Source organism: Phyllobates terribilis, unplaced genomic scaffold (genome assembly GCF_046119375.1).
Source record: "Phyllobates terribilis strain yellow unplaced genomic scaffold, ASM4611937v1 Scaffold_8__6_contigs__length_399053987, whole genome shotgun sequence".
In the NCBI taxonomy this organism is placed as follows: Eukaryota; Metazoa; Chordata; class Amphibia; order Anura; family Dendrobatidae; genus Phyllobates; species Phyllobates terribilis.
In genome coordinates this window covers 124,699,972-125,853,404 of record NW_027362768.1, presented here as the reverse complement: position 1 = coordinate 125,853,404, position 1,153,433 = coordinate 124,699,972, and positions in this window count along the sequence as shown.

Here is a 1,153,433-nt window from a genome sequence, read left to right as displayed (position 1 = left end):
ATGTGTGGAGTCTGACCTGAATATCGACGGCCTTGTTGCAGCTGGTACTCCACAACTGCTCTCTTCTGCTCACAAATCCTTTGCAACATGTGGAGGGTAGAGTTCCAACGTGTGGGGACATCACACACCAGTCGGTGTGACAGAAGCTGCAAATCAGCTGCAACACAGCAAGGGCGGCGGAAGCTGTAGCCGACTTGCGAAAATGAGCTGACAGGCGGCGTACTTTGACGAGCAGATCTGGCAACTCGGGGTACGATTTAAGAAACCGCTGAACCACAAGGTTAAGCACATGAGCCAGGCATGATATATGTGTGATCTCGCCTTGCCTCAGAGCCGCCACCAGGTTACGGCCATTGTCACACACGACCATGCCTGGATGTAGGTTCAGCGGTGTCAGCCACAGATCTGCCTGCTCTTTCACAGCTGTCTACAACTCACAAACAGTGTGAGGTTTCTCACCTAAACTTATGAGTTTCAGCACAGTCTGTTGCCGCTTGGCGGAGGCAGTGCTGCAGTGCTTCCAGCTTGTAACTGATGTGGTGATATCTGAGATGGAGGCTGAACATGAGGAGGAGGAGGATGATGCGCAGGAGCTGTACACTGTGGGGGCAACTCTGACTGATATAGGGCCCGGAAGCCTCGGTGCGGGGAGGATGTGTTCTGTCCCAAGGTCTGACTGGGTCCCGGCTTCCACTATGTTTACCCAGTGTGCCGTCAGGGAGATGTACCGTCCCTGGCCACAAGCACTTGTCCACGTGTCCGTTGTCAGGTGGACTCTCCCAGTAACTGCGTTGTTGAGGGCACGGCAGATGTTTCAGGGACACGTGCTTGTGTAGTGCGGGGATGGCACACCGGGCAAAATAGTGTCGGCTGGGGACCGAGTACCGAGGGACGGCCACCGCCATAAGGTTGCGGAAGGATTCCGTCTCCACCAGCCTAAAAGGCAGCATTTCCAAAGCAAGCAGTCGTGAAATGTGCGAATTTAGGACTGTGGCCTGTGGGGCGTTAGCTGCGAATTTCCGCTTTCGTTCAAAGGTCTGGGATATGGACAATTGAACGCAGTGGTGGGACGTGGACGTTGATGCTGTTTCTTGAGAAACTGCCATAACAAGTGAAGACTGAGAGGAGGGGGCATCTTTGTATGCAGTATGGACAGGGGATTGCCTTGCACACACAACAGGGGGTTCTATTACATGCACAACAGCGGAAGAAGCAGTGGTGACACCCGCTGACACTGGTCGTGGACCCTGGGGTTCGTCCGACAAAGTCGGGTGCTTTGCTGCCATGTGCCTGATCATGCTGGTGGTGGTCAGGCTGGTAGTTTTGTCACCCCTGCTGATGCTGGCATGGCAGGTGGTACAAATGGCCTTTTTAGGGTTATCAGCAGAGTCTTTAAAAAAATTCCAGACTCTGGAAGACCTACAGGTTGTACTGGCAACGTCCCTCGTGTTGGTGTTATGGGGAACTGTTGCCTGCCCTCTGTGTTCGGCCACCACACTGCTTCTTCCTGCCTGTTGGGGTACTCTGCCTCCCTCACCCTGTGTGCTGCTGGCCTCGCTCTGCAAGTCCTCCTGCCACATTGGGTCAGTTACTCGATCATCCACCACCTCCTCCTCTTCCACTTGCGCACCACGATCCTCCTCCTCACTTCCTGGCAATTGTGTCTCGTCATCGTCCACCTCTTGTGACAAATTGCCAGTGTCGACTTCCTGTGGCGGTGGCTGTTCAAATATTTGTATATTGCTACATGGGATCTCCTCTTCCACCACTTCAAGCGGAGCAGGCGAGGGGCACAAATCTGGAAATGGACCAGTGAACAGCTCTTCAGAGTGTCCAAGTGTGGGATCAGTTGCTGTCTGACGACACTCGGCATGGTGGGAGGAAGGAGCATCAGGGTGAGGAGGAGTATGCGGTCGAGACTCATGGCTACTAAGATATGACCGTGTGGAAGACAGACCGGAGGTGGTGGTGCCCAGGTAACTGGAAGTATTATCTGCTATCCAATTAATAACCTGTTCACACTGATCAGTTCGCAATACTGGTGTTGTTCTGTGCTTCCCTAGTAATTCGGTCAAGAAGTGGGAGTGAGAAGATGTGGCTGTTGGTTGTGGCACATTTTCACCTTGGCCACAGCCCCGTCCTCTGCACACACCATCACCAGAACGTCCAGTTCCACGTCCCTTGCCATGCGCCTTGCCCATTGTAAAGGAAGTAAAATAGCTTACACTCGCGCTATCAATGGAAAAGGGGTAATAAAATGTAGATTAGAACTGTGGAAGAGGAAAACCACACTTCTATTTCTCTGGCCTTCATCAGACTATTTTCAACAGATACATTTGTGTCTGAACAATCAGGAGACACTATTGCTGTTTTTCTTTATGGCAAAAAATGCCAAAAGCAGAATAATACAGAGATTTGACCCGTGGAACAGCAAAACCACAGTTCTATTTCTCGGGCCTACACCAGACTATTTTAAACAGATATATTTGTGTCTGAACAATCAGGAGACACTATTACTGTTTTTTTTTACGGCAAAAAATGCCAAAAGCAGGATAATAGAGATTTTTTACCGTGGAACAGCAAAACCACAGTTATAATTTACTGGTGTATACCAGACTTTTTTTTAAATATATATATTTGTGGCTGAACAGTGAGCGACACTCAAACTGTTTTTTTTTAGGTACAAATGGCCCAAAAGTGGATAATACAGAGGTTTGAACCGTGGAACTGCAAAACCACACTTCTGTTTCTCTGGCCTACACCAAACTATTTTAAACAGATATATTTGTGCCTGAACAATCAGGGAGACACTATTACAGTTTTTTTTTTAAGGCAAAAAATTCCAAAAGCAGGATAATAGAGAATTTTTACCGTAGAACCGCAAAACCACAGTTATAATTTACTGGTGTATACAAGACTTTTTTAAATATATAAAGTACAGACCAAAAGTTTGGACACACCTTCTCATTTAAAGATTTTTCTGTATTTTCATGACTATGAAAATTGTGCATTCACATTGAAGGCATCAAAACTATGAATTAACACATGTGGAATTATATACTTAACAAAAAAGTGTGAAACAACTGAAAATATGTCTTATATTCTAGGTTCTTCAAAGTAGCCACCTTTTGCTTTGATGACTGCTTTGCACACTCTTGGCATTCTCTTGATGAGCTTCAAAAGGTAGTCACCGGAAATGGTCTTCCAACAATCTTGAAGGAGTTCCCAGAGATGCTTAGCACTTGTTGGCCCTTTTGCCTTCACTCTGCGGTCCAGCTCACCCCAAACCATCTCGATTGGGTTCAGGTCTGGTGACTGTGGAAGCTAGGTCATCTGGCGTAGCACCCCATCACTCTCCTTTTTGGTCAAATAGCCCTTACACAGCCTGGAGGTGTGTTTGGGGTCATTGTCCTGTTGAAAAATAAAAGATGGTCCAACTAAACGCAAACCGGATGGAATAGCATGCCGCTGCAAGATGCTGTGGTAGCCATGCTGATTCAGTATGCCTTCAATTTTGAATAAATCCCCAACAGTGTCACCAGCAAAGCACCCCAACACCATCACACCTCCTCCTCCATGCTTCACGGTGGGAACCAGGCAGGTAGAGTCCATCCGTTCACCTTTTCTGCGTCGCACAAAGACACGGTGGTTGGAACCAAAGATCTCAAATTTGGACTCATCAGACCAAAGCACAGAATTACAGTGGTCTAAATCTGTGTTCTTTAGCCCAAACAAGACTCTTCTGCTTGTTGCCTGTCTTTAGCAGTGGTTTCCTAGCAGCTATTTTACCATGAAGGCCTGCTGCACAAAGTCTCCTCTTAACAGATGTTGAAGAGATGTGTCTTCTGATAGAACTCTGTGTGGGATTGACCTGGTCTCTAATCTGAGCTGCTGTTAACCTGCGATTTCTGAGGCTGGTGACTCGGATAAACTTATCCTTAGAAGCAGAGGTGACTCTTGGTCTTCCTTTCCTGGGGCGGTCCTCATGTGAGCCAGTTTCTTTGTAGCGCTTGATGGTTTTTGCAACTGCACTTGGGGACACTTTCAAAGTTTGCCCAATTTTTCACACTGACTGACCTTCATTTCTAAAAGTAATGATGGCCACTCGTTTTTCTTTACTTAGCTGCTTTTTTCTTGCCATAATACAAATTCTAACAGTCTATTCAGTAGGACTTTCAGCTGTGTATCCACCTGACTTCTGCACAACACAACTGATGGTCCCAACCCCATTTATATGGCAAGAAATCCCACTTATTAAACCTGACAGGTCACACCTGTGAAGTGAAAACCATTTCTTCTGACTACCTCTTGAAGCTCATCAAGAGAATGCCAAGAGTGTGCAAAGCAGTCATCAAAGCAAAAGGTGGCTACTTTGAAGAACCTAGAATATAAGACATATTTTCAGTTGTTTCACACTTTTTGTTAAGTATATAATTCCACATGTGTTAATTCATAGTTTTGATGCCTTCAGTGTGAATGTACAATTTTCAAAGTCATGAAAATACAGAAAAATCTTTAAATGAGAAGGTGTGTCCAAACTTTTGGTCTGTACTGTAAATTTGCGGCTGAACAGTGAGCGACACACTCAAACTGGTTTTTTTTAGGCACAAATGGCCAAAAAGTGGATAATTCAGAGGTTTGAACCGTGGAACTGCAAAACCACACTTCTGTTTCTCTGGCCTACACCAGACTATTTTAAACAGATATATTTGTGTCTGAACAATCAGAGAGACACTATTACAGTTTTATTTTACGGCAAAAAATGCCAAAAGCAGGATAATAGAGAATTTTTACCGTGGAACAGCAAAACCACAGTTATAATTTACTGGTGTATACAAGACTTTTTTAAATATATAAAGTACAGACCTAAAGTTTGGACACACCTTCTCATTTAAAGATTTTTCTGTATTTTCATGACTATGAAAATTGTACATTCACATTAAAGGCATCAAAACTATGAATTAACACATGTGGAATTATATACTTAACAAAAAAGTGTGAAACTGTCACGGGTGTGTCGCCACGAAGATCGTCACGATTACACAGCCTGACTTCTCGCAGCTGACTTTTTGGTGCTTTGTGTTTTCGGCAGTGAGGGAGTTAATTCTCTCTCTCTCTGTGCTAGACGAGGTCCAGCCTCGCCCAGCTGCAATCAATGCTGCTGTAGTGAGTCTCCTTCAAATGCCTGCTGGTCTGTTTGGGAAGTGTCGGTGAAAGCATTTCATACAGACTTACAGAGCGGATCGTGGTATTTGGAGTTTCTGAGATAAGTGTATTTGGAGTGTATTTTCCCTTCCTCGCTTTATCATTTATCTCCTTTCCCGTTCGTGTTCCCTCTGTTGTAGTTGTGTAGTTTTTGTATGCAAGGTGGTTTTGGTTTTTCCCTTGTACTGTCTCGTTCGTCTAAGTACTGTGTGTGGGCATATTATTACTTGTCCTCTTTTGTTGTGATCGGGGTCCTTCTCAGGACTAGATTACTTAGGTGCAGGGATCCTCAGGAGGTAGGGGTTACGCTGGCGGCCTGGACCTCTGTACCTTTAACAGTACCTCCAGGTTGAGGGATTAGTCAGGGCCCCAGCTTAGGGTCAGCTTAGGCCCCCTACCTCCAGTATACAGAGACAGCGTGACAGAAACAACTGAAAATATGTCTTATATTCTAGGTTCTTCAAAGTAGCCACCTTTTGCTTTGATGACTGCTTTGCACACTCTTGGCATTCTCTTGATGAGCTTCAAGAGGTAGTCACCGGAAATGGTCTTCCAGCAATCTTGAAGGAGTTCCCAGAGATGCTTAGCACTTGTTGGCCCTTTTGCCTTCACTCTGCGGTCCAGCTCACCCCAAACCATCTCGCTTGGGTTCAGGTCTGGTGACTGTGGAAGCCAGGTCATCTGGCGTAGCACCCCATCACTTTCCTTTTTGGTCAAATAGCCCTTACATAGCCTGGAGGTGTGTTTGGGGTCATTGTCCTGTTGAAAAATAAATGATGGTCCAACTAAACGCAAACCGGATGGAATAGCATGCCGCTGCAAGATGCTGTGGTAGCCATGCTGGTTCAGTATGCCTTCAATTTTGAATAAATCCCCAACAGTGTCACCAGCAAAGCACCCCCACACCATCACACCTCCTCCTCCATGCTTCACGGTGGGAACCAGGCAGGTAGAGTCCATCCGTTCACCTTTTCTGCGTCGCACAAAGACACGGTGGTTGGAACCAAAGATCTCAAATTTGGACTCATCAGACCAAAGCACAGAATTACAGTGGTCTAAATCTGTGTTCTTTAGCCCAAACAAGACTCTTCTGCTTGTTGCCTGTCTTTAGCAGTGGTTTCCTAACAGCTATTTTACCATGAAGGCCTGCTGCACAAAGTCTCCTCTTAACAGTTGTTGAAGAGATGTGTCTTCTGATAGAACTCTGTGTGGGATTGACCTGGTCTCTAATCTGAGCTGCTGTTAACCTGCGATTTCTGAGGCTGGTGACTCGGATAAACTTATCCTCAGAAGCAGAGGTGACTCTTGGTCTTCCTTTCCTGGGGCGGTCCTCATGTGAGCCAGTTTCTTTGTAGTGCTTGATGGTTTTTGCAACTGCACTTGGGGACACTTTCAAAGTTTGCCCAATTTTTCACACTGACTGACCTTCATTTCTAAAAGTAATGATGGCCACTCGTTTTTCTTTACTTAGCTGCTTTTTTCTTGCCATAATACAAATTCTAACAGTCTATTCAGTAGGACTTTCAGCTGTGTATCCACCTGACTTCTGCACAACACAACTGATGGTCCCAACCCCATTTATAAGGCAAGAAATCCCACTTATTAAACCTGACAGGTCACACCTGTGAAGTGAAAACCATTTCTGGTGACTACCTCTTGAAGCTCATTAAGAGAATGCCAAGAGTGTGCAAAGCAGTCATCAAAGCAAAAGGTGGCTACTTTGAAGAACCTAGAATATAAGACATATTTTCAGTTGTTTCACACTTTTTGTTAAGCATATAATTCCACATGTGTTAATTCATAGTTTTGATGCCTTCACTGTGAATGTACAATTTTCAAAGTCATGAAAATACAGAAAAATCTTTAAATGAGAAGGTGTGTCTAAACTTTTGGTCTGTACTGTAAATTTGCGGCTGAACAGTGAGCGACACACTCAAACTGTTTTTTTTTTAGGTAAAAATGGCCCAAAAGTGGATAATACAGAGGTTTGTACTGTGGAACTGCAAAACCACACTTCTGTTTCTCTGTCCTACACCAGACTATGTTAAACAAATACATTTGTGTCTGAACTGTCACAGACACACTCTTTTTTTTTTGGGGGGGGGACGACACCAAAAGGTTAATAAGACGGGTATTTGTACAGTGTGAAGGAGGAAAAAAAAAAGACGTTTTAGATGAAAAAAAAAGGATTTTTCCTGGCCCCCCAGGACCTGGAGCTAAGTCCAGAAATTTCAGCAACAGGAGCACACAGGACTGTAATGCAGCGTTTGCTGGTATAACCACTGCGTCTCCTATACAGCCAGCCTGCCTGCCTGATATTTGGGATGGATATTAGTCCTGAGAAGGACTGTTTGTTTGATTTGGCAGCCTTTACAGACCCTACACTAACTATTTCGCAGTATAAATCTCTCCCTAGCTCAGCAGCGCTTTCCCTACACTAGCTGATCCGGAACGACTGTGTCCAAGATGGCGGCTCCCGGTTTTAAATACTCGAGGTGACGCTGTGCGGCCAGCCAATCAATGTAATGCCCACAACCATCATGGCTGCGGCATTACAGTGACTGGCTGGCATTCCCTGCATGTTCATTGGCTTTGTAAAGAGCGCCAAACATGCAGGGCGGAGACCCGAGCTCCCGCCCGAGTAACCTGGAAATGCTCAGTGCTCGCCGAACATCCCGAGTAGAGTGATGCTTGGGCTAGTACCGAGCAGTGTCAAGCATGTTCACTCAACACTAGTACTGAGATGTGGTCTGTGGTCCCCTCCTGCAGAACCACTCCTTTATTGAGGGTGTCTTGATAATTGCCAATAATTTCCATCTATTGTCTATTCCATTTGCACAACATCATGTGAAATTGATTGTCAATCATTGTTGCTTCCTAAGTGGACAGTTTGATTTCACCGAAGTTTGATTTACTTGGAGTTATATTCTGTTGTTTAAGTGTTCCCTTTATTTTTTTGAGCAGTGTATAAATAAATGACAGAACTTCTCTTATTCATTGCAATGTTAATCGTGGACAACACTTCAATATCACTCTGATGCCATCCATGTGCTGTCCATGATTTTCAGAACCACAGACTTCTATGAGTAATTTTGATCCATAACGTGGATCAAAAACAGACGTCTTTGTGATTTTTTTATCGGCCGCAAAAACCATGGACATGCGAACAGCTCCATAGATTATAATGGCTACCTGTGAAAAATGTACAGATATTACCTAAAAAACTACAACATTGAGATTATTTTGTTTAATAATATATGAACCATGAGAAAGTACACAAGTGTCGAAGTCTCAGAGCCCTTGGAGAAGCCACCTAAAAGATCTCCCTTGTTCTGTACCAAAGTGGTAAAGATCACCTACACCCCAGATGTCATTAATTACTGAGCATAATTCTAATTTAGAGGGAGCTATGACCTAAGGAAGCGGACGGGTATGTCCGTGAAACGCGTTGTCTATTAGCTATTGTTACAATAAAGTACAGTTATCCAAACTGCTGTACCTGCTGTACCTGTCTTCGTTTTCACCGGTGGAGCGCGGATCTATCAGCACCACACTTCATCCGTAAATCTGACAATTTAGAGGAAGGACATTTTTTGCTTTAGTTTCTGGGTTAATGTTTGATCTTTTACCTTGTAACAACATGAGACATGCAAAATTAAAACAAGTATAAAACCACAAATCAGTCAACATATCTCACACATTTTTACTGGTTCTAATAAAGCCAAGGGCTGATAAATATAGAAGATGTTATGGCTCAATTTATGGGTTTATCCTATTTTCTCTATGCTTCCAACACAAAAAAGAGCCTGGCTTGCTCCACCCTTGTATTTATGGAGATATTCTTCACATGGAGAATGCAAGTCCAGTTGAGCCTATGAGCCACGGCACAAAGGCTGTTATGAGGGCAGATAAATTGCTCTGTAACAAGCACCATTTAACTACCTATATACAGTAGCTGATTGGTACTTGTTATTTGTGTTTTACTAACATTTACAAGTTACAATTATCATGAGTTTTCCACTCTCCTCTTATACAGTTGGCAGCCCATCACATTTTCCCAGGAGGATGTGCTGCAGACAAATGAGTTTTATTTCTGCAGAAATGATGCGATCAACAACGATCAAGTGAATTATCATTTTTCATTCAATGAGTGGGCATGTTTGTACTGGGGAATAATCAGAAATTAACATTTCAATCGCCCCCTTTTAAAGAGGGAAACATTTTTTTGATAAAAAATGTAAAACCTATTTTATTAGTAGAATTAAAAAAAAACGAAACATTCCCAGTGGTATAGAAAAAAATGAGACCTTTTACAAAATGTTCTGTTTTTATTCAATTCTACTAATATTTTTTTTTTCATTTTTGATCCCAAAAACTGCTAGATATCCTGGATATCCCTTCCTTTTCCAATGGATCAAGGCACCCTCCAAACTGCATATGTTGATTATAAACCTCTGACATTATAATATTACAAAAGGATCCGGAAAAGATTCCTGCAAGGGAAAATACTTGGCAGATGAAGTTTAATGTTAATAAATGTAGAGTAATGCACCGCGACCGGAGTAATCGTACTGCTGCATATAGATTCAATGTAAATATAATAGAGATTACAGACCAGGAGAAGAACTTGGGTATTCTGGTTACAAGTAAGCTGAACAGCAGTACTCGGTGTCAGGCAGCAGCTGCAAAAGCAAACAAGATTTTAAGGTGTATAAAAAGAGAGATAAAATCATGTGATCCAAATGTATTATCACCCCTCTATAATTCCCTGGTAAGTCAGCATCTTGGATATGTAAATAAATGCAAGAGGGCAATAGGGTCTTATCCATGTTAAAAGGTTGATAAGTAAAGGTAGAACCGCTCACCTTATGAGGTTGGGTGAGACACAACACTTATAGAGCCTGAAAACCAGATGCAGCAGCTTTCATGAAACAGTAGATTTAAGTGGCAGGATTGGAAGTGTTTCTGCGCTCTCCAGAATACGACACAATTAGCAGTATGATAAAATTGTAGGTTTATTGTAAGCGCGTTTCAGAGTCCACTGACTCTTTCTTCAGGACAACCATACATAAATGTAGGAAGGAGTCAGTGGACTCTGAAACGCGTTGACAATAAACTTACAATTTTATCATACCACTAATTGTTATCATATTCCAGAGAGCGCAGAAACACTTCCAATCCTGTCACTTAAATTCACATCTTGGATATGGGATTCAATTTGGGCTCCATATTTTAAACAAGATGTTTGGAATTTAGACTCAAAGGTGATAACTAGATTATTACAAGATCTCAATTATATGTATAAATACATATGTGGTTAATGCATAGTACTGGCACATGACTTATCACTTTCCAGGACCTCACAAAGGGTAATGGAATATTTGTTACATGTGAAGGAAAGTCCATTCTGGCAGCCAAATAGGAAAGGGTTATTTACAGTTAGAGCAGTCAGAATGTAGAATGACGACCACAAGAGGTAGTAATGGCAGACACTATAGCAGCATTTAAAAAGGGTTGGACATTTTTTTTAACAAAACATGACATTGAGAGTTATAAATAATCTAGCAATAGAAAATGTACAGTTTGAACTTTATGGTCCTAGATTTTTTTTCAACCTATATAACTTTGTAACTATTTAGAATGTACATTAGGAAAATGCTTGAAATGCAATTCTCTATAATATTATTTTTCCAGTAATTTCCTCTTAATTTTTTTCTTTGTAAAGTTCTAGTTATAAGCCCAATCTCTGGATCTAAAAAGTGCAAAACACTCCTGAAAACTTGCACGTTTAATCTGTAATCTGTATTTCTTATGGTGCCTATGGGAAACCATAACAATTAGGTGCCTGCTTGGTAACAAGTGCAGTTATTTGCCTAATGAAAGCAAATTAACAATGATGAAAGAGTTAATACTTGGGCCCTGCATCAGTAATAGCCCCTGTAGTAACCATGACAGCTGTTATGAAGTCATAAACAATTGTCATAAAGAAGATTCCATAAAAGAAGTGCGCGCTGCCACGATCAGCGCCATTACTGATGCGCCTGAGGACCTTGAGCTTGACCACCCCACGTAATGTGCCGACCTGGTGTAATTTGGAGGTTCTAGCAGGGAAAGGGGTTCTCTGCTTTAGACACCCCCAGGGCATGGGAAGGTACCAGAGGGGGGTCCCCAGCACAGGATTCCCTTCTGTTACTCTCTACAAAGAGCTGCTCTCCTTTGGGAGTTCATGGATGGATCCTATGACTTTAATGGGTGATAAATTGGAAAGGGCGAGGGGGAAGGGCGTATTTATCCTATTATGGGTTATCCATAACAAACTGTGACCGAGTGTCCAACTTCTTGAGAGGCGGACCTGGATCTATAAGGAAGAAATGGTTCATCCACCTGGGCAATCAGATCAACCACATTCATTCTAGCAATTAATGTGATGACAGATATCGCAGCCAGATCTCTCCCACATCCAGCTTATCACATTTATAATCTATATTTGTTATGTCGTTCTCTGTAAATCTGGTTAAAATGTGCAAACTGTAAAATTCTGCAGTTACATCTGTTATATATCGGCACTAACTCTCTAAGCCCAAGGGAAGGGCAGCCCTCCAGCCATGGTTCCCTAGAGGTTTCCTCCACAGGGGGTTTTCCTCTCCTGAGTGCTGGAGGGCGACTCTTCGTGAGTCGGGGGTTGTGCTATTTTCGGTGTCATGTAAATGTAAATAAAGTTGAGAACGTTTGACACCCAATTGCAATGCTATTTATTTTGTATGCTTCTGTCCGATTCATTTTGTTTGGGAGTCGGGTTCCATCACATATCACTGAGTGATACATCTGGACATCTGCTGGCAGCAGTTTTGCCCCAGGGGTTGCCCCTGCTCTGGGGAGTATGATGGAGCAGAGAAGACAAGCATTACAGCACCTGCACGTGAACACTCATCCTCGGAATAAGGACTTATATTACAATATTACTAGCAGCTTCTTCTCCTCATTCACACAGTGAGTATTTTGGGCAGTAATTTACATCAGTATTTGTAAGCTAAAATCCAGAGGGGAACAAACACAGAGAAAAATAATAACTGAAACACTTTCACCTCTTCTGTGTTTTGGATCCACTCCTGACGTCTGTTACCAAATACTGATACAAAATGTCACCATGTAAAAGTGCCCTAAATCCTCACTGACTGATTTGACAGTTTAAGTTGTAGTGAAGCAGCACAGGTTGCCAGCAAGTTTTCCGGTTTCAAAAACCCCTGTTCCCCATTTTAAGAAACAAACTGTACTTTCCTCACCCTGTGACTGTGCAGCATATGATCACTTCTATGATAAACGCCTCCCTATCCTCACCTCACTTACATCCAGCTGCTGCATCTGAGTATGAGACGCACTCATTTAGGCGAATTTCTGCTGCATATTTTCATGCAAAAAAAATAATAGTAAAGCGAATTACAGTTCCAGCAAAGTGGATGACATGTACAGTATATAATCAAAAAGACAAAAAAAAGTCAGCTCACCGATAAGAAGAGCCATGCACAGAGACTTGTAAGGTGTTTAGAGGTCGACAGAAGCAAAAAACAGTGATCCAGAATCAGAATCTTCTATTAAAAGCCAAACTTTATTGTGCAAAAATAGAGAAAGGAAGTCGCAACTTCATCTCTACAAACCATAAAAAAATTATGCAAATGCATTTCAGACGACTGTGTTAATCACTGCTTGTTTTTGCTTCTGACATATATGTAAATCTCACGCCCCTGGGCCTTTTATAACACTAATGAATTTGAAATGCATTGAGTTTTTGAAATCTGCATTACTTTCTCTTGCAGCTAATGTGCTTTATTTGCGGGTTTATTTGTGGAGAGAGAATTTATGGGGGTTCTCGAGCTAAAAAACAACAAGAAGAAATAGCAGAATATTTTGATATAACCTCTTGAAGGATACCAGGGAATATAGGGGTGTCCTTTGTCTGTGATTTTCGTGCTTACAAAGAACATGTCTTGCTCTTGTCTGATGTTTTTTTTCACCTAATTCAAGAATAGCATAATATGTAGACAGAGACCCTGATTCCAGTGATGTGTCACTGGGCTGCTTGCTGTAGTTCTTATAAAATTACTGTTTTATCAGCAGGAGTTTGTCACTACAGGACTAGTAAATCTGCTGTCATGAAGTCCTCTATATTCAAGAGCTCTGTCTAACCCCGCCCCCACCATTGATTGGCTGATTTCTGCTTATGTACACAGAAAGCTGCCAATCAGTGGTGTGGGCGGGGTTATACAGAGCTCAGCATTTAGAGAACTGATAGATCTGCGGCAGAAAAAACAGTGATTTTATCAAAACTACAGCAAGCAACCTGATAAGTGATACATCACTGGAATCAGGGTCTCTGCCCTTACATCACGCTGCTTCCAGATGGAGTAGCAAAAACCTGGTGATAGATTCCCTTTAATGCTCAATAAGGACTAATCATCATCTGGGATATTTTGCATACATTATGTTTCTCCGCCTCTTTTAATCCATGGCAAGAAATTATGTAATCATGACCAGAGAATGCTTACCCAGCTACTTCAAATAACTGAAATTAAAATACATTTGATTTTTTTTACAAAATCAAGTAGAGGAAAAAATATGATGACAACTCTTTGAAATGTGCATTTTTAAAATAATTACTGTCCCTTGTCTAACAATGCAAATCAGCCTAAAGTTAAAGGGCTCAGGGGGATGTAGCAGCATCCACTGGAAGCCTAAACCTCACTCATGGAAAAAGAGGAGGACTCTATCAACTCCATCTGCAACCTGGAGGACTGCTACCTCTTTATATACTCAGTGTAGGTGCTATCTCTCTATATACTTAGTGTAGGGGAGTGTTGTTTAGGTTTCATGTATTATGGGAAACGGGATTATATAGTGATGTAAAGATTTTTGCAGTAGGGGCTCCATTGTCTGTGGATCAGAATGGCACCAACACATGGAATTACTAACAAGTTCAACATTTAACTGTATCTACAGCCTCAGGACATGGATTTACAGGTGCATCTCACAAAATTAGAATATCATCAAAAGTTAATTTATTTCAGTTCTTCAATACAAAAAGTGAAACTCATATATTATATAGAGTCATTACAAACAGAGTGATCTGTTTCAAGTGTTTATTTCTGTTAATGTTGATGATTATGGCTTACAGCCAATGAAAACACAAAAGTCATTATCTCAAAATATTAGAATAATTAACAAAAAACACCTGCAAAGGCTTCCTAAGCATTTAAAAAGGTCCCTTAGTCTGTTTCAGTAGGCTCCATAATCATGGGGAAGGCTGCTGACTTTACAGATGTCCAGAAGGCAGTCATTGACACACTCCACAAGGTCCCAGAGTTCCAATTTTCATTTGCAAATCAATGTCCCAGAGTCTGGAGGAAGAGTAGAGAGGCCACAATCCAAGCTGCTTGAGGTCTAGTGTGAAGTTTCCACAATCGGTGATTTTTTGGGGAGCCATGTCATCTGCTTGTGTAGGTCCACTGTGTTTTATCAAGACCAAAGTCAGCGCCGCTGTCTACCAGGAAATTTTAGAGCACTTCATGCTTCCCTCTGTCGACAAGCTTTTTGGAGATGGAAATGTCATTCTCCAGCAGGATTTGGCACCTGTCCACACGGCCAAAAGAACCAATACCTGGTTTGCAAACAACAGTATCACTGTGCTTGATTGGCCAGCAAACTCGCCTGACCTTAACCCCATAGAGAATCTATGGGGTATTGTCAAGAGGAAGATGAGAGACACCAGACCCAACAATGCAGACGAGCTGAAGGCTGCTATCAAAGCAACCTGGGCTTCCATAACACCTCAGCAGTGCCACAGGCTGATCGCCTCCATGCCACATTGCCGCATTGATGCAGTAATTGATGCAAAAGGAGCCCCAACCAAGTATTGAGTGCATTTACTGAACATACATTTCAGTAGGCCAACATTTCGGATTTTAAAAACATTTTTCAAGCTGGTATAAAGTATTCTAATTTACTGAGATAATGACTTTTGTGTTTTCATTGGCTGAAAGCCATAATCATCAACATTAACAGAAATAAACACTTGAAATAGATCACTCTGTTTGTAATGACTCTATATAACTTTTTGATGATATTCTAATTTTGTGAGATGCACCTGTAGTTGCAAACTATAGAAAACATTGACCTCGGCCCCCTGACCCCCGACTTATTTTGTCACAGACTTTTTCATACAGTTTTTCCAGCTCCAGAAGTCCATGTTAAAACTTCCAGTCTTTTTTGGTTAACCAACTTAGCCACAGCATAGCTAAGTCCTAACTCCTAACACCAGGCCCTTTCTTTCTCAGACCTATCTTCAGGACGCTGTGGGCAGTGATGCCTGGGGGTAAAAATGACTGCACAACCCAATTAAGAGGAGATGTAGCTAAGTGTGTTGTCTGCTGTAGGGGCTGTAAAATATTTTGGGGTATGATTATGAATCTTATTTTATTCTGGGGTGTGATGCACTACTGATGTTGGAAGTGCAACCTTTAAAAAAGAAAGGACATATATTAATAATATAGTACCAGGGCTACCAAGACACTAAACTTCAGGAAAGCAAATTTCCATCTGCTAATAGATGATCTGGATACTGGGCAAGGTGCTTGAAAATAAAAATACACAAAGCAAATGGGACACTTTTATAAGCATCTAGAATACGACCCGTGCACAATAAATACCTTATGGGAATGAATAAGCTAGAATTAGGAGGAAACCACTAAGGCTTAAACAGAGCTATAAGGGGCACAATAAATGAGAAAAAGAAAACATTTAGGAAATTAAAGCAAGTGGATAGGGATGAGGCATTAAATAACTATAGAAAAAATAAATTACGTAGAAAGAAAATCAAGGCAGCAAAGACTTAGTCAGAAAGACTCATTGTCCAGAAAAGTAAAGATAAGTCAAAATCATTCTTCAATGACATAAACAGTAAGAAACTCAAAAATGATAGTGTTGGCCCCCTTAAATTAATCTGGCAGAAATGGTGGAAGAGGATGAGGGAAAAGCCAGTCTACTAAACCCCTTCTTCTCTACAGTATGTACACAAGAAAATCCCATGACAGATGATATGATCAGGGATATTATACATTTTCCATTAAATGTCACCTGCTCAACCCAGCAGGAAGTACAGCGCAGCCTCAAAATCACTAAATTAGACAAATCAAAAGACCCGGATGACATACATCACAGAGTACCGCAGGAATTAAAGAAGCGCTCCTCCCATCAAAGGTTTCATTCTCTTAATATATTGCAAAAATCATATTATATATATGTGACACCCCAGGGGTCTGGTTGCCACAGAAATAGAGATATTATGTCTGAGAGCAAGTGGGAGGTTTCTCTGGTCAGGATCCCTAAACATGCAACACGGCCCACCCAGACCTGGGAGGGGAGGAATCTGCCCTTATAAACTGGGTCTGGGGCGGGATTAGAGAGTGAAGCTGCAGACAGAGTCAGAGTCTGGAGAGAGAAAGCAAGAACAGGAGCTCTGTAGGAGCAGTAGCAGAAGTCCAGGGGCTGGAGCTGAGCAGAGTTCGCCCTGGACGAAGATACTAAAGCCGGACACAGGAGTCCGAGGCTGTGGGGACTGATATACACCCAGCAGCAGAAACCAGCCGGCAGGGGATTCCAGGTCCTCTGGCCATAGAAGCCCGGAGGCTCAGTCACAAAGAAGGGACCAGCACCGCCATCCAGGAGCGGAGGCTAACAGAAGGCCCCAAGTCACCAGCCATACGGGTGAGCACCACACGGTATACTCAGGGACGTGGGCTACTTGTAACCGCTGACAGCAAGGTAGCCAGGAAGAGTGCAGATAAACGGGGAGGCCTACAACTCCACCTGGCCAGGGGAACTCCTGCTTGCTCGCAGACTGACCAGGCCCCTTATACTAGCCAGTACTCCCGGGAGGGTCTGCCTTGTACCATCAGTAAAGACCCTGAACTGCACCACACGTCTCTGTGATTCCTTGCCGCACGAGCACCATTAGTACTGGGACCCTCACACCATCACTCCCATCATCTTCCACCTTAGCTGCCCTGAGGCAATACTTCTCCCGTGGGGAGTCATCCCATACTCGGCTGCGCAAACAACATCAGCCTCAGCGGTCTGCAGCGCAGCGGCGGTCCCCACTGACCGCAATCCACGGGTGGCGTAGTCGGACACTTATTCCAATACAAATAGACTGCCACTGGTTTGACCACCCTGGGCACGGACCGGGTCACCGCCACACGGAGACTACAACCCCCAGCATTCTACAACAGGCCCGGGTTCCCCTGCACAACACAGGCCCAGGGGGCGCGTCAACTTTGGCGTAGTCGGCAGGATTTCGTGCCCGCAACCACCGGGTACTGCATGCCTGAAAAAGAGACTTTTATACTTACCTGTGGTGAAGTTTCCCGCCGTCCGGAGTCGTTTCCCGCCATCCGGAGCCGATTCCCGCCATCAGACGCCATCTTGGACCGTTTCCCGCCGTCTTCTGCCTTCTTCCCGCCATCCGCAGCTGCTTCCCGCCATCGGACGCCATCTTCGGGACGCCGAGCAGGAAGAAGAGGGGCGTGGACGCCGAAAGCGCGCGAGATCCGAAGCTCCGCCCCACGCTCTGACGCTGCGCAAGGTCCTGGAAGGGGGGAAGAGCGACGCTGACGTCATCGGAGCGCGACGCCAGGTCCTCAACCCCGACGATCGACTGCGGAGCCGCGGCCTACGGAAGAAGAGCATCGCAAGGTAGGCCACGGTCCACTAGGGGGGAGGAGGATGCCGGATACCGAGGGGAGCTCCACTGCCACAGCCACCGCCAGCGCAACCGCTGCAGCAGTCATGCCATTCACCATGCCCTATATCCCGGGGGCAACCTGGCTACCCCAGTACTCAGGGGAGTCACATACTCTAAATGACTTTAGAGAGAGACTGGATAGCCTCTTCCAGGTGTACCCCCTCACAGAAGAGCAAAAAGTGAGCATCCTGGTGGCCCAGTTAATCGGGGCAGCCCAAAGGGAGGTAAAGTCCTGGTCACCTGGGAAGAAGAGGACTGTCAGAGAGATACTAGCCCGGCTGAAAGACACATTTGATACCCGCACCTCAGCCGAAATAAAGCTCAGATTTTACGGGTGTAAACAGCGGGCACATGAGAGTATAAGAGACTATGCTCTAAACCTACAAGAGGCCCTGAGAGCCATTAAGCAGGCAGACCCTGACAGCGTGGGAAATGAAGATAAGCTGTTGACTGAACAATTTATTGAGGGTCTACTGTGCAATGCCCACCGAACCCAGTTGCGGGCAATGGCCTTACAGGACCCTGACCTGGACTTTGCACAGTTCAAGGACAGAGCCATCCAGGTGCTCCGAGAACCGGCACCAGGTGGCGCTGTGACCCACAGGCGCCCTGCTATCACTTACCACCAGGAGACGGCGCCCTTGTCTGCAGGGCCTGTGGGAGCTGATGCACAGGCTTTAAACAGTGACCCGGCTACAGACCTGCACCATCAGGTCCAAGAGCTGACTAAGAGCGTTGCCGCGCTAACCAGAACTGTGCAGTCTTTACAGGTCTCTTCTCCAGGAAAGATCCAGCTGGCATCCGGACCGGAGGACGTCCCGTGGCGCCGACTGAGGAGGACCCCACCGGCCAGAGGAAGACCCAGCGACAGATATAACGAGGACGGACGACCCATCTGCCGCCGCTGCAATCAACCCGGACATGTGGCAAGGTACTGTCATTTAAACGGGCACAACCTGGGGTAGAGGGCCAACCCCCAGGCATAAGACCATCAGGCCCATCAAACTGGCGTGATAAATACGTAGGGGGACGTCCAATCTTGCCTGTGGTACTGGATGGCATTCCTATGAGTGCCCTACTAGACACCGGGTCACAGGTCACCACCATCCCGTACGTGCTCTTTAAACAGTACTGGAATGACTCGGACATAACCCGCTACCCAGATGACGACCTGAGTATCATCGCCAGCAATGGTCAGCCCGTGCCGCAGGTGGGATTCAAAGAGGTGACCATTAAGATCGGTAAAGTCGAACTGGCGGCACAAGGACTGATTATAGTGGACATAGACCGTCATGAGAGTCACCCTAGAATAACCTTGGGAACTAATGTGATTGAAAATTGTCTTGCAGAGGTGATTCTCATTTTACAGCAGGTTGCCAAGAACGCCAGTTCCGGCCAGCAGCGTGTGCTCCAAAAAGAGATCCGGGCACTGATGAAGCGGCAACAGGTGGAACTATCTGGTGGTGAGATAGGTAGCATGAGAATGTGTGACCCGTTCCCTATTGCCATGCCCCCAAAAAGTGAGATGATGATTTGGTGCCGGGCAGCTATTGGTCTAAGAGGTAGAGACTACCAAGCAATGGTAGAACCCGTCTACTCAGACAGTAGGCCCACCATTTTGACAGCACGGGGGGTGGTCGATGTACGCCATGGGAGGGTGCCCGTTCGCATCATAAATATTGGGGAGAGAGAAGTACACCTGCCCCGGTATGCCACGCTAGCCAAATTGTTCACCATCAACCAGAACTCTGTACAGGCCGTGGAACCCTTGCCTCCATCTCAACCAGAGGAAGGTAACGGCTCAAAGAAACCAATGGAGGACTGGTGTCAGCAACTGCATTTGGGTACTGACTCCACTCCCTCACACCAGAAACAGGGAGTCTATCGGGTGGTTCGAGAGTACGAGAGAGTGTTTAGTAAACACCCGCTAGACTTCGGGCGAGTAAAGGGGGTAGAACACCACATCCCCACGGGAGACCATCCTCCCATAAAGGAGAGATACCGACCCGTACCCCCGGCACACTACCAACACGCCAAGGGGATGCTTAGAGACATGAAGGAGGCTGGGGTAATCAGGGACAGCTGTAGCCCCTGGGCAGCTCCACTGGTCTTAGTGAAAAAGAAAGACAACACTATGAGAATGTGTGTAGACTACAGGAAGGTCAACCGTATCACACACAAAGATGCGTACCCGTTACCAAGGATAGAAGAGTCCTTAGCTGCATTAAAATCTGCTAACTTCTTCTCTACTTTGGATCTCACTAGCGGGTACTGGCAGGTTCCTGTAGCAGAGGCGGACCGGGAGAAGACCGCATTCACCACCCCGATGGGTCTCAGCGAATTTAACTGCATGCCGTTCGGGCTCTGCAACGCACCAGGAACCTTCCAACGGTTGATGGAATGCTGTCTGGGACACCGGAACTTCGAGACGGTCCTGTTATACCTGGACGATGTCATCGTCTATTCCAAGACCTACGAGGACCACCTGAAACACCTGGCAGAAGTGTTCGAAGCTCTGGCAAATTACGGCCTAAAGGTGAAACCCTCCAAGTGTCACCTCCTGAAACCAAAGGTGCAATACCTGGGACACGTGGTGAGTGCTGACGGAGTGGCTCCTGACCCTGATAAGATCACCGTGATTAAGGACTGGCCAAGACCCTCTAGCATAAAGGAAGTGCGGCAGTTCCTCGGGTTGGTAGGCTACTACCGAAGATTCATTCCCGGTTTCACCAAAATGGCAGCCCCTATGCAGGACCTCCTGTTAGGTCAATCTCGGAAAGCCAAAAACCAGAAGCCGCCCTTTAGGTGGGAAAAGCTGGAAGAGGAGTCCTTCAGCCAGCTGAAGATGGCCCTCACGGGGGATGAAATCCTGGCATATCCAGACTACAGCCAGCCCTTTATCCTCCACACGGACGCAAGCAACATCGGGCTAGGAGCCGTACTGTCCCAGATCCAGCAAGGGAAAGAACGGGTAATCGCTTACGCCAGCCGAAAGCTACGGCCCACGGAGAGGAATCCTGAGAATTATAGCTCATTCAAGCTGGAGTTCCTGGCAGTAGTGTGGGCAGTGACCGAACGTTTCAAGCATTACCTTGCCTCCTCCAAATTCACCGTGTACACGGATAACAACCCGTTGACACACCTGGACACTGCAAGGCTCGGTGCCCTGGAACAGAGATGGATGGCCCGCCTGTCCAATTTTGAATTCACCATCAAATACCGGGCAGGACGCTCAAATGCCAACGCGGATGCCCTGTCTAGAATGCCGAACTTACCGGACGTAGGGGAAGATCCAGAAGATCTGGAAGAAGTTGAGCTCCCTGTGTTCCACCGTCATGGGATTACCCTGTATTCCCACCGTGTGAAGGACAGGCGCTCCGTGACGTTCAATCCATTGCCCCACTACAACTGGGCGGAGACGCAAGACAGTGATCCCGCAGTCCATTTGGTGAAGGAAATGCTGACCCAGGCCGATGCCCGTCTTGACCCAGATGCTCCAGAGGAGACCAAGCAACTGTGGAAGGAGAAAAGTAAGCTGTTCCTCTACAGGGAGAAGCTGTGCCGGAGAATGGTTAACTCTCGAACACATGAGTTGACCTGGCAGGTAGTGGTCCCAAGACGAGACGCGGCTATGATTCTGGAGGCATACCACAACGGAGCGGGGCATTTCGGATGGAAGAAGCTGGAGTTCTTGTTGCGTGAACGGTTCTACTGGTTAGGCATGAGAGGAGCCATCGAGAGGTGGTGCAGAGACTGTGGCCCGTGCCACCTGAGAAGAAAGGACCGTGCCAGCCAGAAGACTCCCTTGCAGCCCATCATCACCAGACAGCCACTGGAACTGGTAGCCCTGGACCATGTGAAACTGGCTCCAAGCAGATCTGGGTATGTCTACGCCCTCACAATCGTAGATCATTACTCCCGGTTCCTGGTGGTGGTCCCGGTCAAGGACTTAATGGCTCATACAGCAGCTAGAGCCTTCCAGCAGCACTTCTGCCGTCCACACGGGTACCCGGACCAAGTGTTGACAGACCAAGGACCAGCCTTCGAAGCGGAGGTCTTCCAGGAGTTCTGCAACCTGTATGGCTGCAAGAAGATAAGAACAACGCCCTATCACCCTCAAACCAATGGACTCTGCGAGAAGATGAACCAGGTGGTGATAGATCTGCTAAAAACATTGCCCCTGGAAGAACGCAGTCTGTGGCCTGAGAAACTGCCCGATCTGGTGGACCTATATAACCACATCCCTGTAGGTTCCACCAACTGTACCCCGGCTTACCTAATGAGAGCAAGACCTGGTAAGCTGCCTATTGACCTGGATATGGGAGTCCTGACGCCTGAGGACACCTCGCCAGAGGCAGACTGGGATACAGAACGGCAGCAGCAGTATAGGAAAGTACAGGAGAGCGTCGAGCGAAGTCTGTCTCAAACTAGAGAAAGGCAAGAGAAGGCTTATAACCAGTATGCTCCCGCTGTTCCCCTGGTACCTGGAGAGCAGGTCTTGAAGAGGAAGAGGCGGCTCCACAAGTTGGACGACCAGTGGGAGAAGGACCCGTACACCGTACTGCCATCAAGCCATGAGAACCCAAAAATCTGCGTAATCAGTAAGGATGGAGGAGAAACCACAGCCATTGTCTCCAGAGACCACCTGAAGAAGTGTCCCGAGCAGCTGCAAAGCCCTGAAGAAGATCAAGAAAACCCTCAACCCGCAGAGGAAAGGGAAGAAATGATCAGTACCGTACTCGGAGACTTCCCCCGGTCTTGGACACAAGTAAACGGCGCTGTCGTGGTACCCGTCCTCACCTTTCTCCAGCTAGCCCCGCAAGTGCCTACAGAGGAACCGGTAGAGCTGGAAGAACAGCCGGCCCAAGAGGCAGAAGAGTCCACACCAGCAGTACAGGAGGAGCAACCCTCTGCTAGTAGTGAGCCTGCTGTGCCCCTAGTGAGCTAAAGAGTGCGCAGAAAGCTGCCCAGCTTGCCCATAACACCTCCTACACCCTGTAGTGCAGAACCAGTTAGTGAGCTCCGTAGGTCCACGAGAGTCACTAGAGGTCAGATGCCCGCTCGCTGGAGAATCTAAACCAATGCACTGTAAAGTTGACTGTTTATTGAAAAATGTTTATGGTTTATGTTTGTTGCCTGTTACTAATTATGTTTCTCAGTTACCCTGCAGATTTATTTGGACTAACAGGTTATGGACACTGGATAACCGGAACAGTTTTGTAGATAGTTGCACCTTGGTGCCTCTTGTGAAGATGGCCGCGGAAGAGAAAACCTGTCTGGCGTGGCCTCCTTGCGGCCCAAAGTAGCTAGCTCCAGCCTTGCAGCCACGCCCAAGGACAACGCAAGGGGTTTGCTTTGGACAGGTCCCCTACTTCCCTTAAAGCTTCACCTTGGGTGATATGGACACCCGGTTGCGGACACGCCGTGACCTTTAAAGAACTAAAGCTTCTTGTAAATATGTTATTGTGTTATTGTTATACCTTGTATTTATGTTTCTTTAAAAAAATGTGTTTAGTCCCGGAGTACTAAAATTTACTAGGGGGGAATGTGACACCCCAGGGGTCTGGTTGCCACAGTAATAGAGATATTATGTCTGAGAGCAAGTGGGAGGTTTCTCTGGTCAGGATCCCTAAACATGCAACACGGCCCACCCAGACCTGGGAGGGGAGGAATCTGCCCTTATAAACTGGGTCTGGGGCGGGATTAGAGAGTGAAGCTGCAGACAGAGTCAGAGTCTGGAGAGAGAAAGCAAGAACAGGAGCTCTGTAGGAGCAGTAGCAGAAGTCCAGGGGCTGGAGCTGAGCAGAGTTCGCCCTGGACGAAGATACTAAAGCCGGACACAGGAGTCCGAGGCTGTGGGGACTGATATACACCCAGCAGCAGAAACCAGCCGGCAGGGGATTCCAGGTCCTCTGGCCATAGAAGCCCGGAGGCTCAGTCACAAAGAAGGGACCAGCACCGCCATCCAGGAGCGGAGGCTAACAGAAGGCCCCAAGTCACCAGCCATACGGGTGAGCACCACACGGTATACTCAGGGACGTGGGCTACTTGTAACCGCTGACAGCAAGGTAGCCAGGAAGAGTGCAGATAAGCGGGGAGGCCTACAACTCCACCTGGCCAGGGGAACTCCTGCTTGCTCGCAGACTGACCAGGCCCCTTATACTAGCCAGTACTCCCGGGAGGGTCTGCCTTGTACCATCAGTAAAGACCCTGAACTGCACCACACGTCTCTGTGATTCCTTGCCGCACCAGCACCATTAGTACTGGGACCCTCACACCATCACTCCCATCATCTTCCACCTTAGCTGCCCTGAGGCAATACTTCTCCCGTGGGGAGTCATCCCATACTCGGCTGCGCAAACAACATCAGCCTCAGCGGTCTGCAGCGCAGCGGCGGTCCCCGCTGACCGCAATCCACGGGTGGCGTAGTCGGACACTTATTCCAATACAAATAGACTGCCACTGGTTTGACCACCCTGGGCACGGACCGGGTCACCGCCACACGGAGACTACAACCCCCAGCATTCTACAACAGGCCCGGTTCCAGGTTCCCCTGCACAACACAGGCCCAGGGGGGCGTCATATACAGTATTATATAGCACTGTGTACTTACAATTGCTCATTTTGCTCTTCGACCCAGCTAATTCTTCTCTTTCCCATTAGGTATATGACATTATGTGATTAAAAACTGGCTAGCTGAATCCTTCTAAGCTCTATGTAGAAACAGGAAGTAAATTTTCTCTGCACAAATCATGAGTCACTGTAAGGCTATGTTCACACTAGGCGTTTTTTCAGCTTTTTTATGTAAATTTTCAGCTGCTTTTTATAGTACCAGCAAAGTCTATGAGATTTCAGAAATATCATGCAAATATATTGTTTTTTGTGTTGTCAGTATTTTCTGCTTTGCATGTTTTTTTGCACAATATAGCATATCACTTCTTTCAGTGTTTTTGCTGCGTTTTTTCAGTGTTTTTCACCCATTGAAAGTAATGGGTGGTAAAAAAATTCTGAAAAATGCCTAGCATGAACATAGCTATCAGGTTTTGCAGCGTTTTTAGTGGAAAAAAAGGAAGTACAGTATCATGTGAAACTCATTTATTTTCATGATTTTACCATCTTGTCTTGGTCACCTGAGATGGCAGTTTGGATTTGGACAGATTAATTAAATTAGTGATGTGTATAATGTAAATGATTCGCCCCCTGGGCCGTGGGGCACTCGGAGCCGGGCAATCCGGGAATGATGGGGGTAGTAGTGGCAACCCGGTTCCATGGCTCAGGGTGGTCAGACCATTGGTAGTCTGCGACGCGCTGTTGTTGTGTCCGACTACGCCACCCGTGGATTGCGGTCAGTGCGGACCGCCGCTGCCAGGTAGACCGCTGGGGCTGATGATGTATGCAGCTGGGATAGTGTGACTCCCCACGGGAAGAGTGCGGCCCCAGGGCAGTATAATTGAAGATGGGGGTGATGGTGCAGGACGTCCCAGTACCGTTAGTGCTGGAGGAGCAAGGAGCACACAGACAACAGGTTGCAGTCCAGGGTCTTTACTAGAACAGGTGAACTGACCCACAAACAGGCCCGGCTAGGAGGGGGCCTGGACGTCTGAGAGCAAACGGGAAATTGGCCCTGGTCAGGGTGAGGGTGTAGGCCTACCGTGCTCTCTTTGCGCTCCTTCTGGCTATCTCCTCCTGGTAGGGTAACAGCCCACGGTCCCGAGCTCACCGTGTCCTCTCGCCCGTATGGTTTGCAACGTGGGTTCCTTTCTACTCCCGGCCTGGTACGGCTCTGCTGGTCCCTTCTGGTGTGGTGGAACCTCCGGGCTTCTTAGGCCAGGGAATCCATAGAACCGCATTTTAATTTCAGCGGAGGTACGGGTATCAAAGGTACCTCGCAGCCGGGGCAGAATGTCCTTCACAGTCCTTTTCTCCTCAGCGGGCCATGACTTTACCTCCCGCTGGGCTGCGCCAGTTAACTGCCCTGTCAGTATGCTAATCTTCTGTTCCTCTGTCAGGGGGTAAACATGGAACAAACTGTACAGCCTTTCCTTAAAATCAGTCAGGGCATGGGGCTCCCCTGAGTACTTAGGCAGCCAGACCGCCACAGGGATGTAGGGCAGGGAAAATGGCATCACCGCTGCTGCAGCTGCGCTGGTGGTAGTGGGCGCCTCTGTGTCCGACATCTTCCTCCCCCCTAGTTAAGCGCGGCCTACCTTCCGACGATCCTCTTCTGTAGGCCGCGGCTCCGCTGGTGCTGCTCTGGACGAGGACCTTGCGTCGCGTCCTGGTGACGTCAGCGTCGCTCTCTCTCCCTTCCAGGACCTTGCGCAGCGTCGGTGCGTGGGGTGGAGCTTCGAGTCTTGCGCCATTTGGACGTCCACGCCCCTCTTCTTCCCGCGTGGCGTCCTGAAGATGGCGTCCGATGGCGGGAAAGCGGCTGAAGATGGCGGGAACCGACGGAAGATGGCGGGAGACGGCTGGAAATGGCTGGAAACGGCTCCGGATGGCGGGAAACCTCTTTTCAGGTGCGTGTACAGTCTTTTTCAGGCACGCAATACCCATTTGTGGCGGGTTGGTTAGAATCCTGCCGACTACGCCAAAGCTGACTCGCCCCCTGGGCCGTGGGGCACTCGGAGCCGGGCAATCGGGGAACGATGGGGGTAGTAGTGGCAACCCGGTTCCGTGGCTCAGGGTGATCAGACCATTGGTAGTCTGCGACGCGCTGTTGTTGTGTCCGACTACGCCACCCGTGGATTGCGGTCAGTGCGGACCGCCGCTGGGGCTGATGATGTATGCAGCTGGGATAGTGTGACTCCCCACGGGAAGAGTGCGGCCCCAGGGCAGTATAATGGAAGATGGGGGTGATGGTGCAGGACGTCCCAGTACCGTTAGTGCTGGAGCAGCAAGGAACACACAGACAACAGGTTGCAGTCCAGGGTCTTTACTAGAACAGGTGAACTGACCCACAAACAGGCCCGGCTAGGAGGGGGCCTGGACGTCTGAGAGCAAACGGGAAATTGGCCCTGGTCAGGGTGAGGGTGTAGGCCTACCGTGCTCTCTCTGCGCTCCTTCTGGCTATCTCCTCCTGGTAGGGTAACAGCCCACGGTCCCGAGCTCACCGTGTCCTCTCGCCCGTATGGTTTGCAACGTGGGTTCCTTTCTACTCCCGGCCTGGTACGGCTCTGCTGGTCCCTTCTGGTGTGGCGGAACCTCCGGGCTTCTTAGGCCTGGGAACGTACAGTCCCCTGCGGACTGGTTATCTGCTGTAGGACGTAGAATCCTCACAGCCTCAGACGCCAAAGTCTGGTAAATTTGGTTCTTTATCTGCCAGGACAGGCGTACTTCACCTCTTGTCCCTGGCTTGTGGCTCTCCTACTGCCACACATCCTCTTAGGGTGCAATACAACTTTCCCTCACTGCTCTGGGACAACTCTCAATCCAGAGACAGGTCGTCCAGTTCTCCCTAACCCTGCCCCCAGTTCCAGCTTTTATAAGGGCAGCCTGCTCCCCCTACTGGCCTGAGACAGGAGGTATTGCATGCTAATGCTCCCCTGACCAGAGAACCTCCCCCTTGCTCTCAGACACAGCTTTATTATATTTGTGGCATCCAGGCCAGGGTGACACATAAACATTGCCTGAGCTAGGTGTAAGATTGAACAATACCTGTGGCCCACGGAGGTGTGACATTGGACAATCTCTGAGCAACTGCCAATTGCTACCAATGGCAGACGAAAATGTGAAAATAAATAGTGTCCTACAAATTCAATTCCCTGGCAATGTCTTAGATATACTATTCCTGAACAATTCACCTCCCCACACTGTTACATTTGTAATTCTGGTTAATATGGTTTCACATATGTCTTGCATTCGTGACCTGTGTTCATGCTTCTGTGGTGGAAGCAAAGCTGAACTTTGGGATCCTGAAAAACACACCAAAAAACGTACCCAAACCTGTGTTTTTGACGCAGCTTCTTTCCTGCCAAGAGATCAAGTTTTGCTGCAGAAAAAAAAAAACGCTGAAAAAATGCCTAGTGTGAACATAGTCTAAAAGGTTATGGCGGGGGGAGGATGAGAAGCTAGGTCAGGAGTTGAAGAGGGGGATGATTCATGTACAGACAAGAGAATCCCTTTTTCTTAATAGATCAGAGAAAACATAAGAGAAGATAATTAACTGGGTAGAAGGGCAAAATGAGCAATTGTAAGTATATAATATGATGATTACAATATATTAAGAGTATAAAAACTTTGATTGGAATGTTTCTTTAAGTACCGTGATAGACAGACCACATTTTCTAATATTCTAGGATTCTATTATAACTGGGTCCGAATCACAGGACTGTCATGGCGGTAACTCACATGCCTTCTCAGCACCACACCAATCACAGCCGTCACCAAGCAGCTTCTCTTTGCATCAGGCTGGATCGCTGAGTAATGCATAGTAATGGCACATGACTTATCACTTTCCAGGACCTTACAAAGGGTAATGGAATATTTGTTACATGTGAAGGAAAGTCCATTCTGGCAGCCAAATAGACATGACATTGAGAGTTATAAATAATCTAGCAATAGAAAATGTACAGTTTGAACTTTATGGTCCTAGGTTTTTTTTCAACCTATATAACTTTGTAACTATGTAGAATGTACATAAGGAAAATGCTTGAAATGCAATTCCCTATAATATTATTTTACAAGTAATTTCCTCTTAATTTTTTTCTTTGTAAAGTTCTAGTTATAAGCCCAATCTCTGGATCTAAAAAGTGCAAAACACTCCTGAAAACTTGCACGTTTAATCTGTAATCTGTATTTCTTATGGTGCCTAAGGGAAGCCATAGCAATTAGGTGCCTGCTTGGTAACAAGTGTAGTTATTTGCCTAATGAAAGCAAATTACCAATGATGAAAGGGTTAATACTTGGGCCCTGCATCAGTAATAGCCCCTGTAGTAACCATGACAACTGTTATGAGGTCATAAACAATTGTCATAAAGAAGATTCCATAAAAGAAGTGCGCGCTGCCACGATCAGCACCATTACTGATGCGCCTGAGGACCTTGAGCTTGACCACCCCACGTAATGTGCCGACCTGGTGTAATTTGGAGGTTCTAGCTGGGAAAGGGGTTGTCTGCTTTAGACACCCCCAGGGCATGGGAAGGTACCAGAGGGGGGTCCCCAGCACAGGATTCCATTCTGTTACCCTCTACAAAGAGCTGCTCCTATGACTTTAATGGGTGTTAAATTGGAAGGGGCGAGGAGGAAGGGCGTATTTATCCTATTAGGGGTTATCCATAACAAATTGTGACCGAGTGTCCAACTTCTTGAGAGGCAGACCTGGATCTATAAGGGAGAAATGGTTCATCCACCTGGGCAATCAGATCAACCACATTCATTCTAGCAGCCAGATCTCTCCCACATCCAGCTTATCACATTTATAGTCTATATTTGTTATGTCGTTCTCTGTAAATCTGGTAAAAATGTACAAACTGTAAAATTCTGCAGTTACATCTGTTATATATTGGCACTAACTCTCTAAGCCCAAGGGAAGGGCAGCCCTTCAGCCATGGTTCCCTAGAGGTTTCCTCCACAGGGGTTTTTCCTCTCCTGAGTGCTGGAGGGCGACTCTTCATGAGTCGGGGGTTGTACTCTTTTCGGTGTCATGTAAATGTAAATAAAGTTGAGAACGTTTGACACCCAATTGCAATGCTTCGCGTATTTATTTTGTATGCTTCTGTCTGATTGATTTTGTTTGGGAGTCGGGGTCCATCACACTGAGTGATACGTCTGGACATCTGCTGGCTGCAGTTTTGCCCCAGGGGTTGCCCCTGGTCTGGGGAGTATGATGGAGCAGAGAAGACAAGCATTACAGCACCTGCAAGTGAACACTCATCCTCGGAATAAGGACTTATATTACAATATTACTAGCAGCTTCTTCTCCTCTTTCACACAGTGAGTATTTTGGGCAGTAATTTACATCAGTATTTTTAAGCTAAAATCCAGAGGGGAACAAACACAGAGAAAAATAATAACTGAAACACTTTCACCTCTTCTGTGTTTTGGATCCACTCCTGACGTCTGTTACCAAATACTGATACAAAATGTCACCATGTAAAAGTGCCCTAAATCCCCACTGACTGATTTGACAGTTTGAGTTGTAGTGAAGCAGCACAGGTTGCCAGCAAGTTTTCCGGTTTCAAAAACCCCTGTTCCCCATTTTAATATTATAAAGAGACCTATTTTGACAACTTTAAAAACTTAAATTATTGGAAGTAGTAAATTTTGATTTTCTCCATTGGTAGGCAGGGTCATATTTGTAATAATGACCCACATTTTTGGAAGTGGTTGTGGCAGAGCAAGATGGGCCAGCGTGCTTCATATGCCAGGGTTGGATGCAGCCCCAGCCCCACAGGCCCTGTTCCCACAGAAAGATATTTCTGTTAGCACTGGAATCTGAATTTCTTTATGATACAAAACGCTATAATTTTTTATTGTGTATAATAGATATAAATAATTCATCTTACATAAAAGACTCTAACTGATCAGAAGAGTAAAGCACCCATAGCGCTTTCCTCCTTGCCTGCATCTGGTACTGATGCTGAGCCTATCTTGTTCCCTACTTAAGGGTTGCAAGGCAACTTCCTTATAAGGTAAGATGCCCCTTTAAGATTAGAACACAAGATTCCATTATGACATCACAATTAACCATCACTACTTCTACAAGTGTTTACACTCCTGTTGTCACTTTGACATTCCGGTGTCATTGTTGTTGGTGTGATAAGCTATATAGCTAGTCATATACTGACCGCGCTTGGATTACTTGAAATGTCTGGAATTCCTCCAGACAGACTTCAGGTGTTAGCACTACTCCAGGGGATTCTTACCACCTATGACACTGACTTTGTGCTACCACTACCCGACGGCATCCTCAGCTTCACTTACGGGTTGGTTATGGAGCTTGTGAGAGACTGCCTGACCAAATACCACCAAGGTTGTATAAGCTCAGAATATCTTGAGCATTTACAGCAGAATATCTGGACATTAGTACAGCAGGTAAGTAGCAGACAATCTGCACAAATTATATATAATAATAATGGAAAATAATAATGAAATACAAGTTTAAGTTTAACCTGTGCCAAATACCCAGATAAGAATAGCCTGGAGTCAAAACAGGGCAATCAGGCTACATGACAAAGGAGAGGGTGGGATCTAAATTGTTAGTTGAATTAGCGGTGGAAAGGTCCTGGATGCCGGGGCAGGAGGGAATAGGATTGGTTAACCCTTTATGGACCACAAAATTTTTCATTTTTCGGCTCTCATTTTTTCCTCACTTTATTTCAAGAGCCATAACTTTGTTATTTCTCCATTGGCACAGACATGTGAGGGCTTGTTTTTTGGGGGATGAATTGCAGCTTTCAATGGCTCCATCCTATTTACCATACATTGTATTGAAACAAGGGGAAAAAATTCCAATTGAGATGAAATGGTGCTTTGTGTCACTATATTCAGAGACCCATAACAATGTAATTTTTCTGTTGATAGGACTAAGTAAAACTTTTTTTTGCGAAGTGAACTCAGTTTTTTATTGATACCAAACACCTATCTTAACAGATCAGACTTTAACAAACATGGCAATACCATATATGTTAATGAATTTTATTGATTATTTTCATTTCTTGTTTATTTTCATCTTTATAGGCTGAAGAAAAATCCCAAAGTGGAGAATTGGCCTTTTTTAACCTCTTAACAACATTGGTCGTACTAATACGTGTCTGTGCCCTGGGACTTGAGAGCCAGACCCGTATTAGTACGTCATGGCGATCGCACGCGCACACAGGCTGTGCGGGCGCGATCGCCGCCGGGTGTCAGCTGATTGTCACAGCTGACACCCAGTACTATGTGCAGGGAACGGTCACGCACCATTCCCAGCACATTAACCCCCGCAATGCTGTGATCGAAGTCGGTGGCAAGGGGAGGTGATCGCAGATACTCACCTCCTCTTCCGGCTTCCAGCGCTGTCTGCCGTGGCTTCCAGGATGTTGCCATGATGACCCGATGTTGTCATGACAACATCCGGGTCACCAGACAGCAGGAAGATTTTTTGGACATGCGCAGTGCATCTCCAATCAATCTTCTCCCTGTCCAGCCCTGACAGCCTGCATGGCACAGGGATGGTGCTGCATTCCTGTGCCATGCAGGCGATCAGAGAAAAAAAAGTGAAAGTCCCATAGTGGGACAAAGTAATAAAGTATAAAAACTATCAGAAAGTGAAAAAAAAAATTGTAAAAATATAAAAAAAAAAAAATAATAATAATCCACCAAAAATAAAAACATAATGTACCCATCAATAAATATTATTATAAAAAAAAACAAACAAACAATAAAAGTAAACATATTTGGTATCGCCGCGTCCGGAACAACCTTACCTATTAAACTGTCCCACTAGTTAACCCCTTCAGTGAACACGGTAAAAAATAAAAATAAAAAACGAAGCAAAAAACAATGCTTTATCACCATACTGCCAAACAAAAAATGGAATAACACGCGATCAGAAAGACGAATATAAATAAAAATGGTACCGCTGAAAACTTCATCTCATCCCGCAAAAAACAAGCCACCATACAGCTCCATCAGCCAAAAAGTAAAAAAGTTATAGCTCTCAGAATAAAGCTATACTAAAAAATAAATTTTTCTATAAAATTGCTTTTATTATGTAAAAGTGCAAAACATAGAAAAACGATATAAATGTGGTACCGCTGTAAACATACTGACCCGAAGAATAAAGCTGCCTTATCAATTTTACCACACGCGGAACAGAATAAAATAAAATAAAAAAAAAAACAATTCCTGAATTGTTGTTTTTTGTTTATTCTGCCTCCCAAAAATCGGAATAGAAAGCGATCAAAAAATATCACGTGCCTGAAAATGGCACCAATAACAACGTCAACTCATCCCGCAAAAAACGAGCCGTCACATGACTGTCTGCCAAAATCTGGAAAAATTGTAGCTCTCAAAATATGGCGATGCAAAAACTAGATTTTACAAAAAATGCGTCTTTTAGTGTGTGACAGCTGTCAGTCATAAAAACCCCATATTATTCTGGTATCACTGTAAAGGCACTGACCCGAAGAATAAATTAGTCAAATCACTTATACCGCACGAGGAACGGCGTAAAAAATAAACTCTCGGGTTAGGGTTGGGCTAGGGTTAGGGCTGGGTTTGGGGTTAGGGTTGTGATGGGGTTGGGATTTTTTCAAAAGTAAGAAAAAAAGATGACAATATGGCGACTAGTGTTGAGCGCAAGTGCTCGCTACTTGAGTTTGCATCGGGTGCTCTGGTATGCATTGAGTATCGTGGGTATTTGAGTGACATGCTCGAGTCTCCGCCCCATATGCTTCGCGGCCAAAAAAACTTTGCGGGGATTGCCTGCCATGCACGAGCGATCCCCGCATGTTTTTTTTTGGGTGTCTAATAACCGTGAAACATGCGGAGCAGGGACTCGAGCATGTCACTCGAGCACAAGCTGTACATGGTGCATACCTGAGTACCCGATGCAAACTCAAGTAGCGAGCACTTGCGCTCAAGACTAATGACAACTTATTCAATATGATGACCTAATGTTATCAAATTCTGTGTCATACCTCTGGGTTCAAAATGTTTACTATACACCTTAATAAAATCCTTGAGGGGTATAGTTTCCAAAATGGGGTCACTTGTGGGGGAGCTCCACTGTTTAGGCACATCAGGGGCTCTCCAAGCGCGACATGGTGTCCGCTAACAAATTCAATGGAAAATCGGCTCAAATTGTTAGCGGACGCCATGTTGCGTTTGGAGAGCCACTGCGTGCCTAAACATTGGAGCTCCCCCACAAGTGACCCCATTTTGGAAACTAGACCCCCCAAGTCACCTATCTAGATGCATAGTGAGCACTTGGAACCCCCAGGTGCTTCACAAATTGATTCGTAAAAATTAAAAAGTGTTTTTTTTTTCACTTTTTCATTTTTATGAATCAATTTGTGAAGCACCTGGGGGTTCCAAGTGCTCACTATGCATCTAGATAGGTGCCTTGGGGGGTCTAGTTTCCCCAATGGGTCACTTGTGGGGGAGCTCCAATGTTTGGGCATACAGGGGCTCTCCAAACGCAACATGGTGTCCGCTAACAATTTGAGCCGACAATTTGTTAGCGGATACCATGTTGCATTTGAAGAGTTCCTGTGTTTCCACATTCCAAAAATTCCTGTGAAGCACCTGAAGGGTTAATAAAGTTCTTGAATGTGGTTTTGAGCACCTTGAGGGGTGCAGTTTTTAGAATGGTGTCACTTTTGGGTATTTTCTGTCATAAAGACCTCTCAAAGTGACTTCAAATGTGATGTGGTCCCTAAAAAAATGGTTTTGTAAATTTTGTTGGAAAAATGAGAAATCGCTGGTCAACTTTTAACCCTTATAGCTCCCTTACGAAAAAAGATTTTGGTTCCAAAATTGTGCTGATGTAAAGTAGACATGTGGGAAATGTTATTTATTAACTCTTTTGTGTGACATATCTCTATGATTTAAGGGCATAAAAATTCAAATTTTGAAAATTGCAAAATTTTCTAAATTTTTGCCAAATTTACATTTTTTTCACAAATAAACGCAAGTGATATCGAAGAAATTTTACCACAATCATGAAGTACAATATGTCATGAAAAAAACAATCTCAGAATCAGGGGGATCCGTTGAAGCATTCCAGAGTAATTACCTCATAAAGTGACAGTGGTCAGAATTGTAAAAATTGGCCTGGTCATTAACGTGCAAACCACCCTCGGGGGTTAAAGGGTTAAACAACTGGCCCAACATTTCCTGCTTGTACTGGAGTATCCTGCCTACTCACTGGAGCGCCTGGTAAGGAGCCATCATCTTCTACATCTCATGTCCTTGTTGTCTGATCTTCTCCAGATTACCGGTCATATAGCAGAAGGTCAGATTTATGATGGTAGAGGCCTTCCCCTCTCCGCTCCAGGCAGACACAGGATATTTTATGGCAGTCTGTCTCTGCGGCTCCATCCTCGGTGGTAATAGTCTGTACTCAGCGGTGCGGAGTTTGTATTTCTACCTCTGTCTCACTCGATCGTCACAATCTTTCTCCTTGTAAATGCTGCAGTTCTGATAGAAGTTATTAGAGAACAGTTGTAGATACAAGTCCCTTAAATATTAATGTACATTTGCTTGATAGAGCAGCCGTGAATTGTCCGTCCAATACTGAACTTATCAAGTAAATCCAGGTTTAATCCTTCCCGCTTTATATATATCCATCAGGAAACATCAAAAGGCGACTCCGCAGAGGGGCAAAACCTATATGTTGCTGACCCTGATAACAGTCAGCCAGGGCCAAAATCCGATCTGATAGAAGGTAAAACCATCATCCAATATTTTACATTCAAATATTACGTTATTGAGAACGGCAAAGAATATGTGGATTTATTCTTCATCCTCTGTATAAATAAATAAGCAAATAAATAGGAGAAACCTGCATGGTCTGGGAGGGTGGGGAGTGAGCCCCTGATGCGTGTTTCATGTAGGCTTCATCCACACCCCCTGGAAGAAGCCTACGCAAAACTTCTTCAATACCCCTTGGAAGAAGCCTATGCGAAACGCATGTCGGGGTCTTGCTCCCCACCCTCCCAGACTGTGCAGATTTCTCTTTTTTATTTGTCTTATTTATTATGAGGACTACAGATTGTTCCTATATCTTCTACATTCTAAACAGACACAAACTTGTATGAATACGATTATGAATAGGTTTTGAAGTGATTTTGATCAGTTGTTCTTGCTTTGAAGGAGAGAGCGTTCTCTGTGTCTGACATTCTCTTATTATTTTTTTTATCATGAATTGTTCTGATTAATCAATAAAATTTGTTATGTTTTTTTGATATTTGACAAATGTACGGAGCTTAGTAACACCATGCGGCTACTGTCGGAAGATCAGCGGCTAGGGTGTCAAGGGAGGACCGGGGAGCGGCGCTGCGGGTCGGGATATTTCTGCTGCGAGCAGTCGCTCATCTCCCGGCTTATCGCAGCGGAAGTAGCCGCACAGGCAGCGGCGCTCCCCGGTCCTCACCAATACGATTCCGCTCCCCGGTCCTCACCAATACGATTCGCTGATTGGTCGCGGTCTCCGCACCTGACCAATCAGTGATCTTGGCGCAAAATTTAAACAACGCTGTGCTGATTGGTCGCGGCCGCTGCCCGCGACCAATCACCGATTTGGCCGCCACATTTAAATAGCGGCCGCGACCAATCACCGATTTGTGCGCCACATTTAAACACTGCTGTGCTGATTGGTCGCGGACGCCAGCCGCGACCAATCAGCGAGATTGGCGCCAAATTTAAACAACGCTCTGCTGATTGGTCGCGGCTGCCAGCCACGACCAATCAGCAAGATTGGCGCCAAATTTAAACAACGCTATGCTGATTGGTCGCGGTCTCCAGCCGCGACCAATCAGCGAGATTGGCACCAAATTTAAACAACGCTCTGCTGATTGGTCGCGGCTGCCAGCCCCGACCAATCAGCAATTTTGGTGCCAAATTTAAACAACGCTCTGCTGATTGGTCGCGACCGCCGGCCGCAACCAATCAGCATTATTGGCGCCAAATTTAAACCCCGCTCTGCTGATTGATCGCGTTCGCTGGCCGCGACCAATCAGCATTATTGGCGCCAATTTTAAACCACGCTCTGCTGATTAGTCGCGACCGCCGGCCGTGACCAATCTGCAATATAGGCGCCAAATTTTAACACCGCTTTGCTGATTGCGCCCGGTCGGCCGCATACATATTCTAGAATACCCGATGCATTAGTAACGGGCCACCATCTAGTATCTCTATATAGGCCATCTTGTCCCAATATTTCCACTTATTTCATATTCACCCTCATCATGTGTAATTTACATTGTAACAAACCCTCACCTCTCATATTTGCTTTCTCCTGTAGGAGGAGACTGTGGCAGTCTTATAAAGCACAGGGGTCCTTTACCAGTCCCCCTGGCCCGTATGTACATTGCGGAAACGGTACTTCATGTGGAATACCTGCACAGTTATGGTGTGGTGCACAGAGACCTGAAGCCTGGCAAGTAAGTGACCCCAGTAGTATAATAAAGGGGAAAAAAAATTATAGTTTTTATACAGTCTATGGGTTATTACTTGGGTCTGACACCATTTCTTTCTTTCACAGTCTCCTGATATCATCAACAGGACATATTAAGGTCAACGATTTTGGGGTTTCAAAACTCGGCCTCATGAGACCAAGCTCAGATATCTACAAGGCTTCAACTGAGGACATCACCAGTGAGTTCCTTGATGAAGAGGTAGGCTTTACTTACAAGATCTTGTACTTTACAGATTTCATCTCTTTCTCCTTCACTGACAATTTCTCTATAAAACGTTTGCATTGATGTTACTTGACGCAATTATATTTATTGATCATCATCTCATTCTTCTGTTGGTTTCCAGACTTTTGGCACCCCTAGTTACATGGCCCCAGAAATTATCCAAAGGAAAGGCTATGGAAGGCCCGTTGACTGGTGGTCAGTAGGGATCACCCTACATAAATTTATTTTTGGATGTGCACCATTTAAAGGGGCTTTAAAAAGAGATATTTTACGCAGTATCCTTGAGGGTAAGTAAAATAATCTGAATGATTGTGATGTCACAGTTATTTGGTTTAATTGGTTTTCTGGTTTAATTTCTAGCCTTATTAAGGACATTTTTTATGAAAATAAATGAAAACGTTTCATTTCCTGTAATATTTGCTTTTTATATAACAGATAAATTAATTTGGACATATCATAAATACTCTACTCAACCCGATGCTTGGGACATCATCACTCAGCTGCTCAGAAACGATTCAGCAGATAGACTTGGGACAGGTAATATTATAATAGTATTATGACTTATTACACCTCTGTGACCAGACAAATGGTTGTGTCCATGAGGTTCAGTAATCTACCTACTTATCCATTCCCCATTTTTCATGCTATGACTTTCAGTACATTTCCTTCATGTCTGCTGTTACATCTTCAGTTCAGGTTAACATAAACTGTACTGATATGGAGCAGTTTCTCTAAAAATGACTGTATCACTTTCTTTCTTGTCTTCCTTTTTCAGGAGGAGCAAATGAGATCAAAATGCATCCATTTCTGCATCACTTAGACTTTGACAACCTTCTAAGTCAGAAGCCCCTGTTCGTTCCTGAGCTAAAATCAGATGAGGACACCTGCTACTTTATCAGTAAGTAAAATGAGACATCATCTGCAGAAAACTGCTGTGTGTCTTGTCTTTGATTTTATGTGAAAATCAGTTCTCATCATTATTAGTGATAACAGGGTGACTGTCTGACCGGGTCTTATACTAATTATCTCTGATAACACTTGTACTTTGTAGCTCGTTGTAGCAGACACATGAATTCAGATGAGGCGGACACAAGAGAGGACAATGACTGGCCAGAAATAAAAAACTTTGTATCATCTTATCAAATGTTTTCTAAAGTAAGTATGTGGCTAATAATATGTCTAAAACCTAGAATTACAAAAATGCTTAAAAATAAATCAATTTATTTTTCTCCGTGTGTTTTAGCTAAATATCACCAATACCGGGATGATGACCAATGTAGAGCCTATGTCACCTCCACAGTGTTCCCAAGAGAACAGTGAAAAACACTCAGACATGTGAGTAGATTATTATTATGAGATTTAGTTCTGATATATGTTCAGAGCCAAATACAAGACAAGAGTAACACAAACCTAAATCCAGCATCCACCACCCCGTGATTGCTGATCTCTGTGCATCTTGCTTGAGATAACACTGCAATAACAGCTGATCATTGTGAACAGCCATTCATTTCCAGCTCATTACAGGCCAATATTACTAGTTGAGGGCCTGGGCAGGGTATCCCCTCTATGTTGTCCTAATTGGCCTCACAAACAGGTGTTCTTCATTTTTTCTATTGTTTTTACTTTTAATTTACTGGTCTTTCTTCTACCAAACAGGCAGAAAGAGTCTTCCTCCCTCAAAACTAATGGAGACAATCAGTGTTTCACTGCTAAAAACAACGAGTTATCCTCGTCCTCATTGTCAGGTATGTACAGGTTTATAGGCCATCCAATTATAGCCTATAATCCAAAATTATAATGTGAATCAGCACATGAAGGCTCCAAAAATTACTTACTTTATTCCCATTGCTCCCCTGAGTATTCCGTTTTTTGAGTTACGGGTCTTAGTTAGTGCTAATTTTTATGGTCTTTTCCAAGAGGGCGGAGCTCACAGATCCTCTGGGGCGTGTCTTTAGGTTGCTCTGCGATATAAAATTGTGAGCCACGCCCCTATGGAAAAGACCATAAAAATTAGCACTAAATATAAACGCCCATTTCTCTACAACCATAGGGTGGATTTTAGCAAAACAAATATCAGAATACTCGGGGGAGCAGCAGACATAAGATAAGAGTGAATCTCAGACGCTTTTGATCTGGTGACGGGTCCTCTTTAAAGTTGCATTGAATTTTTATCTAACTGATTTTATAATAACACAGTGGGTTGCTGCAAGTAATGTCATGATAATAAGGGGACATAGTTCCTTGGGGAGACACCACATAGCGGCACACAGAAATGCTACAGGTGCATATTAATCAGTTGCATAACTCTATATAGATACAAAGAAAATATTTTAGAAGTTTATAATTAATATTTTTTTCTGACTTTTTGATTAGAATCTCCAGTTCAGGAGAAAAGAAAATATTTTCTAAAACTGAGAAGACAAGAAAAAACAGAGAAAGTAGAAGAGGGGGAAAGTAGGCGAGGTAAGTGTGACAATAATCTCCATGTTGTATGATGTCAGTGAGAAGAAGTCATGTGGAGCGTATGTTATCTGTCAGTGGTGGGATTGTCACATGTATGATGACTGACAATGATCCCTGCACTCTGTGTGATGATATTCCTCTAACGTCCTCCCACAGTGACACCACAGTAGTACCCTCTAATATGGAGTCCCATTACTTACGTTAGTTTTACATCTTTTCTCATAGGTTCCATCTTCAGCCGGATGATATCATCCTGCCAGCGTGGATTATCCAGGGCTGCTCGCGCTGTCAGAGGAAGCTGCATTTTTGCCTGCTGTCACAAGGGCACCTTAGACATCTCGAGGACAGAAAAACCCCACATCTAGCACCCTGAAGAAACTACAGCATGTCCACCATCAATGCTGTACCTGTATGTAAGGATTTGAACCATCTACCCATGGCCTCCTGACCAGCAAGAAACACCTGCTAAAGTTGAAGGCTTATCCACGAACACGTCTTCATCCTTCCATGCAAGATTTAATTAAACTAAATAAATACAAATTTTAAATGGATTAATGTCTTTTAGAATTTTATTGATTATTACTGATATTTTTGGTATATCAATACTATACATCATATACCATATATCTGAAGGGTTGGATTCCAAAGTGGAGAACAGCGGTTCTATGTCTCCAATTAATCCTCTAAACCTCAGCCAAAAGTGGAGGAGAGGACCAAAGATTCTGTTATTCCTAAGAGTACATACACACATAGCCTTGTAGATGCCAGTAAACCATTGTGAATTGCTGGCAGCTGAGCTTTGGGAAAGCTACCTGTTCGGAGATGTGCACCGCCGACAGTGGTGAAAAAAAAACATTATAATGAGGACAATATGGCCAAAGGACCCCGGAGCCTCTGGCCCTGGGCGGTAGACCAGATTGCCTCATTGTAATCTGCTAATGATTTCACAAGGAATGAAACCCAGAGTGAAGAAGGAAGCCCATGAGAGTGATACCCACTTCAGAACAGAGAGAACTTTCCAATGGCTACAACGGCTTCTATATTGGCCACAAGTAAATCGAGTGGTGAAAGAAGATTACCGGAAATCCCATCAGGGTGAGATGACTAAACCCCCTAAACACAGAACATCTATATAGGTGATGAGGATTTCTTTCGCATTGGAAGTGCTGATGGTGGACTATCTTATGATCAGCCGCTCCGATAATGGTTGTCTGTACTGTCTGGTGATGATGAATCATTTTAAAAAGTTTGCAGTCATGACTCCCACCGGGAATCAAACAGCCGAGTCAGCGGCCTGTGCCATCTGTCATGACTTCATGTGGGTATACGGGTGTCCAAAACGAATTCACTCTGAGCTAGGAGCCTGTTTTCATGGAAAAGTCATGGATGAATTGCACCAACTGTACAACATTGAGAATTCCAGAACTACACCTTACCACCCACAGGGAAATGGGGACTGTGAACGTTTCAACAGAACTTTATCTACATTCTGAGAATTGTGGAGGACAACAGGAAGATGGCAGGATGTCACACGCTGTCTAGCGCTGTGTATCTGCGGTCTATTCTAGATGCCGCTGTAACTTAAACTGTGAAATTCCCTCTTGTACTGCATGGGTTAATGCCAATTCTATTGCCATGTCCTGGTGGATGTGAGTTTCTGTGTGAGTCTACTCCCCTTAGCCTTTAAGTAGCCTCTCCTTCCAACAGGTGGTGCTGCTGATACAGTTTCACTCTATACGTGGAAGCCGTGTGTAGCGCCGGCCTCCCTGCCCTCTGCTAGGCAGGGACGCTGTTCCCCTCACCTCTCTGCTCCGTGCCCGGCGTCCTCCTCCCGCTCTGCTGGCAGCGCGCGCTCCTTCCCGGCCACTGTGCTTAGGGCGCGCGCGCTCTCCCTCCCTCTTAAAGGGGCCGCGCGCGCCGTCCTAAGGAGTCCCCGGCCAATGGCCGGAGGACTTCACCATATATAAGGCACCTCCCCCAAAATGGAGGTGCCCGAGCAATGTTGTTGCACTGTTCTCTACTCTGCTTCAGCCCTCAGGTCCCGTTGCCAGTTACCTGCCAGTTACCTGCCAGATTCCTGCCTGATTATCTGCTACCTGCCTGCTAGTCTGAGGTCCGACGGTCTGCCTTACTTCTCCTGTCAGTCTGTCTAAGGACCAGCCTGCCCGCTCACCTGGGAGCGCACATCAGCCACCTGTCTGCTTGCCCGAGGTCCGACGGTCTGTCTTCCAACTCCTGTCAGTCTGTCTATGGACCAGCTTGCCCGCTCACCTGGGAGCACACACCTGCTACCTGCCTGCTAGTCTACCTGGAGGCTCCGCCGTCACGTGCTGTGACCACCTGCCTGTCCAGTGACTCCTGCTCGCTCACCTGGGAGCGCTCATCAGCTGCCTGTCTACTAGCCTACCTGGAGGCTCTGCCGTCACGTGCTGTGACCACCCGCCTGTCCAGAGACTTCTGCCCGCTCACCTGGGAGTGCTCATCTGCCGCCTGTCTGTTGGTCTTCCTGGAGGCTCCGCCGTCACATGCTGTGACCACCCGTTCATCCAGAGACTCTCGCCTGCTCACCTGGGAGCTCACGTCTATCATCAGCCGCCACAGGTCGTACCAACTCTTTTACCTAGAGACAGCCCCGGTCACTTGCCGTGACCATCTGCCCGTTCATCCAGAGACTGCCCCGGTCACTTGCCGTGACCTCCAGCCCGTTCACTCAGAGACTGTCCCGGTCACCTGCTGTGACCATCAGCCCGTTCATCCAGAGACTGCCCCGGTCACTTGCCGTGACCTCCAGCCCGTTCACTCAGAGACTGTCCCGGTCACCTGCTGTGACCTCCTGCCCATCTTCCCTGGTCGCCACCCGCTCCCTTACAAGGACTGCCCCCTTGTATAGTAGCTCAGAGGTTCCGCCTCCCAGACCCGTTACAGTTTGCTCGGGCCATGGAACCCGGTGGCACCCAAGCTCCCTCGCTCTCGGACCTGTGTCATGAACTGTCCCATCAAAGGTCCCAACAGGAGTCCATCCTGGGTCACCTGCGGAATGTCAATACTCGCCTGGACACTCTGACTGCTCCACCAGCAACCTCCGCCAGTGCCACGTCTCGCAGTCCGGCAGCTCCGCTGTCCACTAATACCATGGTATCCTACCACGGACCCCGGCTTTCTGCACCTCCTCGCTTCGGAGGCGACTCCGCCCAGGCTCGGGGCTTCATAAATCAGTGCACCCTGCATTTTGAACTATTGTCCTACCAGTTTAACTCCGACCGGGCCAAAATTGCATTCATCATGTCCCACCTCACCGGGGAGGCCCTGGCCTGGCTAAATCCTTTATGGGAGAGAGGAGACCCCCTGGTGTCCAACTTGCCTGCTTTTCTCACGGCTTTCCGGAAAGTCTTCGACGAACCCGGACGGAAGACCTCATCCGCATCATCACTGCTACGCCTCCGTCAGGGAAGTCTCACCGTGGGCCAATATGCCATACGGTTCCGTACCCTTGCCTCGGAGCTGGCCTGGGATAACGACGCTCTGGTATCCGTCTTCTGGGAGGGTCTGTCCGGCCGTATTAAAGATGAACTTGCCGGTCGGGACATTCCTACCACTCTCGATGACCTAATAACTCTTGCCACCCGGATTGACCTACGGTTCCAGGAGCGTGCCAAAGAGGTCACCCGTGAGAGGAGGTTACCACGTCTAGCTCCTACTTTTCAGAAACCCGTCACTCCCTCCGTCTCTACCCAGGTACACTCTCCTGAGCCTATGCAGGTCGACCAGACCAAGATGGTCAAAACCCGTCAGGACTTACGCCGTGCCGAGGGGAGCTGCTTCTACTGTGGCAGAAAGGAGTACCGGATCCGTGCCTGCCCGGAGAGGTCGGGAAACGCCTGTGTCTAGGTTCGCTCAGAGAGGTCGACCTAGACAAGAATAAATCCTCTCCATCTCTGCTGTTGTCAGTCTCAATCGTCTGCGGGGAGAACCGTTTTTTCGAACTTGCCCAACTTGACTCTGGAGCAGCCGGAAATCTTATTTCACAGTCCCTGGTAGAGAAATACCGCATCCCCACCAAACCTCTGGCTGTACCCTTGTCTGTTGCTGCCGTGGATGGGGGTCTCTTACCACGCCCCATCCAACTCATCACCGAATCCATTACTCTGCAGGTGGGAATGCTGCATTCTGAGAGTATCTCCTTTCATGTTCTGCCTGGACTCTCTCTCGCCCTCTTGCTAGGCCTACCTTGGCTCCAGAGACATGCACCCGTGCTTGACTGGCAGACCGGAGAAGTCCTTCGCTGGGGACAGGACTGCCATAAGACCTGTCTGGTTCCCGTCCATCCTGTCCGTCCTTCTCCTACCCCAGCTAATCTACCCGGACTTCCGATTCCTTACTGGTCTTATGCTGATGTCTTTAATAAAAAGGAAGCAGAGACACTACCCCCTCATAGACCATACGACTGCCCTATCGACCTGTTACCTGGTACTACTCCTCCCCGTGGGCGTATTTATCCTTTATCCGCTGCTGAGACCCGGTCGATGTCCGAATATATTGAGGAGAATCTGGCCAGGGGATTCATCTGGAAATCTACCTCCCCGGCGGGAGCAGGCTTCTTTTTCGTCAAAAAGAAGGACGGCTCTCTCCGTCCCTGTATAGACTATAGAGGCCTTAACCAGATCACGGTGAAGAATAAGTACCCCCTTCCGCTCATTCCGGAGTTATTTGATCGTCTGAGGGGGGCTAGAATCTTCACCAAACTGGACCTCCGTGGGGCGTACAACCTGGTTCGTATCCGTCAGGGGGATGAATGGAAGACGGCATTCAACACTCGGGACGGCCACTATGAATATCTGGTAATGCCCTTTGGTCTCTGTAACGCTTCTGCCGTCTTTCAAGAGTTGGTCAACGACATCTTCCGGGACCTTCTCTACTCCTGCGTAGTGGTGTACCTGGACGACATCTTGGTCTTCTCTCCGGATCTCCAGACTCACCGGAGGGACGTTCGTCAGGTCCTGCTCAGGCTCAGGCAGAATCACCTCTTCGCTAAATACGAGAAGTGCCTCTTTGAGCAGACCTCGCTTCCGTTTTTGGGCTACATTATTTCTCAGACCGGCCTACGAATGGATCCAGAGAAACTGTCTGCCATCGAGAAATGGCCTCGACCGGAGGGGTTGAAGGCCATTCAGCGATTCCTGGGCTTCGCCAACTACTACCGCCTCTTCATACCACACTTCTCTTCCCGGACTGCCCCAATTTCCGGGCTCACCCGTAAGGGTACTAATCCCAAAGAGTGGCCGCCCGAAGCAGAGGAGGCCTTTCTTTCCCTAAAACAGGCCTTCTCTTCCGCCCCGGTGCTGCATCGCCCGGACGGCAACAAGCAGTTCTTCCTGAAAGTTGACGCCTCCTCCTCTGGAGCCGGAGCGGTACTTACTCAAAAATCATCTTCCGGGAGAATGGTAACTTGTGGCTTCTTCTCCAAACTCTTCTCCTCTTCTGAGCGCAACTATTTCATAGGAGACCGAGAGTTATTGGCCATCAAGCTGGCATTGGAGGAGTGGCGTTACCTACTCGAGGGGGCTCTCCACCCGGTAATAATTTACACTGACCACAAGAACTTGGCTTACCTCCAGCATGCCCAGAGACTTAACCCGCGCCAAGCCCGGTGGTCCTTGTTTTTTGCTCGCTTTGATTTTGTTCTTCATTTTCGCCCGGCTGACAAAAACGTCAAAGCAGATGCCTTGTCCCGATTCTTTCTGATGTCCGATCTCGAGGAAGAACCTAAACATATCATCGATCCCGCCAGAGTAATGCAGGTGGCTCCCGTGAGTCTAAATCGTCTCCCTCCCGGTAAGACGTTCGTATCAGTACCTGATCGGGAGAAGATCCTACACTGGGGTCACTCGTCTAAACTAGCTGGCCACACCGGTCAGAAAAAGACCCTCCAGCTTATTGCCCGGCACTACTGGTGGCCTACCCTGCACAAGGACGTAATAGACTTTGTTTCTGCCTGTGTGTCCTGCGCCCGCAACAAAGTCCCGAGACACCTGCCAGCCGGTCGCCTTCTTCCGCTTCCTGTGCCTGCTGCCCCCTGGCAGCATATTGCTATGGACTTCATAACTGATCTCCCCGTCTCTGCCGGTTGTACGGTCATTTGGGTGGTCGCTGACCGCTTTTCCAAGATGACTCACTTTATTCCCCTGCCAGGCCTCCCGTCTGCACCCGAGCTGGCTAAAGACTTTATCCGCCACATCTTCCGTCTTCATGGCCTGCCCCTCCACATCGTGTCGGATCGTGGGGTACAGTTCACCTCACGTTTCTGGAGAGCCACTTGTAAACTGCTAGACGTCACCCTGGACTTCTCTTCCGCTTACCACCCACAGTCCAATGGTCAAGTGGAGCGGATCAATCAGAACCTGACCAGTTACCTCCGGCACTTCGTTAATGCCCACCATTCAGACTGGGTGGATCTCCTACCTTGGGCCGAGTTCTCCTATAACAATCACGAGAGCGAATCCTCCTCCAAATCCCCGTTTTTTGTAGTCTTTGGTCAGCATCCTCGGATTCCTTTTCCTGTCTCCACCTCTGTGGACAACCCGGCTGCGGAATCTCTCGTTAGCAAATTTTCCTCCATTTGGGAGAGTACCCGATCCGCACTCCTTCAGTCGTCCGAACGGATGAAAAGACACGCTGACAAAAAACGCCTGGATCCTCCACAATTTCGTCCTGGAGATAAAGTCTGGCTCTCATCTAAATATGTCCGACTCAAGATACCTTCTTACAAGTTAGGGCCTCGGTTCATCGGTCCTCTGGAGGTCATCAGTCAGATCAACCCGGTGGCCTATAAATTGAAACTCCCGGCCAACTTACGGATCCCTAACTCCTTCCATGTATCTCTCCTCAAACCTGTGGTACTTAACTCTTTTTCCAAGTCTACAGGTACGCCTCCTGCTCCGGTTTCTGCTGAGGACGAGTTTGAGGTAGAGAACATTCTTGCCACCAAAAGGGTAAGAGGAAAGACCTTTTTTCTAGTAGATTGGAAGGGGTTTGGTCCTGAGGAGAGAACGTGGGAGCCCCGGGAGAACATCCATGCCCCTCTTATCCTAGCTAAATTTCTGTCTGGCCTAGAAAAGGGGGGGCCTAAAGGGGGGGGTACTGTAGCGCCGGCGTCCCTGCCCTCTGCTAGGCAGGGACGCTGTTCCCCTCACCTCTCTGCTCCGTGCCCGGCGTCCTCCTCCCGCTCTGCTGGCAGCGCGCGCTCCTTCCCGACCACTGTGCTTAGGGCGCGCGCGCGCGCTCTCCCTCCCTCTTAAAGGGGCCGCGCGCACCGTCCTAAGGAGTCCCCGGCCAATGGCCGGAGGACTTCACCATATATAAGGCACCTCCCCCAAAATGGAGGTGCCCGAGCAATGTTGTTGCACTGTTCTCTACTCTGCTTCAGCCCTCAGGTCCCGTTGCCAGTTACCTGCCAGTTACCTGCCAGTTACCTGCCAGATTCCTGCCTGATTATCTGCTACCTGCCTGCTAGTCTGAGGGCCGACGGTCTGCCTTACTTCTCCTGTCAGTCTGTCTAAGGACCAGCCTGCCCGCTCACCTGGGAGCGCACATCAGCCACCTGTCTGCTTGCCCGAGGTCCGACGGTCTGTCTTCCAACTCCTGTCAGTCTGTCTATGGACCAGCTTGCCCGCTCACCTGGGAGCACACACCTGCTACCTGCCTGCTAGTCTACCTGGAGGCTCCGCCGTCACGTGCTGTGACCACCTGCCTGTCCAGTGACTCCTGCTCGCTCACCTGGGAGCGCTCATCAGCTGCCTGTCTACTAGCCTACCTGGAGGCTCTGCCGTCACGTGCTGTGACCACCCGCCTGTCCAGAGACTTCTGCCCGCTCACCTGGGAGCGCTCATCTGCCGCCTGTCTGTTGGTCTTCCTGGAGGCTCCGCCGTCACATGCTGTGACCACCCGTTCATCCAGAGACTCTCGCCTGCTCACCTGGGAGCTCACGTCTATCATCAGCCGCCACAGGTCGTACCAACCCTTTTACCTAGAGACAGCCCCGGTCACTTGCCGTGACCATCTGCCCGTTCATCCAGAGACTGCCCCGGTCACTTGCCGTGACCTCCAGCCCGTTCACTCAGAGACTGTCCCGGTCACCTGCTGTGACCATCAGCCCGTTCATCCAGAGACTGTCCCGGTCACCTGCTGTGACCATCAGCCCGTTCATCCAGAGACTGCCCCGGTCACTTGCCGTGACCTCCAGCCCGTTCACTCAGAGACTGTCCCGGTCACCTGCTGTGACCTCCTGCCCATCTTCCCTGGTCGCCACCCGCTCCCTTACAAGGACTGCCCCCTTGTATAGTAGCTCAGAGGTTCCGCCTCCCAGACCCGTTACACCGTGCTGTGCAGTCCTGTTCGTTTGTGCCGCTGAAGTCCTTTCCTTTGAGATTGCTGTACCTTTGTTCTGAGGAGGGAGATTAGGGGAATTAGTGCAAGGCTTGTGGAGGAGTTAGAGCTTAGTGTAGAGACCCAAACCTTCTCATCATCAGAGATACCTTTGGGGTCAGGGCTATTCAGGGTTCCCAGTCTAGGGACAGACTAGTTTTCCCTGCTCACCCTGCCCGTATCTGCTATTTCCTTACCAGCATTCCCCTACACCGTGACACATGAAGATGAAATGGCCTGAATTTGTACCAGAACTGATCTAGTTGTACAGTAACCGGGTTCATGCCACGACAGGGTACATGCCTTACACGTTGCTGCTTGGACGTAACAGCCGTAAGGTTACTGAGCTAGAGCTTGATACAGAGGAAGATTGTACGAAGATAAACACCACAACTTTGGTGTGGGAAAACCAACATCGGTTAGAGACACTGAGACTTAAGATTGTACAGAAGCCCCAGGGAAAAAGGCATCCTGTAGTAACTCCTGTGCAGGAGGCACCATTACAGCTGGGGAATCAAGTTTTGGTTCAAGTGAAGCACCCTTGGGGAAAATTGGACTACGCGTGGGAGGCTGTTCCTCATCGAGTGACAAGGAGACTACACCCCGAAAGGAGAAGACGTCGCACCAGAGAGAGTGCGGCACCCTTACATGCTACCGCCACGTGTGTCTGATGAAGAGACAATGACCAGGGCTAGCTTAGAGGGTAGGCTAGAGGTCAAAATCACAGGAAGAGTGTCTCAGGGCTTAAGTGTCCCAGAAGAGACAGGTCAGGAGGGACTTCACAGATCTGAATGTACCAACGCTGGTGTTTCACCCAGGAGGTGTGTGGAAGATGATTTCATATGGCAGTATGTAATACAGCAGACACAGGAGTGTGTTTGGATATTGGCGACTCTGAGCGCACCGCCAAGGAGCGTCTAGAGCATAAGTAACCTTTCTCATCCAAGTACTGGTGAGTTTAAAGAGATATGATAGAAATGAGCTGTAAGGCGTTTGTGGGCAGATGCTGCCAGGTAGTGATCAGAGACTATAGGTGTAGGAACCTGAAGGGGTATTGAAACCAAGGGACAGAATTAAAGCAGAGCTAGGTGCACAGGGGACATGTGATCTGCAGCAGAAAAATACAAAAAGTCACACCAAAATAAGGCAAAAAAAACAACCACATTGCCCAAGTTGGAATTTGCCAAAACTTTAGTAAAGACATATAGAGGTAAATACACACAATAATAAAATCAAAGACACACCACAGAAAGAAAAGGATGGAGAGCCTGGACCTCAATAATATATAAGGTAATATATCCTACTCGTAGTTCCCCCAGGTAAATAAATAACAACTAGTATAAAATTTAAGGGCATAAAATACAAAGCAGCAAAAAATGTGTAATGTGAAAGATAACTGAAAATTACCAAAGTGGTTATTTATTAAAAAAAATATACATATATAAATGGCAAGTAAAATATAGCTTAGTAAAATGCATAAATATATATGGTATATAATAACACCACCCAATTATACATATATAAATATAGCTGCATACATAAATGACCAGTGTCAATAAAAACAGCCCATAATAGTATTTAGAAAGCAACCATAATTACCCAAGGGCACAAGTCAATGGTCCAGGCACCCAGCACACACCCGACGCGCGTTTCGCATAGGAAGGAGCAAGTATATAAATGGATCCTGGCCAATACCATTCAAATCAATAATTATGTACAGCTGCGTCTGTGCGCATAGCCTAACCTTTAATTTAATGTTGCCATAGGTACCTGTGTGTATCAATCGCGCCCCTGCAGTGAGACGCCAACGCCACGCCAACCGCATGCATCGGAACTTCCGGAAAAACAAAACAAAGAGAGCGTACTTCCCGTCACGTGACCGCAAGTGGTCACGTGATCGGAACAAATTCACGTGATCAGTTTTGTATCGCAAAGCGCATGCGCGATGGCATTCAAGTTTAAAGCAGGAGAATCACTAAGACACACAGAGGTAAACCTAGAAACCAAATAAGAAAGCCACATAGTATACAAAAAATATAGATGAAAAGAAATAAGAAACCATAGTGAGAGCTAAGAAAATAATCTAATATATTTATTGTTGTATAGAAAAAAAAAACAATAGGAAAAAACACGTGCATAGAGACAAGAGTATAACACCAAAGCAGTGCAAATAATGACAATATAAATAAAAATAAAATATTAATTATTATTACAAAGATTATTATGTGACAAGGAGTACCACAAAGACATAAAATATTTAAAGTGACATGTGCACAAATACATAATGAATATCAAAAAATGTATATAGAAAAAATATATATATAAAAATAAAAATATATGAAAAATATATATATATATTAAAAAAATATATATATTAAAAAACAACACAAATTGTGTATGTAATAATTAATTACTAATAAAGTAAGATGAAAGTGACGAGTGCTATAAACATATATATATAGAGTACATACATACATATATATATATATATATATATATATATATATATATATATATATATATATATATATATATATACATATATATAAATACCCATACTGTTATATGGAAAAAAAAAAAAAAAGGAAAGGAGAAAAAAAGAGTGGCAAAGAAAACATCATAAGAAGAAGGCACAAGGATCCAGGACCATCTATAAGGAAAATACAGTCAGTGGCACAAATAAAGACATACAAAATAAAAATAAAATAAAATGGAATAAAACCAGCATCAATAGGACTCAGAACAGAAGGCGGATTCAGAACATATATACCCAGTTATAAATTATTCAAAGAAAAGGCACAAAGCTATTATGATCATTCAGTCCAAAGGGTGATATGGTATTAAGTTTATAAATCAATTTAGTTTCTTTTTGGGCCAATCATTTCTTCCAATTTCCTCCTCTGGGACTCAAAAAAACCCGATCAATGCCCCTAAAGACTAATCCAGTCGGATCACAGTTGTGGGTCATTTTAAAGTGACGTGGAATAGATTTGAACAAAGACAAGTCATCGACTTGTCCCGCCCCCTCGATATCAAACACATGTTCGCAAATTCGCCTCCTGAACTCACGTATCGTCATATCGATATATATCAGACCACACAGACATGTGGCATGATAAATAACTGCCCTAGTGGTACAATTAATGTTATAAGTGATTCTATATCTTGTGCCCTTGGAGTCCAGAAAGAATTCTGCAGTATCAACATTTTTACAGGCAACACATTTGTTGCATCGTGAACATCCCCATTTTGGACCTTTTGAGATATATACCGTTCCAGGTCCCTTATGATAACTATGTACCAAATGATCACGTAGATTCCGAGCTCTTCTATATGCAATAGATGGTTTCGTATCGATGAATTGAGAGATAGTTTTGTCTAATGACAGAACTGCCCAGTGTTTCTGCATAATTGCATATACCTCCTCGCTATGGGAGTTATAATCAAAAACACAGCGTACCTTTGGATCCAAAAGAACAGTACGAGGTTTATTATTTAGCAGATCAATTCTTTCACTGTGGCAAGTGTAGCACCCGAGGACTCGGCTGCTACAGGGGTATTGCACCTCGATCCAGAGGTGTGGTATTCCACTCCCGGGTAAGGATGGAGTGTGGAACATAGCTCAGTTAGCTGCATGCACTACACTCACCCCATTTCCGGGGGACAGACCAACGGTACTCCCACCAGATAGATGTGCAGGTACGACAGCTTCTGTCCCTGGCTGGAGTGGGGAGGGGGGAGGAACATCCCAGTGGTGTAGGAGCAGAGAGGGGAGGGACTCTGGGCATAGGTAGGAGCCCATTGGGTGCTAGTCATCTGGGCTCGGGTGTCAGAAGGGAGTATATAAGGTGGGCACCATCTTAGGACAGCAGTCAGTTCGAGTCAGTTCAGGCAGGAGGAGAAGAGGAGAGGAGCTCAGCCAGAGAGGGCTGACAGGGAGCTGTGGCTCAGTCTGGGCCCAGCTCCAGAGCCAGGCCTGGAGAGGAGGCCTGAGGCAGAGAGAGAGAGAGAAAGAAGAAGAAGGAGGAACAGGAACACCAGGAAAGGCCCAGAGACGCAAGAAGAGAGGGAACCCTGAGATCCCACGAGTTAACGGGTGAAGGGTTGGCAGAACAGGGTACCGGATCCCAAACTGGTGGAGGCCAATTATCCTCAGCCAGGAACCGGAGGTCGTGGTCAAGCCTTGGCGCGACCCCTCACCATATCCACCAGGAAGGCATACCACGTATAGGGTCAGGGGAGCCGGGAAAGGTTTCGCCACCAGAAGGCCCGAGGGAGCCGGACAAAGGTGGGTCCCTGGTGGGGACGGCCAGTAGAAAGGAAGAGAGGGGAGCCCTGGACCACGCTCCGGAATTGCCTGGGAGTTAGCCGAGTCCCTCACCTGGTGGGCGCAGCACGGCTCGGGTGGTCCTTACTGCGCACAAGTGACCTGATAAAGAACTGTGAGTAAAACTGTGAAAACTGCAACCGCACGTCTCAGTGATTCCTTGCCACACCACCACTACCACCATCATTCCTCCCTGCCTCACCAGCTGCCCTGAGGCTATACCCCTCCCGTTGGGGGTTATACCATCCACGCAGCACCACCGTACCACCAGCCTCAGCGGTCTGCCCTGCAGCGGCGGCTTCATAGCCGCAATCAACGGGTGGCGTAGTCGAACTCTATAACATCTTAATGCCGAGCACTGCCACTTAGTTTGACCACCCTGGGCGCGGACCGGGTCACCGCCACAAGAAGACTACTACCCCCATCGGATCCGGCTCCGGGTATCCCCCGCATGCGCAACGCAGCACAACATGGCCCAGGGGGCGCGTCAACTTTGGCGTAGTCGGCAGGATTACGTGCCCGCAACCACCGGGTACTGCGTGCCTGAAGAAAAGTTAACATGTACCTCAAAAAGAAGTCTCCCGCCAATTCCGGAGGATTCCCGCCATCGGACGCCGTCCGGAGTCGTTTCCCGCCGTTTGCCCGCCATTTGCAGCCTTTACCCGCCATCCGCGGAGTTTCCCGCCATCAGGAGACGATTCCCGCCATCTGAGACGGTTTCCCGCCCTGGCAGAGCAGACGCCATTATGGGCGTGCCAGAGGGTGGCAAGAGACCACCTCCCATCGTGGGCATGGCCCCAGAGTGGCGCCAAAGGAAGAGACCGCCCCCACCAGCCGAGACTACAATAATGGAGATGTCCATCAGAGTGGGGGGTCTGCCCCTGAAACTGACTGTCACTAAGATGCCCCGGGACCACTCCCAATGGGGGCAGATAGGGAATAAAGCTGAGAAGATGGGTGCGGCCTGGAGGAGTCTGGACAGATCGCACCCGGGGATGGAGGAAGAGTCGAGCAGCACCGACCCCGTGGTTCGGAGCCTGTTGCAGGCCGCCACCCCAGAAGGCCTGGTGGAGATCCTGGCACAACTCCCCAGAGATCGGGAGCGTGCACAGACCGCGCTGGAGGCCTTGGCCCGGAAGATGGCCCGAGTACAGCAGGAAGCACTGGCCGAATGGAGAAGGGAGATGGCCCAGCAGGCTGGAACCCGCCAGCAGAGGACGCCACCCGCAACGTGGGGCATGTCTGCCCCTGAGGATGGTGCAGGAGGGACGAAGGCCGGAGATGACGCCGCGGAGGGAGCTGCAAGGATGGAAGCAGGTAATGGGGACGTCATTACCCCGAGCCCAGTAGCCGTAAGCCTGCCCCAGCTCCCCGTCGCAGAGCCCGAAGTCCTACTCACCGCGCCCGTTGCCGCACTGCCACTGCTCCCAACTAGGCCTCAAGCGGCAGGAGCCGCGGTCACGCCCTCTTCCGCGCCACGCCCCTTGACCCTGAGCGCGGCGAAACAGGAAGTGCCACCGGCCTGGTCGCAAGGCCTAGTGAACCAGGGCGCCGCTGCCCCAACAGCGCCCTCTACCTCCAAAGCGCCCCCGGCCTGGTCGCAAGGCCTAGTGAACCAGGGCGCCGCTGCCCCAACAGCACCCTCTACCTCCAAAGCGCCCCCGGCCTGGTCGCAAGGCCGAGTACCTCCGGGCGCCGCGGTCTCCACAGTGCCTTCTGCCCCGAAAGTGCCATTCCTAGACCCGAATAGGATGCCTCCAGCCTGGACGCAAGGCCGAATACCCCCGGGCGCCGCGGCCCCCACCGCGCACTCTGCTTCCACAGTGCCACCCCTGGGAGCAGATCTATTCGCACAGCATACTTGCCCGGATGGGCTGCCCTTCGTGTAGCCACCGGAGTACGTCAACCCCCGACTCCGGAGGGAACGGCCCCTGTGCGAGCCCCTGATCCCGGCTCCGGCGCCCGCCAAAATTGTTCCACTCCCGTTGGAGGACGCCCAATTTGCATGGGATCCGACCGGTGAGGACCTCATGGGGTTCACCAAGGAGACCCGGGCAGACGCAGCCCGGCGTGAGGAGTGCTGCCGTCAACAGCTGGAGGTCTTTGGGAGAGAACGGCGAGAGAGGCGAATCCGCGAGGAACAGCTGCAGGCCCAAAGCGCGGAGCAGAAACGCCGGGCCCGACGAAACCCCCGTACGGCCCACGGCCCCCGCACCACCGGGACCGTAATAAAGTTCCAGCTAGAGAATGGCTGGGGCTTTATCCGGGATCACCGAACTCCCGGCGACGTCTTTGTCACCCGCAGGAATGTCGAGAGCCACCTGCCGGAGGGACACCGCGGACGTGACCTCTACCCGGGTGATGTGGTCGCCTTCACCCGGCATCAGTGTGTAAAAGGACCGTACGCCCTTCACGTACACCGGCTAACTGAGGAGGAGTTGCAGTATGAGGAAAGCCAAGAGGACCCGGACGGGTCTGAAGACTACCCTCAGGAGAGAGCACGGAGAGGACATAGCTACTGAAGGGAAGTAGCATGTACAAAGAATTGTATATAGTTACCCGTCGGGGTACAAGGATTGCTGCTAATTGGAGTGTGGTCCCCGTTGGGACTAGTATGGAGTTATTAAAGGGACTGTTACCTGTGTGCCCTAATCCCTAATCAGGCTGAGGACTGTGAGCAGCCATTCCCTATTCCCACTGGCCGAGGACTGAGAGCGGTCAACACCCTGTAAATAGTTGCGCTTCTTAAAGTGCCCCCTACTGGTTTTATAAGGAACTGTTTTTCTACTACGGAATTGGTGACTGTTGCACTTTACCTGGTCACAAGTTGCACCGTGGCCAGAAATCAAGAATATGTTCTGAAAACGTTGTATGTGAAAATGTCTTATAATAGAAAGTTTAGTATGCTGCTAAAACAGTAATGCCAAAATCTTGCATAATGTTTTACAAAAGAGTTCCGGTGGCATTAGCCAGATATTTTATAATGTCATAGGAAAATGTTTTATACCTGTAACGTTTAAAAAGAAAAGAGTACCTCCCATAAAGGGATGAGTTCATAGTTAATATCTTATATGTGAGTGCACTTTAAAATTTTTGTATGTCTAATTGTTTTGCTCTATTCCAGCCCGAGGACGTGCTGTGATTTACCAGGGGGGAATGTAGCACCCCGAGGACTCGGCTGCTACAGGGGTATTGCACCTCGATCCAGAGGTGTGGTATTCCACTCCCGGGTAAGGATGGAGTGTGGAACATAGCTCAGTTAGCTGCATGCACTACACTCACCCCATTTCCGGGGGACAGACCAACGGTACTCCCACCAGATAGATGTGCAGGTACGACAGCTTCTGTCCCTGGCTGGAGTGGGGAGGGGGGAGGAACATCCCAGTGGTGTAGGAGCAGAGAGGGGAGGGACTCTGGGCATAGGTAGGAGCCCATTGGGTGCTAGTCATCTGGGCTCGGGTGTCAGAAGGGAGTATATAAGGTGGGCACCATCTTAGGACAGCAGTCAGTTCGAGTCAGTTCAGGCAGGAGGTGAAGAGGAGAGGAGCTCAGCCAGAGAGGGCTGACAGGGAGCTGTGGCTCAGTCTGGGCCCAGCTCCAGAGCCAGGCCTGGAGAGGAGGCCTGAGGCAGAGAGAGAGAGAGAAAGAAGAAGAAGGAGGAACAGGAACACCAGGAAAGGCCCAGAGACGCAAGAAGAGAGGGAACCCTGAGATCCCACGAGTTAACGGGTGAAGGGTTGGCAGAACAGGGTACCGGATCCCAAACTGGTGGAGGCCAATTATCCTCAGCCAGGAACCGGAGGTCGTGGTCAAGCCTTGGCGCGACCCCTCACCATATCCACCAGGAAGGCATACCACGTATAGGGTCAGGGGAGCCGGGAAAGGTTTCGCCACCAGAAGGCCCGAGGGAGCCGGACAAAGGTGGGTCCCTGGTGGGGACGGCCAGTAGAAAGGAAGAGAGGGGAGCCCTGGACCACGCTCTGGAATTGCCTGGGAGTTAGCCGAGTCCCTCACCTGGTGGGCGCAGCACGGCTCGGGTGGTCCTTACTGCGCACAAGTGACCTGATAAAGAACTGTGAGTAAAGCTGTGAAAACTGCAACCGCACGTCTCAGTGATTCCTTGCCACACCACCACTACCACCATCATTCCTCCCTGCCTCACCAGCTGCCCTGAGGCTATACCCCTCCCGTTGGGGGTTATACCATCCACGCTGCACCACCGTACCACCAGCCTCAGCGGTCTGCCCTGCAGCGGCGGCTTCATAGCTGCAATCAACGGGTGACGTAGTCGAACTCTATAACATCTTAATGCCGAGCACTGCCACTTAGTTTGACCACCCTGGGCGCGGACCGGGTCACCGCCACAAGAAGACTACTACCCCCATCGGATCCGGCTCCGGGTATCCCCCGCATGCGCAACACAGCACAACATGGCCCAGGGGGCGCGTCACAAGCTCTTGTATAAGCTTTACAAATAGATTTCTTCCCGTATCCTTGGTCTTTGAATCGTCTATGTAAGTCATCTGCCTGTTTTTCAAGCAGAGAAGTGCTGGAACATATCCTTCTGGCCCTCAAAAATTGTCCAACCGGAATGTTGTTAACCAGATGTTTCGGATGCTGTGATGAAGCATGGAGGAGGGTGTTGGCAGAGGTACTCTTCCGAAATAGGTCCGTCTCGATATTTCCGGAACAATCCACCTGTATTAAGATATCAAGAAATTCAAGACATTCCCTACTACTTTTGTAAGTTAACTTGACATTGAGATCATTGTTATTAAGATCACTAAAGAAGGAACATAGTTAATCCTGTGAACCCTGCCAAATTAAGAGTACATCATCGATGAAATGCCACCATAATACCACCCGATTCACTAAGACCGGAGGACAGGTCTGAAAGATGTTTCTCTCCCACAGCCCCAGGAACAAATTAGCATATGAGGGCGCACAAGATGCCCCCATTGCTGTGCCCTGGAGCTGCAAGTAGAGCGCATCCCGAAACATTAAAAAAATTGTGTGTGAGCACAAAATTCAAGAAGAAACGTACACAAATCACCGTCCAGCCCGCTAGAATTCAAGAAAAACAGCACAGCTTCAATGCCGCTACCGTGTCGGATGGATGTGTACAGTGACTCGACGTCACAAGTAACCAGCCACATGTTTGGTTCAAGTTGGATATTGTCTAATTTATGCAATTCATCATTAGTATCCTTTATGTAAAGCCCCCGTCTCACATAGCCAGATCGCTAGCGAGATCGCTGCTGTGTCACGGTTTTGGTGACGCAACAGCGACCTCACCAGCGATGTCGCTATGTGTGACACTTTGCAGTGATTAGGCCCCTGCTGATCGCTGCAAAGTGTCCTGGACCATTTTTTGGTCCTTGCCCTCCCGCTGGTCAGCACACATCACTGTATGTGACCATACCAGCCTGCTGAAGCAGCGATCAGGCTGGTAACCATGATAAACATCGGGTTACTTGGGGCACACGCGCACCTAGTAACCCGATGTTTATCATGGTTACGAGCCTGCTAAAGTGAGCGGTAACCTCCCGCTCACCGTAGCAGAGTGGTTACCATGATAAACAGCGGGTTACTAGGTGCGCGTGTGCCCCTAGTAACCCGATGTTTACCATGGTTACCAGCCTGCTCCTGCTTCAGCAGGCTGGTAACCAGGAGCAGGACATCGTGGAAAGATTCTTTCCACGATGTCGCTGCTCCCCTGATCGTTGGTGAGCCTGCCTGTTTGACAGCTCACCAGCGACCACATAGCGACGCAGCAACGATCCCTGACAGGTCGTATCGTTGTCGGGATCGCTGCAGCGTCGCTAAGTGTGACAGGGCCTTAGGACGGAAGTGTCTCAACCATAGGTCGTAAATAGTGATCTATCAATTTGCATAGAGGATCACAGATACTGTTTATCCCCGACACTATCGGCCTACCTGGTGGTGACAAAGGATCCTTGTGAATTTTCTGGAGGAGGTATATTCCAGCAACAGTCGGTTCATCAATCCAAAGGCCTTCCATTTGTTTTGTGGTGATAATCCCTCTATCCACTGCGTCTGATAACATTATGTGTAATTCACTCCTAAACTTGGACAATGGGTTAAATATCAGCCTACGGTAGCAATCAGTATTTTTAAGTAACCTATACATCTCTTTTTCATACATGGCTGTCGGCCAGATAACCACATTACCCCCCTTATCGGATGGTTTAATAACCACTTCTTTAAGGGATTCAAGATCCTTTAGAGCCTGTTTTTCTTGTCTATTAAGATCATCACCATTGATGGTCTCTGGGACCTTTTCAAGGTCCTGTATGACCATTTTACAAAAAGATCAATTTCAGGAAATCCTGATATTTGAGGAAACTTTTTGGACTTGGGAAGAAGATGTTGTGGGTATGTAAAATTACTAATACCTGATGTTTCCTCCTCCTGCTCCTGCAATAACCTCAAAGTCTCAATTTCCTTGGGTGTAGATAAAGCAGATATATTAGAATATAATTTTCTGTATATCAGTTTTCTAGCAAACAGCTGTAAATCCTTAATGGCTGCAAACCAATTAAAACTAGATGATGGAGAAAAAGAAAGACCTCGACTCAATACCAAAATTTGATCACTTGACAATGTGACATCCGACAAATTAATTACCTTTAGAGAAGTCTTTTGTTGTTCAAATATTTCCTGGCGTCTCTTCCCATTGAATCGACGATATTGATCGGCGCGGCGTTTGTTGTATCGAAGATAGTATCCACCGTTATCCATGGATGAAACACTAGATGCACCAGTAGTTGATGTATCCCTCGAACTTACAGTGGGGGCATCTGTTTTGTGAGTCTTATTGGAAAAATTCCATCTAAAAACTCTGTTTTGTTTCTTGTCTTTTTTAGAAAAATACAAAAGCCAGAGCGGTCAGGCCAGGAAGTCAGTCGTCGCCCCGACTTGTAACAAGTCGCCTGTGGGAGCTAGGCCTGACGTAGGTGATGAGTGTGTCCAGAAGCACAAGATCAGTATTGGATGTGGATTAAGCAAGGGGTGCAGAGTCCTTACAGAGGCTAGGAGATCCTGATTGTCGAAGCTAAAGATAGCCGATAGCGCAGACCCTATTGCAGAAATGGAAATTCAGTCGTGTGAGCGTAGACCCAATTGGAAGGACAGAAATTCGGTTATGTGAGCAGAAGGGAGCATGAGTTGTCTCTCTGGAAATTGGAGGCAAGGACAGAAGGTCTGTGGTAGAAGAAATTGACTGTGGCCCACAGTGTGAGACTTTCATCCTTGCAGGAAAGTGTAGTGTGGGCTCCTGTTAGGGTTTGGGGTGGCGACTGCCATTGGAAAATAGAGCGGGTTGACGGAGGCCCATACTGATTCGACCCAGACACTATTGGCTGACAGTGCAGTGTATCTTTAACTTTTATAGGTTAGTGTGCATTTATACCAATATTCATACACTGATGTATGTTGCATATACTTTATGTGAATATTGATGTTACAGTGGTAATTGTACTCAGTACATGCTCTTGGTGTGAAGCTCAGTAGGAGTATGACCGAGCCACGCAAGGTTTAGTGAGCTTAACAGACAGTGGTCACCTGTATCAGGGAAAATCAAGGATATCTAGTCGACAACTAAGCTATTTGTGTCATACTTCTTAGTGCTGTAGCGCTGGGTTTGATATTTTATAGGGCATCGTTCAGATAACCAGGCCCAGAAACATGGCCAGACAGTGACCACAAGCACGAGACAGAGAGAGAGCGCAGAGATCGCTCTACACTGTCTGTATTGTCATTGATATATCATTTAATAATTTTGTAAATAGTTAATAAACAACTTGTTTTATTGTACCACTGAGTCCGCGTTCTCTGTGCCACTGCATCCACCAACTTAAAAAGTCTAAAAAATTTAAAACAAATTCTGAGTTGCTCAAATTTTTTTTGACTTAACCCTGCTGTTCTGTTTGGGTCTACTATACACTTGTAATGTTCTGGTCATTGGTGGCCAGACATATTAAAGTCTTGATTTTTAGTTAATTTAAGTGTTTTATTTGAATACCTGTTGCATTATTATACTGTATGTGAACATGGTTGTTCATAAACAAATGAAAAATGAAATCAAAAACTTAATTTTTACTATATCAAAAAATGTTACATGGCCATAGTGCAATATTCATGCATATTGCACATTTGCACATAAAAAATAATCTATATAACTGTAAACTATCACTAATCACATCAAACTGTATGTAAATATATTTAAAAAAATATATAAATAAATAAATAAATAAAAATTTCATTTTTTTCTATATAAAATGGTAAATAAGGTTCACGGTGCTAAATTTACTGTTTGCATTCGTCACAAGTATAATTTACATGTCTTTTGCATAAGTACTTTGCACAACTGCAACATATCACATTTTAATCCAAAGGTGTGAAGGGGCCTATTAAATGCAATACTTCAGTCTTAAAGCAATCCAATCAAGATAAATGAAGTATAAATGCTAATAAAATCAATATTTATTTCAATTCATTAAAACAGTCAGTAAAAAAAACAGTACTAAAAAAGGATAAGTAAATAGAAGGATCCCACAGTCAGTATGTTGGGAGTATGACCGAGAGTATGAGCGAGGTAATAGGTATTAGCACATACAAGGATAATATAGAGGCATAGAAGGCCTATCCAATCAATCAGAAAAAATCCGTAAAGTGTCACATGCAATAGAAAAAATAATAATAATATAGCAATTAGTGATATCCAAGGTAAAGAATCACACAAATAAACTAAACGGTATGAAAACCTGTCAAGTGAATAAACTATCAGTAGAGGCTATAAAGTGTTGCATGCAATATATATGAGGAAGCAAAGTCCATAGCTAGTGCTATATATAACCTTGAAGCAAAAAAGATTAAAACTCAATATGGTAACATTACCACAGAAACCCTAGGAAGACCAGGAGTTATGACGAGAAGACATATAGCTGAGTGCGATTTAAAATGCAATATAGACTATAGTGTCAAGAGAGATCCATTCAGCATAAAGCAAACATAAGACATCATAACACGGCAGGTATATAGGGAGTGGAGGGAAGAGGCAATACAACCTGGTGACTGTGAAAAAAAGGACAACCCCAATGCGCGTTTCGCGTTCCGCTTCTTCGGCGGGAAGGATACATAGGGGGTAGGGAAGCTCCCTTATATTGGGTCGTGCTCAGTGTACTCACGTGTGGCTGCATCGGCGCTTCTGGAAGCCGCAGCAGCAGTGTACCATATCACCAGGCCCCGCCCACCGGAGGACGTTGGAGGACGCGTCATCACGGCAACCTAATTCGGCCCGCAACCGAAAGCGCACACCACGGGAAAGCTACCCGCAGTATGGAAAGAGATGCACCAAATCCAAGTAAGGATAAGCACATCATAGATCTCCCCAATGTAGAGCCATTAATCAATACTTCAGTCATAAAGGAAGCAAGAAAGTGTCATGATGGTCGTCCCTTGATATAATCATAGAAAGGTGTATGAGAATGAAAACAGTGCAAATCATTAGATAATTAATAACCCAATGGGGATAAAAAATAGAAGTGATATTATATAAACAGAACCCCAGTGATAAAGTGGACATATGCTATTAATGTGGGGAAAAAGGAGGATGTACGCTGAGAAGAATACACAAATAAAAATATTATATCACCATATTGATATATAAGTGCTGGAAGTCCCATATTGAAAGTGAAAAAATAATAAATAAAAAATAAAGAATAATAAAAAATAAGTGCACAGGAGTAAGACTGAATTATAGGAAAACCTATTTATTAATGATAGAAAAGTAAAGAAAGTGCAGGAATAATAAAATGAGTGACGATACATCAAATGGATATACAATATACATAGTATATCCATATAATGTCAAATACTGTAATACACAATAAGTATATGGAACGTGCGTACATGTAAATAGACTAAAGTGCAAGTGCATGCGGGAAAATATATATGTAATTATATCTATGACATGTTACAAGCTATAGGAAACTCCAAGACAGATTGAAATTAGTCAGTTATTAGTAATAATAAATTAAAATCTTTGAAATGAACAAATTAAAGTCAGACATTGCTTTTCTGCTTCCACAGAATTTAAAAAAATATAAACTCATGAAATCGACCTGGACAGAAATGATGGTACTTCTTAACTTAATATTTTGTTGAACAACCTTTTGAGGCAATCACTGCAATCAAACCATTCCTGTAACTGTCAATGACACTTCTGCACCTCTCGACAGGTATTTTGGCCCACTCCTCATGAGCAAACTGCTCCAGTTGTCTCGTGTTTGAAGGTTGCCTTTTCCAGATGCCATGTTTCAGCTCTTTCCAAAGATGCTCAATAGGATTTAGGTCAGGGCTCATAGAAGCCACTTCAGAATAGTCCAATGTTTTCCTCTTAGCCATTATTGGGTGTTTTTAGCTGTGTGGTTTGGGTCATTATCCTGTTGCAAGACCCATGACCTACGACTGAGACCAAGCTTTCTGACACTGGGCAGCAAATTTCTCTCTAGAATCCCTTGATAGTCTTGAGATTTCATTGTACCCTGCACAGATTCAAGACACCCTGTGCCAGATGCAGCAAAGCAGCCCCAAAACATAACAGAGCCTCCTCTATGTTTCACAGTAGAGACAGTGTTATTTTCTTGATATGCTTTATTTTTCTGTTTGTGAACATAGAGTTGATGTGCCTTGCCAAAATCTTCCATTTCTGTCTCATCAGTCCATAAGAAATTCTCCCAGAAGCTTTGTGGCTTGTCAACATGTAGCTTGGCAAATTCCAGTCTGGCTTTTTTAAGATTTTTTTTCAACAATGGTGTTCTCCTTGGGCGTCTCCCATGAAGTCCACTTTGGATCAAACAACGACGCATGGTGCAATCTGACACTGATGTTCCTTGAGCTTGAAGTTCACCTTTAATCTCTTTAGCAGTTATCCTGGGCTCTTTTTTTACCATTCGTATTATCCGTCTCTTTGTTTTGTCATCAATTTTCCTCCTGCGGCCAAGACCAGGGAGGTTGGCTACAGTCCCATGGATCTTACATTTCTGAATAATATGTGCAACTGTAGTCACAGGAACATCAAGCTGCTTGGAGATTGTCTTATAACCTTTACTTTTAACATGCTTGTCTATAATTTTCTTTCTAATCTCCTGAGACAACTCTTTCCTTTGCTTCCTCTGGTCCATGTTGAGTGTGGTACACACCATGTCTCCAAACAGCACAGTGAGTATCTGTAGCCCTATATACAGGCCCACTGACTGATTACAAGATTGTAGACACCTGTGATGCTAATTACTGGACACAACATGATTTAGCATGTCCCTTTTGTCACATTATTTTCAGGGGTACCATCATTTCTGTCCAGGTCTATTTCATGAGTTTCATTTTTTAAAAAATTCTGTGGAAGCAGGGTTGAAAAGCAATGACTGACTTTCATTTTGTTCATTTCCATAGATTTTTAATTTATTATTATTTTTGTCAGATTCAAGTTATTTCTGTGACCATTGTGGGTTTTTCTTTCATTAAACGAGGAGTATCAACAATTTTGACCACGTGTGTATGTACTGAATTCTCATGTACAGTACAGATCAAAAATTTGGACACACCTTCTCATTTAAAGATTTTTCTGTATTTTCATGACTATGAAAATTGTACATTCACACTGAAGGCATCAAAACTATGAATTAACACATGTGGAATTATATACTTAACAAAAAAGTGTGAAACAACTGAACATATGTCTTATATTCTAGGTTCTTCAAAGTAGCCACCTTTTGCTTTGATGACTGCTTTGCACACTCTTGGCATTCTCTTGATGAGCTTCAAGAGGTAGTCACCGGAAATGGTCTTCCAATAATTTTGAAGGAGTTCCCAGAGATGCTTAGCACTTGTTGGCCCTTTTGCTTTCACTCTGCGGTCCAGCTCACCCCAAACCATCTCGATTGGGTTCAGGTCTGGTGACTGTGGAGGCCAGGTCATCTGGCATAGCACCCCATCATTCTCCTTCTTGGTCAAATAGCCCTTACACAGCCTGGAGGTGTGTTTGGGGTCATTGTCCTGTTGAAAAATAAATAATGGTCCAACTAAACGCAAAGCGGATGGAATAGCATGCCCCTGAAAGATGCTGTGGTAGCCATGCTGGTTCAGTATGCCTTCAATTTTGAATTGAATTTTGAATTGTCACCAGCAAAGCACCCCCACACCATCACACCTCCTCCTTCATGCTTCACGGTGGGAACCAGGCATGTAGAGTCCATCCGTTCACCTTTTCTGCGTCGCCCAAAGGCACGGTGGTTGGAACCAAAGATCTCAAATTTGGACTCATCAGACCAAAGCACATATTTCCACTGGTCTAATGTCCATTCCTTGTGTTCTTTATCCCAAACAAGTCTCTTCTGCTTGTTGCCTGTCCTTAGCAGTGGTTTCCTAGCAGCTATTTTACCATGAAGACCTGCTGCACAAAGTCTCCTCTTAACAGTTGTTGTAGAGATGTGTCTGCTGCTAGAACTCTGTGTGACATTGACCTGGTCTCTAATCTGAGCTGCTGTTAACCTGCAATTTCTGAGGCTGGTGACTCGGATAAACTTATCCTCAGAAGCAGAGGTGACTCTTGGTCTTCCTTTCCTGGGGGGGTCCTCATGTGAGCCAGTTTCTTTGTAGCGCTTGATGGTTTTTGCAACTGCACTTGGGGACACTTTCAAAGTTTGCCCAATTTTTCACACTGACTGACATTCATTTCTTAAAGTAATGATGGCCACTCGTTTTTCTTTACTTAGCTGCTTTTTTCTTGCCATAATACAAATTCTAACAGTCTATTCAGTAGAGATGAGCGTTGTTTGACTCGAACTGTTCGCCAATCTCAAATTCGAGCTGTTTTGGGCGGTGTTCGAGCCGTTCGGCGAACACGAACGATTTGAAAAAAATTCGGCTGTTCGAGGCTATGTTCGATAACTGTTCGTGCACCAAAATCATAACTGGATTTTTTCTCAGTAATGCTGAAAATTAATGTTAATAAGCAGTTTGAGTGTACAGTGGGGCGGGGGGAGGGGCAGGGAATGGATCTCTGCAGGAATAATGAAGATCTCCATTTTTTTTTCTCTTTCCCGCATTTACAGTGGGGAGGTGCAGTCTGTCAGCCTATCAGCAGCGCACACACGGAGCGAAGTGCTTTTTTTCACACAAGCAAGGGCATGTGTCATTGGCAGTGTATGTCACATGTCCTTGCCCTATAAGACCCAGCCATTTTCCCCATCGCCACCATTTTCTCACTGCTGCAGCTGCGTGTTAGACGGCACCGCTGTTGCTGTGTGCGCTATACCTTGTTAATTTAAAGCCAATTTTCACACAAATCTACAGATAGCTTGGGAGTAGGGAATAGTTGTGATTGCAGTCCTTTTAAGGACTAGGTTACAGCATTTCCTACGACTTTTATCAGGCAGGTCTGTGCTCTTAAATAGATAGGTTGGGAGTAAAGACTAATTGTAATTGCAGTCCTTTTCAGGACTAAGTTAGATCAGTTCCTATCAGTTTTTGCCAGGCAGGTCTGTGCCAGTGCTGTGCAAGTTTTTTTCACAGCATTTGGCTAAATCTAGCAAAGCTAATCCTTTTTGGCCTATTGCAGAGTGTGTTAGTCAGTGGAGTAGCCTATCTGTGTTGCAAGCTACACCACCTGTGTATAGAATACCAATTTTTTTACTGTACCTAGTGAAGTAAAACCTTTTGGGCATAGCATCATTCTATTAGTCCATCTATACTGACCTCCATCAGGTTGCAAATTAAAAATAATTTTTATCTGCATCTAGCTCTGAAAAAATATTTGGCCTTCTAGCAGTGTGTGTGACTTGTTCTATTAGTCCATCTATACTGACCTCCATCAGGTTGCAAATTGAATATAATTTTTTTCTGCATCTAGCTCTGAAAAAATATTTTGGCTTCTAGCAGTGTGTGGGACTTGTTCTATTAGTCCATCTATACTGACCTCCATCAGGTTGCAAATTAAAAAGAATTTTTATCTGCATCTAGCTCTGAAAAAATATTTGGCCTTCTAGCAGTGTGTGGGACTTGTTCTATTAGTCCATCTATACTGACCTCCATCAGGTTGCAAATTAAAAATTATTTTTATCTGCATCTAGCTCTGAAAAAATATTTGGCCTTCTAGCAGTGTGTGGGACTTGTTCTATTAGTCCATCTATACTGACCTCCATCAGGTTGCAAATTAAAAATTATTTTTATCTGCATCTAGCTCTGTAAAAATATTTGGCCTTCTAGCAGTGTGTGAGACTTGTTCTATTAGTCCATCTATACTGACCTCCATCAGGTTGCAAATTAAAAATGATTTTTATCTGCATCTAGCTCTGAAAAAATATCTGGCCTTCTAGCAGTGTGTGGGACTTGTTCTATTAGTCCATCTATACTGACCTCCATCAGGTTGCAAATTAAAAATTATTTTTATCTGCATCTAGCTCTGAAAAAATATTTGGGCTTCTAGCAGTGTGTGGGACTTGTTCTATTAGTCCATCTATACTGACCTCCATCAGGTTGAAAATTAAAAATAATTTTTATCTGCATCTAGCTCTGAAAAAATATTTGGGCTTCTAGCAGTGTGTGGGACTTGTTCTATTAGTCCATCTATACTGACCTCCATCAGGTTGAAAATTAAAAATAATTTTTATCTGCATCTAGCTCTGAAAAAATATTTGGCCTTCTAGCAGTGTGTGGGACTTGTTCTATTAGTCAATCTATACTGACCTCCATCAGGTTGCAAATTAAAAATAATTTTTATCTGCATCTAGCTCTGAAAAAATATTTGGCCTTCTAGCAGTGTGTGGGACTCATTGTATTAGGCCATCTATACCAAGCTCCACCAGCTTTTAAATTAATAAGAATTTTTAGCTGCATCTAGCCCTGAAAATAATTTTTCTTCCCAATAGTGGTAGCAATAGAAATATGGGGAGCGCGCCTGGCTTCATAACAAAAAACACCAGCCTAGCGCACTGCATTAATAAGATGGCACCATCGTCTCTGCCAGTGCTAGTCCTACTACCCAGGCTAGCATTCCTGTGCCTAAAACACAATGTATGGGTCCGCGCTAGCCACTATGCTGAGGGGTCTAAAGCTGCTGCTAACGCTTTATAACAAAATCAGTTGGCAGATTTTCACAGAGCTCTTCCACAACACCCACCCATCGGGCAACAGTTGCCCACCTTCCCTATGGGATCTAGTGGCGAATAGTTGATGCCATTAATCAGAGCGTCAGTTGCCCCGTCGACGTGGCAAGCATACGGTAAGGCATGGGAAGAGTGGACACGACTAGTAGCAGGCAGACAGGTTGACCAATGTGAACAAGCCAGATCACAAGTCACCATAGAATTTCTCCACCAGCTAATGATGAGGGGCATATCAGGGGCGTCAGTGCAGCGGTGTCTGACCGGAGTAGCATTTCACTACCAACTACTGAATTGGGGAGATGTGACAAAGATTCATCATCAGACAATCCATAAAAGGGTGGAAAAGGGGTCAGCCAAGTCAGGAGTGTAGACGTCCCGTCCCATGTCACTAAAACTGATTTCTCACATCATATCCCTAACACCATTAACATGACACTCACAATTTGAAGCAACACTACTGTCTACTGCATTTGTGATCGCCTTCTTCGGGGCGCTTTGCATAAGCGAATTAGTCCCTCAATCCAAAATTACCACCAGGCTTATTACACCAGGACGTAGTCATAGCCAATAATGCAATACGTCTACGCATACACAAATCGAAAACGGTTCCAGCGGGCAGGGGCACTTGGGTACTTCTACAACCCACAAACGGTACACTGAGTCGGGTAACAATAGTAAAAACATATCTAACCATCAGATCACAAAGTAATTTCTTCCTATCACACATTGATGGAACGCCATTATCAAGATACCAGTTCCAAGCTATATTTAATAAATGCATAACATCGGCAGGGAACCACCCCAAAGATTATGGGACACACTCATTCCGCATAGGCACGGCCACGGAAGCAGCAAGAGCAGGACTGTCAGAAACGGAAGTTCAGAGGATAGGGAGATGGCGATCCACGTGTTTGGCAAGATACATAAGACCGGACTTGTTATCCTAACGTGGTTTGTTTCTTTTACAGGTGACGCTAAGTCAACAGTGTGGGTGATAGGCCACTCGTATATATATTGGGCAGAAAAAAGGGCGAAAGTCCGCCCAGGCGGGAGGAAATTAGAGTTTCATAGCACATATTTCAACTGGAGAGGTATTAGAGGCCTGCTATGGCCACAGGTACTAATGGAGGTAATCAAGGTAGGGAGAGAGGCAAGATGTCCGGTGATCTTAGTTATACAGGCCGGGGGAAACAACCTAGGTCATCACAAGAGTGCATAACTAAAGGCAATAATGAAACTAGACACTGAGCGCTTCAGAGAATTTTTCACAAAACTAGCTATAGTATGGTCAGAGATTGTGCCGATAGCGGTATGGCAAGGTGCGCGAGACATCACGGCCATCGAACGGAAAAGGTGGGTAATAATTATTCGGATGGCAAAATTTAGAAGAGACAGAGGCGGTGTAGTGGTACGACACCGACAACTGGAAGGAGGTAAAGCAGGCCTCATATGGCCCGACGGTGTTCACTTAATGGATATTGTACTGGACATATTCCTGTCAGGACTCCAGGACGGAGTGGAACAAGCGTTAAGAGTGATGGGTGGGGTTCAGAGTCCTGCATACGAGTACGCAGGATCCTCCGTGGCCTGGAAATAGAAAGGACATGTTGGAGAGTTACACTTGTTGGCCAAGTTGCCGGAGTGGAGACCCAGGGCATGCTGCAACAAGCTGAATTATTTTAGAAATAAAATGCCTTTCTAATGGAATGAGTATAAAGAGTTAATAAAGCTGTGACCGATCCTCACCCATCCAGTTGTAAGAGTTACATTATTGTATTGTCAAGGAAAGGGGGGCGGTAGGGGGGCTGAGCGTCTGGGTTTGGTTGGGGGTCCCCACAGTCTGCCTAGGCTAGATGCATTTAAAAATTCTTATTAGATACACAGGCGGTGCAGCTTGCTTTGCAGCTGGGCTACTACGCCCAAAGTATTGCCTAGGCTAGATGCAGTTAAAAATTCTACGCTGACGAGCAGACACTGAAGATTTGGAGCAGACCTCTGAGTAAACAGCTCTTCAGACTCAACCATCTGTGTTACCCCAAGCCATAGTGTATGTAGTTTCTTACAGTTAAAAGGGGGGGGGGCGACCCAACCCACCTGGAATTGACGATGCCAACGTCACATAAGACACAGCAAGGGGACTCCAAAAAGAGTCTCCATTTTTTCCCAAAATTGTGGCACAGACACCACTTAACCCTAGAACGCATACCTGGGGCCTCGCAGGCCCGCCCTGTTAATTGTTTTCTATTTTCTGCAAGATTACTTTAGTTAGAATTTTGAAACTCTAGGTATTCTTCATGTATATAGTTGTTTGTCATTTGAGTTTGAGTTATTCCATGTTATTTGCACACGGGCCTAAAAGGCCCCAGGTATATGAAAGTGTAGATTTTTATGGTCATGCGTTCTAGGGTTAAGTGGCATCAATTGCCCCACAGTTGCTTAAAATGGTTGGTGAGGTGATTTTACCAAATCCTCAAGCTTTTAGTCTCCCAAGGATAACACAGGGGTAGAAAAGTCCTTGCGAATCCATGATTTGTTCATCTTTATGAACGTGAGTCTGTCTACATTCTCAGTGGACAGCCGCGTGCGCTTATCTGTCAGCACACCATCAGCAGCGCTGAACACACGTTCAGAGAGAACACTGGCTGCTGGGCATGACAAGATCTCCAAGGCGTGAGTGGTGAGCTCCGGCCATTTTTCCAGATTGGAATACCAAAATGAGCAAGGGTCCAGTGACACAGTCATGGCTTCGATGTTCACTTGGAGATACTCCTGCACCATCCTCTCTAGGCATTGACTATGTGTCAGACTTCTTGTCTCTTGTGGCCTTGCAAAGGATGGTCTAAAAAAGTGGTGAAACGATTCCACAAAATTGCTGTTACCAGCAGATACTGTGTTACTGTTACGGTTTGAGTGATGAAGACTCGACAGTCCCACGGTTGGCAAGTTAGAACTGTGAGATTCACTACGTGCACCACTGGTGTTTTGTGGAAAAGCACATGTAAGATTCTGCAACAGCGTCTGCAGATACTCCTGCATGCGTCAATCCCTTTTTATGGCAGGAATTATTTAGGCAAATTTAATTTTGTACCGGGGATCTAAGAGTGTGGCAACCCAGTAGTCGGGATTACTTCGAATTCTGACAATCTGAGGGTCATGTTGCAGGTAGTGCAGCAAGAAGGCACTCATGTGTCTTGCGCATCCAGGAGGACCAAGTCCTTGTTGTGTTGGTAGCGAGGTAAGAATCATGCTTCCTTCCTCTGCCCTCTCCCCCCAACCTTGCACAACAGAAATGTGATCAAGGTCTCCCTCATCTGATGAGTCTTCCATGCCCATCGCCAGTTCGTCCTCCACTTCTTCCTCGGCTCCTGCACCTTCCTCAACAGTTTGGCTGCTACCATGCGCCCTGGTTAATCCCTCTCCCCCACCCTCCCGTGCCTGCCGCCTTGGTGCTGCCAACCATCTGGACCTTGGAGATGTTATCCCTTCCGCATACGACTTCTCCTCTACTTCCTCTACCTCCTCTTGTCCCACCACCTGACTCTGAATTCTGTTTAATGTGTGCTCCAGCATGTAAATCACCGGAATAGTCATGCTGATAATGGCATCGTCGTCAGCACTAAACATCTTCGTCGCCATTTCAAAACTGTGCAGAAGGGTGTGTGGCGCCCCTGAGAGTTCAGTCGCCACAGAGTTACTGCATCTCACCCAGAGGTGTGGTATCTCACCCTCAGGTAAGGAAGGCGTATGGCTCGGGACCCTAACACCTGCATCAAACGCCTACCCGCAGTGGGGGTAGGGCGAGATTGCTCCTAAGGGAGAGCACAGTCCAAGGTCCCTAGCTGGTGGGAGGGTCCTATGTAGTGGGTGCTTAGGGGAGCAGCTTATGGGAGCACATGACAGGGAGAGTATAAATAGGAAGCCATCTTAGAAAGAGCAAGCCAGTCAGAGGAGGAAAAGTGACAGGAGCAGAGGCTCGGCATGAGCTCTGCTCCAGAGGCGGGCCTAGCCTGGGAGGCCCAGGACTGAAGGAGAGAAGAGAGGAGTGGGAGCAGGAAGGCTCCAGGAACCGAAGGGACCCTAGGGGTACGGGCCGTGCAGAAGGCCACCCGTACTCCCGCTGCTACCAGGAGGTAGAGGGGTCAGGCCAGATAAGGGGAACCGGTCCCTCAACTAGAGGAGAAACAGCAAGGCTCAACTAGAAACCGGAGGCTGCAGCATTTCATGTACTGCAGGCAAAAGTCCATACCAGTCTCACTAAGAAGGTAGCCACATAGGACCCAGGGGACGGAACACAAGTCGCCTGCCAAGGCCCGAGGATAGCGGATAGAAGTGTCACTGGGTGTGAGGTGCAGGGAGAAGGCCAGAGAAAGGACACACAGAAGGGGGTCCTGCTAAGTACTCCGGAGCTATCTGGGGGTGGACTGAGCCCATCACTGAGTACGCACAGCACGACGGGTGAGATTGCTCTGGTACCTGTAATCTGGACTGCAACAACTGTGAGTAAAGATCTTGGGACTGCATCACACGGACTCTGTGTTCATTACTGACTCCCTGCACTACAACCACCATCATCGACCCACACTGCCCTGAAGCTACACTCTTCCTGTGGTGAGTAATAATACCATTGCTGCAAAACCACCAGCTTCAGAGGACTGTTCCGCAGCGGCGGCCCCTTTGGCCGCACTCCACAGGTGGCGTAGTCGGACATTATAAAATCCATATATTCAAATTACCTTGGATTGACCTCCCTGGGTCACGGACCGGGTCACCGCCACAGTGACTACAACCCCCAGCGTCTACCGGCCAGGCTCAAGGTACCCCACGGCCCAGGGGGCGCGTCAACTTCATAGGTCCCAGACCTGAGACCACTCCTGCAGCGTGATTTGCCCCACCTCTGGATCTCGTTGGCCCAGGCTATATGTCAGAACGTATTGCACCAGGGCTTGTCGGTGCTGCCACAGTCGCTGCAACATGTGCAGAGCTGAATTCCACCGTGTTGGCACATCGCATTTCAGCCGGTGAACTGGCAGGCCCAACGACTTCTGTAGAGATGTAAGTCGTTAAGCTGCGGGATGCGAACGGCGGAAGTGAGCACACAGCGACCGTGCCCTCTGCAGAAGGCCATCTAGTCCGGGATAGTGGGCTAAAAATTTATGGACAACCAGGTTCAACACGTGAGCCATACAAGGCACGTGTGTGACATTGCCCCGGCGAAGGGCCGCACCCAGGTTTGCAGCATTGTCGCACATGGCCTTCCCTGGTTGCAGGTCCAGTGGAGACAACCATTCATGAAACTGGGTCTCCAGAGCTGACCACAAGTCCTCAGCTGCGTGACTCACATTTCCCAGACATTTCAAAGTAAACACTGATGCCGTTGAGCCCTACTGCCAGCATAGTAAGGAGGTGTGCAGGATTCCTTCTGCGCAGTTAGAAAGCGGGTGGCATTACCAGACAGGCTTTGGGTGCAGGTGGAGGACCGAGAGGAGGTTGAGGAGGCAGAAGCAGTGGAGGAACTTCTAGATAAAGAGGATGGACGCACAACTCGTGGGGACGGTAAGACTTGGACAGCAGCCCCTTGTCCTGCTGTCACCATAGTTACCCAGTGCCCAGTCAGCGACATGTAACGCCCCTGTCCATGCCTACTCGTCCAAGTGTCTGTGGTGAAATGCACCCTGTCACACACAGAGTTTCTCAAAGAAGCGGTGATGTTGTGTGCGACATGCTGGTGGAGTGCAGGCACACCTTTCTTTGAGAAGTAGTGCCGACTGGGCATCTGGTACTGGGGGACACTGCGAAGGACAAAAGGTCTCGAAAATCCACTGTGTCCTCCAGGCGGAAAGGCAGCATTTCTGTAGCCAACAGCTTGCAAATGGTGAAATTCAACCTCTTAGCTTTCTCATGGCTAGGAGGAAATGGTCTTTTACTTTTCCACATCTGAGGGACCGAGGGCTGGCTGTTGTGCTTTGACAGTGTTGAGTAGGGTGTCCCCGGCAAACTGCCGGTCTGTGAGGAAGATGCAGGCGGACATGTTAGGTTGCCTTGATCCAAAGGTGGTGCTCTCGATGTCAGAGAGCGCTCAACACCAGCAGGTGTTTCCACTTCCCAATGAACTGACGACCTGCCAATCACACTGGCTGTTGCAGGTAAAGAGGTGGCAGGTCTGCGTCCAAAAACATGCGTAACTGCTGTCCCCCCAGTCACAGAGGATGAAGAGGCCGCGGATGCACAAGATGGGGCAGACGGTGGTTGGCCCAGCCTGCTAGGCCGCATGTAGCACAGTGAGCTTCCCACTGCAACTTATGCTTCATATCCATGTGATGGTACATGCATGAAGTACTCAAACTATGGATTTTTTGGCCACTACTTAGCTTTTGGTGACAAATATTACAGATAACACGAGTTGGGTCATCCTTATCGATCTGAATAAATGCCCAGGCTATGCAAGGCTTAGAGCCCATGCGACCTGAAGAGCCACTACGACTTGTGGTCAGAGGCAGAGTTGTGGTTGAGGATGCAGTTGTTGACGTGCTTCCCGTACTCCGTCTCTGTCCAGGAAGGCGCAACCTAACCTCGTCGTCAATAGCATCTGTGACGCCCCGCTGCGCTTGGTATCACAGATCCTAGAAGAGTGTATTGATGGAATCCTCCACAAGAGGCCCCCATAAGCATTCACACATCTCCACCTTCCACCTCAGACCAGCAGAGGGAGCCCGTTAGGGATATAAATAGGGAAGGTGGAGCTAGGCAGTTCAGTTCCTCTGAAGAGTTCCTGCAGTAGAGAAGCCTAAGAGAGGTCAGTCTGCAGTGGAGCTCAGTCTAGTCTAGAGAACTCAGTTAATAGTTCAGCAGTGGAGCACGAGGCTCCTGCTAGCTAGATTCAGGGAGCCCAGATAGAGCTTAAGGTGTGCCGGCGCCATAAGATCGGTGAAGCGCGGCAAGCTGCCGTTAGTGTGTATAGCCTAGTGAGGGCCCGAGTAGGCCGAAGGCAAGTGGCGAGTTAGTACATAAGGGGCAGAGGAGCTTAACCAGCTCACCCCGAAGCATTTACCGGACACCGGATCCGAGCTTACCGGGATCTCTATGACCCAGTAAGGCATAACCGTAATCCCTGGAGAACTACAAGTCCCAGGATCGCTAAGGTGCTGATAAGTAACAGAGCCAGGAGACGCTTAGGCCCCGCATACTGGGAGCGTGAACTCCAAGAGAAGGCCCTACCACAAGGTCAGCCAGTGCAGGACAGAGACAAAGTTAGGCCTAGCTCCAGGCAGGTCAGAAACTTACTACGCAGAGGCAAGAAACAGGAGGCCCTACACCCGCTCATTGGGGTGGATCTTGATATGCACCCTTCACCCTACAGTGCTCTGGGATGTGCCTGAATTTCCTCCAGTAAAAGGTACTGAAGTGACTACCGTGTCCGTTCCCGTTCTTGCTCTGACCCAGCTGGGTCTCGCCTGTCCTGCATTCCCCCTGCATACGCTGCCCTGAGACCTAGCTCCACCTGTGGGGAGCTATACCATTGAGCTGCCTTATCACGGGTCTCAGTGGACTGCTGCAGCGCTGGTGCTTCTCACCAGATACCACAGGTGGCGTCACAAACTCTTATAAAATTAACAATTATCCACCCTTTTAAAGAGTGACCCCAGGGTACGGGCCAGGGAGCCGACCACCGCGACATCCCCAATGCCCGGCAAAGGCCCGGGTGACCTCATCGACTGGCTGACTGTGGGTTGACTGTAAGTGGGATCTCCAACCTCGTCATCATCACCCTGTGTGTTATCACACCCGTCGTCCTCAAAGCCAACCTCTTCCTGCCCTGACCGAAAAGTCAAGTTGTCGCTCCAATCAGGTATTTGAGTCTCATCATCGTCTTCATCATTGTCTCCACCAACAGGAGTTACAGTTTGGGAACGAGGGTCTACATTATGCTCAGAACCTTCTTCATCTGGTCCTGGATCCGACTTATAAAGATTCTGGGCATCAGTGCAGATCATTTCCTCGTCTGGATTAACAGAAGCTCTGGAGCAGACCTCCGTTTCCCAGGCTATAGTATGAGTAAACAGCGCTGCAGACTCAACCATCTGTGTTACCCCATACTCAGACGGGTAGCTGGAGACTTGGGAGCTGTGAGGAAGCAAGTGCGATTGGGGTGACACCTCTAAGGACTGGAGTATTTGTGATGTTGAAATTGAGGTGGAGGAGAGCCCACTTGAAGGAGCACTGGATATCCGCTGAAGCACCTGCTGTTTTTGTGCCTCATCTGGAATTTGTAGCGATGGGCGTGTCCGTAAGAAAGGGATCATATCACATTGTCCACGAAAAGAAGTCGACATGTTAGTTTGGCTGGAAGATGGTCTTTCTTCTGCAGATGTTACCCCCCCCCCCCACCGCTGGGGGGCTCGACCCACCAGCGGACAGGCACCAGTATTGGGAGAGGGGGGCTGGCCGTCAGGGTCCACCGCGGCTCTGGCACAAACCCGGCGACACGGAGGTGGCACGGGCAGGAACGGTCTGGCCGTGTCGGCTTCTCACTTTTTGGATTTTAGAAGGGCATGACATGCCTATATCTGTGTCTCCCCCTCCTTTTACTCCTCCACCTCTTTTCTTTTCGCATGACTATATGTACTTGTCACTTTTCCATGTGTTAGTTATGTCTTCTGAGCAGTTTGTCAGCTTTTGGACACCTTTGAAGGTGTTTTCTATGTGTTTCTATGTGTTTTTGTTTGCCTGCCATTGGTTTTAACGGTGTTCGAAGGTGTTCGACGAACAGTTCGATGAACAGTTCGGCGAACACAAGGGTGTTCGACGAACCGAACCGAACTCGAACACTACGGGGGTGGCTCAACACTACTATTCAGTATGACTATCAGCTGTGTTTCCACCAGACTTCTGCACAGCACAACTGATGGTCCCAACCCCATTTATAAGGCAAGAAACCTCACTTATTAAACCTGACAGGGCACACCTGTGAAGTGAAAACCATTTCCGGTGACTACCTCTTGAAGCTTATCAAGAGAATGCCAAGAGTATGCAAAGCAGTCATCAAAGCAAAAGGTGGCTACTTTGAAGAACCTAGAATATAAGACATATTTTCAGTTGTTTCACACTTTTTTTGTTAAGTATATAATTCCACATGTGTTAATTCATAGTTTTGATGCCTTCAGTGTGAATGTACAATTTTCAAAGTTATGAAAATACAGAAAAATCTTTAAATGAGAAGGTGTGTCCAAACTTTTGGTCTGTACTGCACATTATCTGCAAAGTAAAATATTAACATTGTGCAAACATAATCAGGTAGCTGCTGGCTCTGCTGCATCTTAAAGGCACATGGACTACAACTTTGGGGCATTAAATCCATATTTAGGAACACCCGTACACAACTCAGTGCACATCCAATTCATTTTAACCAAGAAAAGTTTACTGGACAGTTCAAGGACATCCGATTGGCACACGCAGTATCAGGCACACCACCCTCCGTTTATATCTTCATTAATACAGTACATTTCCGCTTTATTTTCCTTTCCGCCTGGACTATCCCTACACTTACTGGCAAAGAACAGAGACCACCGGGCCTGACGCGGATTGAGTCTCTGGGCGTTTTGTAAATAGGTCAGGTTTTTGTGATCTGTGTAGATAATCACCGGGTGCAGAGCCCCTTCCAGCAGGTAGCGCCACTCCTCCAGCGCCAATTTGATGGCAAGCAGCTCATGATCTCCTATGGAGTCAGGGTCGGTCTGGCCTGGCGGGAAATCGGGAAATTTCCCGGTGGGCCCCGATATGAGAGTGAGAAAATTGGTGGCGAGGGCCCTTTAAAAGTGTGGGCCCTTTAAAAGCGCGGCTGAATCAAATGTAGCGTCGCGCACACGGTACATTCATTGGTGACAGCGGGCCTGCAGTGACGTGCATGCAGCATACTTACCACGTGAGTCCCTGACACTAAGAGGATGGATTCTTTCTCGGCGGTGACACGCACTGCGCTCTGCTTTCCCGCTGGCTGGCAGACTGTGGTGTGGTGTCAGGTGACACTGACGCCGATCTCTTCTGGCCTCTGATACGCCGCGGCCGCGCTCTGCAGTGCGCTCTCTCTGCTCCGGGGCCGTCCTATGATACGCCGGCGCCACCGAACCCGACGTCTCGCTCTGCTCTCCCTGCTCCCGGGCTTCTGATACGGTCCCATCCCGGCTCCATATCTGCCCTGGCCTGCTCCCCTGTAGTAATACCAGCTCCCGACGGGTGGTGGCACCAGCACCGGCGCACCGCCCCCTTCTCTCCTTCTCTGACTCTGGGCTTTTTTATACCGGCTCCGGGGCTGGATATGTGGACGGTGACCGTCCTCTACAGTTCAACTCTCCAACCTGGCCTGGAATTTGGAAACAAGGCTGCAGGCCTACAGCTCTCACTGCTTCAATTTCATGTCAAGAGCACCGTGCCAAATATTCAATAACGTTTGTATGGGTGAGTCATATGCCTGCGTGTGTGTGTATATGCCTGTGTGTGTATATGCCTGCGTGTGCGTGTATATGCCTGTGTGTGTGTATATGCCTGCGTGTGTGTATGCCTGCGTGTGCGTGTATATGCCTGCGTGTGTGTGTATATGCCTGCATGTGCGTGTATATGCCTGTGTGTGTGTGTATATGCCTGCGTGTGTGTGTATATGCCTGTGTGTGTGTATATGTCTGCGTGTGTGTGTATATGCCTGCGTGTGTGTGTGTATATACCTGCGTGTTTGTGTATATGCCTGTGTGTGTGTATATGCCTGCGTGTGTGTGTATATGCCTGTGTGTGTGTATATGCCTGTGTGTGTATATGCTTGTGTGTGTGTATATGCCTGTGTGTGTGTATATGCCTGCGTGTGTGTGTATATGCCTGTGTGTGTGTATATGCCTGTGTGTGTATATGCTTGTGTGTGTGTATATGCCTGTGTGTGTATATGCCTGCGTGTGTGTGTATATGCCTGTGTGTGTATATGCCTGCGTGTGTGTGTGCGTATATGCCTGCGTGTGTGTGTGTATATACCTGTGTGTGGGTGTATATGCCTGTGTGTGTATATGCCTGTGTGTGTGTATATGCCTGCGTGTGTTTGTATATATGTCAGCGTGTGGGTATATGCCTGCGTGTGTGTGTATATGCCTGTGTGTGTGTGTATATGCCTGCGTGTGTTTGTATATGCCTGTGTGTGTATATGCCTGTGTGTGTGTGTATATGTCTGCGTGTGTGTGTATATTCCTGAGTGTGTGTATATGCCTGCGTGTGTGTGTATATGCCTGCATGTGTGTATATGCCTGTGTGTGTGTATATGCCTGTGTATGTGTGTATATGTTTGCATGTGTGTGTATATGCCTGAGTGTGTGTGTATATGAATGCTTGTGTGTGTATATGCCTGCGTGTGTATATGCCTGCATGTGTGTGTATATGCCTGCGTGTATGTATATGCCTGCGTGTGTGTATGCCTGCATGTGTTTGTATATGCCTGTGTGTGTGTATATGCCTGTGTGTGTGTGTATATGTCTGCGTGTGTGTGTATATTCCTGAGTGTGTGTGTATATGCCTGCGTGTGTGTGTATATGCCTGCATATGTGTATATGCCTGCGTGTGTGTGTATATGCCTGCGTGTGTGTATATGCCTGTGTGTGTGTATATGCCTGTGTATGTGTGTATATGTTTGCATGTGTGTGTATATGCCTGAGTGTGTGTGTATATGAATGCGTGTGTGTGTATATGCCTGCTTGTGTATATGCCTGCATGTGTGTGTATATGCCTGCGTGTATGTATATGCCTGCGTGTGTGTATGCCTGCGTGTGTGTGTATATGCCTGTTTGTGTGTGCTTATATGCCTGCGTGTATATGCCTGCGTGTGTGTGTGTATATGCCTGCGTGTGTGTGCATATGCCTGTGTGTGTGTATGTATATGCCTGCATGTGTGTGTATATGCCTGCGTGTGTGTATACAGTCATGGCCAAAAGTATTGAGAATGAGACAAATAGTAATTTTTCCAAAGTTTACTGCTTCATTTTTTGTAATGGCAATTTGCATATACTCCTGAATGTCAAAGAGTGATCAGCTTAACAACAATTACTGTACTTGCAAAGTCAATATTTGCCCAGAAAATGAACTTTAACCCCCAAAACACATTTCAACATCATTGCAGTCCTGCCTTAAAAGGAGCAGCTAACATCGTTTTAGTGATTGATCCATTAACACAGGTGTGGGTGTTGATGAGGACAGGGCTGGCGATCAATCAGTCATGATTAAGTAAGAATGACATCACTGGACACTTTAAAAGGAGGCTGGTTCTTGGTATCATTGTTTCTCTTCAGTTAACCATGGTTATCTCTAAAGAAACACGTGCAGCCATCATTGCACTGCACAAAAATGGCCTAACAGGGAAGAGTATCGCAGCTACAAAGATTGCACCTCAGTCAACAATCTATCGCATCATCAAGAACTTCAAGGAGAGAGCTTCCATTGTTGTCAAAAAGGCTCCAGGGCGCCAAAGAAAGACCAGCAAGCGCCAGGACCGTATATTAAAACTGTTTCAGCTGCAGGATCGGACTACCAGCAGTGCCGAGCTTGCTCAGGAATGGCAGCAGGCTGGTGTGAGGCGGAGACTCTTTGAGCAAGGGCTGGTTTCAAGGAGGGCAGCAAAGAAGCCACTTCTCTCCAGAAAAAACATCAGGGACCGACTGATATTCTGCAAAAGGTACAGGGAGTGGACTGCTGAGGACTGGGGCAAAGTCATTTTCTCTGATGAGTCCCCTTTTCGATTGTTTGGGACATCTGGAAAACAGCTTATTCGGAGAAGAAGAGGTGAGCGCTACCACCAGTCTTGTCTCATGCCAACTGTAAAGCATCCTGAAACCATTCATGTGTGGGGTTGCTTCTCAGCCAAGGGAATCGGCTCACTCACAGTCTTGCCTAAAAACACAGCCATGAATAAAGAATGGTACCAGAATGTCCTCCAAGAGCAACTTCTCCCAACCGTCCAAGAGCAGTTTGGCGCCCAACAATGCCTTTTCCAGCATGAAGGAGCACCTTGCCATAAAGCAAAGGTGATAAATAAATGGCTCATGGAACAAAACATAGAGATTTTGGGTCCATGGCCTGGAAACTCACCAGATCTTAATCTCATTGAGAACTTGTGGTCAATCATCAAGAGACGGGTGGACAAACAAAAACCGACAAATTCTGGCAAAATGAAGCATTGATTATGCAAGAATGGACTGCTATCAGTCAGGATTTGGTCCAAAAGTTGATTGAGAGCATGCCAGGGAGAATTACAGAGGTCTTGAAGAATAGAATAGAATAGAATAGAAGGGGCAACACTGCAAATATTGACTTGCTGCATTAACTCATTCTAACTGTCAATATAACCCATTGGTACTCATAATATGATTGCAATTATATTTCTGTATGTGATATAAACATCAGACAAACACTAATAAAAACCAGAGGCCAGTAGATCATGTGAAAATATAATTTTGGTGTCATTCTCAAAACTTTTGGCCATGACTGTATATGCCTGCTTGTGTGTGTGTATATGCCTGTGAGTGCGTGTATATGCCTGCGTGTGCGTGTATGTTAAAATTACCCATTCACTGCCCCAGCCTATCAGGAATGTTACCATTGCCCCTTCACTGCCCTAGTCCATTAGGAATGTTACCATTACCCCTTCACTGCCCCAGCCCATCAGGGATGTTACCATTACCCCTTCACTGCCCCAGCCCATCAGGAATGTTACCATTACCCCTTCACTCCCTCAGCTCATCAGGGATGTTACCATTACCCCTTCACTGCCCCAGCCCATCAGGAATGTTACCGTTACCCCTTCACTGCCCCAGCCCATCAGGGATGTTACCAGTACCCCTTCACTGCCTCAGCCCATCAGGGATGTTACCATTACCCCTTCACTGCCCCAGCCCATCAGGGATGTTACCATTACCCCTTCACTGCCCCAGCCCATCAGGGATGTTACCATTACCCCTTCACTGCCCCAGTACATCAGGGATGTTACCCTCACCCCTTCACTGCCCCAGCCCATCAGGGATGTTACCATTACCCCTTCACTGCCCCAGTACATCACGGATGTTACCATTATCCCTTCACTGCCCCAGCCCATCAGGGATGTTACTGACGCGCCCCTGGGCCTGAGTCGCGCAGCGTTGCGCACGCGGGAGCCTACCCGGAGCCGGATCGGATAGGGGTAGTAGTCTCGTGGCGATGACCCGGTCCGTGCCCAGGGAGTCAGACTAAGTGGCGGTATATTAGCAGTAGATGTAGGACGACTACGCCACCCGTTGAATGCAGCTATGGAGCTGCCACTGCAGGGCAGACCGCTGAGGCCGGTGGAAGGATGGTGCAGCGTGGATGGTGTAACCCCCAACGGGAGGGGTATGGCCTCAGGGCAGTCGACGTGGATGATGGGGGTAGCAGGAACCACTCAGAGACGATGCGGTGTAGTTCAGGATCTTTACTGGTGACAAAGATAGACCCTCCCGGAGTACTGGCTAGCGGTCGGGGCCTGGTCAGTCCTTGAGCAGATGGGATCCCCCTTGGCCAGGCGGAGTTGTAGGCCTCCCCAACTAATTGTACTCTTCTGGCTTCCTTGCTAGAGGCGGGTAAAGGTAGCCCACGTCCCTGAGTGTACCGTGTGGTGCTCACCCGTATGGCCGGTGACTCGGGGCCTTCTAGTGGCTTCCGCTCCACGACGGCGGTGCTGGTCCCACGCGTGTGACCGTGCCTTCGGGTTTCTTGGCCAGAGGACCTGAAATCCCCTGCCGGTCGGTTTCTGCTGCTGGGTCAGGGTTAATCCCCACAGCCTCGGACTCCGGGTCCGGTGGTAACTCTTCAATCAGGGCGAGCTCTTCAGCTGCCAGCCCCTGATTCCTTTTAGCACTGCTCCCACTGAGCTCCTGATCTTTCTTTCCTAAGCTGCTCCTCTTCTTCTCTACTCTTCTTCTCTACTCTTCTTCTCTCTAACCCTGCCTCAGCCCCAGTTTTATATAGGGGAAGTTCTTCCCCTCCCAGGACTGGGCAGGAGGTGTGGCATGCATAGGATTCCTGACCAAGAGACCTCCCACCTGCTCTCAGACATAACATTGCTATTACTGTGGAGACCAGACCCCTGGGGTGCCACATTCCCCCTTAGTGAAAGTTAGTACTCCGGGACTAAACATACTTTTGTAAACATAACAAGGTGCAAACAATAACATTCTGATAGAGACAACACATAAGGTGGTCACGGCGTGTCCGCAACCGGGTGTAACTTTTGAGGAAAACAAGGGTGTCCATTTCACCAACACAGGGAGACGTAACCAGGTAGGGGTCTGTCCTGCCCCGAGTCCTTAACAGTCTTTCAGTCCGTCCTGGGTTACGCTCCAACTATATGCACAAAGGATTCCCGGTAAATCCACCAAAGACTCCTATAAATAACTAGAAACACATAATTATACACAAGCAACAATAAACAGGTAAACATTAATAAAATAGCTTGAACATTTAGATCCTCCACCGTATGGGCAGCTGGCCTCTAGTGACCCTAGTGGACCTACGGAGCTGGTTGATTGGTCCTGAGCTACAGGGTATAGGAGCTGTCAAGGGTAAACTGGGCAGCCGTCTACGGACTCTTTGGCTCACTAGGGGTATGGCAGGCTCACTATAAGCAGAGGGTTGATTTTCCTGGTCTGCTTGTGTGGGGCCTTCTGCCTCCTGGACCGGCTGTTCTTCCAGTTCTTCCTGTGTCTCCGTAGGCACTTGGGATGCTGGTTGGAGGAACGTGAGGACGGGTACCACAACAGCACCATTGACTTGAGTCCAAGACCGAGGGAAGTCTCCGAGCACAGTACTAACCATATCTTCCCTTTCCTCTACGGGTCGAGGGTCCTCTTGTTCCTCTTCAGGGTTCCGTAGCTGTTCGGGACACTTCTTTAGGTGATCCCGGGATACAATGGCTGTGATTTCCCCTCCGTCTTTACTGATTGTACAGATCTTTGGGTTGTCGTGGCTTGAGGGCAGTATGGTGTACGGGTCCTTCTCCCATTGGTCGTCCAACTTGTGGAGCCGTCTTTTCCTCTTCAAGACCTGCTCTCCGGGCACCAGGGGAACAGCGGGAGCATACTGGTTGTAAGTTTTCTCTTGTCTTTCCCTAGCTTGACAGAGACTACGCTCCACGCTCTCCTGTACTTTTCGGTATTGCTGCTGCCTCTCTGTGTCCCAGTTGGCTTCTGGTGAAGTGTCCTCGGGTGTCAGGACTCCCATCTCCAGATCAACAGGAAGCTTACCAGGTCTTGCCCTCATTAGGTAAGCCGGGGTACAGTTGGTGGAACCTACAGGGATGTGGTTGTATAGGTCCACCAGGTCGGGCAGCTTCTCAGGCCACAGACTGCGTTCCTCCAGGGGCAATGTTTTCAAGAGATCTATCACCACCTGGTTCATTTTCTCACAAAGTCCATTAGTTTGCGGGTGATAGGGTGTTGTTCTTATCTTCCGGCATCCATACAGGGTGCAGAACTCCTGGAAGACCTCCGCTTCAAAGGCAGGCCCCTGGTCCGTCAGCACCTGCTCCGGGTATCCATGCGGACGGCAGAAGTGCTGCTGGAAGGCTCTAGCTGCTGTGTGAGCCGTTAAGTCCTTGACGGGGACGACAACCAAGAACCGGGAGTAGTGATCCACGATGGTTAACGCGTAGACGTAGCCACTTCTGCTTGGGGTCAGTTTTACATGATCCAAGGCTACCAGTTCCAACGGCTGTCGGGTGATGATGGACCGCAGGGGAGTCTTCTGGCTGGCACGGTCCCTCCTTCTTAAGTTGCATGGGCCACAGTCTCTGCACCACCTCTCGATGGTTCCTCTCATGCCTACCCAATGGAACCGCCCGCGCAGCAGGAACTCCAGCTTCTTCCATCCGAAATGCCCAGCTCCGTCGTGGTATGCCTCCATCACCATAGCTGCGTCTCTTCTTGGCACCACTACTTGCCAGATTAGTTCATGCGTCCGGGAGTTAACCATTCTGCGGCACAACTTTCCCTTGTAAAGGAACAGTCGACTCTTCTCAGCCCACAGTTGCTTGGCTTCCTCCGGAGCGTCTGGGTCAAGGCGTGCATCTGGCCGAGTCAGCATCTCCTTTACCAGACGGACGGCAGGGTCACTGTCTTGCGTCTCCACCCAGTTGTAATGAGGTAAGGGGTTGAACGTAGCGGTTTGCTTACTTCTTACACGGTGGGAATACTGGATAGTCCCATGACGGTGGAACGCGGGGAGCTCAACTTCTTCCAGTTCCTCTGAATCTTCCCCTACGTCCGGTAGGTTTGGCATCCTGGACAGGGCGTCTGCGTTCGTATTGGAGCGTCCTGCCCGGTATTTGATTGTAAACTCATAGTTGGACAAGTGGGCCATCCATCTCTGCTCTAGGGCACCGAGTCTTGCAGTGTCCAGGTGTGTCAACGGGTTGTTATCCGTGTACACGGTGAACCGGGAAGAAGCGAGGTAGTGCTTAAAGCGTTCGGTGACTGCCCACACCACTGCCAGGAACTCTAGCTTAAATGAGCTGTAATTCTCAGGGTTTCTTTCAGTGGGTCGCAGTTTTCGGCTGGCGTAAGCAATTACCCGTTCTTTCCCCTGCTGGATCTGGGATAGTACGGCTCCTAGCCCGATGTTACTGGCGTCGGTGTAGAGGATAAAGGGTTGGCTATAATCAGGGTACACCAGGATTTCATCCCCCGTGAGGGCCATCTTCAGCTGGCGGAAGGACTCTTCTTCCAACTTCTCCCATCTGAAGGGCGGCTTCTGGTTCTTGGCCTTCCTGGACTGGCCTATCAGGAGGTCCTGCATAGGAGCTGCCTTTTTGGTGAAACCGGGAATGAACCTTCGGTAGTAGCCTACCAACCCGAGGAACTGCCTCACTTCCTTTACGCTGGAGGGGCTTGGCCATTCCTTAATTGCGGTGATCTTATCAGGGTCGGGAGCCACTCCGTCAGCACTCACCACGTGTCCCAGGTACTGCACCTTTGGCTTCAGGAGGTGACACTTGGAAGGTTTCACCTTTAGGCCGTAACTTGCCAGAGCTTCAAACACTTCCGCCAGGTGCTTCAGGTGGTCCTCGTAGGTCTTGGAGTAGACGATGACATCGTCCAGGTATAACAGGACCGTCTCAAAGTTCCGGTGTCCCAGACAGCACTCCATCAATCGCTGGAAGGTTCCTGGTGCGTTGCAGAGTCCAAACGGCATGCAGGTAAACTCGCTAAGTCCCATCGGGGTGGTGAATGCGGTCTTCTCCCGATCCGCCTCTGCTACAGGAACCTGCCAGCACCCGCTAGTGAGATCCAAGGTGGAGAAGAAGTTAGCAGATTTTAAAGCAGCCAAAGACTCCTCTATTCTTGGTAAGGGGTACGCATCTTTGTGTGTGATACGGTTAATTTTCCGGTAATCTACACACATTCTCATGGTGTTGTCTTTCTTTTTGACCAAGACTAGTAGAGCTGCCCAGGGGCTACAGCTATCCCTGATTACCCCAGCCTCCTTCGTGTCTCTAAGCATCCCCTTGGCGTGTTGGTAGTGTGCAGGGGGTACGGGCCGATACCTCTCTTTTATGGGAGGATGGTCTCCCGTGGGGATGTGGTGTTCTACCCCCTTGACTCGCCCGAAGTCTAACGGGTGTTTACTAAACACTCTCTCGTACTCTTGAACCACCCGGTAGACTCCCTGTTTCTGGTGGGAGGGAGTGGAGTCAGTACCCAAATGTAGTTGCTGACACCAATCCTCCATTATTTTCTTAGAGCCGTTACCTTCCTCCGGATGAGATGGAGGCAAGGGTTCCACAGACTGTATAGAATTTTGGTTGATAGTATATAATTTGGCTAGCGTAGCATACCGGGGCAGGTATGCTTCCCTTTTCCCAATATTTATTATGCGAACGGGTACCCTCCCATGGCGTACATCAACTACCCCCCGGGCTGTCAAAATGGTGGGCCTACTGTCTGAGTAGACTGGCTCTACCATGGCCTGGTAATCTCTACCTCTCAGACCAATAGCTGCCCGGCACCAAATCATCATTTCACTTTTCGGGGGTATGGCAATAGTGAAAGGGTCACACATTCTTACGCTACCAATCTCACCGCCGGAGAGTTCCACTTGTTGCCGTCGCATCAGTGCCCGGATCTCTTTCTGGAGCACTCGCTGCTGGCCGGAGCTGGCGTTCTTGGCAACCTGCTGTAAAATGAAAATCACCTCTGCAAGACAATTTTCAATCACATTAGTTCCTAGCGTTATCTTTGGGTGACTCTCGCGCTTGTCAATGTCCACAATGATCAGTCCCTGTGCTGCCAGTTCGACTCTACCGATTTTAATGGTCATCTCTTTAAATCCGATCTGCGGCACGGGTTGACCATTGCTGGCAATGATACTCAAGTCGTCGTCAGGGTAGCGGGTTATATCCGAGTCATTCCAGTACTGCTTGAAGAGCACGTACGGGATGGTGGTGACCTGTGACCCGGTGTCCAGTAGGGCACTCATAGGAATGCCATCCAGTACCACAGGCAAGACTGGACATCCTCCCACATATTTGTCGCGCCAGTTCGATGGGCCTGGTGATCTTTTTCCTGGGGGTTGGCCCTCTACCCCAGGTTGTGCCAGTTTAAAGGACAGTACCTTGCCATATGTCCGGGTTGATTGCAGCGGCGGCAGATGGGTTGTCCGTCCTCGTTGTATCGGTCGCTGGGTCTTCCTCTGGCCGGTGGGGTCCTCCTTGGTCGACGCCACGGGATGTCCTCCGGTCCGGATGCCAGCTGGATCTTCCCTGGAGTGGAAACCTGTAAAGACTGCACAGTTCGGGTTAGCGCAGCAACGCTTTTAGCTAGCTCTTGGACCTGATGGTGCAGGTCTGGAGCCGGGTCATTGTTCAAAGCCTGTGCATCAGCCCCCACAGGCCCTGCCGACAAGGGCGCCGCCTCCTGGTGGTAAGTGATAGCTGGGCGCCTGTGGGTCACAACGCCACCCGGTGCCGGTTCTCGGAGCACCCGGATGGCTCTGTCCTTGAACTGTGCAAAGTCCAGATGAGGATCCTGTAAGGCTATGGCCCGCAACTGGGTTCGGTGGACATTGCAATATAGTCCCTCTATAAATTGTTCGGTCAAGAGCCTGTCCTCGTTTCCCACGCTGTCGGGGTCGGTCTGCTTAATGGCTCTCAGGGCCTCTTGTAGGTTTAGTGCATAGTCCCTTATACTCTCATGTGCTCGCTGCTTGCACCCATAGAATTTAAGCTTAATCTCGGCTGAGGTGCGGGTATCAAAGGTGTCCCTCAGCCGGGTTAGTATCCCCACGACAGTCCTCCTCCCAGGTGGCCAGGACTTTACCTCCCTTTGGGCTGCCCCGGTTAGTTGGGCCACCAGGATGCTCACTTTTTGCTCTTCTGTGAGGGGGTACACCTGGAAGAGGCTATCCAGCTTTTCTCTAAAGTCATTCAGTCTATGTGACTCCCCTGAGTATTGGGGTAGCCAGGCTGCTCCCGGGATATAGGGCATGGTAAAAGGCATGACTGCAGCAGCGCTGGCGCTGGCGGGGGTGGAGGCAGTGAAGCTCTCCTCCGTATCCGACATCTTCCTCCCCCCTAGTGGACCGTGGCCTACCTTGCGATGATCCTCTTCCGTAGGCCGCGGCTCCGCAGTGGATCGTCAGGGTTGAGGACCTTCCGTCGCGCTCCTGTGACGTCAGCGTCTGCTGGGCTCCTTCCAGGACCTTACGCGACGTCTGGACGTGAGGCGGGGCTTCAGTTCTCGCGCGCTTTTGGAGTCCACGCCCCTCTTCTTCCCGCGCGGCGTCTTCAAGATGGCGTCCAACGGCGGGAAAACTCCACGGAAGGCGGGAAGAAGGCTGAAAATGGCGCCGGAAGGCGGGAATCTTCACCGATGGCGGGAAGAAGGCTGAAGATGGCGCCGGATGGCGGGAATCTTCACCACAGGTAAGTTTAAAAGTCTCTTTTTTCAGGCACGCAGTACCCGGTGGTTGCGGGCACGGTATCCTGCCGACTACGCCAAAAGCTGACGCGCCCCTGGGCCTGAGTCGCGCAGCGTTGCGCACGCGGGAGCCTACCCGGAGCCGGATCGGATAGGGGTAGTAGTCTCGTGGCGATGACCCGGTCCGTGCCCAGGGAGTCAGACTAAGTGGCGGTATATTAGCAGTAGATGTAGGACGACTACGCCACCCGTTGAATGCAGCTATGGAGCTGCCACTGCAGGGCAGACCGCTGAGGCCGGTGGAAGGATGGTGCAGCGTGGATGGTGTAACCCCCAACGGGAGGGGTATGGCCTCAGGGCAGCCGACGTGGATGATGGGGGTAGCAGGAACCACTCAGAGACGATGCGGTGTAGTTCAGGGTCTTTACTTGTTACAAAGATAGACCCTCCCGGAGTACTGGCTAGCGGTCGGGGCCTGGTCAGTCCTTGAGCAGATGGGATCCCCCTTGGCCAGGCGGAGTTGTAGGCCTCCCCAACTAATTGTACTCTTCTGGCTTCCTTGCTAGAGGCGGGTAAAGGTAGCCCACGTCCCTGAGTGTACCGTGTGGTGCTCACCCGTATGGCCGGTGACTCGGGGCCTTCTAGTGGCTTCCGCTCCACGACGGCGGTGCTGGTCCCACGCGTGTGACCGTGCCTTCGGGTTTCTTGGCCAGAGGACCTGAAATCCCCTGCCGGTCGGTTTCTGCTGCTGGGTCAGGGTTAATCCCCACAGCCTCGGACTCCGGGTCCGGTGGTAACTCTTCAATCAGGGCGAGCTCTTCAGCTGCCAGCCCCTGATTCCTTTTAGCACTGCTCCCACTGAGCTCCTGATCTTTCTTTCCTAAGCTGCTCCTCTTCTTCTCTACTCTTCTTCTCTACTCTTCTTCTCTCTAACCCTGCCTCAGCCCCAGTTTTATATAGGGGAAGTTCTTCCCCTCCCAGGACTGGGCAGGAGGTGTGGCATGCATAGGATTCCTGACCAAGAGACCTCCCACCTGCTCTCAGACATAACATTGCTATTAATGTGGAGACCAGACCCCTGGGGTGCCACATTACCATTACCCCTTCACTGCCCCAGCCCATCAGGGATGTTACCATTACCCCTTCACTGCCTCAGCCCATCAGGAATGTTACCATTACCCCTTCACTGCCCCAGCCCATCAAGAATGTTACCATTACCCCTTCACTGCCCCAGCCCATCAGGGATGTTACCATTACCCATTCACTGCCTCAGCCCATCAGGAATATTACCATTACCCCTTCACTGCCCCATCTCATCAGGAATGTTACCATTACCCCTTAACTGCCCCAGCCCATCAGGGATGTTACCATTACCCCTTCACTGCCCCAGCCCATCAGGAATGTTACCATTACCCCTTAACTGACCCAGCCCATCAGGGATGTTACCATTACTCCTTCACTGTCCCAGCCCATCAGGAATGTTACCACTACCCCAAAACTGTCCCAGCTCATCAGAGATGTTACCATTACCCCTTCATTGCCCCAATCCATCAGGAATGTTACCACTACCCCTTCACTGCCCCAGCCCATCAGGAATGTTACCACTACCCCAACACTGTCCCAGCTCATCAGAGATGTTACCATTACCCCTTCATTGCCCCAATCCATCAGGAATGTTACCACTACCCCTTCACTGCCCCAGCCCATCAGGGATGTTACCATTACCCCTTCACTGCCCCAGCCCATCAAGAATGTAACCATTACCCCTTAACTGCCCCTGCCCATCAGGGATGTTACCATTACCCCTTCACTGCCCCAGTCCATCAGGAATGTTACCATTGCCCCTTGACTGCCTCAGTCCATCAGGAATGTTACCATTACCCCTTCACTGCCTCAGCTCTTCAAGAATGTTACCATTACCCCTTCACTGCCCCAGCTCATCATGAATGTTACCATTACCTCTTCATTGCCCCAGTCCATCAGGAATGTTACCACTACCCCTTCATTGCCCCAGCCCATCAGAGATGTTACCATTACCCATTCACTGCCCCAGCCCATCAGGAATGTTGCCATTACCTCTTCACTGCCCCAGCCCATCAGGGATGTTACCATTACCCCTTCACTGCCCCAGCCCATCAGGAATGTTACCTCTACCCCTACACTGCGGCAGCCCATCAGGGATGTTACCATTACCCCTTCACTGCCTCCACCCCAACAGGTTTGTTACCATTATCCCTCCACTGCCTCCACCCCAAGAGGGATGTTACCATTATACCTGCACTGACTCCACCCCATCAGGGATGTTACTATAATGCCTTCACTGCCCCAGCCCATCATAGATGCTATCATTATCCCTTCACTGCTTGAGGCCATCAGGAATGCTATCATTACCCCTTCACTACCCCAGCCCATCAGGAATGTTACCATTATCCCTTCACTGCCCCAGCCCATCAGGGATGTTACTGTGGCGCCCCTGGGGGTTTGACCACCACGGGGATGCTGCACTTCTTTAATGGAGGTGTAGTGTTCCTCCTCTGAGGTAAGAACAGTGCGATGGTCAGGACCCTTCCTTCACATCCAACACCACACTTCTCCACCAGAGGGGGCTAGAATGCACTAGGTGCTGCCCTCCTGGTTACAGGGAGACTGGGGAACCAAGAGTTAGGGGAACCATTTAGTGGGTGAGGGTGGAGGACTCACATTTTAGTGACACTTAATAATTCATATTTAATACACAGCCATCTTGGTTTTGGGAGTCTTTTGATGGTTCTTTGACTGTCTTTGTATTGTGATCTCCCTCCCTGAGCGTGGATCCTGTGTGGGCCTGCAGAGGATGAAGGCACGGCCCTCGTACCTTAGCCTTGGGTCGAGGGGCAGGTTGTAGACAATGAATGTCTCAACCCGGTCAAGGACCATGACCAAGAAGGCCTGGAGCTTAAGAGTGTAGCTCCACAGCAAATGGATCCAAGGGAGGATGCAGACGGAGCGGTATACGCCACCTGTCCTCGCCAACCTGATATATTCAGAGGGAGTCCGGCTGCAAGAGGGGTACTGGCCCCCAACACCCGACCTTGCTACTTCATGTCCTGGTCGGGGAAGCCCAGTAGGCCCTGAGGACCCCCCCCGGGTAACGGAAGGAGCGGAGCTGCCACCCGTACCCTTTTTCTGAGAGGAGTTCAGAGGGAGACCTGGCCTATTTACACGCACAGAGAGGAAAGCACCCGGTCTGAAGTCTAGGAACACTCTGGTGCGGGGTCCTGATTGAACACTGGACTTACTCGGAGGTTGTCGGACCCCCTTTGTCTCTGGTGACCGCAGAACTCCGTGAGGAGCAGGGAGTCGCCTTCCTTCTGCAATCTCTTATGTGAGTAAAGCCTTGGAAGTTCACCCCTATGGCCTCCGGACTCTTTATTCTGCGCGATGGCTGCCATAACACCATGCCTCAGAGGACTGCAGCAGCGCTGGTGGTCTTCACCAGGTGCCACAGGTGGCGTAGTCAAGACTCAACCCGAATAAGCCCATACCATCCTTCTTTTAATGTGATGGCCCTGGGCACGGAGCGGGTCCGGGCCACGGCTGCACCCCATCTCTTCACAGGACCCGACTCCGAGTCCCCCATCTCCCAGGGTAAAAAGGGGCTTTCGAGTAGAGGCGTCACAACTTGGCGTAGTCGGCAGGATTCCGAACCCGCAGCAAAGGAAGGAATTACCCATTGCTACCAGGTACTGTGTGCCTTACACCTTGGACTGTCGTTTTTCACTTAAAATGGCGCCCGCCCAAGAAGAACAGGTGCCATAATGCTGTGGAAAGATGGCCTTCAAACACCTCCCATCGTGGGCTGGGCTCCCTCATGGCGCCAAAAGTGCGGACCGCCCCTTCCATCAGAGACTGTCCGCGGGGTAATGCCCGTCAAACTGGATGGGCTGAACAAAGGTGGGCCTGTCAGCATGCTGCCCAGGAACCGCCCCGAAAGAGGAGGAAGAAGCAAAGCAACAAGGTGCGGCCATTGCAGTCGGAGGTTGGCAATCTTCGGGAGCAGACATGGACGCTTCTGGAGCGCAACCTACGGAGCCTTCCGAACCCGGTCCAGGTCCTTCCCCTGGCAAGGAGCGAGGCGGCAAGATTCTAACAGTGGGAGATTTGGAGTTTCTCCACCAGGAAGCCCCGGGTCTCGTGCGGAGACAGAAAGAGGCCCAGGAGGCGGCGAAAGCTGCGTGGCGGGAAGAAATGCTGCTGCGCATCCGGGCCCGCCGCCAAAGAGTTGAAGCCCAGGGAGACGCAGTGACAGAGGTCGTGAGCGGCCCAGAGGCGGGTGAGTATGCTACCCCTGCCCCGGCTGCTGAGCCTACCGTTCCCATACTGGACCTCATGGCTGAATATCTCCTGCCCGGCGCGGTCACCTGGGAGCAGGTCTTTGCTCCGGAGCTGCAAGCGTCAGCTATAGGTGGGGACCTGCGCTGCCACCCAACTCCCGAGTCAGAAGCGCCTGAGGCTGCTGGGGTATCCACCGTCCCCAACCCAGACTGGTCCACACTTGCAGAGGACCCACAGCAACCCCTAATGACACCTCTACCCGCATCGACAGTCACCTGGCCGGAGGCTGAGGAGTGGGCCTGGGACAACCAGGGGGGGGGGAACTGATTAGCTTCCCCCGGGAGACCCGGGCTGAAGCACAGAGGAGGAGTGAGCGGTGCAGTGAGCAGATCCTCCAACTCGCTCAGGAGCAACGCCAGAGGGAGATCCGCTTTGAGCGCCTCGAGGTGCGGGCCAAAGCTGCCAAGTCCCGGGCCCGACAGGAAGAGGCAACCCGTCCCAGTCCCCGTGTGGAAGGGCAAGTCGTCCGCTTCCACCATGAGGCGGGGTGGGGGTTCATCAGGAGTCCCCATTACCTGGACGACGTCTTTATCAGCCGGCGGGACGTCGAACCGCGACTGAAGAAGGGACACCCTGGCCGAAACCTCTTCCCGGGCGATGTAGTTACGTACTCTCGCCACCATCGGGTGCGGGGGTGGTACGCCCTGGTTGTCCACAAGGTGTCCGGGAGCGAAGCCCCCTCGCGCTCAGCCTCAGGGGACCGGTCAGCCTCCATCGGGAGGAACGAGCCTTTTCCCAGGAGGGAACCCGAGATCTAAGCAGCCCCGGCGGTTGTAACCTGTTGAAAGTTATGCTGTTTGTGCTTATGTTTTGATTTTCTATCGCCGGTTTCTGGAGACATTGGTCCCTGCGGACTTGCAGCAGACAGACTCCTTTCTTGTATATAGTTTGCATCTCTTTAGGTGCTTCATATTGGTTTTACAGTATGTAAAACCGCGTACATATTTCTACCTCAGACCTCAGAAGAAAAACCTGTCAGGGTGGCTCTCCAGGAGGTCCAACTCGGGATCTTCATGCCCTGCAGCCACCCCAGGGCCCACGTTGAGGGTTTGGGACAGGTCCCTCGAGCTTCTGAACTGACTTTGCGTCCTTGCACTTTAACCTGTCTGTCTGCACATGAATGTGACCCGCCCCCTGGGCCGTATGTGTGTGGGGATACCCGGAACCGGACCTTTTGTGGATGCTGGGGGTTGTAGTCCTTGCATGGCGGGGACCCGGTCCCGTGGCTCAGGGTGGTCAAACCAAATGGCAGTCTATATGTTGAATGTCCGACTACGCCACCCGTGGATTGCGGTCAGAGTGAACCGCCGCTGCAGGGCAGACCGCTGAGGCTGCTGTTGTGAGTGCAGCAGAGAATAGTATAACTCCCCACGGGAGGAGTATAGCCTCAGGGCAGTAAATAGGGATGTTGGTGGTGATGGTGCGCGGGAGCAGCAGTAACCACACGCAGTCTGTCATGCAATTCAGGGTCTTTACTGTTGGTGGTATTTAGGGACCCGTCCGGAATACAGGTTAACAATGGAGGCCTGGTCAGTCTGAGAGCAACTGGGAAATCCCACTGGTCAGGGGGAGTTTGTAGGCCTACCGTGCTGACTTCACTCTTTCTTGGCTATCCCGCTGTAGTGTAGTGGTAGCCCACGTCTCTGAGTGTGCCGTGTTGTTCTCACCTGTATGACTGGCGACTCGGGCCTTCCGTGCTTCTCACCCCTCCAGGGAAGTAGTGGCCCCTCTCGTGTGGCTGAGCCTCTGGGCTTCCTTGGGCCAGAGGACTTGAAGTCCCCTGCGTGGTGGTTTTCTGCTGCTGGGCTTATAACCCTCACAGCCTCGGACTCCAGCGTACGGCTTTGCAAGTCTCTAACCAGGTTGAGCTCTGCTAGCTCCCCTCCTGGCCTCGTGTTCCTCCTCTGCCTACAGGGACTCCTCAGCCTGCTGCTGACCTGTCCCTATCTGCGACTTGTCTGGAACTTCTCTCTGGCTGGACTCTCTAACCCCGCCCCAGATCCAGTTTATAAAGGGCAGGTTTCTCCCCTCCCTGGACTGAGGCAGGAGGTGCTGCATGCTAATTGTCCCCAACCAGGGAACCTCCCACCTGCTCTCAGACATGACATTGCTGCCACTGTGGCGACCAGACCTGGGGTGCCACATTCCCCCTAGTGAAATTTAGTACTCCGGTACTAAACACATTTTGCAAAAACACAACAGGTAACAACAATACAGTAACATATATACAAGAAGTTTAGTCTTTTTAGGTCACGGCGCTCCCGTAACCAGGTGTCCATGTCACCTAGGATGCAATTTGAGTGACCCGTCCTAAACCCTCCACATAGGCCCTGGGGTGGCTACAGGGCTTAGATGATCCAGAGTTGGACCACGTCTTCAGCCACCTCCACGGGTTTTGTGCTCTGTGGTCATCTTCGAAAGAGGGCACCTTTCCAGGTGCAACTATGTACAAGGTAGAGTTCCGGTTATCCATTGTACATAACCTGTTAGTCCATGAACCCTGTCGGGTAACTAGAGAAACATAATTAGTAACCAGGTAACACAGACATTAAACATTTTCAACTTTTGCATTATACAGGTAAATACATTACATTTAAATTCTCCAGCGAGCGGGCATTTGACCCTTAGTGCTCCTAGTGGACCTACGTAACCCACTGTCTGGTAGTACTCTATTTGGGTCCCCTGTTTCCACCCCCTGTGTACTGGATGTGCTCATGTCTGCACTAGAGGTGTTTGCAGATGTTACGGGTACGTTGGGCAGCTTTCTGAGCACTCTTTGGCTCACCACTGGCATGGCAGGCTCGCTACTAGCAGAGGGTTGATTCTCCTGAGCTTCTGGCACGTACTCTTCTGCCTCCGGGGCCACTTGCTCTTCCAACACTACTGGCTCTTCTGCGGGCTCTTGAGGGGTTGGCTGGAGGAAGGAAAGGATGGGTACCACTATGGCGTTGTTGATTTGAGTCCAGGACCGGGGAAATTCTCCGAGCACTGTACTGACGATTTCTTCCCTTTCCTCTGCGGGTTGAGGGCTATCTTGGTCTTCATCAGCACTTTGCAGCTGCTCAGGACACCTCTTCAGGTGGTCTCTGGAGACAGCGGCTGTGGGTTTTCATGGCTTGACGGCAGTACGGTGTACGGGTCTTTCTCCCACTGGTCATCCAACTTGTGGAGCTGTCTCTTCCTCTTCAAGACCTGCTCTCCAGGTGCCAGGGGAGCAGCAGGAGCATACTGGTTGTAATTCCTCTCTTGCCTGAGACAGACTTCGCTCCACACTCTCCTGTACTTTCCGGTACTGCTGCTGCCGTTCTGTGTCCCAGTCTACTTCTGTTGAGGTGTCCTCTGGTGTCAGGATTCCCATCTCCAGGTCAATTGGCAGCTTACCAGGTCTTGCTCTCATTAGGTAAGCCAGGGTGCAGTTGGTAGAACCCACTGGGATATGGTTATACAAGTCCACCAGATCCGGCAGTTTCTCAGGCCACAGGCTGCGTTTCTCCAGGGGCAACGTCTTGAGCAGGTCTATTACTACCTGGTTCATTTTCTCACACATTCCGTTGGTTTGGGGGTGGTAAGGCATTGTCCTTATCTTCTTGCAGCCGTACAGGTTGCAGAATTCCTGGAAGACTTCAGCCTCGAACGCTGGACCTTGATCCGTCAACACTTGCTCTAGATACCCGTGCGGGCGGCAGAAATGCTGCTGAAAGGCTCTGGCGGCCGTCTGAGCGGTTAGGTCTTTGACAGGGACCATCACTAGGAACCGGGAGTAGTGATCTACGATTGTGAGGGCGTAGACGTATCCCGATCTGCTCGGAGACAGCTTTACGTGGTCCAGGGCCACCAGCTCAAAGGACTGCCTTGTGATGATGGGCTGCAGGGGAGTCCTCTGGCTGGCGCGGTTCTTCCTCCTTAGGTTGCATGGGCCACAGTCTCTGCACCATCTCTCTATAGCCCCTCTCATGCCTACCTAGAAGAACCGCCCACGCAACAGGAACTCCAGCGTCTTCCATCCAAAGTGCCCTGCGCCGTCATGGTATGCTTCTAGGACCATAGCCGCATCCCGCCTTGGGACCACTACCTGCCAGATCAGCTCATGTGTTCGAGAGTTGACGGTTCTGCGGCACAGCCTCCCCTCGTAGAGAAACAGCTTGCTCCTCTCTTTCCACAGCTGCTTGGCCTCTTCTGGAGCATCCGGATCAAGGTGGGCATCAGCCTGGGTCAGCATCTCTTTTACCAGGCGGACTGCGGGGTCACTATCTTGTGTATCTGCCCAGCCGTGGTGGCGTAAGGGATTGAACGTAGCGGTAGCAGAGCACCTCTCCTTTATGCAGTGGGAACACTGGTTGATCCCATGACGGTGGAATGCAGGGAGTTCAATTTCTTCCAGTTCTTCTGGATCTTCCCCCCCGTCCTGTAAGTGAGGCATTCTGGACAATGCATCTGCGTTGGCATTTTCGCGCCCTGTCCGGTATTTGATGGTAAATTCATAATTGGACAGCCGGGCCATCCATCTCTGCTCTAAGGCACCAAGTCTTGCAGTGTCCAGGTGTATCAACGGGTTGTTGTCCGTGTACACCATGAACTTAGAAGAAGCCAGGTAATACTTGAAGCATTCGGTGACTGCTCACACCACTGCCAGGAACTCTAGCTTGATGGAGTTTCTCTCTGTGGGTCTCAGCTTTCTGCTAGCATAAGCAATTACCCGTTCTCTTCCCTGTTGGATCTGGGACAGTATGGCTCCAAGCCCCATGTTACTGGCGTCGGTGTGGAGGATAAAAGGCTGGCCGTAATCAGGGTAGGACAGGATCTCATCCCCTGTGAGGGCCGTCTTCAGCTGGCGGAAAGACTCCTCCTTCAGCTTGTCCCACTTAAAGGGCGGCTTCTGACTTTTAGCCTTTGACTGACCTAATAGGAGATCCTGCATAGGGGCTGCCATTTTGGAGAACCCGGAGATGAATCTTCGGTAGTAGACTACCAACCCTAGGAACTGCCGCACTTCCTTTATGCTGGAGGGTCTTGGCCAGTCCTTAATCACCGTGATCTTTTCAGGGTCTGGGGCTTCTCCGTCAGCACTCACCACGTGTCCCAGGTACTGTACTTTTGGCTTCAGTAGATGACAGTTGGAGGGTTTCACCTTTAGGCCGAAGCCTGCCAGGGCATCGAACACCTCTGCCAGGTGCTTTAGATGGTCCTCATAGGTCTTGGAATATACGATGATATCGTCTAGGTAGAGTAGGACCGTCTCGAAATTTCTGCGCCCCACTCCATCAGCCTCTGGAAGGTCCCTGGTGCATTGCAGAGTCCGAAGGGCATACAGTTGAATTCACTGAGACCCATCGGGTGGTGAAGGTGGTCTTCTCCTTGTCTGACTCTGCTACACGAACCTGCCAGTACCCGCTAGTGAGATCCAAAGTAGAGAAGAAGTTAGCAGATTTTAGTGCAGCCAAAGACTCCTCTATCCTAGGTAACAGGTACTCATCTTTGTGTGCTATTCTGTTGACCTTTCTATAATCTACACACATCCTCATCGTGCCATCTTTCTCTTTTACAAGAACTAGAGGAGCTGCCCAGGGGCTCCAGCTATCCCTGATCATCCCCGCCTTCTTCATCTCTCGCAACATACCCTTGGCATTCTGATAGTGTGCAGGGGGTACAGGCCGGTATCTCTCTTTTATGGGTGGATTGTCTCCTGTGGGGATTTGGTGTTCTACCCCCTTTACTTGCCCAAAGTCTAGCGGGTGTTTACTAAAGACTCTTTCGTACTCCTGAACCACCCGGTAGACTACCTGTTTCTGGTGTGGGGGAGTGGAGTCAGTGCCCACGTGTGGCTTCTGGCACAAGTCCTCCATTTGTCTTTTAGAGCCGTTACCTTCCTCTGGGGGAGACGGAGGCAAGGGTTCCACGGCTTTTACAGAGTTTTGGTTAATGGTAAACAATTTGGCCAGAGTGGCATACCGGGGCAGGAGTACTTCTCTTTCCCCAATATTTAGGATGCGGACCGGCACCCTCCCATGGCAGACATCAACCAGCCCCTGTGCTGTCAAAATAGTGGGCCTACTGTCTGAGTAAACGGGTTCTACTGTGGCGCCCCTGAGGGTTCGACGCCACAGGAATCCTGCACTTCTCTAATGGAGTGTAGTGTTCCTCCTCTGAGGTAAGGCCAGTGTGATAGTTTTGGCCTAACCTTTTGCATCCAACACCACACTTCTCCACCAGAGGGAGCTGGTATGCACTAGGTGCTGCTCCCCTGGTTACGATGGGTTGCGAGCTTACGTATTTTGGCCAAAATATCAACGAATACCTCATATGATATTTTTTGCACTTTTTTTATCTGCCAGGGCACGGCCAGGCCCAGTAATGGTGACCTTGTGAGTTGGGGCTTCACAACTCTGCGATGCACGGATAGGGTGCCGGGCATCCCGCCTAGTCGAATAGTAGGGGCGTGTAATAGGATGCTGGCTAGGCACGGTGCCGCGAGTGTGTGAATTGCACCCTACTGCAAGTTTCATCTGTGTGCAGTTTTAGTGCTGGGCAGTCGCCCCTCCAGTGAGAGTGGATGAGGGCGATTGTTCATCAGCATTCTGCAGCTGTGTTACCTTCTTCTAACAAAAGGGGGCCGGCCGTGTCCTGGTGTGCATTTTTTCTTGAAACCTTGGCTGGTGAGTACCATTGCCTTTTGCTATTTTCTAAAAATTCTGTCTATTGTTCTGGCCATGCTGTCTGTTTTTAATGTTAGAGTAGGGACTCGCAAAACCGTGAGGACCCTTGACAATGGGTTGCGAGCTTACGTATTTTGGCCAAGATATCAACTAATACCTCATATGATATTTTTTGCACTTTTTTTATCTGCCAGGGCACGGCCAGGCCCAATAATGGTGACCTTGTGAGTTGGGGCTTCACAACTCTGCGATGCACGGATAGGGTGCCGGGCATCCCGCCTAGTCGAATAGTAGGGGCATGTAATAGGATGCTGGCTAGGCACGGTGCCGCGAGTGTGTGAATTGCACCCTACTGCAAGTTTCATCTGTGTGCAGTTTTAGTGCTGGGCAGTCGCCCCTCCAGTGAGAGTGGATGAGGGCGATTGTTCATCAGCATTCTGCAGCTGTGTTACCTCCTTCTAACAAAAGGGGGCCGGCCGTGTCCTGGTGTGCATTTTTCTTGAAACCTTGGCTGGTGAGTACCATTGCCTTTTGCTATTTTCTAAAAATTCTGTCTATTGTTCTGGCTATGCTGTCTGTTTTTAATGTTAGAGTAGGGACTCGCAAAACCGTGAGGACCCTTGACGATGGGTTGCGAGCTTACGTATTTTGGCCAAAATATCAACTAATACCTCATATGATATTTTTTGCACTTTTTTTATCTGCCAGGGCACGGCCAGGCCCAGTAATGGTGACCTTGTGAGTTGGGGCTTCACAACTCTGCGATGCACGGATAGGGTACCGGGCATCCCGCCTAGTCGAATAGTAGGGGCGTGTAATAGGATGCTGGCTAGGCACGGTGCCGCGAGTGTGTGAATTGCACCCTACTGCAAGTTTCATCTGTGTGCAGTTTTAGTGCTGGGCAGTCGCCCCTCCAGTGAGAGTGGATGAGGGCGATTGTTCATCAGCATTCTGCAGCTGTGTTACCTCCTTCTAACAAAAGGGGGCCGGCCGTGTCCTGGTGTGCATTTTTTCTTGAAACCTTGGCTGGTGAGTACCATTGCCTTTTGCTATTTTCTAATCCCCTAGTTACAGGGAGACTGGGGAACACAAAGTGGTAGGAACCAGTTAGTGGGTGAGGGTGGAGGACTTACTAGTTAGTGACACTTTAGATTTCATATTTTATTCAAAGCCATCTTTGATGAGAAGTGGAGAAGGATTTTGATTATCCATTCAGTCAGTCAGATCGGTGCACCCTGGCACAACCTGGCTAGTCGGCCTTGGTAGCTGTGTGCTGTCATGTACTGTGTGTTAATGTGACTTCCCTCCGGGAGCGCAGATCCTGTGTGGGCCTGCACCGGCAAGGGACACAGCCCTCGTACCCTGGTCTTGGGACGAGAGGAAGTTTGCAGACGGGGAATGTCTCAACCCGGCCAAGGACCAGGATCGAGAAGGCCCGGAGCCTTGGAGTGTGGCTCCACAGCAAATGGATCCCAGGCAGGATACAGACGGAGCTGTATACGCCACCTGTCCTCGCCTACCTGATATATTCAGAGGGACTCCGGCTGCAAAGAGGGGTACCGGCCCCCGACACCCGACCTTGCTACTCTACGTCCTGGACGGGAAAGCCCGGTTAGGATCCCACCGGGTATCGGATGGAGAGGAATTGCCACCCGTACCCTTTTTCTGAGAGGAGTTCAGAGGGAGACCCGGCCTATTTGCACACACACGGACAGGAAAGGAATCGGTCTGTAGTTCAGGAACACTCTGGTGTAAGGTCGCGACTGAACGCTGGACCTACTCGGAGGTTGTCGGACCCCCGTCTCTTGTGAACGCAGGACTCCGCGGGGAGCAGGGAGTCGCCTTCCTTTGCCATCTGAGTGAGTAAAGCCTTGGAAGTTCACCCCTATGGCCTCCGGACTGTCATTTCTGCGCCATACAGCGGGATGCGGGATCCCTTCTCCTCAACTACTAGCCCCTCCATCCTGTCCCTCTGCCCTGAGGCTTTGCTCCGCCTGTGGGGAGTAGTAAGAACTTTGGCCGCGGTACCACCATGCCTCAGCGGACTGTAGCGGCGCTGGTGGCCCTTCACCAGACTCCACAGGTGGCGTAGTCGTTAAAATAAGCCACTCAACCCGGACAAGCCCACACCATCTCTTTTTCATGTGACGGCCCTGAGCACGGGTCGGGTCCGGTCCACGGCTACATCCCATCTCTTCGTCACAGGACCCGACACCGAGTCCCCCATCACCCAGGGTAAAACACGGGCTTCTCTGAGTAGAGGCGTCACACTACCATAGCTTGGTAGTCTCAACCTCTTAACCCAATTGCAGTCCGGCACCAGATAATCATTTCGCTTTTTGGGGGCATGGCGTTAGGGAATGAGTCACTCATCCTAACGCTACCAATCTCACCACCAGACAGTTCTACCTGTTGCCGCTTCATCAGGGCTCTGATCTCTTTTTGTAAGACCCGCTCCTGGCTGGAGCTGGCATTCATTTCAACCTGCTGTAATATAACAATTATCTCTGAAAGACAATTTTCAATAACATTAGTACCCAAGGTTATTTTAGGGTGACTTTCACGACGGTCAATGTCCACAATAATCAGTCCTTGCACCGGCAGTTCGACTTTACCAATTTTGATGGTCACCTCCTTGAACCCCACCTGTGGCACGGGCTGACCATTGCTGGCGATGATGCTCAAGTCATTATCTTGGCAGCGGGTAATATCCGTGTCATCCCAGTACCGCTTGAAAAGCACATAGGGGATTGTGGTTACCTGTGACCCGGTGTCTAACAGGGCACTCATGGGAATGCCATCCAGTACCACAGGCAAGACCGGTCGTCCCCCCACATACTTGTCATGCCAGTTTGACGGGCCTGATGATGTTATGCCTGGGGGTTGGCCCTCTGCCCTAGGTTGGGCTCGTTTAAATTACAGTACCTCGCAATATGTCCTGGCTGGCTGCAGCGGCAGCAGACGGGTTGTCCATCCTGGTCGTAGCGGTCCGTTGGCTTCCCTCTGGACGGTGGGATCCTCTTCTGTCGGCGCCACGGGACGTCCTCCGGACTGGTAGCCAGCTGGATCTTTCCTGGAGAGGATACCTGTAACGACTGCACAGTCCTGGTTAGTGCGGCAATGCTTTTGGTCAGTTCTTGGACCTGATGGTGCAGGTCTGTAGCCGGGTCTTTGCCCAAAGCCTGTGCATCAGCTCCCACAGGCTCTGCAGACAAGGGCGCCGCCTCCTGGTGCTAGGTGATAGCAGGGCGTCTATGGGTCACAGCGCCATCTGGTGACGGTTCTCGGAGCACCCGGATGGCCCTGTCTTTGAACTGTGCAAAGTCTAACTCGGGGTTCTGCAGGGTCATTAGGCGTAACTGGGTTCGGTGGGCGCTGGACAGCAGACCCTCAATGAATTGTTCAGTCAGCAGTTTATCTGCATTCCGCACACTGTCAGCGTCTGCCTGCTTAATGGCTCTCAGGGCCTCTTGCAGATTCAAAGCATAGTCTCTTATACTGTCTTGGGCCCGCTGCTTGCACCCATAAAATCTCATTTTGATCTCTGCTGAGGTGCGGGTATCAAAAGTGTCCTTTAGACGGGCTAAAATCTCCTTCACGGTCCCCTTGTCCCTGACTGACCAGGACTTTACTTCTCGTTGGGCCACGCCGGTTAACTGGCCTATCAGTATGGTCACTTTTTGTTCTTCCGTCAGGGGGTACACCTTGAATAGGTTACACAGTCTCTCTTTAAAGTCGCTCAGGGTATGCGACTCCCCTGGGGCAAACAGGCCGCTCCGGGGATATAAGGCATCGTGAACGGCATTACTGCGGCAGCGGCCGCGCTGGCGGTGACAGTTCCCTCCGCTTCCGTCATCCTCTTCCCCCCTAGTTAACCGTGGCCTTCCTTCCGTTGCTTTTCTTCTGTAGGCCTCGGCTCTGCAGGTGACCGTCGGGGTTGAGGACGTTGCGTCGCGTCCTGGTGACGTCAGCGTCCACTCGGCTCCTTTCAGGACCTTGCGCAGTGTCCGTGCGTAAGGCAGGGCTCCAGTTCTCGCGCGCTTTCGTCATCCACGCCCCTCTTCTTCCCACGCGGCGTCCCAAAGATGGCGCCCGATGGCGGGAAAATGGCCGCGGATGGCGGGAAACGGCTGCGGATGGCGGGAAACTCCACCAAAGTAAGTTTTACAGTCTTTCTTCAGGCACGCAGTACCCGTTGGTGGCGGGCACGAAATCCTGCCGACTACGCCAAAGTTGACGCGCCCCCTGGGCCGTGTGCGTGTGGGGATACCCGGAACCGGACCTTTTGTGGATGCTGGGGGTTGTAGTCCTTGCGTGGCGGGGACCCGGTCCGGTGGCTCAGGGTGGTCAAACCAAATGGCAGTCTGTATGTTGAATGTCCGACTATGCCACCCGTGGATTGCGGTCAGAGTGAACCGCCGCTGCAGGGCAGACCGCTGAGGCTGCTGTTGTGAGTGCAGCAGAGAATAGTATAACTCCCCACGGGAGGAGTATAGCCTCAGGGCAGTAAATAGGGATGTTGGTGGTGATGGTGCACGGGAGCAGCAGTAACCACACGGAGTCTGTCATGCAATTCAGGGTCTTTACAGTTGGTGGTATTAAGGGACCCGTCTGGAATACAGGTTAACAATGGAGGCCTGGTCAGTCTGAGAGCAACTGGGAAATCCCACTGGTCAGGGGGAGTTTGTAGGCCTACAGTGCTGACTTCACTCTTTCTTGGCTATCCCGCTGTAGTGTAGTGGTAGCCCACGTCTCTGAGTGTACCATGTTGTTCTCAACCGTATGACTGGCGACTTGGGCCTTCCGTGCTTCTCACCCCTCCAGGCAGTAGTGGTCCCTCTCGTGTGGCTGAGCCTCCGGGCTTCCTTGGGCCAGAGGACTTGAAGTCCCCTGCGTGGTGGTTTTCTGCTGCTGGGCTTATAACCCTCACAGCCTCGGACTCCAGTGTCCGGCTTTGCAAGTCTCTAACCAGGTTGAGCTCTGCTAGCTCCCCTCCTTGCCTCGTGTTCCTCCTCTGCCTACAGGGACTCCTCAGCCTGCTGCTGACCTGTCCCTATCTGCGACTTGTCTGGAACTTCTCTCTGGCTGGACTCTCTAACCCCGCCCCAGATCCAGTTTATAAAGGGCAGGTTTCTCCCCTCCCTGGACTGAGGCAGGAGGTGCTGCATGCTAATTGTCCCCAACCAGGGAACCTCCCACCTGCTCTCAGACATGACATTGCTGCCACTGTGGCGACCAGACCTTGGGTGCCACAAATGTCTCTGGATAATGCTAGCACTTTTATCATTTTATACTTACCCTATTACTTTTGTATTTTTGTACTATATATTATGTTTGAAACCTTTAAGAAGATGTGCCTCCCATAAAGGGAAGATGGTTTATTGTTATATAAAAAGAAAGCTTTCCTAGGTGTTACTCTTTTGCAGCCCGCGGACGTACTGTGTTTCACCAGGGGGGAATGTGGCACCCCTGGGGTTCGACCGCCACGGGGATGCTGCACTTCTTTAATGGAGTGTAGTGTTCCTCCTCTGAGGTAAGAACAGTGTGATGGTCAGGACCCTTCCTTCACATCCAACACCACACTTCTCCACCAGAGGGGGCTAGAATGCACTAGGTGCTGCCCTCCTGGTTACAGGGAGACTGGGGAACCAAGAGTTAGGGGAACCATTTAGTGGGTGAGGGTGGAGGACTCACATTTTAGTGACACTTAATAATTCATATTTAATACACAGCCATCTTGGTTTTGGTAGTCTTTTGATGGTTCTTTGACTGTGTTTGTATCGTGACCTCCCTCCCTGAGCGTGGATCCTGTGTGGGCCTGCAGAGGACGGAGACACGGCCCTCGTACCTTAGCCTTGGGTCGAGGGGCAGGTTGTAGACAATGAATGTCTCAACCCGGTCAAGGACCATGACCAAGAAGGCCTGGAGCTTAAGAGTGTAGCTCCACAGCAAATGGATCCAAGGGAGGATGCAGACGGAGCGGTATACGCCACCTGTCCTCGCCAACCTGATATATTCAGAGGGAGTTCGGCTGCAAGAGGGGTACCGGCCCCCGACACCCAACCTTGCTACTTCATGACCTGGTCGGGGAAGCCCGGTAGGCCCTGAGGAACCCCCCCCCGGGTAACGGAAGGAGCCGAGCTGCCACCCGTACCCTTTTTTTGAGAGGAGTTCAGAGGGAGACCCGGCCTATTTACACGCACAGACAGGAAAGGACTCGGTCTGAAGTCTAGGAACACTCTGGTGCGGGGTCCTGATTGAACACTGGACTTACTCGGAGGTTGTTGGACCCCCTTTGTCTCTGGTGACCTCAGAACTCCGTGAGGAGCAGGGAGTCGCCCTCCTTCTGCCATCTCTTATGTGAGTAAAGCCTTGGAAGTTCACCCCTATGGCCTCCGGACTCTTTATTCTGCGCTACACCGCACTATACAGACGTTCTAGACTACTACCCCCATCATCCTGTCCCTCTGCCCTTAGGCCTTGCTCCGCCTGTGGGGAGTAGTAACAACGACGGCTGCCATAACACCATGCCTCAGCGGACTGCAACAACGCTGGTTGCCTTCACCAGGTGCCACAGGTGGCGTAGTCGAGATCAGCCACTCAACCCGGATAAGCCCATACCATCCTTCTTTTAATGTGACGGCCCTGGGCACGGAGCGGGTCTGGGCCACGGCTGCACCACATCTCTCCAACACAGGACCCGACTCCGAGTCCCCCATCTCCCAGGGTAAAAAAGGGCTTTCGAGTACAGGCGTCACATTACCATTACCCCTTCACTGCCCCAGCCCATCAGGGATGTTACCATTACCCCTTCACTGCCCCAGCCCATCAGGGATGTTACCATTACCCCTTCACTGCCCCAGCCCATCAGGGATGTTACCATTACCCCTTCACTGCCCCATTCCATCAGGGATGTTACCATTACCCCTTCACTGCCCCAGCCCATCAGGAATTTTACCATTACCCCTTCACTGCCTCAGCCCATCAGGAATTTTACCATTGCCCATTCACTGACCCAGCCCATCAGGAATTTTACCATTACCCCTTCACTGCCAGAGCCCATCAGGAATGTTGCCATTACCCGTTCACTGCCCCAGCCCATCAGGAATGTTACCATGACCCCTTCACTGCCCCAGCCCATCAGGAATGTTACCTTTACCCCTTCACTACCCCAGCCCATCAGGAATTTTAACATTACCTCATCACTGCCCCAGCCCATAAGGAATGTTACCATTACCCCTTCACTACCCCAGCCCATCAGGGATGTTGCCATTACCCCTTCACTGCCTCAGCCCATCAGGTATGTGAACATTACGCCTTCACTGTCCCAGTCTATCAGTGATGTTATCATTACCACTTCACTGCCCCAGCCCATCAGGGATGTTTCCATTATCCCTTCACTGCCCCAGCCCATCAGGGATGTTACCATTACCCCTTCACTGCCCCAGCCCATCAGGGATGTTACCATTACCCCTTCACTACCCCAGCCCATCAGGAATTTTACCATTACCCCTTCACTGCCCCAGCCCATCAGGAATGTTACCATTACCTCTTCACTGCCCGACCCATCAGGGATGTTACCATTACCCCTTCACTGCCCCAGCCCAACAAGGATGTTACCATTATCCCTTCACTACCCCAGCCCATCAGGAATTTTACCATTACCCCTTCGTTGCCTCAGCCCATCAGGAATTTTACCATTACCCCTTCACTGACCCAGCCTATCAGGAATTTTACCATTACCCCTTCACTGCCTCAGCCCATTAGGAATGTTAACATTACCCCTTCACTGCCTCAGCCCATCAGGAATTTTACCATTACTTACCCATTCACTGCCTCAGCCCATCAGGGATGTTACCATTACCCCTTCACTGACCCAACCCATCAGGGATGTTACCATTACACCTTCCCTGCCAGAGTCCATCAGGAATGTTACCACTCCCCCTTCACTGCCCCAGCCCATCAGGAATGTTACCATTACCCCTTTACTGCCCCAGCCCATCAGGGATGTTACCATTACCCCTTCACTGCCCCAGCCCATCAGGAATTTTACCATTACTTACCCCTTCACTGCCTCAGCCCATCAGGGAAGTTACCATTACCTCTTCACTGCCCCAGCCCATCAGGGATGTTACCATTAACCCTTCACTACCCCAGCCCATTAAGGATGTTACCATTACCCCTTCACTGCCACAGCCCATCAGGGAAGTTACCATTACCCCTTCACTACCCCAGCCCATCACGAATGTTACCATTACCCCTTCACTGCCTCAGCCCATCAGGAATGCTACCATTACCCCTTCACTACCCCAGCCCATCAGGGATGTTACCATTACCCCTTCACTGCCCCAGCCCATCAGGAATGTTACCATTACCCCTTCACTGCCCCAGCCCAACAAGGATGTTACCATTATCCCTTCACTACCCCAGCCCATCAGGAATTTTACCATTACCCCTTCACTGCCTCAGCCCATCAGGAATTTTACCATTACCCCTTCACTGACCCAGCCCATCAGGATTTTTACCATTACCCCTTCACTGCCTCAGCCCATCAGGAATGTTACCATTACCCCTTCACTGCCCCGGCCCATCAGGGATGTTACCATTACCCCTTCACTACCCCACCCCATCAGGAATTTTACCATTACTTACCCCTTCACTGCCTCAGCCCATCAGGGAAGTTACCATTACCTCTTCACTGCCCCAGCCCATCAGGGATGTTACCATTACCCCTTCACTGCCAAAGCCCATCATGGATGTTACCATTACACCTTCACTGCCCCAGTCCATCAGGGATGTTACCATTACCCCTTTACTGCCCCCGGTAATCAGGGTTGTTACCATTATCCCTTCATTGCCCCAGCCCATCAGGAATGTTACTATTACCCCTTCACTGCCTCAGCCCATCAGGAATGTTACCTTTACAGCTTCACTGCCTCAGCCCATTAGGATTGTTACCATTACCCCTTCACTACCCCAGCCCATCAGGGATGTTACCATTACCCCTTCACTGCCCCAGCCCATCAGGAATGTTACCATTACCCCTTCACCGCCCCAGCCCAACAGGAATGTTACCATTACCCCTTCACTACCCCAGCCCATCAAGGATGTTACCATTACCCCTTCACTGCCCCAGCCCATCAGGAAAGTTACCATTACCTCTTCACTGCCTCAGCCCATCAGGAATGTTCCTTTACCCCTTCACTACCCCAGCCCATTGCGAATGTTACCATTACCCCTTCACTGCCTCAGCCCATCAGGAATGTTAACATTACCCCTTCACTACCCCAGCCCATCACGGATGTTACCATTACCCCTTCACTGCCCCAGCCCATCAGGAATGTTACCATTACCCCTTCACTGCCCCAGCCCATCAGGAATGTTACCATTACCCCTTCACTGCCCCAGCCCATCAGGAATGTTACCATTACCCCTTCACTGCCCCAGCCCATCAGGAATGTTACCATTACCCCTTCACTACCCCAGCCCATCAGGATTGTTACCATTACCCCTTCACTACCCCAGCCCATCAGGAATGTTACCATTAACCCTTCACTGCCTCAGCCCATCAGGAATGTTACCATTAACCCTTCACTGCCCCAGCCCATCAGGAATGTTACCATTACCCCTTCACTGCCCCAGCCCATCAGGGATGTTACCATTAGCCCTTCACTGCCCCAGCCCATCAGGAATGTTACCATTACCCCTTCACTGCCTCAGCCCATCAGGAATGTTTCTATTACCCCTTCACTACCCCAGCCCATCAGGAATGTTACCTTTACAGCTTCACTGCCTCAGCCCATGAGGAATGTTACCATTACCCCTTCACAAACTCAGCCCAACAGGAATGTTACTATTACCCCTTCACTGCCCCAGCCCATCAGGGATGTTACCATTACCCCTTCACTGCCCCAGCCCATCAGGAATGTTACCATTAACCCTTCACTGCCCCAGCCAATCAAGAATGTTACCATTACCCGTTCACTGCCCCAGCCCATCAGAAATGTTACCATTACCCGTTCACTGCCTCACCCCATCAGGGATGTTACCATTACGCCTTCAATGCCCCAGCCCATCAGAGATGTTACCATTACCCTTTTACTGCATCCACCCCAACAGGGATGTTATCATTATCCTCTCACACCATCAGGGATGTTACCATTACCCCTTCACTCCCTCAGCTCATCAGGAATGTTACCATTACCCCTTCACTGCCCCTGTCCAGTAGGGATGTTACCATTACCCTTTCACTCCCTCAGCTCATCAGGGATGTTACCATTACCCCTTCACTGCCCCAGCCCATCAGGAGTGTTACCATTACCCGTTCACTGCCCCAGCCCATCAGGAATGTTACTGTTACCCCTTCACTGCCCCAGTCCATCAGGAATGTTACCATTTCCCCTTCACTACCCCAGCCCATCAGGAATGTTACCATTACCACTTCACTGCCCCAGCCCATCAGGGATGTTACCATTACCCCTTCACTGCCCCAGCCCATCAGGGATGTTACCATTACCCCTTCACTGCCCCAGCCCATCAGGGATGTTACCATTACCCCTTCACTGCCCCAGCCCATCAGGGATGTTACCATTACCCCTTCACTACCCCAGCCCATCAGGAATTTTACCATTACCCCTTCACTGCCCCAGTCCATCAGGAATGTTACCATTACCCCTTCACGGCCCCGGCCCATCAGGGATGTTACCATTACCCCTTCACTTCCCCAGCCCATCAGGGATGTTACCATTACCCCTTCACTACCCCAGCCCATCAGGAATTTTACTATTAACCCTTCACTGAATCAACCCATCAGGAATTTTACCATTACCCCTTCACTGACCCAGCCCATCAGGAATTTTACCATTACCCCTTCGCTGCCCCAGCCCATCAGGAATATTAACATTACCCCTTCACTGCCCCAGCCCATCAGGGATGTTACCATTACCCCTTCACTGCCCCAGCCCATCAGGGATTTTACTGTGGCACCCCAAGGGGTCTGGTTGCCACAGTAATAGAAATATTATGTCTGAGAGCAAGTGGGAGGTTACTCTGGTCAGGAGCCCTAAGCATGCAACACCGCCCGCCCAGACCTGGGAGGGGAGGAATCTGCCCTTAAAAGATGGGTCTGGGGCGGGATTAGGGAGTGAAGTCCCAGACAGAGATGCAGTCAGGTCTGGAGGACAGCAGATACAGGGAAAGCAAGAACTAGGAGCTCTGTAGGAGCAGGAGCGAGTGCCAGGGGCTGGAAGCTAGATAGCTCGCCTTGGCTGAAGACATTAAACCCGGACACGGAGTCCGAGGCTGTGGGGACATCCAGGTCCAGCAGCAGAATCCAACCGGCAGGGGATTCCATGTCCTCTGGCCAGAGAAGCCCGGAGGCACGGTCACAAGCAAGGGAACAGCACCGCCATCGTGGAGCGGAGGCTAACAGAGGGCCACAAGTCACCGGCCATACGGTTGGGCACCACACGGTATACTCAGGGACGTGGGCTACTTCTACCCGCACACAGCAAGGTAGCCAGGAAAGAGTACAGATAGACGGGGAGGCCTACAACTCCACCTGGCCAGGGGAGATCCTGCTAGTGACTCGCCCCCTGGCCGTGGGGCACTCGGATCCAGGCAATAGGGAAACGGTGGGAGTAGTAGTGGCAACCCGGTTCCGTGGCTCAGGGTGGTCAGGCCAGTGGTAGTCCGCTATGTGCTGATGATTATGTCCGACTACGCCACCCGAGGATTGCGGTTATTAGGAACCGCCGCTGCAAGGCAGTCCACTGGGGCAGATGATGTATGCAGCTGGGATGGTGTGACTCCCCACGGGAAGAGTGCGGCCCCAGGGCAGTGTAGTGGATGGTGGGAGTGATGGTGGTGAGAGTCCCAGTACCGGTAGTGCTGGAGGAGCGAAAGAGCACACAGACAACATACTGCAGCCCAGTGTCTTTTACTCACAGTTCAGGTACTCCAGGTCACTTCTGTACAGGTAGTGACCGCCCGAGCCATGCTGCGTCCACCAGGTGAGGGGCTCGGTCAACTCCCAGGCAGTTCAGGAGAATGGCACAGGACCCCCTTCTTTCCTTTCTCTGGCCTGCCTCACCAGTGACCCACTTTTGTCCGGTCGCCGCGGACCTGCGCAGGTAAACGTGGGTCCCGTTCCCCGCTCTCCTTTATGGTGCCTTCCTAGCAGGTTTGATGAGGTGCTGCACCAATAAATGGTCACAGCCTCCGGTCTCTGGCTGAGGGTTGTTTCTCCTCCACCAACTTGGGATCCAGTACCCTTAATCTGCCTGACCCTTCACCCTGGATTCTCGTGGGTTCTTAGGGTCCCTTCCACCTTCTTGTTCCTGAGCCCTTCTGTTTCTCTCTCTCTTCTTCTTCTTTCCTGTTCTGTCTTCTCCTCCTTCCCTTGGCCTCTTCTCCAGGCCCACTTCTCCTTCTCCTCTCAGGCTCCAGCCTTTTCTCCAGGCCCGCCTCTGAGCAGAGCTCCTACAGGGCCTCTACTCCCTGTCTTCTTCTCTCTGGACCGACTGAACTAAGATGGTGCCCACCTTTTATACCTCCCTCTAGCCATGAGCCCAGGTGACCAGCAACCAATGGGCTCCTACCTACGCTCAGGAACCAACCCCTATCTGCCCCTACAGCACTGGGTGTTCCACCCCCCTTCCCACTCCAGTCAGGGACATAGTCGGTCGTGCCTGCACTTCTGTTTAGTGGGAGCACCGTTGAGCTGTCGCTCGGAAATGGGGTGTGTGTGCTGTATGCAGCTAACTGAGCCCTGGTCCATACTCCATCCTTACCTGGGAGTGGAATATCACACCTCTGGTTTGAGGTGCAATACTCCTGTAGCGGCCGAACCCTCGGGGCGCTACACTAGCTCTCAGACTGACCAGGCCTCTACTGCTAGCCAGTACTCCCGGGAGGGTCTGCTTTATAACATCAGTAAAGACCCTGAACTGCACTGCACGGACTCTGAGTTATTCCTGCTGCGCTCGTGCACCATCACTCCCATCATCCACACTAACTGCCCTGAGGCTATACTTCTCCCGTGGCGAGTCATCCCATTCTTAGCTGCACACATAACACCGGCCTCAGCGGTCTGCCTTGCAGCGGCGGTCCCCACTGACCGCAATCCACGGGTGGCGTAGTCGGACTATTATCTCACTAAAAAGACTGCCACTGAATTGACCACCCTGGGCATGGACTGGGTCAGCGCCACGGAGACTACAACTCCCAGCGATCCGGCTCCGGGTATTCCCTGCACAACACAGGCCCAGGGGGCGCGTCAACTTTGGCGTAGTCGGCAGGATTCAAACCAACCCGCCACCGACGGGTATTGCGTGCCTGGAAAAAAAAAAAAGAAAAAGACTTTTGCACTTACCTGAGAGAAGTTTCCCGCCGTCCGGAGTCGTTTCCCGCCATCGGACGCCATCTTGGGTCGTTTCCCGCCATCTTCTGCCGTCTTCCCACCATCCGCAGCCGCTTCCCGCCATCGGAAGCCATCTTCGGGACGCCGCGCGGGAAGAAGAGGGGCGTGGACATCAAAAGCGCGCGAGAACTGAAGTCCCGCCTTACGTCTTGACGCTGCGCAAGGTCCTGGAAGGGAGAGGGAGCGACGCTGACGTCACAGGAGCGCGACTCAAGGTCCTCAACCCCGACGATCGACTGCGGAGCCGCGGCCTACCGAGGAAGATCATCGCAAGGTAGGCCACGGTCCACTAGGGGGGAAGGAGGATACCGAGGGGATCTCCACCGCCACACCGGCCGCCAGCGCAACTGCTGCTGCGGTCATGCCATTCACCATGCCCTATATCCCGGGGGCAACCTGGCTACCCCAGTACTCAGGGTAAAGTCCTGGCCACCTAGGAAGAAGAGGACTGTCAGAGAAATACTAGCCCGGCTGCAAGACACATTTGACACCCGCACCTCAGCTGAAATAAAGCTCAGATTTTACGGGTGCAAACAATGGCACACGAAAGTATAAGAGACTATGCTCTAAACCTACAAGAGACCCTGAGAGCCATTAAGCAGACAGACCGTGACAGCGTGGGGAATGAAGACAAGCTGTTGACCGAACAATTTATTGAGGGTCTACTGTGCAATGCCCACCGAACCCAGTTGTGGGCAATGGCCTTACAGAACCCTGACCTGGACTTTGCACAGTTCAAGGACAGAGCCATCCGGGTGCTCCGAGAACCGGCACCAGGTGGCGCTGTGGCCCTCAGGCGCCCTGCTATCACTTATCACCAGGACGCAGCGCACTTGTCTGCAGGGTCTGTGGGAGCTGATGCGCCGGCTTTGAACAATAACCAAGCTACAGACCTGCACCATCAGGTCCAAGAGCTGACTAAGAGTGTTGCCGCGCTAACCAGAACTGTGCAGTCTTTACAGGTCTCTTCTCCCGGAAAGATCCAGCTGGCATCCGGACCGGAGGACGTCCCATGCCGCCGACTGAGGAGGACCCCACCGGCCAGAGGAAGACCCAGCGACCGATACAACGAGGACGGACAACCCATCTGCCACCTTTGCAATCAACCCGGACATATGGCAAGGTACTGTCATTTAAACGGGCACAACCTGGGGTAGAGGGCCAACCCCCAGGCATAAGATCATCAGGCCCATCGAACTGGCGTGATAAATACGTAGGGGGACGTCCGGTCTTGCCTGTGGTACTGGATGGCATTCCTATGAGTGCTCTACTAGACACTGGGTCACAGGTGACTACCATCCCGTACGTGCTCTTCAAGCGGTACTGGAATGACTCGGACATAACCCGCTACCCAGATTACGACCTGAGCATCATCGCCAGCAATGGTCAGCCCGTGCCACAGATAGGATTTAAAGAGGTGACCATCAAGGTCGGTAAAGTTGAACTGCCGGCACAAGGACTGATCATTGTGGACATTGACCATCGCGAGAATCACCCAAAAATAACCCTAGGTACGAACGTAATCGAAAACTATCTTGCAGAAGTGATTCTTATTTTGCAACAGGTTGCCAAGAACGCCAGTTCCAGCCAGCAGCGTGTCCTCCAAGAAGAGATCCGAGCACTGATGAAGCGGCAACAAGTGGAACTATCTGGTGGTGAAATAGGTAGCGTGAGAATGTGTGACCCGTTCCCTATTGCCATGCCCCCGAAAAGTGAGATGATGATTTGGTGCCGGGCAGCTATTGGTCTAAGAGGTAGAGACTACCAAGCAATGGTAGAACCCGTCTACTCAGACAGTAGGCCCACCATTTTGACAGCACGGGGGGTGGTCGATGTACGCCATGGGAGGGTGCCCGTCCGCATCATAAATATTGGGGAGAGAGAAGTATACCTGCCCCGGTATGCCACGCTAGCCAAATTGTTCACCATCAACCAGAACTCTGTACAGGCCGTGGAACCCTTGCCTCCATCTCAACCAGAGGAAGGTAACGGCTCAAAGAAACCAATGGAGGACTGGTGTCAGCAACTGCATTTGGTTACTGACTCCACTCCCTCACACCAAAAACAGGGAGTCTATCGGGTGGTTCAAGAGTACGAGAGAGTGTTTAGTAAACACCCGCTGGACTTCGGGCGAGTAAAGGGGGTAGAACATCACATCCCCACGGGAGACTATCCTCCCATAAAGGAGAGATACCGACCCGTACCCCCTGCACACTATCAACACGCCAAGGGGATGCTAAAAGACATGAAGGAGGCTGGGGTAATTAGGGACAGCTGTAGCCCCTGGGCAGCTCCACTAGTCTTAGTGAAAAAGAGAGACAACGCCATGAGAATGTGTGTAGACTACAGGAAGGTCAACCGTATCACACACAAAGATGCGTACCCGTTACCAAGGTTAGAAGAGTCCTTAGCCACATTCAAATCTGCTAACTTCTTCTCTACTTTGGATCTCACTAGCGGGTACTGGCAGGTTCCTGTAACAGAGGCGGACCGGGAGAAGACCGCATTCACCACCCCGATGAGTCTCAGCGAATTTAACTGTATGCAGTTCGGGCTCTGCAACGCGCCAGGAACCTTCCAACGGTTGATGGAATGCTGTCTGGGACAGCGGAACTTCGAGACGGTCCTATTATACCTGGACGATGTCATCGTCTATTCCAAGACCTATGAGGACCATCTGGAACACCTGGCAGAAGTGTTTGAAGCCCTGGCAAACTATGGCCTAAAGGTAAAACCCTCAGTGTCATCTACTGAAGCCAAAGGTACAGTACCTGGGACACGTGGTGAGTGCTGACGGAGTGGCTCCCGACCCTGACAAGATCACCATGATTAAGGACTGGCCAAGACCATCCAGCATAAAGGAAGTGCGGCAGTTCCTCAGGTTGGTAGGCTACTACCGAAGATTCATTCCCGGTTTTACCAAGAAGGCAGCTCCTATGCAGGACCTCCTGATAGGCCAGTCCAGGAAGGCCAAAAACCAGAAGCCACCCTTCAGATGGGAAAAGCTGGAAGAGGAGTCATTCTGCCAGCTGAAGATGGCCCTCACGGGGGATGAAATCCTGGAGTACCCTGATTACAGCCAGCCCTTTATCCTCCACACAGACGCAAGCAACATCGGGCTAGGAGTCGTACTGTCCCAGATCCAGCAGGGGAGAGAACGGATAATTGCTTACGCCAGCCGAAAACTGCGACCCACGGAAAGAAACCCTGAGAATTACAGCTCGTTCAAGCTAGAGTTCCTGGCAGTTATGTGGGCAGTAACCGAATGTTTTAAGCATTACCTTGCCTCTTCTAGGTTCACCGTGTACACGGACAACAACCCGTTGACACACCTGGACACTGCAAGACTTGGTGCCCTGGAGCAGAGATGGATGGCCCGACTGTCCAACTATGAGTTCACGAACAAATACCGGGCAGGGCGCTCTAATACCAACGCGGACGTCCTGTCCAGGATGCCAAACCTACCGGACGGAGGGGAAGATCCAGAAGAACTGGAAGAGGTCGAACTCCCTGCGTTCCACCGTCATGGGATTACCCAGTATTCCCACCGTGTGAGGGGCCAGCGATCCGCTACGTTCAACCCCTTACCCCACTACAACTGGGCGGAGACGCAAGACAGTGACCCCGCAGTCCGTCTGGTGAAGGAGATGCTGACCCAGGCTGACGCCCGCCTGGACCCAGACGCTCCGGAAGAGACCAAGCAACTGTGGACGGAAAAAAGCAGACTGTTTCTCTACAAGGAGAAGTTGTGCCGCAGAATGGTCAATTCCCGGACACATGAACTGATCTGGCAGGTTGTGGTACCGAGACGGGACGCAGCTATGGTGCTGGAGGCCTACCACAATGGGGCAGGGCACTTCGGATGGAAGAAGCTGGAGTTCCTGCTGCGTGAACGGTTCTACTGGATAGGCATGAGAGGAGCCATTGAGAGGTGGTGTAGAGACTGTGGCCTGTGCAATCTAAGAAGAAGGGACCGTGCCAGCCAGAGGACTCCCCTGCAGCCCATCACCAGGCAGCCGCTGGAACTGGTCGCTCTGGACCATGTTAAACTGGCTCCAAGCAGGAGCGGGTATGTCTACGCCCTAACCATCGTGGATCACTACTCCCGGTTCCTGGTGGTGGTCCCTGTCAAAGACTTGACGGCTCAGACAGCAGCCAGAGCCTTCCAGCTGCACTTCTGCCGCCCACACGGGTACCCGGACCAAGTGCTGACGGACCAAGGACCAGCCTTCGAAGCGGAGGTCTTCCAGGAGTTCTGCAACCTGTATGGCTGCAAGAAGATAAGAACAACGCCCTATCACCCCCAAACCAATGGACTCTGCGAGAAGATGAACCAGGTGGTGATAGATCTGCTAAAATCATTGCCCCTGGAAGAACGCAGTCTGTGGCCTGAGAAACTGCCCGATCTGGTGGACCTGTATAACCACATCCCGGTAGGTTCCACCAACTGTACCCCGGCTTACCTAATGCGAGCAAGACCTGGTAAGCTGCCTGTTGACCTGGATATGGGAGTCCTGACACCCGAGGACACCTCGCCAGAGGCAGACTGGGATACAGAACGGCAGCAGCAGTACCGGAAAGTACAGGAGAGCGTCGAGCGAAGTCTCTGTCAATCAAGAGAAAGGCAGGAGAGGACTTATAACCAACATGCTCCCGCTGTTCCCCTGGTACCTGGAGAGCAGGTCTTGAAAAGAAAAAGGCGGCTCCATAAGTTGGACGACCAGTGGGAAAAGGACCCGTACACCATACTGCCCTCAAGCCACAATAATCCAAAGGTGTACGTCATCAGCAAGGATGGAGGAGAGACCACAGCCACTGTCTCCTGAGACCACTTGAAAAAGTGCCCCGAGAAGTTGCAAAGCACGGATGAAGATCAGGAAGACCCTCAACCCATAGAGGAAAAGGAGGAAATGATCAGCACCGTACTCGGAGACTTTCCCCGGTCCTGGACACAAGTAAACAATGCTATCGTGGTGCCCGTCCTCACCTTTCTCCAGCCAGCCCCTCAAGTGCCTACAGAAGACCAGGTAGAGCTGGAAGAGCAGCCGGCCCAGGAGGCAGAAGAGTCCACACCAGCAGCGCAGGAGGATCAACCCTCTGCTAGTAGTGAGCCTGCCGTGCCCCTAGTGAGCCAAAGAGTACGCAGACAGCTGCCCAGCTTACCCAAAACACCTCCTACACCCTGTAGTGCAGGACCAGTTAGTGAGCTCCGTAGGTCCACTAGAGTCACTAGAGGTCAGATGCCCGCTCGCTGGAGAATATAAAGTGATGCACTGTAAATTTACCTGTTTCTTGAAAATGTTTATGGTTTATGTTTGTTGCCTGTTATTAATTATGTTTCTCAGTTACCCTGCAGATTTCTATGGACTAACAGGTTATGGACACTGGATAACCGGAACAATTCTTGTAGATAGTTGCACATAGTGCCTCTTGCGAAGATGACCGCGGAAGAGAAAACCTGTCTGGCGTGGCCTCCTTGCGGCCCAAAGTAGCTAGCTTCAGCCTTGCAGCCACGCCCAAGGCCAACGCAAGGGGTTTGTTTTGGACAGGTCACCTACCTCACTTAAGACTTCACCTTGGGTGATAAGGACACCCTGTTACGGAAACGCCGTGACCACAAAATGTACTTTTTCATGTTGACTTGTTATTGTTATACCCTTGTTTTTGTGTTTCTTTAAAAATGTGTTTAGTCCCGGAGTACTAAAATTTACTAGGGGGGAATGTGGCACCCCAGGGGTCTGGTTGGCACAGTAATAGAGATATTATGTCTGAGAGCAAGTGGGAGGTTTCTCTGGTCAGGAGCCATAAGCATGCAACACCGCCCGCCCAGACCTGGGAGGGGAGGAATCTGCCCTTAAAAGCTGGATCTGGGGCGGGATTAGGGAGTGAAGTCCCAGACAGAGACGCAGTCAGGTCTGGAGGACAGCAGATACAGGGAAAGCAAGAACTAGGAGATCTGTAGGAGCAGGAGCGAGTGCCAGGGGCTGGAAGCTAGATAGCTCGCCTTGGCTGAAGACACTAAACCCGGACACGGAGTCCGAGGCTGTGGGGACATCCAGTTCCAGCAGCAGAATCCAACCGGCAGGGGATTCCATGTCCTCTGGCCAGAGAAGCCGGGAGGCATGGTCACAAGCAAGGGACCAGCACCGCCATCGTGGAGCGGAGGCTAGCAGATGGCCCCAAGTCACCGGCCATACGGGTGAGCACCACACGATATACTCAGGGACGTGAGCTACTTCTACCCGCACACAGCAAGGTAGCCAGGAAAGAGTACAGATAGACGGGGAGGCCTACAACTCCACCTGGCCAGGGGAGATCCTGCTAGCTCTCAGACTGACCAGGCCTCTACTACTAGCCAGTACTCCCGGGAGGGTCTGCTTTATAACATCAGTAAAGACCCAGAACTGCACTGCACGGACTCTAAGTTATTCCTGCTGCGCTCGTGCACCATCACTCCCATCATCCACACTAACTGCCCTGAGGCTATACATCTCCCGTGGGGAGTCATCCCATTCTTAGCTGCACACATAACACCGGCCTCAGCGGTCTGCCTTGCAGCGGCGGTCCCCACTGACCGCAATCCACGGGTGGCGTAGTCGGACTATTATCTCACTAATAAGACTACCACTGAATTGACCACCCTGGGCACGGACCGGGTCAGCGCCACGGAGACTACAACCCCCAGCGATCCGGCTCCGGGTATTCCCTGCACAACACAGGCCCAGGGGGCGCGTCATTACCACTCCCCCTTCACTGCCCCAGTCCATCAGGAATGTTACCACTCCCCCTTCACAGCCCCAGCCCATCAGGAATGTTACCATTACCCATTCACTGCCCCAGCCCATCAGGAATGTTACCATTACCCTTTCACTGCCCCGGCCCATCAGGGATATTACCATTACCCCTTCACTGCCTCAGCCCATCAGGGATGTTACCATTACCTCTTCACTGCTCCAGCCCATCAGGGATGTTACCATTACCCCTTCACTGCCAAAGCCCATCATGGATGTTACCATTACCCCTTCACTGCCCCAGTCCATCAGGGTTGTTACCATTACCCCTTTACTGCCCCAGGCAATCAGGGTTGTTACCATTAACCCTTCACTGCCCCAGCCCATCAGGAATGTTACTATTACCCCTTCACTGCCTCAGCCCATCAGGAATGTTACCATTACCCCTTCACTAACCCAGCCCATCAGGAATGTTACCTTTACCCCTTCACTGCCTCAGCCCATCAGGAATGTTACCATTACCCCTTCACTGCCCCAGCCCATCAGGAATGTTACCATTACCCCTTCATTACCCCAGCCCATCAGGGATGTTACCATTACCCCTTCACTGCCCCAGCCCATCAGGAATGTTACCATTACCCCTTCACTGCCCCAGCCCAAAAGGAATGTTACCATTACCCCTTCACTACCCCAGCCCATCAGGGATGTTACCATTACCCCTTCACTGCCCCAGCCCATCAGGAATGTTACCCTTACCCCTTCACTGCCCCAGCCCATCAGGAATGTTACCATTACCCCTTCACTACCCCAGCCCATCAGGAATTTTACCATTACCTCATCACTGCCCCAGCCCATCAGGAATGTTACCATTACCCCTTCACTACCCCAGCCCATCAGGGATGTTGCCATTACACCTTCACTACCCCAGCCCATCAGGAATTTTACCATTACCCCTTCACTGCCTCAGCCCATCAGGTATGTGAACATTACCCCTTCACTGCCCCAGTCTATCAGGGATGTTACCATTACCACTTCACTGCCCCAGCCCATCAGGGATGTTACCATTACCCTTCACTGCCCCAGCCCATCAGGGATGTTTCCCTTATCCCTTCACTGCCCCAGCCCATCAGGGATGTTACCATTACCCCTTCACTACCCCAGCCCATCAGGAATTTTACCATTACCCCTTCACTGCCCCAGCCCATCAGGAATGTTACCATTACCTCTTCACTGCCCAGGCCCATCAGGGATGTTACCTTTATCCCTTCACTGCCCCAGCCCATCAGGAATGTTACCATTACGCCGTCACTGCCTCAGCCCATCAGGAATGTTACCATTACCCCTTCACTGCCCCAGCCCATTAGGAATGTTATCGTTACCCATTCACTTCCCAAGCCCATCATGGAAGTTACCATTAACGCTTCACTGCCCCAGTCCATCATGGATGTTACCATTACCCGTTCACTGCCCCAGCCCATCAGGAATGTTACCATTACCCCTTCACTACCCCAGCCCATCAGGAATGTTACCTTTACCCCTTCACTGCCTCAGCCCATTAGAAATGTGACCATTACCCCTTCACTACCCCAGCCCATCAGGGATGTTACCATTACCCCTTCACTGCCCCAGCCCATCAGGAATGTTACCATTAACCCTTCACCGCCCCAGCCCAACAGGAATGTTACCAATACCCCTTCACTACCCCAGCCCATCAGGGATGTTACCATTACCCCTTCACTGCCCCAGCCCATTAGAAATGTTACCATTACCCCTTCACTACCCCAGCCCATCAGGAATGTTACCATTACCCTTTCTCTGCCCCAGCCCATCAGGAATGTTACCATTACCCCTTCACTACCCCAGCCCATCACGAATGTTACCATTACCCCTTCACTGTCTCAGCCCATCAGGAATGTTACCATTACCCTTTCACTACCCCAGCCCATCAGGGATGTTACCATTACCCCTTCACAGCCCCAGCCCATCAGGAATGTTACCATTACCCCTTCGCTGCCCCAGCCAATCAGGCATGTTACCATTACCCCTTCACTGCCCCAGCCCATCTGGAATGTTACCATTACCCATTCACTGCCCTAGCCCATCTGGAATGTTACCATTACCCATTCACTGCCCCAGCCCATCAGGAATGTTACCATTAACCCTTCACTACCCCAGCCCATCAGGAATGTTACCATTACCCGTTCACTGTCCCAGCCCATCAGGAATGTTACCATTACCCCTTCACTGCCCCGGCCCATCAGGAAAGTTACTATTACCCATTCACTACCCCAGCCCATCAGGAATGTTACCATTACCCGATCACTGCCCCAGCCCATCAGGAATGTTACCATTACCCCTTCACTACCCCAGCCCATCAGGGTTGTTACCATTACCTCTTCACTACCCCAGCCCATCAGGAATGTTACCATTACCCCTTCACTGACTCAGCCCATCAGGAATGTTACCATTACCCCTTCACTGCCCCAGCCAATCAGGAATGTTACCATTACCCCTTCACTGTCCCAGCCAATCAGGAATGTTACCATTACGCCGTCACTGCCTCAGCCCATCAGGAATGTTACCATTACCCCTTCACTGCCCCAGCCAATCAGGAATGTTACCATCACCCATTCACTTCCCCAGCCCATCATGGAAGATACCATTAACGCTTCACTGCCCCAGTCCATCAGAAATGTTACCATTACCCCGTCACTGCCTCAGCCCATCAGGAATGTTACCATTACCTCTTCACTGCCCCAGCCCATCAGGAATGTTACCATTACCTCTTCACTGCCCAGGCCCATCAGGGATGTTACCTTTATCCCTTCACTGCCCAAGCCCATCAGGAATGTTACCATTACACCGTCACTGCCTCAGCCCATCAGGAATGTTACCATTACCCCTTCACTGCCCCAGCCCATTAGGAATGTTATCATTACCCATTCACTTCCCCAGCCCATCATGGAAGTTACCATTAACGCTTCACTGCCCCAGTCCATCATGGATGTTACCATTACCTCTTCACTGCCCAGGCCCATCAGGAATGTTACCTTTACCCCTTCACTGCCTCAGCCCATTAGAAATGTTACCATTACCCCTTCACTACCCCAGCCCATCAGGGATGTTACCATTACCCCTTCACTGCCCCAGCCCATCAGGAATGTTACCATTACCCCTTCACCGCCCCAGCCCAACAGGAATGTTACCAATACCCCTTCACTACCCCAGCCCATCAGGGATGTTACCATTACCCCTTCACTGCCCCAGCCCATTAGAAATGTTACCATTACCCCTTCACTACCCCAGCCCATCAGGGATGTTACCATTACCCTTTCTCTGCCCCAGCCCATCAGGAATGTTACCATTACCCCTTCACTGCCCCAGCCCATCACGAATGTTACCATTACCCCTTCACTGTCTCAGCCCATCAGGAATTTTACCATTACCCTTTCACTACCCCAGCCCATCAGGGATGTTACCATTACCCCTTCACAGCCCCAGCCAATCAGGTATGTTACCATTACCCCTTCACTGCCCCAGCCCATCTGGAATGTTACCATTACCCATTCACTGCCCCAGCCCATCTGGAATGTTACCATTACCCATTCACTGCCCCAGCCCATCAGGAATGTTACCATTAACCCTTCACTACCCCAGCCCATCAGGAATGTTACCATTACCCGTTCACTGTCCCAGCCCATCAGGAATGTTACCATTAACCCTTCACTGCCCCGGCCCATCAGGAAAGTTACTATTACCCATTCACTACCCCAGCCCATCAGGAATGTTACCATTACCCGATCACTGCCCCAGCCCATCAGGGTTGTTACCATTACCTCTTCACTACCCCAGCCCATCAGGAATGTTACCATTACCCCTTCACTGACTCAGCCCATCAGGAATGTTACCATTACCCCTTCACTGCCCCAGCCAATCAGGAATGTTACCATTACCCCTTCACTGCCCCAGCCAATCAGGAATGTTACCATTACGCCGTCACTGCCTCAGCCCATCAGGAATGTTACCATTACCCCTTCACTGCCCCAGCCCATTAGGAATGTTACCATTACCCCTTCACTGCCCCAGCCAATCAGGAATGTTACCATCACCCATTCACTTCCCCAGCCCATCATGGAAGATACCATTAACGCTTCACTGCCCCAGTCCATCATGGATGTTACCATTACCCCTTCACTGACTCAGCCCATCAGAAATGTTACCATTACCCCGTCACTGCCTCAGCCCATCAGGAATGTTACCATTACCTCATCACTGCCCCAGCACATCAGGAATGTTACCATTACCTCTTCACTGCCCCAGCCCATCAGGAATGTTACCATTACCCCTTCACTGACTCAGCCCATCAGGAATGTTACCATTACCCCTTAACTGACTCAGCCCATTAGGAATGTTACCATTACCCCTTCACTGCCCCAGCCAATCAGGAATGTTACCATCACCCATTCACTTCCCCAGCCCATTATGGAAGTTACCATTAACGCTTCACTGCCCCAGTCCATCAGGGATGTTACCAGTACCCCTTCACTGCCTCAGCTCATCAGGGATGTTACCATTACCCCTTCACTGCTCCAGTCCATTAGGAATGTTACCATTACCTCTTCACTGCCCCAGCCCATCAGGAATGTTACCATTACCCCTTCACTGCCCCAGTCCATCAGGGATGTAACCATTACCCTTTTACTGCCTCCACCCGAACAGGTATATTACCATTATCCCCTCACCCCATCAGGGATGTTACCATAATGCCTTCACTGCCCCAGCCCATCATAGATGCAATCATTATCGCTTCACTGCTTGAGGCCATCAAGAATGTTACCATTACCCCTTCACTGCCCCTGTCCATTAGGGATGATACCATTACCACTTCACTCCCTCAGCTCATCAGGTATGTTACCATTACCCCTTCACTGCCCCAGCCCATCAGGAATGTTATCATTACCCCTTCACTGCCCCGGCTCATCAGGGATGTTACCATTACCCGTTCACTGCCCCAGCCCATCAGGGATGTTACCATTACCCCTTCACTACCCCAGCGAATGAGGAATGTTACCATTACCCCTTCAATGCCTCAGCCCATCAGGAATGTTACCATTACCCCTTCACTACCCCAGCCCATCAGGGATGTTACCATTACCCCTTCTCTGCCCCAGACCATCAGGAATGTTACCATTACCCCTTCACTGCCCCAGCCCATCAGGAATGTTACCATTACCCCTTCACTACCTCAGCCCATCAGGGATGTTACCATTACCCCTTCACTACCTCAGCCCATCAGGAATGTTACCATTACCCCTTCACTACCCCAGCCCATCAGGGATGTTACCATTACCCCTTCTCTGCCCCAGACCATCAGGAATGTTACCATTACCCCTTCACTGCCACAGCCAATCAGGAATGTTACCATTACCCCTTCACTACCTCAGCCCATCAGGGATGTTACCATTACCCCTTCACTGCCCCAGCCCATCAGGAATGTTACCATTACCCGATAACTGCCCCAGCCCATCAGGAATGTTACCAATACCCGATCACTGCCCCAGCCCATCAGGAATGTTACCATTACCCCTTCACTGCCCCAGCCCATCAGGAATGTTACCATTACCCCTTCACTACCCCAGCCCATCAGGGATGTTACCATTACCCCTTCTCTGCCCCAGACCATCAGGAATGTTACCATTACCCCTTCACTGCCCCAGCCCATCAGGAATGTTACCATTACCCCTTCACTACCTCAGCCCATCAGGGATGTTACCATTACCCCTTCACTACCTCAGCCCATCAGGAATTTTACCATTACCCCTTCACTACCCCAGCCCATCAGGGATGTTACCATTACCCCTTCTCTGCCCCAGACCATCAGGAATGTTACCATTACCCCTTCACTGCCACAGCCAATCAGGAATGTTACCATTACCCCTTCACTACCTCAGCCCATCAGGGATGTTACCATTACCCCTTCACTGCCCCAGCCCATCAGGAATGTTACCATTACCCGATAACTGCCCCAGCCCATCAGGAATGTTACCAATACCCGATCACTGCCCCAGCCCATCAGGGATGTTACCATTACCCCTTCACTACCCCAGCCATCAGGAATGTTACCATTACCCCTTCACTGCCTCAGCCCATCAGGAATGTTACCATTACCACTTCACTACCCCAGCCCATCAAGAATGTTACCATTACCCCTTCACTGCCTCAGCCCATCAGGGATGTTACCATTACCCCTTCACTGCCTCAGCCCATCAGGGATGTTACCATTACCCATTCACTGCCCCAGCCCATCAGGAATGTTACCATTACCACTTCACTGCCCCTGTCCATCAGGAATGTTATCATTACCTCTTCACTGCCCCAGCCCATTAGGAATGTTACCATTACCCCTTCACTTCCCCAGTCCATCAGACACGTTACCATTACCCCTTCACTGCCCCAGCACATCAGAAATGTTACCATTACTCCGCCTCTGCCTCAGCCCATCAGGAATGTTACCATTACCCCTTCACTGCCTCAGCCCATCTGGGATGTTGCCATTACCCCTTCACTGCCTCAGCCCATCTGGGATGTTGCCATTACCCCTTCACTGCCCCAGTTTATCAGGGATGTTACCATTACCCCTTCACTGCCTCAGCTCATCAGGGATGTTACCATTACCCCTTCACTGCCCCAGCCCATCACGAATGTTACCATTACCCCTTCACTACCCCAATCCATCAGGGATGTTACCATTATCCCCTCAGCCCATCAGGGATATTAACATAATGCCTTCACTGCCTCAGCCCATCATAGATGCTATCATTATCGCTTCACTGCTTGAGGCCATCAGGAATGGTACCATTACCCCTTCACTGCCCCAGCCCATCAGGAATGTTACCATTACCCCTTCACTGCCGCAGCTCATCAGGGATGTTGCCATTACCCATTCATTGCCCCAGTCTATCAGGAATGTTACCATTACCCCTTCACTACCCCAGCCCATCAGGAATGTTACCATTACCCGTTCACTGTCCCAGCCCATCAGGAATGTTACCATTACCCCTTCACTGCCCCGGCCCATCAGGAAAGTTACTATTACCCATTCACAGCCTCAGCCCATCAGGGATGTTGCCATTACCCCTTCACTGCCTCAGTCCATCAGGAATGTTACCATTACCCATTCACTGCCTCAGCCCATCAGGAATGTTACCATTACCCCTTCACTGCCCCAGTCCATCAGGAATGTTACCATTACCCATTCACAGCCTCAGCCCATCAGGGATGTTACCATTACCCCTTCACTGCCCCAGTCCATCAGGGATGTTACCATTACCCCTTCACTGCCCCAACCCGTCAGGAATGTTACCATTATCCTTTCACTGCCCCAGCCCATCAGGGATGTTACCATTACCCCTTCACTGCCCCAGTCCATCAGAAATGTTAACATTACCTCTTCACTGCACCAGCCCATCAGGAATGTTACCATTACCCATTCACTGCCCCGGCCCATCAGGAATGTTACTATTACCCCTTCACTGCCCCAGCCCATCAGGTATGTTACCATTACCCCTTCACTGCCCCAGCCCATCAGGAATTTTACCATTACCCCATCACCGCCTCTGCCCATCAGGAATGTTACCATTATCTCTTCACTGCCCCAGTCCATCAGTGATGTTACCATTACCTCGTCACTGGCCCAGCCCATCAGGAATGTTACCATTACCCCTTCACTGCCCCGGCCCATCAGGGATGTTACAATTACCCCTTCACTGCCTCAGCCCATCAGGGATGTTACAATTACCCCTTCACTACCCCAGTTTATCAGGGATGTTACCATTACCCCTTCACTGCCTCAGCTCATCAGGGATGTTACCATTACCACTTCACTGCCCCAGCCCATCAGGGATGTTACCATTATCCCCTCACCCCATCAGGGATGTTACCATAATGCCTTCACTGCCTCAGCCCATCATAGATGTTATCATTATCACTTCACTGCTTGAGGCCATCAGGAATGTTACCATTACCCCTTCACTGCCCCAGCCCATCAGGAATGTTACCATTACCCCTTCACTGCCTCAGCTCATTAGGGATGTTGCCATTACCCATTCATTGCCCCAGCCCATCAGGAATGTTACCATTACCCCTTCACTGCCCCAGTCCATCAGGAATGTTACCATTACCCATTCACAGCCTCAGCCCATCAGGGATGTTACCATTACCCCTTCACTGCCCCAGTCCATCAGGGATGTTACCATTACCTCATCATTGCCCCAGCCCATCAGGAATGTTACCATTACCCCTTCACTGCCCCAGCCCATCAGGGATGTTACCATTACCCCTTCACTGCCCCAGCCCATCAGGAATGTTACCATTATCCTTTCTCTGCCCCAGCCCATCAGGGATGTTAACATTACCCCTTCACTGCCCCAGCCCATCAGGGATGTTACCGTTACCCCTTCACTGCCCCAGTCCATCAGGAATGTTAACATTACCCCTTCACTGCACCAGCCCATCAGGAATGTTACCATTACCCATTCACTGCCCCGGCCCATCAGGAATGTTACCATTACACCTTCACTGCCCCAGCCCATCAGGGATGTTACCATTACCCATTCACTGTCCCAGCCCATCAGGAATTTTACCATTACCCCTTCACCGCCTCAGCCCATCAGGAATGTTACCATTACCTCTTCACTGCCCCAGCCCATCAGTGATGTTACCATTACCTCTTCACTGGCCCAGCCCATCAGGAATGTTACCATTACCCCTTCACTGCCCCAGGGAATCAGGAATGTTACCATTATCCCTTCACTACCTCAGCCCATCAGGGATGTTACCATTACCCCTTTACTACCCCAGCCCATCAGGGATGTTACCATTACCCCTTCACTGCCCCAGCCCATCAGGAATGTTACCATTACCCGATCACTGCCCCAGCCCATCAGGAATGTTACCAATACCCGATCACTGCCCCAGCCCATCAGGAATGTTACCATTACCCCTTCACTGCCCCAGCCCATCAGGAATGTTACCATTACCCCTTCACTACCCCAGCCCATCAGGGATGTTACCATTACCCCTTCACTACCCCAGCCCATCAGGAATGTTACCATTACCCCTTCACTGCCTCAGCCCATCAGGAATGTTACCATTACCCCTTCAATACCCCAGCCCATCAGGGATGTTACCATTACCCCTTCACTACCCCAGCCCATCAAGAATGTTACCATTACCCCTTCACTGCCTCAGCCCATCAGGAATGTTACCATTACCCCTTCAATACCCCAGCCCATCAGGGATGTTACCATTACCCCTTCACTGCCCCAGCCCATCAGGAATGTTACCATTACCACTTCACTGCCCCTGTCCATCAGGAATGTTATCATTACCTCTTCACTGCCCCAGCCCATTAGGAATGTTAAAATTACCCATTCACTTCCCCAGTCCATCATGGATGTTACCATTACCCCTTCACTTCCCCAGTCCATCAGGGATGTTACCATTACCCCTTCACTGACTCAGCCCATCTGGGATGTTGCCATTACCCCTTCACTGCCTCAGCCCATCAGGAATGTTACCATTACCCCTTCACTGCCCCAGTTTATCAGGGATGTTACCATTACCCCTTCACTGCCTCAGCTCATCAGGGATGTTACCATTACCCCTTCACTGCCCCAGCCCATCACGAATGTTACCATTACCCCTTCACTACCCCAGTCCATCAGGGATGTTACCATTATCCCCTCAGCCCATCAGGGATGTTAACATAATGCCTTCACTGCCTCAGCCCATCATAGATGCTATCATTATCGCTTCACTGCTTGAGGCCATCAGGAATGGTACCATTACCCCTTCACTGCCCCAGCCCATCAGGGATGTTACCATTACCCCTTCACTGCCTCAGCTCATCAGGGATGTTGCCATTACCCATTCATTGCCCCAGCCTATCAGGAATGTTACCATTACCCCTTCACTGCCTCAGTCCATCAGGAATGTTACCATTACCCATTCACTACCTCAGCCCATCAGGGATGTTAACATTACCCCTTCACTGCCCCAACCCATCAGGAATGTTACCATTATCCTTTCACTGCCCCAGCCCATCAGGGATGTTACCATTACCCCTTCACTGCCCCAGCCCATCAGGGATGTTACCATTACCGCTTCACTGCCCCAGTCCATCAGGAATGTTAACATTACCCCTTCACTGCACCAGCCCATCAGGAATGTTACCATTACCCATTCACTGCCCCGGCCCATCAGGAATGTTACTATTACCCCTTCACTGCCCCAGCCCATCAGGTATGTTACCATTAGCCCTTCACTGCCCCAGCCCATCAGGAATTTTACCATTACCCCATCACCGCCTCTGCCCATCAGGAATGTTACCATTATCTCTTCACTGCCCCAGTCCATCAGTGATGTTACCATTACCTCGTCACTGGCCCAGCCCATCAGGAATGTTACCATTACCCCTTCACTGCCCCGGCCCATCAGGAATGTTACCATTACCCCTTCACTGCCCCGGCCCATCAGGGATGTTACCATTACCCCTTCACTGCCTCAGCCCATCAGGGATGTTACAATTACCCCTTCACTACCCCAGTTTATCAGGGTTGTTACCATTACCACTTCACTGCCCTAGCCCATCAGGGATGTTACCATTATCCCCTCACCCCATCAGGGATGTTACCATAATGCCTTCACTGCCTCAGCCCATCATAGATGCTATCATTATCTCTTCACTGCTTGAGGCCATCAGGAATGTTACCATTACCCCTTCACTGCCCCAGCCCATCAGGAATGTTACCATTACCCCTTCACTGCCTCAGCTCATTAGGGATGTTGCCATTACCCATTCATTGCCCCAGCCCATCAGGAATGTTACCATTACCCCTTCACTGCCCCAGTCCATCAGGAATGTTACCATTACCCATTCACAGCCTCAGCCCATCAGGGATGTTACCATTACCCCTTCACTGCCCCAGTCCATCATGGATGTTACCATTACCTCATCATTGCCCCAGCCCATCAGGAATGTTACCATTACCCCTTCACTGCCCCAGCACATCAGGGATGTTACCATTACCCCTTCACTGCCCCAGCCCATCAGGAATGTTACCATTATCCTTTCTCTGCCCCAGCCCATCAGGGATGTTACCATTACCCCTTCACTGCCCCAGCCCATCAGGGATGTTACCATTACCCCTTCACTGCCCCAGTCCATCAGGAATGTTAACATTACCCCTTCACTGCACCAGCCCATCAGGAATGTTACCATTACCCATTCACTGCCCCGGCCCATCAGGAATGTTACCCTTACCCCTTCACTGCCCCAGCCCATCAGGGATGTTACCATTACCCATTCACTGTCCCAGCCCATCAGGAATTTTAGCATTACCCCTTCACCGCCTCAGCCCATCAGGAATGTTACCATTACCTCTTCACTGCCCCAGCCCATCAGTGATGTTACCATTACCTCTTCACTGGCCCAGCCCATCAGGAATGTTACCATTACCCCTTCACTGCCCCAGCCAATCAGGAATGTTACCATTACCCCTCCACTACCTCAGCCCATCAGGGATGTTACCATTACCCCTTTACTACCCCAGCCCATCAGGGATGTTACCATTACCCCTTCACTGCCCCAGCCCAACACTAATGTTACTAAAACCCCTTCACTGCCTCAGCCCATCAGGAATGTTACCATTACACCTTCACTACCCCAGCCCATCAGGAATGTTACCTTTACCCCTTCACTGCCTCAGCCCATCAGGGATGTTACCATTACCCCTTCACTGCCCCAGCCCATAAGGAATGTTACCATTACCCCTTCACTACCCCAGCCCATGAGGAATGTTACCATTACCCCTTCAATGCCTCAGCCTATCAGGAATGTTACCATTACCCCGTCACTACCCCAGCCCATCAGGGATGTTACAATTACCCCTTCACTACCCCAGCCCATCAGGAATGTTACCATTACCCCTTCACTGCCTCAGCCCATCAGGAATGTTACCATTACCCCTTCACTACCCCAGCCCATCAAGAATGTTACCATGACCACTTCACTGCCTCAGCCCATCAGGAATGTTACCATTACCCCTTCAATACCCCAGCCCATCAAGGATGTTACCATTACCCCTTCACTGCCCCAGCCCATCAGGAATGTTACCATTACCCCTTCACTGCCCCAGCCCATCAGGAATGTTACCATTACCCCTTCACTGCCCCAGCCCATCAGGAATGTTACCATTACCCCTTCACTGCCCCAGCCCATCAGGAATTTTACCATTATCCCTTCACTGCCTCAGTGCATCAGGGATGTTACCATTACCCCTTCACTTCTCCAGTCCATCAGGGATGTTACCATTACCCCTTCACTGCCCCAGCCCATCAGAAATGTTACCATTACTCCGCCTCTGCCTCAGCCCATCAGGAATGTTACCATTACCCCTTCACTGCCTCAGCCCATCAGGGATGTTACCATTACCCCTTCACTGCCTCAGTTTATCAGGGATGTTACCATTACCCCTTCACTGCCCCAGTTTATCAGGGATGTTACCATTACCCCTTCACTGCCTCAGCTCATCAGGGACGTTACCATTACCCCTTCACTGCCCCAGCCCATCACGAATGTTACCATTACCCCTTCACTGCCCCAGTCCATCAGGGATGTTACCATTATCCCCTCACCCCATCAGGGATGTTACCATAATGCCTTCTCTGCCTCAGCCCGTCATAGATGCTATCATTATCGCTTCACTGCTTGAGGCCATCAGGAATGTTACCATTACCCATTCATTGCCCCAGTCCATCAGGAATGTTACCATTACCGATTCACTGCCTCAGTCCATCAGGGATGTTACCATTACCCCACCATTGCCCCAGCCCATCAGGAATTTTACCATTACCCCTTCACCGCCTCAGCCCATCAGGGATGTTACCATTACCCCTTCACTGCCCCAGCCCATCAGGGATGTTACCATTACCCCTTCACTGCCCCAGCCCATCAGGAATGTTACCATAATCCTTTCACTGCCCCAGCCCATCAGGGATGTTACCATTACCCCTTTACTGCCCCAGCCCATCAGGAATGTTACCATTATCCCTTCACTGCACCAGCCCATCAGGAATGTTACCAATACCCATTCACTGCCCCAGCCCATCAGAAATGTTACCATTACCCCTTCACTGCCCCAGCCCATCAGGGATGTTACCATTACCCCTTCACTATCCCAGGCCATCAGGAATTTTACCATTACCCCTTCACCGCCTCAGCCCATCAGGAATGTTACCATTACCTCTTCACTGCCCCAGTCCATCAGGAATGTTACCATTACCCCTTCACTGCCCCGGCCCATCAGGAATGTTACCATTACCCCTTCACTGCCCCGGCCCATCAGGAATGTTACCATTACCTCTTCACTGCCCCAGTCCATCAGTGATGTTACCATTACCTCTTCACTGGCCCAGCCCATCAGGAATGTTACCATTACCCCTTCACTGCCCCGGCCCATCAGGAATGTTACCATTACCCCTTCACGGCCCCAGCCCATCAGGGATGTTTCCATTACCCCTTCACTGCCTCAGCCCATCAGGGATGTTACCATTACCCCTTCACTGCCCCAGTTTATCAGGGATGTTACCATTACCACTTCACTGCCTCAGCTCATCAGGGATGTTACCATTACCCCTTCACTGCCCCAGCCCATAACGAATGTTACCATTACCACTTCACTGCCCCAGTCCATCAGGGATGTTACCATTATCCCCTCACCCCATCAGGGATGTTACTATAATGCCTTCACTGCCTCAGCCCATCATAGATGCTATCATTATCGCTTCACTGCTTGAGGCCATCAGGAATGTTACCATTACCCCTTCACTGCCCCAGCCCATCAGGAATGTTACCATTACCCCTTCACGGCCCCAGCCCATCAGGGATGTTTCCATTACCCCTTCACTGCCTCAGCCCATCAGGGATGTTACCATTACCCCTTCACTGCCCCAGTTTATCAGGGATGTTACCATTACGCCTTCACTGCCCCAGCCCATCAGGGAAGTTACCATTACCCCTTCACTGCCCCAGCCCATCAGGAATGTTACAATTATCCTTTCACTGCACCAGCCCATCAAGGATGTTACTGACGCGCCCCTGGGCCTGCTGTGTCGCGCAGCGTCTCGCGCACGGGGCTTACCCGGAACCGGATCAGATGAGGGTTGTAGTCTCCGAGTGGCGGGGACCCAGTCCGTGCCCAGGGAGTCAAACTCAGTGTGTGGCAGTCTTGATAGATGTTATTTGAGTGTCGACTACGCCACCCGTTGATTTGCAGCTATGGAGCTGCCGCTGCAGGGCAGACCGCTGAGGCCGGTGTAGAATTGTGCAGCATGATAGTATAACCCCCAACGGGAGGGGTATGGCCTCAGGGCAGCCGACGTGGAAGATGGGGCTAGCAGGAACCACTCAGAGACGGTGCGGTGTAATTCAGGGTCTTTACTGGTAACAACGATAGACCCTCCCGGAGTACTTGCTAGCGAACGGGGCCTGGTCAGTCCTTGAGCAGATGGGATCTCCCCTGGCCAGGCGGAGTTGTAGGCCTCCCAAACTGACTGTACTCTTCTGGCTACCTTGCTAGAAGCGGATATAAGTAGCCCACGTCCCTGAGTGTACCGTGTGGTGCTCACCCGTATGGCCGGTGACTCGGGGCCTTCTATGGCTTCCGCTCCACGATGGCGGTGCTGGTCCCACGCGTGTGACCGTGCCTTCGGGTTTCTGGGCCTGAGGACCTGAAATCCCCTGCCGGTCGGCTTCTGCTGCTGGGTAAGAGTTAGTCCCCACAGCCTCGGACGCCGGGTCCGGTAAGAAAGCTTCTCAGTCAGGACGAGCTCTGCAGCTGCCAGCCCCTGACTCGTAGTAGTATTGCTCCCACTGAGCTTCTGCTGTTTCTTCCTATGCTGCTTCTCTTCTCTACCTCTAACCCTGCCTCAGCCCCGGGTTTATACAGGGGAAGTTCTTCCCCTCCCAGGACTGGGCAGGAGGTGTGGCATGCATAGGATTCCTGACCAAGGGACCTCCCACCTGCACTCAGACATAACATTACATTACTGTGGGAAACCAGACCCCTGGGGTGCCACATTCCCCCCTAGTGAAATTTAGTACTCCGGGACTAAACATATTTTAGAAAAACATAACAAGATATAACAACAATAACAGTACAATAAGAAGAAACACATAAAGGTGGTCACGGCATGTCCGTAACCGGGTGCAGTCTTTGAAGAAAAGCAAGGTGTCCATTTCACCAAAACAGGGAGACGTAACCAGGTAGGGGTTTGTCCTGCCCGAGTCCTTAACAGTCTTTAGTCCATCCTGGGTTACGCTCCAACTATGTACAAGGGATTCCCGGTAAATCCACCAAGGACTCCTACAAATAACTAGAAACACAAAATTATACACAAGCAACAATACACAGGTAAACATAAATAAAACAATTTATACACTTCAAATCCTCCAACGTGCGGGTAACTGGCCTCTAGTGGCCCTAGTGGACCTACGGAGTTGACTGTCTAGCCCTGAACTACAGGGTGTAGGAGCTGTCAAGGGTAAACTGGGCAGCTGTCTACCGGCTCTTTGGCTCACTAGGGATATGGCAGGCTCACTGCAAGCAGAGGGTTGATCCTCCTGGTCTGCTGGTGTGGGGTCTTCTGCCTCCTGGACCGGCTGTTCTTCCAGCTCTACCTGTTGCTCCATAGGTGCTTGGGATGCTGGTTGGAGGAAGGTGAGTACGGGTACCACAACTGCACCATTGACTTGAGTCCAAGACCGAGGGAAGTCCCCGAGCACAGTACTAACCATATCTTCCCTTTCCTCTACGGGTCGATGGTCTTCTTGTTCCTCTTCAGGGTTCCTCAGTTGTTCGGGACACTTTTTCAGGTGGTCCCGGGATACAATGGCTGTGGTTTCCCCTCCGTTTTTACTGATGGTACAAACCTTCGGGTTCTCGTGGCTTGAGGGCAGTACGGTGTACGGGTCCTTCTCCCACTGGTCGTCCAACTTGTGGAGCCGTCTCTTCCTCTTCAAGACCTGCTCTCCGGGTACCAGGGGAACAGCGGGAGCATACTGGTTGTAAGTTTTCTCTTGTCTTTCCCTAGCCTGACAGAGACTTCGCTCCACGCTCTCCTGTACTCTCCGGTACTGCTGCTGCCTCTCTGTGTCCCAGTCTGCTTCTGGTGAAGTGTCCTCGGGTGTCAGGACTCCCATTTCCAGGTCAACAGGTAACTTACCAGGTCTTGCCCTCATTAGGTAAGCCGGGGTACAGTTGGTGGAACCTACCGGGATGGGGTTGTATAGGTCCACCAGATCGGGCAGCTTCTCAGGCCACAGACTGCGTTCTTCCAGGGGCAACGTTTTCAGAAGATCCATTACCACCTGGTTCATTTTCTCACAAAGTCCATTAGTTTGCGGATGATAGGGTGTCGTCCTTATCTTCCGGCAGCCATACAGAGTGCAGAATTCTTGGAAGACCTCCGCTTCAAAGGCAGGTCCCTGGTCTGTCAACACTTGGTCCGGGTACCCGTGTGGACGGCAGAAATGCTGCTGGAAGGCTCTCGCTGCTGTTCGAGCTGTTAAGTCCTTGACGGGGACGACAACCAAGAACCGGGAGTAGTGATCCACGATGGTTAACGCGTAGACGTAGCCACTTCTGCTTGGGGTCAGTTTTACATGATCCAAGGCTACCAGTTCCAACGGCTGCCGGGTGACGATGGACTGCAGGGGAGTCTTCTGGCTGGCACGATCCTTCCTTCTTAGGTTGCACGGGCCACAGTCTCTGCACCACTTCTCAATGGTTCCCCTCATGCCTACCCAGTGGAATCGCTCGCGCAGCAGGAACTCCAGCTTCTTCCATCCGAAGTGCCCTGCCCCATTGTGGTAGGCCTCCAGCACCATAGCTGCGTCCCGTCTCGGTACCACAACCTGCCAGATCAGTTCATGTGTCCGGGAATTGACCATTCTGCGGCACAACTTCTCCTTGTAGAGAAACAGTCTGCTTTTTTCCGTCCACAGTTGCTTGGTCTCTTCCGGAGCGTCTGGGTCCAGGCGGGCGTCAGCCTGGGTCAGCATCTCCTTCACCAGACGGACTGCGGGGTCACTGTCTTGCGTCTCCGCCCAGTTGTAGTGGGGTAAGGGGTTGAACGTAGCGGATCGCTGGCCCCTCACACGGTGGGAATACTGGGAATACTGGGTAATCCCATGACGGTGGAACGCAGGGAGTTCGACCTCTTCCAGTTCTTCTGGATCTTCCCCTCCGTCCGGTAGGTTTGGCATCCTGGACAGGACGTCCGCGTTGGTATTAGAGCGCCCTGCCCGGTATTTGTTCGTGAACTCATAGTTGGACAGTCGGGCCATCCATCTCTGCTCCAGGGCACCAAGTCTTGCAGTGTCCAGGTGTGTCAACGGGTTGTTGTCCGTGTACACGGTGAACCTAGAAGAGGCAAGGTAATGCTTAAAACATTCGGTTACTTCCACCCGAAGTGTCCAGCTCCGTCGTGGTATGCCTCCATCACCATGGCTGCGTCTCTTCGTGGCACCACTACTTGCCAGAGTAGTTCATGCGTCCGGGAGTTAACCATTCTGCGGCACAACTTCACCTTGTAAAGGAACAGTCGACTCCTCTCTGCCCATAGTTGTTTGGCTTCCTCCGGAGCGTCTGGTTCAAGGCAAGCCTCCGGGCGAGTCAGCATCTCCTTCACCAGTCGGACGGCAGGGTCGCTGTCTTGCGTTTCCGCCCAGTTGTAGTGAGGTAAGGGGTTCAACGTAGCAGCCTGCTTACTCCTTACCCGGTGGGAATACTGGATAGTCCCATGACGGTGGAACGCAGGGAGTTCAACTTCTTCCAGTCCCTCCGGATCTTCTCCTTCGTCCGGCAGGTTGGGCATCCTGGACAGGGCGTCCGCGTTGGTATTGGAGCGTCCGGCCCGGTATTTGATTGTGAACTCGTAGTTGGACAGACGGGCCATCCACCTCTGCTCCAGGGCACCGAGTCTTGCCGTTTCCAGGTGTGTCAACGGGTTGTTATCCGTGTACACGGTGAACCGGGAAGAAGCGAGGTAATGCTTAAAGCGCTCGGTGACTGCCCATACTACGGCCAGGAACTCTAGCTTAAATGAGCTGTAATTCTCGGGGTTCCTTTCGGTGGGTCGCAGCTTTCGGCTGGCGTAGGCGATTACTCGTTCCTTCCCCTGCTGGATCTGGGACAGTACGGCTCCTAGCCCGATGTTACTGGCGTCGGTGTAGAGGATAAAGGGCTGGCTATAATCCGGGTACGCCAGGATTTCGTCCCCCGTGAGGGCCATCTTCAGCTGGCGGAAGGACTCTTCTTCCAGCTCCTCCCATTTGAAGGGCGGCTTCTGGTTCTTGGCCTTCCGGGACTGGCCTATCAGGAGGTCCTGCATAGGTGCTGCCTTTTTGGTGAAACCGGGAATAAACCTTCGGTAGTAGCCTACCAACCCGAGGAACTGCCGCACTTCTTTTACGCTGGAGGGGCTTGGCCATTCCTTAATTGCGGTGATCTTATCAGGGTCGGGAGCCACTCCGTCAGCGCTCACCACGTGTCCCAGGTACTGCACCTTTGGTTTCAGGAGGTGACACTTGGAGGGTTTCACCTTTAGGCCGTAACTCGCCAGAGCTTCGAACACTTCCGCCAGGTGTTTCAGGTGGTCCTCATACGTCTTGGAATATACGATGACATCGTCCAGGTACAACAGGACCGTCTCGAAGTTTCTGTGGCCCAGACAACACTCCATTAGTCGTTGGAAGGTTCCTGGTGCGTTGCAGAGTCCGAACGGCATGCAGGTGAACTTGCTAAGTCCCATCGGGGTGGTGAATGCGGTCTTCTCCCGGTCCGCCTCTGCTACAGGAACCTGCCAGTACCCGCTAGTGAGATCCAAGGTAGAGAAGAAGTTAGCAGATCTTAAAGCAGCCAATGACTCCTCTATCCTTGGTAAGGGGTACGCATCCTTGTGTGTGATACGGTTGATTTTCCGGTAATCTACACACATCCTCATGGTGTTGTCTTTTTTTCTGACTAAGACTAGTGGAGCTGCCCAGGGGCTACAGCTATCCCTGATCACCCCAGCCTCCTTCATGTCTCTAAGCATCCCCTTGGCGTGTTGGTAGTGTGCAGGGGGTACGGGTCGATACCTCTCTTTTATGGGAGGATGGTCTCCCGTGGGGATGTGGTGTTCTACCCCCTTGACTCGCCCGAAGTCTAACGGGTGTTTACTAAACACTCTCTCGTACTCTTGAACCACCCGATAGACTCCCTGTTTCTGATGTGAGGGAGTGGAGTCAGTACCCAAATGTAGTTGCTGACACCAGTCCTCCATTGTTTTCTTAGAGCCGTTACCTTCCTCCGGGTGAGATGGAGGCAAGGGTTCCACAGATTGTATAGCATTTTGGTTAATGGTATATAATTTGGCTAGCGTGGCATACCGGGGCAGGTACACTTCCCTCTTCCCGATATTGATTATGCGAACGGGCACCCTCCCATGGCGTACATTAACCACCCCCCGTGCTGTCAAGATGGTGGGCCTACTGTCTGAGTAAACTGGTTCTACCATTGCCTGGTAATCTCTACCTCTCAGACCAATAGCTGCCCGGCACCAAATCATCATTTCACTTTTTGGGGGCATGGCAATAGGAAAAGGGTCACACATTCTTACGCTACCAATCTCACCGCCGGAGAGTTCCACCTGTTGCAGTCGCATCAGTGCCCGGATCTCTTTCTGGAGCACCCGCTGCTCGCCGGAGCTGGCGTTCTTGGCAACCTGCTGTAAAAGGAAAATCACCTCTGCAAGACAATTTTCAATTACATTAGTTCCTAGCGTTATCTTTGGGTGACTCTCGTGTTTGTCAATGTCTACAATAATCAGTCCCTGTGCTGCTAGTTCGACTCTACCAATTTTAATGGTCGCCTCTTTAAATCCGATCTGTGGCACGGGCTGACCATTGCTGGCGATGATACTCAAGTCGTCGTCAGGGTAGCGGGTTATATCCAAGTCATTCCAGTACTGCTTGAAGAGCACGTACGGGATGGTGGTGACCTGTGACCCGGTGTCCAGTAGGGCACTCATAGGGATGCCATCCAGTACCACAGGCAAGACTGGACGTCCTCCGACATATTTGTCGCGCCAGTTCGATGGGCCTGGTGATCTTTTTCCTGGGGGTTGGCCCTCTACCCCCAGGTTGTGCCAGTTTAAAGGACAGTACCTTGCCATATGTCCGGGTTGATTGCAGCGGCGGCAGATGGGTCGTCCGTCCTCGTTGCACCGGTCAATGGGTCTTCCTCTGGCCGGTGGGGTCCTCCTTGGTCGACGCCACGGGATGTTCTCCGGTCCGGATGCCAGCTGGATCTTCCCTGGAGTGGAAGCCTGTAAAGACTGCACAGTTCGGGTTAACGCAGCAACGCTTTTAGCTAGCTCTTAGACCTGATGGTGCAGGTCTGGAGCCGGGTCATTGTTCAAAGCCTGTGCATCAGCCCCTACAGGCCCTGCCGACAAGGGCGCCGCCTCCTGGTGGTAAGTGATAGCTGGGCGCCTGTGGGTCACAACGCCATCCGGTGCCGGTTCTCGGAGCACCCAGATGGCTCTGTCCTTGAACTGTGCAAATCCCAGATGAGGGTCCTGTAGGGCCATTGCCCGCAACTGGGTTCGGTGGGCATTGCAATATAAACCCTCTATAAATTGTTCAGTCAACAGCCTGTCCTCGTCTCCCACGCCGTCAGGGTCGGTCTGCTTAACGGCTCTCAGGGCCTCTTGTAGGTTCAGGGCATAGTCCCTTATACTCTCATGGGCCCGCTGTTTGCACCCGTAGAATCTAAGCTTGATCTCGGCTGAGGTGCGGGTATCAAAGGTGTCCCTCAGCCGGGTTAGTATCCCTGCGACAGTCCTCCCCCCAGGTGGCCAGGACTTTACCTCCCTTCGGGCTGCTCCGGTTAATTGGGCCACCAGGATGCTCACTTTTTGCTCCTCTGTGAGGGGGTACACCTGGAAGAGGATATCCAGCCTTTCTCTAAAGTCCTGCAGGGTATGTGACTCCCCTGAGTACTGGGGTAGCCAGGCTGCCCCCGGGATATAGGGCATGGTGAAAGGCATGACCGCGACAGCGGTGGCGCTGGCGGGGGTTGAAGCGGTGAAGCTCTACTCCGTATCCGACATCCTTCTCCCCCCTAGTGGACCGTGGCCTACCTTGCGATGATCCTCTTCCGTAGGCCGCGGCTCCGCAGTGGATCGTCAGGGTTGAGGACCTTCCGTCGCGCTCCGGTGACGTCGGCGTCTGCTGGGCTCCTTCCAGGACCTTACGCAACGTCCGGACGTGAGGCGGGGCTTCAGTTCTCACGGGCTTTTCGGAGTCCACGCCCCTCTTCTTCCCGCGCGGCGTCCTCAAGATGGCGTCCAACGGCGGGAAAACTCCACGGATGGCGGGAAGAAGGCTGAAGATGGCGCCGGATGGCGGGAATCTTCACAGATGGCGGGAAGAAGGCTGAAAATGGCGCCGGATGGCGGGAATCTTCACCGATGGCGGGAAAACTTCACGGATGGTAAGTTTTAAAAGTCTCTTTTTCAGGCACGCAGTACCCGGTGGTTGCGGGCACGAAATCCTGCGGACTACGCCAAAGTTGACGCGCCCCTGGGCCTGCTGTGTCGCGCAGCGTCTCGCGCACGGGGCTTACCCGGAACCGGATCAGATGAGGGTTGTAGTCTCCGAGTGGCGGGGACCCGGTCCGTGCCCAGGGAGTCAAACTCAGTGTGTGGCAGTCTTGATAGATGTTATTTGAGTGTCGACTACGCCACCCGTTGATTTGCAGCTATGGAGCTGCCGCTGCAGGGCAGACCGCTGAGGCCGGTGTAGAATTGTGCAGCGTGATAGTATAACCCCCAACGGGAGGGGTATGGCCTCAGGGCAGCCGACGTGGAAGATGGGGGTAGCAGGAACCACTCAGAGACGGTGCGGTGTAATTCAGGGTCTTTACTGGTAACAACGATAGACCCTCCCGGAGTACTTGCTAGCGAACGGGGCCTGGTCAGTCCTTGAGCAGATGGGATCTCCCCTGGCCAGGCGGAGTTGTAGGCCTCCCAAACTGACTGTACTCTTCTGGCTACCTTGCTAGAAGCGGATATAAGTAGCCCACGTCCCTGAGTGTACCGTGTGGTGCTCACCCTTTTGGCCGGTGACTCGGGGCCTTCTATGGCTTCCGCTCCACGATGGCGGTGCTGGTCCCACGCGTGTGACCGTGCCTTCGGGTTTCTGGGCCTGAGGACCTGAAATCCCCTGCCGGTCGGCTTCTGCTGCTGGGTAACAGTTAGTCCCCACAGCCTCGGACGCCGGGTCCGGTAAGAAAGCTTCTCAGTCAGGGCGAGCTCTGCAGCTGCCAGCCCCTGACTCGTAGTAGTATTGCTCCCACTGAGCTTCTGCTGTTTCTTCCTATGCTGCTTCTCTTCTCTACCTCTAACCCTGCCTCAGCCCCGGGTTTATACAGGGGAAGTTCTTCCCCTCCCAGGACTGGGCAGGAGGTGTGGCATGCATAGGATTCCTGACCAAGGGACCTCCCACCTGCTCTCAGACATAACATTACATTACTGTGGGAAACCAGACCCCTGGGGTGCCACATTACCATTACCGCTTCACTGCCCCAGCCCATCAGGGATGTTACCATTACCCCTTCACTGCCCCAGTCCATCAGGAATGTTAACATTACCCCTTCACTGCACCAGCCCATCAGGAATGTTACCATTACCCATTCACTGCACCAGCCCATCAGGAATCTTACCATTACCCATTCACTGCCCCGGCCCATCAGGAATGTTACCATTACCCCTTCACTGCCCCAGCCCATCAGGGATGTTACCATTACCACTTCACTGTCCCAGCCCATCAGGAATTTTACCATTACCCCTTCACCGCCTCAGCCCATCAGAGATGTTACCATTACCTCTTCACTGCCCCAGCCCATCAGTGATGTTACCATTACCTCTTCACTGGCCAAGCCCATCAGGAATGTTACCATTACCCTTCACTGCCCCGGCCCATCAGGAATGTTACCATTACCCCTTCACGGCCCCAGCCCATCAGGGATGTTACTATTACCCCTTCACTGTCCCAGCCCAACAGGAATTTTACCATTACCCCTTCACGGCCCCAGCCCATCAGGGATGTTACCATCACCCCTTCACTGTCCCAGCCCATCAGGAATTTTACCATTACCCCTTCAACGCCTCAGCCAATCAGAGATGTTACCATTACCTCTTCAGTGCCCAGCCCATCAGTGATGTTACCATTACCCCTTCACTGCCCCAGCCCATCAGGGATGTTACCATAACCCCTTCACAGCCCCAGTCCATCAGGAATGTTACCATTATCGCTTCACTGCCTCAGCCCATCATGGATGTTACCATTACCCCTTCACTGCCCCAGTCCATCAGGGATGTTAGCATTATCCCTTCACTGCCCCAGTCCATCAGGAATGTTACCATTACCCCTTCACTGCCCCAGCTTATCAGGAATGTTAGCATATTCCTTTCACTACCCCAGCCCATCAGGGATGTTACCCTTACCCCTTCACTGTTCAAGCCCATCAGAGATGTTACCATTACGCCTTCATTGCCCCAGCCCATCAGAAATGTTACCATTACCCCTTCACTGCCTGAGCCCATCAGGGATGTTACCATTTCCCCTTCATTGTCCCAGCCCATTAGGAATGTTACCATTACTCCTTCACTGCTCCGGCCCAGCAGGGATGATATCATTACCCTTTCACTGCCCCAGCCCATCAGGAATTTGACCATTACCCCTTCACTGCCTCAGCCCATCAGGAATTTTACTATTACCCCTTCACTGCCCTAGTCCATCAGGAATTTTACCATTACCCCTTCACTGCCTCAGCCCATCAGGAATCTTACCATTACCCCTTTACTGCCCCAGTCCATCAGGAATATTAACATTACCCCTTCACTGCCCCAGACCATCAGGAATGTTACCATAACCCCTTCACTGCCCCAGACCATCAGGTTTGTTACCATTGCCCCTTCACTGCCCCAGCCCATCAGGGATGTTACCATTAGCACTTCATGGCCCCAGCCCATCAGGTATGTTACCATTACCCCTTCACTGCCCCAGCACAACAGGGATGTTACCATTACCCCTTCACTGCCCCAGCCCATCAGGAATGTTATCATTATCTTTTCACTGCCCCAGCCGATCAGGGATGTTACCATTACCCCTTCATTGCCCGAGCCCATCAGGGATGTTACCATTACCCCTTCACTGCCCCAGTCCATCAGGGATGTTACCATTACCCCTTCACTACCCCAGCCCATCAGGAATGTTACCATTACCTCTTCACTGCCCCGGCCCATAAGGAATGTTACCATTACCCCTTTACTGCCCCAGCCCATCAGGAATGTTACCATTACCCCTTCACTGCCCCAGCCCATCAGGAATGTTACCATTACCCCTTCACTGCCCCAGTTTATCAGGGATGAAATCATTACCCCTTCACTGCCCCAGTCCATCAGCAATGTTAATATTAGCCCTTCACTGCCCCAGCCCATCAGCAATGTTACCATTAGCCCTTCACTGCCCCAGCCCATCAGCAATGTTACCATTAGCCCTTCACTGCCCCAGCCCATCAGGAATGTTACCATTACCCCTTCACTGCCCCAGCCCATCAGCAATGTTACCATTAGCCCTTCACTGCCCAGCCCATCAGGATTGTTACCATTATCCTTTCACTGCCCCAGCCATCAGGGATGATACCATTACCCCTTCACTGCCCCGCCCCATCAGCAATGTTACCATTAGCCCTTCACTGCCCAGCCCATCAGGGATGTTACCATTACCCTTTCACTGTCCAAGCCCATGAGGAATTTTTTCCATTACCTGTATACTGCCTCAGCCCATCAGGGATGTTACCATTACCTCTTCACTGCCCCTGTCCATCAGGGATGTTACCATTACCCCTTTACTGCCCCAGTCCATCAGGGATGTTACCATTACGCCTTTACTGCCTCAGCCCATCAGGGATGTTACCATTACCCCTTCACTGCCTCTGCCCATCAGGAATGTTACCATTACCCCTTCACTGCCCCAGCCCATCAGGAATGTTACCATTACCCCTTCACTGCCTCAGCCCATGAGGAATGTTACCATTACCCCTTCACTGCCTCAGCCCATCAGGGATGTTACCATTACCCGTTGACTGCCCCAGCCCATTAGGGATATTAACTTTACCCCTTCACTGACTCAGCCCATCAGGGATGATACCATCACCCCTTCACAGCCCCAGCCCTTCAGGGTTGTTACCATTATCCTTTCACTGCCCCAGCCCATCAGGCATGTTACCATTACCCCTTCACTGCCCCAGCCCATCAGGGATGTTACCATTACCCCTTCACTGACCCAGCCCATCAGGAATTTTACCATTACCCCTTCACCGCCTCAGCCCATCAGAGATGTTACCATTACCCCTTCACTACCCCAGCCCATCAGTGATGTTACCATTACCCCTTCACTGCCCCAGCCCATCAGGGATGTTACCATAACCCCTTCACAGTCCCAGTCCATCAGGGATGTTACCATTACCCCTTCACTGCCTCTGCCCATCAGGAATGTTATCATTACCTCTTCACTGCCCCAGCCCATCAGTGATGTTACCATTACCTCTTCACTGGCCCAGCCCATCAGGAATGTTACCATTACCCCTTCACTGCCCCGGCCCATCAGGAATGTTACCATTACCCCGTCACTGCCCCAGCCCATCAGGGATGTTAACCTTACCCCTTCACTGTCCCAGCCCAACAGAAATTTTACCATTACCCCTTCACGGCCCCAGCCCATCAGGGATGTTACCGTTACCCCTTCACTGTCCCAGCCCATCAGGAATTTTACCATTACCCCTTCACCGCCTCAGCCAATCAGAGATGTTACCATTACCTCTTCACTGCCCCAGCCCATCAGTGATGTTACCATTACCCCTTCACTGCCCCAGCCCATCAGGGATGTTACCATAACCCCTTCACAGCCCCAGTCCATCAGGGATGTTACCATTATCGCTTCACTGCCTCAGCCCATCAGGGATGTTACCATTACCCTTTCACTGCTCCAGTCCATCAGGGATGTTAGCATTACCCCTTCACTGCCCCAGCTTATCAGGAATGTTAGCATAATCCTTTCACTGCCCCAGCCCATCAGGGATGTTACCATTACCCCTTCACTGTTCAAGCCCATCATGGATGTTACCATTACGCCTTCATTGCCCCAGCCCATCAGAAATGTTACCATTACCCCTTCACTACCTCAGCCCATCAGGGATGTTACCATTACCCCTTCATTGTCCCAGCCCATTAGGAATGTTACCATTACTCCTTCACTGCTCCGGCCCAGCAGGGATGATATCATAACCCTTTCACTGCCACAGCCCATCAGGAATTTTACCATTACCCCTTCACTGCCTCAGCCATCAGGAATTTTACTATTACCCCTTCACTGCCCCAGTCCATCAGGAATTTTACCATTACCCCTTCACTGCCTCAGCCCATCAGGAATCTTACCATTACCCCTTCACTGCCCCAGTCCATCAGGAATGTTAACATTACCCCTTCACTGCCCCAGTCCATCAGGAATGTTACCATTACCCCTTCACTGCCCCAGCCCATCAGGTATGTTACCATTACCCCTTCACTGCCCCAGCCCATCAGGGATGTTACCATTACCCCTTCACGGCCCCATCCCATCAGGTATGTTACCATTACCCCTTCACTGCCCCAGCCCATCAGGGATGTTACCATTAACCCTTCACTGTCGTAGCCCATCAGGTATGTTACCATTACCCCTTCACTGCCCCAGCCCATCAGGGATGTTACCATTACCCCTTCACTGCCCCAGCCCATCAGGAATGTTACCATTATCTTTTTACTGCCCCAGCCGATCAGGGATGTTACCATTACCCCTTCATTGCCCGAGCCCATCAGGAATGTTACCATTATCCCTTCACTGCCCCAGTACATCAGGAATGTTACCATTACCCATTCACTGCCTCAGCCCATCAGGGATGTTACCATTACCCCTTCACTGCCCCAGCCCATCAGGAATGTTTCCATTACCCCTTCACTGCCCCAGCCCATCAGGAATCTTACCATTACCCCTTTATTGCCCCAGTCCAACAGGAATGTTACCATTACCCCTTCACTGCCCCAGCCCATCAGGGATGTTACCATTACCCCTTCACTGCCCCCGTCCATCAGGGATGTTACCAATACCTCTTCACTGCCTCAGCCCATCAGGAGTGTTACCATTACCCCTTCACTGCTCCAGTCCATCAGGGATTTTACCATTACACTTTTACTGCCTCCACCCCAACAGGGATGTTACCATTATCCCCTCACCCCATCAGGGATGTTACCATAATGCCTTCACTGCCCCAGCCCATCATAGATATTATCATTATCGCTTCACTGCTTGAGGCGTCCAGGAATGTTACCATTACCCCTTCACTACCCCTGTCCATCATGGATGTTACCCATACCCCTTCACTGCCCCAGCCCATCAGTGATGTTATCATTACCCCTTCATTGCCTCAGCCCATCAGGAATGTTAACATTACCCCTTCACTGCCTCAGCCCATCAGGGATGTTACAATTATGCCTTCATTGCCCCAGCCCATCAGGAATGTTAACATTACACCTTCATTGCCCCAGCCCATCAGGAATGTTAACATTACACATTCACTGCCTCAGCCCATCAGGGATGTTACCATAACCCCTTCACTGCCTCAGCTCATCAGGCATGTTACCATTACCCCTTCACTGCCTCAGCCCATCAGGGATGTTACCATTACCCCTTCATTGCTCCTTCATTGCCCCAGTCCATCAGGAATGTTACCATTACCCCTTCACTGCCCCAGTCCATCAGGAAAGTTACCATTACCCCTTCACTGCCTCAGCCCATCAGGGATGTTACCATTACCCCTTCATTATCCCAGCCCATTAGGAATGTTACCATTACTCCATCACTGCCCCAGCCCATGAGGAATGTTACCATTACCCCTTCACTGCCTCAGCCCATCAGGGATGTTACCATTACCCGTTGACTGCCCCAGCCCATTAGGGATATTAACTTTACCCCTTCACTGACTCAGCCCATCAGGGATGATACCATCACCCCTTCACAGCCCCAGCCCATCAGGGATTTTACCATTATCCTTTCACTGCCCCAGCCCATCAGGCATGTTACCATTACCCCTTCACTGCCCCAGCCCATCAGGGATGTTACCATTACCCCTTCACTGACCCAGCCCATCAGGAATTTTACCATTACCCCTTCACCGCCTCAGCCCATCAGAGATGTTACCATTACCCCTTCACTACCCCAGCCCATCAGTGATGTTACCATTACCCCTTCACTGCCCCAGCCCATCAGGGATGTTACCATAACCCCTTCACAGTCCCAGTCCATCAGGGATGTTACCATTGCCGCTTCACTGCCTCAGCCCATCAGGGATGTTACCATTACCCCTTCACTGCCTCTGCCCATCAGGAATGTTATCATTACCTCTTCACTGCCCCAGCCCATCAGTGATGTTACCATTACCTCTTCACTGGCCCAGCCCATCAGGAATGTTACCATTAACCCTTCACTTCCCCGGCCCATCAGGAATGTTACCATTACCCCGTCACTGCCCCAGCCCATCAGGGATGTTAACCTTACCCCTTCACTGTCCCAGCCCAACAGAAATTTTACCATTACCCCTTCACGGCCCCAGCCCATCAGGGATGTTACCATTACCCCTTCACTGTCCCAGCCCATCAGGAATTTTACCATTACCCCTTCACCGCCTCAGCCAATCAGAGATGTTACCATTACCTCTTCACTGCCCCAGCCCATCAGTGATGTTACCATTACCCCTTCACTGCCCCAGCCCATCAGGGATGTTACCATAACCCCTTCACAGCCCCAGTCCATCAGGGATGTTACCATTATCGCTTCACTGCCTCAGCCCATCAGGGATGTTACCATTACCCTTTCACTGCTCCAGTCCATCAGGGATGTTAGCATTACCCCTTCACTGCCCCAGCTTATCAGGAATGTTAGCATAATCTTTTCACTGCCCCAGCCCATCAGGGATGTTACCATTACCCCTTCACTGTTCAAGCCCATCATGGATGTTACCATTACGCCTTCATTGCCCCAGCCCATCAGAAATGTTACCATTACCCCTTCACTACCTCAGCCCATTAGGAATGTTACCATTACTCCTTCACTGCCTCAGCCATCAGGAATTTTACTATTACCCCTTCACTGCCCCAGTCCATCAGGAATTTTACCATTACCCCTTCACTGCCTCAGCCCATCAGGAATCTTACCATTACCCCTTCACTGCCCCAGTCCATCAGGAATGTTAACATTACCCCTTCACTGCCCCAGTCCATCAGGAATGTTACCATTACCCCTTCACTGCCCCAGCCCATCAGGTATGTTACCATTACCCCTTCACTGCCCCAGCCCATCAGGGATGTTACCATTACCCCTTCACGGCCCCAGCCCATCAGGTATGTTACCATTACCCCTTCACTGCCCCAGCCCATCAGGGATGTTACCATTAACCCTTCACTGTCCCAGCCCATCAGGTATGTTACCATTACCCCTTCACTGCCCCAGCCCATCAGGGATGTTACCATTACCCCTTCACTGCCCCAGCCCATCAGGAATGTTACCATTATCTTTTCACTGCCCCAGCCGATCAGGGATGTTACCATTACCCCTTCATTGCCCGAGCCCATCAGGAATGTTACCATTATCCCTTCACTGCCCCAGTACATCAGGAATGTTACCATTACCCATTCACTGCCTCAGCCCATCAGGGATGTTACCATTACCCCTTCACTGCCCCAGCCCATCAGGAATGTTTCCATTACCCCTTCACTGCCCCAGCCCATCAGGAATCTTACCATTACCCCTTTATTGCCCCAGTCCAACAGGAATGTTACCATTACCCCTTCACTGCCCCAGCCCATCAGGGATGTTACCATTACCCCTTCACTGCCCCCGTCCATCAGGGATGTTACCATTACCCCTTCACTGCTCCAGTCCATCAGGGATTTTACCATTACACTTTTACTGCCTCCACCCCAACAGGGATGTTACCATTATCCCCTCACCCCATCAGGGATGTTACCATAATGCCTTCACTGCCCCAGCCCATCATAGATATTATCATTATCGCTTCACTGCTTGAGGCGTCCAGGAATGTTACCATTACCCCTTCACTACCCCTGTCCATCATGGATGTTACCCATACCCCTTCACTGCCCCAGCCCATCAGTGATGTTACCATTACCCCTTCATTGCCTCAGCCCATCAGGAATGTTAACATTACACCTTCACTGCCCCAGTCCATCAGGAATGTTACCATTACACATTCACTGCCTCAGCCCATCAGGGATGTTACCATAACCCCTTCACTGCCTCAGCTCATCAGGCATGTTACCATTACCCCTTCACTGCCTCAGCCCATCAGGGATGTTACCATTACCCCTTCATTGCTCCTTCATTGCCCCAGTCCATCAGGAATGTTACCATTACCCCTTCACTGCCCCAGTCCATCAGGAAAGTTACCATTACCCCTTCACTGCCTCAGCCCATCAGGGATGTTACCATTACCCCTTCATTATCCCAGCCCATTAGGAATGTTACCATTACTCCATCACTGCCCCAGTCCATCAGGGATGTTACCATTACCCCTTCATTGCCCCAGCCCATCAGTGATGTTACCATTACCCCTTCACTGCCCCAGCCCATCAGGAATGTTACCATTACCTCTTAACTGCCCTAGCCCATTAGGATTGTTACTATTACCCCTTCACTGCCCATGTCCATCAGGAATGTTACCATTACCCCTTCATTGCCCCAGCCCATCAGTGATGTTACCATTACCCCTTCACTGCCCCAGCCCATCAGGAATGTTACCATTACCCCTTCATTGCCCCAGCCCATCAGTGATGTTACCATTACCTCTTCACTGCCCCAGCCCACTAGGAATGTTACCATTACCCATTCACTTCCCCAGGCCATCATGGATGTTACCATTACCCCTTCTCTGCCCCAGCCCATCAGGGATGTTACCATTAACTCTCCACTGCCTCTGCCCATCAGGAATGTTACCATTACCCCTTCACTGCCCCAGCCCATCAGGAAGGTTACCATTACCCCTTCACTGCCCCAGTCTATCAGGGTAGTTACCATTACCCCTTCACTGCCCCAGGCCATCATGGATGTTACCATTACCCCTTCTCTGCCCCAGCCCATCAGGGATATTACCATTACTCCTTCACTGCCCCAGCCCATCTAGAATGTTACCATTACCCCTTCACTGCCTCAGCCCATCAGGGATGTTACCATTACCCCTTCACTACCCAGGCCCATCAGGGATGTTACCATTACCCCTTCATTGCCCCAGCCCATTAGGAATGTTACCATTACCCCTTCACTGCCCCAGTACATCTGGACTGTTACTATTACCCATTCACTGCCTCAGCCCATCAGGACTGTTACCATTACCCATTCACTGCCTCAGCCCATCAGGGATGTTACTATTACCCCTTCACTGCCCCAGCCCATCAGGAATGTTACCATTACCCCTTCACTGCCTCAGCCCATCAGGATCGTTACCATTACCCCTTCACTGCCCCAGCCCATTAGGAATGTTACCATTACCCCTTCATTGCCCCAGTCCAACAGGAATGTTACCATTACCCCTTCACTGCCCCAGTCCATCAGGGATGTTACCAATACCTCTTCACTGCCTCAGCCCATCAGGAATGTTACCATTACCCCTTCACTGCTCCAGTCCATCAGGGATTTTACCATTACCCTTTTACTGCCTCCACCCCAACAGGGATGTTACCATTATCCCCTCACCCCATCAGGGATGGTACCATAATGCCTTCACTGCCCCAGCCCATCATAGATATTATCATTATCGCTTCACTGCTTGAGGCCATCAGGAATGTTACCATTACCCTTTCACTGCCCCAGCCCATCAGTAATGTTACCATTACCCCTTCATTGCCTCAGCTCATCAGGAATGTTAACATTACCCCTTCACTGCCCCAGCCCATTAGGGATGTTACGATTACCCCTTCATTGCCCCAGCCCATCAGGAATGTTACCATTACCCCTTCACTGCCCCAGTCCATCAGGGATGTTACCATTACCCCTTCACTGCCTCAGCCCATAAGGAATGTTACCATTACCCCATCACTGCCTCAGCCCATCAGGGGTGTTAACATTACCCCTTCATTGCTCCAGCCCATCAGAAATGTTACCATTACCCCTTCACTGCCCCAGTCCATCAGCAATGTTATCATTACCCCTTCACTGCCTCAGCCCATCAGGGATGTCACCATTACCCCTTCATTGTCCCAGCCCATTAGGTATGTTACCATTACTCCTTCACTGCCCCAGCCCATCAGGGATGTTACCATTACCCCTTCATTGCCCCAGCCCATCAGGAATGTTACCATTCCCTCTTCAATGCCCTATCCCATTAGGAATGTTACCTTTACGCCTTCACTGCCCATGTCCATCAGGAATGTTACCATTACCCCTTCACTGCCCCAGCCCATTAGGAATGTTACCATTACCCATTCACTTCCCCAGTCCATCATGGATGTTACCATTACCCCTTCACTGCCCCAGCCCATCATGGATGTTACCATTACCCCATCACTGCCCCAGCCCATCAGGGATGTTACCATTAACTATTCACTGCCCCTGCCCATCAGGAATGTAACCATTACCCCTTCACTGCCCCAGCCCATCAGGGATGTTACTATTACTCCTTCACTGCCCTAGCCCATCTAGAATGTTACCATTACCCCGTCACTGCCTCAGCCCATCAGGGATGTTACCATTACCCCTTCACTGCCCAGGCCCATCAGGGATGTTACCATTACCCCTTCACTGCCCCAGCCCATCAGGGATGTTACCATTACCCCTTCACTGCCCCAGTCCATCAGGAATGTTACCATTACCTCTTCACTGCCCCAGCCCATTAGGAATGTTACCATTACCCCTTCACTGCCTCAGCTCATCAGGGATGTTACCAATACCTCTTCACTGCCTCAGCCCATCAGGAATGTTACCATTACCCCTTCACTGCCCCAGCCCATTAGGGATGTTACCATTACCCCTTCACTGCCTCAGCTCATCAGGGATGTTACCAATACCTCTTCACTGCCTCAGCCCATTAGGTTTGTTACCATTACCCCTTCACTGCCCCAGCCCATTAGGGATGATCCCATTACCCCTTCACTGCCTCAGCTCATCAGGGATGTTACCAATACCTCTTCACTGCCTCAGCCCATCAGGAATGTTACCATTACCCCTTCACTGCCCGAGCCCATTAGGGATGTTACCATTACCCCTTCACTGCCTCAGCCCATCGGAATGTTACCATTGCCCCTTCACTGCCTCAGCACATCAGGAATGTGACCACTACCCCTTCACTGCCCCAGCCCATCAAGGATGTTACCATTACCCCTTCACTGCTCCAGCCCATCAGGGATGTTACCATTACCCTTTCACTGCCCCAGCCCATCATGGATTTTACCTTTACCCCTTCACTGCCTCAGCTCATCAGGGATGTTACCATTACCCCTTCACTGCCCTGCCCATCAGGAGTGTTAGCATTACCCTTTCATTGCCCCAGCCCATCAGGGATGTTACCATTACGCTTTCACTGCCTCAGCTCATCAGGGATGTTACTATTACCCCTTCACTGCCCCAGCCCAGCAGGGATGTTTCCATTACCCCTTCACTGCCCCAGGTCATCCGGGATGTTACCATTACCCCTTCACTGCCTCAGCTCATCAGGGATGTTACCATTACCCCTACACTGCCCCAGCCCATCAGGAATGTTACCATTACCCCTTCATTGCCCCAGCCCATCAGGGATGTTACCATTATGCTTTCACTGCCTCAGCTCATCAGGGATGTTACCATTACCCCTTCACTGCCTCAGCTCATCAGGAATGTTACCTTTACCCCTTCCCAGCCCCAGCCCAGCAGGGATGTTACCATTACCCCTTCACTGCCCCAGCCTATCAGGGATGTTACCATTACCCCTTCACTGCCCCAGCCCAGCAGGGATGTTACCATTACCCCTTCACTGCCCCAGCCTATCAGGGATGTTACCATTACCCCTTCACTGCCCCAGTCCATCAGGGATGTTACCATTACCCTTTCACTGCCTTAACCCTTCAGGGATGTTACCATTACCTCTTCACTGCCTCAGCCCATCAAGGATGTTATCATTTCCCCTTCACTGCCTCAGCCCATCAGGAATGTTACCATTACCCCTTCACTGCCCCAGCCCATCAGGGATGTTACCATTATCGCTTCACTGCCTCAGCCCATCAGGGATGTTACCATTACCCCTTCACTGTTCAAGCCCATCATGGATGTTACCATTACGCCTTCATTGCCCCAGCCCATCAGAAATGTTACCATTACCCCTTCACTACCTCAGCCCATTAGGAATGTTACCATTACTCCTTCACTGCCTCAGCACATCAGGAATGTGACCACTACCCCTTCACTGCCCCAGCCCATCAAGGATGTTACCATTACCCCTTCACTGCTCCAGCCCATCAGGGATGTTACCATTACCCTTTCACTGCCCCAGCCCATCATGGATTTTACCTTTACCCCTTCACTGCCTCAGCTCATCAGGGATGTTACCATTACCCCTTCACTGCCCTGCCCATCAGGAGTGTTAGCATTACCCTTTCATTGCCCCAGCCCATCAGGGATGTTACCATTACGCTTTCACTGCCTTAGCTCATCAGGGATGTTACTATTACCCCTACACTGCCCCAGCCCAGCAGGGATGTTTCCATTACGCTTTCACTGCCTCAGCTCATCAGGGATGTTACCATTACCCCTTCACTGCCCCAGGTCATCCGGGATGTTACCATTACCCCTTCACTGCCTCAGCCCATCAGGAATGTTACCATTACCCTTTCACTGCCTTAGCCCATCAAGGATGGTATCATTTCCCCTTCATTGCCTCAGCCCATCAGGAATGTTACCTTTACCCTTTCACTGCCTTAGCCCTTCAGGGATGTTACCATTACCCCTTCATTGCCCCCGTCGATCAGGAATGTTACCACTACCCCTTCACTGTCCCAGCTCATCAGGGATGTTACCATTACCCCTTCACTGCCTCAGCTCATCAGGGATGTTACCAATACCTCTTCACTGCCTCAGCCCATCAAGAATGTTACCATTACCCGTTCACTGCCCCAGCCCATTAGGGATGTTACCATTACCCCTTCATTGCCCCCGTCGATCAGGAATGTTACCACTACCCCTTCACTGTCCCAGCTCATCAGGGATGTTACCATTACCCCTTCACTGCCTCAGCTCATCAGGGATGTTACCAATACCTCTTCACTGCCTCAGCCCATCAAGAATGTTACCATTACCCCTTCACTGCCCCAGCCCATTAGGGATGTTACCATTACCCCTTCACTGCCCCAGTCCATCAAGGTTGTTACCATTATCCCTTCACTGCTCCATCCCATCAGGGATGTTACTATTACCCCTTCACTGCCCCAGCCCATCAGGGATGTTACCTTTACCCCTTCACTGCCTCAGCTCATCAGGGATGTTACCATTACCCCTACACTGCCCCAGCCCATCAGGAATGTTACCATTACCCCTTCATTGCCCCAGCCCATCAGGGATGTTACCATTATGCTTTCACTGCCTCAGCTCATCAGGGATGTTACCATTACCCCTTCACTGCCTCAGCTCATCAGGAATGTTACCTTTACCCCTTCCCAGCCCCAGCCCAGCAGGGATGTTACCATTACCCCTTCACTGCCCCAGCCTATCAGGGATGTTACCATTACCCCTTCACTGCCCCAGCCCAGCAGGGATGTTACCATTACCCCTTCACTGCCCCAGTCCATCAGGGATGTTACCATTACCCTTTCACTGCCTTAACCCTTCAGGGATGTTACCATTACCTCTTCACTGCCTCAGCCCATCAAGGATGTTATCATTTCCCCTTCACTGCCTCAGCCCATCAGGAATGTTACCTTTACCCTTTCACAGCCTTAGTCCATCAGGGATGTTACCATTACCCCTTCACTGCCTCAGCCCATCGGGGTTGTTACCATTACCCCTTAACTGCCCCAGCCCATCAGGAATGTTACCATTACCCCTTCACTGCTCCAGTCCATCAGTGATTTTACCATTACCCTTTTACTGCCTCCACCCCAACAGGGATGTTAACATTATCCCCTCACCCCATCAGGGATGGTACCATAATGCCTTCACTGCCCCAGCCCATCATAGATATTATCATTATCGCTTCACTGCTTGAGGCCATCAGGAATGTTACCATTACCCCTTCACTGCCCCAGCCCATCAGGAATGTTACCATTACCCCTTCACTGCCCCAGCCCATTAGGGATGTTACGATTACCCCTTCATTGCCCCAGTCCATCAGGAATGTTACCATTACCCATTCAATGCCTCAGCACATCAGGGATGTTACCATTACCCCTTCACTGCCTCAGCCCATAAGGAATGTTACCATTACCCCATCACTGCCTCAGCCCATCAGGGATGTTAACATTAACCCTTCATTGCTCCAGCCCATCAGAAATGTTACCATTACCCCTTCACTGCCCCAGTCCATCAGCAATGTTGCCATTACCCCTTCACTGCCTCAGCCCATCAGGGATGTCACCATTACCCCTTCATTGTCCCAGCCCATTAGGTATGTTACCATTACTCCTTCACTGCCCCAGCCCATCAGGGATGTTACCATTACCCCTTCATTGCCCCAGCCCATCAGGAATGTTACCATTCCCTCTTCAATGCCCTAGCCCATTAGGAATGTTACCATTACGCCTTCACTGCCCATGTCCATCAGGAATGTTACCATTACCCCTTCATTGCCCCAGCCCATCAGTAATTTTACCATTACCCCTTCACTGCCCCAGCCCATCAGGAATGTTACCATTACCTCTTCACTGCCCCAGCCCATTAGGAATGTTACCATTACGCCTTCACTGCCCATGTCCATCAGGAATGTTACCATTACCCCTTCATTGCCCCAGCCCATCAGTAATTTTCCCATTACCCCTTCACTGCCCCAGCCCATCAGGAATGTTACCATTACCTCTTCACTGCCCCAGCCCATCAGGAATGTTACTATTACCCCTTCACTGCCCCAGCCCATTAGGAATGTTACCATTACCCATTCACATTCCCAGTCCATCATGGATGTTACCATTACCCCTTCACTGCCCCAGCCCATCATGGATGTTACCATTACCCCATCACTGCCACAGCCCATCAGGGATGTTACCATTAACTATTCACTGCCCCTGCCCATCAGGAATGTAACCATTACCCCTTCACTGCCCCAGCCCATCAGGGATGTTACCATTACTCCTTCACTGCCCTAGCCCATCTAGAATGTTACCATTACCCCGTCACTGCCTCAGCCCATCAGGGATGTTACCATTACCCCTTCACTGCCCAGGCCCATCAGGGATGTTACCATTACCCCTTCACTGCCCCAGCCCATCAGGGATGTTACCATTACCCCTTCACTGCCCCAGCCCATCAGAAATGTTACCATTACCTCTTCACTGCCCCAGCCCATTAGTAATGTTACCATTACCCATTCACTTCCCCAGTCCATCATGGATGTTACCATTACCCCTTCACTGCCCCAGCCCATCATGGATGTTACCATTACCCCTTCACTGCCCCAGCCCATCAGGGATGTTACCATTAACTATTCACTGCCCCTGCCCATCAGGAATGTAACCATTACCCCTTCACTGCCCCAGCCCATCAGGGATGTTACCATTACTCCTTCACTGCCCTAGCCCATCTAGAATGTTACCATTACCCCGTCACTGCCTCAGCCCATCAGGGGTGTTACCATTACCCCTTCACTGCCCACGCCCATCAGGGATGTTACCATTACCCCTTCACTGCCTCAGCCCATCAGGGATGTTACCATTACCCCTTCACTGCCCAGGCCCATCAGGGATGTTACCATTACCCCTTCACTGCCCCAGCCCATCAGGAATGTTACCATTACCACTTCATTGCCCCAGCCCACCAGGGATGTTACCATTACCACTTAACTGCCTCAGCTCATCTCTGATGTTACCATTACTCCTTCACTGCCTCAGCTCATCAGGATGTTACCATTACCCCTTCACTGCCCCAACAAATCAGGGATGTTACCATTACCCCTTGACTGCCCGAGCCCATCAGGGATGTTACCATTACTCTTTCACTGAATCAGCCTATCAGGAATGTTACCATTACCACTTCATTGCCCCCGTCGATCAGGAATGTTATCATTACCTCTTCACTGCCTCAGCCCATTAGGTTTGTTACCATTACCCCTTCACTGCCCCAGCCCATTAGGGATGTTCCCATTACCCCTTCACTGCCTCAGCCCATTAGGTTTGTTACCATTACCCCTTCACTGCCTCAGCCCATTAGGGATGTTCCCATTACCCCTTCACTGCCTCAGCCCATCAGGAATGTTACCATTACCCCTTCACTGCCCGAGCCCATTAGGAATGTTACCATTACCCCTTCACTGCCTCAGCCCATTGGAATGTTACCATTACTCCTTCACTGTCCCAGCCCATCGGAATGTTACCATTGCCCCTTCACTGCCTCAGCACATCAGGAATGTGACCACTACCCCTTTACTGCCCCAGCCCATCAAGGATGTTACCATTACCCCTTCACTGCCCCAGCCCATCAGGGATGTTACCATTACCCTTTCTCTGCCCCAGCCCATCATGGATTTTACCTTTACCCCTTCACTGCCTCAGCTCATCAGGGATGTTACCATTACCCCTTCACTGCCTCAGCTCATCAGGGATGTTACCATAACCACTTCACTGCCTCAAGTCATCAGGGATGTTACTATTACCCCTTCACTGCCCCAGGTCATCCGGGATGTTACCATTACCCCTTCACTGCCTCAGCCCATCAGGAATGTTACCATTAACCTTTCACTGCCTTAGCCCATCAAGGATGGTATCATTTCCCCTTCATTGCCTCAGCCCATCAGGAATGTTACCTTTACCCTTTCACTGCCTTAGCCCATCAGGGATGTTACCATTACCCCTTCATTGCCCCAACCCATCAGGAATGTTACCATTACCCCTTCATTGCCCCCGTCGATCAGGAATGTTACCACTACCCCTTCACTGTCCCAGCTCATCAGGGATGTTACCATTACACCTTCACTGCCTCAGCTCATCAGGGATGTTACCAATACCCCTACACTGCCTCAGCCCATCAGGAATGTTACCATTACCCTTTCACTGCCCCAGCCCATTAGGGATGTTACCATTACCCCTTCACTGCCCCAGTCCATCAAGGTTGTTACCATTATCCCTTCACTGCTCCAGCCCATCAGGGATGTTACTATTACCCCTTCACTGCCCCAGCCCATCAGGGATGTTACCTTTACCCCTTCACTGCCTCAGCTCATCAGGGATGTTACCATTACCCCTACACTGCCCCAGCCCATCAGGAATGTTACCATTACCCCTTCATTGCCCCAGCCCATCAGGAATGTTACCATTCCCTCTTCAATGCCCTAGCCCATTAGGAATGTTACCATTACGCCTTCACTGCCCATGTCCATCAGGAATGTTACCATTACCCCTTCATTGCCCCAGCCCATCAGTAATTTTACCATTACCCCTTCACTGCCCCAGCCCATCAGGAATGTTACCATTACCTCTTCACTGCCCCAGCCCATTAGGAATGTTACCATTACGCCTTCACTGCCCATGTCCATCAGGAATGTTACCATTACCCCTTCATTGCCCCAGCCCATCAGTAATTTTAACATTACCCCTTCACTGCCCCAGCCCATCAGGAATGTTACCATTACCTCTTCACTGCCCCAGCCCATTAGGAATGTTACCATTACCCATTCACTTTCCCAGTCCATCATGGATGTTACCATTACCCCTTCACTGCCCCAGCCCATCATGGATGTTACCATTACCCCATCACTGCCACAGCCCATCAGGGATGTTACCATTAACTATTCACTGCCCCTGCCCATCAGCAATGTAACCATTACCCCTTCACTGCCCCAGCCCATCAGGGATGTTACCATTACCCCTTCACTGCCCCAGCCCATCAGAAATGTTACCATTACCTCTTCACTGCCCCAGCCCATTAGTAATGTTACCATTACCCATTCACTTCCCCAGTCCATCATGGATGTTACCATTACCCCTTCACTGCCCCAGCCCATCATGGATGTTACCATTACCCCTTCACTGCCCCAGCCCATCAGGGATGTTACCATTAACTATTCACTGCTCCTGCCCATCAGGAATGTAACCATTACCCCTTCACTGCCCCAGCCCATCAGGGATGTTACCATTACTCCTTCAATGCCCTAGCCCATCTAGAATGTTACCATTACCCCGTCACTGCCTCAGCCCATCAGGGATGTTACCATTACCCCTTCACTGCCCACGCCCATCAGGGATGTTACCATTACCCCTTCACTGCCTCAGCCCATCAGGGATGTTACCATTACCCCTTCACTGCCCAGGCCCATCAGGGATGTTACCATTACCCCTTCACTGCCCCAGCCCATCAGGAATGTTACCTTTACCCCTTCACTGCTTCAGCTCATTAGGGATGTTACCATTACCCCTTCACTGCCCCAGCCCATCAGGAATGTTACCATTACCACTTCATTGCCCCAGCCCACCAGGGATGTTACCATTACCACTTAACTGCCTCAGCTCATCTCTGATGTTACCATTACTCCTTCACTGCCTCAGCTCATCAGGATGTTACCATTACCCCTTCACTGCCCGAGCCCATCAGGGATGTTACCATTACTCTTTCACTGAATCAGCCTATCAGGAATGTTACCATTACCACTTCATTGCCCCCGTCGATCAGGAATGTTACCATTACCTCTTCACTGCCTCAGCCCATTAGGTTTGTTACCATTACCCCTTCACTGCCCCAGCCCATTAGGGATGTTCCCATTACCCCTTCACTGCCTCAGCCCATTAGGTTTGTTACCATTACCCCTTCACTGCCTCAGCCAATTAGGGATGTTCCCATTACCCCTTCACTGCCTCAGCCCATCAGGAATGTTACCATTACCCCTTCACTGCCCGAGCCCATTAGGAATGTTACCATTACCCCTTCACTGCCTCAGCCCATCGGAATGTTACCATTACTCCTTCACTGTCCCAGCCCATCGGAATGTTACCATTGCCCCTTCACTGCCTCAGCACATCAGGAATGTGACCACTACCCCTTCACTGCCCCAGCCCATCAAGGATGTTACCATTACCCCTTCACTGCCCCAGCCCATCAGGGATGTTACCATTACCCTTTCTCTGTCCCAGCCCATCATGGATTTTACCTTTACCCCTTCACTGCCTCAGCTCATCAGGGATGTTACCATTACCCCTTCACTGCCTCAGCTCATCAGGGATGTTACCATTACCACTTCACTGCCTCAAGTCATCAGGGATGTTACGATTACCCCTTCACTGCCCCAGCCCAGCAGGGATGTTTCCATTACCCCTTCACTGCCCCAGGTCATCCGGGATGTTACCATTACCCCTTCATTGCCTCAGCCCATCAGGAATGTTACCTTTACCCTTTCACTGCCTTAGCCCATCAGGGATGTTACCATTACCCCTTCATTGCCCCAACCCATCAGGAATGTTACCATTACCCCTTCATTGCCCCCGTCGATCAGGAATGTTACCACTACCCCTTCACTGTCCCAGCTCATCAGGGATGTTACCATTACCCCTTCACTGCCTCAGCTCATCAGGGATGTTACCAATACCCCTACACTGCCTCAGCCCATCAGGAATGTTACCATTACCCTTTCACTGCCCCAGCCCATTAGGGATGTTACCATTACCCCTTCACTGCCCCAGTCCATCAAGGTTGTTACCATTATCCCTTCACTGCTCCAGCCCATCAGGGATGTTACTATTACCCCTTCACTGCCCCAGCCCATCAGGGATGTTACCTTTACCCCTTCACTGCCTCAGCTCATCAGGGATGTTACCATTACCCCTACACTGCCCCAGCCCATCAGGAATGTTACCATTACCCCTTCATTGCCCCAGCCCATCAGGGATGTTACCATTATGCTTTCACTGCCTCAGCTCATCAGGGATGTTACCATTACCCCTTCACTGCCTCAGCTCATCAGGAATGTTACCTTTACCCCTTCCCAGCCCCAGCCCATCAGGGATGTTACCATTACCCCTTCACTGCCCCAGGTCATCAGGAATGTTACCATTACCCCTTCACTGCCCCAGTCTATCAGGGATGTTACCATTACCCCTTCACTGCCCCAGTCCATCAGGGATGTTACCATTACCCTTTCACTGCCTTAACCCATCAGTGATGTTACCATTACCTCTCCACTGCCTCAGCCCATCAAGGATGTTATCATTTCCCCTTCACTGCCTCAGCCCATCAGGAATGTTACCTTTACCCTTTCACTGCCTTAGTCCACCAGGGATGTTACCATTACCCCTTCACTGCCTCAGCCCATCGGGGTTGTTACCATTACCCCTTAACTGCCCCAGCCCATCAGGAATGTTACCATTACCCCTTCACTGCCTCAGTCCATCAGGGTTGTTACCATTACCCCTTCAATGCCCCAGCCCATCAGGGCTGTTCCCATTACCCCTTCACTGCCCCAGCCCATCAGGGATTTTACCATTACCCCTTCACTGCCGTAGCCCATCAAGGATGGTATCATTTCCCCTTCACTGCCCCAGTACATCAGGAATGTTACCATTACCCCTTCACTGCCCCAGCCCATCAAGGATGGTATCATTTCCCCCTCACTGCCCCAGTACATCAGGTATGTTACCATTATCCCTTTCTTCCCCAGCCCACCAAGGATGTTACCATTATTAGTGAAGAGCGAGCACTAAAATGCTCGGGTGCTCGTTGCTCGGGTCGAGCAAATTGGAATACTCAGGTGCTCGACCCGAGCAGCGAGCCCAATGTAAGTCTATGGGAAACTCGAGCATTTTTCAGACGGATCCCCCCGGCAGTCTGCAGGGCCTAAAAATTGCCCAAATTGATGGAAACAGTGCTTAAGTGACATGGGAACAGCATGGGGAAGACCCCTCGAAGCATCTCTGACTCCCAGGTCACTGCTGTCAACAATGTCGTCAGCGTATTACACCACTTTTATTGACTCACAATAAAACATACAAAAACGAAACCAAAATGGATTTTCCTGGGAAATATGTTAAGGAACCTCCTTTCCAGGGTAATGACTTGTACATAAGGCAAAATAAATAACCAAATGCAAAAATACTCCTCCACACCTTGGGCTGTGTTCACACGTAGCGTTTTTGATGCGTTTTTGCACTTTTAAATTGCTTTCAACCAAGAAAAATGCATTCACCAGGACATGTCATTTTAACATTTTACAACCTTATCTGGCCATGTGGTGTGTGACACATCATCAGACACATACATACGTGGCGCCCCTGCGGGTTCAGTCGCCACAGAGGTACTGCAACTCACCCAGAGTTGTGGTATGTCACTCTCAGGTAAGGAAGGAGTACTGCCCGGGACCCTAACACCTGCATCCAACACTACACTACTCCAGACCAGCAGGAGGAGCAAGATGCGTCGCTTCCTGCTGAGCCCTATCCCTGGCTGGAGTGGGGGGAACCAAAGTAGGGGGAACCATGTAGTGGGTGTGGGTGGAGGAAGTAAATCAGGGGAGCACTTGTTAGGGGTAGTATAAAGAGAGAAGCCATCTTGAAAGGACAGAGCAGTCTGAGAGGAGAAGTAGAGGGAGCAGGAGCTCTGCTCAAGAGGAGGGCGTAGAGAGAGGCCCATGACAGACTAAGGGGGAGAGGAGCAGGAGAAAGGCTCCAGGAACGAGGAAGGGACCCCAGGGGTACGGGTAGTGCTGGAGGTCACCCGTACGCCCGAATCTGCCAGGCGGTGGAGGGGTCAGGTAGCACAGAGGGGACTGGTCCCTAAACTAGCAGAGTTCATCAAGTCTCAACTAGGAAACCGGAGGCTGCAGTATTTCAGGTACTGCAGCCACAATCCACATCTGTCTCACCAAGAAGGTAGCCATAGAGGACCCAGGGGACAGAGAAGATGTCGCCCGACAAGGTCCGGTGTGACTGGATTGGGACACTAGGCGTGAGGTGCAGGGAGACAGCCAGAAGGAACACACAGAAGGGGGTCCTGCTATGTACTCTGGAGGTACTTGAGGGTTGGCTGAACCCCTCCCTGAGTAAGCACAGGATGACGTGGGAAGTTACCCTGGTCCTGGTAACTTGGAGTCTGAAAACCGTGAGTAAAACCCTGAAGCCTGAACCCCACCGTCTCTGTCAGTTATTGCTGCTGCGCCATCACTCCCTGCACTACACTGCACCACGAGTGCTACTTCATAACAGTAACATCTACACTGCCCTGGAGCTAAGCTCTACCTGTGGAGAGCTAAACCAACTCTGCTGCATTCACACCAGCTCCAGAGGACCTGCTCCGCAGCGGCGGCTCCACATAGCCGCATACCACAGGTGGGGTCACGAACATTATATAAAAACTATAAATCCCCTGTAAATATTCCCCTTTTGATTGACCACCCTGGGTCACGGATCGGGTCACCGCCACTGTGACATCTCCCCTAGCAACGACCGTCTCGGCACCGAGTACCCCACGGCCCAGGGGGCGCGTCATCTTTGGCGCTACAAACAGGATATGAACCCACCCATTATCACCGGGTATTGTGTGCCTAGAGACTGTGTTGTATACTGATTGTGGCGCCCGCCCCAAAAGAATGGGCACCATTATGTGCGAGCCAAAAGACAACAAGAAACCGCCTCCCATCGTGGGCCGGGTTCCAGAATGGCGCCAAAAGCAGGGCCCGCACCGAGCATCAGTGACCATGTATGTGGATGTGTCCATCAAGCTGGGGGGCCGCCCCAAGGTGTGTCTGACAGCAAGTTGCCATGGAATTGCCCCCGAAAGGGGAGAGGAGTGAAGAAACCTGGGAGACAGGGCGGAGTCTCCAGCAGTCTAGACAGACCGCACCCGGCAGGCAACATGGAGGAGAGTCCAGAGCAAGCTCCCGTCCATGGCCTGCAGCGACCAGAAGCGCCTCTCACCCTAGAGGAGGCAATGGCAGAGTTATCCCTGGAGGATACCGAATTCCTCCAAGCTGAAATCCAGGAGCTAGGCCGGAGGATGGAGAGGGCCCACCAGCAGGATGCCATCGCCGGCTGGAAGAAGGAGCTGCTGGGGAAGCTTGTGACCCGGCAGCAGCCAGCGCTGCACTCTACCAGCAGCGCCCAAGCCCCGGAGGAGCCTGAACAGAGCCAGGAGGCAGAGGATGGCACAGGCGCGGCCGTGGGAGCAGGTAAGAGAAGACTCCCTGTCCCAGTCGCTGAGAGTGCTGACCTGCTCCTGGGCTCCCTGGCGGAACCTCCGATCCCGGGCGCCTGCTCCGCCGACCTGTTCCTAGACCCCCTACCGGAGCCACCTGCCCCGACACCCGAGTGGAAGTACGGAAGCCCCGCCTACGACTGGTCTGCCAAATATGAAGACCAGCAGGGACTCCCCCTAATGCCCACACCTGCATCCCCGGTTACCTGCCAAGGAGGAGAGGAGTTTCGGTGGGACAACCGGGAGGGGGACCTCATGGGGCTCCCGTGGGAGACCCAGACCCAGGCCCTCCGGAGGGAGGAGTACTGTAGACGGGAACTCCTGCAGTTGGAGAAGGAGCGTCATGACCAGGTGCGGTGGGAAAAAATGGAGGCCCGAAACATGGCGGCCAAAACCCGGGCCCGCAAGGCAAGAGCTGCCACCCCTAGTCCCTGTCTGGAGGGGATAATAGTGAAGTTTGATCTGGATGCCGGATGGGGCTTCGTGAGAGAGCCGCAGACGGATCGGGATGTCTTTGTTAATCGACGGGACGTCGAACCCCATCTCCAGAAGGGGCATCCCGGCCGAGACCTTTACCCCGGTGACCGTGTCACCTTTACCTGCCACAAGGGAGAGCGCGGGTGGTATGCCCTCCAGGTATACAGAGTGGTGAAGGAGAGGAGGGACTTGCCCCCGCAGTACGAGGCTGATGACCCGGCTGGGCCAGCCTGAAGAAACCAGGAGTTCCCCCAGAGGGAGCCCCACTGTTAAACTGTTCTAGTTAACTGAACTGTACGTAATTACCCGGTGAGGGTACCAGAACTTGTAGGCTGATGACTGTGAGCAGCCAAAAACTTTCCCTGTAAATAGTTGCGCTTCTTAAAGTGCCCCGTATTGGTTTTATACAACAAGACTGACCTAAGAACAAAAACCCGTTTGGCATGGCCGAAGACGTGGTCCAACACCTGCATCACCTGTGCCCTGCAGCCACGCCCTGGGCCTACGTTGAGGGTTTTCGGACGGGTCCCTCATGTTGCTCAAATTTCAGCTTACCAGTGGAAAGGACATTCAGCAGTAAAGTTCACTGTATTTGATTGAAAATGTTTTAGGAGAGAAATGTTTTATGAGTATAAAGGAAAATGTGTTCTTTAAAAAAGTTTTATATGGTAACCTGTAACGTTTAAGAAGTGTGCCTCCCATAAAGGGAAGAAGAGTTTTGTTTATTATCTTCTATGTGAATGCATTCTAAAAAATGTTGTAAGTCTGAAATATCTTGTTTTTACTCTGTTCCAACCCACGGATGTGCTGTGTTTTACCAGGGGGGTATGTGGCACTCCTGCGGGTTCAGTCGCCACAGAGGTACTGCAGCTCACCCCGAGGTGTGGTATCTCACTCTCAGGTAAGGAAGGAGTACTGCCCGGGACCCTAACACCTGCATCCAACACTACACTACTCCAGACCAGCAGGAGGGGCAAGATGCGTCGCTTCCTGCTGAGCCCTGTCCCTGGCTGGAGTGGGGGGAACCATGTAGTGGGTGTCGGTGGAGGAAGTAAATCAGGGGAGCACTTGTTAGGAGTAGTATAAAGAGAGAAGCCATCTTGAAAGGACAGAGCAGTCTGAGAGGAGAAGTAGAGGGAGCAGGAGCTCTGCAGGAGCTCTGCTCAAGAGGAGGGCCTAGAGAGAGGCCCATGACAGACTGAGGAGGAGAGGAGCAGGAGAAAGGCTCCAGGAATGAGGAAGGGACCCCAGGGGTACAGGTAGTGCTGGAGGCCACCCGTACGCACGAATCTGCCAGGCGGTGGAGGGGTCAGGTCGCACAGAGGGGACCGGTCCCTAAACTAGCAGAGTTCTTCAAGTCTCAACTAGGAAACCGGAGGCTGCAGTATTTCAGGTACTGCAGCCACAATCCACATCTGTCTCACCAAGAAGGTAGCCATAGAGGACCCAGGGGACAGAGAAGACGTCGCCCGACAAGGTCTGCAGTCACTGGATTGGGACACTAGGTGTGAGGTGCAGGGAGACAGCCAGAAGGAACACACAGAAGGGGTCCGCTATGTACTCTGGAGGTACCCGAGGGTTGGCTGAACCACTCCCTGAGTAAGCACAGGACGACGTGGGAAGTTACCCTGGTCCTGGTAACTTGGAGTCTGAAAACCGTGAGTAAAACCCTGAAGATTGCACCCCACCGTCTCTGTCAGTTATTGCTGCTGCGCCATCACTCCCTGCACCACGAGTGCTACTTCATAACAGCAACATCTACACTGTCCTGGAGCTAAGCTCTACCTATGGAGAGCTGAACCAACTCTGCTGCATTCACACCAGCTCCACAGGACCTGCTCCGCAGCGGCGGCTCCACATAGCCGCATACCACAGGTGGTGTCACAAACATTATATAAAAACTATAAATCCCCTGTAAATATTCCCCTTTTGATTGACTGCCCTGGGTCACGGACCGGGTCACCGCTACTGTGACATCTCCCCTAGCAACGACCGGCCCGGCACCGAGTACCCCACGGCCCAGGGGGCGCGTCACATACAGTGCTGAAAAGACATGGGAACTGTTACGGGTCCGGGTGGTGGAACCTCTGTGCCGAGGTGCAAGGAGGGACCCAGAGGGGCGTGACTAAGTATCAACCCGAACCGACCCTGGTCGTAAGGCGGCTAACGACACCGTGACCAGGGAGGATCCGGGCTGAGGGACCAGGTGCTACTTTGGGGACGACCTTATAAGAGAGCAGGTGGCTCCCACGGGTCAGATGGCTGGGACTGACTGGTATGGCGGATGGACACGGCAAGCAGGCAGAAGTCTCTGGTGGAAGACAGGTGGTCACGGTACGTGACGGCAGAGCAGGTAGTAGTCTCTGGTTCTACCAGGCAGGTGGTCACAGCAAGTGACGGCAGAGCCTCCAGGCAGGCTGGCAGGAAACAGGCGGGCGCTCCCAGGTGAGCGGGCAGACCGACTAGGCAGGAAACAGACAGGTAAAAGGTGAGCGCTCCCAGGTGAGCGGGCTGACGGACTCTGCAGGTAATAGACGGATGCTCCCAGGTGAGTGGAGTGGCAGACAGGGCAGGTAACAGGCGGATGCTCCCAGGTGAGCGGACTGGCAGACAGGGCAGGTAACGGGCAGATAACAGGCTGGCAGGCAGGACGAGGAGTCAGGCTAGCAGCGGGACCTGAGGGCTGAAGCAGAGATCAGACACTGTGCAACAACTTTGCTCGGGCACCTCCATTTTGGAGGAGGTGCCTTATATATGGGAGGTCCTCCGGCAATTGGCCGGGGACTCCTTAGGACGACGCGCGCGGTCCCTTTAAGAGAGGGGGAGCGCGCGCCCTAAGCATATTGCCGGGGAAGGAGCGCGTGCCGGCAGGAGCGGGGGGAGAAGCGCTGGAGGACACCGCGCCAGGAGCTGGAAGGTGAGAGGGACGGCGTCTTTGCCTAGCAAGGGGCAGAGACGCCGATGCTACAGGAACAGCATGGGGAAGACCTCTGGAAGCATCTCTGACTCCCAGGTCACTGCCTAAAAGTGTGCCTGTGGCGCCCCTGAGGGTTCAGTCGCCACAGAGGTACTGCACCTCACCCAGAGGTGTGGTATCCCCTTCTCTCAGGTAAGGAGGGAGTGCTGCCCAGAACCCCAACACCTGCATCCAACACTACACTGCTCTAGGCCGGCAGGAAGGGCAAGATGCATGTGCACAGTGCTGAGCCCTGTCCCTGGCTGGAGTGGGGGGAACCCAAAGGTAGGGGGAACCAGTAGTGCGTGTGGGTGGAGGAAGCAGTTTAGGGGAGCACCATTGAAGGAGGTATATAAAGGGAAGCCATCTTAGGGTGGCAGTTCAGTAGATGAGTGAGAGAGTCAGTCAGGGAGCAGAGTCTCCATAAGAGCTCTGCCCCAAAAGTGGGGCCTAGTGCTAGAGGCCCAGGAGGGGAGCAGAGGAGGAAGGCTCTGTTCTATTGAAGGGATCCCAGGGGGTACAGCGAGTGCAGGACGGCACCCGTACGCCCCGAATCTGTCAGAAGACAGAGGGATCAGGCCGCAAGAAGGGGACCGGCCCCTGGACCAGCCGTGTTACTTCAAGTCTCGGCTGGAAAAAACGGAGGCTTCTGGCTTTTATAGTTCAGGTGCCAAAGCCTCATTCTAGTCACCATGAGGGTCAAGCAGTTCCGAGAGCTCCAGTTTGACAGGAGGGACTTCAGAGCACCCGAACGGTACTGTGACTGGGGAAGCACAGGGCAGGAGGGAGATGACCCAGCGTGAAGTCGGTCAAGGAAAGAAGCATAAGAAAGCGGGGTTCTGTCAAGCACTCCTAGCCTACCTGAGGAAGAGCTGAACCCCCGGTCTGGTGAACGCAGTGTGATGTGGGCGGCTGGCACCCGCGCAGTGTATCAGTGGAACGTACATGAGAACTGTGAGTAAAGACTAGAGTTGAGCCACCCCCGTAGTGTTCGGGTTCGGTTCGGTTCGTCGAACACCGGTATGTTCGCCGACCTGTTCGTCGAACACCGTTAAAACCAATGGCAGGCAAACAAAAACACATAGAAACACATAGAAAACACCTTCAAAGGTGTCCAAAAGCTGACAAACTGCTCAGAAGACACAACTAACAAATGGAAAAGTGACAAGTACATATAGTCATGCGAAAAGAAAAGAGGTGGAGGAGTAAAAGGAGGGGGAGACACAGATATAGGCATGTCATGCCCTTCTAAAACCAAGAAAGGCTGGAGTAAAAATCTAAAATCAGCCTACCAACACCCAGACGTCGTGACAAGAAAATTAAAAAAAGAAATATCTTTAGGTAGAATGGCGGTTCCATTCAGATCACTTTCCTTACAAGACGTAGTGGTATCCCTGTTGGGAGTCGTGCCAAAAACGGAACCCAATACATTCGGACTAATCCACCATTTGTCATATCCAAGGGGCAGGTCAGTAAATGACAACATCGACGCGGAACCAAGTACAGTAGTATATACTGTACATCCTTTGACAAGGCAATCAGGCGGGTCAAGAAGTTGGGAAGGGGCACCCTAATGGCCAAAACAGACATTGAGGGGGCTCCTATTCGGCTGCTTCTGGGAAGGAGCATACTATATAGATCGCTGTTTGCCCATGGGGTGCTCCAGATCCTGCTCACTATTTGAGGCGTTTAGTTGCTTCCTCGAATGGGTTGTCATGGACGTTTCGAAGGGGCCACGGATTATCCATTACCTTGACAACTTCTTATGCCTGGGCCCAAAAGATTCACCACAGTGTGAATACACGCGGTAGTCCACCTGTGAGAAGGAGAGAGCTGGAGGGAGAGCGGACACCACAGAGCCGAGGGGTTAGATGGAGAACGGAAGAAGGAAAGAGGGCGAGGGAGGTAAGTGAGTACAGTGGAAGGCCGACCTGAGCTCCCCCACGTTCCTGCTGGACGGGGAACAGCCCTGGGAAGAAAAGCCGCTTGGGCATCCCTTTGAGGTTACCGGCGCCAGCGGGCAGAGGGACTACGCAGGAGTGCGAAGCCGACACGGCCAGTCCGTTCCTGCCCGTGTGACCTCTGTGTCGCCGGGTTTGTGCCAGAGCCGAGGTGGACCCTGACGGCCAGCCCCCCTCTCCCAAAACTGGTGCCTGTCCGCTGGTGGGTCGAGACCCCAAGTGGTGGAGGCAGGTCTAATCTCTGTAATTTAAATTGGCTCTGTAATTTGAATGAGTACACTTTAAATCCTTTTACAAGGATCTATTGGAGGGCAAGTCTGATGCCAGCAGCCGCGGTAATTCCAGCTCCAGTAGCGTCCACTAAAGCTGCTGCAGTTAAAAAGCTTTTATAAGGATCGAGCTTGGCGGAACACCGCAAGGCATGCTACCACCAGTCCCAGCCCCTTTGCCTTGGGGCGCCTCCCTAATGCTCTTCAATGAGTGTCCCGGGGGCCCGAAGCGTTTCCTTTGAAAAAATTAAGTGTCCAAACCACAGGTGGTGTAGCTTGCTTAACAGCTGGGCTACACCACTGACTAGCAGACACTGCTACTAGGCCCAAACTATTGCCTGGGCTAGATGCAGTTAAAAATTTGTAATTAGATCTACAGGCGATGGCTACTCCGCTGACTAGCAGACACTGAAGCTTTGGAGCAGACGAGCAGACCTCTGAGTAAACAACTCTTCAGACTCAACCATCTGTGTTACCCCAAGCCATAGTGTATGTAGTTTCTTATGGTTAAAAGGGGGGGGGAGACCTGACCCACCTCGAATTGATGATGCCAACGTCATGTAAAACACAGCAAGGGGACTCCAAAAAGAGTCTCCATTTTTTCCAAAAATTGTGGCACAGACACCACTTAAGTGGCATCAATTGTCCCAGAGTTGCTTACAATGGTTGGTGAGGTGATTTTCCAAAATCCTCAAGCTTTTATTCTCCCCAGGATGACACAGGTGGGGCAGATGGTGGTTGTCCCGGCCCGCTAGGCCGCATTGTAGCACAGTGAGCTTCGCACTGCAACTTATGCTTCATATCCATGTGACGGTTCAAGCATAAAGTACTCAAACTATTGTTTTTTGGGCCTCTACTTAGCTTTTGGTGACAAATGTTACAGATAACATGAGTTGGGTCATCCTTAGCCTATACAAGGTTTAGAGCCCATGCGACTCTGCTACTAGCAATACTAGCAAATGATTGGCTAGGTTAGATGCAGTAAAAAATAGTTATTAGATACACAGGCGGTGCAGCTTGCTTCACAGCTGGGCTACTACGCTGACTAGCAGACACTGAAGCTTTGGAGCAGACCTCTGAGTAAACAGCTCTTGAGACTCAACCATCTGTGTTACCCCAAGCCATAGTGTATGTATTTTCTTACAGTTAAAAGGGGGGGGCGAGGGGGGGTGACCCAACCCACCTGGAATTGACGATGGCAACGTCACGTAAAACAAAGCAAGGGGACTCCAAAAAGAGTCTCCATTTTTTCCAAAAATTGTGGCACAGACAACACTTAAGTGGCATCAATTGCCCCAGAGTTGCTTAAAACGGTTGGTGAGGTGATTTTACCAAATCCTCAAGCTTTTAGTCTCCCCAAGATGACACAGGGGTAGAAAAGTCCTTGTGGATCCATGATTTGTTCATCTTTATGAACGTGAGTCTGTCTACATTCTCAGTGGACAGCCGCGTGCGCTTATCTGTCAGCACACCACCAGCAGCGCTGAACACACGTTCAGAGAGAACGCTGGCTGCAGGGCATGACAAGATCTCCAAGGCGTGAGTGGCGAGCTCCGGACATTTTTCCAGATTGGAAGCCCAAAATGAGCAAGGGTCCAGTAACACAGTCATGGCTTTGATGTTCACTTGAAGATACTCCTGTACCATCCTCTCTAGGTGTTGACTATGTGTCAGACTTCTTGTCTCCTGTGGCCTTGCAAAGGATGGTCTAAAAAAGTGGTGAAATGATTCCCAAAAATTGCTGTTACCAGCAGATACTGTGTTACTGTTACGGTTTGAGTGAAGACTCGACAGTCCCACGGTTTGCAAGTTAGAACTGTGTGATTCACTACGTGCACCACTGGTGTTTTGTGGAAAAGCACATGTAAGATTCTGCAACAGCCTCTGCTGATACTCCTGCATGCGTGAATCCCTTTCTATGGCAGGAATTATTTCGGCAAATTTACTTTTGTACCGGGGATCTAAGAGTGTGGCAACCCAGTAGTCGGGATTACTTCGAATTCTGACAATCCGAGGGTCATGTTGCAGGTAGTGCAGCAAGAAGGCACTCATGTGTCTTGCGCATCCAGGAGCACCAAGTCCTTGTTGTGTTGGTGGCGAGGTAAGAATCATGATTCCTTCCTCTGCTCTCTCCTCTCAACCTCGCACAACAGAAATGTGATCAAGGTCTCCCTCATCTGATGAGTCTTCCATGCCCATTGCCAGTTCGTCCTCCAGTTCTTCCTGGGCTCCTGCACCTTCCTCAACAGTTTGGCTGCTCCCATGCGCCCTGGTTAATCCCTCTCCCCCACCCTCCCATGCCTGCCACCTTGGTGCTGCCGACCGTCTGGACCTTGGAGATGTTATCCCTTCGTACGACTCCTCCTCTACTTCCTCCACCTCCTCTTGTCCCACCACCTGACTCCGAATTCTGTTTAATGTGTGCTCCAGCATGTAAATCACCGGAATAGTCATGCTGGTAATGGCATCGTCAGCACTAAACATCTTCGTCGCCATTTCAAAACTGTGCAGAAGGGAGCATAGGTCCCTGATCTGAGACCACTCCTGCAGCATGATTTGCCCCACCTCTGGATCTCGTTGGCCCAGGCTGTTGGTGCTGCCACAGTCGCTGCAACATGTGCAGAGTTGAATTCCACCGTGTCGGCGCATTTCAGCCAGTGAACTGGCAGGCCCAACGACTTCTGTAGAGATGTAAGTCATTGAGCTGCGGGATGCGAACGGCGGAAGTGAGCACACAGCAACCGTGCCCTCTGCAGAAGGCCATCTAGTCCGGGATAGTGGGCTAAAAATTGCTGGACAACCAGGTTGAACACGTGAGCCATACAAGGCACGTGTGTGACATTGCCCCGGCGAAGGGCCGCACCCAGGTTTGCAGTATTGTCGCACACGGCCTTCCCTGGTTGCAGGTCCAGTGGAGACAACCATTCATGAAACTGGGTCTCCAGAGCTGACCACAACTCCTCAGCTGTGTGACTCACATTTCCCAGACATTTCAATCTAAAAACCGCCTGATGCCATTGAGCCCTGCTGCCAGCATAGTAAGGAGGTGTGCAGGATTCCTTCTGCGCAGTTAGAAAGCGGGTGGCATTACCAGACAGGCTTTGGGTGCAGGTGGAGGACCGAGAGGAGGTTGAGGAGGAAGAAGCAGTGGAGGAACTTCTAGATAAAGAGGATTGACGCACAACTCGTGGGGACGGCAAGACTTGGACAGCAGCCCCTTGTCCTGCTGTCACCATAGTTACCCAGTGCCCAGTCAGCGACATGTAACTCCCCTGTCCATGCCTACTTGTCCAAGTGTCTGTGGTGAAATGCACCCTGTCACACACAGAGTTTCTCAAAGAAGGGGTGATGTTGTGTGCGACATGCTGGTGTAGCACAGGCACACCTTTCTTTGAGAAATAGTACTGACTGGGCATCTGGTACTGGGGCACTGCGACGGACATAAGGTCTCGAAAATCCTCTGTGTCCACCAGGCGGAAAGGCAGCATTTCTGTAGCCAACAGCTTGCAGATGGTGAAATTCAACCTCTTAGCTTTGTCATGGCTAGGAGGAAATGGTCTTTTACTTGTCCACATCTGAGGGACCGAGGGCTGGCTGTTGTGCTTAGACGGGGTTGAGTAGGGTGTCCCCGGCAAACTGCCGGTCTGTGAGGAAGATGCAGGTGGACATGTTAGGTTGCCTTGATCCAAAGGTGGTGCTCTCGATGTCGGAGAGCGCTCAACACCAGCTGGTGTTTCCACTTCCAAATGAAATGATGACCTGCCAATCACACTGGCTGTTGCGGGTAAAGAGGTGGCAGGTCTGCGTCCAAAAACATGTGTGACTGCTGTCCCCCCAGTCACAGAGGATGAAAAGGATGCACAAGATGGGGCAGACGGTGGTTGGCCCTGCCCGCTAGGCCACATTCTAGCACAGTGAGCTTCTCACTGCAACTTATGCTTCATATCCATGTGACGGTTCATGCATGAAGTACTCAAACTATGGATTTTTTGGCCTCTACTTAGTTTTTGGTGACAAATATTACAGATAACACAAGTTGGGTTGACCTTATCGATCTAAAAAAATGCCCAGGCTATGCAAGGCTTAGAGCCCATGCGACCTGAAGAGCCACCACGACTTGTGGTCAGAGGCAGAGTTGTGGCTGAGGATGCAGTTGTTGACGTGCTTTCAGTACTCCATCTCTGTCCAGGAAGGTGCAACCTACCCTCGTCGTCAATAGCATCCTCCTCCACCTCCTCTGCTGACCTCATCTCTTGGCTGACTGTGGGTTGACAGTAAGTGGGATCTCCAACCTCGTCATCATCACCCTGTGTGTTCTCACACCCGTCGTCCTCAGAGCCAACCTCTTCCTGCCCTGACCGAAAATTCAAGTTGTCGCTCCAATCAGGTATTTGAGTCTCATCATCGTCTTCATCATTGTCTCCACCAACAGGAGTTACAGTTTGGGAACGAGGGTCTACATTATGCTCAGAACCTTCTTCATCTGGTCCTGGATCCGACTCATAAAGATTCTGGGCATCAGTGCAGATCATTTCCTTGTCTGGATTCACAGAAGCTCTGGAGCAGACCTCCGATTCCCAGGCTATAGTATGAGTAAACAGCTCTGCTGACTCAACCATCTGTGTTATCATCTGGAATTTGTAGCGATGGGCGTGTTCCTAAGAAAGGGATCGTATCACATTGTCCACAAAAAGAAGTAGACATCTTAGTTTGGCTGGAAGATGGTCTTTCTTCTGCAGATGTTACTGTTGCTTTAACACCTACCCCACAGACACAACCTTTTTTTCCCTTTCCAACACGCCTATTCCCCTTTCCACCAGCAGCAGGCCTTTTGCCACTCATTTGGTGGTTAACTAATTGACAACTCTGTAGTTGTTTGCACCAAAAATGATGGATAGAAACTGAGCAGAGCTGAGTGGCCAAACTGTGGTACTAGCCCAAAGGGATTGGCTGGGTTAGATGCAGTAAAAAATTGTTATTAAATTCAAAGGTGGTGGAGCTTGGTACAGATGGGCTACTACAATGAGTATCAGGCACTGCTACAGGCCCAAAATTATTTACTGGGCTAGATGCAGTAAAAATTTTTTATTAAATTCAAAAGTGGTGTAGCTTGGTACAGATGGGCTACTACAATGAGTAACAGACACTGCTACAGGCCCAAAATTATTTAGTGGGCTAGATGCAGTAAAAAATTGTTACTAAATTCAAAGATGGTGGAGCTTGGTACAGATGGGCTACTACAATGAGTAACAGACACTGCTACTATGCCCAAAAGGTTTTACTTGGCTAGGTGCAGTAAAAAATTGGTATTAGATACACAGGTGGTGTATCTTGCAACACAGATAGGCTACTCCACTGACTAACACACACTGCTAGAGGCCCAAAAGGATTGGTTAAGTTAGATTTAGCCAAATGCTGTGAAAAACACTTGCACAGCACTGGCACAGACCTGCCTGGAAAAAAAGTGCTAGGAACTGCTGTAACCTAGCCCTTAAAAGGGCTGCAATTGCAAACTAGTCCCTACTCCCTAAACCTATCTGTCTATTTAAGAGAAAATTCGCTTGCAATTCACAGTTACACAATATAGCGCTAACAGCAGCAGTGGTGCGGTCTAACACTCAGCTGCAGCAGTGAGAAAATGGTGGCGACAGGGAAAATGGCTGGGTCTTATAGGGCAAGGACATGTGACATACACAGCCAATGACACATGCCCTTGCTTGTGTGAAAAAAAAGCATTTTGCTGCGTGTGTGCGCTGCTGATAGGCTGACAGACTGCACCACCTCACTGTAAATGTGGGAAAGAAAAAAAAAATGGAGATCGGCATTATTTCTGCAGAGATCCACCCCTGCCCCTCCCCCCGCCAGCTGTACACTGAAAATGTGTATTAACATAGATTAACAGTATTACTGTGAAAAAATCCAGTTACGATTTTGGTGCACGAACAGTTATCGAACATAACCTCGAACAGCCGGATTTTTTGCAAATCTTTCGGGTTCGTCGAACGGCTCGAACACCGCCCGAAACAGCTTGAATTTGAGATTGGCGAACAGTTCGAGTCGAACACCGCTCATCTCTAGTAAAGATTCGGATGACTGCACAGCACTGCCTCCGTCCATTATTTCAGCTGCGCCATCTTTCCCCCTGCACTACAACGCCCAGCACAACCAACAATATCTACACTGCCCTGGAGCTAGCTCTTCCTGTGGAGAGCCACACCATCCCTGCTGCAGTAACATCAGCTTCAGAGGACTGCTCCGCAGCGGCGGCTCCATTTGGCCGCATTCCACAGGTGGCGTAACAAACTTTATAAATCCCCTATAAATAGAAAGCCCCTTTTTATTGACCGCCCTGGGTCGCGGACCGGGCCAGCCACCGTGATATCTCTCATCAGCATCCATAGAGGCCCGGCTGCCGAGTACCCCACGGCCCAGGGGGCGCGTCATGCCCATCATAAATGATCCTTGGTGCATGCGAAGATGCCTCCCGCCATGCACCTATCGTTGCAGACTTGCAACAATCACCGTCCACGTCCTTGTCCCACTGCAGCGTTCAGTTGTCCCTACCCCATTCCTTGGAATGCAAGCGCAAGTATGCAGCCAGCCACCCACCAACCCACAGCAATACTATACTGCCAAATTTTTGACAGTTGCTTGTACTTGAAATGTGGCCTTTTAGGCTCGTGGAGGCGGAAGCTTTTCACAACCTCATGCCGCCACTATATTTCCCGGTATCGCCTCCGCCTTCCACAAGCATGGGTCCCACAACATTACGCGTGCCCTCCCCAGTGCACTTACTGGGAAGGACCGCCTAACCACAAACACGTGGACAGGTGAATGTGGCCAGGGATGGTACGGAGCCAGTCCACAGCTTTTTTTGCTAAGAGCTGTATTTAGCACGGAGAAAGGACTGGCATAGAGGGAAATCCTATCTACCCTGCGTGTCATTTCTCACAGAAAGTCCTGTAATTGAGCTTGTTGCAGAAGCAATGGCAGCCCGTCCAACATCAACCCGCACTTGTCGGTGGTGCTTTGACACACACACATCTTTCTTTGCGCATTTAATTTCTTGAATACAGAGTTGGACAATGGCCTGATCTGTAATGCGTTTTGAGAAATAACATGCATAAGCATGGCCGATCCACATTAAAAAAGCAGCCATAGAGTGTCCGGGAACCTTCCCCAACACTTTTCTTAGCCAGGACTTCTTTTTGGTAGACTGAGTGGCTGCCCAAATACATTTTCTCACAAAGGAGTTGAAGACAGAGTGGCAGTAAGTGCAAGTTTCTCCAGCCTGTTAGATCTTAGAGGGTGAACGGCAGCACATTGGATCAGTGGTTAGCACTGAAGCCTTGCAGCGCTGGGATCCTGGGTTCAAATCCCAGCAGGGACAAAATCTGCAAGGACTTTGTATGTTCTCCCTTTGTTTGCGTGTGTTTCCTCCTCAGTAAAAAAAGCAGCCATAGAGTGTCCAGGAACCCTCCCACACACTTTTCTTAGCCAGGACTTCTTCTCAGCAGGGTTGGATGGTCCCACCAGAGAATCCTCTGGTGTGCCTTGGCTTCTACTTCAGGAGAGTTCATGATAGTGCTAACTTTGCAGCTGCTATGGGGCTCTTGAGTAGGTGAGAAAGGTTTGCCCTCAGAATCAAATCCTCTGGTGGGCACAATGTTTTACAATCTGAAACAGCTTCTCAGTGGGAGTTGTATTACACCACAGCCATATTCTTTAGCTCGGTGAAAGGACTGGCATAGAGGGAAACCGTATCTACCCCGGCTGATATTTCTCCGTCACCAGGTTCCGCTCATTGTCACACATGACCATGCCTGGCTGTATGTTCAGCGGTGAGAGCCACAGATCAGGCTGCTGTGTTACAGCTTTCAACAACTCTGCAGCGCTGGGCGGTTTGTCAATTAAGCATTAAGCATGTTATCTTCAGCACAGCCTGTTGCCACTTGGCCAAGGCAGTGCTGCAGTGCTGTCAAGTGTGTGACTGATGTGATCATTGTGGAGATGGAGGAGGAGGTGCATGACCTGAACAATGTGATTACATTGAGGTTAAATTGGTGACGCTGTTTTTTATACTAAAGAAAGATCCTATTGTTTTGTTTTTTTTGCGTTATTTTTTAAGACAAATGCATTCACCGGGAAATATCATTTTAACATTTTACAACCTTATATGGCAATGTGGTGTGTGACACATCATCAGATACTTCCTGTTTTATTTATGATGGAGGGACTCTGAAAGTCATAAAGCCTATTTTTATAGGGACATCAGACGGCCCTTTCTATTCTTAAAAGGCCAGAAGTCGGCCGTAGCTATTGTTAGAGAGCCATCAGCCGGCTATGCTTTGTTGTTCCCATTATTAACAAATGGGTCTCCTATACTGTTATTGCGTATCCAGTGACTGCAAGGGCTGCCAAAAATTTGGACGCAACCCAATTCCCCTTTGAACAGACACAGAGGAGGGTCTCAGTAAAAAATTTTTCCCATTATAAAGGAGCGGGTCTCCTATAGGGGTAATGCCCATGCTGTGACTGCAAGGGCTGCCAAAATGTGGGAAAAACCCCACTAAGAATTTAAAGACACATAGAGCAGGGCCACAGTAACAAGGTACGACATGTTCCCATTAGAAAGGAGAGGGTCTGCTATACAGTTATAGGGTATGCAGTGAGTCCAACGGCTGACCAATTTTAGGAAAAACCCCACTAAGAATTTAAAGACACACGGAGCAGGGCCACAGTAACAAGGTACGACATGTTCCCATTAGAAAGGAGAGGGTCAGCTATACAATTATAGGGTATGCAGTGAGTCCAACGGCTGACCAATTTTAGGAAAAACCCCACTAAGAATTTAAAGACACACAGAGCAGAGCCACCGTAATGACAAATTCCCATTAGAAAGGAGAGAGTCTCCCATAGTGTTGGCCTATGCAGTGAATGCAAGGGCTGCCAAAAATTTTGAGACACTTCAATGCCCCTTGGAAGAGACGTGGAGGAGGGCCTCATAAAAAAAATGTTCCCATTACAAAGCAGCGGGCCTCCTATACTTATAATGCCCATGCACTAAGTGTATGGGCAGACAAACATTTACCCCTGGGGGGTATACATGAACATACTGTATAAAAAATGTTTTCACGGGCATCATAAACACCCTTTAAAAAAATTATGTGGGTGTTGTGTGGCACCCCAGGAGTCCGGTTTCCACAGTGGCATTGCCTCCCTCACAAGGGGGTGATGCCATGCCTGGAAGCAAGCAGGGGTCACCTAATCAGGTTTTGCTAGCATGCAACACTTTCCTGGCTCCAGACCATCAAGGGGACCTCCTCCCCTTAGCAACTGGGATCTGGAGGCGGGGTTAGTTAGTCTGAGGAGAGCAGACAGGAGTTGAAGTCAGGACATCGATGAGGAAAGACCTAGGGAGTGGACGGCAGTTCACCCCAGACGAACGCGCAGAAAAACCGGACACCGGAGTCCGAGGTTGTGGGGCACCGAAGGCCCAGCAGCAGAAACCGGAGGACAGAAGACTGCAGGTCACCTGGCCCCATCAAATGCCCGAAGGCTCAGCAGCACGATAGAGCCCAGCAACTCCACGTGGGAGCGACACTCCAGGAAGGCCCGAGCTCCCTGCCATACGAGTGAGCACAAAGACGTTTTGCTCAGGGACGAGGGCCGCACCATAGCTATACGCAGCAGTGCCAAAGAGGTAGCGCAAAGGGAAGGCCTACTACTCCACCTGGCTAGGTGGATCCCCCAACTTGCTTCCTGGCTGCCCGGACCTCTACTACCAGCTAGTCTAACCACCGCAAGTAAAGATAAGAGGAAACCGCCATTAAGTTGTGGACTGATTATTAACTGTGCCATGCTCAGCACTACACCATAACAGCAACGTCTACACTGCCCTGGAGCTAAGCTTTACCTGTGGAGAGCTAAACCAACTCTGCTGCATTAACAACAGCTCCACAGGACCAGCTCCGCAGCAGCGGCTCCCTTTAGCCGCATGCCACAGGTGGCGTCACGAACTGCATATAAAAACTATAAATCCCCTGTAAATATCCCCTTTTTACTGACCACCCTGGCTCACGGACCGGGTCACCGCCACTGTGACATCACCCCTAGCAATGACCGGCCCGGCACCGAGTTCCCCACGGCCCAGGGGGCGCATCAACTTGGCGTCACGAACAGGATTCACGAAGCCCGGTATAACCGGGTCCTGTGTGCCATAGACGGTACTGAACTGTGTTATCTCGTCATGTACCGTCAGCTGAGGGGAAGCAGGAGGCCCCGATCCGGAACCGTCGGGTAAGAGATCCTTCCGCCTGCAGAGCAGCATACTGGTACTTCAGCAGACGCCCAGGACCTGGCTGAGGTTCACTAGGCGGGAGGAGGATGCCCAACCGAGGAGAGGATTCAGCCGCGGCCGCCGCCACAGTAATGCCGTTATCCATGCCGTATATACCAGGGGCGGCGTGGTTGCCCTAGTACTCAAGGGAGTCGCACACCCTGAACGACTTTGAGGAGAGACTGCACAGTTTGTTTAAAGTGTACCCTCTTTCTGAGGAGCAAAAAGTCAGCATCCTCATAGGCCAGCTAATCGGTGCAGCCCAGAGAGCGATGAAGTCCTGGCCGGGCAGAGACAAAGGCACTGTAAAAGAAATACTGGCCCGGTTGAAGGACACCTTTGACACCCGCACTGCAGCAGAAATTAAGATGAAGTTCTACGGGTGCAAACAAAGGTTGCAGGACAGTGTACGGGACTATGCTCTAAACCTGCAGGAGGTGCTGCGGGCCATCAAACAGGTAGACCCCGACAGTGTACGAGACGAGGACAGATAGCTAACTGAGCAGTTTATTGAGGGGCTCCTGTCCAGCGCTCACAGGACACAGCTGCGCATTATGGCTCTGCAAAACCCTGATCTGGACTTTGCGAAATTTAAAGACCGAGCCATCTGGGTGCTGCGAGAACCAACCCCAGGCAGCACTGCATCCCACCGGCATCCAGCTATCACATACCACCAGGAGGTGGCGTCCTTTCCCCCAGCACCTGTGGAGGCTGACGCGCAGACTTTGGACAATGACCCATCTGCAGACCTACGCCTTCAGGTCCAGGAGCTGACCAAAAGTGTGGCTGCGTTAACCAAAACCATGCAGGCCATGCAAGTGTCTCCAAAGGAAAAGATCCAGCTGGCTTCCAGTCCAGATGATGTCCCGTGGCGACGACAGAGAAGAATTCCACCGACCAGAGGGAGGAACAGCGATCGCTATTACCAGGAAGGACAACCCATCTGCCGCCGCTGTCAAAAGGCGGGACACTACGCAAGATTCAGTAATTTAAACGAGCAAACCCTGGGGCAGAGGGCCAACCCCCAGGAGTAAGACGACCAGGCCCACAAAGCTGGCGAGACAAGTACGTGGGAGGACGACCGGTCCTACCTGTCGTGTTTGATGGCATCCCGATGAACGCGTTGCTGGACACTGGGTCCCAGGTAACAACGATGCTATATATCCTTTATAAACAATACTGAACTGATTAAGACATTACCCACCGTCCAGATGAACATCTTAGTATCTATGCCAGCAATGGTCAGCCCTTGCCTCAGGTGGGGTATAAAGAGGTGACCATAAAAGTTGGCAGAGTAGAACTGCCATCACAAGGAATGATTATTGTTGATATTGATCGCCGAGAAAGTCATCCTATGATAACCTTAGGCACCAATGTGATAGAGAATTGTCTTGGGGAAATTATTCTTTTGTTGCAACAGGTCGCAGAGACTACCAGTTCCAGTCAGCAGCGAGTTCTGCAGAAGGAGATCAGAGCCATGATGAAAAGACAACAGGTAGAGCTGTCTGGTGGAGAATTTGGCAGTGTCAGGATGAGTGATCCATTCCCCATTGCAATGCCCCCTAGGAGTGAAATGTTAATATGGTGTCGGGCAGCAATAGGTCTCAGGGGTCAAGATTATCAGGCCCTGGTAGAACCCGTGTACTCTGATAGTAGGCTCACCATCTTGACAGCCAGGGGGGTAGTCGATGTCCGCAAGGGGAGAGTACCGATACGCATCCTGAATTGTGGGGAGAAAGAGGTCCATTTACCCCGGTATTCCACCCTTGCTAAGCTGTTCACTGTCAGTAACAATGCAATAAAGGCAGTGGAACCCTTGCCTCCGTCCAAACCGGCGGAGGATAATGGCTTCAAGGGGCATATGGAGGATTGGTGTCAGAAGCTACAAGTGGGAATTGACTCCACCCCTTTGCACCAAAAGCATGGAGTATACCGGGTGGTCCAAGAATATGACCGAGTCTTCAGCAAACACCCACTAGACTTTGGGCAGGTAAAAGGGGTCCAACATCATATCCCCACGGGAAGTCATCCGGCCATTAAAGAGTGGTACCGGCCAGGACCCCCAGCTCACTATCAATGTGCTAAAGGAATGTTACGGGAGATGAAGGAGGCTGGGATGATCAGAGATAGTTGTAGCCCCTGGGCAGCTCCATTAGTTCTCGCTAGAAAGAAGGATGGTACAATGAGGATGTGTGTTGATTACAGGCAGATTAACCGCATTACACATAAGGACGCCTACCCATTACCCAGAATTGAGGAATCATTAGCTGCACTAAGATCCGCTAACTATTTCTCCACTTTGGATCTCACCAGTGGGTACTGGCAGGTTCCTGTGGCAGAGGCAGACAGAGAAAAGACCGCGTTTACAACACCAATGGGCCTCAGTGAGTTCAACTGCATGCCATTCGGGATCTGCAACACCCCAGGAACCTTCCAGTGGTTAATGGAGTGTTGCCTAGGACACAAAAACTTTGAAACCGACCTGCTGTACCTAGACGACGTAATCGTCTACTCAAAGACATATGAAGACCACCTGGAGCACCTGGCTGAGGTGTTCGAAGCCCTTTCTGGTTTTGGCCTGAAAGTAAAGCAGTCCAAATGCTACCTTTTGAAGCCCAAAGTGCAGTACCTAGGTCATGTGGTAAGCGCCGAAGGTGTAGGACCAGACCCTGAAAAAGTCACCATGGTCAAGGACTGGCCAAGACCCTCCACTATCAAGGAAGTGCGGCAGTTCCTCGGGCTGGTGGGCTACTACAGGAGATTCATCAAGGGTTTCACCAAGATAGCGGCACCCATGCAGGACCTCTTAGTGGGCTAGTCAAAGAAGGCCAAGAACCCGAAACCTCCGTTCAAATGGGGTAAACCAGAAGACGAATCTTTCACTCGACTGAAAATGGCTCTTACGGGAGATGAAGTCCTGGCCTACCCCGACTATGGCCAACCCTTTATACTTCATACGGAAGCCAGCAACGTGGGATTGGGAGCGGTGCTGTCCCAGGTACCGCAGGGCAGAGAGAGAGTGATTGCCTATTCCAGCAGAAAGCTCCGTCCTACGGAAAAGAACCCCGGTCTAGGTAGCACCTGAAATATTTGCCAAGACCTTCAGGTCATGTGTCATTCTCAGGTCTCATGACCTGTAGGTCCATGCATGCTCCTTTCTTTATCATTATACTCAGCTGTATCTGTGTTCCGAGGACACAGATACAGTTGAAGTAGGAACAAACACTTGACCTTACAGGACAGTCAGACAGCGCCACAAATCCAAGACTGTCCCACTGGATACAGGAGAATTAGGGGGTACAGTATGTACTATTCATGATTGCTAGGCTATAAGTCTCAGTACACCAATTTGGCATTCTCCACAATGAGAAAGTTCATCCCTTAAAAACTCTGTCATAGTCCTGTTTATTACTTTTGTATTATGTACTCCATGTAGCTGCTACCAACTAGTAAGTGTTTTATACTACCGAAAGGCTTGAATCATAGTTATGCTTCTCATGACTTTCTGTAAAATGTCCTACATGCTGTATTCACACTTACACTGCTCAGTCCTATTGTATAATTTCATGCTGCTGCTTTCTAGAAGTGTTTAGCTTACTGCAGTGCTGAATTCACATACATTGTTCTTTACTGCTGTATAATATGATCTGTGCTGGTGTTTTATCTCAACCAAATCTGGGTTCACAAATACACTGTCAGTCCTGCTTTTGTTGCTTCATAATAAATGTTTTATCTCACTTCAATGCTCAATACTCCTTCATAATGTGCCACATGCTTCTGCTTTCTAATAAGCATTTTAGTTCACTCCAGAGCTAGATTCACAGCTATACTGCCTATTACTGTTGTTGCAGATTATCCTTTATGTTGCTTCTTCTTTCTAGAAACTTTAGAGGAGCTAGACTACCTTTCCAATGCTGCAAGTAATGCCTTATGGTACCAGTGGAGACAATGATGCTAGCACAAAGCAAAACCAACGAGAATCAATCAAAAAGGATAAGGAGAGTGGAAATGTTTGTGGCCACTATTCCTCTCTAGTGCACCTGCATTCACGTTCATTGGCATCTAAGCTGCTTCTTCCTGACTGGATAAATTGATATAACCTGAGTTTCATTGACTTGGGTTACAACGTCATGTGCAAGTTTTCCTAAACTTTTTTCAGTATTTATAGAGCAAGTGACTAGTTTCCAGCATCTGAGTCTGTGAAATCCTATATGGGAAAAAATTGGCCACACCCAAATTTGCCAGTTTCTGCAAATTCATGAACAGAACAATGAAAATCCATCTGTATTGATCAGGATTCAGTCCAATACTTTGTATCTTCGGCTCCATGGACTTCACAGTTATCTTACATTATCCTGGAAACAGAGGATTGTTGAGTGCGACGACTCCTCTCAGGTGACCCTTACTGAGAGGCATAAGGATTGGATCTTGCTTCACTTTCTGGCTTCCAGTCTTGAACTTGTATCAATACATTTCCACTATTATTTCTATATTTAGTGCATTAAAGGATCTTTCCAACACTGACTGGCAATAGTCCTTTTCATGCTGTGTTTTAAACACTAACTCGTTCATGTTCCCCTATTAACATTAGGACGCCCCTCGATGAGCCAGATCACATCAGTGAATATAGAAACTATTTTTGAGGAGCCAACAAAGTATTACATGGTCAGCCGTAGAGATGAGCGAGCACTAAAATGCTCAGGTGCTCGATGCTCGGGTCGAGCACATTGGAATACTCGGGTGTTTGACCCGAGCAACGAGCCCAATGTAAGTCTATGGGAAACTCGAGCATTTTTCAGGCGGCTCTCCCCGGCGGTCTGCAGAGGGCCTAAAAATTGCCAAAATCGATAGAAATAGGGGCCTGAGCTGAGGGAAGTATGCTCTTTTTTAGATCTTTATCAAAGTCTCGTTTAATCTTAAGGGAAGTGGTAATAGTAATATCACTTATGGCCTCGGAAGTGGGGACAACATTTGCCCATATGTATTTGTGTGGATTATTACCCAGGAGTACACTGTGTGCAGAATTATTAGGCAAATGAGTATTTTGATCACATGATACTTTTTTATACATGTTGTCCTAGTGTAACATGTTGACATGTCTTTCTGGTAATGAGCTCATTTTTATGACAGTTTAAATTTCTCCTGCAATGACTTAGTCCGGCCATTAGGGGTCAGCAAGAAACAAGAAAAGAAAAAGCCCGGGGATCTGTAAAAAGCCCGGGAAAACACTGATCCAGGAAGTCCAGGAAGAAGGCGACGTGCGGGCTGATGCTGTTTTGATGTTGGAGAGCTTATACAGACTGGGGCCAGACTGTGTCCAAGGAGAAGCTGTGCCCTGTGAGTAACTGAGATATGTGACCGGTCACCAACTGTGTAGTCAGTTAGGGAAAGCTAGTTAGTGATTCCAGTGTGCTGAGAACTGCCTGGTGTATATCACTGCTGATGGACTGAGCAGGCTTGATCTAGAGATTGTGAAGGATCTGGTATACTAAGGCTGCGTTCACACATTGCGTATTTTCGCGCGCTTTTTTGCTCGCGCTTTTTGAAAATACGCAATGTGCTTTGTGTCTGCCAGCAAAGTGAATGGGAAATTCACTTTGCCGTTCAGACACTGTGTAATTTTACGCAGCGGGAAAGCGCAGCTGCGTAAAGAATTGGCATGTCAATTCTTTACGCAGCTGCGTCCTGCGCTTTCTCTCTATTGTTCCCATTATAAGCGATGGAATTACGCAGAGGTGTTCACACACTGCGTAATTCCATCGCTTTTTTACGGAGGCACAGGATGGATACTCACCTACCCGATGTCAGGGGAGAGGCGTCCGGTCTGGTCCGCTCCAATCCCGCGCTTCCAGCATCTGCCAGTGAGCCGATCAGCTGTTAGCTAACCGGCTTGTAACCGGCTTCCGGTCAGCTGATTACAAGCCGGTCACGTGACAGTCAGCTGATCGCTTCACGGCAGATGCTGCAAGCGCGGGACGGAGCAGACGCGTCTCTCATCCATCGGGTAGGTGAGTATCCATAGTCTGTACATCCACTGCTAGGGACACACACACGACACATAGACACACAGGACACATAGACACAGACAGTACACACACGACACACAGACACAGACAGTACACATGTCACACTGAAATGAAGTGTGACATTACACATGTCACCCTTCATTTTCACACTGCGTTTTTTGCTGCGCTTTTTTGCGCAGTGTGTGAATGGAGGTGCTTTTTTTACCTGCTTAAAAAAACGCAGGTAAAAAAAGCAGGAAAATACGCAGCGTAAAAAAACGCAGGGAAATACGCAATGTGTGAACGCAGCCTAAGACTGTGCACGTGGAAACTACAAAGGAGCCCTGCTGTGAACTACACTTTGAGACTGAGATTGATTCTAATTCCTGCTGACACCTGGATGTGCTGGAGAGCTTGGTGAGAAGGAGAAGCTGATCAAACCCTGTGGCCGGAGATCAGAGTCTAGTTAAAGGTTTAGTTTGTTAACTGTTTGTACATATATTAAGTCTGAGAGATTTCTCTTTGCTTTCGTAAGAAGAGAAACTGTACACTGTATAGGTAACGCGTTGGTAAAATATATATGAGTGTTCTCTAAGGGGAAAACAAGGGTACCCAGATCTCATTGTATTAGTGTGGGAGGGGGGTGTAAGGTTATATTCCTGGGAGGACCACGTGCCACGTCCGCGGTAACGTCCTGGGTAGGCCCTGTATTGAATAAGGGTGGGAGCGGCATAGCCCAGGGGTAGATTGGCTCATCCCCGCGAGATTGGTACTTGAGCTCTCTCGGGCTGCATTACTTGTATTTTGTGTTAGTGGCTGTTGTGGCCCATATTTTGTAGAATTGTTTAACCCTGTCATTTTTGTGACCAGTAAAAAGAAAGTTATTTGCCACTATACAAAGGTCGGAGTCATTCATAGCAGCGCCGTATTCCTCATACACATTCGACCGGCGTTCGGTCGTTACATCTTGGCGTAGTCGGCAGGATACGGTGCTCGCCATGAATGGTGACAGTAGCGCGGAAGGTGCTGCCGCATCCGCTGTAGTACTCCACCCCCCTTCTTCCGTTGTGGCCGGTAGAGACCGGTTAGTTGGTTGCTCTGCAACGGGCGCACTACTTAACCACCTGGCCAAGTTTGATGGGTATAACTTGCTGTTCAGTGATTGGGTAGGCAGGTTGAAGAATGCCATTACCTTACACGGTGTCAGCTCTCAGCTGCAACCGGAAGTCGTGCTGAATGCTCTGGAGGGGGATGCCCATAAAGTTGTCTTGTTAAAATCCGAGGATAGGTGAAAGACGGTCGACGACATCATCCGGATACTAGGGAAAGCATTTGATCACGTGGCGGCAGCAGTGCAACTACGAGTACAGTTTTTCGCCTGGATCCAGAGAGACGGGGAATGCCTGATCCAGTATACTATAGCACTGGAGGAATTGCATCAAGAGATCAAAAAGAATTCGCCTGTAACCGTGGGTATTGAAGCCGATGTCAACAGCATTCTTCGGGATCAGTTCATCGAGGGGATACGGAGTGAGGCGCTAAGGAGCGAATTGTTGCTGAAGGCGCGGAATACCCCTGGTGTCACCTATGCCAAAATACAGGAAGAGGTGGTAGCACGGACTTTGGAAGTGAAGCCTGCTCTGCAGTGGAGTAGCCTGCAAGTGGCTAACACAAGAGAGCCGAGACCAGATCCTGTTCAGGCACAGCTGGCTGCTTTGCAGAAAACCGTGGAAAACCTGACGGAACAGGTACAACAGATGCAAGTTCGAGGAACGCCTCCGATATGCTCGGCCTTGACGAATCCCTCTATTCCCCTTTATGATCAACCCCCCTATACCTCAAGAAGGACGCCGACTGCTCCTAGACCTGAGGCATCCGGAGGTAGGGCAAGAAGACCAGTTCAATGTTGGCGATGCCGAGAACTGGGGCATATGCAGCGGTACTGCCCGAGGAGTCCGCCAGCTGAAGTCCCGCCATCGGTAAAAGAGAGACCCTTGCTGTAGTTGGGCATATGGCAAGGCAGGAATGAAAATCAGCGCCCAATGTCTATTCCGAGGATCTGATTGCAGAGAGTCCCACGTTGGATGTGCAGTTTGCAGGAAAGAAGATGGCGTGCTTGGTGGATATCGGATCGGAGGTGACGACCATGCCAATGGAATTTTTCAAGACGCACTTCAAAGAGACTGTCAAAACGGAGTCAGGACACCTGCTAAGGCTGAAGGCCACTAATAATGAAGAAGTTCCAGTGGCAGGCATCGCTTGGGTGAGAGTACAGCTGTGCGGCCAGGAGTTGGGAACCAAAGGAGTGGTGCTCGTGAAGACTCAGGCGAGGCCGAATCTCCCGGTGGTTCTGGGAATGAATATCCTGAGAGAACTGGACTCCCTTTTGTTTGAGCGCAATGGTCCGAGATACTGGAAACAAGCGACACCCCACAAAGCCACTCAGAGGGCCCTGCAACAGGTGGTCCGTTCGTGCGGCATTCAAAAGAGTTCGGCTGAAGGAAGAGCAGTGGGAGCGGTGTATGTCCCACGAGGGTCTGCCGTGGTAATCGCTCCGGGCCAAGAGAAGCTTGTGTTGATGCCGGTAGGGATGCACAGGAAACTGAATGGTGTGGAGGTGATTCTGGAACTGGTGGGACGGTTAGAAGATATGGATAGCCCGAAGATAGCCCGAACACTGGCCATTGTGCAAGATGGAAGTGTACCAGTGAGATGTCTGAATCTGCAGAATCATGAGGTGACTCTGGCAGTGGGCACGAAGCTGGCTGACGTGTATGTGTGTGGTGAAGGAGTCATCCCCAAAAGCCAGTTCACACTGAGGGCAGACCGCCGGACCGCCTGGACCCTGTCGATGCAGACGACAGCTGAAGAATCCCCCATGCCTGAGTGGAATGGCAGAAGGATTATGGAAATAATGGGAGTGGATGAGTCCCAGTTGACTCCCGAACAGGCTCGCAGACTGGAGGCTGCGCTGTGGGAATATCAGGCTGCCTTCTCCAGGGGAGATGAAGACTTTGGTTGCACCAAGGCTGTGGAGCACGAGATACCCACGGGAAACACCCCCCCAATTCGGGAGAGATATCGCCAGATCCCACCGAGTCTTTATCAGGAGGTCAAAGGAATGCTGGCGCAGATGCTGGATAATGGGGTGATCCGGCCGAGTCAAAGTCCTTGGGCCGCACCGGTCGTGCTGGTCCGGAAAAAGGATGGGACCATACAGTTTTGTGTTGATTACCGTAAGCTGAATGCGCATACAGTACGTGATTCCTACCCATTGCCTCAGATCGAGGAATCCCTGTCTGCCCTGGGAAAGGCGAAGTACTTCTCCACTCTTGACTTGGCCAGCGGCTACTGGCAGGTGCCCGTGGCAGCTCTAGATCGGCAGAAGACAGCATTCATCTTGCCGATGGGACTGTACGAATTTAATCGAATGCCCTTCGGACTGAGTAATGCTCCAGGAACATTTCAGCGGTTAATGGAATATTGTTTGGGCGATTACAATTTCGAGTCCGTGCTGATCTATTTGGATGATGTGATTATATTTGGAGATTCGTTCGACGACTACCTGAAGAAGATCCAGCAAGTGTTGCACCGACTGAGAGACAATGGACTTAAGATCAAGCCAAAGAAATGTCACTTGTTCCAGACACAGATCGAGTATCTGGGGCATGTAGTGTCTGGTGAGGGTGTGCGACCAGCACCGAGTAAAATTGAGGCCATTCAGGGGTGGCCCCGTCCCAAGACCGTGAGAGAAGTATGAGAGTTCCTTGGTTTAGCTGGATACTACCGTCGGTTTGTGAAGGACTTTGCTAAGGTGGCTGAACCACTGAATGAGTTGTTGAGAGGGACGGCACAGGGGCCCAAGAATCAGCCAATTCGGTGGACTGACCGACAGCAACAGGCATTTGATCGGATCAGGGCCGCCCTAGTACAGGCACCTTTATTGGCGTATGCTCACTTTGACCAACCGTTCACCCTGTACACGGATGGAAGTCTCCATGGTCTGGGAGCTGTGTTAGCCCAAGAACAAGATGGATGTGAGAGGGTCATCGCGTATGCTAGCCGGTCTCTACGGGACACCGAGCGAAATCCGGACAATTACAGCTCGCTTAAGCTGGAGATGTTGGCCCTGGTTACATAGTTACATAGTTAGTAAAGCCGAATAAAGACTTGCGTCCATCAAGTTCGACCTGTTACTAACTATATATGGGATACTGTATCCCTGGATCTACATAGCAGCGGAGCTGGGGTACCGTCGGCAGGTAGTAATTCCAGCTTCAGTGGCTCCAGACATTGCCCAGGAAGCTCATACGCGGGGTGCACATTTCGGGCCTGAGAAGACTTATCGTTGGCTGCACCGCTACGTGTACATGCCTGGCTTAGAAGAAGTTGTGAGAGAGGTGTATGGTAGGTGCCGGGCATGTGAGCTAAATGAGTCCCCAGAGCAGAGGGCTCCTGTCCAGACAATCGTGATGTCTGCCCCACTGGAAGTGCTAATGGTGGATTATTTGTCAATTGGGTACGCCAGAAGTGGTCATCAGTGATGTCTTTTCATGACTGATCACTTTACTAAGTTTGCCATCGCTGTCCCCACCAAGGATCAGACTGCTAAGTCTGCAGTGGAGGCAATTTGTAAGCATTTCATCCAGGTTTATGGATGTCCTCAAAGGATACATTCAGATCAAGGTGCTTGCTTCCAAGGTCAGCTCATAACGGAGTTGCTGCAAGTCTATGGGATTCAGCAATCCCGGACAACGCCCTACCATCTGCTGGGAAATGTGAATGGTTCAACCGAACCATGCTCCAGATGCTAAGAACGCTTGAACAGTGGCAGAAGGAGCGATGGACTGAGTTCCTCCCAGAACTTATGTGGGCCTATAACAATCGGGTCCATAGCACCCAAGGATTCACTCCGTACGCGATGATGTTCGGTCGGCCTGGGCGAGAGATTGAAGAACTTAGTCTCACTGTACCCGATGAACCAGAATATCGTACAGCCAGTGAGTGGGTCCAGGATCATCGCCGAAGGTTGCGTGAAATCCACCGGATAGTAAAAGACCGTGTGCGGGATCATCCCCACCAAGATCGGGGGCCGGTGCACCTAGATGAGTTCCGGGTGGGTGATAAGGTGCTAGTACGAGTCACGCGTCCGGGAGGGAAGTTGAGCGACAGGTGGGAGGAAACACCCTACACAGTAGTGGAAAGGGTATTCCCAGGGGGAAGTGTGTACACAGTGGTTCCTGAAGGGTGCATTGGACCCTGTCGCACAATGCACCGGAACTGGCTAAAGAGGTGTATGTCCGACACACCTGCCTGTCACCCTGAGTCACCTGCGCCACCTACGGCAGTCGCACCGAGCAATGTTGAATGCGACTGTTGGGATGACTTCGGGGTGAGACCATCGGACGTGCAGAGTCCGATAGCGCAAGTTCCAGGTGTTCCAGACACCGCCCCTGATGTTACTGTTCCACTAGATGCGGTGGACCCTCCATCGAGCTCGGCAGGTACTGGTTTGCGGAGATCGGAGAGGAGCACAGCTGGTGTTCCCCCGATACGATATAATCCTGAGGAGTATGTGTTACATATGAGTGGTATGAAACCATTTGTCGGGACGCCAAATTGTAAGTGGGGTGGAGTGTAACATGTTGACATGTCTTTCTGCTAATGAGCTCATTTTTATGAGTGTAAGTTTCTCCTGCAATGACTTAGTCCGGCCATTAGGGGACAGCAAGAAACAAGTAAAGAAAAAGCCCGGGGATCTGTAAAAAGCCCTGGAAAACACTGATCCAGGAAGTCCAGGAAGAAGGCGACGTGCGGGCTGATGCTGTTTTGATGTTGGAGAGCTTATACAGACTGGGGCCAGACTGTGTCCAAGGAGAAGCTATGCCCTGTAAGTAACTGAGATATGTGACCGGTCACCAACTGTGTAGTCAGTTAGGGAAAGCTAGTTAGTGATTCCAGTAGTGCTGAGAACTGCCTGGTGTATATCACTGCTGATGGACTGAGCAGGCTTGATCCAGAGATTGTGAAGGATCTGGTATATTAGGACTGTGCACGTGGATACTACAAAGGAGGCCTGTTGTGAACTACACTTTGAGACTGAGATTGATTCTAATTCCTGCTGACACCTGGATGTGCTGGAGGACTTGGTAAGAAGGAGAAGCTGATCGAACCCTGTGGCCGGAGATCAGAGTCTAGTTAAAGGTTTAGTTTGTTAACTGTTTGTACATGTATTAAGTCTGAGAGATTTCTCTTTGCTCTTGTAAGAAGAGAAACTGTGCAATGTACAGGTAACGCGTTGGTAAAATATATGAGTGTTCTCTAAGGGGAAAACAAGGGTACCCAGATCTCATTGTATTAGTGTGGGAGGGGGGTGTAAGGTTATATTCCTGGGAGGACCACGTGCCACATCCGCGGTAACGTCCTGGGTAGGCCCTGTATTGAATAAGGGTGGGAGCGGCATAGCCCAGGGGTAGTTTGGCTCATCCCCGCGAGACTGGCACTTGGGCTCTCCCCGGGCTACATTACTTGTATTTTGTGTTAGTGGCTGTTGTAGCCCATATTTTGTAGAATTGTTTAACCCTGTCATTTTTGTGACCAGTAAAAAGAAAGTTATTTGCCACTATGCAAAGGTCGGAGTCATTCATAGCAGTGCCGTATTCCTCATACACATTTGACCGGCGTTCCGGTCGTTACACTACTCCAAGCTGCATATGCTTGAAAGCCAACTACCAATTAAGTAAATCTGGTGACGTGCATCTCTTTAATGAGGAGGGGTGTTGACTAATGACATCAACACCCTATATAAGGTGTGCTTTGTATTCCAATCATGTGTATTGTGGCGCCCCTGAGGGTTCAGTCGCCACAGAGGTATTGCACCTCACCCAGAGGTGTGGTGTCTCCTTCTTTCAGGTAAGGAGGGAGCACTGCCCGGAACCCCAACACCCACATTCAACACTACACTACTCCAGGCCGGCTGGAAGGGCAAGATGCAATGTGTTTTCCTGCTGAGCCCTGTCCCTGGCTGGAGTGGGGGGAACCCAGAGGTAGGGGGAACCAGTAGTGGGTGTGGGTGGAGGAAGCAGTTTGAGGGAGCACTTTAGTAAGAGTATAAATAGGGAAGCCATCTTAGGGTGGCAGTGGAGTAGTGAGAGGACTGTTCAGAAGAACAGTCAGGGAGCAGAGTCTCAGTAGGAGCTCTGCTCCACAAGTAGGGCCTAGTGTAAGAGGCCCAGGAGGGGAGCAGGGAGTAGGCTCCGTTCTAAGAAGGGATCCTAGGGGGTACGACGGGGGCAGGAAGGCACCCGTACGCCCTGCATCTGTCAGAAGACAGAGGGATCGTAGGCCGCAGGAAGGGGACCGGCCCCTGGCCCAGTCGTGTACTTCAAGTCCCGGCTGGAAAAACCAGAGGCTTCTGGCTTATATAGTTAGTTGCCGAAGCCTCATTGTAATCCCCGTGAGGGTCAAGCAGGTCTGTGAACTCCGACGAGACAGGAGGGACTTCAGAGCACCCGAGCAGGATTGAGAGTGGGAAGCGCAGGGCAGGAGGGAGAAAGACCCAGCGTGAAGACGGTCTAGATAGGAACACAAGAAAGTTGGGTTCTGCCAGGTACTCCTGATCTACCTGAGGAAGTGCTGAACCCCTGCCTGGTGAACGCAGCGTGACGTGGGAGGCCGATACCTGTACAATGCACCAGTGGAACCCTCATAAGAACTGTGAGTAAAAACTTGGATGACTGCACCGCACTGCCTCCGTCCATTCTTTCATCTGCGCCATCGTTCCCTCCCTGCACTACAACGCCCAGCGCAACCCACACCATCTCACATTGCTCTGGAGCTTGCTCTACCTGTAGAGAGCCACACCACCCCTGCTGCCGCAACACCAGCTCCAGAGGACTGCTCCACAGCGGCGGCTCCTCTTCACCGCAATCCACAGGTGGCGTCACGAACAATCCCAAAAACCCCATATAAAAATATTCCCCTTTTGCACTGACCGCCCTGGGTCACGGACCGGGCCAGCCACCGTGATATCCCCCGGCAACCGGAGGCCCGGCTGCCGAGTACCCCACGGCCCTGGGGGCGCGTCAGTATCATCCCACCAAGTTCCAGTGATGCCTATGACATCATATCTTGCTTCCTGTGTTAGCAGCTCCAATTCTCCTTGTTTGTTTCCCATGCTCTGTGCATTTGTATAGATACATTTTAGTTTGTAGTCAGTTTCTCTTGCTCCTCTATTTTCATTCAGAATTTGGTGTCTTTGTTCTTTATTTTCACTTCTAATAGCAGTTTTCGCAAAAGAATTCATTGGCTGCATATTTTTTCCTGGCCGTATATTTTGCATCCCATATTGCTCTAGTTTAAAGCTCTCCTGATGAATGTAGCAAAGAGTGTGCGTCCTCGGACGCAGGTTCACTTTAAATCTATAGATGCGCTGGAAGCTTCCCCCACAGCAATAGTTAACAGCCGTCGGCCATTTACGGTTGGTCGGCGGCTGACGTCAGCGCACACGTCGCTGGTGTATGACATCACTGCCATGGCGCCAGCGATCGTGCTTCCGACAATGGCAGAGCACAACACCGCGGGAGCGCCGCAAGGTAAGAAGAGACTTTTTTTTTTTTTTAATGCTGCACCATGGGGACAAGATGAGGAACATTGGGGGCAGACGCAGAAAACATGAGGGCAGGATGAAAATATGGGGGACATTGGGGGCATAATGAAAACATGGGGGACATTGGGGGCAGGATGAAAACAAGGGGGACATTGGGGGCATAATGAAAACATGGGGAACATTGGGGGCATAATGAAAACATGGAGGACATTGGGGGCAGGATGAATACATGGGGGACATTGAGGGCAGGATGAAAACATGGGGGACATTGGGGGCATAATGAAAACATGGGGGATATTGGGGGCAGGATGAATACATGGGGGACATTGGGGGCAGGATGAAAACATGGGGGACATTGGGGCAGGATGAACACATGGGGGACCTTTGGGGCAGAATGAACACATGGGGGACATTGGGGGCAGGATGAACATATGGGGGCATGATGAAAACATTGGGGATATTGGAGGCAGAAAACATGGGGGCATAATGAAAACATGGGGGACATTGGGGGAAGAAAACGTGGGGGCAGAATGGGGGACATTGGGGACAGAATGGAAACATGGAGGCAGAATGTGAGACACTGGGGGCAGAATGGAAACATGGGGGGCAGAATGCAAACACATGGGGGCAGAATGGAAACATGGAGGGCAGAATGGAGACCTGGGGGGGGGGAATGGAGACATGGGGACAGAATGGAACATGAGGGGCCGGATGGAGAGACATGGGGGCAGGATGGAGATATGGGGGCAAGGTGTGGGACATTATTACTGTAGGGGATAATTAAAGGATATTATTACTACTGTGATGTATTTTATTTCTGAGGATACTGTTTTCAGTGAGGGGGTCCTGTTACTGTGCAGCGCAGCACTATGTCTTTTTTTTTTCTTCATCTGGTGTAGTGTAGAAGTTGGGGACAAATTGGGGAATGTGCTCTGTAAGCTGCTCTAGATAACTGTGTTATTTTATGCAGAGACGAGTTCTGGCTGTAAGAAGTGATGGCGGTCTGCGCTGGATGAAGAGGAAAAGCAAAGATGAAAGACTTCAACTAGGGATTTCACTGGTGAGTTAGTGTGCTACCTGTACACTGACACTGTACACTGTATACTATGTACAGAGATCCTGTGTATAATGATACTTATGGTAATATTAGTATTTTTTATTAATGATCAATATTGTATTCGGTCACTATGTGGTGGTACTATGTGATCTGGTCATGGTGTGGCGGTATTTGTCCCTTGTATGTGGTATTTTTCGGTCACTATGTGGTGGTAATATGTAATATGGTCAAAGTCTAGTGGTATTTATCCCTTGTATGTCGTATTATTGGTCATTTAAAAAATGTATGTTTACACATTCCCATAAATAAAAATATACCTAAAAGAGTATTGGGTATTATAAGAAATGTTTAATAGGTTAGAATAGAGTAGGGTCCGGCCAGAAGAGTCTCCTTGTCGTGGTGGCGGCTTAAAGAATCTTATGGCCAAAACAAAAGCTGCTGGCTATGTATGTGATATGGTGTTCATTGGGAACTGTTAATGCGTGATTGGTGAAGACGTGGTTCAGAAAGTAGAGTTTTTCCAAGAGTGTGCCCCGAAATTCCTGGTGGCAGCCCTGTGAGTATCGTACAGGATGAGTTACTGTGTACACTCGAGTACTATGGGCATGAAAAGGACAACATAGTGTTCCAGCAGGACAACGACCAGAAGCATACATCGAGATTTGCGAAGAAATTGGTCAGTGACAATGAAGTAGAGGTGCTGGATTGGCCCCCTCTATAACCAGACCTCAACCCAATGAAACACTTGTGGGTAGAGTTGAAGAAAAAGTTGTATACATACCCAAATGAGTCGACCAGTATGCAACAACTTTGGGAACATGTAGAAGAGGCCTAGGAACAGATTTAGGTCGCGAGTCGTGACATGCTTGAATCTAATAGAGAACATGGCCAGAAGGATTCAGTCAGTGTTGAAAGCCAAAGGTGGATTTACAAAATACTAACAAAATAATAAAAATAAAAATTTCGATTTTTAGGAGCAAAGCGGTAACAATGCAGTGACATGACAAGAATCTGCATAACTAATCATATGCTACATAGTTACAAGTCAAATTTATTTATGAGATAGCCTAGATAGTCTATAAAATGATGGCAGTCTCACATTAAAAGCAGTAGTGCTCGTCAGAGTAATTAAAAATCTATTGAATCCACCTTTCATTTCCTTAATTTTCCCCAAATTTAATGAATTAAAAACATAATTCCCAAGCAAATAAAATAAAAATAATATTTATCCCTTACAGTGACATAAAAATTAATGAAATTCAAACTCCAGACCTGGCTTTTTTCAGTCTCCACAATTCCCACAAAATATGCAATAAAAGTGATCAAAATTTCATATCTACCCCAAAATGTTATCAATAAAATTTTATTAACATGCAAAAACAAGTCCTCATACAGGTTCATCCATGGAAACATTAAAAAATTACAAGTATCAGAAAATGGTCACACAAACCAATGTTTTTTTCACAAAGTTGTGATTTTTTTTTAACTGCTAAAACATAATATGTAAACTATATGTTTATTATCGTCATAATCGTATCGACACTGAGCACCTTATTGCCAGGTCTTTTTTACCCCAAAATAAATTACTTAAGAAAAACAAATCTCAATGGCAGAATTGCTTTTTTTCACCATTTCACAGCACTTAGAATTTCTTTCTCATTTTTCAGTGCATTATACGGTAAATTGAATGGTGTCATTCCAAACCACAATTAATCTCGCAAAAAAACAAGCCCTCATATGGCTATGTGGGTGGAAAAATAAAAAAGCTATGGCTCTTGGGAGAAGTGGAGGTAAAAATAAAAGCACAAAAATGTAATATCACCTGGTCCTTAAGAAGTTCTGGTCCTTAAGCGGTTCATTTTTTTTGGGTGAGATTGATATATATTGAAAACTATATAATATATATATTTTTTCTTTTCGTCTCGTTATATTGTTGTTTCTGTCATATGACCTAGCTTATAAGCAGCCAGGGTCGAACTGGGACACGGGAGAATTCTCCAGTGGGCCCGGGTCCTCGGCGGGCCCCCGAGCAGGATGCATGGGGGCCCGCTGGTTAACATGACCGCTGTTGCACCTGCAGCGGGGCCCGAAGGTGGAGGGGGGGCCCTTGCAGTGCACCTGATGAGGGCAATCTGGCCTGCTTCTCGGACCCCTAGGCTCCGGGGGGCCCATGGCCAGATTGTCCTCATAGTGTGAGGCGGGCAGGGAGTAATCCCTCCAGCTCCGCTGCTGACAGGAGGAAAATGGGAGCGAAGGGATCCATCCTCTGCGACACAAGCTCGGCTGCTTAATGACTTCATCATGCAGCGAGCGCCTGTTTCAGGGAGAGATATGTCGGGCAGGAAGCAGAGGACAATGCTGTGGGGGAACGAGCAGAGAAGGTAAGTGTAGTTTTTTTTGTTTTTTAACTAATACAATGCTGATGGAGGAGGTAGGGGGAGATGAGGGAGAGCAATGGTGATGGAGGAGGTGGGAGGAGATGAGGGAGAACAATGGTGATTGAGGAGGTGGGGGGAGATGAGGGAGAGCAATGGTGATGGAGGAGGTGGGGGGAGATGAGGGAGAGCAATGGTGATGGAGGAGGTAGGGGGAGATATGGCATGGCATTGGTGATAGAGGAGATGGGGGAGATATGGCATGGCAATGGTGATGGAGGCGGTGGGGGGAGATATGGCATGGCAATGATGATGGAGGAGGTGGGGGATATATGGCATGGAAATTAAGATGGAGGAGGTGGGGGAAATATGGCAATGATGGAGGAGGTGGGGGGAGCTTTGGCAATGATGATGGAGGAGGTGGGGGGAGATATGGCAATGATGGAGGAGATAACAAAATGATGGAGGAAGTGGGGGAGTTATGGCAATGATGGAGGAGGTGGGGGAGATATGAAAATAATGATGGAGGAGATGGGGGACATACAGCAATGACGGAGGAGGTGGGGGAGGTATAGCAATGATGATGGAGCAGGTGGGGGGAGATATGGCAATGATGATGGAGGAGGTGGGGGAGATATGGCAATGATGGAGGAGGTGGGGGAGATATGGAAATAATGATGGAGGAGATGGGGGACATACAGCAATGATGGAGGAGGTGGGGGAGGTATGGCAATGATGATGGAGGAGGTGGGGGAGATATGGCAATGATGATGAAGGAGGTGGGCAAGATATGGCAATGATCGAGGAGATATGAAAATGATGAAGGAAGTGGGGGGAGATATGACAATGATGGAGAAGGTGGGGGAGAGCAATGATGGAGGAGGTGGGGGAAAGCAATGATGGGGATGGGAGAGAGCAATGATGGAGGAGGTGGGAGAGAGCAATGATAGAGGTGGCAGAAACCAATGATGGAGCTCATGTGCGAATTGATCACTGATCCATTCATTCCCTCAGTGTCTGTTCTTGTTTTTTTCTGGATGCCCCAAAGAGAATGAATGAATTTGAGGTCAGACGTCCCACCTGCCGCTGCATTTTAAAATGGGGATAAGTATCCTGTCAGGGATAAAACTTCCCCATTCTTTCAATAGGTGCGTTTTCCAATGTTCGGACCCAAATGTTCAATAAGTGATCACCTATACTGTGGAGCCCATGGATCGTTGATAACTTGTTTTAACCAAATAGCCCCTTTAATGCAAACTACCGTACTTGTACATCCCAGTTATAGCATGTGCACAGTAGATGTGCAGGAGCCGCCTGTGATTTACAGTCCATGCTCCACTATAACAGGAATAACGGCTAACAGATATTTGCATATAGCGGTAGGGTGGGCCCTGAGGATCAATTCCTCCCTGTCCGACACTGTATGCAGCTGATATCAAACAGCCACAAGCAAAGGTTAAACACAATAAAACCATTATCTGTCAGTAGTTGCCCAGTAGCTTCCATGTCACCAGGCCATCAATAAACCCTTTAAAACATTTTATTACATTAGCCTTGTAGTCATTTGTATGGTTGATGCTTATTAGCTATCAGGTTTTTAATTTTTATTATTTTAAAAGACGTCAGAATTTTACACCCTAAACTATTTATATGCACATGGAGCTCTTTCAAAGACAAGTCCGGCAATACTTTAACATGGCCAGTCAGTTCCTCCATTACTGAAAAATCAACGTTTGAATTGTTATGCTAATGAGGTTCCAGAGCTATTGGTAGATCTGAAGCCTCCGTCACTTTGGCTGTCACTGACGACTCTTTTGCCTGAAATCACACAGCACAGAGACCGTAAGTCATGCGGGAGGAGGCGGCGCTGGCAGAGAATAGAGCTGAAGTGACAGAGGCTTCAGACCTACCACAGCTCTCCAGCCTCATTTGTATATCAATTCCTCACATTTTTGTAAATATTTTATTATATCTTTTCATGGGCGAACACTAAAGATATGTGTAACAAGGAGTGGTGGAACCACTGTGCCAAAGTGCAAGGAGAGCCTGGTGGGGCAAGACTAGGAGAACACCTGACTCTTCACTAGATCCCCTGATAGTGGGGTTAGGCTTAGCTCCCGATGGACACCAAGTGCTACTCCAGGGCAGACTGCAGAAGCAAAGCAGCTGACCCTCAAGGGACAGGTAGCTGGATCTGCCCGGTAGGAGAGTACAGCTGGTACTGGCAGGCACAGCTGGAACACGGGAATCACAAACGCTGCCGGGTATGGCGAGTTTGCAGATACGCACTGGCAGGTACAGGCTGGTATGGCAGTAATAGAGATAGGCACTGGAAGGTACAGGCTGGTATACAAATGGGCACAGCAGGTGCAGGCTGGCATATAGATAGACATAGGCAGGGGCAGGCTGGTATATGGGTGAGCATGGCAGATGCAGCCTGGTATACAGATGAGAGCAGACACGGGTGATATACAGGCAGGCGAGCAGGGCTGAAATGCAGGAACAAAAGGCAAGTACGGCAGACAGGTACTGGACAGGTAGACTGACTGGTGGGTACTGGGGACCTAACAACTAGCAATCGTGCAGGGGACTAACTAAACACGTTGCACTGGTACCTCCATTCAGGTGGAGAAGCCTTAAATAATAAATCACATAAAAAAAAAGGAAAGTCAGCTCACCTGTGTGGTTCATGAATGGCGCACGGGAGAACGTTCTGATCCAAACGTGATGAATAGCCAAAGAAATTGTGGTTTTAAGCTCCAAGTAAAAACAAGCGTTTAATTAGTCCAAGTTACAAATTACATCCATGAGGAAGGGGTATGGGGGGTAGATGGACAGTGCTATGCATTTTGGACGATCTGGCATTCTTTGTCACAGTCACAGCTACCTAATTAGCTACCCAAACGTTACACTGAAATTCTTCCAGTATGATCAAATGATTACATAATCTTATCTTCTCTCCTTGTTACCAATAGTAAGTTTTATACTATGATTCTTTATGTGTGAAATGTAATCTCAGAACACTAACTTCTTCTGTTTCCCCCTTTAATTTCCTTTGCCCTTCTTACCGCTATCTTCCCTTCACTCCAAGTTTTGTTTTCTCCATTCCCATATCCTTCCTATATTCTCCGTGTCATTAATTGTCCTCATCCTAATATTATCTTCCTTTTTTCCCTTTCATAATTAGAGCTTGGCTTAACTTTGAAGTAAGTTATTATGTTTCTGTTGAAAATAATAAGTCTCATTGCTTGTAACCTTATTAAATATGTAAATTAATTCTATATATTGCTGTTTGAGGATTTGGATGATTGTTTCTCCTCTCCCCAGAATGTTAAAAACCCCTTAATAAAATTAATGACACAGAAAAAAAAAACTGTAGCACTATCCATCTACCCCCCATACCCTTTCCTCATGGATGTACTTTTTAACATGGACTAATGAAATGCATGTTTTTACTTAGAGCTGGATACCACATTTTCTTTAAATAATAAGTGTCTTCCAGCCATTGGCTTGGGACACTTTATAACAGCACAAACAATCCCTTTAAGAAGCAGGGAGCGCGCGCATCCTAAGCACAGTGGCAGGGGGCCGTGGGGGTGAGTTGGCGTCCGCCACCGGGGAGGGGAGAAGCATGCAGGGACGCCGATGCTACAATATGACACTTTGATACAATGTAAAGTAGTCAGTGTACAACTTTTATAGCAGTGTAAATTGTGTGTGCCCTCCAAATATCTCAACCCATAGCTATTAATGACAAAAGTGAGTCACCCCTAATTGTAAATGGCCAAATTGTGCCCAAAGTGTCAATATTTTGTGTGGCCACCATTATTTTCAAGCACTGGAGCTCCACCACCATCTGTTTGAGGATGCCACACTCAATAGGGTTTAGGCGGGAGACATGTTTGGCCAGTCCAGAACCTTTACCATCAGCTTCTTTAGCAAGCCAGTGGTCGTCTTGGAGGTGTGTTGGGAGTCGCTATCAGGTTGGAATACAGCCCTGTTGCCCAGTTTCCGATGAGAGGGGATCATGCTCTGCTTCATTATGTCATAGTATACGTTGGCATTTATCATTCCCTCAATGAACTGTAGCTCCCCACAGCCGGCAGCACACATGCAGCCCCATACCAAGACACTGCCACCGCCATGCTTGACTGTAGGCAAGACACTTGTCTTTGTAAGCAAACAGCGTTCAGCCCAGGGTGATGTATTCCAAAAAGTGAAGTTTATTCTGCCATCAAATTACGTTTCGACCTATTGTAGGTCTTTATCATACTTGATATTGTTAATCCTCCAAGTGGGTTCCTTGGTATTTTGAACAAGCGTCTAATTTAGTGAGTGAGTGCTGTCAGCTTTTCCTTATTGCAATAAATGAGGAATACGGTGGTTCAGAGACCGCACTGCCCAATGGTTCAAGCACATGTTCACACACGAACATGAAGCATGAATGTAATGAAATGTTGGACTGAACTCATACACATCATACAGGTGGGAAAACATTTTTTTTTATTAATGACAAGTACCAACTCAACAGAAAGTTGCCAGAATAAACAATAATAAAAGTTTGGGATTTAAGTACATAAGAGTCAATTCTGCGTAACTAGGTCGGCATCACTAATGCTATAATAAACAGCAAAGTGTCCCAGCTCCTAACGCCAATATGGGACATGGCATGATGTGCTCAGTACACCATAGGCTAGGGATGATGCCGATGTCCGTCATTAAGTCTCCAGCGGTGTGGTCTCCTGATCTCAGCAGAGAATGGCCATTTACATTGTACATGGAATGGCGCTTGGTTCATGTCAGAGATGGCGTCAACTCTAAGGGAATCTTCAGGTCAGGATAATCATCTCTGATGAAGCATAAAAACTGTAGACAAAAAAAATTGCACTGTAAATAAAGAGAAAGAGTGGGAACATAGATGTGGAGCACAAATGATCAGAGAGATGGAGAGAAGCTAGCGGTCTCAGTGAGGACATGAGGTGGCATAATTTGGGGACTAGACAGATCTATTTTCTTCCCACTATGCAATGAGGCGGTTAATAGTGTCCCCTTTAATACTTGGATGAATCCACTCAATTCCGCTCACATACAGAGGTTCTGACCTAAGTAAAGGCCATTGGTGGGGGTAGATTAATCTTCTTCCCAATGATAATGGGATCACTTGGCAGTAAGTTTTTCATCTGATCATTTGTTAAGGAAATAAAAAGCTAGCAGGGGCTAAAAGGGGCGTCTGTACCTGAAGGATTTCTTCAGTGCCTGGATCCCTGCTTCTACTTGTCTGCCGTCCTTTCTGTCCTTCTTCATCAAGAAGTGGTATTCATAATAGGGTACCTGGCGAGTGAAATTTGTAGAAGATCTACTGATGAATAGATGTTGTCATGGCTTGAAGAGTGCCTCAACAGCACGCCTGCTTCTGTGAGAGGTGTGTCAGCTCATTCGGGTTGTGTATACCTGTATTCATACCAGTGTAACACTGTACTTGTTGTAAATAGATTTTGCTTCTTTACAATAATGTTGTTATCTGGCCACTAGAAGTCGCTGTTGTATAAGTATTATTGAAAGACTGTGTAATGCATAAAGAATTGTCAGAGGAGGGATTACAGTCGGACTCATGGGGACACAGGAAGAGGAAGTACAGCCTTCTTGAGGGCAGTCTGGAGATGTCCTAAACATTGTAAGGATGTGCTGGAATGGAATCCAGCAGCATCTGCATCTGGGAACATCCCACAGACAGCAGAGAAGCGGCAGATTGGAGCTGAACTTGCTCGTGACTAGAACCTGTCCAGATTTGAAGAGATTTCTGTCAGGAATACTGTTAAGAGACGATAAAGGCCAGGACCGACAGTGAGAGGTGAGGGACGCTGCTGAGGACTCAAGCCACAAGCATCATTTGTACTGCTCACCGGTTGGATGGGCCCCACAGTGAGGAGCTGTGCACACATCACATAACATTTTGGCGCCAAAATATCTAAGGCTGAGATATAGGCTGTAGTTAGATAGTCAGGCAAATTGACTGATTCGGGATATGTTTATTGCTACCTTCAGCATCCAGAACTATCGGTTTTGCGGCCTCATTTTCTGTTTGTTTAATAACTAAAAATCCAAATCCACTCTTCGGTGCCAACACGGCACAAAAAAGAACTCCGGACCAAAACTTGAACTTCATTCTGTTTCAGGAGAAAGTTTCTGCGGACCATTATATTATTGCACAGTTATTTACTGCGATAGACATGCTCACAGCTAAACAGCCGTCACAGTAATTTTTGGGGTATTTTCTATGCAGTTGAGGATGGACTATTCGTGTAGAGAATTCCTACTCCACTCCCCTATAGAGCTCTTTTAGTAAATACTGTATGTGTATTATAGTCATCATACAATGTGTTATTCATGATATGGCCGTTAGATGGCCGCAGTTTGCGTATTTATACTACTGTCTCTTGTATATCAGTTGGGACACAGGAAGTTCACCATTTTGGGCCGCCCCCAGTGACAGTTGGAGACTGAGGGATGACTGGGAGTTAGTTCGACCTTTTTTAGTTCAGCTAGTAAAGGACAGTGAGTGGTGACAGACGAGCCAGGAGCATAAGGAAGAACAAGAACTGGTGTATTTAGGAACATGGAGGATTAGTAGCAACAGGCACACTACAGTACAGTCTGCACTCAATAAGTCAATCTGTGGACTCTGGCCTCTTTCAGCTGGTAGGCATCATCGAACGCGTCAGGACTAGGGCAACCTCATCAGCGAGTTGGTCCTGAAAGAGTCGGGCAGCGGGAACCGTGGGGTGAAGCAGGAGCTCCCCCTATGTGAAATTCCAGAGGCAGTTTCCTTTAGGACTGAGACACACAATGGAGGATCACTGTGTGGGGAGTGTGACTGTAACTAAAACACCATCAAGTGCCATTATATACAATCTGTATTGTACCTGTAATCCTCTGTGTCGTCTCTCACTAAAAGGAACCAAGGATGGGTGACAGTGAATAAAGGCTCCCACAGAGTACAACACACCACATGCACCCAGGGACAATCAAGTCCCCATATTTCTGTAGCGGGCCGGGGTGATGAAGAAAAACTAGTATCCCTCGCCACTGATCTTGCCCCCCATACATTTGGCGAAGTCCTCGCATCCAAACAGCAGGGTGAATAGGTCCTGTGGCGCAAGAGAGAGAATGCCGAAGAAGGACCGCAAGAAAAATGCCCCTAGCGCAAACAGGAGATAAAGAAAAATATACTAACTAAGATGGCGGACGAAGATGGTGATCTCAAGATGGCGGCTGGCATCGTGGGTTCCAAGATGGCGGAGTTTGGCAGTAAAAGACTGACCTTTCATGTGCAGATACAGAGCATGGAGGCGCGAAAATACTCCCAAACCACGCAGAGGCCGGCCTGGAGAAGAGTACGTCGGGAAGCCAAGGTTCGGCCCTGAAGAGGAGTCGTCTACAGCAGAAGAGCGCGGTTCATATTGTAAGAGTCTCTGGAATGGCATTAGAGAACTTCGGTGGGAGATTGCGCTTGACTCCTTTCATGAAATGTGTGGTCTCTTCCGTGATCCAGATGTTATTTTTTTCTTGGGTGTTGATATCATGTGAGTAAGGGACCAATGAATTATCTTTCAATATTGATAGGTCCCTAGTAAGGATAAGGTGCCTTTTTCCTGGTTCAGGTTTGAAAGCCAGGATTGTTTTCTGGCCTTATAGTCCATGCCGAAGCTGGAAGATCTGTGAAAAATACACAGTAGAAACCAATTAATAGCCAGATAGAGAATACAGTAAAGACTCGTTAAATAATAATAAAAAAATGATATGCGTGTCAGTAATAGTATTCGTGTCAGTAATCTGTTAAGCTTGAGAGATGAATATGGCTTGGAGTGAAAAATAACTAAACATTCTCTAAAAAGAAAAAACCTAAGATAAAGTGAGCAAATATCTTGCAGTAATAAATAAATAAATAAATAGCAATAGTGCATGAAAATAACATAGGGTACTTTGTTAACATAATTTTGATCAAAAAAACATAAAAGCCATCCCACCACGTCAAAGTGACCCTATTCGGGACATTCCTAACCTCTAGTATTAAACACTTTCTATATGTAAAATGACATAAATATGAATAATAGCCGAGCAGGACTTAGACCCTGACTAATGCCTACACGTTGCATGCATACCAACTCATATTTCAGTTGATTTCTTTAGGTTTTTGTTTAGCATTTTGCACTGTGTTCAAATAAGAGCAGTCTCCCTTTACTTTGAGCTGGACATTACATTTATATAGCTCCCCATGGCTGGGTGTCCATTAGTCAGAGTCTCAGTCCTGCTTGTTCCTTTTGCACATTTATGTCATTTGACATATACTAATGTTTTCATACTAGAGGTTAGGACTGCCCAGATAGAGTCACCTTGACGTGGTGGGATGCCTTTTAAGTTTTTTTTTCTAATATATGTTAACTAAGTATCCTATGTTATTTTTTATGCACTATTGCTATTTATTTATTTACTGCAGGGTATTTGCTCACTTTGTTTTTTATCTTAGGTTTTGTCGGTTTTGTGGTCAGTGTGAACATGCGCTTACACGTTGCATGCACACCAACTTATATTCCAGTTCATTTTTTAGGTTTTTAAATACTATAAAAAGACAATGTGCACACAGTGCCAAATTGTACCCATGGAATGTCCTACCCCTAGAGTGGTGCCAACCCTGAGGCTTGTTTTGGCACAAAGACTTCATATGGGGGTGCCAGCATTGATTGGCGCATGCTATGGTTAAAATTTCAGATCGGACGCATCTCTCTGAACAAGTCATGCAGTGTGTGATGTCAGAACATTCAACCAAAAACCCCAATTCACATGGCGTGAAACACCGAAAAAGTCTGATCACATGACCGCAACAACTGCTGCTCTAGATATAGCCAGAGATGCAGCCTGTCCTTCAGATGGTAAAACTAAGGTCAAAGGTGGGATGATCAAGCAATGACGTTAGATTATACTAGATTCACCATAATAGGTGACTTTTACTTGACTTTGAAGGAGATAGGTAATAAAACCAGTACTGAATATCACAACTTGAATGTGACATTATCCCCCTACCTTCCCTCTTATACACCCCTTACCTGCCTTCATTGCATGCTTTTTCATAAGAATAAAACTCATTTGTCACCACCCAACTGTTTATATGATAATCAATCAACACTTAAGATGATACTGATTAGATTTTGTAAATCTTAAATTCTTTCAATAAAAAATAATTGAAACAATATTTACGTTTTTTCTTTACTCCACCGTTGTGATGCTGAAGCAGCATAAAAATGCTCTGAGAAGCCTAAGAAGAAGCCAAAAAATAGGTAAATCGTGTTTAGAATGGAGAAGAAAGGACGAGAGGGTTAGTGAGCTTAGAAGTCGGGAACTGAAAAGGGAAATGCTTTTCTCTCACTATGGGACCTATAGACAGATATTTATATATTGGTTTATTCCATTAAAATATACAACATAGTATAAAGATATAAAGGTAAGATACAACATATATCTACCCCTGATATTATGAGCCTCAGTGTAACAACATGTCACATACACCAATGGGGGAAGCTTTCCCTTACTTTGGGGGCTGGCGCACTTTTTCCTCGTTGTCACGTTTGCTGCTGGAGAAATAGAAGAAATGATCACAAATAAATACCATGTAAAATAATAATCAGGAACAGATCCTGGTTCCATAAGGACGCAGACAATAAACATAATGTATGACCTGTCTCATATACTTCACTACATGATATAGATAGATGTCATTACTAATCAATAGCTCATTGTAGAAATATCCATGTCGGATGCATTTGCATGGGGACAGATGTTCCTTCTGTTTAATTACCAGGATGAAACATTATATATTGGTCGGCAATGAGGACATAAAGGCTCGTCCATTTGTGGGCAGAGGGTAAAGTACCTACATGTTTCTGACTTTGCTGCTGCTCGTTCTCCTGAAGCATTTCATCATCCACCATTTACGTTTGAATCTTAAAAAAATACAAACAAATAAATTGAGATACAGACAGTTCACAATATAATTCAGATCAGTCTATGAGGATATATATATAAAGTGATATTGTCCGCTGTAATGTCCGGTGCTTATGTCACTGTATGATGTCATCGCTCAAAAGTTCAAGGTCCCATTAGAGTAAATGCAGCCATGATTGCTCTTATTACTGGATTGGCTCTGTGTTGGCCCGTGCTGAGATACTAGGACAATATCATCTCTACAGTTTGTCTCCTAAATAAATTCAATGACTTAAAGAGAATCTGTCAGTAGAATCACCCCTCCTAAGCCGTCTATATGTGCATACAGGTCATAGGAAGATGAATAATATAATTCCTTCATATTTGCGATTCAAAGTCTTATTTCCCAGTAATCCACATTATTCTTATTAGGTAAATTAGTTGTTAAAATCTATGGGCCGGACACAGATCTCCCTGAGAATCTGCCTTCAGAGGTTATTTTAAATAAAAGGGGCATTACCAGTGTGAGACATGTAGATCAGGAGAGCAGACTGTCAGTCATTACATGTCTCACACTAGCAATGTCCCCCTGTTCTCAGTGCCCCATGGCCACATTGGAGCGGCAGCTCTGGTAAGACAAGAAGAGGCTCAGAAAATTGTGTTTACTATAACCCTGGTGTAGGAGACCCTCAAGACATTAACTCCCCCAATAGGTCTCTGATAGCCAGGTATACGCATGTTTTATATCCTCCTCAATCTCTGCACAGTGATAACTAGTCATTCATTAGTTAATAATAAATATCTACAATCATATACAGCCTATAATATCTGTATATGTCACTATCTTTCCACTACAGTCTGGTGGTCTCTCCTTTGCCGTCTTCCTCTCTAGTCTCTCGCATTTCATGATCCTTCACCACTTCTCATCCCTCTTCTTCACTACTAGACACATAATATAGACTATATGCAGTAATTCTTACATATGACCATTCTTGTAATCGCTCTTTTATGGGGAATTTTACAGTGGGTTCATACAATATAGTCATGGTGGGTTTTTATAGTGTTTTTTTTTTTCAAAACTAATGCAAAATTGCATCATTTTTGAAAAACTTGACAAAAAAAATCGCACTGTGATCGCATTGTACAAGCCCACTGTAGTGAGGATAAATTTACCGTTAATGAACAGATGTAAGAATTTTCTCACAAACTTAAGATTTTTACAAGACAGTACTGCACAACTCCAGCAGGTGGCGCCGGATAAATGTGATCCCAAACGTTATGTAAAATGCTCCCAATAAAAGCTTCAACTCAATCCACATAAAAAGCCCCCACTCTGGTCCGTCATCTGTTAACGGAAAATTAGGGGCTTCCGCTTTACTGGTAATATAAAAGCTCTGATAAAGTGACATGGCTCCTCGCCCCCCAAAAAGAAATCCAGCAAAATCTGTACTTCCAAATCCAAATGCCCCTCTCCCTATATAATATATTATGATATATAAATTATGTTAAATGTTCATTTTTTCCAGGATTTCTCCAGTCCTGGTCTATGGCTTCCATTAGTGCACATGCAGCAATGAAAATTCTAATAACTTACTTGATGGATTCTTGGCTCGCCCAGGCTGTTTTCATTGGTGTCACAGGTCTATAAAAAATTTTAACTTTTGTTAGAAACAGTGAAACTAACAGAAAATATCATCTTTATAGAGTGTCTATTTATAAATGCAATGACAAAGGGCAGCATTCAAGGGCATAACTATATGGAGTAATTAGGAAAAAGTTGTTTTATGGTATCCGATACTGTCATCTTTTTTAACTTCTTAATAACTAAGGACTTCAAACACTGAAAGTTGAGCACCATGATTACCCCAATTACTTACGGCAGTGACTCCTCACTGGGCCATGCCATCCTTATATCACATCCAAAGCGCCTGAAATAAAAATATACAACTCTGGTTAGAAGAACTGATGCTTAGGAAGCCTACGGATAAAGCTATCTGACTGTATACAGCTGCTATAGATGCATCTGTGAATAACTTGTTCCAGGAGACTCGGATGTTCTGGGAGTGGTGGTGAGGACGTTATAATCTCACTATCTCTCTACTTACAATCTGATGGATTTATTGCTGTCTTCTTCTGATGTGTTGTCCATCATATCCAAATCATCCTCTTCTTCATCCTCTTCCTCTTCTTCATCCTCTTCCTCACTATTGGACATAAAACATAGACTCTATGCAGCAACTCTCATAAACTAAAGTTGTTATAATCACTCATTTTATATGAGAACATTTTCTAAAAAATTGTGAATTTCTATCTGTCATTACTGTTATCTTTTAGTTGCCAACCATTAGCAGAATGAAGGTGGACTGTGTATGGAGGACATAAATGGTTTCATAAAACGCTCAGGAATGTTCCATGAAAACTGCTCTACATTCACACGTTCAGTATTTGGTCAGTATTTTACATCAGTATTTTTAAGCCAAAACCAGGAGTGGGTGATAAATACTGAAGTGGTGACGTGTTTCTACTATACTTTTCCTCTGATTGTTCCACTCCTGGTTTTGGATTACTAATACTGATGTAAAATACTGACCAGATACTGACCGTATCCTAAGAAGAAGACTCAGTGTTTCTCACAGCAACCAATCAGATCATCTCTCTCATTTTAAAGGAAACTGAGATTGTGAAATCTGGATTGTGATTGGCTGTGATGGGTCACACTGATACTTTTTATACATGAGTTGCCCCCGTGTCTGCTGATGGGGGCACAGTGACATTGTGGGGATGTGAAATCCTCATGAATTTCATACTCTTTCTTACATCATTCCCCCTTATAGATTCATTGATTAGAAATAGTAAATATTGGGGACCCTCTTACAGAGATTACCCTGCTTATTACACCAACTTACAGAATTGTCTCCAGATTAGGCCAGCGGGACACTTCTCCAAATTTAGAAGGCCTGAAAAAGATCATATAGCTCTGATTAGAATTATTAACACATTGGCTAATATGAAGCCTGTAGAAATATTATCTATATATACTGTCTGTCAGATAACAGCATGGACATCACCTCCAGAATCTATATAGCTCCATGTTCTCATAGATTGTACTGTATACAGGGGCGTAACGTTCGTGGTGGCAGCGGTCGCCGCTGTGACCTGGGCCAGCGGGTCAGGGGCCCACCGGTGTCAGCAGAAACTTCAACTAAATGTACGTCTTCGGAGGCACATCCACTTCAAGTGTATTGTGGCGCGCAGACTCATCGGGTACGTGCGCATCAATCCATGCTGCCGGCTGATTAGAGGCCAGCAGCTGACGTCGGCGGGCACGTGACAAGCTGCATGGCAGTGACATCATTCGCTCCCGTCGCACGCCGACGTCAGCTGCCGGCTTCACAAGAGGACGCTGTGCGGCCGCGGGAGCGAAGGGAAGGTACTTTTTTTTTTCTTAATTAGTAGCCATACTAGTATATGTATGACTATGGGTGCATTATACTTCATGGATGACTATGGGGTGCATTATACTTTATGGATGACCGGACTCTGCATTATATTACATGGATGATGACAGGCTGTGTATTATACTTTATAGATGACTATGGGGTGCATTATACTTTATGGATGACCGGACTCTGCATTATATTACATGGATGACGACAGGCTGTGTATTATACTTTATAGATGACTATGGGGTGCATTATACTATACGGGTAACCGGACTCTGCATTATATTAGATGGATGACGACAGGCTGTGCATTATACTTTACAGAGGGCTATGTGCTGTGCATTATACTCTATAGAAGACTATGGGCTGTGCATTATACTCTATAGAAGACTATGGGCTGTGCATTATATGTTTTTTCTTAATGAAAGCAATCTTATCCTTCATATGGAAATAATCCATGAGTGAAAGCGGTAATGCCATTATATCATCATTATGAAGTCCTCCCCTTATTGGTACAGATACTACTCCTATATGAATGTGGTAGGAAGATGTAATAAGGTAAATACCGGAAAACTGGCTTTGCGTTGTTAATTTTCTGTATCCATCTAGTAAAGAAAAAGCCAAGGAAAACAGTGAATAATATTACATATACTCATTTACCAAAATGGTAGGAAGATAAATGATACTAATGAGCCTTAATATGACCAGTGCAGACATCTCTGTGTATTATTACAGGGAGAATATGGGAGAATCAATAATCCCAGTTATATCAGATACATACATCTCATCCGGATATTCCTCCTCCTCCTCTTCTACCTTCATCCTACTAAAGAGTAAGGAAGACAATGAGAATTGATTGTGTCTGCTCCATAGCTGATAACGGAAGATCATCAATGGTCAGTAGATGGTTTTTTATAATCACATATAGACAATAGTTATAGAATAGAGACCCCAATTTATAACATACTTATCAATATTACAGTATCCAAAACTGGAACACTTAAACCAGTAATGTCTCCATAAACCGGCATGGCAAGCCCTCCAAACATAATCGCAAACACTGGACCTTGGGTGGAATTTGTCCCTTTTACATCACTTTCTGGTGCATATTATAACTATTCTGTTGGGCATTGCCTTTCTCTGCCCTTCAACTAGGCCATATCCACGTTTTTGAGAAGTGTCAAAAAAAAAAAGCCAAAAGGCTCTAAATTGTATTTGGAAGGTCGTGTTACATAAAAAAGTACAACTTATGAGGCATAGTATAATATGAATTCCCCCTATGAATTAATTTCTAAAATTTTGGATACTATTAATCTGCCATGTCTGAATTTAGTGTTAGGGAAGAGTTACACAGCTGTATAACTGGAACAAAGATCACAACGCAATGCTCAGACTGGCCGGCGGCTCTCCCGACCCGAGCGTGACAGCATGTATTTCTATGCAGCCGTCACACTGGAGTCGGGCGAGCTGATGGCCAGTCCGTGATTTGCGTTGTGAACCTCACCCGAGTTATACGGCCGTCTGACTCTTCCCTAAGACTAAAGCTCGATGGTAACGCAGAGTCACCTGCCATTCTCCTTACTCACATGGAGCTTCAATGTTTCTCTATGGGAAGAGAAGTTGCAGGAGATTATGGCTGACATGGAAGGGGACTCTCCGCCATCATGTGACCCCAGTCTATCAGAGAAATTGCACATTTAGGATAAGTAAGCATTTACCTTTTTCTACTCACAAATAACTCGCTCTCACACAATAAAATCCTAAAATGATTGGGGAAAAAAGAAGCATTATAGTAGACATTAAATTTCATTCCTGTATTGATATTCGTGAAGAATTGAAGGGGGAACAGTCAGGTACCGACATCTCAGCTCATTAACTAAATAAAGATTCACTTTTAAATAAGGGAATAAAAATCTATAAGGGGGGGAAGAGACATCCAGACATTACAGGGTTAATACCTATTGATAAAGAAGAAAGTAACAGAACAGAATAAAGGACATAAAAAGAGATGAATAAAACGTTTACATATACTTCACTGCCAACAGAAATCCCCTAGTGAGTGTCCCCTCCACAGTTACTGTGATGTCACTGTGTGATGTCACTCCATTCCGTGAATTACTAATCACTAATTGCTAATCAATATTATGTAACTGTGATTAAAATTTTAATAAAATGTATGGGAGTCATTTCTATATTCCTAATTATGCTTAAAGAAGTTGTCCACTACTTTTTCATTGATGCCCTATCAATGTCTGATCGGCTGAAGTCCCGCACCCGGCACCCCCGCCGATCAGCTGTGATCGGTGCCGGTGGTGGCAGCCGGTCGGAAGTGCCTACCTGTGGAGTTTGGCCGTCTAGCTGCAGTGGCCGCCGCAGTGTACTACACATCCACCTCCCATTGAATTGAATAGGAGACAGATGTGCAGTATCTCATGGTGGCCACTACAGCTAGACGGCCAAACTCCGCAGGTAAGCACTTCCGACCGGCTGCCGCCTCCACCTCCGGCACCGTTCACAGCTGATCGTCAGGGGTGCCGGGTGCGGGACCCCGGCTGATGAGACATTGATGCCCTATCCTATGGATAGGATATCAATGAAAGAGTAGTGAACAACTTCTTTAATCCATACATAACAATGTATTGTACCCATGTATGGATGGTGGATGCAAAGACAGAAGGACGGTTGGATAGATGATGTATTTTGCTCTTCAGCTAAACAAAAGTTCAGATATTAGAAGAGAATGAGAGAAATGAGGAGCAAGAGTCCCAGACACAAGGGATATGCTAGGAGATAAATCAGGAGATAATATAAAGCTACTTACACTCCACTAACTGTAACCCTCAGAGGAGTTCCGTCCGGCAGTTGCTTATATATCAGCGTCACAACATTCCGTGAGCTCATAATCAGCAGTCACCTACAACCAATGCCCTATACATGGAATGGCCTTCTAACCCTTATGGACTCAATGGGTTTTGGCCTTAAAGACAGACTATTTCATTTTACTTCTGTATTTATCATTACATTGCATTTTTTTTTCTTTAATTTAATCTTATTTTGCCATGTTCTTTTGTGATATTTTTTTATTATTTGCCATTCAGGAAGGAGTGAAGTTATACTCTAAAACGCCCTTAGTGGATACTATATCAAGCCGTTGAACTACAGTTTAGAACATCTTTGAGCCTTTGAGTTGACTATTATCCGATTCTATTGCATTCATAAATATTCTGTGTAACTTGCCATTAACTTCTTTAGAGTGGATAGTTCCTCATTATCAGCAACCTGCCAGCACTATATGTGCAAAAACTTCCCATACTTCCTGAAAGCCTCTCTTTTATATTTAAATAAAGTGTTTGTTAATTCATTATTAGCAATATTATTAAAACACACAATATTGTATTTCAGAAGTTTTTATTATTTTTTTGCAATCCGATACACAGATTTACATAGTAGATTACACTCTCCAACAAATGGAACACTTTTCATATTCGTCATACACAGTAAGTATGATCTCACTTTCAGACGCGATTGCAATTGAGGCTCTGACTGCAGGGTCAGAGCGATGTGCAGTCAGAGCGACGTCAGCAGCGTGATGAGGTCATGTGATCACGCGGCTGACATCACTCGCTGGCGAGCAGAGCAGGGAAGCACATTGGTGGTAAGTGCTCCTGTGGCTGAAGACACCGAAGATTCTGCTTTGGGAGGATTTATTCTGCATGGGGGGGTTTATTCTCTGTGGGGGGATTTATTCTGTGTGTGGGGTTTTTATTCTCTGTGTGGGAGGGGATTTATTCTGTGTGTGTGAGGGGGATTTATTCTGTGTGGGGGGATTTATTCTGTGTTTGGGAGGATTTATTCTGTGTGAGGGGGGATTTATTCTGTGTGGAGGGGGAGATTTATTCTGTGTAGGGGGATTTATTCTGTGTATTTTCGGAGGAGGGGGAGCGCGCAACTCCATTCATTTGTATTAACATCTTTAAGAAACAAATAAAAATAAACCATGGACTCAGGGAGCTGACTGACCCGAAAAGTACTAGCGCTGGCACTTCCGGAGTCAGAAAAGCGTCAATCAGCTCCCTGTTCGGAGGTGCTGTGGCGTCCAAACGCTGTTGAGGATCTGCAGCGCAAGGAAGTCATCTCACAACGCTGCAAACGTCACAGCAGGGCGCCAGAGATAGGACAAACATCAGAGACAGGAGGAGAACACACACCGAAGCCCTGAGGAGCACAGGAGCCAGGGGGAGGACAGGAGCCAGGAGTAAGACAGAAAAGGGAGCAGGTAAGCACTTATAGAGCAGAAGATTCAGGGTGGGTATTACTATAGACTGGAGTTTAGGGGGCCTATTACTGTAGACTGGGGGTTATATGGGGCTATTACTGTAGACTGGGGGTTATAGGGGCTATTACTGTAGCCTGGGGTTATATGGGGCTATTACTGTAGACTGGTATTTAGAGGGGGCTATTATTATAGACTGGGGGTAGGGTAGGCTATTACTATACACTAGGGTTTATTGGGCCTATTACTGTAGACTGGGGGTTATTGGGCCTATTACTGTAGACTGGGGGTTGTGGGGGGTATTACTGTAGACTGGGGGTTATATGGGGGGTATTATTGTAGACTGGGGGTTATGGGAGGTATTACCGTAGACTGGGGGTTATAGGGGCTATTACTGTAGACTGGTATTTAGAGGGGGCTATTAATATAGACTGGGGGTAGGGTAGGCTATTACTATACACTAGGGTTTATTGGGCCTATTACTGTAGACTGGGGGTTATTGGGCCTATTACTGAAGACTGGGGGTAATGGGGGGTATTACTGTAGACTGGGGGTTATATGGGGGGTATTACTGTAGACTGTGGGTTATGGGGGGTATTACTGTAGACTGGGGGTTATAGGGGCTATTACTGTAGACTGGTATTTAGAGGGGGCTATTAATATAGACTGGGGGTAGGGTAGGCTATTACTATACACTAGGGTTTTTTTTTGTTTTTTTTCAATTCTTTATTTCAATTTTCCAAAAACAAACAGAGAAAATATTCTTAACATATAGACCCAACCTGGTTGGTGAGGTCTCTTAGCAAACGTATTCTCCTTGAAATGATTCGTTGTCAGTTTCATATATACAATAATACTAGTAACAACAATTGGAAGATAGTAAACAACCATAGATATCGATACAGATCAAATAAGGAGGGACAACGTCAAATAAGATTAAGTAAAGTGAAATTAAGTAAAATAAGGTAAAATAAAATAAAATAAAACAGTTGTCTTTCAATGATAAAGTAATACTTTCGATAATATTAAGTCAGGTTGTTGTAATTGAATCTGTCTAGCATTTTGGCTACCAGTTTTTTGTTTTTCTTTAAGTTCTTGGGGATTGTCGTGGCCAGGCTCCCGTAGTGAGCATGTAGTGGAGTATCTCTTCCCATCCCCCGCCCCATATCAGGGACACAGCGTCTGGAGGAGGAGAAGTGGAGAGAACTCCATCACCGCGGCATCTGACAACATTTCATACATTCACTTTATCCCATATTTCTCAGTCCATGGCTGCCATGTTTTGAGAAAACGTTCATGGGAATAGGTCTCCCAACTGGAGAGTTCCTCCAATCTGTGTATATCTGTAATTTTTGCCAGCCAGTCCTCCAAGGTCTGGGGGTGTTGTGTTTCCATTTTAAAGTGATCATGTGTTTTGCTGCTCCTATCATTAATGGTGCAAGCCCATGTCTTTTAGGTCTGTAATTGTTGGTTGGGAGTGATAGGAGTACTTCTACAGCCGTTAAGTCGAGGTCTATAAGTCCTAGCGCTTTCAAGGTGTCATTAACCCCTTTCCAAAAGCCTTTTAAGTCTTGGCATGTCCAGAAAATATGGGTCAAAGTTCCTCTTGATCTCTCGCATCTCCAACATAGCGGGGACTCAGTTAGTCCCAAATGGAAGAGTTTTTCAGGGGTAAAATACCACCTCGAGAAAAGTTTGAAAGACATCTCTTGTAATAAGATGCATCTGGAGAATCCATGTGAACCTAGACATACTTTTTCTTTCTCACGTTGGGAAAGCGAGATACCCAATTCTACTTCCCACGAATGTAAGGAGAGTGGGAAGGCATTCTGCTTAGTGTTGAGGAGGTTGTTGTATATTTTAGAGGTGACTTTGGAGATTGGGGATGTCACCTTTGTTAATATTTCCAACCACAGCTATTGGGTCGGCAGCGTAGTTAATTGTCTAACTTTCTTCATGTAGTAGGATATGTGTTGCTCTTGGAGAAATGAGTGCGGATGTCGTTTTGCTTCTAAGGGCTATAGGTTTTTACATGGAATTTTCCGAGACAGTAAGTGGGAAATTGGTTTGTTCGGTAGTGAAGACCATAAGTTGTAGGGGTCTGTGAAGTCTATGTCAAACAGATATGGTATGAGACCTATCGGTGTTTTGTTTAGGAATTGACCTGTGGGAGGCTGCTTTGGAATCAATGAACGTCTTATCTCCAGGGTTGTGAAGAGGATATCATCATATTCTTCCTTTTTAGGGAGACAATTTGTCCATAATAGTCTGTTTGCTTTGGTACTTAGTAATTGCATTTTGATGTGTTTATCATTACCTTGAGTAGTTAATTGGGTTAGTCTCAGCCACCTGGCCAAATGAATGGCTCGGTAGTAAGAAATTAAGTCAGGGAGTCCTAGGCCTTCTGCTCTCTTCGGGAGTAACAGTGTCTTAAACGGGAGTCGGGCTCTTTTATGGTTCCACACAAACTTTGAAATAATTTGGTTTAGGGAGCTAAAAATGGATTTTGGTAGGGAAATTGGGACCATGTTCATAACAAAGAATATTTTAGGTAGGATGTAAGACTTTATTACGTTGACTCTTCCTAGTCAAGATAGGAAAGGGAGATCAAAAGTTTTTAAAATATTTTTGAGGTTGCCTATGAGAGGGGTAAAGTTGTGTTGGTAGAGAGTATGTGGGTCGTTTGTAATAAATATTCCCAAATATTTAATTTTATCTTTAGGCCATTTGAAAGGGGTGGAGGATTGTAGATTCCGAATGTCCGCTTCAGCGACTGAGATATTAAGCGCCTCAGACTTGTCAAGGTTTATTTTAAAATTAGAGAGTTCCCCAAATGAGGCTAGGAGGTCTAGCAATTCTGGGATAGCTGTTTTCAGGTTAGAAACCATCAGCAATAGATCGTTCGCAAAAGCTGCGGTTTTCATTTCCAGTGTCCCAATTTTGATCCCTTTGATGTCTTTATTTTGACGGATTGCCTGGATTAGTGTCTCCATTACTATTACAAACAAGGCCGGAGAGAGAAGGCAGCCCTATCTGGTGCCATTACAGATCCTAAATGGTTTTGACAATATTCCATTCACCCTAACTCTGGCCGTAGGTAGTGCATATAAAGCTAATATGACTTCAATGAGGGGAGGGGGAAAGGCAAACTTCTGCAAAGCACATGTCATATATTGCCAACTTACTCGATCGAAAGCCTTCTCTGCGACAGTAGACAATATGACAAGAGGCTTGTTTGTACGTTTGGTATATGAGATGGCCTGCAAAACTTTAGCCGAGTTGTCCTTTCCCTCCCTTGCCCTCACAAATCCTGTTTGGTCAGGGTGTATCAGGTCAGCCAGAACTAAGTTGATCTTATTGGCCAGTATTTTGGCCCACAGTTTCATGTCTGTATTAAGCAGAGATATTGGTCTGTAATTGTTACAAAGGGTGCCATCTCTCCCCTCCTTGGGTATGACAGTGATAAAAGCTTCTAAAGCTTGTGGTGGTGGTGGAATGGAACCTAGTAGAAAAGTGTTAAACAAGTCCACTAATTGTGGCATAAAAACATCTGCAATTTTTTTTATAATAAATAATTGGGAAACCATCAGGTCCTGGTGCCTTTCCATTTGGTATTGTCGCTAACGTCTCTTTTATTTCTTGTTTCGTAATTTTTTTCATAAGAATTGTTTGACCTATGGGGATGATCTCAGGTAATGAAAGTCTGTCGAGGAAGGTCTGTATTCGGTTGTTAGCGGTAGCAGGATCTGTCATTGAGTCTGGGGGTTTTAAGTTGTACAGAGTCATAATAGCTTCTGAAGGCTTCGGCTATGTCTTCCGTCTCTACTAAAGCCCTACCCTTCTCCGATCGAACTCATCTTATGAAGCAACTCTCCTTTTGTTTTTTAAGCATTCTTGAGGTAAATTTACTTCCTTTATTGCCATGCATGTAAATTTTTTGTCTGCAGCGTGTGAATATTTTGGCAGAGTTTATATTAAGCAGATCTTTCAGTTTGCAGCGCAGTGTGGTCAGGTCTGAGAACACCGAATCGCCACTTTTGCCCTTATGAATCTTTTCCAAAGTGCTGATCTGGTGTAGAATTGAAGAGAGTTCTTTGTCTCTCTGTCGTTTAACATGAGATCCTAAAGCTATCAACTCTCCTCTCAGCACTGCCTTGTGAGCTTCCCACACCATTGGTGTGATGTGTCCATTAGTAATGTTTTCACTGAAGTATCTTTTTAGGGAGAGGTTTAATTGAGACAAATGATCAGGGTTACCTAACAAAGATTCATTTAGCCGCCAGGACGGGAGTGTGCGAGGAAGGGATGTTATTTTTAGTTCTAAAAAGATCGGCGCATGATCCGAGATAGTTATAGATCCAATTGAGGTGTTTGAAACTAATTTAATAGTAGCATGTTGTATTAAAAAGTAGTCTATTCTGTGGTACGTATTATGTGGTGTTGAGTAAAACGTATAGTCTTTCATTGTGGGATGAGCAATTCTCCATGGGTCTATAAGATGTAGAGAATCTAACTTACGTAGTAAGCACAGCCTCATGTTTTGTGGGATCGAGGATTTGCTGTTAGATGCGTCCAAGATCGGGTTCAACGTTAAGTTCAAGTCACCTCCCACAACCAATAATCCCTATGTGAATAGAGTTAAAGTGTCTATGGTTGAAGACAACCATTGTACCTGGCCCTGGTTTGGGGCATAAAGGTTTGCAAACGTTACCAATGTGTTGGCTAAAAAGCCTTTTACCAAAATGTATCTGACCAGCCCAGGGGAATGGGGATAACTCGGTACCCGGGCCTTTAGCTTGGCCTTTAGGGATGTCACGGTGGTCGGCTCTCGGGCCCGTACCCTGGGGTCGCTCTTTAAAAAGGGGATTGATATTTGTAGAGTTTATAAAAGAAAGAGTTTGTGACGCCACCTGTGGCTTCTGGTGAGGATCACCAGCGCTGCGCAGTCCACTGAGGCTGGTGATAAGGCAGCTGGATGGTATAGCTCCCCACAGGTAGAGCTGGGCCTCAGGGCAGTATAGGAACGGGGATGCAGGACAAAGAGACTCCGCCGGGCCAGAGCAAGAACAGGGATGGACACAATAGTCACTTCAATACTTTTTACTGGTGGAATTTCAGGCACTCCCCGGAGCACTGTAGGGTGAAGGGTGTATGTCCGGATCCTCCCCAATGAGCAGGTTTTGGGCCTCCTGATTCTTGCTTCTGCGTAGTAAGTTTCTGACCTGCCTGGAGCTAGGCCTAACTTTGTCTATGGCGTGCGCTGGCTGACCTTGCGGTAGGGCCTTCTCTTGGAGTGCACGCTCCCGACCTACGGGGCCTATGTGTCTCCCGGCTCTGGTTCTTATCAGCACTTTAGCGATCCTGGGACCTGTAGTTCTCCAGGGATTCCGGTTTATCTTACTGGGTCGTGGAGATCCCGGCAAGCTTCGGACCCGGTGTCCGGTAACTAATTTTTCTTCGGGGTGAGCTAATTAAGCTCCTCTGCCCCCTATGAGCTAACTCTCTACTCTTTTGCCTTCGGCCTACTCGGACCCTCAATAGGCTACTCACACTAACGGCAGCGTGCCGCGTTTCACCGATCTTATGGCGCCGGCACACCTAAAGCTCACCTCTCTGAGCTACACGGAGTCTTGATCTGGATAAGCTCCACTGCAGGCTGACCTCTCTCAGGCTTTTACACTGCAGGAACTCTCTTAACAGGTTTGCTTTCTGTCAACTCCAGTCTAGACTAACTGCTGCCTGGCTCCACCTTCCCTTTTATATCTCCCTAACGGGCTCCCTCTGGTGGTCTGAGGTGGAAGGTGGAGATGTGTGAATGGTTATGGGGGCCTCTTGTGGAGGAATCCTTCAATACACCCTTCTAGGATTTGTGATACCAAGCACAGCTGGGCATCACATTCCCCCTTAGTTAAACTCAGCACTCCTGGGCTGAAGTACATTTTATAAAAAACAGTAACAATAGGAAACATAAGAAATACTTGAACATTCTTCCCTTTGTGGGAGGCACGAATCTTAAATGTTGCATAACTAAAACAAATACAAAGCGTCCTCAGAATCCAAGTCTCTTAAGGTGAGGTTCCCATACAGGATGTCCATCTCACCAGGTAGAGTACTTTGGTGGTTTTGAGGGACCTGTCCTAAACCCTCTACGTAGGCCGTGGGGTGGCAGCAAGGCATGAAGATCGCGAGTTGGACCTCCAAACAAGCCACTCCAGACAGGTTTTCCTTCTGAGGTCACCTGAAAGGGGCACTCCAGGGAGCGCAATTATATACATTAAGAGTTTTTGGGCTGCACACAGTCCTCAGCCACGCAGTTCATTATGCAAATAAAGAATTAATAGGAAAAAGCACAAATTCATTAGCATGCATGAAAATAAACAGTTATGCAGTACATTACCAATTAATACTCAATACCCCAGGGGTAACTATATATATTTTCAGAAACTTTGACTATTTTATTCAGTGTACCTAGCAGGAGGTTTACCTCTTGTGCTGCGTACTGATCTGCGTAGTGCAATAGGTGGTGGGGTGTCAGTGTCTATATCCTCAGTTACTCTACCAGTTCTACGTGTAACCATGTTGTAAAACTGCCTTAACCTCTCTCTTGGACTGGCAAGTCTACCATTGGCTGGGCCCTCTTGCTCTGCTTCTGCCGGGGATCCTTCATCCGGGGATGCTTCTTGAGCTGGCTCTTCTACAGCACTTACAGGTTCAACTTGTGGTGGAGGGTTTTCTGGCTGTTCATAGAATTGGAGTACTGGAATGATTACTGCACCTCCGATCTGAGGCCAATCCGCTGGGAAGTCTCCTAGGTCAGTGTGTATCACCGCTTCTCTAGGTTCTTCCTGGGTTGTGAGAGACACTTCTTCCTGAGTCTTTAGTAGATGTGGACACAATTTTAGATGGTCACTGGACACTGTAGCAGATGTTCTTCCTCCATCACGACTAATTACGCAGGTCTTTTTGTTGTCAAACCTTGATGATAACACAGTGTAGGGGTCTTTTTCCCACTGGTCGTCGAGTTTGTGGTTGCGTCTTTTCCTTTTTAGTACTGTTTCACCAGGTGTGAAAGGTTCTGCGGGTGCGTTTTTGTTGTATTGAATTTCCTGTTTTTCTCTCACCCGAGTAAGACTGTCCTTGACACAAGCTTGTACCCTCCTGTACTGCTCTTGTCGGGTCTTGTTCCAGTACTCAGTGGTCATATCAGCTTCAGGTTCAACAACACCAAGCTCCAAATCCATGGGCAGCTTTCCTGGCCTTGCCCGCATGAGATATGCCGGAGTGCAATTGGTGGAACTTACTGGTATGTGATTATACAGATCCACTAGGTCAGCTAGTAGGTCTGGCCACTGATTTCTCTCTTCAAGTGGTATGGTCTTCAGTAGGTCGATGATGATGTTGTTCATCTTTTCACAGAGGCCGTTAGTTTGAGGGTGGTACGGTGTAGTTCTTATCTTTTTAAACCCGTACAGATGGCAGAACTCCTTGAACAATTCAGCCTCGAAGGCCGGGCCTTGGTCAGTCAGTACCTGCTCAGGGTATCCATGGGGTCTGCAGAAATATGCTTGGAACGTCTTCACTGCTGTCTCTGCTGTCAGGTCTTTGACAGGGGCGACCACCAGGAAACGTGAGTAGTGATCCACCATGGTCAGAGCATAGGAGTACCCTGACCTGCTGGGGGACAACTTGACATGGTCCAGGGCCACGATCTCCAGAGGTCGAGTCGTCTTGATGGGTTGTAGGGGTGCCTTCTGGCTGCTGAAGTCCTTTCTTCTTAGGCCGCAGGGTCCACAGTCCCGGCACGACATTTCAATGAAGCTGCGCATTCCTACCCAGTAGAATCGACACTTCAGCAGGGTCTCTAGCTTTTTCCAGCCAAAGTGCCCCGCCTGATCGTGGTAAGCTTCTAATACCATTTGGATGTCTCTCTTAGGGACTACTTTCTGCCACACCATCTCGTGCGTTTTGGGATTGACGTACCTCCGGCACAACTTCTCACGGTAGATAAACAGCCGGCTTCTCTCGTTCCACAGCTGCTTTGCTTGCAGAGACGCATCTTTCTCCAGGGAGGCACCTTCTTGGGTTATCAGCTGTTTGATGCGGCTGACAACCGGGTCGCTGTCCTGGGTCTCTTTCCAGCTGTGGTGAGGAAGGGGATTTAACGTCTTTTCACGCGGCTTCCTGGAGGCTCGTTGCTCATGGATCATCCCACTCCGGTGAAAGGCAGGTAGCTCTATCTCTTCCAAGTCATCCACTTCTTCTTCTGTGTCTGACTGGTGAGGCATCCTAGACAGGGCATCGGCGTTGACGTTCTTGCGGCCCGCCCGGTATTTGATTGTAAATTGGCAGTTTGACAGCCGAGCCATCCATCGTTGTTCCAGAGCCCCCAACTTTGCTGTTTCAAGATGGGTCAAGGGGTTGTTATCAGTAAAGGCAGTGAACTTGCTGGAGGCTAGATAGTGCTTGAACCGCTCAGTGATGGCTCAGACCAAGGCCAGGAACTCTAACTTAAAACTGCTATAGTTCTCTGGGTTCCTCTCAGTCGGGCGGAGCTTCCTGCTTGCATATGCGATGACTTTCTCTTGCCCATTTTGCTTCTGACTCAAGACAGCTCCAAGTCCTTCGTTGCTGGCATCTGTATACAGCAGGAACGGTTGGCTGTAGTCAGGGTAGGCTAGGATCTCATCATCTGTCAGGATCTCCTTCATCTCCTGAAACGACTCTGCTTGCTCCTTACCCCAGTGGAATGGAGGGTTTTTGCCTTTAGGGGACTGCCATACCAGGAGGTCTTGCAGAGGAGCTGCTTTCTTTGTGTAGTCCTTTACAAACCTCCGGTAGTATCCTACTAGTCTCAAGAACTGACGCACCTCCTTGAGGTTCTTCGGCTCCGGCCATTTCTGGATGGCAGTGACCTTCTCCGGGTCTGGTGCTACCCCTTCCGGACTGACAATGTGCCCCATGTACTGTACCTTTCTCTTGAGCAGGTGGCACTTTGAGGGCTTCAACTTCATCCCGTACCGGGACAGTGACTCAAATACCTCTGCCAGGTGTTTCAGGTGGTCCTCGTACGTTCTGGAGTACACAATTACATCGTCCAGTTAAAGTAACACAGTCTCGAAGTTGCGGTACAACAGGCAGCACTCCATCAATCTCTGGAACGTTCCGGTGGCATTGCAGAGTCCAACGGTGAAGGCCGTCTTTTCCCGATCCTCCTCAGCCACAGTGATCTGCCAGTAACCACTAGTGAGGTCAAGGGTAGAAAAGTAATTTGCAGACTTTAAGGCAGCTAGGGACTCCTCTATGCGTGGCAAAGGGTATGCATCTTTATGTGTAATACGATTTACTTGACGGTAATCTACACACATTCTCATGCTCCCGTCCTTTTTCCTAACCAGCACTAGGGGAGCCGCCCAGGGACTACAACTATCCCTAATTACTCCCGCCTTCCTCATGTCATGCAGCATTTCTTTTGCCTTCTGGTAGTGAGCTGGGGGTATAGGCCTATAACGTTCTTTAATTGGGGAATGGTTGCCTGTGGGGATATGATGTTGAACCCCCTTAACCCTCCCGAAGTCAAGTGGATGTTTACTGAACACCTGCGAGTATTCTTGAACCACCCGGTGTACACCCTGTTTTTGATGGGTAGGAGTGGTGTCTGTCCCAACATGGAGCTGTTGACACCAATCATCCACCTGGGTTGCAGGGTCATTATCCTCTACTTCATCTGGTGAGGTTAAGGACTCCGCCTCATGGATGCAGTTATTATTGACAGCATGTAACTTGGCAACAGTGGCATAACGTGGCAGTTTAACCTCATCTTCCCCTAGGTTAAGAAGACGGACAGGCACCCTCCCATTACGTACATCTACCACTCCCCTGGCAGTTAAGAGCGTGGGTCTGTGCTCAGAGCAAAGGGGTTCTACTACCACCTGGTAGCTCTGTCCTCTAAGACCTATGCCAGCTCTACACCAGATGAGCATTTCACTCATTGGGGGAACGACAATGGGTATTGGGTCTGTTACCCTCACGTTACCTATTTCACCATCTGTTAACTTTACTTGCTGTTGATACATCAGGACGCGGATCTCTCTCTGCAACGCCCTCCTCTGTCTCGGTCTGGTATTGTCAGCGATCTGTTGGAGCAAGAACACAACCTCTCCCAAACAGTTACCAACAACATTAGTGCCTAGTACCATATATGGGTTGCTGTCATCAGGGTTAGTCTCCACTACAATTTGTCCCTGGTCCTTCAGCTCCACTCTCCCCACCTTTACAGTCACGTTCTTAACCCCGAGTAGGTTAAGGGGGAGTCCATTTGAAGCATATACAGACAAATTTGGAGCTGGCGGACGTAGATCGTCCATGGACCAGAACCTCTTGTAGAGGACTTCAGGCATGATGGTTACCTGAGATCCTGTATCCAGCAGGGCATGCGTCGGGATCCCGTCCAGTACAATGGACAGGAAAGGTCTTCCTCCGACGAACCTGTTGTACCAGTCTGTTGGGCCTGGTGAGTCTACTCCTGGGTGCCGGCCCTCGGACCCAGTGTTTTCTCGTTTAAAGGACACTTCTGGGCGAGGTGTCCGGTCTTGCGGCAGCGGTAGCAGGTAGGTTTCCTTGGTGGGCGGCGCTGGTCACTGGTCCTCGGCGAGGGTGGTGTTGGCCTCCTCCTCCTCCGCATCCAGGGGACATCCTCCGGGCTGTCGGCTAGCAGGATTTTCCCTCCTTCCTCAGGCTCCGTCCACAGCTGCAGAGCACTCAACACAGTGGTCAGGGTTTTGCTCAACTGACGCACCTCAGAGCGCAGACTGTCCAGTTCTTTAGGGGACGTTGCTGGAACCTTAGCTTCAGCAGTCACTGGGGAAAAGGTGGGTGTTGCAGGCACTGGAGTAGTCCCACCCTGGTAACGTTGGATGGCATTTATTTCCAGGGGCTGGAGTCCTTTTATAGCCATGTCCTTGAGATTGTCAAAGGTGGCATCTGGATGATCCAGGGACCACCAACGCACAGTGCTGCTCTCCTCTGGAGACTTCAGTCCCCGGACAAACTGTTCCTTCAGCATTTTGTTCTCATTCTCAACGCTGGTTGGACTAACCTGGTTTAGAGCCCGCAGGGCCCCTTGAAGACGCCAGGCGTAGTCCCGAACATTGTCCTCTGGTTGCTGGGAGCAGCTGTAGAACCTCATCCGGAGGTCCGCCTCAGTAAGGTCCTCAAAGACAGTCTGTAGTTTTTGGAATATTGCGGACACTGTCTCCTGGTCTGCGGCCGACCATGTTTCCACTTCCCGCTCCGCAGCACCGGTCAGTTGTCCTAATACAACGGCAGCTCTTTGTTTGCCGGTACATGTCCAAAATACCACATATCTTCCGCTTGAATCCAGACAGGGTATCTGGTTTGCCGTTGTACTGGGGGAGCCACTTTGCTCCAGGAATGTACGGTAAAGTCATAGGAATAACAGGTGTTACAGGTGCTGCAGGTGGAGCGGCGGCTTCGGCCTGCCCATTATCAGGCGCGGGCTGAACTTCAGGGACGTGGACCGGTAGGTCGGCGTTCTGCTGTTCGACGGACATCTTAGCGCCCCCCTAGTTAACCGTAGCCTACCTTCTGGTTTTTCTTCCGGTAGGCCGCAACTCCGCAGGTGACGGTTGTCTTCAGGACCTTGTGTCGTTTGCGTCCTATGTCAGTGCGTTCAGCGATGCTCCTCACAGGACCTGACGCTTCCTGATTTGACGTCGAGGCGTGGGGCTTGTCCGGGACTTCGCGCTCTTTTGCAGGTACGCCCCTAATTTTCCCGCGGTTACGCCCTTCTTCTCGATCAACGGCCCAACAATGGCGGCTATCTTCACCACAACTTTACGTACACAGTTCAAAATAAAGGCGCACAGTACCCGGTGGCAACGGGCGAAACACTTCGTCGTTGCAGCGGGCACGCAATCCTGTTTGTGACGCCAGGAAAGAGATGACCAGCCCAGGGGAATGGGGATAACTCGGTACCCGGGCCTTTAGCCTGGCCTTTAGGGATGTCGCGGTGGTCGGCTCCCGGGCCCGTACCCTGGGGTCGCTCTTTAAAAAGGGGATTGATATTTGTACAGTTTATAAAAGAAAGAGTTCGTGACTCCACTTGTGGCTTCTGGTGAGGATCACCAGCGCTACGTAGTCCACTGAGGCTGGTGATAAGGCAGCTGGATGGTATAGCTCCCCACAGGTAGAGCTGGGCCTCAGGGCAGCATAGGAACGGGGATGCAGGACAAAGAGACTCTGCCGAGCCAGAGCAAGAACAGGGACGGACACAATAGTCACTTCAATACCTTTTACTGGTGGAATTTCAGGCACTCCCCGAAGCACTGTAGGGTGAAGGGTGTATGTCCGGATCCTCCCCCATGAGCAGGTTTTGGGCCTCCTGATTCTTGCTTCTGCGTAGTAAGTTTCTGACCTGCCTGGAGCTAGGCCTAACTTTGTCTCTGTCCTGCGCTGGCTGACCTTGTGGTAGGGCCTTCTCTTGGAGTGCACGCTCCCGACCTATGGGGCCTATGTATCTCCCGGCTCTGGTACGTATCAGCACTTTAGTGATCCTGGAACCTTTAGTTCTCCAGGGATTCCGGTTTATCTTACTGGGTCGTGGAGATTCCGGCAAGCTTCGGACCCGGTGTCCGGTAATTACTTCTTCTTCGAGGTGAGCTAATTAAGCTCCTCTGCCCCCTATGAGCTAACTCTCTACTCTTTTGCCTTCGGCCTACTCGGACCCTCAATAGGCTACTCACACTAACGGCAGCGTGCCGCGTTTCACCGATCTTATGGCGCCGGCACACCTCTCTGAGCTACACGGAGTCTTGATCAGGATAAGCTCCACTGCAGGCTGACCTCTCTCAGGCTTTTACACTGCAGGAACTCTCTCAACAGGTTTGCTTTCTGTCAACTACAGTCTAGACTAACTGCTGCCTGGCTCCACCTTCCCTTTTGTATCTCCCTAACGGGCTCCCTCTGGTGGTCTGAGGTGGAAGGTGGAGATGTGTGAATGGTTATGGGGGCCTCTTGTGGAGGAATCCTTCAATACACCCTTCTAGGATTTGTGATACCAAGCACAGCTGGGCTTCACATATCTACCGTCTGCATCTGTTAGTTGGTCTTTTAATGTAAAGGGAAGTCCCTTTTTAAAGGCAATGCTAACTCCTTTTGATGCTGAATTTGAGCAGCTGTGGAACCAATTTGGATAAGGTGAAAAGGAAGCGGTGGGTGTTCTTCCCTTTTAAAATGTGTTTCTTGAAAAAATATAACTTGTGCATGGTGTTTGCGTAGTGAATAGAGGATCTGGCTGCGTTTGGCTGGTGTGTTCATACCTTTAACATTATATGATGCCACGGTGATCAAGCCCCCCGTATCTTGTTTAGCCATAACCATGGGAACCATCTGCGAGTACCATTTTCATTATACACCTGTGGTAAAAAAATATTAGAATAAACGTAGAACTATATACATAAAGGTAAACTTTCTCATCTTCCGCAGGGGGGGGTATTAAGAACCCAATTTTGAAGGATGAGATATAGTATAAGAACACCCAAGTGGTGATGCTTCTAATATCCATTTAACAACAAATAGAGCACACCTTTTATGGAACAATTTAACCCAATTCAGCAGGGGGAGACAGCTTTAAGTTCACATTCTCTTTCAGTATAAACCTTATTACTTAAGAGTGTTGACAAAAAAGAAAGAGGGAAAAGAACCAACAAGAGAGAGGGGAATAGGGAGTATTAATCAAAATACATCCAACAGATTCTTTCAGCTTCATCTCTAGTGGGTGACAAGTCTAGACCCTCCATGTCCTTTATCAACTTCTCATGTTAAATCTCTTTTGGTAGAGGCCTTCTTGGATTTTGGAGAGGTGAACTTCTTTTTGGTGGACCATTCCCCAGGTTTGATTAAATTCGGAAAGTCCAATCCCATGTCCAGGGGAAGCCATGAAGAAATTTGTATAGGATCTATCTTTAGGAGTTCCCAGGATTTCTCTAGATCGTCAGGGGTACGAATGGTAATTTGTCGTCCCTCTTTAGTGATCCCCAAACCGAAAGGGAAGAGCCACCTGAATCTTAATCCTTTGGCCACTAGTGCGTCTGTCAGTGGCTTTAGTTGTCTCCTTTTTGCTAATGTGGTCGGCGAAATGTCTTGAAAGATTTGAAAATTTGTGTCGTTATAGATTAGAGGGGATTTCTCTCTGGCTCCTTTTAAGATAGCTGCAGTGTCTAGATAATTTAACAGTCCACAGCTAACATCTCTAGGTGGTTCCCCATTTTTGGGCTTTGGTTTGAGTGCTCTATGCACTCTTTCAATGATGATACTGTCGGCTTTGTCAGGTCCCAGAATGTAGGAAAATATCTCCATAGAGACTTTGTTGAGAGCCTCTGGCGCCCAGGATTCTGGGATACCTCTCAGGCGAACATTTTTCCTTCTACTCCTATTCTCCTGGTCTTCTACGGATAGGAAGATGTCATTGAGGTGTTTCTGATGAGTGATAATTTGATCTTTCTAGATGTTAGAGGCCTCTATCAGATCTGTTTGGCTGTTCTCCAGTGTCTCCACCCTGTGGCCTATGTGTTGCATGTCTGCTCGTAATCCATTTATCTCTTTTGTCAATGGCTTCATGCTGTCAGCTAGTAGTTTTTTCATAAAGGAGCGAGAGATTGGTCCCTCTGCTTTAGATTCACAGTCAGATTCATCAAAGCTCGCATCTGGGTTGTCCATGTTGGAAGAGAGTTTTGTATGGTGCGCATTTGATTTGTCTTGGATCCGGGATGCTTCCCCATTCCTTGTCAGAAATGTATACAGTTCTCCCTGGGGAGTGGGTTTCGCAGCCTTTGGGGTATTTCTCGTGAGACTTTTCGCCCTATCTTTTTGTGTTCGGACCATTATATATTTCTTTAAAGCGGGCAATATTGGACCACCACTTGGGCTATTCATACATTTTAGGCGTTCATATTTATTATTTTAGGTGACATTGATGGGCCCTCAATTAGCAGGGTTTTTTATAATTGTATATTTCCTAGTAGTGGCACCAAACAGCCACTAGATGGTGCACTTAGACCGCTGTATCCCAGTTCACTATGTTGTAAAATTAGAATCTTCTGGTGTCTGCTCTTAAGGTATATTCAAAGGAGCCTCATGTATTGTAGGGTATATATGTTATTATGTGTGGTGGAGGAAAATCACCTAAGTTATCCCTTTATAACTTGCAACCTTCGCAGGGACTAGGAAAAGAGTTGCAGCTCTCTGATAGAGGTTAGTGTCTATAAATTGCTTAGAGAAGCTGTAAACTGTATAGGTGTTTAGCTGTCTTTGCTGCAGGGAACTGCATTCAGTCGTCTCCACTCCCACGCCACAGTCCCGGCAATATGGCGTCGGCACGTACGGCGGGAAAGTCCCCGGCGATTAATACAGGGCCGCCATTCCAGCCTTGCCAGGACTCACCGATTCACGCGCCCAGCTCCCTCCGGCCCATCAGCGGTGCTCCTCCAGCTAAGACCGTTTACGCACTCACCGCAGTCTGTCGGGGGACAAGGCGTCTATTCCCCGCTTCTGGGTCTCTTTAGATCAGTCGGTGGTCCCGTGCGGCAAGTACAGAAGCGGCGACCCTTCTCACCAAACACCACTCCACAGTCACTGGGGCCGAGGGAATAGCGATAGCTATGCCGCAGGCACGCCCCGCTCACTCCGGATCTCTCCTCTGTGCCTCAGCGGTTCTCACTGGTCTTCAGGCAAGGCCGGAGCTTCAACCCTTCAGGTAGGCCCGAGTTATACAGGCGGCGGTATATCTCTAGGATTATCCCAAGAGGCAGCTGTGTGGCTAAGGGATGTTTCTCTGGTGTTTAGGTGCAGGATGGGGTGGGAAAGCCCCCTATAAATTAGAGTTTTTTAAGCTTAGTCCAGAGAGCTCCAAAAGATGCATCTCTCTTCTCCAGAGCTAGGACACGCCCCCCACTATGCACTAGGGGTTATTGGGCCTATTACTGTAGACTGGGGGTTATAGGAGCTATTACTGTAGACCGGTATTTAGAGGGGGTTATTAATATAGACTGGGGTTAGGGTAGGCTATTACTATAGACTAGGGTTTATTGGGGCTATTACTGTAGATTGGGGGTCAGGGGGGACTGTTATTGTAGACTGGTGGTTAGGGGGGCTATTACTGTAGACTGGGGTTTAGTGGGCCAATTACTCTAGACTGGGGTTTAGGGGGCAATGACTGTAGACTGAAGTGTGCAGGGCCTATAACTGTAAACTGGGTTTTCAGGGGACTATTACTGTAGATTGGAGGTTAAGGTGGCTTACAGAGTGAGGGGATAGTGCACAATGGATGGGGAACAGTGTAAGGACTCAGTATGGTGGGGGGACAGTGTAAGGACTCAAAATGGTGGGGGGGCAGTGTGGGGGGCTCAGTATGGATAAGAGCAACGTAGGGGACTCAGTATGAAAAGTGGGGCAGTGTGAAGGGTCTCAGTAGGGAGAGGAAGTAGCATGGGGGTCATTGTGGAGAGAAGGCATCGTGAAGAATCTCATTATGGAGAAGGGGCAGCATGGGGAGCTCTTTACAGAAAAAGGGCAGCATGGGAAGCTCAGTATTGATAGAAAGCAGTATAGCAGGTTCAGTATAGAGAAGGGCAGTGTGAGGGCAGAGTATGGAGATGGGCAGCTTGGAGGGCCCAGTGTAGAGTGGGGACAGCATGAGTGAGACATTGAAGAGGGGGCAGCATGATGTGTGTGAACAGTGTGGGGATCATTGTTCATAGTTAAGGAAGGTGTGGTGGGTGGGTATAATTTAGAATGAAGGAGAATGTGGTGTTTTAGTTTATAATGGGGCAGCGTATATAAGGTGGGATGGTGTCATGGGAATATTTTATAGGAGAGGATAGAGTGGAGATCATGTGCCATACGTGGGAACATGTGGGGTAATATATTTTTTTGGCAGGGAGCACAGTGAGGAGCAATTTTTTTTTTTCAGGGGCACAGCTTAGGGCTTATTTAAGGCACAGCATAGGTGGCCATTTTTCTTCAGGAACATTATAATGACAATGTTATTTTTAAGGGCACCATGTCGGGATGTGCAGCAGAAGACCAGAGAATATAGAAGTCTACAGAGACGATCTATGGATGTGAACTCATTGTGTAGTGTGGTACATGAGAAGACAGCAATCGGTGATGTAATACACCTCAATAAAATTTTCCTACCAAGCCATGAGACATAGGGGATTGTCCATGTGAATATCAGCTTGGTAATATTTGAAAGCAGAGGAGGAAAATTGAGTTTGTATAGGTCTCCTAAATTTGGGGAAAGGTTAATTCCTAAAAATCAGATAAAGGACGAGGACCAATTGAAAGGGGAATTAGCCACCAAATGTGTTTTGAGGTTACAGGGAAGGTTAATGTTAAGTAATTGTGATTTATTCATGTTAACTTTGAAGTTATACAATGCCCCAAATTCCTCTAAAACCTCCAGGATCGCCAGGAAGACCACGTGGGATTTGATATGAGTACTAAGAGATCGTCTGTGTGACGGGAGCTAGTTACCCCATCCGCAGATGTCCAATCTTCTTCTGCAGGCCCCTGACATGGAAAGGCTTTTCTTACACTGGGATATATAAAATATGACTATCGCACAGTGTCTCCAAGATGAACCAAACTTTTATTCTTACAAGCAGGTTTTATAGAGAATCACACAGGCTATTTTTAGCACCCATTGTTCTCCCCAGATAATACCCACAGTAGGCTCCCAGAGAGCAGGTAGGCAACAACCCATTAATCAGCACATTGTCTGTTTGCCCATGCTAAGTGAGCACAGGAAGGTGGGGGCCAGGAGTGCTTCGGTCACATGACAAAATGTCCAACAATATGTGATCCACAATATTCACCCCACTTTATAACATTATGTCCCATTAGCTGCATAGGCGCTACGACAAACCCCATGTGGCAAAATCTTGGAGTACGGGGTTGATCCGTCACAGTCTGCATAAGCTGCAACTCCCTCCACAATCTGAGTTTCTGTAAAAGGGTTTCAATCGTTAAAATGAATAGGAGAGGTGAGAGGGGGAAACCTTGCCTGGTGCCATTAGTGATACTAAAGGAGGGAGATAGGTAGTCATTCACCAGGACACTTGCAGTTGGACTACTGTACATTGAAAAAAATGCAGAGATGAACCTATTTGGGATGTGAAACGCTTACATTGTTTCCCTCAAGTACAACAAATCCACATGGTCAAAGACTTTCTCTGTATCACTTCCCAGTAACACTAGAGGCGTGGAGGCACACTGGACGTGATGGATAATTTGTATGACTCTATATATGTTGTCCCTTCCTTCTTTATTTGGAATAAAACCAACTTGGTCATTATTGATGATAAAGGGTACAATTTTCCTTAGACTAGTGGCAAGAATTTTTGCAACATCTTAAAGGGAATCTGTCATCCCCTGGTACTTTTCTGACCTCTAATATGGGCATACAGGTGATAGAAATGTAAATCTATACATACCTGCATGCAGGGCCGTATTTGCCCTTAGGCACTTGTAGGCCTAGGGCGCCGGAATTTGGGGAGGGCGGAGCGTGAGCGTGTTTTTTTTTTTTGGGGTTCGCGCCCCGAGCCCGCCAGGTGGCGCCGCCCCCCCCCCCCCGCTGCTTCTTCTCCGGCCGGGCCTGCTCTGCAGCAGTTAACTTCCCTGTGTGCTGGCCCGGCCGCGTCACTGTTAGGAGACATGGTCCTGTGCGTGGCAATGTCTCCTAGCTGTGACGTCACGCAGTGCACGCCCGGCCTGCAGTGCTGCACCGGAGAGGACTGGAGCCGAGCCGGGGAATGGTGAGTCTGTGTGTGTGAGAGTGTGTGTGTGTGTGTGTATGAGAGAGTGTGTGTGTGAGAGAGTGTGTATGTGTGAGAGTGAGTGTGTGTATGCAGATATCATTGTGTGATGTCTGTTTATATGTATTTTTGTGTTTCAATTGTGTTTATGCGTATATGTATATGTCTGTATATGTTTGTGTGTGCGTGACTGCGTGCAGCCTCCCGCTGTCTCTGGAGGGGTGCCGTGCGGCCTCCCGCTGTGTATAGATGGCGCTGTGCGGCCTCCTGCTGTGTATAGATGACGCTGTGCGGCCTCCTGCTGTGTATAGATGGCACTGTGCAACCTCCTCCTGTGTATAGATGGCTACGTGCAGCCTCCTGCTGAGTATAGATGGCGCTGTGCGGCCTCCTGCTGTATATAGATGGTGCTGTGCGGCCTCCTGCTGTGTACAGATGGCGCTGTGCGGCCTTCTGCTGTGTATAGATGGTGCTGTGCGGCCTCCTGCTGTGTATAGATGGCGCTGTGCGGCCTCCTGCTGTGTATAGATGGCTACGTGCGGCCTCCCGCTGTGTATAGATGGCACCATGCGGCCTCCTGCTGTATATAGATGGCTATGTGCGGCCTCCTGCTGTGTATAGATGGCTACGTGTGGCCTCCTGCTGTGTATAGATGGCTACTTGCGGCCTCCTGCTGTGTATAGATGGCTACGTGCGGCCTGCCGCTGTGTATAGATGGCTACTTGTGGCCTCCTGCTGTGTACAGATGGCTACGTGCGGCCTCCCGCTGTGTATAGATGGCTACGTGCAGCCTCCCGCTGTATATAGATGGCGCCGTGCAGCCTCCTGCTGCGTATAGATGGCTACGTTTGGCCTCCTGCTGTGTATAGATGGCTACGTGTGGCCTCCTGCTGTGTATAGATGGCTACGTGCGGCCTCCCACTGTGTATAGATGGCTACGTGCGGCCTCTTGCTGTATATAGATGGCTACGTGCGGCCTCCTGCTGTGTATAGATGGCTACGTGCGGCCTCCTGCTCTGTATAGATGGCTACGTGCAGCCTGCCGCTGTGTATAGATGGCGCCGTGCGGCCTCCTGCTGTGTATAGATGGCTGCGTGCTGCCTCCCCGCTGTGTATAGATGGCTACGTGCGGCCTCCCGCTGTATATAGATGGCTACGCGCGGCCTCCCGCTGTATATAGATGGCTACGCGCGGCCTCCCATTGTATATAGATGGCTACGTACGGCCTCCCACTGTGTATAGATGGCTACGTGCGGCCTCCCGCTGTGTATAGATGGCTACGTACGGCCTCCTGCTGTGTGTAGATGGCGCCGTGCGGCCTCCTGCTGTGTATAGTTGGCGCTGTGCGGCCTCCCGATGTGTATAGATGGCGCCTTGCGGCCTCCCGCCGTGTATAGATGGCGCCATGCGGCCTCCCGCCATGTATAGATGGCTACGTGTGCTCAATATTGAGTCATACAATTAATGTAAGGCTATGTGCCCACGATGCACAAATGCTTCGGATTTTTTTTGAGCGTTTCTGCATCTCCCTGGCAGAAAAAAACGCATGTGGATTTTACATGCGTTTTTCCTGCCCTGGACATGCGGATGTGAAGCATTCTTCACTTGCAATTCCGCAATTTGCGGGTTGACAAGCGATTTTAACATCACTTGGAAAGTGCTTGACAACTTGGTCACACTATATAAATCCATGCAACCGGTATGGATTTATATAGTGTGACCGTAAAAGAATGGAAAAAAATAAAAAATAAATATATAATTACCTTCTGATGGCCTGCCGACGTCAGCGGTTGCGTGACCTGTCACATGACTAAATGACGTCACGGCAGGTCCTTTTCAGACCATCGTGAGCTGCCGGCAAGCCAGGACGCATTGGATAAAGACACCGGGGGCCATCAGAAGGTAAGTATGATATTTATTTTTTATTTTATTCTTTTTTTTTACAAGTTCTATGGTACCCAGGTCTAGAGGAGAGTCTCCTCTCCTCCACACCCGGGTACCATCCGCACATTGAAACGCATGGATTCTGCATGTACAGATGCAGTGATGCGGATTACATGTGTTCCAATGCAAGTCAATGGCGGCGAACTTCCGCAAAATAATTGGTAGTGCTGTGGATTTTTCCACAATGATAGTCCGCAGCGGAAATTTCCGCAGCATGTGCACAGCACATATGGATTATCATTGGGGAACATGGCAGACCTTCTAACAAGATTTTTTTAAGCGTTTCTGCAGCGGATTTGCTTAAAAAATGCATAGTGGGCACACAGACTAAAAAAAATTATTATAATTAATATTGTGCCAAATTAATTTCACGTGAACTATAACATGATCTATCACAGGGGATCATGTGACATGTGATACATCAGGTGTGTGTGTGTGGGGGGGGGGGGGGGGCTGCGCCTTCTAAACTGCCCGGGGTCCTTGTTACTCTTAATCCACCCCTGACCGCGCCCTCTCGCCCTCCGGTCACGCCCACCCACCTCACCTCTCTAGTCTGCTCTGCTGCTGTGATCTGGAAAGAAGAGGAGGAGCCCGGGCACTTGAAGTTCCCGCGGAGGCCGGGCAGCACATCGCTGGCGGTGGCTCATCTCAGCAGGCAGCGCCGGTAATTGTGTCCTGTTGTGATGTGCCATTGCGCCGACACTGCCACCCGGGCCATGGTGCCGGTGCATGATGCTGGCTGAGGAGCTGCCGCTTCTGCAGACAGTCTGCTCTGTAGCATAATTGATGATGGCGGGCGGCAGGCGGCGAGGTGGGTGGCGGGATCATAGTTTAGGCGCAGACGCGCAGTCAGCAGCTGCTGCCGGTACTGTGTTCTGTGCTGTGCACAGACAGTACAGCCAGCGGGCAGCAGTGCCAGCCTGACAGAGCCCAGACTGCCTGAGTCTCTGACTAGTCTCAGACTCTGAGGAGTCTGACTAGTCTGTGACTGATGTTGTCACTGGTCAGACATGATGGCAGGCAGCTGCCGGGAGGGACACAGTGGGGTCTGAATCCCAGACATGGGCTGCATCAGGCACTGCAGCATTACATATGGGCCATATGCAATGCTGCAGTGCCTGCTGCAACTCAGTTCTGTGTGGGCCGCTCCCAGCCCCCTCACACCCCCATATATAATGCTGCAGCCCTGTGGTCTGTGTGGGCCGCTCCCATCCCCCCCACCCCCATATACAATGCTGCATCCCTGTGGTCTGTGTGGGCCGCTCCCATCCTCCCCACCCCCATATACAATGCTGCAGCCCTGTGGTCTGTGTGGGTCACTCCCATCCCCCCTACCCACATATGCAATGCTGCATCCCTGTGGTCTGTGTGGGCCGCTCCCACCCCCCCCACCCCCATATACAATGCTGCAGCCCTGTGGTCTGTGTGGGCCGCTCCCATCCCCCCTACCCACATATGCAATGCTGCATCCCTGTGGTCTGTGTGGGCCGCTCCCACCCCCCCCACCCCCATATACAATGCTGCAGCCCTGTGTTCTGTGTGGGCTGCTCCCATCCCCCCACCCCCATATGCAATGCTGCAGCCCTGTGGTCTGTGTGGGTCGCTCCCATCCCCTCCACCCACATATGCAATGCTGCAGCCCTGTGGTCTGTGTGGGCCGCTCCCACCCCCCCCCACCCACATATGCAATACTGCAGCCCTGTGTTCTGTGTGGGCCGCTCCCACCCCCCCCACCCCCATATGCAATGCTGCAGCCCTGTGGTCTGTGTGGGCTGCTCCCACCCCCCCACCCCCATATACAATGCAGCAGCCCTGTGGTCTGTGTCGGCTGCTCCCATCCCCTCCACCCACATATGCAATGCTGCAGCCCTGTGTTCTGTGTGGGCCGCTCCCATCCCTCCCCACCCCAACCTTTTATATGTGCTACATGGAATGAGGGGGGGGGAGCTACATGAAACTTGGGGAAACGTCCGCGACGGGGGAGTAGATATTGGATGCGAGGGGGGCACGACGTGGGGGGGACGTGACGGGGGCTGAGGGTGGGCGTGACCGGGGGGGGCGACCACTGACAGTGCCTAGGGCAGCAGAAACTCCAAATACGGCCCTGCCTGTATGCCTCATGTTAGAGGTCTTGTTGCTGTGAAATTGCTTTTTATTCCTTCTGGTTTATGATGTGTTCCTGTCTGGAGGCCCGCAAGAAATCCCACTACTGTTTTAATTAAAATATTATCCCCCTCCCCTGGGGGGGGGTCTGGCCACAGCAACTGCACATCACAGGACACTGTGACATGCAGGCGTTGTGGTCAGATCCCGCGCCTGCGCACTTCACTTCTTCCGGAAGACGCACTTCTTGCTGCCATCTACGTATCATTGTAGAGCAGGGATCTTGTGCGCAGGCGCCGGGAAGTCAGAGTGACTCGCCGACATGACATTTCTTTTTTAAACATTCTTTATTTAAGTAAATAGAACAGAAACAAATGACATCAGTGCAGCATATGGAATTATAGACAAGGAAATTGAGATATCATAACAATATCAATAAAAAGACAATAGTATCTCAATGGAACAAATCAAGGCACTTGAAACAATATATAACAAGACAAATACAAAACTAAAGCTAGTATACCTAGACAACAAGAGACCTAAACTAGGGAAATGAATAATATCTAAATAAAGTATCAGAAAAGAATTAATGCAAGGGAGCATAATGTATGAGAGACATGACAGCTTGTATCTGCGAGTCATGGGGTTCAATATAACTCACCCATAGCTAACTGACCCCCCTTTCAAATAAACACGCCACACATTATATGTTGGATTAAATTGGCCACAGCAGCCGTTTATTAACATATAAATACAAACATTATAAACTATATCCTAATGGGGTGGTCCTCGAAGCCCCAAACTATTTTAAACCAAGAAACCAATTGTGTCCTTATGTCTCAGGCCAGATTGCGTATTACCTCTAGCCGCTAAGCACCAGCTCAGAGGCACCAGTTCAAACAGCCTGGCCAATGAAACATGCCCAAATCACGGGTCCTCTGATCCATTCCCCATGGGATCAACCACCCGAGACCACTGAATACCATGTAGGGGGGTCCAGAACTTTCCGAGGTCCCCCCCCCCCCACTGATCCACCATTAACCATGAACACCAACTTCGAGGATCCCCCCATGCCATGTGCACAAATATTCTGTCGCCTCAAATATTTGTGTCCCTCCACACTTTTAAACCTTTTTCTATGCCTTCTTGAATTGCCAGGCACCACATATCCGTACCAACCGCGTTCAAGTGTACCCCATACCTCCTCCAGAACTCCCCTTCCCCCAACTCTAATTCCAAATAACGCATGGCCAAGGCCCCATTTCTCGCCATGAAACGCGTCACCGCCCTATTTATTTTTACCCGGGCCCTATTGATTCCATCATTTGATCGGGCCCCTCGCCAGATTTTCCGTGGAACAATGTCTGACCAGATAACTAAACCCTTCGGAAACATTGCCCACAATCTTAGTATATCAAATTTGATATCTTTGATAAGTTCCCTACACGACCTCTTACACAGGTCATTACCACCTAAATGTAACACCAGCAAATCAGGGACCCAATCAAGCCTTAAAAAGTGATGGAATTCCGCCAGGAGTTGACGCCAAACCATTCCCCGCTTTCCAATCCACCGAAGAATAGCTTCATACACCGAAAATCCCAACCGATGGCCGGCCGGCCTCACCGCTGCCCGCAGTGCAGCCCAGAAAACAAAAGAATGGCCCATGATCCATACGAGTCAGGGACCCACATCTGTAAAGTTATGACTCTGAGAGACAGTAACATCAAACCAGAACTTAAAACATGCTCTTCATTATACCTAAGCCGGGCGTATGTTACACCTAAACCGTATGGATTCCCAACGCCCAATTTTCTTAACCAACTCGTCACCCAACCCCCTCCTGGCTGCCTCAGTGGCTGCACCAATCCTGAAAGAGTGACCGCTAAAATCTTTAGGCGAAATGCCGCCAGCTTTCAGACACTTCTTCAGCACGGCTATCAACTGAAAGCGAGACAAAAAGGAACCGTCCTCATGAACCAATAATGGTGATTTGAACTCCCCTACGCCTGGCCCAAATTCACTCAAACAACGAACAGGACACATGTCAGATCCAGCGACTGCGAACAATACCACTTTACACCCTTTCCTGAATTGATCGGTCTTTGAAAAATGAATAAAAACCTCTACCCTATCCGAATATAAGTCCACGTCATCCTTCAAAAGACCCCCATTGACAAATCTTGATGGGCTAACCAACTCCACTAAACGTAACGCCCCAAAAAAGGGCAAAGAAAAAGCTAGCCGAAATAGTTTGACTTCCCATGGAGACTTACAAACTGACCCAAGAAGTTGTCCCAGTGTTAACAATAATCCATATGATATGGGCCGCCTGCAGTCTCTCACCTTCCAGCCTTTTCGCCTTTTCGCGGACCAAAGTTGCTTTTGTTACGTCCGGAAGACCAGTTATTTTAAAACCAAAAGCCAAGCCAGCCATAAAATTATTAATTTTTGGCACCGACTGTAACGGGTCTGGGAGGCGGAACCTCTGAGCTCCTATACAAGGGGGCGGTCCTTGTAAGGGAGCGGGTGGCGACCAGGGAAGACGGGCAGGCGATCACGGCAAGTGACCGGGGCAGTCTCTGGATGAACGGGCAGGAGGTCACGGCAAGTGACCGGGGCAGTCTCTGGATGAACGGGCAGGAGGTCACGGCAAGTGACCGGGGCAGTCTCTGGGTAAAGGGTAGGTACGACCTGTGATGGCAGAGCCTCCAGGTAGGCTAGCAGGCAGATGGTTGATGTGTGCTCCCAGGTGAGCAAGCGAGAGTCTCTGGAATGGCAGGTGGTCACAGCACGTGACGGCGGAGCCTCCAGGTAGGCTAGCAGGCAGGTAACAGGTGTGCGCTCCCAGGTGAGCGGGCAGGAGTCTCTGGAATGGCAGGTGGTCACAGCACGTGACGGCGGAGCCTCCAGGTAGGCTAGCAGGCAGGTAGCAGATGTGCGCTCCCAGGTGAGCGGGCAAGCTGGTCCATAGACAGACTGACAGGAGTTGGAGGGCAGACCGTCGGACCTCAGGCTAGCAGGCAGGTAAGCAGAATATCAGGCAGGAATCAGACAGCAAACTGGCAGGAATCTGGCAGGTAACTGGCAACGGGACCTGAGGGCTGAAGCAGAGTAGTGAACAGTGCAACAACATTGCTCGGGCACCTCCATTTTGGAGGAGGTGCCTTATATATGGTGAAGTCCTCCGGCCATTGGCCGGGGACTCCTTAGGACGGCGCGCGCGGCCCCTTTAAGAGGGAGGGAGCGCACGCGCGCCCTAAGCACAGTGGCCGGGAAGGAGCGCGCGCTGCCAGCAGAGCGGGAGGAGGACGCCGGGCTCGGAGCAGAGGGGTGAGGGGAACAGCGTCCCTGCCTAGCAGAGGGCAGGGACGCCGGCGCTACACCGACCAACCTTCCCCCCAGCAGAGCGGGAGGAGGACGCCGGGCTTGGAGAAGAGGGGTGAGGGGAACAGCGTCCCTGCCTAGCAGAGGGCAGGGACGCCGGCGCTACAGTACCCCCCCCTTTAGGCCCCCCCTTTTTTAGGCCAGAGAGAAATTTAGCTAGGATGAGAGGGGCATGGATGTTCTCCCGGGGCTCCCACGTTCTCTCTTCAGGACCAAACCCCTTCCAATCTACTAGAAAAAAGGTCTTCCATCTTACCCTTTTGGTGGCCAGAATGTTCTCTACCTCAAATTCGTTTTCAGCGGAAACCGGAGCAGGAGGCGTACCTGTAGACTTGGAAAAAGAGTTAAGTACCACAGGTTTGAGGAGAGATACATGGAAGGAGTTAGGGATCCGCAAGTTGGCCGGGAGTTTCAATTTATAGGCCACCGGGTTGATCTGACTGATGACCTCCAGAGGACCGATGAACCGAGGCCCTAACTTATAGGAAGGAATCTTGAGCCGGACATACTTGGACGAGAGCCAGACCTTATCTCCTGGATGGAATTGAGGAGGATCCAGACGTTTTTTGTCAGCATGTCTTTTCATACGCTCGGATGACAGAAGGAGTGCGGATCGGGTACTCTCCCATATGGAGGAAAATTTGTTAACAAAAGATTCCGCAGCCGGATTGTCCACCGAGGTGGAGACGGGAAATGGGATCCGAGGATGCTGACCAAAGACAACAAAAAACGGGGATTTGGAGGAAGATTCGCTCTCGTGATTGTTGTAAGAAAATTCGGCCCATGGCAGGAGATCCACCCAGTCTGAATGGTGGGCATTAACGAAGTGCCGGAGGTAACTGGTCAGGTTCTGATTGATCCGCTCCACTTGACCATTAGACTGTGGGTGGTAAGCGGAGGAGAAATCCAGGGTGACGTCTAGCAGTTTACAAGTGGCTCTCCAGAAGCGTGAGGTGAACTGTACCCCACGATCCGACACGATGTGGAGGGGCAGGCCATGAAGACGGAAGATGTGGCGGATAAAGTCTTTAGCCAGTTCGGGTGCAGACGGGAGGCCTGGCAGGGGAACGAAATGAGCCATCTTGGAAAAGCGGTCAGCGACCACCCAAATGACCGTACAACCGGCAGAGACAGGGAGATCAGTTATAAAGTCCATTGCTATATGCTGCCAGGGGGCAGCAGGTACTGGGAGCGGAAGGAGGCGACCGGCTGGCAGATGTCTCGGAACCTTGTTGCGGGCGCAGGACACACAGGCAGAAACAAAGTCTATTACGTTCTTCTGCAGGGTAGGCCACCAGTAGTGCCGGGTAATAAGCTGGAGGGTCTTTTTCTGACCGGCGTGGCCAGCTAGTTTAGACGAGTGACCCCAGTGTAGGATCTTCTCCCGATCAGGTACTGATACGAACGTCTTACCGGGAGGGAGACGATTTAGACTCACGGGAGCCACCTGCATTACTCTGGCGGGATCGATGATGTGTTTCGGTTCCTCCTCGAGATCAGACACCAGAAAGGATCGGGACAAGGCGTCCACCTTGATGTTTTTGTCAGCCGGGCGAAAATGAAGAATAAAATCAAAGCGAGCAAAAAACAAGGACCACCGAGCTTGGCGCGGGTTAAGTCTCTGGGCATGCTGGAGGTAAGCCAAGTTCTTGTGGTCAGTGTAAATTATTACCGGGTGAAGAGCCCCTTCGAGCAGGTAACGCCACTCCTCCAATGCCAGCTTGATGGCCAATAACTCTCGATCTCCTATGGAATAGTTGCGCTCAGAAGAGGAGAAGAGTTTGGAGAAGAAGCCACAAGTTACCATTCTCCCGGAAGATGATTTTTGGGTAAGTACCGCTCCGGCTCCAGAGGAGGAGGCGTCAACCTCCAGGAAGAACTGCTTGTTGCCATCTGGGCGATGCAGCACCGGGGCGGAAGAGAAAGCCTGTTTTAAGGAAAGAAAGGCCTCCTCTGCTTCGGGCGGCCACTCTCTGGGATTAGTGCCCTTACGGGTGAGCGCGGAAATTGGGGCAGTCCGGGAAGAGAAGTGCGGAATGAAGAGGCGGTAGTAGTTGGCGAAGCCCAGGAACCGCTGAATGGCCTTCAACCCCTCCGGTCGGGGCCATTTCTCGATGGCAGACAGTTTCTCTGGATCCATTCGAAGGCCGGTCTGAGAAATAATGTAGCCCAAAAACGGAAGCGAGGTCTGCTCAAAGAGGCACTTCTCATATTTAGCGAAGAGGTGATTCTGCCTGAGCCTGAGCAGGACCTGACGAACGTCTCTCCGGTGAGTCTGGAGATCCGGAGAGAAGACCAAGATGTCGTCCAGGTACACCACTACGCAGGAGTAGAGAAGGTCCCGGAAGATGTCATTGACCAACTCTTGAAAGACGGCAGGAGCGTTACAGAGACCAAAGGGCATTACCAGATATTCATAGTGGCCGTCCCGAGTGTTGAATGCAGTCTTCCATTCATCCCCTTGACGGATACGGACCAGGTTGTACGCCCCACGGAGGTCCAGTTTGGTGAAGATTCTAGCCCCCCTCAGACGATCAAATAATTCTGGAATGAGCGGAAGGGGGTACTTATTCTTCACCGTGATCTGGTTAAGACCTCTATAGTCTATACAGGGACGGAGAGAGCCGTCCTTCGTTTTTATGAAAAAGAAGCCTGCTCCCGCCGGGGAGGTAGATTTCCGGATGAATCCCCTGGCCAAATTCTCCTCAATATATTCGAACATCGACCGGGTCTCAGCAGCGGACAATGGGTAAATACGCCCACGGGGAGGCGTAGTACCGGGTAACAGGTCGATAGGACAGTCGTATGGTCTATGAGGGGGTAATGTCTCTGCCTCCTTTTTATTAAAGACATCAGCAAATGACCAATATGGAATCGGAAGTCCAGGTAGATTAGTTGGGGTAGGAGAAGGACGGACGGGATGAACAGGAACCAAACAAGTCTTATGACAGTCCTGTCCCCAGCGAAGGACTTCTCCGGTCTGCCAGTCAAGCACGGGTGCATGTCTCTGGAGCCAAGGTAGACCTAGTAAGAGGGCGTGAGAGAGTCCAGGCAGAACATGAAAAGAGATGCTCTCAGAATGCAGCATTCCCACCTGCAGAGTTACGGATTCGGTGATGAGTTGGATGGGACGTGGTAAGAGGCCCCCATCCACAGCAGCGACAGATAATGGTATAGCCAGAGGTTTGGTGGGAATGCGGTATTTTTCTACCAGGGCCTGTGAAATAAGATTCCCGGCCGCTCCAGAGTCAAGTTGGGCTAGTTCGAAATAACGATTCTCCCCGCAGATAATTGAGACTGACAGCAGCAGAGATGGAGAGGATTTATTCTTGTCTAGGTCGACCTCTCTGAGCGAACCTAGACACAGGCGTTTCCCGACCTCTCCGGGCAGGTACGGATCCGGTGCTCCTTACTGCCACAGTAGAAGCAGCTCCCCTCGGCACGGCGTAAGTCCTGACAGGTTTTGACCATCTTGGTCTGGTCGACCTGCATAGGCTCAGGAGAGTGTACCTGGGGAGAAACGGAGGGAGTGACGGATTTCTGAAAAGTAGGAGCTAGACGTGGAGACCTCCTCTCACGGGTGACTTCTTTGGCACGCTCCTGGAACCGTAGGTCAATCCGGGTGGCAAGAGTTATTAGGTCATCGAGAGTGGTAGGAATGTCTCGACCGGCAAGTTCATCTTTAATACGGCCGGACAGACCCTCCCAGAAGACAGATACCAGAGCGTCGTTATCCCAGGCCAGCTCCGAGGCAAGGGTACGGAACCGTATGGCATATTGGCCCACGGTGAGAATTCCCTGACGGAGGCGTAGCAGAGATGACGCGGATGAGGTCTTCCGTCCAGGTTCGTCGAAGACTTTCCGGAAAGCCGTGAGAAAGGCAGGCAAGTCGGACACCAGGGGGTCTCCTCTCTCCCATAGAGGATTTAGCCAGTCCAGGGCCTCCCCGGTGAGATGGGACATGATGAAGGCAATTTTGGCCCGGTCGGAGTTAAACTGGTGGGACAGGAGTTCAAAGTGCAGGGTGCACTGATTTATAAAGCCCCGAGCCTGAGCGGAGTCGCCTCCGAAGCGAGGAGGTGCGGAAAGCCGGGGTCCGGGGTAGGATACCATAGTATTGGTGAGCAGCGGAGCTGCCGGATTGCGAGTCATGGCTCTAGCGGTGGTTGCTGGTGGAGCAGTCAGAGTGTCCAGGCGAGTATTGACATTCCGCAGGTGACCCAGGATGGACTCCTGTTGGGACCTCTGACGAGACAGTTCATGACACAGGTCCGAGAGTAAGGGAGCTTGGGTGCCACCGGGTTCCATGGCCCGAGCAAACTGTAACGGGTCTGGGAGGCGGAACCTCTGAGCTCCTATACAGGGGGGCGGTCCTTGTAAGGGAGCGGGTGGCGACCAGGGAAGACGGGCAGGCGATCACGGCAAGTGACCGGGGCAGTCTCTGGATGAACGGGCAGGAGGTCACAGCAAGTGACCGGGGCAGTCTCTGGATGAACGGGCAGGAGGTCACGGCAAGTGACCGGGGCAGTCTCTGGATGAATGGGCAGGAGGTCACGGCAAGTGACCGGGGCAGTCTCTGGATGAACAGGCAGGAGGTTACGGCAAGTGACCGGGGCAGTCTCTGGGTAAAGGGTAGGTACGACCTGTGATGGCAGAGCCTCCAGGTAGGCTAGCAGGCAGATGGTTGATGTGTGCTCCCAGGTGAGCAAGCGAGAGTCTCTGGAATGGCAGGTGGTCACAGCACGTGACGGCGGAGCCTCCAGGTAGGCTAGCAGGCAGGTAACAGATGTGCGCTCCCAGGTGAGCGGGCAGGAGTCTCTGGAATGGCAGGTGGTCACAGCACGTGACGGCGGAGCCTCCAGGTAGGCTAGCAGGCAGGTAACAGGTGTGCGCTCCCAGGTGAGCGGGCAGGAGTCTCTGGAATGGCAGGTGGTCACAGCACGTGACGGCGGAGCCTCCAGGTAGGCTAGCAGGCAGGTAGCAGATGTGCGCTCCCAGGTGAGCGGGCAAGCTGGTCCATAGACAGACTGACAGGAGTTGGAGGGCAGACCGTCGGACCTCAGGCTAGCAGGCAGGTAAGCAGAATATCAGGCAGGAATCAGACAGCAAACTGGCAGGAATCTGGCAGGTAACTGGCAACGGGACCTGAGGGCTGAAGCAGAGTAGTGAACAGTGCAACAACATTGCTCGGGCACCTCCATTTTGGAGGAGGTGCCTTATATATGGTGAAGTCCTCCGGCCATTGGCCGGGGACTCCTTAGGACGGCGCGCGCGGCCCCTTTAAGAGGGAGGGAGCGCACGCGCGCCCTAAGCACAGTGGCCGGGAAGGAGCGCGCGCTGCCAGCAGAGTGGGAGGAGGACGCCGGGCTCGGAGCAGAGGGGTGAGGGGAACAGCGTCCCTGCCTAGCAGAGGGCAGGGACGCCGGCGCTACACCGACCAACCTTCCCCCCAGCAATGACCAACCAATAACAATAAAAGGCTATCACTCTCTTCAAAGGATCTTGCATAGTAGCTTTCCATTCCTCCCACTGCTGCCAAGCAACCTCATATGATGACCAGGTCCTTGTAGATAATGATTGACCGATCAATTTTTTTACAGCTCGAAGGGAAGATTCCATAGTTCTGGAGGGCATACCAAACCTGTCGACGATGCCTGAGGAGCCGGCAACCGGAACTGATTCCACTGCGAATGAGAAACAGCATTAACGGTTGAGATTAAAGGATCCAACCTGAACTCCGCCACTATCCACATGTTCCAAGATAAGCTAATCAGCACCAGCCGTTGCAACACTTTTACTACCAGTGGCGATGCAGCCGACAGAGAATTGATAGCTTGATAGCTATCACTACCCCTTGGTTCTTGCAAGAAAAACAAATATTTTTATTCTGAAAGTACTCACCCCATAGCGCCAGAGAGACCATGATGGGGAAAAGATTGATCAATGTATGATTATCCAACAAATTCCGATCACGCCATGACGCTGACCATTTTTCCTCAAACCAACTAACATGAAAAAGGATAGCAAAACCTTGTTTCTTTGACACAATCCCAATTCACTGGCATGCACGACTGGGGCAATCCAGACTGACTTGCCGTTATTAGACTCCAAAAATTGGGCCCAAATTCCCAAATCATCCCGTAACTCCTTGCGCAACCTAATGAAGTGATGAGGTGATTTAGCTCCAGCCGTTGCTAATGATAAACTCCTACGCAATACGACACGCGAAATTCAATTTTCCGAGAAGAGACTGTAATTCACGCAAAGTAATTTTATGCAGTTTTTTAACTCTGGATACCAGTTCCAACAAATCAACAACCTTTTCAGCGGGAAGCCTACACTCCATTTTAACTGTGTCGATTAAAATACCGAGAAAATTGAAAGACGTCACCGTACCTACAGTCTTCTCGACAGCCAACAGCACTCCAAACTTCTTAGCCACACTCTCCATGGTGTGCAACAACACCGAACAATCGGGAGAATTAGTAGGACCCACATATAAGAAATCATCCAGATAATGAATGCAGGAATTCAAACCGGAAACATCCTTAACAACCCATTCAAGGAACGAACTGAATGTTTCAAAGTACGCACAGGACAGCGACCAACCCATCGGGAGACACCGGTCTACAAAAAAGCTACCATTCCAATAGCAACCCAATAAATGCATGCTCTCCGGGTGTACTGGTAACAGCCTAAAAGCCGCCTCTGTGTCAGTTTTTGCCAATAATGCCCCCTTTCCAAAAAACCAAACCCAACCAACTGCCATGTCAAAGGAAGTATAACTCACTGAACACAAATCAGAGTCAATACCATCATTCACCGACGTGCCCTTTGGAAAGGAGAGATGATGAATTGGCCTATATTTACCCAATTCCTTTTTTGGGACAATGCCTAATGGAGACACACGTAAGTTTTTTAAGGGCTTGTAGGCAAAAGGCCCAGCAATTCTCCCTAAAGACACTTCTTTTCCAAGTTTGTCCGCAACCACCTCCGGAAACTGTAACGCGGATTTTAAATCTTTTGCATGAAATTGATTCTTGCTATCAATGAACGGTATCCTAAAACCAACATCAAAACCCTCTTCTAATAGCGAGGCCGCTGCCCTGTCTGGGTATCTATTTAGAAATAGCTGCATCTCTGCCAGATGTACTGGCGTCACCCCTTTTTTCATTGCCTTCACTGCTTCTGAATTTACCCCCTCTGAAACATTTGGATGCGCCATGGCTGCCACCGCATGAGGAGCAATCGTGTTTAAATTTACACTTATTTCCGAACTTACAGGATCCTTCATTGAAAAGGAAACATAATCCTCTTTGAACAGCTGACGAGTGTCCCGCCTGTCCGAGACCGCCGCCGCTCCCGAGAAAGGCTGATTAGTATGACCACTCCTGCTCGGTGCTGTTACCTTCAGCCATAGGGCAATATCTTTATGGTCCCAACGGATACTAGGACGCACCGCTTTCCTCTGACGAAATTGTTCGTCATAGCGTAACCAGCCCTGTCCCCCATACACCCTATAAGCTTCCCCGATTGCATCTAAGTAACAGAAAAGCCCAGAACAATTTTCAGGAGCTTTCTCACCTATCACATTGGCTAATATCGCAAACGCCTGCAACAAGTTCGTAAAGGTCTGTGGTATCAGGCGGTACCTTCGATTTTCTTCATCCTCCTTCTTGGAATCATCCTTTCTAGCCCTATCTAGATTGAAGCGTTCCAATGGAAGTAAAGAGAAAATGTCTACATATTCCTCTTTCCATATCTTCTCCCTGACCTCAGGCTTCAGATGAGCCCCCAGAGGCCCCTCAAAGCAAACATAAACGTCCCCTTTTGCCATATCATCTAATCTCATATTATCATCTTTTTCTTTTTCACCCTCATCTCCCCCAATTTGTGTAGGTCCTGAAATGCCCATGTTAGCTTCGCCTGATGACAGATTAGCTCCCCCTGCGCCCGTTGTATTGGAGCCCCTCAAAAGCTCCATGTTGGAGCTACCTAACCCACTCTGTCCCAGCTGAAGCGATTGAAAATTACCCAGCCATGCAGAAGTAGGCGATACTGTGCCTTGTGACACATTCGTCCCCGTCCCCAGTGAAACAGCTAAATCCCTTAAACCCTGCATGAGTAAACTAATGCTCCCGCCAACCCCCCCAGGGACGTCCTGATTATTAATTGCTAAGGATGGTAACGGGAGCCTGAAAGGAAAAGTTTGCGACGACTTATCTGGCTGCCTAGGTGCTGTGAACCCAGCAGCCGCTAATCCTGAATCCTTGAGTCGACATCCATCATCCGATCCTTGTAGGCCCCAGTGTGGCGTGGGAGTGAGACCTGAGGGGCCAGAGGCTTGCTGCCCCGCTATCGACTCTGATCCTGACCTAACATTTGTCATTGCATAAGGCGACCAATGGCTGCAGCCAGCCTGGCTACAGCCGTGACCGTCTGTCATAACAGATAAGGGGGCTGGGCCAGCACTGTGTTGCCCGTATCTTTGAGTCACCTCTGCGTGACTGTTGTTGCTTGACCTCGCATCTACAAAGCCAGCCGCCCGCTGCATGCCTGCAGTGTTATGATTGACGGCCCCAGCGACCGCATTGTGGGCGGAGCCGGCGGAACCTGACCGCCTGTTGTTAAATCGTCCTCGCCTGCTGGAAGATGGGCGGAGCGATCGTCACCGCTCCCGCACTGAGAGGCCCCCGGGTTAGGCCCCCGTCCTCGCGTCGTCCCCGCAGCTGCATGTGGCCTGCCGTACCTGGTCCTGGTCCAGCCGCTTCGTGTTGTAGAGGAGGAGGCTGGCTCCTCCTCCTGACGCAGGTCCCGGCGTGTCACTGGATTCCTGCCAGAGTGGGAAGTACGGGCCGCGGCAGTGAGTGCCCTACTCCCGACTGGAGGGTCCCGAGAGGGACTCCTGATACGCCGCCGGACCCTGGGGGTTTCTTCAGGGCTAAGGCGCGCCGGAGGCCTAGTCCTCCGCGACCGTCGTGACTCTGGAGCTGGTGTAGCGGTACCGGCTCCTGTACCCCCAAGCAGGCATTGAACTGAAGCCTGTAGCCAATCTGCCCCGTTCAGGCCTGCAGCGTCCCGCAGCTGCTGCAATATCCCTTCAATGGCTTCCATAATAAACAAGATGTTGCTTAAGGGATGATGGCAACCTGAAATGGCTGCCAAATCCCAAATGGCCGTCCCTATATACCCCACTCCTCCCCCACACATGCCCCTCCCCCCAAAAATACCCTCCCCTACAATATACACCAATCAAATTGAAGATAAGCACCTACCCGAACCCTAGTCACCCCTATCTACGCAAGCCCTTCCCCCTGTATTCCGCATTAACTGTAAAATAATACTCTTTCTGTATTATTTTTTCTACTGAGGACTTCTCAAAGTATCAATATCACGATATTCTTATAAAAAAAATGTATCTATTTATTCTTGGATTGTCCATTAAAAAGAATCAGATTGCAGCAGGTACATACAATAATTAGTTATAAAGTAATTGTCCATTTGTCCATAATTAGCTTAATTGTTGAGATTCACCCATCTTTCCTTGGATCCTGGCTGGTAAATCATGTCTTTGTCCAGCATGTGTCCAGGCCTACATCTGCTGCTTCTCAGCATGAAGATTCTTCTGTGTCTTGTGGGGTGAGCAGAGCAAGAGAGCCCCCCCTTTCTGTACCATGGGCTTTTATAGCCAGTCGTATGGCACACCTGTTCTACATATGGTAGTGAACTAAAAATATACACACAAATAGCGCATGTCAACTAGACTCGATGGCTGATGCAATCCTTGTATAGAACTCAAAATTAAGGATAAAATGAATATCCATTATTAATTAACATTCCAAATGAATTTCCATAATTAACCATTTAACATTAACCCTGTCATGCCTGACTCCCTCTAAAGCCTGTGGCTGAGTACGGCCTCTCTTCACATACCAAAACAAAATGATGTGTGTTGTGGCGCTTTGGCAAGATTAATAAACAACCTGAATGAGGTAGGAGATAAAGAGTAATGGGAAGGAGAAGGAGGTGCTCAAGATATGACAGAAGAAGTAGTAGTTATTTTAACCCACAAAACCACTAAACCGGCCAGGTAGGTTTCCAGGGAAACCAAGCCTCAAGTAAATGGGAATGCCGGGAAGTCTCCCAACTAGTGAGCTCCTCCAACCGCCTAATCATGTCAACCTTATTCAACCACTCAACGTGAGTGGGGGGTGTAACCTGCAACCAGTGCAGAGGGATCAGGTATTTCACCGCCCCGAACAGTACAGGGAGCAGATCATGTTTTTTAGGTTTAAAATTTTGAGATGGGCAGGATAGTAAGACTTCTTTCGGAGACAAGGGACCCCTTATCAAACCTAGGTCTTTCAACGTCTCCTCTATTTTAACCCAGAAAGGTCTAATATTAGGGCAGTACCAAAATATATGGGACATGTTCCCCACCCCTGCTTTACATCTCCAGCAAAGGTTAGAGTCAGACAATCCATAATGGCATAAAAGTTCTGGCGTTCTAAACCACCGTGTTAATATTTTGTACGTATTCTCTTGCAAAGATGCGCACCTGGAGAACCCGTGAGAATTAGTAAGAATGAATTCGACTTCTTCATCCGCCAAAGAGATGTTAAGTTCCTTTTCCCAAGAGTATATAAAGGAAGGTTTTTGGAAGGACTGAGGCAGGATCATATGGTTATATATCTTCGATATTCCTTTAGGAAAAGGGAACAAGAGTTTACATAGCATGTCCACCCATGAACCTCCTCCCGCACCAGGGAATTTAGATTTAAACATCGAAAGAATGTGGGTGACATGTTTGTATTGTAAGAAATTAATGGGGAGCGTGGAGGAATTAACCGGCCATGAATCCAGCAATGGGATTTTATTGGTCAGGAACTGTTTGACTGAATAGTTCGGCAAATCCGACCAGAGATTATAGGGATGTGAATAATTTGGGTCTAGAAAGTACGGAATGGTAGAAATAGGGGCCTGAGCTGAGGGAAGTATGCTCTTTTTTAGATCTTTATCAAAGTCTCGTTTAATCTTAAGGGAAGTGGTAATAGTAATATCACTTATGGCCTCGGAAGTGGGGACAACATTTGCCCATATGTATTTGTGTGGATTATTACCCAGGAGTACACTGTGTGCAGAATTATTAGGCAAATGAGTATTTTGATCACATGATACTTTTTATACATGTTGTCCTACTCCAAGCTGCATAGGCTTGAGAGCCAACTACCAATTAAGTAAATCTGGTGATGTGCATCTCTGTAATGAGGAGGGGTGTTGACTAATGACATCAACACCCTATATAAGGTGTGCTTTGTATTCCAATCATGTGTATTGTGGCGCCTCTGAGGGTTCAGTCGCCACAGAGGTACTGCACCTCACCCAGAGGTGTGGTGTATCCTTCTCTCAGGTAAAGAGGGAGTGCTGCCCGAAACCCCAACACCCGCATTCAACACTACACTACTCCAGGCCGGCTGGAAGGGAAAGATGCAACGTGTTTTCCTGCTGAGCCCTGTCCCTGGCTGGAGTGGGGGGAACCCAGAGGTAGGTGGAGCCAGTAGTGGGCGTGGGTGGAGGAAGCAGTTTGAGGGAGCACTTTGGTAGGAGTATAAATAGGGAAGCCATCTTAGGGTGGCAGTGGAGTAGTGAGAGGACAGTTCAGAAGAACAGTCAGGGAGCAGAGTCTCAGTAGGAGCTCTGCTCCACAAGTAGGGCCTAGAGTCAGAGGCCCAAGAGGGGAGCAGGGAGTAGGCTACGTTCTAAGAAGGGATCCTAGGGGGTACGACGAGTGCAGGAAGGCACCTGTACGCCCCGCATCTGTCAGAGGGATCGTAGGCCGCAGGAAGGGGACCGGCCCCTGGCCCAGTCGTGTACTTCAAGTCCCGGCTGGAAAAAACAGAGGCTTCTGGCTTATATAGTCAGTTGCCGAAGCCTCATTCTAATCCCTGTGAGGGTCAAGCAGGTCTGTGAACTTTGATGGACAGGAGGGACTTCAGCGTACCCGAGCAGGATTGAGAGTGGGAAGCTCAGGGCAGGAGGGAGAAAGACCCAGCGTGAAGACGGTCTAGATAGGAACACAAGAAAGTGGGGTTCTGCCAGGTACTCCTGATCTACCTGAGGAAGTGCTGAGCCCCTGCCTGGTGAACGCAGCACGACGTTGGAGGCTGACACCTGTACAGTGCACCAGTGGAACCCTCATAAGAACTGTGAGTAAAAACTCAGATGACTGCACCGCACTGCCTCCGTCTATTCTTTCATCTGCGCCATCGTTCCCTCCCTGCACTACAACGCCCAGCGCAACCCACACCATCTTACACTGCCCTGGAGCTTACTCTACCTGTGGAGAGCCACACCACCCCTGCTGCCGCAACACCAGCTCCAGAGGACTGCTCCACAGCGGCGGCTCCTCTTCACCGCAATCCACAGGTGGCATCACGAACAATCCCAAAAATCACATATAAAAATATTCCCCTTTTGCACTGACCGCCCTGCGTCACGGACCGGGTCAGCCACCGTGATATCCCCCGGCAACTGGAGGCCCGGCCGAGTACCCTACGGCCCTGGGGGCGCGTCAGTATCATCCCACCAAGTTCCAGTGATGCCTATGACATCATATCTTGCTTCCTGTGTTAGCAGCTCCAATTCTCCTTGTTTGTTTCCCATGCTCTGTGCATTTGTATAGATACAGTTTAGATTGTAGTCAGTTTCTCTTGCTCCTCTATTTTCATTCAGAATTTGATGTCTTTGTTCTTTATTTCCACTTCTAATAGCAGTTTTCCCAAAAGAATTCATTAGCTGCATATTTTTTCCTGGCCGTATATTTCGCATCCCATATTGCTCTAGTTTAAAGCTCTTCTGATGAATGTAGCAAAGAGTGTGCGTCCTCGGACGCAGGTTCACTTTAAATCTATAGATGCGTTGGAAGCTTCCCCCACGGCAATAGTTAACAGCCGCCGGCCATTTACAGTGATTGGTCGGCGGCTGACGTCAGTGCACACGTCGCTGGTGTATCACATCACAGCCATGGCGCCAGCGATCGTGCTTCCGACAATGGCAGAGCAGAACACCGCGGGAGTGCCGCAAGGTAAAAAGAGACTTTTTTTTTTTTTTTTTAAAGCTGCACTATGGGGACAGGATGAGGAACATTGGTGGCAGCCGCAGAAAACATGGGGGCAGGATGAAAATATGGGGGACATTGGGGACATAATGAAAACATGGGGGACATTTTGGGCATAATGAAAACATGGGGGACATTGGGGGCAGGATGAATACATGGGGGACAATGGGGGCAGGATGAAAACATGGGGGACATTGGGGGCAGGATGAAAACATGGGGGACATTTGGGGCAGAATGAACACATGGGGGACATTGGGGGCAGGATGAACACATGGGGGACATTGGGGGCATAATGAAAACATGGGGGACATTGGGGGCAGGATGAATACATGGGGGACATTGGGGGCAGGATGAAAACATGGGGGACATTGGGGGCAGGGTGAACACATGGGGGGACATTTGGGGCAGAATGAACACATGGGGGACATTGGAGGCAGGATGAACACATGGGGGCATGATGAAAACATTAGGGATATTGGGGGCAGAAAACATGGGGGCATAATGAAAACATGGGGGACATTGGGGGAAGAAAACGTGGGGGCAGAATGGGGGACATTGGGGGCAGAATGGAAACATGGAGGCAGAATGTGAGACACTGGGAGCAGAATGGAATCATGGGGGGCAGAATGCAAACACATGGGGGCAGAATGGAAACATGGAGGGCAGAATGGAGACCTGGGGGGGGGAATGGAGACATGGGGACAGAATGGAGACATGAGGGGCCAGATGGAGAGACATGGGGGCAGGATGGAGACATGGGGGCAAGTTGTGGGATAATTAAAGGATATTATTACTACTGTGATGTATTTTATTTCTGATGATACTGTTTTCAGTGAGGGGGTCCTGTTATTGTGCAGCGCAGCACTATGTCACTTTTTTTTCTTCATCTGGTGTAGTGTAGAAGTTGGGGACAAATTGGGGAATGTGCTCTGTAAGCTGCTCTAGATAACTGTGTTATTTTATGCAGAGACGAGTTTTGGCTGGAAGAAGTGATGGCGGTCTGCGCTGGATGAAGAGGAAAAGCAAAGATGAAAGACTTCAACTAGAGACCTCACTGGTGAGTCAGTGTGTTATCTGTACACTGACACTGTACACTGTATACTATGTACAGAGATCCTGTGTATAATGATACTTATGGTAATATTAGTATTTTTTATTAACGAACAATATTGTATTCGGTCACTATGTGGTGGTACTCTGTGATCTGGTCATGGTGTGGCGGTATTTGTCCCTTGTATGTGGTATTATTCGGTCTCTATGTGGTGGTACTATGTGATCTGGTCATAGTCTAGTGGTATTTATCCCTTGCATGTGGTATTATTGGTCATTTTAAAAAATGTATGTGACACATTCCCATAAATTAAAATATACCTAAAAGAGTATTGGGTATTATAAGAAATGTTTAATAGGTTAGAATAGAGTAGGGTCCGGCCAGAAGAGTCTCCTTGTCGTGGTGGCGGCTTAAAGAATCTTATGGCCAAAACAAAAGCTGCTGGCTATGTATGTGATATGGTGTTCATTGGGAACTGTTAATGCGTGATTGGTGAAGACGTAGTTCAGAAAGTAGAGTTTTTCCAAGAGTGGGCGGCGGGACTCTGGAATGTTCAAGGGGTGGAGGCGGAGCTGGGGTGGAGTCTGAAGGGGGCCCAAAAATGTTGCCAGTATGGGGCCCCAAAATTCATGGTGGCAGCCCTGTAAGTGAGTATCGTACAGGATGAGTTACTTTGTACACTCGAGTACCATGGGTATGAAAAGGACGACATAGTGTTCCAGCAGGACAAAGGCCAGAAGCATACATCGAGATTTGCAAAGAAATTGGTCAGTGACAATGAAGTAGAGGTGCTGGATTGGCCCCCTCTATAACCAGACCTCAACCCAATGAAACACTTGTGGGTAGAGTGGAAGAAAAAGTTGTATACATACCCAAATGAGTCGACCAGTATGCAACAACTTTGGGAATGTGTAGAAGAGGCCTAGGAACAGATTTAGGTCGCGAGTCGTGACATGCTTGAATCTGATAGAGAGCATGCCCAGAAGGATTCAGGCAGTGTTGAAAGCCAAAGGTGGATTTACAAAATACTAACAAAATAATAAAAATTTTGATTTTTAGGAGCAAAGCGGTAACAATGCAGTGACATGACAAGAATCTGCATAACTAATCATATGCTACATAGTTACAAGTCAAATTTATTTATGAGATAGCCTAGATAGTCTATAAAATGATGGCAGTCTCACATTAGACACATTACACTCACGAGCAGTAGTGCTCGTCAGTGTAATTACCAATCTATTGAATCCACCTTTCATTTCCTTTATTTTCCCCAAATTTAATGAATTAAAAACATAATTCCCAAGCAAATAAAATAAAAATAATATTTGTCCCTTACAGTGACATAAAAATTAATGAAATTCAAACACCAGAACTGGCTTTTTTCAGTCTCCACAATTCCCACAAAATATGCAATAAAAGTGATCAAAATTTCATATCTACCCCAAAATGTTATCAATAAAATTTTCTTAACAAGCAAAAACAAGTCCTCATACAGGTTCATCCATGGAAACATTAAAAAATTACAAGTATCAGAAAATGGTCACACAAACCAATGTTTTTTTCACAAAGTTGTGATTTTTTTTAACTACTAAAACATAATATGTAAACTATAGGTTTATTATCGTCATAATCGTATCGACACTGAGAATCATATTGCCAGGTCTTTTTTACCCCAAAATGAATTCCTTAAGAAAAACAAATCTCAATGGCAGAATTGCTTTTTTTCACCATTTCACAGCACTTTGAATTTGTTTCTCATTTTTCAGTGCATTATACGGTAAATTGAATGGTGTCATTCCAAACCACAATTAGGCTGTGTGCCCACGTAGCGTTTTTCAAGCGTATATGCTGCGGAATTTCCGCAGCGTAAACGCTTGAAAAACGCATGTATATCCGCACCCCATGGTCCCCAATGGCATTCCGCAATGTCAATGCCCATTCTGCGGATTTTTCCGCAGCGTATATGTTGCGGTCAAAAATCCGCAGCATGTTCATTAATTTTGCGGAAGCGCTGCGGAATCAATGTGCGGATGGTACCCAAGTCTGGATGAGAGGAGACTCTCATCCAGACCTGGGTACCAAAGAACCTGTAAAAAAAAGAATAAAATAAAGTTTATACTTATCTTCTGATGTTTTCCCTCCGTCGCGCTGTTGTCTGAAGGACCTGCCACGTCATTGAGTCATGTGACCCACCACATGACTCAATGACGTCACCGCAGGTCCTGCACACAACAGCGTGAGCCGCTCAAGCCTCCGGACGGGGCAGAGAATGCATCAGAAGGTGAGTATAAAGTTTATTTTTTTATTTTTTACCATTCTGAACAAGTTGTCAAGCACTTTTCCAAGTGATGCTTGGAGAAGTGCTTGATAACCCGCATGCGGAAATGCATGCAAAGACGCCTCACAAACGCTTCTACCTGGCGGGAAAACCGCATGTAATATCCGCATGCGATTTTCCCGCCAGGGAGAAGCGTAAAAAATATGCTTCAGGTCCGCAACGTGGGCACATAGCCTTAATCTCGCAAAAAAACAAGCCCTCATATGGCTATGTGGGTGGAAAAATAAAAAAGCTATGGCTCTTGGGAGAAGTGGAGGTAAAAATAAAAGCACAAAAATGTAATATCACCTGGTCCTTAAGAAGTTCTGGTCCTTAAGCGGTTCATTTTTTTGGGTGAGATTGATATATATCGAAAACTATATAATATATATTTTTTATTTTCGTCTCGTTAAATTGTTGTTTCTGTCATATGACCTAGCTTATAAGCAGCCAGGGTCGAACTGGGACACCAGAGAATTCTCCAGTGGGCCCGGGTCCTCGGTGGGCCCCCGAGCAGGATGCATGGGGGCCCGCTGGTTAACATGACTGCCGTTGCACCTGCAGCGGGGCCCGAAGGTGGAGGGGGGGCCCTTGCAGTGCACCTGATGAGGGCAATCTGGCCTGCTTCTCGGACCCCTAGGCTCCGGGGGGCCCATGGCCAGATTGTGCTCGTAGTGTGCGGCGGGCAGGGAGCAATCCCTCCAGCTCCGCCGCTGACAGGAGGAAAATGGGAGCGGAGGGATCCATCCTCTGCGACACAAGCTTGGCTGCTTGATGACTTCATCATGCAGCGAGCGTCTATTTCAGGGAGAAATATCTCAGGCAGGAAGCAGAGGACCAATGCTGTGGGAGAACGAGCAGAGAGGGTAAGTGTAGTTTTTTTTGTTTTTTAACTAATACAATGCTGATGGAGGAGGTGGGAGGAGATGAGGGAGAGCAATGGTGATGGAGGAGGTGGGGGGAGATGAGGGAGAGCAATGGTGATGGAGAAGGTGGGGGAGATATGGCATGGTGATTTTAGAACCACTCTCCATAATCTTTGAAAATTCTTGGAGAACAGGAGAAGTCCCAGAAGACTGGAGAAGAGCAAATGTTGTTCCTATCTTCAAAAAGGGGAAGAAGGTGGACCCAGGGAACTATAGGCCGGTGAGTCTGACTTCTATACCAGGAAAGATCTTTGAACAAATTATTAAACAACATGTATGTAAGTACATGGATAAGAATGAAGTGATTAACCAGAGTCAGCATGGGTTTGTAACTAACAAGTCATGTCAGACTAACTTAATTTCCTTCTATGACAGAATCACTGACTGGGTGGATCAGGGAAATGCTGTAGATATAGTATATCTTGACTTCAGCAAAGCATTTGACAAAGTATCTCACACCATCCTTATTGAAAAAATGACCAAGTATGCAATGGACCAGGCAACTGTTAGGTGGATTCATAACTGGCTTAGTGATCGGACTCAAAGGGTGGTTGTAAATGGCTTCACATCCAGCTGGATGAATGTCTCAAGTGGGGTACCACAGGGCTCCGTCCTGGGACCTGTATTGTTCAACATCTTTATCAATGATTTAGATGAAGGAATTGAGGGTAAGCTGATTAAATTTGCTGATGACACAAAGCTAGGAGGGATAGCTAATACTAGAGAAGAGAGAGAGAGGATTCAAAAAGACCTAAATAAACTGGAGCAGTGGGCAGCAACCAACAGAATGGTTTTTAACAGGGAAAAATGCAAAGTACTACATCTGGGCAATAAAAATGAAAAAAGCATATACAGAATGGGAGGAATAGAGCTAAGCAACAGTACATGTGAAAAAGACTTAGGTATACTAATAGATCATAGACTGAACATGAGTCAACAGTGTGATGCAGCAGCAAAAAAGGCAAATACAATTCTGGGATGTATTAACAGAAGCATACAGTCTAGATCACGTGAAGTCATTATCGGTCTTTACTCCTCTTTGGTCAGACCTCATCTGAAATACTGTGTACAGTTTTGGGCACCACATTTTAAAAAAGACATAGACAAACTGGAGCAAGTTCAGAGAAGAGCGACCAGAATGGTGACTGGTCTGCAAACCATGTCCTATGAGGAACGGTTGCAGGATTTGGGAATGTTTAGCTTGCAAAAAAGAAGACTGAGAGGAGACTTAATAGCTGTCTACAAATATGTCAAGGGCTGTCACATTGTAGAAGGATCATCTTTATTCTCATTTGCACAAGGAAAGACTAGAAGCAATGGGATGAAACTAAATGGGAGGAGACACAGATTAGATATTAGAAAAAACTTTTTGACAGTTAGGGTGATTAATGAGTGCAACAGGCTGCCACGAGAGGTGGTGAGTTCCCCTTCAATGGACGTCTTCAAACAGAGGCTGGACAGACATCTGTCTGAGATGATCTAGTGAATCCTGCTTTGAGCAGGGGGTTGGACCAGATGACCCAGGAGGTCCCTTCCAACTCTACCATTCTATGATTCTATGATTCTATGATTCTATGATGTGGAGGGAGATATGGCATGGCAATGGTGATAGAGGAGATAACAAAATGATGGAGGAAGTGGGGGAGATATGGCAATGATGGAGGAGGTGGGGGAGATATGGAAATAATGATGCAGGAGAAGGGGGACATACAGCAATGATGGAGGAGGTGGGGGAGGTATGGCAATGATGATGGAGGAGGTGGTGGAGATATGGTAATGATCGAGGAGATATGAAAATGATGGAGGAAGCGGGGGTGATATGACAATGATGGAGAAGGTGGGGGAGAGCAATGATGGAGAAGGTGGGAGAGAGCAATGATGGGGATGGGAGAGAGCAATGATGGAGGAGGTGGGAGAGAGCAATGATAGAGGTGGCAGAAACAAATGATGGAGCTCAAGTGCGAATTGATCACTGATCCATTCATTCCCTCAGTGTCTGTGTGACGCCTGTTACTCGAAAAAGCCCTTTATTTTACCCTGGGAGATGGGGGACTCGGAGTCGGGTCCTTCGATGGAGAGATGGTGTGCAGCCGTGGCCCGGACCCGACCCTTGCTCAGGGCCGTCACAGTTAAAAAAGAGATGGTGTGGGCTTATCCGGGTTGAGTGGCTGATTAACAACTTTGCCAGGTCTGTGACGCCTCTTACTCGAAAAAGCCCTTTATTTTACCCTGGGGTATGGGGGACTCGGAGTCGGTTCCTTCGATGGAGAGATGGGGTGCAGCCGTGGCCCGGACCTGACCCGTGCTCAGAGCCGTCACAGTTAAAAAAGAGATGGTGTGGGCTTATCCGGGTTGAGTGGCTGATTAACGACTACGCCACCTGTGGTACCTGGTGAAGGGCCACCAGCGCCACTGCAGTCCGCTGAGGCATGGTGTTATGGCAGCCAAGGTTATTACTACTCCCCACAGGCGGAGCGTGGCCTCAGGACAGAGGGACAGGATGGAGGGGGTAGTAGTAGAGGAGAACGGGCTCCGCGTCTCGCGGTGTGGCGCAGAATAAACAGTCCGGAGGCCATAGGGGTGAACTTCCAAGGCTTTGCTCACATAGATGGCATGAGGAAGGTCACTCCCTGCTCCCCGCGGAGTCCTGCGGTCACCAGGGACGGGGGTCCGACAACCTCCGAGTAAGTCCAGCATTCAGTCGGGACCCTACACCAGAGTGTTCCTGAATTACGGGCCTAATCCTTTCCTGTCCGTGTGCGTGCAAATAGGCCGGGTCTCCCTCTAAGCTCCTCTCAGAACAAGGGCACGGGTGGCAGCTCCGCTCGGTCCGATACCCGGTGGGATCCTCAGGGCCTACCGGGCTTTCCCGACCAGGGCATGGAGTAACAAGGTCGGGTGTCGGGGGCCGGTACCCCTCTTGCAGCCGGACTCCCTCTGAGTATATTAGGTTGGCGAGGACAGGTGGCGTACTCTGCTCCGTCTGCATCCTGCCTGGGATCCATTTGCTGTGAAGCCACACTCCTAAGCTCTGGGCCTTCTTGGTCCTGGTCCTTGACCGGGTCGAGACATTCCTGGTCTACAACCTGCCCCTCGTCCCAAGGCCGTGGTGCGAGGGCTGTGTCTCCATCCGTTGCAGGCCCACACAGGATCTGCGCTCCGGGAGGGAGGTCACAGTGCCAAGACTTGACCGTCAGAGACTTGACTAACAAGGACCAGCAAAAGACAAAGAACCAAGATGGCTTTTTATTAAGTATGAAATTTGAAGTGTAACTAACTTGTAAGTCCTCCGCCTTCACCCACTAACTGGTTCCCCTAACTCTTGGTTCCCTAGTCTCCCTTTAACCAGTGGAGCAGCACCTAGTGCATACCAGCCCCCTCTGGTGGAGAAATGTGGTGTTGGATGCAAAGGTTGGGTCACGACTATCACACCGTTCTTACCTCAGAGGAGGAACACTACACTCCATTAAAGAAGTGCAGCATCCCTGTGGCGGTCGAACCCTCAGGGGTGCCACATTCCCCCCTGGTAAAACACAGCATGTCCGCGGGCTGCAAAAGAAGTAACACCCAGGAAATTTTCTTTTTATATCAACATGAACTATCTTCCCTTTATGGGAGGCACATCTTCTTAAACGTTGCATAACAGGTTACACAGTACAAAAATCTAAAAGTATAAAATAATAAAATTATAAAAGTGCTAACATTTTCCAGAGACATTCTTGTGCAGACAGGCGGGTTAAAGTGCAAAGACGCAGAGTCAGTACAGAAGTGCAAGGGACCTGTCCCACACTCTCAACGTGGGCCCTGGGGTGGCTGCAGGGCATAATGATTCCGAGTTGAACCTCCCAGAGAGCCACCCTGACAGGTTTTCCTTCTGCGGTGTTGAGGTAGAGAGGTATACACGGTTTTACATAAAACCAATATGGAGCACCTGAAAAGATGCAAACTATATACAAGTAAAGTCTGCCGCCTGCCATAGTCCACAGGGACCAATGTCTCTGGTAACGGGTAATAAATCAACGAAAATTACAAAACAACTTAACTATAACAGCAGCCGGGGGCTGCTTAGTCCATATATTCCCGCCGGGGAAAGGGCTCATTCCTCCCGACAGAGGCTGACCGGCCCTCCACAGGTGGGTGCACGTGGGCATCACTCCTGGAGACTCTGTGAACATCCAGGGCGTACCACCCCCGCAACCCACTGTGGCTGGTGAAGGACACTACATCATCCGGGGTGGGGTTACGGCCAGGGTGTCCCTTTTTGAGCTGTGGCTCGACGTCGCGATGGTTGAAGAAGACGTCCTGCCTCAGCCCGGGACTCCTGATGAAGCCCCATCCTGCCTCCTGGTGGAAGCGGACCACCTGCCCTTCTTCACGAGGGCTTGGGTGGGACGCCTCCCTTTGGCGGGCTTTGGACTTCGCAGCTTTGGCCTGAACTTGGAGCTGCTCACACCGTGCCTCCCGTTCTTGCTGCTCCCGGTTTAGTTGGAGGATTTGTTGGAGTCACTGTTCCCTTCTCCTCTCTTCGGCCTGGGGTTCCCGGGGGAAGCCTTCTAGGTTGCCCCCCTGGTTGTCCCAGGCCCTCTCTTCCGCTGCCGGGCAGGTGACTGGTGGAGAAATGTGGTGTTGGATGCAAAGGTTGGGTCACGACTATCACACTGTTCTTACCTCAGAGGAGGAACACTACACTACATTAAAGAAGTGCAGCATCCCTGTGGCGGTCGAACCCTCAGGGGCGCCACATCTGTTCTTGTTTTTTTCTGGAAGCCCCAAAGAGAATGAATGAATCTGAGGTCAGACGTCCCACCTGCCGCAGCATTTTAAAATGGGGATAAGTGTCCTGTCAGGGATAAAACGTCCCCATTCTTTCAATAGGTGCGTTTTCCAATGTTCGGACCCAAATGTTCAATAAGTGATCACCTATACTGTGGAGCCCATGGATCGTTTATAACTTGTTTTAACCAAAGAAGCCCTTTAATGCAAACTACCGTACTTGTACATTCCAGTTATAGCATGTGCACAGTAGATGTGCAGGAGCCACCTGTGATTTACAGTCCATGCTCCACTATAACAGGAATAACGGCTAACAGATATTTGCATATAGTGGTAGGGTGGGCCCTGAGGATCAATTCCTCCTGTGGGCCCCAGACACCCCTGTCCGACACTGTATGCAGCTGATATCAAACAGCCACAAGCAAAGGTTAAACACAATAAAACCATTATCTGTCAGTAGTTGCCCAGTAGCTTCCATGTCACCAGGCCATCAATAAACTCTTTAAAACATTTTATTACATTAGTCTTATAGTCATTTGTATGGCTGATGCTTATTAGCTATCAGGTTTTTAATTTTTATTATTTTAAAACATAAAACGTTTTAAAAGACGTCAGAATTTTACACCCTAAACTATTTATATGCACATGGAGCTCTTTCAAAGACAAGTCCGGCAATACTTTAACAAGGCCAGTCAGTTCCTCCATTACTGAAAAATCAACGTTTGAATTGTTATGCTAATGAGGTTCCAGAGCTATTGGTAGATCTGAAGCCTCCGTCACTTCGGCTGTCACTGACGACTCTTTTGCCTGAAGTCACACAGCACAGAGACCGTAAGTGTGGCGCCCTGCTGCGCTTGGTGCCACAGATCCTAGAGGGGTGCATGGACGGATTCCTCCACAAGAGGCCCTCACAGCATACACACACCTCCACCTTCCACCTCAGACCACCAGAGGGAGCCCGTTAGGGATATAAATAGGGAAGGTGGAGCTAGGCAGTTTAGTCTAGAGACTGGAAGTCTAAGTCTGGTCAGTAGTCTGGAGTAGTCAGTCTGGAGTCCACAGAGAGTGAGGTCTGTGTGAAGTCCGCTGCAGCCAGAGAGGAGCTCCTGCAGTTGCTGGCCTGCAGTCGAGCACAGTCCAGACTCAAGAAGCTCAGGTTAGTGAGCCAAAAGCGTGCCGACGCCATAAGAGCGGTGAAGGGTAGCGAGGCCTACTGCCCGTGTGAAGCCTAGTCAGGGCCCGAGCGAGGCCGAAGGCGAGTGGAAGGAGAGTAACATAGGGGGCAGAGGAGCGTTACCAGTTCACCCCAAAACCATATACCGGACACCGGGTCCGCATCTGCAAGGATTCCATATATCCAGCAGAGACAACCGGAACCCCTGGCGAACTACATGTCCCAGGAATACCAAAAGCTGACTGTTATACTAGGGTCAGGAGCCACTGAAACCCCAGAAACCAGGGAGTGTGTACTCCAACAGAAGGCCCTACTACAGGATCAGCAGGTGCAAGACGGAGAACAAGTTAGGCCTAGCTTCAGGCAGGTCAGAACCTTACTAAGGAGAGGCAAGGAACACGGAGGTCCCACACCCGCTCACTGGGGAGAGTACTGAAATGCGCCCTTCAGCCTACAGTGCCCTGGATCGTGCCTGAAAGGTACTGAAGTGAACCGTTGTGTGTGCCTATCCTTTCCCTGACCTGGCTGGGTCCCCTCTGTCCTGCGTCCCTCCATCTCCGCTACCCTAAGGCCCCGCTCCACCTGTGGGGAGCTACACCAACTAGGCTGCCAGAACACCGGCCTCAGAGGACTGCCTCAGCGCTGGTGAACCTCACCAGAATCTACAGGTGGCGTCACAAACATTTCCCCTATCCCATACAAACTTTCCCCTTTTGTTTTGTCTTTTTACTGACCGCCCTGGGTCACGAAATGGGCCAGTCACCGTGGTAATCCCAGCAAGCAGCCATAGGCCCGGCTGTCGAGTACCCCACGGCCCAGGGGGTGCGTCATAAGTCATGTGGGAGGAGGGCGGCGCTGGCGGAGAATAGAGCTGAAGTGACAGAGGCTTCAGACCTACCACAGCTCTCCAGCCTCATTTGTATATCAATTCCTCACATTTTTGTAAATATTTTATTATATCTTTTCATGAGCAAACACTAAAGATATGTGTAACAAAGAGTGGTGGGACCACTGTGCCAAAGTGCGAGGAGAGCCTGGTGGGGCAAGACTAGGAGAACACCTGACTCTTCACTAGATCCCCTGATAGTGGGGTTCGGCTTAGCTCCCCATGGACACCAAGTGCTACTCCAGGGCAGACTGCAGAAGCAAAGCAGCTGACCCTCAAGGGACAGGTAGCTGGAGCTGGCCGGTAGGAGAGTACAGCTGGTACTGGCAGGCACAGCTGGAACACGGGAATCACAAACGCTGCCGGGTATGGCTAGTTTGCAGATACGCACTGGCAGGTACAGGCTGGTATGGCTGTAATAGAGATAGGCACTGGCAGGTACAGGCTGGTATACAAATGGGCACAGCAGGTGCAGGCTGGCATATAGATGGACATAGGCAGGTGCAGGCTGGTATACGGATGAGCATGGCAGATGCTGCCTGGTATACAGATGAGAGCAGACACGGATGGTATACAGGCAGGCGGGCAGGGCTGAAATGCAGGGACAAAAGGCAAGTACGGTAGACAGGTACTGGACAGGTAGACTGACTGGTGGGTACTGGGGACCTAACAACTAGCAATCGTGCAGGGGACTAACTAAACACGTTGCACTGGTACCTCCATTCAGGTTGAGAAGCCTTAAATAATAAATCACATAAGAAAAAAGGAAAGCCAGCTCACATGTGTGGTTCATGAATGGAGCACGGGGGAACGTTCTGATCCAAACGTGATGAATAGCCAAAGAAAATGTGGTATTAAGCTCCAAGTAAAAACAAGCGTTTAATTAGTCCAAGTTACAAATTACATCCATGAGGAAGGGGTATGGGGGGTGGGTGAACAGTGCTACGCGTTTCGGACGATCTGGCATTCTTGTCACAGTCACAGTCACAGCTACCTAATTAGCTACCCAAACGTTACACTGAAATTCTTCCAGTATGATCAAATGATTACATAATCTTATCTTCTCTCCTTGTTACCAATAGTAAGTTTTATACTATGATTCTTTATGTGTGAAATATAATCTCAGAACACTAACTTCTTCTGTTTCCCCCTTTAATTTCGTTTGCCCTTCTTACCGCTATCTTCCCTATCCTATTTATCCTTCCCTATATCCCTCTCCCCTTCCCTTCATTCCAAGTTTTGTTTTCTCCATTCCCATATCCTTCCTATCTTCTCCGTGTCATTAATTGTCCTCATCCTACTATTATCTTCCTTTTTTCCCTTTCATAATTAGAGCTTGGCTTAACTTTGAAGTAAGTTATTATGTTTCTGTTGAAAATAATAAGTCTCATTGCTTGTAACCTTATTATATATGTAAATTCTATTTATTGTTGTTTGAGGATTTGGATGATTGTTTCTCCTCACCCCAGAATGTTAAAAACCCCTTAATAAAAATTATTGACACAGAAAAAAAAAACGGTAGCACTATCCATCTACCCCCCATACCCTTTCCTCATGGATGTACTTTTTAACATGGACTAATTAAACGCATGTTTTTACTTAGAGCTGGATACCACATTTTCTTTAAATAATAAGTGTCTACCAGCCATTGGCTTGGAACACTTTATAACAGCACAAACAATCCTTTAAGAAGGAGGGAGCGCGCGCATCCTAAGCACAGTGGCAGGGGGCTGTGGCGGTGAGTTGGCGCCCGCCACCGGGGAGGGGAGAAGCGCGCAGGGACGCCGATGCTGCAATATGACACTTTGATACAATGTAAAGTAGTCAGTGTACAACTTTTATAGCAGTGTAAATTGTGTGTATCCTCCAAATATCTCAACCCATAGCTATTAATGACAAAAGTGAGTCACCCCTAATTGGAAATGGCCAAATTGTGCCCAAAGTGTCAATATTTTGTGTGGGCACCATTATTTTCAAGCTCTGGCGCTCCACCACCATCTGTTTGAGGATGCCACACTCAATAGGGTTTAGGCGGGAGACATGTTTGGCCAGTCCAGAACCTTTACCCTCAGCTTCTTTAGCAAGCCAGTGGTCGTCTTGGAGGTGTGTTCGGAGTCGCTATCAGGTTGGAATACAGCCCTGTTGCCCAGTTTCCGATGAGAGGGGATCATGCTCTGCTTCATTATGTCATAGAATATGTTGGCATTTATCATTCCCTCAATGAACTGTAGCTCCCCACAGCTGGCAGCACACATGCAGCCCCATACCAAGACACTCCCACCACCATGCTTGACTGTAGGCAAGACACTTGTCTTTGTAAGCAAACAGCGTTCAGCCCAGGGTGATGTATTCCAAAAAGTGAAGTTTATTCCGCCATCAAATTACAACGTTTCGACCTATTGTAGGTCTTTATCTTACTTGATATTGTTAATCCTCCAAGTGGGTTCCTTGGTATTTTGAACAAGCATCTAATTTAGTGAGTGAGTGCTGTCAGCCTTTCCTTCTTGCAATAAATGAGGAATACGGTGGTTCAGAGTCCGCATTGCCCAATGGTTCAAACATATGATCACACACGAACGTGAAGCATGAATGTAATGAAATGTTGGACTGAACTCATACACATCATACAGGTGGTAAAACATTTTTTTTATTAATGACAAGTACCAACTCAACAGAAAGTTGCCAGAATAAACAATAATAAAAGTTTGGGATTTAAGTACATAAGAGTCAATTCTGCGTAACTAGGTCGGCATCACTAATGCTATAATAAACAGCAAAGTGTCCCAGCTCCTAACGCCAATATGGGACATGGCATGATGTGCTCAGTACACCATAGGCTAGGGATGATGCTGATGTCCATCATTAAGTCTCCAGCGGTGTGGTCTCTTGATCTCAGCAGAGAATGGCCATTTACATTGTACATGGAATGGCGCTTGGTTCATGTCAGAGATGGCGTCAACTCTAAGGGAATCTTCAGGTCAGGATAATCATCTCTGATGAAGCATAAAAACTGTAGACAAAAAAAATTGCACTGTAAATAAAGAGAAAAAGTGGGAACATAGATGTGGAGCACAAATGATCAGAGAGATGGAGAGAAGCTAGCGGTCTCAGTGAGGACATGAGGTGGCATAATTTGGGGACCAAACAGATCTATTGGATTTCTTCCCACTATGCAATGAGGCGGTTAATATTGTCCCCTTTAATACTTGGATGAATCCACTCAATTCCGCTCACATACAGAGGTTCTGACCTAAGTAAAGGCCATTGCTGGGGGTAGATTAATCTTCTTCCCAATGATAATGGGATCACTTGGCAGTAAGTTTTTCATCTGATCATTTGTTAAGGAAATAAAAAGCTAGCAGGGGCTAAAAGGGGCGTCTGTACCTGAAGGATTTCTTCAGTGCCTGGATCCCTGCTTCTGCTTGTCTGCCGTCCTTTCTGTCCTTCTTCATCAAGAAGTGGTATTCATAATAGGGTACCTGGTGAGTGAAATTTGTAGACGATGTACTGATTAATAGATGTTGTCATGGCTTGAAGAGTGCCTCAACAGCACGCCTGCTTCTGTGAGATGTGTGTCAGCTCTTTCGGGTTGTGTATACCTGTATTCATACCAGTGTAACACTGTACTTGTTGTAAATAGATTTTGCTTCTTTACAATAATGTTGTTATCTGGCCACTAGAAGTCGCTGTTGTATAAGTATTATTGAAAGACTGTGTAATGCATAAAGAATTGTCAGAGGAGGGATTACAGTCGGACTCATGGGGACACAGGAAGAGGAAGTACAGCCTTCTTGAGGGCAGTCTGGAGATGTCCTAAACATTGTAAGGACGTGCTGGAATGGAATCCAGCAGCATCTGCATCTGGGAACATCCCACAGATAGCAGAGAAGCGGCAGATTGGAGCTGAACTTGCTCCTGACTAGAACCTGTCCAGATTTGAAGAGATTTCTGTCAGGAATACTGTTAAGAGACGATAAGGCCAGGACCGACAGTGAGAGGTGAGGGACGCTGCTGAGGACTCAAGCCACAAGCATCAAAGCATCATTGGTACTGCTCACCGGTTGGAGGTGCCCCACAGTGAGGAGCTGAGCACATATCACATAACATTTTGGCGCCAAAATATCTAAGGCTGAGATATAGGCTGTAGTTAGATAGTCAGGCAAATTGACTGATTCGGGATATGTTTATTGCTACCTTCAGCATCCAGAACTTACGGTTTTGCAGCCACATTTTCTGTTTGTCTAATAACTAAAAATCCAAATCCACTCTTCGGTGCCGACACGTCACAAAATGGACTCCGGACCAAAACTTGAGCTTCATTCTGTTTCAGGAGAAAGTTTCTGCGGACCATTATATTTTTGGACAGTTATTTAACTTCGATAGACTTCACTCACGGCTGAACACCCGTCACAGTAATTTTTGGGGTATTTTCTATGCAGTTGAGGACGGACTATTCCTCTGAGTTTACTGAAGACATCACGGGAAGGAAGAGGGAGATTTGGTTGGGGAAATTAGAGGAAAACGTTGATAAGTTTATAAACTCCGGTTCTGTAATGCACGCTACTCTCTACGTTGCACTCATACAATTAATCCAATTCTCAGCGTGTAAGCTGGTGATAGCGGGACAGTTTAGACAGGCATGCCAATAGGCAAATTTGTAGAGAAAAGAGTAAATACAGATCACTTGAGTTCCGCGCTGTATATCACAGAGGTTCCAGCTGTTTGGCAAATGTATGTAGAATGTTATGAAAGTTTTCTATTGTCTGGTTACAGTAATTTTTTGGGGGAAACAAACTGTGTAAGAGTTGATTTTCCTCGTCCGTGACTTCACCGTGTCCTGAAGATTAGAACACTCCTGGTGTGAGGGGCATGAGGAGAATTCCTACTCCACTCCCCTATAGAGCTGTTTTAGTAAATACTGTATGTGTATTATAGTCATCATACAATGTGTTATTCATAATATGGCCGTTAGATGGCAGCAGTTTGCGTATTTATATTACTGTCTCTTGTATATCAGTTGGGACACAGGAAGTTCACCAGTTTGGGCCGCCCCCAGTGACAGTTGGAGACTGAGGGATGACTGGGAGTTAGTTCGACCTTTTTTAGTTCAGCCAGTAAGGGACAGTGAGTGGTGACAGACGTGCCAGGAGCACAAGGAAGAACGCGAACTGGTGTATTTAGGAACATGGAGGATTAGTAGCAACAGGCACACTACAGTACAGTCTGCACTCAATAAGTCAATCTGTGGACTCTGGCCTCTTTCATCTGGTAGGCATCATCAAACGCGTCAGGACTAGGGCAGCCTCATCAGCGAGTTGGTCCTGAAAGAGTCGGGCAGCGGGAACCGTGGGGTGAAGCAGGAGCTCCCCCTATGTGAAATTCCAGAGGCAGTTTCCCTTAGGACTGAGACACACAGTGGAGGATCACTGTGTGGGGACTGTGACTGTAACTAAAACACCATCAAGTGCCATTATATGCAATCTGTATTGTACCTGTAATCCTCTGTGTCTGTGTCGTCTCTCACTAAAAGGAACCAAGGATGGGTGGCTTGGAGTGAAAAATAACTAAACATTCTCTAAAAAGAAAAAACCTAAGATAAAGTGAGCAAATATCTTGCAGTAATAAATAAATAAATAGCAATAGTGCATGAAAATAGCATAGGGTACTTTGTTAACATAATTTTGATCAAAAAGACCTAAAAGCCATCCCACCTCGTCAAGGTGACCCTATTCGGGACATTCCTAACTTCTAGTATTAAACAGTTACCATATGTAAAATGACATAAATATGAATAATAGTCGAGCAGGACTGAGACCCTGACTAATGCCTACACGTTGCATGCATACCAACTCATATTTCAGTTAATTTCTTTAGGTTTTTATTTAGATTTTTGCACTGTGTTCAAATAAGAGCAGTCTCCCTTTACATTGAGCTGGACATTACATTTATATAGCTCCCCATGGCTGGGTGTCCATTAGTCAGAGTCTCAGTCCTACTTGATCCTTTTGCACATTTATGTCATTTGACATATACTAATGTTTTCATACTAGAGGTTAGGACTGCCCAGATAGAGTCACCTTGACGTGGTGGGATGCCTTTTAAGTTTTTTTTTTCTAAATTATGTTAACTAAGTATCCTATGTTATTTTTTATGCACTATTGCTATGTATTTATTTACTGCAGGGTATTTGCTCACTTTGTTTTTTATCTTAGGTTTTGTCAATTGTGGTCAGTGTGAACATGCGCTTACACGTTGCACGCACACCAACTTATATTCCAGTTCATTTTTTAGGCTTTTAAATACTATAAAAAGACAATGTGCACACAGTGCCAAATTCTACCCATGGAATGTCCTACCCCTGGCGTGGTGCCAACCCTGAGGCTTGTTTTGGCACAAAGACTTCATATGGGGGTGCCAGCATTGATTGGCGCATGCTATGGTTAAAATTTCAGATCGGACGCATCTCTCTGAACAAGTCATGCAGTGTGTGATGTCAGAACATTCAACCAAAGCCCCAATTCACATGGCGTGAAACACCGAAAAAGTCTGATCACATGACCGCAACAACTGCTGCTCTAGATATAGCCAGGGATGCAGCCTGTCCTTCAGATGGTAAAAATAAGGTCAAAGGTGGGATGATCAAGCAATAACGTTAGATTATACTAGATTCACCATAATAGGTGACTTTTACTTGACTTTGAAGGAGATAGGTAATAAAACCAGTACTGAATATCACAACTTGAATGTGACATTATCCCCCTACCTTCCCTCTTATACACCCCTTACCTGCCTTCATTGCATGCTTTTTCATAAGAATAAAACTCATTTGTCACCACCCACCTGTTTATATGATAATCAATCAACACTTAAGATGATACTGATTAGATTTTGTAAATCTTAAATTCTTTCAATAAAAAATAATTGAAACAATATTTACGTTTTTTCTTTACTCCACCGTTGTGATGCTGAAGCAGCATAAAAATGCTCTGAGGAGCCTAAGAAGAAGCCAAAAAATAGGTAAATCGTGTTTAGAATGGAGAAGAAAGGACGAGAGGGTTATTGAGTTTAGAAGTCGGGAACTGAAAAGGGAAATGCTTTTCTCTCACTATGGGACCTATAGACAGATATTTATATATTGTTTTATTCCATTAAAATATACAACATAGTATAAAGATATAAAGGTAAGATACAACATATATCTACCCCTGATATTATGAGCCTCAGTGTAACAACATGTCACATACACCAATGGGGGAAGCTTTCCCTTACTTTGGGGGCTGGCGCACTTTTTCCTCGTCACGTTTGCTGCTGGAGAAATAGAAGAAATGATCACAAATAAATACCATGTAAAATAATAATCAGGAACAGATCCTGGTTCCATAAGGGCGCAGACAATAAACATAATGTATGACCTGTCTCATATACTTCACTACATGATATAGATAGATGTCATTACTAATTAATAGCTCATTGTAGAAATATCCATGTCGGACGCATTTGCATGGGGACAGATGTTCCTTCTGTTTAATTACCAGGATAAAACATTATATATTGGTCGGCAATGAGGACATAAGGGCTCGTCCATTTGTGGGCAGAGGGTAAAGTACCTACATGTTTCTGACTTTGCTGCTGCTCGTTCTCCTGAAGCATTTCATCATCCACCATTTACGTTTGAATCTTAAAAAAATACAAACAAATAAATTGAGATACAGACAGTTCACAATATAATTCTGATCAGTCTAGGAGGATATATACAGCGATATTGTCCGGTGTAATGTCCGGTGCTTATGTCACTGTATGATGTCATCGCTCAAAAGTTCAAGGTCCCATTAGAGTAAATGCAGCCATGATTGCTCTTATTACTGGATTGGCTCTGTGTTGGCCCGTGCTGAGATACTAGGACAATATCATCTCTACAGTTTGTCTCCTAAATAAATTCAATGACTTAAAGAGAATCTGTCAGTAGAATCACCCCTCCTAAGCCGTCTATATGTGCATACAGCTCATAGGAAGATGAATAATATAATTCCTTCATATTTGCGATTCAAAGTCTTATTTCCCAGTAATCCACATTATTCTTATTAGGTAAATTAGTTGTTAAAATCTATGGGCCGGACACAGATCTCCCTGAGAATCTGCCTTCAGAGGTTATTTTAAATAAAAGGGGCATTACCAGTATGAGACATGTAGATCAGGAGAGCAGACTGTCAGTCATTACATGTCTCACACTAGCAATGTCCCCCTGTTCTCAGTGCCCCATGGCCACATTGGAGCGGCAGCTCTGGTAAGACAAGAAGAGGCTCAGAAAATTGTGTTTACTATAACCCTGGTGTAGGAGACCCTCAAGACATTAACTCCCCCAATAGGTCCCTGATAGCCAGGTATACGCATGTTTTATATCCTCCTCAATCTCTGCACAGTGATAACTAGTCATTCATTAGTTAATAATAAATATCTACAATCATATACAGCCTATAATATCTGTATATGTCACTATCTTTCCACTACAGTCTGGTGGTCTCTCCTTTGCCGTCTTCCTCTCTAGTCTCTCGCATTTCATGATCCTTCACCACTTCTCGTCCCTCTTCTTCACTACTAGACACATAATATAGACTATATGCAGTAATTCTTACATATGACCATTCTTGTAATCGCTCTTTTATGGGGAGTTTTACAGTGGGTTCATACAATATAGTCATGGTGGGTTTTTATAGTGTTTTTTTATTTTTAAAACTAATGCAAAACTGCATCATTTTGGAAAAACTTGACAAAAAAATCGCACTGTAATCGCATTGTACAAGCCCACTGTAGTGAGGATAAATTCACCGTTAATGAACAAATGTAAGATTTTTCTCACAAACTTAGAATTTTACAAGACAGTACTGCACAGCTCCAGCAGGTGGCGGCGGATAAATGTGATCCCAAACGTTATGTAAAATGCTCCCAATAAAAGCTTCAACTCAATCCACATAAAAAGCCCCCACTCTGGTCCGTCATCTGTTAACGGAAAATTAGGGGCTTCCGCTTTACTGGTAATATAAAAGCTCTGATAAAGTGACATGGCTCCTCGCCCCCCAAAAAGAAATCCAGCAAAATCTGTACTTCCAAATCCAAATGCCCCTCTCCCTATATAATATATTATGATATATAAATTATGTTAAATGTTCATTTTTTCCAGGATTTCTCCAGTCCTGGTCTGTGGCTTCCATTAGTGCACATGCAGCAATGAAAATTCTAATAACTTACTTGATGGATTCTTGGCTCGCCCAGGCTGTTTTCATTGGTGTCACAGGTCTATAAAAAATTGTAACTTTTGTTAGAAACAGTGAAACTAACAGAAAATATCATCTTTATAGAGTGTCTATTTATAAATGCAATGACAAAGGGTAGCATTCAAGGGCATAACTATATGGAGTAATTAGGAAAAAGTTGTTTTATGGTATCCGATACTGTAGGAAAAAGTTGTTTTATGGTATCCGATACTGTCATCTATTTTAACTTCTTAATAACTAAGGACTTCAAACACTGAAAGTCGAGCACCATGATTACCCCAATTACTTACGGCAGTGACTCCTCACTGGGCCATGCCATCATTATATCACATCCAAAGCGCCTGAAATAAAAATATACAACTCTGGTTAGAAGAACTGATGCTTAGGAAGCCTACGGATAAAGCTATCTGACTGTATACAGCTGCTATAGATGCATCTGTGAATAACTTGTTCCAGGAGACTCGGATGTTCTGGGAGTGGTGGTGAGGACGTTATAATCTCACTATCTCTCTACTTACAATCTGATGGATTTATTGCTGTCTTCTTCTGATGTGTTGTCCATCACATGCAAATCATCCTCTTCTTCCTCCTCTCCCTCTTCTTCATCCTCTTCCTCACTATTGGACATAAAACATAGACTCTATGTAGCAACTCTCATAAACTAACGCTGTTATAATCACTCATTTTATACGAGAACATTTTCTAAAAAATTGTGAATTTCTATCTGTCATTACTGTTATCTTTTAGTTGCCAACCATTAGCAGAATGAAGGTGGACTGTGTATGGAGGACATAAATGGTTTCATAAAACGCTCAGGAATGTTCCATGAAAACTGCTCTACATTCACACGTTCAGTATTTGGTCAGTATTTTACATCAGTATTTTTAAGCCAAAACCAGGAGTGGGTGATAAATACTGAAGTGGTGACGTGTTTCTACTATACTTTTCCTCTGATTGTTCCACTCCTGGTTTTGGATTACTAATACTGATGTAAAATACTGACCAGATACTGAACGTATCCTAAGAAGAAGACTCAGTGTTTCTCACAGCAACCAATCAGATCATCTCTCTCATTTTAAAGGAAACCGAGATTGTGAAATCTGGATTGTGATTGGCTGTGATGGGTCACACTGATACTTTTTATACATGAGTTGCCCCCGTGTCTGCTGATGGGGGCACAGTGACATTGTGGGGATGTTAAATCCTCATGAATTTCATACTCTTTCTTACATCATTCCCCCTTATAGATTCATTGATTAGAAATAGTAAATATTGGGGACCCTCTTACAGAGATTACTCTGCTTATTACACCAACTTACAGAATTGTCTCCAGATTAGGCCAGCGGGACACTTCTCCAAATTTAGAAGGCCTGAAAAAGATCATATAGCTCTGATTAGAATTATTAACACATTGGCTAATATGAAGCCTGTAGAAATATTATCTATATATACTGTCTGTCAGATAACAGCATGGACATCACCTCCAGAATCTATATAGCTCCATGTTCTCATAGATTGTACTGTATACAGGGGCGTAACGTTCGTGGTGGCAGCGGTCGCCGCTGTGACCTGGGCCAGCGGGTCAGGGGCCCACCGGTGTCAGCAGAAACTTCAACTAAATGTACGTCTTCGGAGGCACATCCACTTCAAGTGTATTGTGGCGCGCAGACTCATCGGGTACGTGCGCATCAATCCATGCTGCCGGCTGATTAGAGGCCCGCAGCTGACGTCGGCGGGCACGTGACAAGCTGCATGGCAGTGACATCATTCGCTCCCGTCGCACGCCGACGTCAGCTGCCGGCTTCACAAGAGGACGCTGTGCGGCCGCGGGAGCGAAGGGAAGGTACTTTTTTTTTTCTTAATTAGTAGCCATACTAGTATATGTATGACTATGGGTGCATTATACTTTATGGATGACTATGGGTGCATTATACTTTATGGATGACTATGGGGTGCATTATACTCTATAGAAGACTATGGGCTGTGCATTATATGTTTTTTCTTAATGAAAGCAATCTTATCCTTCATATGGAAACAATCCATGAGTGAGAGCGGTAATGCCATTATATCATCATTATGAAGTCCTCCCCTTATTGGTACAGATACTACTCCTATATGAATGTGGTAGGAAGATGTAATAAGATAAATACCGGAATACTGTCTTCGCGTTGTTAATTTTCTGTATCCATCTAGTAAAGAAAAAGCCAAGGAAAACAGTGAATAATATTACATATACTCATTTACCAAAATGGTAGGAAGATAAATGATGCTAATGAGCCTTAATATGACCAGTGCAGACATCTCTGTGTATTATTACAGGGAGAATATGGGAGAATCAATAATCCCAGTTATATCAGATACATACATCTCATCCGGATATTCCTCCTCCTCCTCTTCTACCTTCATCCTACTAAAGAGTAAGGAAGACAATGAGAATTGATTGTGTCTGCTCCATAGCTGATAACGGAAGATCATCAATGGTCAGTAGATGGTTTTTTATAATCACATATAGACAATAGTTATAGAATAGAGACCCCAATTTATAACATACTTATCAATATTACAGTATCCAAAACTGGAACACTTAAGCCAGTAATGTCTCCATAAACCGGCATGGCAAGCCCTCCAAACATAATCGCAAACACTGGACTTTGGGTGGAATTTGTCCCTTTTACATCACTTTCTGGTGCATATTATAACTATTCTGTTGGGCATTGCCTTTCTCTACCCTTCGACTAGGCCATATCCACGTTTTTGAGAAGTGTCAAAAAAAAAAAAAAAAGCCAAAAGGCTCTAAATTGTTTTTGGAAGGTCGTGTTACATAAAAGAGTACAACTTATGAGGCATAGTGTAATATGAATTCCCTCTATGAATTAATTTCTAAAATTTTGGATACTATTAATCTGCCATGTCTGAACTTGGTGTTACGGAAGAGTTACACAGCTGTATAACTGGAACAAAGATCACAACGCAATGCTCAGACTGGCCGGCGGCTCTCCCGACCCGAGCGTGACAGCATGTATTTCTATGCAGCCGTCACACTGGAGTCGGGCGAGCTGATGGCCAGTCCGTGATTTGCGTTGCGAACCTCACCTGAGTTATACGGCCCTCTGACTCTTCCCTAAGACTAATGCTCGATGGTAACGCAGAGTCACCTGCCATTCTCCTTACTCACATGGAGCTTCAATGCTTCTCTATGGGAAGAGAAGTTGCAGGAGATTATGGCTGACATGGAAGGGGACTCTCCGCCATCATGTGACCCCAGTCTATCAGAGAAATTGTACATTTAGGATAAGTAAGCATTTACCTTTTTCTACTCACAAATAACTCGCTCTCACACAATAAAATCCTAAAATGATTGGGGAAATAAGAAGCATTATAGTAGACATCAAATTTCATTCCTGTATTGATATTCGTGAAGAATTGAAGGGGGAACAGTCAGGTACCGACATCTCAGCTCATTAACTAAATAAAGATTCACTTTTAAATAAGGGAATAAAAATCTATAAGGGTGGGAAGAGACATCCAGACATTACAGGGTTAATACCTATTGATAAAGAAGAAAGTAACAGAACAGAATAAAGGACATAAAAAGAGATGAATAAAACGTTTACATATACTTCACTGCCAACAGAAATCCCCTAGTGAGTGTCCCCTCCACAGTTACTGTGATGTCACTGTGTGATGTCACTCCATTCCGTGAATTACTAATCACTAATTGCTAATCAATATTATGTAACTGTGATTAAAATGTTAATAAAATGTATGGGAGTCATTTCTATATTCCTAATTATGCTTAAAGAAGTTGTCCACTACTTTTTCATTGATGCCCTATCAATGTCTGATCGGCTGAAGTCCCGCACCCGGCACCCCCGCCGATCAGCTGTGATCGGTGCCGGTGGTGGCAGCCGGTCGGAAGTGCCTACCTGTGGAGTTTGGCCGTCTAGCTGCAGTGGCCGCCGCAGTGTACTACACATCCGCCTCCCATTGAATTGAATAGGATACAGATGTGCAGTATCTCATGGTGGCCACTACAGCTAGACGGCCAAACTCCGCAGGTAAGCACTTCCGACCGGCTGCCGCCTCCACCTCCGGCACCGTTCACAGCTGATCGTCAGGGGTGCCGGGTGCGGGACCCCGGCTGATGAGACATTGATGCCCTATCCTATGGATAGGATATCAATGAAAGAGTAGTGAACAACTTCTTTAATCCATACATAACAATGTATTGTACCCATGTATGGATGGTGGATGCAAAGACAGAAGGACGGTTGGATAGATGATGTATTTTGCTCTTCAGCTAAACAAAAGTTCAGATATTAGAAGAGAATGAGAGAAATGAGGAGCAAGAGTCCCAGACACAAGGGATATGCTAGGAGATAAATCAGGAGATAATATAAAGCTACTTACACTCCACTAACTGTAACCCTCAGAGGAGTTCCGTCCGGCAGTTGCTTATATATCAGCGTCACAACATTCCGTGAGCTCATAATCAGCAGTCACCTACAACCAATGCCCTATACATGGAATGGCCTTCTAACCCTTATGGACTCAATGGGTTTTGGCCTTAAAGACAGACTATTTCATTTTACTTCTGTATTTATCATTACATTGCATTTTTTTTTCTTTAATTTAATCTTATTTTGCCATGTTCTTTTGTGATATTTTTTTATTATTTGCCATTCAGGAAGGAGTGAAGTTATACTCTAAAACGCCCTTAGTGGATACTATATCAAGCCGTTGAACTACAGTTTAGAACATCTTTGAGCCTTTGAGTTGACTATTATCCGATTCTATTGCATTCATAAATATTCTGTGTAACTTGCCATTAACTTCTTTAGAGTGGATAGTTCCTCATTATCAGCAACCTGCCAGCACTATATGTGCAAAAACTTCCCATACTTCCTGAAAGCCTCTCTTTTATATTTAAATAAAGTGTTTGTTAATTCATTATTAGCAATATTATTAAAACACACAATATTGTATTTCAGAAGTTTTTATTATTTTTTTGCAATCCGATACACAGATTTACATAGTAGATTACACTCTCCAACAAATGGAACACTTTTCATATTCGTCATACACAGTAAGTATGATCTCACTTTCAGACGCGATTGCAATTGAGGCTCTGACTGCAGGGTCAGAGCGATGTGCAGTCAGAGCGACGTCAGCAGCGTGATGAGGTCATGTGATCACGCGGCTGACATCACTCGCTGGCGAGCAGAGCAGGGAAGCACATTGGTGGTAAGTGCTCCTGTGGCTGAAGACACCGAAGATTCTGCTTTGGGAGGATTTATTCTGCATGGGGGGGTTTATTCTCTGTGGGGGGATTTATTCTGTGTGTGGGGTTTTTATTCTCTGTGTGGGAGGGGATTTATTCTGTGTGTGTGAGGGGGATTTATTCTGTGTGGGGGGATTTATTCTGTGTTTGGGAGGATTTATTCTGTGTGAGGGGGGATTTATTCTGTGTGGAGGGGGAGATTTATTCTGTGTAGGGGGATTTATTCTGTGTATTTTCGGAGGAGGGGGAGCGCGCAACTCCATTCATTTGTATTAACATCTTTAAGAAACAAATAAAAATAAACCATGGACTCAGGGAGCTGACTGACCCGAAAAGTACTAGCGCTGGCACTTCCGGAGTCAGAAAAGCGTCAATCAGCTCCCTGTTCGGAGGTGCTGTGGCGTCCAAACGCTGTTGAGGATCTGCAGCGCAAGGAAGTCATCTCACAACGCTGCAAACGTCACAGCAGGGCGCCAGAGATAGGACAAACATCAGAGACAGGAGGAGAACACACACCGAAGCCCTGAGGAGCACAGGAGCCAGGGGGAGGACAGGAGCCAGGAGTAAGACAGAAAAGGGAGCAGGTAAGCACTTATAGAGCAGAAGATTCAGGGTGGGTATTACTATAGACTGGAGTTTAGGGGGCCTATTACTGTAGACTGGGGGTTATATGGGGCTATTACTGTAGACTGGGGGTTATAGGGGCTATTACTGTAGCCTGGGGTTATATGGGGCTATTACTGTAGACTGGTATTTAGAGGGGGCTATTATTATAGACTGGGGGTAGGGTAGGCTATTACTATACACTAGGGTTTATTGGGCCTATTACTGTAGACTGGGGGTTATTGGGCCTATTACTGTAGACTGGGGGTTGTGGGGGGTATTACTGTAGACTGGGGGTTATATGGGGGGTATTATTGTAGACTGGGGGTTATGGGAGGTATTACCGTAGACTGGGGGTTATAGGGGCTATTACTGTAGACTGGTATTTAGAGGGGGCTATTAATATAGACTGGGGGTAGGGTAGGCTATTACTATACACTAGGGTTTATTGGGCCTATTACTGTAGACTGGGGGTTATTGGGCCTATTACTGAAGACTGGGGGTAATGGGGGGTATTACTGTAGACTGGGGGTTATATGGGGGGTATTACTGTAGACTGTGGGTTATGGGGGGTATTACTGTAGACTGGGGGTTATAGGGGCTATTACTGTAGACTGGTATTTAGAGGGGGCTATTAATATAGACTGGGGGTAGGGTAGGCTATTACTATACACTAGGGTTTTTTTTTGTTTTTTTTCAATTCTTTATTTCAATTTTCCAAAAACAAACAGAGAAAATATTCTTAACATATAGACCCAACCTGGTTGGTGAGGTCTCTTAGCAAACGTATTCTCCTTGAAATGATTCGTTGTCAGTTTCATATATACAATAATACTAGTAACAACAATTGGAAGATAGTAAACAACCATAGATATCGATACAGATCAAATAAGGAGGGACAACGTCAAATAAGATTAAGTAAAGTGAAATTAAGTAAAATAAGGTAAAATAAAATAAAATAAAACAGTTGTCTTTCAATGATAAAGTAATACTTTCGATAATATTAAGTCAGGTTGTTGTAATTGAATCTGTCTAGCATTTTGGCTACCAGTTTTTTGTTTTTCTTTAAGTTCTTGGGGATTGTCGTGGCCAGGCTCCCGTAGTGAGCATGTAGTGGAGTATCTCTTCCCATCCCCCGCCCCATATCAGGGACACAGCGTCTGGAGGAGGAGAAGTGGAGAGAACTCCATCACCGCGGCATCTGACAACATTTCATACATTCACTTTATCCCATATTTCTCAGTCCATGGCTGCCATGTTTTGAGAAAACGTTCATGGGAATAGGTCTCCCAACTGGAGAGTTCCTCCAATCTGTGTATATCTGTAATTTTTGCCAGCCAGTCCTCCAAGGTCTGGGGGTGTTGTGTTTCCATTTTAAAGTGATCATGTGTTTTGCTGCTCCTATCATTAATGGTGCAAGCCCATGTCTTTTAGGTCTGTAATTGTTGGTTGGGAGTGATAGGAGTACTTCTACAGCCGTTAAGTCGAGGTCTATAAGTCCTAGCGCTTTCAAGGTGTCATTAACCCCTTTCCAAAAGCCTTTTAAGTCTTGGCATGTCCAGAAAATATGGGTCAAAGTTCCTCTTGATCTCTCGCATCTCCAACATAGCGGGGACTCAGTTAGTCCCAAATGGAAGAGTTTTTCAGGGGTAAAATACCACCTCGAGAAAAGTTTGAAAGACATCTCTTGTAATAAGATGCATCTGGAGAATCCATGTGAACCTAGACATACTTTTTCTTTCTCACGTTGGGAAAGCGAGATACCCAATTCTACTTCCCACGAATGTAAGGAGAGTGGGAAGGCATTCTGCTTAGTGTTGAGGAGGTTGTTGTATATTTTAGAGGTGACTTTGGAGATTGGGGATGTCACCTTTGTTAATATTTCCAACCACAGCTATTGGGTCGGCAGCGTAGTTAATTGTCTAACTTTCTTCATGTAGTAGGATATGTGTTGCTCTTGGAGAAATGAGTGCGGATGTCGTTTTGCTTCTAAGGGCTATAGGTTTTTACATGGAATTTTCCGAGACAGTAAGTGGGAAATTGGTTTGTTCGGTAGTGAAGACCATAAGTTGTAGGGGTCTGTGAAGTCTATGTCAAACAGATATGGTATGAGACCTATCGGTGTTTTGTTTAGGAATTGACCTGTGGGAGGCTGCTTTGGAATCAATGAACGTCTTATCTCCAGGGTTGTGAAGAGGATATCATCATATTCTTCCTTTTTAGGGAGACAATTTGTCCATAATAGTCTGTTTGCTTTGGTACTTAGTAATTGCATTTCGATGTGTTTATCATTACCTTGAGTAGTTAATTGGGTTAGTCTCAGCCACCTGGCCAAATGAATGGCTCGGTAGTAAGAAATTAAGTCAGGGAGTCCTAGGCCTTCTGCTCTCTTCGGGAGTAACAGTGTCTTAAACGGGAGTCGGGCTCTTTTATGGTTCCACACAAACTTTGAAATAATTTGGTTTAGGGAGCTAAAAATGGATTTTGGTAGGGAAATTGGGACCATGTTCATAACAAAGAATATTTTAGGTAGGATGTAAGACTTTATTACGTTGACTCTTCCTAGTCAAGATAGGAAAGGGAGATCAAAAGTTTTTAAAATATTTTTGAGGTTGCCTATGAGAGGGGTAAAGTTGTGTTGGTAGAGAGTATGTGGGTCGTTTGTAATAAATATTCCCAAATATTTAATTTTATCTTTAGGCCATTTGAAAGGGGTGGAGGATTGTAGATTCCGAATGTCCGCTTCAGCGACTGAGATATTAAGCGCCTCAGACTTGTCAAGGTTTATTTTAAAATTAGAGAGTTCCCCAAATGAGGCTAGGAGGTCTAGCAATTCTGGGATAGCTGTTTTCAGGTTAGAAACCATCAGCAATAGATCGTTCGCAAAAGCTGCGGTTTTCATTTCCAGTGTCCCAATTTTGATCCCTTTGATGTCTTTATTTTGACGGATTGCCTGGATTAGTGTCTCCATTACTATTACAAACAAGGCCGGAGAGAGAAGGCAGCCCTATCTGGTGCCATTACAGATCCTAAATGGTTTTGACAATATTCCATTCACCCTAACTCTGGCCGTAGGTAGTGCATATAAAGCTAATATGACTTCAATGAGGGGAGGGGGAAAGGCAAACTTCTGCAAAGCACATGTCATATATTGCCAACTTACTCGATCGAAAGCCTTCTCTGCGACAGTAGACAATATGACAAGAGGCTTGTTTGTACGTTTGGTATATGAGATGGCCTGCAAAACTTTAGCCGAGTTGTCCTTTCCCTCCCTTGCCCTCACAAATCCTGTTTGGTCAGGGTGTATCAGGTCAGCCAGAACTAAGTTGATCTTATTGGCCAGTATTTTCGCCCACAGTTTCATGTCTGTATTAAGCAGAGATATTGGTCTGTAATTGTTACAAAGGGTGCCATCTCTCCCCTCCTTGGGTATGACAGTGATAAAAGCTTCTAAAGCTTGTGGTGGTGGTGGAATGGAACCTAGTAGAAAAGTGTTAAACAAGTCCACTAATTGTGGCATAAAAACATCTGCAATTTTTTTTATAATAAATAATTGGGAAACCATCAGGTCCTGGTGCCTTTCCATTTGGTATTGTCGCTAACGTCTCTTTTATTTCTTGTTTCGTAATTTTTTTCATAAGAATTGTTTGACCTATGGGGATGATCTCAGGTAATGAAAGTCTGTCGAGGAAGGTCTGTATTCGGTTGTTAGCGGTAGCAGGATCTGTCATTGAGTCTGGGGGTTTTAAGTTGTACAGAGTCATAATAGCTTCTGAAGGCTTCGGCTATGTCTTCCGTCTCTACTAAAGCCCTACCCTTCTCCGATCGAACTCATCTTATGAAGCAACTCTCCTTTTGTTTTTTAAGCATTCTTGAGGTAAATTTACTTCCTTTATTGCCATGCATGTAAATTTTTTGTCTGCAGCGTGTGAATATTTTGGCAGAGTTTATATTAAGCAGATCTTTCAGTTTGCAGCGCAGTGTGGTCAGGTCTGAGAACACCGAATCGCCACTTTTGCCCTTATGAATCTTTTCCAAAGTGCTGATCTGGTGTAGAATTGAAGAGAGTTCTTTGTCTCTCTGTCGTTTAACATGAGATCCTAAAGCTATCAACTCTCCTCTCAGCACTGCCTTGTGAGCTTCCCACACCATTGGTGTGATGTGTCCATTAGTAATGTTTTCACTGAAGTATCTTTTTAGGGAGAGGTTTAATTGAGACAAATGATCAGGGTTACCTAACAAAGATTCATTTAGCCGCCAGGACGGGAGTGTGCGAGGAAGGGATGTTATTTTTAGTTCTAAAAAGATCGGCGCATGATCCGAGATAGTTATAGATCCAATTGAGGTGTTTGAAACTAATTTAATAGTAGCATGTTGTATTAAAAAGTAGTCTATTCTGTGGTACGTATTATGTGGTGTTGAGTAAAACGTATAGTCTTTCATTGTGGGATGAGCAATTCTCCATGGGTCTATAAGATGTAGAGAATCTAACTTACGTAGTAAGCACAGCCTCATGTTTTGTGGGATCGAGGATTTGCTGTTAGATGCGTCCAAGATCGGGTTCAACGTTAAGTTCAAGTCACCTCCCACAACCAATAATCCCTATGTGAATAGAGTTAAAGTGTCTATGGTTGAAGACAACCATTATACCTGGCCCTGGTTTGGGGCATAAAGGTTTGCAAACGTTACCAATGTGTTGGCTAAAAAGCCTTTTACCAAAATGTATCTGACCAGCCCAGGGGAATGGGGATAACTCGGTACCCGGGCCTTTAGCTTGGCCTTTAGGGATGTCACGGTGGTCGGCTCTCGGGCCCGTACCCTGGGGTCGCTCTTTAAAAAGGGGATTGATATTTGTAGAGTTTATAAAAGAAAGAGTTTGTGACGCCACCTGTGGCTTCTGGTGAGGATCACCAGCGCTGCGCAGTCCACTGAGGCTGGTGATAAGGCAGCTGGATGGTATAGCTCCCCACAGGTAGAGCTGGGCCTCAGGGCAGTATAGGAACGGGGATGCAGGACAAAGAGACTCCGCCGGGCCAGAGCAAGAACAGGGACGGACACAATAGTCACTTCAATACTTTTTACTGGTGGAATTTCAGGCACTCCCCGGAGCACTGTAGGGTGAAGGGTGTATGTCCGGATCCTCCCCAATGAGCAGGTTTTGGGCCTCCTGATTCTTGCTTCTGCGTAGTAAGTTTCTGACCTGCCTGGAGCTAGGCCTAACTTTGTCTATGGCGTGCGCTGGCTGACCTTGCGGTAGGGCCTTCTCTTGGAGTGCACGCTCCCGACCTACGGGGCCTATGTGTCTCCCGGCTCTGGTTCTTATCAGCACTTTAGCGATCCTGGGACCTGTAGTTCTCCAGGGATTCCGGTTTATCTTACTGGGTCGTGGAGATCCCGGCAAGCTTCGGACCCGGTGTCCGGTAACTAATTTTTCTTCGGGGTGAGCTAATTAAGCTCCTCTGCCCCCTATGAGCTAACTCTCTACTCTTTTGCCTTCGGCCTACTCGGACCCTCAATAGGCTACTCACACTAACGGCAGCGTGCCGCGTTTCACCGATCTTATGGCGCCGGCACACCTAAAGCTCACCTCTCTGAGCTACACGGAGTCTTGATCTGGATAAGCTCCACTGCAGGCTGACCTCTCTCAGGCTTTTACACTGCAGGAACTCTCTTAACAGGTTTGCTTTCTGTCAACTCCAGTCTAGACTAACTGCTGCCTGGCTCCACCTTCCCTTTTATATCTCCCTAACGGGCTCCCTCTGGTGGTCTGAGGTGGAAGGTGGAGATGTGTGAATGGTTATGGGGGCCTCTTGTGGAGGAATCCTTCAATACACCCTTCTAGGATTTGTGATACCAAGCACAGCTGGGCATCACATTCCCCCTTAGTTAAACTCAGCACTCCTGGGCTGAAGTACATTTTATAAAAAACAGTAACAATAGGAAACATAAGAAATACTTGAACATTCTTCCCTTTGTGGGAGGCACGAATCTTAAATGTTGCATAACTAAAACAAATACAAAGCGTCCTCAGAATCCAAGTCTCTTAAGGTGAGGTTCCCATACAGGATGTCCATCTCACCAGGTAGAGTACTTTGGTGGTTTTGAGGGACCTGTCCTAAACCCTCTACGTAGGCCGTGGGGTGGCAGCAAGGCATGAAGATCGCGAGTTGGACCTCCAAACAAGCCACTCCAGACAGGTTTTCCTTCTGAGGTCACCTGAAAGGGGCACTCCAGGGAGCGCAATTATATACATTAAGAGTTTTTGGGCTGCACACAGTCCTCAGCCACGCAGTTCATTATGCAAATAAAGAATTAATAGGAAAAAGCACAAATTCATTAGCATGCATGAAAATAAACAGTTATGCAGTACATTACCAATTAATACTCAATACCCCAGGGGTAACTATATATATTTTCAGAAACTTTGACTATTTTATTCAGTGTACCTAGCAGGAGGTTTACCTCTTGTGCTGCGTACTGATCTGCGTAGTGCAATAGGTGGTGGGGTGTCAGTGTCTATATCCTCAGTTACTCTACCAGTTCTACGTGTAACCATGTTGTAAAACTGCCTTAACCTCTCTCTTGGACTGGCAAGTCTACCATTGGCTGGGCCCTCTTGCTCTGCTTCTGCCGGGGATCCTTCATCCGGGGATGCTTCTTGAGCTGGCTCTTCTACAGCACTTACAGGTTCAACTTGTGGTGGAGGGTTTTCTGGCTGTTCATAGAATTGGAGTACTGGAATGATTACTGCACCTCCGATCTGAGGCCAATCCGCTGGGAAGTCTCCTAGGTCAGTGTGTATCACCGCTTCTCTAGGTTCTTCCTGGGTTGTGAGAGACACTTCTTCCTGAGTCTTTAGTAGATGTGGACACAATTTTAGATGGTCACTGGACACTGTAGCAGATGTTCTTCCTCCATCACGACTAATTACGCAGGTCTTTTTGTTGTCAAACCTTGATGATAACACAGTGTAGGGGTCTTTTTCCCACTGGTCGTCGAGTTTGTGGTTGCGTCTTTTCCTTTTTAGTACTGTTTCACCAGGTGTGAAAGGTTCTGCGGGTGCGTTTTTGTTGTATTGAATTTCCTGTTTTTCTCTCACCCGAGTAAGACTGTCCTTGACACAAGCTTGTACCCTCCTGTACTGCTCTTGTCGGGTCTTGTTCCAGTACTCAGTGGTCATATCAGCTTCAGGTTCAACAACACCAAGCTCCAAATCCATGGGCAGCTTTCCTGGCCTTGCCCGCATGAGATATGCCGGAGTGCAATTGGTGGAACTTACTGGTATGTGATTATACAGATCCACTAGGTCAGCTAGTAGGTCTGGCCACTGATTTCTCTCTTCAAGTGGTATGGTCTTCAGTAGGTCGATGATGATGTTGTTCATCTTTTCACAGAGGCCGTTAGTTTGAGGGTGGTACGGTGTAGTTCTTATCTTTTTAAACCCGTACAGATGGCAGAACTCCTTGAACAATTCAGCCTCGAAGGCCGGGCCTTGGTCAGTCAGTACCTGCTCAGGGTATCCATGGGGTCTGCAGAAATATGCTTGGAACGTCTTCACTGCTGTCTCTGCTGTCAGGTCTTTGACAGGGGCGACCACCAGGAAACGTGAGTAGTGATCCACCATGGTCAGAGCATAGGAGTACCCTGACCTGCTGGGGGACAACTTGACATGGTCCAGGGCCACGATCTCCAGAGGTCGAGTCGTCTTGATGGGTTGTAGGGGTGCCTTCTGGCTGCTGAAGTCCTTTCTTCTTAGGCCGCAGGGTCCACAGTCCCGGCACGACATTTCAATGAAGCTGCGCATTCCTACCCAGTAGAATCGACACTTCAGCAGGGTCTCTAGCTTTTTCCAGCCAAAGTGCCCCGCCTGATCGTGGTAAGCTTCTAATACCATTTGGATGTCTCTCTTAGGGACTACTTTCTGCCACACCATCTCGTGCGTTTTGGGATTGACGTACCTCCGGCACAACTTCTCACGGTAGATAAACAGCCGGCTTCTCTCGTTCCACAGCTGCTTTGCTTGCAGAGACGCATCTTTCTCCAGGGAGGCACCTTCTTGGGTTATCAGCTGTTTGATGCGGCTGACAACCGGGTCGCTGTCCTGGGTCTCTTTCCAGCTGTGGTGAGGAAGGGGATTTAACGTCTTTTCACGCGGCTTCCTGGAGGCTCGTTGCTCATGGATCATCCCACTCCGGTGAAAGGCAGGTAGCTCTATCTCTTCCAAGTCATCCACTTCTTCTTCTGTGTCTGACTGGTGAGGCATCCTAGACAGGGCATCGGCGTTGACGTTCTTGCGGCCCGCCCGGTATTTGATTGTAAATTGGCAGTTTGACAGCCGAGCCATCCATCGTTGTTCCAGAGCCCCCAACTTTGCTGTTTCAAGATGGGTCAAGGGGTTGTTATCAGTAAAGGCAGTGAACTTGCTGGAGGCTAGATAGTGCTTGAACCGCTCAGTGATGGCTCAGACCAAGGCCAGGAACTCTAACTTAAAACTGCTATAGTTCTCTGGGTTCCTCTCAGTCGGGCGGAGCTTCCTGCTTGCATATGCGATGACTTTCTCTTGCCCATTTTGCTTCTGACTCAAGACAGCTCCAAGTCCTTCGTTGCTGGCATCTGTATACAGCAGGAACGGTTGGCTGTAGTCAGGGTAGGCTAGGATCTCATCATCTGTCAGGATCTCCTTCATCTCCTGAAACGACTCTGCTTGCTCCTTACCCCAGTGGAATGGAGGGTTTTTGCCTTTAGGGCACTGCCATACCAGGAGGTCTTGCAGAGGAGCTGCTTTCTTTGTGTAGTCCTTTACAAACCTCCGGTAGTATCCTACTAGTCTCAAGAACTGACGCACCTCCTTGAGGTTCTTCGGCTCCGGCCATTTCTGGATGGCAGTGACCTTCTCCGGGTCTGGTGCTACCCCTTCCGGACTGACAATGTGCCCCATGTACTGTACCTTTCTCTTGAGCAGGTGGCACTTTGAGGGCTTCAACTTCATCCCGTACCGGGACAGTGACTCAAATACCTCTGCCAGGTGTTTCAGGTGGTCCTCGTACGTTCTGGAGTACACAATTACATCGTCCAGTTAAAGTAACACAGTCTCGAAGTTGCGGTACAACAGGCAGCACTCCATCAATCTCTGGAACGTTCCGGTGGCATTGCAGAGTCCAACGGTGAAGGCCGTCTTTTCCCGATCCTCCTCAGCCACAGTGATCTGCCAGTAACCACTAGTGAGGTCAAGGGTAGAAAAGTAATTTGCAGACTTTAAGGCAGCTAGGGACTCCTCTATGCGTGGCAAAGGGTATGCATCTTTATGTGTAATACGATTTACTTGACGGTAATCTACACACATTCTCATGCTCCCGTCCTTTTTCCTAACCAGCACTAGGGGAGCCGCCCAGGGACTACAACTATCCCTAATTACTCCCGCCTTCCTCATGTCATGCAGCATTTCTTTTGCCTTCTGGTAGTGAGCTGGGGGTATAGGCCTATAACGTTCTTTAATTGGGGAATGGTTGCCTGTGGGGATATGATGTTGAACCCCCTTAACCCTCCCGAAGTCAAGTGGATGTTTACTGAACACCTGCGAGTATTCTTGAACCACCCGGTGTACACCCTGTTTTTGATGGGTAGGAGTGGTGTCTGTCCCAACATGGAGCTGTTGACACCAATCATCCACCTGGGTTGCAGGGTCATTATCCTCTACTTCATCTGGTGAGGTTAAGGACTCCGCCTCATGGATGCAGTTATTATTGACAGCATGTAACTTGGCAACAGTGGCATAACGTGGCAGTTTAACCTCATCTTCCCCTAGGTTAAGAAGACGGACAGGCACCCTCCCATTACGTACATCTACCACTCCCCTGGCAGTTAAGAGCGTGGGTCTGTGCTCAGAGCAAAGGGGTTCTACTACCACCTGGTAGCTCTGTCCTCTAAGACCTATGCCAGCTCTACACCAGATGAGCATTTCACTCATTGGGGGAACGACAATGGGTATTGGGTCTGTTACCCTCACGTTACCTATTTCACCATCTGTTAACTTTACTTGCTGTTGATACATCAGGACGCGGATCTCTCTCTGCAACGCCCTCCTCTGTCTCGGTCTGGTATTGTCAGCGATCTGTTGGAGCAAGAACACAACCTCTCCCAAACAGTTACCAACAACATTAGTGCCTAGTACCATATATGGGTTGCTGTCATCAGGGTTAGTCTCCACTACAATTTGTCCCTGGTCCTTCAGCTCCACTCTCCCCACCTTTACAGTCACGTTCTTAACCCCGAGTAGGTTAAGGGGGAGTCCATTTGAAGCATATACAGACAAATTTGGAGCTGGCGGACGTAGATCGTCCATGGACCAGAACCTCTTGTAGAGGACTTCAGGCATGATGGTTACCTGAGATCCTGTATCCAGCAGGGCATGCGTCGGGATCCCGTCCAGTACAATGGACAGGAAAGGTCTTCCTCCGACGAACCTGTTGTACCAGTCTGTTGGGCCTGGTGAGTCTACTCCTGGGTGCCGGCCCTCGGACCCAGTGTTTTCTCGTTTAAAGGACACTTCTGGGCGAGGTGTCCGGTCTTGCGGCAGCGGTAGCAGGTAGGTTTCCTTGGTGGGCGGCGCTGGTCACTGGTCCTCGGCGAGGGTGGTGTTGGCCTCCTCCTCCTCCGCATCCAGGGGACATCCTCCGGGCTGTCGGCTAGCAGGATTTTCCCTCCTTCCTCAGGCTCCGTCCACAGCTGCAGAGCACTCAACACAGTGGTCAGGGTTTTGCTCAACTGACGCACCTCAGAGCGCAGACTGTCCAGTTCTTTAGGGGACGTTGCTGGAACCTTAGCTTCAGCAGTCACTGGGGAAAAGGTGGGTGTTGCAGGCACTGGAGTAGTCCCACCCTGGTAACGTTGGATGGCATTTATTTCCAGGGGCTGGAGTCCTTTTATAGCCATGTCCTTGAGATTGTCAAAGGTGGCATCTGGATGATCCAGGGACCACCAACGCACAGTGCTGCTCTCCTCTGGAGACTTCAGTCCCCGGACAAACTGTTCCTTCAGCATTTTGTTCTCATTCTCAACGCTGGTTGGACTAACCTGGTTTAGAGCCCGCAGGGCCCCTTGAAGACGCCAGGCGTAGTCCCGAACATTGTCCTCTGGTTGCTGGGAGCAGCTGTAGAACCTCATCCGGAGGTCCGCCTCAGTAAGGTCCTCAAAGACAGTCTGTAGTTTTTGGAATATTGCGGACACTGTCTCCTGGTCTGCGGCCGACCATGTTTCCACTTCCCGCTCCGCAGCACCGGTCAGTTGTCCTAATACAACGGCAGCTCTTTGTTTGCCGGTACATGTCCAAAATACCACATATCTTCCGCTTGAATCCAGACAGGGTATCTGGTTTGCCGTTGTACTGGGGGAGCCACTTTGCTCCAGGAATGTACGGTAAAGTCATAGGAATAACAGGTGTTACAGGTGCTGCAGGTGGAGCGGCGGCTTCGGCCTGCCCATTATCAGGCGCGGGCTGAACTTCAGGGACGTGGACCGGTAGGTCGGCGTTCTGCTGTTCGACGGACATCTTAGCGCCCCCCTAGTTAACCGTAGCCTACCTTCTGGTTTTTCTTCCGGTAGGCCGCAACTCCGCAGGTGACGGTTGTCTTCAGGACCTTGCGTCGTTTGCGTCCTATGTCAGTGCGTTCAGCGATGCTCCTCACAGGACCTGACGCTTCCTGATTTGACGTCGAGGCGTGGGGCTTGTCCGGGACTTCGCGCTCTTTTGCAGGTACGCCCCTAATTTTCCCGCGGTTACGCCCTTCTTCTCGATCAACGGCCCAACAATGGCGGCTATCTTCACCACAACTTTACGTACACAGTTCAAAATAAAGGCGCACAGTACCCGGTGGCAACGGGCGAAACACTTCGTCGTTGCAGCGGGCACGCAATCCTGTTTGTGACGCCAGGAAAGAGATGACCAGCCCAGGGGAATGGGGATAACTCGGTACCCGGGCCTTTAGCCTGGCCTTTAGGGATGTCGCGGTGGTCGGCTCCCGGGCCCGTACCCTGGGGTCGCTCTTTAAAAAGGGGATTGATATTTGTACAGTTTATAAAAGAAAGAGTTCGTGACTCCACTTGTGGCTTCTGGTGAGGATCACCAGCGCTGCGTAGTCCACTGAGGCTGGTGATAAGGCAGCTGGATGGTATAGCTCCCCACAGGTAGAGCTGGGCCTCAGGGCAGTATAGGAACGGGGATGCAGGACAAAGAGACTCTGCCGAGCCAGAGCAAGAACAGGGACGGACACAATAGTCACTTCAATACCTTTTACTGGTGGAATTTCAGGCACTCCCCGAAGCACTGTAGGGTGAAGGGTGTATGTCCGGATCCTCCCCCATGAGCAGGTTTTGGGCCTCCTGATTCTTGCTTCTGCGTAGTAAGTTTCTGACCTGCCTGGAGCTAGGCCTAACTTTGTCTCTGTCCTGCGCTGGCTGACCTTGTGGTAGGGCCTTCTCTTGGAGTGCACGCTCCCGACCTACGGGGCCTATGTATCTCCCGGCTCTGGTACGTATCAGCACTTTAGTGATCCTGGAACCTTTAGTTCTCCAGGGATTCCGGTTTATCTTACTGGGTCGTGGAGATTCCGGCAAGCTTCGGACCCGGTGTCCGGTAATTACTTCTTCTTCGAGGTGAGCTAATTAAGCTCCTCTGCCCCCTATGAGCTAACTCTCTACTCTTTTGCCTTCGGCCTACTCGGACCCTCAATAGGCTACTCACACTAACGGCAGCGTGCCGCGTTTCACCGATCTTATGGCGCCGGCACACCTCTCTGAGCTACACGGAGTCTTGATCAGGATAAGCTCCACTGCAGGCTGACCTCTCTCAGGCTTTTACACTGCAGGAACTCTCTCAACAGGTTTGCTTTCTGTCAACTACAGTCTAGACTAACTGCTGCCTGGCTCCACCTTCCCTTTTGTATCTCCCTAACGGGCTCCCTCTGGTGGTCTGAGGTGGAAGGTGGAGATGTGTGAATGGTTATGGGGGCCTCTTGTGGAGGAATCCTTCAATACACCCTTCTAGGATTTGTGATACCAAGCACAGCTGGGCTTCACATATCTACCGTCTGCATCTGTTAGTTGGTCTTTTAATGTAAAGGGAAGTCCCTTTTTAAAGGCAATGCTAACTCCTTTTGATGCTGAATTTGAGCAGCTGTGGAACCAATTTGGATAAGGTGAAAAGGAAGCGGTGGGTGTTCTTCCCTTTTAAAATGTGTTTCTTGAAAAAATATAACTTGTGCATGGTGTTTGCGTAGTGAATAGAGGATCTGGCTGCGTTTGGCTGGTGTGTTCATACCTTTAACATTATATGATGCCACGGTGATCAAGCCCCCCGTATCTTGTTTACCCATAACCATGGGAACCATCTGCGAGTACCATTTTCATTATACACCTGTGGTAAAAAAATATTAGAATAAACGTAGAACTATATACATAAAGGTAAACTTTCTCATCTTCCGCAGGGGGGGGTATTAAGAACCCAATTTTGAAGGATGAGATATAGTATAAGAACACCCAAGTGGTGATGCTTCTAATATCCATTTAACAACAAATAGAGCACACCTTTTATGGAACAATTTAACCCAATTCAGCAGGGGGAGACAGCTTTAAGTTCACATTCTCTTTCAGTATAAACCTTATTACTTAAGAGTGTTGACAAAAAAGAAAGAGGGAAAAGAACCAACAAGAGAGAGGGGAATAGGGAGTATTAATCAAAATACATCCAACAGATTCTTTCAGCTTCATCTCTAGTGGGTGACAAGTCTAGACCCTCCATGTCCTTTATCAACTTCTCATGTTAAATCTCTTTTGGTAGAGGCCTTCTTGGATTTTGGAGAGGTGAACTTCTTTTTGGTGGACCATTCCCCAGGTTTGATTAAATTCGGAAAGTCCAATCCCATGTCCAGGGGAAGCCATGAAGAAATTTGTATAGGATCTATCTTTAGGAGTTCCCAGGATTTCTCTAGATCGTCAGGGGTACGAATGGTAATTTGTCGTCCCTCTTTAGTGATCCCCAAACCGAAAGGGAAGAGCCACCTGAATCTTAATCCTTTGGCCACTAGTGCGTCTGTCAGTGGCTTTAGTTGTCTCCTTTTTGCTAATGTGGTCGGCGAAATGTCTTGAAAGATTTGAAAATTTGTGTCGTTATAGATTAGAGGGGATTTCTCTCTGGCTCCTTTTAAGATAGCTGCAGTGTCTAGATAATTTAACAGTCCACAGCTAACATCTCTAGGTGGTTCCCCATTTTTGGGCTTTGGTTTGAGTGCTCTATGCACTCTTTCAATGATGATACTGTCGGCTTTGTCAGGTCCCAGAATGTAGGAAAATATCTCCATAGAGACTTTGTTGAGAGCCTCTGGCGCCCAGGATTCTGGGATACCTCTCAGGCGAACATTTTTCCTTCTACTCCTATTCTCCTGGTCTTCTACGGATAGGAAGATGTCATTGAGGTGTTTCTGATGAGTGATAATTTGATCTTTCTAGATGTTAGAGGCCTCTATCAGATCTGTTTGGCTGTTCTCCAGTGTCTCCACCCTGTGGCCTATGTGTTGCATGTCTGCTCGTAATCCATTTATCTCTTTTGTCAATGGCTTCATGCTGTCAGCTAGTAGTTTTTTCATAAAGGAGCGAGAGATTGGTCCCTCTGCTTTAGATTCACAGTCAGATTCATCAAAGCTCGCATCTGGGTTGTCCATGTTGGAAGAGAGTTTTGTATGGTGCGCATTTGATTTGTCTTGGATCCGGGATGCTTCCCCATTCCTTGTCAGAAATGTATACAGTTCTCCCTGGGGAGTGGGTTTCGCAGCCTTTGGGGTATTTCTCGTGAGACTTTTCGCCCTATCTTTTTGTGTTCGGACCATTATATATTTCTTTAAAGCGGGCAATATTGGACCACCACTTGGGCTATTCATACATTTTAGGCGTTCATATTTATTATTTTAGGTGACATTGATGGGCCCTCAATTAGCAGGGTTTTTTATAATTGTATATTTCCTAGTAGTGGCACCAAACAGCCACTAGATGGTGCACTTAGACCGCTGTATCCCAGTTCACTATGTTGTAAAATTAGAATCTTCTGGTGTCTGCTCTTAAGGTATATTCAAAGGAGCCTCATGTATTGTAGGGTATATATGTTATTATGTGTGGTGGAGGAAAATCACCTAAGTTATCCCTTTATAACTTGCAACCTTCGCAGGGACTAGGAAAAGAGTTGCAGCTCTCTGATAGAGGTTAGTGTCTATAAATTGCTTAGAGAAGCTGTAAACTGTATAGGTGTTTAGCTGTCTTTGCTGCAGGGAACTGCATTCAGTCGTCTCCACTCCCACGCCACAGTCCCGGCAATATGGCGTCGGCACGTACGGCGGGAAAGTCCCCGGCGATTAATACAGGGCCGCCATTCCAGCCTTGCCAGGACTCACCGATTCACGCGCCCAGCTCCCTCCGGCCCATCAGCGGTGCTCCTCCAGCTAAGACCGTTTACGCACTCACCGCAGTCTGTCGGGGGACAAGGCGTCTATTCCCCGCTTCTGGGTCTCTTTAGATCAGTCGGTGGTCCCGTGCGGCAAGTACAAAAGCGGCGACCCTTCTCACCAAACACCACTCCACAGTCACTGGGGCCGAGGGAATAGCGATAGCTATGCCGCAGGCACGCCCCGCTCACTCCGGATCTCTCCTCTGTGCCTCAGCGGTTCTCACTGGTCTTCAGGCAAGGCCGGAGCTTCAACCCTTCAGGTAGGCCCGAGTTATACAGGCGGCGGTATATCTCTAGGATTATCCCAAGAGGCAGCTGTGTGGCTAAGGGATGTTTCTCTGGTGTTTAGGTGCAGGATGGGGTGGGAAAGCCCCCTATAAATTAGAGTTTTTTAAGCTTAGTCCAGAGAGCTCCAAAAGATGCATCTCTCTTCTCCAGAGCTAGGACACGCCCCCCACTATGCACTAGGGGTTATTGGGCCTATTACTGTAGACTGGGGGTTATAGGAGCTATTACTGTAGACCGGTATTTAGAGGGGGTTATTAATATAGACTGGGGTTAGGGTAGGCTATTACTATAGACTAGGGTTTATTGGGGCTATTACTGTAGATTGGGGGTCAGGGGGGACTGTTATTGTAGACTGGTGGTTAGGGGGGCTATTACTGTAGACTGGGGTTTAGTGGGCCAATTACTCTAGACTGGGGTTTAGGGGGCAATGACTGTAGACTGAAGTGTGCAGGGCCTATAACTGTAAACTGGGTTTTCAGGGGACTATTACTGTAGATTGGAGGTTAAGGTGGCTTACAGAGTGAGGGGATAGTGCACAATGGATGGGGAACAGTGTAAGGACTCAGTATGGTGGGGGGACAGTGTAAGGACTCAAAATGGTGGGGGGGCAGTGTGGGGGGCTCAGTATGGATAAGAGCAACGTAGGGGACTCAGTATGAAAAGTGGGGCAGTGTGAAGGGTCTCAGTAGGGAGAGGAAGTAGCATGGGGGTCATTGTGGAGAGAAGGCATCGTGAAGAATCTCATTATGGAGAAGGGGCAGCATGGGGAGCTCTTTACAGAAAAAGGGCAGCATGGGAAGCTCAGTATTGATAGAAAGCAGTATAGCAGGTTCAGTATAGAGAAGGGCAGTGTGAGGGCAGAGTATGGAGATGGGCAGCTTGGAGGGCCCAGTGTAGAGTGGGGACAGCATGAGTGAGACATTGAAGAGGGGGCAGCATGATGTGTGTGAACAGTGTGGGGATCATTGTTCATAGTTAAGGAAGGTGTGGTGGGTGGGTATAATTTAGAATGAAGGAGAATGTGGTGTTTTAGTTTATAATGGGGCAGCGTATATAAGGTGGGATGGTGTCATGGGAATATTTTATAGGAGAGGATAGAGTGGAGATCATGTGCCATACGTGGGAACATGTGGGGTAATATATTTTTTTGGCAGGGAGCACAGTGAGGAGCAATTTTTTTTTTTCAGGGGCACAGCTTAGGGCTTATTTAAGGCACAGCATAGGTGGCCATTTTTCTTCAGGAACATTATAATGACAATGTTATTTTTAAGGGCACCATGTCGGGATGTGCAGCAGAAGACCAGAGAATATAGAAGTCTACAGAGACGATCTATGGATGTGAACTCATTGTGTAGTGTGGTACATGAGAAGACAGCAATCGGTGATGTAATACACCTCAATAAAATTTTCCTACCAAGCCATGAGACATAGGGGATTGTCCATGTGAATATCAGCTTGGTAATATTTGAAAGCAGAGGAGGAAAATTGAGTTTGTATAGGTCTCCTAAATTTGGGGAAAGGTTAATTCCTAAAAATCAGATAAAGGACGAGGACCAATTGAAAGGGGAATTAGCCACCAAATGTGTTTTGAGGTTACAGGGAAGGTTAATGTTAAGTAATTGTGATTTATTCATGTTAACTTTGAAGTTATACAATGCCCCAAATTCCTCTAAAACCTCCAGGATCGCCAGGAAGACCACGTGGGATTTGATATGAGTACTAAGAGATCGTCTGTGTGACGGGAGCTAGTTACCCCATCCGCAGATGTCCAATCTTCTTCTGCAGGCCCCTGACATGGAAAGGCTTTTCTTACACTGGGATATATAAAATATGACTATCGCACAGTGTCTCCAAGATGAACCAAACTTTTATTCTTACAAGCAGGTTTTATAGAGAATCACACAGGCTATTTTTAGCACCCATTGTTCTCCCCAGATAATACCCACAGTAGGCTCCCAGAGAGCAGGTAGGCAACAACCCATTAATCAGCACATTGTCTGTTTGCCCATGCTAAGTGAGCACAGGAAGGTGGGGGCCAGGGGTGCTTCGGTCACATGACAAAATGTCCAACAATATGTGATCCACAATATTCACCCCACTTTATAACATTATGTCCCATTAGCTGCATAGGCGCTACGACAAACCCCATGTGGCAAAATCTTGGAGTACGGGGTTGATCCGTCACAGTCTGCATAAGCTGCAACTCCCTCCACAATCTGAGTTTCTGTAAAAGGGTTTCAATCGTTAAAATGAATAGGAGAGGTGAGAGGGGGAAACCTTGCCTGGTGCCATTAGTGATACTAAAGGAGGGAGATAGGTAGTCATTCACCAGGACACTTGCAGTTGGACTACTGTACATTGAAAAAAATGCAGAGATGAACCTATTTGGGATGTGAAACGCTTACATTGTTTCCCTCAAGTACAACAAATCCACATGGTCAAAGACTTTCTCTGTATCACTTCCCAGTAACACTAGAGGCGTGGAGGCACACTGGACGTGATGGATAATTTGTATCACTCTATATATGTTGTCCCTTCCTTCTTTATTTGGAATAAAACCAACTTGGTCATTATTGATGATAAAGGGTACAATTTTCCTTAGACTAGTGGCAAGAATTTTTGCAACATCTTAAAGGGAATCTGTCATCCCCTGGTACTTTTCTGACCTCTAATATGGGCATACAGGTGATAGAAATGTAAATCTATACATACCTGCATGCAGGGCCGTATTTGCCCTTAGGCACTTGTAGGCCTAGGGCGCCGGAATTTGGGGAGGGCGGAGCGTGAGCGTGTTTTTTTTTTTTGGGGTTCGCGCCCCGAGCCCGCCAGGTGGCGCCGCCCCCCCCCCCCCCCCCCCCCCGCTGCTTCTTCTCCGGCCGGGCCTGCTCTGCAGCAGTTAACTTCCCTGTGTGCTGGCCCGGCCGCGTCACTGTTAGGAGACATGGTCCTGTGCGTGGCAATGTCTCCTAGCTGTGACGTCACGCAGTGCACGCCCGGCCTGCAGTGCTGCACCGGAGAGGACTGGAGCCGAGCCGGGGAATGGTGAGTCTGTGTGTGTGAGAGTGTGTGTGTGTGTGTGTATGAGAGAGTGTGTGTGTGAGAGAGTGTGTATGTGTGAGAGTGAGTGTGTGTATGCAGATATCATTGTGTGATGTCTGTTTATATGTATTTTTGTGTTTCAATTGTGTTTATGCGTATATGTATATGTCTGTATATGTTTGTGTGTGCGTGACTGCGTGCAGCCTCCCGCTGTCTCTGGAGGGGTGCCGTGCGGCCTCCCGCTGTGTATAGATGGCGCTGTGCGGCCTCCTGCTGTGTATAGATGACGCTGTGCGGCCTCCTGCTGTGTATAGATGGCACTGTGCAACCTCCTCCTGTGTATAGATGGCTACGTGCAGCCTCCTGCTGAGTATAGATGGCGCTGTGCGGCCTCCTGCTGTATATAGATGGTGCTGTGCGGCCTCCTGCTGTGTACAGATGGCGCTGTGCGGCCTTCTGCTGTGTATAGATGGTGCTGTGCGGCCTCCTGCTGTGTATAGATGGCGCTGTGCGGCCTCCTGCTGTGTATAGATGGCTACGTGCGGCCTCCCGCTGTGTATAGATGGCACCATGCGGCCTCCTGCTGTATATAGATGGCTATGTGCGGCCTCCTGCTGTGTATAGATGGCTACGTGTGGCCTCCTGCTGTGTATAGATGGCTACTTGCGGCCTCCTGCTGTGTATAGATGGCTACGTGCGGCCTGCCGCTGTGTATAGATGGCTACTTGTGGCCTCCTGCTGTGTACAGATGGCTACGTGCGGCCTCCCGCTGTGTATAGATGGCTACGTGCAGCCTCCCGCTGTGTATAGATGGCGCCGTGCAGCCTCCTGCTGCGTATAGATGGCTACGTTTGGCCTCCTGCTGTGTATAGATGGCTACGTGTGGCCTCCTGCTGTGTATAGATGGCTACGTGCGGCCTCCCACTGTGTATAGATGGCTACGTGCGGCCTCTTGCTGTATATAGATGGCTACGTGCGGCCTCCTGCTGTGTATAGATGGCTACGTGCGGCCTCCTGCTCTGTATAGATGGCTACGTGCAGCCTGCCGCTGTGTATAGATGGCGCCGTGCGGCCTCCTGCTGTGTATAGATGGCTGCGTGCTGCCTCCCCGCTGTGTATAGATGGCTACGTGCGGCCTCCCGCTGTATATAGATGGCTACGCGCGGCCTCCCGCTGTATATAGATGGCTACGCGCGGCCTCCCATTGTATATAGATGGCTACGTACGGCCTCCCACTGTGTATAGATGGCTACGTGCGGCCTCCCGCTGTGTATAGATGGCTACGTACGGCCTCCTGCTGTGTGTAGATGGCGCCGTGCGGCCTCCTGCTGTGTATAGTTGGCGCTGTGCGGCCTCCCGATGTGTATAGATGGCGCCTTGCGGCCTCCCGCCGTGTATAGATGGCGCCATGCGGCCTCCCGCCATGTATAGATGGCTACGTGTGCTCAATATTGAGTCATACAATTAATGTAAGGCTATGTGCCCACGATGCACAAATGCTTCGGATTTTTTTTGAGCGTTTCTGCATCTCCCTGGCAGAAAAAAACGCATGTGGATTTTACATGCGTTTTTCCTGCCCTGGACATGCGGATGTGAAGCATTCTTCACTTGCAATTCCGCAATTTGCGGGTTGACAAGCGATTTTAACATCACTTGGAAAGTGCTTGACAACTTGGTCACACTATATAAATCCATGCAACCGGTATGGATTTATATAGTGTGACCGTAAAAGAATGGAAAAAAATAAAAAATAAATATATAATTACCTTCTGATGGCCTGCCGACGTCAGCGGTTGCGTGACCTGTCACATGACTAAATGACGTCACGGCAGGTCCTTTTCAGACCATCGTGAGCTGCCGGCAAGCCAGGACGCATTGGATAAAGACACCGGGGGCCATCAGAAGGTAAGTATGATATTTATTTTTTATTTTATTCTTTTTTTTTACAAGTTCTATGGTACCCAGGTCTAGAGGAGAGTCTCCTCTCCTCCACACCCGGGTACCATCCGCACATTGAAACGCATGGATTCTGCATGTACAGATGCAGTGATGCGGATTACATGTGTTCCAATGCAAGTCAATGGCGGCGAACTTCCGCAAAATAATTGGTAGTGCTGTGGATTTTTCCACAATGATAGTCCGCAGCGGAAATTTCCGCAGCATGTGCACAGCACATATGGATTATCATTGGGGAACATGGCAGACCTTCTAACAAGATTTTTTTAAGCGTTTCTGCAGCGGATTTGCTTAAAAAATGCATAGTGGGCACACAGACTAAAAAAAATTATTATAATTAATATTGTGCCAAATTAATTTCACGTGAACTATAACATGATCTATCACAGGGGATCATGTGACATGTGATACATCAGGTGTGTGTGTGTGTGGGGGGGGGGGCTGCGCCTTCTAAACTGCCCGGGGTCCTTGTTACTCTTAATCCACCCCTGACCGCGCCCTCTCGCCCTCCGGTCACGCCCACCCACCTCACCTCTCTAGTCTGCTCTGCTGCTGTGATCTGGAAAGAAGAGGAGGAGCCCGGGCACTTGAAGTTCCCGCGGAGGCCGGGCAGCACATCGCTGGCGGTGGCTCATCTCAGCAGGCAGCGCCGGTAATTGTGTCCTGTTGTGATGTGCCATTGCGCCGACACTGCCACCCGGGCCATGGTGCCGGTGCATGATGCTGGCTGAGGAGCTGCCGCTTCTGCAGACAGTCTGCTCTGTAGCATAATTGATGATGGCGGGCGGCAGGCGGCGAGGTGGGTGGCGGGATCATAGTTTAGGCGCAGACGCGCAGTCAGCAGCTGCTGCCGGTACTGTGTTCTGTGCTGTGCACAGACAGTACAGCCAGCGGGCAGCAGTGCCAGCCTGACAGAGCCCAGACTGCCTGAGTCTCTGACTAGTCTCAGACTCTGAGGAGTCTGACTAGTCTGTGACTGATGTTGTCACTGGTCAGACATGATGGCAGGCAGCTGCCGGGAGGGACACAGTGGGGTCTGAATCCCAGACATGGGCTGCATCAGGCACTGCAGCATTACATATGGGCCATATGCAATGCTGCAGTGCCTGCTGCAACTCAGTTCTGTGTGGGCCGCTCCCAGCCCCCTCACACCCCCATATATAATGCTGCAGCCCTGTGGTCTGTGTGGGCCGCTCCCATCCCCCCCACCCCCATATACAATGCTGCATCCCTGTGGTCTGTGTGGGCCGCTCCCATCCTCCCCACCCCCATATACAATGCTGCAGCCCTGTGGTCTGTGTGGGTCGCTCCCATCCCCCCTACCCACATATGCAATGCTGCATCCCTGTGGTCTGTGTGGGCCGCTCCCACCCCCCCCACCCCCATATACAATGCTGCAGCCCTGTGGTCTGTGTGGGCCGCTCCCATCCCCCCTACCCACATATGCAATGCTGCATCCCTGTGGTCTGTGTGGGCCGCTCCCACCCCCCCCACCCCCATATACAATGCTGCAGCCCTGTGTTCTGTGTGGGCTGCTCCCATCCCCCCACCCCCATATGCAATGCTGCAGCCCTGTGGTCTGTGTGGGTCGCTCCCATCCCCTCCACCCACATATGCAATGCTGCAGCCCTGTGGTCTGTGTGGGCCGCTCCCACCCCCCCCCCACCCACATATGCAATACTGCAGCCCTGTGTTCTGTGTGGGCCGCTCCCACCCCCCCCACCCCCATATGCAATGCTGCAGCCCTGTGGTCTGTGTGGGCTGCTCCCACCCCCCCACCCCCATATACAATGCAGCAGCCCTGTGGTCTGTGTCGGCTGCTCCCATCCCCTCCACCCACATATGCAATGCTGCAGCCCTGTGTTCTGTGTGGGCCGCTCCCATCCCTCCCCACCCCAACCTTTTATATGTGCTACATGGAATGAGGGGGGGGGAGCTACATGAAACTTGGGGAAACGTCCGCGACGGGGGAGTAGATATTGGATGCGAGGGGGGCACGACGTGGGGGGGACGTGACGGGGGCTGAGGGTGGGCGTGACCGGGGGGGGCGACCACTGACAGTGCCTAGGGCAGCAGAAACTCCAAATACGGCCCTGCCTGTATGCCTCATGTTAGAGGTCTTGTTGCTGTGAAATTGCTTTTTATTCCTTCTGGTTTATGATGTGTTCCTGTCTGGAGGCCCGCAAGAAATCCCACTACTGTTTTAATTAAAATATTATCCCCCTCCCCTGGGGGGGGGTCTGGCCACAGCAACTGCACATCACAGGACACTGTGACATGCAGGCGTTGTGGTCAGATCCCGCGCCTGCGCACTTCACTTCTTCCGGAAGACGCACTTCTTGCTGCCATCTACGTATCATTGTAGAGCAGGGATCTTGTGCGCAGGCGCCGGGAAGTCAGAGTGACTCGCCGACATGACATTTCTTTTTTAAACATTCTTTATTTAAGTAAATAGAACAGAAACAAATGACATCAGTGCAGCATATGGAATTATAGACAAGGAAATTGAGATATCATAACAATATCAATAAAAAGACAATAGTATCTCAATGGAACAAATCAAGGCACTTGAAACAATATATAACAAGACAAATACAAAACTAAAGCTAGTATACCTAGACAACAAGAGACCTAAACTAGGGAAATGAATAATATCTAAATAAAGTATCAGAAAAGAATTAATGCAAGGGAGCATAATGTATGAGAGACATGACAGCTTGTATCTGCGAGTCATGGGGTTCAATATAACTCACCCATAGCTAACTGACCCCCCTTTCAAATAAACACGCCACACATTATATGTTGGATTAAATTGGCCACAGCAGCCGTTTATTAACATATAAATACAAACATTATAAACTATATCCTAATGGGGTGGTCCTCGAAGCCCCAAACTATTTTAAACCAAGAAATCAATTGTGTCCTTATGTCTCAGGCCAGATTGCGTATTACCTCTAGCCGCTAAGCACCAGCTCAGAGGCACCAGTTCAAACAGCCTGGCCAATGAAACATGCCCAAATCACGGGTCCTCTGATCCATTCCCCATGGGATCAACCACCCGAGACCACTGAATACCATGTAGGGGGGTCCAGAACTTTCCGAGGTCCCCCCCCCCCCACTGATCCACCATTAACCATGAACACCAACTTCGAGGATCCCCCCATGCCATGTGCACAAATATTCTGTCGCCTCAAATATTTGTGTCCCTCCACACTTTTAAACCTTTTTCTATGCCTTCTTGAATTGCCAGGCACCACATATCCGTACCAACCGCGTTCAAGTGTACCCCATACCTCCTCCAGAACTCCCCTTCCCCCAACTCTAATTCCAAATAACGCATGGCCAAGGCCCCATTTCTCGCCATGAAACGCGTCACCGCCCTATTTATTTTTACCCGGGCCCTATTGATTCCATCATTTGATCGGGCCCCTCGCCAGATTTTCCGTGGAACAATGTCTGACCAGATAACTAAACCCTTCGGAAACATTGCCCACAATCTTAGTATATCAAATTTGATATCTTTGATAAGTTCCCTACACGACCTCTTACACAGGTCATTACCACCTAAATGTAACACCAGCAAATCAGGGACCCAATCAAGCCTTAAAAAGTGATGGAATTCCGCCAGGAGTTGACGCCAAACCATTCCCCGCTTTCCAATCCACCGAAGAATAGCTTCATACACCGAAAATCCCAACCGATGGCCGGCCGGCCTCACCGCTGCCCGCAGTGCAGCCCAGAAAACAAAAGAATGGCCCATGATCCATACGAGTCAGGGACCCACATCTGTAAAGTTATGACTCTGAGAGACAGTAACATCAAACCAGAACTTAAAACATGCTCTTCATTATACCTAAGCCGGGCGTATGTTACACCTAAACCGTATGGATTCCCAACGCCCAATTTTCTTAACCAACTCGTCACCCAACCCCCTCCTGGCTGCCTCAGTGGCTGCACCAATCCTGAAAGAGTGACCGCTAAAATCTTTAGGCGAAATGCCGCCAGCTTTCAGACACTTCTTCAGCACGGCTATCAACTGAAAGCGAGACAAAAAGGAACCGTCCTCATGAACCAATAATGGTGATTTGAACTCCCCTACGCCTGGCCCAAATTCACTCAAACAACGAACAGGACACATGTCAGACCCAGCGACTGCGAACAATACCACTTTACACCCTTTCCTGAATTGATCGGTCTTTGAAAAATGAATAAAAACCTCTACCCTATCCGAATATAAGTCCACGTCATCCTTCAAAAGACCCCCATTGACAAATCTTGATGGGCTAACCAACTCCACTAAACGTAACGCCCCAAAAAAGGGCAAAGAAAAAGCTAGCCGAAATAGTTTGACTTCCCATGGAGACTTACAAACTGACCCAAGAAGTTGTCCCAGTGTTAACAATAATCCATATGATATGGGCCGCCTGCAGTCTCTCACCTTCCAGCCTTTTCGCCTTTTCGCGGACCAAAGTTGCTTTTGTTACGTCCGGAAGACCAGTTATTTTAAAACCAAAAGCCAAGCCAGCCATAAAATTATTAATTTTTGGCACCGACTGTAACGGGTCTGGGAGGCGGAACCTCTGAGCTCCTATACAAGGGGGCGGTCCTTGTAAGGGAGCGGGTGGCGACCAGGGAAGACGGGCAGGCGATCACGGCAAGTGACCGGGGCAGTCTCTGGATGAACGGGCAGGAGGTCACGGCAAGTGACCGGGGCAGTCTCTGGATGAACGGGCAGGAGGTCACGGCAAGTGACCGGGGCAGTCTCTGGGTAAAGGGTAGGTACGACCTGTGATGGCAGAGCCTCCAGGTAGGCTAGCAGGCAGATGGTTGATGTGTGCTCCCAGGTGAGCAAGCGAGAGTCTCTGGAATGGCAGGTGGTCACAGCACGTGACGGCGGAGCCTCCAGGTAGGCTAGCAGGCAGGTAACAGGTGTGCGCTCCCAGGTGAGCGGGCAGGAGTCTCTGGAATGGCAGGTGGTCACAGCACGTGACGGCGGAGCCTCCAGGTAGGCTAGCAGGCAGGTAGCAGATGTGCGCTCCCAGGTGAGCGGGCAAGCTGGTCCATAGACAGACTGACAGGAGTTGGAGGGCAGACCGTCGGACCTCAGGCTAGCAGGCAGGTAAGCAGAATATCAGGCAGGAATCAGACAGCAAACTGGCAGGAATCTGGCAGGTAACTGGCAACGGGACCTGAGGGCTGAAGCAGAGTAGTGAACAGTGCAACAACATTGCTCGGGCACCTCCATTTTGGAGGAGGTGCCTTATATATGGTGAAGTCCTCCGGCCATTGGCCGGGGACTCCTTAGGACGGCGCGCGCGGCCCCTTTAAGAGGGAGGGAGCGCACGCGCGCCCTAAGCACAGTGGCCGGGAAGGAGCGCGCGCTGCCAGCAGAGCGGGAGGAGGACGCCGGGCTCGGAGCAGAGGGGTGAGGGGAACAGCGTCCCTGCCTAGCAGAGGGCAGGGACGCCGGCGCTACACCGACCAACCTTCCCCCCAGCAGAGCGGGAGGAGGACGCCGGGCTCGGAGAAGAGGGGTGAGGGGAACAGCGTCCCTGCCTAGCAGAGGGCAGGGACGCCGGCGCTACAGTACCCCCCCCTTTAGGCCCCCCCTTTTTTAGGCCAGAGAGAAATTTAGCTAGGATGAGAGGGGCATGGATGTTCTCCCGGGGCTCCCACGTTCTCTCTTCAGGACCAAACCCCTTCCAATCTACTAGAAAAAAGGTCTTCCATCTTACCCTTTTGGTGGCCAGAATGTTCTCTACCTCAAATTCGTTTTCAGCGGAAACCGGAGCAGGAGGCGTACCTGTAGACTTGGAAAAAGAGTTAAGTACCACAGGTTTGAGGAGAGATACATGGAAGGAGTTAGGGATCCGCAAGTTGGCCGGGAGTTTCAATTTATAGGCCACCGGGTTGATCTGACTGATGACCTCCAGAGGACCGATGAACCGAGGCCCTAACTTATAGGAAGGAATCTTGAGCCGGACATACTTGGACGAGAGCCAGACCTTATCTCCTGGATGGAATTGAGGAGGATCCAGACGTTTTTTGTCAGCATGTCTTTTCATACGCTCGGATGACAGAAGGAGTGCGGATCGGGTACTCTCCCATATGGAGGAAAATTTGTTAACAAGAGATTCCGCAGCCGGATTGTCCACCGAGGTGGAGACGGGAAATGGGATCCGAGGATGCTGACCAAAGACAACAAAAAACGGGGATTTGGAGGAAGATTCGCTCTCGTGATTGTTGTAAGAAAATTCGGCCCATGGCAGGAGATCCACCCAGTCTGAATGGTGGGCATTAACGAAGTGCCGGAGGTAACTGGTCAGGTTCTGATTGATCCGCTCCACTTGACCATTAGACTGTGGGTGGTAAGCGGAGGAGAAATCCAGGGTGACGTCTAGCAGTTTACAAGTGGCTCTCCAGAAGCGTGAGGTGAACTGTACCCCACGATCCGACACGATGTGGAGGGGCAGGCCATGAAGACGGAAGATGTGGCGGATAAAGTCTTTAGCCAGTTCGGGTGCAGACGGGAGGCCTGGCAGGGGAACGAAATGAGCCATCTTGGAAAAGCGGTCAGCGACCACCCAAATGACCGTACAACCGGCAGAGACAGGGAGATCAGTTATAAAGTCCATTGCTATATGCTGCCAGGGGGCAGCAGGTACTGGGAGCGGAAGGAGGCGACCGGCTGGCAGATGTCTCGGAACCTTGTTGCGGGCGCAGGACACACAGGCAGAAACAAAGTCTATTACGTCCTTCTGCAGGGTAGGCCACCAGTAGTGCCGGGTAATAAGCTGGAGGGTCTTTTTCTGACCGGCGTGGCCAGCTAGTTTAGACGAGTGACCCCAGTGTAGGATCTTCTCCCGATCAGGTACTGATACGAACGTCTTACCGGGAGGGAGACGATTTAGACTCACGGGAGCCACCTGCATTACTCTGGCGGGATCGATGATGTGTTTCGGTTCCTCCTCGAGATCAGACACCAGAAAGGATCGGGACAAGGCGTCCACCTTGATGTTTTTGTCAGCCGGGCGAAAATGAAGAATAAAATCAAAGCGAGCAAAAAACAAGGACCACCGAGCTTGGCGCGGGTTAAGTCTCTGGGCATGCTGGAGGTAAGCCAAGTTCTTGTGGTCAGTGTAAATTATTACCGGGTGAAGAGCCCCTTCGAGCAGGTAACGCCACTCCTCCAATGCCAGCTTGATGGCCAATAACTCTCGATCTCCTATGGAATAGTTGCGCTCAGAAGAGGAGAAGAGTTTGGAGAAGAAGCCACAAGTTACCATTCTCCCGGAAGATGATTTTTGGGTAAGTACCGCTCCGGCTCCAGAGGAGGAGGCGTCAACCTCCAGGAAGAACTGCTTGTTGCCATCTGGGCGATGCAGCACCGGGGCGGAAGAGAAGGCCTGTTTTAAGGAAAGAAAGGCCTCCTCTGCTTCGGGCGGCCACTCTCTGGGATTAGTGCCCTTACGGGTGAGCGCGGAAATTGGGGCAGTCCGGGAAGAGAAGTGCGGAATGAAGAGGCGGTAGTAGTTGGCGAAGCCCAGGAACCGCTGAATGGCCTTCAACCCCTCCGGTCGGGGCCATTTCTCGATGGCAGACAGTTTCTCTGGATCCATTCGAAGGCCGGTCTGAGAAATAATGTAGCCCAAAAACGGAAGCGAGGTCTGCTCAAAGAGGCACTTCTCATATTTAGCGAAGAGGTGATTCTGCCTGAGCCTGAGCAGGACCTGACGAACGTCTCTCCGGTGAGTCTGGAGATCCGGAGAGAAGACCAAGATGTCGTCCAGGTACACCACTACGCAGGAGTAGAGAAGGTCCCGGAAGATGTCATTGACCAACTCTTGAAAGACGGCAGGAGCGTTACAGAGACCAAAGGGCATTACCAGATATTCATAGTGGCCGTCCCGAGTGTTGAATGCAGTCTTCCATTCATCCCCTTGACGGATACGGACCAGGTTGTACGCCCCACGGAGGTCCAGTTTGGTGAAGATTCTAGCCCCCCTCAGACGATCAAATAATTCTGGAATGAGCGGAAGGGGGTACTTATTCTTCACCGTGATCTGGTTAAGACCTCTATAGTCTATACAGGGACGGAGAGAGCCGTCCTTCGTTTTTATGAAAAAGAAGCCTGCTCCCGCCGGGGAGGTAGATTTCCGGATGAATCCCCTGGCCAAATTCTCCTCAATATATTCGAACATCGACCGGGTCTCAGCAGCGGACAATGGGTAAATACGCCCACGGGGAGGCGTAGTACCGGGTAACAGGTCGATAGGACAGTCGTATGGTCTATGAGGGGGTAATGTCTCTGCCTCCTTTTTATTAAAGACATCAGCAAATGACCAATATGGAATCGGAAGTCCAGGTAGATTAGTTGGGGTAGGAGAAGGACGGACGGGATGAACAGGAACCAAACAAGTCTTATGACAGTCCTGTCCCCAGCGAAGGACTTCTCCGGTCTGCCAGTCAAGCACGGGTGCATGTCTCTGGAGCCAAGGTAGACCTAGTAAGAGGGCGTGAGAGAGTCCAGGCAGAACATGAAAAGAGATGCTCTCAGAATGCAGCATTCCCACCTGCAGAGTTACGGATTCGGTGATGAGTTGGATGGGACGTGGTAAGAGGCCCCCATCCACAGCAGCGACAGATAATGGTATAGCCAGAGGTTTGGTGGGAATGCGGTATTTTTCTACCAGGGCCTGTGAAATAAGATTCCCGGCCGCTCCAGAGTCAAGTTGGGCTAGTTCGAAATAACGATTCTCCCCGCAGATAATTGAGACTGACAGCAGCAGAGATGGAGAGGATTTATTCTTGTCTAGGTCGACCTCTCTGAGCGAACCTAGACACAGGCGTTTCCCGACCTCTCCGGGCAGGTACGGATCCGGTGCTCCTTACTGCCACAGTAGAAGCAGCTCCCCTCGGCACGGCGTAAGTCCTGACAGGTTTTGACCATCTTGGTCTGGTCGACCTGCATAGGCTCAGGAGAGTGTACCTGGGGAGAAACGGAGGGAGTGACGGATTTCTGAAAAGTAGGAGCTAGACGTGGAGACCTCCTCTCACGGGTGACTTCTTTGGCACGCTCCTGGAACCGTAGGTCAATCCGGGTGGCAAGAGTTATTAGGTCATCGAGAGTGGTAGGAATGTCTCGACCGGCAAGTTCATCTTTAATACGGCCGGACAGACCCTCCCAGAAGACAGATACCAGAGCGTCGTTATCCCAGGCCAGCTCCGAGGCAAGGGTACGGAACCGTATGGCATATTGGCCCACGGTGAGAATTCCCTGACGGAGGCGTAGCAGAGATGACGCGGATGAGGTCTTCCGTCCAGGTTCGTCGAAGACTTTCCGGAAAGCCGTGAGAAAGGCAGGCAAGTCGGACACCAGGGGGTCTCCTCTCTCCCATAGAGGATTTAGCCAGTCCAGGGCCTCCCCGGTGAGATGGGACATGATGAAGGCAATTTTGGCCCGGTCAGAGTTAAACTGGTGGGACAGGAGTTCAAAGTGCAGGGTGCACTGATTTATAAAGCCCCGAGCCTGAGCGGAGTCGCCTCCGAAGCGAGGAGGTGCGGAAAGCCGGGGTCCGGGGTAGGATACCATAGTATTGGTGAGCAGCGGAGCTGCCGGATTGCGAGTCATGGCTCTAGCGGTGGTTGCTGGTGGAGCAGTCAGAGTGTCCAGGCGAGTATTGACATTCCGCAGGTGACCCAGGATGGACTCCTGTTGGGACCTCTGACGAGACAGTTCATGACACAGGTCCGAGAGTAAGGGAGCTTGGGTGCCACCGGGTTCCATGGCCCGAGCAAACTGTAACGGGTCTGGGAGGCGGAACCTCTGAGCTCCTATACAAGGGGGCGGTCCTTGTAAGGGAGCGGGTGGCGACCAGGGAAGACGGGCAGGCGATCACGGCAAGTGACCGGGGCAGTCTCTGGATGAACGGGCAGGAGGTCACGGCAAGTGACCGGGGCAGTCTCTGGATGAACGGGCAGGAGGTCACGGCAAGTGACCGGGGCAGTCTCTGGATGAATGGGCAGGAGGTCACGGCAAGTGACCGGGGCAGTCTCTGGATGAACAGGCAGGAGGTTACGGCAAGTGACCGGGGCAGTCTCTGGGTAAAGGGTAGGTACGACCTGTGATGGCAGAGCCTCCAGGTAGGCTAGCAGGCAGATGGTTGATGTGTGCTCCCAGGTGAGCAAGCGAGAGTCTCTGGAATGGCAGGTGGTCACAGCACGTGACGGCGGAGCCTCCAGGTAGGCTAGCAGGCAGGTAACAGATGTGCGCTCCCAGGTGAGCGGGCAGGAGTCTCTGGAATGGCAGGTGGTCACAGCACGTGACGGCGGAGCCTCCAGGTAGGCTAGCAGGCAGGTAACAGGTGTGCGCTCCCAGGTGAGCGGGCAGGAGTCTCTGGAATGGCAGGTGGTCACAGCACGTGACGGCGGAGCCTCCAGGTAGGCTAGCAGGCAGGTAGCAGATGTGCGCTCCCAGGTGAGCGGGCAAGCTGGTCCATAGACAGACTGACAGGAGTTGGAGGGCAGACCGTCGGACCTCAGGCTAGCAGGCAGGTAAGCAGAATATCAGGCAGGAATCAGACAGCAAACTGGCAGGAATCTGGCAGGTAACTGGCAACGGGACCTGAGGGCTGAAGCAGAGTAGTGAACAGTGCAACAACATTGCTCGGGCACCTCCATTTTGGAGGAGGTGCCTTATATATGGTGAAGTCCTCCGGCCATTGGCCGGGGACTCCTTAGGACGGCGCGCGCGGCCCCTTTAAGAGGGAGGGAGCGCACGCGCGCCCTAAGCACAGTGGCCGGGAAGGAGCGCGCGCTGCCAGCAGAGTGGGAGGAGGACGCCGGGCTCGGAGCAGAGGGGTGAGGGGAACAGCGTCCCTGCCTAGCAGAGGGCAGGGACGCCGGCGCTACACCGACCAACCTTCCCCCCAGCAATGACCAACCAATAACAATAAAAGGCTATCACTCTCTTCAAAGGATCTTGCATAGTAGCTTTCCATTCCTCCCACTGCTGCCAAGCAACCTCATATGATGACCAGGTCCTTGTAGATAATGATTGACCGATCAATTTTTTTACAGCTCGAAGGGAAGATTCCATAGTTCTGGAGGGCATACCAAACCTGTCGACGATGCCTGAGGAGCCGGCAACCGGAACTGATTCCACTGCGAATGAGAAACAGCATTAACGGTTGAGATTAAAGGATCCAACCTGAACTCCGCCACTATCCACATGTTCCAAGATAAGCTAATCAGCACCAGCCGTTGCAACACTTTTACTACCAGTGGCGATGCAGCCGACAGAGAATTGATAGCTATCACTACCCCTTGGTTCTTGCAAGAAAAACAAATATTTTTATTCTGAAAGTACTCACCCCATAGCGCCAGAGAGACCATGATGGGGAAAAGATTGATCAATGTATGATTATCCAACAAATTCCGATCACGCCATGACGCTGACCATTTTTCCTCAAGCCAACTAACATGAAAAAGGATAGCAAAACCTTGTTTCTTTGACACAATCCCAATTCACTGGCATGCACGACTGGGGCAATCCAGACTGACTTGCCGTTATTAGACTCCAAAAATTGGGCCCAAATTCCCAAATCATCCCGTAACTCCTTGCGCAACCTAATGAAGTGATGAGGTGATTTAGCTCCAGCCGTTGCTAATGATAAACTCCTACGCAATACGACACGCGAAATTCAATTTTCCGAGAAGAGACTGTAATTCACGCAAAGTAATTTTATGCAGTTTTTTAACTCTGGATACCAGTTCCAACAAATCAACAACCTTTTCAGCGGGAAGCCTACACTCCATTTTAACTGTGTCGATTAAAATACCGAGAAAATTGAAAGACGTCACCGTACCTACAGTCTTCTCGACAGCCAACAGCACTCCAAACTTCTTAGCCACACTCTCCATGGTGTGCAACAACACCGAACAATCGGGAGAATTAGTAGGACCCACATATAAGAAATCATCCAGATAATGAATGCAGGAATTCAAACCGGAAACATCCTTAACAACCCATTCAAGGAACGAACTGAATGTTTCAAAGTACGCACAGGACAGCGACCAACCCATCGGGAGACACCGGTCTACAAAAAAGCTACCATTCCAATAGCAACCCAATAAATGCATGCTCTCCGGGTGTACTGGTAACAGCCTAAAAGCCGCCTCTGTGTCAGTTTTTGCCAATAATGCCCCCTTTCCAAAAAACCAAACCCAACCAACTGCCATGTCAAAGGAAGTATAACTCACTGAACACAAATCAGAGTCAATACCATCATTCACCGACGTGCCCTTTGGAAAGGAGAGATGATGAATTGGCCTATATTTACCCAATTCCTTTTTTGGGACAATGCCTAATGGAGACACACGTAAGTTTTTTAAGGGCTTGTAGGCAAAAGGCCCAGCAATTCTCCCTAAAGACACTTCTTTTCCAAGTTTGTCCGCAACCACCTCCGGAAACTGTAACGCGGATTTTAAATCTTTTGCATGAAATTGATTCTTGCTATCAATGAACGGTATCCTAAAACCAACATCAAAACCCTCTTCTAATAGCGAGGCCGCTGCCCTGTCTGGGTATCTATTTAGAAATAGCTGCATCTCTGCCAGATGTACTGGCGTCACCCCTTTTTTCATTGCCTTCACTGCTTCTGAATTTACCCCCTCTGAAACATTTGGATGCGCCATGGCTGCCACCGCATGAGGAGCAATCGTGTTTAAATTTACACTTATTTCCGAACTTACAGGATCCTTCATTGAAAAGGAAACATAATCCTCTTTGAACAGCTGACGAGTGTCCCGCCTGTCCGAGACCGCCGCCGCTCCCGAGAAAGGCTGATTAGTATGACCACTCCTGCTCGGTGCTGTTACCTTCAGCCATAGGGCAATATCTTTATGGTCCCAACGGATACTAGGACGCACCGCTTTCCTCTGACGAAATTGTTCGTCATAGCGTAACCAGCCCTGTCCCCCATACACCCTATAAGCTTCCCCGATTGCATCTAAGTAACAGAAAAGCCCAGAACAATTTTCAGGAGCTTTCTCACCTATCACATTGGCTAATATCGCAAACGCCTGCAACAAGTTCGTAAAGGTCTGTGGTATCAGGCGGTACCTTCGATTTTCTTCATCCTCCTTCTTGGAATCATCCTTTCTAGCCCTATCTAGATTGAAGCGTTCCAATGGAAGCAAAGAGAAAATGTCTACATATTCCTCTTTCCATATCTTCTCCCTGACCTCAGGCTTCAGATGAGCCCCCAGAGGCCCCTCAAAGCAAACATAAACGTCCCCTTTTGCAATATCATCTAATCTCATATTATCATCTTTTTCTTTTTCACCCTCATCTCCCCCAATTTGTGTAGGTCCTGAAATGCCCATGTTAGCTTCGCCTGATGACAGATTAGCTCCCCCTGCGCCCGTTGTATTGGAGCCCCTCAAAAGCTCCATGTTGGAGCTACCTAACCCACTCTGTCCCAGCTGAAGCGATTGAAAATTACCCAGCCATGCAGAAGTAGGCGATACTGTGCCTTGTGACACATTCGTCCCCGTCCCCAGTGAAACAGCTAAATCCCTTAAACCCTGCATGAGTAAACTAATGCTCCCGCCAACCCCCCCAGGGACGTCCTGATTATTAATTGCTAAGGATGGTAACGGGAGCCTGAAAGGAAAAGTTTGCGACGACTTATCTGGCTGCCTAGGTGCTGTGAACCCAGCAGCCGCTAATCCTGAATCCTTGAGTCGACATCCATCATCCGATCCTTGTAGGCCCCAGTGTGGCGTGGGAGTGAGACCTGAGGGGCCAGAGGCTTGCTGCCCCGCTATCGACTCTGATCCTGACCTAACATTTGTCATTGCATAAGGCGACCAATGGCTGCAGCCAGCCTGGCTACAGCCGTGACCGTCTGTCATAACAGATAAGGGGGCTGGGCCAGCACTGTGTTGCCCGTATCTTTGAGTCACCTCTGCGTGACTGTTGTTGCTTGACCTCGCATCTACAAAGCCAGCCGCCCGCTGCATGCCTGCAGTGTTATGATTGACGGCCCCAGCGACCGCATTGTGGGCGGAGCCGGCGGAACCTGACCGCCTGTTGTTAAATCGTCCTCGCCTGCTGGAAGATGGGCGGAGCGATCGTCACCGCTCCCGCACTGAGAGGCCCCCGGGTTAGGCCCCCGTCCTCGCGTCGTCCCCGCAGCTGCATGTGGCCTGCCGTACCTGGTCCTGGTCCAGCCGCTTCGTGTTGTAGAGGAGGAGGCTGGCTCCTCCTCCTGACGCAGGTCCCGGCGTGTCACTGGATTCCTGCCAGAGTGGGAAGTACGGGCCGCGGCAGTGAGTGCCCTACTCCCGACTGGAGGGTCCCGAGAGGGACTCCTGATACGCCGCCGGACCCTGGGGGTTTCTTCAGGGCTAAGGCGCGCCGGAGGCCTAGTCCTCCGCGACCGTCGTGACTCTGGAGCTGGTGTAGCGGTACCGGCTCCTGTACCCCCAAGCAGGCATTGAACTGAAGCCTGTAGCCAATCTGCCCCGTTCAGGCCTGCAGCGTCCCGCAGCTGCTGCAATATCCCTTCAATGGCTTCCATAATAAACAAGATGTTGCTTAAGGGATGATGGCAACCTGAAATGGCTGCCAAATCCCAAATGGCCGTCCCTATATACCCCACTCCTCCCCCACACATGCCCCTCCCCCCAAAAATACCCTCCCCTACAATATACACCAATCAAATTGAAGATAAGCACCTACCCGAACCCTAGTCACCCCTATCTACGCAAGCCCTTCCCCCTGTATTCCGCATTAACTGTAAAATAATACTCTTTCTGTATTATTTTTTCTACTGAGGACTTCTCAAAGTATCAATATCACGATATTCTTATAAAAAAAATGTATCTATTTATTCTTGGATTGTCCATTAAAAAGAATCAGATTGCAGCAGGTACATACAATAATTAGTTATAAAGTAATTGTCCATTTGTCCATAATTAGCTTAATTGTTGAGATTCACCCATCTTTCCTTGGATCCTGGCTGGTAAATCATGTCTTTGTCCAGCATGTGTCCAGGCCTACATCTGCTGCTTCTCAGCATGAAGATTCTTCTGTGTCTTGTGGGGTGAGCAGAGCAAGAGAGCCCCCCCTTTCTGTACCATGGGCTTTTATAGCCAGTCGTATGGCACACCTGTTCTACATATGGTAGTGAACTAAAAATATACACACAAATAGCGCATGTCAACTAGACTCGATGGCTGATGCAATCCTTGTATAGAACTCAAAATTAAGGATAAAATGAATATCCATTATTAATTAACATTCCAAATGAATTTCCATAATTAACCATTTAACATTAACCCTGTCATGCCTGACTCCCTCTAAAGCCTGTGGCTGAGTACGGCCTCTCTTCACATACCAAAACAAAATGATGTGTGTTGTGGCGCTTTGGCAAGATTAATAAACAACCTGAATGAGGTAGGAGATAAAGAGTAATGGGAAGGAGAAGGAGGTGCTCAAGATATGACAGAAGAAGTAGTAGTTATTTTAACCCACAAAACCACTAAACCGGCCAGGTAGGTTTCCAGGGAAACCAAGCCTCAAGTAAATGGGAATGCCGGGAAGTCTCCCAACTAGTGAGCTCCTCCAACCGCCTAATCATGTCAACCTTATTCAACCACTCAACGTGAGTGGGGGGTGTAACCTGCAACCAGTGCAGAGGGATCAGGTATTTCACCGCCCCGAACAGTACAGGGAGCAGATCATGTTTTTTAGGTTTAAAATTTTGAGATGGGCAGGATAGTAAGACTTCTTTCGGAGACAAGGGACCCCTTATCAAACCTAGGTCTTTCAACGTCTCCTCTATTTTAACCCAGAAAGGTCTAATATTAGGGCAGTACCAAAATATATGGGACATGTTCCCCACCCCTGCTTTACATCTCCAGCAAAGGTTAGAGTCAGACAATCCATAATGGCATAAAAGTTCTGGCGTTCTAAACCACCGTGTTAATATTTTGTACGTATTCTCTTGCAAAGATGCGCACCTGGAGAACCCGTGAGAATTAGTAAGAATGAATTCGACTTCTTCATCCGCCAAAGAGATGTTAAGTTCCTTTTCCCAAGAGTATATAAAGGAAGGTTTTTGGAAGGACTGAGGCAGGATCATATGGTTATATATCTTCGATATTCCTTTAGGAAAAGGGAACAAGAGTTTACATAGCATGTCCACCCATGAACCTCCTCCCGCACCAGGGAATTTAGATTTAAACATCGAAAGAATGTGGGTGACATGTTTGTATTGTAAGAAATTAATGGGGAGCGTAGAGGAATTAACCGGCCATGAATCCAGCAATGGGATTTTATTGGTCAGGAACTGTTTGACTGAATAGTTCGGCAAATCCGACCAGAGATTATAGGGATGTGAATAATTTGGGTCTAGAAAGTACGGAATGGTAGAAATAGGCGCCTGAGCTGAGGGAAGTATGCTCTTTTTTAGATCTTTATCAAAGTCTCGTTTAATCTTAAGGGAAGTGGTAATAGTAATATCACTTATGGCCTCGGAAGTGGGGACAACATTTGCCCATATGTATTTGTGTGGATTATTACCCAGGAGTACACTGTGTGCAGAATTATTAGGCAAATGAGTATTTTGATCACATGATACTTTTTATACATGTTGTCCTACTCCAAGCTGCATAGGCTTGAGAGCCAACTACCAATTAAGTAAATCTGGTGATGTGCATCTCTGTAATGAGGAGGGGTGTTGACTAATGACATCAACACCCTATATAAGGTGTGCTTTGTATTCCAATCATGTGTATTGTGGCGCCTCTGAGGGTTCAGTCGCCACAGAGGTACTGCACCTCACCCAGAGGTGTGGTGTATCCTTCTCTCAGGTAAAGAGGGAGTGCTGCCCGAAACCCCAACACCCGCATTCAACACTACACTACTCCAGGCCGGCTGGAAGGGAAAGATGCAACGTGTTTTCCTGCTGAGCCCTGTCCCTGGCTGGAGTGGGGGGAACCCAGAGGTAGGTGGAGCCAGTAGTGGGCGTGGGTGGAGGAAGCAGTTTGAGGGAGCACTTTGGTAGGAGTATAAATAGGGAAGCCATCTTAGGGTGGCAGTGGAGTAGTGAGAGGACAGTTCAGAAGAACAGTCAGGGAGCAGAGTCTCAGTAGGAGCTCTGCTCCACAAGTAGGGCCTAGAGTCAGAGGCCCAAGAGGGGAGCAGGGAGTAGGCTACGTTCTAAGAAGGGATCCTAGGGGGTACGACGAGTGCAGGAAGGCACCTGTACGCCCCGCATCTGTCAGAGGGATCGTAGGCCGCAGGAAGGGGACCGGCCCCTGGCCCAGTCGTGTACTTCAAGTCCCGGCTGGAAAAAACAGAGGCTTCTGGCTTATATAGTCAGTTGCCGAAGCCTCATTCTAATCCCTGTGAGGGTCAAGCAGGTCTGTGAACTTTGATGGACAGGAGGGACTTCAGCGTACCCGAGCAGGATTGAGAGTGGGAAGCTCAGGGCAGGAGGGAGAAAGACCCAGCGTGAAGACGGTCTAGATAGGAACACAAGAAAGTGGGGTTCTGCCAGGTACTCCTGATCTACCTGAGGAAGTGCTGAGCCCCTGCCTGGTGAACGCAGCACGACGTTGGAGGCTGACACCTGTACAGTGCACCAGTGGAACCCTCATAAGAACTGTGAGTAAAAACTCAGATGACTGCACCGCACTGCCTCCGTCTATTCTTTCATCTGCGCCATCGTTCCCTCCCTGCACTACAACGCCCAGCGCAACCCACACCATCTTACACTGCCCTGGAGCTTACTCTACCTGTGGAGAGCCACACCACCCCTGCTGCCGCAACACCAGCTCCAGAGGACTGCTCCACAGCGGCGGCTCCTCTTCACCGCAATCCACAGGTGGCATCACGAACAATCCCAAAAACCACATATAAAAATATTCCCCTTTTGCACTGACCGCCCTGCGTCACGGACCGGGTCAGCCACCGTGATATCCCCCGGCAACTGGAGGCCCGGCCGAGTACCCTACGGCCCTGGGGGCGCGTCAGTATCATCCCACCAAGTTCCAGTGATGCCTATGACATCATATCTTGCTTCCTGTGTTAGCAGCTCCAATTCTCCTTGTTTGTTTCCCATGCTCTGTGCATTTGTATAGATACAGTTTAGATTGTAGTCAGTTTCTCTTGCTCCTCTATTTTCATTCAGAATTTGATGTCTTTGTTCTTTATTTCCACTTCTAATAGCAGTTTTCCCAAAAGAATTCATTAGCTGCATATTTTTTCCTGGCCGTATATTTCGCATCCCATATTGCTCTAGTTTAAAGCTCTTCTGATGAATGTAGCAAAGAGTGTGCGTCGTCGGACGCAGGTTCACTTTAAATCTATAGATGCGTTGGAAGCTTCCCCCACGGCAATAGTTAACAGCCGCCGGCCATTTACAGTGATTGGTCGGCGGCTGACGTCAGTGCACACGTCGCTGGTGTATCACATCACAGCCATGGCGCCAGCGATCGTGCTTCCGACAATGGCAGAGCAGAACACCGCGGGAGTGCCGCAAGGTAAAAAGAGACTTTTTTTTTTTTTTTTTTAAAGCTGCACTATGGGGACAGGATGAGGAACATTGGTGGCAGCCGCAGAAAACATGGGGGCAGGATGAAAATATGGGGGACATTGGGGACATAATGAAAACATGGGGGACATTGGGGGCATAATGAAAACATGGGGACATTGGGGGCAGGATGAATACATGGGGGACAATGGGGGCAGGATGAAAACATGGGGGACATTGGGGGCAGGATGAAAACATGGGGGACATTTGGGGCAGAATGAACACATGGGGGACATTGGGGGCAGGATGAACACATGGGGGACATTGGGGGCATAATGAAAACATGGGGGACATTGGGGGCAGGATGAATACATGGGGGACATTGGGGGCATAATGAAAACATGGGGGACATTGGGGGCAGGATGAATACATGGGGGACATTGGGGGCAGGATGAAAACATGGGGGACATTGGGGGCAGGGTGAACACATGGGGGGACATTTGGGGCAGAATGAACACATGGGGGACATTGGAGGCAGGATGAACACATGGGGGCATGATGAAAACATTGGGGATATTGGGGGCAGAAAACATGGGGGCATAATGAAAACATGGGGGACATTGGGGGAAGAAAACGTGGGGGCAGAATGGGGGACATTGGGGGCAGAATGGAAACATGGAGGCAGAATGTGAGACACTGGGAGCAGAATGGAATCATGGGGGGCAGAATGCAAACACATGGGGGCAGAATGGAAACATGGAGGGCAGAATGGAGACCTGGGGGGGGGAATGGAGACATGGGGACAGAATGGAGACATGAGGGGCCAGATGGAGAGACATGGGGGCAGGATGGAGACATGGGGGCAAGTTGTGGGATAATTAAAGGATATTATTACTACTGTGATGTATTTTATTTCTGATGATACTGTTTTCAGTGAGGGGGTCCTGTTATTGTGCAGCGCAGCACTATGTCACTTTTTTTTCTTCATCTGGTGTAGTGTAGAAGTTGGGGACAAATTGGGGAATGTGCTCTGTAAGCTGCTCTAGATAACTGTGTTATTTTATGCAGAGACGAGTTTTGGCTGGAAGAAGTGATGGCGGTCTGCGCTGGATGAAGAGGAAAAGCAAAGATGAAAGACTTCAACTAGAGACCTCACTGGTGAGTCAGTGTGTTATCTGTACACTGACACTGTACACTGTATACTATGTACAGAGATCCTGTGTATAATGATACTTATGGTAATATTAGTATTTTTTATTAACGAACAATATTGTATTCGGTCACTATGTGGTGGTACTCTGTGATCTGGTCATGGTGTGGCGGTATTTGTCCCTTGTATGTGGTATTATTCGGTCTCTATGTGGTGGTACTATGTGATCTGGTCATAGTCTAGTGGTATTTATCCCTTGCATGTGGTATTATTGGTCATTTTAAAAAATGTATGTGACACATTCCCATAAATTAAAATATACCTAAAAGAGTATTGGGTATTATAAGAAATGTTTAATAGGTTAGAATAGAGTAGGGTCCGGCCAGAAGAGTCTCCTTGTCGTGGTGGCGGCTTAAAGAATCTTATGGCCAAAACAAAAGCTGCTGGCTATGTATGTGATATGGTGTTCATTGGGAACTGTTAATGCGTGATTGGTGAAGACGTAGTTCAGAAAGTAGAGTTTTTCCAAGAGTGGGCGGTGGGACTCTGGAATGTTCAAGGGGTGGAGGCGGAGCTGGGGTGGAGTCTGAAGGGGGCCCAAAAATTTTGCCAGTATGGGGCCCCAAAATTCATGGTGGCAGCCCTGTAAGTGAGTATCGTACAGGATGAGTTACTTTGTACACTCGAGTACCATGGGTATGAAAAGGACGACATAGTGTTCCAGCAGGACAAAGGCCAGAAGCATACATCGAGATTTGCAAAGAAATTGGTCAGTGACAATGAAGTAGAGGTGCTGGATTGGCCCCCTCTATAACCAGACCTCAACCCAATGAAACACTTGTGGGTAGAGTGGAAGAAAAAGTTGTATACATACCCAAATGAGTCGACCAGTATGCAACAACTTTGGGAATGTGTAGAAGAGGCCTAGGAACAGATTTAGGTCGCGAGTCGTGACATGCTTGAATCTGATAGAGAGCATGCCCAGAAGGATTCAGGCAGTGTTGAAAGCCAAAGGTGGATTTACAAAATACTAACAAAATAATAAAAATTTTGATTTTTAGGAGCAAAGCGGTAACAATGCAGTGACATGACAAGAATCTGCATAACTAATCATATGCTACATAGTTACAAGTCAAATTTATTTATGAGATAGCCTAGATAGTCTATAAAATGATGGCAGTCTCACATTAGACACATTACACTCACGAGCAGTAGTGCTCGTCAGTGTAATTACCAATCTATTGAATCCACCTTTCATTTCCTTTATTTTCCCCAAATTTAATGAATTAAAAACATAATTCCCAAGCAAATAAAATAAAAATAATATTTGTCCCTTACAGTGACATAAAAATTAATGAAATTCAAACACCAGAACTGGCTTTTTTCAGTCTCCACAATTCCCACAAAATATGCAATAAAAGTGATCAAAATTTCATATCTACCCCAAAATGTTATCAATAAAATTTTCTTAACAAGCAAAAACAAGTCCTCATACAGGTTCATCCATGGAAACATTAAAAAATTACAAGTATCAGAAAATGGTCACACAAACCAATGTTTTTTTCACAAAGTTGTGATTTTTTTTAACTACTAAAACATAATATGTAAACTATAGGTTTATTATCGTCATAATCGTATCGACACTGAGAATCATATTGCCAGGTCTTTTTTACCCCAAAATGAATTCCTTAAGAAAAACAAATCTCAATGGCAGAATTGCTTTTTTTCACCATTTCACAGCACTTAGAATTTGTTTCTCATTTTTCAGTGCATTATACGGTAAATTGAATGGTGTCATTCCAAACCACAATTAGGCTGTGTGCCCACGTAGCGTTTTTCAAGCGTATATGCTGCGGAATTTCCGCAGAGTAAACGCTTGAAAAACGCATGTATATCCGCACCCCATGGTCCCCAACGGCATTCCGCAATGTCAATGCCCATGCTGCGGATTTTTCCGCAGCGTATATGTTGCGGTCAAAAATCCGCAGCATGTTCATTAATTTTGCGGAAGCGCTGCGGAATCAATGTGCGGATGGTACCCAAGTCTGGATGAGAGGAGACTCTCATCCAGACCTGGGTACCAAAGAACCTGTAAAAAAAAGAATAAAATAAAGTTTATACTTATCTTCTGATGTTTTCCCTCCGTCGCGCTGTTGTCTGAAGGACCTGCCACGTCATTGAGTCATGTGACCCACCACATGACTCAATGACGTCACCGCAGGTCCTGCACACAACAGCGTGAGCCGCTCAAGCCTCCGGACGGGGCAGAGAATGCATCAGAAGGTGAGTATAAAGTTTATTTTTTTATTTTTTACCATTCTGAACAAGTTGTCAAGCACTTTTCCAAGTGATGCTTGGAGAAGTGCTTGATAACCCGCATGCGGAAATGCATGCAAAGACGCCTCACAAACGCTTCTACCTGGCGGGAAAACCGCATGTAATATCCGCATGCGATTTTCCCGCCAGGGAGAAGCGTAAAAAATATGCTTCAGGTCCGCAACGTGGGCACATAGCCTTAATCTCGCAAAAAAACAAGCCCTCAAATGGCTATGTGGGTGGAAAAATAAAAAAGCTATGGCTCTTGGGAGAAGTGGAGGTAAAAATAATAGCACAAAAATGTAATATCACCTGGTCCTTAAGAAGTTCTGGTCCTTAAGCGGTTCATTTTTTTGGGTGAGATTGATATATATCGAAAACTATATAATATATATTTTTTATTTTCGTCTCGTTAAATTGTTGTTTCTGTCATATGACCTAGCTTATAAGCAGCCAGGGTCGAACTGGGACACCAGAGAATTCTCCAGTGGGCCCGGGTTCTCGGTGGGCCCCCGAGCAGGATGCATGGGGGCCCGCTGGTTAACATGACTGCCGTTGCACCTGCAGCGGGGCCCGAAGGTGGAGGGGGGGCCCTTGCAGTGCACCTGATGAGGGCAATCTGGCCTGCTTCTCGGACCCCTAGGCTCCGGGGGGCCCATGGCCAGATTGTGCTCGTAGTGTGCGGCGGGCAGGGAGCAATCCCTCCAGCTCCGCCGCTGACAGGAGGAAAATGGGAGCGGAGGGATCCATCCTCTGCGACACAAGCTTGGCTGCTTGATGACTTCATCATGCAGCGAGCGTCTATTTCAGGGAGAAATATCTCAGGCAGGAAGCAGAGGACCAATGCTGTGGGAGAACGAGCAGAGAGGGTAAGTGTAGTTTTTTTTGTTTTTTAACTAATACAATGCTGATGGAGGAGGTGGGAGGAGATGAGGGAGAGCAATGGTGATGGAGGAGGTGGGGGGAGATGAGGGAGAGCAATGGTGATGGAGAAGGTGGGGGAGATATGGCATGGTGATTTTAGAACCACTCTCCATAATCTTTGAAAATTCTTGGAGAACAGGAGAAGTCCCAGAAGACTGGAGAAGAGCAAATGTTGTTCCTATCTTCAAAAAGGGGAAGAAGGTGGACCCAGGGAACTATAGGCCGGTGAGTCTGACTTCTATACCAGGAAAGATCTTTGAACAAATTATTAAACAACATGTATGTAAGTACATGGATAAGAATGAAGTGATTAACCAGAGTCAGCATGGGTTTGTAACTAACAAGTCATGTCAGACTAACTTAATTTCCTTCTATGACAGAATCACTGACTGGGTGGATCAGGGAAATGCTGTAGATATAGTATATCTTGACTTCAGCAAAGCATTTGACAAAGTATCTCACACCATCCTTATTGAAAAAATGACCAAGTATGCAATGGACCAGGCAACTGTTAGGTGGATTCATAACTGGCTTAGTGATCGGACTCAAAGGGTGGTTGTAAATGGCTTCACATCCAGCTGGATGAATGTCTCAAGTGGGGTACCACAGGGCTCCGTCCTGGGACCTGTATTGTTCAACATCTTTATCAATGATTTAGATGAAGGAATTGAGGGTAAGCTGATTAAATTTGCTGATGACACAAAGCTAGGAGGGATAGCTAATACTAGAGAAGAGAGAGAGAGGATTCAAAAAGACCTAAATAAACTGGAGCAGTGGGCAGCAACCAACAGAATGGTTTTTAACAGGGAAAAATGCAAAGTACTACATCTGGGCAATAAAAATGAAAAAAGCATATACAGAATGGGAGGAATAGAGCTAAGCAACAGTACATGTGAAAAAGACTTAGGTATACTAATAGATCATAGACTGAACATGAGTCAACAGTGTGATGCAGCAGCAAAAAAGGCAAATACAATTCTGGGATGTATTAACAGAAGCATACAGTCTAGATCACGTGAAGTCATTATCGGTCTTTACTCCTCTTTGGTCAGACCTCATCTGGAATACTGTGTACAGTTTTGGGCACCACATTTTAAAAAAGACATAGACAAACTGGAGCAAGTTCAGAGAAGAGCGACCAGAATGGTGACTGGTCTGCAAACCATGTCCTATGAGGAACGGTTGCAGGATTTGGGAATGTTTAGCTTGCAAAAAAGAAGACTGAGAGGAGACTTAATAGCTGTCTACAAATATGTCAAGGGCTGTCACATTGTAGAAGGATCATCTTTATTCTCATTTGCACAAGGAAAGACTAGAAGCAATGGGATGAAACTAAATGGGAGGAGACACAGATTAGATATTAGAAAAAACTTTTTGACAGTTAGGGTGATTAATGAGTGGAACAGGCTGCCACGAGAGGTGGTGAGTTCCCCTTCAATGGACGTCTTCAAACAGAGGCTGGACAGACATCTGTCTGAGATGATCTAGTGAATCCTGCTTTGAGCAGGGGGTTGGACCAGATGACCCAGGAGGTCCCTTCCAACTCTACCATTCTATGATTCTATGATTCTATGATTCTATGATGTGGGGGGAGATATGGCATGGCAATGGTGATAGAGGAGATAACAAAATGATGGAGGAAGTGGGGGAGATATGGCAATGATGGAGGAGGTGGGGGAGATATGGAAATAATGATGCAGGAGAAGGGGGACATACAGCAATGATGGAGGAGGTGGGGGAGGTATGGCAATGATGATGGAGGAGGTGGTGGAGATATGGTAATGATCGAGGAGATATGAAAATGATGGAGGAAGCGGGGGTGATATGACAATGATGGAGAAGGTGGGGGAGAGCAATGATGGAGAAGGTGGGAGAGAGCAATGATGGGGATGGGAGAGAGCAATGATGGAGGAGGTGGGAGAGAGCAATGATAGAGGTGGCAGAAACAAATGATGGAGCTCAAGTGCGAATTGATCACTGATCCATTCATTCCCTCAGTGTCTGTGTGACGCCTGTTACTCGAAAAAGCCCTTTATTTTACCCTGGGAGATGGGGGACTCGGAGTCGGGTCCTTCGATGGAGAGATGGTGTGCAGCCGTGGCCCGGACCCGACCCGTGCTCAGGGCCGTCACAGTTAAAAAAGAGATGGTGTGGGCTTATCCGGGTTGAGTGGCTGATTAACAACTTTGCCAGGTCTGTGACGCCTCTTACTCGAAAAAGCCCTTTATTTTACCCTGGGGTATGGGGGACTCGGAGTCGGGTCCTTCGATGGAGAGATGGGGTGCAGCCGTGGCCCGGACCTGACCCGTGCTCAGAGCCGTCACAGTTAAAAAAGAGATGGTGTGGGCTTATCCGGGTTGAGTGGCTGATTAACGACTACGCCACCTGTGGTACCTGGTGAAGGGCCACCAGCGCCACTGCAGTCCGCTGAGGCATGGTGTTATGGCAGCCAAGGTTATTACTACTCCCCACAGGCGGAGCGTGGCCTCAGGACAGAGGGACAGGATGGAGGGGGTAGTAGTAAAGGAGAACGGGCTCCGCGTCTCGCGGTGTGGCGCAGAATAAACAGTCCGGAGGCCATAGGGGTGAACTTCCAAGGCTTTGCTCACATAGATGGCATGAGGAAGGTCACTCCCTGCTCCCCGCGGAGTCCTGCGGTCACCAGGGACGGGGGTCCGACAACCTCCGAGTAAGTCCAGCATTCAGTCGGGACCCTACACCAGAGTGTTCCTGAATTACGGGCCTAATCCTTTCCTGTCCGTGTGCGTGCAAATAGGCCGGGTCTCCCTCTAAGCTCCTCTCAGAACAAGGGCACGGGTGGCAGCTCCGCTCGGTCCGATACCCGGTGGGATCCTCAGGGCCTACCGGGCTTTCCCGACCAGGGCATGGAGTAACAAGGTCGGGTGTCGGGGGCCGGTACCCCTCTTGCAGCCGGACTCCCTCTGAGTATATTAGGTTGGCGAGGACAGGTGGCGTACTCTGCTCCGTCTGCATCCTGCCTGGGATCCATTTGCTGTGAAGCCACACTCCTAAGCTCTGGGCCTTCTTGGTCCTGGTCCTTGACCGGGTCGAGACATTCCTGGTCTACAACCTGCCCCTCGTCCCAAGGCCGTGGTGCGAGGGCTGTGTCTCCATCCGTTGCAGGCCCACACAGGATCTGCGCTCCGGGAGGGAGGTCACAGTGCCAAGACTTGACCGTCAGAGACTTGACTAACAAGGACCAGCAAAAGACAAAGAACCAAGATGGCTTTTTATTAAGTATGAAATTTGAAGTGTAAAACTTGTAAGTCCTCCGCCTTCACCCACTAACTGGTTCCCCTAACTCTTGGTTCCCTAGTCTCCCTTTAACCAGTGGAGCAGCACCTAGTGCATACCAGCCCCCTCTGGTGGAGAAATGTGGTGTTGGATGCAAAGGTTGGGTCACGACTATCACACCGTTCTTACCTCAGAGGAGGAACACTACACTCCATTAAAGAAGTGCAGCATCCCTGTGGCGGTCGAACCCTCAGGGGTGCCAAATTCCCCCCTGGTAAAACACAGCATGTCCGCGGGCTGCAAAAGAAGTAACACCCAGGAAATTTTCTTTTTATATCAACATGAACTATCTTCCCTTTATGGGAGGCACATCTTCTTAAACGTTGCATAACAGGTTACACAGTACAAAAATCTAAAAGTATAAAATAATAAAATTATAAAAGTGCTAACATTTTCCAGAGACATTCTTGTGCAGACAGGCGGGTTAAAGTGCAAAGACGCAGAGTCAGTACAGAAGTGCAAGGGACCTGTCCCACACTCTCAACGTGGGCCCTGGGGTGGCTGCAGGGCATAATGATTCCGAGTTGAACCTCCCAGAGAGCCACCCTGACAGGTTTTCCTTCTGCGGTGTTGAGGTAGAGAGGTATACACGGTTTTACATAAAACCAATATGGAGCACCTGAAAAGATGCAAACTATATACAAGTAAAGTCTGCCGCCTGCCATAGTCCACAGGGACCAATGTCTCTGGTAACGGGTAATAAATCAACGAAAATTACAAAACAACTTAACTATAACAGCAGCCGGGGGCTGCTTAGTCCATATATTCCCGCCGGGGAAAGGGCTCATTCCTCCCGACAGAGGCTGACCGGCCCTCCACAGGTGGGTGCACGTGGGCATCACTCCTGGAGACTCTGTGAACATCCAGGGCGTACCACCCCCGCAACCCACTGTGGCTGGTGAAGGACACTACATCATCCGGGGTGGGGTTACGGCCAGGGTGTCCCTTTTTGAGCTGTGGCTCGACGTCGCGATGGTTGAAGAAGACGTCCTGCCTCAGCCCGGGACTCCTGATGAAGCCCCATCCTGCCTCCTGGTGGAAGCGGACCACCTGCCCTTCTTCACGAGGGCTTGGGTGGGACGCCTCCCTTTGGCGGGCTTTGGACTTCGCAGCTTTGGCCTGAACTTGGAGCTGCTCACACCGTGCCTCCCGTTCTTGCTGCTCCCGGTTTAGTTGGAGGATTTGTTGGAGTCACTGTTCCCTTCTCCTCTCTTCGGCCTGGGGTTCCCGGGGGAAGCCTTCTAGGTTGCCCCCCTGGTTGTCCCAGGCCCTCTCTTCCGCTGCCGGGCAGGTGACTGGTGGAGAAATGTGGTGTTGGATGCAAAGGTTGGGTCACGACTATCACACTGTTCTTACCTCAGAGGAGGAACACTACACTACATTAAAGAAGTGCAGCATCCCTGTGGCGGTCGAACCCTCAGGGGCGCCACATCTGTTCTTGTTTTTTTCTGGAAGCCCCAAAGAGAATGAATGAATCTGAGGTCAGACGTCCCACCTGCCGCAGCATTTTAAAATGGGGATAAGTGTCCTGTCAGGGATAAAACGTCCCCATTCTTTCAATAGGTGCGTTTTCCAATGTTCGGACCCAAATGTTCAATAAGTGATCACCTATACTGTGGAGCCCATGGATCGTTTATAACTTGTTTTAACCAAAGAAGCCCTTTAATGCAAACTACCGTACTTGTACATTCCAGTTATAGCATGTGCACAGTAGATGTGCAGGAGCCACCTGTGATTTACAGTCCATGCTCCACTATAACAGGAATAACGGCTAACAGATATTTGCATATAGTGGTAGGGTGGGCCCTGAGGATCAATTCCTCCTGTGGGCCCCAGACACCCCTGTCCGACACTGTATGCAGCTGATATCAAACAGCCACAAGCAAAGGTTAAACACAATAAAACCATTATCTGTCAGTAGTTGCCCAGTAGCTTCCATGTCACCAGGCCATCAATAAACTCTTTAAAACATTTTATTACATTAGTCTTATAGTCATTTGTATGGCTGATGCTTATTAGCTATCAGGTTTTTAATTTTTATTATTTTAAAACATAAAACGTTTTAAAAGACGTCAGAATTTTACACCCTAAACTATTTATATGCACATGGAGCTCTTTCAAAGACAAGTCCGGCAATACTTTAACAAGGCCAGTCAGTTCCTCCATTACTGAAAAATCAACGTTTGAATTGTTATGCTAATGAGGTTCCAGAGCTATTGGTAGATCTGAAGCCTCCGTCACTTCGGCTGTCACTGACGACTCTTTTGCCTGAAGTCACACAGCACAGAGACCGTAAGTGTGGCGCCCTGCTGCGCTTGGTGCCACAGATCCTAGAGGGGTGCATGGACGGATTCCTCCACAAGAGGCCCTCACAGCATACACACACCTCCACCTTCCACCTCAGACCACCAGAGGGAGCCCGTTAGGGATATAAATAGGGAAGGTGGAGCTAGGCAGTTTAGTCTAGAGACTGGAAGTCTAAGTCTGGTCAGTAGTCTGGAGTAGTCAGTCTGGAGTCCACAGAGAGTGAGGTCTGTGTGAAGTCCGCTGCAGCCAGAGAGGAGCTCCTGCAGTTGTTGGCCTGCAGTCGAGCACAGTCCAGACTCAAGAAGCTCAGGTTAGTGAGCCAAAAGCGTGCCGACGCCATAAGAGCGGTGAAGGGTAGCGAGGCCTACTGCCCGTGTGAAGCCTAGTCAGGGCCCGAGCGAGGCCGAAGGTGAGTGGAAGGAGAGTAACATAGGGGGCAGAGGAGCGTTACCAGTTCACCCCAAAACCATATACCGGACACCGGGTCCGCATCTGCAAGGATTCCATATATCCAGCAGAGACAACCGGAACCCCTGGCGAACTACATGTCCCAGGAATACCAAAAGCTGACTGTTATACTAGGGTCAGGAGCCACTGAAACCCCAGAAACCAGGGAGTGTGTACTCCAACAGAAGGCCCTACTACAGGATCAGCAGGTGCAAGACGGAGAACAAGTTAGGCCTAGCTTCAGGCAGGTCAGAACCTTACTAAGGAGAGGCAAGGAACACGGAGGTCCCACACCCGCTCACTGGGGAGAGTACTGAAATGCACCCTTCAGCCTACAGTGCCCTGGATCGTGCCTGAAAGGTACTGAAGTGAACCGTTGTGTGTGCCTATCCTTTCCCTGACCTGGCTGGGTCCCCTCTGTCCTGCGTCCCTCCATCTCCGCTACCCTAAGGCCCCGCTCCACCTGTGGGGAGCTACACCAACTAGGCTGCCAGAACACCGGCCTCAGAGGACTGCCTCAGCGCTGGTGAACCTCACCAGAATCTACAGGTGGCGTCACAAACATTTCCCCTATCCCATACAAACTTTCCCCTTTTGTTTTGTCTTTTTACTGACCGCCCTGGGTCACGAAATGGGCCAGTCACCGTGGTAATCCCAGCAAGCAGCCATAGGCCCGGCTGTCGAGTACCCCACGGCCCAGGGGGTGCGTCATAAGTCATGTGGGAGGAGGGCCGCGCTGGCGGAGAATAGAGCTGAAGTGACAGAGGCTTCAGACCTACCACAGCTCTCCAGCCTCATTTGTATATCAATTCCTCACATTTTTGTAAATATTTTATTATATCTTTTCATGAGCAAACACTAAAGATATGTGTAACAAAGAGTGGTGGGACCACTGTGCCAAAGTGCGAGGAGAGCCTGGTGGGGCAAGACTAGGAGAACACCTGACTCTTCACTAGATCCCCTGATAGTGGGGTTCGGCTTAGCTCCCCATGGACACCAAGTGCTACTCCAGGGCAGACTGCAGAAGCAAAGCAGCTGACCCTCAAGGGACAGGTAGCTGGAGCTGGCCGGTAGGAGAGTACAGCTGGTACTGGCAGGCACAGCTGGAACACGGGAATCACAAACGCTGCCGGGTATGGCTAGTTTGCAGATACGCACTGGCAGGTACAGGCTGGTATGGCTGTAATAGAGATAGGCACTGGCAGGTACAGGCTGGTATACAAATGGGCACAGCAGGTGCAGGCTGGCATATAGATGGACATAGGCAGGTGCAGGCTGGTATACGGATGAGCATGGCAGATGCTGCCTGGTATACAGATGAGAGCAGACGCGGATGGTATACAGGCAGGCGGGCAGGGCTGAAATGCAGGGACAAAAGGCAAGTACGGTAGACAGGTACTGGACAGGTAGACTGACTGGTGGGTACTGGGGACCTAACAACTAGCAATCGTGCAGGGGACTAACTAAACACGTTGCACTGGTACCTCCATTCAGGTTGAGAAGCCTTAAATAATAAATCACATAAGAAAAAAGGAAAGCCAGCTCACCTGTGTGGTTCATGAATGGAGCACGGGGGAACGTTCTGATCCAAACGTGATGAATAGCCAAAGAAAATGTGGTATTAAGCTCCAAGTAAAAACAAGCGTTTAATTAGTCCAAGTTACAAATTACATCCATGAGGAAGGGGTATGGGGGGTGGGTGAACAGTGCTACGCGTTTCGGACGATCTGGCATTCTTGTCACAGTCACAGCTACCTAATTAGCTACCCAAACGTTACACTGAAATTCTTCCAGTATGATCAAATGATTACATAATCTTATCTTCTCTCCTTGTTACCAATAGTAAGTTTTATACTATGATTCTTTATGTGTGAAATATAATCTCAGAACACTAACTTCTTCTGTTTCCCCCTTTAATTTCGTTTGCCCTTCTTACCGCTATCTTCCCTATCCTATTTATCCTTCCCTATATCCCTCTCCCCTTCCCTTCATTCCAAGTTTTGTTTTCTCCATTCCCATATCCTTCCTATCTTCTCCGTGTCATTAATTGTCCTCATCCTACTATTATCTTCCTTTTTTCCCTTTCATAATTAGAGCTTGGCTTAACTTTGAAGTAAGTTATTATGTTTCTGTTGAAAATAATAAGTCTCATTGCTTGTAACCTTATTATATATGTAAATTCTATTTATTGTTGTTTGAGGATTTGGATGATTGTTTCTCCTCACCCCAGAATGTTAAAAACCCCTTAATAAAAATTATTGACACAGAAAAAAAAAACGGTAGCACTATCCATCTACCCCCCATACCCTTTCCTCATGGATGTACTTTTTAACATGGACTAATTAAACGCATGTTTTTACTTAGAGCTGGATACCACATTTTCTTTAAATAATAAGTGTCTACCAGCCATTGGCTTGGAACACTTTATAACAGCACAAACAATCCCTTTAAGAAGGAGGGAGCGCGCGCATCCTAAGCACAGTGGCAGGGGGCTGTGGCGGTGAGTTGGCGCCCGCCACCGTGGAGGGGAGAAGCGCGCAGGGACGCCGATGCTGCAATATGACACTTTGATACAATGTAAAGTAGTCAGTGTACAACTTTTATAGCAGTGTAAATTGTGTGTACCCTCCAAATATCTCAACCCATAGCTATTAATGACAAAAGTGAGTCACCCCTAATTGGAAATGGCCAAATTGTGCCCAAAGTGTCAATATTTTGTGTGGGCACCATTATTTTCAAGCTCTGGCGCTCCACCACCATCTGTTTGAGGATGCCACACTCAATAGGGTTTAGGCGGGAGACATGTTTGGCCAATCCAGAACCTTTACCCTCAGCTTCTTTAGCAAGCCAGTGGTCGTCTTGGAGGTGTGTTCGGAGTCGCTATCAGGTTGGAATACAGCGCTGTTGCCCAGTTTCCGATGAGAGGGGATCATGCTCTGCTTCATTATGTCATAGAATATGTTGGCATTTATCATTCCCTCAATGAACTGTAGCTCCCCACAGCTGGCAGCACACATGCAGCCCCATACCAAGACACTCCCACCACCATGCTTGACTGTAGGCAAGACACTTGTCTTTGTAAGCAAACAGCGTTCAGCCCAGGGTGATGTATTCCAAAAAGTGAAGTTTATTCCGCCATCAAATTACAACGTTTCGACCTATTGTAGGTCTTTATCTTACTTGATATTGTTAATCCTCCAAGTGGGTTCCTTGGTATTTTGAACAAGCATCTAATTTAGTGAGTGAGTGCTGTCAGCCTTTCCTTCTTGCAATAAATGAGGAATACGGTGGTTCAGAGTCCGCATTGCCCAATGGTTCAAACATATGATCACACACGAACGTGAAGCATGAATGTAATGAAATGTTGGACTGAACTCATACACATCATACAGGTGGTAAAACATTTTTTTTATTAATGACAAGTACCAACTCAACAGAAAGTTGCCAGAATAAACAATAATAAAAGTTTGGGATTTAAGTACATAAGAGTCAATTCTGCGTAACTAGGTCGGCATCACTAATGCTATAATAAACAGCAAAGTGTCCCAGCTCCTAACGCCAATATGGGACATGGCATGATGTGCTCAGTACACCATAGGCTAGGGATGATGCTGATGTCCATCATTAAGTCTCCAGCGGTGTGGTCTCTTGATCTCAGCAGAGAATGGCCATTTACATTGTACATGGAATGGCGCTTGGTTCATGTCAGAGATGGCGTCAACTCTAAGGGAATCTTCAGGTCAGGATAATCATCTCTGATGAAGCATAAAAACTGTAGACAAAAAAAATTGCACTGTAAATAAAGAGAAAAAGTGGGAACATAGATGTGGAGCACAAATGATCAGGGAGATGGAGAGAAGCTAGCGGTCTCAGTGAGGACATGAGGTGGCATAATTTGGGGACTAGACAGATCTATTTTCTTCCCACTATGCAATGAGGCGGTTAATATTGTCCCCTTTAATACTTGGATGAATCCACTCAATTCCGCTCACATACAGAGGTTCTGACCTAAGTAAAGGCCATTGCTGGGGGTAGATTAATCTTCTTCCCAATGATAATGGGATCACTTGGCAGTAAGTTTTTCATCTGATCATTTGTTAAGGAAATAAAAAGCTAGCAGGGGCTAAAAGGGGCGTCTGTACCTGAAGGATTTCTTCAGTGCCTGGATCCCTGCTTCTGCTTGTCTGCCGTCCTTTCTGTCCTTCTTCATCAAGAAGTGGTATTCATAATAGGGTAGGTACCTGGTGAGTGAAATTTGTAGACGATGTACTGATTAATAGATGTTGTCATGGCTTGAAGAGTGCCTCAACAGCACGCCTGCTTCTGTGAGATGTGTGTCAGCTCTTTCGGGTTGTGTATACCTGTATTCATACCAGTGTAACACTGTACTTGTTGTAAATAGATTTTGCTTCTTTACAATAATGTTGTTATCTGGCCACTAGAAGTCGCTGTTGTATAAGTATTATTGAAAGACTGTGTAATGCATAAAGAATTGTCAGAGGAGGGATTACAGTCGGACTCATGGGGACACAGGAAGAGGAAGTACAGCCTTCTTGAGGGCAGTCTGGAGATGTCCTAAACATTGTAAGGACGTGCTGGAATGGAATCCAGCAGCATCTGCATCTGGGAACATCCCACAGATAGCAGAGAAGCGGCAGATTGGAGCTGAACTTGCTCCTGACTAGAACCTGTCCAGATTTGAAGAGATTTCTGTCAGGAATACTGTTAAGAGACGATAAGGCCAGGACCGACAGTGAGAGGTGAGGGACGCTGCTGAGGACTCAAGCCACAAGCATCAAAGCATCATTGGTACTGCTCACCGGTTGGAGGTGCCCCACAGTGAGGAGCTGAGCACATATCACATAACATTTTGGCGCCAAAATATCTAAGGCTGAGATATAGGCTGTAGTTAGATAGTCAGGCAAATTGACTGATTCGGGATATGTTTATTGCTACCTTCAGCATCCAGAACTTACGGTTTTGCAGCCACATTTTCTGTTTGTCTAATAACTAAAAATCCAAATCCACTCTTCGGTGCCGACACGTCACAAAATGGACTCCGGACCAAAACTTGAGCTTCATTCTGTTTCAGGAGAAAGTTTCTGCGGACCATTATATTTTTGGACAGTTATTTAACTTCGATAGACTTCACTCACGGCTGAACACCCGTCACAGTAATTTTTGGGGTATTTTCTATGCAGTTGAGGACGGACTATTCCTCTGAGTTTACTGAAGACATCACGGGAAGGAAGAGGGAGATTTGGTTGGGGAAATTAGAGGAAAACGTTGATAAGTTTATAAACTCCGGTTCTGTAATGCACGCTACTCTCTACGTTGCACTCATACAATTAATCCAATTCTCAGCGTGTAAGCTGGTGATAGCGGGACAGTTTAGACAGGCATGCCAATAGGCAAATTTGTAGAGAAAAGAGTAAATACAGATCACTTGAGTTCCGCGCTGTATATCACAGAGGTTCCAGCTGTTTGGCAAATGTATGTAGAATGTTATGAAAGTTTTCTATTGTCTGGTTACAGTAATTTTTTGGGGGAAACAAACTGTGTAAGAGTTGATTTTCCTCGTCCGTGACTCCACCGTGTCCTGAAGATTAGAACACTCCTGGTGTGAGGGGCATGAGGAGAATTCCTACTCCACTCCCCTATAGAGCTGTTTTAGTAAATACTGTATGTGTATTATAGTCATCATACAATGTGTTATTCATAATATGGCCGTTAGATGGCAGCAGTTTGCGTATTTATATTACTGTCTCTTGTATATCAGTTGGGACACAGGAAGTTCACCAGTTTGGGCCGCCCCCAGTGACAGTTGGAGACTGAGGGATGACTGGGAGTTAGTTCGACCTTTTTTAGTTCAGCCAGTAAGGGACAGTGAGTGGTGACAGACGTGCCAGGAGCACAAGGAAGAACGCGAACTGGTGTATTTAGGAACATGGAGGATTAGTAGCAACAGGCACACTACAGTACAGTCTGCACTCAATAAGTCAATCTGTGGACTCTGGCCTCTTTCATCTGGTAGGCATCATCGAACGCGTCAGGACTAGGGCAGCCTCATCAGCGAGTTGGTCCTGAAAGAGTCGGGCAGCGGGAACCGTGGGGTGAAGCAGGAGCTCCCCCTATGTGAAATTCCAGAGGCAGTTTCCCTTAGGACTGAGACACACAGTGGAGGATCACTGTGTGGGGACTGTGACTGTAACTAAAACACCATCAAGTGCCATTATATGCAATCTGTATTGTACCTGTAATCCTCTGTGTCTGTGTCGTCTCTCACTAAAAGGAACCAAGGATGGGTGGCTTGGAGTGAAAAATAACTAAACATTCTCTAAAAAGAAAAAACCTAAGATAAAGTGAGCAAATATCTTGCAGTAATAAATAAATAAATAGCAATAGTGCATGAAAATAGCATAGGGTACTTTGTTAACATAATTTTGATCAAAAAGACCTAAAAGCCATCCCACCTCGTCAAGGTGACCCTATTCGGGACATTCCTAACTTCTAGTATTAAACAGTTACCATATGTAAAATGACATAAATATGAATAATAGTCGAGCAGGACTGAGACCCTGACTAATGCCTACACGTTGCATGCATACCAACTCATATTTCAGTTAATTTCTTTAGGTTTTTATTTAGATTTTTGCACTGTGTTCAAATAAGAGCAGTCTCCCTTTACATTGAGCTGGACATTACATTTATATAGCTCCCCATGGCTGGGTGTCCATTAGTCAGAGTCTCAGTCCTACTTGATCCTTTTGCACATTTATGTCATTTGACATATACTAATGTTTTCATACTAGAGGTTAGGACTGCCCAGATAGAGTCACCTTGACGTGGTGGGATGCCTTTTAAGTTTTTTTTTTCTAAATTATGTTAACTAAGTATCCTATGTTATTTTTTATGCACTATTGCTATTTATTTATTTACTGCAGGGTATTTGCTCACTTTGTTTTTTATCTTAGGTTTTGTCAATTGTGGTCAGTGTGAACATGCGCTTACACGTTGCACGCACACCAACTTATATTCCAGTTCATTTTTTAGGCTTTTAAATACTATAAAAAGACAATGTGCACACAGTGCCAAATTCTACCCATGGAATGTCCTACCCCTGGCGTGGTGCCAACCCTGAGGCTTGTTTTGGCACAAAGACTTCATATGGGGGTGCCAGCATTGATTGGCGCATGCTATGGTTAAAATTTCAGATCGGACGCATCTCTCTGAACAAGTCATGCAGTGTGTGATGTCAGAACATTCAACCAAAGCCCCAATTCACATGGCGTGAAACACCGAAAAAGTCTGATCACATGACCGCAACAACTGCTGCTCTAGATATAGCCAGGGATGCAGCATGTCCTTCAGATGGTAAAACTAAGGTCAAAGGTAGGATGATCAAGCAATAACGTTAGATTATACTAGATTCACCATAATAGGTGACTTTTACTTGACTTTGAAGGAGATAGGTAATAAAACCAGTACTGAATATCACAACTTGAATGTGACATTATCCCCCTACCTTCCCTCTTATACACCCCTTACCTGCCTTCATTGCATGCTTTTTCATAAGAATAAAACTCATTTGTCACCACCCACCTGTTTATATGATAATCAATCAACACTTAAGATGATACTGATTAGATTTTGTAAATCTTAAATTCTTTCAATAAAAAATAATTGAAACAATATTTACGTTTTTTCTTTACTCCACCGTTGTGATGCTGAAGCAGCATAAAAATGCTCTGAGGAGCCTAAGAAGAAGCCAAAAAATAGGTAAATCGTGTTTAGAATGGAGAAGAAAGGACGAGAGGGTTATTGAGTTTAGAAGTCGGGAACTGAAAAGGGAAATGCTTTTCTCTCACTATGGGACCTATAGACAGATATTTATATATTGTTTTATTCCATTAAAATATACAACATAGTATAAAGATATAAAGGTAAGATACAACATATATCTACCCCTGATATTATGAGCCTCAGTGTAACAACATGTCACATACACCAATGGGGGAAGCTTTCCCTTACTTTGGGGGCTGGCGCACTTTTTCCTCGTCACGTTTGCTGCTGGAGAAATAGAAGAAATGATCACAAATAAATACCATGTAAAATAATAATCAGGAACAGATCCTGGTTCCATAAGGGCGCAGACAATAAACATAATGTATGACCTGTCTCATATACTTCACTACATGATATAGATAGATGTCATTACTAATTAATAGCTCATTGTAGAAATATCCATGTCGGACGCATTTGCATGGGGACAGATGTTCCTTCTGTTTAATTACCAGGATAAAACATTATATATTGGTCGGCAATGAGGACATAAGGGCTCGTCCATTTGTGGGCAGAGGGTAAAGTACCTACATGTTTCTGACTTTGCTGCTGCTCGTTCTCCTGAAGCATTTCATCATCCACCATTTACGTTTGAATCTTAAAAAAATACAAACAAATAAATTGAGATACAGACAGTTCACAATATAATTCTGATCAGTCTAGGAGGATATATACAGCGATATTGTCCGGTGTAATGTCCGGTGCTTATGTCACTGTATGATGTCATCGCTCAAAAGTTCAAGGTCCCATTAGAGTAAATGCAGCCATGATTGCTCTTATTACTGGATTGGCTCTGTGTTGGCCCGTGCTGAGATACTAGGACAATATCATCTCTACAGTTTGTCTCCTAAATAAATTCAATGACTTAAAGAGAATCTGTCAGTAGAATCACCCCTCCTAAGCCGTCTATATGTGCATACAGCTCATAGGAAGATGAATAATATAATTCCTTCATATTTGCGATTCAAAGTCTTATTTCCCAGTAATCCACATTATTCTTATTAGGTAAATTAGTTGTTAAAATCTATGGGCCGGACACAGATCTCCCTGAGAATCTGCCTTCAGAGGTTATTTTAAATAAAAGGGGCATTACCAGTATGAGACATGTAGATCAGGAGAGCAGACTGTCAGTCATTACATGTCTCACACTAGCAATGTCCCCCTGTTCTCAGTGCCCCATGGCCACATTGGAGCGGCAGCTCTGGTAAGACAAGAAGAGGCTCAGAAAATTGTGTTTACTATAACCCTGGTGTAGGAGACCCTCAAGACATTAACTCCCCCAATAGGTCCCTGATAGCCAGGTATACGCATGTTTTATATCCTCCTCAATCTCTGCACAGTGATAACTAGTCATTCATTAGTTAATAATAAATATCTACAATCATATACAGCCTATAATATCTGTATATGTCACTATCTTTCCACTACAGTCTGGTGGTCTCTCCTTTGCCGTCTTCCTCTCTAGTCTCTCGCATTTCATGATCCTTCACCACTTCTCGTCCCTCTTCTTCACTACTAGACACATAATATAGACTATATGCAGTAATTCTTACATATGACCATTCTTGTAATCGCTCTTTTATGGGGAGTTTTACAGTGGGTTCATACAATATAGTCATGGTGGGTTTTTATAGTGTTTTTTTATTTTTAAAACTAATGCAAAACTGCATCATTTTGGAAAAACTTGACAAAAAAATCGCACTGTAATCGCATTGTACAAGCCCACTGTAGTGAGGATAAATTCACCGTTAATGAACAAATGTAAGAATTTTCTCACAAACTTAGAATTTTACAAGACAGTACTGCACAGCTCCAGCAGGTGGCGGCGGATAAATGTGATCCCAAACGTTATGTAAAATGCTCCCAATAAAAGCTTCAACTCAATCCACATAAAAAGCCCCCACTTTTGTCCGTCATCTGTTAACGGAAAATTAGGGGCTTCCGCTTTACTGGTAATATAAAAGCTCTGATAAAGTGACATGGCTCCTCGCCCCCCAAAAAGAAATCCAGCAAAATCTGTACTTCCAAATCCAAATGCCCCTCTCCCTATATAATATATTATGATATATAAATTATGTTAAATGTTCATTTTTTCGAGGATTTCTCCAGTCCTGGTCTGTGGCTTCCATTAGTGCACATGCAGCAATGAAAATTCTAATAACTTACTTGATGGATTCTTGGCTCGCCCAGGCTGTTTTCATTGGTGTCACAGGTCTATAAAAAATTGTAACTTTTGTTAGAAACAGTGAAACTAACAGAAAATATCATCTTTATAGAGTGTCTATTTATAAATGCAATGACAAAGGGTAGCATTCAAGGGCATAACTATATGGAGTAATTAGGAAAAAGTTGTTTTATGGTATCCGATACTGTAGGAAAAAGTTGTTTTATGGTATCCGATACTGTCATCTATTTTAACTTCTTAATAACTAAGGACTTCAAACACTGAAAGTCGAGCACCATGATTACCCCAATTACTTACGGCAGTGACTCCTCACTGGGCCATGCCATCATTATATCACATCCAAAGCGCCTGAAATAAAAATATACAACTCTGGTTAGAAGAACTGATGCTTAGGAAGCCTACGGATAAAGCTATCTGACTGTATACAGCTGCTATAGATGCATCTGTGAATAACTTGTTCCAGGAGACTCGGATGTTCTGGGAGTGGTGGTGAGGACGTTATAATCTCACTATCTCTCTACTTACAATCTGATGGATTTATTGCTGTCTTCTTCTGATGTGTTGTCCATCACATGCAAATCATCCTCTTCTTCCTCCTCTCCCTCTTCTTCATCCTCTTCCTCACTATTGGACATAAAACATAGACTCTATGTAGCAACTCTCATAAACTAACGCTGTTATAATCACTCATTTTATACGAGAACATTTTCTAAAAAATTGTGAATTTCTCTGTCATTACTGTTATCTTTTAGTTGCCAACCATTAGCAGAATGAAGGTGGACTGTGTATGGAGGACATAAATGGTTTCATAAAACGCTCAGGAATGTTCCATGAAAACTGCTCTACATTCACACGTTCAGTATTTGGTCAGTATTTTACATCAGTATTTTTAAGCCAAAACCAGGAGTGGGTGATAAATACTGAAGTGGTGACGTGTTTCTATTATACTTTTCCTCTGATTGTTCCACTCCTGGTTTTGGATTACTAATACTGATGTAAAATACTGACCAGATACTGAACGTATCCTAAGAAGAAGACTCAGTGTTTCTCACAGCAACCAATCAGATCATCTCTCTCATTTTAAAGGAAACCGAGATTGTGAAATCTGGATTGTGATTGGGTGTGATGGGTCACACTGATACTTTTTATACATGAGTTGCCCCCGTGTCTGCTGATGGGGGCACAGTGACATTGTGGGGATGTTAAATCCTCATGAATTTCATACTCTTTCTTATATCATTCCCCCTTATAGATTCATTGATTAGAAATAGTAAATATTGGGGACCCTCTTACAGAGATTACTCTGCTTATTACACCAACTTACAGAATTGTCTCCAGATTAGGCCAGCGGGACACTTCTCCAAATTTAGAAGGCCTGAAAAAGATCATATAGCTCTGATTAGAATTATTAACACATTGGCTAATATGAAGCCTGTAGAAATATTATCTATATATACTGTCTGTCAGATAACAGCATGGACATCACCTCCAGAATCTATATAGCTCCATGTTCTCATAGATTGTACTGTATACAGGGGCGTAACGTTCGTGGTGGCAGCGGTCGCCGCTGTGACCTGGGCCAGCGGGTCAGGGGCCCACCGGTGTCAGCAGAAACTTCAACTAAATGTACGTCTTCGGAGGCACATCCACTTCAAGTGTATTGTGGCGCGCAGACTCATCGGGTACGTGCGCATCAATCCATGCTGCCGGCTGATTAGAGGCCCGCAGCTGACGTCGGCGGGCACGTGACAAGCTGCATGGCAGTGACATCATTCGCTCCCGTCGCACGCCGACGTCAGCTGCCGGCTTCACAAGAGGACGCTGTGCGGCCGCGGGAGCGAAGGGAAGGTACTTTTTTTTTTCTTAATTAGTAGCCATACTAGTTTATGTATGACTATGGGTGCATTATACTTTATGGATGACTATGGGTGCATTATACTTTATGGATGACTATGGGGTGCATTATACTCTATAGAAGACTATGGGCTGTGCATTATATGTTTTTTCTTAATGAAAGCAATCTTATCCTTCATATGGAAACAATCCATGAGTGAGAGCGGTAATGCCATTATATCATCATTATGAAGTCCTCCCCTTATTGGTACAGATACTACTCCTATATGAATGTGGTAGGAAGATGTAATAAGATAAATACCGGAATACTGTCTTCGCGTTGTTAATTTTCTGTATCCATCTAGTAAAGAAAAAGCCAAGGAAAACAGTGAATAATATTACATATACTCATTTACCAAAATGGTAGGAAGATAAATTATGCTAATGAGCCTTAATATGACCAGTGCAGACATCTCTGTGTATTATTACAGGGAGAATATGGGAGAATCAATAATCCCAGTTATATCAGATACATACATCTCATCCGGATATTCCTCCTCCTCCTCTTCTACCTTCATCCTACTAAAGAGTAAGGAAAACAATGAGAATTGATTGTGTCTGCTCCATAGCTGATAACGGAAGATCATCAATGGTCAGTAGATGGTTTTTTATAATCACATATAGACAATAGTTATAGAATAGAGACCCCAATTTATAACATACTTATCAATATTACAGTATCCAAAACTGGAACACTTAAGCCAGTAATGTCTCCATAAACCGGCATGGCAAGCCCTCCAAACATAATCGCAAACACTGGACTTTGGGTGGAATTTGTCCCTTTTACATCACTTTCTGGTGCATATTATAACTATTCTGTTGGGCATTGCCTTTCTCTACCCTTCGACTAGGCCATATCCACGTTTTTGAGAAGTGTCAAAAAAAAAAAAAAAAGCCAAAAGGCTCTAAATTGTTTTTGGAAGGTCGTGTTACATAAAAGAGTACAACTTATGAGGCATAGTGTAATATGAATTCCCTCTATGAATTAATTTCTAAAATTTTGGATACTATTAATCTGCCATGTCTGAACTTGGTGTTACGGAAGAGTTACACAGCTGTATAACTGGAACAAAGATCACAACGCAATGCTCAGACTGGCCGGCGGCTCTCCCGACCCGAGCGTGACAGCATGTATTTCTATGCAGCCGTCACACTGGAGTCGGGCGAGCTGATGGCCAGTCCGTGATTTGCGTTGCGAACCTCACCTGAGTTATACGGCCCTCTGACTCTTCCCTAAGACTAATGCTCGATGGTAACGCAGAGTCACCTGCCATTCTCCTTACTCACATGGAGCTTCAATACTTCTCTATGGGAAGAGAAGTTGCAGGAGATTATGGCTGACATGGAAGGGGACTCTCCGCCATCATGTGACCCCAGTCTATCTGAGAAATTGTACATTTAGGATAAGTAAGCATTTACCTTTTTCTACTCACAAATAACTCGCTCTCACACAATAAAATCCTAAAATGATTGGGGAAATAAGAAGCATTATAGTAGACATCAAATTTCATTCCTGTATTGATATTCGTGAAGAATTGAAGGGGGAACAGTCAGGTACCGACATCTCAGCTCATTAACTAAATAAAGATTCACTTTTAAATAAGGGAATAAAAATCTATAAGGGTGGGAAGAGACATCCAGACATTACAGGGTTAATACCTATTGATAAAGAAGAAAGTAACAGAACAGAATAAAGGACATAAAAAGAGATGAATAAAACGTTTACATATACTTCACTGCCAACAGAAATCCCCTAGTGAGTGTCCCCTCCACAGTTACTGTGATGTCACTGTGTGATGTCACTCCATTCCGTGAATTACTAATCACTAATTGCTAATCAATATTATGTAACTGTGATTAAAATGTTAATAAAATGTATGGCAGTCATTTCTATATTCCTAATTATGCTTAAAGAAGTTGTCCACTACTTTTTCATTGATGCCCTATCAATGTCTGATCGGCCGAAGTCCCGCACCCGGCACCCCCGCCGATCAGCTGTGATCGGTGCCGGTGGTGGCAGCCGGTCGGAAGTGCCTACCTGTGGAGTTTGGCCGTCTAGCTGCAGTGGCCGCCGCAGTGTACTACACATCCGCCTCCCATTGAATTGAATAGGATACAGATGTGCAGTATCTCATGGTGGCCACTACAGCTAGACGGCCAAACTCCGCAGGTAAGCACTTCCGACCGGCTGCCGCCGCCACCACCGGCACCGTTCACAGCTGATCGTCAGGGGTGCCGGGTGCGGGACCCCGGCTGATCAGACATTGCTGCCCTATCCTATGGATAGGATATCAATGAAAGAGTAGTGAACAACTTCTTTAATCCATACATAACAATGTATTGTACCCATGTATGGATGGTGGATACAAAGACAGAAGGACGATTGGATAGATGACGTATTTTGCTCTTCAGCTAAACAAAAGTTCAGATATTAGAAGAGAATGAGAGAAATGAGGAGCAAGAGTCCCAGACACAAGGGATATGCTAGGAGATAAATCAGGAGATAATATAAAGCTACTTACACTCCACTAACTGTAACCCTCAGAGGAGTTCCGTCCGGCAGTTGCTTATATATCAGCGTCACAACATTCCGTGAGCTCATAATCAGCAGTCACCTACAACCAATGCCCTATACATGGAATGGCCTTCTAACCCTTATGGACTCAACTGGTTTTGGCCTTAAAGACAGACTATTTCATTTTACTTCTGTATTTATCATTACATTGCATTATTTTTTCTTTAATTTAATCTTATTTTGCCATGTTCTTTTGTGATATTTTTTTTATTATTTGCCATTCAGGAAGGAGTGAAGTTATACTCTAAAACGCCCTTAGTGGATACTATATCAAGCCCTTGAACTACAGTTTAGAACAGGGGTCTCAAACTCGGCTGGGTATATGGGCCGCACATGGAAAAAATTTGAATTTGGGGGGCCGCATTCTTTGTTCAATGTGACATTTTTAGTGATACCATTTTTTTTGTATACACCTTTTGAACATTTTTGCCGTGTTTATTTTTTTATGGCTTGGGTCGTTATGGATGTGGCGATAATAAACGTGCACTTTTTTGTGTTTACTTTAGTTTACATATAAAACAGCATTTTTAGTGCCCGATATTTTTTCATGCTTTATTTTATTTTTTATTTTTTTTACAATTTTATTTCCCCCAATTGGCCACATACAGTAATATTGTCTTACAATTAGCATCATATAGTAATAATGGAAAACATCTTGTAGTAATGTTCCCCATCCAAGTCCCCATCTTGTACTAATGTGCCCCATCCAGGTCCCCATCCTGTGGCTATGTGCCCCATCCAGGTCCCCATCCTGTGGCAACGTTCCCCATCCTGGCGCCCATCTTGTACTAATGTGCCTCATCCAGGTCCCCATCTTGGGGCTATGTTCCCCATCCAGGTCCCCATCTTGTGGCTCTGGTCCCCATCTTGTGGCTCTGTGCCCCATCCAGGTCCCCATCTTGTGGCTCTGTGCCCCATCCAGGTCCCCATCCTGTGGCAACGTTCCCCATCCTGGCGCCCATCTTGTACTAATGTGTCTCATCCAGGTCCCCATCTTGGGGCTATGTGCCCCATCCAGGTCCCCATCCTGTGGCAATGTTCCCCATCCAGGTCCCCATCTTGTGGCTCTGGTCCCCATCTTGTGGCTCTGTGCCCCATCCAGGTCCCCATCTTGTGGCTCTGTGCCCCATCCAGGTCCCCATCTTGTGGCTATGTGCCCCATCCAGGTCCCCATCCTGTGGCAACGTTCCCCATCCTGGCGCCCATCTTGTACTAATGTGCCTCATCCAGGTCCCCATCTTGGGGCTATGTGCCCCATCCAGGTCCCCATCCTGTGGCAATGTTCCCCATCCAGGTCCCCATCTTGTGGCTCTGGTCCCCATCTTGTGGCTCTGTGCCCCATCCAGGTCCCCATCTTGTGGCTCTGTGCCCCATCCAGGTCCCCATCCTGTGGCAATGTTCCCCATCCAGGTCCCCATCTTGTGGCTCTGGTCCCCATCTTGTGGCTCTGTGCCCCATCCAGGTCCCCATCTTGTGGCTCTGTGCCCCATCCAGGTCCCTATCTTGTGGCTATGTGCCCCATCCAGGTCCCCATCCTGTGGCAACGTTCCCCATCCTGGCGCCCATCTTGTACTAATGTGCCTCATCCAGGTCCCCATCTTGGGGCTATGTGCCCCATCCAGGTCCCCATCCTGTGGCTATGTGCCCCATCCAGGTCCCCTCTTGCGGCTATGTGCCCCATCCAGGTCCCCTCTTGTGGCTCTGTGCCCCACCCCGGTCCCCATGTTGTGGCTCTGTGCCCCCTGTGCTGTTCTTCACACACATAAAATAGAAAAAAAAAAAGATGATTCTCACCTGTCCTCCGTTCCCTCGGCGGCCTTCCTGCAGATGTGGCCCGCAGGCACCACAGAGTCCGACCCCTTGACGATCCCGACCTGGTCCAGGAGGAGCCGCCGACAGCAGCGCTGCATTGCCACACAGAGACTGTCTCCCAGCACTGCATTTCCAATGTCAGCCGCCGGCCAATCAGAGGCCAGCAGCTGACATCTGCATATGGCAATGACGTCATACTCGCTGCGCCGACACGCAGATATCAGCTGCTGGCCTCTGATTGGCCAGCGGCTGGCATTGGAAATGCAGTGCTGGGAAACAGTCTCTGTGCGGCAATGCAGCGCTGCTGTCGGCGGATCCTCCTGGACCAGGTCGGGATCGTCAAGGGGTCTGTGCCTGCGGGCCGCATAAAGCAGCCTCAGGGGCCGCATGCGGCCCGAGGGCCGCGTGTTTGAGACCCCTGGTTTAGAACATCTTTGAACCTTTGAGTTGACTATTATCCGATTCTATTGCTTTCATAAATATTCTGTGTAACTTGCCATTAACTTCTTTAGAGTGGATGGTTCCTCTTCAGCAGCAACCTGCCAGCACTATATGTGCAGGAACTTCCCATACTTCCTGAAAGCCTCTCTTTGATATTTAAATAAATTGTTTGTTAATTCATTATTAGCAATATTATTAAAACACACAATATTGTATTTTAGAAGTTTTTATTATTTTTTTGCAATCCGATACACAGATTTACATAGTAGATTATGTGAAGCCCAGCTGTGCTTGGTATCACAAATCCTAGAAGGGTGTATTGAAAGATTCCTCCACAAGAGGCCCCCATACCATTCACACATCTCCACCTTCCACCTCAGACCAGCAGAGGGAGCCCGTTAGGGAGATATATAAAGGAAGGTGGAGCCAGGTAGTTCAGTTCCTCTGAAGAGTTCAGCCAGTACAAACCTGAATGCAGAGTCAGTCAGAGTCTGGTCTAGACTGGAGTTGACAGAAAGCAAACCTGTTGAGAGAGTTCCTGCAGTAAAGAAGCCTGAGTGAGGTTAGCCTGCAGTGGAGCAGAGTCCAGACTCGTTTGTTGCTCAGAGAGGTGAGCTTTAGGTGTGCCGGCGCCATAAATCGGTGAAGTGCGGCACGCTGCCGTTAGTGTGAGTAGCCTATTGAGGGTCCGAGTAGGCCGAAGGCAAAAGAGCAGAGAGTTAGTTATAGGGATGACAGGTGTAAATGTGCTGCCTATGGATAAAAAAATCCTAACACTGACCATATCAGAAAATAATGATTACAAATCCTCTAGGGAAAGCTGAAAGCACGTCTAGCATAAGGCCAAAAAATCCTGTATGTAAAATACAAGGCTGCCTTGCACTCCCAGCATTCTTTCCCACTCTGCCTTGGACTCCACAGACATGACCCAAGGTAATGGAAGCTCCATATCTGGTCCTATAACTTACTGATAAGTATATGTTATTGCGCAATTACTACGGTTACAGTCTATTTGACAGCATACAACCATTTTGATACTTAGCTGCATGTATTTTACATACAGGATTTTTTGGCCTTATGCTAGACGTGCTTTCAGCTTTCCCTAGAGGATTTGTAATCATTACTTTCTGATATGGTCAGTGTTAGGATTTTTTTATCCATAGGCAGCACATTTACACCTGTCATCCATTGAATGCTTTTTTGGGGTGTTAGTCTCTTTGTTATATCAGTCACCTCATTACATTACTTTTTAGCTGTCTTCTCTCCCCCTCCCCTACTGTCCTTACTTTGTACTTTATTACTTATATCGATTGTAATTTTTATGATATTTATATATTTTCTTCAATAAAGAATAATTTTTCTAATTTCCCTTATATGTGTCTGTTTGGAGAATACTTATTTATAGACTTTATTATTACTCATTTTGGAGGGAAAAGGCTTCTCCTCTCCCCCGTATTGTAATCTCTTTCTCCAGAACAGATCTTTTTGGTTTTGCTTTGATTATAGGGATTTGCAGACCATGTATTATATGGTAGGCATATAGGTTTTCTAATGCTCCGGGGAGTGCCTGAAATTCCACCAGTAAAAGGTATTGAAGTGACTATTGTGTCCGTCCCTGTTCTTCCTCTGGCCCGGCGGAGTCTCTTTGTCCTGCATCCCCGTTCATATACTGCCCTGAGGCCCAGCTCTACCTGTGGGGAGCTATACCATCAAGCTGCCTTATCACTGGCCACAGTGGACTGCGCAGCGCTGGTGATCCTCACCAGAAGCCACAGGTGGCGTCACGAACTCTTTCTTTTATAAACTTTACAAATATCAACCCCCTTTTTAAAGAGCGACCCCAGGGTACGGGCCCGGGAGCCAACCACCGCGACATCCCTAAAGGCCAGGCCAAAGGCCCGGGTACCGAGTTATCCCCATTCCCCTGGGCTGGTCAATTACACTCTCCAACAAATGGAACACTTTTCATATTCGTCATGCACAGTAAGTATGATCTCACTTTCAGACGCGATTACAATTGAGGCTCTGACTGCAGGGTCAGAGCGATGTGCAGTCAGAGCGACGTCAGCAGCGTGATGAGGTCATGTGATCACGTGGCTGACATCACTCGCTGGCGCGCAGAGCAGGGAAGCACATTGTTGGTAAGTGCTCCTGTGGCTGAAGACACCGAAGATTCTGCTTGAGGAAGATTTATTCTGCATGGGGGGGGGGTTTATTCTGTGTGTTGGGTATTTATTCTCTGTGTGGGGGGGTTAACCTGTGTGTGTGTGGGGGGGGATTTATTCTGTGTGTGTGAGGGGGATTTATTCTGTGTTTGGGAGGATTTATTCTGTGTGGAGAGGGGATTTATTCTGTGTGGAGGGGGGGATTTATTCTGTGTGGAGGGGGAGATTTATTCTGTGTGGAGGGGGATTTATTCTGTGTGGTGGGATTTATTCTGTGTGGAGGGGAGATTTATTCTGTGTGGAGGGGGAGATTTATTCTGTGGGGGGGGTTTATTCTGTGTATTTTCGGAGGAGGGGGGAGCGTGCAACTCCATTCATTTGTATTTACATCTTTAAGAAACAAATAAAAATAAACCATGGACTCAGGGAGCTGACTGACCCAAAAGTGCTAGCGCTGGCACTTCCGGAGTCAGAAAAGCGTCAATCAGCTCCCTGCTCGGAGGTGCTGTGGCGTCCAAACGCTGTTGAGGATCTGCAGCGCAAGGAAGTCATCTCACAACGCTGCAAACGTCACAGCAGGGCGCCAGAGATAGGACAAACATCAGAGACAGGAGGAGAACACACACCGAAGCCCCGAGGAGCACAGGAGCCAGGGGGAGGACAGGAGCCAGGAGTAAGACAGAAAAGGGAGCAGGTAAGCGCTTATTGAGCAGAAAATTCAGGGTGGGTATTACTATAGACTGGAGTTTAGTGGGCCTATTACTGTAGACTGGGGGTTATATGGGGCTATTACTGTAGACTGGGTGTTATAGGGGCTATTACTGTAGACTGGTATTTAGAGGGGGCTATTATTATAGACTGGGGGTAGGGTAGGCTATTACTATAGACAAGGGTTTATTGGGGCTATTACTGTAGATTGGGGGTTAGGGTGGACTGTTATTGTAGACTGGTATTTAGAGGGGGCTATTATTATAGACTGGGGTAGGGTAGGCTATTACTATACATTAGGGTTTATTGGGCCTATTACTGCAGACTGGGGGTTATGGGGGGTATTACTGTAGACTGGGGGTTATAGGAGCTATTACTGTAGACTGGTATTTAGAGGGGGCTATTATTATATACTGGGGTTAGGGTAGGCTATTACTATAGACTAGGGTTTATTGAGGCTATTACTGTAGATTGGGGGTTAGGGGGGACTGTTATTGTAGACTGGTGGTTAGGGGGGCTATTACTGTAGACTGGGGTTTAGTGGGCCAATTACTCTAGACTGGGGTTTAGGAGGCAATGACTGTAGACTGGGGTGTGCAGGGGCTATAACTGTAAACTGGGTTTTAAGGGGGCTATTACTGTAGATTGGAGGTTAAGGTGGCTTACAGAGTGAGGGGATAATGCACAATGGATGGGGAACAGTGTAAGGACTCAGTATGGTGGGAGGACAGTGTAAGGACTCAAAATGGTGGGGTACAGTGTGGGGGGCTCAGTATGGATAGGAGCAACGTAGGGGACTCAGTATGAAAAGTGGGGCAGTGTGAAGGGTCTCAGTAGGGAGAGGAAGTAGCATGGGGGTCATTGTGGAGAGAAGGCATCGTGAAGGATCTCATTATGGAGAAGGGGCAGCAATGGGAACTCTTTACAGAAAAAGGGCAGCATGGGAAGCTCAGTATTGATAGAAAGCAGTATAGCAGGTTCAGTATAGAGAAGGGCAGTGTGAGGGCAGAGTATGGAGATGGGCAGCTTGGAGGGCCCAGTGTAGAGTGGGGACAGCATGAGTGAGACATTGAAGAGGGGGCAGCATGATGTGTGTGAACAGTGTGGGGATCATTGTTCATAGTTACGGAAGGTGTGGTGGGTGGGTATAATTTAGAATGGAGGAGAATGTGGTGTTTTAGTTTATAATGGGGCAGTGTATATAAGGTGGGATGGTGTCATGGGAATATTTTATAGGAGAGGATAGAGTGGAGATCATGTGCCATACGTGGGAAAATGTGGGGTAATATATTTTTTTGGCAGGGAGCACAGTGAGGAGCAATTTTTTTTCAGGGGCACAGCTTAGGGCTTATTTAAGGCACAGCATAGGTGGCCATTTTTCTTCAGGAACATTATAATGACAATGTTATTTTTAAGGGCACCATGTCGGGATGTGCAGCCGAAGACCAGAGAATATAGAAGTCTACAGAGACGATCTATGGATGTGAAGTCATTGTGGAGTGTAGTACATGAGAAGACAGCAATCGGTGATGTAATACACTTCAATAACATTTTCCTACCAAGCCATGAGACATAGGGGATTGTCCATGTGGATATCAGCTTGGTAATACGTATTTGAAAGCAGAGGAGGAAAATTGAGTTTGTATAGGTCTCCTAAATTTGGGGAAAGGTTAATTCCTAAAAATCAGATAAAGGACGAGGACCAATTGAAAGGGGAATTAGCCGCCAAATGTGTTTTGAGGTTACAGGGAAGGTTAATGTTAAGTAATTGTGATTTATTCATGTTAACTTTGAAGTTATACAATGCCCCAAATTCCTCCAAAACCTCCAGGATTGCCAAGATGACCACGTGGGATTTGATATGAGTACTAAGAGATCATCTGCATAAGCTGCAACTTTGTGTTCTCTCCCTCCGCATCTGACATGCACTATCCTCCCATCCAATCTGACTTTCTGTAAAAGGGTTTCAATCGTTAAAACGAATAGGAGAGGTGAGAGGGGGAAACCTTGCCTGGTGCCATTAGTGATGCTAAAGGAGGGAGATAGGTAGTCATTCACCAGGACACTTGCAGTTGGACTACTGTACATTGAAAAAAATGCAGAGATGAACCTATTTGGGATGTGAAACGCTTACATTGTTTCCCTCAAATACAACAAATCCACGCGGTCAAAGACTTTCTCTGTATCACTTCCCAGTAACACTAGAGGCGTGGAGGCACACTGGACGTGATGGATAATTTGTATGACTCTATATATGTTGTCCCTTCCTTCTTTATTTGTAATAAAACTAACTTGGTCATTATTGATGATAAAGGGTACAATTTTCCTTAAACTAGTGGCAAGAATTTTTGCAACATCTTAAAGGGAATCTGTCATCCCCTGGCACTTTTCTGACCTCTAATATGGGCATAAAGGTGATAGAAATGTAAATCTATACATACCTGTATGCAGGGCCGTATTTGCCCTTAGGCACTTGTAGGCATGTGCCTAGGGCGCCGGAATTCGTGGAGGGCGGCGCCTGAGCGTGTTTTTTTTTGGCTCTGCCCCCCCCCATCTGCTTCTTCTCCGGCCGGGCCAGCACTGCAGCAGTTAACTTCCCTGTGTGCTGGCCCGGCCGCGTCACTGCTAGGAGACACGGCCCTGTGCGTGACCATGTCTCCTAGCTGTGACGTTACGCAGTGCGCACGCGGCCTGCAGTGCTGCACCGGAGAGGACTGGAGCCGAGCCGGGGGATGGTGAGTGTGTGTGTGTCTGTGTGTGTGAGAGTGTGTGTGTGTGTGTGTATGATAGAGTGTGTTTGTGTGAGAGTGAGTGTGTGTGTGTGTGTGTGTGTGTGTGTATGAGAGAGTGTGTATGAGAGAGTGTGTGTGTGAGGGAGTGTTTGTGTGAGAGTGAGTGTGTGTATGTGTGAGAGTGAGTGTGTGTGTGTGCAGGCAGATATCATTGTGTGATGTCTGTTTCTATATATTTTTGTGTTTCAAATGTGTTTATGCGTGTATGTATATGTCTGTATATGTTTGTGTGTGCGTGACTGCGTGCGGCCTCCCGCTGTCTCTGGTGGGGCGCCGTGCGGCTCCCTGCTGTTCATAGATGGCGCTGTGCCGCCTCCTGCTGTGTATGGATGGCGCTGTGCGGCCTCCTGCTGTGTATAGATGGCTACGTGTGGCCTCCTGCTGTGTATAGATGGCTACGTGTGGCCTTCTGCTGTGTGTAGATGGCGCCGTGCGGCCTCCTGCTGTGTATAGATGGCGCCGTGCGGCCTCCCGCTGTGTATAGATGGCGCCGTGCGGCTTCCCGCCGTGTATAGATGGCGCCGTGCGGCCTCCCGCCGTGTATAGATGGCTATGTGTGCTCAATATTGAGTCATACAATTAATGTAAGGTGATGTGCCCACGATGCAGAAATGCTTCCGATTTTTTTTGAGCGTTTCTGCATCTCCCTGGCAGAAAAAATGCATGTGGATTGTACATGCCGATTGTACATGCGGATTGTACATGCAGATTGTACATGTGGATTTTAGATGCGTTTTTCCTGCCAGGGATATGCGGATGTGAAGCGTTCTTCACTTGCAATTCCGCTTGTGGGTGGACAAGCGATTTTACCATCACTTGGAAAGTGCTTGACAACTTGGTTACTGTTAGAACTCTCCTGTTAGGTTTTTTTTAGTTTGCTGGTCACATGACCATTTTTGCCTATTTAATCCGGCTCCGCCCTCCTGGTCTTGCTGGACTTCATTGTATTTACTACTCTTGAGCTAGCTTGGTGCTCTGTTGCCGTTCTCTGTTAGTTTTGCTAGGTCTTCTGACCTCTATGCTTTTTGTTGTGTGTTTGTCTTTGACTGCTACTATTTCTGCTAGGAGGTGTCCAACTTATCCCAGTCCCTAGTTCTTGTAGGGATCCCTCCCTCACATCTATAGGTCTTCGTTCAGACTAGCCGAGGACTTAAGAGGGTCTGATTGCAGGATCAGGTTCCCCGTTACATCGTAGGGATCTAGTTTAGTTCTATTGTAGGGACAGTTCTCCTGTCTTTCCTTAGTCCCTGTAGCAGATCATAACAGTAAGTCCAGCCCTAAAATAAAAAAAATAAAAAATTCTCTAAGGAAAGACCTCCAGTTTTCCATCATGGTCTCGGTTCAAGATTTGGCTCAACGCTTGCAGGGACTCTCTCTGGAGGTGGCCAAGCTCCAACAACACGTGAGTAGCTGTTCTGGAGCACATTTTGTGGAACCAAAGGTACGTCTGCCTGATTTATTTTTTGGCGAACAACAAGATTTTTTTTCTTTTAAAAATGCTTGTTTATTGTATTTTCGTTTGAGACCCGGATCCTCTGGTGATGAATCACAGCGCATAGGGTTCATAATGTCACTTTTGCGCAAAGATCCTCAGGGATGGGCCTTCTCTCTCCAACCTAGTGATCCATGCTTTAGATCAGTGGATAGTTTTTTTTCTGCTTTGGGTTTGTTGTATGATGATCCTGATCGTGTCTCATCTGCTGAGTCTGAATTGAGACGTTTGAGGCAGGGATCAGGTAATGTGGAAAAATATTGTTCTCACTTCCGTCGGTGGTCTGCCCAGGTGGGGTGGAACGATTCAGCTTTGAAAAGCTTGTTTCTTGCAGGGCTAGGTGAAAGGGTTAAGGATTTACTGATTGCTTATCCCACACCTGGAAACTTGCAGGAGGCTATGCAATTAGCTATACGGGTGGACAGGAGACTGCGTGCAAGGGTTAATGAGAGCAAATCCTCTGCTATGTCAGCTCCGAGTCTTGAGAGGGTCTGTGCTGACAATGGAGAGCCGATGGAGATTGGGGCGATGCCACCCCGCTCTCAGGAAAAAGATCGCAGGCTTTCTGAAGGCTTGTGCTTCTATTGCGGAAATTCTGGTCATTTTATTAAGAACTGTGTGCTTCGTTTGAAGAAAGAAAAAAAAATGGTCAGTTATGCCCGTATTGCCTGTTTAAATTCTAAGGGAGTATTCCTATCTGCCACTACTGCTGCTCAGGATGAATTAATTGAATTTCGGGTATTTGTGGATTGTGGTTCTACTCTGAATGTGATTGATGGGGGATTCTTGGAAAAACTTAGATTAGAACCTAAAACTTTGTCATCCCCTATTGCTGTGGTTTCTGTTGATGGCTCTCCCTTGAAGAGTGTTACTCATAAGGTCTGTGAATTTCCCCTCACTATTAATGGTATTCACCAAGAAAATTTGGATTTGGTGGTATTGGATAATTTGCCTTCTCCAGTAATATTGGGGTTACCCTGGTTAAAATTGCACAATCCTGTACTGGATTGGTCTACCAATGAAATTAAGTCCTGGAGCCCTAAGTGTTATGACAAGTGTTGTAACGGACGTATTGCTGCTGTGGATAAAGGGGAATTGCCTGTACCTATTCAGGATTTTTGGAGAGTTTTTTCTGAGGAGGAGTCACAAATTTTGCCTCCCCATAGAGACTATGATTGTACCATTGAATTTGTCCCTGGAGCGACTCTTCCTAAAAGTCGTTTATTTAATCTTACTATTCCTGAGAGAAAGGCTTTGGAGGAATACATACAGACAAGCTTGGCCGCCGGTCACATTAGGCCTTCCAAGTCTCCTGTGGCTGTTGGATTTTTTTTTGTAAAAAAAAAAGATGGCGGTTTATGTTCTTGTCTGGACTTTCGTGAGATTAATAAAATTACTGTACGCAATCCTTACCCACTGCCATTGATTCCTGATTTATTTAACCAGTTAGTGGGGGCCAAGTGGTTCTCTAAAATTGATCTCCGGGGGGCATACAATTTGTTGCGCATGAAGGAGGGTGATGAATGGAAGACTGCTTTTAACACTCCTGTGGGTCATTTTGAGAATCTGGTTATGCCTTTTGGTCTTACCAATGCTCCAGCATTTTTTCAGAATCTTATTAATGACATCCTTAGACCTTTAATCGGCAAAAATGTGGTTGTGTATTTGGATGACATTCTGATTTATTCGCCTGATCTGGAGTCTCATTGGCGGAGCGTGCGTGAGGTATTACAGTTATTAATGGACAATTCGCTTTTTGCTAAGCTGGAGAAATGTGAGTTCGCTGTACAAAGAATTAGTTTTTTGGGCTACATTATCTCCAGTGAAGGTTTTGAGATGGACCCGGTTAAAGTTCAAGCTGTGCAGGAATGGCCTAGGCCTATTGGTTTGAAATCGATACAGAGGTTTTTGGGTTTCGCCAATTATTACAGAAAATTCATAAAAAAAATTTCTATTATTGTCAAACCGCTGACCGATCTCACCAGGAAAGGTGCTAATGCGGTTCAGTGGACTTCTGAGGCCATTGAAGCTTTTGTGTTTCTAAAGGAGAGGTTCACCTCTGCTCCCATCCTTATGCAGCCTGATGTGACTAAGCCGTTTTTGGTTGAGGTTGATGCTTCTTCGGTGGGGGTCGGTGCGGTGTTGTCTCAGGAAAACAAGGATGGAGTACATCCCTGTGCCTTTTTTTCAAAAAAATTTTCTGAGACTGAACTTAATTACGATATTGGTAATCGGGAATTGCTGGCGATTAAACTCGCATTTGAACACTGGCGTCACCTCTTGGAAGGTGCTGAATTTCCCATTCAGGTTTTCACTGATCATAAAAATCTGATCTATCTTGATGCTGCCAAGCGCTTGAATGCCCGTCAGGCTAGGTGGGCACTTTTTTTCTCGCGGTTTAATTTTTCCGTTACTTACATCCCGGGTACCAAGAATGTTAAAGCGGATGCTTTGTCTCGCAGCTTTTCTCCCATGGTCAGTGTTGAGGAGGAAGAGGAGAGCATTTTACAAGAAGGTGTTGTGATTGCTGCTTTGGACTCCGTTTTGGAGGATGAGATTCTTAAAGCTCAGGAGACTGCCCCATCTAACACTCCCCATGGGAGGTTGTTTGTGCCTAGGACCTTTAGGAGAGATTTGTTTGTTGAGTGTCATGAGTCTCGGTTGGCAGGTCATCCAGGAATTTCTGAGACCAAGAGACTTGTGGGTCGCAGTTTTTGGTGGCCTGGATGGCAGAAGGAAGTCATTAAGTGGGTGCGCCAATGTACTGTGTGTGCTAGATCCAAGTCTTCGCATGCTCCTGCTGCGGGGTTGCTTTGCCCTCTGGAGGTTCCTAGTGCACCTTGGACACATCTGGCTATGGACTTTATTACTGACCTTCCCCCCTCTGAAGGTTTCACGGTCATCTGGGTGGTCGTGGACCGTTTTAGCAAGATGTGTCACTTGGTTCCCTTCATCAAACTGCCTTGCGCTAAGACACTCGCTAAGGCCTTTGTCAAGGAAATTGTCAGACTACATGGTGTTCCTACTGACATTGTTTCTGATAGGGGACCTCAGTTCGTGGCTCGTTTTTGGCGTGCCTTTTGTGACAGGTTGGGAGTTCATTTGTCGTTTTCATCTGGATATCATCCTGAGTCTAATGGCCAGACAGAAAGGAAGAACCAGGATGTTGAGCAGTTCTTGCGTTGTTTTGTGGCAGACAATCAAGAGGGGTGGTCTGAGTTTCTGCCACTTGCTGAATTTGCTCTTAACAACCATACATCCTCTTCTGCTGGGTGTTCGCCTTTTTTTTGTTGTTCTGGGAGACATCCGTCTTTTGGGTCATTCTCCAAATTGGTTTCGGCTGTGCCTGAGGAGGAGAGTTTTTCCGGTGATTTGGAGAGAGTTTGGACGGATATGCGTGGTAATCTTCAGGAGGCTAACAAAAAATCGAAGAGGTACTTTGATAGGAAACGGCAAGAGGTTTTGTTTGCTGTTGGTGACATGGTTTGGTTGTCCTCTAAGAATCTGCGATTGAGGATTCCTTCTAAAAAATTGGGTCCCAAGTTCGTAGGGCCCTTTAAGGTGCTTCAGATAGTTAACCAATCTGCTGTTAGGTTGGAGGTTCCTACGTCCTGGAAGATTAACCCGGTGTTTCATGTTTCTCTGTTGAAAAAAGCTGATGTGTCTGATGGTGACGCCTCTGCCACTGTTCCTCCGGTGGTGGAGGACGGGGAATATGAAATTTCCCGCATCCTAAATTCTAGACTGTATAGAGGGAGTTTGCAGTATCTCGTCGCTTGGAAGGGTTTCGGACCTGAGGATAACTCATGGGTGAGGGCGAATAATGTTTCTGCTTCCAGACTTGTCAGAGCGTTTCACAGGAGGTTTCCTGGTAAGCCTGGGCCAAGGGGATCCGGAGGATCCTCCTAGAAGAGGGGGTACTGTTAGAACTCTCCTGTTAGTTTTTTTTTAGTTTGCTGGTCACATGACCATTTTTGCCTATTTAATCCGGCTCCGCCCTCCTGGTCTTGCTGGACTTCATTGTATTTACTACTCTTGAGCTAGCTTGGTGCTCTGTTGCCGTTCTCTGTTAGTTTTGCTAGGTCTTCTGACCTCTATGCTTTTTGTTGTGTGTTTGTCTTTGACTGCTACTATTTCTGCTAGGAGGTGTCCAACTTATCCCAGTCCCTAGTTCTTGTAGGGATCCCTCCCTCACATCTATAGGTCTTCGTTCAGACTAGCCGAGGACTTTAGCGGGTCTGATCGCAGGATCAGGTTCCCCGTTACATCGTAGGGATCTAGTTTAGTTCTATTGTAGGGACAGTTCTCCTGTCTTTCCTTAGTCCCTGTAGCAGATCATAACAGTAAGTCCAGCCCTAAAATAAAAAAAAAAAAATTTCTCTAAGGAAAGACCTCCAGTTTTCCATCATGGTCTCGGTTCAAGATTTGGCTCAACGCTTGCAGGGACTCTCTCTGGAGGTGGCCAAGCTCCAACAACACGTGAGTAGCTGTTCTGGAGCACATTTTGTGGAACCAAAGGTACGTCTGCCTGATTTATTTTTTGGCGAACAACAAGATTTTTTTTCTTTTAAAAATGCTTGTTTATTGTATTTTCGTTTGAGACCCGGATCCTCTGGTGATGAATCACAGTGCATAGGGTTCATAATGTTACTTTTGCGCAAAGATCCTCAGGGATGGGCCTTCTCTCTCCAACCTAGTGATCCATGCTTTAGATCAGTGGATAGTTTTTTTTCTGCTTTGGGTTTGTTGTATGATGATCCTGATCGTGTCTCATCTGCTGAGTCTGAATTGAGACGTTTGAGGCAGGGATCAGGTAATGTGGAAAAATATTGTTCTCACTTCCGTCGGTGGTCTGCCCAGGTGGGGTGGAACGATTCAGCTTTGAAAAGCTTGTTTCTTGCAGGGCTAGGTGAAAGGGTTAAGGATTTACTGATTGCTTATCCCACACCTGGAAACTTGCAGGAGGCTATGCAATTAGCTATACGGGTGGACAGGAGACTGCGTGCAAGGGTTAATGAGAGCAAATCCTCTGCTATGTCAGCTCCGAGTCTTGAGAGGGTCTGTGCTGACAATGGAGAGCCGATGGAGATTGGGGCGATGCCACCCCGCTCTCAGGAAAAAGATCGCAGGCTTTCTGAAGGCTTGTGCTTCTATTGCGGAAATTCTGGTCATTTTATTAAGAACTGTGTGCTTCGTTTGAAGAAAGAAAAAAAAATGGTCAGTTATGCCCGTATTGCCTGTTTAAATTCTAAGGGAGTATTCCTATCTGCCACTACTGCTGCTCAGGATGAATTAATTGAATTTCGGGTATTTGTGGATTGTGGTTCTACTCTGAATGTGATTGATGGGGGATTCTTGGAAAAACTTAGATTAGAACCTAAAACTTTGTCATCCCCTATTGCTGTGGTTTCTGTTGATGGCTCTCCCTTGAAGAGTGTTACTCATAAGGTCTGTGAATTTCCCCTCACTATTAATGGTATTCACCAAGAAAATTTGGATTTGGTGGTATTGGATAATTTGCCTTCTCCAGTAATATTGGGGTTACCCTGGTTAAAATTGCACAATCCTGTACTGGATTGGTCTACCAATGAAATTAAGTCCTGGAGCCCTAAGTGTTATGACAAGTGTTGTAACGGACGTATTGCTGCTGTGGATAAAGGGGAATTGCCTCTACCTATTCAGGATTTTTGGAGAGTTTTTTCTGAGGAGGAGTCACAAATTTTGCCTCCCCATAGAGACTATGATTGTACCATCGAATTTGTTCCTGGAGCGACTCTTCCTAAAAGTCGTTTATTTAATCTTACTATTCCTGAGAGAAAGGCTTTGGAGGAATACATACAGACAAGCTTGGCCGCCGGTCACATTAGGCCTTCCAAGTCTCCTGTGGCTGTTGGATTTTTTTTTGTAAAAAAAAAAGATGGCGGTTTATGTTCTTGTCTGGACTTTCGTGAGATTAATAAAATTACTGTACGCAATCCTTACCCACTGCCATTGATTCCTGATTTATTTAACCAGTTAGTGGGGGCCAAGTGGTTCTAAAATTGATCTCCGGGGGGCATACAATTTGTTGCGCATGAAGGAGGGTGATGAATGGAAGACTGCTTTTAACACTCCTGTGGGTCATTTTGAGAATCTGGTTATGCCTTTTGGTCTTACCAATGCTCCAGCATTTTTTCAGAATCTTATTAATGACATCCTTAGACCTTTAATCGGCAAAAATGTGGTTGTGTATTTGGATGACATTCTGATTTATTCGCCTGATCTGGAGTCTCATTGGCGGAGCGTGCGTGAGGTATTACAGTTATTAATGGACAATTCGCTTTTTGCTAAGCTGGAGAAATGTGAGTTCGCTGTGCAAAGAATTAGTTTTTTGGGCTACATTATCTCCAGTGAAGGTTTTGAGATGGACCCGGTTAAAGTTCAAGCTGTGCAGGAATGGCCTAGGCCTATTGGTTTGAAATCGATACAGAGGTTTTTCTGTTTCGCCAATTATTACAGAAAATTCATAAAAAAAATTTCTATTATTGTCAAACCGCTGACCGATCTCACCAGGAAAGGTGCTAATGCGGTTCAGTGGACTTCTGAGGCCATTGAAGCTTTTGTGTTTCTAAAGGAGAGGTTCACCTCTGCTCCCATCCTTATGCAGCCTGATGTGACTAAGCCGTTTTTGGTTGAGGTTGATGCTTCTTCGGTGGGGGTCGGTGCGGTGTTGTCTCAGGAAAACAAGGATGGAGTACATCCCTGTGCCTTTTTTTCAAAAAAATTTTCTGAGACTGAACTTAATTACGATATTGGTAATCGGGAATTGCTGGCGATTAAACTCGCATTTGAACACTGGCGTCACCTCTTGGAAGGTGCTGAATTTCCCATTCAGGTTTTCACTGATCATAAAAATCTGATCTATCTTGATGCTGCCAAGCGCTTGAATGCCCGTCAGGCTAGGTGGGCACTTTTTTTCTTGCGGTTTAATTTTTCCGTTACTTACATCCCGGGTACCAAGAATGTTAAAGCGGATGCTTTGTCTCGCAGCTTTTCTCCCATGGTCAGTGTTGAGGAGGAAGAGGAGAGCATTTTACAAGAAGGTGTTGTGATTGCTGCTTTGGACTCTGTTTTGGAGGATGAGATTCTTAAAGCTCAGGAGAATGCCCCATCTAACACTCCCCATGGGAGGTTGTTTGTGCCTAGGACCTTTAGGAGAGATTTGTTTGTTGAGTGTCATGAGTCTCGGTTGGCAGGTCATCCAGGAATTTCTGAGACCAAGAGACTTGTGGGTCGCAGTTTTTGGTGGCCTGGATGGCAGAAGGAAGTCATTAAGTGGGTGCGCCAATGTACTGTGTGTGCTAGATCCAAGTCTTCGCATGCTCCTGCTGCGGGGTTGCTTTGCCCTCTGGAGGTTCCTAGTGCACCTTGGACACATCTGGCTATGGACTTTATTACTGACCTTCCCCCCTCTGAAGGTTTCACGGTCATCTGGGTGGTCGTGGACCGTTTTAGCAAGATGTGTCACTTGGTTCCCTTCATCAAACTGCCTTGCGCTAAGACACTCGCTAAGGCCTTTGTCAAGGAAATTGTCAGACTACATGGTGTTCCTACTGACATTGTTTCTGATAGGGGACCTCAGTTCGTGGCTCGTTTTTGGCGTGCCTTTTGTGACAGGTTGGGAGTTCATTTGTCGTTTTCATCTGGATATCATCCTGAGTCTAATGGCCAGACAGAAAGGAAGAACCAGGATGTTGAGCAGTTCTTGCGTTGTTTTGTGGCAGACAATCAAGAGGGGTGGTCTGAGTTTCTGCCACTTGCTGAATTTGCTCTTAACAACCATACATCCTCTTCTGCTGGGTGTTCGCCTTTTTTTTGTTGTTCTGGGAGACATCCGTCTTTTGGGTCATTCTCCAAATTGGTTTCGGCTGTGCCTGAGGAGGAGAGTTTTTCCGGTGATTTGGAGAGAGTTTGGACGGATATGCGTTGTAATCTTCAGGAGGCTAACAAAAAATCTAAGAGGTACTTTGATAGGAAACGGCAAGAGGTTTTGTTTGCTGTTGGTGACATGGTTTGGTTGTCCTCTAAGAATCTGCGATTGAGGATTCCTTCTAAAAAATTGGGTCCCAAGTTCGTAGGGCCCTTTAAGGTGCTTCAGATAGTTAACCAATCTGCTGTTAGGTTGGAGGTTCCTACGTCCTGGAAGATTAACCCGGTGTTTCATGTTTCTCTGTTGAAAAAAGCTGATGTGTCTGATGGTGACGCCTCTGCCACTGTTCCTCCGGTGGTGGAGGACGGGGAATATGAAATTTCCCGCATCCTAAATTCTAGACGGTATAGAGGGAGTTTGCAGTATCTCGTCGCTTGGAAGGGTTTCGGACCTGAGGATAACTCATGGGTGAGGGCGGATGATGTTTCTGCTTCCAGACTTGTCAGAGCGTTTCACAGGAGGTTTCCTGGTAAGCCTGGGCCAAGGGGATCCGGAGGATCCTCCTAGAAGAGGGGGTACTGTTAGAACTCTCCTGTTAGTTTTTTTTTAGTTTGCTGGTCACATGACCATTTTTGCCTATTTAATCCGGCTCCGCCCTCCTGGTCTTGCTGGACTTCATTGTATTTACTACTCTTGAGCTAGCTTGGTGCTCTGTTGCCGTTCTCTGTTAGTTTTGCTAGGTCTTCTGACCTCTATGCTTTTTGTTGTGTGTTTGTCTTTGACTGCTACTATTTCTGCTAGGAGGTGTCCAACTTATCCCAGTCCCTAGTTCTTGTAGGGATCCCTCCCTCACATCTATAGGTCTTCGTTCAGACTAGCCGAGGACTTTAGCGGGTCTGATCGCAGGATCAGGTTCCCCGTTACATCGTAGGGATCTAGTTTAGTTCTATTGTAGGGACAGTTCTCCTGTCTTTCCTTAGTCCCTGTAGCAGATCATAACAGTTACTCTATATAAATTCATACAACCGGCATGGATTTATATAGTGTGACCGTAAAAGAATGGTAAAAAAAAAAAAATATATATATATAATTACCTTCTGATGGCCTGCCGACGTCAGCGGTCGCGTGGCCCGTCACATGACGAAATGACGTAACGGTAGATCCTTTTTCAGACCATCGTGAGCGGCCGGCAAGCCAGGACGCATCGGATAAAGACACCGGGGGCCATCAGAAGGTAAGTATGATATTTATTGTTTATTTTATTATTTTTTTTACAGTTTCTATGGTACCCGGGTCTGGAGGAGAGTCTCCTCTTCTATAAAACCGGGGTACCATCCGCACATTGAAACGCAGAGCCAGAGCCAAAGCGAGAGCAGGCCGGAGCCAGGGCGAGAGCAGGCTGGAGCTAAGGCGAGGGCAGGCCGGAGCCAGAGCAATGGCAGGCTGGAGCCAGGGCAGTCTGGAACTAGAGCGAGAGCAGGCCGGAGCCAAGGTGAGAGCTGGCCGGAGTCAAGGCGAGGGCAGGCCAGAGGCAGAGCCAGGGCAGGCCAAAGCCAGAGCAAGAGCAGGCCGGAGCCAAGGCGAGGGCAGGCCAGAACAAGAGCAGGTCGGAGCCAAGGCGAGGGCAGGCCAGAGCGAGAGCAGGCCGGAGCCAAGGCAAGGAGAGGCCAGAGCGAGAGCAGGCCAGAGCCAGAGCGAGAGAAGTCCAGAGCCAAGGCAAGGGCAGGCCAGAGCAAGAGCGAGAGCAGGCCTGAGCCAGAGCAACAGCAGGTCGGAGCCAAGGCGAAGGTAGGAAAGAACAAGAGCGAGATCAGGCCAGAGTCAAGACGAGGGCAGGCCAGAGCCAGAGGAAGAGCAGGCCGGAGCCCCGGAGCCAAGGCATGGGCAGGCCGGAGCCAAAGCGAGGGCAGGCCAGAGCGAGAGCAGGTCGGAGCCATGGCTAGAGCAGGCCGGAGCTAATGCGAGGGCTGGCCTGAGCTAGAGCAAGGGCAGGCCTGAGTCAGGGCGAGGGTAGGCCGGAGTCAGAGCAAGGGCAGGCCGGAGTCATGGCGAGAGCTGGCCGGAGCCAGAGCGAGAGCAGGCCGGAGTCAAGGCAAGACCAGGCCGGAGCCAAGGCGAGGGTAGGCCAGAGCGAGAGCAGGCCTGAGCAAGGACAAGGGCAGGCCGGAGCCAGGGCGAGGGCAGCCCAGAGTCAGAGCGAGAGCCGGCCGGAGCTAAGGCAAGGGCAGGCCGGAGCCCAGGAATGGCCAGGCTAGAGCCAGAGAGAGAGCAGGCCGGAGCCAGGGCGAGAGTAGGTTGGAGTCAAGGCTAGAGCAGGCCGGAGCCAATGCAAGGGCTGGCCGGAGCTAGAGCAAGGACAAGCCGGAATCAGGGCGAGGGCAGACCTGAGCCAGAGCAAAGGCAGGCTGGAGTCAGGGCGAGGGCAGGCCGGAGCCAGAGCGAGAGCAGGCTGGATCCAAGGCGACAGCAGGCTGGAGCCAAGGCGAGGGTAGGACAGAGCCAGAGCGAGAGCAGGCCGGAGCAAGGACGAGGGCAGGCATTAGCCAGGGCGAGGGCAGGCCAGAGTCAGAGCGAGAGCAGGCTGGAGCTAAGGCAAGGGCAGGCCAGAGCCAGAGAGAGAGCAGGCCGGAGCCAGGGCGAGGTAAGACCAGAGCGAGAGCAGGTCGGAGCCAGGGCGAGAGCAGTTCGGAGCCAGAGCGAGAGCAGGTCGGAGCCAGAGCGAGAGCAGGCCGGAGCCAGAGCAAGGGCAGGCTGGAGTCACGGCGAGGGCATGCCAGAGCCAGAGCGAGAGAAGGCCGGAGCCAAGGCAAGATCAGGCCGGAACCAGGGCGAGAGCAGGCCGGAGCCAGAGCGAGGCCAGAGCGAGAACAGGCCAGAGCGAGAATAGGCCGGAGCCAGGGCGAGGGCAGGCCAGAGCCAGAGAGAGAGCAGGGCGGAGCCAGAACGATGGCAGGCCTTAGCCAGGGCGAGGGCAGTTCGGAGCTAGAGCGAGAGCAGGCCAGAGCCAGGGCGAGAGCAGGCCAGAGCAAGAGCGAGGAAAGGCCGGAGCCAGGATGAGTGCAGGTCGGAGCCAGGGCGAGAGCGGGTCGGAGCCAATGCGAGGACAGGCCAGAGCAAGAGCATGCCGGAGTCAAGTCGAGGGCAGGCCAGGGCCAGAGTCAGAGAAGGCCAGAGCCAATGCAAGGGCAGACCAGAACCAAAGCGAGAGCAAGCCAGAGCCAGAGCGAGCGAGAGAAGTCCGGAGCCAAGGCAAGGGTAGGCCAGAGCGAGAGCAGGCCTGAGCCAGAGCGAGAGCAGGCCGGAGCCAAGGCGAAGTCAGGCCAGAACCAGAGCGAGAGCATGCCGGAGTCAAGACGAGGGCAGGCCAGAGCCAGAGCAAGAGCTGGCTGGAGCCAGGGCGAGGGCAGGCCAGAGCCAGAGCAAGAGCAGCCCGGAGCCAGGGCGAGAGCAGGCCGGAGTCAAGGCGAGGACTGGCCAGAGTCAGAGCAAGGGCAGGCCGGAGCCAGGGTGAGGGCAGGCCGGAGCCAGGGAGAGAGCAGGTCGGAGTCAAAGCTAGAGCAGGCCGGAGCCAAGGCAAGGGCAGGCCGGAATCAGGGCGAGGGCAGGCCTGAGCAAGAGCAAGGGCAGGCTGGAGTCAGGGCGAGGGCAGGCCGGAGCCAGAGCGAGAGCAGGCTGGAGCCAAGGCGAGAGCAGGCTGGAGCCAAGGCGAGGGTAGGACAGAGCCAGAGCGAGAGCAGGCCGGAGCAAGGACGAGGGCAGGCAGTAGCCAGGGCGAGGGCAGGCCAGAGTCAGAGCGAGAGCAGGCCGGAGCTAAGGCAAGGGCACGCCAGAGCCAGAGAGAGAGCAGGCTGGAGCCAGGGCGAGGGAAGACCAGAGCGAGAGCAGGTCGGAGCCAGGGCGAGAGCAGGTCGGAGCCAGGACGAGAGCAGACCGGAGCCAGAGCAAGGGCAGGCTGGAGTCAGGGCGAGGGCATGCCGGAGCCAGAGCGAGAGCCGGCCGGAGCTAAGGCAAGTGCAGGCCGGAGCCAAGGCGAGGGTAGGCCAGAGCCAGAGTGAAAACAGGCCGGAGCTAGGACGAGGGCAGGCCAGAGCCAGAGCGAGAGCCGGCCAGAGCGAGAGCAGGCCGGAGCCAGGACGAGGGCAGGCCAGAGCGAGAATAGGCTAGAGCCGAGGCTAGGGCAGGCCAGAGCCAGAGAGAGAGAAAGCAGGAGCCAAGGTAAGGGGAGGCCGAAACCAGGGCGAGAGCAGGCCGGAGCCAGGGCCAGAGCAGGCCGGAGCCAGGGTGAGAGCAGGCCGGGGCCAGGGCGAAAGCAGGCCGGGCCAGGGCGAGAGCAGTACGGAGCCAAGGCGAAAGCAGTCCGGAGCCAAGGCGAGAGCAGGCCAGATCCAGGGTGAGAGCAGGCCAGATCCAGGGCGAGAGCATGCCGTAGCCTGTGCGAGGGCAGGCCAGAGCCAGAACGAGAGTAGGCCGGAGCCAGAGCTATGGTAGGCCGGCGACAGAGCGACAGCAGGCCAGAGCCAGAGCGAGAGCAGGCCGGAGCCTGGGTGAGAGCAGGCCAGAGCAAAAGCAGGCGGAGCCATGGCGAGGGCAGGCAGGAGCCAAGGCGATGGCTGGCCAGAGCCAGAGAGAGAGCAGGCCAGATCCAGGGCGAGAGCAGGCGGGAGCCAAGGCAAGGGCAGGCCAGAGCGAGAGCAGGCCGGAGCCAGGGCGAGAGCAGGCCGGAGCCAAGGCGAGGGCAGGCCAGAGCGAGGGCAGGCCGGAGCCAGGGCGAGGGCAGGCAAGAGCCAGAGCGAGAGCAGGCCAGAGCCAGGGCGAGGGCAGGCTGGAGATAGAGCGAGAGTAGGCCGGAGCCAGGGCGAGGGCAGGCCGGAGCCAGAGCGAGGGCAGGCCCGAGCTAGAGCGAGAGCAGGCCGGAGCCAAGTTGAGAGCAGGCCAGCTCGAGAGCAGGCATGTGCCAAGGCAAGGGCAGGCTGGAACCAGAGAGTGAGGAGGCCGGAGCCAAGGCGAGAGCAGGCCGGATCCAGGGCGAAAACAGGTAGGAGTCAAGGCGAGGGCAGGCCGAAGCCAGAGAGATAGCAAGCCGGAGCCAGGGCGAGAGCAGGCTAGAGCCAGTGGGAGAGCAGGCCAGAGCTAGAGCAAGAGCAGGCCGGAGCCAGGACGAGGGCAGGCCGGAGCTAGTGCGAGAGTAGGCCAGAGCCAAGGAGAGGACAGGCCTGAGCGAGAGCAAGCAAGAGCCAGGGCGAGAGCCGGCCGGAGCCAAGGCAAGGGCAGGCCAGAGCGAGAGCAGACCGGAGCCAGGGCGAAAGGAGGCTGGAGCCAAGGGGTGGGCAGGCCAGAGGCAGAGCGAGGGCATGCCAGAGCGAGAGCAGGCCGGAGCCAAGGCAAGGGCAGGCTGGAGCCAGAGCGAGAGCAGACCGGAGCCAAGGCGAGGGAGGGCATGCCAGAGCGAGGGCAGGCCGGATGCAGAGCGAGAGCTGGCCGGAACCAAGGCGATGGCAGGTAATAGCGAGAGCAGGCATGAGACAAGGCAAGGGCAGGCCAGAACCAGGGAGAGAGCAGTCCAGAGCCAGGGCGAGAGTAGGCCGGAGCCAAGGCAAGAGCAGGCCAGAGCCAAGGCGAGAGCAGACCGGATCCAGGGCGACAACAGGCAGGAGCCATGGCGAGTGCAGGCCGGAGCCAGAGAGATAGCAGGCTCGAGCCAGGGCGAGAGCAGGCCGGAGCCAAGGCGAGAGCAGGTCGGAGCCAGTGCGAGAGCAGGCCAGAGACAGAGCGAGAGCAGGCCGGACCCAGGAGAGGGCAGGCCGGAGCCAGTGCGAGAGCAGGCCGGAGCCAAGGAGAGGATAGGCCAGAGCGAGAGCAGGCCAGACCTAGGGCGAAGACAGGCCAGAGCCAGAGTGAGGGGAGGCCGGAGCCAGGGCGAGGGCAGAGCCAGAGCCAGAGTCAGAGCAGGCCGGAGCCAAGGCGAGTGCAGGCCAGAGCCAGAGCGAGGGCAGGCCAGAGCCAGAGCGAGTACAGGCCAGAGCCAGAGCGAGAGCAAGCCGGAGCCAGGGCGAGGGCAGGCCAGAGCCAAAGTCACAGCAGGCCGGAGCCAAGGCAAGGGCAGGCCAGAGCGAGGGCAGACCAGAGCCAAAGCGAGAGCAGGCCGGAGGCAAGGCGAGGCAGGCCAGAGCGAGAGCAGGCCGGAGCCAAGGCGAGGGCAGGCCAGAGCCAGAGCGAAAGCAGACCGGAGCAAAGGCAAGGGCAGGCCAGAGCCAGAGCTAGAGCAGGCTTGAGCCAGAGCGAGGGCAGTCCGGAGCCAAGGCGAAGGCAGGCCAGAACCAGAGCGAGAGCGGCCAGAGCCAGGGCGAGGGCAGGCCAGAGTCAGAGCAGGCCGGAGCCAAGGCGAGAACAGGTCGGAGCCAAGGCGAGGGCAGGCCAGAGCCAGAGCGTAGGCACGCCAGAGCAAAGGCAAGGGCAGGACAGAGCCAGAGCTAGAGCAGGCTTGAGCCAGAGCGAGGGCAGTCCGGAGCCAAGGCGAAGGTAGGCCAGAACCAGAGAGAGAGCGGACCGGAGTCAAGACGAGGGCAGACCAGAGCAAGAGCAGGCCAGAGCAAGGGCGAGGGCAGGCCAGAGCCAGAGCAAGAGCAGGCCGGAGCCAGGGCGAAAGCAGGCAAGAACCAGAGCGATAGGAGGCCGGAGCCAGGGCAAGGGCAGGCTGGAGCCAAAGCGAGAGTAGACCAGAGCCAAGGCAAGGGCAGGCCAGAGCCCAAGTGAGAGAAGGCCTGAGCCAAGGCAAGGGCAAACCGGAACCAGGGCGAGAGCAGGCCGATGCCAGGGCGAGAGCAGGCCAGAGCCAAGGTGAGAGAAGGCCGGATCCAGAGCGAGAGCAGTCCGGAGCCAGAGCGAGAGCAGGCCAGATCCATGGTGAGAGCTGGCCGGAGCCCGTGCGAGGGCAGGCCGGAGCCAGGGAGAGAGCAGGCCGGAGCCAAAGCGAGGGCAGGTCGGAGCCATGGCGAGGGCAGGCCGGAGTCAGAGCGAGAGCAGGCCAGAGCCAGGGCGAGGGCAGTCTGCAGCCAGAGCGAGAGCAGGCTGGAGCCAAGGCGAGGGCAGGCCGGAGCCAGAGCGAGGGCAGACCGGAGTAAGAACGAGAGCAGGCGGGAGCAAAGTCGAGAGCAGCCGGATCCAGACGAGAACAGGCAGGAGCCAAGGTGAGGTCAGGCCGGAGCCAGGGCGAGAGCAGGCCGGAGACAAGGCAAGGCCAGAGCCAGAGCGGGATCTGGACAGAGCCAGAGCTAGAGTAGGCCGGAGCCTGGGCTAGGGCAGGCCGGAGCCAAGGCGAGGGCAGGCCAGAAGCAGAGCGAGAGCAGGTTGGAGTCAGGGCGAGGGCAGGCCAGAGTCAGAGCCAAAGCAGGCCGGAGCCAAGGCGAGGGCATGCCAGAGCCAAATCGAGAGCAGGCCAGAGCGAGAGCAGACCAGAGCCAGGGCGAGGGCTGGCCTGAGCCAGAGCGAGAGCAGGCCGCAACCAAGGTGAGAGCAGGCCGGAGCCAAGGGAGGGCAGGCCAGAAGCACAGCGAGAGCAGGTTGGAGTCAGGGCGAGGGCAGTCCAGAGTCAGAGCGACAGCAGGCCGGAGCCAATGCGAGAGCAGGCCAGAGCCAGGGCGAGGGCAGTCTGCAGCCAGAGCGAGAGCAGGCTGGAGCCAAGGCGAGGGCAGGCCGGAGCCAGAGCGAGGGCAGGCCGGAGTAAGAACGAGAGCAGGCGGGAGCAAAGTCGAGAGCAGCCGGATCCAGGCGAGAACAGGCAGGCCAGAGTCAGAGCCAAAGCAGGCCGGAGCCAAGGCGTGGGCATGCCAGAGCCAAATCGAGAGCAGGCCAGAGCGAGAGCAGACCAGAGCCAGGGCGAGGGCTGGCCTGAGCCAGAGCGAGAGTATACCAGAGCCAGAGCGAGAGTAGGCCAGAGCCAAGGCAAGGGCAGGCCAGAGCCAAAGAGAGAGAAGGCCGGAGTCAAGGCAAGGGCAGGCCGGAACCAGGCCGAGAGCTGGACGGAGCCAGGGCGAAGCCAGAGCGAGAGCAGGCCAGAGCCATAGCGAGAGTAGGCCAGAGCAAGGGCGATGGCAGGCCAGAGCCAGAGCAGGCCGGAGGCAGGGCAAGAGCAGGCCGGAGCCAAGGTGAGGGCAGGCCAGAGTGGGAGCAGGCCAGAGCCAGAGCAGTCCAGAGCCAAGGCAAGGGCAGGCCAGAGTGAGAGAGGGCAGGCCTGAGCCAGAGCAGGCTGGAGCCAAGGCGAAGGCAGGCCAGAACCAGAGCGAGTGCAGGCCGGAGTCAAGACGACAGCAGTCCAGAGCAAGAACAGACCAGGGCGAGGGCAGGTCAGAGCCAGAGCTAGAGCAGACCGGAGCCAGGGCGAGAGCAGGCCGGAGCCAAGGCGAGTTCTGGCCAGAGCCAGAGCAAGGGCAGGCCGGAGCCAGGGCGAGGGCAGGCCGGAGCCAAGGCGAGAGCAGGCCGGAGCCAAGGCGAGAGCAGGCCGGAGCCAAGGCAGGGGCAGGCCAGAGCCACAGCGAGAGCAGGTCAGAACCAGGGCGAGAGCAGGCCGGAGCCAAGGCGAGGGCAGGCCACAGCCAGATCCAGAGCAGGCTGGACCCAGGGCGAGGGCAGGCCATAGTCAGAGCGAGAGGAGGCCGGAGCCAAGGCGAGGGCATGCCAGAGCCAGAGCGACAGCAGTACGAAGCCAGGGCGAGGGCAGGCCGGAGCCAAAGCAAGAGCAGGCCGGAGTCAGGGCGAGAGCAGACCGGAGCCAAGGCGAGGGCAGGCCAGAGCCAGAGCGAGAGCAGGCCAGAGCCAGAGCGAGAACAGGCCGAAACAAGGGCGAAGGCAGGCCAGAGCCAGAGCGAGAGCAGGCTGGACCCAAGGATAAGGCTGGCCAGAGCCAGAGTGATATTAGGCCAGAGCCAAAGTGAGAGCAGGCTGGAGCCAGGGCGAGGGCAGGCTGGAGCCAGGGTGAGGGCAGGCCGGTGCCAGAGCGAGAGGAGGCCGGAGCCATGGCGAAGGCAGGCCGGAGCCAGAGCGAGAGCAGGCCGGAGCCAAGGCGAATTCAGGCCTGAGCCAGAGCGATAGCAGGCCGGAGCCAAGGCGAGGGCAGGCCAGAGCGAGAGCAGGCCGGAGCCAAGACAAGGGCAGGCCAGAACCAGAGCTAGAGCAGGCCAGAGCAAGAGCAGTCCGGAGCCAAGGCAAGGGCAGGCCAGAGCCAGAGCAAAAGAGAGCAGGCCTGAGCCACAGCGATAGCAGGCCGGAGCCAAGTTGAGGGCAGGCCAGAGCGAGAGCAGGCCGGAGCCAAGGCAAGGGCAGGCCAGAACCAGAGCTAGAGCAGGCCAGAGCCATAGCGAGAGCAGTCCGGAGCCAAGGCAAGGGCAGGCCAAAGGCAGAGTCAGGGCAGGCCAGAGCCAGAGCGAGAGCAGGCCGGAGCCAAGGTGAGGCCGGAGCAAGAGCGAGAGCAGGTCGGAGCCAAGGCCAGGGCCGGCCAGAGCCAGAGCGAGAGCAGGCCAGAGCAAGAGCAGTCCGGAGCCAAGGCAAGGGCAGGCCAGAGCCAGAGCAAAAGAGAGCAGGCCTGAGCCAAGTTGAGGGCAGGCCAGAGCGAGAGCAGGCCGGAGCCAAGGCAAGGGCAGGCCAGAACCAGAGCTAAAGCAGGCCAGAGCCATAGCGAGAGCAGTCCGGAGCCAAGGCAAGGGCAGGCCAAAGGCAGAGTCAGGGCAGGCCAGAGCCAGAGCGAGAGCAGGCCGGAGCCAAGGTGAGGCTGGAGCCAGAGCGAGAGCAGGTCGGAGGCAAGGCCAGGGCCGGCCAGAGCCAGAGCGAGAGCAGGTCGGAGCCAGGGTGAGGGTAGGCCGGAGCCAGGGCGAGGGCAAGCCAGAGCGAGGGCAGGGAGGGCAGGCGAGAGCCAGAGCGAGAGCAGGCCAGTGCCAGAGTGAGAGCAGTCCAGAGCCAAGGCAAGGGCAGACCAGAACCAGAGCTAGAGCAGACGGGAGCCAGGGCGAGGGCAGGACAGAGCCAGAACGAGAGCAGGCCGGAGCCAGGGCGAGAGCAGGCCGGAGCCAAGGCGAGAGCAAGCTGGAGCCAAAGCGAGGGCAGGTCAGAGCGAGAGCAGGCCGGAGCCAGGACAAGGGCAGGCCAGAGCCTGGGCGAGAGCAGGCCGGAGCCAAGAAGAGGGCAGGACAGAGCCAGAGCAGGCCGGGGCCAGGGCGAGGGCAGGCCAGAGTCAGAGCTAGAGGAGGCCGGAGCCAAGGCAAGGGCATGCCAGATCGAGAGCAGGCCGGAGCCAGGACGAGGGCAGGCCAGAGCGAAAGTAGGCTAGAGCCAAAGCGAGGGCAGGCCAGAGCGAGAGCAGGCCGGAGCCAGGACGAGGGCAGGCCGGAGCCTTGGCGAGAGCAGGCCGGTACCAAGGCGAGGGCAGGACAGAGCCAGAGCAGGCCGGAGCCAGGGCGAAGGCAGCCCAGGGTCAAAGCCAGAGGAGGCCGGAGCCAAGGCGAGGGCAGCCAGAGCCAGAGCAAGAGCAGTTCGGAGCCAGGGCGAGAGCAGGACGGAGGCAGGGCGAGGGCAGCCAGAGCAAGAGCAGTTCGGAGCCAGGGCGAGAGCAGGACGGAGCTAAAGCGAGGGCAAGCCGGAGCCCGAGCTGTGGCATAGTGGAGCCAGGGCGAGGGCAGTACGGAGGTAGAGCGAGAGCAGGCCGGAGCTACGGCGAGAGCAGGCCGGAGCCAAGTCGAGGGCAGGCCAGAGGCAGAACCAGGGTAGGCCAGAGCAACAGCAGGCCAGGACGAGAGCAGGCTGGAGCCAAGGCAAGGGCAGGCCAGAGCGAGAGCAGGCCAGAGCCAAAGCGAGAGCAGGTCGGAGCCAAGGCGAAGGCAGGCCAGAGCCAGAGTGAGAGCAGGCCGGAGCCAAGGCAAAGGCAGGCCATAGCGAGAGCAGGCGGAAGCCAAGGCGAGGGTTGGCCGGAGCCAGAGCAAGAGCAGGCCGGATCCAAGGCGACGGCAGGCCAAAACCAGAGCGAAAGAATGCCAGAGCCAGGGCGAGGGCAGGCCAGAGCGAGAGCAGGCTGGAGACAGGGAGAGGGCAGGACAGAGCGAGAGCAGGTCCGTGCCAGAGCGAGAGCAGGCTGGAGCCAAGGCGAGGGCAGGCCGGAGCGAGAGTGAGAGCAGGCCGGAGCCAGGGCGAGGGCAGGCCTTAGCCAGAGCGAGAGCAACCAGAAGCCAGTGCGAAGGCATGCCAGAGCCAGGTCGAGGGCAGGCCAGAGCCACGGCGAGGGCAGGCCGGAGCCAGGGCGAGAGCAGGCCGGAGCCAAGGCGAGGGCAGGCCGGAGCGAGAGCAGGAGCTGGCCGGAGCCAAGGCGAGGGCAGGCCAGAACCAGAGCAAGGGCAGGCCGGAGCCAGGGCGAGGTCAGGCCGAAGCCAGAGCTAGAGCAGGCCGGAGCCAGGGTGAGAGCAGGCCAGAGTCCAAGCGAGAGCAGGCCAGAGCCAGGGACAGGGCAAGCCAGAGCGAGAGCATGCCAGAGCCACAGCCAGAGCAGGCCCGAGCCAGAGCGAGAGTAGGCCAGAGCTAAGGCTAGGGCAGGCCAGAGCCAGAGCGAGAGCAGGCCGGAGCGAGAGAAGTAAGGAGCCAAGGAGAGGGCAGGCCAGAGCAAGAGCGAGAGCAGGCCGGAGCCGAGGCAAGAGCAGGCCAGAACCAGGGCGAGAGCAGACTGGTGCCAAGGCGAGAGCAGGCCGGAGCCAAGACGAGGGCAAGCCGGAGACAGGGCGAGAGCAGGCCGTAGCCAAGGCGAGGGCAGGACAGAGCTAGAGCCAGAGCAGGCGGAAGCCTGGGCGAGGGCAGACCAGAGTCAGAGCGAGAGCAGGCCGGAGCCAAGGCGAGGGCAGGCCGGAGCCAGGGCGAGGGCAGACCAGAGTCAAAGCGAGAGCAGGCTGGAGCCAAGGTGAGGGCAGGCCAGAGCGAGATCAGGCCGGAGCCAGGGCAAGGGCAGGCCAGAGAAAGCGAGAGTAGGCCAGAGCCAAGGCTTGGGCAAGTGAGAGCCAGAGCGAGAGAAGTCCGGAGCCAAGGCGAGGACAGGCCAGAGCCAGAGTGAGAGCAAGCCGGAGACAAGGTGAGGGCAAGCCAGAGCCAGAACGAGAGCAGGTCAGTTCCAGATCGAGAGCAGGCCAGTGCCAGAGCGATAGAATGCCGGAGTCAGGGCGAGGACAGGCCAGAGCGAGAGCAGGCCGGAGCCAGAGCGAGAGCAGGGCGGAGCCAGAGCGAGAGCAGGCCGGAGCCAAGGCGAGGGCAGACCGGAGCCAGAGCGAGAGCAGGCCAGAGCCAAGGTGAGGGCAGGCCAGAAGCAGAGCCAGGGCAGGCCAGAGCGAGAGCAGGCCGGAGCCAAGGCGAGGGCAGGCCAGAGCGAGAGCAAGAGCAGGTCGGAGCCAAGGCGAGGGCAGACAAGAGCGAGAGCAGTCCGCAGCCAAGGCGAGTGCGGGCCAGAGCCAGAGCGAGAGCAGGCCAGAGCCAGAGCGAGAGCAGTCTGGAGCCAAGGCAAGGGCAGGCCAGAGCCAGAGCTAGAGCAGGCTTGAGCCAGAGCGAGGGCATGCCGGAGCCAAGGCGAAGGCAGGCCAGAAGCAGAGAGATAGCAGCCCGGAGTCTAGACGAGGGCAGGCCAGAGCAAGAGCAGGCCGGAGCCAGGGTGAGGGGAGGCCAGAGCCAGAGCAAGAGCAGGCCGGAGCCAGGGCGAGAGCAGGACGGAGCCAAGGCGAAGGCTGGCCGGAGCCAGAGCGAGGGCAGGCCGGAGCTAAGGCGAGAGCAGGCCGGAGCCAAGGCGAGGGCAGGCCAGAGCTAGAGCAGGCTGAAGCCAGGGCGAGAGCAGGCCGGAGCCAAGGCAAGGGCAGGCCAGAGCCAGAACCAGAGCAGGCCGGAGCCAGGGCTTTGTCAGGCCAAAGTTAGAGCGAGAGCAGTTCGGAGCCAAGACGAGGGCACACCAGAGCGAGAGCAGGCCAGAGCCAGAGCGAGAGCAGACCGGAGCCAGGACGAGGGCAGGCCAGAGCGAGAGTAGGCCAGAGCCAAGGCAAGGGCAGGCCAGAGCGAGAGAAGGCCGGACTCAAGGCAAGGGCAGGCCAGAACCAGAGCGAGAGCAGGCCGGAGTCAAGACGAGGGCAGGCCAGAGCAAGAGCAGGCCGGAGCCAGGCGAGGGAAGGCCAGAGCCAGCGCAAGAGCAGGCCAGAGCCAGGGCGAGATCAGGCCGGAGCCAGAACAAGGGCAGGCCGGAGCTAGGGCGAGGGCAGGACGGAGCCAGGGCAAGAGTTGGCCTTAGCGAAGGCGAGAGCAGGCCGGAGCCAAGGTGAAGGCAGGCCAGAGCCAGAGTGAGAGCAGGCCGGAGCCAAGGTGACGGCAGGCCAGAGCCACATCCAGAGCAGCTGAACTTCAGAAGTTGACAAATTCCTATTTCCTTTACATAATGGGGTCATCTGCTGGTTGTGACCCCGGACACATAGAGCTGTGTATAAAACTAACTTTTTTTTTGTTTTTTTTCTTAAAATATCTCTGGATTGACGGCAGTGGTCTCATGAATATGGCTTTGAAGTGCTGATTTTATACAGTTTGATATTTCGACACTTTCGAAAAGCAGACACTTGGGACAATAACCAGGGCGAGAGCAGGCCAGAGCCAGAGCGACAGAAGGCCGGAGCCAGGGCGAGGGCAGAACGGTGCCAAGGCGAGAGCAAGCCGGAGCCAAGACGAGGGCAGGCCAGAGCAGTGCCAGGGCAGGCCAGAGGCAGAGCGAGAGCAGGTCGGAGCCAAGGCGACGGCAGGCCAGAGCGAGAGCGAGAGCTAGCCAGAGCCAAGGTGAGGGCAGGCCAGAGCCAGATCGAGAGCAGGCCAGTGCCAGAGCGAGAGCAGGCCAGTGCCAGAGTGAGAGCAGGCCATTGCCAGAGCGAGAGCAGCCCGGAGCCAAGGCAAGGGCAGGCCAGAACCAGAGAGAGAGTAGGCCTGAGTCAGAGCGAGAGCAGGCCGGAGCCAAGGCAAAGGCAGGCCAGAACCAGAGCGAGAGCAGGCCGTAGTCAAGACGAGGGCAGGCCGGAGCCAGAGCAAGGGCAGGCTGGAGCCAGAGTGATTGCAGGCCGGAGCCAGAGCGAGAGCAGGCTGGAGCCAGGGCGAGGGCAGGCCAGATCCAGAGGGAGGGCAGGCCAGATCCAGAGCGAGAGCAGGCCGGAACCAAGGCGAGGGCAGGCCAGAGCAAGAGCAGGCATGAGCCAAGGCGAGGGCAGGCCAGAGCGAGAGTAGGCTACAGCCGAGGCTAGGGCATGCCAGAGCCAGAGCGAGAGCAGGTGACGCGCCCCTGGGCCTTCTGTGTCATGCGGCATCGCGTGCACGGGGGCTTACCCGGAGCCAGATCAGATGGGGGTAGTAGTCTCGTGGCGGTGACCCGGTCCGTGCCCAGGGAGTCAAACTAAGTGGCGAGTCTATTAGCAGTAGATGTTGGATGACTACGCCACCCGTTGAATGCAGCTTTGGAGCTGCCGCTGCAGGGCAGACCGCTGAGGCCAGTGGAAGGATGGTGCAGCGGGGATGGTATAACCCCCAACGGGAGGGGTATGGCCTCAGGGCAGCCGAAGTGGATGATGGGGGTAGCAGGAACCACTCAGAGACGATGCGTGTAGTTCAGGGTCTTTACTGGTGACAAAGATAGACCCTCCCGGAGTACTTGCTAGCGATCGGGGCCTGGTCAGTCCTTGAGCAGATGGGATCTCCCCTGGCCAGGCGGAGTTGTAGGCCTTCCCAGCTAACTGTACTCTTCTGGCTACCTTGCTAGAGGCGGGTAAAAGTAGCCCACGTCCTTGAGTGTACCGTGTGGTGCTCACCCGTATGGCCGGTGACTCGGGGCCTTCTAATGGCTTCCGCTCCACGATGGCGGTGCTGGTCCCACGCGTGTGACCGTGCCTTCGGGTTTCTGGGCCAGAGGACCTGCAATCCCCTGCCGGTCGGTTTCTGCTGCTGGGTAAGGATTAGTCCCCACAGCCTCGGACTCCGGGTCCGGTGATAACTTCTCAGTCAGGGCGAGCTCTGCAGCTGCCAGCCCCTGACTCCTTGTAGCACTGCTCCCACAGAGCTCCTGTTGTTTCTTCCTATGCTGCTTCTCTTCTCTACTCTTGTTCTCTCTCTCCCTCAACCCTGCCTCAGCCCCAGGTTTATATAGGGGAAGTTCTTCCCCTCCCAGGACTGGGCAGGAGGTGTGGCATGCATAAGATCCCTGACCAAGAGACCTCCCACCTGCTCTCAGACATAATATTGCTATTATTGTGGAGACCAGACCCCTGGGGTGCCACATTCCCCCCTAGTGAAATTTAGTACTCCGGGACTAAACATATTTTACAAAAACATAACAGGGTATAACAACAACAATAAAATACAATAAGGAAACACATAAAGATGGTCACGGTGTGTCCGCAACCGGGTGCAGTCTTTGAAGAAAACAAAGGTGTCCATTTCACCAAAACAGGGAGACGTAACCAGGTAGGGGTCTGTCCTGCCCCGAGTCCTCAACAGTCTTTAGTCCGTCCTGGGTTACGCTCCAACTATACACAAAGGATTCCCGGTAAATCCACCAAAGACTCCCGTAAATAACTAGAAACACAAAATTATACACAAGCAACAATAACAGATAAACATTAATAAAATAACTTAAACACTTAGATCCTCCACCGTACGGGCAGCTGGCCTCTAGTGACCCTAGTGGACCTACGAAGCTGGTTGACTGGTCCTGAGCTACAGGGTATAGGAGCTGTCAAGGGTAAACTGGGCAGCCGTCTACGGACCCTTTGGCTCACTAGGGGTATGGCAGGCTCACTATAAGCAGAGGGTTGATCCTCCTGGTCTGCTTGTGTGGAGTCTTCTGCCTCCTGGACCGGCTGTTCTTCCAGCTCTACCGGTTGCTCTGTAAGTACTTGGGATTCTGGTTGGAGGAACGTGAGGACGGGTACCACAACTGCACCATTGACTTGAGTCCAGGACCGAGGGAAGTCTCCGAGCACAGTACTAACCATATCTTTCCCTTCCTCTACGGGTCGAGGGTCTTCTTGTTCCTCTTCAGGGTTCCGTAGCTGTTCGGGACACTTCTTCAGGTGATCCCGGGATACAATGGTTGTGGTTTCCCCTCCGTCTTTGCTGATGGTACAGACCTTCGGGTTGTCGTGGCTTGAGGGCAGTACGGTGTACGGGTCCTTCTCCCACTGGTCGTCCAACTTATGGAGCCGTCTTTTCCTCTTCAAGACCTGCTCTCCGGGCACCAGGGGAACAGCGGGAGCATACTGGTTGTAAGTTTTCTCTTGTCTTTCCCTAGCTTGACAGAGACTACGCTCCACGCTCTCCTGTACTTTCCGGTACTGCTGCTGCCTCTCTGTGTCCCAGTCTGCTTCTGGTGAAGTGTCCTCGGGTGTCAGGACTGCCATTTCCAGGTCAACAGGTAGCTTACCAGGTCTTGCCCTCATCAGGTAAGCCGGGGTACAGTTAGTGGAACCTATCGGGATGTGGTTGTATAGGTCCACTAGGTCGGGCAACCTCTTGGGCCACAGACTGCGTTCTTCCAGGGGCAATGTTTTTAGAAGATCTATCACCACCTGGTTCATTTTCTCACAAAGTCCATTAGTTTGCGGATGATAGGGTGTCGTCCTTATCTTCCGGCAGCCATACAGAGTGCAGAATTCTTGGAAGACCTCCGCTTCAAAGGCAGGTCCCTGATCCGTCAACACTTGGTCCGGGTACCCGTGTAGACGGCAGAAATGCTGCTGGAAGGCTCTAGCTGCTGTTCGAGCTGTTAAGTCCTTGACGGGGACGACAACCAAGAACCGGGAGTAGTGATCCACGATGGTTAGTGCGTAGACGTAGCCACTTCTGCTTGGGGTCAGTTTTACATGATCCAAGGCTACCAGTTCCAACGGCTGCCGGGTGACGATGGACTGCAGGGGAGTCTTCTGGCTGGCACGGTCCTTCCTTCTTAGGTTGCACGGGCCACAGTCTCTGCACCACCTCTCGATGGTTCCTCTCATGCCCACCCAATGGAACCGCCCGCGCAGCAAGAACTCCAGCTTCTTCCATCCGAAGTGCCCAGCTCCGTCGTGGTATGCCTCCATCACCATAGCTGCGTCTCTTCTTGGCACCACTACTTGCCAGATTAATTCATGCGTCCGGGAGTTAACCATTCTGCGGCACAACTTCCCCTTGTAAAGGAACAGTCGACTCTTCTCAGCCCACAGTTGCTTGGCTTCCTCCGGAGCGTCTGGGTCAAGGCGTGCATCTGGCCGAGTCAGCATCTCCTTTACCAGTCGGACGGCAGGGTCACTGTCTTGCGTCTCCGCCCAGTTGTAATGAGGTAAAGGGTTGAACGTAGCGGATTTACTCCTTACACGGTGGGAATACTGGATAGTCCCATGACGGTGGAATGCGGGGAGTTCAACTTCTTCCAGTCCCTCTGAGTCTTCCCCTACGTCCGGTAGATTTGGCATCCTGGACAGGGCGTCCGCGTTGGTATTGGAGCGTCCTGCCCGGTATTTGATTGTAAACTCATAGTTGGACAAACGGGCCATCCATCTCTGCTCTAGGGCACCGAGTCTTGCTGTGACCAGGTGTGTCAACGGGTTGTTATCCATGTACACGGTGAACCGGGAAGAAGCGAGGTAGTGCTTAAAGCGTTCGGTGACTGCCCACACCACTGCCAGGAACTCTAGCTTAAATGAGCTGTAATTCTCAGGGTTTCTTTCGGTGGGTCGCAGTTTTCGGCTGGCGTAAGCAATTACCCGTTCTTTCCCCTGCTGGATCTGGGATAGTATGGCTCCTAGCCCGATGTTACTGGCGTCGGTGTAGAGGATAAAGGGCTGGCTGTAATCCGGGTACGCCAGGATTTCATCCCCCGTGAGGGCCATCTTCAGCTGGCGGAAGGACTCTTCTTCCAGCTTCTCCCATCTGAAGGGTGGCTTCTGGTTCTTGGCCTTCCTGGACTGGCCTATCAGGAGGTCCTGCATAGGAGCTGCCTTCTTGGTGAAACCGGGTATGAACCTTCGGTAGTAGCCTACCAACCCGAGGAACTGCCTCACTTCCTTTACGCTGGAGGGGCTTGGCCATTCCTTAATTGCGGTGATCTTATCAGGGTCGGGAGCCACTCCGTCAGCACTCACCACGTGTCCCAGGTACTGCACCTTTGGCTTCAGTAGGTGACACTTAGAGGGTTTCACCTTCAGGCCATAACTTGCCAGGGCTTCGAACACTTCCGCCAGGTGTTTCAGGTGGTCCTCATAAGTCTTGGAATATACGATGACATTGTCCAGGTACAGCAGGACCGTCTCGAAGTTTCTGTGTCCCAGACAGCACTCCATTAATCGTTGGAAGGTTCCTGGTGCATTGCAGAGTCCGAACGGCATACAAGTAAACTCGCTAAGTCCCATCGGGGTGGTGAATGCGGTCTTCTCCCGGTCCACCTCTGCTACAGGAACCTGCCAGTACCCGCTAGTGAGATCCAAGGTAGAGAAGAAGTTAGCAGATTTTAAAGCAGCCAAAGACTCCTCTATCCTTGGTAAGGGGTACGCATCCTTGTGTGTGATTCGGTTGATTTTCCGGTAATCTACACACATTCTCATGGTGTTGTCTTTCTTTTTGACTAAGACTAGTGGGGCTGCCCAGGGGCTACAGCTATCCTTGATTACCCCAGCCTCCTTCATGTCTCTAAGCATCCCCTTGGCGTGTTGGTAGTGTGCAGGGGGTACGGGTCGATACCTCTCTTTTATGGGAGGATGGTCTCCCGTGGGGATGTGGTGTTCCACCCCCTTGACTCGCCCGAAGTCTAACGGGTGTTTACTAAACACTCTCTCGTACTCTTGAACCACCCGATAGACTCCCTGTTTCTGATGGGAGGGAGTGGAGTCAGTACCCAAATGTAGTTGCTGACACCAATCCTCCATTATTTTCTTAGAGCCGTTACCTTCCTCCGGGTGAGATGGAGGCAAGGGTTCCACAGACTGTATAGAATTTTGGTTGATGGTGTATAATTTGGCTAGCGTGGCATACCGGGGTAGGTACACTTCCCTCTTCCCGATATTTATTATGCGAACGGGCACCCTCCCATGGTGTACATCAACCACCCCCCGGGCTGTCAAAATGGTGGGCCTACTGTCTGAATAGGCTGGTTCTACCATTGCTTGGTAATCTCTACCTCTCAGACCAATAGCTGCCCGACACCAAATCATCATTTCACTTTTCGGGGGCATGGCAATAGGGAAAGGGTCACACATTCTTACGCTACCAATCTCCCACTTGTTGCCGTTGCATCAGTGCCCGGATCTCTTTCTGGAGCACTCGCTGCTGGCCGGAGCTGGCGTTCTTGGCAACCTGCTGTAAAATGAAAATCACCTCTGCAAGACAATTTTCAATCACATTAGTTCCTAGAGTTATCTTTGGGTGACTCTCGCGCTTGTCAATGTCCACAATGATCAGTCCCTGTGCTGCCAGTTCGACTCTACCGATTTTAATGGTCACCTCTTTGAATCCGATCTGTGGCACGGGTTGACCATTGCTGGCAATGATACTCAAGTCGTCGTCAGGGTAGCGGGATATATCCGAGTCATTCCAGTACTGCTTGAAGAGCACGTACGGGATGGTGGTGACCTGTGACCCGGTGTCAAGTAGGGCACTCATAGAAATGCCATCCAGTACCACAGGCGAAACTGGATGTCCTCCCACATATCTGTCGCGCCAGTTCGATGGGCCTGGTGATCTTTTTCCTGGGGGTTGGCCCTCTACCCCAGGTTGTGCCAGTTTAAAGGACAGTACCTTGCCATATGTCCGGGTTGATTGCAGCGGCGGCAGATGGGTTGTCCGTCCTCGTTGTATCGGTCGCTGGGTCTTCCTCTGGCCGGTGGGGTCCTCCTTGGTCGGCGCCATGGGATGTCCTCCGGTCCGGATGCCAGCTGGATCTTCCCTGGAGTGGAAACCTGTAAAGACTGCACAGTTCGGGTTAGCGCAGCAACGCTTTTAGCTAGCTCTTGGACCTGATGGTGCAGGTCTGGAGCAGGGTCATTGTTCAAAGCCTGCGCATCAGCCCCCACAGGCCCTGCCGACAAGGGCGCCGCTGTTATGTTCTGCTACCAAAGCTAAGGAAAGAGAGGAGATCTGTCCCTACTATAGGACTCAGCTGAATCCCTACGATGTAACAGGGAACCTGATCCTGCGATCAGACCTGCTAAAGTCCTAATCTAGTCTGTACGGAGACCTATAGATGTGGGGAGGGAATCCCTACAAGTACTAAGGACTGGGAGGAATATGGGACACCTCCTAACAGAAATAGTAGCAGACAGACGAACAAACAAAATAGATAAAACATAGAGGTCCGTAGACCAAGCAAACTAACAGAGTTAGATACAGAGCACAGGCTAGCTAGAAAGTAGATATACAATGAAGTCCAGCAAAGCCAGAAGGGCGGAGCAGGATTAAATAGGCCAACAAGGTCATGTGACCAGCAAAGGAAAAAAAACCTAACAGCAAGGTTCTAACAGTACCCCCCCTTCTAAGAGGATCCTCCGGATCCCCTAGGACCAGGCTTATCAGGAAATCTCCTGTGAAACGCTCTGATAAGTCTGGACGCGGAAACATCATCTGACCTCACCCAAGAGTTATCCTCGGGTCCGAAACCTTTCCAGGCCACAAGATACTGCAAACTACCTCTATACCGTCTAGAGTCAAGGATGCGAGAAATTTCATATTCCCCGTCCTCCACCACCGGAGGAACAGAGGCAGAGGCGTCACCATCCGACACAACAGCTTTTTTTAACAGAGAGACATGAAAGACCGGATTAATTTTCCAGGAGGTAGGAACCTCCAACCTAACAGCAGATTGGTTGACAACCTGAAGCACCTTAAAGGGCCCAACAAATTTGGGACCCAATTTCTTAGAAGGAATCCTCAACCGCAGATTCCTAGAGGACAACCAAACCATGTCACCAACAGCGAACAAAACCTCCTGTCGTTTCCTATCAAAGTAGTCTTTAGATTTTCTGTTGGCCTCCTGAAGATTACCACGCACATCCGTCCAAACTCTTTCCAAATCACCGGAAAAATTCTCCTCCTCAGGCACGGCAGATCCCAACTTGGAGAACGACCCAAACGACGGATGTCTCCCAGAACAACAAAAAAAAGGCGAACAACCAGCAGAAGAAGATGTATGATTGTTCAGAGCAAATTCGGCAAGTGGCAGAAACTCAGACCACCCCTCTTGATTGTCTGCCACAAAACAACGCAAGAACTGCTCAACATCCTGGTTTTTCCTTTCTGTCTGGCCATTAGATTCAGGATGATATCCGGACGAAAACGACAAATGAATTCCCAACCTGTCACAAAAGGCACGCCAAAAACGAGCCACGAACTGAGGACCCCTATCAGAAACAATGTCAGTAGGAACGCCATGAAGTCTGACAATTTCCTTGACAAAGGCCTTAGCGAGAGTTTTAGCGCAGGGCAGTTTGACGAAGGGAACCAAGTGACACATCTTGCTAAAACGGTCCACGACCACCCAGATGACAGTAAAACCCTCAGAGGGGGGAAGGTCAGTTATAAAGTCCATAGCCAAATGTGTCCAAGGAGCACTGGGGACCTCCAAAGGACAAAGCAACCCCGCAGCAGGAGTATGTGAGGACTTAGATCTAGCACATATAGTACATTGACGCACCCACTTAATGACTTCCTTCTGCCATCCAGGCCACCAAAAACTGCGACCCACCAGTCTCTTGGTCTCAGAGATTCCGGGATGACCTGCCAACCGAGATTCGTGACACTCAACAAACAAATCTCTCCTAAAGGTCCCAGGCACAAACAACCTCCCATGAGGAGTGTTAGATGGGGCATTCTCCTGAGCTTTAAGAATCTCATCTTCCAAAACGGAGTCTAAAGCAGCTATCACAACACCTTCTTGTAAAATGTTTTCCTCTTTCTCAGCACCGACTATGGGAGAAAAACTGCGAGACAAGGCATCCGCCTTAACATTCTTAGTACCAGGGATGTAAGTAACGGAGAAATTAAACCGCGAGAAAAACAGTGCCCACCTAGCCTGACGGGCATTCAGGCGCTTGGCAGCATCAAGATATATCAGATTTTTATGATCCGTAAGAACCTGAACGGGAAATTCCGCACCTTCCAAGAAGTGGCGCCAGTGTTCAAATGCGAGTTTAATAGCCAATAATTCCCGATTACCAATATCGTAATTCAGTTCAGTCTCCGAAAAATTTTTTGAAAAAAAGGCACAGGGATGTAATCCATCCCCGTTATCCTGAGACAATACTGCGCCAACCCCCACAGAGGAAGCATCAACCTCAACCAAAAACGGCCTAGTAACATCAGGCTGCATAAGGATGGGAGCAGAGGTGAACCTCTCCTTGAGATACACAAAAGCTTCAATGGCCTCAGAAGACCACTGAACCGCATCAGCACCTTTCCTGGTGAGATCAGTCAGAGGTTTGACAATACTAGAAAAATTTTTTATGAATTTTCTATAGTAATTGGCGAAACCCAAAAACCTCTGTATCGATTTCAAACCAATAGGCCTAGGCCATTCCTGCACAGCCTGAACCTTAACCGGATCCATCTCAAAACCTTTGCTGGAGATAATGTAGCCCAAAAAACTAATTCTCTGTACAGCGAACTCACAGCTTAGCAAAAAGCGAATTGTCCATTAATAACTGTAATACCTCACGCACGCTCCGCCAATGAGACTCCAGATCTGGCGAATAAATCAAAATGTCATCCAAATACACAACCACATTTTTACCGATCAAAGGTCTAAGGATGTCATTAATCAGATTCTGAAAAAATGCAGGAGCATTAGTAAGACCAAAAGGCATAACCAGATTCTCAAAATGACCCACAGGAGTGTTAAAAGCAGTCTTCCATTCATCACCCTCCTTCATGCGCAACAGATTGTATGCACCCTTAAGGTCAATTTTAGAGAACCACTTGGCCCCCAATAACTGGTTAAACAGATCAGGAATCAATGGCAGTGGATAAGGATTGCGTACCGTAATTTTGTTAATCTCACGAAAATCCAGACAAGGACGTAAACCGCCGTCCTTTTTTTTTACAAAAAAAAATCCAACCGCCACAGGAGACTTAGAGGGCCTAATGTGACCGGCGGCCAAACTTGTCTGTATGTATTCCTCCAAAGCCTTCCTCTCAGGAATAGTAAGGTTAAATAAACGACTTTTAGGAAGAGTCGCTCCAGGGACAAATTCAATAGAACAATCATAGTCTCTATGGGGAGGCAAAACCTGCGATTCTTTCTCAGAAAAAACTCTCCAAAAATCCTGAATAGGAACAGGCAATTCTCCCCTATCCAAAGCTGCAATACGCCCGTTACAACACTTGTCATAACATTTATGGCTCCAGGATTTAATTTCACTGGTAGACCAATCCAGTACAGGATTGTGAAATTTTAACCAGGGCAATCCCAATATTACTGGAGAAGGCAAGTTATTCAACACTACCAAATCCAATTTCTCATGGTGAACACCATTAATAGTGAGAGGAAATTCACAGACCTTGAGAGTAATATTCTTCAAAGGGGAACCATCCACAGAAACCACAGCAATGGGGGATGATAAAGGTTCAGGTTTTAAATTGAGTCTTTCCACGAATCCCCCATCAATTACATTCAGTGTAGACCCGCAATCAACAAACACCCGAAATTCCATTAATTTTTCCTGAGCAATCGTGGAAGCAGCTAAAAATATACCCTTGGAATTTAAACAGGCAATACGGGCGTGACTGACCATTTTTTTTTCTTTCTTCATACGAAGCTCACAGCCTTTAATCAAATGACCAGATTTTCCGCAATAGAAACACCAGCCTTCCGAAAAACGACGGTCTTTTTCTTGAGAGCGAGGTGTCACCGATCCAATCTCCATCGGTTCACCACTGTTAGTACACACATTCTCATAACCAGAAACTGACATAGCAGAGGATTTGCTCTCATTAACCCTTGCACGCAGTCTCCTATCCACCCGTATAGCTAATTGCATAGCCTGTTGCAAATCCTCAGGTGTAGGATAAGCAATTAGCAGGTCTTTAACCCTTTCACTGAGCCCAGCAAGAAATAGACTTTTCAGAGCAGAATCGTTCCACCCTGTTTGAGTGGACCAACGACGAAAATGAGTACAATATTTTTCCACATTACCTGATCCTTGTTTTAAACGTCTCAACTCAGTCTCAGCTGATGCGACACGGTCAGGATCATCATATAATAGTCCCAAAGCAGAAAAAAAACTATCCACTGATCTGAAGCATGTATCACTAGGTTGCAAAGAAAAGGCCCACTCCTGAGGCTCTTTGCGCAAAAGTGACATTATGAACCCTACGCGCTGGGATTCATCCCCAGAGGACTTGGGTCTCAAACGAAAATACAATAAGCAAGCATTTTTAAATGAAAAAAATTCTCGATGTTCACCAAAAAATAAATCCGGCAAACATACCTTAGGCTCCAAGAAATATGCTCCAGGACAGTTACTCACGTGCTGACGGAGCTCGGCCACTTCCAGAGAGAGTCCCTGCAGGTGTTTAGCCAAATCCTGAACCGACACCATGATGGAACAAAAAAAATCTTTCCTTAGAGAATTTGCAGGCTGGACTTACTGTTATGTTCTGCTACCAAAGCTAAGGAAAGAGAGGAGATCTGTCCCTACTATAGGACTCAGCTGAATCCCTACGATGTAACAGGGAACCTGATCCTGCGATCAGACCTGCTAAAGTCCTAATCTAGTCTGTACGGAGACCTATAGATGTGGGGAGGGAATCCCTACAAGTACTAAGGACTGGGAGGAATATGGGACACCTCCTAACAGAAATAGTAGCAGACAGACGAACAAACAAAATAGATAGAACATAGAGGTCCGTAGACCAAGCAAACTAACAGAGTTAGATACAGAGCACAGGCTAGCTAGAAAGTAGATATACAATGAAGTCCAGCAAAGCCAGAAGGGCGGAGCAGGATTAAATAGGCCAACAAGGTCATGTGACCAGCAAAGGAAAAAAAACCTAACAGCAAGGTTCTAACAGCCGCCTCCTGGTGGTAAGTGATAGCTGGGCGCCTGTGGGTCACAACGCCACCCGGTGCCGGTTCTCGGAGCACCCGGATGGCTCTGTCCTTGAACTGTGCAAAGTCCAGATGAGGATCCTGTAAGGCTATGGCCCGCAACTGGGTTCGGTGGACATTGCAATATAGTCCCTCTATAAATTGTTCGGTCAACAGCCTGTCCTCGTTTCCCACGCTGTCGGGGTCGGTCTGCTTAATGGCTCTCAGGGCCTCTTGTAGGTTTAGTGCATAGTCCCTTATACTCTCATGTGCTCGCTGCTTGCACCCATAGAATTTAAGCTTAATCTCGGCTGAGGTGCGGGTATCAAAGGTGTCCCTCAGCCGGGTTAGTATCCCTGCGACAGTCCTCCTCCCAGGTGGCCAGGACTTTACCTCCCTTTGGGCTGCCCCGGTTAGTTGGGCCACCAGGATGCTCACTTTTTGCTCTTCTGTGAGGGGGTACACCTGGAAGAGGCTATCCAGCTTTTCTCTAAAGTCATTCAGGGTATGTGACTCCCCTGAGTATTGGGGTAGCCAGGCTGCTCCCGGGATATAGGGCATGGTGAAAGGCATGACTGCAGCAGCGCTGGCGCTGGCGGGGGTTGAGGCAGTGAAGCTCTCCTCCGTATCCGACATCTTCCTCCCCCCTAGTGGACCGTGGCCTACCTTGCGATGATCCTCTTCCGTAGGCCGCGGCTCCGCAGTGGATCGTCAGGGTCGAGGACCTTCCGTCGCGCTCCTGTGACGTCGGCGTCTGCTGGGCTCCTTCCAGGACCTTACGCAACGTCCGGACGTGAGGCGGGGCTTCAGTTCTCGCGCGCCTTCGGAGTCCACGCCCCTCTTCTTCCCGCGCGGCGTCTTCAAGATGGCGTCCAACGGCGGGAAAACTCCACGGATGGCGGGAAGAAGGCAGAAGATGGCGCCGGATGGCGGGAAAACTTCGCGGATGGCGGGAAGAAGGCAAAAGATGGCGCCGGATGGCGGGAAACTTCACCACTGGTAAGTTTGAACAGTCTTTTTCAGGCACGCAGTACCCGGTGGTTGCGGGCACGAGATCCTGCCGATCCTGCCAAAAGTTGACGCGCCCCTGGGCCTTCTGTGTCGTGCGGCATCGCGTGCACGAGGGCTTACCCGGAGCCGGATCAGATGGGGGTAGTAGTCTCGCGGCGGTGACCCGGTCCGTGCCCAGGGAGTCAAACTAAGTGGCGAGTCTATTAGCAGTAGATGTTGGATGACTACGCCACCCGTTGAATGCAGCTTTGGAGCTGCCGCTGCAGGGCAGACCGCTGAGGCCGGTGGAAGGATGGTGCAGCGGGGATGGTATAACCCCCAATGGGAGGGGTATGGCCTCAGGGCAGCCGAAGTGGATGATGGGGGTAGCAGGAACCAATCAGAGACGATGCGTGTAGTTCAGGGTCTTTACTGGTGACAAAGATAGACCCTCCCGGAGTACTTGCTAGCGATCGGGGCCTGGTCAGTCCTTGAGCAGATGGGATCTCCCCTGGCCAGGCGGAGTTGTAGGCCTTCCCAGCTAACTGTACTCTTCTGGCTACCTTGCTAGAGGCGGGTAAAAGTAGCCCACGTCCTTGAGTGTACCGTGTGGTGCTCACCCGTATGGCCGGTGACTCGGGGCCTGCTAATGGCTTCCGCTCCACGATGGCGGTGCTGGTCCCACGCGTGTGACCGTGCCTTCGGGTTTCTGGGCCAGAGGACCTGCAATCCCCTGCCGGTCGGTTTCTGCTGCTGGGTAAGGATTAGTCCCCACAGCCTCGGACTCCGGGTCCAGTGATAACTTCTCAGTCAGGGCGAGCTCTGCAGCTGCCAGCCCCTGACTCCTTATAGCACTGCTCCCACAGAGCTCCTGTTGTTTCTTCCTATGCTGCTTCTCTTCTCTACTCTTGTTCTCTCTCTCCCTCAACCCTGCCTCAGCCCCAGGTTTATATAGGGGAAGTTCTTCCCCTCCCAGGACTGGGCAGGAGGTGTGGCATGCATAAGATCCCTGACCAAGAGACCTCCCACCTGCTCTCAGACATAATATTGCTATTATTGTGGAGACCAGACCCCTGGGGTGCCACACAGGCAGGAGCCAAGGTAAGGGGAGGCCGGAACCAGGGCGAGAGCAGGCAGGAGCCAGGGCGAGGCCAGAGCCAGAGCAAGAGCAGGCCAGAGCCAGAGCGAGAGTAGGCCGGAGCCAGGGCAAGGGCAGGCCAGAGAGAGAGCAGGCCGGAGCCAGGGCGAGGGCCGACCAGAGCCAGAGCGAGAGCAGTTCGGAGCCAGGGCGAGAGCAGGACGGAGCCCGAGCTGTGGCATAGCGGAGCCAGGGCGAGGGCAGTACGGAGCTAGAGCGAGAGCAGGCCGGAGGCAAGGCGAGAGCAGGCCGTAGCCAAGTTGAGGGCAGGCCAGAGGCAGAACCAGGTTAGGCCAGAGCAACAGCAGGCCAGGGCGAGAGCAGGCTGGAGCCAATGCAAAGGCAGGCCAGAGCGAGAGCAGACCAAAGCCAAAGCGAGAGCAGGCCGGAGCCAAGGCGAAGGCAGGCCAGAGCCAGAGTGAGAGCAGGCCGGAGCCAAGGCAAAGGCAGGCCAGAGGGAGAGCAGGCCGGAGCCAAGGCGAGGGCTGGCCGGAGCCAGAGTGAGAGCAGGCCGGATCCAAGGCGACGGCAGGCCAAAATCAGAGCGAGAGAATGCCGGAGCCAGGGCGAGGGCAGGCCAGAGCAAGAGCAGGCCGGAGACAGGGCGAGGGCAGGCCAGAGCGAGAGCAGGCCGGAGCCAGAGTGAGAGCAGGCCGGAGCCAGAGTGAGAGCAGGCCGGAGCCAAGGCGAGGGCAGGCCGGAGTGAGAGTGAGAGCAGGCCGGAGCCAAGGTGAGGGCAGGCCGGAGCGAGAGTGAGAGCAGGCCGGAGCCAAGGTGAGGGCAGGCCGGAGCGAGCGTGAGAGCAGGCCGGAGCCAAGGTGAGGGTAGGCCGGAGCCAGAGCGATGGCAATCCGGAGCCAGGGTGAGCGCTGTCCGGAACTAGAGCAAGAGCAGGTCGGAGCCAGGGCGAGAGCAGGCCGGAGCCAAAGCGAGAGTAGGCCAGATCCAAGTCAAGGGCAGACCAGAGCCAGAGCGAGAGAAGGCCGGAGCCAAGGCGAGAGCAGGCCAGAGCCAAGGCGAGGGCGGGCCAGAGCCAGAGCTAGAGCAGGCCGGAGCAAAGGCAAGGGCAGGTCAGAGCCAAAGCGAGAGCAGGCCATAGCGAGAGCAGGCCAGAGCCAGGGCAAGGGAGACCGGAGCCAGAGCGAGGGCAGCCCAGAGCCTGAGCGAGGCCAGGCCGGAGCCAGGGCGAGGGCAGGACCGAGCCAGAGCGACAGCAGGCCGGATCCAAGGCGAGGGCAGGCCATAAGAAGAGCAGGCCGGAGCCAGGACGAGGGCAGGCCAGAGCCAGAGCGAGAGAAGGCCGGAGCCAGGGCGACGGCAGCCCAGAGCCTGAGCGAGAGCAGGCCGGAGCCAGGGCGAGGGCAGGACAGATCCAGAGCGAGAGAGCAGGCCGGAGCCAAGGCGAGGGCAGGCCAGAGCCAGAGCGAGAGCAGGCCGGAGCCAGGACAATGGCAGATCGGAGCCAGGGCGAGAGCAGGCAAGAGCCAGAGAGAAAGAAGGCCGGAGCAAAGGCAAGGGCAAGCCAGATCCAAAGCGAGAGTAGGCCAGAGCCAAGGCAAGGGCAGGCCAGAGCTAGAGCGATTGAAGGCCGGAGCCAAGGTGAGGGCAGGCCAGAGCCAGAGCGAGAGCAGGCCGGAGCCAAGGCGAGGGCACTCCAAAGCCAAAGCGAGAGTAGGCCAGAGCCAAGGCAAGGGCAGGCCAGAGCCAAAGCGAGAGTAGACCAGAGCCAAGGCAAGGGCAGGCCAGAGCGAGAGAAGGCAGTAGCCAAGGTGAGGGCAGGCCAGAGCCAGAGCGAGAGCAGGCCGGAGCCAAGGCGAGGGCAGGCCAGAGCCAGAGCGAGAGCAGGCCGGAGCAAAGGCAAGGGCAGGCCAGAGCCAAAGCGAGAGCAGGCCAGAGCCAGAGCGAGAGCAGGCCAGAGCTAGGGCAAAGTCAGGCCGGAGCCAGAGTGAGAGCAGGCAGGAGCAAGGGTGAGGGCAGCCCAGAGCCAGAGCGAGAGCAGGCCGGAGCCAGGGCGAGGGCAGGACCGAGCCAGAGCGAGAGCAGGCCGGAGCCAATGCGAAGGCTGGCCAGAGCAAGAGCAGGCCGGAGCCAGGACGAGAGCAGGCCTGAGTCAGGGCGAGAGCAGGCCAGAGCCAGAGAGAGAGCAAGCCGGAACCAGGGAGAGGGCGGGCCAGAGCCACAGCGAGAGAAGGCCGGAGCCAGGGCGACGGCGGGCCAGAGCCACAGCGAGAGAATGCCGGAGCCAGGGCGACGGCAGCCCAGAGCCTGAGCGAGAGCAGGCCGGAGCCAGGGCGAGAGCAGGCCGGAGCCAAGGCGAGGGCAGGCCAGAGCGAGAGCAGGCCGGAGCCAGGACAAGGGCAGGCTGGAGCCTGGGCGAGAGCAGGCAAGAGCTAGAGTGAGAGCAGGCCTGAACCAGGGCGAGGGCAGGCCAGAGCCAGAGCGAGAGTCGGCCGGAGCCAAGGCAAGGGCAGGCCAGAGCGAGAGAAGGCCGGAACCAGGGCGAGAGCAGGCCGGAGCCAGGGCGAGGCCAGAGCAAGAGCAGGCCAGAGCGACAGCAGGCCAGAGCCAGGGCGACAGCAGGCCAAAGCCAAGGCGAAGGTAGGCCGAAGCCAGGGCGATAGCAGGCCGGTGCCAAGGTGAGGACAGGCCGGAGCCAGAGCGAGGGCAGGCCGGAGCCATGACGAGGGCATGCGGGAGCCAGAGCGAGAGCAGGTCGGAGCCAGGACGAGGGTAGGCCGGAGCCAAAGCGAGAGCAGGCCTGACCCAAGGCAAGGGCAGGCGAGAGCGAGAGAAGGCCGGAGCCAAAGCAAGGGCAGCCCTGAACCAGAGCGAGAGCAGGCCAGAGCCATAGCAAGAGCAGGCCGGAGCCAGGGCAAGGGCAGGCCAGAGCCAGAGCGAGTGTTGGCCAGAGCCAAGGCAAGGGCAGGCCAGAGCCAGAGAGAGAGAAGGCCGGAGCCAAGGCAAAGGCAGCCCGGAACCAGGGCGAGAGCAGTCCGGAGCCAGAGCCAGGCCGAGGGCAGGCCGGAGCCAGAGCGAGAGCAGGCCACAGCCAGAGCGAGAGCAGGCCGGAGCCTCGGCGAGGGCAGGCCGGAGCCAAGGCCAGGGCAGGCCAGAGACAGAGCTAGAGCAGGCCAGAGCCATAGCGAGAGCAGGCCGGAGCCAGGTCGAGGGCAAGCCGGAGCCAGGGTGAGAGCAGGCCAGAGCCAAGGCAAGGGCAGACCAGAGGGAGAGCAGGCCGGTGCCAAGGTGAGGACAGGCCGGAGCCAGAGCGAGGGCAGGCCGGAGCCATGACGAGGGCATGCGGGAGCCAGAGCGAGAGCAGGTCGGAGCCAGGACGAGGGTAGGCCGGAGCCAAAGCGAGAGCAGGCCAGACCCAAGGCAAGGGCAGGCGAGAGCGAGAGAAGGCCGGAGCCAAATCAAGGGCAGCCCGGAACCAGAGCGAGAGCAGGCCAAAGCCATAGCAAGAGCAGGCCGGAGCCAGGGCAAGGGCAGGCCAGAGCCAGAGCGAGAGTTGGCCAGAGCCAAGGCAAGGGCAGGCCAGAGCCAGGGCGAGAGAAGGCCGGAGCCAAGGCAAAGGCAGCCCGGAACCAGGGCGAGAGCAGTCCGGAGCCAGAGCGAGGGCGGGCCAGAGCCAGAGCGAGGGCGGGCCAGAGCCAGGGCGAGGGCAGGCCGGAGCCAGAGCGAGAGCAGGCCACAGCCAGAGCGAGAGTAGGCCGGAGCCTCGGCGAGGGCAGGCCAGAGCCAAGGCCAGGGCAGGCCAGAGACAGAGCTAGAGCATGCCAGAGCCACAGCGAGAGCAGGCCGGAGCCAGAGCGAGGGCAAGCCGGAGCCAGGGTGAGAGCAGGCCAGAGCCAAGGCAAGGGCAGACCAGAGGGAGAGCAGGCCGGAGCCAGGACGAGGGCAGGACAGAGCCAGAGAGCGAGCAGGCCAGAGCCAAGGCAAGGGCAGACCAGAGGAAGAGCAGGCCGGAGCCAGGACGAGGGCAGGACAGAGCCAGAGAGAGAGCAGGCCGAAGCCAAGGCGAGGGCAGGCCAGAGCGAGAGCAGGCCGGAGCCAGGGCGAGGGCAGGCCAGAGCGAGATCAGGCTAGAGCTAGGGCGAGGGCAGGACGGAACCAGAGCGAGAACAGGCCGGATCCAAGGTGAGGGCAGGCCAGAGCGAGTGCAGGCCGGAGCCAGGGTGAGGGCTGGCCAGAGCCAGAGTGAGAGCAGGCCGGAGCCACGCCAAGGCAGGCCAGAACCTGAGCAAGAGCAGTCCGGAGCCAATGCGAAGGTAGGCCAGAGCAAGAGCAGGCCGGAGCCAAGGAGAGGGCAGGCCGGAGCCAGAGCGAGGGCAGGCCGGAGCCAAGGCGAGAGCAGGCCGGAGCCAGGGCAAGAGCAGGCCGGAGCAAAGGCAAGGGCAGGCCAGAGCCATTGCGAGATCAGGCCGGATCCAGAGCGAGGGCAGGCCGGAGCCAAGGCTTGGGCAGGCCGAAGCAAGGGTGTGAGCAGGCCGGAGCGAGGGCGAGGGCAGGCCGGAGCCAGGGCGAGAGCAGTCCAGAGCCAAGGCAAGGGCAGGCCAGAGCAAGAGCGAGAGAACAGAGTTTTAATTACCTGGCCTGTAGGTAACTGTTTTGAACAGCAAACCAGTGTCAAAAACTGTCCTGACACACTGAAATTTTTTTTTAATGGAGGCCAGAAATGGCAGTATTTTCTGAAAACGTATATGTAATCCGTGTGATGAAGAAAACACAGTTTTAAATAACTGGCCTGTAGGTAACTGTTTTGAACAGCAAACCAGTGTCAAAAACTTTGCTGACATACTGAAAAATTTTTTTCATGGAGGCCAGAAATGGCAGTATTTTCTGAAAACGTATATGTAATCCGTGTGACGGAGAAATCACAGTTTTAAATACCTGGCCTCTAGGTAACTGTTTTGAACAGCAAACCAGTGTCAAAAACTTTGCTGACACACTGAAAAGAAAATTTAATGGAGGCCAGAAATGGCAGTATTTTCTGACAACGTATATGTGAGCCGTGTGATGGAGAAAACACAGTTTTAAATACCTGGCCTGTAGGTAACTATTTTGAACAGCAATCTGGTTTCGATTGCTTCACTGACACACTGAAAATTTTTTTTAATGGAGGCCAGAAATGGCAGTATTTTCTGAAAACGTATATGTAATCCGTGTGATGAAGAAAACACAGTTTTAAATACCTGGCCTGTAGGTAACTGTTTTGAACAGCAAACCAGAGTCAAAAACTTTGCTGACATACTGAAAAATTTTTTTCATGGAGGCCAGAAATGGCAGTATTTTCTGAAAACGTATATGTAATCCGTGTGACGGAGAAAACACAGTTTTAAATACCTGACCTGTAGGTAACTTTTTTGAACAGCAAACCAGTGTCAAAAACTTTGCTGACACACTGAAAACATTTTTTAATGGAGGCCAGGAATGGCAGTATTTTCTGAAAACGTATATGTGATCCGTGTGACGGAGAAAACATAGTTTTAAGTACCTGGCCTGTAGGTAACTGTTTTGAACAGCAAACCAGTGTCAAAAACTTTGCTGACACACTGAAAAAAATTTTTAATGGAGGCCAGAATTGGCAGTATTTTCTGAAAACGTATATGTGAGCCGTGTGACGGAGAAAGCACAGTTTTAAATAGATGGATTTTTAGCGCTGTAATATGGAAAGGACCTGGCTGTATTCTGCAGTGCCAACAAGCAAATGGTGCAGAAAAACCGTGTTCTCTGGATTGCTTTTTAAGCAAATAATGAGGATTAAGATGCAAAAAAAATTATTCCTGGCCCCTGAGACCTGGGCCTATTTCCACAAATATTTAACAGCAGCAGCCAACAGAACTGGAATGGAGTAGTGTTGAGCGAACATGCTCGACACTGCTCGGTACTCGCCCGAGCATCACGCTACTCGGGATGTTCGGCGAGCACCGAGCATTTCCGGGTTACTCGGGCGGGAGCTCGGGTCTCCGCCCTGCATGTTTGGCGCTCTTTACAGAGCCAATGAACATGCAGGGATTGCCAGCCAGTCACTGTATTGCTGCAGCCATGTTGGTTGTGGGCATTACAGTGATTGGCTGGCCGCACAGCGTCACCTCGAGTATTTAAAACCGGGCGCCGCCATCTTGGACACAGTCGCTCCGGATTAGACAGTGTAGGGACAGCGCTGCTGATTTAGGGAGAGATATAAACTGCGAAATAGTTAGTGTAGGGTCTGTAAAGGCTGCCAGAACAAACAAACAGTCCTTTTCAGGACTAATATCCATCCCAGATACCAGGCAGGCAGGCTGTATAGGAGACACAGTGGTTATACCAGCAAACGCTGCATTACAGTCCTGTGTGCTCCTGTTGCTCAAATTGCTGGACTTAGCACCAGGTGTCGGGGGCCAGGAAAAAACTTTTTTTTTCCATCTAAATCCTCCTTTTTTTTTCCTCCTTCACACTGTACAAATACCCATCTTATCAACCTTTTGGTGTGTCCCCCCCCCCCCCAAAAAAAAGCGTGTCTCTGATTTTTCAGACACAAATATAACTGTTGAAAATAGTCTGGTGTAGGCTAGAGAAACAGAAGTGTTGTTTTGCACTTCCACAGTTCAAACCTCTGTATTATCCATTTTGGGCCATTTGTATCTAAAAAAAAACAACAGTTTGAGTGTGTCGCTCACTGTTCAGCCGCAAATATCTCTATTTAAAAAAGCGTGTAGTCCCGACATCCCAGTGTGGTTTCGCAGTTCCACGGGTCAAATCGCTGTACTATCCAGTTTTGGGCCTTTGGTATCTAAAAAAAATGCAGTTTGAGTGTGTCGCTCACTGTTTAGCCGCAAATATCTCTATTTAAAAAAGCGTGGTATACCCCAGTAAGCAATAACTGTGGTTTTGCCATCCCACGGTAAAAAATCTCTATTATTCAGCTTTTGGTAGTTTTTTCCGTAAAGAAAAACAGTAGTGTCTCCTGACCGTTGTGACACAAAAATATATCTGTTGAAAATAGTCTTGTGTAGGCCCGACATCCCAGTGTGGTTTCGCAGTTCCACGGGTCAAATCGCTGTACTATCCAGTTTTGGGCCTTTGGTATCTAAAAAAAAAGCAGTTTGAGTGTGTCGCTCACTGTTCAGCCGCAAATATCTCTATTTAAAAAAGTGTGGTATACCCCAGTAAACAATAACTGGTTTTCCTCTTCCACGGTTCTAATCTACTCTTTATTACCCTTTTTCCATTGATAGTGCAAGTGTAAGCTATTTTACTTCATTTACAATGGGCAAGGCGCGTGGCAAGGGACGTGGAAGTGGACGTTCTGGTGATGGTTCGTGCAGAGGACGAGGCCGTGGCCAAGGTGAAAATGTGCCACAACCAACAGCCACATCTTCTCGCTCCCACTTCTTGACCGAATTACTAGGGAAGCACAGAACAACACCAGTATTGAGAACTGATCAGTGTGAACAGGTTATTAATTGGATAGCAGACAATACTTCCAGTTACCTGGGCACCACCACCCCCGGTCTGCCTTCCACACGGTCAACTCTTAGTAGCCGTGAGTCTCGACCGCATACTCCTCCTCACCCTGATGCTCCTTCCTCCCACCATGCCGAGTGTCGTCAGACAGCAAGTGATCCCACACTTGGACACTCTGAAGAGCTGTTCACTGGTCCATTTCCATATTTGGGCCCCTCGCCTGATACGCTTGAAGTGGTGGAAGAGGAGATCCCATGTAGCGATGCCCAAATATTTGAACAGCCATGGCCACAGGAAGTCGACGTTGGCAATCTGTCACAAGAGGTGGACGATGACGAGACACAATTGCCAGGAAGTGAGGAGGAGGATCGTGGTGCGCAAGTGGAAGAGGAGGAGGTGGTGGATGATCTAGTAACTGACCCAACGTGGAAGGAGGACATGCAGAGTGAGGCCAGCAGCACACAGGGGGAGGGAGGCAGAGTACCCCAACAGGCAGGAAGAAGCAGTGTGGTGGCCGCAGACAGAAGGCAGGCAACCGTTCCCCGTAACACCAACACGAGGGACGTTGCCAGTACAAGCGGTAGGTCTTCTAGAGTCTGGAATTTTTTTAAAGACTCTGCTGATAACCCCAAAAAGGCCATATGTTCCACCTGCCATGCCAGCATCAGCAGGGGTGACAAAACTACCAGCCTGACCACCACCAGCATGATCAGGCACATGGCAGCAAAGCACCCGACTTTGTGGGGCGAAACCCAGGGTCCACGACCAGTGTCAGCGGGTGTCACCACTGCTTCTTCCACTGTTGTGCATGCAATAGAACCCCCTGTTGTGTGTGCAAGGCAATCCCCTGTGCATACGGCATGTAAAGATGCCCCTCCTCTCAATCTTCACTTGTTATGGCAGTTTCTCAAGAAACAGCATCAACGTCCACGTCCACGTCCCACCGCAGCGTTCAATTGTCCATATCCCAGACCTTTGAACGAAAGCGGAAATTCGCAGCTAACGCTCCACAGGCCACAGTCCTAAATTGGCACATTTCACGACTGCTTGCATTGGAAATGCTGCCTTTTAGGCTGGTGGAGACGGAATCCTTCCGCAATCTTATGGCGGTGGCCGTCCCTCGGTACTCGGTCCCCAGCCGACACTATTTTGCCCGGTGTGCCATCCCCGCACTACACAAGCACGTGTCCTAAAGCACCTGCCGTGCCCTCAACAACGCAGTTACTGGGAGAGTCCACCTGACAACTGACACGTGGACAAGTGCTTGTGGCCAGGGATGGTACATCTCTCTGACGGCACACTGGGTAAACATAGTGGAAGCCGGGACCCAGTCGGACCTTGGGACGGAACACATCCTCCCCACACCGAGGATTGCGGGCCCTATGTCAGTCAGAGTTGCCCCCACAGTGTACAGCTCCTGCGCATCCTCCTCTTCCTCATGTTCAGCCTCCATCTCAGATATCACCACATCAGTTACAAGCTGGAAGCATTGCAGTACTGCCTCCGCCAAGCGGCAACAGGCTGTGCTGAAACTCATAAGCTTAGGTGATAAACCTCACACTGCTTGTGAGTTGTGGACAGCTGTGAAAGAGCAGGCAGATCTGTGGCTGAGACCGTTGAACCTACATCCCGGCATGGTCATGTGTGACAATGGCCGTAACCTGGTGGCGGCTCTGAGGCGAGGTGAGATCACACACGTACCATGCCTGGCTCATGTGCTTAACCTCGTGGTTCAGCGGTTTCTTAAATCGTACCCCGAGTTGCCAGATCTGCTCGTGGAAGTACGCCGCCTGTCAGCTAATTTTCGCAAGTCGGCTACAGCTTCCGCCGCCCTTGCTGTGTTGCAGCAGCTTTTGCAGCTTCCGGCACACCGACTGGTGTGTGATGTCCCCACACGTTGTAACTCTACCCTCCACATGTTGCAAAGGATTTGTGAACAGAAGAGAGCAGTTGTGGAGTACCAGCTGCAACAAGGCCGTCGATATTCAGGTCAGACTCCACACATAAGACCTCAGGAGTGGACCTGGATGTCTGACATATGTACCATCCTGACAAACTTTGAGGAGGCCACCAAGATGGTGAGTGGCGATGACGCCATCATTAGTGTCAGCATCCCACTTGTCTGTCTTTTGCAACGGTCTCTGCAGAGAATTAAAGAGGAGGCATTGCAGCCAGAGTATGATGAGATGGATCAAGAAGCCGTAGTGGGCGATTACACACAGCCCAGTCTCATCTCATCCCTGCGTGCATTGGGGGACAATGAGGGAGAGGAGGAGGAGGAGGAGGAAGAACAGGAGCTGCTATCATGCGTTGTAGACGGCAGTACCTGTACAAGTGTCATACCGTCGGTTCAGCGTGGGTGGCCTGAGGACAGGGGGGAGGAGGAAGAGGAGGAGGAGGAGGAGAGCATGGTCAGTCGTCATCTTGGTGAGGACACGGAAATCTTGCCCGTTACCAGTCTGGCACGCATGGCTGACTTTATGTTACGCTGCCTTAACCGTGACCCTCGCGTTGTCAAAATGTTGGGTGACAGACATTACTGGTTGGTGACACTTGTAGACCCCCGCTACAAGGAGAACTTTCACTCTCTTATTCCTGAGGTGGAGAGGTCTACAAAAATGGGGCAATACCAGAAGGCCCTTGCTGCAGAACTCTTAAAAAAATTCCCATCTGAACACGCTAGCGGCAGAGGTCACAGTTTGTTGCCAAACCAAGGCGTACAGGCGAGAGAGATGCAACTCCAATCCAGCAGAGGCAGGGGAACACTCAACGTTCTGGGACAGTTTTCTGACACCCGCCCAGCTTACAGGCCCTGAGGCGCGGGGTACTCTCACAAGGAGTGGAAAGTTTCAAAAGATGGTGAGGGAGTACCTTGCCGATCGTACCAGCGTCCTCCGTGATTCCTCTGTGCCTTTTAATTATTGGGTATCCAAGCTGAACACTTGGAATGAACTCGCTCTGTATGCCTTGGAGGTCCTGGCCTGCCCTGCCGCTAGCGTGTTATCGGAGCGTGTTTTTAGTGCCGCTGGGGGAATTATAACTGATAAGCGCACTCGCCTGCCAACTGACAATGCTGACAAGCTGACCCTTATCAAAATGAACAAGGGCTGGATTGGGCCAGACTTCTCATCACCACCAAATGACAGCAGAGTAACATAAAGTCAAATCCACTGTGTTATTTCGGGAGGTGTATTCACATGCACCGCTTCACACCCACACATGGGTATACGCTTCCTCGTTTCGGCTGTTTAATCTTCTTCTCCTTATCCTCAGCCTCCACCACCACTATACCACCAGGGTGCCAGCATTGCAAGTTCCTCCGTCCTAATTTTTGGCAGCTGAAAGCATAAGCAAATACCATGGGACACCCACTCCCCAATAATGGGACTTATGTTTGTAATATGCTGTACTACATGGCTCTTGTAAGGAGCATTGCAAGTTGCTCCATCCTAATTTTTGGCAGCTTTTGCTGGGAAAGCATAAGCAAATACTATGGGAGACCCACTCCCCAATAATGGGACTTATGTTTGTAATATGCTGCACTGCATGGCTCTTGTAAGGGGCATTGCAAGTTGCTCCGTCCTAATTTTTGGCAGCTTTTGCTGGGAAAGCATAAGCAAATACTATGGGAGACCCACTCCCCAATAATGGGACTTATGTTTGTAATATGCGGTACTGCATGGCTCTTGTAAGGGGCATTGCAAGTTGCTCCATCCTAATTTTTGGCAGCTTTTGCTTGCAAGGCATAAGCAAATACTATGGGACACCCACTCCCCTATAATGGGACTTATGTTTGTAATATGCTGTACTGCATGGCTCTTGTAAGGGGCATTGCAAGTTGCTCCGTCCTAATTTTTGGCAGCTTTTGCTGGGAAAGCATAAGCAAATACTATGGGAGACCCACTCCCCAATAATGAGACTTATGTTTGTAATATGCTGTACTGCATGGCTCTTGTAAGGGGCGTTGCAAGTTGCTCCGTCCTAATTTTTGGCAGCTTTTGCTGGGAAAGCATAAGCAAATACTATGGGAGACCCACTCCCCAATAATGGGACTTATGTTTGTAATATGCTGTACTGCATGGCTCTTGTAAGGGGCATTACAAGTTGCTCCGTCCTAATTTTTGGCAGCTTTTGCTGGGAAAGCGTAAGCAAATACTATGGGAAACCCACTCCCCAATAATGGGACTTATGTTTGTAATATGCTGTACTGCATGTGACTCGCCCCCTGGGCCGTGTGTACACGTGTGTGGGATACCCGGTGCCGGGTCTCTGGGGTCTGTAGTCTCCGTGGCGGTGACCCGGTCCCGTGGCTCAGGCTGGTCAAACCAGTGGCAGTCTTTCTTAGGTTTTGAGGTTAATTATCCGACTGCGCCACCCGTGGATTGCGGTCAGGGAGTACCACCGCGGCGAGGCAGACCGCTGAGGCTGGTGTTGTGTGCGCAGCATAGAATGGGATAACTCCCCTCGGGAGGAGTATAGCCTCAGGGCAGTGAGTGTGGATGATGGGGGTGATGGTGCACGAGCGCAGCAGGAACGACTCAGAGTCTTTGCAGTGCAGTTCAGGGTCTTTACTGATGGTTATAAGGTAGACCCTCCCGGGAGTACTGGCTAGCATAAGAGGCCTGGTCAGTCTATGAGCAAACAGGAGTTCCCCTGGCCAGGTGGAGTTGTAGGCCTCCCCGTCTGTCTGCACTCTTCCTGGCTACCTTGCTGTAAGCGGATAGAAGTAGCCCACGTCCCTGAGTGTACCGTGTAGTGCTCACCCGTATGGCTGGTGACTTGGGGCCTTCTGTTAGCCTCCGCTCCACGACGGCGGTGCTGGTCCCTTGCTTGTGACTGAGCCTCCGGGCTTCTATGGCCAGAGGACCTGAAATCCCCTGCCGGCTGGTTTCTGCTGCTGGATATATAAGTCCTCTGTAGCGTTGGCGTCCCTGCCTCCTGCTAGGCAGGGACGCTGTTCCCCTCACCTCTCCGCTCCGTGCCCGGCGTCCTCCTCCCGCTCTGCTGGCAGCGCGCGCTGCTTCCCGGCCACCGTGCTTAGGGTGCGCGCGCGCTCCCCCTCTCTTAAAGGGGCCGCGCGCGCCGTCCTAAGGAGTCCCCGGTCAATGGCCGGAGGACCTCACCATACATAAGGCACCTCCTCCAAAATGGAGGTGCCCGAGCAATGTTGTTGCAAAGCCTTCACTCTGCTTCAGCCCTCAGGTCCCGTTACCAGTTACCTGCCAGTCACCTGCCAGATTCCTGCTTGATACCTGCCTGATATCCGCTTACCTGCTTGCAAGCCTGCGGTCCGACGGTCTGCCTTCCGACACCTATCAGTCTGTCTATGGACCAGCCTGCCCGCTCACCTGGGAGCGCTCACCTGCTACCTGCCTGCTAGCCTACCTGGAGGCTCTGCCGTCACTTGCCGTGACCACCTGCCAGTCCAGAGACTCTTGCCCGCTCACCTGGGAGCGCTCACCTGCTACCTGCCTGCTAGCCTACCTGGAGGCTCTGCCGTCACTTGCCGTGACCACCTGCCAGTCCAGAGACTCTTGCCCGCTCACCTGGGAGTGCTCACCTGCTACCTGCCTGCTAGCCTACCTGGAGGCTCTGCCGTCACTTGCCGTGACCACCTGCCAGTCCAGAGACTCTTGCCTGCTCACCTGGGAGCGCTCACCTGCTACCTGCCTGCTAGCCTACCCGGAGGCTCTGCCGTCACTTGCCGTGACCACCTGCCAGTCCAGAGACTCTTGCCCGCTCACCTGGGAGCGCTCACCTGCTACCTGCCTGCTAGCCTACCTGGAGGCTCTGCCGTCACTTGCCATGACCACCTGCCAGTCCAGAGACTCTTGCCCGCTCACCTGGGAGCGCTCACCTGCTACTTGCCTGCTAGCCTACCTGGAGGCTCTGCCGTCACTTGCCGTGACCACCTGCCAGTCCAGAGACTCTTGCCCGCTCACCTGGGAGCGCTCACCTGCTACCTGCCTGCTAGCCTACCCGGAGGCTCTGCCGTCACTTGCCGTGACCACCTGCCAGTCCAGAGACTCTTGCCCGCTCACCTGGGAGCGCTCACCTGCTACCTGCCTGCTAGCCTACCTGGAGGCTCTGCTGTCTCTTGCTGTGACTACCTGCCCGTCCAGAGACTCTTGCCCGCTCACCTGGGAGCGTCCACCTGCTACCTGTCTGCTAGTCTACCCAGAGACTGTCCCTGTCACTTGCTGTGACTACCTGCCCTTCTACCCAGAGACTGTCCCTGTCACTTGCCGTGACTACCTGCCCTTCTACCCAGAGACTGTCCCTGTCACTTGCCGTGACTACCTGCCCTTCTACCCAGAGACTGTCCCTGTCACTTGCCGTGGTTACCTGCCCATCTTCCCTGGGAGCCACCCACTTCCTTACAAGGACCGCCCCCTTGTATAGTTGCTCAGAGGTTCCGCCTCCCAGACCCGTTACAGTTTGCTCGGGCCATGGAACCCGGTGGCACCCAACCCCCCTCGCTCTCGGACCTATGTCATGAACTGTCCCGTCAGAGGTCCCAACAGGAGTCCATCCTGAGTCATCTGCGGAATGTCAACTCTTGCCTGGACACTCTGACTGCTCCACCAGCAACCACCGCTAGTGTCATGACTCGCAGCCCGGCAGCGCCGCTGCCCACCAATACCATGGCATCCTGCCCCGGACCCCGGCTTTCTGCACCTCCTCGCTTCGGAGGCGACCCCGCTCAAGCTCGGGGCTTCATAAACCAGTGCATCCTGCACTTTGAACTCCTGTCCCACCAGTTTATCTCCGATCGGGCCAAAGTAGCCTTCATCATGTCCCATCTCACGGGGGAGGCACTGGCTTGGCTAAAACCTCTATGGGAGAGAGGAGACCCCCTGGTGTCCAACCTGCCAGCCTTTCTCACGGCTTTCCGGGAAAGTCTTTGACGAACCCGGACGGAAGACCTCATCCGCATCATCTCTGCTACGCCTCCATCAAGGAAATCTCACCGTGGGCCAATATGCCATACGGTTCCGTACCCTTGCTTCGGAGCTGGCCTGGGATAACGACGCCCTGGTGTCTGTCTTTTGGGAGGGTCTGTCCGGCCTTATTAAAGATGAACTCGCCGGTCGGGACATACCTACCTCTCTCGACGACTTAATAACTCTTGCCACCCGGATTGACATCCGGTTCCAGGAACGCGCCAAAGAGGTCACCCGTGAGAGGAGGTTTCCACGTCTAGCCCCTGCCTTTCAGAAACCTGTCACTTCTCCCGCTACTCCCCTGGCGCACTCACCCGAGCCTATGCAGGTCGACCAGACCAAGATGGTCAAAACCTGTCAAGAGTTACGCCGTGCCGAGGGGAGCTGCTTCTACTGTGGCAGTAAGGAGCTCCGGATCCGTTCCTGCCCGGAGAGGTCAGGAAACGCCTGTGTCTAGGATCGCTCAGAGAGGTCGTCCTAGACAAGAGTAAACCCTCTCCATCTCTGTTGCTGTCGGTCTCTATCATCTGCGGGGAGAACCGTTATTTTGAACTAGCCCAACTTGACTCTGGAGCTGCCGGAAATCTCATTTCTCAGTCTCTGGTAGAGAAATACCGCATTCCCACCAAACCTCTAGCTGTACCCTTATCTGTCGCTGCCATGGATGGGGGCCTCTTACCACATCCCATCCAACTCATCACCCAATCCATAACCCTGCAGGTGGGAATGCTGCACTCTGAGAGCATCTTCTTTCATGTTCTGCCTGGACTCTCTCACGCCCTCTTACTAGGCCTACCTTGGCTTCAGAGACATGCACCCGTGCTTGATTGGCAGACCGGAGAAGTCCTTCGCTGGGGACAGGACTGCCATAAGACTTGTTTAGTTCCCGTCCATCCTGTCCGTCCTTCTCCTACTCCAGCCAATCTACCTGGTCTTCGGGCTCCTTATTGGTCGTATGCGGACGTCTTTAATAAAAAGGAGGCAGAGACATTACCCCCTCATAGACCATACGACTGCCCAATCGACCTGATGCCCGGCGCTACTCCTCCCCGTGGGCGTATTTACCCTTTGTCCGCTGCTGAGACCCGATCCATGTCAGAATATATTGAGGAGAATCTGGCCCGGGGATTCATCCGGAAATCTACTTCCCCGGCAGGAGCAGGCTTCTTCTTCGTCAAAAAGAAGGACGGCTCACTCCGTCCCTGTATAGACTATAGAGGCCTTAACCAGATCACGGTGAAGAATAAATACCCCCTTCAGCTCATTCCGGAATTATTTGACCGTCTGAGGGGGGCTAGAATCTTCACCAAGCTGGACCTCCGTGGGGCGTATAACCTGGTCCGTATCCGTCAGGGGGGTGAATGGAAGACGGCATTCAACACCCGGGACGGCCACTATGAATACCTGGTAATGCCCTTCGGTCTCTGTAACGCTCCCGCCGTCTTTCAAGAGTTGGTCAATGACATCTTCCAGGACCTTCTCTACTCCTGCGTAGTGGTGTACCTGGACGACATCTTGGTCTTCTCTCCGGATCTCCCCACACACCGGAGGAATGTTCGTCAGGTTCTGCTCAGGCTGAGGCAGAACCACCTCTACGCTAAATATGAGAAGGGCCTCTTTGAGCAGACCTCGCTTCCGTTTTTGGGCTACATAATTTCTCAGACCGGCCTACGAATGGATCCTGAGAAACTGTCTGCCATCGAGAAGTGGCCTCGACCAGAGGGGTTGAAGGCTATTCAGCGGTTCCTGGGCTTCCTTCCTGGTGTCTGATCTTGAGGAGGAACTTAAACACATCATCGATCCCGCCAGAGTAATGCAGCTGGCCCCGTGAGTCTAAATCGTCTCCCTCCCGGTAAGACGTTCGTAACGGTACCTGATCGGGAGAAGATCCTACACTGGGGTCACTCGTCTAAGCTTGCTGGCCACGCCGGTCAGAAAAAAACCCTCCAGCTTATCACCCGGCACTACTGGTGGCCTACCCTGCACAAGGACGTAATAGACTTTGTTTCTGCCTGTGTGTCCTGCGCCCGCAACAAGGTTCCAATACATCTGCCAGCCGGTTGCCTCCTTCCTCTTCCAGTACCTGCTGCCCCCTGGCAGCATATAGCTATGGACTTCATAACAGATCTCCCTGTCTCTGCCGGTTGTACGGTCATTTGGGTGGTCGCTGACCGCTTTTCCAAAATGGCTCATTTCATTCCCCTGCCAGGCCTCCCGTCTGCACCCGCGCTGGCTAAAGACTTTATCCGCCACATCTTCCGTCTCCATGGCCTGCCCCTCCACATTGTGTCGGATCGTGGGGTCCAGGTCACCTCACGCTTCTGGAGAGCCACATGTAAGCTGCTAGACGTCACTCTGGACTTCTCCTTCGCATACCACCCACAGTCCAATGGTCAAGTGGAGCGGATCAATCAGATCCTGACCAGTTACCTCCGGCACTTCGTTAATGCCCACCATTCAGACTGGGTGGATCTCCTGCCATGGGCCAAATTCTCTTACAATAATCACGAGAGCGAATCTTCCTCCAAATCCCCGTTTTTTGTAGTCTTCGGTCAGCATCCTCGGATCCCATTTCCCTTCTCCACCTCGGTGGACAATCCGGCTGAGGAATCTCTCGTTAGCAAATTTTCCTCCATTTGGGAGAGTACCCGATCCGCACTCCTTCAGTCGTCCGAGCGGATGAAAAAACACCCTGACAAAAAACGCCTGGATCCTCCACAATTCCGTCCTGGAGATAAAGTTTGGCTCTCGTCCAAGTATGTCCGGCTCAAGATTCCTTCCTACAAGTTAGGGCCTCGGTTCATCGGCCCACTGGAAGTTATCAAACAAATCAACCCAGTAGCCTATAAATTGAAACTCCCGGCTAACTTGCGGATCCCTAACTCCTTCCATGTATCTCTCCTCAAACCCGTGGTACTTAACTCTTTTTCCAAGTCTACAGGTACGCCTCCTGCTCCGGTTTCCGCTGAAAACGAGTTTGAGGTAGAGAACATTCTGGCCACCAAAAGGGTAAGAGGAAAAACCTTTTTTCTGGTAGATTGGAGTTTGGTCCTGAGGAGAGAACTTGGGAGAACATCCATGCCCCTCTCATCCTTGATAAATTTCTGTCTGGCCTAAAAAAGGGGGGCCTAAAGGGGGGGTACTGTAGCGTCTGCGTCCCTGCCTCCTGCTAGGCAGGGACGCTGTTCCCCTCACCTCTCCGCTCCGTGCCCGGCGTCCTCCTCCCGCTCTGCTGGCAGCGCACGCTGCTTCCCGGCCACTGTGCTTAGGGCGCGCGCGCGCGCGCTCCCCCTCTCTTAAAGGGGCCGCGCGCGCCGTCCTAAGGAGTCCCCAGCCAATGGCCGGAGGACCTCACCATATATAAGGCACCTCCTCCAAAATGGAGGTGCCCGAGCAATGTTGTTGCAAAGCCTTCACTCTGCTTCAGCCCTCAGGTCCCGTTACCAGTTACCTGCCAGTTACCTGCCAGATTCCTGCTTGATACCTGCCTGATATCCGCTTACCTGCTTGCAAGCCTGCGGTCCGACGGTCTGCCTTCCGACACCTATCAGTCTGTCTATGGACCAGCCTGCCCGCTCACCTGGGAGCGCTCACCTGCTACCTGCCTGCTAGCCTACCTGGAGGCTCTGCCGTCACTTGCCGTGACCACCTGCCAGTCCAGAGACTCTTGCCCGCTCACCTGGGAGCGCTCACCTGCTACCTGCCTGCTAGCCTACCTGGAGGCTCTGCCGTCACTTGCCGTGACCACCTGCCAGTCCAGAGACTCTTGCCCGCTCACCTGGGAGCGCTCACCTGCTACCTGCCTGCTAGCCTACCTGGAGGCTCTGCCGTCACTTGCCGTGACCACCTGCCAGTCCAGAGACTCTTGCCCGCTCACCTGGGAGCGCTCACCTGCTACCTGCCTGCTAGCCTACCTGGAGGCTCTGCCGTTACTTGCTGTGACCACCTGCCAGTCCAGAGACTCTTGCCCGCTCACCTGAGAGCGCTCACCTGCTACCTGCCTGCTAGCCTACCTGGAGGCTCTGCCGTCTCTTGCTGTGACTACCTGCCCGTCCAGAGACTCTTGCCCGCTCACCTGGGAGCGTCCACCTGCTACCTGTCTGCTAGTCTACCCAGAGACTGTCCCTGTCACTTGCTGTGACTACCTGCCCTTCTACCCAGAGACTGTCCCTGTCACTTGCCGTGACTACCTGCCCTTCTACCCAGAGACTGTCCCTGTCACTTGCCGTGACTACCTGCCCGTCTTCCCTGGGAGCCACCCGCTTCCTTACAAGGACCGCCCCCTTGTATAGTTGCTCAGAGGTTCCGCCTCCCAGACCCGTTACATCCTCACAGCTTCGGACTCCTGTGTCCGGTTCCTATTGTCTTCTGCCAGGGCGAGCTCTGCTCAGCTTCCAGCCCCTGGTCTTTAGCTCCTAGCTCCTACAGAGCTCCTTGCTGTTACTTTCCCTTGCTCTCACTCTGACTCTGACTGTTCTCTGACTCACTCAACCCCGCCCCAGATCCAGTTTATAAGGGCAGAATTCTCCCCTCCCAGGACTGGGGCAGGAGGATGTTGCATGTTTAAGGGATCCTGACCAGGAAACCTCCCACTTGCTCTCCGACATAATATCTCTATTACTGTGGTGACCAGACCCCTGAGGTGCCACACATGGCTCTTGTAAGGGTCATTGCAGTTCCTCATAATTTTTGGAAAGTCTTCCATTCACTGCTTAGGCCAACAGTGCCCGGGATACCAGTTGTTATAAATCGAAAAAAAGGTTTAGTTAACGCCCTCTGACCTCCATGTCATTTCCAAGGGGCATTGGTGTGGCTCGAAATTTTTGGTAGGCATTGCACTCACTGTATGCCCTATAACTGTGTAGCCGAACCGCTCCTTTTGTTACAGAAACATATCCTACAAGACATATCTGGTTGACTGGCCTGATATTGATGTGAATGGTCCCTGTTCCTCCTGCTCTTTCTCCTTTGCCACCACCTCATCCATCATTTATCACCTGAAGCTTTGTTTTAACGGGAGTCATAGAACTGGGATAGTAGCAGGAAAACATCCAGCAATCCTCGGAGGAGGTGGGATATGTGCCAAAACGCTGACCACCTCAGGCCTAGCCCCCTACTACATACATGCGCTTGTGTGTCACCCTGGCCTGGATGCCACAAGTGTAAATAAAGCTGTGTCTGACAGCAAGGGGGAGGTTCTCTAGTCAGGGGAACATTAGCATGCAATGCCTCCTGTCTCAGGCCAGTAGGGGGAGCTGGCTGCCCCTATAAAAGCTGGTACTGGGGGCAGGGTTAGAGAGAACTTGATGGCCTGTCTCAGCACTGAGACTTGTCCCAGAGCAGAGCAGGGACAGACAGTTGCACTGCACCTAAGAGGAAGTGTGGCAGGAGGAGAGCCACAAGCCAGAGACAAGAGGCGAAGCAAGCCTGTCTTGGCAGATAAGAGACTAACTTTACCAGACTTTGGTGTCTGAGGCTGGGAGGATTCTACATCCTCCAGCAGAGAACCAGTCCGCAAGGGACTGTATATTCCTTGGCCTAAGAAGCCTGGAGGCCCTGCCACAACAGAAGGGACCAGTAAAGCCGTACAAGGCTGGGAGCAGAAAGGAACCAACGTCGCAGGCCATACAGGCGAGAATTACATGGAAAGCTTGGAAACGTGGGCTGTTACCCTATAACGAGGAGATAGCCAGAAGGAGCGCAGAAAGCACGGTAGGCCTACACCCTCACCCTGACCAGGGCCAATTTCCCCGTTGCTCTCAGACATCCAGGTCCCCTCCTAGGACTGTTTGTGGGTCAATTTACCTGTTCTAGTAAAGACCCTGGACTGCAACCTGTTGTCTGCGTGCTCCTTGCTCCTTCAGCACTATCAGCACTGTGACTCTCACTACCATCACTCCCACCATCCATTATACTGCCCTGGGGCCGCACTCTTCCCGTGGGGAGTCATACTACCCTAGCTGCACATCTCATCAGCCCCAGCGGTCTGCATGCAGCGGCGGTTCCTAATAACCGCAATCCACGGGTGGCGTAGTCGGACATAATCATCAGCACATAACGGACTACCACTGGCCTGACCACCCTGAGCCACGGAACCGGGTTGCCACTACTACTCCCATCGTTCCCCTACTGCCCGGATCCGAGTGCCCCACGGCCCAGGGGGCGAGTCAGCTTTGGCATAGTCGGCAGGATTTCGTGCCCGCAACCACCGGGTACTGCGTGCCTGAGAAAGACTTTTGTAACTTACCTGTGGCGAAGTTTCCCGCCGTCCGGAGTCGTTTCCCGCCATCCGGAGCCGATTCCCGCCATCAGACGCCATCTTGGACCGTTTCCCGCCGTCTTCTGCCGTCTTCCCGCCATCCGCAGCTGCTTCCCGCCATCGGACGCCATCTTCAGGACGCCGCGCGGGAAGAAGAGGGGCGTGGATGTCAAAACCGCGCGAGATCCGAAGCTCCGCCCCACGCACCGACGCTTCGCAAGGTCCTGGAAGGGAGAGAGAGCGACGTTGACGTCATCAGGACGCGACGCCAGGTCCTCGTCCATAGCAGCAGCAGCGGAGCCGCAGCCTACAGAAGAGGATCGTCGGAAGATAGGCCACGCTTAACTAGGGGGGAGGAAGATGTCGGACACAGAGGCGCCCACTACCACCAACGCGACTGCAGCAGCGGTGATGCCCTTTTCCCTGCCCTACATCCCTGGAGCGGCCTGGCTGCCCAAGTACTCAGGGGAGCCCCATGCCCTAACTGACTTTAAGGAAAGGCTGTACAGTTTGTTCCAGGTTTACCCCCTGACAGAGGAACAGAAAGTCAGCATATTAACAGGGCAGTTAACTGGCGCAGCCCACAGGGAGGTAAAATCATGGCCCACTGAGGAGAAAAGGACTGTGAAGGGTATTCTGGCCCGGCTGCGGGGTACCTTTGACACACGTACCTCCGCTGAGATTAAAATGAGGTTCTATGGATGTAAGCAGCGGGCACAGGACAGCATTAGAGACTATGCCCTAAATCTGCAGGAAGCCTTGAGGGCTATTCAACAAACTGACCCTGGCAGCGTGCAGGATATGGATAAGCTGCTAACAGAACAATTCATAGAAGGTCTGCTGTCTAGCGCCCACAGGGCTCAACTGCGCCTCATGTTCTTTCAGAACCCCGACCTGACCTTTGCCCAATTTAAGGACAGGGCCATAAGGGTGCTCCGTGAATCTGCAACCAGTGGCGCTATAAACCCCCGGCGCCCTGCTCTCACCTACCACCAGGAGGCGGCGCCCTCCTCTATGGACCCCGTGGGGGCTGATGCACAGGCCCTGAACCAAGCCCCGTCGAAAGACCTGCACCACCAAGTCCAGGAGCTGACCAGGAACGTCGCGGCGTTGACCAGGACCGTCCAGGCGTTGCAAGTGGACCCGTCAAGACCCATCGAGCTGGCTTCAAGTCCGGAGGATGTCCCGTGGCGTCGACAGAGGAGGATCCCGTCATTCCGAGGGAGGCCCACAGACCGCTACGCAGAGGATGGACAGCCCATTTGCCGTCGATGCAACCAGCCCGGACACATTTCCAGGTACTGTAATTTAAACGGGTCCAACCTGGGGCAGAGGGCCAACCCCCAGGCATAAGATCACCAGGCCCTTACAATTGGCGTAATAAGTACGTTGGGGGGTGCCCGGTTTTACCCGTGGTGCTGGACAGTACCCCCATGAGCGCCTTGCTGGATACTGGGTCACAAGTAACCACTATCCCTTATGTACTTTTTAAGCAGTATTGGACTGATGCTGATATCACACGGTATCCAGACAGTAACTTGAGCATCATCGCCAGTAATGGCTTACCCGTGCCGCAGATGGGGTTCAAGGAGATGACCATTAAAATTGGTAAAGTTGAACTGCCGGCACAGGGAGTGATTATTGTGGACATTGACCGACGTGAAAGTCACCCTAAAATAACTGTGGGTACTAACGTAATTGAAAATTGTCTTTCAGAGGTAATTGTAATTCTACAACAGGTGGCGGTGAATGCTAGTTCCAGCCAACAGAGAGTCCTCAACAAGGAGATAAAAGCCCTGATGAGACGGCAGCAGGTAGAACTGTCTGGTGGTGAGATCGGTAGCGTAAGACTGAGTGACCCAGTACCCATTTACATGCCTCCCAAAAGTGAAATGATGATCTGGTGTCGGACTGCAATCGGGTTGAGAGGTAGAGACTACCAAGCCATGGTAGAACCCGTGTACTCAGACAGCAGGCCCACCATTTTGACAGTTCGGGGGGTGGTTGATGTCCGTCATGGGAGGGTGCCCGTCCGCATCCTCAACATTGGGGAGAGGGAAGTACACTTACCCAGGTACGCTACACTCGCCAAACTGTTTGTCGTCGAACACAAAGCTATCAGGGCCGTGGAACCCTTGCCTCCATCTCCACAGGCGGAGGGTAATGGCTCCCAGAAACAAAAGGAGGACTGGTGCCAGAAACTCCATGTGGGTGCTGACTCCACTCCCCTGCACCAAAAACAAGGAGTCTACCGGGTGGTACAGGAGTACGAGAGAGTCTTTAGTAAGCACCCACTAGACTTCGGCAGAGTAAAAGGGATAGAACACCACATCCCCACAGGGAGCCACCCACCAATAAAAGAGAGGCACAGACCTGTACCCCCTGCACATTATCAGAACGCAAAGGGCATGCTAAGAGAGATGAAAGGGCATTAGAGACAGCTGTAGCCCCTGGGCAGCCCCCTTGGTTCTGGTGAAAAAGAAGGACGGCACCATGAGAATGTGCGTGGACTATAGACAAATCAACCGTATCACCCACAAAGACGCATATCCGCTGCCTAGAATAGAGGAGTCTTTAGCCGCACTAAAATCAGCTAACTTCTTTTCTACTTTGGACCTTACTAGCGGGTACTGGCAGGTTCCTGTGGCAGAGGCTAACAAGGAGAAGACCGCCTTCACCACCCCGATGGGACTGAGCGAGTTCAACTGTATGCCTTTCGGGCTCTGCAACGCACCAGGGACCTTCCAGCGGCTGATGGAATGCTGTCTAGGGCACCGAAACTTCGAGACGGTCCTCCTTTACCTGGACGACGTGATCGTCTATTCGAAGACCTACGAGGACCATCTCAAACACCTGGCTGAGGTGTTCGAAGCCCAGGCAGGCTATGGCCTGAAGGTGAAACCATCGAAGTGTCACCTGCTGAAACCAAAGGTCCAGTACCTAGGGCACGTGGTAAATGCGGAAGGAGTAGCCCCCGACCCTGACAAGGTCACGGCAATCAAGAGCTGGCCAAGCCCCTCGAACATCAAAGAGGTGAGACAGTTTCTCGGATTGGTAGGCTACTACCAAAGGTTCATCCCCAGGTTCACTAAGATGGCAGCTCCTATGCAGGACCTCCTGATCGGACAGTCTAAGTCCAGGAGTCAAAAGCCACCCTTCAAGTGGGATAAACCGGAAGAGGAGTCCTTCCGCCAGTTGAAGATGGCCCTCACAGGGGACGAGATCCTGGCCTACCCTGATTATGGCCAGCCTTTCATTCTCCACACAGGTGCCAGTAATGTGGGACTGGGAGCAGTACTGTCCCAAAACCAACAGGGCAGAGAAAGGGTGATCGCGTACACCAGCCGGAAGCTGAGACCCACCGAGAGGAACCCGGAGAATTACAGCTCCTTCAAGCTAGAATTCTTGGCGGTGGTGTGGGCCGTGACGGAACGCTTCAAGCATTACCTGGCCTCCGCAAAGTTCACCGTGTACACGGACAACAACCCGTTGACACACCTGGACAATGCAAGACTGGGTGCCCTGGAACAGCGGTGGATGGCCCGTCTCTCCAACTATGACTTCGTGATCAAGTACCGGGCAGGCAAAATCAACGCCAACGCGGACGCCCTGTCGAGGATGCCTCACTTACCTGAAGGTGACGAAGACCCAGAAGAGCTGGAGGAGGTAGAACTCCCCGCGTTTCACCGGTATGGAGCCGCTCAATACTCTCACCGCGTGAAGGAGGAGGATCTAACAACTGTGATGATCAATCCCCTACCTCACCACAGCTGGGCCGAGACCCAAGATAGTGACCCTGCAGTCCGCCTGGTGAAAGATCTGCTGACCCGGGAAGACGCCCGCTTAGATCCAGATGCCCCAGAGGAAGCCAAGCAGCTATGGAAAGAGAAGAGCAAGCTGTTCCTCTATGAAGGCAAGTTGTGCAGAAGGATTGTCAACCACCGGACGCACGAGCTGACCTGGCAAGTCGTGGTCCCAAGGCGGGATGCAGCTATGGTCCTGGGGCCTTACCATGACAGAGCGGGACACTTCGGTTGGAAGAAACTGGAGTTCCTGCTAAGAGGAAGGTTCTTTTGGGTCAGCATGAGAGGAGCTGTAGAAAAGTGGTGCAGAGACTGTGGCCCTTGTCACCTGAGGAGGAAGGACCGCACCAGCCAGAAGACACCCTTGAGGCCCATCTTCACCACGCAGCCTCTTGAGCTGGTAGCTCTGGACCACATCAAATTGGCTCCAAGCCGGTCTGGATACATCTATGCCCTGACAATCGTGGACCACTATTCCCGTTTTCTAGTGGTGGTCCCGGTAAAGGACTTGACAGCCCAAACAGCGGCCAGAGCCTTCCAGCAATATTTCTGCCATCCACACGGGTATCCGGAACAGGTCCTGACAGACCAGGGTCCAGCGTTCGAGGCTGAAATCTTCCAGGAGTTCTGCAACCTCTATGGCTGTAAGAAGATTCGTACAACACCTTACCACCCCCAAACCAACGGGATGTGTGAGAAGATGAACAATATAGTCATTGATCTCCTGAAGATGTTGCCCCGGAGGAACGCAGCCTGTGGCCAGAAAAACTGCCGGACCTGATAGACCTATACAACAATATCCCGGTGAATGCTACAAACTGCACCCCGGCTTACCTGATGCGAGCTAGACCAGGTAAGCTGCCCGTAGACCTGGAGATGGGAGTCCTAATACCTGAGGACACCTCCCCAGATGCGGACTGGGATACGGAAAGGCAACTGCAGTACAAGAAGGTACAGGAGAGTGTGGAGAAGAGCCTGGCCCAGGTGAGAGAGAGGCAAGAAAAACTCTTCAATCAACACGCCCCTGCTGGTCCCCTAGAACCTGGTGAGCAAGTCCTAAAGCGGAAGAGAAGGCTACATAAGTTGGACGACCAGTGGGAAAGGGAACCCTACACCGTACTGCAGTCTGACCACGACAACCCAAAGGTGTGCGTAATCACCAAGGACGGAGGAGAAACCACTAGTGTCGTCTCCAGAGACCACCTGAAAAGATGCCCCGAGCAACTCCGTAGTGCAGAAGAAGATCAGAGTGACCTTGAACCCGCAGAGGACAAGGAAGAAATGATCAGCACCGTTCTCGGAGAGTTCCCTCAGTCCTGGACTCGCATAAATGATGCCATAGTGGTACCCGTCCTGCATTTCCTGCAACCGGCACAGCAACTACCAACACCAGAGCCGGAAGGTGAAGAGGAGCAAGCGGTTCCAGAGGCAGAAGAGCCTGTACCAGCAGCCCAGGAGAGTCAACCCTCTGCTGACAGTGAGCCTGCCATGCCTGCGGTAAGCCAAAGGACCCGCAGACAGCTGCCTGCCCTACCTGTACACCCAGCTGGAAGCTGTACCCCTAACGCTAGTGGGGAAAGCCAGGTTGGTCCACCACCAGACAGTGGGCTACGTAGGTCAACCAGGAGCACAAAGGGACAGATACCCGCTCGCTGGAGAATATAGAGTGTACTAAAATTGTAAATGACCCTGTTGCCAAATGTTGAAATGTTTGCAAAGTTACATGCATGTTTGGTAATTCTGTGTTTCAGTTTCTTGCAGCTACCGTAAGGACTCAAAGGTTATGGACTTTTTATAACCGGGACCTTGTATGGAGCCTAACCAAGGAATGAACTAAGACTGTGAAGGACTTGGGGTAGGACAGACCCCCACCTGGTTAAGGCTCCCCGTTGTATTGGTGATATGGACACCCGGTCACAGGCCACACTGTGACCATAAGAACTCAATCTGTGCGTCGTTTGTCCATTAATGTTTTATAGTTATGCATATTGTCTTTGTGTATTGTTTAGTCCCAGAGTGCTGGATTTCAGTAGGGGGGAATGTGTCACCCTGGCCTGGATGCCACAAGTGTAAATAAAGCTGTGTCTGAGAGCTAGGGGGAGGTTCTCTAGTCAGGGGAACATTAGCATGCAATGCCTACTGTCTCAGGCCAGTAGGGGGAGCTGGCTGCCCCTATAAAAGCTGGTACTGGGGGCAGGGTTAGAGAGAACTTGATGGCCTGTCTCAGCACTGAGACTTGTCCCAGAGCAGAGCAGGGACAGACAGTTGCACTGCACCTAAGAGGAAGTGTGGCAGGAGGGACCAGTAAAGCCGTACAAGGCTGGGAGCAGAAAGGAACCCACGTCGCAGGCCATACAGGCGAGAATTACACGGAAAGCTTGGAAACGTGGGCTGTTACCCTATAACGAGGAGATAGCCAGAAGGAGCGCAGAAAGCACGATAGGCCTACACCCTCACCCTGACCAGGGCCAATTTCCCCGTTGCTCTCAGACATCCAGGTCCCCTCCTAGCTGGGACTGTTTGTGGGTCAATTTACCTGTTCTAGTAAAGACCCTGGACTGCAACCTGTTGTCTGCGTGCTCCTTGCTCCTCCAGCACTATCAGCACTGTGACTCTCACTACCATCACTCCCACCATCCATTATACTGCCCTGGGGCCGCACTCTTCCCGTGGGGAGTCATACTACCCTAGCTGCACACCTCATCAGCCCCAGCGGTCTGCATGCAGCGGCGGTTCCTAATAACCGCAATCCACGGGTGGCGTAGTCGGACATAATCATCAGCACATAACGGACTACCACTGGCCTGACCACCCTGAGCCACGGAATCGGGTTGCCACTACTACTCCCATCGTTCCCCTACTGCCCGGATCCGAGTGCCCCACGGCCCAGGGGGCGAGTCACTTGCATTCCAAGAAAACAAAGCAGATGCTAACTTCTATCATCATCATCATGCTCCTCACCTAGGCACTCTCAACTCCCCTGATGGAGAAGCCAGGGCCCACCGGAGGAGTCTGGTTCTCTGGTGGGCTCGTCCAATGCTGCCCTAAAGCAGGCCAGGCTAAGAAAAGTGTGGGGGAACGTGACAGGAGAAATCAGGGCGGCTGGGGACCGAGTATAGACACCTGGCCGCCACCTGGCAGCTGGGGACCGAGCGTGGACACACGGCCGCCGGGCGGCTGGGGACAGAGTATGGATACCTCGCTGCCGAAGCGGCCATGAGGTAGTGGCCAGCTTCGGCCTCCTCCAAACTAAAAGGCCCCATTTCAAGTGAAAGCTAGCAGTATGGTATTGCAGCCTGCGGGTGGGTGGGTGGTTGGCTGCATATTTTCGCTTCCATTGCAAGGAATGGGGGAGGTACAATTGAACACTGCCCTGGGACAAGGACTTGCACGGGGATAGTTGCAAGTCTGCATCTTCTGATGGGGCAAGGATCACTTCTGATGGGCACACTTTTAGACAGTGACCTGGGGGTCAGAGATGCTTCCAGGGGTTGAAAGCAATACAAAAGTGCAAAAACGCATGAAAAATGCTACTTGTGAACATAGCCCAAGGTGTGGAGGAGTATTTTTGTTTTTGGTTATTTATTTTACCTTATACACAAGTTTTTACCCTGGAAAGGAAATTCCTTAACATATTTCACAGGAAAACCGTTTCAGTTTTGTTTTTGAACGTTTTATTGTGAGCCCGCAAAAGTGGCTTAATACCTCTGACCACGTTGTTGACAGCAGTGACCTGGGGGTCAGAAATGCTTCCAGGGGTGATCCCCATGCTGCCCCCATGTCTTTTGAGCACTGTCACTATCGTTTTGGGCACTTTTTAGGCTTTCTACAGACTGCTGGGGGTGCTGCCGCAAAAATGCTCGGGTCTCTCATAGACTAACATTGGGCTGGTTGCTCGGGTCGAGCACCCGAGTATCACGGTAAGCTCGGCCCGAGCTTCGAGCACCCGAGCATTTTAGCGATCGCTCAACACTATCAGTCGTCATCTTGGTGAGGACACGGAAGTCTTTCCCGTTACCAGTCTGGCACCCATGGCTGACTTTATGTTACGCTGCCTTAACCGTGACCCTCGCATTGTCAAAATGTTGGGTGACAGTCATTACTGGTTGATGACAGTTTTAGACCCCCTCTACAAGGAGAACTTTCACTCTCTTATTCCTGAGTTGGAGAGGTCTACAAAAATGGGGCAGTACCAGAAGGCCCTTGCTGCAGAACTATTAAAAAAATTCCCATCTGAACACGGTAGCGGCAGAGGTCACAGTTCGCTGCCCAACTAAGGCATACAGGCGAGAGAGACGCAACTCCAATCCAGCAGAGGCAGGGGAACACTGTCAATGTTCTAGGACAGTTTTCTGAGACCTGCCCAGCTTACAGGCCCTGAGGCGCAGGGTACTCTCACAAGGAGTGGAAAGTTTCAAAAGATGGTGAGGGAGTACCAGCGTCCTCCGTGATTCCTCTGTGCCTTTTAATTATTGGGTATCCAAGCTGGACACTTGGAATGAACTCACTCTGTATGCCTTTGAGGTCCTGGCCTGCCCTGCCGCTAGCGTGTTATCGGAGCGTGTTTTTAGTGCCGCTGGTGGAATTATAACTGATAAGCGCACTCGCCTGTCAACTGACAATGCTGACAAGCTGACCCTTATCAAAATGAACAAGGGCTGGATTGGGCCAGACTTCTCATCACCACCAAATGACAGCAGAGTAACATAAAGTCAAATCCACTGTGTTATTTCGGGAGGTGTATTCCCATGCATCGCTTCACACCCACACATGGGTATACGCTTCCTCATTTCAGCTGTTTTTTGCTCTTCTCCTTATCCTCAGCCTCCACGACCACTATACCACCAGGGTGACCGTGGTCCATGTTGCCAGCATTGCAAGTTCCTCTGTCCTAATTTTTGGCAGCTTTTGCTTGGAAGGCATAGGCAAAGACTATGGGAGACCCACTCCCCAATAATGGGAATAATGTTTTTAATATGCTGCACTGCATGGCTCTTGTAAGGGACATTGCAAGTTCCCCCTTCCTAATTTTTGTCAGCTTTTGCTTGGAAGGCATAGGCAAAGACTATGGGAGACCCACTCCCCAATAATGGGAATAATGTTTTTAATATGCTGTACTGCATGGCTCTTGTAAGGGGCATTAAAATCATCTTGTTAAGCTACTGTGACCTCCACGTCTCTTCCAAGGGTAGTTAATATTGTCTTTTTATTCCACTGTGACCTCCACCACTCTTCCAAGGGGCATTAAAAGCATCTTGTTAAGCTACTGTGACCTCCACGTCTCTTCCACAGGTCGTTGATATTGTCTTTTTATTCCACTGTAACCTCCACCACTCTTCCAAGGGGCATTGATAATGTCTTTTTATTCCACTGTGACCTCCACCACTCTTCCAAGGGGCATTAAAACCGTCTTGTTAAGATACTGTGACCTCCACGTCTCTTCCACGGGGCATTGATATTGTCTTTTTATTCCACTGTAACCTCCACCACTCTTCCAAGGGGCATTAAAACTGTCTTGTTAAACCACTCTGAACTCCACGTCTCTTCCAAGGGGCATTAAAACCGTCTTGTTAAACCACTCTGAACTCCACAGCTCTTCCAAGGGGCATTGACATGTTGTTTTTAATTACCTCTAACCTCCACGACTCTTGCAACGGGCATTGCATTTCCTCCTAATTTTTGTCAGCTTTTGCTTTTCAATGCATAGGCGAACACTAAGGGAGACCCACTCCCCAATAATGGGTAGAAGGTTTTTAATACGCTGTAATCCACGTCTGTTTCAAGGGGCATTGCAGTGCCTAATAATTTTTGGAAAGCCTTCCATTCCCTGCTTAGGCCAACAGTGTACAGGAGACCCAGTTGCTATAAATGGAAAAAACGGTTTAGTTAAGGCCCTCTGACCTCCATGTCACTTCCAAGGGGCATTGGAGTGCCTCGAAATTTTTGGTAGGCATTGCATTCACTGTATGCCTTATAACTGTGTAGCTGAACCGCTCCTTTTGGTACAGAAACATATCCTACAAGACATGTGTGGTTGGCTGGCCTGATATTGATGTGAATGGTCCCTGTTCCTCCTGCTCTTTCTCCTTTGCCACCACCTCATCCATCATTCATCACCTGAAGCTTTGTTTTAACGGTAGTCATAGAACTGGGATAGTAGCAGGAAAACATCCAGCAATCCTCGAAGGAGGTAGAATATGCGCCAAAACGCTGACCACCTCAGGCCTAGCTGCTACTACATACATGCGCTTGCATTCCAAGGAACAGAAAGCTAAGGAGGTGGATGGCCTCATGATCATGAATAATTTACTCATTGTGTAGGAGGCCGACCACTGCTGCTGTCTACCTTCTGAACTTTGTGTTGAAGCCTGATTGACCCAGGACCCGCAATCCTCTATGTCTGGAGGACGTGTTGCATCCCAGTGTCCAACTGTGTCCCGGCTTCCACAATATTAACCCAGTGTGAAGGCGTCAGTGAGATGGACCATTCCTGGCCACATTCACTTGTCCATGTGTTTGTGGTTAGGCTGTCCTTCCCACTAAATGCACTGGGGAGGGCACAGGTAATGTTTTGGTATGCGCGCTTGTGTATAAGGCGCACCGGGACAAATAGGGGCGGCTGGGGACCGTTTATGGACACCTGGCCACTCCCACGCGGCTGGGGACTGTGTGTGGGCACCCGGCCGCGGGGCGGCTGGGGACTGAGTATGGACACCCGACCGCCCCCTGGCGGCTGGGGACCAAGCGTGGACACCCGGCCGCCGGGCGGCTGGGGACTGAGTATGAATACCAGGCTACCGACGCAGCCATGACGTGGTGGCCAGATTCCACCTCCACATGCCTAAAAGGCCCAATTTCAAGTGCAAGCAAGCTAGCAGTATGGTATTGCAGCCTGGGGGTGGGTGGGTGGCAGGCTGCATACTTGCGCTTGTATTGCAAGTTATGGGGGAGGTACAATTGAACACTGCCCTGGGACAAGGACTTGCACGGGGATAGTTGCAAGTCTGCATCTTCTGATGCGGCAAGGATCACTTCTGATGGGCACACTTTTAGGCAGTGACCTGGGTGTCAGAAATGCTTCCAGGGGTCTTCCCCATGCTGTTCCCATGTCTTTTTAGCACTGTATGCATGTGTCACACAGCACATGGCCAGATAAGGTTGTAAAATGTTAAAATGACATTTCCCGGTGAATGCATTTGTCACGGTTGAAAGCAATACAAGCGTGCAAAAACGCATAAAAAGTGCTACTTGTGAACATAGCCCAAGGTGTGGAGGAGTATTTTTGTTTTTGGTTATTTATTTTACCTTATACACAAGTCTTTACCCTGGAAAGGATGTTCCTTAACCCCTTTCCGACCTGGTCAGTAATAGTACGCACCAGGTCGGGAAGGCCGGTTCAGCGGGGGCTCCGGCGGTGAGCCCGCACTGAAGCGAGCACATGTCAGCTGATTATTGAAATCGCAATCCACCCGCGGCTGTTAACATGTTAAATCTCTGACAGTGGCATTTAACTCGCGCTTCTGGGAGTCCTAAGCCCCGCCCATCAGTGACCCCGTCACGTGATCGCGGGTCACCAATGGGTGGGCATGACAACTCAGGGTCTGCAGCAGACGCCTGTGGTTGTCATGTCTCAATTGCTATGAGCGCCACCTAGTGGTCAGCGCTCATAGCAAGTGAGCATTTCTCCTGCATACAAGCGATCTGCTCATCGCTTGTATGCAATAGAAGCAATCAGACAACTGCTGCTTCTAGTCTCCTCTGGAGATTATAGAAGCAAGCAGAAAGTGTAAAAAAAAAGTTTTAAAAAAAATAAAAAATATATAAAAATTTAAGTCACCCCCCTTTCGCCCCATTCAAAATAAAATATATATATATATATATATATAAAAAAAAAACACATACACATATTTGGTATCGCCGCGTTCAGAATCGCCCGATCTATCAATATAAAAGAAGAATTAATACAATCAGTAAACGGCGTAACGAGAAAAAAATTTTAAACGCCAGAATTAAGTTTTTTTGGTCTCTACAACTTTGCAATAAAATGCAATAACGGGCGATCAAAACATCGGATCTACCCCAAAATGGTATCAATAAAAACGTCAGCCCGGCACGCAAAAAATAAGCCCTCATCTGGCCCCAGATCCCGAAAAATGGAGAAGCTAAGGGTCTCGGAAAATGGCGTCATTTTTTTTGTTTTTTTTAGCAAGCTTTGGATTTTTTTTTCACCACTTAAATAAAAAAGAACCTATACATGTTTGGTGTCTATGAACTTGTAACAACCTGGAAAATAATGATGGCAGGTCAGTTTTAGCAATCTGTGAACGTGGTAAAAAAAGGACCCAAAAAACAACTGTGGAATTGCATTTTTTTTGCAGTTTCACTGCACTTGGAATTTTTTTCCCATCTTCCAGCACACGATATGGTAAAACCAGTGATGGTGTTTAAAAGTACAACTCGTCCCGCAAAAAATAAGCCCTCACATGGCCATATTGAGCGAAAATTAAAAAAGTTCTGGCTCTGGGAAGAAGGGGAGCAAAAAAGGAAAACACAAAAACAAAAAGACCCATGGTCGTTAAGGGGTTAACATATTTCACAGGAAAGCACTTTCACTTTCGTTTTTGAACGTTTTATTGTGAGCCTGTAAAAGTGGCTTAATACCTCTGACCACGTTGTTGACAGCAGTGACCTGGGGGTCAGAAATGCTTCCAGGGGCGATCCCCATGCTGTCCCCATGTCATTTGAGCACTGTCACTATCGTTTTGGGCACTTTTTAGGCTTTCTACAGACTGCCGGGGGAGCCGCCGCAAAAATGTTCGGGTCTCCCATAGACTAACATTGGGCTCGTTGCTCGGGTCGAGCACCCGAGTATCACAGTGAGCTCGGCCCGAGCTTTGAGCACCCGAGCATTTTAGTGCTCGCTCAACACTAGAATGGAGCCTCTTGTACTATATGTACTGCAGTCTGCTATATACACCGCCTGCCTATACACCCTGCCTGCCTGATATCTCTGCAGATGGATTAGTCCTCAGAAGGACTGTTTGTTAAGATGGATATGTGTAATGTACGGTTTTTCTCCCTACACTACCTAATACACGATCAAATCTCTCCCTGACAAAGCAGCAGCTCTCCCTACTCACTGTCTGATCCGGAGTGACTGTGACGAGCATGGCGGCGCCAGGTCTGATATAGACCTGATGACGCTGTGCGGCCAGCCAATCACTGTAATGCCCACAACCAACATGGCTACGGCATTACAGTGCATGGCAGGCAATCCCTGCATGTTCATTGGCTCTCTAAAGAGCGCCAAACATGTAGGGAGGGGACCCGAGTTCCCGCCCGAGCAACCCGGAAATACTCGCCGAGCTTGTCGAGCACCATGGTGCTCCGGCGAGTACCGAGTAGGGGCGAGCACGTTCGCTCATCACTAATCACAATGGATAAATATTACCTGTGGTCATATTGGAGCAGAAGGAAAAGAGGGCTACTGCACACCTCAATACCGTAAAAGCTCACACACAGCTCCCTATATACAGGGTGGTCCAAAAGTAGGTGGACAGAAAATAATAACATTTATTTTGATTTATATATAAAATTATATTTACTAACACAAGCAGAACATTAACAATTAAATTTTATTCTGAACAATAATCCAAAAACCCTTAAATTTTATCAACACTGGTGCTCAAACTGTTTTCCATTACAATTTGCACAGCTTTGAAGTCTGCCTCTTACGCTTCGACAAATTTTTTTTGCACAAGTCTCTTTGGGTATTCATTTCTTAAAATGCATCTCTTATGTAATTTTTCAAATCACTGACACTTTTTGGTTTTCGACTATAAACTTTATCTGTGAGGAATGAAAAGTGGAATCTGATTGGTTGCTAAGGGCAACTGAGGCAGTTTCACTTTACACCATGTTTGATAAACCTCCCCCTTCATAACCTTATTACACTTTCTGTGCACCTACTTTTGGACCACCCTATATAGTATGAGCCCCAGTTATCTCCTATATACAATATGAGCTCCAGCATAGCCCCCTATATATAGTATGAGCCCCACATAGCCTCTCTATAAACAATATGAGCCCTCACATAGCCTCCTATATACAGTATGAGCCCCCATATAGCCTCCTATATACAGTATGAACCCCCACATAGCCTCCTACATTCAATCTGAGCCCCCAAATAGCCTCCCACATTCAGTATGAGCCCCCACATAACCTCCCATATACAGTACGAACCCCCACACAGCCTCCATATATACAGTGTGAGCCCCACATAGCCTGCATATACAGTGTGTCCCATATATATAGCCTCCTATTTTACTCTATGAGCCCCAAATAGCCTCCTATATACAGCATAAGCCCCCCATAGCCTCCTATATACCGCATGAGCACCACATAGCCTCTGTATATACAGCAGGAGCCCCCACATAGCCTCCCTGTATATAGTGTGAGCCCCAAGGAGCCTCTTATATACAAGATGAGCATTCACATAGCCTCCTATACACAGTATAAGCCCCCACATAACCTCCTACATTCAGTATGAGCCCTCATATAGCCTCCTAATCTAGTATGCGCCCCCACATAGCTTCCTATATATAGCATGAGCCCCACATAGCCTCTGTATATACAAATTGAGCCCCAACATAGCCCCCTATATACAGTATGAGCCTCCACATGGGCTCCTATATACAGTATGAGCCCCACATAACCTTCATATATACAGTGTGAGCCCCACATAGCCTCCATCTATACAGTGTGAGCCCTACATAGCCTCCATATATACAGTGTGAACCCCACATAGCCTCCATATATACAGTGTGAGTCCCAAATAGCCCCCAATATACATACAAATATACCATATACATGAAAAAAAACAATAACACATACTCACCATATCATCATATGCATACTCATACTCATTAGGGCTTGTTCAAAAACACACCTACAGTGAGCTATCACACAATAAAAAAGCCTGATGTTTGTAGTGCATTTAATATTTACCTGTTGTCTTTTAGGCTACAGATGAAAAAATGCAGAAAAAGAAAGTAAATTAAAAAACTTGCTGGTTGCTGTGCACTCTGCTGATAGCACATTGTCACAGTATGGGTTGCGAGCACCCAGGACAAGACAAGTATATGCCCCCTAACCCGTGAACCAATAGCACTCCGTGAGTCCTTTCCGAAAGCCCAGTATTGCACGTGTATTGTAATTTAAGGAAAATAATGATGTAATTATACTTTGCAATTTCATTTCTTAATTTTTTTTCTGATTTTTTGCTGAAGTCATCTCTCGAATTTTAAAAATATAAAACGCAATACATTATTTTATTTGTATGCTTTCTATTTTCTTAATACATTTTTTATAGAACAATGTTATTACCTTAGCCCTATTCCTAGCCCTAACCATTAGCTTAATCCTAAACCAGTCTCTTGACCTGCTTGTAACACTAGTTCGGGTTAGTAAAAATGTAAAACTATAAAAGCAGCTCTATATAATAAATGAAGACAGTGTTGAGTAGCAAAGCGAATGCCCACCCAACGCTATTTATGCAGAACGCAGAAGGGGAGATGAGTTTGCCAGTGGCTGCTGGTCTACATAAGCAAAGATGGAAATTACAAAGCTTAGTATAATGAAGTGAGCTTTCTCATATAAGTCTCTGCCTAAGCAGAGCACAACAGCCTATGGCAAACTCATCTCAAGTGGTTCCCTCTACGTAGACAGAGACTGGGACAACAGAAAATGAGTAGAGAATGAATGAACACTGCTTATATGCACTGCACATGAGTAGAGCTACCTTCAATAATTTATTGCTCATTTTCTGTCATCTTGGTCACTGCTTATACATAGCACTGAAGTCAAAATGAGTTTGTCATAGACTTCTGCGCTCTGCATAGACAGCAATCAAAACAAACATTTGTAATTTCAGCCACTGCTTATGCTGAGTACAGCAGTGGATGAGAAATTCATCTTGTTTGCTTTGTTTGTAGCCACTCGATACAAATAATATAGAGATCTCAACTGTTTCTCAATAAGTACAGTCATGGCCAAAAGTATTGAGAATGACACCAAAATTATATTTTCACATGATCTGCTGGCCTCTGGTTTTTATTAGTGTTTGTCTGATGTTTATATCACATACAGAAATATAATTGCAATCATATTATGAGTACCAATAGGTTATATTGACAGTTAGAATGAGTTAATACAGCAAGTCAATATTTGCAGTGTTGCCCCTTCTTCTTCAAGACCTCTGTAATTCTCCCTGGCATGCTCTCAATCAACTTTTGGACCAAATCCTGACTGATAGCAGTCCATTCTTGCATAATCAATGCTTGCATTTTGCCAGAATTTGTTGGTTTTTGTTTGTCCACTCATCTCTTGATGATTGACCACAAGTTCTCAATGGGATTAAGATCTGGGGAGTTTCCAGGCCATGGACCCAAAATCTCTATGTTTTGTTCCATGAGCCATTTAGTTATCACCTTTGCTTTATGGCAAGGTGCTCCATCATGCTGGAAAAGGCATTGTTGGGCGTCAAACTGCTATTGGACGGTTGGGAGAAGTTGCTCTTGGAGGACATTCTGGTACCATTCTTTATTCATGGCTGTGTTTTTAGGCAAGACTGTGAGTGAGCCGATTCCCTTGGCTGAGAAGCAACCCCACACATGAATGGTTTCAGGATGCTTTACAGTTGGCATGAGACAAGACTGGTGGTAGCGCTCACCTCTTCTTCTCCGAATAAGCTGTTTTCCAGATGTCCCAAACAATCGAAAAGGGGATTCATCAGAGAAAATGACTTTGCCCCAGTCCTCAGCAGTCCACTCCCTGTACCTTTTGAAGAATATCAGTCGGTCCCTGATGTTTTTTCTGGAGAGAAGTGGCTTCTTTGCTGCCCTCCTTGAAACCAGCCCTTGCTCAAAGAGTCTCCGCCTCACAGTGCGTGCAGAAGCACTCACACCAGCCTGCTGCCATTCCTGAGCAAGCTCGGCACTGCTGGTAGTCCGATCCCGCAGCTGAAACAGTTTTAAGATACGGTCCTGGCGCTTGCTGGTCTTTCTTGGGTGCCCTGGAGCCTTTTTGACAACAATGGAAGCTCTCTCCTTGAAGTTCTTGATGATGCGATAGATTGTTGACTGAGGTGCAATCTTTGTAGCTGCGATACTCTTCCCTGTTAGGCCATTTTTGTGCAGTGAAATGATGGCTGCACGTGTTTCTTTAGAGATAACCATGGTTAACTGAAGAGAAACAATGATACCAAGAACCAGCCTCCTTTTAAAGTGTCCAGTGATGTCATTCTTACTTAATCATGACTAGTGTTGAGCGATACCTTCCGATATCGGGAAATATCGGATCGGATTGGATCGGACCGATACCGAAAAAGTATCGGATATCGCCGATTCCGATACCGGAAACCAATGCAAGTCAATGGGACAGAAATATCGGAATGAAAATAAACCCTTTCTTTCCTTGTAGGTTAATTCTACATGAAGGAAAACAACTAAGAATAATGTAGAATGTATTGGGGGAGGTGGGGGAGACAATAAAGGCATAGAGGTTTAGCCCAATCAAATGGAATAGAAGGAATTAATATTTTTTTTAAGACGTTCTGAGTTACGGAAATATTGACTATGTTAAGTATTTTTATATTTTGTCAGATATTTATGTTTCACTACTTCCATGCTCTTGACCTTCTTTTTTACTTCTCCCACACTTTCTCCTTCATCATCCTCAGCATCTTTTTCATCCACTTCTTCTTCACCTTCTTCATCTTCTTCTTCTTCACCTTCTTCGTATTATTCTTTTTTTTTACATTCTTCATATTCTACTTCTTCATCTTCTTCATATTCTTCTTCTTCATCATATTCTTATTTGTGACAGGCATTCCTGTAGTTGTTATCTATAAAAGGTTGGACATTACACCTTTCGTTCTGCCCGTCACAAAAGATTTACAACAGGATTTGTCCGCGTTCAGTTTGGCCTGCAACAGCAGGTCTTTTCCAGGGGCACCACGAGGAGGAACGGACTCACCCCCATGCACTGCTTAGTCATCTTCTGCTTATAGTTTAGATATTATCTTTTGCTCTAATTTTTAGTCTTATGCTTAATGTTCTTCCGCTTTTTGTTCTGCAGCTTCTTGTATTTCTGCTTCTTGGTTTTCTGTCTCTTGTTCTTCTGTATCTTGGTGCTTGTCTTCTCTTCTTTGTCCTCTTGGTCAACTTCTTCAGGGTCATCTTCTTGGTCTTCTTCGGGGTGGTCTTCAGGGTCGTCGTCTTCGGGGGTCCTCATCTTCGGGGTCCTCGTCTTCTTCGGGTTGGTCTTCTGGGTCCTTGTCTTCGGGGTCCTCATCTTCTTCGGGGTGGTCTTCAGGGTCCTCGTCTTCTTCGGGGTGGTCTTCAGGGTCCTCGTCTTCAGGGTCGTCGTCTTCGGGGTCCTCGTCTTCTTCGGGTTGGTCTTCAGGGTCCTCGTCTTCAGGGTCCTCGTCAGGGAGATCCAGAGTGATTACCAAGAACCATTTCAAAAAGCTTGAACTTGGAAATGTAGCAGAAGGTACAAGAAGGCTGAGGAACTACCGAGGACCAGCTGACGGTACTGGAACCCGGATGGGTAGCAGAAGGTACAAGAGCCAATGGAACTACCGAGGACCAGCTGATGGTACTGGAACTCGGTTACTAAGCAGGAGGTACCTGTGCCAGAAAGCACTACCAAGGACCAGCAGACGTTGGTGGAACTTGGATACCGAGAAGGAGGCACCTAATCCAAAGGCACTGCCGAGAACCAGCTGACGGTACTGGAACCCGGATGGGTAGCAGAAGGTACCCATGTAAAAAAAAGTTTCAAGGCCGCGAGCCGGCCGCAGTTACCAAAACCCACAGTCCTACAGGGGGTGCTTGTCCTATTGGCACTATGGAACCAGCCTTCATTGCCAGATCCCGCAGCCCACATAGGAGTCACCTAAACTGCAGGCACCATAGAGTCGGCTAACCCGACCGCAACACGACAGGACAACGCATTGGAGGCAAAGTGACGTTGACACTACCCGGAAACAGCTGGCGTGCTGGAACCAGGCTGGGCAGGAGGGAGTACCCGTGCCAAATACACTGCCGAGAACCAACTGACGGTACTGGAATCTGGATGGGTAGTAGAAGGTACAAGAGCAAATGAAACTACCGAGGACCAGCTGACGGTACTGGAACCCGGATGGGTAGCAGAAGGTACAAGAGCCAATGGAACTGCCGAAGACCAGCTGACGGTACTGGAACTCGGTTACTAAGCAGGAGGTACCTGTGCCAGAAAGCACTACCAAGGACCAGCAGACGTTGGTGGAACTTGGATACTGAGAAGGAGGCACCTAATCCAAAGGCACTGCCGAGAACCAGCTGACGGTACTGGAACCCGGATGGGTAGCAGAAGGTACCCATGTAAAAAAAAGTTTCAAGGCCGCGAGCCGGCCGCAGTTACCAAAACCCACAGTCCTACAGGGGGTGCTTGTCCTATTGGCACTATGGAACCAGCCTTCATTGCCAGATCCCGCAGCCCACATAGGAGTCACCTAAACTGCAGGCACCATAGAGTCGGCTAACCCGACCGCAACACCACAGGACAACGCATTGGAGGCAAAGTGACGTTGACGCTACCCGGAAACAGCTGGCGTGCTGGAACCAGGCTGGGCAGGAGGGAGTACCCGTGCCAAAGACACTGCCGAGAACCAGCTGACGGTACTGGAACCCGGATGGGTAGTAGAAGGTACAAGAGCAAATGGAACTACCGAGGACCAGCTGACGGTACTGGAACCCGGATGGGTAGCAGAAGGTACAAGAGCCAATGGAACTGCCGAAGACCAGCTGACGGTACTGGAACTCGGTTACTAAGCAGGAGGTACCTGTGCCAGAAAGAACTACCAAGGACCAGCAGACTTTGGTGGAACTTGGATACCGAGAAGGAGGCACCTAATCTAAAGACACTGCCGAGAACCAGCTGACGGTACTGGAACCCGGATGGGTAGCAGAAGGTACAAGAGCCAATGGAACTACCGAAGACCAGCTGACGGTACTGGAACTCGGTTACTAAGCAGGAGGTACCTGTGCCAGAAAGCACTACCAAGGACCAGCAGACGTTGGTGGAACTTGGATACCGAGAAGGAGGCACCTAATCCAAAGGCACTGCCAAGAACCAGCTGACGGTACTGGAACCCTGATGGGTAGTAGAAGGTATAAGAGCAAATGGAACTACCGAGAACCAGCTGACGGTACTGGAACCCGGATGGGTAGCAGAAGGTACCTGTCACACTGTCTCTGTATACTGGAGGTAGGGGGCCTAAGCTGACCCTAAGCTGGGGCCCTGACTAATCCCTCAACCTGGAGGTACTGTTAAAGGTACAGAGGTCCAGGCCGCCAGCGTAACCCCTACCTCCTGAGGATCCCTGCACCTAAGTAATCTAGTCCTGAGAAGGACCCCGATCACAACAAAAGAGGACAAGTAATAATATGCCCACACACAGTACTTAGACGAACGAGACAGTACAAGGGAAAAACCAAAACCACCTTGCATACAAAGACTACACAACTACAACAGAGGGAACACGAACGGGAAAGGAGATAAATGATAAAGCGAGGAAGGGAAAATACACTCCAAATACACTTATCTCAGAAACTCCAAATACCACGATCCGCTCTGTAAGTCTGTATGAAATGCTTTCACTGACACTTCCCAAACAGACCAGCAGGCATTTGAAGGAGACTCACTACAGCAGCATTGATTGCAGCTGGGCGAGGCTGGACCTCGTCTAGCACAGAGAGAAAGAGAATTAACTGTGTAATCGTGACGATCTTCGTGGCGACACACCCGTGACAGTACCCCCCCTTCTACGAGGGGCCTCCGGACCCTCAGGGCCAGGTTTATCCGGGTGAGTCGTGTGGAAGGCCCGAACTAATCGGTCTGCGTTAATATCCGACGCAGGAACCCACATCCTCTCCTCAGGACCATACCCTTTCCAATGAACCAGGTACTGAAGGGACCGATGATTAAAACGTGAATCGATGACCCTTGATACCTGGAACTCCAAGTTACCATTGACCACCACTGGAGGGGGAGGCAAAGGTGACGGTACCACCGGCGCCACATACCTCTTAAGCAACGATCTGTGGAACACGTTGTGAATTTTAAACGTAGGGGGGAGGTCAAGACGGAATGCCACCGGATTAATAATAGAACTGATTCTGTACGGCCCGATGAACCTGGGACCCAGTTTCCAGGAGGGAACCTTAAGTTTAATATTCCTGGTAGACAACCATACCCGATCGTTCACACTTAGGTCCGGACCAGACACTCTCCTCCTATCAGCCATACGTTTGTATCGGTTCCCCATAGTATTCAGATTCTTCAGCACCCCTCTCCATACTGAAGCGAGTGATGAGGAAAATCGTTCCTCCTCAGGAACCCCCGAAGAGCCCCCCCTACTGAAAGTACAAAACTGGGGGTGAAAACCATATGCCCCAAAAAACGGGGACTTACCAGTGGACTCGCTCCGCCTATTATTGAGAGCAAACTCTGCCAGAGGTAAGAAAGAAGCCCAGTCCTCCTGGTTCTCTGACACAAAACACCGGAGATATGTCTCCAAGCTCTGGTTCATACGTTCCGTCTGACCGTTGGTCTGAGGGTGAAAAGCCGATGAGAATGACAAATGCATCCCCCGCCGTGCACAAAACGCCTTCCAGAACTTGGACACAAACTGAGACCCCCGATCAGACACCACATCGGAGGGTACCCCGTGAAGCCTCACAATCTCCCCAATGAACACCTGCGCAAGAGTTTTAGCATTAGGGAGAGCCGGAAGAGCGATAAAATGTGCCATCTTGCTGAACCTGTCCACTACAACGAGTATGACCGTTTTACCCGAAGACGGAGGGAGGTCCGTAATAAAGTCCATAGACAGATGAGTCCAAGGACGCTCCGGGATCTTCAAAGGTAAGAGGGCCCCAGACGGACGGGTATGTGAGGTCTTAGAGCGCGCACAAACCCCACAGGACGCGACAAAAGTTACCACCTCCTTATGTAAGTTAGGCCACCAAAACCGACGCGAGAGAAGATCCACAGTTGCTTTACTCCCCGGGTGTCCTGCCAAAACTGAGTTATGGTGTGCCTCGATCACCTTTTGTCGCAACTGATCTGGAACAAACAGTCTCCCCGGAGGTCCAACAGGGGCGTCCCCCTGAGCCTCCAATACCTCCTCCTCCAGCTCAGAGCATACTGCCGAAACCACCACCCCCTCCTGAAGGATAGGAATCGGGTCGTCCGTATTCCCGGCCCCAGGGAAACTACGAGATAAGGCATCCGCCTTTACATTTTTTGACCCAGGACGATATGTAACGACAAAATTAAACCTGGTAAAAAACAATGACCACCTAGCTTGTCTGGGATTCAGACGTTTCGCGGACTCCAGATATAGCAGGTTCTTGTGATCGGTGATGACGGTGACCGGATGGACTGCCCCCTCCAAAAAATGGCGCCACTCCTCAAAAGCTAACTTAATGGCTAAGAGTTCCCTATTGCCGACATCGTAATTCCTCTCAGCGGACGACAATTTTTTAGAGAAAAAGGCGCACGGATGCCACTTACCAGGGGACGAACCTTGTGACAATACTGCTCCCACCCCTACCTCGGAAGCGTCTACCTCTACAATGAATGGCTGTGACGCATCAGATTGAATGAGTATGGGTGCCGAGGCAAAACATTTTTCAAGCAGGAGAATGCTTGACAAGCCTTGTCAGACCACCTAGAAAAATCCGTCCCCTTTTTAGTCATGTCTGTGAGAGGCTTAACCATGGACGAGAAATTACGAATGAACTTCCGGTAATAATTAGCAAACCCCAGGAAACGTTGTAGTGCCTTAAGATTCTCTGGCCGATCCCACTCAAGAACTGCCCGCACTTTCCCAGGGTCCATACGAAAACCGGACGCTGAAACCAGGAAGCCTAAAAACTGGAGTTCCTGTACGGCGAACACACACTTTTCCCATTTGGCATACAGTTTATTATCCCGCAAGATCTGTAACACCTGCCTAACGTGCTCCTGATGAGACACCAGATCCGGCGAGTAAATTAAGATATCATCCAGATATATGACAACAAACTGTCCCACCAGGCGGCGAAAAATGTCATTAACAAAGTGTTGGAACACCGCTGGGGCATTAGTCAGACCGAATGGCATGACAAGGTTCTCATAATGCCCCTCCGGAGTGTTAAACGCCGTCTTCCACTCATCCCCCTCCTTCATCCTAATCAGATTGTACGCCCCCCTGAGATCCAACTTAGAGAACCATTTGGCGCCCACGATCTGATTAAAGAGATCGGGAATAAGTGGGAGTGGATACGGATCTCGGACCGTAATCCGATTAAGTTCACGGAAATCCAGGCAAGGGCGTAGGCCTCCATCTTTCTTCTTAACAAAGAAGAACCCCGCAGCCACCGGTGAAGATGAAGGTCTAATATGCCCCTTAGCCAGACTTTCTGAAATATAATCCTTCATGGCCTGCCTCTCAGGACCAGAAAGGTTATACAACCTAGCTTTAGGTAACTTGGCCTCAGGGAGCAGTTTTACAGAACAGTCATACTCGCGATGAGGAGGTAGTTCCTGACACCCTTTCTCCGAGAATACATCCTCAAAGTCCGCCAGAAATGGAGGTAAGACCCAAGGAGTAACCGCACCGATGACCGTGTTCATGCAGTTTTTATTACAGAATTTACTCCATTGGCTTATCTCTCTGGTTTGCCAATTAATAACCGGGTTATGCTTAGTTAACCAAGGAAGGCCCAACACTATAGGAGTGGGAAGACCCTCCAACACGTAGCAAGACAACAGTTCTTTATGTATCGCCCCCACTTGAAGTTTTACGTCATGCACAGCTTGCAAAAAACTTCCCTGACCGAGAGGCCTGGCATCGATCGAGAATATGGGGATGGGTTTAGCCAACTCACTCAATCGCATACCTTGAACCCGGGCAAACCGAGCATCAACCAGATTAGCCCCGGCCCCACTATCCAGAAGAACAGATATCCTCTCAGTTCTCGTACCCACCACCACCTCCGCCGGTACGAGAAACTGAGACGAACCTAGGGACGAAATACCTACTCCCAGATTGCCGTCCACCACACAACCTGGGATCAACAGTTTTCCGACGACTCTTCACTCTGCAAGGGACGGGATGGACACCCCCCAATAAAATGTCCCTTTCTCCCGCAGAAGAAACACCTTCCTGTCTTATGGCGCACCACCGGTCCCCTCCCCCGAAATGATGTCCCTCCTAATTGCATAGGCTCCTCTGGACTGACCAGGGGAACCACCATATGAGGGGACCTTGTAGGAGGTGGAGTCATCACAGGGGGTCGAGTTATCCCGCACCTCTCCCGAAGCCGTCTGTCAACGCGAATAGCCAGGGCCATAGCGGCTTCCAGTGACGCGGGAGAGTCATACTGTGCCAACACATCCTGTAATTTGTCGGATAAACCTTGACAAAACTGGCTCCTAAGAGCCGGGTCATTCCACTGGGTGTCCGTGGCCCACCTACGGAACTCCGAACAGAATTCCTCCGCCGGACGATCTCCCTGCTGGATCCTACGTAACTTAGACTCAGCAAGGGAGATCCGATCTGGGTCATCATATACGAGTCCCAGAGCAGCGAAAAACCTATCCACTGACTGGAGAGCCGGGGAGCCCGGGGGAAGAGAGAACGCCCAAGATTGTGGGTCCCCTTGTAGGAGCGAGATGACAATTCCCACCCTTTGTTCTTCACTCCCCGATGACCGAGGCCGCAGCCGAAAGTACAATTTGATTGCCTCCCGGAAAACAAAAAACTTGTCCCGCCCCCCAGTGAACCTGTCAGGGAGAGCTACTTTAGGTTCTGGTCCGGCTTGCTCCAGAGGATGCAAAACCTTGGACCTAACGTCCGCCAGCTCCATGGACAAACTCTGCAACTGCCGAGCTAGACCGGCTACTGGATCCATGGTAGCTGGAGAAAAACTAAGTGGGTCGGTGAAAATGTCACACTGTCTCTGTATACTGGAGGTAGGGGGCCTAAGCTGACCCTAAGCTGGGGCCCTGACTAATCCCTCAACCTGGAGGTACTGTTAAAGGTACAGAGGTCCAGGCCGCCAGCGTAACCCCTACCTCCTGAGGATCCCTGCACCTAAGTAATCTAGTCCTGAGAAGGACTCCGATCACAACAAAAGAGGACAAGTAATAATATGCCCACACACAGTACTTAGACGAACGAGACAGTACAAGGGAAAAACCAAAACCACCTTGCATACAAAGACTACACAACTACAACAGAGGGAACACGAACGGGAAAGGAGATAAATGATAAAGCGAGGAAGGGAAAATACACTCCAAATACACTTATCTCAGAAACTCCAAATACCATGATCCGCTCTGTAAGTCTGTATGAAATGCTTTCACCGACACTTCCCAAACAGACCAGCAGGCATTTGAAGGAGACTCACTACAGCAGCATTGATTGCAGCTGGGCGAGGCTGGACCTCGTCTAGCACAGAGAGAAAGAGAATTAACTCCCTCACTGCCGAAAACACAAAGCACCAAAAAGTCAGCTGCGAGAAGTCAGGCTGTGTAATCGTGACGATCTTCGTGGCGACACACCCGTGACAGTACCTATGTAAAAAAAAGTTTCATGGCCGCGAGCCAGCCGCAGTTACCAAAACCCACAGTCCTACAGGGGGTGCTTGTCCTATTGGCACTATGGAACCAGCCTTCATTGCCAGATCCCGCAGCCCACATAGGAGTCACCTAAACTGCAGGCACCATAGAGTCGGCTAACCTGACCGCAACACGACAGGACAACGCATTGGAGGCAAAGTGACGTTGACACTACCCGGAAACAGCTGGCGTGCTGGAACCAGGCTGGGCAGGAGGGAGTACCCGTGCCAAAGACACTGCTAGGAAACAGCAGACGGCACTTCCGAGCGCCAACTGGCGGTGTTGGAGCTCAGGGATAATACTGAAAACAGAGGAGCCAGAGGTGTAATTGGAGCAACTTTAAAATCTGTAGTAGTGAGAATGTGGACAGAGCAGGAGAAATTGCCGTCCGCACAGCAGGGGAACAGCTGACGTTACTGAACCCCAATAACACGGCAGCAAGTGTTGACTGTGCAGACGGCACTTCCGAGCGCCAACTGGCGGTGTTGAAGCTCAGGGATAATACTGAAAACAGAGGAGCCAGAGGTGTAATTGGAGCAACTTTAAAATCTGTAGTAGTGAGAATGTGGACAGAGCAGGAGAAATTGCCGTCCGCACAGCAGGGGAACAGCTGACGTTACTGAACCCCAATAACACGGCAGCAAGTGTTGACTGTGCAGACGGCACTTCCGAGCGCCAACTGGCGGTGTTGGGGCTCAGGGATAATACTGAAAACAGAGGAGCCAGAGGTGTAATTGGAGCAACTTTAAAATCTGTAGTAGTGAGAATGTGGACAGAGCAGGAGAAATTGCCGTCCGCACAGCAGGGGAACAGCTGACGTTACTGAACCCCAATAACACGGCAGCAAGTGTTGACTGTGCAGACGGCACTTCCGAGCGCCAACTGGCGGTGTTGGAGCTCAGGGATAATACTGAAAACAGAGGAGCCAGAGGTGTAATTGGAGCAACCTTAAAATCTGTAGTAGTGAGAATGTGGACAGAGCAGGAGAAATTGCCGTCCGCACAGCAGGGGAACAGCTGACGTTACTGAACCCCAATAACACGGCAGCAAGTGTTGACTGTGCAGACGGCACTTCCGAGCGCCAACTGGCGGTGTTGGAGCTCAGGGATAATACTGAAAACAGAGGAGCCAGAGGTGTAATTGGAGCAACTTTAAAATCTGTAGTAGTGAGAATGTGGACAGAGCAGGAGAAATTGCCATCCGCACAGCAGGGGAACAGCTGACGTTACTGAACTCCAATAACACGGCAGCAAGTGTTGACTTTGCAGACGGCACTTCCGAGCGCCAACTGGCGGTGTTGGAGCTCAGGGATAATACTGAAAACAGAGGAGCCAGAGGTGTAATTGGAGCAACTTTAAAATCTGTAGTAGTGAGAATGTGGACAGAGGAGGAGAATTTGCCGTCCGCACAGCAGGGGAACAGCTGACGTTACTGAACCCCAATAACACGGCAGCAAGTGTTGACTGTGCAGACGGCACTTCCGAGCGCCAACTGGCGGTGTTGGAGCTCAGGGATAATACTGAAAACAGAGGAGCCAGAGGTGTAATTGGAGCAACTTTAAAATCTGTAGTAGTGAGAATGTGGACAGAGCAGGAGAAATTGCCGTCCGCACATCAGGGGAACAGCTGACGTTACTGAACCCCAATAACACGGCACCAAGTGTTGACTGTGCAGACGCCACTTCCGAGCGCCAACTGGCGGTGTTGGAGCTCAGGGATAATACTGAAAACAGAGGAGCCAGAGGTGTAATTGGAGCAACTTTAAAATCTGTAGTAGTGAGAATGTGGACAGAGCAGGAGAAATTGCCATCCGCACAGCAGGGGAACAGCTGACGTTACTGAACCCCAATAACACGGCACCAAGTGTTGACTGTGCAGACGCCACTTCCGAGCGCCAACTGGCGGTGTTGGAGCTCAGGGATAATACTGAAAACAGAGGAGGCAGAGGTGTAATTGGAGCAACTTTAAAATCTGTAGTAGTGAGAATGTGGACAGAGCAGGAGAAATTGCCGTCCGCACAGCAGGGGAACAGCTGACGTTACTGAACCCCAATAACACGGCAGCAAGTGTTGACTGTGCAGACGGCATTTCCGAGCGCCAACTGGCGGTGTTGGAGCTCAGGGATTACAGTTCAGGTGGTAGAAACATGAAAACAACAGGAGACCTGGATACTGTTGCCAACCAATTATTTATTCTGGAAGAGGACTGGCAAATTCATGAGAGATCCAGGCCTTGTTCATTTTGAGAAAAGTAAGCCGGTCAACGTTATCGGAGGATAGTCGCATGCGACGGTCTCTTAGTACACCACCTGCGGCACTAAAGACGCGTTCCGATAATACACTAGCAGCAGGGCAAGCTAGCACCTCCAATGCATACTGACTAAGCTCTGGCCATGTATCCAGCTTACAGACCCAAAACTTGAAGGGAGAAGAGCCGTCTGGGAGTACACTAAGAGGGCAAGACATGTAGTCTATCACCATCTGACGGAAACGTTGCCTCCAGCTGACTGGAGCCGTCTGTGATGGTGTAGATGACTCGCCCCCTGGGCCGTGGGGCACGCGGATCCGGGCGATAGGGGAACGATGGGGGTAGTAGTAGTGGCGGCCCGGTCCCGCGGCTCAGGGTGGTCAGGCCAATGGTAGTCTGCTAAGTGCTTCAGATAATGTCCGACTACACCACCCGTGGATTGCGGTTATTAGGAACCGCCGCTGCAAGGCAGTCCGCTGGGGCTGATGATGGGTGCAGCTGAGGTGATGTGACTCCCCACGGGAAGAGTGCAGCCCCAGGGCAGTGTAGTGGATGGTGGGAGTGATGGTAGTGCGGGTCCCGGTGCTGATAGTGCTGGAGGCGCGAAGGAGCACACAGACAACAAGTTACAGTCCAGGGTCTTTACTCACAGTTCGTTTGTTCCAGGTCACTTCGGCCAGCAGTGACCGCCCGAGCCGTGCTGCGTCCACCAGGTGAGGGGCTCGGTCAACTCCCAGGCAGTTCAGGAGCATGGCACAGGACCCCCTTTTATCCTTTCTCTGGCCTGCCTCACCAGTGACCCACTTTTGTCCAGCTGCCGCGGACCTGTGCGGTTAAACGTGGGCCCCGTCCTCCGCTGTCCTATATGGTGCCTTCCTAGCAGGTTTGATGAGGTGTCGCATCAATATATGATCACGACGACCGGTCTTTGGCTGAGGGTTGTTTCTGACGCGCCCCCTGGGCCATATTCTTTAGGGGAATACCCGGAGCCGGATCAGATGGGGGTTGTAGTCTCCGAGTGGCTGTGACCCGGTCCGTGCCCAGGGTGTCAAGCTCAGAGTATGTGGCAGTCCTACAGATGTTACAAAGTTCTTTATGTCGACTACGCCACCCGTTGGATTGCGGTCACTACGGCCGCCGCTGCAGCAGGGTCCGCTGAGGCTGATGGTGTTGGTGCAGCTTTAGATAGTATAACCCCCAACGGGAGGGGTATGGCCTCAGGGGGTCAGGTGCAGAGGATGGGGGTTGTGGTGGTGCAGCGTAGATGATAAGTAAAGACAGAGTCGGGTTGTGCAGTTCAGGGTGTTTACTTACTGCAGATATTCCGGTCACTCCGGCCTCGAGTGACCACCCGAGCCGTGCTGCGTCCACCAGGTCCTGGATTCAGCCAACCCCCAAGCAAGTCCGGAGCGTGTCCCTGAGCCCTCCTTCTTGTCCTTTCTTCTGGCCGTCCCCACCAGGGATCCACCTAGGTCCAGCTCCCTCGGGCCTTCTGTTGGGAGACCCTTGGCCTTGGGTTCCCTGACCCTACACGTGATCTGCCTTCAGGGTGGATTTAGTGGGTGGCCGTGGCAGATCCTGCCCACGGCCTCCGGTCTCTGGCTGAGGTGTGCTTTAGCCCCCACCAGTTTGGGATCCGGTACCCTATTGCCAACTCTTCACCCCAGGTTCGTATATGGGTTCTCAGAGTTCCTTTTTGTTTCCCCCTCTGGGTCTCTCTTGCTCCACTCTCACTCTCTCTGGGGCTGCTCTGCTCCTCTTCCTCTGGCTTCTCACAGACTGACTGACTGTGGCAGACTGACGCTGATCTTAGATGGTGCCCACCTTAAATACTCCCTCTATGTGTGAGCTCAGGTGACCAGCACCCAATGAGCTCCTATCTTTACCCAGGCTGCTCCCCCTATCTGCCCCTACACTACTGGGATGTACCACCCCCCTCCCACTCCAGCCAGGAACAGACTCGGTCGTACCTGCACATTTCTAAGTGGGAGTACCGTTGGTCTGTTCCTCGGAAATGGGATGTGTGTAGTGCATGCAGCTTACTGAGCTCAGTTCCACACTCCATCCTTACCCGGGAGTGGAATATCACACCTCTGGGTTGAGGCGCAATACCCCTGTAGCAGCCGAATCCTCAGGGTGCTACATTCCCCCCTGGTAAATCACAGCACGTCCTCGGGCTGTAAGATATAAAACATCATCCAAACATACAATTTTTTTTCATAAACAACATAATAAAACATATAAAACATATATATTAGCAGCATCATAAAACTTTTCATATAAAACATTCTCGTAGTCGTTTCTTGCTTCTAACTCCTCCTCCGGACACTGTGCAACGTGTGCCCGGGAAAAGTGCAACAGTTTCTCTAGAAAAATGGTCTTCCTATAAAACCGGTAGGGGGCGCTTTAGGAAGCGCAACTATTTACAAGGGGATATGGCCGCTCTCAGTCCTCGGCCAGGTATTTAGGAAAGGGATGACCGCTCTCAGTCCTCGGTCAGAGGGGTTAAGGGAAATACGGGTAACAGTTCAATTTGCTGCTCCCAACGGGGACTATAATAGCAACAACAGTTCACTGTGCCCCGACGGGCAACTATATACAGCTTGTACTCTGCTGTACTCAACGATGACGTCCTCCTGCTCTTTCTTTGTGGTTACTTTTAACTTCAGATTCAGACCCGCACAGTCCCGGTGGAAGGGGGACCATGTGCTGCACGGGGATTCCTCCTGGTCCGGCTCTTCTGCTCCGCGCTCCTTATCTGTGCTCGTTGTTCCCGGACCCGCCTCTCTCTCCGCTCCCTCTCAAAGACCTCGAGCTGCTGCCGGCAGCACTCTGCACGCTCCGCTGCAGCTGCCCGGGTCTCCTGAGTGAACCCCATGAGATCTTCTCCGGTGGGGTCCCACTCAAACTGTGCCTCCTCTAGCGGGGGCGAGGTCCTTTTTACGGGCTTTGGAACCGGAATCAGGGGTTCGTCTAGGGGTCTCTCTTTCCGGAGTCGGGGATGGTGAAACTCCGGTGGCCATATAAAGGGCTGCCCATCCGGGCACGTATGTTGGGCAAACAGATCTTCTCCCAGATGCGGCACTCTTGGTTTTATGGGCGCGGTGGTGGTGGCGCCCGGGTTGCCCAGGCCTTGAGGCCAGGCCTGGGGCACCTGGAAAGTGAAGGGCACCGTAAGGACGGCGGCGCCCTGGGCTACTTGGCCCTGCGACCAGGCCGGTGGCTCCGCGGAGGTAGGGGGCGCTGTTGGTATTGCGGCGCCCGGGGGTACTAGGCCTTGCGACCAGGCTGGTGGTACTTCCTGCTTGGTCACGCTCGGGGTCGAGGCGTGTGACGTCACAGGGGTCGCGGCTGCGGCTTCCGGTTGAGGCCTAGTCTGTGGTGGTGACGTTGCGGTTACGGGCACGGCAGGGGGTACTTCGGGCTCTGCGACGGGGAGCTGGGGCAGGTACGCGGTTTCCCGGTTTGGGGTAGAGACGTCCCCTTTACCTGCCTCCTTTCGTTCGGCTCCCTTCTCGGCGCCGTCTCCGGCCTTGAGTCCTCCTGCGCCATCCTCAGAGGCGGTCTGTCTCCTCGTCTCGGGTGGCGTGCTCCGCGGACGGGTTCTTGTCTGCTGGGCCATCTCTCGGCTCCACTCCGCCAACGTCTCTCGCTGCACCCGGGCCATCCTCCGTGCGAGGCCCTCCAGCGCAGTCTGTGCACACTCCCGATCTCGGGGGAGCTGTGCCAAGACCTCCACTAAGCCTAGTGGGGTCGTTGCTTCTAGCAGGCTCCTGACCAACGGGTCGGTGCTGCTCTGCTCTCCTCCCGTTGTCTCCAGCAGGCCTTCTGGAGTGGCGACCGGCAACAGGCTCCTGACCACTGGGTCGGTGCTGCCTGGAATGGCGGCCCGCATCAGGCTCCTGACCGCTGGGTCGGTGCTGCCTGGCTCTCCCTCCATCTCCGGGGAGGCTCTTTCTGGACTCTGCTCCAGGCTTCTTGTCTCCGGGTGCACTCTCTCCAGACTGCTCCAGGCGACACCCATCTTTGCTCTCTTCTTCTCAGTCCTCCCACTTCGAGGGCGGTCCCGGGGCCACTTGGTGATTGTCAGCTCCAGGGGCAGTTCTTTCACGCTGACAGACACCTCTAGCATCACAGTCTCTGTTGGTGGGGGCGGTTTCCACTTTTGGCGCCATTTTCGGTCCTGGCCCACGATGGGAGGCGGCCTCTTGCCACCCTCTGGCACGCCCATAATGGCGTCCGCTCTTCCAAGGCGGGAAACCTTTGGAAATGGCGGGAATCGTCTCCCAGTGGCGGGAAACTCTGCAGATGGCGGGAAAAAGCTGTTAATGGCGGACAACCGGCGGGAATCGATCTGTGACGGAGTCCGATGGCGGGGACCCTCCGGGACCGGCGGGAGACTTCTTTTTGAGGTAAACTTGTTCTTTTCTTCAGGCACGCAGTACCCGGGTGTTGCGGGCACGAGATCCTGCCGACTACGCCAAAGTTGACGCGCCCCCTGGGCCATATTCTTTAGGGGAATACCCGGAGCCGGATCAGATGGGGGTTGTAGTCTCCGAGTGGCTGTGACCCGGTCCGTGCCCAGGGTGTCAAGCTCAGAGTATGTGGCAGTCCTACAGATGTTACAAAGTTCTTTATGTCGACTACGCCACCCGTTGGATTGCGGTCACTACGGCCGCCGCTGCAGCAGGGTCCGCTGAGGCTGATGGTGTTGGTGCAGCTTTAGATAGTATAACCCCCAACGGGAGGGGTATGGCCTCAGGGGGTCAGGTGCAGAGGATGGGGGTTGTGGTGGTGCAGCGTAGATGATAAGTAAAGACAGAGTCAGGTTGTGCAGTTCAGGGTGTTTACTTACTGCAGATATTCCGGTCACTCCGGCCTCGAGTGACCACCCGAGCCGTGCTGCGTCCACCAGGTCCTGGATTCAGCCAACCCCCAAGCAAGTCCGGAGCGTGTCCCTGAGCCCTCCTTCTTGTCCTTTCTTCTGGCCGTCCCCACCAGGGATCCACCTAGGTCCAGCTCCCTCGGGCCTTCTGTTGGGAGACCCTTGGTCTTGGGTTCCCTGACCCTACACGTGGTCTGCCTTCAGGGTGGATTTAGTGGGTGGCCGTGGCAGATCCTGCCCACGGCCTCCGGTCTCTGGCTGAGGTGTGCTTTAGCCCCCACCAGTTTGGGATCCGGTACCCTATTGCCAACTCTTCACCCCAGGTTCGTATATGGGTTCTCAGAGTTCCTTTTTGTTTCCCCCTCTGGGTCTCTCTTGCTCCACTCTCACTCTCTCTGGGGCTGCTCTGCTCCTCTTCCTCTGGCTTCTCACAGACTGACTGACTGTGGCAGACTGACGCTGATCTTAGATGGTGCCCACCTTAAATACTCCCTCTATGTGTGAGCTCAGGTGACCAGCACCCAATGAGCTCCTATCTTTACCCAGGCTGCTCTCCCTATCTGCCCCTACACTACTGGGATGTACCACCCCCCTCCCACTCCAGCCAGGAACAGACTCGGTCGTACCTGCACATTTCTAAGTGGGAGTACCGTTGGTCTGTTCCTCGGAAATGGGATGTGTGTAGTGCATGCAGCTTACTGAGCTCAGTTCCACACTCCATCCTTACCCGGGAGTGGAATATCACACCTCTGGGTTGAGGCGCAATACCCCTGTAGCAGCCGAATCCTCAGGGTGCTACATTTCTCCTCCACTAACTTGGGATCTGGTACCCTTAATCTGCCTGACCCTGCACCCTGGATTCTCGTGGGTTCTTAGGGTCCCTTCCACCTTCTTGTTCCTGAGCCCTTCTGTTTCTCTGTCTCTCCTTCTTTGCAGTTCCTTTCTGTTTCTGTTCCTTTCTCTTGGAACTGAGATGAGCCAGAATCTCAGCTCCCCTTCACCTCCTCCTCGGCCTCTTCTCCAGGCCCACTTCTCCTTCTCCTCTCAGGCCCCGGCCTCTTCCCTAGGCCTGCCTCTGGAGCAGCACTCAGCCTGAGCTGCTGCTCCCTGTATTCTCCTCTCCACAGAACGAACCTAGATCTAAGATGGTGCCCACCTTTTATACCTCCCTCTAGCCATGAGCCCAGGTGACCAGCAACCAATGGGCTCCTTCCTACACTCAGGAACCGCCCCCTATCTGCCCCTACAGCACTGGGTGTTCCACCCCTCCCTCCCCACTCCAGCAGGGACATGGTCGGTCGTGCCTGCACTTCTGTCTAGTGGGAGCACCGTTGAGCTGTCCCTCGGAAATGGGGTGTGTGTGCTGTATGCAGCTAACTGAGCCCTGGTCCATACTCCATCCTTACCCGGGAGTGGAATATCACACCTCCGGTCTGAGGTGCAATACCCCTGTAGCGGCCGAACCCTCGGGGCACTACATTGACATTTGTGGCGGCGGGGACACAAAACTTTGCCACATTTCGGCCATACTGGTCTTGCCTTGTGCTGAGGCGCTGCTTCTGCTCCCTCTTTGTGCAGAGCTTCCTCCACTGCCTCGACGCACTGAGCTGCTTTGTAAAGCACTAGCAGCACTGCTCTCGGTTGGAATGGAGAACATGATGGAATGCACCAGTGTGTCTTGGTACTCCCGCATTTTACGCTCCCGGTTCAACGGTGTTATGAGGCTTTGTAAGTTGTCCCGGTAGCGAGCATCTAGGAGGGTGGACACCCAATAATCAGCCGTGTTGAGAATGTGGACGATGCGGCGGTCGTTTCTCAGGCACTGCAGCATGAAATCAACCATGTGCTGCAGACTGCCAACTGGCCAAGAAACGCTGTCCCCTGCTTGAGGCGTGATCTCTGCCTGCTCTGCATCACCCCACCCTCGCTCTAGATACTGACTACTAGAGCATTGTGTACCTCCCTCCTCTGGACAGATGTCTTCCTCATCCATTGACTCCTCCTCATCCTTCTCACAAAGTGTCCCCTGCCTAGGCCTTTGTGAGGAACCACGTTGCGCAGACTGTAGAGAAGCAGATGGCATTTGTGACTCCTCATCCTCCACCTCTTCCAAAACCTCGTCCCTTAGTGCTTGCAGCGTTTTTTCAAGCAGGCAGATAAGGGGGATAGTCATGCTGACTAGTGCATCATCTGCACTCGCCATCTGCGTGGAATAATCAAAGGCACGCAAAACGTGGTAAATGTCCTTCATAGAGGCCCACTCAGTGGTGGTGAAGTGTGAACGGCGCGCACTGCGACTTGTTTGCGCCTGCTGCAGCTGGTACTCCATTACTGCTGCCTGCTGCTCACACAACCTCTCCAACATATGTAACGTTGAATTCCACCTGGTGGGTAGGTCACATATGATGCGATGTTCCGGAAGACGTAATCGGTGCTGCAGAGCGGCAATGCGTGATCTTGCGTTGCTGGAACGCCGCAAGTAAGCGCACTCTATGCGGACCTTGTGAAGCAGTGCATCAAGATCCGGATAGTCCCTCAAAAAACTCTGCACGACCAAGTTGAGCACATGTGCCAGACATGGGATGTGAGTGAGGTTGCCTAGGCCCAGAGCTGCCACCAGATTTCGGTCATTGTCACACACTACCATGCCTGGCTGGAGATTCGCTGGCACAAACCACATGTCGCTCTGCTGCTTGATGGCATTCCAGAGCTCCTGCGCTGTGTGGCTTCGATTCCCCAAAGAAATGAATTTTAATACGGCCTGTTGACGTTTGGCCACGGCTGTGCTCATATCGGTCATCATAACAGGTAACCGTTCACGGGTCGATGTGGAGGTAGACCGTGACGGCTCCTGCAGCGCTGATTCAGAGGAACTGGAGTATGAGGAGGAGTCAATGTGTACAGACTGGATTCCTGCAATCCTTGGAGTTGGCAGAACACGTACAGCGCCACTCTCAAGATCTGTACCCGGCTCCACAACATTTACCCAATGGGCAGTGAGGGAAAGGTATCGTCCCTGTCCATGCTTACTGGTCCACGCATCGGTGGTCAGGTGGACCTTGCTACTGACGGCGTTTTGTAGCGCATGTTTAATTTTTCCCTCTACATGATGTTGCAGGGCAGGGACGGCTTGCCTGCTGAAATAAAAGCGGCTGGGCACGTTGTATTGTGGGACTGCCAATGCCATAAAGTTACGGAATGTGTCAGTCTCCACCAACCTGAATGATAGCATTTCAAGGGCCAGTAGTTTAGCAATGCCAGCATTCAGAGCCTGTGCTCAGGGGTGGTTTGCCGAGTATGGGCGCCTTTTCTCCCATGCCTGTGCTAACGATGGCTGTAGACTGGCCTGGGAGTGTGAGGATGACTGGGAAAGTGGTGCTGTGGGTGGAATTACACTGTGTCTCTGTACAACAGTGCCAGAGATTCTTCCATGGCGATCCTGTGAGGAAGCCGAACCAGCTGTGTGTGAGCTGGAGGAAGAGGCTACAACACGAGCTGAAGAGGTGGTAGGTGGCGCTGTAGGTTGGCCTAGGTCTTCAGTGTGTTTTTGTAACTCCACCACGTGCTTGGTCCGCACATGTTTCCACATATTTGTGGTATTGAGGTTGCTGACACTTTTCCCTCTTTTCATCTTCTGATTACACAGCTTGCATTTGACAAAGCAAATGTCATCTGCAACTGTGTCAAACAAGGACCAGGCACTGCAAGTCTTGGGAGCGCCTGCTTTGGATTTTGGAAGAACCATGTTCCTAATGGGTGCCGAAGTGGAGGCTACAGGCAACCAAGTCTGCCCCCTCCCTCTCCCTCCTTTTTGGGCTGTTCGGGGAATCTCTTCCTCAGAGCTGCTCCCACCACCTTCCTGTCCCTCACGCCATGATGGGTCAAGGACCTCATCATCTACACCACCCTCTTCAAACAACTGCTTCTCCTGGGTAGTCTCGACAGCACAGTACGCACCAGAAAGTGGCACCTGAGTCTCATCATCAGATGCGTACTGAGGTGTGCTGCTGACCATAGGCACTGGGCCACCCGTCTCCTCAGATTCAGAGAGACAAAACGGTTGCACGTCACTGCATACTACCTCTTCTTCAAATTCTCGAATTCTGCTTGGCTGGCCCCCTCTTTCCAAGCCAAGAGATTCAGAGAACAGAAGTAGAGATGGCTCCTCTCCAGGGCTCTCTGACTGCCTGGGCAATTGGGCAGGTGGTGAAGAGACAGATGGGTGCTCTTCAGTGCTCAGGACCTGAGAGGATCTGGAACTAATTGAAGTCGATGCGTTAGCTGCCATCCATCCGACAACGGCTTCAATTTGGTCCTCCCGCAGCAGTGGGGTACGGCTAGCTCCTACAAAGCTGCGCATAAAGGACTGTTCCCTGGTAAAACTGGGGGATGCTGAGTCACTGGTGCCCGCAGCAGGCACAGAATCCCCACGTCCTCTCCCTGCAGGCGCAGAATCCTCACGTCCTCTCCCTGCAGAAACTCCACGCCCACGCCCACGACCACATGCCTTACTCCCAGCCTTCTTCATCTTGGTAGACTGATAAAGATAGGCAGAAAAGTACTAAGGGCTTAGTGTGCTTTTTCCTGAACAGCTGCTAAAAGGTATAAGAAACACTAATTTTATAAAGTGTGGACTAGACTTTAATATGAGCTAATGTGGCCTACACAACTGTAAAGTGGAGTGTTTGGTGAACTTTATTTAGGTTTTTTTTGTCACAAAAAGACACTGGATGTGCCTAAAGATGTAATACCGATAGTATCACAAACTTTTTGTAGCTATTACAATGTAGGAAGGTAACCTACAATGCAATAGATGAGGCTACAAAAAATAGGCTAATACTAATCTGGCTGGGGCTGCAGGGCCCAATGCTGCAGAAAGGCTCCTCTAACTACTCCTATATAGTGTGTTTGGAACCAATTTAGCTGAATACGGATGGAACCACCACACTAATAGGAGAAATCAGGAAAAATTATGAATTGGCAAAAAAGGACAATGTATGAGGCAGTGACACACACTGAGTGCACTACAACAAGACGTGGCTGAAGTACACACTACAGGGTGAGCGGCACTCACACAAACAGACCTTGCAGACAGCGGTGAACAGTACAGATGCAGAGCACTGTGTACTAGCGCTGCAAGACCAAAAAAATTTCTCTATCTACTCCTATATAGTGTGTTTGGAACCAATTTAGCTGAATGCGAATGGAACCACCACACTAATAGGAGATATCAGGAAAAATTATGAATTGGCAAAAAAGGACAATGTATGAGGCAGTGACACACACTGAGTGCACTACAACCAGATGTGGTTGAAGCACACACTACAGGTTGAGCTGCACTCACACACACAGACCTTGCAGAAAGCGGTGAACAGCACAGAGAACTGTGCACTAGCGCTGCAAGGCACAGCGATTTATAAAGTAGCTTGGGTAAAGCAGAATAGACCAAATAGGTAGCTAAAACTGTCCCTCAGAACAACAGCGTCCTATCCCTAACTGAATTCACAGCAGAGTGAGCTCAAAATGGCGGCGGCGGCTTTTATAGTGCATCATGACATCATTTCAGCAGCCAATCACAGCCATGCCATTAGTTAAGATGCCTACATGCCTAACAGGATGTGCCCACACTTCTTAGGATCCTCATTGGCTGAATAAAATGAAAATGGCTCATTGCATTATGGGAACTTCCGATTCCGGTATACGATATTGCAAAAGTGTCGGAATTAAGTATCGGAATTCCGATACCGCGAATATCGGCCAATACCCGATATTTCAGTATCGGAATGCTCAACACTAATCATGACTGATTGATCGCCAGCCCTGTCCTCATCAACACCCACACCTGTGTTAATGGATCAATCACTAAAACGATGTTAGCTGCTCCTTTTAAGGCAGGACTGCAATGATGTCGAACTGTGTTTTGGGGGTTAAAGTTCATTTTCTGGGCAAATATTGACTTTGCAAGTACAGTAATTGCTGTTAAGCTGATCACTCTTTGACATTCAGGAGTATATGCAAATTGCAATTACAAAAAATGAAGCAGTAAACTTTGGAAAAATTACTATTTGTCTCATTCTCAATACTTTTGGCCATGACTGTACAATGGTCAGGTATGTAGTTCATTGATGTGGATAAATAATACAGCATATTGTTAAAATGGGCCCTAAAATCCTAAAATTATCTGTGAGATAATACTGAAGTGATGGAAATGGAAAAGATAAAGTTTCAACTAACTAAAAACAGTAGAACAAAAACAGATTTAATTTTATTACAACCCTTATATCAAACTGATAGATTCCCATACTTATACTGTAGCATATACCTTGGAATCTTATTGGTCAGTTACTGATCACATGACCAGTTCCATCCAGGTGCCTGTGCGCTCAGTTGACAGTTGAGGAAAGTGACAGTTGGAGTTGACTGGTGATAGTGAAAAAGTTGTCTGCGGGCTGTGAGCAAATCCATGATATGGAAAAAGAGGAGATAGTAGGGAAGAAGAGAGAGAGAAAAGGAAGACACTTGGACTCATCGACTGATGAGGAGTCTTCAATCAAAAAATCCAAATGGAGAGGAAGAAAGGGTAAAAAAAAAGACTCGGGGCGAAAGATGTCTCCCACCCCAGAGATGGAGCGAGTGGATGAGGACGTCATTGCCCAGAGTGAAGGATTGAAGAACAGAAGACATTTGGGCTCATCGGCTGATGAGAAGCCTTCTATCAAAAAGCCCCAAAGGAAGGGAAAAAAGAGGAAGAAACTAGACTCAGGATGGAAGATGTCCCACCCCCAGAGATGGCGCAAGCCGATGAAGACATCATTGTCCAGAGAAAATTACCGAAGAACAGAAGAATCAGCCTGGACTGTTCAGAGGAAGGAAAGACACCATCAATCCAGGCCAATAGCCAGAAGAAAGAAGACGTGGGAGGCTCAGGTAAAAAGAGAAATGTAACTAGTAATTATAGGGAACGTTATTGTGCATGTTTTATACCTCCACATGTAATCCAGGGATAAAGTCACCAAAATGATTCCAAATCTACCTTTATAATAAAAAATTACAAAAAACAGTTTTATATTTGAGCAGATGATTATAGTTGTTATAGGCAGTTTACCAATACAAAGTGGTCAGAGTTATCTGTTCCAAAATCATGGTGAAATGTTCTTATCATTGTGTAATGTCCAGGTTCAGTTCTGCTGAAATTTACCACAAGACATGGAAAATGCTGACACCTTTTCAAAGGGAATCTGGCAGCAGTTTTATGGTACCCTATATGAGAGCAGCATGATATATGGGCAGAGACCCTTCTACCAAGCATGTACTATTCATTGGATTGCATGGTATAATTTTGACAAAATCACAGTTTTCTCTGCTACAAATTTACCAGTTCTCTGAATGCTGAGCTCTGTATAACCCAGCTAACAACACTGATTGGCAGCTTTCTGTGTGTGTACCCTGTGCATAGTCAGAAAACTCCCAATCAGTGGTGGGGGTGGGGTTATACAGAGCTCATGAATATAGATAACTACCTGGCAGCAGTAGTGATAATCTCCTGCTGATAAAACTGTGATTTTATCAAAACTACAGCAAGAATCCCAATGAGTGAAACATTTATCTCTGTATATTATATATCTATATCTCTATATATATATTATATCTCAGATTAGGTTTCAAAACCTTGGTGACATAGTACCTTTAAGTGCTGCAGTGCCTCAAATAAAATAAAAAACACATACCTCCTGGAATAGCGCCATTCCAACGATGTTGGCACTGAGGTAAATATGAAGTGTTTTTACTTTATTTGGGGCACTGTAGCATTCCAGAAGGGGTTGACATGTAGTGGACAACCCCTTAAATGACTTTCTGCAGAAAACGGTCCCAAAAAGTTGCCAAATTTGTGCAAATGTTAGAATGTTGCAATCTCCTTCTCTACTCCCCTCTTATCGCCTCTTCCCACAATCGCATACAAGATTTCTCCATTGCATCCCCCCTACTCTGGAAAGCTCTACCTCAACACATCAGACTCTTGCCTACTGTGGAAACCTTCAGAAGGGACATGAAAACCGACCTCTTCCGACAAGCCTACAACCTGCAGTAACCACCGCTCCACCACATCGCTGCATGACAGGCTCTACCCTCACCTACTGTATCCTCACTAGTGTTGAGCGATACCTTCCGATATCAGGAAATATCGTATCGGATTGGATCGGACCGATACCCAAAAAGTATCGGATATCGCCGATTCCGATACCGGAAACCAATGCAAGTCAATGGGACACAAATATCGGAATGAAAATAAACCCTTTCTTTCCTTGTAGGTTAATTCTACATGAAGTAAAACAACTAAGAATAATGGAGAATGTATTACGCGAAAAGCCGGCAATTCATCAGCGGCATACACCGGTACCCGACAATTTACAACAGAAAGAATAGAGCTTCACACATAGATTAGATAGATAGAAACATGTCAGTCACATATATATGAAGTACAGTGACAGTGTTGATTACTGTACTTGTCATTTAGTGTAAAGGATTTATAAAAAAAAATAATAGTGTTTTCATGCACCGTCTCTTTAAAAAAGCCGGCCGGCAATTCAGCAGCGGTACCCGACAATTTAGAATAGAAGGAATAGAGAATCACACAAAGAATAGATAGATAGAAACATGTCAGTCACATATATATGAAGTACAGTGACAGTGTTGATTACTGTACTTGTCATTTAGTGTTAAAATAAAGGATTTATTTAAAAAAAAATTGGCGTAGGGTTCCCCTTAATTTTAGGCTCTAGCGGAGGTTAAGCAGACAGCTGGGGCAGATGTTTGAAGCCTGGGAAGGGGGTAATACCCACGGAGCTTCCCAGGCTACTAATATCAGCCCCCAGCGGAATACCTAGCCTTTACTAGCTATTAAAATGGGGGACCCCCCCAAAAAATGACGTGGGGTCCCCCCTAATTTAATAGCTAGCAAAGGCTAGGCAGACAGCTGGGGGCTGATATTAATAGCCCAGGAAGGGTGCCATGAATATTGGCCCCCTCCCATTCTAGAAACACCAGCCGTCAGCCGCGTCAGAAATGGCGCATCCATAGGATGCGCCAATTCTGGCACTTAGCCTCGCTCTTCCCACTGCCCTGTAGCGGTGGCAGTGGGGTAATAGGGCTGGGCTTGATGTCAGCTTATAATGCCAGCTGACATCAAGCCCAGGTTAGTAATGGAGAGGCGTCTATAAGACACCCCCATTACTAATCCCATAGTCAAAGTTAAAAAAAAACACAAACACCCAGAATAAAGTCCTTTAATTGAAATAAACACACAATTCTTTATTGTTCTAAATTAAACCATACTTACCATCACGCCCATTCCAGCTGAAGCCAACGATCTCCTGCAATAAAAGAAAAATAATAAAGCAACATCATCCTTACCTTTCCATGGTTCCCACGACAGCTTCAGCTCTGCTACATCGAGATGACCTGCTGGACCGCAGCAGAACGCTGCCATCCAGCCTGTCATCCCGCAGACACTGAGAAGCGCAGGCATGCTTGCGCTCCTCAGTGTCTCGCTGTGACGGCATCCAGATGAGCCGAGATCATGTCCAATGAACTCAGCTCACCTCATGCACGTCACTGACAGCGTGGGAGAATTCTCACGCTGAAGCGCTGAGTGCAGGAGAATTTTCCCACGCTGTCAGTGACGTGCATGTGTGGAACCCCAGGGGTCTGGTTACCACAGTAATAGCAATATTACGTCTGTGAGCAGGTGGGAGGTCTCCTGGTCAGGAACCCTAAGCATGCCACACCTCCTGCCCAGTCCTGGGAGGGGAAGAACTTCCCCTATATAAACTGGGGCTGAGGTGGGGTTAGAAAAAGAACACAGACAGAGACAGAGACACAGTCTGGTCTGGTGTGGATCAGTTACAGGGAAAATAAGAACAGGAGCTCTGGAGGAGCAGGAGTGAGTGCCAGAGGCTGGAAGCTAGATAGCTCGCCTTGGCTGAAGAGATCTCACCGGACACGGAGTCCGAGGCTGTGGGGACTGTTCCATACCCAGCAGCAGAAACCGACCGGCAGGGGATTTCAGGTCCTCTGGCCAAGAAACCCGAAGGCACGGTCACACGCAAGGGACCAGCACCGCCGTCATGGAGCGGAGGCTACCAGAAGGCCCCGAGTCACCGGCCATACGGGTGAGCACCACATGGTACACTCAGGGACGTGGGCTACTTTTACCCGCTTCTAGCAAGGTAGCCAAGAAGAGTACAGTTAGTTGGGGAGGCCTACAACTCCGCCTGGCCAGGGGAGATCCTGTCTGCTCACGGACTGACCAGACCCCGACCGCTAGCCAGTACTCCCGGGAGGGTCTATCTTTGTCACCAGTAAAGACCCTGAACTACACCGCACCATCTCTGAGTGGTTCCTGGTGTCTGCGTGCAATTCTACCATCCCCATCATCCACGTCCGCTGCCCTGAGGCCATACCCCTCCCGTTGGGGGTTATACTACCCACGCTGCACAACTGTACCACCGGCCTCAGCGGTCTGCCCTGCAGCGGCGGTTTCGTAACCGCATTCAACGGGTGGCGTAGTCGAACAATATCACATCTGCCACTAAAAGCATCGCCCCTTAGTTTGACACCCTGGGCACGGACCGGGTCACCGCCACGAGGACTACTACCCCCAACAGATCCGGCTCCGGGTATTCCCCAAACATGGCCCAGGGGGTGCGTCACATGGGGATGAGCCGAGTTCATTGGACATGAGCTCACCTCATGCACGTCACTGACAGCGTGGGAAAATTCTCACGCTGAAGCGCTGAGTGCAGGAGAATTTTCCCACGCTGTCAGTGACGTGCATGAGGTGAGCCGAGTTCATTGGACATGACCTCGGCTCATCTTTATGCCGTCACAGCGAGACACTGAGGAGCGCAAGCAAGCCTGCGCTTCTCAGTGTCTGCGGGATGACAGGCTGGATGGCAGCTTTCTGCTGCGGTCCAGCAGGTCATCTCGATGTAGCAGAGCTGAAGCTGTCGTGGGAACCATGGAAAGGTAAGGATGATGTTGGTTTATTATTTTTCTTTTATTGCAGGAGATCGTTGGCTTCAGCTGGAATGGGAGTGACGGTAAGTATGGTTTAATTTAGAACAATAAAGAATTGTGTGTTTATTTAAATTAAAGGACTTTTTTCTGGGTGTTGTGTTTTTTTTAAATACTTTAATAGAAATTCATGGTGGTCATGTCTAATATTGGCGTGACCCCATGAATTTCGGGCTTAGGGCCAGCTGATAATACCAAGCTGGCCCTAACCCCTTTATTACCCAGTGAGCCACCGCACCAGGGCCCTGGATGAGTTGGGTACAGCGCCAGAAGATGGCGCTTCTATGAACGCGCCATTTTCCGGGGTGGCTGCGGACTGCAATTTGCAGCGCGGGTGGCCCAGAAAGCTTGGGCCTCCCTGCGCTGCAGATTCCAGCCCCCAGCTGCCTAGTTGTACCTGGCTGGACACAAAAACAGGGCGAAGCCCCACGTCAATTTTTTTTAATTATTTCATGAAATGATTTTAAAAAAAAGGGTTTCCCTATATTGTTGTGTCCGGCCAGGTACAAATAGGCAGCTGGTGGTTGGGGGCAGCCCGTTCCTGCCTGCTGTACCTGGCTGGGCACAAATATAGTGCGAAGCCCCACGTCAATTTTTTTTTAATTATTTCATGAAATAATAAAGAAAAAAAGGGCTTCCCTATATTGTTGTGTCCGGCCAGGTACAAATAGGCAGCTGGGAGTTGGGGGCAGCCCGTTCCTGCCTGCTGTACCTGGTTGGCATACAAAAATATGGCAAAGCCCACGTCAAAATTTTTGGGAAAAATTAATTAAAAAATAAATAATAATTTAGAGACTGCATCTTTATTAACCCCTCAAGTGTCATTTAGTGTTAAAATAAAGGATTTATTAAAAATAAAATTGGCGTAGGGTTCCCCGTAATTTTAGGCTCTAGCAGAGGTTAAGCAGACAGCTGGGGCAGATGTTTGAAGCCTGGGAAGGGGGTAATACCCACGGAGCTTCCCAGGCTACTAATATCAGCCCCCAGCTGAATACCTAGCCTTTACTAGCTATTAAAATGGAGGACCCCCCCAAAATTTAATAGCTAGCAAAGGCTTGGCAGACAGCTGGGGGCTGACATTAATAGCCCAGGAAGGGTGCCATGAATATTGGCCCCCTCCCAGGCTAGAAACACCAGCCGTCAACCGCCCCAGAAATGGCGCATCCATAGGATGCGCCAATTCTGGCACTTAGCCTCGCTCTTCCACGCTGCCCTGGTGCGGTGGCAGGGGGTAATAGTGGTGGGGTTCATGTCAGCGCCAGCTGCCATGACGCCCAGGTTAGTAATGATGGGCGTCTATAAGACACCCCCATTACTAACCTACAAAGTGTTAAAAATAAAAAACACACACTACACCCAGAAAAAAATAATTAATTTGAAATAAAACACACCATTTTATTTAATTCTTAGTTTACTAAAAAAAAAATAGTTACCTGTCCACGTTCCTGCGCTGATCTCCCATGCACAGCTGTCACATCTGGAGATGGTGACAGCTGTGCATGGCTGCTGTAAAGCAGCTAACCGGAGCAGCGCTGCCTGAACTCCGGCAAACCCGCTTATGCAATGACGGGGCTGCTTTACGGCCCCATCATTCTAGCGGCGGCGGTGGTTCAGAGCGGTCACATTCTATGTGGCTGCTCTAAACTGGAGATCTTCGTGGGACACTCGTGGACTACTACGGAGGGGTAAGGATAAGGTTGTGGTTTATTATTTTATATTTTATTACAGGAGATCGATGGCTTCGGGGAATTAGGTGTCTAGGTGAATATAGGTGTATTTTTTTATTTTTTACTTTATTTTAGGTGGCGATCGGCAGGGACAGGTAATGTATAAACTAATTTATTGTAGGTAACCACTGGCCACCAATGACATGTATTTAACATTTATTGGGGACCATGGGGCAGTTTAAATAGCTGGATCAGGCTGATGGGAACTACTGCTCCCATCGAGCTGATCCTGCTGGCACGAGTGCACGGGGGACAGACATAGGCCGATGGGAGTAGTAGTGTCACATCGGCCTATGTTTGCCTGCACGCAGACACCGGCAGACATCGCACAGACACCGTTCACACCCGCACACACCCGCAGACATCGCACAGACACCGCGCACACCCGCACACATCGAACAGACACCCACACACACACTAATCATGACGGGTCTGGGAGGTGAGGCTGACCTGTGCGGCCGTGGGAAAGTTCATGTGAGTTCATGCAGTCAAGCATGAACTCACATGAACCCTCTGAGAGCACCGCGGCTACTTCAAATGAACAGCTGATCGGCATCACCTGATACCTCAGCTGTTCATTTGAAATAACCGGCGGGAAAGCGCAGCACAGAACGGGAAAGCCGGCGGTGAAGTCTTTTCACTGCCGGCTTCCCCGCCCGGGTCCTTCGCTCCCCGCTCCTTGGTGCTGCGCTCCCCGCCCGGTCCTAACTTACGATCGGGATGGGAGGTGGCGAGGGGAGCGGAGGATCGGGGTGGGAGGCTGCGGGGAAGCAGTATGGGGCTGTGTGATTGTTTAAAAGCCGGCGGCTTTTTACCGCCCTCCGGCTTTTAAACAATCAGGAGAATTCTCTCACGCTGGGATGGCATTCTGATGACAGGCTGGATCGCAGCTGAGCGCTGCCATCCAGCTTGTCATCCTTCAGAGACACTGCAGAGCGCAGGCATTATGGGAACTTCCGATTCCGGTATTCGATATTGTAAATGTATCGGAATTAAGTATCGGAATTCCGATACCGCGAATATCGGCCAATACCCGATATTTCAGTATCGGAATGCTCAACACTAATCCTCACCCATCCCTTTGTAGACTGTGGCCCTCGCGGGTAGGGTCCTCTCTCCTCCTGGACCAGTCGCTAACTGGTATTGTTCATGATTATTGTACTTGTCTTTACTATGTATACACCTTCTCACATGTAAAGCGACAGGGAATAAATGGCGCCATAATAATAAAGAAGAATAATAATCCTAGTGATACTTGTAAAGGATTGTCCGTCTCTTTTTAGGTTTATTTCATGAGTATTGCAGTTGCTTCTCAGCACCGTACATCGTACAATTAGAAATCCTTGGGTCTGCCTTGTGTACCTGCTGTAGCAGATGTGCCATGTCTGCGTTATCCGCCATATTGAGGTCTTCTCCTATATGGTTCCTGTAATGCGGAGCACATCACCCATATTGCTAGATTCTTATCAATTGTTCTTGATCCCATCTCCTGACAGCAGTGATAGATCGGTGACATGGAGCTGCTGTCCCCTGATGTATAATGTGGAGTCTCAGAGCATCATTATTTATCAAAACTGTTCATTACATTGTCTTTGTTGTCCATAGCAACCAACCAGAGCTCAGCTTTCATTTCTCAACCTGCTTTGGTAAAATGAAAGCTGACTTCTGATTGGTTGTTATGGGTAAATAGACACTCCTACTGTAAGGCTGTGTGCACACAATGCTTTATGCTGCTTTTTTTTTTCAGTGCAGATTTGTCACAAAACCTGAAGGATTTCCAGATGCCAGCAAAGTGAATGAGAATCCTGAAGTCTCATTCACACGTTGCTTATTTGTGACTTGCAGATTTGGTGCAGACTTAACCCCTTCACGCCACAGCTAATTTCCGCTTTTGTGTTTCTATTTTTTCACCCCCTTCTTCCCAGAGCCATAACAATTTTTTTGTCCACATAGACATATGAGGGCTTATTTGTTTGTGGGACGAGTTTTACTTTTGAATGACACCATTCATTTCACCACTAGTGTACAGGAAAAAGAGAAACAATTCCAAGTGCAGTGAAATTGTGGAAAAAAAATGCAATATGACATTGTTTTTTGGGAATTGTGTTTACATATAGTAGTAAAAATTACCTTGCAATATTATTCTCCTCATCAATACGATTATGGCAATACCAAACATGTCCAGTTTTTAATTATTTTAGTGGTGAAAAAATTCTGAAGTTTGGCCCCCCAAATTTTTAGGGTTGTACATAAAGTACTTTTTGCTGCTATTTAAACGATATATACTTACTAGTGTTGAGCGAACATGCTCGACACTGCTCGGTACTCGCCTGAGCATCACGCTACTCGGGATGTTCGGCGAGCACTGAGCATTTCCGGGTTACTCGGGCGGGAACTCGGGTCTCCGCCCTGCATGTTTGGCGCTCTTTACAGAGCCAATGAATATGCAGGGATTGCCAGCCAGTCACTGTAATGCCGCAGCCATGTTGGTTGTGGGCATTACAGTGATTGGCTAGCCGCACAGCGTCACCTCGAGTATTTAAAACCGGGCGCCGCCATCTTGGACACAGTCGCTCCGGATCAAACAGTGTAGGGACAGCGCTGCTGATTTAGGGAGAGATATAAACTGCAAAATAGTTAGTGTAGGGTGTGTAAAGGCTGCCAGATCAAACAAACAGTCCTTCTCGGGACTAATATCCATCCCAGATATCAGGCAGGCAGGCTGTATAGGAGACGCAGTGGTTATACCAGCAAACGCTGCATTACAGTCCAGTGTGCTGCTCCTGTTGCTGAAATTGCTGGACTTAGCTCCAGGTCTCAGGGGACAGGAAAAATCCTTTTTTTTTCATCTAAATCCTCTTTTTTTTTTCCTCCTTCACACTGTACAAATACCCATCTTATTAACCTTTTGGTATCCCCCCCCAAAAAAAAAGCGTGTCTCTGATTTTTCAGACATAAATATATCTGTTGAAAATAATCAGGTGTAGGCTAGAGAAACAGAAGTGTTGTTTTGCACTTCCACGGTTCAAACCTCTGTATTATCCACTTTTGGGCCATTTGTATCTAAAAAAAAAACAGTTTGAGTGTGTCGCTCACTGTTCAGCCGCAATTATATGTATTTAAAAAAGTTAGGTATACCCCAGTAAACAATAACTGTGGTTTTGCCATCCCATGGTAAAAAATCTCTATTATTCAGGTTTTGGTATTTTTTCCGTAAAGAAAAACAGTAGTGTCTCGTGACTGTTGTGACACAAAAATATATCTGTTGAAAATAGTCTGGTGTAGGCCCGACAAATCCCAGTGTGGTTTTGCAGTTCCACGGGTCAAATCTCTGTACTATCCAGTTTTGGGCCTTTGGTATCTAAAAAAACACAGTTTGAGTGTGTCGCTCACTGTTCAGCCGCAATTATATCTATTTAAAAAAGTCTGGTATACTCCAGTAAACAATAACTGTGGTTTTTGCCATCCCACGGTAAAAATCTCTATTATTCAGGTCTTGGTAAATTTTCCGTAAAGAAAAACAGTAGCGTCTCCTGACTGTTGTGACACAAAAATATATCTGTTGAAAACAGTCTGGTGTAGGCCCGACAAATCCCAGTGTGGTTTTGCAGTTCCATGGGTCAAACCTCTGTACTATCCAGTTTTGGGCCTTTGGTATCTTAAAAAGCACAATTTGAGTGTGTTGCTCACTGTTCAGCCGCAATTATATCTATTTAAAAAAGTCTGGTATACCCCAGTAAACAATAACTGTGGTTTTGCCATCCCATGGTAAAAAATCTCTATTATTCAGGTTTTGGTATATTTTCCGTAAAGAAAAACAGTAGTGTCTCCTGACTGTTGTGACACAAAAATATATCTGTTGAAAATAGTCTGGTGTAGGCCCGACAAATCCCAGTGTGGTCTTGCAGTTCCACTGGTCAAATCTCTATACTATCCAGTTTTGGGCCTTTTGTATCTAAAAAAACACAGTTTGAGTGTGTCGCTCACTGTTCAGCCGCAATTATATCTATTTAAAAAAGTCTGGTATACCCCAGTAAACAATAACTGTGGTTTTTGCCATCCCATGGTAAAAAATTATTCCGGTTTTGGTATATTTTCCGTAAAGAAAAACAGTAGTGTCTCCTGACTGTTGTGACACAAAAATATATCTGTTGAAAATAGTCTGGTGTAGGCCCGACAAATCCCAGTGTGGTTTTGCAGTTCCACGGGTCAAATCTCTGTACTATCCAGTTTTGGGCCTTTTGTATCTAAAAAAACACAGTTTGAGTGTGTCGCTCACTGTTCAGCCGCAATTATATCTATTTAAAAAAGTCTGGTATACCCCAGTAAACAATAACTGTGGTTTTGCCATCCCACGGTAAAAAATCTCTATTATTCAGGTTTTGGTATTTTCTACGTAAAGAAAAACAGTAATAGTTTCTCCCTGATTGTTCAGATTGTTTAAAAGAGTCGGGTGTAGGCCAAAGAAATAGAACTGTGGTTTTCCTCTTCCACGGTTCTTATCTACTTTTTATTACCCTTTTTCCATTGATAGTGCAAGTGTAAGCTATTTTACTTCCTTTACAATGGGCAAGGCGCGTGGCAAGGGACGTGGAAGTGGACGTTCTGGTGATGGTTCGTGCAGAGGACGGGGCCATGGCCAAGGTGAAAATGTGCCACAACCAACAGCCACATCTTCTCGCTCCCACTTCTTGACCGAATTACTAGGGAAGCACAGAACAACACCAGTATTGAGAACTGATCAATGTGAACAGGTTATTAATTGGATAGCAGATAATACTTCCAGTTACCTGGGCACCACCACCTCCGGTCTGTCTTCCACACGGTCAACTCTTAGTAGCCGTGAGTCTCGACCGCATACTCCTCCTCACCCTGATGCTCCTTCCTCCCACCATGCCGAGTGTCGTCAGACAGCAATTGATCCCACACTTGGACACTCTGAAGAGCTGTTCACTGGTCCATTTCCATATTTGTGCCCCTCGCCTGATAAACTTGAAGTGGTGGAAGAGGAGATCTCATGTAGCGATGTCCAAATATTTGAACAGCCACGGCGACAGGAAGTCGACGCTGGCAATTTGTCACAAGAGGTGGACGATGACGAGACACAATTGCCAGGAAGTGAGGAGGAGCATCGTGGTGCGCAAGTGGAAGAGGAGGAGGTGGTGGATGATCTAGTAACTGACCCAACGTGGCAGGAGGACATGCAGAGTGAGGCCAGCAGCACACAGGGGGAGGGAGGCAGAGTACCCCAACAGACAGGAAGAAGCAGTGTGGTGGCCACAGACAGAAGGCGGGCAACCGTTCCCCGTAACACCAACACGAGGGACGTTGCCAGTACAAGCGGTAGGTCTTCCAGAGTCTGGAATTTTTTTAAAGACTCTGCTGATAACCCCAAAAAGGCCATATGTTCCACATGCCATGCCAGCATCAGCAGGGGTGACAAAACTACCAGCCTGACCACCACCACCAGCATGATCAGGCACATGGCAACAAAGCACCCGACTTTGTGGGGCGAAACCCAGGGTCCACGACCAGTGTCAGCGGGTGTCACCACTGCTTCTTCCACTGTTGTGCGTGCAATAGAACCCCCTGTTGTGTGTGCCAGGCTATCCCCTGTCCATACTGCATGTAAAGATGCCTCCTCCTCTCAGTCTTCACTTGTTATGGCAGTTTCTCAAGAAACAGCATCAACGTCCACGTCCACATCCCACTGCAGAGTTCAACTGTCCATATCCCAGACCTTTGAACGAAAGCGGAAATTCGCAGCTAACGCCCCACAGGCCACAGTCCTAAATTCGCACATTTCACGACTGCTTGCGTTGGAAATGCTTCCTTTTAGGCTGGTGGAGACGGAATTCTTCCGCAATCTTATCGCGGTGGCCGTCCCTCGGTACTTGGTTCCCAGTCGACACTATTTTGCCCGGTGTGCCATCCCCGCACTACACAAGCACGTGTCCCAAAGCATCTGCCGTGCCCTCAACAACGCAGTTACTGGGAGAGTCCACCTGACAACGGACACGTGGACAAGTGCTTGTGGCCAGGGACAGTACATCTCTCTGACGGCACACTGGGTAAACATAGTGGAAGCCGGGACCCAGTCGGACCTTGGGACGGAACACGTCCTCCCCACACCGAGGATTACGGGCCCGATGTCAATCATAGTTGCCCCCACAGTGTATAGCTCCTGCGCATCATCCTCCTCCTCCTCCTCCTCATGTTCAGCCTCCATCTCAGATATCACCACATCAGTTACAAGCTGGAAGCACTGCAGTACTGCCTCCACCAAGCGGCAACAGGCTGTGCTGAAACTCATAAGCTTAGGTGATAAACCTAACACTGCTTGTGAGTTGTGGACAGCTATGAAAGAGCAGGCAGATCTGTGGCTGAAACCGCTGAACCTACATCCCGGCATGGTCGTGTGTGACAATGGCCATAACCTGGTGGCGGCTCTGAGGCGAGGTGAGAACACACACGTACCATGCCTGGCTCATGTGCTTAACCTCGTGGTTCAGCGGTTTCTTAAATCGTACCCCGAGTTGCCAGATCTGCTCGTGAAAGTACGCCACCTGTCAGCTCATTTTCGCAAGTCGGCTACAGCTTCCGCCGCCCTTGCTGTGTTGCAGCAGCATTTGCAGCTTCCGGCACACCGACTGGTGTGTGATGTCCCCACACATTGGAACTCTACCCTCCACATGTTGCAAAGGATTTGTGAGCAGAAGAGAGCAGTTGTGGAGTACCAGATGCAACAAGGCCGTCTATATTCAGGTTAGACTCCACACATAAGACCTCAGGAGTGGACCTGGATGTCTGACATATGTACCATCCTGACAAACTTTGAGGAGGCCACCAAGATGGTGAGTGGCGATGACGCCATCATTAGTGTCAGCATCCCACTTGTCTGTATTTTGCAACGCTCTCTGCAGAGAATTAAAGAGGAGGCATTGCAGCCAGAGTATGATGAGATGGATCAAGAAGCCGTAGTGGGCGATTACACACAGCCCAGCCTCATCTCATCCCAATGTGCATTGGGGGACAATGAGGGAGAGGAGGAGGAGGAGGAGGAAGAACAGGAGCTGCTATCATGTGCTGTAGACGGTAGTACCTGTACAAGTGTCATACCGTCGGTTCAGCGTGGGTGGCCTGAGGACAGGGGGGAGGAAGAGGAGGAGGAGGAGGAGAGTATGGTCAGTCGTCATCTTGGTGAGGACACGGAAATCTTGCCCGTTACCAGTCTGGCACGCATGGCTGACTTTATGTTACGCTACCTTAACCGTGACCCTCGCGTTGTCAAAATGTTGGGTGACAGTCATTACTGGTTGGTGACACTTTTAGACCCCCGCTACAAGGAGAACTTTCACTCTCTTATTCCTGAGGTGGAGAGGTCTACAAAAATGGGGCAGTACCAGAAGGCCCTTGCTGCAGAACTCTTAAAAAAATTCCCATCTGAACACGCTAGCGGCCGAGGTCACAGTTCGTTGCCCAACCAAGGCGTACAGGCGAGAGAGATGCAACTCCAATCCAGCAGAGGCAGGGGAACACTGTCAACGTTCTGGGACAGATTTCTGACACCCGCCCAGCTTACAGGCCCTGAGGTGCTGGGTACTCTCACAAGGAGTGGAAAGTTTCAAAAGATGGTGAGGGAGTACCTTGCCAACCATACCAGCGTCCTCCGTGATTCCTCTGTGCCTTTTAATTATTGGGTATCCAAGCTGGACACTTGGAATGAACTCGCTCTGTACGCCTTGGAGGTCCTGGCCTGCCCTGCCGCTATCGTGTTATCGGAGCGTGTTTTTAGTGCCGCTGGGGGAATTATAACTGATAAGCGCACTCGCCTGTCAACTGACAATGCTGACAAGCTGACCCTTATCAAAATGAACAAGGGCTGGATTGGGCCAGACTTCTCATCACCACCAAATGACAGCAGAGTAACATAAAGTCAAATCCACTGTGTTATTTCGGGAGGTGTATTCACATGCACCGCTTCACACCCACACATGGGTATACGCTTCATCATTTCGGCTGTTTTATGTTCTTATCCTTATCCTCAGCCTCCATCACCACTATACCACCAGGGTGCCAGCATTGCAAGCTCCTCCGTACTTATTTTTGTCAGCTTTTGCTTGGAAGGCATAAGAAAATCCTATGGGAGACCCACTCCCCAATAATGGGACTTATGTTTGTAAAATGATGTACTGCATGGTTCTTGTAAGGGGCATTGCAAGTTGCTCTGTCCTAATTTTTGGAAGCTTTTCCTTGGAAGGCATAAGGAAATACTATGGGAGACCCACTCCCCAATAATGGGACTTATGTTTGTAATATGCTGTACTGCATGGCTCTTGTAAGGGGCATTGCAAGTTGCTCCGTCCTAATTTTTGGAAGCTTTTGCTTGGAAGGCATAAGCAAATCCTATGGGAGACCCACTCCCCAATAATGGGACTTATGTTTGTAATATGCTGTACTGCATGGTTCTTGTAAGGGGCATTGCAAGTTGCTCCATCCTAATTTTTGGTAGCTTTTGCTTGCAAGGCATAAGCAAATCCTATGGGAGACCCCCTCCCCAATAATGGGACTTATGTTTGTAATATGCTGTACTGCATGGTTCTTGAAAGGGGCATTGCAAGTTGCTCCATCCTAATTTTTGGAAGCTTTTGCTTGGAAGGCATAAGCAAATCCTATGGGACACCCACTCCCCAATAATGGGACTTATGTTTGTAATATGCTGTACTGCATGGCTCTTGTAAGGGACATTGCAAGTTGCTCCGTCCTAATTTTTGGAAGCTTTTGCTTGGAAGGCATAAGCAAATCCTATGGGAGACTCACTCCCCAATAATGGGACTTATGTTTGTAATATGCTGTACTGCATGGTTCTTGTAAGGGGCATTGCACGTTGCTCCGTCCTAATTTTTGGAAGCTTTTGCTTGGAAGGCATAAGCAAATCCTATGGGAGACCCGCTCCCCAATAATGGGACTTATGTTTGTAATATGCTTTACTGCATGGCTCTTGTAAGGGGCATTGCAAGTTGCTCCGTCCTAATTTTTGGAAGCTTTTGCTTGGAAGGCATAAGCAAACCCTATGGGAGACCCACTCCCCAATAATGGGACTTATGTTTGTAATATGCTGTACTGCGTGGTTCTTGTAAGGGGCATTGCAAGTTGCTCCATCCTAATTTTTGGAAGCTTTTGCTTGGAAGGCATAGGCAAATCCTATGGGAGACCCACTCCCCAATAATGGGACTTATGTTTGTAATATGCTGTACTGCATGGCTCTTGTAAGGGTATTGCAAGTTGCTCCGTACTAATTTTTGGAAGCTTTTGCTTGGAAGGCATAAGCAAATCCTATGGGAGACCCACTCCACAATAATGGGACTTATGTTTGTAATATGCTGTACTGCATGGTTCTTGTAAGGGGCATTGCAAGTTGCTCCGTCCTAATTTTTGGAAGCTTTTGCTTGGAAGTCATAAGCAAATCCTATGGGAGACCCACTCCCCAATAATGGGACTTATGTTTGTAATATGCTGTACTGCATGGCTCTTGTAAGGGGCATTGCAAGTTGCTCCGTCCTAATTTTTGGAAGCCTTTGCTTGGAAGGCATAAGCAAATCCTATGGGAGACCCACTCCCCAATAATGGGACTTATGTTTGTAATATGCTGTACTGCATGGCTCTTGTAAGGGGCATTGCAAGTTGCTCCATCCTAATTTTTGGAAGCTTTTGCTTGGAAGGCATAAGCAAATCCTATGGGAGACCCACTCCCCAATAATGGGACTTATGTTTGTAATATGCTGTACTGCATGGTTCTTGTAAGGGGCATTGCAAGTTGCTCCGTCCTAATTTTTGGAAGCTTTTGCTTGGAAGGCATAAGCAAATCCTATGGGAGACCCACTCCCCAATAATGGGACTTATGTTTGTAATATGCTGTACTGCATGGCTCTTGTAAGGGGCATTGCAAGTTGCTCTGTCCTAATTTTTGGAAGCTTTTGCTTGGACGGCATAAGCAAATCCTATGGGAGACCCACTCCCCAATAATGGGACTTATGTTTGTAATATGCTGTACTGCATGGTTCTTGTAAGGGGCATTGCAAGTTGCTCCGTCCTAATTGTTGGAAGCTTTTGCTTGGAAGGCATAAGCAAATCCTATGGGAGACCCACTCCCCAATAATGGGACTTATGTTTGTAATATGCTGTACTGCATGGCTCTTGTAAGGGGCATTGCAAGTTGCTCCGTCCTAATTTTTGGAAGCCTTTGCTTGGAAGGCATAAGCAAATCCTATGGGAGACCCACTCCCCAATAATGGGACTTATGTTTGTAATATGCTGTACTGCATGGCTCTTGTAAGGGGCATTGCAAGTTGCTCCATCCTAATTTTTGGAAGCTTTTGCTTGGAAGGCATAAGCAAATCCTATGGGAGACCCACTCCCCAATAATGGGACTTATGTTTGTAATATGCTGTACTGCATGTGTGGCACCCCAGGGGTCTGGTCTCCACAGTAATAGCAATGTTATGTCTGAGAGCAGGTGGGAGGTCTCTTGGTCAGGAATCCTATGCATGCCACACCTCCTGCCCAGTCCTGGGAGGGGAAGAACTTCCCCTATATAAAACTGGGGCTGAGGCAGGGTTAGAGAGAAGAAGAGTAGAGAAGAAGAGGAGCAGCTTAGGAAAGAAAGATCAGGAGCTCAGTGGGAGCAGTGCTAAAAGGAATCAGGGGCTGGCAGCTGAAGAGCTCGCCCTGATTGAAGAGTTACCACCGGACCCGGAGTCCGAGGCTGTGGGGATTAACCCTGACCCAGCAGCAGAAACCGACCGGCAGGGGATTTCAGGTCCTCTGGCCAAGAAACCCGAAGGCACGGTCACACGCGTGGGACCAGCACCGCCGTCGTGGAGCGGAAGCCACTAGAAGGCCCCGAGTCACCGGCCATACGGGTGAGCACCACACGGTACACTCAGGGACGTGGGCTACCTTTACCCGCCTCTAGCAAGGAAGCCAGAAGAGTACAATTAGTTGGGGAGGCCTACAACTCCGCCTGGCCAAGGGGGATCCCATCTGCTCAAGGACTGACCAGGCCCCGACCGCTAGCCAGTACTCCGGGAGGGTCTATCTTTGTCACCAGTAAAGACCCTGAACTACACCGCATCGTCTCTGAGTGGTTCCTGCTACCCCCATCATCCACGTCGGCTGCCCTGAGGCCATACCCCTCCCGTTGGGGGTTACACCATCCACGCTGCACCATCCTTCCACCGGCCTCAGCGGTCTGCCCTGCAGTGGCAGCTCCATAGCTGCATTCAACGGGTGGCGTAGTCGTTCTACATCTACTGCTAATATACCGCCACTTAGTCTGACTCCCTGGGCACGGACCGGGTCATCGCCACGAGACTACTACCCCTATCCGATCCGGCTCCGGGTAGGCTCCCGCGTGCGCAACGCTGCGCGACTCAAGCCCAGGGGCGCGTCACATGGTTCTTGTAAGGGGCATTGCAAGTTGCTCCGTCCTAATTTTTGGAAGCTTTTGCTTGGAAGGCATAAGCAAATCCTATGGGAGACCCACTCCCCAATAATGGGACTTATGTTTGTAATATGCTGTACTGCATGGCTCTTGTAAGGGGCATTGCAAGTTGCTCTGTCCTAATTTTTGGAAGCTTTTGCTTGGACGGCATAAGCAAATCCTATGGGAGACCCACTCCCCAATAATGGGACTTATGTTTGTAATATGCTGTACTGCATGGTTCTTGTAAGGGGCATTGCAAGTTGCTCCGTCCTAATTTTTGGAAGCTTTTGCTTGGAAGGCATAAGCAAATCCTATGGGAGACCCACTCCCCAATAATGGGACTTATGTTTGTAATATGCTGTACTGCATGGCTCTTGTAAGGGGCATTGCAGTTCCTCATAATTTTTGGAAAGCCTTCCATTCACTGCTTAGGCCAACAGTGCACAGGAGACCCAGTTGCTATAAATGGAAAAAAAGGTTTAGTTAAGCCCCTCTGACCTCCATGTCATTTCCAAGGGGCATTGGAGTGCCTCGAAATTTTTGGTAGGCATTGCACTCACTGTATGCCCTATAACTGTGTAGCTGAACCGCTCCTTTTGTTACAGAAACATATCCTACAAGACATATCTGGTTGACTGGCCTGATATTGATGTGAATGGTCCCTTTTCTTCCTGCTCTTTCTCCTTTGCCACTACCTCATCCATCATTTATCACCTGAAGCTTTGTTTTAACGGGAGTCATAGAACTTGGATAGTAGCAGGAAAACATCCAGCAATCCTTGGAGGAGGTAGGATATGCGCCAAAACGCTGACCACCTCAGGCCTAGCCGCTACTACATACATGCGCTTGCATTCCAACAAAACAAAGCAGATGCTAACTTCTATCATCCTCATCATGCTCCTCACCTTGGCACTCTCAACTCCCCTGATGGAGAAGCCAGGGCCCACTGGAGGAGTCTGGTTGTCTGGTGGGCTCGGCCAATGCTGCCCTAAAGCAGGCCAGGCTAAGAAAAGTGTGGGAAAGGTTACCGGGACAAATAGGGGTGATTGGGGACCGAGTATGGACACCCGGCTGACTCCTGGAGGCTGGGGAGCAAGCGGGGACATCCGGCCACCGGGCGGCTGGGGACTGAGTATGGATCCCAGGCCGCCGACGCAGCCATGGCGTGGTGGCCAGAGTCCGCCTCCACATGCCTAAAAGGCCCAATTTAAAGTGCAAGCAAGCAAGCAGTATGGTATTGCAGCCTGGGGGTGGGTGGGTGGCAGGCTGCATACTTGCGCTTGCATTGCAAGGAATGGGAGAGGTACAATTGAACACTGCCCTGGGACAAGGACCTAAACGGGGATAGTTGCAAGTCTGCAACGACAGGTGCAGGGTGGGAGGCATCTTCGCATGTACCATGAACAGGGGTTTGGCATGCACACACTACAGCGGAATAGGCTCTCCTTCCCACTAAATGCACTGGGGAGGGCACAGGTAATGTTTTGGTATACGTGCTTAATCTTATGTATAAGGCACACCAGGGCAAATAGGGGCGGCTGGGGACTGAGTATGGATACCTCGCTGCCGAAGGTAGTGGCCAGCTTCGGCCTCCTCCAAACTAAAAGGCCCCATTTCAAGTGCAAGCTAGCAGTATGGCATTGCAGTCTGCGGGTGGGTGGGTGGCAGGCTGCACACTTACACTAGCATTAAAAGAAAACAAAGCAGATGCTAACTTCTGTCATCATCATCATGCTCCTCACCTTGGCACTCTCAACTCCCCTGATGGAGAAGCCAGGGCCCACCGGAGGAGTCTGGTTCTCTGGTGGGCTCGTCCAATGCTGCCCTAAAGCAGGCCGGGCTAAGAAAAGTGTGTGCGGGGATGTTCCAAGAAGAAATAGGGGCGGCTGAGGACCGTTTATGGACACCCGGCTGCCCCCAGGCGGCTGGGAACCGTGTGTGGACACCCGGCCGCGGGGCGGCTGGGGACCGAGCATGGACACCCGGCCGCCGGGCGGCTGGGGACTGAGTATGGATTCCAGGCCGCCAACGCAGTCATGACGTGGTGGCCAGATTCCGCCTCCACATGCCTAAAAGGCCCAATTTCAAGTGCAAGCAAGCAGTATAGTATTGCAGCCTGGGGGTGGGTGGGTGGCAGGCTGCATACTTGTGCTTGTATTGCAAGGAATGGGGGAGGTACAATTGAACACTGCCCTGGGTCTTCCCCATGCTGTTCCCATGTCTTTTCAGCACTTTATGCATGTGTCACACAGCACATGGCCAGATAAGGTTGTAAAATGTTAAAATGACATTTCCCGGGGAATGCATTTGTCACAGTTGAAAGCAATACAAAAGTGCAAAAACGCATAAAAAATGCTACTTGTGAACATAGCCCAAGGTGTGGAGGAGTATTTTTGTTTTTGGTTATTTATTTTACCTCATACACAAGTCTTTACCCTGGAAAAGAAATTCCTTAATATATTTCACAGGAAAAAAGTTTGTTTCGTTTTTGAATGTTTTATTGTGAGCCCGTAAAAGTGGCTTAATACCTCTGACCACATTGTTGACAGCAGTGACCTGGGGGTCAGAAATGCTTCCTGGGGCGATCCCCATGCTGTCCCCATGTCATTTGAGCACGGTCACTATCATTTTTGGCACTTGTTAGGCTTTTAAAAGACTGCCGGGGGTGCCACCGCAAAAATGCTCGGGTCTCCCATAGACTAACATTGGGCTCGTTGCTCGGGTCGAGCACCTGAGTATCACGGCGAGCTCGGCCCGAGCTTCGAGCACCCGAGCATTTTAGTGCTCGATCAACACTAATACTTACCATATTCCTACTTATGTACATACCCTATGTTTGATTATATAGTTGTGGTATTTTACCACTAATGAGCATATTCATTCTACTGCCCTATCAATGGAATAACAATTATGCATATACTTACCCCAAGTACCACCTTTGTTTGGATACCCTTTGCCCATTTTTTGACTTTCATTATTATTTATTTTAATTCATAAATATATTCCATCTATATATCGTTGTAACGTGTTATTTCTCTTTGGCACAATTGTTCTAGGGCACTCAACGTTTATACTTTATTTTGTCTGTGGTCTAATTTTTGTGGAACTGCAGGGACTAAAAAAACGATACCACATATGTGTATTTTTTTATTAATATCTTTACTTTCAATGGGGCAAAGAGGGGTGATTTGAGCTTTTTATTTTTTTACATTTTTTTAACCAACTAACAGCATATCAAACAAAGGGTATAACCATATAATTTGCATAAAAAAACCTTAACATGCAACCTTTATTAAAGATAATTAAAATTATCCATAAAAAGAAATAATCTGAAGATCAAAGTGAAAAATAATGAATGTGCAGAATTAGTCTGCTCCTATTGTCCCCTATGATGATCATTCCTGACTGCAGGGGTTGGCACCCTAAATATAGTACGACAATGGCGCCCCCACTCACAAGTCGTCTATCCCTCAAAGTCCCTATAAGTCCTTGGAAACAACAGTGAGCAATAGATTAGGGCTAATATGATAATATAAACCTAGAAAATTATATCTATAAATTAGGCAACAAGAGTATATTGTAAAATCTGTATGTCTTTATTAAATCGATTAAAAACACAAAACATGTTATACGTGTTATAAAAATTATGTGGAGGGGAAAGAAAAGGGTGGAAAGGAATAAAATTATGTTACAGGGCGAAGGAGATGAGTGTGCACTCCATGCTACATACAGGGAATACCAATTCAAAAATTGCATAGAATTTTAGTATACATTACATCATAATCAAGTTTAAAGTGCATATGCAAAAAAATTTATGTGATAACTTCATTGGTCCCACTGATAAATATCAATATAATTTAATTTTTAATATAAATAGAGCAAAAAAAAGGATATATTGCACAAAAAAGTATTATATTAAGCCTAAAAGATTTTATGCTGAGTTTATATACCGTATTTTTCGGACTATAAGACGCACTTTTTTCCTCCAAAATTTTGGAGGAAAATGGGGGGTGCGTCTTATAGTCCAAATGTTGGTGGGGTATATATATACATTGTGTGGGGTGCGGGGGGAGTGGTAGCGGCAGAGGAGCGGGGCACAGGAGGCAGCTGCCTCCCGCTGCAGCCTACACTGTCCCCGCTGCTAAAGAAAATGAATATTCACTGCTCCTCACCCCCATGGGGCGTGGGGAGCACTGAATATTCATGCTCATTAGTAGTGGCACACAGTGTAGCCGCAGTGCGGCTCCTGCTGTTGCCGGAATCGCCTGTGCCCGCTGTTAAAGGGCATGAATATTAAACCTCTCTCCATGCCCATGGGCGTGGGGAGGGGTGAATATTCATGCCCTTTAATAAGCTGGCACACGCAATCGCCCGGCAGCAGCAGGAGCCGTGCTGCGGCTACGCTGTGTGACGGCTATTAAGGAGCATGAAGTCACTGCTCCCCGCGCACACAGTCCCGGTGTGGGGAGCAGTGACTTCCGGCAGCTGATCTCTCTCCTTGTGAGCCGCGCATGGCAGTGATGTCATGCGCGGCTCACATGGAGAGATCAGTGAGGGCATACAGGACGCTGTGCTGGAGGAGAGAAGAAAGGTGAGTAGGAGTGTTTATTTTTTTATGTGCAGCCTGGTGGGGATTAGGGGGACCATGCATACTAGGATAAGGATGAGGGGGCCATACGTACAAGGGTAAGGATGAGGGGTGCCTTGCATACCAGGATAACGCTGAGGGGGGCAGACATAACAGGATAAAGACGAGGGGGCCATACATACCAGGATAAGGATGAGGGGCCATACATACCAGGATAAGGATGAGGGGTGCCATGCATACCAGGATAGGGATTAGGGGTGCCATGCATAGCAGGATAGGGATTAGGGGCGCCATGCATACCAGGATAAGGATTAGGGGTGCCATGCATACCAGGACAGGGATGAGGGGTGCCATGCATACCAGGATGGGGATGAGGGGTGCCATGCATACCAGGATGGGGATTGCTGTGCCATGCATACCAGGATGGGGATGAGGGGTGCCATGCATACCAAATAGGGATGAGGGTTGCCATGCATACCAGGATAAGGATGAGGGGTGCCATGCATACTAGGATGGAGAGATTCCAGGCATACCAGGATGGGGATGGGGACCACGTATAAATGGAAGGGGGGGCATATATACCAGAATGGGGGATATTGTCTGAATTGGGGGATATTACCCCTATACCAGTGTCAGCAGAAGACCCCCTCCCCCTTAAAAGTGCATCATGAACACATTTTTTTCTTACAGTTTTTTTTTTATTTTCCTCCTCTAAAACCTAGGTGCATCTTATAGTCTGGTGCGTCTTATAGTCCGAAAAATGCGGTATTTCTATGTCCAAAAAAATACTATTCATCCAATGGATATAATCCAAGAAATATAATTCACCCCTCTCCATGGCCATGGGCAGGCACACGCGATCGCCCGGCCGCAGCAGGAGCTGTGCTGCGGCTGCACTGTGTGCCGGCTACTAAGGAAAATTAATACTCAGTGCTCCACACGCCCATGGGCGTGGGGAGCAGTGAATATTCATTTTCTTTAGAAGCGTGCACAGTGTAGGCTACAGCAGGCAGCTCCTTCCTCCTGTGCCCCGCTCCTCCGCTGCTGCCGCTCCCCCCACACCCCTCACCAGCCACAGTATATATACAGTACAGACCAAAAGTTTGGACACACCTTCTCATTTTAAGATTTTTCTGTATTTTCATGACTATGAAAATTGTACATTCACACTGAAGGCATCAAAACTATGAATTAACACATGTGGAATTATATACTTAACAAAAAAGTGTGAAACAACTGAAAATATGTCTTATATTCTAGGTTCTTCAAAGTAGCCACCTTTTGCTTTGATGACTGCTTTGCACACTCTTGGCATTCTCTTGATGAGCTTCAAGAGGTAGTCACTGGAAATGGTCTTCCAACAATCTTGAAAGAGTTCCCAGAGATGCTTAACACTTGTTAGCCCTTTTGCCTTCACTCTGCAGTCCAGCTCACCCCAAACCATCTCGATTGGGTTCAGGTCTGGTGACTGTGGAGGCCAGGTCATCTGGCGTATCACCCCATCACTCTCCTTCTTGGTCAAATAGCCCTTACACAGCCTGGAGGTGTGTTTGGGGTCATTGTCCTGTTGAAAAATAAATGATGGTCCAACTAAACGCAAACCGGATGGAATAGCATGCCCCTGCAAGATGCTGTGGTAGCCATGCTGGTTCAGTATGCCTTCAATTTTGAATAAATCCCCAACAGTGTCACCAGCAAAGCACCCCCACACCATCACACCTCCTCCTCCATGCTTCACGGTGGGAACCAGGCATGTAGAGTCCATCCGTTCACCTTTTCTGCGTCGCACAAAGACACGGTGGTTGGAACTAGAGATGAGCGTTGTTCTACTCGAACTGTTCGCCAATCTCAAATTCGAGCTGTTTTGGGCGGTGTTCGAGCCGTTCGGCGAACACGAACAATTTGAGAAAAATTCGGCTGTTCGAGGTTATGTTCGATAACTGTTCGTGCACCAAAATCATAACTGGATTTTTTCTCAGTAATGATGAAAATTAATGTTAATACGCAGTTTGAGTGTACAGCGGGGTGGGGGGAGGGGCAGGGGATGGATCTCTGCAGGAACAATGAAGATCTCCATTTTTTTTTCTCTTTCCCGCATTTGCAGTGGGGAGGTGCAATCTGTCAGCCTATCAGCAGCGCACACACGGAGCGAAGTGCTTTTTTTCACACAAGCAAGGGCATGTGTCATTGGCAGTGTATGTCACATGTCCTTGCCCTATAAGACCAAGCCATTTTCCCCGTCGCCACCATTTTCTCACTGCTGCAGCTGCGTGTTAGACGGCACAGCTGTTGCTGTGTGCGCTATACCTTGTTAATTTCAAGCCAATTTTCGCACAAATCTACAGATAGCTTGGGAGTAGGGAATAGTTGTGATTGCAGTCCTTTTAAGGACTAGGTTACAGCATTTCCTACGACTTTTATCAGGCAGGTCTGTGCTCTTAAATAGATAGATTGTGGGAGTAAAGACTAATTGTAATTGGAGTCCTTTTCAGGACTAGGTTACATCAGTTCCTATCAGTTTTTGCCAGGCAGGTCTGTGCCAGTGCTGTGCAAGTTTTTTTCACAGCATTTGGCTGAATCTAGCAAAGCTAATCCTTTTTGGCCTATTGCAGAGTGTGTTAGTCAGTGGAGTAGCCTATCTGTGTTGCAAGATATACCACCTGTGTATAGAATACCAATTTTTTTACTGCACCTAGTGAAGTAAAATCTTTTGGGCATAGCATCATTCTATTAGTCCATCTATACTGACCTCCATCAGGTTGCAAATTGAATATAATTTTTTTCTGCATCTAGCTCTGAAAAAATATTGGGCTTCTAGCTGTGTGTGGGACTTGTTCTATTAATCCATCTATACAGACCTCCATCAGGTTGCAAACTGAATATATTTTTTTCTGCATCTACCTCTGAAAAAATATTGGGCTTCTAGCTGTGTGTGGGACTTGTTGTATTAGTCCATCTATACTGACCTCCATCAGGTTGCAAACTGAATATATTTTTTTCTGCATCTACCTCTGAAAAAATATTGGGCTTCTAGCTGTGTGTGGGACTTGTTGTATTAGTCCATCTATACTGACCTCCATCAGGTTGCAAACTGAATATATTTTTTTCTGCATCTACCTCTGAAAAAATATTGGGCTTCTAGCTGTGTGTGGGACTTGTTCTATTAATCCATCTATACAGACCTCCATCAGGTTGCAAACTGAATATATTTTTTTCTGCATCTAGCTCTGAAAAAATATTGGGCTTCTAGCTGTGTGTGGGACTTGTTCTATTAATCCATCTATACAGACCTCCATCAGGTTGCAAACTGAATATATTTTTTTCTGCATCTACCTCTGAAAAAATATTGGGCTTCTAGCTGTGTGTGGGACTTGTTGTATTAGTCCATCTATACTGACCTCCATCAGGTTGCAAACTGAATATATTTTTTTCTGCATCTACCTCTGAAAAAATATTGGGCTTCTAGCTGTGTGTGGGACTTGTTCTATTAATCCATCTATACAGACCTCCATCAGGTTGCAAACTGAATATATTTTTTTCTGCATCTACCTCTGAAAAAATATTGGGCTTCTAGCTGTGTGTGGGACTTGTTCTATTAATCCATCTATACAGACCTCCATCAGGTTGCAAACTGAATATATTTTTTTCTGCATCTACCTCTGAAAAAATATTGGGCTTCTAGCTGTGTGTGGGACTTGTTCTATTAATCCATCTATGCAGACCTCCATCAGGTTGCAAACTGAATATATTTTTTTCTGCATCTAGCTCTGAAAAAATATTGGGCTTCTAGCTGTGTGTGGGACTTGTTCTATTAATCCATCTATACAGACCTCCATCAGGTTGCAAACTGAATATATTTTTTTCTGCATCTACCTCTGAAAAAATATTGGGCTTCTAGCTGTGTGTGGGACTTGTTCTATTAATCCATCTATACAGACCTCCATCAGGTTGCAAACTGAATATATTTTTTTCTGCATCTAGCTCTGAAAAAATATTGGGCTTCTAGCTGTGTGTGGGACTTGTTCTATTAATCCATCTATACAGACCTCCATCAGGTTGCAAACTGAATATATTTTTTTCTGCATCTACCTCTGAAAAAATATTGGGTTTCTAGCTGTGTGTGGGATTTGTTCTATTAATCCATCTATACAGACCTCCATCAGGTTGCAAACTGAATATATTTTTTTCTGCATCTAGCTCTGAAAAAATATTGGGCTTCTAGCTGTGTGTGGGACTTGTTCTATTAATCCATCTATACAGACCTCCATCAGGTTGCAAACTGAATATATTTTTTTTCTGCATCTACCTCTGAAAAAATATTGGGCTTCTAGCTGTGTGTGGGACTTGTTGTATTAGTCCATCTATACTGACCTCCATCAGGTTGCAAACTGAATATATTTTTTTCTGCATCTACCTCTGAAAAAATATTGGGCTTCTAGCTGTGTGTGGGACTTGTTCTATTAATCCATCTATACAGACCTCCATCAGGTTGCAAACTGAATATATTTTTTTCTGCATCTACCGCTGAAAAAATCTTGAGCTTCTAGCTGTGTGTGGGACTTGTTCTATTAATCCATCTATACAGACCTCCATCAGGTTGCAAACTGAATATATTTTTTTCTTCATCTACCTCTGAAAAAATATTGGGCTTCTAGCTGTGTGTGGGACTTGTTGTATTAGTCCATCTATACTGACCTCCATCAGGTTGCAAACTGAATATATTTTTTTCTGCATCTACCTCTGAAAAAATATTGGGCTTCTAGCTGTGTGTGGGACTTGTTCTATTAATCCATCTATGCAGACCTCCATCAGGTTGCAAACTGAATATATTTTTTTCTGCATCTAGCTCTGAAAAAATATTGGGCTTCTAGCTGTGTGTGGGACTTGTTCTATTAATCCATCTATACAGACCTCCATCAGGTTGCAAACTGAATATATTTTTTTTCTGCATCTACCTCTGAAAAAATATTGGGCTTCTAGCTGTGTGTGGGACTTGTTCTATTAATCCATCTATACAGACCTCCATCAGGTTGCAAACTGAATATATTTTTTTCTGCATCTACCTCTGAAAAAATATTGGGCTTCTAGCTGTGTGTGGGACTTGTTCTATTAATCCATCTATACAGACCTCCATCAGGTTGCAAACTGAATATATTTTTTTCTGCATCTACCTCTGAAAAAATATTGGGCTTCTAGCTGTGTGTGGGACTTGTTCTATTAATCCATCTATACAGACCTCCATCAGGTTGCAAACTGAATATATTTTTTTCTGCATCTAGCTCTGAAAAAATATTGGGCTTCTAGCTGTGTGTGGGACTTGTTCTATTAATCCATCTATACAGACCTCCATCAGGTTGCAAACTGAATATATTTTTTTCTGCATCTACCTCTGAAAAAATATTGGGCTTCTAGCTGTGTGTGGGATTTGTTCTATTAATCCAACTATACAGACCTCCATCAGGTTGCAAACTGAATATATTTTTTTCTGCATCTAGCTCTGAAAAAATATTGGGCTTCTAGCTGTGTGTGGGACTTGTTCTATTAATCCATCTATACAGACCTCCATCAGGTTGCAAACTGAATATATTTTTTTTCTGCATCTACCTCTGAAAAAATATTGGGCTTCTAGCTGTGTGTGGGACTTGTTGTATTAGTCCATCTATACTGACCTCCATCAGGTTGCAAACTGAATATATTTTTTTCTGCATCTACCTCTGAAAAAATATTGGGCTTCTAGCTGTGTGTGGGACTTGTTCTATTAATCCATCTATACAGACCTCCATCAGGTTGCAAACTGAATATATTTTTTTCTGCATCTACCGCTGAAAAAATCTTGAGCTTCTAGCTGTGTGTGGGACTTGTTCTATTAATCCATCTATACAGACCTCCATCAGGTTGCAAACTGAATATATTTTTTTCTGCATCTACCTCTGAAAAAATATTGGGCTTCTAGCTGTGTGTGGGACTTGTTGTATTAGTCCATCTATACTGACCTCCATCAGGTTGCAAACTGAATATATTTTTTTCTGCATCTACCTCTGAAAAAATATTGGGCTTCTAGCTGTGTGTGGGACTTGTTCTATTAATCCATCTATACAGACCTCCATCAGGTTGCAAATTGAATATAATTTTTTTCTGCATCTAACCCAGCCAATAGTTTTGGCCTAATACCACAGTTTGGCCACTCAGCTCTGCTCGGTTCCCATCCATTGTTTTTTTGTGCAAACAACTCCAGAGTTGTGAATTAGTTAACCACCAAAATGAGTGGAAAAAGGCCTGCTGCTGGTGGAAAGGGGAATAGGCGTGTTGGGAAGGGGAAAAAAGGTTGTGTCCGTGGGGTAGGTGTTAAAGCAACAGTAACATCTGCAGAAGAAAGACCATCTTCCAGCCAAACTAAAATGTCTACTTCTTTTAGCGGACAATGTGATAAGATCCCTTTCTTACGGCCACGCCAATCGCTACAAATTCCAGATGAGGCACAAAAACAGCAGGTGCTTCAACGGATATCAAGTGCTCCTTTAAGTGGGCTCTCCTCCACAACAACTTCAACATCACAAATACTCCAGTCCTCAAAGGTGTCACCCCAATCGCACTTGCTTCCTCACAGCTCCCAAATCTCCAGCTGCCCGTCTGAGTATGAGGTAGAACAGATGGTTGAGTCTGCAGAGCTGTTTACTCATACTATAGCCTGGGAATCAGAGGTCGACTCCAGCGCTTCTGTGAATCCAGACGAGGAAATGATCTGCACTGATGCCCAGAATCTTTATGAGTCGGATCCAGGACCAGACGCAGAAGGTTCTGACCATAATGTAGACGCTCATTCCCAAACTGTAACTCCTGTTGGTGGAGACAATGAGGAAGACGATGATAAGACTCAAATACCTGATTGGAGCGACAACTTTAGTTTTTTGTCAGGGCAGGAACAGGTTGGCTCTGAGGACGACGGGTGTGATAACGCACAGGGTGATGATGATGAGGTTGGAGATCCCACTTACTGTCAACCCACAGTCAGCCAAGAGATGAGGTCAGCAGAGGAGGTGGAGGAAGATGCTAGTGACGACGAGGTCAGGTTGCGCCTTCCTGGACAGAGACGTAGTACTGGAAGCACGTCAACAACTGCATCCTCAAACACAACTCTGCCTCTCACCACAAGTCGTGGTGGCTCTTCAGGTCACATGGGTGCTAAGCCTTGCATAGCCTGGGCATTTTTTCAGATCGATAAAGATGACCCAACTCGTGTTATCTGTAACATTTGTCAGCAAAAGCTAAGTAGAGGCCAAAAAATACATAGTTTGAGTACTTCATGCATGAACCGGCACATGGACATGAAGCATAAGTTGCAGTGGGAAGCTCAGTGTGCTACAATGCGGCCTAGCCGGCCGGGCCAACCACCGTCTGCCATATCTTGTGCATCCGCGGCCTCTTCATCCTCTGTGACTGGGGGGACAGCAGTCACACCTGTTTTGGGGCGCAGACCTGCCACCTCTTTACCCGCAACAGCCAGCGTGATTGGCAGGTCATCATTTTCTTTGGAGGTGGTAACACCAGCTGGTGTTGAGCGCTGTCCGACATCGATAGCACCACCTTTGGATCAAGGCAACCTAACATGTCCGCCTGCATCTTCCTCACAGACCGGCAGTTTGCCGGGGACACCCTTATCAACCCCGTCTAAGCACAATAGCCAGCCCTCGGTCCCTCAGATGTGGACAAGTAAAAGACCATTTCCTCCTAGCCATGAGAAAGCTAAGAGGTTGAATTTCACCATCTGCAAGCTCTTTGCTACAGAAATGCTGCCTTTCCGCCTGGTGGACACAGAGGATTTTCGAGACCTTATGTCCGTCGCAGTGCCCCAGTACCAGATGCCCAGTCGGCACTACTTCTCAAAGAAAGGTGTGCCTGCGCTCCACCAGCATGTCGCACACAACATCACCGCTTCTTTGAGAAACTCTGTGTGTGACAGGGTGCATTTCACCACAGACACTTGGACGAGTAGGCATGGACAGGGGCCTTACATGTCGCTGACTGGGCACTGGGTAACTATGGTGACAGCAGGACAAGGGGCTGCTGTCCAAGTCTTGCCGTCCCTACGAGTTGTGCGTCAATCCTCTTTATGTCAAAGTTCCTCCACTGCTTCTGCCTCCTCAACCTCCTCTCGGTCTTCCACCTGCACCCAAAGCCTGTCTGGTCATGCCACAAGCTTTCTAACTGCGCAGAAGGGATCCTGCACACCTCCTTACTATGCTGGCAGTAGGGCTCAACGTCATCAGGCGGTTTTTACATTGAAATGTCTGGGAAATGTGAGTCACACAGCTGAGGAGTTGTGGTCAGCTCTGGAGAACCAATTTCATGAATGGTTGTCTCCACTGGACCTGAAACCAGGGAAGGCCGTGTGCGACAATGCTGCAAACCTGGGTGCGGCCCTTCGCCGGGGCAATGTCACACACGTGCCTTGTATGGCTCACGTGTTGAACCTGGTTGTCCAGCAATTTTTAGCCCACTATCCCAGACTAGATGGCCTTCTGCAGAGGGCACGGTCGCTGTGTGCTCACTTCCGCCGTTCGCATCCCGCAGCTCAGCGACTTACATCTCTACAGAAGTCGTTGGGCCTGCCACTTCACCGGCTAAAATGCGATGTGCCTACCCGGTGGAATTCAACTCTGCACATGTTGCAGCGACTGTGGCAGCACCGACAAGCCCTGGTGCAATACGTTCTGACGTATAGCCTGGGCCAACGAGATTCAGAGGTGGGGCAAATCACGCTGGAGGAGTGGTCTCAGATCAGGGACCTATGCACCCTTCTGCACAGTTTTGAAATGGCGACGAAGATGTTTAGTGCTGACGATGCCATTATCAGCATGACTATTCCGGTGATTTACATGCTGGAGCACATGTTAAACAGAATTCGGAGTCAGGTGGTGGCACAAGAGGAGGTGGAGGAAGTAGAGGAGGAGGAGTTGTATGCGGAAGGGCTAACATCTGCAAGGTCCAGACGGTCGGCAGCACCAAGGCGGCAGGCATGTGAGGGTGGGGGAGATGGTTTTACCAGGGCGCATGGTAGCAGCCAAACTAGTGAGGAAGGTGCAGGAGCCCAGGAAGAAGTGGTGGACGAACTGATGGAAGACTCATCAGATGAGGGAGACCTTGATCACATTTCTGTTGTGCGAGGTTGGGGGGAGAGGACAGAGGAAGGAAGCATCATTGTTACCTCGCCACCAACACAACAGGGACTTGGTGCTCCTGGATGCGCAACACACATGAGTGCCTTCTTGCTGCACTTCCTGCAACATGACCCTCGAATTGTGAGAATTAGAAATAATCCTGACTACTGGGTTGCCACACTGTTAGATCCCCGGTACAAAAGTAAATTTGCAGAAATTATTCCTGCCATAGAAAGGGATGCACGCATGCAGGAGTATCAGCAGAGACTGTTGCAGAATCTTACATGTGCTTTTCCACAAAATACCAGTGGTGCACGTAGTGAATCTCACAGTTCCAACTTGCCAACCGTGGGACCGTCAAGTGTTCAGCACTCAAACCGTAACAGAACCACAGTATCTGCTGGTAACATCAATTTTGCGGAATCATTTCACCACTTTTTTAGCCCATCCTTTGCAAGGCCACAGGAGGCAAGAAGTCTGACACATAGTCAACGCCTAGAGACGATGGTACAGGAGTATCTCCAAGTAAACATTGAAGCCACGACTGTGTCACTGGACCCTTGCTCTTTTTGGGCTTCCAATCTGGATAAATGGCCGGAGCTAGCCACTTACGCCTTGGAGATCTTGTCATGCCCCGCAGCCAGCGTTCTGTCTGAACGTGTGTTCAGCGCTGCTGGTGGTGTGCTGACAGATAAGCGCACGCGGCTCTCCACTGATAATGTAGACAGACTCACGTTCATAAAGATGAACAAATCATGGATCCGAAACGACTTTTCTACCCCTGTGTCATCCTGGGGAGAGTAAAAGCTTGATGATTGGTTAAAATCACCCTACCAACCGTTTTAAGCTTTCAAATTACTAATCATGTTTATCTGTATCTTGGCTGGAAAATAATTTGGGCTTTGTAGCAGTGTGCAGCACTGATTCTTTTAGGCCATCTATAATAAGCTCCACCAGATTTAAAATTACTAATCATGTTTATCTGTATCTTGACTGGAAAATAATTTGGGCTTTGTAGCAGTGTGCAGCACTGATCCTATTAGGCCATCTATACTAAAGCTTCACCAGATTTAAAATTAATAATAATTTTTAGCTGCATCTAGCCCGGAAAATAATTTTGGGGCTCCGAGATGCGCAAGACACATAAGTGCCTTCTTGCTGCACTACCTGCAGCATGACCCTCATATTGTCAGAATTCGAAGTAATCATGACTACTGGGTTGCCACACTCTTAGATCCCCCAAACTTTTCGATCAACCTTTTCATTTTAATAAAGACCAAAAAAATGGTCATTTTTGAAATTATAAGCATTAGCAGGTTGTTAGAAACTGAAATCAAACAGTTTTCAACTCAAAACTTTATTCTAGGTGATGTTACATTTTCACATAGGACCCCTTGTTCGAAAGGAGCTTCTGAACTCTCTCGTCCATTGAATTTGTCAGGTTTTGGATGGTTTCTGCTTCAATTGTTTTGCATGAGGACAGAATACCCTCCCAGAGCTGTTGCTTAGATGTGAACTGCCTCCCGCCATCATAGACACTCCTTTTAATGATGCTCCAAAGGTTCTGAATGGGGTAGAGGTCAGGGGAGCATGGGGGTGACACCATAAGTTTGTCCCCTTTTATGCCCATATCAGCCAGAGATGCAGATGTTTTATGTGCAGCATGAGATGGTGCATTATCATGCAGAAAAATGATCTTGCTGTGAAATACACGGTTCTTCTTCTTGAACCATGGCAGGAAGTGCTGTTTGAGAAAATCCACATACATTATGGAGTTCATCTTTAGCGCCTTCAGGGATCCTAAAGGGGCCGACAATCTCTCTCCCCATGATTCCAGCCCAAAACATTACTCCACCTCCTCCTTGTTGGCGCTGTAGCCGTGTTTGCGTGGGGTGTCCATCAACCAGCCATCCTCCACTCCATCCATCTGGACCATCGAGCGCTGCACGGCACTCATCCGTGAACAAAACAGTTTTGAAATCAGTCTTCATGTAATGTTTGGCCCACTGGAGCCGTTTCTGCTTGTGTGAAGTGGATAGAGGAGGTCGACAGGATGGCTTATGCACAGCTGCAAACCTCTGAAGGACCCTGCATCTTGTTGTTCGGGGGACGTTGGAGGCACAAGCAGCTTCAAAAACTTGTCTGCTGCTATGACAAGGCTTTTTTGCCGCTGCTCTTTCAACCTGACGTAATTGCCTGTAGGAAAGAGTCCTCAATTTGCCCTTATCAGCACGCGCACGTGTGTACTGTGAATCAGCTACATACTTCTTGATTGCCAAGACACTTCATCCTGATCATCGCACAATGTTGATTGTAGTCATGCCTTGACCTAAACACTCCACAATTTGTTGCTTCTCAGCAGCCGACACATCCTTTTTCTTTCCCATTTTGGCAGAAAATGTAGGCTGCTTAATAATGTGAGACAACCTTCTTAAGTAGTCTTGCCTTTCATTGGACACACCTGCCAAACTAATTAGCACAGGTGTCTGCAATTGCTTACAGTGATATAAAGAGCCCTGACACACATCACCATCAATGAGTTTAACTGACAAACAAACAAATTCTTCCCTTATCACTCCTAAACACTTTTTGCATAATAATTTGGAACGCAGTGTACATGTGCTTTTCCACAAAAACCAGTGGTTCACGTAGTGAATCTTACAGTTCTAACTTGCCAACCGTGGTCTGTATGGAGTTGTTCAATAAAGGGCCCAAAATTAAGATAACATAGATGGGAGAGGTCTCTATGAATAGGAATTCCTAAGTATTTGATACCCTGTGAGGGCCAGGCAAAGGGAAAGTTGGACTGGATGGAATCCTATATGGATTTGGGGAGGGAGACATCAAGGGCCTCAGACTTCGCTGCATTGATTTTAAAATTTGACCATGTAACAAAGTGATCTATTTCAGCCATAACAGCATGGATGGATATATGTGATTGAGTGATATATACTAGGACATCATCAGCAAATAGAGAGCACTTGTACTCGGTGCCTCCCACCTCAATCCACCTAATATTGGGGTTATGGCGAATTGATGAGAGCAGGTGCTCCGTCACTAGGATGTATAAGAGAGGGGACAGAGGACATCCCTGCCTTGTCCCATTGGTGATTGTGAAAGGTGATGAAAATGTTCTGATGCACCCCCTGGGCCTTGGGACACCCGGAGCCGGACCCTTTTTGGTGGATGCTGGTGGTTGTAGTCTTCGTGGCGGCGACCCGGTTCCGTGGCTCAGGGTGGTCAAACCAGTGGCGGAACTATTTATGTGGTTTTGATGTTTAAATGTCCGACTACGCCACCCGTGGATTGCGGTCAGAGTGAACCGCCGCTGCAGGGCAGACCGCTGAGGCTGGTGTTGTGGGTGCAGCAGAGCGTAGCATAACTTCCCACGGGAGGAGTATAGCCTCAGGGCAGTGTATGCGGAGGATGGGGGTGATGGTGCAGGGCAGCAGCAGTAACGACACGGAGTCAGTGATGCAGTTCAGGGCCTTTACTCACAGTTCTTATTATCCAGACCATGTCTGCAGGTAACGGCTGCCCACGTCGTACTGTGCTCACCAGGTGAGGGGCTCAGACAACTCCCAGATAACTTTGGAGCGCTTCACAGGACCCCCTTTGTGTGTCCTTTGTCTGGCCTTTCTTACCAACCCTTCTGTCCGGCTGCCTCGGGCCTCCTCTTGGTAAACTTGGCGCCAGTTTCCCTGACCCTATGTGGTGCCTTCCTAGCGGGTGTAGCGAGGGGCTGCGCCACATAAAATGTCACAGCCTCCGGTTTCTAGCTGAGGGTCGTTTCCTGCCTCTACTAGTTTCGGGGACCGGTCTCCCCCTTTGGCCTGACCCCTCCACGCAGGTGGATTCGGGCATGCGGTGGCGACTCGCCCGTCCGCACCCATGGGATCCCTTCATTCCTCGTTCCTGGAGCCTTCTCTGCTCCTCTTCCTTCCTTCTCCCTCTTCCAGGCCTGGGCCTCTGTTACTAGGCCCGCCTCCGGAGCAGAGCTCATGCAGAGCCCCTGCTCCCTGCCACTTCTGCTCAGACTTTTCTGCACTGCACTAAGATGGTGCCCACATTTTATACTCCCTTCTCAATGCACCCAGGAACTGCTTCCTCCCTGCTCCTGCACTACAGGGTTCCCCTTCCTCAGTGTTCCCTCCCCCCACTCCAGCCAGGGACAGGGACTGTCGTGCCCATCTCAGAGGCATATTGGTCGCCCTGCCCCACGGCAATGTGGTGTAATGCATGCAGGTGTCGGGTCCTGATCCACACTCCATCCTTACCTGAGAGTGAGATATCACACCTCTGGGTGAGGTGCAATACCTCTGTAGCAACCGAGCCCTCAGGGTGCTACAGTTCCATTTATCTTCAGCCTAGGTGACGTATTGTGATACAGGGCCGTGATTTGGGCTATAAAAGGGTCCCCTAGACCCCTACCCCAAGCTTTTTAAGAGAATCATATATGGCGTGCCAGGAGACTCTATGGAATGCTTTCTCAGCATCCAACGAGAGTATCTAATTACAAATTTTTAACTGCATCTAGCCCAGGAAATACTTTGTGCCTAGTAGCAGTGTCTGCTAGTCAGCGGATTATCCCGGCTGTTAAGCAAGCTACACCACCTGTAGTTTAGACACTTAATTTTTTCAAAGGAAATGCTTCGGGACCATGGGATACTCAGTGAAGAGCATCAGGAGGCACCCCAAGGCATAGGGGCTGGGACTGGCAGTAGGATGCCTTGCGGTGGACAGCCGAGCTCGATCCTTATAAAAGCTTTTTAACTGCAGCAGCTTTAGTGGACGCTACTGGAGCTGGAATTACGCGGCTGCTGGCATGAGACTTGCCCTCCAATAGATCCTTGTAAATGGATTTAAAGTGTATTCATTCAAATTAGAGAGACAATTTAAATTAAAAAGCTTAGAGCTGCCTCCACCACAGGGGGGCTCGCTCGACCCACCAGCGGACAGGCACCAGTATTGGGAGAGGGGGGCTGGCCATCAGGGTTCACCGCGGCTCTGGCACAAACCCGGCGACACGGAGGTGGCACGGGCAGGAGCGGACTGGCCGTGTCGGCTTCTCACTTTTTGGATTTTAGAAGGGCATGACATGCCTATATCTGTGTCTCCCCCTCCTTTTACTCCTCCACCTCTTTTATTTTCGCATGACTATATGTACTTGTCACTTTTCCATGTGTTAGTTATGTCTTCTGAGCAGTTTGTCAGCTTTTGGACACCTTTGAAGGTGTTTTCTATGTGTTTCTATGTGTTTTTGTTTGCCTGCCATTGGTTTTAACGGTGTTCGAAGGTGTTCGACGAACAGTTTGACGAACAGTTCGGCGAACACACGGGTGTTCGACGAACCGAACCGAACTCGAACACTACGGGGGTGGCTCAACACTAGTTGGAACCAAAGATCTCAAATTTGGACTCATCAGACCAAAGCACAGATTTCCACTGGTCTAATGTCCATTCCTTGAGTTCTTTAGCCCAAACAAGTCTCTTCTGCTTGTTGCCTGTCCTTAGCAGTGGTTTCCTAGCAGCTATTTTACCATGAAGGCCTGCTGCACAAAGTCTCCTCTTAACAGTTGTTGTAGAGATGTGTCTGCTGCTAGAACTCTGTGTGGTATTGACCTGGTCTCTAATCTCAGCTGCTGTTAACCTGCGATTTCTGAGGCTGGTGACTCGGATAAACTTATCCTCAGAAGCAGAGGTGACTCTTGGTCTTCCTTTCCTGGGGCGGTCCTCATGTGAGCCAGTTTCTTTGTAGCGCTTGATGGTTTTTGCAGCTGCTCTTGTGGACACTTTCAAAGTTTTCCCAATTTTTTCGCACTGACTGACCTTCATTTCTTAAAGTAATGATGGCCACTCATTTTTCTTTATTTAGCTGCTTTTTTCTTGCCATAATACAAATTCTAACAGTCTATTCAGTAGGACTATCAGCTGTGTATCCACCAGACTTCTGCACAACAATACTGATGTCCCAACCCGATTTATAAGGCAAGAAATCCCGTTTGTTAAACCTGACAGGGCACACCCATGAAGTGAAGACCATTTCTGGTGACTACCTCTTGAAGCTCATCAAGAGAATGCCAAGCGTGTGCAAAGCTGTCATCAAAGCAAAAGGTGGCTACTTTGAAGAACCTAGAATATAAGACATATTTTCAGTTGTTTCACACTTTTTTGTTAAGTATATAATTCCACATGTGTTAATTCATAGTTTTGATGCCTTCAGTGTGAATGTACAATTTTCATAGTCATGAAAATACAGAAAAATCTTTAAATGAGAAGGTGTGTCCAAACTTTTGGTCTGTACTGTATATGTATGGAACTATGCCTATCCAAATCATAGGATGAACAGTAAAAGTGATCACCATGCAATATCAAATGTCATAATGCAAAAAAGAATACAGAAATATAACATATATATAACACACAGCGAAAGCACAACCTGGTTAAAACAGAGCAAAGATGGAAACAAGCCAACCATAATAAAGTATGTGTGTATGTATTAAAATGTTGGTTCTTGTATGAACCCATAAAAATATGACATATACAAATGAATACATCTAATTACCTTGTGTATATATAGAGGTGAATGAATATACTAGAAGCTATCTCCATGTGATAATTTAATATCCTTAATTCAATGTGTAAGTGTATGTGAGTGATAGTTATATATGTGTATATAGGTAAAATAAAAAAGCATAAAATATAATAATAAAATATATATGAAAAAGAGATGTGGTCATGTTAGAGAGAATAATACAAAAACTATATATCTGATGTTGTACTTAGTGATGGAATACATGTGAAACTGTATGGCTGTTCGGGCGATGATGATACAAACAGTCCTCCAATCTGAAAGATATAATAAAAATTAATATGCACATATAGATTGATCACACCCTAATAACTCCTATCCCATAAACTTATATCTCCACTAACTCATAAACCACCATTAATATATACAATAAAGCCAACAATACATGTATATATGTTTATTCAATCAAACCCACTATGATATATATTGATTATATGATTCGATTGATAAGGGCAAGACACTGAAGATGAGACTATACCAAAAATCCTAGTGTATACTTAAAGAAAACTCGAAAATCCCCACTGTTCGTTTAAACCTCTGGAGGTCATACTTCTTAGAGTGGTGATCCATTTACTTTTTTATTTATTATTTATTTGTTCAATCTGGGCTGGCTTTTTGGGTAGATTTTCCCTCCTATTCCCAGGATACAGACAGGCAATCCCTTTGACACGTAAGAGATGACATTGATGAGGGTAGCAATTCCGAAACTGTCTCGCCAAAGGTTTAGGTTGAGAAATAGCACCCACCTCATCTTGACAGATTTTCTCCGCTGCCCTAATATTTTTGATGTGTTCCAAAGCTCCCGAGTTGTCATACCAATAAAGATGAGTCCACAGAAACATGTGGCTGGATAGATGACCATAGATGTTCTACAATTAATGAAATACAGAATCTTGTAAGCCTGCTCACCCATCGAATCCTGAAAGGTATCCGTTTTTTCAATATATCTGCACTCTTTGCAGTTGCCACACTTCCATGTGCCCCATTTGGGGCCCTTTGAGCCAAATATACATTGCTCAAAAAAATAAAAGGAACACTTAAACAACAGAATATAACTCCAAGTGAATCAAGCTTCTGTGAAATCAAACTGTCCACTTAGGAAGCAACACTAATTGACAATCAATTTCACATACTGTTGTGCAAATGGAATAGACAATAGATGGAAATTATTGGCAATTATAAGGACACCCTCAATAAAGGAGTGGTTCTGCAGGTGGGAACCGCAGACCACATCTCAGTACCAATGCTTTCTGGGCTGATGTTTTCATCACTTTTGAATGTTGGTTGTACTTTCACACTTGTAGTAGCATGAGACGGACTCTACAACCCACAGAAGTTGCTCAGGTAGTGCAGCTCATCCAGGATGGCACATCAATGCGAGCTGTGGCAAGAAGGTTTGCTGTGTCTGTCAGTGTAGTGTCCAGAGGCTGGAGGCGCTACCAGGAGACAAGCCAGTACACCAGGAGACATGGAGGGGGCCATAGGAGGGCAACAACCCAGCAGCAGGACTGCTACCTCCGCCTTTGTGCAAGGAGGAACAGGAGGAGCACTGCCAGAGCCCTGCAAAATGACCTCCAGCAGGCCACAAATGTGCATGTGTCTGCACAAATGGTTAGAAACCGACTCCATGAGGGTGGTATGAGGGCCCGACGTCCACAGATGGGGGTTGTGCTCACAGCCCAACACCGTGCAGGATGCTTGGCATTTGCCACAGAACACCACGATTGGCAAAGTCGCCACTGGCGCCCTGTGTTCTTCACAGATGAAAGCAGGTTCACACTGAGCACATGTGACAGACGTGACAGAGTCTGGAGACGCCGTGGAGAGCGATCTGCTGCCTGCAACATCCTTCAGCATGACCGGTTTGGCAGTAGATCAGTAATGGTGTGGGGTGGCATTTCTTTGGAGGGCCGCTCAGCCCTACATGTGCTCGTCAGAGGTAGCCTGACTGCCATTAGGTACCGAGATGAGATCCTCAGACCTCTTGTGAGACCATATGCTGGTGCGGTTGGACCTGGGTTCCTCCTAATGCAGGACAATGCCAGACCTCATGTGGCTGGAGTGTGTCAGCAGCTCCTGCAAGATGAAGGCGTTGAAGCTATGGACTGGCCAGTCAGGACTTGGGTCCGAAACGCGCGTCGGGGTTTGCCGCGTGGTGCCATTCAGATATACTGAACCAGTGTGCAGGTACTTTATTTTATACTCCTTGATTGAATCAGCATTCATTTAACTTCAAGTACTCTATGTCTGGATATGGTGCACATGAGTGGGTAGCTACATGAAGTACATGATCATTCTCTTACATAATATCTTTATATATAGGTCATGACCTCCCATGCTTTGCCTCATATCTGTTAGACTGTTGGCTTATGTCAGAAACGATGTCATTGAACTAGCTGACTACCATTTTCATATATACCTGCCTCTGTGATATAAACATATATGTTGTATCTAGTATACATTTGTTCTGCAATTTTTTTGTAACATATTCTGTTTGGGTACTACAGTGCGGCTTTCCATGTGCATGTAGTGCCACTTTAACCATAGTATCAATAAAGATTTTTTAATTGAATCTTTCTACTTGATTGGACCTATCATTCGGTGGTTCTCTTTGTTTCATGTGTATTACCGAATGGTCTGCCATTCCCTATTGGTCCATATAATAAGCACACAATGTTTGGTAGGCCTATGGATCTGTGGGTCTGAACATGGCCAATAACTTGTGCTATTATATTCAGTGTTGTGTGGTCATATCACATGCCCATTCTTCAAAAGCTTTGTCTTGGTCACAAATACGATGTGCCCTAATAAATTGTCCGGACGGCATTGCCTGTATTACATGTGCCAGATGACTGATTTGGCATGCAAGAAAGCATTGGCACTAGTATTCTTGCGATAAATATTTGTATGCAACTGTCCATGGTCATCAACATGAATATCCAAATCCAGAAAATCAATTTTCTTTTCATCAATATGATGAGTTAGCTTAATATTCACTACATTGTCATTTAGATATTTTAAGAATTTTTCAAGTTCCTCATGGGAGCCCTGCAAAATAAATAACACATCGTCTATGAATCTCATCCAAGATATCACTGATCCCATAGACGTATGTTCAATGTTCTGGAATCGGATATATTCACACTCCCAAAATCCCAAGGAGAGATTGGCGTAAGATGGGGCCCAAGCCGCGGCCATTGCCACCTCTTTCTTCTGTAGGTAGTATCGATCTTTGAACACAAAATTATTATGTAACAAAATGTATTCTGTTACGGATCCGGGTGGTGGAACCTCTGTGCTGTGATGCAAGGAGGGATCAGAGGGGCGTAACTAAGTGCCTACCCGGACCGACCCTGGCCACACAGCGGCTTAGTCGACTCCGTGAACTAAGGAGGAACCGGGAAGGTGAACCAGGTGCCACTCTGGGACCAACCTTGTGAAAGCAGGCGAGTCCCATGGGACTGATGGCTGAAGCTGCGGATGAGCATGGCCGGTAGACAGGCGGGCACGGCTGATAGACAGGCTGGCAGGCACTGGGACCTGAGGACTGAGGAGAGTGTTAGCATACAAACAACAATCTTGCACAGGCACCTCCATTTTGGAGGAGGTGCCTTATATAGGGGTAGTCCTCCGGAAATTGGCCGGGTACTCTTTAGGACGGCACGCGCGGCCCCTTTAAGAGGGAGGGAGTGCACTCTCGCGCACCCTTAGCACAGTGCACGAGGAACTGCGTGCGGTGCGCACACCCCGGGCAGAAGCTGGGGGGAGCTGGAGGACGCCGGACTGGGACCGCGGCGGTGAGGGGATCGACGTCTCTGCCCAGCAGTATCCCCCCCCTTTATGCCCCTCTTCTTTAGGCCCACAAGAAATTTTTCTAGAAGACGAGGGGCATGAATGTTCTCCCTGGGCTCCCAAGACCTCTCCTCAGGACCAAACCCCTTCCAATCCACAAGAAAGAAAGTCTTTCCTCTTACCCTCTTGATGGCCAAAATGTTCTCTACTTCAAAGACGTCCTCAGCGGAGATTGGAGCTGGAGTGGTACCTGGATAGTCAGATAAAGGATTAAGGACAACAGGCTTGAGGAGAGACACGTGAAAGGAATTGGGAATCCGTAAGGAGGCAGGGAGTTTTAGCTAATACGCCACTGGATTTATTTGGCCCAGAATCGCTAAAGGATCGATAAACCGCGGACCCAACTTGTATGATGGTATCTTGAGACGGACATATTTGGAGGAAAGCCAGATCTTGTCTCCCGGATGAAGTAGAGGCGGTTCCAGACGTCTCTTATCAGCATGCTTCTTCATCCGCTCAGAGGACTGAAGAAGCGCAGATCTAGTGTCTTCCCAAATCACGAAAATTCACTGACAAGAGACTCCGCGGAAAAGGAATTCGGGGGTGTCGGCCGTAAACCACAAAAAACGGAGACATAGCAGAGGACTCACTCACATGGTTGTTATAAGAAAACTCGGCCCAAGGCAGGAGTTCTACCCAATCGCTATGGTGAGCGTTGACAAAATGCCGAAGAAAACTGGTAAGGATCTGATTAATACGCTCTGCTTGACCATTGGACTGAGAATGATAGGCCGAAGAAAAGTCCAAAGAGACATCCAGCAGCTTGCACGTGGCTCTCCAGAAGCGAGAAGTGAACTGAACTCTTCGGTACGAGACAATGTGGAGGGGTAAGCCGTGGAGACGAAAGATGTGATGGATGAAGTCCTTAGCAAGCACAGGTGCAGACGGAAGACCAGGCAGAGGGATGAAGTGAGCCATCTTGGAGAAGCGGTCAGCGACCACCCAACTGACGGTAGAACCGGAAGATACCGGGAGATCAGTGATGAAGTCCATCGCAATGTGTTGCCAAGGAGCAGAAGGGACGGGAAGAGGAAGAAGACGACCAGCTGGAAGGTGCCTAGGTATCTTGTTACAGGCACAAGAGGAACAAGCCGCGACAAAATCCGCAACATCCTTGCACAGGGTGGGCTACCAATAATGTCGGGCAATGAGCAGAAGCGTCTTCCTCTGGCCGGCATGACCAGCCAGTTTGGATGAATGACCCGAGAGTAAGACCCTCTTGCGATCTTGAGCCGCTACAAAGGTCTTACCAGGAGGTAGATGAGACACGTCAAACGGAGCAACAGTCATTATTCTGGAGGGGTCAATGATGTGGAGAGGCTCCTCCTCTTAGTCGGTAGACAGAAAAGAGCGGGATAGAGCGTCAGCTTTAATATTCTTGACTGCTGGGCGGTAATAGAGAGAGAAGCAGAAACGAGCAAAGAACAAAGAACATCTGGCCTGACGCGGATTTAGTCTTTGGGCGGTCTGCAAGTAAGCGAGGTTTTTATGGTCAGTGTAGATGACCACCGAGTGCAGAGCCCCTTATAGCAAGTAGCACCACTCCTCCAGCGCTAATTTGATGGCCAGCAGTTCTCGATCTCCAATGGAGTAATTGCGCTCGGACGAAGAAAAGAGTTTGGAGAAGAAGCCGCAGGTCGCCATTAGCCCGGACGAGGATTTCTGGGTGAGCACTGCTCCGGCTCTGGAGTTAGAGGCATCAACCTCCAGGAAGAACTGTTTATTGCAATCAGGACGATGTAGCACTGGTGCGGAGGAGAAGGCTTGCTTAAGAGAAACAAAGGCATTTTGTGCCTCAGACGTCCATTCCCTGGGATTTGCTCCTTTACGGGTGAGAGCAGAGATGGGAGCAGTCCGGGAGGAGAAATGAGGAATGAAGAGGAGGTAATAGTTAGTGAATCCCAGAAACCGCTGAATAGCCTTCAACCCCTCGGGTCGGGGCCACTTTAAGATGGCAGACACCTTCTCGGGATTCATCTGCAGTCTGGTCTCAGAGATGATATATCCCAGAAATGGTAGGGAGGTCTGCTCAAAGAGGCACTTCTCGTACTTAACATACAGGCGATTCTTCCGAAACCGCAGTAGTACCTGACAAACATCCCTCCGGTGAGAGGGCGGATCAGGGGAGAACACCAAGATATCGTCCAGGTACACCACCACGCAGGAATACAGGAGATCTCGGAAGATGTCGTTTACTAACTCCTGGAAGACGGCTGGAGCATTACAGAGACCGAAGGGCATTACGCGGTACTCGTACTGACCATCCCGAGTGTTGAATGTCGTCTTCTACTCGTCTCCCTGGCGAATCCGGACCAGATTGTACGCCCCACGAAGATCGAGCTTAGTGAAGATCTTCGCGCCTTTTAGGCGGTCAAACAGCTCCGAGATGAGAGGCAGGGGGGTACTTATTTTTTATGGTAATCTGGTTTAGACCCCTATAGTCGATACATGGACGAAGAGAGCCGTCTTTCTTCTTGACGAAGAAGAATCCTGCTCCAGCCGTAGAGGTGGATTTCAGGATAAATCCCCTAGCAAGATTCTCCTCTATGTATTCAGACATAGCACGGGTCTCGGCCAGCGACAAGGGGTAGATTCGCCCGCAAGGAGGTGAAGCACCAGGTATTAGGTCGATGGGGAAATCATACGGCCTATGAGGTGGTAGTGTCTCTGCCTCCTTTTTATCAAAGTCGTCCGCATATGACCAGTAGGTTGCCGGCAGGCCAGGTAGGTTAGCTGGGATAGACGGAGGTCGAGCAGGACGAACCGGAACCAGACAAGACTTATGACATTCCTGAACCCAACGGAGCACCTCATCCGAGCTGCAATTCAGGACGATTTCATGTCTCTATAACCAAGGCAGGCCAAGCAAGAGGGGATGAGAGAGGCCGGACAGCACGTAAAAGGACATCTTCTCCGAATGTAGCATTCTCACCTGAAGGGTTACAGGCTCAGTGACAAACAAGATGGTCTCAGAGAGAAGCTTTCCATCCTCAGAGGAAAAAATAAAGGATCATCCAGACGTATGGTAGGAATCTGATAACGCTCCACAACGGCCTGTTGAATGAGATTCCCAGCGACTCTGGAATCCAGATAGGCAGTCTCGAAGAAGCGGGTCTTATCACTGGTAACTGTGACAGACAGAGTCAAGGGCGGAGAGGAAGAACTTTTGCCTAGGGCAACCTCTCCAAACGGTCCTAGACACTGGAGTTTCCCGGTCTCACCGGACAGGAGCGGATTTGATGCTCTCTACTGCCACAGTAGAAGCAACTCCCCTCGGCGAGTCGGATCTCCTGGCGAGACTTGACCATCTTAACTTGGTCTATTTGCATAGACTCTGGAGAGGACACCGGGGGGAATGCTGGTTGCGAGACTGGCCTTTGGAAGGTTGGTGCGAGACGCAGGGGTCTTCTCTCCCAGGTCGTCTCCTTAGAACGCTCCTGAAAACGGATGTCAATTTGGGAAGTTAATGACACCAGGTCGTCTAGAGAGGGAGGTATGACATGACCGGCTAGCTCATCCTTGCTCCATCCGGAAAGGCCCTCCAAAAAGTGGACACCAGAGCCTCAAAGTGCAGCAAGCACTGATTTATGAAGCCCCGACATAGGGCAGGGTCACTACCGAAACGTGGAGGAGCAGATAGCCGGGGTCCTAAGCCGGGTGCCACAGCGCCACTGGGTTGCTTGGTTAGAGGCGGACACAGTCGGGGTGGACAGCACGTCCAGGCTGGAGATGACTGTCCGCAGATAGGAGATGATAGTATCCTGTTGGGAACTCTGGCGAGAGACCTCTTGGTACAGGTCTGAGAGCAAAGGAGCCTGGGAGCCACCGGATTCCATGGCCTGTGCAAACTGTTACGGATCCAGGTGGTGGAACCTCTGTGCTGTGATGCAAGGAGGGACGAGAGGGGCGTAACTAAGTGCATACCCGGACCGACCCTGGCCACATGGTGGCTTAGTCGACTTTGTGAACCAAGGAGGGACTGGGAAGGTGAACCAGGTGCCACTCTGAGACCGACATTGTGAGAGCAGGTGACTCCCACGGGACTGATGGCTGAAGCTGACAGGCACAGCAGATGAGCACAGCGAGTAGACAGACAGGTGGGCACAGCTGATAGACAGGCTGGCGGGCACTGGGACCTGAGGACTGAGGAGAGTGTAAGCACACAAACAACAATCTTGCACAGGCACCTCCATTTTGGAGGAGGTGCCTTATATAGGGGAAGTCCTCCGGCCATTGGCCGGGGACTCTATAGGACGGCGCGCACGGCCCCTTTAAGAGGGAGGGAGTGCATGCGCGCCCTGAGCACAGTGCCCGGGGAGCTGTGCACGGTGTGCGCACCCCGGGCTGACGCTGGAGGGGAGCAGGAGGACGTCGGACCGGGACCGCGGCGGTGAGGGGATCGGTGTCTCTGCCCAGCAGGAGGCAGAGACGCCGACGCTACATATTCAAAAAGAATCATAAGAAAATCCACAAGAGATTCATCCAAACCCCAGCCTGATAGAAAAAAACCTAGTAGCGGATAATCCATATTCATGTGAAATTCAAGTATATAATGGTTCCTCATCACATGTAATGAGAAACATATCTAAACCAACATGAATATTATCCAATCTCTGTAAAATGTCCGCAGTTTTTGATGAAAGGTGGAAGTTCCATAGCAACCGGTTTTAGATAGTAATACAAGAATCTAGAAATTGGTTCAGATAGACGCCCATTGACTGAGACAATGGGCTGTCCCGGAGGGTCTTATAGACTCCTATGGACCTTGGTGAGCAAGTACAGGATGGGAACAGAAGGTTCGTCAACCTGTAATATGATAATAGCGGGAATGAATAAATATAATAACATATCAATGATACTACAGGAACTAGTCATCTCCTATTGTCCTCTAGGCTGACCATTCCTGACCGCAGGGGTTGGCACCGTAGAATTTGTACGACAATGGCGCCCCCACTCACCAGTTGTCTATCCCTAAAAGTCCCTGTAAGTCCCTGAACACCAATAGAGAGGGAGAGCACAGGGCTAGTATGATAGTAACAGGATTAGAAAAATATATATAAATAAATCATCCACTGTAACTACATAAAAACGAGGTCTGCAGGGTATGCAAACAATATGCAATGTAAGACTAGGAGAGTATCTCGAGTCCAAAATGTGAATAAAGCGCAGCAAGGCAGCAATATAATATTGTACATGCTTGAATGCGGATATATATACAAGATATGACATCTGACAAATATGCCCATTGATTCATATATACCGTATTTTTCGGACTATAAGACGCACCGGACCATAAGACGCACCCCAAATTTTGGGGTGGAAAATAGGAAAAAAAAAATTTTTTATAAGATGGGGTCCGTCTTATAGTCTGATTAGGTATCTTACCTGGGGGGGTGGTGGAGAAGGAGGCAGGGTCCTTCAGGAAACCGGCACGGCGGAAATGGAGGAATGCTGCAGACCCTGGATACATGAAGCCGGTGCTGCAGCAGCTGTGAGTTGCGGTGATGGTGGATCAGGATCGCAGATCCCTCTGTTCCCTGCCTCAGGAACCCGGAGGCAGCAGAAGAGGTGAAATGCCGGTGTCTGGTTGGGGCCTGTGGACCGGCTGGGGCCTGTGGACTGGCCTGGGGCCTGTGGACTTGCCTGGGGCCTGTGGACTTGCCTAGGGCCTGTGAACTTGCCTGAGGCCTGGACCTGTGAATGGGTCCGGGGGTGAGGCAGAGATCTACAGGAAAATGGCCGCCGGAGCTCCGGAAGCAGCACCGTCGGACACCGCTCACAGCCCGGCAGAGGCCCCGGCTCCTCTGCCTCACCGCCGGACACCACTCACAGCCCGGCACAGGCCCCGGCTCCTCTGCTTCACCACCCGACACCAGCACAGGTACAGGCCCCGGCTTCAGCAGCATCTCACCTCTGCCGCCGCCGGAGGACCCTGCGATCTCCGCTCCACCACCACCGGTAAAGTAACGTTCGGACCATAAGACGCACCCCCATTTTCCTTCCAAATTTTGGGGAAAAAAAGTGAGTCTTATGGTCCGAAAAATACGGTAAATCGTTAGCCCTTCAGCTTGACCTCAAGCGAGAAGCTATCCTGATCTCAGATAGAAGTCACAATAATAGATCCAAATAATTCATAATGGAATGGTGAGCACAAATATAAACATTAGTGTTAAAAAAAAAGCACAGTTATAGACTGAACAACGTATAGATTTCATGGGCCATGATACTTATCAGTCCACATGTACGGTCCTCCAATGAATCTCGACGCATTTCTCCACCAGATGTTGGTTCATCAGGAAATCTATGGTAAATGTAGAGATGCCCTGCAGCTAACCAAATGCAGGGCATCCCTGCATTGATCCCTACATTTTTAATTAAGTTTAATAAAAGCTATATTTTAATTTTTTTTTTTTCAAAAATTTTTTTTACTTTTCACTATAATTGTTAGCCCCCTTAGGGGACTTGAAGACGCAATTGTCCAATCGCCTGTGCTAGATACAAAGATGTATATATCAGAAATCATAGTCTCCTTTGAAGCCTGGCCACAGTCAGGGTTTCAAAGGAGCTCCATAATGACAGGCACGGGGATCATCAGCTGACACCAGGCTATAATGACAACCCATCGCCGACCTGCAATTACATCACAGGCGCACCGATGGGCGGAGGGAATGACACGCACGCATGCTGTTGCATGTTATGCATGTCAGAGCAGCGCTCCACCCGCGATTGTTAGCTGTAGGTCCTGGCTGTAATACACAGACATCACCTGTCAGGTATGGGGCTGGCTCACCCTGTGAGCCCGCTTTACACATTTGCTTCCAACTTGCTCAGTACATGTACGGCGGATGTTGTGAAGGGGTTAAATCTGCAGAATATCAATTCTTTCAATGTTTTTCCTGCAGATTTCACCCATACTTATGAGTGGGGAAAAATTTGGACAAAAGCGCGTGTTTTTGCCACTGTATTTTTCCTTACAAAAGATGCAGATATGGTGTAGAAATCTCTTGAATCAAATACTTAATATGTGAACAGACCCTTAGACAGGTTTGATAATGCTTCATGTGATGCAGCTTCAGCTGGTCTCCCCTATAATGTCACAGCTCACTTACATAAACTAAATGAAAGCTGCTCTATGATTGGCTGCTATGGCAGCAAAGACAGGATTTATTTTAGAAAAGTCTTCATACATATCTTTATCTGCATGGGATGACGTACAGAACGACAAAGAGGCTGAAGCTCGGTATGCGGGGAAGAGTCTGAGCCGCCAGGGGGGATTTGATAGGTAATGAGATCATCGTACAGATCACATGACGTCAGAGACTAACTTCCTGTCAACACATTAGTGCATGTACTGGAATAGTTGTCAGGCTGGAGATCACATGACCCAATTCCCTATATTGAAGGGGGATGTGTAGATGTAACTGAGGTGTGATGAAATATACAGTACAGACCAAAAGTTTGGACACACCTTCTCATTTAAAGATTTTTCTGTATTTTCATGACTTTGAAAATTGTACATTCACACTGAAGGCATCAAAACTATGAATTAACACATGTGGAATTATATACTTAACAAAAAAGTGTGAAACAACTGAAAATATGTCTTATATTCTAGGTACTTCAAAGTAGCCACCTTTCGCTTTGATGACTGCTGTAACATACCTGGCGGCGTCCTTGCATAGTGGTCCATCTCCCACTGTGCAAGAGCGCGCACTTGATCTCCAGTCCAGACTGTCACTCTGGCTTCTTTCCATGTTGTCTACTTTGCTTTGCTCTTGCTGTTTAGGGCCACGCCCGCCGAACTTCCTGTTTCTTGTAGCTGCTGCTGACACTCCCCTGATGCGTCCTCAGCCTATTGCTGTCTGTCACCTGGTATTTAACCCAGCTCCTCCCTGGAATCCTCGCCTGAGCATCTTGTTCTGTCAGTTGGCTTCTGGTCGCTGACATGCCAGGTCCTGTCTGTTTCCTGTCTATCGGTATCAGTTCCCGTGTCTGAACTGTGTCCTGTCTGTGCACTCTAGCCAGCTGTCTCTCTGCCTTCCTGGAGGTTGTTTTTCCAGGCCTGTCTGAACACGCTCCTAGCCTGTTCATCTTGCCCTCTGGGGGCTGCATACCCAGACTCGCTCCTGTATTTGTTGCAGTACAGTTCCAGTCTGAACTGCCTCCTAACCTGCTTCCTGTTTCTTTCTATGTCCGTTTGCTCCCTTTTTCTGCAGTGTCTGAACCAGCACTTGGCTTTACCTAGGCTCGTTCCTGCATTTTGTTGCAGTAACTGTTCTTGTCTGAACTGTCTTCTAGTTTCTTACCTGTTTTGTTTTTATGTCCGTTTGCTCCCTTTTTCTGTAGAGTCTGAACCTGCACCTAACTTCTACTCGTTCTTTGCAAGTACCTTGTGTGTATCTGGTTCTGCCTTTCTTTTCCAGTCTGTTCCGTGTGAACAGAGCTCTGTCCCCTTGGCTTTGTCTTTGTTTGCCACTCCGGCGATTTGTCTCTGTCCTGTCTTACTTACCGCTCTTGCGGTTTTGCTCTGCTCGGCCTTGTCCGCCGCATCTGCGGTTTTGCTCTGCTCAGCTTTGTCTACCGCGTCTGCGGTTTTGCTCTGCTCAGCCCTGTCCACCGCGTCTGCGGTTTTGCTCTGCTCAGCCCTGTCCACCGCGCCTGCGGTTTTGCTCTGCTCAGCCCTGTCCACCGCGTCTGCGGTTTTGCTCTGCTCAGCCCTGTCCACCACGTCTGCGGTTTTGCTCTACTCTGCCTTGTCTACTGCGTCTGCGGTTTCGCTCTGCTTAGCTTTGTCTACCGCGTCTGCGGTTTCGCTCTGCTTAGCTTTGTCTACCGCGTCTGCTTTTTCGCTCTGCTTAGCCTTGTCTATCGCGTCTGCTGTTTCGCTCTGCTTAGCTTTGTCTACCGCATCTGCGGTTTTGCTCTGCTCAGCCCTGTCCATCGCATCTGCGGTTTTGCTCTGCTCAGCCCTGTCCACCGCGTCTGCGGTTTTGCTCTGCTCAGCCCTGTCCACCGCGTCTGCGGTTTTGCTTTGCTCAGCCCTGTCCACCACGTCTGCGGTTTTGCTCTGCTCAGCCCTGTCCACCGCATCTGCGGTTTTGCTCTGCACTGTCTTGTCTACCGCATCTGCGGTTTCGCTCTGCTCAGCCTTGTCTACTGCGTCTGCGGTTTCGCTCTGCTTAGCTTTGTCCACCGCGTCTGTGGTTTTGCTCTGCTCAGCCCTGTCCACCGCGTCTGCGGCTTTGCTCTGCTCAGCCCTGTCCACCACGTCTGCGGTTTTGCTCTTCTCAGCCTTGTCCACCGCGTCTGCGGTTTTGCTCTACTCTGCCTTGTCTACCGTGTCTGCGGTTTCGCTCTGCTTAGCTTTGTCTACCGCGTCTGCGGTTTCGCTCTGCTTAGCATTGTCTACCGCGTCTGCTTTTTCGCTCTGCTTAGCCTTGTCTATCGCGTCTGCTGTTTCGCTCTGCTTAGCTTTGTCTACCGCATCTGCGGTTTTGCTCTGCTCAGCCCTGTCCATCGCATCTGCGGTTTTGCTCTGCTCAGCCCTGTCCACCGCGTCTGCGGTTTTGCTCTGCTCAGCCCTGTCCACTGCGTCTGCGGTTTTGCTTTGCTCAGCCCTGTCCACCGCGTCTGCGGTTTTGCTCTGCTCAGCCCTGTCCACCGCATCTGCGGTTTTGCTCTGCACTGCCTTGTCTACCGCATCTGCGGTTTCGCTCTGCTCAGCCTTGTCTACCGCGTCTGCGGTCTCGCTCTGCTTAGCTTTGTCCACCGTGTCTGCGGTTTTGCTCTGCTCAGCCCTGTCCACAGCGTCTGCGGTTTTGCTCTGCTCAGCCCTGTCCACAGCGTCTGCGGTTTTGCTCTGCTCAGCCCTGTCCACCGCGTCTGCGGTTTTGCTCTGCTCAGCCCTGTCCACCGCGTCTGCGGTTTTGCTCTGCTCAGCCCTGTCCACCGCGTCTGCGGTTTTGATCTGCTCAGCCTTGTCCACCGCGTCTGTGGTTTTGCTCTGCTCTGCCTTGTCTACCGCGTCTGCGGTTTCGCTCTACTCAGTCTTGTCTACCGCGTCTGCGGTTTCACTCTTCTTAGCTTTGTCTACCGCGTCTGTGGTTTGGCTCTGCTTAGCTTTGTCTACCGCATCTGCGGTTTCGCTCTGCTCAGCCTTGTCTACCGCGTCTGCGGTTTTGCTCTGCTTAGCTTTGTCCACCGCATCTGCGGTTTTGCTCTGCTCAGCCCTGTCCACCGCGTCTGCGGTTTTGCTCTGCTCAGCCCTGTCCACCGTGTCTGCGGTTTTGCTCTTCTCAGCCTTGTCCACCGCGTCTGTGGTTTCGCTCTTCTCAGCCTTGTCCACCGCGTCTGCGGTTTTGCTCTGCTCTGCCTTGTCTACCGCGTCTGCGGTTTCGCTCTGCTTAGCTTTGTCTACCGTGTCTGCGGTTTCGCTCTGCTTAGCTTTGTCTACCGGGTCTGCTTTTTCGCTCTGCTTAGCCTTGTCTATCGCGTCTGCTGTTTCGCTCTGCTTAGCTTTGTCTACCGCATCTGCGGTTTTGCTCTGCTCAGCCCTGTCCATCGCATCTGCGGTTTTGCTCTGCTCAGCCCTGTCCACCGCGTCTGTGGTTTTGCTCTGCTCAGCCCTGTCCACCGCGTCTGCGGTTTTGCTCTGCTCAGCCCTGTCCACCGCGTCTGCGGTTTTGCTCTGCTCAGCCCTGTCCACCGCATCTGCGGTTTTGGTCTGCTCTGCCTTGCCTACCGCATCTGCGGTTTCGCTCTGCTCAGCCTTGTGTACCGCGTCTGCGGTTTCGCTCTGCTTAGCTTTGTCCACCGCGTCTGCGGTTTTGCTCTGCTCAGCCCTGTCCACCGCGTCTGCGGTTTTGCTCTGCTCAGCCCTGTCCACCGCGTCTGCGGTTTTGCTCTGCTCAGCCCTGTCCACCGCGTCTGCGGTTTTGCTCTGCTCAGCCTTGTCCACCGCATCTGCGGTTTTGCTCTGCTCTGCCTTGTCTACCACGTCTGCGGTTTCGCTCTGCTCAGCCTTGTCTACCGCGTCTGCGGTTTCACTCTGCTTAGCTTTGTCTACCGCGTCTGCGGTTTCGCTCTGCTTAGCTTTGTCTACCGCGTCTGCGGTTTCGCTCTGCTTAGCCTTGTCTACCGCGTCTGCGGTTTCGCTCTGCTCAGCCTTGTCTACCGCACCTGCGGTTTCGCTTTACTCTGCTTGATTACCGCATCTGCGGCTCTGAACTTGTCTCCCAGTCTGTACTGGACCCTATCCAGCTTGCGCTCTAGTCTGCCTGTTCTTGTATTCCCCGGTGAGGATCAACAGCCGTGTCCGGAGTCGGACCTGGAGTAGACCCTGGTCCCTCTGCTCGGTTCCTCCCTGGTGCACTGGCGTCGTATGCCGTCGTGCGACCTTGGTCGGATGGGGCACATACTTAGTTACGCCCCTCCAGGCACTCTCCGGTTCATGGCCCAGTGTAACTACTAAACACGCACATGCCAGTCAGTCCGGGCGTGTGCATTACAGCATGCTCAGGCCATGGTTCCCGTTGAGCCCCACGGCCTTCGCTCTCTGAGACGTTTTCAGGTAATACGTGCATCTAGAAGAAATTTATTTATTTATTTTTTTTTTTTTTTTTTGCTACCAGCTGAGTTCCAGGCGAATTACGCACCCGTCCAGATGGATCTATCTGCACTTGTTCCTGTGGATCCGCCACGGTACTATGGAGATCCAAGGCTGAGTCGTGCATTTGTGGAGCAATGCTTGCTACACTTCAAGTTCTACCCTCTTTGTTTTCCCACCGATCGGGTTAAGGTGGGATTCATAATGTCTAACCTAGCGGGTGATGCCTTGGAATGGATCAACCCCCTATGGGAAACACAGGATCCTATCCTCCTGGACCTTCAGGCCTTCCTGGTGGCCTTTCTAATGGTCTTCGATGACTCTAACCCGGAGGCTCCTGCTGAAGCTTCACTTACCAATATCCCGGAGCAGCCCCGATGGGTAATGTGTGTGGGTAGCGCACTAGTCCTCCTGCCCGATGAGACTACTGCCCACCCAGAATCCACACAGGATGACTACGCTCTCCGGAATACTTCTCCGAACCTCAAGAGGCAGTCCAGACGTGCTAGGCGTAGAGGTAAGCCGTCACGCCAGGGTCTGTCCTCCCAAAGACCTCCTGACCCCAACCTTGAAGTCCCTACTGAAGCTACACTTCCCAGTATCCTGGAGCAGCCCCGACGGGTAATATGCGTGGGTAGCGCACCAGTTCTCCTGCCCGAAGAGACTGCTGCCCACCCAGAATCCACACAGGAGGACTTCCTGTACCCGGTATCTGATACTTCACCCACTTTAACCTGTGAGCCTGTCCAAGGGTACTCCGAAGCAGTGATTACCTCCGAGTCCGTGCACTTCTACAACCTGGCAGAGGACCCCCTGTTGCCTCCTGAATCCTCCGGGATACCAATTGATTACAAATGGAGAGAGACTTCTCTACACCCGGTACCTGATACCTCGCCCGCTTCGTCTAGTGAGTCTGACCTAGTGTACTCCGAAGCAGAGGTTACCCCCGAGTCTCTACACCCCTCTGACCAGGCGGAGGACCTCCAGTTGTCTCCTGAACCCTTCGGGGTGCTACCTGGTAGCGAATGGACAGAGACTTTCCTATACTCTGCACCTGATACATCGCCCGCTTCATCCGGTGAGTCCGACCTAGTGTACTCCGAAGCAGAGGTTACCCCCGAGTCTTTACACCCCTCCGACCAGGCGGAGGACCTCCAGTTGTCTCCTGAACCCTTCGGGGTGCTACCTGGCAGCGAATGGACAGAGACTTTCCTATACTCGGTACCTGATGCCTCGCCCGCTTCGTTCAGGGAGTCCGACCTTGTGTACTCCGAAGCAGAGGTTATCCCTGAGTCTCTGCATTCCTCCGACCCGGCGGAGGACCTCCAGTTGTCTCCTGAACCCTTCGGGTTGCTACCTGGTAGCGAATGGACAGAGACTTTCCTATACTCTGCACCTGATACCTCGCCCGCTTCATCCGGTGAGTCCGACCTAGTGTACTCCGAAGCAGAGGTTACCCCCGAGTCTCTACACCCCTCCGTCCAGGCGGAGGACCTCCAGTTGTCTCCTGAACCCTTCGGGGTGCTACCTGGTAGCGAATGGACAGAGACTTTCCTATACTCGGTACCTGATGCCTCGCCCGCTTCGTCCAATGAGTCCGACCTAGTGTACTCCGAAGCAGAGGTTACCCCCGAGTCTCTACACCCCTCCGACCTGTCAGAGGACCTCCAGCTGTCTCCTGAACCCTTCAGGGTGCTACCTGGTAGCGAATGGACAGAGACTTTCCTATACTCTGTACCTGATGCCTCGCCCGCTTCATTCAGTGAGTCCGACCTTGTGTACTCCGAAGCAGAGGTTATCCCTGAGTCTCTGCATTCCTCCGACCCGGCGGAGGACCTCCAGTTGTTTCCTGAATCCTCCGGGGTACCACCAGATAACAAAGGGACAGTGACTTTTCTACACCTTGTACCTGATACCTCACCCATTTCATCCTGTGAGCTTGACAAGATGCACCTCGAAGCAGAGGTTACCTCCGAGTCTCTGCACCGCTCCAACCCGGCGGAGGACTTCCAATTGTCTCCTGAACCCTCTGGGGTGCTACCTGATAATAGTTGGAGAGAGACTTCCTTGTGTGCTGTTCCTGGCAGTCCACCCATTTCGTCTGGTGATGAGGATGGCTGGATAGGAGGTAGCATCCTAGCTACCCAGATGAGACCAGTTTTGTTTCTTCCTGTGAACAGTAGAAGTAATCTCCTTGAGGAGAAGGATTGACCCTCAAATTCCCTGTGGAAGATTCTGGCAGGCCTGAAGAAGAGGGGGCGTAAGGGGAGGGGTACTGTAACATACCTGGCGGCGTCCTTGCATAGTGGTCCATCTCCCACTGTGCAAGAGCGCGCACTTGATCTCCAGTCCAGACTGTCACTCTTGCTTCTTTCCATGTTGTCTGCTTTGCTTTGCTCTTGCTGTTTAGGGCGACGCCCGCTGAACTTCCTGTTTCTTGTAGCTGCTGCTGACACTCCCCTGATGCGTCCTCAGCCTATTGCTGTCTGTCACCTGGTATTTAACCCAGCTCCTCCCTGGAATCCTCGCCTGAGCATCTTGTTCTGTCAGTTGGCTTCTGGTCGCTGACATGCCAGGTCCTGTCTATGTTTCCTGCCTATCGGTATCAGTTCCCGTGTCTGAACTGTGTCCTGTCTGTGCACTCTAGCCAGCTGTCTCTCTGCCTTCCTGGAGGTTGTATTTCCAGGCCTGTCTGAACACGCTCCTAGCCTGTTCATCTTGCCCTCTGGGGGCGGCATACCCAGACTCGCTCCTGTATTTGTTGCAGTACAGTTCCTGTCTGAACTGTCTCCTAACCTGCTTCCTGTTTCTTTCTATGTCCGTTTGCTCCCTTTTTCTGCAGTGTCTGAACCAGCACTTGGCTTTACCTAGGCTCGTTCCTGCATTTTGCTGCAGTAACTGTTCTGGTCTGAACTGTCTTCTAGTTTCTTACCTGTTTTGTCTTTATGTCCGTTTGCTCCCTTTTTCTGTAGAGTCTGAACCTGCACCTAACTTCTACTCGTTGTCATTGTACTTCTGTTTGTGAGTTGGAGTCCTTTCTCTACTTCTTTGCAAGTACCTTGTGTGTATCTGGTTCTGCCTTTCTTTTCCAGTCTGTTCCATGTGAACAGAGCTCTGTCCCCTTTGCTTTGTCTTTGTTTGCCGCTTCGGCGATTTGTCTCTGTCCTGTCTTACTTACCGCTCTTGCGGTTTTTCTCTGCTCAGCCCTGTCCACCGCGTCTGCGGTTTCACTCTGCTCAGCCTTGTCTACTGCGTCTGCGGTTTCGCTCTGCTTAGCTTTGTTTACCGCGTCTGCGGTTTTGCTCTGCTCAGCCCTGTCCACCGCGTCTGCGGTTTTGCTCTGTTCAGCCCTGTCCACCGCGTCTGCGGTTTTGCTCTGCTCAGCCCTGTCCACCGCGTCTGCGGTTTTGCTCTGCTCAGCCTTGTCCACCGCGTCTGCGGTTTTGCTCTGCTCTGCCTTGTCTACCGCGTTTGCGGTTCCGCTCTGCTCAGCCTTGTCTACCGCGTCTGCGGTTCCGCTCTGCTTAGCTTTGTCTACCGCGTCTGCGTTTTCGCTCAGCTTAGCTTTGTCTACCGAGTCTGCGGTTCCGCTCTGCTTAGCTTTGTCTACCGCGTCTGCGGTTTCGCTCTGCTTAGCCTTGTCTACCGCGTCTGGGGTTTCGCTCTGCTCAGCCTTGTCTACCGCGTCTGCAGTTCCGCTCTGCTCAGCCTTGTCTACCGCGTCTGCGGTTTCGCTCTGCTTAGCTTTGTCTACCGCGTCTGCGGTTTCGCTCAGCTTAGCTTTGTCTACCGAGTCTGCGGTTCCGCTCTGCTTAGCTTTGTCTACCGCATCTGTGGTTTCGCTCTGCTTAGCCTTGTCTACCGCGTCTGGGGTTTCGCTCTGCTCAGCCTTGTCTACCGCACCTGCGGTTTCGCTTTACTCTGCTTGATTACCGCCTCTGCGGCTCTGAACTTGTCTCCCAGTCTGTACTGGACCCTATCCAGCTTGCGCTCTAGTCTGCCTGTTCTTGTATTCCCCAGTGTGGATCAACAGCCGTGTCCGGAGTCTGACCTGGATTAGACCTTGGTCCCTCTGCTCGGTTCCTCCCTGGTGCACTGGCGTCGTATGCCGTCGTGCGACCTTGGTCGGATCGGGCAGATACTTAGTTACGCCCCTCCAGGCACTCTCCGGTTCATGGCCCAGTGGAACTACTAAACACGCACACGCCAGTCAGTCCAGGCGTCTGCATTACAACTGCTTTGCACACTCTCGGCATTCTCTTGATGAGCTTCAAGAGGTAGTCACCGGAAATGGTCTTCCAACAATCTTGAAGGAGCTCCCAGAGATGCTTAGCACTTGTTGGCCCTTTTGCTTTCACTTTGCAGTCCAGCTCACCCCAAACCATCTCGATTGGGTTCAGGTCTGGTGACTGTGGAGGCCAGGTCATCTGGCGTAGGATCCCATCGCTCTCCTTCTTGGTCAAGTAGCCATTACACAGCCTGGAGGTGTGTTTGGGGTCATTGTCCTGTTGAAAAATAAATGATGGTCCAACTAAGCGCAAACCGGATGGAATAGCATGCCGCTGCAAGATGCTGTGGTAGCCATGCTGGTTCAGTATGCCTTCAATTTTGAATAAATCCCCAACAGTGTCACCAGCAAAGAACCCCCACACCATCACACCTCCTCCTCCATGCTTCACAGTGGGAGCCAGGCATGTAGAGTCCATCCGTTCACCTTTTCTGCATCGCACAAAGACATGGTGGTTGGAACCAAAGATCTCAAATTTGGACTCATCAGACCAAAGCACAGATTTCCACTGGTCTAATGTCCATTGCTTGTGCTCTTTAGCCCAAACAAGTCTCTTCTGCTTGTTGCCTGTCCTTAGCAGTGGTTTCCTAGCAGCTATTTTACCATGAAGGCCTGCTGCACAAAGTATCCTCTTAACAGTTGTTGAAGAGATGTGTCTGCTGCTAGAACTCTGTGTGGCATTGACCTGGTCTCTAATCAGAGCTGCTGTTAACCTGCGATTTCTGAGGCTGGTGACTCAGATAAACTTATCCTCAGAAGCAGAGGTGACTCTTGGTCTTCCTGTCCTGGGGTGGTCCTCATGTGAGCCAGTTTCTTTGTAGCGCTTGATGGTTTTTGCAACTGCACTTGGGGACACATTCAAAGTTTGCCCAATTTTTCGGACTGACTGACCTTTATTTCTTAAAGTAATGATGGCCACTCGTTTTTCTTTACTTAGAATTTGTATTATGGCAAGAAAAAAAGCAGCTAACAGTATATTCAGTAGGACTATCAGCTGTGTATCCACCTGACTTCTGCACAACACAACTGATGGTGCCAACCCCATTTATAAGGCAAGAAATCCCACTTATTAAACCTGAAATGGGCACACATGTGAAGTGAAAACCATTTCCGGTGACTACTTCTTGAAGCTCATCAAGAGAATGCCAAGAGTGTGCAAAGCAGTCATCAAAGCAAAAGGTGGCAACTTTGAAGAACCTAGAATATGACATATTTTCAGTTGTTTCACACTTTTTTGTTAAGTATATAATTCCACATGTGTTAATTCATAGTTTTGATGCCTTCAGTGTGAAGGCAGAGAAATAGAAAAAAAAAAAAAATATGGTTGCAAGGAGAGGAGAAAAAAAAAAAAAGGAGGGGGGCAAAGGAGGGTAGGGGGAAAGGGAAAGACGGGTAAGGAAGGGGGGCATCCCACATGCTGCAAATATATAACTTATGGGATTATATTATATAAAGAAAATAGTGTCGGTGTGAGGTGGTATTAAATAGCTAACTCATTCATCATAACCTCTAAGATTACCACTTGCTCTATTTAGATGCACCAACATAATTGCCTATTGTAAATCGCATCTTGCACCATCAATTTATCAGAATAATTATATATAGAATCACACTAATATATATTATGTCATATTGGGCCAAACGCCAATGTACAATATGGTACACATATGTGACACCCCAGGGGGCTTCTTGCCACAGTAATAGAGATATTATGTCTGAGAGCAAGTGGGAGGTTTCTCTGGTCAGGAGCCCTAAGCATGCAACACTGCCCACCCAGACCTGGGAGGGGAGGAATCTGCCCTTATAAACTGGGTCTGGGGCGGGATTAAGTGAGTCAGAGCCTGGAGAGGGAAAGTGAGAACAGGAGCTCTGTAGGAGCAGCAGCTGAAGGCCAGGGGCTGTGAGCAGAGATATAGCTCGCCCTGGCTGAAGTTACTAAAACCGGACACAGGAGTCCGAGGCTGTGGGGACTGATATATACCCAGCAGCAGAAACCAACCGGCAGGGGATTCCAGGTCCTCTGGCCATAGAAGCCCGGAGGCTCAGTCACAAAGAAGGGACCAGCGCCGCCATCCAGGAGCGGAGGCTAACAGAAGGCCCCAAGTCACCAGCCATACGGGTGAGCACCACACGGTATACTCAGGGACGTGGGCTACTTGTAACCGCTGACAGCAGGGTAGCCAGGAAGAGTGCAGATAAACGGGGAGGCCTACAACTCCACCTGGCCAGGGGAACTCCTGCTTGCTCGCAGATTGACCAGGTCCCTTATACTAGCCAGTACTCCCGGGAGGGTCTGCCTTGTACCATCAGTAAAGACCCTGAACTGCACCTCACGTCTCTGTGATTCCTTGCCGCACCAGCACCATTAGCACTGGGACAGTCACACCATCACTCCCATCATCTCTCACATTAGCTGCCCTGAGGCAATACTTCTCCCGTGGGAAGTTATCCCATACTCGGCTGCGCAAACAACATCAGCCTCAGCGGTCGGCAGCGCAGCGGCGGTCCCCACTGACCGCAATCCACGGGTGGCGTAGTCGGACATTTGCTATACATTAAGACTGCCACTGGTTTGACCACCCTGGGCACGGACCGGGTCACCGCCACACGGAGACTACAACCCCCAGCATTCTACAACAGGCCCGGTTCCGGGTTCCCCTGCACAACACAGGCCCAGGGGGCGCGTCAACTTTGGCGTAGTCGGCAGGACTTTTATACTTACCTGTGGTGAAGTTTCCCGCCATCCGGAGCCGATTCCCGCCATCAGACGCCATCTTGGACCGTTTCCCGCCGTCTTCTGCCTTCTTCCCGCCATCCGCAGCTGCTTCCCGCCTTCGGACGCCATCTTCGGGACGCCGCACGGGAAGAAGAGGGGCGTGGACGCCGAAAGCGCGCGAGATCCGAAGCTCCGCCCCACGCTCCGCCCCACGCTCTGACGCTGCGCAAGGTCCTGGAAGGGAGGAAGAGCGACGCTGACGTCATCGGAGCGCGACGCCAGGTCCTCAACCCCGACGATCGACTGCGGAGCCGCGGCCTACGGAAGAAGAGCATCGCAAGGTAGGCCACGGTCCACTAGGGGGGAGGAGGATGCCGGATACCGAGGGGAGCTCCACTGCCACAGCCACCGCCAGCGCAACCGCTGCCGCAGTCATGCCATTCACCATGCCCTATATCCCGGGGGCAACCTGGCTACCCCAGTACTCAGGGGAGTCACATACTCTAAATGACTTTAGAGAAAGACTGGATAGCCTCTTCCAGGTGTACCCCCTCACAGAAGAGCAAAAAGTGAGCATCCTAGTGGCCCAATTAATCGGGGCAGCCCAAAGGGAGATAAAGTCCTGGACACCTGGGAGGAAGAGGACTGTCAGAGAAATACTAGCCCGGCTGAAAGACACATTTGATATCCGCACCTCAGCCGAAATAAAGCTCAGATTTTACGGGTGTAAACAGCGGGCACATGAGAGTATAAGAGACTATGCTCTAAACCTACAAGAGGCCCTGAGAGCCATTAAGCAGGCAGACCCTGACAGCGTGGGAAATGAAGATAAGCTGTTGACTGAAGAATTTATTGAGGGTCTACTGTGCAATGCCCACCGAACCCAGTTGCGGGCAATGGCCTTACAGGACCCTGACCTGGACTTTGCACAGTTCAAGGACAGAGCCATCCGGGTGCTCCGAGAACCGGCACCAGGTGGCGCTGTGACCCACAGGCGCCCTGCTATCACTTACCACCAGGAGACGGCGCCATTGTCTGCAGGGCCTGTGGGAGCTGATGCGCAGGCTTTAAACAGTGTCCCGGCTACAGACCTGCACCATCAGGTCCAAGAGCTGACTAAGAGCGTTGCCGCGCTAACCAGAACTGTGCAGCCTTTACAGGTCTCTTCTCCAGGAAAGATACAGCTGGCATCCGGACCGGAGGATGTCCCGTGGCGCCGACTGAGGAGGACCCCACCGGCCAGACGAAGACCCAGCAACAGATACAACGAGGACGGACGACCCATCTGCCGCCGCTGCAATCAACCCGGACATGTGGCAAGGTACTGTCATTTAAACGGGCACAACCTGGGGTAGAGGGCCAACCCCCAGGCATAAGACCATCAGGCCCATCAAACTGGCGTGATAAATACGTAGGGGGACGTCCAATCTTGCCTGTGGTACTGGATGGCATTCCTATGAGTGCCCTACTAGACACTGGGTCACAGGTGACCACCATCCCGTACGTGCTCTTTAAACAGTACTGGAGTGACTCGGACATAACCCGCTACCCAGATGACGACCTGAGTATCATCGCCAGCAATGGTCAGCCCGTGCCGCAGGTGGGATTCAAAGAGGTGACCATTAAGATCGGTAAAGTCGAACTGGCGGCACAAGGACTGATTATAGTGGACATAGACCGTCATGAGAGTCACCCTAGAATAACCTTGGGAACTAATGTGATTGAAAATTGTCTTGCAGAGGTGATTCTCATTTTACAGCAGGTTGCCAAGAACGCCAGTTCCGGCCAGCAGCGTGTGCTCCAAAAAGAGATCCGGGCACTGATGAAGCGGCAACAGGTGGAACTATCTGGTGGTGAGATAGGTGGCGTGAGAATGTGTGACCCGTTCCCTATTGCCATGCCCCCAAAAAGTGAGATGATGATTTGGTGCCGGGCAGCTATTGGTCTAAGAGGTAGAGACTACCAAGCAATGGTAGAACCCGTCTACTCAGACAGTAGGCCCACCGTTTTGACAGCACGGGGGTGGTCGATGTACGCCATGGGAGGGTGCCTGTTCGCATCATAAATATCGGGGATAGAGAAGTGCACCTGGCCCGGTATGCCACGCTAGCCAAATTGTTCACCATCAACCAAAACTCTGTACAGGCCATGGAACCCTTGCCTCCATCTCAACCAGAGGAAGGCAACGGCTCTAAGAAACCAATGGAGGACTGGTGTCAGCAACTGCATTTGGGTACTGACTCCACTCCCTCACACCAGAAACAGGGAGTCTATCGGGTGGTTCGAGAGTACGAGAGAGTGTTTAGTAAACACCCGCTAGACTTCGGGCGAGTAAAGGGGGTAGAACACCACATCCCCACGGGAGACCATCCTCCCATAAAGGATAGATACCGACCCGTACCCCCGACACACTACCAACACGCCAAGGGGATGCTTAGAGACATGAAGGAGGCTGGAGTAATCAGGGACAGCTGTAGCCCCTGGGCAGCTCCACTAGTCTTAGTGAAAAAGAAAGACAACACCATGAGAATGTGTGTAGACTACAGGAAGGTCAACCGTATCACACACAAAGATGCGTACCCGTTACCAAGGATAGAAGAGTCCTTAGCTGCATTAAAATCTGCTAACTTCTTCTCTACTTTGGATCTCACTAGCGGGTACTGGCAGGCTCCTGTAGCAGAGGCGGACCGGGAGAAGACCGCATTCACCACCCCGATGGGTCTCAGCGAATTTAACTGTATGCCGTTCGGGCTCTGCAACGCACCAGGAACCTTTCAACGGTTGATGGAATGCTGTCTGGGACACCGGAACTTCGAGACGGTCCTGTTGTACCTGGACAATGTCATCGTCTATTCCAAGACCTACGAGGACCACCTGAAACACCTGGCAGAAGTGTTCGAAGCTCTGGCAAACTACGGCCTAAAGGTGAAACCCTACAAGTGTCACCTCCTGAAACCACAGGTGCAATACCTGGGACACGTGGTGAGTGCTGACGGAGTGGCTCCTGACCCTGATAAGATCACCGTGATTAAGGACTGGCCAAGACCCTCCAGCATAAAGGAAGTGCGGCAGTTCCTCGGGTTGGTAGGCTACTACCGAAGATTCATTCCCGGTTTCACCAAAATGGGAGCCCCTATGCAGGACCTTCTGATAGGTCAATCTCGGAAAGCCAAAAACCAGAAGCCGCCCTTTAGGTGGGAAAAGCTGGAAGAGGAGTCCTTCTGCCAGCTGAAGATGGCCCTCACGGGGGATGAAATCCTGGCATATCCAGACTACAGCCAGCCCTTTATCCTCCACACGGACGCAAGCAACATCGGGCTAGGAGCCGTACTGTCCCAGATCCAGCAAGGGAAAGAACGGGTAATCGCTTACGCCAGCCGAAAGCTACGGCCCACGGAGAGGAACCCTGAGAATTATAGCTCATTCAAGCTGGAGTTCCTGGCAGTAGTGTGGGCAGTGACCGAACGTTTCAAGCATTACCTTGCCTCCTCCAAATTCACCGTGTACACGGATAACAACCCGTTGACACACCTAGACACTGCAAGGCTCGGTGTCCTGGAACAGAGATGGATGGCCCGCCTGTCCAACTTTGAATTCACCATCAAATACCGGGCAGGGCGCTCAAATGCCAACGCGGATGCCCTGTCTAGAATGCCGAACTTACCGGACGTAGGGGAAGATCCAGAAGATCTGGAAGAAGTTGAGCTCCCTGCGTTCCACCGTCATGGGATTACCCTGTATTCCCACCGTGTGAAGGACAGGCGCTCCGTGACGTTCAATCCCTTGCCCCACTACAACTGGGCGGAGACGCAAGACAGTGATCCCGCAGTCCATTTGGTGAAGGAAATGCTGACCCAGGCCGATGCCCATCTTGACCCAGATGCTCCGGAGAAGACCAAGCAACTGTGGAAGGAGAAAAGTAAGCTGTTCCTCTACAGGGAGAAGCTGTGCCGGAGAATGGTTAACTCTCGAACACATGAGTTGACCTGGCAGGTAGTGGTCCCAAGACGAGACGCGGCTATGGTTCTGGAGGCATACCACAACGGAGCAGGGCATTTCGGATGGAAGAAGCTGGAGTTCTTGTTGCGTGAACGGTTCTACTGGGTAGGCATGAGAGGAGCCATCGAGAGGTGGTGGAGATACTGTGGCCCGTGCCACCTGAGAAGAAAAGATCGAGCCAGCCAGAAGACTCCCCTGCAGCCCATCATCACCAGACAGCCACTGGAACTGGTAGCCCTGGACCATGTGAAACTGGCTCCAAGCAGATCTGGGTATGTCTACGCCCTCACAATCGTAGATCATTACTCTCGGTTCCTGGTGGTGGTCCCGGTCAAGGACTTAACGGCTCAAACAGCAGCTAGAGCCTTCCAGCAGCACTTCTGCCGTCCACATGGGTACCCGGACCAAGTGTTGACTGACCAAGGACCAGCCTTCGAAGCAGAGGTCTTCCAGGAGTTCTGCAACCTGTATGGCTGCAAGAAGATAAGAACAACGCCCTATCACCCTCAAACCAATGGACTCTGCGAGAAGATGAACCAGGTCGTGATAGATCTGCTAAAAACATTGTCCCTGGAAGAACGCAGTCTGTGGCCTGAGAAACTGCCCGATCTGGTGGACCTGTATAACCACATCCCTGTAGGTTCCACCAACTGTACCCCGGCTTACCTAATGAGAGCAAGACCTGGTAAGCTGCCTATTGACCTGGATATGGGAGTCCTGACGCCTGAGGACACCTCGCCAGAGGCAGACTGGGATACGGCAGACTGGGAAACGGCAGCAGCAGTATCGGAAAGTACAGGAGAGCGTCGAGCGAAGTCTGTCTCAAGCTAGAGAAAGGCAAGAGAAGGCTTATAACCAGTATGCTCCCGCTGTTCCCCTGGTACCTGGAGAGCAGGTCTTGAAGAGGAAGAGGCGGCTCCACAAGTTGGACGACCAGTGGGAGAAGGACCCGTACACCGTACTGCCATCAAGCCATGAGAATCCAAAAATCTGCGTAATCAGTAAGGATGGAGGAGAAACCACAGCCATTGTCTCCAGAGACCACCTGAAGACGTGTCCCGAGCAGCTGCAAAGCCCTGAAGAAGATCGAGGAAACCCTCAACCCGCAGAGGAAAGGGAAGAAATGATCAGTACCGTACTCGGAGACTTCCCCCGGTCTTGGACACAAGTAAACGGCGCTGTCGTGGTACCCGTCCTCACCTTTCTCCAGCCAGCCCCGCAAGTGCCTACAGAGGAACCGGTAGAGCTGGAAGAGCAGCCGGCCCAAGAGGCAGAAGAGTTCACACCAGCAGTACAGGAGGATCAACCCTCTACTAGTAGTGAGCCTGCCGTGCCCCTAGTGAGCCAAAGAGTGCGCAGACAGCTGCCCAGCTTACCCATAACACCTCCTACACCCTGTAGTGCAGAACCAGCTAGTGAGCTCCGTAGGTCCACTAGAGTCACTAGAGATCAGATGCCCGCTCGCTGGAGAATCTAAACTAATGCACTGTGAATTTATCTGCTAACTGTTTATGGTTTATGTTTGTTGCCTGTTATTAATTATGTTTCTCAGTTACCCTGCAGATTTTTATGGACTAACAGGTTATGGACGCTGGATAACCGGAACAGTTTTGTAGATAGTTGCACCATGGTGCCTCTTGCGAAGACGGCCGCGGAAGAGAAAACCTGTCTGGCGTGGCCTCCTTGCGGCCCAAAGTAATTAGTCTACCCTTGCAGCCACGCCCAAGGCCAACGCAAGGGGTTTGCTTTGGACAGGTCCCCTACTTCGCTTAAAGTTTCACCTTGGGTGACATGGACACCCTCTTGTTTCAAAAACTTCACCTTGGGTGATATGGACACCTGGTTGCGGACACGCCGTGACCTTTAAAGAACTAAAGCTTCTTGTAAATATGTTATTGTGTTATTGTTATACCCTGTTATTATGTTTTAAAAATGTGTTTAGTCCCGGAGTACTAAAATTTACTAGGGGGGAATGTGACACCCCAGGGGTCTGGTTGCCACAGTAATAGAGATATTATGTCTGAGAGCAAGTGGGAGGTTTCTCTGGTCAGGAGCCCTAAGCATGCAACACTGCCCACCCAGACCTGGGAGGGGAGGAATCTGCCCTTATAAACTGGGTCTGGGGCGGGATTAAGTGAGTCAGAGCCTGGAGAGGGAAAGTGAGAACAGGAGCTCTGTAGGAGCAGCAGCTGAAGGCCAGGGGCTGTGAGCAGAGATATAGCTCGCCCTGGCTGAAGTTACTAAAACCGGACACAGGAGTCCGAGGCTGTGGGGACTGATATATACCCAGCAGCAGAAACCAACCGGCAGGGGATTCCAGGTCCTCTGGCCATAGAAGCCCGGAGGCTCAGTCACAAAGAAGGGACCAGCGCCGCCATCCAGGAGCGGAGGCTAACAGAAGGCCCCAAGTCACCAGCCATACGGGTGAGCACCACACGGTATACTCAGGGACGTGGGCTACTTGTAACCGCTGACAGCAAGGTAGCCAGGAAGAGTGCAGATAAACGGGGAGGCCTACAACTCCACCTGGCCAGGGGAACTCCTGCTTGCTCGCAGACTGACCAGGCCCCTTATACTAGCCAGTACTCCCGGGAGGGTCTGCCTTGTACCATCAGTAAAGACCCTGAACTGCACCTCACGTCTCTGTGATTCCTTGCCGCACCAGCACCATTAGCATTGGGACCCTCACACCATCACTCCCATCATCTCTCACATTAGCTGCCATGAGGCAATACTTCCCCCGTGGGGAGTTATCCCATACTCGACTGCGCAAACAACATCAGCCTCAGCGGTCGGCAGCGCAGCGGCGGTCCCCACTGACCGCAATCCACGGGTGGCGTAGTCGGACATTTGCTATACATTAAGACTGCCACTGGTTTGACCACCCTGGGCACGGACCGGGTCACCGCCACACGGAGACTACAACCCCCAGCATTCTACAACAGGCCCGGTTCCGGGTTCCCCTGCACAACACAGGCCCAGGGGGCGCGTCAACTTTGGCGTAGTCGGCAGGATTTCGTGCCCGCAACCACCGGGTACTGCGTGCCTGAAAAAGAGACTTTTATACTTACCTGTGGTGAAGTTTCCCGCCATCCGGAGCCGATTCCCGCCATCAGACGCCATCTTGGACCGTTTCCCGCCATCTTCTGCCTTCTTCCCGCCATCCGCAGCTGCTTCCCGCCTTCGGACGCCATCTTCGGGACGCCGCACGGGAACAAGAGGGGCGTGGACGCCGAAAGCGCGCGAGATCCGAAGCTCCGCCCCACGCTCCGCCCCACGCTCTGACGCTGCGCAAGGTCCTGGAAGGGAGGAAGAGCGACGCTGACGTCATCGGAGCGCGATGCCAGGTCCTCAACCCCGACGATCGACTGCGGAGCCGCGGCCTACGGAAGAAGAGCATCGCAAGGTAGGCCACGGTCCACTAGGGGGGAGGAGGATGCCGGATACCGAGGGGAGCTCCACTGCCACAGCCACCGCCAGCGCAACCGCTGGAGCAGTCATGCCATTCACCATGCCCTATATCCCGGGGGCAACCTGGCTACCCCAGTACTCAGGGGAGTCACATACTCTAAATGACTTTAGAGAAAGACTGGATAGCCTCTTCCAGGTGTACCCCCTCACAGAAGAGCAAAAAGTGAGCATCCTGGTGGCCCAATTAATCGGGGCAGCCCAAAGGGAGGTAAAGTCCTGGCCACCTGGGAGGAAGAGGACTGTCAGAGAAATACTAGCCCGGCTGAAAGACACATTTGATACCCGCACCTCAGCCGAAATAAAGCTCAGATTTTACGGGTGTAAACAGCGGGCACATGAGAGTATAAGAGACTATGCTCTAAACCTACAAGAGGCCCTGAGAGCCATTAAGCAGGCAGACCCTGACAGCGTGGGAAATGAAGATAAGCTGTTGACTGAACAATTTATTGAGGGTCTACTGTGCAATGCCCACCGAACCCAGTTGCGGGCAATGGCCTTACAGGACTCTGACCTGGACTTTGCACAGTTCAAGGACAGAGCCATCCGGGTGCTCCGAGAACCGGCACCAGGTGGCGCTGTGACCCACAGGCGCCCTGCTATCACTTACCACCAGGAGACGGCACCCTTGTCTGCAGGGCCTGTAGGAGCTGATGCGCAGGCTTTAAACAGTGTCCCGGCTACAGACCTGCACCATCAGGTCCAAGAGCTGACTAAGAGCGTTGCCGCACTAACCAGAACTGTGCAGTCTTTACAGGTCTCTTCTCCAGGAAAGATACAGCTGGCATCCGGACCGGAGGACGTCCCATGGCGCCGACTGAGGAGGACCCCACCGGCCAGAGGAAGACCCAGCGACAGATACAACGAGGACGGACGACCCATCTGCCGCCGCTGCAATCAACCCGGACATGTGGCAAGGTACTGTCATTTAAACGGGCACAACCTGGGGTAGAGGGCCAACCCCCAGGCATAAGACCATCAGGCCCATCAAACTGGCGTGATAAATACGTAGGGGGACGTCAAATCTTGCCTGTGGTACTGGATGGCATTCCTATGAGTGCCCTACTAGACACTGGGTCACAGGTGACCACCATCCCGTACGTGCTCTTTAAACAGTACTGGAATGACTCGGACATAACCCGCTACCCAGATGACGACCTGAGTATCATCGCCAGCAATGGTCAGCCCGTGCCGCAGGTGGGATTCAAAGAGGTGACCATTAAGATCGGTAAAGTCAAACTGGCGGCACAAGGACTGATTATAGTGGACATAGACCGTCATGAGAGTCACCCTAGAATAACCTTGGGAACTAATGTGATTGAAAATTGTCTTGCAGAGGTGATTCTCATTTTACAGCAGGTTGCCAAGAACGCCAGTTCCGGCCAGCAGCGTGTGCTCCAAAAAGAGATCCGGGCACTGATGAAGCGGCAACAGGTGGAACTATCTGGTGGTGAGATAGGTGGCGTGAGAATGTGTGACCCGTTCCCTATTGCCATGCCCCCAAAAAGTGAGATGATGATTTGGTGCCGGGTAGCTCTTGGTCTAAGAGGTAGAGACTACCAAGCAATGCTAGAACCCGTCTACTCAGACAGTAGGCCCACCATTTTGACAGCACGGGGGGTGGTCGATGTACGCCATGGGAGGGTGCCCGTTCGCATCATAAATATCGGGGAGAGAGAAGTGCACCTGCCCCGGTATGCCACGCTAGCCAAATTGTTCACCATCAACCAGAACCAGAACTGTGGGAGCTGATGCGCAGGCTTTAAACAGTGTCCCGGCTACAGACCTGCACCATCAGGTCCAAGAGCTGACTAAGAGCGTTGCCGCGCTAACCAGAACTGTGCAGTCTTTACAGGTCTCTTCTCCAGGAAAGATACAGCTGGCATCCGGACCGGAGGACGTCCCGTGGCGCCGACTGAGGAGGACCCCACCGGCCAGAGGAAGACCCAGCGACAGATACAACGAGGACGGACGACCCATCTGCCGCCGCTGCAATCAACCCGGACATGTGGCAAGGTACTGTCGTTTAAACGGGCACAACCTGGGGTAGAGGGCCAACCCCCAGGCATAAGACCATCAGGCCCATCAAACTGAGATAGGTGGCGTGAGAATGTGTGACCCGTTCCCTATTGCCATGCCCCCAAAAAGTGAGATGATGATTTGGTGCCGGGCAGCTATTGGTCTAAGAGGTAGAGACTACCAAGCAATGGTAGTACCCGTCTACTCAGACAGTAGGCCCACCATTTTGACAGCACGGGGGGTGGTCGATGTACGCCATGGGAGGGTGCCCGTTCGCATCATAAATATCGGGGAGAGAGAAGTGCACCTGCCCCGGTATGCCACGCTAGCCAAATTGTTCACCATCAACCAGAACTCTGTACAGGCCGTGGAACCCTTGCCTCCATCTCAACCAGAGGAAGGTAACGGCTCTAAGAAACCAATGGAGGACTGGTGTCAGCAACTGCATTTGGGTACTGACTCCACTCCCTCACACCAGAAACAGGGAGTCTATCGGGTGGTTCGAGAGTACGAGAGAGTGTTTAGTAAACACCCGCTAGACTTCGGGCGAGTAAAGGGGGTAGAACACCACATCCCCACGGGACACCATCCTCCCATAAAGGAGAGATACCGACCCGTACCCCCGGCACACTACCAACACGCCAAGGGGATGCTTAGAGACATGAAGGAGGCTGGGGTAATCAGGGACAGCTGTAGCCCCTGGGCAGCTCCACTAGTCTTAGTGAAAAAGAAAGACAACACCATGAGAATGTGTGTAGACTACAGGAAGGTCAACCGTATCACACACAAAGATGCGTGCCCGTTACCAAGGATAGAAGAGTCCTTAGCTGCATTAAAATCTGCTAACTTCTTCTCTACTTTGGATCTCACTAGCGGGTACTGGCAGGTTCCTGTAGCAGAGGCGGACCGGGAGAAGACCGCATTCACCACCCCGATGGGTCTCAGCGAATTTAACTGTATGCCGTTCGGGCTCTGCAACGCACCAGGAACCTTCCAACGGTTGATGGAATGCTGTCTGGGACACCGGAACTTCGAGACGGTCCTGTTATACCTGGACGATGTCATCGTCTATTCCAAGACCTACGAGGACCACCTGAAACACCTGGCAGAAGTGTTCGAAGCTCTGGCAAACTACGGCCTAAAGGTGAAACCCTACAAGTGTCACCTCCTGAAACCAAAGGTGCAATACCTGGGACACGTGGTGAGTGCTGACGGAGTGGCTCCTAACCCTGATAAGATCACCGTGATTAAGGACTGGCCAAGACCCTCTAGCATAAAGGAAGTGCAGCAGTTCCTCGGGTTGGTAGGCTACTACCGAAGATTCATTCCCGGTTTCACCAAAATGGCAGCCCCTATGCAGGACCTCCTGATAGGTCAATCTCGGAAAGCCAAAAACCAGAAGCCGCCCTTTAGGTGGGAAAAGCTGGAAGAGGGGGTCCTTCTGCCAGCTGAAGATGGCCCTCACGGGGGATGAAATCCTGGCATATCCAGACTACAGCCAGCCCTTTATCCTCCACACGGATGCAAGCAACATCGGGCTAGGAGCCGTACTGTCCCAGATCCAGAAAGGGAAAGAACGGGTAATCGCTTACGCCAGCCGAAAGCTACGGCCCACGGAGAGGAACCCTGAGAATTATAGCTCATTCAAGCTGGAGTTCCTGGCAGTAGTGTGGGCAGTGACCGAACGTTTCAAGCATTACCTTGCCTCCTCCAAATTCACCGTGTACACGGATAACAACCCGTTGACACACCTAGACACTGCAAGGCTCGGTGTTCTGGAACAGAGATGGATGGCCCGCCTGTCCAACTTTGAATTCACCATCAAATACCGGGCAGGGCGCTCAAATGCCAACGCGGATGCCCTGTCTAGAATGCCGAACTTACCGGACATAGGGGAAGATCCAGAAGATCTGGAAGAAGTTGAGCTCCCTGCGTTCCACAGTCATGGGATTACCCTGTATTCCCACCGTGTGAAGGACAGGCGCTCCGTGACGTTCAATCCCTTGCCCCACTACAACTGGGCGGAGACGCAAGACAGTGATCCCGCAGTCCATTTGGTGAAGGAAATGCTGACCCAGGCCGATGCCCGTCTTGACCCAGATGCTCCGGAGGAGACCAAGCAACTGTGGAAGGAGAAAAGTAAGCTGTTCCTCTACAGGGAGAAGCTGTGCCGGAGAATGGTTAACTCTCGAACACATGAGTTGACCTGGCAGGTAGTGGTCCCAAGACGAGACGCGGCTATGGTTCTGGAGGCATACCACAACGGAGCAGGGCATTTAAGATGGAAGAAGCTGGAGTTCTTGTTGCGTGAACGGTTCTACTGGGTAGGCATGAGAGGAGCCATCGAGAGGTGGTGCAGAGACTGTGGCCCTTGCCACCTGAGAAGAAAAGATCGAGCCAGCCAGAAGACTCCCCTGCAGCCCATCATCACCAGACAGCCACTGGAACTGGTAGCCCTGGACCATGTGAAACTGGCTCCAAGCAGATCTGGGTATGTCTACGCCCTCACAATCGTAGATCATTACTCCCGGTTCCTGGTGGTGGTCCCGGTCAAGGACTTAATGGCTCAAACAGCAGCTAGAGCCTTCCAGCAGCACTTCTGCCGTCCACATGGGTACCCGGACCAAGTGTTGACAGACCAAGGACCAGCCTTTGAAGCGGAGGTCTTCCAGGAGTTCTGCAACCTGTATGGCTGCAAGAAGATAAGAACAACGCCCTATCACCCTCAAACCAATGGACTCTGCGAGAAGATGAACCAGGTGGTGATAGATCTGCTAAAAACATTGTCCCTGGAAGAACGCAGTCTGTGGCCTGAGAAACTGCCCGATCTGGTGGACCTGTATAACCACATCCCTGTAGGTTCCACCAACTGTACCCCGGCTTACCTAATGAGAGCAAGACCTGGTAAGCTGCCTATTGACCTGGATATGGGAGTCCTGATGCCTGAGGACACCTCGCCAGAGGCAGACTGGGATACAGAACGCCAGCAGCAGTATCGGAAAGTACAGGAGAGCGTCGAGCGAAGTCTGTCTCAAGCTAGAGAAAGGCAAGAGAAGGCTTATAACCAGTATGCTCCCGCTGTTCCCCTGGTACCTGGAGAGCAGGTCTTGAAGAGGAAGAGGCAGCTCCACAAGTTGGACGACCAGTGGGAGAAGGACCCGTACACCGTACTGCCATCAAGCCATGAGAACCCAAAAATCTGCATAATCAGTAAGGATGGAGGAGAAACCACAGCCATTGTCTCCAGAGACCACCTGAAGAAGTGTCCCGAGAAGCTGCAAAGCCCTGAAGAAGATCAAAGAAAACCTCAACCCGCAGAGGAAAGGGAAGAAATGATCAGTACCGTACTCGGAGACTTCCCCCAGTCTTGGACACAAGTAAACGGCGCTGTCGTGGTACCCGTCCTCACCTTTCTCCAGCCAGCCCCGCAAGTGCCTACAGAGGAACCGGTAGAGCTGGAAGAGCAGCCGGCCCAAGAGGTAGAAGAGTCCACACCAGCAGTACAGGAGGATCAACCCTCTACTAGTAGTGAGCCTGCCGTGCCCCTAGTGAGCCAAAGAGTGCGCAGACAGCTGCCCAGCTTACCCATAACACCTCCTACACCCTGTAGTGCAGAACCAGTTAGTGAGCTCCGTAGATCCACTAGAGTCACTAGAGATCAGATGCCCGCTCGATGGAGAATCTAAACTAATGCACTGTGAATTTATCTGCTAACTGTTTATGGTTTATGTTTGTTGCCTGTTGTTAATTATGTTTCTCAGTTACCCTGCAGATTTTTATGGACTAACAGGTTATGGACGCTGGATAACCGGAACAGTTTTGTAGATAGTTGCACCATGGTGCCTCTTGCGAAGACGGCCGCGGAAGAGAAAACCTGTCTGGCGTGGCCTCCTTGCGGCCCAAAGTAGTTAGTCTACCCTTGCAGCCACGCCCAAGGCCAACGCAAGGGGTTTGCTTTGGACAGGTCCCCTACTTCGCTTAAAGTTTCACCTTGGGTGACATGGACACCCTCGTTTCAAAAACTTCACCTTGGGTGATATGGACACCTGGTTGCGGACACGCCGTGACCTTTAAAGAACTAAAGCTTCTTGTAAATATGTTATTGTGTTATTGTTATACCCTGTTATTATGTTTTAAAAATGTGTTTAGTCCCGGAGTACTAAAATTTACTAGGGGGGAATGTGCCCCCCCAGCGGTCTGGTTGCCACAGTAATAGAGATATTATGTCTGAGAGCAAGTGGGAGGTTTCTCTGGTCAGGAGCCCTAAGCATGCAACACTGCCCACCCAGACCTGCGAGGGGAGGAATCTGCCCTTATAAACTGGGTCTGGGGCGGGATTAAGTGAGTCAGAGCCTGGAGAGGGAAAGTGAGAACAGGAGCTCTGTAGGAGCAGCAGCTGAAGGCCAGGGGCTGTGAGCAGAGATATAGCTCGCCCTGGCTGAAGTTACTAAAACCGGACACAGGAGTCCGAGGCTGTGGGGACTGATATATACCCAGCAGCAGAAACCAACCGGCAGGGGATTCCAGGTCCTCTGGCCATAGAAGCCCGGAGGCTCAGTCACAAAGAAGGGACCAGCGCCGCCATCCAGGAGCGGAGGCTAACAGAAGGCCCCAAGTCACCAGCCATACGGGTGAGCACCACACGGTATACTCAGGGACGTGGGCTACTTGTAACCGCTGACAGCAAGGTAGCCAGGAAGAGTACAGATAAACGGGGAGGCCTACAACTCCACCTGGCCAGGGGAACTCCTGCTTGCTCGCAGACTGACCAGGCCCCTTATACTAGCCAGTACTCCCGTGAGGGTCTGCCTTGTACCATCAGTAAAGACCCTGAACTGCACCTCACGTCTCTGTGATTCCTTGCCGCACCAGCACCATTAGCACTGGGACCCTCACACCATCACTCCCATCATCTCTCACATTAGCTGCCCTGAGGCAATACTTCTCCCGTGGGGAGTTATCCCATACTCGGCTGCGCAAACAACATCAGCCTCAGCGGTCGGCAGCGCAGCGGCGGTCCCCACTGACCGCAATCCACGGGTGGCGTAGTCAGACATTTGCTATACATTAAGACTGCCACTGGTTTGACCACCCTGGGCACGGACCGGGTCATCGCCACACGGAGACTACAACCCCCAGCATTCTACAACAGGCCCGGTTCCGGGTTCCCCTGCACAACACAGGCCCAGGGGGCGCGTCACATACATTGTAAAAAGAACATTGTATCATGATGTTGTTAGCAGTGTTAAATCATTACTTAAATACACATATATTACCCAACAAAAAATCATAAAGAGGGATAACAACTTGTGGAAAAGTATTATCCTCAGGAGAATATAAGACATGATTACATCAATAAATTGCAGCTACATTACATAGGGCAAAATGGCTACATATATACGTTCTTTCAATCCTTGTATTACGTAGCTTCCCAGCAGGGTTGGTATAGTATCACGTTCAAGGGCGTAACATCCGAAGTAGGGATAGTCCGGTATATAAAGTGGGTGAAGAAACAATCTACACATCCAGCCAAATCCAAAGAGTCACAGCACCTGATAAAACATATTATATACAATTAAAAGTAGAATGCACTCTATATATAATAACTGATGCATACGTAAGATGGAACACCAGGATAGGATCACAAATATGGGGCGAAACTATTATATTCATTCAGACCTCTCGGATGTATTGTTTTGAGGGTCCAAATCCACCTTGTCTCAATACGGGCAAGTCTTTGTGCAATAGGACCAACACGTATACCCACCTCTACCATATCGATCCCTTTTACCTCTAAGAGTTTGGGATTGCAATTGTGATATCTTTTAAAGTGTCTTGGAAGTGTCTTTAAAGTAGATGTTTCATTCTGTTCAGAAGCCGCTATTATACCTAGGACATGTTCCCTCACTCATGTTTTTAGGCAGCGTGTGGTCATCCCAACATAGATGAGGTTACAAGGACATGTAGCATAGTATATAACGTTCCGGGGAATTACATGTTATACGTTTTTTAATCTCATATGAATATCTCCCCGTAGAGTCTACAAAATTAGTACTTCTCACTATGTTGGGACAGGCCACACACCGGCCACATGGGGTACATCCAAGACGACTATTAAAATTGTCAAGGAAGGTACCAATCCTTCCTCCTTCATAGTGACTCCGAACTAAATGGTCACGAAGATTTTTGCTACGGCGGAATACAATAGTGGGTTTGATCGTAATGTATTTCGCTAACACAGGATCAGCTCTAAGTACTGGCCAAGCTTTACTCAAAACCTTCCTAACTGCTGGTATTTGTGTGTGGAAGGTGGTAATGAACCTCACAACATCACTTTCTTTCCTAGCACTTGATTTATACAGGAGATCATGGCGGGAAGAATGTCTAGCATGATTATACGCTTTCTTGACAGTTCTGTGACTGTACCCACGTGCATAGAAGCGCTCACTTAGTTCCTGGGATTGTAATTCAAAATCATGACCGCTGGAGCAAATCCTGCGAAGCCGCAGGAACTGCCCCACGGGAACAGACCGAATAATGTGCGATGGATGGGAAGAGGAGGCATGTAACAAAGTATTGGATGAGGTGGGTTTTCTAAAGATGTTTGTTTGGATGGCATTGTCCGGACCACGAGTTAGACATACATCTAGGAATTCAACTCAATCTGAATCACAATTGGATGTGAGCCGTATATTTAGAGCATTCACATTTAAGTCACGAATAAATATCTCTAGATGTTCACGTGACCCCTGCCAGATCAGGAATATGTCATCGATGTACCTGGTCCAAGAGAGGACGCGGCCCATCGAGGACTCCTGATCCAGCAGGGAGAGGTCCCTCTCCCACAGCCCCAAGAAGAGATTAGCGTATGATGGGGCAAAAGCCGCCCCCATCGCGGTCTCCTGAAGCTGTAGGTAGAAGGACCCCTTGAAAACAAAAAAGTTATGGGTAAGTGTGAATTCTAGCAACTCCATCACTAGTATTTGTATGTCAATTGGTAATGATGACCCTCTCAGAAAATATTGGGTAGCCCGTAACCCATCATTATGTTTGATGCTGGTATATAACGACTCTATATCAGCAGTAACCATTAGAGAGTCGATGTCAAGATATAGTCCATCTACCCTTCTCAGTAGGTTGCCTGTATCTCTAAGGAAGGAGGGAAGAGTTTCAACTAATGGATTGATTTTAGAGTCAATCCATCTATTGACGGGCTCCAAGTAGTTACCCCTGCCCGATATAATGGGGCGTCCAGGAGGTCTACATTGATTCTTGTGAAGTTTAGGGAGGAGATAGAGGGTGGGCACTGTTGGTTCCACCACATATAAAGCCGAGGCCAATTCGCCAGTAATAGTCCCTTTACTAACAGCTTGACCCAAGATATTCTTTAAATGTTCCTGAAAGGTATGTAATGGGTTGTATGTCAATTTTTTATAGCATGTTATATCCCGTAACTGGCGAAATGCCTTGGCCTCATACATCTGCTGTGGCCAGATCACAAGATTCCCACCCTTGTCAGCCGGTTTGATTACAACGTCTGGAAGATTTTTTAAGATCTTAAGTCTCTGTCTCTCCTCCCTATTGAGATTATCACAAGAAATATGTCTGGAAATTTTACATAATTCATTGGAGACTATTTGTACAAACATCTCTACATTGGGATGACTAGATAAAGGGGGGGAATCGCTTGGAGCCCTGTCTAATAGATGGAGGTATCTTAGTACTGTCAGTGGATGTATGTTCAGTAGCCAGTTCTTCCAAAATTCTCACGGCTCTTTGCTCCTCCTCCGAGGGGAATAATTGCCATAGATGATCATGAAAATGGTGTTTGAAAATCAAGGATCTAGCGAAAATATGTAAGTCCTTGATAAGAGTAAACTCATGAAAACCCGTAGCTGGGGAAAAAGACAGGCCCCTACTGAGAAGGGAGAGGTCAGATTCAGAGAGCGGGTGTTGACTCAAATTAATTACCTTGTTGTCAGTATTCTTTTTCGTCGGTGGCCTAAAGTTCTGCCGTTTATAGGGGTGATAGTTGAGGTCACGATTTTTCCGGGTCATTGAACCAGACCTAGTCACTCTTGAAGTAGATGCCTCATCACAGGATTCACTGAGTGACGATCCCGATGAGAATGATGATGTACGAGGTGAACGGGGTTGCTGAACATATGTTTTTCGCCACCAATAAACTTTTTTCAACTTGTAGTCACGTACATCTCTATTGATTTTTTTGACATGGACCTCCTGAATTTTCTTGACAATACCATCAACAGAATTCTCCAATTTGGAATCAAAGATGGGCAATTTATTTGGAGGGCAATTTGCCCTAAATGCTTTCTGAGCAGTATCAATGGATAAGTCCAAGGCCGCAATTTTGTCCGTATTTAATTCACTTAGTTCTTGCATTAATTTATACGAACACTCATCACATGTAGCTTCCCATTTAGATATAAACATGGTATCCTCTACTGGAAAAGTAGGGATCACTCTTACACGTAGGCCCCTTGGTATCATCTTTTTATTAAGGTAGGTATCAAGGAAAGTCCTATTCCACCAGAAGCAAATCCGTTTTATAATCAAATCCTGTATTGCTGAAAAATCATCTTCCCAAATATGTTCACCATCCTGCCGAGGAGTGCCTCCATCAGCCCCAAACACTTGTTGCACTTGATTTAGCCAAGTTTTTTCTTTGGCTTTATAGTCCATATTTGTAATCACAAACGCTGTGCTGTACACAGTAAATAAAGTATCAAGAGGAAGATTAGAACCGAGTATAAGGTTGCTATGTATATATATCATAAATATCTGAATAATCTCCATATTACAACCTACTCTTAGAACCGTATATCTCGGGCCATTCGTATAAGGAACATATACAACGAGGTGCCGAAGCAAAAAATACTACGAATATATGGCCAATATATTGGAAAAATAGAAAATCACTTTATTAGGAAAAACTTTTTTAAAAAATCATTATAGTCATACAGGACTACGGTGGCACAACATATGTCAAAAAGAAATTACACATAGGTAGTTAAAACATAATTAAGAACAAACACCAGATGTCGCCACAGGGTGCAGATATCACATCCATTGTATATCATTATATTCAATTACATTTGTGTCACACAAGGGGACCATGTGAGTATTGCATGTATATGCATATATATGGGGGCTGGAAGGAGATATCATAACACGGTATACATGGCCACAGATTGAGCCTCACACATAAATCTACACCTAAAATCCACCCGCCATAGATGTAAATAGCCCATAGAAGACATATCAAAAAAAGAGAAGAAACATGATTCACCTTGTTTAGACGTAGAGGCTGCATGCTGTGTGGCTCCCCGACGCGCGTTTCGGCGCTCCTGCCTTTGTCAAGGGGATGGCTGTGACTGGGAATGTGCAGTGCTTAAATACCCCCACTGAAATTAGTAATTAGATAGCATAAACCTGTCAGAGATGTGGTGTCTCCCTTCACTCAGGTAAGGAGGGAGTGATGCATGGAACCCCAAACACCTGCATCCAACACTACACTGTTCTAGGCCAGCAGGAGGGGCAAGACGCAATGTAGTTTTCTGCTGAGCCCTGTCCCTGGCTGGAGTGGGGGGAACCAAAGGTAGGGGGAACCAGTAGTGGGTGTGGGTGAAGGAAGTAGTTAGAGGAAGCACTTGTAGAAGGAGGTATAAATAGAGAAGCCATCTTAGAGAGTGTGTTCAGTCAGAGGAGGACTGTCAGGGAGCAGAGTCTCAGTCAGTGCTCTGCTCCCCAAGCAGGGCCTAGTCTCAGAGGCCCAGGAGGGGAGCAGGGAGTAAGCTCCATTCTGCAGAAGGGATCCTAGGGGGTACGGCGAGTGCAGGCGGCACCCGTACACCCCGAACCTGCCAAGTGTCAGGAGGATCTAGGCCGCAAGAAGGGGGCCCGCCCCTGGCCCAGTCGTGCAGCTTCAAGCCTCGGCTGGAAAAACCAGAGGCTTCTGGCTTCTATAGCCAGTAGTCAAAACCCCCATTCCAATCCAAGTAAGGTCAAGCAGGTCTGTGCAACTCCGACGGACAGGAGGGACTTCAGAGTACCCGAATAGGATATAGAGTGGGGAAGCGCAGGGCAGGAGGGAGAAAGACCCAGCGTGAAGTCGGTCTAGAAAGGCACACAAGAAAGTGGGGTTCTGCCAGGTACTCCCAAGCTGCCTGAGGAAGGACTGAACCCCTGCCCGGTGAACGCAGTGCGACGTGGGAGGCTAGCACCCGTACAGTGCACCTGTGGACCGTCTAAAGAACTGTGAGTAAAAATCTTGGATGACTGCACTGTACTGCCTCCGTCCCGTCTTTCACCGGCGCCATTCCGATCCCTGCACTACAACGCCCAGCGCAACCCACGCTCTCATTTCACTGCCCTGAGGCCTGCTCCACCTGTGGGGAGCCGTTCCATCTCAAGCTGCCCTAACACCTGCCTCAGAGGACTGCTGCAGCGCTGGTGATCCTCACCAGGCACCACAGGTGGTGTCACGAACTGTCCCTAACAATTATATCCTCTTTTTGCACTGACCGCCGTGGGTCATGGACCGGGCCAGCCACCATGATATCCCCCGCCAGCAGTGACAAGAGGCCTGGCTGCCGAGTACCCCATGGCCCTGGGGGCGTGTCATAAGCAAAGAAAAAAATAAAATAAAAATGCATTGAAAATTAAGCCCCATGTATTGCAAAAAAAAAAGGCAAAACTTTTAAATATCTAAGCGAGAACATTCTTTTTAGGGCCCTTAAATGTGCATGTATGGCAGGAATGGGGGGAAACAGACTGGTTGTAAACTGGTTAAACAGCTAGAATACTGATGGCAAGTAATCTTTGTATATGGAAAAAAAATTGCTAGAGTGATTTTCTAAAAAGAAGACTATCAGCAGGTCGGTCTACAAATTAAAGTTTTTAGCAGCATTGTGACTGAGAAAATGTAGCTTTAATCTGGTGTATAATGCTTCCGATTTTTGGAAATTCTGTGACTCTGAAATGCTCTTGGCATTCTGCAGTAAGTGCTTTACCACATCTCTGCTCTGGAGAGACAGTTGTAGCATCCTTCCTGATGCCCATCCACATGCCCGTCCATATGCCTAGTCTTAGGGAACTCCCAGAAAGCATTTGTTAGCACTGTTAACAGTAAACTGCTGCTAGAGCCCTACAGAGAGGTACAACATGGTTAAACATCTTTTCAGATCTCCCATCTACAGTTGCCAGCAGAATACTGTAGCACTTTGCTGTTTCCGTCAGTCACATAAATATTGAGTTGAAAATAACAATATGCATGTTTCACCATCACCCTATCAACCCCCCCACCACCACCACACACAGGTCACCTGCAGATGTCCTGTTCTAGTGATCATAAGGGTCCCAGAATAATATAGGTGATAATTAGAGTTGGGAGAATTTATTCAAGTGAAGTTGACTTTTACAAAAAATCTGTATTCTTTTACATATTTTTTGTAGTTTGCTCTGTAGGAATTCAGCAAAATGGTCGCCACCATCTTGTTGAACTATACAAAAGGTTAAAAAACGAATGTCTCTGCTGCTCGTGGTCCCCAGTACGGTCCTCAACTCCTTTACTTACCATGACTGTGCACTGACACATCTTCCCGCTAGGTTGTGAGTAGACCCTGGAAGTCCCTGTGTCTGGAAGTCCTGGTCTAGAGTGCTTGTCGTAAGGTCATGGCACATGTCGTAACATCATCACTTGCTTCATGACTCTGGACCAGGAATTCCAGCTGCTAGTAGGCCCAGGACATTTCTTTGCATGCGCAGGGACATCCCAGGCCTAGTTATGGCCGGAAGTCCTGGCCTAGTGTGAAGATGACCGGGTTCCATCAGCGCACAATGGCGGTAAGGAGCAGGGCCAAGAACCTTGAAGGTCAGAGAGCGGAAAAGGTGAGAAGTGAGGTGAATATTAGTTTTTTCTGTCTTTTTTTTCGACATCTTACCTTTACTATGCTTTAGGAGTCTTTCCATACCCCAGTATCCCAGAGCTTAATAAAGGAAATTGAATTTGCAGAGAATAAATTCACTCTAAATCGAATGTCTCGGTAAAATCCATGCGATTTGTCTCTAGTGATAAGTGTCATTATGGAAAAACCCTTTAAATGTTCATATTGATCAACCTCATCACAGCCAAGTGTATAATGAAAATAATCATTTTATAACTTCTCTCTATCAGACAAACCTATGTAGATTGCTTACAGGAATACTAAGTTGCGTATTAATAAAATCTATTAACACAAGTCATAAAATGAAATACAAGCTTTACTTAGAACAAAAGATTTCCTCAGTCTGAATAATGGCCTGTAAATGTTAGATTTATTGTGATATTTGTCATTTTTCTCCCCTGATAGGATGCAGTGGTGTTCGGCCATCCAGCTCCAGCACAATCTCTCATTCCATCAAGGAGAGATTATTATTCCACCATGTGCTCGGCTTCGGAAGCTTTGGAAAGGTCCTGATGGCGGAAGATACTATAACCCATCAAGAGTTTGCTGTTAAGATCATCAGCAAAAGAGCCCTGCTAGCCGGAGGTGATAGGCTGGATGTCATGGTGGAGAGGCGAGTTCTTCAGCTGGCATCTGGAAGCCCCTTCCTCGTCCAGGCGAACTTTGGATTCCAGACCAAGGTAGAATTGTGACTGCTTAGTGCTGAAAGGTCTTGCCACTACTTTGATGTTGATGACCTATTCGTCTGAATAGGAGCTGTCCTGCAGTACCAAGAGCGACCACTAAACCTTGTTTGCTCTGTACACTGTTTACATCCGGCTTTTGGCGGAGATGGTAACAGCTGATCGGACCCCACCAATCTGATATGAATGACCTATTCTAATGCTAGGTACATCATGAGAGTGGAAAACTCCTTTAAGAAATGTCACTGAATGCAACCAAGCTTCACTGATCAATGGACAATACCTCTGCCAGAGACAAACTCTACTGAGGTGATATAGAGGGGGTATTAATGTTCAGACCAAAATGGCTCTGTATAGTCTTGAATGTGGCTGAGCTGAAATACCAGGCACAGCTCATGGGCAGAAGCACTTTTTTTCTGGAAGAAAAGCAATTTTTTCCTAACATGAACAACCCCTTTATCCCCATAAAGAAGCAGCAGAGGCTGTAAGAGAGCAGCATTTTCAGTTGTTTTTTCATCTCCGCAGTCTAAAAGCTGTGACTTTTCTATTCTTCTGTCACCATAGTTGTTTGAAGGTCTATATTTAATTTTGCATGAAGCGTAGTATTTTTAACTGCACCGTTATAGAGTGCACATTGTATTGGATAAGGTGTATGCATTTTTTATAGGTTGGATTGAAAAAAATAGCAAGTTTGCTGGTATTTTGAGGGTTTTATGGCACTTACATAATATGTTAACTTTTATGATAATGGTGAAACCAGATTTATAAGATTTTTATGTTTTGCTACATTAGCATACTGAAAAAATAAAACAAAACAAAAACATTTTTTTGTGTTGGTGTTTTACAAGACTCATAACATTGTTGTTGTTAACAGCTGTTTTTTTTGCATAGCTTGCACTTTACGTTGGTATTATTTGGGAGTACACAACACTTTATAACTATCTTTAGTTCCACTTTTTGGGAAGCGGGATACACAGAAAACAGTTACTGTATCTGACAGCCTGTCCAGAGACTCTTACCCGCTCACCTGGGAGAGCTCACCTGCTACCCGCCTGCTAGCCTACCTGGAGGTAGGCTCCTGCTAGCCTACCTGGAGGTATGCTCCTCTGCCCCCTTAACTCCTTTGTCCTTTCCTCTTTGCCTCCGGCCACACTCGGGGCCCTCCGTACACAGCAGCTCACGTGCTGCTTCTTCACTGGTCTAAGTGCCAGCACACTCTCTCCAGACTTAACTGAACTGCCTGACTCCACCCTCCATACTGTATATATATGTCCCTTACAGGCTCCCTCTGGTGGTATAAGGTGGAAGGGTGGAAGTGTTTGTTTGTAATGAGGGCCTCTTGTGGAGAAGTCCGTCCATGCACCCTTTTGGGTCCTGTGGTACCTGTGGTAGCAGGGTGCCACAACAGCACAGAGCGGGAAGACGCCGGCGACGCTGGAATCCAGAGCAGCGGCAGCAGGTGAGAAGTGAGGTGAGTATTTGATTATTTTTTTTAATGTATGGAGGCATGGGGCATTATAAGGGGGGTGGGTGACATCCTGCATGGGGCATTATAAGGGAGGTGGTTAACATCTTGCATGGGGCATTATAAGGGGGTGGATGACATCCTGCATGGGGCATTATATGGGGGGAGAGGTGACATCCTGCATGGGGCATTATATGGGGGGTGACATCCTGCATGGGGCATTATAAGGGGGGTGGGTGACATGCTGCAAAGGGAATTATAAGGGGGGTGGGTGACATCCTGTATGGGACATTATAAGGAAGGGGGAAGTGACATCCAGCATGGGGCATTATATGGGGGGGAGTGACATCCTGCATGGGGCATTATAAGGGGGGGAGTGACATCCTGCATGGGGCATTATAATGGGGGGGAGTGACATCTTGCATGGGGCATTATGAGGATGGGTGGGTGACATCCTGCATGGGGCATTATAAAGGGGGTGGGTGACATCCTGCATGGGGCATTATAAGTGGGGGGGGTGACATCCTACATCAGGCATTATAAGGGGGGGAGTGACATCCTGCATGGGGCATTATGAGGGGGGAGTGACCTGCTACCCACCTGCTAGCCTACCTGGAGGCTTAGCCGTCACTTGCTGTGACCACCTGCCTGTCCAGAGACTCTTACCCTGCTGTCACTTGCCGTGACCACCTGCCTGTCCAGAGACTCTTATCCTGCTGTCACTTGCTGTGACCACCTGCTTGTCGAGAGACTCTTACCCTGCTGTCACTTGCCGTGACCACCCGCCTGTCTAGAGACTCTTATCCTGCTGTCACTTGCCGTGACCACCCGCCTGTCAAGAAACTGTCCCCGTCACTCGCCGTGACCTCCTGCCCTTCTACCCAGAGACTGTCCCTGTCACTTGACGTGACTGTGTGGCACCCCAGGGGTCTGGTTTCCACAGTAATGCAATGTTATGTCTGAGAGCAGGTGGGAGGTCCCTTGGTCAGGAATCCTATGCATGCCACACCTCCTGCCCAGTCCTGGGAGGGGAAGGACTTCCCCTATATAAACCTGGGGCTGAGGCAGGGTTAGGGAGTTCAAAGGGAGAGTTCAGCCAGGAGGGCTGACAGGGAGCTGTGGCTCCGGCTGGGCCCAGCTCCTGGGCCATGCCAGAAGTAGAGACAGAGAAGAGAAGCAGCTATGGGAAAAGAACAACAGGAGCTCTGTGGGAGCAGTGTTACAAGGAGTCAGGGGCTGGCAGCTGCAGAGCTCGCCCTGACTGAGAAGTTATCACCGGACCCGGCGTCCGAGGCTGTGGGGACTAATCTTACCCAGCAGCAGAAACCGACCGGCAGGGGATTTCAGGTCCTCTGGCCCAGAAACCCGAAGGCACGGTCACACGCGTGGGACCAGCACCGCCGTCGTGGAGCGGAAGCTACTAGAAGGCCCAGAGTCACCGGCCATACGGGTGAGCACCACATGGTACACTCAGGGACGTGGGCTACTTATACCCGCCTCTAGCAAGGTAGCCAGAAGAGTACAGTCAGTTTGGGAGGCCTACAACTCCGCCTGGCCAGGGGAGATCCCATCTGCTCGAGGACTGACCAGGCCCCAATCGCTAGCCAGTACTCCGGGAGGGTCTATCTTTGTCACCAGTAAAGACCCTGAAATACACCGTACCGTCTCCGAGTGGTTCATGCTACTCCCATCATCCACGTCGGCTGCCCTGAGGCCATACCCCTCCCGTTGGGGGTTATACTATCACGCTGCACAATCCTACCACCGGCCTCAGCGGTCTGCCCTGCAGCAGCAGCTCCTTAGCTGCACTCAACGGGTGGCGTAGTCGTCCAACATCTACCTCTGATACAGCGCCACTTAGTCTGACTCCCTGGGCACGGACCGGATCACCGCCACGAGACTACAACCCTCAAGAGATCCGGCTCCGGGTAAGCTCCCGCGTGCGCAACGCAGCGCGACACAGGCCCAGGGGCGCGTCAACTTTTGGCGTAGTCGGCAGGATTTCGTGCCCGCAACCACCGGGTACTTCGTGCCTGAAAAAGACTGTTCAAACTTACCTGTGGTGAAGATTCCCGCCATCGGTGGAGTTTTCCCGCCATCCGGCGCCATCTTCAGCCTTCTTCCCGCCATACGTGGAGTTTTCCCGCCATTGGACGCCATCTTGAGGACGCCGCGCGGGAAGAAGAGGGGCGTGGACTCCGAAAGCGCGCGAGAACTGAAGCCCCGCCTCACGTCCGGACGTTGCGTAAGGTCCTGGAAGGAGCCCAGCAGACGCCGACGTCACAGGAGCGCGACGGAAGGTCCTCAACCCTGACGATCCACTGCGGAGCCGCGGCCTACGGAAGAGGATCATCGCAAGGTAGGCCACGGTCCACTAGGGGGGAGAAGGATGTCGGATACGGAGGAGAGCTTCACCGCTTCAACCCCCGCCAGCGCCACCGCTGTGGCGGTCATGCCTTTCACCATGCCCTATATCCCGGGGGCAGCCTGGCTACCCCAGTACTCGGGGGAGTCACATACCCTGCATGACTTTAGAGAAAAGCTGGATAGCCTCTTCCAGGTGTACCCCCTCACAGAGGAGCAAAAAGTGAGCATCCTGGTGGCCCAATTAACCGGGGCAGCCCAAAGGGAGGTAAAGTCCTGGCCACCTGGGGGGAGGACTGTCGCAGAGATACTAACCCAGCTAACCGAGGAGGAGCTGCAGTACTACCAATACGAGGAAAGCCAAGAGGACCCGGACGGGTCTGAGGACTACCCTCAGGAGAGAGCACAAAGAGGACATAGCTACTGAAGGGAAGTAGCGTGAATAAAGAGCTGTAAATAGTTACCCGTAAGGGTACAAGGACTGCTGCTAATTAAAATATGGTCCCCGTTGGGATTAGTGAATTGTTCCCCGTGTGTCCCTATCCCTTACCAGGCTGAGGACTGTGAGCAGCCATCCCCTATCCCTTACCAGGCTGAGGACTGTGAGCAGCCAATCCTTATCCCCACTGGCCGAGGACTGAGAGCGGCCATATCCTGTAAATAATTATGTGTTTCTAGTAATTTATAGGAGTCCTTGGTGGATTTACCGGGAATCCTTTGTACAGTTAGTGGAGCGTAACCCAGGATGGACTAAAAGACTGCTAAGGACTCGGGGCAGGACAGACCCCTACCTGGTTACGTCTCCCTGTTTTGGTGAAATGGACACCTTTGTTTCCTTCAAAGACTGCACCCGGTTGCGGACATGCCGTGACCACCTTTATGTGTTTTTCTTATTGTATTATTATTGTTATACCCTGTTATGTCTTTCTAAAAAATATGTTTAGTCCCGGAGTACTAAATTTCACTAGGGGGGAATGTGGCACCCCAGGGGTCTGGTTTCCACAGTAATGCAATGTTATGTCTGAGAGCAGGTGGGAGGTCCCTTGGTCAGGAATCCTATGCATGCCACACCTCCTGCCCAGTCCTGGGAGGGGAAGGACTTCCCCTATATAAACCTGGGGCTGAGGCAGGGTTAGGGAGTTCAAAGGGAGAGTTCAGCCAGGAGGGCTGACAGGGAGCTGTGGCTCCGGCTGGGCCCAGCTCCTGGGCCATGCCAGAAGTAGAGACAGAGAAGAGAAGCAGCTATGGGAAAAGAACAACAGGAGCTCTGTGGGAGCAGTGTTACAAGGAGTCAGGGGCTGGCAGCTGCAGAGCTCGCCCTGACTGAGAAGTTATCACCGGACCCGGCGTCCGAGGCTGTGGGGACTAATCTTACCCAGCAGCAGAAACCGACCGGCAGGGGATTTCAGGTCCTCTGGCCCAGAAACCCGAAGGCACGGTCACACGCGTGGGACCAGCACCGCCGTCGTGGAGCGGAAGCTACTAGAAGGCCCCGAGTCACCGGCCATACGGGTGAGCACCACACGGTACACTCAGGGACGTGGGCTACTTATACCCGCCTCTAGCAAGGTAGCCAGAAGAGTACAGTCAGTTTGGGAGGCCTACAACTCCGCCTGGCCAGGGGAGATCCCATCTGCTCGAGGACTGACCAGGCCCCAATCGCTAGCCAGTACTCCGGGAGGGTCTATCTTTGTCACCAGTAAAGACCCTGAACTACACCGTACCGTCTCCGAGTGGTTCCTGCTACTCCCATCATCCACGTCGGCTGCCCTGAGGCCATACCCCTCCCGTTGGGGGTTATACTATCACGCTGCACAATCCTACCACCGGCCTCAGCGGTCTGCCCTGCAGCAGCAGCTCCTTAGCTGCACTCAACGGGTGGCGTAGTCGTCCAACATCTACCGCTGATACAGCGCCACTTAGTCTGACTCCCTGGGCACGGACCGGATCACCGCCACGAGACTACAACCCTCAAGAGATCCGGCTCCGGGTAAGCTCCCGCATGCGCAACGCAGCGCGACACAGGCCCAGGGGCGCGTCAACTGCCTGCCCGCTTTCCCTGGGAGCCACCCGCTTTCTTACAAGGACTGCCCCTTTGTATAGTAGCTCAGAGGTTCCACCTCCCAGACCCGTTACAGAGTGGAAGGTTTCAAAGAGTCGTTTAGGATTGTTGGCTAGAGATGTGATGAGAGAGGTAAAGTAGACTTGTTTAGCCGGATGGAGAGCAGATGTTCACCACAGTTTAAACACAGTTCAATCACGGCACACAGTACCCGGTGGCAACGGGCACGATATCCTGTTCGTGACGCCAGGAAGAGAGTGTCTCGCCCAGGGGAATATACGTAGGGGACTCGGTACCCGGGCCTTTTACCTTGTTTAGGATGTCACAGCAGTCGGCTCCCGGGCCCGTACTATGGGGTCTCTCTTGAAAAAGGGGTTTTTGGTCGGTAACAGTTTTTGTCTTGTGATGCCACCTGTGGTTTCTGGTAACGGGTACCAGCGCTCCTGCAGACCTCCGGGGCAGGTGTTAGGGCAGCTGGGTTGGTGCGGCTCTCCACAGGCAGAGCACAGCCCCAGGACAGTGTAGGTGCAGATGGTGATGCTGGGCGTTGTAGTGCAGGAGAGATGGCGCAGCAGGAGTAACTAACAGAGACAAGAGATTCACTTCAGTACCTTTACTGGTGCAGATGTCAGGTACGGTCCAGGGTACTCGGTAGGAAGGGTGCACTTCTGGACTCTCCCCAGTGAGCGGGTATAAGGCCTCCTGGTCCGTTTCTCTCTCTCTCTAAGCTCCTGGCCAGCCTGCAACTGGGCCTAGCTTCGGTGTTGTGTTGTTCTCTCAACTGTCGCATAGTAGTAGGACCTTTCTCTGGCAACCACTATCCCTGGACACTGGGGCCTTCGTGGTTCCTAGTCCTGTAAAGGGTTTAGCTTCAGGTCGACCATGGATCTGTAATCCTCCTGGTATGCCGGTAATCCCTACTGGGTGTAGAGGACCCTGCAGGCGCGGACCCGGTGTCCGGTTTGTATTCTGAGGTGAGCCTGTGATGCTCCTCTGCCCCCTTAACTCCTTTGTCCTTTCCTCTTTGCCTCCGGCCACACTCGGGGCCCTCCGTACACAGCAGCTCACGTGCTGCTTCTTCACTGGTCTAAGTGCCAGCACACTCTCTCCAAACTAAACTGAACTGCCTGACTCCACCCTCCATACTGTATATATATGTCCCTTACAGGCTCCCTCTGGTGGTATAAGGTGGAAGGGTGGAAGTGTTTGTTTGTAATGAGGGCCTCTTGTGGAGAAGTCCGTCCATGCACCCTTTTGGGTCCTGTGGTACCTGTGGTAGCAGGGTGCCACAACAGCACAGAGCGGGAAGACGCTGGCGACGCTGCAATCCAGAGCAGCGGCAGCAGGTGAGAAGTGAGGTGAGTATTTGATTATTTTTTTTAATGTATGGAGGCATGGGGCATTATAAGGGGGGTGGGTGACATCCTGCATGGGGCATTATAAGGGGGGGGAAGTGACATCCTGCATGGGGCATTATAAGGGGGGGAGTGACATCCTGCATGGGGCATTATAATGGGGGGGAAGTGACATCTTGCATGGGGAATTATGAGGATGGGTGGGTGACATCCTGCATGAGGCATTATAAAGGGGGTGGGTGACATCCTGCATGGGGCATTATAAGTGGGGGGGTGACATCCTACATGGGGCATTATAAGGGGGGAGTGACATCCTGCATGGAGCATTATGAGGGGGGAGTGACCTGCTACCCACCTGCTAGCCTACCTGGAGGCTTAGCCGTCACTTGCTGTGACCACCTGCCTGTCCAGAGACTCTTACCCTGCTGTCACTTGCCGTGACCACCTGCCTGTCCAGAGACTCTTATCCTGCTGTCACTTGCTGTGACCACCTGCTTGTCGAGAGACTCTTACCCTGCTGTCACTTGCCGTGACCACCCGCCTGTCTAGAGACTCTTATCCTGCTGTCACTTGCCGTGACCACCCGCCTGTCAAGAAACTGTCCCCGCCACTCGCCGTGACCTCCTGCCCTTCTACCCAGAGACTGTCCCTGTCACTTGACGTGACTGCCTGCCCGATTTCCCTGGGAGCCACCCGCTTCCTTACAAGGACTGCCCCTTTGTATAGTAGCTCAGAGGTTCCACCTCCCAGACCCGTTACAGAGTGGAAGGTTTCAAAGAGTCGTTTAGGATTGTTGGCTAGAGATGTGATGAGAGTGGTAAAGTAGACTTGTTTTGGAATCTGCTGCAGTTTTTAAGGACTCTGCTGCATTATTTAAGGACTCTGCTGCGGTATTTAAGGACTCTGCAGCATTATTTAAGGACTCTGCTGCGGTACTTAAGGACTCTGCTGCATTATTTAAGGACTCTGCTGCATTATTTTAGGACTCTGCAGTGGTATTTAAGGACTCTGCTGCATTATTTAAGGACTCTGCTGCGGTATTTAAGGACTCTGCTGCATTATTTAAGGACTCTGCTGCATTTTTTTAGGAGTCTGCGGCGGTATTTAAGGACTCTGCTGCCGCATTTAAGGACTTTGCTGCATTATTTAAGGACTCTGCTGCGGTTTTTAAGAACTCTGCTGCATTATTTAAGGACTCTGCTGCGGAATTTAAGGACTCTGCTGCGTCATTTAAGGACTCTGCTGCGTCATTTAAGGACTCTGCTGCATTATTTAAGGACTCTGCTGCAATATTTAAGGACTCTGCTGCATTATTTAAGGACTCTGCTGCATTATTTAAGGACTCTGCTGCGGTATTTAAGGACTCTGCTGAATTATTTAAGGACTTTGCTGCATTATTTAAGGACTCTGCTGCGGTATTTAAGGACTCTGCTGCCTTATTTAAGGACTCTGCTGCGGTATTTAAGGACTCTGCTGCATTATTTAAGGACTCTGCTGCATTATTTAAGGACTTTGCTGCATTATTTAAGGACTCTGCTGCGATATTTAAGGACTCTGCTGCATTACTTAAGGACTCTGCTGCATAATTTAAGGACTCTGCTGCATTATTTAAGGACTCTGCTGCGGTATTTAAGGACTCTGCTGCGGTATTTAAGGACTCTGCTGCATTATTTAAGGACTCTGCTTCATTATTTAAGGACTTTGCTGCATTATTTAAGGACTCTGCTGCAGTACTTAAGGACTCTGCTGAATTATTTAAGGACTCTGCTGCAGTATTTAAGGACTCTGCTGCATTATTTAAGGACTTTGCTGCATTATGTAAGGACTCTGCTGTGGTATTTAAGGACACTGCTGCATTATTTAAGGGCTCTGCTGCGGTATTTAACTATACAAAGCAGAGAGATAAGATTAAGGCTTTGATTCATCATTGCCTTTAAATCTGTTTTTTGTCTGGTTTTGTGTGTTTTTACCTTTTTTTTATTTGCACCCAATTCATTACTCTATTTGCACCTTTTTTGAAGTCTATTTTGTATGAGCTTGCCTGCTTTTTTTCACTTTGTGGGCAGAGTTTAGTGATTCCAGATGTTTTTACCTGATTCATCAATTGTGATTTTTTTAAGTTGCAAATATAACGCAGTCTTAATTTCAATCCCTCTTGGCGTATTTTTTGAGTATGCCAGTTTTTTTGCCATATTTTTGGACCTATTCAAAAATGTGTGATTTTTGGGGCCATAAAGTTGCAAAAACACTTCAAGGCAGAAAATGAGCATTTTTTACTTTGTACCAAATTCTTGAATTGTGTGCGCCATTTTGAAGAATTTGGCACCAAAGGTCAGCAACAAATACCACAAGACCAAAAAGGAAAGTGATTAAAAATATTCAAATTATGAATCTGGGCCTATGTCTATAATTAAAAGAAAAATAATTACCAAACATTGGCTGAAACAAGAATTTCTAAATGTATTTATATATTAGATATCATTGTTTAGAATTTTAGGGGTCACAGCAGTTAGGCCACCTTTTGTATTGAGTGACTACAAATCTTACCAATATGCTTTAACTTTCTTGGATGGAAAACCCCTTCAAGTACTGAAATGTGTATTTGTCTTTACTGTATAATAAATGCTAATGTTCCATGTTACAGATGAATGTTTTTCTTGGTATGGAATACATGAGCTGCGGGGACTTTTACCAACTTCTACACAGGAAGGGGCCGCTTGACATCACCAGTGCCAGGTAATGTGTTAAAGGAGTTGTCCAGTCTCAGAAGAAAAATCAGCAGTCTCTCTATGTGACTGCAGACTGACAAATTGTGAAAGTATGCAATGCGCACACGGTCAAGATTTCCCTGTATACCCCGTTCAGGTGGGCGATCCTGTGATTACGGGTACAATTTTCATACTTGTGATCACATGCCAACTAGTCTCACCCGGCTTCTTCAAATAGGAGAGAATTGAGAGACGTGCAGGAGTATAGTCGGCATATAATCATAAGTATGTAATTTGCATACGTGCATTCTCGAGACTGCAATATTGACATTGTGCGCTGTTTACACCATCACGATTCGGCAGTCACATAGAGTGAATAATATAGAATAATGCTCCTATTGACTAATATGAATTCCCAAGTTTACAATCTGTGGGATCTGATACTTATTCATTTTCTCTTTGTCAGATTCTATGCCGCCGAACTAGTGTGTGGGATCCAGTTCCTCCATTCTAAGGGCATCATCCACAGGTAATGTAGTCAGTGTGAGGCTGAGTCACACCAGCGTATATTCTCTCATCTAAGAGAATCCAGACGATTATACAAATCACATTTTGATTAAACTCTGAAAAGAATTTGATCATAGTGTGATCCAATTTTTTCTGATGTGGAGAAGATGGAAAAAAAAATGTCTCCATCTTTTCCATTCTGTCAGTCTGTGGAAATCGGCCAGCACTCAGATGTCATCCGAGTGCAGTCCGATGTTTTCCATGGACTCATTGACTTGCATGGTCGAGTGTGATCCGTTGATTGGATCCAACTTGGGCATTCTGCAATTGGTCCAAGGAAAAAAATCGGACATGTACACAAGCCCATTAAATAATATTAGTTCCAGTGATATCCGATGTTTTGTCAGATCACACTCAGCCTGTTTTTTTTTAAACAATGTTTTACTTCAAAGAAATAATCATTTGCTGATAAGCACAGGAACATTTTATTTAATCACATCCAATTGTGAAAATTATTATTATTCTAAAATCTATTGATTAAAATTAACTTTTATTCATGGGAAAACCCCTTTAAAGCTTAGCTGCACTCAGTCCCTCCACCTTGGTGACCTGCAGACTGATGCCCTGTAGCTGGTGTCTAGTAGTCCTATATGGTATCACTGTCAGGAAGCTGCAGATGAGCGGCCGTCACATGGAATACAGTGATCCCTGCAGTGGTACAGGGCATATAGTGAAGGAGTGATCTCAGAGGAAAGTACAGCAGTGAGAGAAAATATGTTTATTCTCGTATATCATCATTTCACCACAGATATAAGAAGAACACTTACTTAGGTTCATTTTCTTTTTCTTACAGAGACCTGAAGCCCGAGAACATCCTGGTGACTGATACGGGCCACATTAAGATCACGGATTACGGTCTTGCACTTGAGAACATGCACGGAGACCGGACAGCCACCAGTTTCGCTGGGACCATGGGTTACATGGCTCCTGAGGTGAGAATAGAACGTTTTTATTTGTTGTATTTAGAAGGATTCCGGATACTTTCACATTGATGAGCTTTATTTAGGCTAGTTCATCAATATAAAATCATTGAGGATCGGATCACACTGATTAGCTGTTCTTACCCCTGGCTGCAACCTGATGTAAACACAGCAGAACATCGCACCTCTGTACTGTTTAGTGGTCAGTGCCAAGAAATGCAGATCAGCCCGTGTTTCTGTCAATAGGGGCTAATCTGTAGTACCAGCAGCCGCCACTAACCAGTGACCGGTGCTGTGATGTCTGTTTATTGGTTATATCCAACCACTGGCGGAGGAAATAACAGTTAATCAGTGGGACTGCTGGGCGTTGGCCCCCACCAATCTCATATTGATGACCTGTTCTGGTTATCAATATTAGAGCACTAGAAATCCATTTAAAGTATTTTCAATATATCACCCATCCACAGAACAGGGAAAAAATGTGTGACCTCTGAGTGCTTCACTACTGTGAGCCGCAGAATCACCAAATGGGAGGAGCATCGTCTCCTATTCCTCCTAACCTGCATGTCTACATGGATGGTGAACTATGACCAACCAGGTGTAATGCTGAGTTATCCGGACCAGAGATGTCCTAAAGTGGCAATAACATGTGTAATAATGATATAGGAAAATCTATTATTTTATGTGCACTTATTACATTTATTAGATAACAAGTATCTGAAATATCAAGTACATCGGACTAAGCTGCTCTGTGTATATAATACAAGACAAGCCGCCACCTCAGTATTATCAGCTATGTCACAGATCGCTCCATAACCCCTTAATGACATATGGCGTACATGTCGGTCATATGTCATGTCCCTGCCTTTGATGCGAGGTCACACGCTGAGCCCGCATCTTTTCCTGCAGATGATGGTTGATTTAATCTTTAACAGCTGCTGGTGTAACACTACTCCACCTGCAGCCATTAACATGTTAGATCTCGCTGTCAATCTCTGACAGTGGCATTTAACATGGCTGGCGGGGGGGGCGCGTTTTTCTACATGCCCATCGGTGCGCCCCTGACATGATCACGAGGTGCTGATGGGTTACTATGATATTCGGGGGTCGCTGAAGATCTCCGTGCTTGTCATGACAGTACTCCTGTGAAGGCCACCGTTTAGCTGGCATTGATAGGAGATTGTAATTTTAGCTATACATAGCTGTGCATCAGCAGTCAGACAGTCAAAGCTTCAATTCCCCTAAGGGAACTGATAAATATAGGAAAAAAAGTTGAAAAAAATGTTTTTAAAAATATAAGGAAACTAAAAAACACAGAAAAGTTCAAATCACCCCCCTTTTGCCCCATTAAAAATAAAACAATTAAAAAAAATAAAAATACACATATCTGGTATCTCTGTATTGCTGTGTTTGTAAAAGTCCGATCACTCAAAATATAAAATTAATCTGATCAGTAAACGGCGTAACAAAGAAAAAATCAAAACACCAGAATTACGGTTTTTTTGGCCGCCGCAACATTGTAATAAAATGCAATAAAAGGTGATCAAAACATTGTATCTGCCTCAAAATGATATCAATAAAAATGTCATCATGTGTTTGGTATCTGCGTAATTGTACTCACCTGGATAATCATATTGCCAGGTCAGATTTAACATATAGTTAACATGGTAAATAAAACAAAAATTGTAAAAATTACACTTTTTTTGCAATTTTTAACATGCTTGGAATTTTTTTAACACTTTAAAGTGCATCACATGATAAAATGAATGGCGTCATTCAAAACTACTGCTCATCCTGCAATAAACAAGCCCTCATACGGTTATGTGGATGGAAAAATAAAAAAGTTATGGCTCTTGTAAGAAGGGAGGAAAAACTGAAAATCGCCCAATTTTGAAGGGGTTAAAGTTTGAGCTGGTAGCACACTGAGCTGAGCGTTGTCACAATCGTATATATTACATTCATTCTGATTTTTCATATCATTTATTAATTTCATTTATGGAGCATAATTATGAAAGATCCTTTTTGTCTCTTGATTTAGTAGTAAGACTTACTGTCATTTAATATAGAATCACATAACAATATGAGTGACATGTAAGAACGGTGATATACAAGAGGTAGCACTACTAATAATGCTTCTCTATGGCAGATCATGGACAAGGAGGAGTATAACGCCGGAGTAGACTGGTACTCGTTTGGAGTCATCTTAAACTAAATGCTTACCAGTGAGTGTAACTACCATCCCTCACTCTTTGATGAATCATCCTCCGGCGCCAAGGACATCATTGAACAGCTCCTCCAGGAAGATCCTGTCCAGAGATTAGGAGTCAATGGTAACATCTGAGAACACCCCTTCTTCCAGCGAATTGATTGGGTCTCAGTGGAAGCCCTTAGGATGGCCCCACCATACATCCATGTAGTAAGTATATGTACAGAATTGTCACATGGATCTGAATAAGATACTCTCCCACAATCTTCTACGCTTTTGGCTCTGTGATACATTATGTTTAACCCCTTTAAAGCCCATGACGTACTAATACGCGTCTGTGCCCTGGGACTTAAGAGCCTGACCTGTATTAGTACGTCATCGTGATCGCGCGCGCACACAGGCTGTGCGGGCGCGATCGCCGCTGGGTGTCAGCTGATTGTTACAGCTGACACCCGGTACTATGTGCAGGGAGTGGTCCCGCACCGCTCCCGGCACATTAACCCCCGCAATGCTGCAACCGAAGTCGATCGCAGCATTGTGGTGGCTAAGGGGAGGTGATCGCAATACTCACCTCCTCTTCCGGCCTCCAGTGCTGTCTGCCGTGGCTTCCCGGGTGTTGCCATGACGACCCGATGTCGTCATGACAACATCCGGGTCACCAGACAGCAGGAAGATTTTTTGGTCATGCGCAGTGCATGACCAAACAATCTTCTCTCTGTGCAGCACTGACTGCCTGCAAAGCACAGGGATGGTGCTCCATCCCTATGCTATGCAGGCGATCAGAATAATAAAAGTGAAAGTCCCAGAGTGGGACTAAGTAAAAAACTAAAAAAAACTCTCAGAAAGTGAAAACATTTTTTAAAAAAATTGCAAAAATATAAAAAAAAAATCAAAAAATAATCCACCAAAAATAAAAATATAATGTACCCATCAATAAATATTATTATGTAAAAAACAAAAAAAACAATAGTACACATATTTGGTATGGCCGCGTCCGGAACGACCTGACCTATAAAATTGTCCCACTAGTTAACCCCTTCAGTGAACACGGTAAAAAATAAAAATAAAAAACGAATCAAAAAATAATGCTTTATCATCATACCGCCAAACAAAAAATGGAATAAAACGCGATCAAAAAGACGAATATAAATAAAAATGGTACCACTGAAAACATCATCTTATCCCGCAAAAAACAAGCCGCCATACAGCTCCATCATCCAAAAAATCAAAAAGTTATAGCTCTCAGAATAAAGCGATGCAAAAAAATATTTTTTTCTATAAAATAGCTTTTATTGTGTAAAAGCGCCAAAACATAGAAAAACGATATAAATGTGGTACCGCTGTAAACGTACTGACCCGAATAATAAAGCTACCTTATCAATTTTACCACTCGCGGAGTAGAATAAAAAAAAAAAAAACAATTCCTGAATTGTTGTTGTTTGTTTATTCTGCCTCCCAAAAGTTGGAATAGAAAGCGATCAAAAAATATCACATGCCTGAAAATGGCACCAATAAAAACGTCAACTCATCCCGCAAAAAACAAGCCATCACATAACTCTTTCGGCCAAAATATGGAAAAATTATAGCTCTCAAAATATGGCGATGCAAAAACTAGATTTTACAAAATATGTGTCTTTTAGTGTGTGACAGCTATCAATCATAAAAACTCGATATCATTCTGGTATCTCTGTAGTCAAACCGACCCAAAGAATAAGGTCGTCTAATCACTTATACTGCACTAGGAACGGCGTAAAAAATAAACGCTAGGGCTGGGGTTGGGGTTAGGGCTGTGCTAATGTTAGGGTTGGGGTCAGGGCTGGGCTAGGGTAGGGTTAGGGTTGTTTTTCTTTTCAAAAGTAAAAAAAAAAAAAAAAAAGATGACGATATGGCAACTAGTGTTGAAGGTAAGTGCTCGCTGCTTGAGTTTGCATCGGGTGCTCGGGTATGCATTGAGTATCGCAAGTGCTCAAGTCTCCGCTCCATATGCTTCGCGGCCAAAAAAACCTTGCGGGGATTGCCTGCCATGCACGAGCGATCCCCGTATGTTTTTTTGATGTGTCTAATAACCGTGAAACATACAGGACGGGGACTCGAGCATGTTACTTGAGCACCCGCGATACATGGTGCATACCTGAGTACCCGATGCAAACTCAAGTAGCGAGCACATGCGCTCAAGACTAATGACAACTTATTCAATATGATGACCTAATGTCATCAAATTCTGTGTCGTGTCTCTGGGCTCAAAATGTTCACTATACCCCTTGATAAAATCCTTGAGGGGTGTAGTTTCCAAAATGGGGTCACTTGTTGGGGGTTTCAACTATTTAGGCACATCAGGGGCTCTCCAAACGCGACATGGTGTCCGCTCTCGATTCCAGCCGATTTTGCGTTCAAAAAGTCACACAGTGCTCCTTCCCTTCTGAACTCTGCCGTGCGCCCAAACACTGTATTTTCCCTACATATGGGGTATTGGCGTACTCAGGAGAAATTGCACAAACGTTTTTGGGGTCCATTTTCTCCTCTTACCCTTGTGAAAATAAAAAAATTGGGGCTAAAACATCATTTTTGTGGAAAAAGTTTGATTTTTTATTTTCACAGCTCCAACTTATAAACTTCTGTAAAGGACTTGGGGGTTCAAGGTGCTCACCACACATCTAGATAAGTTCCCTGAGGGGTCTAGTTTCCAAAATGGTGTCACTTGTGGGGGGTTTCCACTGTTTAGTGCGCCCAAACAGTGGTTTTCCCCCACATATGGGGTATCTGCTTACGCAAGAGAAATTGCACAACAAACTGCATGGTGCAATTTCTCCTGTTACCCTTATGAAAATGCAAAAGTGGGGGCTGAAAAACATTTTTCTGGGAAAAATGTGAAAATTGTATTTTTACGGCTCAATGTTATAAACTTCTGTGAAGCACCTGGGGGTTCAAGGTGTTCACCACACATCTAGATAAGTTCCCTGAGGGGTCTAGTTTCCAAAATGGTGTCACTTGTGGGGGATTTCCACTGTTTAGGCACATCAGGGGCTCCCCAAATGCAACATGGCGTCCGCTAATTATTCAAGCAAATGTTACATTCAAAAAGTCAAATGGTGCTCCTTGCCTTCCGAACCCTGCCGTGCGCCCAAACAGTGTTTTTTCCTCACATATGGGGTATCTGCTTACTCAGGAGAAATTGCACAACAAATTTTGGGGTCCATTTTTTCCTGTTACCCCTGCAAAAAGAAAAAAAATGGGTCTAAAGTAACATTTTTGTAAAAAAAGTTAAATGTTAATTTTTTTCTTCCACATTCCTAAAATTCCTGTGAAGCACCTGAAGGGTTAATAAAGTTCTTGAATGTGGTTTTGAGCACCTTGAGGAGTGCAGTTTTTAGAATGGTGTCACTTTTGGGTATTTTCTGTCATAAAGACCCCTCAAAGTGACTTTAAATATGACGTGGTCCCTAAAAAAATGGTTTTGTAAATTTTATTGGAAAAATGAGAAATCACTGGTCAATTTTAACCCTTATAGCTCCCCAATAAAAAAAAATGTTGGTTCCAAAATTGTGCTGATGTAAAGTATGCATGTGGGAAATGTTATTTATTAACTATTTTGTGTGACATATCTCTCTGATTTAAGGGCATAAAAATTCAAATTTTGAAAATTGCAAAATGTTCAAAATTTTTGCCAAATTTCCATTTTTTTCACAAATAAACGCAAGTGATACCAAAGAAATTTTACCAAAAACATGAAGTACAATATGTCACGAAAAAACAGTCTCATAATCAGGGGGATTCGTTGTAGCGTTCCAGAGTAATTACCTCATAAAGTGACAGTGGTCAGAATTGTAAAATTTGGCCTGGTCATTAACGTGCAAACCACCTTGGATTGTAAAGGGGTTAATATCAGGGTTGAAAAATAATTTGGACTACGTTAATGCTTACATTACTATTATAAATGATCGGGCTGGAAAATGTAATTTATTAATGGTGCATGTCTAGTCTGTAGTATTACACTTCTTTCAGACTCTTTTGCAGGCTATACGCAAATAATTAACTAGTTATATGTTCTGTCAGGTGCAAGTCATTTAATCTGGCAAAAGAATTGCATAGGCATCTGTAGCTGGAGATAGAGAAGATCCTTGGCTAAAAAAAATTGAAATGAGTTCTCCATAAGGACCACAATGTTTTGATAATTTTTCAGGCAGACATGGAAGTGAATCTAAAGAAAATTAGTTTGCATTTTTCAACAATAATTCTCCTTTTTATAGTCTCCACTGCTGATTTTGACCAGAAGAAAAATAAAACAACAAATATGAACCAAATTTGTCAAAAAACAGAACTGATGGAGCTGTCCCAATTTGGAAGAGTCTGTTAACATATCAAAGTGTTCAGCGTTGAAGTGATATAAGTACAGATTGTACTTATTTAAAAACTTCTCATTCTAACCATACTTAAGCTATTGCCTATTACCTGCACATAATTCTGCATCCTATATATGATGAGACAGGAGTATGATTGGCCATAGAGATAATTAGTGGCACTGCAGCTCACTGAAGTGACTAAATTTGAGCTGCAATGCTTGTTGTGCTGGTTTTGTCTCTACAACATTACATTTACAGAGAAAAACCAAAGACAAGCAAAATACCCAAATAACTGGAAGTAAATGGATAAATCGCACAATGCAAAAATAATGATAAATAATAAAGGGTATTTAGTTAACATAATTTTGATCAAAATAATGTAAAGGCCATCCGACCATGTCACGGTGACCCTTATGGGACAGTCCTAACTCTAATATTAAAACCTTACCATTTGTCAAGTGACATACATATGGATAAGGGCAGAGAGACTGAACCCCTAGTAGAAACATAGACCTGAGAGGCAGAATGAAGCTTTCAGCTCAGACAAAGGGCGGCCACACCTTTATATGCACTAAAGCACACTAAACTACAAAGAAAAAACCTGGGAATCTGAACTGAAACGTAAATTGATGTGCATGCAAAATGTAAATGCATGTTCACATAAGGCCACTAGACAGAGAAAAACCAAAGACAAGCAAAATACCCAAATAACTGGAAGTAAATGGATAAATCGCACTGAAGTGACTAAACTTGAGCTGCAATGCTTGTTGTGATGGTTTTGTCTCTACAATATTACATTTACATTTCAAAACGTTCCTTAATATTGAGCAATTTTTTTTTCTATACTTCAAGTCAAGACTATTTTAATTAGTCACCAATTTTCACCATGACTTTTTCTGCATCTTTTCTATAGCCAACTAAGCCTAAACCAAAGTTCCGTGCTTTTAAGCTTGACAAGATCCAAGCGGCAGAGGCTACATTATCTATAACACCAGAGGACCAGGCCGTGTTCAGAGGGTTTTCATTTGTCAACTAGAAAACCCTCCACAAGACACCTGCTCAACAATATCAGAGCAAGCTGCATACCGGAGCTTCCAGAAGATCATGCAGAGAAGAGCAGAAGATCGGATGTCCAACATCATCAGGGACCTCCGCATCGATAGCTATAAGTGATAAATATAGATAAAAATATGTAAGAAAGAATAAGTATAAGTAAGAAAAGATAAGAAGAGATAAGTATAGGTAAAAAAGTATAGGTAAATATAAGAATAGATAAGTAAGGATACGTGTAGGTACAAGAGGATAAGTATAGGAAAAAAAGATAAATATAGGTAAGAAAGAATAACTATAGGTAAGTATTGGTAAGAAATTATAAGAATAGGTAAATATAGGTAAGAGAGGATAAGTATAAGTAAAAATGATAAGTATAGGTACGAAAGGGCAAAAAAGGATAATTATAAGTAAATATAGGTAGGAAAGAATAAGTATAGGTAAATATAGGAAAAAATGATAAGTATAGATAAATACAGGAAAGAAATGATAAGCATAGGTAACAGAAGATAAGTATGCATAAAAAAGGATAAGTAGAAGTAAAAAGGATAAGTGTAGCTAAATATAGGTAAGAAAAGATAATTATAGGAAAAAAAAGATCAGTCTAGTTAAGATAAAAATACAGGCAGGAAAGGATAAGTCTAGGTAAGAAAATATAAGTATATGTAAGGATAATTACTGGTAAAAAATAATAAGTATATCTAACATCCGATCAATAAAAAAAGGATAAGCATAGTTAAGTAATGATAAATACTGGTAGATAAGGATAGGTATGAGTAAAAAAGTATAAATATATATTTAAAAGGCTATGTATATGAAAGTACAGTACAGACCAAAAGTTTGGACACACCTTCTCATTTAAAGATTTTTCTGTATTTTCATGACTATAAAAATTGTACATTCACACTGAAGGCATCAAAACTATGAATTAACACATGTGGAATTATATACTTAACAAAAAAGTGTGAAACAACTGAAAATATGTCTTATATTCTAGGTTCTTTAAAGTAGCCACCTTTTGCTTTGATGACTGCTTTGCACACTCTTGGCATTTTCTTGATGAGCTCCAAGAGGTAGTCACCGGAAATGGTTTTCACTTCACAGGTGTGCCCTGTTAGGTTTAATAAGTGGGATTTCTTGCCTTATAAATGGAGTTGAACCATCAATTGTGTTGTGCAGAAGTCTGGTGGATACACAGCTGATAGTCCTACTGAATAGACTGTTGGAATTTGTATTATGGCAAGAAAAAAGCAGCTAAGTAAAGAAAAACGAGTGGCCATCATTACTTTAAGAAATGAAGGTCAGTCAGTGCGAAAAATTGGGCACACTTTGAAAGTGTCCCCAAGTGCAGTTGCAAAAACCATCAAGTGCTACAAAGAAACTGGCTCACATGAGGACCACCCCAGGAAAGGAAGACCAAGAGTCACCTTTGCTTCTGAGGATAAGTTTATCCGAGTCACCAGCCTCAGAAATCGCAGGTTAATAGCAGCTCAGATTAGAGACCAGGTCAATGCCACACAGAGTTCTAGCAGCAGACAAATCTCTACAACAACTGTTAAGAGGAGACTTTGTGCAGCAGGCCTTCATGGTAAAATAGCTGCTAGAAAACCACTGCTAAGGACAGGCAACAAGCAGAAGAGACTGGTTTGGGCTAAAGAACACAAGGAATGGACATTAGACCAGTGGAAATCTGTGCTTTGGTCTGATGAGTCCAAATTTGAGATCTTTGGTTCCAACCACCGTGTCTTTGTGTGACGCAGAAAAGGTGAACGGATGGACTCTACATGCCTGGTTCCCACCGTGAAGCATGGAGGAGGAGGTGTGATGGTGTGGGGGTGCTTTGCTGGTGATACTGTTGGGGATTTATTCAAAATTGAAGGCATACTGAACCAGCATGACTACCACAGCATCTTGCAGCGGCATGCTATTCCATCCGGTTTGCGTTTAGTTGGACCATCATTTATTTTTCAACAGGACAATGAACCCAACACACCTCCTGGCTGTGTAAGGGCTGTTTGACCAATAGGGAGAGTGATGGGGTGCTACGCCAGATGACTTGGCCTCCACAGTCACCAGACCTGAACCCAATCGAGATGGTATGGGGTGAGCTGGACCGCAGAGTGAAGGCAAAAGGGCCAACAAGTGCTAAGCATCTCTGGGAACTCCTTCAAGATTGTTGGAAGACCATTTCCGGTGACTGCCTCTTGAAGCTCATCAAGAGAATGCCAAGAGTGTGCAAAGCAGTCATCAAAGCAAAAGGTGGCTACTTTGAAGAACCTAGAATATAAGACATTTTTTCACACTTTTTTGTTAAGTATATAAATCCACATGTGTTAATTCATAGTTTTGATGCCTTCAGTGTGAATGTACAATTTTCATAGTCATGAAAATACAGAAAAATCTTTAAATGAGAAGGTGTGTCCAAACTTTTGGTCTGTACTGTATATGTAATGAAGGATAGTTAGAGGTAAGTAGAAGTAAGAAAGAATAAGTATAATTAAAAAAGGAAAAATATAGGTAAGAAAGGAGAAGCATATTTAAAATGTAATTAAAAAAGTATAGGTAAAAAGGAGAAGTATAGATAGGAAAGAATTAGTATAGGTAAAAAAGGATAAGTACTGTTAAAAAAGGATAACTATATTTAGCATTCAATTAAAAAAATAAAAATGGATGAGCATAGGTAAGTAAGGAAAAGTTTATGTAAGAAAGGATAAGCATAGGTATGTAATAATAAGTATAGGAAAGAAGCACCAATTCTCAATAATCAACCAGTGTAAGCCGCCCTTAGTTAGATATACGCTTTAAATAGTCTAAATATAAAAATAAGACAAACATATATATTAGATATGTATGAAATATTCCATGTAAAGATGTGACAGGGCCCCATCCAGAGCTGACACTGCAGTGAACCAGGGATTAGCCGATCGCCAGTATGTGGGGTCAGGAAGGAATTTTTCCCCACATATGGGGTTGTTTTGCCTTCCTCTGGTTCACATCCTTTTTATGCAGCAAATCTAAAAATGGCACTGGATGATTAAATAAAACTAAATTGGTTATTAGATAAGAATAAAAATTAATGAACTCTATTCATTGTGTCGGTGTATTCTTTATATTCTGTTCATTCTGCTGTCACTATTATTTTGATTTTGGACTGTTGCAGTGAATGTTACAAACAGCAGGGAATTAAGAGTTAATCCGATTTTTTTTTTGCGGGAATCTGAGTCACATGATCTCGCTGCCGATTCTTTCCCATCATGACAGTGATGTTATGGCCATCTTTCATATAGATTTCTCAGACCAATGTCACTGCCCCAATATTTACCGCATTATCAATTACATGTTGTACATGGGATAGGGCTAGCATCATCAGCTACTGCTCTGTAACCCAAGTGTAGTCTCCTCCATTAAAGTCCCTGCATATCACAAATCAGAGACAGTGTAAAAACACGGGGGTCAGTGGGTGCTCTTGTCTGCTAGCCCAGTGGTCTTTAGAAAGATTGCATGGACAAGGGCTCATACCACTGAACGCCCACTCTCTTTTACCATGGGTAGAACATTACTCAGACAACACAGGGTGATGATAAACAGTGTGGCAAAAATTTATAGAACCACCAACAATCAATAACATATAAAACAGTCTCAACAACTACACAAGATGGGTCAAATTACAGAGACTCACCCTTAAGCTGGCTTGCCAGGATTTGGGCAGTGTAACCTCATTTAAACCCCGTGGTTTCAATGTGTCCAGTTTGTATATCATCTATCCAATTGACTCAGTGATAGGGATATGGGCAATGTTGGATGCAGGTGCATACACTTGTCAGTGTTTCACTATAAATATACAATTTTCTACAATCATGTCTTCCTTGTTAGTACCATCTTATAATTATATCCTTCTTAAAAAGGCAGCTAAACAACGTCCACCAACTATCAGATACTTCCACGGTCTAGAGGTACTGACCATGGATGTTGTCTTTATATGGTATAGGGTACCAAGAGATAATGGGTTCGAATCATCATGCACAAAAATATATTTTATTTTTACATCATGGAACTTATGTAGAAGACGTTTCAATTTTTATTTCAATTTTATACAATTCTCATTACTTTTTTATAATTGTTCTCTTAATGACGCTAATAGACACTTTTTTAAGGAATATGTAAAGGTTTAATTTTTAAATGAAAACGGTTGCTGGTGCCTTGGAGCCAGTTTTTTTCACTTTCCATGTGTATATACGTTCTCTGCTGTTAACATCTCTTAAGCTATGAACTTGATGAAGTGGACGGGACATCCACGAAATGTGTCTGTTTTTAGCTTGTCAAAAGAATAAATCCACAACACAAGTCCTGGATTCTATATAATCTGTTCTAACCTAGGAGCGCGGAACTACCGACACCTTTCAACTTTTCCTTTACAGTGTAAAGTTACAATTGCAGTAAGCTGAACTGGCAACAACACCACAAACGTGAAAGCAAATGAGTGGCATGTGCCCAGGATATTGGGACCAGAAAAAGATCATCAAAGCAAGAGAAAATGCAGTGAAATTATTTTCAACACAAAAACTTTTCAGGTTAAGAATTTTTCAACTCATAGAAAACCCCTTTAAACACTAAACAGTCTAATAAAAGGGTATTTCCACCATAAGCAGTTATTGCCTATCCACAGGATATGTCATCACTGTCTGATAGATGCACTCCAATTTCCAATAAAAAAAGAGATGGCCATGAATATTTGTGGTCCTCTTCATTAATTTCCATGGGAGTTACGGAATAGATGTAAAAGCAGGATAGGGAACACCCATTATGAAAAAAGGTGTGGAGTACAAATGTGAAAATGGCATTTGTCAGACATTCATGGCATATTCTGTGGATGCAAATGTCTAAGATGATCTGTTAGCATCTTTCACATTACGCACTGCAAAACTCATTAATTATGTCTTTTAAATCTGATGAAACTGGTGTAATATTCATGAAAATCAATATCAACTGGCTGTCTAATTCTCAAATTTAAAAGAGCATTTTATGACTTCAGCTAGATCTAGACTCATAACAAATCATTTTCAAATTAGGCAGGAAAACTTTCACATAGCATTATACAGCTTTTCTTGAAGGGAATCTGTCACCCCCTGGGACGTTTTAAACCTATTACTATGGGCATACAAGTGACAGAATTGTTAAAATAGTCTTACCTGTATGCCTCATAGCAGTTGTCTTGTTTTTTATAAATCATCTTTTAATCCTTTATGTTAATGAGTTCTTCCAGACTCTGTGGTGGTGCCTGGAAGAAAACTCCTGCCTCTGGTGTTCAATTGCATACCACCTCCCTCCCATCAGCATCACAGTGCCATGTGACATGTAGTTGTGGGCCTGCAATGGCACGATTATGTTTACCTTTTCCACCCTTCAGTAGCAGTGACTCGCAGGCGCCTGTGCTGAAGAACTATGAAGCAAATGCCCATTGAAGGGCGGAAAAGGTAAGTATAATCGCACTATTGCAGGGCGCAGGCTCGGGATTCAGGGGCCACAACTAGCTTTCGGCATGGCACTGTAGAGGTTGAGGACTTGATCAGACAGATAAACTCCCCCCATATTTTTATTGTACCCCAGTACACAGTCTGGTTTGCGGACCTGTGTATAGGTACCTCATACAGTGGTGGGGGTGCTGCCATCACCATGTACAAGAAAAGGATATCCCACCACCATGTTGTTGCTAAATTGGGCTCTGCTCTCACCCTTTCTGATCAGCTGCCCAATTAGTGACCTTAGAAGTCCTCTCTGAGTTTTTCAGACAGTACTAAATACTGTGGTAGCTCTAGCAGAAAGGAATATGAAGAGATGGATGCTGGTATAAAAGTTTTCTATGTAGCAATGATAACTTTGAACCAGCAGTGGGTGCACCAAATACCACACAATTTCCCTACTCACTCCCAGGACGGGGGGCATTCAGGGAATTGAATCCGGGTGTCCTTCCCTTCATAAACCCTAAATCTGTGGGTGTACCCTGATGTACTCTCCCACAGCTTGTAGAGTTTAGTTCCATACCTTGCCCTAGGTAGGTATTGCCAGAATTTGAGCCTCCCCTTGAAATGTATTAGAGACTCATCCACACAGATGTCACTTTGGGGAATGTACACTTCAGCAAACTCATTGCTGAAGTGATCAATGACCGGCTGAACTTTGAAAAGTCGGTAAAAGTTGAGGTCATCTCGGGGTGGACGCTGTGCATTATTATCATTGTAATGCAAAAATTTGTGGATGGACTCAAAGCGTTTACAGGTCATAGCCATGTGGAACATCAACACTCCAATATTTCTGAAGTTCTGGGATCATCACTATCCCCATGTAAAAAACAAGGCCCCATCATTTCTACTGCATCTATGGGAGTCCAGTTAGAAAATGATGAAGTGGGGTTTTGGGCCATGTAAATTTGTCTGGGGCACCATGAGGTTTGCAAAATTCTCAGAGAAAAAGACTTTGAAAAAGTTGATTTCTGTGAGGCCGGTAGTGTCAAATTGGATTCCCGATTGCGCCACAAAATCAGGAATTTATGTTTCGTAATCTTCGGGGGTGAGGTTTATAAGGGGTCACTGCAGTGGACGCTGGCTCATTTGCTGTCCTGGGGAGTCTGCGTGGCAGTTCGGTATCACTTGAGTTATAGGAGGATGGAAAAGGCGGCATCCTCTCCCTCACTATAGGAAATGGTATGAGGAACTGTTAGAGGATTTAGGAATGTTTAGCTTGCAAAAGAGATAACTGAGAGGAGACTTACTAGCTGTCTATGAAAATCTCAAGGCCTCTCACATTGTAGAGGGATCAGCTATATTCTCATTTTCACAAAGAAAGACTAGAAGCAATGGGATGAAACTGAATGGGAGAAGATACAGATTAGATATTAAAAAAAACTTTTTGACAGTGAGGACGCATGCATGGATGTGGTGCAAAACAGGGGAAAAAAATGGACAGGGAAAAAAAGTCCTGGCCAAAAGCGAGCACAGACGATGATCAGTGATGTGCGTCACTGATCAGTGGTTCACTGGCAGCAGGACACACGCATGGAGGTGGTGCAAAGGGGGGAAGGAGAGAAAATGAACAGGAAAAAAAGTCCAGACCAAAAGTGAGCAAGGACGCTGATCAGTGATGTGTGTTACTGATGAGCACTCGGCGACTGTAGGATGCATTATTGTGTATTAGCAAGGTTATGATTTCATTATATTGAGGGGGAAAACACATATGTATGTATTGTTATATTGATATTACCAAGAATTATGTCTCCACGGCTGCGCGTCCTTTATTCACATAGCCATTTGCACTGTGCACATTTTCTTCCATTGCCTGTTTATTATTTTTATTATTATTTATTATTATTATAGCGACATTTATTCCATGGCTCTTTACATGTGAAAGGGTGTATACATAGCAAAAACACAATAATTTTAACAAAACAAGTTAGCGACTGGTACAGGAGGAGAGAGGATCCTGCCCGCGAGGGCTCACAATCTACGACAAATGGGTGAGGAAACAGTAGGTGAAGGTAGAGCTGGTCGTGCAGCAGTATGGTGGAGCGGTGGTTACTGCAGGTTGTAGGCTTGTTATTTTTTTTTAATAAATAAAGATTAATTTCATTAATATGTATTGTGGCCTGTGATCGTTTTTTTGTTCTTGTTGTGCTTTGCATATGTCTGCATATGTTTGTGTGTGTGCACATTTCTGCGACCCGTATACGTGCAAGTCTGCATGTGTATACGTGAGTGCTTGTGCGCATCTGCATGTGAATGACCGTGTGTGTGCGTGACTCTCTGTGTACATATTGTATATAGGGTGCTATGTGCGGCCTCATGCTGTATCTGGGGAGCGCCATGTGGCCTCATGCTGTATCTGGGGAGGGCCGTGCAGGCTCATGCTGTATCTGGGGAGCGCCGTGCGGCCTCATGCTGTATCTGGGGAGCGACATGTGACCTCATGCTGTGTCTGCGGAGCGCCGTGCGGCCTCATACTGTATCTGGGGAGCACCGTGCGGCCTCATGCTGTATCTGGGGAGTGCCTTGCGGCCTCATTCTGTATCTGCGGAGAACCGTGTAGCCTCATGCTGTATCTGGGGAGCACCGTGCGGCCTCATGCTGTATCTGGGGAGCGCCGTGCGGCCTCCTGCTGTTTCTAGGGAGCATCGTGTGGCCTCCTGCTGTATCTGGGAAGCGTCGTGCGGCCTCATGCTGTATCTGGGGAGCAACGTGCGGCCTCATGCTGCATCTAGAGAGCTACGTGCGGCCTCATGCTGTATCTGGGGAGAGGGTATTTCCACCATAAATAGTTTATTGCCTATCCACAGGATATGTCATCACTGTCTGATAGATGCACTCCAATTTCCAATAAAAAGAGAGATGGCCATGAATATTTGTGGTCCTCTTCATTAATTTCCATGGGAGTTACAGAATAGATGTAAAAGCAGTATAGGGAACACCCATTCTGAAGAAAGGTGTGAAGTACAAATGTGAAAATGGCATTTATCTGACATTCATGGCATATTCTGCAGACACAAATGTCTAAGATGGGAGTACACCTTAAAAGTTGATCTGTTAGCCACTTTCACTTTACGCACTGCAAAACTCATTAATTATGTCTCTTAAATCTGATGAAACTGGTGTAATTATCGTGAGAATCAATGTCAAATAGCTGTCTAATTCTCAACTTTAAAATAGCATTTGATGACTTCAGCTAGACCTAGACTCATAAAAAATCATGTTCAAATTAGGCAGGAAAACTTTCATATAGCATTATACAGCCCTACAGGGCAGCACTGTGACTCAGTGGTTAGCACTGCAGCCTTGCAGCACTGGGATCCTAGGTTCAAATCCCACCAAGAACAACATCTGCAAGGAGTTTGTATGTTCTCCCCATGTTTGGGTGGATTTCCTCTGGGTTCTCCAGTTTCCTCCCACACTCCAAAGACATACTGATAGGGAATCTAGATTGTCAGCCCCACTGGGGACAGTGCCCATAGTGTCTGTAAAGTGCTGTGGAATGGCGCAATATAAATTAGTAAAATAAAGAAATAAAACATATAGCATTATACAGCCTTTCTTGAAGGGAATCTGTCACCCCCTGGGATATTTTAAACCTATTACTATGGGCATGCAGGTGACAGAATTGTTAAAATAGTCCTACAGATCAACTTCCCCCACATTTTTATTGTTCAGTACACAGTCTGGTTTGCGGACCTGTGTATAAGTACCTTGTGCAGCTGTGGGGGTGCTGCCATCACTATGTACGGTGGTCAAGAAAAGGATATCCCACCAGCATGTTGTCGTTACTGTGGGCTCTGCTCTCACCTTTTCTGAGCAGCTGCCCAATTAGTGACTTAGGGAGTCCTCTCTGAATTTTGTGGACAGTACCAAATACTGCGGTAGCTCTGGCAGACAGGAATATGAAGAGAGGGATGCTGGTATAAAAGTTATCTATGTAGAGGTGATAACTTTGATCCCGCAGTGGATGAACCAAATCCCACACAATTCTCCTACCCATTCCCAGGACAGGGGGGCATTCAGAGGATTGAATCCAGGTGTCCTTCCCTTCATAAACCCTAAATCTGTGGGTGAACCCTGAGGTACTCTCACACAGCTTGTAGAGTTTAATTCCATACCTGGCCCTCTTACTGGGTAGGTATTGCTAGAATTTGAGCCTCCCCTACATTTCAGTATTATGAACTCATCCACACAGATGTCACTTTGGGGAATGTAAACTTCAGCAAACTTATTGCTGAAGTGATCAATGACTGGCTGAACTTTGAAAAGTCGCTCAAAGTTGGGGTCATCTCGGGGTGGACGCTGTGCATAATCGTTGTAATTAGTGATGAGCGAGTATGTTCTGTTAACCCTTTCGGCGAGTATGCTCGGGCCGAGCACCGAGTAGTTACAGCTGCTCGGTGTTATGTTTGAATCACTCCCGTGTGCATGATTTGCGACTGTTTGACAGCTTTAGTACATGTAAAGAATGTCTATTTCTTACACATTCCTCACATGTATTAAAGTTGTCAAACAGTTGCAAATCATGCACACGGGAGTGATTCAAACATAACACCGAGCATACTCGCCGAAAGGGTTAACAGAACATACTTGCTCATCACTAGTTGTAATGCAAAAATTTGTGGATGGACTCAAAGCGTTTACAAGTCATAGCCATGTGAAACATCAACACTCCAAAATTGCCGAAGTTCTGGGTTCTACACAATCCTCATATGAAGAACAATGCCCCATCATTTCTACTGCATTTATGGGAGTCCAGTTAGAAAATGATGAAGTGGGGTTTTGGGCCAAAAATTTTGGGCATATAAATTTGTCTTGGGCACCATGAGGTTTACAAAATCCTCAGAAAAAAGACTTTGAAAAAGTTGATTTCTGTGAGGCTGGTAGTGTCAAATTCAATTCCTAATTGCACCACAAAATCAGGAATCTGTATTTTGTAATCTTCGGGGGTGAAGTTTGTAGGGGGTCACTAACGGTGAGCGGTGGCTCATTTGTGGTCATGGGGAGTTTGCATGGCAGTTCGGTATCTCTTGAGGAATAGGAGGGGGAGAATAAAAGAAGGTGGCATCCTCTCCCTCACTATGAGGAATGGTATGAGGAACGGCTAGAGGATTTGGGAATGTTTATCTTGCAAAAGAGAAGACTGAGAGGAGACTTAATAGCTGTTTACAAATATGTCAAGGCCTATCACACTGTAGAGGGCTCAGCTACATTCTCATTTGCACAAAGAAAGGCTATAAGCAATCGGATGAAACAGAATGGGAGACGGTACAGATTACATTTTAGAAAAAACTTTTCAACAGTGAGGGTGATTAACGAGTAGAACAGGCTGCCATGAGAGGTGGCGAGTTTTCCTTCAGTGGAAGCCTGTAAGTTGTAGGAGGCACGCACGGATGTGGTGCAAAATGGGGGAAAAAATGAACAGGGAAAAAAAAAGTCCTGGCCAAAAGCAAGCACAGATGATGATCAGTGATGTGCATCACCGATCAGTGGCTTACTGGCTGCAGGACACACGCATGGAGGTGGTACAAAGGGGGGGGGAGGAGAGAAAATGAACAGGAAAAAAAGTCCTGGCCAAAAGCGAGCACGGACTCTGATCAGTTGATGTGTGTCACTGATCAGCGCTCAGCGACTGTAGGACGCACAATGAAACTGCCAAAAATAGAAAGATCAACTACAGATCGGCGATCAAATACTGATCAAAGCTCGGCGGCAAAAGTGGGAGTGGGGAAGGGGTTAGAGAGAGGGGGTAAAGATGGTGAAGGGTATTTGGGTGGGTTAGAAAAAACAGGGGACAGGTACAGGTCAGAAATGGATCAGGATCATCTTCTTTCTTCTAGCAGTAGCAGCAGCAGAGGACGTGATGTCACAGGCTTTAAAAAGTCTGCGGTACCAGAAGGCCCAGCAGATCAGCAACAGAATGACACAGTGACTGCTCTGCAATGCCTACAAGCTGTAATGAGGCTAAACGGTCACTGTGAGATCAGACCGTGTCTCTGCTCACTGATTGGTACAATCATCTGATTGTTCCAATCAGTGCTGTGGCTGCTGACGCTGTGGTCTCCTAGCACCTGGCTATGATCAGTGCTGTTAACCGCTTCCTGACCGCCCACTGTATATAAACGTCGGCGCTTTTGCTGGGCTCTGTGCAGCGCCGACGTTTATAAATGGTCCGTGGTCCCGCAGCGCTCAGGACCCCCAGGGTCCTGCAAGTGCTGCGGGTGCAGTGCAGAGCGACAGCTCTGATAGGGAGCGACAGCTCTGTTAACCCTTTGCTATCTTCTAAATGCCGCGATCTATAGTGATCGCGGCATTTAGAAGATAGTGAGAGGAGAGGGGGTCGTCCACTTACCTCTCCGACGGCCCCCTGATGTCTGACAGGACCGCCTCCGGGTCTGCCATGTACGGTGCCCTGCTAGACTCAGCATGCAGCTGAAGTCTAGCAGGAGATAATGACAGTTTTAAACTGTCAGCAGAGCTCTCATGCAATGCAATACATGTCTATTGCATTGCATGAGAACAGTGATTAGAAAAATAAAAATTAATGTCCCATATAGGGACTAAGTAAAAATGTAAAAAAAAGTCTAAAAAATGTTTTCAAACTGTTAAAAAAAATCACAAAATAAATAAAAATAAATAAATAAAATATTAAACCAATAAATCCGTATTTTTATGCAAAAACAAAAAAAGTACACATATTTGGTATTGCCGAGTCCGAAACAACCCGATCTATAAAACTGTCACACTAATTAACTCCTTCTGTGCACACCGTAATAAAAATGAATAAAAAGCGGAGCAAAAAACTATGCTTTTTCATCATGTTGCCAAATAAAAAGTGGAATAAAATGCGATCAAAAAGCAAAATGGAAATAGAAATGGTACCACTGAAAACGTCATCTTGTTCCGCAAAAAAAAAGCCACCATACAGCTCCATCAGCCGAAAAATAAAAAAGTTATAGCTCTCAGATAAAGCGATGTAAAAAAAATATTTTTTCTATAAAATAGTTTTATTGTGTCAAAGCGCCAAAACATAAAAAAAAATATACGGTAAGTGTAGTATCGCTGTAAATGTACTGACCCGAAGAATAACGCTGCCTTATCAATTTTACCACACGCACAACGGCATAAAAAAAACCTCAAAAAACAATTCCTGAATTGTTGGTTTTTGTTCATTTTACCTCCCAAAAAACGGAATAGAAAGCGATCAAAAAATGTCACGTACCCAAAAATGGTACCAATAAAAATGTCAACTCGTCCCGCAAAAAACAAGCCCTCACATGACTCTGTCGGCCGAAATATGGAAAAAGTATAGCTCTCAAAATATGGCGATGCAAAAACTAGATTTTACAAAAAAAAGCGTCTTTTAGTGCATGACAGCTGTCAGTCATAGCGCTCGGTCCCTCCCAGATCTCGCAGTATGGCTAAGCGGTGCGGTACAGCCACATATGGGGTATTGCCATGTTTAGAAGAAATTGTGTGGCACATTTCGGCACCATTTTTACCCATTGCCCTGTGTAAAAATGTCAAATCTGAGGGTAAAACATTTTTTTGTGGTAAAAATATAATTATGTTTTCTTCACTGCCCAATGGTATAAATGTAAAAATTAAAAAATACTCACTACTTCCCTAGATGAATTCCTTGAGAGGTGTAGTTTACAAAATGGGGTTACTTGTGGGGGTTTCTGCTATTTCGGCATGTCAGCGACTCTTCAAATGTGACATGGCGTCTGCAACCTATCCCTGCCAACATAGTGCTCCTTTCTCTTCCGAACCCTGCCGTACGCCAAAGCAGTGGTTTTCCCCCACATATGGGGTATCAGCGTACTCAGGAGAAATTGCACAACAAATTTCATGGTGCAATTTCTCCTGTTGCCCTTATGATAATGCAAAATTAAGGGATGCGTGGGAAAAATGTAAACATTTTATTTTTACAGCTCAATATTATAAACTTCTGTGAAGCACCTGGGGGTTCAAGGTGCTCACCACACATCTAGATAAGTTCCCTAAGGGGTCTTGTTTCCAAAATGGTGTCACTTGTGGGGGGTTTCCACTGATTAGGCACATCAGGGGCTCTCCAAACGCAACATGGCGTCCGCTAATTATTCAAACAAATTTTACATTCAAAAAGTCTAATGGCGCTCCTTCCCTTCCGAACCCTGCAGTGCAGCCAAACAGTGGTTCTCCCTCACATATGGGGTATCAGCGCGCTCATGAGAAATTGCACTACAAATTGTGTATTCCATTTTTTCCTGTTACTCTTGTGAAAATAAAAAATTGGGTCTAAAGTAATATTTTTGTGAAAAAAAGTTAAATGTTCATTGTTTTCTTCCACATTCCAAAAATTCCCGTGGCGCACCTGAAACCGGTTAATAAACTTTTTGAATGTGGTTTTGAGCATCTTGAGGGGCGCAGTTTTTAGAATGGTGTCATTTTTGGGTATTTTCTGTCATAAAGGCCCCTCAAAGTCACTTCAAATAAGATGTGGTCCCTAAAAAAATGGTTTTGTAAATTTTGTTGGAAAAATGAGAAATCGCTGGTCAACTTTTAACCCTTAGAACTTCCTAACAAAAAAAATGTTGGTTCCAAAATTGTGTTGATGTAAAGTAGACATGTGGGAAATGTTATTTATTAACTATTTTGTGTGACATATCCCTCTGATTTAAGGACATGAAAATTCAAAGTTTGAAAATTGCAAAATTTTCAAAATTTTGGCCAAATTTCCGATTTTTTCACAAATAAATGCAAGTGATATCGAAGAAATTTTACGACTATCATGAAGTACAATATGTCACAAAAAAACAGTCTCAGAATCAGGGGAATCCGTTGAAGCGTTTCAGAGCTATTACCTCATAAAGTGACAGTGGTCAGAATTGAAAAAATTGGCCTGGTCGCGAAGGCAAAAACAGGCTCTGGCGCGAAGTGGTTAAAGCACCGATCGTACCTGGACTTTAATGTTTCAGGCATTTTCATGGCATGAAACTCTAAAATAGCTGTGATTGGCTGTTCAGAATTGAAAAGTCAATCACAGTGACTGTAGTTGCGGGGGCGGCTCCGTGGTTACGAGTGTCCTGTCAGAATCAGCAGGCACCTTTGTGTGATCACAGTGCGCTCGGTCACAGTGCCGCATTTTCGCCAGGGCGTATCCATAAATTCAAGGTCGGGAACCCTTCCCAGCCAGGATGTATGGATACGTCCAAGTTTGTGAAGGGTTTAAAGGGGTTTTCCCACAAACAAAGTTAATTTGAATCAACATTTTAATCAATTGATCTTTGAATTCTAAGAAGTTCCACAATTGGATGTGTTTCAAAAAAATGTTTCTGTGCTGAGATAATCTTATAAATGTGCCCATACTATGTACTGTGTAATGGCTGTGTCTGACCATGCAGGAACATACCACAGCTCCTGGGCAGGGGAGGAAGCAAAAGAGTATACAGACATTACAGCATAGTATCACAAATGAATCTTTCTTCCAGGTAAAACTTTGCTTAATAACAGTCAGTGAAATGTTTTGCCTCACAAAAAGAATCATTTGCTGTCCTGTCTGTATACTCTTTTACTTCCTCCCCTGCTAAGGAGAAGGGCCGGTTTTAGACAAAGTGGAGCTCCAGATGATAACATATTGCACCATCACACAGAAACATTTACATTGCATTTACATAGGTTTAGTTCAGGCCGTTAAATGAGTGCTATCAGCAATTCTGAAGTCCTTCGGTGCTTGTTTCCCGGCCTCTTTACACTGGGTGAGGAAAAATCATGGGCACAGAACAATCACTAATAGATCAATCTGTCCCCATACATATAATGTTATCAGCAGCACATCTGCAGTTTGCACTAGGCGATGAGCTGCTGAGAACAATGATTTTGGTTCTGGCATAAACAATAGGTTGCATTTTGCTCGTTCACTGGGCGATTGCTGATGTTTACACCTATTTTCTCCTGTCTGTGCTACTGGTATTTATAAATGTGGATGCTAAACACACAGTATGTGACACACACGTATACACAAACTGCATGTTACACACATGTATATACACATATCACATACACATAAATGTATACACAGAGCACATATTTACAGGCACGTACGTACATACAGATACATGTAAACAGAGCACCTACATAAAGACGCATGCATATATGGAGCACATACATACAGACTCATGCTTGGATGGAACACATAAATACAAACACATGCATGGACGGAGCACATACCTACCAACACATGCATGTACGGAGCACATACATAGAGACACATGCATGGACAGAGCACATACATACCAACACATGCATGGACAGAGCTGTTACATACAGAGACATAGTATAATGGACCCCACGCAGCCCTTCAGTGTAATTGGCTTCCACACAGCCCTACAAACAGTATAATGGCTCCCACACAGCCCTCCACAGTATGATGAACTCCAGGGGCGGACACAGACTGTAGTGGGCCCCTGTGCAAGAAATTTTTGGGGGCCCCCCCTGCCCTTCATAAGGCAACAAAGTTATGTAAACATAACCCCCCCATGTGCAGCTCTCATCCCATGTGCAGCTCACCCCCCCCGTGCATCTCTCATCCCCCCGTGCATCTCTCACCCCCCCCCGTGCATCTCTCACCCCCCCGTGCATCTCTCACCCCCCCCGGTGCATCTCTCACCCCCCCCGTGCATCTCTCACCCCCCCCGTGCATCTCTCACCCCCCCGTGCATCTCTCACCCCCCCCATGTGCATCTCTCACCCCCCCCATGTGCATCTCTCACCCCCCCCATGTGCATCTCTCATCCCCCTCCCATGTGCATCTCTCATCCCCCTCCCATGTGCATCTCTCATCCCCCTCCCATGTGCATCTCTCATCCCCCTCCCATGTGCATCTCTCATCCCCCCCATGTGCATCTCTCATCCCCCCCATGTGCATCTCTCATCCCCCCCCCATGTGCATCTCTCATCCCCCCCATGTGCATCTCTCATCCCCCCCCATGTGCATCTCTCATCCCCCCCATGTGCATCTCTCATCCCCCCCCATGTGCATCTCTCATCCCCCCCATGTGCATCTCTCATCCCCCTCCCATGTGCATCTCTCATCCCCCCCATGTGCATCTCTCATCCCCCCCATGTGCATCTCTCATCCCCCCCCCATGTGCATCTCTCATCCCCCCCATGTGCATCTCTCATCCCCCCCCATGTGCATCTCTCATCCCCCCCATGTGCATCTCTCATCCCCCCCATGTGCATCTCTCATCCCCCCCCATGTGCATCTCTCATCCCCCCCATGTGCATCTCTCATCCCCCCCATGTGCATCTCATCCCCCCCATGTGCATCTCTCATCCCCCCCATGTGCATCTCTCACCCCCCCCATGTGCATCTCTCATCCCCCCCCATGTGCATCTCTCATCCCCCCCCATGTGCATCTCTCATCCCCCCCCCATGTGCATCTCTCATCCCCCCCCCATGTGCATCTCTCACCCCCCCCCCATGTGCATCTCTCACCCCCCCCCCCCCATGTGCATCTCTGATTCCCCCCACTCCTGGTTAATTAATTGTATTTAAAAAAATAAAACTTGTTATACTTACCCCCATGCGATCCCTGCAGAATCCTGGCGCTCGTCCACGTCGCTGCCACCACGTTCTCCTGACGTTCGGCCATGTGACGGCGCCACATACATAGCCATCAGCTTTTGTTTTGGCCAAAAGATTTTTAAAGCCGCCACCACGATAAGGTAGACTCTTCTGGCCGGGCCCTACTCTAACCTATTAAAATTTTCTTAAAATATGCAATACTCTTTTTAGATATATGTTTATTTAGTTTTCTTTAAGGGAATGTGTCATATACATTTTTTTTTAAAATGACCAATAATACCACATACAGGGAATACCGCCACACCATGACCAGACCACATATTACCACAACATAGTGACCGAATAATACCACACAGAAGGGAGAAAAACTGCCACACCATGACCAGACCACATATTACCACCACATTACTAATATTACCACCACATTACTAATATTACCATAAGTGTCATTATACACGGGAGCTCTATACATGGTATGTATAATGTAAGTGTCCAGGTAATCTAGTGATCACCAGTGACATTATACACAGGAGCTCTGTATATAGTGTCAGTGTACAGGTAATACAGTGATCACCAGTGACATTATACACAGGAGCTCTGTATATAGTGTACAGGTAATACAGTGATCACCAGTGACATTATACACAGGAGCCCGGTACATAGTATATAGTGTAAGTGTACATGTAATACACTGACTCACTGGTGACGTCTCTAGGTGAAGTCCTTCAGCTACGCTTTTCTCCTTCATCCAGCACAGACCGCCATCACGTCTTCCAGCCAGGACTCATCTCTGCATAAAATAACACAGTTATCTAGAGCACATTCCCCAACTTCTACATTACGCAGCTGAATACAGACGTGCATCCACCATCAATATATGGTTAGTTATTATGCCACCCACCATTCCAAATACAAATTGTAATCCACCACGGTGCCCCCATTAACTGTAAATAGGCACTCAATATATAATTTAATTAGAACCTCTACTCTTTCCGCCAATTTGTTACCAGTTACACTCCTGCATCCGCAACGCCCCCTACTCTATGCTTCCTGCTCCCCGCATTCATTATTTACATGCACCCCCTGCCCCAATTCATTATATCATGTCCGTGCTCTCCCCACCCCATCATCATTTATCATTTACTCTCCCCCACCCCACATTCATTATGTGCAGCTCATTATCCCCCTACTCCCAATTCCCCCATGTGCAGCTCATTTTCTCCCAATTCCCCCATGTGCAGCTCTCAAACCCCCCCATGTGCACATCTCTCACCACCCCCCATGTGCACATCTCTCACCACCCCCCATGTGCACATCTCTCACCACCCCCCATGTGCACATCTCTCATCCCCCTCCCCCACATGTGCATCTCTCATCCCCCCACGAGCACCTCTCTCATCCCCCTCCCCCACATGTGCATCTCTCATCCCCCCACGAGCACCTCTCTCATCCCCCTCCCCCACATGTACACCTCTCTCATCCCCCTCCCCCACATGTGCATCTCCCATTTCCCCCCCACACATGTGCATCTCCCATCCCCCCCCACACACACATGTGCATCTCCCATTCCCCCCACACACATGTGCATCTCCCATTCCCCCCCCCACACACATGTGCATCTCCCATTTCCCCCCCACACACACACATGTGCATCTCCCATTCCCCCCCCACACACGTGCATCTCCCATTTCCCCCCCACACACATGTGCATCTCCCATTCCCCCCCACACACATGTGCATCTCCCATTCCCCCCCACACACATGTGCATCTCCCATTCCCCCCCACACACATGTGCATCTCCCATTCCCCCCCACACACATGTGCATCTCCCAATCCCCCCCCACACACATGTGCATCTCCTAATCCCCCCCCCCACACATGTGCATCTCCCAATTCCCCCCCCCACACATGTGCATCTCCCAATTCCCCCCCCCACACATGTGCATCTCCCAATTCCCCCCCCCACACATGTGCATCTCCCAATTCCCCCCCCCCACACATGTGCATCTCCCAATTCCCCCCCCCACACATGTGCATCTCCCAATCCCCCCCCCACACATGTGCATCTCCCAATTCCCCCCCCCCACACATGTGCATCTCCCAATTCCCCCCCCCACACATGTGCATCTCCCAATTCCCCCCCCACACATGTGCATCTCCCAATTCCCCCCCCCACACATGTGCATCTCCCAATTCCCCCCCCCCACATGTGCATCTCCCAATTCCCCCCCCCACATGTGCATCTCCCAATTCCCCCCCCCCCACACACATGTGCATCTCCCAATCCCCCCCCACACACATGTGCATCTCCCAATCCCCCCCCACACATATGCATCTCCCAATTCCCCCCCCCCACACACATGTGCATCTCCCAATTCCCCCCCCCCCACACACATGTGCATCTCCCAATTCCCCCCCCCACACACATGTGCATCTCCCAATTCCCCCCCCCACACACATGTGCATCTCCCAATCCCCCCCACACACATGTGCATCTCCCAATCCCCCCCCCCACACATGTGCATCTCCCAATTCCCCCCCCACACATGTGCATCTCCCAATTCCCCCCCCCCACACACATGTGCATCTCCCAATTCCCCCCCCCACACACATGTGCATCTCCCAATTCCCCCCCCCCACACATGTGCATCTCCCAATTCCCCCCCCCACACACACACATGTGCATCTCCCAATTCCCCCCACTCCTAGTTAATTGTATTTTTAAAAAAATAAAACTTGTTATACTTACCCCCATGCGATCCCTGCAGAATCCTGGCGCTCGTCCAAATCGCTGACACCAGGTTCTCCTGACTTCCGGCCATGTGACGGCACCGTCACATGACCGGAAGTCAGGGGAATCTTGAAGGCGCTGCCACGGCAGCGCAGCACAGCGCTGAGATGTCCCGGACCCGGCGCTTAGCATGGGGCCAGGGGCCCCATGAGGCGAGAGATGCATAAGAGGGGGGCCCCCAACGGGGCTCCGAGGGGGCCCCTACCGGCCGGGCCCCATACTGGAGTCAGGGCAGTCATGCCCTGATGGCGGCCCTGCTGAGGCTGGAGGGGCCCCCTCTCCCTCGGGGCCCCCGTTCAATGAACCGGCTGCACGGGCGGTAGTTCCGCCCCTGATGAACTCCACACAAACCTTCACCCTGTATAAATGCTTGCATAAAGTATAAAGACTCCCACATAGCCCTTCATAAAGTATAAAGGCTCCCACATAGTCCTCCATATAGTATAATGACCCTCAAATAACCCTTCAAATATTATAATGACCCCACATAGCCCTTTAAATCTTATAATTAGTGTTGAGCATTCCGATACTGAAATATCGGGTATCGGCCGATATTCACTGTATCGGAATTCCGATACTTAATTCCGATACTTTTATAATATCGAATACCGGAATCGGAAGTTCCCATAATGCCTGCGCTCTGCAGTGTCTGTGAAGGATGACAAGCTGGATGGCAGCGCTCAGCTGCGATCCAGCTTGTCATCAGAATGCCATCCCAGCGTGGGAGAATTCTCCTGATTGTTTAAAAGCCGGCGGGCGGTAAAAAGCCGCCGGCTTTTAAACAATCACACAGCCCCATACTGCTTCCCCGCAGCCTCCCACCCCGATCCTCCGCTCCCCTCGCCACCTCCAATCCCAATCGTAAATTAGGACCGGGCGGGGAGCGCAGCACCAAAGAGCGAAGGACCCGGGCGGGGAAGCCGGCAGTGAAAAGACTTCACCGCCGGCTTTCCCGTTCTGTGTTGCGCTTTCCCGCCGGTTATTTCAAATGAACAGCTGAGGTATCAGGTGATGCCGATCAGCTGTTCATTTGAAGTAGCCGCGGTGCCCTCAGAGGGTTCATGTGAGTTCATGCTTGACTGCATGAACTCACATGAACTTTCCCACGGCTGCACAGGTCAGCCACTCCTCCCAGACCCGTCATGATTAGTGTGTGCGGGGTGTGTGTGCGCGGGGTGTGTGTGTGTGCGGGGTGTGTGTGTGTGCGGGGTGTGTGTGTGTGCGGGGTGTGTGTGCGGGGTGTCTGTGCGTGCAGGCAGACATAGGCCGATGTGACACTACTACTCCCATCGGCCTATGTCTGTCCCCCGTCCACTCGTGCCAGCAGGATCAGCTCGATGGGAGCAGTAGTTCCCATCAGCCTGATCCTGCTATATAAATTGCCCTACTGTGTCCCCAATAAATGTTAGATACATGTCATTGGTGGCCAGTGGTTACCTAAAAGAAATTAGTTCATACATTACCTGTCCCCGCCGATCGCCACCTAAAATAAAGTAAAAAATAAAAAACTACACCTATACTCACCTAGACACCTAATTCCCCGAAGCCATCGATCTCCTGCAATAAAATATAAAATAATAAACCACAACCTTATCCTTACCCCTCCGTAGCAGTCCACGAGTGTCCCACGAAGATCTCCAGTTCAGAGCAGCCACATAGAATGTGACCGCTCTGAACCGCTGCCGCCGCTAGAATGACGGGGCCGTAAGGGTTCACCGGAGTTCAGGCAGCGCTGCTCCGGTTAGCTCCTTTACGGCACTGCTGTATCGTGAGAAATTCCCACGGTACAGCACTGCCGTAAAGGAGGTCTCCGGAGCTGCGCTGCCTGAATGCACTCCGGTAACCTCAGTCAGTGGCTCCCGCTGCCGGGAGCGGACGTGTTCCCGGCAGCGTGAGCTTACAGCAGCCATGCACAGCTGTCACCATCTCCAGATGTGACAGCTGTGCATGGGAGATCAGCGCAGGAACGTGGACAGGTAACTATTTTTTTTTAGTAAACTAAGAATTAAATAAAATGGTGTTTTATTTAAAATAAATTATTTTTTTCTGGGTGTAGTGTGTTTTTTCTTTTTAACACTTTGTAGGTTAGTAATGGGGGTGTCTTATAGACGCCCATCATTACTAACCTGGGCTTCATGGCAGCTGGCGCTGACATGAACCCCACCACTATTACCCCGTGCCACCGCACCAGGGCAGCGTGGAAGAGCGAGGCTAAGTGCCAGAATTGGCGCATCCTATGGATGCGCCATTTCTGGGGCGGCTGACGGCTGGTGTTTCTAGCCTGGGAGGGGGCCAATATTCATGGCACCCTTCCTGAGCTATTAATATCAGCCCCCAGCTGTCTGCCTAGCCTTTGCTAGCTATTAAAATAGGGGGGACCCCACGTCATTTTTTTGGGGGGGGTCCCCCATTTTAATAGCTAGTAAAGGCTAGGTATTCAGCTGGGGGCTGATATTAGTAGCCTGGGAAGCTCCGTGGGTTTTACCCCCTTCCCAGGCTTCAAACATCTGCCCCAGCCGTCTGCTTAACCTCCGCTAGAGACTAAAATTATGGGGGATCCCACGCCATTTTTTTTTTAAATAAATCCTTTATTTTAACACTAAATGACATTTGAGGACTTAATAAAGATGCAGTCCCTAAATTATTATTTATTTTTTAATAAATTTTTCCCAAAACTTTTGACGTGGGCTTCGCCATATTTTTGTATGCCAGCCAGGTACAGCATCCAGCTTCTATGAACGCGCCATTTTCCGGGGCGGCCGCGGACTGCAATTTTCAGCGGGGGGGGGGCAGAAAGCTTGGGCCTCCCTGCGCTGCAGATTCCATCCCCCAGCTTCCTAGTTGTACCTGGCTGGACACAAAAATAGGGAGAAGCTCCACGTTTTTTTTTTTTTTAATTATTTCATGAAATTCATGGAATAATTAAGAAAAAAAGGGCTTCCCTATATTGTTGTGTCTGGCCAGGTACAAATAGGCAGCTGGTGGTTGGGGGCAGCCCGTTCCTGCCTGCTGTACCTGGCTGGACACAAATATAGTGTGAAGCCCCACGTCAATTTTTTTTTAATTATTTCAGGAAATTCATGAAATAATTAAAAAAAAATTATGTGGGGCTTCGCCCTATATTTGTGTCCAGTCAGGTACAGCAGGCAGGAACGGGCTGCCCCCAACCACCAGCTGCCTATTTGTACCTGGCCGGACACAACAATATAGGGAAGCCCTTTTTTTTAAAATTATTTCATGAAATAATTAAAAAAAAATTGACGTGGGGCTTCGCACTATATTTGTGTCCAGCCAGGTACAGCAGGCAGGAACGGGCTGCCCCCAACCACCAGCTGCCTATTTGTACCTAGCCGGACACAACAATATAGGGAAGCCCTTTTTTTCTTAATTATTCCATGAATTTCATGAAATAATTAAAAAAAAAAATGTGTGGCGCTTCGCCCTATTTTTGTGTCCAGCCAGGTACAACTAGGCAGCTGGGGGCTGGAATCTGCAGCGCAGGGAGACCCAAGCTTTCTGGGCCCCACCCGCTGCAAATTGCAGTCCGCAGCCGCCCCGGAAAATGGCGCGTTCATAGAAGCGCCATCTTCTGGCGCTGTACCCAACTCATCCAGGGCCCTGGTGCGGTGGCTCACTGGGTAATAAAGGGGTTAAGGCCAGCTTGGCATTATCAGCTGGCCCTAAGCCCGAAATTCATGGGGTCACGCCAATATTAGACATGACCGCCATGAATTTCTAGTAAAGTATTTAAAAAAAACACAAACACCCAGAAAAAAGTCCTTTAATTGAAATAAAGACACAATTCTTTATTGTTCTAAATTAAACCATACTTACAGTCACGCCCATTCCAGCTGAAGCCAACGATCTCCTGCAATAAAAGTAAAATAATAAAGCAACCTCATCCTTACCTTTCCATGGTTCCCAGGACAGCTTCAGCTCTGCTACATCGAGATGACAGGCTGGACCGCAGCAGAACGCTGCCATCCAGCCTGTCATCCCGCAGACACTGAGAAGCGCAGGCATGCTTGCGCTCCTCAGTGTCTCGCTGTGACGGCATCCAGATGAGCCGAGGTCATGTCCAATGAACTCAGCTCACCTCATGCACGTCACTGACAGCGTGGGAAAATTCTCCTGCACTCAGCGCTTCAGCGTGAGAATTCTCCCACGCTGTCAGTGACGTGCATGAGGTGCGCCGAGTTCATTGGACATGACCTCACCTCATGCACGTCACTGACAGCGTGGGAAAATTCTCACGCTGAAGCGCTGAGTGCAGGAGAATTCTCCCACGCTGTCAGTGACGTACATGAGGTGAGCCGAGTTCATTGTCGGCTCATCTGGATGCCGTCACAGCCAGACACTGAGGAGTGGAAGTATGCCTGCGCTTCTCAGTGTCTGCGGGATGACAGGCTGGATGGCAGCGTTCTGCTGCGGTCCAGCCTGTCATCTCGATGTAGCAGAGCTGGAGCCGTCGTGGGAGCCATGGAAAGGTAAGGATGAGGTTGCTTTATTATTTTTCTTTTATTGCAGGAGATCGTTGGCTTCAGCTGGAATGGGCGTGATGGTAAGTATGGTTTAATTTAGAACAATAAAGAATTGTGTGTTTATTTCAATTAAAGGACTTTATTCTGGGTGTTTGTGTTTTTTTTAAATACTTTACTAGAAATTCATGGTGGTCATGTCTAATATTGGCGTGACCCCATGAATTTCGGGCTTAGGGCCAGCTGATAATGCCAAGCTGGCCTTAACCCCTTTATTACCCAGTGAGCCACCGCACCAGGGCCCTGGATGAGTTGGGTACAGCGCCAGAAGATGGCGCTTCTATGAACGCGCCATTTTCCGGGGCGGCTGCGGACTGCAATTTGCAGCGGGTGGGGCCCAGAAAGCTTGGGCCTCCCTGCGCTGCAGATTCCAGCCCCCAGCTGCCTAGTTGTACCTGGCTGGACACAAAAATAGGGCGAAGCTCCACGTTTTTTTTTTTTAAATTCATGAAATTCATGGAATAATTAAGAAAAAAAGGGCTTCCCTATATTGTTGTGTCCGGCTAGGTACAAATAGGCAGCTGGTGGTTGGGGGCAGCCCGTTCCTGCCTGCTGTACCTGACTGGACACAAATATAGGGCGAAGCCCCACATCAATTTTTTTTAATTATTTCATGAATTTCCTGAAATGATTTAAAAAAAATTGACGTGGGGCTTCGCACTATATTTGTGTCCAGCCAGGTACAGCAGGCAGGAATGGGCTGCCCCCAACCACCAGCTGCCTATTTGTACCTGGTTGGACACAACAATATAGGGAAGCCCTTTTTTTCTTAATTATTTCATGAATTTCATGAAATAATTAAAAAAAAAAAATACGTGAAGCTTCTCCCTATTTTTGTGTCCAGCCAGGTACAACTAGGCAGCTGGGGGATGGAATCTGCAGCGCAGGGAGGCCCAAGCTTTCTGCCCCCCCCCCGCCCCCCCGCTGAAAATTGCAGTCCGCAGCCACCCCGGAAAATGGCGCGTTCATAGAAGCTGGATGCTGTACCTGGCTGGCATACAAAAATATGGCGAAGCCCACGTCAAAAGTTTTGGGAAAAATTAATTAAAAAATAAATAATAATTTAGGGACTGCATCTTTATTAACTCCTCAAATGTCATTTAGTGTTAAAATAAAGGATTTATTTAAAAAAAAATTGACGTGGGGCTTCGCCCTATATTTGTGTCCAGCCAGGTACAGCAGGCAGGAACAGGCTGCCCCCAACCACCAGCTGCCTATTTGTACCTGGCCGGACACAACAATATAGGGAAGCCCTTTTTTAAAAAAATTATTTCATGAAATAATTAAAAAAAAATTGACGTGGGGCTTCGCACTATATTTGTGTCCAGCCAGGTACAGCAGGCAGGAATGGGCTGCCCCCAACCACCAGCTGCCTATTTGTACCTGGTTGGACACAACAATATAGGGAAGCCCTTTTTTTCTTAATTATTCCATGAATTTCATGAAATAATTTAAAAAAAAAATGTGTGGGGCTTCGCCCTATTTTTGTGCCCAGCCAGATACAACTAGGCAGCTGGGAGCTGGAATCCGCAGCGCAGGGAGGCCCAAGCTTTCTGGGCCACCCCCGCTGCAAATTGCAGTCCGCAGCCGCCCCAGAAAATGGCGCGTTCATTGAAGCGCCATCTTCTGGCGCTGTACCCAACTCATCCAGGGCCCTGGTGCGGTGGCTCACTGGGTAATAAAGGGGTTAAGGCCAGCTTGGCATTATCAGCTGGCCCTAAGCCCAAAATTCATGGGGTCACGCCAATATTAGACATGACCACCATGAATTTCTAGTAAAGTATTTAAAAAAACACAACACCCAGAAAAAAGTCCTTTAATTGAAATAAACACACAATTCTTTATTGTTCTAAATTAAACCATACTTACCGTCACGCCCATTCCAGCTGAAGCCAACGATCTCCTGCAATAAAAGTAAAATAATAAAGCAACATCATCCTTACCTTTCCATGGCTCCCACGACAGCTTCAGCTCTGCTACATCGAGATGACAGGCTGGACCGCAGCAGAACGCTGCCATCCATCCTGTCATCCCGCAGACACTGAGAAGCGCAGGCATACTTCCACTCCTCAGTGTCTGGCTGTGACGGCATCCAGATGAGCCGAGGTCATGTCCAATGAACTCAGCTCACCTCATGTACGTCACTGACAGCGTGGGAAAATTCTCCTGCACTCAGCACTTCAGCGTGAGAATTTTCCCACACTGTCAGTGACGTGCATGAGGTGAGCTGAGTTCATTGGACATGACCTCACCTCATGTATGTCACTGACAGCGTGGGAGAATTCTCACGCTGAAGCGCTGAGTGCAGGAGAACTTTCCCACGCTGTCAGTGACGTGCATGAGGTGAGCTGAGTTCATTGGACATGAACTCGGCTCATCTGGATGACGTCACAGAGAGACACTGAGGAGCGCAAGCATGCCTGCGCTTCTCAGTGTCTGCGGGATGACAGGCTGGATGGCAGCTTTCTGCTGCGGTCCAGCCTGTCATCTCGATGTAGCAGAGCTGGAGCTGTCCTGGGAACCATCGAAAGGTAAGGATGAGGTTGCTTTATTATTTTTCTTTTATTGCAGGAGATCGTTGGCTTCAGCTGGAATGGGCGTGATGGTAAGTATGGTTTAATTTAGAACAATAAAGAATTGTGTCTTTATTTCAATTAAAGGACTTTACTCTGGGTGTTTGTGTTTTCTTTTAACTTTGACTATGGGGTTAGTAATGGGGGTGTCTTATAGACGCCTCTCCATTACTAACCTGGGCTTGATGTCAGCTGGCATTATAAGCTGACATCAACCCCAACCCTATTACCCCCTGCCACCGCACCAGGGCAGCGTGGAAGAGCGAGGCTAAGTGCCAGAATTGGCGCATCCTATGGATGCGCCATTTCTGGGGCGGCTGACGGCTGGTGTTTCTAGCCTGGGAGGGGGCCAATATTCATGGCACCCTTCCTGGGCTATTAATATCAGCCCCCAGCTGTCTGCCTAGCCTGTGCTAGCTATTAAATTAGGGGGGACCCCACGTTATTTTTTTGGGGGGGTTCCCCCATTTTAATAGCTAGTAAAGGCTAGGTATTCAGCTGGGGGCTGATATTAGTAGCCTGGGAAGCTCCGTGGGTATTACCCCCTTCCCAGGCTTCAAACATTTGCCCCAGCTGTCTGCTTAACCTCCGCTAGAGCCTAAAATTAAGGGGAACCCCACGCCAATTTTTTTTTAAATAAATCCTTTATTTTAACACTAAATGACAAGTACAGTAATCAACACTGTCACTGTACTTCATATATATGTGACTGACATGTTTCTATCTATCTAATCTATGTGTGATTCTCTATTCTTTCTGTTCTAAATTGTCGGGTACAGATGCTGAATTGCCGGCCGGCTTTCTTAAAGAGACGGTGCATGAAAACACTATTATTTTTGTAAATAAATCCTTTACACTAAATGACAAGTACAGTAAGCAACACTGTCACTGTACTTCATATATATGTGACTGACATGTTTCTATCTATCTAATCTATGTGTGAAGCTCTATTCTTTCTGTTATAAATTGTCGGGTACCGCTGCTGAATTGCCGGCCGGCTTTTTTAAAGAGACGGTGCACGAAATCACTAATATTTTTTTTAATAAATCCTTTACACTAAATGACAAGTACAGTAAGCAACACTGTCACTGTACTTCATATATATGTGACTGACATGTTTCTATCTATCTAATCTTTGTGTGATTCTCTATTCTGTCTGTTATAAATTGTCGGGTACCGCTGCTGAATTGCCGGCCGGCTTTTTTAAAGAGACGGTGCACGAAAACACTAATATTTTTTTTAATAAATCCTTTACACTAAATGACAAGTACAGTAAGCAACACTGTCACTGTACTTCATATATATGTGACTGACATGTTTCTATCTATCTAATCTATGTGTGAAGCTCTATTCTTTCTGTTGTAAATTGTCGGGTACCGGTGTATGCCGCTGATGAATTGCCGGCTTTTCATGTCATTCTACATTATTCTTAGTTGTTTTACTTCATGTAGAATTAACCTACAAGGAAAGAAAGGGTTTATTTTCATTCCGATATTTGTGTCCCATTGACTTGCATTGGTTTCCGGTATCGGAATCGGCGATATCCGATACTTTTTGGGTATCGGCCCGATCCAATCCGATACGATATTTCCTGATATCGGAAGGTATCGCTCAACACTACTTATAATGCCCCTCCAAATATTATAATGGTCTCCACATAGCCCTCCAAATAATATAATGGTGCCCACATTGCCTTCCATATAGTATAATGGGCCCCATATTACCTCCTATATAGTATAATGCACCCCCATAGTCCTTCATATAGTATAATGCCCACCCTATAGTCCTCCATAAAGTACATACAGTATAATGCACACCCCATAATCCTCCATACAGTATAATGAACAATCCATAGTCCTCCATACAGTACATGCAATATAATGCACACCCTATAGTCCTCCATACAGTATACTACACTCCCCTTCGTCCTCCATACAGTTTAATGCACACCCATAGTTCTTCATACAGTGCATATAGTATAATGCACCCACCATAGTCCTCTATACAGTATAATGCACACCCCATAGTCTTCCATACAGTACATAGAGTATAATGCACACCCCATAGTTCTCAGTATAGAACATATAGTATAACGCACATCTCATAATCCTCCATACAGTACATATACTATAATGCACACCCAACAGACCTCCATACAGTACATATAGTACTCCACTGCCCGGCACAATGCGGCGCGATGAAGTGATGGCATTGCGCCCACTGACTCAGACATCAGATGCTGAGGGAGAATGATGGGGGAAGGAGTGGACAGCTGGCACCGGGTCCCACCTCCGAATCACGGGCCCCATAGCGATTGTGTGGCCTGCTGCTAATATCGCTCGGGGCCTATGGTAGAGTGCGGGCCATGGTCAACCGCCCAAAGTGCTCCCCCATAATGCCGGCCCAGGAGATGTGGTATGATTAGACCAGGTTCCTGCACAGTCAGACACAGCCGTTACTCAGTACACAACAGGGGCACATTTATAAGATTATCTCAGCACAGGAACATTTTTTTTAAACACATCCAATTGTAGAACTTATTTTTATTCCAAGATCTATTAATTAAAATGTACTTTATTTGTGGGAAAACCCCTTTAATACAAAATTTAAGGGAGAAAGACCCACAAACAAGCTACACCTGAAGTCAGCTGCAGTAAGGGCCTGGCAAAGCATCAAATAGGAGGAAACCCAGCATTTGGTGACGTCCATAACTTCCAGACCTCAGGCAGTCATTGCCTGCAGAGGATTCTCTGCAAAGTATTAACCCCTTAAGCCCCGAGGGTGGTTTGCACGTTAATGACCAGGCCAATTTTTACAATTCTGACCACTGTCACTTTATGAGGTAATTACTCTGGAACGCTTCAACGGATCCCACTGATTCTGAGATTGTTTTTTCGTGACATATTGTACTTCATGACTGTGGAAAAATTTCTTCGATATCACTTGCGTTTATTTGTGAAAAAAACGGAAATTTGGCGAAAATTTTTAAAATTTAGCAATTTTCAAAATTTGAATTTTTAAGCCCTGAAATCAGAGAGATATGTCACACAAAAGAGTTAATAAATAACATTTCCCACATGTCTACTTTACATCAGCATAATTTTGGAACCAAAATTTTTTTTTGTTAGGGAGCTATAAGGGTTAAAAGTTGACCAGCGATTTCTCATTTTTCCAACAAAATTTACAAAACCATTTTTTTAGGGACCACATCACATTTGAAGTCACTTTGAGAGGTCTTTATGACAGAAAATACCCAAAAGTGACACCATTCTAAAAACTGCACTCCTCAAGGTGCTCAAAACCACATTCAAGAACTTTATTAACCCTTCAGGTGCTTCACAGGAATTTTTTGAATGTGGAAGAAAAAAATGAACATTTAACTTTTTTCACAAAAATGTTACTTTAGACCCAATTTTTTTTATTTTCACAGGGGTAACAAGAAAAAATGGACCCCAAAATTTGTTGTGCAATTTCCCCTGGGCACGCAGATACCCAATATTTGGGGAAAAAACACTGTTTGGGCGCACGGCAGGGCTCGGAAGGGAAGGAGCGCCATTTGACTTTTTGATTGTAAAATTTGCTTGAATAATTAGCGGACGCCATGTTGTGTTTGGAGAGCCCCTGTGTGCCCAAACTTTGGAGCTCCCCCACAAGTGACCCCATTTTGGAAACTAGACCCCCCCAAGGCACCTTTCTAGATGCATAGTCAGCACTTGGAACCCCCAGGTGCTTCACAAATTGATTCGAAAAATGAAAAAGTGAAAAAAAAAACACTTTTTCATTTTTACGAATCAATTTGTGAAGCACCTGGGGGTTCCAAGTGCTCACTATGCATCTAGATAGGTGCCTTGGGGGGTCTAGTTTCCAAAATGGGGTCACTTGTGGGGGAGCTCCAATGTTTGGGCACACAGGGACTCTCCAAATGCAACATGGTATCCGCTAACAAATTGAATGGAAAATCGGCTCAAATTGTTAGCGGACACCACGTTGCGTTTGGAGAGCCCCTCTGTGCCCAAACTTTGGAGCTCCCCCACAAGTGACCCCATTTTGGAAACTAGACCCCCCAAGGCACCTTTCTAGATGCATAGTGAGCACTTGGACCCCCAGGTGCTTCACAAATTGATTCGTAAAAATGAAAAAGTGAAAAAAAAAACACTTTTTCATTTTTATGAATCAATTTGTGAAGCACCTGGGGTTCCAAGTGCTCACTATGCATCTAGATAGGTGCCTTGGGGGGTCTAGTTTCCAAAATGGGGTCACTTGTGGGGGAGCTCCAATGTTTGGGCACACAGGGACTCTCCAAATGCAACATGGTGTCCGCTAACAATTTGAGCCGACAATTTGTTAGCGGATATCATGTTGCATTTGGAGAGTCCCTGTGTGCCCAAACATTGGAGCTCCCCCACAAGTGACCACATTTTGGAAAACTAGACCCCCCAAGGCACCTATCTAGATTCATAGTGAGCACTTGGAACCCCAGGTGCTTCACAAATTGATTCATAAAAATGAAAAAGTGTTTTTTTTTTCACTTTTTCATTTTTACGAATCAATTTGTGAAGCACCTGGGGGTTCCAAGTGCTCACTATGCATCTAGATAGGTGCCTTGGGGGGTCTAGTTTCCAAAATGGGGTCACTTGTGGGGGAGCTCCAATGTTTGGGCACACAGGGGCTCTCCAAACGCAACATGGCGTCCGCTAACAATTTGAGCCGATTTTCCATTCAATTCGTTAGCGGACACCATGTCGCGTTTGGAGAGCCTGTGATGTGCCTAAACAGTGGTGCTCCCCCACAAGGATTTTATTAACGTGTATAGTGAACATTTTGAACCCAGAGGTACGGCACAGAATTTGTTTACATTAGGTCATTGTAACATACCTGGCGGCGTCCTTGCATGGTGGTCCATCTCCCACTGTGCAAGAGCGCGCACTTGATCTCCAGTCCAGAATGTCTCTCTGGCTTCCCTCCATGCTGTCTGTTTGTGTCTGTTTCTGCTGCTTAAGGGCGGCGCCCGATCACTTCCTGCTTTTTGTACCTGCTGTGGGTCACACCCCTTGTGCGTCCTCAGCCTATTGCTGTCTGTCACCTGGTATATAGCTCAGCTGCTCCCATCTATCCCTGCCTGAGCATAGTGTTTTATTCAGTGTGTGCCTGCACTCTGAAGATGCCAGGTCCCGTTCTTTGTCTCCTGTCTTGCGGTATCAGTTCCCGTGTCTGAACTGAGTCCTGTCTATGTCTCCTGCCTTGCGGTATCAGTTCCCGTGTCTGAACTGAGTCCTGTCTGTGTACTCTTGCCTGCTGCCTTTCCTGGAGGCTGTATTTCCAGGCCTGTCTGAACACGCTCCTAGCCTGTTCCTCCCGCCTTCTAGGGGCCGATTACCTAGATCCGTTCCTGTATCTTGTCTGTCCTGTCTGAACACGCTCCTAGCCTGTTCCTCCCGCCTTCTAGGGGCCGATTACCTAGATCCGTTCCTGTATCTTGTCTGTCCTGTCTGAACACGCTCCTTGCCTGTTCGTCCCGCCTCTCTGGGGGCCGATTACCCAGACCTGCTCCTGTATCTTGTCTGTTCTGTCTGAACACGCTCCTTGCCTGTTCGTCCCGCCTCTCTGGGGGCCGTATTCCCAGACCCGCTCCTGTGTCCCGCTCCTGTGTCGGTCTCGTCCGTACACTCAGTTCCAGTCTGTACTCTCTCCTATCTTTCATCTGTCTTTTCTCTATGTCCGTTCCTTTCCTTTTTCTGCAGAGTCTGAACTCGTACCTAACTCCTGCCTGTTGTCTCTGTACTCCCGTTTGTGAGTTTGTGGTCCACTCGCTACTTCACTGCAAGTACCCTGTGGGTGTCTGGCTCTGCCTTTCCCTTCCTGTCTGTTCCGTGTGAACAGAGCCCTGTCCCCCCTACTCAGCCTTGCCTGCTCTGACTCCTTTGCTCACTGCTCCGGCGGTTCTAGCCTGCTCTGACTCCTTTGCTCACCGCTCCGGCGGTTCTAGTCTGCTCTGACTCCTTTGCTCACCGCTCCGGCGGTTCTAGTCTGCTCTGACTCCTTTGCTTACCGCTCCGGCGGTTCTAGCCTGCTCTGACTCCTTTGCTCGCTGCTCCGGCAGCCTTGCTCCGCTCTGACCCTTTTGCTCGCTGCTCCGGCAGTCTCGCTCCACTCTTGCTCACCGCTCCAGGCGGCCTCGTCCTGCTTTACTCTTGCTCACTGCTCCAGCAGTCTCGCTCAGCTTTGATCCTTTGTTCACCGCTCCTGGCGGCCTTGTCCTGCTCTACTCTTGCTCACCGCTCCAGGCGGCCTTGTCCTGCCCTGTTCTCGCTCACCTCTCTGGGCGGCCTCACTCTGCTGTGTTTGTCCGCCACATCTGTGGGTCTGTTCCTGAGTCCCAGTGTGTACTGGGTCCTATCCCGCCAGTGTCCCTACCTGCTAGTGCCTCCCTGTCTGCACTCTAGCTGTGCTTGCCTGTACCCCTCTGCCTGTATTGTTCCTGAGTCCCAGTGTGTACTGGGTCCTATCCCGCCTGTGTTCCTACCTGCTAGTGCCTCCCTGTCTGCACTCTAGCTGTGCTTGCCTGTACCCCCCTGCCTGCTTACCCGCCTGCCTGCATACCAGTCGTGCCTGCCTATACCCACCAGTCTGTGTGCCAGCCTACCAGTCTGTTCCTGTATTCCCCTGTGTGGGTCAACAGCCGTGTCCGGGGTCTGTCCTGGAGTAGCACCTGGTCCCTTTGCTCGGTTCCTCCTTGGTGCACTGGCGTTGTATGCCGTCGTGCGACCCTGGTCGGATCGGGTGAATACCTAGTTAAGCCCCTCCAGGCATTCACTCTCCGGCACGGTCCAGTGGAATCACTACAATCACACGCACACGCCGCTCAGCCCGGGCGTGTGCATAACAGTCATCATATTGAATAAGTTGTCATTATTCTTGAGCGCAAGTGCTGGCTACTTGAGTTTGCATCGGGTACTCAGGTATGCACCATGTACAGCGTGTGCTCGAGTGACATGCTCGAGTCCCTGCTCCGCATGTTTCACGGTTATTAGACACCCAAAAAAAAACATGCGGGGATCGCTCGTGCATGGCAGGCAATCCCCGTAAAGTTTTTTTGGCCGCGAAGCATATGGGGCAGAGACTCGAGCATGTCACTCAAATACCCACGATACTCAATGCATACCAGAGCACCCGATGCAAACTCAAGTAGCGAGCACTTGCGCTCAACACTAGTCGCCATATCGTCATCTTTTTTTCTTACTTTTGAAAAAAATCCCAACCCCAGCCCTAACCCTAGCACAACCCTAACCCTAGCACAACCCTAACCCTAGCACAACCCTAGCCCCAGCACAACCCTAGCCCCAGCACAACCCTAGCCCCAGCACAACCCTAGCCCCAGCACAACCCTAGCCCCAGCACAACCCTAGCCCCAAACCCAGCCCTAACCCTAGCCCAAGAGTTTATTTTTGATGCCGTTCCTTGTGTGGTATAAGTGATTAGACGACTTTATTCTTCAGGTCGGTGTGATTACAGCAATGCCAGAATCATATGGGGTTTTTATGACTGACAGCTGTCACACACTAAAAGACGCATTTTTTGTAAAATCTAGTTTTTGCATCGCCATATTTTGAGAGCTATAATTTTTCCAGATTTTGGCAGACAGTCATGTGACGGCTCGTTTTTTGTGGGATGACTTGACGTTGTTATTGGTGCCATTTTCAGGCACGTGACATTTTTTGATCGCTTTCTATTCCGATTTTTGGGAGGCAGAATAAACAAAAACCAACAATTCAGGAATTGTTTTTTTTTTTTTTTTTTATTCTGTTCCGCGTGTGGTAAAATTGATAAGGTAGCTTTATTCTTCGGGTCAGTACGTTTACAGCGGTACCACATTTGTATCATTTTTCTATGTTTTGGCGCTTATACACAATAAAAGCTATTTTATAGAAAAAAATATTTTTTAGCATCGCTTTATTCTGAGAGCTATAACTTTTTTATTTTTCGGCTGATGGAGCTGTATGGCGGCTTGTTTTTTGCGGGACGAGATGACGTTTTCAGCGGTACCATTTTTATTTACATGCATCTTTTTGATCGCGTGTTATTCCACTTTTTGTTTGGCGGTATGGTGATAAAGCATTGTTTTTTGCTTCGTTTTTTTTTTTTTTTTTTACCGTGTTCACTGAAGGGGTTAACTAGTGGGACAGTTTTATAGGTCAGGTTGTTCCGGACGCGGCGATACCAAATATGTGTACTTTTATTGTTTTTTTTTTTATTATTTTTTTATAATAATATTTATTGATGGGTACATTATATTTTTATTTTTGGTGGATTATTTTTTTTATTTTTTTTTTTATTTTTTTATATTTTTTTTATTTTTTTTTCCACTTTCAGACAGTTTATACACTTTATTACTTTGTCCCACTCTGGGACTTTCACTTTTTTCTCTCTGATCGCCTGCATGGCATAGGAATGGAGCACCATTCCTATGCCAAGCAGGCTGTCAGCGGTGCACAGTGTGAAGATTGTTTGGAGATGCACTGCGCATGTCCAAACAATCTTCCTGCTGTCTGGTGACCAGGATGTTGTCATGACGACATCGGGTCGTCATGGCAACACCCGGGAAGCCTTTGCAGACTGCGCTGGAAGCCGGAAGAGGAGGTGAGTATCGGCGATCACCTCCCCTTGCCCCCGCAATGCCGCGATCGACTTCGATCGCAGCATCGCAGGGGTTAATGTGCTGGGAGCGGTGCAGGACCGCTCCCTGCACATAGTACCGGGTGTCAGCTGTGACAATCAACTGACACCCGGCGGCGATCGCGCCCGCACAGCCTGTGTGCGCGCGCGATCGCGATGACGTACTAATACGGGTCTGGCTCTTAAGTCCCAGGGCACAGACGCGTATTAGTACGTCAGATGTTGTTAAGGGGTTAATAATGAACATTTTATTTATGGTAAAGTTAATTTATCCAACTACTTTTGAGGCCTTGAAATGAGGAGGCTATGTAGAAAAATGGTTGCAATTCCTAAACATTTCACAGGATAATTTTGTTCAAACCCTTTAATTGAACCTGAAAGTCTACACTTCAATTGCATCTCAGTTGTTTCATTTTAAATAAAAAATAGTGGCATGTAGAGCTCAAATCACAAAGATTCAGTCACTGTCCAAATATTTCTGGATCTAACTGTATGTAATGTATGACTGTTAAATGACAGTAAGAAGGGCTTATATATGATCAAATCAGAGGTGTAGCTAGGGTTTTGGTTCAGGGGGGGGCAAAACTTCTGAGTGGGCCCCTAATCAGGTAACCCTGATTACAAAAATAGTGGCGCACCCAGACAGTGGATGCTATTACCGCCATATGGTGACATATTGCTAGATACCAGTCCTGCAGAACATATAAGAGATCACAGCTCAGTTATATATAGTAACTTACAGCTGATGTTCTTTCTGATTAAATTGTTCACTTTTCCCGTCTTTTCCATCAGGCCCAGACCGACACAACGACTTCTCCATCCAGGACTCAGAGTCTCAGGTCTAAAGAGATCATAACAAAGACACATTTGACTTCTTACATTTCAGGCCCTGTCCCCATCTATTCCCAACCTGCACAAACACCTCTTTCTGCTGATACCCCAATACTGAGCCTCTTTTGCTCTACATGTCCATATTACTGCACCTTCTGTGTGCTCTCAAAATGGTAAAGCAAACCTCTAGAATATAGTAATGCCGTGTGCAAGTGCCCTAGAAAACAGTGACACATTTTGCCCCCTAGAAAGTAATAATGCCCTCTGTGTGCTCCTCTGACAGTCACAATAACCTGAGTTACCCTATAACGATAAGTGCCCACTTAACATTTAATAATGTCCTGAGTCTCCCTCCATGCACAGCTCCCCTATACACAGTATGATGCTCTCCTATACACAGTATAATGCCCCCTCACTGTATAGTACCCAACACACAGTATACTGACCCTTTAGTAGCCTCCAAACTGATGTCTCCAACGCTGTATGATGGACTCCACATTGTGCAAAGACCCCACATTATCTCCCATACTGTATGATGGCCCCCACACTGTGCAAAGACCCCACATTATCTCCCACACTGTATGATGGCCCCCACACTGTGCAAAGACCTCACATTATCTCCCACACTGTATGATAGCCTCCACACTGTGAAGAGACCCCACATTATCCACCACACTGTATGAATGTTATGATCTGCTACAGAGACTAAGGAAAGACAGGAGATCTGTCCCTACAATAGAACTAAACTAGATCCCTACGATGTAACGGGGAACCTGATCCTGCGATCAGACCCGCTAAAGTCCTCGGCTAGTCTGTACGAAGACCTATAGATGTGAGGGAGGTATCCCTACAAGAACTAGGGACTGGGATAAGTTGGACACCTCCTAGCAGAAATAGTAGCAGTCAAAGACAAACACACAACAAAAAGCATAGAGGTCAGAAGACCTAGCAAAACTAACAGAGAAAGGCAACAGAGCACCAAGCTAGCTCAAGAGTAGTAAATACAATGAAGTCCAGCAAGGCAAGGAGGGCGGAGCCGGATTAAATAGGCAAAAATGGTCATGTGACCAGCAAACTAAAAAAAACCTAACAGGAGAGTTCTAACAGTACCCCCTCTTCTAAGAGGATCCTCCGGATCCCCTAGGCCCAGGCTTACCAGGAAACCTCCTGTGAAACGCTCTGACAAGTCTGGAAGCAGAAACCTCATCCGCCCTCACCCATGAGTTATCCTCAGGTCCGAAACCCTTCCAAGCGACGAGATACTGCAAACTCCCTCTATACCGTCTAGAATTTAGGATGCGGGAAATTTCATATTCCCCGTCCTCCACCACCAGAGGAACAGTGGCAGAGGCGTCACCATCCGACAAATCAGCTTTTTTCAATAGAGAAACATGAAACACCGGGTTAATCTTCCAGGACGTAGGAACCTCCAACCTAACAGCAGATTGGTTAACTATCTGAAGCACCTTAAAGGGCCCTACGAACTTGGGACCCAATTTTTTAGAAGGAATCCTCAATCGCAGATTCTCAGAGGACAACCAAACCATGTCACCAACAGCAAACAAAACCTCTTGCCGTTTCCTATCAAAGTACCTCTTAGATTTCTTGTTAGCCTCCTGAAGATTACCACGCACATCCGTCCAAACTCTCTCCAAATCACCGGAAAAACTCTCCTCCTCAGGCACAGCCGAAACCAATTTGGAGAATGACCCAAAAGATGGATGTCTCCCAGAACAACAAAAAAAAGGCGAACACCCAGCAGAAGAGGATGTATGGTTGTTAAGAGCAAATTCAGCAAGTGGCAGAAACTCAGAACACCCCTCTTGATTGTCTGCCACAAAACAATGCAAGAACTGCTCAACATCCTGGTTCTTCCTTTCTGTCTGGCCATTAGACTCAGGATGATATCCGGATGAAAACGACAAATGAACTCCCAACCTGTCACAAAAGGCACGCCAAAAACGAGCCACGAACTGAGGTCCCCTATCAGAAACAATGTCAGTAGGAACACCATGTAGTCTGACAATTTCCTTGACAAAGGCCTTAGCGAGTGTCTTAGCGCAGGGTAGTTTGATGAAGGGAACCAAGTGACACATCTTGCTAAAACGGTCCACGACCACCCAGATGACCGTGAAACCTTCAGAGGGGGGAAGGTCAGTAATAAAGTCCATAGCCAGATGTGTCCAAGGTGCACTAGGAACCTCCAGAGGGCAAAGCAACCCCGCAGCAGGAGCATGCGAAGACTTGGATCTAGCACACACAGTACATTGGCGCACCCACTTAATGACTTCCTTCTGCCATCCAGGCCACCAAAAACTGCAACCCACAAGTCTCTTGGTCTCAGAAATTCCTGGATGACCTGCCAACCGAGACTCATGACACTCAACAAACAAATCTCTCCTAAAGGTCCTAGGCACAAACAACCTCCCATGGGGAGTGTTAGATGGGGCATTCTCCTGAGCTTTAAGAATCTCATCCTCCAAAACGGAGTCCAAAGCAGCAATCACAACACCTTCTTGTAAAATGGTCTCCTCTTCCTCCTCAACACCGACCATGGGAGAAAAGCTGCGAGACAAAGCATCCGCTTTAACATTCTTGGTACCCGGGATGTAAGTAACGGAAAAATTAAACCGCGAGAAAAAAAGTGCCCACCTAGCCTGACGGGCATTCAAGCGCTTGGCAGCATCAAGATAGATCAGATTTTTATGATCAGTGAAAACCTAAATGGGAAATTCAGCACCTTCCAAGAGGTGACGCCAGTGTTCAAATGCGAATTTAATCGCCAGCAATTCCCGATTACCAATATCGTAATTAAGTTCAGTCTCAGAAAATTTCTTTGAAAAAAAGGCACAGAGATGTACTCCATCCTTGTTTTCCTGAGACAACACCGCACCAACCCCCACCGAAGAAGCATCAACCTCAACCAAAAATGGCTTAGTCACATCAGGCTGCATAAGGATGGGAGCAGAGGTGAACCTCTCCTTTAGAAACACAAAAGCTTCAATGGCCTCAGAAGTCCACTGAACCGCATTAGCACCTTTCCTGGTGAGATCGGTCAGCGGTTTGACAATAATAGAAACATTTTTTATGAATTTTCTGTAATAATTGGCGAAACCCAAAAACCTCTGTATCGATTTCAAACCAATAGGCCTAGGCCATTCCTGCACAGCTTGAACTTTAACCGGGTCCATCTCAAAACCTTCACTGGAGATAATGTAGCCCAAAAAACTAATTCTCTGTACAGCGAACTCACATTTCTCCAGCTTAGCAAAAAGCGAATTGTCCATTAATAACTGTAATACCTCACGTACGCTCCGCCAATGAGACTCCAGATCAGGCGAATAAATCAGAATGTCATCCAAATACACAACCACATTTTTGCAGATTAAAGGTCTAAGGATGTCATTAATAAGATTCTGAAAAAATGCTGGAGCATTGGTAAGACCAAAAGGCATCACCAGATTCTCAAAATGACCCACAGGAGTGTTAAAAGCAGTCTTCCATTCATCACCCTCCTTCATGCGCAACAAATTGTATGCCCCCCGGAGATCAATTTTAGAGAACCACTTGGCCCCCACTAACTGGTTAAATAAATCAGGAATCAATGGCAGTGGGTAAGGATTGCGTACAGTAATTTTATTAATCTCACGAAAGTCCAGACAAGGACGTAAACCGCCATCTTTCTCTTTTACAAAAAAAAATCCAACAGCCACAGGAGACTTGGAAGGCCTAATGTGACCGGCGGCCAAGCTTGTCTGTATGTATTCCTCCAAAGCCTTTCTCTCAGGAATAGTCAGATTAAATAAACGACTTTTAGGAAGAGTCGCTCCAGGGACAAATTCAATGGTACAATCATAGTCTCTATGGGGAGGCAAAATTTGCGACTCCTCCTCAGAAAAAACTCTCCAAGAATCCTGAATAGGTACAGGTAATTCCCCTTTTTCCACAGCAGCAATGCGCCCGTTACAACAGTTGTCATAACACTTAGGGCTCCAGGACTTAATTTCATTGGTAGACCAATCCAATACAGGATTGTGCAATTTTAACCAGGGTAACCCCAATATTACTGGAGAAGGCAAATTATCCAATACCACCAAATCCAAATTCTCTTGATGAATACCATTAATAGTGAGGGGAAATTCACAGACCTTGTGAGTAACACTCTTCAAGGGAGAGCCATCAACAGAAACCACAGAAATAGGGGATGACAAAGTTTTAGGTTCTAATCTAAGTTTTTCCAAGAATCCCCCATCAATCACATTCAGAGTAGAACCACAATCCAAAAATACCCGAAATTCAATTAATTCATCCTGAGCAGCAGTAGTGGCAGATAGGAATACTCCCTTAGAATTTAAACAGGCAATACGGGCATGACTGACCATTTTTTTTTCTTTCTTCATACGAAGCACACAGCTCTTAATAAAATGACCAGAATTTCCGCAATAGAAGCACAAGCCTTCAGAAAGCCTGCGGTCTTTTTCCTGAGAGCGGGGTGCCATCGCCCCAATCTCCATCGGCTCTCCATTGTCAGCACAGACCCTCTCAAGACTTGGAGCTGACATAGCAGAGGGTTTGCTCTCATTAATCCTTGCACGCAGTCTCCTGTCCACCCGTATAGCTAATTGCATTGCCTCCTGCAAGTTTCCAGGTGTGGGATAAGCAATCAGTAAATCCTTAACCCTTTCACCTAGCCCTGCAAGAAACAAGCTTTTCAAAGCTGAATCGTTCCACCCCACCTGGGCAGACCACCGATGGAAGTGAGAACAATATTTTTCCACATTACCCGATCCCTGCCTCAAACGTCTTAATTCAGACTCAGCAGATGAGACACGATCAGGATCATCGTACAACAAACCCAAAGCAGAAAAAAAACTATCCACTGATCTAAAGCACGGATCACTAGGTTGGAGAGAGAAGGCCCATCCCTGAGGATCTTTGCGCAAAAGTGACATTATGAACCCTATGCGCTGTGATTCATCACCAGAGGATCCGGGCCTCAAACGAAAATACAATAAACAAGCATTTTTAAAAGAAAAAAAATCTTGCTGTTCGCCAAAAAATAAATCAGACAGACGTACCTTTGGTTCAACAAAATGTGCTCCAGGACAGCTACTCACGTGTTGTTGGAGCTTGACCACCTCCAGAGAGAGTCCCTGCAAGCGTTGAGCCAAATCTTGAACCGAGACCATGATGGAAAACTGGAGGTCTTTCCTTAGAGAAATTTTTTTTTTTTTTTTTTAGGGCTGGACTTACTGTTATGATCTGCTACAGAGACTAAGGAAAGACAGGAGATCTGTCCCTACAATAGAACTAAACTAGATCCCTACGATGTAACGGGGAACCTGATCCTGCGATCAGACCCGCTAAAGTCCTCGGCTAGTCTGTACGAAGACCTATAGATGTGAGGGAGGTATCCCTACAAGAACTAGGGACTGGGATAAGTTGGACACCTCCTAGCAGAAATAGTAGCAGTCAAAGACAAACACACAACAAAAAGCATAGAGGTCAGAAGACCTAGCAAAACTAACAGAGAAAGGCAACAGAGCACCAAGCTAGCTCAAGAGTAGTAAATACAATGAAGTCCAGCAAGGCAAGGAGGGCGGAGCCGGATTAAATAGGCAAAAATGGTCATGTGACCAGCAAACTAAAAAAAACCTAACAGGAGAGTTCTAACAATGAAGGCTCTCACACTGTGCTAAGACCCCACATTATCTCCCACACTGTATTATGGCCCCCACACTGCACAAAGACCCCACATTATCTCCCACATTGTATGAAGGCCCCCACACTATATAAAGACCCCACATTATTTCCCACACTTTATGATGGCCTCCTCAATATACAAAGACCCCCACATTATCTCCCACACTGTATGATGGCCCCTACCCTGTGAAAAGACCCCAAATAATCTCCCACACTGTATGACCCTAACTGTAATCCCCACACTGTATAAATAACCTCCATATAGTATAATGCACCAGACAATCCACAATAAAGTATAGTGCAGTCCCCAGAGCAAGAGTTTGCAGGATAAACCCCCCCATAGGAAGTCTGTAGCATAATCCCCCCACCCCCCATAGGCAGTCTGTAGCATAATCCCCCCACCCCCAAATAGGCAGTCTGTAACATAATTTCCCCACCCCCTATAGACAGTCTGTAGCATAATCCCCCCACCCCCTATAGGCGTTCTGTAGCATAATCCCCCCACCCACCCCATAGGCAGTCTGTAGCGTAATCCCCCCACCCCCTATAGGCAGTCTGCAGCATAAACCCCAAACAGGCAGTCTGCAGCATAATCCCCCACCCCCCATAGGCAGTCTGTAGCATAATTCCCCCCCCCACCCCCCATAGGCAGTCTGTAGCATAATCCCCCCATCCCCCATAGGCAGTCTGTAGAATAATCCCCCCACTCCCTCATAGGCAGTCTGCAGCATAATTCCCCCAAAACCTCATAGACAGTCTGTAGCATAATCTCCCCACCCCCATAGGCAGTCTGTAGAATAATCCCCCCACCCCCCCTATAGGCAGTCTGCAGCATAATCTCCCCACCCTCCCATAGGCAGTCTGTAGCATAATCCCCCCACCACCCATAGGCAGTCTGTAGCATAATCCCCCCACCCCCATAGGCAGTCTGTAGCATAATCCCCCCATAAGAAAAAATAAATAAATAAGCACAATACTCACCTCTCTCTCCTCCTGGTTCCCCCGCTGCTCTGAGCACCCGGCCGGTACACATCTTCAGCACAGCGGGCCGGGTGCTCAGACACAGAGGTCGCCCCCTCTCCCATCACTGAGCTCGCGGTTGTGGTGAATGGTGGGGGGGCCCGATGCTGGCATCGGGGGCACTCCTCCTGCTCAAGGGCCCCATAGCGGCCGCCAGGCAGTGCAGGGACATCGAGTCTCCCTGCTCTGCCCGGAGTGTAACTGTAGCAGCGTGCTGCTCATGCCCAGGCTCAGACTTTCATGGCGGGGTGCCGGGAAATTTCCCGGTGGGCCCCGGGCCCCCTGCAGAGAAGAATTAAAAAAAAAAAAAAGTGGTCGCGGGACCTTTGAATGACTAACATGGCAGCAGCACCTGGCAACTAGTGCTGAGCGAGCGTGGTCGGATAAGGCGTGATCCCAGCATGCTCGGATGTTATCAGAGTATCTTGTAGTGCTCTGCTAATATGCTCGAGTCCCCGGGGTAGCATGTTTTGCGGCGGTAGACAGACGCAACACATGCAGGAATTGTCTGTTTGTTAGATAAGCTCAAACAACCTGAGGTTGGGCTCCATGGAAGTGTCACAATCAAGGTGCCGGACATTATAACAGCACCCTCACTGTGTAGTTCGCGGTGACTGTAATGTCTCCCTCCTTGCACCGACCCAATAACGGGAAGCGAGTGGCGGTAGGGAGAATAAAATGTAATTTTCTCCGTGTAGCCAACGCTTTTCCAATAAGCCATCTAACCAGGCTTTAAACCCTATTTACCTGCAGATTACCCCTATATCTGCAGATAAATAGTGTTTTTCAAGGTGACAGGTTACCATTAAAGGGACTCTGGCAGTACGGAATGACTGTTCGAACAAAGTCCTGCCACTTGGTGCTCCACAGCGCGGCCAATCATGTAATTATAGTACATTATAGAAAAGCATAACAAGTAATAAAAACGTTTATGGTGGGTTGTAGTGTGGGCTCCTAGAGTCAGTTCCCCTGATGGGCCCTAGGCACCCCAGTCCGACCCTGCTCACACCGCTATGACTCGCCCCCTGGGCCGTGGAGTACCCGGAACCGAGCCTTCTGTACGATGCTGGGGGTAGTAGTGGCAACCCGATCCCGTGGCTCAGGGTGGTCAGACCAAATTGCGGCGGTCTATTTATCAGTGTTTTGAATGTCCAACTACGCCACCAGTGGATTGCGGTCAGGGATAACCGCCGCTGCAAGGCAGACCGCTGGGGCAGATGTGGGTGTGCAGCACAGAGTAGTACAACTCCCCACGGGAGGAGTGTAGCCCAGGGCAGTGTAGGTGGATGTTGGGAGTTGTAATTCCGGTCGCAATAGTCAGACTGCAGAGTCCACTTAAACAGTTTAGGGTCTTTATTGAAACAGATGGTAGTGATCCAACAACTGTCCCGACTAGGAGGGGGCCTGGACTTCTGAGAACAAGCGGGAAGCCCTTCTGGTCAGGGTGAGGGTGTAGGCCTACCGTGCTCACTAGGCTCTTTCTGACTATTTCCCTTATTGTGGTATAATAGCCCACGTTCCTGAGCGTACCGTGTATTCTCGCCCGTATGGCTTGCAACTTGGGTGCCTTTTTACCTTGGGCCTCTCTTGGCCTTGCTGGTCCCTTCTGCTGTGGCGGAGCCTCCGGGCTTCTTAGGCCAAAGGATATAAAATCCCTTGCGGGCTGGTTATCTGCTGCAGGACTTAGAATCCTAACAGCCTCGGATGCCAATGTCCGGTTAGGTGGTTTCTCTCAGCCAAGACAGGCTCTCAGCGCCTTACGTCCCTGGCTGGCAGTTCCTCCACTGCCTCACGACCTCCTCAGCTACAGCTGAACTGTCCCTCCTCCTCTGGGACTAGTCTCACTCCTGAGCTAGGTCGTCCAGTTCTCCCTAACCCTGCCCCCAGTTCCAGCTTTTATAGGGGCAGCCAGCTCCCCCTACTGGCCTGGGACAGGAGGTGCTGTATGCTAATTGTCCCTAACCAGGGAACCTCCCTCCTGCTCTTAGACACAGCCTTCATTATTTGTGGCATCCAGGTCTGGGGTAACACATTCTCCCCTAGTAAAATTTAGTACTCTGGGACTAAGCCTTTTTGGCCAAAAACAAACAGGGTAACATATACATGACCATGAAAACACTACAGGGAAGGAAATAGCAAACAACATCACTTATTGAGTTCTTAGGGTCACAGTGTGGTCTGTGACCGGGTGTCCATATCACCAAACCAAGGGGAGCCTTAACCAGGTGGGGGTCTGCCCTAGCCCCGAGTCCTTGACAGTCTTTATTCATTCCATTGGTTAAGCTCCGAACATATTTTACAAGAAAGTCCCGGTTACTCAAAGTTCATAACCTGTTAGTCCATTTAGTCAACTGAAAAAAACATAATTAATGGTCATGCTATTAACTGTTTAAACATTTGACAATTATTTACAAGGGTTATTTACAGTTCTTAATACACCCTATATTTTCCAGCGAGCGGGTATCTGCCCCCTAGTGCTCCAGGTTGACCTACGTAACCCACTGTCTGGTGGTGGTCTAACCTGGCTTTCCCCACTAGCATTTAGGGTACAGTTACTAGCTGGGTTTACAGGCAGTGCAGGCAGCTGTCTGCGGGTCCTTTGGCTTACCGCTGTCAGAAGAGGGTTGACTCTCCTGGGCTGCTGGCATGGGTTCTTCTGCCTCAGGGGCTGCTTGTTCCTCTGATTCTTCCTGCTCTCCTGTAGGTTCCTGCTGGGTTGGTTGAAGGAAGTGTAGGACGGGTACCACTATTGCATCATTTATCCGAGTCCAGGACCGGGGAAACTCTCCAAGAACTGTGCTGATCATTTCTGGGGGTTCAAGGTCATCTTGATCTTCTCCTGCACTCTGTAGTTGCTCGGGGCACCTTTTTAGGTGGTCTCTGGAGACGGTGCTAGTGGTTTCTCCTCCATCCTTGGTAATTACACATACCTTCGAATTGTCGTGGTTGGACGGAAGTACTGTGTACGGGTCTCTCTTCCACTGGTCATCTAGCTTGTGAAGCTTTCTCTTCCGCTTCAGGACCTGCTCGCCATTTCCAGGGGACCAGCAGGGGCGTGTTGGCTGAAGAGCCTCTCTTGCTTTTCTCTTGCTTGAGCCAGGCTCCTCTCCACGCTCTCCTGTATCTTTTTGTACTGTAGCCGCCGTTCCGTATCCCAGTCCGCATCTGGGGAGGTGTCCTCGGGTGTCAGGACTCCCATCTCCAGGTCTATCGGCAGCTTACCTGGTCTTGCTCGCATCAGGTAAGCCGGGGTGCAATTTGTAGCATTCACCGGGATATGGTTGTATAAGTCTATCAGGTGTGGCAGCTTCTCCGGCCACAGGCTGCATTCTTCCAGGGGCAACGTTTTGAGGAGATCAATGACGATATTATTCATTTTCTCACACAGCGCATTGGTTTGCGGGTGGTAAGGCGTTGTCCGAATCTTCTTACAGCCGTAGAGGTTGCAGAACTCCTGAAAGATTTCCGCCTCGAACGCTATACCTTGATCTGTCAAGACCTGTTCCGGATACCCGTGTAGATGGCAGAAGTGTTGTTGGAAGGCTCTGGCCGCTGTTTGGGCTGTCAAGTCTTTAACGGGAACCACCACCAGGAACCGGGAATAGTGATCCACTATTGTCAGGGCATAGACATAGCTCGACCGGCTTGGAGCCAATTTCACATGGTCCAGAGCTACCAGCTCAAGAGGCTGCCTGGTGACGATGGGCCTCAAGGGTGTCTTCTGGCTGGTACCGTCCTTCCTTCTGAGGTGACATGGGCCGCAGTCCCTGCACCACTTCTCTATGGCCCCTCTCATACCGATCCAGAAGAACCGCTCTCTCAGTAGGAACTCCAGTTTCTTCCACCCGAAGTGTCCCGCTCTGTCATGGTAGGCCTCCAGGACCATTGCTGCATCTCGTTTTGGGACCACTACTTGCCAGGTCAGCTCGTGCATCCGGTGGTTGACAAGTCTTCTGCACAGCTTACCTTCGTAGAGGAATAGCCTGCTTTTCTCCTACCATAACTGCTTGGCTTCCTTTGAAGCGTCCGGGCCAGGGCTAGTGTCTGCCTGGGTTAACATGTCCTTCACCAGGCGTATTGCAGGATCACTATCTTGTGTTTCAGCCCAGCCGTGGTGGGGCAAGGGGTTGAACATGATGGTGGTTAGGTCTTTGTCTCTTACCTGGTGAGAATACTGAGTGGCTCCATACCGGTGGAAGGCAGGGAGCTCTACTTCCTCCTGCTCTTCCGAGTCTTCTTCTCCTTCGGGCAGGTGGGGCATTCTTGATAGGGCGTCTGCCTGCCCGGTATTTGATTGTGAAGTCATAATTTGATAGCCGGGCCATCCAACGCTGTTCCAGGGCACCAAGTCTTGCATTGTCCAGGTGTGTCAACGGGTTTTTGTCCGTGTACACAGTGAACTCTGCGGAGGCCAGGTAATGTTTAAACCGTTCTGTGACAGCCCACACCACTGCCAAGAATTCTAGCTTGAAGGAGCTGTAATTCTCCGGGTTTCTTTCAGTGGCCCTCAGCTTCCGGCTGGCATACGCTATCACTCGTTCCCTGCCCTGTTGATTTTGGGACAGTACGGCTCCTAGCCCCACATTACTGGCGTCGGTGTGGAGGATAAAAGGCTGGCCATAATCAGGGTAGGCCAGAATTTCATCCCCCGTGAGGGCCATCTTCAGCTGGCGGAAAGAATCCTCTTCCAACTTATCCCACTTGAAGGGTGGCTTGTGACTTCTGGATTTAGACTGACCTATCAGGAGGTCCTGCATTGGAGCTGCCATCTTAGTGAACCCGGGGATGAACCTTCGGTAGTAGCCTACCAACCCGAGGAATTGCCTCACTTCTTTGATGTTAGAGGGGCTTGGCCAGCTCTTGATGGCAGTAACCTTGTCGGGGTCGGGGGCTACTCTCTCAGCACTCACCACGTGCCCCAGGTACTGTACCTTCGGATTCAACAAGTGACACTTTGAGGGCTTCACTTTCAGGCCATAGCCTGCCAGGGCTTCGAACACCTCTGCCAGGTGTTTTAGATGGTCCTCGTAGGTCTTCGAATATACAATCACATCGTCTAAGTAAAGTAGGACCGTCTCAAAGTTTCGGTGCCCAAGGCAGCATTCCATCAGCCTCAGGAAGGTCCCGGGTGCGTTGCAGAGCCCGAAGGGCATACAGTTGAATTCACTTAATCCCATCGGGGTGGTGAAGGCGGTCTTCTCCTTGTCAGCCTCTGCCACAGGAACCTGCCAGTACCCGCTACTAAGGTCCAAAGTAGAGAAGAAAGTAGCTGATTTTAGTGCAGCCAAAGACTCCTCTATTCTAGGCAACGGGTATGCGTCTTTATGGGTGATATGATTGACTTGTCTATAATCCACGCACATTCTCATAGTACCGTCTTTCTTTTTTACCAGAACCAAGGGGGCTGCCCAGGGGCTGCAACTGTCTCTAATGACCCCTTTCACTCTGCCGAAGTCTAGCGGGTGCTTACTAAAGATTCTCTTGTACTCTTGAACCACCCGGTAGACTCCTTGTTTTTGGTGCAAGGGAGTGGAGTCAGCACCCACGTGGAGTTTCTGGCACCAGTCCTCCTTGGGTTTCTGGGAGCCATTACCCTCCGCCTGTGGAGATGGAGGCAAGGGTTCCACGGCCCTGACAGCATTGTGTTCAACAGTATACAATTTGGCTAGTGTAGCGTACCGGGGCAAGTGTACTTCCCTTTCCCCAATGTTTAAGATCCGGACGGGCACCCTTCCAAGGCAGACATCAACCACCCCCCGGGCTGTCAAAATGGTGGGCCTGCTGTCTGAGTACACGAGTTCTACCATGGCTTGGTAGTCTCTCCCTCTTAACTCGATTGCAGTCCGACACCAGATCATCATTTCACTTTTGGGGGGCATGGCAATGGGGAACGGGTCGCTCATCCTCACGCTACCGATCTCACCACCAGACAGTTCTACCTGTTGCCGTCTCATCAGGGCTCTTATCTCTTTCTGGAGGACCCTCTGTTGGCTGGAGCTCGCATTCATCGCTACCTACTGCAAAATTACAATTACTTCTGAAAGACAATTTTCAATCATGTTAGTACCCAAGGTTATTTTAGGGTGACTTTCTCGACGGTCAATGTCCACAATGATCACTCCCTGTGCCGGCAGTTCAACTTTACCAATCTTAATGGTCATCTCTCTGAACCCCACCTGCGGCACGGACTGGCCATTGCTGGCGATGATGCTCAAGTCATTGTCTGGATAGCGGGTTATGTCAGTGTCACTCCAATACTGCTTAAAAAGTACATAAGGGATGGTAGTTACTTGTGACCCGGTATCCAGCAGTACACTCATGGGGATACCGTCCAGCACTACGGGTAAAACTGGGCATCCCCCCACGTACTTATCACGCCAATTAGACGGGCCTGATGACCTTATGCCTGGGGGTTGGCCCTCTGCCCCAGGTCGGACCTGTTTAAAGTACAGTACCTGGCTACGTGTCACGGCTGGCTGCAACGGCGGCAAATCGGCTGTCCATCCTCAGTGTAACGGTCGGTGGGCCTCCCTCTGAACAACAGGATCCTCCTCTGTCGACGCCACGGGACATCCTCCGGACTGGAAGCCAGCTTGATTGGTCCTGACGGGTCCATCTGTAACGACTGTACGGTCATGGTAAATGCAGCAACACTCTTTGTTAGTTCTTGGACCTGATGGTGCAGGTTTGCAGGCGGGGATGGATTTAGGGCCTGCGCATCAGCCCCCACAAGGTCTGTGGGATAGGGCGCTGCCCCCTGGTGGTAAGTGATGGCAGGGCGCCGGGAAGCTACAGCGCCACCTGGTGCGGGATCTCGGAGCACGCGGATTGCCCTATCTTTGAACTGTGCAAAAGTCAAATCGGGGTTCTGTAGGGCCATGAGGCGCAGCTGAGTTCTGTGGGCGCTGGCCAGCAGACCTTCTATAAACTGATCAGTCAATAGTTTATCTGTATCCTGCACGCTGCCAGGGTCAGCTTGCTTAATTGCCCCCAAGGCTTCCTGTAAATTTAGGGCATAATCTCTGATGCTATCTTGAGCTCGCTGCTTACATCCATAGAACCGCATTTTGATTTCGGCTGAGGTACGGGTATCAAAGGTGTCCCGTAGACGGGTCAGAACCCCCCTTACAGTCCTTTTCTCCTCAGCTGTCCAAGACTTTACATCCCGCTGGGCCACACCAGTTAACTGCCCTATCAGTATGCTTACTTTCTGCTCTTCTGTCAGGGGATAAACTTTGAACAGGCTATACAGCCTTTCTTTAAAGTCGCCCAAGGTATGCAACTCGCCGGCATACTGTGGCAGCCAGGCCGCTCCGGGGATATAGGGCATGGAAAACGGCATCACAGCTGCAGCGGCTACGCTGGTGGTAGAGGGTCCCTCCGCGTCCGACATCCTCCTCCCCCCTAGTTAACCGTGGCCTACCTTCCGGCGATCCTCTTCTGTAGGCCGCGGCTCCGCTCGCGATGCTCTGGGCGAGGACCTTTCGTCGCTCGGTGATGACGTCGGCGTCCGCTGGATCTCCTTCCAGGACCTTGCACAGTGTCTCAGAGTAGGGCAGGGCTTCAGGTCTCGCGCGTTTTTGACATCCACGCCCCTCTTCTTCCCGCGCGGCGTCCCGAAGATGGCGCCCGATGGCGGGAAGCGGCTCCGATTGGCGGGAAATGGCCCCGAATGGCGGGAAACTTCACTCAGGTACAGTACAGACCAAAAGTTTGGACACACCTTCTCATTTAAAGATTTTTCTGTATTTTCATGACTTTGAAAATTGTACATTCACACTGAAGGCATCAAAACTATGAATTAACACATGTGGAATTATATACTTAACAAAAAAGTGTGAAACAACTGAAAATATGTCTTATATTCTAGGTTCTTCAAAGTAGCCACCTTTTGCTTTGATGACTGCTTTGCACACTCTTGGCATTCTCTTGATGAGCTTCAAGAGGTAGTCATCGGAAATGGTTTTCACTTCACAGGTGTGCCCTGTCAGGTTTAACAAGTGGGATTTCTTGCCTTATAAATGGGGTTGGGACCATCAGTTGTGTTGTGCAGAAGTCTGGTGGATACACAGCTGATAGTCCTACTGAATAGACTGTTAGAATTTGTATTATGGCAAGAAAAAAGCAGCTAAGTAAAGAAAAACGAGTGGTCATCATTACTTTAAGAAATGAAGGTCAGTCAGTCCGAAAAATTGGGCAAACTTTGAAAGTGTCCCCAAGTGCAGTTGCAAAAACCATGAAGCGCTCCAAAGAAAGTGGCTCACATGAGGAACGCCCCAGGAAAGGAAGACCAAGAGTCACCTCAGCTTCTGAGGATAAGTTTATCCGAGTCACCAGCCTCAGAAATCGCAGAACAGCAGCTCAGATTAGAGACCAGGTCAATGCCACACAGAGTTCTAGCAGCAGACACATCTCTTCAACAACTGTTAAGAGGAGACTTTGTGCAGCAGGCCTTCATGGTAAAATAGCTGCTAGGAAACCACTGCTAAGGACAGGCAACAAGCAGAAGAGAGTTGTTTGGGCTAAAGAACACAAGGAATGGACATTAGACCAGTGGAAATCTGTGCTTTGGTCTGATGAGTCCAAATTTGAGATCTTTGGTTCCAACCACCATGTCTTTGTGCGACGTAGAAAAGGTGAACGGATGTACTCTACATGCCTGGTTCCCACCGTGAAGCATGGAGGAGGAGGTGTGATGGTGTGGGGGTGCTTTGCTGGTGACACTGTTGGGGATTTATTGAAAATTGAAGGCATACTGAACCAGCATAGCTACCACAGCATCTTGCAGCGGCATGCTATTCCATCCGGTTTACGTTTAGTTGGACCATCATTTATTTTTCAACAGGACAATGACCCCAAACACACCTCCAGGCTGTGTAAGGGCTATTTGACCAAGAAGGAGAGTGATGGAGTGCTACGCCAGATGACCTGGCCTCCAGAGTCACCAGACCTGAACCCAATCGAGATGGTTTGGGGTGAGCTGGACCGCAGAGTGAAGGCAAAAGGGCCAACAAGTGCTAAGCATCTCTGGGAACTCCTTCAAGATTGTTGGAACACCATTTCTGGTGACTACCTCTTGAAGCTCATCAAGAGAATGCCAAGAGTGTGCAAAGCAGTCATCAAAGCAAAAGGTGGCTACTTTGAAGAACCTAGAATATAAGACATATTTTCAGCTGTTTCACACTTTATTTTGTTAAGTATATAATTCCACATGTGTTAATTCATAGTTTTGATGCCTTCAGTGTGAATGTACAATTTTCATAGTCAAGAAAATACAGAAAAATCTTTAAATGAGAAGGTGTGTCCAAACTTTTGGTCTGTACTGTATGTATAGAGTCTTTTTCAGGCACGCAATACCCGTTTGTGGCGGGATGGTCACAATCCTGCCGACTACGCCAAAGCTGATTCGCCCCCTGGGCCGTGGGGTACCCGGAACCGAGCCTTCTGTACGATGCTGGGGGTAGTAGTGGCAACCCGATCCCGTGGCTCAGGGTGGTCAGACCAAATTGCGGCGGTCTATTTATCAGTGTTTTGAATGTCCGACTACGCCACCCGTGGATTGCGGTCAGTGATAACCGCCGCTGCAAGGCAGACTGCTGGGGCAGATGTGGGTGTGCAGCACAGAGTAGTACAACTCCCCACGGGAGGAGTGTAGGCCCAGGGCAGTGTAGGTGGATGTTGGGAGTTGTAATTCCGGTCGCAATAGTCAGACTGCAGAGTCCACTTAAACAGTTTAGGGTCTTTATTGAAACAGATGGTAGTGACCCAACAACTGTCCCGACTAGGAGGGGGCCTGGACGTCTGAGAACAAGCGGGAAGCCCTTCTGGTCAGGGTGAGGGTGTAGGCCTACCGTGCTCACTAGGCTCTTCCTGACTATTTCCCTTTTCGTGGTATAATAGCCCACGTTCCTGAGCGTACCGTGTATTCTCGCCCGTATGGCTTGCAACTTGGGTGCCTTTTTACCTTGGGCCTCTCTTGGCCTTGCTGGTCCCTTCTGCTGTGGCGGAGCCTCCGGGCTTCTTAGGCCAAAGGATATAAAATCCCTTGCGGGCTGGTTATCTGCTGCAGGACTTAGAATCCTAACAGCCTCGGACGCCAATGTCCGGTTAGGTGGTTTCTTTCGGCCAGGACAGGCTCTCAGCGCCTTAAGTCCCTGACTGGCAGTTCCTCCACGGCCTCACGACCTCCTCAGCTACAGCTGAACTGTCCCTCCTCCTCTGGGACTAGTCTCACTCCTGAGCTAGGTCGTCCAGTTCTCCCTAACCCTGCCCCCAGTTCCAGCTTTTATAGGGGCAGCCAGCTCCCCCTACTGGCCTGGGACAGGAGGTGCTGTATGCTAATTGTTCCTAACCAGAGAACCTCCCTCCTGCTCTCAGACACAGCCTTTATTATTTGTGGCATCCAGGCCTGGGGTGACACAGCTACAGTTAAAATAGTGTAGCTCCGGGTGGGCCCCCTCAGAGTGCGGGGCCCGGGGCGACAGCCCCCTCTGCCCCCCCAGTAGCTACGCTACTGGAACAAATAGTATGCTGATACAGGGATAACGGCATACAAAGATATTATTGTGAAAGCCCTTATAAAAACATCCCTACCTGACTGCAGAGGTTGGCACTCTGTCTGTAAGATGAAATGGAGCAACTGCTCCACAGAGACAATCCCGAGTATTCCAGGCTTCTCCCTAAAGCACACACTAAACAATAACAAACACATAAGAAAAACTGCGAAACCAGACTGGGCCAAAAACCAATGGACGCACAAGTAAAAAAGAATCCCTTAAACAAGTAAAAGCTTAAACAACATCATTGCAATGTTGCGGCTACCAAAAAACGTAGTTCTGGAGTTTAGAATTTTTTTCTCATTACGCCGTTTACTGATCGGATTAATTATTTTTTTATTTTGATAGATTGGGCGATTCTGAACACAGCGATACCAAATATGTGTATGTGTGATTTTTTTTTTATTGTTTTACTTTGAATTGGGGCGAAAGGGGGGTGTTTAAAACTTTTATTTTTTTAATTTTTTTAACATGTTTAAACATTTTTTTTTTTACTTTTTGATTGCTTCAATAGTCTCCATGGGAGACTAAAAGCAGCACTTGCCTGATCGGCTCTGCTACATACAGGCGATGATCAGATCGCCTCTATGTAGCAGATTTGCTCACGTGCTATGAGCCCCGACCACTGGGCGGCGCTCATAGCAATCTGGACATGAGAGCCACAGAGGTCTCCTGCAAATCTCTGGTTGTCATGCCAACCCATCGGTGACCCGCAATCATGTGACAGTGTCACCGATGGGCGGGGAAAGTGATGCGCCTCCGGCTTGGCGACGTTAAATGCCGCTGTCAGAGATTGACAGTGGCATTTAACTAGTTAACAGCTGCAGGTGGATCGCGATTCCACTCGTGGCTGTTGCGGGCACATGTCAGATGTATAGATCAGCTGACATGTGCCCGATTTAGTGCGCGCTCAACGCCAGAGCCTGCGCTAAACAGGGGAATATGATCTGTGCCATACTATTACGGTATAGGTCGTAAATTAATGTGTCTCTCCTTAAACATCTAGTCCATTTTCCAAAGATTCGGGAACTACTCCTGCTCCTGTCAGCACTGCAGACGTTTTTGAAGTAGAGAGTTTCCTGGCTACCAAGAGGGTAAGAGTAAAGACCTTTTCTCTCGTAGATTGGAAGGGGTTTGGTTTTGAGAAGAGATCCTGGGAACCCAGAGAGAACATCCATACCCCTCTCCTCCTGGAGAAATTTCTTGCAGGCCTAAAAAACGAGGGGGCATAAAGGGGGGTACTGTAGCTTCGGCGTCTCTGCCTCCTACCCTCTTTCCCCGGCAGAGACGCCGGAGGGCCCTCCTCTCTCCACGCTGACTCAGCCCGGCACGTGCGCACAGTGCACAGATGCCTGGGCACTGTGCTTAAGGTGTGCGCGCGCTCCCCTCCTCTTAAAGGGACCGCGCGCACCGTCCTAAAGTGTCCCCGGCCAATGGCCGGAGGACTCTGGCTATTTAAGGCACCTCCTCCAATATGGAGGTGCTTGTGCAACTTAGTTTGTTTGTGGTTAACACTCTCTTTAGTTCCTGGTCCCAGTACATCTACCCACCTGTCAGCCTTTCTATCAGCCGTGCCCACCTGCCTGCCTATCAGCCATGCCCGCCTGCCTATCAGCCGTGCCCACCAGCCTGTCTATCAGCCATGCCCGCCTGCTTGTCTATCGGCCGTTACCTCTTGCCTGTCCATCAGTGGTATCAGTCTGTGTCTGCCTCCTGTCTCTGGGAATCAGCTGCCAATCATCCGAGGTCAGTACTGGAGTAGCACCTGGTTCACCTTCCTCGTCCCTCCTTGGATCACGGAGTCGTTAAGCCGCCGTAGATCTAAGGTCGCATTCGGTGAGGCACCTAGTTACGACCCTCCGATCCTTGCACCGTGGAACAGTTCTTTCATCACCTGCCCCGTTACATACTGTATATATATATATATATATAAATATATATATATATATATATATACACACACACACAGTACAGACCAACAGTTTGGACACACCTTCTCATTTAAAGATTTTTCTGTATTTTCATGACTATGAAAATTGTACATTCACACTGAAGGCATCAAAACTATGAATTAACACATGTGGAATTATATAGTTAACAACAAAGTGTGAAACAACTGAAAATATGTCTTATATTCTAGGTTCTTCAAAGTAGCCACCTTTTGCTTTGATGACTGCTTTGCACACTCTTGGCATTCTCTTGATGAGCTTCAAGAGGTAGTCACCAGAAATGGTGTTCCAACAATCTTGAAGGAGTTCCCAGAGATGCTTAGCACTTGTTGGCCCTTTTGCCTTCACTCTGCGGTCCAGCTCACCCCAAACCTTCTCGATTGGGTTCAGGTCTGGTGACTGTGGAGGCCAGGTCATCAGGCGTAGCACCCCATCACTCTCCTTCTTGGTCAAATAGCCCTTACACAGCCTGGAGGTGTGTTTGGGGTCATTGTCCTGTTGAAAAATAAATGATGGTCCAACTAAACACAAACCGGATGGAATAGCATGCCGCTGCAAGATGCTGTGGTAGACATGCTGGTTCAGTATGCCTTCAATTTTGAATAAATCCCCAACAGTGTCACCAGCAAAGCACCCCCACACCATCACACCTCCTCCTCCATGCTTCACGGTGGGAACCAGGCATGTAGAGTCCATCCGTTCACCTTTTCTGTGTCGCACAAAGACGCAGTGGTTGGAACCAAAGATTTCAAATTTGGACTCATCAGACCAAAGCACAGATTTCCACTGGTCTAATGTCCATTCCTTGTGTTCTTTAGCCCAAACAAGTCTCTTCTGCTTGTTGCCTGTCCTTAGCAGTGGTTTACTAGCAGCTATTTTACCATGAAGGCCTGCTGCACAAAGTCTCCTCTTAACAGTTGTTGTAGAGATGTGTCTGCTGCTAGAACTCTGTGTGGCATTGACCTGGTCTCTAATCTGAGCTGCTGTTAACCTACGATTTCTGAGGCTAGTGACTCAGATAAACTTATCCTCAGAAGCAGAGGTGACTCTTGGTCTTCTTTCCTGGGGCGGTCCTCATGTGAGCCAGTATCTTTGTAGCACTTGATGGTTTTTGCAACTGCACTTAGGGACACTTTGAAAGTTTTCCCAATTTTTCGCACTGACTGACCTTCATTTCTTAAAGTAATGATGGCCACTCGTTTTTCTTTACTTAGCTGCTTTTATCTTGCCATAATACAAATTCTAACAGTCTATTTAGTAGGACTATCAGCTGTGTATCCACCAGACTTCTGCACAACACAACTGATGGTCCCAAACCCATTTATAAGGCAAGAAATCCCACTTATTAAACCTGACAGGGCACACCTGTGAAGTGAAAACCATTTCCGGTGACTACCTCTTGAAGCTCATCAAGAGAATGCCAAGAGTGTGAAAAGCAGTCATCAAAGCAAAAGGTGGCTATTTTGAAGAACCTAGAATATAAGACATATTTTCAGTTGTTTCACACTTTTTTTGTTAACTATATAATTCCACATGTGTTAATTCATAGTTTTGATGCCTTCAGTGTGAATGTACAATTTTCATAAATACAGAAAAATCTTTAAATGAGAAGGTGTTCCAAACTTTTGGTCTGTACTGTATATATGTATGTGCATATCCAAATGTATTTACATTATTTAAGCAAAAAGGAAAATTTATATATGTATGGAACTATGCCTATCCAAATCATAGGATGAACAGTAAAAGTGATCACCATGCAATATCAAATGTCATAATGCAAAAAAGAATCCAGAAATAAGTTCATAAAAAGTTTAATTTGTACATATTATTACGTACTGTGATGGATCAACCCCGTACTCCAAGATTTTGCCACATGGGGGTTGTCGTAGCGCCTATGCAGCTAATGGGACATAATGTTATAAAGTGGGGTGAATATTGTGGATCACATATTGTTGGACATTTTGTGATGTGACCGAAGCACTCCTGGCCCCCACCTTCCTGTGCTCACTTAGCAGTGGCAAACAGACAATGTGCTGATTAATGGGTTGTTGCATAACTGCTGTCTGGGAGCCTACTGTGGGTATTATCTGGTGAGAACAATGGGTGCTAAAAATAGCCTTTGTGATTCTCTATAAAACCTGCTTGTGAGAATAAAAGTTAAGCTCATCTTGGGACACTGTGCAATAGTCATATTTTATATATCTCAGTGTAAGAAAAGCCTTTCCATGTCAGTGGCCTACAGAAGAAGATTGGACATCTGTGGATGGGGTAACTAGCTCCCGTCACACTGGTGGCAGCGGTGGGATGTGGTCCATCTTCTTCAGGAACCAAGGACTGAATGGAAGACATCTACCAGAAGCTAAAGAGGAATACGTTGAAGGACCTTGTGGAAGCTCGAGGGTTAACCGCCAGCAACAAAACAAAAGCGGATTTGATAGCTGCCATTATGGAGCTCGACAACGCAACAACCTCCAGTGGGAACATGGAAGAGACTGAATTCCAGAGGGAGGTAAAGAGCAGACTGGCACTTTATGCTCCCAACCCGGCAGTACAGATCATAGATAAGGTGATGGCTGATGTGCGTACTGATCTGGATAAAAAGATGGAGATGGAGAGGGCAGAGCGGATGGAGCTAGCCAGGATGGAGATGGCAGAGCGGACCAAGATAGAGCTAGCCAAGATGGAGATGGCAGAACGGAGAGAGGAGATACAGCGAGCAGGGGGAGCCCTGGCTTCCTCCCCGGTACCAGCAGGGGTAAGCCACAAAAAGATCCAATACAATGCCTTCCGACATTGGGGGAGGCAGAGGAAGACATTGATGGCTTTCTGCAGGACATTGAGCGGCAGTGTACCCTTCATAAAGTGGAGCCGGAGGATTGGGTCCAGATTCTGGCCAGCAAGCTGACAGGCCGGGCAGCGGATGCCTATAGCACTATATCGGATAAGGACTGTATGGACTATAAGCGAGTCAAAGAAGTGATCTTGGCCCGGTATGCACTAACACCAGAGGCATACCGTCAAAAGTTCCGCAAAACCACAAAACGGGAAACGGATACCCACGCTGAATGGGCCTGTAAACTATGGCAGTCACTGCTACAGGGGGTACAAGGTAGCAAAGCAGACACGAAGGAGGACATCCTACAGCTCATCGCGTTAGAAAGATTCTTTACTGGGTTAACTCCCGAGACGCAAGAATGGCTTCGGGACCGACGACTCTTGAGGAGGCCGCATGGCTGAACGATGAACATTATGATGCCAGGAGGGCCCAATTGTCAGGGTCCAAAACTGTCTCAAGGGGCCCTCCCATGGGTCTGGAGGCCCCTAAACCACAGAAGCTTGGCGGGGGACCCACCAATACCCCGGCCTACCAGAGTCCTCCTGGGGTGCGATGCCACACCTGCCATCAGCTGGGTCACCTGCAGAGACACTGTCCCAACCGGACCCAGCGCACCCAGTGGCCAAAACCAGAAACGACTACCTTCAACCGGGCCGCTGTACACTGCTACCAAGGCGAAGCCGACCCGGCATCGGTGGCTATGGCTAATTATGGGATGGAAGAGATAGAGGGAGTGCTGCATGAAGTGGACCCTGTGCAGGCAGCCCAGGCGGATAATCGACAACAACATCAACAGTCGGTGTGGATTAATGGTAAACGGCTGCAAGGATTAAGAGATTCCGGAGCTACTCTGACCCTTGTGAAGTCGCATCTCGCCCAAGACCAAAAGACGGGTCGGACAGTGGCGGTCCGTGTAGCAGGGGGAGCCATACATCGACTGCCCACGGCCAAGATTCCCCTGAACTGGGGGGTCGGGGATGGCCTTGTCGAGGTCGGCATGATGAAGGATTTGCCTGCAGACGTCCTGCTGGGAAATGACTTGGGGCCCATGTTGTCTTCCTTCTCGGTCGCCCCCCTGGCTCAGACATATCCTGTGACTACCCAGAGACAAGCTCGAGCTGCGGAGGCGGAATCACACTCGGAGGAGGCCCAGGTAAGACACTACAGCCCTTCATGTATTCCCATAGCCAGACAAATTTCATGGGACACCCCAACAGATTTTAGGAGGGAGGTACTAGAGGATCCCTCATTGCAGGGGTATCGCGGGAAGGCATAAGAGGGGAGAGGTGTACTGGAAGGTGAACAGTTTATATGGCATCAGGGACTCCTCTACAAGGTTACAGAGCAAACTCACTCAGGGATGAGCCCCACTGTAAAACGACAGCTGGTAGTTCACAAAAAGTATAGGCAGGAGTTGCTGCGAATCTCTCATGACATATCCTTGGCGGGGCACCTCGGAGTCAGCCGCACCAGGCATCGTCTGACACAAAACTTCTTTTTGCCAGGGGTATCCCATGATGTTCGTCAGTACTGCCAGACTTGTGACAGTTGCCAGCGCATTGGCAAGAGGGGAGATTGCTGCAAGGCCAAATTACACCCCCTTCCCATTGTGGAGGAGCCATTTAGCCGAGCAGCGGTCGATCTGATAAGGCCGTTAGCCAAACCCAGTCCGTCAGGGAAAAGGTATATATTGACAGTGATAGATTACGCCACGCGGCATCCAGAGGCGATTGCCTTACCTAACATACTGGCAGAGATGGTGGTGGCTGCCCTGCTCCAGGTTTTCTCACGGGTTGGATTTCCCCGGGAGATTATCTCGGATCAGGGCAACCAATTTACGGCAGAGGTGACCAGCCAACTGTGGAGACTGTGTTGTGTAAAGTCCATTAGAATGCCCCATACCACCCGCAAACCAACGGGTTGTGTGAGCGCTTTAACGGAACGTTAAAACAACTCATTGGGACGTTCACCCGGACCTACAGGGACTGGGAGAAATTCTTGCCGCACCTCCTGTTCGCCCATCGGGAGGTGCCCCAAAAATCTACGGGGTTCTCCCCATTTGAACTATTATATGGGAGGTGGGTGATGGGGCCCCTAGACTTAGTGCAAGAGCTCTGGGAAGGGGAGGAAACCATAGCAGGAACCCCTATCGTGCCCTTCGTGCTGGAACTCCGGGACCGCCTGCAGGAGTTGACTTAGGCTGTGCGTGTGAACATGCAGGCGGCCCAACAGCGCCATCGCGTATGGTACGATCAGAGGGCTAGAGAATGCACCTTCGAGATAGGACAGAAGGTCCTGGTACTAGAACCGGTTAGGCAGAACAAATTCCAGGCCGCATGGCAGGGGCCTTACCGGGTAGTGGGAAAAATAGCCGACACCACCTACAATGTCGCCGATTGTGACGACCCCAGGGTTATCCGCATGTTCCACGTGAATACGCTGAAGCCCTACCGGGAGTGCCCTGAAGAGGTAGCTGCCACATACGCACCCGAAGCAGAGGATTTAGCCAGACTCCCCTTGCCTGATGTCTTAGGTGAGAGGACTCAGTCAAAAACCTGGGACCAGGTACACTTAAGAGAAAACCTAGGGGCCCGGGAGAGAGACCAGGCTGAGACATTGCTGAGGCAGCGGCAGAGGATGTTCTCAGAGAGACCGGGGTTCACCCGACTTGCACAACACAAGGTTGAGACACAAGATCAGACCCCCCTGAGACAACCCCCCTTCTGCGTCCCGGAGTCTGTACGAGAAGGGATGCGACAAGAGAAACAGGAGATGTTGCGTTTAGGGGTCATTGAGGAGTCAGATAGTCCCTGGGCGTCCCCTGTAGTGTTAGTGCCTAAGAAAGATGGGACTACCCGGTTTTGTGTAGACTATCGCAAGCTAAATGAGAAAACTGTGACGGATGCGTATCCCATGCCGCGTGTGGACGAGTTGTTAGACCGGCTGGCTGGGGCAAAGTATTTGACCACCATCGATCTATGCAAAGGCTATTGGCAGATCCCCCTAAGTCCTGATGCTATTCCGAAGTCTGCATTTGTCACCCCGTTTGGCTTATTCCAGTTTCGGGTTATGCCATTTGGGATGAAGAATGCCCCCGCGACCTTCCAGAGGCTGGCTGACCGGCTTCTGGATGGTCTCCAGGACTATGCTTGTGCCTACCTGGATGACATCGTCGTCTACAGCGCGACATGGGATGAGCATCTAAATCACCTAGAGACAGTATTGGATAAGATCCACAAAGCCGGAATCACCCTGAACCCCAACAAGTGTCACGTAGGCAAAGCAGAGGTTCAGTATTTAGGACATTGGGTGGGGGGTGGAAAACAATGACCGGAACCCGCCAAGATTGAGGCGGTAGCCAAGTGGCCCACCCCACGTACTAAAACCCAAGTCATGGCCTTTCTAGAGACAGCGGGGTATTATAGGAAATTTGTCCCTAATAACAGCACCACTGCCAAGCCCCTCACTAATCTGACACATAAGAACCTCCCACGCCAGGTAACCTGGACCCCCGAGTGTGAAGAAGCCTTCCGCCAGCTAAAGGACGCTCTCACAAATACCCCGATATTGGCCGCACCCGATACAACTAAACGTTTCCTTGTTCACACAGACGCATCTATGTTTGGGTTGGGGGCAGTACTGAGCCAAGTCGGGCCGGACGACCAAGAACACCCAATAGCTTATCTGAGTCGGAAATTACTGCCTCGAGCAGTCAGCTATGCGGCCGTCGAAAAGGAATGCCTGGCAGTAGTATGGGCTGCCAAGAAGCTCCAACCATATTTGTATGGAAGACAGTTTTCCCTCATAACGGACCATAACCCCCTGGTATGGCTTAATCGGGTCTCCGGGGACAATGCCAGACTACTACAGTGGAGTTTGGCGCTACAACCGTTAGACTTCACCTGCTACTAACCTCATAAATCGTGGACCTTCTCCAGCTGATCCGTCGGGGAGCAGACTGGGTAGGCCGATCCTGTCCGGGAAGGGGGAGCATTGTGACAGAGCAACCCCGTACTCCCAAGATTTTGCCACATGGGGGTTGTCGTAGCGCCCAATGCAGCTAATGGGACATAACGTTATAAAGTGGGGTGAATATTGTGGATCACATATTATTGGACATTTTGTGATGTGACCGAAGCACTCCTGGCCCCCACCTTCCTGTGCTCACTTAGCAGGGGCAAACAGACAATGTGCTGATTAATGGGTTGTTGCATAACTGCTGTCTGGGAGCCTACTGTGGGTATTATCTGGTGAGAACAATGGGTGTTAAAAATAGCCTGTGTGATTCTCTATAAAACCTGCTTGTGAGAATAAAAGTTAAGTTCATCTTGGAGACACTGTGCGATAGTCATATTTTATATATCCCAGTGTAAGAAAAGCTTTTCCATGTCAGGGGCCTACAGAAGAAGTTTGGACATCTGCGGATGGGGTAACTAGCTCCCATCACACGTACTATCCAGAGGCACATCATCACCCCTTCCACATGCTTCAACGCACGTTTCGCTACCGATTCATTAGGAAGTGAGGTGGAGGAGGAAGGGGCAATGTTTTATAGGGTGATTACAGCTGTGGTTACTTACAAATCAAGGACGCCATATTATCGGACGCCTTTACTGTCCCACGCGTCCGGATAGCCGTCCCGTCTGTGACCGAATGTGCATCACTGAAACACGACCAAAGGTCGCAGTTCAATGAAAACATCCCAGTATCGGGTACAAGAGCACACCGGAGCATGCGCAGTGTGGCGCACAGCGACCCTACAGCCATATTAGAAAAGGGAAAAAGTGCGGGTCAGCATCAAAGTCTAAATATAATTATACGTGCCAAAATAGAATTGTATGAAATATAGAAAAAGTTCTATATATAATATAGTTAATGCGTGCATACACAAAATTATTGCTTATATAATGTGTATATGTAAAAGTGAATAAACACACTATAAACTCTCTATATGTACTGTACAATAAAGCCAACAATACATGTATATATGTTTATTCAATCAAATGCATTATGATATATATTGATTATATTATTCGATTGATAATAAGGACAAGACACTGAAGATGAGAATATACCAAAAATCCTAGTGTATATTTAAAGAATACTCGAAAATCCCCACTGTTCATTTAAACCTCTGGGGGTCATACTTCTTAGAGTGGTGATCCATTTACTTTTCTATTTATTATTTATTTATTCAATCTGGGCCAGTTTTTTGGCTAGATTTTCCCTCCTATTCCCAGGATACAGGCGGGCAATCCCTTTGACACGTAAGAGATGACATTGATGAGGGTAGCAATTTCGAAACTGTCTCGCCAAAGGTTTAGGTTGAGAAATAGCACCCACCTTGACAGATTTTCTCCGCTGCCCTAATATTTTTGATGTGTTCCAAAGCTCCTGAGTTGTCATACCAATATAGATGAGTCCACAGAAACATGTGGCTTGATAGATGACCATAGATGTTCTACAATTAATGAAATACAGAATCTTGTAAGCCTACTCACCCATCGAATCCTGAAAGGTATTCATTTTTTCAATATATCTGCACTCTTTGCAGTTGCCACACTTCCATGTGCCCCATTTGGGGCCCTTTGAGACAAATATACATTGCTCAAAAAAATAAAGGAACACTTAAACAACAGAATATAACTCCAAGTAAATCAAACTTCTGTGAAATCAAACTGTCTACTTAGGAAGCAACACTGATTGACAATCAATTTCACATGCTGTTGAGCAAATGGAATAGACAATCGATGGAAATTATTGGCAATTATCAAGACACCCTCAATAAAGGAGTGGTTCTGCAGGTGGGGACCACAGACCACATCTCAGTACCAATGCTTTCTGGGCTGATGTTTTGGTCACTTTTGAATGTTGGTTGTGCTTTCACACTTGTGGTAGCTTGAGACGGACTCTACAACCCACGGAAATTGCTCAGGTAGTGCAGCTCATCCAGGATGGCACATCAATGCGAGCTGTGGCAAGAAGGTTTGCTGTGTCTGTCAGTGTAGTGTCCAGAGGCTGCAGGCGCTACCAGGAGACAGGTCAGTACACCAGGAGACGTGGAGGGAGCCGTAGGAGGGCAACAACCCAGCAGCAGGACTGCTACCTCCGCCTTTGTGTAAGGAGGAACAGAAGGAGCACTGCCAGAGCCCTGCAAAATGACCTCCAGCAGGCTACAAATGTGCATGTGTCTGCACAAACAGTTAGAAACCGACTCCATGAAGGTGGTATGAGGGCCCGACGTCCACAGAAGGGGGTTGTGCTCACAGCCCAACACCGTGCAGGATGCTTGGCATTTGCCACAGAACACCACGATTGGCAAAGTCGCCACTGGCACCCTGTGCTCTTCACAGATGAAAGCAGGTTCACACTGAGCACATGTGACAGACATGACAGAGTCTGGAGATGCCGTGGAGAGCGATCTGCTGCCTGCAACATCGTTCAGCATGACCGGTTTGGCAGTAGATCAGTAATGGTGTGGGGTGGCATTTCTTTGGAGGGCCGCACAGCCCTCCATGTGCTTGCCAGAGGTAGCCTGACTGCCATTAGGTACCGAGATGAGATCCTCAGACCTCTTGTGAGACCATATGCTGGTGCGGTTGGCCCTGGGTTCCTCCTAATGCAGGACAATGCCAGACCTCATGTGGCTGGAGTGTGTCAGCTGCTCCTGCAAGATGAAGGCATTGAAGCTACGGACTGGCCCGCCCGTTCCCCAGACCTGAATCCGATTGAGTACATCTGGGACATCATGTCTCGCTCCATCCACCAACGTCACGTTGCACCACAGACTGTCCAGGTGTTGGCGGATGCTTTAGTCCAGGTCTGGGAGGAGATCCCACAGGAGACCATCTGCAACCTCATCAGGAGCATGCCCAGGCGTTGTAAGGAGGTCATACAGGCATGTGGAGGCCACAAACAATACTGAGCCTCATTTTGACTTGTTTTAAGGACATTACATCAAAGTTGGATCAGCCTGTAGTGTGTTTTTCCACTTTAATTTTGGGGGTGACTCCAAATCCAGGCCTCCATTGGTTAATAAATTTGATTTCCATTGATGATGTTTGTGTGATTTTGTTGTCAGCACATTCAACTTTGTACAGAACAAAGTATTCAATGAGAATATTTCATTAATTCAGATCTAGGATGTGTTATTTGAGTGTTCCCTTTATTTTTTTGAGCAGTGTATATGAAGATGTATCAGGTACATGATGACTATGAACTAGTACATCACGTAGTGTCTTATTACGTTTAGCCATAATGAATGGACGATTTGATAGAAAAGGAAGTATTGTCTGATCCTGTTGGAGAATTAGCCAAAATTTGGAGATGATATTAGTAATTTCCTTCCACCTCGAATGATAATTCGTGATGAATCGAACATGCCCATCAGATTCCTTTTTCTTTTTAGTAATGAGAAGATATTGTCTATTGGCGTGTTTGGCCCGATAGTAGGCCTGTTGAATAATTTCCATTTTGTACCACGTTGTAAGTATCTACTGGTCATATCACATGCCTATTCTTCAAAAGCTTTGTTTTGGTCACAAATACGATGTGCCCTAATAAATTGTCCGGACGGCATTGCCTGTATTACATGTGCCAGACGACTGATTTGGCATGCAAGAAATCATTGGCACTAGTAATCTTGTGATAAATATTTGTATGCAACTGTCCATGGTCATCAACATGAATATCCAAATACGGAAAATCAATTTTCTTTTGATCAATATGATGGGTTAGCTTAATATTCAATGCATTGTCATTGAGATATTTTAAAAATTTTTCAAGTTCCTCATGGGAGCCCAGCAAAATAAACAACACATCGTCTATGAATCTCATCCAAGATATCACTGATCCCAATGACGTATGTTCAATGTTCTGGAATCGGATGTATTCACACTCCCAAAATCCCAAGGAGAGATTGGCGTAAGATGGGGCCCAAGCCGCGGCCATTGCCACCTCTTTCTTCTGTAGGTAGTATTGATCTTTGAACACAAAATTATTATAGAACAAAATGTATTCTGTTACGAATCCGGGTGGTGGAACCTCTGTGCTGTGATGCAAGGAGGGATCAGAGGGGCGTAACTAAGTGCCTACCCGGACCGACCCTGGCCACACAGCGGCTTAGTCGACTCTGTGAACCAAGGAGGGACCGGGAAGGTGAACCAGGTGCCACTCTGGGACCGACCTTGTGAGAGCAGGCAACTCCCATGGGACTGATGGCTGAAGCTGAAAGGCACAGCGGATGAGCACGGCCGGTTGACAGGCGGGCACAGCTGATAGACAGTCTGGCGGGCACTGGGACCTTCAAGGTAGAGGTGAAGATGCTAGGTAGAAGTGCTGAAACTGTTGTATCCAGAAGCACCAGAGCTGTCCACTAGCGTGGTGCTGAATCTGGATGGCACTGCCCTCCAACGTTGTGGTATTGAACCAAATGTTACTATAACGTCCTGGTTACAAGCCGTCCACTGCTGTGGTGCTGAATCTAGACAGTTCTTCCCATATAAAAGCTGTCCACTGCTGTGGTGCTGAATCTAGACAGTACTGCCCAGATCAGAGCTGCCCACCGTTGTGGTGCTGAATCTAGGACTGTAGTGCCCAGAGGAGAGCTGCCAACCACTGTGGTGCTGAACCAGTACTATAGAAGGGAGAGAACACATGAGCTCACCCCCGCTGCTGAGCAGAGATGCTAGATGTGCTGTAGCAGTCTTCTATTGTCCCTCAGCAGATAGCATCATGCTATGAATGGGATGTGCTCTGCTATATCCCTGCAGCTTGTAGATCAGGAACCAGGGCTTCAGTGTGCGTCACCTGAATGACAGCAGTCTGGCACCATCAATGCTGCTATGCGGGACATTGCGCCCTTTACTACTGCCTGCGATGTAAAACCCCTTCTGATTGGAGCCCATGGATCTGTGATTGGTTATTGAAGACACACCCTCGTACATGGTGGACTTGTCTGTTCCCTTTAAACATATGAGCGGTTCTCACATGTTGTGGCTGATGTCTGATAACATAAGTGCTATCCCCTCATTCTGTATCACTGCAGCTGTCATCTGATGGGCGGCTGATGTATTCCATCACTATAGTATGGGTGAGATCACAGCCTTCTGTAGGAACAAAACACCATCTCATCCGTGTGATGTACAGAAGCATGTCACTATGCAAGTCGCCCCCGTACTCCTAAACATCAGCAATAAAGCAGGAAGGAGTGTGTCACTGAATGCAAGATGTGACGAGATAAAACCAACCTTGTAAGGCTACATGTGTAGTGGTCATAGCCACCTCCAGTTACTGTCACATAAAATTCCTGGTGCCACTGATAAAGGAGGGGAGATCTCCGTAATACGGTATCTGTGCACGTTTAGCCCACCAGTGTCTGGAAGGAACGTTGAGCTCAGCTATGCTGCTCATGAGAGCGCAGGGTCCTAATGTCCACCATTACCACTCCATTCTTAGTCTAAATTTACATATCATTTCATCAATGTGTTTCATCTGACATTAACCTTATTCATTATATTTTCAATTAAACACTTTATTAATAATATCTAAAGATTTAAAAAAGATAAGTATATGATAAACTATATGTCGGTTGCGAATAAATGTACTAATGAATTTACTCTGCATCTCAAGTGTCATGTCTACAGTGCCAAAGGTTTTCTTTCTGGATCTTATTGATATTCCTTCTATGCACTACATCTTCTAATTAGGAGTGCGAAACTTCTAACGCTTTACACTATAATAAACTGATATATATAAGTACTCGTATATACACTATTTGGACAAAACTTATAACAGCGAAGTACTGTTCATATAGTTAAGTGGCTTAGCAACGGTACAGGAGATAAGATGAGAATAATAGGTTTAGTCTTTAGGATAGGGTTAATGGATAGAGACTGCAAGATGTCAGTGAGTGACACGAAAGAGTGAGACGGACCCATCCCATCGTGTGCGTAAGAAGGGCACAGTGGAAGAAAAAGAAACCATGCCCATTGCAGCAAGCCAAGGGAGAATGGGTGGAGACTCCCAGGAAACGGGCAGGAATGGGCAGAGCAACGTAAGAGCACACCCACGGCAGAGTGGGCTGGGACCATTGTTGGTGAGGAGGTAAAGTGGCAAGAGAAGATGGAGTGCTACGGTTTACCTATTGAAAGTAATGGTCGGTGCTACGGCATTGTGCTCCGCGGTGGGCCTGGAAAGGTCAAGTGGAAAAGGAAGATGACTCAGCTGGAGCAAGAGATGCAGCCGGGTGAACTATCATCAGTAGAGGCACCAACCAAGGTCCAGGGAAGGCCCAGGATCCAATGCCTGACCTCAAGACAAAGGTTCGCCCGCAGTCCCCAAAACCAGAACCCGATTCCAAGGCGGAGGCAGCAGTGTCAGCGTGGCCATGATCCTGCGACCAGGCAGGGTGACTGAAAGCTATGCTTGCAGCCCTGGTGGTAAGTACACCTCAGCGTCCTGGAGTGTTATCAGCCTAGGAAACAGCCCTCATCCCCTGGCCACAGCAGTACATGGAAGAGACACCAGCCCTGGACCCTGTTAAGGCCAGATGGGTGGTGAAGGTCATTGAGGGTAAGAAGATGTGGGAGAAATGGGTGAGGGCCCAACTCGAGCACCCAGGAGGTGGTGAACTTGACCCGCCCAGGGGGGATATGGGGGGAAACTTGGTACCCGGGCCTTTACCTTCTTTGTAGGATGTCACAGCAGTCGGCTCCCGGGCCCATCCTCTGGGGTCGCCCTTTAAAAGGGGGTTTGTTAACAGTTTGTCTCGTGACGCCACCTGTCGTTCCCGGTAATGAATACTGGCGCTGCTGCAGACCTCCGGGGGTGATGGGATGGCAGCTGGGATGTTTCTGCTCCCCACAGGTGGAGCTGGCCCCCGGGGCAGGGTAGTTGCAGATGGTAATGCTGGGCGTTGTAGTGCAGGCGCAGTAGCGTGATGGAAATAACTGACAGAGACAGTGGAGTGCAGTCATCCGAGTTTACTCACAGTTCTTTTTAGGTTCCTCGGGTACACTGTCCAGGTGTCAGACTCCCATGTCGCACTGCGTTTGCCAGGCAGGGGTTCAGCACTCCTTCAGGTAGATTAGAAGCACTTAACGGGACCCCCTTTGTTATGTTCCTTCCTTGACTGACTTCACGCGCTGGGTCTTCTCACTCCTGCCCTGCGCTCCCCACACACAGTCCCGATCGGGTGCTCTGAAATCCCTTCTGGGCAACCTGGAGTTCCTGGACCTCCATGATGCCCTTCACGGCGACTAGGGTGAGGCTGTGGCAACTGAACCATGGAAGTGCAGAAGCCTCCGGTTTTTCCAGCCGAGACCTGGAGTAACACGGCTGGTCCAAGGACCAGTTCCCTTCCCTCTGATCTCTTCCCTGATCCCTCTGATTCTCGGCAGATTCGGGCGTATGGGTGCCGTCCTGCACTCACCGTACCCCCTGGGATCCCTTCTGTTCCCGGAGCATTCCTCCCTTGCTCCAACTCCTCTCCTGGGCCTCTCTCACTAGGTCCACAATGGAGCAGAGCTCCTGAAGAGACTCTGCTCCCCTCCTCTCCCACTAGGTCCACAATGGAGCAGAGCTCCTGAAGAGACTCTGCTCCCCTCCTCTCCTTGCTACTCACTGGCTGAACTGCACTGCTCCAACTAAGATGGATTCCTTTTTTATATCTATTCTCTAAGTGCTCCCCAGTTCTACGTCCTCCACCCACACCCACTGCTGGTTCCCCCTCTCCTTGGTTCCCCCCACTCCAGCCAGGACAGGGCAGCAGAAGAAGTGCATAATGCCCTTCCAGCCGGCCTGGAGTAGTGCAGTGTTGAGTGCAGGTGTTGGGGTCCCGGGCAGTAATAATAATAATAATCTTTATATAGCGCTAACATATTCCGCAGCGCTTTACATACATTATTGTCGCTGTCCCCATCGGGGCTCACAATCTAGATTCCCTATCAGTATGTCTTTGGAGTGTGGGAGGAAACCAGAGAACCCGGAGGAAATCCACGCAAACACGGGGAGAACATACAAACTCCTTGCAGATGTTGTCCTTGGTGGGATTTGAACCCAGGACCCCAGTGCTGCAAGGCTGCAGTGCTAACCACTGCGCCACCGTGCCGCCGGCAGTACTTCCTCCTTACCTGAGAGGAGATGCCACACTTCTGGGTGAGGTGCAGTACCTCTGTGGCGACTGAACCCTCAGGGGTGCCACAAAGTCATTGACCAGATGACCAGATGTCACATCCAATATTTCAGCCCTCAGCAGGAAGATCATGTCCAGCAATGACTCCTCCACGGTTAGTACCACAGCCTCAGGCCTGACAGAGGCAGCGAGTATTGCGGCTGCAGTGTGCGTTTTCAAGGGCCCCCACTGTATATGCTGTGCGTTGTCTTCCAGGTTCCAGAATGGTCGAGGATGACCATGTCCAAAGAGGGAATGTAAGAGTGATGGACTGTTCTGCAGCATTCCTACCCTTGAAGGCAATAATCCCTTTATGTGTACAGTGCCATGCGGTTTTACGAGTAATGTAAATAGCGATGTGTTTCTTTTACAGTGGCATGTAAAAGTTTAGGCCCCTTGGTAAAAAATTACTCTTATTGTGAACAGTAAAGCAAGTTGAAGATGAAAGGGCTAAAGTTAAAGATGACACATTAATTTTTTACATTTTAAAAATTACACAAAGGAAAATGGGCTGATGCAAAAGTTTGGGCACCCTTGGAGATTTGTGTGCTCAGAAAACTTTGATCAAGGTTTCAGACCTTAATTAGCCTGTTAGAGTGCGTGCACATGGTCAGTAAACACTGCGGATTGGACGCAGCACACTTGCACTGCGTGCAATCTGCAGCGGCCAGATGTTACAGCATAGTGGATGGGATTTATACAAATCCCATGTCCACTATGCGTCTCCGTGCTCCTGCAGCTCACCTGTGAAGACGGTCATGCAGTGCGTCTTCACAGACCGCAGCATGTCAATTTCTCTTGCAGAGACCCTAGAAATTATATCACTGTAATGTATAGGATGTGGTGAATCTGCATGGTTCATTGAACACAGGCGGATTCACTTGCGTGCAGCGCTTTGGACGTAGCATAAAGTATGCTGCGTTCAAAGCGCAGCCAACACCGACCATCTGCACATACCCTAAAGGTTATGGCTTGTTCACTATCATTAGGAAAGGCCAGGTGATACAAATTTCCCAACTTTATAAAAATCCAGCCTCCTCTAACCTTGTGCCAAAAAACAGCAGCCATGGGTTCTTCTAAGCAGCTGCCTAGCACTCTGAAAATGAAAATGGTGGAGGCCCACAAAGCAAGAGTAGGCTATAAGAAAATAGCAAAGCGTTTTCAAGTTGCAACCTTATTGACGGCATCGCTCGTCACTGCAGGAACGTCCTCAGGCTACTGTCAGTGAGTTCCAGCTGGCGTGCTGAGCAGTTGCATACTCATGCAACCGCTCAACACACCAATCGGATGTGGCAGATCTGGGGATCATTGTTCGACATCATCAGTATGGATTATCTGCGGACAGGTGAGGATTACTTTGTTTTTTTATTTTTATGTGGATCTTAAGAAAGGTCTTTGCTCTGTGTGAGTGTTTTTACTTGAACTAATGGCGTTAGTAATCGGGATGTCTTATTCACGCCTCTCCATTACTAACCCCTGGGCTTGATGTCAGCAAACATCAAACAGCTGACATCAACCCCAAAACCATTACCGCACTTGCCAATGCACCAGGACAAGTGGGAAGAGCCGAGAATAAGCACCAGAATTTCTGGGGTGGCTGAGGGCTCATGTTATTAGTCAGGGAGGAGGCCAATATCCATGGTCCCTTCCCAGCCTTTTAATATCAGCCTGCAGGTGTCTGTTTAGCCTTTGCTGCTTATTAAAACTAGGTGGGACACCACATAATTTTTTGGGGGATACCCCCTTTTTAATACCATTAAAGGCTAAGCAGACAGCTGTGAGCTGTTATTAATAAGCTGGGAAGATCCATGAATAGCGGCCCCTTCCCAGAATAATAACACCAGTCCACTGCTTTCCCTCAGCTGTTAAGAAAATTAAATGGACCCCATCCCATTTTTTAAAAAATAAATACCTAAATTTGTAAGGATGTAAAACAACGCCAAAATGTAGACTAAACTATATATGAATAGACAATATAAGGTCCTAAGTTCCTGGGCTAAGTCATCACTGCTATAGCCCTACTTATGTATTTGAAGTCCCCCTTTCTCAAAATCTTTCTAATAAATTTAATTTCCCCAAGATTATTGTGAAAATCATATACAGTGGGTGAGGAAAGTATTCCAACCCCTTTAAATTTTTCACTCTTTGTTTCAGTGCAGCCATTTGGTAAATTCTAAAAAGTTCATTTTTTTTCTCATTACAGTACACTCTGCACCCCATCTTGACTGAAAAAAAAACAGAAATGTAGAAACCTTTGCAAATTTATTAATAAAGAAAAACTGAAATATCACATAGTCATAAGCATTCAGACCCTTTGCTCAGTATTGAGTAAAAGCACCCTTTTGAGCTAGTACAGCCATCAGTCTTCTTGGGAATGATGCAACAAGTTTTTCACACCTGGATTTGGGGATCCTCTGCCATTCTTCCTTGCTGATCCTCTCCAGTTCCATCAGGTTGGATGCCGAACGTTGGTGGACAGCCATTTGCAGGTCTCTCCAGAGATGCTCAATTGGGTTTAGGCCAGGGCTCTGGCTGGGCCAGTCAAGAATGGTCACAGAGTTGTTCTGAAGCCACTCCTTTGTTATTTTAGCTTAGTGCTTAGGGTCATTGTCTTCTTGGAAGGTGAACATTCGGCCCAAGTTTGAGGTCCAGAGCACTCTGGAAGAGATTTTCATCCAGGATACCTCTGTACTTGGCCGCATTCATGTTTCCTTCAGTTTGCAACCATCGTCCTTTCCCTGCAGCTGAAAAACACCCCCACAGTATGATGCTGCCACCACCATGTTTCACTGTTGGGATTGTATTGGGCAGGTGATGAGCAGCGCCTGGTTTTCTCCACACATACCGCTTAGAATTATCACCAAAAAGTTCTATCTTCGTCTCATCAGACCAGAGAATCTTATTTTTCTCATAGTCTGGGAGTCCTTCATGTGTTTTTGAGCAAACTCTATGCGGGCTTTTATATGTCTTGCACTGAGGAGAGGCTTCTGTCGGGCCACTCTGCCATAGAGGCCCGATTGGTGGAGGGCTGCAGTGATAGTTGACTCTGTGGAACTTTCTCTCATCTCCCTGCTGCATCTCTGGAGCTCAGCCACAGTGATCTTGGGGTTCTTCTTTACCTCTCTCACCAAGGCTTTTCTCCCACGATTGCTCAGTTTGGCTGGACGGCCAGGTCTAGGAAGACTTCTTGTGGTCCCAAACTTCTTCCATTTAAGGATTATGGAGCCCACTGTGCTCTTAGGAACCTTGAGTAATGCAGAACTTCTTTTGTAACCTTGGCCAGATCTATGCCTTGCCACAATTCTGTCTCTGAGCTCCTTGGGCAGTTCCTTCGAGTTCATGATTCTCATTTGGACTGACATGCACTGTGAGCTGTGAGGTCTTATATAGACAGGTGTGTGCCTTTCCAAATCAAGTCCCATCAGTTTAATTAAACACAGCTGGACTCCAATTAAAGAGTAGAACCATCTCAAGGAGGATCACAAGTAAATGGACAGCATGTGACTTAAATATGAGTGTCTGAGCAAAGGGTCAAAATACTTATGACCATGTGATATTTCAGTTTTTCTTTTTTAATAAGTTTGCAAAAATTTCTACATTTCTGTTTATTTCAGTCAAGATGGGGTGCAGAGTGCACTTTAGTGAGAAAAAAAAATGAACTTTTTAGAATTTACCAAATGACTGCAATGAAACAGAGTGAAAAATGTAAAGGGGTCTGAATACTTTCAGTACCCACTGTATCCTTGAACATTACATTTAACTACCTTTTTGTATAAGGTGGCAAAGAATAAAACAAGCAGATAGGAAAAAACAAACTTAACTTATTTTAAAAATGATCAAAAAGAAATATTTCTGTCATGCGCCAAAACATGCAAAATAAAACAAATAAACATGACAAATTATAATAAGGTGCAGAACTGTAATCAGGGCCAGGACTGGGTGTTGAAAAATGTGAGGGGATTAGCAACATGAGTAAGTGAGGGAAGTGGAATAAAGGGTAGAAATACACCATGGTCCGGAGGGTTTGGTAGGTATGGCTGGTCCGGGGAACTATACTTGCTGCCAACTATATTCTAATTTGGAAGGCAGCTCACAGCAGGTTCAAGATGATATAAGTATTGCAAATACAAACGGTATATTAGGATTGTCTGAATATGTGTTATTTTGTAGGTGAGGTTTAACACAAATAACTATTGAAGCCAGAACATTATGTGTAATTTTTTTCCAAAACATATCGCCACCAAAAGCGAAAATTTGGCAAGCCAGAATAAACACACAAAAAAAAGACAAAGAAAAGTCACCATCATACTAGCAGTCAAGGGCGGGCTGGGCTGGGCTGGGGTGCAGAGGGGCAAATGCCCCGCCAGACCAGTTCCCAAGCAGCTGCTCAGGGCTGCCAGGGGACTGCACTGTACCTTTAAATATGTTCAGCTGCCGACCCGGCCACATCGCAGAGATGCAGATACACCCCCTGCACGCTGTGTGGCTCAGTCTGCTGAAGTGACGTCACACAGCGCACCTGGAACGGATTCAGTCAGCCGGACAAGAGCCTGTGGATCGGAGACTTCAGTGGTCTCAGTCAGTATGAGGTCAGGAGGTCTGCAGTGAGGGGGAAGCGGGACTGTGCTCACCTTCTCATAAATTCACCCAGGATTCTATATTGTCCAATCAGAGGGCCAGCTGCTGGGGCTCCGTGTGAGTTATTGCAGGAGTCTGAACTTTCATGCAGATTAGGGTCCTCCTGTCAGTGCAAAAAGTTCAGTCTGGTGCAATAAATCACACTTAGTCCCAGCAGAGACCACAGACATCACAATACAAGACCCTGCACCGACTGATTACAGCTGAACCTACAGCACGTCATATTCTACTATATGGCCCCATATATAATATGTGAGGTCCTGTAGGCAGGTCCAGGTGTGTTCAGTAATAATCATCTTTATTTTTATATAGCGCTAACATATTCCGCAGCACTTTACATACATTATCGTCGCTGTCCCCATCGGGGCTCACAATCTAGATTCCCTATCAGTATGTCTTTGGAGTGTGGGAGGAAACCGGAGAACCCGGAGGAAACCCACACAAACACAGGGAGAACATACAAACTCCTTGCAGATGTTGTCCTTGGTGGGATTTGAACCCAGGACCCCAGCGCTGCAAGGCTGCAGTGTTGTGTATATCCCTGTACATAATATACCACATCTAGTATACAGATTAGCCTATCATCTACTGTGATACACACATCAGATGTTTAAAAAAATACACATTACTATACAACATCAGATGTCTATAGTGACAGTATATTATATACTAGTCATGTATTCTAATATATATTGTATGCATGTGGCATACTGTGTGAACAGATGTTATGTACAGGTAATGTGTGTATAGTATATCTGAACTCTACCCATGTCTGGTATATATAATACCAAGCAATGTGAACTGAGGTCTAAGATGGTAGACATGCAAGAATTAGGAGCATGTTCACACTAGCAAAAAGAAGCAAAACCTGCAAAAGACAAAAATATATCTCATACCCTACCATCATTATATATAAATGTAAAGCAAAGTTGCATAATAAATATAGGGTACTTAGTGAACTGTAGCTTACCACGGGCCTGGGTGGTCTGGAGTTGGGACCCGGTCCTATTTGTCTACCCTTTTATATGCATTGCTTCAACTTTGATATACAGTAAGGTTTTTAATATAGGCAGTATAGGTACCGTCCCAATTTAGGGTCACCTTGCCGCTGGTGGGACGGCTTGTATACTTTTTTTGATCAAAAATAGTTCACTAAGTACCCTATATTTATTATGCAACTTTGCTTTACATTTATATATAATGATGGTAGGGTATGAGATATATTTTTGTCTTTTGTCTTTTGCAGGTTCTGGTATATATAATACTGTAACTACAAAGTTCAGCCCGCGGACTGAGACAGCCGAAGGGCTGAAAACTGTGGTGCATGGGCCACACCATACTCTCCCCTATCCCAATATTACTGCTATCTGCAGTGTGGTGAATACATTGGTGGAAGACGGAGCCACTGGCTCCTACTTCCACAGATCAGCTTTTGCGACTGACACAGCCAACATGATGACATCACATCTGCTGTGTGGAGAGTCAGTGCACCGGAGAAAAGAACAGACCGTGGGGGAACGAGAGCGAGGTGAGTATGTCTTCTTTTTTTTTTTTCGTATGTGCATGGAATGTGTGCCTGCATATAGGGGGCTATGTGAGGACTCATACTGTATATAGGAGGCTATGTGAGGGCTCATATAGTATATAGGAGGCTATGTGAGGGCTCATAGTATATAGGAGGCTATGTAAGGGCTCATATAGTATATAGGAGGCTATGTGAGGGCTCATATAGTATATAGGAGGCTATGTGAGGGCTCATATAGTATATAGGAGGCTATGTGAGGGCTCACATTGTATATTGGAGGTTATGTGAGGCCTCACACTGTATATAAGAGGTTATGTGGGGCCTTACACTGTATATAGAAGGCTATGAGGGAATCATACTGTATATAGGAGGCTATTTGAGGGCTCATATTGTATATAGAGAGACTATGTGGGGGCTCACACTGTATATAGGAAGCTATGCGGATCTCATAATGTATATAAGAGGCCACGTGGGGTCTGACAATATATAGAGAGGCTATGTGGGGACTCACATTGTATAAAGGAGGCTATATGGGACTCATACTGTTCATAGGAGGCTATGTGGCGGCTAATAATATGTATACAGTAGAAGGCTATGTGGGGGCTCATACTGTATAAAGGAGACTATGAGGACTCATACTGTACATAGGGGGCTCATACTATATATAGGAGGCTATATGCGGGCTCATACTGTACAAAGGAGGCTATGTGGAGGCTCATAATATGTATAGGAGGCTATGTGGTCTCATACGGTATATAGGGGGCTATGTGGTGGCTAATACTGTATATAGGATGGAATATGAGGGCTCACACTGTATATAAGGGCTATGTGGTGGCTTACACTGTATATAGGGGCTATGTGGGGTGCATACTGTATGTAGGAATAATGTCTGTAATCTGCTGTGGAATTAATAGCACTATATACTGTACTTTTCAGATTATAGTACGCACTTTTCTCCTCCAAAAATTTTTGGGAAAATGGGGGTACGTCTTATAATCTGAATGTAGTTTACCGGGGCATTTGGGAGTGGCATTTTAGGGTCGCTGCTGCAGGAAGCTGGTGACGGCAGGAATGAGGCGATGCTGCGATCCCCAGGCTGGGAAGGTGGGTGTCTGGCTGTGCGACGGGCTCTGTGCTTTCACAAAATGTCGGAGGAGCCCCCGCACTTTCCATGGTTTTCAGTGCGGTGAACTTGGGGAAAAAAGGCCACCAGAGGCGGAACATGTGCGGATTGAGATCGTGACACCGAGATCTTGTCTCCCGAGGTCTCAACCTAAGCATGTGCCGCCTCCGGTGGCCATTTTCCCTAAGTCTACAGCATTGAAAACCACGGGAAGTACAGGGGATCCGCTGGCATTTTGTGAAAGCACGGAGCCCGGCTCATCGTCGAGCATCCCCCTCCCAGCCTGGGGTCCACAGCATCACCCCACTCCTGCCACTGCCAGCTTCCTGGAGCAGCGACTCTGCTCCACCACAGCAGCCCCCTTCCCTGGGTAATCTACCGTAAAAGCGGACTATAAGAAGCACCACCATTTTATTAAAAACATTTTTTCCTATTTTTCTCACCAAAATTTGGGGTGCGTCTTATGATACGGTGCATTTTATAATCTGCAAAATATGGTTAGTAAAATAAATAAATAGGGAGCTGTGTGGGGGCTCATACTGTATACAGGGGGCTGTGTGTGTGCTCATATGGTATATAGGGGGGCTGCGTGTGGGCTCATACGGTATATAGGGGGATGTTGGCATACTTAATTCTGCTCAATATTAAGTGATATAAATATTATTTTATATTAATTGTAGTTAATATTAATATTGAGCAGAAGTAATTTCAGCCTTTCAGCCTATTGGTTCAGGCCCCCACAACAGTTACGTTCTCTCATGTGGCCCCTCTGGAAAATTAATTGCCCACCCCTGATATATACCATCATTTATTATCCAGTATATACCATCTGATGTCTGTATAACAGTATGTCATATATCGCATCACATATTATCCTGTATACTGGATGTAATATACTGTGCACAGACATCAGATGGTGTAGAGCAGGGGTCTCAAACACGCGGCCCGCGGGCGGCCCCTGAGGCTGCTTTATGCGGCCCGCAGGCACAGACCCCTTGACGATCCCGACCTGGTCCAGGAGGAGCCGCCGACAGCAGCGCTGCATTGCCGCACAGAGACTGTCTCCCAGCACTGCATTTTCAATGTCAGCCGCCGGCCAATCAGAGGCCAGCAGCTGATAGCTGCGTATGGCAATGACGTCATACTCGCTGCGCCGACACGCAGATATCAGCTGCTGGCCTCTGATTGGCCGGCGGCTGGCATTGAAAATGCAGTGCTGGGAGACAGTCTCTGTGCGGCAATGCAGCGCTGCTGTCGGCGGCTCCTCCTGGACCAGGTCGGGATCGTCAAGGGGTCTGACTCTGTGGTGCCTGCGGGCCACATCTGCAGGAAGGACGCCGAGGGAACGGAGGACAGGTGAGAATCATCTTTTTTTTTTTCTATTTTATGTGTGTGAAGAACAGGGGGCACATAGCCACAAGAGGGGACCTGGATGGGGCACATAGCCACAAGAGGGGACCTGGATGGGGCACATAGCCACAAGAGGGGACCTGGATGGGGCACATAGCCACAAGATGTGGACCTGGATGGGGCACATAGCCACAAGAGGGGACCTGGATGGGGCACATAGCCACAAGAGGGGACCTGGATGGGGCACATAGCCACAAGGAGGGGACCTGGATGGGGCACATAGCCACAAGGAGGGGACCTGGATGGGGCACATAGCCACAAGGAGGGGACCTGGATGGGGCACATAGCCACAAGGAGGGGACCTGGATGGGGCACATAGCCACAAGGAGGGGACCTGGATGGGGCACATAGCCACAAGGAGGGGACCTGGATGGGGCACATAGCCACAAGGAGGGGACCTGGATGGGGCACATAGCCACAAGGAGGGGACCTGGATGGGGCACATAGCCACAAGGAGGGGACCTGGATGGGGCACATAGCCACAAGGAGGGGACCTGGATGGGGCACATAGCCACAAGGAGGGGACCTGGATGGGGCACATAGCCACAGGATGTGGACCTGGATGGGGCACATAGCCACAAGATGGGGACCTGGATGGGGCACATAGCCACAGGATGGGGACCTGGATGGGGCACATAGCCACAAGATGGGGACCTGGATGGGGCACATAGCCACAAGATGGGGACCTGGATGGGGCACATAGCCACAAGATGGGGACCTGGATGGGGCACATAGCCACAAGATGGGGACCTGGATGGGGCACATAGCCACAGGATGGGGACCTGGATGGGGCACATAGCCACAGGATGGGGACCTGGATGGGGCACATAGCCACAGGATGGGGACCTGGATGGGGCACATAGCCACAAGATGGGGACCAGGATGGGGCACATAGCCACAGGATGAGGACCTGGATGGGGCACATAGCCACAAGATGGGGACCGGGATGGGGCACATAGCCACAGGATGTGGACCGGGATGGGGCACATAGCCACAAGATGGGGACCTGGATGGGGCACATAGCCACAAGATGGGGACCGGGATGGGGCACATAGCCACAAGATGGGGACCGGGATGGGGCACATAGCCACAAGATGGGGACCTGGATGGGGCACATAGCCACAAGATGGGGACCGGGATGGGGCACATAGCCACAGGATGGGGACCGGGATGGGGCACATAGCCACAGGATGGGGACCTGGATGGGGCACATAGCCACAGGATGGGGACCTGGATGGGGCACATAGCCACAAGATGGGGACCGGGATGGGGCACATAGCCACAGGATGGGGACCTGGATGGGGCACATAGCCACAAGATGGGGACCGGGATGGGGCACATAGCCACAGGATGTGGACCTGGATGGGGCACATAGCCACAAGATGGGGACCTGGATGGGGCACATAGCCACAAGATGGAGACCTGGATGAGGCACATAGCCACAGGATGGGGACCTGGATGGGGCACATTAGTACAAGATGGGGACTTGGATGGGGAACATTACTACAAGATGTTTGCCATTATTACTATATGATGCTAATTGTAAGACAATATTACTGAATGTGGCCAATTGGGGGAAACAAAATTGTAAAAATCAAAAAAATAAAAATAAAGCATGAAAAAATATTGGGCACTAAAAATGCTGTTTTATATGTAAACTAAAGTAAACACAAAAAAGTGCACGTTTATTATCACCACATCCATAACGACCCAAGCCATAAAAAAATAAACACGGCAAAAATGTTCAAAAGGTGAATACAAAAAAAATGGTATCACTAAAAATGTCACATTGAACAAAGAATGAGGCCCCCCAAATTCAATTTTTTTCCATGTGCGGCCCATATACCCAGCCGAGTTTGAGACCCCTGGTGTAGAGGATAAGAAGTGACTGGTGTAATATCTAATGGCTGTACTCAAGGTGTAATGTGCACTAGTTACATATTAGCCTGTATGTGGTATAAGATATATACTATAGGCACAGACATCCCATATTATATACAGGATAATAGGAGGCTGGTATAATATCCATGGCTAACAAGCCTCCCCTATTCCCTGGGCCTGTCCCGATATGAGGGCTCAGTACCGTCCCGGCTCAGCTCTTCTCCCGGCAGGGGCGTTGCTAGGCACTGGGCTTTTTTCTCCAGACACGCAGGCTTTCCATGCTGTGTGTGACCCCTTGTAGCTCCGCCTCCCGCTCTCTGCTCCTCCCCGGCATCAGGGCAGAGGAATTCTACTGTGCAGAGACCGCACAGCATGAGGAGGTGAGGGGTCAGGGGGCGGGGCCAAGTCTGCGGAGGACATGACAACAAGGTGCGGTCCTGAGGTGAGGGGGGAGACCCGCAGCCTCTCCCATCTGTGGCTGCTGTTATTACAGGATGGGAGGTGGCTCATGCAATGTCACCAGCAGCTCTGCAGTCGGGACTAGGGGAGATGGGAAGGGGATTTAGGGACACTGCAGGGCTGACAGTTCTCCTGCGTACAGCCCATACTCTGCTGCTGATTGCAAACACCAGGCCCCACCACTGCCACTGGAGACATGATGGAGAAGAAGTGAATATACACATGTCATGTTGTGCCCGCTGTGTGTATGATGTCTGTGTGATGGCTGTGCCTGCTGTGTGTATGATGTCCGTATGATGGTTGTGCCCGCTGTGTGTATGATGTCCGTATGATGGTTGTGCCCGCTGTGTGTATGATGTCCGTATGATGGTTGTGCCCGCTGTGTGTATGATGTCCGTATGATGGTTGTGCCCGCTGTGTGTATGATGTCTGTGTGATGGTTGTGCCCTCTGTGTGTATGATATCTGTGTGATGGTTGTGCCCGCTGTGTGTATGATGGCCATGTGATGGTTTGTGCATGCTGTGTGTATGATGTCCGTATGATGGTTGTGCCCGCTGTGTGTATGATGTCCGTGTGATGGTTGTGCATGCTGTGTGTATGATGTCCGTGTGATGGTTGTGCCCGTTGTGTGTATGATGTCCGTGTGATGGTTGTGCCCGCTGTGTGTATGATGTCCGTATGATGGTTGTGCCCGCTGTGTGTATGATGTCCGTATGATGGTTCTGCCCGCTGTGTGTATGATGTCCGTATGATGGTTGTGCCCGCTGTGTGTATGATGTCTGTGTGATGGTTGTGCCCGCTGTGTGTATGATGTCTGTGTGATGGTTGTGCCCGCTGTGTGTATGATGTCTGTGTGATGGTTGTGCCCGCTGTGTGTATGATGTCTGTGTGATGGTTGTGCCCGCTGTGTGTATGATGTCTGTGTGATGGTTGTGCCCGCTGTGTGTATGATGTCCGTGTGATGGTTGTGCCCGTTGTATGTATGATGTCTGTGTGATAGTTGTGCCCGCGGTGTGTATGATGTGTGTGTGATGGTTGTGCCCGTTGTGTGTATGATTGTTGTTCCCATTGTATATATGATGTCTGTGTGATGGTTGTGCCCGCTGTGTGTATGATGTCTGTGTGATGGTTGTGCCCGCTGTGTGTATGATGTCTGTGTGATGGTTGTGCCCGCTGTGTGTATGATGTCTGTGTGATGGTTGTGCCCGCTGTGTGTATGATGTCTGTGTGATGGTTGTGCCCGCTGTGTGTATGATGTCTGTGTGATGGTTGTGCCTGCTGTGTGTATGATGTCCGTATGATGGTTGTGCCCGCTGTGTGTATGATGTCCGTATGATGGTTGTGCCCGCTGTGTGTATGATGTCCGTATGATGGTTGTGCCCGCTGTGTGTATGATGTCTGTGTGATGGTTGTGCCCTCTGTGTGTATGATATCTGTGTGATGGTTGTGCCCGCTGTGTGTATGATGGCCATGTGATGGTTTGTGCATGCTGTGTGTATGATGTCCGTATGATGGTTGTGCCCGCTGTGTGTATGATGGCCATGTGATGGTTGTGCATGCTGTGTGTATGATGTCCGTGTGATGGTTGTGCCCGCTGTGTGTATGATGTCCGTGTGATGGTTGTGCCCGCTGTGTGTATGATGTCCGTATGATGGTTGTGCCCGCTGTGTGTATGATGTCCGTATGATGGTTCTGCCCGCTGTGTGTATGATGTCCGTATGATGGTTGTGCCCGCTGTGTGTATGATGTCTGTGTGATGGTTGTGCCCGCTGTGTGTATGATGTCTGTGTGATGGTTGTGCCCGCTGTGTGTATGATGTCTGTGTGATGGTTGTGCCCGCTGTGTGTATGATGTCTGTGTGATGGTTGTGCCCGCTGTGTGTATGATGTCCGTGTGATGGTTGTGCCCGTTGTATGTATGATGTCTGTGTGATGGTTGTGCCCGCGGTGTGTATGATGTGTGTGTGATGGTTGTGCCCGTTGTGTGTATGATTGTTGTTCCCATTGTATATATGATGTCTGTGTGATGGTTGTGCCCGCTGTGTGTATGATGTCTGTGTGATGGTTGTGCCCGCTGTGTGTATGATGTCTGTGTGATGGTTGTGCCCGCTGTGTGTATGATGTCTGTGTGATGGTTGTGCCCGCTGTGTGTATGATGTCTGTGTGATGGTTGTGCCGCTGTGTGTATGATGTCTGTGTGATGGTTGTGCCCGCTGTGTGTATGATGTCTGTGTGATTTTTAACATAGCGCTTTGAAATAGGCAGGGGTGGGAGATTAATTTTCTCAAGGGGCCACATGAGAGACCGTGACTGTTGTGGAGCCCGAACCAATAGGTTCAAATTAATTAATCTCAATATTAATATTAACATATTAATTATATTTTTTTTGTATATTTATATTATCACTTAATATTGAGCAGATTTAAGTATGCTGACATCCCCCTATATACAGTATGAGCCCCCACACAACCCCGTACATACAGTATTAGCACACACCACCCCTACCTACGGTATGAGCCCTCGCATAGCCCCCAATATACAGTAAGAGCCACCACAAGAAAGCCAGATGTCGTATAATGAATCTACATAAAGATGAGAAAGTTCTGGCGGCTCCGACTGTGAATGAGGGAACAAAAAATAATCCTCAGGTCCCAACAAGAGATGAGCAGGACTCACAGATGACGCCGCACTGCCCCGGAAGATAAGAGATTCATGGCCTCCAGTCCAGCCGCCAGGTAGCACTGACCTGGACGCCCGACTGGAGTCCCCGGAATCCATCTGCTCATCTCTAGTCCCAACTGCCCTGGATACAGTGGACAGTCCTGGATTTGGGTCTGCGCCTTGCAGTCTCTGCCGTCTGCTGAATTTCCCTCACTACCAGCGCCCCTCTGACAACTCCTCCTGCCGGGCGAGAAAGATAATGGTAAATGGGCGTGGATTGGGGTGTGACCAGGGGCGAGGCCAAAATTTGCCGCGCATAGCATCTTTCTGTCCCCCTTTCTGTTCTTCAAAAGTTGAGAGGTATGAATATCTGATGTCTGTATCACAGTATATCGCATACCATCACATATTATGCTGTATACTGGATGTGATGTACTTTGATACAGGCATCTAATGTTATACAGAGGATAATATGTCACTGGTGTAATATCTGATGTCTGTGCTCATAGTGTGGTATATAACTGTCACATGCTATTCTGTATGTAATATCTGATGTAAGTAGTCATAATATATCTTATTCCAGTACAGATGAGCGAATTGATTCGCAGGACACTGGTCAAACAGTCCCGTCAGTAGTCTGTGGCCACCAGACCGGAGCCCCGCGAGCCTCCTCCTGCCTGCCGGCATCTCTGACTCCTCTTTTGATTATAGTCTTTGCATGATGTCATCTTTTTGGCGTGACACATACATGACATTGTGCCTGGCTACAAATCAAAGGAAGAGAAAGAGAATGGTGTCAGGTAGGAGGCTGTCAGGGCTCCTATCCAGCAGCCACTGAATATTCATCTGACCATTGGATCAGGGTCCTGCAAATTAAGTTGCTCATCTCTATATATCAGTCATATATTCTCCTATGTATATTGTATTGTATGTGGTATAATATGTTCACTGTGTGCACAGACATCAGATGAGACACACATGATAATTAGTGACTCGTACATCATATACTATAATGTGGAGTTGACTTTTACATTGATGACTTGCTCGATCAAGTATGTAGGAAATAATACACAAAATAATAATTCATAGGTATCTATCTGGCAGACCTGTGCTTATGTGTGGCCACCTTTAGGCTGTGTGCCCACTATGCGTTTTTTAAGCGTTTCCACAACGGCAGTTCAGCTGCAGAAACGCTTAAAAAACGCTTGGTAGAAGGTCTGCTATGTTCCCCAATGATAATCCGCATCTGCTGTGCACATGCTGCGGAAATTTCCACTGCGGATTATCAATGCGGAAAAATCCGCCGCACTACCAATTATTTTGTGTAATTGCAGCGTTTTCGCCGCCATTGACTTGCATTGAATTGCATAATATCCGCATGACTACATGTGCACATTCGGATATTTAGCGATTCAATGTGCGGATGGTACCCGGATTTGGAGAAGAAGAGACTCTCCTCCAGACCCGGGTACCATAGTACCTGTAAAAAAAAAAAGAATTAAAATAAAAAATATACATTATACTTACCTTCTGATGGCCCCTGGTCTCCATAGCGATGCGTCCTGGCAGCTCATGATGGTTCGAAAGGACCTGCCATGACGTCATTTAGTCATGTGACAGTTCACGCGACTGCTGACGTCGGCAGTTTCTTGACCCGTCACATGACTAAATGACATCATGGCAGGTCCTTTTACACAACCGCGAGACATCGGGAAGACCGGATGCATTGGTTAAGGAGACCAGGGGACGTCAGAAGGTAAGTATAATATTTATTTTTTATTTTTTACCATTCTTTTACGGTCACACTATATAAATCCATACCGGTTGCATGGATTTATATAGTGTGACCAAGTTGTCAAGCACTTTCCAAGTGATGCTAAAATCGCTTGCAAAGCGCTTGACAACCCGCATGCGGAAATGCATGTGAAGAACGCTTCACTTATGCTTGTCCCTGGCAGGAAAAACTCATAGAATCCACATACGTTTTTTCTGCCAGGGAGATGCAAAAACGCTCTGGAAAAATTTGCAGCATTTCTGCATTGTGGGCACTTAGCCTTACTCTGTTTAGGAGTGTAGAAAAGCACAGCGTACCTTGGCTTACTTGCATTACACCTCTAACAACCTAAATCCGTTTTGTAGTGGTCAGACATTGTACATATTATGCTTATGTATTACCATTTTTAAATGCTCACCTGAACTGGACCAAGTGCTGTCATTTTTCTCCACGGGCAGCACTTAGACAATACGTTTGTGTGAATATAGCCTATGAAGCAGCTGGTAATAAACATGTTAAAGGGGTTTTCTGTGAACAAAAGTATATTTTAATCAATAGATCTTGGAATAATAATAACTTCCACAATTGGATGTGTTTAAATAAAATGTTCCTGTGCTGAGATAATCTTATAAATGTGCCCCTGCTGTGTACTGTGTAATGGCTGTGTCTGACTGTGCAGGAACATGGTCTGATCATACCACAGCTACTGGGCAGGGGAGGAAGCAAAAGAGTATATAGCATAGATTAAATCACTGCACACTCTAGTTTCAAGATGCAAACGATGGGTCAAAACGTTCATTTACTGTTGCATTATTCCCTGCACCTTATATGTGTCTTATTGCATGTCTTCAAATAGACTTTAGTTTGCATCTTGAAACTAGAATGTGCGGTGATTTAATCTACGCCGATTCTGGGGATTCCACATCCCGTGTACCTGCACCTTGACCTACAGACTGTGTGCACGCTAATCATCTATATATAAAGAGAGTATATATACATTACAGCAGGGGATCGCAGCCGAGTCTTTCTTTGAGCTAAAATATAGTTTAAAAACAGGCATTGAAATGTTTTACTCACAAAAAGAATCCTCTGTGATCCCCTGCTATCCTGCCTGTATCCTCTTTTTCTCCCCTCCTGCCCAGGAGATGTGGTATGATCAGAACATGTTCCTGCACGGTCAGACACAGCCATTACACAGTACACAGCAGGGGCACATGTATAAGATTATCTCAGCATAGGAACATTATTATATCACATCCAATTGTGGAAATTATTATTACTCCAAGATCTATTGATTAAAATATACTATTGTTTGTGGGAAAACGACCTTTAACCCCTTTACGACCAAGGGCGTATTAGTACGTATCTGTGCCCTGGGCCTTATGGACCTGATACTTATTAGTACGCCCTGGCGATTTCGCCCTCACACAGGCTGTGCGGGCGCGATCGCCGCCGGGTGTCAGCTGATTGTCACAGCTGACACCCAGGGCTATGTGCAGGGAGCGGTCCCGCACTGCTCCCAGCACATTAACCCCCGCAATGCTGCGATCTAAGTCGATCGCAGCATTGCGGTGGCAAGGGGAGGTGATCGCCGATACTCACCTCCTCTTCCGGCCTCTTGCGATGTCTGCCGCGGCTTCCAGGATGTTGCCATGACAACCCGATGTTGTCATGACAACATCCGGGTCACCAGACAGCAGGAAGATTTTTTGGACATGCGCAGTGCATCTCCAAACTATCTTCTCCCAGTCCAGCGCTGACAGCCTGCATGGCACAGGGATGGTGCTGCATTCCTGTGCCATGCAAGCGATCAGAGAAAAAAAAGTGAAAGTCCCATAGTGGGACAAAGTAAAAAAGTGTAAAAAGTGTCATAAAGTGAAAAAAAAAATAAAAAAAAAATTGTAAAAATATAAAATAAAAAAAATAATCCACCAAAAATAAAAATATAATGTACCCATCAATAAATATTATTATAAAAAAAAACAAACAAAACAATAAAAGTACACATATTTGGTATCGCCGCGTCCGGAATGACCTGACCTATAAAACTGTCCCACTAGTTAGCCCCTTCAGTGAACATGGTAAAAAAAATAAATAAAAAATGAAGCAAAAAACAATGCTTTATCATCATACCGCCAAACTAAAAATGGAATAACACGCGATAAAAAAGACGAATATAAATAATAATGATACCACTGAAAACGTCATCTTGTCCTGCAAAAAACAAGCCACCATACAGCTCCATCAGCCGAAAAATAAAAAAGTTATAGCTCTCAGAATAAAGTGATGCAAAAAAATTATTTTTTCTATAAAATAGCGTTTATTGTGTAAAAGCGCCAAAACATAGAAAATCGATATAAATGTAGTACCACTGTAAACGTACTGACCCGAAGAATAAAGCTACCTTATCAATTTTACCACACACGGAACAGCATAAAAAAGAACCAAAAAAAGCAATTCCTGAATTGTTGGTTTTTGTTTATTCTGCCTCCCAAAAATCGGAATAGAAAGCGATCAAAAAACGTCACGTGCCTGAAAATGGCACCAATAAAAACGTCAACTCATCCCGCAAAAAACAAGCCGTCACATGACTCTGTCTGCCAAAATCTGGAAAAATTATAGCTCTCAAAATATGGTGACAGCTGTCAATCATAAAAACCCCATATGATTCTGGTATCACTGTAATCGCACCGACCCGAAGAATAAGGTCGTCTAATCACTTACACCGCACGAGGAACGGCGTAAAAAATAAACTCTCGGGTTAGGTTTGTGCTAGGGTTAGGGTTGGGCTAGGGTTAGGGCTGGGGTTGGGGTTAGGGTTGTGATGGGGTTGGGATTTTTTTCAAAAGTAAGAAAAAAAGATGACGATATGGCGACTAGTGTTGAGCGCAAGTGCTCGCTACTTGAGTTTGCATCGGGTGCTCTGGTATGCATTGAGTATCGTGGGTATTTGAGTGACATGCTCGAGTCTCCGCTCCATATGCTTTGCGGCCAAAAAAACTTTGCGGGGATTGCCTGCCATGCACGAGCGATCCCCGCATGCAAAAAGTGAAAAAAAAAACACTTTTTCATTTTTACGAATCAATTTGTGAAGCACCTGGGGGTTCCAAGTGCTCACTATGCATCTAGATAGGTGCCTTGGGTGGTCTAGTTTCCAAAATGGGGTCACTTGTGGGGTAGCTCCAATGTTTAGGCACACAGGGGCTCTTCAAACGCAAACGAAATACCTGTAGCTCGGAGGTGCTGGAAGCCAGAGAGGAATGTGAAATGGAGGCCGGAGCTGGGGGCCAGAAAGAACCCTGCGGAGAGCACCAGTACACCACAGCCCCTCGACACCTCCCCTCATGCACCAATAAGCCAGCATCGCTACCGCCCCACCATCACTGGCGTACGTGACATGGGAATACCTGTGAGTGATGATGATGAGAGTTTTTGTCTAAGCCTGGCCTGTTATTTCAGGCACGTTCCCTTTTTATTGAGGCTACTGACCAGGGATGCCCTCCAAATTGTTTTGTCTGCGGCTGCGCCACCAAATTCACAGATGGCCATCTTTTAATTCCTTGAAGGATGTCCACCCATTTCTTCTGATACATGTTGGCACCAATGACACGGCAAAGAAGGACCTACCGACAATCTGCAAGGACTTTGAAGCATTGGGGAAGAAAGTAAAAGAACTGGATGCGCAGGTAGTTTTTTCTTCTATCCTTCCAGTAGACGGGCATGGCGTCAGGAGATGGAACAGGATCCTTGATGTGAACAACTGGCTGAGACGATGGTGCAGACAACAAGGATTTGGATTCCTGGACCACGGTGTGAATTACCTCTATGACGGACTCCTTGCCAGAGACGGACTACACCTCAACAAACCCGGGAAACACACATTCGCCAGGAGACTCTCAACACTCATCAGGAGGGCGTTAAACTAGAAGAAGAGGGGATGGGAAGAAAAACGCCGGACATGAACATGCAACCAGAGAACATACTAATGAAAGATATGAAGTGCGACAAAGAAGGTCCAAGACAAGATACTTGGAAGGGAGGTAAGAAAATTTCTAATACAATCCACAGGGAGAAGATTGGAACAAAACAAAATCGTGTAAACTGCGTGCTAGCAAATGCCAGAAGCCTGACAAACAAGATGGATGAACTGGAAGCAGAAATATCTACAGGTAACTATGACATAGTGGGAATAACCGAGACATGGTTAGATGAAAGCTATGACTGGGCAGTTAACTTACAGGGATACAGTCTGTTTAGAAGGGATCGAAGAAGTCGGAAAGGGGGTGGAGTCTGTCTATATGTAAAGACGTGTCTAAAGCCTACAATACGGGAGGATGTATGGGAGGGAAATGAGGAGGTCGAGTCCTTATGGGTGGAGATACATGGGGCAAAAAACAATAATAAAATTATCATAGGAGTCTGTTATAAACCACCAAATATAGCAGAAGCCACGGAAAGTCTATTAATGAGACAAATAGACGAAGTAGCAAAAAATAACGAGGTGATTATTATGGGGGACTTCAACTACCCTGATATAGACTGGGAAACCGAAAGCTGTAGATCTCAGAAAGGAAACAGGTTTCTGTCAATTATCAAAGACAATTATTTGTCACAACTTGTGCAGGAAGGACGGCCCTTTTAGACTTAATATTAACTAACAGGCCAGACAGAATAACTGAGGTGCAGGTCGGGGGGCACCTGGGAAATAGTGACCACAACATTATACAATTCCACATGTGCTTCAGTAGGGTTACCAGCAAGGGAGTCACAAAAACACTGAACTTCAGGAGGGCAAAGTTTGATCAGCTAAGAGATGCCCTTCACCTTATAGACTGGGATAGTATCTTTAGTAATAGGAGCACGGATAGAAAATGGGAAATTTTCAAAACAGTCCTACATAGTCACTGTAGAAGGTACATACCTTATGGGAATAAAAGGGCTAGGAATAGGAGGAAGCCAATGTGGCTAAATAAGGAAGTCAAGAGGGCAATGAAAAACAAAAAAAGGGCTTTCGGTAAACTTAAACAAGAAGGCAGCGAGGAAGCGCTAATATCTTATAGGGAAAAAAACAAAATCTGTAAGAAACAAATAAGAATAGCAAAAGAGGAGACAGAGAGACTAATTGCCAAGGAAAGTAAAACGAATCCCAAACTGTTCTTTAACTATATAAACAGTAAAAGGATTAAAACTGATGGAGTTGGCCCATTGAAAAATTACCTGGGTAAAATCATACAGGGCGATGAGGGTAAAGCAAACCTACTCAATAGCTTCTTCTCCACTGTTTTCACAAAAGAAAACAATTTATCGCAGGAAATGCAGAGTGATAAAGTAAACCCTCCGCTAAATATCACCCACCTAACCCAGGAGGAAGTTCAGAAACGCCTAAATAATATCAAAATAGACAAGTCACCAGGCCCAGATGACATACACCCCCGGGTACTAAAAGAATTAAGTAATGTGATAGACAGGCCGCTGTATCTTATATTCAAGCACTCTTTATGGACAGGGACTGTCCCACTAGACTGGCGCCAAGCAAATGTGGTACCAATATTCAAAAAGGGGTCTAAAAGTGACCCTGGGAACTATAGACCAGTCAGCTTAACGTCTGTTGTGGGTAAATAGTTTGAAGGATTTCTTAGAGATGCTATTGTAGACTATCTTAATGATAATAACTGTCTAACTCCATATCAAAATGGATTCATGAGGGATCGCTCCTGCCAAACAAACCTGATCGCCTTCTACGAGGAGGTGAGCTCACAGCTGGACCGGGGAGAGTCAGTGGATGTTGTATACCTTGACTTCTCCAAAGCGTTTGATACCGTGCCACACAAAAGGTTGGTATATAAAATGAGAATGCTTGGTCTGGGGGATAATGTGTGCAAGTGGGTAAAGAGCTGGCTGAGTGATAGAAAGCAGAGGGTGGTTATCAATGGAGTAAGCTCAGGGTGTGTCAGGGTTACTAGCGGGGTGCCTCAAGGGTCTGTCTTGGGCCCTATATTATTTAATATATTTATTAATGATCTAGTGGAAGGGTTGCATAGTAAAATAGCAATATTTGCAGATGATACTAAACTTTGTAAAGTAGTTAATACAGATGAGGATAGGGCACAGCTACAGGAGGATTTAAATAAATTGGGGAGTTGGGCCAAAAAATGGCAAATGGGGTTCAATGCCGATAAATGTAAGGTCATGCACATGGGAAAGAAAAACAGCAGTCACCCATACATATTAAATGGGAAACCGTTGGGGAAATCTGACATGGAGAAGGACCTGGGCGTCTTGGTTAATAGCAAATTAAATTGGAGTGCCCAGTGTCAGGCAGCAGCTGCGAAGGCAAATAGAGTCATGGCATGCATCAGAAGAGGAATAGGGGCATATGATGAGAACATTGTTCTTCCTCTGTATAAAGCGCTGGTAAGGCCGCACTTAGAATATTGTGCACAGTTCTGGGCTCCGGTGCTCAGGAAAGACATATTGGAGCTAGAGAGGGTACAAAGGAGGGCGACTAAGGTAATAAAGGGAATGGAGGGACTAGAATACCCAGAGAGGTTGTCAAAATTAGGCCTATTTACGTTGGAAAAGAGAAGGCTTAGGGGAGACCTCATAAACATGTATAAATACATCAGGGGGCAGTACAGAGATCTCTCCCATGACCTGTTTATACCAAGGATGGTGACAAAGACGAGGGGGCACACTATGCGTTTGGAGGAAAGGAGGTTCCTGCACCAGCATAGAAGGGGATTCTTTACGGTCAGAGCCGTGAGACTCTGGAACTCTCTGGGAGAGGAAGTGGTGATGTCCAACTCACTTAAAGAGTTCAAGAGAGGCCTGGACGCCTTTCTTGAGAACAATAAAATTACATCTTATGCTTAGTTAATTAATCCAGGGATTTAATCTGACTGCCAGATAGGCATCGGGAAGTGAATTTTTCCTCAATGATGTAAATTGGCCTATACCGCATGGTTTTTTGTTGCCTTCCCCTGGATCAACGCTGCGGAATAGCTGCAGTGCACAAGAAATAGGCTGAACTGGATGGACGCTTGTCTTTTTTCGGCCTTATAAACTATATATAAACTATGTAACTATGTAACTTTCTGAGGAAAACAAAATCCGGTCATTAGACCCCCCAAGAAGGGCACTCAGCAGACCCACCATCGCGGCAGCCACCACCTCCAGTGCCAGCATCACGGCAATCACCACCACCTCCAGTACCAGCATCACAGCAGCCATCACCACCACCTCCAGTCACAGCATCACAGCAACCACCACCAACTACAGTGGCACCATCACGGCAGCCACCTCCAGTGCCAGCATCTTGGCAGCCACCTCCATTACCAGCATCACGGCAGCCAACAACCCCCTCACCAGCATGTCTCTTGCCCCAATCACCCTTGTCTTGTTGGCACGATGGCCAAAACACAGAAGACAAGGCCAGACAAAGATCCGAGATACAGGATTTGTGTGCTGAGATGCCGCCACAGTCACTGAAAGGTGTTACATAGATGCGTATTATATGGACGCTATATGGATGGCATAAGCATGGTCCGTTTGCTGTGCTTTTTTTTTCTCGCACACATTGACTTGCATTGGCGAGTCTCGTCTGATATATGCAGCCACTTGCAGCATGCTGTGATTTTTTTTTCTCAGTTCGATCCGAGCTGGGAAAAAAAAAATCACAGATGAACACATAATCATTCAATAACAAGAGTCAGAGTGCAATCTAATTTTTTTTTATCAGATTGCACTCGTGTGATTTAAACGCAGATGAGTATGAGCCCTTAGACTCAGCCAAAAGATTGTAGACATAGAGTATATCTTATTGCTCTAATAGGCATCTAGTCATTCAACAGAGGCCATTAACTATATATTCTACATGCAGGGCTTGTGAATTGTCCATTATTAAAATAAACAGTATATAAAAAGCAGTGCCGGAGGCAGCAGTGAAGGACATGACAAATATTAATAACAATATGTAAAATAATCACAGGCTGCAATTACCCACCATATTTTTTCTTAAACCATGAAATCAACTTTTTCTTGCGGTTTTAAATTTGAAATGACAGTGATAGCTATGATGACATCACAAGGCACATGACATCATAGACATCACAATTGGAATAGAATGTATAAATTTCTACACTGCTGCCATCTTGTGTCACTATAACCTGACAGCTGGAAGAGGACGAGTCCAGGTAAGTAGCTCTTTGCTTTTAAGCTTTGGTATACTTATAGTATATCCACCGAATTTATCATGGATTGCCGGGAACACTCTGTAATAAGACATTTTCAGGACAACCCCTTGTCTAAATGAGAAATTGCTGACGATAGGTGGGTGGGGGAGGTCAAGTTGGGACCTCTAATATGGGCATAAAGGTTATAGAAATGTAAATCTATACATACTTCTATGGCCCATATTAGAGGTCTGCTTGCTTTGAAATATCCTGGCTCTGGCCTGCTCTGGCTCTGGCTCTGGCCTGCCTTTGCCCTGGCTCTGTGCTGCTCTTGCTCTGGCTCTGTCCTGCTCTCGCTCTGGCTCCGGCCTGCTCTCGCACTGGCTCCGGCCTACTCTCGCCTTGGCTCCGGCCTACTCTCGCCCTGGCTCCGGCCTGCTCTCACTCTGGCTCCGGCCTGCTCTCGCTCTGGCTCCGGCCTGCTCTTGCTCTGGCTCTGGCCAGCTCTCGCTCTCGCCTGCCCTCGCCTTGGCTTCGGCCTGCTCTCGCCCTGAATTTGGCCTGCTCTCCTTTTGGCTCTGGCCTACCCTCGCCCTGGCTCTCGCTCTCTCGATCTGGCCTGCTCTCAACTTGGCTCCGGCCTGCCCTCGCCCTGACTCCGGCCTGCCCGTGCTCTGGCTCCGGTCAGCCCTCGCATTGGCTCCGGCCTTGTCTCGCCCTGCCTCTGACCTGCTCTCGCTCTGGCCTGCCCTCGCTCTTGCTCCGGCCTGCTCTCTCTCTGGCTCTGGCCTGCCCATGCCTTGGCTCCGGCCTGCTCTTCCTCTGGCTCTGGCCTGCCCTCGTCTTGACTCTGGCCTGATCTCACTCTTGTTCTGGCCTGCCTTCGCCTTGGCTCCAGCCTGCTCTCTCTCTGGCTCTGGCCTGCCCTCACCCTGGCTCCGGCCTGCTCTCCCTCTGGCTCTGGCCTGCCCATGCCTTGGCTCCGGCCTGCTCTCTGTCTGGCCTGCCCTTGCCTTAGCTCCGGCCTGCTCTCGCTCTGACTCTGACCTGCCCTCGCCTTGGCTCCGGCCAGCCCTCGCATTGGCTCCGGCCTGCTCTCGCCCTGGCTCCGGCCTGCTCTCGCCCTGGCTCCGACCTGCTCTCGCTCTGGCTCTGTCCTGCTCTCGCTCTGGCTCTGTCCTGCTCTCGCCCTGGCTCTGTCCTGCTCTCGCCCTGGCTCTGTCCTGCTCTCGCCCTGGCTCCGGCCTGCTCTCGCCCTGGCTCCGGCCTGCTCTCGCCCTGGCTCCGGCCTGCTCTCGCTCTGACCTGCCCTCGCACTGGCTCCGGACTGTTCTCTCTCTGGCTCTGGCCTGCCCTCGCTCTGGCTCTGGCCTGCCCTCGACTTGGCTCCGGCTCGCTCTGGCTCCGGCCTGCCCTCGCCCTGGCTCCGGCCTGCCCTCGCCCTGGCTCCGGCCTGCCCTCGCCCTGGCTCCGGCCTGCCCTCGCCCTGGCTCCGGCCTGCCCTCGCTCTGGCTCCGGCCTGCCCTCGCCCTGGCTCCGGCATGCCCTTGCTATGGCTCTGGCCTTCCCTCGCCCTTGCTCCGGCCTTCCCTCGCCCTGGCTCCGGCCTTATCTGGCTCTGGCCTGCTCTCGTTCTGGCTCTGGCCTGCCCTCACCTTGTCTCCAGCCTGGTCTCGCTTTTGCTCTGGCCTTCTCTCGCCTTGTCTCTGGCCTACTCTCGCTCTGGCTCTGGCCTACCCTGGCTCTGCCTCTGGCCTGCCCTCACCTTGGCTCCGGCCTGCCCTCTCCTTGGCTCCGGCCTGCTCTTGCTCTGACTCTGGTCTGCCCTCGCCCTGGCTCCGGCCTGCTCTCGCCCTGGCTCCGGCCTGCTCTTGCTTCGGCCTGCTCTCGCCCTGGCTCCGGCCTGCTCTTGCTTCGGCCTGCTCTCGCCCTGGCTACGGCCTGACCTTGCTCTGGCTCTGGCCAGCCCTCGCCTTGGCTCCGGCATGCCCTCGCTCTGGTTCCGGCCTTCCCTCGCCCTGGCTCCGGCCTGATCTCGCTCTGGCTTTGGCCTGCTCTCGTTCTGGCTCTGGCCTGCCCTCACCTTGTCTCCAGCCTGGTCTTGCTCTTGCTCTAGCCTTTCCTCACCTTGTCTCTGGCCTGCTCTCGCTCTGGCTCTGGCCTGCTCTGGCTCTGCCTCTGGCCTGCCCTCGCCTTGGCTCCTGCCTGCCCTTTCCTTGGCTCCGCCCTGCTCTTTCTCTGACTCTGGTCTTCCTTCACCTTGGCTTCGGCCTGCTCTCGCCCTGGCTCCGGCCTGCTCTCGCTCTGGCTTCGGCCTGCCCTCGCCCTGGCTCCGGCCTGCCCTTGCTCTGGCCCGCCCTCGCCTTGTCTCCGGCCAGCACCTGCTCTGGCTTCGGCCTGCCCTCACCTTGGCTATTGCCTGCTCTCGACGTGGCTCCGGCCTGCTCTCTCCCTGGCTCCTGCCTGCCCTCGCCCTTTCTCCGGCCTGCCCTCTAACTCGCTCCGGCCTGCCCTCGCCCTGGCTCCGGCCTGCTCTCGCTCTGGCCTGCTCTCGCTCTGGCTCTGGCCTGCCCTCGCCTTGGCTCCGGCCTGCTCTCGCTCTGGCTCTGGCCTGCTCTGGCTCTAGCTCTGTCCTGCCCCCGTCTTGGCTACGGCCTGCTCTCGCCCTGGCTCCTGCTTGCCCTCTTTCTGGCTCTGGCCTGCCCTTGCCTTGGCTCCGGTCTGCTCTCGCCCTGGCTCGTGCCTGCTCTCTCTCTGGCTTCGGCCTGCACTCGCCCTGGCTCCGACCTGCCCTTGCTCTGGCTCCTGCCCGCCCTCGCCTTGGCTCCGGCCAGCTCCTGCTCTGGCTCCGGCCTGCCCTCGCCTTGGCTCCGGCCTGCTCTCGCCATGGCTCCAGCCTACCCTCGCCCTGGCTCCGGCCTGCCCTCTAACTGGCTCCGGCCTTCTCTTGCTCTGGCATCGGCCTGCCCTCACCCTGGCTCCGGCCTGCCCTTGCTCTGGCTCCGGCAAGCCCTCGCCTTGGCTCTGGCCTGCTCTTGCCCTGGCTGCGGCCTGCCCTCTAACTGGCTCCGGCCTGCTCTCGCCCTGGCTCGTGCCTGCTCTCGCTCTGGCTCCGGCCTGCACTCGCCCTTTCTCCGACCTGACCTTGCTCTGGCTCCTGCCCGCCTTCGCCTTGGCTCCGGCCAGCTCCTGCTCTGGCTCTGGCCTGCCCTCGCCTTGGCTCCAGCCTGCTCTCACCATGGCTCTGGCCTACCCTCGCCCTGGCTCCAGCCTGCCCTCTAACTGGCTCCGGCCTTCTCTTTCTCTGGAATCGGCCTGTTCTCGCCCTGGCTCCGGCCTGCCCTTGCTCTGGCTCTGGCCTGCCCTCGCCCTGGCTGTGGCCTGCCCTCGCCCTGGCTGCGGCCTGCCCTCGCCCTGGCTGCGGCCTGCCCTCGCCCTGGCTCCGGCCTGCCCTCGCTCTGGCTACGGCCTGCCCTCGCTCTGGCTCCGGCCTGCCTTCTAACTGGCTCCGGCATGCCCTTGCTATGGCTCCGGCCTTCCCTCGCCCTGACTCCGGCCTGCTCTCGCTCTGGCTCTGGCCTGCTCTCGTTCTGGCTCTGGCCTGCCCTCACCTTGTCTCCAACCTGGTCTCGCTCTTGCTCTGGCCTTCCCTCGCCGTGTCTCTGGCCTACTCTCGCTCTGGCTCTGGCCTACCCTGGCTCTGACTCTGGCCTGCCCTCACCTTGGCTCCGGCCTGCCCTCACCTTGGCTCCGGCCTGCCCTCACCTTGGCTCCGGCCTGCCCTCTCCTTGGCTCCGGCCTGTTCTCGCTCTGAATCTGGTCTGCCCTTGCCCTGGCTCCGGCCTGCTCTCGCCCTGGCTCAGGCCTGCTTTTGCTCTTGCTTCGGCCTGCTCTCGCCCTGGCTACGGCCTGACCTTGCTCTGGCTTTGGCCAGCCCTCGCCTTGGCTCCGGCCTGCTCTCGCCTTGGCACCGGTCTGCCCTCTCCCTCCCTCGCTCCTGCCTGCTCTCGCTCTGGCTCCGGCCTGCTCTCGCTCTGGCTCCGGCCTGCTCTCGCCTTGGCTCCGGCCTACTCTCGCCTTAGCTCCGGCCTACTCTCGCCTTGGCTCCGGCCTACTCTCGCCTTGGCTCCGGCCTACTCTTGCTCTGGCTCTGGCCTGCTCTCGCTCTGGCCTGCCCTCGCCTTGGCTCCGGCCTGCTCTCGCCCTGGCTCCGGCCTGCTCTTGCTTCGGCCTGCTCTCGCCCTGGCTACGGCCTGACCTTGCTCTGGCTCTGGCCAGCCCTCGCCTTGGCTCCGGCATGCCCTCGCTCTGGTTCCGGCCTTCCCTCGCCCTGGCTCCGGCCTGATCTCGCTCTGGCTTTGGCCTGCTCTCGTTCTGGCTCTGGCCTGCCCTCACCTTGTCTCCAGCCTGGTCTTGCTCTTGCTCTAGCCTTTCCTCACCTTGTCTCTGGCCTGCTCTCGCTCTGGCTCTGGCCTGCTCTGGCTCTGCCTCTGGCCTGCCCTCGCCTTGGCTCCTGCCTGCCCTTTCCTTGGCTCCGCCCTGCTCTTTCTCTGACTCTGGTCTTCCTTCACCTTGGCTTCGGCCTGCTCTCGCCCTGGCTCCGGCCTGCTCTCGCTCTGGCTTCGGCCTGCCCTCGCCCTGGCTCCGGCCTGCCCTTGCTCTGGCCCGCCCTCGCCTTGTCTCCGGCCAGCACCTGCTCTGGCTTCGGCCTGCCCTCGCCTTGGCTATTGCCTGCTCTCGCCGTGGCTCCGGCCTGCTCTCTCCCTGGCTCCTGCCTGCCCTCGCCCTTTCTCCGGCCTGCCCTCTAACTCGCTCCGGCCTGCCCTCGCCCTGGCTCCGGCCTGCTCTCGCTCTGGCCTGCCCTCGCCTTGGCTCCGGCCTGCTCTCGCTCTGGCTCTGGCCTGCTCTGGCTCTAGCTCTGTCCTGCCCCCGTCTTGGCTACGGCCTGCTCTCGCCCTGGCTCCTGCTTGCCCTCTTTCTGGCTCCGGCCTGCTCTGGCTCTGGCCTGCCCTTGCCTTGGTTCCGGTCTGCTCTCGCCCTGGCTCGTGCCTGCTCTCTCTCTGGCTTCGGCCTGCACTCTCCCTGGCTCCTACCTGCCCTTGCTCTGGCTCCTGCCCGCCCTCGCCTTGGCTCCGGCCAGCTCCTGCTCTGGCTCCGGCCTGCCCTCGCGTTGGCTCCGGCCTGCTCTCGCCATGGCTCCAGCCTACCCTCGCCCTGGCTCCGGCCTGCCCTCTAACTGGCTCTGGCCTTCTCTTGCTCTGGCATCGGCCTGCCCTCACCCTGGCTCCGGCCTGCCCTTGCTCTGGCTCCGGCAAGCCCTCGCCTTGGCTCTGGCCAGCTCTCGCCCTGGCTGCGGCCTGCCCTCTAACTGGCTCCGGCCTGCTCTCGCCCTGGCTCGTGCCTGCTCTCACTCTGGCTCCGGCCTGCACTCGCCCTTTCTCCGACCTGACCTTGCTCTGGCTCCTGCCCGCCCTCGCCTTGGCTCCAGCCTGCTCTCGCCATGGCTCTGGCCTACCCTCGCCCTGGCTCCAGCCTGCCCTCTAACTGGCTCCGGCCTTCTCTTTCTCTGGAATCGGCCTGTTCTCGCCCTGGCTCCGGCCTGCCCTTGCTCTGGCTCCGGCAAGCCCTCGCCTTGGCTCTGGCCTGCCCTTGCTCTGGCTCCAGCAAGCCCTCGCCTTGGCTCTGGCCTGCTCTCGCCCTGGCTGCGGCCTGCCCTCGCCCTGGCTCCGGCCTGCCCTCGCCCTGGCTCCGGCCTACCCTCGCTCTGGCTACGGCCTGCCCTCGCTCTGGCTCCGGCCTGCCTTCTAACTGGCTCCGGCATGCCCTTGCTATGGCTCCGGCCTTCCCTCGCCCTGGCTCCGGCCTGCTCTCGCTCTGGCTCTGGCCTGCTCTCGTTCTGGCTCTGGCCTGCCCTCAACTTGTCTCCAGCCTGGTCTCGCTCTTGCTCTGGCCTTCCCTCGCCGTGTCTCTGGCCTACTCTCGCTCTGGCTCTGGCCTACCCTGGCTCTGACTCTGGCCTGCCCTCACCTTGGCTGCGGCCTGCCCTCACCTTGGCTCCGGCCTGCCCTCACCTTGGCTCCGGCCTGCCCTCTCCTTGGCTCCGGCCTGTTCTCGCTCTGAATCTGGTCTGCCCTCGCCCTGGCTCCGGCCTGCTCTCGCCCTGGCTCAGGCCTGCTTTTGCTCTTGCTTCGGCCTGGTCTCGCCCTGGCTACGGCCTGACCTTGCTCTGGCTTTGGCCAGCCCTCGCCTTGGCTCCGGCCTGCTCTCGCCTTGGCACCGGTCTGCCCTCTCCCTCCCTCGCTCCTGCCTGCTCTCGCTCTGGCTCCGGCCTGCTCTTGCTCTGGAATGCTCTCACCCTGATTCTGGCCTCCCCTTGCCTCAGCTCTGACCTGCTCTTGCTCTGGCCTGCCCTTGCCTTGGCTCCGGCCTTCTCTCGCTCTGGCTCGCGCCTGCCCTAGCCTTGGCTCTGGCCTACTCTCGCTCTGGCTCTGGCCTGCCCTCGCCCTCGCCCTGGCTCCGGCCTGCTCTGGCTCTGGCCTCCCCTCTCCTTGGCTCCGGCCTGCTCTCGCTCTGACTCTGGTCTGCCCTCGCCTTTGCTCCGGCCTCCTCTCGCCCTGGCTCCGGGCTGTTCTCGCCCTGGCTCCGGGCTGTTCTTGCTCTGGCTTCGGCCTGCCCTCGCCCTGGCTTCGGCCTGCCCTCGCTTCGGCCTGCCCTCGCTTTGGCTCTGGCCAGCCCTCGCCTTAGCTCTGGCCAGCTCCTGCTCTGGCTCCAGCCTGCCCTCGCCTTGGCTCCGGCCTGCTCTCGCCCTGGCTCCGGCCTGCCCTCGCCCTGGGTCTGGCCTGCCCTGTAACTGGCTCCGGCATGCCCTCGCTCTGGCTCCGGCCTGCCCTCGCCCTGGCTCCGGCCTGTTCTCGGTCTAGCTCCGGCCTGCCCTCGCCTTGGCTCCAGCCTGCTCTCGCTCTGGCTCCGGCCTGCCCTCTCCCTGGCTCCGGCCTGCTCTCGCTCTGGCTCTGGCCTGCCCTTGCCCTGGCTCCGGCCTGCTCTCGCCCTGGCTCCGGCCTGCTCTCGCTCTGGCCTGCCCTTCCTTGCCTTGGCTCCCGCCTGCTCTCGCCCTTGCTCCGGCTTGCTCTCTCTCTGGCTCTGGCCTGCCCTCGCCTTGGCTCCAGTGTGCTCTCGCTCTGGCTCCAGCCTGCCTTCGCTCTGGCTCCGTCCTGCTCTCGCTCTGGCCTGCCCTCGCCCTGGCTCCGGCCTCCTCTCGCCCTGGCTCCAGCCTGCTCTCGCTCTGGCCTGCCCTTGCCTAGGCTCCGGCCTGCTCTCTCCCTGTCTCTTGCTTGCTCTCGCTCTGGCCTGTCCTCTCCTTGGCTCCGGCCTGCTCTCGCACTGGCTCCGGCCTGCCCTCGTCCTGGCTCCAGCCTGCTCTCGCTCTTGCCTGCTCTCGCCCTGGCTCCGGCCTGCTCTCGCCTTGGCTCTGTCCGGCCTGCTCTCGCCTTGGCTCCGGCGTGCTATCTCTCTGGCTCCGGCCTGCCCTCGCCTTGGCTCCTACCTGTTCTTGCCCTGGTTCCGGCCTGCATTTGCTTTGGCTCCGGCCTGCTCTCTCTCTGGTTCCGGCCTTCCCTTGCTTTGGCTCATGCCTACTCTCTATCTGGCCTGACCTCAACTTGGCTCCGGCCTGCTCTCGCTCTGGCTCTGGTCTGCCCTCGCTCTGGCTCCGGCCTGCCCTCGCCTTGGCTCCGGCCTGCTCTCGCTCTGGCTCCGGTCTGCCCTCTCACTGGCTCTGGCCTGCCCTTACCCTGGCTCCGGCCTGCCCTCGCTCTAGCCTGCCTTCGCCCTGGCTCCGGCCTGCTCTCGCTTTGGCCTGCCCTTGCCTTGGCTCCCGCTTGCTCTCGCCCTTGCTCCGGCTTGCTCTCTCTCTGGCTCTGGCCTGCCCTCGCCTGGGCTCCGGCCTGCTCTCGCTGTGGCTCCGGCCTGCCCTCGCACGGGCTCCGGCCTGCTTTCGCCCTGGATCTGGCCTGCTCTTGCTCTGGCTCCGGCCTACCTTCACCCTGGCTCCAGCCTGCCCTCTCTCTGGCTCTGGCCTGCCCTTGCCCTGCCTCCTTCATGTTCTCGCTCTGTATCCAGCCTCCTCTCGCCTTGGCTCCGGCCTGCTCTCGCCTTGGCTCCGGCCTCCTCTCGCCCTGGCTCTGGCCTGCTCTCGCCCTGGTACTGGCCTGCCCTTGCCTTGGCTCCGGCCTTTGCTCGCTCTGGCTCTGGCCTGACCTTGCCTTGGCTCTGGCCATCTCTCGCTCTGGCTCCGGCCTGCCCTTGCCCTGGCTCCGGCCTGTTCTCGCTCTGGCTCCGGCCTGCCTTCGCCATGGCTCCGCCTGCTCTCGCTCTGGCCTGCTCTCACCCAGGCTCCGGCCTGCTCTCGCTCTGGCTCTGGCCTGCTCTTGCTCTGGCGTGCTCTCCCTCTGGCTCCGGCCTGCCATCGCTCAGGCTCCGGCCTGCTCTCGCCTTGGCTCCGGCCTGTTCTCGCCTTGGCTCCGGCGTACTCTCGCCCTGGCCCCGGCCTGCTCTCGTCCTGGTTCCGGCCTGCCCTTGCCTTGGCTCAGGCCTTTTCTGGTTCTGGCCTGCCCTTGCCTTGGCTCTGGCCTTCTCTCGCTCTGGCTCTGGCCTGCGTTTGCTCCGGCCTGCTTTCGCTCTGGCTCTGGCCTGCCCTCGCCTTGGCTCCGGCCTACTATCGCTCTGGCTCTAGCCTGCTCTCGCCCTGGTTCCGGCTGCCCTTGCCTTGGCTCCGGCCTTCTTTCTCTCTGGCTCTGGCCTGCCCTTGCCTTGGATCTGGCCAAATCTTGCTTTGGCCATGGCGAAGGCAGGCCAGAGCCACAGCGAGAGCAGGCCGGAGACAGGGCGAGGGCAGGCCGGAGCCAGGGCGAGGGCAGGCCGGAGCCAGAGCGAGGGCAGGCCGGAGCCAGAGCGAGAGCAGGCCGGAGCCAAGGCGAGGGCAGGCCGGAGCCAGAGTGAGATCAGGCCAGAGCCAGGGCGAGGGCAGGCCGGAGCCAGAGTGAGAGCAGGCCGGAGCCAGGGCGAGCGCAGGCCGGAGCCAGGGCGAGAGCAGGCCAAGGCGAGGGCAGGCCGGAGCCATGGCAAGTGCTGGCCAAGGGCAGAGCCAGGGTAGGCCAGAGCAAGAGCAGGCCAAGGCAACGACAGGCCAGAGCCAGAGGGAGAGCAGGCCAGAGCGAGAGCAGTCCGAAGCTAAGGCGAAGGCAGGCCGGAGCCAGATCAGGTGCTGGCCTTATCCAAGGCGAGGGCTGGCTGGAGCCAGAGCAAGGGCAGGCCAGAGCTAGGGCGAGGGAAGGCCTAAGCCAGAGCGAGACCAGGCTGGAGCCAGGGCGAGAGCAGGCCAGATGGAGCCAAGGCGAGGGCAGGCCAGAGCCAGGACGAGGGCAGGCCGGAGCCAGGGCGAGAGCAGGCCAGAGCTAGAGCCAGAGCAGGCGGCCAGGGTGAGGGCAGACCAGAGTAAGAGCGAGACCAGGCGGAGCCAAGGCGAGGCCAGAGCAAGAGCAGGCCAGAGCCAGATCGAGAGTAGGCCGGAGCCAGGGTGACGGCAGGCCAGAGCCAGAGAGAGAGTAGGCCAGAGCCAGGGCGAGGGCAGGCCAGAGCCAGGGTGAGAGCAGGACGGAGCCAAGGCGAGGGCAGGCCGGAGCCCAGGCTATGGCATAGCGGATTCAGGGTGAGGGCAGTACGGAGCTAGAGCGAGAGCAGGCCGGAGCCAAGGCAAGGGTAGGCCAGAGCAAGAGCAGGCCAGAGTGAGAGCCGGCCGGAGCCAAGGCAAGGACAGGCCCAAGCCAGAGCGAGAGCAGGCCGGAGCCAGAGCGAGAGTAGTCCAGAGCCAAGGCGAAAGCAGGCCAGAGCGAGAGCAGGCAGGAGCAGCCAGAGCGACAGCAGGCTGGAGCCAAGACGAGAGCAGGCCGGAGCCAAGACGAGAGCAGGCCGGAGCCAAGACGAGAGCAGGCCGGAGCCAAGACGAGGGCAGGCCGGAGCCAGGGCGAGAGCAGGCCAGAGCCAGCGCGAGAGCAGGCCAGGGCGAGGGCAGACCAGAGTGAGAGCGAAAGCAGGCCGGAGCCAAGGCCAGGCCAGAGCAAGAGCAGGCCAGAGCGAGAGTCGGTCGGAGCCAAGGCGAGGGCAGGCCGGAGCTAGAGCAGGAGCTGGGAGGAGCCAAGGCGAGGGCTGGCCGGAGCCAGGTCAAGGGCAGGCCGGAGCCAGGGCGAGGTCAGGCTGAAGCCATAGTGAGAGCAGGCTGGAGCCAGGGAGAGGGCAGGCCAGAGCGAGAGCAGTCCAGAGCGAGAGCAGTCCGGAGCCAGAGCGAGAGCAGACCAGAGCAAGAGCAGGCCCTTGCCAAGGCGAGAGCAGGCCGGAGGCAAGGCCAGAGCGAGAGCAGGCCGGAGCCAAGGTGAGGGCAGGCTGGAGCCAGAACGATAGCAGGCCAGTGCCAGAATTAGAGCAGGCCAGAGCGAGAGAAGTCCGGAGCCAAGGTAAGGGCAGGCCAGAGCCAGAGAGAGAGCAGGCCAGAGCGAGGGCTGGCCGGAGCCAGAACAAGGGCAGGCCTGAGCCAGGGCGAGGGAATGCCGAAGTCAGAGTGAGAGCAGGCTGGAGCCAGGGCGAGGGCAGGCCGGAGCCAAGACGAGGGCAGGCCGGAGCCAGGGCGAGAGCAGGCTCGAGCCAGCGCGAGAGCAGGCCAGGGCGAGCGCAGACCAGAGTGAGAGCGAAAGCAGGCCGGACCCAAGCAAGGCCAGGCCAGAGCGAGAGTAGGCCGGAGCCAAGGCGAGGGCAGGCCGGAGCTAGAGCAGGAGCTGGCCGGAGCCAAGGCGAGGGCAGGCCGGAGCCAGGGCGAGGTCAGGCTGAAGCCATAGTGAGAGCAGGCCGGAGCCAGGGAGATAGCAGGCCAGAACCAAGGCGAGGGCAGGCCAGAGCGAGAGCAGTCCGGAGCCAGGGCGAGAGCAGGCCAGAGCCAGAGCAAGAGCAGGCCCTTGCCAAGGCGAGAGCAGGCCGCAGGCAAGGCCAGAGCCAGGGCAGGCCAGAGCGAGAGCAGGCCGGAGCCAAGGTGCGGGCAGGCTGGAGCCAGAACGATAGCAGGCCAGTGCCAGAATTAGAGCAGGCCAGAGCGAGAGAAGTCCGGAGCCAAGGTCTGGGCAGGCCAGCGCCAGAGAGAGAGTAGGCCTGAGCCAGAGCGAGAGCAGGCCGGAGCCAAGGCGAAGGCAGGCCAGAACCAGAGCGAGGGCAGGCCAGAGGAAGAGCAGGCTGGAGCCAAGGCGAGGGCAGGCCAGAGCAAGAGCAAGGGCAGGCCGAAGCCAGGGGGAGGAGAGGCCGGAGACAGAGCGAGAGCAGGTCGGAGACGAGGCTTGAGCAGGCTGGAGCCAAGGCGAGGGCAGTCCAGAGCCAGGGCGAGAGCAGGCCGGAGCCAAGGCGAGGGCAGGCCAGAGTCAGAGCAAGAGCAGGCCGGAGCCATGGCGAAGGCACGCCAGAGCGAGAGCAGGCCAGAGCCAGGGCGAGAGCAGACCGGAGCCAAGGCAAGGTCAGACCAGAGTCCGAGCGAGAGCAGGCCGGAGCTAAGGACAGAGCAGGCCAGAGCGAGAACATGCCAGAGCCACAGCCAGAGCAGGCCCGAGCCAGAGCGAGAGTAGGCCAGAGCCAAGGCTAGGGCAGGCGCGAGCCAGAAGAGAGAGAAGGCCGGAGCCAAGGAGAGGGCAGGCCAGAGCGAGGGAAGGCCGGAGCCAGGGCGAGAGCAGGCCGGAGCCAGGGCGAGAGCTGGCCGGAGCCAGGCCGAGGGCAGGCCGGAGCCAGGGCGAGAGCAGGCCGGAGCTAAGGCGAGGGCAGGCCAGAGCATGAGCAGGCCGGAGCCAGAGCATGAGCTGGCCAGAGCGAGGGCAGGCCGGAGCCAGGGCGAGGGCTGGCTGAAGCCAGGGCGAGAGCAGGCCGGAGCCAGGGCAAGAGCAGGCCGGAGCCAAGGAGAGGGCAGGCCAGAGCGAGAGCAGGCCGGAGCCAGGACGAGGGCAAGCCAGAGCCAGGGCGATAGGAGGCCGTAGCCAAGGCAAGGGCGGGACAGAGCTAGAGCCAGAGCAGGCCGGAGCCTGGCGCTGGCAGACCAGAATCAGAGCGAGAGCAGGCCGGAGCCAAGGTGATGGTAGGCCGGAGCCAGGGCGAGGGTAGACCAGAGTCAAAGCGAGAGCAGGCTGGAGCCAAGGCGAGGGCAGGCCAGAGCGAGATTTGGCCGTAGCCAGGGCATGGGCAGGCCAGAGAGAGCGAAAGTAGGCCAGAGCCAAGGCTAGGGCAGGCGAGAGCCAGAGCGAGAGAAGTCCGGAGCCAAAGCGAGGAAAGGCCAGAGCCAGAGCGAGAGAAAGCCGGAGACAAGGTGAGGGCAGGCCAGAGCCAGAACGAGAGCAGGTCAGTTCCAGATCGAGAGCAGGCCAGTGCAAGAGCGAGAGAATGCCGGAGTCAGGGCGAGGGCAGGCCAGAGCGAGAGCAGGCCGGAGAAAGGGCGAGGGCAGGCCGTATCCAGAGCGAGAGCAGGCTGGAGCCAGAGCGAGAGCAGGCCGGAGCCAGTGCGAGGGCAGGCCGGAGCCAGAGCGAGAGCAGGCCAGAGCCAAGGCGAGGGCAGGCCAGAAGCAGTGCCAGGGCAGGCCAGAGCGAGAGCAGGCCGGAGCCAAGGCGAGGGCAGGCCAGAGCGAGAGCAAGAGCAGGTCGGAGCCAAGGCTAGGGCAGGCAAGTGCGAGAGCTGGCCGGAGCCAAGGCGAGGGCGGGCCAGAGCGAGAGCAGTCTGGAGCCAAGGCAAGGGCAGGCCAGAGCCAGAGCTAGAGCAGGCTTGAGCCAGAGCGAGGGCATGCCGGAGCCAAGGCGAAGGCAGGCCAGAACCAGAGAGAGAGCAGCCCAGAGTCAAGACGAGGGCAGGCCAGAGCTAGAGCAGGCCGGAGCCAGAGCTAGAGCAGGCCGGAGCCAGGGCTAAAGCAGGCCGGAGCCAAGGCGAAGGCTGGCCGGAGCCAGAGCAAGGGCAGGCCGGAGCCACAGCGAGGGCAGGCCGGAGCCAAGGCGAGGGCAGGCCGGAGCCAGGGCAAGAGCAGGCCGGAGCCAAGGCGAGAGCAGGCCGGAACCAGTGCGAGAGCAGGACAGAGCCAGAGTGAGAGCAGGCCAGAGCCAGGACGAGAGCAGGCCGGAGCCAGTGCGAGAGCAGGCCGGAGCCAAGGAGAGGACACGCTAGAGAGAGAGCATGCCGGAGCCAGGGTTAGCGCAGGCCGCAGCCAGGGCGAGGGCACCCCGGAGCTAGAGCAAGAGCAGGCCGGAGCCAAGGCGAGAGCAGGCCGGAACAAAGGCGAGAACAGGCCGGAGCCAACGCGAGGGCTGCCCGGAGCCAGAGCAAGGGCAGGCCGGAACCAGGTCGAGGACAGGCCGGAGCCAGAGCGAGAGCAGGCCGGAGCCAAGGGAGAGCAGGCCGGAGCCAAGGCGAGAGCAGGCCGGAGTCAGGGCGAGGGCAGGCCAGAGTCAGAGCGAGAGCAGGATGGAGTCAAGACGAGGGCACGCCAGGGCGAGGGCAGGCAAGAGCCAGAGCGAGAGAAGGCCACAGCCAAGGCAAGGGCAGGCCGGAACAAGGGCTAGAGCAGGCACGAGACAGGGCGAGGCCAGAGCAAGAGCAGGCCACAGCCAGAGTGAGAGTATGCCGGAGCTAGGGCGAGGGCAGGCCAGAGCCACAGAGAGAGCAGGCCGGAGCCAGGGCGGGGGCGGGCCAGAGCCAAAGCGAGAGCAGGCCGGAGCTAAAGCGAGGGCAGGCCGGAGCCAGAGCGATGGCAGGCCGGAGCCAGGGCAAGGGCAGTCCGGAACTAGAGCGAGAGCAGGCCGGAGCCAAGGTGAGAGCAGGCTGGAGCCAAGGCGAGGGCAGGCCAGAGGCGGAGCCAGGGCAGGCCAGAGCGAGAGCAGGCCGTAGCCAAGGCGAGGGCAGGCCAGAGTAAGAGCAGGTCGGAGCCAAGGCGAGGGCATGCGAGAGCGGGCCGGAGCCAAGGCGAGGGGAGGCTAAAGCGAGAGCAGGCCAGAGCCAGAGCAGTCCAGAGCCAAGGCAAGGGCAGGCCTGAGCCATAGCAAGAGCAGGCCGGAGCCAAGGCGAAGGCAGGCCAGAACAAGAGCGAGATCAGGCCAGAGTCAAGGCGAGGGCAGGCCAGAGCCAGAGGAAGAGCAGGCCGGAGCCAAGGCATCGGCAGGCGAGAGCCAGAGAGAGAGCAGGCCGGAGCCAGAGCGAGGGCAGGCCAGAGCGAGAGCAGGTCGGAGCCAGGGCGAGAGCAGGCCGGAGCTAATGCGAGTGCAGGCCGGAGTCAGGGCGTGGGCAGGCCGGAGCCAGAGCGAGAGCAGGCCGGAGCCAAGGCAAGAGCAGGCCGGAGCCAAGGCGAGGGTAGACCAGAACGAGCGCAGGCCGGAGCCAGGGCGAGGGCAGGCCAGAGTCAGAGCGAGAGCCGGCTGGAGCTAAGGCAAGGGCAGGCCAGAGCCAGAGAGAGATCAGGCCGGAGCCAGGGCGAGAGCAGGTCGGAGTCAAGGCTAGAGCAGGCCGGAGCCAATGCAAGGGCTGGCCGGAGCTAGAGCAAGGGCAGGCCGGAATCAGGACGAGGGCAGGCCGGAGCCAGAGCGAGAGCAGGCTGGAGCCAAGGCGAGAGCACACCGGAGCCAGAGCGAAAGCAGGCCGGAGCAAGGATGAGGGCAGGCAGTAGCCAGGGCGAGGGCTGGCCAGAGTCAGAGCGAGAGCAGGCCGGAGCTAAGGCAAGGGCAGGCTAGAGCCAGAGAGAGAGCAGGCCGGAGGGAAGGCCAGAGCGAGAGCAGGTCGGAGCCAAGGCGAGAGCAGGCCGGAGCCAGAGCAAGGGCTGGCTAGAGTCAAGGCGAGGGCATGCCGGAGCCAGAGCGAGGGCAGGACGGAGCCTCGGCGAGGGCAGGCCAGAGCGAGAGAAGGCCAGAGCCAAGGCAAGTTCAGGCCGGAACCAGGGCGAGAACAGGCCAGAGCCAGAGCGAGAGTAGGCCAGAGCCAGAAAGAGAGCAGGGCGGAGCCTGGGCGAGGGCAGGCCAGAAACAGAGCGAGAGCAGGGTGGAGCCTGGGCGAGGGCAGGCAGGAGCCAGAGCGAGAGCAGGCCTGAGCCAAGGCAAGAGCAGGCCGGAGCCAAGGTGAGGGTAGACCAGAATGAGAGCAGGCCTGAGCAAGGACGAGGGCAGGCCGGAGCCAGGGCGAGGGCGGGCCAGAGTCAGAGGGAGAGCCGGCCAGAGCTAAGGCTAGGGCAGGCCAGAGAGAGAGCAGGCCGGAGCCAAGGCATGGGCAGGCCAGAGAGAGAGCAGGCCGGAGCCAGGGCGAGAGCAGGTCGGAGTCAAGGCTAGAGCAGGCCGGAGCCAATGCAAGGGCTGGCTGGAGCTAGAGCAAGGGCAGGCCGGAGCCAGAGCAAGCGCAGGCCGGAGCCAGAGCGAGAGCAGGCTGGATCCAAGGCGAGAGCGGTCCGGAGCCAAGGTGAGGGTAGGACAGAGCCAGCGCGAGAGCAGGCCGGAGCAAGGATGAGGGCTGGCCGGAGCCAAGGCGAAGGCTGGCCAGAGTCAGAGCAAGGGCAGGCCGGAGCCAGGTCGAGGGCAGCCGGAACCAGAACAAGCCAGAGCCAAGGCGAGATCAGGCCGGATCCAAGGCGATGGCAGTCCAGAGAGAGAGCAGGCCGTAGCCAGGGCGAGAGCAGGCCGTAGCCAAGGAGAGGGCAGGCCAGAGCCAGGGCGAGGGCAGGCCAGAGTCAGAGCGAGAGCAGGACGGAGCCAAGGCGAGGGCACGACAGAGCGAGAGCAGGCCAGAGCCAGAGCAGGCCGGGGCCAGGGCGAGGGCAGGCTAGAGCCAGAGCAAGAGAAGGCCAGAGCCAAGGCAAGGGCAGGTCAGAGCCAGAGCAAGAGTAGGCCAGAGCCAAGGCAAGGGCAGGCCAGAGACAGAGCAAGAGAAGGCCGGAGCCAAGGCAAGGTCAGGCCGGAACCAGGGAGGGAGCAGGCCGTAGACAGTTCGAGGCCAGTGCTAGAGCGAGGGCAGGCCAGAGCCAGAGCGAAAGTAGGCCGGAGCCAGGGCTAGGGCAGGCCAGAGCCAGATAGAGAGCACGCCGGAGCCAGGGTGAGGGCAGGCCAGAGCGAGAGCAGGCAGGAGCCAGGGCGAGAGCAGTCCAGAGCCAAGGCGAGGGCAGTCCGGAGTCAGGTTGAGGGCAGTCCGGATGTAGAGCGAGAGCAGGCCGGAGCCAAGGCGAGATTATCCCGGAGCCAAGGCGAGGGCAGGCCAGAGGCAGAGCCAGGGCAGGCAAGAGCCAGAGCGAGAGTTGGTCGGAGCCAGGGCGAGAGCAGGCCGAAGCCAGAGCAAGGGCTGGTCGGAGCCAGAGCAAGGGCAGGTCGGAGCCAGGGCGAGGGCAGGCCGGAGCCAGAGCGAGAGCAGGCCGGAGTGAAGGCGAGGGTACACCAGAGCCAGATTGAGAGCAGGCCGGAGCCAGGACGAGGACAGGCCGGAGCCAGGACGAGGGCAGACCAGAGTCATAGAGAGAGCAGGCCGGAGCCAAGGCAAGGGCAGTCCAGAGCCAGAGAGAGAGAGCGGGCCGGAACCACGGCGAGGGCAGGCCAGAGCCCGAGCAGTTCGGAGCTAGGGCGAGAGCAGGCAGGAGCCAAGGCGAGGGCTGGCCGGAGCCAGAGCAAGGGCAGGCCGGATCCAGTGCGAGGGTAGGCCGGAGCCAGAGCGAGGGTAGGCCGGAGCCAGGGCTAGAGCAGGCCGGAGCCAGGGCAAGGGCTTGCCGAAGCCAGAGCCAAGGGCAGGTCGGAGCCAGGGTGAGAGCAGGCCAGAGCCAAGGAGAGAGCAGGCCGGAGCCAAGGCGAGGGTACGCTAGAGCCAGGACGAGGACAGGCCGGAGCAAGGACGAGGGCAGGCCAGAGTCATAGAGAGAGTAGGCCGGAGCCAAGGAAAGGGCAGGCCAGAGAGAGAGCAGGCCGGAGCCAGGGCAAGGGCAGGCCAGAGCGAGAGCAGGCAGGAGCCAGGGCGAGGGTACGCCAGTGCCAGAGCGAGAGCTGGCCGGAGCCAGGACGAGGACAAGCCGGAGCCAGGACGAGGGCAGGCCAGAGTCATAGAGAGAGCAGGCCGGAGCCAAGGAAAGGGCAGGCCAGAGCCAGAGAGACAGCAGGCCGGAGCCAAGGCGAGGGCAGGCCGAAACCAAAGCGAGAGAATGCTGGAGCCAGGGCGAGGGCAGGCCAGAGTGAGAGCAGGCCGGAGATAGGGCGAGGTCAGGCCATAGCGAGAGCAGGCTGGAGCCAAGGCGAGGGCAGGCCAGAGCCAGGGCGAGGGCAGGCCAGAGCGAGAGCAGGATGGAGCCAGGGCGAGGGCAGGCCGGAGCCAAGGAGAGAGCAGGCCGGAGCCAAGGCGAGGGTACGCTAGAGCGAGAGCAGGCCAGAGCCAGGACGAGGACAGGCCGGAGCAAGGACGAGGGCAGGCCAGAGTCATAGAGCAGGCCGGAGCCAAGGCAAGGGCAGGCCAGAGAGAGAGTAGGCCTGAGCCAGGGCGAGGGCAGGCCAGAGCGAGAGCAGGCCGGAGCCAGGGCGAGGGTACGCCAGTGCCAGATCGAGAGCAGGCCGGAGCCAGGACGAGGACAAGCCGGAGCCAGGACGAGGGCTGGCCAGAGTCATAGAGAGAGCAGGCCGGAGCCAAGGAAAGGGCAGGCCAGAGCCAGAGAGACAGCAGGCCAGAGCCAGGGCGAGGGCATGCCAGAGCGAGAGCAGGCCGGAGCCAAGGCGAGGGCAGGCCGAAACCAAAGCGAGAGAATGCCGGAGCCAGGGCGAGGGCTGGCCAGAGTGAGAGCAGGCCGGAGATAGGGCGAGTTCAAGCCATAGCGAGAGCAGGCCGGAGCCAGGGCGAGGGCAGGGCGAGGGCAGGCCGGAGCCAGAGCGAGAGCAGGATGGAGCCAGGGCGAGGGCAGGCCGGAGCCACAGCAAGAGCAGGCCGAAGACAAGGCGAGCGCAGGCGGGAGCCAGAGCAGGAGCTGGCCGGAGCCGAGGCGAGGGCTGGCCGGAGGCAGAGCCATGGTAGGCCAGAGCAAGAGCAGGCCAGAGCGAGAGCAGGCCGGAGCCAAGGCAAGGACAGGCCAGAGCGAGAGCAGGCCAGAGCGAGAGCAGTCCGAAGCCAAGGCGAAGGCAGGCCAGAGCCAGAGCAGGTGCTGGCCGGATCCAAGGCGAGGGCTGGCCGGAGCCAGAGCAAGGGCAGGCCGGAGCCAGGGCAAGGGAAGACCTAAGCCAGAGCGAGAGCAGGCTGGAGCGAGGGCGAGAGCAGGCCGGAGCCAAGGCGAGAGCAGGCTAGAGCCAGGGCAAGGGAAGACCTAAGCCAGAGCGAGAGCAGGCTGGAGCGAGGGCGAGAGCAGGCCGGAGCCAAGGCGAGAGCAGGCTAGAGCCAGGGCAAGGGCTGGCCGGAGCCAGGGCGAGGGCAGGCCGGAGCCAAAACAAGGGCTGGCCTGAGCCACGTCGAGGGCAGGCCGGAGACAGAGCGAGAGCAGGTCGGAGACAAGACTGGAGCCAAGGCGAGGGCAGGCCAGAGCCAGAACGAGAGCTGGCCAGAGCCAGGGCGAGAGCAAGCCGGAGCCAAGGCGATGGCAGGCCAAAGCCAGAGCTGGCCGGAGCCAGGGCGAGGCAGGCCAGAGTCAGAGCAAGAGCAGCCCGGAGCCAAGACGAAGGCACGCCGGAGCCAGAGCGAGAGTAGGCCGGAGCCAGGGCGAGAGCAGGCCGGAGCCAGGGCAAGGGCTGGCCGGAGCCACAGCCAAGGGCAGGTCAGAGCCAGGGCGAGGGCAGGCCGGAGCCAGGGCGAGAGCAGGCCGGAGCCAAGGTGAGAGCTGGCCGGAGCCAAAGCGAGGGTACGCTAGAGCCAGAGCGAGAGCAGGACAGAGCCAGGACGAGGACAGGCCAGAGTCATAGAGAGAGCAGGCCGGAGCCAAGGCAAGGGCAGGCCAGAGAGAGAGTAGGCCGGAGCCAGGGTGAAGGCAGGCCAGAGCGAGAGCACGCCGGAGCCAGGGCGAGGGTACGCCAGTGCCAGATCGAGAGCAGGCCGGGGCCAGGACGAGGACAAGGAGGAGCCAGGACGAGGGCAGGCCAGAGTCATAGAGAGAGCAGGCCGGAGCCAAGGAAAGGTCAGGCCAGAGCCAGAGAGACAGCATGCCAGAGCGAGAGCAGGCCGGAGCCAAGGCGAGAGCAGGCCGAAACCAAAGCGAGAGAATGCCGGAGCCAGGGCGAGGGCAGGCCAGAGTGAGAGCAGGCCGGAGATAGGGCGAGGTCAGGCCATAGCGAGAGCAAGCCGGAGCCAGAGCGAGAGCAGGCCGGAGCCAAGGCGAGGGCAGGCCGGAACCAGGGCGAGGGCAGGCCGGAGCCAGAGCGAGAGCAGGATGGAGCCAGGGCGAGGGCAGGCCGGAGCCAGAGCGAGGGCAGGCCAGAGCCAAGGAGAGAGCAGGCCGGAGCCAAGGCGAGGGTACGCTAGAGCCAGAGCGAGAGCAGGCCGGAGCCAGGACGAGGGCAGGCCAGAGTCATAGAGAGAGCAGGCCGGAGCCAAGGCAAGGGCAGGCCAGAGAGAGAGTAGGCCGGAGCCAGGGCGAGGGCAGGCCAGAGCGAGAGGAGGCCGGAGCCAGGGCGAGGGTATGCCAGTGCCAGATCGAGAGCAGGCCGGGGCCAGGACGAGGACAAGCCGGAGCCAGGACGAGGGCAGGCCACAGTCATAGAGAGAGCAGGCCGGAGCCAAGGAAAGGGCAGGCCAGAGAGACAGCAGGCCGGAGCCAGGGCGAGGGCATGCCAGAGCGAGAGCAGGCCGGAGCCAAGGCGAGGGCAGGCCGAAACCAAAGCGAGAGAATGCCGGAGCCAGGGCGAGGGCAGGCCAGAGTGAGAGCAGGCCGGAGATAGGGCGAGGTCAGGCCATAGCGAGAGCAAGCCGGAGCCAGAGCGAGAGCAGGCCGGAGCCAAGGCGAGGGCAGGCCGGAACCAGGATGAGGGCAGGCCGGAGCCAGAGCGAGAGCAGGATGGAGCCAGGGCGAGGGCAGGCCGGAGCCAGAGCGAAGGCAGGCCAGAGCCAAGGAGACAGCAGGCCGGAGCCAAGGCGAGGGTACGCTAGAGCGAGAGCAGGCCGGAGCCAGGACGAGGACAGGCAGGAGCAAGGACGGGGGCAGGCCAGAGTCATAGAGAGAGCAGGCCGGAGCCAAGGCAAGGGCAGGCCAGAGAGAGAGTAGGCCGGAGCCAGGGCGAGGGCAGGCCAGAGCGAGAGGAGGCCGGAGCCAGGGCGAGGGTACGCCAGTGCCAGAGCGAGAGCAGGCCGGAGCGAGGACAAGCCGGAGCCAGGACGAGGGCAGGCCAGAGTCATAGAGAGAGCAGTCCGGAGCCAAGGAAAGGGCAGGCCAGAGCCAGAGAGACAGCAGGCCGGAGCCAGGGCGAGGGCATGCCAGAGCCAGAGCAGGCAGGAGCCAAGGCGAGGGCAGGCTGAAACCAAAGCGAGAGAATGCCGGAGCCAGGGCGAGGGCAGGCCAGAGCGAGAGCAGGCCGGAGCCAAGGCGAGGGCAGGCCGAAACCAAAGCGAGAGAATCCCGGAGCCAGGGCGAGGGCAGGCCAGAGTGAGAGCAGGCCGGAGATAGGGCGAGGTCAGGCCATAGCGAGAGCAAGCCGGAGCCAGAGCGAGAGCAGGCCGGAGCCAAGGCGAGGGCAGGCCGGAACCAGGATGAGGGCAGGCCGGAGCCAGAGCGAGAGCAGGATGGAGCCAGGGCGAGGGCAGGCCGGAGCCAGAGCGAGGGCAGGCCAGAGCCAAGGAGACAGCAGGCCGGAGCCAAGGCGAGGGTACGCTAGAGCGAGAGCAGGCCGGAGCCAGGACGAGGACAGGCAGGAGCAAGGACGGGGGCAGGCCAGAGTCATAGAGAGAGCAGGCCGGAGCCAGGGCGAGGGCAGGCCAGAGCGAGAGGAGGCCGGAGCCAGGGCGAGGGTACGCCAGTGCCAGAGCGAGAGCAGGCCGGAGCGAGGACAAGCCGGAGCCAGGACGAGGGCAGGCCAGAGTCATAGAGAGAGCAGTCCGGAGCCAAGGAAAGGGCAGGCCAGAGCCAGAGAGACAGCAGGCCGGAGCCAGGGCGAGGGCATGCCAGAGCCAGAGCAGGCAGGAGCCAAGGCGAGGGCAGGCTGAAACCAAAGCGAGAGAATGCCGGAGCCAGGGCGAGGGCAGGCCAGAGTGAGAGCAGGCCGGAGATAGGGCGAGGTCAAGCCATAGCGAGAGCAGGACGGAGTCAAGGCTAGGGCAGGCCGGAGCCAGGGCGAGGGCAGGCCAGAGCCAGAGCGAGAGCAGGATGGAGCCAGGGCGAGGGCAGGCCGGAGCCAGAGCGAGGGCAGGCCGGAGCCAGAGCGAGAGCAGGCCGGAGCGAGGGCGAGGGCAGGCCGGAGCCAGGGCGAGAGCAGCCCGAAGACAAGGCGAGCGCAGGCGGGAGCCAAAGCAGGAGCTGGCCGGAGCCGAGGCGAGGGCTGGCCAGAGGCAGAGCCAGGGTAGGCCAGAGCAAGAGCAGGCCAGAGCGAGAGCAGGCCGGAGCCAAGGCAAGGACAGGCCAGAGCGAGAGCAGGCCAGAGCGAGAGCAGTCCGAAGCCAAGGCGAAGGCAGGCCAGAGCCAGAGCAGGGGCTGGCCGGAGCCAGAGCAAGGGCAGGCCGGAGCCAGGGCTAGGGAAGACCTAAGCCAGAGCGAGAGCAGGCTGGAGCGAGGGCGAGAGCAGGCCGGAGCCAAGGCGAGAGCAGGCTAGAGCCAGCGCGAGAGCAGGCCGGAGCCAGGGCGAGAGCAGGCCGGAGCCAGGGCAAGGGCTGGCCGAAGCCAGAGCCAAGGGCAGGTCGGAGCCAGCGCGAGGGCAGGCCGGAGCCAAAACAAGGGCAGGACGAGGGCAGGCCGGAGACAGAGCGAGAGCAGGTCGGAGACAAGGCTGGAGCCAAGGCGAGGGCAGGCCAGAGCCAGAACGAGAGCTGGCCAGAGCCAGAGCGAGAGCAAGCCGGAGCCAAGGCGATGGCAGGCCAGAGCCAGAGCTGGCCGGAGCCAAGGCGAGGCAGGCCAGAGTCAGAGCAAGAGCAGGCCGGAGCCAAGGCGAAGGCACGCCGGAGCCAGAGCAAGAGTAGGTCGGAGCCAGGGCGAGAGCAGGCCGGAGCCAGGGCAAGGGCTGGCCGGACCCACAGCCAAGGGCAGGTCAGAGCCAGGGCGAGGGCAGGCCGGAGCCAGGGCGAGAGCAGGCCGGAGCCAAGATGAGAGCAGGCCGGAGCCAAAGCGAGGGTACGCTAGAGCCAGAGCTAGAGCAGGCCAGAGCCAGGACGAGGACAGGCCGGAGCCAGGACGAGGGCAGGCCAGAGTCATAGAGAGAGCCGGCCGGAGCCAAGGCAAGGGCAGGCCAGAGCCAGAGAGAGAGCAGGCCGGAGCCAGGGCGAGGGCAGGTCAGAGCGAGAGCAGGCCAGAGCCAAGGCGAGGTCAGGCCGAAACCAGAGCGAGAGAATGCCGGAGCCAGGGCGAGGGCAGGCCAGAGCGAGGGCAGGCCTGAGCCAGAGCGAGAGCAGACAGGAGCCAGAGCGAGAGCAGGCCGGAGCCAAGGCGAGGGCTGGCCGGAGCCAGAGTGAGAGCAGGCCGGAGCCAGGGCGATGGCAGGCCAGAGCCAGGGCGAGAGCAGGATGGAGCCAGGGCGAGGGCAGGCCGGAGCCAGAGCGAGGGCAGGCCATAGCCAGGGCGAGAGCAGGCCGGAGCCAAGGTGAGAGCAGGCCGGAGCCAAAGCGAGGGTACGCTAGAGCCAGAGCTAGAGCAGGCCAGAGCCAGGACGAGGACAGGCCGGAGCCAGGACGAGGGCAGGCCAGAGTCATAGAGAGAGCCGGCCGGAGCCAAGGCAAGGGCAGGCCAGAGCCAGAGAGAGAGCAGGCCGGAGCCAGGGCGAGGGCAGGTCAGAGCGAGAGCAGGCCAGAGCCAAGGCGAGGTCAGGCCGAAACCAGAGCGAGAGAATGCCGGAGCCAGGGCGAGGGCAGGCCAGAGCGAGGGCAGGCCTGAGCCAGAGCGAGAGCAGACAGGAGCCAGAGCGAGAGCAGGCCGGAGCCAAGGCGAGGGCTGGCCGGAGCCAGAGTGAGAGCAGGCCGGAGCCAGGGCGATGGCAGGCCAGAGCCAGGGCGAGAGCAGGATGGAGCCAGGGCGAGGGCAGGCCGGAGCCAGAGCGAGGGCAGGCCATAGCCAGGGCGAGAGCAGGCCGGAGCCAGGGCGAGGGCAGGCTGGAACCAGTGCGAGGGCAAGCCAGAGTCATAGAGAGAGCAGGCCGGAGCCAAGGCAAGGGCAGGCCAGAGCCAGAGAGATTGCAGGTCGGAGCCAGGGCGAGGGCAGGCCAGAGTCAGAGCGAGAGCTGGCCGGAGCCAGGACGAGGGCAGGCCAGAGCCAGAGAGAGAGTAGGCCGGAGCCAGGGCAAGGGCAGGCCAGAGCCAGAGAGAGAGCAGGCCGGAGCCAAGGCAAGGGCAGGCCAGAGCCAGAGAGAGTAGGCCGGAGCCAGGGCGAGGGCAGGCCAGAGTCATAGAGAGAGCAGGCCGGAGCCAAGGCAAGGGCAGGCCAGAGCCAGAGAGAGAGCAGGCTGGAGCGAGGGTACGCTAGAGCCAGAGCTAGAGCAGGCCAGAGCCAGGACGAGGACAGGCCGGAGCCAGGACGAGGGCAGGCCAGAGTCATAGAGAGAGCCGGCCGGAGCCAAGGCAAGGGCAGGCCAGAGCCAGAGACAGAGCAGGCCGGAGCCAGGGCGAGGGCAGGTCAGAGCGAGAGCAGGCCAGAGCCAAGGCGAGGTCAGGCCGAAACCAGAGCGAGAGAATGCCGGAGCCAGGGCGAGGGCAGGCCAGAGCGAGGGCAGGCCTGAGCCAGAGCGAGAGCAGGCAGGAGCCAGAGCGAGAACAGGCCGGAGCCAAGGCGAAGGCTGGCCGGAGCCAGAGTGAGAGCGGGCCGGAGCCAGGGCGAGGGCAGGCTGGAACCAGTGCGAGGGCAAGCCAGAGTCATAGAGAGAGCAGGCCGGAGCCAAGGCAAGGGCAGGCCAGAGCCAGAGAGATTGCAGGTCGGAGCCAGGGCGAGGGCAGGCCAGAGTCAGAGCGAGAGCTGGCCGGAGCCAGGACGAGGGCAGGCCAGAGCCAGAGAGAGAGTAGGCCGGAGCCAGGGCAAGGGCAGGCCAGAGCCAGAGAGAGAGCAGGCCGGAGCCAAGGCAAGGGCAGGCCAGAGCCAGAGAGAGAGTAGGCCGGAGCCAGGGCGAGGGCAGGCCAGAGTCATAGAGAGAGCAGGCCGGAGCCAAGGCAAGGGCAGGCCAGAGCCAGAGAGAGAGCAGGCTGGAGCGAGGGTACGCTAGAGCCAGAGCTAGAGCAGGCCAGAGCCAGGACGAGGACAGGCCGGAGCCAGGACGAGGGCAGGCCAGAGTCATAGAGAGAGCCGGCCGGAGCCAAGGCAAGGGCAGGCCAGAGCCAGAGACAGAGCATGCCGGAGCCAGGGCAAGGGCAGGTCAGAGCGAGAGCAGGCCAGAGCCAAGGCGAGGTCAGGCCGAAACCAGAGCGAGAGAATGCCGGAGCCAGGGCGAGGGCAGGCCAGAGCGAGGGCAGGCCTGAGCCAGAGCGAGAGCAGGCAGGAGCCAGAGCGAGAGCAGGCCGGAGCCAAGGCGAAGGCTGGCCGGAGCCAGAGTGAGAGCGGGCCGGAGCCAGGGCGATGGCAGGCCAGAGCCAGGGCGAGAGCAGGATGGAGCCAGGGCGAGGGCAGGCCGGAGCCAGAGCGAGGGCAGGCCATAGCCAGGGCGAGAGCAGGCCGGAGCCAGGGCGAGGGCAGGCCGGAACCAGTGCGAGGGCAAGCAAGAGTCATAGAGAGAGCAGGCCGGAGCCAAGGCAAGGGCAGGCCTGAGCGAGAGCAGGCAGGAGCCAGAGCGAGAGCAGGCCGGAGCCAAGGCGAGGGCTGGCCGGAGCCAGAGTGAGAGCGGGCCGGAGCCAGGGCGATGGCAGGCCAGAGCCAGGGCGAGAGTAGGATGGAGCCAGGGCGAGGGCAGGCCGGAGCCAGAGCGAGGGCAGGCCATAGCCAGGGCGAGAGCAGGCCGGAGCCAGGGCGAGGGCAGGCCGGAACCAGTGCGAGGGCAAGCAAGAGTCATAGAGAGAGCAGGCCGGAGCCAAGGCAAGGGCAGGCCAGAGCCAGAGAGATTGCAGGTCGGAGCCAGGGCGAGGGCAGGCCAGAGCCAGAGCGAGAGCTGGCCGGAGCCAGGACGAGAGCAGGCCAGAGCCAGAGAGAGAGTAGGCCGGAGCCAGGGCAAGGGCAGGCCAGAGCCAGAGAGAGAGCAGGCCGGAGCCAAGGCAAGGGCAGGCCAGAGCCAGAGAGAGAGAGTAGGCCGGAGCCAGGGCGAGAGCAGGCCGGAGCCAGGGCGAGGGCAGGCCAGAGTCATAGAGAGAGCAGGCCGGAGCCAAGGCAAGGGCAGGCCAGAGCCAGAGAGAGAGCAGGCCGGAGCCAAGGCGAGGTCAGTCCGAAACCAGAGCGAGAGAATGCCGGAGCCAGAGCAAGGGCAGGCCAGAGCGAGGGCAGGCCCCGAGACAGAGCGAGAGCAGGCCGCAGCCAGAGCGAGAGCAGGCCGGAGCCAGAGTGAGAGCAGGCCGGAGCCAGGGCGAGAGCAGGCCGGAGCCAGGGCGAGGGCAGGCCGGAGCCAGAGCGAGAGCAGGCAGGAGCCAGAGCGAGAGCAGGCCGGAGCCAAGGCGAGGGCTGGCCGGAGCCAGAGTGAGAGCGGGCCGGAGCCAGGGCGATGGCAGGCCAGAGCCAGGGCGAGAGCAGGATGGAGCCAGGGCGAGGGCAGGCCGGAGCCAGAGCGAGGGCAGGCCATAGCCAGGGCGAGAGCAGGCCGGAGCCAGGGCGAGGGCAGGCCGGAACCAGTGCGAGGGCAAGCAAGAGTCATAGAGAGAGCAGGCCGGAGCCAAGGCAAGGGCAGGCCAGAGCCAGAGAGATTGTAGGTCGGAGCCAGGGCGAGGGCAGGCCAGAGCGAGAGCAGGCCGGAGCCAGGACGAGGGCAGGCCAGAGCCAGAGAGAGAGTAGGCCGGAGCCAGGGCAAGGGCAGGCCAGAGAGAGAGCAGGCCGGAGCCAAGGCAAGAGTAGGCCAGAGAGAGAGTAGGCCGGAGCCAGGGCGAGAGCAGGCCAGAGGCAGGGCGAGGGTACGCCGGAGCCAGGGCGAGGGTACGCCAGAGCGAGAGCAGGCCGGAGCCAGAACGAGGACAGGCCGGAGCCAGGACGAGGGCAGGCCAGAGTCATAGAGAGAGCAGGCCGGAGCCAAGGCAAGGGCAGGCCGGAGCCAGGGCGAGAGCAGGCTGGAGCCAAGGCGAGGGCAGGCCAAAACCAGAGTGAGAGAATGCCGGAGGCAGGGCGAGGGCAGGCCAGAGCGAGAGCAGGCCGGAGCCAGAGACAGAGCAGGCCGGAGCCAGAGCGAGAGCAGGCCGGAGCCAAGGTGAGGGCAGGCCAGAGTCATAGAGAGAGCAGGCCGGAGCCAAGGCAAGGGCAGGCCAGAGCCAGAGAGATTGCAGGTCGGAGCCAGGGCGAGGGCAGGCCAGAGCCAGAGCGAGAACTGGCCGCAGCCAGGACGAGGGCAGGCCAGAGCCAGAGAGAGAGTAGGCCGGAGCTAGGGCAAGGGCAGGCCAGAGCCAGAGAGAGAGCAGGCCGGAGCCAAGGCAAGGGCAGGCCAGAGCCAGAGAGTAGGCCGGAGCCAGGGCGAGAGCAGGCCGGAGCCAGGGCGAGGGCAGGCCAGAGTCATAGAGAGAGCAGGCCGGAGTCAAAGCAAGGGCAGGCCAGAGAGAGAGCAGGCCGGAGCCAGGGCGAGAACAGGTCAGAGCGAGAGCAGGCCGGAGCCAAGGCGAGGTCAGTCCAAAACCAGAGCGAGAGAATGACGGAGCCAGGGCAAGGGCAGGCCAGAGCGAGGGCAGTGCCCGGAGACAGAGCGAGAGCAGGCTGGAGCCAGGGCGATGGCAGGCCAGAGCCAGGGCGAGGGCAGGCCGGAGCCAAGGCAAGGGCAGGCCAGAGCCAGAGCGAGAGCAGGCCGGAGCCAGGACGAGGGCAGGCCAGAGCCAGAGAGAGAGTAGGCCGGAGCCAGGGCAAGGGCAGGCCAGAGCCAGAGAGAGAGCAGGCCGGAGCCAAGGCAAGGGTAGGCCAGAGAGAGAGTAGGCCGGAGCCAGGGCGAGGGTACGCCGGAGCCAGGGCGAGGGTACGCCAGAGCGAGAGCAGGCCGGAGCCAGGACGAGGACAGGCCGGAGCCAGGACAAGGGCAGGCCAGAGTCATAGAGAGAGCAGGCCGGAGCCAAGGCAAGGGCAGACCAGAGCCAGAGAGAGAGAGCAGGCCGGAGTCAGGGCGAGAGCAGGCTGGAGCCAAGGCGAGGGCAGGCCAAAACCAGAGCGAGAGAATGCCGGAGGCAGGGCGAGGGCAGGCCAGAGCGAGAGCAGGCCGGAGACAGGGCGAGGGCAGGCCGGAGCCAGAGCCAGAGCAGGCCGGAGCCAGAGCGAGAGCAGGCCGGAGCCAAGGTGAGGGCAGGCCAGAGTCATAGAGAGAGCAGGCCGGAGCCAAGGCAAGGGCAGGCCAGAGCCAGAGAGATTGCAGGTCGGAGCCAGGGCGAGGGCAGGCCAGAGCGAGAGCTGGCCGCAGCCAGGACGAGGGCAGGCCAGAGCCAGAGAGAGAGTAGGCCGGAGCCAGGGCAAGGGCAGGCCAAAGCTAGAGAGAGAGCAGGCCGGAGCCAAGGCAAGGGCAGGCCAGAGCCAGAGAGAGAGTAGGCCGGAGCCAGGGCGAGAGCAGGCCGGAGCCAGGGCGAGGGCAGGCCAGAGTCATAGAGAGAGCAGGCCGGAGTCAAAGCAAGGGCAGGCCAGAGCCAGAGTGAGAGAAGGCTGGAGCCAGGGCGAGGGCAGGTCAGAGCGAGAGCAGGCCGGAGCCAAGGCGAGGTCAGTCCAAAACCAGAGCGAGAGAATGCCGGAGCCAGGGCAAGGGCAGGCCAGAGCGAGGGCAGTGCCCGGAGACAGAGCGAGAGCAGGCCGGAGCCAGGGCGATGGCAGGCCAGAGCCAGGGCGATGGCAGGCCAGAGCCAGGGCGAGGGCAGGCCGGAGCCAGAGCGAGGGCAGGCCATAGCCAGGGCGAGGGCAGGCCGGAGCCAGGGCGAGGGCAGGCCAGAACCAGTGCGAGGGCAAGCCAGAGTCATAGAGAGAGCAGGCCGGAGCCAAGGCAAGGGCAGGCCAGAGCCAGAGAGATTGCAGGTCGGAGCCAGGGCGAGGGCAGGCCAGAGTCAGAGCGAGAGCTGGCCGGAGCCAGGACGAGGGCAGGCCAGAGCCAGAGAGAGAGTAGGCCGGAGCCAGGGCAAGGGCAGGCCAGAGCCAGAGAGAGAGCAGGCCGGAGCCAAGGCAAGGGCAGGCCAGAGCCAGAGAGAGAGTAGGCCGGAGCCAGGGCGAGGGCAGGCCAGAGTCATAGAGAGAGCAGGCCGGAGCCAAGGCAAGGGCAGGCCAGAGCCAGAGAGAGAGCAGGCTGGAGCGAGGGTACACTAGAGCCAGAGCTAGAGCAGGCCAGAGCCAGGACGAGGACAGGCAGGAGCTAGGACGAGGGCAGGCCAGAGTCATAGAGAGAGCCGGCCGGAGCCAAGGCAAGGGCAGGCCAGAGACAGAGCAGGCCGGAGCCAGGGCGAGGGCAGGTCAGAGCGAGAGCAGGCCAGAGCCAAGGCGAGGTCAGGCCGAAACCAGAGCGAGAGAATGCCGGAGCCAGGGCGAGGGCAGGCCAGAGCGAGGGCAGGCCTGAGCCAGAGCGAGAGCAGGCAGGAGCCAGAGCGAGAGCAGGCCGGAGCCAAGGCGAGGGCTGGCCGGAGCCAGAGTGAGAGCGGGCCGGAGCCAGGGCGATGGCAGGCCAGAGCCAGGGCGAGAGCAGGATGGAGCCAGGGCGAGGGCAGGCCGGAGCCAGAGCGAGGGCAGGCCATAGCCAGGGCGAGAGCAGGCCGGAGCCAGGGCGAGGGCAGGCCGGAACCAGTGCGAGGGCAAGCAAGAGTCATAGAGAGAGCAGGCCGGAGCCAAGGCAAGGGCAGGCCAGAGCCAGAGAGATTGTAGGTCGGAGCCAGGGCGAGGGCAGGCCAGAGCGAGAGCAGGCCGGAGCCAGGACGAGGGCAGGCCAGAGCCAGAGAGAGAGTAGGCCGGAGCCAGGGCAAGGGCAGGCCAGAGAGAGAGCAGGCCGGAGCCAAGGCAAGAGTAGGCCAGAGAGAGAGTAGGCCGGAGCCAGGGCGAGAGCAGGCCAGAGGCAGGGCGAGGGTACGCCGGAGCCAGGGCGAGGGTACGCCAGAGCGAGAGCAGGCCGGAGCCAGAACGAGGACAGGCCGGAGCCAGGACGAGGGCAGGCCAGAGTCATAGAGAGAGCAGGCCGGAGCCAAGGCAAGGGCAGGCCGGAGCCAGGGCGAGAGCAGGCTGGAGCCAAGGCGAGGGCAGGCCAAAACCAGAGTGAGAGAATGCCGGAGGCAGGGCGAGGGCAGGCCAGAGCGAGAGCAGGCCGGAGCCAGAGACAGAGCAGGCCGGAGCCAGAGCGAGAGCAGGCCGGAGCCAAGGTGAGGGCAGGCCAGAGTCATAGAGAGAGCAGGCCGGAGCCAAGGCAAGGGCAGGCCAGAGCCAGAGAGATTGCAGGTCGGAGCCAGGGCGAGGGCAGGCCAGAGCCAGAGCGAGAACTGGCCGCAGCCAGGACGAGGGCAGGCCAGAGCCAGAGAGAGAGTAGGCCGGAGCTAGGGCAAGGGCAGGCCAGAGCCAGAGAGAGAGCAGGCCGGAGCCAAGGCAAGGGCAGGCCAGAGCCAGAGAGTAGGCCGGAGCCAGGGCGAGAGCAGGCCGGAGCCAGGGCGAGGGCAGGCCAGAGTCATAGAGAGAGCAGGCCGGAGTCAAAGCAAGGGCAGGCCAGAGAGAGAGCAGGCCGGAGCCAGGGCGAGAACAGGTCAGAGCGAGAGCAGGCCGGAGCCAAGGCGAGGTCAGTCCAAAACCAGAGCGAGAGAATGACGGAGCCAGGGCAAGGGCAGGCCAGAGCGAGGGCAGTGCCCGGAGACAGAGCGAGAGCAGGCTGGAGCCAGGGCGATGGCAGGCCAGAGCCAGGGCGAGGGCAGGCCGGAGCCAAGGCAAGGGCAGGCCAGAGCCAGAGCGAGAGCAGGCCGGAGCCAGGACGAGGGCAGGCCAGAGCCAGAGAGAGAGTAGGCCGGAGCCAGGGCAAGGGCAGGCCAGAGCCAGAGAGAGAGCAGGCCGGAGCCAAGGCAAGGGTAGGCCAGAGAGAGAGTAGGCCGGAGCCAGGGCGAGGGTACGCCGGAGCCAGGGCGAGGGTACGCCAGAGCGAGAGCAGGCCGGAGCCAGGACGAGGACAGGCCGGAGCCAGGACAAGGGCAGGCCAGAGTCATAGAGAGAGCAGGCCGGAGCCAAGGCAAGGGCAGACCAGAGCCAGAGAGAGAGAGCAGGCCGGAGTCAGGGCGAGAGCAGGCTGGAGCCAAGGCGAGGGCAGGCCAAAACCAGAGCGAGAGAATGCCGGAGGCAGGGCGAGGGCAGGCCAGAGCGAGAGCAGGCCGGAGACAGGGCGAGGGCAGGCCGGAGCCAGAGCCAGAGCAGGCCGGAGCCAGAGCGAGAGCAGGCCGGAGCCAAGGTGAGGGCAGGCCAGAGTCATAGAGAGAGCAGGCCGGAGCCAAGGCAAGGGCAGGCCAGAGCCAGAGAGATTGCAGGTCGGAGCCAGGGCGAGGGCAGGCCAGAGCGAGAGCTGGCCGCAGCCAGGACGAGGGCAGGCCAGAGCCAGAGAGAGAGTAGGCCGGAGCCAGGGCAAGGGCAGGCCAAAGCTAGAGAGAGAGCAGGCCGGAGCCAAGGCAAGGGCAGGCCAGAGCCAGAGAGAGAGTAGGCCGGAGCCAGGGCGAGAGCAGGCCGGAGCCAGGGCGAGGGCAGGCCAGAGTCATAGAGAGAGCAGGCCGGAGTCAAAGCAAGGGCAGGCCAGAGCCAGAGTGAGAGAAGGCTGGAGCCAGGGCGAGGGCAGGTCAGAGCGAGAGCAGGCCGGAGCCAAGGCGAGGTCAGTCCAAAACCAGAGCGAGAGAATGCCGGAGCCAGGGCAAGGGCAGGCCAGAGCGAGGGCAGTGCCCGGAGACAGAGCGAGAGCAGGCCGGAGCCAGGGCGATGGCAGGCCAGAGCCAGGGCGATGGCAGGCCAGAGCCAGGGCGAGGGCAGGCCGGAGCCAGAGCGAGGGCAGGCCATAGCCAGGGCGAGGGCAGGCCGGAGCCAGGGCGAGGGCAGGCCAGAACCAGTGCGAGGGCAAGCCAGAGTCATAGAGAGAGCAGGCCGGAGCCAAGGCAAGGGCAGGCCAGAGCCAGAGAGATTGCAGGTCGGAGCCAGGGCGAGGGCAGGCCAGAGTCAGAGCGAGAGCTGGCCGGAGCCAGGACGAGGGCAGGCCAGAGCCAGAGAGAGAGTAGGCCGGAGCCAGGGCAAGGGCAGGCCAGAGCCAGAGAGAGAGCAGGCCGGAGCCAAGGCAAGGGCAGGCCAGAGCCAGAGAGAGAGTAGGCCGGAGCCAGGGCGAGGGCAGGCCAGAGTCATAGAGAGAGCAGGCCGGAGCCAAGGCAAGGGCAGGCCAGAGCCAGAGAGAGAGCAGGCTGGAGCGAGGGTACACTAGAGCCAGAGCTAGAGCAGGCCAGAGCCAGGACGAGGACAGGCAGGAGCTAGGACGAGGGCAGGCCAGAGTCATAGAGAGAGCCGGCCGGAGCCAAGGCAAGGGCAGGCCAGAGACAGAGCAGGCCGGAGCCAGGGCGAGGGCAGGTCAGAGCGAGAGCAGGCCAGAGCCAAGGCGAGGTCAGGCCGAAACCAGAGCGAGAGAATGCCGGAGCCAGGGCGAGGGCAGGCCAGAGCGAGGGCAGGCCTGAGCCAGAGCGAGAGCAGGCAGGAGCCAGAGCGAGAGCAGGCCGGAGCCAAGGCGAGGGCTGGCCGGAGCCAGAGTGAGAGCGGGCCGGAGCCAGGGCGATGGCAGGCCAGAGCCAGGGCGAGAGCAGGATGGAGCCAGGGCGAGGGCAGGCCGGAGCCAGAGCGAGGGCAGGCCATAGCCAGGGCGAGAGCAGGCCGGAGCCAGGGCGAGGGCAGGCCGGAACCAGTGCGAGGGCAAGCAAGAGTCATAGAGAGAGCAGGCCGGAGCCAAGGCAAGGGCAGGCCTGAGCCAGAGCGAGAGCAGGCAGGAGCCAGAGCGAGAGCAGGCCGGAGCCAAGGCGAGGGCTGGCCGGAGCCAGAGTGAGAGCGGGCCGGAGCCAGGGCGATGGCAGGCCAGAGCCAGGGCGAGAGCAGGATGGAGCCAGAGCGAGGGCAGGCCATAGCCAGGGCGAGAGCAGGCCGGAGCCAGGGCGAGGGCAGGCCGGAACCAGTGCGAGGGCAAGCAAGAGTCATAGAGAGAGCAGGCCGGAGCCAAGGCAAGGGCAGGCCAGAGCCAGAGAGATTGCAGGTCGGAGCCAGGGCGATGGCAGGCCAGAGCCAGGGTGAGGGCAGGATGGAGCCAGGGCGAGGGCAGGCCGGAGCCAGAGCGAGGGCAGGCCGGAGCCAGGGCGAGAGCAGGCCGGAGCCAGGGCGAGGGCAGGCCGGAACCAGTGCGAGGGCAAGCAAGAGTCATAGAGAGAGCAGGCCGGAGCCAAGGCAAGGGCAGGCCAGAACCAGAGAGATTGTAGGTCGGAGCCAGGGCGAGGGCAGGCCAGAGCCAGAGCGAGAGCAGGCCGGAGCCAGGACGAGGGCAGGCCAGAGCCAGAGAGAGAGCAGGCCGGAGCCAAGGCAAGGGTAGGCCAGATAGAGAGTAGGCCGGAGCCAGGGCGAGAGCAGGCCGGAGGCAGGGCGAGGGTACGCCAGAGCGAGAGCAGGCCGGAGCCAGGACGAGGGCAGGCCAGAGTCATAGAGAGAGCAGGCCGGAGCCAAGGCAAGGGCAGACCAGAGCCAGAGAGAGAGAGCAGGCCGGAGCCAGGGCGAGAGCAGGCTGGAGCCAAGGCGAGGGCAGGCCAAAACCAGAGCGAGAGAATGCCGGAGGCAGGGCGAGGGCAGGCCAGAGCGAGAGCAGGCCGGAGACAGGGCGAGGGCAGGCCGGAGCCAGAGACAGAGCAGGCCGGAGCCAAGGTGAGGGCAGACCAGAGTCATAGAGAGAGCAGGCCGGAGCCAAGGCAAGGGCAGGCCAGAGCCAGAGAGATTGCAGGTCGGAGCCAGGGCGAGGGCAGGCCAGAGCCAGAGCGAGAACTGGCCGCAGCCAGGACGAGGGCAGGCCAGAGCCAGAGAGAGAGTAGGCCGGAGCCAGGGCAAGGGCAGGCCAGAGCCAGAGAGAGAGCAGGCCGGAGCCAAGGCAAGGGCAGGCCAGAGCCAGAGAGTAGGCCGGAGCCAGGGCGAGAGCAGGCCGGAGCCAGGGCGAGGGCAGGCCAGAGTCATAGAGAGAGCAGGCCGGAGTCAAAGCAAGGGCAGGCCAGAGAGAGAGCAGGCCGGAGCCAGGGCGAGAACAGGTCAGAGCGAGAGCAGGCCGGAGCCAAGGCGAGGTCAGTCTAAAACCAGAGCGAGAGAATGACGGAGCCAGGGCAAGGGCAGGCCAGAGCGAGGGCAGTGCCCGGAGACAGAGCGAGAGCAGGCCGGAGCCAGAGTGAGAGCAGGCTGGAGCCAGGGCGATGGCAGGCCAGAGCCAGGGCGAGGGCAAGCCGGAGCCAAGGCAAGGGCAGGCCAGAGCCAGAGAGATTGCAGGTCGCAGCCAGGGCGAGGGCAGGCCAGAGCCAGAGAGAGAGCAGGCCGGAGCCAGGGCAAGGGCAGGCCAGAGCCAGAGAGAGAGCAGGCCGGAGCCAAGGCAAGGGTAGGCCAGAGAGAGAGTAGGCCGGAGCCAGGGCGAGGGTACGCCGGAGCCAGGGCGAGGGTACGCCAGAGCGAGAGCAGGCCGGAGCCAGGACGAGGACAGACCGGAGCCAGGACGAGGGCAGGCCAGAGTCATAGAGAGAGCAGGCCGGAGCCAAGGCAAGGGCAGACCAGAGCCAGAGAGAGAGAGCAGGCCGGAGCCAGGGCGAGAGCAGGCTGGAGCCAAGGCGAGGGCAGGCCAAAACCAGAGCGAGAGAATGCCGGAGGCAGGGCGAGGGCAGGCCAGAGCGAGAGCAGGCCGGAGACAGGGCGAGGGCAGGCCGGAGCCAGAGCCAGAGCAGGCCGGAGCCAAGGTGAGGGCAGGCCAGAGTCATAGAGAGAGCAGGCCGGAGCCAAGGCAAGGGCAGGCCAGAGCCAGAGAGATTGCAGGTCGGAGCCAGGGCGAGGGCAGGCCAGAGCCAGAGCGAGAGCTGGCCGCAGCCAGGACGAGGGCAGGCCAGACCAGAGAGAGAGTAGGCCGGAGCCAGGGCAAGGGCAGGCCAAAGCTAGAGAGAGAGCAGGCCGGAGCCAAGGCAAGGGCAGGTCAGAGCCAGAGAGAGAGTAGGCCGGAGCCAGGGCGAGAGCAGGCCGGAGCCAGGGCGAGGGCAGGCCAGAGTCATAGAGAGAGCAGGCCGGAGTCAAAGCAAGGGCAGGCCAGAGCCAGAGAGAGAGAAGGCCGGAGCCAGGGCGAGGGCAGGTCAGAGCGAGAGCAGGCCGGAGCCAAGGCGAGGTCAGTCCAAAACCAGAGCGAGAGAATGCCGGAGCCAGGGCAAGGGCAGGCCAGAGCGAGGGCAGTGCCCGGAGACAGAGCGAGAGCAGGCCGGAGCCAGAGTGAGAGCAGGCCGGAGCCAGGGCGATGGCAGGCCAGAGCCAGGGCGAGGGCAGGCCATAGCCAGGGCGAGAGCAGGCCGGAGCTAGGGCGAGAGCAGGCCGGAGCCAGGGCGAGGGCAGGCCGTAACCAGGGCGAGGGCAAGCCAGAGTCATAGAGAGAACAGGCCGGAGCCAAGGCAAGGGCAGGCCAGAGCCAGAGAGATTGCAGGTCGGAGCCAGGGCGAGGGCAGGCCAGAGCCAGAGCGAGAGCAGGCCGGAGCCAGGACGAGGGCAGGCCAGAGCCAGAGAGAGAGTAGGCCGGAGCCAGGGCAAGGGCAGGCCAGAGCCAGAGAGAGAGCAGGCCGGAGCCAAGGCAAGGGTAGGCCAGAGCCAGAGAGAGAGTAGGCCGGAGCCAGGGCGAGGGCAGGCCAGAGCGAGAGTAGGCCGGAGCCAGGGCGAGGGTACGCCAGTGCCAGAGCGAGAGCAGGCCGGAGCGAGGACGTGGACAAGCCGGAGCCAGGACGAGGGCAGGCCAGAGTCATAGAGAGAGCAGGCCGGAGCCAAGGAAAGGGCAGGCCAGAGCCAGAGAGACAGCAGGCCAGAGCCAGGGCGAGGGCATGCCAGAGCCAGAGCGAGAGCAGGCCGGAGCCAAGGCGAGGGCAGGCCGAAATCAAAGCGAGAGAATGCCGGAGCCAGGGCGAGGGCAGGCCAGAGTGAGAGCAGGCCGGAGATAGGGCGAGGTCAAGCCATAGCGAGAGCAGGCCGGAGTCAGGGCAAGGTCAAGCCATAGCGAGAGCAGGCCGGAGTCAAGGCGAGGGCAGGCCGGAGCCAGGGCGAGGGCAGGCCGGAGCCAGAGCGAGAGCAGGATGGAGCCAGGGCGAGGGCAGGCCGGAGCCAGAGCGAGGGCAGGCCGGAGCCAGAGCGAGAGCAGGCCGGAGCGAGGGCGAGGGCAAGCCGGAGACAAGGCGAGCGCAGGCGGGAGCCAGAGCAGGAGCTGGCCGGAGCCGAGGCGAGGGCTGGCCGGAGGCAGAGCCAGGGTAGGCCAGAGCAAGAGCAGGCCAGAGTGAGAGCAGGCCGGAGCCAAGGCAAGGACAGGCCAGAGCGAGAGCAGGCCAGAGCGAGAGCAGTCCGAAGCCAAGGCGAAGGCAGGCCAGAGCAGGTGCTGGCCGGATCCAAGGCGAAGGCTGGCCGGAGCCAGAGCAAGGGCAGTCCGGAGCCAGGGCAAGGGAAGACCTAAGCCAGAGCGAGAGCAGGCTGGAGCGAGGGCGAGAGAAGGCCGGAGCCAAGGCGAGAGCAGGCTAGAGCCAGCGCGAGAGTAGGTCGGAGCCAGGGCGAGAGCAGGCCGGAGCCAGGGCAAGGGCTGGCCGGAGCCAGAGCCAAGGGCAGGTCGGAGCCAGCGCGAGGGCAGGCCGGAGCCAAAACAAGGGCAGGCCGGAGCCAGGACGAGGGCAGGCCGGAGACAGAGCGAGAGCAGGTCGGAGACAAGGCTGGAGCCAAGGTGAGGGCAGGCCAGAGCCAGAACGAGAGCTGGCCAGAGCCAGAGCGAGAGCAAGCCGGAGCCAAGGCGATGGCAGGCCAGAGCCAGAGCTGGCCGGAGCCAAGGCGAGGCAGGCCAGAGTCAGAGCAAGACCAGGCCGGAGCCAAGGCGAAGGCACGCCGGAGCCAGAGCAAGAGTAGGTCGGAGCCAGGGCGAGAGCAGGCCGGAGCCAGGGCAAGGGCTGGCCGGAGCCACAGCCAAGGGCTGGCCGGAGCCAGGGCGAGGGCAGGCCGGAGCCAAAGCGAGGGTACGCTAGAGCCAGAGCTAGAGCAGGCCAGAGCCAGGACGAGGACAGGCCAGAGCCAGGACGAGAGCAGGCCAGAGTCATAGAGAGAGCCGGCCGGAGCCAAGGCAAGGGCAGGCCAGAGCCAGAGAGTGAGCAGGCCGGAGCCAGGGCGAGGGCAGGTCAGAGCGAGAGCAGGCCAGAGCCAAGGCGAGGTCAGGCCGAAACCAGAGCGAGAGAATGTCGGAGCCAGGGCGAGGGCAGGCCAGAGCGAGGGCAGGCCTGAGCCAGAGCGAGAGCAGGCCGGAGCCAAGGCGAGGGCTGGCCGGAGCCAGAGTGAGAGCAGGCCGGAGCCAGGGCGATGGCAGGCCAGAGCCAGAGCGAGAGCAAGCCGGAGCCAAGGCGATGGCAGGCCAGAGCCAGAGCCGGCCGGAGCCAAGGCAAGGGCAGGCCAGAGCCAGAGAGTGAGCAGGCCGGAGCCAGGGCGAGGGCAGGTCAGAGCGAGAGCAGGCCAGAGCCAAGGCGAGGTCAGGCCGAAACCAGAGCGAGAGAATGCCGGAGCCAGGGCGAGGGCAGGCCAGAGCGAGGGCAGGCCTGAGCCAGAGCGAGAGCAGGCCTGAGCCAGAGCGAGAGCAGGCAGGAGCCAAGGCGAGGGCTGGCCGGAGCCAAGGCGAGGGCAGGCCGGAGCCAGAGTGAGAGCAGGCCGGAGCCAGGGCGATGGCAGGCCAGAGCCAGGGCGAGGGCAGGCCGGAGCCAGAGCGATGGCAGGCCAGAGCCAGGGCGAGGGCAGGCCGGAGCCAGAGCGATGGCAGGCCATAGCCAGGGCGAGAGCAGGCCAGAGCCAGGGCGAGGGCAGGCCGGAACCAGGGCGAGGGCAAGCCAGAGTCATAGAGAGAACAGGCCAGAGCCAAGGCAAGGGCAGGCCAGAGCCAGAGAGAGAGTAGGCCGGAGCCAGGGCAAGGGCAGGCCAGAGCCAGAGAGAGCGCAGGCCGGAGCCAGGGTGAGGGCAGGTCAGGGCGAGAGCAGGCCACAGCCAAGGCGAGGTCAGGCCGAAACCAGAGCGAGAGAATGCCAGAGCCAGGGCGAGGGCAGGCCAGAGCGAGGGCAGGCCTGAGCCAGAGCGAGAGCAGACCGGAGCCAGAGTGAGAGCTGGCCGGAGCCAAGGCGAGGGCAGGCCGGAGCCAGAGTGAGAGCAGGCCGGAGCCAGGGCGATGGCAGGCCAGAGCCAGGGCGAGGGCAGGCCGGAGTCAGAGCGATGGCAGGCCAGAGTCATAGAGAGAGCAGGCCGGAGCCAAGGCAAGGGCAGACCAGAGCCAGAGAGAGAGAGCAGGCCGGAGCCAGGGCGAGAGCAGGCTGGAGCCAAGGCGAGGGCAGGCCAAAACCAGAGCGAGAGAATGCCGGAGCCAGGGCGAGGGCAGGCAAGAGCGAGAGCAGGCCGGAGACAGGGCGAGGGCAGGCCGGAGCCAGAGCCAGAGCAGGCCGGAGCCAGAGCGAGAGCAGGCCGGAGCCAGGGCGAGGGCAGGCCGGAGCCAGGGCGAGAGCAGGCCGAAGCCAAGGCGAGGGCAGGCTCGAGCCAGAGCAGGAGCTGGCCAGAGCCAAGGCAAGGGCTGGCCGGAGGCAGAGCCAGGGTAGGCCAGAGCAAGAGCAGGCCAGAGCGAGAGCAGGCCGGAGCCAAGGCAAGAACAGGCCAGAGCGAGAGCAGTCCGAAGCCAAGGCGAAGGCAGGCCGGAGCAAGAGCAGGTGCTGGCCGGATCCAAGGCGAGGGCAAGCCAGAGTCATAGAGAGAACAGGCCAGAGCCAAGGCAAGCGCAGGCCAGAGCCAGAGAGAGAGTAGGCCGGAGCCAGGGCAAGGGCAGGCCAGAGCCAGAGAGAGCGCAGGCCGGAGCCAAGGCAAGGGCAGGCCAGAGCCAGAGAGAGAGCAGGCTGGAGCCAGGGCAAGGGAAGGCCTAAGCCAGAGCGAGAGCAGGCTGGAGCGAGGGCGAGAGCAGGCCGGAGCCAAGGCGAGGGCAGGCCAGAGTGAGAGCAGGCCGGAGCCAGGACGAGGGCAGGCCGGAGCCAGGGCGAGTGCAGACCAGAGTGAGAGCGAGAGCAGGCTGGACCCGAGGCCAGAGTCAGAGCAAGAGCAGGCCAGAGCCAGAGCGAGAGCAGGCCGGAGCCAAGGTGAGGGCAGTCCGGAGCCAGAACGATAGCAGGCCAGTGCCAAAACGAGAGCAGGCCAGTGCCTGAGCTAGAGAAGTCCGGAGCCAAGGCAAGGGCAGTCCAGAGCCAGAGAGTGAGTAGGTCTGAGCCAGAGCGAGAGGAGGCCGGAGCCAAGGCAAAGGCAGGCCCGAACCAGAGCGAGAGCAGGCCGGAGTCGAGACGAGGGCAGGCGAGAGACAGAGCAAAAGCAGGCTGGAGCCAAGGAGAGGGCTGGCCGGAGCCAGAGCAAGGGCAGGCCGGAGCCAGGGCGAGGGCAGGCCGGAGACAGAGCGAGAGCAGGTCGGAGACAAGGCTAGAGCAGGATGGAGCCAAGGCGAAGGCAGGCCAGAGCCAGGGCGAGAGCAGGCCAGAGCCAGAGCAGGCCGGAGCCAGGTCGAGGCAGGCCAGAGTCAGAGCAAGAGCAGGCCGGAGCCAAGGTGAGAGCAGGCCGGAGCCAAGGCGAGGGTACGCTAGAGCGAGAGCGAGAGCAGGCCGGAGCCAGGACGAGGACAGGCCGGAGCCAGGATGAGGGCAGGCCAGAGTCATAGAGAGCAGGCCGAAGCCAAGGCAAGGGCAGGCCAGAGCCAGAGAGAGAGCAGGCCGGAGCCAGGGCGAGGGCAGGCCAGAGCGAGAGCAGGCCGGAGCCAAGGTGAGGTCAGGCCGAAACCAGAGCGAGAGCAGGCCGGAGCCAAGGTGAGGTCAGGCCAGAGCGAGAGCCGGACGGAGACAGGGCGAGAGCAGGCCTGAGCCAGAGCGAGAGCCGGACGGAGACAGGGCGAGAGCAGGCCTGAGCCAGAGCGAGTGCAGGCTGGAGCCAGAGCGAGAGCAGGCCGGAGCCAAGGCGAGGGCAGGCCGGAGCCAGAGTGAGAGTAGGCCGGAGCCAGGGCGAGGGCAGGCCGGAGCCAGAGCGAGAGCAGGATGGAGCCAGGGAGAGAGCAGGCCGGAGCCAGGGAGAGAGCAGGCCGGAGCCAGAGCAAGAGCAGGCCTGAGCCAGAGCGAGAGCAGGATGGAGCCAGGGCGAGGGCAGGCCGGAGCCAGGGCGAGAGCAGGCTGGAGCCAGGGCGAGGGTAGGTCGGAGCCAGGACGAGGGTAGGCCAGAGTCATAGAGAGAGCAGGCCGGAGCCAAGGCAAGGGCAGGCCAGAGCCAGAGAGAGATCAGGCCAGAGCCAGGGCTAGGGCAGGCCAGAGTCAGGGCGAGAGCAGGCCGGATCCAGGACGAGGACAGGCCGGAGCAACGACAAGGGCAGGCCAGAGTCATAGAGAGAGCAGGCCGGAGCCAAGGCAAGGGCTGCCAGAGCCATAGAGAGAGTAGGCCGGAGCCAGGGCGAGGGCAGGCCAAAGCAAGAGCAGGCCGGAGCCAGGGCAAGGGTACGCCAAAGCCAGAGCGACAGCAGGCCGGAGCCAGGACGCGGGCAGGCCAGAGTCATAGAGAGAGCAGGCTGGAGCCAAGGCAAGGGCAGGCCAGAGCCAGAGAGAGAGCAGGCCGGAGCCAGGGCGAGGGTCGGCCAGAGCCAGAGCGAGAGCTGGTCGGAGCCAGGGCGGAAGCAAGGCCAGAGCCAGGGCATGCCAAAGCCAGAACGAGAGCAGACCGGAGCCAAGGTGAGGGCAGTCCGGAGCCAAGACAAGGGCAGTCCAGAGTCAGAGAGCGAGTAGGCCTGAGCCAGAGCGAGACGAGTCCGGAGCCAAGGCAAAGGCAGGCCCGATCCAGAGTGAGAGCAGGCCGGAGTCAAGACGAGGGCAGGCCAGAGCAAGAGCAGACTGGAGCTAAGGCGAGGGCTGGCCGGAGCCAGAGCAGGGCAGGCCGGAGCCAGGGCGAGGGCAGGCCGGAGACAGAGCGAGAGCAGGTCGGAGACTAGGCTAGAGCAGGCTGGAGCCAAGGCGAGGGCAGACCAGAGCCAGAACGAGAGCAGGCCAGTGCTAGAGCTAGAGCAGGCGGCCAGGGTGAGGGCAGACCAGAGTGAGAGCGAGGGCAGGCCGGAGCCAGAGCGAGAGTAGGTCGGAGCCAGGGCTAGAGCAGGCCGGAGCCAGGGCAAGGGCTGGCCGGAGCCAGGACGAGGGCAGGCCGGAGCCAGGGCGAGGGCAGACCAGAGTGAGAGCGAGAGCAGGCCAGAGCCGAGGCCAGAGTCAGAGCAAGAGCAGGCCAGAGCGAGAGCAGGCCGGAGCCAAGATGAGGGCAGTCCGGAGCCTGAACGATAGCAGGCCAGTGCCAAAACGAGAGCAGGCCAGTGCCTGAGCTAGAGAAGTCTGGAGCCAAGGCAAGGGCAGTCCAGAGCCAGAGAGCAAGTAGGTCTGAGCCAGAGCGAGAGGAGGCTGTAGCCAAGGCAAAGGCAGGCCCGAACCAGAGTGAGAGCAGGCCGGAGTCGAGACGAGGGCAGGCCAGAGACAGAGCAAGAGCAGGCTGGAGCCAAGGCGAGGGCTGGCCGGAGCCAGGGCGAGGGCAGGCCGGAGACAGAGCGAGAGTAGGTCGGAGACAAGGCTAGAGCAGGCTGGAGCCAAGGCGAAGGCAGGCCAGAGCCAGGGCGAGAGCAGGCCGGAGCCAAGGCGATGGCAGGCCAGAGCCAGAGCAGGCCGGAGCCAGAGCGAGAGCAGGCCGGAGCCAGGACGAGGGCAGTCCAGAGTCATAGAGAGAGCAGGCCGGAGCCAATGTAAGGGCAGGCCAGAGCCGGAGAGAGAGCAGGCCGGAGCCAGGGCGAGGGCAGGCCAGAGCGAGAGCAGGCCGGAGCCAAGATGAGGTCAGGCCGAAACCAGAGCGAGAGAATGCCGGAGCTAGGGCGAAGGCAGGCCAGAGCGAGAGCAGGCCGGAGACAGGGCGAGGGCAGGCCTGAGCCAGAGAGAGAGCAGGCCTGAGCCAGAGTGAGAGCAGGCCGGAGCCAAGGCAAGGGCAGTCCGGAGCCAGGGCAAGGGCAGGCCGGAGCCAGGGCGAGGGCAGGCCAGAGTCATAGAGAGAGCAGGCCGGAGCCAAGGCAAGGGCAGGCCAGAGCCAGAGAGAGAGCAGGGCGAGGGCAGGCCAGAGCGAGAGCAGGCGGGATCCAGGACGAGGACAGGCCGGAGCAAGGATGAGGGCAGGCCAGATTCATAGAGAGAGCAGGCTGGAGCCAAGGCAAGGGCAGGCCAGAGCCGGAGAGAGAGCAGGCCGGAGCCAGGACGAGGGCAGGCCAGAGTGAGAGCAGGCCGGAGCCAAGATGAGGTCAGGCCGAAACCAGAGCGAGAGAATGCCGGAGCCAGGGCGAGGGCAGGCCAGGGCGAGAGCAGGCCGGAGACAGGGCGAGGGCAGACCTGTGCCAGAGAGAGAGCAGGCCTGAGCCAGAGTGAGAGCAGGCCGGAGCCAAGGCGAGGGCAGGCCGGAACCAGAATGAGAGCAGGCCCTAGCCAGGGCGAGGGGAGGCCGGAGCAAGGGCGAGGGCAGGCCAGAGTCATAAAGAGAGCAGGCCGGAGCCAAGGCAAGGGCAGGCCAGAGCCAGAGAGAGAGCAGGGTGAGGGCAGGCCAGAGCGAGAGCAGGCGGGATCCAGGACGAGGACAGGCCGGAGGAAGGATGAGGGCAGGCCAGAGTCATAGAGACAGCAGGCCGGAGCCAAGGTAAGGGCAGGCCAGAGCCAGGGCGAGGGCAGGCCAGAGTGAGAGCAGGCCGGATCCAGGGCGAGGGTATGCCAGAGCCAGAGCGAGAGCAAGCCTGAGCCAGGACGAGGACAGGCCGGAGCCAGGACGAGGGCAGGCCAGAGTCATAGAGAGAGCAGGCCGGAGCCAAGGCAAGGGCAGGCCAGAGCCAGAGAGAGAGCAGGCCGTAGCCAGGGTGAGGGCAGGCCAGAGCGAGAGCAGGCCGGAGCCAAGGCGAGGGCAAGCCGAAACCAGAGCGAGTGAATGCCGGAGCCAGGGCGAGGGCAGGCTCGAGCGAGAGTAGGCAGGAGACAGGGCGATGGCAGGCCGGAGCCAAAGCGAGAGCAGGCCGTAGCCAAGGGGAGGGCAGGCCGGAGCCAGGGTGAGGGCAGGCCGGAGCCAGAGCGAGAGCAGGATGGAGCCAGGGCGAGGGCAGGCCGGACCCAGAGCGAGGGCAGGCCGGAACCAGAGCGAGGGCAGGCCGGAACCAGGGCGAGAGCAGGCCGGAGCCAGGGCGAGAGCAGGCCGGAGCCAGGGCGAGGGCAGGCCGGAGCCAGGGTGAGAGCAGGCCGAAGCCAAGGCGAGGGCAGGCTGGAGCCAGAGCAGGAGCTGGCTGGAGCCAAGGCGAGGGTTGGCCGGAGGCAGAGCCAGGGTAGGCCAGAGCGAGAGCACGCCAGAGCGAGAGCAGTCCGAAGCCAAGGCGAAGGCAGGCCGGAGCCAGTGCAGGTGTTGGCCGGATCCAAGGCGAGGGCTGGCCTTAGCCAGAGCAAGGGCAGGACGGAGCCAGGGCAAGGGAAGGCCTAAGCCAGAGCGAGAGCAGGCCGGAGCCAAGGCGAGAGCAGGCCGGAGCCAGGGCGAGAGGAGGCCAGAGCCAGCGCGAGAGCAGGCCAGTGCTAGAGCCAGAGCAGGCGGCCAGGGCGAGGGCAGACCAGAGTGAGAGCGAGAGCAGGCCGGAGCCGAGGCTAGAGCAAGAGCAGGCCAGAGCCAGAGCTAAAGTAGTCCGGAGCCAGGGCGACGGCAGGCCAGAGCCAGAGAGAGAGTAGGCGGAGCGAGGGCAGGCCAGAGCGAGAGCAGGTCGGAGCCAGGGCGGAGGCAAGGCCAGAGCGAGAGCAGGCCGGAGCAAAAGTGAGGGCAGGCCAGAACGATAGCAGGCCAGTGCCAGAACGAGAGCAGGCCAGTGCCAGTGCAAGAGAAGTCCGGAGCCAAGGCAAGGGCAGTCCAGAGCCAGAGAGCGAGTACACCTGAGCCAGAGCGAGAGGAGGCCGGAGCCAAGGCAAAGGCAGGCCCGAACCAGAGCGAGAGCAGGCCGGAGTCAAGACGAGGGCAGGCCAGAGCCAGAGCAAGAGCAGGCTGGAGCCAAGGCGAGGGCTGGCCGGAGGCAGAGCCAGGGTAGGCCAGAGCAAGAGCAGGCCAGAGCGAGAGCAGGCCGGAGCCAAGGCAAAAACAGGCCAGAGCGAGAGCAGTCCGAAGCCAAGGCGAAGGCAGGTCGGAGCCAGAGCAGGTGCTGGCCGGATCCAAGGCGAGGGCTGGCCGGAGCCAGAGCAAGGGCAGGCGGGAGCCAGGGCAAGGGAAGGCCTAAGCCAGAGTGAGAGCAGGCTGGAGCGAGGGCGAGAGCAGGCCGGAGCCAAGGCGAGGGCAGGCCAGAGCGAGAGCAGGCCGGAGCCAGGACGAGGGCACGCCGAAGCCAGGGCGAGGGCAGACCAGAGTGAGAGCGAGAGCAGGCCGGAGCCGAGGCCAGAGTCAGAGCAAGAGCAGGCCAGAGCGAGAGCAGGCCGGAGCCAAGGTGAGGGCAGTCCGGAGCCAGAACGATAGCATGCCAGTGTCAAAACGAGAGCAGGCCAGTGCCTGAGCTAGAGAAGTCCGGAGCCAAGGCAAGGGCAGTCCAGAGCCAGAGAGCGAGTAGGTCTGAGCCAGAGCGAGAGGAGGCTGTAGCCAAGGCAAAGGCTGGCCCGAACCAGAGCGAGAGCAGGCCGGAGTCGAAACGAGGGCAGGCCAGAGACAGAGCAAGAGCAGGCTGGAGCCAAGGCGAGGGCTGGCCGGAGCCAGGACGAGGGCAGGCCGGAGCCAGGTCGAGGGCAGGCCGGGGACAGAGCGAGAGCAGGTCGGAGACAAGGCTAGAGCAGGCTGGAGCCAAGGCGAAGGCAGGTCAGAGCCAGGGCGAGATCAGGCCGGAGCCAAGGCGATGGCAGGCCAGAGCCAGAGCAGGCCGGAGCCAGGGCGAGGCAGGCCAGAGTCAGAGCAAGAGCAGGCCGGAGCCAAGGCGAAGACATGCCAGAGCCAGAGCGAGAGTAGGTCGGAGCCAGGGCGAGAGCAGGCCGGAGCCAGGGCAAGGGCTGGCCGGAGCCAGAGCCAAGGGCAGGTCGGAGCCAGGGCGAGGGCAGGCCGGAGCCAGAGCGAGAGCAGGCCGGAGCCAAGGTGAGAGCTGGCCGGAGCCAAGGAGAGGGTACACTAGAGCCAGGGCGAGAACAGGACGAGGACAGGCCGGAGTCAGGATGAGGGCAGGCCTGAGTCATAGAGAGAGCAGGCCGGAGCCAAGGCAAGGGCAGGCCAGAGCCAGAGAGAGAGCAGGCCGGAGCCAGGGCGAGGGCAGGCCAGAGCGAGAGCAGGTCGGAGCCAAGGCAACGTCAGGCCGAAACAGAGCGAGAGAATGCCGGAGCCAGGGCGAGGGCAGGCCAGAGCGAGAGCCGGCCGGAGAGAGGGCGAGGGCAGGCCTGAGCCAGAGCGAGGGCAGGCCGGAGCCAGAGTGAGAGCAGGCCGGAGTCAGGGCGAGGGCAGGCCGGAGCCAGAGCGAGAGCAGGATGGAGCCAGGGCGAGAGCAGGCCGGAGCCAGAGCGAGAGCAGGCCTGAGCCAGAGCGAGAGCAGGATGGAGCCAGGGCGAGGGTAGGCCGGAGCCAGGACGAGGGTAGGCCAGAGTCATAGAGAGAGCAGGCCGGAGCCAAGGCAAGGGCAGGCCTGAGCCAGAAAGAGATCAGGCCGGAGCCAGGGAGAGGGCAGGCCAGAGCCAGGGCGAGAGCAGGCCGGATCCAGGACGAGGACAGGCCGGAGCAACGACGAGGGCAGGCCAGAGTCATAGAGAGAGCAGGCCGGAGCCAAGGCAAGGGCTGCCAGAGCCAGAGAGAGAGTAGGCCAGAGCCAGGGCGAGGGCAGGCCAGAGCCAGAGCGAGAGTAGGTCGGAGCCAGGGCGAGAGCAGGCCGGAGCCAGGGCAAGGGCAGGCCGGAACCAGAGCCAAGGGCAGGTCGGAGCCAGGGCGAGGGCAGGCCGGAGCCAGAGCGAGAGCAGGCCGGAGCCAGGGCGAGGGCAGGCCAGAGCGAGAGCAGGTCGGAGCCAAGGCAAGGTCAGGCCGAAACCAGAGCGAGAGAATGCCGGAGCCAGGGCGAGGGCAGGCCAGAGCGAGAGCCGGCCGGAGACAGGGCGAGGGCAGGCCTGAGCCAGAGCGAGGGCAGGCCGGAGCCAGAGTGAGAGCAGGCCGGAGTCAGGGCGAGGGCAGGCCAGAGCCAGAGCGAGAGCAGGATGGAGCCAGGGCGAGAGCAGGCCTGAGCCAGTGCGAGAGCAGGATGGAGCCAGGGCGAGGGTAGGCCGGAGCCAGGACGAGGGCAGGCCAGAGTCATAGAGAGAGCAGGCCGGAGCCAAGGCAAGGGCAGGCCTGAGCCAGAGAGAGATCAGGCCGGAGCCAGGGAGAGGGCAGGCCAGAGCCAGGGCGAGAGCAGGCCGGATCCAGGACGAGGGCAGGCCAGAGTCATAGAGAGAGCAGGCCGGAGCCAAGGCAAGGGCAGGCCAGAGCCAGAGCGAGAGCAGGCCGGAGCCAAGACGAGGTCAGGCCGAAACCAGAGCGAGAGAATGCCGGAGGCAGGGCGAGGGAAGGCCAGAGCGAGAGCAGGCCGGAGACAGGGCGAGGGCAGGCCTGAGCCAGAGCGAGAGCAGGCCGGAGCCAAGGCGAGGGCAGGCCGGAACCAGACTGAGAGCAGGCCGGAGCCAGAGCGAGGGCAGGCCATAGTCATAGAGAGAGCAGGCCGGAGCCAAGGCAAGGGCAGGCCAGAGTCATAGAGAGAGCAGGCCGGAGCCAAGGCAAGAGCAGGCCAGAGGCAGAGAGAGATCAGGCCGGAGCCAGGGCGATGGCAGGCCAGAGCCAGGGCGAGAGCAGGCCAGATCCAGGACGAGGACAGGCCGGAGCAACGACGATGGCAGACCAGAGTCATAGAGAGAGCAGGCCGGAGCCAAGGCAAGGGCTGCCAGAGCCAGAGAGAGAGTAGGCCGGAGCCAGGGCGAGGGCAGGCCAGAGCCAGAGCGAGAGCTGGCCGGAGCCAGGGCGAGGGTACACCAGAGCCAGAGCGACAGCAGGCCGAAGCCAGGACGAGGACAGGCCGGAGCTAGGACGCGGGCAGGCCAGATTCATAGAGAGAGCAGGCCGGAGCCAAGGCAAGGGCAGGCCAGAGCCAGAGAGATAGCAGGCCGGACCCAGGGCGAGGGCAAGCCAGAGCCAGAGCGAGAGCTGGTCGGAGTCAGGGCGGAGGCAAGGCCAGAGCCAGGGCATGCCAAAGCCAGAGCGAGAGCAGACAGGGGGCAAGGTGAGGGCAGTCCGGACCCAGTAAGATAGCAGGCCAGTGCCAGAACGAGAGTAGGCCAGTGCCAGAGCTAGAGGAGACCGGAGCCAAGGCAAATGCAGGCCCAAACCAGAGCGAGAGCAGGCCGGAGTCAAGACGAGGGCAGGCCAGAGCCAGAGCAAGAGCAGACTGGAGCCAAGGCGAGGGCTGGCCGGAGCCAGAGCAAGGGCAAGCCGGAGACAGAGCCAGAGCAGGTCGGAGACAGAGCGAGAGCAGGCTGGAGCCAAGGCGAGGGCAGGCCAGAGCCAGAACGAGAGCTGGCCAGAGCCAGAACGAGAGCTGGCCAGAGCCAGGGCGAGAGCAGGCCGGAGCCAAGGCGATGGCAGGCCAGAGCCAGAACAGGCCGGAGCCAGGGCGAGGCAGGGCAGAGTCAGAGAAAGAGCAGGCCGGAGTCAAGGCGAAGGCACGCCAGAACGAGGGCAGGCCGGAGCCAGAGCGAGAGTAGGTCGGAGCCAGGGCGAGAGCAGGCCGGAGCCAGGGCAAGGGCTGGCCGGAGCCAGAGCCAAGGTCAGGTCGAAGCCAGGTCGAGGGCAGACCGGAGCCAGAGCGAGAGCAGGCCGGAACCAAGGTGAGAGCAGGCCGGAGCCAAGGAGAGGGTACGCTAGAGCCAGAGCGAGAGCAGGCCAGAGCCAGGACGAGGGCAGTCCAGAGTCATAGAGAGAGCAGGCCGGAGCCAAGGCAAGGGCAGGCCAGAGCGAGAGCAGGCCGGAGCCAAGACTAGGTCAGGCCGAAACCAGAGCGAGAGAATGCCGGAGCCAGGGCGACGGCAGGTCAGAGCGAGAGCAGGCCGGAGACAGGGCTAGGGCAGGCCTGAGCCAGAGAGAGAGCAGGCCTGAGCCAGAGCAGGCCGGAGCCAAGGCGAGGGCAGGCCGGAACCAGACTGAGAGCAGGCCGGAGCCAGGGCGAGGGCAGGCCGGAGCCAGAGCGAGGGCAGGCCAGAGTCATAGAGAGAGCAGGCCGGAGCCAAGGCAAGGGCAGGCCAGAGCCAGAGAGAGAGCAGGCCGGAGCCAGGGCGAGGGCAGGCCAGAGCGAGAGCAGGCGGGAGCCAGTACGAGGACAGGCCGGAGCAAGGATGAGGGCAGGCCAGAGTCATAGAGAGAGCAGGCTGGAGCCAAGGTAAGGGCAGGCCAGAGCCAGAGAGAGAGCAGGCCGGAGCCAGGGCGAGGGCAGGCCAGAGCGAGAGCAGGCCGGATCCAGGGCGAGGGTACGCCAGAGCCAGAGCGAGAGCAAGCCGGAGCCAGGACGAGGACAGGCCGGAGCAAGAACGAGGGCAGGCCAGTGTCATAGAGAGAGCAGGCCGGAGCCAAGGCAAGGGCAGACCAGAGCCAGAGAGAGAGCAGGCCGGAGCCAGGGAGAGGGCAGGCCAGAGCGAGAGCAGGCCGGAGCCAAGGCGAGGGCAGGCCGAAACCAGAGTGAGAGAATGCCGGAGCCAGGGCGAGGGCAGGCCAGAGCGAGAGCAGGCCGGAGACAGGGCGAGGGCAGGCCGGAGCCAGGGCGAGGGCAGGCCGGAGCCAGGGCGAGAGCAGGCCGGAGCCAGGGCGAGGGCAGGCCGGAGCCAGGGCGAGAGCAGGATGGAGCCAGGGCAAGGGCAGGCCGGAGCCAGGGCGAGAGCAGGATGGAGACAGGGCGAGGGCAGGCTGGAGACAGAGCGAGGGCAGGCCGGAACCAGAGCGAGAGTAGGCCGGAGCCAGGGCGAGGGCAGGCCGGAGCCAGGGTGAGAGCAGGCCGAAGCCAAGGCGAGGGCAGGCTGGAGCCAGAGCAGGAGCTGGCTGGAGCCAAGGCGAGGGCTGGCCGGAGGCAGAGCCAGTGTAGGCCGGAGCCAGGGTGAGGGCAGGCCAGAGCGAGAGCAGGCCGGAGCCAGGGCGAGAGCAGGCCAGAGCCAATGCAAGGGCAGGCTGGAGTCAGGGCGAGGGCAGCCCGGAGCCAGAGCAAGAGGAGGCCGGAGCCAAGGCGAGAGCAGGCCGGAGCCAAGTCGAGGGTAGGCCAGTGCTAGAGCCAGAGCAGGCGGCCAGGGCGAGGGCAGACCAGAGTGAGAGCGAGAGCAGGCCGGAGCCGAGGCTAGAGCAAGAGCAGGCCAGAGCGAAAGTAGGCCGGAGCCAGGGCGACGGCAGGCCAGAGCCAGAGAGAGAGTAAGCGGAGCGAGGGCAGGCCAGAGCCAGAGCGAGTGCAGGTCGGAGCCAGGGCGGAGGGAGGCAAGGCCAGAGCCAGGGCAGGCCAGAGCCAGAGCGAGAGCAGGCCGGAGCCAGGGCGAGGGCAGGCCAGAGCCAAAGTGAGATTAGGCCAGAGCCAAGGCAAGGGCAGGCCAGAGCGAGAGAAGGCCGGAGCCAAGGCAAGGGCAGTCCGAAACAAGGGCGAGAGCAGGCCGGAGACAGGGCGAGGCCAGAGCCAGAGCAGGTCAGAACCAGAGCGAGAGTATACCGGAGCCAGGGCGAGGGCAGGCCAGAGCGAGAGCAGGCCAGAGCCAGAGCAGTCCGGAGCCAGAGCTAGGGCAGGCCAGAGCCAGAGCGAGAGCAGGCCTGACCAAGAGCTAGAGCAGGCTGGAGCCATGGCGAAGGCAGGCCAGAACATGTGCGAGATCAGGCTAGAGTCAAGACGAGGGCAGGCCAGAGCCAGAGGAAGAGCAGACCAGAGCCAGAGAGAGAGATCAGGCCGGAGCCAGGGCGAGGGCAGGCCAGAGCGAGAGCAAGAGCAGGTCGGAGCCAGGGCGAGAGCAGGCCGGAGCCAATGCAAGGGCAGGCTGGAGTCAGGGCGAGGGCAGCCCGGAGCCAGAGCAAGAGGAGGCCGGAGCCAAGGCGAGAGCAGGCCGGAGCCAAGTCGAGGGTAGGCCAGAGCTAAGGCAAGGGCAGGCCAGAGCCAGAGCGATAGAAGGCCAGAGCCAAGGCAAGGGCAGGCCGGAACCTGGGCGAGAGCAGGCCGGAGACAGGGCGAGGCCAGAGCCAGAGAGAGAGCAGGCCAGAGCCAGGGCGAGGGCGAGGCCAGAGCCAGAGAGAGAGCAGGCCAGAGCCAGGGCGAGGGCGAGGCCAGAGCCAGAGAGAGAGCAGGCCAGAGCCAGGGCGAGGGCGAGGCCAGAGCCAGAGAGAGAGCAGGCCGGAGCCAGGGCGAGGGCAGGCCAGTACCAGAGCGAGAGCAGGCCAGTACCAGAGCGAGAGCAGGCCAGAGCCAGAGCTGGTCGAAGCCAGGGCGAGAGCAGGCCGGAGCCAATGCGAGGGCAGGCCGGAGCCAGAGCAAGGGCAGGCCGGAGTCAGGGCGAGGGCAGGCCGGAGCCAGAGCGAGAGCAGGCCGGAGCCAAGGCGAGAGCAGGCCGGAGCCAAGGCGAGGGTGTGCCAGAGCGATAGAAGGCCAGAGCCAAGGCAAGGGCAGGCCAGAGCAACAGCGAGATCATGCTAGAGTCAAAACGAGGGCAGGCCAGAGCCAGAGCGAGAGCAGGTCGTAGCCAGGGCTAGAGCAGGCTGGAGCCAGAGCATGGGCAGGCCGGAGTCAGGGTGAGGGCAGGCCGGAGGCAGAGCGAGAGCAGGCCAGAGCCAAGGCGAGGTTAGGCCAGAGCCAAGGCAAGGGCAGGCCGGAACCAGTGCGAGAGCAAGCCGGAGACAGGGCGAGGCCAGAGCGAGAGCAGGCCAGAGCGAGAGTAGGCCAGAGCCAGGGCGAGGGCAGGCCAGTGCCAGAGCAAGAGCAGGCTGGAGCCAGGGCGAGAGCCGGCCAGAGCCAAAGCGAGTGCAGGCCAGAGCTAGAGCGAGAGCAGGCCAGAGCCAGAGAGAAAGCAGTCCGGAGCCAAGGCAAGGGCAGGCCAGAGCGAGAGCAGGCTGGAGCCAAGGCGAAGGCAAGCCAGAACAAGAACGAGAACAGGCCATAGTCAAGGCGAGGGCAGGCCAGAGCAAGAGCAGGCCGGAGCCAGGGCGAGAGCAGGCCGGAGCCAGGGCGAGAGCAGGCCGGAGCCAAGGCAAGAGCAGGCCGGAGCCAGAGCAAGAGCAGGCCGGAGCCAGGGCGAGGGTAGGCCAGAGCGAGAGCAGGCCGGAGCCAGGGCGAGAGCAGGCCGGAGCCAAGGTGAGGGCTGGCCGGAGCCAGAGCAAGGGCAGGCCGGAGCCAGGGCGAGGACAGGCCGGAGCCAGAGTGAGAGCAGGCCGGAGCCAAGGCGAGGGCAGGCTAGAGCCAGATCCAGAGCAGGCCGGAGCCAAGGCGAGGGCACGCCAGAGCCAGAGAGAGAGCAGGCCAGAGCCAAGGCAAGGGCAGGCCAGAGCCAGAGCAAGAGAAGGCCGGAGCCAAGGCAAGGGCAGGCCGGAACAAGGGTTAGAGCAGGCCCGAGACAGGGCGAGGCCAGAGTGAGAGCAGGCCACAGCCAGAGTGAGAGTATGCCGGAGCCAGCGCGAGGGCAGGCCAGAGCCAGAGAGAGCGCAGGCCGGAGCCAGGGCGATGGCGGGCCAGAGCCAAAGCGAGAGCAGGCCGGAGCTTAGGCGAGGGCAGGCCGGAGCCAGGGCAAGGGCAGTCCAGAACTAGAGCGAGAGCATGCCTGAGCCAAGACTAGGGCAGGCTGGAGCCAGAGCAAGGGCAGGCCGGAGTCAGGGCGAGGGCAGTCCGGAGCCAGAGCGAGAGCAGGCCGGAGCCAAGGCGAGGTTAGGCCAGAGCCAAGGCAAGGGCAGGCCGGAACCAGGGCGAGAGCAAGCCGGAGACAGGGCGAGGCCAGAGCGAGAGCAGGCCAGAGCGAGAGTAGGCCAGAGCCAGGGCGAGGGCAGGCCAGTGCCAGAGCGAGAGCAGGCTGGAGCCAGGGCGAGAGCCGGCCAGAGCCAAAGCGAGTGCAGGCCAGAGCTAGAGCGAGAGCAGGCCAGAACCAGAGCAAGAGAAGGCCGGAGCCAAGGCAAGGGCAGGCCGGAACTAGGGCTAGAGCAGGCCCGAGACAGGGCGAGGCTAGATTGAGAGCAGGCCACAGCCAGAGTGAGAGTATGCCGGAGCCAGGGAAAGGGCAGGCCAAAGCCAGAGAAAACGCAGGCCGGAGCCAGGGCGAGGGTGGGCCAGAGCCAAAGCAAGAGCAGGCCGGAGCTAGGGCGAGGGCTGGCCGGAGCCAAGGCAAGGGCAGTCCGGAACTAGAGCGAGAGCAGGCCAGAGCCAAGGTGAGAGCTGGCCGGAGCCAAGGCGAGGGCAGGCCAGAGGCAGAGCCAGGGCAGGCCAGAGCTAGAGCGAGAGCAGACCGGAGCCAAGGCGAGGGCAGGCCAGAGCAAGAGCAGGTCGGAGCCAAGGCGAGGGAAGGCCAGAGCCAAGACGAGGGCAGGCCAGAGCCAGAGCGAGAGCAGGCCGGAGCCAGGGCAAGGGGAGACCAGAGCGAGAGCAGGCCAGAGCCAGATCGAGAGCAGTCCGGAGCCAAGGCAAGGGCAGGCCAGAGCGAGAGCAGGCCTGAGCCCGAGCAAGAGCAGGCCTGAGCCAGAGCAAGAGCAGGCTGGAGCCAAAGCGAAGGCAGGCCAGAACAAGAGCGAGATCAGGCCAGAGTCAAGACGAGGGCAGGCCAGAGCCAGAGGAAGAGCAGGCCGGAGCCAAGGCATGGGCAGAGAGCGCAGGCCGGAGCCAGACCGAGGGCAGGCCAGAGCGAGAGCAGGTCGGAGCCAGGGCGAGAGCAGGCCGGAGCCAGGGCAAGAGCCGGCCAGATCCAGAGCAAGAGCAGGCCGGAGCCAGGGCGAGGGCAGGCCAGAGCCAGGGCAAGAGCAGGCCGGAGCCAGGGCGAGGGCTGACCGGAGCTAGAGCAAGGGCAGGCCGGAGCCAGGGCGAGAGCAGGCCGGAGCTAGGGCAAGAGCAGGCCGGAGCCAAGACCAGAGCAGGCCGGTGCCAAGGCGAGGGCTGGCTGGAGCCAGAGCGAGAGCAGGCCGGAGCCAGGGCGAGGACAGGCCAGAGCCAGAGCGAGAGCAGGCCGGAGCCAAGGCGAGAGCAGGCCGGAGCCAAGGCGAGGGCAGGCTAGAGCCAGATCCAAAGCAGGCCGGAGCCAAGGCGAGGGCACGCCAGAGCCAGAGAGAGAGCAGGCCAGAGCCAGAGCAAGAGAAGGCCGGAGCCAAGGCAAGGGCAGGCCGGAACAAGGGCTAGAGCAGGCCCGAGACAGGGCGAGGACAGAGTGAGAGCAGGCCACAGCCAGAGTGAGAGTATGCCGGAGCCAGCGCGAGGGCAGGCCAGAGCCAGAGAGAGCGCAGGCCGGAGCCAGGGCGAGGGCGGGCCAGAGCCAAAGTGAGAGCAGGCCGGAGCCAGGGCGAGAGCAGGCCGGAGCTTAGGCGAGGGCAGGCCGGAGCCAGGGCAAGGGCAGTCCGGAACTAGAGCAAGAGCAGGCCTCAGCCAAGACTAGGGCAGGCTGGAGCCAGAGCAAGGGCAGGCCGGAGTCAGGGCGAGGGCAGTCCGGAGCCAGAGCGAGAGCAGGCCGGAGCCAAGGCGAAGTTAGACCAGAGCCAAGGCAAGGGCAGGCCGGAACCAGGGCGAGAGCAAGCCGGAGACAGGGCGAGGCCAGAGCGAGAGCAGGCCAGAGCGAGAGTAGGCCAGAGCCAGGGCGAGGGCAGGCCAGTGCCAGAGCGAGAGCAGGCTGGAGCCAGAGCGAGAGCAGGCTGGAGCCAGGGCGAGAGCCGGCCAGAGCCAAAGCGAGTGCAGGCCAGAGCTAGAGTGAGAGCAGGCCAGAACCAGAGCAAGAGAAGGCCGGAGCCAAGGCAAGGGCAGGCCGGAACTAGGGCTAGAGCAGGCCCGAGACAGGGCGAGGCTAGATTGAGAGCAGGCCACAGCCAGAGTGAGAGTATGCCGGAGCCAGGGCGAGGGCAGGCCAGAGCCAGAGAAAACGCAGGCCGGAGCCAGGGCGAGGGTGGGCCAGAGCCAAAGCTAGAGCAGGCCGGAGCTAGGGCGAGGGCTGGCCGGAGCCAAGGCAAGGGCAGTCCGGAACTAGAGCGAGAGCAGGCCAGAGCCAAGGTGAGAGCTGGCCGGAGCCAAGGCGAGGGCAGGCCAGAGGCAGAGCCAGGGCAGGCCAGAGTCAGAGCGAGAGCAGACCGGAGCCAAGGCGAGGGCAGGCCAGAGCAAGAGCAGGTCGGAGCCAAGGCGAGGGAAGGCAAGAGCCAAGGCGAGGGCAGGTCAGAGCCAGAGCGAGAGCAGGCCGGAGCCAGGGCGAGGGGAGACCAGAGCGAGAGCAGGCCAGAGCGAGAGCAGTCCGGAGCCAAGGCAAGGGCAGGCCAGAGCGAGAGCAGGCCTGAGCCCGAGCGAGAGCAGGCCTGAGCCAGAGCAAGAGCAGGCTGGAGCCAAGGCGAAGGCAGGCCAGAACAAGAGCGAGATCAGGCCGGAGCCAAGGCATGGGCAGAGAGCGCAGGCCGGAGCCAAGGCGAGGGCAGGCCAGAGGCAGAGCCAGAGCGAGAGCAGACCGGAGCCAAGGCGAGGGCTGGCCAGAGCAAGAGCAGGTCGGAGCCAAGGCGAGGGCAGGCCAGAGCCAAAGCGAGGGCAGGCCAGAGAGAGAGCAGGCTGGAGCCAGGGCGAGGGGAGACCAGAGCCAGAGCAGGCCAGAGCCAGAGCGAGAGCAGTCCGGAGCCAAGGCAAGGGCAGGCCAGAGCGAGAGCAGTCCGGAGCCAAGGCAAGGGCAGGCCAGAGCGAGAGCAGGCCTGAGCCCGAGCGAGAGCAGGCCTGAGCCAGAGCAAGAGCAGGCTGGAGTCAAGACGAGGGCAGGCCAGAGCCAGAGGAAGAGCAGGCCGGAGCCAAGGCATGGGCAGAGAGCGCAGGCCGGAGCCAAGGCGAGGGCAGGCCAGAGGCAGAGCCAGAGCGAGAGCAGACCGGAGCCAAGGCGAGGGCTGGCCAGAGCAAGAGCAGGTCGGAGCCAAGGCGAGGGCAGGCCAGAGCCAAAGCGAGGGCAGGCCAGAGCGAGAGCAGGCTGGAGCCAGGGCGAGGGGAGACCAGAGCCAGAGCAGGCCAGAGCCAGAGCGAGAGCAGTCCGGAGCCAAGGCAAGGGCAGGCCAGAGCGAGAGCAGGCTTAAGCCAGAGCAAGAGCAGGCTGGAGCCAAGGCGAAGGCAGGCCAGAACAAGAGCGAGATCAGGCCAGAGTCAAGACGAGGGCAGGCCAGAGCCAGAGGAAGAGCAGGCCGGAGCCAAGGCATGGGCAGAGAGCGCACGCTGGAGCCAGAGCGAGGGCAGGCCAGGGCGAGAGCAGGCCGGAGCGAGGGCAGGCCAGGGCAAGAGCAGGCCGGAGCCAGGGCGAGAGCAGGCCGGAGCCAGGGCTAGAGCAGGCCGGAGCCAGGGCGAGGGCAGGCCAGAGCCAGGGCAAGAGCAGGCCGGAGCCAGGGCGAGGGCTGACCGGAGCCAGAGCATGGGCAGGCCGGAGCCAGGGCGAGAGCAGGCCGGAGCCAGGGCGAGAGCAGGCCGGAGCCAAGGCGAGAGCAGGCCGGTGCGAAGGCGACGGCTGGCTGGAGCCAGAGCGAGAGCAGGCCGGAGCCAGGGCGAGGACAGGCCAGAGCCAGAGCGAGTGCAGGCCAGAGCCAAGGCTAGTGCAGGCCAGAGCCAGACCGAGAGCAGGCCAGAGCGAGAGCAGGCCGGAGCCAAGGCGAGGGCAGGCCAGAGCCAGATCCAGAGCAGGCCAGAGTCAGGATGAGAGCAGGCCGCAGCCAAGGCGAGGGCACGCCAGAGCGAGAGCAGGTCAGAGCCAGAGCGAGAGCAGGCCGGAGGAAGGGCGAGGGCAGGCCGGAGCCAGAGCGAGAGTAGGCCAGAGCCAAGGCAAGGGCAGGCCAGAGCAAGAGAAGGCCGGAGCCAAGACAAGGGCAGGCCGGAACAAGGGTGAGAGCAGGCCGGTGACAGGGCGAGGCCAGAGCCAGAGCGAGAGCAGGTCAGAACCAGAGCGAGAGTATGCCGGAGCCAGGGCGAGGGCAGGCCAGAGCCAGAGCGAGAGCAGGCCCGAGCGAGAGCAGGTCGGTGACAGGGCGAGGCCAGAGCCAGATCCAGAGCAGGCCAGAGTCAGGATGAGAGCAGGCCGGAGCCAAGGCGAGGGCACGCCAGAGCAAGAGCAGGTCAGAGCCAGAGAGAGAGCAGGCCGGAGTCGGGGCAAGGGCAGGCCAGAGCCAGAGCGAGAGTAGGCCAGAGCCAAGGCAAGGGCAGGCCAGAGCGAGAGAAGGCCAGAGCCAAGGCAAGGGCAGGCCGGAACAAGGGTGAGAGCAGGCCGGTGACAGGGCGAGGCCAGAGCCAGAGCCAGAGCAGGTCAGAACCAGAGCAAGAGTATGCCGGAGACAGGGCGAGGGCTGGCCGGAGCCAGAGCGAGAGCAGGCCGGAGCCAAGGCGAGGGGTAACCGGAGCCAGAGCGAGAGCAGGCCGGAGCCAAGGCGAGGGCTGACCGGAGCCAGAGCAAGGGCAGGCCGGAGCCAGGGCGAGAGCAGGCCGGAGCCAAGGCGAGAGCACGCCAGAGCGAGAGCAGGTCAGAGCCAGAGTGAGAGCAGGCCGTAGCCAGGGCGAGGGCAGGCCAGAGCCAAAGTGAGAGTAGGCCAGAGCCAAGGCAAGGGCAGGCCAGAGCGAGAGAAGGCCGGAGCCAAGGCAGGGGCAGGCCGGAACAAGGGCGAGAACAGGCCGGAGTCAAGACGAGGGCCGGCCAGAGCCAGAGCAAGAGCAGGCCAGAGCCAGAGCTAGAGCAGGCCGGAGCCTGAGCTAGAGCAGGCCGGAGCCAGGGCGATGGCAGGCCAGAGCAAGAGCAGGCCGGAGCCAGGGCGAGAGCAGGCCGGAGCCAAGGCGAGGGCAGGCCAGAGCCAGACCGAGAGGAGGCCGGAGCCAGGGCGAGGGCAGGCCGAAGCCAGAGTAAGGGCAGGTCGGAGCCAGTGCGAGGACAGGCCGGAGCCAGAGAGAGAGCAGGCCGGAGCCAAGGTGAGAGCAGTCCGGAGCCAAGGCGAGGGCAGGCCAGAGCCAGACCAAGAGCAGGCCGGAGCCAGGGCGAGAGCAGGCCGGAGCCAAGGCGATGGCAGGCCAGAGCCAGATCCAGAGCAGGCCGGAGTCAGGGCGAGGGCAGGCCAGAGTCAGAGCGAGAGCAGGCCGGAGCCAAGGCGAGGGCACGCCAGAACCAGAGCAAGAGCAGGCTGGAGCCAGGTCGAGGGCAGGCCAGAGCCAAGGCAAGGGTAGGCCAGAGCCAGAGCGAGAGAAGGCCGGAGGCAAGGCAAGGGCAGGCCTTAACAAGGCCTAGATCAGGCCCGAGACAGGGCGAGGCCAGAGCGAGAGCAGGCCACAGCCAGAGTGAGAGTATGCCAGAGTCAGGGCGAGGGCAGGCCAGAGCCAGAGAGAGAGCAGGCCGGAGCCAGGGCGAGGGCGGTCCAGAGCAAAATCGAGAGCAGGCCGGAGCCAGGGCGAGACCAGGCCGGAGCTAAGGCGAGGGCAGGCCGGAGCCAGAGCGATGGCAGGCCGGAGCCATGTCAAGGGCAGTCCGGAATTAGAGAGAGAGCAGGCCGGAGCCATGGTGAGAGCTGGCCGGAGCCAAGGCGAGGGCAGGCCAGAGGCAGAGCCAGGGCAGGCCAGAGCAAGAGCAGGCCGGAGCCAAGGCAAGGGCAGGCCAGAGCCAGAGCAAGAGCAGGTCGGAGCCAAGGTGAGGGCAGGCCAGAGCCAGAGCGAGAGCAGGCCAGAGCCAAGGTGAGGGGAGGCCAGAGCGAGAGCAGGCCAGAGCCAGAGCGAGAGCAGTCCGGAGCCAGGGCAAGGGCAGGCTAGAGCCAGAGCGAGAGCAGGCCTGAGCCAGAGCAAGAGCAGGTCGGAGCCAAGGCGAAGGCAGGCCAGAACAAGAGCGAAATCAGGCCAGAGTCAAGACGAGGGCAGGCCAAAGGAAGAGCAGGTCGGAGCCAAGGCATGGGCAGGCGAGAGTCAGAGAGAGCGCAGGCCGAGGCCAGAGCGAGAGCAGGTCGGAGCCAGGGCTAGAGCAGGCCGGAGCTAATGCGAGGGCTGGCCTGATCTAGAGCAAGGGCATGCCGGAGTCAGGGCGAGGGCAGGCCGGAGCCAGAGCAAGGGCAGGCCGGAGCCAGAGCAAGGGCAGGCCGGAGTCAGGGCGAGGGCAGGCCGGAGCCAGAGCGAGTGCAGGCCGGAGCCAAGGCAAGAGCATGCCGGAGCCAAAGCGAGGGTAGGCCAGAGCGAGAGCAGGCCTGAGCAAGGACGAGGGCAGGCCAGAGCCAGAGAGACAGCAGGCCGGAGCCAGGGCGAGAGCAGGTCGGAGTCAAGGCTTGAGCAGGCCGGAGCCAAGGCATGGGCAGGCCAGAGTCAGATAGAGAGCAGGCCGGTGTCAAGGTTAGAGCAGGCCGGAGCCAATGCAAGGGCTGGCCGGAGCTAGAGCAAGGGCAGGCCGGAATCAGACGAGGGGAGGCCTGAGCCTGAGCAAGGGCAGGCTGAAGTCAGGGCGAGGGCAGGCCGGAGCCAGAGTGAGAGCAGCCTGGAGCCAAGGCGAGAGCAGGCCGGAGCCAGAGCGAGGGCAGGCAGTAGTCAGGGCGAGGGCAGGCCAGAGTCAGAGCGAGAGCAGGCCGGAGCTAAGGCAAGGGCAGGCCAGAGCCAGAGAGAGAGCAGGCTGGAGCCAGGGTGAGGGCAGGCCTGAGCCAGAGCGACAGCAGGCAGGAGCCAGGGCGAGAGCAGTCCAGAGCCAAGGCAAGGGCAGTCCGGAGCCAAGGCAAGGGCAGTCCGGAACCAGGGCGTGGTCAGTCCGGATGTAGAGCGAGAGCAGGCCGGAGCCAAGGTGAGATTAGGCCGGAGCCAAGGCTAGGGCAGGCTAGAGGCAGAGCCAGGGCAGGCCATAGCCAGAGCGAGAGTAGGTCGGAGCCAGGGCGAGAGGAGGCCGGAGCCAGGGCAAGGGCTGGCCGGAGCCAGAGCGAGGGCAGGTCGGAGCCAGGGCGAGGGCAGGCCGGTGCCAGAGCGAGAGCAGGCCGGAGCCAGAGCGAGAGCAGGCCGGAGCCAAGGTGAGAGCAGGCCGGAGCCAAGAAAAGGGTACACCAGAGCCAGATCGAGAGCAGGCCGGAGCCAGGACGAGGGCAGGCCAGAGTCATCGAGAGAGCAGGCCGGAGCCAAGGCAAGGGCAGGCCAGAGCCAGAGAGAGAGCAGGCCGGAGCCAGGGCAAGGGCTGGCCAGAGCGAGAGAAGTTCGGAGCTAGGGCGAGAGCAGGCCGGAGCCAAGGCAAGAGCAGGCCGGAGCCAGAGCAAGAGCAGGCCGGAGCCAGGGCGAGGGTAGGCCAGAGCGAGAGCAGGCCGGAGCCAGGGCGAGAGCAGGCCGGAGCCAAGGTGAGGGCTGGCCGGAGCCAGAGCAAGGGCAGGCCGGAGCCAGGGCGAGGACAGGCCGGAGCCAGAGTGAGAGCAGGCCGGAGCCAAGGCGAGGGCAGGCTAGAGCCAGATCCAGAGCAGGCCGGAGCCAAGGCGAGGGCACGCCAGAGCCAGAGAGAGAGCAGGCCAGAGCCAAGGCAAGGGCAGGCCAGAGCCAGAGCAAGAGAAGGCCGGAGCCAAGGCAAGGGCAGGCCGGAACAAGGGTTAGAGCAGGCCCGAGACAGGGCGAGGCCAGAGTGAGAGCAGGCCACAGCCAGAGTGAGAGTATGCCGGAGCCAGCGCGAGGGCAGGCCAGAGCCAGAGAGAGCGCAGGCCGGAGCCAGGGCGATGGCGGGCCAGAGCCAAAGCGAGAGCAGGCCGGAGCTTAGGCGAGGGCAGGCCGGAGCCAGGGCAAGGGCAGTCCAGAACTAGAGCGAGAGCATGACTGAGCCAAGACTAGGGCAGGCTGGAGCCAGAGCAAGGGCAGGCCGGAGTCAGGGCGAGGGCAGTCCGGAGCCAGAGCGAGAGCAGGCCGGAGCCAAGGCGAGGTTAGGCCAGAGCCAAGGCAAGGGCAGGCCGGAACCAGGGCGAGAGCAAGCCGGAGACAGGGCGAGGCCAGAGCGAGAGCAGGCCAGAGCGAGAGTAGGCCAGAGCCAGGGCGAGGGCAGGCCAGTGCCAGAGCGAGAGCAGGCTGGAGCCAGGGCGAGAGCCGGCCAGAGCCAAAGCAAGTGCAGGCCAGAGCTAGAGCGAGAGCAGGCCAGAACCAGAGCAAGAGAAGGCCGGAGCCAAGGCAAGGGCAGGCCGGAACTAGGGCTAGAGCAGGCCCGAGACAGGGCGAGGCTAGATTGAGAGCAGGCCACAGCCAGAGTGAGAGTATGCCGGAGCCAGGGAAAGGGCAGGCCAAAGCCAGAGAAAACGCAGGCCGGAGCCAGGGCGAGGGTGGGCCAGAGCCAAAGCAAGAGCAGGCCGGAGCTAGGGCGAGGGCTGGCCGGAGCCAAGGCAAGGGCAGTCCGGAACTAGAGCGAGAGCAGGCCAGAGCCAAGGTGAGAGCTGGCCGGAGCCAAGGCGAGGGCAGGCCAGAGGCAGAGCCAGGGCAGGCCAGAGCTAGAGCGAGAGCAGACCGGAGCCAAGGCGAGGGCAGGCCAGAGCAAGAGCAGGTCGGAGCCAAGGCGAGGGAAGGCCAGAGCCAAGACGAGGGCAGGCCAGAGCCAGAGCGAGAGCAGGCCGGAGCCAGGGCAAGGGGAGACCAGAGCGAGAGCAGGCCAGAGCCAGAGCGAGAGCAGTCCGGAGCCAAGGCAAGGGCAGGCCCGAGCGAGAGCAGGCCTGAGCCCGAGCAAGAGCAGGCCTGAGCCAGAGCAAGAGCAGGCTGGAGCCAAAGCGAAGGCAGGCCAGAACAAGAGCGAGATCAGGCCAGAGTCAAGACGAGGGCAGGCCAGAGCCAGAGGAAGAGCAGGCCGGAGCCAAGGCATGGGCAGAGAGCGCAGGCCGGAGCCAGACCGAGGGCAGGCCAGAGCGAGAGCAGGTCGGAGCCAGGGCGAGAGCAGGCCGGAGCCAGGGCAAGAGCCGGCCAGATCCAGAGCAAGAGCAGGCCGGAGCCAGGGCGAGGGCAGGCCAGAGCCAGGGCAAGAGCAGGCCGGAGCCAGGGCGAGGGCTGACCGGAGCTAGAGGAAGGGCAGGCCGGAGCCAGGGCGAGAGCAGGCCGGAGCTAGGGCAAGAGCAGGCCGGAGCCAAGACCAGAGCAGGCCGGTGCCAAGGCGAGGGCTGGCTGGAGCCAGAGCGAGAGCAGGCCGGAGCCAGGGCGAGGACAGGCCAGAGCCAGAGCGAGAGCAGGCCGGAGCCAAGGCGAGAGCAGGCCGGAGCCAAGGCGAGGGCAGGCTAGAGCCAGATCCAAAGCAGGCCGGAGCCAAGGCGAGGGCACGCCAGAGCCAGAGAGAGAGCAGGCCAGAGCCAGAGCAAGAGAAGGCCGGAGCCAAGGCAAGGGCAGGCCGGAACAAGGGCTAGAGCAGGCCCGAGACAGGGCGAGGACAGAGTGAGAGCAGGCCACAGCCAGAGTGAGAGTATGCCGGAGCCAGCGCGAGGGCAGGCCAGAGCCAGAGAGAGCGCAGGCCGGAGCCAGGGCGAGGGCGGGCCAGAGCCAAAGTGAGAGCAGGCCGGAGCCAGGGCGAGAGCAGGCCGGAGCTTAGGCGAGGGCAGGCCGGAGCCAGGGCAAGGGCAGTCCGGAACTAGAGCAAGAGCAGGCCTCAGCCAAGACTAGGGCAGGCTGGAGCCAGAGCAAGGGCAGGCCGGAGTCAGGGCGAGGGCAGTCCGGAGCCAGAGCGAGAGCAGGCCGGAGCCAAGGCGAAGTTAGGCCAGAGCCAAGGCAAGGGCAGGCCGGAACCAGGGCGAGAGCAAGCCGGAGACAGGGCGAGGCCAGAGCGAGAGCAGGCCAGAGCGAGAGTAGGCCAGAGCCAGGGCGAGGGCAGGCCAGTGCCAGAGCGAGAGCAGGCTGGAGCCAGAGCGAGAGCAGGCTGGAGCCAGGGCGAGAGCCGGCCAGAGCCAAAGCGAGTGCAGGCCAGAGCTAGAGTGAGAGCAGGCCAGAACCAGAGCAAGAGAAGGCCGGAGCCAAGGCAAGGGCAGGCCGGAACTAGGGCTAGAGCAGGCCCGAGACAGGGCGAGGCTAGATTGAGAGCAGGCCACAGCCAGAGTGAGAGTATGCCGGAGCCAGGGCGAGGGGAGACCAGAGCGAGAGCAGGCCAGAGCGAGAGCAGTCCGGAGCCAAGGCAAGGGCAGTCCGGAACTAGAGCGAGAGCAGGCCAGAGCCAAGGTGAGAGCTGGCCGGAGCCAAGGCGAGGGCAGGCCAGAGGCAGAGCCAGGGCAGGCCAGAGCCAGAGCGAGAGCAGACCGGAGCCAAGGCGAGGGCAGGCCAGAGCAAGAGCAGGTCGGAGCCAAGGCGAGGGAAGGCCAGAGCCAAGGCGAGGGCAGGTCAGAGCCAGAGCGAGAGCAGGCCGGAGCCAGGGCGAGGGGAGACCAGAGCGAGAGCAGGCCAGAGCGAGAGCAGTCCGGAGCCAAGGCAAGGGCAGGCCAGAGCGAGAGCAGGCCTGAGCCAGAGCAAGAGCAGGCTGGAGCCAAGGCGAAGGCAGGCCAGAACAAGAGCGAGATCAGGCCGAAGCCAAGGCATGGGCAGAGAGCGCAGGCCGGAGCCAAGGCGAGGGCAGGCCAGAGGCAGAGCCAGAGCGAGAGCAGACCGGAGCCAAGGCGAGGGCTGGCCAGAGCAAGAGCAGGTCGGAGCCAAGGCGAGGGCAGGCCAGAGCCAAAGCGAGGGCAGGCCAGAGCGAGAGCAGGCTGGAGCCAGGGCGAGGGGAGACCAGAGCCAGAGCAGGCCAGAGCCAGAGCGAGAGCAGTCCGGAGCCAAGGCAAGGGCAGGCCAGAGCGAGAGCAGTCCGGAGCCAAGGCAAGGGCAGGCCAGAGCGAGAGCAGGCCTGAGCCCGAGCGAGAGCAGGCCTGAGCCAGAGCAAGAGCAGGCTGGAGTCAAGACGAGGGCAGGCCAGAGCCAGAGGAAGAGCAGGCCGGAGCCAAGGCATGGGCAGAGAGCGCAGGCCGGAGCCAAGGCGAGGGCAGGCCAGAGGCAGAGCCAGAGCGAGAGCAGACCGGAGCCAAGGCGAGGGCTGGCCAGAGCAAGAGCAGGTCGGAGCCAAGGCGAGGGCAGGCCAGAGCCAAAGCGAGGGCAGGCCAGAGCGAGAGCAGGCTGGAGCCAGGGCGAGGGGAGACCAGAGCCAGAGCAGGCCAGAGCGAGAGCAGTCCGGAGCCAAGGCAAGGGCAGGCCAGAGCGAGAGCAGGCTTAAGCCAGAGCAAGAGCAGGCTGGAGCCAAGGCGAAGGCAGGCCAGAACAAGAGCGAGATCAGGCCAGAGTCAAGACGAGGGCAGGCCAGAGCCAGAGGAAGAGCAGGCCGGAGCCAAGGCATGGGCAGAGAGCGCAGGCTGGAGCCAGAGCGAGGGCAGGCCAGGGCGAGAGCAGGCCGGAGCGAGGGCAGGCCAGGGCAAGAGCAGGCCGGAGCCAGGGCGAGAGCAGGCCGGAGCCAGGGCTAGAGCAGGCCGGAGCCAGGGCGAGGGCAGGCCAGAGCCAGGGCAAGAGCAGGCCGGAGCCAGGGCGAGGGCTGACCGGAGCCAGAGCATGGGCAGGCCGGAGCCAGGGCGAGAGCAGGCCGGAGCCAGGGCGAGAGCAGGCCGGAGCCAAGGCGAGAGCAGGCCGGTGCGAAGGCGACGGCTGGCTGGAGCCAGAGCGAGAGCAGGCCGGAGCCAGGGCGAGGACAGGCCAGAGCCAGAGCGAGTGCAGGCCAGAGCCAAGGCTAGTGCAGGACAGAGCCAGACCGAGAGCAGGCCAGAGCGAGAGCAGGCCGGAGCCAAGGCGAGGGCAGGCCAGAGCCAGATCCAGAGCAGGCCAGAGTCAGGATGAGAGCAGGCCGCAGCCAAGGCGAGGGCACGCCAGAGCGAGAGCAGGTCAGAGCCAGAGCGAGAGCAGGCCGGAGGAAGGGCGAGGGCAGGCCGGAGCCAGAGCGAGAGTAGGCCAGAGCCAAGGCAAGGGCAGGCCAGAGCAAGAGAAGGCCGGAGCCAAGGCAAGGGCAGGCCGGAACAAGGGTGAGAGCAGGCCGGTGACAGGGCGAGGCCAGAGCCAGAGCGAGAGCAGGTCAGAACCAGAGCGAGAGTATGCCGGAGCCAGGGCGAGGGCAGGCCAGAGCCAGAGCGAGAGCAGGCCCGAGCGAGAGCAGGTCGGTGACAGGGCGAGGCCAGAGCCAGATCCAGAGCAGGCCAGAGTCAGGATGAGAGCAGGCCGGAGCCAAGGCGAGGGCACGCCAGAGCAAGAGCAGGTCAGAGCCAGAGAGAGAGCAGGCCGGAGTCGGGGCAAGGGCAGGCCAGAGCCAGAGCGAGAGTAGGCCAGAGCCAAGGCAAGGGCAGGCCAGAGCGAGAGAAGGCCAGAGCCAAGGCAAGGGCAGGCCGGAACAAGGGTGAGAGCAGGCCGGTGACAGGGCGAGGCCAGAGCCAGAGCCAGAGCAGGTCAGAACCAGAGCAAGAGTATGCCGGAGACAGGGCGAGGGCTGGCCGGAGCCAGAGCGAGAGCAGGCCGGAGCCAAGGCGAGGGGTAACCGGAGCCAGAGCGAGAGCAGGCCGGAGCTAAGGCGAGGGCTGACCGGAGCCAGAGCAAGGGCAGGCCGGAGCCAGGGCGAGAGCAGGCCGGAGCCAAGGCGAGAGCACGCCAGAGCGAGAGCAGGTCAGAGCCAGAGTGAGAGCAGGCCGTAGCCAGGGCGAGGGCAGGCCAGAGCCAAAGTGAGAGTAGGCCAGAGCCAAGGCAAGGGCAGGCCAGAGCGAGAGAAGGCTGGAGCCAAGGCAAGGGCAGGCCGGAACAAGGGCGAGAACAGGCCGGAGTCAAGACGAGGGCCGGCCAGAGCCAGAGCAAGAGCAGGCCAGAGCCAGAGCTAGAGCAGGCCGGAGCCTGAGCTAGAGCAGGCCGGAGCCAGGGCGATGGCAGGCCAGAGCAAGAGCAGGTCGGAGCCAGGGCGAGAGCAGGCCGGAGCCAAGGCGAGGGCAGGCCAGAGCCAGACCGAGAGGAGGCCGGAGCCAGGGCGAGGGCAGGCCGAAGCCAGAGTAAGGGCAGGTCGGAGCCAGTGCGAGGACAGGCCGGAGCCAGAGAGAGAGCAGGCCGGAGCCAAGGTGAGAGCAGTCCGGAGCCAAGGCGAGGGCAGGCCAGAGCCAGACCAAGAGCAGGCCGGAGCCAGGGCGAGAGCAGGCCGGAGCCAGGGCGAGAGCAGGCCGGAGCCAAGGCGATGGCAGGCCAGAGCCAGATCCAGAGCAGGCCGGAGTCAGGGCGAGGGCAGGCCAGAGTCAGAGCGAGAGCAGGCCGGAGCCAAGGCGAGGGCACGCCAGAACCAGAGCAAGAGCAGGCTGGAGCCAGGTCGAGGGCAGGCCAGAGCCAAGGCAAGGGTAGGCCAGAGCCAGAGCGAGAGAAGGCCGGAGGCAAGGCAAGGGCAGGCCTTAACAAGGCCTAGATCAGGCCCGAGACAGGGCGAGGCCAGAGCAAGAGCAGGCCACAGCCAGAGTGAGAGTATGCCAGAGTCAGGGCGAGGGCAGGCCAGAGCCAGAGAGAGAGCAGGCCGGAGCCAGGGCGAGGGCGGTCCAGAGCAAAATCGAGAGCAGGCCGGAGCCAGGGCGAGACCAGGCCGGAGCTAAGGCGAGGGCAGGCCGGAGCCAGAGCGATGGCAGGCCGGAGCCATGTCAAGGGCAGTCCGGAATTAGAGAGAGAGCAGGCCGGAGCCATGGTGAGAGCTGGCCGGAGCCAAGGCGAGGGCAGGCCAGAGGCAGAGCCAGGGCAGGCCAGAGCAAGAGCAGGCCGGAGCCAAGGCAAGGGCAGGCCAGAGCCAGAGCAAGAGCAGGTCGGAGCCAAGGTGAGGGCAGGCCAGAGCCAGAGCGAGAGCAGGCCAGAGCCAAGGCGAGGGGAGGCCAGAGCGAGAGCAGGCCAGAGCCAGAGCGAGAGCAGTCCGGAGCCAGGGCAAGGGCAGGCTAGAGCCAGAGCGAGAGCAGGCCTGAGCCAGAGCAAGAGCAGGTCGGAGCCAAGGCGAAGGCAGGCCAGAACAAGAGCGAAATCAGGCCAGAGTCAAGACGAGGGCAGGCCAAAGGAAGAGCAGGTCGGAGCCAAGGCATGGGCAGGCGAGAGCCAGAGAGAGCGCAGGCCGGAGCCAGAGCGAGGGCAGGCCAGAGCGAGAGCAGGTCGGAGCCAGGGCTAGAGCAGGCCGGAGCTAATGCGAGGGCTGGCCTGATCTAGAGCAAGGGCATGCCGGAGTCAGGGCGAGGGCAGGCCGGAGCCAGAGCAAGGGCAGGCCGGAGTCAGGGCGAGGGCAGGCCGGAGCCAGAGCGAGAGCAGGCCGGAGCCAAGGCAAGAGCATGCCGGAGCCAAAGCGAGGGTAGGCCAGAGCGAGAGCAGGCCTGAGCAAGGACGAGGGCAGGCCAGAGCCAGAGAGACAGCAGGCCGGAGCCAGGGCGAGAGCAGGTCGGAGTCAAGGCTTGAGCAGGCCGGAGCCAAGGCATGGGCAGGCCAGAGTCAGATAGAGAGCAGGCCGGTGTCAAGGTTAGAGCAGGCCGGAGCCAATGCAAGGGCTGGCCGGAGCTAGAGCAAGGGCAGGCCGGAATCAGACGAGGGGAGGCCTGAGCCTGAGCAAGGGCAGGCTGAAGTCAGGGCGAGGGCAGGCCGGAGCCAGAGTGAGAGCAGCCTGGAGCCAAGGCGAGAGCAGGCCGGAGCCAGAGCGAGGGCAGGCAGTAGTCAGGGCGAGGGCAGGCCAGAGTCAGAGCGAGAGCAGGCCGGAGCTAAGGCAAGGGCAGGCCAGAGCCAGAGAGAGAGCAGGCTGGAGCCAGGGTGAGGGCAGGCCTGAGCCAGAGCGACAGCAGGCAGGAGCCAGGGCGAGAGCAGTCCAGAGCCAAGGCAAGGGCAGTCCGGAGCCAAGGCAAGGGCAGTCCGGAACCAGGGCGAGGTCAGTCCGGATGTAGAGCGAGAGCAGGCCGGAGCCAAGGCGAGATTAGGCCGGAGCCAAGGCTAGGGCAGGCTAGAGGCAGAGCCAGGGCAGGCCATAGCCAGAGCGAGAGTAGGTCGGAGCCAGGGCGAGAGGAGGCCGGAGCCAGGGCAAGGGCTGGCCGGAGCCAGAGCGAGGGCAGGTCGGAGCCAGGGCGAGGGCAGGCCGGTGCCAGAGCGAGAGCAGGCCGGAGCCAGAGCGAGAGCAGGCCGGAGCCAAGGTGAGAGCAGGCCGGAGCCAAGAAAAGGGTACACCAGAGCCAGATCGAGAGCAGGCCGGAGCCAGGACGAGGGCAGGCCAGAGTCATCGAGAGAGCAGGCCGGAGCCAAGGCAAGGGCAGGCCAGAGCCAGAGAGAGAGCAGGCCGGATCTAGGGCGAGGGCGGGCTGAAGCCAGAGCAAGAGTAGGTCGGAGCCAGGGCGAGAGCAGGCCGGAGCCAGGGCAAGGGCTGGCCGGAGCCAGAGCCAAGGGCAGGTCGGAGCCAGGGCGAGGGCTGGCCTGAGCCAGTGCGAGGGCAGGCCGTAGCCAAGGTGAGAGCAGGCCGGAGCCAAGGCGAGGGTATGCCAGAGCGAGAGCAGGCCGGAGCCAGGACGAGGACAGGCCAGAGTCATAGAGAGAGCAGGCCGGAGCCAAGGCAAGGGCAGGCCAGAGCCAGAGAGAGAGCAGGCCGGAGCGAGGGCGATGGCAGGCCAGAGCCAGAGCTAGAGCAGTTCAGAGCTAGGGCGAGAGCAGGCCGGAGCCAAGGCAAAGGCAGGCCGGATCCAGGGCGAGGGCAGGCCGGAGCCAGAGCGATACCAGGCCGGAGCCAAGGCGAGAGCAGGCCGGAGCCAAGGCGAGGGTAGGCCAAAGCGAGAGCCGGCCGGAGCCAGGCGAGAGGAGGCCGAAGCCAAGGAGAGGGCATGCCAGAGCCAGTGTAGGCCGGAGCCAAGGCGACTGCAGGTCATAGCCAGAGCGAAAGAAGGCCAGAGCCAAGGTAAGGGCAGGCCAGAGCGAGAGCAGGCCGGAGCCAGGGCGAGGGCAGGCCAGAGCGAGAGAGTAGGTCAGGGAAAAGGCAAGGGCAGGCCAGAGCCAGAGCGAGAGAAGGCCGGAGCCAAGGCTAGGTCAGGCCGGAACCAGGGCGAGGGCAGGCCAGGGCGAGAGCAGGCCGGAGCCAAGGCGAGGGCAGGCCAGAGCGAGAACAGGCCAGAACCAGGGCGAGAGCAGGCCGGAGCCAAGGCGAGAGCAGGCCAGGGCGAGGGCAGGCCAGAGTCAGAGCGAAAGCAGGCCGGAGCCAAGGCGAGGGCACGCCAGAGCCAGAGCGAGAGCAGGCCAGAGTGAGAGCAGACCAGAGCCAGGGCGAGGGCAGGCCAGAGCGAGAGTAGGCCAGAGCCAGAGCGAGAGTAGGCCAGAGCCAAGGCAAGGGCAGGCCAGAGTCAGAGAGAGAGAAGGCCGGAGTCAAGGCAAGGGCAGGCCGCGACCAGGGCGAGAGCAGGACGGAGACAGGCGAGGCCAGAGTGAGAGCAGGCCAGAGCCAGAGCTAGAGTAGGCCGGAGCCAGGGCAATGGCAGGCCAGAGCCAGAGAGAGGGCAGGCCAGAGCGTGAGCAGGCCGCAGGCTGGGCAAGAGCAGGCCGGAGACAAGGTGAGGGCAGGCCAGAGCGAGAGCAGGCCAAAGCCAGAGCGAGAGCAGTCCAGAGCCAAGGCAAGGGCAGGCCAGAGCGAGAGCAGGCTGGAGCAAAGGCGAAGGCAGGCCAGAGCAAGAACAGACTAGGGCGAGGGCAGGTCAGAGCCAGAGCAAGAGCAGGCCGGAGCCAGGGCGAGAGCAGGCCGGAGCCAAGGCGAGTTCTGGTCGGAGCCAGAGCAAGAGCAGGCCGGAGCCAGGGCGAGGACAGGCCAGAGCGAGAGTAGGCCAGGGAAAAGCAAGGGCAGGCCGGAGCCAGGGCGAGAGCAGGCCGGAGCCAAGGCAGGGGCAGGCCAGAGCGAGAGCTGACCAGAAATAGAGCGAGAGCAGGCCGGAGCCAAGGCGAGGGCAGGCCAGAGCCAGATCCAGAGCAGGCTGGACCCAGGGCGAGGGCAGGCCATAGTCAGAGCGAGAGGAGGCCGGAGCCAAGGCGAGAGCATGCCAGAGCCAGAGCGACAGCAGGCCAAAACCAGGGCGAGGGCAGGCCAGAGCCAGAGCGAGAGCAGACCGGAGCCAATGCGAGGGCAGGCCAGAGCGAGAGCAGGCCAGAGCCAGGGCGAGGGCAGGCTAGAGCCGGAGCAACAGCAGGCCGGAGCCAGGGCGAGGGCAGGCCAGAGCGAGAGCAGGCCGGAGCCAAGGCGAGGGCAGGTCGGAGCCAGAGCGAGAACAGGCCGGAGCAAGGGCGAAGGCAGGCCAGAGCCAGAGCAAAAGCATGCCGGACCCAAGGCGAAGGCTGGCCAGAGCCAGAGTGATATTAGGCCAGAGCCAGGGCGAGGGCAGGCCAGAGCCAAAGCAAGAGCAGGCCGGAGCCAGGGCGAGGGCAGGCCGGAACCAGAGCGAGAGCAGGCCGGAGCAATGGCGAAGGCAGGCCGGAGCCAGAGCGAGAGAGAGCAGGCCTGAGCCAGAGCCAGAGCAGGCTGGAGCCAAGGCGAAGGCAGGTCAGAACCAGAGCGAGAGCAGGCCGGAGTCAAGACGACGGCAGGCCAGAGCCAGTGCAAGAACAGACCAGGGAGAGGGCAGGTCAGAGCCAGAGCAAGAGCAGGCCGGAGCCAGGGCGAGGGCAGTCCAGAGCGAGAGCAGGCCGGAGCCAGGGCGAGAGCAGGCCGTAGCCAAGGAGAGGGCAGGCCAGAGCCAGATCCAGAGCAGGCCGGAGCCAGGGCGAAGGCAGGCCAGAGTCAGAGCGAGAGCAGGACGGAGCTAAGGCGAGGGCACGCCAAAGCGAGAGCAGGCCAGAGCCAGAGCGAGATCAAGCCGGGGCCAGAGCGAGGGCAGGCCAGAGCAAGGGTAGGCCAGAGCCAAGGCAAGGGCAGGCCAGAGCCAGAGCAAGAGAAGGCCGGAGCCAAGGCAAGGGCAGGCCGGAACCAAGGCGAGAGCATGCCGGAGACAGTTCGAGGCCAGAGCGAGAGCAGGCCAGAGCCAGAGCGAAAGTAGGCCGGAGCCAGGGCTAGGGCAGGCCAGAGCCAGAGAGAGAGCAAGCTGGAGCCAGGGTGAGGGCAGGCCAGAGCCAGAGCGACAGCAGGCAGGAGCCAGGGCGAGAGCAGTCCGGAGCCAAGTCAAGGGCAGTCCGGAACCAGGGCGAGGGCAGTCCGGATGTAGAGCGAGAGCAGGCCGGAGCCAAGGCGAGATTAGGCCGGAGCCAAGGCTAGGGTAGGCTTGAGGCAGAGCCAGGGCAGGCCATAGCCAGAGCGAGAGTAGGTCGGAGCCAGGGCGAGAGCAGGCCGGAGCCAGGGCAAGGGCTCGCCGGAGCCAGAGCGAGGGCAGGTCGGAGCCAGGGCGAGGGCAGGCCGGTGCCAGAGCGAGAGCAGGCCGGAGCCAGAGCGAGAGCAGGCCGGAGCTAAGGTGAGAGCAGGCCGGAGCCAAGGCGAGGGTACACCAGAGCCAGATCGAGAGCAGGCCGGAGCCAGGACGAGGGCAGGCCAGAGACATCGAGAGAGCAGGCCGGAGCCAAGGCAAGGGCAGGCCAGAGCCAGAGAGAGAGCAGGCCGGAGCCAGGGCGAGGGCTGTCCAGAGCGAGAGCAGTTCAGAGCTAGGGCGAGAGCAGGCAGGAGCCAAGGCGAGGGCTAGCCGGAGCCCTAGCAAGGGCAGGCCGGATCTAGTGCGAGGGCGGGCTGGAGCCAGAGCGAGAGTAGGTCGGAGCCAGGGCGAGAGCAGGCCGGAGCCAGGGCAAGGGCTGGCCGGAGCCAGAGCCAAGGGCAGGTCGGAGCCAGGGCGAGGGCTGGCCTGAGCCAGTGCGAGGGCAGGCCGTAGCCAAGGTGAGAGCAGGCCGGAGCCAAGGCGAGAGTATGCCAGAGCGAGAGCAGGCCGGAACCAGGACGAGGACAGGCCAGAGTCATAGAGAGAGCAGGCCGGAGCCAAGGCAAGGGCAGGCCAGAGCCAGAGAGAGAGCAGGCCGGAGCGAGGGTGAGGGCAGGCCAGAGCCAGAGTGAGAGCAGTTCGGAGCTAGGGCGAGAGCATGCCGGAGCCAAGGCAAGGGTAGGCCGGATCCAGGGCGAGGGCAGGCCGGAGCCAGAGCGATACCAGGCTGGAGCCAAGGCGAGAGCAGGCCGGAGCCAAGGCGAGGGTAGGCCAAGGCGAGAGCTGGCCGGAGCCATGACGAGGGCAGGCCGAAGCCAGGCGAGAGGAGGCCGAAGCCAAGGAGAGGGCATGCCAGAGCCAGTGCAGGCCGGAGCCAGGGCTAGGGCAGGCCAGAGTAACAGCGAGAGCAGGCCGGAGCCGAGGCGACAGCAGGCCAGAGCCAGAGCGAAAGAAGGCCAGAGGCTAGGTGAGAGCAGGCCGGAGCCAGGGCGAGGGCAGGCCAGAGCGAGAGTAGGCCAGGGAAAAGGCAAGGGCAGGCCAGAGCCAGAGCGAGAGAAGGCCGGAGCCAAGGCAAGGGCAGGCCGGAACCAGGGCGAGGGGACGCCAGGGCGAGAGCAGGCCGGAGCCAAGGCGAGGGCAGGCCAGAGCGAGAACAGGCCAGAACCAGGGCGAGAGCAGGCCGGAGCCAAGGCGAGGGCAGGCCAGAGCCAGATCCAGAGCAGGCCGGAGCCAGGGCGAGGGCTGGCCAGAGTCAGAGCGAAAGCAGGCCGGAGCCAAGGCGATGGCACGCCAGAGCCAGAGCGAGAGCAGGCCAGAGTGAGAGCAGACCAGAGCCAGGGCGAGGGCAGGCCAGAGCGAGAGTAGGCCAGAGCCAGAGCGAGAGTAGGCCAGAGCCAAGGCAAGGGCAGGTCAGAGCCAGAGAGAGAGAAGGCCGGAGTCAAGGCAAGGGCAGGCCGCGACCAGGGCGAGAGCAGGATGGAGCCAGGCGAGGCCAGAGTGAGAGCAGGCCAGAGCCAGAGCTAGAGTAGGCCGGAGCCAGGGCAATGGCAGGCCAGAGCCAGAGAGAGGGTGGGCCAGAGCGTGAGCAGGCCGGAGGCATGGCAAGAGCAGGCCGGAGACAAGGTGAGGGCAGGCCAGAGCCAGAGCGAGAGCATGCCAAAGCCAGAGCGAGAGCAGTCCAGAGCCAAGGCAAGGGCAGGCCAGAGCGAGAGCAGGCTGGAGGAAAGGCGAAGGCAGGCCAGAGCAAGAACAGACCAGGGCGAGGGCAGGTCAGAGCCAGAGCAAGAGCAGGCCGGAGCCCAGGCGAGTTCTGGTCGGAGCAAGAGCAGGCCGGAGCCAGGGGAGGACAGGCCGGAGCCATGGCGAGAGCAGGCCGGAGCCAAGGCAGGGGCAGGCCAGAACGAGAGCAGACCAGAAATAGAGCGAGAGCAGGCCGGAGCCAAGGCGAGGGCAGGCCAGAGCCAGATCCAGAGCAGGCTGGACCCAGGGCGAGGGCAGGCCATAGTCAGAGCGTGAGGAGGCCGGAGCCAAGGCGAGAGCATGCCAGAGCCAGAGCGACAGCAGGCCGAAACCAGGGCGAGGGCAGGCCAGAGCCAGGGCGAGGGCAGGCCAGAGCGAGAGCAGGCCAGAGCCAGGACGAGGGCAGGCTAGAGCCAGAGCAACAGCAGGCCGGAGCCAGGGCGAGGGCAGGCCAGAGCGAGAGCAGGCCGGAGCCAAGGCGAGGGCAGGTCGGAGCCAGAGCGAGAACAGGCCGGAGCAAGGGCGAAGGCAGGCCAGAGCCAGAGCAAAAGCATGCCGGACCCAAGGCGAAGGCTGGCCAGAGCCAGAGTGATATTAGGCCAGAGCCAGGGCGAGGGCAGGCCAGAGCCAAAGCAAGAGCAGGCCGGAGCCAGGGTGAGGGCAGGCCGGAACCAGAGTGAGAGCAGGCCGGAGCCAGAGCGAGAGAGAGCAGGCCTGAGCCAGAGCCAGAGCAGGCTGGAGCCAAGGCGAAGGCAGGTCAGAACCAGAGCGAGAGCAGGCCGGAGTCAAGACGACGACAGGCCAGAGCCAGAGCAAGAACAGACCAGGGTGAGGGCAGGCCGGAGCCAGAGCAAGAGCAGGCCGGAGCCAGGGCGAGAGCAGTCCGGAGCCAAAGCGAGGGCAGGTCGGAGCCAGAGCGAGAACAGGCCGAAGCAAGGGCGAAGGCAGGCCAGAGCCAGAGTGAGAGCAGGCCGGACCCAAGGCGATGGCAGGCCAGAGCCAGAGCGAAAGAAGGCCAGAGGCTAGGTAAGGGCAGGCCAGAGCGAGAGCAGGCCGGAGCCAGGGCGAGGGCAGGCCAGAGCGAGAGTAGGCCAGGGAAAAGGCAAGGGCAGGCCAGAGCCAGAGCGAGAGAAGGCCGGAGCCAAGGCAAGGGCAGGCCGGAACCAGGGCGAGAACAGGCCGGAACCAGGGCGAGAGCAGGCCGGAGCCAAGGCGAGGGCAGGCCAGAGCCAGATCCAGAGCAGGCCGGAGCCAGGGCGAGGGCTGGCCAGAGTCAGAGCGAAAGCAGGCCGGAGTCAAGGCGATGGCACGCCAGAGCCAGAGCGAGAGCAGGCCAGAGTGAGAGCAGACCAGAGCCAGGGCGAGGGCAGGCCAGAGCGAGAGTAGGCCAGAGCCAGAGCAAGAGTAGGCCAGAGCCAAGGCAAGGGCAGGTCAGAGCCAGAGAGAGAGAAGGCCGGAGTCAAGGCAAGGGCAGGCCGTGACCAGGGCGAGAGCAGGATGGAGCCAGGCGAGGCCAGAGTGAGAGCAGGCCAGAGCCAGAGCTAGAGTAGGCCGGAGCCAGGGCAATGGCAGGCCAGAGCCAGAGAGAGGTCGGGCCAGAGCGTGAGCAGGCCGGAGGCAGGGCAAGAGCAGGCCGGAGACAAGGTGAGGGCAGGCCAGAGCCAGAGCGAGAGCATGCCAAAGCCAGAGCGAGAGCAGTCCAGAGCCAAGGCAAGGGCAGGCCAGAGCGAGAGCAGGCTGGAGGAAAGGCGAAGGCAGGCCAGAGCAAGAACAGACCAGGGCGAGGGCAGGTCAGAGCCAGAGCAAGAGCAGGCCGGAGCCAGGGCGAGAGCAGGCCGGAGCCCAGGCGAGTTCTGGTCGGAGCCAGAGCAAGAGCAGGCCGGAGCCAGGGCGAGGACAGGCCGGAGCCATGGCGAGAGCAGGCCGGAGCCAAGGCAGGGGCAGGCCAGAACGAGAGCAGACCAGAAATAGAGCAAGAGCAGGCCGGAGGCAAGGCGAAGGCAGGCCAGAGCCAGATCCAGAGCAGGCTGGACCCAGGGCGAGGGCAGGCCATAGTCAGAGCGAGAGGAGGCCGGAGCCAAGGCGAGAGCATGTCAGAGCCAGAGTGACAGCAGGCCGAAACCAGGGCGAGGGCAGGCCAGAGCCAGAGCGAGAGCAGACCGGAGCCAAGGCGAGGGCAGGCCAGAGCGAGAGCAGGCCAGAGCCAGGACGAGGGCAGGCTAGAGCCAGAGCAACAGCAGGCCGGAGCCAGGGCGAGGGCAGGCCAGAGCGAGAGCAGGCCGGAGCCAAGGCGAGGGCAGGTCGGAGCCAGAGCGAGAACAGGCCGGAGCAAGGGCGAAGGCAGGCCAGAGCCAGAGCAAAAGCATGCCGGACCCAAGGCAAAGGCTGGCCAGAGCCAGAGTGATATTAGGCCAGAGCCAGGGCGAGGGCAGGCCAGAGCCAAAGCAAGAGCAGGCCGGAGCCAGGGCGACGGCAGGCCGGAACCAGAGTGAGAGCAGGCCGGAGCAATGGCGAAGGCAGGCCGGAGCCAGAGCGAGAGAGAGCAGGCCTGAGCCAGAGCCAGAGCAGGCTGGAGCCAAGGCGAAGGCAGGTCAGAACCAGAGCGAGAGCAGGCCGGAGTCAAGACGACGACAGGCCAGAGCCAAAGCAAGAACAGACCAGGGTGAGGGCAGGTCAGAGCCAGGGCAACGGCAGGCCGGAGCCAGAGCGAGAGCAGGCCGGAGCCAAGGCGAGAGCAGGCCGGAGCCAAGGCAGAGGCAGGCCAGAGCCAAAGCGAGAGCAGGCCAGAGCCAGGGTGAGAGCAGGCTGGAGCCAAGGCGAGGGCAGCCCAGAGCCAGATCCAGAGCAGGCTGGACCCAGGGCGAGGGCAGGCCATAGTCAGAGCAGGCCGGAGCCAAGGCGAGGGCATGCCAGAGCGACAGAAGGCCGGAGCCAGGGCGAGGGTAGGCCGGAGCCAAAGAGAGAGCAGGCCGGAGCGAGGGCAGGCCAGAGCGAGAGCAGACCGGAGCCAAGGCGAGGGCAGGCCAGAGCGAGAGCAGGCCAGAGCCAGCGCGAGGGCAGGTCAGAGCGACAGCAGGCCGGAGCCAGGGCGAAGGCAGGCCGGTGCCAGAGCGACAGCAGGCCGGAGCCAAGGCGAGGGCAGGTCGGAGCCAGAGCGAGAACAGGCCGAAGCAAGGGCAAAGGCAGGCCAGAGCCAGAGTGAGAGCAGGCCGGACCCAAGGCGATGGCAGGCCAGAGCCACAGTGACATTAGGCCGGAACCAGGGCGAGGGCAGGCCGGAGCCAGAGCGAGAGCAGGCCGGAGCCATGGGGAAGGCAGGCCGGAGCCAGATCGAGAGCAGGCCAGAGCCAAGGTGAAGGGAGGCCTGAGCCAGAGTGATAGTAGGCCGGAGCCAAGTCGAGGGCAGGCCAGAGCGAGAGCAGGCCGGAGCCAAGGCAAGGGCAGGCCAGAACCAGAGCTAGAGCAGGCCAGAGCCATAGCGAGAGCAGTCCGGGGCCAAGGCAAGGGCAGTCCAGAGCCAAGGCCAGGGCAGGCCAGAGCGAGAACAGGCCAGAGCCAAGGCGAGGGCAGGCCAGAGCCAAGGCGAGGGCAGGCCAGAGCCAGAGGGAGGGCAGGCTAGAGCCAGAGTGAGTGCAGGCCAGAGCGAGAGCAGGCCAGTGCCAGAGTAAGAGCCGTCCGGAGCCAAGGCAATGGCAGGCCAGAGCCAGAGCTAGAGCAGGCCGGAGCCAGGGCGAGGGCAGGACAGAGCCAGAGCGAGAGCAGGTCGGAGCCAGGACGAAAGCAGGCCGGAGCCAAGGCGAGAGCAAGCCGGAGCCAGAGCGAGAGCAGGCCGGAGCCAGGACGAGAGCCAGAGCGAAAAGCCAGAGTGGGAGCAGTCTGGAGCCAAGGCAAGGGCAGGCCAGAGCGAGGGCATGCCGCAGCCAAGGCGAAGGGAGGCCAGAACCAGAGCGAGAGCAGGCCGGAGTCAAGACAAGGGCAGACCAGAGCAAGAGCAGGCCGGAGCCAGGGCAAGGGCAGGCCAGAGCCAGAGCAAGACCAGGCCGGAGCAAGGGCGAGAGCAGGCCGGAGGCAAGGTGAGGGCTGGCCGGAGCCAGAGCAAGACCAGGCCTGAGCCAGGGCGAGAGCAGGCCGGAGCCAAGGCGAGAGCAGGCCGGAGCCAAGGCGAGGGCAGGCCAGAGCTAGGGCGAGGGCAGGCCAGAGTCAGAGCGAAAGCAGGCCGGAGCCAAGGCGAGGGTACGCCAGAGCCAGAGTGATAGCAGACCATAGCCAGGGCGAGGGCAGGCCAGAGCGAGAGTAGGCCAGAGCCAGAGCGAAAGTAGGCCAGAGGCAAAGGCAGGCCAGAGCCAGAGAGAGAGAAGGCCGGAGTCAAGGCAAGGGCAGGCCGGAACCAGGGCGAGAGCAGGACGGAGCCAGGTGAGGCCAGAGTGAGAGCAGGCCAGAGCCAGAGCGAGAGTAGACCGGAGCCAGGGCAATTGCAGGCCAGAGCCAAAGAGAGGGCAGGCCAGAGCGAGAGCAGGCCGGAGGCAGGGCAAGAGCAGGCCGGAGACAAGGTGAGGGCAGGCCAGGGCCAGAGCGAGAGCAGGCCAAAGCCAGAGCGAGAGCAGTCCAGAGCCAAGGCAAGGGCAGGCCACAGTGAGAGCAGGCTGGAGCAAAAGCGAAGGCAGGCCAGAGCCAGAGCAAGAACAGACCAGGGCAAGGGCAGGTCAGAGGCAGAGCAAGAGCAGGCCGGAGCCAGGGCGAGAGCAGGCCGGAGCCAAGGCGAGTTCTGGCTGAAGCCAGAGCAAGGGCAGGCCGGAGAAAAGGCAGGGGCAGGCCAGAGCGAGAGCAGTCCAGAAACAGGGCGAGAGCAGGCCGGAGCCAAGGCGAGGGCATGCCAGAGCCAGATCCAGAGCAGGCTGGACCCAGGGCGAGGGCAGGCCATAGTCAGAGCAGGCCGGAGCCAAGGCGAGGGCTGGCCAGAGCCAGAGCAAGGGCAGGCCGGAGCCAGAGCGAGAGCAGGCCGGAGCCAAGGCGAGAGCAGGCCAGAGCCAAAGCGAGAGCAGGCCAGAGCCAGAGCGAGAGCAGGCTGGAGCCAAGGCGAGGGCAGGCCAGAGCCAGATCCAGAGCAGGCTAGACCCAGGGCGAGTGCAGGCCAGAGTCAGAGCGAGAGGGGGCCGGAGCCAAGGCGAGGGAACGCCAGAGCCAGAGCGACAGTAGGCCGGAGCCAGGGCGAGGGTAGGCCAGGGCGAGAGCAGACCAGAGCCAAGGCGAGGGCAGGTCAGAGCCAGAGCGAGAGCAGACCGGAGCCAAGGCGAGGGCAGGCCAGAGCGAGAGCAGGCAAGAGCCAGCGCGAGGGCAGGCCAGAGCGACAGCAGGCCGGAGCCAGGGCAAGGGCAGGCCGGAGCCAGAGCGAAAGCAGGCCGGAGCCAGGGCGAGGGCAGGCCGGAGCCAGAGCGAGAGCAGGCCGGAGCCAAGGCGAGGGCAGGTTGGAGCCAGAGCGAGAACAGGCCGAAGCAAGGGCGAAGGCAGGCCAGAGCCAGAGTGAGAGCAGGCCGGACCCAAGGCGATGGCAGGCCAGAGCCAGAGTGACATGAGGCTGGAGCCAAAGCAAGAGCCTGCCGGAGCCAGGGCGAGGGCAGGCCGGTGCCAGAGCGAGAGCAGGCCGGAGACATGGGGAAGGCAGCCCGGAGCCAGAGCGAGAGCAGGCCGGAGCCAAGGCGAAGGGAGGCCTGAGCCAGAGCGATAGTAGGCCGGAGCCAAGTCGAGGGCAGGCCAGAGCGAGAGCAGGCCGGAGCCAAGGCAAGGGCAGGCCAGAACCAGAGCTTGAGCAGGCCAGAGCCATAGCGAGAGCCGTCCGGAGCCAAGGCAAGGGCAGGCCAGAGGCAGAGTCAGGGCAGGCCAGAGCCAGAGCGAGAGCAGGAAGGATCCAAGGTGAGGGCAGGCCGGAGCCAGAGCGAGAGAAGGTCGGAGCCAAGGCCAGGCCAGAGCGAGAGCAGGCCAGAGCCAAGGCGAGGGCAGGCCAGAGCCAGAGGGAGGGCAGAGCAGGCCAGTGCCAGAGTAAGAGCCGTCCGAAGCCAAGGCAGTGGCAGGCCAGAGCCAGGGCGAGGGCAGGACAGAGCCAGAGCGAGAGCTGGTCGGAGCCAGGGCGAAAGCAGGCCGGAGCCAGGGCGCGAGAGAGCAAGCCGGAGCCAAAGCGAGGGCAGGCCAGAGCGAGAGCAGGCCGGAGCCAGGACGAGGGCAGGCCGGAGCCTGGGCGAGAGCAGGCCGGAGCCAAAGCGAGGGCAGGACAGAGCTAGAGCAAGCCGGAGCCAGGGCGAGGGCAGGCCAGAGTCAGAGTGAGAGGAGGCCGGAGCCAAGCCGAGGGCATGCCAGAGCGAGGGCAGGCCGGAGCCAGGACGAGGGCAGGCCAGAGCCAGAGCGAGAATAGGCTAGAGCCGAGGCTAGGGCAGGCCAGAGCCAGAGCGAGAGAAGGCAGGAGCCAAGGTAAGGGGAGGCCGGAGCCAGGGCGAGAGCAGGTCGGAGCCAGGGCGAGAGCAGGCTGGAGCCAAGGCGAAAGCAGTCCGAGCCAAGGCGAGAGCAGGCCGAAGCCAGAACAGGCCAGATCCAGTGCGAGAGCAGGCCGTAGCCCGTGCGAGGGCAGGCCAGAGCCAGAACGAGAGTAGGCCGGAGCCAAAGCTATGGCAGGCCGGAGACACAGCGAGAGCAGGCCAGAGCCAGAGCGAGAGCAGGCCGGAGCCAGGGCGAGGGCAGGCCGGAGCCAGAGCGAAAGCAGGCCGGAGCCAAGGCGAGGGCAGGTCGGAGCCAGAGCGAGAACAGGCCGAAGCAAGGGCGAAGGCAGGCCAGAGCCAGAGTGAGAGCAGGCCGGACCCAAGGCGATGGCAGGCCAGAGCCAGAGTGACATGAGGCCGGAGCCAAAGCAAGAGCCTGCCGGAGCCAGGGCGAGGGCAGGCCGGTGCCAGAGCGAGAGCAGGCCGGAGACATGGGGAAGGCAGCCCGGAGCCAGAGCGAGAGCAGGCCGGAGCCAAGGCGAAGGGAGGCCTGAGCCAGAGCGATAGTAGGCCGGAGCCAAGTCGAGGGCAGGCCAGAGCGAGAGCAGGCCGGAGCCAAGGCAAGGGCAGGCCAGAACCAGAGCTTGAGCAGGCCAGAGCCATAGCGAGAGCCGTCCGGAGCCAAGGCAAGGGCAGGCCAGAGGCAGAGTCAGGGCAGGCCAGAGCGAGAGCAGGAAGGATCCAAGGTGAGGGCAGGCCGGAGCCAGAGCGAGAGAAGGTCGGAGCCAAGGCCAGGCCAGAGTGAGAGCAGGACGGAGCCTGGGCGTGAGCAGGCCAGAGCGAGAGCAGACTGAGCCATGGCGAGGGCAGGCCGGAGCCAAGGCGAGGGCTGGCCAGAGCCAGAGAGAGAGCAGGCCAGATCCAGGGCGAGAGCAGGCGGGAGCCAAGGCAAGGGCAGGCTAAAGCGAGAGCAGGCCGGAGGTCGGGCGAGAGCAGGCCGGAGCCAAGGCGAGGGCAGGCTGGAGCCAGAGCGAGATTAGGCCGGAGCCAATGCGAGGACTGGCCAGAGCCAGAGCGAGGGCAGGCTCGAGCCAGAGCGAGAGCAGGCCGGAGCCAAGTTGAGAGCAGGCCAGATCGAGAGCAGGAATGAGCCAAGGCAAGGGCTGGCTGGAACCAGAGAGTGAGGAGGCCGGAGCCAAGGCGAGAGCAGGCCGGATCCAGGGCGACAACAGGCAGGAGCCAAGGCGAGCGCAGGCCGGAGCCAGTGGGAGAGCAGGGCAGAGCCAGAGCGAGAGCAGGCCGGAGCCAGGACGAGGGCAGGCCGGAGCTAGTGTGAGAGCAGGCCGGAGCCAAGGAGAGGACAGGCCTGAGCCAGAGCGAGAGCAAGCAAGAGCCAGGGCGAGAGCAGGCCTGAGCCAAGGCAAGGGCAAACCGGAACCAGGGCAAGAGTAGGCCGGAGCCAGGGCAAGAGTAGGCCGGAGCCAGGGCGAGAGCAGGCCGGAGCCAAGGTGAGAGCAGGCCGGAGCCAAGGCGAGAGAAGGCCGGATCCAGAGCGATGGCAGGACAGATCCATGGCGAGAGCTGGCCGGAGCCCGTGCGAAGGCAGGCCGGAGCCAGGGCGAGAGCAGGCCGGAGCCAAGGCGAGGGCAGGCCGGAGCCAGAGCGAGAGCAGGCTGGAGCAAGGGCTAGAGCAGTCTGCAGCCAGAGCGAGAGCAGGCTGGAGCAAAGGCGAGGGCAGGCCGGAGTAAGAACGAGAGCAGGCCGGAGGAAAGTCGAGGGCAGTCTGCAGCCAGAGCGAGAGCAGGCTGGAGCCAAGGCGAGGTCAGGCCGGAGCCAGGGCGAAAGCAGGTCGGAGGCAAGGCGAGAGCCAGAGCGGGATCAGGACAGAGCCAGAGCTAGAGTAGGCCGGAGCCAGGACTAGGGCAGGCCAGAGCCAGAGAGAGATCAGTCCAGAGCTACAGCGAGAGCAGGCCGGAGCCAGGGCGAGAGCAGGCCAGAGCGAGAGCGAGAGCAGGTCGGAGCCAAGGCGAGGGCAGGAAAGAGCGAAAGCAGGCCGGAGCCAAGGCGAGGGCTGGCCAGAGCGAGAGCAGGCCAGAGCGAGAGCAGTCGGGAGCCAAGGCAAGGGCAGGCCAGAGCAGGCTTGAGCCAGAGCGAGGGCATGCCGGAGCCAGGGCGAGAGCAGGCCAGAACCAGAGCGAGAGCAGGCCGGAGCCAAGGCGAGGGCAGGCCACAGCGAGAGCGAGAGCAGGTCGGAGCCAAGGCGAGGGCAGGCAAGAGCGAGAGCAGGCCGGAGACAAGGCGAGGGCTGGCCAGAGCGAGAGCAGGCCAGAGCGAGAGCAGTCTGGAGCCAAGGCAAGGGCAGGCCAGAGCCAGAGCAGGCTTGAGCCAGAGCGAGGGCATGCCGGAGCCAAGGCGAAGGCAGGCCAGAACCAGAGCGAGAGCAGGTCGGAGTCAAGACGAGGGCAGGCCAGAGCAGGCCAGAGCCACGGCGAGAGCAGGCCGGAGGCAAGGCGAGGGCTGGCCGGAGCCAGAGCAAGTGCAGGCCGGAGCCAGAGTAAGAGCAGGCCGGAGCCAGGGCGAGGGCGGGCCAGAGCGAGAGAAGGCCGGAGCCAGGGTGAGAGCAGTCCAGAGCCAAGGCGAGGGCAGGCCGGAGCCAGAGGGATGGTTGGACGAAGTCAGGGCGAGGGCAATCTGGAGCTAGATGCAGAGCAGGCCGGAACCAAGGCGAGAGCAGGCCGGAGCCAAGGCGAGGGCAGGCCAGAAGCAGAGCGAGAGCAGGCCGGAGCCTAGGTGAGGGCAGGCCAGAGCGAGAGCAGGTCGGAGCTAAGGCGAGCGCAGGCAAGAGCGAGAGCAGACCGGAGCCAAGGCGAGGGCAGGCCAGAGCGAGAGCAGTCTGGAGCCAAGGCAAGGGCAGGCCAGAGCCAGAGCTAGAGCAGGCTTGAGCCAGAGCAAGGGGATGCCGGTGCCAAGGCGAAGGCATGCCAGAACCAGAGCGAGAGCAGGCCGGAGTCAAGACGAGGGCAGGCCAGGGCGAGAGCAGGCCGGAGCCAAGGCGAGGGCAGGCCAGAGCCAGATCCAGAGCAGGCCGGAGCCAGGGCGAGGGCAGGCCAGAGCCAGATCCAGAGCAGGCCGGAGCCAGGGCGAGGGCAGGCCAGAGTCAGAGCGAGAGCAGCCCGGAGCCAAGGCGAGGGCACGCCAGTGCCAGAGCGATGGCAGGCCGGAGCCAGGGCGAGGGCAGGCCGGAGCCAAGGCGAGGGCAGGCCAGAGCCAGATCCAGAGCAGGCCGGAGCCAGGGCGAGGGCAGGCCAGAGTCAGAGCGAGAGCAGGCCGGAGCCAAGGCGAGGGCTGGCCAGAGCCAGAGGAAGAGCAGGCCAGAGAGAGAGCAGTCTGGAGCCAAGGACAGGGCAGGCCAGAGCTAGAGCAGGCTTGAGCCAGAGCGAGGGCATGCCGGAGCCAAGGAGAAGGCAGGCCAGAACCAGAGCGAGAGCAGGCCGGAGCCAGGGCGAGGGCAGGCGAGAGCCAGAGCAGGCCGGAGCCAGGGCGAGAGCAGGCCGAAGGCAAGGCGAGGGCTGGCCGAAGCCAGAGCAAGGGCAAGGGCAGGCCGGAGCCAGAGTAACAGCAGGCCGGAGCCAAGGCGAGGGCAGGCCAGAGCGAGAGCAGGCCGGAGCCAAGGCTAGGGCAGGCCGGAGTCAGAGCGATGGTTGGACGGAGCCAGGGCGAGGGCAGTCCGGAGCTAGAGCCAGAGCAGGCCGGAAACAAGGCGAGAGCAGGCCGGAGCCAAGGCGAGGGCAGGCCAGAAGCAGAGTGAGAGCAGGCCAGAGCTAAGGTGAGGGCAGGCCAGAGCGAGAGCGAGAGCAGGTCGGAGTTAAGGCAAGGGCAGAGAAGAGCGTGAGCAGGCCAGAGCTAGAGCGAGAGCAGGCCAGAGCCAGAGCGAGAGCAGTCTGGAGCCAAGGCAAGAGCAGGCCAGAGTCAGAGCTAGAGCAGGCTTGAGCCAGAGCGAGGGGATGCCGGAGCCAAGGCGAAGGCAGGCCACAACCAGAGCGAGAGCAGGCCGGAGTCAAGACGAGGGCAGGCCAGAGCAAGAGCAGGACGGAGCCAGGGCAAGGGCAGGCCAGAGCCAGAGCAAGAGTTGGCCTGAGCCAGGGCGAGAGCAGGCCGGAGCCAAGGTGAGGGCTGGTCGGTGCTTTCACAAAATATCGGAGGAGCCCCCGCACTTTCCATGGTTTTCAATGCGGTGAACTTGGGGAAAAAGGCCACCAGAGGCGGCGCATGTGCGGATTGAGATCGTGACACCGAGATCTTGTCTCCCGAGGTCTCAACCTAAGCATGTGCCGCCTCCGGTGGCCATTTTCCCTAAGTCTACAGCATTGAAAACCACGGGAAGTACAGGGGATCCGCTGGCATTTTGTGAAAGCATGGACCCCGGCTCATCGTCGAACATCCCCCTCCCAGCCTGGGGTCCACAGCATCACCCCACTCCTGCCGCTGCCAGCTTCCTGGAGCAGCGACTCTGCTCCACCACCTACCGTAAAAGCGGACTATAAGCACCACCATTTTATTAAAAACATTTTTTCCTATTTTTCTCACCAAAATTTGGGGTGCGTCTTATGATACGGTGCATTTTATAATCTGCAAAATATGGTTAGTAAAATAAATAAATAAATAGGGAGCTGTGTGGGGGCTCATACTGTATACAGGGGGCTGTGTGTGTGCTCATATGGTATATAGGGGGGCTGTGTGTGGGCTCATACGGTATATAGGGGGATGTTGGCATACTTAATTCTGCTCAATATTAAGTGATATAAATATTATTTTATATTAATTGTAGTTAATATTAATATTGAGCAGAAATAATTTCAGCCTTTCAGCCTATTGGTTCGGGCTCCACAACAGTTACGTTCTCTCATGTGGCCCCTCTGGAAAATTAATTGCCCACCCCTGATATATACCATAATTTATTATCCAGTATATACCATCTGATGTCTGTATAACAGTATGTCATATATCGCATCACATATTATCCTGTATACTGGATGTAATATACTGTGCACAGACATCAGATGGTGTAGAGGATAATAAGCGACTGGTGTAATATCTAATGGCTGTACTCAAGGTGTAATGTGCACTAGTTACATATTAGCCTGTATGTGGTATAATATATATACTATAGGCACAGACATCCCATATTATATACAGGATAATAGGAGGCTGGTATAATATCCATGGCTAACAAGCCTCCCCTATTCCCTGGGTCTGTCCCGATTTGAGGGCTCAGTACCGTCCCGGCTCAGCTCTTCTCCCGGCAGGGGCGTTGCTAGGCACTGTAGTGATGGGTAGCTCCTGAACGAGCCGGCTCTTTATAGTGAATCATATGAGTCGGCTCCTGGCAGGGAGCCAATTGAAATTTAAACGGCTCTTTGCCAGTTCACGTTCCACAGCCAGTCCCCTCTGGCCCCGCCCCTCCCTCCCCTCTGGCCCCGCCCCTCCCTCCCCTCTGGCCCCGCCCCTCCCTCCCCTCTGGCCCCGCCCCTCCCTCCCCTCTGGCCCCGCCTCTCCCGGCAGTAGTCACTCTGATCTTATCCAGGAGACTGAGAATGCCTGCTCCTCCTGCTGCCGCACATAGCACTGACTCACAGCCCCGCCCCCCTCCAATCTGTGACAAGCAAGCAGCAGTCAGGCACTTTATTAAAGGAACACTGACATCTGGATTTAGCCTGATTATAGTTATTTACCGCCAGCTTGTAAATCCTCGCTGAGCGAGGGAGAAACAGCGGATGTAAATGTGCGTCCCTTGTTCTCTCCCATTCACTTGAATGGAAGAGAACAAATGATCCAGCGATGCATATGGGCAGGGCAGATAAGGATCTCCTCTGCAAACATACCATCGCTGGATTGAGCATCACTGGATCGCAGGCTCGGGTGCTGCATGGTCCATGCGGTCAGTCAGCGAGCGCTGGCCGACAACATGGTCGCATCCTGTGTGTCTTTTGCTGAATAGGGCTCCGGCACAGGACAACTTCCATGGAAACCCATGTAAACAGTTACATAGGTTTTTATGGAATACCAGCAGGATTGAAGCAGAATTTTTAAAATAAGTATATGGTGAATATACCTATTTTAAAAAGTTCTCTTCAATTAATGGCACTAATGCCCATGTGATCCAACCCCTTTAATGACATTATATTAGTGATGGCAAAAGACATTGGTCCTTGATGGGACACCAAAAAAACAGTCTTTTCCAAAACAGATAATAACAGAGGAAATAAACTGAATCAGTCCATCCAAGCTATGGCACTTAGTTTATCTATCCAATGGGCCCTAAAGACAATTTTAGGCTGCCTTCACACTTTGTGGATTTGCAGCGGAGTTTCCATGCAGATCATCAGCGTGGAAATTCCATGGCATTTACAGAAGCCAACAGTGGCAATGGTTTTTATCCAAAACACATTCTCACTTCGTGGAAAAATTCAGAATCTGACATGAGGTGTGAAATTGGCTTCAGCAGCAGCATGTGAATATGTGCAGAATATCCAATATGCGAAATTCATTGCAGTCAATGGACGGGTGAATTCCGCAGCAAATTCCTTATCTAAATCCGCCTGGATGCAGATGCCACATTTGACACTGCAGTTTTGCTGCAGACTGTTTGCAGCAGACAGCCCACAGCGAACTCGTCAAGTGTGAAGGTAGCTTTAAAATGTGGCACTGATAATTAGTATCTTGTTGCTATTTTGCATGTTCATTTTGTGTTTGTTAAAGTTTTTACAGCAAATAATATAAAATCTGGTTATTCTGGAAACTATTCTGTTTTATGTCATAAATTGGCACATGTGTAGATTTTTACTAATCATGGGTTAAAACATACCAGAATTTGGCTTCAAATTGGCTTCAAATTTAAAGCCAAAGGTAATAGGAAATGAAGAGCCGTTTTCGGAGCCAAAAGAGCCGGCTCACCAAAAAATCGCATTTTACCCATCACTAAGGCACTGGGCTTTTTACTCCAGACCCGCAGGCTTTCCATGCTGTGTGTGACCCCTTGTAGCTCCGCCTCCCGCTCTCTGCTCCTCTCCCGCACCAGGGCAGAGGAATTCTACTGTGCAGAGACCGCACAGCATGAGGAGGTGAGGGGTCAGGGGGCGGGGCCAAGTCTGCGGAGGACATGACAACAAGGTGCGGTCCTGAGGTGAGGGGGGAGACCCGCAGCCTCTCCCATCTGTGGCTGCTGTTATTACAGGATGGGAGGGGGCTCATGCAATGTCACCAGCAGCTCTGCAGTCGGGACTAGGGGAGATGGGAAGGGGATTTAGGGACACTGCAGGGCTGACAGCTCTCCTGCGTACAGCCCATCCTCTGCTGCTGATTGCAAACACCAGGCCCCACCACTGCCACTGGAGACATGATGGAGAAGAAGTGAATATACACATGTCATGTTGTGCCCGCTTTGTGTATGATGTCTGTGTGATGGCTGTGCCTGCTGTGTGTATGATGTCCGTGTGATGGTTGTGCCCGCTGTGTGTATGATGTCCGTGTGATGGTTGTGCCCTCTGTGTGTATGATGTCCGTGTGATGGTTGTGCCCGTTGTTTGTATGATGTGTGTGTGATGGTTGTGCCCGTTGTGTGTATGATGGTTGTGCCCATTGTATATATGATGTCTGTGTGATGGTTGTGCCCGCTGTGTGTATGATGTCCATGTGATGGTTGTGCCCGCTGTGTGTATGATGTGTGTGTGATGGTTGTGCCCGTTGTGTGTATGATGGTTGTGCCCATTGTATATATGATGTCTGTGTGATGGTTGTGCCCGCTGTGTGTATGATGTGTGTGTGATGGTTGTGCCCGTTGTGTGTATGATGGTTGTGCCCATTGTATATATGATGTCTGTGTGATGGTTGTGCCCGCTGTGTGTATGATGTCCGTGTGATGGTTGTGCCTGCTGTGTGTATGATGTCTGTGTGATGGTTGTGCCCGCTGTGTGTATGATGTCCGTGTGATGGTTGTGCCCGCTGTGTGTATGATGTCCGTGTGATGGTTGTGCATGCTGTGTGTGTGTGATGTCCGTGTGATGGTTGTGCCCTCTGTGTGTATGATGTCCGTGTGATGGTTGTGCCCTTTGTGTGTATGATGTCCGTGTGATGGTTGTGCCCGCTGTGTGTATGATGTCCATGTGATGGTTGTGCCCGCTGTGTGTATGATGTCCGTGTGATGGTTGTGACCGCTGTGTGTATGATGTCCGTGTGATGGTTGTGCCCGTTGTGTGTATGATGTCCGTGTGATGGTTGTGCCTGCTGTGTGTATGATGTCCGTGTGATGGTTGTGCCTGCTGTGTGTATGATGTCTTTGTGATGGTTGTGCCCGCTGTGTGTATGGTGTCTGTGTGATGCTTGTGCCCGCTGTGTGTATGATGTCTGTGTGATGCTTGTGCCCGCTGTGTGTATGATGTCTGTTTGATGCTTGTGCCCGCTGTGTGTATGATGTCTGTGTGATGCTTGTGCCCGCTGTTTGTATGATGTCTGTGTGATGCTTGTGCCCGTTGTGTGTATGATGTCCGTGTGATGGTTGTGACCGCTGTGTGTATGATGTCCGTGTGATGGTTGTGCCCGCTGTGTGTATGATGTCCGTGTGATGGTTGTGCCCTCTGTGTGTATGATGTCTGTGTGATGCTTGTGCCCGCTGTGTTTATGATGTCTGTGTGATGGCGTGCCCGCTGTGTGCATGATGTCTGTGTGATGGTTGTGCCCGCTGTGTGTATGATGTCTGTGTGATGGTTGTGCCCGCTGTGTGTATGATGTCTGTGTGATGGTTGTGCCCGCTGTGTGTATGATGTCTGTGTGATGGTTGTGCCCGTTGTGTGTATGATGTACGTGTGATGGTTGTGCACGCTGTGTGTATGATGTCCGTGTGATGGTTGTGCCCGTTGTGTGTATGATGTACGTGTGATGGTTGTGCACGCTGTGTGTATGATGTCCGTGTGATGGTTGTGACCGTTGTGTGTATGATGTCTGTGTGATGGTTGTGCCCGCTGTGTGTATGATGTCTGTGTGATGGTTGTGCCCGCTGTGTGTATGATGTCTGTGTGATGGTTGTGCCCGCTGTGTGTATGATGTCTGTGTGATGGTTGTGCCCGCTGTGTGTATGATGTCTGTGTGATGGTTGTGCCCGCTGTGTGTATGATGTCTGTGTGATTTTTAACATAGCGCTTTGAAATAGGCAGGGGTGGGAGATTAATTTTCTCAAGGGGCCACATGAGAGACCGTGACTGTTGTGGAGCCCGAACCAATAGGTTCAAATTAATTCAGCTCAATATTAATATTAACATATTAATTATATTTTTTGTATATTTATATTATCACTTAATATTGAGCAGATTTAAGTATGCTGACATCCCCCTATGTACAGTATGAGCCCCCACACAACCCCGTACATACAGTATTAGCACACACCACCCCTACCTACGGTATGAGCCCTCGCATAGCCCCCAATATACAGTAAGAGCCACCACAAGAAAGCCAGATGTCGTATAATGAATCTACATAAAGATGAGAAAGTTCTGGCGGCTCCGACTGTGAATGAGGGAACAAAAAATAATCCTCAGGTCCCAACAAGAGATGAGCAGGACTCACAGATGACGCCGCACTGCCCCGGAAGATAAGAGATTCATGGCCTCCAGTCCAGCCGCCAGGTAGCACTGACCTGGACGCCCGACTGGAGTCCCCGGAAACCATCTGGTCATCTCTAGTCCCAACTGCCCTGGATACAGTGGGCAGTACTGGATTTGGGTCTGCGCCTTGCAGTCTCGGCCGTCTGCTGAATTTCCCTCACTACCAGCGCCCCTCTGACAACTCCTCCTGCCGGGCGAGAAAGATAATGGTAAATGGGCGTGGATTGGGGTGTGACCAGGGGCGAGGCCAAAATTTGCCGCGCATAGCCTCTTTCTGTCCCCCTTTCTGTTCTTCAAAAGTTGAGAGGTATGAATATCTGATGTCTGTATCCCAGTATATCGCATACCATCACATATTAAGCTGTATACTGGATGTGATGTACTTTGATACAGGCATCTAATGTTATACAGAGGATAATATGTCACTGGTGTAATATCTGATGTCTGTGCTCATAGTCTGGTATATAACTGTCACATGCTATTCTGTATGTAATATCTGATGTATGTAGTCATAATATATCTTATTCCAGTACAGATGAGCGAATTGATTCGCAGGACACTGGTCAAACAGTCCCGTCAGTAGTCTGTGGCCACCAGACCGGAGCCCCGCGAGCCTCCTGCCTGCCGGCATCTCTGACTCCTCTTTTCATTATAGTCTTTGCATGATGTCATCTTTTTGGCGTGACACATACATGACATTGTGCCTGGCTACAAATCAAAGGAAGAGAAAGAGAATGGTGTCAGGTAGGAGGCTGTCAGGGCTCCTATCCAGCAGCCACTGAATATTCATCTGACCATTGGATCAGGGTCCTGCAAATTAAGTTGCTCATCTCTATATATCAGTCATATATTCTCCTATGTATATTGTATTGTATGTGGTATAATATGTTCACTGTGTGCACAGACATCAGATGGGACACACATGATAATTAGTGACTCGTACATCATATACTATAATGTGGAGTTGACTTTTACATTGATGACTTGCTCGATCAAGTATGTAGGAAATAATACACAAAATAATAATTCATAGGTATCTATCTGGCAGACCTGTGCTTATGTGTGGCCACCTTTAGGCTGTGTGCCCACTATGCGTTTTTTAAGCGTTTCCGCAACGGCAATTCCGCTGCAGAAACGCTTAAAAAACGCTTGGTAGAAGGTCTGCTATGTTCCCCAATGATAATCCGCATCTGCTGTGCACATGCTGCGGAAATTTCCGCTGCGGATTATCAATGCGGAAAAATCCGCCGCACTACCAATTATTTTGTGTAATCGCAGCGTTTTCGCCGCCATTGACTTGCATTGAATTGCATAATATCCGCATGACTACATGTGCACATGCGGATATTTAGCGATTCAATGTGCGGATGGTACCCGGATTTGGAGAAGAAGAGACTCTCCTCCAGACCTTGGTACCATAGTACCTGTAAAAAAAAAAAAGAATTTAAATAAAAAATATACATTATACTCACCTTCTGATGACCCCCGGTCTCCATAGCGATGCTTCCTGGCAGCTCATGTTGGTCTAAAAGGACCTGCCATGACGTCATTTAGTCATGTGACAGGTCATGCGACCGCTGACGTCGGCGGTCGCTTGACCCGTCACATGACTAAATGACATCATGGCAGGTCCTTTTACACAACCGCGAGACACCGGGAAGACCGGACGCATCGGATAAGGAGACCAGGGGCCGTCAGAAGGTAAGTATAATATTTATTTTTTATTTTTTACCATTCTTTTACGGTCACACTATATAAATCCATACCGGTTGCATGGATTTATATAGTGTGACCAAGTTGTCAAGCACTTTCCAAGTGATGCTAAAATCGCTTGCAAAGCGTTTGACAACCCGCATGCGGAAATGCATGTGAAGAACGCTTCACTTATGCTTGTCCCTGGCAGGAAAAACGCATGTACAATCCGCATGTACAATCCGCATGCGTTTTTTCTGCCAGGGAGATGCAGAAACGCTCTGGAAAAATTTGCAGCATTTCTGCATTGTGGGCACTTAGCCTTACTCTGTTTAGGAGTGTAGAAAAGCACAGCGTACCTTGGATTACTTGCATTACACCTCTAACAACCTAAATCCGTTTTGTAGTGGTCAGACATTGTACATATTATGCTTATGTATTACCATTTTTAAATGCTCACCTGAACTGGACCAAGTGCTGTCATTTTTCTCCACGGGCAGCACTTCGACAATACGTTTGTGTGAATATAGCCTATGAAGCAGCTGGTAATAAACATGTTGAAGGGGTTTTCTGCGAACAAAAGTCTGACTGTGCAGGAACATGGTCTGATCATACCACAGCTACTGGGCAGGGGAGGAAGCAAAAGAGTATATAGCATAGATTAAATCACTGCACACTCTAGTTTCAAGATGCAAACGATGGGTCAAAACGTTCATTTACTGTTGCATTATTCCCTGCACCTTAAATGTGTCTTATTGCATGTCTTCAAATAGACTTTAGTTTGCATCTTGAAACTAGAATGTGCGGTGATTTAATCTACGCCGATTCTGGGGATTCCACATCCCGTGTACCTGCACCTTGACCTATAGACTGTGTGCACGCTAATCTTCTATATATAAAGAGAGTATATATACATTACAGCAGGGGATCACAGCTGAGTCTTTCTTTGAGCTAAAATATTGTTTAAAAACAGGCATTGAAATGTTTTACTCACAAAAGATTCCTCTGTGATCCCCTGCTATCCTGCCTGTATCCTCTTTTTCTCACCCCCTGCCCAGGAGATGTGGTATGATCAGAACATGTTCCTGCACGGTCAGACACAGCCATTGCACAGTACACAGCAGGGGCACATGTATAAGATTATCTCAGCATAGGAACATTATTATATCACATCCAATTGTGGAAACTATTATTACTCCAAGATCTATTGATTAAAATATACTATTGTTTGTGGGAAAACGACCTTTAACCCCTTTACGACCAAGGGCGTATTAGTACGTATCTGTGCCCTGGGCCTTATGGACCTGATACGTATTAGTACTCCCTGGCGATTTCACCCGCACACAGGCTGTGCGGGCGCGATCGCCGCCGGGTTTCAGCTGATTGTCACAGCTGACACCCAGGGCTATGTGGAGGGAGTGGTCCCGCACCGCTCCCAGCACATTAACCCCCGCAATGCTGCGATCGAAGTCGATCGCAGTTGATCGCAGCATTGCGGTGGCAAGGGGAGGTGATCGCCGATACTCACCTCCTCTTCCGGCCTACAGCGATGTCTGCCGCGGCTTCCAGGATGTTGCCATGACGACCCGATGTTGTCATGACAACATCCGGGTCACCAGACAGCAGGAAGATTTTTTGGACATGCGCAGTGCATCTCCAAACTATCTTCTCCCAGTCCAGCGCTGACAGCCTGCATGGCACAGGGATGGTGCTGCATTCCTGTGCCATGCAAGCGATCAGAGAAAAAAAAGTGAAAGTCCCATAGTGGGACAAAGTAAAAAAGTGTAAAAAGTGTCATAAAGTGAAAAAAAAAATAAAAAAAATTGTAAAAATATAAAATAAAAAAATAATCCACCAAAAATAAAAATATAATGTACCCATCAATAAATATTATTATAAAAAAAACAATAAAAGTACACATATTTGGTATCGCCGCGTCCGGAACGACCTGACCTATAAAACTGTCCCACTAGTTAACCCCTTCAGTGAACACGGTAAAAATAAAAAATAAAAAACGAAGCAAAAAACAATGCTTTATCACCATACCGCCAAACAAAAAATGGAATAACACACGATCAAAAAGACGAATATAAATAAAAATGGTACTGCTGAAAACGTCATCTCGTCCCGCAAAAAAAAAGCCACCATACAGCTCCATCAGCCGAAAAATAAAAAAGTTATATCTCTCAGAATAAAGCGATGCTAAAAAATATTTTTTTCTATAAAATTGCTTTTATTATGTAAAAGTGCAAAACAGAAAAACGATATAAATGTGGTACCGCTGTAAACGTACTGACCCAAAGAATAAAGCTGCCTTATCAATTTTACCACACGCGGAACGGCATAAAAAAGAACCAAAAAAAGCAATTCCTGAATTGTTGGTTTTTGTTTATTCTGCCTCCCAAAAATCGGAATAGAAAGCGATCAAAAAACGTCACGTGCCTGAAAATGGCACCAATAAAAACGTCAACTCATCCCGCAAAAAACAAGCCGTCACATGACTCTGTCTGCCAAAATCTGGAAAAATTATAGCTCTCAAAATATGGCGATGCAAAAACTAGATTTTACAAAAAATGCGTCTTTTAATGTGTGACAGCTGTCAATCATAAAAACCCCATATGATTCTGGTATCGCTGTAATCACACCGACCCGAAGAATAAGGTCGTCTAATCACTTATACCGCTCGAGGAACGACGTAAAAAATAAACTCTCGGGTTAGGTTTGTGCTAGGGTTAGGGTTGGGCTAGGGTTAGGGCTGGGGTTGGGGGTTAGGTTTGGGGTTAGGGTTGTGATGGGGTTGGGATTTTTTTCAAAAGTAAGAAAAAAAGATGACGATATGGCGACTAGTGTTGAGCGCAAGTGCTCGCTACTTGAGTTTGCATCGGGTGCTCTGGTATGAGTTGAGTATCGTGGGTATTTGAGAGACATGCTCGAGTCTCCGCCCCATATGCTTCGCGGCCATAAAAACTTTGCGGGGATTGCCTGCCATGCACGAGCGATCCCCGCATGTTTTTTTTTGGGTGTCTAATAACCGTGAAACATGCGGGGCAGGGACTCGAGCATGTCACTCGAGCACACGCAGTACATGGTGCATACCTGAGTACCCGATGCAAACTCAAGTAGCGAACACTTGCGCTCAAGACTAATGACAACTTATTCAATATGATGACCTAATGTTATCAAATTCTGTGTCGTACCTCTGGGTTCAAAATGTTCACTATACCCCTTAATAAAATCCTTGAGGGGTATAGTTTCCAAAATGGGGTCACTTGTGGGAGAGCTCCACTGTTTAGGCACATCAGGGGCTCTCCAAACGCGACATGGTGTCCACTAACAAATTGAATGGAAAATCGTCTCAAATTGTTAGCGGACGCCATGTTGCATTTGGAGAGCTCCTGTGTGCCTAAACATTGGAGCTCCCCCACAATTGACCCCATTTTGGAAACTAGACCTCCCAAGGCACCTATCTAGATGCATAGTGAGCACTTGGAACCCCCAGGTGCTTCAAAAATTGATTCGTAAAAATGAAAAAGTGAAAAAAAAACACTTTTTCATTTTTACAAATCAATTTGTGAAGCACCTGGGGGTTCCAAGTGCTCACTATGCATCTAGATAGGTGCCTTGGGGGGTCTAGTTTCCAAAATGGGGTCACTTGTGGGGGAGCTCCAATGTTTAGGCACACAGGGGCTCTCCAAACGCAACATGGTGTCTGCTAACAATTTGAGCCGATTTTCCATAAAATTTGTTAGCGGACACCATGTTGCATTTGGAGAGCCCCTGTGTGCCTAAACATTGGAGCTCCCCCACAAGTGACCCCATTTTGGAAAATAGACCCCCCAAGGCACCTATCTAGATGCATAATGAGCACTTGGAACCCCCAGGTGCTTCACAAATTGATTCGTAAAAATGAAAAAGTGAAAAAAAAAACACTTTTTCATTTTTACGAATCAATTTGTGAAGCACCTGGGGGTTCCAAGTGCTCACTATGCATCTAGATAGGTGCCTTGGGTGGTCTAGTTTCCAAAATGGGGTCACTTGTGGGGGAGCTCCAATGTTTAGGCATACAGGGGCTCTTCAAACGCAACATGGTGTCCGCTAAGAAAATTGGAAAATCGGCGCAAATTGTTAGCGGACACCATGTTGCGTTTGGAGAGCCCCTGTGTGCCTAAACATTGGATCTCCCCCTCAATTGACCCCATTGTGGAAACTAGACCACCCAAGGCACCGATCTAGATGCATAGTGAGCACTTTGAACCCCCAGGTGCTTCACAAATTGATTCGTAAAAATGAAAAAGTGTTTTTTTTTTTCACTTTTTCATTTTTACGAATCAATTTGTGAAGCACCTAGGGGTTCCAAGTGCTCACTATGCATCTAGATAGGTGCCTTGGGTGGTCTAGTTTCCAAAATGGGGTCACCTGTGGGGGAGCTCCAATGTTTAGGCACACAGGAGCTCTCCAAACGCAACATGGTGTCCGCTAATCATTCAAGCAAATTTTACAATCAAAAAGTCAAATGGCGCTCCTTCCCTTCCGAGCCCTGCCGTGCGCCCAAACAGTGTTTTTTCCCCACATATGGGGTATATGCGTGCCCAGGGGAAATTGCACAACAAATTTTGGGGTCCATTTTTTCTTGTTACCCCTGTGAAAATAAAAAAAATTGGGTCTAAAGTAACATTTTTGTGAAAAAAGTTAAATGTTCATTTTTTTCTTCCACATTCCAAAAATTCCTGTGAAGCACCTGAAGGGTTAATAAAGTTCTTGAATGTGGTTTTGAGCACCTTGAGGGGTGCAGTTTTTAGAATGGTGTCACTTTTGGGTATTTTCTGTCATAAAAACCTGTCAAAGTGACTTCAAATGTGATGTGGTCCCTAAAAAAATGGTTTTGTAAATTTTGTTGGAAAAATTAGAAATCGCTGGTCAACTTTTAACCCTTATAGCTCCCTAACAAAAAAAAATTTTGGTTCCAAAATTGTGCTGATGTAAAGTAGACATGTGGGAAATGTTATTTATTAACTATTTTGTGTAACATATCTCTCTGATTTAAGGGCATAACAATTCAAATTTTGAAAATTGCAACATTTTCAGAATTTTCGCCAAATTTCCGTTTTTTTCACAAATAAACGCAAGTGATATCGAAGAAATTTTACCACAATCATGAAGTACAATATGTCACGAAAAAACAGTCTCAGAATCAGGGGGATCCGTTGAAGCGTTCCAGAGTAATTACCTCATAAAGTGACAGTGGTCAGAATTGTAAAAATTGGCCTGGTCATTAACGTGCAAACCACCCTCGGGGGTAAAGGGGTTAAGGATGGGCCGCTACTCATGGACCACTGCTGTGTGCTTGCCCCCAGGCTAAAATTTGCCAGCCAGCCCCTGCTAGCAGTGATATTAGAATACACACTATACATGTTATTTCATACAGCATCCTTTACCTATAAAAATTGTATATAATCTCTTCCACTTTTCTTTCCAGTGGGTGTAGTGACAAGATTATGGAGCAGTTGTCGGGACCAGTGCCGCCGCGAGCGACAACAGGGTAGGAAGAGTGGTGATGTGGCTCTTAAAAAGAAAGGCCATACCTATATTATGACCGGCTCCAGTTTTTGACCCTAGTCCTAGATTTTCACCCGTAAGTGGCTATCTTTTTCAGTTTTATTTGTTGTAATGGTTTGATTATTATTTTGCATATTAAAAATGCTTTTTTCTCTGTCATCCCTGACCTTACAGATCTGACTGGACCAAAAAGGGAAATACCTGTAGCTCGGAGGTGCTGGAAGCCAGAGAGGAATGTGAAATGGAGGCCGGAGCTGGGGGCCAGAAAGAAGCCTGCGGAGAGCACCAGTACACCACAGCCCCTCGACACCTCCCCTCATGCACCAATAAGCCAGCATCGCTACCGCCCCACCATCACTGGCATACGTGACATGGGAATGCCTGTGAGTGATGATGATGAGAGTTTTTGTCTAAGCCTGGCCTGTTATTTCAGGCACGTTCCCTTTTTATTGAGGCTGCTGACCAGGGATGCCCTCCAAATTGTTTTGTCTGCGGCTGCGCCACCAAATTCACCGATGGCCATCTTTTAATTCCTTGAAAGGTGGCAACTTTCTGAGCAAAACAAAACCCGGTCATTAGACCCCCCAAGAAGGGCACTCAGCAGACCCACCATCACGGCAGCCACCACCTCCAGTGCCAGCATCACGGCAATCACCACCACCTCCAGTACCAGCATCACAGCAGCCATCACCACCACCTCCAGTCACAGCATCACAGCAACCACCACCAACTACAGTGGCACCATCACGGCAGCCACCTCCAGTGCCAGTATCTTGGCAGCCACCTCCATTACCAGCATCACGGCAGCCAACAACCCCCTCACCAGCATGTCTCTTGCCCCAATCACCCTTGTCTTGTTGGCATGATGGCCAAAACACAGAAGACAAGGCCAGACAAAGATCCGAGATACAGGATTTGTGTGCTGAGATGCCGCCACAGTCACTGAAAGGTGTTACATAGATGCGTATTATATGGACGCTATATGGATGGCATAAGCATGGTCCGTTTGCTGTGCTTTTTTTTTCTCACACACATTGACTTGCATTGGCGAGTCTCGTCTGATATATGCAGCCACTTGCAGCATGCTGTGATTTTCTTTTCTCAGTTCGATCCGAGCTGGGAAAAAAAAAATCACAGATGAACACATAATCATTCAATAACAAGAGTCAGAGCGCAATCCAATTTTTTTTTATCAGATTGCACTCGTGTGATTTAAACGCAGATGAGTATGAGCCCTTAGACTCAGCCAAAAGATTGTTGACATAGAGAATATCTTATTGCTCTAATAGGCATCTAGTCATTCAACAGAGGCCATTAACTATATATTCTACATGCAGGGCTTGTGAATTGTCCATTATTAAAATAAACAGTATATAAAAAGCAGTGCAGGAGGCAGCAGTGAACGACATGACAAATATTAATAACAATATGTAAAATAATCACAGGCTGCAATTACCCACCATATTTTTTCTTAAACCATGAAATCAACTTTTTCTTGCGGTTGTAAATTTGAAATGACAGTGATAGCTATGATGACATCACAAGGCACATGACATCATAGACATCACAATTGGAATAGAATGTATAAATTTCTACACTGCTGCCATCTTGTGTCACTATAACCTGACAGCTGGAAGAGGACGGGTCCAGGTAAGTAGCTCTTTACTTTTAAGCTTTGGTATACTTATAGTGTATCCACCGGATTTATCATGGATTGCCGGGAACACTCTGTAATAAGACATTTTCAGGACAACCCCTTGTCTAAATGAGAAATTGCTGACGATAGGTGGGTGGGGGAGGTCAAGTTGGGACATCTTTATGGGGCTCCATTTTTGGGTAGTTTTGCCATTTATGTGGACAAATTATTTTATTATCATTCTCTTTTCTCAGATCTTTGGTTCCTATTGAATTAGGGACTGACATTGGAGTTGTAGTTTAACCCCTTTAAAGCTCAAGACGTACTAATACGTATCTGCGCCATGGGACTTAAGAGCCTGATACTTATTAGTACGTCTTTGTGATCGCGCCCGCACACAGGCTGTGCAGGCGCGATCGCCGCCGGGTGTCAGCCGATTGTCGCAACTGAGTCGATCGCAGCATTGCGGGGGCAAGGTGAGGTGATCGGGATACTCACCTCTCCTGCCGGCGTCCAGCGATGTCTGCCGCGGCTTCCTGGATGTTGCCATGACGACCCGATGTCGTCATGACAACATCTGGTTCACCAGACAGCAGGAAGATATTTTGGCATGCGCAGTGCATGACCAAAGTATCTTCTGCATTTGCAGCGCTGACAGCCTGTATAGCACAGGGCTGGTGCTCCATCCCTATGCTATACAGGCGATCAGAATAAAAAAAGTGAAAGTCCCATAGTGGGACAAAGAATAAAAATAAAAAAAGTGTCAAAGTGAAGAAAATAAAAAAAAAAATAAAAAAAAAATAATCCACCAAAAATAAAATTATAATGTACCCATCGATAAATATTATTATGAAAAAAAAAACAATAAAAGTACACATATTTGGTATCGACGCGTCCGGAATGACCTGACCTATAAAACTGTCCCACTAGTTAGCCCCTTCAGTGAACATGGTAAAAAAAATAAATAAAAAATGAAGCAAAAAACAATGCTTTATCATCATACCGCCAAACTAAAAATGGAATAACACGCGATAAAAAAGACGAATATAAATAATAATGATACCACTGAAAACGTCATCTTGTCCTGCAAAAAACAAGCCGCCATACAGCTCCATCAGCCGAAAAATAAAAAAGTTATAGCTCTCAGAATAAAGTGATGCAAAAAAATTATTTTTTCTATAAAATAGCGTTTATTGTGTAAAAGCGCCAAAACATAGAAAATCAATATAAATGTGGTACCACTGTAAACGTACTGACCCGAAGAATAAAGCTACCTTATCAATTTTACCACACGCGGAACAGCATAAAAAAAAAAAAAAAAAACAATTCCTGAATTGTTGGTTTTTGTTTATTCTGCCTCCCAAAAATCGGAATAGAGAGCAATCAAAATATGTCACGTGCCTGAAAATGGCACCAATAAAAACGTCAACTCATCCCGTAAAAAACAAGACGTCACTTGACTCTGTCTGCCAAAATAGGGAAAAAATTATAGCTCTCAAAATATGGCGATGCAAAAACTAGATTAGATCCGCCCCTATCACTGGGCAAGAAGCCAAAAGCACAAAATAAAAAGAGAAATCCTACTTCCTCCTTCAGGAGGACCCGGAGTGGGCAAACCCAACACATGAGACACTGGGCTAGAGGCCAACCACGACACAAGCTTTAAAGGGAATCTGTCACCCCCTAGGACTTATCAGACCTCTAATATGGGCATAAAGGTTATAGAAATGTAAATCTATACATACTTCTATGGCCCATACTAGAGGTCTGCTTGCTTTGAAATATCCTGGCTCTGGCCTGCTCTGGCTCTGGCTCTGGCCTGCCTTAGCCCTGGCTCTGTGCTGCTCTTGCTCTGTCCTGCTCTCGCTCTGGCTCCGGCCTGCTCTCGCACTGGCTCCGGCCTACTCTCGCCTTGGCTCTGGCCTACTCTCGCCCTGGCTCCGGCCTGCTCTCGCTCTGGCTCTGGCCTGCTCTCGCCCTGAATCTGGCCTGCTCTCCTTTTGGCTCTGGCCTACCCTCGCCCTGGCTCTCGCTCTCTCGATCTGGCCTGCTCTCAACTTGGCTCCGGCCTGCCCTCGCCCTGACTCCGGCCTGCCCTTGCTCTGGCTCCGGCCAGCCTTTGCATTGGCTCCGGCCTGCTCTCGCCCTGCCTCTGACCTGCTCTCGCTCTGGCTCTGACCTGCCCTCGCACTGGCTCTGGTCTACCCTTGCTCTGGCTCCGGCCAGCCCTCGCCCTGGCTCCGACCTGCTCTCTCTCTGGCTCTGGCCTGCCCTTGCCTTGGCTCTGGCCTGCTCTCGCTCTGGCTCTGTCCTACCCTCGCCTTGGCTCCGGCCTGCCCTCTCCTTGGCTCCGGCCTGCTCTTGCTCTTGCTTCGGCCTTCTCTCGCCCTGGCTCCGACCTGCCCTTGCTCTGGCCTGCCCTCACCTTGGCTCCGGCCAGCTCCTGCTCTGGCTCCGGCCTGCTCTCGCCTTGGCTCCGGCCTGCTCTCGCCCTGGCTCCGGCCTGCCCTCGCCCTGGCTCCGGCCTGCCCTCGCCCTGGCTCCGGCCTGCCTTCTAACTGGCTCCGGCATGCCCTTGCTATGGCTCAGGCCTTATCTCGCCCTGGCTCCGGCCTTATCTCGCTGTGGCTCTGGCCTGCTCTCGCTCTGGCCTGCTCTCGTTCTGGCTCTGGCCTGCCCTCACCTTGTCTCCAGCCTGGTCTCGCTCTTGCTCTGGCCTTCCCTCGCCTTGTCTCTGGCCTACTCTCGCTCTCGCTCTGGCCTACCCTGGCTCTGCCTCCGGCCTGCCCTCTCATTGGCTCCGGCCTGCTCTCGTTTTGACTCTGGTCTGCCCTCCCCCTGGCTCCGGCCTGCTCTTGCTTCGACCTGCTCTCGCCCTGGCTCCGGCCTGACCTTGCTCTGGCTCTGGCCAGCCCTCGCCTTGGCTCCGGCCAGCTCCTTCTCTGGCTCCGGCCTGCCCTCGCCTTGGCTCCGGCCTGCTCTCGCCCTGGCTCCGGCCTGCCCTCGCCCTGGCTCCGGCCTGCCTTCTAACTGGCTCCGGCATGCCCTCGCTCTGGCTCCGGCCTTCCCTCGCCCTGGCTCCGGCCTGATCTCGCTCCGGCTCTGGCCTGCTCTCGCTCTGGCTCTGGCCTGCCCTCACCTTGTCTCCAGCCTGGTCTCGCTCTTGCTCTGGCCTTCCCTCGCCTTGTCTCTGGCCTGCTCTCGCTCTGGCTCTGGCCTGCCCTGGCTCTGGCCTGCCCTCGCCTTGGCTCTGGCCTGCCCTTTCCTTGGCTCCGCCCTCCTCTCGCTCTGACTCTGGTCTTCCTTCGCCTTGGCTCCGGCCTGCTCACGCCTTGGCTCCGGCCTGCTCACGCCCTGGCTCCGGCCTGCTCTCGCTCTGGCTTCGGCCTGCCCTCGCCCTGGCTCCGGCCTGCTCTCGCCCTGGCTCCGGCATGCCCTCGCTCTGGCTCAAGCCTGCTCTGGCCTGCCCTTGCCTTGGCTCCCGACTGCTCTCGCTCTGGCCTGCCCTCGCCTTGGCTTCGGCCTGCTCTCGCCCTGAATCTGGCCTGCTCTCCTTTTGGCTCTGGCCTACCCTCGCCCTGGCTCTCGCTCTCTCGATCTGGCCTGCTCTCAACTTGGCTCCGGCCTGCCCTCGCCCTGACTCCGGCCTGCCCTTGCTCTGGCTCCGGCCAGCCTTTGCATTGGCTCCGGCCTGCTCTCGCCCTGCCTCTGACCTGCTCTCGCTCTGGCTCTGACCTGCCCTCGCACTGGCTCTGGTCTACCCTTGCTCTGGCTCCGGCCAGCCCTCGCCCTGGCTCCGACCTGCTCTCTCTCTGGCTCTGGCCTGCCCTTGCCTTGGCTCTGGCCTGCTCTCGCTCTGGCTCTGTCCTACCCTCGCCTTGGCTCCGGCCTGCCCTCTCCTTGGCTCCGGCCTGCTCTTGCTCTTGCTTCGGCCTTCTCTCGCCCTGGCTCCGACCTGCCCTTGCTCTGGCCTGCCCTCACCTTGGCTCCGGCCAGCTCCTGCTCTGGCTCCGGCCTGCTCTCGCCTTGGCTCCGGCCTGCTCTCGCCCTGGCTCCGGCCTGCCCTCGCCCTGGCTCCGGCCTGCCCTCGCCCTGGCTCCGGCCTGCCTTCTAACTGGCTCCGGCATGCCCTTGCTATGGCTCAGGCCTTATCTCGCCCTGGCTCCGGCCTTATCTCGCTGTGGCTCTGGCCTGCTCTCGCTCTGGCCTGCTCTCGTTCTGGCTCTGGCCTGCCCTCACCTTGTCTCCAGCCTGGTCTCGCTCTTGCTCTGGCCTTCCCTCGCCTTGTCTCTGGCCTACTCTCGCTCTCGCTCTGGCCTACCCTGGCTCTGCCTCCGGCCTGCCCTCTCATTGGCTCCGGCCTGCTCTCGCTTTGACTCTGGTCTGCCCTCCCCCTGGCTCCGGCCTGCTCTTGCTTCGACCTGCTCTCGCCCTGGCTCCGGCCTGACCTTGCTCTGGCTCTGGCCAGCCCTCGCCTTGGCTCCGGCCAGCTCCTTCTCTGGCTCCGGCCTGCCCTCGCCTTGGCTCCGGCCTGCTCTCGCCCTGGCTCCGGCCTGCCCTCGCCCTGGCTCCGGCCTGCCTTCTAACTGGCTCCGGCATGCCCTCGCTCTGGCTCCGGCCTTCCCTCGCCCTGGCTCCGGCCTGATCTCGCTCCGGCTCTGGCCTGCTCTCGCTCTGGCTCTGGCCTGCCCTCACCTTGTCTCCAGCCTGGTCTCGCTCTTGCTCTGGCCTTCCCTCGCCTTGTCTCTGGCCTGCTCTCGCTCTGGCTCTGGCCTGCCCTGGCTCTGGCCTGCCCTCGCCTTGGCTCTGGCCTGCCCTTTCCTTGGCTCCGCCCTCCTCTCGCTCTGACTCTGGTCTTCCTTCGCCTTGGCTCCGGCCTGCTCACGCCTTGGCTCCGGCCTGCTCACGCCCTGGCTCCGGCCTGCTCACGCCCTGGCTCCGGCCTGCTCTCGCTCTGGCTTCGGCCTGCCCTCGCCCTGGCTCCGGCCTGCCCTTGCTCTGGCTCTGGCCAGCCCTCGCCTTGGCTCCGGCCTGCACCTGCTCTGGCTTCGGCCTGCCCTCGCCTTGGCTACGGCCTGCTCTCGCCGTGGCTCCGGCCTGCCCTCGCCCTTTCTCCGGCCTGCCCTCTAACTGGCTCCGGCCTGCCCTCGCCCTGGCTCCGGCCTGCCCTCGCCCTGTCTCCGGCCTGATCTCGCTCTGGCTCGGTCCTGCCCCCGTCTTGGTTACGGCCTGCTCTCGCCCTGGCTCCTGCTTGCCCTCGTCCTGGCTCCTGCCTGCTTTGGCTCTGGCCTGCCCTTGCCTTGGCTCCGTTCTGCTCTCGCCCTGGCTCGTGCCTGCTCTCACTCTGGCTTCGGCCTGCACTCGCCCTTTCTCCGACCTGCCCTTGGTCTGGCTCCTGCCCGCCTTCGCCTTGGCTCCGGCCAGCTCCTGCTCTGGCTTCGGCCTGCCCTCGCCTTGGCTCCGGCCTGCTCTCGCTATGGCTCCGGTCTACCCTTGCCCTTGCTCCGGCCTGCCCTCTAACTGGCTCCGGCCTTCTCTTGCTCTGGCATCCGCCTGCCCTCGCCCTGGCTCCGGCCTGCCCTCTAACTGGCTCCGGCCTTCTCTTGCTCTGGCATCGGCCTGCCCTCGCCCTGGCTCCGGCCTGCCCTCGCTCTGGCTCCGGCCTGCCCTCGCTCTGGCTCCGGCAAGCCCTCGCCTTGGCTCTGGCCAGCTCTCGCCCTGACTCCGGCCTGCCCTCGCCCTGGCTCCGGCCTGCCCTCGCCCTGGCTCCGGCCTGCCCTCTAACTGGCTCCAGCCTGCCTTCGCGCTGACTCCGGCCTGACCTCGCCCTGGCTCCGGCCTGCCCTCGCCCTGCTCCGGCCTGCCTTCTAACTGGCTCCGGCATGACCTTGCTATGGCTCCGGCCTTCCCTCGCCCTGGCTCCGGCCTTATCTCGCTCTGGCTTGCTCTCGTTCTGGCTCTGGCCTGCCCTCACCTTGTCTCCAGCCTGGTCTCGCTCTTGCTCTGGCCTTCCCTCGCCTTGTCTCTGGCCTACTCTCGCTCTGGCTCTGGCCTACCCTGGCTCTGCCTCTGGCCTGCCCTCACCTTGGCTCCGGCCTGCCCTCTCCTTGGCTCCGGCCTGCTCTCGCTCTGACTCTGGTCTGCCCTCGCCCTGGCTCCGGCCTGCTCTCGCCCTGGCTCCGGCCTGCTCTTGCTTCGGCCTGCGCTCGCCCTGGCTATGGCCTGCTCTCGCCCTGGCTCCTGCCTGCCCTCGCCCTGGCTCCGGCCTGCCTTCTAACTGGCTCCGGCATGCCCTTGCTATGGCTCAGGCCTTATCTCGCCCTGGCTCCGGCCTTATCTCGCTGTGGCTCTGGCCTGCTCTCGCTCTGGCCTGCTCTCGTTCTGGCTCTGGCCTGCCCTCACCTTGTCTCCAGCCTGGTCTCGCTCTTGCTCTGGCCTTCCCTCGCCTTGTCTCTGGCCTACTCTCGCTCTCGCTCTGGCCTACCCTGGCTCTGCCTCCGGCCTGCCCTCTCATTGGCTCCGGCCTGCTCTCGCTTTGACTCTGGTCTGCCCTCCCCCTGGCTCCGGCCTGCTCTTGCTTCGACCTGCTCTCGCCCTGGCTCCGGCCTGACCTTGCTCTGGCTCTGGCCAGCCCTCGCCTTGGCTCCGGCCAGCTCCTTCTCTGGCTCCGGCCTGCCCTCGCCTTGGCTCCGGCCTGCTCTCGCCCTGGCTCCGGCCTGCCCTCGCCCTGGCTCCGGCCTGCCTTCTAACTGGCTCCGGCATGCCCTCGCTCTGGCTCCGGCCTTCCCTCGCCCTGGCTCCGGCCTGATCTCGCTCCGGCTCTGGCCTGCTCTCGCTCTGGCTCTGGCCTGCCCTCACCTTGTCTCCAGCCTGGTCTCGCTCTTGCTCTGGCCTTCCCTCGCCTTGTCTCTGGCCTGCTCTCGCTCTGGCTCTGGCCTGCCCTGGCTCTGGCCTGCCCTCGCCTTGGCTCTGGCCTGCCCTTTCCTTGGCTCCGCCCTCCTCTCGCTCTGACTCTGGTCTTCCTTCGCCTTGGCTCCGGCCTGCTCACGCCTTGGCTCCGGCCTGCTCACGCCCTGGCTCCGGCCTGCTCACGCCCTGGCTCCGGCCTGCTCTCGCTCTGGCTTCGGCCTGCCCTCGCCCTGGCTCCGGCCTGCCCTTGCTCTGGCTCTGGCCAGCCCTCGCCTTGGCTCCGGCCTGCACCTGCTCTGGCTTCGGCCTGCCCTCGCCTTGGCTACGGCCTGCTCTCGCCGTGGCTCCGGCCTGCCCTCGCCCTTTCTCCGGCCTGCCCTCTAACTGGCTCCGGCCTGCCCTCGCCCTGGCTCCGGCCTGCCCTCGCCCTGTCTCCGGCCTGATCTCGCTCTGGCTCGGTCCTGCCCCCGTCTTGGTTACGGCCTGCTCTCGCCCTGGCTCCTGCTTGCCCTCGTCCTGGCTCCTGCCTGCTTTGGCTCTGGCCTGCCCTTGCCTTGGCTCCGTTCTGCTCTCGCCCTGGCTCGTGCCTGCTCTCACTCTGGCTTCGGCCTGCACTCGCCCTTTCTCCGACCTGCCCTTGGTCTGGCTCCTGCCCGCCTTCGCCTTGGCTCCGGCCAGCTCCTGCTCTGGCTTCGGCCTGCCCTCGCCTTGGCTCCGGCCTGCTCTCGCTATGGCTCCGGTCTACCCTTGCCCTTGCTCCGGCCTGCCCTCTAACTGGCTCCGGCCTTCTCTTGCTCTGGCATCCGCCTGCCCTCGCCCTGGCTCCGGCCTGCCCTCTAACTGGCTCCGGCCTTCTCTTGCTCTGGCATCGGCCTGCCCTCGCCCTGGCTCCGGCCTGCCCTCGCTCTGGCTCCGGCCTGCCCTCGCTCTGGCTCCGGCAAGCCCTCGCCTTGGCTCTGGCCAGCTCTCGCCCTGACTCCGGCCTGCCCTCGCCCTGGCTCCGGCCTGCCCTCGCCCTGGCTCCGGCCTGCCCTCTAACTGGCTCCAGCCTGCCTTCGCGCTGACTCCGGCCTGACCTCGCCCTGGCTCCGGCCTGCCCTCGCCCTGCTCCGGCCTGCCTTCTAACTGGCTCCGGCATGACCTTGCTATGGCTCCGGCCTTCCCTCGCCCTGGCTCCGGCCTTATCTCGCTCTGGCTTGCTCTCGTTCTGGCTCTGGCCTGCCCTCACCTTGTCTCCAGCCTGGTCTCGCTCTTGCTCTGGCCTTCCCTCGCCTTGTCTCTGGCCTACTCTCGCTCTGGCTCTGGCCTACCCTGGCTCTGCCTCTGGCCTGCCCTCACCTTGGCTCCGGCCTGCCCTCTCCTTGGCTCCGGCCTGCTCTCGCTCTGACTCTGGTCTGCCCTCGCCCTGGCTCCGGCCTGCTCTCGCCCTGGCTCCGGCCTGCTCTTGCTTCGGCCTGCGCTCGCCCTGGCTATGGCCTGCTCTCGCCCTGGCTCCTGCCTGCCCTCGCCCTGGCTCCGGCCTGCTCTTGCTCTTGCTTCGGCTTGCTCTCGCCGTGGCTCCGGCCTGCTCTCGCCCTGACTCCTGCCTGCCCTCGCCCTTTCTCCGGCCTGCCCTCTAACTGGCTCCGGCCTGCACTCGCCCTGGCTCCGGCCTGATCTCACCCTGGCTCCGGCCTGATCTCGCTCTGGCTCTGGCCTGCTCTGGCCTGCCCTCGCCTTGGCTCCGGCCTGCTCTAGCTCTGGCTCTGTCCTGCGGCCTGCTCTCGCTCTGACTCTGTCCTGCTCTGGCTCTGTCCTGCCCCCGTCTTGGCTACGGCCTGCTCTCGCCCTAGCTCGTGCCTGCTCTCGCTCTGGCTTCGGCCTGCACTCGCCCTGGCTCCGATCTGCCCTTGCTCTGGCTCCTGCCCGCCCTCGCCTTGGCTCCGGCCAGCTCCTGCTCTGGCTCCAGCCTGCCCTCGCCTTGGCTCCGGCCTGCTCTCGCGATGGCTCCGGCCTACCCTCGCCCTGGCTCCGGCCTGCCCTCGCCCTGGCTCCGGGCCTGCCCTCTAACTGGCTCCAGCCTTCTCTTTCTCTGGCATCGGCCTGCCCTCGCCTTGGCTCCGGCCTGCCCTTGCTCTGGCTCTGGCAAGCCCTCGCCTTGGCTCCGGCCAGCTCTCGCCCTGGCTGCGGCCTGCCCTCTAACTGGCTCCGGCCTGCCCTCTAACAGGCTCCGGCCTGCTCTCGCCCTGGCTTGTGCCTGCTCTCGCTCTGGCTTCGGCCTGCACTCGCCCTTTCTCCGACCTGCCCTTGCTCTGGCTCCTGCCCGCCTTCGCCTTGGCTCCGGCCAGCTCCTGCTCTGGCTCCGGCCTGCTCTCGCCATGGCTCCGGCCGGCCCTCGCCCTGGCTCCGGTCTTCTCTTTCTCTGTCATCGGCCTGCCCTCGCCCTGGCTCCGGCCTGCCCTTGCTCTGGCTCCGTCAAGCCCTCGCCTTGGCTCCGGCCTGCTCTAGCTCTGGCTCTGTCCTGCGGCCTGCTCTCGCTCTGGCTCTGTCCTGCTCTGGCTCTAGCTCTGTCCTGCCCCCGTCTTGGCTACGGCCTGCTCTCGCCCTGGCTCCTGCTTGCCCTCGTTCTGGCTGCGGCCTGCTCTGGCCCTGGCTCCGGCCTGCTCTTGCTCTTGCTCCGGCCTGCTCTTGCTCTTGCTCCGGCCTGCTCTTGCTCTTGCTCCGGCCTGCTCTTGCTCCGGCCTGCTCTCGCCGTGGCTCCGGCCTGCTCTCGCCCTGGCTCCTGCCTGCCCTCGCCCTTTCTCCGGCCTGCCCTCTAACTGGCTCCGGCCTGCCCTCTCCCTGGCTCCGGCCTGATCTCGCCCTGGCTCCGGCCTGATCTCGCTCTGGCTCTGGCCTGCCCTAGCCTTGGCTCCGGCCTGCTCTAGCTCTGGCTCTGTCCTGCGGCCTGCTCTCGCTCTGGCTCTGTCCTGCTCTGGCTCTAGCTCTGTCCTGCCCCCGTCTTGGCTACGGCCTGCACTCGCCCTGACTCCTGCTTGCCCTCGTTCTGGCTCCGGCCTGCCTTGCCTTGGCTCCGGCCTGCCTTGCCTTGGCTCCGGTCTGCTCTCGTCCTGGCTCGTGCCTGCTCTCGCTCTGGCTTCGGCCTGCACTCGCCCTGGCTCCGATCTGCCCTTGCTCTGGATCCTGCCCGCCCTCGCCTTGGCTCCGGCCAGCTCCTGCTCTGGCTCCAGCCTGCCCTCGCCTTGGCTCCGGCCTGCTCTCGCCATGGCTCCGGCCTGCCCTCTAACTGGCTCCGGCCTTCTCTTTCTCTGGCATCGGCCTGCCCTCGCCCTGGCTCCGGCCTGCGCTTGCTCTGGCTCTGGCAAGCCCTCGCCTTGGCTCTGGCCAGCTTTAGCCCTGGCTGCGGCCTGCCCTCTAACTGGCTCCGGCCTGCCCTCTAACAGGCTCTGGCCTGCTCTCGCCCTGGCTTGTGCCTGCTCTCGCTCTGGCTTCGGCCTGCACTCGCCCTTTCTCCGACCTGCCCTTGCTCTGGCTCCTGCCCACCTTCGCCTTGGCTCTGGCCAGCTCCTGCTCTGGCTCCGGCCTGCTCTCGCCATGGCTCCGGCCTACCCTCGCCCTGGCTCCGGCCTGCCCTCTAACTGGCTCCGTCAAGCCCTCGCCTTGGCTCCGGCCTGCTCTAGCTCTGGCTCTGTCCTGCGGCCTGCTCTCGCTCTGGCTCTGTCCTGCTCTGGCTCTAGTTCTGTCCTGCCCCCGTCTTGGCTACGGCCTGCTCTCGCCCTGGCTCCTGCTTGCCCTCGTTCTGGCTCCGGCCTGCTCTGGCTCTGGCCTGCCCTTGCCTTGGCTCCGGTCTGCTCTCGCTCTGGCTTCGGCCTGCACTCGCCCTGGCTCCGATCTGCCCTTGCTCTGGCTCCTGCCCGCCCTGGCCTTGGCTCCGGCCAGCTCCTGCTCTGGCTCCAGCCTGCCCTCGCCTTGGCTCCGGCCTGCTCTCGCCATGGCTCCGGCCTACCCTCGCCCTGGCTCCGGCCTGCCCTCTAACTGGCTCCGGCCTTCTCTTTCTCTGGCATCGGCCTGCCCTCGCCCTGGCTCCGGCCTGCCCTTGCTCTGGCTCTGGCAAGCCCTCGCCTTGACGCTGGCCAGCTCTCGCCCTGGCTGCGGCCTACCCTCTAACTGTCTCCGGCCTGCCCTCTAACAGGCTCCGGCCTGCTCTCGCCCTGGCTTGTGCCTGCTCTCGCTCTGGCTTCGGCCTGCACTCTCCCTTTCTCCGACCTGCCCTTGCTCTGGCTCCTGCCCGCCTTCGCCTTGGCTCCGGCCAGCTCCTGCTCTGGCTCCGGCCTGCTCTCGCTATGGCTCCGGCCTACCCTCGCCCTGGCTCCGGCCTTCTCTTTCTCTGGCATCGGCCTGCCCTCGCCCTGGCTCCGGCCTGCCCTTGCTCTGGCTCTGTCAAGCCCTCGCCTTGGCTCTGGCCAACTCTCGCCCTGGCTGCGGCCTGCCCTCGCCCTGGCTCCGGCCTGCCCTTGCTCTGGCTCTGTCAAGCCCTCGCCTTGGCTCTGGCCAACTCTCGCCCTGGCTGCGGCCTGCCCTCGCCCTGGCTCCGACCTGCCCTCCAACTGGCTCCGGCCTGCCCTCTAACTGGCTCCGACCTGCCCTCCTCTGGCTCCAGCCTGCCCTCGCTCTGGCTCCGGCCTGCCTTCTAACTGGCTCCGGCATGCCCTTGCTATGGCTCCAGCCTTCCCTCGCCCTGGCTCCGGCCTTATCTCGCTCTGGCTCTGGCCTGCTCTCGTTCTGGCTCTGGCCTGCCCTCACCTTGTCTCCAGCCTGGTCTCGCTCTTGCTCTGGCCTTCCCTCGCCTTGTCTCTGGCCTGCTCTCGCTCTGGCTCTGGCCTGCCCTGGCTCTGGCCTGCCCTCGCCTTGGCTCTGGCCTGCCCTTTCCTTGGCTCCGCCCTCCTCTCGCTCTGACTCTGGTCTTCCTTCGCCTTGGCTCCGGCCTGCTCACGCCTTGGCTCCGGCCTGCTCACGCCCTGGCTCCGGCCTGCTCACGCCCTGGCTCCGGCCTGCTCTCGCTCTGGCTTCGGCCTGCCCTCGCCCTGGCTCCGGCCTGCCCTTGCTCTGGCTCTGGCCAGCCCTCGCCTTGGCTCCGGCCTGCACCTGCTCTGGCTTCGGCCTGCCCTCGCCTTGGCTACGGCCTGCTCTCGCCGTGGCTCCGGCCTGCCCTCTAACTGGCTCCGGCCTGCCCTCGCCCTGGCTCCGGCCTGCCCTCGCCCTGTCTCCGGCCTGATCTCGCTCTGGCTCGGTCCTGCCCCCGTCTTGGTTACGGCCTGCTCTCGCCCTGGCTCCTGCTTGCCCTCGTCCTGGCTCCTGCCTGCTTTGGCTCTGGCCTGCCCTTGCCTTGGCTCCGTTCTGCTCTCGCCCTGGCTCGTGCCTGCTCTCACTCTGGCTTCGGCCTGCACTCGCCCTTTCTCCGACCTGCCCTTGGTCTGGCTCCTGCCCGCCTTCGCCTTGGCTCCGGCCAGCTCCTGCTCTGGCTTCGGCCTGCCCTCGCCTTGGCTCCGGCCTGCTCTCGCTATGGCTCCGGTCTACCCTTGCCCTTGCTCCGGCCTGCCCTCTAACTGGCTCCGGCCTTCTCTTGCTCTGGCATCCGCCTGCCCTCGCCCTGGCTCCGGCCTGCCCTCTAACTGGCTCCGGCCTTCTCTTGCTCTGGCATCGGCCTGCCCTCGCCCTGGCTCCGGCCTGCCCTCGCTCTGGCTCCGGCCTGCCCTCGCTCTGGCTCCGGCAAGCCCTCGCCTTGGCTCTGGCCAGCTCTCGCCCTGACTCCGGCCTGCCCTCGGCCTGGCTCCGGCCTGCCCTCGCCCTGGCTCCGGCCTGCCCTCTAACTGGCTCCAGCCTGCCTTCGCGCTGACTCCGGCCTGACCTCGCCCTGGCTCCGGCCTGCCCTCGCCCTGCTCCGGCCTGCCTTCTAACTGGCTCCGGCATGACCTTGCTATGGCTCCGGCCTTCCCTCGCCCTGGCTCCGGCCTTATCTCGCTCTGGCTTGCTCTCGTTCTGGCTCTGGCCTGCCCTCACCTTGTCTCCAGCCTGGTCTCGCTCTTGCTCTGGCCTTCCCTCGCCTTGTCTCTGGCCTACTCTCGCTCTGGCTCTGGCCTACCCTGGCTCTGCCTCTGGCCTGCCCTCACCTTGGCTCCGGCCTGCCCTCTCCTTGGCTCCGGCCTGCTCTCGCTCTGACTCTGGTCTGCCCTCGCCCTGGCTCCGGCCTGCTCTCGCCCTGGCTCCGGCCTGCTCTTGCTTCGGCCTGCGCTCGCCCTGGCTATGGCCTGCTCTCGCCCTGGCTCCTGCCTGCCCTCGCCCTGGCTCCGGCCTGCTCTTGCTCTTGCTTCGGCTTGCTCTCGCCGTGGCTCCGGCCTGCTCTCGCCCTGACTCCTGCCTGCCCTCGCCCTTTCTCCGGCCTGCCCTCTAACTGGCTCCGGCCTGCACTCGCCCTGGCTCCGGCCTGATCTCACCCTGGCTCCGGCCTGATCTCGCTCTGGCTCTGGCCTGCTCTGGCCTGCCCTCGCCTTGGCTCCGGCCTGCTCTAGCTCTGGCTCTGTCCTGCGGCCTGCTCTCGCTCTGACTCTGTCCTGCTCTGGCTCTGTCCTGCCCCCGTCTTGGCTACGGCCTGCTCTCGCCCTAGCTCGTGCCTGCTCTCGCTCTAGCTTCGGCCTGCACTCGCCCTGGCTCCGATCTGCCCTTGCTCTGGCTCCTGCCCGCCCTCGCCTTGGCTCCGGCCAGCTCCTGCTCTGGCTCCAGCCTGCCCTCGCCTTGGCTCCGGCCTGCTCTCGCGATGGCTCCGGCCTACCCTCGCCCTGGCTCCGGCCTGCCCTCGCCCTGGCTCCGGGCCTGCCCTCTAACTGGCTCCAGCCTTCTCTTTCTCTGGCATCGGCCTGCCCTCGCCTTGGCTCCGGCCTGCCCTTGCTCTGGCTCTGGCAAGCCCTCGCCTTGGCTCCGGCCAGCTCTCGCCCTGGCTGCGGCCTGCCCTCTAACTGGCTCCGGCCTGCCCTCTAACAGGCTCCGGCCTGCTCTCGCCCTGGCTTGTGCCTGCTCTCGCTCTGGCTTCGGCCTGCACTCGCCCTTTCTCCGACCTGCCCTTGCTCTGGCTCCTGCCCGCCTTCGCCTTGGCTCCGGCCAGCTCCTGCTCTGGCTCCGGCCTGCTCTCGCCATGGCTCCGGCCGGCCCTCGCCCTGGCTCCGGTCTTCTCTTTCTCTGTCATCGGCCTGCCCTCGCCCTGGCTCCGGCCTGCCCTTGCTCTGGCTCCGTCAAGCCCTCGCCTTGGCTCCGGCCTGCTCTAGCTCTGGCTCTGTCCTGCGGCCTGCTCTCGCTCTGGCTCTGTCCTGCTCTGGCTCTAGCTCTGTCCTGCCCCCGTCTTGGCTACGGCCTGCTCTCGCCCTGGCTCCTGCTTGCCCTCGTTCTGGCTGTGGCCTGCTCTGGCCCTGGCTCCGGCCTGCTCTTGCTCTTGCTCCGGCCTGCTCTTGCTCTTGCTCCGGCCTGCTCTTGCTCTTGCTCCGGCCTGCTCTTGCTCCGGCCTGCTCTCGCCGTGGCTCCGGCCTGCTCTCGCCCTGGCTCCTGCCTGCCCTCGCCCTTTCTCCGGCCTGCCCTCTAACTGGCTCCGGCCTGCCCTCTCCCTGGCTCCGGCCTGATCTCGCCCTGGCTCCGGCCTGATCTCGCTCTGGCTCTGGCCTGCCCTAGCCTTGGCTCCGGCCTGCTCTAGCTCTGGCTCTGTCCTGCGGCCTGCTCTCGCTCTGGCTCTGTCCTGCTCTGGCTCTAGCTCTGTCCTGCCCCCGTCTTGGCTACGGCCTGCACTCGCCCTGACTCCTGCTTGCCCTCGTTCTGGCTCCGGCCTGCCTTGCCTTGGCTCCGGTCTGCTCTCGTCCTGGCTCGTGCCTGCTCTCGCTCTGGCTTCGGCCTGCACTCGCCCTGGCTCCGATCTGCCCTTGCTCTGGATCCTGCCCGCCCTCGCCTTGGCTCCGGCCAGCTCCTGCTCTGGCTCCAGCCTGCCCTCGCCTTGGCTCCGGCCTGCTCTCGCCATGGCTCCGGCCTGCCCTCTAACTGGCTCCGGCCTTCTCTTTCTCTGGCATCGGCCTGCCCTCGCCCTGGCTCCGGCCTGCGCTTGCTCTGGCTCTGGCAAGCCCTCGCCTTGGCTCTGGCCAGCTTTAGCCCTGGCTGCGGCCTGCCCTCTAACTGGCTCCGGCCTGCCCTCTAACAGGCTCTGGCCTGCTCTCGCCCTGGCTTGTGCCTGCTCTCGCTCTGGCTTCGGCCTGCACTCGCCCTTTCTCCGACCTGCCCTTGCTCTGGCTCCTGCCCACCTTCGCCTTGGCTCTGGCCAGCTCCTGCTCTGGCTCCGGCCTGCTCTCGCCATGGCTCCGGCCTACCCTCGCCCTGGCTCCGGCCTGCCCTCTAACTGGCTCCGTCAAGCCCTCGCCTTGGCTCCGGCCTGCTCTAGCTCTGGCTCTGTCCTGCGGCCTGCTCTCGCTCTGGCTCTGTCCTGCTCTGGCTCTAGTTCTGTCCTGCCCCCGTCTTGGCTACGGCCTGCTCTCGCCCTGGCTCCTGCTTGCCCTCGTTCTGGCTCCGGCCTGCTCTGGCTCTGGCCTGCCCTTGCCTTGGCTCCGGTCTGCTCTCGCTCTGGCTTCGGCCTGCACTCGCCCTGGCTCCGATCTGCCCTTGCTCTGGCTCCTGCCCGCCCTGGCCTTGGCTCCGGCCAGCTCCTGCTCTGGCTCCAGCCTGCCCTCGCCTTGGCTCCGGCCTGCTCTCGCCATGGCTCCGGCCTACCCTCGCCCTGGCTCCGGCCTGCCCTCTAACTGGCTCCGGCCTTCTCTTTCTCTGGCATCGGCCTGCCCTCGCCCTGGCTCCGGCCTGCCCTTGCTCTGGCTCTGGCAAGCCCTCGCCTTGGCGCTGGCCAGCTCTCGCCCTGGCTGCGGCCTACCCTCTAACTGTCTCCGGCCTGCCCTCTAACAGGCTCCGGCCTGCTCTCGCCCTGGCTTGTGCCTGCTCTCGCTCTGGCTTCGGCCTGCACTCTCCCTTTCTCCGACCTGCCCTTGCTCTGGCTCCTGCCCGCCTTCGCCTTGGCTCCGGCCAGCTCCTGCTCTGGCTCCGGCCTGCTCTCGCTATGGCTCCGGCCTACCCTCGCCCTGGCTCCGGCCTTCTCTTTCTCTGGCATCGGCCTGCCCTCGCCCTGGCTCCGGCCTGCCCTTGCTCTGGCTCTGTCAAGCCCTCGCCTTGGCTCTGGCCAACTCTCGCCCTGGTTGCGGCCTGCCCTCGCCCTGGCTCCGGCCTGCCCTTGCTCTGGCTCTGTCAAGCCCTCGCCTTGGCTCTGGCCAACTCTCGCCCTGGCTGCGGCCTGCCCTCGCCCTGGCTCCGACCTGCCCTCCAACTGGCTCCGGCCTGCCCTCTAACTGGCTCCGACCTGCCCTCCTCTGGCTCCAGCCTGCCCTCGCTCTGGCTCCGGCCTGCCTTCTAACTGGCTCCGGCATGCCCTTGCTATGGCTCCAGCCTTCCCTCGCCCTGGCTCCGGCCTTATCTCGCTCTGGCTCTGGCCTGCTCTCGTTCTGGCTCTGGCCTGCCCTCACCTTGTCTCCAGCCTGGTCTCGCTCTTGCTCTGGCTTTCCATCGCCTTGTCTCTGGCCTGCCCTCTCCTTGGCTCCAGCCTGCCCTCTCCTTGGCTCCGGCCTGCTCTCGCTCAGACTCTGGTCTGCCCTCGCCCTGGCTCCGGCCTACTCTTGCTCTTGCTTTGGCCTGCTTTCGCCCTGGCTACGGCCTGACCTTGCTCTGGCTTTGGCCAGCCCTCGCCTTGGCTCCGGTCAGCTCCTTCTCTGGCTCCGGCCTGCCCTCGCCCTGGCTCCGGCCTGCCTTCTTTCTGGCTCCGGCATGCCCTCGCTCTGGCTCCGGCCTTCCCTCGCCCTGGCTCCGGCCTTCCCTCGCCCTGGCTCCGGCCTTCCCTCGCCCTGGCTCCAGCATTCCCTCGCCCTGGCTCCGGCCTGATCTCGCTCTGGCTCTGGCCTGCTCTCGTTCTGGCTCTGGCCTGCCCTCACCTTGTCTCCAGCCTGGTCTCGCTCTTGCTCTGGCCTTCCCTCGTTTTGTCTCTGGCCTGCTCTCGCTCTGGCCTGCCCTGGCTCTGCCTCTGGCCTGCCCTCGCCTTGGCTCCTGCCTGCCCTTTACTTGGCTCCGCCCTGCTCTCGCTCTGACTCTGGTCTTCCTTCACCTTGGCTCCGGCCTGTTCTCGCCCTGGCTCCGGCCTGCTCTTGCTCTTGCTTCAGCCTGCTCTCGCCCTGGCTCCGGTCTGCTCTCGCCCTGGCTCGTGCCTGCTCTCGCTCTGGCTTCGGCCTGCACTCGCCCTGGCTCCGACCTGCCCTTGCTCTGGCTCCGGCCTGCTCTCTCTCTGGCTCTGGCCTGCCCTCGCCCTGGCTCCGGCCTGCCCTTGCTCTGGCTGCGGCCTGCCCTCTAACTGGCTCCGGCCTGCCCTCGCTCTGGCTCCGGCCTGCTCTCCCTCTGGCTCCGGCCTGCTCTCCCTCTGCCTCCGGCCTGCCCTTACTCTGGCTCCGGCCAGCCCTCGCCTTGGCTCCAGCATGCTCTTGCTCTGGCTTTGGCCTGCCCTCGTCTTGACTCCGGCCTGCTCACTCTCTGGTTCTGGCCTGCCTTCGCCTTGGCTCCGGCCTGCCCTCGCCCTGGCTCCGGCCTGCCTTCTTTCTGGCTCCGGCATGCCCTCGCTCTGGCTCCGGCCTTCCCTCGCCCTGGCTCCGGCCTTCCCTCGCCCTGGCTCCAGCATTCCCTCGCCCTGGCTCCGGCCTGATCTCGCTCTGGCTCTGGCCTGCTCTCGTTCTGGCTCTGGCCTGCCCTCACCTTGTCTCCAGCCTGGTCTCGCTCTTGCTCTGGCCTTCCCTCGTTTTGTCCCTGGCCTGCTCTCGGTCTCGCTCTGGCCTGCCCTGGCTCTGCCTCTGGCCTGCCCTCGCCTTGGCTCCTGCCTGCCCTTTACTTGGCTCCGCCCTGCTCTCGCTCTGGCTCCGGCCTGCTCTCCCTCTGGCTCCGGCCTGCTCTCCCTCTGCCTCCGGCCTGCCCTTACTCTGGCTCCGGCCAGCCCTCGCCTTGGCTCCAGCATGCTCTTGCTCTGGCTTTGGCCTGCCCTCGTCTTGACTCCGGCCTGCTCACTCTCTGGTTCTGGCCTGCCTTCGCCTGCTCTCGCTCTGGCTCTGGCCTGTCCTGGCTCTGCCTCCGGCCTACTCTCGCCTTGGCACCGGTCTGCCTTCTCCCTCCCTCGCTCCTGCCTGCTCTCGCTCTGGCTCCGGCCTGCTCTCGCTCTGGACTGCTCTCGCCCTGGTTCTGGCCTCCCCTTGCCTCGGCTCCGGCCTGCTCTTGCTCTGACTCTGGTCTGCCCTCGCCTTTGCTCCGGCCTCCTCTCGCCCTGGCTCCGGCCTGTTCTCGCTCTGGCTTCGGCCTGCCCTCGCCCTCGTTTCGGCCTGCCCTCGCTTTGGCTCTGGCCAGCCCTCGCCTTAGCTCCGGACAGCTCCTGCTCTGGCTCCGGCCTGCCCTCGCCTTGGCTCCGGCCTGCTCTCGCCCTGGCTCCGGCCTGCCCTCGCCCTGGGTCCGGCCTGCCCTGTAACTGACTCCGCCATGCCCTCGCCCTGGCTCCGGCCTGCCCTCGCCCTGGCTCCGGCCTGCTCTCACTCTGGCTCCGGGCTGCCCTCGCCTTAGCTCCGGCCTGCTCTCTCTCTGGCTCCGGCCCGCCCTCGCCCTGTCTCTGGCCTGCTCTCGCTCTGACCTGCTCTCGCCCTGGCTCCGGCATTCTCTCGCTCTGGTTTCGGCCTGCCGTCGCCTTGGATCCGGCCTGCTCTCGCTCTGGCTCCAACCTGCCCTCGCCTTGGCTCCGGCCTGCTCTCGCTCTGGCTCTGGCCTGCCTTTGCCTTGGCTCCGGCCTGCTCTCGCTCTGGCCTGCCCTCGCCTTGGCTCCGGCCTGCTCTCGCTCTGGCCTGCCCTCGCCTTGGCTCCGGCCTGCTCTCGCTCTGGCCTGCCCTCGCCTTGGCTCCGGCCTGCTCTCGCTCTGGCTCTGGCCTGCCCTCGACTTGGCTCCTGCCTGCTCTCACTCTGGCCTGCCCTCGCCATGGCTCCGGCCTGCTCTCGCTCTGACTCGTCTGGCCTGCCTTCGCCCTGGCTCCGGCCTGCTCTCGCTCTGACTCGTCTGGCCTGCCTTCGTCCTGGCTCTGGCCTGCTCTGGATCTGGACTGCCCTCGCCTTGGCTCCGGCCTGCTCTCGCTCTGGCTTCGGCCTGCCCTCGCTCTGGCTCCGGCCTGCTCTCGCCTTGGCTCTGGCTTGCCCTCGCCTTGGTTCCAGCCTGCTCTCGCCCTGGCTCCGGCCTGCTCTCGCCGTGGCTCCGGCCTGCACTTGCTCTGGCCTTCCCTCGCCCTGGCTCCGGCCTGCTCTTGCTCTGGCCTGCCCTCGTCTTGACTCCGGCCTGATCTCGCTCTGGTTCTGGCCTGCCCTTCACCTTGGCTCCGGCATCCCCTCGCTCTGGCTCAAACCTGCTCTAGCTCTCGGTCTGGCCTGCCCTTGCCTTGGCTCCAGACTGCTCTCGCTCTGGCCTGCTCTCGCGCTGGCTCTGGCCTTGGCTCCGGCCTGATCTCGCTCTTGCCTGCCCTCGCCTTGGCTCCGACCTGCTCTCGCTCTGGCCTGCCCTCGACTTGGCTCCGGCCTGCTTTCGCTCTACTTCTGGCCTGCCCTCGCCTTGGCTCCGGCCTGCTCTCGCCTTGGCTCCGGCCAACCATTGCTCTGGCTCCGGCCTGCTCTCACCCTGGCTCCGGCCTTATCTCGCTCTGGCCTGCCCTCGCCCTGGCTCCGGCCTGCTCTCTCTCTGGCTCCGGCTTGCTCTCTCTCTGGCTCCGGCCTGCTCTCTCTCTGGCTCCGGCCTGCTCTCGCCTTGGCCCCGGCCTGCTTTCGCCCTGGATCCAGCCTGCATTCGCCTTGGCTCCGGCCTGCTCTTGCTCTGGTTCTGGCCTGCCCTCGCCTTGGCTCCGGCCTGCTCTCGCTCTGGCTCCAGCCTGCCCTCGCCCTGGCTCCGGCCTACTCTCGCTCTGGCTCTGGCCTGCCCTCACCCTGGCTCCAGTCTGCCCTCGCTCTGGCTCTGGCCTGCCCTCGCCTTGGCTCCGGCCTGCCCTAGCCTTGGCTCCGGCCTGCTCTCGCCCTGGCTCCGGACTGCTCTCGCACTGGTTCCGGTTTGCCCTCACTCTGGCTCCGGCCTGCCCTCGCCTTGGCTCCGGACTGCTCTCGCCCTGGCTCCGGACTGCTCTCGCCCTGGTTCCAGCCTGCCCTTGCCTTGCCTCATGCCTGCTCTCCCTCTGGCCTGCCCTCGCCTTGGCTCCGGCCTGCTCTCGCTCTGGATCCAGCCTGCCCTCGCCTTGGCTCCGGCCTGCTCTCGCTCTGGATCCAGCCTGCCCTCGCCTTGGCTCCGGCCTGCTCTCGATCTGGCTCTGGCCTGCCCTCGCTCTGCCTCTGGCCTGCTCTAGCCTTAGCTCCGGCCTCCTCTCGCTCTGGCTCCAGCCTGCTCTCGCTCTGGCCTGCCCTTGTCTTGGCTCCTGCCAGCTTTCGCCCTGGCTCTTGCTTGATCTCGCTCTGGCCTGTCCTCTCCTTGGCTCCAGCCTGCTCTTGCTCTGGCTCCAGACTGCCCTCTTCCTGGCTCCGGCCTGCTCTCGCTCTGACTCTGGCCTGCTCTCGCCTTGGCTCCGGCCTGCTATGTCTCTGGCTCCGGCCTGGCCTCGCCTTGGCTCCTGCCTGTTCTCGCCCTGGATCCGGCCTGCATTCGCCTTGGCTCCGGCCTGCTCTCGCTCTGGTTCCAGCCTGCCCTTGCTTTGGATCATGCCTGCTCTCGATCTGGCCTGACGTCAATTTGGCTCCGGCCTGCTCTCGCTCTGGCTTCGGCCTGCCCTTGCTCTGGCTCCGGCCTGCTCTCGCCTTGGCTCTGGCCTACTCTCGCTCTGGCTCTGGCCTGCCCTCGCCTTGGTTCCAGCCTGCTCTCGCCCTGGTTCCGGCCTGCTCTCGCTCTGGCCTGCCCTCGCCTTGGCTCCGGCCTTCTCTCGCTATGACTCCGGCCTGCCCTTGCACGGGCTCCGACCTGCTTTCACCCTGGATCTGGCCTACTCTCACTCTGGCTCCGGCCTGCCTCCGCCTGGTTCCAGCCTGCCCTCTCTCTGGCTGTGGCCTGCCCTTACCCTGACTCCGGCCTCCTCTCGCCTTGGCTCCGGCCTTCTCTCGCCTTGGCTCCGGCCTGCTCTCGCCCTGGGTCTGGCCTGCTCTCGCCCTGGTTCTGGCCTGCTCTCGCCCTGGCTCCGGCCTTCTCTCTCTCTGGCTCGGGCCTGCTCTCGCCCTGGCTCGGGCCTGCTCTCGCTTTGGATCCGGCCTGCCCTTCCCCTGGCTCCGGCCTGCTCTCGCTCTGGCTCCGGCCTGCCCTCGCCATGGCTCCGCCCGCTCTTGCTCTGGCCTGCTTTCGCCCAGGCTCCGGCCTGCTCTCACTCTGGCTCTGGCCTGCCCTTGCACTGGCTCCGGCCTGCCCTCGCCCTGGCTCTGGCCTGCCCTGGCTCTGCTTCTGGCCTGCCCTCGCCTTGACTCCGGCCTGCTCTTGCCTTGGCTCCGGCCTGCTCTCGCTGTAGCTCCGGCCAGCCCTCGCCTTGCCTCCGGTCTGCCCTCGCTGTGGCTCCGGCCTGCCCTTGCTCTGGCTCCGGCCAGCCCTCGCCTTGCCTCCGGCCTCTCTCGCCGTGGCTCCGGCCTGCTCTTGCTCTGGCCTGCCCTCGTCTTGACTCCGGCCTGATCTCGCTCTGGTTCTGGCCTGCCCTTCACCTTGGCTCCGGCATCCCCTCGCTCTGGTTCAAACCTGCTCTAGCTCTGGCTCTGGCCTGCCCTTGCCTTGGCTCCAGACTGCTCTCGTTCTGGCCTGCTCTCGCTCTGGCTCTGGCCTTGGCTTCGGCCTGCTCTCGCTCTTAAGAGCCTGTCCTCGCCTTGGCTCCGGCCTGCTCTCGCTCTGGCCTGCCCTCGCCTTGGCTCCGGCCTGCTCTCGCTCTACTTCTGGCCTGCCCTCGCCTTGGCTCCGGCCTGCTCTCTCCTTGGCTCCGGCCAACATTGCTCTGGCTCCGGCCTGCCCTCGCCTTGGCTCCGGCCTGCTCTCACCCTGGCTCCGGCCTGCTCTCACTCTGGCCTGCCCTCGCCCTATCTCCGGCCTGCTCTCTCTCTGGCTCCGGCCTGCTCTCGCCCTGGATCCAGCCTGCATTTGCCTTGGCTCCGGCCTGCTCTCGCTCTGGTTCCGGCCTGCCCTTGATTTGGATCATGCCTGCTCTCGATCTGGCCTGACGTAAACTTGGCTCCGGCCTGCTCTCGCTCTGGCTCCAGCCTGCCCTCGCCCTGGCTCCGGCCAACTCTTTCTCTGGCTCTGGTCTGCCCTCGCTCTGGCCTGCTCTCACCCTGGTTCCGGCCTGCCCTTGCCTTGGCTCATGCCTGCTCTCGCTCTGGCCTGCCCTCGCCTTGGCTCCGGCCTGCTCTCGCTCTGGATCCAGCCTGCCCTCGCTCTGGCTCTGGCCTGCCCTCGCCTTGGCTCCGGCCTGATCTCGCTCTGGCCTGCCCTCGCCCTGGCTCTGGCCTGCCCTCGCTCTGCCTCTGGCCTACCCTCGCCTTAGCTCAGGCCTCCTCTCGCTCTGGCTCTCCAGCCTGCTCTCGCTCTGGCCTGCCCTTGTCTTGGCTCCTGCCAGCTTTCGCCCTGGCTCTTGCTTGCTCTTGCACTGGCTCTGGCCTGTCCTCTCCTTGGCTCCGGCCTGCTCTCGCTCTGACTCTGGCCTGCTCTCGCACTGGCTCCGGCCTGCTCTCGCCTTGGCTCCGGCCTGCTATATCTCTGGCTCCGGCCTGCCCTCGCCTTGGCTCCTGCCTGTTCTCGCCCTGGATCCGGCCTGCATTCGCCTTGGCTCCGGCCTGCTCTCGCTCTGGTTCCAGCCTGCCCTTGCTTTGGATCATGCCTGCTCTCGATCTGGCCTGACGTCAACTTGGCTCCAGCCTGCTCTAGCTCTGGCTTCGGCCTGCCCTCGCTCTGGCTCCGGCCTGCTCTCGGCTTGGCTCCGGCCTACTCTCGCCCTGGCTCTGGCCTGCCCTCGCCCTGGCTCTGGCCTGCCCTGGCTCCGGCCTGCTCTCGCCCTGGCTCTGGCCTGCCCTCGCCCTGGCTCCGGCCTGCTCTCGCCCTGGCCTTCTCTCGCTATGGCTCCGGCCTGCCCTTGCACGGGCTCCGGCCTGCTTTCGCCCTAGATCTGGCCTACTCTCACTCTGGCTCCGGCCTGCCTCCGCCTGGCTCCAGCCTGCCCTCTCTCTGTCTGTGGCCTGCCCTTACCCTGGCTCCGGCATGTTCTCACTCTTCATCCGGCCTGCTCTCGCCTTGGCTCCGGCCTGCTCTCGCCCTGGGTCTGGCCTGCTCTCGCCCTGGTTCTGGCCTGCCCTTGCCTTGGCTCCGGCCTTCTCTCTCTCTGGCTCTGGCCTGCCCTTGCCTTGGCTCCGGCCTTCTCTCTCTCTGGCTCTGGCGTGCCCTTGCCTTGGCTCTGGCCAACTCTCGCTTTGGCTCCGGCCTGCCCTTCCCCTGGCTCCGGCTTGCTCTCGCTCTGGCTCCGGCCTGCCCTCGCCATGGCTCCGCCCGCTGTTGCTCTGGCCTGCTTTCGCCCAGGCTCCGGCCTGCTCTCACTCTGGCTCTGGCGTGCCCTCGCCTTGGCTCCGGCATGCTCTCGCTCTGACTTTGGCCTGCCTTCGCCCTGGCTCCGGCCTGCTCTGGATCTGGCCTGCCCTCGCCTTGGCTCCGGCCTGCTCTCGCCCTGGCTCCGGCCTGCTCTCGCTCTGGCTTTGGCCTGCCCTCGCCTTGGCTCCGGCCTGCTCTCGCCTTGGCTCCGGCCTGCTCTTGCTCTGGCTCCGGCCTGCCCTCGCTGTGGCTCCGGTCTGCCCTTGCTCTGGCTCCGGCCAGCACTCGCCTTGCCTCCGGCCTGCTCTCGCCGTGGCTCCGGCCTGCTCTTGCTCTGGCCTTCCGTCGCCCTGGCTCTGGCCTGCTCTTGCTCTGGTCTGCCCTCGTCTTGACTCCGGCCTGATCTCGCTCTGGTTCTGGCCTGCCCTTCACCTTGGCTCCGGCATCCCCTCGCTCTGGCTCAAACCTGCTCTAGCTCTGGCTCTGGCCTGCCCTTGCCTTGGCTTCAGACTGCTCTCGGTCTGGCCTGCTCTCGCTCTGGCCTTGGCTCCGGCCTGCTTTCGCTCTTGCCTGCCCTCGCCTTGGCTCCGACCTGCTCTCGCTCTCCCTCTGCAGAGCCTGCCCTCTCCTTGGCTCCGGCCTGCTCTCGCTCTACTTCTGGCCTGCCCTCGCCTTGGCTCCGGCCTGCTCTCGCCTTGGCTCCTGCCAACCATTGCTCTGTCTCCGGCCTGCCCTCGCCTTGGCTCCGGCCTGCTCTCAGCCTGGCTCCGGCCTGCTCTTGCTCTGGCCTGCCCTCGCCCTAGCTCCGGCCTGCTCTCTCTCTGGCTCCGGCCTGCTCTCGTCTTGGCTCCGGCCTGCTCTCGCCCTGGATCCAGCCTGCATTCGCCTTGGCTCCGGCCTGCTCTCGCTCTGGTTCCGGCCTGCCCTTGCTTTGGATCATGCCTGCTCTCGATCTGGCCTGACGTCAACTTGGCTCCGGCCTGCTCTCGCTCTGGCTCCGGCCTGCTCTCGCCTTGGCTCCGGCCTGCTCTCGCTCTGGATCCAGCCTGCCCTCGCTCTGGCTCCGGCCTGCCCTCGCCTTGGCTCCGGCCTGATCTCGCTCTGGCCGCCCTCGCCCTGGCTCTGGCCTGCCCTCGCTCTGCCTCTGGCCTACCCTCGCCTTAGCTCAGGCCTCCTCTCGCTCTGGCTCTCCAGCCTGCTCTCGCTCTGGCCTGCCCTTGTCTTGGCTCCTGCCAGCTTTCGCCCTGGCTCTTGCTTGCTCTTGCACTGGCTCTGGCCTGTCCTCTCCTTGGCTCCGGCCTGCTCTCGCTCTGACTCTGGCCTGCTCTCGCACTGGCTCCGGCCTGCTCTCGCCTTGGCTCCGGCCTGCTATATCTCTGGCTCCGGCCTGCCCTCGCCTTGGCTCCTGCCTCTTCTCGCCCTGGATCCGGCCTGCATTCGCCTTGGCTCCGGCCTGCTGTCGCTCTGGTTCCAGCCTGCCCTTGCTTTGGATCATGCCTGCTCTCGATCTGGCCTGACGTCAACTTGGCTCCAGCCTGCTCTCGCTCTGGCTTCGGCCTGCCCTCGCTCTGGCTCCGACCTGCTCTCGCCTTGGCTCCGGCCTACTCTCGCTCTGGCTCGGGCCTGCCCTCGCCCTGGCTCCGGCCTGCCCTCGCCCTGGCTCCGGCCTGCTCTCGCCCTGGCTCCGGCCTGCTCTCGCTATGGCTCCGGCCTGCCCTTGCACGGGCTCCGGCCTGCTTTCGCCCTGGATCTGGCCTACTCTCACTCTGGCTCCGGCCTGCCTCCGCCTGGCTCCAGCCTGCCCTCTCTCTGTCTGTGGCCTGCCCTTACCCTGGCTCCGGCATGTTCTCGCTCTTTATCCGGCCTCCTCTCGCCTTGGCTCCGGCCTGCTCTCGCCTTGGCTCCGGCCTGCTCTCGCCCTGGGTCTGGCCTGCTCTCGCCCTGGTTCTGGCCTGCCCTTGCCTTGGCTCCGGCCTTCTCTCTCTCTGGCTCTGGCCTGCCCTTGCCTTGGCTCCGGCCTTCTCTCTCTCTGGCTCTGGCCTGCCCTTGCCTTGGCTCTGGCCAACTCTCGCTTTGGCTCCGGCCTGCCCTTCCCCTGGCTCCGGCTTGCTCTCGCTCTGGCTCCGGCCTGCCCTCGCCATGGCTCCGCCCTCTGTTGCTCTGGCCTGCTTTCGCCCAGGCTCCGGCCTGCTCTCACTCTGGCTCTGGCGTGCCCTCGCCTTGGCTCCGGCATGCTCTCGCTCTGACTTTGGCCTGCCTTCGCCCTGGCTCCGGCCTGCTCTCGCCCTGGCTCCGGCCTGCTCTCTGGCTCTGGCCTGCCCTTGCCTTGGCTCTGGCCAACTCTCGCTTTGGATCCGGCCTGCCCTTCCCCTGGCTCCGGCCTGCTCTCGCTCTGGCTCCGGCCTGCCCTCGCCATGGCTCCGCCCGCTCTTGCTCTGGCCTGCTTTCGCCCAGGCTCCGGCCTGCTCTCACTCTGGCTCTGGCCTGCCCTTGCACTGGCTCCGGCCTGCTCTCGCTCTGGATCCAGCCTGCCCTCGCTCTGGCTCCGGCCTGCCCTCGCCTTGGCTCCGGCCTGATCTCGCTCTGGCCGCCCTCGCCCTGGCTCTGGCCTGCCCTCGCTCTGCCTCTGGCCTACCCTCGCCTTAGCTCAGGCCTCCTCTCGCTCTGGCTCTCCAGCCTGCTCTCGCTCTGGCCTGCCCTTGTCTTGGCTCCTGCCAGCTTTCGCCCTGGCTCTTGCTTGCTCTTGCACTGGCTCTGGCCTGTCCTCTCCTTGGCTCCGGCCTGCTCTCGCTCTGACTCTGGCCTGCTCTCGCACTGGCTCCGGCCTGCTCTCGCCTTGGCTCCGGCCTGCTATATCTCTGGCTCCGGCCTGCCCTCGCCTTGGCTCCTGCCTCTTCTCGCCCTGGATCCGGCCTGCATTCGCCTTGGCTCCGGCCTGCTGTCGCTCTGGTTCCAGCCTGCCCTTGCTTTGGATCATGCCTGCTCTCGATCTGGCCTGACGTCAACTTGGCTCCAGCCTGCTCTCGCTCTGGCTTCGGCCTGCCCTCGCTCTGGCTCCGACCTGCTCTCGCCTTGGCTCCGGCCTACTCTCGCTCTGGCTCGGGCCTGCCCTCGCCCTGGCTCCGGCCTGCCCTCGCCCTGGCTCCGGCCTGCTCTCGCCCTGGCTCCGGCCTGCTCTCGCTATGGCTCCGGCCTGCCCTTGCACGGGCTCCGGCCTGCTTTCGCCCTGGATCTGGCCTACTCTCACTCTGGCTCCGGCCTGCCTCCGCCTGGCTCCAGCCTGCCCTCTCTCTGTCTGTGGCCTGCCCTTACCCTGGCTCCGGCATGTTCTCGCTCTTTATCCGGCCTCCTCTCGCCTTGGCTCCGGCCTGCTCTCGCCTTGGCTCCGGCCTGCTCTCGCCCTGGGTCTGGCCTGCTCTCGCCCTGGTTCTGGCCTGCCCTTGCCTTGGCTCCGGCCTTCTCTCTCTCTGGCTCTGGCCTGCCCTTGCCTTGGCTCCGGCCTTCTCTCTCTCTGGCTCTGGCCTGCCCTTGCCTTGGCTCTGGCCAACTCTCGCTTTGGCTCCGGCCTGCCCTTCCCCTGGCTCCGGCTTGCTCTCGCTCTGGCTCCGGCCTGCCCTCGCCATGGCTCCGCCCTCTGTTGCTCTGGCCTGCTTTCGCCCAGGCTCCGGCCTGCTCTCACTCTGGCTCTGGCGTGCCCTCGCCTTGGCTCCGGCATGCTCTCGCTCTGACTTTGGCCTGCCTTCGCCCTGGCTCCGGCCTGCTCTCGCCCTGGCTCCGGCCTGCTCTCTGGCTCTGGCCTGCCCTTGCCTTGGCTCTGGCCAACTCTCGCTTTGGATCCGGCCTGCCCTTCCCCTGGCTCCGGCCTGCTCTCGCTCTGGCTCCGGCCTGCCCTCGCCATGGCTCCGCCCGCTCTTGCTCTGGCCTGCTTTCGCCCAGGCTCCGGCCTGCTCTCACTCTGGCTCTGGCCTGCCCTTGCACTGGCTCCGGCCTGCCCTCGCCCTGGCTCTGGCCTGCCCTGGCTCTGCTTCTGGCCTGCCCTCGCCTTGACTCCGGCCTGCTCTCGCCTTGGCTTCGGCCTGCTCTCGCTGTAGCTCCGGCCAGCCCTCGCCTTGCCTCCGGCCTGCCCTCGCCTTGCCTCCGGCCTGCCCTCGCTGTGGCTCCGGCCTGCCCTTGCTCTGGCTCCGGCCAGCCCTCGCCTTGCCTCCGGCCTCTCTCGCCGTGGCTCCGGCCTGCTCTTGCTCTGGCCTGCCCTCGTCTTGACTCCGGCCTGATCTCGCTCTGGTTCTGGCCTGCCCTTCACCTTGGCTCCGGCATCCCCTCGCTCTGGTTCAAACCTGCTCTAGCTCTGGCTCTGGCCTGCCCTTGCCTTGGCTCCAGACTGCTCTCGTTCTGGCCTGCTCTCGCTCTGGCTCTGGTCTTGGCTTCGGCCTGCTCTCGCTCTTAAGAGCCTGTCCTCGCCTTGGCTCCGACCTGCTCTCGCTCTGGCCTGCCCTCGCCTTGGCTCCGGCCTGCTCTCGCTCTACTTCTGGCCTGCCCTCGCCTTGGCTCCGGCCTGCTCTCTCCTTGGCTCCGGCCAACATTGCTCTGGCTCCGGCCTGCCCTCGCCTTGGCTCCTGCCTGCTCTCACCCTGGCTCCGGCCTGCTCTCGCTCTGGCCTGCCCTCGCCCTAGCTCCGGCCTGCTCTCTCTCTGGCTCCCGCCTGCTCTCGCCCTGGATCCAGCCTGCATTCGCCTTGGCTCCGGCCTGCTCTCGCTCTGGTTCCGGCCTGCCCTTGATTTGGATCATGCCTGCTCTCGATCTGGCCTGACGTAAACTTGGCTCCGGCCTGCTCTCGCTCTGGCTCCAGCCTGCCCTCGCCCTGGCTCCGGCCTACTCTTTCTCTGGTTCTGGCCTGCACCCTCGCTCCGGTCTGCCCTCGCTCTGGCTCTGGCCTGCCCTCGCCTTGGCTCCGGCCTGCTCTCACCCTGGTTCCAGCCTGCCCTTGCCTTGGCTCATGCCTGCTATCGCTCTGGCCTGCCCTCGCCTTGGCTCCGGCCTGCTCTCGCTCTGGATCCAGCCTGCCCTCGCTCTGCCTCCGGCTTGCCCTCGCCTTGGCTCCGGCCTGATCTCGCTCTGGCCTGCCCTCGCTCTGCCTCTGGCCTACCCTCGCCTTAGCTCAGGCCTCCTCTCGCTCTGGCTCTCCAGCCTGCTCTCGCTCTGGCCTGCCCTTGTCTTGGCTCCTGCCAGCTTTCGCCCTGGCTGTTGCTTGCTCTTGCACTGGCTCTGGCCTGTCCTTTCCTTGGCTCCGGCCTGCTCTCGCTCTGACTCTGGCCTGCTCTCGCACTGGCTCCGGCCTGCTCTCGCCTTGGCTCCGGCCTGCTATATCTCTGGCTCCGGCCTGCCCTCGCCTTGGCTCCTGCCTGTTCTCGCCCTGGATCCGGCCTGCATTCGCCTTGGCTCCGGCCTGCTCTCGCTCTGGTTCCAGCCTGCCCTTGCTTTGGATCATGCCTGCTCTCGATCTGGCCTGACGTCAACTTGGCTCCAGCCTGCTCTCGCTCTGGCTTCGGCCTGCCCTCGCTCTGGCTCCGGCCTGCTCTCGGCTTGGCTCCGGCCTACTCTCGCTCTCGCTCGGGCCTGCCCTCGCCCTGGCTCTGGCCTGCCCTCGCCCTGGCTCCGGCCTGCTCTCGCCCTGGCTCCGGCCTGCTCTCGCTCCGGCCTTCTCTCGCTATGGCTCCGGCCTGCCCTTGCACGGGCTCCGGCCTGCTTTCGCCCTGGATCTGGCCTACTCTCACTCTGGCTCCAGCCTGCCCTCTCTCTGTCTGTGGCCTGCCCTTACCCTGGCTCCGGCATGTTCTCGCTCTTTATCCGGCCTGCTCTCGCCTTGGCTCCGGCCTTCTCTCTCTCTGGCTCTGGCCTGCCCTTGCCTTGGCTCTGGCCAACTCTCGCTTTGGCTCCGGCCTGCCCTTCCCCTGGCTCCGGCTTGCTCTCGCTCTGGCTCCGGCCTGCCCTCGCCATGGCTCCGCCCGCTGTTGCTCTGGCCTGCTTTCGCCCAGGCTCCGGCCTGCTCTCACTCTGGCTCTGGCATGCCCTCGCCTTGGCTTCGGCATGCTCTCGCTCTGACTTTGGCCTGCCTTCGCCCTGGATCCGGCCTGCTCTGGATCTGGCCTGCCCTCGCCTTGGCTCCGGCCTGCTCTCGCCCTGGCTCCGGCCTGCTCTCGCTCTGGCTTTGGCCTGCCCTCGCCTTGGCTCCGGCCTGCTCTCGCCTTGGCTCCGGCCTGCTCTTGCTCTGGCTCCGGCCTACCCTCGCTGTGGCTCCGGTCTGCCCTTGCTCTGGCTCCGGCCAGCACTCGCCTTGCCTCCGGCCTGCTCTCCCCGTGGCTCCGGCCTGCTCTTGCTCTGGCCTTCCGTCGCCCTGGCTCTGGCCTGCTCTTGCTCTGGCCTGCCCTCGTCTTGACTCCGGCCTGATCTCGCTCTGGTTCTGGCCTGCCCTTCACCTTGGCTCCGGCATCCCCTCGCTCTGGCTCAAACCTGCTCTAGCTCTGGCTCTGGCCTGCCCTTGCCTTGGCTTCAGACTGCTCTCGCTCTGGCCTGCTCTCGCTCTGGCCTTGGCTCCGGCCTGCTTTCGCTCTTGCCTGCCCTCGCCTTGGCTCCGACCTGCTCTCGCTCTCCCTCTGCAGAGCCTGCCCTCTCCTTGGCTCCGGCCTGCTCTCGCTCTATTTCTGGCCTGCCCTCGCCTTGGCTCCGGCCTTCTCTCGCTATGGCTCCGGCCTGCCCTTGCACGGGCTCTGGCCTGCTTTCGCTCTGGATCTGGCCTACTCTCACTCTGGCTCCGGCCTGCCTCTGCCTGGCTCCAGCCTGCCCTCTCTCTGGCTGTGGCCTGCCCTTACCCTGGCTCCGGCATGTTCTCGCTCTTTATCCGGCCTCCTCTCGCCTTGGCTCCGGCCTGCTCTCGCCTTGGCTCCGGCCTGCTCTCGCCCTGGCTCTGGCCTGCTCTCGCCCCGGTTCTGGCCTGCCCTTGCCTTGGCTCCGGCCTTCTCTCTCTCTGGCTCTGGCCTGCCCTTGCCTTGGCTCTGGCCAACTCTTGCTTTGGCTCCGGCCTGCCCTTTCCCTGGCTCCGGCCTGCTCGCGCTCTGGCTCCGGCCTGCCTTCGCCATGGCTCCGCCCGCTGTTGCTCTGGCCTGCTTTCGCCCAGGCTCCGGCCTGCTCTCACTCTGGCTCTGGCCTGCTCTCGCTCTGGCTCCGGCCTGCCCTTCCACTGGCTCCGGCCTGCCATCGCCCTGGCTCCGGCCTGCTCTCGCTCTGGATCCGGCCTGCTCTCGCCTTGGCTCCGGCCTGTTCTCGCCTCGGCTCCGGCCTGCTCTCGACCTGGCCCCGGCCTGCTCTCGCCCTGGTTCATGCCTGCTCTCGACCTGGCCCCGGCCTGCTCTCGCCCTGGTTCATGCCTGCCCTTGCCTTGGCTTGGCTTCGTCCTTCTCTCGCTCTGTCTGGTTCTGGCCTGCCTTCGCCTTGGCTCTGGCCTACTCTCGCTCTGGCTCCGGCCTGCTCTTGCTCTGGCTCCGGCCTGCTCTCACCCTGGTTCTGGCCTGCCTTTGCCTTGGCTCCTTGGCTCCGGCCTTCTCTCTCTCTGGCTCTGGCCTGCCCTTGCCTTGGCTCTGGCCAACTCTCGCTTTGGCTCCGGCCTGCCCTTTCCCTGGCTCTAGCCTGCTCTAGCTCTGGCTCCGGCCTGCCATCGCTCTGGCTCCGGCCTGCCCTTGCACTAGCTCCGGCCTGCCCTCGCCCTGGCTCCGGCCTGCCCTCGCCCTGGCTCCGGCCTGCTCTCGCTCTGGATCCGGCCTGCTCTAGCCTTGGCTCCGGCCTGTTCTCGCCTTGGCTCCGGCCTGCTCTCGACCTGGCCCCGGCCTGCTCTCGCCCTGGTTCATGCCTGCCCTTGCCTTGGCCTCTTCCTTCTCTCGCTCTGTCTGGCTCTGGCCTGCCCTCGCCTTGGCTCTGGCATACTCTCGCTCTGGCTCCGGCCTGCCCTAGCTCTAGCTCCGGCCTGCTCTCGCTCTGTCTCTGGCCTGCTCTCGCTCTGGCCGGCCCTCGCCTTTGCTCCGGCCTGCTCTCGCTCTTGCTCTGGCCTGCCCTCGCCTTGGCTCCGGCCTGCTCTCGCTCTGGCCTGCCCTCGCCTTGGCTCTGGACTGCCCTCGCCTTTGCTCCGGCCTGCTATCTCTCTGGCTCTAGCCTGCCCGAGTTCGCTCTGGCTTGCCCTCGTTCCGGCTCTTACCTTCCCTCGCCTTGGCTCCGGCCTGCTCTGACTCTGGCTCTGGCCTGCTCTCGCTCTGGCTCTGGGCTGTCCTCGCCTTGGCTTCGGCCTATTCTCGCCCAGGCTCCGGCCTGTTCTCGCCCAGGCTCCGGCCTGCTCTCGCGCTGGTTCCGGCCTGCCCTCACCTTGGCTCCGGCCTGCTCTCACTTTGGCTCTAGCCTGCTCTCGCTCTGGCTCCGGCCTGCCCTCGCCCTGACTCCGGCCTGCCCTTGCCCTGGCTCCGGCCTGCCCTCGCCCTGGCTCCTGCCTGCCCTCGCCCTGGCTCCAGCCTGCCCTCGCCCTGGCTCCAGCCTGCCCTCTCTCTGGCTCTGGCCTGCCCTCGCCCTGGCTCCGGCATGTTCTTGCTCTGGATCCGGCCTCCTCTCGCCTTGGCTCCGGCCTGCTCTCGCCTTGGCTCCTGCCTGCTCTCGCCCTGGCTCTGGCCTGCTCTCGCCCCGATTCTGGCCTGCCCTTGCCTTGGCTCCGGCCTTCTCTCTCTCTGGCTCTGGCCTGCCCTTGCCTTGGCTCTGGCCAACTCTTGCTTTGGCTCCGGCCTGCTCTCGCTCTGGCTCCGGCCTGCCCTCGCCTTGGCTCCCCCCGCTGTTGCTCTGGCCTGCTTTCGCCCAGGCTCCGGCCTGCTCTCACTCTGGCTCTGGCCTGCTCTCGCTCTGGCTTCTGCCTGCCCTTCCACTGGCTCCAGCCTGCCCTCGCCCTGGCTCCGGCCTGCTCTTGCTCTGGCTCCGGCCTGCTCTCGCCCTGGCTCCTGCCTGCCCTCGCCCTGGTTCCAGCCTGCCCTCGCCCTGGTTCCAGCCTGCCCTCGCCCTGGTTCCAGCCTGCCCTCGTCCTGGCTCCAGCCTGCCCTCGCCCTGGCTCCAGCCTGCCCTCGCCCTGACTCCAGCCTGCCATCTCTCTGGCTCTCGCCTGCCGTCGCCCTGGCTCCGGCATGTTCTTGCTCTGGATCCGGCCTCCTCTCGCCTTGGCTCCGGCCTGCTCTCGCCTTGGCTCCGGCCTGCTCTCGCCTTGGCTCTGGACTGCTCTCGCCCTGGCTCTGGACTGCTCTCGCCCTGGTTCTGGCCTGCCCTTGCCTTGGCTCCGGCCTTCTCTCTCTCTGGCTCTGGCCTGCCCTTGCCTTGGCTCTGGCCAACTCTCGCTTTGGCTCCGGCCTGCCCTAGCTCTAGCTCCGGCCTGCTCTCGCTCTGGCCGGCCCTCGCCTTTGCTCCGGCCTGCTCTCGCTCTTGCTCTGGCCTGCCCTCGCCTTGGCTCCGGCCTGCTCTCGTTCTGGCCTGCCCTCGCCTTGGCTCTGGACTGCCCTCGCCTTTGCTCCGGCCTGCTATCTCTCTGGCTCTAGCCTGCCCGAGTTCGCTCTGGCTTGCCCTCGTACCGGCTCTTACCTTCCCTCGCCTTGGCTCCGGCCTGCTCTGACTCTGGCCTGCTCTCGCTCTGGCTCTGGACTGTCCTCGCCTTGGCTTCGGCCTGTTCTCGCCCAGACTACGGCCTGTTCTCGCCCAGGCTCCGGCCTGCTCTCGCGCTGGTTCCGGCCTGCCCTCACCTTGGCTCCGGCCTGCTCTCACTTTGGCTCTAGCCTGCTCTCGCTCTGGCTCCGGCCTGCCCTCGCCCTGACTCCGGCCTGCCCTCGCCCTGGCTCCGGCCTGCCCTCGCCCTGGCTCCTGCCTGCCCTCGCCCTGGCTCCAGCCTGCCCTCTCTCTGGCTCCGGCCTGCCCTCTCTCTGGCTCCGGCCTGCCCTCTCTCTGGCTCTGGCCTGCCCTGGCTCCGGCATGTTCTTGCTCTGGATCCGGCCTCCTCTCGCCTTGGCTCCGGCCTGCTCTCGCCTTGGCTCCTGCCTGCTCTCGCCCTGGCTCTGGCCTGCTCTCGCCCCGATTCTGGCCTGCCCTTGCCTTGGCTCCAGCCTTCTCTCTCTCTGGCTCTGGCCTGCCCTTGCCTTGGCTCTGGCCAACTCTTGCTTTGGCTCCGGCCTGCTCTCGCTCTGGCTCCGGCCTGCTCTCGCCCAGGCTCCGGCCTGCTCTCGCGCTGGTTCCGGCCTGCCCTCACCTTGGCTCCGGCCTGCTCTCACTTTGGCTCTAGCCTGCTCTCGCTCTGGCTCCGGCCTGCCCTCGCCCTGACTCCGGCCTGCCCTCGCCCTGGCTCCGGCCTGCCCTCGCCCTGGCTCCTGCCTGCCCTCGCCCTGGCTCCAGCCTGCCCTCTCTCTGGCTCCGGCCTGCCCTCTCTCTGGCTCCGGCCTGCCCTCTCTCTGGCTCTGGCCTGCCCTGGCTCCGGCATGTTCTTGCTCTGGATCCGGCCTCCTCTCGCCTTGGCTCCGGCCTGCTCTCGCCTTGGCTCCTGCCTGCTCTCGCCCTGGCTCTGGCCTGCTCTCGCCCCGATTCTGGCCTGCCCTTGCCTTGGCTCCGGCCTTCTCTCTCTCTGGCTCTGGCCTGCCCTTGCCTTGGCTCTGGCCAACTCTTGCTTTGGCTCCGGCCTGCTCTCGCTCTGGCTCCGGCCTGCTCTCGCTCTGGCTCCGGCCTGCCCTCGCCTTGGCTCCGCCCGCTGTTGCTCTGGCCTGCTTTCGCCCAGGCTCCGGCCTGCTCTCGCTCTGGCTCCTGCCTGCCCTTCCACTGGCTCCGGCCTGCCCTCGCCCTGGCTCCGGCCTGCTCTTGCTCTGGATCCGGCCTGCTCTCGCCTTGGCTCCGGCCTGTTCTCGCCTTGGCTCCGGCCTGCTCTCGACCTGGCCCCAGCCTGCTCTCGCCCTGGTTCATGCCTGCTCTCGACCTGACCCCGGCCTGCTCTCGCCCTGGTTCATGCCTGCCCTTGCCTTGGCTTGGCTTCGTCCTTCTATCGCTCTGTCTGGTTCTGGCCTGCCTTCGCCTTGGCTCTGGCCTACTCTCGCTCTGGCTCCGGCCTGCCCTTGCTCTGGCTCCGGCCTGCTCTCACCCTGGTTCTGGCCTGCCCTTGCCTTGGCTCCGGCCTTCTCTCTCTCTGGCTCTGGCCTGCCCTTGCCTTGGCTCTGGCCAACTCTCGCTTTGGCTCCGGCCTGCCCTTCCCCTGGCTCTGGCCTGCTCTAGCTCTGGCTCCGGCCTGCCATCGCTCTGGATCCGGCCTGCCCTTGCACTAGCTCCGTCCTGCCCTCGCCCTGGCTCCGGCCTGCCCTCGCCCTGGCTCCGGCCTGCTCTCGCTGTGGATCCGGCCTGCTCTCGCCTTGGCTCCGGCCTGCTCTCAACCTGGCCCGGCCTGCTCTCGCCCTGGTTCATGCCTGCCCTTGCCTTGGCTTCGTCCTTCTCTCGCCCTGTCTGGCTCTGGCCTGCGCTCGCCTTGGCACTGGCCTACTCTCGCTCTGGCTCCGGCCTGCCCTAGCTCTAGCTCCGGCCTGCTCTCGCTCTGTCTCTGGCCTGCTCTCGCTCTGGCCGGCCCTTGCCTTTGCTCTGGCCTGCTCTCGCTCTTGCTCTAGCCTGCCCTCGCCTTGGCTCCGGCCTGCTCTCGCTCTGGCTCTGGCCTGCCCTTGCCTTGGCTCTGGACTGCCCTCGCCTTTGCTCCGGCCTGCTATCTCTCTGGCTCTAGCCTGCCCGAGTTTGCTCTGGCCTGCCCTCGTACCGGCTCTTACCTTCCCTCGCCTTGGCTGCGGCCTGCTCTGACTCTGGCTCTGGCCTGCTCTCGCTCTGGACTGTCCTCGCCTTGGCTTCGGCCTGTTCTCGCCCAGGCTCCGGCCTGTTCTCGCCCAGGCTCCGGCCTGCTCTCGCGCTGGTTCCGGCCTGCCCTCACCTTGGCTCCGGCCTGCTCTCACTTTGGCTCTAGCCTGCCCTCGCCCTGACTCCGGCCTGCCCTCGCCCTGGCTCCTGCCTGCCCTCGCCCTGGCTCCAGCCTGCCCTCTCTCTGGCTCTCGCCTGCCGTCGCCCTGGCTCCGGCATGTTCTTGCTCTGGATCCGGCCTCCTCTCGCCTTGGCTCCGGCCTGCTCTCGCCTTGGCTCCGGCCTGCTCTCGCCTTGGCTCTGGACTGCTCTCGCCCTGGCTCTGGACTGCTCTCGCCCTGGTTCTGGCCTGCCCTTGCCTTGGCTCCGGCCTTCTCTCTCTCTGGCTCTGGCCTGCCCTTGCCTTGGCTCTGGCCAACTCTCGCTTTGGCTCCGGCCTGCTCTTCCCCTGGCTCTGGCCTACTCTCGCCCTGGCTCCGGCCTGCCCTCGCCATGGCTCCGCCCGCTCTCGCTCTGGCCTGCTTTCGCCCAGGTTCCGGCCTGCTCTCACTCTGGCTCTGGCCTGCTCTCGCTCTGGCTCCGGCCTGCTCTTGCCTTGGCTCCGGCCTGTTCTCGCCTTGGCTCCGGGCTGCTCTCGACCTGGCCCCGGCCAGCTCTCAACCTGGTTCATGCCTGCCCTTGTTTTGGCTTCGTCCTTCTCTCGCTCTGTCTGGCTCTGTCTGTCCTGCCCTCGCCTTGGCTCTGGCCTACTCTCACTCTGGCTCCGGCCTGCTCTCACTTTGGCTCCGGCCTGCTCTCACTTTGGCTCCGGCCTGCTCTCGCACTGCCTCCGGCCTGCCCTCGCCCTGACTCCGGCCTGCCCTCGCCCTGACTCCGGCCTGCCCTCGCCCTGACTCCGGCCTGCCCTCCCCCTGGCTCCGGCCTGCCCTCCCCCTGGCTCCGGCCTGCCCTCGCCCTGGATCCGGCCTGCCCTCGCCCTGGCTCCGGCCTGCCCTCTCTCTGGCTCTGGCCTGCCCTCGCCCTGGCTCCGGCATGTTCTTGCTCTGGATCCGGCCTCCTCTCGCCTTGGCTCCGGCCTGCTCTCGCTCTGGCTCCGGCCTGCCCTCGCCCTGACACCGGCCTGCCCTCACTCTGGCTCCGGCCTGCCCTCGTATTGGCTCCGGCCTGCTCTCGCCCTGGCTTCGAACAGCTCTCGCTCTGGCCTGCCCTCGCCCTGGCTCCGGCCTGCTCTCTCTCTGGCTCCGGCCTGCTCTCTCTCTGGCTCTGGCCTGGCCTCGCCCTGGGTCTGGCCTACTCTCACTCTGGCCTGCTCTCGCTCTGTCTCTGGCCTCGCCCTGTCTCCGGCCTCCACTCGCCCTGGTTCCGCCTGCCCTTGCCTTGGCTCTGGCCTTCTATCGCTCTGGCTCTGGCCTGCCCTTGCCTTGGCTCTGGCCTACCCTCGCCTTAGCTCCGGCCTGCTCTCGCCCAGGCTCCGACCTGCTCTCGCTCTGGCCTGCCCTCGCCCTGGCTCCGGCCTGCTCTCTCTCTGGCTCTGGCCTGCCCATGCATTGGCTCCGGCCTGCTCTTCCTCTGGCTCTGGCCTGCGCTCGTGTTGACTCTAGCCTGATCTCGCTCTTGTTCTGGCCTGCCTTCGCCAAGGCTCCATCCTGCTCTCGCTCTGGCTCTGGCCTGCTCTCGCTGTGGCTCTGGCCTGCCCTAGCTCTGGCTCCGGACTGCTCTGGCTCTGGCCTGCTCTCGCTCTGGCCTGCCCTTGCCTTGGCTCCGGCCTTCTCTGACTCTGGATCTGGCCTGCCGTTGCTCTGGCTCCGGCCAGCTCTCGCTGTGGCTCCGGTCTGCCCTCGCCTTGGCTCCGGCCTGCTCTCACCCTGTCTCCGACCTGCTCTCGCCCTGGCCTGCCCTCGCCCAGGCTCCAGCCTGCTCTCTCTCTGGCTCTGGCCTGCCCTCGCCTTGGCTCCGACCTACTCTCGCTCTGGCTCTGGCCTGCTCTCGCTCTGGCCTTGCCCTGGCTCCGGCCTGCCCTCGTCCTGGCTCCGGCCTGCTCTCGCTCTAGCTCCGGACTGGCCTCGCCCTGGGTCCGGCTTGCCATCGCTCTGGCTCTTGCCTGCTCTCGCCCAGGTTCCGGCCTGCCCTTGTCTTGGCTCCGGCCTTCTCTCGCTCTGGCCTGCCCTTGCCTTGGCTCTGGCCAACTCTCGCTCTGGCTCAGGCCTGCCCTGGCTCCGGCCTGCTCTCGCTCTGGCCTGCTCTCGCTCTGGCTCCGGCCAGCTCTCACTCTGGCTCTGGCCTGCCCTTGCCTTTGCTCCGGCTTACTCTCGCTCTGGCTCTGGCCTGCCCTAGCCTTGGATCCGGACTGCTCTCGATTTGGCTCTGGCCTGCCCTCGCTTGGCTAAGGCCTGCTCTCACTCTGGCTCTGGCCTACCCTCGCTCTGGCTCTGGCCTGCCCTCGCTCAGGCTCTGGCCTCCCCACGCCTTGGCTCCGGCCTGCTGACTCTGGCTCTGCCCTGCCCTCGACCTGGCTCCGGGCTGCTCTCGCTCTGGCCTGTCCTCGCCCTGGCTCCGGCCTGCTCTCGCCCTGGGTCCGGTCTGCCCTTGCTCAGGCTCTGGCCTGCTGTCGCTGTGGCTCTGGCCTGTCCTCGCCTTGGCTCCGGCCTGCTCTCACCCTGGCTCCGGCCTGCCCTCGTCCTGGCTCCGGCCTGCTCTCGCTCTGGCTCTGGCCCGCCCTCGCCTTGGCTCCGGTCTGCTCTCGCCCTGGCTCCGGACTGCTCTTCCTCTAGCTCCGGACTGCCCGCGCCCTGGCTCCGGCTTGCCATCGCTCTGGCTCCGGCCTGCCCTCGTCCTGGCTCCGGCCTGCTTTTGCTCTGGCTCTGGCATGCCCTCGCCTTGGCTCCGGCCTGCTCTCGCCGTGGCTCCGGCCTGCTCTCGCTCTAGCCATGGACTGCCCTTGCCCTGGCTCCGGCTTGCCATCACTCTGGCTCCCAGCCTGCCCTTGCCAAGCTCCGGCCTGCTCTTGACCTGGCTCCGACCTGCTTTCGCTCAGGCCTGCCCTCGCCCAGGCTTCGCCCTGCTCTCTCTCTGGCTCTGGCCTGCCCTCGCCCTAGCTTGGGCCTACTCTCACTCTGGCTCTTGCCTGCTTTCGCTCTGGCTCTAGCCTCGCCCTGGCTCCGGCCTGCTCTCGCCCTGGTTCCGGCCTGCCCTTGCCTTGTCCCTGCTCTTGATGTTACTCTGGCCTGCCCTAGCCCTGGCTCCGGCCTGCTCTGGCTCTGGCATGCCCTCTCCTTGGCTCCGGCCTCCTCTCGCCTGGCTCCGGCCTGCCCTCGTCCTGGCTCCGGCCTGCTCTCGCTTTGGCCTACCCTCGCCTTGGCTCCAGCCTGCTCTCGCCTTGGCTCCGGCTTGGTCTCGCTCTGGTTCCGGCCTGCCCTGGCCCTGGATCCGGCCTCCCCTTGCTCTGGCTCCGGCCAGCCCTCGCCTTGGCTCCGGTCTGCTCTCGCCCTAGCTCAGAAAAGCTCTCGCTCTGGCCTGCCCTCGCCCTGGCTCCGGCCTGCTCTCTTTGGCTCTGGCCTGGCCTCGTCCTGGCGCCGGCCTGCCATCGCCCTGGCTCCGACCTGCCCTTGGCTCTGGCTCCGGCATGTTCTTGCTCTGGATCCGGCCTCCTCTCGCCTTGGCTCCGGCCTGCTCTCGCTCTGGCTCCAGCCTGCCCTCGCCCTGACACCGGCCTGCCCTCGCTCTGGCTCCGGCCTGCCCTCGTATTTGCTCCGGCCTGCTCTCGCCCTGGCTTCGAACAGCTCTCGCTCTGGCCTGCTCTCTCTCTGGCTCCGGCCTGCTCTCTCTCTGGCTCCGGCCTGCTCTCTCTCTGGCTCTGGCCTGGCCTCACCCTGGGTCTGGCCTACTCTCATTCTGGCCTGCTCTCGCTCTGTCTCTGGCCTCGCCCTGTCTCCGGCCTCCACTCGCCCTGGTTCCGCCTGCCCTTGCCTTGGCTCTGGCCTTCTATCGCTCTGGCTCTGGCCTGCCCTTGCCTTGGCTCTGGCCTACCCTCGCCTTAGCTCCGGCCTGCTCTCGCCCAGGCTCCGACCTGCTCTCGCTCTGGCCTGCCCTCGCCCTGGCTCCGGCCTGCTCTCTCTCTGGCTCTGGCCTGCCCATGCATTGGCTCCGGCCTGCTCTTCCTCTGGCTCTGGCCTGCGCTCGTTTTGACTCTAGCCTGATCTCGCTCTTGTTCTGGCCTGCCTTCGCCAAGGCTCCATCCTGCTCTCGCTCTGGCTCTGGCCTGCTCTCGCTGTGGCTCTGGCCTGCCCTAGCTCTGGCTCCGGACTGCTCTGGCTCTGGCCTGCTCTCGCTCTGGCCTGCCCTTGCCTTGGCTCCGGCCTTCTCTGACTCTGGATCTGGCCTGCCGTTGCTCTGGCTCTGGCCAGCTCTCGCTGTGGCTCCGGTCTGCCCTCACCTTGGCTCCGGCCTGCTCTCACCCTGTCTCCGACCTGCTCTCGCCCTGGCCTGCCCTCGCCCAGGCTCCAGCCTGCTCTCTCTCTGGCTCTGGCCTGCCCTCGCCTTGGCTCCGACCTACTCTCGCTCTGGCTCTGGCCTGCTCTCGCTCTGGCCTCGCCCTGGCTCCGGCCTGCCCTCGTCCTGGCTCCGGCCTGCTCTCGCTCTAGCTCCGGACTGGCCTCGCCCTGGGTCCGGCTTGCCATCGCTCTGGCTCTTGCCTGCTCTCGCCCAGGTTCCGGCCTGCCCTTGTCTTGGCTCCGGCCTTCTCTCGCTCTGGCCTGCCCTTGCCTTGGCTCTGGCCAACTCTCGCTCTGGCTCAGGCCTGCCCTTGCCCTGGCTCCGGCCTGCTCTCGCTCTGGCCTGCTCTCGCTCTGGCTCCGGCCAGCTCTCACTCTGGCTCTGGCCTGCCCTTGCCTTTGCTCCGGCTTACTCTCGCTCTGGCTCTGGCCTGCCCTAGCCTTGGATCCGGACTGCTCTCGATTTGGCTCTGGCCTGCCCTCGCTTGGCTAAGGCCTGCTCTCACTCTGGCTCTGGCCTACCCTCGCTCTGGCTCTGGCCTGCCCTCGCTCAGGCTCTGGCCTCCCCACGCCTTGGCTCCGGCCTGCTCTGACTCTGGCTCTGGCCTGCCCTCGACCTGGCTCCGGGCTGCTCTCGCTCTGGCCTGTCCTCGCCCTGGCTCCGGCCTGCTCTCGCCCTGGGTCCGGTCTGCCCTTGCTCAGGCTCTGGCCTGCTGTCGCTGTGGCTCTGGCCTGTCCTCGCCTTGGCTCCGGCCTGCTCTCACCCTGGCTCCGGCCTGCCCTCGTCCTGGCTCCGGCCTGCTCTCGCTCTGGCTCTGGCCCGCCCTCGCCTTGGCTCCGGTCTGCTCTCGCCCTGGCTCCGGACTGCTCTTGCTCTAGCTCCGGACTGCCCGCGCCCTGGCTACGGCTTGCCATCGCTCTGGCTCCGGCCTGCCCTCGTCCTGGCTCCGGCCTGCTTTTGCTCTGGCTCTGGCATGCCCTCGCCTTGGCTCCGGCCTGCTCTCGCCGTGGCTCCGGCCTGCTCTCGCTCTAGCCATGGACTGCCCTTGCCCTGGCTCCGGCTTGCCATCACTCTGGCTCCCAGCCTGCCCTTGCCAAGCTCCGGCCTGCTCTTGACCTGGCTCCGACCTGCTTTCGCTCAGGCCTGCCCTCGCCCAGGCTTCGCCCTGCTCTCTCTCTGGCTCTGGCCTGCCCTCGCCCTAGCTCGGGCCTACTCTCACTCTGGCTCTTGCCTGCTTTCGCTCTGGCTCTAGCCTCACCCTGGCTCCGGCCTGCTCTCGCCCTGGTTCCGGCCTGCCCTTGCCGTGTCCCTGCTCTTGATGTTACTCTGGCCTGCCCTAGCCCTGGCTCCGGCCTGCTCTGGCTCTGGCATGCCCTCTCCTTGGCTCCGGCCTCCTCTCGCCTGGCTCCGGCCTGCCCTCGTCCTGGCTCCGGCCTGCTCTCGCTTTGGCCTACCCTCGCCTTGGCTCCAGCCTGCTCTCGCCTTGGCTCCGGCTTGGTCTCGCTCTGGTTCCGGCCTGCCCTGGCCCTGGATCCGGCCTCCCCTTGCTCTGGCTCCGGCCAGCCCTCGCCTTGGCTCCGGCCTGCTCTCGCCCTAGCTCAGAAAAGCTCTCGCTCTGGCCTGCCCTCGCCCTGGCTCCGGCCTGCTCTCTCTCTGGCTCTGGCCTGGCCTCGTCCTGGCGCCGGCCTGCCATCGCCCTGGCTCCGACCTGCCCTTGGCTCTGGCTCCGGCCAGGCCTTGTCCTGGCTCTGGCCTGCTCTCGCCCTGGCTCCGGCCTGCTCTCGCCCTGGCTCCGGACTCCTCTCGCCCTGGCTCCGACCTACTCTTTCTCTGGCTCCGGCCTGCCCTCGCCCTAGATCCGGCCTGCCCTTGCTCTGGCTCCGGCTAGCCCTCGCCTTGGCTCCTGCCTGCTCTCACCCTAGCTCCGAACTGCTCTCGCTCTGGCCAGCCCTCGCCCTGGCTCCGGCCTGCTCTCTCTCTGGCTCTGGACTGCCCTTGCCTTGGCTCCGACCTGCTCTCTCTATCACTCTGGCCTGCCCTCGTCCTGGCTCCGGCCTGTCCTCGATCTGGATTTGGTGTACCCTCGCCTTGGCTCTGGCCTGCTCTCACCTTGGCTAGGGCCTGCTCTCGCTCTGGCTCCGCACTGCCCTCGCCCTGGCTCCGACCTGCCCTTGCTCTGGCTCCTGCCAGCCCTTGCCCTGGCTCCGGCCTGCTCTCGCCCTGGCTCCGACCTACTCTCGCTCTGGCTCTGGCCTGCCCTCGCTCTGCCTCTAGCCTGCCCTAGCCTTGGCTCCGGCCTAATCTCGCCTTGGCTCCGGCACGCTCTCGCTCTACATCCGGACTGCCCTCGCCCTGGTTCCGGACTGCTCTCGCCCTGGCTCCTGCCTGCTGTCGCTCTGGCTCTGGCCTGCCCTCACCCTGGTCCAGCCTGCTCACTCTCTGGGTCTGGCCTGCCCTAGCCCTGGCTCCGGCCTATTTTCGCTCTGGCTCTGGCCTGCTCTCGCTCTGACCTCGAACTGTCTCCGGTGTGCTGTCGCCCCGGTTCCGGCCTGTCCTTGCCTTGGCTCTGGCCTACTCTTGCTCTGGCCTGCCCTCGCCCTGGCCACGGCCTGCTCTGGCTCTGGCCTGCTCTCGCTCTGGCCTGCCCTCGCCTTGGCTCCGTCCTGCTATCGCTCTGACTCTGGCCTGCCCTCGCTCTGGCTCAGGCCAGCTCTGGATCTGCCTCTGGCCTGCCCTCTCCTTGGCTACGGCCTGCTCTCGCCCTGGCTCCGGCCTGCTCTCGCTCTGGACTACCCTCGCCTTGGCTCCGGCCTGCTCTCGCCTTGGCTCTGGCTTGCTCTTGCTCCGGCCTGCCCTCACCCTGGCTCCGGCCTGCCCTTGTTCTGACTCTGACCAGCCCTCGCCTTGGCTCCGGCCTGCTCTTGCTCTGGCTCCGGCGTGCCCTCGCCCTGGCTCCGGCCTGCTCTTGCTCTGGCTCCGGCCTGCCCTCGCCCTAGATCCGGCCTGCCCTTGCTCTGGCGCCGGCTAGCCTTCGCCTTGGCTCCTGCCTGCTCTCGCCCTAGCTCCGAACTGCTCTCGCTCTGGCCAGCCCTCGCCCTGGCTCCAGCCTGCTCTCTCTCTGGCTCTGGACTGCCCTTGCCTTGGCTCCGGCCTGCTCTCTCTATGACTCTGGCCTGCCCTCGTCCTGGCTCCGGCCTGTCCTCGTCCTGGCTCCGGCCTGCTCTCCATCTGGATTTGGTGTACCCTCGCCTTGGCTCTGGCCTGCTCTCAGCTTGGCTAGGGCCTGCTCTCGCTCTGGCTCCGACCTGCCCTTGCTCTGGCTCCTGCCAGCCCTTGCCCTGGCTCCGGCCTGCTCTCGCCCTGGCTCCGACCTACTCTCGCTCTGGCTCTGGCCTGCCCTCGCTCTGCCCTCGCCTTGGCTCCGGCCTAATCTCGCCTTGGCTCCGGCACGCTCTCGCTCTACATCCGGACTGCCCTCGCCCTGGCTCCGGACTGCCCTTGCCTTGGCTCCGGACTGCTCTCGCCCTGGCTCCTGCCTGCTGTCGCTCTGGCCTGCCCTCACCCTGGCTCCAGCCTGCTCTCTCTCTGGGTCTGGCCTGCCCTAGCCCTGGCTCCGGCTTATTTTCACTCAGGCTCTGGCCTGCTCTCGCTCTGACCTCGAACTGTCTCTGGTGTGCTGTCGTCCCGGTTCCGGCCTGTCTTTGCCTTGGCTCTGGCCTACTCTTGCTCTGGCTCTTGCCTGCCCTCGCCCTGGCCCCGGCCTGCTCTGGCTCTGGCCTGCTCTCGCTCTGGCCTGCCCTCGCCTTGGCTCCGTCTTGCTATCGCTCTGACTCTGGCCTGCCCTCGCTCTGGCTCAGGCCAGCTCTGGATCTGGCTCTGGCCTGCCCTCTCCTTGGCTACGACCTGCTCTCGCCCTGGCTCCGGCCTGCTCTCGCTCTGGACTGCCCTCGCCTTGGCTCCGGCCTGCTCTCGCCTTGGCTCTGGCTTGCTCTTGCTCCAGCCTGCCCTCACCCTGGCTCCGGCCTTCCCTTGCTCTGACTCTGGCCAGCCCTCGCCTTGGTTCCGGCCTGCTCTCGCCCTGGCTCCGGCCTGCTCTTGCTCTGGCGTGCCCTCGCCCTGGCTCCGGCCTGCTCTTGCTCTGGCTCTGGCCTGCCCTCGTCTTTACTCCGGCATGCTCTCGCTCTGGTTGTGGCCTGACTTCGCCTTGGCTCCGGCCTGCTCTCGCTCTGGCTCAGGCCTGCTCTCGCTCTGGCCTACCCTTGCCTTGGCTCCGGACTGCTCTCGCTCGCTCTGGTTTGCTCTCGCTCTGGTTCTGACCTGCCCTTACCTTGGCTCCGGCCTTCTCTGACTCTGGCTCTGGGCTGCCCTAGTCTTGACTCCGGCATGCTCTCGCTCTGGCTCTGGCCTGTCCTCGCATTGGCTCCGACCTGCTCTCGCCCTGGCTCCGGCCTGCACTCGTCCTGGCTCTGGCCTGCTCTCGCTCTGACCTGCTCTCGCCCTGGCTCCGGCCTGCTCTCGCTCTAGCTCCGGCCTGCCATCGTTCTGGCTCCGGCCTGCCCTCGCCTTGGCTCCGACCTGCTCTCGGCCTGGCTCCGACCTGTTCTCGCTCTGGCCTGCCCTCGCCCAGACTCCGGCCTGCTCTCTCTCTGGCTCTGGCCTGCCCTCGCCCTGGCTACGGCCTACTCTCGCTCTGGCTCTGGCCTGCTCTCGCCCTGGCTCCAGCCTGCTCTCGCCCTGGCTCCGGCCTGCTCTCGCCCTGGCTCCGGCCTGCTCTCGCTCTGGCTCCGGCCTGCTCTCGCTCTGGCTCCGGCCTGCTCTCGCCCTGGCTCCGGCCTTCTCTCGCTCTGGCTCTGGCCTGCCCTCGCCGAGGCTCCGGCCTGCTCTCGCTCTACCTCTGGCCTGCCCTCGTCCTAGCTCCGGCCGATTTTCACTCTGGCTCTGGCCTACACTCGCCTTGGCTTCGGCCTGCTCTCGCCTTAGCTCCGGCCGGCTCTCGCTCTGCCTCCGGCATGCCCTCGCCCTGACTCCAGCCTGCCCTTGCTCTGGCTCCGGCCTGCCATCGTTCTGGCTCCGGCCTGCCCTCGCCTTGGCTCCGACCTGCTCTCGGCCTGGCTCCGACCTGCTCTCGCCCAGACTCCGGCCTGCTCTCTCTCTGGCTCTGGCCTGCCCTCGCCCTGGCTACGGCCTACTCTCGCTCTGGCTCTGGCCTGTTCTCGCTCTGGCTCCGGCCTTCTCTCGCTCTGGCTCTGGCCTGCCCTCGCCGAGGCTCCGGCCTGCTCTCGCTCTGCCTCTGGCCTGCCCTCGTCCTAGCTCCGGCCTATTTTCACTCTGGCTCTGGCCTACACTCGCCTTGGCTTCGGCCTGCTCTCGCCTTAGCTCCAGCCGGCTCTCGCTCTGCCTCCGGCATGCCCTCGCCCTGACTCCAGCCTGCCCTTGCTCTGGCTCCGGCCTGCTCTCGCCCTGGCTCCGACCTGCTCTCGCTCTGGTCTTCCCTCGCCCTGGCTCCGGGCTGCTCTTTCTCTGGCTCTGGCCTGCCCTTGCCTTACCTCCGGCCTGCTCTCGCTCTGACTCTGTCCTACCCTCGCCTTGGCTCCGGCTTGCTCTCGCCTTGGCTCCGGCCTGCTCTCGCCTTGGCTCCAGCCTGCTCTCTCTCTGGCTCCGGCCTGCCCTCGCCCTGACTCCAGCCTGCCCTTGCTCTGGCCTGCCCTCGCCCTGATTCCGGCCTGCCCTTGCTCTAGCTCCGGCCAGCCCTTGCATTGGCTCCGGCCTGCTCTAGCCTTGACTCCGACCTGCTCTCACCCTGGCTCCGGCCTGCTCTCTCTCTGGCTCTGGCCTGCCCAGGCCTTAGGTCCGGCCTGCCCATGCCTTGGCTCTGGCCTGCCCTCGCCCTGACTCCGGCCTGCCCTTGCATTAGCTCCGGCCTGCTCTCACCCTGGGTCCGACCTGCTCTTGCTCTGGCCTCCCCTCGCTCTGGCTCCGGCCTGCGCTCTCCCTGGCTCTCACCTGCCCATGGCCTTGGCTTCGGCCTGCTCTTCCTCTGGCTCTGGCCTGCCCTCGTCTTGACTCTGGCCTGATCTCGCTCTTGTTCAGGCCTGCCTTCGCCTTGGCTCCGACCTGCTCTTGCTCTGGCTCAGGCCTGCTCTCGCTCTGGCCTGCCCTTGCCTTGGTTCCGGACTGCTCTCGCTCTGGCCTCCCCTCGCCTTGGCTCCGGCCTGCTCTTGCTCTGGCTCTGGCCTGCCCTTGCCTTGGCTCCGACCTGCTCTTGCTCTGGCTCTGGCCTACCCTCGCCTTGGCTCCCGCCAGCTCTCACCGTGGCTCCGGCCTGCTCTCGCACTAAATCCGGACTGCCCTCGCCCTGGCTCCGGCCTGCCATCGCTCTGGCGCCGGCCTGCCCTCGCCTTAGCTCCGGCCTGCTCTAGCCCTGGCTCCGGCCTGCTCTCGCTTTGGCTCTGGCCCGCCCTCGCCCTGGCTCCGGCCTGCTCTCTCTCTGGCTCTGGCCTGCCCTCGCCCTGGCTCCGGCATACTCTCACTCTGGCCTGCTATCGCTCTGGCCTCGCCCTGTCTCGGGCCTGATCTAGCCCTTGTTCCGGCCTGCCCTTGCCCTGGCTCCAGCCTGCTCTCGCTCTGGCCTGCCCTTGCCTTGGCTCTGGCCTACTCTCGCTCTGGCTTTTGCTTGCCCTCGCCCTGGCTCCGGCCTGCTCTCGCTCTGGTTCTGGCCTGCTCTCGCTCTGGAGTGCCCTCGCCTTGGCTCCGGCCTGCTCTCGCTCTGACTCTGGCCTGCCCTCGCCCTGACTCCGGCCTGCTCTGGATCTGGCTCTGGCCTGCCATCGCCTTGGCTCCGGCCTGCTCTTGCCCTGGCTCCGGCCTGCTCTCGGTCTGGCTCTGGCCTGCCCTCTCCTTGGCTCCGGCCTGCTCTCTCTCTGGCTCCGGCCTGCCCTTGCTCTGTCTCCGGCCTGCTCTCGCCCTGGCTCCGGCCTGCTCTCGCCCTGGCTCCGGCCTGCTCTCGCCCTGGCTCTGGCCTGCTCTCGCCCTGGCTCCGGCCTGCTCTTGCTCTGGCCTGCCCTCGCCCTGGCTCCGGCCTGCTCTTGCTCTGGCTCTGGCCTGCTCTGGCTCTGGCCTGCCCTCGTCTTGACTCCGGCCTGCTCTCGCCCTTGTTCCGGCCTGCCCTTGCCTTGGCTCCGGCCTTCTCTCGCTCTGGCCGGCCCTTGCCTTGGCTCTGGCCTGCTCTCCCTCTGGCTGTTGCCTGCCCTCGCCCTGGCTCCGGCCTGCTCTCGCTCTGGCCTGCTCTCGCTCTGGCGTGCCCTCGCCTTGGCTCCGGCCTACTATCACTCTGGCTCTGGCCTGCCCTTGAATTGGCTCTGGCCTACCCTCGCCTTAGCTCCGACCTGCTCTTGCTCTGGCTCTGGCCTGCCCTCGCCTTGGCTCCCGCCAGCTCTCACCGTGGCTCCGGCCTGCTCTTGCACTAAATCTGGACTGCCCTTGCCCTGGCTCCGGCCTGCCATCGCTCTGGCTCCGGCCTGCCATCGCTCTGGCTCCGGCCTGCCCTCGCCTTAGCGCCGGCCTGCTCTAGCCCTGGCTCCGGCCTGCTCTCGCTTTGGCTCTGGCCTGCCCTCGCCCTGGCTCTGGCCCGCCCTCGCCCTGGCTCTGGCCTGCTCTCTCTCTGGCTCTGGCCTGCCCTCGCCCTGGCTCCGGCATACTCTCACTCTGGCTGTGGCCTGCTCTCACTCTGGCCTCGCACTGTCTCAGGCCTGATCTAGCCCTTGTTCCGGCCTGCCTTTGCCCTGGCTCCGGTCTGCTCTCGCTCTGGCCTGCCCTTGCCTTGGCTCCGGCCTGCTCTCGCACTGGCTCCGGCCTGCCCCCTCCATGACTCCGGCCTGCCCTTGCTCTGGCTTCGGCCTGCCCTCGCATTGGCTCCGGCCTGCTCTCGCCCTGGCTCCGACCTGCTCTGGCCAGCCCTCGCCCTGGCTCTGGCCTGCCCATGCCTTGGCTCCGACCTGCTCTTCCTCTGGCTCTGGACTGCCCTCGTCTTGACTCTAGCCTGATCTCGCTCTTGTTCTGACCTGCCTTCGCCTTGGCTCCAGCCTGCTCTCGCTCTTGTTCTGTCTCCGGCCTACTCTCGCCCTGGTTCTGGCCTGCCCTTGCCTTGGCTCTGGCCTTCTATCACTCTGGCTCTGGCCTGCCCTTGAATTGGCTCTGGCCTACCCTCGCCTTGGCTCCGGCCTGCTCTCGCCTTGGCTCCGGCCTGCTCTCGCCTTGGCTCCGGCGTGCCCTCGCCTGGGCTTCGACCTGCTCTTGCTCTGGCTCTGGCCTGCCCTCGCCTTGGCTCCGACCTGCTCTCGCTCTGGCTCTGGCCTACCCTGGCTCTGCCTCTGGCCTGCCCTCGCCTTGGCTCCGGCCAGCTCTCACCTTGGCTACGGCCTGCTCTCGCTCTAGTTCTGGACTGCCCTTGCCCTGGCTCCGGCCTGCCATCGCTCTGGCTCCGGCCTGCCCTTGCCTTGGCTCTGGCCTTCTCTCGCTCTGGCCAGCCCTTGCCTTGGCTCTGGCCTACTCTCGCTCTGGCCCTTGCCGGCCCTCGCCCTGACTCCGGCATGCTCTCGCTCTGGTTGTGGCCTGACTTCGCCTTGGCTCCGGCCTGCTCTCGCTCTGGCCTACCCTTGCCTTGGCTCCGGACTGCTCTCGCTCGCTCTGGCTTGCTCTCGCTCTAGTTCTGGCCTGCCCTTACCTTGGCTCCGGCCTTCTCTGACTCTGGGCTGCCCTAGTCTGGACTCCGGCATGCTCTCGCTCTGGTTCTGGCCTGCCTTCGCCTTGGCTCCGGCCTGCTCTCGCTCTGGCTCTGGCCTGTCCTCGCATTGGCTCCGACCCGCTCTCGCCCTGGGTCCGGCCTGCACTCGTCCTGGCTCTGGCCTGCTCTCGCTCTGGCCTGCTCTCGCCCTGGCTCCGGCCTGCTCTCGCTCTAGCTCCGGACTGCCCTCGCCCTGGCTCCGGCCTGCCATCGTTCTGGCTCCAGCCTGCCCTCGCCTTGGCTCCGACCTGCTCTCGGCCTGGCTCCGACCTGCTCTCGCTCTGGCCTGCCCTCGCCCAGACTCCGGCCTGCTCTCTCTCTGGCTCTGGCCTACCCTCGCCCTATCTCCGGGCTACTCTCGCTCTGGCTCTGGGATGTTCTCGCTCTGGCTCCGGCCTGCTCTCGCCCTGGCTCCGGCCTTCTCTCGCTCTGGCTCTGGCCTGCCCTCGCCGAGGCTCCGGCCTATTTTCACTCTGGCTCTGGCCTACACTCGCCTTGGCTTCGGCCTGCTCTCGCCTTAGCTCCGGCCGGCTCTCGCTCTGGCTCCGGCATGCCCTCGCCCTGACTCCAGCCTGCCCTTGCTCTCGCCCTGGCTCCGACCTGCTCTCGCTCTGGTCTTCCCTTGCCCTGGCTCCGGGATGCTCTCTCTCTGGCTCTGGCCTGCCCTTGCCTTACCTCCGGCCTGCTCTCGCTCTGACTCTGTCCTACCCTCGCCTTGGCTCCGGCCTGCTCTCGCCTTGGCTCCAGCCTGCTCTCGCTCTGGCTCCGGCCTGCCCTCGCCCTGACTCCAGCCTGCCCTTGCTCTGGCTCAGGCCTGCCCTCGCCCTGATTCCGGCCTGCCCTTGCTCTAGCTCCGGCCAGCCCTTGCATTGGCTCCGGCCTGCTCTAGCCTTGACTCCGACCTGCTCTCGCCGTGGCTCCGGCCTGCTCTCTCTCTGGCTCTGGCCTGCCCATGCCTTGGCTCCAGCCTGCCCATGCCTTGGCTCCGGCCTTCCCTCGCCCTGACTCCGGCCTGCCCTTGCTCTAGCTCAGGCCAGCCCTCGCATTAGCTCCGGCCTGCTCTCGCCCTGGCTCCGACCTGCTCTTGCTCTGGCTCCGACCTGCTGTTGCTCTGGCCTCACCTCGCTCTGGCTCCGGCCTGCGCTCTCCCTGGCTCTCGCCTGCCCATGCCTTGGCTTCGGCCTGCTCTTCCTCTGGCTCTGGCCTGCCCTCGTCTTGACTCTGGCCTGATCTCGCTCTTGTTCAGGCCTGCCTTCGCCTTGGCTCCGACCTGCTCTTGCTCTGGCTCAGGCCTGCTCTCGCTCTGGCTCTGGCCTGCCCTTGCCTTGGTTCCGGACTGCTCTCGCTCTGGCTCTGGCCTCCCCTCGCCTTGGCTCCGGCCTGCTCTTGCTCTGGCTCTGGCCTGCCCTCGCCTTGGCTCCGACCTGCTCTTGCTCTGGCTCTGGCCTGCCCTCGCCTTGGCTCCCGCCAGCTCTCACCGTGGCTCCGGCCTGCTCTCGCACTAAATCCAGACTGCCCTTGCCCTGGCTCCGGCCTGCCCTCGCCTTAGCTCCGGCCTGCTCTAGCCCTGGCTCCGGCCTGCTCTCGCTTTGGCTCTGGCCCGCCCTCGCCCTGGCTCGCCCTCTCCCTGGCTCCGGCCTGCTCTCTCTCTGGCTCTGGCCTGCCCTCGCCCTGGCTCCGGCATACTCTCAGTCTGGCTGTGGCCTGCTCTCGCTCTGGCCTCGCACTGTCTCAGGCCTGATCTAGCCCTTGTTCCGGCCTGCCCTTGCCCTGGCTCCGGCCTGCTCTCGCTCTGGCCTGCCCTTGCCTTGGCTCTGGCCTACTCTCGCTCTGGCTTTTGCTTGCCCTCGCCCTGGCTCCGACCTGCTCTCGCTCTGGTTCTGTCCTGCTCTCGCTCTGGCGTGCCCTCGCCCTGACTCTGGCCTGCTCTGGATCTGGCTCTGGCCTGCCATCGCCTTGGCTCCGGCCTGCTCTCGCCCTGGCTCTGGCCTGCTCTCGGTCTGGCTCTGGCCTGCCCTCTCCGTGGCTCCGGCCTGCTCTCTCTCTGGTTCCGGCCTGCTCTCTCTCTGGCTCCGGCCTGCTCTCTCTCTGTCTCCGGCCTGCTCTCTGTCTCCGGCCAGCCCTCGCCTTGGCTCCGGCCTGCTCTCGCCCTAGCTCCGGCCTGCTCTTGCTCTGGCCTGCCCTCGCCCTGGCTCCGGCCTGCTCTTGCTCTGGCTCTGGCCTGCCCTCGTCTTGACTCCGGCCTGTTCTCGCCCTTGTTCCGGCCTGCCCTTGCCTTGGCTCCGGCCTTCTCTCGCTCTGGCTCTGGCCGGCCCTTGCCTTGGCTCTGGCCTGCTCTCACTCTGGCTCTTGCCTGCCCTCGCCCTGGCTCCGTCCTGCTCTCGCTCTGGCTCTGGCCTGCTCTCGCTCTGGCGTGCCCTCGCCTTGGCTCCGGCCTGCTCTCACTCTGACTCTGGCCTGCCTCGCCCTGGTTCCGGCCTGCCCTTGCTCTGGCCTGCTCTCGCCCTGGCTCCGGCCTGCTCTCGCTCTGGCCTGCCCTCGCCCTGGCTCCGGCCTGCTCTTGCCTGCCCTCGCTCTGGCTCCGGCCTGTCCTCGCCCTGGTTCCGGCCTGCTCTTGCTCTGGCTCTGGCCTGCTCTTGCTCTGGCTCTGGCCTGCTCTTGCTCTGGCCTGCCCTCGTCTTGACTCCGGCCTGTTCTCGCCCTTGTTCCGGCCTGCCCTTGCCTTGGCTCCGGCCTTCTCTCGCTCTGGCTCTGGCCGGCCCTTGCCTTGGCTCTGGCCTGCTCTCGCTCTGGCTCTTGCCTGCCCTCGCCCTGGCTCCGGCCTGCTCTCTCTCTGGCTCTGGCCTGCTCTCGCTCTGGCGTGCCCTCGCCTTGGCTCCGGCCTGCTCTCACTCTGACTCTGGCCTGCCTCGCCCTGGTTCCAGCCTGCCCTTGCTCTGGCCTGCCCTCGCCCTGGCTCCGGCCTGCTCTCGCTCTGGCCTGCCCTCGCCCTGGCTCCGGCCTGCTCTTGCTCTGGCCTGCCCTCGCTCTGGCTCCGGCCTGTCCTCGCCCTGGTTCCGGCCTGCCCTTGCTCTAGCTCCGGCCATGCCTCGCCTTGGCTCCGGCCTGCTCTCGCCCTGGCTCCGGCCTGCTCTTGCTCTGGCCTGCTCTTGCTATGGCCTGCCCTTGCTCTGGCTATGGACTGCCCTTGCTCTGGCTATGGGCTGCTCTTGCTCTGGCTCTGGCCTGCTCTTGCTCTGGCCTGCCCTCGTCTTGACTCCGGCCTGTTCTCGCCCTTGTTCCGGCCTGCCCTTGCCTTGGCTCCGGCCTTCTCTCGCTCTGGCAGGTCCTTGCCTTGGCTCTGGCCTACTCTCGCTCTGGCTCTTGCTTGCCCTCGCCCTGGCTCCGGCCTGCTCTCGCTTTGGCCTGCTCTTCCTCTGGCGTGCCCTAGCCTTGGCTCCGGCCTACTCTCGCTCTGACTCTGGCCTGCCCTCGTCCCGACTCCGGCCAGCTCTGGATCTGGCTCTGGCCTACCCTCGCCTTGGCTCCGGCCTGCTCTCGCCCTGGCTCCGGCCTGCCCTCGCCTTGGCTCCGGCCTGATCTCGCCTTGGCTCCGGCCAGCTCTAGCTCTTGGCTGCTCTCACTCGGCTCTGGCCTACTCTCGTTCTGGCCTGCTCTCTCTCTGGCTCTGGCCTCGCCCTGTCTCCGGCCTGCTCTCGCCCTGGTTCCGGCCTGCCCTTGCCTTGGCTCTGGCCTTCTATCGCTCTGGCATGCCCTTGCCTTGGCTCTGGCCTACCCTCGCCGTGGCTCCGGCCTGCTCTCGCCTTGGCTCCGGACTGCCCTCGCCCTGACTCCGGCCCGCTCTTGCTCTGGCTCCGGCCTGCCCTCGCATTGGCTCCAGCCTGCTCTCGCCCTGGCTCCGACCTGCTTTCGCTCTGGCCTGCCCTCGCCCTGGCTCCGGCATGCTCTCTCTCTGGCTCTGGCCTGCCCATGCCTTGGCTCCGGCCTGCTCTTCCTCTGGCTCTGGCCTGCCCTCGTATTGACTCTAGCCTGATCTCGCTCTTTTTCTGGCCTGCCTTCGCCATGGCTCCAGCCTGCTCTTGCTCTGGCTCAGGCCTGCTCTCGCTCTGGCTCTGGCCTGCCCTAGCTCTGGCTCCGGACTGCTCTCGCTCTGGCCTGCTCTCACTCAGGCTCTGGCATGCCCTCGCCCTGGCTCCGGCATACTTTCGCTCTGGTTCTGACCTGATCTCGCTCTGGCCTCGCCCTGTCTCCGGCCTGCTCTTGCCCTTGTTCCGGCCTGCCCTTGCCTTGGATCCGGCCTTCTCTCGCTCTTGCTCTGGCCTGCCCTCGCCTTGGATCCGGCCTGCTCTCGCCCTGTCTCCGGCCTGCTCTCGCTCTGGCCTGCCCTTGCCTTGGCTCTGGCCTACTCTCGCTCTGGCTCTGGCCTGCCCTCGCCCTGGCTCCGGCCTGCTCTCGCTCTGGCGTGCCCTCGACTTGGCTCCGGCCTCCTCTTGCCCTAACTCTGACCTTCTCTGGATCTGGCTCTGGCCTGCCCTCGCCTTGGCTCCGGCCAGCTCTCACCTTGGCTCCGGCCTGCTCTCGCTCTAGTTCCGGACTTCCCTTGCTCTGGCTCCGGCCTGCCATCGCTCTGGCTCCGGCCTGCCCTCGCCTAAGCTCCGGCCTGCTCTCGCCCTGGTTCCGGCCTGCTCTCGCTTTGGCTCTGGCCCGCCCTCGCCCTGGCTCTGGCCTGCTCTCTCTCTGGCTCTGGCCTGCCCTCGCCCTGGTTCCGGCATACTCTCATTCTGGCTGTGGCCTGCTCTCGCTTTGGCCTTGCCCTGTCTCGGGCCTGCTCTAGCCCTTGTTCCGGCCTGCCCTTGCCTTGGATCCGGCCTTCTTTCGCTCTGGCCTTCTCTTGCCTTGGCTCTGTCCTACTCTCGCTCTGGCTCTTGCCTGCCCTCGCCCTGGCTCCGGCCTGCTCTCGCTCTGGTTCTGGCCTGCTCTCACTCTGGCGTGCCCTCGCCTTGGCTCCGGCCTGCTCTCACTCTGACTCTGGCCTGCCCTCGCCCTGACTCCGGCCTGCTCTGGATCTGGCTCTGGCCTGCCCTCGCCTTGGCTCCGGCCTGCTCTCGCCCTGGCTCCAGCCTGCTCTCCGTCTGGCTCTGGCCTGCCCTCTCCTTGGCTCCGGCCTGCTCTCGCCTTGGCTCCGGCCTGCTCTCGCCTTGGCTCCGGCCTGCTCTCGCCTTGGCTCCGGCCTGCTCTCGCCCTGGCTCCGACCTGTCCTCGCCCTGGCTCCGGCCTGCTCTTGCTCTGGCGTGCCCTCTCCTTGGCTCTGGCCTGTTCTCGCTCTGACTCTGGCCTGCCCTCGCCCTGACTCCGGCCTGCTCTGGATCTGGCTCTGGCCTGCCCTCGCCTTGGCTCCGGCCTGCTCTCGGTCTGGCTCTGGCCTGCTCTCGCCTTGGCTCCGGCCTGCTCTCGCCTTGGCTCCGGCCTGCTCTCGCCTTGGCTCCGGCCTGCTCTCGCTTTGGCTCCGGCCTGCTCTCGCTTTGGCTCCTGCCTGCTCTCGCTCTGGTTCCGGCCTGCCCTTGCTCTGGCTCCAGCCAGCCCTCGCCTTGGCTCCGGCCTGCTCTCGCCCTGACTCCGGCCTGCTCTCGCTATGGCTCTGGCCTGACCTCGCCCTGGCTCCGGTCTGCTCTTGCTCTGGCTCTGGCCTGCTCTTGCTCTGGCTCTGGCCTGCCCTCATCTTGACTCCTGCCTGTTATCGCTCTTTTTCTGGCCTGCCTTCGCCTTGGCTCCGGCCTGCTCTCGCTCTGGCTCTGGCCTGCCCTTGCCTTGGCTCCGGACTGCTTTCTCTCTGGCTCTGGCCTGCTCTCGCTCTGGCCTGCACTCACTTTGGCTCTGGCCGGCTCTCGCCCTGGCTCCGGCCTGCTCTCGCCCTGGCTCCGGCCTGCTCTCGCCCTGGCTCCGGCCTGCTCTCGCTCTGGCTCCGGCCTGCTCTCGCTCTGGCACTGGGCTGCCCTCGCCCTGGCTCCGGCCTGCTCTCTCTCTGGCTCTGGCCTGCCCTCGCCCTGGCTCTGGCCTGCTCTCGCTCTGGCCTCGATTTGGCTCCGGCCTGCTCTCGCCCTGGTTCCGGCCTGCTCTTGGCTTGGCTCTGGCCTTCTATCGCTCTGGCCTACCCTTGCCTTGGCTCTGGCCTAACCTCGCCATGGCTCTGGCCTGCTCTCGCTCTGGCTCCGGCCTGCCCTCGCCCTGAGTCGGGCCTGCCCTTGCTCTGGCTCCGGCCTGCCCTCGCATTGGCTACGGCCTGCTCTCGTCCTGGCTCCGAACTGCTCTCGCTTTGGCTCTGGCCTGCCCTCGCCCTGGCTCCGGCCTGCTCTCTCTCTGGCTCTGGCCTGCCCATGCCTTGGCTCCGGCCTGCTCTTCCTCTGGCTCTGGCCTGCCCTCGTTTTGACTATAGCCTGATCTCGCTCTTGTTCTGGCCTGCCTTCGCCTTGGCTCCAGCCTGCTCTCGCTCTTGTTCTGGCCTCGCCCTATCTCCGGCCTGCTCTCGCCCTGGTTCCGGCCTGCCCTTGCTTTGGCTCTGGTCTTCGATCGCTCTGGCCGGCCCTTGCCTTGGCTCTGGCATACCCTCGCCCTGGCTCCGGCCTGCTCTCTCTCTGGCTCTGGCCTCGCCCTGTCTCCGGACTGCTCTCGCCCTGGTTTCGGCCTGCCCTTGCCTTGGCTCTGGCCTTCTCTCGCTCTGGCTCTGGCCTGCCCTAGCCTTGGCTCTGGCCTGCTCTCGCTCTGGCTCCGGCCTGCCCTCGTCCTGGCTCCGGCCTGCCCTCGCCCTGGCTCCGGTCTGCCCTCACATTGGCTCCGGCCTGCCCTCGCATTGGCTCCGGCCGGCTCTCGCCCTGCCTCCAACCCGCTCTGGCTCTGGCCTGCCCTTGCCCTGGCTCCGGCCTGCTCTCTCTCTGGCTCTGGCCTGCCCATGCCTTGGCTCCGGCCTGCTCTTCCTCTGGCTCTGGCCTGCCCTCGTCTCGACTCTAACCTGATCTCGCTCATGTTCTGGCCTGCCTTCGCCTTGGCTCCAGCCTGCTCTCGCTCTGGCCTGCCCTAACTCTGGCTTCGGACTACTCTCGCTCTCGCTCTGGCCTGCCCTCGCCTTGGCTCTGTCTGGCCTGCTCTCGCTCTGGCCTGCCCTCGCCTGGCTCCGGCCTGCTCTCTCTCTGGCCTGCCCTCGCCCTGGCTCCGGCCTGCTCTCTCTCTGGCCTGCCCTCGCCCTGGCTCCGGCCTACTCTCGCTCTGGCTCTGGCCTCACTCACCCTGTCTCCGGGCCTGCTCTCGTCCTGGTTTTCGGCCTGCCCTTGCCTTGGCTCTGGCCTTCTCTCGCTCTGGCCTGCCCTTGCCTTGGCTCTGGCCTACTCTCGCTCTGGCTCTGGCCTGCCCTCGACTTGGCTCCGGCCTGCTCTCGCCAGAGTCTGGCCTGCTCTCGCTCTGGCTCCGGCCTGCCCTCGCCCTGACTCCGGCCTGCCCTTGCACTGGCTCCGGCCTGCCCTCGCATTGGCTCCGGCCTGCTCTCGCCCTGGCTCCGACCTGCTGACGCTCTGGCCTGCTCTCGCCCTGGCTCCAGCCTGCTCTCCCTCTGGCAATGGCCTACCCTCGCCCAGGCTCTGGCCTGCCCTCGCCATGGCTCTGGCCAACTCTTGCTCTGGCCTACTCTTGCTCTGGCCTGCTCTCGCTCTGGCCTCGCCCTGTCTCCGGCCTGCTCTAGCCCTGGTTCCGGCCTGCCCTTGCCTTGGCTCTGGCTTTCTATTGCTCTGGATCTGGCCTGCCCTTGCCTTGGCTCTGGCCTACCCTCGCCTTGGCTCCGGCCTGCTCTCGCCCTGGCTCCGGCCTGCCCTCGCCCTGACTCCGGCCTGCCCTCGCCCTGACTCCGGCCTGCCCTCGCCCTGACTCCGGCCTGCCCTTGCTCTGGCTCCGGACTGCCCTCACATTGGCTCCGGCCAGCTCTCGCTCTGGCCTGCCCTCGCCCTGGCTCTGGCCTGCCCATGCCTTGGCTCCGGCCTGCTCTTCCTCTGGCTCTGGCCTGCTCTCGTCTTGACTCTGGCCTGATCTCCCTCTTGTTCTGCCCTGCCTTCCCCATGGCTCCAGCCGGCTTTCGCTCTGGCTCAGGCCTGCTCTCGCTCTGGCTCTGGCCTGCCCTAGCTCTGGCTCCGGACTGCCCTAGCTCTGGCTTCAGACTGCTCTCGCTCTGGCCTGCTCTCGCTCTGGCTCTGGACTGCCCTCGCCCTTGTTCCGGCCTGCCCTTGCCTTGGCTCCGGCCTTCTCTCGCTCTGGTTCTGACCTGCTCTCACTCTGGCCTCGCCCTGTCTCCGGCCTGCTCTCTCTCTGGCCTGCCCTCGCCCTGGCTCCGGCCTACTCTCGCTCTGGCCTGCTCTCGCTCTGGCCTCACCCTGTCTACGGCCTGCTCTCATCCTGGTTGCGGCCTGCCCTTGCCTTGGCTCCGGCCTTCTCTTGCTCTGGCCTACTCTTGCCCTGGCTCCGGCCTGCTCTCGCTCTGGCCTCCTCTCGCTCTGGCGTGCCCTCGCCTTGGCTCCGGCCTGCTCTCGCTCTGTCTGGCCTGCCCTCGCCCTGGCTCCGGCCTACTCTGGATCTGGCTCTGACCTGCCCTCGCCTTGGCTCCGGCCTGCTCTCGCCCTGGCTCTGGCCTGCCCTCGCCATGGCTCTGGCCTACTCTTGCTCTGGCCTGCCCTCGCTCTGGCCTCGCCCTGTCTCTGGCCTGCTCTAGCCCTGGTTCTGGCCTGCCATTGCCTTGGCTCTGGCCTTCTATCGCTCTGGATCTGGCCTGCCCTTGCCTTGGCTCTTGCCTACCTTCGCCTTGGCTCCGGCCTGCTCTCGCCTTGGCTCCGGCCTGCTCTCGCCCTGGCCTGCCCTCGCCCTGACTCCGACCTACCCTTGCTCTGGCTCCGGACTTCCCTCGCATTGGCTCCGGCCTGCTCTCGCCCTGGCTCCAACCTGCTCTCGCTCTGGCCTGCCCATGCCTTGGCTTCGGCCTGCTCTTCCTCTGGCTCTGGCCTGCCCTCGTCTTGACTCTGGCCTGATCTCCCTCTTGTTCAGCCCTGCCTTCCCCATGGCTCCAGCCGGCTCTCGCTCTGGCTCACGCCTGCTCTCGCTCTGTCTCCGGACTGCTATCGCTCTGGCCTGCTCTCGCTCTGGCTCTGGCCTGCCCTCGCCCTGGCTCCGGCATACTCTCGCTCTGGTTCTGACCTGCTCTCACTCTGGCCTCGCCCTGTCTCCGGCCTGCTCTCGCCCTTGTTCCAGCCTGCCCTTGCCTTGGCTCCGGCCTTCTCTCGCTCTGGCCTGCCCTTGCCTTGGCTCCGGCCTGATCTCGCTCTGACTCCGGCCTGCCCTTGCACTGGCTCCGGCCTGCCCTCGCATTGGCTCCGGCCTGCCCTCGCCCTGGCTCCGACCTGCTGACGCTCTGGCCTGCTCTCGCCCTGGCTCCAGCCTGCTCTCCCTCTGGCAATGGCCTACCCTCGCCCAGGCTCTGGCCTGCCCTCGCCATGGCTCTTGCCAACTCTTGCTCTGGCTCTGGCCTACTCTTGCTCTGGCCTGCTCTCGCTCTGGCCTCGCCCTGTCTCCGGCCTGCTCTAGCCCTGGTTCCGGCCTGCCCTTGCCTTGGCTCTGGCTTTCTATTGCTCTGGATCTGGCCTGCCCTTGCCTTGGCTCTGGCCTACCCTCGCCTTGGCTCCGGCCTGCTCTCGCCCTGGCTCCGGCCTGCCCTCGCCCTGACTCCGGCCTGCCCTCGCCCTGACTCCGGCCTGCCCTCGCCCTGACTCCGGCCTACCCTTGCTCTGGCTCCGGACTGCCCTCGCATTGGCTCCGGCCAGCTCTCGCTCTGGCCTGCCCTCGCCCTGGCTCTGGCCTGCCCATGCCTTGGCTCCGGCCTGCTCTTCCTCTGGCTCTGGCCTGCCCTCGTCTTGACTCTGGCCTGATCTCCCTCTTGTTCTGCCCTGCCTTCCCCATGGCTCCAGCCGGCTCTCGCTCTGGCTCTGGCCTGCCCTAGCTCTAGCTCCGGACTGCCCTAGCTCTGGCTTCAGACTGCTCTCGCTCTGGCCTGCTCTCGCTCTGGCTCTGGACTGCCCTCGCCCTTGTTCCGGCCTGCCCTTGCCTTGGCTCCGGCCTTCTCTCGCTCTGGTTCTGACCTGCTCTCACTCTGGCCTCGCCCTGTCTCCGGCCTGCTCTCTCTCTGGCCTGCCCTCGCCCTGGCTCCGGCCTACTCTCGCTCTGGCCTGCTCTCGCTCTGGCCTCACCCTGTCTACGGCCTGCTCTCATCCTGGTTGCGGCCTGCCCTTGCCTTGGCTCCGGCCTTCTCTTGCTCTGGCCTACTCTTGCCCTGGTTCCGGCCTGCTCTCGCTCTGGCCTCCTCTCGCTCTGGCGTGCCCTCGCCTTGGCTCCGGCCTGCTCTCGCTCTGTCTGGCCTGCCCTCGCCCTAGCTCCGGCCTACTCTGGATCTGGCTCTGACCTGCCCTCGCCTTGGCTCCGGCCTGCTCTCGCCCTGGCTCTGGCCTGCCCTCGCCATGGCTCTGGCCTACTCTTGCTCTGGCCTGCCCTCGCTCTGGCCTCGCCCTGTCTCCGGCCTGCTCTAGCCCTGGTTCTGGCCTGCCATTGCCTTGGCTCTGGCCTACCTTCGCCTTGGCTCCGGCCTGCTCTTGCCTTGGCTCCGGCCTGCTCTCGCCCTGGCCTGCGCTCGCCCTGACTCCGACCTACCCTTGCTCTGGCTCCGGACTTCCCTCGCATTGGCTCCGGCCTGCTCTCGCCCTGGCTCCAACCTGCTCTCGCTCTGGCCTGCCCATGCCTTGGCTTCGGCCTGCTCTTCCTCTGGCTCTGGCCTGCCCTCGTCTTGACTCTGGCCTGATCTCCCTCTTGTTCAGCCCTGCCTTCCCCATGGCTCCAGCCGGCTCTCGCTCTGGCTCACGCCTGCTCTCGCTCTGTCTCCGGACTGCTATCGCTCTGGCCTGCTCTCGCTCTGGCTCTGGCCTGCCCTCGCCCTGGCTCCGGCATACTCTCGCTCTGGTTCTGACCTGCTCTCACTCTGGCCTCGCCCTGTCTCCGGCCTGCTCTCGCCCTTGTTCCAGCCTGCCCTTGCCTTGGCTCCGGCCTTCTCTCGCTCTGGCCTGCCCTTGCCTTGGCTCCGGCCTGATCTCGCTCTGACTCCGGCCTGCTATGGATCTGGCTCTGGCCTGCCCTCGCCTTGGCTCCGGCCTTCTCTCGCTCTGGCCTGCCCTTGCCCTGGCTCCGGCCTGCTCTCACTCTGGCTCTGACCTGCTCTCGCTCTGGCGTGTCCTCGCCTTGGCTCCGGCCTGCCCTCGCTCTGACTCTGGCCTGCCCTCGCCCTGACTCCGGCCTGCCCTCACCCTGACTCCGGCCTGCTCTGGATCTGGCTCTGGCCTGCCCTTGCCTTGGCTCCGGCCTGATCTCGCTCTGACTCTGGCCTGCCCTCGCCTGACTCCGGCCTGCTATGGATCTGGCTCTGGCCTGCCCTCACCTTGGCTCCGGCCTTCTCTCGCTCTGGCCTGCGACCTCGCCTTGGCTCCGGCCTGCGACCTCGCCTTGGCTCCGGCCTGCTCTCGCCTTGGCTCCGGCCAGCCCTCGCCTTGGCTCCGGCCTGCTCTCGCCTTGGCTCCGGCCTACTCTCGCCTTGGCTCCGGCCTGCTCTCGCCTTGGCTCCGGCCTTTTCTCGCTCTGGTTCTGACCTGCTCTCGCTCTGGCCTCGCCCTGTCTCCGGCCTGCTCTCGCCCTTGTTCCGGCCTGCCCTTGCCTTGGCTCCGGCCTTCTCTCGCTCGGGCTCTGTCCTGCCCTTGCCTTGGCTCTGGCCTACTCAAGCTCTGGCCTGCCCTTGCCCTGGCTCCGGCCTGCTCTCACTCTGGCTCTGACCTGCTCTCGCTCTGGCGTGCCCTCGCCTTGGCTCCGGCCTGCCCTCGCTCTGACTCTGGCCTGCCCTCGCCCTGACTCCGGCCTGCTCTGGATCTGGCTCTGGCCTGCCCTCGCCTTGGCTCCGGCCTTCTCTCGCTCTGGCTCTGGCCTGCTCTCGCTCTGGCTCCGGCCAGCCCTCGCCTTGGCTCCGGCCTGCTCTCGCCTTGGCTCCGGCCTGTTCTCGCCCTGGCTCCCGCCTGCCCTCGCCCTGGCTCCAGTCAGCCCTCGCCTCGGCTCCGGCCTGCTCTCGCCCTGGCTCCGGCCTGCTCTTGCTCTGGATTTGGCCGGCTCTTGCTCTGGCCTGCCCTTGCCTTGGCTCTGGCCTGCTCTCGCTCTGGCTCTGGCCTGCCCTCGCCCTGGCTCCGGCCTGCTCTCTCTCTGGCCTGCCCTCGCCCTGGCTCCGGCCTACTCTCGCTCTGGCTCTGGCCTGCTCTCGCTCTGGCCTCACCCTGTCTACGGCCTGCTCTCGTCCCTGGCTCCGGCCTGCTCTCGCTCTGGCGTGCCCTCGCCTTGGCTCCGGCCTGCTCTCGCTCTGTCTGGCCTGCCCTCGCCCTGGCTCCGGCCTACTCTGTATCTGGCTCTGACCTGCCCTCGCCTTGGCCCCGGCCTGCTCTCGCCCTGGCTCTGGCCTGCCCTCGCCATGGCTCTGGCCTACTCTTGCTCTGGCCTGCCCTCGCTCTGGCCTTGCCCTGTCTCCGGCCTGCTTTAGCCCTGGTTCTGGCCTGCCATTGCCTTGGCTCTGGCCTTCTATCGCTCTGGATCTGGCCTGCCCTTGCCTTGGCTCTGGCCTACCCTCGCCTTGGCTCCGGCCTGCTCTCGCCTTGGCTCCGGCCTGCTCTCGCCCTGGCCTGCCCTCGCCCTGACTCCGACCTACCCTTGCTCTGGCTCCGGACTTCCCTCGCATTGGCTCCAGCCTGCTCTCGCCCTGGCTCCAACCTGCTCTCCCTCTGGCCTGCCCTCGCCCTGGCTCTGGCCTGCCCATGCCTTGGCTCCGGCCTGCTCTTCCTCTGGCTCTGGCCTGCCCTCGTCTTGACTCTGGCCTGATCTCCCTCTTGTTCTGCCCTGCCTTCCCCATGGCTCCAGCCGGCTCTCGCTCTGGCTCACGCCTGCTCTCGCTCTGTCTCCGGACTGCTATCGCTCTGGCCTGCCCTCGCCCTGGCTCCGGCATACTCTCGCTCTGGTTCTGACCTGCTCTCGCTCTGGCCTCGCCCTGTCTCCGGCCTGCTCTCGCCCTTGTTCCAGCCTGCCCTTGCCTTGGCTCCGGCCTGATCTCACTCTGACTCTGGCATGCCCTCGCCTTGGCTCCGGCCTTCTCTCGCTCTGGCCTGCGACCTCACCTTGGCTCCGGCCTGCTCTCGCCTTGGCTCCGGCCTGCTCTCGCCTTGGCTCCGGCCTGCTCTCGCCCTGGCTCCGGCCTGCCCTTGCTCTGGCTCCGGTCAGCCCTCGCCTTGGCTCCGGCCTGCTCTCGCCCTGGCTGCGGCCTGCTCTCGCCCTGGCTCCGGCCTGCCCTTGCTCTGGCCTGCCCTCGCCCTGGCTCCGGCCTGCTCTTGCTCTGGATCTGGCCGGCTCTTGCTCTGGCTCTGGCCGGCCCTTGTCTTGACTCCAGCCTGCTCTCGCCCTTCTTCTGGCCTGCCTTCGCCTTGGCTCCGGCCTGCTCTCGCTCTGGCCTGCTCTCGCTCTGGCTATGGCCTGACCTCGCCTTGGCTCTGGCCTGCTCTCGCTCAGTCTCTGGCCTGCCCTCGCCCTAGCTCCGGCCTGCTCTCGCTCTGGCCTGCCCTCGCCCTGGCTCCAGCCTAATCTCGCTCTGGCCAGCTCTCGCTCTGGCCTCACCCTGTCTACGGCCTGCTCTCGTCCTGCTTCCGGCCTGCCCTTGCCTTGGCTCCGGCCTTCTCTCGCTCTGGCCTGCCCTCGCCATGGCTCTGGCCTACTCTTGCTCTGGCCTGCCCTCGCTCTGGCCTTGCCCTGTCTCCGGCCTGCTTTAGCCCTGGTTCTGGCCTGCCATTGCCTTGGCTCTGGCCTTCTATCGCTCTGGATCTGGCCTGCCCTTGCCTTGGCTCTTGCCTACCCTCGCCTTGGCTCCGGCCTGCTCTCGCCTTGGCTCCGGCCTGCTCTCGCCCTGGCCTGCCCTCGCCCTGACTCCGACCTACCCTTGCTCTGGCTCCGGACTTCCCTCGCATTGGCTCCGGCCTGCTCTCGCCCTGGCTCCAACCTGCTCTCCCTCTGGCCTGCCCTCGCCCTGGCTCTGGCCTGCCCATGCCTTGGCTCCGGCCTGCTCTTCCTCTGGCTCTGGCCTGCCCTCGTCTTGACTCTGGCCTGATCTCCCTCTTGTTCTGCCCTGCCTTCCCCATGGCTCCAGCCGGCTCTCGCTCTGGCTCACGCCTGCTCTCGCTCTGTCTCCGGACTGCTATCGCTCTGGCCTGCTCTCGCTCTGGCCTGCCCTCGCCCTGTCTCCGGCATACTCTCGCTCTGGTTCTGACCTGCTCTCGCTCTGGCCTCGCCCTGTCTCCGGCCTGCTCTCGCCCTTGTTCCAGCCTGCCCTTGCCTTGGCTCCGTCCTGATCTCACTCTGACTCTGGCATGCCCTCGCCTTGGCTCCGGCCTTCTCTCGCTCTGGCCTGCGACCTCACCTTGGCTCCGGCCTGCTCTCGCTTTGGCTCCGGCCAGCCCTCGCCTTGGCTCCGGCCTGCTCTCGCCTTGGCTCCGGCCTGCTCTCGCCCTGGCTCCGGCCTGCCCTTGCTCTGGCTCCGGTCAGCCCTCGCCTTGGCTCCGGCCTGCTCTCGCCCTGGCTGCGGCCTGCTCTCGCCCTGGCTCCGGCCTGCCCTTGCTCTGGCCTGCCCTCGCCCTGGCTCCGGCCTGCTCTTGCTCTGGATCTGGCCGGCTCTTGCTCTGGCTCTGGCCGGCCCTTGTCTTGACTCCAGCCTGCTCTCGCCCTTCTTCTGGCCTGCCTTCGCCTTGGCTCCGACCTGCTCTCGCTCTGGCCTGCTCTCGCTCTGGCTATGGCCTGACCTCGCCTTGGCTCTGGCCTGCTCTCGCTCAGTCTCTGGCCTGCCCTCGCCCTAGCTCCGGCCTGCTCTCGCTCTGGCCTGCCCTCGCCCTGGCTCCAGCCTAATCTCGCTCTGGCCAGCTCTCGCTCTGGCCTCACCCTGTCTACGGCCTGCTCTCGTCCTGCTTCCGGCCTGCCCTTGCCTTGGCTCCGGCCTTCTCTCGCTCTGGCCTGCCCTTGCCTTGGCTCTGGCCTACTCTGGCTCTGGCCTGCCCTCCCTCCGTCCGGCCTGCTCTCGCTCTGGCCTCCTCTCGCTCTGGCGTGCCCTCGCCTTGGCTCCGGTCTGCTCTCGCTCTGTCTGGCCTGCCCTCGCCCTGGCTCTGGCCTGTCCTCGCCCTGTCTCCGGCCTGCCCTTGCTCTGGCTCCGGCTAGCCCTCGCCCTGGCTCCGGCCTGCTCTTGCTCTGGCCTGCCCTCGTCTTGACTCCGGCCTGCTCTCGCTCTTGTTATGGCCTGCCTTCGCCTTGGCTCCGGCCTGATGTCGCTCTGGCGTAGGTCTGCTGTCACTCTGGATCTGTCTGGCCTGCCCTTGCCTTGGCTCCGGACTGCTCTTGCTCTGGCTCTGGCCTGCCCTCGCCCTGGCTCCGGCCTGGTCTTGCTCTGGCCTGCTCTTGCTCTGGCCTGCCATCGCCCTGGCTCCGAGGGCCTGCTCTTGCTCTGGCCTGCTCTTGCTCTGGCCTCGGCCTGTCACCGGCCTGCTCTCGCTCTGGCCTGCTCTTGCTCTGGCCTGCCCTCGCCCTGGCTCCGAGGGCCTGCTCTTGCTCTGGCCTCGCCCTGCATCCGGCCTGCTCTCGCTCTGGTTCCGGCCTGCCCTTGCCTTGGCTCTGGCCTTCTATCGCTCTGGCTCCGGCCTACCCTCTCCTTGGCTCCGGCCTGCTCTAGCCTTGGCTCCGGCCTGCTCTCGCTCTGGCTCCGGCCTGCCCTCGCCCTGACTCCGGCCTGCCCTTGCTCTGGCCTGCCCTCGCATTGGCTCCGGCCTGCTCTCGCCCTGTCTCCGACCCGCTCTCGCTCTGGCCTGCCCTCGCCCTGGCTCCGGCCTGCTCCTCCTCTGGCTCTGGCCTGCCCTCGTCTTGACTCTAACCTGATCTCGCTCTTGTTCTAGCCTGCCTTCGCCTTGGCTCCAGCCTGCTCTCGCTCTGGCTCAGGCCTGCTCTCGCTCTGGCCTGCCCTAGCTCTGGCTCCGGACTGCTCTCGCTCTGGCTCTGGCCTGCTCTCGCTCTGGCCTGCTCTCGCCTTGGCTCTGGCCTGCTCTCGCTCTGGCCTGCTCTCGCCTTGGCTCTGGCCTGTTCTCACTCTGGCCTGCCCTCGCCTGGCTCCAGCCTGCTCTCTCTCGGGCCTGCCCTCGCCCTGGCTCCGGCCTACTCTCGCTCTGGCCTGCTCTCGCTCTGGCTCTGGCCTCACTCACCCTGTCTCCGGCCTGCTCTCGTCCTGGTTTCGGACTGCCCTTGCCTTGGCTCTGGCCTTCCCTTGCCTTGGCTCTGGCCTACTCTCGCTCTGGCCTTCCCTCGCCCTGGCTCCGACCTGCTCTCGCTCAGGTGTGCCCTCGCCTTGGCTCCGGCCTGCTCTCGCTCTGTCTGGCCTGCCCTCGCCCTGGCTCCGACCTGCTCTGGATCCGCTCTGGCCTGCTCTTGCCCTGGCTCCGGCCTGCTCTCGCCCTGGCTCCGGCCTGTCTTCGCCCTGGCTCCAGCCTGCCCTTGCTCTGGCTCTGGCTAGCCCTCGCCTTGGCTCTGGCCTGCTCTTGCCCTGGCTCTGGCCTGCTCTTGCTCTCGCTTTGGCCTGCCCTTGCCTAGGCTCCGGCCTGCTCTTGCTCTGGCTCTGGCCTGCCCTCGTCTTGACTCCAGCCTGATCTTGCTCTTCTTCTGGCCTGCCTTCGCCATGGCTCCGGCCTGCTCTCGCTCTGGCGTAGGCCTGCTGTCGCTCTGGCTCTGGCCTGCCCTTGCCTTGGCTCCGGACTGCTCTCGCTCTGGCCTGGTCTCGCTCTGGATTTGGCCTGCCCTCGCCTGGGCTCCAGCCTGCTCTCGCCCTGGCTCCAGCCTGCTCTCGCTCTGGCTTCCCTCGCACTGGCTTCGGCCTGCTCTCTCTCTGGCTCTGGCTTGCCCTCGCCCTGGCTCCGGCCTTCTCTCGATCTGGCTCTGGCCCGCCCACTCTCTGGCTCTGGCCTCGCCCTTTCTCCGGCCTGCCCTCGTCCTGGTTCCGGCCTGCCCTTTCCTTGGCTCTGGCCTTCTCTCGCTCTGGCTCAGGCCTGCCCTTGCCTTGGCTCTGGCCTACTCTCGCTCTGGCCTGCCCTCGCCCTGGCTCCGGCCTGCTCTCGCTCTGGCCTGCTCTCGCTCTGGCCTGCCCTCGCCCTTGCTCCGGCCTGCTCTGGATCTGGCTCTGGCCTGCCCACGCTTTGGCTCTGGCCTGCTCTCGCCTTGACTCCAGTCTGCTCTTGCTCTGGCTCTGGCCTGCCCTCACCTTGGCTCCGGCCTGCCCTTGCTCTGGCTCCGGCCTGCTCTCGCCCTGGCTCCGGCCTGCTCTTGCTCTGGCCTGCCATCGCCTTGGCTCCGGCCTGCTCTCGCTCTGGCTCAGGCCTGCTCTCGCTCTGGCCTGCCCTAGCTCTGGCTCCGGACTGCTCTCGCTCTGGCTCTGGCCTGCTCTCGCCTTGGCTCTGGCCTGTTCTCGCTCTGGCCTGCCCTCGCCTGGCTCCGGCCTGCTCTCTCTCTGGCCTGCCCTCGCCCTGGCTCCGGCCTACTCTCGCTCTGGGTCTGGCCTGCTCTCGCTCTGGCCTCACTCACCCAGTCTCCGGCCTGCTCTTGTCCTGGTTTCGGACTGCCCTTGCCTTGGCTCTGGCCTTCTCTCGCTCTGGCCTGCCCTTGCCTTGGCTCTGGCCTACTCTGGCTCTGGCCTCCCCTCGCCCTGGCTCCGGCCTGCTCTCGCTCAGGTGTGCCCTCGCCTTGGCTCCGGCCTGCTCTCGCTCTGTCAGGCCTGCCCTCGCCCTGGCTCCGGCCTGCTCTGGATCTGGCTCTGGCCTGCTCTTGCCCTGGCTCCGGCCTGCTCTCGCCCTGGCTCGGGCCTGTCCTCGCCCTGGCTCCAGCCTGCCCTTGCTCTGGCTCAGGCCTGCTCTTGCTCTCGCTTTGGCCAGCCCTTGCCTAGGCTCTGGCCTGCTCTTGCTCTGGCTCTGGCCTGCACTCGTCTTGACTCCGGCCTGATCTCGCTCTTCTTCTGGACTGCCTTCGCCATGGCTCCGGCCTGCTCTCGCTCTGGCGTAGGCCTGCTGTCGCTCTGGCTCTGGCCTGCCCTTGCCTTGGCTCCGGACTGCTCTCGCTCTGGCCTGCCCTCGCCTGGGCTCCAGCCTGCTCTCGCCCTGGCTCCGGCCTGCTCTCGCTCTGGCTTCCCTCGCACTGGCTCCGGCCTGCTGTCTCTCTGGCTCTGGCTTGCCCTCGCCCTGGCTCCGGCCTTCTCTCGATCTGGCTCTGGCCCGCCCACTCTCTGGCTCTGGCCTCGCCCTTTCTCCGGCCTGCCCTCGTCCTGGTACCGGCCTGCCCTTGCCTTGGCTCTGGCCTTCTCTCGCTCTGGCTCTGGCCTGCCCTTGCCTTGGCTCTGGCCTACTCTCGCTCTGGCCTGCCCTCGCCCTGGCTCCGGCCTGCTCTCGCTCTGGCCTGCTCTCGCTCTGGCGTGCCCTTGCCTTGGCTCCGGCCTGCTCTCGCTGACTCTGACCTGCCCTCGCCCTGGCTCCGGCCTGCTCTGGATCTGGCTCTGGCCTGCCCACGCTTTGGCTCTGGCCTGCTCTCGCCTTGACTCCAGTCTGCTCTTGCTCTGGCTCTGGCCTGCCCTCACCTTGGCTCCGGCCTGCCCTTGCTCTGGCCTGCTCTCGCCCTGGCTCCGGCCTGCTCTTGCTCTTGCTCTGGCCTGCCATCGCCTTGGCTCCGGCCTGCTCTCGCTCTGGCTCTGGTCTGCCCTCGCCTTGGCTCCGACCTGCTCTCGCTCTGACCTGCCCTTGCCTTGGCTCCGGCCTGCTCTCGCTCTGGCCTGCCCTGGCTCTGCCTCTGGCCTGCCCTCGCCTTGGCTCCGACCCTGCTCTCGCCTTGGCGCCGGCCTACTCTCGCTCTAGCTTCGGACTGCCCTGGCCCTGGCTCTGGCCTGCCATCGGTCTGGCTCCGGCCTGCTCTCACCCTGCTTTCGCTCTGGCCTGCCCTCGCCCTGGCTCCGGCCTGTTCTCTCTCTGGCTCTGGCCTGCCCTCGCCCTGGCTCCAGCCTACTCTCGCTCTGGCCCTGGCCTGCTCTCGCTCTGGCCTCGCCCTGTCTCCGGCCTGCTCCCCCCCTAGTTCCAGCCTGCCCTTGCCTTGGCTCCGGCCTTCTCTCGCTCTAGCTCTGGCCTGCCTTTGCCTTGGCTCCCGCCTACTCTCGCTCTGGCTCTGGCCTGTCCTCGCCCTGGCTCCGGCCTGCTGTCGTTCTGGCGTGCCTTCGCCATGGCTCCGGCCTGCTCTTGCTCTGACTCTGGCCTGCCCTCGCCTTGGCTCCAGCCTGCTCTAGTCTTGTCTCCGGCCTGCCCTCGCCTTGGCTCCAGCCTGCTCTAGCCTTGTCTCCGGACTGCCCTCGCCCTGGCTCCGGCTTGCCCTTGCTCTGGCTCCGGCCTGCCCTCGTCTTGACTCTGGCCTGATCTCCTTCTTGTTCTGCCCTGCCTTCCCCATGGCTCCAGCCGGCTCTCGCTCTGGCTCAGGCCTGCTCTGGCTCTGGCTCAGGCCTGCTCTCGCTCTGGCTCTGGCCTGCCCTCGCCTTGGCTCCAGCCTGCTCTTGCTCTGGCCTGCCCTCACTCCGGCCTGCTCTCGCTCTGGTTCTGGCCTGCCTTCGCCTTGGTTCCGGCCTGCTCTCTCTCTGGCTCAGGCCTACTCTCTCTCTGGCTCTGGCCTGCCTTTACCTTGGCTCCGGACTTCCCTCGCTCTGGCCTGCTCTCGTTCTGGCACTGGCCTGCTATCGTTCTGGCTCCGGCCTGCCCTCACCTTGGCTCTGGCCTGCTCTCGCTCTGGCCTGCCCTGGCTCTGGCCTTGCCTCCGGCCTGCTCTCGCCTTAGCAAGGTCTTGCTCTTGCTCTGGCCTGCCCTCGCCCTGGCTCCGGCCTGCTCTCTCCCTGGCTCCGGCCTGCTCTTCCTCTGGCTCTGGCCTGCCCTCGTCTTGACTCTGGCCTGATCTCCTTCTTGTTCTGCCCTGCCTTCCCCATGGCTCCAGCCGGCTCTCGCTCTGGCCTGCTCTCGCTCTGGCCTGCCCTAGCTCTGGCTCTGGACTGCTCTCGCTCTGGCCTGCTCTCGCTCTGGCTCTGGCCTGCCCTCGCCCTGGCTCCGGCATACTCTCGCTCTGGTTCTGACCTGCTCTCGCTCTGGCCTCGCCCTGTCTCCGGCTTGCTCTCGCCCTTGTTCCAGCCTGCCCTTGCCTTGGCTCCGGCCTTCTCTCGCTCTGGCCTGCGCTTGCCTTGGCTCCGGCCTGCTCTTGCTCTGGTTCTGGCCTGCTTTTGCTCTGGCCTGCCCTCGCCCTGGCTTCGAGGGCCTGCTCCTGCTCTTGCTCTGGCCTCGCCCTGTCACCGGCCTGCTCTCGCTCTGGCCTGCTCTTGCTCTGGCCTGCCCTCTCCCTGGCTCCGAGGGCCTGCTCTTGCTCTGGCCTCGCCCTGGCTCCGAGGGCCTGCTCTTGCTCTGGTCTCGGCCTGTCTCCGGCCTGCTCTCGCCTTGGCTCTGGCCTTCTATCGCTCTGGTTCCGGCCTAACTTCGCCTTGGCTCCGGCCTGCTCTAGCCTTGGCTTCGGCCTGCTCTCGCTCTGGCTCCGGCCTGCACTCACTCTGGCTCCGGCCTGCCCTCGCCCTGACTCCGGCCTGCCCTTGCTCTGGCCTGCCCTCGCATTGGCTCCAGCCTGCTCTTGCCCTGGCTCCGACCCGCACTCGCTCTGGCCTGCCCTCACCCTGGCTCTGGCCTGCTCTTCCTCTGGCTCTGGCCTGCCCTCGTCTTGACTCTAACCTGATCTCGCTCTTGTTCTGGCCTGCCTTCGCCTTGGCTCCAGCCTGCTCGCGCTCTGGCTCAGGCCTGCTCTCGCTCTGGCTCTGGCCTGCCCTAGCTGTAGCTCCGGACTGCTCTCGCTCTGGCTCTGGCCTGCTCTCGCTCTGGTCTGCCCTCGCCTTGGCTCTTGCCTGTTCTCGCTCTGGCCTGCCCTCGCCTGGCTCCGGCCTGCTCTCTCTCTGGCCTGCCCTCGCCCTGGCTCCGGCCTACTCTCTTACTGGCTCTGGCCTGCTCTCGCTCTGGCCTCACTCACCCTGTCTCCGGCCTGCTCTCGTCCTGGTTTCGGCCTGCCCTTGCCTTGCTTGGCTCTGGCCTTCTCTCGCTCTGGCCTGCCCTTGCCTTGGCTCTGGCCTACTCTCGCTCTGGCCTGCCCTCGCCCTGGCTCCGGCCTTCTCTCGCTCAGGTGTGCCCTCGCCTTGGCTCCGGCCTGCTCTCGCTCTGTCTGGCCTGCCCTCGCCCTGGCTCTGGCCTGCTCTGGATCTGGCTCTGGCCTGCCCTCGCCTTGGCTCCAGCCTGCTCTCGCCCTGGCTCGGGCCTGTCCTCGCCCTGGCTCCAGCCTGCCCTTGCTCTGGCTAGCCCTCGCCTTGGCTCTGGCCTGCTCTTGCCCTGCCTCTGGCCTGCTCTTGCTCTGGCTTTGGCCTGCGGCCTGCTCTTGCTCTGGCCTGCCCTCGTCTTGACTCCGGCCTGATCTCGCTCTTCTTCTGGCCTGCCTTCGCCTTGGCTCCGGCCTGCTCTCGCTCTGGCGTAGGCCTGCTGTCGCTCTGGCTCTGGCCTGCCCTTGCCTTGGCTCCGGACTGCTCTCGCTCTGGCTCTGGCCTGGTCTCGCTCTGGATTTGGCCTGCTCTCGCCCTGGCTCCGGCCTGCTCTCGCTCTGGCCTCCCTCGCACTGGCTCCGGCCTGCTCTCTCTCTTGCTCTGGCTTGCCCTCGCTCTGGCTCCGGCCTACTCTCGATCTGGCTCTGGCCCTGTCTCCGGCCTGCCCTCGTCCTGGTTCCGGCCTGCCCTTGCCTTGGCTCTGGCCTTCTCTCACTCTGGCTCTGGCCTGCTCTCGCCCTGGCTCCGGCCTGCTCTCGCTCTGGCCTGCTCTCGCTCTGGCGTGCCCTTGCCTTGGCTCCGGCCTGCTCTCGCTCTGACTCTGGCCTGCCCTCGCCCTGGCTTCGGCCTGCTCTGGATCTGGCTCTGGCCTGCCCACGCTTTGGCTCTGGCCTGCCCTCACCTTGGCTGCGGCCTGCCCTTGCTCTGGCTCCGGCCTGCTCTTGCTCTGGCCTGCCCTCGCCCTGGCTCCGGCTGCTCTTACTCTGGCCTGCCCTCGCCCTGGCTCCGGCTGCTCTTACTCTGGCCTGCCCTCGCCCTGGCTCCGGCTGCTCTTACTCTGGCCTGCCCTCGTTTTGACTCTGGCCTGCTCTCGCTCTGGCCTGCCTTCCTTCGCCTTGGCTCCGGACTGCCCTCGCTCTGGCTCAAGCCTGCTACATCTGGCTCCGGCCTGCCCTTTCCTTGGCTCCAGACTGCTCTCGCTCTGGCCTGCTCCCGCTCTGGCTCTGGCCTGCCCTCACCTTGCCTCCGACCTGCTCTCGCTCTGACCTGCCCTTGCCTTGGCTCCGGCCTGCTCTCGCTCTGGCCTGCCCTCGCCTTGGCTCTGGTCCTGCTCTCGCCTTGGCGCCGGCCTACTCTCGCTCTAGCTTCGGACTGCCCTGGCCCTGGCTCTGGCCTGCCATCGCTCTGGCTCCGGCCTGCTCTCACCCTGCTCTCGCTCTGGCCTGCCCTCGCCCTGGCTCCGGCCTGTTCTCTCTCTGGCTCTGGCCTGCCCTCGCCCTGGCTCCAGCCTACTCTCGCTCTGGCCCTGCTCTCTCTCTGGCCTCACCCTGTCTCCGGCCTGCTCCCCCCCTGGTTCCGGCCTGCCCTTGCCTTGGCTCCGGCCTTCTCTCTCTCTAGCTCTGGCCTGCCTTTGCCTTGGCTCCCGCCTACTCTCGCTCTGGCTCTGGCCTGTCCTCGCCCTGGCTCCGGCCTGCTCTCGCTCTGGCGTGCCTTCGCCATGGCTCCGGCCTGCTCTTGCTCTGACTCTGGCCTGCCTCGCCCTGGCTTCGGCCTGCTCTGGCTCTGGCCTGCCCTCGCCTTGGCTCCTGCCTGCTCTAGCCTTGTCTCCGGCCTGCCCTCGCCCTGGCTCCGGCTTGCCCTTGCTCTGGCTCCGGCCAGCCCTCGCCTTGGCTCCAGCCTGCTCTTGCTCTGACCTGCCCTCATCTTGACTCCGGCCTGCTCTCGCTCTGGTTCTTGCCCTCGCTCTGGCTTCGGCCTTCCCTCGCCCTGGCTCTGGCCTGCCCTTGCAGAGGCTCCGGCCAGCACCTGCTCTTGCTGCGGCCTGCCTTCGCCTTGGCTCTTACCTGCTCTCGCTCTGGCCTGCCTTCGCCTTGTCTCCGGACTGCTCTCGCTCTGGCTTTGGCCTGTCCTTGCCTTGGCTCCGGCCTGCTTTCGCTCTGGCCTGCACCTGGCTCTGCCTCTGGCCTGCCCTTGCCTTGGCTCAGGCCTGCTCTCGCTCTAGCTCCGTACTGCCCTCACCCTGGCTCCGCTATGCCATAGCTCGGGCTCCGGCCTGCCCTCGCCTTGGCTCCATCCTGCTCTCGCCCTGGCTCTGGCCTTCCCTCGCCCTGGCTCCGGCCTACTCTCGCTCTGGCTCTGGCCTGCTCTTGCTCTGGCTCTGGCCTCGCCTTGGCTCCGGCCTGCTCTCGCTCTCACTCTGGTCTGCCCTCACCCTGGCCGCCTGCTCTGGCTCTAGCTCTGGCCTGCTCTCGCCCTGACTCCGGCCTGCCCTCGTCCTGGCTCCGGCCTGCTCTCGCTCTGGCCTGCCCTCGTCTTGGCTCCGTCCGGCCTGCTCTCGCCCTGGCTCCAGCCTGCCCTCGCCCTGGCTCCGTCCGGCCTGCTCTCGCCCTGGCTCCAGCCTGCCCTCGCCCTGTCTCTGGCCTGCTCTTGCCCTGGCTCCGGCATTCTCTCGCTCTGGTTTCGGTCTGCCTCGCCTTAGCTCCGGCCTGCCTTTGCCCCATGGCTACGGCCTGCTATCGCTCTGGCCTGCTCTCGCTGTGGCTCTGGCCTGCCTTCGCCTTGGCCAAAGCAAGAGTTGGCCAGAGCCAAGGCAAGGGCAGGCCAGAGCCAGAGAGAAAGAAGGCCGGAGCCAAGGCAAGGGCAGCCGGAACCAGGGTGAGAGCAGGCCAGAGCCAGGGCGAGAGAAGGCCGGAGCCAAGGCCAGAGCGAGAGCAAGGGCAGGCCAGAGCCAAAGCGAGAGCAGTCCGGAGCCAAGGCGAGGGCAGGCCAGAGCCAGAGCGGGAGCAAGCCGGAGCAAAGGCAGGGGCAGGCCAGAGCCAGAGCGAGAGAAGGCCAGAGGCAGAGCGAGGGCAGGCCAGAGCCAGAGCAAGAGAAGGCCGGAGCCAAGGCAAGGGCAGGCCGGAACCAGGGCGAGAGCAGGCCAGGGCCAGGGCGAGAGCACGCCGGAACCAAGGCGAGAACAGGCCGGGAGCCAAGGCGAGAGCAGGCCCGAGCCAGAGTCAGAGCAGTCCGGAATCAAGGCGAGGGCAGGCATGAGCCAAAGCGAGGGCAAGCCAGAGCGATAGCAGGCCAGAGCCAAGGCGAGAACATGCCGGAGCCAGGGCGAGGGCAGGCCAGAGCCAGAGAGAGAGCCGGCCAGAGCCAAAGTGAAAGCAGGTCGGAGCCAAGGCGAGAGCAGGCCGGAGTCAAGGCGAGGGCAGGCCGAAACCAGCGCGAAAGCAGGCCGGAGCCTGGGCGAGGGCAGGCAAGGGCCAGAGCGAGGGCAGGCCAGAGCCAAAGCGAGCTCGGGCAGGCTAGAGCCAGAGCGATAGCAGGCCGGAGCCAAGGCGAGGGCAGGCCAGAGCGAGAGCAGGCCGGAGCCAAGGCAAGGGCAAGTCAGAGCGAGAGCAGGCCGGAGCAAAGGCAAGGGCAGGCCAGAGACAGAGCGAGAGCAGGCCGGAGCCAGGGCAAGGGCAGGCCGGAGCCAGAGCGAGAGTAGGCCAGAGCCAAGGCAAGGACAGGCCAGAACCAGAGCAAGAGAAGGCCAGAGCCAAGGCCAGAGCGAGAGCAAGGGCAGGCCAGAGCCAAAGCGAGAGCAGTCCGGAGCCAAGGCGAGGGCAGGCCAGAGCCAGAGCGGGAGCAAGCCGGAGCAAAGGCAGGGGCAGGCCAGAGCGAGAGAAGGCCAGAGGCAGAGCGAGGGCAGGCCAGAGCCAGAGCAAGAGAAGGCCGGAGCCAAGGCAAGGGCAGGCCGGAACCAGGGCGAGAGCAGGCCGGGGCCAGGACGAGAGCATGCCGGAACCAAGGCAAGAACAGGCCGGGAGCCAAGGCGAGAGCAGGCCCGAGCCAGAGTCAGAGCAGTCCGGAATCAAGGCGAGGGCAGGCATGAGCCAAAGCGAGGGCAAGCCAGAGCGAGCTCGGGCAGGCTAGAGCCAGAGCGATAGCAGGCCAGAGCCAAGGCGAGAACATGCCGGAGCCAGGGCGAGGGCAGGCCAGAGCCAGAGCGAGGGCAGGCCGGAGCCAGAGAGAGAGCCGGCCAGAGCCAAAGTGAAAGCAGGCCGGAGCCAAGGCGAGAGCAGGCCGGAGTCAAGGTGAGGGCAGGCCGAAACCAGCGCGAAAGCAGGCCGGAGCCTGGGCAAGGGCAGGCAAGGGCCAGAGCGAGGGCAGGCCAGAGCCAAAGCGAGCTCGGGCAGGCTAGAGCCAGAGCGATAGCAGGCCGGAGCCAAGGCGAGGGCAGGCCAGAGCCAGAGCGAGAGCAGGCCGGAGCCAGGGCAAGTGCAGGCCGGAGCCAGAGCGAGAGTAGGCCAGAGCCAAGGCAAGGACAGGCCAGAACCAGAGCAAGAGAAGGCCAGAGCCAAGGCAAGGGCAGGCCGGAGCCTGGGCGAGGGCAGGCAAGGGCCAGAGCGAGGGCAGGCCAGAGCCAAAGCGAGCTCGGGCAGGCTAGAGCCAGAGCGATAGCAGGCCGGAGCCAAGGCGAGGGCAGGCCAGAGCCAGAGCGAGAGCAGGCCGGAGCCAAGGCAAGGGCAAGCCAGAGCGAGAACAGGCCGGAGCAAAGGCAAGGGCAGGCCAGAGACAGAGCGAGAGCAGGCCGGAGCCAGGGCAAGGGCAGGCCGGAGCTAGAGCCAGAGTAGGCCAGAGCCAAGGCAAGGACAGGCCAGAACCAGAGCAAGAGAAAGCCAGAGCCAAGGCAAGGGCAGGCCGGAACCAGGGCGAGAGCAGGCCGGGGCCAGGACGAGAGCACGCCGGAGCCAAGGCGAGAGCAGGCCGGATCCAGTGCAAGGGCTGGCCGGAGCCAGTGCAAGGGCAGGCCGGAGCCTGAGCGATGGCAGGCCGGAGCTAGAGCGAGAGCAGGTCGGAGCCTGGGCGAGAGCAGGCCAGAGCGAGAGCAGGCGGAGCCATGGCGAAGGCAGGCCAGAGCCAAGGCGAGGGCAGGCAAGAGCCAGAGCAAGAGCAGGCCAGAGTCAGGGCAAGGGCAGGCCGGAGCCAGAGCGAGAGATGGCCAGAGCCAAGGCAAGGTCAGGCCAGAGCCAGAGCGAGCAAAGGCCGGAGCCAAGGCGAGAGCAGGCCGGATACAGAGCGAGAACATGCCGGAGCCAGGGCGAATGCAGGCCAGAGCCAGGGCGAGGGCAGGCTGGAGCCAGGGTGAAGGTAGGCCGGAGCCAGAGCAAGAGCAGGCCAGATCCAGGGCGAAAGCAGACCGGAGCCCGTGCGAGGGCAGGCCGGAGCCCTGCGAGGGCAGGCCGGAACCATAGCGAGAGCAGGCCGGAGCCAAGTCGAGGGCAGGCCAGAGCCAGAGAGAGAGCAAGCCGGAGCAAGGGCGAGAGCAGGCGGGAGCCAGGGTGAGGGCAGGCCAGAGCGAGGGCAGGCCGGAGCCAGGGAGAGGACAGGCTGGAGCCACAGCGAGAGCAGGCCGGAGCCAAAGCGAGAGCAGGCCAAAGCGAGGGCAGGCCAGAGCCAGAGCGAGAGCAGGCTGGAGCCAGATAGAGAGCAGGCATGAGCCAAAGCAATGGCAGGCAGGAAATAGAGAGAGAGCAGGCCGGAGCCAAGGCGAATGCAGGCCGGAAACAGGGCAAGAACAGGTAGGAGCCAAGGCGAGGGCAGGCCGGAGCCAGAGAGATAGCAGGCCGGAGCCAAGGAGAGAGCAGGCCGGATGGAGCCAAGGCGAGAGCAGGCCGGAGCCAGGGCGACAGCAGACCGGAGCCAGGACGAGGGCAGGCCGGAGCCAGTGCGAGAGGAGGCCGGAGCCAAGGCGAGGGCATGCCAGAGCGAGAGCAAGCAAGAGACAGGGCGAGAGCAGGCCGGAGCCAAGGCAAGGGCAAGCCAGAGCGAGAGCAGGCTGGAGCCAGGGCGAGAGGAGGCCGGAGCCAGGGCGAGGGCAGGCCAGAGCGAGAGCACACTGGAGCCAAGGCGAGGGCAGGCTGGAGCCAGAGCGAGGGCAGGCCGGATCCAAAGCGAGAGCAGGCTGGTGCCAAGGCGAGGGCAGGCTAGAGCGAGAGCAGGCTGGAGCCAAGGAAAGGGCAGGCCGGAACCAGGGCGAGAGCAGTTCGGAGCTAGGGCGAGAGCAGGCCGGAGCCAAGGCGATCAGGCTGAACCAAGGCGAGAGCAGGCCGGATCCAGGGTGAGAACAGGCAGGAGCCAAGGCAAGTGCAGGACGGAGCCAGAGAGATAGCAGGCCGGAGCCAGGGCGAGAGCAGGTCGGAGCCAAGGCGAGAGCAGGCCGGAGACAGTGCGAGAGCAGGCCGGAGCCAGGGCGAGGGCAGGTCGGGGCCAGGGCGAGAGCAGGCCGGAGCCAAGGCGAGAGCAGGCCGGAGCCAAGGCGAGAGCAGGCCAGAGCCAAGGCGAGAGAAGGCCAGATCCAGGGCGAAAGCAGGCCGGAGCCCGTGCGAGGGCAGGCCAGAGTCAGAACGAGAGTAGGCCGGAGCCAGAGCAAGAGCAGTTCGGACCCAAGGCGAGGGAAGGCCGGAGCCAGGGCGAGGGCAGGCCAGAGCGAGAGCAGGCCAGAGCGAGAGCAGGCCAAAGCCATAGCGAGGGCAGGCTGGAGCCAAAGAGAGAGCAGGCCGGAGCCAAGGCGAGGGCAGGCCGGAGCCAGAGCGAGGGTAGGTCGGTGCCATAGCGAGAGCAGGCCAGAGCCAAGGCGAGGGCAGGCCAGAGTCAGAGAGAGAGGAAACCGGAGCCAGAGCGAGAGCAGGCCGGAGCCAGGGCAAGAGCAGTTCGGAGCCAAGGCGAGGGCAGGACAGAGACAGAGCGAGGGCAGGCCGGAGCCAGGGCGAGGGCAGGCCAGAGCGAGAGCAGGCCGGAGCCAGGGCGAGGGCAGGCCAGAGCCAGAGCGAGGGCAGGCCGGAGCCAGAGCGAGAGCAGGCCGGAGTCAAGTTGAGGGCAGGCCAGAGCCAAGGTAAGGGCAGGCTGGCACCAGAGCGAGAGCAGGCCGGAGCCAAGGCGAGAGCAGGTCATATCCTCTCCTTGGCTCCGGCCTGCTCTCGCCCTGGCTCCGGCCTGCTGTCGCTCTGGCTTCGGCCTGCCCTCGCCCTGGCTCCGGCGTGCCCTTGCTCTGGCTCTGGGCAGCCCTCGCCCTGGCTCCGGCATGTTCTCGCCTTCGCTCCGGCCTGCAATCGCCCTGGCTCTAGCCTGCCCGAGCTCGCTCTGGCTTGCCCTCGCTCTGGCTCTTGCCTGCCCTTGCCTTGACTCCGGCCTGCTCTGACTCTGGCTTGGGCCTGCTCTTGCCTTGGCTCCGGCCTGTTCTCGCCTTGGTTCCGGCGTGCTCTCGCCCTGGTTCCGGCCTGCCCTTGCCTTGGCTCCGGCCTTCTCTTCCTCTGGCCTGCCCTCGAACTGGCTCCGGTCTGCTCTCGTTCTGGCTCTGGCCTGCTCTCTCTCTGGCTCTGGCGTGCCCTCGTCTTGGCTCCGGCCTGCTCTCGCTCTGACTCTGGCCTGCCCACGCCCTGGCTCCGGCCTGCTCTGGATCTAGCTCTGGCCTGCCCTCGCCTTGGCTCCGGCCTGCTCTCGCCCTGGCTCCGGCCTGCTCTCGCTCTGGCTCTGGCCTTCCCTCGCCTTGGCTCTGGCCTGCTCTCGCCTTGGCTCCGGCCTGCTCTTGCTCTGGCTCCAGCCAGCCCTCGCCTTGGCTCCGGCCTGCTCTCGCCCTGGCTCCGGCCTGCTGTCACTCTGGCCTGCCCTTGCCTTGGCTCCGGCTTGCTCTCGCCCTTGCTAGCTTGCTCTCGCTCTGGCTCTGGCCTATCCTCTCCTTGTCTCCAGCCTGCTTTCACACTGGCTTCGGCCTGCCATCGTCCTGGCTCCGGCCTGCTCTCGCTCTGGCTCTGGCCTGCTATCTCTCTGGCTCCTGCCTGCCCTCGCCTTGGCTCCTGCCTGTTCTCGCCCTGGCTCCTGCCTGTTCTCGCCCTGGATATGACCTGCTCTCGCCTTGGCTCCGGCCTGCTCTCGCTCTGGTGCCAGCCTGCCCTTACCTTGGCTCTGGCCTGCCCTCAACTTGACTCCGGCCTGCTCTCGCTCTGGCTCCGGCCTGCCCTCGCTCTGGCTCCGGCCTGCCCTCGCCTTGGCTCCGGCCTGCTCTCGCTCCGGCCTGCCCTCGCCCTGGCTCCGGCCTGCCCTCGCTGTCTCTGTCCTGCCCTCGCCTTGGCTCCGAACTGCTCTTGCCCTGGCTCCGGCCTGCTCTCGCTCTGGCCTGCCCTTGCCTTAGATCCCGCCTGCTCTCGCCCTGGCTCCGGTTTCCTCTCTCTCTGACTCTGGCCTGCCCTCGCCTTGGCTCCGGCCTGCTCTCGCTATGGCACCGACCTACCCTCGCTCTGGCTCCGGCCTGCCCTCGCCTTGGCTCCGGCCTGCTCTCTCTTTGGCTCCAGCCTGCCCTCGCCCTGGCTCTGGCCTGCTCTCGCTCTGGCCTGCCCTCGCCCTGGCTCCAGCCTGCCCTCGCTCTGTCTCTGGCCTTCCCTCGCCTTGGGTCCGAACTGCTCTTGCTCTGGCTCCGGCCTACTCTCGTTCTGACTCTGGCCTGCCCTCGCACGGGCTCCGGCCTGCTCTCGCCCTGGATCTGGCCTTCTCTCGCCTTGGCTCCGGCCTGCTCTCGCCTTGGCTCCGGCCTGCTCTCGCTTTGGCTCCGGCCTGCTCTCGCCCTGGCAAAGGCAGGCCAGAGCGAGAGCAGGTCGGAGCCAAGGCAAGGGCAGGCCAGAGCGGGAGCTGGCCGGAGCAAAGGCATGCCAGAGCGAGAGCAGGCCGGAGCCAAGGCAAAGGCAGGCCAGAGCGAGAGCAGGCCGGAGCCAAGGCGAGGGCAGGCTGGAGCCAGAGCGAGAGCAGGCCGGATCCAAGGCGACGGCAGGCCGAAACCAGAGCGAGAGAATGCCGGAGCCAGGGCGAGAGCAGGCCAGAGACAGGGCGAGGGCAGGCCGGAGCCAGAGCGAGAGCAGGCCGGAGCCAGAGCGAGAGCAGGCCGGAGCAAAGGCGAGGGCAGCCCGGAGCCAGAGTGAGAGCAGGCTGGAGCCAGGGCGAGGGCAGGCCTGAACTAGACCGAGAACAGGCTGGAGCCAGGGCGAGGGCAGGCCGGAGCCAGAGCGAGGGCATGCAGGAGCCAGTTACAGGGCAGGCCGGAGGCAGGGCGAGGGCAGGCCGAAGCCAGGACGAGGGCAGGCCGAAGCCAGAGCGAGAACAGGCCGGAGCCAGGGTGATAGCAGGCCGGAGCCAAGGAGAGGGGAGGCCAGAGCCAGAGCAAGAGAAGGCCAGAGCCAGAGCAGGCCGGAGCCAAGCAGAGGGCAGGCCAGAGCGAGAGCAGGCCGGAGCCGAGGCAAGGGGAGGCCAGAACCAGAGCGAGAGCAGGCCAGAGCGAGAGAAGGCCGGAGCCAGGGCGAGAGCAGGCAGGAGCCAGGTAGAGGGCAGACCGGTGCCAAGGAGAGCAGGCCGGAGTCAAGGCGAGGGCAGGCCAGAGGCAGAGCCAGGGCAGGCCAGAGCGAGAGCAGGCCGGAGCCAAGGCGACGGCAGGCCAGAGCGAGAGCAGGCCGGAGCCAAGGCAAGGGCAGGCCAGAGCCAGAGAGAGAGTAGGCCTGAGCCAGAGTGAGAGCAGGCAGGAGCCAAGGCCAAGGCTGGCCAGAACCAGAACCAGAGCGAGAGCAGGCCGGAGTCAAGACGAGGGCAGGCCAGAGCAAGAGCATGCTGGAGCCAAGGCGAGGGCTGGCTGGAGCCAGAGTAAGGCCAGGCCGGAGCCAGAGTGAGATCATGCCGGAGCCAGGGAGAGGGCAGGCCGGAGCCAGGGAGAGGGCAGGCTGGAGTCAGAGGGATAGCAGGCCAGAGCCAGAGCAAGAGCATGCTGGAGCCAAGGCGAGGGCTGGCCGGAGCCAGAGTAAGGGCAGGCCGGAGCCAGAGTGAGAGGAGGCCGGAGCCAGGGAGAGGTCAGGCCGGAGCCAGAGGGATAGCAGGCCGGGGCCAGTTAGAGGGCAGGCCGGAGCCAGGGCGAGGGCAGGCCGCAGCCAGGGCGAGAGCTGGCCAGAGCCAAGGCGAGGGCTTGCCGGAGCCAGAGCAAGGGCAGGCAGGAGCCAGGGCGAGGGCAGGCCGATGCCAGAGCAAGAGAAGGCCGGAGCCAGTTAGAGGGCAGGCCGGAACCAGGGTGAGGTTAGGCCAGAGCCAGGGCGAAAGCAGGCCGGAGCCAGGGCGAGGGCAGGCCGAAGCCAGAGCGAGAGCAGGCACGAGCCAGGGCGAGAGCAGACCGCAGCCAAGGCAAGGGCAGGCCGGAGCCAGGACGAGGGCAAGCAGAAGCCAGGGCGAGAGCCGGCCGTAGCCAAGACGGGGGCAGGACAGAGCTAGAGCCAGAGCAGGCCAGAGCGAGAGCAGGCCAGAGCCAAGGCGAGGGCAGGCCAGAGGCAGAGCGAGAGCAGGCCAGAGCCAGAGCGAGATCAGGCCGGAGCCAAGGCGAGGGCAGGCCGGAGCCAGTTAGAGGGCAGGCCGATGCCAGAGCAGGTGCTGGCCGGAGCCAAGGCGAGGGCTGGCCAGAGCAAGGTCAGGCCGGAGCCAGGGCGAGGGCAGGCCGGAGCCCGAGATGTGGCATAGTGGAGCCAGGGAGAGGGCAGTACGGAGCTAGAGCGAGAGCAGGCCGTAGCCAAGGCGAGAGCAGGCCGTAGCCAAGGCGAGGGCAGGCCAGAGGCAGAGCCAGGGTAGGCCAGAGCAATGACAGGCCAGAGCGAGAGCAGGCCGGAGCCAAGGCAAGGGCAGACCAGTGCCAGAGCAGGCCAGAGCCAGAGAGAAAGCAGGCCGGAGCCAAGGCGAAGGCAGGCTAGAGCCAGAGCGAGAGCAGGCCAGAGCCAGAGCGAGAGCAGGCCGGAGCCAAGGCAAGGGCAGGCCAGAGCCAGAGAGAGAGTAGGCCTGAGTCAGAGTGAGAGCACGCCGGAGCCAAGGCGAATGCAGGCCAGAACCAGAGCGAGAGCAGGCCGGAGTCAAGACGAGGGTAGGCCAGAGCAAGAGCATGCTGGAGCCAAGGCTAGGGCTGGCCGGAGCCAGAGTAAGGGCAGGCCGGAGCCAGAGTGAGAGCAGGCCGGAGCCAGGGAGAGGGCAGGCCGGAGCCAGAGGGAGAGCAGGCCGGAGCGAGGGCAGGCCCGACAGAGTGAGGGGAGGCCGGAGCCAGTTAGAGGGCAGGCCGGAGTCAGGGCGAGGGCAGGCCGCAGCCAGGGCAAGAGCTGGCCAGAACCAAGGCGAGGGCTTGCCGGAGCCAGAGCAAGGGCAGGCAGGAGCCAGGGCGAGGGCAGGCCGATACCAGAGCAAGAAAAGGCCGGAGCCAGTTAGAGGGCAGGCCGGAGCCAGGGCGAGGTTAGGCCGGAGCCAGGGCGAAAGCAGGCCGGAGCCAAGGCGATGGCAGGCCGGAGCCAGAGCAGGAGCTGGCCGGAGCAAAGGCTAGGGCTGGCAGGAGCCAGAGCAAGGGCAGGTCGGAGCCAGGGCGAGTGCAGGCCGAAGCCAGAGCGAGAGCAGGCACGAGCCAGGGCGAGAGCAGACTGGAGCCAAGGCAAGGGCAGGCCAGAGCCAGAGCAGGCCGGAGCCAGGACGAGGGCAAGCAGGAGTCAGGGTGAGAGCAGGCCGTAGCCAAGACGGCGGCAGGACAGAGCTAGTGCCAGATCAGGCCAGAGCGAGAGGAGTCCGGAGCCAAGGCGAGGGCAGGCCAGAGACAGAGCGAGAGCAGGCCAGAGCGAGATCAGGCCGGAGCCAAGGCGAGGGCAGGCCGGAGCTAGTTAGAGGGCAGGCCGAAGACAGAGCAGGTGCTGACCGGAGCCAAGGCGAGGGCTGGCCAGAGCCAGAGCAAGGGCAGGCCGGAGTCAGGGCGAGGGCAGGCCGAAGCCAGAGCGAGAGCAGGCCGGAGCCAGCGCGAGAGCAGGCCGGAGCCAAGGCGAGGGCAGACCAGAGTCAGAGCAAGAGCAGGGCGGAGCGAAGGAGAGGGCAGGCCGGAGCCAAGGCGAGGGCAGGCCAGAGGCAGAGCCAGGGCAGGCCAGAGCGAGAGCAGGCCAGAGACAAGGCGAGGGAAGGCCAGAGCAAGAGCGAGACCAGGCTGGAGACAAGGTGAGGGCAGGCCAGAGCCAGAAAGAGAGCAGGCCAGAGCGAGATCAGACCGGAGCCAGGGAGAGGGCATGCCGGAGCCAGTTAGAAGGCAGGCCGTAGCCAGGGCGAGGGCAGGCCGGAGCCAGGGCGAGAGCAGGCCGGAGCCAGAGAACGAGCTGGCCGGAGCCAAGGCGAGGGCTGGCCAGAGCCAGAGCAAGGTCAGGCCGGAGCCAGGGCGAGAGCAGGCCGAAGCAAGAGCAGGCCGGAGACAAGGCGAGGGCAGACCAGAATAAGAGCGAGGGCAGGCCGGAGCCAAGGAGAGGGCAGGCCGGAGCCAAGGCGAGGGCAGGCCAGAGGCAGAGCCAGGGCAGGCCAGAGCGAGAGCAGGCCAGAGAAAAGGCGAGGGAAGGCCAGAGCAAGAGCGAGACCAGGCTGGAGACAAGGTGAGGGCAGGCCAGAGCCAGAACAAGAGCAGGCCAGAGCCAGAGCAGGCCAGAGCCAGAGCGAGATCAGGCCGGAGCCAGGGCGAGGGAAGGCCGGAGCCAAACCAAGGGCATGCCGGAGCCAGTTAGAAGGCAGACCGGAGCCAGGTTGAGGGCAGGCCGGAGCCAGGGCGAGAGCAGGCCGGAGCCAGGGCGAGAGCAGGCCGGAGCCAGGGCGAGAGCAGGCCAGAGCCAAGGCGAGGACAGGCCGGAGCCAGAGCAGGAGCTGGCCGGAGCCAAGGCGAGGGCAGGCCAGAGCCAGAGCAAGGGCAGGCCGGAGCCAGGGCGAGAGCAGGCCGAAGCAAGAGCAGGCCAGAGCCAAGGAGAGGGCAGGCAGGAGCCAAGGCGAGGGCAGGCCAGTGGCAGAGCCAGGGCAGGCCAGAGCGAGAGCAGGCCGGAGACAAGGCGAAGGCAGGCCAGAGACAGAATGATAGCAGGCCAGTGCCAGAGCGAGAGAATGTCGGAGCCAGGGCGAGGGCAGGCCAGAGGGAGACCAGGCCGGAGACAGGGCGAGGGCAGTCCGGAGCCAGAGCGAGAGTAGGCCGAAGCCAAGGCGAGGGCAGGCCGGAGCCAGAGTGAGAGCAGGCTGGAGCCAGGGAGAAGGCAGGCCGGAGCCAGAGCGAGAGCAGGCCGGAGCCAGGGCGAGGGCAGGCCGGAGCCAGAGCGAGAGCATGCCGGAGCCAGGGCGAGAGCAGGCTGGAGACAAGGCGAGGGTAGGCCGGAGCCAAAGCAGGAGCTGGCCGGAGCCAAGGCGAGGGCTGGCCAGAGCAAGGGCAGGCCGGAGCCAGGGCGAGGGCAGGCCGAAGCCAGAGCGAGAGCAGGCCGAAGCCACAGCGATGGCAGGCCGGAGCCAGGGCCAGGGCAGTCCGGAGCTAGAGTGAGAGCAGGGCCGGAGCCAAGGCGAGGGCAGGCCAGAGGCAGAGCCTAGGCAGGCCAGCGCCAGAGCGAGAGTAGGCCGGAGCAAAGGCGAGGGAAGGCCATAGCGAGAGCAGGTCGGAGCCAAGGCGAGAGCAGGCCGGAGGCAAGTCGAGGGCAGGCCAGAGCGAGAGCAGGCCAGAGCGAGAGCAGTCCGGAGCCAAGGCGAAGGCAGGCCAGAGCGAGAGCAGGCCAGAGTGAGAGTTGGCCGGAACCAGGGCGAGGGCAGGCCAGAGCCAGAGAGAGAGCAGGCCGGAGCCAGTGCGAGGGCAGGCCGGAGCCAGTGCGAGGGCAGGCCAGAGCCAGATCGAGAGGAGGCCGGAGCCAGGGCGAGAGCAGGCCGGAGCCAAGGCGAGGGCAGGACATAGCCAGAGCGAGAGCAGGCCAGAGCCAAGGCAAGGGCAGGACATAGCCAGAGTGAGAGCAGGCCAGAGCCAAGGCAAGGGCAGGCCAGAGCCAAGGCGAGGGTAGGCCAGAGGCAGGGCGAGGGCAGGTCAGAGTCAGAGCGAGAGCAAGCCGGAGCTAAGGCAAGGGCAGGCCAAAGCCAGAGAGAGAGCAGGCCGGAACCAAGGCATGGGCAGGCCAGAGCCAGAGAGAGAGCAGGCCGGAGCCAGGGCGAGGGCAGGCCAGAGCCAGAGAGAGAGCAGGCTGGAGCCTAGGCGAAGGCTGGCCAGAACAAGATCGAGATCAGGCCAGAGTCAAGACGAGGGCAGGCCAGAGCCAAGGCGAGGGCAGGCCAGTGGCAGAGCCAGGGCAGGCCAGAGCCAGAGCGAGAGCAGGCCGGAGACAAGACGAAGGCAGGCCAGAGTCAGAATGAGAGCAGGCCAGTGCCAGAGCGAGAGAATGTCGGAGCCAGGGCGAGGGCAGGCCAGAGCGAGACCAGGCCGGAGACAGGGCGAGGGCAGTCCGGAGCCAGAGCGAGAGTAGGCCGGAGCCAGAGCAGGCCGGAGCCAAGGCGAGGGCAGGCCGGAGCCAGAGTGAGAGCAGGCCGGAGCCAGGGCGAAGGCAGGCCAGAGCCAGAGCGAGAGCAGGCCGGAGCCAGAGCAAGAGCATGCCGGAGCCAGGGCGAGAGCAGGCCGGAGACAAGGCGAGGGCAGGCCGGAGCCAAAGCAGGAGCTGGCCGGAGCCAAGGCGAGGGCTGGCCAGAGCAAGGGCAGGCCGGAGCCAGGGCGAGGGCAGGCCGAAACCAGAGCGAGAGCAGGCCGGGGCCAGGGCGAGAGCAGGCCGGGGCCAGGGCGAGAGCAGGCCGAAGCCAGAGCGATGGCAGGCCGGAGCCAGGGCGAGGGCAGGCCAGAGCCAAGGCGAGGGCAGGCCAGTGGCAGAGCCAGGGCAGGCCAGAGCCAGAGCGAGAGCAGGCCGGAGACAAGACGAAGGCAGGCCAGAGTCAGAATGAGAGCAGGCCAGTGCCAGAGCGAGAGAATGTCGGAGCCAGGGCGAGGGCAGGCCAGAGCGAGACCAGGCCGGAGACAGGGCGAGGGCAGTCCGGAGCCAGAGCGAGAGTAGGCCGGAGCCAGAGCAGGCCGGAGCCAAGGCGAGGGCAGGCCGGAGCCAGAGTGAGAGCAGGCCGGAGCCAGAGCAAGAGCATGCCGGAGCCAGGGCGAGAGCAGGCCGGAGACAAGGCGAGGGCAGGCCGGAGCCAAAGCAGGAGCTGGCCGGAGCCAAGGCGAGGGCTGGCCAGAGCAAGGGCAGGCCGGAGCCAGGGCGAGCCAGGGAGAAGCAGGCTGGAGCCAGGGAGAAGGCAGGCCGAAACCAGAGCGAGAGCAGGCCGGGGCCAGGGCGAGAGCAGGCCGGGGCCAGGGCGAGAGCAGGCCGAAGCCGAAGCCAGAGCGAAAAGGCCGGAGCCAAAGCAGGAGCTGGCCGGAGCCAAGGCGAGGGCTGGCCAGAGCAAGGGCAGGCCGGAGCCAGGGCGAGCCAGGGAGAAGCAGGCTGGAGCCAGGGAGAAGGCAGGCCGAAACCAGAGCGAGAGCAGGCCGGGGCCAGGGCGAGAGCAGGCCGGGGCCAGGGCGAGAGCAGGCCGAAGCCGAAGCCGGAGCCAAGGCGAGGGCTGGCCAGAGCAAGGGCAGGCCGGAGCCAGGGCGAGCCAGGGAGAAGCAGGCTGGAGCCAGCGAGAAGGCAGGCCGAAGCCAGAGCGATGGCAGGCCGGAGCCAGGGCGAGGGCAGTCCGGAGCTAGAGCGAGAGCAGGGCCGGAGCCAAGGCGAGGGCAGGCCAGAGGCAGAGCCAAGGCAGGCCAGCGCCAGACCGAGAGCAGGTCGGAGCCAAGGCGAGGGCAGACCAGAGTCAGAGCAAGAGCAGGGCGGAGCGAAGGAGAGGGCAGGCCGGAGCCAAGGCGAGGGCAGGCCAGAGGCAGAGCCAGGGCAGGCCAGAGCGAGAGCAGGCCAGAGACAAGGCGAGGGAAGGCCAGAGCAAGAGCGAGACCAGGCTGGAGACAAGGTGAGGGCAGGCCAGAGCCAGAAAGAGAGCAGGCCAGAGCGAGATCAGGCCGGAGCCAGGGCGAGGGAAGACCGGAGCCAGGGAGAGGGCATGCCGGAGCCAGTTAGAAGGCAGGCCGTAGCCAGGGCGAGGGCAGGCCGGAGCCAGGGCGAGAGCAGGCCGGAGCCAGAGAACGAGCTGGCCGGAGCCAAGGCGAGGGCTGGCCAGAGCCAGAGCAAGGTCAGGCCGGAGCCAGGGCGAGAGCAGGCCGAAGCAAGAGCAGGCCGGAGACAAGGCGAGGGCAGACCAGAATAAGAGCGAGGGCAGGCCGGAGCCAAGGAGAGGGCAGGCCGGAGCCAAGGCGAGGGCAGGCCAGAGGCAGAGCCAGGGCAGGCCAGAGCGAGAGCAGGCCAGAGAAAAGGCGAGGGAAGGCCAGAGCAAGAGCGAGACCAGGCTGGAGACAAGGTGAGGGCAGGCCAGAGCCAGAACAAGAGCAGGCCAGAGCCAGAGCAGGCCAGAGCCAGAGCGAGATCAGGCCGGAGCCAGGGCGAGGGAAGGCCGGAGCCAAACCAAGGGCATGCCGGAGCCAGTTAGAAGGCAGACCGGAGCCAGGTTGAGGGCAGGCCGGAGCCAGGGCGAGAGCAGGCCGGAGCCAGGGCGAGAGCAGGCCGGAGCCAGGGCGAGAGCAGGCCAGAGCCAAGGCGAGGACAGGCCGGAGCCAGAGCAGGAGCTGGCCGGAGCCAAGGCGAGGGCAGGCCAGAGCCAGAGCAAGGGCAGGCCGGAGCCAGGGCGAGAGCAGGCCGAAGCAAGAGCAGGCCAGAGCCAAGGAGAGGGCAGGCAGGAGCCAAGGCGAGGGCAGGCCAGTGGCAGAGCCAGGGCAGGCCAGAGCGAGAGCAGGCCGGAGACAAGGCGAAGGCAGGCCAGAGACAGAATGATAGCAGGCCAGTGCCAGAGCGAGAGAATGTCGGAGCCAGGGCGAGGGCAGGCCAGAGGGAGACCAGGCCGGAGACAGGGCGAGGGCAGTCCGGAGCCAGAGCGAGAGTAGGCCGGAGCCAAGGCGAGGGCAGGCCGGAGCCAGAGTGAGAGCAGGCTGGAGCCAGGGAGAAGGCAGGCCGGAGCCAGAGCGAGAGCAGGCCGGAGCCAGGGCGAGGGCAGGCCGGAGCCAGAGCGAGAGCATGCCGGAGCCAGGGCGAGAGCAGGCTGGAGACAAGGCGAGGGTAGGCCGGAGCCAAAGCAGGAGCTGGCCGGAGCCAAGGCGAGGGCTGGCCAGAGCAAGGGCAGGCCGGAGCCAGGGCGAGGGCAGGCCGAAGCCAGAGCGAGAGCAGGCCGAAGCCACAGCGATGGCAGGCCGGAGCCAGGGCCAGGGCAGTCCGGAGCTAGAGTGAGAGCAGGGCCGGAGCCAAGGCGAGGGCAGGCCAGAGGCAGAGCCTAGGCAGGCCAGCGCCAGAGCGAGAGTAGGCCGGAGCCAAGGCGAGGGAAGGCCATAGCGAGAGCAGGTCGGAGCCAAGGCGAGAGCAGGCCGGAGGCAAGTCGAGGGCAGGCCAGAGCGAGAGCAGGCCAGAGCGAGAGCAGTCCGGAGCCAAGGCGAAGGCAGGCCAGAGCGAGAGCAGGCCAGAGTGAGAGTTGGCCGGAACCAGGGCGAGGGCAGGCCAGAGCCAGAGAGAGAGCAGGCCGGAGCCAGTGCGAGGGCAGGCCGGAGCCAGTGCGAGGGCAGGCCAGAGCCAGATCGAGAGGAGGCCGGAGCCAGGGCGAGAGCAGGCCGGAGCCAAGGCGAGGGCAGGACATAGCCAGAGCGAGAGCAGGCCAGAGCCAAGGCAAGGGCAGGACATAGCCAGAGTGAGAGCAGGCCAGAGCCAAGGCAAGGGCAGGCCAGAGCCAAGGCGAGGGTAGGCCAGAGGCAGGGCGAGGGCAGGTCAGAGTCAGAGCGAGAGCAAGCCGGAGCTAAGGCAAGGGCAGGCCAAAGCCAGAGAGAGAGCAGGCCGGAACCAAGGCATGGGCAGGCCAGAGCCAGAGAGAGAGCAGGCCGGAGCCAGGGCGAGGGCAGGCCAGAGCCAGAGAGAGAGCAGGCTGGAGCCTAGGCGAAGGCTGGCCAGAACAAGATCGAGATCAGGCCAGAGTCAAGACGAGGGCAGGCCAGAGCCAAGGCGAGGGCAGGCCAGTGGCAGAGCCAGGGCAGGCCAGAGCCAGAGCGAGAGCAGGCCGGAGACAAGACGAAGGCAGGCCAGAGTCAGAATGAGAGCAGGCCAGTGCCAGAGCGAGAGAATGTCGGAGCCAGGGCGAGGGCAGGCCAGAGCGAGACCAGGCCGGAGACAGGGCGAGGGCAGTCCGGAGCCAGAGCGAGAGTAGGCCGGAGCCAGAGCAGGCCGGAGCCAAGGCGAGGGCAGGCCGGAGCCAGAGTGAGAGCAGGCCGGAGCCAGGGCGAAGGCAGGCCAGAGCCAGAGCGAGAGCAGGCCGGAGCCAGAGCAAGAGCATGCCGGAGCCAGGGCGAGAGCAGGCCGGAGACAAGGCGAGGGCAGGCCGGAGCCAAAGCAGGAGCTGGCCGGAGCCAAGGCGAGGGCTGGCCAGAGCAAGGGCAGGCCGGAGCCAGGGCGAGGGCAGGCCGAAACCAGAGCGAGAGCAGGCCGGGGCCAGGGCGAGAGCAGGCCGAAGCCAGAGCGATGGCAGGCCGGAGCCAGGGCGAGGGCAGGCCAGAGCCAAGGCGAGGGCAGGCCAGTGGCAGAGCCAGGGCAGGCCAGAGCCAGAGCGAGAGCAGGCCGGAGACAAGACGAAGGCAGGCCAGAGTCAGAATGAGAGCAGGCCAGTGCCAGAGCGAGAGAATGTCGGAGCCAGGGCGAGGGCAGGCCAGAGCGAGACCAGGCCGGAGACAGGGCGAGGGCAGTCCGGAGCCAGAGCGAGAGTAGGCCGGAGCCAGAGCAGGCCGGAGCCAAGGCGAGGGCAGGCCGGAGCCAGAGTGAGAGCAGGCCGGAGCCAGAGCAAGAGCATGCCGGAGCCAGGGCGAGAGCAGGCCGGAGACAAGGCGAGGGCAGGCCGGAGCCAAAGCAGGAGCTGGCCGGAGCCAAGGCGAGGGCTGGCCAGAGCAAGGGCAGGCCGGAGCCAGGGCGAGCCAGGGAGAAGCAGGCTGGAGCCAGGGAGAAGGCAGGCCGAAACCAGAGCGAGAGCAGGCCGGGGCCAGGGCGAGAGCAGGCCGGGGCCAGGGCGAGAGCAGGCCGAAGCCGAAGCCAGAGCGAAAAGGCCGGAGCCAAAGCAGGAGCTGGCCGGAGCCAAGGCGAGGGCTGGCCAGAGCAAGGGCAGGCCGGAGCCAGGGCGAGCCAGGGAGAAGCAGGCTGGAGCCAGGGAGAAGGCAGGCCGAAACCAGAGCGAGAGCAGGCCGGGGCCAGGGCGAGAGCAGGCCGGGGCCAGGGCGAGAGCAGGCCGAAGCCGAAGCCGGAGCCAAGGCGAGGGCTGGCCAGAGCAAGGGCAGGCCGGAGCCAGGGCGAGCCAGGGAGAAGCAGGCTGGAGCCAGCGAGAAGGCAGGCCGAAGCCAGAGCGATGGCAGGCCGGAGCCAGGGCGAGGGCAGTCCGGAGCTAGAGCGAGAGCAGGGCCGGAGCCAAGGCGAGGGCAGGCCAGAGGCAGAGCCAAGGCAGGCCAGCGCCAGACCGAGAGCAGGTCGGAGCCAAGGCGAGGGCAGGCCAGAGACAGAGCGAGAGCAGGCCGGAGCCAAGTCGAGGGCAGGCCAGAGCGAGAGCAGGCCAGAGCGAGAGCAGTCCGGAGCCAAGGAAAGGGCAGGCCACAGCCAGAGGTAGAGCAGGCTTGAGCCAGAGCGAGGGCAGGCCGGAGCCAAGGCTAAGGCAGGCCAGAGCGAGAGTTGGCCGGAGCCAGGGCGAGGGCAGGCCGGAGCCAGTGCGAGGGCAGGCCAGAGCCAGATCGAGAGGAGGCCAGAGCCAGAAAGAGAGCAGGCCGGAGCCAGTGCGAGGGCAGGCCGGAGCCAGTGCGTGGGCAGGCCAGAGCCAGATCGAGAGGAGGCCGGAGCCAGGGTGAGAGCAGGCCGGAGCCAAGGCGAGGGCAGGACATAGCCAGAGCGAGAGCAGGCCAGAGCCAAGGCAAGGGCAGGACATAGCCAGAGCGAGAGCAGGCCAGAGCCAAGGCAAAGGCAGGCCAGAGCCAGAGAGAGAGCAGGTCGGAGCCAGGGCGAGAGCAGGCCAGAGCGAGAGCAGTCCGGAGCCAAGAAAAGGGCAGGCCACAGCCAGAGGTAGAGCAGGCTTGAGCCAGAGCGAGGGCAGGCCGGAGCCAAGGCGAAGGCAGGCCAGAGCGAGAGCAGGCCAGAGCGAGAGTTGGCCGGAGCCAGGGCGAGGGCAGGCCAGAGCCAGAGAGAGAGCAGGCCGGAGCCAGTGCGAGGGCAGGTCAGAGCCAGATCGAGAGGAGGCCGGAGCCAGGGCGAGAGCAGGCCGGAGCCAAGGCGAGGGCAGGACATAGCCAGAGCGAGAGCAGCCCAGAGCCAAGGCAAGGGCAGGACATAGTCAGAGCGAGAGCAGACCAGAGCCAAGGCAAGGGCAGGCCAGAGCCAAGGCGAGGGTAGGCCAGAGGCAGGGCGAGGGCAGGTCAGAGTCAGAGCGAGAGCAGGCCGGAGCTAAGGCAAGGGCAGGCCAAAGCCAGAGAGAGAGCAGGCCGGAACCAAGGCATGGGCAGGCCAGAGCCAGAGAAAGAGCAGGCTGGAGCCAGGGCGAGGGCAGGCCAGAGAGAGAGCAGGCTGGAGCCTAGGCGAAGGCTGGCCAGAACAAGATCGAGATCAGGCCAGAGTCAAGACGAGGGCAGGCCAGAGCCAAGGAGAGGGTAGGCCGGAGCCAAGGCGAGGGCAGGCCAGTGGCAGAGCCAGGGCAGGCCAGAGCCAGAGCGAGAGCAGGCCGGAGACCAGACGAAGGCAGGCCAGAGACAGAATGAGAGCAGGCCAGTGCCAGAGCGAGAGAATGTCGGAGCCAGGGTGAGGGCAGGCCAGAGCGAGACCAGGCCGGAGACAGGGCGAGGGCAGTCCGGAGCCAGAGCGAGAGTAGGCCGGAGCCAGAGCAGGCCAGAGCCAAGGCGAGGGCAGGCCGGAGCCAGAGTGAGAGCAGGCCGGAGCCAGGGCGAAGGCAGGCCAGAGCGAGAGCAGGCCGGAGCCAGGGCGAGGGCAGGCCGGAGCCAGAGCAAGAGCATGCCGGAGCCAGGGCGAGAGCAGGCCGGAGACAAGGCGAGGGCAGGCCGGAGCCAAAGCAGGAGCTGGCCGGAGCCAAGGCGAGGGCTGGCCAGAGCAAGGGCGGGCCGTTGCCAGGGCGAGGGCAGGCCGAAGCCAGAGCGAGAGCAGGCCGGGGCCAGGGCGAGAGCAGGCTGAAGCCAGAGCGATGGCAGGCCGGAGCCAGGGCGAGGGCAGTCCGGAGCTAGAGGGAGAGCAGGGCCGGAGCCAAGGCGAGGGCAGGCCAGAGGCAGAGCCAAGGCAGGCCAGCGCCAGACCGAGAGCAGGTCGGAGCCAAGGCGAGGGCAGGCCAGAGACAGAGCAAGAGCAGGCCGGAGCCAAGTCGAGGGCAGGCCAGAGCGAGAGCAGGCCACAGCGAGAGCAGTCCGGAGCCAAGGAAAGGGCAGGCCACAGCCAGAGGTAGAGCAGGCTTGAGACAGAGCGAGGGCAGGCCGGAGCCAAGGCTAAGGCAGGCCAGAGCGAGAGTTGGCCGGAGCCAGGGCGAGGGCAGGCCAGAGCCAGAGAGAGAGCAGGCCGGAGCCAGTGCGAGGGCAGGCCAGAGCCAGATCGAGAGGAGGCCGGAGCCAGGGCGAGAGCAGGCCGGAGCCAAGGCGAGGGCAGGACATAGCCAGAGCGAGAGCAGGCCAGAGCCAAGGCAAGGGCAGGCCAGAGCCAGAGAGAGAGCAGGTCGGAGCCAGGGCGAGAGCAGGCCGGAGCAAATGCAAGGGCAGGCCGGAGTCAGGGCGAGGGCAGGCCGGAGCCAGATCGAGAGGAGGCCGGAGCCAGGGCGAGAGCAGGCCGGAGCCAAGGCGAGGGCAGGATATAGCCAGAGCGAGAGCAGGCCAGAGCCAAGGCAAGGGCAGGACATAGCCAGAGCGAGAGCAGGCCAGAGCGAAGGCAAGGGCAGGCCAGAGCGAGAGCAGGCCAGAGCCAAGGCGAGAGCAGGCCGGAGCCAAGGCGAGGGTAGGCCAGAGCCAGGGCGAAGACAGGTCAGAGTCAGAGCGAGAGCAGGCTGGAGCTAAGGCAAGGGCAGGCCAAAGCCAGAGAGAGAGCAGGCCGGAACCAAGGCATGGGCAGGCCAGAGCCAGAGAGAGAGCAGGCCGGAGCCAGGGTGAGGGCAGGCCAGAGCCAGAGAGAGAGCAGGCTGGAGCCAAGGCGAAGGCTGGCCAGAACAAGATCGAGATCAGGCCAGAGTCAAGACGAGGGCAGGCCAGGGCCAGAGGAAGAGCAGGCCGGAGCCAAGGCATGGGCAGGCCAGAGCCAGAGAGAGAGCACGCCGGAGCCAGGGCGAGGGCAGGCCAGAGCCAGAGCGAGAGCAGGTCAGAGGCAGGGCGAGAGCACGCCGGAGCCAATGCGAGGGCTGGCCGGAGCCAGAGCAAGGGCAGGCCGGAGTCAGGTCGAGGGCAGGCCGGAGCCAGAGTGAGAGCAGGCCGGAGTCAAGGCGAGGGTAGGCCAGAGCCAAGGCTAGGGTAGGCCAGAGCCAGAGATAGAGAAGGCCAGAGCCAAAGCAAGGGCAGGCCGGAACCAGGGCGAGAGCAGGCCGGAGACAGGGCGAGGCCAGAGCCAGAGTGACAGCAGGCCGGAGCCAGGGCGAGAGCAGGCCAGAGCCAAGGCAAGGGCAGGCCAGAGCGAGAGCAGGCCAGAGCCAGAGCGAGAGTAGGCCGGAGCAAAGGCAAAGGTAGGCCAGAGCGAGAGTGAGAGCAGGCCGGAGCCAAGGCAAAGGCAGGCCAGAGCCAGAGCGAGAGCAGGCCGGAGCCAAGGCGAGGGCAGGCCAGAGCCAGAGCGAGAGCAGGCCAGAGCGAGAGCAGTCCTGTGCCAAGGAAAGGGCAGGCCACAGCCAGAGGTAGAGCAGGCTTGAGGCAGAGCGAGGGCAGGCCGGAGCCAAGGCGAAGGCAGGCCAGAGCCAGAGCGAGAGCAGGCCAGAGCGAGAGTGGGCCAGAGCCAGGGCGAAGACAGGATAGAGCCAGAAAGAGAGCAGGCCGGAGCCAGTGCGAGGGCAGGCCGGAGCCAGAGCGAGAGGAGGCTGGAGCCAGGGCGAGAGCAGGCCGGAGCCAAGGCGAGGGCAGGACATAGCCAGAGCGAGGGCAGGACATAGCCAGAGCGAGAGCAGGCCGGAGCCAAGACGAGGGTAGGCAAGAGCGAGAGCAGGCCGGAGCCAGGGCGAGGGCAGGCAAGAGCCAGAGTGAGAGCACGCCGGAACCAGGGCGAGGGCAGGCCAGAGTGAGAGCAGGCCGGAGCCAGGGCAAGCAGGAGCCAGAGCGAGAGCAGGCCGGAGCCAGAGCGAGGGCAGGCCGGAGCCAGAGCGAGAGCAGGCCAGAGCGAGAGCAGGCCGGAGCCAGAGCGAGAGCAGGCCGGAGCCAGGGCGAGAGCAGGCCGGAGCCAGGGCGAGGGCAGGCCGGAGCCAGGGTGAGGGCAGGACGGAGCCAAGGCGAGGGCAGGCCAGAGCGAGAGCAGGCTTGAGCAAGGGCGAGGGCAGGCCAGAGACGGTGCGGGGGAAGGCAAGAGTCAGAGCAGGCCAGGGCGAGAGCAGGCCGGAGCCAGGGCGAGAGCAGGCCGGAGCCAGGGCGAGGGCAGGCCGGAGCTAGAGCGAGGGCAGGCCAGAGCGAGAGCAGGCCGGAGCCAGAGCGAGGGCAGGCCGGAGCCAGAGCGAGGGCAGGCCGGAGCCAGGGCGAGGGCAGGCCGGAGCCAGGGCCAGGGCAGGACGGAGCCAAGGTGAGGGCCGGCCAGAGCCAGAGCGAGAGCAGGCCAGAGCCAGAACGAGAGCAGGCCGGAGCCAGGGCGAGGGCAGGCCAGAGCCAAAACGAGAGCAGGCCAGATTCAGGGCGAGAGCAGGCCGAAGCCAAGGCAAGGGCAGGCCAGAGCGAGCGCAGGCCGGAGCCAGGGCGAGGGCAGGCCAGAGCCAAAACGAGAGCAGGCCAGATTCAGGGCGAGATCAGGCCGAAGCCAAGGCAAGGGCAGGCCAGAGCGAGAGCAGGCCGGAGCCAGAGCGAGAGCTGGCCGGAGCCAGGGCGAGAGTAGGCCGGAGCCAGGGCGAGAGTAGGCCGGAGCCAAGGCGAGGGCAGGCCAGAGCCAGTGCGAGAGCAGGCCGGAGCCAGAGCGAGAGCAGGACAGAGCCAGGGCAAAGGCAGGCCAGAGCGAGAGCAGGCCGGAGCCAGGATATTTTAAAGCAAGCAGACCTCTAATATGGGCCATAGAAGTATGTATAGATTTACATTTCTATAACCTTTATGCCCATATTAGAGGTCTGATAAGTCCTAGTGGGTGACAGATTCCCTTTAAAGCTTGTGTCGTGGTTGGCCTCTATCCCGGTGTCTCATGTGTTGGGTTTGCCCACTCCGGGTCATCCTGAAGGAGGAAGTAGGATTTCTCTTTTTATTTTGTGCTTTTGGCTTCTTGCCCAGTGATAGTGGCGGATCTCATCCTCTCAGGCCTAGCCCAACCCTAGCCCTAACCCTAACCCCAACCCTAACCCTACCACAACCCTAACCCTAGAGTTTATATTTTACGCCGTTTAGACGACTTTATTCTTCGAGTCAGTGCGATTACAGCGATACCAGAATCATATCGGGTTTTTATGATTGACAGCTGTCACACACTAAAAGACGCATTTTTTTGTAAAATCTAGTTTTTGCATCGCCATATTTTGAGAGCTATAATTTTTCCATATTTTGGCCGACAGAGTCATGTGACATCTCGTTTTTTGCGGGATGAGTTGACGTTGTTATTGGTGCCATTTTCAGGCACGTGACATATTTTGATCGCTCTCTATTCCGATTTTTGGGAGGCAGAATAAACAAAAACCAACAATTCAGGAATTTTTTTTTTTTTTTGATGCTGTTCCGCGTGTGGTAAAATTGATAAGGTAGCTTTATTCTTCGAGTCAGTACGTTTACAGTGGTACCACATTTATATCGATTTTCTATGTTTTGGCGCTTTTACACAATAAAAGCTATTTTATAGAAAAAATAATTTTTTTGCATCGCTTTATTCTGAGAGCTATAACTTTTTTATTTTTCGGCTGATGGAGCTGTATGGCGGCTTGTTTTTTGCGGGACAAGATGACGTTTTCAGTGGTATCATTATTATTTATATTCGTCTTTTGATCGCGTGTTATTCCATTTTTTGTTTGGCGGTATGATGATAAAGCATTGTTTTTTGCTTCATTTTTTATTTATTTTTTTTACCATGTTCACTGAAGGGGCTAACTAGTGGGACAGTTTTATAGGTCAGGTCATTCCGGACGCGGCGATACCAAATATGTGTACTTTTATTGTTTTTTTTTTCATAATAATATTTATTGATGGGTACATTATATTTTTATTTTTGGTGGATTATTTTTTTTATTTATTTTTTTTATTTTCTTCACTTTCTGACTTTTTTACTTTTATTCTTTGTCCCACTATGGGACTTTCACTTTTTTTATTCTGATCGCCTGTATAGCATATGGATGGAGCACCAGCCCTGTGCTATACAGGCTGTCAGCGCTGCAAATGCAGAAGATACTTTGGTCATGCACTGCGCATGCCAAAATATCTTCGTGCTGTCTGGTGACCCAGATGTTGTCATGACGACATCGGGTCGTCATGGCAACATCCAGGAAGCCGCGGCAGACATCGCTGGACGCCGGCAGGAGAGGTGAGTATCCCGAGGGCAGGCCGAGCCAGGGTGAGGGCAGGACGGAGCCAAGGCGAGGGCAGGCCAGAGCGAGAGCAGGCTTGAGCAAGGGCGAGGGCAGGCCAGAGACGGTGCGGGGGAAGGCAAGAGTCAGAGCAGGCCAGGGCGAGAGCAGGCCGGAGCCAGGGCGAGAGCAGGCCGGAGCCAGGGCGAGGGCAGGCCGGAGCTAGAGCGAGGGCAGGCCAGAGCGAGAGCAGGCCGGAGCCAGAGCGAGGGCAGGCCGGAGCCAGAGCGAGGGCAGGCCGGAGCCAGGGCGAGGGCAGGCCGGAGCCAGGGCCAGGGCAGGACGGAGCCAAGGTGAGGGCCGGCCAGAGCCAGAGCGAGAGCAGGCCAGAGCCAGAACGAGAGCAGGCCGGAGCCAGGGCGAGGGCAGGCCAGAGCCAAAACGAGAGCAGGCCAGATTCAGGGCGAGAGCAGGCCGAAGCCAAGGCAAGGGCAGGCCAGAGCGAGCGCAGGCCGGAGCCAGGGCGAGGGCAGGCCAGAGCCAAAACGAGAGCAGGCCAGATTCAGGGCGAGATCAGGCCGAAGCCAAGGCAAGGGCAGGCCAGAGCGAGAGCAGGCCGGAGCCAGAGCGAGAGCTGGCCGGAGCCAGGGCGAGAGTAGGCCGGAGCCAGGGCGAGAGTAGGCCGGAGCCAAGGCGAGGGCAGGCCAGAGCCAGTGCGAGAGCAGGCCGGAGCCAGAGCGAGAGCAGGACAGAGCCAGGGCAAAGGCAGGCCAGAGCGAGAGCAGGCCGGAGCCAGGATATTTTAAAGCAAGCAGACCTCTAATATGGGCCATAGAAGTATGTATAGATTTACATTTCTATAACCTTTATGCCCATATTAGAGGTCTGATAAGTCCTAGTGGGTGACAGATTCCCTTTAAAGCTTGTGTCGTGGTTGGCCTCTATCCCGGTGTCTCATGTGTTGGGTTTGCCCACTCCGGGTCATCCTGAAGGAGGAAGTAGGATTTCTCTTTTTATTTTGTGCTTTTGGCTTCTTGCCCAGTGATAGTGGCGGATCTCATCCTCTCAGGCCTAGCCCAACCCTAGCCCTAACCCTAACCCCAACCCTAACCCTACCACAACCCTAACCCTAGAGTTTATATTTTACGCCGTTTAGACGACTTTATTCTTCGAGTCAGTGCGATTACAGCGATACCAGAATCATATCGGGTTTTTATGATTGACAGCTGTCACACACTAAAAGACGCATTTTTTTGTAAAATCTAGTTTTTGCATCGCCATATTTTGAGAGCTATAATTTTTCCATATTTTGGCCGACAGAGTCATGTGACATCTCGTTTTTTGCGGGATGAGTTGACGTTGTTATTGGTGCCATTTTCAGGCACGTGACATATTTTGATCGCTCTCTATTCCGATTTTTGGGAGGCAGAATAAACAAAAACCAACAATTCAGGAATTTTTTTTTTTTTTTGATGCTGTTCCGCGTGTGGTAAAATTGATAAGGTAGCTTTATTCTTCGAGTCAGTACGTTTACAGTGGTACCACATTTATATCGATTTTCTATGTTTTGGCGCTTTTACACAATAAAAGCTATTTTATAGAAAAAATAATTTTTTTGCATCGCTTTATTCTGAGAGCTATAACTTTTTTATTTTTCGGCTGATGGAGCTATATGGCGGCTTGTTTTTTGCGGGACAAGATGACGTTTTCAGTGGTATCATTATTATTTATATTCGTCTTTTGATCGCGTGTTATTCCATTTTTTGTTTGGCGGTATGATGATAAAGCATTGTTTTTTGCTTCATTTTTTATTTATTTTTTTTACCATGTTCACTGAAGGGGCTAACTAGTGGGACAGTTTTATAGGTCAGGTCATTCCGGACGCGGCGATACCAAATATGTGTACTTTTATTGTTTTTTTTTTCATAATAATATTTATTGATGGGTACATTATATTTTTATTTTTGGTGGATTATTTTTTTTATTTATTTTTTTTATTTTCTTCACTTTCTGACTTTTTTACTTTTATTCTTTGTCCCACTATGGGACTTTCACTTTTTTTATTCTGATCGCCTGTATAGCATATGGATGGAGCACCAGCCCTGTGCTATACAGGCTGTCAGCGCTGCAAATGCAGAAGATACTTTGGTCATGCACTGCGCATGCCAAAATATCTTCGTGCTGTCTAGTGACCCAGATGTTGTCATGACGACATCGGGTCGTCATGGCAACATCCAGGAAGCCGCGGCAGACATCGCTGGACGCCGGCAGGAGAGGTGAGTATCCCGATCACCTCCCCTTTGCCCCTGCAATGCTGCGATCGACTCAGCTGCGACAATCGGCTGACACCCGGCGGCGATCGCGCCCTCACAGCCTGTGAGCGGGCGCGATCGCAAAGAGGTACTAATACGTATCAGGCTCTTAAGTCCCATGGCGCAGATACGTATTAGTACGTCTTGAGCTTTAAAGGGGTTAAACTACAACTCCAATGTCAGCCCCTAATTCAATAGGAACCAAAGATCTGAGAACAGAGATTGATAATAAAATAATTTGTCCACATAAATGGCAAAACTACCCAAAAATGGAGCCCCATAAAGATGTCCCAACTTGACCTCCCCCACCCACCTATCATCAGCAATTTTTCATTTAGACAATTGGTTGTCCTGAAAATGTCTTATTACAGAGTGTTCCAGGCAATCCATGATAAATCCGGTGGATACACTATAAGTATACCAAAGCTTAAAAGTAAAGAGCTACTTACCTGGACTCGTCCTCTTCCAGCTGTCAGGTTATAGTGACACAAGATGGCAGCAGTGTAGAAATTTATACATTCTATTCCAATTGTGATGTCTATGATGTCATGTGCCTTGTGATGTCATCATAGCTATCACTGTCATTTCAAATTTACAACCGCAAGAAAAAGTTGATTTCATGGTTTAAGAAAAAATATGGTGGGTAATTGCAGCCTGTGATTATTTTACATATTGTTATTAATATTTGTCATGTCCTTCACTGCTGCCTCCGGCACTGCTTTTTATATAATTTTTATTTTAATAATGGACAATTCACAAGCCCTGCATGTAGAATATATAGTTAATGGCCTCTGTTGAATGACTAGATGCCTATTAGAGCAATAAGATATACTCTATGTCTACAATCTTTTGGCTGAGTCTAAGGGCTCATACTCATCTGCGTTTAAATCACACGAGTGCAATCTGATAAAAAAAAAATTGGATTGCACTTTGACTCTTGTTATTGAATGATTATGTGTTCATCTGTGATTTTTTTTTTTTCCCAGCTCGGATCGAACTGAGAAAAAAAAAATCACAGCATGCTGCAAGTGGCTGCATATATCAGACGAGACTCGCCAATTCAAGTCAATGTGTGCGAGAAAAAAAAAGCACAGCAAACGGACCATGCTTATGCCATCCATATAGCGTCCATATAATACGCATCTATGTAACACCTTTCAGTGACTGTGGCGGCATCTCAGCACACAAATCCTGTATCTCAGATCTTTGTCTGGCGTTGTCTTCTGTGTTTTGGCCATCATGCCAACAAGACAAGGGTAATTGGGGCAAGAGACATGCTGGTGAGGGGGTTGTTGGCTGCCGTGATGCTGGTAATGGAGGTGGCTGCCAAGATGTTGGCACTGAAGGTGGCTGCCGTGATGGTGCCACTGTAGTTGGTGGTGGTTGCTGTGATGCTGTGACTAGAGGTGGTGGTGATGGCTGCTGTGATGCTGGTACTGGAGGTGGTGGTGATTGCCGTGATGCTGGCACTGGAGGTGGTGGCTGCCGTGATGGTGGGTCTGCTGAGTGCCCTTCTTGGGGGGTCTAATGACCGGATTTTGTTGTCCTCAGAAAGTTGCCACCTTTCAAGGAATTAAAAGATGGCCATCCGTGAATTTGGTGGCGCAGCGGCAGACAAAACAATTTGGAGGGCAGCCCTGGTCTGCAGCCTCAATAAAAAGGGAACGTGCCTGAAATAACGGGCCAGGCTTAGACAAAAACTCTCATCATCATCACTCACAGGTATTCCCATGTCACGTACGCCAGTGATGGTGGGGCGGTAGCGATGCTGGCTTATTGGTGCATGAGGGGAGGTGTCGAGGGGCTGTGGTGTACTGGTGCTCTCCGCAGGCTCTTCTTCTTTCTAGCCCCCAGCTCCGGCCTCCATTTCAGATTCCTCTCTGGCTTCCAGCACCTCCGAGCTACAGGTATTTCCCTTTTTGGTCCAGTCAGATCTGTAAGGTCAGGGATGACAGAGAAAAAAACATTTTAATATGCAAAATAATAATCAAACCATTACAACAAATAAAACTGAAAAAGATAGCCACTTACGGGTGAAAATCTAGGACTAGGGTCAAAAACTGGAGCCGGTCGTAATATAGGTATGGCCTTTCTTTTTAAGAGCCACATCACCACTCTTCCTACCCTGTTGTCACTCGCAGCGGCACTGGTCCCGGCAACTGCTCCATAATCTTGTCACTACACCCACTGGAAAGAAAAGTGGAAGAGATTATATACAATTTTTATAGGTAAAGGATGCAGTATGTAATAACATGTATAGTGTGTATTCTAATATCACTGCTATCAGGGGCTGGCTGGCAAATTTTAGCCTGGGGGCAAGCACACAGCAGTGGTCCATGAGTAGCGGCCCATCCTTAAAGGTCGTTTTCCCACAAACAATAGTATATTTTAATCAATAGATCTTGGAGTAATAATAATTTCCACAATTGGATGTGATATAATAATGTTCCTGTGCTGAGATAATCTTATACATGTGCCCCTGCTGTGTACTGTGTAATGGCTGTGTCTGACCGTGCAGGAACATGCTCTGATCATACCACATCTTCTGGGCAGGGGGGGGGAGAAAAAGAGGATACAGGCAGGATAGCAGGGGATCACAGAGGATTCTTTTTGTGAGTAAAACATTTCACTGCCTGTTTTTAAACAACATTTTAGCTCAAAGAAAGACTGTGATCCCCTGCTGTAATGTATATATACTCTCTTTATATATAGAAGATTAGCGTGCACACAGTCTGTAGGTCAAGGTGCAGGTACACGGGATGTGGAATCCCCAGAATCGGCGTAGATTAAATCACCGCACATTCTAGTTTCAAGATGCAAACTAAAGTCTATTTGAAGACATGCAATAAGACACATTTAAGGTGCAGGGAATAATGCAACAGTAAATGAACGTTTTGACCCATCGTTTACATCTTGAAACTAGAGTGTGCAGTGATTTAATCTATGCTATATACTCTTTTGCTTCCTCCCCTGCCCAGTAGCTGTGGTATGATCAGACCATGTTCCTGCACAGTCAGACACAGCCATTACACAGTACACAGCAGGGGCACATTTATTATTAAGTTATTATTATTCCAAGATCTATTGATTAAAATATACTTTTGTTCGCAGAAAACCCCTTCAACATGTTTATTACCAGCTGCTTCATAGGCTATATTCACACAAACGTATTGTCTAAGTGCTACCCGTGGAGAAAAATGACAGCACTTGGTCCAGTTCAGGTGAGCATTTAAAAATGGTAATACATAAGCATAATATGTACAATGTCTGACCACTACAAAACGGATTTAGGTTGTTAGAGGTGTAATGCAAGTAATCCAAGGTACGCTGTGCTTTTCTACACTCCTAAACAGAGTAAGGCTAAGTGCCCACAATGCAGAAATGCTGCGAATTTTTCCAGAGCGTTTCTGCATCTCCCTGGCAGAAAAAACGCATGTGGATTCTATGAGTTTTTCCTGCCAGGGACAAGCATAAGTGAAGCGTTCTTCACATGCATTTCCGCATGCGGGTTGTCAAGCGCTTTGCAAGCGATTTTAGCATCACTTGGAAAGTTCTTGACAAATTGGTCACACTATATAAATCCATGCAACCGGTATGGATTTATATAGTGTGACCGTAAAAGAATGGTAAAAAATAAATATTATACTCACCTTCTGACGGCCCCTGGTCTCCTTATCCGATGCGTCCGGTCTTCCCGGTGTCTCGCGGTTGTGTAAAAGGACCTGCCATGACGTCATTTAGTCATGTGACGGGTCAAGCGACTGACGACGTCAGCGGTCGCGTGACCTGTCACATGACTAAATGACGTCATGGCAGGTCCTTTTAGACCATCATGAGCTGCCAGGAAGCATCGCTATGGAGACCAGGGGCCATCAGAAGGTAAGTATAATGTATATTTTTTATTTTAATTCTTTTTTTTTTACAGGTACTATGGTACCCAGGTCTGGAGGAGAGTCTCTTCTTCTCCAAATCCGGGTACCATCCGCACATTGAATCGCTAAATATTCTCATGTGCACATGTAGTCATGCGGATATTATGCAATTCAATGCAAGTCAATGGCGGCGAAAACGCTGCGATTACACAAAATAATTGGTAGTGCGGCGGATTTTTCCGCATTGATAATCCGCAGCGGAAATTTCCGCAGCATGTGCACAGCAGATGCGGATTATCATTGGGGAACATAGCAGACCTTCTACCAAGCGTTTTTTAAGCGTTTCTGCAGCGGAATTGCCGTTGCGGAAACGCTTAAAAAACGCATAGTGGGCACACAGCCTAAAGGTGGCCACACATAAGCACAGGTCTGCCAGATAGATACCTATGAATTATTATTTTGTGTATTATTTCCTACATACTTGATCGAGCAAGTCATCAATGTAAAAGTCAACTCCACATTATAGTATATGATGTACGAGTTACTAATTATCATGTGCGTCCCATCTGATGTCTGTGCACGCAGTGAACATATTATACCACATACAATACAATATACATAGGAGAATATATGACTGATATATAGAGATGAGCAACTTAATTTGCAGGACCCTGATCCAATGGTCAGATGAATATTCAGTGGCTGCTGGATAGGAACCCTGACAGCCTCCTACCTGACACCATTCTCTTTCTCTTCCTTTGATTTGTAGCCAGGCACAATGTCATGTATGTGTCACGCCAAAAAGATGACATCATGCAAAGACTATAATGAAAAGAGGAGTCAGAGATGCCGGCAGGCAGGAGGAGGCTCGCGGGGCTCCGGTCTGGTGGCCACAGACTACTGACGGGACTGTTTGACCAGTGTCCTGCGAATCAATTCGCTCATCTGTACTGGAATAAGATATATTATGACTACTTACATCAGATATTACATACAGAATAGCATGTGACAGTTATATACCACACTATGAGCACAGACATCAGATATTACACCAGTGACATATTATCCTCTGTATAACATTAGATGCCTGTATCAAAGTACATCACATCCAGTATACAGCATAATATGTGATGGTATGCGATATACTGTGATACAGACATCAGATATTCATACCTCTCAACTTTTGAAGAACAGAAAGGGGGACAGAAAGAGGCTATGCGCGGCAAATTTTGGCCTCGCCCCTGGTCACACCCCAATCCACGCCCATTTACCATTATCTTTCTCGCCCGGCAGGAGGAGTTGTCAGAGGGGCGCTGGTAGTGAGGGAAATTCAGCAGACGGCAGAGACTGCAAGGAGCAGACCCAAATCCAGTACTGTCCACTGTATCCAGGGCAGTTGGGACTAGAGATGAGCAGATGGATTCCGGGGACTCCAGTCGGGCGTCCAGGTCAGTGCTACCTGGCGGCTGGACTGGAGGCCATGAATCTCTTATCTTCCGGGGCAGTGCGGCGTCATCTGTGAGTCCTGCTCATCTCTTGTTGGGACCTGAGGATTATTTTTTGTTCCCTCATTCACAGTCGGAGCCGCCAGAACTTTCTCATCTTTATGTAGATTCATTATACGACATCTGGCTTTCTTGTGGTGGCTCTTACTGTATATTGGGGGCTATGCGAGGGCTCATACAGTAGGTAGGGGTGGTGTGTGCTAATACTGTATGTACGGGGTTGTGTGGGGGCTCATACTGTATATAGGGGGATGTCAGCATACTTAAATCTGCTCAATATTAAGTGATAATATAAATATACAAAAAAAATATAATTAATATGTTAATATTAATATTGAGCTGAATTAATTTGAACCTATTGGTTCGGGCTCCACAACAGTCACGGTCTCTCATGTGGCCCCTTGAGAAAATTAATCTCCCACCCCTCCCTATTTCAAAGCGCTATGTTAAAAATCACAAAGACATCATACACACAGCGGGCACAACCATCACACGGACATCATACACACAGCGGGCACAACCATCACACGGACATCATACACACAGCGGGCACAACCATCACACAGACATCATACACACAGCGGGCACAACCATCACACAGACATCATACACACAACGGGCACAACCATCACACGGACATCATACACACAACGGGCACAACCATCACACAGACATCATACACACAACGGGCACAACCATCACACAGACATCATACACACAGCGGGCACAACCATCACACAGACATCATACACACAGCGGGCACAACCATCACACAGACATCATACACACAACGGGCACAACCATCACACGGTCATCATACACACAGCGGGCACAACCATCACACGGACATCATACACACAGCGGGCACAACCATCACACGGACATCATACACACAGCGGGCACAACCATCACACGGACATCATACACACAGCGGACACAACCATCACACAGACAGCATACACACAGCGGGCACAACCATCACACAGACATCATACACACAGCGGGCACAACCATCACACAGACATCATACACACAGCGGGCACAACCATCACACAGACATCATACACACAGCGGGCACAACCATCACACGGACATCATACACACAGCGGGCACAACCATCACACGGACATCATACACACAGCGGGCACAACCATCACACGGACATCATACACACAGCGGGCACAACCATCACACAGACATCATACACACAGCGGGCACAACCATCACACAGACATCATACACACAGCGGGCACAACCATCACACAGACATCATACACACAGCGGGCACAACCATCACACAGACATCATACACACAGCGGGCACAACCATCACACAGACATCATACACACAGCTGGCACAACCATCACACGGACATCATACACAGTGGGCACAACCATCACACCGACATCATACACACAACGGGCACAACCATCACACGGACATCATACACACAGCGGGCACAACCATCACACGGACATCATACACACAGCGGGCACAACCATCACACAGACATCATACACACAGCGGGCACAACCATCATACGGACATCATACACACAGCGGGCACAACCATCACACGGACATCATACACACAGAGGGCACAACCATCACACAGACATCATACACACAGCTGGCACAACCATCACACGGACATCATACACACAGCGGGCACAACCATCACACAGACATCATACACACAGCAGGCACAGCCATCACACAGACATCATACACACAGCGGGCACAACCATCACACAGACATCATACACACAGCGGGCACAACATGACATGAATATATTCACTTCTTCTCCATCATGTCTCCAGTGGCAGTGGTGGGGCCTGGTGTTTGCAATCAGCAGCAGAGTATGGGCTGTACGCAGGAGAGCTGTCAGCCCTGCAGTGTTCCTAAATCCCCTTCCCATCTCCCCTAGTCCCGACTGCAGAGCTGCTGGTGACATTGCATGAGCCCCCTCCCATCCTGTAATAACAGCAGCCACAGATGGGAGAGGCTGCGGGTCTCCCCCCTCACCTCAGGACCGCACCTTGTTGTCATGTCCTCCGCAGACTTGGCCCCGCCCCCTGACCCCTCACCTCCTCATGCTGTGCGGTCTCTGCACAGTAGAATTCCTCTGCCCTGGTGCGGGAGAGGAGCAGAGAGCGGGAGGCGGAGCTACAAGGGGTCACACACAGCATGGAAAGCCTGCGGGTCTGGAGTAAAAAGCCCAGTGCCTAGCAACGCCCCTGCCGGGAGAAGAGCTGAGCTGGGACGGTACTGAGCCCTCAAATCGGGACAGGCCCAGGGAATAGGGGAGGCTTGTTAGCTATGGATATTATACCAGCCTCCTATTATCCTGTATATAATATGGGATGTCTGTGCCTATAGTATATATATTATACCACATACAGGCTAATATGTAACTAGTGCACATTACACCTTGAGTACAGCCATTATATATTACACCAGTCACTTCTTATCCTCTACACCATCTGATGTCTGTGCACAGTATATTACATCCAGTATACAGGATAATATGTGATGCGATATATGACATACTGTTATACAGACATCAGATGGTATATACTGGATAATAAATGATGGTATATATCAGGGGTGGGCAATTAATTTTCCAGAGGGGCCACATGAGAGAACGTAACTGTTGTGGGGGCCTGAACCAATAGGCTGAAAGGCTGAAATTACTTCTGCTCAATATTAATATTAACTACAATTAATATAAAATAATATTTATATCACTTAATATTGAGCAGAATTAAGTATGCCAACATCCCCCTATATAAGGCTGAAATTACTTCTGCTCAATATTAATATTAACTACAATTAATATAAAATAATATTTATATCACTTAATATTGAGCAGAATTAAGTATGCCAACATCCCCCTATATACCGTATGAGCCCCCACACAGCCCCCTATATACCATATGAGCACACACACAGCCCCCTGTATACAGTATGAGCCCCCACACAGCTCCCTATTTATTTATTTATTTTACTAACCATATTTTGCAGATTATAAAATGCACCGTATCATAAGACGCACCCCAAATTTTGGTGAGAAAAATAGGAAAAACATTTTTTTAATAAAATGGTGGTGCTTCTTATAGTCCGCTTTTACGGTAGATTACCCAGGGAAGGGGGCTGCTGTGGTGGAGCAGAGTCGCTGCTCCAGGAAGCTGGCAGCGGCTGGAGTGAGGTGATGCTGTGGACCCCAGGCTGGGAGGGGGATGTTCGACGATGAGCCGGGCTCCGTGCTTTCACAAAATGCCGGAGGATCCCCTGTACTTCCCGTCGTTTTCAATGCTGTAGACTTAGGGAAAATGGCCACCGGAGGCGGCACATGCTTAGGTTGAGACCTCGGGAGACAAGAGCTCGGTGTCACGATCTCAATCAACCTCGGGAGACAAGAGCTCGGTGTCACTATCTCAATCCGCGCATGCTCCGCCTCTGGCGGCCTTTTTTCCCCAAGTTCACCGCATTGAAAACCATGGAAAGTGCGTGGGCTCCTCTGACATTTTGTGAAAGCACAGAGCCCGTAGCACAGCCAGACACCCACCTTCCCAGCCTGGGGCCCGCAGCATCGCCTCACTCCTGCCGTCACCAGCTTCCTGCAGCAGCGACCCTAAAATGCCGCTTCCAAATCCCCCGGTAAACTACATTCAGATTATAAGACGTACCCCCATTTTCCCAAAAATTTTTGGAGGAGAAAAGTGCGTACTATAATCTGAAAAGTACAGTATATAGTGCTATTAATTCCACAGCAGATTACAGACATTATTCCTACATACAGTATGCACCCCACATAGCCCTTATATACAGTGTGAGCCCTCATATTCCATCCTATATACAGTATTAGCCACCACATAGCCCCCTATATACCGTATGAGCCCCCACATAGCCTCCTATACATATTATGAGCCGCCACATAGCCTCCTTTGTACAGTATGAGCCCGCATATAGCCCCCTATGTACAGTATGAGTCCTCACATAGACTCCTTTATACAGTATGAGCCCCCACATAGCCTTCTACTGTATACATATTATTAGCCGCCACATAGCCTCCTATGTACAGTATGAGTAACACATAGCCTCCTTTATACAATGTGAGTCCCCACATAGCCTCTCTATATATTGTCAGACCCCACGTGGCCTCTTATATACATTATGAGATCCGCATAGCTTCCTTTATACAGTGTAAGGCCCCACATAACCTCTTATATACAGTGTGAGGCCTCACATAGCCTCCAATATACAATGTGAGCCCTCACATAGCCTCCTATATACTATATGAGCCCCCACACAGCCTCCTATATACTATATGAGCCTCACATAGCCTCCTATATACTATATGAGCCCTCACATAGCCTCCTATATACTATATGAGCCCTCACATAGCCTCCTATATACTATATGAGCCCTCACATAGCCTCCTATATACTATATGAGCCCTCACATAGCCTCCTATATACTATATGAGCCCTCACATAGCCTCCTATATACAGTATGAGTCCTCACATAGCCCCCTATATGCAGGCACACATTCCATGCACATACGAAAAAAAAAAGACATACCTCACTCTCGTTCCCCCACGGTCTGTTCTTTTCTCCGGTGCACTGACTCTCCACACAGCAGATGTGATGTCATCATGTTTGCTGTGTCAGTCGCAAAAGCTTATCTGTGGAAGTAGGAGCCAGTGGCTCCGTCTTCCACCAATGTATTCACCACACTGCAGATAGCAGTGATATTGGGATAGGGGAGAGTATGGTGTGGCCCGTGCACCACAGTTTTCAGCCCTTCGGCTGTCTCAGTCCGTGGGCTGAACTTTGTAGTTACAGTATTATATATACCAGACATGGGTAGAGTTCAGATATACTATACACACATTACCTGTACATAACATCTGTTCACACAGTATACCACATGCATACAATATATATTAGAATACATGACTAGTATATAATATACTGTCACTATAGACATCTGATGTTGTATAGTAATGTGTATTTTTTTAAAACATCTGATGTGTGTATCACAGTAGATGATAGGCTAATCTGTATACTAGATGTGGTATATTATGTACAGGGATATACACTGCACTGCAGCCTTGCAGCGCTGGGGTCCTGGGTTCAAATCCCACTAAGGACAACATCTGCAAGGAGTTTGTATGTTCTCCCCGTGTTTGCGTGGGTTTCCTCCGGGTTCTCCGGTTTCCTCCCACACTCCAAAGACATACTGATAGGGAATCTAGATTGTGAGCCCCCATGGGGACAGCGACGATAATGTATGTAAAGCGCTGCGGAATATGTTAGCGCTATATAAAAATAAAGATTATTATTACTGAACACACCTGGACCTGCCTACAGGACCTCACATATTATATATGGGGCCATATAGTAGAATATGACGTGCTGTAGGTTCAGCTGTAATCAGTCGGTGCAGGGTCTTGTATTGTGATGTCTGTGGTCTCTGCTGGGACTAAGTGTGATTTATTGCACCAGACTGAACTTTTTGCACTGACAGGAGGACCCTAATCTGCATGAAAGTTCAGACTCCTGCAATAACTCACACGGAGCCAACAGCTGGCCCTCTGATTGGACAATATAGAATCCTGGGTGAATTCATTTGAAGGTGAGCACAGTCCCGCTTCCCCCTCACTGCAGACCTCCTGACCTCATACTGACTGAGACCACTGAAGTCTCCGATCCACAGGCTCTTGTCCTGCTGACTGAATCCGTTCCAGGTGCACTGTGTGACGTCACTTCAGCAGACTGAGCCACACAGCGTGCAGGGGGTGTATCTGCATCTCTGCGATGTGGCCGGGTCGGCAGCTGAACATATTTAAAGGTACAGTGCAGTCCCCTGGCAGCCCTGAGCAGCTGCTTGGGAACTGGTCTGGCGGGGCATTTACCCCTCTGCACCCCAGCCCAGTCCGCCCTTGACTGCTAGTATGATGGTGACCTTTCTTTGTCTTTTTTTTTGTGTTTATTCTGGCTTGCCAAATTTTCGCTTTTGGTGGCGATATGTTTTGGAAAAAAATTAGACACATAATGTTCTGGCTTCAATAGTTATTTGTGTTAAACCTCACCTACAAAATAACACATATTCAGACAATCCTAATATACCGTTTGAATTTGCCATACTTATATCATCTTGAACCTGCTGTGAGCTGCCTTCCAAATTAGGATATAGTTGGCAGCAAATATAGTTCCACGGACCAGCCATACCTACCAAACCCTCCGGACCATGGTGTATTTCTACCCTTTATTCCACTTCCCTCACTTACTCATGTTGCTGATCCCCCCACATTTTTCAACACCCAGTCCTGGCCCTGATTACAGTTCTGCACCTTATTATAATTTGTAATGTTTATTTGTTTTATTTTGCATGTTTTGGCGCATGACAGAAATATTTCTTTTTGATCATTTTTTAAATAAATTAAGTTTGTTTTTTCCTATCTGCTTGTTTTATTCTTTGCCACCTTATACAAAAAGGTAGTTAAATGTAATGTTCAAGGATACAGTGGGTACTGAAAGTATTCAGACCCCTTTAAATTTTTCACTCTTTGTTTCATTGCAGTCATTTGGTAAATTCTAAAAAGTTCATTTTTTTCTCACTAAAGTGCACTCTGCACCCCATCTTGACTGAAATAAACAGAAATGTAGAAATTTTTGCAAACTTATTAAAAAAGAAAAACTGAAATATCACATGGTCATAAGTATTCTGACCCTTTGCTCAGACACTCATATTTAAGTCACATGCTGTCCATTTCCTTGTGATCCTCCTTGAGATGGTTCTACTCTTTAATTGGAGTCCAGCTGTGTTTAAGTAAACTGATGGGACTTGATTTGGAAAGGCACACACCTGTCTATATAAGACCTCACAGCTCACAGTGCATGTCAGACCAAATGAGAATCATAAGCTCAAAGGAACTGCCCAAGGAGCTCAGAGACCGAATTGTGGCAAGGCACAGATCTGGCCAAGGTCACAAAAGAAGTTCTGCATTACTCATGGTTCCTAAGAGCACAGTGGGCTCCATAATCCTTAAATGGAAGAAGTTTGGGACCACCAGAAGTCTTCCTAGACCTGGCCGTCCAGCCAAACTGGGCAATCGTGGGAGAAAAGCCTTGGTGAGAGAGGTAAAGAAGAACCCCAAGATCACTGTGGCTGAGCTCCAGAGATGCAGCAGGGAGATGGGAGAAAGTTCCACAAAGTCAACTATCACTGCAGCCCTCCACCAATTGGGCCTTTATGGCAGAGTGGCCCAACAGAAGCCTCTCCTCAGTGCAAGACATATAAAAGCCCGCATAGAGTTTGCTCAAAAACACATGAAGGACTCCCAGACTATGAGAAAAATAAGATTCTCTGGTCTGATGAGACGAAGATAGAACTTTCTGGTGATAATTCTAAGCGGTATGTGTGGAGAAAACCAGGCACTGCTCATCACCTGCCCAATACAATCCCAACAGTGAAACGTGGTGGCTGCATCATACTATGGGGGTGTTTTTCAGCTGCAGGGAAAGAACGAGGGTTGCAATTGAAGGAAACATGAATGCGGCCAAATACAGAGATATCCTGGATGAAAATCTCTTCCAGAGTGCTCTGGACCTCAAACTTGGCCGAATGTTCACCTTCCAAGAAGACAATGACCCTAAGCACACAGCTAAAATAACAAAGGAGTGGCTTCAGAACAACTCTGTGACCATTCTTGACTGGCCCAGCCAGAGCCCTGACCTAAACCCAATTGAGCATCTCTGGAGAGACCTGCAAATGGCTGTCCACCAATGTTCGGCATCCAACCTGATGGAACTGGAGAGGATCTGCAAGGAAGAATGGCAGAGGATCCCCAAATCCAGGTGTGAAAAACTTGTTGCATCATTCCCAAGAAGACTCATGGCTGTACTAGCTCAAAAGGGTGCTTTTACTCAATACTGAGCAAAGGGTCTGAATACTTATGACTATGTGATATTTCAGTTTTTCTTTATTAATAAATTTGCAAAGATTTCTACTTTTCTGGGTTTTATTTCAGTCAAGATGGGGTGCAGAGTGTACTTTAATGAGAAAAAAAATGAACTTTTTAGAATTTACCAAATGGCTGCACTGAAACAAAGAGTGAAAAATTTATTGTGAAAATCATATACGGTGGGTAAGGAAAGTATTCCTTTCCTTACCCACCGTATATGATTTTCACAATAATCTTGGGGAAATTAAATTTATTAGAAAGATTTTGAGAAACGGGGACTTCAAATACATAAGTAGGGCTTTAGCAGTGATGACTTAGCCCAGGAACTTAGGACCTTATATTGTCTATACATATATAGTTTAGTCTACATTTTGGCGTTGTTTTACATCCTTACAAATTTAGGTATTTATTTTTGAAAAAATGGGATGGGGTCCATTTAATTTTCTTAACAGCTGAGGGAAAGCAGTGGGCAATCTGGGAAGGGGCCGCTATTCATGGATCTTCCCAGCTTATTAATAACAGCTCACAGCTGTCTGCTTAGCCTTTAATGGTATTAAAAAGGGGGTATCCCCCAAAAAATTATGTGGTGTCCCACCTAGTTTTAATAAGCAGCAAAGGCTAAACAGACACCTGCAGGCTGATATTAAAAGGCTGGGAAGGGACCATGGATATTGGCCTCTTCCCTGACTAATAACATGAGCCCTCAGCCACCCCAGAAATTCTGGTGCTTATTCTCGGCTCTTCCCACTTGCCCTGGTGCATTGGCAAGTGAGGTAATGGTTTTGGAGTTGATGTCAGCTGTTTGATGTTTGCTGACATCAAGCCCAGGGGTTAGTAACGGAGAGGAGTGAATAAGACATCCCCATTACTAATGCCATTAGTTCAAGTAAAAAAACTCACACAGAGCAAAGAACTTTGTTTGAACAAAACACTCAATGACCCTCTTTTACACATTTCTTAAGATCCACATAAAAATAAAAAAACAAAGTAATCCTCACCTGTCCGCAGATAATCCATACTGATGATGTCGAACAATGATCCCCAGATCTGCTACATCCGATTGGTGTGTTGAGCGGTTGCATGAGTATGCAACTGCTCAGCACGCCAGCTGGAACTCACTGACAGTAGCCTGAGGACGTTCCTGCAGTGACGAGCGATGCCGTCAATAAGGTTGCAACTTGAAAACGCTTTGCTATTTTCTTATAGCCTACTCTTGCTTTGTGGGCCTCCACCATTTTCATTTTCAGAGTGCTAGGCAGCTGCTTAGAAGAACCTAACACGCCCAGGGTGAATGGGGACGACTCGGTACCCAGGCCTTTTTGCCTGACCTTGGGTATGTCGCGGTGGTCGGCTCCCGGGCCCGTACTCTGGGGTCACTCTTAAAAAGAGTTTATAGTTGTTTAATAGTTTTATTAAAGTTCGTGACGCCACCCGTGGTTTCTGGTGAGATTCACCAGCCCTGCGGCAGTCCACTGAGGCCGGTGATAAGGCAGCTTAGATGGTATCACTCCCCACAGGTGGAGCTAGACCTCAGGGCAGTGTATGAAGAGGGGAATGCAGGACAGGCTAGACCCAGCCGGGTCAGAGCAAGCACAGGGACAAACACGATAGTCACTTCAGTAGCTTTTACTGGTGGAAATTCAGGCACATCCCGGAGCACTGTAGGGTGAAGGGTGCATGTCAGGATCCTCCCCAATGAGAGGTCGTAGGGCCTCCTGTTTCTTGCCTCTGCGTGGTAAGTTTCTGACCTGCCTGGAGCTAGGCCTAACTTTGTCTCTGTCCTGCGCTGGCTGACCTTGTGGTAGGGCCTTTCCTTGGAATACACGCTCCCAGCTTGGGGGCCTATGTGTCTCCTGGCTCTGTTACGTATCAGCGCTTTAGCGATCCTGGGACTTATAGTTCTCCAGGGATTCCGGTTACACTTTACTGGGTCATAGAGATCCCGGTAACTTCGGACCCGGTGTCCGGTATCGTTCGGGTGAGCTGCTTAAGCTCCTCTGCCCCCACTGCTACTAACTCTCCACTCGCCTTCGGCCTACTCGGGCCCTCACTAGGCTACACACACTAACGGCAGCTTGCCGCGCTTCACCGATCTTATGGCGCCGGCACACCTAGAGGTCACTTCTCTGAGCTACACTGAGTCTTGATCTGGCTAAGCTCCACTGCAGGATAGCAATTTCAGGAGCTGGAACAGGCTTTTGTCCTCTGAGATAACTCTTCTCAGACTGTACTGGACTCACTGCTAAACCAGAATAGACCAACAACCAACTAACAACTAACTGCTGCCTGGCTCCACCTTCCCTATTTATCTATCCCTAACGGGCTCCCTCTGCTGGTCTGAGGTGGAAGGTGGAGATGTGTGAATGGTTATGGGGGCTTCTTGTAGAGGAATCCATCAATGCTCTCTTCCAGGATCTGTGATACCAAGCACAGCTGGGCGTCACAAACCCATGGCTGCTGTTTTTTGTCTGTGTTCAATGAACCATGCGGATTCACCACATCCTATACATTACAGTGAAATAATTTCTCTTGCGGAGACTAGGTTCTCTGCAAGAGAAATTGAATGCTGCGGTCTGTGAAGACGCACTGCATGACCGTCTCCACGGGTGAGCTGCAGGAGCACGGAGACACATAGTGGACATGGGATTTGTATAAATCCCATCCACTATGCTGTAACATCTGGCCGCTGCAGATTGCACGCAGCGCAAGTGTTCTGCGTCCAATCCGCAGTGTTTACTGACCATGTGCACGCACTCTAACAGGCTAATTAAGGTCTGAAACCTTGGTCAAAGTTTTCTAAGCACACAAATCTCCAAGGGTGCCCAAACTTTTGCATCACCCCATTTTCCTTTGTGTAGTTTTTAAAATGTAAAAAATTACAAGATTTTTTTTTGCCTAAAATACAAAGGAAATGTGTCATCTTTAACTTTAGCCCTTTTATAGAGATCATTTCATCTTCAACTTGCTTTACTGTTCACAATAACAGAAATTTTTTACCAAGGGGCCTAAACTTTTACATGCCACTGTAAGAGAAACACATCGCTATTTACATTACTCGTAAAACCGCATGGCACTGTACACATAAAGGGATTATTGCCTTCAAGGGTAGGAATGCAGCAGAACAGTCCATCACTCTTACATTCCCTCTTTGGACATGGTCATCCTCGACCATTCTGGAACCTGGAAGACAACACACAGCATATACAGTGGGGGCCCTTGAAAACGCACACTGCAGCCGCAATACTCGCTGCCTCTGTCAGGCCTGAGGCTGTGGTACTAACCGTGGAGGAGTCATTGCTGGACATGATCTTCCCGCTGAGGGCTGAAATATTGGATGTGACATCTGGTCATCTGGTCAATGACTTTGTGGCACCTCTGAGGGTTCAGTCGCCACAGAGGAACTGCACCTCACCCAGAAGTGTGGCATCTCCTTCTCTCAGGTAAGGAGGAAGTACTGCCGGCAGCACGGTGGCGCAATGGTTAGCACTGCAGCCTTGCAGCGCTGGGGTCCTGGGTTCAAATCCCTCCAAGGACAACATCTGCAAGGAGTTTGTATGTTCTCCCCGTGTTTGCGTGGGTTTCCTCCGGGTTCTCTGGTTTCCTCCCACACTCCAAAGACATACTGATAGGGAATCTAGATTGTGAGCCCCGATGGGGACAGCGACAATAATGTATGTAAAGCGCTGCGGAATATGTTAGCGCTATATAAAGATTATTATTATTATTACTGCCCGGGACCCCAACACCTGCACTCAACACTGCACTACTCCAGGCCGGCTGGAAGAGCATTATGCCCTTCTTCTGCTGCCCTGTCCCTGGCTGGAGTGGGGGGAACCAAGGAGAGGGGGAACCAGTAGTGGAAGTGGGTGGAGGATGTAGAACAGGGGAGGGATCCGAGGGGGTACGGTGAGTGCAGGATGACACCCGTACGCCCGAATCTGCCAAGAATCAGAGGGATCAGGCAGCAGGAAGGGAACTGGTCCCTGGACTCCAGGTCTCGGCTGGAAAAACCGGAGGCTTCTGCACTTCCATGGTGCAGTTGCCACAGCCTCACCCTAGTCGCCGTGAAGGGCATAAAGTAGGTCCGGGAACTCCAGGTTGCCCAGAAGGGACTTCAGAGCACCCGATCGGGACTGTGTGTGGGGAGCTCAGGGCAGGAGTGAGAAGACCCAGCGCGTGAAGTCAGTCAAGGAAGGAACATAAGAAAGGGGGTCCCGTTAAGTGCTTCTAATCTACCTGAAGGAGCGCTGAACCCCTGCCTGGCACGCAGTGCGATGTGGGAGTCTGACACCTGGACAGTGTACCCGAGGAACCTAAAAAGAACTGTGAGTAAACTCGGATGACTGCACTCCACTGTCTCTGTCAGTTATTTCCATCACGCTACCGCGCCTGCACTACAACGCCCAGCATTACCATCTGCAACTACCTTGCCCCGGGGGCCCGCTCCGCCTGTGGGGAGCAGAAACATCCCAGCTGCCATCCCATCACCCCCGGAGGTCTGCAGCAGCGCCAGTATTCATTACCGGGAACCACAGGTGGCGTCACAAGACAAACTGTTAACAAACCCCCTTTTAAAGAGCGATCCCATAGGATGGGCCCGGGAGCCGACTGCCGTGACATCCTACAAAGAAGGTAAAGGCCCGGGTACCAAGTTTCCCCCCATATCCCCCCTGGGCGGGTCAACTTCACCACCTCCTGGGTGCTCGAGTTGGGCCCTCACCCATTTCTCCCACTCCTTCTTACCCTCAATGACCTTCACCACCCATCTGGCTTAACGGGGTCCAGGGCTGGTGTCTCTTCCATGTACTGCTGTGGCCAGGGGATGAGGGCTGTTTCCCAGGCTGATAACTCTCCAGGACGCTGAGGTATACTTACCACCAGGGCTGCCAGCATAGCTTTCAGTCGCCCTGCCTGGTCGCAGGATCTTGGTCACGCTGACACTGCTGCCTCCGCCTTGAAATCGGGTTCTGTTTTTTGGGACTGCGGGCGAACCTTTGTCTTGAGGTCAGGCATTGGATCCTGGGCCTTCCCTGGACCTTGGTCGGTGCCTCTACTGATGACAGTTCACCCGGCTGCATCTCTTGCTCCAGCTGCGTCATCTTCCTTTTCCACTTCACCTTTCCGGGCACACCGCGGAGCACAATCCCGTAGCACCGACCATCACTTTCAATAGGTAAGCCGTAGCACTCCATCTTCTCTTGCCACTTTACCTCCTCACCAACAATGGTCCCAGCCCACTCTGCCGTGGGTGTGCTCTTACATTGCTCTGCCCATTCTTGGGGGAGGCCACTTCTGGCTCACCTGCCCGTTTCCTGGGAGTCTCCACCCGTTCTCCCTTGGATGCTGCAATGGGCGTGGTTTCTTTTTCTTCCACCGTGCCCATCTTACGCACACGATGGGACGGGTCCGTCTCACTCTTTCGTGTCACTCACCGACATCTTGCAGTCTCTATCCATTAACCCTATCCTAAAGACTAAACCTATTATTCTCATCTTATCTCCTGTACCGTTGCTAAGCCACTTAACTATATGAACAGTACTTCGCTGTTATAAGTTTTGTCCAAATAGTGTATATACGAGTACTTATATATATCAATTTATCATAGTGTAAAGCGTTAGAAGTTTCGCCCTCCTAATTAGAAGATGTAGTGCATAGAAGGAATATCAATAAGATCCAGAAAGGAAACCTTTGGCACTGTAGATATGACACTTGAGATGCAGAGTAAATTCATTAGTACATTTATTCGCAAACGACATATAGTTTATCATATACTTATCTTTTTTAAAATCTTTAGATATTATTAATAAAGTGTTTAATTGAAAATATAATGAATAAGGTTAATGTCAGATGAAACACATTGATGAAATGATATGTAAAATTAGACTAAGAATGGAGTGGTAATGGTGGACATTAGGACCCTGCGCTCTCATGAGCAGCATAGCTGAGCTCAACGTTCCTTCCAGACACTGGTGGACTAAACGTGCACAGATACCGTATTACGGAGATCTCCCCTCCTTTATCAGTGGCACCAGGAATTTTATGTGACAGTAACTGGAGGTGGCTATGACCACTACACATGTAGCCTTACAAGGTTGGTTTTATCTCGTCACATCTTGCATTCAGTGACACACTCCTTCATGCTTTATTGCTGATGTTTAGGAGTACGGGGGCGACTTGCATAGTGACATGCTTCTGTACATGACACGGATGAGATGGTGTTTTGTTCCTACAGATGGCTGTGATCTCACCCGTACTATAGTGATGGAATACATCAGCCGCCCATCAGATGACAGCTGCAGTGATACAGAATGAGGGGATAGCACTTATGTTATCAGACATCAGCCACAACATGTGAGAACCTCTCACATGTTTAAAGGGAACAGACAAGTCCACCATGTACGAGGGTGTGTCTTCAATAACCAATCACAGATCCATGGGCTCCAATCAGAAGGGGTTTTACATCGCAGGCAGTAGTAAAGGGCGCAATGTCCCGCATAGTAGCATTGGTGGTGCCAGACTGCTGTCATTCAGGTGACGCACACTGAAGCCCTGGTTCCTGATCTACAAACTGCAGGGATATAGCAGAGCACATCCCATTCATAGCATGATGCTATCTGCTGAGGGACAATAGAAGACAGCTACAGCACATCTAGCATCTCTGCTCAGCAGCGGGGGTGAACTCCTGTGTTCTCTCCCTTCTATAGCACTGGTTCAGCACCACAGTGGTTGGCAGCTCTCCTCTGGGCACTACAGTCCTAGATTCAGCACCACAATGGTGGGCAGCTCTGATCTGGGCAGTACTGTCTAGATTCAGCACCACAGCAGTGGACAGCTTTTATATGGGAAGAACTGTCTAGATTCAGCACCACAGCAGTGGACGGCTTGTAACCAGGACATTATAGTAACATTTGGTTCAATACCACAACGTTTGAGGGCAGTGCCATCCAGATTCAACACGCCAATAGACAATCTCTTCTCATTACAAAAAAGAAAAAGGAATCTGATAGTATTGTTCGATTCATCACGAATTATCATTTGAGGTGGAAGGAAATTACTAATATCATCTCCAAATTTTGGCTAATTCTCCAACAGGATCAGACAATATTTCCTTTTCTATCAAATCGTCCATTGATTATGGCTAAACTTAATAAGACACTACGTGATATACTAGTTCATAGTCATCATGTACCTGATACATCTTCATATACACTGCTCAAAAAAATAAAGGGAACACTCAAATAACACATCCTAGATCTGAATGAATGAAATATTCACATTGAATAGTTTGTTCTGTACAAATTTGAATGTGCTGACAACTAAATCACACAAACATCATCAATGGAAATCAAATTTATTAACCAATGGAGGCCAGGATTTGGAGTCACCCACAAAATTAAGGTGGAAAAACACACTACAGGCTGATCCAACTTTGATGTAATGTCCTTAAAACAAGTCAAAATGAGGCTCAGTATTGTGTGTGGCCTCTACGTGCCTGTATGACCTCCTTACAATGCCTGGGCATGCTCCTGATGAGGTTGCAGATGGTCTCCTGTGGGATCTCCTCCCAGACCTGGACTAAAGCATCCGCCAACTCCTGGATTGTCTGTGGTGCAACGTGACGTTGGTGGATGGAGTGAGACATGATGTCCCACATGTACTCAATCGGATTCAGGTCTGGGGAACGGGCGGACCAGTCCATAGCTTCAATGACTTCATCTTGCAGGAACTGCTGACACACTCCAGCCACATGAGGTCTGGCATTGTCCTGCATTAAGAGGAACCCAGGGCCAACCGCACCAGCATATGGTCTTACAAGAGGGCTGAGGATCTCATCTCGATACCTAATGGCAGTCAGGCTACCTCTGGCGAGCACATGGAGGGCTGTGCGGCCCTCCAAAGAAATGCCACCCCACACCATTACTGACGCACTGCCAAACTGGTCATGCTGAAGGATGTTGCAGGCAGCAGATCGCTCTCCACGGCGTCTCCAGACTCTGTCACGTCTGTCACGTGCTCAGTGTGAACCTGCTTTCATCTGTGAAGAGCACAGGGCGCCAGTGGCGACTTTGCCAATCGTGGTGTTCTGTGGCAAATGCCAAGCATCCTGCACGGTGTTGGGCTGTGAGCACAACCCCCATCTGTGGACGTCGGGCCCTCATACCACCCTCATGGAGTCGGTTTCTAACCGTTTGTGCAGACACATGCACATTTGTGGCCTACTGGAGGTCATTTTGCAGGGCTCTGGCATTTCTCCTTCTGTTCCTCAATGCACAAAGGCGTAGGTAACAGTCCTGCTGCTGGGTTGTTGCCCTCCTACGGCCCCCTCCACGTCTCCTGGTGTACTGGCCTGTCTCCTTGTAGCGCCTCCAGCCTCTGGACACTACACTGACAGACACAGCAAACCTTCTTGCCACAGCTCGCATTGATGTGCCATCCTGGATGAGCTGCACTACCTGAGCAACTTCTGTGGGTTGTAGAGTCCGTATCATGCTACCACAAGTGTGAAAGCACAACCAACATTCAAAAGTGACCAAAACATCAGCCAGAAAGCATTGGTACTGAGATGTGGTCTGTGGTCCTCACCTGCAGAACCACTCCTTTATTGAGGGTGTGTTGATAATTGACAATAATTTCCATTTATTTTCTATTCCATTTGCACAACAGCATGTGAAATTGATTGTCAATCAGTGTTGCTTCCTAAGTGGACAGTTTGATTTCACAGAAGTTTGATTTACTTGGAGTTATATTCTGTTGTTTAAGTGTTCCCTTTATTTTTTTGAGCAATGTATATTTGGCTCAAAGGGCACCAAATGGGGCACATGGAAGTGTGGCAACTGCAAAGCGTGCAGATATATTGAAAAAACGGATAACTTTCAGGATTCGATGGGTGAGCAGGCTTACAAGATTCTGTATTTCATTAATTGTAGAACATCTATGGTCATCTATCAAGCCACATGTTTCTGTGGACTCATCTTTATTGGTATGACAACTCGGGAGCTTTGGAACACATCAAAAATATTAGGGCAGCGGAGAAAATCTGTCAAGATGAGGTGGGTGCTATTTCTCAACCTAAACCTTTGGCGGGACAGTTTCGGAATTGCTACCCTCATCAATGTCATCTCTTAAATGTCTAAGGGATTGCCCGTCAGTATCCTGGGAATAGGAGGGAAAATCTAGTCAAAAAGCTGGCCCAGATTGAATAAATAAATAATAAATAAAAAAGTAAATGGATCACCACTCTAAGAAGTATGACCCCCAGAGGTTTAAACGAACAGTGGGGATTTTCGAGTTTTCTTTAAGTATACACTAGGATTTTTGGTATATTCTCATCTTCAGTGTCTTGTCCTTATTATCAATCAAATCATATAATCAATATATATCATAGTGGATTTGATTGAATAAACATATATACATGTATTGTTGGCTTTATTGTATATATTAATGGTGGTTTATGAGTTAGTGGAGATATAAGTTTATGAGATAGGAGTTATTAGTGTGTGATCAATCTATATGTGCATATTAATTTTTATTATATCTGTCAGATTGGAGGGCTGTTTGTATCATCATCGCCCGAACAGCCATACAGTTTCACATGTATTCCATCACTAAGTACAACGTCAGATATATAGTTTTTGTATTATTCTCTCTGACATGACCACATCTCTTTTTCATATACACTACCGTTCAAAAGTTTGGGGTCATTTAGAAATTTAATTATTTTTGAAAGAAAAGCACATTTTTTTTCAATGAAGCTAACATTAAATGAATCAGAAATACACTCTATACATTGTTAATGTGGTAAATGACTATTCTAGCTGCAAGCGTCTTGTTTTTATTGCAATATCTACATAGGTGTATAGAGGCCCATTTCCAACAACCACCACTCCAGTGTTTTAATGATACATTGTGTTTGCTAACTGTGTAAGAAGGCTAATGGATGTTTAGAAAAACCTAGAAAACCCTTGCACAAGAATGTTAGCCCAGCTGAAAACGGTTTGGCTGATTTGAGAAGCTATAAAAATTGACCTTCCTTTGTGTTATGTTCTGCTACCAGAGCTATGGAAAGAGAGGAGATCTGTCCCTACGATAGAACTCAGCTGAATCCCTACGATGTAACAGGGAACCTGATCCTGCGATCAGACCTGCTAAAGTCCTAAGCTAGTCTGTACGGAGACCTATAGATGTGGGGAAGGAATCCCTACAAGTACTAAGGACTGGGAGGAAAAATGGGACACCTCCTAACAGAAATAGTAGCAGACAGACGAACAAACAAAATATATAGAACATAGAGGTCCGTAGACCAAGCAAACTAACAGAGATAGATACAGAACACAGGCTAGCTAGAAAGTAGTTATACAATGAAGTCCAGCAAAGCCAGAAGGGCGGAGCAGGATTAAATAGGCCAACAAGGTCATGTGACCAGCAAAGGAAAAAACCTAAGAGCAAGGTTCTAACAGTACCCCCCCTTCTAAGAGGATCCTCCGGATCCCCTAGGACCAGGCTTATCAGGAAATCTCCTGTGAAACGCTCTGATAAGTCTGGACGCGGAAACATCATCCGACCTCACCCAAGAGTTATCCTCGGGTCCGAAACCTTTCCAGGCCACAAGATACTGCAAACTACCTCTATACCGTCTAGAGTTAAGGATGCGAGAAATTTCATATTCCCCGTCCTCCACCACCGGAGGAACAGAGGCAGAGGCGTCACAATCCGATACAACAGCTTTTTTCAACAGAGAGACATGAAATACCGGATTAATTCTCCAGGAGGTAGGAACCTCCAACCTAACAGCAGATTGGTTGACAACCTGAAGCACCTTAAAGGGCCCTACAAACTTGGGACCCAATTTCTTAGAAGGAATCCTCAACCGCAGATTCCTGGAGGACAACCAAACCATGTCACCAACAGCGAACAAAACCTCCTGTCGTTTCCTATCAAAGTAGTCTTTAGATTTTCTGTTGGCCTCCTGAAGATTACCACGCACATCCGTCCAAACTCTCTCCAAATCACCGGAAAAATTCTCCTCCTCAGGCACGGCAGATCCCAACTTGGAGAACGACCCAAACGACGGATGTCTCCCAGAACAACAAAAAAAAGGCGAACAACCAGCAGAAGAAGATGTATGATTGTTCAGAGCAAATTCAGCAAGTGACAGAAACTCAGACCACCCCTCTTGATTGTCTGCCACAAAACAACGCAAGAACTGCTCAACATCCTGGTTTTTCCTTTCTGTCTGGCCATTAGATTCAGGATGATATCCGGACGAGAACGACAAATGAACTCCCAACCTGTCACAAAAGGCACGCCAAAAACGAGCCACGAACTGAGGACCCCTATCAGAAACAATGTCAGTAGGAACGCTGACAATTTCCTTGACAAAGGCCTTAGCGAGAGTTTTAGCGCAGGGCAGTTTGACGAAGGGAACCAAGTGACACATCTTGCTAAAATGGTCCACGACCACCCAGATGACAGTAAAACCCTCAGAGGGGGGAAGGTCAGTTATAAAGTCCATAGCCAAATGTGTCCAAGGAGCACTGGGAACCTCCAAAGGACAAAGCAACCCCGCAGCAGGAGTATGTGAGGACTTAGATCTAGCACATATAGTACATTGACGCACCCACTTAATGACTTCCTTCTGCCATCCAGGCCACCAAAAACTGCGACCCACCAGTCTCTTGGTCTCAGAGATTCCGGGATGACCTGCCAACCGAGATTCGTGACACTCAACAAACAAATCTCTCCTAAAGGTCCCAGGCACAAACAACCTCCCATGAGGAGTGTTAGATGGGGCATTCTCCTGTGCTTTAAGAATCTCATCTTCCAAAACGGAGTCCAAAGCAGCTATCACAACACCTTCTTGTAAAATGTTCTCCTCTTTCTCAGCACCGACTATGGGAGAAAAACTGCGAGACAAGGCATCCGCCTTAACATTCTTAGTACCAGGGATGTAAGTAACGGAGAAATTAAACCGCGAGAAAAACAGTGCCCACCTAGCCTGACGGGCATTCAGGCGCTTGGCAGCATCAAGATATATCAGATTTTTATGATCCGTAAGAACCTGAACGGGAAATTCCGCACCTTCCAAGAAGTGGCGCCAGTGTTCAAATGCGAGTTTAATAGCCAATAATTCCCAATTACCAATATCGTAATTCAGTTCAGTCTCCGAAAATTTTTTTGAAAAAAAGGCACAGGGATGTAATCCATCCCCGTTATCCTGAGACAATACTGCGCCAACCCCCACAGAGGAAGCATCAACCTCAGCCAAAAACGGCTTAGTCACATCAGGCTGCATAAGGATGGGAGCAGAGGTGAACCTCTCCTTGAGATACACAAAAGCTTCAATGGCCTCAGAAGACCACTGAACCGCATCAGCACCTTTCCTGGTGAGATCGGTCAGAGGTTTGACAATACTAGAAAAATTTTTTATGAATTTTCTGTAATAATTGGCGAAACCTAAAAACCTCTGTATCGATTTCAAACCAATAGGCCTAGGCCATTCCTGTACAGCTTGAACTTTAACCGGGTCCATCTCAAAACCTTCGCTGGAGATAATGTAACCCAAAAAACTAATTCTCTGTACAGCGAACTCACATTTCTCCAGCTTAGCAAAGAGCGAATTGTCCATTAATAACTGTAATACCTCACGTACGCTCCGCCAATGAGACTCCAGATCCGGCGAATAAATCAAAATGTCATCCAAATACACAACCACATTTTTGCCGATCAAAGGTCTAAGGATGTCATTAATAAGATTCTGAAAAAATGCAGGAGCATTAGTAAGACCAAAAGGCATAACCAGATTCTCAAAATGACCCACAGGAGTGTTAAAAGCAGTCTTCCATTCGTCACCCTCCTTCATGCGCAACAGATTGTATGCCCCCTTAAGGTCAATTTTAGAGAACCACTTGGCCCCCATTAACTGGTTAAACAGATCAGGAATCAATGGCAGTGGGTAAGGATTGCGTACAGTAATTTTGTTAATCTCACGAAAATCCAGACAAGGACGTAAACCGCCGTCTTTTTTTTTTACAAAAAAAAATCCAACCGCCACAGGAGACTTAGAGGGCCTAATGTGACCGGCGGCCAAACTTGTCTGTATGTATTCCTCCAAAGCCTTCCTCTCAGGAATAGTAAGGTTAAATAAACGACTTTTAGGAAGAGTCGCTCCAGGGACAAATTCAATAGAACAATCATAGTCTCTATGGGGAGGCAAAACCTGCGATTCCTTCTCAGAAAAAACTCTCCAAAAATCCTGAATAGGAACAGGCAATTCTCCCCTATCCAAAGCTGCAATACGCCCGTTACAACACTTGTCATAACATTTATGGCTCCAGGATTTAATTTCACTGGTAGACCAATCCAGTGCAGGATTGTGAAATTTTAACCAGGGCAATCCCAATATTACTGGAGAAGGCAAGTTATTCAAAACTACCAAATCCAATTTCTCATGGTGAACACCATTAATAGTGAGAGGAAATTCACAGACCTTGAGAGTAATATTCTTCAAAGGGGAACCATCCACAGAAACCACAGCAATGGGGGATGATAAAGGTTCGGGTTTTAAATTGAGTCTTTCCAAGAATCCCCCATCAATTACATTCAGAGTAGACCCACAATCAACAAACACCCGAAATTCCATTAATTTTTCCTGAGCAATCGTGGAAGCAGCTAAAAATACACCCTTGGAATTTAAACAGGCAATACGGGCATGACTGACCATTTTTTTTTCTTTCTTCATACGAAGCTCACAGCCTTTAATCAAATGACCAGATTTTCCGCAATAGAAACACAAACCTTCAGAAAATCTACGGTCTTTTTCTTGAGAGCGAGGTGCCACCGATCCAATCTCCATCGGTTCACCACTGTTAGTACACAAATTCTCATAACCAGAAACTGACATAGCAGAGGATTTGCTCTCATTAACCCTTGCACGCAGTCTCCTATCCACCCGTATAGCTAATTGCATAGCCTGTTGCAAATCTTCAGGTGTAGGATAAGCAATTAGCAGGTCTTTAACCCTTGCATTGAGCCCAGCAAGAAATAGACTTTTCAGAGCAGAATCGTTCCACCCTGTTTGAGTAGACCAACGACGGAAATGAGTACAATATTTTTCCACATTACCTGATCCCTGTTTCAAACGTCTCAACTCAGTCTCAGCTGATGCGACACGGTCAGGATCATCATATAATAGTCCCAAAGCAGAAAAAAAAACTATCCACTGATCTGAAGCACGTATCACTAGGTTGCAAAGAAAAGGCCCACTCCTGAGGCTCTTTGCGCAAAAGTGACATTATGAACCCTATGCGCTGGGATTCATCCCCAGAGGACTTGGGTCTCAAACGAAAATACAATAAGCAAGCATTTTTAAATGAAAAAAATTCTCGGTGTTCACCAAAAAATAAATCCGGCAAACATACCTTAGGCTCCAAGAAATGTGCTCCAGGACAGTTACTCACGTGCTGACGGAGCTCGGCCACCTCCAGAGAGAGTCCCTGCAGGCGATGAGCCAAATCCTGAACCGACACCATGATGGAACAGAAAAATCTTTCCTTAGAGAATTTGCAGGCTGGACTTACTGTTATGTTCTGCTACCAGAGCTAAGGAAAGAGAGGAGATCTGTCCCTACGATAGAACTCAGCTGAATCCCTACGATGTAACAGGGAACCTGATCCTGCGATCAGACCTGCTAAAGTCCTAAGCTAGTCTGTACGGAGACCTATAGATGTGGGGAAGGAATCCCTACAAGTACTAAGGACTGGGAGGAAAAATGGGACACCTCCTAACAGAAATAGTAGCAGACAGACGAACAAACAAAATATATAGAACATAGAGGTCCGTAGACCAAGCAAACTAACAGAGATAGATACAGAACACAGGCTAGCTAGAAAGTAGTTATACAATGAAGTCCAGCAAAGCCAGAAGGGCGGAGCAGGATTAAATAGGCCAACAAGGTCATGTGACCAGCAAAGGAAAAAACCTAAGAGCAAGGTTCTAACACTTTGAGCTAGTTGAGAATCTGGAGCATTACATTTGTTTGTTCTATGAAACTCTCAAAATGGCTAGAAAAAGAGAATGTGAAACTCGACAATCTATACTTGTTCTTAGAAATGAAGGCTATACCATGCGAGAGATTGCCAAGAAACTGAAGATTTCTTTCAATGGTGTGTACTACTCCCTTCAGAGGAGAGCACAAACAGGCTTTAACCAGAGTAGAAAGAGAAGTGGGAGGCCCCGCTGCACAACTGAGCAACAAGACAAGTACATTAGAGTCACTAGTTTGAGAAATCGACGCCTCACAGCTCCTGAACTGGCAGCTTCATTAAATAGTACACGCGAAACCCCAGTGTCAATGTCTACAGTGAAGAGGCGACTCCGGAATGCTGGCCTTCAGGGCAAAGTGGCAAAGAAAAAGCCATATCTGAGACTGGCTAATAAAAGGAAAAGATTAATATGGGCAAAAGAACACAGACAATGGACAGAGGAAGATTGGAAAAAAGTTTTATGGACAGACAAATCAAAGTTTGAGGTGTTTGGATCACACAGAAGAACATTTGTGAGACGCAGAACAACTGAAAAGATGCTGGAAGAGTGCCTGACGCCATCTGTCAAGCATGGTGGAAGTAATGTAATGGTCTGGGGTTGCTTTGGTGCTCGTAAAGTGGGAGATTTGTACAAGGAAAATGGGATTTCGAATAAGGAAGGCTATCACTCCATTTTGCAACACCATGCCATACCCTGTGGACAGCGCTGGATTGGAGTCAGTTTCATCCTACAACAGGACAATGAACCAAAGCACACCTCCAAATTATGCATGAACTATTTAGGGAAGAAGCAGGCAGCTGGTATTCTATCTGTAATGGAGTGGCCAGCGCAGTCACCAGATCTCAACCCCATTGGGAGCAGCTTGACCGTATGGTAAGCAAAAAGTGCCCATCAAGCCAATCCAACTTATGGGAGTGGCTTCAGGAAGCATGGGGTGAAATTTCTCAAGATTACCTCAGCAAATTAACAGCTAGAATGCCAAAGGCCTGCAATGCTGTAATTGTTGCAAAGGGAGCATTCTTTGACGAAAGCAAAGTTTGAAGGAGAAAATTATTCTTTCTAATAAAAATATTTATTTTTAACCTTGTCAATGTCTGGACTATACTTTCGATTCATTTTGCAACTCATTTGATAAATAAAAGTATGAGTTTTCATGGAAAACACAAAATTGTCTGGGTGAACCCAAACTTTTGAACGGTAGTGTATATTTTATTATTATATTTTATGCTTTTTTATTTTTCCTATATACACATATATAACTATCACTCACATACACTTACACATTGAATTAAGGATATTAAATTATCACATGGAGATAGCTTCTAGTATATTCATTCTCCTCTATATATACACAAGGTAATTAGATGTACTAATTTGTATATGTCATATTTTTATGGGTTCATACAAGAACCAACATTTTAATACATACACACATACTTTATTATGGTTGGCTTGTTTCCATCTTTGCTCTGTTTTAACCAGGTTGTGCTTTCGCTGTGTGTTATATTACGCATGCGCTGCATAGGATAATTAAGCAAACTATTCACCTATATCATATACATATAGAGAGTTTATAGTGTGATTATTCACTTTGTAATGCAGCGACTTGCTGGCATTACGGTAATGGTCCAGGATGTGTTTTACCTGACCATGTACCTTCCCCCTCAGGTGACTGGTCACATGACTGTGACATAGCACAGGTCCTGCGTGCACAGAATGTCTGTCTGATCACATGACTGTGACATCAGCAAGGTCCTGTCAGTATGTGTGTGTGTGTGTGTGCACGGGATGCATATATAAACCCTGCTTGATGGGAGACAGGTGTGTTCGGTGTGTTGGGCGTGAGGCCTGTTCTCCGTGTGTGTGGGACACCGTGATACAGTGAAGCCTGGTACCTGAAAGGTCGAGACTGGATCCTGTGTGGATGCTAGTGGCCTTGGAAGGCAGTGGCTTTGGAGTGAAGCCTGGTACCTGAAAGGTCGAGACTGGATCCTGTGTGGATACTAGTGGCCTTGGAAGGCAGAGGCTTGGTGAAGAGTCCGGAAAGGCGCAGACTGGATGTGTGTGAGTGAAACATCCCAGTAGCCTTAGACGGGACGACGGCTGGAGACCCCCACCTGGGAAAGCCTTAAAGCCACAGTGGTGGCGGATTAAATGGACTGCAGCAACTGAACCCGGCAAAGGTAATACACTGTGTTATATGGACACTCGTATGGACATTTGCTAAGTATTACCCTGCTGAAGGCTGTAACCTGGGCCAAGTGGGCCGGTCTGCCACTTGGCTCATAAACGTTATATATGTGTGTCGGCGGGCCTCTGAGTTGGACCCGATCATGTGTGGTTTATGAAGTGCAATAAACTGCTGAATTGAGAAATACCGGAAGGACATTGCTGGTATGCTGTGATTTACCCGGTGCTGCGAGTATCCCCCATTATGATGTCTAGCGCTGCCTTACAACTTTTACATATACACATTATATAAGCAATAAAATTGCGTATGCACGCATTAATTATATTATATATAGAACTTTTTCTATATTTCATACACTTCTATTTTGGCACGTATAATTATATTTAGACTTTGATGCTGACCCGCACTTTTGCCCTTTTCTAATATGGCTGCAGGGTCGCTGTGCGCCACACTGCGCATGCTCCGGTGTGCTCTTGTACCCGATACTGGGATGTTTTCATTGAACTGCGACCTTTTGGTCGTGTTTCGGTGATGCACATTCAGTCGCAGACGGGACGGCTATCCGGACGCGTGGGACAGTAGAGGCGTCCGATAATATGGTGTCCTTGATTTGTAAGTAACCACACCTGTCATCATCCTATGAAACATCGCCTCTTCCTCCTCCACCTCACTTCCTAATGAATCGGTAGCGAAACGTGCGTTGAGGCATGTGGAAGGGGTGAAGATGATCAATCAATGTGTCCAATACTTGAGAGCATGTTCTATTCTCATCTGTTTTGCTGATCAGACTCTGCCACTAAGTCTGTGAAGATCCATGAAAAACAGAAGTCATTTCTATCCAAGTTTCTTACACCCTTATCGGATCCATTGTTAATAGTTATTGGATACGATTTTAAAAACAGATGAAAAAACGTATGCACAACAAATGATTCGAGAGAAAAAAATTATCTGTTTTACACTGATATAAAAAATGGGAACAGATGTGTAAATTTAGCCTTAGCAATAACTGTAAGCGTGGCACTTGAACAGACTCTTTACTGGGTCTTGTTTTATAGGAGTAGTTGGGAATAGACAATGGGCTAGTGAGTCAGTGGATCAATACATTTTTTTACAGGTTTACTATATTTTTCATCCCTTTTTTAATTACTTTATTTTAACCAAAAAACACTTTTTGAAATGTTGCTTTATAAATGAAATGTCACTTTTGCGACCTGTTGTGGGGAAAAAAATGTACTTTTAAATAAAATATAACTTTACCTGGGACTATCCTTTTAAAAACAGTGTTCACTTTGCAAGATTGCTTGAACACTAGTGTTGATCGAGCACTAAAATGCTCGGGTGCTCGAAGCTCGGGCCGAGCTCGCCGTGATACTCGGGTGCTCGACCCGAGCAACGAGCCCAATGTTAGTCTATGGGAGACCCGAGCATTTTTGCGGCGGCACCCCCGGCAGTCTTTTAAAAGCCTAACAAGTTCCCAAAACGATAGTGACAGTGCTCAAATGACATGGGGACAGCATGGGGATGGCCCCAGGAAGCATTTCTGACCCCCAGGTCACTGCTGTCAACAACGTGGTCAGAGGTTTTAAGCCACTTTTACAGGCTCATAATAAAACGTTCAAACACGAAAATGAAACTGCTTTCCTGTGAAATATGTTAAGGAACTTCCTTTCCAGGGTAAAGACTAGTGTATAAGGTAAAATAAATAACCCCCCACCAAAAAAAATACTCCTCCACACCTTGGGCTATGTTAACAAGTATAATTTTTTATGCGTTTTTGCACTTTTGTATTGCTTTCAACCATAGGCAGATTATAATGAGGGCAATCCGGGCAACCGCCCGGGGCCCCGAGCCTCCAGGGGGCCCGCGGCTCCGGGCAGGGTGTCTATGGCCGGACTGCCCTCATTATATGTGCGGGCCGCCGCGGCACATGCTGGCAGCAGTGGCGGGAGGGGGGGCCCCGGACCGCTCCCCCAGCAGCGGCGCACGGCCGCTATTTCTTCATCGGCCGGGCCAGCACTGCAGCAGTTAACTCCCTGTGCTGGCCCGGCCACGTCACTGCTAGGAGACACGGCCCTGTGCGCGTCCGTGTCTCCTAGCTGTGACGTCACGTGGTGCGCGCCCGGCCTGCAACGGAGAAGTCAGAGCAGACAGGAGGAATGGAGCCGGGGGATGGTGAGTCTGTGTGTGTGTGTATCATGTATGTATGTATGTATGTATGTATGTATGTGTGTGTATGTATGTATGTGTGTGTATGTATGTATGTATGTATGTGTTTGTGTGTGTAGGTAGATATCATTGTGCGATGTCTGTTTATATGTATTTTTGTGTTTCAAATGTGTTTATGCGTGTATGTATATGTCTGTATATGTTTGTGTGTGTGCGTGACTGCGTGCGGCCTCCTGCTGAGTATAGATGGCGCCGTGCGGCCTCCTGCTGTCTCCGGGGGGGGGCGTGCGGCTTCACACTGTGTATAGATGGCGCCGTGCGGCCTCCCGCTGTGTATAGATGGCACCGTGTGGCCTCCTGCTGTGTATAGATGGTGCCGTGCGGCCTCCTGCTGTGTATAGATGGCGCCGTGAGGCCTCCTGCTGTGTATAGATGGCGCCGTGCGGCCTCCTGTTGTGTATAGATGGCGCCATGCGGCCTCCTGTTGTGTATAGATGGCTACGTGCGGCCTCCCGCTGTGTATAGATGGCTATATGCGGCCTCCCGCTGTGTATAGATGGCTACATGCGGCCTCCCGCTGTGTATAGATGGTGCCGTGCGGCCTCTTGCTGTGTATAGATGGCGCCGTGCGGCCTCCTGCTGTGTATAGATGGCGCTGTGCGGCCTCCTGCTGTGTATAGATGGCGCCATGCAGCCTCCTGCTGTGTATAGATGGCGCCGTGCAGCCTCCTGCTGTCTCTGGGGGGCGCGCTGTGCGGCCACCCTCTGTGTATAGATGGCGCCGTGCGGCCTCCTGCTGTGTGTAGATGGCTGCATGCGGCCTCCCGCTGTGTATCGATGGCACCGTGCTGCCTCCCGCTGTGTATAGATGGCACCGTGCGGCCTCCTGCTGTGTATAGATGGCTACATGCGGCCTCCCGCCGTGTATAGATGGCGCCGTACGGCCTCCTGCTGTGTATAGATGGCTACATGCGGCCTCCCGCTGTGTATAGATGGTGCCGTGCGGCTTCCTGCTGTGTATAGATGGCGCCGTGCAGCCTCCTGCTGTGTATAGATGGCGCCGTGCGGCCTCCTGCTGTGTATAGATGGCGCCGTGCGGCCTCCTGCTGTCTCTGGGGGGGCTGTGCGGCCTCCCACTGTGTATAGATGGCGCCGTGCGGCCTCCTGCTGTGTATAGATGGCTACATGCGGCCTCCCGCTGTGTATAGATGGCACCGTGCTGCCTCTCGCTGTGTGTAGATGGCACCGTGCGGCCTCCTGCTGTGTATAGATGGCTACGTGCAGCCTCCCGTTGTGTATAGATGGCTACGTGTGGCCTCCCGCTGTATATAAATGGCACCGTGCGGCCTCCCGCTGTGTATAGATGGCTACGTGCGGCCTCCCGCTGTGTATAGATGGCTACGTGCGGCCTCCCGTTGTGTATAGATGGCTACGTGTGGCCTCCCGCTGTGTATAGATGGCGCCATGTGGCCTCCCGCTGTGTATAGATGGCTACGTGCAGCCTCCAGCTGTGTATAGATGGCTACGTGCGGCCTCCCGTTGTGTATAGATGGCTACGTGTGGCCTCCCACTGTGTATAGATGGCGCAGTGTGGCCTCCCACTGTGTATAGATGGCTACGTGTGGCCTCCCGCTGAGTATAGATGGCGCCGTGCGGCCTCCCGCTGGGTATAGATGGCGCAGTGCGGCCTCCCACTGTGTATAGATGGCGCAGTGCAGCCTCCCGCTGTGTATAGATGGCTACGTGTGCTCAATATTGAGTCATACAATTAATGGAAGGCTATGTGCCCACGATACAGAAATGTTCCGGATTTTTTTGAGCGTTTCTGCATCTCCCTGGCAGAAAAAACGCATGCGGATTGTACATTCGTTTTTCCTGCCAGGGACATGCGGAAGTGAACCGTTCTTCACATGCATTTCCGCATGCGGGTTGACAAGCGCTTTCCAAGAGATTTTAGCATCACTTGGAAAGTGCTTGACAACTTGGTCACACTATATAAATCCATGCAACCGGCATGGATTTACATAGTGTGACTGTAAAAGAATGGTAAAAAATAAAAAAATATATACTTACCTTCTGATGGCCTGCCGACGTCAGCGGTCGCGTGACCCGTCACATGACTAAATGACGTCACGGCAGGTCCTTTTCAGACCATCGCGAGCTGCCGGCAAGCCAGGACGCATCGGATAAAGACACCGGGGGCCATCAGAAGGTAAGTATAATATTTATTTTTTATTTTATTCTTTTTTTACAGGTACTATGGTACCCCGGTCCGGAGGAGAGTCTCCTGTCTTCCACACCCGGGTACCATCCGCACATTGAAACGCATGGATTCCGCATCTACAGATGCAGTGATGCGGATTACATACGTTCTAATGCAAGTCAATGGCGGCAAAAACGCAGCGCTAACGCTAAATAATTGGTAATGCTGTGGATTTTTCCGCAATGATAATCCGCAGTGGAAATTTCCGCAGCATGTGCACAGCACATGCGGATTATCATTGGGGGACATGGCAGACCTCCTACCAAGCGGTTTTTAAGCGTTTCTGCAGCGGAATTGCCGCTGCTTAAACGCTTAAAAAACGCATAGTGGGCACACAGCCTAAAAAAAATATTATAATTAATATTGTGCCAAATTAATTTCACGTGAACTATCACATGATCTATCACAGGGGATCATGTGACATGTCACGTGATAAATCAGGTGTGTGTGTGGGGGGGGGGGAGGGGGCCTGCGCCTTCAAAACTGCCCGGGGTCCTATCTACTCTTAATCCACCCCTGCTTTCAACCGTGACAAATACATTCACCGTGAAATGTCATTTTAACATTTTACAACCTTATCTGGCCATGTGCTGTGTGACACATGCATACAGTGCTGAAAAGACATGGGAACAGCATGGGGAAGACCCCTGGAAGCATCTCTGACACCCAGGTCACTGCCTAAAAGTTGTGCCCATCAGAAGTCATCCTTGCCGCATCAGAAAATGCAGACTTGCAACTATCCCCGTGCAAGTTCTTGTCCCAGGGCACTGTTCAATTGTACCTCCCCCATTCCTTGCAATGCAAGCGCAAATATGCAGCCAACCACCCACCCACCCCCAGGCTGCAATACCATACTGCTTGCTTGCACTTGAAATTGGGCCTTTTAGGCATGTGGAGGTGGAATCTGGCCACCACGTAATGGCTGCGTTGGCGGCCAGTAATCCATACTCAGTCCCCAGCCGCCCGGCGGCCGGGTATCCACACTCGGTCCCCAGCCGCCAGGGGGCGGCCGGGTGTCCATACTCGGTCCCCAGCCACCCTGCGGCCGGGTGTCCACACACGATCCCCAGCCGCCTGGGGGCAGCCGGGTGTCCATAAACGTCCCCAGCCGCCCCTATTTCTCCTGTCAACTTCCCCCCACACAGTTTTCTTAGCCCGGCCTGCTTTAGGGCAGCATTGGACGAGACCACCAGAGAACCAGACTCCTCTGGTGGGCCCTGGCTTCTCCATCAAGTGAGTTGAGAGTGCCAATGTGAGGACCATGATGATGATGATGATACAAGTTAGCATCTGCTTTGTTTTCTTGAAATGCAAGCGCATGTATGTAGTAGCGGCTAGGCCTGAGGTGGTCAGCGATTTGGCGCATATCCTACCTCCTCTGAGGATTGCTGGATGTTTTCCTGCTACTATCCCAGTTCTATGACTCCTGTTAAAACAAATCTTCAGGTGATAAATGATGGATGAGGTAGTGGCAAAGGAGAAAGAGCAGGAGGAACAGGGACCATTCACATCAATATCAGGCCAGTCAACCACATATGTCTTGTAGGATATGTTTCTGTAACAAAAGGAGCAGTTCAGCTACACAGTTATAGGGCATACAGTGAGTGCAATGCCTACCAAAAATTTTGAGGCACTCCAATGCCCCTTGTAAATGACATGGAGGTCAGAGGGCCTTAACTAAACCATTTTTTCCATTTATAGCAACTGGGTCTCCTGTACAGTGTTAGCCTAAGCAGTGAATGGAAGGCTTTCCAAAAATTATGAGGAACTTGCAATGCCCCTTACAAGAGCCATGCAGTACAGCATATTACAAACATTATTCCCATTATTGGGGAGTGGGTCTCCCATAATATTTGCTTATGCCTTCCAAGCAAAAGCTTCCAAAAATTAGGACGGAGCAACTTGCAATGCCCCTTACGAGAGCCATGCAGAACAGCATATTACAAACATTATTCCCATTATTGGGGAGCGGGTCTCCCATAGTATTTACTTATGCATTCCAAGCAAAAGCTTCCAAAAATTAGGACGGAGCAACTTGCAATGCCCCTTACAAGAGCCATGCAGTACATCATATTACAAAGATTAGTCCCATTATTGGGGAGTGGGTCTCCCATAGTATTTGCTTATGCCTACCAAGCAAAAGCTTCCAAAAATTAGGACGGAGCAACTTGCAATGCCCCTTACAAGAGCCATGCAGTACAGCATATTACAAACATTATTCCCATTATTGGGGAGTGGGTCTCCCATAGTATTTTCTTATGCCTTCCAAGCAAAAGCTTCCAAAAATTAGGAGGAAATGCAATGCCCGTTCGAAGACTCGTGGAGGTCCCAGTAGCTTAACAAGACGGTTTTAATGCCCCTTACAAGAGACGTGGAGGTCAGAGTGGTATAACAAGATGCTTTTAATGCCTCTCAGAAGAGACGTGGAGGTCAGAGTGGTATAACAAGACGCTTTTAATGCCCCTTACAAGAGACGTGGAGGTCAGAGTGGTATAACAAGATGCTTTTAATGCCTCTCAGAAGAGACGTGGAGGTCAGAGTGGTATAACAAGACGCTTTTAATGCCCCTTACAAGAGACGTGGAGGTCAGAGTGATATAACAAGACACTTTTAATGCCCCTTACAGTTATAATTCCCCCAGCGGCACTAAAAACACGCTCCGATAACACGCTAGCGGCAGGGGAGGCCGGGACCTCCAAGGCGTACAGAGCGAGTTCATTCCAAGTGTCCAGCTTGGATACCCAATAATTAAAAGGCACAGAGGAATCACGGAGGACGCTGGTACGGTTGGCAAGGTACTCCCTCACCATCTTTTGAAACTTTCCACTCCTTATGAGAGTACTCCGCGCCTCAGGGTCTGTCCGAAGGGAGGGTCTGAGAAAACTGTCCCAGAACGTTGACAGTGTTCCCCTGCCTCTGCTGGATTGGAGTTGCCTCTCTCTCGCTTGTATGCTTTGGTTGGTCAACGAACTGTGACCTCTGCCTCTAGCGTGTTCAGATGGGAATTTTTTTAACAGTTCTGCAGCAAGGTCCTTCTGGTGCTGGCCCATTTTTGTAGACCTCTCCACCTCAGGAATAAGAGAGTGAAAGTTCTCCTTGTAGCGGGGGTCTACAAGTGTCACCAACCAGTAATGACTGTCACCCAACATTTTGACAACGCGAGGGTCACGGGTAAGGCAGCGTAACATAAAGTCAGCCATGCGTGCCAGACTGGTAATGGGCAAGATTTCCGTGTCCTCACCAAGATGACGACTGACCATGCTCTCCTCCTCCTCCTCCACGCTGTCCTCAGGCCACCCACGCTGAACCGTCGGTATGACACTTGTACAGGTACTACCTTCTACAGCGCATGATAACAGCTCCTGTTCTTCCTCCTCCTCCTTCTCCTCTCCCTCATTGTCCCCCAATGCACGTTGGGATGAGATGAGGCTGGGCTGTGTGTAATCGCCCACTACGGCTTCTTGATCCATCTCATCATACTCTGGCTGCAATGCCTCCTCTTTAATTCTCTGCAGAGAGCGTTGCAAAAGACAGACAAGTGGGATGCTGACACTAATGATGGCGTCATCGCCACTCACCTTCTTGGTGGCCTCCTCAAAGTTTGTCAGGATGGTACATATGTCAGACATCCAGGTCCACTCATGAAGTCTTATGTGTGGAGTCTGACCTGAATATCGACGGCCTTGTTGCAGCTGGTACTCCACAACTGCTCTCTTCTGCTCACAAATCCTTTGCAACATGTGGAGGGTAGAGTTCCAACGTGTGGGGACATCACACACCAGTCGGTGTGCCGGAAGCTGCAAACTCTGCTGCAACACAGCAAGGGCGGCGGAAGCTGTAGCTGACTTGCGAAAATAAGCTGACAGGCGGCGTACTTTCACGAGCAGATCTGGCAACTCGGGGTACGATTTAAGAAACCGCTGAACCACGAGGTTAAGCACATGAGTCAGGCATGGTACGTGTGTGATCTCGCCTCGCCTCAGAGCCGCCACCAGGTTACACCCATTGTCACACATGACCATGCCTGGATGTAGGTTCAGTGGTCTCAGCCACAGATCTGCCTGCTCTTTCACAGCTGTCCACAACTCACAAGTGTACCGTCCCTGGCCACAAGCACTTGTCCGTTGTCAGGTGGACACTCCCAGCATGCTTGACACTGCTCGGTACTCGCCCGAGCATCACGCTACTTGGGATGTTCGGCGAGGACCGAGCATTTCCGGGTTACTCGGGTGGGAGCTCGGGTCTCCACCCTGCATGTTTGGCGCTCTTTATAGAGCCAATGAACATGCAGGGATTGCCAGCCAGTCACTGTAATGCTGCAGCCATGCTGTTTGTGGGCATTACAGTGATTGGCTGGCCGCACAGCGTCACCTCGAGTATTTAAAACTGGGCGCCGCCATCTTGGACACAGACGCTCCGGATCAGACAGTGTAGGGACAGTGCTGTTGAGCTAGGGAGAGATTTTTGCTGCAAAATAGTTAGTGTAAGGTCTGTAAAGGCTGCCAGAACAAACAAACAGTCCTTCTCAGGACTAATATCCATCCCAGATATCAGGCAGGCAGGCTGGCAGGCTGTATAGGAGACGCAGTGGTTATACCAGCAAACGCTGCATTACAGTCCTGTGTGCTTCTGTTTCTGAAATTGCTGGACTTAGCTGCAGGTCTCGGGGGCCAGTAAAAATCCTTTTTTTTTCATCTAAATCCTCTTTTTTTTTCCTCCTACACACTGTACAAATACCCATCTTATTAACCTATTTGTGTCCCCCCCCCCCAAAAAAAAAAGGTGTGTCTCTGATTTTTCAGACACAAATATATCTGTTGAAAAGAGTCTGGTATAGGCCACAGAAACAGAAGTGTGGTTTTGCAGTTCCACGGGTAAAATCTCTGTAGTACCCAGTTTTGGGCCTTTGTTATCTAAAAAAAGACAGTTTGAGTGTGTCGCTCACTGTTCAGCCGTTAATCTATATTTTTAAAAAAGTCTGGTATACCGCAGTAAATTAAAACTGTGGTTTTGCTGTTCCACGGTAAAAAATCTCTATTATCCTGCTTTTCGCATTTTTTGCATTAAAAAAAAACAGTAGTGTCTCCTGAGTGTTCTGACACAAAAATATATCTGTTGAAAATAGTCTGGTGTACGCCTGATAAATCCCAGTGTGGTTTTGCAGTTCAATGGGTAAAATCTGTGTAGTATCCATTTTTGGGCCTTTGGTATCTAAAAAAAAAACAGTTTGAGTGTGTCGCTCACCGTTCACCCACAAATCTATATATTGTAAAAAGTCTGGTATACCTCAGTAAATTAAAACTGTGGTTTTGCTGTTCCACGGTTAAAAAATCTCTATTATCCTGCTTTTCGCATTAAAAAAAAACAGTAGTGTCTCCTGAGTGTTCTGACACAAAAATATATCTGTTGAAAATAGTCTGGTGTATGCCTGATAAATACCAGTGTGGTTTTGCAGTTCAATGGGTAAAATCTGTGTAGTATCCATTTTTGGGCCTTTGGTATCTAAAAAAACCCAGTTTGAGTGTGTCGCTCACCGTTCACCCGCAAATCTATATATTGTAAAAACTCTGGTATACCGCAGCAAATTAAAACTGTGGTTTTGCTGTTCCACGGTAAAAAATCTCTATTATCCTGCTTTTCGCATTTTTTGCAATAAAAAAAAACAGTAGTGTCTCCTGAGTGTTCTGACACAAAAATATATCTGTTGAAAATAGTCTGGTGTACGCCTGACAATTCCCAGTGTGGTTTTGCAGTTCAATGGGTAAAATCTGTGTAGTATCCATTTTTGGGCCTTTGGTATCTAAAAAAAAAACAGTTTGAGTGTGTCGCTCACTGTTCAGCCGCAAATTTATTTATTTTAAAAAGTCTGGTATACACCAGTTTATTAAAACTGTGGTTTTGCTGTTCCACGGTAAAAAATCTCTATTATTCAGGTTTTGGTATTTTTTCCTTAGGGAAAAACAGTAATAGTTTCTCCCTGATTGTTCTGATTGTTTAAAAGAGTCGGGTGTAGGCCAGAGAAATAGAACTGTGGTTTTCCTCTTCCTTGGTTCTAATCTACTTTTTATTACCCTTTTTCCATTGATAGTGCGAGTGTAAGCTATTTTACTTACTTTACAATGGGCAAGGCGCGTGGCAAGGGACGTGGAACTGGACGTTATGGTGATGGTGCTTGCAGAGGATGGGGCCGTGGCCAAGGTGAAAATGTGCCACAACCAACAGCCACATCTTCTCGCTCCCACTTCTTGACCGAATTACTAGGGAAGCACAGAACAACACCAGTATTGCGAACTGATCAGTGTGACCAGGTTATTAATTGGATAGCAGATAATACTTCCAATTACCTGGCCACCTCCGGTCTGTCTTCCACACGGTCAACTCTTAGTAGCCGTGAATCTCGACCGCATACTCCTCCTCACCCTGATGCTCCTTCCTCCCACCATGCCGAGTGTTGTCAGACAGCAATTGATCCCACACTTGGACACTCTGAAGAGCTGTTCACTGGTCCATTTCTATATTTGTGCCCCTCGCCTGCTACGCTTGAAGTGGTGGAAGAGGAGATCCCATGTAGCGATGCCCAAATATTTGATTAACCACGGCCACAGGAAGTCGACGCTGGCCATTTGTCACAAGAGGTGGACGATGACGAGACACAATTGCCAGGAAGTGAGGAGGAGCATCGTGGTGCGCAAGTGGAAGTGGAGGAGGTGGTGGAAGATCTAGTAACTGACCCAACGTGGCAGGAGGACATGCAGAGTGAGGCCAGCAGCACACAGGGGGAGGGAGGCAGAGTACCCCAACAGGCAGGAAGAAGCAGTGTGGTGGCCGCAGACAGAAGGCGGGCAACCGTTCCCCGTAACACCAACACGAGGGACGTTGCCAGTACAAGTGGTAGGTCTTCCCGAGTCTGGAATTTTTTTAAAGACTCTGCTGATAACCCCAAAAAGGCCATTTGTACCACCTGCCATGCCAGCATCAGCAGGGGTGACAAAACTACCAGCCTGACTACCACCAGCATGATCAGGCACATGGCAGCAAAGCACCTGACTTTATGGGGCGAACCCCAGGGTCCACGACCAGTGTCAGCGGGTGTCACCACTGCTTCTTCCGCTGTTGTGCGTGCAATAGAACCCCCTGTTGTGTGTGCAAGGCAATCCCCTGTCCATACTGCATGTAAAGATGCCCCCTCCTCTCAGTCTTCACTTGTTATGGCAGTTTCTCAAGAAACAGCATCCACGTCCACGTCCCACCGCAGCGTTCAATTGTCCATATCCCAGACCTTTGAACGAAAGCGGAAATTTGCAGCTAACGCCCCAAAGGCCACAGTCCTAAATTCGCACATTTCACGACTGCTTGCATTGGAAATGCTGCCTTTTAGGCTGGTGGAGACGGAATCCTTCCGCAACCTTATGGCGGTGGCCGTCCCTCGGTACTCGGTCCCCAGCCGGCACTATTTTGCTCGGTGTGCCATCCCCGCACTACACAAGCACGTGTCCCAAAACATCTGCCGTGCCCTCAACAACGCAGTTACTGGGAGAGTCCACCTGACAACGGACACGTGGACAAGTGCTTGTGGCCAGAGACGGTACATCTCCCTGACGGCACACTGGGTAAACATAGTGGAAGCCGGGACCCAGTCAGACCTTGGGACGGAACACATCCTCCCCACACCGAGGATTGCGGGCCCTATGTCAGTCAGAGTTGCCCCCACAGTGTACAGCTCCTGCGCATCATCCTCCTCCTCCTCCTCATGTTCAGCCTCCATCTCAGATATCACCACATCAGTTACAAGCTGGAAGCACTGCAGTACTGCCTCCGCCAAGTGGCAACAGTCTGTGCTGCAACTCATAAGCTTAGGTGATAAACCTCACACTGCTTGTGAGTTGTGGACAGCTGTGAAAGAGCAGGCAGATCTGTGGCTGAGACCACTGAACCTACATCCAGGCATGGTCGTGTGTGACAATGGCTGTAACCTGGTGGCGGCTCTGAGGCGAGGCGAGATCACACACGTACCATGCCTGACTCATGTGCTTAACCTCGTGGTTCAGCGGTTTCTTAAATCGTACCCCAAGTTGCCAGATCTGCTCGTGAAAGTACGCCGCTTGTCAGCTCATTTTCGCAAGTCGGCTACAGCTTCCGCCGCCCTTGCTGTGTTGCAGCAGCGTTTGCAGCTTCCGGCACACCAACTGGTGTGTGATGTCCCCACACGTTGGAACTCTACCCTCCACATGTTGCAAAGAATTTGTGAGCAGAAGAGAGCAGTTGTGGAGTACCAGCTGCAACAAGGCCGTAGATATTCAGGTCAGACTCCACACATAAGACCTCATGTGTGGACCTGGATGTCTGACATATGTACCATCCTGACAAACTTTGAGGAGGCCACCAAGATGGTGAGTGGCGATAACGCCATCATTAGTGTCAGCATCCCACTTGTCTGTCTTTTGCAACGCTCTCTGCAGAGAATTAAAGAGGAGGCATTGCAGCCAGAGTATGATGAGATGGATCAAGAAGCCGTAGTGGGCGATTACACGCAGCCCAGCCTCATCTCATCCCAACGTGCATTGGGGGACAATGAAGGAGAGGAGGAGGAGGAGGAGGAGGAGGAAGAACAGGGGCTGTTATCATGCGCTGTAGACGGTAGTACCTGTACAAGTGTCATACCGTCGGTTCAGCGTGGGTGGCCTGAGGACAGGGTGGAGGAGGAGGAGGAGAGCATGGTCAGTCGTCATCTTGGTGAGGACATGGAAATCTTGCCCATTACCAGTCTGGCACGCATGGCTGACTTTATGTTACGCTGCCTTAACCGTGACCCTCGCGTTGTCAAAATGTTGGGTGACAGTCATTACTGGTTGGTGACACTTGTAGACCCCCGCTACAAGGAGAACTTTCACTCTCTTATTCCTGAGGTGGAGAGGTCTACAAAAATGGGCCAGTACCAGAAGGCCCTTGCTGCAGAACTGTTAAAAAAATTCCCATCTGAGCATGCTAGCGGCAGAGGTCACAGTTCGTTGACCAACCAAAGCATACAAGCGAGAGAGAGGCAGCTCCAATCCAGCAGAGGCAAGGGAACACTGTCAACGTTCTGGGACAGTTTTCTCAGACCCTCTCTTCGGACAGACCCTGAGGCTCGGGGTACTCTCACAAGGAGTGGAAAGTTTCAAAAGATAATAATAATAATAATAATGTTTATTTTTATAGCGCCAACATATTCCGCAGCACTTTACAAACTTTAGGGGGGACTTATACAGACAATACAAAATAAGCATATCTCATATTGAAAGGAGTGAGGGCCCTGCTCGCAAGCTTACAGTCTATGAGGAAATTGGGGAGACACAAAAGGTAGAATGTACATATATTATATAATGCAGCCTTGATATACTAAATAGGATAAATAATACATGAACTGGTCACCTGCCAGTATGTGTGCAGTCCTGACTGAGGCTATTACGTGCATGATTGGTATGAACCTGAAATTGAAGAAGATTTTAATATGGGGGAAAACTGGAACGGACAACTGGGATGAACAGGTAGTGTGTGGAGGCGATACTCCAGTCTAAAGAAATGGGTTTTTAGGGTCCGCTTGAAACTGTGGGTATTGTGAATTAATCGAATTGTCCTGGGTAGTGCATTCCAAAGAATTGGCGCAGCACGCGAGAAATCTTGGATACGGGAGTGGGAAGTTCGGATTATGGAGGATTTTAGTTTTAAGTCACTGGCAGAACGGAGGGCACGTGTAGGGTGGTAGACTGAGACAAGGGAGGAGATGTAGGGGGTTACTGAAGCATGGAGCACTTTGTGGGTAAGCGTGATAAGTTTAAATTGAATTCTATATTGGATGGGTAACCAATGCAATGACTGGCACAGGGAAGAGGCATCGGTGTAGCAGTTGGCGAGGAATATGATCCTGGCTGCTGCATTAAGGACGGATTGGAGAGGAGAGAGTTTAGTAAGAGGGAGCCCGATAAGTAGAGAGTTGCAGTAGTCCAGACGGGAATGAATAAGAGCTACGGTAAGAGTTTTTGCCGAGTCAAAGGTGAGAAAAGTCCTGATTCTTGAGATGTTTTTGAGGTGTAGATGACATGAACGAGCGAGTGATTTGATGTGAGGAGTGAAGGAAAGATCTGAGTCAAAAATGACCCCAAGTCAGCGGGCTTGTTGCTGGGGAGTAATGGTTGAGCCACAAACGGAAATGGCAATATCAGGCACAGGTAGGTTAGTGGAGGGAGGAAATACGAGTAGTTCAGTTTTTGACAGATTCAGTTTTAGGCAGAGGGAGGACATAATGTTAGACACAGCAGAAAGACAATCACTGGTCTTTTGTAGTAATGCAGGAGTGATGTCCGGAGCAGAGGTGTATAATTGGGTGTCATCAGCATAGAGATGGTACTGGAAACCGAATCTGCTGATTGTTTGTCCAATGGGAGCGGTGTATAAGGAGAAAAGAAGGGGGCCAAGGACTGATCCTTGAGGAACCCCGACAGTAAGGGGAAGGAGAGAGGAGGAGGAGCCGGCGAAAGACACAGAGAAGGAGCTGTCAGAGAGATAGGAGGAGAACCAGGAGAGAACAGTGTCCTTGAGGCCAATAGTGCGGAGCATAATGAGGAGGAGCTGGTGATGCACAGTGTCGAATGCCACAGAGAGATCCAGGAGAATGAGCAGGGAATAGTGACCATTAGATTTAGCTGTTAGTAGATCATTAGAGACTTTAGTGAGGGCAGTTTCAGTAGAATGTAAAGAGCGGAAACCAGATAGTAAAGGGTCAAGAAGAGAGTTGTCTGAAAGATAGCGTATTAGACAGGAATGGACCAGGCGTTCCCGGAGTTTAGAGATAAAGGGAAGATTGGAAACAGGTCTGTAGTTGGCCGTGCAGTTCTGGTCAAGGGATGTTTTTTTTAAGTAATGGATGTATGCTGGCATGTTTAAAAGAAGAGGGAAAGATACCAGATGAGAGGGAGAGGTTGAAAATTTTAGTTAGGTGAGTGGTGACAGCTGGAGCAAGGGACTGAAGGAGATGTGAGGGAATAGGGTCACTGGTGCAGGTAGTAGGGCGAGAAGATGCAAGGAGCCTGATCACTTCATCTTCCGTGACTGGTTCGAAGTCAGAAAATGAGCAAGATACAATGTGGCGGGGGAGAGCATGCATAACGTTTGGGGATTGGGAGAAAATTTCCTGTCGGATATGGTCAATTTTTTCTTTGAAATAATTGGCCAGATCGTCAGCGCTGAGTTCGGTGGTCGGGGCCTGTGTTGTTTGAGAGAATGAAACGTGTCAAAGAGTCGTTTAAGATTATTGGAAAGTGAGATTATGAGGTTGTTAAAGTAGGTTTGTTTGGAGAGGTGAAGCGCAGAGTTATATGTTTTCAGCATAAATTTATAATGGAGGAAATCTTCGGGCAGATAAAATTTTCTCCACAGCCTTTCAGCACACTTGGAACACCGCTGGAGAAGACGTGTTTGAGGTGTATGCCAGGGTTGTCGCCGTCTGTGCTGAATTGTTCTTTGTGTAGGAGGTGCGGCTTCATCCAGGGCGCATAGCATTATTTCATTATAATGCTTCAATGCAGAGTCGAGACATGAGAGGGAGGAGATTGGGGCCAATGATGAGTGCAACTTTTTCATCAATTTCTGGGTGTTAATGGTGCGTAAATTTCTATAAGTGTGGAAAGTGGGGGGGTCTAGAATAGAATCACAGTTCTTGACAGAGAATGAAAGAAGATTATGGTCAGACAGTGGAAGGGGAGAGTTAGCAAAGTCATATACTGAGCAAAGCCGGGAGAAGATCAGGTCCAATGTGTTCCCGTCCTCATGTGTAGGAGAATTAGCAAGTTGTGAAAGGCCGAAGGAGGAGGTTAGTGATAAAAGGTGAGCGGCAGATGGGGAAAGAGGATCGCCAATTGGGATGTTAAAATCTCCCTTGATTATCGTGGGGATTTCGCAGGATAGAAAATTTGGAAGCCAGGCAGAAAAGTGATCCAAGAACTGACGGGAGGGACCTGGAGGGCGATAGACAACCTCCTCTCGCAGGGAGAAGGGCCGGTAGAGTCTGACTGTGTGAGCCTCAAAAGAAGGGAAGATAAGGGAGGGTACTGGGGGGATCACCTGAAAAGTACATTTTGTTGAAAGAAGCATACCAACACCTCCACCTGATCTGTTGTCAGGTCTCAGAGCATGAGAGAAGTGTAGGCCACCATAGGAGAGAGCTGCAGCGGCGGTGGTGTCCGACTGCTGGATCCAGGTTTCAGTGAGAGCCAGAAGGTTGAGGGAATTAGAGAGGAAAAAGTCATGGATATAAGAGAGTTTATTACATGCTGAGCGCGCATTCCAAAGGGCACAGTTGAATGAGACAGAAGATATGCTGGGAATATTAATGAGATTAGCAGGGTTTCTGAATGTAGCAGGGAAAGAGTTAGTGTTATTATTACTGGAGGGTCCTGGATTCGGAGAAAAATTTCCCATCCTTCCTGGACATTTTTGTCCTTAAGGACATTCAGCCATTGGATCCCTCCTATTCTCTTAAGAGACTCAGAAAGAGAATAGGAGGGATCCAATGGCTGAATGTCCTTAAGGACAAAAATGTCCAGGAAGGATGGGAAATTTTTAAAAATGAGATTCTCAAAGCACAATCGTTAACAATCCCGAAAAGTAGGAAGAATGGGAAGCATTTAAGGAAACCAGGATGGATGAACACAGAACTTAAACACATGCTAAAAAGAAAGAAAGAAATGTTTATTAAATGGAAAGAGGGAGGCATATCTAAAGAAGATTATAATGCAGTCTGCAGATCCTGTAGGGCACGTATCAGGTTAGCTAAAGCTGACAATGAATTAAGGCTTGCAAGAGATGTCAAAAGCAGTAAAAAAGGATTTTGGGGGTATGTCAAAAGTAAAAGAAAAGTCAAAGATGCTATAGGATTTTTACAGGATGAAAATGGAGAAATGGTAAGAGAGGATGTTGAGAAGGCTGAACTTTTTAATTCCTATTTTGCATCTGCTTTCTCTCAGAAAGAAAATGTAACATCAACTGATCTTCACTGTCCTTTTAAAGGAATAGAGGAATCCAAGTTATCTGTAAACAGAAAGATTGTGAGGGAATATTTAGCTAACATAAATGAGTTCAAGTCTCCAGGTCCAGATGAATTACACCCCAGAGTACTGAAGGAGATCGTAGAAGAAATTTTAGAACCACTCTCCATAATCTTTGAAAATTCTTGGAGAACAGGAGAAGTCCCAGAAGACTGGAGAAGAGCAAATGTTGTTCCTATCTTCAAAAAGGGGAAGAAGGTGGACCCAGGGAACTATAGGCCGGTGAGTCTGACTTCTATACCAGGAAAGATCTTTGAACAAATTATTAAACAACATGTATGTAAGTACATGGATAAGAATGAAGTGATTAACCAGAGTCAGCATGGGTTTGTAACTAACAAGTCATGTCAGACTAACTTAATTTCCTTCTATGACAGAATCACTGACTGGGTGGATCAGGGAAATGCTGTAGATATAGTATATCTTGACTTCAGCAAAGCATTTGACAAAGTATCTCACACCATCCTTATTGAAAAAATGACCAAGTATGCAATGGACCAGGCAACTGTTAGGTGGATTCATAACTGGCTTATTGATCGGACTCAAAGGGTGGTTGTAAATGGCTTCACATCCAGCTGGATGAATGTCTCAAGTGGGGTACCACAGGGCTCCGTCCTGGGACCTGTATTGTTCAACATCTTTATCAATGATTTAGATGAAGGAATTGAGGGTAAACTGATTAAATTTGCTGATGACACAAAGCTAGGAGGGATAGCTAATACTAGAGAAGAGAGAGAGAGGATTCAAAAAGACCTAAATAAACTGGAGCAGTGGGCAGCAACCAACAGAATGGTTTTTAACAGGGAAAAATGCAAAGTACTACATCTGGGCAATAAAAATGAAAAAAGCATATACAGAATGGGAGGAATAGAGCTAAGCAACAGTACATGTGAAAAAGACTTAGGTATACTAATAGATCATAGACTGAACATGAGTCAACAGTGTGATGCAGCAGCAAAAAAGGCAAATACAATTCTGGGATGTATTAACAGAAGCATACAGTCTAGATCGCGTGAAGTCATTATCGGTCTTTACTCCTCTTTGGTCAGACCTCATCTGGAATACTGTGTACAGTTTTGGGCACCACATTTTAAAAAAGACATAGACAAACTGGAGCAAGTTCAGAGAAGAGCGACCAGAATGGTGACTGGTCTGCAAACCATGTCCTATGAGGAACGGTTGCAGGATTTGGGAATGTTTAGCTTGCAAAAAAGAAGACTGAGAGGAGACTTAATAGCTGTCTACAAATATGTCAAAGGCTGTCACATTGTAGAAGGATCATCTTTATTCTCATTTGCACAAGGAAAGACTAGAAGCAATGGGATGAAACTAAATGGGAGGAGACACAGATTAGATATTAGAAAAAACTTTTTGACAGTTAGGGTGATTAATGAGTGGAACAGGCTGCCACGAGAGGTGGTGAGTTCCCCTTCAATGGACGTCTTCAAACAGAGGCTGGACAGACATCTGTCTGAGATGATTTAGTGAATCCTGCTTTGAGCAGGGGGTTGGACCAGATGACCCAGGAGGTCCCTTCCAACTCAACCATTCTATGATTCTATGATTCTATGATTCTATGATCACCTGCGACTAAGAGAAGGCAGATACAGAGAGTGAGCAGGTGGTTGAGGGAGTACCTTGCCAACTGTACCAGCGTCCTCCGTAATTCCTCTGTGCCTTTTAATTATTGGGTATCCAAGCTGGACACTTGGAATGAACTCGCTCTGTACGCCTTGGAGGTCCTGGCCTGCCCTGCCGCTAGCGTGTTATCGGAGCGTGTTTTTAGTGCCGCTGGGGTAATTATAACTGATAAGCGCACTCGCCTGTCAACTGACAATGCTGACAAGCTGACCCTTATCAAAATGAACAAGGGCTGGATTGGGCCAGACTTCTCATCACCACCAAATGACAGCAGAGTAACATAAAGTCAAATCCACTGTGTTATTTCGGGAGGTGTATTCCCATGCACCGCTTCACAACCACACATGGGTATACGCTTCCTCATTTCGGCTGTTTTTTGCTCTTCTCCTTATCCTCAGCCTCCACCACCACTATACCACCAGGATGACCGTGGTCCGTGTTGCCATTATTGAAAGTTCCTCCGTCCTTATTTTTGTCAGCTTTTGCTTGGAAGGCATAAGCAAAGACTGTGGGAGACCCACTCCCCAATAATGGGAATAATATTTTTAAGACGCTGTACTGTATGGCTCTTGTAACGGGCATTAAAAGCATCTTGTTATACCACTCTGACCTCCACGTCTCTTGTAAGGGGCATTAAAAGCGTCTTGTTATACCACTTTGACCTCCACATCTCTTGTAAGGGGCATTAAAAGCGTCTTGTTATACCACTCTGACCTCCACGTCTCTTGTAAGGGGCATTAAAAGCGTCTTGTTATACCACACTGACCGCCACGTCTCTTCTGAGAGGCATTAAAAGCATCTTGATATACGACTCTGACCTCCACGTCTCTTGTAAGGGGCATTAAAAGCGTCTTGTTATACCACTCTGACCACCACGTCTCTTCTGAGAGGCATTAAAAGCGTCTTGATATACCACTCTGACCTCCACGTCTCTTGTAAGGGGCATTAAAAGCGTCTTGTTATACCACTCTGACCTCCACGTCTCTTCTGAGAGGCATTAAAAGCATCTTGTTATACCACTTTGACCTCCACGTCTCTTGTAAGGGGCATTAAAAGCGTCTTGTTATACCAGTTTGACCTCCACGTCTCTTGTAAGGGGCATTAAAAGCGTCTTGTTATACCACTCTGACTTCCACGTCTCTTGTAAGGGGCATTAAAAGCGTCTTGTTATACCACTCTGACCTCCACGTCTCTTCTGAGGGGCATTAAAAGCATCTTGTTATACCACTCTGACCTCCATGTCTCTTCTGAGAGGCATTAAAAGCATCTTGTTATACCACTCTGACCTCCACGTCTCTTGTAAGGGGCATTAAAACCGTCTTGTTAAGCTACTGGGACCTCCACGAGTCTTCGAACGGGCATTGCATTTCCTCCTAATTTTTGGAAGATTTTGCTTGGAAGGCATAAGCAAATACTATGGGAGACCCACTCCCCAATAATGGGAATAATGTTTGTAATATGTTGTACTGCATGGCTCTTGTAAGGGGCATTGCAAGTTGCTCCATCCTAATTTTTGGAAGCTTTTGCTTGGAAGGCATAAGCAAATACTATGGGAGACCCACTCCCCAATAATGGGACTAATGTTTGTAATATGCTGTACTGCATGGCTCTTGTAAGGGGCATTGCAAGTTGCTCCGTCCTATTTTTTGTAAGCATTTGCTTGGAAGGCATAAGCAATTACTATGGGAGACCCACTCCCCAATAATGGGACTAATGTTTGTAATATGCTGTACTGCATGGCTCTTGTAAGAGGCATTGCAAGTTGCTCCGTCCTAATTTTTGGAAGCTTTTGCTTGGTAGGCATAAGCAAATACTTTGGGAGACCCACTCCCCAATAATGGGAATAATGTTTGTAATATGCTGTACTGCATGGCTCTTGTAAGGTGCATTGTAAGTTCCTCATAATTTTTGGAAAGCCTTCCATTCACTGCTTAGGCTAACAGTGTACAGGAGACCCAGTTGCTATAAATGGAAAAAACGGTTTAGTTAAGGCCCTCTGACCTCCATGTCATTTACAAGGGGCATTGGAGTGCCTCAAAATTTTTGGTAGGCATTGCACTCACTGTATGCCCTATAACTGTGTAGCCGAACCGCTCCTTTTGTTACAGAAACATATCCTACAAGACATATGTGGTTGACTGGCCTGATATTGATGTGAATGGTCCCTGTTCTTCCTGCTCTTTCTCCTTTGCCACTACCTCATCCATCATTTATCACCTGAAGATTTGTTTTAACGGGAGTCATAGAACTGGGATAGTAGCAGGAAAACATCCAGCAATCCTCGGAGGAGGTAGGATATGCGCCAAAACGCTGACCACCTCAGGCCTAGCCGCTACTACATACATGCGCTTGCATTCCAAGAAAACAAAGCAGATGCTAACTTGTATCATCATCATCATCATGGTCCTCACCTTGGCACTCTCAACTCACCTGATGGAGAAGCCAGGGCCCACCAGAGGAGTCTGGTTCTCTGGTGGTCTCGTCCAATGCTGCCCTAAAGCAGGCCGGGCTAAGAAAAGTGTGTGGGGGGAAGTTGACAGGAGAAATAGGGGCGGCTGGGGACCGTTTATGGACACCCGGCTGCCCCCAGGCGGCTGGGGATCGTGTGAGGACACCCGGCCGCAGGGCGGCTGGGGACCGAGTATGGACACCCGGCCGCCCCCTGGCGGCTGGGGACCGAGTGTGGACACCCGGCCGCCGGGCGGCTGGGGACTGAGTATGGATTACTGGCCGCCAACGTAGCCATTACGTGGTGGCCAGATTCCGCCTCCACATGCCTAAAAGGCCCAATTTCAAGTGCAAGCAAGCAGTATGGTATTGCAGCCTGGGGGTGGGTGGGTGGTTGGCTGCATATTTGCGCTTGCATTGCAATGAATGGGGGAGGTACAATTGAACAGTGCCCTGGGACAAGAACTTGCACAGGGATAGTTGCAAGTCTGCATCTTCTGATGCGGCAAGGATGACTTCTGATGGGCACACTTTTAGGCAGTGACCTCGGTGTCAGAGATGCTTACAGGTGTCTTCCCCATGCTGTTCCCATGTCTTTTCAGCACTGTATGTGACGCGCCCCCTGGGCCGTGTGTGCACGTTTGTGGGATACCCGGAGCCGGGTCTCTGGGGGTTGTAGTCTCCGTGGCGGCGACTGGGTCCCGTGGCTCAGGGTGGTCAAACCAGTGGCAGTCTTTTATAGGTTTTAGGTTAATTGTCCCACTACGCCACCCGTGGATTGCGGTCAGGGCGTACTGCCGCTGTGAGGCAGACCACTGAGGCTGGTGTTGTGTGCGCAGCAGAGAATGGGATAACTCCCCACGGGAGGAGTATAGCCTCAGGGCAGTGAGTGTGGATGATGGGAGTGATGGTGCACGAGTGCAGCAGGAACGACTCAGAGTCTTTGCAGTGCAGTTCAGGGTCTTTACTGATGATAATAAGGCAGACCCTCCCGGGAGTACTGGCTAGCATAAGAGGCCTGGTCAGTCTGTGAGCAAACAGGAGTTCCCCTGGCCAGGAGGAGTTGTAGGCCTCCCTGTCTGTCTGCACTTTTCCTGGCTACCTTGCTGTAAGCGAGTGGAAGTAGCCCACGTCCCTGAGTGTACCGTGTAGTGCTCACCCGTATGGCTGGTGACTTGGGGCCTTCTGATAGCCTCCGCTCCTCGATGGCGGTGCTGGTCCCTTGCTCGTGACTGAGCCTCCGGGCTTCTATGGCCAGAGGACCTGAAATCCCCTGCCGGCTGGTTTCTGCTGCTGGATATATAAGTCCCCACAGCCTCGGACTCCTGTGTCCGGTTCTTAGCGTCTTCTGCCAGGACGAACTCTGCTTAGCTCAAGTCCCTGGTCTTCAGCTCCTGCTCCTACAGAGCTCCTAGCTGTTGCTTTCCCTGTGTCTGGAACTAACTCCAGGCTCTGACTGGACTAACCCCGCCCCAGATCCAGTTTATATAGGGCAGGTTCCTCCCCTATCTGGTCTGGGACAGGAGTTGTTGCATGTTTAAGGGCTCCTGACCAGGAAACCTCCCACTTGCTCTCAGACGTAATATTTCTATTACTGTGGTAACCAGACCCCTGGGGTGCCACATATGCATGTGACACACAGCACATGGCCAGATAAGGTTGTAAAATTTAAAAATGACATTTCCGGGTGAATGCATTTGTCACGGTTGAAAGCAATACAAAAGTGCAAAAACGCATAAAAAAGGATACTTGTTAGCATAGCCCAAGGTGTGGAGGAGTATTTTTTTTTTGAGGGGGGGGGGGTTATTTATTTTACCTTATACACAAGTCTTTACCCTGGAAAGGAAGTTCCTTAACATATTTCACAGGAAAGCAGTTTCAGTTTAGTTTTTGAACGCTTTATTGTGAGCCCTTAAAAGTGGCTTAATACCTCTGACTACATTGTTGACAGCAGTGACCTGGGGGTCAGAAATGCTTCCTGGGGCCATCCCCATGCTGTCCCCATGTCATTTGAGCACTGTCACTATCGTTTTGGGCACTTGTTAGGCTTTTAAAAGACTGCCGGGGGTGCCGCCGCAAAAATGCTCGGGTCTCCCATAGACTAACATTGGGCTCGTTGCTCGGGTCGAGCACCCGACTATCACGGCGAGCTCGGCCCGAGCTTCGAGCACCCGAGCATTTTAGTGCTCGATCAACAGTAGTAAGGAGGTCTCATTATGAATTGGATACATCAACATTGATGATAGTATATATATTACGAGATTGCAGGAGCCTGTGATTGGCTGCAGGTTCACTTATATATTGTCCGCTTGTCATCCCTGCAGGACAAGTGAATGATAGACGGATGACATCTGGGGAGACAGGTTGGGCTGGCAAGTAGGAGTTATTCTTTATAATAGCATTTTGTTTCCGCTTTTTGTCATTTTTTTTAATATATTTCTTGGAGAATCACTTTAACCCCCTTCCCATACTAAACCCCAGAAGCTGCAAAATTTTCAGCCACAAATTTTGGTGAAAATTAATACAAATCTCATTGAGAAAATCTATTTTTTCCCTGCCTTTTATGCAGATTTTGCTATGGATTTTTCTGTTGAATTACAGCATTGCAGAAATGCTGCAGATGTACAGTCTGGAGGGAGATCTATCTGGAATAAATGTCAATGAGTTTGGTCTGATTTTTTCACGGACATATAGACATGCATTGCTAATTTTGAACCGACCCATGGATCTTTTAGTACAGAAACACTTAGATTTTGGAATAAAAATTATACATTTTCTACATGTATTTTTTCAAGTTCCTCATAGATGTACAGTTGAAACCAGAAGTTTACATGCACTACTACTACTACATGGACTCATCGGGCGAATCGCTCTGGAACTGAAATCGGAACGCTCACTGACATTTCCCCTATCTGAAAGTTTGATAAACTGCGGAAAAATGACTAAGTCCAAAAAAAAATTTTTTTCAACTTTTTTCAATTTTACCCCCGTGGGATATATATTCAACCCACACACGTTTGGAACTCTCCTGGGGTACCCTCACACATATTATTCCCTCATTTAGTGGATATTTTCACAAAAAAGTGAAATTTTCAAAAAATCTGAAAATTGGCTGAAAACGACTAAATATGAAGGACTCATCGGGCGAATCGCTCTGGAACTGAAATCGGAATGCTCACTGACATTTCCCCTATCTGAAAGACTGATAAACGCCGGAAAAATGACTAAGTCCAAAAAAAAATTTTTTCAACTTTTTTCAATTTTACCCCCGTGGGATATATATTCTACCCACACACATTTGGAACTCTCCTGGTGTACCCTCACACATATTATTCCCTCATTTAGTGGATATTTTCACAAAAAAGTTAAATTTTCAAAAATTCAGAAAATTGGCTGAAAACGACTAAATATGAAAGACTCATCGGGCGAATTGCTCTGGAACTGAAATCGGAACGCTCACTGACATTTTCCCTATCTGAAAGTCTGATGAAGGCTGGAAAAATGCCTAAGTCCTCAAAAAAAATTTTTTCAACTTTTTTAAATTTTACCCCCGTGGATATATATTCTACCCACACACATTTGGAACTCTCCTGGTGTACCCTCACACATATTATTCCCTCATTTAGTGGATATTTTCACAAAAAAGTGACATTTTCAAAAATTCAGAAAATTGGCTGAAAACGACTAAATATGAAGGTCTCATCAGGCAAATCGCCCTGGAACTGAAATCGGAACACTCACTGACATTTCCACTATCTGAAAGTCTGATAAACGCCGGAAGAATAACTAAGTCCAAAAAATATTTTTTTTCAACTTTTTTCAATTTTACCCCCGTGGGATATATATTCTACCCACACACATTTGGAACTCTCCTGGGGTACCCTCAGACATATTATTCCCTCATTTAGTGGCTATTTTCACAAAAAGTGAAATTTTCAAAAATTCAGAAAATTGGCTGAAAACGACTAAATATGAAGGACTCATCGGGCGAATCGCTCTGGAACTGAAATCGGAACGCTCACTGACATTTCCCCTATTTGAAAGTCTGATAAACGGCGGAAAAATGACTAAGTCCAAAAAAAAATTTTTTTCAACTTTTTTCAATTTTATCCCCGTGGGATATATATTCTACCCACACACATTTGGAACTCTCCTGGAGTACCCTCACACATATTATTCCCTCATTTAGTGGATATTTTCACAAAAAAGTGAAATTTTCAAAAATTCAGAAAATTGGCTGAAAACGACTAAATATGAAGGACTCATCGGGTGAATCGCTCTGGAACTGAAATAGGAATGCTCACTGACATTTCCCCTATCTGAAAGACTGATAAACGCCGGAAAAATGACTAAGTCCAAAAAAAAAATTTTTTCAACTTTTTTCAATTTTACCCCCGTGGGATATATATTCTACCCACACACATTTGGAACTCTCCTGGTGTACCCTCACACATATTATTCCCTCATTTAGTGGATATTTTCACAAAAAAGTTAAATTTTCAAAAATTCAGAAAATTGGCTGAAAACGACTAAATATGAAAGACTCATCGGGCGAATTGCTCTGGAACTGAAATCGGAACGCTCACTGACATTTTCCCTATCTGAAAGTCTGATGAAGGCTGGAAAAATGCCTAAGTCCTCAAAAAAAATTTTTTCAACTTTTTTAAATTTTACCCCCGTGGATATATATTCTACCCACACACATTTGGAACTCTCCTGGTGTACCCTCACACATATTATTCCCTCATTTAGTGGATATTTTCACAAAAAAGTGACATTTTCAAAAATTCAGAAAATTGGCTGAAAACGACTAAATATGAAGGTCTCATCAGGCAAATCGCCCTGGAACTGAAATCGGAACACTCACTGACATTTCCACTATCTGAAAGTCTGATAAACGCCGGAAGAATAACTAAGTCCAAAAAATATTTTTTTTCAACTTTTTTCAATTTTACCCCCGTGGGATATATATTCTACCCACACACATTTGGAACTCTCCTGGTGTACCCTCACACATATTATTCCCTCATTTAGTGGCTATTTTCACAAAAAGTGAAATTTTCAAAAATTCAGAAAATTGGCTGAAAACGACTAAATATGAAGGACTCATCGGGCGAATCGCTCTGGAACTGAAATCGGAACGCTCACTGACATTTCCCCTATTTGAAAGTCTGATAAACGGTGGAAAAATGACTAAGTCCAAAAAAAAATTTTTTTCAACTTTTTTCAATTTTATCCCCGTGGGATATATATTCTACCCACACACATTTGGAACTCTCCTGGAGTACCCTCACACATATTATTCCCTCATTTAGTGGATATTTTCACAAAAAAGTGAAATTTTCAAAAATTCAGAAAATTGGCTGAAAACGACTAAATATGAAGGACTCATCGGGTGAATCGCTCTGGAACTGAAATCGGAATGCTCACTGACATTTCCCCTATCTGAAAGTCTGATAAACGCCGGAAAAATGACTAAGTCCAAAAAAAAATTGTTTTCAACTTTTTTCATTTTTACCCCCGTGGGACATATATTCTACCCACACACATTTGGAACTCTCCTGGGGTACCCTCACACATATTATTCCCTCATTTAGTGGATATTTTCACAAAAAAGTGACATTTTCAAAAATTCTGAAAATTGGCTGAAAACGACTAAATATGAAGGTCTCATCAGGCAAATCGCCCTGGAACTGAAATCGGAACACTCACTGACATTTCCACTATCTGAAAGTCTGATAAACGCCGGAAGAATAACTGAGTCCAAAAAATATTTTTTTTCAACTTTTTTCAATTTTACCCCCGTGGGATATATATTCTACCCACACACATTTGGAACTCTCCTGGGGTACCCTCAGACATATTATTCCCTCATTTAGTGGCTATTTTCACAAAAAGTGAAATTTTCAAAAATTCAGAAAATTGGCTGAAAACGACTAAATATGAAGGACTCATCGGGCGAATCGCTCTGGAACTGAAATCGGAACGCTCACTGACATTTCCCCTATTTGAAAGTCTGATAAACGGCGGAAAAATGACTAAGTCCAAAAAAAAATTTTTTTCAACTTTTTTCAATTTTATCCCCGTGGGATATATATTCTACCCACACACATTTGGAACTCTCCTGGTGTACCCTCACACATATTATTCCCTCATTTAGTGGATATTTTCACAAAAAAGTTAAATTTTCAAAAATTCAGAAAATTGGCTGAAAACGACTAAATATGAAAGACTCATCGGGCGAATTGCTCTGGAACTGAAATCGGAACGCTCACTGACATTTTCCCTATCTGAAAGTCTGATGAAGGCTGGAAAAATGCCTAAGTCCTCAAAAAAAATTTTTTCAACTTTTTTAAATTTTACCCCCGTGGATATATATTCTACCCACACACATTTGGAACTCTCCTGGTGTACCCTCACACATATTATTCCCTCATTTAGTGGATATTTTCACAAAAAAGTGACATTTTCAAAAATTCAGAAAATTGGCTGAAAACGACTAAATATGAAGGTCTCATCAGGCAAATCGCCCTGGAACTGAAATCGGAACACTCACTGACATTTCCACTATCTGAAAGTCTGATAAACGCCGGAAGAATAACTAAGTCCAAAAAATATTTTTTTTCAACTTTTTTCAATTTTACCCCCGTGGGATATATATTCTACCCACACACATTTGGAACTCTCCTGGTGTACCCTCACACATATTATTCCCTCATTTAGTGGCTATTTTCACAAAAAGTGAAATTTTCAAAAATTCAGAAAATTGGCTGAAAACGACTAAATATGAAGGACTCATCGGGCGAATCGCTCTGGAACTGAAATCGGAACGCTCACTGACATTTCCCCTATTTGAAAGTCTGATAAACGGTGGAAAAATGACTAAGTCCAAAAAAAAATTTTTTTCAACTTTTTTCAATTTTATCCCCGTGGGATATATATTCTACCCACACACATTTGGAACTCTCCTGGAGTACCCTCACACATATTATTCCCTCATTTAGTGGATATTTTCACAAAAAAGTGAAATTTTCAAAAATTCAGAAAATTGGCTGAAAACGACTAAATATGAAGGACTCATCGGGTGAATCGCTCTGGAACTGAAATCGGAATGCTCACTGACATTTCCCCTATCTGAAAGTCTGATAAACGCCGGAAAAATGACTAAGTCCAAAAAAAAATTGTTTTCAACTTTTTTCATTTTTACCCCCGTGGGACATATATTCTACCCACACACATTTGGAACTCTCCTGGGGTACCCTCACACATATTATTCCCTCATTTAGTGGATATTTTCACAAAAAAGTGACATTTTCAAAAATTCTGAAAATTGGCTGAAAACGACTAAATATGAAGGTCTCATCAGGCAAATCGCCCTGGAACTGAAATCGGAACACTCACTGACATTTCCACTATCTGAAAGTCTGATAAACGCCGGAAGAATAACTGAGTCCAAAAAATATTTTTTTTCAACTTTTTTCAATTTTACCCCCGTGGGATATATATTCTACCCACACACATTTGGAACTCTCCTGGGGTACCCTCAGACATATTATTCCCTCATTTAGTGGCTATTTTCACAAAAAGTGAAATTTTCAAAAATTCAGAAAATTGGCTGAAAACGACTAAATATGAAGGACTCATCGGGCGAATCGCTCTGGAACTGAAATCGGAACGCTCACTGACATTTCCCCTATTTGAAAGTCTGATAAACGGCGGAAAAATGACTAAGTCCAAAAAAAAATTTTTTTCAACTTTTTTCAATTTTATCCCCGTGGGATATATATTCTACCCACACACATTTGGAACTCTCCTGGAGTACCCTCACACATATTATTCCCTCATTTAGTGGATATTTTCACAAAAAAGTGAAATTTTCAAAAATTAAGAAAATTGGCTGAAAATGACTAAATATGAAGGACTCATCGGGTGAATCGCTCTGGAACTGAAATCGGAATGCTCACTGACATTTCCCCTATCTGAAAGTCTGATAAACGCCGGAAAAATGACTAAGTCCAAAAAAAAATTGTTTTCAACTTTTTTCATTTTTACCCCCGTGGGACATATATTCTACCCACACACATTTGGAACTCTCCTGGGGTACCCTCAGACATATTATTCCCTCATTTAGTGGATATTTTCACAAAAAAGTGAAATTTTCAAAAATTCTGAAAATTGGCTGAAAACGACTAAATATGAAGGTCTCATCAGGCAAATCGCCCTGGAACTGAAATCGGAACACTCACTGACATTTCCACTATCTGAAAGTCTGATAAACGCCGGAAGAATAACTGAGTCCAAAAAATATTTTTTTTCAACTTTTTTCAATTTTACCCCCGTGGGATATATATTCTACCCACACACATTTGGAACTCTCCTGGAGTACCCTCACACATATTATTCCCTCATTTAGTGGATATTTTCACAAAAAAGTGAAATTTTCAAAAATTCAGAAAATTGGCTGAAAACGACTAAATATGAAGGACTCATCGGGTGAATCGCTCTGGAACTGAAATCGGAACGCTCATTGACATTTCCCCTATCTGAAAGTCTGATAAACGCCGGAAAAATGCCTAAGTCCCCCAAAAATTTTTTTTCAACTTTTTAAATTTTACCCCCGTGGACATATATTCTACCTACACACATTTTGAACTCTCCTGGGGTACCCTCACACATATTATTCCCACATTTAGTGAATATTTTCACAAAAAAAGTGACATTTTCAAAAATTCTGAAAATTGGCTGAAAATGACTAAATATGAAGGACTCATCGGGCGAATCGCTCTGGAACTGAAATCGGAACGCTCACTGACATTTCCCCTATCTGAAAGTCTGATAAACGCCTGAAAAATGACTAAGTCCAAAAAATATTTTTTTTCAACTTTTTTCAATTTTACCCCCGTGGGATATATATTCTACCCACACACATTTGGAACTCTCCTGGGGTACCCTCAGACATATTATTCCCTCATTTAGTGGCTATTTTCACAAAAAGTGAAATTTTCAAAAATTCAGAAAATTGGCTGAAAACGACTAAATATGAAGGACTCATCGGGTGAATCGCTCTGGAACTGAAATCGGAATGCTCACTGACATTTCCCCTATCTGAAAGTCTGATAAACGCCGGAAAAATGACTAAGTCCAAAAAAAAATTGTTTTCAACTTTTTTCATTTTTACCCCCGTGGGACATATATTCTACCCACACACATTTGGAACTCTCCTGGGGTACCCTCACACATATTATTCCCTCATTTAGTGGATATTTTCACAAAAAAGTGAAATTTTCAAAAATTCAGAAAATTGGCTGAAAACGACTAAATATGAAGGACTCATCGGGTGAATCGCTCTGGAACTGAAATCGGAATGCTCACTGACATTTCCCCTATCTGAAAGTCTGATAAACGCCGGAAAAATGACTAAGTCCAAAAAAAAAATTTTTCAACTTTTTTCAATTTTACCCCCGTTGGATAAATATTTTACCCACACACATTTGGAACTCTCCTGGGGTACCCTCAGGAGATATATTATTATTATTATATTATTTACCCCCGTGGGATATATATTCTACCCACACACATTTGGAACTCTCCTGGGGTACCCTCACACATATTATTCCATCATTTAGTGGATATTTTCACAAAAAAGTGAAATTTTCAAAAATTCAGAAAATTGGCTGAAAATGACTAAATATGAAGGACTCATCGGGCGAATCGCTCTGGAACTGAAATCGGAACGCTCATTGACATTTCCCCTATCTGAAAGTCTGATAAACGCCGGAAAAATGCCTAAGTCCCCCAAAAATTTTTTTTCAACTTTTTAAATTTTACCCCCGTGGACATATATTCTACCTACACACATTTTGAACTCTCCTGGGGTACCCTCACACATATTATTCCCACATTTAGTGAATATTTTCACAAAAAAGTGACATTTTCAAAAATTCAGAAAATTGGCTGAAAATGACTAAATATGAAGGACTCATCGGGCGAATCGCTCTGGAACTGAAATCGGAACGCTCACTGACATTTCCCCTATCTGAAAGTCTGATAAACGCCTGAAAAATGACTAAGTCCAAAAAATATTTTTTTTCAACTTTTTTCAATTTTACCCCCGTGGGATATATATTCTACCCACACACATTTGGAACTCTCCTGGGGTACCCTCAGACATATTATTCCCTCATTTAGTGGCTATTTTCACAAAAAGTGAAATTTTCAAAAATTCAGAAAATTGGCTGAAAACGACTAAATATGAAGGACTCATCGGGTGAATCGCTCTGGAACTGAAATCGGAATGCTCACTGACATTTCCCCTATCTGAAAGTCTGATAAACGCCGGAAAAATGACTAAGTCCAAAAAAAAATTGTTTTCAACTTTTTTCATTTTTACCCCCGTGGGACATATATTCTACCCACACACATTTGGAACTCTCCTGGGGTACCCTCACACATATTATTCCCTCATTTAGTGGATATTTTCACAAAAAAGTGAAATTTTCAAAAATTCAGAAAATTGGCTGAAAACGACTAAATATGAAGGACTCATCGGGTGAATCGCTCTGGAACTGAAATCGGAATGCTCACTGACATTTCCCCTATCTGAAAGTCTGATAAACGCCGGAAAAATGACTAAGTCCAAAAAAAAAATTTTTCAACTTTTTTCAATTTTACCCCCGTTGGATAAATATTTTACCCACACACATTTGGAACTCTCCTGGGGTACCCTCAGGAGATATATTATTATTATTATATTATTTACCCCCGTGGGATATATATTCTACCCACACACATTTGGAACTCTCCTGGGGTACCCTCACACATATTATTCCGTCATTTAGTGGATATTTTCACAAAAAAGTGAAATTTTCAAAAATTCAGAAAATTGGCTGAAAATGACTAAATATGAAGGACTCATCGGGCGAATCGCTCTGGAACTGAAATCGGAACGCTCATTGACATTTCCCCTATCTGAAAGTCTGATAAACGCCGGAAAAATGCCTAAGTCCCCCAAAAATTTTTTTTCAACTTTTTAAATTTTACCCCCGTGGACATATATTCTACCTACACACATTTTGAACTCTCCTGGGGTACCCTCACACATATTATTCCCACATTTAGTGAATATTTTCACAAAAAAGTGACATTTTCAAAAATTCAGAAAATTGGCTGAAAATGACTAAATATGAAGGACTCATCGGGCGAATCGCTCTGGAACTGAAATCGGAACGCTCACTGACATTTCCCCTATCTGAAAGTCTGATAAACGCCTGAAAAATGACTAAGTCCAAAAAATATTTTTTTTCAACTTTTTTCAATTTTACCCCCGTGGGATATATATTCTACCCACACACATTTGGAACTCTCCTGGGGTACCCTCAGACATATTATTCCCTCATTTAGTGGCTATTTTCACAAAAAGTGAAATTTTCAAAAATTCAGAAAATTGGCTGAAAACGACTAAATATGAAGGACTCATCGGGCGAATCGCTCTGGAACTGAAATCGGAACGCTCACTGACATTTCCCCTATTTGAAAGTCTGATAAACGCCAGAAAAATTCCTAAGTCCCTAACAAAAATTTTTTCTACTTTTTTCAATTTTACCCCCGTGGATATATATTCTACCCACACACATTTGGAACTCTCGTGGCGTACCCTCACACATATTATTCCCTCATTTAGTGGATATTTTCACAAAAAAGTGAAATTTTCAAAAATTCAGAAAATTGGCTAAAAACGACTAAATATGAAGGACTCATCGGGTGAATCGCTCTGGAACTGAAATCGGAATGCTCACTGACATTTCCCCTATCTGAAAGTCTGATAAACGCCGGAAAAATGACTAAGTCCAAAAAAAAAATTTTTCAACTTTTTTCAATTTTACCCCCGTTGGATAAATATTTTACCCACACACATTTGGAACTCTCCTGGGGTACCCTCAGGAGATATATTATTATTATTATATTATTTACCCCCGTGGGATATATATTCTACCCACACACATTTGGAACTCTCCTGGGGTACCCTCACACATATTATTCCCTCATTTAGTGGATATTTTCACAAAAAAGTGAAATTTTCAAAAATTCTGAAAATTGGCTGAAAACGACGAAATATAAAGAACTCATCGGGCGAATCGCTCTGGAACTGAAATCGGAACACTCACTTAAATTTCCCCTATCTGAAAGTCTGATAAACGCCAGAAAAATGACTAAGTCCAAAAAAAATTTTTTTTCAACTTTTTTCAATTTTACCACCGTGGGATATATATTCTACCTACACACATTTGGAACTCTCCTGGGGTGCCCTCACACATATTATTCCCTCACTTAGTGAATGTTTTCACAAAAAAGTGAAATTTTCAAACATTCAGAAAATTGGCTGAAAACGACTAAATATGAAGGACTCATCGGGCGAATCGCTCTGGAACTGAAATCGGAACGCTCATTGACATTTCCCCTATCTGAAAGTCTGATAAACGCCGGAAAAATGCCTAACTCCCAAAAAAATTGTTTTTAAACTTTTTAAATTTTACCCCCGTGGGATATATATTCTACCCACACACATTTGGATCTCTCCTGGGGTACCCTCACACATATTATTCCCTCATTTAGTGAATATTTTCACAAAAAAGTGAAATTTTCAAAAATTCAGAAAATTGGCTGAAAACGACTAAATATGAAGGACTCATCGGGCGAATCGCTCTGGAACTGAAATCGGAAAGCTCATTGACATTTCCCCTATCTGAAAGTCTGATAAACGCCTGAAAAATGACTAAGTCCAAAAAAAAAAATTTTCAACTTTTTTCAATTTTACCCCCGTTGGATATATATTCTACCCACACACATTTGGAACTCTCCTGGGGTACCCTCACACATATTATTCCCTCATTTAGTGGATATTTTCACAAAAAAGTGACATTTTCAAACATTCAGAAAATTGGCTGAAAACGACTAAATATGAAGGACTCATCGGGCGAATCGCTCTGGAACTGAAATCGGAACGCTCATTGACATTTCCCCTATCTGAAAGTCTGATAAACGCCGGAAAAATGCCTAAGTCCCCCAAAAATTTTTTTTCAACTTTTTAAATTTTACCCCCGTGGACATATATTCTACCCACACACATTTTGAACTCTCCTGGGGTACCCTCACACATATTATTCCCTCATTTAGTGGATATTTTCACAAAAAAGTGAAATTTTCAAAAATTCAGAAAATTGGCTAAAAATGACTAAATATGAAGGACTCATCGGGTGAATCGCTCTGGAACTGAAATTGGAATGCTCATTCACATTTCCCCTATCTGAAAGTCTGATAAACGCCTGAAAAATGACTAAGTCAAAAAAAAAAATTTTTCAACTTTTTTCAATTTTACCCCCGTTGGATATATATTCTACCCACACACATTTGGAACTCTCCTGGGGTGCCCTCACACATATTATTCCCTCACTTAGTGAATGTTTTCACAAAAAAGTGAAATTTTCAAAAATTCAGAAAATTGGCTGAAAACGACTAAATATGAAGGACTCATCGGGTGAATCGCTCTGGAACTGAAATCGGAATGCTCACTGACATTTCCCCTATCTGAAAGTCTGATAAACGCCGGAAAAATGCCTAACTCCCAAAAAATTTTTTTTTAATCTTTTTAAATTTTACCCCCGTGGATATATATTCTACCCACACACATTTTGAACTCTCCTGGGGTACCCTCACCCATATTATTCCCACATTTAGTGGATATTTTCACAAAAAAGTGACATTTTCAAAAATTCTGAAAATTGTCCGAAAACGACTAAATATGAAGGACTCATCGGGCGAATCGCTCTGGAACTGAAATCGGTATGCTCACTGACATTTCCCCTATCTGAAAGTCTGATAAACGCCGGAAAAATGACTAAGTCCAAAAAAAAAAATTTTCAACTTTTTTCAATTTTACCCCCGTTTGATATATATTCTACCCACACACATTTGGAACTCTCCTGGGGTACCCTCACACATATTATTCCCTCATTTAGTGGATATTTTCACAAAAAAGTGACATTTTCAAAAATTCTGAAAATTGGCTGAAAACGACTGAATATGAAGGACTCATCGGGTGAATCGCTCTGGAACTGAAATTGGAAAGCTCATTGACATTTCCCCTATCTGAAAGTCTGATAAACGCCTGAAAAATGATTAAGTCCCAAAAAAATTTTTTTTCAACTTTTTTAAATTTTTACCCCCGTTGGATATATATTCTACCCACACACATTTGGAACTCTCCTGGGGTACCCTCACACATATTATTCCCACATTTAGTGGATATTTTCACAAAAAAGTGACATTTTCAAACATTCAGAAAATTGGCTGAAAACGACTAAATATGAAGGACTCATCGGGCGAATCGCTCTGGAACTGAAATCGGAACGCTCATTGACATTTCCCCTATCTGAAAGTCTGATAAACGCCGGAAAAATGCCTAAGTCCCCCAAAAATTTTTTTTCAACTTTTTAAATTTTACCCCCGTGGACATATATTCTACCCACACACATTTTGAACTCTCCTGGGGTACCCTCACACATATTATTCCCTCATTTAGTGGATATTTTCACAAAAAAGTGAAATTTTCAAAAATTCAGAAAATTGGCTAAAAATGACTAAATATGAAAGACTCATCGGGTGAATCGCTCTAGAACTGAAATCGGAATGCTCATTCACATTTCCCCTATCTGAAAGTCTGATAAACACCTGAAAAATGACTAAGTCCAAAAAAAAATCTTTTCAACTTTTTTCAATTTTACCCCTGTGGGATATCTATTCTACCCACACACATTTGGAACTCTCCTGGGGTACCCTCACACATATTATTCCCTCATTTAGTGGATATTTTCACAAAAAAGTGACATTTTCAAAAATTCTGAAAATTGGCTGAAAACGACGAAATATAAAGAACTCATCGGGCGAATCGCTCTGGAACTGAAATCGGAACACACACTGAAATTTCCCCAATCTAAAAGTCTGATAAACGCCAGAAAAATGACTAAGTCCAAAAAAAAATTTTTTTCAACTTTTTTCAATTTTACCACCGTGGGATAAATATTCTACCCACACACATTTGGAACTCTAATGGGGTACCCTCAGGAGATATATTATTATTATTATATTATTTACCCCCGTGGGATATATATACTACCCACACACATTTGGAACTCTCCTGGGGTAACCTCACACATATTATTCCCACATTTAGTGGATATTTTCACAAAAAAGTGACATTTTCAAAAATTCTGAAAATTGGCCGAAAACGACTAAATATGAAGGACTCATTGGGCGAATCGCTCTGGAACTGAAATTGGAACGCTCACTGACTTTTCCCCTATCTGAAAGTCTGACAAACGCCTGAAAAATGACTAAGTCCAAAAAAAAATTTTTTCAACTTTTTTCAATTTTACCCCTGTGTGATATATATTCTACCCACACACATTTGGAACTCTCCTGGGGTACCCTCACACATATTATTCCCTCATTTAGTGGATATTTTCACAAAAAAGTGAAATTTTCAAAAATTCTGAAAATTGGCTGAAAACGACTGAATATGAAGGACTCATTGGGTGAATCGCTCTGGAACTGAAATCGGAAAGCTCATTCACATTTCCCCTATCTGAAAGTCTGATAAACGCCTGAAAAATGACTAAGATCAAAAAAAAAATTTTATAACTTTTTTCAATTTTACCCCCGTTGGATATATATTCTACCCACACACATTTGGAACTCTCCTGGGGTACCCTCACACATATTATTCCCTCATTTAGTGGATATTTTCACAAAAAGTGACATTTTCAAAAATTCAGAAAATTGGCTGAAAACGACTAAATATGAAGGACTCATCCGGCGAATCGCTCTGCAACTGAAATCGGAACGCTCATTGACATTTCCCCTATCTGAAAGTCTGATAAACGCCGGAAAAATGCCTAACTCCCCAAAAATTTTTTTTAAAACTTTTTAAATTTTACCCCCGTGGATATATATTCTACCCACACACATTTTGAACTCTCCTGGGGTACCCTCACACATATTATTCCCACATTTAGTGGATATTTTCACAAAAAAGTGACATTTTCAAAAATTCTGATAATTGGCCGAAAACGACTAAATATGAAGGACTCATCGGGCGAATCTCTCTGGAACTGTAATCTGAAAGCTCATTCACATTTCCCCTATCTGAAAGTCTGATAAACGCCTGAAAAATGACTAAGTCCCAAAAAAAAATTTTTCAACTTTTTTCAATTTTACCCCCGTTGGATATATATTCTACCCACACACATTTGGAACTCTCCTGGGGTACCCTCACACATATTATTCCCTCATTTAGTGGATATTTTCACAAAAAAGTGACATTTTCAAAAATTCAGAAAATTGGCTGAAAACGACTAAATATGAAGGACTCATCGGGCGAATCGCTCTGGAACTGAAATCAGAACGCTCATTGACATTTCCCCTATCTGAAAGTCTGATAAACGCCTGAAAAATGCCTAACTCCCCAAAAAAATTTTTTTAAACTTTTTAAATTTTACCCTCGTGGATATATATTCTACCCACACACATTTTGAACTCTCCTGGCGTACCCTCACACATATTATTCCCACATTTAGTGGATATTTTCACAAAAAAGTGACATTTTCAAAAATTCAGAAAATTGGCCGAAAACGACTAAATATGAAGGACTCATCGGGTGAATCGCTCTGGAACTGAAATCGGAAAGCTCATTCACATTTCCCCTATCTGAAAGTCTGATAAACGCCGGAAAAATGCCTAAGTCCCCCAAAAATTTTTTTTCAACTTTTTAAATTTTACCCCGTGGACATATATTCTACCCACACACATTTTGAACTTTCTGGGGTACCCTCACACATATTATTCCCTCATTTAGTGGATATTTTCACAAAAAAGTGAAATTTTCAAAAATTCTGAAAATTGGCTAAAAATGACTAAATATGAAAGACTCATCGGGTGAATCGCTCTGGAACTGAAATCGGAATGCTCATTCACATTTCCCCTATCTGAAAGTCTGACAAACGCCTGAAAAATGACTAAGTCCAAAAAAAAATCTTTTCAACTTTTTTCAATTTTACCCCTGTGGGATATCTATTCTACCCACACACATTTGGAACTCTCCTGGGGTACCCTCACACATATTATTCCCTCATTTAGTGGATATTTTCACAAAAAAGTGACATTTTCAAAAATTCTGAAAATTGGCTGAAAACGACGAAATATGAAGGACTCATCGGGTGAATCGCTCTGGAACTGAAATCGGAATGCTCACTGACATTTCCCCTATCTGAAAGTCTGACAAACGCCTGAAAAATGACTAAGTCCAAAAAAAAATTTTTTCAACTTTTTTCAATTTTACCCCTGTGGGATATATATTCTACCCACACACATTTGGAACTCTCCTGGGGTACCCTCACACATATTATTCCCTCATTTAGTGGATATTTTCACAAAAAAAGTGAAATTTTCAAAAATTCAGAAAATTGGCTGAAAACGACTAAATATGAAGGACTCATCGGGCGAATCGCTCTGGAACTGAAATCGGAACGCTCATTGACATTTCCCCTATCTGAAAGTCTGATAAACGCCGGAAAAATGCCTAACTCCCCAAAAATTTTTTTTAAAACTTTTTAAATTTTACCCCCGTGGATATATATTCTACCCACACACATTTTGAACTCTCCTGGGGTACCCTCACACATATTATTCCCACATTTAGTGGATATTTTCACAAAAAAGTGACATTTTCAAAAATTCAGAAAATTGGCCGAAAACGACTAAATATGAAGGACTCATCGGGTGAATCGCTCTGGAACTGATATCGGAAAGCTCATTCACATTTCCCCTATCTGAAAGTCTGATAAACGCCTGAAATATGATTAAGTCCAAAAAAAAATTTTTTTAAACTTTTTTCAATTTTACCCCCGTTGGATATATATTCTACCCACACAATTTGGAACTCTCCTGGGGTACCCTCACACATATTATTCCCTCATTTAGTGGATATTTTCACAAAAAAGTGACATTTTCAAAAATTCAGAAAATTGGCTGAAAACGACTAAATATGAAGGACTCATCGGGCGAATCGCTCTGGAACTGAAATCGGAACGCTCATTGACATTTCCCCTATCTGAAAGTCTGATAAACGCCGGAAAAATGCCTAACTCCCCAAAAAATTGTTTTTAAACTTTTTAAATTTTACCCCCGTGGGATATATATTCTACCCACACACATTTGGAACTCTCCTGGGGTACCCTCACACATATTATTCCCTCATTTAGTGAATATTTTCACAAAAAAGTGAAATTTTCAAAAATTCAGAAAATTGGCTGAAAACGACTAAATATGAAGGACTCATCGGGTGAATCGCTCTGGAACTGAAATCGGTATGCTCACTGACATTTCCCCTATCTGAAAGTCTGATAAACGCCGGAAAAATGACTAAGTCCAAAAAAAAATTTTTTCAACTTTTTTCAATTTTACCCCCGTTGGATATATATTCTACCCACACACATTTGGAACTCTCCTGGGGTACCCTCACACATATTATTCCCTCATTTAGTGGATATTTTCACAAAAAAGTGACATTTTCAAACATTCAGAAAATTGGCTGAAAACGACTAAATATGAAGGACTCATCGGGCGAATCGCTCTGGAACTGAAATCGGAACGCTCATTGACATTTCCCCTATCTGAAAGTCTGATAAACGCCGGAAAAATGCCTAACTCCCAAAAAAATTGTTTTTAAACTTTTTAAATTTTACCCCCGTGGGATATATATTCTACCCACACACATTTGGATCTCTCCTGGGGTACCCTCACACATATTATTCCCTCATTTAGTGAATATTTTCACAAAAAAGTGAAATTTTCAAAAATTCAGAAAATTGGCTGAAAACGACTAAATATGAAGGACTCATCGGGTGAATTGCTCTGGAACTGAAATCGGAATGCTCACTGACATTTCCCCTATCTGAAAGTCTGACAAACGCCTGAAAAATGACTAAGTCCAAAAAAAAATGTTTTCAACTTTTTTCAATTTTACCCCTGTGGGATATATATTCTACCCACACACATTTGGAACTCTCCTGGGGTACCCTCACACATATTATTCCCTCATTTAGTGGATATTTTCACAAAAAAAGTGAAATTTTCAAAAATTCTGAAAATTGGCTGAAAACGACTGAATATGAAGGACTCATCGGGTGAATCGCTCTGGAACTGAAATCGGAAAGCTCATTCACATTTCCCCTATCTGAAAGTCTGATAAACGCCTGAAAAATGACTAAGTGCAAGAAAAAAATTTTTCAACTTTTTTCAATTTTACCCCCGTGGACATATATTCTACCCACACACATTTTGAACTCTCCTGGGGTACCCTCACACATATTATTCCCACATTTGGTGGATATTTTCACAAAGAAGTGACATTTTCAAAAATTCAGAAAATTGGCTGAAAACGACTAAATATGAAGGACTCATCGGGCGAATCGCTCTGGAACTGAAATTGGAACGCTCACTTACTTTTCCCCTATCTGAAAGTCTGACAAACGCCTGAAAAATGACTAATTCCCCAAAAAAATTTTTTCAACTTTTTTCAATTTTACCCCTGTGGGATATATATTCTACCCACACACATTTGGAACTCTCCTGGGGTACCCTCACACATATTATTCCCTCATTTAGTGGATATATTCACAAAAAAAGTGAAATTTTCAAAATTTCTGAAAATTGGCTGAAAACGACGAAATATAAAGGACTCATCGGGCAAATCGCTCTGGAACTGAAATCGGAACGCTCACTGACATTTCCCCTATCTGAAAGTCTGATAAACGGCTGAAAAATGACTAAGTCCAAAAAAAAATTTTTTTCAACTTTTTTCAATTTTACCCCCTTGAGATATATATTCTACCCACACACATTTGGAACTCTCCTGGGGTACCCTCACACATATTATTCCCTCATTTAGTGGATATTTTCACAAAAAAGTGAAATTTTCAAAAATTCTGAAAATTGGCTGAAAACGACTGAATATGAAGGACTCATCGGGTGAATCGCTCTGGAACTGAAATTGGAAAGCTCATTGACATTTCCCCTATCTGAAAGTCTGATAAACGCCTGAAAAATGACCAAGTCCAAAAAATAAATTTTTCACCTTTTTTCAATTTTACCCCCGTTGGATATATATTCTACCCACACACATTTGGAACTCTCCTGGGGTACCCTCACACATATTATTCCCTCATTTAGTGGATATTTTCACAAAAAAGTGACATTTTCAAAAATTCAGAAAATTGGCTGAAAACGACTAAATATGAAGGACTCATCGGGCGAATCGCTCTGGAACTGAAATCGGAACGCTCATTGACATTTCCCCTATCTGAAAGTCTGATAAACGCCAGAAAAATGCCTAAGTCCCCAAAAATTTTTTTTCAACTTTTTAAATTTTACCCCCGTGGACATATATTCTACCCACACACATTTTGAACTCTCCTGGGGTACCCTCACACATATTATTCCCACATTTAGTGGATATTTTCACAAAAAAGTGACATTTTCAAAAATTCTGAAAATTGGCTGAAAACGACGAAATATAAAGGACTCATCGGGCGAATCGCTCTGGAACTGAAATCGGAATGCTCACTGACATTTCCCCTATCTGAAAGTCTGATAAATAGCTGAAAAATGCCTAACTCCCCAAAAATTTTTTTTTCAACTTTTTAAATTTTACTCCCGTGGGATATATATTCTACCCACACACATTTGGAACTCTCCTGGGGTACCCTCACACATATTATTCCCTCATTTAGTGAATATTTTCACAAAAAAGTGAAATTTTCAAAAATTCAGAAAATTGGCTGAAAACGACTAAATATGAAGGACTTATCGAGTGAATCGCTCTGGAACTGAAATTGGAATGCTCACTGACATTTCCCCTATCTGAAAGTCTGATAAACGCCGGAAAAATGACTAAGTCCAAAAAAAAAATTTTTCAACTTTTTTCAATTTTACCCCCGTTGGATAAATATTCTACCCACACACATTTGGAACACTCCTGGGGTACCCTCAGGAGATATATTATTATTATTATTATATTATTTACCCCCGTGGGATATATATTCTATCCACACACATTTTGAACTCTCCTGGGGTACCCTCACACATATTATTCCCACATTTAGTGGATATTTTCACAAAAAAGTGACATTTTCAAAAATTCTGAAAATTGGCTGAAAACGACTAAATATGAAGGACTCATCGGGCGAATCGCTCTGGAACTGAAATCGAAACGCTCACTGACATTTCCCCTATCTGAAAGTCTGATAAACGCCTGAAAAATAACTAAGTCCAAAAAAAAATTTTTCAACTTTTTTCAGTTTTACCCCCGTTGGATAAATATTCTACCCACACACATTTGGAACTCTCCTGGGGTACCCTCACACATATTATTCCCTCATTTAGTGGATATTTTCACAAAAAAGTGAAATCTTCAAAAATTCAGAAAATTGGCTGAAAACGACTAAATATGAAGGACTCATCGGACGAATCGCTCTGGAACTTAAATCGGAACGCTCACTGACATTTCCCCTATCTGAAAGTCTGATAAAGGCCAGAAAAATGACTAAGTCCAAAAAAAAATTTTTTTCACCTTTTTTCAATTTTACCCCCGTGGGATATATATTCTACCCACACACATTTGGAACTCTCCTGGGGTACCCTCACACATATTATTCCCTCATTTAGTGGATATTTTCACAAAAAAGTGAAATTTTCAAAAATTCAGAAAATTGGCTGAAAACGACTAAATATGAAGGACTCATCGGGCGAATCGCTCTGGAACTGAAATCGGAACGCTCATTGACATTTCCCCTATCTGAAAGTCTGATAAACGCCGTAAAAATGCCTAAGTCCCCAAAAAATTTTTTTTCAACTTTTTAAATTTTACCCCCGTGGATATATATTCTACCCACACACATTTTGAACTCTCCTGGGGTACCCTCACACATATTATTCCCACATTTAGTGGATATTTTCACAAAAAAGTGACATTTTCAAAAATTCAGAAAATTGGCCGAAAACGAAAACGACTAAATATGAAGGACTCATCGGGCGAATCGCTCTGGAACTGAAATTGGAACGCTCACTGACTTTTCCCCTATCTGAAAGTCTGATAAACGCCTGAAAAATGACTAAGTCAAAAAAAAAATTTTTTCAACTTTTTTCAATTTTACCCCTGTGGGATATATATTCTACCCACACACATTTGGAACTCTCCTGTGGTACCCTCACACATATTATTCCCTCATTTAGTGGATATTTTTACAAAAAAGTGAAATTTTCAAAAATTCTGAAAATTGAATGAAAACGACTAAATATCAAGGACTCATCGGGAGAATCGCTCTGGAACTGAAATCGGAATGCTCACTGACATTTCCCCTATCTGAAAGTCTGATAAACGCTGGAAAAATGACTAAATCCAAAAAAATTTTTTTTCAACTTTATTCAATTTTACCCCCGTGGGATATATATTCTACCCACACACATTTTGAACTCTCCTGGGGTACCCTCACACATATTATTCCCACATTTAGTGGATATTTTCACAAAAAAGTGACATTTTCAAAAATTCTGAAAATTGGCCGAAAACGACTAAATATGAAGGACTCATCAGGCGAATCGCTCTGGAACTGAAATTGGAACGCTCACTGACATTTCCCCTATCTGAAAGTCTGATAAACGCCTGAAAAATGACTAAGTCCAAAAAAAAATTATTTCAATTTTACCCCTGTGGGATATATATTCTACCCACACACATTTTGAACTCTCCTGGGGTACCCTCACACATATTATTCCCACATTTAGTGGATATTTTCACAAAAAAGTGAAATTTTCAAAAATTCTGAAAATTGGCTGAAAACGACTAAATATGAAGGACTCATCGGGCGAATCGCTCTGGAACTGAAATCGGAACGCTCATTGACATTTCCCCTATCTGAAAGTCTGATAAACGCCGGAAAAATGCCTAACTCCCCCAAAAATTTTTTTTAAACTTTTTAAATTTTACCCCGTGGATATATATTCTACCCACACACATTTTGAACTCTCCTGGGGTACCCTCACACATATTATTCCCACATTTAGTGGATATTTTCACAAAAAAGTGACATTTTCAAAAATTCAGAAAATTGGCCGAAAACGGCTAAATATGAAGGACTCATCGGGTGAATCGCTCTGGAACTGAAATCGGAACACTCACTGACATTTCCCCTATCTGAAAGTTTGATAAACGCTGGAAAAATGACTAAATCCAAAAAAATTTTTTTTCAACTTTATTCAATTTTACCCCCGTGGGATATATATTCTGCCCACACACATTTTGAACTCTCCTGGGTTACCCTCACACATATTATTCCCACATTTAGTGGATATTTTCACAAAAAAGTGACATTTTCAAAAATTCAGAAAATTGGCCGAAAACGACTAAATATGAAGGACTCTTCGGGCGAATCGCTCTGGAACTGAAATTGGAACGCTCACTGACATTTCCCCTATCTGAAAGTCTGATAAACGCCTGAAAAATGACTAAGTCCGAAAAAAAATTTTTTCAATTTTACCCCTGTGGGATATATATTCTACCCACACACATTTGGAACTCTCCTGGGGTACCCTCACACATATTATTCCCTCATTTAGTGGATATTTTCCCAAAAAAGTGAAATTTTTAAAAATTCAGAAAATTGGCTGAAAACGACTAAATATGAAGGACTCATCGGGTGAATCGCTCTGGAACTGAAATCGGAATGCTCATTCACATTTCCAATATCTGAAAGTCTGATAAACGCCAGAAAAATGCCTAAGTCCCTAAAAAAAATTTTTTCTACTTTTTTCAATTTTACCCCCGTGGATGTATATTCTACCCACACACATTTGGAACTCTCCTGGCGTACCCTCACACATATTATTCCCTCATTTAGTGGATATTTTCACAAAAAAGTGAAATTTTCTAAAATTCAGAAAATTGGCTGAAAACGACTAAATATAAAGGACTCATCGGACGAATCGCTCTGCTAATACATGTGGGGACAAATGACACCGCAAGAAAGGACCTGGAAACCATCTGCAGTGACTTTGAAGACTTAGGCAAGAAAGTGAAAGAATTGGGAGCGCAGGTGGTCTTCTCATCCATCCTCCCAGTGGATGGCCATGGAACAATGAGGTGGAATAAGATTCTACAGGTGAACAACTGGCTACGTCGATGGTGCCGTCAACAAGGATTTGGATTTCTGGATCACGGAATGAATTACCTATACGATGGACTACTTGCTAGTGATGGGGTGCACCTTACGAAGACTGGAAAACATGTATTTGGAAGTCGCCTTGCTACACTCATCAGAAGAGCTTTAAACTAGAACAATGTGGGAAGGGAAGCAAAAGGCCCGAAAAAGCCATACAGCTGACAAATACTATTGAGATCTCTGCTACTGGAAGTGGAAAAGAAGAACAAAGACAAAAAAATCTAAATAATAAAAATATGGGAGGAAGAGAAACCAATCACAAACTAAAATGTTTTTATACAAATGCACAAAGCATGGGCAACAAACAAGGAGAATTGGAACTACTAATGCAGGAAAAGGAATATGATGTCATTGGAATCACTGAAACTTGGTGGGACGATACACATGATTGGAATAAAAGGCTAAAAGGATACAACTTATTTGCAAGAAACAGACTTGATAAACGAGGAGGAGGTGTTGCATTGTATGTTAGAAAAGCATATATCTGCACAGAGATTGAAGCTTCAGAGACTGGGAGTTCTGTGGAAACTGTTTGGGTAAGAATACAAGGAGAGAACAACGGAAAGGACACCATTGTAGGCATTTACTACAGGCCACCTGGGCAAGCTGAAGATATGGATGAACTCTTTATGTATCAAATGACCAAGTTCTCCAAAAAATATGACGTAGTGGTCATGGGAGATTTCAACTATCCAGACATTTGTTGGGAATCTCTCTCAAGTAAATCTAACAGGTCAAGCAAATTCTTATCCTCTCTTGCTGACAACTTTATCTTCCAAAAGGTAGGGGAGAAAACAAGGGGATCTGCTACTTTGGATCTAATTCTTATAAACAGGGAGGAAATGGTTGAGGAGATAAAGGTGGCTGGGACCCTAGGAGGCAGCGATCATGCTATTATAGAATTTTGGATAACTAGAGGAGGAAGACATGTGAAGACTCAAACTTCAAGGTTAGATTTTAGAAAGGCAGATTTTAAGAGACTCAGAAAGAGAATAGGAGGGATCCAATGGCTGGATGTCCTTAAGGACAAAAATGTCCAGGAAGGATGGGAAATTTTTAAAAATGAGATTCTCAAAGCACAATCGTTAACAATCCCGAAAAGTAGGAAGAATGGGAAGCATTTAAGGAAACCAGGATGGATGAACACAGAACTTAAACACATGCTAAAAAGAAAGAAAGAAATGTTTATTAAATGGAAAGAGGGAGGCATATCTAAAGAAGATTATAATGCAGTCTGCAGATCCTGCAGGGCACGTATCAGGTTAGCTAAAGCTGACAATGAATTAAGGCTTGCAAGAGATGTCAAAAGCAATAAAAAAGGATTTTGGGGGTATGTCAAAAGTAAAAGAAAAGTCAAAGATGCTATAGGATTTTTACAGGATGGAAATGGAGAAATGGTAAGAGAGGATGTTGAGAAGGCCGAACTTTTTAATTCCTATTTTGCATCTGTTTTCTCTCAGAAAGAAAATGTAACATCAACTGATCTTCACTGTCCTTTTAAAGGAATAGAGGAATCCAAGTTATCAGTAAACAGAAAGATTGTGAGGGAATATTTAGCTAACATAAATGAGTTCAAGTCTCCAGGTCCAGATGAATTACACCCCAGAGTACTGAAGGAGATTGTAGAAGAAATTTTAGAACCACTCTCCATAATCTTTGAAAATTCTTGGAGAACAGGAGAAGTCCCAGAAGACTGGAGAAGAGCAAATGTTGTTCCTATCTTCAAAAAGGGGAAGAAGGTGGACCCAGGGAACTATAGGCCGGTGAGTCTGACTTCTATACCAGGAAAGATCTTTGAACAAATTATTAAACAACATGTATGTAAGTACATGGATAAGAATGAAGTGATTAACCAGAGTCAGCATGGGTTTGTAACTAACAAGTCATGTCAGACTAACTTAATTTCCTTCTATGACAGAATCACTGACTGGGTGGATCAGGGAAATGCTGTAGATATAGTATATCTTGACTTCAGCAAAGCATTTGACAAAGTATCTCACATCATCCTTATTGAAAAAATGACCAAGTATGCAATGGACCAGGCAACTGTTAGGTGGATTCATAACTGGCTTAGTGATCGGACTCAAAGGGTGGTTGTAAATGGCTTCACATCCAGCTGGATGAATGTCTCAAGTGGGGTACCACAGGGCTCTGTCCTGGGACCTGTATTGTTCAACATCTTTATCAATGATTTAGATGAAGGAATTGAGGGTAAACTGATTAAATTTGCTGATGACACAAAGCTAGGAGGGATAGCTAATACTAGAGAAGAGAGAGAGAGGATTCAAAAAGACCTAAATAAACTGGAGCAGTGGGCAGCAACCAACAGAATGGTTTTTAACAGGGAAAAATGCAAAGTACTACATCTGGGCAATAAAAATGAAAAAAGCATATACAGAATGGGAGGAATAGAGCTAAGCAACAGTACATGTGAAAAAGACTTAGGTATACTAATAGATCATAGACTGAACATGAGTCAACAGTGTGATGCAGCAGCAAAAAAGGCAAATACAATTCTGGGATGTATTAACAGAAGCATACAGTCTAGATCACGTGAAGTCATTATCGGTCTTTACTCCTCTTTGGTCAGACCTCATCTGGAATACTGTGTACAGTTTTGGGCACCACATTTTAAAAAAGACATAGACAAACTGGAGCAAGTTCAGAGAAGAGCGACCAGAATGGTGACTGGTCTGCAAACTATGTCCTATGAGGAACGGTTGCAGGATTTGGGAATGTTTAGCTTGCAAAAAAGAAGACTGAGAGGAGACTTAATAGCTGTCTACAAATATGTCAAGGGCTGTCACATTGTAGAAGGATCATCTTTATTCTCATTTGCACAAGGAAAGACTAGAAGCAATGGGATGAAACTAAATGGGAGGAGACACAGATTAGATATTAGAAAAAACTTTTTGACAGTTAGGGTGATTAATGAGTGGAACAGGCTGCCACGAGAGGTGGTGAGTTCCCCTTCAATGGACGTCTTCAAACAGAGGCTGGACAGACATCTGTCTGAGATGATCTAGTGAATCCTGCTTTGAGCAGGGGGTTGGACCAGATGACCCAGGAGGTCCCTTCCAACTCTACCATTCTATGATTCTATGATTCTATGGAACGCTCACTGACATTTCCCCGATCTGAAAGTCTGATAAACGCTGGAAAAATGACTAAGTCCAAAAAAAAAATTTTTCAACTTTTTTCAATTTTACCCCCGTTGGATAAATATTCTACCCACACACATTTGGAACTCTCCTGGGGTACCCTCACACATATTATTCCGTCATTTAGTGGATATTTTCACAAAAAAAGTGAAATTTTCAAAAATTCAGAAAATTGGCTGAAAATGACTAAATATGAAGGACTCATCGGGCGAATCGCTCTGGAACTGAAATCGGAACGCTCATTGACATTTCCCCTATCTGAAAGTCTGATAAACGCCGGAAAAATGCCTAAGTCCCCCCAAAATTTTTTTTCAACTTTTTAAATTTTACCCCCGTGGACATATATTCTACCCACACACATTTTGAACTCTCCTGGGGTACCCTCACACATATTATTCCCTCATTTAGTGGATATTTTCACAAAAAAGTGACATTTTCCAAAATTCAGAAAATTGGCTGAAAACGACTAAATATGAAGGACTCATCGGGTGAATCGCTCTGGAACTGAAATCGGAACGCTCACTGACATTTCCCCTATCTGAAAGTCTGATAAACGCCGGAAAAATGACTAAGTCCAAAAAAAAATTGTTTTCAACTTTTTTCATTTTTACCCCCGTGGGACATATATTCTACCCACACACATTTGGAACTCTCCTGGGGTACCCTCACACATATTATTCCCTCATTTAGTGGATATTTTCACAAAAAAGTGAAATTTTCAAAAATTCTGAAAATTGGCTGAAAACGACTAAATATGAAGGTCTCATCAGGCAAATCGCCCTGGAACTGAAATCGGAACACTCACTTACATTTCCACTATCTGAAAGTCTGATAAACGCCGGAAGAATAACTAAGTCCAAAAAATATTTTTTTTCAACTTTTTTCAATTTTACCCCCGTGGGATATATATTCTACCCACACACATTTGGAACTCTCCTGGGGTACCCTCAGACATATTATTCCCTCATTTAGTGGCTATTTTCACAAAAAGTGAAATTTTCAAAAATTCAGAAAATTGGCTGAAAACGACTAAATATGAAGGACTCATCGGGCGAATCGCTCTGGAACTGAAATCGGAACGCTCACTGACATTTCCCCTATCTGAAAGTCTGATAAACGGCGGAAAAATGACTAAGTCTAAAAAAAAATTTTTTTCAACTTTTTTCAATTTTGCCCCCGTGGGATATATATTCTACCCACACACATTTGGAACTCTCCTGGGTTAACCTCACACATATTATTCCCTCATTTAGTGGATATTTTCACAAAAAAGTGAAATTTTCAAAAATTCTGAAAATTGGCTGAAAACGACTAAATATGAAGGACTCATCGGGTGAATCGCTCTGGAACTGAAATCGGAATGCTCATTCACATTTCCCCTATCTGAAAGTCTGATAAACGCCAGAAAAATGCCTAAGTCCCTAAAAAAAAATTTTTCTACTTTTTTCAATTTTACCCCCGTGGATATATATTCTACCCACACACATTTGGAACTCTCATGGCGTACCCTCACACATATTATTCCCTCATTTAGTGGATATTTTCACAAAAAAGTGACATTTTCTAAAATTCAGAAAATTGGCTGAAAACGACTAAATATAAAGGACTCATCGGACGAATCGCTCTGGAACTTAAATCGGAACGCTCACTGACATTTCCCCTATCTGAAAGTCTGATAAACGCCAGAAAAATAACTAAGTCCAAAAAAACTTTTTTTTCAACTTTTTTCAATTTTACCCCCGTGGGATATATATTCTACCCACACACATTTGGAACTCTCCTGGGGTACTCTCAGACATATTATTCCCTCATTTAGTGGCTATTTTCACAAAAAGTGAAATTTTCAAAAATTCAGAAAATTGGCTGAAAACGACTAAATATGAAGGACACATTGGGCGAATCGCTCTGGAACTGAAATCGGAACGCTCACTGAGATTTCCCCTATTTGAAAGTCTATTAAACGGCGGAAAAATGACAGTCTAAAAAAAATTTTTTTCAACTTTTTTCAATTTTATCCCCGTGGGATATATATTCTACCCACACACATTTGGAACTCTCCTGGGTTAACCTCACACATATTATTCCCTCATTTAGTGGATATTTTCACAAAAAAGTGAAATTTTCAAAAATTCTGAAAATTGGCTGAAAACGACTAAATATGAAGGACTCATCGGGTGAATCGCTCTGGAACTGAAATCGGAATGCTCATTCACATTTCCCCTATCTGAAAGTCTGATAAACGCCAGAAAAATTCCTAAGTCCCTAAAAAAAATTTTTTCTACTTTTTTCAATTTTACCCCCGTGGATATATATTCTACCCACACACATTTGGAACTCTCCTGGCGTACCCTCACACATATTATTCCCTCATTTAGTGGATATTTTCACAAAAAAGTGAAATTTTCAAAAATTCAGAAAATTGGCTGAAAACGACTAAATATGAAGGACTCATCGGGTGAATCGCTCTGGAACTGAAATCGGAATGCTCACTGACATTTCCCCTATCTGAAAGTCTGATAAACGCCGGAAAAATGACTCAGTCCAGAAAAAAAATTTTTCAACTTTTTTCAATTTTACCCCCGTTGGATAAATATTTTACCCACACACATTTGGAACTCTCCTGGGGTACCCTCAGGAGATATATTATTATTAATATATTATTTACCCCCGTGGGATATATATTCTACCCACACACATTTGGAACTCTCCTGGGGTACCCTCACACATATTATTCCGTCATTTAGTGGATATTTTCACAAAAAAGTGAAATTTTCAAAAATTCAGAAAATTGGCTGAAAATGACTAAATATGAAGGACTCATCGGGCGAATCGCTCTGGAACTGAAATCGGAACGCTCATTGACATTTCCCCTATCTGAAAGTCTGATAAACGCCGGAAAAATGCCTAAGTCCCCCCAAAATTTTTTTTCAACTTTTTAAATTTTACCCCCGTGGACATTTATTCTACCCACACACATTTTGAACTCTCCTGGGGTACCCTCACACATATTATTCCCACATTTAGTGAATATTTTCACAAAAAAGTGACATTTTCAAAAATTCAGAAAATTGGCTGAAAACGACTAAATATGAAGGACTCATCGGGCGAATGGCTCTGGAACTGAAATCGGAACGCTCACTGATATTTCCCCTATCTGAAAGTCTGATAAACGCCTGAAAAATGACTAAGTCCAAAAAAAAATCTTTTCAACTTTTTTCAATTTTACCCCTGTGGGATATCTATTCTACCCACACACATTTGGAACTCTCCTGGGGTACCCTCACACATATTATTCCCTCATTTAGTGGATATTTTCACAAAAAAGTGACATTTTCAAAAATTCTGAAAATTGGCTGAAAACGACGAAAGATAAAGAACTCATCGGGCGAATCGCTCTGGAACTGAAATCGGAACACTCACTGAAATTTCCCCTAACTGAAAGTCTGATAAACGCCAGAAAAATGACTAAGTCCCAAAAAAATTTTTTTTCAACTTTTTTCAATTTTACCACCGTGGGATATATATTCTACCCACACACATTTGGAACTCTCCTGGGGTGCCCTCACACATATTATTCCCTCACTTAGTGAATGTTTTCACAAAAAAGTGAAATTTTCAAAAATTCAGAAAATTGGCTGAAAACGACTAAATATGAAGGACTCATCGGGTGAATCGCTCTGGAACTGAAATCGGGATGCTCACTGACATTTCCCCTATCTGAAAGTCTGATAAACGCCGTAAAAATGACTAAGTCCAAAAAAAAAATTTTTCAACTTTTTTCAATTTTACCCCCGTTGGATAAATATTCTACCCACACACATTTGGAACTCTAATGGGGTACCCTCAGGAGATATATTATTATTATTATATTATTTATCCCCGTGGGATATATATACTACCCACACACATTTGGAACTCTCCTGGGGTACCCTCACACATTTTATTCCGTCATTTAGTGGATATTTTCACAAAAAAGTGAAATTTTCAAAAATTCAGAAAATTGGCTGAAAATGACTAAATATGAAGGACTCATCGGGCGAATCGCTCTGGAACTGAAATCGGAACGCTCATTGACATTTCCCCTATCTGAAAGACTGATAAACGCCGGAAAAATGCCTAAGTCCCCAAAAAATTTTTTTTCAACTTTTTAAATTTTACCCCCGTGGTTATATATTCTACCCACACACATTTTGAACTCTCCTGGGGTACCCTCACACATATTATTCCCTCATTTAGTGGATATTTTCACAAAAAAGTGACATTTTCCAAAATTCAGAAAATTGGCTGAAAACGACTAAATATGAAGGACTCATCGGGTGAATCGCTCTGGAACTGAAATCGGAACGCTCACTGACATTTCCCCTATCTGAAAGTCTGATAAACGCCGGAAAAATGACTAAGTCCAAAAAAAAATTGTTTTCAACTTTTTTCATTTTTACCCCCGTGGGACATATATTCTACCCACACACATTTGGAACTCTCCTGGGGTACCCTCACACATATTATTCCCTCATTTAGTGGATATTTTCACAAAAAAGTGAAATTTTCAAAAATTCTGAAAATTGGCTGAAAACGACTAAATATGAAGGTCTCATCAGGCAAATCGCCCTGGAACTGAAATCGGAACACTCACTTACATTTCCACTATCTGAAAGTCTGATAAACGCCGGAAGAATAACTAAGTCCAAAAAATATTTTTTTTCAACTTTTTTCAATTTTACCCCCGTGGGATATATATTCTACCCACACACATTTGGAACTCTCCTGGGGTACCCTCAGACATATTATTCCCTCATTTAGTGGCTATTTTCACAAAAAGTGAAATTTTCAAAAATTCAGAAAATTGGCTGAAAACGACTAAATATGAAGGACTCATCGGGCGAATCGCTCTGGAACTGAAATCGGAACGCTCACTGACATTTCCCCTATCTGAAAGTCTGATAAACGGCGGAAAAATGACTAAGTCTAAAAAAAAATTTTTTTCAACTTTTTTCAATTTTGCCCCCGTGGGATATATATTCTACCCACACACATTTGGAACTCTCCTGGGTTAACCTCACACATATTATTCCCTCATTTAGTGGATATTTTCACAAAAAAGTGAAATTTTCAAAAATTCTGAAAATTGGCTGAAAACGACTAAATATGAAGGACTCATCGGGTGAATCGCTCTGGAACTGAAATCGGAATGCTCATTCACATTTCCCCTATCTGAAAGTCTGATAAACGCCAGAAAAATGCCTAAGTCCCTAAAAAAAAATTTTTCTACTTTTTTCAATTTTACCCCCGTGGATATATATTCTACCCACACACATTTGGAACTCTCATGGCGTACCCTCACACATATTATTCCCTCATTTAGTGGATATTTTCACAAAAAAGTGACATTTTCTAAAATTCAGAAAATTGGCTGAAAACGACTAAATATAAAGGACTCATCGGACGAATCGCTCTGGAACTTAAATCGGAACGCTCACTGACATTTCCCCTATCTGAAAGTCTGATAAACGCCAGAAAAATAACTAAGTCCAAAAAAACTTTTTTTTCAACTTTTTTCAATTTTACCCCCGTGGGATATATATTCTACCCACACACATTTGGAACTCTCCTGGGGTACTCTCAGACATATTATTCCCTCATTTAGTGGCTATTTTCACAAAAAGTGAAATTTTCAAAAATTCAGAAAATTGGCTGAAAACGACTAAATATGAAGGACACATTGGGCGAATCGCTCTGGAACTGAAATCGGAACGCTCACTGAGATTTCCCCTATTTGAAAGTCTATTAAACGGCGGAAAAATGACAGTCTAAAAAAAATTTTTTTCAACTTTTTTCAATTTTATCCCCGTGGGATATATATTCTACCCACACACATTTGGAACTCTCCTGGGTTAACCTCACACATATTATTCCCTCATTTAGTGGATATTTTCACAAAAAAGTGAAATTTTCAAAAATTCTGAAAATTGGCTGAAAACGACTAAATATGAAGGACTCATCGGGTGAATCGCTCTGGAACTGAAATCGGAATGCTCATTCACATTTCCCCTATCTGAAAGTCTGATAAACGCCAGAAAAATTCCTAAGTCCCTAAAAAAAATTTTTTCTACTTTTTTCAATTTTACCCCCGTGGATATATATTCTACCCACACACATTTGGAACTCTCCTGGCGTACCCTCACACATATTATTCCCTCATTTAGTGGATATTTTCACAAAAAAGTGAAATTTTCAAAAATTCAGAAAATTGGCTGAAAACGACTAAATATGAAGGACTCATCGGGTGAATCGCTCTGGAACTGAAATCGGAATGCTCACTGACATTTCCCCTATCTGAAAGTCTGATAAACGCCGGAAAAATGACTCAGTCCAGAAAAAAAATTTTTCAACTTTTTTCAATTTTACCCCCGTTGGATAAATATTTTACCCACACACATTTGGAACTCTCCTGGGGTACCCTCAGGAGATATATTATTATTAATATATTATTTACCCCCGTGGGATATATATTCTACCCACACACATTTGGAACTCTCCTGGGGTACCCTCACACATATTATTCCGTCATTTAGTGGATATTTTCACAAAAAAGTGAAATTTTCAAAAATTCAGAAAATTGGCTGAAAATGACTAAATATGAAGGACTCATCGGGCGAATCGCTCTGGAACTGAAATCGGAACGCTCATTGACATTTCCCCTATCTGAAAGTCTGATAAACGCCGGAAAAATGCCTAAGTCCCCCCAAAATTTTTTTTCAACTTTTTAAATTTTACCCCCGTGGACATTTATTCTACCCACACACATTTTGAACTCTCCTGGGGTACCCTCACACATATTATTCCCACATTTAGTGAATATTTTCACAAAAAAGTGACATTTTCAAAAATTCAGAAAATTGGCTGAAAACGACTAAATATGAAGGACTCATCGGGCGAATGGCTCTGGAACTGAAATCGGAACGCTCACTGATATTTCCCCTATCTGAAAGTCTGATAAACGCCTGAAAAATGACTAAGTCCAAAAAAAAATCTTTTCAACTTTTTTCAATTTTACCCCTGTGGGATATCTATTCTACCCACACACATTTGGAACTCTCCTGGGGTACCCTCACACATATTATTCCCTCATTTAGTGGATATTTTCACAAAAAAGTGACATTTTCAAAAATTCTGAAAATTGGCTGAAAACGACGAAAGATAAAGAACTCATCGGGCGAATCGCTCTGGAACTGAAATCGGAACACTCACTGAAATTTCCCCTAACTGAAAGTCTGATAAACGCCAGAAAAATGACTAAGTCCCAAAAAAATTTTTTTTCAACTTTTTTCAATTTTACCACCGTGGGATATATATTCTACCCACACACATTTGGAACTCTCCTGGGGTGCCCTCACACATATTATTCCCTCACTTAGTGAATGTTTTCACAAAAAAGTGAAATTTTCAAAAATTCAGAAAATTGGCTGAAAACGACTAAATATGAAGGACTCATCGGGTGAATCGCTCTGGAACTGAAATCGGGATGCTCACTGACATTTCCCCTATCTGAAAGTCTGATAAACGCCGTAAAAATGACTAAGTCCAAAAAAAAAATTTTTCAACTTTTTTCAATTTTACCCCCGTTGGATAAATATTCTACCCACACACATTTGGAACTCTAATGGGGTACCCTCAGGAGATATATTATTATTATTATATTATTTATCCCCGTGGGATATATATACTACCCACACACATTTGGAACTCTCCTGGGGTACCCTCACACATTTTATTCCGTCATTTAGTGGATATTTTCACAAAAAAGTGAAATTTTCAAAAATTCAGAAAATTGGCTGAAAATGACTAAATATGAAGGACTCATCGGGCGAATCGCTCTGGAACTGAAATCGGAACGCTCATTGACATTTCCCCTATCTGAAAGACTGATAAACGCCGGAAAAATGCCTAAGTCCCCAAAAAATTTTTTTTCAACTTTTTAAATTTTACCCCCGTGGTTATATATTCTACCCACACACATTTTGAACTCTCCTGGGGTACCCTCACACATATTATTCCCTCATTTAGTGGATATTTTCACAAAAAAGTGACATTTTCAAAAATTCAGAAAATTGTCCAAAAACGACTAAATATGAAGGACTCATTGGACGAATCGCTCTGGAACTGAAATTGGAACGCTCACTGACTTTTCCCCTATCTGAAAGTCTGACAAACGCCTCAAAAATGACTAAGTCCAAAAAAAAATTTTTTCAACTTTTTTCAATTTTACCCCTGTGGGATATATATTCTACCCACACACATTTGGAACTCTCCTGGGGTACCCTCACACATATTATTCCCTCATTTAGTGGATATTTTCACAAAAAAGTGAAATTTTCAAAAATTCTGAAAATTGGCTGAAAACGACTGAATATGAAGGACTCATCGGGTGAATTGCTCTGGAACTGAAATCGGAAAGCTCATTCACATTTCCCCTATCTGAAAGTCTGATAAACGCCTGAAAAATGACTAAGTCCAAAAAAAAAATTTTTCAACTTTTTTCAATTTTACCCCCGTTGGATATATATTCTACCCACACACATTTGGAACTCTCCTGGGGTACCCTCACACATATTATTCCCTCATTTAGTGGATATTTTCACAAAAAGTGACATTTTCAAAAATTCAGAAAATTGGCTGAAAACGACTAAATATGAAGGTCTCATCAGGCAAATCGCCCTGGAACTGAAATCGGAACACTCACTGACATTTCCCCTATCTGAAAGTCTGATAAACGCCGTAAAAATGTCTAAGTCCAAAAAAAAAAATTTTCAACTTTTTTCAATTTTACCCCCGTTGGATAAATATTCTACCCACACACATTTGGAACTCTAATGGGGTACCCTCAGGAGATATATTATTATTATTATATTATTTACCCCCGTGGGATATATATACTACCCACACACATTTGGAACTCTCCTGGGGTACCCTCACACATATTATTCCGTTATTTAGTGGATATTTTCACAAAAAAGTGAAATTTTCAAAAATTCAGAAAATTGGCTGAAAATGACTAAATATGAAGGACTCATCGGGCGAATCGCTCTGGAACTGAAATCGGAACGCTCATTGACATTTCCCCTATCTGATAGACTGATAAACGCCGGAAAAATGCCTAAGTCCCCAAAAAATTTTTTTTCAACTTTTTAAATTTTACCCCCGTGGATATATGTTCTACCCACACACATTTTGAACTCTCCTGGGGTACCCTCACACATATTATTCCCACATTTAGTGGATATTTTCACAAAAAAGTGACATTTTCAAAAATTCAGAAAATTGGCCGAAAACGACTAAATATGAAGGACTCATTGGGCGAATCGCTCTGGAACTGAAATTGGAACGCTCACTGACATTTCCCCTATCTGAAAGTCTGATAAACGCCTGAAAAATGACTAAGTCCAAAAAGTATTTTTTTAAACTTTTTTCAATTTTACCCCCGTTGGATATATATTCTAGCCACACACATTTGGAACTCTCCTGGGGTACCCTCAGGAGATATATTATTATTATTATTATTATATTATTTACCCCCGTGGGATATATATTCTATCCACACACATTTTGAACTCTCCTGGGGTACCCTCACACATATTATTCCCACATTTAGTGGATATTTTCACAAAAAAGTGACATTTTCAAAAATTCTGAAAATTGGCTGAAAACGACTAAATATGAAGGACTCATCGGGCGAATCGCTCTGGAATTGAAATCGGAACGCTCATTGACATTTCCCCTATCTGAAAGTGTGATAAACGCTGGAAAAATGCCTAAGCCCCCCAAAAATTTTTTTTAAACTTTTTAAATTTTACCCCCGTGGACATATATTCTACCCACACACATTTTGAACTCTCCTGGGGTACCCTCACACATATTATTCCCACATTTAGTGGATATTTTCACAAAAAAGTGACATTTTCAAAAATTCAGAAAATTGGCTGAAAACGACTAAATATGAAGGACCCATCGGGCGAATCGCTCTGGAACTGAAATCGGAACGCTCACTGACATTTCCCCTATCTGAAAGTCTGATAAACGCATGAAAAATGACTAAGTCCAAAAAAGAATTTTTTCAACTTTTTTCAATTTTACCCCTGTGGGATATATATTCTACCCAAACACATTTGGAACTCTCCTGGGGTACCCTCACACATATTATTCCCTCAATTAGTGGATATTTTCACAAAAAAGTAAAATTTTCAAAAATTCAGAAAATTGGCTGAAAATAACTAAATATGAAGGACTCATCGGGTGAATCGCTCTGGAACTGAAATCGGAATGCTCATTCACATTTCCCCTATCTGAAAGTCTGATAAACGCCGTAAAAATGACTGTCCAAAAAAAAAATTTTTCAACTTTTTTCAATTTTACCCCCGTTGGATAAATATTCTACCCACACACATTTGGAACTCTCCTGGGGTACCCTCACACATATTATTCCCTCATTTAGTGGATATTTTCACAAAAAAGTGAAATCTTCAAAAATTCAGAAAATTGGCTGAAAACGACTAAATATGAAGGACTCATCAGACGAATCGCTCTGGAACTTAAATCGGAACGCTCACTGACATTTCCCCTATGTGAAAGTCTGATAAACGCCGGAGAAATGACTAAGTCAAAAAAAAAATTTTTTTCAACTTTTTTCAATTTTACCCCCGTGAGATATATATTCTATGCACACACATTTGGAACTCTCCTGGGGTACCCTCATACATATTATTCCGTCATTTAGTGGATATTTTCACAAAAAAGTGAAATTTTCAAAAATTCAGAAAATTGGCTGAAAACGACTAAATATGAAGGACTCATCGGGCGAATCGCTCTGGAACTGAAATCGGAATGCTCATTGACATTTCCCCTATCTGAAAGTCTGATAAACGCCGGAAAAATGCCTAAGTCCCCAAAAAATTTTTTTTCAACTTTTGAAATTTTACCCCCGTGGATATATATTCTACCCACACACATTTTGAACTCTCCTGGGGTACCCTCACACATATTATTCCCACATTTAGTGGATATTTTCACAAAAAAGTGACATTTTCAAAAATTCAGAAAATTGGCCGAAAACGACTAAATATGAAGGACTCATCGGGCGAATCGCTCTGGAACTGAAATTGGAACGCTCACTGACTTTTTCCCTATCTGAAAGTCTGATAAACGCCTGAAAAATGACTAAGTCAAAAAAAAAATTTTTTCAACTTTTTTCAATTTTACCCCTGTGGGATATATATTCTACCCACACACATTTGGAACTCTCCTGTGGTACCCTCACACATATTATTCCCTCATTTAGTGGATATTTTTACAAAAAAGTGAAATTTTCAAAAATTCTGAAAATTGAATGAAAACGACTAAATATCAAGGACTCATCGGGAGAATCGCTCTGGAACTGAAATCGGAATGCTCACTGACATTTCCCCTATCTGAAAGTCTGATAAACGCTGGAAAAATGACTAAATCCAAAAAAATTTTTTTTTTAACTTTATTCAATTTTACCCCCGTGGGATATATATTCTACCCATAATAATAATAATAATAATAATAGTTTATTTTTATAGCGCCAACATATTCCGCAGCACTTTCCAATTTTAAGGGGGACATATACAGACAATACAGAATAAGCATATCTCATATCGAACGGAGTGAGGGCCCTGCTCGCGAGCTTACAGTCTATGAGGAAGTGGGGGAGACACAAAAGGTAAAAAGTACATATATTGTATAATGCAGCCTTGATATACTGAATAGGATAAATAATAATACATGGACTGGTCGCCAGCCAGTATGTGTGCAGTCCTGACAGAGGCTTTTATGTGCATGGTTGGTTTGAACCCGAAGTTGAAGAAGATTTTAATATGGGGGAATGCTGGGATGGACAGAGTGTGTTTAGGTGATACGCCAGTCTAAAGAAATGTGTTTTTAGGGTTCGCTTGAAACTGTGGGTATTGGGAATTAATCGAACTGTCCTGGGTAGTGCATTCCAGAGAATTAGCGCAGCACGCGAGAAATCTTGGAGACGGGAGTGGGAAGTTCGGATTATGGAGGATTTTAGTTTCAAGTCATTTGCAGAACGGAGGGCACGTGTAGGGTGGTAGACTGAGACAAGGGAGGAGATGTAGGGGGGTACTGAAGCATGGAGTGCTTTGTGGGTAAGCGTGATAAGTTTAAAACGAACTCTATATTGGATGGGCAACCAATGCAATGACTGGCACAGGGAAGAGGCATCGGTGTAGCGGTTGGCGAGGAATATGATCCTGGCTGCTGCGTTCAGGACGGATTGGAGAGGGGAGAGTTTAGTAAGAGGGAGACCGATTAGTAGAGCGTTGCAATAGTCAAGACGAGAATGAATAAGAGCGACAGTAAGAGTTTTTGCCGAGTCAAAGGTGAGAAAAGTCCTGATTCTTGAGATGTTTTTGAGGTGTAGATGACATGAACGAGCGAGTGATTTGATGTGAGGAGTGAAAGAAAGATCTGAATCAAAAATGACCCCAAGACAGCGGGCTTGTAGCTGGGGAGTAATGGTTGAGCCACAAACGGAGATGGCAATATCGGGCACAGGTAGATTAATGGAGGGAGGAAAGACGAGGAGTTCAGTTTTTGACAGATTCAGTTTGAACTCTCCTGGGGTACCCTCACACATATTATTCCCACATTTAGTGGATATTTTCACAAAAAAGTGACATTTTCAAAAATTCTGAAAATTGGCCGAAAACGACTAAATATGAAGGACTCATCGGGCGAATCGCTCTGGAACTGAAATTGGAACGCTCACTGACATTTCCCCTATCTGAAAGTCTGATAAACGCCGGAAAAATGCCTAACTCCCCCCAAATTTTTTTTTCAACTTTTTAAATTTTACCCCCGTGGATATATATTCTACCCACACACATTTTGAACTCTCCTGGGGTACCCTCACACATATTATTCCCACATTTAGTGGATATTTTCACAAAAAAGTGACATTTTCAAAAATTTTGAAAATTGGCCGAAAATGACTAAATATGAAGGACTCATCGGGTGAATCGCTCTGGAACTGATATCGGAAAGCTCATTCACATTTCCCCTATCTGAAAGTCTGATAAACGCCTGAAAAATGACTAAGTCCAAAAAAACATTTTTTTTCAACTTTTTTCAATTTTACCCCTGTGGGATATATATTCTACCCACACACATTTGGAACTCTCCTGGGGTACCCTCACACATATTATTCCCTCATTTAGTGGATATTTTCACAAAAAAGTGAAATTTTCAAAAATTCAGAAAATTGGCTGAAACGACTAAATATCAAGTACTCATCATTCGAATCACTCTGGAACTGAAATCGGAACACTCACTGACATTTCCCCTATCTGAAAGTCTCATAAAGGCCGGAAAAATGACTACGTCCAAACAAAAATTTTTTTTCAACTTTTTTCAATTTTACCCCAGTGGGATATATATTCTACCCACACACATTTAGAACTCTCCTGGGGTATCCTCACACATATTATTCCCTCATTTAGTGGATATTTTCACAAAAAAGTGAAATTTTCAAAAATTCAGAAAATTGGCTGAAAACGACTAAATATCAAGTACTCATCATTCGAATCACTCTGGAACTGAAATCGGAACGCTCACTGACATTTCCCCTATCTGAAAGTCTGATAAAGGCCGGAAAAATGACTATGTCCAAACAAAAATTTTTTTCAACTTTTTTCAATTTTACCCCCGTGGGATATATATTCTACCCACACACATTTTGAACTCTCCTGGGGTACCCTCACACATATTATTCCCACATTTAGTGGATATTTTCACAAAAAAGTGACATTTTCAAAAATTCAGAAAATTGGCCGAAAACGACTAAATATGAAGGACTCATCGGGCGAATCGCTCTGGAACTGAAATTGGAACGCTCACTGACATTTCCCCTATCTGAAAGTCTGATAAACGCCTGAAAAATGACTAAGTCCAAAAAAAAATTTTTTAAATTTTACCCCTGTGGGATATATATTCTACCCACACACATTTTGAACTCTCCTGGGGTACCCTCACACATATTATTCCCACATTTAGTGGATATTTTCACAAAAAAGTGAAATTTTCAAAAATTCTGAAAATTGGCTGAAAACGACTAAATATGAAGGACTCATCGGGCGAATCGCTCTGGAACTGAAATCGGAACGCTCATTGACATTTCCCCTATCTGAAAGTCTGATAAACGCCGGAAAAATGCCTAACTGCCCCAAAATTTTTTTTTAAACTTTTTAAATTTTACCCCGTGGATATATATTCTACCCACACACATTTTGAACTCTCCTGGGGTACCCTCACACATATTATTCCCACATTTAGTGGATATTTTCACAAAAAAGTGACATTTTCAAAAATTCAGAAAATTGGCCGAAAACGACTAAATATGAAGGACTCATCGGGTGAATGGCTCTGGAACTGAAATCGGAACACTCACTGACATTTCCCCTATCTGAAAGTTTGATAAACGCTGGAAAAATGACTAAATCCCAAAAAAATTTTTTTCAACTTTATTCAATTTTACCCCCGTGGGATATATATTCTGCCCACACACATTTTGAACTCTCCTGGGTTACCCTCACACATATTATTCCCACATTTAGTGGATATTTTCACAAAAAAGTGACATTTTCAAAAATTCAGAAAATTGGCCGAAAACGACTAAATATGAAGGACTCATCGGGCGAATCGCTCTGGAATTGAAATTGGAACGCTCACTGACATTTCCCCTATCTGAAAGTCTGATAAACGCCTGAAAAATGACTAAGTCCAAAAAAAAATTTTTTCAATTTTACCCCTGTGGGATATATATTCTACCCACACACATTTGGAACTCTCCTGGGATACCCTCACACATATTATTCCCTCATTTAGTGGATATTTTCACAAAAAAGTGAAATTTTCAAAAATTCTGAAAATTGGCTGAAAACGACTAAATATGAAGGACTCATCGGGTGAGTCGCTCTGGAACTGAAATCGGAATGCTCATTCACATTTCCCCTATCTGAAAGTCTGATAAACGCCTGAAAAATGACTAAGTCCAAAAAAAAATTTTTTTAACTTTTTTCAATTTTACCCCCGTTGGATGTATATTCTACCCACACACATTTGGAACTCTCCTGGGGTACCCTCACACATATTATTCCCTCATTTAGTGGATATTTTCACAAAAAAGTGAAATTTTTAAAAATTCAGAAAATTGGCTGAAAACGACTAAATATGAAGGACTCATCGGGTGAATCGCTCTGGAACTGAAATCGGAACGCTCACTGACATTTCCCCTATCTGAAAGTCTGATAAAGGCCGGAAAAATGACTAACTCCCCAAAAAAATTTTTTCAACTTTTTTCAATTTTACCCCTGTGGGATATATATTCTACCCACACACATTTGGAATTCTCCTGGGGTACCCTCACACATATTATTCCCTCATTTAGTGGATATTTTCACAAAAAAATGAAATTTTCGAAAATTCAGAAAATTGGCTGAAAACGACTAAATATGAAGGACTCATCGAGCGAATCGCTCTGGAACTGAAATCGGAACGCTCATTGACATTTCCCCTATCTGAAAGTCTGATAAACGCCGGAAAAATGCCTAACTCCCCAAAAATTTTTTTTTCAACTTTTTAAATTTTACTCCCGTGGATATATATTCTACCCACACACATTTTGAACTCTCCTGGGGTACCCTCACACATATTATTCCCACATTTAGTGGATATTTTCACAAAAAAGTGAAATTTTCCAAAATTCAGAAAATTGGCTGAAAACGACTAAATATCAAGGACTCATCGGGAGAATCGCTCTGGAACTGAAATCGGAATGCTCACTGACATTTCACCTATCTGAAAGTCTGATAAACGCTGGAAAAATGACTAAGTGCAAAAAAATTTTTTTAAAACTTTATTCAATTTTACCCCCGTGGGATATATATTTTACCCACACACATTTTGAACTCTCCTGGGGTGCCCTCACACATATTATTCCCACATTTAGTGGATATTTTCACAAAAAAGTGAAATTTTCAAAAATTCTGAAAATTGGCTGAAAACGACTAGTGTTGAGCCACCCCCATAGTGTTCGGGTTCGGTTTGGTTCGTCGAACACCGGGATGTTCGAGGAACTGTTCGTCGAACTGTTCGTCGAACACCTTAGAACACCGTCGAACACCGTTAAAATCAATGGCAGGCAAACAAAAACACATAGAAACACATAGAAAACACCTTCAAAGGTGTCCAAAAGCTGACAAACTGCTCAGAAGACGCTCTCTTTAAAAAAGCCGGCCGGCAATTCAGCAGCGGCATACACCGGTACCCGACAATTTAGACAAGAAGTAATAGAGCATCACACATAGATTAGATAGATAGAAACATGTCAGTCACACATATAAGAAGCACAGTGACAGTGTTGCTCACTGTACTTGTCATTTAGTGTAAAGGATTTATTTAAAAGAATAATAGTGTTTTCGTGCACCGTCTCTTTAAAAAAGCCGGCCGGCAATTCAGCAGCGGTACCCGACAATTTATAACAGAAAGAATAGAGCTTCACACATAGATAGATATAAACATGCCAATCACATGTATAATAAGTACAGTGATAGTGTTGGTTACTGTACTTGTCATTTAGTGTAAAGGATTTATTAAAAAAAGTAATAGTGTTTTCATGCACCATCTCTTTAAAAAAGCGGCCGGTAATTCAGTACCCGACAATTTAGAATAGAAAGAATAAAGAATCACACATAGATTAGATACATAGAAACATGTCAGTCACATATATATGAAGTACAGTGACAGTGTTGCTTACTGTACTTGTCATTTAGTGTAAAGGATTTATTAAAAAAAATAATAGTGTTTTCATGCACTGTCTCTTTAAAAAAGCCGGCCGGCAATTCAGCAGCGGTACCCGACAATTTAGAACAGAAAGATAGAGCATCACACATAGATTAGATAGATAGAAACATGTCAGTCACATATATAAGAAGTACAGTGACAGTGTTGGTTACTGTACTTGTCATTTAGTGTTAAAATAAAGGATTTATTAAAAAAAAAAATTGGCGTGGGGTTCCCCTTAATTTTAGGCTCTAGCGGAGGTTAAGCAGACGGCTGGGGCAGATGTTTGAAGTCTGGGAAGGGGGTAATACCCACGGAGCTTCCCAGGCTACTAATATCAGCCCCCAGCTGAATACCTAGCTGTAATGCACACGCCCGATCCGACCAGGGTCGCACGACGGCATACGACGCCAGTGCACCAAGGAGGAACCGAGCAGAGGGACCAGGTGCTACTCCAGGACAGACCCCGGACACGGCTATTGACCCACACACGGGAATACAGGAACAGACTGTTAGGCTGGCACACAGACTGGTGGGTATAGGCAGGCACGACTGGTATGCAGGCAGGCGGGTATGCAGGCAGGGGGGTACAGGCAAGCACAGCTAGAGTGCAGACAGGGAGGCACTAGCAGGTAGGAACACAGGCGGGATAGGACCCAGTACACACTGGGACTCAGGAACAATACAGGCAGAGGGGTACAGGCAAGCACAGCTAGAGTGCAGACAGGGAGGCACTAGCAGGTAGGGACACTGGCGGGATAGGACCCAGTACACACTGGGACTCAGGAACAGAACCACAGATGTGGCGGACAAACACAGCAGAGTGAGGCCGCCCAGAGAGGTGAGCGAGAACAGGGTAGGACAAGGCCGCCTGGAGCGGTGAGCAAGAGTAGAGCAGGACAAGGCCGCCAGGAGCGGTGAACAAAGGGTCAGAGCTGAGCGAGACTGCCGGAGCAGTGAGCAAGAGTAAAGCAGGACGAGGCCGCCTGGAGCGGTGAGCAAGAGTGGAGCAAGACTGCCGGAGCAGTGAGCAAAAGGAAAAGAGCGGAGCGAGACTGCCGGAGCAGCGAGCAAAAGGGTCCGAGCGGAGCAAGGCTGCCGGAGCAGCAAGCAAAGGAGTCAGAGCAGGCTAAAACCGCCAGAGCGGTGAGCAAAGGAGTCAGAGCAGGCTAGAACCGCCGGAGCGGTGAGCAAAGGAGTCAGAGCAGGCTAGAACCGCCGGAGCGGTGAGCAAAGGAGTCAGAGCAGGCTAGAACCGCCGGAGCGGTGAGCAAAGGAGTAGGAGCAGGCTAGAACCGCCGGAACGGTAAGCAAGGCAGAGCAGGGGGAACAGGGCTCTGTTCACACGGAACAGACAGGAAGAGAAAGGCAGAGCCAGATACCCACAGGATACTTGCAGTGAAGTAGCAAGTGGACCACAAACTCACAAACGGGAGTACAGAGACAACAAGCAGGAGTTAGGTACGAGTTCAGACTCTGCAGAAAAAGGAAGGGAACGGACATAGAGGCAAAACAGGTAAAGGATAGGAAAGAGTTCAGACTGGAACTGAGTGTACGGAGGAGACCGACACTGCAGCGGGATACAGGAGCGGGTCTGGGAATACGGCCCCCAGAGAGGCAGGACGAACAGGCAAGGAGAGTGTTAAGACAGGACAGACAAGATACAGGAACAGGTCTAGGTAATCGGCCCCTAGAAGGCGGGAGGAACAGGCTAGGAGCGTGTTCAGACAGGCCTGGAAATACAGCCTCCAGGATAGGCAGACAAGAGAACACAGACAGGACTCAGTTCAGACACGGGAACTGATACCGCAAGGCAGGAGACATAGACAGGACTCAGTTCAGACAAGGGAACTGAAACGGCAAAGCAGGAGACAAAGAACAGGACCTGGCACCTTCAGAGTGCAAGCACACACTGAAAGAAACACTATGCTCAGGCAGGGATTGATTGGAGCAGCTGAGCTATATTCCAGGTGACAGACAGCAATAGGCTGAGGACGCACAAGGGGTGTGACCCACAGCAGGTACAAAAAGCAGGAAGTGATCGGGCGCCGCCCTTAAGCAGCAGAAACAGACACAAACAGACAGCATGGAGGGAAGCCAGAGAGACATTCTGGACTGGAGATCAAGTGCGCGCTCTTGCACAGTGGGAGATGGACCAACATGCCTGCGCTTCTCAGTGTCTGCGGGATGACAGGCTGGATGGCAGCGTTCTGCTGCGGTCCAGCCTGTCATCTCAATGTAGCAGAGCTGAAGCTGTCCTGGGAACCATGGAAAGGTAAGGATGAGGTTGCTTTATTATTTTACTTTTATTGCAGGAGATCGTTGGCTTCAGCTGAAATGGGCGTGGTGGTAAGTATGGTTTAATTTAGAACAATAAAGGATTGTGTCTTTATTTCAATTAAAGGACTTTATTCTGGGTGTTTGTGTTTTCTTTTAACTTTGACTATGGGGTTAGTAATGGGAGTGTCTTATAGACGCCTCTCCATTACTAACCTGGGCTTGATGTCAGCTGGCATTATAAGCTGACATCAACCCCAGCCCTATTACCCCACTGCCACCGCTACAGAGCAGTGGGAAGAGCGAGGCTAAGTGCCAGAATTGGCGCATCCTATGGATGCGCCATTTCTGGGGCGGCTGACGGCTGGTGTTTCTAGCCTGGGAGGGGGCCAATATTCATGGCACCCTTCCTGGGCTATTAATATCAGCCCCCAGCTGTCTGCCTAGCCTTTGCTAGCTATTAAAATAGGGGGGACCCCACGTCATTTTTTTGGGGGGGGTCCCCCATTTTAATAGCTAGTAAAGGCTAGGTATTCAGCTGGGGGCTGATATTAGTAGCCTGGGAAGCTCCGTGGGTATTACCCCCTTCCCAGGCTTCAAACATCTGCCCCAGCCGTCTGCTTAACCTCCGCTAGAGCCTAAAATTACGGGGAACCCCACGCCAATTTTTTTTTAAATAAATCCTTTATTTTAACACTAAATGACAAGTACAGTAATCAACACTATCACTGTACTTCTTATATATGTGACTGACATGTTTCTCTCTATCTAATCTATGTGTGATGCTCTATTCCTTCTATTCTAAATTGTCGGGTACCGCTGCTGAAATGCCGGCCGGCCGGCTTTTTTAAAGAGACAGTGCATGAAAACACTATTATTTTTTTAAATAAATCCTTTACACTAAATGACAAGTACAGTAAGCAACACTGTCACTATACTTCATATATATGTGACTGACATGTTTCTATCTATCTAATCTATGTGTGATTCTCTATTCTTTCTATTCCAAATTGTCGGGTACCGCTGCTGAATTGCCGGCCGGCTTTTTTAAAGAGACAGTGCATGAAAACACTATTATTTTTTTTGATAAATCCTTTACACTAAATGACAAGTACAGTAAGCAACACTGTCACTGTACTTCATATATATGTGGCTGACATGTTTCTATCTATCTAATCTATGTGTGAAGCTCTATTCTTTCGGTTCTAAATTGTCGGGTACCGGTGTATGCCACTGCTGAATTGCCGGCTTTTCATGTTTCACTGTTGGCACTGTTCCCATCGATTTGGGCAATCACTGTAATGCCACAACCACCATGGCTGTGGCATTACAGTGAGTGGCAGACAATCCCTGCATGATTGGTGCTCTAAATAGCGCCAGACATGTAGGACACGCTTTTGGTGCACGAACAGTTATCGAACATAACCTCGAACAGCCGAATTTTTTGCAAATCGTTCGGGTTCGTCGAACAACTCGAACACCGCCCAAAACAGCTCGAATTTGAGATTGGCGAACAGTTCTAGTCGAACACCGCTCATCTCTAAAAATGACTAAATATGAAGGACTCATCAGGTGAATCGCTCTGGAACTGAAATCGGAACGCTCATTCACATTTCCCCTCTCTGAAAGTCTGATAAACGCCTGAAAAATGACTAAGTCCAAAAAAAAAATTTTCAAACTTTTTGCAATTTTACCCCCGTTGGATGTATATTCTACCCACACACATTTGGAACTCTCCTGGGGTACCCTCACACATATTATTCCCTCATTTAGTGGATACTTTCACAAAAAAGTGAAATTTTCAAAAATTCTGAAAATTGGCTGAAAACGACTAAATATGAAAGACTCATCGGGCGAATCGCTCTGGAACTGAAATCGGAACGCTCATTGACATTTGCCCTATCTGAAAGTCTGATAAACGCCGGAAAAATGCCTAACTCCCCAAAAAATTTTTTTTCAACTTTTTAAATTTACCCCGTGGATATATATTCTACCCACACACATTTGGAACTCTCCTGGGGTACCCTCACACATATTACTCCCTCATTTAGTGGATATTTTCACAAAAAAGTGAAATTTTCAAAAATTCTGAAAATTGACTGAAAACGACTAAATATGAAGGATTCATCGGGTGAATTGCTCTGGAACTGAAATCGGAACGCTCATTCACATTTCCCCTCTCTGAAAGTCTGATAAACGCCTGAAAAATGACTAAGTCAAAAAAAAAATTTTTCAACTTTTTTCAATTTTACCCCCGTTGGATGTATATTCTACCCACACACATTTGGAACTCTCCTGGGGTACCCTCACACATATTATTCCCTCATTTAGTGGATATTTTCACAAAAAAGTGAAATTTTCAAAAATTCTGAAAATTGGCTGAAAACGACTAAATATCAAGGACTCATTGGGCGAATCCCTCTGCAACTGAAATCGGAACGCTCACTGACATTTCCCCTAACTGAAAGTCTGATAAACGCCGTAAAAATGACTAAGTCCCAAAAAAATTTTTTTCAACTTTTTTCAATTTTACCCCAGTGGGATAGATATTCTACCCACACACATTTGGAACTCTCCTGGGGTACCCTCACACATATTATTAACTCATTTAGTGGATATTTTTACAAAAAACTGAAAATGTCAAAAATTCAGAAAATTGGCTGAAAACGACTAAATATCAAGGACTCATCGGGCGAATCGCTCTGGAACTGAAATCGGAGCGCTCACTGACATTTCCCCTATCTGAAAGTCTGATAAACGGCGTAAAAAATACGAAGTCCAAAAAAAATTTTTTTCAACTTTTTTCAATTTTACCCTCGTGGGATATATAATCTACCCACACACATTTGGAACTCTCCTGGGGTACCCTCACACATATTATTCCCTCATTTAGTGGATATTTTCACAAAAAAGTGAAATTTTCTAAAATTCAGAAAATTGGCTGAAAACGACTAAATATCAACGACTCATCAGGCAAATCGCTCTGGAACTGAAATTGGAGCGCTCACTGACATCTCCCCTATCTGAAAGTCTGATAAACGCCGGAAAAATTACTAAGTCCAAAAAAAAATTTATTCAATTTTTTCAATTTTACCCCCGTGGGATATATAATCTACCCACACACATTTGGAACTCTCCTGGGGTACCCTCACACATATTATTCCCTCATTTAGTGGATATTTTCATAAAAAAGTGAAATTTTCAAAATTTCAGAAAATTGGCTGAAAACGACTAAATATCAAGGACTCATTGGGCGAATCCCTCTGGAACTGAAATCGGAACGCTCACTGAAATTTCCCCTAACTGAAAGCCTGAAACATGCTGGAAAAATGACTAAGTCCAAAAAAAATTTTTTTTCAACTTTTTTCAATTTTAACCACGTGGGATATATATTCTACCCATGCACATTTGGAACTCTCTTGGGGTACCCTCACACATATTATTCCCTCATTTAGTGGATATTTTCACAAATAAGTGAAATTTTCAAAAATTCAGAAAATTGGCTGAAAACGACTAAATATCAAGTACTTATCAGGCGAATCGCTTTGAAACTGAAATCGGAACACTCACTGACATTTCCCCTATCTGAAAGTTTGATAAACGCCGGAAAAATGACTAAGTCCAAAAAAAATAATTTATTCAATTTTTTCAATTTTACCCCCGTGGGATATATATTCTACCCACACACATTTGGAACTCTCCTGGGGTACCCTCACACATATTATTCCCTCATTTAGTGGATATTTTCACAAAAAAGTGAAATTTTCTAAAATTCAGAAAATTGGCTGAAAACGACTAAATATCAACGACTCATCAGGCAAATCGCTCTGGAACTGAAATTGGAGCGCTCACTGACATCTCCCCTATCTGAAAGTCTGATAAACGCCGGAAAAATTACTAAGTCCAAAAAAAAATTTATTCAATTTTTTCAATTTTACCCCCGTGGGATATATAATCTACCCACACACATTTGGAACTCTCCTGGGGTACCCTCACACATATTATTCCCTCATTTAGTGGATATTTTCATAAAAAAGTGAAATTTTCAAAATTTCAGAAAATTGGCTGAAAACGACTAAATATCAAGGACTCATTGGGCGAATCCCTCTGGAACTGAAATCGGAACGCTCACTGAAATTTCCCCTAACTGAAAGCCTGAAACATGCTGGAAAAATGACTAAGTCCAAAAAAAATTTTTTTTCAACTTTTTTCAATTTTAACCACGTGGGATATATATTCTACCCACGCACATTTGGAACTCTCCTGGGGTACCCTCACACATATTATTCCCTCATTTAGTGGATATTTTCACAAATAAGTGAAATTTTCAAAAATTCAGAAAATTGGCTGAAAACGACTAAATATCAAGTACTCATCGGGCGAATCGCTTTGAAAATGAAATCTGAACACTCACTGACATTTCACCTATCTGAAAGTCTGATAAACGCCGGAAAAATGAGTAAGTGCAAAAAAATTTTTTTTCAACTTTTTTCAATTTTACCACCGTGGGATATATATTCTACCCACACACATTTGGAACTCTCCTGGGGTACCCTAACACATATTATTCCCTCATAAAGTGGATAGTTTCACAAAAAAGTGAAATTTTCAAAAATTCAGAAAATTGGCTGAAAATGACTAAATATCAAGGACTCATCGGGAGAATCGCTCTGGAACTGAAATCGGAACGCTTTCTGACATTTCCCCTATCTGAAAGTCTGATAAACACTGGAAAAATGACTAAGTCCCCAAAAAAATTTTTTTCAACTTTTTTCAATTTTACCCCCGTGGGATATATATTCTACCCACACACATTTGGAACTCTCCTGGGGTACCCTAACACATATTATTCCCTCATAAAGTGGATAGTTTCACGAATAAGTGAAATTTTCAAAAATTCAGAAAATTGGCTGAAAACGACTAAATATCAAGGACTCATTGGGCGAATCGCTCTGCAACTGAAATCGGAACACTCACTGACATTTCCCCTATCTGAAAGTCTGATAAACGCCGTAAAAATTACTAAGTCCAAAAAAAAATTTTTTAAACTTTTTTCAATTTTACTCCCGTGGGATATATATTCTACCCACACACATTTGGAACTCTCCTGGGGTACCCTCACACATATTATTCCCTCATTTAGTGGATATTTTCACAAAAAAGTGAAATTTTAAAAAATTCAGAAAATTGGCTGAAAACGACTAAATATGAAGGACTCATCGGGCGAATCGCTCTGCAACTGAAATCGGAACGCTCACTGACATTTCACCTGTCTGAAAGTCTGATAAACGTCGGAAAAATGACTGAGTCCAAAAAACAATTTTTTTCAACTTTTTTCAATTTTACTCCCGTGGGATATATATTCTAACCACACACATTTGGAACTCTCCTGGGGTACCCTCACACATATTATTCCCTCATTTAGTGGATATTTTCACAAAAAAGTGAAATTTTCAAAAATTCGGAAAATTGGCTGAAAACGACTAAATATCAAGGACTCATTGGGCGAATCCCTCTGGAACTGAAATCGGAACGCTCACTGAAATTTCCCCTAACTGAAAGCCTGAAACATGCTGGAAAAATGACTAAGTCCAAAAAAAATTTTTTTTCAACTTTTTTCAATTTTAACCACGTGGGATATATATTCTACCCATGCACATTTGGAACTCTCCTGGGGTACCCTCACACATATTATTCCCTCATTTAGTGGATATTTTCACAAATAAGTGAAATTTTCAAAAATTCTGAAAATTGGCTGAAAACGACTAAATATCAAGTACTTATCAGGCGAATCGCTTTGAAACTGAAATCGGAACACTCACTGACATTTCCCCTATCTGAAAGTTTGATAAACGCCGGAAAAATGACTAAGTCCAAAAAAAATAATTTATTCAATTTTTTCAATTTTACCCCCGTGGGATATATATTCTACCCACACACATTTGGAACTCTCCTGGGGTACCCTCACACATATTATTCCCTCATTTAGTGGATATTTTCACAAAAAAGTGAAATTTTCTAAAATTCAGAAAATTGGCTGAAAACGACTAAATATCAACGACTCATCAGGCAAATCGCTCTGGAACTGAAATTGGAGCGCTCACTGACATCTCCCCTATCTGAAAGTCTGATAAACGCCGGAAAAATTACTAAGTCCAAAAAAAAATTTATTCAATTTTTTCAATTTTACCCCCGTGGGATATATAATCTACCCACACACATTTGGAACTCTCCTGGGGTACCCTCACACATATTATTCCCTCATTTAGTGGATATTTTCACAAATAAGTGAAATTTTCAAAAATTCAGAAAATTGGCTGAAAACGACTAAATATCAAGTACTCATCGGGCGAATCGCTTTGAAAATGAAATCTGAACACTCACTGACATTTCACCTATCTGAAAGTCTGATAAACGCCGGAAAAATGAGTAAGTGCAAAAAAATTTTTTTTCAACTTTTTTCAATTTTACCACCGTGGGATATATATTCTACCCACACACATTTGGAACTCTCCTGGGGTACCCTAACACATATTATTCCCTCATAAAGTGGATAGTTTCACAAATAAGTGAAATTTTCAAAAATTCAGAAAATTGGCTGAAAACGACTAAATATCAAGGACTCATTGGGCGAATCGCTCTGCAACTGAAATCGGAACACTCACTGACATTTCCCCTATCTGAAAGTCTGATAAACGCCGTAAAAATTACTAAGTCCAAAAAAAAATTTTTTAAACTTTTTTCAATTTTACTCCCGTGGGATATATATTCTACCCACACACATTTGGAACTCTCCTGGGGTACCCTCACACATATTATTCCCTCATTTAGTGGATATTTTCACAAAAAAGTGAAATTTTAAAAAATTCAGAAAATTGGCTGAAAACGACTAAATATGAAGGACTCATCGGGCGAATCGCTCTGCAACTGAAATCGGAACGCTCACTGACATTTCACCTGTCTGAAAGTCTGATAAACGTCGGAAAAATGACTGAGTCCAAAAAACAATTTTTTTCAACTTTTTTCAATTTTACTCCCGTGGGATATATATTCTAACCACACACATTTGGAACTCTCCTGGGGTACCCTCACACATATTATTCCCTCATTTAGTGGATATTTTCACAAAAAAGTGAAATTTTCAAAAATTCGGAAAATTGGCTGAAAACGACTAAATATCAAGGACTCATCGGGCGAATCGCTCTGGAACTGAAATCGGAATGCTCACTGACATTTCACCTGCCTGAAAGTTTGATAAACGCCGGAAAAATTACTCAGTCCAAAAAAAAATTTTTTTCAACTTTTTTCAATTTTACTCCCGTGGGATATATATTCTACCCTCACACATTTGGAACTCTCCTGGGGTACCCTCACACATATTATTCCCTCATTTAGTGGATATTTTCACAAAAAAGTGAAATTTTCAAAAATTCAGAAAATTGGCTGAAAACGACTAAATATGAAGGACTCATCGGGCGAATCGCTCTGGAACTGAAATCGGAATGCTCACTGACATTTCCCCTATCTGAAAGTCTGATAAACGTCGGAAAAATGGCTCAGTCAAAAAAAAAATTTTTTTTCAACTTTTTTCAATTTTACTCCCGTGGGATATATATTATACCCACACACATTTGGAACTCTCCTGGGGTACCCTCACACATATTATTCCCTCATTTATTGGATATTTTCACAAAAAAGTGAAATTTTCAAAAATTCGGAAAATTGGCTGAAAACGACTAAATATCAAGGACTCATCGGGCGAATCGCTCTGGAACTGAAATCGGAATGCTCACTGACATTTCCCCTATCTGAAAGTCTGATAAACGCTGGAAAAATGACTAAGTCCAAAAAAAATAAATTTTTCAACTTTTTTTAATTTTACCCCCATGGGATATATATTCTACCCACATACATTTGGAACTCTCCTGGGGTACCCTCACACATATTATTCCCTCATTTAGTGGATATTTTCACAAAAAAAGTGAAATTTTCAAAAATTCTGAAAATTGACTGAAAACGACTAAATATGAAGGACTCATCGGGCGAATCGCTCTGGAACTGCAATCGGAATGCTCACTGACATTTCACCTGTCTGAAAGTCTGATAAACGTCGAAAAAATGACTCAGTCCAAATAAAAAAATTTTCAACTTTTTTCAATTTTACTCCCGTGGGATATATATTCTACCCACACACATTTGAAACTCTCCTGGGGATCCCTGACACATATTATTCCGTCATTTAGTGGATATTTTCACAAAAAAGTGAAATTTTCAAAAATTCTGAAAATTGGCTGAAAACGACTAAATATGAAGGACTCATCGGGCGAATCGCTCTGGAACTGTAATCGGAATGCTCACTGATATTTCATATGTCTGAAAGTGTGATAAACGCCAGAAAAATGACTCAGTCCGAAAAAATTTTTTTTTCAATTTTACCCCCGTGGGATATATATTCTACCCACACACATTTGGAACTCTCCTGGGGTACCCTCACACATATTATTCCCTCATTTAGTGGATATTTTCACAAAAAAAGTGAAATTTTCAAAAATTCTGAAAATTGGCTCAAAACGACTAAATATGAAGGACTCATCGTGCGAATCGCTCTGGAACTGCAATCGGAATGCTCACTGACATTTCACCTGTCTGAAAGTCTGATAAACGTCGAAAAAATGACTCAGTCCAAATAAAAAATTTTTCAACTTTTTTCAATTTTACTCCCGTGGGATATATATTCTACCCACACACATTTGAAACTCTCCTGGGGTTCCCTCACACATATTATTCCCTCATTTAGTGGATATTTTCACAAAAAAGTGAAATTTTCAAAAATTCTGAAAATTGGCTGAAAACGACTAAATATGAAGGACTCATCAGGCGAATCACTCTGGAACTGTAATCGGAATGCTCACTGACACTTCCACTATCTGAAAGGCTGATAAACGGCGGAAAAATTACTAAGACCAAAAAAAATTTTTTGCAACTTTTTTCAATTTTACCCCCGTGGGATATATATTCTACCCACACACATTTGGTACTCTCCTGGGGTACCCTCACACATATTATTCCCTCATTTAGTGGATATTTTCACAAAAAAGTGAAATTTTCAAAAATTCAGAAAATTGGCTAAAAACGACTAAATATCAAGGACTCATCGGGCGAATCGCTTTGGAACTGAAATCGGAATACTCACTGACATTTCCCCTATCTGAAAGTCTGATAAACGCTGGAAAAATGACTCAGTCCAAAAAAAAAATTTCTTCAATTCTTTTCAATTTTACCACTGTGGGATATATATTCTACCCACACACATTTGGAACTCTCCTGGGGTACCCTCACACATATTATTCCCTCATTTAGTGGATATTTTCACAAAAAAGTGAAATTTTCAAAAATTCAGAAAATTGGCTAAAAACGACTAAATATCAAGGACTCATCGGGCGAATCGCTCTGGAACTGAAATCGGAATGCTCACTGACATTTCACCTGCCTGAAAGTCTAATAAACGCTGGAAAAATTACTCAGTCCAAAAAAAAATTTTTTTAAACTTTTTTCAATTTTACTCCCGTGGGATATATATTCTACCCACACACATTTGGAATTCTCCTGGGGTACCCTCACACATATTATTCCCTCATTTAGTGGATATTTTCACAAAAAAGTGAAATTTTCAAAAATTCGGAAAATTGGCTGAAAACGACTAAATATGAAGGACTCATCGGGCGAATCGCTCTGGAACTGTAATCGGAATGCTCATTGACATTTCCACTATCTGAAAGGCTGATAATCGGCGTAAAAATGACTAAGTCCCCAAAAAAATTTTTTTTAAACTTTTTTCAATTTTACTCCCGTGGGATATATATTCTACCCACACACATTTGGAACTCTCCTGGGGTACCCTCACACATATTATTCCCTCATTTAGTGGATATTTTCACAAAAAAGTGAAATTTTCAAAAATTCGGAAAATTGGCTGAAAACGAATAAATATCAAGGACTCATCGGGCGAATCGCTCTGGAACAGAAATCGGAATGCTCACTGACATTTCCCCTATCTGAAAGTCTGATAAACGCTGGAAAAATGACTAAGTCCAAAAAAATAAAATGTTCAACTTTTTTCAATTTTACTCCCGTGGGATATATATTCTACCCACACACATTTGGAACTCTCCTGGGGTACCCTCACACATATTATTCCCTCATTTAGTGGATATTTTCACAAAAAAGTGAAATTTTCAAAAATTCTGAAAATTGGCTGAAAACGACTAAATATGAAGGACTCATCAGGCGAATCACTCTGGAACTGTAATCGGAACGCTCACTGACGCTTCCACTATCTGAAAGGCTGATAAACGGCGGAAAAATTACTAAGACCAAAAAAAATTTTTTGCAACTTTTTTCAATTTTACCCCCGTGGGATATATATTCTACCCACACACATTTGGAACTCTCCTGGGGTACCCTCACACATATTATTCCCTCATTTAGTGGATATTTTCACAAAAAAGTGAAATTTTCAAAAATTCAGAAAATTGGCTAAAAACGACTAAATATCAAGGACTCATCGGGCGAATCGCTTTGGAACTGAAATCGGAATACTCACTGACATTTCCCCTATCTGAAAGTGTGATAAACGCTGGAAAAATGACTCAGTCCAAAAAAAAAATTTTTTCAATTCTTTTCAATTTTACCCCTGTGGGATATATATTCTACCCACACACATTTGGAACTCTCCTGGGGTACCCTCACACATATTATTCCCTCATTTAGTGGATATTTTCACAAAAAAGTGAAATTTTCAAAAATTCAGAAAATTGGCTGAAAACGACTAAATATCAAGGACTCATCGGGCGAATCGCTCTGGAACTGAAATCGGAATGCTCACTGACATTCCCCCTATCTGAAAGTCTGATAAACGCCGGAAAAATGACTAAGTCCAAAAAAAAAAATTTTTCAACTTTTTTCAATTTTACCCCCGTGGGATATATATTCTACCCACACACATTTGGAACTCTCCTGGGGTACCCTGACACATATTATTCCCTCATTTAGTGGATATTTTCACAAAAAAGTGAAATTTTTAAAAATTCTGAAAATTGGCTGAAAACGACTAAATATGAAGGACTCATCGGGCGAATCGCTCTGGAACTGCAATCGGAACGCTCATTGACATTTCCACTATCTGAAAGGCTGATAATCGGCGAAAAAATGACTAAGTCCAAAAAAAAATATTTTTTCAACTTTTTTCAATTTTACCCCCGTGGGATATATAATCTACCCACACACATTTGGAAATCTCCTGGGGTACCCTCACACATATTATTCCCTCATTTAGTGGATATTTTCACAAAAAAGTGAAATTTTCAAAAATTCTGAAAATTGGCAGAAAACGACTAAATATGAAGGTCTCATTGGGCTAATCGCTCTGGAACTGAAATCGGAACGCTCTCTGACATTTCCCCTATCTGAAAGTCTGATAAACGCTGGAATAATGACTAAGTCCAAAAAAACTTTTTTGCAACTTTTTTCAATTTTACCCCCGTGGGATATATATTCTACCCACACACATTTGGAACTCTCCTGGGGTACCCTCACACATATTATTCCCTCATTTAGTGGATATTTTCACAAAAAAGTGAAATTTTCAAAAATTCGGAAAATTGGCTGAAAACGACTAAATATCAAGGACTCATCGGGCGAATCGCTCTGGAACTGCAATCGGAATGCTCACTGACATTTCACCTGTCTGAAAGTCTGATAAACGTCAGAAAAATGACTCAGTCCAAATAAAAAATTTTTCAACTTTTTTCAATTTTACTCCCGTGGGATATATATTCTACCCACACACATTTGGAACTCTCCTGGGGTACCCTCACACATATTATTCCCTCATTTAGTGGATATTTTCACAAAAAAGTGAAATTTTCAAAAATTCTGAAAATTGGCTGAAAACGACTAAATATGAAGGACTCATCAGGCGAATCACTCTGGAACTGTAATCGGAACGCTCACTGACGCTTCCACTATCTGAAAGGCTGATAAACGGCGGAAAAATTACTAAGACCAAAAAAAATTTTTTGCAACTTTTTTCAATTTTACCCCCGTGGGATATATATTCTACCCACACACATTTGGAACTCTCCTGGGGTACCCTCACACATATTATTCCCTCATTTAGTGGATATTTTCACAAAAAAGTGAAATTTTCAAAAATTCAGAAAATTGGCTGAAAACGACTAAATATCAAGGACTCATCGGGCGAATCGCTCTGGAACTGAAATCGGAATGCTCACTGACATTCCCCCTATCTGAAAGTCTGATAAACGCCGGAAAAATGACTAAGTCCAAAAAAAAAAATTTTTCAACTTTTTTCAATTTTACCCCCGTGGGATATATATTCTACCCACACACATTTGGAACTCTCCTGGGGTACCCTGACACATATTATTCCCTCATTTAGTGGATATTTTCACAAAAAAGTGAAATTTTTAAAAATTCTGAAAATTGGCTGAAAACGACTAAATATGAAGGACTCATCGGGCGAATCGCTCTGGAACTGCAATCGGAACGCTCATTGACATTTCCACTATCTGAAAGGCTGATAATCGGCGGAAAAATGACTAAGTCCAAAAAAAAATATTTTTTCAACTTTTTTCAATTTTACCCCCGTGGGATATATAATCTACCCACACACATTTGGAAATCTCCTGGGGTACCCTCACACATATTATTCCCTCATTTAGTGGATATTTTCACAAAAAAGTGAAATTTTCAAAAATTCTGAAAATTGGCAGAAAACGACTAAATATGAAGGTCTCATTGGGCTAATCGCTCTGGAACTGAAATCGGAACGCTCTCTGACATTTCCCCTATCTGAAAGTCTGATAAACGCTGGAATAATGACTAAGTCCAAAAAAACTTTTTTGCAACTTTTTTCAATTTTACCCCCGTGGGATATATATTCTACCCACACACATTTGGAACTCTCCTGGGGTACCCTCACACATATTATTCCCTCATTTAGTGGATATTTTCACAAAAAAGTGAAATTTTCAAAAATTCAGAAAATTGGCTGAAAACGACTAAATATGAAGAACTCATCGGGCGAATCGCTCTGGAACTGTAATCGGAATGCTCGCTGACATTTCCACTATCTGAAAGGCTGATAATCGTCGGAAAAATGACTCAGTCCAAAAAAAAATTTTTTTCAACTTTTTCAATTTTACCCCCGTGGGATATATATTCTACCCACACACATTTGGAACTCTCCTGGGGTATCCTCACACATATTATTCCCTCATTTAGTGGATATTTTCACAAAAAAGTGAAATTTTCAAAAATTCAGAAAATTGGCTAAAAACGACTAAATATGAAGGTCTCATTGGGCTAATCGCTCTGGAACTGAAATCGGAACGCTCTCTGACATTTCCCCTATCTGAAAGTCTGATAAACGCTGGAATAATGACTAAGTCCAAAAAAACTTTTTTGCAACTTTTTTCAATTTTACCCCCGTGGGATATATATTCTACCCACACACATTTGGAACTCTCCTGGGGTACCCTCACACATATTATTCCCTCATTTAGTGGATATTTTTACAAAAAAGTGAAATTTTCAAAAATTCGGAAAATTGGCTGAAAACGACTAAATATGAAGAACTCATCGGGCGAATCGCTCTGGAACTGTAATCGGAATGCTCGCTGACATTTCCACTATCTGAAAGGCTGATAATCGTCGGAAAAATGACTCAGTCCAAAAAAAAATTTTTTTCAACTTTTTCAATTTTACCCCCGTGGGATATATATTCTACCCACACACATTTGGAACTCTCCTGGGGTATCCTCACACATATTATTCCCTCATTTAGTGGATATTTTCACAAAAAAGTGAAATTTTCAAAAATTCAGAAAATTGGCTAAAAACGACTAAATATCAAGGACTCATCGGGCGAATCGCTCTGGAACTGAAATCGGAATGCTCACTGACATTTCACCTGCCTGAAAGTCTAATAAACGCTGGAAAAATTACTCAGTCCAAATAAAAAATTTTTCAACTTTTTTCAATTTTACTCCCGTGGGATATATATTCTACCCACACACATTTGGAACTCTCCTGGGGTACCCTCACACATATTATTCCCTCATTTAGTGGATATTTTCACAAAAAAGTGAAATTTTCAAAAATTCTGAAAATTGGCTGAAAACGACTAAATATGAAGGACTCATCAGGCGAATCACTCTGGAACTGTAATCGGAACGCTCACTGACGCTTCCACTATCTGAAAGGCTGATAAACGGCGGAAAAATGACTAAGTCCAAAAAAAAAAATTTTTCAACTTTTTTCAATTTTACCCCCGTGGGATATATATTCTACCCACACACATTTGGAACTCTCCTGGGGTACCCTGACACATATTATTCCCTCATTTAGTGGATATTTTCACAAAAAAGTGAAATTTTTAAAAATTCTGAAAATTGGCTGAAAACGACTAAATATGAAGGACTCATCGGGCGAATCGCTCTGGAACTGCAATCGGAACGCTCATTGACATTTCCACTATCTGAAAGGCTGATAATCGGCGGAAAAATGACTAAGTCCAAAAAAAAATATTTTTTCAACTTTTTTCAATTTTACCCCCGTGGGATATATAATCTACCCACACACATTTGGAAATCTCCTGGGGTACCCTCACACATATTATTCCCTCATTTAGTGGATATTTTCACAAAAAAGTGAAATTTTCAAAAATTCTGAAAATTGGCAGAAAACGACTAAATATGAAGGTCTCATTGGGCTAATCGCTCTGGAACTGAAATCGGAACGCTCTCTGACATTTCCCCTATCTGAAAGTCTGATAAACGCTGGAATAATGACTAAGTCCAAAAAAACTTTTTTGCAACTTTTTTCAATTTTACCCCCGTGGGATATATATTCTACCCACACACATTTGGAACTCTCCTGGGGTACCCTCACACATATTATTCCCTCATTTAGTGGATATTTTCACAAAAAAGTGAAATTTTCAAAAATTCGGAAAATTGGCTGAAAACGACTAAATATGAAGAACTCATCGGGCGAATCGCTCTGGAACTGTAATCGGAATGCTCGCTGACATTTCCACTATCTGAAAGGCTGATAATCGTCGGAAAAATGACTCAGTCCAAAAAAAAATTTTTTTCAACTTTTTCAATTTTACCCCCGTGGGATATATATTCTACCCACACACATTTGGAACTCTCCTGGGGTATCCTCACACATATTATTCCCTCATTTAGTGGATATTTTCACAAAAAAGTGAAATTTTCAAAAATTCAGAAAATTGGCTAAAAACGACTAAATATGAAGGTCTCATTGGGCTAATCGCTCTGGAACTGAAATCGGAACGCTCTCTGACATTTCCCCTATCTGAAAGTCTGATAAACGCTGGAATAATGACTAAGTCCAAAAAAACTTTTTTGCAACTTTTTTCAATTTTACCCCCGTGGGATATATATTCTACCCACACACATTTGGAACTCTCCTGGGGTACCCTCACACATATTATTCCCTCATTTAGTGGATATTTTTACAAAAAAGTGAAATTTTCAAAAATTCGGAAAATTGGCTGAAAACGACTAAATATGAAGAACTCATCGGGCGAATCGCTCTGGAACTGTAATCGGAATGCTCGCTGACATTTCCACTATCTGAAAGGCTGATAATCGTCGGAAAAATGACTCAGTCCAAAAAAAAATTTTTTTCAACTTTTTCAATTTTACCCCCGTGGGATATATATTCTACCCACACACATTTGGAACTCTCCTGGGGTATCCTCACACATATTATTCCCTCATTTAGTGGATATTTTCACAAAAAAGTGAAATTTTCAAAAATTCAGAAAATTGGCTAAAAACGACTAAATATCAAGGACTCATCGGGCGAATCGCTCTGGAACTGAAATCGGAATGCTCACTGACATTTCACCTGCCTGAAAGTCTAATAAACGCTGGAAAAATTACTCAGTCCAAATAAAAAATTTTTCAACTTTTTTCAATTTTACTCCCGTGGGATATATATTCTACCCACACACATTTGGAACTCTCCTGGGGTACCCTCACACATATTATTCCCTCATTTAGTGGATATTTTCACAAAAAAGTGAAATTTTCAAAAATTCTGAAAATTGGCTGAAAACGACTAAATATGAAGGACTCATCAGGCGAATCACTCTGGAACTGTAATCGGAACGCTCACTGACGCTTCCACTATCTGAAAGGCTGATAAACGGCGGAAAAATTACTAAGACCAAAAAAAATTTTTTGCAACTTTTTTCAATTTTACCCCCGTGGGATATATATTCTACCCACACACATTTGGAACTCTCCTGGGGTACCCTCACACATATTATTCCCTCATTTAGTGGATATTTTCACAAAAAAGTGAAATTTTCAAAAATTCAGAAAATTGGCTGAAAACGACTAAATATCAAGGACTCATCGGGCGAATCGCTCTGGAACTGAAATCGGAATGCTCACTGACATTCCCCCTATCTGAAAGTCTGATAAACGCCGGAAAAATGACTAAGTCCAAAAAAAAAAATTTTTCACGTTTTTTCAATTTTACCCCCGTGGGATATATATTCTACCCACACACATTTGGAACTCTCCTGGGGTACCCTCACACATATTATTCCCTCATTTAGTGGATATTTAAAAAAAAAAGTTAAATTTTTAAAAATTCGGAAAGTTGGCTGAAAACGACTAAATATCAAGGACTCATCGGGCGAATCGCTCTGGAGCTGAAATCGGAATGCTCACTGACATTTCCCCTATCTGAAAGTCTGATAAACGTTGGAAAAATGACTCAGTCCAAAAAAAAAATTTTTCAACTTTTTCAATTTTACCCCCGTGGGATATATATTCTACCCACACACATTTGGAACTCTCCTGGGGAATGCTCACACACATTATTCCCTCATTTAGTGGATATTTTCACAAAAAAGTGAAATTTTGAAAAATTCTGAAAATTGGCTGAAAACGACTAAATATGAAGGACTCATCGGGCGAATCGCTCTGGAACTGAAATCTGAACACTCACTGACATTTCCCCTATCTGAAAGTCTGATAAACGCTGGAATAATGACCAAGTCCAAAAAAAATTTTTTTTCAACTTTTTTCAATTTTACCCCCGTTGGATATATATTCTACCCACACACAATTGGAACTCTCCTGGGGTACCCTCACACATATTATTCCCTCATTTAGTGGATATTTTCACAAAAAAGTGAAATTTTCAAAAATTCGGAAAATTGGCTGAAAACGACTAAATATCAAGGACTCATCGCGCGAATCGCTCTGAAACTGAAATTGGAATGCTCACTGACATTTCCCCTATCTGAAAGTCTGATAAACGCTGGAAAAATGACTAAGTCCCCCAAAAAAATTTTTTCAACTTTTTTCAATTTTACCCCCATGGGATATATATTCTACCCACACACATTTGGAACTCTCCTGGGGTACCCTCACACATATTATTCCCTCATTTAGTGGATATTTTCACAAAAAAAGTGAAATTTTCAAAAATTCAGAAAATTGGCTGAAAACGACTAAATATGAAGGACTCATCGGGCTAATCACTCTGGAACTGAAATCGGAACGCTCTCTGACATTTCCCCTATCTGAAAGTCTGATAAACGCTGGAATAATGACTAAGTCCAAAAAAAATTTTTTTTCAACTTTTTTCAATTTTACCCCCGTGGGATACATATTCTACCCACACACATTTGGAACTCTCTGGGGTACGCTCACACACATTATTCCCTCATTTAGTGGATATTTTCACAAAAAAGTGAAATTTTCAAAAATTCTGAAAATTGGCTAAAAACGACTAAATATGAAGGACTCATCGGGCGAATCACTCTGGAACTGTAATCGGAACGCTCACTGACGCTTCCACTATCTGAAAGTCTGATAAACGCTGGAATAATGACGAAGTCCAAAAAAAATTTTTTCAACTTTTTTCAATTTTACCCCCGTGGGATGTATAATCTACCCACACACATTTGGAAATCTCCTGGGGTACCCTCACACATATTATTCCCTCATTTAGTGGATATTTTCACAAAAAAGTGACATTTTCAAAAATTCAGAAAATTGGCTAAAAACGACTAAATATCAAGGACTCCTCGGGCGAATCGCTTTGGAACTGAAATCGGAATACTCACTGACATTTCCCCTATCTGAAAGTCTGATAAACGCTGGAAAAATGACTCAGTCCAAAAAAAAAATTTTTTCAACTCTTTTCAATTTTGCCCCCGTGGGATATATATTCTACCCACACACATTTGGAACTCTCCTGGGGTACCCTCACACATATTATTCCCTCATTTAGTGGATATTTTCACAAAAAAGTGAAATTTTCAAAAATTCGGAAAATTGGCTGAAAACGACTAAATATCAAGGACTCATCGGGCGAATCGCTTTGGAACTGAAATCGGAATACTCACTGACATTTCCCCTATCTGAAAGTGTGATAAACGCTGGAAAAATGACTCAGTCCAAAAAAAAAATTTTTTCAATTCTTTTCAATTTTACCCCTGTGGGATATATATTCTACCCACACACATTTGGAACTCTCCTGGGGTACCCTCACACATATTATTCCCTCATTTAGTGGATATTTTCACAAAAAAGTGAAATTTTCAAAAATTCAGAAAATTGGCTGAAAACGACTAAATATCAAGGACTCATCGGGCGAATCGCTCTGGAACTGAAATCGGAATGCTCACTGACATTCCCCCTATCTGAAAGTCTGATAAACGCCGGAAAAATGACTAAGTCAAAAAAAAAAAATTTTTCAACTTTTTTCAATTTTACCCCCGTGGGATATATATTCTACCCACACACATTTGGAACTCTCCTGGGGTACCCTCACACATATTATTCCCTCATTTAGTGGATATTTTCACAAAAAAGTGAAATTTTTAAAAATTCTGAAAATTGGCTGAAAACGACTAAATATGAAGGACTCATCGGGCGAATCGCTCTGGAACTGCAATCGGAACGCTCATTGACATTTCCACTATCTGAAAGGCTGATAATCGGCGGAAAAATGACTAAGTCCAAAAAAAAATATTTTTTCAACTTTTTTCAATTTTACCCCCGTGGGATATATAATCTACCCACACACATTTGGAAATCTCCTGGGGTACCCTCACACATATTATTCCCTCATTTAGTGGATATTTTCACAAAAAATTGAAATTTTCAAAAATTCTGAAAATTGGCAGAAAACGACTAAATATGAAGGACTCATTGGGCTAATCGCTCTGGAACTGAAATCGGAACGCTCTCTGACATTTCCCCTATCTGAAAGTCTGATAAACGCTGGAATAATGACTAAGTCCAAAAAAAAATTTTTTGCAACTTTTTTCAATTTTACCCCCGTGGGATATATATTCTACCCATACACATTTGGAACTCTCCTGGGGTACCCTCACACATATTATTCCCTCATTTAGTGGATATTTTCACAAAAAAGTGAAATTTTCAAAAATTCGGAAAATTGGCTGAAAACGACTAAATATGAAGAACTCATCGGGCGAATCGCTCTGGAACTGTAATCGGAATGCTCGCTGACATTTCCACTATCTGAAAGGCTGATAATCGTCGGAAAAATGACTCAGTTCAAAAAAAAATTTTTTTCAACTTTTTCAATTTTACCCCCGTGGGATATATATTCTACCCACACACATTTGGAACTCTCCTGGGGTATCCTCACACATATTATTCCCTCATTTAGTGGATATTTTAAAAAAAAAGTAAAATTTTTAAAAATTCGGAAAGTTGGCTGAAAACGACTAAATATCAAGGACTCATCGGGCGAAACGCTCTGGAGCTGAAATCGGAATGCTCACTGACATTTCCCCTATCTGAAAGTCTGATAAACGCTGGAAAAATGACTAAGTCCCCCAAAAAAAATTTTTCAACTTTTTTCAATTTTACCCCCATGGGATATATATTCTACCCACACACATTTGGAACTCTCCTGGGGTACCCTCACACATATTATTCCCTCATTTAGTGGATATTTTCACAAAAAAGTGAAATTTTCAAAAATTCTGAAAATTGGCTGAAAACGACTAAATATGAAGGACTCATCGGGCGAATCGCTTTGGAACTGAAATCGGAATGCTCACTGACATTTCCCCTATCTGAAAGTCTGATAAACGTTGGAAAAATGACTCAGTCCAAAAAAAAAATTTTTCAACTTTTTCAATTTTACCCCCGTGGGATATATATTCTACCCACACACATTTGGAACTCTCCTGGGGAATGCTCACACACATTATTCCCTCATTTAGTGGATATTTTCAAAAAAAAGTGAAATTTTCAAAAATTCTGAAAATTGGCTGAAAATGACTAAATATGAAGGACTCATCAGGCGAATCGCTCTGGAACTGAAATCTGAACGCTCACTGACATTTCCCCTATCTGAAAGTCTGATAAACGCTGGAATAATGACCAAGTCCAAAAACAATTTTTTTTCAACTTTTTTCAATTTTACCCCCGTTGGATATATATTCTACCCACACACAATTGGAACTCTCCTGGGGTACCCTCACACATATTATTCCCTCATTTAGTGGATATTTTCACAAAAAAGTGAAATTTTCAAAAATTCGGAAAATTGGCTGAAAACGACTAAATATCAAGGACTCATCGCGCGAATCGCTCTGAAACTGAAATTGGAATGCTGACTGACATTTCCCCTATCTGAAAGTCTGATAAACGCTGAAAAAATGACTAAGTCCCCCAAAAAAATTTTTTCAACTTTTTTCAATTTTACCCCCATGGGATATATATTCTACCCACACACATTTGGAACTCTCCTGGGGTACCCTCACACATATTATTCCCTCATTTAGTGGATATTTTCACAAAAAAAGTGAAATTTTCAAAAATTCTGAAAATTGGCTGAAAACGATTAAATATGAAGGACACATTGGGCTAATCACTCTGGAACTGAAATCGGAACGCTCTCTGACATTTCCCCTATCTGAAAGTCTGATAAACGCTGGAATAATGACTAAGTCCAAAAAAAATTTTTTTTCAACTTTTTTCAATTTTACCCCCGTGGGATACATATTCTACCCACACACATTTGGAACTCTCTGGGGTACGCTCACACACATTATTCCCTCATTTAGTGGATATTTTCACAAAAAAGTGAAATTTTCAAAAATTCTGAAAATTGGCTAAAAACGACTAAATATGAAGGACTCATCGAGCGAATCACTCTGGAACTGTAATCGGAACGCTCACTGATGCTTCCACTATCTGAAAGTCTGATAAACGCTGGAATAATGACGAAGTCCAAAAAAAATTTTTTCAACTTTTTTCAATTTTACCCCCGTGGGATATATAATCTACCCACACACATTTGGAAATCTCCTCGGGTACCCTCACACATATTATTCCCTCATTTAGTGGATATTTTCACAAAAAAGTGACATTTTCAAAAATTCAGAAAATTGGCTGAAAACGACTAAATATCAAGGACTCATCGGGCGAATCGCTCTGAAACTGAAATTGGAATGCTCACTGACATTTCCCCTATCTGAAAGTCTGATAAACGCTGGAAAAATGACTAAGTCCCGAAAAAAATTTTTTTCAACTTTTTTCAATTTTACCCCCATGGGATATATATTCTACCCACACACATTTGGAACTCTCCTGGGGTACCCTCACACATATTATTCCCTCATTTAGTGGATATTTTCACAAAAAAAGTGAAATTTTCAAAAATTCTGAAAATTGGCTGAAAACGACTAAATATGAAGGACTCATCGGGCTAATCACTCTGGAACTGAAATCGGAACGCTCTCTGACTATCTGAAAGTCTGATAAACGCTAGAATAATGACTAAGTCCAAAAAAAATTTTTTTTCAACTTTTTTCAATTTTACCCCCGTGGGATACATATTCTACCCACACACATTTGGAACTCTCTGGGGTACGCTCACACACATTATTCCCTCATTTAGTGGATATTTTCACAAAAAAGTGACATTTTCAAAAATTCAGAAAATTGGCTAAAAACGACTAAATATCAAGGACTCCTCGGGCGAATCGCTTTGGAACTGAAATCGGAATACTCACTGACATTTCCCCTATCTGAAAGTCTGATAAACGCTGGAAAAATGACTCAGTCCAAAAAAAAAATTTTTTCAACTCTTTTCAATTTTGCCCCCGTGGGATATATATTCTACCTACACACATTTGGAACTCTCCTGGGGTACCCTCACACATATTATTCCCTCATTTAGTGGATATTTTCACAAAAAAGTGAAATTTTCAAAAATTCGGAAAATTGGCTGAAAACGACTAAATATCAAGGACTCATCGGGCGAATCGCTTTGGAACTGAAATCGGAATGCTCACTGACATTTCCCCTATCTGAAAGTGTGATAAATGCTGGAAAAATGACTCAGTCCAAAAAAAAATTTTTTCAACTTTTTCAATTTTACCCCCGTGGGATATATATTCTACCCACACACATTTGGAACTCTCCTGGGGAATGCTCACACACATTATTCCCTCATTTAGTGGATATTTTCACAAAAAAGTGAAATTTTTAAAAATTCTGAAAATTGGCTGAAAACGACTAAATATCAAGGACTCATCGGGCGAATTGCTGTGGAACTGAAATCGGAATGCTCACTGACATTTCACCTGTCTGAAAGTCTGATAAACGCCGGAAAAATGACTCAGTCCAAAAAAAAATTTTTTTCAACTTTTTTCAATTTTACTCCCGTGGATATATATTCTACCCACATACATTTGGAACTCTCCTGGGGTACCCTCACACATATTATTCCCTCATTTAGTGGATATTTTCACAAAAAAGTGAAATTTTCAAAAATTCAGAAAATTGGCTGAAAACGACTAAATATCAAGGACTCATTGGGCGAATCGCTCTGGAACTGAAATCGGAATGCTCACTGACATTTCCCCTATCTGAAAGTCTGATAAACGCCGGAAAAATGACTAAGTCCAAAAAAAAAAATTTTTCAACTTTTTTCAATTTTACCCCCGTGGGATATATAATCTACCCACACACATTTGGAAATCTCCTGGGGTACCCTCACACATATTATTCCCTCATTTAGTGGATATTTTCACAAAAAAGTGAAATTTTCAAAATTTCTGAAAATTGGCAGAAAACGACTAAATATGAAGGACTCATTGGGCTAATCGCTCTGGAACTGAAATCGGAACGCTCTCTGACATTTCCCCTATCTGAAAGTCTGATAAACGCTGGAATAATGACTAAGTTCAAAAAAAAATTTTTTTAAACTTTTTTCAATTTTACCCCAGTGGGATATATATTCTACCCACACACATTTGGAACTCTCCTGGGGTACCCTCACACATATTATTCCCTCATTTAGTGGATATTTTCACAAAAAAGTGAAATTTTCAAAAATTCGGAAAATTGGCTGAAAACGACTAAATATGAAGAACCCATCGGGCGAATCGCTCTGGAACTGTAATCGGAATGCTCGCTGACATTTCCACTATCTGAAAGGCTGATAATCGTCGGAAAAATGACTCAGTCTAAAAAAAAATTTTTTCAACTTTTTTCAATTTTACCCCCGTGGGATATATATTCTACCCACACACATTTGGAACTCTCCTGGGGTATCCTCACACATATTATTCCCTCATTTAGTGGATATTTTCACAAAAAAGTTAAATTTTTAAAAATTCGGAAAATTGGCTGAAAACGACTAAATATCAAGGACTCATCGGGCGAATCGTTCTGGAGCTGAAATCGGAATGCTCACTGACATTTCCCCTATCTGAAAGTCTGATAAACGCTGGAAAAATGACTAAGTCCCCCAAAAAAAATTTTTAAACTTTTTTCAATTTTACCCCCATGGGATATATATTCTACCCACACACATTTGGAACTCTCCTGGGTAATGCTCACACACATTATTCCCTCATTTAGTGGATATTTTCACAAAAAAGTGAAATTTTCAAAAATTCTGAAAATTGGCTGAAAACGACTAAATATGAAGGACTCATCGGGCGAATCGCTCTGGATCTGAAATCGGAACGCTCACTGACATTTCCCCTATCTGAAAGTCTGATAAACGCTGGAATAATCACCAAGTGCAAAAAAAATTTTTTTTCAACTTTTTTCAATTTTACCCCCGTTGGATATATATTCTACCCACACACAATTGAACTCTCCTGGGGTACCCTCACACATATTATTCCCTCATTTAGTGGATATTTTCACAAAAAAGTGAAATTTTCAAAAATTCGGAAAATTGGCTGAAAACGACTAAATATCATCGCGCGAATCACTCATCGCGCGAATCACTCTGAAACTGAAATTGGAACGCTCACTGACATTTCCCCTATCTGAAAGTCTGATAAACGCTGGAAAAATAACTAAGTCCCCAAAAAAAATTTTTTCAACTTTTTTCAATTTTACCCCCATGGGATATATATTCTACCCACACACATTTGGAACTCTCCTGGGGTACCCTCACACATATTATTCCCTCATTTAGTGGATATTTTCACAAAAAAAGTGAAATTTTCAAAAATTCTGAAAATTGGCTGAAAACGACTAAATATGAAGGACTCATCGGGCGAATCGCTTTGGAACTGAAATCGGAATACTCACTGACATTTCCCCTATCTGAAAGTCTGATAAACGCTGGAAAAATGACTCAGTCCAAAAAAAAAATTTTTTCAACTCTTTTCAATTTTGCCCCCGTGGGATATATATTCTACCCACACACATTTGGAACTCTCCTGGGGTACCCTCACACATATTATTCCCTCATTTAGTGGATATTTTCACAAAAAAGTGAAATTTTCAAAAATTCGGAAAATTGGCTGAAAACGACTAAATATCAAGGACTCATCGGGCGAATCGCTTTGGAACTGAAATCGGAATACTCACTGACATTTCCCCTATCTGAAAGTGTGATAAACGCTGGAAAAATGACTCAGTCCAAAAAAAAAATTTTTTCAATTCTTTTCAATTTTACCCCTGTGGGATATATATTCTACCCACACACATTTGGAACTCTCCTGGGGTACCCTCACACATATTATTCCCTCATTTAGTGGATATTTTCACAAAAAAGTGAAATTTTCAAAAATTCAGAAAATTGGCTGAAAACGACTAAATATCAAGGACTCATCGGGCGAATCGCTCTGGAACTGAAATCGGAATGCTCACTGACATTCCCCCTATCTGAAAGTCTGATAAACGCCGGAAAAATGACTAAGTCCAAAAAAAAAAATTTTTCAACTTTTTTCAATTTTACCCCCGTGGGATATATATTCTACCCACACACATTTGGAACTCTCCTGGGGTACCCTCACACATATTATTCCCTCATTTAGTGGATATTTTCACAAAAAAGTGAAATTTTTAAAAATTCTGAAAATTGGCTGAAAACGACTAAATATGAAGGACTCATCGGGCGAATCGCTCTGGAACTGCAATCGGAACGCTCATTGACATTTCCACTATCTGAAAGGCTGATAATCGGCGGAAAAATGACTAAGTCCAAAAAAAAATATTTTTTCAACTTTTTTCAATTTTACCCCCGTGGGATATATAATCTACCCACACACATTTGGAAATCTCCTGGGGTACCCTCACACATATTATTCCTTCATTTAGTGGATATTTTCACAAAAAAGTGAAATTTTCAAAAATTCTGAAAATTGGCAGAAAACGACTAAATATGAAGGACTCATTGGGCTAATCGCTCTGGAACTGAAATCGGAACGCTCTCTGACATTTCCCCTATCTGAAAGTCTGATAAACGCTGGAATAATGACTAAGTCCAAAAAAAAATTTTTTGCAACTTTTTTCAATTTTACCCCCGTGGGATATATATTCTACCCACACACATTTGGAACTCTCCTGGGGTACCCTCACACATATTATTCCCTCATTTAGTGGATATTTTCACAAAAAAGTGAAATTTTCAAAAATTTGGAAAATTGGCTGAAAACGACTAAATATGAAGAACTCATCGGGCGAATCGCTCTGGAACTGTAATCGGAATGCTCGCTGACATTTCCGCTATCTGAAAGGCTGATAATCGTCGGAAAAATGACTCAGTCCAAAAAAAAATTTTTTTCAACTTTTTCAATTTTACCCCCGTGGGATATATATTCTACCCACACACATTTGGAACTCTCCTGGGGTATCCTCACACATATTATTCCCTCATTTAGTGGATATTTTAAAAAAAAAGTTAAATTTTTAAAAATTCGGAAAGTTGGCTGAAAACGACTAAATATCAAGGACTCATCGGGCGAATCGCTCTGGAGCTGAAATCGGAATGCTCACTGACATTTCCCCTATCTGAAAGTCTGATAAACGCTGGAATAATGACGAAGTCCAAAAAAAATTTTTTCAACTTTTTTCAATTTTACCCCCGTGGGATATATAATCTACCCACACACATTTGGAAATCTCCTGGGGTACCCTCACACATATTATTCCCTCATTTAGTGGATATTTTCACAAAAAAGTGACATTTTCAAAAATTCAGAAAATTGGCTGAAAACGACTAAATATCAAGGACTCATCGGGCGAATCGCTCTGGAGCTGAAATCGGAATGCTCACTGACATTTCCCCTATCTGAAAGTCTGATAAACGCTGGAAAAATGACTAAGTCCCCCCAAAAAAATTTTTCAACTTTTTTCAATTTTACCCCCATGGGATATATATTCTACCCACACACATTTGGAACTCTCCTGGGGTACCCTCACACATATTATTCCCTCATCTAGTGGATATTTTCACAAAAAAGTGAAATTTTCAAAAATTCTGAAAATTGGCTGAAAACGACTAAATATGAAGGACTCATCGGGCGAATCGCTTTGGAACTGAAATCGGAATGCTCACTGACATTTCCCCTATCTGAAAGTCTGATAAACGTTGGAAAAATGACTCAGTCCAAAAAAAAAATTTTTCAACTTTTTCAATTTTACCCCCGTGGGATATATATTCTACCCACACACATTTGGAACTCTCCTGGGGAATGCTCACACACATTATTCCCTCATTTAGTGGATATTTTCACAAAAAAGTGAAATTTTCAAAAATTCTGAAAATTGGCTGAAAACGACTAAATATGAAGGACTCATCGGGCGAATCGCTCTGGAACTGAAATCTGAACGCTCACTGACATTTCCCCTATCTGAAAGTCTGATAAACGCTGGAATAATGACCAAGTCCAAAAAAAATTTTTTTTCAACTTTTTTCAATTTTACCCCCGTTGGATATATATTCTACCCACACACAATTGGAACTCTCCTGGGGTACCCTCACACATATTATTCCCTCATTTAGTGGATATTTTCACAAAAAAGTGAAATTTTTAAAAATTCGGAAAATTGGCTGAAAACGACTAAATATCAAGGACTCATCGCGCGAATCGCTCTGAAACTGAAATTGGAATGCTCACTGACATTTCCCCTATCTGAAAGTCTGATAAACGCTGGAAAAATGACTAAGTCCCCCAAAAAAATATTTTCAACTTTTTTCAATTTTACCCCCATGGGATATATATTCTACCCAAACACATTTGGAACTCTCCTGGGGTACCCTCACACATATTATTCCCTCATTTAGTGGATATTTTCACAAAAAAAGTGAAATTTTCAAAAATTCTGAAAATTGGCTGAAAACGACTAAATATGAAGGACTCATCGGGCTAATCACTCTGGAACTGAAATCGGAACGCTCTCTGACATTTCCCCTATCTGAAAGTCTGATAAACGCTGGAATAATGACTAAGTCCCAAAAAAATTTTTTTTCAACTTTTTTCAATTTTACCCCCGTGGGATATATATTCTACCCACACACATTTGGAACTCTCCTGGGGAATGCTCACACACATTATTCCCTCATTTAGTGGATATTTTCACAAAAAAGTGAAATTTTTAAAAATTCTGAAAATTGGCTGAAAACGACTAAATATCAAGGACTCATCGGGCGAATTGCTGTGGAACTGAAATCGGAATGCTCACTGACATTTCACCTGTCTGAAAGTCTGATAAACGCCGGAAAAATGACTCAGTCCAAAAAAAAATTTTTTTCAACTTTTTTCAATTTTACTCCCGTGGATATATATTCTACCCACACACATTTGGAACTCTCCTGGGGTACCCTTACACATATTATTCCCTCATTTAGTGGATATTTTCACAAAAAAGTGAAATTTTCAAAAATTCGGAAAATTGGCTGAAAACGACTAAATATCAAGGACTCATGGCGCGAATCGCTCTGAAACTGAAATTGGAATGCTCACTGACATTTCCCCTATCTGAAAGTCTGATAAACGCTGGAAAAATGACTAAGTCCCCCAAAAAAATTTTTTCAACTTTTTTCAATTTTACCCCCATGGGATATATATTCTACCCACACACATTTGGAACTCTCCTGGGGTACGCTCACACACATTATTCCCTCATTTAGTGGATATTTTCACAAAAAAGTGAAATTTTCAAAAATTCTGAAAATTGGCTAAAAACGACTAAATATGAAGGACTCATCGGGCGAATCACTCTGGAACTGTAATCGGAACGCTCACTGACGCTTCCACTATCTGAAAGTCTGATAAACGCTGAAATAATGACGAAGTCCAAAAAAAATTTTTTCAACTTTTTTCAATTTTACCCCCGTGGGATATATAATCTACCCACACACATTTGGAAATCTCCTGGGGTACCCTCACACATATTATTCCCTCATTTAGTGGATATTTTCACAAAAAAGTGAAATTTTCAAAAATTCGGAAAATTGGCTGAAAACGACTAAATATCAAGGACTCATCGGGCGAATCGCTTTGGAACTGAAATCGGAATGCTCACTGACATTTCCCCTATCTGAAAGTGTGATAAATGCTGTAAAAATGACTCAGTCCAAAAAAAAATTTTTTCAACTTTTTCAATTTTACCCCCGTGGGATATATATTCTACCCACACACATTTGGAACTCTCCTGGGGAATGCTCACACACATTATTCCCTCATTTAGTGGATATTTTCACAAAAAAGTGAAATTTTTAAAAATTCTGAAAATTGGCTGAAAACGACTAAATATCAAGGACTCATCGGGCGAATTGCTGTGGAACTGAAATCGGAATGCTCACTGACATTTCACCTGTCTGAAAGTCTGATAAACGCCGGAAAAATGACTCAGTCCAAAAAAAAATTTTTTTCAACTTTTTTCAATTTTACTCCCGTGGATATATATTCTACCCACATACATTTGGAACTCTCCTGGGGTACCCTCACACATATTATTCCCTCATTTAGTGGATATTTTCACAAAAAAGTGAAATTTTCAAAAATTCAGAAAATTGGCTGAAAACGACTAAATATCAAGGACTCATCGGGCGAATCGCTCTGGAACTGAAATCGGAATGCTCACTGACATTTCCCCTATCTGAAAGTCTGATAAACGCTGGAATAATGACTAAGTTCAAAAAAAAATTTTTTTAAACTTTTTTCAATTTTACCCCCGTGGGATATATATTCTACCCACACACATTTGGAACTCTCCTGGGGTACCCTCACACATATTATTCCCTCATTTAGTGGATATTTTCACAAAAAAGTGAAATTTTCAAAAATTCGGAAAATTGGCTGAAAACGACTAAATATGAAGAACTCATCGGGCGAATCGCTCTGGAACTGTAATCGGAATGCTCGCTGACATTTCCACTATCTGAAAGGCTGATAATCGTCGGAAAAATGACTCAGTCCAAAAAAAAATTTTTTCAACTTTTTTCAATTTTACCCCCGTGGGATATATATTCTACCCACACACATTTGGAACTCTCCTGGGGTATCCTCACACATATTATTCCCTCATTTAGTGGATATTTTCACAAAAAAGTTAAATTTTTAAAAATTCGGAAAATTGGCTGAAAACGACTAAATATCAAGGACTCATCGGGCGAATCGCTCTGGAGCTGAAATCGGAATGCTCACTGACATTTCCCCTATCTGAAAGTCTGATAAACGCTGGAAAAATGACTAAGTCCCCCAAAAAAAATTTTTAAACTTTTTTCAATTTTACCCCCATGGGATATATATTCTACCCACACACATTTGGAACTCTCCTGGGTAATGCTCACACACATTATTCCCTCATTTAGTGGATATTTTCACAAAAAAGTGAAATTTTCAAAAATTCTGAAAATTGGCTGAAAACGACTAAATATGAAGGACTCATCGGGCGAATCGCTCTGGATCTGAAATCGGAACGCTCACTGACATTTCCCCTATCTGAAAGTCTGATAAACGCTGGAATAATGACCAAGTGCAAAAAAAATTTTTTTTCAACTTTTTTCAATTTTACCCCCGTTGGATATATATTCTACCCACACACAATTGAACTCTCCTGGGGTACCCTCACACATATTATTCCCTCATTTAGTGGATATTTTCACAAAAAAGTGAAATTTTCAAAAATTCGGAAAATTGGCTGAAAACGACTAAATATCATCGCGCGAATCACTCATCGCGCGAATCACTCTGAAACTGAAATTGGAATGCTCACTGACATTTCCCCTATCTGAAAGTCTGATAAACGCTGGAAAAATAACTAAGTCCCCAAAAAAAATTTTTTCAACTTTTTTCAATTTTACCCCCATGGGATATATATTCTACCCACACACATTTGGAACTCTCCTGGGGTACCCTCACACATATTATTCCCTCATTTAGTGGATATTTTCACAAAAAAAGTGAAATTTTCAAAAATTCTGAAAATTGGCTGAAAACGACTAAATATGAAGGACTCATCGGGCGAATCGCTCTGGAACTGCAATCGGAACGCTCATTGACATTTCCACTATCTGAAAGGCTGATAATCGGCGGAAAAATGACTAAGTCCAAAAAAAAAATGTTTTCAACTTTTTTCAATTTTACCCCCATGGGATATATATTCTACCCACACACATTTGGAACTGTCCTGGGGTACCCTCACACATATTATTCCCTCGTTTAGTGGATATTTTCACAAAAAAGTGAAATTTTCAAAAATTCAGAAAATTGGCTGAAAACGACTAAATATCAAGGACTCATCGGGCGAATCGCTCTGGAACTGAAATCGGAATGCTCACTGACATTTCCCCTATCTGAAAGTCTGATTCAGTTAAAAAAAAAATTTTTTCAACTCTTTTCAATTTTACCCTCGTGGGATATATGTTCTACCCACACACATTTGGAACTCTCCTGGGGTACCCTCACACATATTACTCCCTCATTTAGTGGACATTTTCACAAAAAAGTGAAATTTTCAAAAATTCTGAAAATTGGCTGAAAACGACTAAATATGAAGGACTCATCGGGCTAATCACTCTGGAACTGAAATCGGAACGCTCTCTGCCATTTCCCCTATCTGAAAGTCTGATAAACGCTGGAATAATGACTAAGTCCAAAAAAAATTTTTTTTCAACTTTTGTCAATTTTACCCCCGTGGGATACATATTCTACCCACACACATTTGGAACTCTCCTGGGGTACGCTCACACACATTATTCCCTCATTTAGTGGATATTTTCACATAAAAGTGAAATTTTCAAAAATTCAGAAAATTAGCAGAAAACGACTAAATATGAAGGACTCATCGGGCTAATCACTCTGGAACTGAAATCGAAACGCTCTCTGACATTTCCCCTATCTGAAAGTCTGATAAACGCTGGAATAATGACTAAGTCCAAAAAAAATTTTTTTTCAACTTTTTTCAATTTTACCCCCGTGGCATATATATTCTACCCACCCACATTTGGAACTCTCCTGGGGTACCCACACACATATTATTCCCTCATTTAGTGGATATTTTCACAAAAAAGTGAAATTCTCAAAAATTCGGAAAACTGGCTGAAAACGACTAAATATCAAGGACTCATCGGGCGAATCACTCTGAAACTGAATTCGGAATGCTCACTGACATTTCCCCTATCTGAAAATCTGATAAACGCTGGAAAAATGACTAAGTCCAAAAAAAAATTTTTTTCAACTTTTTTCAATTTTACCCCCGTGGGATATATATTCTACCCACACACATTTGGAACTCTCCTATGGTACCCTCACACATATTATTCCCTCATTTAGTGGATATTTTCACAAAAAAGTGAAATTTTCAAAAATTGTGAAAATTGGCTGAAAACGACTAAATATGAAGGACTCATCGGGCGAATCGCTCTAGAACTGAAATCGGAATGCTCACTGACATGTCCCCTATCTGAAAGTCTGTTAAACGCTGGAAAAATGACTCAGTCCAAAAAAAAAATTTTTTCAACTCTTTTCAATTTTACCCCCGTGGGATATATATTCTTCCCACACACATATGGATCTCTCCTGGGGTACCCTCACACATATTATTCCCTCATTTAGTGGATATTTTCACAAAAAAAGTGAAACTTTCAAAAATTCAGAAAATTGGCTGAAAACGACTAAATATCAAGGACTCATCGGGCGAATCGCTTTGGAACTGAAATCTGAATGCTCACTGACATTTCCCCTATCTGAAAGTCTGAAAAACGCTTGAAAAATGACTCAGTCCAAAAAAAAATTTTTTTCAACTTTTTTCAATTTTACCCCCGTGGGATATATATTCTACCCGCACACATTTGGAACTCTCCTGGGGTACCCTCACACATATTATTCCCTCATTTAGTGGATATTTTCACAAAAAAAGTGAAATTTTCAAAAATTCTGAAAATTGGTTGAAAACGACTAAATATGAAGGACTCATGGGGCGAATCGCTCAGGAACTGAAATCAGAACGCTCACTGACATTTCCCCTATCTGAAAATGTGATAAACGCTGGAATAATGACTAAGTCCAAAAAAAAATTTATTTCCACTTTTTTCAGTTTTACTCCCGTGGGATATATATTCTACCCACACACATTTGGAACTCTCCTGGGGTACCCTCACACATATTATTCCCTCATTTAGTGGATATTTTCACAAAAAAGTGAAATTTTCAAAAATTCTGAAAATTGGCTGAAAACGACTAAATATGAAGGACTCATTGGGCGAATCGCTCTGGAACTGAAATCGGAACGCTCACTGACACTTCCCCTATCTGAAAGTCTGATAAACGCCGGAAAAATGACTAAGTCCCAAAAAAATTTTTTTTCAACTTTTTTCAATTTTACCCCCGTGGGATATATATTCTACCCACACACATTTGGTAATCTCCTGGGGTACACTCACACACATTATTCCCTCATTTAGTGGATATTTTCACAAAAAAGTGAAATTTTCAAAAATTCAGAAAATAGCTGAAAACGACTAAATATCAAGGACTCATCGGGCGAATCGCTCTGGAACTGAAATCGGAACGCTCACTGACATTTCACCTGTCTGAAAGTCTGATAAACGCCGGAAAAATGACTCAGTCCAAAAAAAAATTTTTTTCAACTTTTTTCAATTTTACCCCCGTGGGATATATATTCTACCCACACACATTTGGAACTCTCCTGGGGTACCCTCACACATATTATTCCCTCATTTAGTGGATATTTTCACAAAAAAGTAAAATTTTCAAAAATTCGGAAAATTGGCTGAAAACGACTAAATATCAAGGACTCATCGGGCGAATCGCTCTGGAACTGAAATCGGAATCCTCACTGACATTTCCCCTATCTAGAAGTCTGATAAACGCTGGAAAAATGACTCAGTCCAAAAAAAAAAATGTTTTCAACTCTTTTCAATTTTACCCCCGTGGGATATATATTCTTCCCACACACATATGGATCTCTCCTGGGGTACCCTCACACATATTATTCCCTCATTTAGTGGATATTTTCACAAAAAAAGTAAAATTTTCAAAAATTCAGAAAATTGGCTGAAAACGACTAAATATGAAGGACTCATTGGGAGTATCGCTCTGGAACTGCAATCGGAACGCTCACTGACATTTCCACTATCTGAAAGGCTGATAATCGGTGGAAAAATGACTAAGTCCAAAAAAAAAATTTTTTCACCTTTTTTCAATTTTACCCCCGTGGGATATATATTCTACCCAAACACATTTGGAACTCTCCTGGGGTACCCTCACACATATTATTCCCTCATTTAGTGGATATTTTCACAAAAAAGTGACATTTTCAAAAATTCTGAAAATTGGCTGAAAACGACTAAATATGAAGGACTCATTGGGCAAATCGCTCTGGAACTGAAATCAGAACGCTCACTGACATTTCCCCTATCTGAAAGGCTGATAATCGGCGGAAAAATGACTTAAGTCCAAAAAAAAAATTTTTTCAACTTTTTTCAATTTTACCCCCGTGGGATATATATTCTACCCACACACATTTGGAACTCTCCTGGGGTACCCTCACATATATTAATCCCTCATTTAGTGGATATTTTCACAAAAAAGTGACATTTCAAAAATTCTGAAAATTGGCTGAAAACGACTAAATATGAAGGACTCATTGGGCGAATCGCTCTGGAACTGAAATCGGAACGGTCACTGACAATTCCACTATCTGAAAGTCTGATAAACGCCGGAAAAATGACTAAGTCCAAAAAAAATTTTTTTTCAACTTTTTTCAATTTTACCCCCGTGGGATATATATTCTACCCACACACATTTGGAACTCTCCTATGGTACCCTCACACATATTATTCCCTCATTTAGTGGATATTTTCACAAAAAAGTGACATTTTCAAAAATTCAGAAAATTGGCTGAAAACAACTAAATATCAAGGACTCATCGGGCGAATCGCCCTGGAACTGAAATCGGAATGCTCACTGACATTTCCCCTGTCTGAAAGTCTGATAAACGCAGGAAAAATGGATAAGTCCAAAAAAAAAATTTTTTTCAACTTTTTTCACTTTTACCCCCGTGGGATATATATTCTACCCACACACATTTGGAACTCTCCTAGGGTTCCCTCACACATATTATTCCCTCATTTAGTGGATATTTTCACAAAAAAGTGAAATTTTCAAAAATTCAGAAAATTGGCTGAAAACGACTAAATATCAAGGACTCATCAGGCAAATCGCTTTGGAACTAAAATCGGAATGCTCACTGACATTTCCCCTATCTGAAAGTCTGTTAAACGCTGGAGAAATGACTCAGTCCAAAAAAAAAATTTTTTCAACTCTTTTCAATTTTACCCCCGTGGGATATATATTCTACCTACACACATTTGGAACTCTCCTGGGGTACCCTCACACATTTTATTCCCTCATTTAGTGGATATTTTCACAAAAAAGTGAAATTTTCAAAAATTCTGAAAATTGGCTGAAAACGACTAAATATGAAGGACTCATTGGGCGAATCGCTCTGGAATTGAAATCGGAACGCTCACTGACATTTCCCCTATCTGAAAGTCTGAAAAACGGTTGAAAAATGACTCAGTCCAAAAAAAAATTTTTTCAACTTATTTCAATTTTACCCCCGTGGGATATATATTCTACCCACACACATTTGGAACTCTCCTGGGGTACCCTCACACATATTGTTCCCTCATTTAGTGGATATTTTCACAAAAAAAGTGAAATTTTCAAAAATTTTGAAAATTGGCTCTAAACAACTAAATATGAAGGACTGATCGGGCGAATCACTCTTGAACTGAAATCAGAATGCTCAGTGACATTTCCCCTATCTGAAAGTGTGATAAACGCTGGAATAATGACAAGGTCCAAAAAAAAAAATTTTTCAACTTTTTTCAATTTTACCCCCGTGGGATATATATTCTACCCACACACATTTGGAACTCTCCTGGGGTACCCTCACACATATTATTCCCTCATTTAGTGGATATTTTCACAAAAAAGTGAAATTTTCAAAAATTTTGTAAATTGGCTGAAAACGACTAAACATGAAGGACTCATTGGGCGAATCGCTCTGGAACTGAAATCCGAACGCTCACTGACATTTCCCCTATCTGAAAGTCTGATAAACGCCGGAAAAATTACTCAGTCAAAAAAAAAATTTTTTTCAACTTTTTTCAATTTTACCCCCGTGGGATATATATTCTTCCCACACACATATGGATCTCTCCTGGGGTCCCCTCACACATACGAGGGTCAGTCAATAATTAATGCCTCCTATTTTTTTCTCCTTAAATAAGGTAGTTATGTTAAATATTCGAATTTGGCACAATTCCTCAAACCTTCTTCTCCAATCCACAGCAATTGCAACTTCCTGCACCAACAGATGGCAGGACTGTATCCGTTTGCAAAATGGCTGACATCGATGTACGTATTAGAAAACGTTCTGTGATTGAATTCTTGCATGCAGAAGGTGAAACGACCTTTCGAATTCATGAGAGACTGAAAAATGTGTACGGTGATGCAACAGTGGATGTCAGTACTGTTAGACGATGGGTTCTTCGCTGTAACACAGCTGAAGGGCCATCACCGTTGGCTGACAAAATGCGGAGTGGCAGGCCAGTAACCATAGTGACTCCAGGCAACATTCAGCGAGTCGATGACATCATTCGTGGTGACCGCCGGGTGACTGCAGATGAATTGTGTGGCATTATCTGCCTCAGTAAAGGCAGTGTGATGAAAACTATTGGACAACTGGGATACAGAAAAGTTTGTGCACGGTGGGTCCCAAGAATGCTTTTTACCATGCTGGAATACATGCCCTTGTTAAACGGTGGACCAAGACTGTGGAAATGGATGGAGATTATATTGAAAAGTGACAAATTTATCGTTAATGTTGTGGTTTTCAACCTATGTAATTGCATTTGAATTTCTTGCCAATTAAAAGGAGAAAAAAGATAGGAGGCATTACTTATTGACTGACCCTCATATTATTCACTCATTTAGTGGATATTTTCACTAGAAAAGTGAAATTTTCAAAAATTCAGAAAATTGGCTGAAAACGACTAAATATGAAGGACTCATCGGGCGAATCGCTCTAGAACTGTAATCGTAACGCTCACTGACATTTCCACTATCTGAAAGGCTGATAAACGCTGGAAAAATGACTCAGTCCCAAAAAAATTTTTTTCAACTTTTTTCAATTTTACCCCCGTGGGACATATATTCTTCCCACACACATATGAATCTCTCCTGGGGTACCCTCACACATATTATTCCCTCATTTAGTGGATATTTTCACAAAAAAAGTGACATTTTCAAAAATTCTGAAAATTGGCTGAAAACGACTAAATATGAAGGACTAATTGGCGAATCGCTCTGGAATTGAAATCGGAACGCTCACTGACATTTCCCCTAACTGAATGTGACGCGCCCCCTGGGCCATGTTTGGGGAATACCCGGAGCCGGATCTGTTGGGGGTGGTAGTCCTCGTGGCGGTGACCCGGTCCGTGCCCAGGGTGTCAAACTAAGTGGCGATGTTTTCAGTGGCAGATGTGATATTGTTCGACTACGCCACCCGTTGAATGCAGTTACGAAACCGCCGCTGCAGGGCAGACCGCTGAGGCCGGTGGTACAGTTGTGCAGCGTGGGTAGTATAACCCCCAACGGGAGGGGTATGGCCTCAGGGCAGCGAACGTGGATGATGGGGATGGTAGAATTGCACGCAGGCACCAGGAACCACTCAGAGACGGTGCGGTGTAGTTCAGGGTCTTTACTGGTGACAAAGATAGACCCTCCCGGGAGTACTGGCTAGCGGTCGGGGTCTGGTCAGTCCGTGAGCAGACAGGATCTCCCCTGGCCAGGCGGAGTTGTAGGCCTCCCCAACTAACTGTACTCTTCTTGGCTACCTTGCTAGAAGCGGGTAAAAGTAGCCCACGTCCCTGAGTGTACCGTGTGGTGCTCACCCGTATGGCCGGTGACTCGGGGCCTTCTGGTAGCCTCCGCTCCACGACGGCGGTGCTGGTCCCTTGTGTGTGACCGTGCCTTCGGGTTTCTTGGCCAGAGGACCTGAAATCCCCTGCCGGTCGGTTTCTGCTGCTGGGTATGGAACAGTCCCCACAGCCTCGGACTCCGTGTCCGGTGAGATCTCTTCAGCCAAGGCGAGCTATCTAGCTTCCAGCCTCTGGCACTCACTCCTGCTCCTCCGGAGCTCCTGTTGTCACTTTCCCTGCAACTGCTCCACACCAGACCAGACTGTGTCGCTGTCTGGGACTCCTCTTCTTCTCTTCTCTACTCCCTAACCCTACCTCAGCCCCAGTTTATATAGGGGAAGTTCTTCCCCTCCCAGGACTGGGCAGGAGGTGTGGCATGCTTAGGATTCCTGACCAGGAGACCTCCCACCTGCTCACAGACGTAATTTTGCTATTACTGTGGTAACCAGACCCCTGGGGTTCCACAAATGTCTGATAAAAACCGTAAAAATGACAGTTCAAAAAAAAAATTTTTCAACTTTTTTCAATTTTACCCCCGTGGGATATATATTCTACCCACACACATTTGGAACTCTCCTGGGATACCCTAACACATATTATTCCCTCATTTAGTGGATATTTTCACAAAAAAGTGAAATTTTCAAAAATTCAGAAAATTGGCTGAAAACGACTTAATATCAAGGACTCATCGGGCGAATTGCTCTGGAACTGAAATAGGAACGCTCACTGACATTTCCCCTATCTGAAAGTCTGCTAAAAACCGTAAAAATGACAGTTGAAAAAAAAAATTTTCAACTTTTTTCAATTTTACCCCCATGGGATATATATTCTACCCGCACACATTTGGAACTCTCCTGGGGTACCCTCACACATATTATTCCCTCATTTAGTGGATATTTTCACAAAAAAGTGAAATTTTCAAAAATTCAGAAAATTGGCTGAAAACGACTAAATATGAAGGACTCATCGGGCGAATCGCTCTAGAACTGAAATCGGAACGCTCACTGACATTTCCCCTATCTCAAAGTCTGTTAAACGCTGGAAAAATGACTCAGTACAAAAAAAAAAATTTTTTTCAACTTTTTTCAATTTTACCCCCGTGGGATATATATTCTACCCACACACATTTGGTAATCTCCTGGGGTACACTCACACACATTATTCCCTCATTTAGTGGATATTTTCACAAAAAAGTGAAATTTTCAAAAATTCTGAAAATTGGCTGAAAACGACTAAATATGAAGGACTCATTGGGCGAATCGCTCTGGAATTGAAATCGGAATGCTCACTGACATTTCCCCTATCTGAAAGTCTGAAAAACGCTTGAAAAATGACTCAGTCCAAAAAATAAATTTTTCAACTTTTTTCAATTTTACCCCCGTGGGATATATATTCTACCCACACACATTTGGAACTCTCCTGGGATACCCTAACACATATTATTCCCTCATTTAGTGGATATTTTCACAGAAAAGTGAAATTTTCAAAAATTCTGAAAATTGGCTGAAAACAACTAAATTTCAAATACTCATCATTGGAATCGCTCTGGAACTGAAATCGGAACACTCACTGACGTTTCACCTATCAAAGTCTGATAAACACTGGAAAAATTACTAAGTCCAAAAATAAAATTTTCAACTTTTTTCAATTTTACCCCCGTGGGATATATATTCTACCCACACACATTTGGAACTCTCCTGGGGTACCCTCACACATATTATTCCCTCATTTAGTGGATATTTTCACAAAAAAGTGAAATTTTCAAAAATTCAGAAAATTGGCTGAAAACGACTAAATATCAAGGACTCATTGGGCGAATCCCTCTGCAACTGAAATCGGAACGCTCACTGACATTTCCCCTAACTGAATGTGATGCGCCCCCTGGGCCATGTTTGGGGAATACCCGGAGCCGGATCTGTTGGGGGTGGTAGTCCTCGTGGCGGTGACCCGGTCCGTGCCCAGGGTGTCAAACTAAGTGGCGATGTTTTCAGTGGCAGATGTGATATTGTTCGACTACGCCACCCGTTGAATGCGGTTACGAAACCGCCGCTGCAGGGCAGACCGCTGAGGCCGGTGGTACAGTTGTGCAGCGTGGGTAGTATAACCCCCAACGGGAGGGGTATGGCCTCAGGGCAGCGGACGTGGATGATGGGGATGGTAGAATTGCACGCAGGCACCAGGAACCACTCAGAAACGGTGCGGTGTAGTTCAGGGTCTTTACTGGTGACAAAGATAGACCCTCCCGGGAGTACTGGCTAGCGGTCGGGGTCTGGTCAGTCCGTGAGCAGACAGGATCTCCCCTGGCCAGGCGGAGTTGTAGGCCTCCCCAACTAACTGTACTCTTCTTGGCTACCTTGCTAGAAGCGGGTAAAAGTAGCCCACGTCCCTGAGTGTACCGTGTGGTGCTCACCCGTATGGCCGGTGACTCGGGGCCTTCTGGTAGCCTCCGCTCCACGACGGCGGTGCTGGTCCCTTGCGTGTGACCATGCCTTCGGGTTTCTTGGCCAGAGGACCTGAAATCCCCTGCCGGTCGGTTTCTGCTACTGGGTAAGGAACAGTCCCCACAGCCTCGGACTCCGTGTCCGGTGAGATCTCTTCAGCCAAGGCGAGCTATCTAGCTTCCAGCCTCTGGCACTCACTCCTGCTCCTCCGGAGCTCCTGTTGTCACTTTCCCTGCAACTGCTCCACACCAGACCAGACTGTGTCGCTGTCTGGGACTCCTCTTCTTCTCTTCTCAACTCCCTAACCCTACCTCAGCCCCAGTTTATATAGGGGAAGTTCTTCCCCTCCCAGGACTGGGCAGGAGGTGTGGCATGCTTAGGATTCCTGACCAGGAGACCTCCCACCTGCTCACAGACGTAATTTTGCTATTACTGTGGTAACCAGACCCCTGGGGTTCCACAAATGTCTGATAAAAACCGTAAAAATGACAGTTCAAAAAAAAAAATTTTCAACTTTTTTCAATTTTACCCCCATGGGATATATATTCTACCCACACACATTTGGAACTCTCCTGGGATACCCTAACACATATTATTCCCTCATTTAGTGGATATTTTCACAAAAAAGTGAAATTTTCAAAAATTCAGAAAATTGGCTGAAAATAAAAAAATTTCAAGTACTCATCATTCGAATCACTCTGGAACTGAAATCGGAACACTCACTGACATTTCACCTAACTGAAAGTCTGATAAACGCTAGAAAAATGACTAAGTCCAAAAAAAAATTTTTTTCAACATTTTTCAATTTTACCCCCGTGGGATATATATTCTACCCATACACATTTGGAACTCTCCTGGGGTACCCTCATACATATTATTCCCTCATTTAGTGGATATTTTCACAAAAGAGTGAAATTTTCAAAAATTCTGAAAATTGGCTGAAAACGACTTAATATCAAGGACTCATCGGGCGAATTGTTCTGCAACTGAAATCGGAACGCTCACTGACATTTCCCCTAACTGAATGTCTGATAAAAACCGTAAAAATGACAGTTCAAAAAAAAAAATTTTCAACTTTTTTCAATTTTACCCCCGTGGGATATATATTCTACCCACACACATTTGGAACTCTCCTGGGATACCCTAACACATATTATTCCCTCATTTAGTGGATATTTTCACAGAAAAGTGAAATTTTCAAAAATTCTGAAAATTGGCTGAAAACGACTAAATTTCAAATACTCATCATTCGAATTGCTCTGGAACTGAAATCGGAACACTCACTGACATTTCACCTATCAAAGTCTGATAAACGCTGAAAAAATTACTAAGTCCAAAAAAAAAATTTTCAACTTTTTTCAATTTTACCCCCGTGGGATATATATTCTACCCACACACATTTGGAACTCTCCTGGGGTACCCTCACACATATTATTCCCTCATTTAGTGGATATTTTCACAAAAAAGTGAAATTTTCAAAAATTCAGAAAATTGGCTGAAAACGACTAAATATCAAGGACTCATTGGGCGAATCCCTCTGCAACTGAAATCGGAACGCTCACTGACATTTCCCCTAACTGAATGTCTGATAAAAACCATAAAAATGACAGTTCAAAAAAAAAATTTACAACTTTTTTCAATTTTACCCCCGTGGGATATATATTCTACCCACACACATTTGGAACTCTCCTGGGATACCCTAACACATATTATTCCCTCATTTAGTGGATATTTTCACAAAAAAGTGAAATTTTCAAAATTTCAGAAAATTGGCTGAAAACGACAAAATTTCAAGTACTCATCATTCGAATCACTCTGGAACTGAAATCGGAACACTCACTGACATTTCACCTAACTGAAAGTCTGATAAACGCTAGAAAAATGACAAAGTCCAAAAAAAAATTTTTTTCAACTGTTTTCGATTTTACCCCCGTGGGATATATATTCTACCCATACACATTTGGAACTCTCCTGGGGTACCCTCATACATATTATTCCCTCATTTAGTGGATATTTTCACAAAAAAGTGAAATTTTCAAAAATTCTGAAAATTGGCTGAAAACGACTTAATATCAAGGACTCATCGGGCGAATTGTTCTGCAACTGAAATCGGAACGCTCACTGACATTTCCCCTAACTGAATGTCTGATAAAAACCGTAAAAATGACAGTTCAAAAAAAAAATTTTTCAACTTTTTTCAATTTTACCCCCGTGGGATATATATTCTACCCACACACATTTAGAACTCTCCTGGGATACCCTAACACATATTATTCCCTCATTTAGTGGATATTTTCACAGAAAAGTGAAATTTTCAAAAATTCTGAAAATTGGCTGAAAACGACTAAATTTCAAATACTCATCATTCGAATCGCTCTGGAACTGAAATCGGAACACTCACTGACATTTCACCTATCAAAGTCTGATAAACGCTGAAAAAATTACTAAGTCCAAAAAAAAAATTTTCAACTTTTTTCAATTTTACCCCCGTGGGATATATATTCTACCCACACACATTTGGAACTCTCCTGGGGTACCCTCACACATATTATTCCCTCATTTAGTGGATATTTTCACAAAAAAGTGAAATTTTCAAAAATTCAGAAAATTGGCTGAAAACGACTAAATATCAAGGACTCATTGGGCGAATCCCTCTGCAACTGAAATCGGAACGCTCACTGACATTTCCCCTAACTGAATGTCTGATAAAAACCATAAAAATGACAGTTCAAAAAAAAAATTTACAACTTTTTTCAATTTTACCCCCGTGGGATATATATTCTACCCACACACATTTGGAACTCTCCTGAGATACCCTAACACATATTATTCCCTCATTTAGTGGATATTTTCACAAAAAAGTGAAATTTTCAAAAATTCAGAAAATTGGCTGAAAACGACAAAATTTCAAGTACTCATCATTCGAATCACTCTGGAACTGAAATCGGAACACTCACTGACATTTCACCTAACTGAAAGTCTGATAAACGCTAGAAAAATGACAAAGTCCAAAAAAAAATTTTTTTCAACTTTTTTCGATTTTACCCCCGTGGGATATATATTCTACCCACACACATTTGGAACTCTTCTGGGGTACCCCCACACATATTGTTCCCTCATTTAGTGGATATTTTCACAGAAAAGTGAAATTTTCAAAAATTCAGAAAATTGGCTGAAAACGACTAAATATCAAGGACTCACCGGGAGAATCGCTCTGCAACTGAAATCAGAACGCTCACTGACATTTCCCCTATCTGAAAGTCTGATAAACGCCGGAAAAATGACAGTCCAAAAAAATTTTTTTTAAACTTTTTTCAATTTTAGCCCCGTGGGATATATATTCTACCCACACACATTTGGAACTCTCCTGGGGTACCCTCACACATATTATTCCCTCATTTAGTGGATATTTTCACAAACAAGTGAAATTTTCAAAAATTCAGAAAATTGGCTGAAAACGACTAAATATCAAGGACTCATCGGTCGAATCGCTCTGGAACTGAAATCGGAACGCACACTCACATTTCCCCTATCTGAAAGTCTGATAAACACCGGAAAAATGACTAAGTCCTAAAAAAAATTTTTTAAACTTTTTTCAATTTTACCCCCGTGGGATATATATTCTACCCACACACATTTGGAACACTCCTAGGGTACCCTCACACATATTATTCCCTCATTTAGTGGATGTTTTCACAAAAAAGTGAAATTTTCAAAAATTCTGAAAATTGGCTGAAAACGACTAAATATCAAGGACTCATTGGGCGAATCCCTCTGCAACTTAAATCGGAACGCTCACTGACATTTCCCCTAACTGAATGTCTGCTAAAAACCGTAAAAATGACAGTTAAAAAAAAAAATTTTTCAACTTTTTTCAATTTTACCCCCGTGGGATATACATTTTACCCACACACATTTGGAACTCTCCTGGGATACCCTAACACATATTATTCCCTCATTTAGTGGATGTTTTCACAGAAAAGTGAAATTTTCAAAAATTCAGAAAATTGGCTGAAAACGACTAAATATCAAGGACTCATCGGGCGAATCGCTCTGCAACTGAAATCAGAACGCTCACTGACATTTCCCCTATCTGAAAGTCTGATAAACGCCGGAAAAATAACTAAACCCCCCAAAAAATTTTTTTCAACTTTTTTCAATTTTACCCCCGTGGGATATATATTCTACCCATACACATTTGGAACTCTCCTGGGGTACCCTCACACATATTATTCCCTCATTTAGTGGATATTTTCACAAAAAAGTGAAATTTTCAAAAATTCTGAAAATTGGCTGAAAACGACTTAATATCACGGACTCATCGGGCGAAACGCTGTGGAACTGAAATAGGAACGCTCACTGACATTTCCCCTATCTGAAAGTCTGATAAACGCCATAAAAATTACTAAGTCCCAAAAAAAATTTTTTCAACTTTTTTTAATTTTACCCCTGTGGGATATGTAATCTACCCACACACATTTGTAACTCTTCTGGGGTACCCTCACACATATTATTCCCTCATTTAGTGGATATTTTCACAAAAAAGTGAAATTTTCAAAAATTCTGAAAATTGGCTGAAAACGACTAAATTTCAAATACTCATCATTCCAATCGCTCTGGAACTGAAATCGGAACACTCACTGACATTTCACCTATCAAAGTCTGATAAACGCTGGAAAAATTACTAAGTCCAAAAAAAAAATTTTAAACTTTTTTCAATTTTACCCCCGTGGGATATATATTGTACCCACACACATTTGGAACTCTCCTGGGGTACCCTCACACATATTATTCCCTCATTTAGTGGATATTTTCACAAAAAAGTGAAATTTTCAAAAATTCTGAAAATTGGCTGAAAACGACTAAATATCAAGGACTCATCGGGCGAATCGCTCTGCAACTGAAATCGGAACACTCACGGACATTTCCCCTATCTGAAAGTCTTCTAAAAACCGTAAAAATGACAGTTCAAAAAAAAATTTTTCAACTTTTTTCAATTTTACCCCCGTGGGATATATATTCTACCCACACACGTTTGGAACTCTCCTAGGATACCCTAACACATATTATTCCCTCATTTAGTGGATATTTTCACAAAAAAGTGAAATTTTCAAAAATTCAGAAAATTGGCTGAAAACGACTAAATATCAAGGAGTCATCGGGCGAATCGCTCTGTAACTGAAATTGGAACGCTCACTGACATTTCCTCTATCTGAAAGTCTGATAAACGCCGGAAAAAGGACTCAGTCCAAAAAAATTTTTTTTAAACTTTTTACAATTTTACCCCCGTGGGATATATATTCTTCCCACACACATATGGATCTCTCCTGGGGTAACCACACACATATTATTCCCTCATTTAGTGGATATTTTCACTAAAAAGTGAAATTTTCAAAAATTCAGAAAATTGGCTGAAAACAACTAAATATCTAGGACTCATCGGGCGAATCACTCTGGAGCTGAAATCGGAATGCTCACTGACATTTCCCCTGTCTGAAAGTCTGATAAACGGCAGAAAAATGACTCAGTCCAAAAAAAAATTTATTTCAACTTTTTTCAATTTTACCCCCATGGGATATATATTCTACCCACACACATTTGGAACTCTCCTGGCGTACCCTCACACATATTATTCCCTCATTTAGTGGATATTTTCACAAAAAAAGTGACATTTTCAAAAATTCAGAAAATTGGCTGAAAACAACTAAATATCAAAGACTCATCGGGCGAATCGCTTTGGAACTGAAATCGGAATGCTCACTGACATTTCCCCTATCTGAAAGTCTGATAAACGGCAGAAAAATGACTCAGTCCAAAAAAAAATTTTTTTAAACTTTTTTCAATTTTACCCCCGTGGGATATATATTCTACCTACACACATTTGGAACTCTCCTGGGGTACCCTCACACATATTATTCCCTCATTTAGTGGATATTTTCACACAAAAGTGAAATTTTCAAAAATTCAGAAAATTGGCTGTAAACGACTAAATATCAAGTACTCATCGGGCGAATCACTTTGGAATTGAAATCGGAATGCTCACTGACATTTCCCCTATCTGAAAGTCTGATAAACGCTGGAAAAATGACTCAGTCTAAAAAAAATTTTTTTTAAAGTTTTTTCAATTTTACCCCCGTGGGATATATATTCTACCCACACACATTTGGAACTCTCCTGGGGTACCCTCACACATATTATTTCCTCATTTAGTGGATATTTTCACAAAAAAGTAAAATTTTCAAAAATTCAGAAAATTGGCTGAAAACGACTAAATATCAAGGACTCATCGGGCGAATCGCTTTGGAAATGAAATCGGAATGCTCACTGACATTTCCCCTATCTGAAAGTCTGATAAATGGCGGAAAAATGAATCAGTCCAAAAAAAAATTTTTTCAACTTTTTTCAATTTTACCCCCGTGGGATATATATTCTACCCACACACATTTGGAACTCTCCTGGGGTACCCTTACACATATTATTCCCTCATTTAGTGGATATTTTCACAAAAAAGTGAAATTTTCAAAAATTCAGAAAATTGGCTGAAAACGACTAAATATCAAGGACTCATCGGGCGAATAGCTCTGAAACTGAAATCGGAATGCTCACTTACATTTCCCCTATCTGAAAGTCTGATAAACGGCGGAAAAATTACTAAGTATAAAAAAAAATTTCTTTCAACTTTTTTCAATTTTACCCCCGTGGGATATATATTCTACCCACACACATTTGGAAATCTCCTGGGGTACCCTCAAACATTTTATTCCCTCATTTAGTGGATATTTTCACAAAAAAGTGAAATTTTCAAAAATTCAGAAAATTGGCTGAAAACAACTAAATATCAAAGACTCATCTGGCGAATCGCTCTGGAACTGAAATCGGAATGCTCACTGACATTTCCCCTGTCTGAAAGTCTGATAAACGGTAGAAAAATGACTCAGTCCAAAAAAAAATTTTTTTAAACTTTTTTCAATTTTACCCCCGTGGAATATATATTCTACCCACACACATTTGGAAATCTCCTGGGGTACCCTCACACATATTATTCCCTCATTTAGTGGATATTTTCACAAAAAAGTGAAATTTTCAAAAATTCTGAAAATTGGCTGAAAACGACTACATATCAAGGACTCATCGGGCGAATCGCTTTGGAACTGAAATCGTAATGCTCACTGACATTTCCCCTATCTGAAAGTCTGATAAACGCTGAAAAAATGAATCAGTCCCAAAAAAATTTTTTTCAACTTTTTTCAATTTTCACCCCCGTGGGATATATATTCTACCCACACACATTTGGAACTCTCCTGGGGTACCCTTACACATATTATTCCCTCATTTAGTGGATATTTTCACAAAAAAAGTGATATTTTCAAAAATTCTGAAAATTGGCTGAAAACGACTAAATATCAAGGACTCATCGGGCGAATAGCTCTGGAACTGAAATCGGAATGCTCACTGACATTTCCCCTATCTGAAAGTCTGATAAATGCCGGAAAAATTACTAAGTCCAAAAAAAAATTTTTTAAACTTGTTTCAATTTTACCCCCGTGGGATATATATTCTACCCACACACATTTGGAACTCTCCTGGGGTACCCTCACACATATTATTCCCTCATTTAGTGGATATTTTCACAAAAAAGTGAAATTTTCAAATATTCTGAAATTTGGCTGAAAACGTCTAAATATCAAGGACTCATCGGGCGAATAGCTCTGGAACTGAAATTGGAATGCTCACTTACATTTCCCCTATCTGAAAGTCTGATCAACGGCGGAAAAATTACTAAGTATAAAAAAAAATGTTTTTCAACTTTTTTCAATTTTACCCCCATGGGATATATATTCTACCCACACACATATGGAACTCTCCTGGGGTACCCTCACACATATTATTCCCTCATTTAGTGGATATTTTCACAAAAAAGTGAAATTTTCAAAAATTCAGAAAATTGGCTGAAAACGACTAAATATCAAGAACACATCGGGCGAATCGCTTTGGAACTGAAATCGGAATGCTCACTGACATTTCCCCTATCTGAAAGTCTGATAAACGCTGGAAAAATGACTCAGTCTAAAAAAAAATTTTTTTAAAGTTTTTTCAATTTTTCCCCTGTGGGATATATATTCTACCCACACACATTTGGAACTCTCCTGGGGTACCCTCACACATATTATTCCCTCATTTAGTGGATATTTTCACAAAAAAGTGAAATTTTCAAAAATTCTGAAAATTGGCTGAAAACGACTAAATATCAAGGACTCATCAGGTGAATCGCTCTTGAACTGAAATCGGAATGCTCTCTGACATTTCCCCTATCTGAAAGTCTGATAAACGCCGGAAAAATTACTAAGTCAAAAAAACATTTTTTTCAACTTTTTTCAATTTTACCCCCGTGGGATATATATTCTACCCACACACATTTGGAACTCTCCTGGGGTACCCTCACACATATTATTCACTCATTTAGTGGATATTTTCACAAAAAAGTGAAATTTTCAAAAATTCAGAAAATTGGCTGAAAACGACTAAATATCAAGTACTCATCGGGCGAATCGCTTTGAAACTGAAATCGGAATGCTCACTGACATTTCCCCTATCTGAAAGTCTGATAAACGCTGGAAAAATGACTCAGTCTAAAAAAAATTTTTTTTAAAGTTTTTTCAATTTTACCCCCGTGGGATATATATTCTACCCACACACATTTGGAAATCTCCTGAGGTACCCTCACACATATTATTCCCTCATTTAGTGGATATTTTCACAAAAAAGTGAAATTTTCAAAAATTCAGAAAATTGGCTGAAAACAACTAAATATCAAGTACTCATCGGGCGAATCGCTGTGGAACTGAAATCGGAATGCTCACTGTCATTTCCCCTATCTGAAAGTCTGATAAACGGCGGAAAAATTACTAAGTATAAAAAAAAATTTTTTTCAACTTTTTTCAATTTTACCTCCGTGGGATATATATTCTACCCACACACATTTGGAAATCTCCTGGGGTACCCTCACACATATTATTCCCTCATTTAGTGGATATTTTCACAAAAAAGTGAAATTTTCAAAAATTCAGAAAATTGGGTGAAAACGACTAAATATCAAGTACTCATCGGGCGAATCGCTTTGGAACTGAAATCGGAATGCTCACTGACATTTCCCCTATCTGAAAGTCTGATAAACGCTGGAAAAATGACTCAGTCTAAAAAAAAATTTTTTTAAAGTTTTTTCAATTTTACCCCCGTGGGATATATATTCTACCCACACACATTTGGAACTCTCCTGGGGTGCCCTTACACATATTATTCCCTCATTTAGTGGATATTTTTACAAAAAAGTGAAATTTTCAAAAATTCTGAAAATTGGCTGAAAACGACTAAATATCAAGGACTCATCGGGCGAATAGCTCTGGAACTGAAATCGGAATGCTCACTGACATTTCCCCTATCTGAAAATCTGATAAACGCCGGAAAAATTACTAAGTCCAAAAAAAAATTTTTTAAACTTCTTTCAATTTTAACCCCGTGGGATATATATTCTACCCACACACATTTGGAAATCTCCTGGGGTACCCTCAAACATATTATTCCCTCATTTAGTGGATATTTTCACAAAAAAGTGAAATTTTCAAAAATTCAGAAAATTGGCTGAAAACAACTAAATATCAAAGACTCATCAGGCGAATCTCTCTGGAACTGAAATCGGAATGCTCACTGACATTTCCCCTATCTGAAAGTCTGATAAACGCTGGAAAAATGGATCAGTCCAAAAAAAAATTTTTTAAACTTTTTTCAATTTTACCCCCGTGGGATATATATTCTACCCACACACATTTGGAACTCTCCTGCGGTACCCTTACACATATTATTCCCTCATTTAGTGGATATTTTCACAAAAAAGTGAAATTTTCAAAAATTCAGAAAATTGGCTGAAAACGACTAAATATCAAGGACTCATCGGGCGAATAGATCTGAAACTGAAATAGGAATGCTCACTTACATTTCCCCTATCTGAAAGTCTGATAAACGGAGGAAAAATTACTAAGTATAAAAAAAAAATTTTTTCAACTTTTTTCAATTTTACCCCCGTGGGATATATATTCTATCCACACACATTTGGAACTCTCCTGGGGTATCCTCACACATATTATTCCCTCATTTAGTGGATATTTTCACAAAAAAGTGAAATTTTCAAAAATTCAGAAAATTGGCTGAAAACGACTAAATATCAAGTACTCATCGGGCGAATCGCTTTGGAACTGAAATCGGAATAGTCACTGACATTTCCCCTATCTGAAAGTCTGATAAACGCTGGAAAAATGACTCAGTCTAAAAAAAAATTTTTTTCAACTTTTTTCAATTTTATCCCCGTGGGATATATATTCTACCCACACACATTTGGAACTCTCCTGGGGTACTCTCACACATATTATTCCCTCATTTAATGGATATTTTCACAAAAAAGTGAAATTTTCAAAACTTCTGAAAATTGGCTGAAAACGACTAAATATCAAGTACTCATCGGGCGAATCGCTTTGGAACTGAAATCGGAATGCTCACTGACATTTCCCCTATCTGAAAGTCTGATAAACGCTGGAAAAATGACTCAGTCTAAAAAAAAATTTTTTTAAACTTTTTTCAATTTTACCCCCGTGGGATATATATTCTACCCACACACATTTGGAACTCTCCTGGGGTACCCTCACACATATTATTCCCTCATTTAGTGGATATTTTCACAAAAAAGTGAAATTTTCAAAAATTCTGAAAATTGGCTGAAAACGACTAAATATCAAGGACTCATCAGGTGAATCGCTCTTGAACTGAAATCGGAATGCTCTCTGACATTTCCCCTATCTGAAAGTCTGATAAACGCCGGAAAAATTACTAAGTCAAAAAAACATTTTTTTCAACTTTTTTCAATTTTACCCCCGTGGGATATATATTCTACCCACACACATTTGGAACTCTCCTGGGGTACCCTCACACATATTATTCCCTCATTTAGTGGATATTTTCACAAAAAAGTGAAATTTTCAAAAATTCAGAAAATTGGGTGAAAACGACTAAATATCAAGTACTCATCGGGCGAATCGCTTTGGAACTGAAATCGGAATGCTCACTTACATTTCCCCTATCTGAAAGTCTGATAAACGCTGGAAAAATGACTCAGTCTAAAAAAAAATTTTTTTAAAGTTTTTTCAATTTTACCCCCGTGGGATATATATTCTACCCACACACATTTGGAACTCTCCTGGGGTGCCCTTACACATATTATTCCCTCATTTAGTGGATATTTTTACAAAAAAGTGAAATTTTCAAAAATTCTGAAAATTGGCTGAAAACGACTAAATATCAAGGACTCATCGGGCGAATAGCTCTGGAACTGAAATCGGAATGCTCACTGACATTTCCCCTATCTGAAAATCTGATAAACGCCGGAAAAATTACTAAGTCCAAAAAAAAATTTTTTAAACTTCTTTTAATTTTAACCCCGTGGGATATATATTCTACCCACACACATTTGGAAATCTCCTGGGGTACCCTCAAACATATTATTCCCTCATTTAGTGGATATTTTCACAAAAAAGTGAAATTTTCAAAAATTCAGAAAATTGGCTGAAAACGACTAAATATCAAAGACTCATCAGGCGAATCGCTCTGGAACTGAAATCGGAATGCTCACTGACATTTCCCCTATCTGAAAGTCTGATAAACGCTGGAAAAATGAATCAGTCCAAAAAAAAATTTTTTAAACTTTTTTCAATTTTACCCCCGTGGGATATATATTCTACCCACACACATTTGGAACTCTCCTGCGGTACCCTTACACATATTATTCCCTCATTTAGTGGATATTTTCACAAAAAAGTGAAATTTTCAAAAATTCAGAAAATTGGCTGAAAACGACTAAATATCAAGGACTCATCGGGCGAATAGATCTGAAACTGAAATAGGAATGCTCACTTACATTTCCCCTATCTGAAAGTCTGATAAACGGAGGAAAAATTACTAAGTATAAAAAAAAAATTTTTTCAACTTTTTTCAATTTTACCCCCGTGGGATATATATTCTATCCACACACATTTGGAACTCTCCTGGGGTATCCTCACACATATTATTCCCTCATTTAGTGGATATTTTCACAAAAAAGTGAAATTTTCAAAAATTCAGAAAATTGGCTGAAAACGACTAAATATCAAGTACTCATCGGGCGAATCGCTTTGGAACTGAAATCGGAATAGTCACTGACATTTCCCCTATCTGAAAGTCTGATAAACGCTGGAAAAATGACTCAGTCTAAAAAAAAATTTTTTTCAACTTTTTTCAATTTTATCCCCGTGGGATATATATTCTACCCACACACATTTGGAACTCTCCTGGGGTACTCTCACACATATTATTCCCTCATTTAATGGATATTTTCACAAAAAAGTGAAATTTTCAAAACTTCTGAAAATTGGCTGAAAACGACTAAATATCAAGTACTCATCGGGCGAATCGCTTTGGAACTGAAATCGGAATGCTCACTGACATTTCCCCTATCTGAAAGTCTGATAAACGCTGGAAAAATGACTCAGTCTAAAAAAAAATTTTTTTAAACTTTTTTCAATTTTACCCCCGTGGGATATATATTCTACCCACACACATTTGGAACTCTCCTGGGGTACCCTTACACATATTATTCCCTCATTTAGTGGATATTTTCACAAAAAAGTTAAATTTTCAAAAATTCAGAAAGTTGGCTGAAAACGACTAAATATCAAGGACTCATCGGGCGAATCGCTTTGGAACTGAAATCGGAATGCTCACTTACATTTCCCCTATCTGAAAGTCTGATAAACGCTGGAAAAATGAATCAGTCCAAAAAAAAATGTTTTCAACTTTTTTCAATTTTACCCCCGTGGGATATATATTCTACCCACACACATTTGGAACTCTCCTGGGGTACCCTCACACATATTATTCCCTCATTTAGTGGATATTTTCACAAAAAAGTGAAATTTTCAAAAATTCAGAAAATTGGCTGAAAACGACTAAATATCAAGTACTCATCGGGCGAATCGCTTTGGAACTGAAATCGGAATGCTCACTGACATTTCCCCTATCTGAAAGTCTGATAAACGCTGGAAAAATGACTCAGTCTAAAAAAAAATTTTTTTAAAGTTTTTTCAATTTTACCCCCGTGGGATATATATTCTACCCACACACATTTGGAACTCTCCTGGGGTGCCCTTACACATATTATTCCCTCATTTAGTGGATATTTTCACAAAAAAGTGAAATTTTCAAAAATTCTGAAAATTGGCTGAAAAGGACTAAATATCAAGGACTCATCGGGCGAATAGCTCTGGAACTGAAATCGGAATGTTCACTGACATTTCCCCTATCTGAAAATCTGATAAACGCCGGAAAAATTACTAAGTCCAAAAAAAAATTTTTTAAACTTCTTTCAATTTTAACCCCGTGGGATATATATTCTACCCACACACATTTGGAAATCTCCTGGGGTACCCTCAAACATATTATTCCCTCATTTAGTGGATATTTTCACAAAAAAGTGAAATTTTCAAAAATTCAGAAAATTGGCTGAAAACGACTAAATATCAAAGACTCATCAGGCGAATCGCTCTGGAACTGAAATCGGAATGCTCACTGACATTTCCCCTATCTGAAAGTCTGATAAACGCTGGAAAAATGAATCAGTCCAAAAAAAAATTTTTTAAACTTTTTTCAATTTTACCCCCGTGGGATATATATTCTACCCACACACATTTGGAGCTCTCCTGCGGTACCCTTACACATATTATTCCCTCATTTAGTGGATATTTTCACAAAAAAGTGAAATTTTCAAAAATTCAGAAAATTGGCTGAAAACGACTAAATATCAAGGACTCATCGGGCGAATAGATCTGAAACTGAAATAGGAATGCTCACTTACATTTCCCCTATCTGAAAGTCTGATAAACGGAGGAAAAATTACTAAGTATAAAAAAAAAATTTTTTCAACTTTTTTCAATTTTACCCCCGTGGGATATATATTCTATCCACACACATTTGGAACTCTCCTGGGGTATCCTCACACATATTATTCCCTCATTTAGTGGATATTTTCACAAAAAAGTGAAATTTTCAAAAATTCAGAAAATTGGCTGAAAACGACTAAATATCAAGTACTCATCGGGCGAATCGCTTTGGAACTGAAATCGGAATAGTCACTGACATTTCCCCTATCTGAAAGTCTGATAAACGCTGGAAAAATGAATCAGTCCAAAAAAAAATGTTTTCAACTTTTTTCAATTTTACCCCCGTGGGATATATATTCTACCCACACACATTTGGAACTCTCCTGGGGTACCCTCACACATATTATTCCCTCATTTAGTGGATATTTTCACAAAAAAGTGAAATTTTCAAAAATTCAGAAAATTGGCTGAAAACGACTAAATATCAAGTACTCATCGGGCGAATCGCTTTGGAACTGAAATCGGAATGCTCACTGACATTTTCCCTATCTGAAAGTCTGATAAACGCTGGAAAAATGACTCAGTCTAAAAAAAAATTTTTTTCAACTTTTTTCAAATTTATCCCCGTGGGATATATATTCTACCCACACACATTTGGAACTCTCCTGGGGTACTCTCACACATATTATTTCCTCATTTAATGGATATTTTCACAAAAAAGTGAAATTTTCAAAACTTCTGAAAATTGGCTGAAAACGACTAAATATCAAGGACTCATCGGGCGAATCGCTTTGGAACTGAAATCGGAATGCTCACTGACATTTCCCCTATCTGAAAGTCTGATAAACGCTGGAAAAATGACTCAGTCTAAAAAAAAATTTTTTTAAACTTTTTTCAATTTTACCCCCGTGGGATATATATTCTACCCACACACATTTGGAACTCTCCTGGGGTACCCTTACACATATTATTCCCTCATTTAGTGGATATTTTCACAAAAAAGTTAAATTTTCAAAAATTCAGAAAGTTGGCTGAAAACGACTAAATATCAAGGACTCATCGGGCGAATCGCTTTGGAACTGAAATCGGAATGCTCACTTACATTTCCCCTATCTGAAAGTCTGATAAACGCTGGAAAAATGAATCAGTCCAAAAAAAAATGTTTTCAACTTTTTTCAATTTTACCCCCGTGGGATATATATTCTACCCACACACATTTGGAACTCTCCTGGGGTACCCTCACACATATTATTCCCTCATTTAGTGGATATTTTCACAAAAAAGTGAAATTTTCAAAAATTCAGAAAATTGGCTGAAAACGACTAAATATCAAGTACTCATCGGGCGAATCGCTTTGGAACTGAAATCGGAATGCTCACTGACATTTCCCCTATCTGAAAGTCTGATAAACGCTGGAAAAATGACTCAGTCTAAAAAAAAATTTTTTTAAAGTTTTTTCAATTTTACCCCCGTGGGATATATATTCTACCCACACACATTTGGAACTCTCCTGGGGTGCCCTTACACATATTATTCCCTCATTTAGTGGATATTTTCACAAAAAAGTGAAATTTTCAAAAATTCTGAAAATTGGCTGAAAAGGACTAAATATCAAGGACTCATCGGGCGAATAGCTCTGGAACTGAAATCGGAATGCTCACTGACATTTCCCCTATCTGAAAATCTGATAAACGCCGGAAAAATTACTAAGTCCAAAAAAAAATTTTTTAAACTTCTTTCAATTTTAACCCCGTGGGATATATATTCTATCCACACACATTTGGAACTCTCCTGGGGTATCCTCACACATATTATTCCCTCATTTAGTGGATATTTTCACAAAAAAGTGAAATTTTCAAAAATTCAGAAAATTGGCTGAAAACGACTAAATATCAAGTACTCATCGGGCGAATCGCTTTGGAACTGAAATCGGAATAGTCACTGACATTTCCCCTATCTGAAAGTCTGATAAACGCTGGAAAAATGACTCAGTCTAAAAAAAAATTTTTTTCAACTTTTTTCAATTTTATCCCCGTGGGATATATATTCTACCCACACACATTTGGAACTCTCCTGGGGTACTCTCACACATATTATTCCCTCATTTAATGGATATTTTCACAAAAAAGTGAAATTTTCAAAACTTCTGAAAATTGGCTGAAAACGACTAAATATCAAGTACTCATCGGGCGAATCGCTTTGGAACTGAAATCGGAATGCTCACTGACATTTCCCCTATCTGAAAGTCTGATAAACGCTGGAAAAATGACTCAGTCTAAAAAAAAATTTTTTTAAACTTTTTTCAATTTTACCCCCGTGGGATATATATTCTACCCACACACATTTGGAACTCTCCTGGGGTACCCTTACACATATTATTCCCTCATTTAGTGGATATTTTCACAAAAAAGTTAAATTTTCAAAAATTCAGAAAGTTGGCTGAAAACGACTAAATATCAAGGACTCATCGGGCGAATCGCTTTGGAACTGAAATCGGAATGCTCACTTACATTTCCCCTATCTGAAAGTCTGATAAACGCTGGAAAAATGAATCAGTCCAAAAAAAAATGTTTTCAACTTTTTTCAATTTTACCCCCGTGGGATATATATTCTACCCACACACATTTGGAACTCTCCTGGGGTACCCTCACACATATTATTCCCTCATTTAGTGGATATTTTCACAAAAAAGTGAAATTTTCAAAAATTCAGAAAATTGGCTGAAAACTACTAAATATCAAGGACTCATCAGGCGAATCGCTTTGGAACTGAAATCGGAATGCTCACTGACATTTCCCCTATCTGAAAGTCTGATAAACGCTGGAAAAATGAATCAGTCTAAAAAAAAATTTTTTCAACTTTTTTCAATTTTACCCCCGTGGGATATATATTCTACCCACACACATTTGGAACTCTCCTGGGGTACCCTCACACATATTATTCCCTCATTTAGTGGATATTTTCACAAAAAAGTGAAATTTTCAAAAATTCTGAAAATTGGCTGAAAATGACTAAATATCAAGTGCTCATCTTGCGAATCGCTTTGGAACTGAAATCGGAATGCTCACTGACATTTCCCCTATCTGAAAGTCTGATAAACGCTGGAAAAATGAATCAGTCCAAAAAAAATTTTTTTTAAAGTTTTTTCAATTTTACCCCCGTGGGATATATATTCTACCCACACACATGTGGAAATCTCCTGGGGTACCCTCAAACATATTATTCCCTCTTTTAGTGGATATTTTCACAAACAAGTGAAATTTTCAAAAATTCTGAAAATTGGCTGAAAACAACTAAATATCAAGGACTCATCGGGCGAATCGCTCTGGAACTGAAATCAGAATGCTCACTGACATTTCCCCTGTCTGAAAGTCTGATAAACGGCAGAAAAATGACTCAGTCCAAAAAAAAATTTTTTTAAACTTTTTTCAATTTTACCCCCGTGGGATATATATTCTACCCACAGACATTTCGAACTCTCCTGGGGTACTCTCACACATATTATTCCCTTATTTAATGGATATTTTCACAAAAAAGTGAAATTTTCAAAACTTCTGAAAATTGGCTGAAAACGACTAAATATCAAGTACTCATCGGGCGAATCGCTTTGGAACTGAAATCGGAATAGTCACTGACATTTCCCCTATCTGAAAGTCTGATAAACGCTGGAAAAATGACTCAGTCTAAAAAAAAATTTTTTAAAACTTTTTTCAATTTTACCCCCGTGGGATATATATTCTACCCACACACATTTGGAACTCTCCTGGGGTACCCTTACACATATTATTCCCTCATTTAGTGGATATTTTCACAAAAAAGTTAAATTTTCAAAAATTCAGAAAATTGGCTGAAAACGACTAAATATCAAGGACTCATCTGGCGAATCGCTTTGGAACTGAAATCGGAATGCTCACTTACATTTCCCCTATCTGAAAGTCTGATAAACGCTGGAAAAATGAATCAGTCCAAAAAAATTTTTTTTCAACTTTTTTCAATTTTACCCCCGTGGGATATATATTCTACCCACACACATTTGGAACTCTCCTGGGGTACCCTCACACATATTATTCCCTCATTTAGTGGATATTTTCACAAAAAAGTGAAATTTTCAAAAATTCAGAAAATTGGCTGAAAACGACTAGATATCAAGGACTCATCGGGCGAATCGCTTTGGAACTGAAATCGGAATGCTCACTGACATTTCCCCTATCTGAAAGTCTGATAAATGCTGGAAAAATGAATCAGTCCAAAAAAAATGTTTTCAACTTTTTTCAATTTTACCCCCGTGGGATATATATTCTACCCACACACATTTGGAACTCTCCTGGGGTACCCTCACACATATTATTCCCTCATTTAGTGGATATTTTCACAAAAAAGTGAAATTTTCAAAAATTCAGAAAATTGGCTGAAAACGACTAAATATCAAGGAGTCATCGGGCGAATCGCTTTGGAACTGAAATCGGAATGCTCACTGACATTTCCCCTATCTGAAAGTCTGATAAACGCTGGAAAAATGAATCAGTCCAAAAAAAAATTTTTTCAACTTTTTTCAATTTTACCCCTGTGGGATATATATTCTACCCACACACATTTGGAACTCTCCTGGGGTACCCTCACACATATTATTCCCTCATTTAGTGGATATTTTCACAAAAAAGTGAAATTTTCAAAAATTCTGAAAATTGGCTGAAAACGACTAAATATCAAGGACTCATCGGGCGAATCGCTTTGGAACTGAAATCGGAATGCTCACTGACATTTCCCCTATCTGAAAGTCTGATAAACGCCGGAAAAATTACTAAGTCCAAAAAAATTTTTTTTCAACTTTTTTCAATTTTACCCCTGTGGGATATATATTCTACCCACACACATTTGGAACTCTCCTGGGGTACCCTTACACATATTATTCCCTCATTTAGTGGATATTTTCACAAAAAAATGAAATTTTCCAAAAATTCAGAAAATTGGCTGAAAACGACTAAATATGAAGGACTCATCGGGCGAATCACTCTGGAACTGAAATCGGAACGCTCTCACTGACATTTCCCCTATCTGAAAGTCTGATAAACGCCGGAAAAATGACTAAGTCCAAAAAAAAATTTTTTTCAACTCTTCAATTTTACCCCCGTGGGATATATGTTCTACCCACACACATTTGGAACTCTCCTCACACATATTATTCCCTCATTTAGTGCAGTGATTTTCAACCAGTGTTCCGGGTGTTTCGGGTGTGCCGCGGGGAAAGTTCCCCAAACTATGGTGCCCCCTGTGTTTTGTTTCCCGGCAATGCGCTCGATGCGCAGTCATGCCTTCTTACAATGTAGGAGACGTGTACAATAACATATGTGCAAGCTTTGAACCTCGCGCGACTTAATGACTTCACCGAGGCCGGCGCGTCATCCTGAGAGCGGAGAGACTCTCGCATTTGCCCGCCGCCAAGGTAATGCCCGCCAATAATGCTGACTATATGAGCTTTAGCCTGAGTATATGAACTGTTGGCAGAATCCACAGCATATGAGCTGGTACTTTTAGTACTCCAGCAGTATACTGCATATAACAATGAGAAATGTAAAATGAGAAATACTATAGTCTTGAGGCTGGAGTACTACAAGTACCAGCTCATATGCTGAGTATATGAGCTGGCACTTGTACTCTGCCATAGTACTTCTCATTGTACCCCTTTATATTGCAGTATATGAGCCACATAATAATCAGCACCATATACTGTGGCGCTGTACAGTGCACATCACCACAGTATATGATGCTGATAATCATGTGCTCATATACATGGAACTGTATTTATGAGGTTACATGGGATTGAATATATGAGGGGGTTATCCTTTTTTATTTCACTTTTTTAAAATAAATAATTTATTGAAAGGACCTCTGCCAGGCATATTTCACTCTTGAGGGCTAAAAAAGTAGCTCTTGTGGTGGTAAGAAGCTGATTTAAAACCCCCAAGAGTGAACTCCGTGAGAGTTGTATGTATGGAATAATAAATGATATTAGTACCGTTCTTCAGCAGTCATGTCCTGCTTGAATTGACTCTAGTGGCGTAGCACTTGGCAGCCGGCTCTATTCTACTTATAGAGAAAGCTGAGTGCTACGTCGCTAGTGTCAATTCAAGCAGGAAATGCAGACCGTAGTAATATAAGTTATTATCACACACATACAGCTCTCGCGAAGTTCACTCTTGGGGGGTTTAAATCAGCTTCTTGTCACCACGAGAGCTGCTTTTTAAGCCCTCAGGAATGAAATATGCCTAGCAGAGGTCCTTTAAGTGTGGCAGATAATGTAATACTCTTCTATTTTAGTGTGTGGCTGCGCACACTATCTCAGCAGTGATGGAGAAATATTTGAGAATGGAAAAGGCAAATGCCGAACAGGACCCTGGACACAATTCTAACCCAAATGAAGGCCCTAGTATGAGAGTTCGACAAAAGAAAAAAGACAAGACGGTGAGCTCAAGGCAATACAGTGAAAGCTATCTTTCATTTGGATTTACTTCCACTGGGGATGCGACAGCACCAACACCACTGTGCTTGGTGTGTGGTGAGAAGCTTTCCAATAGCGCTATGGTGCCAAGCAAACTTAAACGCCATCTCCAAACGAAACACCCTTCCGTTCAAAATAAACCGATGGAGTATTTTGTACGCTTACGTACAAACAATGAGAAAGGGGCAACTTTTTTGAGAAAAAGCACAAAGGTAAATGAGAGAGCCCTCAAAGCTAGCTACCTTGTTGCTGAACTCATAGCTAAATCAAAAAAGTCCCACACTGTGGCAGAAACATTAATACTACCAGCTTGTAAAGCTATTGTAAATGAGATGCTTGGCCCTGAAGCAGCTAAAGAGATAGCTAAAGTGCCTCTCTCTGATAACACAATTGCCAGACGGATTGATGACTTGTCTGCGGACATTGAAACAGTTGTTTTGGAAAAGATGCGCATCAGTAAGAAATTTGCCTTGCAACTTGATGAGTCGACGGATATCAGTGGACATTGTCAATTGTTGGCCAATGTGCGTTTTGTGGATGGTGAAGCCATTAGAGAAAACTTCCTATTTTGCAAGGCACTGACAGAAAAATCAGCAGGAGAGGCAATATTCCAAGTCACATCGGAATATCTTGATAAAAGTGGACTTACATGGGAAAACTGCACAGGTGTCTACACTGATGGAGCCGCAGCCATGGTCGGGCGCATCAAAGGCTTTGTAAGTAGGGTTAAAGAAAGAAACCTAGATGTTCTTGCTACCCACTGTTTCTTGCACCGTGAGGCCCTCGTTGCAAAGACCTTACCAGCAGATCTAGCTCCTGTGTTGGATGATGTTGTGCGCATAGTGAACTTTGTGAAGACGTGTCCTTTGAGATGTCGCTTATTTGCGTCTTTGTGTACAGAAATGGGAGCGGAACATAAAATCTTATTGCTCCACACGGAGGTCAGGTGGCTGTCACGTGGCAAAGTGCTGGCCCGTGTGTATGAGTTGCGAGAGGAACTTAAAATATTTCTTACAAACGAGAGGTCCGATTATTCAAAGCTGCTTGCAAGTGATGAGTGGTGTGCAAAGCTGGCATACCTGGCTGATATATTTCAATATCTGAATGAACTAAACACACGGATGTAAGGTCGAAATGAAAACCTGCTTACAAGCACTGATAAAATGAGCGGATTCCGTTTAAAGGTGCAGCTCTGGCAACAACATGTGCAGGGTGGCAACCTTCAGATGTTCCCACTCACCGAGAAACTGCATGATGACAATACTGCTGCAATGTGCGAAGCGATTGGCAGACATTTGAAAACTCTTGAGAAGTTATCGTTCTATTTCTCTTCAGCCTTCACAGAATGCCTTGACTGGGTTAGGGACTAGTGTTGAGCCAACCCCGTAGTGTTCGAGTTCGGTTCGGTTCGTCGAACACCCGTGTGTTCGCCGAACTGTTCGTCGAACTGTTCGTCGAACACCTTCGAACACCGTTAAAACCAATGGCAGGCAAACAAAAACACATAGAAACACATAGAAAACACCTTCAAAGGTGTCCAAAAGCTGACAAACTGCTCAGAAGACATAACTAACACATGGAAAAGTGACAAGTACATATAGTCATGCGAAAATAAAAGAGGTGGAGGAGTAAAAGGAGGGGGAGACACAGATATAGGCATGTCATGCCCTTCTAAAATCCAAAAAGTGAGAAGCCGACACGGCCAGTCCGCTCCTGCCCGTGCCACCTCCGTGTCGCCGGGTTTGTGCCAGAGCCGCGGTGAACCCTGATGGCCAGCCCCCCTCTCCCAATACTGGTGCCTGTCCGCTGGTGGGTCGAGCGAGCCCCCCTGTGGTGGAGGCAGCTCTAAGCTTTTTAATTTAAATTGTCTCTCTAATTTGAATGAATACACTTTAAATCCATTTACAAGGATCTATTGGAGGGCAAGTCTCATGCCAGCAGCCGCGTAATTCCAGCTCCAGTAGCGTCCACTAAAGCTGCTGCAGTTAAAAAGCTTTTATAAGGATCGAGCTCGGCTGTCCACCGCAAGGCATCCTACTGCCAGTCCCAGCCCCTATGCCTTGGGGTGCCTCCTGATGCTCTTCACTAAGTATCCCATGATCCCGAAGCATTTCCTTTGAAAAAATTAAGTGTCTAAACTACAGGTGGTGTAGCTTGCTTAACAGCCGGGATAATACGCTGACTAGCAGACACTGCTACTAGGCACAAAGTATTTCCTGGGCTAGATGCAGTTAAAAATTTGTAATTAGATACTCTCGTTGGATGCTGAGAAAGCATTCCATAGAGTCTCCTGGCACGCCATATATGATTCTCTTAAAAAGCTTGGGGTAGGGGTCTAGGGGACCCTTTTATAGCCAAAATCACAGCCCTGTATCACAATACGTCACCTAGGCTGAAGATAAATGGAACTGTAGCACCCTGAGGGCTCGGTTGCTACAGACGTATTGCACCTCACCCAGAGGTGTGATATCTCACTCTCAGGTAAGGATGGAGTGTGGATCAGGACCCGACACCTGCATGCATTACACCACATTGCCGTGGGGCAGGGCGACCAATATGCCCCTGAGATGGGCACGACAGTCCCTGTCCCTGGCTGGAGTGGGGGGAGGGAACACTGAGGAAGGGGAACCCTGTAGTGCAGGAGCAGGGAGGAAGCAGTTCCTGGGTGCATTGAGAAGGGAGTATAAAAGGTGGGCACCATCTTAGTTCAGTGCAGAGAAGTCTGAGCAGAAGTGGCAGGGAGCAGGGGCTCTGCATGAGCTCTGCTCCGGAGGCGGGCCTAGTAACAGAGGCCCAGGCCTGGAAGAGGGAGAAGGAAGGAAGAGGAGCGGAGAAGGCTCCAGGAACGAGGAATGAAGGGATCCCAGGGGTGCGGACGGGCGAGTCGCCACCGCACGCCCGAATCCACCTGCGTGGAGGGGTCAGGCCAAAGGGGGAGACCGGTCCCCGAACTAGTGGAGGCAGGAAACGACCCTCAGCTAGAAACCGGAGGCTCTGACATTTTATGTGGTGCAGCCCCTCACTACACCCGCTAGGAAGGCACCACATAGGGTCAGGGAAACTGGCGCCAAGTTTACCAAGAGGAGGCCCGAGGCAGCCGGACAGAAGTGTTGGTAAGAAAGGCCAGACAAAGGACACACAAAGGGGGTCCTGTGAAGTGCTCCAAAGTTATCTGGGAGTTGTCTGAGCCCCTCACCTGGTGAGCACAGTACGACGTGGGCAGCCGTTACCTGCAGACGTGGTCTGGATAATAAGAACTGTGAGTAAAGGCCCTGAACTGCATCACTGACTCCGTGTCGTTACTGCTGCTGCCCTGCACCATCACCCCCATCCTCCGCATACACTGCCCTGAGACTATACTCCTCCCGTGGGGAGTTATGCTACGCTCTGCTGCACCCACAACACCAGCCTCAGCGGTCTGCCCTGTAGCGGCGGTTCACTCTGACCGCAATCCACGGGTGGCGTAGTCGTACATTTAAACATCAAAACCACATAAATAGTTCCGCCACTGGTTTGACCGCCCTGAGCCACGGAACCAGGTCGCCGCCACGAAGACTACAACCACCAGCATCCACCAAAAAGGGTCCGGCTCCGGGTGTCCCAAGGCCCAGGGGGTGCGTCAGAACATTTTCATCACCTTTCACAATCACCAATGGGACAAGGCAGGGATGTCCTCTGTCCCCTCTCTTATACATCCTAGTGACGGAGCACCTGCTCTCATCAATTCGCCATAACCCCAATATTAGGTGGATTGAGGTGGGAGGCACCGAGTACAAGTGGTCTCTATTTGCTGATGATGTCCTAGTATATATCACTCAATCACATATATCCATCCATGCTGTTATGGCTGAAATAGATCACTTTGTTACATGGTCAAATTTTAAAATCAATGCAGCGAAGTCTGAGGCCCTCGATGTCTCCCTCCCCAAATCCATATAGGATTCCATCCAGTCCAACTTTCCCTTTGCCTGGCCCTCACAGGGTATCAAATACTTAGGAATTCCTATTCATAGAGACCTCTCCCATCTATGTTATCTTAATTTTGGGCCCTTTATTGAACAACTCCATACAGACCACGGTTGGCAAGTTAGAACTGTAAGATTCACTACGTGAACCGCTGGTGTTTTGTGGAAAAGCACATGTACACTGCGTTCCAAATTATTATGCAAAAAGTGTTTAGGAGTGATAAGGGAAGAATTTGTTTGTTTGTCAGTTAAACTCATTGATGGTGATGTGTGTCAGGGCTCTTTATATCACTGTAAGCAATTGCAGACACCTGTGCTAATTAGTTTGGCAGGTGTGTCCAATGAAAGGCAAGACTACTTAAGAAGGCTCTCTCACATTATTAAGCAGCCTACATTTTCTGCCAAAATGGGAAAGAAAAAGGATGTGTCGGCTGCTGAGAAGCAACAAATTGTGGAGTGTTTAGGTCAAGGCATGACTACAATCAACATTGTGCGATGATCAGGATGAAGTGTCTTGGCAATCAAGAAGTATGTAGCTGATTCACAGTACACACGTGTGCGTGCTGATAAGGGCAAATTGAGGACTCTTTCCTACAGGCAATTACGTCAGGTTGAAAGAGCAGCGGCAAAAAAGCCTTGTCATAGCAGCAGACAAGTTTTTGAAGCTGCTTGTGCCTCCAACGTCCCCCGAACAACAAGATGCAGGGTCCTTCAGAGGTTTGCAGCTGTGCATACGCCATCCTGTCGACCTCCTCTATCCACTTCACACAAGCAGAAACGGCTCCAGTGGGCCAAACATTACATGAAGACTGATTTCAAAACAGTTTTGTTCACGGATGAGTGCCGTGCAGCGCTCGATGGTCCAGATGGATGGAGTGGAGGATGGCTGGTTGATGGACACCCCACGCAAACACGGCTACAGCGCCAACAAGGAGGAGGTGGAGTAATGTTTTGGGCTGGAATCATGGGGAGAGAGATTGTCGGCCCCTTTAGGATCCCTGAAGGCGCTAAAGATGAACTCCATAATGTATGTGGATTTTCTCAAACAGCACTTCCTGCCATGGTTCAAGAAGAAGAACCGTGTATTTCACAGCAAGATCATTTTTCTGCATGATGATGCACCATCTCATGCTGCACATAAAACATCTGCATCTCTGGCTGATATGGGCATAAAAGGGGACAAACTTATGGTGTGACCCCCATGCTCCCCTGACCTCTACCCCATTCAGAACCTTTGGAGCATCATTAAAAGGAGTGTCTATGATGGCGGGAGGCAGTTCACATCTAAGCAACAGCTCTGGGAGGGTATTCTGTCCTCATGCAAAACAATTGAAGCAGAAACCATCCAAAACCTGACAAATTCAATGGACGAGAGAGTTCAGAAGCTCCTTTCGAACAAGGGGTCCTATGTGAAAATGTAACATCACCTAGAATAAAGTTTTGAGTTGAAAACTGTTTGATTTCAGTTTCTAACAACCTGCTAATGCTTATAATTTCAAAAATGACCATTTTTTTGGTCTTTATTAAAATGAAAAGGTTGATCGAAAAGTTTGGGGGATCTAAGAGTGTGGCAACCCAGTAGTCATGATTACTTCGAATTCTGACAATATGAGGGTCATGCTGCAGGTAGTGCAGCAAGAAGGCACTTATGTGTCTTGCGCATCTCGGAGCCCCAAAATTATTTTCCGGGCTAGATGCAGCTAAAAATTATTTTTAATTTTAAATCTGGTGAAGCTTTAGTATAGATGGCCTAATAGGATCAGTGCTGCACACTGCTACAAAGCTCAAATTATTTTCCAGTCAAGATACAGATAAACATGATTAGTAATTTGAAAGCTTAAAACGGTTGGTAGGGTGATTTTAACCAATCATCAAGCTTTTACTCTCCCCAGGATGACGCAGGGGTAGAAAAGTCGTTTCGGATCCATGATTTGTTCATCTTTATGAACGTGAGTCTGTCTACATTATCAGTGGAGAGCCGCGTGCGCTTATCTGTCAGCACACCACCAGCAGCGCTGAACACACGTTCAGACAGAACGCTGGCTGCGGGGCATGACAAGATCTCCAAGGCGTAAGTGGCTAGCTCCGGCCATTTATCCAGATTGGAAGCCCAAAAAGAGCAAGGGTCCAGTGACACAGTCGTGGCTTCAATGTTTACTTGGAGATACTCCTGTACCATCGTCTCTAGGCGTTGACTATGTGTCAGACTTCTTGTCTCCTGTGGCCTTGCAAAGGATGGGCTAAAAAAGTGGTGAAATGATTCCGCAAAATTGATGTTACCAGCAGATACTGTGGTTCTGCTACGGTTTGAGTGCTGAACACTTGACGGTCCCACGGTTGGCAAGTTGGAACTGTGAGATTCACTACGTGCACCACTGGTATTTTGTGGAAAAGCACATGTAAGATTCTGCAACAGTCTCTGCTGATACTCCTGCATGCGTGCATCCCTTTCTATGGCAGGAATAATTTCTGCAAATTTACTTTTGTACCGGGGATCTAACAGTGTGGCAACCCAGTAGTCAGGATTATTTCTAATTCTCACAATTCGAGGGTCATATTGCAGGTAGTGCAGCAAGAAGGCACTCATGTGTGTTGCGCATCCAGGAGCACCAAGTCCCTGTTGTGTTGGTGGCGAGGTAACAATCATGCTTTCTTCCTCTGTCCTCTCCCCCCAACCTCGCACAACAGAAATGTGATCAAGGTCTCCCTCATCTGATGAGTCTTCCATCAGTTCGTCCTCCACTTCTTCCTGGGCTCCTGCACCTTCCTCACTAGTTTGGCTGCTACCATGCGCCCTGGTAAAACCATCTCCCCCACCCTCACATGCCTGCCGCCTTGGTGCTGCCGACCGTCTGGACCTTGCAGATGTTAGCCCTTCCGCATACAACTCCTCCTCCTCTACTTCCTCGACCTCCTCTTGTGCCACCACCTGACTCCGAATTCTGTTTAACATGTGCTCCAGCATGTAAATCACCGGAATAGTCATGCTGATAATGGCATCGTCAGCACTAAACATCTTCGTCGCCATTTCAAAACTGTGCAGAAGGGTGCATAGGTCCCTGATCTGAGACCACTCCTCCAGCGTGATTTGCCCCACCTCTGAATCTCGTTGGCCCAGGCTATACATCAGAACGTATTGCACCAGGGCTTGTCGGTGCTGCCACAGTCGCTGCAACATGTGCAGAGTTGAATTCCACCGGGTAGGCACATCGCATTTTAGCCGGTGAAGTGGCAGGCCCAACGACTTCTGTAGAGATGTAAGTCGCTGAGCTGCGGGATGCGAACGGCGGAAGTGAGCACACAGCGACCGTGTCCTCTGCAGAAGGCCATCTAGTCTGGGATAGTGGGCTAAAAATTGCTGGACAACCAGGTTCAACACGTGAGCCATACAAGGCACGTGTTTGACATTGCCCCGGCGAAGGGCCGCACCCAGGTTTGCAGCATTGTCGCACACGGCCTTCCCTGGTTTCAGGTCCAGTGGAGACAACCATTCATGAAATTGGTTCTCCAGAGCTGACCACAACTCCTCAGCTGTGTGACTCACATTTCCCAGACATTTCAATGTAAAAACCGCCTGATGACGTTGAGCCCTACTGCCAGCATAGTAAGGAGGTGTGCAGGATCCCTTCTGCACAGTTAGAAAGCTTGTGGCATGACCAGACAGGCTTTGGGTGCAGGTGGAAGACCGAGAGGAGGTTGAGGAGGCAGAAGCAGTGGAGGAACTTTGACATAAAGAGGATTGACGCACAACTCGTGGGGACGGCAAGACTTGGACAGCAGCCCCTTGTCCTGCTGTCACCATAGTTACCCAGTGCCCAGTCAGCGACATGTAACGCCCCTGTCCATGCCTACTCGTCCAAGTGTCTGTGGTGAAATGCACCCTGTCACACACAGAGTTTCTCAAAGAAGCGGTGATGTTGTGTGCGACATGCTGGTGGAGCGCAGGCACACCTTTCTTTGAGAAGTAGTGCCGACTGGGCATCTGGTACTGGGGCACTGCGACGGACATAAGGTCTCGAAAATCCTCTGTGTCCACCAGGCGGAAAGGCAGCATTTCTGTAGCGAAGAGCTTGCAGATGGTGAAATTCAACCTCTTAGCTTTCTCATGGCTAGGAGGAAATGGTCTTTTACTTGTCCACATCTGAGGGACCGAGGGCTGGCTATTGTGCTTAGACGGGGTTGATAAGGGTGTCCCCGGCAAACTGCCGGTCTGTGAGGAAGATGCAGGCGGACATGTTAGGTTGCCTTGATCCAAAGGTGGTGCTATCGATGTCGGACAGCGCTCAACACCAGCTGGTGTTCCCACCTCCAAAGAAAATGATGACCTGCCAATCACGCTGGCTGTTGCGGGTAAAGAGGTGGCAGGTCTGCGCCCCAAAACAGGTGTGACTGCTGTCCCCCCAGTCACAGAGGATGAAGAGGCCGCGGATGCACAAGATATGGCAGACGGTGGTTGGCCCGGCCGGCTAGGCCGCATTGTAGCACACTGAGCTTCCCACTGCAACTTATGCTTCATGTCCATGTGCCGGTTCATGCATGAAGTACTCAAACTATGTATTTTTTGGCCTCTACTTAGCTTTTGCTGACAAATGTTACAGATAACATGAGTTGGGTCATCTTTATCGATCTGAAAAAATGCCCAGGCTATGCAAGGCTTAGCACCCATGCGACCTGAAGAGCCACCACGACTTGTGGTGAGAGGCAGAGTTGTGTTTGAGGATGCAGTTGTTGACGTGCTTCCAGTACTACGTCTCTGTCCAGAAAGGCGCAACCTGACCTCGTCGTCACTAGCATCTTCCTCCACCTCCTCTGCTGACCTCATCTCTTGGCTGACTGTGGGTTGACAGTAAGTGGGATCTCCAACCTCATCATCATCACCCTGTGCGTTATCACACCCATCGTCCTCAGAGCCAACCTGTTCCTGCCCTGACAAAAAACTAAAGTTGTCGCTCCAATCAGGTATTTGAGTCTTATCATCGTCTTCCTCATTGTCTCCACCAACAGGAGTTACAGTTTGGGAATGAGGGTCTACATTATGGTCAGAACCTTCTGCGTCTGGTCCTGGATCCGACTCATAAAGATTCTGGGCATCAGTGCAGATCATTTCCTCGTCTGGATTCACAGAAGCGCTGGAGTCGACCTCTGATTCCCAGGCTATAGTATGAGTAAACAGCTCTGCAGACTCAACCATCTGTTCTACCTCATACTCAGACGGGCAGCTGGAGATTTGGGAGCTGTGAGGAAGCAATTGCGATTGGGGTGACACCTTTGAGGACTGGAGTATTTGTGATGTTGAAGTTGATGTGGAGGAGAGCCCACTTAAAGGAGCACTTGATATCCGTTGAAGCACCTGCTGTTTTTGTGCCTCATCTGGAATTTGTAGCGATTGGCGTGGCCGTAAGAAAGGGATCTTATCACATTGTCCGCTAAAAGAAGTAGACATTTTAGTTTGGCTGGAAGATGGTCTTTCTTCTGCAGATGTTACTGTTGCTTTAACACCTACCCCACGGACACAACCTTTTTTCCCCTTCCCAACACGCCTATTCCCCTTTCCACCAGCAGCAGGCCTTTTTCCACTCATTTTGGTGGTTAACTAATTCACAACTCTGGAGTTGTTTGCACAAAAAAACAATGGATGGTAACCGAGCAGAGCTGAGTGGCCAAACTGTGGTATTAGGCCAAAACTATTGGCTGGGTTAGATGCAGAAAAAAATTATATTCAATTTGCAACCTGATGGAGGTCAGTATAGATGGACTAATACAACAAGTCCCACACACAGCTAGAAGCCCAATATTTTTTCAGAGGTAGATGCAGAAAAAAATATATTCAGTTTGCAACCTGATGGAGGTCAGTATAGATGGACTAATACAACAAGTCCCACACACAGCTAGAAGCCCAATATTTTTTCAGAGGTAGATGCAGAAAAAAATATATTCAGTTTGCAACCTGATGGAGGTCAGTATAGATGGACTAATACAACAAGTCCCACACACAGCTAGAAGCCCAATATTATTTCAGAGGTAGATGCAGAAAAAATATATTCAGTTTGCAACCTGATGGAGGTCAGTATAGATGGACTAATACAACAAGTCCCACACACAGCTAGAAGCCCAATATTTTTTCAGAGGTAGATGCAGAAAAAAATATATTCAGTTTGCAACCTGATGGAGGTCAGTATAGATGGACTAATACAACAAGTCCCACACACAGCTAGAAGCCCAAATATTTTTTCAGAGGTACTGTAGATGCAGATAAAAATTATTTTTAATTTGCAACCTGATGGAGGTCAGTATAGATGGACTAATAGAGAAAGTCCGACACACTGCTAGAAGGCCAAATATTTTTTCAGAGCTAGATGCAGCAAAAAATTATATTCAGTTTGCAACCTGATGGAGGTCTGTGTTATGCACACGCCCGGGCTGAGCGGCGTGTGCGTGTGATTGTAGTGATTCCACTGGACCGTGCCGGAGAGTGAATGCCTGGAGGGGCGTGACTAGGTATTCACCCGGTCCGACCAGGGTCGCACGACGGCATACGACGCCAGTGCACCAAGGAGGAACCGAGCAGAGGGACCAGGTGCTACTCCAGGACAGACCCCGGACACGGCTGTTGACCCACACAGGGGAATACAGGAACAGGCTGGTAGGCTGGCACACAGACTGGTGGGTATAGGCAGGCACGACTGGTATGCAGGCAGGCGGGTATGCAGGCAGGGGGGTAAAGGCAAGCACAGCTAGAGTGCAGACAGGGAGGCACTAGCAGGTAGGAACACAGGCGGGATAGAACCCAGTACACACCGGGACTCAGGAACAATACAGGCAGAGGGGTACAGGCAGGGCAGGACAGGACTGCCGGAGCAGCGGGCAGAAGCAGGGCAGGACAGGACTGCCGGAGCAGCGGGCAGAAGCAGGGCAGGACAGGACTGCCAGAGCAGCGGACAGAAGCAGGGCAGGACAGGACTGCCGGAGCAGCGGGCAGAAGCAGGGCAGGACAGGACTCTGTTCACACGGAACAGACAGGAAGGGAAAGACAGAGCCAGACACCCACAGGGTACTTGCAGTGAAGTAGCGAGTGGACCACAAACTCACAAACGGGAGTACAGAGACAACAGGCAGGAGTTAGGTACGAGTTCAGACTCTGCAGAAAAAGGAAGGGAACGGACATAGAGGCAAAACAGGTAAAGGATAGGAGAGAGTTCAGACTGGAACTGAGTGTACGGAGGAGACCGACACTGCAGCGGGATACAGGAGCGGGTCTGGGAATACTGCCCCCAGAGAGGCAGGACGAACAGGCAAGGAGCGTGTTCAGACAGGACAGACAAGATACAGGAGCGGGTCTAGGTAATCGGCCCCTAGAAGGCGGGAGGAACAGGCTAGGAGCGTGTTCAGACAGGTCAGACAAGATACAGGAACGGCCGTCTTGTTCCCTGCCGCACACTTCCGGAGCACACACCAGGTGCTTCCGCTGTGCGCGTTGCCGGGTGACGGACGCTGCCCACGCCGACGATGCCTGGCGTCCGGCGCATGCGCCGCTTTGGGGCTGATCACTTCCGGTCTTCCGGTCACGTGACCTACGACGCGGTCACGTGACCTGCTCATTAGCCTTTAAAAAGGTCCTGATCTTCTACCAATACATGCCTCTTGAGAAAGCCCTATCTATAGGGGCGAAACGCGCGTCGAGGCTCTAGAGGCTCTAATTAGGGCCATTTGGTATCCCTGTCTCTCCTGGTCCTTGGCCTGTCTCTTATTTTTACTTTATCTTGGTGTTTTTGGTAAGCGATATTTTGATACTCATATCGACATTGTATATTGATCCATACACATGTATGTGGCTGTGCATTTGCATGATGTGTATCATTTTCTTCTGTGCTTGCCAACCCTTTCCTCCTCTTGTTTGAGGAAACTTTTTTCATAGAATATATATTTGTATTTATACGATTATGTGCTGCAACTTTGTAATTAGTATTACTCTATGTCGCCACTTGTTGTGGCCATTTTCTATATTTGATATCCAATAAAGCTATATTGTTTTTATGCCCACATGTACTCTATTTCTCCTATTGTTATATTTATATTGAGTAGGCTTGTGGTAACTACTAGCCATGCATTTTTTCATTGGCGGTTTTGCCACGATTATTTAAAATGAAGGCCCTCCTATGTATATAAGATACAGGAACGGGTCTAGGTAATCGGCCCCTAGAAGGCAGGAGGAACAGGCAAGGAGCGTGTTCAGACAGGACAGACAAGATACACAGAAAGGACTCAGTTCAGACACGGGAACTAATACCGAAAAGCAGGAGACATACAGGACTCAGTTCAGACACGGGAGCTGATACCGCAAAGCAGGAGACATACAGGACTCAGTTCAGACACGGGAGCTGATACCGCAAAGCAGGAGACATACAGGACTAAGTTCAGACAGGCCTGGAAATACAGCCTCCAGGAAAGGCAGACAAGGAAACAAAGACGGGACCTGGCACCTTCAGAGTGCAAGCACACACTGAAGGAAAACACTTATGCTCAGGCAGGGATAGAAGGGAGCTGCTGAGCTATATACCAAGTGTCAGACAGCAATAGGCTGAGGACGCACAAGGGGTGTGACCCACAGCAGGTACAAAAAGCAGGAAGTGATCGGGCGCCGCCCTTAAGCAGCAGAGACAGACACAAACAGACAGCATGGAGGGAAGCCAGAGAGACATTCTGGACAGGAGATCAAGTGCGCCCTCTTGCACAGTGGGAGATGGACCACCATGCAAGGACGCCGCCAGGTATGTTACAGTCTGTATAGATGGATTAATAGAACAAGACCCACACACAGCTAGAAGCCCAATATTTTTTCAGAGGTAGATGCAGAAAAAAAAATATTCAGTTTGCAACCTGATGGAGGTCAGTATAGATGGACTAATACAACAAGTCCCACACACACCTAGAAGCCCAATATTTTTTCAGAGGTAGATGCAGAAAAAAATATATTCAGTTTGCAACCTGATGGAGGTCAGTATAGATGGACTAATACAACAAGTCCCACACACAGCTAGAAGCCCAATATTTTTTCAGAGGTAGATGCAGAAAAAAATATATTCAGTTTGCAACCTGATGGAGGTCAGTATAGATGGACTAATACAACAAGTCCCACACACAGCTAGAAGCCCAATATTTTTTCAGAGGTAGATGCAGAAAAAAATATATTCAGTTTGCAACCTGATGGAGGTCAGTATAGATGGACTAATACAACAAGTCCCACACACAGCTAGAAGCCCAATAATTTTTCAGAGGTAGATGCAGAAAAAAATATATTCAGTTTGCAACCTGATGGAGGTCAGTATAGATGGACTAATACAACAAGTCCCACACACAGCTAGAAGCCCAATATTTTTTCAGAGGTAGATGCAGAAAAAAATATATTCAGTTTGCAACCTGACGGAGGTCAGTATAGATGGACTAATACAACAAGTCCCACACACAGCTAGAAGCCCAAATATTTTTTCAGAGGTACTGTAGATGCAGATAAAAATTATTTTTAATTTGCAACCTGATGGAGGTCAGTATAGATGGACTAATAGAGAAAGTCCGACACACTGCTAGAAGGCCAAATATTTTTTCAGAGCTAGATGCAGAAAAAAATTATATTCAGTTTGCAACCTGATGGAGGTCAGTATAGATGGACTAACAGAGAAAGTCCCACACACTGCTAGAAGGCCAAATATTTTTTCAGAGCTAGATGCATACAAAAAATTATTTTGAATTTGCAACCTGATCGAGGTCAGTATAGGTGGACTAATAGAACAAGTCCCACACACTGCTAGAAGGCCAAATATTTTTTCAGAGCTAGATGCAGAAAAAAATTATATTCAGTTTGCAACCTGATTGAGGTCTGTATAGATGGATTAATAGAACAAGTCCCACACACAGCTAGAAGCCCAATATTTTTTCAGAGGTAGATGCAGAAAAAAATATATTCAGTTTGCAACCTGATGGAGTTCAGTATAGATGGACTAATACAACAAGTCCCACACACAGCTAGAAGCCCATTATTTTTTCAGAGGTAGATGCAGAAAAAAATATATTCAGTTTGCAACCTGATGGAGGTCAGTATAGATGGACTAATACAACAAGTCCCACACACAGCTAGAAGACCAAATATTTTTTCAGAGGTACTGTAGATGCAGATAAAAATTATTTTTAATTTGCAACCTGATGGAGGTCAGTATAGATGGACTAATAGAGAAAGTCCGACACACTGCTAGAAGGCCAAATATTTTTTCAGAGCTAGATGCAGCAAAAAATTATATTCAGTTTGCAACCTGATGGAGGTCAGTATAGATGGACTAATAGAATGATGCTATGCCCAAAAGATTTTAGTTCACTAAGTGCAGTAAAAAAATTGGTATTCTATACACAGGTGGTATATCTTGCAACACAGATAGGCTACTCCACTGACTAACACACTCTGCAATAGGCCAAAAAGGATTAGCTTTGCTAGATTCAGCCAAATGCTGTGAAAAAAACTTGCACAGCACTGGCACAGACCTGCCTGGCAAAAACTGATAGGAACTGATGTAACCTAGTCCTGAAAAGGACTCCAATTACAATTAGTCTTTACTCCCACAATCTATCTATTTAAGAGCACAGACCTCCCTGATAAAAGTCGTAGGAAATGCTGTAACCTAGTCCTTAAAAGGACTGCAATCACAACTATTCCCTACTCCCAAGCTATCTGTATATTTGTGCGAAAATTGGCTTGAAATTAACAAGGTATAGCGCACACAGCAACAGCGGTGCCGTCTAACACGCAGCTGCAACAGTGAGAAAATGGTGGCGACGGGGAAAATGGCTTGGTCTTATAGGGCAAGGACATGTGACATACACTGCCAATGACACATGCCCTTGCTTGTGTGAAAAAAAGCACTTCGCTCCGTGTGTGCGCTGCTGATAGGCTGACAGATTGCACCTCCCCACTGCAAATGCGGGAAAGAGAAAAAAAAATGGAGATCTTCATTGTTCCTGCAGAGATCCATCCCCTGCCCCTCCCCCCACCCCGCTGTACACTCAAACTGCGTATTAACATTAATTTTCATCATTACTGAGAAAAAATCCAGTTATGATTTTGGTGCACGAACAGTTATCGAACATAACCTCGAACAGCCGAATTTTTCTCAAATTGTTCGTGTTCGCCGAACGGCTCGAACACCGCCCAAAACAGCTCGAATTTGAGATTGGCGAACAGTTCGAGTAGAACAACGCTCATCTCTATTAGGGACCCATACAGCTCATTATCCGTTGCTGGAAAGGACATGACTTTAAAGGAGCAAGAGAAACTCGTTGAACTGAAGCAAGATCGCGGTTTAAAGCTAAAGTTTGCTGATCTTCCTTTGGACAGTTTTTGGTTATCTGTTGCCAAGGAGTTCCCCATTCTGGCCAACAAAGCTATTTTGACATTGCTCCCATTTTCAACCACATATCTATGTGAGCTGGGCTTCTCAAGCTTGACTGCGATAAAAACTAAAAACAGGGAGAAACTGAGAACTGTTGAGGAAGAGCTTCGTGTGTGTCTTTCCACCATTCCTGCCAGGATATCCCTTTTGTGTTTATCGAAACAGGCCCAGGTTTCACACTGAGTGAGTAAAATAAATTTAGAATCTATATTATTAACTATATGTATAATATGACTGTTTTAGTGTAATTTTGTGCTATTTTGGCTGGTGGTGTGCCCCAGGATTTTCTAAGTACAAAAAGTGTGCCGCGGCTCAAAAAAGGTTGAAAATCACTGATTTAGTGGATATTTTCACAAAAAAGTGAAATTTTCAAAAATTCAGAAAATTGGCTGAAAACGACTAAATATCAAGGACTCATCGGGCGAATCGCTCTGGAACTGAAATTGAAACGCTCACTGACATTTCCCCTATCTGAAAGTCTGATAAACGCCGGTAAAATGGCTCAGTCCAAAACAAATTTTGTTTCAACTTTTTTCAATTTTACCCCCATGGGATATATATTCTACCCACACACATTTGGAACTCTCCTGGGGTACCCTCAAACATATTATTCCCTCATTTAGTGGATATTTTCACAAAAAAGTGAAATTTTCAAATATTCAGAAAATTGTCTGAAAACGACTAAATATCAAGGACTCATCGGGCGAATCACTCTGGAACTGAAATCGGAACGCTCTCACTGACATTTCCCCTATCTGAAAGTCTGATAAACACTGGAATAAAGACTAAGTCCAAAAAAAGATTTTTTTCAGCTCTTCAATTTTACCCCCCTGGGATATATATTCTACCCACACACATTTGGAACTCTCATGGGGTACCCTCACACATATTATTCCCTCATTTAGTGGATATTTAAAAAAAAAAGTGAAATTTTCAAAAATTCAGAAAATTGGCTGAAAAAAATTAAATATCAAGGACTCATCGGGCGAATCGCTCTGGAACTGAAATTGAAAAGCTCACTGACATTTCCCCTATCTGAAAGTCTGATAAACGCCGGTAAAATGGCTCAGTTCAAAAAAATTTTTTTTTCAACTTTTTTCAATTTTACCCCCATGGGATATATATTCTACCCATACACATTTGGAACTCTCCTGGGGAACCCTCACACATATTATTCCCTCATTTAGTGGATATTTTCAAAAAATAGTGAAATTTTCAAAAATTCTGAAAATTGGCTGGAAACGACAAAATATGAAGGATTCATTGGACGAATTGCTCTGGAACTGAATTCGGAACACTCACTGACATTTCACCTATCTGAAAGTCTGATAAACGCCGGAAAAATGACTAAGTCCAAAAAAAAATTTTTTTCAATTTTACCCCCGTGGGATATATATTCTACCCACACACACTTGGAACTCTCCTGGGGTACCCTCACACATATTATTACCTCATGTAGTGAATATTTTCACAAAAAAGTGAAATTTTCAAAAATTCAGAAGATTGGCTGAAAACGACTAAATATCTAGGACTCATCGGTCGAATCGCTCTGGAACTGAAATTGGAACGCTCACTGACATTTCCCCTATCTGAAAGTCTGATAAACGTCGGTGAAATGGCTCAGTACAAAACAATTTTTTTTTAAACTTTTTTCAATTTTACCCCCATGGGATATATATTCTACCCACACACATTTGGAACTCTACTGTGGTACCCTCACACATATTATTCCCTCATTTAGTGAATATTTTCCCAAAAATGTGAAATTTTCAAACATTCAGAAAATTGGCTAAAAACTAGTAAATATCAAGTACTCATCGGGCGAATCACTTTGGAACTGAAATCGGAATGCTCACTGACATTTCCCCTATCTGAAAGTCTGATAAACTCCGGAAAAATGACTAAGTCCAAAAAAAAATTTTTTTTTAACTATTCAATTTTACCCCTGTGGGATTTATGTTCTACCCACACACATTTGGATCTCTCCTGGGGAACCCTCACACATATTATTCCCTCATTTAGTGGATATTTTCACAAAAAAGTGAAATTTTCAAAAATTCAGAAAATTGTCTGAAAACGACAAAATATGAAGGACTCATTGGAAGAATCACTCTGGAACTGAAATCGGAACACTCACTGACATTTCCCCTATCTGAAAGTCTGATAAACGCCGGTAAAATGGCTCAGTCCAAAACAAATTTTTTTTCAGCTTTTTTCAATTTTACCCCCATGGGATATATATTCTACCCACACACATTTGGAACTCTCCTGGGGTACCCTCACACATATTATTCCCTCATTTAGTGGATATTTTCACAAAAAAGTGAAATTTTCAAAAATTCAGAAAATTGGCTGAAAACGACTAAATATCAAGGACTCATCGGGCGAATCGCTCTGGAACTGAAATTGAAACGCTCACTGACATTTCCCCTATCTGAAAGTCTGATAAACGCCGGTAAAATGGCTCAGTCCAAAACAAATTTTGTTTCAACTTTTTTCAATTTTACCCCCATGGGATATATATTCTACCCACACACATTTGGAACTCTCCTGGGGTACCCTCACACATATTATTCCCTCATTTAGTGGATATTTTCACAAAAAAGTGAAATTTTCAAATATTCAGAAAATTGTCTGAAAACGACTAAATATCAAGGACTCATCGGGCGAATCGCTCTGGAACTGAAATCGGAATGCTCACTGACCGTTCCCCTATCTGAAAGTCTGATAAACGCTGGAAAAATGACTCAGTCCAAAAAAATATTTTTTTCAACTTTTTTCAATTTTACCCCCATGGGATATATATTCTACCCACACACATTTGGAACTCTCCTGGGGTACCCTCACACATATTGCTCCCTCATTTAGTGGATATTTTCACAAAAAAGTTAAATTTTCAAAAATTCAGAAAATTGGCTGAAAACGAGTAAATATCAAGGAATAATTGGGCGAATCGCTCTGGAACTGAAATCTTAACGCTCACTGACATTTCCCCTATCTGAAAGTCTGATAAACGCCGGAAAAATGACAGTCCAAAGAAAAAATTTTTTCAACTTTTTTCAATTTTACCCCCGTAGGATATATATTCTACCCACACACATTTGGAACTCTCCTGGGGTTCCCTCACACATATTATTCCCTCATTTAGTGGATATATTCACAAAAAAGTGAAATTTTCCAAAAATTCTGAAAATTGGCTGAAAACGACTAAATAAGAAGGACTCATCGGGCGAATCACTCTGGAACTGAAATCGGAACGCTCTCACTGACATTTCCCCTATCTGAAAGTCTGATAAATGCCGGAAAAATGACTAAGTCCAAAAAAAATTTTTTTTCAACTCTTCAATTTTACCCCCATGGGATATATATTCTACCCATACACATTTGGAACTCTCCTGGGGAACGCTCACGCATATTATTCCCTCATTTAGTGGATATTTTCACAAAAAAGTTACATTTTCAAAAATTCTGAAAATTGGCTGAAAATGACTAAATATGAAGGACTCATCGGTCAAATTGCTCTGGAACTGAAATCGGAATGCTCACTGACATTTCCCTTATCTGAAAGTCTGATAAACGCCGGAAGAATGACTCGGTCCAAAAAAAATTTTTTTTTAACTTTTTTCAATTTTACCCCCATGGGATATATATTCTACCCACACACATTTGGAACTCTCCTGGGGTACCCTCACACATATTATTCCCTCATTTAGTGGATATTTTCACAAAAAGGTGAAATTTTCAAAAATTCAGAAAATTGGCTGAAAACGACTCAATATGAAGGACTCATCGGGCGAATCGCTCTGGAACTAAAATCGGAACGCTCACTGACATTTCCCCTATCTGAAAGCTTGATAAACGCTGGAAAAATGACTAAGTCCAAAAATAAATTTTTTTCAACTTTTTTCAATTTTACCCCCGTGGGATATATATTCTACCCACAAACATTTGGAACTCTCCTGGGGTACCCTCACACATATTATTCCCTCATTTAGTGGATATTTTCACAAAAAAGTGAAATTTTCAAAAATTCAGAACATTTTGTGAAAACGACTCAATATGAAGGACTCATCGGGCGAATTGCTCTGGAACTGAAATCGGAACGCTCACTGACATTTCCCCTATCTGAAAGCTTGATAAACGCCGGAAAAATGACTAAGTCCAAAAAAAAATTTTTTCAACTATTTTCAATTTTACCCCCGTGGGATATATATTCTACAAGACACATATGGATCTCTCCGGGGTACCCTCACACATATTATTCCCTCATTTAGTTGATTTTTTTAACAAAAAAGTTAAATTTTCAAAAATTCAGAAAATTGGCTGAAAACGAATAAATATGAAGGACTCATCGGGTGAATCGCTCTGGAACTGAAATCGGAACGCTCACTGACATTTCCCCTATCTGAAAGTCTGATAAACTCCGGAAAAATGACTAAGTCCAAAAAAAAATTTTTTTTGAACTATTCAATTTTACCCCCGTGGGATTTATGTTCTACCCACACACATTTGGATCTCTCCTGGGGAACCCTCACACATATTATTCCCTCATTTAGTGGATATTTTCACAAAAAAGTGAAATTTTCAAAAATTCAGAAAATTGTCTGAAAACGACAAAATATGAAGGACTCATTGGAAGAATCACTCTGGAACTGAAATCGGAACACTCACTGACATTTCCCCTATCTGAAAGTCTGATAAACGCCGGTAAAATGGCTCAGTCCAAAACAAATTTTTTTTCAACTTTTTTCAATTTTACCCCCATGGGATATATATTCTACCCACACACATTTGGAACTCTCCTGGGGTACCCTCACAGATATTATTCCCTCATTTAGTGGATATTTTCACAAAAAAGTGAAATTTTCAAAAATTCAGAAAATTGGCTGAAAACGACTAAATATCAAGGACTCATCGGGCGAATCGCTCTGGAACTGAAAATGAAACGCTCACTGACATTTCCCCTATCTGAAAGTCTGATAAACGCCGGCAAAATGGCTCAGTCCAAAACAAATTTTGTTTTAACTTTTTTCAATTTTACCCCCATGGGATATATATTCTACCCACACACATTTGGAACTCTCCTGGGGTACCCTCACACATATTATTCCCTCATTTAGTGGATATTTTCACAAAAAAGTTAAATTTTCAAAAATTCAGAAAATTGTCTGAAAACGACTAAATATCAAGGACTCATCGGGCAAATCGCTCTGGAACTGAAATCGGAATGCTCACTGACATTTCCCCTATCTGAAAGTCTGATAAATGCCAGAAAAATTACTAAGTCCAAAAAAAAATTTTTTTAAACTTTTTTCAATTTTACCCCCGTGGGATATATATTCTGCCCACACACATTTGGAACTCGCCTGAGGTACCCTCACACATATTATTCCCTCATTTAGTGGATATTTTCACAAAAAAGTGAAATTTTCCAAAAGTTCAGAAAATTGGCTGAAAACGACTAAATATGAAGGACTCATTGGGCGAATCACTCTGGAACTGAAATCGGAACGCTCTCACTGACATTTCCCCTATCTGAAAGTCTGATAAACACCGGAATAAAGACTAAGTCCAAAAAAAGATTTTTTTCAGCTCTTCAATTTTACCCCCCTGGGATATATATTCTACCCACACACATTTGGAACTCTCCTGGGGTACCCTCACACATATTATTCCCTCATTTAGTGGATATTTTAAAAAAAAGTGAAATTTTCAAAAATTCAGAAAATTGGCTGAAAAAAATTAAATATCAAGGACTCATCGGGCGAATCGCTCTGGAACTGAAATCGGAATGCTCACTGACATTTTCCCTATCTGAAAGTCTGATAAACGCTGGAAAAATGACTCAGTCCAAAAAAATATTTTTTTCAACTTTTTTCAATTTTACCCCCGTGGGATATATATTCTACCCACACACATTTGGAACTCTCCTGGGGTACCCTCACACATATTGCTCCCTCATTTAGTGGATATTTTCACAAAAAAGTTAAATTTTCAAAAATTCAGAAAATTAGCTGAAAACTAGTAAATATCAAGGAATAATTGGGCGAATCGCTCTGGAACTGAAATCTGAACGCTCACTGACATTTTCCCTATCTGAAAGTCTGATAAACGCCGGAAAAATGACAGTCCAAAAAAATTTTTTTTCAACTCTTCAATTTTACCCCCATGGGATATATATTCTACCCACACACATTTGGAACTCTCCTGGGGAACCCTCACACATATTATTCCCTCATTTAGTGGATATTTTCACAAAAAAGTTACATTTTCAAAAATTCTGAAAATTGGCTGAAAACGACTAAATATGAAGGACTCATCGGTCAAATCTCTCTGGAACTGAAATCGGAACGCTCACTGACATTTCCCTTATCTGAAAGTCTGATAAACGCCGGAAGAATGACTCGGTCCAAAAAAATTTTTTTTTTAACTTTTTTCAATTTTACCCCCGTTGGATATATATTCTACCCACACACAATTGGAACTCTCCTGGGGTACCCTCACACATATTATTCCCTCATTTAGTGGATATTTTCACAAAAAGGTGAAATTTTCAAAAATTCTGAAAATTGGCTGAAAACGACTAAATATGAAGGACTCATCGGGTGAATTGCTCTAGAACTGAAATCGGAACGCTCACTGACATTTCCCCTATCTGAAAGTCTGATAAACGCCGGAAAAATGACTAAGTCCAAAAAAAAATATTTTTTCAACTTTTTTCAATTTTACCACTGTGGGATATATATTCTACCCACACACATTTGGAACTCTCCTGGGGTACCCTCACACATATTATTCCCTCATTTAGTTGATTTTTTTAACAAAAAAGTGAAATTTTCAAAAATTCAGAAAATTGGCTGAAAACGACTCAATATGAAGGACTCATCGGGCGAATCGCTCTGGAACTGAAATCGGAACGCTCACTGACATTTCCCCTATCTGAAAGCTTGATAAACGCTGGAAAAATGACTAAGTCCAAAAATAAATTTTTTTCAACTTTTTTCAATTTTACCCCCGTGGGATATATATTCTACCCACACACATTTGGAACTCTCCTGGGGTACCCTCACACATATTATTCCCTCATTTAGTTGATTTTTTTAACAAAAAAGTGAAATTTTCAAAAATTCAGAAAATTGGCTGAAAACGACTAAATATGAAGGACTCATCGGGTGAATCGCTCTGGAACTGAAATCGGAACACTCACTGACATTTTCACTATCTGAGAGGATGATAAACGCTCGAAAAATGACTGTCCAAAAAAAAATTTTTTTTTACTTTTTTCAATTTTACCCCCGTGGGATACATATTCTTCCCATACACATTTGGAACTCTCCTGGGGTACACTCACACATATAATTCCCTCATTTAGTGGATATTTTCACAAAAAAGTAAAATTTTCAAAAATTCAGAAAATTGGCTGAAAACGACTAAATATCAAGGACTCATCGGGCGAATCGCTCTGGAACTGAAATCGGAACGCTCACTGACATTTCCCCTATCTGAAAGTCTGACAAAATGCCGGAAAAATGACTAAGTCCAAAAAAAATTTTTTTCAACTCTTCAATTTTACCCCCATGGGATATATATTCTACTCACACACATTTGGAACTCTCCTGGGGAACCCTCACACATATTATTCCCTCATTTAGTGGATATTTTCACAAAAAAGTTACATTTTCAAAAATTCTGAAAATTGGCTGAAAACGACTAAATATGAAGGACTCATCGGTCAAATCGCTCTGGAACTGAAATCGGAACGCTCACTGACATTTCCCTTATCTGAAAGTCTGATAAACGCCGGAAGAATGACTCGGTCCAAAAAAAAATTTTTTTTAACTTTTTTCAATTTTACCCCCTTGGGTATATATTCTACCCACACACATTTGGAACTCTCCTGGGGTACCCTCACACATATTATTCCCTCATTTAGTGGATATTTTCACAAAAAGGTGAAATTTTCAAAAATTCTGAAAATTGGCTGAAAACGACTAAATATGAAGGACTCATCGGGTGAATTGCTCTAGAACTGAAATCGGAACGCTCACTGACATTTCCCCTATCTGAAAGTCTGATAAACGCCGGAAAAATGACTAAGTCCAAAAAAAAAAATTTTTTCATCTTTTTTCAATTTTACCACTGTGGGATATATATTCTACCCACACACATTTGGAACTCTCCTGGGGTACCCTCACACATATTATTCCCTCATTTAGTTGATTTTTTTAACAAAAAAGTGAAATTTTCAAAAATTCAGAAAATTGGCTGAAAACGACTCAATATGAAGGACTCATCGGGCGAATCGCTCTGGAACTGAAATCGGAACGCTCACTGACATTTCCCCTATCTGAAAGCTTGATAAACGCTGGAAAAATGACTAAGTCCAAAAATAAATTTTTTTCAACTTTTTTCAATTTTACCCCCGTGGGATATATATTCTACCCACACACATTTGGAACTCTCCTGGGGTACCCTCACACATATTATTCCCTCATTTAGTTGATTTTTTTAACAAAAAAGTGAAATTTTCAAAAATTCAGAAAATTGGCTGAAAACGACTAAATATGAAGGACTCATCGGGTGAATCGCTCTGGAACTGAAATCGGAACGCTCACTGACATTTTCACTATCTGAGAGGCTGATAAACGCTCGAAAAATGACTAAGTCCAAAAATAAATTTTTTTCAACTTTTTTCAATTTTACCCCCGTGGGATATATATTCTACCCACACACATTTGGAACTCTCCTGGGGTACCCTCACACATATTATTCCCTCATTTAGTTGATTTTTTTAACAAAAAAGTGAAATTTTCAAAAATTCAGAAAATTGGCTGAAAACGACTAAATATGAAGGACTCATCGGGTGAATCGCTCTGGAACTGAAATCGGAACGCTCACTGACATTTCCCCTATCTGAAAGTCTGATAAACGCCGGAAAAATGACAGTCCAAAGAAAAAATTTTTTCAACTTTTTTCAATTTAACCCCCGTGGGATATATATTCTACCCACACACATTTGGAACTCTCCTGGGGTTCCCTCACACATATTATTCCCTCATTTAGTGGATATTTTCATAAAAAAGTGAAATTTTCCAAAAATTCAGAAAATTGGCTGAAAACGACTAAATAAGAAGGACTCATCGGGCGAATCACTCTGGAACTGAAATCGGAACGCTCTCACTGACATTTCCCCTATCTGAAAGTCTGATAAATGCCGGAAAAATGACTAAGTCCAAAAAAAATTTTTTTCAACTCTTCAATTTTACCCCCATGGGATATATATTCTACCCACACACATTTGGAACTCTCCTGGGGAACCCTCACACATATTATTCCCTCATTTAGTTGATATTTTCACAAAAAAGTTACATTTTCAAAAATTCTGAAAATTGGCTGAAAACGACTAAATATGAAGGACTCATCGGGTGAATTGCTCTAGAACTGAAATCGGAACGTTCACTGACATTTCCCCTGTCTGAAAGTCTGATAAACGGCAGAAAAATGACTCAGTCCAAAAAAAAATTTATTTAAACTTTTTTCAATTTTACCCCCATGGGATATATATTCTACCCACACACATTTGGAAATCTCCTGGGGTACCCTCACACATATTATTCCCTCATTTAGTGGATATTTTCACAAAAAAGTGAAATTTTCAAAAATTCAGAAAATTGGCTGAAAACGACTAGATATCAAGGACTCATCGGGCGAATCGCTTTGGAACTGAAATCGGAATGCTCACTGACATTTCCCCTATCTGAAAGTCTGATAAACGCTGGAAAAATTAATCAGTCCAAAAAAAAATGTTTTCAACTTTTTTCAATTTTACCCCCGTGGGATATATATTCTACCCACACACATTTGGAACTCTCCTGGGGTACCCTCACACATATTATTCCCTCATTTAGTGGATATTTTCACAAAAAAGTGAAATTTTCAAAAATTCTGAAAATTGGCTGAAAACGACTAAATATCAAGGACTCATCGGGCGAATCGCTTTGGAACTGAAATCGGAATGCTCACTGACATTTCCCCTATCTGAAAGTCTGATAAACGCTGGAAAAATGAATCAGTCTAAAAAAAAATTTTTTTAAACTTTTTTCAATTTTACCCCCGTGGGATATATATTCTACCCACACACATTTGGAACTCTCCTGGGGTACCCTTACACATATTATTCCCTTATTTAGTGGATATTTTCACAAAAAAGTTAAATTTTCAAAAATTCAGAAAATTGGCTGAAAACGACTAAATATCAAGGACTCATCGGGCAAATCGCTTTGGAACTGAAATCGGAATGCTCACTTACATTTCCCCTATCTGAAAGTCTGATAAACGCTGGAAAAATGAATCAGTCCAAAAAAAATTTTTTTCAACTTTTTTCAATTTTACCCCCGTGGGATATATATTCTACCCACACACATTTGGAACTCTCCTGGGGTACCCTCACACATATTATTCCCTCATTTAGTGGATATTTTCACAAAAAAGTGAAATTTTCAAAAATTCAGAAAATTGGCTGAAAACGACTAGATATCAAGGACTAATCGGGCGAATTGCTTTGGAACTGAAATCGGAATGCTCACTGACATTTCCCCTATCTGAAAGTCTGATAAACGCTGGAAAAATTAATCAGTCCAAAAAAAAATGTTTTCAACTTTTTTCAATTTTACCCCCGTGGGATATATATTCTACCCACACACATTTGGAACTCTCCTGGGGTACCCTCACACATATTATTCCCTCATTTAGTGGATATTTTCACAAAAAAATGAAATTTTCCAAAAATTCAGAAAATTGGCTGAAAACGACTAAATATGAAGGACTCATCGGGCGAATCACTCTGGAACTGAAATCGGAACGCTCTCACTGACATTTCCCCTATCTGAAAGTCTGATAAACGCCGGAAAAATGACTAAGTCCAAAAAAAAATTTTTTTCAACTCTTCAATTTTACCCCCGTGGGATATATGTTCTACCCACACACATTTGGAACTCTCCTGGGGTACCCTCACACATATTATTCCCTCATTTAGTGCAGTGATTTTCAACCAGTGTTCCGGGTGTTTCGGGTGTGCCGCGGGGAAAGTTCCCCAAACTATGGTGCCCCCTGTGTTTTGTTTCCCGGCAATGCGCTCGATGCGCAGTCACGCCTTCTTACAATGTAGGAGACGTGTACAATAACATATGCGCAAGCTTTGAACCTCGCGCGACTTAATGACTTCACCGAGGCCGGCGCGTCATCCTGAGAGCGGAGAGACTCTCGCATTTGCCCGCCGCCAAGGTAATGCCCGCCAATAATGCTGACTATATGAGCTTTTGCCTGAGTATATGAACTGTTGGCAGAATCCACAGCATATGATCTAGTACTTTTAGTACTCCAGCAGTATACTGCATATAACAATGAGAAATGTAAAATGAGAAATACTATAGTCATGAGGCTGGAGTACTACAAGTACCAGCTCATATGCTGAGTATATGAGCTGGCACTTGTACTCTGGCCTCATGGCCATAGTACTTCTCATTGTACCCCTTTATATTGCAGTATATGAGCCACATAATAATCAGCACCATATACTGTGGCGCTGTACAGTGCACATCACCACAGTATATGATGCTGATAATCATGTGCTCATATACATGGAACTGTATTTATGAGGTTACATGGGATTGAATATATGAGGGGGTTATCCTTTTTTATTTCACTTTTTTAAAATATATAATTTATTGAAAGGACCTCTGCCAGGCATATTTCACTCTTGAGGGCTAAAAAAGTAGCTCTTGTGGTGGTAAGAAGCTGATTTAAAACCCCCAAGAGTGAACTCCGTGAGAGTTGTATGTATGGAATAATAAATGATATTAGTACCGTTCTTCAGCAGTCATGTCCTGCTTGAATTGACTCTAGTGGCGTAGCACTTGGCAGCCGGCTCTATTCTACTTATAGAGAAAGCTGAGTGCTACGTCACTAGTGTCAATTCAAGCAGGAAATGCAGACCGTAGTAATATAAGTTATTATCACACACATACAGCTCTCGCGAAGTTCACTCTTGGGGGGTTTAAATCAGCTTCTTGTCACCACGAGAGCTGCTTTTTAAGCCCTCAGGAATGAAATATGCCTAGCAGAGGTCCTTTAAGTGTGGCAGATAATGTAATACTCTTCTATTTTAGTGTGTGGCTGCGCACACTATCTCAGCAGTGATGGAGAAGTATTTGAGAATGGAAAAGGCAAATGCCGAACAGGACCCTGGACACAATTCTAACCCAAATGAAGGCCCTAGTATGAGAGTTCGACAAAAGAAAAAAGACAAGACGGTGAGCTCAAGGCAATACAGTGAAAGCTATCTTTCATTTGGATTTACTTCCACTGGGGATGCGACAGCACCAACACCACTGTGCTTGGTGTGTGGTGAGAAGCTTTCCAATAGCGCTATGGTGCCAAGCAAACTTAAACGCCATCTCCAAACGAAACACCCTTCCGTTCAAAATAAACCGATGGAGTATTTTGTACGCTTACGTACAAACAATGAGAAAGGGGCAACTTTTTTGAGAAAAAGCACAAAGGTAAATGAGAGAGCCCTCAAAGCTAGCTACCTTGTTGCTGAACTCATAGCTAAATCAAAAAAGTCCCACACTGTGGCAGAAACATTAATACTACCAGCTTGTAAAGCTATTGTAAATGAGATGCTTGGCCCTGAAGCAGCTAAAGAGATAGCTAAAGTGCCTCTCTCTGATAACACAATTGCCAGACGGATTGATGACTTGTCTGCGGACATTGAAACAGTTGTTTTGGAAAAGATGCGCATCAGTAAGAAATTTGCCTTGCAACTTGATGAGTCGACGGATATCAGTGGACATTGTCAATTGTTGGCCAATGTGCGTTTTGTGGATGGTGAAGCCATTAGAGAAAACTTCCTATTTTGCAAGGCACTGACAGAAAAATCAACAGGAGAGGCAATATTCCAAGTCACATCGGAATATCTTGATAAAAGTGGACTTACATGGGAAAACTGCACAGGTGTCTACACTGATGGAGCCGCAGCCATGGTCGGGCGCATCAAAGGCTTTGTAAGTAGGGTTAAAGAAAGAAACCTAGATGTTCTTGCTACCCACTGTTTCTTGCACCGTGAGGCCCTCATTGCAAAGACCTTACCAGCAGATCTAGCTCCTGTGTTGGATGATGTTGTGCGCATAGTGAACTTTGTGAAGACGCGACCTTTGAGATGTCGCTTATTTGCGTCTTTGTGTACAGAAATGGGAGCGGAACATAAAATCTTATTGCTTCACACGGAGGTCAGGTGGCTGTCACGCGGCAAAGTGCTGGCCCGTGTGTATGAGTTGCGAGAGGAACTTAAAATATTTCTTACAAACGAGAGGTCCGATTATTCAAAGCTGCTTGCAATTGATGAGTGGTGTGCAAAGCTGGCATACCTGGCTGATATATTTCAATATCTGAATGAACTAAACACACGGATGCAAGGTCGAAATGAAAACCTGCTTACAAGCACTGATAAAATGAACGGATTCCGTTTAAAGGTGCAGCTCTGGCAACAACATGTGCAGGGTGGCAACCTTCAGATGTTCCCACTCACCGAGAAACTGCATGATGACAATACTGCTGCAATGTGCGAAGCGATTGGCAGACATTTGAAAACTCTTGAGAAATTATCGTTCTATTTCTCTTCAGCCTTCACAGAATGCCTTGACTGGGTTAGGGACTAGTGTTGAGCCACCCCCGTAGTGTTCGAGTTCGGTTCGGTTCGTCGAACACCCGTGTGTTCGCCGAACTGTTCGTCGAACTGTTCGTCGAACACCTTCGAACACCGTTAAAACCAATGGCAGGCAAACAAAAACACATAGAAACACATAGAAAACACCTTCAAAGGTGTCCAAAAGCTGACAAACTGCTCAGAAGACATAACTAACACATGGAAAAGTAAGTACATATAGTCATGCGAAAATAAAAGAGGTGGAGGAGTAAAAGGAGGGGGAGACACAGATATAGGCATGTCATGCCCTTCTAAAATCCAAAAAGTGAGAAGCCGACACGGCCAGTCCGCTCCTGCCTGTGCCACCTCCGTGTCGCCGGGTTTGTGCCAGAGCCGCGGTGAACCCTGATGGCCAGCCCCCCTCTCCCAATACTGGTGCCTGTCCGCTGGTGGGTCGAGCGAGCCCCCCTGTGGTGGAGGCAGCTCTAAGCTTTTTAATTTAAATTGTCTCTCTAATTTGAATGAATACACTTTAAATCCATTTACAAGGATCTATTGGAGGGCAAGTCTCATGCCAGCAGCCGCGTAATTCCAGCTCCAGTAGCGTCCACTAAAGCTGCTGCAGTTAAAAAGCTTTTATAAGGATCGAGCTCGGCTGTCCACCGCAAGGCATCCTACTGCCAGTCCCAGCCCCTATGCCTTGGGGTGCCTCCTGATGCTCTTCACTAAGTATCCCATGGTCCCGAAGCATTTCCTTTGAAAAAATTAAGTGTCTAAACTACAGGTGGTGTAGCTTGCTTAACAGCCGGGATAATCCGCTGACTAGCAGACACTGCTACTAGGCACAAAGTATTTCCTGGGCTAGATGCAGTTAAAAATTTGTAATTAGATACTCTCGTTGGATGCTGAGAAAGCATTCCATAGAGTCTCCTGGCACGCCATATATGATTCTCTTAAAAAGCTTGGGGTAGGGGTCTAGGGGACCCTTTTATAGCCAAAATCACGGCCCTGTATCACAATACGTCACCTAGGCTGAAGATAAATGGAACTGTAGCACCCTGAGGGCTCGGTTGCTACAGACGTATTGCACCTCACCCAGAGGTGTGATATCTCACTCTCAGGTAAGGATGGAGTGTGGATCAGGACCCGACACCTGCATGCATTACACCACATTGCCGTGGGGCAGGGCGACCAATATGCCCCTGAGATGGGCACGACAGTCCCTGTCCCTGGCTGGAGTGGGGGGAGGGAACACTGAGGAAGGGGAACCCTGTAGTGCAGGAGCAGGGAGGAAGCAGTTCCTGGGTGCATTGAGAAGGGAGTATAAAAGGTGGGCACCATCTTAGTTCAGTGAAGAGAAGTCTGAGCAGAAGTGGCAGGGAGCAGGGGCTCTGCATGAGCTCTGCTCCGGAGGCGGGCCTAGTAACAGAGGCCCAGGCCTGGAAGAGGGAGAAGGAAGGAAGAGGAGCGGAGAAGGCTCCAGGAACAAGGAATGAAGGGATCCCAGGGGTGCGGACGGGCGAGTCGCCACCGCACGCCCGAATCCACCTGCGTGGAGGGGTCAGGCCAAAGGGGGAGACCGGTCCCCGAACTAGTGGAGGCAGGAAACGACCCTCAGCTAGAAACCGGAGGCTCTGACATTTTATGTGGCGCAGCCCCTCGCTACACCCGCTAGGAAGGCACCACATAGGGTCAGGGAAACTGGCGCCAAGTTTACCAAGAGGAGGCCCGAGGCAGCCGGACAGAAGTGTTGGTAAGAAAGGCCAGACAAAGGACACACAAAGGGGGTCCTGTGAAGTGCTCCAAAGTTATCTGGGAGTTGTCTGAGCCCCTCATCTGGTGAGCACAGTACGACGTGGGCAGCCGTTACCTGCAGACGTGGTCTGGATAATAAGAACTGTGAGTAAAGGCCCTGAACTGCATCACTGACTCCGTGTCGTTACTGCTGCTGCCCTGCACCATCACCCCCATCCTCCGCATACACTGCCCTAAGACTATACTCCTCCCGTGGGGAGTTATGCTACGCTCTGCTGCACCCACAACACCAGCCTCAGCGGTCTGCCCTGTAGCGGCGGTTCACTCTGACCGCAATCCACGGGTGGCGTAGTCGTACATTTAAACATCAAAACCACATAAATAGTTCCGCCACTGGTTTGACCGCCCTGAGCCACGGAACCGGGTCGCCGCCACGAAGACTACAACCACCAGCATCCACCAAAAAGGGTCCGGCTCCGCGTGTCCCAAGGCCCAGGGGGTGCGTCAGAATATTTTCATCACCTTTCACAATCACCAATGGGACAAGGCAGGGATGTCCTCTGTCCCCTCTCTTATACATCCTAGTGACGGAGCACCTGCTCTCATCAATTCGCCATAACCCCAATATTAGGTGGATTGAGGTGGGAGGCACCGAGTACAAGTGGTCTCTATTTGCTGATGATGTCCTAGTATATATCACTCAATCACATATATCCATCCATGCTGTTATGGCTGAAATAGATCACTTTGTTACATGGTCAAATTTTAAAATCAATGCAGCGAAGTCTGAGGCCCTCGATGTCTCCCTCCCCAAATCCATATAGGATTCCATCCAGTCCAACTTTCCCTTTGCCTGGCCCTCACAGGGTATCAAATACTTAGGAATTCCTATTCATAGAGACCTCTCCAATCTATGTTATCTTAATTTTGGGCCCTTTATTGAACAACTCCATACAGACCACGGTTGGCAAGTTAGAACTGTAAGATTCACTACGTGAACCGCTGGTGTTTTGTGGAAAAGCACATGTACACTGCGTTCCAAATTATTATGCAAAAAGTGTTTAGGAGTGATAAGGGAAGAATTTGTTTGTTTGTCAGTTAAACTCATTGATGGTGATGTGTGTCAGGGCTCTTTATATCACTGTAAGCAATTGCAGACACCTGTGCTAATTAGTTTGGCAGGTGTGTCCAATGAAAGGCAAGACTACTTAAGAAGGCTCTCTCACATTATTAAGCAGCCTACATTTTCTGCCAAAATGGGAAAGAAAAAGGATGTGTCGGCTGCTGAGAAGCAACAAATTGTGGAGTGTTTAGGTCAAGGCATGACTACAATCAACATTGTGCGATGATCAGGATGAAGTGTCTTGGCAATCAAGAAGTATGTAGCTGATTCACAGTACACACGTGTGCGTGCTGATAAGGGCAAATTGAGGACTCTTTCTTACAGGCAATTACGTCAGGTTGAAAGAGCAGCGGCAAAAAAGCCTTGTCATAGCAGCAGACAAGTTTTTGAAGCTGCTTGTGCCTCCAACGTCCCCCGAACAACAAGATGCAGGGTCCTTCAGAGGTTTGCAGCTGTGCATACGCCATCCTGTCGACCTCCTCTATCCACTTCACACAAGCAGAAACGGCTCCAGTGGGCCAAACATTACATGAAGACTGATTTCAAAACAGTTTTGTTCACGGATGAGTGCCGTGCAGCGCTCGATGGTCCAGATGGATGGAGTGGAGGATGGCTGGTTGATGGACACCCCACGCAAACACGGCTACAGCGCCAACAAGGAGGAGGTGGAGTAATGTTTTGGGCTGGAATCATGGGGAGAGAGATTGTCGGCCCCTTTAGGATCCCTGAAGGCGCTAAAGATGAACTCCATAATGTATGTGGATTTTCTCAAACAGCACTTCCTGCCATGGTTCAAGAAGAAGAACCGTGTATTTCACAGCAAGATCATTTTTCTGCATGATAATGCACCATCTCATGCTGCACATAAAACATCTGCATTTCTGGCTGATATGGGCATAAAAGGGGACAAACTTATGGTGTGACTCCCATGCTCCCCTGACCTCTACCCCATTCAGAACCTTTGGAGCATCATTAAAAGGAGTGTCTATGATGGCGGGAGGCAGTTCACATCTAAGCAACAGCTCTGGGAGGGTATTCTGTCCTCATGCAAAACAATTGAAGCAGAAACCATCCAAAACCTGACAAATTCAATGGACGAGAGAGTTCAGAAGCTCCTTTCGAACAAGGGGTCCTATGTGAAAATGTAACATCACCTAGAATAAAGTTTTGAGTTGAAAACTGTTTGATTTCAGTTTCTAACAACCTGCTAATGCTTATAATTTCAAAAATGACCATTTTTTTGGTCTTTATTAAAATGAAAAGGTTGATCGAAAAGTTTGGGGGATCTAAGAGTGTGGCAACCCAGTAGTCATGATTACTTCGAATTCTGACAATATGAGGGTCATGCTGCAGGTAGTGCAGCAAGAAGGCACTTATGTGTCTTGCGCATCTCGGAGCCCCAAAATTATTTTCCGGGCTAGATGCAGCTAAAAATTATTTTTAATTTTAAATCTGGTGAAGCTTTAGTATAGATGGCCTAATAGGATCAGTGCTGCACACTGCTACAAAGCTCAAATTATTTTCCAGTCAAGATACAGATAAACATGATTAGTAATTTGAAAGCTTAAAACGGTTAGTAGGGTGATTTTAACCAATCATCAAGCTTTTACTCTCCCCAGGATGACGCAGGGGTAGAAAAGTCGTTTCGGATCCATGATTTGTTCATCTTTATGAACGTGAGTCTGTCTACATTATCAGTGGAGAGCCACGTGCGCTTATCTGTCAGCACACCACCAGCAGCGCTGAACACACGTTCAGACAGAACGCTGGCTGCGGGGCATGACAAGATCTCCAAGGCGTAAGTGGCTAGCTCCGGCCATTTATCCAGATTGGAAGCCCAAAAAGAGCAAGGGTCCAGTGACACAGTCGTGGCTTCAATGTTTACTTGGAGATACTCCTGTACCATCGTCTCTAGGCGTTGACTATGTGTCAGACTTCTTGTCTCCTGTGGCCTTGCAAAGGATGGGCTAAAAAAGTGGTGAAATGATTCCGCAAAATTGATGTTACCAGCAGATACTGTGGTTCTGTTACGGTTTGAGTGCTGAACACTTGACGGTCCCACGGTTGGCAAGTTGGAACTGTGAGATTCACTACGTGCACCACTGGTATTTTGTGGAAAAGCACATGTAAGATTCTGCAACAGTCTCTGCTGATACTCCTGCATGCGTGCATCCCTTTCTATGGCAGGAATAATTTCTGCAAATTTACTTTTGTACCGGGGATCTAACAGTGTGGCAACCCAGTAGTCAGGATTATTTCTAATTCTCACAATTCGAGGGTCATATTGCAGGTAGTGCAGCAAGAAGGCACTCATGTGTGTTGCGCATCCAGGAGCACCAAGTCCCTGTTGTGTTGGTGGCGAGGTAACAATCATGCTTTCTTCCTCTGTCCTCTCCCCCCAACCTCGCACAACAGAAATGTGATCAAGGTCTCCCTCATCTGATGAGTCTTCCATCAGTTCGTCCTCCACTTCTTCCTGGGCTCCTGCACCTTCCTCACTAGTTTGGCTGCTACCATGCGCCCTGGTAAAACCATCTCCCCCACCCTCACATGCCTGCCGCCTTGGTGCTGCCGACCGTCTGGACCTTGCAGATGTTAGCCCTTCCGCATACAACTCCTCCTCCTCTACTTCCTCCACCTACTCTTGTGCCACCGCCTGACTCCGAATTCTGTTTAACATGTGCTCCAGCATGTAAATCACCGGAATAGTCATGCTGATAATGGCATCGTCAGCACTAAACATCTTCGTCGCCATTTCAAAACTGTGCAGAAGGATGCATAGGTCCCTGATCTGAGACCACTCCTCCAGCGTGATTTGCCCCACCTCTGAATCTCGTTGGCCCAGGCTATACGTCAGAACGTATTGCACCAGGGCTTGTCGGTGCTGCCACAGTCGCTGCAACATGTGCAGAGTTGAATTCCACCGGGTAGGCACATCGCATTTTAGCTGGTGAAGTGGCAGGCCCAACGACTTCTGTAGAGATGTAAGTCGCTGAGCTGCGGGATGCGAACGGCGGAAGTGAGCATACAGCGACCGTGTCCTCTGCAGAAGGCCATCTAGTCTGGGATAGTGGGCTAAAAATTGCTGGACAACCAGGTTCAACACGTGAGCCATACAAGGCACGTGTGTGACATTGCCCCGGCGAAGGGCCGCACCCAGGTTTGCAGCATTGTCGCACACGGCCTTCCCTGGTTTCAGGTCCAGTGGAGACAACCATTCATGAAATTGGTTCTCCAGAGCTGACCACAACTCCTCAGCTGTGTGACTCACATTTCCCAGACATTTCAATGTAAAAACCGCCTGATGACGTTGAGCCCTACTGCCAGCATAGTAAGGAGGTGTGCAGGATCCCTTCTGCGCAGTTAGAAAGCTTGTGGCATGACCAGACAGGCTTTGGGTGCAGGTGGAAGACCGAGAGGAGGTTGAGGAGGCAGAAGCAGTGGAGGAACTTTGACATAAAGAGGATTGACGCACAACTCGTGGGGACGGCAAGACTTGGACAGCAGCCCCTTGTCCTGCTGTCACCATAGTTACCCAGTGCCCAGTCAGCGACATGTAACGCCCCTGTCCATGCCTACTCGTCCAAGTGTCTGTGGTGAAATGCACCCTGTCACACACAGAGTTTCTCAAAGAAGCGGTGATGTTGTGTGCGACATGCTGGTGGAGCGCAGGCACACCTTTCTTTGAGAAGTAGTGCCGACTGGGCATCTGGTACTGGGGCACTGCGATGGACATAAGGTCTCGAAAATCCTCTGTGTCCACCAGGCGGAAAGGCAGCATTTCTGTAGCCAAGAGCTTGCAGATGGTGAAATTCAACCTCTTAGCTTTCTCATGGCTAGGAGGAAATGGTCTTTTACTTGTCCACATCTGAGGGACCGAGGGCTGGCTATTGTGCTTAGACGGGGTTGATAAGGGTGTCCTCGGCAAACTGCCGGTCTGTGAGGAAGATGCAGGCGGACATGTTAGGTTGCCTTGATCCAAAGGTGGTGCTATCGATGTCGGACAGCGCTCAACACCAGCTGGTGTTCCCACCTCCAAAGAAAATGATGACCTGCCAATCACGCTGGCTGTTGCGGGTAAAGAGGTGGCAGGTCTGCGCCCCAAAACAGGTGTGACTGCTGTCCCCCCAGTCACAGAGGATGAAGAGGCCGCGGATGCACAAGATATGGCAGACGGTGGTTGGCCCGGCCGGCTAGGCCGCATTGTAGCACACTGAGCTTCCCACTGCAACTTATGCTTCATGTCCATGTGCCGGTTCATGCATGAAGTACTCAAACTATGTATTTTTTGGCCTCTACTTAGCTTTTGCTGACAAATGTTACAGATAACATGAGTTGGGTCATCTTTATCGATCTGAAAAAATGCCCAGGCTATGCAAGGCTTAGCACCCATGCGACCTGAAGAGCCACCACGACTTGTGGTGAGAGGCAGAGTTGTGTTTGAGGATGCAGTTGTTGACGTGCTTCCAGTACTACGTCTCTGTCCAGAAAGGCGCAACCTGACCTCGTCGTCACTAGCATCTTCCTCCACCTCCTCTGCTGACCTCATCTCTTGGCTGACTGTGGGTTGACAGTAAGTGGGATCTCCAACCTCATCATCATCACCCTGTGCGTTATCACACCCGTCGTCCTCAGAGCCAACCTGTTCCTGCCCTGACAAAAAACTAAAGTTGTCGCTCCAATCAGGTATTTGAGTCTTATTATCGTCTTCCTCATTGTCTCCACCAACAGGAGTTACAGTTTGGGAATGAGGGTCTACATTATGGTCAGAACCTTCTGCGTCTGGTCCTGGATCCGACTCATAAAGATTCTGGGCATCAGTGCAGATCATTTTCTCGTCTGGATTCACAGAAGCGCTGGAGTCGACCTCTGATTCCCAGGCTATAGTATGAGTAAACAGCTCTGCAGACTCAACCATCTGTTCTACCTCATACTCAGACGGGCAGCTGGAGATTTGGGAGCTGTGAGGAAGCAAGTGCGATTGGGGTGACACCTTTGAGGACTGGAGTATTTGTGATGTTGAAGTTGATGTGGAGGAGAGCCCACTTAAAGGAGCACTTGATATCCGTTGAAGCACCTGCTGTTTTTGTGCCTCATCTGGAATTTGTAGCGATTGGCGTGGCCGTAAGAAAGGGATCTTATCACATTGTCCGCTAAAAGAAGTAGACATTTTAGTTTGGCTGGAAGATGGTCTTTCTTCTGCAGATGTTACTGTTGCTTTAACACCTACCCCACGGACACAACCTTTTTTCCCCTTCCCAACACGCCTATTCCCCTTTCCACCAGCAGCAGGCCTTTTTCCACTCATTTTGGTGGTTAACTAATTCACAACTCTGGAGTTGTTTGCACAAAAAAACAATGGATGGTAACCGAGCAGAGCTGAGTGGCCAAACTGTGGTATTAGGCCAAAACTATTGGCTGGGTTAGATGCAGAAAAAAATTATATTCAATTTGCAACCTGATGGAGGTCAGTATAGATGGACTAATACAACAAGTCCCACACACAGCTAGAAGCCCAATATTTTTTCAGAGGTAGATGCAGAAAAAAATATATTCAGTTTGCAACCTGATGGAGGTCAGTATAGATGGACTAATACAACAAGTCCCACACACAGCTAGAAGCCCAATTTTTTTTCAGAGGTAGATGCAGAAAAAAATATATTCAGTTTGCAACCTGATGGAGGTCAGTATAGATGGACTAATACAACAAGTCCCACACACAGCTAGAAGCCCAATATTTTTTCAGAGGTAGATGCAGAAAAAAATATGTTCAGTTTGCAACCTGATGGAGGTCAGTATAGATGGACTAATACAACAAGTCCCACACACAGCTAGAAGCCCAAATATTTTTTCAGAGGTACTGTAGATGCAGATAAAAATTATTTTTAATTTGCAACCTGATGGAGGTCAGTATAGATGGACTAATAGAGAAAGTCCGACACACTGCTAGAAGGCCAAATATTTTTTCAGAGCTAGATGCAGCAAAAAATTATATTCAGTTTGCAACCTGATGGAGGTCTGTATAGATGGATTAATAGAACAAGACCCACACACAGCTAGAAGCCCAATATTTTTTCAGAGGTAGATGCAGAAAAAAATATATTCAGTTTGCAACCTGATGGAGGTCAGTATAGATGGACTAATACAACAAGTCCCACACACAGCTAGAAGCCCAATATTTTTTCAGAGGTAGATGCAGAAAAAAATATATTCAGTTTGCAACCTGATGGAGGTCAGTATAGATTGGCTAATACAACAAGTCCCACACACAGCTAGAAGCCCAATATTTTTTCAGAGGTAGATGCAGAAAAAAATATATTCAGTTTGCAACCTGATGGAGGTCAGTATAGATGGACTAATACAACAAGTCCCACACACAGCTAGAAGCCCAATATTTTTTCAGAGGTAGATGCAGAAAAAAATATATTCAGTTTGCAACCTGATGGAGGTCAGTATAGATGGACTAATACAACAAGTCCCACACACAGCTAGAAGCCCAATATTTTTTCAGAGGTAGATGCAGAAAAAAATATATTCAGTTTGCAACCTGATGGAGGTCAGTATAGATGGACTAATACAACAAGTCCCACACACAGCTAGAAGCCCAATATTTTTTCAGAGGTAGATGCAGAAAAAAATATGTTCAGTTTGCAACCTGATGGAGGTCAGTATAGATGGACTAATACAACAAGTCCCACACACAGCTAGAAGCCCAAATATTTTTTCAGAGGTACTGTAGATGCAGATAAAAATTATTTTTAATTTGCAACCTGATGGAGGTCAGTATAGATGGACTAATAGAGAAAGTCCGACACACTGCTAGAAGGCCAAATATTTTTTCAGAGCTAGATGCAGCAAAAAATTATATTCAGTTTGCAACCTGATGGAGGTCTGTATAGATGGATTAATAGAACAAGACCCACACACAGCTAGAAGCCCAATATTTTTTCAGAGGTAGATGCAGAAAAAAATATATTCAGTTTGCAACCTGATGGAGGTCAGTATAGATGGACTAATACAACAAGTCCCACACACAGCTAGAAGCCCAATATTTTTTCAGAGCTAGATGCAGAAAAAAATTATATTCAGTTTGCAACCTGATGGAGGCCTGTATAGATGGATTAATAGAACAAGACCCACACACAGCTAGAAGCCCAATATTATTTCAGAGGTAGATGCAGAAAAAAATATATTCAGTTTGCAACCTGATGGAGGTCATTATAGATGGACTAATACAGCAAGTCCCACACACAGCTAGAAGCCCAATATTTTTTCAGAGGTAGATGCAGAAAAAAATATATTCAGTTTGCAACCTGATGGAGGTCAGTATAGATGGACTAATACAACAAGTCCCACACACAGCTAGAAGCCCAATATTTTTTCAGAGGTAGATGCAGAAAAAAATATATTCAGTTTGCAACCTGATGGAGGTCAGTATAGATGGACTAATACAACAAGTCCCACACACAGCTAGAAGCCCAAATATTTTTTCAGAGGTACTGTAGATGCAGATAAAAATTATTTTTAATTTGCAACCTGATGGAGGTCAGTATAGATGGACTAATAGAGAAAGTCCGACACACTGCTAGAAGGCCAAATATTTTTTCAGAGCTAGATGCAGCAAAAAATTATATTCAGTTTGCAACCTGATGGAGGTCAGTATAGATGGACTAATAGAATGATGCTATGCCCAAAAGATTTTACTTCACTAGGTGCAGTAAAAAAATTGGTATTCTATACACAGGTGGTATATCTTGCAACACAGATAGGCTACTCCACTGACTAACACACTCTGCAATAGGCCAAAAAGGATTAACTTTGCTAGATTCAGCCAAATGCTGTGAAAAAAACTTGCACAGCACTGGCACAGACCTGCCTGGCAAAAACTGATAGGAACTGATGTAACCTAGTCCTGAAAAGGACTCCAATTACAATTAGTCTTTACTCCCACAATCTATCTATTTAAGAGCACAGACCTCCCTGATAAAAGTCATAGGAAATGCTGTAACCTAGTCTTTAAAAGGACTGCAATCACAACTATTCCCTACTCCCAAGCTATCTGTATATTTGTGCAAAAATTCGCTTGAAATTAACAAGGTATAGCGCACACAGCAACAGCGGTGCCGTCTAACACGCAGCTGCAGCAGTGAGAAAATGGTGGCGACGGGGAAAATGGCTTGGTCTTATAGGGCAAGGACATGTGACATACACTGCCAATGACACATGCCCTTGCTTGTGTGAAAAAAAAGCACTTCGCTCCGTGTGTGCGCTGCTGATAGGCTGACAGATTGCACCTCCCCACTGCAAATGCGGGAAAGAGAAAAAAAAATGGAGATCTTCATTGTTCCTGCAGAGATTCATCCCCTGCCCCTCCCCCCACCCCGCTGTACACTCAAACTGCGTATTAACATTAATTTTCATCATTACTGAGAAAAAATCCAGTTATGATTTTGGTGCACGAACAGTTATCGAACATAACCTCGAACAGCCGAATTTTTCTCAAATTGTTCGTGTTCGCCGAACGGCTCGAACACCGCCCAAAACAGCTCGAATTTGAGATTGGCGAACAGTTCGAGTAGAACAACGCTCATCTCTATTAGGGACCCATACAGCTCATTATCCGTTGCTGGAAAGGACATGACTTTAAAGGAGCAAGAGAAACTCGTTAAACTGAAGCAAGATCGCGGTTTAAAGCTAAAGTTTGCTGATCTTCCTTTGGACAGTTTTTGGTTATCTGCTGCCAAGGAGTTCCCCATTCTGGCCAACAAAGCTATTTTGACATTGCTCCCATTTTCAACCACATATCTATGTGAGCTGGGCTTCTCAAGCTTGACTGCGATAAAAACTAAAAACAGGGAGTAACTGAGAACTGTTGAGGAAGAGCTTTGTGTGTGTCTTTCCACCATTCCTGCCAGGATATCCCTTTTGTGTTTATCGAAACAGGCCCAGGTTTCACACTGAGTGAGTAAAATACATTTAGAATCTATATTATTAACTATATGTATAATATGACTGTTTTAGTGTAATTTTGTGCTATTTTGGCTGGTGGTGTGCCCCAGGATTTTCTAAGTACAAAAAGTGTGCCGCGGCTCAAAAAAGGTTGAAAATCACTGATTTAGTGGATATTTTCACAAAAAAGTGAAATTTTCAAAAATTCAGAAAATTGGCTGAAAACGACTAAATATCAAGGACTCATCGGGCGAATCGCTCTGGAACTGAAATTGAAACGCTCACTGACATTTCCCCTATCTGAAAGTCTGATAAACGCCGGTAAAATGGCTCAGTCCAAAACAAATTTTGTTTCAACTTTTTTCAATTTTACCCCCATGGGATATATATTCTACCCACACACATTTGGAACTCTCCTGGGGTACCCTCACACATATTATTCCCTCATTTAGTGGATATTTTCAAAAAAAGTGAAATTTTCAAATATTCAGAAAATTGTCTGAAAACGACTAAATATCAAGGACTCATCGGGCAAATCGCTCTGGGACTGAAATCGGAATGCTCACTGACATTTCCCCTATCTGAAAGTCTGATAAATGCCAGAAAAATTACTAAGTCCAAAAAAAAATTTTTTTAAACTTTTTTCAATTTTACCCCCGTGGGATATATATTCTGCCCACACACATTTGGAACTCGCCTGAGGTACCCTCACACATATTATTCCCTCATTTAGTGGATATTTTCACAAAAAAGTGAAATTTTCCAAAAATTCAGAAAATTGGCTGAAAACGACTAAATATGAAGGACTCATCGGGCGAATCACTCTGGAACTGAAATCGGAACGCTCTCACTGACATTTCCCCTATCTGAAAGTCTGATAAACACCGGAATAAAGACTAAGTCCAAAAAAAGATTTTTTTCAGCTCTTCAATTTTACCCCCCTGGGATATATATTCTACCCACACACATTTGGAACTCTCCTGGGGTACCCTCACACATATTATTCCCTCATTTAGTGGATATTTTAAAAAAAAAGTGAAATTTTCAAAAATTCAGAAAATTGACCGAAAAAAATTAAATATCAAGGACTCATCGGGCGAATCGCTCTGGAACTGAAATTGAAAAGCTCACTGACATTTCCCCTATCTGAAAGTCTGATAAACGCCGGTAAAATGGCTCAGTTCAAAAAATTTTTTTTTTTAACTTTTTTTAATTTTACACCCATGGGATATATATTCTACCCATACACATTTGGAACTCTCCTGGGGAACCCTCACACATATTATTCCCTCATTTAGTGGATATTTTCAAAAAATAGTGAAATTTTCAAAAATTCTGAAAATTGGCTGGAAACGACAAAATATGAAGGAATCATTGGACGATTCGCTCTGGAACTGAATTCGGAACACTCACTGACATTTCCCCTATCTGAAAGTCTGATAAACGCCGGAAAAATGACTAAGTCCAAAAAAAAATTTTTTTCAATTTTACCCCCGTGGGATATATATTCTACCCACACACACTTGGAACTCTCCTGGGGTACCCTCACACATATTATTACCTCATGTAGTGAATATTTTCACAAAAAAGTGAAATTTTCAAAAATTCAGAAGATTGGCTGAAAACGACTAAATATCAAGGACTCATCGGGCGAATCGCTCTGGAACTGAAATTGGAACGCTCACTGACATTTCCCCTATCTGAAAGTCTGATAAACGTCAGTGAAATGGCTCAGTACAAAACAATTTTTTTTTAAACTTTTTTCAATTTTACCCCCATGGGATATATATTCTACCCACACACATTTGGAACTCTCCTGTGGTACCCTCACACATATTATTCCCTCATTTAGTGAATATTTTCCCAAAAATGTGAAATTTTCAAACATTCAGAAAATTGGCTAAAAACTACTAAATATCAAGGACTCATCGGGCGAATCACTTTGGAACTGAAATCGGAATGCTCACTGACATTTCCCCTATCTGAAAGTCCGATAAACGCTGGAAAAATGACTCAGTCCAAAAAAATATTTTTTTCAACTTTTTTCAATTTTACCCCCGCGGGATATATATTCTACCCACACACATTTGGAACTCTCCTGGGGTACCCTCAAACATATTACTCCCTCATTTAGTGAATATTTTCACAAAAAAGTTAAATTTTCAAAAATTCTGAAAATTGGCTGAAAACGACTAAATATAAAGAACTCATCGGGCGAATCGCTCTGGAACTGAAATCGGAACGCTCACTGACATTTCCCCTATTTGAAAGTCTGATAAACGCCGGAAAAATGACTAAGTCCAAAAAAAAAATGTTTTCAACTTTTTTCAATTTTACCACTGTGGGATATATATTCTACCCACACGCATTTGGAACTCTCCTGGGGTACCCTCACACATATTATTCCCTCATTTAGTTGATTTTTTTAACAAAAAAGTGAAATTTTCAAAAATTCAGAAAATTGGCTGAAAACGACTCAATATGAAGGACTCATCGGGCGAGTCGCTCTGGAACTGAAATCGGAACGCTCACTGACATTTCCCCTATCTGAAAGCTTGATAAAAGCTGGAAAAATGAATAAGTCCAAAAATCAATTTTTTTCAACTTTTTTCAATTTTACCCCCGTGGGATATATATTCTACCCACACACATTTGGAACTCTCCTGGGGTACCCTCACACATATTATTCCCTCATTTAGTTGATTTTTTTAACAAAAAAGTGAAATTTTCAAAAATTCAGAAAATTGGCTGAAAATGATTCAATATGAAGGATTCATCGGGCGAATCGCTCTGTAACTGAAATCGGAACGCTCACTGACATTTCCCCTATCTGAAAGTCTGATAAACGCCGGAAAAATGACTAAGTTAAAAAAAAATTGTTTTAAATTTTTTTCAATTTTACCCCCGTGGGATATATATTTTACCCAAACACATTTGGAACTCTCCTGGGGTACCCTTACACATATTATTCCCTCATTTAGTGAATATTTTCACAAAAAAGTGAAATTTTCAAAAATTCTGAAAATTGGCTGAAAACGACTAAATATGAAGGACTCATCGGGCGAATCGCTCTGGAACTGAAATCTGAACGCTCACTGACATTTCCCCTATCTGAAAGTCTGGTAAACGCCGGAAAAATGACTAAGTCCAAAAAAAAATTTTCTTCAACTTTTTTAAATTTTACCCCCGTGGGATATATATTCGACCCACACACATTTGGAACTCTCCTGGCGTACCCTCACACATATTATTCCCTCATTTAGTGGATATTTTCACAAAAAAGAGAAATTTTAAAAATTCTGAAAATTGGCTGAAAACGACTAAATATGAAGGACTCATCGGGCGAATCGTTCTGGAGCTGAAATTGGAACGCTCACTGACATTTCCCCTATCTGAAAGTCTGATAAACGCCGGAAAAATGACTAAGTCCAAAAAAAAATTTTCTTCAACTTTTTTCAATTTTACCCCGTGGGATATATATTCTACCCACACACATTTGGAACTCTCCTGGCGTACCCTCACACATATTATTCCCTCAATTAGTGGATATTTTCACAAAAAAGTGAAATTTTAAAAATTCTGAAAATTGGCTGAAAACGACTAAATATGAAGGACTCATCGGGCGAATCGCTCTGGAACTGAAATCGGAACGCTCACTGACATTTCCTCTATCTGAAAGTCTGATAAACGCCAGAAAAATGACTAAGTCCAAAAAAAATTTTTCTTCAACTTTTTTCAATTTTAGCGCCGTGGGATATATATTCTACCCACACACATTTGGAACTCTCCTGGCGTACCCTCACACATATTATTCCCTCATTTAGTGGATATTTTCACAAAAAAGTGAAATTTTCAAAAATTCTGAAAATTGGCTGAAAACGACTAAATATGAAGGACTCATCGGGCGAATCGCTCTGGAACTGAAATTGGAACGCTCACTGACATTTCCCCTATCTGAAAGTCTGATAAACGCCGGAAAAATAACTAAGTCCAAAAAAAAATTTTCTTCAACTTTTTTCAATTTTACCCCGTGGGATATATATTCTACCCACACACATTTGGAACTCTCCTGGGGTACCCTCACACACATTATTCCCTCATTTAGTGGATATTTTCACAAAAAAGTGAAATTTTCAAAAATTCTGAAAATTGGCTGAAAACGACTAAATATGAAGGACTCATCGGGCGAATCGCTCTGGAACTGAAATCGGAATGCTTACTGACATTTCCCCTATCTGAAAGTCTGATAAACGCTGAAAAAATGACTAAGTCCAAAAAAAAATTTTCTTCAACTTTTTTCAATTTTACCCCGTGGGATATATATTCTACCCACACACATTTGGAACTCTCCTGGCGTACCCTCACACATATTATTCCCTCAATTAGTGGATATTTTCACAAAAAAGTGAAATTTTAAAAATTCTGAAAATTGGCTGAAAACGACTAAATATGAAGGACTCATCGGGCGAATCGCTCTGGAACTGAAATCGGAACGCTCACTGACATTTCCTCTATCTGAAAGTCTGATAAACGCCAGAAAAATGACTAAGTCCAAAAAAAATTTTTCTTCAACTTTTTTCAATTTTAGCGCCGTGGGATATATATTCTACCCACACACATTTGGAACTCTCCTGGCGTACCCTCACACATATTATTCCCTCATTTAGTGGATATTTTCACAAAAAAGTGAAATTTTCAAAAATTCTGAAAATTGGCTGAAAACGAGTAAATATGAAGGACTCATCGGGCGAATCGCTCTGGAACTGAAATTGGAACGCTCACTGACATTTCCCCTATCTGAAAGTCTGATAAACGCCGGAAAAATAACTAAGTCCAAAAAAAAATTTTCTTCAACTTTTTTCAATTTTACCCCGTGGGATATATATTCTACCCACACACATTTGGAACTCTCCTGGGGTACCCTCACACACATTATTCCCTCATTTAGTGGATATTTTCACAAAAAAGTGAAATTTTCAAAAATTCTGAAAATTGGCTGAAAACGACTAAATATGAAGGACTCATCGGGCGAATCGCTCTGGAACTGAAATCGGAATGCTTACTGACATTTCCCCTATCTGAAAGTCTGATAAACGCTGAAAAAATGATTAAGTCCAAAAAAAAATTTTTTTCAACTTTTTTAAATTTTACCCCCGTGGGATATATATTCTACCTACACACATTTGGAACTCTCCTGGCGTACCCTCACACATATTATTCCCTCATTTAGTGGATATTTTCACAAAAAAGAGAAATTTTAAAAATTCTGAAAATTGGCTGAAAACGACTAAATATGAAGGACTCATCGGGCGAATCGCTCTGGAACTGAAATTGGAATGCTCACTGACATTTCCGCTATCTGAAAGTCTGATAAACGCCGGAAAAATGACTAAGTCCAACAAAAAATTTTTTTCAACTTTTTTCAATTTTACCGCCGTGGGATATATATTCTACCCACACACATTTGGAACTCTCCTGGGGTACCCTCACACATATTATTCCCTCATTTAGTGGATATTTTCACAAAAAAGTGAAATTTTCAAAAATTCTGAAAATTGGCTGAAAACGACTAAATATGAAGGACTCATCGGGCGAATCGCTCTGGAACTGAAATCGGAACGCTCACTGACATTTCCCCTATCTGAAAGTCTGATAAACGCCAGAAAAATGACTAAGTCCAAAAAAAATTTTTCTTCAACTTTTTTCAATTTTACCCTGTGGGATATATATTCTACCCACACACATTTGGAACTCTCCTGGGGTACCCTCACACACATTATTCCCTCAGTTAGTGGATATTTTCACAAAAAAGTGAAATTTTCAAAAATTCTGAAAATTGGCTGAAAACGACTAAATATGAAGGACTCATCGGGCGAATCGCTCTGGAACTCAAATCGGAATGCTCACTGACATTGCCCCTATCTGAAAGTCTGATAAACGCTGAAAAAATGATTAAGTCCAAAAAAAAAATTTTTTTCAACTTTTTTCAATTTTACCGCCGTGGGATATATATTCTACCCACACACATTTGGAACTCTCCTGGCATACCCTCACACATATTATTCCCTCAATTAGTGGATATTTTCACAAAAAAGTGAAATTTTAAAAATTCTGAAAATTGGCTGAAAACGACTAAATATGAAGGACTCATCGGGCGAATCGCTCTGGAACTGAAATCGGAACGCTCACTGACATTTCCCCTATCTGAAAGTTTGATAAACGCCGGAAAAATGACTAAGTCCAAAAAAAATTTTTTTTCAACTTTTTTCAATTTTACCGCCGTGGGATATATATTCTACCCACACACATTTGGAACTCTCCTGGGGTACCCTCACACATATTATTCCCTCATTTAGTGGATATTTTCACAAAAAAGTGAAATTTTCAAAAATTCTGAAAATTGGCTTAAAACGACTAAATATGAAGGACTCATCGGGCGAATCGCTCTGGAACTGAAATCGGAACGCTCACTGACATTTCCCCTATCTGAAAGTCTGATAAACGCCGGAAAAATGACTAAGTCCAAAAAAAATATTTCTTCAACTTTTTTCAATTTTACCCCGTGGGATATATATTCTACCCACACACATTTGGAACTCTCCTGGCGTACCCTCACACATATTATTCCCTCAATTACTGGATATTTTCACAAAAAAGTGAAATTTTAAAAATTCTGAAAATTGGCTGAAAACGACTAAATATGAAGGACTCATCGGACGAATCGCTCTGGAACTGAAATCGGAATGCTCACTGACATTTCCCCTATCTGAAAGTCTGATAAACGCCGGAAAAATGACTAAGTCCAAAAAAAATTTTTTTTCAACTTTTTTCAATTTTACCGCCGTGGGATATATATTCTACGCACACACATTTGGAACTCTCCTGGGGTACCCTCACACATATTGTTCCCTCATTTAGTGGATATTTTCACAAAAAAGTGAAATTTTCAAAAATTCTGAAAATTGGCTGAAAACGACTAAATATGAAGGACTCATCGGGCGAATCGCTCTGGAACTGAAATCGGAACGCTCACTGACATTTCCCCTATCTGAAAGTCTGATAAACGCCGGAAAAATGACTAAGTCCAAAAAAAAATTTTCTTCAACTTTTTTCAATTTTACCCCGTGGGATATATATTCTACCCACACACATTTGGAACTCTCCAGGGGTACCCTCACACACATTATTCCCTCATTTAGTGGATATTTTCACAAAAAAGTGAAATTTTCAAAAATTCTGAAAATTGGCTGAAAATGACTAAATATGAAGGACTCATCGGGCGAATCGCTCTGGAACTGAAATCGGAATGCTCACTGACATTTCCCCTATCTGAAAGTCTGATAAAAGCCAGAAAAATGACTAAGTCCAAAAAAAATTTTTTTTCAACTTTTTTCAATTTTACCGTCGTGGGATATATATTCTACCCACACACATTTGGAACTCTCTTGGCGTACCCTCACACATATTATTCCCTCATTTAGTGGATATTTTCACAAAAAAGTGAAATTTTCAAAAATTGAGAAAATTGGCTGAAAATGACTAAATATGAAGGACTCATCGGGCGAATCGCTCTGGAACTGAAATCGGAACGCTCACTGACATTCCCCCTATCTGAAAGTCTGATAAACGCCGGAAAAATGACTCATTCCAAAAAAAAATTTTCTTCAACTTTTTTCAATTTTACCCCGTGGGATATATATTCTACCCACACACATTTGGAACTCTCCTGGGGTACCCTCACACACATTATTCCCTCATTTAGTGGATATTTTCACAAAAAAGTGAAATTTTCAAAAATTCTGAAAATTGGCTGAAAACGACTAAATATGAAGGACTCATCGGGCGAATCGCTCTGGAACTGAAATCGGAATGCTCACTGACATTTCCCCTATCTGAAAGTCTGATAAACGGTGAAAAAATGATTAAGTCCAAAAAAAATTTTTTTCAACTTTTTTAAATTTTACCCCCGTGGGATATATATTCTACCTACACACATTTGGAACTCTCCTGGCGTACCCTCACACATATTATTCCCTAATTTAGTGGATGTTTTCACAAAAAAGTGAAATTTTCAAAAATTCTGAAAATTGGCTGAAAACGACTAAATATGAAGGACTCATCGGGAGAATCGCTCTGGAACTGAAATTGGAATGCTCCCTGACATTTCCCCTATCTGAAAGTCTGATAAACGCCGGAAAAATGACTAAGTCCAAAAAAAAATTTTCTTCAACTTTTTTCAATTTTACCCCGTGGGATATATATTCTACCCACACACATTTGGAACTCTCCTGGGGTACCCTCACACACATTATTCCCTCATTTAGTGGATATTTTCACAAAAAAGTGAAATTTTCAAAAATTCTGAAAATTGGCTGAAAACGACTAAATATGAAGGACTCATCGGGCGAATCGCTCTGGAACTGAAATCGGAATGCTCACTGACATTTCCCCTATCTGAAAGTCTGATAAACGCCGGAAAAATGACTAAGTCCAAAAAAAATTTTTCTTCAACTTTTTTCAATTTTACCCCGTGGGATATATATTCTACCCACACACATTTGGAACTCTCCTGGCGTACCCTCACACATATTATTCCCTCAATTAGTGGATATTTTCACAAAAAAGTGAAATTTTAAAAATTTTGAAAATTGTCTGAAAACGACTAAATATGAAGGACTCATCGGACGAATCGCTCTGGAACTGAAATCGGAACGCTCACTGACATTTCCCCTATCTGAAAGTCTGATAAACGCCGGAAAAATGACTAAGTCCAAAAAAAATTTTTTTTCAACTTTTTTCAATTTTACCGCCGTGGGATATATATTCTACCCACACACATTTGGAACTCTCCTGGGGTACCCTCACACATATTATTCCCTCATTTAGTGGATATTTTCACAAAAAAGTGAAATTTTCAAAAATTCTGAAAATTGGCTGAAAACGACTAAATATGAAGGACTCATCGGGCGAATCGCTCTGGAACTGAAATCGGAACGCTCACTGACATTTCCCCTATCTGAAAGTCTGATAAACGCTGGAAAAATGACTAAGTCCAAAAAAAAATTTTTTTCAACTTTTTTCACTTTTACCGCCGTGGGATATATATTCTACCCACACACATTTGGAACTCTCCTGGGGTACCCTCACACATATTATTCCCTCATTTAGTGGATATTTTCACAAAAAAGTGAAATTTTCAAAAATTCTGAAAATTGGCTGAAAACGACTAAATATGAAGGACTCATCGGACGAATCGCTCTGGAACTGAAATCGGAACGCTCACTGACATTTCCCCTATCTGAAAGTCTGATAAACGCCGGAAAAATGACTAAGTCCAAAAAAAATTTTTTTTCAACTTTTTTCAATTTTACCGCCGTGGGATATATATTCTACGCACACACATTTGGAACTCTCCTGGGGTACCCTCACACATATTGTTCCCTCATTTAGTGGATATTTTCACAAAAAAGTGAAATTTTCAAAAATTCAGAAAATTGGCTGAAAACGACTAAATATGAAGGACTCATCGGGCGAATCGCTCTGGAACTGAAATCGGAACGCTCACTGACATTTCCCCTATCTGAAAGTCTGATAAACGGCGGAAAAATGACTAAGTCCAAAAAAAATTTTTCTTCAACTTTTTTCAATTTTACCCCGTGGGATATATATTCTACCCACACACATTTGGAACTCTCCTGGCGTACCCTCACACATATTATTCCCTCAATTACTGGATATTTTCACAAAAAAGTGAAATTTTAAAAATTCTGAAAATTGGCTGAAAACGACTAAATATGAAGGACTCATCGGACGAATCGCTCTGGAACTGAAATCGGAACGCTCACTGACATTTCCCCTATCTGAAAGTCTGATAAACGCCGGAAAAATGACTAAGTCCAAAAAAAATTTTTTTTCAACTTTTTTCAATTTTACCGCCGTGGGATATATATTCTACACACACACATTTGGAACTCTCCTGGGGTACCCTCACACATATAGTTCCCTCATTTAGTGGATATTTTCACAAAAAAGTGAAATTTTCAAAAATTCAGAAAATTGGCTGAAAACGACTAAATATGAAGGACTCATCGGGCGAATCGCTCTGGAACTGAAATCGGAACGCTCACTGACATTTCCCCTATCTGAAAGTCTGATAAACGCCGGAAAAATGACTAAGTCCAAAAAAAAATTTTCTTCAACTTTTTTCAATTTTACCCCGTGGGATATATATTCTACCCACACACATTTGGAACTCTCCTGGGGTACCCTCACACACATTATTCCCTCATTTAGTGGATATTTTCACAAAAAAGTGAAATTTTCAAAAATTCTGAAAATTGGCTGAAAATGACTAAATATGAAGGACTCATCGGGCGAATCGCTCTGGAACTGAAATCGGAATGCTCACTGACATTTCCCCTATCTGAAAGTCTGATAAACGCCAGAAAAATGACTAAGTCCAAAAAAAATTTTTTTTCAACTTTTTTCAATTTTACCGTCGTGGGATATATATTCTACCCACACACATTTGGAACTCTCTTGGCGTACCCTCACACATATTATTCCCTCATTTAGTGGATATTTTCACAAAAAAGTGAAATTTTCAAAAATTGAGAAAATTGGCTGAAAACGACTAAATATGAAGGACTCATCGGACGAATCGCTCTGGAACTGAAATCGGAACGCTCACTGACATTTCCCCTATCTGAAAGTCTGATAAACGCCGGAAAAATGACTAAGTCCAAAAAAAATTTTTTTTCAACTTTTTTCAATTTTACCGTCGTGGGATATATATTCTACCCACACACATTTGGAACTCTCTTGGCGTACCCTCACACATATTATTCCCTCATTTAGTGGATATTTTCACAAAAAAAGTGAAATTTTCAAAAATTGAGAAAATTGGCTGAAAACGACTAAATATGAAGGACTCATCGGGCGAATCGCTCTGGAACTGAAATCGGAACGCTCACTGACATTCCCCCTATCTGAAAGTCTGATAAACGCCGGAAAAATGACTCATTCCAAAAAAAAGTTTTCTTCAACTTTTTTCAATTTTACCCCGTGGGATATATATTCTACCCACACACATTTGGAACTCTCCTGGGGTACCCTCACACACATTATTACCTCATTTAGTGGATATTTTCACAAAAAAGTGAAATTTTCAAAAATTCTGAAAATTGGCTGAAAACGACTAAATATGAAGGACTCATCGGGCGAATCGCTCTGGAACTGAAATCGGAATGCTCACTGACATTTCCCCTATCTGAAAGTCTGATAAACGGTGAAAAAATGATTAAGTCCAAAAAAAATTTTTTTCAACTTTTTTAAATTTTACCCCCGTGCGATATATATTCTACCTACACACATTTGGAACTCTCCTGGCGTACCCTCACACATATTATTCCCTAATTTAGGGGATGTTTTCACAAAAAAGTAAAATTTTAAAAATTCTGAAAATTGGCTGAAAACGACTAAATATGAAGGACTCATCGGGCGAATCGCTCTGGAACTGAAATCGGAACGCTCACTGACATTTCCCCTATCTGAAAGTCTGATAAACGCCGGAAAAATGACTCATTCCAAAAAAAAATTTTCTTCAACTTTTTTCAATTTTACCCCGTGGGATATATATTCTACCCACACACATTTGGAACTCTCCTGGGGTACCCTCACACACATTATTCCCTCATTTAGTGGATATTTTCACAAAAAAGTGAAATTTTCAAAAATTCTGAAAATTGGCTGAAAACGACTAAATATGAAGGACTCATCGGACGAATCGCTCTGGAACTGAAATCGGAACGCTCACTGACATTTCCCCTATCTGAAAGTCTGATAAACGCCGGAAAAATGACTAAGTCCAAAAAAAATTTTTTTTCAACTTTTTTCAATTTTACCGCCGTGGGATATATATTCTACGCACACACATTTGGAACTCTCCTGGGGTACCCTCACACATATAGTTCCCTCATTTAGTGGATATTTTCACAAAAAAGTGAAATTTTCAAAAATTCTGAAAATTGGCTGAAAACGACTAAATATGAAGGACTCATCGGGCGAATCGCTCTGGAACTGAAATCGGAACGCTCACTGACATTTCCCCTATCTGAAAGTCTGATAAACGCCGGAAAAATGACTAAGTCCAAAAAAAATTTTTCTTCAACTTTTTTCAATTTTACCCCGTGGGATATATATTCTACCCACACACATTTGGAACTCTCCTGGCGTACCCTCACACATATTATTCCCTCAATTACTGGATATTTTCACAAAAAAGTGAAATTTTAAAAATTCTGAAAATTGGCTGAAAACGACTAAATATGAAGGACTCATCGGACGAATCGCTCTGGAACTGAAATCGGAACGCTCACTGACATTTCCCCTATCTGAAAGTCTGATAAACGGTGAAAAAATGATTAAGTCCATAAAAAATTTTTTTCAACTTTTTTAAATTTTACCCCCGTGCGATATATATTCTACCTACACACATTTGGAACTCTCCTGGCGTACCCTCACACATATTATTCCCTAATTTAGGGGATGTTTTCACAAAAAAGTAAAATTTTAAAAATTCTGAAAATTGGCTGAAAACGACTAAATATGAAGGACTCATCGGGCGAATCGCTCTGGAACTGAAATCGGAACGCTCACTGACATTTCCCCTATCTGAAAGTCTGATAAACGCCGGAAAAATGACTCATTCCAAAAAAAAATTTTCTTCAACTTTTTTCAATTTTACCCCGTGGGATATATATTCTACCCACACACATTTGGAACTCTCCTGGGGTACCCTCACACACATTATTCCCTCATTTAGTGGATATTTTCACAAAAAAGTGAAATTTTCAAAAATTCTGAAAATTGGCTGAAAACGACTAAATATGAAGGACTCATCGGACGAATCGCTCTGGAACTGAAATCGGAACGCTCACTGACATTTCCCCTATCTGAAAGTCTGATAAACGCCGGAAAAATGACTAAGTCCAAAAAAAATTTTTTTTCAACTTTTTTCAATTTTACCGCCGTGGGATATATATTCTACGCACACACATTTGGAACTCTCCTGGGGTACCCTCACACATATAGTTCCCTCATTTAGTGGATATTTTCACAAAAAAGTGAAATTTTCAAAAATTCAGAAAATTGGCTGAAAACGACTAAATATGAAGGACTCATCGGGCGAATCGCTCTGGAACTGAAATCGGAACGCTCACTGACATTTCCCCTATCTGAAAGTCTGATAAACGCCGGAAAAATGACTAAGTCCAAAAAAAAATTTTCTTCAACTTTTTTCAATTTTACCCCGTGGGATATATATTCTACCCACACACATTTGGAACTCTCCTGGGGTACCCTCACACACATTATTCCCTCATTTAGTGGATATTTTCACAAAAAAGTGAAATTTTCAAAAATTCTGAAAATTGGCTGAAAATGACTAAATATGAAGGACTCATCGGGCGAATCGCTCTGGAACTGAAATCGGAATGCTCACTGACATTTCCCCTATCTGAAAGTCTGATAAACGCCAGAAAAATGACTAAGTCCAAAAAAAATTTTTTTTCAACTTTTTTCAATTTTACCGTCGTGGGATATATATTCTACCCACACACATTTGGAACTCTCTTGGCGTACCCTCACACATATTATTCCCTCATTTAGTGGATATTTTCACAAAAAAGTGAAATTTTCAAAAATTCTGAAAATTGGCTGAAAACGACTAAATATGAAGGACTCATCGGGCGAATCGCTCTGGAACTGAAATCGGAACGCTCACTGACATTTCCCCTATCTGAAAGTCTGATAAACGCCGGAAAAATGACTAAGTCCAAAAAAAATTTTTCTTCAACTTTTTTCAATTTTACCCCGTGGGATATATATTCTACCCACACACATTTGGAACTCTCCTGGCGTACCCTCACACATATTATTCCCTCAATTACTGGATATTTTCACAAAAAAGTGAAATTTTAAAAATTCTGAAAATTGGCTGAAAACGACTAAATATGAAGGACTCATCGGACGAATCGCTCTGGAACTGAAATCGGAACGCTCACTGACATTTCCCCTATCTGAAAGTCTGATAAACGCCGGAAAAATGACTAAGTCCAAAAAAATTTTTTTTTCAACTTTTTTCAATTTTACCGCTGTGGGATATATATTCTACGCACACACATTTGGAACTCTCCTGGGGTACCCTCACACATATAGTTCCCTCATTTAGTGGATATTTTCACAAAAAAGTGAAATTTTCAAAAATTCAGAAAATTGGCTGAAAACGACTAAATATGAAGGACTCATCGGGCGAATCGCTCTGGAACTGAAATTCGAACGCTCACTGACATTTCCCCTATCTGAAAGTCTGATAAACGCCGGAAAAATGACTAAGTCCAAAAAAAAATTTTCTTCAACTTTTTTCAATTTTACCCCGTGGGATATATATTCTACCCACACACATTTGGAACCCTCCTGGGGTACCCTCACACACATTATTCCCTCATTTAGTGGATATTTTCACAAAAAAGTGAAATTTTCAAAAATTCTGAAAATTGGCTGAAAATGACTAAATATGAAGGACTCATCGGGCGAATCGCTCTGGAACTGAAATCGGAATGCTCACTGACATTTCCCCTATCTGAAAGTCTGATAAACGCCAGAAAAATGACTAAGTCCAAAAAAAATTTTTTTTCAACTTTTTTCAATTTTACCGTCGTGGGATATATATTCTACCCACACACATTTGGAACTCTCTTGGCGTACCCTCACACATATTATTCCCTCATTTAGTGGATATTTTCACAAAAAAAGTGAAATTTTCAAAAATTGAGAAAATTGGCTGAAAACGACTAAATATGAAGGACTCATCGGGCGAATCGCTCTGGAACTGAAATCGGAACGCTCACTGACATTCCCCCTATCTGAAAGTCTGATAAACGCCGGAAAAATGACTCATTCCAAAAAAAAATTTTCTTCAACTTTTTTCAATTTTACCCCGTGGGATATATATTCTACCCACACACATTTGGAACTCTCCTGGGGTACCCTCACACACATTATTCCCTCATTTAGTGGATATTTTCACAAAAAAGTGAAATTTTCAAAAATTCTGAAAATTGGCTGAAAACGACTAAATATGAAGGACTCATCGGGCGAATCGCTCTGGAACTGAAATCGGAATGCTCACTGACATTTCCCCTATCTGAAAGTCTGATAAACGGTGAAAAAATGATTAAGTCCAAAAAAAATTTTTTTCAACTTTTTTAAATTTTACCCCCGTGCGATATATATTCTACCTACACACATTTGGAACTCTCCTGGCGTACCCTCACACATATTATTCCCTAATTTAGTGGATGTTTTCACAAAAAAGTAAAATTTTAAAAATTCTGAAAATTGGCTGAAAACGACTAAATATGAAGGACTCATCGGGCGAATCGCTCTGGAACTGAAATCGGAACGCTCACTGACATTTCCCCTATCTGAAAGTCTGATAAACGCCGGAAAAATGACTCATTCCAAAAAAAAATTTTCTTCAACTTTTTTCAATTTTACCCCGTGGGATATATATTCTACCCACACACATTTGGAACTCTCCTGGGGTACCCTCACACACATTATTCCCTCATTTAGTGGATATTTTCACAAAAAAGTGAAATTTTCAAAAATTCTGAAAATTGGCTGAAAACGACTAAATATGAAGGACTCATCGGGCGAATCGCTCTGGAACTGAAATCGGAACGCTCACTGACATTTCCCCTATCTGAAAGTCTGATAAACGCCGGAAAAATGACTAAGTCCAAAAAAAAATTTTCTTCAACTTTTTTCAATTTTACCCCGTGGGATATATATTCTACCCACACACATTTGGAACTCTCCTGGGGTACCCTCACACACATTATTCCCTCATTTAGTGGATATTTTCACAAAAAAGTGAAATTTTCAAAAATTCTGAAAATTGGCTGAAAACGACTAAATATGAAGGACTCATCGGGCGAATCGCTCTGGAACTGAAATCGGAGCGATCACTGACATTTCCCCTATCTGAAAGTCTGATAAACGCCGGAAAAATGACTAAGTCCAAAAAAAATTTTTCTTCAACTTTTTTCAATTTTACCCCGTGGGATATATATTCTACCCACACACATTTGGAACTCTCCTGGCGTACCCTCACACATATTATTCCCTCAATTAGTGGATATTTTCACAAAAAAGTGAAATTTTAAAAATTCTGAAAATTGGCTGAAAACGACTAAATATGAAGGACTCATCGGGCGAATCGCTCTGGAACTGAAATCGGAACGATCACTGACATTTCCCCTATCTGAAAGTCTGATAAACGCCGGAAAAATGACTAAGTCCAAAAAAAATTTTTCTTCAACTTTTTTCAATTTTACCCCGTGGGATATATATTCTACCCACACACATTTGGAACTCTCCTGGCGTACCCTCACACATATTATTCCCTCAATTAGTGGATATTTTCACAAAAAAGTGAAATTTTAAAAATTCTGAAAATTGGCTGAAAACGACTAAATATGAAGGACTCATCGGACGAATCGCTCTGGAACTGAAATCGGAACGCTCACTGACATTTCCCCTATCTGAAAGTCTGATAAACGCCGGAAAAATGACTAAGTCCAAAAAAAAATTTTTTTCAACTTTTTTCAATTTTACCGCCGTGGGATATATATTCTACCCACACACATTTGGAACTCTCCTGGGGTACCCTCACACATATTATTCCCTCATTTAGTGGATATTTTCACAAAAAAGTGAAATTTTCAAAAATTCTGAAAATTGGCTGAAAACGACTAAATATGAAGGACTCATCGGACGAATCGCTCTGGAACTGAAATCGGAACGCTCACTGACATTTCCCCTATCTGAAAGTCTGATAAACGCCGGAAAAATGACTAAGTCCAAAAAAAATTTTTCTTCAACTTTTTTCAATTTTACCCCGTGGGATATATATTCTACCCACACACATTTGGAACTCTCCTGGCGTACCCTCACACATATTATTCCCTCAATTACTGGATATTTTCACAAAAAAGTGAAATTTTAAAAATTCTGAAAATTGGCTGAAAACGACTAAATATGAAGGACTCATCGGACGAATCGCTCTGGAACTGAAATCGGAACGCTCACTGACATTTCCCCTATCTGAAAGTCTGATAAACGCCGGAAAAATGACTAAGTCCAAAAAAAATTTTTTTTCAACTTTTTTCAATTTTACCGCCGTGGGATATATATTCTACGCACACACATTTGGAACTCTCCTGGGGTACCCTCACACATATAGTTCCCTAATTTAGTGGATATTTTCACAAAAAAGTGAAATTTTCAAAAATTCAGAAAATTGGCTGAAAACGACTAAATATGAAGGACTCATCGGGCGAATCGCTCTGGAACTGAAATCGGAACGCTCACTGACATTTCCCCTATCTGAAAGTCTGATAAACGCCGGAAAAATGACTAAGTCCAAAAAAAAATTTTCTTCAACTTTTTTCAATTTTACCCCGTGGGATATATATTCTACCCACACACATTTGGAACTCTCCTGGGGTACCCTCACACACATTATTCCCTCATTTAGTGGATATTTTCACAAAAAAGTGAAATTTTCAAAAATTCTGAAAATTGGCTGAAAACGACTAAATATGAAGGACTCATCGGGCGAATCGCTCTGGAACTGAAATCGGAATGCTCACTGACATTTCCCCTATCTGAAAGTCTGATAAACGGTGAAAAAATGATTAAGTCCAAAAAAATTTTTTTTCAACTTTTTTAAATTTTACCCCCGTGCGATATATATTCTACCTACACACATTTGGAACTCTCCTGGCGTACCCTCACACATATTATTCCCTAATTTAGTGGATGTTTTCACAAAAAAGTAAAATTTTAAAAATTCTGAAAATTGGCTGAAAACGACTAAATATGAAGGACTCATCGGGCGAATCGCTCTGGAACTGAAATCGGAACGCTCACTGACATTTCCCCTATCTGAAAGTCTGATAAACGCCGGAAAAATGACTCATTCCAAAAAAAAATTTTCTTCAACTTTTTTCAATTTTACCCCGTGGGATATATATTCTACCCACACACATTTGGAACTCTCCTGGGGTACCCTCACACACATTATTCCCTCATTTAGTGGATATTTTCACAAAAAAGTGAAATTTTCAAAAATTCTGAAAATTGGCTGAAAACGACTAAATATGAAGGACTCATCGGGCGAATCGCTCTGGAACTGAAATCGGAACGCTCACTGACATTTCCCCTATCTGAAAGTCTGATAAACGCCGGAAAAATGACTAAGTCCAAAAAAAAATTTTCTTCAACTTTTTTCAATTTTACCCCGTGGGATATATATTCTACCCACACACATTTGGAACTCTCCTGGGGTACCCTCACACACATTATTCCCTCATTTAGTGGATATTTTCACAAAAAAGTGAAATTTTCAAAAATTCTGAAAATTGGCTGAAAACGACTAAATATGAAGGACTCATCGGGCGAATCGCTCTGGAACTGAAATCGGAACGATCACTGACATTTCCCCTATCTGAAAGTCTGATAAACGCCGGAAAAATGACTAAGTCCAAAAAAAATTTTTCTTCAACTTTTTTCAATTTTACCCCGTGGGATATATATTCTACCCACACACATTTGGAACTCTCCTGGCGTACCCTCACACATATTATTCCCTCAATTAGTGGATATTTTCACAAAAAAGTGAAATTTTAAAAATTCTGAAAATTGGCTGAAAACGACTAAATATGAAGGACTCATCGGACGAATCGCTCTGGAACTGAAATCGGAACGCTCACTGACATTTCCCCTATCTGAAAGTCTGATAAACGCCGGAAAAATGACTAAGTCCAAAAAAAAATTTTTTTCAACTTTTTTCAATTTTACCGCCGTGGGATATATATTCTACCCACACACATTTGGAACTCTCCTGGGGTACCCTCACACATATTATTCCCTCATTTAGTGGATATTTTCACAAAAAAGTGAAATTTTCAAAAATTCTGAAAATTGGCTGAAAACGACTAAATATGAAGGACTCATCGGACGAATCGCTCTGGAACTGAAATCGGAACGCTCACTGACATTTCCCCTATCTGAAAGTCTGATAAACGCCGGAAAAATGACTAAGTCCAAAAAAAATTTTTTTTCAACTTTTTTCAATTTTACCGCCGTGGGATATATATTCTACGCACACACATTTGGAACTCTCCTGGGGTACCCTCACACATATAGTTCCCTAATTTAGTGGATATTTTCACAAAAAAGTGAAATTTTCAAAAATTCAGAAAATTGGCTGAAAACGACTAAATATGAAGGACTCATCGGGCGAATCGCTCTGGAACTGAAATCGGAACGCTCACTGACATTTCCCCTATCTGAAAGTCTGATAAACGCCAGAAAAATGACTAAGTCCAAAAAAAATTTTTTTTCAACTTTTTTCAATTTTACCGTCGTGGGATATATATTCTACCCACACACATTTGGAACTCTCTTGGCGTACCCTCACACATATTATTCCCTCATTTAGTGGATATTTTCACAAAAAAGTGAAATTTTCAAAAATTGAGAAAATTGGCTGAAAACGACTAAATATGAAGGACTCATCGGGCGAATCGCTCTGGAACTGAAATCGGAACGCTCACTGACATTCCCCCTATCTGAAAGTCTGATAAACGCCGGAAAAATGACTCATTCCAAAAAAAAATTTTCTTCAACTTTTTTCAATTTTACCCCGTGGGATATATATTCTACCCACACACATTTGGAACTCTCCTGGGGTACCCTCACACACATTATTCCCTCATTTAGTGGATATTTTCACAAAAAAGTGAAATTTTCAAAAATTCTGAAAATTGGCTGAAAACGACTAAATATGAAGGACTCATCGGGCGAATCGCTCTGGAACTGAAATCGGAATGCTCACTGACATTTCCCCTATCTGAAAGTCTGATAAACGGTGAAAAAATGATTAAGTCCAAAAAAAATTTTTTTCAACTTTTTTAAATTTTACCCCTGTGCGATATATATTCTACCTACACACATTTGGAACTCTCCTGGCGTACCCTCACACATATTATTCCCTAATTTAGTGGATGTTTTCACAAAAAAGTAAAATTTTAAAAATTCTGAAAATTGGCTGAAAACGACTAAATATGAAGGACTCATCGGGCGAATCACTCTGGAACTGAAATCGGAACGCTCACTGACATTTCCCCTATCTGAAAGTCTGATAAACGCCGGAAAAATGACTCATTCCAAAAAAAAATTTTCTTCAACTTTTTTCAATTTTACCCCGTGGGATATATATTCTACCCACACACATTTGGAACTCTCCTGGGGTACCCTCACACACATTATTCCCTCATTTAGTGGATATTTTCACAAAAAAGTGAAATTTTCAAAAATTGAGAAAATTGGCTGAAAACGACTAAATATGAAGGACTCATCGGGCGAATCGCTCTGGAACTGAAATCGGAACGCTCACTGACATTTCCCCTATCTGAAAGTCTGATAAACGCCGGAAAAATGACTCATTCCAAAAAAAAATTTTCTTCAACTTTTTTCAATTTTACCCCGTGGGATATATATTCTACCCACACACATTTGGAACTCTCCTGGGGTACCCTCACACACATTATTCCCTCATTTAGTGGATATTTTCACAAAAAAGTGAAATTTTCAAAAATTCTGAAAATTGGCTGAAAACGACTAAATATGAAGGACTCATCGGGCGAATCGCTCTGGAACTGAAATCGGAACGCTCACTGACATCTCCCCTATCTGAAAGTCTGATAAACGCCGGAAAAATGACTAAGTCCAAAAAAAATTTTTCTTCAACTTTTTTCAATTTTACCCCGTGGGATATATATTCTACCCACACACATTTGGAACTCTCCTGGCGTACCCTCACATATATTATTCCCTCAATTAGTGGATATTTTCACAAAAAAGTGAAATTTTAAAAATTCTGAAAATTGGCTGAAAACGACTAAATATGAAGGACTCATCGGACGAATCGCTCTGGAACTGAAATCGGAACGCTCACTGACATTTCCCCTATCTGAAAGTCTGATAAACGCCGGAAAAATGACTAAGTCCAAAAAAAATTTTTTTTCAACTTTTTTCAATTTTACCGCCGTGGGATATATATTCTACCCACACACATTTGGAACTCTCCTGGGGTACCCTCACACATATTATTCCCTCATTTAGTGGATATTTTCACAAAAAAGTGAAATTTTCAAAAATTCTGAAAATTGGCTGAAAACGACTAAATATGAAGGACTCATCGGGCGAATCGCTCTGGAACTGAAATCGGAACGCTCACTGACATTTCCCCTATCTGAAAGTCTGATAAACGCCGGAAAAATGACTAAGTCCAAAAAAAATTTTTCTTCAACTTTTTTCAATTTTACCCCGTGGGATATATATTCTACCCACACACATTTGGAACTCTCCTGGCGTACCCTCACACATATTATTCCCTCAATTACTGGATATTTTCACAAAAAAGTGAAATTTTCAAAAATTCAGAAAATTGGCTGAAAACGACTAAATATGAAGGACTCATCGGGCGAATCGCTCTGGAATTAAAATCGGAACGCTCACTGACATTTCCCCTATCTGAAAGTCTGATAAACGCCGGAAAAATGACTAAGTCCAAAAAAAAATTTTCTTCAACTTTTTTCAATTTTACCCCGTGGGATATATATTCTACCCACACACATTTGGAACTCTCCTGGCGTACCCTCACACATATTATTCCCTCAATTAGTGGATATTTTCACAAAAAAGTGAAATTTTAAAAATTCTGAAAATTGGCTGAAAACGACTAAATATGAAGGACTCATCGGACGAATCGCTCTGGAACTGAAATCGGAATGCTCACTGACATTTCCCCTATCTGAAAGTCTGATAAACGCCGGAAAAATGACTACGTCCCAAAAAAATTTTTTTTAAACTTTTTCAATTTTACCACCGTGGGATATATATTCTACCCACACACATTTGGAACTCTCCTGGGGTACCCTCACACATATTATTCCCTCATTTAGTGGATATTTTCACAAAAAAGTGAAATTTTCAAAAATTCTGAAAATTGGCTGAAAACGACTAAATATGAAGGACTCATCGGGCGAATCGCTCTGGAACTGAAATCGGAACGCTCACTGACATTTCCCCTATCTGAAAGTCTGATAAACGCCGGAAAAATGACTAAGTCCAAAAAAAATTTTTCTTCAACTTTTTTCAATTTTACCCCATCGGATATATATTCTACCCACACACATTTGGAACTCTCCTGGGGTACCCTCAAACATATTATTCCCTCAATTAGTGGATATTTTCACAAAAAAGTGAAATTTTAAAAATTCTGAAAATTGGCTGAAAACGACTAAATATGAAGGACTCATCGGGCGAATCGCTCTGGAACTGAAATCGGAATAATCACTGACATTTCCCCTATCTGAAAGTCTGATAAACGCCGGAAAAATGACTAAGTCCAAAAAAAATTTTTTTTCAACTTTTTTCAATTTTACCGCCGTGGGATATATATTCTACCCACACACATTTGGTACTCTCTTGGCGTACCCTCACACATATTATTCCCTCATTTAGTGATATTTTCACAAAAAAGTGAAATTTTCAAAAATTGAGAAAATTGGCTGAAAACGACTAAATATGATGGACTCATCGGGCGAATCGCTCTGGAACTGAAAATGGAACGCTCACTGACATTTCCCCTATCTGAAAGTCTGATAAATGCCGGAAAAATGACTAAGTCCAAAAAAAAATTTTCTTCAACTTTTTTCAATTTTACCCCGTGGGATATATATTCTACCCACACATATTTGGAACTCTCCTGGGGTACCCTCACACACATTATTCCCTCATTTAGTGGATATTTTCACAAAAAAGTGAAATTTTCAAAAATTCTGAAAATTGGCTGAAAACGACTAAATATGAAGGACTCATCGGGCGAATCGCTCTGGAACTGAAATCGGAACGCTCACTGACATCTCCCCTATCTGAAAGTCTGATAAACGCCGGAAAAATGACTAAGTCCAAAAAAAATTTTTCTTCAACTTTTTTCAATTTTACCCCGTGGGATATATATTCTACCCACACACATTTGGAACTCTCCTGGCGTACCCTCACACATATTATTCCCTCAATTAGTGGATATTTTCACAAAAAAGTGAAATTTTAAAAATTCTGAAAATTGGCTGAAAACGACTAAATATGAAGGACTCATCGGAAGAATCGCTCTGGAACTGAAATCGGAACGCTCACTGACATTTCCCCTATCTGAAAGTCTGATAAACGCCGGAAAAATGACTAAGTCCAAAAAAAATTTTTTTTCAACTTTTTTCAATTTTACCGCCGTGGGATATATATTCTACCCACACACATTTGGAACTCTCCTGGGGTACCCTCACACATATTATTCCCTCATTTAGTGGATATTTTCACAAAAAAGTGAAATTTTCAAAAATTGAGAAAATTGGCTGAAAACGACTAAATATGAAGGACTCATCGGGCGAATCGCTCTGGAACTGAAATCGGAATGCTCACTGACATTTCCCCTATCTGAAAGTCTGATAAACGCCGGAAAAATGACTCATTCCAAAAAAAAATTTTCTTCAACTTTTTTCAATTTTACCCCGTGGGATATATATTCTACCCACACACATTTGGAACTCTCCTGGGGTACCCTCACACACATTATTCCCTCATTTAGTGGATATTTTCACAAAAAAGTGAAATTTTCAAAAATTCTGAAAATTGGCTGAAAACGACTAAATATGAAGGACTCATCGGGCGAATCGCTCTGGAAATGAAATCGGAATGCTCACTGACATTTCCCCTATCTGAAAGTCTGATAAACGGTGAAAAAATGATTAAGTCCAAAAAAAATTTTTTTCAACTTTTTTAAATTTTACCCCCGTGCGATATATATTCTACCTACACACATTTGGAACTCTCCTGGCGTACCCTCACACATATTATTCCCTCATTTAGTGGATGTTTTCACAAAAAAGTGAAATTTTAAAAATTCTGAAAATTGGCTGAAAACGACTAAATATGAAGGACTCATCGGACGAATCGCTCTGGAACTGAAATCGGAACGCTCACTGACATTTCCCCTATCTGAAAGTCTGATAAACGCCGGAAAAATGACTAAGTCCAAAAAAAATTTTTTTTCAACTTTTTTCAATTTTACCGCCGTGGGATATATATTCTACCCACACACATTTGGAACTCTCCTGGGGTACCCTCACACATATTATTCCCTCATTTAGTGGATATTTTCACAAAAAAGTGAAATTTTCAAAAATTCTGAAAATTGGCTGAAAACGACTAAATATGAAGGACTCATCGGGCGAATCGCTCTGGAACTGAAATCGGAACGCTCACTGACATTTCCCCTATCTGAAAGTCTGATAAACGCCGGAAAAATGACTAAGTCCAAAAAAAATTTTTCTTCAACTTTTTTCAATTTTACCCCGTGGGATATATATTCTACCCACACACATTTGGAACTCTCCTGGCGTACCCTCACACATATTATTCCCTCAATTACTGGATATTTTCACAAAAAAGTGAAATTTTAAAAATTCTGAAAATTGGCTGAAAACGACTAAATATGAAGGACTCATCGGACGAATCGCTCTGGAACTGAAATCGGAACGCTCACTGACATTTCCCCTATCTGAAAGTCTGATAAACGCCGGAAAAATGACTAAGTCCAAAAAAAATTTTTTTTCAACTTTTTTCAATTTTACCGCCGTGGGATATATATTCTACGCACACACATTTGGAACTCTCCTGGGGTACCCTCACACATATTGTTCCCTCATTTAGTGGATATTTTCACAAAAAAGTGAAATTTTCAAAAATTCAGAAAATTGGCTGAAAACGACTAAATATGAAGGACTCATCGGGCGAATCGCTCTGGAATTGAAATCGGAACGCTCACTGACATTTCCCCTATCTGAAAGTCTGATAAACGCCGGAAAAATGACTAAGTCCAAAAAAAAATTTTCTTCAACTTTTTTCAATTTTACCCCGTGGGATATATATTCTACCCACACACATTTGGAACTCTCCTGGCGTACCCTCACACATATTATTCCCTCAATTAGTGGATATTTTCACAAAAAAGTGAAATTTTAAAAATTCTGAAAATTGGCTGAAAACGACTAAATATGAAGGACTCATCGGACGAATCGCTCTGGAACTGAAATCGGAATGCTCACTGACATTTCCCCTATCTGAAAGTCTGATAAACGCCGGAAAAATGACTACGTCCCAAAAAAATTTTTTTTAAACTTTTTCAATTTTACCACCGTGGGATATATATTCTACCCACACACATTTGGAACTCTCCTGGGGTACCCTCACACATATTATTCCCTCATTTAGTGGATATTTTCACAAAAAAGTGAAATTTTCAAAAATTCTGAAAATTGGCTGAAAACGACTAAATATGAAGGACTCATCGGGCGAATCGCTCTGGAACTGAAATCGGAACGCTCACTGACATTTCCCCTATCTGAAAGTCTGATAAACGCCGGAAAAATGACTAAGTCCAAAAAAAATTTTTCTTCAACTTTTTTCAATTTTACCCCATCGGATATATATTCTACCCACACACATTTGGAACTCTCCTGGGGTACCCTCAAACATATTATTCCCTCAATTAGTGGATATTTTCACAAAAAAGTGAAATTTTAAAAATTCTGAAAATTGGCTGAAAACGACTAAATATGAAGGACTCATCGGGCGAATCGCTCTGGAACTGAAATCGGAATAATCACTGACATTTCCCCTATCTGAAAGTCTGATAAACGCCGGAAAAATGACTAAGTCCAAAAAAAATTTTTTTTCAACTTTTTTCAATTTTACCGCCGTGGGATATATATTCTACCCACACACATTTGGTACTCTCTTGGCGTACCCTCACACATATTATTCCCTCATTTAGTGATATTTTCACAAAAAAGTGAAATTTTCAAAAATTGAGAAAATTGGCTGAAAACGACTAAATATGATGGACTCATCGGGCGAATCGCTCTGGAACTGAAAATGGAACGCTCACTGACATTTCCCCTATCTGAAAGTCTGATAAATGCCGGAAAAATGACTAAGTCCAAAAAAAAATTTTCTTCAACTTTTTTCAATTTTACCCCGTGGGATATATATTCTACCCACACATATTTGGAACTCTCCTGGGGTACCCTCACACACATTATTCCCTCATTTAGTGGATATTTTCACAAAAAAGTGAAATTTTCAAAAATTCTGAAAATTGGCTGAAAACGACTAAATATGAAGGACTCATCGGGCGAATCGCTCTGGAACTGAAATCGGAACGCTCACTGACATCTCCCCTATCTGAAAGTCTGATAAACGCCGGAAAAATGACTAAGTCCAAAAAAAATTTTTCTTCAACTTTTTTCAATTTTACCCCGTGGGATATATATTCTACCCACACACATTTGGAACTCTCCTGGCGTACCCTCACACATATTATTCCCTCAATTAGTGGATATTTTCACAAAAAAGTGAAATTTTAAAAATTCTGAAAATTGGCTGAAAACGACTAAATATGAAGGACTCATCGGAAGAATCGCTCTGGAACTGAAATCGGAACGCTCACTGACATTTCCCCTATCTGAAAGTCTGATAAACGCCGGAAAAATGACTAAGTCCAAAAAAAATTTTTTTTCAACTTTTTTCAATTTTACCGCCGTGGGATATATATTCTACCCACACACATTTGGAACTCTCCTGGGGTACCCTCACACATATTATTCCCTCATTTAGTGGATATTTTCACAAAAAAGTGAAATTTTCAAAAATTGAGAAAATTGGCTGAAAACGACTAAATATGAAGGACTCATCGGGCGAATCGCTCTGGAACTGAAATCGGAATGCTCACTGACATTTCCCCTATCTGAAAGTCTGATAAACGCCGGAAAAATGACTCATTCCAAAAAAAAATTTTCTTCAACTTTTTTCAATTTTACCCCGTGGGATATATATTCTACCCACACACATTTGGAACTCTCCTGGGGTACCCTCACACACATTATTCCCTCATTTAGTGGATATTTTCACAAAAAAGTGAAATTTTCAAAAATTCTGAAAATTGGCTGAAAACGACTAAATATGAAGGACTCATCGGGCGAATCGCTCTGGAACTGAAATCGGAATGCTCACTGACATTTCCCCTATCTGAAAGTCTGATAAACGGTGAAAAAATGATTAAGTCCAAAAAAAATTTTTTTCAACTTTTTTAAATTTTACCCCCGTGCGATATATATTCTACCTACACACATTTGGAACTCTCCTGGCGTACCCTCACACATATTATTCCCTCATTTAGTGGATGTTTTCACAAAAAAGTGAAATTTTAAAAATTCTGAAAATTGGCTGAAAACGACTAAATATGAAGGACTCATCGGACGAATCGCTCTGGAACTGAAATCGGAACGCTCACTGACATTTCCCCTATCTGAAAGTCTGATAAACGCCGGAAAAATGACTAAGTCCAAAAAAAATTTTTTTTCAACTTTTTTCAATTTTACCGCCGTGGGATATATATTCTACCCACACACATTTGGAACTCTCCTGGGGTACCCTCACACATATTATTCCCTCATTTAGTGGATATTTTCACAAAAAAGTGAAATTTTCAAAAATTCTGAAAATTGGCTGAAAACGACTAAATATGAAGGACTCATCGGGCGAATCGCTCTGGAACTGAAATCGGAACGCTCACTGACATTTCCCCTATCTGAAAGTCTGATAAACGCCGGAAAAATGACTAAGTCCAAAAAAAATTTTTCTTCAACTTTTTTCAATTTTACCCCGTGGGATATATATTCTACCCACACACATTTGGAACTCTCCTGGCGTACCCTCACACATATTATTCCCTCAATTACTGGATATTTTCACAAAAAAGTGAAATTTTAAAAATTCTGAAAATTGGCTGAAAACGACTAAATATGAAGGACTCATCGGACGAATCGCTCTGGAACTGAAATCGGAACGCTCACTGACATTTCCCCTATCTGAAAGTCTGATAAACGCCGGAAAAATGACTAAGTCCAAAAAAAATTTTTTTTCAACTTTTTTCAATTTTACCGCCGTGGGATATATATTCTACGCACACACATTTGGAACTCTCCTGGGGTACCCTCACACATATTGTTCCCTCATTTAGTGGATATTTTCACAAAAAAGTGAAATTTTCAAAAATTCAGAAAATTGGCTGAAAACGACTAAATATGAAGGACTCATCGGGCGAATCGCTCTGGAATTGAAATCGGAACGCTCACTGACATTTCCCCTATCTGAAAGTCTGATAAACGCCGGAAAAATGACTAAGTCCAAAAAAAAATTTTCTTCAACTTTTTTCAATTTTACCCCGTGGGATATATATTCTACCCACACACATTTGGAACTCTCCTGGCGTACCCTCACACATATTATTCCCTCAATTAGTGGATATTTTCACAAAAAAGTGAAATTTTAAAAATTCTGAAAATTGGCTGAAAACGACTAAATATGAAGGACTCATCGGACGAATCGCTCTGGAACTGAAATCGGAACGCTCACTGACATTTCCCCTATCTGAAAGTCTGATAAACGCCGGAAAAATGACTACGTCCCAAAAAAATTTTTTTTCAACTTTTTTCAATTTTACCACCGTGGGATATATATTCTACCCACACACATTTGGAACTCTCCTGGGGTACCCTCAAACATATTATTCCCTCAATTAGTGGATATTTTCACAAAAAAGTGAAATTTTAAAAATTCTGAAAATTGGCTGAAAACGACTAAATATGAAGGACTCATCGCTCTGGAACTGAAATCGGAATAATCACTGACATTTCCCCTATCTGAAAGTCTGATAAACGCCGGAAAAATGACTAAGTCCAAAAAAAATTTTTTTTCAACTTTTTTCAATTTTACCGCCGTGTGATATATATTCTACCCACACACATTTGGTACTCTCTTGGCGTACCCTCACACATATTATTCCCTCATTTAGTGATATTTTCACAAAAAAGTGAAATTTTCAAAAATTGAGAAAATTGGCTGAAAACGACTAAATATGATGGACTCATCGGGCGAATCGCTCTTTAACTGAAAATGGAACGCTCACTGACATTTCCCCTATCTGAAAGTCTGATAAACGCCGGAAAAATGACTAAGTCCAAAAAAAAATTTTCTTCAACTTTTTTCAATTTTACCCCGTGGGATATATATTCTACCCACACACATTTGGAACTCTCCTGGGGTACCCTCACACATATTATTCCCTCATTTAGTGGATATTTTCACAAAAAAGTGAAATTTTCAAAAATTCTGAAAATTGGCTGAAAATGACTAAATATGAAGGACTCATCGGGCGAATCGCTCTGGAACTGAAATCGGAACGCTCACTGACATTTCCCCTATCTGAAAGTCTGATAAACGCCGGAAAAATGACTAAGTCCAAAAAAAATTTTTCTTCAACTTTTTTCAATTTTACCCCGTGGGATATATATTCTACCCACACACATTTGGAACTCTCCTGGCGTACCCTCACACATATTATTCCCTCAATTACTGGATATTTTCACAAAAAAGTGAAATTTTAAAAATTCTGAAAATTGGCTGAAAACGACTAAATATGAAGGACTCATCGGACGAATCGCTCTGGAACTGAAATCGGAACGCTCACTGACATTTCCCCTATCTGAAAGTCTAATAAACGCCGGAAAAATGACTAAGTCCAAAAAAATATTTTTTTCAACTTTTTTCAATTTTACCGCCGTGGGATATATATTCTACGCACACACATTTGGAACTCTCCTGGGGTACCCTCACACATATTGTTCCCTCATTTAGTGGATATTTTCACAAAAAAGTGAAATTTTCAAAAATTCAGAAAATTGGCTGAAAACGACTAAATATGAAGGACTCATCGGGCGAATCGCTCTGGAACTGAAATCGGAACGCTCACTGACATTTCCCCTATCTGAAAGTCTGATAAACGCCGGAAAAATGACTAAGTCCAAAAAAAAATTTTCTTCAACTTTTTTCAATTTTACCCCGTGGGATATATATTCTACCCACACACATTTGGAACTCTCCTGGCGTACCCTCACACATATTATTCCCTCAATTAGTGGATATTTTCACAAAAAAGTGAAATTTTAAAAATTCTGAAAATTGGCTGAAAACGACTAAATATGAAGGACTCATCGGACGAATCGCTCTGGAACTGAAATCGGAACGCTCACTGACATTTCCCCTATCTGAAAGTCTGATAAACGCCGGAAAAATGACTAAGTCCCAAAAAAATTTTTTTTCAACTTTTTTCAATTTTACCGCCGTGTGATATATATTCTACCCACACACATTTGGTACTCTCTTGGCGTACCCTCACACATATTATTCCCTCATTTAGTGATATTTTCACAAAAAAGTGAAATTTTCAAAAATTGAGAAAATTGGCTGAAAACGACTAAATATGATGGACTCATCGGGCGAATCGCTCTGGAACTGAAAATGGAACGCTCACTGACATTTCCCCTATCTGAAAGTCTGATAAACGCCGGAAAAATGACTAAGTCCAAAAAAAAATTTTCTTCAACTTTTTTCAATTTTACCCCGTGGGATATATATTCTACCCACACACATTTGGAACTCTCCTGGGGTACCCTCACACACATTATTCCCTCATTTAGTGGATATTTTCACAAAAAAGTGAAATTTTCAAAAATTCTGAAAATTGGCTGAAAACGACTAAATATGAAGGACTCATCGGGCGAATCGCTCTGGAACTGAAATCGGAATGCTCACTGACATTTCCCCTATCTGAAAGTCTGATAAACGCTGAAAAAATGATTAAGTCCAAAAAAAAATTTTTTTCAACTTTTTTAAATTTTACCCCCGTGGGATATATATTCTACCTACACACATTTGGAACTCTCCTGGCGTACCCTCACACATATTATTCCCTCATTTAGTGGATATTTTCACAAAAAAGAGAAATTTTAAAAATTCTGAAAATTGGCTGAAAACGACTAAATATGAAGGACTCATCGGGCGAATCGCTCTGGAACTGAAATTGGAATGCTCACTGACATTTCCGCTATCTGAAAGTCTGATAAACGCCGGAAAAATGACTAAGTCCAACAAAAAATTTTTTTCAACTTTTTTCAATTTTACCGCCGTGGGATATATATTCTACCCACACACATTTGGAACTCTCCTGGGGTACCCTCACACATATTATTCCCTCATTTAGTGGATATTTTCACAAAAAAGTGAAATTTTCAAAAATTCTGAAAATTGGCTGAAAACGACTAAATATGAAGGACTCATCGGGCGCATCGCTCTGGAACTGAAATTGGAATGCTCCCTGACATTTCCCCTATCTGAAAGTCTGATAAACGCCGGAAAAATGACTAAGTCCAAAAAAAATTTTTCTTCAACTTTTTTCAATTTTACCGCCGTGGGATATATATTCTACCCAAATACATTTGTAACTCTCCTGGCGTACCCTCACACATATTATTCCCTCATTTAGTGGATATATTCACAAAAAAGTGAAATTTTCAAAAATTGAGAAAATTGGCTGAAAACGACTAAATATGAAGGACTCATCGGGCGAATCGCTCTGGAACTGAAATCGGAACGCTCACTGACATTTCCCCTATCTGAAAGTCTGATAAACGCCGGAAAAATGACTAAGTCCCCAAAAAATTTTTCTTCAACTTTTTTCAATTTTACCCCGTGGGATATATATTCTACCCACACACATTTGGAACTCTCCTGGGGTACCCTCACACACATTATTCCCTCAGTTAGTGGATATTTTCACAAAAAAGTGAAATTTTCAAAAATTCTGAAAATTGGCTGAAAACGAATAAATATGAAGGACTCATCGGGCGAATCGCTCTGGAACTGAAATCGGAATAATCACTGACATTTCCCCTATCTGAAAGTCTGATAAACGCCGGAAAAATGACTAAGTCCAAAAAAAAATTTTTTTCAACTTTTTTCAATTTTACCGCCGTGGGATATATATTCTACCCACACACATTTGGTACTCTCTTGGCGTACCCTCACACATATTATTCCCTCATTTAGTGATATTTTCACAAAAAAGTGAAATTTTCAAAAATTGAGAAAATTGGCTGAAAACGACTAAATATGATGGACTCATCGGGCGAATCGCTCTGGAACTGAAAATGGAACGCTCACTGACATTTCCCCTATCTGAAAGTCTGATAAACGCCGGAAAAATGACTAAGTCCAAAAAAAAATTTTCTTCAACTTTTTTCAATTTTACCCTGTGGGATATATATTCTACCCACACACATTTGGAACTCTCCTGGGGTACCCTCACACACATTATTCCCTCATTTAGTGGATATTTTCACAAAAAAGTGAAATTTTCAAAAATTCTGAAAATTGGCTGAAAACGACTAAATATGAAGGACTCATCGGGCGAATCGCTCTGGAACTGAAATCAGAATGCTCACTGACATTTCCCCTATCTGAAAGTCTGATAAACGGTGAAAAAATGATTAAGTCCAAAAAAAATTTTTTTAAATTTTACCCCCGTGGGATATATATTCTACCTACACACATTTGGAACTCTCCTGGCGTACCCTCACACATATTATTCAATAATTTAGTGGATGTTTTCACAAAAAAGTGGAATTTTCAAAAATTCTGAAAATTGGCTGAAAACGACTAAATATGAAGGACTCATCGGGCGAATCGCTCTGGAACTGAAATCGGAACGCTCACTGACATTTCCCCTATCTGAAAGTCTGATAAACGCCGGAAAAATGACTAAGTCCAAAAAAAATTTTTCTTCAACATTTTTCAATTTTACCGCCGTGGGACATATATTCTACCCACACACATTTGGAACTCTCCTGGCGTACCCTCACACATATTAATCCCTCATTTAGTGGATATTTTCACAAAAAAGTGAAATTTTAAAAATTCTGAAAATTGGCTGAAAACGACTAAATATGAAGGACTCATCGGGCGAATCGCTCTGGAACTTAAATCGGAACGCTCACTGACATTTCCCCTATCTGAAAGTCTGATAAACGCCGGAAAAATGACTAAGTCCATAAAATATTTTTTTTCAACTTTTTTAAATTTTACCCCCGTGGGATATATATTCTACCTACACACATTTGGAACTCTCCTGGCATACCCTCACACATATTATTCCCTCATTTAGTGGATATTTTCACAAAAAAGTGAAATTTTCAAAAATTCAGAAAATTGGCTGAAAACGACTAAATATGAAGGACTCATCGGGCGAATCGCTCTGGAACTGAAATCGGAACGCTCACTGACATTTCCCCTATCTGAAAGTCTGATAAACGCCGGAAAAATGACTAAGTCCAAAAAATATTTTTTTTCAACTTTTTTAAATTTTACCCCCGTGGGATATATATTCTACCCACACACATTTGGAACTCTCCTGGCATACCCTCACACATATTATTCCCTCATTTAGTGGATATTTTCACAAAAAAGTGAAATTTTCAAAAATTCAGAAAATTGGCTAAAAACGACTAAATATGAAGGACTTTTCGGGCGAATCGCGCTGGAACTGAAATCGGAACGCTCACTGACATTTCCCCTATCTGAAAGTCTGATAAACGCCGGAAAAATGACTAAGTCCAAAAAAAAATTTTCTTCAACTTTTTTCAATTTTACCCCGTGGGATATATATTCTACCCACACACATTTGGAACTCTCCTGGCATACCCTCACACATATTATTCCCTCATTTAGTGGATATTTTCACCAAAAAGTGAATTTTCAAAAATTCAGAAAATTGGCTGAAAACGACTAAATATGAAGGACTTTTCGGGCGAATCGCTCTGGAACTGAAATCGGAACGTTCACTGACATTTCCCCTATCTGAAAGTCTGATAAACGCTGAAAAAATTACTAAGTCCAAAAAAAATTTTTATTCAACTTTTTTAAATTTTACCCCCGTGGGATATATATTCTACCTACACACATTTGGAACTCTCCTGGTGTACCCTCACACATATTATTCCCTCATTTAGTGGATATTTTCACAAAAAAGTGAAATTTTAAAAATTCAGAAAATTGGCTGAAAACGACTAAATATGAAGGACTCATCGGGCGAATTGCTCTTGAACTGAAATCGGAACTCTCACTGACATTTCCCCTATCTGAAAGTCTGATAAACGACGGAAAAATGACTAAGTCCAAAAAAAAATTTTCTTCAACTTTTTTCAATTTTACCCCGTGGGATATATATTCTACCCACACACATTTGGAACTCTCCTGGGGTACCCTCACACACATTATTCCCTCATTTAGTGGATATTTTCACAAAAAAGTGAAATTTTCAAAAATTCAGAAAATTGGCTGAAAACGACTAAATATGAAGGACTCATCGGGCGAATCGCTCTGGAACTGAAATCGGAACGCTCACTGACATTTCCCCTATCTGAAAGTCTGATAAACGCCGGAAAAATGACTAAGTCCAAAAAAAAATTTTCTTCAACTTTTTTCAATTTTACCCCGTGGGATATATATTCTACCCACACAAATTTGGAACTCTCCTGGGGTACCCTCAAACATATTATTCCCTCAATTAGTGGATATTTTCACAAAAAAGTGAAATTTTAAAAATTCTGAAAATTGGCTGAAAACGACTAAATATGAAGGACTCATCGGGCGAATCGCTCTGGAACTGAAATCGGAACTCTCACTGACATTTCCCCTATCTGAAAGTCTGATAAACGCCGGAAAAATGACTAAGTCCAAAAAAAAATTTTCTTCAACCTTTTTCAATTTTACCCCGTGGGATATATATTCTACCCACACACATTTGGAACTCTCCTGGCATACCCTCACACATATTATTCCCTCATTTAGTGGATATTTTCACAAAAAAGTGACATTTTCAAAAATTCAGAAAATTGGCTGAAAACGACTAAATATGAAGGACTCATCGGGCGAATCGCTCTGGAACTTAAATCGGAACGCTCACTGACATTTCCCCTATCTGAAAGTCTGATAAACGCCGGAAAAATGACTAAGTCCATAAAATATTTTTTTTCAACTTTTTTAAATTTTACCCCCGTGGGATATATATTCTACCTACACACATTTGGAACTCTCCTGGCGTACCCTCACACATATTATTCCCTCATTTAGTGGATATTTTCACAAAAAAGTGAAATTTTCAAAAATTCAGAAAATTGGCTGAAAACGAATAAATATGAAGGACTTTTCGGGCGAATCGCTCTGGAACTGAAATCGGAACGCTCACTGACATTTCCCCTATCTGAAAGTCTGATAAACGCCGGAAAAATGACTAAGTCCAAAAAAAAATTTTCTTCAACTTTTTTCAATTTTACCCCGTGGGATATATATTCTACCCACACACATTTGGAACTCTCCTGGGGTACCCTCAAACATATTATTCCCTCAATTAGTGGATATTTTCACAAAAAAGTGAAATTTTAAAAATTCTGAAAATTGGCTGAAAACGACTAAATATGAAGGACTCATCGGGCGAATCGCTCTGGAACTGAAATCGGAACTCTCACTGACATTTCCCCTATCTGAAAGTCTGATAAACGCCGGAAAAATGACTAAGTCCAAAAAAAAATTTTCTTCAACCTTTTTCAATTTTACCCCGTGGGATATATATTCTACCCACACACATTTGGAACTCTCCTGGCATACCCTCACACATATTATTCCCTCATTTAGTGGATATTTTCACAAAAAAGTGACATTTTCAAAAATTCAGAAAATTGGCTGAAAACGACTAAATATGAAGGACTTTTCGGGCGAATCGCTCTGGAACTGAAATCGGAACGTTCACTGACATTTCCCCTATCTGAAAGTCTGATAAACGCTGAAAAAATGACTAAGTCCAAAAAAAATTTTTATTCAACTTTTTTAAATTTTACCCCCGTGGGATATATATTCTACCTACACACATTTGGAACTCTCCTGGTGTACCCTCACACATATTATTCCCTCATTTAGTGGATATTTTCACAAAAAAGTGAAATTTTCAAAAATTCTGAAAATTGGCTGAAAACGACTAAATATGAAGGACTCATCGGGCGAATTGCTCTTGAACTGAAATCGGAACTCTCACTGACATTTCCCCTATCTGAAAGTCTGATAAACGACGGAAAAATGACTAAGTCCAAAAAAAAATTTTCTTCAACTTTTTTCAATTTTACCCCGTGGGATATATATTCTACCCACACACATTTGGAACTCTCCTGGGGTACCCTCACACACATTATTCCCTCATTTAGTGGATATTTTCACAAAAAAGTGAAATTTTCAAAAATTCAGAAAATTGGCTGAAAACGACTAAATATGAAGGACTCATCGGGCGAATCGCTCTGGAACTGAAATCGGAACGCTCACTGACATTTCCCCTATCTGAAAGTCTGATAAACGCCGGAAAAATGACTAAGTCCAAAAAAAAATTTTCTTCAACTTTTTTCAATTTTACCCCGTGGGATATATATTCTACCCACACAAATTTGGAACTCTCCTGGGGTACCCTCAAACATATTATTCCCTCAATTAGTGGATATTTTCACAAAAAAGTGAAATTTTAAAAATTCTGAAAATTGGCTGAAAACGACTAAATATGAAGGACTCATCGGGCGAATCGCTCTGGAACTGAAATCGGAACTCTCACTGACATTTCCCCTATCTGAAAGTCTGATAAACGCCGGAAAAATGACTAAGTCCAAAAAAAAATTTTCTTCAACCTTTTTCAATTTTACCCCGTGGGATATATATTCTACCCACACACATTTGGAACTCTCCTGGCATACCCTCACACATATTATTCCCTCATTTAGTGGATATTTTCACAAAAAAGTGACATTTTCAAAAATTCAGAAAATTGGCTGAAAACGACTAAATATGAAGGACTCATCGGGCGAATCGCTCTGGAACTTAAATCGGAACGCTCACTGACATTTCCCCTATCTGAAAGTCTGATAAACGCCGGAAAAATGACTAAGTCCATAAAATATTTTTTTTCAACTTTTTTAAATTTTACCCCCGTGGGATATATATTCTACCTACACACATTTGGAACTCTCCTGGCGTACCCTCACACATATTATTCCCTCATTTAGTGGATATTTTCACAAAAAAGTGAAATTTTCAAAAATTCAGAAAATTGGCTGAAAACGAATAAATATGAAGGACTTTTCGGGCGAATCGCTCTGGAACTGAAATCGGAACGCTCACTGACATTTCCCCTATCTGAAAGTCTGATAAACGCCGGAAAAATGACTAAGTCCAAAAAAAAATTTTCTTCAACTTTTTTCAATTTTACCCCGTGGGATATATATTCTACCCACACACATTTGGAACTCTCCTGGGGTACCCTCAAACATATTATTCCCTCAATTAGTGGATATTTTCACAAAAAAGTGAAATTTTAAAAATTCTGAAAATTGGCTGAAAACGACTAAATATGAAGGACTCATCGGGCGAATCGCTCTGGAACTGAAATCGGAACTCTCACTGACATTTCCCCTATCTGAAAGTCTGATAAACGCCGGAAAAATGACTAAGTCCAAAAAAAAATTTTCTTCAACCTTTTTCAATTTTACCCCGTGGGATATATATTCTACCCACACACATTTGGAACTCTCCTGGCATACCCTCACACATATTATTCCCTCATTTAGTGGATATTTTCACAAAAAAGTGACATTTTCAAAAATTCAGAAAATTGGCTGAAAACGACTAAATATGAAGGACTTTTCGGGCGAATCGCTCTGGAACTGAAATCGGAACGTTCACTGACATTTCCCCTATCTGAAAGTCTGATAAACGCTGAAAAAATGACTAAGTCCAAAAAAAATTTTTATTCAACTTTTTTAAATTTTACCCCCGTGGGATATATATTCTACCTACACACATTTGGAACTCTCCTGGTGTACCCTCACACATATTATTCCCTCATTTAGTGGATATTTTCACAAAAAAGTGAAATTTTCAAAAATTCTGAAAATTGGCTGAAAACGACTAAATATGAAGGACTCATCGGGCGAACCGCTCTGGAACTTAAATCGGAACGCTCACTGACATTTCCCCTATCTGAAAGTCTGATAAACGCCGGAAAAATGACTAAGTCCAAAAAAAAATTTTCTTCAACTTTTTTCAATTTTACCCCGTGGGATATATATTCTACCCACACACATTTGGAACTCTCCTGGGGTACCCTCAAACATATTATTCCCTCAATTAGTGGATATTTTCACAAAAAAGTGAAATTTTAAAAATTCAGAAAATTGGCTGAAAACGACTAAATATGAAGGACTCATCGGGCGAATCGCTCTGGAACTGAAATCGGAACTCTCACTGACATTTCCCCTATCTGAAAGTCTGATAAACGCCGGAAAAATGACTAAGTCCAAAAAAAAATTTTCTTCAACCTTTTTCAATTTTACCCCGTGGGATATATATTCTACCCACACACATTTGGAACTCTCCTGGCATACCCTCACACATATTATTCCCTCATTTAGTGGATATTTTCACAAAAAAGTGACATTTTCAAAAATTCAGAAAATTGGCTGAAAACGACTAAATATGAAGGACTCATCGAGCGAATCGCTCTGGAACTTAAATCGGAACGCTCACTGACATTTCCCCTATCTGAAAGTCTGATAAACGCCGGAAAAATGACTAAGTCCATAAAATATTTTTTTTCAACTTTTTTAAATTTTACCCCCGTGGGATATATATTCTACCTACACACATTTGGAACTCTCCTGGCGTACCCTCACACATATTATTCCCTCATTTAGTGGATATTTTCACAAAAAAGTGAAATTTTCAAAAATTCAGAAAATTGGCTGAAAACGACTAAATATGAAGGACTCATCGGGCGAATCGCTCTGGAACTGAAATCGGAACGCTCACTGACATTTCCCCTATCTGAAAGTCTGATAAACGCCGGAAAAATGACTAAGTCCAAAAAATATTTTTTTTCAACTTTTTTAAATTTTACCCCCGTGGGATATATATTCTACCCACACACATTTGGAACTCTCCTGGCATACCCTCACACATATTATTCCCTCATTTAGTGGATATTTTCACAAAAAAGTGAAATTTTCAAAAATTCAGAAAATTGGCTGAAAACGACTAAATATGAAGGACTTTTCGGGCGAATCGCTCTGGAACTGAAATCGGAACGCTCACTGACATTTCCCCTATCTGAAAGTCTGATAAACGCCGGAAAAATGACTAAGTCCAAAAAAAAATTTTCTTCAACTTTTTTCAATTTTACCCCGTGGGATATATATTCTACCCACACACATTTGGAACTCTCCTGGGGTACCCTCAAACATATTATTCCCTCAATTAGTGGATATTTTCACAAAAAAGTGAAATTTTAAAAATTCTGAAAATTGGCTGAAAACGACTAAATATGAAGGACTCATCGGGCGAATCGCTCTGGAACTGAAATCGGAACTCTCACTGACATTTCCCCTATCTGAAAGTCTGATAAACGCCGGAAAAATGACTAAGTCCAAAAAAAAATTTTCTTCAACCTTTTTCAATTTTACCCCGTGGGATATATTTTCTACCCACACACATTTGGAACTCTCCTGGCATACCCTCACACATATTATTCCCTCATTTAGTGGATATTTTCACAAAAAAGTGACATTTTCAAAAATTCAGAAAATTGGCTGAAAACGACTAAATATGAAGGACTTTTCGGGCGAATCGCTCTGGAACTGAAATCGGAACGTTCACTGACATTTCCCCTATCTGAAAGTCTGATAAACGCTGAAAAAATGACTAAGTCCAAAAAAATTTTTTATTCAACTTTTTTAAATTTTACCCCCGTGGGATATATATTCTACCTACACACATTTGGAACTCTCCTGGTGTACCCTCACACATATTATTCCCTCATTTAGTGGATATTTTCACAAAAAAGTGAAATTTTCAAAAATTCTGAAAATTGGCTGAAAACGACTAAATATGAAGGACTCATCGGGCGAACCGCTCTGGAACTTAAATCGGAACGCTCACTGACATTTCCCCTATCTGAAAGTCTGATAAACGCCGGAAAAATGACTAAGTCCAAAAAAAAATTTTCTTCAACTTTTTTCAATTTTACCCCGTGGGATATATATTCTACCCACACACATTTGGAACTCTCCTGGGGTACCCTCAAACATATTATTCCCTCAATTAGTGGATATTTTCACAAAAAGGTGAAATTTTAAAAATTCAGAAAATTGGCTGAAAACGACTAAATATGAAGGACTCATCGGGCGAATCGCTCTGGAACTGAAATCGGAACGCTCACTGACATTTCCCCTATCTGAAAGTCTGATAAACGCCGGAAAAATGACTAAGTCCAAAAAAAAATTTTCTTCAACTTTTTTCAATTTTACCCCGTGGGATATATATTCTACCCACACACATTTGGAACTCTCCTGGGGTACCCTCAAACATATTATTCCCTCAATTAGTGGATATTTTCACAAAAAAGTGAAATTTTAAAAATTCTGAAAATTGGCTGAAAACGACTAAATATGAAGGACTCATCGGGCGAATCGCTCTGGAACTGAAATCGGAACTCTCACTGACATTTCCCCTATCTGAAAGTCTGATAAACGCAGGAAAAATGACTAAGTCCAAAAAAAAATTTTCTTCAACCTTTTTTAATTTTACCCCGTGGGATATATATTCTACCGACACACATTTGGAACTCTCCTGGCATACCCTCACACATATTATTCCCTCATTTAGTGGATATTTTCACAAAAAAGTGACATTTTCAAAAATTCAGAAAATTGGCTGAAAACGACTAAATATGAAGGACTCATCGGGCGAATCGCTCTGGAACTGAAATCGGAATGCTCACTGACATTTCCCGTATCTGAAAGTCTGATAAACGCCGGAAAAATGACTAATTCCAAAAAAAATTTTTTTTCAACTTTTTTCAATTTTACCGCCGTGGGATATATATTCTACCCACACACATTTGGAACTCTCTTGGCGTACCCTCACACATATTATTCCCTCATTTAGTGGATATTTTCACAAAAAAGTGAAATTTTCAAAAATTGAGAAAATTGGCTGAAAACGACTAAATATGAAGGACTCATCGGGCGAATCGCTCTGGAACTGAAATCGGAACGCTCACTGACATTTCCACTATCTGAAAGTCTGATAAACGCCTAAAAAATGACTAAGTCCAAAAAAAAATTTTCTTCAACTTTTTTCAATTTTACCGCCATGGGATATATATTCTACCCACACACATTTGGAACTCTCCTGGGGTACCCTCAAACATATTATTCCCTCAGTTAGTGGATATTTTCACAAAAAAGTGAAATTTTCAAAAATTCTGAAAATTGGCTGAAAACGACTAAATATGAAGGACTCATCGGGCGAATCGCTCTGGAACTGAAATCGGAACGCTCACTGACATTTCCCCTATCTGAAAGTCTGATAAACGCCGGAAAAATGACTAAGTCCAAAAAAAAATTTTCTTCAACCTTTTTTAATTTTACCCCGTGGGATATATATTCTACCGACACACATTTGGAACTCTCCTGGCATACCCTCACACATATTATTCCCTCATTTAGTGGATATTTTCACAAAAAAGTGACATTTTCAAAAATTCAGAAAATTGGCTGAAAACGACTAAATATGAAGGACTCATCGGGCGAATCGCTCTGGAACTGAAATCGGAACGCTCACTGACATTTCCCCTATCTGAAAGTCTGATAAACGACGGAAAAATGACTAAGTCCAAAAAAAAATTTTCTTCAACTTTTTTCAATTTAACCCCGTGGGATATATATTCTACCCACACACATTTGGAACTCTCCTGGGGTACCCTCACACACATTATTCCCTCAGTTAGTGGATATTTTCACAAAAAAGTGAAATTTTCAAAAATTCTGAAAATTGGCTGAAAACGACTAAATATGAAGGACTCATCGGGCGAATCGCTCTGGAACTGAAATCGGAATGCTCACTGACATTTCCCCTATCTGAAAGTCTGATAAACGCTGAAAAAATGATTAAGTCCAAAAAAAAAATTTTTTTCAACTTTTTTCAATTTTACCGCCGTGGGATATATATTCTACCCACACACATTTGGAACTCTCCTGGCGTACCCTCACACATATTATTCCCTCATTTAGTGGATATTTTCACAAAAAAGTGAAATTTTCAAAAATTCAGAAAATTGGCTGAAAACGACTAAATATGAAGGACTCATCGGGCGAATCGCTCTGGAACTTAAATCGGAACGCTCACTGACATTTCCCCTATCTGAAAGTCTGATAAACGCCGGAAAAATGACTAAGTCCATAAAATATTTTTTTTCAACTTTTTTAAATTTTACCCCCGTGGGATATATATTCTACCTACACACATTTGGAACTCTCCTGCCGTACCCTCACACATATTATTCCCTCATTTAGTGGATATTTTCACAAAAAAGTGAAATTTTCAAAAATTCAGAAAATTGGCTGAAAACGACTAAATATGAAGGACTTTTCGGGCGAATCGCTCTGGAACTGAAATCGGAACGCTCACTGACATTTCCCCTATCTGAAAGTCTGATAAACGCCGGAAAAATGACTAAGTCCAAAAAATATTTTTTTTCAACTTTTTTAAATTTTACCCCCGTGGGATATATATTCTACCCACACACATTTGGAACTCTCCTGGCATACCCTCACACATATTATTCCCTCATTTAGTGGATATTTTCACAAAAAAGTGAAATTTTCAAAAATTCAGAAAATTGGCTGAAAGCGACTAAATATGAAGGACTTTTCGGGCGAATCGCTCTGGAACTGAAATCGGAACGCTCACTGACATTTCCCCTATCTGAAAGTCTGATAAACGCCGGAAAAATGACTAAGTCCAAAAAAAAATTTTCTTCAACTTTTTTCAATTTTACCCCGTGGGATATATATTCTACCCACACACATTTGGAACTCTCCTGGGGTATCCTCAAACATATTATTCCCTCAATTAGTGGATATTTTCACAAAAAAGTGAAATTTTAAAAATTCTGAAAATTGGCTGAAAACGACTAAATATGAAGGACTCATCGCGCGAATCGCTCTGGAACTGAAATCGGAACTCTCACTGACATTTCCCCTATCTGAAAGTCTGATAAACGCCGGAAAAATGACTAAGTCCAAAAAAAAATTTTCTTCAACCTTTTTCAATTTTACCCCGTGGGATATATATTCTACCCACACACATTTGGAACTCTCCTGGCATACCCTCACACATATTATTCCCTCATTTAGTGGATATTTTCACAAAAAAGTGACATTTTCAAAAATGCAGAAAATTGGCTGAAAACGACTAAATATGAAGGACTTTTCGGGCGAATCGCTCTGGAACTGAAATCGGAACGTTCACTGACATTTCCCCTATCTGAAAGTCTGATAAACGCTGAAAAAATGACTAAGTCCAAAAAAAATTTTTTTTCAACTTTTTTAAATTTTACCCCCGTGGGATATATATTCTACCTACACACATTTGGAACTCTCCTGGCGTACCCTCACACATATTATTCCCTCATTTAGTGGATATTTTCACAAAAAAGTGAAATTTTCAAAAATTCAGAAAATTGGCTGAAAACGACTAGATATGAAGGACTCATCAGGCGAACCGCTCTGGAACTTAAATCGGAACGCTCACTGACATTTCCCCTATCTGAAAGTCTGATAAACGCTGAAAAAATGATTAAGTCCAAAAAAAAAATTTTTTTCAACTTTTTTCAATTTTACCGCCGTGGGATATATATTCTACCCACACACATTTGGAACTCTCCTGGGGTACCCTCAAACATATTATTCCCTCAATTAGTGGATATTTTCACAAATAAGTGAAATTTTAAAAATTCTGAAAATTGGCTGAAAACGACTAAATATGAAGGACTCATCGGGCGAATCGCTCTGGAACTGAAATCGGAACGCTCACTGACATTTCCCCTATCTGAAAGTCTGATAAACGCCGGAAAAATGACTAAGTCCAAAAAAAATTTTTCTTCAACTTTTTTCAATTTTACCGCCGTGGGATATATATTCTACCCACACACATTTGGAACTCTCCTGGCGTACCCTCACACATATTATTCCCTCATTTAGTGGATATTTTCACAAAAAAGTGAAATTTTCAAAAATTGAGAAAATTGGCTGAAAACGACTAAATATGAAGGACTCATCGGGCGAATCGCTCTGGAACTGAAATCGGAATGCTCACTGACATTTCCCCTATCTGAAAGTCTGATTAACGCTGAAAAAATGATTAAGTCCAAAAAAAAATTTTTTTCAACTTTTTTAAATTTTACCCCCGTGGGATATATATTCTACCTACACACATTTGGAACTCTCCTGGCGTACCCTCAAACATATTATTCCCTCATTTAGTGGATATTTTCACAAAAAAGTGAAATTTTCAAAAATTGAGAAAATTGGCTGAAAACGACTAAATATGAAGGACTCATCGGGCGAATCGCTCTGGAACTGAAATCGGAACGCTCACTGACATTTCCCCTATCTGAAAGTCTGATAAACGCCGGAAAAATGACTCATTCCAAAAAAAAATTTTCTTCAACTTTTTTCAATTTTACCCCGTGGGATATATATTCTACCCACACACATTTGGAACTCTCCTGGGGTACCCTCACACACATTATTCCCTCAGTTAGTGGATATTTTCACAAAAAAGTGAAATTTTCAAAAATTCTGAAAATTGGCTGAAAACGACTAAATATGAAGGACTCATCGGGTGAATCGCTCTGGAACTGAAATCGTAATGCTCACTGACATTTCCCCTATCTGAAAGTCTGATAAACGCTGAAAAAATGATTAAGTCCAAAAAAAAAATTTTTTTCAACTTTTTTCAATTTTACCGCCGTGGGATATATATTCTACCCACACACATTTGGAACTCTCCTGGCGTACCCTCACACATATTATTCCCTCATTTAGTGGATATTTTCACAAAAAAGTGAAATTTTCAAAAATTCAGAAAATTGGCTGAAAACGACTAAATATGAAGGACTCATCTGGCGAATCGCTCTGGAACTGAAATCGGAACACTCACTGACATTTCCCCTATCTGAAAGTCTGATAAACGCCGGAAAAATGACTAAGTCCAAAAAAAAATTTTCTTCAACTTTTTTCAATTTTACCCCGTGGGATATATATTCTACCCACACACATTTGGAACTCTCCTGGGGTACCCTCAAACATATTATTCCCTCAATTAGTGGATATTTTCACAAAAAAGTGAAATTTTAAAAATTCTGAAAATTGGCTGAAAACGGCTAAATATGAAGGACTTTTCGGGCGAATCGCTCTGGAACTGAAATCGGAACGCTCACTGACATTTCCCCTATCTGAAAGTCTGATAAACGCCGGAAAAATGACTAAGTCCAAAAAAAAATTTTCTTCAACTTTTTTAAATTTTACCCCGTGGGATATATATTCTACCCACACACATTTGGAACTCTCCTGGCATCCCCTCACACATATTATTCCCTCATTTAGTGGATATTTTCACAAAAAAGTGACATTTTCAAAAATTCAGAAAATTGGCTGAAAACGACTAAATATGAAGGACTTTTCGGGCGAATCGCTCTGGAACTGAAATCGGAACGCTCACTGACATTTCCCCTATCTGAAAGTCTGATAAACGCCGGAAAAATGACTAAGTCCATAAAATATTTTTTTTCAACTTTTTTAAATTTTACCCCCGTGGGATATATATTCTACCCACACACATTTGGAACTCTCCTGGCATACCCTCACACATATTATTCCCTCATTTAGTGGATATTTTCACAAAAAAGTGAAATTTTCAAAAATTCAGAAAATTGGCTGAAAGCGACTAAATATGAAGGACTTTTCGGGCGAATCGCTCTGGAACTGAAATCGGAACGCTCACTGACATTTCCCCTATCTGAAAGTCTGATAAACGCCGGAAAAATGACTAAGTCCAAAAAAAAATTTTCTTCAACTTTTTTCAATTTTACCCCGTGGGATATATATTCTACCCACACACATTTGGAACTCTCCTGGGGTATCCTCAAACATATTATTCCCTCAATTAGTGGATATTTTCACAAAAAAGTGAAATTTTAAAAATTCTGAAAATTGGCTGAAAACGACTAAATATGAAGGACTCATCGGGCGAATCGCTCTGGAACTGAAATCGGAACTCTCACTGACATTTCCCCTATCTGAAAGTCTGATAAACGCCGGAAAAATGACTAAGTCCAAAAAAAAATTTTCTTCAACCTTTTTCAATTTTACCCCGTGGGATATATATTCTACCCACACACATTTGGAACTCTCCTGGCATACCCTCACACATATTATTCCCTCATTTAGTGGATATTTTCACAAAAAAGTGACATTTTCAAAAATTCAGAAAATTGGCTGAAAACGACTAAATATGAAGGACTTTTCGGGCGAATCGCTCTGGAACTGAAATCGGAACGTTCACTGACATTTCCCCTATCTGAAAGTCTGATAAACGCTGAAAAAATGACTAAGTCCAAAAAAAATTTTTTTTCAACTTTTTTAAATTTTACCCCCGTGGGATATATATTCTACCTACACACATTTGGAACTCTCCTGGCGTACCCTCACACATATTATTCCCTCATTTAGTGGATATTTTCACAAAAAAGTGAAATTTTCAAAAATTCAGAAAATTGGCTGAAAACGACTAAATATGAAGGACTCATCAGGCGAACCGCTCTGGAACTTAAATCGGAACGCTCACTGACATTTCCCCTATCTGAAAGTCTGATAAACGCCGGAAAAATGACTAAGTCCAAAAAAAAATTTTCTTCAACTTTTTTCAATTTTACCCCGTGGGATATATATTCTACCCACACACATTTGGAACTCTCCTGGGGTACCCTCAAACATATTATTCCCTCAATTAGTGGATATTTTCACAAAAAAGTGAAATTTTAAAAATTCAGAAAATTGGCTGAAAACGACTAAATATGAAGGACTCATCGGGCGAATCGCTCTTGAACTGAAATCGGAACTCTCACTGACATTTCCCCTATCTGAAAGTCTGATAAACGCCGGAAAAATGACTAAGTCCAAAAAAAAATTTTCTTCAACTTTTTTCAATTTTACCCCGTGGGATATATATTCTACCCACACACATTTGGAACTCTCCTGGGGTACCCTCACACACATTATTCCCTCATTTAGTGGATATTTTCACAAAAAAGTGAAATTTTCAAAAATTCTGAAAATTGGCTGAAAACGACTAAATATGAAGGACTCATCGGGCGAATTGCTCTGGAACTGAAATCGGAATGCTCACTGACATTTCCCCTATCTGAAAGTCTGATTAACGCTGAAAAAATGATTAAGTCCAAAAAAAAATTTTTTTCAACTTTTTTAAATTTTACCCCCGTGGGATATATATTCTACCTACACACATTTGGAACTCTCCTGGCGTACCCTCACACATATTATTCCCTCATTTAGTGGATATTTTCACAAAAAAGTGAAATTTTCAAAAATTGAGAAAATTGGCTGAAAACCACTAAATATGAAGGACTCATCGGGCGAATCGCTCTGGAACTGAAATCGGAACGCTCACTGACATTTCCCCTATCTGAAAGTCTGATAAACGCCGGAAAAATGACTAAGTCCAAAAAAAAATTTTCTTCAACTTTTTTCAATTTTACCCCGTGGGATATATATTCTACCCACACACATTTGGAACTCTCCTGGGGTACCCTCACACACATTATTCCCTCAGTTAGTGGATATTTTCACAAAAAAGTGAAATTTTCAAAAATTCTGAAAATTGGCTGAAAACGACTAAATATGAAGGACTCATCGGGCGAATCGCTCTGGAACTGAAATCGTAATGCTCACTGACATTTCCCCTATCTGAAAGTCTGATAAACGCTGAAAAAATGATTAAGTCCAAAAAAAAAATTTTTTTCAACTTTTTTCAATTTTACCGCCGTGGGATATATATTCTACCCACACACATTTGGAACTCTCCTGGCGTACCCTCACACATATTATTCCCTCATTTAGTGGATATTTTCACAAAAAAGTGAAATTTTCAAAAATTCAGAAAATTGGCTGAAAACGACTAAATATGAAGGACTCATCTGGCGAATCGCTCTGGAACTGAAATCGGAACGCTCACTGACATTTCCCCTATCTGAAAGTCTGATAAACGCCGGAAAAATGACTAAGTCCAAAAAAAAATTTTCTTCAACTTTTTTCAATTTTACCCCGTGGGATATATATTCTACCCACACACATTTGGAACTCTCCTGGGGTACCCTCAAACATATTATTCCCTCAATTAGTGGATATTTTCTCAAAAAAGTGAAATTTTAAAAATTCTGAAAATTGGCTGAAAACGACTAAATATGAAGGACTGTTCGGGCGAATCGCTCTGGAACTGAAATCGGAACGCTCACTGACATTTCCCCTATCTGAAAGTCTGATAAACGCCGGAAAAATGACTAAGTCCAAAAAAAAATTTTCTTCAACTTTTTTCAATTTTACCCCGTGGGATATATATTCTACCCACACACATTTGGAACTCTCCTGGCATACCCTCACACATATTATTCCCTCATTTAGTGGATATTTTCACAAAAAAGTGAAATTTTCAAAAATTGAGAAAATTGGCTGAAAACGACTAAATATGAAGGACTCATCGGGCGAATCGCTCTGGAACTGAAATCGGAACGCTCACTGACATTTCCCCTATCTGAAAGTCTGATAAACGCCGGAAAAATGACTAAGTCCAAAAAAAAATTTTCTTCAACTTTTTTCAATTTTACCCCGTGGGATATATATTCTACCCACACACATTTGGAAGTCTCCTGGGGTACCCTCACACACATTATTCCCTCAGTTAGTGGATATTTTCACAAAAAAGTGAAATTTTCAAAAATTCTGAAAATTGGCTGAAAACGACTAAACATGAAGGACTCATCTGGCGAATCGCTCTGGAACTGAAATCGGAACGCTCACTGACATTTCCCCTATCTGAAAGTCTGATAAACGCCGGAAAAATGACTACGTCCCAAAAAAAATTTTTTTTCAACTTTTTTCAATTTTACCGCCGTGGGATATATATTCTACCCACACACATTTGGAACTCTCCTGGGGTACCCTCACACATATTATTCCCTCATTTAATGGATATTTTCACAAAAAAGTGAAATTTTCAAAAATTCTGAAAATTGGCTGAAAACGACTAAATATGAAGGACTCATCGGGCGAATTGCTCTGGAACTGAAATCGTAACGCTCACTGACATTTCCCCTATCTGAAAGTCTGATAAACGCCGGAAAAATGACTAAGTCCAAAAAAAAATTTTCTTCAACTTTTTTCAATTTTACCCCGTGGGATATATATTCTACCCACACACATTTGGAACTCTCCTGGGGTACCCTCAAACATATTATTCCCTCAATTAGTGGATATTTTCACAAAAAAGTGAAATTTTAAAAATTCTGAAAATTGGCTGAAAACGACTAAATATGAAGGACTCATCGGGCGAATCGCTCTGGAACTGAAATCGGAACGCTCACTGACATTTCCCCTATCTGAAAGTCTGATAAACGCCGGAAAAATGACTAAGTCCAAAAAAAATTTTTCTTCAACTTTTTTCAATTTTACCGCCGTGGGATATATATTCTACCCACACACATTTGGAACTCTCCTGGCGTACCCTCACACATATTATTCCCTCATTTAGTGGATATTTTCACAAAAAAGTGAAATTTTCAAAAATTGAGAAAATTGGCTGAAAACGACTAAACATGAAGGACTCATCGGGCGAATCGCTCTGGAACTGAAATCGGAACGCTCACTGACATTTCCCCTATCTGAAAGTCTGATAAACGCCGGAAAAATGACTAAGTCCAAAAAAAAATTTTCTTCAACTTTTTTCAATTTTACCCCGTGGGATATATATTCTACCCACACACATTTGGAACTCTCCTGGGGTACCCTCACACACATTATTCCCTCAGTTAGTGGATATTTTCACAAAAAAGTGAAATTTTCAAAAATTCTGAAAATTGGCTGAAAACGAATAAATATGAAGGACTCATCGGGCGAATCGCTCTGGAACTGAAATCGGAATGCTCACTGACATTTCCCCTATCTGAAAGTCTGATTAACGCTGAAAAAATGATTAAGTCCAAAAAAAAATTTTTTTCAACTTTTTTAAATTTTACCCCCGTGGGATATATATTCTACCTACACACATTTGGAATTCTCCTGGCGTACCCTCACACATATTATTCCCTCATTTAGTGGATATTTTCACAAAAAAGAGAAATTTTAAAAATTCTGAAAATTGGCTGAAAACGACTAAATATGAAGGACTCATCGGGCGAATCGCTCTGGAACTGAAATCGGAATAATCACTGACATTTCCCCTATCTGAAAGTCTGATAAACGCCGGAAAAATGACTAAGTCCAAAATAAAATTTTCTTCAACTTTTTTCAATTTTACCCCCGTGGGATATATATTCTACCTACACACATTTGGAACTCTCCTGGCGTACCCTCACACATATTATTCCCTCATTTAGTGGATATTTTCACAAAAAAGAGAAATTTTAAAAATTCTGAAAATTGGCTGAAAACGACTAAATATGAAGGACTCATCGGGCGAATCGCTCTGGAACTGAAATCGGAATGCTCACTGACATTTCCCCTATCTGAAAGTCTGATAAACGCCGGAAAAATGACTAAGTCCAAAAAAAATTTTTCTTCAACTTTTTTCAATTTTACCGCCGTGGGATATATATTCTACCCACACACATTTGGAACTCTCCTGGCGTACCCTCACACATATTATTCCCTCATTTAGTGGATATTTTCACAAAAAAGTGAAATTTTCAAAAATTGAGAAAATTGGCTGAAAACGACTAAACATGAAGGACTCATCGGGCGAATCGCTCTGGAACTGAAATCGGAACGCTCACTGACATTTCCCCTATCTGAAAGTCTGATAAACGCCGGAAAAATGACTAAGTCCAAAAAAAAATTTTCTTCAACTTTTTTCAATTTTACCCCGTGGGATATATATTCTACCCACACACATTTGGAACTCTCCTGGGGTACCCTCACACACATTATTCCCTCAGTTAGTGGATATTTTCACAAAAAAGTGAAATTTTCAAAAATTCTGAAAATTGGCTGAAAACGAATAAATATGAAGGACTCATCGGGCGAATCGCTCTGGAACTGAAATCGGAATGCTCACTGACATTTCCCCTATCTGAAAGTCTGATTAACGCTGAAAAAATGACTAAGTCCAAAATAAAATTTTCTTCAACTTTTTTCAATTTTACCCCGTGGGATATATATTCTACCCACACACATTTGGAACTCTCCTGGGGTACCCTCACACACATTATTCCCTCATTTAGTGGATATTTTCACAAAAAAGTGAAATTTTCAAAAATTCTGAAAATTGGCTGAAAACGACTAAATATGAAGGACTCATCGGGCGAATCGCTCTGGAACTGAAATCGGAATGCTCACTGACATTTCCCCTATCTGAAAGTCTGATTAACGCTGAAAAAATGATTAAGTCCAAAAAAAAATTTTTTTCAACTTTTTTAAATTTTACCCCCGTGGGATATATATTCTACCTACACACATTTGGAACTCTCCTGGCGTACCCTCACACATATTATTCCCTCATTTAGTGGATATTTTCACAAAAAAGAGAAATTTTAAAAATTCTGAAAATTGGCTGAAAACGACTAAATATGAAGGACTCATCGGGCGAATCGCTCTGGAACTGAAATTGGAATGCTCACTGACATTTCCCCTATCTGAAAGTCTGATAAACGCCGGAAAAATGACTAAGTCCAAAAAAAATTTTTTTTCAACTTTTTTCAATTTTACCGCCGTGGGATATATATTCTACCCACACACATTTGGAACTCTCTTGGCGTACCCTCACACATATTATTCCCTCATTTAGTGGATATTTTCACAAAAAAGTGAAATTTTCAAAAATTGAGAAAATTGGCTGAAAACGACTAAATATGAAGGACTCATCGGGCGAATCGCTCTGGAACTGAAATCGGAACGCTCACTGACATTTCCCCTATCTGAAAGTCTGATAAACGCCGGAAAAATGACTAAGTCCAAAAAAAATTTTCTTCAACTTTTTTCAATTTTACCCCGTGGGATATATATTCTACCCACACACATTTGGAACTCTCCTGGGGTACCCTCAAACATATTATTCCCTCAATTAGTGGATATTTTCACAAAAATTTGAAATTTTAAAAATTCTGAAAATTGGCTGAAAACGACTAAATATGAAGGACTCATCGGGCGAATCGCTCTGGAACTGAAATCGGAACTCTCACTGACATTTCCCCTATCTGAAAGTCTGATAAACGCCGGAAAAATGACTAAGTCCAAAAAAAAATTTTCTTCAACTTTTTTCAATTTTACCCCGTGGGATATATATTCTACCCACACACATTTGGAACTCTCCTGGCGTACCCTCACACATATTATTCCCTCATTTAGTGGATATTTTCACAAAAAAGTGAAATTTTCAAAAATTCTGAAAATTGGCTGAAAACGACTAAATATGAAGGACTCATCGGGCGAATCGCTCTGGAACTGAAATCGGAACGCTCACTGACATTTCCCCTATCTGAAAGTCTGATAAACGCCGGAAAAATGACTAAGTCCAAAAAAAAATTTTCTTCAACTTTTTTCAATTTTACCCCGTGGGATATATATTCTACCCACACACATTTGGAACTCTCCTGGGGTACCCTCACACACATTATTCCCTCATTTAGTGGATATTTTCACAAAAAAGTGAAATTTTCAAAAATTCTGAAAATTGGCTGAAAACGACTAAATATGAAGGACTCATCGGGCGAATCGCTCTTGAACTGAAATCGGAACTCTCACTGACATTTCCCCTATCTGAAAGTCTGATAAACGCTGAAAAAATGATTAAGTCCAAAAAAAAAATTTTTTTCAACTTTTTTCAATTTTACCGCCGTGGGATATATATTCTACCCACACACATTTGGAACTCTCCTGGCGTACCCTCACACATATTATTCCCTCATTTAGTGGATATTTTCACAAAAAAGTGAAATTTTCAAAAATTCAGAATATTGGCTGAAAACGACTAAATATGAAGGACTCATCTGGCGAATCGCTCTGGAACTGAAATCGGAACGCTCACTGACATTTCCCCTATCTGAAAGTCTGATAAACGCCGGAAAAATGACTAAGTCCAAAAAAAAATTTTCTTCAACTTTTTTCAATTTTACCCCGTGGGATATATATTCTACCCACACACATTTGGAACTCTCCTGGCATACCCTCACACATATTATTCCCTCATTTAGTGGATATTTTCACAAAAAAGTGACATTTTCAAAAATTCAGAAAATTGGCTGAAAACGACTAAATATGAAGGACTTTTCGGGCGAATCGCTCTGGAACTGAAATCGGAACGCTCACTGACATTTCCCCTATCTGAAAGTCTGATAAACGCCGGAAAAATGACTAAGTCCAAAAAAAATTTTTCTTCAACTTTTTTCAATTTTACCCCGTGGGATATATATTCTACCCACACACATTTGGAACTCTCCTGGGGTACCCTCAAACATATTATTCCCTCAATTAGTGGATATTTTCACAAAAAAGTGAAATTTTCAAAAATTCTGAAAATTGGCTGAAAACGACTAAATATGAAGGACTCATCGGGCGAATCGCTCTGGAACTGAAATCGTAACGCTCACTGACATTTCCCCTATCTGAAAGTCTGATAAACGCCGGAAAAATGACTAAGTCCAAAAAAAAATTTTCTTCAACTTTTTTCAATTTTACCCCGTGGGATATATATTCTACCCACACACATTTGGAACTCTCCTGGGGTACCCTCAAACATATTATTCCCTCAATTAGTGGATATTTTCACAAAAAAGTGAAATTTTAAAAATTCTGAAAATTGGCTGAAAACGACTAAATATGAAGGACTCATCAGGCGAATCGCTCTGGAACTGAAATCGGAACGCTCACTGACATTTCCCCTATCTGAAAGTCTGATAAACGCCGGAAAAATGACTAAGTCCAAAAAAAATTTTTCTTCAACTTTTTTCAATTTTACCGCCGTGGGATATATATTCTACCCACACACATTTGGAACTCTCCTGGCGTACCCTCACACATATTATTCCCTCATTTAGTGGATATTTTCACAAAAAAGTGAAATTTTCAAAAATTGAGAAAATTGGCTGAAAACGACTAAACATGAAGGACTCATCGGGCGAATCGCTCTGGAACTGAAATCGGAACGCTCACTGACATTTCCCCTATCTGAAAGTCTGATAAACGCCGGAAAAATGACTACGTCCCAAAAAAAATTTTTTTTCAACTTTTTTCAATTTTACCGCCGTGGGATATATATTCTACCCACACACATTTGGAACTCTCCTGGGGTACCCTCACACATATTATTCCCTCATTTAATGGATATTTTCAAAAAAAAGTGAAATTTTCAAAAATTCTGAAAATTGGCTGAAAACGACTAAATATGAAGGACTCATCGGGCGAATCGCTCTGGAACTGAAATCGTAACGCTCACTGACATTTCCCCTATCTGAAAGTCTGATAAACGCCGGAAAAATGACTAAGTCCCAAAAAAAATTTTCTTCAACTTTTTTCAATTTTACCCCGTGGGATATATATTCTACCCACACACATTTGGAACTCTCCTGGGGTACCCTCAAACATATTATTCCCTCAATTAGTGGATATTTTCACAAAAAAGTGAAATTTTAAAAATTCTGAAAATTGGCTGAAAACGACTAAATATGAAGGACTCATCGGGCGAATCGCTCTGGAACTGAAATCGGAACGCTCACTGACATTTCCCCTATCTGAAAGTCTGATAAACGCCGGAAAAATGACTAAGTCCAAAAAAAATTTTTCTTCAACTTTTTTCAATTTTACCGCCGTGGGATATATATTCTACCCACACACATTTGGAACTCTCCTGGCGTACCCTCACACATATTATTCCCTCATTTAGTGGATATTTTCACAAAAAAGTGAAATTTTCAAAAATTGAGAAAATTGGCTGAAAACGACTAAACATGAAGGACTCATCGGGCGAATCGCTCTGGAACTGAAATCGGAACGCTCACTGACATTTCCCCTATCTGAAAGTCTGATAAACGCCGGAAAAATGACTAAGTCCAAAAAAAAATTTTCTTCAACTTTTTTCAATTTTACCCCGTGGGATATATATTCTACCCACACACATTTGGAACTCTCCTGGGGTACCCTCAAACATATTATTCCCTCAATTAGTGGATATTTTCACAAAAAAGTGAAATTTTCAAAAATTCTGAAAATTGGCTGAAAACGACTAAATATGAAGGACTCATCGGGCGAATCGCTCTGGAACTGAAATCGTAACGCTCACTGACATTTCCCCTATCTGAAAGTCTGATAAACGCCGGAAAAATGACTAAGTCCAAAAAAAAATTTTCTTCAACTTTTTTCAATTTTACCCCGTGGGATATATATTCTACCCACACACATTTGGAACTCTCCTGGGGTACCCTCAAACATATTATTCCCTCAATTAGTGGATATTTTCACAAAAAAGTGAAATTTTAAAAATTCTGAAAATTGGCTGAAAACGACTAAATATGAAGGACTCATCGGGCGAATCGCTCTGGAACTGAAATCGGAACGCTCACTGACATTTCCCCTATCTGAAAGTCTGATAAACGCCGGAAAAATGACTAAGTCCAAAAAAAATTTTTCTTCAACTTTTTTCAATTTTACCGCCGTGGGATATATATTCTACCCACACACATTTGGAACTCTCCTGGCGTACCCTCACACATATTATTCCCTCATTTAGTGGATATTTTCACAAAAAAGTGAAATTTTCAAAAATTGAGAAAATTGGCTGAAAACGACTAAACATGAAGGACTCATCGGGCGAATCGCTCTGGAACTGAAATCGGAACGCTCACTGACATTTCCCCTATCTGAAAGTCTGATAAACGCCGGAAAAATGACTAAGTCCAAAAAAAAATTTTCTTCAACTTTTTTCAATTTTACCCCGTGGGATATATATTCTACCCACACACATTTGGAACTCTCCTGGGGTACCCTCACACACATTATTCCCTCAGTTAGTGGATATTTTCACAAAAAAGTGAAATTTTCAAAAATTCTGAAAATTGGCTGAAAACGAATAAATATGAAGGACTCATCGGGCGAATCGCTCTGGAACTGAAATCGGAATGCTCACTGACATTTCCCCTATCTGAAAGTCTGATTAACGCTGAAAAAATGATTAAGTCCAAAAAAAAATTTTCTTCAACTTTTTTTAATTTTACCCCGTGGGATATATATTCTACCCACACACATTTGGAACTCTCCTGGGGTACCCTCAAACATATTATTCCCTCAATTAGTGGATATTTTCACAAAAAAGTGAAATTTTAAAAATTCTGAAAATTGGCTGAAAACGACTAAATATGAAGGACTCATCGGGCGAATCGCTCTGGAACTGAAATCGGAACGCTCACTGACATTTCCCCTATCTGAAAGTCTGATAAACGCCGGAAAAATGACTAAGTCCAAAAAAAATTTTTCTTCAACTTTTTTCAATTTTACCGCCGTGGGATATATATTCTACCCACACACATTTGGAACTCTCCTGGCGTACCCTCACACATATTATTCCCTCATTTAGTGGATATTTTCACAAAAAAGTGAAATTTTCAAAAATTGAGAAAATTGGCTGAAAACGACTAAACATGAAGGACTCATCGGGCGAATCGCTCTGGAACTGAAATCGGAACGCTCACTGACATTTCCCCTATCTGAAAGTCTGATAAACGCCGGAAAAATGACTAAGTCCAAAAAAAAATTTTCTTCAACTTTTTTCAATTTTACCCCGTGGGATATATATTCTACCCACACACATTTGGAACTCTCCTGGGGTACCCTCACACACATTATTCCCTCAGTTAGTGGATATTTTCACAAAAAAGTGAAATTTTCAAAAATTCTGAAAATTGGCTGAAAACGAATAAATATGAAGGACTCATCGGGCGAATCGCTCTGGAACTGAAATCGGAATGCTCACTGACATTTCCCCTATCTGAAAGTCTGATTAACGCTGAAAAAATGATTAAGTCCAAAAAAAAATTTTTTTCAACTTTTTTAAATTTTACCCCCGTGGGATATATATTCTACCTACACACATTTGGAACTCTCCTAGCGTACCCTCACACATATTATTCCCTCATTTAGTGGATATTTTCACAAAAAAGTGAAATTTTCAAAAATTGAGAAAATTGGCTGAAAACGACTAAATATGAAGGACTCATCGGGCGAATCGCTCTGGAACTGAAATCGGAACGCTCACTGACATTTCCCCTATCTGAAAGTCTGATAAACGCCGGAAAAATGACTAAGTCCAAAAAAAAATTTTCTTCAACTTTTTTCAATTTTACCCCGTGGGATATATATTCTACCCACACACATTTGGAACTCTCCTGGGGTACCCTCACACACATTATTCCCTCAGTTAGTGGATATTTTCACAAAAAAGTGAAATTTTCAAAAATTCTGAAAATTGGCTGAAAACGACTAAATATGAAGGACTCATCGGGCGAATCGCTCTGGAACTGAAATCGTAATGCTCACTGACATTTCCCCTATCTGAAAGTCTGATAAACGCTGAAAAAATGATTAAGTCCAAAAAAAAAATTTTTTTCAACTTTTTTCAATTTTACCGCCGTGGGATATATATTCTACCCACACACATTTGGAACTCTCCTGGCGTACCCTCACACATATTATTCCCTCATTTAGTGGATATTTTCACAAAAAAGTGAAATTTTCAAAAATTCAGAAAATTGGCTGAAAACGACTAAATATGAAGGACTCATCTGGCGAATCGCTCTGGAACTGAAATGGGAACGCTCACTGACATTTCCCCTATCTGAAAGTCTGATAAACGCCGGAAAAATGACTAAGTCCAAAAAAAAATTTTCTTCAACTTTTTTCAATTTTACCCCGTGGGATATATATTCTACCCACACACATTTGGAACTCTCCTGGGGTACCCTCAAACATATTATTCCCTCAATTAGTGGATATTTTCACAAAAAAGTGAAATTTTAAAAATTCTGAAAATTGGCTGAAAACGACTAAATATGAAGGACTTTTCGGGCGAATCGCTCTGGAACTGAAATCGGAACGCTCACTGACATTTCCCCTATCTGAAAGTCTGATAAACGCCGGAAAAATGACTAAGTCCAAAAAAAAATTTTCTTCAACTTTTTTCAATTTTACCCCGTGGGATATATATTCTACCCACACACATTTGGAACTCTCCTGGCATACCCTCACACATATTATTCCCTCATTTAGTGGATATTTTCACAAAAAAGTGAAATTTTCAAAAATTCTGAAAATTGGCTGAAAACGACTAAACATGAAGGACTCATCTGGCGAATCGCTCTGGAACTGAAATCGGAACGCTCACTGACATTTCCCCTATCTGAAAGTCTGATAAACGCCGAAAAAATGACTACGTCCCCAAAAAAATTTTTTTTCAACTTTTTTCAATTTTACCGCCGTGGGATATATATTCTACCCACACACATTTGGAACTCTCCTGGGGTACCCTCACACATATTATTCCCTCATTTAATGGATATTTTCACAAAAAAGTGAAATTTTCAAAAATTCTGAAAATTGGCTGAAAACGACTAAATATGAAGGACTCATCGGGCGATTCGCTCTGGAACTGAAATCGGAACGCTCACTGACATTTCCCCTATCTGAAAGTCTGATAAACGCCGGAAAAATGACTAAGTCCAAAAAAAATTTTCTTCAACTTTTTTCAATTTTACCCCGTGGGATATATATTCTACCCACACACATTTGGAACTCTCCTGGGGTACCCTCAAACATATTATTCCCTCAATTAGTGGATATTTTCACAAAAAAGTGAAATTTTCAAAAATTCTGAAAATTGGCTGAAAACGACTAAATATGAAGGACTCATCGGGCGAATCGCTCTGGAACTGAAATCGTAACGCTCACTGACATTTCCCCTATCTGAAAGTCTGATAAACGCCGGAAAAATGACTAAGTCCAAAAAAAAATTTTCTTCAACTTTTTTCAATTTTACCCCGTGGGATATATATTCTACCCACACACATTTGGAACTCTCCTGGGGTACCCTCAAACATATTATTCCCTCAATTAGTGGATATTTTCACAAAAAAGTGAAATTTTAAAAATTCTGAAAATTGGCTGAAAACGACTAAATATGAAGGACTCATCGGGCGAATCGCTCTGGAACTGAAATCGGAACACTCACTGACATTTCCCCTATCTGAAAGTCTGATAAACGCCGGAAAAATGACTAAGTCCAAAAAAAATTTTTCTTCAACTTTTTTCAATTTTACCGCCGTGGGATATATATTCTACCCACACACATTTGGAACTCTCCTGGGGTACCCTCAAACATATTATTCCCTCAATTAGTGGATATTTTCACAAAAAAGTGAAATTTTAAAAATTCTGAAAATTGGCTGAAAACGACTAAATATGAAGGACTTTTCGGGCGAATCGCTCTGGAACTGAAATCGGAACGCTCACTGACATTTCCCCTATCTGAAAGTCTGATAAACGCCGGAAAAATGACTAAGTCCAAAAAAAAATTTTCTTCAACTTTTTTCAGTTTTACCCCGTGGGATATATATTCTACCCACACACATTTGGAACTCTCCTGGCATACCCTCACACATATTATTCCCTCATTTAGTGGATATTTTCACAAAAAAGTGAAATTTTCAAAAATTCTGAAAATTGGCTGAAAACGACTAAACATGAAGGACTCATCTGGCGAATCGCTCTGGAACTGAAATCGGAACGCTCACTGACATTTCCCCTATCTGAAAGTCTGATAAACGCCGAAAAAATGACTACGTCCCCAAAAAAATTTTTTTTCAACTTTTTTCAATTTTACCGCCGTGGGATATATATTCTACCCACACACATTTGGAACTCTCCTGGGGTACCCTCACACATATTATTCCCTCATTTAATGGATATTTTCACAAAAAAGTGAAATTTTCAAAAATTCTGAAAATTGGCTGAAAACGACTAAATATGAAGGACTCATCGGGCGAATCGCTCTGGAACTGAAATCGTAACGCTCACTGACATTTCCCCTATCTGAAAGTCTGATAAACGCCGGAAAAATGACTAAGTCCAAAAAAAAATTTTCTTCAACTTTTTTCAATTTTACCCCGTGGGATATATATTCTACCCACACACATTTGGAACTCTCCTGGGGTACCCTCAAACATATTATTCCCTCAATTAGTGGATATTTTCGCAAAAAAGTGAAATTTTAAAAATTCTGAAAATTGGCTGAAAACGACTAAATATGAAGGACTCATCGGGCGAATCGCTCTGGAACTGAAATCGGAACGCTCACTGACATTTCCCTATCTGAAAGTCTGATAAACGCCGGAAAAATGACTAAGTCCAAAAAAAATTTTTCTTCAACTTTTTTCAATTTTACCGCCGTGGGATATATATTCTACCCACACACATTTGGAACTCTCCTGGCGTACCCTCACACATATTATTCCCTCATTTAGTGGATATTTTCACAAAAAAGTGAAATTTTCAAAAATTGAGAAAATTGGCTGAAAACGACTAAACATGAAGGACTCATCGGGCGAATCGCTCTGGAACTGAAATCGGAACGCTCACTGACATTTCCCCTATCTGAAAGTCTGATAAACGCCGGAAAAATGACTAAGTCCAAAAAAAAATTTTCTTCAACTTTTTTCAATTTTACCCCGTGGGATATATATTTTACCCACACACATTTGGAACTCTCCTGGGGTACCCTCACACACATTATTCCCTCAGTTAGTGGATATTTTCACAAAAAAGTGAAATTTTCAAAAATTCTGAAAATTGGCTGAAAACAAATAAATATGAAGGACTCATCGGGCGAATCGCTCTGGAACTGAAATCGGAATGCTCACTGACATTTCCCCTATCTGAAAGTCTGATTAACGCTGAAAAAATGATTAAGTCCAAAAAAAAATTTTTTTCAACTTTTTTAAATTTTACCCCCGTGGGATATATATTCTACCTACACACATTTGGAATTCTCCTGGCGTACCCTCACACATATTATTCCCTTATTTAGTGGATATTTTCACAAAAAAGAGAAATTTTAAAAATTCTGAAAATTGGCTGAAAACGACTAAATATGAAGGACTCATCGGGCGAATCGCTCTGGAACTGAAATCGGAATAATCACTGACATTTCCCCTATCTGAAAGTCTGATAAACGCCGGAAAAATGACTAAGTCCAAAAAAAATTTTTCTTCAACTTTTTTCAATTTTACCGCCGTGGGATATATATTCTACCCACACACATTTGGAACTCTCCTGGCGTACCCTCACACATATTATTCCCTCATTTAGTGGATATTTTCACAAAAAAGTGAAATTTTCAAAAATTGAGAAAATTGGCTGAAAACGACTAAACATGAAGGACTCATCAGGCGAATCGCTCTGGAACTGAAATCGGAACGCTCACTGACATTTCCCCTATCTGAAAGTCTGATAAACGCCGGAAAAATGACTAAGTCCAAAAAAAAATTTTCTTCAACTTTTTTCAATTTTACCCCGTGGGATATATATTCTACCCACACACATTTGGAACTCTCCTGGGGTACCCTCACACACATTATTCCCTCAGTTAGTGGATATTTTCACAAAAAAGTGAAATTTTCAAAAATTCTGAAAATTGGCTGAAAACGAATAAATATGAAGGACTCATCGGGCGAATCGCTCTGGAACTGAAATCGGAATGCTCACTGACATTTCCCCTATCTGAAAGTCTGATTAACGCTGAAAAAATGATTAAGTCCAAAAAAAAATTTTTTTCAACTTTTTTAAATTTTACCCCCGTGGGATATATATTCTACCTACACACATTTGGAATTCTCCTGGCGTACCCTCACACATATTATTCCCTCATTTAGTGGATATTTTCACAAAAAAGAGAAATTTTAAAAATTCTGAAAATTGGCTGAAAACGACTAAATATGAAGGACTCATCGGGCGAATCGCTCTGGAACTGAAATCGGAATAATCACTGACATTTCCCCTATCTGAAAGTCTGATAAACGCCGGAAAAATGACTAAGTCCAAAATAAAATTTTCTTCAACTTTTTTCAATTTTACCCCGTGGGATATATATTCTACCCACACACATTTGGAACTCTCCTGGGGTACCCTCACACACATTATTCCCTCATTTAGTGGATATTTTCACAAAAAAGTGAAATTTTCAAAAATTCTGAAAATTGGCTGAAAACGACTAAATATGAAGGACTCATCGGGCGAATCGCTCTGGAACTGAAATCGGAATGCTCACTGACATTTCCCCTATCTGAAAGTCTGATTAACGCTGAAAAAATGATTAAGTCCAAAAAAAAATTTTTTTCAACTTTTTTAAATTTTACCCCCGTGGGATATATATTCTACCTACACACATTTGGAACTCTCCTGGCGTACCCTCACACATATTATTCCCTCATTTAGTGGATATTTTCACAAAAAAGAGAAATTTTAAAAATTCTGAAAATTGGCTGAAAACGACTAAATATGAAGGACTCATCGGGCGAATCGCTCTGGAACTGAAATCGGAATGCTCACTGACATTTCCCCTATCTGAAAGTCTGATAAACGGCGGAAAAATGACTAAGTCCAAAAAAAATTTTTTTTCAACTTTTTTCAATTTTACCGCCGTGGGATATATATTCTACCCACACACATTTGGAACTCTCTTGGCGTACCCTCACACATATTATTCCCTCATTTAGTGGATATTTTCACAAAAAAGTGAAATTTTCAAAAATTGAGAAAATTGGCTGAAAACGACTAAATATGAAGGACTCATCGGGCGAATCGCTCTGGAACTGAAATCGGAACGCTCACTGACATTTCCCCTATCTGAAAGTCTGATAAACGCCGGAAAAATGACTAAGTCCAAAAAAAAATTTTCTTCAACTTTTTTCAATTTTACCCCGTGGGATATATATTCTACCCACACACATTTGGAACTCTCCTGGGGTACCCTCAAACATATTATTCCCTCAATTAGTGGATATTTTCACAAAAATGTGAAATTTTAAAAATTCTGAAAATTGGCTGAAAACGACTAAATATGAAGGACTCATCGGGCGAATCGCTCTGGAACTGAAATCGGAACTCTCACTGACATTTCCCCTATCTGAAAGTCTGATAAACGCCGGAAAAATGACTAAGTCCAAAAAAAAATTTTCTTCAACTTTTTTCAATTTTACCCCGTGGGATATATATTCTACCCACACACATTTGGAGCTCTCCTGGCGTACCCTCACACATATTATTCCCTCGTTTAGTGGATATTTTCACAAAAAAGTGAAATTTTCAAAAATTCTGAAAATTGGCTGAAAACGACTAAATATGAAGGACTCATCGGGCGAATCGCTCTGGAACTGAAATCGGAACGCTCACTGACATTTCCCCTATCTGAAAGTCTGATAAACGCCGGAAAAATGACTAAGTCCAAAAAAAAATTTTCTTCAACTTTTTTCAATTTTACCCCGTGGGATATATATTCTACCCACACACATTTGGAACTCTCCTGGGGTACCCTCACACACATTATTCCCTCATTTAGTGGATATTTTCACAAAAAAGTGAAATTTTCAAAAATTCTGAAAATTGGCTGAAAACGACTAAATATGAAGGACTCATCGGGCGAATCGCTCTGGAACTGAAATCGGAATGCTCACTGACATTTCCCCTATCTGAAAGTCTGATTAACGCTGAAAAAATGATTAAGTCCAAAAAAAAATTTTTTTCAACTTTTTTAAATTTTACCCCCGTGGGATATATATTCTACCTACACACATTTGGAACTCTCCTGGCGTACCCTCACACATATTATTCCCTCATTTAGTGGATATTTTCACAAAAAAGTGAAATTTTCAAAAATTCAGAAAATTGGCTGAAAACGACTAAATATGAAGGACTCATCTGGCGAATCGCTCTGGAACTGAAATCGGAACGCTCACTGACATTTCCCCTATCTGAAAGTCTGATAAACGCCGGAAAAATGACTAAGTCCAAAAAAAAATTTTCTTCAACTTTTTTCAATTTTACCCCGTGGGATATATATTCTACCCACACACATTTGGAACTCTCCTGGGGTACCCTCAAACATATTATTCCCTCAATTAGTGGATATTTTCACAAAAAAGTGAAATTTTAAAAATTCTGAAAATTGGCTGAAAACGACTAAATATGAAGGACTTTTCGGGCGAATCGCTCTGGAACTGAAATCGGAACGCTCACTGACATTTCCCCTATCTGAAAGTCTGATAAACGCCGGAAAAATGACTAAGTCCAAAAAAAAATTTTCTTCAACTTTTTTCAATTTTACCCCGTGGGATATATATTCTACCCACACACATTTGGAACTCTCCTGGCATACCCTCACACATATTATTCCCTCATTTAGTGGATATTTTCACAAAAAAGTGACATTTTCAAAAATTCAGAAAATTGGCTGAAAACGACTAAATATGAAGGACTTTTCGGGCGAATCGCTCTGGAACTGAAATCGGAACGCTCACTGACATTTCCCCTATCTGAAAGTCTGATAAACGCCGGAAAAATGACTAAGTCCAAAAAAAAATTTTCTTCAACTTTTTTCAATTTTACCCCGTGGGATATATATTCTACCCACACACATTTGGAAGTCTCCTGGGGTACCCTCACACACATTATTCCCTCAGTTAGTGGATATTTTCACAAAAAAGTGAAATTTTCAAAAATTCTGGAAATTGGCTGAAAACGACTAAACATGAAGGACTCATCTGGCGAATCGCTCTGGAACTGAAATCGGAACGCTCACTGACATTTCCCCTATCTGAAAGTCTGATAAACGCCGGAAAAATGACTACGTCCCAAAAAAAATTTTTTTTCAACTTTTTTCAATTTTACCGCCGTGGGATATAGATTCTACCCACACACATTTGGAACTCTCCTGGGGTACCCTCACACATATTATTCCCTCATTTAATGGATATTTTCACAAAAAAGTGAAATTTTCAAAAATTCTTAAAATTGGCTGAAAACGACTAAATATGAAGGACTCATCGGGCGAATCGCTCTGGAACTGAAATCGTAACGCTCACTGACATTTCCCCTATCTGAAAGTCTGATAAACGCCGGAAAAATGACTAAGTCCAAAAAAAAATTTTCTTCAACTTTTTTCAATTTTACCCCGTGGGATATATATTCTACCCACACACATTTGGAACTCTCCTGGGGTACCCTCAAACATATTATTCCCTCAATTAGTGGATATTTTCACAAAAAAGTGAAATTTTAAAAATTCTGAAAATTGGCTGAAAACGACTAAATATGAAGGACTCATCGGGCGAATCGCTCTGGAACTGAAATCGGAACACTCACTGACATTTCCCCTATCTGAAAGTCTGATAAACGCCGGAAAAATGACTAAGTCCAAAAAAAATTTTTCTTCAACTTTTTTCAATTTTACCGCCGTGGGATATATATTCTACCCACACACATTTGGAACTCTCCTGGCGTACCCTCACACATATTATTCCCTCATTTAGTGGATATTTTCACAAAAAAGTGAAATTTTCAAAAATTGAGAAAATTGGCTGAAAACGACTAAACATGAAGGACTCATCGGGCGAATCGCTCTGGAACTGAAATCGGAACGCTCACTGACATTTCCCCTATCTGAAAGTCTGATAAACGCCGGAAAAATGACTAAGTCCAAAAAAAAATTTTCTTCAACTTTTTTCAATTTTACCTCGTGGGATATATATTCTACCCACACACATTTGGAACTCTCCTGGGGTACCCTCACACACATTATTCCCTCAGTTAGTGGATATTTTCACAAAAAAGTGAAATTTTCAAAAATTCTGAAAATTGGCTGAAAACGAATAAATATGAAGGACTCATCGGGCGAATCGCTCTGGAACTGAAATCGGAATGCTCACTGACATTTCCCCTATCTGAAAGTCTGATTAACGCTGAAAAAATGATTAAGTCCAAAAAAAAATTTTTTTCAACTTTTTTAAATTTTACCCCCGTGGGATATATATTCTACCTACACACATTTGGAATTCTCCTGGCGTACCCTCACACATATTATTCCCTCATTTAGTGGATATTTTCACAAAAAAGAGAAATTTTAAAAATTCTGAAAATTGGCTGAAAACGACTAAATATGAAGGACTCATCGGGCGAATCGCTCTGGAACTGAAATCGGAATAATCACTGACATTTCCCCTATCTGAAAGTCTGATAAACGCCGGAAAAATGACTAAGTCCAAAATAAAATTTTCTTCAACTTTTTTCAATTTTACCCCGTGGGATATATATTCTACCCACACACATTTGGAACTCTCCTGGGGTACCCTCACACACATTATTCCCTCATTTAGTGGATATTTTCACAAAAAAGTGAAATTTTCAAAAATTCTGAAAATTGGCTGAAAACGACTAAATATGAAGGACTCATCGGGCGAATCGCTCTGGAACTGAAATCGGAATGCTCACTGACATTTCCCCTATCTGAAAGTCTGATAAACGCCGGAAAAATGACTAAGTCCAAAAAAAATTTTTTTTCAACTTTTTTCAATTTTACCGCCGTGGGATATATATTCTACCCACACACATTTGGAACTCTCTTGGCGTACCCTCACACATATTATTCCCTCATTTAGTGGATATTTTCACAAAAAAGTGAAATTTTCAAAAATTGAGAAAATTGGCTGAAAACGACTAAATATGAAGGACTCATCGAGCGAATCGCTCTGGAACTGAAATCGGAACGCTCACTGACATTTCCCCTATCTGAAAGTCTGATAAACGCCGGAAAAATGACTAAGTCCAAAAAAAATTTTTCTTCACCTTTTTTCAATTTTACCCCGTGGGATATATATTCTACCCACACACATTTGGAAGTCTCCTGGGGTACCCTCACACACATTATTCCCTCAGTTAGTGGATATTTTCACAAAAAAGTGAAATTTTCAAAAATTCTGAAAATTGGCTGAAAACGACTAAACATGAAGGACTCATCTGGCGAATCGCTCTGGAACTGAAATCGGAACGCTCACTGACATTTCCCCTATCTGAAAGTCTGATAAACGCCGGAAAAATGACTACGTCCCAAAAAAAATTTTTTTTCAACTTTTTTCAATTTTACCGCCGTGGGATATATATTCTACCCACACACATTTGGAACTCTCCTGGGGTACCCTCACACATATTATTCCCTCATTTAATGGATATTTTCACAAAAAAGTGAAATTTTCAAAAATTCTGAAAATTGGCTGAAAACGACTAAATATGAAGGACTCATCGGGCGAATCGCTCTGGAACTGAAATCGTAACGCTCACTGACATTTCCCCTATCTGAAAGTCTGATAAACGCCGGAAAAATGACTAAGTCCAAAAAAAAATTTTCTTCAACTTTTTTCAATTTTACCCCGTGGGATATATATTCTACCCACACACATTTGGAACTCTCCTGGGGTACCCTCAAACATATTATTCCCTCAATTAGTGGATATTTTCACAAAAAAGTGAAATTTTAAAAATTCTGAAAATTGGCTGAAAACGACTAAATATGAAGGACTCATTGGGCGAATCGCTCTGGAACTGAAATCGGAACGCTCACTGACATTTCCCCTATCTGAAAGTCTGATAAACGCCGGAAAAATGACTAAGTCCAAAAAAAATTTTTCTTCAACTTTTTTCAATTTTACCGCCGTGGGATATATATTCTACCCACACACATTTGGAACTCTCCTGGCGTACCCTCACACATATTATTCCCTCATTTAGTGGATATTTTCACAAAAAAGTGAAATTTTCAAAAATTGAGAAAATTGGCTGAAAACGACTAAACATGAAGGACTCATCGGGCGAATCGCTCTGGAACTGAAATCGGAACGCTCACTGACATTTCCCCTATCTGAAAGTCTGATAAACGCCGGAAAAATGACTAAGTCCAAAAAAAAATTTTCTTCAACTTTTTTCAATTTTACCCCGTGGGATATATATTCTACCCACACACATTTGGAACTCTCCTGGGGTACCCTCACACACATTATTCCCTCAGTTAGTGGATATTTTCACAAAAAAGTGAAATTTTCAAAAATTCTGAAAATTGGCTGAAAACGAATAAATATGAAGGACTCATCGGGCGAATCGCTCTGGAACTGAAATCGGAATGCTCACTGACATTTCCCCTATCTGAAAGTCTGATTAACGCTGAAAAAATGATTAAGTCCAAAAAAAATTTTTTTTCAACTTTTTTAAATTTTACCCCCGTGGGATATATATTCTACCTACACACATTTGGAATTCTCCTGGCGTACCCTCACACATATTATTCCCTCATTTAGTGGATATTTTCACAAAAAAGAGAAATTTTAAAAATTCTGAAAATTGGCTGAAAACGACTAAATATGAAGGACTCATCGGGCGAATCGCTCTGGAACTGAAATCGGAAAAATCACTGACATTTCCCCTATCTGAAAGTCTGATAAACGCCGGAAAAATGACTAAGTCCAAAATAAAATTTTCTTCAACTTTTTTCAATTTTACCCCGTGGGATATATATTCTACCCACACACATTTGGAACTCCCCTGGCATACCCCCACACATATTATTCCCTCATTTAGTGGATATTTTCACAAAAAAGTGACATTTTCAAAAATTCAGAAAATTGGCTGAAAACGACTAAATATGAAGGACTTTTCGGGCGAATCGCTCTGGAACTGAAATCGGAACGCTCACTGACATTTCCCCTATCTGAAAGTCTGATAAACGCCGGAAAAATGACTAAGTCCAAAAAAAAATTTTCTTCAACTTTTTTCAATTTTACCCCGTGGGATATATATTCTACCCACACACATTTGGAACTCTCCTGGGGTACCCTCAAACATATTATTCCCTCAATTAGTGGATATTTTCACAAAAAAGAGAAATTTTAAAAATTCTGAAAATTGGCTGAAAACGACTAAATATGAAGGACTCATCGGGCGAATCGCTCTGGAACTGAAATCGGAACTCTCACTGACATTTCCCCTATCTGAAAGTCTGATAAACGCCGGAAAAATGACTAAGTCCAAAAAAAAATTTTCTTCAACCTTTTTCAATTTTACCCCGTGGGATATATATTCTACCCACACACATTTGGAACTCTCCTGGCGTACCCTCACACATATTATTCCCTCATTTAGTGGATATTTTCACAAAAAAGTGAAATTTTCAAAAATTCAGAAAATTGGCTGAAAACGACTAAATATGAAGGACTTTTCGGGCGAATCGCTCTGGAACTGAAATCGGAACGTTCACTGACATTTCCCCTATCTGAAAGTCTGATAAACGCTGAAAAAATGATTAAGTCCAAAAAAAAAATTTTTTCAACTTTTTTCAATTTTACCGCCGTGGGATATATATTCTACCCACACACATTTGGAACTCTCCTGGCGTACCCTCACACATATTATTCCCTCATTTAGTGGATATTTTCACAAAAAAGTGAAATTTTCAAAAATTCAGAAAATTGGCTGAAAACGACTAAATATGAAGGACTCATCGGGCAAATCGCTCTGGAACTGAAATCGGAACGCTCACTGACATTTCCCCTATCTGAAAGTCTGATAAATGCCGGAAAAATGACTAAGTCCAAAAAAAAATTTTCTTCAACTTTTTTCAATTTTACCCCGTGGGATATATATTCTACCCACACACATTTGGTACTCTCCTGGGGTACTCTCACACACATTATTCCCTCATTTAGTGGATATTTTCACAAAAAAGTGAAATTTTCAAAAATTCTGAAAATTGGCTGAAAACGACTAAATATGAAGGACTCATCGGGCGAATCGCTCTGGAACTGAAATCGGAATGCTCACTGACATTTCCCCTATCTGAAAGTCTGATTAACGCTGAAAAAATGATTAAGTCCAAAAAAAAATTTTTTTCAACTTTTTTAAATTTTACCCCCGTGGGATATATATTCTACCTACACACATTTGGAACTCTCCTGGCGTACCCTCACACATATTATTCCCTCATTTAGTGGATATTTTCACAAAAAAGAGAAATTTTAAAAATTCTGAAAATTGGCTGAAAACGACTAAATATGAAGGACTCATCGGGCGAATCGCTCTGGAACTGAAATCGGAATGCTCACTGACATTTCCCCTATCTGAAAGTCTGATAAACGCCGGAAAAATGACTAAGTCCCAAAAAAATTTTTTTTCAACTTTTTTCAATTTTACCGCCGTGGGATATATATTCTACCCACACACATTTGGAACTCTCTTGGCGTACCCTCACACATATTATTCCCTCATTTAGTGGATATTTTCACAAAAAAGTGAAATTTTCAAAAATTGAGAAAATTGGCTGAAAACGACTAAATATGAAGGACTCATCGGGCGAATCGCTCTGGAACTGAAATCGGAACGCTCACTGACATTTCCCCTATCTGAAAGTCTGATAAACGCCGGAAAAATGACTAAGTCCAAAAAAAAATTTTCTTCAACTTTTTTCAATTTTACCCCGTGGGATATATATTCTACCCACACACATTTGGAACTCTCCTGGGGTACCCTCAAACATATTATTCCCTCAATTAGTGGATATTTTCACAAAAATGTGAAATTTTAAAAATTCTGAAAATTGGCTGAAAACGACTAAATATGAAGGACTCATCGGGCGAATCGCTCTGGAACTGAAATCGGAACTCTCACTGACATTTCCCCTATCTGAAAGTCTGATAAACGCCGGAAAAATGACTAAGTCCAAAAAAAAATTTTCTTCAACTTTTTTCAATTTTACCCCGTGGGATATATATTCTACCCACACACATTTGGAGCTCTCCTGGGGTACCCTCGCACACATCATTCCCTCATTTAGTGGATATTTTCACAAAAAAGTGAAATTTTCAAAAATTCTGAAAATTGGCTGAAAACGACTAAATATGAAGGACTCATCGGGCGAATCGCTCTGGAACTGAAATCGGAATGCTCACTGACATTTCCCCTATCTGAAAGTCTGATTAACGCTGAAAAAATGATTAAGTCCAAAAAAATATTTTTTTCAACTTTTTTAAATTTTACCCCCGTGGGATATATATTCTACCTACACACATTTGGAACTCTCCTGGCGTACCCTCACACATATTATTCCCTCATTTAGTGGATATTTTCACAAAAAAGAGAAATTTTAAAAATTCTGAAAATTGGCTGAAAACGACTAAATATGAAGGACTCATCGGGCGAATCGCTCTGGAACTGAAATCGGAATGCTCACTGACATTTCCCCTATCTGAAAGTCTGATAAAAGCTGAAAAAATGATTAAGTCCAAAAAAAAAATTTTTTTCAACTTTTTTCAATTTTACCGCCGTGGGATATATATTCTACCCACACACATTTGGAACTCTCCTGGGGTACCCTCACACACATTATTCCCTCAGTTAGTGGATATTTTCACAAAAAAGTGAAATTTTCAAAAATTCTGAAAATTGGCTGAAAACGACTAAATATGAAGGACTCATCTGGCGAATCGCTCTGGAACTGAAATCGGAACGCTCACTGACATTTCCCCTATCTGAAAGTCTGATAAACGCCGGAAAAATGACTAAGTCCAAAAAAAAATTTTCTTCAACTTTTTTCAATTTTACCCCGTGGGATATATATTCTACCCACACACATTTGGAACTCTCCTGGGGTACCCTCAAACATATTATTCCCTCAATTAGTGGATATTTTCACAAAAAAGTGAAATTTTAAAAATTCTGAAAATTGGCTGAAAACGACTAAATATGAAGGACTTTTCGGGCGAATCGCTCTGGAACTGAAATCGGAACGCTCACTGACATTTCCCCTATCTGAAAGTCTGATAAACGCCGGAAAAATGACTAAGTCCAAAAAAAAATTTTCTTCAACTTTTTTCAATTTTACCCCGTGGGATATATATTCTACCCACACACATTTGGAACTCTCCTGGCATACCCTCACACATATTATTCCCTCATTTAATGGATATTTTCACAAAAAAGTGAAATTTTCAAAAATTCTGAAAATTGGCTGAAAACGACTAAATATGAAGGACTCATCGGGCGAATCGCTCTGGAACTGAAATCGTAACGCTCACTGACATTTCCCCTATCTGAAAGTCTGATAAACGCCGGAAAAATGACTAAGTCCAAAAAAAAATTTTCTTCAACTTTTTTCAATTTTACCCCGTGGGATATATATTCTACCCACACACATTTGGAACTCTCCTGGGGTACCCTCAAACATATTATTCCCTCAATTAGTGGATATTTTCACAAAAATGTGAAATTTTAAAAATTCTGAAAATTGGCTGAAAACGACTAAATATGAAGGACTCATCGGGCGAATCGCTCTGGAACTGAAATCGGAACTCTCACTGACATTTCCCCTATCTGAAAGTCTGATAAACGCCGGAAAAATGACTAAGTCCAAAAAAAAATTTTCTTCAACTTTTTTCAATTTTACCCCGTGGGATATATATTCTACCCACACACATTTGGAGCTCTCCTGGGGTACCCTCGCACACATTATTCCCTCATTTAGTGGATATTTTCACAAAAAAGTGAAATTTTCAAAAATTCTGAAAATTGGCTGAAAACGACTAAATATGAAGGACTCATCGGGCGAATCGCTCTGGAACTGAAATCGGAATGCTCACTGACATTTCCCCTATCTGAAAGTCTGATTAACGCTGAAAAAATGATTAAGTCCAAAAAAATATTTTTTTCAACTTTTTTAAATTTTACCCCCGTGGGATATATATTCTACCTACACACATTTGGAACTCTCCTGGCATACCCTCACACATATTATTCCCTCATTTAGTGGATATTTTCACAAAAAAGAGAAATTTTAAAAATTCTGAAAATTGGCTGAAAACGACTAAATATGAAGGACTCATCGGGCGAATCGCTCTGGAACTGAAATCGGAATGCTCACTGACATTTCCCCTATCTGAAAGTCTGATAAAAGCTGAAAAAATGATTAAGTCCAAAAAAAAAATTTTTTTCAACTTTTTTCAATTTTACCGCCGTGGGATATATATTCTACCCACACACATTTGGAACTCTCCTGGGGTACCCTCACACACATTATTCCCTCAGTTAGTGGATATTTTCACAAAAAAGTGAAATTTTCAAAAATTCTGAAAATTGGCTGAAAACGACTAAATATGAAGGACTCATCGGGCGAATCGCTCTGGAACTGAAATCGGAACGCTCACTGACATTTCCCCTATCTGAAAGTCTGATAAACGCCGGAAAAATGACTAAGTCCCAAAAAAATTTTTCTTCAACTTTTTTCAATTTTACCGCCGTGGGATATATATTCTACCCACACACATTTGGAACTCTCCTGGCGTACCCTCACACATATTATTCCCTCATTTAGTGGATATTTTCACAAAAAAGTGAAATTTTCAAAAATTGAGAAAATTGGCTGAAAACGACTAAATATGAAGGACTCATCGTGCGAATCGCTCTGGAACTGAAATCGGAACGCTCACTGACATTTCCCCTATCTGAAAGTCTGATAAACGCCGGAAAAATGACTAAGTCCAAAAAAAAATTTTCTTCAACTTTTTTCAATTTTACCCCGTGGGATATATATTCTACCCACACACATTTGGAACTCTCCTGGGGTACCCTCACACACATTATTCCCTCAGTTAGTGGATATTTTCACAAAAAAGTGAAATTTTCAAAAATTCTGAAAATTGGCTGAAAACGACTAAATATGAAGGACTCATCGGGCAAATCGCTCTGCAACTGAAATCGGAATGCTCACTGACATTTCCCCTATCTGAAAGTCTGATAAACGCTGAAAAAATCATTAAGTCCAAAAAAAAAATTTTTTTCAACTTTTTTCAATTTTATCCCGTGGGATATATATTCTATCCACACACATTTGGAACTCCCCTGGCATACCCTCACACATATTATTCCCTCATTTAGTGGATATTTTCACAAAAAAGTGAAATTTTCAAAAATTCAGAAAATTGGCTGAAAACGACTAAATATGAAGGACTCATCTGGCGAATCGCTCTGGAACTGAAATCGGAACGCTCACTGACATTTCCCCTATCTGAAAGTCTGATAAACGCCGGAAAAATGACTAAGTCCAAAAAAAAATTTTCTTCACCTTTTTTCAATTTTACCCCGTGGGATATATATTCTACCCACACACATTTGGAACTCTCCTGGGGTACCCTCAAACATATTATTCCCTCAATTAGTGGATATTTTCACAAAAAAGTGAAATTTTAAAAATTCTGAAAATTGGCTGAAAACGACTAAATATGAAGGACTCATCGGGCGAATCGCTCTGGAACTGAAATCGGAATGCTCACTGACATTTCCCCTATCTGAAAGTCTGATTAACGCTGAAAAAATGATTAAGTCCAAAAAAATATTTTTTTCAACTTTTTTAAATTTTACCCCCGTGGGATATATATTCTACCTACACACATTTGGAACTCTCCTGGCATACCCTCACACATATTATTCCCTCATTTAGTGGATATTTTCACAAAAAAGAGAAATTTTAAAAATTCTGAAAATTGGCTGAAAACGACTAAATATGAAGGACTCATCGGGCGAATCGCTCTGGAACTGAAATCGGAATGCTCACTGACATTTCCCCTATCTGAAAGTCTGATAAAAGCTGAAAAAATGATTAAGTCCAAAAAAAAAATTTTTTTCAACTTTTTTAAATTTTACCGCCGTGGGATATATATTCTACCCACACACATTTGGAACTCTCCTGGGGTACCCTCACACACATTATTCCCTCAGTTAGTGGATATTTTCACAAAAAAGTGAAATTTTCAAAAATTCTGAAAATTGGCTGAAAACGACTAAATATGAAGGACTCATCGGGCGAATCGCTCTGGAACTGAAATCGGAACGCTCACTGACATTTCCCCTATCTGAAAGTCTGATAAACGCCGGAAAAATGACTAAGTCCCAAAAAAATTTTTCTTCAACTTTTTTCAATTTTACCGCCGTGGGATATATATTCTACCCACACACATTTGGAACTCTCCTGGCGTACCCTCACACATATTATTCCCTCATTTAGTGGATATTTTCACAAAAAAGTGAAATTTTCAAAAATTGAGAAAATTGGCTGAAAACGACTGAATATGAAGGACTCATCGTGCGAATCGCTCTGGAACTGAAATCGGAACGCTCACTGACATTTCCCCTATCTGAAAGTCTGATAAACGCCGGAAAAATTACTAAGTCCAAAAAAAAATTTTCTTCAACTTTTTTCAATTTTACCCCGTGGGATATATATTCTACCCACACACATTTGGAACTCTCCTGGGGTACCCTCACACACATTATTCCCTCAGTTAGTGGATATTTTCACAAAAAAGTGAAATTTTCAAAAATTCTGAAAATTGGCTGAAAACGACTAAATATGAAGGACTCATCGGGCAAATCGCTCTGCAACTGAAATCGGAATGCTCACTGACATTTCCCCTATCTGAAAGTCTGATAAACGCTGAAAAAATCATTAAGTCCAAAAAAAAAATTTTTTTCAACTTTTTTCAATTTTACCCCGTGGGATATATATTCTATCCACACACATTTGGAACTCCCCTGGCATACCCTCACACATATTATTCCCTCATTTAGTGGATATTTTCACAAAAAAGTGAAATTTTCAAAAATTCAGAAAATTGGCTGAAAACGACTAAATATGAAGGACTCATCTGGCGAATCGCTCTGGAACTGAAATCGGAACGCTCACTGACATTTCCCCTATCTGAAAGTCTGATAAACGCCGGAAAAATGACTAAGTCCAAAAAAAAATTTTCTTCACCTTTTTTCAATTTTACCCCGTGGGATATATATTCTACCCACACACATTTGGAACTCTCCTGGGGTACCCTCAAACATATTATTCCCTCAATTAGTGGATATTTTCACAAAAAAGTGAAATTTTAAAAATTCTGAAAATTGGCTGAAAACGACTAAATATGAAGGACTTTTCGGGCGAATCGCTCTGGAACTGAAATCGGAACGCTCACTGACATTTCCCCTATCTGAAAGTCTGATAAACGCCGGAAAAATGACTAAGTCCAAAAAAAAATTTTCTTCAACTTTTTTCAATTTTACCCCGTGGGATATATATTCTACCCACACACATTTGGAACTCTCCTGGCATACCCTCACACATATTATTCCCTCATTTAGTGGATATTTTCACAAAAAAGTGAAATTTTCAAAAATTCTGAAAATTGGCTGAAAACGACTAAACATGAAGGACTCATCTGGCGAATCGCTCTGGAACTGAAATCGGAACGCTCACTGACATTTCCCCTATCTGAAAGTCTGATAAACGCCGAAAAAATGACTACGTCCCCAAAAAAATTTTTTTTCAACTTTTTTCAATTTTACCGCCGTGGGATATATATTCTACCCACACACATTTGGAACTCTCCTGGGGTACCCTCACACATATTATTCCCTCATTTAATGGATATTTTCACAAAAAAGTGAAATTTTCAAAAATTCTGAAAATTGGCTGAAAACGACTAAATATGAAGGACTCATCGGGCGAATCGCTCTGGAACTGAAATCGTAACGCTCACTGACATTTCCCCTATCTGAAAGTCTGATAAACGCCGGAAAAATGACTAAGTCCAAAAAAAAATTTTCTTCAACTTTTTTCAATTTTACCCCGTGGGATATATATTCTACCCACACACATTTGGAACGCTCCTGGGGTACCCTCACACACATTATTCCCTCAGTTAGTGGATATTTTCACAAAAAAGTGAAATTTTCAAAAATTCTGAAAATTGGCTGAAAACGACTAAATATGAAGGACTCATCGGGCGAATCGCTCTGGAACTGAAATCGGAACGCTCACTGACATTTCCCCTATCTGAAAGTCTGATAAACGCCGGAAAAATGACTAAGTCCCAAAAAAATTTTTCTTCAACTTTTTTCAATTTTACCGCCGTGGGATATATATTCTACCCACACACATTTGGAACTCTCCTGGCGTACCCTCACACATATTATTCCCTCATTTAGTGGATATTTTCACAAAAAAGTGAAATTTTCAAAAATTGAGAAAATTGGCTGAAAACGACTGAATATGAAGGACTCATCGTGCGAATCGCTCTGGAACTGAAATCGGAACGCTCACTGACATTTCCCCTATCTGAAAGTCTGATAAACGTCGGAAAAATGACTAAGTCCAAAAAAAAATTTTCTTCAACTTTTTTCAATTTTACCCCGTGGGATATATATTCTACCCACACACATTTGGAACTCTCCTGGGGTACCCTCACACACATTATTCCCTCAGTTAGTGGATATTTTCACAAAAAAGTGAAATTTTCAAAAATTCTGAAAATTGGCTGAAAACGACTAAATATGAAGGACTCATCGGGCAAATCGCTCTGCAACTGAAATCGGAATGCTCACTGACATTTCCCCTATCTGAAAGTCTGATAAACGCTGAAAAAATCATTAAGTCCAAAAAAAAAATTTTTTTCAACTTTTTTCAATTTTACCCCGTGGGATATATATTCTATCCACACACATTTGGAACTCCCCTGGCATACCCTCACACATATTATTCCCTCATTTAGTGGATATTTTCACAAAAAAGTGAAATTTTCAAAAATTCAGAAAATTGGCTGAAAACGACTAAATATGAAGGACTCATCTGGCGAATCGCTCTGGAACTGAAATCGGAACGCTCACTGACATTTCCCCTATCTGAAAGTCTGATAAACGCCGGAAAAATGACTAAGTCCAAAAAAAAATTTTCTTCACCTTTTTTCAATTTTACCCCGTGGGATATATATTCTACCCACACACATTTGGAACTCTCCTGGGGTACCCTCAAACATATTATTCCCTCAATTAGTGGATATTTTCACAAAAAAGTGAAATTTTAAAAATTCTGAAAATTGGCTGAAAACGACTAAATATGAAGGACTTTTCGGGCGAATCGCTCTGGAACTGAAATCGGAACGCTCACTGACATTTCCCCTATCTGAAAGTCTGATAAACGCCGGAAAAATGACTAAGTCCAAAAAAAAATTTTCTTCAACTTTTTTCAATTTTACCCCGTGGGATATATATTCTACCCACACACATTTGGAACTCTCCTGGCATACCCTCACACATATTATTCCCTCATTTAGTGGATATTTTCACAAAAAAGTGAAATTTTCAAAAATTCTGAAAATTGGCTGAAAACGACTAAACATGAAGGACTCATCTGGCGAATCGCTCTGGAACTGAAATCGGAACGCTCACTGACATTTCCCCTATCTGAAAGTCTGATAAACGCCGAAAAAATGACTACGTCCCCAAAAAAATTTTTTTTCAACTTTTTTCAATTTTACCGCCGTGGGATATATATTCTACCCACACACATTTGGAACTCTCCTGGGGTACCCTCACACATATTATTCCCTCATTTAATGGATATTTTCACAAAAAAGTGAAATTTTCAAAAATTCTGAAAATTGGCTGAAAACGACTAAATATGAAGGACTCATCGGGCGAATCGCTCTGGAACTGAAATCGTAACGCTCACTGACATTTCCCCTATCTGAAAGTCTGATAAACGCCGGAAAAATGACTAAGTCCAAAAAAAAATTTTCTTCAACTTTTTTCAATTTTACCCCGTGGGATATATATTCTACCCACACACATTTGGAACTCTCCTGGGGTACCCTCAAACATATTATTCCCACAATTAGTGGATATTTTCACAAAAAAGTGAAATTTTAAAAATTCTGAAAATTGGCTGAAAACGACTAAATATGAAGGACTCATCGGGCGAATCGCTCTGGAACTGAAATCGGAACGCTCACTGACATTTCCCTATCTGAAAGTCTGATAAACGCCGGAAAAATGACTAAGTCCAAAAAAAATTTTTCTTCAACTTTTTTCAATTTTACCGCCGTGGGATATATATTCTACCCACACACATTTGGAACTCTCCTGGCGTACCCTCACACATATTATTCCCTCATTTAGTGGATATTTTCACAAAAAAGTGAAATTTTCAAAAATTGAGAAAATTGGCTGAAAACGACTAAACATGAAGGACTCATCGGGCGAATCGCTCTGGAACTGAAATCGGAACGCTCACTGACATTTCCCCTATCTGAAAGTCTGATAAACGCCGGAAAAATGACTAAGTCCAAAAAAAAATTTTCTTCAACTTTTTTCAATTTTACCCCGTGGGATATATATTCTACCCACACACATTTGGAACTCTCCTGGGGTACCCTCACACACATTATTCCCTCAGTTAGTGGATATTTTCACAAAAAAGTGAAATTTTCAAAAATTCTGAAAATTGGCTGAAAACAAATAAATATGAAGGACTCATCGGGCGAATCGCTCTGGAACTGATATCGGAATGCTCACTGACATTTCCCCTATCTGAAAGTCTGATTAACGCTGAAAAAATGATTAAGTCCAAAAAAAAATTTTTTTCAACTTTTTTAAATTTTACGCCCGTGGGATATATATTCTACCTACACACATTTGGAATTCTCCTGGCGTACCCTCACACATATTATTCCCTCATTTAGTGGATATTTTCACAAAAAAGAGAAATTTTAAAAATTCTGAAAATTGGCTGAAAACGACTAAATATGAAGGACTCATCGGGCGAATCGCTCTGGAACTGAAATCGGAATAATCACTGACATTTCCCCTATCTGAAAGTCTGATAAACGCCGGAAAAATGACTAAGTCCAAAATAAAATTTTCTTCAACTTTTTTCAATTTTACCCCGTGGGATATATATTCTACCCACACACATTTGGAACTCTCCTGGGGTACCCTCACACACATTATTCCCTCATTTAGTGGATATTTTCACAAAAAAGTGAAATTTTCAAAAATTCTGAAAATTGGCTGAAAACGACTAAATATGAAGGACTCATCGGGCGAATCGCTCTGGAACTGAAATCGGAATGCTCACTGACATTTCCCCTATCTGAAAGTCTGATTAACGCTGAAAAAATGATTAAGTCCAAAAAAAAATTTTTTTCAACTTTTTAAAATTTTACCCCCGTGGGATATATATTCTACCTACACACATTTGGAACTCTCCTGGCGTACCCTCACACATATTATTCCCTCATTTAGTGGATATTTTCACAAAAAAGAGAAATTTTAAAAATTCTGAAAATTGGCTGAAAACGACTAAATATGAAGGACTCATCGGGCGAATCGCTCTGGAACTGAAATCGGAATGCTCACTGACATTTCCCCTATCTGAAAGTCTGATAAACGCCGGAAAAATGACTAAGTCCAAAAAAAATTTTTCTTCAACTTTTTTCAATTTTACCGCCGTGGGATATATATTCTACCCACACACATTTGGAACTCTCCTGGCGTACCCTCACACATATTATTCCCTCATTTAGTGGATATTTTCACAAAAAAGTGAAATTTTCAAAAATTGAGAAAATTGGCTGAAAACGACTAAACATGAAGGACTCATCGGGCGAATCGCTCTGGAACTGAAATCGGAACGCTCACTGACATTTCCCCTATCTGAAAGTCTGATAAACGCCGGAAAAATGACTAAGTCCAAAAAAAAATTTTCTTCAACTTTTTTCAATTTTACCCCGTGGGATATATATTCTACCCACACACATTTGGAACTCTCCTGGGGTACCCTCACACACATTATTCCCTCAGTTAGTGGATATTTTCACAAAAAAGTGAAATTTTCAAAAATTCTGAAAATTGGCTGAAAACGAATAAATATGAAGGACTCATCGGGCGAATCGCTCTGGAACTGAAATCGGAATGCTCACTGACATTTCCCCTATCTGAAAGTCTGATTAACGCTGAAAAAATGATTAAGTCCAAAAAAAAATTTTTTTCAACTTTTTTAAATTTTACCCCCGTGGGATATATATTCTACCTACACACATTTGGAATTCTCCTGGCGTACCCTCACACATATTATTCCCTCATTTAGTGGATATTTTCACAAAAAAGAGAAATTTTAAAAATTCTGAAAATTGGCTGAAAACGACTAAATATGAAGGACTCATCGGGCGAATCGCTCTGGAACTGAAATCGGAATAATCACTGACATTTCCCCTATCTGAAAGTCTGATAAACGCCGGAAAAATGACTAAGTCCAAAATAAAATTTTCTTCAACTTTTTTCAATTTTACCCCGTGGGATATATATTCTACCCACACACATTTGGAACTCTCCTGGGGTACCCTCACACACATTATTCCCTCATTTAGTGGATATTTTCACAAAAAAGTGAAATTTTCAAAAATTCTGAAAATTGGCTGAAAACGACTAAATATGAAGGACTCATCGGGCGAATCGCTCTGGAACTGAAATCGGAATGCTCACTGACATTTCCCCTATCTGAAAGTCTGATTAACGCTGAAAAAATGATTAAGTCCAAAAAAAAATTTTTTTCAACTTTTTTAAATTTTACCCCCGTGGGATATATATTCTACCTACACACATTTGGAACTCTCCTGGCGTACCCTCACACATATTATTCCCTCATTTAGTGGATATTTTCACAAAAAAGAGAAATTTTAAAAATTCTGAAAATTGGCTGAAAACGACTAAATATGAAGGACTCATCGGGCGAATCGCTCTGGAACTGAAATCGGAATGCTCACTGACATTTCCCCTATCTGAAAGTCTGATAAACGCCGGAAAAATGACTAAGTCCAAAAAAAATTTTTTTTCAACTTTTTTCAATTTTACCGCCGTGGGATATATATTCTACCCACACACATTTGGAACTCTCTTGGCGTACCCTCACACATATTATTCCCTCATTTAGTGGATATTTTCACAAAAAAGTGAAATTTTCAAAAATTGAGAAAATTGGCTGAAAACGACTAAATATGAAGGACTCATCGGGCGAATCGCTCTGGAACTGAAATCGGAATGCTCACTGACATTTCCCCTATCTGAAAGTCTGATAAACGCCGGAAAAATGACTAAGTCCAAAAAAAAATTTTCTTCAACTTTTTTCAATTTTACCCCGTGGGATATATATTCTACCCACACACATTTGGAACTCTCCTGGGGTACCCTCAAACATATTATTCCCTCAATTAGTGGATATTTTCACAAAAATGTGAAATTTTAAAAATTCTGAAAATTGGCTGAAAACGACTAAATATGAAGGACTCATCGGGCGAATCGCTCTGGAACTGAAATCGGAACTCTCACTGACATTTCCCCTATCTGAAAGTCTGATAAACGTCGGAAAAATGACTAAGTCCAAAAAAAAATTTTCTTCAACTTTTTTCAATTTTACCCCGTGGGATATATATTCTACCCACACACATTTGGAGCTCTCCTGGCGTACCCTCACACATATTATTCCCTCATTTAGTGGATATTTTCACAAAAAAGTGAAATTTTCAAAAATTCTGAAAATTGGCTGAAAACGACTAAATATGAAGGACTCATCGGGCGAATCGCTCTGGAACTGAAATCGGAACGCTCACTGACATTTCCCCTATCTGAAAGTCTGATAAACGCCGGAAAAATGACTAAGTCCAAAAAAAAATTTTCTTCAACTTTTTTCAATTTTACCCCGTGGGATATATATTCTACCCACACACATTTGGAACTCTCCTGGGGTACCCTCACACACATTATTCCCTCATTTAGTGGATATTTTCACAAAAAAGTGAAATTTTCAAAAATTCTGAAAATTGGCTGAAAACGACTAAATATGAAGGACTCATCGGGCGAATCGCTCTGGAACTGAAATCGGAATGCTCACTGACATTTCCCCTATCTGAAAGTCTGATTAACGCTGAAAAAATGATTAAGTCCAAAAAAAATTTTTTTTCAACTTTTTTAAATTTTACCCCCGTGGGATATATATTCTACCTACACACATTTGGAACTCTCCTGGCGTACCCTCACACATATTATTCCCTCATTTAGTGGATATTTTCACAAAAAAGTGAAATTTTCAAAAATTGAGAAAATTGGCTGAAAACGACTAAATATGAAGGACTCATCGGGCGAATCGCTCTGGAACTGTAATCGGAACGCTCACTGACATTTCCCCTATCTGAAAGTCTGATAAACGCCGGAAAAATGACTAAGTCCAAAAAAAAATTTTTTTCAACTTTTTTAAATTTTACCCCCGTGGGATATATATTCTACCTACACACATTTGGAACTCTCCTGGCGTACCCTCACACATATTATTCCCTCATTTAGTGGATATTTTCACAAAAAAGAGAAATTTTAAAAATTCTGAAAATTGGCTGAAAACGACTAAATATGAAGGACTCATCGGGCGAATCGCTCTGGAACTGAAATCGGAATGCTCACTGACATTTCCCCTATCTGAAAGTCTGATAAACGCTGAAAAAATGATTAAGTCCAAAAAAAAAATTTTTTTCAACTTTTTTCAATTTTACCGCCGTGGGATATATATTCTACCCACACACATTTGGAACTCTCCTGGCGTACCCTCACACATATTATTCCCTCATTTAGTGGATATTTTCACAAAAAAGTGAAATTTTCAAAAATTCTGAAAATTGGCTGAAAACGACTAAATATGAAGGACTCATCGGGCGAATCGCTCTGGAACTGAAATCGGAACGCTCACTGACATTTCCCCTATCTGAAAGTCTGATAAACGCCGGAAAAATGACTAAGTCCCAAAAAAATTTTTCTTCAACTTTTTTCAATTTTACCGCCGTGGGATATATATTCTACCCACACACATTTGGAACTCTCCTGGCGTACCCTCACACATATTATTCCCTCATTTAGTGGATATTTTCACAAAAAAGTGAAATTTTCAAAAATTGAGAAAATTGGCTGAAAACGACTAAATATGAAGGACTCATCGTGCGAATCGCTCTGGAACTGAAATCGGAACGCTCACTGACATTTCCCCTATCTGAAAGTCTGATAAACGCCGGAAAAATGACTAAGTCCAAAAAAAAATTTTCTTCAACTTTTTTCAATTTTACCCCGTGGGATATATATTCTACCCACACACATTTGGAACTCTCCTGGGGTACCCTCACACACATTATTCCCTCAGTTAGTGGATATTTTCACAAAAAAGTGAAATTTTCAAAAATTCTGAAAATTGGCTGAAAACGACTAAATATGAAGGACTCATCGGGCGAATCGCTCTGGAACTGAAATCGGAATGCTCACTGACATTTCCCCTATCTGAAAGTCTGATAAACGCTGAAAAAATGATTAAGTCCAAAAAAAAAATTTTTTTCAACTTTTTTCAATTTTACCCCGTGGGATATATATTCTACCCACACACATTTGGAACTCCCCTGGCATACCCCCACACATATTATTCCCTCATTTAGTGGATATTTTCACAAAAAAGTGACATTTTCAAAAATTCAGAAAATTGGCTGAAAACGACTAAATATGAAGGACTCATCGGGCGAATCGCTCTGGAACTTAAATCGGAACGCTCACTGACATTTCCCCTATCTGAAAGTCTGATAAACGCCGGAAAAATGACTAAGTCCATAAAATATTTTTTTTCAACTTTTTTAAATTTTACCCCCGTGGGATATATATTCTACCTACACACATTTGGAACTCTCCTGGCGTACCCTCACACATATTATTCCCTCATTTAGTGGATATTTTCACAAAAAAGTGAAATTTTCAAAAATTCAGAAAATTGGCTGAAAACGACTAAATATGAAGGACTTTTCGGGCGAATCGCTCTGGAACTGAAATCGGAACGCTCACTGACATTTCCCCTATCTGAAAGTCTGATAAACGCCGGAAAAATGACTAAGTCCAAAAAAAAATTTTCTTCAACTTTTTTCAATTTTACCCCGTGGGATATATATTCTACCCACACACATTTGGAACTCTCCTGGGGTACCCTCAAACATATTATTCCCTCAATTAGTGGATATTTTCACAAAAAAGAGAAATTTTAAAAATTCTGAAAATTGGCTGAAAACGACTAAATATGAAGGACTCATCGGGCGAATCGCTCTGGAACTGAAATCGGAACTCTCACTGACATTTCCCCTATCTGAAAGTCTGATAAACGCCGGAAAAATGACTAAGTCCAAAAAAAATTTTTTTTCAACTTTTTTCAATTTTACCGCCGTGGGATATATATTCTACCCACACACATTTGGAACTCTCTTGGCGTACCCTCACACATATTATTCCCTCATTTAGTGGATATTTTCACAAAAAAGTGAAATTTTCAAAAATTGAGAAAATTGGCTGAAAACGACTAAATATGAAGGACTCATCGAGCGAATCGCTCTGGAACTGAAATCGGAACGCTCACTGACATTTCCCCTATCTGAAAGTCTGATAAACGCCGGAAAAATGACTAAGTCCAAAAAAAAATTTTCTTCAACTTTTTTCAATTTTACCCCGTGGGATATATATTCTACCCACACACATTTGGAACTCTCCTGGGGTACCCTCAAACATATTATTCCCTCAATTAGTGGATATTTTCACAAAAATGTGAAATTTTAAAAATTCTGAAAATTGGCTGAAAACGACTAAATATGAAGGACTCATCGGGTGAATCGCTCTGGAACTGAAATCGGAACTCTCACTGACATTTCCCCTATCTGAAAGTCTGATAAACGCCGGAAAAATGACTAAGTCCAAAAAAAAATTTTCTTCAACTTTTTTCAATTTTACCCCGTGGGATATATATTCTACCCACACACATTTGGAGCTCTCCTGGGGTACCCTCGCACACATTATTCCCTCATTTAGTGGATATTTTCACAAAAAAGTGAAATTTTCAAAAATTCTGAAAATTGGCTGAAAACGACTAAATATGAAGGACTCATCGGGCGAATCGCTCTGGAACTGAAATCGGAATGCTCACTGACATTTCCCCTATCTGAAAGTCTGATTAACGCTGAAAAAATGATTAAGTCCAAAAAAAAATTTTTTTCAACTTTTTTAAATTTTACCCCCGTGGGATATATATTCTACCTACACACATTTGGAACTCTCCTGGCGTACCCTCACACATATTATTCCCTCATTTAGTGGATATTTTCACAAAAAAGAGAAATTTTAAAAATTCTGAAAATTGGCTGAAAACGACTAAATATGAAGGACTCATCGGGCGAATCGCTCTGGAACTGAAATCGGAATGCTCACTGACATTTCCCCTATCTGAAAGTCTGATAAACGCTGAAAAAATGATTAAGTCCAAAAAAAAAATTTTTTTCAACTTTTTTCAATTTTACCGCCGTGGGATATATATTCTACCCACACACATTTGGAACTCTCCTGGCGTACCCTCACACATATTATTCCCTCATTTAGTGGATATTTTCACAAAAAAGTGAAATTTTCAAAAATTCTGAAAATTGGCTGAAAACGACTAAATATGAAGGACTCATCGGGCGAATCGCTCTGGAACTGAAATCGGAACGCTCACTGACATTTCCCCTATCTGAAAGTCTGATAAACGCCGGAAAAATGACTAAGTCCCAAAAAAATTTTTCTTCAACTTTTTTCAATTTTACCGCCGTGGGATATATATTCTACCCACACACATTTGGAACTCTCCTGGCGTACCCTCACACATATTATTCCCTCATTTAGTGGATATTTTCACAAAAAAGTGAAATTTTCAAAAATTGAGAAAATTGGCTGAAAACGACTAAATATGAAGGACTCATCGTGTGAATCGCTCTGGAACTGAAATCGGAACGCTCACTGACATTTCCCCTATCTGAAAGTCTGATAAACGCCGGAAAAATGACTAAGTCCAAAAAAAAATTTTCTTCAACTTTTTTCAATTTTACCCCGTGGGATATATATTCTACCCACACACATTTGGAACTCTCCTGGGGTACCCTCACACACATTATTCCCTCAGTTAGTGGATATTTTCACAAAAAAGTGAAATTTTCAAAAATTCTGAAAATTGGCTGAAAACGACTAAATATGAAGGACTCATCGGGCGAATCGCTCTGGAACTGAAATCGGAATGCTCACTGACATTTCCCCTATCTGAAAGTCTGATAAACGCTGAAAAAATGATTAAGTCCAAAAAAAAAATTTTTTTCAACTTTTTTCAATTTTACCCCGTGGGATATATATTCTACCCACACACATTTGGAACTCCCCTGGCATACCCCCACACATATTATTCCCTCATTTAGTGGATATTTTCACAAAAAAGTGACATTTTCAAAAATTCAGAAAATTGGCTGAAAACGACTAAATATGAAGGACTCATCGGGCGAATCGCTCTGGAACTTAAATCGGAACGCTCACTGACATTTCCCCTATCTGAAAGTCTGATAAACGCCGGAAAAATGACTAAGTCCATAAAATATTTTTTTTCAACTTTTTTAAATTTTACCCCCGTGGGATATATATTCTACCTACACACATTTGGAACTCTCCTGGCGTACCCTCACACATATTATTCCCTCATTTAGTGGATATTTTCACAAAAAAGTGAAATTTTCAAAAATTCAGAAAATTGGCTGAAAACGACTAAATATGAAGGACTTTTCGGGCGAATCGCTCTGGAACTGAAATCGGAACGCTCACTGACATTTCCCCTATCTGAAAGTCTGATAAACGCCGGAAAAATGACTAAGTCCAAAAAAAAATTTTCTTCAACTTTTTTCAATTTTACCCCGTGGGATATATATTCTACCCACACACATTTCGAACTCTCCTGGGGTACCCTCAAACATATTATTCCCTCAATTAGTGGATATTTTCACAAAAAAGAGAAATTTTAAAAATTCTGAAAATTGGCTGAAAACGACTAAATATGAAGGACTCATCGGGCGAATCGCTCTGGAACTGAAATCGGAACTCTCACTGACATTTCCCCTATCTGAAAGTCTGATAAACGCCGGAAAAATGACTAAGTCCAAAAAAAAATTTTCTTCAACCTTTTTCAATTTTACCCCGTGGGATATATATTCTACCCACACACATTTGGAACTCTCCTGGCGTACCCTCACACATATTATTCCCTCATTTAGTGGATATTTTCACAAAAAAGTGAAATTTTCAAAAATTCAGAAAATTGGCTGAAAACGACTAAATATGAAGGACTTTTCGGGCGAATCGCTCTGGAACTGAAATCGGAACGTTCACTGACATTTCCCCTATCTGAAAGTCTGATAAACGCTGAAAAAATGATTAAGTCCAAAAAAAAATTTTTTTCAACTTTTTTCAATTTTACCGCCGTGGGATATATATTCTACCCACACACATTTGGAACTCTCCTGGCGTACCCTCACACATATTATTCCCTCATTTAGTGGATATTTTCACAAAAAAGTGAAATTTTCAAAAATTCAGAAAATTGGCTGAAAACGACTAAATATGAAGGACTCATCGGGCAAATCGCTCTGGAACTGAAATCGGAACGCTCACTGACATTTCCCCTATCTGAAAGTCTGATAAATGCCGGAAAAATGACTAAGTCCAAAAAAAAATTTTCTTCAACTTTTTTCAATTTTACCCCGTGGGATATATATTCTACCCACACACATTTGGAACTCTCCTGGGGTACTCTCACACACATTATTCCCTCATTTAGTGGATATTTTCACAAAAAAGTGAAATTTTCAAAAATTCTGAAAATTGGCTGAAAACGACTAAATATGAAGGACTCATCGGGCGAATCGCTCTGGAACTGAAATCGGAATGCTCACTGACATTTCCCCTATCTGAAAGTCTGATTAACGCTGAAAAAATGATTAAGTCCAAAAAAAATTTTTTTTCAACTTTTTTCAATTTTACCGCCGTGGGATATATATTCTACCCACACACATTTGGAACTCTCTTGGCGTACCCTCACACATATTATTCCCTCATTTAGTGGATATTTTCACAAAAAAGTGAAATTTTCAAAAATTGAGAAAATTGGCTGAAAACGACTAAATATGAAGGACTCATCGGGCGAATCGCTCTGGAACTGAAATCGGAACGCTCACTGACATTTCCCCTATCTGAAAGTCTGATAAACGCCGGAAAAATGACTAAGTCCCAAAAAAATTTTTCTTCAACTTTTTTCAATTTTACCGCCGTGGGATATATATTCTACCCACACACATTTGGAACTCTCCTGGCGTACCCTCACACATATTATTCCCTCATTTAGTGGATATTTTCACAAAAAAGTGAAATTTTCAAAAATTGAGAAAATTGGCTGAAAACGACTAAATATGAAGGACTCATCGTGCGAATCGCTCTGGAACTGAAATCGGAACGCTCACTGACATTTCCCCTATCTGAAAGTCTGATAAACGCCGGAAAAATGACTAAGTCCAAAAAAAAATTTTCTTCAACTTTTTTCAATTTTACCCCGTGGGATATATATTCTACCCACACACATTTGGAACTCTCCTGGGGTACCCTCACACACATTATTCCCTCAGTTAGTGGATATTTTCACAAAAAAGTGAAATTTTCAAAAATTCTGAAAATTGGCTGAAAACGACTAAATATGAAGGACTCATCGGGCAAATCGCTCTGGAACTGAAATCGGAATGCTCACTGACATTTCCCCTATCTGAAAGTCTGATAAACGCTGAAAAAATGATTAAGTCCAAAAAAAAAATTTTTTTCAACTTTTTTCAATTTTACCCCGTGGGATATATATTCTATCCACACACATTTGGAACTCCCCTGGCATACCCTCACACATATTATTCCCTCATTTAGTGGATATTTTCACAAAAAAGTGACATTTTCAAAAATTCAGAAAATTGGCTGAAAACGACTAAATATGAAGGACTCATCGGGCGAATCGCTCTGGAACTTAAATCGGAACGCTCACTGACATTTCCCCTATCTGAAAGTCTGATAAACGCCGGAAAAATGACTAAGTCCATAAAATATTTTTTTTCAACTTTTTTAAATTTTACCCCCGTGGGATATATATTCTACCTACACACATTTGGAACTCTCCTGGCGTACCCTCACACATATTATTCCCTCATTTAGTGGATATTTTCACAAAAAAGTGAAATTTTCAAAAATTCAGAAAATTGGCTGAAAACGACTAAATATGAAGGACTTTTCGGGCGAATCGCTCTGGAACTGAAATCGGAACGCTCACTGACATTTCCCCTATCTGAAAGTCTGATAAACGCCGGAAAAATGACTAAGTCCAAAAAAAAATTTTCTTCAACTTTTTTCAATTTTACCCCGTGGGATATATATTCTACCCACACACATTTGGAACTCTCCTGGGGTACCCTCAAACATATTATTCCCTCAATTAGTGGATATTTTCACAAAAAAGTGAAATTTTCAAAAATTCAGAAAATTGGCTGAAAACGACTAAATATGAAGGACTTTTCGGGCGAATCGCTCTGGAACTGAAATCGGAACGTTCACTGACATTTCCCCTATCTGAAAGTCTGATAAACGCCGGAAAAATGACTAAGTCCAAAAAAAAATTTTCTTCAACTTTTTTCAATTTTACCCCGTGGGATATATATTCTACCCACACACATTTGGAGCTCTCCTGGGGTACCCTCGCACACATTATTCCCTCATTTAGTGGATATTTTCACAAAAAAGTAAAATTTTCAAAAATTCTGAAAATTGGCTGAAAACGACTAAATATGAAGGACTCATCGGGCGAATCGCTCTGGAACTGAAATCGGAATGCTCACTGACATTTCCCCTATCTGAAAGTCTGATTAACGCTGAAAAAATGATTAAGTCCAAAAAAATATTTTTTTCAACTTTTTTAAATTTTACCCCCGTGGGATATATATTCTACCTACACACATTTGGAACTCTCCTGGCGTACCCTCACACATATTATTCCCTCATTTAGTGGATATTTTCACAAAAAAGAGAAATTTTAAAAATTCTGAAAATTGGCTGAAAACGACTAAATATGAAGGACTCATCGGGCGAATCGCTCTGGAACTGAAATCGGAATGCTCACTGACATTTCCCCTATCTGAAAGTCTGATAAAAGCTGAAAAAATGATTAAGTCCAAAAAAAAAATTTTTTTCAACTTTTTTCAATTTTACCGCCGTGGGATATATATTCTACCCACACACATTTGGAACTCTCCTGGGGTACCCTCACACACATTATTCCCTCAGTTAGTGGATATTTTCACAAAAAAGTGAAATTTTCAAAAATTCTGAAAATTGGCTGAAAACGACTAAATATGAAGGACTCATCGGGCGAATCGCTCTGGAACTGAAATCGGAACGCTCACTGACATTTCCCCTATCTGAAAGTCTGATAAACGCCGGAAAAATGACTAAGTCCCAAAAAAATTTTTCTTCAACTTTTTTCAATTTTACCGCCGTGGGATATATATTCTACCCACACACATTTGGAACTCTCCTGGCGTACCCTCACACATATTATTCCCTCATTTAGTGGATATTTTCACAAAAAAGTGAAATTTTCAAAAATTGAGAAAATTGGCTGAAAACGACTAAATATGAAGGACTCATCGTGCGAATCGCTCTGGAACTGAAATCGGAATGCTCACTGACATTTCCCCTATCTGAAAGTCTGATAAACGCCGGAAAAATGACTAAGTCCAAAAAAAAATTTTCTTCAACTTTTTTCAATTTTACCCCGTGGGATATATATTCTACCCACACACATTTGGAACTCTCCTGGGGTACCCTCACACACATTATTCCCTCAGTTAGTGGATATTTTCACAAAAAAGTGAAATTTTCAAAAATTCTGAAAATTGGCTGAAAACGACTAAATATGAAGGACTCATCGGGCAAATCGCTCTGGAACTGAAATCGGAATGCTCACTGACATTTCCCCTATCTGAAAGTCTGATAAACGCTGAAAAAATGATTAAGTCCAAAAAAAAATTTTTTTTCAACTTTTTTCAATTTTACCCCGTGGGATATATATTCTATCCACACACATTTGGAACTCCCCTGGCATACCCTCACACATATTATTCCCTCATTTAGTGGATATTTTCACAAAAAAGTGACATTTTCAAAAATTCAGAAAATTGGCTGAAAACGACTAAATATGAAGGACTTTTCGGGCGAATCGCTCTGGAACTGAAATCGGAACGTTCACTGACATTTCCCCTATCTGAAAGTCTGATAAACGCTGAAAAAATGATTAAGTCCAAAAAAAAAATTTTTTCAACTTTTTTCAATTTTACCGCCGTGGGATATATATTCTACCCACACACATTTGGAACTCTCCTGGCGTACCCTCACACATATTATTCCCTCATTTAGTGGATATTTTCACAAAAAAGTGAAATTTTCAAAAATTCAGAAAATTGGCTGAAAACGACTAAATATGAAGGACTCATCGGGCAAATCGCTCTGGAACTGAAATCGGAACGCTCACTGACATTTCCCCTATCTGAAAGTCTGATAAATGCCGGAAAAATGACTAAGTCCAAAAAAAAATTTTCTTCAACTTTTTTCAATTTTACCCCGTGGGATATATATTCTACCCACACACATTTGGAACTCTCCTGGGGTACCCTCAAACATATTATTCCCTCAATTAGTGGATATTTTCACAAAAAAGTGAAATTTTAAAAATTCTGAAAATTGGCTGAAAACGACTAAATATGAAGGACTCATCGGGCGAATCGCTCTGGAACTTAAATCGGAACGCTCACTGACATTTCCCCTATCTGAAAGTCTGATAAACGCCGGAAAAATGACTAAGTCCATAAAATATTTTTTTTCAACTTTTTTAAATTTTACCCCCGTGGGATATATATTCTACCTACACACATTTGGAACTCTCCTGGCGTACCCTCACACATATTATTCCCTCATTTAGTGGATATTTTCACAAAAAAGTGAAATTTTCAAAAATTCAGAAAATTGGCTGAAAACGACTAAATATGAAGGACTTTTCGGGCGAATCGCTCTGGAACTGAAATCGGAACGCTCACTGACATTTCCCCTATCTGAAAGTGTGATAAACGCTGAAAAAATGATTAAGTCCAAAAAAAAAATTTTTTCAACTTTTTTCAATTTTACCGCCGTGGGATATATATTCTACCCACACACATTTGGAACTCTCCTGGCGTACCCTCACACATATTATTCCCTCATTTAGTGGATATTTTCACAAAAAAGTGAAATTTTAAAAATTCTGAAAATTGGCTGAAAACGACTAAATATGAAGGACTCATCGGGCGAATCGCTCTGGAACTTAAATCGGAACGCTCACTGACATTTCCCCTATCTGAAAGTCTGATAAACGCCGGAAAAATGACTAAGTCCATAAAATATTTTTTTTCAACTTTTTTAAATTTTACCCCCGTGGGATATATATTCTACCTACACACATTTGGAACTCTCCTGGCGTACCCTCACACATATTATTCCCTCATTTAGTGGATATTTTCACAAAAAAGTGAAATTTTCAAAAATTCAGAAAATTGGCTGAAAACGACTAAATATGAAGGACTTTTCGGGCGAATCGCTCTGGAACTGAAATCGGAACGCTCACTGACATTTCCCCTATCTGAAAGTCTGATAAACGCCGGAAAAATGACTAAGTCCCAAAAAAAATTTTCTTCAACTTTTTTCAATTTTACCCCGTGGGATATATATTCTACCCACACACATTTGGAACTCTCCTGGGGTACCCTCAAACATATTATTCTCTCAATTAGTGGATATTTTCACAAAAAAGTGAAATTTTCAAAAATTCAGAAAATTGGCTGAAAACGACTAAATATGAAGGACTTTTCGGGCGAATCGCTCTGGAACTGAAATCGGAACGTTCACTGACATTTCCCCTATCTGAAAGTCTGATAAACGCTGAAAAAATGATTAAGTCCAAAAAAAAAATTTTTTCAACTTTTTTCAATTTTACCGCCGTGGGATATATATTCTACCCACACACATTTGGAACTCTCCTGGCGTACCCTCACACATATTATTCCCTCATTTAGTGGATATTTTCACAAAAAAGTGAAATTTTCAAAAATTCAGAAAATTGGCTGAAAACGACTAAATATGAAGGACTCATCGGGCAAATCGCTCTGGAACTGAAATCGGAACGCTCACTGACATTTCCCCTATCTGAAAGTCTGATAAATGCCGGAAAAATGACTAAGTCCAAAAAAAAATTTTCTTCAACTTTTTTCAATTTTACCCCGTGGGATATATATTCTACCCACACACATTTGGAACTCTCCTGGGGTACCCTCAAACATATTATTCCCTCAATTAGTGGATATTTTCACAAAAAAGTGAAATTTTAAAAATTCTGAAAATTGGCTGAAAACGACTAAATATGAAGGACTCATCGGGCGAATCGCTCTGGAACTTAAATCGGAATGCTCACTGACATTTCCCCTATCTGAAAGTCTGATAAACGGCGGAAAAATGACTAAGTCCATAAAATATTTTTTTTCAACTTTTTAAAATTTTACCCCCGTGGGATATATATTCTACCTACACACATTTGGAACTCTCCTGGCGTACCCTCACACATATTATTCCCTCATTTAGTGGATATTTTCACAAAAAAGTGAAATTTTCAAAAATTCAGAAAATTGGCTGAAAACGACTAAATATGAAGGACTTTTCGGGCGAATCGCTCTGGAACTGAAATCGGAACGCTCACTGACATTTCCCCTATCTGAAAGTCTGATAAACGCCGGAAAAATGACTAAGTCCAAAAAAAAATTTTCTTCAACTTTTTTCAATTTTACCCCGTGGGATATATATTCTACCCACACACATTTGGAACTCTCCTGGGGTACCCTCAAACATATTATTCCCTCAATTAGTGGATATTTTCACAAAAAAAGAGAAATTTTAAAAATTCTGAAAATTGGCTGAAAACGACTAAATATGAAGGACTCATCGGGCGAATCGCTCTGGAACTGAAATCGGAATGTTCACTGACATTTCCCCTATCTGAAAGTCTGATAAACGCTGAAAAAATGACTAAGTCCAAAAAAAATTTTTTTTCAACTTTTTTCAATTTTACCGCCGTGGGATATATATTCTACCCACACACATTTGGAACTCTCCTGGCGTACCCTCACACATATTATTCCCTCATTTAGTGGATATTTTCACAAAAAAGTGAAATTTTCAAAAATTCAGAAAATTGGCTGAAAACGACTAAATATGAAGGACTCATCGGGCGAATCGCTCTGGAACTGAAATCGGAACGCTCACTGACATTTCCCCTATCTGAAAGTCTGATAAACGCCGGAAAAATGACTAAGTCCATAAAATATTTTTTTTCAACTTTTTTAAATTTTACCCCCGTGGGATATATATTCTACCTACACACATTTGGAACTCTCCTGGCGTACCCTCACACATATTATTCCCTCATTTAGTGGATATTTTCACAAAAAAGTGAAATTTTCAAAAATTCAGAAAATTGGCTGAAAACGACTAAATATGAAGGACTTTTCGGGCGAATCGCTCTGGAACTGAAATCGGAACGCTCACTGACATTTCCCCTATCTGAAAGTCTGATAAACGCCGGAAAAATGACTAAGTCCCAAAAAAAATTTTCTTCAACTTTTTTCAATTTTACCCCGTGGGATATATATTGTACCCACACACATTTGGAACTCTCCTGGGGTACCCTCAAACATATTATTCTCTCAATTAGTGGATATTTTCACAAAAAAGTGAAATTTTCAAAAATTCAGAAAATTGGCTGAAAACGACTAAATATGAAGGACTTTTCGGGCGAATCGCTCTGGAACTGAAATCGGAACGTTCACTGACATTTCCCCTATCTGAAAGTGTGATAAACGCTGAAAAAATGATTAAGTCCAAAAAAAAAATTTTTTCAACTTTTTTCAATTTTACCGCCGTGGGATATATATTCTACCCACACACATTTGGAACTCTCCTGGCGTACCCTCACACATATTATTCCCTCATTTAGTGGATATTTTCACAAAAAAGTGAAATTTTAAAAATTCTGAAAATTGGCTGAAAACGACTAAATATGAAGGACTCATCGGGCGAATCGCTCTGGAACTTAAATCGGAACGCTCACTGACATTTCCCCTATCTGAAAGTCTGATAAACGCCGGAAAAATGACTAAGTCCATAAAATATTTTTTTTCAACTTTTTTAAATTTTACCCCCGTGGGATATATATTCTACCTACACACATTTGGAACTCTCCTGGCGTACCCTCACACATATTATTCCCTCATTTAGTGGATATTTTCACAAAAAAGTGAAATTTTCAAAAATTCAGAAAATTGGCTGAAAACGACTAAATATGAAGGACTTTTCGGGCGAATCGCTCTGGAACTGAAATCGGAACGCTCACTGACATTTCCCCTATCTGAAAGTCTGATAAACGCCGGAAAAATGACTAAGTCCCAAAAAAAATTTTCTTCAACTTTTTTCAATTTTACCCCGTGGGATATATATTCTACCCACACACATTTGGAACTCTCCTGGGGTACCCTCAAACATATTATTCTCTCAATTAGTGGATATTTTCACAAAAAAGTGAAATTTTCAAAAATTCAGAAAATTGGCTGAAAACGACTAAATATGAAGGACTTTTCGGGCGAATCGCTCTGGAACTGAAATCGGAACGTTCACTGACATTTCCCCTATCTGAAAGTCTGATAAACGCTGAAAAAATGATTAAGTCCAAAAAAAAAATTTTTTCAACTTTTTTCAATTTTACCGCCGTGGGATATATATTCTACCCACACACATTTGGAACTCTCCTGGCGTACCCTCACACATATTATTCCCTCATTTAGTGGATATTTTCACAAAAAAGTGAAATTTTCAAAAATTCAGAAAATTAGCTGAAAACGACTAAATATGAAGGACTCATCGGGCAAATCGCTCTGGAACTGAAATCGGAACGCTCACTGACATTTCCCCTATCTGAAAGTCTGATAAATGCCGGAAAAATGACTAAGTCCAAAAAAAAATTTTCTTCAACTTTTTTCAATTTTACCCCGTGGGATATATATTCTACCCACACACATTTGGAACTCTCCTGGGGTACCCTCAAACATATTATTCCCTCAATTAGTGGATATTTTCACAAAAAAGTGAAATTTTAAAAATTCTGAAAATTGGCTGAAAACGACTAAATATGAAGGACTCATCGGGCGAATCGCTCTGGAACTTAAATCGGAATGCTCACTGACATTTCCCCTATCTGAAAGTCTGATAAACGGCGGAAAAATGACTAAGTCCATAAAATATTTTTTTTCAACTTTTTAAAATTTTACCCCCGTGGGATATATATTCTACCTACACACATTTGGAACTCTCCTGGCGTACCCTCACACATATTATTCCCTCATTTAGTGGATATTTTCACAAAAAAGTGAAATTTTCAAAAATTCAGAAAATTGGCTGAAAACGACTAAATATGAAGGACTTTTCGGGCGAATCGCTCTGGAACTGAAATCGGAACGCTCACTGACATTTCCCCTATCTGAAAGTCTGATAAACGCCGGAAAAATGACTAAGTCCAAAAAAAAATTTTCTTCAACTTTTTTCAATTTTACCCCGTGGGATATATATTCTACCCACACACATTTGGAACTCTCCTGGGGTACCCTCAAACATATTATTCCCTCAATTAGTGGATATTTTCACAAAAAAAGAGAAATTTTAAAAATTCTGAAAATTGGCTGAAAACGACTAAATATGAAGGACTCATCGGGCGAATCGCTCTGGAACTGAAATCGGAATGTTCACTGACATTTCCCCTATCTGAAAGTCTGATAAACGCTGAAAAAATGACTAAGTCCAAAAAAAATTTTTTTTCAACTTTTTTCAATTTTACCGCCGTGGGATATATATTCTACCCACACACATTTGGAACTCTCCTGGCGTACCCTCACACATATTATTCCCTCATTTAGTGGATATTTTCACAAAAAAGTGAAATTTTCAAAAATTCAGAAAATTGGCTGAAAACGACTAAATATGAAGGACTCATCGGGCGAATCGCTCTGGAACTGAAATCGGAACGCTCACTGACATTTCCCCTATCTGAAAGTCTGATAAACGCCGGAAAAATGACTAAGTCCAAAAAAAATTTTTCTTCAACTTTTTTCAATTTTACCGCCGTGGGATATATATTCTACCCACACACATTTGGAACTCTCCTGGCGTACCCTCACACATATTATTCCCTCATTTAGTGGATATTTTCACAAAAAAGTGAAATTTTCAAAAATTGAGAAAATTGGCTGAAAACGACTAAATATGAAGGACTCATCGGGCGAATCGCTCTGGAACTGAAATCGGTACGCTCACTGACATTTCCCCTATCTGAAAGTCTGATAAACGCCGGAAAAATGACTAAATCCAAAAAAAAATTTTCTTCAACTTTTTTCAATTTTACCGCCGTGGGATATATATTCTACCCACACACATTTGGAACTCTCCTGGGGTACCCTCACACACATTATTCCCTCAGTTAGTGGATATTTTCACAAAAAAGTGAAATTTTCAAAAATTCTGAAAATTGGCTGAAAACGACTAAATATGAAGGACTCATTGGGCGAATCGCTCTGGAACTGAAATCGGAACGCTCACTGACATTTCCCCTATCTGAAAGTCTGATAAACGCCGGAAAAATGACTAAGTCCAAAAAAAAATTTTCTTCAACTTTTTTCAATTTTACCCCGTGGGATATATATTCTACCCACACACATTTGGAACTCTCCTGGGGTACCCTCAAACATATTATTCCCTCAATTAGTGGATATTTTCACAAAAAAGTGAAATTTTAAAAATTCTGAAAATTGGCTGAAAACGACTAAATATGAAGGACTCATCGGGCGAATCGCTCTGGAACTGAAATCGGAACTCTCACTGACATTTCCCCTATCTGAAAGTCTGATAAACGCCGGAAAAATGACTAAGTCCAAAAAAAAATTTTTTTCAACTTTTTTAAATTTTACCCCCGTGGGATATATATTCTACCTACACACATTTGGAACTCTCCTGGCGTACCCTCACACATATTATTCCCTCATTTAGTGGATATTTTCACAAAAAAGTGAAATTTTCAAAAATTGAGAAAATTGGCTGAAAACGACTAAATATGAAGGACTCATCGGGCGAATCGCTCTGGAACTGAAATCGGAACGCTCACTGACATTTCCCCTATCTGAAAGTCTGATAAACGCCGGAAAAATGACTAAGTCCAAAAAATATTTTTTTTCAACTTTTTTAAATTTTACTCCCGTGGGATATATATTCTACCTACACACATTTGGAACTCTCCTGGCGTACCCTCACACATATTATTCCCTCATTTAGTGGATATTTTCACAAAAAAGTGAAATTTTCAAAAATTCAGAAAATTGGCTGAAAACGACTAAATATGAAGGACTCATCGGGCGAATCGCTCTGGAACTGAAATCGGAACGCTCACTGACATTTCCCCTATCTGAAAGTCTGATAAACGCCGGAAAAATGACTAAGTCCAAAAAATATTTTTTTTCAACTTTTTTCAATTTTACCGCCGTGGGATATATATTCTACCCACACACATTTGGAACTCTCCTGGGGTACCCTCACACACATTATTCCCTCATTTAGTGGATATTTTCACAAAAAAGTGAAATTTTCAAAAATTCTGAAAATTGGCTGAAAACGACTAAATATGAAGGACTCATCGGGCGAATCGCTCTGGAACTGAAATCGGAATGCTCACTGACATTTCCCCTATCTGAAAGTCTGATTAACGCTGAAAAAATGATTAAGTCCAAAAAAAAATTTTTTTCAACTTTTTTAAATTTTACCCCCGTGGGATATATATTCTATCTACACATTTGGAACTCTCCTGGCGTACCGTCACACATATTATTCCCTCATTTAGTGGATATTTTCACAAAAAAGAGAAATTTTAAAAATTCTGTAAATTGGCTGAAAACGACTAAATATGAAGGACTCATCGGGCGAATCGCTCTGGAACTGAAATCGGAATGCTCACTGACATTTCCCCTATCTGAAAGTCTGATAAACGCCGGAAAAATGACTAAGTCCAAAAAAAATTTTTTTTCAACTTTTTTCAATTTTACCGCCGTGGGATATATATTCTACCCACACACATTTGGAACTCTCTTGGCGTACCCTCACACATATTATTCCCTCATTTAGTGGATATTTTCACAAAAAAGTGAAATTTTCAAAAATTGAGAAAATTGGCTGAAAACGACTAAATATGAAGGACTCATCGGGCGAATCGCTCTGGAACTGAAATCGGAACGCTCACTGACATTTCCCCTATCTGAAAGTCTGATAAACGCCTGAAAAATGACTAAGTCCAAAAAAAAATTTTCTTCAACTTTTTTCAATTTTACCGCCGTGGGATATATATTCTACCCACACACATTTGGAACTCTCCTGGGGTACCCTCAAACATATTATTCCCTCAATTAGTGGATATTTTCACAAAAAAGTGAAATTTTAAAAATTCTGAAAATTGGCTGAAAACGACTAAATATGAAGGACTCATTGGGGGAATCGCTCTGGAACTGAAATCGGAACGCTCACTGACATTTCCCCTATCTGAAAGTCTGATAAACGCCGGAAAAATGACTAAGTCCAAAAAAAATTTTTCTTCAACTTTTTTCAATTTTACCGCCGTGGGATATATATTCTACCCACACACATTTGGAACTCTCCTGGCGTACCCTCACACATATTATTCCCTCATTTAGTGGATATTTTCACAAAAAAGTGAAATTTTCAAAAATTGAGAAAATTGGCTGAAAACGACTAAATATGAAGGACTCATCGGGCGAATCGCTCTGGAACTGAAATCGGAACGCTCACTGACATTTCCCCTATCTGAAAGTCTGATAAACGCCTGAAAAATGACTAAGTCCAAAAAAAAATTTTCTTCAACTTTTTTCAATTTTACCGCCGTGGGATATATATTCTACCCACACACATTTGGAACTCTCCTGGGGTACCCTCAAACATATTATTCCCTCAATTAGTGGATATTTTCACAAAAAAGTGAAATTTTAAAAATTCTGAAAATTGGCTGAAAACGACTAAATATGAAGGACTCATCGGGCGAATCGCTCTGGAACTGAAATCGGAACGCTCACTGACATTTCCCCTATCTGAAAGTCTGATAAACGCCGGAAAAATGACTAAGTCAAAAAAAAAATTTTCTTCAACTTTTTTCAATTTTACCCCGTGGGATATATATTCTACCCACACACATTTGGAACTCTCCTGTGGTACCCTCAAACATATTATTCCCTCAATTAGTGGATATTTTCACAAAAAAGTGAAATTTTAAAAATTCTGAAAATTGGCTGAAAACGACTAAATATGAAGTACTCATCGGGCGAATCGCTCTGGAACTGAAATCGGAACTCTCACTGACATTTCCCCTATCTGAAAGTCTGATAAACGCCGGAAAAATGACTAAGTCCAAAAAAAAATTTTTTTCAACTTTTTTAAATTTTACCCCCGTGGGATATATATTCTACCTACACACATTTGGAACTCTCCTGGCGTACCCTCACACATATTATTCCCTCATTTAGTGGATATTTTCACAAAAAAGTGAAATTTTCAAAAATTGAGAAAATTGGCTGAAAACGACTAAATATGAAGGACTCATCGGGCGAATTGCTCTGGAACTGAAATCGGAACGCTCACTGACATTTCCCCTATCTGAAAGTCTGATAAACGCCTGAAAAATGACTAAGTCCAAAAAAAAATTTTCTTCAACTTTTTTCAATTTTACCGCCGTGGGATATATATTCTACCCACACACATTTGGAACTCTCCTGGGGTACCCTCAAACATATTATTCCCTCAATTAGTGGATATTTTCACAAAAAAGTGAAATTTTAAAAATTCTGAAAATTGGCTGAAAACGACTAAATATGAAGGACTCATCGGGCGAATCGCTCTGGAACTGAAATCGGAACGCTCACTGACATTTCCCCTATCTGAAAGTCTGAAAAACGCCGGAAAAATGACTAAGTCCAAAAAAAAATTTTCTTCAACTTTTTTCAATTTTACCGCCGTGGGATATATATTCTACCCACACACATTTGGAACTCTCCTGGGGTACCCTCACACACATTATTCCCTCAGTTAGTGGATATTTTCACAAAAAAGTGAAATTTTCAAAAATTGAGAAAATTGGCTGAAAACGAATAAATATGAAGGACTCATCGGGCGAATTGCTCTGGAACTGAAATCGGAACGCTCACTGACATTTCCCCTATCTGAAAGTCTGATAAACGCCTGAAAAATGACTAAGTCCAAAAAAAAATTTTCTTCAACTTTTTTCAATTTTACCGCCGTGGGATATATATTCTACCCACACACATTTGGAACTCTCCTGGGGTACCCTCAAACATATTATTCCCTCAATTAGTGGATATTTTCACAAAAAAGTGAAATTTTAAAAATTCTGAAAATTGGCTGAAAACGACTAAATATGAAGGACTCATCGGGCGAATCGCTCTGGAACTGAAATCGGAACGCTCACTGACATTTCCCCTATCTGAAAGTCTGAAAAACGCCGGAAAAATGACTAAGTCCAAAAAAAAATTTTCTTCAACTTTTTTCAATTTTACCGCCGTGGGATATATATTCTACCCACACACATTTGGAACTCTCCTGGGGTACCCTCACACACATTATTCCCTCAGTTAGTGGATATTTTCACAAAAAAGTGAAATTTTCAAAAATTCTGAAAATTGGCTGAAAACGACTAAATATGAAGGACTCATCGGGCGAATCGCTCTGGAACTGAAATCGGAACGCTCACTGACATTTTCCCTATCTGAAAGTCTGATAAACGCCGGAAAAATGACTAAGTCCCAAAAAAAATTTTCTTCAACTTTTTTCAATTTTACCCCGTGGGATATATATTCTACCCACACACATTTGGAACTCTCCTGGGGTACCCTCAAACATATTATTCCCTCAATTAGTGGATATTTTCACAAAAAAGTGAAATTTTAAAAATTCTGAAAATTGGCTGAAAACGACTAAATATGAAGTACTCATCGGGCGAATCGCTCTGGAACTGAAATCGGAACTCTCACTGACATTTCCCCTATCTGAAAGTCTGATAAACGCCGGAAAAATGACTAAGTCCAAAAAAAAATTTTTTTCAACTTTTTTAAATTTTACCCCCGTGGGATATATATTCTACCTACACACATTTGGAACTCTCCTGGCGTACCCTCACACATATTATTCCCTCATTTAGTGGATATTTTCACAAAAAAGTGAAATTTTCAAAAATTGAGAAAATTGGCTGAAAACGACTAAATATGAAGGACTCATCGGGCGAATCGCTCTGGAACTGAAATCGGAACTCTCACTGACATTTCCCCTATCTGAAAGTCTGATAAACGCCGGAAAAATGACTAAGTCCAAAAAAAAATTTTTTTCAACTTTTTTAAATTTTACCCCCGTGGGATATATATTCTACCTACACACATTTGGAACTCTCCTGGCGTACCCTCACACATATTATTCCCTCATTTAGTGGATATTTTCACAAAAAAGTGAAATTTTCAAAAATTGAGAAAATTGGCTGAAAACGACTAAATATGAAGGACTCATCGGGCGAATTGCTCTGGAACTGAAATCGGAACGCTCACTGACATTTCCCCTATCTGAAAGTCTGATAAACGCCTGAAAAATGACTAAGTCCAAAAAAAAATTTTCTTAAACTTTTTTCAATTTTACCGCCGTGGGATATATATTCTACCCACACACATTTGGAACTCTCCTGGGGTACCCTCAAACATATTATTCCCTCAATTAGTGGATATTTTCACAAAAAAGTGAAATTTTAAAAATTCTGAAAATTGGCTGAAAACGACTAAATATGAAGGACTCATCGGGCGAATCGCTCTGGAACTGAAATCGGAACGCTCACTGACATTTCCCCTATCTGAAAGTCTGATAAACGCTGAAAAAATGACTATGTCCAAAAAAAATTTTTTTTCAACTTTTTTAAATTTTACCCCCGTGGGATATATATTCTACCTACACACATTTGGAACTCTCCTGGCGTACCCTCACACATATTATTCCCTCATTTAGTGGATATTTTCACAAAAAAGTGAAATTTTCAAAAATTGAGAAAATTGGCTGAAAACGACTAAATATGAAGGACTCATCGGGCGAATCGCTCTGGAACTGAAATCGGAACGCTCACTGACATTTCCCCTATCTGAAAGTCTGATAAACGCCGGAAAAATGACTAAGTCCAAAAAAAAATTTTCTTCAACTTTTTTCAATTTTACCCCGTGGGATATATATTCTACCCACACACATTTGGAACTCTCCTGGGGTACCCTCACACACATTATTCCCTCAGTTAGTGGATATTTTCACAAAAAAGTGAAATTTTCAAAAATTCTCAAAATTGGCTGAAAACGACTAAATATGAAGGACTCATCGGGCGAATCACTCTGGAACTGAAATCGGTACGCTCACTGACATTTCCCCTATCTGAAAGTCTGATAAACGCCGGAAAAATGACTAAGTCCAAAAAAAAATTTTCTTCAACTTTTTTCAATTTTACCCCGTGGGATATATATTCTACCCACACACATTTGGAACTCTCCTGGGGTACCCTCAAACATATTATTCCCTCAATTAGTGGATATTTTCACAAAAAAGTGAAATTTTAAAAATTCTGAAAATTGGCTGAAAACGACTAAATATGAAGGACTCATCGGGCGAATCGCTCTGGAACTGAAATCGGAACTCTCACTGACATTTCCCCTATCTGAAAGTCTGATAAACGCCGGAAAAATGACTAAGTCCAAAAAAAAATTTTTTTCAACTTTTTTAAATTTTACCCCCGTGGGATATATATTCTACCTACACACATTTGGAACTCTGCTGGCGTACCCTCACACATATTATTCCCTCATTTAGTGGATATTTTCACAAAAAAGAGAAATTTTAAAAATTCTGAAAATTGGCTGAAAACGACTAAATATGAATGACTCATCGGGCGAATCGCTCTGGAACTGAAATCGGAATGCTCACTGACATTTCCCCTATCTGAAAGTCTGATAAACGCCGGAAAAATGACTAAGTCCAAAAAAAATTTTTCTTCAACTTTTTTCAATTTTACCGCCGTGGGATATATATTCTACCCACACACATTTGGAACTCTTCTGGCGTACCCTCACACATATTATTCCCTCATTTAGTGGATATTTTCACAAAAAAGTGAAATTTTCAAAAATTCAGAAAATTGGCTGAAAACAACTAAATATGAAGGACTTTTCGGGCGAATCGCTCTGGAACTGAAATCGGAACGCTCACTGACATTTCCCCTATCTGAAAGTCTGATAAACGCCGGAAAAATGACTAAGTCCAAAAAATATTTTTTTTCAACTTTTTTCAATTTTACCGCCGTGGGATATATATTCTACCCACACACATTTGGAACTCTCCTGGCATACCCTCACACATATTATTCCCTCATTTAGTGGATATTTTCACAAAAAAGTGAAATTTTCAAAAATTCAGAAAATTGGCTGAAAACGACTAAATATGAAGGACTTTTCGGGCGAATCGCTCTGGAACTGAAATCGGAACGTTCACTGACATTTCCCCTATCTGAAAGTCTGATAAACGCTGAAAAAATGACTAATCCAAAAAAAATTTTTTTTCAACTTTTTTCAATTTTACCGCCGTGGGATATATATTCTACCCCCACACATTTGGAACTCTCCTGGCGTACCCTCACACATATTATTCCCTCATTTAGTGGATATTTTCACAAAAAAGTGAAATTTTCAAAAATTCAGAAAATTGGCTGAAAACAACTAAATATGAAGGACTCATCGGGCGAATCGCTCTGGAACTGAAATCGGAACGCTCACTGACATTTCCCCTATCTGAAAGTCTGATAAACGCCGGAAAAATGACTAAGTCCAAAAAAAAATTTTCTTCAACTTTTTTCAATTTTACCCCGTGGGATATGTATTCTACCCACACACATTTGGAACTCTCCTGGGGTACCCTCAAACATATTATTCCCTCAATTAGTGGATATTTTCACAAAAAAGTGAAATTTTAAAAATTCTGAAAATTGGCTGAAAACGACTAAATATGAAGGACTCATCGGGCGAATCGCTCTGGAACTGAAATCGGAACTCTCACTGACATTTCCCCTATCTGAAAGTCTGATAAACGCCGGAAAAATGACTAAGTCCAAAAAAAAATTTTTTTCAACTTTTTTAAATTTTACCCCCGTGGGATATATATTCTACCTACACACATTTGGAACTCTCCTGGCGTACCCTCACACATATTATTCCCTCATTTAGTGGATATTTTCACAAAAAAGAGAAATTTTAAAAATTCTGAAAATTGGCTGAAAACGACTAAATATGAATGACTCATCGGGCGAATCACTCTGGAACTGAAATCGGAATGCTCACTGACATTTCCCCTATCTGAAAGTCTGATAAACGCCGGAAAAATGACTAAGTCCAAAAAAAATTTTTCTTCAACTTTTTTCAATTTTACCGCCGTGGGATATATATTCTACCCACACACATTTGGAACTCTCCTGGCGTACCCTCACACATATTATTCCCTCATTTAGTGGATATTTTCACAAAAAAGTGAAATTTTCAAAAATTGAGAAAATTGGCTGAAAACGACTAAATATGAAGGACTCATCGGGCGAATCGCTCTGGAACTGAAATCGGAACGCTCACTGACATTTCCCCTATCTGAAAGTCTGATAAACGTCGGAAAAATGACTAAGTCCAAAAAATATTTTTTTTCAACTTTTTTCAATTTTACCGCCGTGGGATATATATTCTACCCACACACATTTGGAACTCTCCTGGCATACCCTCACACATATTATTCCCTCATTTAGTGGATATTTTCACAAAAAAGTGAAATTTTCAAAAATTCACAAAATTGGCTGAAAACGACTAAATATGAAGGACTTTTCGGGCGAATCGCTCTGGAACTGAAATCGGAACGCTCACTGACATTTCCCCTATCTGAAAGTCTGATAAACGCCGGAAAAATGACTAAGTCCCAAAAAAAATTTTTTCAACTTTTTTAAATTTTACTCCCGTGGGATATATATTCTACCTACACACATTTGGAACTCTCCTGGCGTACCCTCACACATATTATTCCCTCATTTAGTGGATATTTTCTCAAAAAAGTGAAATTTTCAAAAATTCAGAAAATTGGCTGAAAGCAACTAAATATGAAGGACTCATCGGGCGAATCGCTCTGGAACTGAAATCGGAACGCTCACTGACATTTCCCCTATCTGAAAGTCTGATAAACGCCGGAAAAATGACTAAGTCCAAAAAATATTTTTTTTCAACTTTTTTCAATTTTACCGCCGTGGGATATATATTCTACCCACACACATTTGGAACTCTCCTGGCATACCCTCACACATATTATTCCCTCATTTAGTGGATATTTTCACAAAAAAGTGAAATTTTCAAAAATTCAGAAAATTGGCTGAAAATGACTAAATATGAAGGACTTTTCGGGCGAATCGCTCTGGAACTGAAATCGGAACGTTCACTGACATTTCCCCTATCTGAAAGTCTGATAAACGCCGGAAAAATGACTAAGTCCAAAAAAAAATTTTCTTCAACTTTTTTCAATTTTACCCCGTGGGATATATATTCTACCCACACACATTTGGAACTCTCCTGGGCTACCCTCAAACATATTATTCCCTCAATTAGTGGATATTTTCACAAAAAAGTGAAATTTTCGAAAATTGGCTGAAAACGACTAAATATGATGGACTCATCGGGCGAATCGCTCTGGAACTGAAATCGGAATGCTCACTGACATTTCCCCTATCTGAAAGTCTGATAAACGCCGGAAAAATGACTAAGTCCAAAAAAAAATTTTGTTCAACTTTTTTCAATTTTACCCCGTGGGATATATATTCTACCCACACACATTTGGAACTCTCCTGGGGTACCCTCAAACATATTATTCCCTCAATTAGTGGATATTTTCACAAAAAAGTGAAATTTTAAAAATTCTGAAAATTGGCTGAAAACGACTAAATATGAAGGACTCATTGGGCGAATCGCTCTGGAACTGAAATCGGAACGCTCACTGACATTTCCCCTATCTGAAAGTCTGATAAACGCTGAAAAAATTACTAAGTCCAAAAAAAATTTTTTTTCAACTTTTTTAAATTTTACCCCCGTGGGATATATATTCTACCCACACACATTTGGAACTCTCATGGGGTACCATCACACACATTATTCCCTCATTTAGTGGATATTTTCACAAAAAAGTGAAATTTTCAAAAATTCTGAAAATTGGCTGAAAACGACTAAATATGAAGGACTCATCGGGTGAATCGCTCTGGAACTGAAATCGGAATGCTCACTGACATTTCCCCTATCTGAAAGTCTGATAAACGCCGGAAAAATGACTAAGTCCAAAAAAAAGTTTTCTTCAACTTTTTTCAATTTTACCGCCGTGGGATATATATTCTACCCACACACATTTGGAACTCTCCTGGGGTACCCTCAAACATATTATTCCCTCAATTAGTGGATATTTTCACAAAAAAGTGAAATTTTCGAAAATTGGCTGAAAACGACTAAATATGATGGACTCATCGGGCGAATCGCTCTGGAACTGAAATCGGAATGCTCACTGACATTTCCCCTATCTGAAAGTCTGATAAACGCCGGAAAAATGACTAAGTCCAAAAAAAAATTTTGTTCAACTTTTTTCAATTTTACCCCGTGGGATATATATTCTACCCACACACATTTGGAACTCTCCTGGGGTACCCTCAAACATATTATTCCCTCAATTAGTGGATATTTTCACAAAAAAGTGAAATTTTCAAAAATTCTGAAAATTGGCTGAAAACGACTAAATATGAAGGACTCATCGGGTGAATCGCTCTGGAACTGAAATCGGAATGCTCACTGACATTTCCCCTATCTGAAAGTCTGATAAACGCCGGAAAAATGACTAAGTCCAAAAAAAAATTTTCTTCAACTTTTTTCAATTTTACCGCCGTGGGATATATATTCTACCCACACACATTTGGAACTCTCCTGGGGTACCCTCAAACATATTATTCCCTCAATTAGTGGATATTTTCACAAAAAAGTGAAATTTCAAAAATTCTGAAAATTGGCTGAAAACGCCTAAATATGAAGGACTCATCTTCCGAATCGCTCTGGAACTGAAATCGGAACGCTCACTGACATTTCCACTATCTGAAAGTCTGATAAACGCCGGAAAAATGACTAAGTCCAAAAAAAAATTTTCTTCAACTTTTTTCAATTTTACCGCCGTGGGATATAAATTCTACCCACACACATTTGGAACTCTCCTGGCATGCCCTCACACATATTATTCCCTCATTTAGTGGATATTTTCACAAAAAAGTGAAATTTTCAAAAATTCTGAAATTGGCTGAAAACGACTAAATATGAAGGACTTTTCGGGCGAATCGCTCTGGAACTGAAATCGGAACGTTCACTGGCATTTCCCCTATCTGAAAGTCTGATAAATGCTGAAAAAATGACTAAGTCCAAAAATATTTTTTTTTCAACTTTTTTCAATTTTACCGCCTTGGGATATATATTCTACCCACACACATTTGGAACTCTCCTGGCGTACCCTCACACATATTATTCCCTCATTTATTGGATATTTTCACAAAAAAGTGAAATTTTCAAAAATTCAGAAAATTGGCTGAAAACGACTAAATATGAAGGACTCATCGGGCGAATCGCTCTGGAACTGAAATCGGAACGCTCACTGACATTTCCCCTATCTGAAAGTCTGATAAACGCCGGAAAAATGACTAAGTCCAAAAAAAATTTTCTTCAACTTTTTTCAATTTTACCCCGTGGGATATATATTCTACCCACACACATTTGGAACTCTCCTGGGGTACCCTCAAACATATTATTCCCTCAATT